The sequence below is a fragment of the Haliotis cracherodii genome, unplaced genomic scaffold, assembly GCF_022045235.1.
Source record: "Haliotis cracherodii isolate W230 unplaced genomic scaffold, xgHalCrac1.p SCAF_2, whole genome shotgun sequence".
Lineage (NCBI taxonomy): Eukaryota > Metazoa > Mollusca > Gastropoda > Lepetellida > Haliotidae > Haliotis > Haliotis cracherodii.
The window spans coordinates 76,181,712-77,335,144 of NW_027266275.1; the positions used below are offsets into that span (position 1 = coordinate 76,181,712).

The 1,153,433-nt window shown below is 39.6% G+C and overlaps 16 protein-coding genes across 44 annotated transcripts; 7 read left to right on the forward strand and 9 right to left on the reverse strand.

Moving 5' to 3' along the window:
* Nucleotides 1–8,736: 8,736 nt before the first annotated feature.
* LOC139467810 (repetin-like) lies at nt 8,737–10,959 on the reverse strand. The gene is made up of 2 exons (XM_071249316.1): nt 10,041–10,959; nt 8,737–9,728 (listed from the first exon to the last, which is right to left on the reverse strand). The coding sequence occupies exons 1-2, from the start codon at nt 10,957–10,959 to the stop codon at nt 8,737–8,739; spliced, it is 1,911 nt and encodes a 636-aa protein (XP_071105417.1).
* A 2,544-nt stretch (nt 10,960–13,503) lies between these two features.
* LOC139468530 (calcium/calmodulin-dependent protein kinase type II subunit delta-like) lies at nt 13,504–149,398 on the forward strand. Of its 23 annotated transcripts, none has more exons than XM_071250542.1 (21): nt 13,504–13,652; nt 13,948–14,042; nt 30,430–30,489; nt 71,207–71,261; nt 78,609–78,674; nt 81,748–81,820; nt 87,273–87,299; nt 87,384–87,486; nt 88,613–88,696; nt 89,191–89,285; nt 102,451–102,573; nt 104,769–104,852; nt 111,747–111,789; nt 123,379–123,429; nt 131,273–131,365; nt 133,346–133,408; nt 135,251–135,286; nt 139,300–139,375; nt 142,109–142,203; nt 142,922–143,045; nt 146,740–149,398. In XM_071250542.1, exons 1-21 carry the CDS (start codon nt 13,504–13,506, stop codon nt 146,858–146,860), a joined length of 1,716 nt encoding a protein of 571 aa, XP_071106643.1. In that variant the 3' UTR covers nt 146,861–149,398. The 23 variants fall into 23 exon arrangements, with proteins under 23 accessions (XP_071106643.1, XP_071106644.1, XP_071106646.1 ...); XM_071250543.1 differs by having other exon boundaries at nt 142,922–143,036; XM_071250545.1 differs by having other exon boundaries at nt 133,391–133,408.
* Nucleotides 149,399–162,846: 13,448 nt separating this feature from the next.
* On the reverse strand, nt 162,847–583,888 carry LOC139468535 (netrin receptor UNC5C-like). The gene is made up of 23 exons (XM_071250571.1): nt 583,764–583,888; nt 539,194–540,169; nt 481,446–481,527; nt 446,695–446,802; nt 278,492–278,829; nt 229,959–230,333; nt 221,082–221,185; nt 210,342–210,519; nt 208,319–208,486; nt 201,515–201,676; nt 196,677–196,733; nt 195,253–195,294; nt 190,855–191,007; nt 190,459–190,512; nt 187,751–188,173; nt 184,325–184,426; nt 183,824–183,990; nt 180,954–181,190; nt 179,783–179,929; nt 175,347–175,517; nt 171,596–171,726; nt 168,486–168,587; nt 162,847–166,179 (listed from the first exon to the last, which is right to left on the reverse strand). The coding sequence occupies exons 5-23, from the start codon at nt 278,598–278,600 to the stop codon at nt 166,008–166,010; spliced, it is 3,054 nt and encodes a 1,017-aa protein (XP_071106672.1). The 5' UTR covers nt 278,601–278,829; nt 446,695–446,802; nt 481,446–481,527; nt 539,194–540,169; nt 583,764–583,888; the 3' UTR covers nt 162,847–166,007.
* Nucleotides 349,039–443,666, reverse strand: LOC139468533 (sperm-tail PG-rich repeat-containing protein 2-like). Its single transcript, XM_071250567.1, has 12 exons — nt 443,579–443,666; nt 443,096–443,220; nt 442,270–442,391; nt 441,596–441,742; nt 439,886–440,050; nt 431,166–431,396; nt 425,760–425,873; nt 425,463–425,622; nt 423,501–423,754; nt 383,621–383,804; nt 367,891–368,006; nt 349,039–350,370 (listed from the first exon to the last, which is right to left on the reverse strand). Exons 2-12 carry the CDS (start codon nt 443,205–443,207, stop codon nt 350,239–350,241), a joined length of 1,737 nt encoding a protein of 578 aa, XP_071106668.1. The 5' UTR covers nt 443,208–443,220; nt 443,579–443,666; the 3' UTR covers nt 349,039–350,238.
* On the forward strand, nt 423,760–758,562 carry LOC139468534 (short-chain dehydrogenase/reductase family 42E member 1-like). 2 transcript variants are annotated; one of them, XM_071250570.1, is made up of 11 exons: nt 423,760–423,798; nt 444,599–444,782; nt 463,128–463,223; nt 603,310–603,367; nt 683,545–683,660; nt 688,010–688,168; nt 739,561–739,698; nt 740,640–740,705; nt 753,088–753,151; nt 753,373–753,446; nt 756,629–758,562. In XM_071250570.1, exons 2-11 carry the CDS (start codon nt 444,609–444,611, stop codon nt 756,860–756,862), a joined length of 1,179 nt encoding a protein of 392 aa, XP_071106671.1. In that variant the 5' UTR covers nt 423,760–423,798; nt 444,599–444,608; the 3' UTR covers nt 756,863–758,562. The 2 variants fall into 2 exon arrangements, with proteins under 2 accessions (XP_071106671.1, XP_071106669.1); XM_071250568.1 differs by lacking the exon at nt 423,760–423,798 and adding an exon at nt 443,883–443,971.
* On the reverse strand, nt 753,569–755,511 carry LOC139469082 (uncharacterized; the record flags this gene model as incomplete). The annotated part of the gene is made up of 4 exons (XM_071251208.1): nt 753,569–753,704; nt 753,795–754,256; nt 754,432–754,615; nt 755,064–755,511. Coding segments are annotated over 4 exons (1,230 nt in total), but the record flags the coding sequence as incomplete, so codon positions are not given.
* Nucleotides 758,563–758,672: 110 nt separating the features above from the next.
* On the reverse strand, nt 758,673–939,824 carry LOC139468537 (cAMP-dependent protein kinase regulatory subunit). 2 transcript variants are annotated; one of them, XM_071250574.1, is made up of 11 exons: nt 939,465–939,824; nt 803,364–803,528; nt 797,611–797,702; nt 783,939–784,000; nt 782,194–782,240; nt 771,782–771,880; nt 767,940–767,999; nt 766,049–766,109; nt 765,547–765,668; nt 763,640–763,721; nt 758,673–762,470 (listed from the first exon to the last, which is right to left on the reverse strand). In XM_071250574.1, exons 1-11 carry the CDS (start codon nt 939,627–939,629, stop codon nt 762,298–762,300), a joined length of 1,128 nt encoding a protein of 375 aa, XP_071106675.1. In that variant the 5' UTR covers nt 939,630–939,824; the 3' UTR covers nt 758,673–762,297. The 2 variants fall into 2 exon arrangements, with proteins under 2 accessions (XP_071106675.1, XP_071106674.1); XM_071250573.1 differs by lacking the exon at nt 939,465–939,824 and adding an exon at nt 892,097–893,040.
* Nucleotides 939,825–957,114: 17,290 nt separating this feature from the next.
* On the forward strand, nt 957,115–971,920 carry LOC139468538 (leukocyte receptor cluster member 8 homolog). 2 transcript variants are annotated; one of them, XM_071250576.1, is made up of 16 exons: nt 957,115–957,221; nt 958,760–959,002; nt 959,270–959,342; nt 959,713–959,929; nt 961,206–961,416; nt 962,010–962,048; nt 962,201–962,344; nt 962,671–962,910; nt 963,150–963,338; nt 963,560–963,698; nt 967,178–967,261; nt 967,816–967,950; nt 968,088–968,156; nt 968,282–968,411; nt 968,653–968,860; nt 969,487–971,920. In XM_071250576.1, the coding sequence occupies exons 1-16, from the start codon at nt 957,181–957,183 to the stop codon at nt 969,644–969,646; spliced, it is 2,322 nt and encodes a 773-aa protein (XP_071106677.1). In that variant the 5' UTR covers nt 957,115–957,180; the 3' UTR covers nt 969,647–971,920. The 2 variants fall into 2 exon arrangements, with proteins under 2 accessions (XP_071106677.1, XP_071106676.1); XM_071250575.1 differs by having other exon boundaries at nt 968,653–969,579.
* Nucleotides 971,921–972,083: 163 nt separating this feature from the next.
* Nucleotides 972,084–985,705, reverse strand: LOC139469669 (uncharacterized). Its single transcript, XM_071251904.1, has 2 exons — nt 985,073–985,705; nt 972,084–973,474 (listed from the first exon to the last, which is right to left on the reverse strand). Exons 1-2 carry the CDS (start codon nt 985,502–985,504, stop codon nt 972,977–972,979), a joined length of 930 nt encoding a protein of 309 aa, XP_071108005.1. The 5' UTR covers nt 985,505–985,705; the 3' UTR covers nt 972,084–972,976.
* A 13,302-nt stretch (nt 985,706–999,007) lies between these two features.
* LOC139469670 (uncharacterized) lies at nt 999,008–1,000,119 on the forward strand. Its single transcript, XM_071251905.1, has one exon. It carries the CDS (start codon nt 999,227–999,229, stop codon nt 999,701–999,703), a length of 477 nt encoding a protein of 158 aa, XP_071108006.1. The 5' UTR covers nt 999,008–999,226; the 3' UTR covers nt 999,704–1,000,119.
* A 7,703-nt stretch (nt 1,000,120–1,007,822) lies between these two features.
* On the reverse strand, nt 1,007,823–1,013,408 carry LOC139469672 (18S rRNA aminocarboxypropyltransferase-like). The gene is made up of 7 exons (XM_071251910.1): nt 1,013,222–1,013,408; nt 1,012,200–1,012,368; nt 1,011,527–1,011,710; nt 1,010,667–1,010,860; nt 1,009,478–1,009,657; nt 1,008,497–1,008,569; nt 1,007,823–1,008,212 (listed from the first exon to the last, which is right to left on the reverse strand). The coding sequence occupies exons 2-7, from the start codon at nt 1,012,351–1,012,353 to the stop codon at nt 1,007,828–1,007,830; spliced, it is 1,170 nt and encodes a 389-aa protein (XP_071108011.1). The 5' UTR covers nt 1,012,354–1,012,368; nt 1,013,222–1,013,408; the 3' UTR covers nt 1,007,823–1,007,827.
* A 286-nt stretch (nt 1,013,409–1,013,694) lies between these two features.
* Nucleotides 1,013,695–1,025,143, forward strand: LOC139469673 (N-acetylglucosamine-1-phosphotransferase subunit gamma-like). Of its 2 annotated transcripts, XM_071251912.1 has the most exons (10): nt 1,013,695–1,013,785; nt 1,014,256–1,014,310; nt 1,014,722–1,014,856; nt 1,015,438–1,015,521; nt 1,016,470–1,016,563; nt 1,017,584–1,017,781; nt 1,018,156–1,018,320; nt 1,020,752–1,020,842; nt 1,021,281–1,021,323; nt 1,024,203–1,024,288. In XM_071251912.1, the coding sequence occupies exons 1-9, from the start codon at nt 1,013,731–1,013,733 to the stop codon at nt 1,021,289–1,021,291; spliced, it is 888 nt and encodes a 295-aa protein (XP_071108013.1). In that variant the 5' UTR covers nt 1,013,695–1,013,730; the 3' UTR covers nt 1,021,292–1,021,323; nt 1,024,203–1,024,288. The 2 variants fall into 2 exon arrangements, with proteins under 2 accessions (XP_071108013.1, XP_071108012.1); XM_071251911.1 differs by lacking the exon at nt 1,021,281–1,021,323 and having other exon boundaries at nt 1,024,203–1,025,143.
* Nucleotides 1,025,144–1,026,564: 1,421 nt separating this feature from the next.
* Nucleotides 1,026,565–1,041,716, reverse strand: LOC139469674 (DNA excision repair protein ERCC-1-like). Its single transcript, XM_071251913.1, has 13 exons — nt 1,041,635–1,041,716; nt 1,035,050–1,035,167; nt 1,034,247–1,034,430; nt 1,033,679–1,033,829; nt 1,032,830–1,032,890; nt 1,032,207–1,032,310; nt 1,031,377–1,031,476; nt 1,030,299–1,030,375; nt 1,029,663–1,029,762; nt 1,029,276–1,029,347; nt 1,028,934–1,029,002; nt 1,028,215–1,028,287; nt 1,026,565–1,027,836 (listed from the first exon to the last, which is right to left on the reverse strand). The coding sequence occupies exons 2-13, from the start codon at nt 1,035,116–1,035,118 to the stop codon at nt 1,027,790–1,027,792; spliced, it is 1,107 nt and encodes a 368-aa protein (XP_071108014.1). The 5' UTR covers nt 1,035,119–1,035,167; nt 1,041,635–1,041,716; the 3' UTR covers nt 1,026,565–1,027,789.
* On the forward strand, nt 1,039,305–1,040,777 carry LOC139469675 (L-rhamnonate dehydratase-like). The gene has a single exon (XM_071251914.1). The coding sequence runs from the start codon at nt 1,039,360–1,039,362 to the stop codon at nt 1,040,647–1,040,649; it is 1,290 nt and encodes a 429-aa protein (XP_071108015.1). The 5' UTR covers nt 1,039,305–1,039,359; the 3' UTR covers nt 1,040,650–1,040,777.
* Nucleotides 1,041,717–1,041,968: 252 nt separating the features above from the next.
* Nucleotides 1,041,969–1,062,677, reverse strand: LOC139468539 (coiled-coil domain-containing protein 40-like). The gene is made up of 20 exons (XM_071250578.1): nt 1,062,655–1,062,677; nt 1,061,064–1,061,124; nt 1,059,630–1,059,735; nt 1,058,386–1,058,889; nt 1,055,407–1,055,457; nt 1,054,618–1,054,904; nt 1,054,183–1,054,266; nt 1,053,757–1,053,976; nt 1,052,929–1,053,086; nt 1,052,636–1,052,776; nt 1,052,444–1,052,547; nt 1,051,841–1,052,084; nt 1,051,258–1,051,440; nt 1,050,385–1,050,630; nt 1,049,658–1,049,871; nt 1,048,866–1,049,127; nt 1,046,572–1,046,760; nt 1,046,176–1,046,296; nt 1,044,424–1,044,582; nt 1,041,969–1,042,760 (listed from the first exon to the last, which is right to left on the reverse strand). Exons 1-20 carry the CDS (start codon nt 1,062,672–1,062,674, stop codon nt 1,042,512–1,042,514), a joined length of 3,603 nt encoding a protein of 1,200 aa, XP_071106679.1. The 5' UTR covers nt 1,062,675–1,062,677; the 3' UTR covers nt 1,041,969–1,042,511.
* Nucleotides 1,062,678–1,062,769: 92 nt separating this feature from the next.
* LOC139468540 (TBC1 domain family member 16-like) lies at nt 1,062,770–1,098,257 on the forward strand. Of its 3 annotated transcripts, none has more exons than XM_071250579.1 (11): nt 1,062,770–1,062,801; nt 1,085,933–1,086,218; nt 1,088,086–1,089,454; nt 1,090,642–1,090,829; nt 1,091,277–1,091,444; nt 1,092,272–1,092,420; nt 1,093,737–1,093,871; nt 1,094,706–1,094,892; nt 1,095,181–1,095,278; nt 1,095,564–1,095,792; nt 1,096,297–1,098,257. In XM_071250579.1, exons 2-11 carry the CDS (start codon nt 1,086,003–1,086,005, stop codon nt 1,096,486–1,096,488), a joined length of 2,931 nt encoding a protein of 976 aa, XP_071106680.1. In that variant the 5' UTR covers nt 1,062,770–1,062,801; nt 1,085,933–1,086,002; the 3' UTR covers nt 1,096,489–1,098,257. The 3 variants fall into 3 exon arrangements, with proteins under 3 accessions (XP_071106680.1, XP_071106682.1, XP_071106681.1); XM_071250581.1 differs by having other exon boundaries at nt 1,090,642–1,090,814; XM_071250580.1 differs by lacking the exon at nt 1,062,770–1,062,801 and adding an exon at nt 1,075,737–1,075,795.
* The last annotated feature ends 55,176 nt before the right edge of the window (nt 1,098,258–1,153,433 follow it).

Genomic DNA, 1,153,433 nt, shown 5'->3' on the forward strand with positions numbered 1-1,153,433 from the left:
ATAGATACACATGGCGTCATAGGCAAGCCTTTTGGTTAAGGTCATCAGAATCCAAACAGGTCATTATCAAAGAGACGGTTTTGAAAAGGAAAGTTTCAGTTGTTTCTATTCTAAGTATAAGAGGGACTGTCGGGTAGCCTAGTGGTTAAAACGTTAGCTCGTCACGCCGAAGACCCGGGTTCGATTTCCTACATGGGTACAATTTGTGAAGCCCATTTCTGGTGTCCCCCGCTGTGATATTGCTGGAATATTGCTAAAAGCGGCGTAAAACCTCACTCACTCACTCTAAGTATAAGAACATGTTTTGCTTGCTAATTTAAGCTTTCATATGTAGAAACTCAACGTGTTCAAATGATTGTGGTATCCTGGTTCGTGGTTTTCGTTCACTGAATGAAGGTGAGCTTCAGAAACTGTGGTACTCTGGTTCATGGTTTTCTATCACTGAATGAAGGTGAGCTTCAGTAACTGTGGTACCCTGGTTCATGGTTTTCTATCACTGAATGAAGGTGAGCTTCAGTAACTGTGGTACCCTGGTTCATGGTTTTCTATCACTGAATGAAGGTGAGCCTCAGTAACTGTGGTACTCTGGTTCATGGTTTTCTATCACTGAATGAAGGTGAGCTTCAGTAACTGTGGTACCCTGGTTCATGGTTTTCTATCACTGAATGAAGGTGAGCTTCAGTAACTGTGGTACCCTGGTTCATGGTTTTCTATCACTGAATGAAGGTGAGCCTCAGTAACTGTGGTACTCTGGTTCATGGTTTTCTATCACTGAATGAAGGTGAGCTTCAGTTACTGTGGTACTCTGGTTCATGGTTTTCTATCCCTAAATGAAGGTGAGCTTCAGTAACTGTGGTACTCTGGTTCATGGTTTTCTATCACTGAATGAAGGTGAGCTTCAGTAACTGTGGTACTCTGGTTCATGGTTTTCTATCCCTAAATGAAGGTGAGCTTCAGTAACTGTGGTACCCTGGTTCATGGTTTTCTATCCCTAAATGAAGGTGAGCTTCAGTAACTGTGGTACTCTGGTTCATGGTTTTCTATCACTGAATGAAGGTGAGCTTCAGTAACTGTGGTACTCTGGTTCATGGTTTGCTTTTGTACATAAGTATGATTACACCTAAAGGGTTTTAATTACCATTTCCTGTGCCATGTTCAGGAAACTGGTGTACATTACAAAACCAATTGAAATACAATTTGTGGTACTTTTCAGTGACAGATAATGGCACTGTGTAATGACAGAGAAGTAACCTCACCACGTTAGGCTAGTAAACATAAGCGACACATGACAAGGAAAACAAACACAATGGCCGCCTCGAGGCGACATCTACAGCGGGTGCTGTTTTACGAGTAATTTATCATTATCGAAATATCGAGCACTGGTTCTCGATAACACATAACGAATTTATACATTCATCGAGGAATAAATAAGCAGCAATATATACTGCCTTACATAGTTGTTTTCCCATGAAAATTGTGTTTAAGCAAAATGGTCATTTCAAGGTTGTCTCTCCGGTTAATGTCTCTGACAATGGTCGAATGGAACAAATGTTATATAGCAATAAAACAAAATCAATTACACGCCGTTTAGGAATGTGGTACTTAATATAAGAACCTCCTGGAGTATTCAGCAGCGTTGGACTGTTGGAATATAACCACATACGATATACTTGCGCGAGGATTCATGGTGGGGTATCTGTTCTTGTTCTACAAGGCGACTATATGAATCAGGTTGTCGATGGCTTGGTTGATGACGAGTCAACTCACCCAAACGGTGTCGGGCGTTACTCGTTATATCAATGGTTTGTCTCTTCCAGACTCCATTATTTACTGACCACCGTCATATAGCTGGCATATTGCTGAACACGACGTTAAACAACAAATAAACAACATGTGTTACCTGTTATATGGTAATATGGTAATGACGTGATCTCATTATCCTACATGTATATGACATCTACATAAATATTATTACCAATGTTTAACATATGGTAACCTGAATTTGTCTTTTTCTGTCTTTTGTCATAGCTTTGCGATACGAATTTAATTGAAAATAATTTATGAAATATTTCACAATTTCCAGATAATAGCACACACACACTCTTTAAATATACATATAGACGCTAATATTCAGGGTTGGTAAATGACAAATTTGAATACATTTTCGGTAAGTAATATCTTCTAAGGTCTACAGATTACGAGGCAAAATTTTATTCATCTTCTGTACCACGTTCACGAACAGGCCATATGAGTAATTTTAACACTATTCCTAACAATCTACCTTCAAGTACAATCATTTCCGGTGTCCTTCGACGTAGTATTGCTGAAATAGTGCTAAATGTGGCATTAAACAATGCATGGCATGTTTCCCTTCCTGAACGTCCCCTATGCTTTTCCCATGAGTATATATGAGCAAAATCTGATTTGATTAATGTAAAAACAACACGCAAGGTTTGGCGTGGGTTACAAATGTGCTACCATTGAATACCGACTGAAACGGATGCACTTTACACACACATTCTCTATCTCTCTCTCTCTCTCTCTCTCTCACACACACACACACACACACACACACACACACACACACATACACTCTTTAAATATACATATAGACGCTAATTATATATTTAATTTAGTCACTAGCTGTCAATCACACCAACAGATGTTATAAATAACTGAATAGGTGCGTGATTATGATAAGTATAGGTTATACCTACACGGCACACGGAAATACTGTACTGTAGGGCCCCCATGCCTATATACATACATAGATTGCACACTGGCCTTTGACAAGCGGCTCTAGTTTCACCCCCCGGGGTTAAAAGTTGTAATAGAAAGTTAATGATTTATATAATTACTGACATGTGAGTTCCATTTCTAACATTTCTCGAGTGCGTTCCATATTCATGTTCCTGTGGTAGCTGACTTGCCGCTTGTCGTGGAAACCCATTATTCGCAGGGGGTCTTACGTGACATATGTTGTCAATAACAGTGTGATTTATTCATGACTTGAATGCATTCTTACCTTCGACAGCGCAAACACAGAAGCTTTGGAGCTCCCACGATGACGCTTGGATAGGATAAGCTGAACACAACATGGTTGTTTGTGTTATCAAGATACTAATACATAAACTGTTGACAGCATTTGCTTATATGGAATACTAAATATGTTACGAAGGTTACTGAAATCGGTTTACAAGAACCTGTTGTTGGATGTTGTCCTTGAACCGGAAAATAGTTTAAAACCCTAATTACATAACTTTGTTTCTTTGTTGTTTAACGCCGCACTCAGCAATATTTTAGTTATCAGACGGCAGCTTATAATTAATCGAGTCTTGATCAGATAAACTGGTGATTGATATTAAGATCAACGATCCAATCCGTCGGGTATGTTGACATTGACCAACCACGTGACCGAGTCTGACCACACGATCCATTTAGTCGCCTTGCACGACAAACAAAACCTGCTGGGCTAAAGAAAGTATTCACCCATGTTTGGTCGTGGCTAAATATGATTATGTATTTGATACGGGAATAACAGTTATGTTTGAACCTTACGTCGACAGTGTTTCGGCGACTGTGTCCAGCCTAGAAACGTTTTGATCACGTTTGTGTAGTTATTGTTATGGTTAAATCTGATTTTTGCGGTTTAGATTGCTGTGGACAAATTGTAATCCGGAATCACCCTATAACTGTTTATCATAACTATATAATTCATATTCTAACTGGGGGCACGGGTGGCCCAGTCGTCTAAGGCGCCGCGATTCGCTGTGCAGAGTTGCGTCCCCTGGACACACCAGAAACCTATGATTGTGGGTTCGAATCCCGGTTCGCCCCAATTATGTTTCTAGGTTTGTCAGCACCATACCCGTGCTCGTGGGTTTCACCGAAGTGGTAACCGTCTGAGACCTGCATCACTTCGGGCTTTCCTCCCACATTAAGCTGACACGCCGTGATATAACTGGAATAATGTTAAAAGCGGCGTTAAACCCAACTCACTCACTCACTCATATTCTAACTAGGTCATTATCGGGGGCTTGTGTGGCCCAGTCGTCAACGGTGCCTCAGTTCGATGTACATGGGCAGAGTTGCGCCCCGTCTGGCAGAAGCCTGAGATCGGGGTTCGAATCTCAGATTCGCCCTGATCGTGTTTCTGATTATGACCTGTATCATTCATTATTTCCTCCCACTTTAAGTACACGGGTCATGATATAACTGAAATATTGTTCAAAGCAACAACAAAAACTCACTAGTGACAAAGGCGCAAGAAGTAACCACGTAAAGTCGTAGCAAACCATATGTTTCATGTGTTCATGTTCTGCCATCGAGTGGGGTAAGGTTGCACAGAGTGGTGGGGTAGCCTAGCGGTTAAAGTATTCGCTCGTCACGCTGTAGATCCGTGTTCGAGTCCCCACAAGGGTACAATGTGTGAAGCCCAGTTCTGGTGTTCCCCGCCGTAATATTGTTGAATTATTGCTGAAAGCGGCATAAAACAAAACTCAGTCATTCTAAATTCCAATCAAAGGCATCATTACACAAATGATGAGATTGACAAAGAAATACAAAAAAAACATAATAAAAAGAACAAAATACTCAAAAATGGGAAAGGTTTAATATGAACGTTGATGACTATATATATATATATATATATCAGCTATGTGGAGTGAGTGAGTGAGTGTTCCGACCATGGCCCTACGCTAATGCTCAGTTCAAATCTGAGACTAACTTCTTCAATCGATGTTCACACAACTACAAATCAACATCGTGGAGGTCAAGATCTTCGGCCGAGTTCAAATCAAACAGTTAAAAGCCCAAATCAGTCTGTGATGAAGTTCTGCTAGTATTCACATCACGATCAAATCGCGAACTTAAACGTATTAACGATCCCTCCATTTCCTCCCCGCGGAGTATCCCCGTGCCACTGTCATACACAAATGGCCAACCCCGTTTCTTCCTCGTGCAATGTTTAAACATTTCACATCGACCATCAATGCAACCATATCAAATTATATACATACAAATACCGTCACATGCATTTAGAAGCGATCCAATTGAGATTGATGAGATACTAAACGTCCAAACACTCTCTCTGAAATCACTACGTACATTAAAAATTTAAAAGACTCTGACACTTTTTTTATCAAGGCCTTTTTCTGACGGCTGTCATCCCTTGAAAACAAAGCTATTTTCCTTGAAACAAGTTAACGCCGTGAAATGAAAACTATAAAACCTGAAACCTGCGGCCAGGAAAAACGAATATTAAGATATTATCTGGTAAAAAGCATCATAATATATTTACGTTTTGTCCTAACGCCAGCGTGTTTCTATTTCCCCGTCACCCTCGATCGACATACATTACGGTATTTTTTAATGTTTTCGGTCGAGTTAATGGTGAAGATGGTCCGATTGTGTTGATTTATCTTTACGCGTTCGCAATGTGGACACATTGATCAATGCTGATCAATACAGTGAATGGCAAGTTCGCTCTGTTTTCATTATGCTGAGTATCACTGCTTAGCTGACATTGTAACAGAACAACGAATCCATTAACGGATGATTAACCCTGTGTAGTGTGGTTGTCTATTGTCAACATGGACTCTACATACAATCTAGACACCTAGTCTGGAGGAAGAGTATATAAACACTGCAGCTGATCGTTAGCAACATACTGCCGGTGAAACCTGCATAATATGTCAAACTATTGATAAATGACTAATTTTCCAGTGTAATATTGGATTGGGGGGGGGGGGGGGGGGGGGGGGGGATTTGTTCGGCTACATCTGCAAAACCAGATTAATTTTTTTATAAAGGTATAACCATTAGCCTAAATATATGTTCTTTTGTTTAAGCAGTCAGAAACACAACTAATTTTTTAAGGTATTTATGAGGCAATTTAATTTTTTCGATAAAATCCCAGAAATTAGAATTGGTCTTCGACCCCTGTGCTTGTCGTAAGGCACTCGCTGTGTTGGTTGTCATCGTATCCCATTTGCGTAGATCAATGGTCATACTGTCAATCACAGGATTGTCCAGACTCGAATATTTACAGATCGCCGTCACATGGTTGGAATATTGCTGAGTACGTCGTCAAACAACAAATAAACAAAAAAAACAATGTATACTGATACATATACAACTTGTTGAGCAGCTAATGTACGTTGCGGGGTAAACTTATAAAAAGCGTACTTATTGATCATACATTCGCTTACGTCTGTTTTCAATCAGACGAGTAAATGGACGACTTGGCTTTGGTATGGATTGGCAATGATAAATAATCCTTCTCTAGCCAAGCTATTGATGATTACAGTTATGTTCCTTCCCCTTTGAACACTAGCATCTGTATGTCTTATATCTAAGCATCGCTACATTAATCCGCTGAAAGCATGCATCAGTACTATCAACTTTTGACTTGACTCTAAAATCTGAAGACTATCCATAATCCTCAAGACAATCAAGGGAGGACTTTCTGTATATTCACAGAAAATATTTGATTTGTTTGTTTGTTTGTTTGCTTGCTTGTTTTTAAACGCCGCTCTCAACAATATTCCGGCTATATGACGGCGTTCTGTAAATAATCGAGTCTGACCACACAATCAAGTGACTGACATCATGAGCATCGATCCACGCAATTGGGATCGATGACATGCATCAACCAAGTCAGCGAACCTGACCGCCCGATCCCGTCAGTAGCCTCTTACGACAAACATTGTCGCCTTTTACGACAAGCATTGATTGCTGAAGATCTATTCTACCCCGGATCTTCACGGGTCAAAAATGTGTGAGACAAGTGGAATTTGTGGATTCTCAAATAACTTGAAAAAGCTTGAATTGTTGCAATCACAGAAAAGGTAAAATTTACATTTATTTTTCCACTTTGTTTCACCCAAATCCCTCACTACAACTTTCTCCATAGATATCGTTACATCGCTAGGGTCAAAGGTTCCGGAGAAATTGGTAAAAATGACAGCAAATTTTGACAGAAATCTCCTGAGAAAACAAAATGTGAAATTTTCGATCTGATTAAAATCAGATCTAAGTTTTGGTTACTGCTAAACAAATATCTGAGGACATCCTATTGCGGATCACGTCAGAAAGGCCTTTCATCCAACCAATCAGAGCGTCCAGTTCAGGATAGTTACAGTCGGAATTTGTTTTCCAAACAACCTCGAAAAAGTGACACACATCAAAACTCGGGCTATTCCGAACAATATTTCCGAGCATTCGTGACCAACTCATGTTATTCCGGGACAAGCCGAAGAGCGACTCGTGCCTTTCCCATGATCATTTTTGCGACCGGGTTCCGTCTTAGCGCAAAAGAGCATACCTAAAATAATTGTGAACTCGTCGCGTAATGGTTCACATATATTTCCCCATATATTATATATATTTCAGATGCAATTTAAAGCACATCTGGACATGCGGAATTATACAGTATTGTTGAACACATTGAACATTGTGCCTTGGGTATATTTTTAGATGCAAGACATATGTAAAATCAAAAATTATTTCTGTGGGATTCTTTGACGAAGAACTTGAAATCATACGCGCATTCTGATTGGTTGGTCGTATTTTCGCACATAACATTCATTGATTGGGGACGAGTCTTCTTGCAGGTTACGGAAAGGGGCGAGTGGGGCGACGAATTATTTACGAGCTGTACGAATGCTTCCATTAAATCATCGTCTATCATCGATACAAATTTGAACGGAAAAGACGTTACTTAGCCTGCGGAAAGTACTAACGTACAATCTCGGTTATCTTTTAGTCATTAATAAGTTCTTTCGTTCAGTTTTCAAATGTTTAATCGAGAATTCTGTCAAAATATTTATCAAAGCGTCGTCTGGAATAGAAGTCACCAGTTTGAAACTAGTGCCGCGTATATCGAGAAAGCTTCTCTCTGATTGGCTAATGTCGACTTCTTGTTAGTAATTTCATTGGTCTGTCAAAGTTCGCGAAAGGTCGCTCTGACATGACCTGTATCGGTATGCCCTCATATCATTGTTTAGTGGTAGCGAGAAATAAGATCAGATGAGATGTTAATGAGATTGTTAAATGCTGCACTTCCTCATTGATAACATATATATGTCCTGTTTGGGGATGAGACATTTAGGCAAAACGTAGGCATCCACATGGGCACCATTTGTGCTCTTGGTCCTTCTGATCGTTTTCAGTCGTTCAATAATGGTCAAATAGCCAGTCCCCTTCCATTAATTTACCCACCTGAACTAGAAATAAAAGACACCAGTGAGACCGCCTGATCTGTTTTATATTTATATCCATGTAGAAAGATTCAAAGTATAAACAAAGATCTACACAAGACTGTATGACACAAGGGATGAGTTCAGCTTCCAAAAGTCATTGCTCCCTTCGTGCCGAGAGCAATGTTCCAGCCTTGGGATGCACATTTCACAACTGTTGAGGTACAATCGAACATGCTCATTATAAGAAGATTTCAAAAAGCATCACACGACTCTTGTTAAAAATTATTTGATCAGGATTACAACATTCCAGACCTGAGTAAAGTTTTGAAAGGTTTTGTGGTAGACATGTAGAGCAAGGACGCATCCAGCATTTTTCAAAGGGAGGGGTCCAAATAATTAAAATCCTCTCTCAGATAATTTTGCTGCCTACAACAAACTGCATTTGGTTTTCAAAAGGGGGCGGGTGACCCCCTCCTGAATACGCCTATACAGAGAAGTATATAAACTTGTGTAACCTAGCTAGAAGGGCTGGCTATCAACGAGTGTCACTTCCTTCTACAGAGTGCATGCTGTGATGAGTGTCACATCCTTCTACAGAGTTCATACAATGGTGAGTGTCACTTCTTTCTACAATGTTCATCCTGTGATGAGTGTCACTTCCTTCTACAGAGTTCATACAATGATGAGTGTCACTTCCTTCTACAGTGTTCATACAATGATGAGTGTCACTTCCTTCTACAGAGTTCATGCTGTGATGAGTGTCACATCCTTCTACAGAGTTCATACAATGATGAGTGTCACTTCCTTCTACAGTGTTCATACAATGATGTGTGTCACTTCCTTCTACAGTGTTCATGCTGTGATGAGTGTCACTTCCTTCTACAGTGTTCATACAATGATGTGTGTCACTTCCTTCTACAGTGTTCATCCTGTGATGAGTGTCACTTCCTTCTACAGAGTTCATACAATGATGAGTGTCACTTCCTTCTACAGAGTTCATACAATGATGAGTGTCACTTTCTTCTACAGAGTTCATGCTGTGATGAGTGTCACTTCCTTCTACAGTGTTCATACAATGATGAGTGTCACTTCCTTCTACAGAGTTCATACAATGATGTGTGTCACTTCCTTCTACAGAGTTCATACAATGATGAGTGTCACTTCCTTCTACAGAGTTCATGCTGTGATGAGTGTCACTTTCTTCTACAGAGTTCATGCTGTGATGAGTGTCACTTCCTTCTACAGTGTTCATACAATGATGAGTGTCACTTCCTTCTACAGTGTTCATACAATGATGAGTGTCACTTCCTGCTACAGTGTTCATACAATGATGAGTGTCACTTCCTTCTACAATGTTCATGCTGTGAAGAGTGTCACTTCCTTCTACAGAGTTCATGCTGTGATGAGTGTCACTTTCTTCTACAGAGTTCATGCTGTGATGAGTGTCACTTCCTTCTACAGAGTTCATGCTGTGATGAGTGTCACTTCCTTCTACAGAGTTCATGCTGTGATGAGTGTCACTTTCTTCTACAGAGTTCATACAATGATGAGTGTCACTTCCTTATACAGAGTTCAGTAAAGGAAATATGTTGTGAGTGAGTGTTGTTTAATGCCACATTTAGCACTATTTCAGCAATGCTACCTCGGAGGATACCGGAAATGATTGTACATGAAGGTAGATTGTTAGGAGTAGAGTTAGAATTACTCATATGGCCTGTGCGTGAACGTCACTTCCTTCTACAGTGTTCATACAATGATGAGTGTCACTTCCTTCTACAGTGTTCATACAATGATGAGTGTCACTTCCTGCTACAGTGTTCATACAATGATGAGTGTCACTTTCTTCTACAGAGTTCATGCTGTGATGAGTGTCACTTCCTTCTACAGTGTTCATCCTGTGATGAGTGTCACTTCTTTCTACAATGTTCATGCTGTGATGAGTGTCACTTCCTTCTACAGAGTTCATGCTGTGATGAGTGTCACTTCCTTCTACAGTGTTCATACAATGATGTGTGTCACTTTCTTCTACAGTGTTCATACAATGGTGAGTGTAACTTCTTTCTACAGAGTTCATACAATGATGAGTGTGACTTCCTTCTACAGAGTTCATGCTGTGATGAGTGTCACTTCCTTCTACAGAGTTCATGCTGTGATGAGTGTCACATCCTTCTACAGAGTTCATACAATGATGAGAGTCACTTCCTTCTACAATGTTCATGCTGTGAAGAGTGTCACTTCCTTCTACAGAGTTCATGCTGTGATGAGTGTCACTTTCTTCTACAGAGTTCATGCTGTGATGAGTGTCACTTCCTTCTACAGAGTTCATGCTGTGATGAGTGTCACTTCCTTCTACAGAGTTCATGCTGTGATGAGTGTCACTTTCTTCTACAGAGTTCATACAATGATGAGTGTCACTTCCTTCTACAGAGTTCACACAATGATGAGTGTCACTTCCTTCTACAGAGTTCATGCTGTGATGAGTGTCACTTCCTTCTACATAGTTCATACAATGATGAGTGTCACTTCCTTCTACAGAGTTCATGCTGTGATGAGTGTCACATCCTTCTACAGAGTTCATACAATGATGAGTGTCACTTCCTTCTACAGAGTTCATGCTGTGATGAGTGTCACTTCCTTCTACAGTGTTCATGCTGTGATGAGTGTCACTTCCTTCTACAATGTTCATCCTGTGATGTGTGTCATTTCCTTCTACAGAGGTCATGCTGTGATGAGTGTCACTTCCTTTTTCAGAGTTCATGCTGTGATGAGTGTCACTTCCTTATACAGAGTTCAGTAAAGGAAATATGTTGTGAGTGAGTGTTGTTTAATGCCACATTTAGCACTATTTCAGCAATGCTACCTCGGAGGACACCGGAAATGATTGTACATGAAGGTAGATTGTTAGGAGTAGAGTTAGAATTACTCATATGGCCTGTGCGTGAACGTGGTACAAAAGATGAATAAAATCTTGTCTTATAATCTGTAGACCTTAGAAGATATTACTTATCGAAAATGTTTTGTCATTATCCAACCCTGAATAAATTTCAAATGATATTATCTGGAATACTCCTTAAATTCGTATCGCAAAGCTATGATAAAAGACTGAAAAATACAAAATCTAGGTGTACCATGTGTTAAACATGTATATTAAACATGGTATTAATAATTATGTTATATTGTGTGTGTGTGTGCGTGCGTGCGTGCGTGCGTGCGTGCGTGCGTGCGTGCGCGCGCGTGCGGGTTTGTGTGCGTTGGGCTGAGTATGTATCTGGGTATTTTGTTTTTGTCCGTGACGATCCGGGGTAGAATAGGTCTTCAGCAACCCATGCTTGTCCTTAAAAGGCGACTATGCTTGTCGAAAGAGGCGACTAACAGGATCGGGTGGTCAGACTCGCTGACTTGGTTGATGCATTTCATCTATCCCAATTGCGGGGGTTGATGCTCATGATATCAATCACTGGATTGTGTGGTCCAGACTCGATTATTTACAGACCGCCGTCATATAGCTGGAATATTGCTGAGTGTGGCGTTAAACAACCAGCCAACCATGTTGAAGGACTGTATTATATCTTGATTTTGATGGCAGCCATTTTGAAAGACTTGAAACTTCATTTTTCTTTATGATTTTACTATTTTGGTGTTTTTAAGCATTGTTGCAGTTATTCCACTAATCCGCTATGAACATAATCTACCACCATGTCTCAATAAGCAATATTTGTCAAACTTGGTTTTTGAGGGGTGGGGTAACATGGTATACAATATCTCAGACCCTATATAATATATTTTCATTTAGATTTCAGTATAGAATAGGACAATGGTTCAGGCAGATTCTGATACACAGTTATAGTGGTTTTAGTGTAACAATTTAATGGAATTAGTGTTTTACCCAACTCACAAGATTTGAAAATGAAGTAAAGAAAGATGATTAGTATCAATGTTTTCACTGAAAATTAGAAGTATATAACAGTTAAATTATACAAAATGTTTGCAAAATTCAGATAACCGAACACATTACCTGTAATCAAAGACATCATTTGGATAATTTAATGACTATAAAAAAATGCTACAGCCATTTTTGTCAAATTATGCATTTTTCCTTCAATTTACGCAATTTTGACCCCCTGAAAGTTCACGCACCACACTTTCAAGTTTATAACCCAATGAAAATTGTGTACAGACACCTCCTTTATGCAAGAGAAAACGTTTAAGGTATACAGGAAAATGTTGGAACGGAAATCTTGTCTCGTCTCTCTCTCTCTCCCCCCCCCCCCCCCCCCCCCCCCCCCCCCCGTTTCGCGCGTTACTGTGTAATATGTATATGATCTGTCCCTTGCCCCCCCCCCCCCCCACTGCTTCACTACAGACACCATCCCCAATCCTCCAAACGAGCTACAAAATTCTATGTTTCGGCCCTCACCCCGACGAACGCCAACACAGGCATCTAACACCATGGAACACTTATCGCCATAGTTGTTTTCATCGTTTATATAAATAAAGCGGCATAACCCTTTCCATATCCAATAAAAATCTGCATAACGCAGAGTCGATTGTACGATTCCGACGTTAACATGAACACGTGTTTATGAATCACTATCAAATAGTAATGATACCAGGTGTTCGCGAAAAGGTGTTCGTATCCTGCTCCACCGGTGGCACCCGTCACAAACACATACAAAGGCAAGTCAATTGTTCACCTGGAAACAATGACGAGTTTTTTCTTCGTGGTCCTCCCAAGTCCCTTACATTGTGTATTCCGTTTCTCTTCTCTTCTCTTTTCCATAAAACAGTGCAGTGGAACAATAACATGGACTTCATACACTCAACTGGAAATATACGTAAATATAACAAAACAAGTTAATGGATTCAGTTGCTGGGAATCGATGTATAACTCGCGTTATTAATGTTTCAATATAGAAGTACATGTCTGACCATCCATTCGGGATTGAACCAAACATAATTAATTCACATATTATTGGAAATTATTACCATTGTGTTATCATATTGTTTTCCACAATTACAGTTATTTTGAATAACACATCATTTCAAGTTTGTATTTTAACAATAGATAAATATATTTAAAATGACAAGCTGTGTCAGTTCATTATGTATTCCGGGGATGTTTTTCGGGTGCATGTTCAGATATTACAGTTGTTTTTAAGGCTTTCTGTATCTGGGAATAAACTGTTCGGTTGAGAAGTGCAGTATAGATTCATTAGAACACCTTGTCCTCGTATAACACTCGAGTAGCGGCACAATTTATCCGATAATAATCAACATACGAGGTCCCTAAATCTCATAACTTATGGCCCAGTGTCTGATCTCGCAACATACCGAGCACCTGCGAGAAAAGCCGAGAACCTGCTTATCGAGTCATTTAGCATTCAACATGGCGTCGCTGACATCCACAGCCAAATTCAGTGATATATACGAATTGAAAGAAGAATTGGGAAAGTAAGTAACGCCGTTTCATGAGTTTCAACTTCAGTAGATTCCAGTTTTGATGAATTTCACGCTTGGATTTAGCGAGATTCCGAGAGAGGAGTGGAAACAAGACGAGTCACGGATTACACCAGTTCGCCCCGATATTGCTTTGACAGGAAAACCGAAGCAACGCATCTCGGCACGAGTATCGCTATGCCACTGGGTACACTGCATTTATTTGTGTAAATCTGCTGCATTTTGTGTGTGTCTCCTGTTTGCATATTCAGTGTGAGGATATATCTACAGTATTTCTATTTCTTCGCAGGGGTGCGTTTTCTATCGTGAGAAGATGCGTGCAGAAAGCCACAGGACTAGAGTTTGCTGCAAAAATAATTAATACCAAGAAATTATCTGCAAGAGGTATGTATTTTCCATGTGAAGAACTGTCAGGAATGTTTCGTCTAGAATGGTATGAACTGTGCACACAGATGCACTGTTAACGGTGTTGGAGAGGGGAAGTAAGACGTGGGAAATAGGGAAGTACATGGGAACGCATTTAGTGTGTACGGTACAGATGAGTGGGTAGACAGACCTACCTCGCATTCTTAAAACCCCACTCCCAGGGAATTCTTATTCAGAAACATGTTTCCATCTTGTTAGGGTTGTTTAAAAAATATGTAGAACCCCAATCCACCCAATTTGATAACATTGTCATTTCAGTATAGTCTTGACAGCCAATAACGACCATCAGCTGTCAAAATCATTAAATATTAAAATATATTTCAAAGCCTGTGTAGTTCATAATATTTTGATTCGTAATGCTTTGAACTTGATAGATTATTGCTGTTATGGTTGGATGTAGTGTGTTTGTTGCAATGAAAGTGATACATTTCTCAAACCCAGACCTGTGTAATTAATGAAGTTTCATAACAGATGCCATACAGGGCATGCAGAAGGTTGATATGTGTTACAGAATTAAATTGATTAAGGATTGAGTTATGACAGAGCTGGCGAACATGGGTATTAAATTAATGTGTACAAGTGTGAACCACAGCCTGGGGATTGAGCCACTATGAATGCTGGTAGAGGCATGGTCACTCCTCGCATCGAAGTAACTTGTCATGGATTCACGTGATATTGATCGTAAATTCGCCATGCTCTTGCTTGCCATGATATATTCGTATGTTAATGTCGCCAATGTATCTAGCCATAATTGTGTTTGTCTAGCTATTCACAATGTTTGCTTCACACTGTATGTCCCTGTTTTCAATTTTCTGTCTCGATGCTTAGGTTTCTCAAAGCAAATGACAATAGTCTGGTGTATTTCCCTCTTTGACCTTAAAATACAATCATTAGAATACTTGTGATGCCAGGGACTGCCAGAGCTTGGTTCTTCGTAGTGTTGAAATTGACTATTTCAGATCAGTTTAGTAGACATATACAAAGTCATTATGATCAGATTGATTTTCAAAGACCAAATTCAGAAAGGTGTTATGTCTTTGTGTGTATATATTAAACATTCAGATACATTTTGCCTGAAATTGGGTTCTGAAACAAGACAATGCTTAAACATGATCTTGTCACATGTGTTCAAATTGATATTGGAAGCAATATTCATTTCACATATCTTTATTGCAATATGTATTGACTGTTTGAAAATATATGTTTGTACATACAGAACCAAACGTGTATTATTAATGTAGGATCTGAAGAATTTATGAAATGCATGAATGTATGAAGTATTGATATATGGAAGTCAACTACTAAACTAGTAATGATTATTATGATAAACTGTCAACTGATGCTTCATGCAAGCATGCATATCATGTCTTGAATATAATGGTCTGTCACCTGTCAGGCTCAAGATAACAGGTGTTTAATGAGTTGTAGAAAGCCCTGTTACATGCTTAGCTAAACCTTTGATGGTGTAGTTGATAAGTGTATTGCTGGCTTGACAAAGACAGCCACAGCCAGAAGTCTGTAAAAATCTTGATAGGCAGGTTGTCTTCTCTCAAAAACTACGTATTTTATTTACGAAATGAGCTGCAGACTAGTTGGATAAGACTTCTGCTGTCTAGCCCTGCTTGATTGTGTGGTTGTTCTTGGAAATGTTCTTTTCCACAAGCACTGACAATCTGATGAAATCTCAGAGATACAAGGTTGTTTATTTGTTTCAATATTTTCGAACAATGTTGTGCAAGATACAATATGTATTATATTGCTTTGCTGAAGGGACAGTCAGTGTAACAAATGTATAAAGTATACATGTTGAACAGTGTTTCTGTTTATAGGCATGTGGCAGGCATATATTGATTATATCACTTGATTGTTGAGTAAACAGTTTTAGTCTGGCATGGTGCTTATGGTAATAGAAATGAATAGAATAAGAGACATTAAAACTAATTATGTTCAAATTAGAATAAAGACTAAACACTACACGACTAAAACATGACAAAGACAGGGACTGAAGATAGTGTTTGAAGTTAGCATATGTTGTTTTTAATGAGACATTGTCATTTGGAAGGGTTGGTCATATTCTGTCATGTAGCCTTAGCATAGGGCCATCATGTCAGTCCAAAATAGATTTTATATTATACCAAAGTTTTTGTATTATTGTGTTGTCCAAATGTCATTAGTTTTCTCATAATCTTCTTGAAGAAAAGTAAGGGTGGCAATTGAACTGGTGTTAGTAGACACTAAGGTAAAAAATATAAAATTCAGAGGATACTGGGAAGAAATAGGTTTACCTCAGGTTTTACAAAAGAAAATATTATTCACATGACATGATCAATGTCCTGGAATAAATGTGTTGTGAATCATCTTTTTAATGTTGGAAATGGTTTATGTCCTGAAGCAGTGACCATGGTGACTAAAAATATATTCTGTCTCGAACAGAAAATCATGCCCAGAATATAACATATTCAGTCCCAATGTCCCCTGTCTACTCCAGTAATTTACCTCTCCTTGCACACAGTGTTGACATTTGCCATAATAGTCTTCCCTGAACTTAAAGTACATTTAATTGCCAAGATCGTGCCTATTATGTCTCTATCATTATATATTACCAAATATTATGGCATTGATCAAATGAATCATGCTGGCTATTCCCCTTGCTTATTGTTAAAACATAGATAAATGTATTGACAGTATGTTAAGTGTGTTTGGTGTTAAATATCTCAATATTACAGACTCAGATACTGGCATGTTATTCACTGAAATTTATTGATGTCATGCGAAGCAAGTTCACAGACTCTTGAACTGGTAACGGTTGTTGTTTCCTAGGTGTTGGTGTTTTAAATGATATTCAAAAAGTCATACTGTCCAGCAGATGTTAATACTAAGGTACACACATGGTAGCAAAAGGTCCTCTAGCAAGGATGTTTCTATTTGTTGTTGAATGATCATGGTGATATACAACACAACATGTGCACAATGACAAATGAACTTGGGAGACTCTTGATATTTACAGAGAATATATAAAACAAAGGCCAGAGAATAACCAGTCTTGATTATTCACCGAAATATTCCTTTGGATGTAACTGGACAAATTGGGGTGAAAATTATATAAATGAATATCTGATAATCTGTGATGACATCAGGTGTCTGCAAAAAGAGTAACATATGACTATTTCTATTTTGAATTATTGTGAGCTGTGACTCCAGTGTCAAATTCACAATTACATGGGTTTTATCAATTATACTTAATTTTGTGTGAATATATTGAAACTGCATGTTTTGGTAGATGAGATCTGTAACATGACAGTGATATGTGTCATGGTGGATATGGACAGTATCAGTGTACAGACAGTGACTTAACTGTTGTGAAAGTATCACATGAATGTCACTTGTAGAATGAAGTAAATCTGGCAGTTTGCCCAAAAGAAACCCCTGAAATTAATTTCATTCCTGTTGAAATATCATCTGCCTGTCTTATAACCGAGTGATATGTGGACATGGTGGAGTCACGGTGTCCACAAAGACTGGGTAATGTGTAGTTGAATACATATCATATCACACACTTCGTATCATGTTACATCTCCAGCTCTCCTCTCAACTTGAAACAGATTTTCTCTTGGATATGGAGGTAGTTTGATTGGATGGATATTTTAACACTGTGTCATTAAAATCCAGCTCAAGAAGAGTCTATTTTAGCAAACATTGTTGTGTTTGTCAGTAGAAAAAAAGATTAAGATTCTGGTTACATTTGATTTTTAAAAAGACACAGTGTTTGCTTCATAACTACCTGGTGATGTACCGGTAATAATTACTTTCTTTGTACCAAGAAACTATTGCACAATCTCAGCGGCCCCAGATGTTTTTCAGAATTATTTTTCTTCATAGACACTAAATGCATCATACCCTGCCATTTAAATGTTTTAAGAAGTTTTTTTAGGGGTAATTGTTTATCAAGGTGGCTCCTTGGAAGCTGTTGTTCTACTTTGGGCTTGGTTACAGACAAATTAAAAAAAGGGTACAGTGGAGCAAGAGTCACCAATTTGACATGATTAATCTTAAATAAATAATTAAATAATAGGCCATTTATGTTGCGCATATTTCCACACCACGGAGGGAGGGCATGCTCAAAGCAATATTATTATCCCGGTCACTGGATCAGTGTGCATTTAACAATCATTCTCAACCCCCTGGGGAGTATACAACCCAAGCTGCCTGTTAGGTGCTAGAAGATAAACCACACTGCCATCACATCCTACAGGGTACCCATTCCCTGCTGGGTGAACAGAGGCACATTTTGAACAAAGTCACAGGCCAAAGGAGACACCACAAGTGTTGCACATGCTTGGAGTGGGGCAGGACCAGAAGCCCTTGAAACTCTCAGGAGCCACACTGCCACTGCATATAAGGACTCTCCGTGACCAACGTTGTAAAACGTTACCTGATTTGTGACCTTGCATTGTGCATAGGACCAATGACACCTTAATCTTTAAGGTGATGAGTGTTCAAAGATGCATTGTGCTGGGACTTAGAACATACTGGTCAACAGTCAATGAACTGCCTTGAATAAATAAATTATTTGTATGTATTTTTTATTAGCATGGATAATTTTAGCTAGTGAAATGGTTCTCTTGTGCTTTCCAAATGTCAAGGGTATAGTATTTCTCTTTAAATTCAAGACTATATAAACGTCAACATGATAAATTATATTTGTTAATAATATATACTGTGCTTACCCATTGGAAAACTGATGTGTTTTTCATGGTGTACTCATATAAGTATCAGTAACACAGTTATAATATTCAGGGCTTGATTTAACGATATGAAACATACACCAGTGCAACCTATCATTGAAAAATGCAACCTAATATTTATGTCCACATGCATGTTACAAAAATTCAAATTTGTGTCTGAATAACCCTTACTTTCCCACACAACAACAGTCAGTGAACACATTCAATAGGGGCCACGGGTGGCCCAGTCGTCTAAGGCGCCACGTTTCGCTGTGCAGTTGTGTCCCTTGGGCACGCCAGAAACCTATGATTGTGGGTTAGAATTCCGGTTCGCCCCGATTATGTTTCTAGGTTTGTCAGCACCATACCCGTGCTCGTGGGTTTCACAGAAGTGGTAAACGTCTGATACCTGCATCACTTCGGGCTGTCCTCCCACATTAAGCTGAAATGCCGCGATATAACTGGAATACTGTTAAAAGCGGCGTTTAACCCAACTCACTCACACATTCAATACCTCTAAGCTTTATCATACTACATCACTAATCCCTGTGTTAAGTGTAATTTGTCATGCATTCTTGATTGAGTTGTGTTCCTATTATGTTTTACAGTGATAAATGTATGTAAAATCATGAAACAGACATCAGAGATCTGAGATGGTATTTTGAAGACTAGTTTGTGCATCCATTGTTTCTATGTATCAACTTTTGATGCATAAATGGGACCAAGTTGCAGTCTGATTTTATCTGGTGCAACTAGGTTTTCATATAAACATGCACCTGGTGCAAGTTAAATCAAATTCCTTCAATCGAGCCCTGATATTTGTTAATATTTTGCTGTGAATTTCAGTTATTTGTATGTAAAATATGACCGACACATATCGTTAGGAATATGTGTGGATACTTTGACAAACTGTTTTTTTTACATTAGTTCTTCCATTGTTTTGATGTAGTGGCTGTGGCTGTCAAATCCACTATTCTTGTTATACATGGAGGCTGTTTCTACTTTTTGAAGGCTTGTTGAGCATCAGTTTGACACATTTCATCGATAATTCCTGCTACTTGTTGGATTAAAAACTACCCAAACAACTTCTTTACCTTCAAGGTATTGATTTTGTTGCTTTTTGTCAATTTCTGTCATGCTTTTTAATGTGATAGGTTTGACAGCCATACTCGTGTGAAGGTATTTGGAAATGCTTCCCCTTTTGATGTAAATATCCATCTACTGTGTTAGCTGGTGGCGTTCCCAGGAACCAAGGTTAGACCTAGAACCTGTGGGTCTGTACTGTTTAAGCTGTAGGTCATTTAACATGTTAAAGGTATTAGTCTGATTTTATTTGTTGTCAGAATAAGTAAAGTTTTGATTTTTATTCTAGTTTTTGACAAATTGGATACACAGATTTGAGCTGTTTTTGTATTGTTTTTTGGTCAGTTATGCCCCGGAGAGTATTCCTAGATGTAAGTTGGGTGTAACACCGTTTTTAACAGTTTGCCCGTTATATCCCAGTGTATCAGCTTAATGTGTGAGGAGAGCCTGAAGTGATGCAGGTCTCAGACATTTGCCTCTGTGATGAGACCATTGAGCACAAGTATGGTGCTGACAAATGTAGAAACACAACCGGGCGATTTGAACCCACAATCATTGGTTTCTGGCATGCCCAGGGGACACAGCAGCTAATTGTGTCACCTTGGACAACAACAGACAACAGACAATCAAGTGATTGATATCATGAGCATCGATCTACGATGACATGCATCAACCAAGTCAGCAAGTCTGACCACCCGATCCCCTCAGTCGCCTCTTACACAAGAGCAGTCGCCTTTTACGACAAGCATGGATTCTATTGTGGATGTTCACGGGGCTGCCCCCACATGGCTCTGAGGAGGGGTGGGGCAGTTGATGGTAAGACATTTGCCTGCAATGCCACACATAGGTTGATTTCCAACATGGGTGTACAGTGTGTGTCCATTTGTCATGTCCCCTGATGCCATGTTGCTGAAATGTAGGTTATTTTATAGCAGCATAAATCCACTCACTCACTCACTCACCATGCTTGTTAATCTAAACTCAAAAGTAATTGCATCATTTCTAAAGTTAGGAGACAGACTGGCATTTTCTGTCTCACCAAGACTCTTTGTGTCTCCATTTTCTTGGAATTTATGAGAAGAATGGATGATAAAAGTAATTTCAATGAACTCAACATTCTGAAAAATGTGTATAATTTTAAACAAGACTTGCTTAAAAACCCTATCAGAAACTGGTCTGCATAAGCTTGTGGTGAGACAGATGTTTACAGTTGTGTAAACCACAACCTTTCCTTCTCTGCTCAAGCTGTATTAAATCATTCAATATGTAATTAACCTTGAATCTACGTTGTAAGTAGGCAGACTTGTCTACAGCAGTGTTTAGTCTTGGAGGAGTCGGTGGGTGGGTTTATGGTTGTCACTGGAGGGAGTTAGATCTGGAGTGTCAAGCATTGATCACTGGTAACATGAGCTTCCTAATGGTAAGAGCTGTGTGGTAGCCTAGCGGTTATGGTGTTCAATCATCACACCTGTCACTTACCCACATTAGGTATTATGTGTTAGGGTTTTTTCTGCTGTCCTCGCGCATGATTATTATGGACAATTGCTCCAAGTTGGATAAAACCAAAAAAATGATATGTACTATTTTTTATTAAAAAAATTTAAGTCATATTTTGTACTTTTTTGACATAAATGTGAAATGGTTAATGGTATGGGAAAGGTTTCTTTTAATTATTTTTGCATGATTTTCAGAATACATGTTTAATTTCTTTCTGTTTTTGTTCTTGAAATATTAGAATAAATTGAGTTGATGGGTTACTTGTGTTATACTTTCAAGAATCTGAACAACTATTTTTTTAATATTTTACTTTCAGATCACTGATTACCTAAAAGCATCTTTTGCAACATAGAATATAAAATATGTAATACTCAAATGAGTGAAATTTCAATAGAAGTCCAGTCAAACATTGTGTTGAAGTTGAAGGGACCTTCGTAAATACTTCCGAGTTATCCAAGATTTAACACAACCAATAAGGTTGAATAAAAAAATGCTTTTACTTCGAGACAGCGATAAGGTTGACACATCAAAGTTCGGATCAACAGTGTAAAGGAGAAGCAGTAAAGGTACATATGTCCTCAGAAGAAATAAGCATCCCTGGTTTAGATTTCACACACTTTTCCAAGAAGTAATCAAGACTGATATGGTTTTAAACTGAGATGGCATTTAAGACAATTATTTTGAGGAGATGACACTGTTGTTAGTATCTTGTAACCATGGCTACAAGGCTTTATCAGGCGTGTAATGTGTTGAGACTAGAATATCAATATAATGTGCTATATTTCATATGAGTCGTGTTAGTGGTCTGAACATTGTTAAAATGAGATATTTTCGTCCTTGCCTTCTTTATAGAAGTATTGCCATGATCCAGTCAATCTGGCACAATCCATTTATTATGTTTCCATATTAAGTGAATATAGGATTTTTTCGAGTGTTTGGTTTGTGTTAGTAACATAACATGCTTCATCTGATCATATCTTAACTTAACGATCCAAAATAGGTGCAAACCCTTTTTTCATCTGAGGTTCGTGAGTGTTAAAACAAAACTAGTTGTGACATGCAACCATGAGGGAGAGCTCTTTTGTGGAGATGTTTCTCCTCCTCAATAAATGGTGCGTTTGATGTATGATCACAGACAGAAGATGCTTCCACGCCTTTCAACCATCAGCTAGAAGGAGGACACATTCTCTGGCAATGTCATGACCAGCGGTGGTCTCTAGCTCTCCAGAAATATGGCACCGGATGTGGAAAGCCAGAAAGCAACATAACCTAATTTGCCGTCATCTGAGGATTACTGGCTTAATTTTGAAAGACAGCCATTTTGAACAGCTCTATCCCCTGGACACTATATCCGTGAGGAACCACAGAATTCAATTTCTGGGCTATATTTGGCCTTGTGCGCTTTTGCTATCAAGCAAATTGTTCAATTCCATAAGCTATTCTGTGGCTTGTGGATGGTCTTTGTTTCTGGCATTTGGCTTTAGGTGCTTGATTTGGTGCCATGGTTTCATGTTTTGGTAACATTGTTTGGGTTTCTTTGCTTTGTTTTGTCTATTTTTACCTTGAGAACATTACGACAAAGAAAATATGTTATGAATTTGAAGCAGTGAACTTTTTAGGAATAAGGAAATGGATGTTTGTAGCAGAACCACAGCGTATAAGCCATTCTGACCAATAACTGTTTTATAAAAGCCATAGGGTGGTGGGGAAATGAGGTGGTTTAAAACCTTTGCTGTATGAAATTTGCACCTTTCAACCTACTGATATATAATTGTTTGAACATATATTCTACTGGTATTTGAATCAAAGTTTGCAGGCTTGTCCTAATTAGGGCACAGGAAATAGGAAGACCATGATGGGCCAAAGAAAATTAGTACAGCAATGTTTTCACTGCCTTGAAGCTTAATTAGGATGTTTACTCAATGAGGATCGTGAGTCAGATCAAGAATACCTTTTAGGCAATCGTCTGCTTTTAATATCTTACAAGCCTTCACCTTGAGTAATCAATCTGCAAGAATGGCGAATCCGTCTCTACAATGAAGAAGTTGTCACATCTTAGTCTAGTGATGGCATCACCAGCATTATTAAGTAAGCAGCAGATGTGTCAAACAATGACAACTTTAAGACTTTGTTCCATCATCCGGCATTGATAGAGACGCCCATCAGCTAATTAATATATGCGCAAAAAATACCTTAAGGACAAGATAACGTTTATTTATTGACCACCATATTTTGTGAATACGTCCATCATGTTGGCATGAGATCATAAGAAGTATGTCAATGATAGTAATGGTTTGTGTCGGCAGCCAAGGTGTGTTGCTGTTTCCAGGAATCAATAGATACTTAATGTTTTATGGTTGAAGGTAGACACTACTGTGGCGCTAGTCAGTTGCTTTGACCTTCACCTTGCTCCTGGGCTATAATGTGCCTGTGCAGTGACGTCTTTCTACAAAGCCATTATTATTCATTTGTTCTTCGTAAACAATTTACTGGCTAAAATCTTTTGATTCAGGACCATGTAAAGTATTGATTATGTGTGTCAGCGATTTGGGTTGGAATGAGACAGCAGTTGAAAAATGTTCAACAAATTGATTTAAATGAAATGCATTTATTAATACTTATGCAGAACTGAACAGGAATAGCTTAAAAAAAAAGATCAGTTGTTAATTTTATGAGAAAAAGGTGCTGCAGCTGTTGACATGTTTTACAAAGCATATTTTCTTTTGCGTGTCCGGGACTGGTAGGGGCGGTCGGGTAGCCTAGTGGTTAAAGCTTTCGCTCGTCATGCCAGGGGGTTAAATATTGTTCATGTTAGAGGTGATGATGATATATTTTATTTAAGGCTTGAACATATTTACTGTCTCTAAATCTGATTAAAACATTTTGTAATTTCACACTTCTTCCTTGTTCAGTAAAGAATTTTTGTTTATCGCAACTTGATATGATTAAAATTACAGTGACAGAATTGATTTCATGCATTGAGGAATTTTAAATATTTCACTCTGTGAGGACTATGGACTGTTTAACATCACAATATTTACCATTGCTAATTGACGTTACACATTCTGTTTGAATTCAGTGGCATTATGCAGTGTGTGCAAGCTGTGAGCACAGCGATGCCAACATAGGCTAGAATGGTAATGAGCAAAGCATGTTGGGAGAATTAGCAGCCTGTGCAGGGTCATTTCCCTTGTGGAGAGTTCCCCATACCTAAACAATAACTTCAATACAAGTGTTCCTGGTTCACATGTGGGCCAGACAAGGTCCAGCTTCACTACTATTACTGAAACACAAGTGTGTTGTTGAACAACACTGAAATATAAAGGACACAATTGTGTCATGCAAGATCTGGGCCTTCAGTGGTCATAATGAATGCAACACTGTGCATTCCTATGGTTGTAGAAGTAGAATGGGAGACTCTAGTGGCATGCAAGATCTAGGCAATCGTCTTTGCTTTTAGCAGAAATTTGATATGAATAGGGAAGTGGTTTTGTTGCATTTATTCAAGATATAAATCAGTATCATGCATTATCTTCAGCTTGGATTCAGGACAAATAGTTTTTTGTTTGCTTTTTGCAACTTGTACATCTAAGGAACCAAAAGAAGGCAGCATGTGGATCGTGGCTCCACTGCCTGTAAACTGTTTACTTCCTACTGCTGTGATTTGATTTGGTACAATTTGTCCACCCTCATTAATGAATCCCAATAATGTTATTGGCCCATAGTTGCTGCAACAGTTCCCAAACCACTCACTAACATTGTCTTCAATGAGACATTCCGTCAGTGGTTGAACTGTAGGAGCATGTGGACATATCAGCACAACTCACACGTTGCCTGGGGCTCGGGTTAGGTGATGCAGTAGCAGGTGCTTCGAGTTGGCTGTGATGTTTACTGAAAAGCCCTGTTGAAGGCATCAGGTGGCTAATAGACACCTGCTCTTGGCACAGGCCATTCAACTCCCTGCCTGTCTTCATGGGGGGGACTGACCTGCAAGATATCTTTAACACATTATTATTATTGTTATGCCATTAATTCTTTTCATCATGCTTGACGATGCAGAGGATTTGAGTTATCAGTGTTGGTGGTGTATGTTTAGTCCACATTAACGAGAGAGGTTCATTATTAATGGGTTGGCAGAATAATTAGTATTCATTACCAGGCAAGGGATGATCTGTAAGCTAAGTGGAAGGCATCTGTCTCATTAGGACCCCACAGTGACCAAAGATTCATCTCGTCAGAACATTTACACAGTTTTGACAGGTCGAAAATGAACCTTGCAGTGCATCAATTGCCCATAGAGTTACTACAATATTTTGACAGTTATACATGAGAAAACTGACACATTCTTTTTTCCCCCTTTTTTTCTTCAAGCTTTTTCATAAAATTGAGATCCGGGATAAAATAGCAAATGCGATAAAAAGGTTGGCCTTATCACATTGCCATTGTTCGCGGCATCTAAGGAGTGTAATAATATGTCATCATATATCGCATTCCGAGAATTTACAATGACTATAAAGGATAAATAAAAAAATAATCATTAAGAAACAACCATGGTTTGAAAAATGTCTTTACTAAAACCATGCAAAACTGTACTACTGAGTATATCTCCTGGGATAACCATTATTGGTTAATTTATTGATAAACTATATGCATGACAGTGTTATGAATGATACTGACTGTCTTACCCAATCGGCTGATCTGGTAATGAGGCATTTTGGTCACCTGAGGATTATAATGTTTATTGCATGGCTTTTTGCTGCCTTAAGCCAGTGATATGTAGATTTTTCTTTTCCCTCTCTGTTTGAACCTTGATAGCATCATAAGCATGATAAGTGACCTAGATGATACCAGAATGTCATGTTTGTAGAAGTAACAGTAAACATACTCATTTTCAGATTTGTCTGTTGATAATTTTATGGTGTGTTTGCACTGCCCCGGTGACTAGGTCTATATTGTGAGACTAAGATAACAGGTACCTTGTGGTGAGAGTGAACTTCAGGTATAACCTGGGTTTTTGCCACAAAGGGAACACTGTAGTACATTGTAGTTTTGTAGTAGGATAGAGATCTTTGAGAAGTGTCCTATAAAAGCAGCTCACCTTTGACTTACAAGGTAGTGTGACGGTAGTTACTTGACAGCTATTTCAACTGTGTAAACAAGGATACAATGTTTATATCATGGGTGGGGGAAATACTTGGTGATACGTGTGGTAGTATATTATCACTGGACCACAGATACGAATGATAGCAACTGACCTATATGAAATTAGAACAGTATGGCCATAAAACATCTTCCTGTCTGATGGGTGGAGTTTGAAGGAATGGAGGATTTGGTAGCCTGATTGCCATTGGTGATTAACCAAATTATCCAAAGAAACATATATTTTGTAGTCAAGTTTGTGATAATTCTTATCTATACTAAGATTAGGACTAGATGTGGACAGAAGGTTGCTGACCTGGCCTGAATGATGTACATCCCTTATACTCTAACCATTTTCCATTTCTTTTTTAAACCAAATGTTCGAACGTTTAATGACAAAACAGACTTGTGACAGCTAATGCCATTTGTTTCTCATCTGATCTAGTCCTTTAGTTCTGAATGCTGGGACCGCCTCTATGGTCTAGTGGTAGAGCGACCACCCGGAGTGCGGAAGGTTCAGGGTTTCAGGTGGTACTTGTTGTTGCCCTGTCTGGTGCTCAGCATTAAGGGTCTAAGAAAAGGACTGGTCAGCTCTGAGTCAGTGTCTAATTTGGGTTTTCATGTTAAACTGCAACATGTTATCTCTGTGGGCTAGCACTATAAAACTGGCATTAGTCTGGACTAGAACAAGCAACCACCAACACGCACAAGTGCATGCACATCACTATATACGTGCAATAATCCTGGACACGACATTAAGTCCCATTTCACCTCACCTCTGAATGTTAGGATCCATCATCATGTGCATGGGATCCCAGTGATTTTCAAAGTCCTGTATTTCTTTTATCGATATTTGTCGATATATTTTTACATATATTGAATGTTGAGCCTCTATGACTTTGTGGACAAATAAATTGGTCAACTTGTATGGTGTTGATGTTAAGCTGTTGTTCAAAGACAGGAGTTTGGAGGATTGAGATCCACATTAGCAGGGATTTACTGTGAGGACGGTACTGCTACAGGTAGTGGTAGTGGTCATGGGGAGTCTTTATTGAATCATAAGTAAGCTGCCTGCCTCTTGGAGGAGAGGAAGGGGAACTGTGGCTGGTTTGGGAGCTCAATGATCTAAGGCGTCAGTATTCACCATTTCTGCCTTTAGGCGACTGCTTGTCGTAAGTTTGATGCTCATGTTGTCAATCACTGTATTGTCTAGTCCAGACTCGATTACTTACAGACCTCCTGTCATAAGCTGGAATATTGCTGAGTGCGGCGTTGAACAACAAACAAACACTCCCTCAATCCTGCCTCTCTGTAGGTTAGCTGGCATGTGCTGAACAACATGTATTGGTGTATTCAGAGCAAGAACACTTACTGGAGAATGCAAATAGTGGGGCATCTAGAGGGGAGGTATGCATGTGGCAACAGCAACATCATACCGGAACACTCCTACCACATGATTTGTTGATGTATCATTGACAACAAGTTATAAACATTAATGCCAGAGAATAACCCATCTTGGTTATCCAAAGAAACAGATTAAACACTGAATGGTAGGTAACTATGCACTTGGCACACTGACAATGTCATGTAGAAAATTAGTAGGGACAATGCATGTGGTTTGATGGATTATTCACTACATTACGGTAGGATTTTTAATATGAAACCAAACTAATTTACCGAGGAATTCTGGTCTGGGCATTGTGAATGGTAATATGAAGCCCTCTGGAGAGTTGTGTATCTTGAATGGTTCCTGTCTTATGCTTAAGGTAACAGATTCGTTTATATGTTTTGCGAATATATATAATCAAAGTCTCAAGGAAGCAATGTCTCAGTGTGACTTGGGTCCTGGGTGGTTAGGTTTTGAAGGCTAGAATTGCATGCTGGACTTCAGTTATCCCATACAGAGATATTCCCATTGCATTCTTTGTAGGATCATATTCACTGAAGATGTCTGCCCAGGGACACTCGTTTGCGTGTCGCCGTCGCCAAAAGTTTCACTTTTATCCTCTCGAGTCAAACTCCAAGCAACACAACTTTCACAAAAAATAGTATTATGGACAACACGCCAAGAATTTGGAGTCAATGTCTAATGAAATGATGATGTCAGTTTATGTAGGTCTCAAAGCTGTGATAATGTTAACTCAATCACCTAAGTGCTGACTGATAAGACAAGTTTAATGTTTAGTGCTGTTTATCTATCACAAGTTCCACAGTTCAGCAACTATTATTGGAAATTGCTCCAGGTGTGAACGCTAGGTATAGTAAAAACATTATTACACAGTGTAAGCCAAACATGTGCTCTCAACCATGTCTTTTATCCTGATTGATATCATATATTATACATAATAATGGTCAGTAGAAATAGGAAATTGGAATATTTAATCATGATTTGTTTATGAATATCCATGGCTCAATGTGGTTCAGACTGTTGCCGTAAATGGACATTTCCGGTCTTTGTTTAAGGAAGATTAATATTGAGGAGAAATCTTGTGCAGTAGTTGTGTAAATTGCCTTTAAGAGTATGATACGGTAATTATATGTCTTTTGCAGTGCTATGTTGTAACATTATGTAACATCAATATGAGTTTGGTATTTAATCTATGGTGGCATGGTTACTAGTGCAGGGCTTGATTTGGCTTTACAAAACATGCACAAGTGCAACCTAGTATTGAAAAATGCAACCTAATATTTATGTCTACATGTGCTAAGTGCATGTAAAACAATTCTTTGTGTCTGACGAACCAACCCTCACTTGTCCACACAATATCTATCTTTGAACAAACTCAGTGCCTCAGTACCTAAAGCTTATTTGCTAAGTCAGCAAGGCCATGTAATTTGTCATGCTTTCACCATGATGTCATCAAACTTTGGGTACCTCAAGATAATGTGCACATGTTCCTATGACCTTTTTTTACAGCAAAGCGTAATTAATTTAAGTGACACTGATCCTTGAGAGACTATACTGATCCATGAGATTCTATACTGATCCATGAGGGACTATACTGATCCTTGAGTGACTATACTGATCCTTGAGTGACTACTGATCCATGAGACACTATACTGATCCATGAGGGACTATACTGATCCTTGACTACTGATCCATGAGACACTATACTGATCCTTGAGTGACTACTGATCCATGAGACACTATACTGATCCATGAGTGACTACTGATCCATGAGACACTATACTGATCCTTGAGTGACTACTGATCCATGAGTGACTACTGATCCATGAGACACTATACTGATCCTTGAGTGACTACTGATCCATGAGACACTATACTGATCCTTGAGTGACTACTGATCCATGAGACACTATACTGATCCTTGAGTGACTATACTGATCCATGAGTGAGACACTATACTGATCCATGAGACACTATACTGATCCTTGAGTGACTACTGATCCATGAGACACTATACTGATCCTTGAGTGTCTATACTGATTCTTGAGTGACTACTGATCCATGAGACACTATTCTGATCCTTGAGTGACTACTGATCCATGAGTGACTACTGATCCATGAGACACTACTGATCCATGAGACACTATACTGTTCCTTGAGTGACTACTGATCCATGAGACACTATACTGATCCTTGAGTGACTATACTGATCCATGAGACACTATACTGATCCTTGAGTGACTATTCTGATCCATGAGACACTATACTGATCCTTGAGAGACTAGACTGGTCTTTAATGGACTATTTTGATCCGCAAGAGACTGATCCGTGGGATACTGTACTGTATATTGATCCAGATTACCCCTTTTTGCCAGGCAAGCTGCCATAGTTGGTTGAATGTTTCTTGACAACTGTGATGCATGTCCTGTATATAATCCAGTTTTAAGCACTCCATTATATAACCTGGGATAACCACCATATTTTGTATTTCCAGATCACCAGAAATTGGAAAGAGAAGCCAGGATTTGTAGGTTGTTAAAGCATCCCAATATAGGTAAGTCTCCCTTATTTACTGTTACCTTACATGATGACATGTTGGTAGCCTGTTCATGTTGTTTTAGGAATGTCATACAGTGATTCCTCAACATAAGGCTCCTCAATGTACTGCTAACCTGGATGCAGCTCACAAAATTTCATGAAGAATTTCACTTATGATACCTTATAATCAGGTTCAAAATGTACCCATTTGGTGCGTTATAACAGTTATAACTATCCCCTGACCAAACAAAATTTTGCAGAAGCATAACAAAATTATATAAAGAGGTCTTGGTCATTTTGTGCACATATTTGAAAGGGTATGAGATGCTTTTGTCTTCTTGGCGCCTCTATTATGTGTTCTATGAAAAAGGTTAAGTGTTAATTGTTTACTATATCACCATACATTTAATACAATGTCATGTGTCATGTGTTTACATTGTCACTATATGTGTGTCGTGCTTACAATGTCACTATATTCATGCGTGAAATATTTATGATATCAAGGTATCATGTTGAGGGGGATTGGGGGACTTTTTGAAGGGGCCATTATTCTCCCCCTTATCCATGCCAGAATCCACGCCAGAATCTGCTGGAAGTGCAAGCTATCCCAGTATCACCTTCTGTGTTGTTGTCCTTGGTCTACACCAAACTTAGGCTTACAAGAGCAGCAAAGGTCAACTGCCTGCCTCTCTTTGGGCTGTCCTTAGTTTGGCTGATGACCCAGTGTGTTAGAATAGGTACCCAACAACCTATCCTGGATCTAAGAGGTGCGACCTGTGAAGATTCGGGGTAGAATATTTCTTCAGCAACCCATGCTTGCCGTTAAAGGCAACTATGCTTGTCGTAAGAAGCAACTAACAGCCTAGAATATTGTTGAGTGCGGCGTTAAACAACAAACGAATCTAAGTGGCGACCAAAAGGATCGGGTGACTTGGTAGATAGCATGTCCTAGTACCCTGACAGGATGGGTCCTTGCTCACAACATCAAGCACCGGATTGTCTGGTCCAGATGTAACAGCCTCCATGTGAAATTCAACTCGGGATGAATGAGGTGATGATGCCAGCCATAGTGAAGATTCATGTAAAATACTTCACAATATTTGAGATTTTAATCGTTTCCTTTACCAACTTAGTTCCAAAACTAGAGCCTGATTACAACAAATATTTTATACCCACATCGCGATACGATTCTTGAACGATAATCTGTCACAAGATGAGTTTCAATCTATGCATAGATGCCTCATAAGGTCCCTAACCATGGAACATGCATTCAGGCGGTGAGTGCATCAATATCCTGTAATTGGCGCTATCAATGCTGCAGTGCACCCTGGGATGTAGGCAGTGATAGGTTCAGGGATCAATTATTGATACATTGAACACACTTAGTGTTTTCATCTCTCACGGAGCCTCAGATTAAGAAAACTTTGATTGACGACATTATCATCCCCAGTGAAAACTTGCCCCAGGTTATGGATGAAATTGGAATAATCACATTGCAAAGTCTTGCCTTGTGAGAAGATGAGAGAGCATGCTTGATCCCTGCCTTGTCATTTCCATGGCTTTGTTGGAGAGACAGTGGAGATGGAGTGTTGTCATACACGACTTGTTGTGTTATTCAGTGCCTTGCTTCCTGTAATATTTGGCACTGACGCTCAATATGCTCCTCAGAGAGTACACCCATGTAGGTGAACAGATGCCAGTGTTAACGGAATCCCATGGCCTACCTCTCCCGTCATGAACATGTTCAATCTCACTGCACATTTAGGGATTGACATTTCGTAGTCTTGGATTTGCCTCTTTTCTTTTCCTAATATCGTCTGACCTGTAAAACACTGAAAGAAACAACAAGTTGGTTATTTTTTTATCAGAAAAATAAATATTATGTTGTTTTTGTAGTGTTTGTTGTGTTGGCACACTCACTGAACACATTGATGTCATTTCCAACAGGTACACTGTGTTCATCTCAGTATACTTCTCTAGTATGTTGGTGGAATATAGCTTAAAGCAATGTGAAAAACTCCTTACACTCCTCATATTGCCGTGTTAAAATTAGGAAAAACATACAGTTGTATATTGCATCTGGTAAGAGGAAAACAGTTCTTCAGTTTAGTTCTTGTAAACCTTAACAGAGTCAGTACATGACAACAATGTAAGATAGATATGTTTTATACTTGACAATATCGCAAAGAACATGAATCATGTCTTTTTAATCTTGGTTTTCCCATTGAAACATCCAGGTGATATAAATGTGCTGGGAAGTTGCAACACCAAGTTTTAATTGATTTTCCAAGTATGATTGCAGTCAATTCAGGTAGATATCTACCTGAAATTAAAGAAATGTAGTGATATGCAAGAAATAATGTAAGATGCCTAATTATGTAAGCTGAGGAGTAATGTAAGAGGAATGTTGCAAGATGATGATATTGTGTAAGATTCATGGCAGGATGAGGAATAATGAAGCGACAGCAGACGCATTGTGATCACTTGGTCTATGACTGTCGGCAATGATTATCTGCCACAGACAGATGTCAGAACAGGGCACATGAGCCAGCACAAGATATCATAGGTCATTTTTCCATGAGGCATGCTGAATTGCAGAGTGCACAGTGGAAAGGGATGGGCATGGTGTCTCCCATCTTTCAGTGACAGAACTGATGTGGAGGCCAGTGGCTGCGAACAGTGGGGACTGCATCTTGTCCTGTTGTTTTCCCCCACCACAAGGTGGAAGGGTGATCAAGGAATGGGTGCTGTCGGTCGATCCGTCAGTCACATATCGTTTCTGGAACAGAACTCCAAAACAATGAGAGATATCCTTACCAAACTTGGCTCATAGATAGGTCTAGTGGTAAACTGGTGCCTTTTGATTGTTTGAGATTTTTTTTAAATATATTTTTTCGAGTTTCCATATCAAACACTTTGACTTAGACTAAAAATGGCAGTTTTGACAAGGGATATGAGTATTTCATGCTTGTGTTTAATTAAATGGGTGCAGGAAGCTGAATACACTATCATGGTTATGAAGTCCTGAAATTTTAACAGAAATTTGATTTTGTTTTCAAACGAATGCTTCTTCAGTGAGCACTTCAAGACATTATTTCCTCTGTACCCACACTCATTTTTGTCACAACTCCCAGTATGGCCAGTGAACAATTAATAGTTTTTCATCATTTCCTGGAACCAATATTTCTTTTCTGAAACAGGTCTGAGATTTGATATTGTAAAGTGATAAGAATTTATATGTTTACTTGTTATTTTGTCTATTGATAAAGATTGACAGCTACATCTTATGGTGAGGACTGAGAATGTGATATTATCCAGGATGTCTGCTGATAAGGGTATATGTCCACCTCAAGGGTCAAGGTCCCAGGTCTACCACTATGATTTGTTGGAAGTCAGTGAGTCATTGGTACATGCAAGCCTTATCACTGATGCCACGTCAGTTACTACTGTTTGATCTGTAGCTTCCACAGTTGTATGCCAGTATTCTATTTCATAGTGTTGCCATGCCATTAATTGTTGCCAGACATGTCAGGAGAGATGATTGACAAATTTGGTGTTTAAATTGATGTTAAGTGATCTACAGGATCGCTCCACGAATGCTGCAAGATTGAAGTACCTCACCGTCAGTACCTTACTTTTGATAGATAGTGCCTGCATAATACAGATTCCCCAGTGTACTCTGTTGAAGCATCGTCATAGCAACCATGGAGGCCTGCTCTACATCTCCCCGATTTCACATCTCATTCATTATTGATATGAAATGAACTCCCCAGTCAAATTCCTCAAAACCTAAAGTAATAGTCTGGATGGAAATAACCACCAAACATTGTATCCTTCAAAGAGATCTTCTTTCAGACATTGTGTGTTCAGTAAGGCTTGTAGGAAGGAGTGGATAGTCTTGTAACATGATGTGATGGATTGTTGTATTTGCTGATGGCAGAAACAGGCTTCTATTGATCATTAGTTGAGAGGTATCAGAAATGTCAGCTGAAAAATATATTTATTGTAATTTTTTTAAATGTACGTGTATTTGATGTCTTTGGGGAAATACTGCAATTGACTATACACACCCGGGTTGCTAGTCATGTTGAGTACACAGTGGGTAGTCTTGATGAGTGAGTGAATGTGGTTTAATGCCGCTTTAAGAAATATTCCAGAAATATCACGGCGGTGGACACCAGAAATGGGCCCCACACATTGTACCCATGTCAGGATTCAAACCAGGGTCTTCGGCGTGGTGAGCAAATGCTTTTTATCACTAGGCTACCTGACCGCCCTGTAGTCTTGGTATGCAGAGGTTATGGTGACATGTTCTACAAATTCTACTTTGTGCTATTAAGAATTCCTGACAGGTAATTTTATTGGATTTAAACAATATATATTACCCATGGGTTGAGAAATAACTGAGCTCATAAAAAGAGTATGTGCAGTGGTGCAAATATCCATCCCTTCATGTGCACCAGTGTATTGTTTCTGTCATCCCGCTTCACTGTTGACGTCATGCTTGATATGTATTTAGTATGTTCATGTATGCTGTTATTACATGAGTTCATGAAGGATACAGCAGAGCTTTAGGTAACTTTTTGAGCAATTGAGTTTATACTCTTGGGTTTCTCTTTTAATTGGGTTATTACATTTTTCATTGTGCAACTAGTATTTTTTCACTCATCCTTTCATCACTCTATTGTTTTGTTTTTCTAAAATGAGTGAACATTTTAAGATCTAAAAAAAAATGAAATTTTTTAGATGCATATAACTGTTCTAAATATATAGGCTTGACTCAGAAAGTAAATTAGCTCATAGTTGTGTTTCAGAAATCTGTTGTACGCATGCTGAAAAAGCTTCATTGGGTATTTACGTGTGCTGTTTTTACAAAATTGAGTTTTTCATTTAATGCATGCGTTTCTGTACGCAAGATAATTGAAAGTAATTGGGTTTTGTATATTTTTGGGGAGTATTTACGCAAATGCAGCTTATCTGTAGCTCTGATGCAGATACAGGAGCTAATGAGGCCACCTCTATGTTAATTAACATATCACAGACAGGTAATATAGTATTATGCTTATGTGATAGACAATAAGAATAGTTGTTTGCCCACTGTTAAATGTAAAAACTGCAACTTGATGGTTTTCTTTCTCTCTAATTTGCCAGTGTCTGTAGAACTGTGAGAGTGTCCGCTCATTTATTGATTTCCTGTAATCTGATTGGCTGAATGTGCCAGCCACACTCCCTTCACCCATGTACCTTAGGATGCCGTGTATCCCTGGCTTTTCCCACACAGTTCAGGTGCCTTAAATATGGCAGCTCAATCGGTAAATTTTTGTAATTACTAGATCTAATAATATGGATTTTGCTGTTGCCATGGGAACTATAATCTGTGCAGTGGAATTTGTTGTTGTTGTCCCTTGTGTGTTAATTTTTGTGCTGGAGGTGCTGGTGTGTAGGATCGTGGCTGTTTTTATATGTGAGATCCAATATGATGCCAAATGTCTTTACAATAATGCCCTCTGAATTGCAGCCTCCGGCCCTGAGGGTGAATGATATTTGCATTGACATGAACGATGAATGACCGACACAAAACTTCCAAAATTATGAAATTGTTACTTTTGTGGTTTAGGTAACCATGGTGACCATGGTTGCTATTTCAACTGAACTGATATATAATTGATATGTAATTCTACAATAAATGTCCTCTTGGAATGTAACTCTACAATGGGAGGCGACTATGAAGGAAAATCTATGCATGTTCACTTAGCAAGTCACAGCAAGTCTTCCAAGGCAAACTCCACTTTCTTGAGACATCAGGTGCTTAGCTTGTTACGTATTTTGTCCCCAAAATACTGGCTTCAAACATGAATATGCTCCCAAAAAACATTGTTGTTATGAAGTAGTTTCATGCCATAACCCCATTTGTGATCCATGTAAGGAGATTTCTGCTGTCTTTCCCCAGATCCCTCCCCATGGTCTGATTTTTCTGAGAATATTAATGACAAGGCAACTCTCATCATTTGCCTGATGAAGATCAATTTGACCTCTCTTTTAAGCCTTCCAAGCAGTTATGTTTAGGTTCCTATATATTCCTCTATCAGCCATAGCATTGTCTAATGTATGAGTTCCAGGTCTCTGGATAGAAGCTCAGACACTGATGAAACAATATCAGAACCTCATCGCTTAACATGTTGGTGCCTCTTTAATGAGCGGAGAGTTGTTGTTTTGTTAGTTAGCATCCTTCTAGGTTGCCACAGGGCGACATTTCAGCACTGGCCCCACAGAGACGCAGTGGCCGTGCCGATACGTCTTTAGGCAACCCACAAGCAGGCTACAGTTAAAACTAATCAATATCTGCAAAGCAGAGGCCAAGCGTTCTCTCAGAATAGAACTGGGATTATGCCACCTAAACTCAGGTCCACAACTGGTGGTGTCCTCTTCTAATCTGTGTATATTTTCCACCTACCATGGCATCCTTTATTGGTCACAACTTAAGGGTGGAAATGTTTTTGCCAGTATTTCACATTGCATGCAGATGTTTAGAAGTAACTGGAAGTTAGACTTTTGGAATTAATGTGTGCCAACTAGAATAATAATTTTGATCCATCATCAAACTCAGTGAATGTCATAACATCAAGGCTAGATTATAAGCAGTTGTAATTTGGAACGTTTGCGCCCTTCCCTTAACCGAGCTTGATAATACCCTTTTCCATTTCTGAATACCCTCATGTATTTTGTGGATCATGCTGTGCATTAAGTGTCTTATATGCTCTTCATTTTCCATGTGTTTGCCATGTGTGTGTCTCCTGCATATGATTGGCACTGTCACAATGTATTTGATATGAGTGTGGTGTAGAGGCAGTAGGAACATACTAACCATGCCATTATGATGATAACCATGGTATACAATTTTGAACCTGAAGCTTGTGGATGAGGAAGGAAGTTACAGTCAGGTTAACAATGGCACCATTGTTCCGTTTGTCCTTGGCAGGCCAGACTATGGAAGTAAGGTGAATAGAGGCAGGTTAATAATCAAGTTTGATTAGCAGATATCCTTCGTCATCATTGCTGAATTGTATTTGGTTGTTTTGGGGGTAATAATTCTTAACTAGTCACTGGTTTCATGCTGGATCTTGAACTGTTTTAGGTGGGAATGTGATACCCACAGCTTGTAACATTCATGAAGTAGCAAACACACGTTGGTCCTGCGCAGTGTCTCAGCTGACCATGTGTCTGTTTAATCACCAAACTATATTTTGTCAGGATAAGCTTTTATGGAGTACTACTGATCTTCAAACAAAATAAGGTATTAGAGATGAACAGAGTTCTGCCTGCAATAGGGAAATGAGAAGTATGTAAACATGGTAAACTATTCCAAACCCTGTGCATTACATAGCCTTAATGCAGCTTTTCATGCATTACATAGGTTTTATTGCCCCTCTGGTCCATGCATGACATAGGTTTTATTGCCCCTCTGGTCTATGCATGACATAGGTTTTATTGCCCCTCTGGTCCATGCATGACATAGGTTTTATTGCCCCTCTGGTCCATGCATGACATAGGTTTTATTGCCCCTCTGGTCCATGCATGACATAGGTTTTATTGCCCCTCTGGTCCATGCATGACATAGGTTTTATTGTCCCTATGGTCCATGCATGACATAGGTTTTATTGCCCCTCAGGTCCATGCATGACATAGGTTTTATTGCCCCTCTGGTCCATGCATGACATAGGTTTTATTGCCGCTCCAGCCCTATTCTTTACATCAATTTTATTGTAGCTGAGTGGATGTAAGACTGAGGGCCTTGCAAATGTGACGGCTGTAATGTAGAGTTGATGATGTTCTTCATCAGCATCCATTCAACATGTTCAATGCACTAGTGTCATTACAACGTAGTCAAGCAGACTTGTGATGCAATCGCAGTTCAAAAAAGCTTGGTGAAGTTTCCATGTTTGTCTTGAGACACAGCATATTCTGAACCCCTGTTGGTGTTAAATGAATCCACCTCTGTGTTTTCTTATTAGCTCTTCATGAACCATTTAAGATTACAGCCGATATCTTTATAACAAGACCGCAGACATTATTATGAGGAGAATTTTCACTCCATGCACCAGGTGCATGGAGGTGTTAGTGTATGAACTAATTAGCCCCGCTCTGTGAAATGCTGATGTACAGTTTAAACTCAGTATGAACATTTAGCACACTTATCATCTAATACCTCCCTAGCAGAACCTGACGTTAAGTAGAAGGAGAACTATCACTTTAGGTATAGGGGCGGTGGGTTAACCTAGTGGTTAAAGCGGTCGCTCGTCACACCGAAGACTCTGGTTTCTATTCCGACATGGGCACAATGTGTGAAGCCCATTTCTGGTGTCCCCCTGCTGTGATAATGCTGGAATATTGCTAAAAGAGGCATAAAACCATACTCACTCACCCACTTAAGGTATATTATGCAATCTTTGTATTAGGATTAATTAGGTTAGGCAGTAAGGCAAACGCTTATTCTGATCATGAACCATTTTGAAATCATATTTAATGTTTTAATTACAAGAACAAAGACATTTTTTGGCTGAATTTTGAACTGCATATTTCATCAGAGACAGTCTTGGCATCAGAACATAATCTCTGAGATTGACTTCTAACACTCAGTAGTACAGAGTTGCTATGTCTGAAAGTTGCCATGAACCATATCAAATTCAACATCTAGAACCTTTTGTAAAAGATCACTCACATTTGTAGAATGGTAAACTGATTTCGATGTATAAAGCAATCCTGAAAAGTGTTACATATATGCAAGGTTGGCTGGCTGCTATAGCTGAATAGCATTACGTAGAGTTCTATTTTCACTTCGATTTAGGTGGGTCAGTTGTCATGAAGCATCCTTCTTGATTAAATCTATATTTGGTTGTTGAATGACTCACTAAATGTCATCCATGAGACCAATGAAAATGAGACTGTTAAGTCTTTGTTTTGTGGAGTTGGTTATTTTCAGATTTTCAGACGATAAATAACAGCAGAATGTGATCAAATATAACTAGTCTTTTACTGTAGTTGTATCACAGTGACTGTTTTGGGGTTCTTCATATACCTGGCAGAATGGAGCCAAATTGGAAAATTTGCCATCACCTGTAGTGGTAGGTCAAGATTGTGGACAGTGACGACTTGCCACATCGTCACACTTGGCTCAAGTACTGTGAATGGCCACAGCTTGTGAAATCTGTTTCAGCACCCCTGTTAGCTTTTGATCTTCTGAATAGTGTTGATTACTTACAGACAGAGCTGAACATATTATTATAGTACACCAGCCGGGACATCATCCTGCAATGCCCACTGCAGAGGTTATAGCTAGGATGCATTGCAGACAGATTTTCCCAACTGCTATCTCTAAACCCTAATTTTAGTCTTGATTTGCTTTGTCTAATTTGAGAGAGCTTGACAGAGTTTGACTTGAGTAGTAATTTGATTGTCTGTCCACAGTCAATACTCTCATCCAAGAATATAAATTTTCCACATTATTGATTCTCTTGAAATCCTCCCATTTGCCCGATGTCCTAAACAGTGGAATTTCTGGTCAGATGTCTTCCATTGGCAGTCTCTAAGTAGTCATGTATTGAGAGAAGGGTGGGAAAGACAATTGTAGAAGAAACTTGTGACATATCATCAGAAGCAATGGTAGTATAGATGAAGAGACTTTAGACCCATTGCCAACTCCTCTGAAGACCACTGGCCCCATTGCCAACTTAGTTGAAGACTTTGGCCTAAATGTCAAATTTGCTGAAGACCTTTATGCACCATTGCCAACTTATTTAAGACTTTGGCATTGTTTGAGTTGAGGACCTTTGCCCAATGCCAAATCAGTTAAAAGACCCTAGACCCATTCCCTGATTGTGTTTTAGACCTCAGCCCCATTGTCAGCTCAGTTGAAGAATTTGGCCAAATTTTCAGTTCAGTTGAAGAACCTTAACACAAATGATTTGAGGACCATGGATCTTTTGTCAGCTGTGACAAAGTCCCTAGACCTATTGCCTACTGAGATGAAGCACTTAGACACATTGACAACTGAGATGAAGAACCTAGACCCATTGACAACTGAGATGAAGAACCTAGACCCATTGCCTACTGAGATGAAGAACCTAGACCCATTGCCTACTGAGATGAAGAACTTAGACCCATTGCCAACTAAGATGAAGAACCTAGACCATTGCAAACTGAGATGAAGAACCTAGACCTATTGCCTACTGAGATGAAGAACCTAGACCCATTGCCTACTGAGATGAAGAACCTAGACCCATTGCCTACTGAAATGAAGAACCTAGACCCATTGCCTACTGAGATGAAGAACTTAGACCCATTGCCAACTAAGAGGAAGAACTTAGACCCATTGCCAACTAAGAGGAAGAACCTAGACCCATTCCAACTGAGATGAAGTCCCTAGACCTATTGCCTACCGAGATGAAGAACCTAGACCATTGCCAACTGAGATGAAGAACCTAGACCCATTGCCAACTGAGATGAAGAACTTAGACCCATTGCCAACTAAGATGAAGAACCTAGACCCATTGCCAACTGAAATGAAGAACCTAGACCTATTGCCAACTGAAATGAAGAACCTAGACCCATTGCCTACTGAGATGAAGAACTTAGACCCATTGCCAACTAAGAGGAAGAACCTAGACCCATTGCCTACTGAAATGAAGAACCTAGACCATTGCCAACTGAGATGAAGAACCTAGACCCATTGCCAACTGAGATGAAGAACCTAGACCCATTGCCAACTGAAATGAAGAACCTAGACCTATTGCCAACTGAAATGAAGAACCTAGACCCATTGCCTACTGAGATGAAGAACTTAGACCCATTGCCAACTAAGAGGAAGAACCTAGACCCATTGCCTACTGAAATGAAGAACCTAGACCTATTGCCTACTGAGATGAAGAACCTAGACCTTTTGCCTACCGAGATGAAGAACCTAGACCCATTGCCTACTGAAATGAAGAACCTAGACCCATTGCCAACTGAGATGAAGAACCTAGACCCATTGCCTACTGAAATGAAGAACCTAGACCCATTGCCAACTGAGATGAAGAACCTAGACCCATTGCCAACTGAGATGAACCTAGACCCAATGCCTACTTGAGTCGAGAACCTTGGCTCTTGCCAGCTAAGTTGACCGAAGACCCATGGCAAAAATGAATTGATGATCAACTGAGCATCAGCATGAACTTTCTCATGTCGCCGCAGCTCAGGATGGGAACATCTGCTTTTGACCTCCGCATTGAACCCCGTATCCAGCTATACACAAGATACAGGTGGATAAGGTAAAACATGCTTGCTTAAAGGGAGGGGTAAGTGGTCTGCTTTAAACTAGAGCTTTTTTGAAAGTCAAACATTTGGCTGTGTTTCTGACCAAAATAATATGTCTGAAATTTGATGTTAATAAGGCTGTATTAGCATGATTAGAATCAAAATGTGTAAACAGAATTGAAAACTCCGTTTATTTGTACAGTGGAACCCCATCCCTGTTAATCTGGAATCCCCACTGCCAGACAATTACAGTTAGGAACGTCAGTGATAGTGTGATATTAAAATATACACTTAATTTCTTAACCCAGATATTTGTTTATCTGTACAATTTCACCTCTATCCGTGCCATATGTCACTTATGTCCTCTTTTATCAGAGGAGTAAGTTAAGCTTGCCATCATTATCGTAATGTTCAAGTCAAAGTGTTTCTGTAATTCTATAGGAATTTGTGTAGAATTTTCCTTGAAATTAAAGAGTGAAAAACCATAGAGCCTCTTGAGCTATAATTGACAGAAATGTCACTTTGCCATTAAAGCCAAAAACTACAAAGGCTCCCATTGATTAAATAACTGCAAGTAACATGTTTATCTCTGAAACCCATTCAAGGCTGCATGTATGTACACCTAACAGCAAAGATATGTATCATACATAGGTTAATTACAGCAAGAGGTCTACAAGTATGATCTGCCTTATATGTGGCAATTCTGTAGTGTGACCTGGGCCTGGAAACAGCTTGCACCATGTGGAGCCTGACATTATATTGATGTGGAAATAAGTAGACAATGAATCCTCTTCAGGGTGATTCTCGCGCTGTCAGCTCGGTAAGGAGAGAGTAAATGGGAGGCCTACAAGTTATCATAAACAACACTGTCTTTAGCTCACCTGACTGATGGAAACATAGGCCTAATACTACCATTAGCTAACCTGGTTGAAGGAGACATGGGCCTAACACTGCCATTAGCTCACCTGGCTGAAGGAGACATGGGCCTAATACTACCGTTAGCTCACCTGAATTAGCTCGCTTGAATAATTAAGACAATTTTTTTATTTTTGTAATCCGCATCTATGGCCTTGTCCATAGAGCATCTGCCCAGAGTGTGGGGGGGTCAGTAGTTTGATCCCCAGCTACTTCATACTAAAATACCTTAAAAGATGGTATTTGTTATTACCCTGTCTGGCGCTTGTCATTACAACAAAAAAGCACACAAAAAAGCACACTTAATAGCACACATGCAGGCACAAGCACAGACACACAAACACATACACACAGACACACAGTCTCTCTCTCTCTCTCTCTCTCTCTCTCTCTCTCTCTCTCTCTCTCTCTCTCTCTCTCTCTCTCTCTCTCTCTCTCTCTCTCTCTCTCTCTCTCTCTCTCTCTCTCTCTCACTCACTCACTCACTCACTCACTCACTCACACTATAAGTTCAGTAACCTGAGTCGGTTAAAACCCCATCAAGTTATTGATTGTTTGACTGTTTGATGAACATTTGGTGAAAATATAGGGTACATGGGTAGATAGTAAGTATAGTCTTGGTCAGTCTCACCTTATTCCTCCCATTGTTTGAATGCCATTCTTGCTGTCCCCTGCTGTTATATAACCGGCATTCACTCAAGGAAAAAGGAAAACATTACATTAATACAAAAACCATGAAAAAGAATGAATTATTACCTCAACCCTTTTTGTCTGAAATACAAACATCCACACCCAGTGTATTGTCATCAAGATCTAACCAAAAACTACTCGGCTGATAGAATTGAAGTTGTTTCTATCAGCATGATCAAACTTGTCAACATTGACAGCTTAATCTTAATTGTATTAAGATAATAAAACGAGTATGGGTTTAACCATGAATGTTGAAGGTTTGCTTTGATGCAGGCATGTGGGGTGCTGTTGGAGAAACACTTCAGTTTAGTTTGTTTGAACAACCTTCATGTTATCATCGAATATGTTGAGCACTGGCAGGTGCTTGTTAGGAATTTCATTGCCTGGATATTCCTTGTTAACTCCTCATCCAAAGAAGAACAGCCATAAAACACTGATCCTTGTTCCTGCTGGTATACATGCACATCTCCCTGGGAGCAGGTCACGCTGACCGGGTGGGGACTTTCGTTTATCACTGTTGTTTGATCAATAATCATCATGTTTCTCAAAACAGAGTCCCTTATGTGACAATATTTGTTTTGAAATGTATTCCTGTACTGTAATGTGTTTTTACGCTGTAATTTGTTAGCTTGGCATCATTATGCGAAGACTAATGTAAGACAGTTCATAGGAAATCAATCCAAGATGGTGAAACTAGTTATGGCTTTGTTTAGGGACACCTGTACCGAAGACATAATACTCTGAGGTTTTTTACATGCATCTTATACATGTCATTTGGGGTCAAAGCCAGAGGAAGTTATTGCTGGCAGTGGAAGTACTTGTTGGCAAAGGTTTAAATGTAGCTTATCATGTGTAAGACTTAGGTTCATTTCAGTGGATACTACTTGTGAATCTGATTCTATGTGTCTGTCAGCTTGACACTGCTGGAATGATGCTAGAAGAGGCATAGAACCTCACTCACTCACTCACCTAAACCCACCCTCACTCACTCACCCACTCACTCACCCACTCACTCACCCACTCACTCACTCACTCACTCACTCACTCAGTGTTAGACCAAGGCTATAATTGAGTTACTGTTTTTATTCCAATTTTTTAGACAGAAGTAGATGAATTAAAAGAAGCCCATAGGGCCCAAAGAATAATAAGCAAAATGTGTATTACTTTGGACTGTTTCTTAACGTGTATGATACCTGATATTTACTTTAAAGGGTCAGTTGGGGAAGGTCCTTGAATTTGTAGACAGATGCAAATATGATCCACCTGAGGAATTGACTTTAGAATCTGATGAGCAAGACCCTGCATAGCATGCGCTGACAGAAATACTAACATATGTCTCCCAAACTGAGAGATACAGAATTGATTTAATGTATGACTTCACTGTAGTACTGTACTGATAAGACCAATTGTGCTGATTTTCCTCAGGGTCATCTGTCAATATGCCATCAATACAGCTAGCAGACACTGGTGTCACTTGAACACTGACGCTACTTCATTGGATGTTGAAGTCGGTATCGATATATACTCCTCCACTTTTGATAGGGACAGTCAGATATGTCTTTCTATTCACATATACACCTAGAGAGGGGTGGTCGGATAGCCTAGTGGTTAAAGCATTCACTCATCACACCGAAGACCCAGGTTTGATTCTAAACATAGGTACAATGTGTGAAGCCCATTTCTGATATCCCCCAACGTGATATTGCTGGAATGTTGCTAAAAGTGGGATAAAACCTCTCTCACTCACTCACTCATTCACTCACTCACTCACTCACTCACTCACTCACTCACATATGAGAATCAGTTTTGTGCAGCATGGAAAGATACAAATATCCCTATCTCAAGTGGAGTAGCATATATACCCATATATATATATATATATGTGGTTCCTCAGCGGTATCCATGTGCAGGACGTTACCATGAGCACTTAAGCAGGTATATTGAAATAATGGATATTCTCATATAGCAGATGCATCTTCAATCTGAACCCGGTTTCAGTACAGATGCCAAAGATGATTGGTTAGATTCAACTGGGTCATATCAGCCCTAGTATCAGCAAGGAAATATGCCTGTGTTTGATCGCCAGATGAACGTTGACCTCAAACATTTGCACCCACCCAGCCATGTGGATTTCAAGTCATGCACAGATATGTAATCTCTGCTTCTTGTTGCATTCATTGCCTGTTCCTCATCCCATGCTACCTGTGTGTACATAGTGGAATGACTTTAACACCTTAACATTTATAGTTTGTTTCTGAATACATCAAGTTATGTTTACTGTTAAAGCATTGGGCTGTTGTTTTCTGTCGTGAGGTGTTGTATGATGTTGAGGCCATTCAGTAGTACGGTGGATAGTGCCATCTCATCATTCTGCAGTCCTAAGTTTGATTCTTTGAATAGGTGCAGTCTGAGATGTCACTTAATAGTGACAATAGTTTCACTTAGCTACAGTATCTTCCCAGATATGAAGAGCCCTACACTGTTTGAGGTATCATTGATCTTCAGCATTTTTCTGCTGTGGGCAAAATATCATTGTTTGTTTGTTGTTTAATGCCATACTCAGCAATATTCCAGCTTTATGACGGCGGTCTGTAAAAAATCTAGTCTGGACCAGACAATCCAGTGATTGACATCATGAGCATCGATCCACACAATTGGGATCGATGACATTCATCAACCAAGTCAGCAAGCATGACCACCCGATCCCGTTAGTCGCCTCTTATGAAAAGCATAAAGTTGTTTTTTATAGCAAGCATGGGTTGCTGAAGACCTATTCTACCACGGATCTTCACAGGTCCAAAATTATTGGGTTAATTGTAATAATTTGCTTTTAGTTTTACGCCTATTTCAATATGTTGTCTACTTTGGTGCTATATTTGCTTAACTAATTCAAGCAAATATGTAAATAGATGTAGGAAGTAATATAGACAGACATGCAAGAAAATGTAGGCCAAATTTTGTACAAAAACTCATTCTTTTCCCAACACTAACCCGATCTGTAGATTCTTGAGACATCAGTCTAAACTTATTGCCATGTTGCAATGCTTATGTTGGAATGTTGATGAAGTTACCACGAGTTTACCTACAAGCCTTCCCTCTGTAGCTGGAGTAGGGTGTCCGTGGGTGTGGAGAACAGTGTGTGAGTTAAGTGTAGTTGTGGATGCAGTCCTGGGAAGGTGGGTGAAAGGGATGGGCTGGGCGGAAGGGAATGTACCACTGCTATATGTTTACATGGTTCTGCTCTAGTGGTTACGTTAGATTAATCTTTTGTGTTGAAATATGCACTGGGAGTATGGCTTTGTTACTGTGAAGGAGATTGAATGTAGATAGTAATATTAAAATGTAAGCAATTGACTGGATAACTAACTGAAAAACCCGCTCTCAGCTCAGTCCCTCTGCCTGTCCTTTTGATTTGATGGCATGGAAGGATGGCATGTACTCTCACTCTCCAACCCGAACATCTCTGATCTAGGTCTGGTGTCTAAATGTTGCTGTTCCTGTACATCTGGTACCTTGCAGGCATCTAGATGTTGCTGTTGCTCCAGGTTTAATACTTGCAGGCATCTAGATGTTGCTGTTGCTCCAGGTTTAATACTTGCAGGCATCTAGATGTTGCTGTTGCTCCAGGTTTAATACTTGCAGGCTTCTAGATGTTGCTATTGTTCCTGGTTTAATACTTGCAGGCATCTAGATTTTGTTGCTGTTGCTCCTGGTTTAATACTTGCAGGCATCTGGATGTTGCTGTTGTTCCAGGTTTAATACTTGCGGGCATCTAGATGTTGCTGTTGCTCCTGGTTTTATACTTGCAGGCATCTAGATGTTGCTGTTGCTCCAGGTTTAATACTTGCAGGCATCTAGATGTTGCTGTTGCTCCAGGTTTAATACTTGCAGGCATCTAGATGTTGCTATTGTTCCTGGTTTAATACTTGCAGGCATCTAGATTTTGTTGCTGTTGCTCCTGGTTTAATACTTGCAGGCATCTGGATGTTGCTGTTGTTCCAGGTTTAATACTTGCGGGCATCTAGATGTTGCTGTTGCTCCTGGTTTTATACTTGCAGGCATCTAGATGTTGCTGTTGCTCCAGGTTTAATACTTGCGGGCATCTAGATGTTGCTGTTGCTCCAGGTTTAATACTTGCGGGCATCTAGATGTTGCTGTTGCTCCTGGTTTAATACTTGCAGGCATCTAGATATTGCTGTTGCTCCAGGTGTAATACTTGCAGGCATCTAGATGTTGCTGTTGCTCCTGGTTTAATACTTGCAGGCATCAAGATGTTGCTGTTGCTTCTGGTTTAATACTTGCAGGCATCTAGATGTTGCTCTTGCTCCAGGTTTAATACTTGCAGGCATCTAGGTGTTGCTGCTGTTGCTCCAGGTTTAATACTTGCAGGCATCTAGATTTTGTTGCTTTTGCTCCCGGTTTAATACTTGCAGGCATCTAGATTTTGTTGCTGTTGCTCCAGGTTTAATACTTGCAGGCATTTGGATGTTGCTGTTGCTCCAGGTTTAATACTTGCAGGCATCTAGATGTTGCTGTTGTTCCTGGTTTAACACTTGCAGGCATCTAGATATTGCTGTTGCTCCTGGTTTAATACTTGCAGGCATCTAGATGTTGCTGTTGCTCCTGGTTTAATACTTGCAGGCATCTAGATGTTGCTGTTACTCCTGGTTTAATACTTGCAGGCATCTAGATTTTGTTGCTGTTGCTCCAGGTTTAATACTTGCAGGCATTTGGATGTTGCTGTTGCTCCAGGTTTAATACTTGCAGGCATCTAGATGTTGCTATTGTTCCTGGTTCAATACTTGCAGGTTTCTAGATGTTGCTGTTGCTCCAGGTTTAATACTTGCAGGCATCTAGATATTGCTTATATAGTGCAGTGTGGCATAAAGCCGTATCCACCCCTTGTTTAGCCTTAGTTTCCTGTGCCATGCTTAGCCTAATGCCTAGCTTGGGGAGTGGAGGTATGAGAACAAGTGTCTAGACTTCCCAGTCTGTCCAATACTAGACTGATTGATCCTGTAATCCTGGTGCAGCCATCAGAACCAGCCACTCCAATAACAAGCTGCTACCACTGATCTATCAAACATACTGGAGATCTGGGAGGTTACTGTTCTGTCATTCCCCTTATCGATCAGACAGGCTCTCCCCTCACATGTCCATGCCAGCACTGCCAGGGAGAGCACAGGTGACTGCTGGCTGCTGTACACACGTTGAGCACTAGAACAGCAGCAGTAGGGCTGAGAACAAGAACTAGATTGGGTGGAGAGCAATAGAGCTATACAGCTAGACAGCTGTAGACCTGTTAGAGGGATGTGGAACTATACAGCTAGACAGCTGTAGACCTGTTAGAGGGATGTGGAACTATACAGCTAGACAACTGTAGACCTGTTAGAGGGATGTGGAACTATACAGCTAGACAACTGTAGACCTGTTAGAGGGATGTGGAACTATACAGCTAGACAACTGTAGATCTGTTAGAGGGATGTGGAACTACAGAGCTAGACAGCTGTAGAACTGTTAGAGGGATGGGGAACTATAGAGCTAGACAGCTGAAGAACTGTTAGAGCTAGCAGCTGTAGAACTGTTAGAGCTAGACAGCTGTAGAACTGTTAAGAGGGATGTGGAACTATAGAACTAGGGAGCAGTAGAACTGTTAGATGATGTGGAACTAGAGAGCTAGGGAGCTGTAGAACTGTTAGAAGGATGTGGAACTATACAGCTAGAGAGCTGTAGACCTGTTAGAGGGATGTGGAACTATACAGCTAGACAGCTGTAGAACTGTCAGAGGGATGTGGAACTATACAGCTAGACAGCTGTAGACCTGTTAGAGGGATGTGGTACTATACAGCTAGACAGCTGTAGAACTGTCAGAGGGATGTGGAACTATAGAGCTAGGGAGCAAGAGCATTGTAAATATGCTGAGCTAGGGAGTGATTGAGTTGGGTTTAATGCTGCTTTTAACAGTATTGCAGTTACATCACAGCATGTCAGCTAGTTGTGGGAAGAAAGCCTGAAGTGATGCAGGTCTCATAATGTGCGAACTGGGCATCAAACCCACAATCATAGGTTTTCTGACATGCCCAAGGCACCGTGAATTGCAACGTCCTAGACGACTGGGCCATCCATGCCTGCAGAGCTAGACATATAAAACTATAGAATTAGAGAGCTGTAGAACTTAATGGAGCTAGAGAGCTGTAGAACTTAATGGAGCTAGAGAGCTGTAGAACTTAATGGAGCTAGAGAGCTGTAGAACTATGGAGCTAGAGAGCTGTAGATCTATGGAGCTAGAGAGCTGTAGAACTATTGAGCTAGAGAGCTGTAGAACTATGGAGCTAGAGAGCTGTGGAGCTAGAGAGCTGTAGAACTGTGGAGCTAGAGAGCTGTAGAACTATGGAGCTAGAGAGCTGTAGAGCTGTGGAGCTAGAGAGCTGTAGAACTATGGAGCTAGAGAGCTGTAGAGCTGTGGAGCTAGAGAGCTGTAGAACTAGGGAGCTGTAGAACTGTGGAGCTAGAGAGCTGTAGAACTATGGAGCTAGAGAGCTGTAGAACTATGGAGCTAGAGAGCTGTAGAACTATGGAGCTAGAGAGCTGTAGAGCTGTGGAGCTAGAGAGCTGTAGAACTAGGGAGCTGTAGAGCTGTGGAGCTAGAGAGCTGTAGAACTATGGAGCTAGAGAGCTGTAGAACTATGGAGCTAGAGAGCTGTGGAGCTGTAACACTATAGGTCTAGTTAGCTATCAAAGAAGAGAGCTGTTGGAGGTAGTAAGAGAGCTGGTGAACTCTGATGTAGCTAGAGAGATGAAGTACTATAAGGCTGGAGAGCTAGAGAGCTAGCGATGTAGCCCCAGAGAGAAGTAAAGAAGTATGGAGTTTCAGAGAGCAATAATAGTGTTGCCATTGTATGTTATGTTCCTGTCAGGTTTGTTTTACAGTAAGGAGGCAATTTGCAGGATTACACAGTGTAATATCAATACAGAGCTGGAGTAAAACTCTACCCCTCAGGGTAAATCAACCTTTTTCTGTCTGTGTTGAGCAATTGATCTGTGATGACAAGGTTTTGTGATGCCCAATAGCTGCATACTTTAATACAGGGGGGTTTAGATGTCCAAAAACACTTCAAAGACAAAGTTGTAGCTCACTCTCAGATGCAATAAGGAAACTTTCAGTTAGGGTTAATAGCCACTACTTTTACAAGCCCTTTTTCAAGAAATCAATACACTCGTGTCTGCATATTTACGGGAAATATATCACAATGTCAAACACTATTTGTAAACATCACTCAACCTGTCCTGTAGTGCAGAGGACATGTGCTGGAACGCAATTTCATATGTAAACACCAGCACACATGAATGTCTGAGATTGCTCAATTCTGATTGGTCAGTAAGAGATATCAAATCACAATAATCGCCTCTGATTGAAACATCCTATTTGACAGATGATATTTATAGAAAAGTACTTCTTTCTTAGTCTTTGTCAGAAGGTATTTTTATTTAATTTAATGTGCAGTAATAGGTTACAAATGCAGAGTTAAAGTTACTATAATAGTCAAAGTATGTGGGACAATAAGTTTCAGGCAGAAAACAGGATAGAATTTGGCTTTTCTGAAGCTACCTGTGATGCGTTTTTTGTATCACAATGCATGGTGTGGCATCATCATAGTGCCCTGCCCTGCCCTGCCCTGCCCTGCCCTGCCCTGCCCTGCCCTGCCCTGCCCTGCCCTGCCCTGCCCTGCCCTGCCCTGTCCTGTCCTGTCCTGTCCTGTCCTGTCCTGTCCTGTCCTGTCCTGTCCTGTCCTGTCCTGTCCTGTCCTGTCCTGTCCTGTCCTGTCCTGTCCTGTCCTGTCGAGCTGAACCATGTGAGACTTGCCTCATTTACCTTTGGGGTGACCATTTCATGTTGGTTTGTGAAGAAACTGTGCTGCACACTTTCAGTGCCTGTCATATATGATGAGAAGAACATGTTTGAGCAAAGACAGCGCCATAATTTGTTTAAAGTCAGATTGAAAACCCTCTCAAAACATTGTACTCAGCCTAAGCTGAAAAACTCAATGTTTTTATTTGGTCATGGAAGAATGGAGGTAAACCTGCTGTGTTTTGAAATTTGAAGCAGTCTCACTGTAGATTAGGTATCTCTTGTTTTAATTTGGAACCGATCACTTTGACATGAGGTTTCAAATGTATTAATCAGAGTGTGACTACCGTATTTTCTTGAGTATAGTGCACACTTTTTAAAAAAAAAAAAAAACTCAGCTAGGTAGGGTGTGTGTGTGTGTGCATTATACACGCCATAATAGGTTTTGATGTTCTCCCCACAGCACAGAAGTGCTATGCTTAGGGTTATTATTATTTTTAAATATATTTAGTTAAAACTGCAACTAAAATAACAAGATATTGGAATATATTATTCCTGATTAAATAAAATAGTTTCTGATACAATTTCTCCTGATCCTTGCATCAAAATCTTTAATGTTATATCATTGGGTAAGTTTTAACCAAACCACCGGTAGATTCCAAGAAAACGTGTGTACAGCTGATTGCTGTCGCCGGCTTAGTTTACGAGAAAACACACAAGGTAATCGTAATCCCTGCATGTAAAACAATGCTTAGCAGAACAAAAAATACAATTTAAACGGTAAATCAACATGTCTGGTGATTTTTTTATCTCAAAATTCAAATTTGTACTGACCAAGTTTCTTATCACCCATTTATTTATAGGAATTCACTGAAGGTGTACAGTGTAATTTTTTTCTGCGCATAATATCCGAAAAGTACTGAATCCACTAGAGGGGTGTGTGCATTATACTTGGATGCGAACTATATTCAAGAAAATATGGTACTTCAAATTTCAGAACACTGTAGGTTCATTCATCTCCTAATTATCCCGACACTGTTTCTGCATCTGCCGAGGACTCCTGAAAGGACCTGGTGAATGCTGTGTCTGTCTGAAGCACGATCCTCTTCTGAAGACATCTGAAACACATTTGCCAGAAAGAGGTTGTGTGATTGATGTAGCATTTTGTGCCATGGACATTTAATCAGATAATATGAGTATGACATTCTTAACTGGCTGTTGCTTCCCCGCTGAAGGAAGGTGAGCCATACTCAATGTTCAGAGACTGTTACACAGAGCCAACTGCATGGTCTAGGAGAATTGCCTAAAGGCCATTGATTGGTGATAGCTGTTTGTGTTTGCTAATATGCTGCAACCACTGTCTAGTAGCAGCTGATTAATTGATGCCCTGTCACTGGGTATTGTCATTAGTATTTACCATGTAAGCGTTGTCTAAACACATGTGTCCTACTGCAGTAAATGCCTGGACAAGAGCAGCGGTAGACAGACCATCTTATTGACAGACCAAATTGGAGGAACTGACTTCTGGACAGACAGACCAACAGACAGACCTACACACTCCTGGACAGACAGACCTACAGACTCCTGGACAGACAGATCTACAGACTCCTGGACAGACAGACCTACAGACTCATGGACAGTCAGACAGACCAGCTGACTCCAAGACAAACAGCCAGACAGACCAGAAAGATGAACTGACGCCTGAACAGACAGTCCTACAGACAGACCTGATTCTTGGACAGACAGACAAGCTGATTCCTGGACAGACAGAGCAGCTGATTCCTAGACAGACAGACAGACCAGCTGATTCCTGGACAGACAGACCAGCGGATTCCTGGACAGACAGACTAGTAGATTCCTGGACAGACCAGCTGATTCCTGGACAGACAGATTTTTGTTGCGGAACTTGAAAACCATTGCTTCTGCGTAGCCTCATATGTCCCTCCAGAATGTGTAGATGCCTCAGTGCAGTTAGATGATGAGTACCTATAACAACAGTGACAGCATTGATCGTGACGGGATGGACCTGCACAGCACTCCGGAGCAGTGTCTGAGTAACAGTACATTACCGGGAGACAGGATTCAAAATTAATCCTAGTCTGCCAAAATAATCTGCGACAGAGTTGCTGTCCACACAATTCTTCCTGATATTTACTAGTCGCAGACCAGCAGACTTAGGTTAATATGGAACCCAGGTGACAGAAACATGATAAGGGTGCTCTTGTAAATCAATACAAGGTGATACCGAAATTGTTGTAGCAGTTCTTTTATGACTGAAATATGTACTGTCACAAGGCTTTTAAAATGTACTGGCTGCGATCCATTCATCAAAATATTATAGTTGTACATGTTATCACACCCAAACCAGACCTAAACATATGAGATTTAAGAACGCAGATGTCATGATACCTGTGTTCTGCAGTCAGGGCCTGGTTGGAGCAGGTCTTTTTTGTTGTTGTCTGGCTTGAACAGCCTTATATATCACTAAAATAGCTTGAAAAGCCTTGAATTAGTACAAAGTGACTTAATTTTAATAATTTTAGTAAAATAATGACTTAATTTATTTTATTTGTTGGTTGTGAAGATAATTGCTTATAATGCTTTTTAGGTCATACGATTAACATTTGGTAAGATGGAATTAAGAAATATTGGCAGACAATGGCTTATCATCCAACTCCAACAGTTGAAAAGGCCTTGAAATTTAGTGTTCCATATCTGAATGAACCTTGTACATTATTAATTGTCGTCCAAGGCCGAGTGTATCGTCCTAGCAGGGGCCCCTAATGAAGGTAGACTTGTTACCATTATTGAGCCATTGATTGCATGCAATGCAATGCCCAAGGGTGATAGAACAGGTGTAATACCTTTGTCCAGTCAGACATGAGATCAGCAGCACCTACACATCAAGACACGCAGTGGGAGCTCCTTCACATCGATTGATTGACCAAGTCATGTAGCCCGTGGACATCAAGCCGATTATATCTGTATTAATTAGAAAGGTCTGTGTCTTCATTGGATAAATCAGTGGTTAACTGTGCAAGTTGGCCATGATCAGTTGGATATGGCTGGTTGAAGTATCTGTGTCATATTTGTCTGTGATTGTGGTTGATTTGCATGTGGTTCATGCCATGGCAAGATACCCGAGTCAATGATAGTTGTGCTGTCTGTCAGGGTTCGATTGAACGAGTCCTTGACTGGAATGAGGTCACGGTCAAATGCTCTTGCCATGATTCTTTGGTAACGGTTTCTGTCCCAGACAAACGAGAAAATGATGATGATTTGTGGAGGATTTCTATCTTGATCAAATCACTAAATGATGGATTCATTTTGCACGATTCAATTCACAAAGATGTTTGATAATTACAAGTGTATAAATCTCGAATTGCTGATCATGTATTGTCGAGATCGGTCAGGGAGGAGCCATGCCTTGATGCCTCTATGATGAAAGTGATCAGGTATCCATGTGGTTAGTGCCATTGCCAGATCTGGTTCTATGGATGCAGTCCATTCTTGGTGTCTCCGGAACTGATAGGGCTGCTTGATTCGAGCAGGATTATTCCTGCAGTCAATGGTGAACCGGTGAAAGAAGCGGGAATGTACATGAATTAATATTTTCTGACAATAAGTGGTACATGTTTCTGATCTGCAGGTTCAGTTGAGACAAAAGGTCAGCTAATCTAGGAATAAGTGATATCTGATCCCGTGCCCCACTGTGAATCTCGGCATCTTGCTGTCGTTGTACCTCTGATCAGTGTGCTCGATGTGCTCGACGTGCCCGACGTGCCCTGGAGTACCTTTGCTTGTCTCAATTGTCTCCCTTGTCTCTGGGCAAAGTTGCACCCCATCATGTGCCAGAAATATTGGATGGTTGGTTTGAATCCCAGATTCTCTCCTGTTGGGTTTCTAGGTTTGTTAGCGCCATATCTGTGATCATGGGCTTTCTCCCAAGTTGTAAACATCTAATATCTGTACCACTTCAGGCCTCCCTCAAGCTGACACACCATGATATAACTGAAATACTGTTCAAAGCCATGTTTCTCTTTCTCACTCTCACACACACGCACTCAATGTGCGTCAGCGTGTCTCTACATATGTCAGTGTATTGATTGTGGCTGGGAATGGGCTGTCATCCGGACAGCGGTCAGCATATTAAGCAGTACATTGTCTGGAGATTAGACTGCCCCCCACTCCCACTGGGCCCCACTCCTCCACCATATAGTCCACACATAAACAAGGCTAACGCTGCATGGGAGGTGATGTGCATGCTTGGTAGTCCACCTAGACACTGTCCATTCATCATGTGTCTGGGTCTTAGATGGAGTGATGAAAGAGCTTGTTAGTGTGATGTACGTCATTCATTTGTCATGTCAAATGTGGGACATTCATCTGTTCATTGCCTCCATTTGGACTTTCTGGTCATTGGTTGGAAAAAAGGTTTCATTTGTCATTGTCATCCTTCTCGTTTTGTAAGTCAACTCCATAATTATTTTTAGTCCCTCCACTTATGTTTAATGTGATGGAGTCCTGCAAGCTCAGCTAGTTAAAGAACTTAATTTTAATCCATTTGCTCGATGTAGCATGATTTGTGAAGATATGTTTAATCCAAAATAGGGACATTGCTACTGCCAGCCATTGGGCCAGGGTCAGGGTCAGGGTCATTTTGTGTTACGAAAGACAAGTATTCCTTCACCTATGTTCTTGCACAATCTGTGTCCCCTTGCACAATACTTCTGAAACATGGACTATGATTTTCATAGGAAATAGGTCACTTGGTGCATAAGTTTTCAAAATATTCCATTATTCTTATAATAGTCATGACATTAATCTTCCATCCATCCATCAGGGGTCCGGAAAATTTAAAATCCCAATCGGACATTTGCATTTAGGCCACGCCCCCTTCAAATAGCATATTTTAGTATGACTTTTCACACACATTACAAGTTGTTACGTTCAGTGTTCCCTAGTTATTGCACGCTTCAATACAGCGCTAATTGGTTATAGCAAGCGGTAAAGCATGGCTCCCAAAATTTACTAACATTTTTAATTAGCTCAAGTTTTCCAATGACACGATGTTTTTCCCCATCTCAGAAAACATTATCAGCTGATCACCGTAACACCGGAAGTACCAGTCAATAAATCTGAACTGAAGTACACAATATAATCCTATTATTATAATATCTGGTAATAAAAAATGTGTTCATTGTTTATCTGGACTAATGTTTGCAATATATTTTATTAATTATATTCAAAATTTCATTCAATAATTGTGATAATGTTTACAATAATTTCGGCCAAATTGTATGCGAATGGATTGGTAGATTGCACAACTCACCGTTATTTACAGCAACCACGGTCAAATTACCACTATTGATGCCTTGAAATGAACTTCAGGTGCAAGAGAATGGATACCCATATCATAAATGCAGCATGGTATTTCAGTGTGCTAGCACTATAAATAGCCCAGACTAGTACGTACAAGCAGCCACACACACACATACACACACACACATGCATGCACATCGCTATATAAGTTCAATAATCTTGGACGCGATGTTAAACACCTCACCTCACCTGATGCAACCTTCTTGGGAGTCCTCAGATCACAGCGAGAGGTATCATATCGGAGTGAAAAATCGGAATTTAATGAGATAGATGTAAAGGGAAGTGGTCATCCCATCTTCCTGTATATAGTTCTACACAACTGTTAACATGGACACACTGACATTAACAACTGGAACAACGGGGAGAGCCAGGTGGTCTGTATGTTCTTGAGTGTGGATGTTTCAGGGTTAGTCGTGTGGTCTGGCACTCTGTGTAGGGCAACAGCTCTTTGAGCATGCCTGTCTGGCGTGGAAATATGGCGCAATATAAATGGCGTTATTAATAGAAGTGAAGGGCAGTTGGGTAGCCTAGTGGTTAAAGTGTTCACGCGTCACAACGAAGACGTGGGTTTGATTCACAACATGGGTACAATGAATCTGACTGGTCAATAGGAGGCACATGGAAGGACATAATTCGTTATAGCCACTGGTGGTGCTACTTACCAAGCCAGGCATTCCAGCCTAGTTGGCAAGGGTAGAAACTGGAATTTTATGTAACTCCCTAGCTTCAGGAAGGTGACAGTAAGATCACTGATAAAACAAACAAATATTTGTTACTGGTATATTCCTTGTGAGAAGATTCTGTGGCTAAAAGATGCAAGTACTATTATGACACATACAAATGTGCATACATGCACTTAAAATATTAGATGAAAGATACAAATTAGATAATCAATCGATTTTGAATATGTAAACCTTGCCAAGGGAGATAACTTTGAATAGCCAACCACCATCTTATTGCTACAGGGTGTATGGTTATGTTCGTAGTGAAGGAAGTAAAATGTCGAGTTGACAATAGAAGTTGTTAACATATAGCAAGACATTGATTAAAATAGTATTATTGTATGGCTAATATCTTTTATTTCTCACCAGAGGAGTGGTAAATTAAAGTTCCAAGTACTATATGGCGCGGAGGTTTTGTATGTAATTGATTGGTGTGGAACATCAATATGTCAGCCATCCTATGTTACACTGTCCTGATCAATGGCTGTGTGGATGCAGTGGACCGACTTATCATGCCAATTGTTGTACCTTTGGTTGTCGACCACGGCTTGGTTCAGGCTGATTAAGTGGATCTTGTGGCCTTGGAGTAGAGTTTGATGCCAGATATTGTACTTAGGAGGGTTAATGTGAATTGTGCTCAGTTGGATTGTGATACTTATTGGTCTAATGAAGTGATAACATTTCTTTATTTTATAAATCTCTGGAAGACTAGATGAGGTTATTCACATTTTAGCACGTCAACTGTTTCATCATAACTTTGGAGTGATTAAAGTGCACCTTGTTCAGTCATTTTTATATCTGCTTTAGACCTGATTCTCTTCTTTCGGCAGCCATTGAGTCTGAATAAACATCCTGGGTTTCTTTTTATCTCAGACATGAGTTCATTTTTCGCCCTCATAATGAATTTGTTACGATTAAAACAAGGCCCCTGTACTAAAGAAAATCCATCTGTTTAATTGCCTGAGGTGCTGAAGTTGGAAATGGTTTTCTCGATGTCTGTAATTGCCTGAGGTGCTGAAGTTGAAAATCGTTTTCTCGATGTCTGTAATTGAAATTTTTTTAGTGTTTGGTGACGTTTTTTTATCAAATGCTTAGTTTGAGTTTTAAAAAAACATTGCTCAATATCTACATGATAAATTCTGGGAAGGGTTATATATTTTTTATTTGAAGAACTGACTTAAATATTTGATGTGTTTATGGAGTTTATAAGTAGAAGCTGATGTGCACACTGTGCAAATTTGTGTAGCGTAGCAGATTTATGCAAAATGTGCACTCTGCAAGTGTTACCAGTGTCGTGTGTAATGGTGGTAGGTCCCGTTAACCCTTCTCATTGCTAATGTTCCCAGTGTTGTGTTTAAGGGTGGCAGGTTCCGTTAACCCTTCTCACCGCTAGTGTTCCCAGTGTCGTGTGTAATGGTGGCAGGTCCCGTTAACCCTTCTCACCGCTAGTGTTCCCAGTGTCGTGTGTAATGGTGGCAGGTCCCGTTAACCCTTCTCTACGCTAGTGTTCCCAGTGTTGTGTTTAATGAGGGCAGGTCCTGTTAACCCTTCTCACCGCTAGTGTTCCCAGTGTTGTGTTTAATGAGGGCAGGTCCTGTTAACCCTTCTCACCGCTGGTGTTCCCAGTGTTGTGTTTAATGAGGGCAGGTCCCGTTAACCCTTCTCACCGCTAGTGTTCCCAGTGTTGTGTGTAATGGTGGCAGGTCCCGTTAACCCTTCTCACCGCTAGTGTTCCCAGTGTTGTGTTTAATGAGGGCAGGTCCTGTTAACCCTTCTCACCGCTAGTGTTCCCAGTGTTGTGTTTAAGGGTGGCAGGTTCCGTTAACCCTTCTCACCGCTAGTGTTCCCAGTGTTGTGTGTAATGGTGGCAGGTCCCGTTAACCCTTCTCACCGCTAGTGTTCCCAGTGTTGTGTTTAATGAGGGCAGGTCCCGTTAACCCTTATCTACGCTGGTGTTCCCAGTGTGGTGTTTAATGAGGGCAGGTCCTGTTAACCCTTCTCACCACTAGTGTTCCCAGTGTTGTGTTTAAGGGTGGCAGGTCCCGTTAACCCTTCTCTACGCTAGTGTTCCCAGTGGTGTGTTTAATGAGGGCAGGTCCCGTTAACCCTTATCTACGCTGGTGTTCCCAGTGTTGTGTTTAATGAGGGCAGGTCCTGTTAACCCTTCTCACCGCTAGTGTTCCCAGTGTTGTGTTTAATGAGGGCAGGTCCTGTTAACCCTTCTCACCGCTGGTGTTCCCAGTGTTGTGTTTAATGAGGGCAGGTCCCGTTAACCCTTCTCACCGCTAGTGTTCCCAGTGTCGTGTGTAATGGTGGCAGGTCCCGTTAACCCTTCTCACCGCTAGTGTTCCCAGTGTCGTGTGTAATGGTGGCAGGTCCCGTTAACCCTTCTCTACGCTAGTGTTCCCAGTGTTGTGTTTAATGAGGGCAGGTCCTGTTAACCCTTCTCACCGCTAGTGTTCCCAGTGTTGTGTTTAATGAGGGCAGGTCCTGTTAACCCTTCTCACCGCTGGTGTTCCCAGTGTTGTGTTTAATGAGGGCAGGTCCCGTTAACCCTTCTCACCGCTAGTGTTCCCAGTGTTGTGTGTAATGGTGGCAGGTCCCGTTAACCCTTCTCACCGCTAGTGTTCCCAGTGTTGTGTTTAATGAGGGCAGGTCCTGTTAACCCTTCTCACCGCTAGTGTTCCCAGTGTTGTGTTTAAGGGTGGCAGGTTCCGTTAACCCTTCTCACCGCTAGTGTTCCCAGTGTTGTGTGTAATGGTGGCAGGTCCCGTTAACCCTTCTCACCGCAAGTGTTCCCAGTGTTGTGTTTAATGAGGGCAGGTCCCGTTAACCCTTATCTACGCTGGTGTTCCCAGTGTGGTGTTTAATGAGGGCAGGTCCTGTTAACCCTTCTCACCACTAGTGTTCCCAGTGTTGTGTTTAAGGGTGGCAGGTCCCGTTAACCCTTCTCTACGCTAGTGTTCCCAGTGGTGTGTTTAATGAGGGCAGGTCCCGTTAACCCTTATCTACGCTGGTGTTCCCAGTGTTGTGTTTAATGAGGGCAGGTCCTGTTAACCCTTCTCACCGCTAGTGTTCCCAGTGTTGTGTTTAATGAGGGCAGGTCCCGTTAACCCTTCTCTACGCTGGTGTTCCCTGTGTTGTGTTTAATGGTGGCAGGTCTTGTTAACCCTCCTCTCCTAGACCCATGCTTCCACATATCACACAGCAGGAATCGGGAATAAAGGTAGAGGAGATTTCCCCAAGTATATATACCACACTAAAAGGCTTGTGCTGTAACCTAGCAACTCATCCAGAAATCACAATTTTTTTTATAGTTTTATTTATCAACAGAATCTTGTGAAACTGTTCGATTAATTTCCGCATTTTTGCTGAGGACGAAACTAGGGGTCTTTAAGAAAAGGTGTGGTACTACAGCAAATGTTGAGTAAGATAGCTTGCACAAGGGATGTTTGCCATAGATTCTTTGTGTGAAACACTCCGAACATGGATGAATAATTAAAGTTGAGTCTACTCCAACCCCGGGGAACGTGCTGGGGACGTACATTGAGACCAGTCACGATGACGAGGATGTGAATGTGACCAGAGAGGGCAGTTAATTTGAGATGTAATGCTTTCATACTATGTAGATTAGCTTATTATCATACCCCGAGGTAGTTCAGCTCCACTTCTGATGCACATGAAATGCTTATTTAGTGAAACGCATTGAACATTAAATCAATTAGATTGCTGCACCAAGAACGCTTTTCATTTCAGTGCTAGTTGTTCCATGTAGATTTTGGTGGAGATTCTTCATCACTGCGTCACTGATAGTCCTACACCATAACTGTGGAATTTGTAATTTATTTTTTTTACTAAAATCCTAGGCAAGTCTAGATCAAACTAACCAAGTCTAGTTTGCTTGATACAAATGACAGCAGAAGAAGAAAGGTTCTTTCTAAAAAATATTTTGATGTGGGGCTTGTTGTCTTTTAACAACGTCGTAAATGTCCAAGACATGCTTCACTTCAGGCTTTTCTCCTACATCCAGCTGACATGCTGTGATATAACTGGAATACTGTGCCAAGTGGTGTTAAACCCCACTCACTCACTCACTCACTCACTCACTCACTCACTCGTATGTTGTTCCTGGCTATAGCCAGAAGACCAATTAAAACAATAAAGGATGTGGCCTAAATAAGTTTAATCCTTTTAAAGAAATGTTTTGATACTAGCTTGACTAACACCAATATTTGTACAATGTAAACTGTATTATTTTGAAAAGTCAGAATTGTTTGTGTAGGTTCAACTACATGATGATAGTTTAGATTATATGAAAATTTGCTGCTGTGTAATTTATATGTAAATTGTTGTGGGCTGTTGGCAAGTAACGAAGCAAGTCATACTTGAGATGTAGTATTTATATTCTCATACTCTGTAAAGACCTATAGTTGTAAACAGCTCTCTGTTACTGATATTAAAATGAGTGCCTCATGTTTTGCATTTCAAAAATGTGTCAATAGTAAACCTGACAATGACTGATTATTCATTGGTCACACAGATAATAAGAGATAAAAGTATTAAAACAACATGTTGCATGTTCAGCTTACAAGAGGGTAGTTCTGTTGCATCTGGAGTGAAACACATTGACTGTTACTTGTCGTGTATTGCACGTGCATGGGCTGAACCATTGGTTGTGTTCACGTGTGTGTTGTGGGTAGCCTTTTCCATCACCTTCAATCTTGCACGAAGTGGAAGGGGAATACAGAAATGGGTGCTGTCCGCCTGTCCTTCTGTCCATCTGTCACATTTTGACCACGGAGCAGAACTTAAAAATCATGAGATATCTTAACCAAACTGGGCTCATAGATAAGTCTCTGTAGAGAACACTGCACTCATTCTTGTTAGATAACAATTTTACAAAACGAGTGGACTGACCGAGCGAAAGCAATATTTCTTCACCAAACTTGGCACATAGATAGGTCTATTGGCAAACTTGTGACTTTTGATCTTTTGAAATTTTAAAAAAATATATTTTTTGATTATCCATAACAACGATTTGACTTAAACTGAAAATGGCGGTAGTGCTCCTTTCCAGAGCAGATCTTGAAAACCGTGGAATATTTCTTGCCTTGCACACAACCGGACATGTCATATTGGTGGGAGATATGAGTATTTCAAGCTTGTTATTACTCGTTATTTTCCAGTTTTATTAAAGCATCCAATCAGTGTGACAGGCACAGACAACATGTCCTTCATCTGTTTATCACAATGTCAACCTACTCCGATGTATTGATGCTTGTTGGCATACGCTCATGTTTGACACCCTACATACCTACGTAACCCTTCAGTAATGACTCTTGAGTATGTATTTGCAACCACTTCAAAGACGCAACATACAATACATTGATAATCAATGAAGTGAGGAAATACTGTGTAGCAATCTCGCTAATGAAGCTTTGTGTACCTGTGTTTACATGTATTTTGCAGGTGTTGTACAGTGTGTCATAGGAATATTACAGAACAGCATGCGTAGGTTGTCAGTGCACCACCACATGGGTCAATAGACATAAATAGTTGACTGGATCCCAGCTGTGGAAATGCTCAGGAAAGCAATCCCAATATTGACTGGCAGCAAGGTGTTGCTGACTCTCCAGTACCTACACCTTCGAAGGTCCTGATCTATCTGGGCCACCACTCCGCCACGCTTTGTGGCGGAGTTTTGTTGACGTCCATTGGTTGATATAGACATTCGACTGGTTTCTCACATTTTCTTATAAATATCCTACAATAATCAGGGGGCATGGGTGGCCCAGTCATCTAAGGTGTAGCTGTTCACTGTTCAAAGTGGCATCCCTGGGTCAGGCCAGAGACCTATGATTGTGGTTCGAATCCTTGTTCGCCCCGATTATGTTTCTAAGTTTGACTCGTTGGTTTCATCGAAGTGGTAAATGTCTGAAACTTGCATTACTTTGGGCTTTCCTCCCACATTAGGCTGACACCAATGGAATTCTGTTCAAAGCAGTCATAAATCCAACTCACTCACTCAAATGTGATTCATGTAATTGTAGTGTGTAATTGACATTGTGTTTATTACCTGGGAATTCGAATTCATCTTTTAACTGGTCCCAGTTTCCCATTTGTGTTATAAGAGAAGCTGCAAATGAAGATAGAGTGGTTTTAATGTGTGACCTGGCTGATAGTGGCATCACATCCCTAACTTGGATGTGGATCCCTGGATCTTTTCTGACAATATTGACCTCAGGTTTGCTTGGCTGTGACTCAAGCAGCCTTTATATAACTTGTGGAAAAGGTGACTGCTCAGAGTTGCTTCCCTTAGTCATGCCAGGATCTGGTTGTCTTGTCCCTGGTTCCCAGATTTACCCTGATTGGGATATATGTTTTTTGAGGACCATACCCTTGCTTGTTTATTACACCGAAGTTGTTTCTATTACATGTGCCATTGACTTCCATCCACTCACAGTAGGCTGGCAATAGCCACAATATAACTGAAATATTGTTCATTTTGGAACTAAACTAATCTCACTCACGTAGAATAGCTGCAATGTTGCTAACTGTTTCTCAGAACAAGATTCACTCACTTTGTTTTATATGTGACATGACTTGTAAAAAACACTTTTTTCACAAAGTTAAAACAATCTACAGATCTACGGCCAAGTTTACTGATTACTTTTCTCATGGTTCATGATCGTTTAACATCACAGCAAGAGCTGATGTGTCTTTCTCTGACACACTGCAAGTTTTATTACAAACAAGGGATGTCGGTCACTGACATGAGGGCGCAGTGCCTGTGTGGCAGTTCGGAAAGTTAATTCACAATTGTATTCATGTTTGCAACAGAGTTTAGTCTATATTGATCTTTTCTATTTCCGAACATAAGCGATAGAATATCAAACTATATGGATAACCTCCTACAGTATTTGCTGCATTCAGCTCGGCTGTCAGTATGGAAGCAATTAGACCCAGATTAATCCCATGCAAAGCCAGATCATACAGATGACTTGTAAGATGTAGCTAAAACATAACTCCATTCCTCATTATCAAGGGTTCGGAGCTTGTAGTCTGCTTCTTTTGGGACGGTTTTGAAGGGGTGTATTGAGATGTCGTTTAAAGTAGCAAGCCTATTTACTGGCACTATAGTGCTTACAAAATCAATAGGAGAGGGAAGTCATCTGAACCCTGATAACTGTTGAATCCAGTTCTATAAATAAATCTTTGCTAGTTCTGGGTTTGTCGATATGAAGAGATGGTATATTGAGGGAAAGGCAGTCAATGGCATTCCTTCATTCTGCTGGTATGGATCCGTTTAGGCCCTCAAAATTGAATACTTGTTTGTCAGATTCTTTTCTTTCTGTAGGAAGTTTTTTGTGTATTGTGATTTCATGATGACCGAATCACTCTCTTACCTTAATATACAACATCAATGCCGGAGAATAATCAGTCCCACTCAGCTGCTGAAACTGATTGCTTTGGGTGTAAAAGGCAAAATAGTGGTGATAATTATATGGATGGATCACTGAAAATCAGTGACACCAGGTGTTCATTTAACGGGTAGAAATCCTATCACAAGCTGTAGTTGTTGGCTTTTCTTAGGAAAAAGCAAAAAAGAAGTTGAAGCCCCTGACATCTATCTCCTCACTGGCAATTCATTGTTAGCTACGGTCTCGGACAATAACAATAAGATGCATACAACCATGAGCAATGCTTCTAATTTATTTATTTGTCAGGAAGAATTTGAAGATAATGTCTGCCTCTCACTTCTGACAAAGAAAACCTAATGAGCAAGTGATTGATTTGCAGTAATAGTTGACAAGAATTGACGGAGCACTGCTCGATCATGCATATAATGGTTAGATTGACAGCTATTAAACAGTTAGTGTGTGTCACTATTTACAAAGGATATGTTCCGTGCTGCATTGCAAGATATCAGCTAAACAAGATATGTTAAGCTAGAAAGGATAAACCAATGTTTAGCTCTGATAGCACTGCTTGGAAGATTTATCAATCAACTTTCAGAGCAATATGATAGCATAATGCTAAACTTGTAAATATAACTCCAGTTGACTGAAATAAACAACTTAGTATCTGATCTAGGTTTGCTTAAATGGGATATTTCCATTTATATGTTAGTGTGCAACAGATCTATCACATTACACAAAATGACAATTACTTTATGAATATTTGCTTTGTAAGATTTAACTAAGTGAAATGAAAAGTTCTGATTACGTTTTAAAATAAAAAGGATGCCTATATTTCTCGTAGATATAGATTTTTATTTCTGTGAACATGACAGAAATGTTATGAGCAGACAGTGCCTTTGTGTTATGTGTGACAAATGTTGTTTACTTTTTCAAATTATGCTTGTCATGATGTATGGTTTATAACAACGCGCTGAATCATTTGTAATTTTCAGTTGGAAATAATCATGCTAAGTTCTTTTGATTGGTATCACATGAATACCTGATGATGTGATTTAGGAGGAAAGTTTTTGATAACATAGTCTCAGAACAATATGTTTTACATTTTGAGCTTCACTTGTTAAAGATGTGAAGACAAACAGTTGTTTCTTGTATCCTTGTGTGAAACAGAATGCACCTTCAAACAGAAGAAAATAATTGTATATTCTAATATCTTGTCTTGCAACACTTGTTGACACAGCATGATGGGTGTGTGCAATACTTGGAATACTTTATTGAATGTAGATTCAGTAATAGGGAAGTGTTCAGAGGTCATAGCTGTCTGTCAAAGATGGATGATGAAGAACTCAAGAAGTTCCTGTGAGTTTGCTTCTTGTTCAAAGGCGGATGTTGAGTGGACCTGGGTGTCATGACCAGAGAGTGGACCTGGCTGTCATGTCCAGAGAGTGGTCCTGGGTGTCATGTCCTGAAAGTGGTCCTGGATGTCAAGTCGAGAGAGTGGACCTGGGTGTCATGTCCAGAGACTTAGTTCCTGGGTGTCATGTCCAGAGAGTGGCCCTGGGTGTCATGTCCAGAGAGTGGACCTGGTTGTCATGACCAGAGAGTGGACCTGGTTGTCATGTCCAGAGAGTGGACCTGGCTGTCATGTCCAGAGAGTGGTCCTGGCTGTCATGACCAGAGAGTGGCCCTGGTTGTCATGTCCAAAGAATGGACCTGGCTGTCATGACCAGAGAGTGGTCCTGGCTGTCATGTCCAGAGAGTGGACCTGGCTGTCATGACCAGAGAGTGGTCCTGGTTGTCATGTCCAGAGAGTGGTCCTGGTTGTCATGTCCAGAGAGTGGACCTGGTTGTCATGTCCAGAGAGTGGACCTGGTTGTCATGTCCAGAGAGTGGACCTGGCTGTCATGACCAGAGAGTGGACCTGGCTGTCATGTCCACTCTCCCTGGCTGTCATGTCCAGAGAGTGGACCTGGTTGTCATGACCAGAGAGTGGCCCTGGATATCCTGTCCTGAGAGTGGTCCTGGATGTCAAGTCGAGAGAGTGGCCCTGGGTGTCATGTCCAGAGAGTGAACCTGGCTGTCATGTCCAGAGAGTTGACCTGGCAAGATGGCAGTCTCTGCCAGGTATAAAGGGGGGCATGTAAATGTTGTTGACTTGCCTTCATCTTGAAGCAGGAGGCCAATGCTGTCGACCTATCTACATGGATGATCTGAACAGTAGTTTTTGTGTGTATGATGCCGTGAAGCCATAGCCAGAACCATGCTGAAATGAAGTGATTCTGAGATGTTGGTAGTTTTATCTTTTCACTCACATTAAACTATATACACAACTCAAAAGAAGTTAAAGAACACCCAATTATTTTATTTTACCAGATTATGTGTCAGATTAACCATAGTAATATGAAATATCAGGTGTTCTTTAACTTCTTTTGAGTTGTGTATATATTTTAATGTGAGTTAATGTTAATGGTAGATGGTTCCATTTGTATTATTAATTTTACACTTAAGTGAGTGGGTGTTATTCCCAATTAATACTGCCATTTGTGCCACATTGGACCCCATTGGACCCCATCGTTTGGTTGATATGATGCACAGGGTCTTACACATGAGATTACTCTCCTGACTCAATGTTAACCTGTTTGTGGCTTGGTGTTGTTGGGCTTCTTGGTATCCATATTTCCTGACAGAATTCCAATCTGATGTTTAGCATGGCTGCTGCCATGTCAGCCATGTTAACAATGCCATTCTTACCCGCAAACACATTCCAGTTCTGCATCCATCATTGTGTAATTTGATACACAGTGAATATAGCTGGTTTTTAGAACATGTTATGCACAAAATTGTATGGTGACTTTTTGTTCTTTTATAAACTGTATGTTTGTCATTTCAAAAAATATATCATCTAAAAGGTCACAAATATGTACAAAAGTATTGAGCTGCAGACTCATGGCTCTAGTCATTTCTTTCACAATGACAATGTGTCTTCAGCTGCTTCCTAAGGATGAAAGTAGGTAAAAAATAAGAGGAATTAGTGGTATGATTGTTCTTTGTGTGTTCTGTTGAAACAAACATGGTTTGGTGGACATAGTTTTAAGATGAAAAAATGGTATCGTCATGTAACAGAACATGTGTTTTAGTTACCGCTTCAGACTAGACAATTTGTTCTGGGAAAGGCAGACTAAACAATTTGTTCTGGGAAAGGCAGACTAGACAATTTGTTCTGGGAAAGGCAGACTAAACAATTTGTTCTGGGAAAGGCAGACTAGACAATTTGTTCTGGGAAAGGCAGACAATACAATTTGTTCTGGGAAAGGCAGACTAGACAATTTGTTCTGGGAAAGGCAGACTATACAATTTGTTCTGGGAAAGGCAGACTAGACAATTTATTCTGGGAAAGGCAGACTTGAAAATTTGTTCTGGGAAAGGCAGACTTGACAATTTGTTCTGGGAAAGGCAGACTAGACAATTTGTTCTGGGAAAGGCAGACTTGACAATTTGTTCTGGGAAAGGCAGACTAGACAATTTGTTCTGGGAAAGGCAGACTATACAACTTGTTCTGGGAAAGGCAGACTATACAACTTGTTCTGGGAAAGGCAGACTAGACAATTTGTTCTGGGAAAGGCAGACTATACAATTTCTTCTGGGAAAGGCAGACTTGACAATTTCTTCTGGGAAAGGCAGACTATACAATTTCTTCTGGGAAAGGCAGACTTGACAATTTCTTCTGGGATACTCAAGGTAATCTTAATTCATGGATGTAAAACAATGCCTAGCAGAACAAAAAATACAATTTTAATGGTAAATCAACATGTCTGGTGATTTTTTTATCACTAATTTCAAAATTGTACTGACCAAGTTTCTCATCACCCGTTCATTTACTGAAATTCGCTGAAGGGGTATGGTGTCATTTTTTTCTGCAAATAATATTCAATTATTTTTTTCCAAAATACTGAATCCGCTAGAGGGGTGTGCACATTATACTCGGGTGCTCACTATACTAAAAAAAATATGGTAATGTATTTCAAGAAAGTTTCAATAAATATACCTTGATGTTTGGTTCAATAGAATTCAGTTAATCATTATGCTCATAGGATATTTTGAGGATCTGTCAGAAATGTTTGAATTAATGTCAATTTTAAAAAACACCCTCCTTTCAAAATATAACAGTTATGTCCATTATAACCATTTTTGTTCTCAGTTTAAAGGGGCGCTTTTGCCTGACTGAAGATTGACCTTTAGGCTAAAGTATTATTGATTCGAGAGACACAGAACCTTAATGTCATGACGGGTTGTGAAAAAGGTTAAAGGTGGCACAGCCAGCCAGATCAGAAGCCCAGTAATAAGCTGCTTGGCAGGCCAATCTGGAGAAGCTTGCTGGCCTTAGTTTGCTAATCAGTCATAATAAACCAAGACTTCATTTTGGTATAAAATAAAACTACAATCGGGAAATTATTACAAGTAATAGATGCTGAAAGCTTTGTTATGGATGAAGAGTGTTGTAATCAGTGTTGTGATTGGAAGTGTGGTTGCAATAATCTTTGAGACTATCATGTCATCATGTGCCTTCTTGTTGTCTCAGCAACAATCCAGTGCAATCAAGTCCCTTCTCTCGGGTATTGATGAAGATCTAGAAACCTTTTGTGCTCCAATTGAACACCATGAAGGAATAATGAAGAAATTAGTTTTGAGATTATGGCTGGTAGACTATTGAATGCTGCAGATGGGGCGTTCTCTCATGGCAGACAGGCAGCTGATACATGATTGGATAAAGTATCCACGAAATAAAACTTTATGACATTTCTACATGAGTTTGGAAACTCCAGTTGTAAAACTATATTCACAAATTAATTTCTTTTGGAAAACAATTAGCCTTATCAAACTTTCAAATCACAGATTCTTTTAGAAATTGGATTCATTTTTGTTGAAGAGAGATGGCATCATGCTGATAATTGGCATTCGGTTTTAGGAGACTTGATGGAGTAGAGTATCAACTTGAACATCAACATTGCTGCTTCTAAAATTGTATCAAATATGACACTATTCTTTACAAGTTTCTATCAAATTAACATCTCTCTGAAATGATTGAAGCAAGTATGTTCCATATGACTTTTGGCTATCTGTTAAACAATGCTATTGATATTGGATAACATTGTTGCACAACAGAGCCCAGAGTGTTGGGGGTTGAACCAAAGTGGTCAACATCATAACCTGCATCACTTTGGGCCTTCCTCCTACATCAAACTGACACGTAGTGAAATAACTGGAATACTGTTCAAAACAGCATCAAACCCAACTCACCACCTCCCTGAAGATGCTGGTTAGAATAGGTCTTCAGCAGCCCATGCTTGCCATAAAAGACGACTGTTCTTGTCGTAAGAGGAGACTAATGGTATCGGGTTGTCAGGCTCGCTGAATTGGTTGATGCATGTCATCGTATCCCAATTGCGTTGATCAATGCTCATAATATCAATCACTGGATTGTCTGATCCAGTTGGATTATTTACAGACTGCCGTCATATAGCTGGAATATTGCTAAGTTATGTTTTTAACAACAAACAAGAAGAAACAACTACCTCACCCACAACAGGGCCCTGAGTTTTAACATTCATAGAAAAGTGATACACATCTGGCCCCCATTCCACAAACTGATTGTAGGGCTATGACAGGCGTAAGTTTAAGTATGGGAGTTATGATCACCTACTGATATGATCACTTTGCATAACGGAACCCGGAGTTTGCAACAGTAAAGTTATAAGTACTCTTGACAGATGGACAGCTCTCAAGTTTGTATTTGATCAAAAGGATGCTTTTCTGATTCATCTCAAGTCTACTACTTTTGTTTGTTTGTCTGTTGTTTAACGCCACACTCAGCAATATTCCAGCTATATGATGCTGGTCTGTAAATAATCGAGTCTGGACCAGACAGTCCAATGACTGACATCATGAACATCTATACACTCAATTGGGAAACGACAACATGCATCAACCAAGTCAGAGAGTCTGACCACCTGATGCCGTTAGTCGCCCCTTACAACAAGCATAGTCACCTTTTATGGGTTGCTGAAGACCTATTCTACCCAGGATCTTTTACTTGTTGAGGAGGCGGTTGGGTAGCCTAGTGATAAAAGTGTTCACTCGTCACGCCGAAGACCCGGGTTTGATTCCCGACATGGGTACAATGTGTGAAGCCCATTTCTGGTGTCCCCCGCCGTGATATTGCTGGAATATTGCTAAAAGTGACGTAAAACCATACTCACTCACTCACTCACTCTACTTGTTGAGGAACTGTGTTATGACTGTTTGTTTCGCTGTGTCCTTTTCTTCATTAGGTTGAATTCACCTTTCTTTTACAGATCCCTGTGAATGTGTTAAACTGTAGATACCACACATCCAGCAGTGTGATATGGAAGCTGAAAATTGTCAATCTGTTGTCAAATGTATAACATTTCTGTCTATCCTTTTCAGTTCGCTTACATGACAGTATACAGGATGAGGGGTTCCACTACCTAGTATTTGATTTGTAAGTATCACATCACATTGCACTATTTTGCATGACCTTACCTGTGTCATACTAAATGTACATGTACAATTTGTTCATGTTCTTAACATTATTATTTTTTTAAATAATATTTAATTAGGCCAAAACAATCATTTATTTATGTGACGTGTAGTCAAAAGAATCTTCAATGGATAAATTCTTTTTTAGCTCACCAGACGTGTCATGGCTTTTTTTCTGGTATTGTAAGCATCTTCTCCTCAGAAACCACTCAACCAGTGAAGCTGAAACTTGACCAACTTCGTCCCACCAATGATGGCACCAATTTGAAAAGCTTTTTGAAATCCGAATATCAATCATAAATTTAAAAATATAATGAAATTTGATATGTGTGTAGTTGGTAGTGGGCCAATACACATCTGTTCTGTTTTTGAGATAAAAAAAATTATATTGACCTTTGCGCTTGGACTATTCTCCATATTTCTCTCAAAATATATTTCTTTACACTGTCAACATCTTCCCCTAAGAAACCCATGCCCCAATGAAGCTGAAATCACACATATCTTGTTCCCAACATTCATGACACCTCAATTTGTACTAGAGGTTTGAATTTGATTTTCAGTTTGGCCACCACAGCAACCATATTGAAAACCTATTCATGGCCATTTCTCTGCCATAGCTTGTCTAGAATGTAATGGAATTTGGTACATGCAATTTGTAATGGGTCATAAGCATATATGTTCCAGGTTATTATTTTGGCGAAGTTTGAGTTTTGACCTTGATTTGACCTAATTTCTCTCGAAATGTATTGGCGTGGTTTAAGCGTTTGCTCATCATCCAAAGGCCCGGGTTTGATTCCCCAGATGGGTAAAATGTGTGACGCTGGAATATTGCTAAATTTTACAAATTTCATAACTTTTGGCCTTGTGTTAACCATGCTCTTTAATTCTCCCTGTGAGGTTGTCTGCGTATAGGGAGGCTCTTTGATGCCCTGACTGTTGTGTGTAGCAAGGCTGGGAGGCTCTCAGACGGTTGTGTGTAGGGAGGCTCTCAGACAGTTGTGTGTAGGGGGGCTCTCAGACGGTTGTGTGTAGGGAGGCTCTCAGACGGTTGTGTGTAGGGGGCCTCTCAGACGGTTGTGTGTAGGGAAGCTCTCAGACTTGTGTGTAGGGAGGCTCTCAGACGGTTGTGTGTAGGGGGGCTCTCGGACAGTTGTGTGTAGGGGGCCTCTCAGATGGGTGTTGTGTGTAGGGAGGCTCTCAGACTTGTGTGTAGGGAGGCTCTCAGACGGTTGAGTGTAGGGAGGCTCTCAGACAGTTGTGTGTAGGGCGGCTCTCAGACGGTTGTGTGTAGGGGGGCTCTCGGACGGTTGTGTGTAGGGGGGCTCTCGGACGGTTGTGTGTAGGGGGGCTCTCAGACGGTTGTGTGTAGTGAGGCTCTCAGACGGTTGTAAGTAGGGGGGCTCTCAGGCAGTTGTGTGTTGGGAGGCCCTTAGACTTGTGTGTAGGGAGGCTATTTGATCCCCTGACTGTTGTGTGTAGGGAGGCTCTGTCTGTTGTGTGTAGGGAGGCTATTTGATGCCCTGATGGTTGTGTATAGCAAGGCTGGGAGGCTCTCAGACTGTTGTGTGTAGCAAGGCTGGGAGGCTCTCAGACTGTTGTGTGTAGCAAGGCTGGGAGGCTCTCAGACGGGTGTGTGTAGCAAGGCTGGGAGGCTCTCAGACTGTTGTGTGTAGCAAGGTTGGGAGGCACTCAGACTGTTTTGTGTAGCAAGGCTGGGAAGCTCTCAGACTGTTGTGTGTAGCAAGATTGGGAGGCACTCAGACTGTTGTGTGTAGCAAGGCTGGGAGGCTCTCAGACTGTTGTGTGTAGGGAGGCTGGGAGGCTCTCAGACTGTTGTGTGTAGCAAGGCTGGGAGGCTCTCAGACTGTTGTGTGTAGCAAGGCTGGGAGGCTCTCAGACTGTTGTGTGTAGCAAGGCTGGGAGGCTCTCAGACTGTTGTGTGTAGGGAGGCCGGGAGGCTCTCACACTGTTGTGTGTAGGGAGGCTGGGAGGCTCTCACACTGTTGTGTGTAGGGAGGCTCTCAGACTGTTGCGTAAGGAGGCTCTCAGACTTGTGTGTAGGGAGGCTCTCAGACTGTTCTGTAGGGAGGCTCTCAGACTGTTGTGTGTAGGGAGGCTCAGACTGTTTTGTGTGGTGAGGCTCTCAGACTTTTGTGTGTAGGGAGGCTCTCAGACTGTTGTGTGTAGGGAGGCTCTCAGACTGTGGGAGGCTGCAAGGCTCTCTGACTTGTGTGTGTAGCGAGGCTGGGAGGCATCGGGAAAGAGGGCATGAGGACAAATTACATTAGCCATTGATTTTGTTGATTTTCAGTCATAAAAATGGCAACAATAGCTATGAGCACTTGATTCTGTAGGTTTGTTGGGCCTAATGGTATTGTAGACGTGGTTAAATCGTTACACTACATCTCTGCAGACACTTGTTACAGTATTGTGAGTCTTCCGATGTGATTGATTGATACTACAGAACCTATTTACGACTGTGTTTAGACTAAATTGTTGCCTTTAGCTAATTATAGAATTTTATGATTAAATACGGTCAACAAGTAGGGCAGTATTGCTTGTGTTGTAAACAACAAACAAATGGGGTGGTGAAACATGGACTAGAGCAATGGATTAGGGCTGGACGTAGCACAGCACAGGTGTTCTAAACTTGGCCTTCTGGAAAACTTAAGCTGTGTTTTCACTTCAGTTGTTTCATCTATCATTGAAATTCCATTCTTATCTCAACACTCTGCAGTTCCCTAATGTATGCAGGGCTCCAGATGATGTTTCAGCATCAGGAGTATGTACCCCTTATTGCAATATAGGAGTAATGGCAAAACGAATAAGTACACTGAGAGTACTGGATGGAATGTAGTGGATTCATCTTGTATTTGGTATTAGATATACACCACAGCATTGCTATTCTTGTGTAAACGGGTCAATAAACAATAAACAGTACATATTTTGTTGGTTAATGCAAATTTGAAATTTGAGACAAAACCTAACAAGACATGACGATTTAACGATTAAATTGTATTTCCAGGTCTACTGGGCATTGTTTTATATGTAGAGATTTAGATTACCGTGTGTATTTCTCATAAACAAAGTGGGAAACAGCAATCAGCTGTACACACATGTTCTCACCGTCTTGATGCAATGATCTTAAGAATTGTACATGTAACTATTATTTTATCAGGAATAATATATTCCAATATTGCGTTACTCGTATCCTAGTTGCAGCATTACTATATATATTTTTAGAATAATATAACCATAAGTGTAGCACTAACTTTGGTACAGGTGAGCGCTATTGCCGGATTATGTTTATGTATGAAACAATATAAACAATAACCTTTGAGTCTCTCTTGCGAAAGCTCTATGTTGACATATAACATTCAAACTACAACAAAAATGACTTTTTATAATTCAAAGTAGGCATTTATGATATATGTATCCATTCTCTATCAACTAAAGTTCATTCCATAACCTCAGTAACGGTTATCTGACCGTGGTTGCTGTAAATCACAGTGAGTTGTGCATCGATTTTGCCAGATTAATTTAAACAATATTGAATTAAACTTGGAATAAAATTATTAAGATAGGTTATAAACAAGTTCAGATATACAATGAAGACTTTTTGTAGCCATACAGTGTACTTACATGATTAATTTGTGTACCATATTTCCTTGAATACAGTGCGCACCCAAGTATAATGCGCATCCCCCTCTAGCAGATCCAGTATTTTGGGGGAAAAATATTTGGATATGATGTGCAGAAAAAAATTACATACCCCTTCAACGAAGTCTGGTAAATGAATGGGTGATGAGAAACTTGGTCAGCTTGTCTCATCAAAGACCAGTGTACGATTCCCCACTTGTGGGGACAGTTGGGTAGCATAGTTGTTAGAGCATTAGCTTGTCTCATCAAGGACCAGTGTACTATTCCCCATTTGTGGGGACAGTTGGGTAGCATAGTTGTTAGAGCATTAGCTTGTCTCATCAAAGACCAGTGTACGATTCCCCACTTGTGGGGACAGTTGGGTAGCATAGTTGTTAGAGCATTAGCTTGTCTCATCAAGGACCAGTGTACTATTCCCCATTTGTGGGGACAGTTGGGTAGCATAGTTGTTAGAGCATTAGCTTGTCTCATCAAAGACCAGTGTACGATTCCCCACTTGTGGAGACAGTTTGGGTAGCATAGTTGTTAGAGCATTAGCTTGTCTCATCAAAGACCAGTGTACGATTCCCCACTTGTGGGGACAGTTGGGTAGCATAGTTGTTAGAGCATTAGCTTGTCTCATCAAAGACCAGTGTACGATTCCCCATTTGTGGGGACAGTTGGGTAGCATAGTTGTTAGAGCATTAGCTTGTCTCATCAAAGACCAGTGTACGATTCCCCACTTGTGGGGACAGTTTGGGTAGCGTAGTCGTTCGAGCATCCTCATTCCTCAGATGAAGGCATGCTTTATCATTCACTCACTCACTCACTCACTCACTCACTCACTCAAAATAGTGAATAACAAAGTTGTTTGTGTCTGCAAGTCAGAACACTTCTACAATTTGCGGTCAACGTCAATGTGTCAAAGAAGCTCTGAATACGAAACAAGGGAGCAGGAGAATGCTAATGTCATGCCTGAGATTAATTGTAGTCCCTATTGGTTTAATTATATCACCAACATGCTGATCAGATTGAAGTGTACATCACCTGGCTTCAATAGAGCCAGATTCTCAGTGTGTGCGTGTGTTTGTGTGTATTTGCAAACAGGAGCTTGCCTAACAAAACAGGAGTTAATTGTAAGTTCTTCAACTTCTGAGGAGGCACATGCCAGGGGCTATGTTGAGTTGTATTCGAGAAGTTTTCTAGAAGATAAGAACACTTCCAAATTCCTCTTCTTATCATAGATATATTTCACACCACAAAATCTTAGAAATTGTCTTGTCTATTGATCCTTTGGCTAGATTATGTAGGTTTACAAAAACATGAGAATGTTGGTTATCTGCAGGTTTGAAGGGGGTAAAAATATGGTGTCTTGGAGTTTGTAAGACGACAACAACAATTGATAAATGACGTGATAAAATGTATGGTGACAAGCTGTTAAGTTTTGTTTTGGAATATTAGAAAAGAAACCAATGTTTATATGAGCTGAATTTGTTCTGATGAAGTATATAGGAATGTGTTTGTAATCCAGTACTGATGCTTGGGATTAAAGATAAGCAGAACATGCATAGGTTGTGTCTAGGTTGTGTCTAGGATATGTCTAGGTTGTATGACATGTCTACAAGGAACCAATGTCTGTATCTGTGAAAAAACTTTAGTTCCCCTTTAGCATCCCACGTTAGGTTTTATAGTACGAGTCAGAAGGGTTTATACGCATAATACCCCATGTACCCCTCGTGATCCTGCTACAATGAATTTATCTTACCAACATTGTACATGTTGTAAAAGAATTAAAACAAATTCAAAATGATAAAAAACGGCTGTTCGATTACAATGAGGTTAACTTGTGCTATGTCATCATGTGACTTTCATTGCCCCGGAAAAAGCATGCGTCTTTTTGCTTTAAAGCGGAGTATAAGGGATTTATTCTGCCTCTCAGAAATCCACGTGCAGCCTGACTTGCTTGTAGTAGGGTATAAGGGATTTATTTTCCGGCTGAGAAATGTATTTCCCTCCAAGGTGAGATACATAGTATTTTATCAAGATCATTTTGACCAGTCAGATCTCATCATTCTAACATGGAGGTATGATAAACCGTAATAAACAGTCTGGTGACTAGAAAACGTTTTGATGCTTAATAAAGAGGTTGTCTACCCACAGCTTTATTTCAAAGTCACTGCTGCCAAGTTTCTGTTTGCATTGTCCAGCCATTGTAGCACAAACTGACTTGGTATAGGATGGCCCAGTCATTCAAGGGCCATTTGCTGTGCACAGTTGTCTCCCTTAAGCATGCCAGAAGATTATGATATTGTTTTCGATCCCAAATTCGCCCTGATTGTTTCTGGGTTTGTCAGCACCATACCTGTGCTTGTGGCTTGCACCAAAGTTGAAGAACTGCATTTAAGCATGGCTGATATGCTATGCTTTGACTCAAATCAAACTCACTCACTCACCCACTGGTATAAGATTGATAGCAAGTTTTATTTTGTTAAGTATTTCGTAAATATACTATTAACACGAGGAATTCTGTTGACTTTTTTTTTATCATGTTTTATCTTTACAAAACACCCTCTATGTGACAAAGTAGATACAATTTATGGATTACAACTTATTATCCCCCTCCACAAAGTGGATGGGGGATATCGGAATGGGTGCCATCTGTCTGTCCATCACATTTCGTTTCCGGAGCAGATCTTGAAAACTGCACCATATTTCTTCACCAAACTTGGCACATAGATAGGTCTTGTGGTGAACTGGTGCCTTTTGATAGTTTGGGATTTAAATTGTTTTACAAATTTTGAGTTTCCACGACTTCGATTTAGACTGAAAATGGTGGTAGTCCTGATCTTAAACCTACTTGACTGTATAAACAGTGCCTCCTATCCTGTATATATTCTTGTCAACCATACTCTGTACTTCACTTGCTTGATAGGGGCGGTCGGGTAGCCTAGTGGTTAAAGTGTTCGCTCGTCAAGCCGATGACCCGAGTTCGATTCCCGACATGGGTACAATGTGTGAAGCCCATTTCTGGTGTCCCCCGCCGTGATATTGCTGGAATATTGCTAAAACCATACTCACTCACTCACTCACTCGCTTGATAACGGTGTTAGAATCTACACCGAAACCATCGCTCCTAATTGTAATAAAGAAGTTGTTCGTCCATATGTCTCATCCTTACTCATTACAAATACAGTTACATAGTCTATTATAAACTGCAAATAGCAAAACAAAACCAGTAATAACCTTTTTTAGTGCTGCAATTAGGCCATTTACAAAAAGGCCCAGTGAACATAGTTCACAGGAGCTAATGCATTGCACACCACCGGACATGTCATATTGACGGGGGATATGAGTATTTCATGCTTGTTTAATACTGTAAAGGCTTGACAATTGTGTAAGGATCTATACCAGAAAGTCGCCTTTACAGTATTAAAGAAGTTGTTATCCATAAATTGAGTCTACTTTGTCATCCGTCAGCCTAAGTAATGCCAATCAAACAATTCGACCTCTGTGTTTATGGCGTACTCAGTGTGAGGTGATATTGTTTTAGGTTGTTCTCCGGCATGCTTTATAAGACATTGTTCCTTCAGAGTGACTACTGCCTGTCCCACACCAGACAGGAATGGCTGCTGAAGTCCACCTTCTCATTCTCTGGTCTTTTGTCTTTCAGGGTCACAGGAGGCGAACTGTTCGAAGATATAGTGGCTAGGGAATTCTACAGTGAGGCTGACGCCAGGTAATTTAAACTCAATTTCCAGACGTGACATTAGGATGGTTTATCACCTCATTGCAGACTTAATATTGGATGGGCATTAACAAGAAGAACATTGTCCCTGCTTAAACACATTACACACTTGCCACCATTTGACATCTACAAATACAACAAATCAGGATTTTTGTATATGTCTTGCATCAAACATTATGTTTATCATGATCAAGAGTTCCCAAGTTGTTCTTCGGTAGTATTGATAATGACACGTTTTGTGAACTATTCTGTAGCATTTTTTGACACACAAGGAGAAAGTCCTGCTTATCTTTGCTTGTTCAATCCATAGCAAATGTGGTTCAGGATATTTTTGAAAGAATTATCACCCTTTTCTTGACAGAGAATTATTTTCCCATGAGTAAATTCTCATTAAGTTTGTAAAGAAGATCCAGACGCTGAATCGGATTACACGTTTAATGGCAGTATTCCCATATTTCAGTACATTAAAGCACTCCAATTCTGAAACATCTAAAAAGTACAACTTTTTCTGAAGTAATCACCAGCTATTTATGTTTAACCTGTACCAAAGAAATAATGATCAGTGCAAATCAAGAATGTGCTGCCTTGTGGTGTATTATTAACTGTTACTAGGAAACCATTTGAAACCAGACAGTATGTATATGCCTTCAGCATTTCTAGTATACAAGTGTTCCCAGTCTAAGTGGGTTATTTTATAACTTCAGGCATCAGTTGGTGACACCATGAAAGCGTTGATCAAACATCGGTTGCCTTAGGCATCATCTATCATGATCAGAATTGTTTTTCCTGACATTAAGCTTCAAATAGTTCTGTTGAAATGAATCTAGTTTTAACCAGAAAGTGATATTGTTGGTATGTGTCCCTTATTGGAAACTATTTGAATTTTCACAGTAGCAGTAAACACTGTGATATGTTTGTGTGAGATGTATTAGGTAGGTGTAGCAAGCATATATTTAACAATCAATAGTTTGGATTGATGTTTCTACAGTAAGTGTTATGCATCTGATTCCAGAACTGGTACTTCAAAGAATTGTCTTAAAAATATTTTTGTCCAAATTTAGACAACACAGTAAACACCATGGGGATTCTGGGTGTAAATAGGTCCTTAGCAACCTATGTTGGTCATATGGACTTCATGGGTTATTTGGTCAGGTGTGGTGATAGCGTGTCATTATGCTCAATATCCATGTATGTCATAATATCAATCACTGGATTGTCTGGTCCAGACTTGCAGGCTGCATATAGCTGGAATATTGCTGAGTGTGACATTCAAGTACAAAGTACAAGGCAGAGGTGTATGTTTGTCAGCATGTCATGAAACGTTTACATGACATTACCATCCAAGGATGCTTCACAGCCTCCATGACATGTCACTGAACACATTATTGGTGAAATGACAAGCCAAGAGATTTGTTTATGTGCGGATTTCCCCTGCGTTATTTCAGTCACTGTATACAGCAGATTCTTGAGGGTGTTAACCATTGTCATCAAAACCATGTAATACACCGTGACTTGAAGGTGGGTGTCCGTGCCGTGGCCAACGCATGGAATCACCAGTGTAGACAAAGTTGACTGTCTAGTATGCTTCGGTCCAGCCACATACTCATCCCTAGATTTCTACTGCATATTCCTCTGCATGACAACTAACACTTTATGCATTGTCAACAGGAATTGGAAGCATCAAGGGTTTTGTAGCTTTTTCAAGTTAATCATTGGTATGTTCCAAAACGGTTTTGTCACTGATAAACTGGCACTTGGTCTTGTTATGAACCTTCTTGAGTGCATAATGATCATTACATCTCATTTTGATTGTAATGTCCATTTCTGGCCAACTCATATTTTATTATATCCAGATTTATATAAAGTGCTTGTCCTCAGAATGCAAAGATTTTCTTTTACCAAAACACCCTTTGAACAAATAATATGAATGCATTTTTTAATGAAATATTGGGTTTGTAAAATCAAAAAGATGGACATTTGTTCTCCTCAACTGCCCTTCTAATATTCTACATTCTGGTACTTAATGTACTGTGAAATCCTCAAAAGACATTTTAAACAATAAATGAATTATGAATTTATATCTCTATCTTCAATTGTGGTATAAAACATTGAAATGTTCTTTTTATATTTTTTACCAAACTATATAATTGCAAGAATTGATTTAAAAGTAGATTTACAATCCCAAGTTATAAATATTAACAGGAAATGAATATGCAGGAGATGTGTAGGAATGAGTTTGTGGCCTAGATTGGAAATCTAAGTATAGATGTACTATGAAGAAAATATGCAACAGCCAGAGTTATTATTCATCAAGCATATGAACCATTGCCGTGATTGACTGTATGACACACTGTCTTCAGGCTGATTCCTCCAACTATCAGGAATGTCAGCTGTGTGTCGACACTGTCCTTTAGCAAGTAAACACAACGTGTCACAATGCTGTCATCATTCATATGTCCCTGGAGCTTGTTCATGTGCATACTGTTGGGATATTCATTGTAGGATGGATATCATTTTCGTGTACTATACACATGTAAAGTGATTTGTATCATGTAAATAATAAATATAGGTTGAGAAGTGAATTGAAGTTCAAATTTCTCCCAAAAAAATGAATATAATTATTTGAAAAATGCCATTTTGGCAAGCTACTCTTGTATGCCTAATTACATACATACAAAGACATTGTTATTTGGTCAAAATAATCAACACAATAGTTCTGTAGAATTAAGAATATATAGTTGCTATTTTCGTCACTTAGACCACTTTATGCTTCAGATGGACAAGAATAAAGAATCTTATAGTTGAGCATGTAACTTCTCATCTGTAAATAATGTAACACCAATATGCAAATATGCATGGCTTATCTAACCAACATTGTTCAAAGAAGTATACTGAAGATGATGATAATGATGATGATGGAGGGGGCTTATCTAACCAGCATTGTTTCAATATACCTATGATGATGATGATGATGGCGCTGGCTGGTGCATGTTGTCTTGTGATATGTAGATACTACTGTAGAGGCAAGCTTATGCTGAAGTGCTGTTCCCATGTTATCTTTCAGTCACTGCATGCAGCAAATATTAGAGAGTGTTAATTATTGTCATCTACATGGTATTGTCCACAGAGACCTTAAGGTAAGTCACATGACACGCAGCTGTTAAAAGCTGCTTGCTCATCATGTAAAAATGCATTGTTCATATCCAATTGTCATGTTGATAACAGCTGTTTCGAACCTGTCAATAATTCATATATGCCATAATAATTAATAATTTAATCAGCTGTAACAGGTAATTATTTGGCCTAATAGGGCTGGATACATTTTATGTTTAGTTTAGTCTAAAGTAATCAGACAACTTCTATAAGTGATTTGAATAATGAATGAGTTGTCAATTCTCTGTCCGAAATTTATTAACATACCTGTTCTCTATTTATGTTTTTAACATGACGAAGTGATATGCAGAATTATTTTTACTTGATGGACAAGCTGAAAGCTTTGTTCATTGTCAATATAGCTACAGATATTGTCAAATATAACTGAATAAACCCATGTGATAACTGCTCGTATCTGTGGATTTTTTAAATGACATTGAAATGAGAAACATTGTATTAGTTGTTCATGTATGTAGCAATTCATTCACATGTATTTTAATTCATTAGGGGAATGATACACTATGTGTTTACCTATTATCGCATGTATTTACCTATTATTGGCATATATTACTCTTAAGAAGCAAGAGAACACATGTCAATAGTCAATCTGTCAGGCCATGACATATTAACTAGTTATTTGAAAAAATTAGCTGTAGCAGTATTTTTATCTGTAAAATGTTCATATTATATTTATTATTCTGTTCAGTTGACATTTCCACACATACTTTCACAAACCAGGTCTAAGATGATTGATGCATTGATTCTGTTGTCACAAATTCTGTCAAAGGATCAGAGAAAATGTAAATTTGTTGGCAATAAATAACCTTATGAGGCACCTAAATTTCAAACAGTCTTTATTGTAAAGCAAATCAGGTTTATAGAGTTAGAACATATTTTTGATTTATTAGCTCAAACACATATTGAATATCAGGTTATTTTTGGAGAACTGTCTGGTATCTGTGTTTAGGTGGGGGGCACGGGTGGCCCAGTCGTCTAAGGCGCCGCGATTCGCTGTGCAGAGTTGCATCCCTTGGACACGCCAGAAACCTATGATTGTGGGTTCGAATCCCGGTTCGCCCCAATTATGTTTCTATGTTTGACAGCACCATACCCGTGCTCGTGGGTTTCACCGAAGGGGTAAACGTCTGAGACCTGCATCACTTCGGGCTTTCCTCCCACATTAAGCTGACATGCCGTGATATAACTGGAATAATGTTAAAAGCGGCGTTAAACCCAACTCACTCACTCACTCCCTCACTGTGTTTAGGTAAGGCACATAACTTTATCCTCAGTGATGGTTCATCAAGAACTCTGTCCACCTCAGCAACATGATCGTATTCATGAATGTCCTGCCGTTAGTAGATATATTATGATGGGTACGTTAAGGTGAAGGTGCTAGGTTATAGATGTTCAGGTTTTTCAAAATCGATTGTCTGGTCTGTCCTGAGTAACCATTCTGCCATCTTTTCATTTTACTGGGGGGGGGGGCTCGTCAAGCTGCATTGATTTGTCGAATTGAACTGTGCGTCATAATTGCTTCAACATGGCAGACTATTTCTGGAGCTTCATAGAAATCAATAGGGATGGTTTGTGTTTTGAGAAATTTAATCTGAAAAGATCCTTGAGAATCTGTAAAACATCATGCAAGAAACGTTTTTCCTACAATGTAAGAGTATCTTGAAGGTCGTTTGCATTGAGAGTGTCCCCTCACCAGTGATGTGACGTCAATTAACAAGCTTATTGCCGGAGAGTTATTCATGAAAACACAAGTTCAGTAGCTTTATGAAATTACTTGTCAAAAAATCGTACATCGCCAAACATGGTTGGAATGCAGGATTAACTTCCTGGAATAAGACTGAAAATTATGGATTCTCTCTAAAAGCCTCTCCAGATCATTGTGACATGGCGATGCTGCAACCTCGGGGAGTGCATGTATTGATTCTATTGTTATACATATTTCTTTTAACTGTTAGACTGTGACATAGGAAAGAAACAGTTTGTTTTCCTCGGGGATAATCAATCTGACACTGTCTCTTATCTGATGAAGTAAATTAAAACTCTTTTGATTTGGAATTTTGCACACAAACACAAACCTTAGTCATGTTAGCAGAGGCATTTAGGGCCATGCAGTACAATGTCCTGCCAATATATGCTTCATTTGGACATGATTGTACTGCCACATAGTTAGGAAGTTGTAATATCAGTGATTCATGGTGTGTTATGTTATGTGATTTGGAAAAAATGCCATTCAAGGTCACTTGTCAATGCAGGAATATCTTTAATAACCAAAAGCTCCACCTAAGTATTGCTGGGCACACTAGATCACCTTTGCTCTCAAAGCTTGTTTTTAATCACTAAACGCTCCCCATAAGTATTCCAGGAAAACAATAAATCCCCTTTAATCTCAAAGCGTGTTTCAGGAACTGACTGTTGAGGTTCAGGTGTTGTATTGTGGTGTTGATGGTTGCTCATGCTGTCGACCACTGGTTTGGCTGACCCTATCTTGGCATACCACTGGAATATTGCAGACAACTTTCAATTCTTGCAAATAATACTGAAGTGTCGTATTTTCTTGAGTATAGGGGGTTCAATATTTTGGAAAAAAAAGAAATTTGAATATTATGCGCAGAAAAAAATTACACCGTACCCTTTCAGCGAAGTCCGGCAAACGAACGGGTGATGAGAAACTTCATCAGTACAAATTCGAAATTTGAGATAAAAAATCACCAGACATGTTTATTTACCGTTTAAATAGTATTTATTGTCCTGCTAGGCATTGATTTATATCCAGGGATTAAGATTACCTTGTGTATTTTCTCGTAAACTAAGCCGGAAACAGCAATCAGCTGCACACACGTTTTCTTGGAATGGACCGGTGATTCGGTCAAGACACACCCAAAGATATAACTTTACAGGATTTTTAATGCAAGGATCAGCAAAAATTGTATCTGAAACTATTTTTTTTTATCAGGAATAATATATTCCATTATTTTCTTAATTATATGCAGCCTTTACTAAACATATTTAAAATAATAATAACCCTAAGCGATGCAGCTGATCGCTATTCCCGGGTATTATTTTTTACATGGAACCAGTCTGACAAGTCACCGTCAAGGCTCACGCGCAAGCGATCGCGTGATAGCGAGAATTTCATGTTGACATAGAATCGTCAAACAAAAACAGATATGACTTTTAACGATTGAAAGTATGGCATTTATGATATATGTATCCATTCTCTGTCAACTAAAGTTGGTTTCAAGGCGTCAATAGCGGTATTCTGACCGTGGTTGCTGTTAATAACGGTGAGTTATGCGATCTTCCGATCGCTTCACACATGATTTCGCCGAAATTGATAAAAACAATATTAAAAGGAATTTTGAATAAAATTAATGAAATAAGTTACAATCATAAGTCCAGATATACAAAGAACACTTTTTATAGCCAGACAGTGTAATTACATGATTATTTTGCGTACTTCAGTATGGATTTGTTGACATGGTTTTTCCAGTGTTTCGTGCTCACGGTAATGTCTTTCCATGGGGGAAAAAACATCCAAACTCATAATTCGTGTATATTGCACACCCCCTTCCACACAGCTGGGGTTTTTTTTAAAAAAAGTGCGCACTATACTCAAGAAAATACGGTACAAGTTTCGTTTTAGGGTGTTCTGCAATTTTTGTTGGACATGTTTATCTTGTCCTAAACATCCTTAAAAAGGAACTGTCAAATGGAATAAGGTGTTCAGGATGAAGTGCCTCTTCATCAGTTACTAACAATCTGTGATCGGAATAGGCGATGTAAAGCTTTTCAGCTGAATATTGATGACCCCTTGCTATGTATCACAGCTTATGGACTAATGCATGTCCCCATGTCTATGTCTGTTGTTGGCTAAGTAGCCTCGTTATCATGTCGGAATGGTTATAAATGTCCATAACACATTTTCTTTGACAAATTTGTGACACTAACATATGATATGGATGATATTGACCAGTAATAATTGATTAAATGTGATAGACCTTGAGAGAACAATTGTCAAGAGAAAGGAAGGTTCTTGGTTGATGCAGAGCTGTAATTCCCATACAACTGGTTGATAAGTTACAGTAGGAATTAATTGCATCACCTAATAAGTGCCTTTTTATTTAACAATTCTTCATGACATTAACACCCTTTGTGTACATGGTTTAGGCATTCTGTAGTTTTTCCATGATTTAAGTAATTTTTTATGTGAACATTTTATGATCAAGTTTATGTCTAAATATGAATTTTAAACCTGAAATATATATTGATACTTTCACACATTTGAAGATACAATTCCATTTTAGTAGTGCGATAAAAGGCAACACATGTGTATCATTAAGCATAGACAGGCAATAATCTGTGTTCATGTGAGGTGCTTACTGCCACTCACATGGAAGAGAAGCAGTTTGGTAGCCCACCACTCATCACAATGAGGCTTCATTTGCCTCACTGGTATATCCAACTCAAAAAAAGTAAAGCACTGCCCCATTCTTTCATAGTACCATAGTTAATCTGCCATGCCATGACAGATTAACTATAGTCCTTTGAAAGAATCAAGTGGTCCTTAACTTTTTTTGAGGAGTATATATTGTGACACAGTGTCCCCTGAAGTGTAATCCTTCTTAAGTTTGGCACAAACAGACCTGTTCAGTCAGTGAAGGGCTTGGTTTCCCACTGGCCTAAGGTAGCACAGTTTGCTAGGCTGTGACGTGTCCTGGGTTCCCAGGAACCACAATGAGTGGTTTCCAATCCCTGATCCCCAGCCATGGTCTGTCAGCTCCACTACTGTCCCTATCACAAGTAGGATCCTATAATGTACTTCCTTGTTCATACCAAGATCATCGATCATATCAATGTTTATGAATACTGAAGTCTTTACTCTCAGCAGTTCGCCGTGATCATGTCTCTAGGTCTGTCTGCACTATAGTATGATCGTGGGTTTTACTGAAGTGGTAATCTTTTACGTCTTCATCACTTTAGGCTTACCTCCCACATCAAGCTGACATGCTGCGATATGACTGGAATATTGTTCAAGCAGCATTAACCCCAATTCACTGAATTACTTTGCTCTCTCCAAGTTTGAAAAGTAATACAGTCCTGAGAATATTAGGATGGATATATCATTTCATTCAGTACCTCATTGTTAACCCCATTATCTTGTGGAATCTAGCCACAAAGTAAAGTAGTAATATCAGACACTATTCTAATTTAATTAGATCAAACATCTTGTGTGTTCACAGAAAACAATGTTGATAATTAAGATTAAGAAAAAACCTGTAGTTTCATTGGTCAAAATCACCAATCACATGTTTTTTCATCAGTTCTATATTTCAAGTATATATGTATTTTATTAAATGAGGTTTTGTTCTTTCAAAAATGCCAAACATTGTAGTTATGATGCTCTCTATTCACTTACAGCCAGAGAACCTGCTTCTGCCCAGTAAAGTATGTATGTATTTTGTTATATGAGCTTTTGTTTTTTCAAAGATACCACACATGCGGGTTATGATGTTCTCTGTTCACTTACAGCCAGAGAACCTGCTTCTGGCCAGTAAAGCAAAAGGAGCTGCTGTCAAACTAGCTGATTTTGGCCTTGCCATAGAAGTACAGGGAGACCAGCAAGCATGGTTTGGTAAGAGTTAGCTCCCTTTTATTATTGGCAGCCATTTTTTTTTTGTGTTGGAGCTGAACAATCAAAGACCTTGCTAGCAGTTAACATAAAAACTGTTTAGTAATTGACTTTCTCCGTTGCCTGATTCAGATAATTCATTTAGCTTACTTACCTTGCATGTAAGGTCGTTCTAGAGTTCATTGCTATCAGTCATTAGATGACACAAACAAACATTTGAACAGCACTTTGATAATTGGAATAAGTCTGCAACTCAGAACAATGAAATAAATACAAGTGACAAGAAACATTTCCATCATCATAATGATAAAAGTGTCAAAACCTTTTCCACATTCATAAGAAATCAAATGTACGATTCCGAATATATCATGAGCATGTGTTTATGAATCACTAAATAGTGATGATACCAGGTGATCACTGAAAGTTGATGATTGAAGAGATAAAGAGTTGAAGTCAGCCCTCTATTCATAGAGTTTTGTGCATACTGTTTTGTCACACTGAATCTTTATGCATAGATCTAAATAGTCATCATGTATCATAAGAGTCCATTGTACAATTCCTACTGCATCACTAGCATGTGTTTATAATCACTATCAAAGAGTGATGATACCAAAATAGGTGTTCCTGAAAAGGTGAACGTATCCTGCCCCATCGGTGGCACATGTCACAAACACATGCAAGGGCAAGTCTAATCATCACCTGGACAAACACTCGAACATTGGTACAAGTCTAAAATCAGGACTTGTTTTCTGGCCTGAGTAGTAGCTGTGTATGTCTCATGTCATTCTATTGGGGGCACGGGTGGCCCAGTCGTCTAAGGTGCTGCGATTCGCTGTGCAGAGATGCTTCCCTTGGGCACACCAGAAACCTATGATTTTGGGTTCGAATCCTGGTTCGCCATGATTATGTTTCTAGGTTGTCAGCACCATACTCGTGTTCGTGGGTTTCACCGAAGTGATAAACGTCTGAGACCTGCATCACTTCGGGCTTTCCTCACACATTAAGCTGACACGCCGTGATATAACTGGAATATTGTTAAAAGCGGCGTAAAACCCAACTCACTCATTCACTAACTATTGTGTCATTATTGATTTGAATGTGTCTGAAACAACTTCTCTTCTGTCTGCAGGTTTCGCTGGCACACCTGGCTACCTGTCTCCAGAAGTTCTCAGGAAAGACCCATACGGAAAACCTGTAGATATCTGGGCTTGTGGTGAGTAGAACATGCACTGAAATAATGTGTGTTGACTGAAGACACAAGGTTTTAGTTGATGGCAATTCCAGATTGACTGATCAAAGGGAAATAACTCCTGTGTACCATTGATGGTTGGAATAATGACTGCATTCAATATTCATTTCCTATTCATCATTAAGTTCCTAATTCATTCTTTTAGGACATTTTGTGTTAAATGTAACATATGTATGCTAGTTAATCTTTTATGATTAGCTGTTGCCATGGTTATCTGTATTAAATGTACTTGATGGTGATGGTATTGAAATCAAAGGGACAGAACTCTTGGCATTGTTGCAGTGGTGAACCAGGTTAGTACCACAGCATCAAGGATTGGATGAGACTGGTATTTCATTCAGTGTGTTAATTACATTTGTGCTGTATTTTATAATCAGGTAAACAAATATAATTATAAGTAATAGAAGACAAGTAGCATGTTGATGAATAATACATTGAAATATATTGTGTATTTTCAGGTGTGATATTATACATCTTGTTGGTGGGTTACCCTCCTTTCTGGGATGAAGACCAACATAGGTTATACGCTCAGATTAAGGCCGGTGCATATGATGTAAGTACAATTTTAGTTTGTTCATGCCAAGGTCTCGATTATTTTGATTCAGTCTTCTTCTTCCAAAATGTTTGTTTTTGTTTGTTGTTAAATGCTGAACTCACCAATATTCCAACTATATGACGGTGGTCTCCAGTAATTTGAGTTGTGACCAGACAATCCAGTGATTGACATCATGAATATCCTGAGACAAGAATGAGTTGCTGAAGACTAATTCTAAGCCAGATCTTCAATGCTGAGGGGTTTGTATTGGATATGGAAATGACAGCCTCAATCTAGGAACATAAACTTTCAATGCAGATATCCAGATATCTATGACTGATTGATTTGGTGAAATATGAAAGCTGAGCTCAGCACTGTTGTTGAAGATGTGTCTAAAAACACTGAGTAATCACAAAATGTTTTTCATGTGTAAAGTATCCATGGAGAAATTTCAATTTTTGTTCAACCGCCTCCGTGGTCAAGTGTTAGAGCTTCTTCATACCAAAAGTTGTTAAAAGATGGTACTTGTTGTTACCCTGCCTGGTGTTTGGCATTAAGGGGCTAAAACAAGGACTGGTTGGCTCAGAGTCAGTATACTGTGTCCAAGTGGGGTATTCATGTTAAACTGCTATCTCAGTGGACTATGAATCAGCATCATTCCGGACTAGTGCACATACATACGCACGCATGCACGCACATACACACGCACACACGCACACACATGCATGCACATCACTACATAAGCGCAATAATCTTTGACGCGACGTTAAAGCCCCATTTCACCTCACCTCAATTTCTGTTCATACTTGTATCAGTGGAGTATTTCGATACTGGGCCATAGTTTCCGTGTAAATTACACAATTTCACTCTTTTCACTCTTGCCACGTCTTTATTTTTTAATAACAGCTTCTCTGCAAAACAACTTTTCAACAGAAAGGAAGAACATTTCTTACCTTCTTGGCATATGAACTGGACAAACTGATATACATTTATTGTTAAATTGTGTAAGTTGCTGTGTCAACATGTCACCCCTTCATTTCTCCTTTAGTACATGTAACAAGTTATTTTCCATATGAATTATAATGAGAAGGTTGTCTCTAACTGCAATACCAAATATATGCTTAGAGGTTAAGTTATCAGTGAATATAACTACATGTGGACACCATGTAATTTACGCAAATCAAGTATGTGTGGTGTACACCATGCCCTTTTTTTATCTGAACATGGTACACACTTTTTGTGCATATTTCACTGTCAGAATAATCCATATCTAAGCTTGGACAGAACAGTTTTAATAGCCTTTCTATGTTTGTGGTCCAGTATTAAAGTTGTGCAGATCTGAAGATCTGATCTGTGATCCAACAAATAAAACAAATAATGGCCTTAGCAGATTAGCAGATAGATTTTATCTTTATGTACAGTACAGTCACTTGCCCTTGAAAAGTGTTCCGCTTATAAAAACTGCAACTTGATTTGGCTATCATGCAGGTTTATTTCGAATATGATATTTGTATTAGTGTTTTGTTTTTGTCTTGCATACAGTATATGAACATGGTACATTGAACCTTCATTATATTTTGACAACCCATTGGGCAGTCGTCTAAGGTGACGCAATTCACTGTGCACAGTTGCATCCCTTGGACACGCCGGAAACCTATGTGATTGGTTTGAATCCCACTTCACCCTGATTATGTATTAGGATTGTCAGCACCATCCATACACATGGGTTTCACCAAAGTGGTAAACGTCTGAGACCTGCATCAATTCTGGCCTTCCTCCCACATCAAGCTGACACGCCATGATATAACTTGAATACTGTTAAAAGTGGCACTCAACCCAACCCACTCACTCAATCACTCTAAAAACTTGTGTAGCCTTCTTCAATATTTCAAAGACAAGTCCCCAATACCCTATGCTCATCAAAGCTTCTCCAAAATGGGGCTGACCTGGCCATAATGGCTGCCATTACTGAGTATAACTTTGTATAGCCACATGGGAAGGCAAACTCACTCATCTGTCGACCCCACTGACTTTTATGCAATACACTTAGGGCAAGGATTTGCCCAGTCGTCTTAGATGCAAGAAGTCACTGTGTGGAGTTATGTCCCTTAGTTATGTCGTAAGCAGACAACAGAAGCTTCGAATCCTGATAGAATCCTGATTCCGCTGTGTCAGCGCCATACCCTTGATGATGGGTTTCACCAAAATAATTCACACTTTGGGCTTTCCTTCCATATTAAGCCGACACTATGAGTGCGTGAGTATGGTTTTACGCCGCTTTTAGCAATATTCCAGCACGGTGGGGACACCAAAAATGGGCTCTACACATTGTACCCATGTCTGGAATTGAACCTGGGTCTTCGGCGTAACAACAAACGCTTTAACCACTAGGCTGCCCGACCGCCCTGACACACTGTGATGTAACTGAAATACTGGTTAAAGTGACATTAAGCACCACTCACTCACTCACTGTTCACTGTGTTTCACCTCAGGGCATTATTACATGATCTCTTGTATGTTCCGACCGCCTCCGTACTCTAGTGGTAGAGCATCTGCCTTGAGAGCGGAAGGTCCGGGGTTAGATCCCCTGCCACATCATACCAAATGACGTTAAGAGATGGTACTTGTTGTTACCCTGTCTGGCGCTTGGCATTCAGGGGCTAAAGCCAGGACTGGTCGGCTCAAAGTCAGTATCCTGTGTGTGAGTGGGGTATTCATGTTCAACTGCAGCATGGTATCTCAGTGGGCTAGCACTACAAATCGGTATCAGACCGGACTAGTATGCACACTCGCACAAGCGTGTTCAATATAAAAGTAGTTTACTTGTTGTATAGTACGGCCCCACACCGGAAGGATTGCGACATGAATTGTCTCCCTTGTTCTATAGTAGGGCCCCATTCTAGAAGGTTTCCAATGTGAATTATCTCCCTTGTTGTATAGTAGGGCAAGCTCCTTCCCAGCGCGTGACACCTTTGTTACGCTCTAGGTAACATCGTTGCCACCAGTGTTGGCGCAGCCATTACAAGAATCTTGAAATTAGCCCTTTAACCCCAAATGTAGTAACATTTATACTTTTCTTTTTGTCTTTGGGAATGTCATCATATTTCATTTTGAAAAGGTTTACGACTGACCATGTTTTCCAGATGAATTGACTTTGTTGTTTTAATAATCAGATTGGTTCGAGATTGCAGACTAACGGAAAAAATCAACCAACTTCTCCCTTACATTCTTACTATATCAATTAAAGATGATAGTTTTGATGAACTAAAAATTCAAATTGACAAACAAAAAGTAATTTAGCAGCGGTAACTGTATGCAGCGTCACGACAGTCGTCACTTGTTAGTAAACATAACGGTCATTCGGTTGCAAGTTCAACTCCAAGCATGGTTGGGGCCACCTATCACAGTGGGCAGTTTTGACTGGTGGCAGCGATAGTATAGACAGCTCCGCGAACGGGCTATCGTTGCAAGGAGCTTGATAGTAGGGCCCTATTCTAGAAGGATTGCAATATGAAATGTCTCCCTTGTTCTATAGTAGGACGCACACTAGTAAGATTGCTACACCCATGAACATCCTGGTTATAATTGGTCTTCAACACATGCTTGTCGTAAGAGGCGACTAACGGGATCGGGTTGTCAGGCTCGCTGAATTGGCTGATGCATGTCATCATATCCCAATCGCGTTGATTGATGCTCATGATGTCAAACACTGGATTGGCTTGTCCAGACTCAATTATTTAACAGACCGCCGTCATATAGTTGGAATATTGCTGAGGGAGGCATTGAACAACAAACAAACAAACATGTCTGGGACAGTCAAGCATTTGTGAATTTAGGTCTCTGATAGCAATATGCATAGAACTACAGTCCTTACCAAGGTGAGACTGCCTCCGTGGTCTAGTGGTAGAGCGTCCACCCGGAGAGCGGAAGGTCCGGGGTTTGATCTCCGGCTGCGTCATACCTAAAGACCTTAAAAGATGGTACTTGTTGTTACCCTGTCTGGTGTTCGGCATTAAGGGGCTAAAACAAGGACTGGTCGGCTCGGAGTCAGTATACTGTGTCTGAGTGGGGTATTCATGTTAAAACTGCGGCATGGTATCTCAGTGAGCTAGCACTATAAATCGGCATCAGTCCGGACTAGTACAAGCAGCCACACAAACACACACGTACATGCACGTCGCTTTATAAGTGCAATAATCTTGGATGCGACGTTAAACCCCATTTCACCTCACCTCACCTCACCTCACCTCACCTCACCTCACCTCACCTCACCTACAAAGGTGATATTGTGCAAGCCATGTTCAATGGAAGGTCACATATCTTTTTGTGCTTCCTAGATATGGAAATGGAAACAATCAGTCAGATATACAAATGAAATATTAGGCCATAACTTCAATGTGTTGATCAAGAGGGGGTTGCAGCCCTTGTTTTCAGACACCTTACATGCTGACTGCACCCTCAGTCAAGCCCCTTCATGACTTGGGCATTATATGCAGTGTTGGTATCATAATCAAAAGGAATGTGCATACAAACTTTGATGTTTTGCATATCTCATTATCTAACTTTTATGTCAACAGCAAAGTTTCAGAAGTTGCTAACCTTTGATCTTTATTTGCAAAAAGGGACATATTATTGCCATCTGATACTGTAAGTCTGAAATCCCATTTGTAGCAATCTGACATGACATTCAATATATAGGGCAGTTATTATCTTGGCATTCATGCTTAAAATCTTCCACCACAATTCCAAGTGGCATAAATGTCAGACAAGAAGATCAATTGTGCTTTGCCATTGTGCACTTTTGCCATGGTTAAAAAATAAATATGACCTTGTTTACTGGGTATTTGGATTTCCAGTTGAATACATCCATTCTTGTTGCTGACAAATGGCAAGCAGTTGAACATGTTTGACTGTGAAATAGAAGAATTTGTTGTGAAATCCAGGTAAAAAAAAATCACGAACAGATGAATAGTGGATGGTTGATCATGATCATGACTGTGATTAGCATTATGAGCAACACAATCATCCAAGTCATCAAACCTGAGTACCCAATCCATCAAGTCACCTCATAGGTTGCTGGGGACCAATTCTAAGCCATAATACCCATGGAATGCTTGTCATAGTTGTGTATTCAAGAAAAAATTCTACTCTGAAATAATTTTATCAGGACATATTTCAATACATGTAAGTGATGTTTGTAACTGGTCTTTAAAACATCCAAAATGCCTTTGTTATTTACACATTTGAAAATTCTTGAATAAAATAGTTCTGCTCCAGACTTTTGAAAAAATTAAAGAACTTGCCTCCCTCAACAATTACATTTTGCAAGATGTTTTTCTTGAAAAAGATTCAGGCTGATAGTTTTTAATAAAAAAATATCTGGTTTTGCAGCTGAAGCTGAAAATATATCAAATCTCCATACAAAATCCCTGGGCCAGAATATCAAATAGTTGGTCCCTTACCTGGGCATTACCTTGTGATTGTTGAATGGTTAGAGGTTATTATCCCCCTCCACGAAGTGGAAGGGGGATATCGGAATGGGTCCCGTCCGTCCGTCCATCACATTTCGTTTCTGGAGCAGATCTTGAAAACCGTACCATATTTCTTTATCAAACTTGGGACATAGATAGGTCTAGTGGTGAACTGGTGCCTTTTGATAGTTTGGGTTTTAAAAAAAAATTATTTATCGAGTTTCAATAGCAACGACTTTGATCTACACTGAAAATGGCGGTAGTTCTCATTTCCGGAGCAGATCTTGAAAACCTTACCATATTTCTTCACAAAACTTGGCACATAATGTCATCTCGCAGTATTGAATACATTTCCATTCTTGTTGGTAAGTTCTGCATTGCTTGTGTGTCTTCCTCCAAAAGTGTCATGGACACGGTTGTTGCATTCATTAACTAACTTTACGCCGAAACACAACTCATTACAAATACAACAGTGTAACTGGTCTTAAACCTACTCAACAGTATAAAAACTGCCTCCTATCCTGTATATATTCTTGTCAACCATACTCTGTACTTCACTTGCTTGATAACGGTGTTAGAACCTACACCGAAATCATCGATCCTAATTGTAATAAAGAAGTTGTTTGTCCATTTGTCTCATCCTTACTCATTCCAAATACAGTTACACATTCTATCATAAACTGCAGATTGGAAACAACACCAGTAATAACTTTTTTTAGTGCTGCAAATTAGGCCATTTACAAAAAGGCCCAGTGAACATAGTTCACAGGAGCTAATGCATTGCACACAACCGGACATGTCATATTGGCGGGGGATTATATATATGCTTGTTATATTAGCATCGTAGGACACACTGTTTGCATCCCAGTTGGGAATAGATCTTTAGGAATCATCACATGTTAAATCGAATGATAGTTTTCCAATAAGAAATATTATCAGGCATTCAATTCTCATTTGCAGGGCATTCCCCTCCAGACTCCTTTGCAATTGAAGCTATAATTATGTTATGAGCCAATGATAATGTTTGGATTCATGCCAGGAGATGGGCAGTGACCACAGTTCAACTGGGAAATTGTCTCAGGGAAAAATAAGCCATTAGCCCAAAGGCAACTTTTATACGCCGTACTGCCATGTACTGTAAACTTGTCAGGACCTAGGTTAGAATAGCCTCCAGCACTCTGTACTTCCATGTTCTGTGAACTTGTCAGGACCTAGGTTAGAATAGCCTCCAGCGCTCTGTACTTCCATGTACTGTAAACTTGTCAGGACCTAGGTTAGAATAGGCCTCCAGCACTCTGTACTTCCATGAAAAGTGTAAACTTGTCAGGGCCTAGGTTAGAATAGGCCTCCAGCACTCTGTACTTCCATGTTCGGTGAACTTGTCAGGACCTAGGTTAGAATAGGCCTCCAGCTCTCTGTACTTCCATGTACTGTAAACTTGTCAGGACCTATGTTAGAATAGGCCTCCAGCACTCTGTACTTCCATGTTCGGTGAACTTGTCAGGACCTAGGTTAGAATAGGCCTCCAGCACTCTGTACTTCCATGTACTGTAAACTTGTCAGGGCCTAGGTTAGAATAGGCCTCCAGCACTCTGTACTTCCATGTTCGGTGAACTTGTCAGGACCTAGGTTAGAATAGGCCTCCAGCACTCTGTACTTCCATGTTCTGTGAACTTGTCAGGACCTAGGTTAGAATAGGCCTCCAGCACTCTGTACTTCCATGTACTGTAAACTTGTCAGGGCCTAGGTTAGAATAGGCCTCCAGCTCTCTGTACTTCCATGTACTGTAAACTTGTCAGGACCTAGGTTAGAATAGGCCTCCAGCACTCTGTACTTCCATGTACTGTAAACTTGTCAGGGCCTAGGTTAGAATAGGCCTCCAGCTCTCTGTACTTCCATGTACTGTAAACTTGTCAGGACCTAGGTTAGAATAGGCCTCCAGCACTCTGTACTTCCATGTTCTGTGAACTTGTCAGGACCTAGGTTAGAATAGGCCTCCAGCTCTCTGTACTTCCATGTACTGTAAACTTGTCAGGACCTAGGTTAGAATAGGCCTCCAGCACTCTGTACTTCCATGTACTGTAAACTTGTCAGGACCTAGGTTAGAATAGGCCTCCAGCACTCTGTACTTCCATGCACTGTAAATTTGTCAGGACCTAGGTTAGAATAGGCCTCCAGCACTCTGTACTTCCATGCACTGTAAATTTGTCAGGACTTAGGTTAGAATAGGCCTCCAGCACTCTGTACCTTGTTGCAAGGGGAGTTGTTTCCCTGCCTGGCACTCAGCATAAAGAGAATAAAGCCAGGATTTGATGCACAGAGTCAGTGTACTGTGTCTGAGTGGGGTATTCATGTAAACTGCAGCAAGGTATGTCAATGGGCTACAGCTATAAAACCAATATTAGTCTGGACTAGTACAAGCAAGCCAAGCCAAGCCACGACACGCCCACCACGCCCACCACGCCATGCCACGCCCAAACCCACGCCCAAGCCCACACCCACCCCACCACGCCCACCCCACCACGCCACGCCACGCCACGCCACGCCACACAATTATGGTTGATGTTAAAAGATGGCCTTAATGACCTGTAGAAGTTTTGAGGAAGTGGAAGTAGTGTATCAGCTGTTGACGCTGTAACAGGTTGATATTATCAGAGAATAGCCTTACTTCAGACATTATAAGACCAGGTGTAGTTAATTGCCTAGGAGACTAGTCATTGGTCCACTTTTACATGGGCGGATAACACAGCTGTGTCACTTATGCAATCATGTGCAAAGTATTTGCCAGAACTATCTGTCAAGGATTTGAAAAATATTAACTGAAAGCTTTAGAATGTGGATAGTTGGTTTTCATCAAATGGTTTTTGATTTTGTTTAATCTTAGCACAGTGATGTATCCAATGCATCTTTTGAACCATTGGATTTCCAGCCCAGTTACTGACAGACTGTCTTACAATTGGAATCTTGCTGACTGTTGACACTACAAGGCCTATGGAGCTGAAAAGTTGTTGAATGGTCCCAGCTACGTTGTCTCTAAAAGAAATCCGATATGATTTTAGACATGGCAGCCTTATTGAAAATTTTGGCCATAACACAGCCATTTCAGCAGGTATCATTAAGAAATTTGATGCAGCCAGTTTTGACATCTCCCCTGACACTTCAAGGTCGATACAGCTGAAATGTTGTATGAGGATCCAGCTATGTCTTATCAACATCTGATGTTGTGTGTGTAGTGACCATCAAAAGATCCAAGTTTGTTTGAGACATCACTATTTGCACACAATGTTTGAGGCATCACTATTTGCACACAACATTTTTGCCCTAAACCATGTTGTACAAGAACTGTTTTACTGTCTCAAAGATTCTTTTTCACCATGTTTTCTTTAACACACTATAGATATTTATACCAAAATAGGGCTGGATGTGTAATATAACTGTCACTTCGTATCACATGAGTTATAGAGCACTATTATAAGAAATTTGCTTGCACTGGCATATTTCTTTTTGAATTTGATATATGACAAAGGCTGACTTAAGCCCTCCAGTGTGCAGCCATTTTGATATACCGTGATGATCACTTTACAAACGTGGGCTTGTGTAGAAATGATCTGTGCATGGAGCTGTTTCACAAACGCATGTCTGGTTTGAATTGGTCTTTGGCAACCTTTGGTTGTTGTAAGAGGCAAATAACAGGATCGGTTGGACAGACTCGCTGACTTGCAAGGTTCATACAGGCTTGACAAGTCCTTGAATTTTAACTCTTTCAACACTGCAGGGGTGGGACACTAGCCACAAGTGAGTCCCCAGACACCACAGCCCGGGACACCAGCCAAGCCGTAACTTGTCATAATAATATATAATTGTATGAACTTACCTGTCATACAATTTATTTATTAAATCTTTCACATTTCACAATGTCTGAAATACATATTTCATTTCAATTTATTATATTTTATCGATAGATTAAAAATGTATTCACTATGTTATCGAAAAAATAGAACGTCAAAGCGAAAAATAAAGACATTTCAAGCAAATATTTAAAATAATTCTGTAAAGTAATAAATAAAGTCAACAAAAATATATGTGACAGTTGTCAAACTTACATCTGAGTTATTATTTCCATCTGTTCATGTGATCACATTTAATATAAGTCAAATGACACCTCAGTTTTCATTGCCTCATTAGTTCCAAAACTTCAAGGGAGGTTAACGTCATATTTGTGATGCCATAAGTTTTCTAATGATACCAGACATTGAAGAAATGATGCACATGTTATTCATACGAACCTTCGAAAACAGAGGTATTTCCCAGTATTTCTTCATGTTAATGAGCAGACAGCAACTGTTATCAGGAAATGGGGGGAGACAGATAATATTTAAAATTCTTTTTTAAATAATTTTCCAATTACTTAAACAATGAAAATTAAAAAAAAGAATTTTGACAAGCAGATAATTTCCTTGATAAATGTAGGCTTCATCTATCATCTCAGAATCTCTAGGAATTCAGTGTCACAGCAGTAAAAGCTACAGGTTGACTTCTGTTCGAAGAGCTAAAGTCCCACTTGATAAGTCTTGATTTTTAGTGTCAGCATTGAGAAAAAAAGCCTTGGAAATCACCAATATAACTTGACAAGCCATAGGTCAGTCCACAGTGAGTGTCATTATTGGTTCAGTCACAGTGTCAGGATTGGTTCAGTCACAGTGTCATTATTGGTTCAGTCACAGTGTCATTATTGGTTCAGTCACAGTGTCAGGATTGGTTCAGTCCACAGTGTCTGGATTGGTTCAGTCACAGTGTCAGGATTGGTTCAGTCCACAGTGTCAGGATTAGTTCAATCACAGTGTCAGATTTGGTTCAGTCCACAGTGTCAGGATTGGTTCAGTCCACAGTGTCAGGATTAGTTCAGTCCACAGTGTCAGGATTGGTTCAGTCCGGTCCACACTGTCAGGATTGGTTCAGTCCACAGTGTCAGGATTAGTTCAGTCCAGTCCAGTCCACACTGTCAGGATTGGTTCAGTCCACAGTGTCAGGATTGGTTCAGTCCAGTCCAGTCCACACTGTCAGGATTGGTTCAGTCCACAGTGTCAGGATTAGTTCAGAGGTGACACGCTGTTATTTTGCTGAAATACTGGTCTGAGCAATGTTAAACCCAACTCACTTACTCAAATACCCACCCACTGTATCTGTTGGATGTTCTGGGTGAATACCAACACCAGGTAAAATGAAGCATTGTTTGATGACAATGTTATTAACAGCATGTTGCAAGAGTTGTGACATTTAACATGTAACTGATTCATGCTTCATGCAAATGGCATTCCAGTAAGATGAAAACACTTTTTCAGATATTGTCCATGTCATTAAAAACCATCTTTGGAAACATTGTTTTGTAACCGGTTAGTTTGTATTTGAAAATGATCCGCCCCACTCCCATTGTGAATCTAGGCAAGCCTTTTGTCCCATATTTCTTCCTTCTCTGACTTCACAATCTACTATCAGTGAAACTTTGTATTAGCTTCGATTTTCTTCTTTGTCAAGATTAAAATGAAATGTCAAAGGGGACTGGCATCAGATCAAGATTAATACAATTTGTTGACTGAAGTGCTCCTGTCTGTCTGCAATATGAGGAGTACACAAGTAGATTTACCAGTCACTAACATCACGTTGTAGGAAGACAGTTCTTTCTATAAGCATGCACATATAAAGTTTACTCTTCCACTGTATAGGCGAGAAGGGACGCTTTTGGGGCCTTGGGGCTTTTTGTTTTTTTATATCGCTCAGCATGATTGAAGTGTTTCAGCAACATTGCAGTGTCATAAAATATGTATCTTATAACTTAAACTACCATATTTTCTTGAGAATAGTTCTCATACAAGCATTATGTGCATCTCCCAATAGAGGATGCAGTATTTGGGAATAAAAAGATTGGTGGGGGGGGGGGGATTAGAGCAGTCAAAACCTACATGGTATTGCTTCTGGTAAACTATAGGAGGTAACAAACTTTATCAATGAAAATGTGAAATTTGCAGCAATACATCACCAGACATGATGGTTTACCATTTCTGTTATATTTCATGTTCTGCTTGACATTGTTTTGTATGCAGATATTACAATGTTTGTGTGTATTTGTCTCATAGAATAAACCCACTTCGCAGCTTTACACTCGTTCTCCCTGATCTGTTGATGATTCAGTTAAAAGATACCCCTAAATAAAACTTAAACACATTTTGATGCAATTATCGGAAGAAATTGCATATGAAACTATTAATTTTACAGGGAATAATATATTCCAATATTGTTATTATGTTGGTTAAAGATTTTGTATATGTATTAAAAACATAATAACTGTAGCACTTTTGTATATGGCTGGATATATTTAACATTTAGAAACTATGGGTTGGGATTTTGTATTGAGCTACAGCAAAACCTGATATTTTATAAATGAAATTTCCTTTCTTCAAAACATATTACAACAATGCAATTTTGGTGGCAGGCAAATTCTTTTTTCCCCATCAATATGAAGCATAATTATTTTTTTCAATAAAAATCCTTCCTGCAATACATTCACAATAGTGAAAATAGCCCCAAAAGTCACAACAGTAATATTTGCATCTTCCAACATGTATTGTTGCAGTTTATATATATACGAGTCTTGCAGTCACATATATGAAAAGTTCAGCTCTGATCAAGAGCATTACTATTTCTGCGTGATTAACAGTTATGGCTTGTGAAATGTCATACCATGCACATTGTCTGAATATGGCTGTTCTAATGACTACAGAGAAGTGTTTTTGTTAAACAATATCTTGAATAGCTACCTAATGGTTTCCAGACCTTGGTGTCAAGTGAATATGTACCACAAACAAGTTCAAGCACACTCGCAATTCGAAGGCTGTATGTTGCAATACCAACCAGCAATTACAGATAACTATAGTCATGTGAAAAACTTGGGTGGTCTTTAACTTCTTTTGATTGTAATAAGTACCAGGGTACAAAACCTTAGTGCTGTGATGATCATAAGTCTATGTAAAGTATGGGAGTTACGATCACCTTAGCGCTAAGATTCCTTTGTACAATGGCACCCTGTATAAGTCAAAGCTGCGTGTGCCTTTTAAAACTCTCCACAAGGCTGAATGACAAGAGGGATGACTTTAACTTTCCAATTGTCAACTTTCCCTTATGTCAAGGGGGCGGTTGGGTAGCCTAGTGGTTAAAGCGTTAGCTCGTCATGCCGAAGACCCGGGTTCGATTCTCGACATGGGTACAATGTGTGAAGCCCATTTCTGGTGTCCCCCACCATGATATTGCTGGAATATTGCTAAAAGCGGCGTAAAACCTCACTCACTCACTCACTCACCCTTATGTCAAGCAAAGTACATAGTGAGTGAGAGAGTGGTCCCACGTGTCCCAAAGAATCATTCCACGAGCAGAGGGAAAGGAATGAGCTTCTTAACAAACAACTTCCCTTTAAACAATAGGTTCATCTTCTCTCCCATCACCAAAGGTAACAAATTTGCAACAATCACATGTTTAAATATCAATCACTGGATTGTCAGGTCCAGACTCGATTAGTTTCAGACTTCCATCATATGGCTGGAATATTGCTAAGTGTGGCGTTAAACAACAAGCAAACAAAAAATGTTTCAAACTATGTTTTTTCGTTCTTCAACTTGATGGGTAGTGTGATATTGATGGTTCTGATTGTTATTTTTCAGTACCCCTCACCTGAGTGGGACACAGTTACTCCTGAGGCCAAGAACCTCATCAACAGTATGCTCACTGTCAACCCAGCCAAGAGGATCACAGCCTCGGAGGCCCTCAAACACCCCTGGATATGCGTGAGTACATTCTTCCTTCTCATCACTGTTCACTGCGGGGGGGAAGTTGTCAGGGCATATATTACTTCTTCAAACTTGTTTCAAAGTAATTTGACCCATTTGGGTGTTTTTTGACTAACATTTCTGGCAGTAAGTTTTGCATCCAAACAGTTTTACAAATTTGGGTCTTTCTTATAAAGAAGATGACCCTTATGAATAGACAATGGTTCCACAGTGGCTGACCGATTCCTTCCTCACACACAAGTGGTGTACTGACCATGCATTGATGAGTGTTGGACCTTGTGTTCCATGCAGATAGTGACACTCAGGTTATTTGTGTGCATTGAAAATGACTGCCTCCATGGTCTTGTGGTTGAGCGTCCATCTGGAGAGCCGAAGGTCCGGGATTTGATCCCTGGCCTCGTCATACCAAAAGACATTAAAAGATGGTACTTGTTGGCACCCTGTCTGGTGCTTGGCATTACGGGACTAAAACAAGAACTGGTAGGCCCGGAGTCAGTATACTGTGTCTGAGTGGGGTATCCATGATAAACTGCGTCATGGTATCTCAGTGTGCTACCACTATAAATCGGCATCAGTCCGGACTAGTATGAGCAGCCACACATACACGTGCATGAACGTCGCCATATAAGTGCAATAATATTGGATGCGATGTTAAACCCCATTTCACCTCACCTATTGGTGAGCAGTGGATACAAATAATGTTGAAACATGTCTTTTGTTAGTCTGAATAGAATGAATTACTGTTGATGATGTTTAAAAAAAAAGAACACTCTGTTTGATGCAAATATGGAAAATATAGGCTTTGTCACTCTGAAATCATTCACCTAGAAAAGATAAAATATGAATTGGTTGGATAGGCATTGATGGCATTTTAGAATTACGTGAAAACATGGAATTATATCTGAACATCTTTGAGTCCTTGTTCTTAATCATATGACCTGCTAGGAGGGTGTTGACGTATGAACAGGGCCTTGTATATGGATCTCATTAGGTAACTAGTATATTATAACAAAACATTTGTAGGCCTTAAATTTGTAGGATTAGAATGAATTGAAACATTCCTGTATAATTCATTACTATTTGAGGATAAACGTAACTTTAATGAGGATATTTTATTAAAGTAAATTTGAGTGTTTGGCTTTCATTAGATGACTGGGAATTACGGACCCCTTTTTGATGGCCAGCCAAAACCTTTTAGTTCAAATATTTATGCATAAATGCTCGTTCCAGTTATATTTGAAATTGGCAAGAATGTATGCGTCATTTCTCATTTCTCATTTTGAAAATGCAAGTAGGCTTTTCACTTGTTAGTAAGTTGTATACTCTCTAAAGCACAAACATTGGTCATATTACAAGCATCATACTCCAAATGCCAAACGGCTATACATCGACATGTATTTAGATATTTCCAAAAGTTATCCCGAATTTCATTTAAGCCAAGGTATATAGATAACAAAGTGACTAATATCCCTGCCACAATTGTAATGGTTAATCAAATAAGTGATATTTTCATTGTCGCCCCCACTTTTCTATTTTAGTTGGATGTATCAGATCACAGAATGCGTGAACAGACTGTATCTACATCAGTCACGACAGTAGAATTACATATTCTTCGTTCACCTGTGGTGATCACTTGATGTATCCCTGGATGTCGTTCTGTTTACTCTCGTTCAGTTACTCTGTGCTCTGATAGGTTGTATGGACATTCTTGAAATTGCAACTTAGTATGAAGACTGTTTGAGGACAGGATGAAGGTGGCACTAGAGAAATCCTCAAAAAATGTGATTTACTTTTGATGCATGTCATTGATGTCATCGAGGTTGTTGGCATTTCTGATGGATTATGTCATGGTCACAGTTATATAAGTGTTATGGTGCCATCAACCTATCTATGATGGACCATTTCATTGTTTAGAAGTTATTTTTTTCATTTTGTTATTATTTTAAATTTTATGCTTGTTAATATAAATTGTTCAATATGAAATATGTATTTTTTGGTAAAGGATTATCTTCCGCATTGCATGTTTGGCCTTTTCATATATTGTTTCGATTTGGTCATTCTATTCCATTTTTTTAATTGAAAATTTGAGTAATGGTAGTTGTATCAGTGTTTCATAAATTTTGGAAAGAGTGAAAACTGAAACACCCAATAAATTAAAACTGTTGGCTTCAATTACTGTTTCTTATTTTCAGCAACGGGAACGTGTGGCATCTGTCGTCCACAGACAGGAGACAGTGGACTGCCTCAAGAAATTCAATGCTCGCAGGAAGTTGAAGGTAGGCAATTTTGAGTAACCTAGTTTTACTACCTTGTATATACCTTGTACATTACATTTGACTGCCTAAAACAAAGTTAAGCATTATGAAATATGACTGTCAATACTGAGCTGTTATTATGGGAAGTATCTACCTAGTGTTTCTTGAAGTCTAACTATTGCACAAATTGTTTATTTTTACTGATCGATACAATCTTGTTAAAATCAGATCTTATACTGTGATACAATACCTGTCTGCATCAAGATCTGAGTACATCTCCAGAGGATGTAACGTCAAGTGAACCCGGAACCAACTTTGGCCATCTGATAATTTCAAGGATGAGTGGGTTCTCGAGCCAATCAGATGACAGCTTTCTATTACAACTCGGCTTAATTTCTTTTAATTGCCCAGATTGGAAATTTCTGTCTCTGCCAAAGAAACTGCCACAGAACACAATTTACTGCTCTTATTGTCCCTTGATGCCATGATGCAGAATGTATGAAAGAACAACACTATTACAGAGTGGCCATATTCATGCACTCTCAGATTTAATATATTCCTTTTCAAGATAGTAAAATCAGATATGTTTGTCTGAATGCTTTGCTCATCTTTACCTAGAATTTAGAAGCCTAGACACTGATTGGCTAATTAGAAAATTCACTTTTCATGACCATGTATGGAGGTTTCCTCAGATCTTCAGATAGGTATCAGTCAAAGATCTGGTGTTTAATGAGAATGTGGATTGACATAAGTTCATATGATGGTGTTTAATTTTTAGCCAATGATTATAACATGATTATATATATATTACCTTGTCTACTTCTTGTCCTACTATTTCCCAGCATAGGGCCAGTATGACTGACTGAGGACCTGTAACAAGGCCAATATGAAAAAACACATATAATAACAGCATATTAACCATGTTAATAAATATTATTGTACAGCTCATCTTAATGCTAGCACATTATCATAACTGAATAATTGTTCTAATGAACATCTTAAATATCCCTATGGCTCTAAAATTGGGCCGCCTCCGTGGTCAAGTGGTAGAGTGTCCGTGTCATACCAAAATATGTCAAGAGATGGTACTTGTTGTTACCTGCCTGACACTTGGCATTTAGGGGCTTAGACAAGAACTGGTCGGCTCAGAGTCAGTATACTGTGTCTGAGTGTAAACTGCGGCATGGTGTCTCAGTGGGCTAGCTCTATATAATCGGCATTAGTCCAGACTAGTACAAGACGCCACACACACACATACACTGATAAACAAGTTTAGCCCTGTTGACCAGCAGAATGTATCATCAATGAATAGACTGATAAACAAGTTTAACCCTGTGGACCAGCAGAATGTATCGTCAGTGAATAGATTGATAAACAAGTTTAACCCTGTGGACCAGCAAAATGTATCGTCAATAAATAGACATAATATATGGCGACCAGTGAAGATCCAGGGTAGAATAGGTCTTCAGCAACTCATGCTTGCCGTAAAAGGCGACTATGCTTGTCGTAAGAGGCGACTAATGTGATCGGATGGTCAGGCTCGCTGACTTGGTTGATGCATGTCATCGATCCAAATTGCACGGATCGATGCTTATGATATTAATCACTGGATTGTCTGATCCAGACTCAATTATTTACAGACCACCATCATACAGCTGGAATATTGCTGTGTGCGGCATTAAACAACCAACCAACCATTACATATGGCAGTGGCTGGAAGCATGAAGATAAGAACACTTCAGATCATTTTTTTGTATTACAATTATACCTACATGTAAAATGTAAGGGTCACCCCAGACATGTAGGACTTCTCCCATAGTATATATAAATTCATGGCTCTATACTTTAAATTAAAATTGCTAAAAATAAAATTAAAATAAATAAAACTTAATCAGATCATGAGAAGCAGTAGGCTGTCCCATTCCCTAATTCCACACTTTTTCATAATGGACAGACATTTGGAGGACGAATGAGATACTGGTGATGGTAGGAATTTGATATACCACTAGAGGAGATAGTCATAAAGGTTACCTGTTCTGTTGAATGTGTAAAGGCTTTTACTTGTGGTATTGATGTCCGTGTTTGTTGTCAAGTACTGATGGAGTTCAAAACACTATCTACCTGAAATTTTATTATGCCTTGAAAACAGATTTCTATTTTACATCAGAGAAGCTGATATAAGTATGACTTTGTATCTTAACACCTACACGTGTGATTGTAACCTGCTGTCTGAAAGCATAGCCATACACTGAAGATAGGAGTGAGTGAGGGTGTCCGCTGCTTTTATAACATTCCAGCAATATCATGGCAGGGGACACCAGAAATGTTGCTAAATAATAAGGTTTGAAAAAGAGAAGTGTCAATAAAACATCCACCATATTGCAGGAGTTAGGTTGTGTTTATAACACAGGGCAAAGGTCAGTTTCCCAGATGATTCCAATGTCGTGGACGCTTTCTGCAGTGTTACTGAAATATTGCTAAAATCATAAAATGTCTAAAAACATAAAATGTGTGAAGAATGCTTAGTCAAGGTACGACTATACAGTATGTTTTAGTGGCATGCTGTTTGGATTTCAATCTTTTAATACTCATGCCTAAATTCAATTTCTTTTCTAATTATTTAACAGTGTTAAATGTTTCATGTCAATTCAACATGAATATATATAATTCAATCTGGTATTTTGAAAGCACTGGAACTTTGATTTTAATCATTAAATATCTCAGACAATTTTGTTTTTATAGAAATGTTTTGTTGGGAATCAATAAAAATATGCAGTCATTTGTGTCCTGAAAATGATCTTAACCTTCACCAGCTGAAGCTTATTTCGATAACAATCCTTTAACTCCATGTGCATTTGTGGATTTGTCTGTCAGCCCCTTGGGGGATGTATGTTCGAGATTCACATATGCTGGAACATTTGCTTCTCATTTGATAAGAATCATGTAACATACAGGCAAACAGTGAAAACAGAAACTAGTAATCTCTGGTTGGTTGCCATTAATGTTGCTATGGTAACACATGAAAACTGATGACCCTAATCAAAGGAAAGGTAATAAAAAGATGATACGTTAGCTTCCCGGGGAGACAGTTTGACTGTGCTCAGATTACAGGGAATACATGTTGTAGCCAGTTTGGTAATGCCAAGTTTTGTGTCGTCTCTGCACAATCACTGCTGCATTTCAACATCGAAATAAAACGAAACACGATCCTCCCCATACGAGATTACAGTTTAAGATAAATGGATAGAAATATCAAGGCCTTACCTTTTGAAAAAGAGGGGTGTTTTTTGTTGTTTTTTTGGTTTTTTTTGGGGGGGGGGGGGGTTAGCAGTTACCTCTCAGAGTTTTGGCTCAAAATTGTCCCTTTTTTTATTCTCTTTTGGGGGTGAACAACAGGGAAAAAAACATTGAAATTGTTGGAGTATTTTGTTAAGTGAAAGCTACAAAGTATGAAAGTCTTGTCAAAATTTGGATCGTGACAAAATAGTCCCACTGAAATTGTTTTTGATTTGTGAACACATGCTGATGATATAGTCAGAATTGTACAATCAGTGCTGCTTTTGGCAGAGATTTCTTATGAATATGGGATGGGTTTTGTAGCTTTTATTTAGAAAAGTGAATAGTTAGAGAATATTTAAGCTACAAGTAATTGGATTGTCTGTCTGTCCCTTTATAAGGGACTTTCTGCATTCATTCTCAAAGGATAGTACCCATGAAGATCCAGGGTAGAATAGGTCTTCAGAAACCATGCTTGCTGTAAAAGGCAACTATGCTTGTCTTAAGTGACGACTAATGTGACTGGGTGGTCAGGCTCGGTGACTTGGTTGATGCATGCAAGGCCGCAGTTAACTTTTTTTGACAGGGGGGGGGCAAATATTTGTTCAAATATCACTTGTCCCCAACTTGATTCAAATAAAGCTGTTTTCTATTAAAAATCTAGTGGGGTAACTGCCCCTCCCCACATAAGTCAGCATGCGAAACTCTTTCTTGATGAGTCACCATATTAATGCTGAAATAATGCTAGAAAGTGTTGTAAAACAAACTCTCTCCCTCACTGAATCGATCAGTTGGTATTTCATGTTATCCTTTCGGCCCATGCTTCTCACAACCACAATGATGAAAGTACCACAATATATTATATAAGACGTCTGCGGTTATTTTCCTATTGATTTTTTATGAATATTTAAAGACAATTCAATTTAATATAAGATGTATAAAACATGAACGTTTTGTAACAGAGAGGGCTTCAGGGCATATGTCTTTTGAAAATGTTTCCCAGATCATGTATGTATGTTTGCAGAGTATTGTGTAATATTGTTTTAAGTAAAGCTTATTTATTTTAATTTTGTTTTAGTTATTTTAAATTACATGAAGGATACTGAGAATTTTAAAAGCATGTATTATCTAAATTGTATGTCATGATAAATGGCTAATTGTTAGTCTGTTTCTCAGACCCTAGTGAATAAATTAAAGGAGTCCCAAATCAAGTCTAGAATGATAGGGCTAGATTGCCTCAGCTCTAGAAATTGAAAATTGCTCTGGGCTCCTTTTGGATTTTATCATTTGTATTTGGTAGATATAAATTTTTAAATTTAAATAAGAGAACTTTATTTCTGGGACCAAATGTCAGTTCCCAGCACTACTGGTGTGTGTGAGGAAGGCAATAATGTTGAAATATAAAACATATAAGTGTGAAATGAAGGCCTACTGCTGTCCGGCCCTTGTGAGGCAGATATGTAGGAAGACTACTTCCTTCTGTGTATTCCGAGATAACCCAAGGTCAATGTGGCAATAGCTGGGTCCTCGGTATAACGCTACCTTGTGTTTAGAAGCAATATGGATATAACTGTTATTTATGATAAGGTTCTTTTTTCAGGCAAGTTATACTTAAACCAAGAAGCAAAGGACCAGTGAACATTTTTATGCTCCTTTATGTTTTATGGCCGTCCGCTCTACGGCTTGTTCTGGACTGTATGAGTGGACCACAGCAAATTAGGCCTTATGCAAATTGGCATTTGTGTCAAAGATGATTGCCTTAACCATTTTAGAATTAGTGAATTAGGTATTGAGTTTATTTCTCATGACAAGTGAGTGAGGGCACCTGTTTGTTCCCTGTTTAGGGTGGGTAACTAGCTACATATGCTTGTCATACAAGGCAACTTAATGTATTAAGAGGCTCATTGATTGGTTTTATAGCGTGTGAACATATCCCAAAGGCATGCCTCATTGCCCATAATATCAATCACTGGATTGTGTGGTCCTGATTTTATTGTTTAAAGACTGCCATCATATGGCTGTAGTATTACGTTAATAAACCAATCAACATGAGGGAGGGACTCGTGCATTGACCAGACAACCAGTGGATGATCATCAGAGGAATTATATGTCCCTTGAGTTGGGTCTTCTGAAACCATGTTGAATTATATCCTGTAGTTACAGTATGTAGGTGTTACATCAAATACAGTGCATAAACTATACAAACGCAACGAAATAATTGTGTGTTGTAAAAGTTCCAGGAATATTCCAGCAATATCACGGCGGGGGACACCAGATATGGGCTTCACTCTTTGTACCCATGTCAGAAATCTTAACGCATGATGAGCAAACAATTTAACCAATGTTAATGTTAGATCACATTTACCTGTTAATTTTACAGAACATTAAGCACAAAGCAAGGATTTAATTTTTCCTTGCCTTATGGCAAGCGATAAATCAGTCTACAATCCATGAGTTTGCTGACTAAGATATAGAGATACTTATGCTGTTGTTATAAAGAAGACTGGAGGGAGATAACCTCCTTGCAGGCAACCCTATGGTGTAAGCTGAGTCTGTGTTCGACATGCTACAATGACTTTAATAGGAAGTGTACACTAATCATGGCAGGTGAAGGTGACCGTTGTAACAACTCCCTTTCATGACCCTCAAGCAAAAACATGTGTCCATTTGGGTGATGTGTGATACCAACAGTCTTATGTGAATTAGCGGACAATATGGAGACAACTAAGAAAGGAGAGACTATGGATCTGTGCACTGTACATGTTATGCAAGTTGGGTTGTCTTATGAAGATAATGATTATGAAGTATTATTTCATGAAGAAGAGGACATAATCGCTAATAGGTCACAGGAAGGCAGAACTGAAGAGGTACTCTGAGAACAAAGAGTTATTTGTGGACATTTTATGCTCACTACAGCCGCTCAATAAGGGTGTTTGATAATATGGCTATTTTCTGTTCAGTTGCTCACTGGTAATGCATTTTCCCATTTCATTACTGTGAGGTCACTCATACCTCATAGTTGTGCATGGTATATTGAGTCATATTACATGGCTTTCTTTAATCATCTCTTGCCACTGACAGTTATGTCATATCATATGATTGAGGAAATGTTTATTTCATGTATCTTAAATGTTTTAAATGCTTAACTTTAATGAAATCATTAACATGTTAAGTACTTTTGTAATATTGAACTAAAACCTTCTTTCACTCAAATGACGTTGATCAATAATGATTAAATTAATGCAACATAGGGTCAGAACGGTTGATTTATATGAGTTCCTTTGTATCCTGTAATAAACTTGTAGCTTTTGTTGATGTTTGATCCAAAGATATTGCGATAATAGGTAGCATAAAGTTTATTGTTGCTGTTGAACACCTTATTGATTAGTATTTGTTATGACAATGTCATGGTGGTTTCTTAGTGAAGCCAGCTCAGCTTGAAATGACGTCCAGCAGAAGGCTATATTGTTGCTATTTAGTCTGTATGGCTTGACAAATGATATCGCTCCTTCCCTGCTGCGGCCAATGTGTAAATAATTTCATATACCAATTAGAAAAGAACACATGACTGAAATGCTTATGTTCAATTTGTCCATGTTTATTTAATGCTGGTTGTAAACTGTATTTTTAATCCTTCAGGGAGCTATCCTCACTACTATGCTGGCCACACGGAACTTCTCAAGTAAGTGCAACTTGTTGGATACATTGTATTTGTTATTTGTTTGAGATGTATAGGAGGATCCCCATGAGATATATGGAGATGAACAGTTGATCTGTGTACATCGGTGACATCTTCCATATTGGTCACTTTTATAATACTGTTGCAGTTATGTCTATCTGTAACTATGGTAACACAAATATTGTCTGCATTGTGTCTGTCTACTGGAGCTTTCACTTGCTTGTCCATTTCACGCTTAACAGTCCTCGTCAACTCGCATTTATGTCCTGAAAACTGGCCGGTAATTGAAGCCAATCAGCTTTCATTTTTGTAACCATGGTAGCTAGGTACACGATCAGGAACAACATATCCTATGAAACAAAATGTTTAGGGACTGTATGTTACTTGCAAATTTATTAGATGATTTTTGTAACATTTAAGATAAAAGTCTGTGTGTATCAGCACGTTCACTTAACATTGCTGGCATTTTTGTTAAGGCACTTTGATGGTAATCTAATAAAATTTGATTGTATTTAATCCTTTTTGAAAACTTTATGTTGAGAAGTTGATTATGATAAATGATTTCTTCTACCCCATAATGATTATTTCACTAAATCATTACAGGTCAAGCATGAGTAACAAATGCAGTCACTTAAAAACTGTATAAGACATGACAATCTCTGATACATGATATAATTCTTGTGCCTATTATTCTTGAAGCAAGTTGACTATGTCATATATTACATCAAGTTGGGAAATATACAAACTATTCTTCAACTATGAAATAGTCCCTTAAAGTAAGATGTTTGGCAAGGTTGCAGTTTGTTATTAATACATAATGTGGAGCCTAACACAATGCTAACATTCTTGTCATTCCGCCTTACACAATGTAACATTCGTGTCATTCAGCCTAACACAATGTAATATTCTTTGTCATTTGGCCTTACACAATGCAACAGTCTTGTCATTCAGCCTAACACAATGTAACATTCTTGTCATTCTACCTAACACAATGTAACATTCTTGTCATTCCACCTAACACATTGTAACATTCTTGTCATTCCACCTAACACAATGTAACATTCTTGTCATTTCACCTAACACAATGTAACATTCTTGTCATTCAACCTAAATTAACACATTGTTATGTGTGTCATTCAATCTTACACATTGTAGTATCATTGCCCTTCATTCTTACACATTGTAACATTGCATCATTCAGTCCACCACTTTGTAACATAATAACATTATCTATTGTAATATTTGTCATTTGCCACATATATGTCAATCAGAGCTCATTGCAACATCTGTCATTCAGATAACTAGGTAATTTGTACTACCCCACTAACAGCCTAGTGTAACCTAGTGTAACCTAGAGTAACCTAGAGTAACCTGTACATGCATTGTTGTTAACCTCCTCATATGGTGTAGTCTAAGGACCTTGGAATAGACCACAATCTAAATATTGGTGTCCTAATAAGGAACAAGGTCTAAAGTCCTTCTCACTACCCTTAGGTGTCCTTGTGTAGCAGCTTTCACACGGATACTTTCTCAAGTAATAAAACAATGGTGTTTTCATTTTGCTTTTTCGTGATTAAAACAAATCAATCTATTTGAATACTTGCAAATAATAACAAAGTCATTGCCTTCGTATGACATACAAATAAAACTAAAGAAATTGGTTGATAGTTGCGTCATCAGGCTTGTCATGCCTGATTAAAACAGCTTTTGTTCTCAAACATTCCGTGTATTTAGTTGCATTCTTTTGATGCAATGTTTTGAACAAAATTTAATTATTTGACCTTCATAATTTTTTCTTTTTTTTATAGTAAAATAGCAGTCATGGGATTATTTTATTTAATAAATGTGATGAAACTATGAAATGATGAACTTGAAGAACTAAAATCTGTAAGTTATGAAAGACGTCAACTAAAGAATTTGTATAGTCTGCGTCTGTACGTGTGCGTGTGGTATGAGATATGAAACAAGGAAGTTGCGAGTAGGATAGTCCATTTTTGGCTTGTGACTTAAACATTGGGATAAGATAAGAGCACATAAGGCCATGTACAATAGCTTTTATTTCTCATGATCATAGTTTTCTAAGTTTTGTAAGCCAAGAATTATACAAATAAAAAGCAACGTGAGTACAAATATGGCAGGTTTTATTGTAAACTGAGCTAAACCTTGTTGTTTATTAGTGGAAGAGGTTTGAGTTGGGTACATTACTGTGTACAGTTTCAGCTTGCCTAAACTGTAGCTTCAACTGGGCTTTAACATGATATAATACATGTAATAATAATAATAAAATGACAAAAGCTTAATAGTATGTGTGCTGTTATAGTAGATGCTGTGACGAATGGCAGTGGCATGTCGCTTCTTAGTTCTCATGTAAAGAAGAAATAAGTTCTGCGATGTAGAAGAAAGTAGGAACCTTGTGTTGCACTGCTAGATTCGTTCAAGCATCGTGGTTTGATAGGGTGGTTAGTCTGATTTCATATCTGTAGCTTGTCACTTAGAATCAGCTATCAACCTAACTCGGAGTTGACAGCTGATACTTGCGGACCTAGTTATCTCCCTTCAACATGCTAAACATTTGAATTTGCCAATACTGCATGCCTGCTGTAATTAACTGTCCGCCACATTGTGAAATCTCCATTGAAACCATGCTTAAACATGTGTAGCTATAAATATTGGTATATGTCACCTCCCTTTCATCAGAGAGGTATGGTCAGATGTTGTGGATACCTTCATCTTTTCTCTTGAGCTGTCACCTGTCAGTTATACCTGGCTCCGGCTCTGGCTCCGACTCTGGCTCCGGCTCTGGCTCTGCTATATATGTGATACATGTGTACTGCACAAGTAATATTGTGTCTGTCATATTTTCATGTTATATTGCAATATAATAAGTTGATCTTGACAAACATTCTCTGAAGTGCAGCACAGATATTCTATGGTGTGCTTCTGTGTGTAATACCATGCCGTACTACACGTAATCTTCACTTTGGCTTCACTGGTATGAATGTATTTAATGATATACGTATCTCACGACTACTCTATAGCTTCTGTTGATTGGTCAGCATGGTCTGGCGCCAGTGTAGATAATGTGTACTCTTGTTGTTTTTTTTGTGCTGTCTTTGTGTGCTGTAGTAAACAAAGGTAAGTCTTCTCACTCTGTGCATGAGCATGGCACCATAGGTAGACTCTAGATGTCAACTGTCACCATAGCTATTCCAGATGAACTTTGACTTCACATGACTCTAGTCGTATTGATCCAGGTCAACCTTAGAAAACCGCCCTGATATTGCTGGAATATTGCTAAAAACGGCGTAAAACCATACTCACTCAACATGAGAAAAAAAATGAATTTCGAAACAAGGATTATTTACTCATGTCAAAGTAGTCAACAGTATCTATGTATGGCAGATCAGTTGCTAGACTTTCAGCATTGCATTTCTTCACTCTTTCTACTAGTCATTTTATTTTCAGGGTGGTGTATTTTTTTCAGAATCTTATTTTTAGTATGCTTGTTTAAATAAGATTTGTCAGATCACTGTTCAATGCAGGTAATATTTTTTTCTTTCATCTGAAAGATATATCGGCATTTGCTGCAGAGATGGTTTAGTGTGTCAGTTCCAGAGAATTATGATGTGAAAGTATGTCAGTTTTCACATCTCTGTATCACGGTTGGTTGACAGATTCAGTTAATGGTTCGGCAAATAGCCATTATTGTTCCCGTGTCTAAGTATTGGATCATGATGACATCATCTGTGACTGATGATAAACAAGTGCCCTTACCACATGTCATCAGTTCGTTGATATATTGGACTTCAGGTAAATGTCAAATAAATAGACCAGTGGCATTCTGTCAGTGACATTTCATTATCTTATTGAACTTGTGATGCTCTTTGCCACATTCAGACAATGTCAGACCTTCTTCTCTCGTAACTAACAGGTAATAGGACTTCATTGTACACAATTTTCATGCAAATGAACCATAGAATGTCTAAAAATGACACTATTCATAATATTCTGAGTTTTTGTAACTCTACTCAGAAATGTAAGGTAATGATATCATATACCAAAGAGAACTTCGAAATAGATTAATGGGTTTTAATTAAGACTAGGTCGTGACAAAAGTAAGAACAGGAAACTCCGTACTAAATCCCCCAACTCACTGAGTTGTGTCCCTTTGTTGTCAGGATCTGGTGATTATTGGTTCACATACTAGATTCATCCTGATTGTTAGGTTTCATCTTTGTGCTAAACATCTGCATCCTGGGTATCTCTGAATTCCCCAGAATGTCTTGATATGTCTTTGGTTTTCTTGACCAACCCAACTTACTCAGTCACGCAATTTTGTGTGCGAGTTCCATTTAAATTCAATCTATTAAATGTTTCAGCTTGAATTTTTTCTGAATTTTATTATTCATACTTGTAGAACTAGTGTACTGCATGTTTTCTTTGCATAACTTACCAGTTACTTTTATGACTTATTAATAGTTGTTTGTCTTACATTTTATCTCATTATGTTGTATATACAACGAGAACAACAGGTGTTCAGTGGACTTGAAAGAAACATGTTTATATTGATCTATATATATATAAAGAATCAACAAAGACAACACTGGAAAGTGTGTCATGTAAAAAAGTATTTTGAGATAACAGTTTCAATAACTTTGACAATAGTATTCTTAAGCGACTAACTTTCACAAAAGTGTTGTATTCTTTCAAAACAATTTCAAATATCGTGTCATGAGCAGTTTATATTATTCATATGTTGTATATTTATTTTCTTCGATGAATATAGCAAGTGTTTTCTAGAAGCAGCTTCAGTATATCGTCCTAGTTTTCATGACAGTGATTCATGCAGTCACATCTCCTTGTGTGCTCAGTCATATTAAATTGATAATTAAATACATTATTTATTCAGAGTCATTAGCCTGAAAAGTATTGAGACACTGGTAGAATTAATGACTTACAGGTCTACACAGTAAACACTCTATAAGTCTGTCACCAATATTTTTAATTAGGAGATGTATTTTGTCATGATCCAACACAGGTGATATATCTCCATGGATGTTTATTGATACTATTTTCCTATTGATCTTTTTCACACTTTCGCCATCTTGGATCGAAAACGAAGCTTGGAGAGCATGGCTCCATGCAGTGTGAGTCGCATCAGCTCATAGGGAACAGACAGCATGTTGTGCATTTCACTGATAGACATTTCAAACAAACAAAAAATGGTATCCTCTGTATCTAATACAGAAGATATTGCACATTTAATCCTGAGGTCTAACTAAAATATGCCTGTAATACACAGGAATTAGCATTTTGCTGTCAGGATCCCGGAAGTGAATCGAAAGGTGCATTTCGAGATACGTATTTCAGAAATAGATTGTTTTATCATAACCTCGTCGGCATATAGGTACAATGTGACAGTACATTCAATGACAGAAGTTTTGTATCGTAAATGAACCGCATATCATGAAACACGTCAGTGTACTTTTGCAAATTTGCTCAGTCAATGCGTGGCTTGGCAAATTCGAGATCGTCGATAATGTTTATTTCACGTTTCATAGCGGTGTTTTGCTGCACAACGCACTATCGTTTTGCCATGAGTCCAGTTGACAAAAGACACCTTTTCTGCTATGATTTTCATCTTAACATATTACGATGTAAATGAAATAAGTTCACAAAATAATTTGTGTGTCAAAATAAATATTCAGAAGGGGCGATAACTCTATTCAGTGTGTACAATGACAGATGATACTTTACTTGTTCTTCAAACATCACTTAACTGATTATTGCCGATTGAGATTGAACCGTGCACGACAAAAGTAATAATGTGTGAACTGTTTAAAAGAAGTTAAAAGGAAACTAAAAATTGATAAATATAAATAATGCATGAAATTGAAAAAATATAATTGATAAAACCATCAACTTCTTGAACACCCTCATCTAATCCTGTATGATGATAGGTAATTGTATATCAAAAGGAAGCTACTAATACATTTATCCTGAATAGTTTGAAAATGTCTTGATCAGATATGAGTTCAGATAAAATAACAAAAGATAAAAAGGAATCAACTTCAATTGGTAATCAAGCCAAGATAAATATATGTATCGGTACAAATTATGTTGATGGAACAATCTGGATTTCTCATATTTAACAAAGAAAAACAAACCGAAATTTTCATGTCTTTATTTCTCACATTATAAGTTTTCGAAACTTAACATGGACCGGGTGTCTTTGTCAATCAAAAGCACCTAATTAAATTCCAGGTGAAAATAATTTTCTTGCTTGTAAACAAATGGTACAATGTGCTTTTTTAGTGTCTGATAAATATTGACTATGTTGGTTTGTGAGTGAATAAGGCTTTTCACTTCCTCGTCCTTTGACAGGATGCACATTGTAACCAGTGTGTTACTGTCAGCAGAAAGCTCCTCCAGACATCCGTCACCGGATACTAGTACTTCATTGTGTTGACTTGCCGGCCTGAAATGAATATTTCAATAATATTGTAATAATATTTCTACTTCAATAAACAATTTTTTATAAACAATGCATATTCGCCTTCTCTCAAAATATTGCTTATTTAGAAAACAACATTCTTCGGAAATAGCGAAATTTCAGGAAAATTAATCACAGTGTGTAACATTACATGCTACATTAGAACAAAATTCTGATTTGTTACGATTGTAAATTCTCAGTAGGTTACAATGTGATACATCATATCAACATATCAATTTAGATAGTTTCTGACATATATCTAGATATGGTCAAACGGTTAATATTTCCGCTTCAAATACAACCCGCAAAGTTTTTTAAACTAACAATAAATAGTTTGGCTTAATGGTGTGTAAATGAATTATCCTTTACAAGATCTCAGTAGCATTTGTATTAAGTCTGTTCAGATACCATAAACTGCACAGGGAGTTACCAGGTGGTCATGGATATTTTAAATTGAAATCACAACAGAACGACCAGACTCAAATTTATATCGGTAAGGAGACCAGATAACAGTAGAATAGTTTGTCAATGATAAGAATAAGAATAATTTTCAATACTTACGATAAATGTACCGCGATGGTTAACTTGTCACAGTTTGTCACGATTGCGTGTCTTGTTGACATCTCCATGTGTTTCATGTGCTATCCAGCCTTCACCTTCTGCTCTCCAAGCCTCGCTTTCAAACCAGAAGTAACGAAGTGTGAAAAAGGTCAATACATTTGTGTTGGTTGGTAAGAGAATTTCATGTAAACTTTGTAACATTTTCCTAAACACTCCTGTCGGAAACATTGGCCTTGAACCTTGCTTGGTAATATTTTCCTATAAGCCTCTGGTAATACCTGACATAAATAATACATTCTTGAATGGATCGTATATACTTGTCAGTGGCTGATGCTTTGCTGCAGTGTGTCCATATACGCTGCATGTTTCACATTTTCTGACAGGTTTACCATAGCTAAAACTGTATTAAACTTCTCTAAAGATGTTAAAGAACACCCAATAGTTTCATATGATTAACGTTTATCATGACAGATTAATTATAATCTTATGAAAACACTGGGTGTTTTTTTTATTTCTTTTGAGCAGGAAATATCAAAACATGATATCTGAGAATGAAATTTTGATGGAGTAAATCTATACTCTAAGAGTGGTTGGATGGTCACAATTTGTCATGTTGAACATTATAGCTGGTTATCATTTATAAGATATCATATGTTTTGTCTTCTCTTCAATATGAAATATATTGTCATAGCAGAATATGTGACTCAGTTTTATTAGTCAGCTGGTAGATAGTGTTTTGTATTACTTTAGTATATGCTTTATTTATTTCATATAATTGATGCTATACATATTGTGTTAAGCCACCAATTTAAATAACTACCATATCTCCGATTACTGCCAAGCTGTGTAGACAATACTTATTCATTATTGTCAGTGTGAAGCATGTTAAAGTCTATTCTGCTGTATAATTACCTCAAGGTAAGCAATTTCCAAAATGGAAAGTTTTCACTTTTGAGTAATTAAATGTAATACTATATAACAAATACTAAATGTAACAGACAAAACTATTATCAGTATTTTTTTTCTATGTATCATTAAAGTCTTGACTTATAACCTTAAATCATTCCATCAGATAAGGTCTCATAAATATGGTGTATTTCCTAGATTGTAACCACTTTGAACACACCACTTTCTTGCCACATGGATTTAGTGGCAGAATTTGTTGAAATTTTGTGCATGTTTACATTTAGACACTTCAACCACTGAGTCATTACATACAAAAGATGAATGTGAAGTTTTGAAGTGTTTACGTGTTATCTTTAAGCATTGTGGACTGTATGACTCAAATGATAACACGACACAATTACAGTTATCTGTGTCAGTCACCATGTTCCGAAACAGCTCTGCACAAACTCCAGGTAATTCAACTACCCATGTTTATCTTTAACACTGCGGCTTTGTTACTCAATGAAACTATTGTTTTGCTGAGTACACCTTCGCCAGAAGCCTGGAAAGAAACTTTTGAGGACAATATGGGGGCATGTTTTTTCTTGGATTTTTATGTGTGAAAGTCAACCTCTAAGGTAATGTATGACAGAAGGATCCCATGTATTCTGTCAGATATGATTGTTATTGGGGGTTGAGGTAATTTGTGATTGTGATAGATTGGAATGTGAATCTGTCTCACTTGTGAATGAATAGTAGGGCCATTCTGCTGATGCCAGTTCAATTTACATTTTCGTCCCTGTCTTATGGTGGCATTTCCAGATGGTTTGTCATGAAGTCAAGGCCGTATTTTGTACCAGTTATTCTAATAACCACATGGAAGTGATGTCCTTACATCTTGCTATAAGATTATTCAGTTCAATAAGTGATATGTAGTGTGTGCTGCTAAAACTTGCTCAAAGTATGTGTAGTATTGCATGTTAAAGTAGCAATGGTTAATGAAGTACAGGTTGGAGTGTCGTGTTTCTGGAATCAGGTCAATACCTGACATTTTTACATTATTACTTCTTTTGAGCTTTTAGGCTTGACGTATGGTTGTGTTGGACATTAATGTCTGCTAAGGTTTGGTGTCTTCATTACATGTGTGCACTTCATAACATGTTAAAGGTGATGGGGCTATCTAGTGGTTAATGAATATGCTTGTCATGCAGAAGTTCTGGGATTGATTACCACATGGGAACATTGCGTGGAACCATTCTTAGTGTCCCCCCCATGTTGGAATATTGTTGAAAGGGGTGTAAAACTATTCTCACTCACTCATTTACACTGATAGAAATATGATGTGGTGAACATTGTTACATGGCGGCCAGGGGTGGGAACCGCACACTGGATTATGTAGACACATAGATGGGAGTACCATATAACTAACAGGGTTGGTCTCCTAAGGCTGGTGACTTTGTTCATATTATGCCTTGGCTCACGCAGCATTGATTGGGTACCCACTAGGATATGAGATGGAAATGTAACTGTTAACTTTCTAGCACCTCACAGGCACCTAGGGCTGTATACTCCCCAGGGACAGGAGAATGAAACTTGTGTGCAATCTGATCAGTTGACCTGTGGTGGTAATATAGCGCTTTGGGCATGGCTTAGTGTGTGGACTTGGTACACCCTAAATATGCACATTGTTATTACATGGGGGACTGAGCTTTTTCAAGAAGGGGGGGGGGGTGTATCTGCCATGTGACTGGCAACTTTTCTCAGCCTACAGAAATAGGGCTGGGCCGATGTTGAAGACAACTACAACATTACTATTCATTGCTGTTCTTTTTTATTTCGGCTTTAATGCAAAATGTGATGCCAGGATAGAATTGGTCCTCATAGCGGGTCATAACGTAATTAGAGGCTATTTAGTGAAGAGAAGGTCAGCTTTGTAGACTTGGTTGATTGGATGTCTTGACCATTGCTCATAATAAGAACCACAGAATTGTCTGGTGCAGACTCAATCATTTACAGGCTGACGTCATATAGCTGGAATATTGCTGAGTGTGGCGTTATACAACAATGTTATGTTTTCAGTTCACAATGTTTTATAAAATATCAAATGTGAAGCTTCATGGGGCTGAACTTTGCAGATATATGGCCCAAATATAGGTTTTATTTCAATTCACAACATGATCATATGGAGTTTCAGTGACTATGCAAATTTACTTTTATTATTAAGTTTTATGATTTCTGTGCCATTATGTTATTATGTCAATGTATCATTTATTTGCTTGGACAGTGATCTGACTTTTGTTTGTCATCGCAAGGACATGTGCGGCAAAAGATCAAATTTTAAGAATGAATATTTTTCTAGTTCAATTTACCAGCCTGATAATTGTGTGAACTATTTAGTGCTATAGGTGTCTTTCCTGCTTTGCCCCCTAACATTCCTCATGTTGCAATAACCGTCCTCTCGGCATGCATGTCTTCTCCTTGCACACCGAGACAATACCTGATTAACTGTAGTTCTCCAGAACACACTAGTTTCATAGTCTTGTATTCAATATACAATACCCAAAGCAGTAAATATATCTATATCTTATTTACTAGACACAATATAAATAGGGCAACATAAATTTTAAAAAGTACTTTCATCTTCATTCTTGCTTTCTTAAATTATTTTAAAAAGTATATGGAACATTTTGTTACACTTTTCAGAAGTTATTCATAAATTCTTTGTGTTCTTATGTTCTAAGTTTGTGTGTTGTCATAATATGTTCATACAGGTGTTTTTCAGTACAAACTTGGTATGGAAAACCATCATTCTGTATGGCTTTTCTTAGTCCAAAAAATGCTTTTGAAGATGATAGAAATATTAATTCTTCGATGATTTCACTTAGTTTGGTTGCTTACCTTGTATTTATGGTGAGACAGGACCAAGCTTTCTACCAAGTTTCACTGAAAAACAAATGTCTCAATGTTTTGATTCTGTGTTGTAAATCACCTTATTGTGTTTGTTATTCATTTGTTTATGCCAAATTTGTCTGAATATATTAACCTTTTACATTTTGTCAACTAACTCACTTTGAAATTTAATCTTTTTCAAATTATGTTTATGTTATTTGGTATTTTACAGTTTTGTTGATGGTTATTTACTTATCATTTTTGAAAAGTTCCATTTTGCATGGTTTGATCATGTTGATTAGACTAATTTGTGGGACCAAATGTCCACACGAGAATACTTACAAAGGATGTCAATAACTCTGGTGCACAGTGATGATTATTTGATGGTGTGTTGTTTTGAGTGTTATAACATTTGTTGTTATGACACCTGTATGGTATACAACTGTATGTAGTGTAAAACGGCGTGTATTGCATGCATTAATTCTGCACGTGTTACACGTGGGAGACTGATGCACAGACTAATTTCATACATGCTGAGAAGCAGAGCAGTCAGTAGACTGAGGCTGTTCCGTAATTGAGGGAATGGTCCTTTTCTTCTGAAAAAACATTTATTTGGTCGTCGGAAATGTCAAAACAGAGTCATTATGAACAAACATTTTATCAGACTATTTTTGGCCAGTTTTGCTCTAAAAGAAACCTTGATTCCTCCCCAACTCCATCGTCAGTGTTGGTGGTCTTACTGATTGGCTGATTCTGTCAACTAGGTAATGTGCTTCAGACAGTGGGGAATGGCTCGCAAGTGTCGGCACCTGCAGGTACGTTCGTCTGTCCGTGCGTGCGTGAGTCCATTTGTCATGGCCAAGTCACGCTGACATGTTGTGTGGCCCACTCGCACCAGACAAACCGCTAGCTGTGTACTCCTGTAGTCGTGTTGTATGTGTGGCACTCCACTGTCAATCAGAGCAACTGAATTACTACCTTCTCTTGACCAGTTTGCCTTTTCCTGGATTGCTTACCCTTGCCCTTAGTAATGACCTTGACCTTTCAGGAATTGTGATGGACCTCGAAGACATTGTCACTGAAGAAAATTTGTTTTTGCATAACAGAACATGCATGTTGTCTTAACATGGGGATATGAATGTGTGTAGTTTGTACTGAGGCATCTTTAACCTTGAGCTTTCACCTTGACCTGATTGTGACCTTGAACTTGACCTTTAGTGTCGGTGAGAAAGATGCTTGACATAGGTCTTGTTAAATTACTGTGATTCACTTGATTTCTGCTGAGGTTGACTTGTTCCCCATTTCTGCTTGCTGCCATATTCCCTAGTTGAAGTGTTCCACTGTTCACAGCCATCATCATTGAGGCAAGGAACTATAGTATCTTACTTTCAGCCCTATCTTATCCTGATGGGGTTACTTTAAGCTTTTATAAATGCAATATTTCCTCAATTGTGCTCTGAAAATATAGGACCTGCTGTTGTATGAGAGCAGGGTTGAACCAGGCATCAGGAACAGGTATGTAAGCTGCATCACAGACCCGGTTGGCCACAACACAGTAGTCCCACCTGCTCTGCAATACTGAAGCTTCAGGTCCAACCATGGTTTCTCTGGATCAGTCTTTTCACAGCCATTTTCAAGCAAATCAGGAACATTTTTTTTAAAATATGACATCTCTCCCTGCTCTGTCTGAAAGCAATGTCATAGCCTACGTCCTCAGTCACTTATGTACCCCTTTCCAGCCATCTTACTAGACTGTGGGATATTGCACAATATGGTTTGTAAGCAATCAGTTTGTCTAACGTTGCTGTAAGGGTGTTAAAGGATATGTATGACATGTTGTAGTTACTATTGATGCAGACTAAGATTGCATGTTTTCTTTGGTTTAACTTAAGCTTTGGTATATCGATCATCTGATATCGTTCAATAATCATCAAATAGCCAATTCCCTTCCACTGATTTACACACCTGAACTAGTATGGCAAGAGGGATGACTTCTACTTCCAGATAGTCAACTTTCCCTTCATATCGAGTAACATTCCTGCCCTTGGTGTCTACGTTTCACAACCTTTGAAGTACAATCGAGCATGCTCTTTGTACAAAGATTTCAAAGATCATCATACACCTCTTGCTCAGAAATTGTTTGATCAAGATTACAACATTCAAGGCCTCAGTAAAGCTTTCAGAAAGTTGTATGGAAGACATTCCAAATTTGATGCATCAGTGACAGGAATGATGTCTGTGGCAAGTCCATATTTTGACTTGAACCAAGTGATCCTGTCTTTATTCGTTGATACAGTTGACTTGCCTTTGCAAGTGTTTTTGACAGGTGTCACTGGTAGGGCGGGACGCCCTCATCTTTTCGCAAACACCTGGCATCATCACTATTTCAAAGCAATTCATAAACACATGCTCATGATATAGTTGGAATCATACAATCGACTTGGTTCATGACTGAGATTTCTTATGAAAATGGAAAGGGTTTTGTCACCTTTATTATTCAAGTAGGATGTTGTAGGCAATGGTAATGTGTGATGTTAAGCAACAATCACATCTTTTTTATGCAAATTGTGTGAAAGTGGCAGGTGCTAGAGCATGAAATGCTTTCCATTTTTGTGAACACCTGAGTGTCATCACTGGTTTTCATGATCTGTTCACAAATATTCTCACCACTATTTGGCCTTTTACGCCCCAATGGAATCATTTAAGGTGGATAATCAAGACTGTTAATTCTCTAGACGACATTTTATATTTCACTTTTGCTTTGTTTTGTTGTTTTCATAAGTAAGGCTTCTCTGTAATGTATTCCAAGTCTTTCTGAAGTGTTCGTACTTTCTTCTACCTATTGTAACTCTTGATCAGACAGTGTTGAACTTGGTTTATGTTTGTTGTTTTATACAGGATAGATATGGTCATTTTTAGATTTTCTCCTTTGTGTCTTCTTCAAAATTTTATAATCTTTATAAGTCAAGTCCTCTTCTATACATAAATATCTGAAGTTGTTTGACAGAATAGGAGAATTAAGCTCTTGAATTCATAACCCTGTCTCAAAATCACTTCTTGCAAATGTCGGATATTTAATGGATACTGTTCTCAAATCATCAAAATTTAACATTTAGCTTACCTGCAAAGCATTATCACAACTTTTGACATTCATTGCAACTGTAAAGCAACCTGAAGGCCAAGGAACAGGAGTAAATAATAAACAGCTCGTGTATGGTCATTTCCCGAGGAATGTTTGTATTTGTGCAAAGCTTAACTGGAATTATGCAGCCCGGTAAGGTGAAGGTCAGAGGTTCAGTCATCATTCTGTGCAGTGTTATTAATTATGAATCGATGAAGCATATCTTCTATACACTTATACATAGAGCCTGGAAGAACTGCTACTAGATACCAAATGGGAAAATTACAGCCAGTTACTGAGACCTAATACTGCAAATTCAAATTACTCAAATGCAAGCAAATACAGCTCTTAAGTGGTTTTCTATGTTTGTGTCATGCCAGTTTTCTAAGATGTTAAAGGTTTCAAACAAAAGGTCCAGCCTTTTCTTGGAAAAGAAATATATCATGAATCAATTGGTTCCATTTTGAACACAAATATTGATAGACAAAGTCCATATTTTGTTTTCAGTGCCCAGTAACATAAACTGAACCTCTGTCCTGCAACTACCTGTGTTCAGTCTCTGTATGTCCTCAATACTTGTTACTGGTTGAAGCTAGACTGATCACCATAGCAACAGTTTATCAGTGTGAAGGATCCATGTTCTGTATTCTATCCTCCTCTTGGACTGATGCACTGGTTGACTTTCAGAAAACACCTTGAAATGGCAAGATCCAAAGAAATTGATATTGATGGAACCAAATTAGTTTTGCTGTGTAAGCTAGTTTAGCTTCTTTGGCATGCATAGTCTGATGATGCTAGACCATATGCAACAGTTTTATGAATTAATTATGATGCAAACGTTCACATCTTTGGTGCATCATTCCTTAATGCAGGTGAACAGGCTCTCAAGTCTTAAGATACAGTTCACACATTCATCAAGGTGTACTTCAGTGAGATCATGTATGTAGTATAGTTTCTCAGTTCATATCAACCTGTACCCTCATGTTTTGACTGACAGTGGTCTTCTAAGTATTAGCGTTCTTATGTAATGGGGGTCACGGGTGGCCGAGTCGTCTAAGGCGCCGCAGTTCGCTGTGCAAAGTTGCGTCCCTTGGGCACGCCAGAAACCTATGATTGTGGGTTTGAATCCCGGTTCGCCCCAATTATGTTTCTAGTTTTGTCAGCACAATACCCGTGCTCGTGGCTTTCACTGAAGTGGTAAACGTCTGAGACCTGCATCACTTCGGGCTTTCCTCAAACATTAAGCTGACACGCCATGATATAACTGGAATAATGTTAAAAGCGGTGTTAAACCTAACTCACTCACTCACTCTTCTGTAAGGATCCTGTGCTTCGCTTGCACGAGGATGGGTTGGCTACAGTGGATGACCTGTTCCATGTCATCATATCCTGAAGTCAGCGGATGCTGCTGATCCTATCAACCACAGGTTATGTGACTGAGGCATAAAACAACATTCACGTCTCTGGGTCCCATTCCATCAAGCTATCATGATTGTAACTTCCCTACTTCTACTTTGTGTAATAGTGCTAAGATCACAGTATTGTGATCTTTTCATTTTTTTAATTTATGTAGATTGTGTTTCAAAAAATGTCATATCACTTGTCACTGTTTGTTTGTTTTTTATTGCTGCACTCAGCAATACTTCCGCCATATGATGGCAGACAATCCAGTGATTGACATCATGAGCATCGATTCCCGCAACCAAATCTGCAAGCCTGCCCAACTGAACCCGTTAGTCGCCTCTTACGGCAAGCATAGTCGCCTTTGGGTTGCTGAAGAGCTATTCTAACCTGGATCTTCACTGGCCACATGTTACTGAATATGATATAAGATGTACTGCTATTTTGTTGATGAGAACTCATGCTTCCCTCTCAGTGTTTTTATTGCTTTTACTGTGGTTCATTGAATACTCATCCCCAGTGTTGCACCTGCCTCTGATCCAGTGGTACAGTCTTCCCTTTCCATCGTGGCTGGAGGGCATCTGAGGTGCTAGAATTTGCAGTGCTTGGTTGCAACCCTTAGGTGGGCCAATAACCTGTTGTTGTGGGCTCGAATTGCGGTTGTGTCCTGATTATGTTTCTACATATGTCAACAACACACCCATGCTCATTGGTAGCCCAAAGTGGTGAACATCAAAGACCTGCATCACTCCCTGATATAACTGAAGTACTATTCAAAGCGGCATTAAACCAATCCCTCCTTCTCACTCATCCTAGCCTGTTTCAGTACTCGAGGACCCTTTCTGTGCCCTGTGATCCTGAGCTATGTTGTGGCTGGCTTGTAGACTGATTGGTGCTACATCACTATTCAATTATCTCTGTTATAAGGGTCAGCTTTCTCAAGAAAGCATGCATATTGACCAGTAAGTGCTACAGCCTTGAGTTCAGTATGAGAGAAACATTAGACTCAACATGAGGGAAGTAATGACAGTGTCTTAATGAAATGTCAGGGTTCTGTGGGTGTTAAAAGGTGCTGATTCAGCTCTTGCCACTGTAACACTTTGGTGTTTAAAGGACTAAGTTATATATTTATTTTATTTTATTCATAAAAAAAAATTAATCAAAACATTTTATGTTGAATGATTGTCATTTTATTCTATGATCTTGTGGTTACTTAGTAGAAACTTGCTGATGCAGTGTTTACATATGTTCACCTTTCCACATGTTATCTGTGGATCCATTGTAGTGTTGAAATTGATAAGGATCCAACTCTTCATGGCAGTTTGGAAGGTAATTAGTCTGTTGAATGCTTTGCCTGTGTCTGAAGAGTAGAAGTCGAGGAATTTATTATTAGGACTGGTTATTCCCCGGTGTTGACTTTGTATATTTTCTATCATGCAGCCTATGTTGTACAGAACATCAAAGGGAAACAGATTCAATCGTATTCAATTGCTGCCAGTTTCTCCAATTTCTTCCTATCCACTTTGAGGGTAAAGGTTGTCTCTCTGATGATATCATATTTGGGATTTCATAATATTTATATGTGTCATGGGCAGGGTACCTTATTTGGAATGATGTATGTGGCATTTGTACGTTTGAGGCATCAGATGATAGGTGTTCTTTAATACATGGTAAATGTCAGCTTGCAATGATCTCCAAAAGTGGCCAGTATTGGATCAAATTCAATATCAGCTTCTTTGCTTGACCTTTAGCAGAAAAGTAATTTGTGTATAAAGCATCTGAAACATTCATAATTTACAGATGGCTTGGTCAAGATTTCCTTGACTCTTGGAGGTTGAAGGTATTTTTTTATTAGCGTGTAAATAGCTACATAATGACTGTCACAGTTTACTTGTTCACCTTACCAGATACCATATTTTCTTCAGTATAGGGCACACCCAAGTATAATGCATACCCCCCTCTAGCGGATTAAGTATTTTGGACAAAAAAATTCTGAATATTATGCGCAGAAAATAATTACACCATACCCCTTTGGCAAAATCTGGTAAACGAACATGTGATAAGAAACTTAGGTATTCGTTAGAACACCTGTTTTGAGGATATTTGTTTGCAGTGGAAATATCCTACATTTTGTGGAGATTGCTGCTTCCAATAATAGCAAGCATGTCTTCTGAACAAGATGCACAAAAGGCATCTGCCCTGTAGCCCTTGGATAGTTTGGGTTATCTTCTGGCTAGCGAAAATATAAATATATTTAAAAAAATAGATCGAATTTTCAGCTTTCTAAAAATATGTATTTGTTTGTGTGTTCAAGAAAAAGGACGTAATGAGATGAAAACTGTCATACTCGTTCAAAGAAAACATAGAGTGGTAGTTATTTTAATGAACAAATGGAAAGAAAGGGGTTTTTTTTAAATTTCAATAGAAGTCATTTAGATAATATTGATGTATTTGAAGATCTTGAAACTTTTGCATAAGAATATTAATCAGATAATATGCAGAGGCTTGTATTGAATGTTGCTTGACCACAGGGAAACTATTTGTGCAGTAGAAAACATAAAGCATATTATGGTTGGGTAGCAACGCAGCAAGCTTTCTGTGCCTTTCGTGGAGCAGCCTATGTTATTATGAAGGGATTATGGAAACCAAACCTCTGTATCCATTACAAGTATTGATACCCTCAAGGGTGTCAGAAAAACCAAGGCACTAAAAGGAGATGATGACGTCATGACACATGAGTTGACAAATTGTCAGGTTGAGATACCAGGCCAGTGTCATATTGGATTCTATTGTTGTGTTCAGCTTTGAAATCAATGTTGGGGACGTTCCTGGCGAGGAAAACTGATTTGTTACCAGCTTCATTGATCTCATTATTGACATAATATGCTTGCAATTACAACACATCACTGACGGTGTCACATCACCTATGGCAATACCAACCTGTTACTGGTAGGATTTTGACTTTCGTTTACCCTGGTCACTTAATGAGATAGGTTGAACCCAAACAAGCTTAATCACCTGTTCTTCGTCCGTCATGATAATTGTCAATAGCCGCCTTCTTGTGGCAGTCGGGAAGATGACAATGGGCTAGCTGGCCGTTGCGATAATGAAAGAGAATACAGAGGTAGGCACTGCATCTTCATCGTGGTTGTTTGGGGATTTGCCTTCCTCGGATCATATTATGTCGTCATCAGATGAGTGACAAACAGATTTTGCTGGTCAGATTGTGCTCCTGGTAATGGAATTTTCCTCGGGCAGAATGAGACAAGCACCACCAGGCTTTCGACATCTCTTCCATAAAAACCTCAAAGGTAATCTTTTGTAGATATGCTGTGCCATATATAGCTCCTTATGGTACAGAGTAGAATGGTAGTTCAAGGTCACAGTGCTGGAAACCATATACTTGCTCTTCTCATCCTTGTTTGTTGGTATGTGTAACCTCAGTCTCCATGCAACTGCATATTTTTACTTTCAGGACTGAAGATTTAAGAATTTTTTACTTAATATTTTTGGGCAGCAAGGAGATTTGGATTCTGGTTATTGTGTATAATTAGAGTTCAAACGTGTTGATAGTGATCATTCTTAATTAGATAGTCTGTTTAACTGCTTTCTTTAAGCTTATTTTGCATGGAGTTGATTCATAAAACTTCATGAAACATTGACCATTTCAGTAAAGTCATCATTCGTATGTGATGATCTGTTTGAATGCCATGCATATATTTATAACAAAGTGTCTTGTGCTTTTATGAGTTGGTGTTACAATGTGTAGTGATCATATTTCAATGTCTTTATTCTCAATGCTAATTGCTTACATAAAATTGAACTGTCATTTTGAAGATCATTCAATGGATTTTGCTGTTTCAGTATCTACCTCAAATATTTAGTAGATCCGTGTTTAACAAGTTTTTTTTATAAATGTTATAGGTGTGGAGTTTTTGAGGTTTCTAAATATCAAAAAAAGTTTTTTTATTAATTGAATTATGGTCTGCTTTGTTGAAATGTGAAATACTTATGTTCTAAAGTCAAGGTCAGTGTAGCAATGCTTGAGCACTGCATAACCAAAGTGGCAACAATTCACGGGACAGCAACATGGCTTTTTGTACCATAGCTTACAGAGTGTCTTTTTCTGTTTGCAGGCCGCAGTTTGAACGTGAAGAAGAACGATGGCATCAAGGAGTCGACAGACAGTAGTACTATCGAGGATGAGGACACTAAGAGTGAGTCCACAAGTAATACACTCTTTGATTTTTCATAGGGGAATCACATTCACATCTCATGGGTTAGACACAGATCAGGGGATAGTAGTCTTTGTTCAATGAGGATATACCGTTTTGATACCGTTTCATTTTTCCAAGGTCAAAGGAATAATACTTTGAATGTTTTGATCAATGAAAGTGTTCAGACTTTTGATTTCAAAGAGACGTCATAAAGTATGTATGCATTGGCATGTAGTGCAACCATTACAGCCAGATCTCTCTGACACAAGTCATTAGTATATTGAGACAATGGCATGGTGTGTACTGCAACCACTACAGCCAGATCTCTGTGAGACAGATTATGGTTGTGTTGAGACATTGGCATGTACCGTTATTTGTTTGCTGTCATGCATGTTCTGACCCTGCAGTGTGGGGTGTCTGTGGATGTCGTCACCTGGAATATGCTCTTAGACCACATCCATACACAATCAGACAGAAACATGGATTATGAGCTGAGCAGCAAGAGCTGTGCCATCTTCACTGCCATCTTCTCATGCTCATTCAATACTTCAGCCATGTTCCTCTAGTTTAAGTTGAAGTTTTATGCCTCCTATAACAGAGCTAAATAAAATATTTTGAATAGAGTTAGATGCTTGAAGGGATTGGTAGTAGACAGACCATGACACAGTGTCCTCTGGTCACCCAGACTGGTCATCCATCAGATGTGTGTGTTGAACCCACTCTTGTAATATTTACTCTGTGTTGTTTTGTTGGTAGAAACTAGAATTTATGTTCAGTATTTCAATAGTTACTAAAAGTTGTTTTTATGGAACATGTAATTTGTTAAATGAGCATTTATGCTAGGAGAAGGGGGAACCTGAAGCAGCCTCTGTGACCAGTATGTCAAGATGGATTTTCAACAAGATGATAAATGTTGTTGATGAACACCAAGATTAAGATAGTAATGTATTCCGAATTTATCCTTTGTCTGATATGAAATGATCGAGACCTTGCAGGAGATGCACAGGTGAGTGTTTGAAATGATTGCGTCATTTACTGTGCCAAATATCCAGTCACAAGACATGTGATGCTATGGATAGGAGTGTTACCTCCTCCACACAGTGATACCTCCAACATGAACACACCTGTATCGTCTGTAGTGGAGGCCTCTTGTTCTATATGGGGTGGTGAATGTTTGCGATGCAGCATGTGTGGTTATTTGTGTTTATTGTCTCAGTTGATTGATGTAAACAAGATTATTTTATACTTATGAAACACAGTGATTAGTCACACATTAATTCCAACACATGGCAGTTTTTTTTGTGAGGTTTGAGTTTTGACAATTGCAAGTATTATTGAGTATTCCAAATCCATCTGTAACATATTCAAATTCTCTGTAAAAAAACATATTGACATCCTTTAATGTGAAATTTTTTTACATTAACATATGTTAACATTCTATGTTAAGACCAAGTTTTACAAAAGTAAAATAATGGTTTGAGAAGATATTTATGATAACATTCTTCGGAACATTTCCTGAATTCTTAGGTTAATGTGTTAACAGTAACTATTGAGTGACCTCCAGTCCACCCAAAGTGTTTTAGTTTCTTTTGCTTTTCCATCTTTGCATTTTGGCCTAGAATACCTGTAAAACAAGATGTCAGATTAATCTATCCCAATCATTTTACAATAAGAATGGAGAATTGGAGAACAGGCAACATAAAAGACATTAGCCTTTTGAAGTGTCAATAAAGTATGGAAAATAAGTTAGTATATTTTGTTTTTATTTTAAATGGATGGATTTGTATACTGCTAATTTCACTCCAGTTTTCTTCAAAACCAATCTTCAGTTGATTCCAGCAGACAGCATGTTGTAATATTACAGAGTCTATTACAGAGTATCTAAGTTTGCATGAAGATGTATGTTAACCATTTTGTTGAACCATGCGTAAGAAAGCAGTGCTTAGTATGATTGGTTTCCTCTCTCTACTTCTTCTGATGGGATGACTACAGCTGTCAGCTCTCATCCTATCTCCTTTCCTCTCCTCTGTCCATCAGGCAAGCCAGATATTGACAGTGAGTATAGAAGGAATGAACAAGAAGTGAAGCCACCATCCCACCCATATCCTGCCCACTCTACTGGGGTCACATGCGTTCTGTTTTAGATCACTTTCAGTTTGCACGGTCTTGATTATAACTCTTAGTCTGCTTTTGGGGTTTGTTAGTTAATTGTTTTGATTTTGTGCATTTTGTTCATGTTTCTTTGACATGCTTTTAGTACTTAGTGCCATTCATAGAGATGTCTTAGAGATTAGAATTTCTACCCAGTCCGATGGTGTGTGGTTCTGTCACAGAGTGCAGCAACCTAATGGTGTTCCTTCTCAGAAACAGCCAAGAAGCCAGATGAAAACAAATTGTAAAAAAGAATGTGAACATATTTTTTTAAAGTCAATCCTATTTTCGTCTTGAAACATGGCTAAGGGCAGAATTCCATGAATGAAGCTTTCAGCTGAACATAATGTAATCACATCAAAGTCGGCACAGAAAAAAACATTTGAACATCATGACAGAAACGTTTATCCTTCCAGTAGGACTATGAGGCAATAATGATACAATGGCATAATTCCAGTCATGTCAAGAGTCAAGTAGGCTCCTTGGCTGTTGTCTGAATTGCGAGTGTTGAACATTCCCCCTCATGACATACATAATGGACCTCCAAGGTTAAAAATTCCAAGAGCTGGGCTGGTTGTCAGTAGGACAAACACACAGAGTAGTGTGCAGGTCACCATACACTTCCACAGTGACTCTATACCAATCATACAGCATTTACATACTGGCCAGAATCAGCAAACTCTGTACTTTACCACTCAACAGTTGTATCAAAATTGCGAAAATTATTTCAAAAATCCCATTTTTAGGAATATTATTTATTTAATTGAGGATATTGATATGTGATAATGTGATATCATGTGATATGAATAATTCTATGATAGATATAGTTAATGATCTAGCCTCTATTCCAAACCTTTGTCTTTGACCCAGTAGGGATCACATGACACTAGATTTGCAGAACCAGCCAATGTACCGATGTCATACGAAAGTGAACATGTTACAGAAGTGATCAGCATGTGACCTTCACTTAGTGTTCTTGTGGATGTTTTGCAAAGAAACCAACATATTAAAAAAGGACAATGCTTAGTATAAAGGTTTTTTTTAAATTCAATGCATGTAAGAAGAAACAAAAGCTTACATTCAACTTGCTCTTTGATAAGTTCAGAAAGTTGCTGAACAAGCATATATATTTTAAAGTGTCTGATTTTAGATTTAGTTGAAATTTGATTGAGTAGGTTTGTGTTGAATAGCACAGCATCTCACCAGATTAGTTTCTGAGATTTACGGACGATAAAGGCAGATCATTAATGTGAAAATGTACAAGATATCCCACTGTGTAATTGTGTCCCAGCAGAAGTTAAGATTGGTATACTGTCTGGTGACAGCTGATTGTGTGGCTTCAGTTTGGGCTTACAGTCATCAATATTGCAGCCAGTGACATTTAGTTTGTATAACAGTGCTCGATACAGACAGTTTTACACTAATAATAATAAAAGGATTTAAATCATCAATCTTGCTTGTAAAGATGTTTCATCTTAAAGATATATTACGAGAAGTTGTTATTTTACAAAAAGTTTACAAAATTTAGACGTTTAACTATATATGTATTTGATCAGCTCTATCTATGCTAATTGCATGCTCCCTTTTGTTTGGATCAGGAAATCACTGTCTCAGGTTTAGTTGTTTGATGCCAAGCAAAGTGGTTCATTCGTAACTTGGTGAACTTTATCAAATATGGAGAAAAAAAGATAGCTTCTAAAATATTTGACAATATATGATTAATGTTTTGTTCCCTATTGTTCCAAGCAAAGAGGCGTGTGATAGCTACCAAGGGTCTGACTGGTAAGATGATCTGACTCGTGGGTCTGGTGAAGGCTCCCTGAACATGTAATATCCACCATACCTCGTATGATGTACATGCAGGATGCCCTCAACATGTATAATCAATTCCCCAGTAAAGGATGACTATATACCACCCACAACCCCTCACCCATACATATCATATCCAGGGTGTTCCATGGAGCCTATAAGGGTGTCATCAGGTGTCCTTTCATATTCATATATGATCCTTTGCTTATCACTGAACAATATCATGTAAGGACCATGACATATAGAGGATGTCATTAGTGTCAAGGCACCACAACATATTCATTGCTTGCTAATTTGTCTTGCTGTACAAATGGAGACTATCATATAGCACCTGTTGCAGTCATGCACATCTTGGTGTCATGCTTTCTGTGATCAAGTCATCAACTTAGTGTCATATGATAGTCACCTGTTTGATCAAATTGTGAAGAAAAGTATTCCTGGCAATAAGCCATTTTGTGGTAGGTCACTAACTTTACCTTATATAATTAGGAAATGTTGAGTTGGTCTGGTTTTAAACATTTCAGCTGAACTGGAATTACTGATGGATATCTGACTTAGTTTTTTACCTTGCCTTTAGGAAACTAGATGTATATCTGCCTTAGAGCCCAATTGCATGTTTTACATGAGATACTTGGATACACAAGTTCAACTCAATATACAGCTCATATCACACAACAGGATGAACCAATCCTGTAGCTCAATATCACACAACAGGATGAACAAATTCTGTAGCTCAATATCACACAACAGTATGAACCAGTATCCGATACATCAGGGTGAACCAATCCTGTAGCTCAATATCGCCCAACAGGATGATCCAATGTCTCACACTTCAGGATGAACCAATGTCTCACACTATAGGATGAATCAGTCCTGCCTGCAGCATGCATGTCCTGTATCCTGAGACACACATCCTAACGTCCACCATGGCATGATATAAAGGACACAATACAAACCATGCATGATCTTTGCCTCTAGGAAACATACAGGCAAGGTAGTCCAGTGGTCAGTGTTTACAGCCCAGGTTTGATTCCCCAATGACCACTTTTGTGAAACCTGTTTCTGGTGTGCCCCAATCTGTTTAATTTGATACTGTTTGATGTGTTTTAAAAGATTTTTAAGAGTTAAAACTTAATAAAAAATTGGTTTGTTGTGATGAAATGTTTTCAGTTCCCTCAGATTTTGACTTTCGACCTACAGAAACAAACAGAAATTGAGGGAAACAATTCAGTGTGGTCCTTCATTCATGGCTTAAAACCAACTCTCCACCAGGGCTGGACTGGATTTGAGTTGGTTCCTACCTAGTCTTAGTGATAAGTGAAGTCATGCCCTACATGGTAATAGACCCGTGAAGATCCGGGTTAGAGTAGGTCTTCAGCAACCCATGCTTGTCTTAAAAGACGACTATGCTTGTTGTAAGAGGCAACTAACGGGATCGAGTGGTCAGGCTTGCCAACTTGGTTGATGCTGTCATTGTATCCCAATTACATAGATAGATGTTAATGATGCATTGTCTGGTCCAGACTCGGATTATTTACAGACATCATATTGCTGGAATATTGCTGAGTGTGGCGTAAAAACAACAACATGCTAATAAAGCACTGACTGCAGAACTGCATCATAGTGTTAACATCAAACACTTTGGGGCATCCTTCCACATTAAGCTGGTATGCTATGTTGAGACTGAAACGCTGTTCAACCTAACATACTCATTTGCCTATCTGTCACACACAAAGTCCAAACAAACGTGAAAGGGACAAATTCAAAACACCTACACCTAGTAGTTCCCCAACAACCAATGCTGGTCATAACAGGCAACTAAAACAATTGGGTTGTCAGGCTCACTGACTTGGAAGAAAGACTGATCTCATTCCCCACAAAGGTGTGGATTGACAATCACTAGATTGTCCGGTCCAGACTAGACTATTCACAGGTTGCCATCATATAGCTGGAATATTGCTGAGACAAATCTGTCGGTATAAAATGTATAGATAAGGGCATTAATGAAAAGTAGTTTTCAGGTAAACCAGGTCTTGAGCAGGTAAAGAGATGCAGTTTCATTATATTAAGGGAACAATTTATGAGGATTTTATGAACCTGTGTAAGATAATTATTTGAAGCTTCTAGTTAATTATCGTAAATGTTGATGGATGTGATTAATGGTACAGATATTATTTGTTTTTCTTTCATCAACAGCAAAATGGCTTATGCTTCATGTCCATATATCACGGCAATATTATCCTTGATAGATAGAGGTGGTGGGACAGCCTTGGCACGGAGCTCTGGTTTATGAAAGATGAATGTGTTTAACAGCAGAAATATATAATCTTACATAGATACTTGAGGAAATCTTTTTCTGATTTACCATTTACTACATCTAAGAGTAGATTATGAAAGCTTTCCATAGAATATGACAACCTGAGAAAAAAGTAATATTCATCCATCTTCTTTCTTTCCGGTATTAACAAACTGTTCAGTTTACCTTATTGAATATGATAATTATTGCATATGTGAAATAAATCGGAGTACATAAGGGGTTAAGACTTGGATGAGAGAAACAATGGCTGGGTCACAGTTAAGCTTTCTGCTCTTTGTTTCTTCCATGTCATTTTCAGCCTACGTTTGTTTGGTTTTCTCTCCAAATTTTAGTATTCCATTTTAGCCACATTATCATAACTCATGCCAATACATACAAGTCGGTATACCAAGCCTACAGATGGTGTTGCAAAGCACTGGTTTTGCTTAGTACCCTAGATGGGAACGAGATACATATACTGCTAAAAAAAAGTTAACTATCACCCGATTCTATTTACTGAACCAAAACTGTCAGGGATCATCCACAAGATATTCATGATTCCTAAACTTTTTTTGTTGAGTATGGTTCATCTGCCATGCCATGAAAAGGTAACCATAGTAATATGAAAGAACTGGGTGGTCCTTAACAATTTTTTAGTAGTATATTTTAGGCCTTATCATTTTTTGTTATGATGGTTTTTAACCCTATTGCTAAGATTCCCCTCTGAAATGTTTCCAATCACCCAATGAAGTATTTTTGTCGAGATATGACTGTTTTGGTGGATGGTACTACCTGCTCCGACCTGCACGGCGTGGTCATCACGTGACTGGGTGTGGGCTGACCTTACTTCTAACACATGCACTTGATTCCAGGATGTGGACTGGTCCATAAATCACCTCCTCTTGAACTTGCAGCTACTCGAGTATTAGAACAAAATGTTTAGTGTTTTTGTGTGTCTCATTTCTTCAGAAACAGTTCATATTCAGTATGTTATTATGTGCGTTAATATCATATTTTAGAAATATGGAAGGGACTTAGAAACCTATATACTGTCATATAACTGTTACTGTTTGTTTATTGTCTAGATTTTCTTCAGTAATAGTCATTGTATTTAAGAATATAGTCTAGAGTTTCTTCAATAATAGGCAATATTATTTAAGAATATATTCTAGATTTTCTACTGTAATGGCCAATAGTATGTTAGAATATACTAAGTATGTATCATTTATTTACCAGTGAATGTATTTGGTAGGGAATATATTACAACACTGTTATTCATGTAAGCTCTCAGTGTTGTTTCCCCCATCAAGAGTTGGGCACACGTGCCAATCATATTCATCGTATTGGAGCCAGGACAGTGTAATCTGATATTATACAAGAAAAGAACATTCATTGATTTTATCGATTGTCAAGGCAAACAGTCTTTAGGAAGAAATGTCGTCTGTCGGGCACACAGATTTGTCGCTTTGCAGGCTTAAAGCTCTTCTCATAGGCTTTCATGCCGAACATGTTCATGTGGAATATACCCCCACAGGTTCAGGAGCTGTTGACATTATTTTTTAAGACATGTAATGAAATTTATTTTTTTTAATTATTCAGGTTTTTCTAAATGTCCTTAAAAACCATGTTTTGGTGTTCTGCAGAAGTAACTTGTGCCGCCACTCTGAGACTCTGTGTTGTTGTGTTTCAGGTCGGAAACAGGAGATCATCAAGCTGACTGAACAGATGCTCCAGGCCATCACCAGCGGGGACTATGAAGCGTACACGTGAGTGGTGTTCATGTGCCATTGCACAACCCATGGCAGGATGCTCCTGCCTTATATGAACCTATATGTGAGGAGGAGAATTTATGGATGTCTTTCTTTATTACGAGGAACACAACGGTTCAGAGTATATACCTGTACTCCAACGGGTGAATAATAACCGTTTACAATATTAAGATGTTGGCTTCCATTTGACATTGTTCACAGCCGATTATCAGTTGGCTTCCCTTGTTAAGTTTCCGCCATTGTTATCTTGTCACTTTTGTTTCTTACAGGTACATATATATATGTTCTCTGCTTCATAGCATTTATTCGCCTGATGAAGGGGTAAGTGTATGCTCCGATATGTTGTGTTCTTTATAACAAAGTTGACCTCCATAAATTCTCTTCCTTCTGCGTATCACTTCTAAATGTTTTTCAAAGACTTCATCCCTATATGTGCGTCATATTTCAGAGGGGTGCGGAGGAAATATATCGGAAGATCAACGCAGTTTAATTTGAGAGACATAATATGAATGGGATATTGTGTCACAGAACATTTCTATTAAAATTTCTCTTGATGAAGTTTTTGCAGATCATTGATTGGCATATATGCAAAAGTTTCAATATTGAAAAACAGTTACAGAGAACAATCAATGAAAGGATGTGTTGAAGTGGTGAAAAGATTGTGTTCTCCAAGTGGATAATCTATTAATAGGCAATTTAAGTAATCTTCAGCTTTACAGACACTAGAGAAACACTTTACCATGCATGCAAAGACATGTTTTAAAATGCTCCAAATAATCGACTCGATCAGATTGAAATAGAGTAACAACGATTTCATTCATTGCGCATTTTTGCGTGCTGAGATTGTAGGTTTGATAGCCAGTTTTGCGTGACACTATCATGAGTGAATGTCAAAGCGTTTTAGCCACAGGTTGTAGATAATGATTTCTGTTTGCACAAGCAGGACTGAACTGTCCACAGTGGTGACAGCTGCTGTGATCACAGAGGACTAGCTTACATATCTACCACTCAACTGCTGATAGGCTTCTTTGATAGCTCACTTGACTGAAAGTCATAACGCATTATGAGCTGTAGCAGGATCACTCGGGGTACATGTGGTGTTATGCGTCACACGTTAGGTATTATACCATGAGCCAGAGGCAAGTGGCATAAAACCCCATGTACCCCGAGTGATCCTGCTACAACAAATTTATCTTACCGACAATATTTAATAGGACATTGTAAAAGAATTAAAACAAATTCAAAGATTGTTAGGAAACAGCTGTTCCATTGAGGGAGGTTAGCTTGTGCTATGTCACGTGACTTTCATTGACTCAGAAAAAGCATGCAGCTTTTTGCTTTGAAGCAGGGTCTAAGCGATTTATTCTGCCTCGCAGAAATCCATGTGCAGCCTGTCCTGCTCGTGGCGGGGTAGAAGCAATTTATTCCCCCGCTGAGAAATTTATTCCCCTCAAAGGCGGAATACATAGTATTTTTATCAAGATCACATGGACCAATCAGATCTCATCATTCTGACATGGAGGTATGATAATGTCTGTTGTCTGGCCATCTGAAATTGAATTCTAATTCGAGTTTTTAGGTCTCATGAATATCACAATATTATCACATACACGTTTATACTAAAGTACTCACGGAAATGGAAAAAAACTGTTTTTTCGATCTCAGATTTTAAATAAATGTAGTTAATATACAAAATATATAAATATTCAAACAACTCAATTAGTACTAATTGGGCCTTGGCACAAATACAGCGTATCAAAGGTTTTTATGTCTTTTTACACGTAAAAGTGTGTATAAATATGAACAAAACAGACTATTGTGAAACTGATGATGTTTCTTGGTAGATCAGTGCTCATGCTCATGCATCACTGCAGGCTTTCTTCCCACGTCAAACCCACCCACCATTATTAACTGAAATATTGGTCCACCAAACCCGCTCAATAGAACTGCATGAACATTCAGGGTAGTGTGGAAATTGGATTGCCAGCATTCCCGATGTAACTGTGATATACTACAAGCAGATCCTGACTACGGATGTTGACAATGTTTCTTTGGAAATACCAAGCAGGGCGAGACAGCGAAGCTGTTTTGATTTGAGATTATGCGAGCCTTGGAAAAGCACAATACCTACTTTTTATTCCTAACATAGGATGTTTTCGAAACAGAAACACACAAGGGTAATAATCTCTTCATCTTATACAGTAACCGTTTATAACGAACATGCTTATAACTAACTGACGGATGTAATAAACTTATTTTTGGGTCCCTGCCATTCGCTGTATATATGCTTATGACAAACTATGGTTATAACAAACTAGAATTAGTGCTCCCTTAGAGTTCATTATAACCGTAGTTTACTGTAATGTCATTCTAAAATAATTTAAGTTGAAGACCTGTTTTCATTTGCTAATGTGTAACCTTTGAAATAGAGTAGGAATACAAAGCCTGAGTGAACCACCCCATTTGTTATATAGGGCCAATAATTACTCGCAGCCATGTTTGTTTCCAACAACTCTCACTTGGGAAACCTAGGTCACCTTTAGAGGAGTATTATGTCAAGATTTTGTAGCAAGTTGGCATTGCATCTGTGTAAAGAGTTTGCATATTTGCATATTCCTCAAATTGTTATACCAAGTTTATCAGATTGGTTTAACACATCGTAACACTATCCATTATATGACAATGGGAAGTAGGTTTCATCACGTACAGGATGCCTTCTTTGTGTTTCAGGAAGCTCATTGACCCTCACCTGACGAGTTTTGAACCCGAGGCTCTTGGCAATCTAATAGTAGGCATGGACTTCCATAAGTTTTACTTTGATCATGGTGAGTACAGACACAAACACGGATACAGAGGTTGGGGAAAGGAGGGATGGTTTACTGATATTAAGTTTAAAACTATTCCTAGATGAATTGAAATGATTCATGAAGCTATTTTCATTAAGTTGTCATGGTTTGTTTTGTTCCCTTTCAAATAGAACTAAATGATTAAGTAATAATGTTGTAATATGTTGCCACTTGGTGTCAGGCGAGACTCCTAATGTTAGTGTACATGTTTAGTATGCTTCAAGGAGGGACCATGCATTCTGCACGTTTACCCTCTGGACTAGTTTGTTGCCCAGACCCTGGAGAATAAGTTAAAAAAATAAGCCATCTTATGTCTAGAAAGCTTTGGCAAGTATGAATTGCCTTAGCTCTAGAAATTAAACATTGACCTAGGCTCCATTTGAACCATTTGGTGCTAAATGTCTACATCCAGACCGACATAGATTTGTAGTATAGGCTAGAAGTTAATGTTTTACTATGATTTGATAACCAGTGTAAAAGTCAGTATAACCTGTATTGTACACAGAGGACATGTACAGGACATCCTTCAAATTGAACATATATACAACCCTTTTCTCAAAAAAAATGAAAATTGAAATAAAACTATTATTAGACTTTGGGAGAAATCTGTCATAGTAGAAAGAAAGTTCTTGCATTTTTGTAAAAATGTTTGTGTGTTTTTTGAAGATATGTACAATTGTATATCCTCTGGTTTCAGTTTTGTCAAAAAATAACAAGCCGGTGAACACCAGCATTTTGAACCCCCACGTTCATCTGTTAGGGGAGGATGCGGCTTGCATTGCGTATATTAGACTTACGCAGTACATAGACAGGTCGGTCACGTGAGTTCATTTTGTGTCCTACTCTCTTATTTAGTTTGCTTTTTACAACCATGATTTTGTAAATCAGTGTTTCTCAGCTTCTACGCCCAAGACCACATCCAGAAAGTAATGGAGTTATGACAGTTGTAGGTACTACGATTACCTTGTGAAACCAAACTTTGAGGTCTTTATTTCAAGAAGAGTTGCCTAAAGATACATCAACGCGGAGAAGTCTCAGTCTTGATTATCTGCCTGAACCGATTCCATCAGTCATAAAAGGCAAAATAGTGATAAATTATATGAATAGGTCACTAAAAATCAGTGATGACACCAGGTGTTCACGAAGTGCAAAAAGGTTCATGACCCTGTTCTATGGATTGATCGAAACACTTACAGTTCATCATTAACCCTAATGTGGACATGGATGCCTAGGAGGAAATGGACCCTGGTTCTAACCCCTTCTTAGTGACATGTGTACACTACACTAACCCCTGGGGAGAAATGGGCCTGCAATTACACGCTCTCTCTGGTGGTGGATGATGGATTGGTGGGGAATAGAGTTTGAGATTTGATTATGTGGTAAATGTCTATTAGGTAGAGGTATTGATGACAAGGTGGTGGTGCCAACCTTTATCAAAATTCATTTTATGAATTATGAAAATATCTTCTTCCTGTCATATGTGGTGGTGAATCACAATGTCAATAGTTTTATTTAGATTTGCATTTTTTACGTGTTTGTACTTAGAAGTAGAAACTTTGTCTGAAACATTTACAACATAACTAAGACTGGGCATTCAGCTGCCATGAGAAACACTGATGTTTGTTGCACCGCTACATACCTGGCACATCCTCATTAGTAGTAGTATCTTTGAGTTTTGTCTTGTAGTGTTTCTTCCATTTTGTGGAACCAATCCCCTTCCTGCCATGTAGAACAATGTTATACCCTCCCTATTCTTGCCATGTAGACCAATATCAATGTTAAACCCTCCCTATTCTTGCCATGTAGACCAATATCAATGTTAAACCCTCCCTATTCTTGCCATGTAGACCAATATCAATGTTATATCCTCCTTATTCTTCCCATGTAGACCAATATCAATGTTATACCCTCCCTATTCTTGCCATGTAGACCAATATCAATGTTATACCCTCCCTATTCTTGCCATGTAGACCAATATCAATGTTATACCCTCCCTATTCTTGCCATGTAGACCAATATCAATGTTATATCCTCCTTATTCTTGCCATGTAGACCAATATCAATGTTATATCCTCCTTATTCTTGCCATATAAAACTATATCTGTCTTATACCCTCCCTATTCTTGCCATGTAGACCAATATCAATGTTATACCCTCCTTATTCTTGCCATATAAAACTATATCTGTCTTATACCCTCCCTATTCCTACTCTTTAGAACAATTTCAACTTACTTATGACCTGCCTTTACCTGTCATTTTGAGTAATTATTCCCTATTAATACCATGTAGAACAATATCAATGTTATACCCTCCATACAGCTGTCATTTAGAGTTACAGAGATCTGATTGTACCCTCCCTATCCCTGCCATGTAGAGTTATATCAATGTTATTATTCCCTCCCTCCATGTTTAGAGCAATATCTTTATATACCTTCCCTATTCCTGTAAAATAGAGCAATATCATTCATGTTTTGCAACTTCTTTTCTCTTTTGGTGGTGGTGTATAAGTTTGTGAAAAGTATTCATGACATGCACAAACTTTCTATTTTAAACATGTAGTCCAAATTTTAGAAACTTTGAATCTGCTTCAAAATAGTGCAGATTACACTCTGTTCTCACTGTACATCAACAATGAAGGAAGTGTTGGCAGTACCTGCTTAAAGATTGGCTTCAGCAAATTAATATTGCAAATGTATATCATCCAATTTCTGTTTTGATTGTGGACACCAAGCCTACAAGTGATGCATGAGGTTTGGGTGTCTAAGTGGTGTCACAATGGTACCATGCAGGAGGATCCAGTGGTAATGACAGTGCACCTGGCCACCAGGATTCACTGATATACAGTGCAGAGTTATGTCCCCTGGCTACCAGGATTCACTGATATACAGTGCAGAGTTATGTCACTTAGCTACCAGGATTCACTGAAATAGAGTGCAGAGTTATGTCCCCTGGCTACCAGGATTCACTGATATAGAGTGCAGAGTTATGTCCCCTGGCTACCAGGATTCACTGATATAGAGTGCAGAGTTATGTCCCCTGGATACTAGGATTCACTGATATAGAGTGCAGAGTTATGTCCCCTGGCTACTAGGATTCACTGATATAGATTGCAGAGTTATGTCCCTTAGCTACCAGGATTCACTTGATTTAGAGTGCAGAGTTATGTCCCCTGGCTACTAGGATTCACTGATTTACAGTGCAGAGTTATGTCCCTTAGCTACCAGGATTCACTTGTTTTACAGTGCAGAGTTGTGTCCTCTAGCTACCAGGATTCACTTGATTTAGAGTGTAGAGTTGTGTCCTCTAGCTACCAGGATTCACTTGATTTAGAGTGTAGAGTTGTGTCCTCTAGCTACCAGGATTCACTTGATTTAGAGTGTAGAGTTGTGTCCTCTAGCTACCAGGATTCACTTGATTTAGAGTGTAGAGTTGTGTCCTCTAGCTACCAGGATTCACTTGATTTAGAGTGTAGAGTTGTGTCCTCTAGCTACCAGGATTCACTTGATTTAGAGTGTAGAGTTGTGTCCTCTAGCTACCAGGATTCACTTGATTTAGAGTGTAGAGTTGTGTCCTCTAGCTACCAGGATTCACTTGATTTAGAGTGTAGAGTTGTGTCCTCTAGCTACCAGGATTCACTTGATTTAGAGTGTAGAGTTGTGTCCTCTAGCTACCAGGATTCACTTGATTTAGAGTGTAGAGTTGTGTCCTCTAGCTACCAGGATTCACTTGATTTAGAGTGCAGAGTTGTGTCCTCTAGCTACCAGGATTCACTTGATTTACAGTGCAGAGTTGTGTCCTCTAGCTACCAGGATTCACTTGATTTAGAGTGTAGAGTTGTGTCCTCTAGCTACCAGGATTCACTTGATTTACAGTGCAGAGTTGTGTCCTCTAGCTACCAGGATTCACTTGATTTAGAGTGTAGAGTTGTGTCCTCTAGCTACCAGGATTCACTTGATTTAGAGTGTAGAGTTGTGTCCTCTAGCTACCAGGATTCACTTGATTTATAGTGCAGAGTTATGTCCCCTGGCTACCAGGATTCACTGATATAGAGTGAGTCATGCCCCTTAGCTACCAGGATTCAAATTGGTGGCATGAATCCTAAACTCTCTGGCACTAGGTACACTCCTGGCATGTACCCTGAATATTTTTCATGTGTGATGGATCTCCATTCATATGTCAGTATTTTTCTTTGGTATTTTTTTCTGTTTGCAACCTGACCAGTTCAGTGATCACTTGACCAAGTTTCCTACAAATGTCATAGCTGCCCTCATATGTAGATCAATTGCAAAATTTATGGGGATGCACAGAAATGTTTGGCATTCCGACGTTAGCTTTGGGTGATCACAACTAGCAGTGTAAGTTGCATGAACTGAAGTCCACTGCAATGAGCATTATTTAATTTCATCCTTTGGCATATCATTGTTTGTTGTTTAACTTCTGGAGTTCGAAGTATTGACATACTAAAAAATGGTTTGAATGTTGTTGATAACAATTGCCTGATCGTTATTGTTTCAGAAACGGCCTGCCAGTGACGATGCAGTCTGAAGAAACGAGAATCTGGCAGAGAAAAGATGGCAAGTGGCAGAACGTACATTTCCACAGGTCCGGAAGCGCGTCAGCCCCACATGCAAAATAGACGTGCAACACAAGTGACGACGACGGTCATGATGTGAAGAAAATCTTCAGTTTTTGGACAATTTTTAGCTTTCTGAGGCATCTTGTTTCCGAACTGTCTTCAAGTCCTCTCTGGTCGGTACACTGTGATTGTCCATGGAAAAATCTTTTATTCCATTTAACATACTTTTGCAATCGATGCATCATGAAATGGCATAGCGGGTTGGCACGACGACGAGAACACATGCGAAAGGCATGCTTTACTGTATGAACGAAAGAGTAATGGTCTCGTTAGTAAACATGCCAGTAAAACCAACTACTTATGCCAGGATGCCATCACCACGGCAACTGTTGCCATGGCATACAGACGTGACATGCATGTGTTGAGTCATGCGATGCACGGTTGGTCTGAGTTACCATGGCTAGGTTCGAGTCTGTGTTCAGAGCCAGGTTGCATGTACATGGGTTTGATACTCGTGATGTAGTATTTGGTCACTGATATTATCGAAAGAGGAAGGCTAATGAACCGTAGCATAAGAGACATGAAATCCCTATTCTCAGTTAAGTGCAATACTGGTATCATCGTTGACTTTTGCTCGTTTTCTCAGTGTGTGTTTTGTTTTTGAAGCATTGCGGCGTTCTGTCTGTTTTAAGCATTTGTGTATGCAGACAGTTTCTCAAATTGTTGGCCTTGGGCTCGTTTGTAGTTTCATTAGTAGTTTGAAAAACAAATGAATTGATACTTGCAAAATTTGTCAATCTTATGAGCAACCTATAACCACATTTATAGGATTTTCTATATTAACAAAATTATATGCTGAATATTTACCCTTTCTTTGCTCCTAAGATGAGTAGATATCTTACCCCAGACAATTTCCCCTCATTTGTTGACGGAATAATGGTGCTCTTGTCTTGCTTGCTTGGGAAATAAAGTCATGGAACTATGAATTGTATGCAGTTCGAATGTACTTTGTAACGTGTAATTTTATGCATAATATATTTTGATTCGTAGGTTTTTAAAACAAGTAAAAATAATTTTTTTAATTTATTGAAACTCATAATCATTTAGAATCTAGATATGAATATTTTAATCTTTCAAAAATAATTAGTAATTATAGAATAGCAATATGTTTTAATTGTAATTTAACAAAGACTTTTATGTTGACTGCTAAAAATGGAAAAGCTAGTTTGACAATTGTTAGCACTGGAAAGGTGTTTTACAGTTGCCCCAAGTATTTGTTTCATGGTAAAGGTCTTGTACCCAAGTGTAATGGATATGTTTTGAAGCTGCCAGTGCCCCACCACTAGGTGTAGTCCGTGGTATATGTTTGTTGTATATAATGGTTTGCATATAGTCCCTCCCTCTTTTTATTTGCCATCTTTCATAGGTTCTGTACATTTTTTTCTCAGGAAACATCATAATGATTTTCCACTTTATAATGGAACTGTAAAAACATTGTGTAATTTTTGTTGAAAATATTATTATTATAACTTATTATTTGCACATCTTATTCGGCTGCTATTTGATTTTTAAAGACAATTTTTACTTTTAATTTTTATCAAATTATTTTTGAATGATTTTACCAGGGTTTGAAGTATTGATTGTTCTGTTGCTTACATCTGCCCACATCTTGACTTGGACATGACTAGACATTTTTCCTAGAGAATGTTAACGGAGAGAAATTACAAGGAGTTCTCTCTCATGTTGTACAGCAATCAGAACTTGTTCCTTATTGATATATGTTTTGGGAAAGTACATCATATTTGCCTTACTGCAAATGTATATAACAGATTTTAGAAATATAGATATTCAATATTTCATGAAATATAGAATAGTTTTAAACTTTAAGAACAGAAAGTGAGGGATTTCTTCAAGAGTTTTAATTAGAGAGTTTCCTGTTGGACTGTTTGTATGTGTACATCCAAAGAATTCCATCCATTCTAAAGATACCTACTTACAATATTCTAATGGTTTTTGGTACAATTTGTGAAATCAGTTTTTTGTAATAAAAACAATTTTGAGAACAAATTCATGCTTTAATTTGTGTCAACGTTATTACTTTTGTTTATCTAAGTTACATGCACAAAGTTCTATTTGTACCAGCAAATATTTGTTCGTGTTCATATCCATGCATAATACACTGTAGTTTGTCGTCGCTGTTTCTGTGTCTGGAAGCTGTTGTCTTTGTAGGAAGACCAGTATTGTCACTTCTGATGATGTATTACATTACATAAACATCAATCTTTCTTCAAATCATGCAACATAAGGCATACATATCTCCCAATCAACTATTAGCCAGCTTCTTCAAAAGATGGGAAAGGATTTAAACAGATAGAAGGTGTCAGTTTGATAGTGGTATGTGATATTTAGGATGCCATTACCTTAACCAAGTTCTGTTCTGAATAAGCCCGTGGGAAAGAGATGATGTGGTACTGTTAGTTTTCCATCACTCAACCTTTTAACTGTGAATTGTTTGATAGGTATTTCTTAGAAGTTGACGGATGACAAAGTAGAGACAATTTATGGATAACAGCTTCTTAATTTTGCTGTAAAGGCAACGTCACCTTTACTGTAAAATAAAGAAGTTGTTGTACATGAATTGTCTCTACTTTGTCTTGTAACTGTGCATGTGATAAAATTAAAATTTCAAATTGAAGAAAGGAAAATTAATATTGTTTTATACTAGTCCAGAATATTTTTGATCAGAATTACTCAGGTATGAAGAACTCCGTTTTAGGCCAGTCATACAATTTCCTGAGCTAGGCAAGCATTCTGATCAAACTTGGTATGCAGACTCTGAAATATGGCTCCATCAGATACTTTCAATATTATGAAAACGCATACCATTTACAGTTGTTGCCACACTAAGGTTGATCCCTCTGAATTATACATATTGATAAACATTTTGTACACCTATGATATCATTAGATGGTTGATGTATTTTAATAACATTGATTGTATTAATTGTAAAAAATGTACTATGTATCATCACAGAATATTGATACGTCATTTTGTTTCTATGCCACTATTTGTAAATTCCCATAGTCTCCTCCTAAACGTAACAAATATGCACATGCATCTGCATGCACATGCATTCCTTGACGGGCATGATCCATAAAAAAAATAATTAAATATCAAGGTTGATAGGTGATAATTATTTACATATAATATTCAGTGTATGAAGTATTTTTCAGAAAATATTTTGATACAATTTTTGAATGCTTAAGTGATTAGAAGTCCCATTGGTATATGCATGCAAATGTATGTGTGTGTTTGAGATTTCTGTATATGTCATTCAGGGGACTTTGCTGATACTCAGCTCATGCTGCTGCAAGTTTTTCCAGTATGTGTTTTGGAATGGAAATACTTAATTTTCCGTTACTTTTTAGCCACTAGGCAATCTTTCACCCCCACTGATGCCGATGAGCCCCTACTTGAAAAGGGGGAAGTCTGTTCATTGTTATCCAGGGTTGGTCTATTTCGTGATAATAGGGGTGTAGGAAGAACAATCATGTTGGTTGTGTTTAACCAATTTTACTACTTTCATTATGTGTTTTATTCTGTTTAAAGTTCTAATGACAATGTTGAAATGTTACAGTGCCAGACTGCATCACGTACTGGTCATTCAAGCTTTGTAAAAACACAGTAGTCTATTTGCAGCACAGTTTCAATATATGCCAATTTTTATGCATTCATCATTGTCACATATTGGTCAAGAATGGCCAATGTCCACTGAGCTCATTTCTCTATGTTCATCTACCTGTTACCATGGTAACAGTATCCATGTGTTGTTCTTTCTCATTCAACTGAATCATCTTTAGGTTTGTCGTATTTGACTCATTCAGTAGGTGCTAATTCGCTCTTTTCCGACACTCAAGGTTTTGTTTGGATTATCACTCTTCTCCATTGTAGATGTAGTGGCCTCAACCGCTCATCAACTGGTATTGGTCACGTTAACCACCCATTGTGTTAATTAACAATTAGCTTCCTCCATTTCTTACTTATACTAGCTTTTCTGCATGCTCCAAAGACATCCGGTCGATTTAACATTTATTTTCAAATTCCATGCAAACTGGCTTCATATGCACACAATGAAATTTACTTCTTTTATATAAATGTCTCACAAGAGTGATATAAAGTATGATGAATTTTAAAAAAAAGTTATTTATCTATATATGAAATTTTGCCATTTTATATATGTGAATCTCGATTGTCAAGTGGTGGTGTAAGGCATGGACACAAGAGCACATGTACACCCTAGATGAGTTGTGTCCCCTTGGTTCAAGGACCCACTGCATCAGTTCCACAGCACCTGTATCTTCAGACATGACCCATGCAGGGGAAGGAAATAAGGGGAGACAATCCTTCTATGTTCACCTCTTCATGTTTTGATCACTTATACAGTGTAGTGCTTTCAATATATTGTCCTTTAAATCTTTGAATAAAAACTCCATTACCACAGATGTGTCCTGGTCATTTACATGTGTGTATTGCATGTACAGAAACAGGAATGTTAGGGATATTCATGCAGCAATTGGCGACATTGACGTTGGAGCAGATACATTATTGTGAGGTAAAATAGGGTTTTATGCCCTAAATCCCGAGTGCCAGGCAGCGAAAGTACCATTTTCAAGGTCTTTTGGTATGACAGCCTGGGATGAACTACCAACCTTCTGCTCTCAGGCACACATCTATCCACTACAATCTATCCACTACACCACAGAGACAGCCGGGTGGAAGGATGGATGGTTTGTTTTTTAACGCTGCACTCAGCAATATTCCAGCTATATGATGGCGGTCTGTAAAATAATCGAGTCTGAACCAGACAATCCAGTGATTGACATCATGAGCATCGATCCACGCAATTGGGATCGATGACATGTATCAACCAAGTCAGCGAGCCTGACCACCCGATCCCGTTAGTCGCCTTTAACGACAAGCATAGTCGCCTTTTACGGCGCGCATGGGTTGCTGAAGACCTATTCTACCCCGGAATCTTCACGGGTCGGAGACAGCCGGAGATCAAACTACTGACCTTTCAGACACCCCATGTATTGGACCGCCTATGGCGTAGGGGATAAAGGAAACAGTAGTTAATTATGTTAGTTAGTGTGATGAATGAGTGGATGTTGTTTTACATGCGGTCGTCTAAATACCAGCCATATCAAGGCTGCATGGACACATAGTTAATAGCAGTAGCAGGATAACACACCATCAGCCGTTTCACACATTGTAACAATGCACCAAGTCTTCATTTAATAGCGGGGGCACGGGTGGCCCAGTCGTCAAAGGCTCCGCGATTTGCTGTGCAGAGTTGCGTCCCGTGGACACGCCAGAAATCTATGATTGTGGGTTCGAATCCCGGTTCGCCCCAATTATGTTTCTAGGTTTGTCAGCACCATACCCGTGCTCGTGTGTTCACCGAAGTGATAAACGTCTGAGACCTGCATCACTTCGGGCTTTCCTCCCACATTAGACCGCCTCCGTGGTCTAGTGGTAGAGCGTCCGCCCGGAGAGCGGAAGGTCTGGGGTTCGATCCCCGGCCGCGTCATACCAAAAGACGTTAAAAGATGGTACTTGTTGTTACCATGTCTGGCGCTCGGCATTATGAGGCTAAAACAAGGACTGGTCGGCTCGGAGTCAGTATGCTGTGTCTGAGTGGGATATTCATGTTAAACTGCGGCATGGTGTCTCAGTGAGCTAGCACTATATATCGGCATCAGTCCGGACTAGTACAAGCAGCCACACAAACACATACACGTGCATGCACGTCGCTATATAAGTGCAATAATCTTGGACGCGACGTTAAACCCCATTTCACCTCACCTCCTCTCACATTAAGCTGACACACCGCGATATAACTGTAATACTGTTAAAAGCGGCGTTTAACACAACTCACTCACTCACTCATTTAATAGAACGCCATTTTAAGTCGCACTGCTTACGTGCGTTGAGTCTCTCATCTCAGTCGCAACACCAAGGTCATCTCGGTCATATGCCCGATGGGTGATGACACAATTTCCATCAGGTCACACTCCTAGGAGACCATGATAAACCATGAACCAGGTCAGACTACCAACATGTGATGACATGCCACTGGGCAGGTCCTTATGTCAAGGTCTTATTACATTATCAACCAGATCCAATCCCAGTGTCGGTGACCCACTGACAGTAAGACAAATTCAAACTGCAGAGGTGCTGTGACACTATAAACAAGGCCACACACCCTAATATGTGATCACATGAAAATCACGTGCACATTGATCCATTGACTGTGGAAACATGGTCCAAGCGCCCTTGCGCAGTTACAAATTGGAAGTGCACTATTCAATTCATGATTTACTTTAATAGAATACACCATGGACCAAATCGCACTGCAGAGGTGAAATAATACTACGAAGAAGATCAACTTAAAATGTAGGGAGAAAACATTTGCCAGATCCCACTGCAGAGGCGAAAAGACGCCATTGACCAGGTCACACTGCAAAGGTGTGACAATACTTTGAACAAGGTCACATTCCTAGATGCGAGGGGCAGTTGGGTAGTGGGTGAGTGAGTTAAAATTTAACGTCACATCGGCAATACAGCCATATCGTGACAAGATGAAGTCAGACATTTGATTACAAAGAAATTGATACTTGTAAAATACCTGTCGGCAAAGGACAGTACAATAACTAGAATATCACAGATTTTAGTTAAAACTAGTTTGAGAGTATATAAAAGAATAAATTACAATTCAACAACACAATATAAAAACGGGTTATAGATCGCCAGCAACCAAAGTTAGGCCACCACACTAGGGACAGAAGTAGACTAACATATAGTCTCTGAAATGAACATATACAGAAAAAAACAGTTGTTCAGTTATCTTAATAAAAATCTAATAAAAAGGGAGCCCAGTGATTCTCTTCATTTTCAGATACTGCAGTAATCTAGACTTGCCAAACATTATAGACTTGCATGGGCTGTAGTTGATATAAATGTATCAGGGTCTGTAAGACAGACTAGGGACAGAAGGGACTTACAATGTTTCTGCTACCTGCACGGTTCCCCAGCAGGATTTACACCATCCCTTCAGTCGCTGGCGATTGTAGTCAATATCAACCACTAGTTAAAACTAACAAATATACTGCGATTAAAAATGTGATAGCTCTAAATTTACTTTGAAAGAAATGGAACTCTTATGTATCCTATCCGGGGTACAATAATTATACTGTACTTTAACACACACACACACACACCCCCCCCCCCCCCCCCCCTTCGAGGAATCAGCCACTAACAATCGAAGTTGTTAATTTAATCTACCAAATTTAAAACATAGTTGTGATACAATATTATTAATCAAAAATTTCCTAACAATTCAATTTCCTTTAAAAAAACTATAATTAAACGAGAATTAATACTAGTAAAAAGAACCTTAATAGATGATGATTTGAAATATTGATCCCTTGTGATGGAATAATCAATAAGTCAAGCAGGATATGCTTGACCGTGATTCTCTCATCACAAGGGATGCAGAATGGAGGATCCTCACATTTCAATAACTATTCGCGGGTATATCTGCTGTGGCCAATACGACATCGTCGCATAATGACCTCTTCAAATCTGGACTGACAACCCAAGTAGGTGTAACCACGGACGTTCTATATACGTCTTTGGTGTAACCGATAATTGGTTTAATTTCGATTCACTACATGGATACAACATTTGAAGCCCATTTCTGGTGTCTCCTGCTGTGATATTGCTGGAATATTGCTAAAAGGGGCGTAAAACCATACTCGCTCACTGCTAGATGTGATAACCCACTATTGACAAGGTCACACTACAGAGGTGTAACAGTACTGTGAACAAGGTCACACTCTCGAGATGTGAAGATTCAAGTGACAAGATGTCAGTGTCACTTCCTACCTGTACTCCTCTTCCTACCGGGTTTCCTCCCATGTTCAGCTGAATACTTTAATGCCGAGCGCCAGACAGGGTAACAACAAGTACCATCTTTTAACGTCTATTGATATTCCACAGCCGGGTATCAACCCCTGGACGCTCTACCACTGGACCATGGAGGCGTAGCTGAATACTGTGATATGACATATTTTGTTAATGGATGAACCTCGTACAATATGAAAGACATGTACTTTTATCACTGCCTAAAGAGTGCACTTCTCCATCGTGTTTGATTTACCCTGCATCTGCCATCTGGCGAGTATGTTTCCTCATCTACGAGGGCTGATTGATAAGTTCTGAGGCATATCCACAAAAAACTTGAGTCAATTGAGTCCATCCTAGAAGGCCTATGACACAAGCAACACAAGAAATGATCAAAGATTCTATGAGAATGTGTAAACTGAGCTTCATATTGCCACATATAGACATGGATATATGTTTAGACATGTATATATACACCTTGTGAAAAGTATCGCATCTCCAAATTAGAAGTGTAATTGCAAGTTCATTTTCCATGTCGAGATTTTCAAATGGTGCAGTGTGGACACATCATCTGCCTGGAGAATGGTAGCCACCTGTACTGCATGACCTTATGGGTGCGTTTATGCGAGCCGCATGCACACCTAAGGGGTCTCTATAGAGAAATTCATGTTTAATGATAGTTCATGCATATTTACCGCTATCAATTTTGAATAAAAGTCATACCAATTTAAAAGACTGTCTTTGGAACAATTGTAACTGATATGCCTCAGCGTACTATCCCAGAAAATCAAAAACCACAAATCATTGGCATGTACCAAGCTGGCATGTCATGTCATGTCTGTCTATTGCCACCGTGTTAGACATTAATTATACTGTAATCAGTCATAACTGGACATGTGAGGTACTTATTATGGCAGAAATCAACAGTCTTGATACTCTCAATTGATGTTTATTGTTCGTTATTCCTTGACAATAATAAGTGAAAAACTCATTCGTTTGGATCTGTTAACATGCTTTTCCTTTGAACGTTAGCGTTGAATGAACAATGTTGAGGTTCAAGAAACTAGAAAATAACAAGAAATTGTGCTAAGTGACAGTGTAAACAGTAAATTGGCTAAGTTGTTACAAGTACAAAATTCTACAAATATTATATCATTTGAAGACAAATGATAGCTTCAACATTACTTTAGATGTACACACATTGTATAAATATGAATAATCAGGTTATAAACTTACATCTGTGTTCTGCAATAGTTCATGACATGTTTCTCCAACATGGAGATCTTTCAAACTGAAGGTGACAGTGGATGAGGTCACATGACCAGAAACTAATCCCTTGATGCAACACAACTGATTATAAAAAAAAACTTTTGCCTGAACCCGGGATCGAACCCTGGACCTTTATGCTGCTAGTCCAGTGATATAACCAACAGACCATTCATAACATTTTTGCATATCAGATTTGCAACATAAATTATACATTCTGCACTAACAGTACTCGTACAGAATAGGACGTCCATGGGGTATCAGCGCCAGAGAGGATGGTCCTTGTACGCCCGGGAAAACGGCTGCCAACTTCAGCTTGCACTTCGTCATCATTTCCATACCCACAACAGATTGTCCCTTGGCATAAGCAGGCGTCGACTGAATGAAGCAGGATTAAGGCGTCCACGCATCTTAGCCCAACACATGCGGGAGCCTGGCGTCAGCCTCGAGCACACTGGAACTTTATTGCCTCACACTAATGGTAGGACTTGGAAGCCAAGGGAAAGATCTTATCACCAGCGCTACATCCAGGAAATAGTGACATGTGGTGGCAGCTCAGTCATGGTATAGGGACGTTGCTCCTTTGATTGTAAACATTATTTGGTCACAGTTCAGGGGACATTAAATGAACAAAAGTACGAAGATACCACAGTGCGCAGCTTTATTGTGCCTTATTGTGATAACCATGCACTTGCCACACCCTCACACGCCACACGCCCTGTCTTCATAGACGCTAATCCCCGACCCTACTGAGCACGAGCTGTGACTGACCATCTCCAGAACAACGCCATTGAGACTGCCTTTGCCTTCTCGAAGCCCAGACCTGAATCCAATCAAGTATCTATGGCATCATTTGGGAGGTAGTGTTGGAGGTAAGGCCCTTCAGTGTAGAATCTCCAAGAATTGACATTGAGTAACACTTTTGATTGCATATGTTTCGCCTTTCAGTTTCTCTTTACCCATCTCTTTTCTGATTATCCCAAAATCTTGGTGGTGCGATACTTTTGACGAGGCGTATATATAGTTTCGATGATCGTAAGCTTGCGACATCGAATTTACTTCCATAAACCATGTTGCATTAAAGAACATCAAAAGTACGTTTTTTTCAAAAACACACCTGCACCTTTCAATATGTCCAAAATAATTTAGGAATATAGGAATGCGCTGCTTCATGTTGTCTAAATGTTGCAGTGATATCATTTACAATATTGTTTACGGTATTATTCAGACTGCCCATTGTGTTAACTATGCTGTCCAGGGGCTCGTGCTTAATAACAAGGACAAATGAAAAACCTTTGGACATTATACACGTATGTTGTTTCAAACCTCCAGTCATGTCATCCAATAGGGTTAAATCACATATATGGGGGTGTTATAATATCCCCGGTATTATGCATAATGTCCCCGGGGTTTTATATAAGTTCAGGTGATATTGTAACATGTGAATGTTCCTCGCTAAGGACATTTGCATCTGAACACAATCTAGGAAATGTACAGAATGATGTAAAATCAAATGACAAATGTTTTCTTCATATTTCAGTGGACTGAACTTGCAACTTTCATATATGTAGCCTTATCGGAGTATCATTAGGCTACAGTTGGTTGGTTGGTTTGTTGTTTAATGCCGCACTCAGCAATATTCCAGCTATATGACTGCGATCTGTAAATAATCGAGTCTGGACCAGACAATCCAGTGATTAATATCATGAGCATAGATCCACGCAATTGGGATCGATGACATGCATCAACCAAGTCAGCGAGCCTGACCACCTGATCCCGTTAGTTGCCTTTTGCGACAAGCATAGTCGCCTTTTACGGCAAGCATGGGTTGCTGAAGACTTATTCAACCCCGGATCTTCACGGGTCTGTTAGGCTACAGAGGTGCTGCTACATCACAATGCTACATCAGAGTCTTCTTCTTCAAGTAAATGTAAGCCAGCAAGAGATATTTTATGCCTGTTTCCTAAGGTTCACGGAAAGTATGTTTGATACATAAAAAGGTGATAAATGTTTCAGATATATTTTCTGCTGGTACATGTGTATAGGTTTGATACAACACTTCCTCTCAGGTTTTAATGAAATTTAAAACCCTCATCCTCATGACAACGGTTGGGCATGTTTTATCTTACACATTAAATCTTTGTAGCAATACTGATTTCATTTAACATAGAATCAGGTATTTTGTGCGTGTCATCTGAGCGTCTAAAAATAAAAACACATCTTGACTAAACGTTCCCGAATCAAAAAGCACTACTATCCATCCTTGAAACTCGCCATAAGGAGTGAGTGAGTGAGTATGGTTTTACGCCGTTTTTAGCAATATTCCTGCAATATCACGGCGGGGGACACCAGAAATGGGCTTCACACATTGTACCCATGTCGGGAATCGAACCCGGGTCTTCGGCGTGACGAGCGAACGTTTTAACCACTAGGCTACCCGACCGCCCCACACCCCCACCCCCCACCCCACCCACCACCACCACCACCCACCACCCACCACCACCACACACACACACTAAGGAAGTAAAAGTAACTTTGTAAACATCCTGTATGTATGTTTCATTGTTACATGATGTTCAGGATTTCCTTGTGATATCCTTTAAGCTTAATCTATATCCTGTAAACTGTCACTACGTAGAATCTCACATCTAGAAAAGGGAGCCTATGTACCAGGACACGAAATGCATGCAGTATATCGGTATGGCCACGTGTCAAAAAAAGATGGATTGTATCAAACACATTGAACAAACATCCTCTTGTTAGATGTGAGAAGGAAATCCTAAATATATAACAAAGAAACTGTGACATGGTTTATGCAACGCTCGTTGACTGCAAAATCGACGGATTGGAAAGGGATATCATGGGAATCAACATACCAAGATTGCAATCCGATCTCATATATCAAGTATATATTACACAAAACTGGGAAATAAACTCGAATTGTTTTATTTTCTCATTCGTAATGAAATATTCACTGATGGACTAAATGTAATGCAACTGCAGGCTGTAATTGACATAATCGACAAAGTGCTCACTCATTATACATTTCATACTCGTGGTCAAAGGGAAAACACTCTCTACACAGACCATCTTGACAAGGAGGTGACGTGAAATTGGATTTAACGTCGCGTCTAAGATTATTGCACTTATATAGCGACGTGCATGGTGTGTGGCTGCTTGTACTAGTCCGGACTGATGCCGATATATAGTGCTAGCCAACTGAGATACCATGCCGCAGTTTTAACATAAATACCCCACTCAGACACAGTATACTGACTCCGAGCCGACCAGTCCTTGTTTAAGTCCCTTAATGCCGAGCGCCAGACAGGGTAACAACAAGTACCATCTTTTAACGTCTTTTGGTATGACGCGGCCGGGGATCGAACCCCGGACCTTCCGCTCTCCGACTGGACCCTCTACCACTAGACCACGGAGGCGGTCTCCTTGACAAGAAAGGGTCATGGGCATTGTGATAGCATGCAAACATGCTGCTAGTGTTTCAACCAATAAAAATGAGAAAAGTATGTTGTTTCACGTAACATATTGTATTGAATGGTTGTAAGCTATCATCTGGTATCGGCTTGCTGTGAAGTATAAGTGAGCATCACTAACTACAATGTTTCAGTGGTGTTTGCCAGGATCTGTTGTTCGAGTTGTGGTCAGAGATGATACAGTAAATCCATACTGTTGAATCATTTTCTTCAAAATGCCGTCTTGTGGCCACCGTTTTACCTGTGGTAAGCTCCCAAGACAAGAATAGACCACCTGGTCGTGCTCAATCCGACTTCCATCTGATTCAGTATTAATAACGGTTTGTTGAGAGGCAAAAAAAAAAAGGCATTACTATATTGGAGCGGTTCACATTTTGCCTGAAACATTGTAGGCCGCTTTATGATAACTCTATCCATTTTAGTTATACTATACACTAGTACCACCTGCTCAGCTGCATGCATCCTTAATGAAACTGATACATGAAGTTGGTTTGCATGTCACATTGAACAGTATTCAGATTGGCCATACAAACCTATCTGTACACAGTAGGTAAATTAGGTATACCAGGTAAAAGATTGGATAAATGAGGTAAAACATTGGGAAAACTAAATGTATCGTGTAAAAGAGTTTTAAAAACTGGTAAAACAGTAAATAAATCAGGAAAAATAGTGGGTACATTAGGCAAACATTGGGAAAACAAGGTATATTGGGTAAGAGACTTTTCACAAACTAAACACTTGCTTTTCAATGAATCGTGTGAACTACTTTTCACAACAAACTAAAAATTTGCTTTTCAATGAATCGTGTGTTCCCTGGCAAATGGGTGCCTTACTCTGAGGGTGTGGGTTCGAATTCCGGATGGGACTCCAGCAAAAAAAGTACTAAAATTTTGTATTTTATTAAGGTTTAATCACAAACAGAACATACAAAACAGAGTTACTTCCCCTTGACCATAAATAGCAGGCAACGCAAAAATTATGCACCATCTTCATTGGCGCAATAGAATCAGATTGTTTTACCTGAGAATAATGCATGATATTAATGTTAAATATCTACTTTTGTAGTTGGATGAAAATTAAATTGACACAACTTCGCACTCAAGTTTGATCGATTTCTGTTTACACCCCTCCCCTTATCTATAGATATGGTATTGCTAGTGAAACAGCTCCTTTACTACCCAGTGTATATTGTCCTGTCAAAACCATACTCCTAATCGTTAAAGGCAGGCTACTTTCACTTATGACTAAATGGAATAGAGCCTCTTTGTTCACAATTACACAAGAGATTTTGCTTAAAACAATTATTCAAAAACTTCTTTGTAAATGCACCACAACAAAATCAATTTATCATCAAATTTGTGCATTTTAGTTTCAATATGACACTGCGTCCATTGACAACATAAGACACAAGCATCTGTGGCCTGCTACCACACTAGGCCAAATGGAACACTGGGTTCGGAAGCGGCTGTAAAATCGTAAGTTCCAGCTAGTAAACTTCACCAAAGCAGGAGGGGCATATGGCACCTTGATTGCGTGAATGGTGAGTTAAAGATGTGTGTTTATCTAATCTAAATACTTTAAATACCAATTAAATATTTTGATAATTTTAGTTTTGCCGTACTATTTATTGCAAATTGTTATTTTACGAACGTTTCAAACATTGTTCACTCACTCAAATAATGATTTATAACTATTATATGGCCAATATGTTCCATCAAATATTATTTCTTAAGAATGGGCCGTTACATAGCAAGTCAGTACCTCCTTCTATTGTCCGCTGCCTTCACGCATCAACTAAAGCTTCCCATGCTGCTCCGTGCAGCTTATAAGCCAAACAGAGTAAGCTCCCTTGACACATCAAGGGAGGTAATATCATTTCGTGGGTGGGGACGCAGACTTATGTTGTCAGCAGAACGGGTTCGATTTCCCACACATGATCATGGGTAAGACACACGTCATAGCTTTGCTTCTTTCAGATATTCGCTATGAAGCAGACATAGATCTATATGTTTGACACTACTTAATATCCACAGGGAAGAAAATATATGTTTGACAACTATCTTCTTTATCGTGAGGAACAAGTTTCGGAATGTATATTTACTCCGGTGAATGACGATAAAGGAGTAAGTATATACTCCTAAACGTTGTGTTCCTCATAATAAAGAATTTGACATCCATAAATTCTCTTCCTTATGTGTATCACTTCTAAAAGCCATTCAAAGACTTCAAGGTATTGTTTATAAATAGTTTTCTACAGAGAATTCAGTGTCTCCTAAACCTCAAATAATCACACACGACGCATGCAGGTGTTTTATTTCAACAAATTTATTTATTGCTGAATAATGAATAAGAAGTGTTTATGCAGAGTTGATTTGTTTGGATATATGTTTTGTGAATCTTCAAACAGGTATGAAATATTTCTGTATACCGTATTATTCGACATAATAAGCGGCCAGGGTGCTCTCAAAATTAGAAATAGGGGGCTCTTATTAGAAAGTTGAAAGATAAATTTCGTGGTTTATGCTGACAGCCTGAAATCTTTATGTACGACAGATATATGTTTCCAGAATTTCATTGCCCATAATTAAGGGTGCATATAACACACGAGTGCGTATTATACGCGAATAAATAAGTCTTGTGTACATTGATCAATCGGAAGGGGTGCTATTTGGGATTGTTCACTTTTCAATATGTTAGCAATTATCGCCGTGGGCGCTTATTACGTCGAATACGGTATCTTTGATTTTTTGTACATTTTACTTTCAATAGCTAGATTTCCAGAACATCTAGTTCCGCATGACTACAATACTTTTAACCATTTCCGAGTGTCTCATGTGATAGTGGCACTACTGGGATGAAACTTACTCCCTCACTCACACACATCTTTCTCTGAAACACATGTTCACATCCATTCAGCATCAAACTGTGGGGATTCCGTGGGGTGGGGAGGATAGAATACATCCCCCACAACCCATGCGGGTCATTTGAGGTGACTCTCTATAGTGGGTGGTCCATCTTGGTGACTTGGTGAACAGTGTGTCTTCGTACCCGATGGCGTGGATTGCTGCTTATATCAATCACTGGAGTGTCTGGTTCAGACTATATTATTTCCAGGCGGACGGAAAATTACTGATTGTTGTGTTAAACAAGAAACATGCCAAAACCTTGTATTGCTCTCACTCACACTCTATATGCCATTGGTTAGCTTGTCACCACCGAGATGAAATGTGTCACTGTCTCCCAACTGATTTAGAGAACAAAACAAATAATTCATTCTTCTAAACATTTATTTCTTAGAATAATATTTACAAATGAATTCTTTGCAAACAAGTCAAGTTTCAAAAACTGTACATTCTGCTGGAGACGAGGTGAGCAGCGAAGGTGTTACAAACGCTGCTACTACCGCTGCCTCCAGCATCTAGCACTAAGTCTGCCGTATATCTGACAGAAATATGTACACTGGGCTTACATTGGTATATTGGCCTGCTACACTCACACATGCAGGCCAACATGCAGCTCATCCTGCCACGTGTTTACCAGTTGTTGAAATAGTCGGAATTCACCGTGCATATGAAGCTCACCAACAAAATGAGGTCAAGCAAATGCTAAATATTTCAAAATGTTCAACTCTACATTTTGTGATATAAATAATAAAAAAAAATAGGAAAAAAGCTGAAACATGTCAGGTTGGAGCATCTATGTATAACAATAATCTTTGGATAATTATTGACAGATTCGTCTCTCTGTACACAAGTATTTCATGTGGTGTCGCCGTCACAAAACCAATATATTTCATGTGCAGAAAGTATCATACAAAATTGTCTGAACAAGTTGAAAATAATTTGTCAAATTGATTTGATAGTCTATAATTCAATTGTGAAAACAATGTTTGCAATTTCAAAATTGTAACATGAGTTATCTCCCTTTGACCAGAAAAATTATTGTCTAAATCAGTTGGACTCCTGCAAAATTGGTTTCTAATCTGGTTTCTGAATGTTATTGTATAAAATTACACTGAAAGAAAGTGATGTTTTCCCGTTTCATCCGATTTCAAATTGATCAGACAGGACACAAAACATGGCATTCTTCCTGTGAACCTTGGAACTGGACAACCAGTAGCACTGTCAGGCTGTCATGTGGGTTATAGACATACAATCATATAGTAAGTAGCACCTTCAACAAATCATTTTGATTTTAACACTATTTTATTATTATACAAATTAAATTAGATGTCATTGTGAACAGACAGCTTGCTACGTTGGACCCTGAAATGTGACTAGATGGGCCTTGCAAGCATCACTTTTCATGCTCCACATGCAGAAAACTTAAGTGTGTCTGAATTAACGCAATTTGTTACCGTATTATTAATGACAGTTTGGTATTCTGACCAGCTATTAACCAAAAACAATATCAAACTTGCTGTAATTTTCTTTCTTTTTTAATTTTAAGTTTCACTGAAATGCAATAGAACAGACAATGGTGTTTTTGCTTGTCTAGACCTTGCACAGACCATAGTGTCTTGTTAGGCCAGACATTTCACAGACCATAGTGTCTTGTTAGGCCAGACCTTGCACAGACCATAGTGTCTTGTTAGGCCAGAACTTGCACAGACCATGGTGTCTTGTTAGGCCAGACCTTGCACAGACCATGGTGTCCATTTAGGCCAGAACTTGCACAGACCATGGACCTTGCACAGACCATGGTGTCCATTTAGGCCAGAATGTGCACTGACTATGTGTTTGAGCCTATGTTTGTTCTGTGTGTATCAGGTTGGATACATTGCTGAGATTCTGGAGACTGACAGTGATTTACTGTCATGACCAATAGGCAAACACTTGATGGGTGTAGAAAAACACAGTAGTGTCATAATTTTGAACGAACTTACATGAAACATATATATATAATATAAGAATATGATTAACCTGTTTTTTCTGTATTCATGTGTATCCTGATCTTAGGCAACCATAGCATTAAGTTTCCTCTTTTAACAGAACAACAAAGAAATACATTAATACTTAACCGACCATGCTACTTTCCTACCACTCCAATCAGTGTTTGCCTCCGAGCATGACAGCATAGATATAGCGTATACATAAAACCAACAGCTTTACTTTGTCCTCTGCGTGCAGTAATCACTGCACATGGCACTATAAATAAAAAGCTCAAACGTTTTGGTTGCCGTGACAACATAAATATACAAAAGCAATATTTCTACAAACTATGGTAAGCCAAGAGCAGTTGTCATGGTTACCAGATCACAAACATCAGACCCCAGTCGAAGCTGGTTTGTCTTTGCAAGAGACACACATACATCCCCACATAAAGCTTTCATTCATACCAATATTGAAGTCTTTGCACAAGTGTAACTTTTTTGTCTTTTTTTTCAGTCTCATTTTTTTTTTCTTGATGGCAGCAAGTAGAAATGCAAATGAAGCACATTGCATATATCTCCCTGCAGCAGGAAATTGTCTGCGGGATGACCTCGAGGTCAATGTTTGACCTTGAACTAGGATGACCTTGAGGTCATTATTTGTCCTGACACATTTGATGTTGTAGAGTAAAGGCTATGTCGCCCTGCAGTTCGGGCATGCAAGTAATATGAATAGCAACACCTTGAGGTATGATATTGGTCACATCCTACATAAGTTTCTATTTTGCATCCTTTCATTCTACTTAGTTCTACCGATGAGGCACACAGAATATATGAGATGAATGTCCATCCAATTAGGTGGCTGTGTTCTTTCATAAATACTGCACTTGTTCTAATGCCATGATTATGTGCTTTGGATCAGAGTAATACTTGAGAGGCTGATCTCTCGTTTCTGCACCTTGAAATCCATGTTATGAGTCCTTTCTCCTCAACATTTCAGAAGTCAAAGTGGCCGACATGACCATCCAGGGAAGTAATTCACAACTTCTACCTTCTTCTGAGCAATCCATGTCATGGTTACCTCCCTTAGTTCAAGGCAATCACTTCAAAATAGCACCTTCATAGCACAATATCAGTTTCAGATGTTGGAGATAGCACAAAACATACAAAACAAGCAGCAATGCTTCAAACACTGTGTCAACAGGAGTCCCAACACACTGTGTCGACAAAGAGCTCTGTTACAAAGTGTCAACAGGAGTCCCAACACACTGTGTCGACAAAGAGCTCTGTTACAAAGTGTCAACAGGAGTCCCAACACATTATGTCGACAAAGAGCTCTGTTACAAAGTGTCAACAGGAGTCCCAACACATTGTGTCGACAAAGAGCTCTGTTACAATCTGTCAAGAGATTTCCAAGACAATGTGTCGACAAATGTGTTCCAACACAATGCCAGGCTATCCAGGGGGAAAAGCATTTTGTACACACGACTAAAGCTGTTCCACCATTTTCCATCCTTCACCGATTTCCACCGATTTCCACATGTTTGTGCTAGATCCAAACTGCAGTTTGTTATCACAATGAGATGATATGACAAGACGTGGGTTCACATGACAATCATAACCACGCTCCCATGTCCTTCTCCAAGACGGCCGCTGCGTCCATTCGGCCCATGACACGAAGAACGTTCATAAGATCTGTAATGGCTGTCTCTTCTCGATGTCTGGCCTCCCACAGATCCAGGATGTGTTCAGTTGGACTTGGCTTTGTGGCAAAGAAGTTGATATACCTGCCAAACAAGATGGACATACATTACTTGTGTGTCATAGAGAAGATGAAGTTCTAGTTCTGTAGCTTAATACAACCTGGACAGAACTCAGTGGTAATGGTATGTATATGTTGTTCTTTTCCCCATTATCTTTACCCCACTCTGGTCCTCCTCCTCTCCATATGCACATCCATCATTTCGTATCTGCTCTGGACTTAAAACCTAACTGCATCACCTGATTACCTATTCCATCCCTCATCACATCATTCCACTACCCTCCACTACCATCCTAGCTATTTCCTCCACTACCATCCTAGCTATTTCCTCCCCTACCATCCTAGCTATTTCCTCCACTACCCTCCACTACCATCCTAGCTATTTCCTCCACTACCCTCCACTACCATCCTAGCTATTCCCTCCACTACCATCCTAGCTATTTCCTCCACTACCCTCCACTACTATCCTAGCTATTTCCTCCACTACCCTCCTACCTAATTCCACCCTTGATAGTCCTTTGTTTGTTCCAGGAAGCAACATCCCAACCACACCCTCCTCCCACAACCAATCTCACCACCCAAGTTCACCCCCACCACACCCTCCTCCCACAACCAATCTCACCACCTAAGTTCATCCCAACCTCTCCAACTGATCCTCACCATCCAAATCAATCTCACCACCTCAACTTCCACCCAATCTCACGCCACAACCCTCAACAGTCTAGAGAATTATTCTCATGAACCAACACCTGTGTAGGACAAAATCCCCCGATCTGAGTGTCCCCATCACGTTCTACCAGGAACTGTTTCGACCCCACATGTAGGACGGTAAATGTATACAAAAGGAACACACAAAAGAATCCCTCCACAACTCACATTACGCTACAATCTAGTTGTTCTACAGTGTTGAACAGGCAGAGCCTCATAAGAAATGCACCTGTTTATTGGTGCAAACTTATCCCAGCATGTCATCACAAACTTAAACGGAATCATGGCATCCCCGTCCATGTCCGTATCCAAGATAGGCAGGAGACAATACAACTCCTCTACCCAGTCTCCAAACTTACATTCTCTCATGCTGAAAAAACATTCTTGGGAGAAACGACACTAGCATATGATACATTCTAACTGTGGTCAGCGTGATAGGTGACAGTGTGTTAGTGTTTAGATGGTTTCAGTGTGAGGGAATACTGTCAGTCAAATCTTGTTGCTCTAGTAGATTCTTATCTAACGAAAACATTAGAAAATACCAGCATCTAAACTCCCCGGCTGATTGATGGGGAAACATCTAGTTGGGCCTCCCCTTGATACATCACAGCTATGGGAGGAATCCAGGGCCTGTTTCACAAAGGAAACCTAGTGCTATGAATATGTAGCAACTTCTATACTTTAACTTGACTTATGACAGTTCTAGCAGTTAAAAGCTTTCATGAAACAATTTTTAAGGCCTTTGCTAACAGGAAAACTCCTACACTTTAACATAGACGCAGTAGTAACAGTAGTCGTAGCGCTAAGATTACTTTGAGAATAGGGGTCCCAGGGTCAGCATCTGAACCTATCAAGTTACTTACAATTATTCACAAATAAAGAAAACAGCTTTCTCAAGAAGCTCAGCTACTTCATAATCCTCATCTCCTGAATACCTATATATCATTTTCTTCAACATAAAAGAAACATTTTTAACCCGAATGCATCTATTTAGCTACAGTATTAGATCAAAAACATAGGCTTCACACGCCAGTTGAATTAAATATATTGATATATTTATACCAGGGCAGCATCTGTTGACACCCTGTTTCACGATTCCTTGAATATTCAAAAAGTGGAAGCGATAAATAAAACTTGAAAGATAAAATGTCATTTATCTCGTGAATGTAAACTGTTCTTTGTCAGAGAAGGAATATGATACATGAGCTAACAGGCAAAATGATTCGACATACTTAACACAATTTCCTGCATGAACGGCCAGCGTATACATGTAAATTATTAACCGTTTCAACAAGCATACAAAAACCAACCTAATAGGCCTACTCTTTTCCAACCTTCTGACCCTTTTCTTTTAAAAGCCTTAAACCAAGGAAAAGTATAAGTGGCCTCAAACAGGAGATACTATTCCATTAAGTGTAACTGTCTGCAGTCACACTTTACACAACACCGCAAGCATCAGGAACAGACACAGCCCTTCACTGCCAGATGTCAGAGCTAGTTGGAGATGACGTCATCTGCTATTTCTACACCTGTCCTCAAAAAACAAGTCATATGTTTCTCCTTCATCAGAAAAAGTTTCAATCCGTCATATGACATGATATATCTGTGGCCATTGATACGTACCTATCTACAGACAGGGTGCGTGCGAGCATCCTCCAGTCGTTGCCCCGCGAGTTGGGGGGATCCAGGAGCATGCAGAGTTGGCCCTTGATGTGTGGCGGCAACCTGAACAAAGAAACAGTGCGGAGAATTAATAAAACAAACAGGCCCATTTATTTACTCTGAACAGCCAGCTACAGTATGATGCAAGGGGTTGAGGAAGCACTGTATGATGTAAGGGGTTGAGGAAGCACTGTATGGTGTAACGGGTTGAGTAAGCACTGTATGATGCAAGGGGTTGAGGAAGCACAGTATGGTGTAAGGGGTTGAGTAAGCACTGTATGATGCAAGGGGTTGAGGAAGCACTGTATGGTGTAAAGGGTTGAGGAAGCACTGTATGGTGTAAGTGGTTGAGGAAGCACTGTACGGTGCATGGGGTCGAGGAAGCACTGTATGATGTAAGGGTGGAGGAAGCACTGTATGGTGTAAGGGGTCGAGGGGGCACTGTATGGTTTAAGGGGTCGAGGGGGCACTGTATGGTGTAAGGGGTTGAGGAAGCACTGTACGGTGCAAGGGGTTGAGGAAGCACTGTATGGTGTAAGGGGTTGAGGAAGCACTGTATGGTGCATGGGGTCGAGGGGGCACTGTATGGTGTAAGGGGTCGAGGGGGCACTGTATGGTGTAAGGGGTTGAGGAAGCACTGTATGATGTAAGGGGTTGAGGAAGCACTGTATGGTGTAAGGGGTTGAGGAAGCACTGTACGGTGCAAGGGGTTGAGGAAGCACTGTACGGTGCAAGGGGTTGAGGAAGCACTGTATGGTGCAAGGGGTTGAGGAAGCACTGTATGTTGTAAGGGGTTGAGGAAGCACTGTATGGTGTAAGGGGTTGAGGAAGCACTGTATGGTGTTAGGAGTTGAGGAAGCACTGTATGGTGCAAGGGGTTGAGGAAGCACTGTATGGTGTAAGGGGTTGAGGAAGCACTGTATGTTGTAAGGGGTTGAGGAAGCACTGTATGGTGTGAGGGGTTGAGGAAGCAAGGTGTCCCGTTGGGGGTCAGGTCAGTTAGTGGCAGGACAACTTTTTATTTTATTTAACCTTTTCTTTTAAATTTAAGTTATTGTCTCCCTATGTTTAAGCGGCATTTGGAGGATCAATGGCGATCGGGTTGATTTATAGATTTCAACTTCTGGTTATTTCAGGGTGATCTTTTGCAACACATGCTAGCATCTTTTGTTTTTGGCTCTCGTTTATAATTGTAAGGTTTTTTATTCAAATACAACATTCTATTTCAAATAGTGTGGACAAGGGTGTCTCTTAACAGGTCAACAATATGATGAAGTGTCAACTGTCGGTAAGCTAATCATCAGTCTCAACCAGGCCCCGTTCCACAAAGCGATCATAGCGCTAAGACGCCTGTCATAAGCCTCAGTTAAAGTATGGGAATTATGACCATCCTAGCTTAGTGCTAAGACAGTTGTAGCACTAAGATGATCGTAACTCCCACACTTTAACTGAGGCTTATGACAGGCGTAGCACTAAGATCATGTTGATGAACGGTGATGAAATGTGATGCCGTATACCATAACCTTGCTTGCAGGGAGGCATAGGACCAACAATATAGGGAGTTTATGATTGCACCATTACCCCCATGAACAACATCTAGCTTTAAATATTTGCTTTATTATTTTACTGACATTTGTAACATGGATTGAAAAACATGTGAGACAACGAAATTGGCAGACTACGAAAACCTTGACAGCAGGTGAGACTTGAGTTATGAAATGAGCAGCTAGACCTACTTTCAGGCCTTTATGATCGAGAGGTTTGCGATAAGTTTAGATCAATTTATATCTTGTTTGACAGATTAATAAAAATATAAAGCATATCGACAGTGTTGATTCAAGTTAGTTCTCTATATTTTCGGTTCAGGGTCTGAGAGACTAACAACTACTCAGTTCAACATGACGTGCTTATACCCATCTAGCACAACTACAAAGGAGATATCATTTGAAGTTTATGTACGTGAATTTTCAAAGTTTGATACAAAGGAAGTAGAAAATTAAGCAATTTGGTCTGTTTACGTCATTTTAATCACAACCAGATATCCACACTAATGTGTGGACGCAACAACAAACTCTCCACCGCAGCGACATCACTCCTTGGCACATCAAAGCAATCAGCAGCAGATATTTACTTGCACATCTAAACTCAAGGCTGTAACAAATGTTAATATTTGTTGACCCTATATCACACAGATGGTGTAGGAAGCTCAGATATGATGGGGCAACCACATTGCGTCAAAAACCAGTCTTTGTTGTCATGGCTTTCGACAAATTAATCACCCTTCCAAAGAAACAGAAACCGCCAAAAAAGACGATACATGTTATACATTTATTTTCTTTGTGAAAATAAAAAGTTGTGCTTTCATGGCGGCAAGATGGCTGAAGTACTTTGCCTTAGATCAGTGTGTATTTTTATTGTTAAATCATGTACTGTTTGCCCTGGGGCCTCTGTAATATGAGTAATGTTTTCCTGCAGGCTATTTATCTGTTATGTAAGAAATATGCAAGCGCCATGTGGGTTCGCTCGTTAAGCATCTCGTTAGAGATTTAATATCACTGTCTTCCTACAGATTTGTTTCATCAAAGAAACATAAGATATAAACAGTACCACAGAATTAAAGATTTAGCAATGTTTAAGCGATAGTTCTAGGGGCATATCCTTAAGATATCTGTATGAGTAAATGTGTATACTTTTTAACTCATCAAATATAATAATAAGAAGAGAGTTTGTCTTTCGAAAAAAGAGTGTTTGTCTTTCTAAAGAAAACCTGAATATTTTAATAAAATTCAAACATCTAAATAAAACCATACAATAACATTCTAACAAAATAAATTAAAGATTTAATATCTTTAAATACGAGTTTATTGAAATTGCTTTCATTTATAATAAAACAGAAAAATCAGCTGTAGCTGAAACTAGTGTTTAGGCTTTGCCTAATTGGACCATATTTCCTCTATTAAGAACACGTATTGAAAAACATTTCAAAACGTTACCCCAAACCTAGACCAATAGATGCCTTAACAGAGGAAACAGTTTCTCACATTGATTAAAACCTGTGACAATTTACCAACCTGAAGACTTGTGCTGACGGATCAAGTGTTACCATGGAGCTAAACCCAGAGCTAGTGCCAGAGGAGTTAGTCGTTACCGTTGACGACCTGCCTTTCAAGGTACCAGACGGAGTTGGACAGGAAGGGATTTTCTGCAGAGTCAAGAATAAACACTATTAATACTCCTAAATACCAACACAACAATTTGAACAAAGTACAATATCGTTCATATTTCAGATAAGAAGAACAAACACCCTGCACATGCAGGCCACCCAAATCTTGCCTCTTCACAGTTGAAAATAAGAAAAAACAAATTCAACCTGATTCAGAGATTTATGTCTGGGTTCTCTCCAAACAACAGTAGCAATTACAAATGTGGAGAGCCTTCTCAACTCCTGACAATGTTTGTCGGAATTCTGTCTATTTTGGATCCCAGTCAAGTAGACCCAAGGAAAAAAGGAGGTAACTACGGTCAAAGTTCTTAATTTCCTTTGCAAATGATAAATATTGATTTAAACATTTTCTAAATCTGCATATGAGGCAAGTAAAAATGCCAAATGCTGTCTAAAACATTTACAGCTGAGGTCACTGATGCAGAAGGGGTTCACAGTTTTTCAAGACCTAGATTAAAAATAAGGGGACATTTTGGTGAAATTAGTGATGGTTATCTTGTCAGTCTAATATTTCAAAACTAAAATACTTTTTTTAAATCTTGATTTCTTCAGGTATTACAAAAAAATATCATTCTGTCCAGATGCTGAATGGGTTATGATACTTCATACCCTAGTGTCTGTTATTATTTTAAAAAACAGAGGTCGTTCTTAAAGGTGTGTTCCACCCTGGGAATTAGTCTGGGATGCCTTTTACCTAATGTCAGCCACTGCAAGAGGACATGCAATGAGAAAAATCACCATTGTATTATTAATTGCTGTAAGAAATAAATAAATATTCAGTGACAAGCATAATCCTTTTGACGTTTTGGAAATATAAAATACTCGATTATGACTGTATATGTCTGTACATGTGTTATAGTATTGAGCAAAATTCATCATTGAATTATGAATTGATAAAAAAATTGAACGTAATAAATAAAAATCACTCCTGTAGTTTTAAAAATAGAATGTTTCCAATAACTTCTAATAAAGTTAGGACAAACTTTTCCGACATGTTCCTTGCAGATAAACTTATATGAATCTACAAACAATTCATGTCAATGCACTTCTATAATAACAGAGGTAATATATTTCATTAAGAGATTTAAAACATACTTGGGAGTTGAAAGGAATACAAAACGGTTTGCTCTTGCCCATCCCCTCCAGATATTAAAATCTGAACATTATTTTCATACACAATAAAGTTAGTTTGAAACTCCCAGCCCCCATTTGAACACTGACATCTACATCCGCTATCACTTTCAAACATCAGACTTTCAATAAACTTCAAAAATATTTTCAAGGAAATATTGCAAATCCCTCCTCTCTCAGACATGTCCCTAATTAAACAAGGAGTATAAAACTGCTATATAAATGATTATGTATCTTTTATGTCAAAAAGAATATATTTCTGGGATAATATTAGCTGAACTGACTGACAGTTTGTAGTAATGGACATGTGTTATACATTTCAGGCCATCACCAGTGTGGCAGCGCCGTTTTGGGAGGTTACATTAAAGTTTATATGGGGGTAGCACGATAATATCCTCCCCTACTGCAAATTTGGGTAAGTTTTGAAGCTACAAGCTTAATTCAATCGTAAAAAAAACTTTGACAGTTTATAGCATTTTAGTGATATCAAAGATCTGATAAAACATCAAAGCCCGATCGTTAAGTGATGAAAACTGAATCCGGACTCCGCTGCCTACTGAATGAAGATAACAGCCTGCTTGAGATATTCTACACATGGTTATTTGAACACTTAACCATTCTGTGTATAAAATCTGACATTAAAATTTAAAATATTGTTCAAAAACACTTTAACCCTGAATAATCTTTGCAATAATACAAGTCTCATACTTTACATAAATCAAATACTTTCCTTTTAACACTCACACTAATTTTTTTTTAAAAAGAAGAGAATTTAAGGATGTCATCTTCTCTATTAGGGGGAACACAATGTTCCTTAGGAGTAAGTAAATACATCGATACATTGTGCTCCTAATTATAAAGAATAAAAAACATCCATAAATTTCTCTTGATGTGTATCACTTCGAAATGCCTTTTTCATACTTATTTTTTGCAAGTATATAAGTCTCATATTCTACATAAATCAATATTTTCCTTTAAATTAACATATACTGATATGATCGAAAATAAATCATAACTACTCTAAATCTCAAGCCATATGTACAAAGGTTCCTGTCTTAACACACACAGCAGCAGGTTTGCTGTAAGACCACTGGATGTGTCCTGTGAATGTCTCTCTATACTGTAGGTTCTTGCTAAGCCTCCTCAAACAAATGTCGATTGGGATCCATGCTATCAGTTACCTGCCCCAGGTACAGAAAGCTCCATGAGGACCTCGGATTCAGTCTGTAAGTAGCCCCGAGACAAGCTACGATCTTCACCTGATGCACAAATCCCTGCGATGTTCTCCCACAACAAGACTGCTTGTTTGTGGGTTTATTATCTTAGGGGGGAGGGAAAGAAGTCTTTGATAGTCTCTGACAGATGATGCTGATCTGCCAGGAGCTTCAGAACAGGTCTTTGGTACATCTCGTACTGGGGAAGATTTCTACTAGGTTTTGAATCATGATTTTTGAAGATTTTGAATGGCAAGGCATGTAATTTATCATTTTATTTTAATTATCATTGTCGCACAGAGAGTGAGTTTGGTTTTACGCCACTTTTAGAAATATTCCAGCAATATCACGGCGGGGGACACCAAAATGGGCTTCACACATTGTACCCATGTCGAGATTCGAACCCGGGTCTTCGGTGTGACAAGCGAACGCTTTAACCACTAGGCTACCTAACCACCCCTTATTGTCCCATAGGATACTCCATCAATTTGATAGTTCCTCCCAATCTTCTGCCATAGCTTGGCAGTACCAGTGGAAACCTGATCACCCAGTGACTCTGGGCCAATAGTTAGTGTGTTACCATATCACCATGTCACTATGTTCAACTCTAGGCCAACAGTTAGTGTGTTACCATATCACCATGTCACTATGTTCAGACTCTGGGCCGATAGTTAGTGTGCTACCATATAACCATGTCACTATGATCAGACTCTGGGCCAATAGTTAGTGTGTTACCATATCACCATGTCACTATGTTCAGACTCTGGGACGTGGGTAATGGCATGTGGTCGTACCCCAATGACGTGGATTGCTCATAATATCAATCACTGAATTGTCTGTCAGATTGATTATTCACAAGCTGCCATTATACTGCTGAAATATTGCTAAATCAGGCAGTAAATAACAACAGAAACACAAGAAGACCTTCATTGTCTCACTGTGTTGGGAGATGATAATGAATAACAACTGTAGACTATATCACTTGTTAGAGGGGTACACAAAGTACGTGATCTAGACTACCAGTTGTCAGACTTTCATTTTTGTGGGAGCCTTGGCAGCTGAATGGGTTAGATCGCTGACTTTGTGTGGTGGCGATTAGGTGCCTCATTTGGCAGTGTGGGACTCAACCCCCAAAAGTCCTAAAATCTGAACCTAAAACTATCCCCAGTATAACATTAAGGTAGTTACAATTGACCACTTTCGTAATGGCACAGTGTTCATAACTTTTGAAATTGTAAGCCGCTAGTGCCTCACCTCCTTGAGGTTGCTGACTATCTGCAGGACTTGTCTGTTACTGAGGATGGCCTTCTGGTACACCTGGATCTTACAGCTGATCTTGTACTGGGACCGGTCAATCAACTCCAGGCTGAAGGAACAGTGCAAGTTATTCTGGTTTCCGCTCCAAATGTGTCGGAATGGAATTTCCTGAAATTCAAACAGACAAGTTAGACCACATACACGTTGTTGATCCTTTTATCAAATGTCACCTCTTCATCATCAGCAATCGTCACACACACAACCACCTCATCTCAATGAAGGCTGAAATGTATCTCAGGTCACCTCACATCTCAACACAACATGTTCTTTATAGCTTACAAACTTTAAAAAATTAGGTTATGTATGAATTTACAACCCAATTTATTTCAATTTTATCATCCAAATAAACCTGATTCTCCCAGCTCCATGCAGTTATTAAGGGGGGCACGGGTGGCCCAGTCGTCTAAGGCGCCGCGATTCGCTGTGCAGAGTTGCGTCCCTTGGGCACGCCAGAAATCTATGATTGTGGGTTCGAATCCCGGTTCGCCCCGATTATGTTTCTAGGTTTGTCAGCACCATACCCGTGCTCGTGGGTTTCACCGAAGTGGTAAACGTCTGAGACCTGCATCACTTCGGGCTTTCCTCCCACATTAAGCTGACACGCCGTGATATAACTGGAATACTGTTAAAAGCGGCGTTAAACCCAACTCACTCACTCACTCACTCACTCAGTTATTAAGAATTGAAGCAATTTTAATGATGCATACAAAATCGTATTTAAGATCCGTCAAACCTATCATTTCATTTTTTAATGCCTTGGGTCATGAGATTTATCAAACACCCTGCTGTTTTCTTAAACCTGTGACCTTAAAATCAGCCATTTCATCTCTCAATCCAAACATTATTCAAAGCAGGGAGAAGGGGTCTCGGGGCTCTACCATGAGGCTATTTGTATTGCAAATGGGGCTTGGCTTTATAAACAGTGTTAAACTTCCCATATCATAAAACAGCTATCTGACTATTTGACCCTTACACAGATGCAGATGTTAAACTTCTTAATGAGCAATTTTAACATTTTTAACTATGAATGTTATCTAACATGTCCAACTGAGAGGCGTTTCAGTCATAATTGATAACATTCGTGATGACTGATAACAAATATGATGGGCACACATTTCAAAATTACCAAAGTGATTGCTGATGTGTTGATTGTTTATCAAAACATCAAAAGAATCGTAATAAACAGAGAAGTATAATGACGTCATTTGAGAGTCAAGATTCAAACATTTCTCGATCCAAAACTCATAAATATTTCTCAAAAAGGAAAAACCTTCAATTCCACAACAACAAAGTTTGGAATCGAGAAATATCAGTGGTTTGTAAGCAAACCAACATCAAAATCACTGAGCAATGAAAAATAACAGAATGTTTATGTAAATAATGCTTCTTGGATACATACATGAACTCATTTCAAAAAGTCACTGCAAGTTTATTACACTCACAGATATCTGTACCCTCAAAGATACAGTTTTCCTGATATCACAATCTTTCTTCTTAACTTTCAAAGTTATGCTCATTTTTGAGTTGCATTCTACATATTTTTGAAATATTATGTAAAAATTAGTTCACAAGAGAATCTTGTTTTATAAGTATAAAGTATAAGTATAAGCCTAGTGATACTGTGAGCATTTAGGGGAACCTATAGTCTGTACAGCCAAGAAGATATAACATGACAGTTTCTCATGAACTTTAACAGCAGTACACATTAAGACAATGTCTAGTTCTGTTTACCTAATACTGTTCACCATGATGACCCCAGATGTACAGAAAGGTTAAACGGAGCTTCCCACCTCTTAATACACTGGTCTTTATTAATTGTCACTGCATAACAAATAATTGCCCTTAATCTAGCACTGGTATGGGGTTGACATATCGGAAACAATATTTCCGAAACGGAAGCCAATATATTAGGATAAGAGAAGCCAATGACGATTTGGACTCCAAGATATACATAGACTGTTGTGTACTTGGAATAGCTCGGATAGATAATATTTACATACATCATTCCATTAACCTGTCTTGGGAGTATGGGAAATTAATTTCAACAGAGAAGAATTCTGGAAGTCTGTTAAAAGGTTAAAGTTTAGTCATGTGTTTGGCACATGGTGACAGGCAGTTGCTCAGTGTTACTTAGGTTAAACGATGAAAAGGAATTCTCCATACAATGTTACACGATTCAGCTGTTCTATGGTTTCATAGAAAAACAAATGTTTTGTCTAATTTAATATAATTTCTATATTTAATATTGGTCATTAAAACAGAAAAAATACAATGGTCTGTTCCCTCTCAATATAAATAACGAAGATATCAAACAAAAATCATATGATCAGATGATTACAAATTGTGCGGACAGCAATTATTAGAACCAGTTATGAGAAGATTATGAATTCCTTGTCTGAGGATGCAGAGAGACCACTCATAAACAGTTGTGCAGAATGCAGTATATATGAATCACCTTGGTGAAATGGATATAATCACAATCTTATTAAAGGTTTTGGTGGTCAGATAACAAGGCCTCCACTGCCAACATGGCAGTATGGGAAAATCTGCCTTGTGGCAGTTAAATGAACTGGTACGGAGAGCCAAAAAATGGCTGAACTTTTCAAGTAATATAGACAAAAACACCACATGATCAATTGCTTTCAAATACAACAAACATGCATCATTGTATCAAATTTGATGAAAATGCCTCTGATATCTGATGTAATCATATTGCAATCCCCTCAGCTACATCAAATACGAAAGTTTTTTCAACCAAAGCTTTTCTCATCAAACAACAAACCCAATATTTCAAAATTTCAGCAGAAATAAGCTGTGTTCACTGGGCAGACTCCAATCTTATACCAAGGAGGTCACGAAGTTGGGTGATAAAAAGCTGAAGGTTTCTAGCTTGTATTTAGAGGAAATTGATGGGTTATCAAATTGGTCTTTAAGCTGTCACATGGTATGAGGCAGGTAATCTGTCTTCCTGCTTCCCAGGGGAGGTAACTCTGGTGTAATACATCAACAGGTTTTTTTTACACAAGGGAGCATCAAAGCCCGAAATTCTAATTGAGACAAAAAGTGTAACTGGCGAGTTGCATACACAATCATTGGAATTCAACTACTTCCCAATTACACAAAGTGACACTTTTTTGGTATGTTAATCCCGAAAGCAAAAAACATGATTGTAAAGAAAAAAATGGGATATTTTGAATTCATAATATAAAATATTCTGTTGTTGTTTCATCAAGTCTTAAACACATATACAACTGCTGGGACTGATGGAATAATTTTTGCAAATTCTGATCATGTACATAACTCAGAAGTTCAATTTTTTTCTGAACAAGATTAAAACATAAACGTGAATATAAAAAAATCATCCGAGATGTTTTACTTTTATTGATTTGCATGAGAATTATAAATATCTATTCCACGAAAGCCAAAATTATACTTCTTTGTCCAAATATTTTTTAAATGATCTCACATGCTCAAAAAGGTAACAAATGATTCCTCGAGCTGCACAAGAAACACGCTGAAATGACTTACTTTCTGCTATAGATACACCCATAACACTATACAACTGAAACCTCAGCGAGACAAATAAATACAAGATATGAACCATTATGAGCCATTAGATGATCCGATGCATAGAAAGGCTGATTGCTTGTACAAATAATCACTGCAACTGCTCTGTACACATGATCTTCCAAAGAGGCAACAGAATCCTTCAGACAACCGATGCTCTAGTGGTTCTGCCTTAGAATTTTTTTCAGTTGATGCCCCTATCTGCCGGATCAACTGTGTTGGCAAGAGGAGGGTTTATTTAGACTAGTTGTTGAGGTAACATATGTTTTGACACACACAAATCAACAATTTATCTACAAATGTACACTTTTTACCTTATATCAGCAAAACAGCTGAACAAATTTTTCTTTTGTGGGAGATAAAGACATGTTTTTGGGAGTAAGTTGTACCTATTTATATCCCCTGTAGACTGTTGTAACAGGGATTGGTCATGATATGGTTAATATGAAACTTGTTACATCACAAATCTCCTCAAGGAAAATGGTTGCTCTTTTCACTAGATCGGATCCAACAATATACTCTCGTAACATCAATAAACAAAATCTTTGAAACATTTCTTTTCGGCAACATTACAACTCATTCACCTAATATATTGTTTTGTTTGTATTTTTGCTCTTAATTTGCTTCTATTGAAGATATTATTTAATTTTGTGGTTGTTTCCGAGCCAGGATCCTGCCACAACAATGTGGAATGAAAGCCTTCTGTAGTAGCCCACATCAACCTGACCAAACACAATGGAATCTTCCTGTGCCTCATCAGCCAATCGCTGGACACCCAGGAGAGGTTGTCCACAATGTTAGCGTACCTGATAGTTTGCAGCAAGTTTACTTCTCCACCCTGGAGAGAGTTCTTCTATGGTGAGACAAAGATTGTTGCCGCCATCTTGGAATGGAATCTGTTTTGGTTTGTCAAGGAGACGACCTCCAAGTCTTCGTTCTACTTGAAGGACACCCTGGAACACATTAGTGCCGAGATATAAAAGCATTCTTAGCTTAAAGAAATGTCAGGTTTTGGTGTGTATATAAGACAATGGTCCTCATCTGAGGTAGAAGTTTAGAGACACTCGACATTGTTATATATGCTCAATAGTCACATGAGACATGAGCAATACATGCTCCACAGTCACATGAGACTTGCTATATATGCTCCACAGTCATATGAGGCTTGCTATATATGCTCCACAGTCATATGAGGCTTGCTATATATGCTCCAGTCACAAGACTTGTAAAATATGCTATACAGTCATGAGGCTTGCTATATATGCTCCACAGTCATATGAGGCTTGCTATATATGCTCCACAGTCATATGAGGCTTGCTATATATGCTCCAGTCACAAGACTTGTAAAATATGCTATACAGTCATGAGGCTTGCTATATATGCTCCACAGTCACATGAGACTTGCTATATATGCTCCACAGTCATATGAGACTTGCTATATATGCTCCACAGTCATATGAGGCTTGCTATATATGCTCCACAGTCATATGAGGCTTGCTATATATGCTCCAGTCACAAGACTTGTAAAATATGCTATACAGTCATGAGACTTGCTATATATGCTCCACAGTCATATGAGACTTGCTATATATGTTCAATAGTCACATGAGACTTGCTATATATGCTCCACAGTCACATGAGACTTGCTATATATGCTCCAGTCACAAGACTTGTAAAATATGCTATACAGTCATGAGGCTTGCTATATATGCTCCACAGTCATATGAGACTTGCTATATATGTTCAATAGTCACATGAGACTTGCTATATATGCTCCACAGTCATATGAGACTTGCTATATATGCTCCAGTCATGAGACTTGTTATATATGCTCCAGAGTCACATGAGACTTGTCTTATTCTATTTCAGTTTCAGGAAACAGTTTGACATGCATTGTAATCATAACGGATAAGTTTCACACCAACTTTGTCATGTTTGTCTCCACTGTTAATCATGAATAGAAAAAGCTGCACATACCTCTAGAGCGTCCTGCGTGTCCTCCACGACATAGACTCTAATACTGTAATCCAGAGAGGGAGTTATTGCAGGAGCAAAGGCTGCCAGGCGGAGAATCTTCACTGCCCGGCCACCACCTACAGATTCACCAATCAGGGCGTAGCGATTCAAAGAATCTGTGACAAGGTGGCAGTGGTCGGCGTCCAGTTGCATGTAGAGAGGTGTGTTGATCGTCTCATGTCCCAAGGTCACCAGGCGCTGCAAGGGGAAGTGAAATGTTAGAGTCTTGGCACACCTGGAGTATAATCTAAGATATGGAGAAACAACAACTAAATCCATGTGCCAGGTACCATGGGACACCATCTTGTTAAAGTTTCTCTCATACAGACTGAACATCCCTCAAACATTCAAAAGCTGGGCTTGTTGTAGGGCCACAGGCTTATCCCTGCAACACAACAGTCACGTAAATAGTGCTTCCAGGTACCACTTACAGGACATGAATAATGATGACAAATTAGATAATATCATTTTCAGAGTAAAAAGTCTAAAAAGTACTTTTTTTCATTAAAAAATTATGACAGCATATAATTTGCTTTAATTAAAATGCTGTTATTATATTTCAACCAGCTTTACCAAAATAAATATATACACTGTCTTCATACATCTCACATAATTATATACACCACCTTTATATATCCTAAATATATATACCGATTTTATATCTTTTCCTCATAAATATATACACCTTCATAAATCCTAAATGTAACTATACACCTCATTCATATATCCTACATAAATACAAACAACTCATTCACATATCCTCAAAAATAATATATACACCACCTTCATACATGTATATCCTAAATAAATATATACACCACCTTCATATATCCTAAATAAATATATACACCACCTTCATATATCCTAAATAAATATATATACACCACCTTCATATATCCTAAATAAATATATACACCGCCTTCATATATCCTAAATAAATATATACACCACCTTCATATATCCTAAATAAATATATATACACCACCTTCATATATCCTAAATAAATAAATACACCACCTTCATATATCCTAAATAAATATATACACCGCCTTCATATATCCTAAATAAATATATACACCGCCTTCATATATCCTAAATAAACCCACATATGATGTTTGAAAACATAACTACTGTATTGCAGACATTCCACGACACATTCATGACTATTTCATCCCTAATCCCACACACAACAGTCCAAAAGATTTATCCAAACATGTCTAAACTGGTTATAACATTGACTTTCTCTCCCTATGATCTGGATTACAGTTAATACACTTTATAGACAGAATCCTAGTAAATCTGTCAACAGTGCGACGTATTTTCACTTTTCGATTCTAACAGGTTTAACCACACCACAACGGCAAACTCAAGAGAAATCATAAAATGAATTAACGCAACATCCACTTCCTAATTAACCCAGAGAGAGGAGATTTATGCTATCACTAGGCACAAGACCAGCAACCCAAATCCTCTAGCTTATTTGGAAATTTTATTATCGAGATTTCCTTGCAATAACGTTACCACCAATATTTTATCTTGGACCATCGAACGTTTTTTATCCAACCCCCTTCTTTGGCTTCAATTGTTGACGTGCAATCATGGATTGCTTTTTATTTGCGCAACAGCATCGTTGCATTACTCCCTCGACTGATGTTTTGTGATTCAAATCGGCCAGGGCCATAAACCACTATGAGTCAGTTGTTTCCTCCATCGAGCAGGTTTATTGCCAGTTACATGATTACCAATTTTCACATTAATGATTTCGTCTTGTGAAAAATACCATTTAGACCTAACGTGACCCATAAAGACAGCAATTTCACCTCTTGAAATTTCTGCAATCATCGAGAAATGCAATCATTAAAAAAATTCTTTAATATTGTTCTAATCTAAATTATCATATAGCATGTCTGATCTTATCATTGCTTTGACACAATTTATTCCATAACACAAATTTTACTGTCCTCTATCTCATAAATATCATCAGCCTTCAGTCTTAAATGAACAAAATGAAGGGACAAGCAAATTCATTTTTCAAATCAATTAAAATATTTCAATCAGGGCTAAGCCCTAGCTTTCTGATCCATTAATAAATAAATTGATGTTTATTTTTAGTACTGAAATAAATTATTGATATCAACAATGCGATTCATCTGTTGCTGAATAGTGCTTTGTGAGCAGTTTTTGCAAATCTAAGTTGCAAGTTTGTACTCCAGTCATGTTAGCCGAAATTTCCTTTGATAAATTTCAGCGTGAAATCTTAATTTCATCTTGCGATTAATTTTATCAAATCTGAACAAATATAAGCCTTGATCTAATTCAATGTCATTGTAATTATATGGTCTGGTTCACAAACTGTCATAATATCACAAAAGGGTTCATAATATTTTTTTCCAAATGACAAAGCAGCTTGAGCAATCGTATCCAATGTATTTATATCAAAGGCATCGCATGTCAGAAACGGTCATGTGTGAAATGATCTTGCTAATATCAATTGTTATTCTTTGAAATTGTCAGGAAAATTATGTCAAATTACATATTTCTTTAAGGTTATCTCAGTATGGTGATTCAAATGAAAGGGTATTAATTCTACTTTGAAACAAATGGCCACACACAGTGTCCTTTCATTATAGAGTTTTATAAAAGAAATTTTTTTTTCACTTTCGAATGTGTCAGTTTTTCCACTTTTTTTCATTTCTCAATACCCATATGAGTAGTAATTCATATGAAAGCATTTTCTCTCCTCTTTCATACAAATGGTGATCAGATATTTAATTTGATATTATAATTTAATTAGATTATATTTGAACATTTAAAACAATTTGCATACTGACCTGCCATTGTGGAGGTTCATCTGCTGGTGTACCACTGTTGTAAACAGAGAGAATCCAGCCGCCTTGCCTCATACTAGCACAGTGTTGGAAAGATAAAATAACTGGCTTTTTCAACACTACACTCTGTGGGCCCACAAGGATCACTGGACTCAGGACTGTTTGACGATCTGAAAAAAGGAAGAAATATATAGCCTATACAGATGTTTGAAATCTTAAATCTTACAAAGAGTGAGATGGAGAGAGACAAGTGTCACGCAATTAACCTCCATTACATTTCTTATGAAATAAATCTGAATTGTATGATTTCTAAAATGTCCTATCATAACAAATCTTACTCCAAACTTAATACCAAATACAACTGAAACTAATTAAATTAATGGAAATACAGAACTAAACCTGGGAGCTAAATGTTACTTCTAAATCCATATGTGTGGACACAGCGTTCAAGGATTGTGTGTAACTCTCCCCATTGCTCCAAACCCCAACAGCAATATCACTTACCATGTAATCGTGGTCTGTCTTTGTCATCTCTGCATATGGCCATGTAAATCTCCTCCACAGTGCCTTTCTTTATCGCCCCCTCTGGCACCATCAAGCTTACACCTGCAATATTACAAAAGATATATTAGATAGACATCACAACAACCCTGTAGGGAGATCACGAGGATGTGAAAACAGGTTATGAAATAACTGGATCTGTGACATTCATTCATGTACATCTTAAACAATATAGACTGGCATACTGAATCTAAAAGAAAATTATAAAAAAACATCTCACAAGCTAATATGGAAATATTTTAATCTATTAATCAAAAGATTTTCCTAAAGAATCCTTAAATTTTAATCTTAATAACACAAACAAAGCTATGAATATACATGATGATGTTAATTTTGCAATTATTTTATGTCAATTTTGATTGTTAATATCAAAACCACTCTTTCTTAAACATCAATATTCATATAAGCTGCCATTAGTAATTTATTCATTACTACCACATCTGCGTTTTGCCTTTCATCTCAAAATTGACTAAAGACTTGTTGGTCCGTCTTTAATCCAGAATTCATTTTCTTAATAATAATATTCAGCCTTGGTCACATTTTATGACTCCCTACAATACTCTGATGCCATGTTTATGAAGCTAATTAGAAGCAGAGGCATTCGATTAAGTGAAACGTATTACTCATTTTTTTCACGATTACAAGAAGGGTCACATGACTAAACATCTCAATTCTTTCATCCCCCTCCATTGCCAACTTCAAACAAGACTCATTTCTTTTAAAACAATTGCCTTCCATCCCAATTGTTCCCAGTGGAAGCCAGCCTCATTTCCTGTTGAATTTTACACCATTACCTGGTCTGGGACTCTGTGGAATGGTAACCTAACCCTGAGCGCTAACTTCCATATGGCCGTTACACACCTTCCAGCTTTTTGTGGGTGTTTTTACACTACATCTGCATATGGCCGAAACCCCCCCCCCGATAATTTGTCCATAAAATATACATCTGACAGTACCAGGATAATGAAGATGACATAACACTATGTCCCCCCACTGAACCATTGCATCTCATCACCAGGGAAATCATTACATTAATAAGACATCTGCAGTCTATCTATAGAATATGAATATGGATAACACCATTTTTCACAACTCATCTCAAAGATACTTGTTTCTGTAAATTATGGTTTTATATAATATTTTCATATTGTCAGACTGAGACAGCTCGAGGTTAGTTCCTTGGTGGGATATCTCCATCTAGTTAATACATGACAAGTCGCTGTAACCTAAGACATAAGTATTGCACAATCATTCCGTTTTTATAAAAATACCTAACAATTATGTGCAGAAAGTTCAGATCATCCTCAAACAACAGCTGGTATAAAGTTTGAATTTTTTAAATTGAATGTTTTTCAAATACTGAATGCAATTTTTTGCGCATTCAGGAATTGAAGAGCAATATGGAAGGTCCTAAATTCTAGAATCTTGACAAGAAGAAGATCATTCACTTGCATTCTGGAATTTGCAGAAAACCTTGAAGCACATGATCTATTTTATACCACACGATACTGCACACATCTAATGGTCCTTACCCTACAGTCTTCTCAAAATAACTTTAAGATCTTCCTAAAATCGTATGTACGAGAAATCCAGACACAAATCATGGTCTTAGAGCCCCTACTTTACCCTCTCATCAAACCCAAAATCAAATATATTCAAATGAAATAAGCCAGTTTTTGGTTCAAATATTTACAGGCAGACATCTCTGTAAATTTCTCAAAATAACATCCTTTCATTGTAAAATTGTATATAAACAATTCTCCAGCTCACAAGCTCGTTCAAATGTAAATAATCAAAAATAGCTTGTTTGTAAACGGTTAGACCAAAACACATCTGGACCTGATCGCAATGGAGTCCACATGATTTATAATGATGTATAGATTTATGGACTGTGTTTGTCAGAAAACTGTGTTTTCCTTCCGTCATGTCTTGTTATCTTTATAGTCATAGTGTTCACACAACATCTGTATATTCATACAATTAGTTGTAAAACTGTCAGCATCTTGCCCATACCATGATAGCCCAGTACACATGTAACCGCAGGCCATGATTGTGCATCAATAAAGTAATCCGACATGGCAGTGATGGCTATTTGATACACCCACAAAAGTAAATTGGCCATGTATCTACTTTATACCATTTATCATGATAGATGAATATGTCCATTTACATTACATGCAGTCCGAATCATTGTGGACACAATTTGTTTATGTGCAACCTTTGACCTTTGACATAATCAACAATAGATAACATGTCAAATCATCTCCCGAAACACATGTTGTTTTTAAATCAACAACATTTTTGTAACATATGCACCCTCAATTTGTAAAAAGGTTTAGGTTATGAAACATGAACGGCAGATAAATTGAAGAACATACCGGTAGATCAAACTGATGACTCATTTAAAAAACACTTATTTTTATCCCCAAATACCTTGACAAACCTGCTTCTCAGTTTAACAATTCATTTATGCAACAAGCATGTCTGTTTAAATGAGATACCTCTCAAGGAAATACAAACATGTCATCATTCTTCACGTTAAAAAAATATACGCATATGTTTACATGCATCCAATTATCAACATTCATAACTTGAAGCACCAAAAGCAAGTTTGACATAGACAATATCTTCCATCAGACTTAAACCCCCCAACGTCATCAACGAAAACCCTCTGCATCATCAAGTCAGTCTGTTGCTAATACATCTAGTCTTCGTAAATGGCCGACATACATTCTTTTACCATTGCCTAAGTACAGTGGAGCCAGTCTCTCCATGCTAGTCTTAACCTCAAATGGCTAATGCCAGATACGAGAGTACACAACCAGTGCATCTGAAGAAAGGTTATGCCAGATTCACATGTGAAAATGATAAATATTTCGAAATGTCACAACAGAGGAAGCCTTGTAATATCTTCTTAACTGGCTTGTCCCATCATGCTCCTTCACCAATTGATGGGAGTTAAAACTCTTGGCAATTTAACCCTAATGAGCAAAAGCGAGGGATTCTAATTATCTAAGATTTAATATTTTCAAGACATATTTGTAAGGGTAAATGTTAAACTGTTGTGACCTCAACTTCATTTTATCAACATCACAAAAATTGATATGTTGCCAAAAAGTATGCCTCAAATATCAACATAAGTCTTGAGGAAGACGGTATCAGCAACATTTTTTACCTTGGATCTCAAGCTGCACACTGGAATTAGTATTCAAACCTTTATGTGTTTTTTATGACAAAAACATGTGCTCCTGAAAAACGCTTTTCATCTTTTTTAACACTTTGAAAAGTTTTCAAGCCCAAAATGTAATTCTGCAACAGGTGTACTAAAACTACTTTCCAAAATGTTGTTTAAAGGGTAATTGCCCTTACCTGATTCAGGAAGCAAGAGTCTGCCACCATTACTGGTAAACGTACTCCAAGTGACTGCCTCAGCATCTATCGTACTTGGCAACTGCATCGAGATCATCGATTGACGACTATCCTGTAGTGATTCACATTGAGACATTGGTCTACCACTGCCCATAGACGGTACTGATAAATTGCTTTTGTCTTTAATTGTCAATTTCTCCATAGAATTATTGACATTGTGGTTAATTGTAGGCTCCACCAAAAGGGTCTTGCTACTCTTGCCCAAAGTTGCGGAGTGTCTATGTTGTAGATTGTTGTCAGGAACACTGTACGCTGGTGGTTTTTCCATTGTGTTAACATGGTTGTTATTGGGTGAATCCCCTGAGTTGGCATGCTGAACTGTCACTACAGTCTGCGTTAGATCAGGCTGGACTGATAACATATCTGCAATTAAAAGAGAATTCAAATACATTTATTGAAAAAGAATTAATTTCCTGTCAAATCCTGCATAATTCTTAACTTCTGATTCTCTCAAAATCACAATTTTATGAAATTGAATCACATTTATTCATATTTGACACTGAAGCAATTTTGATGAATGGGAAAATGTCCGTCAACAAAATTGAACAGAAATTTAATTTTTCTTAAATTTAGAATTATCAATATCTTTAAATCCATTCCAGACATGTTGTCTTTTTTGATGGAGTGTGCAAACCAATTTCTCAAATCTAATCTATTAGCAATTCCAAATAGTCAATGGCATTTTCATCTCATATGACGCTGTTGCTCTTTCGAACAGGGTTAATTTTAAACAGTTTCGTGCAAATTTCATTTAAGTTAACCCAGCCGATTGAGTCAGAGACATTTTTTAAGAGACAGAGTGCTAAAATACTATATTTAACTGTCACAGTTATCTTGCCAATCCCCAGGGGGGTGGGGCAGATGTGACACCCTATCCGTCATTCCATCCCTCACCCCTTCTGTACCATATCGGTGCCATGCCCCTATCACCAGAGTTTAGGGGGGCCTCACCAAGCCCTATCCTGTTACCCTCTAAATGGGCTTTTAATGAGAATAAGAAGCCATCTTAGTTTAGATGATGAATAGAGTATGGTCAGCTCTTTCTTAAGATTCTGTGAAAAGCTTTGTCTTAGGCAACTTCAAAAGATTTGAAGTTATTAGTTCTAGCTCTGTGCTCTCTCCAAGTGTAAACATTTAATACCAAGTTCTCCTGGGATGGATTAAAACATTAAATAAATAACCCCACATCAAACCTTAACACATTTACATAAATGAAACAAAAATAATTAAAGGCTTAACCTAGGGTGAATCTTATCATATTTGTCTCATCTTTGATACATAATTTCATCAATTTTTAAACTGAATTTACACGTTTGAAGAAATGAAGAGATTTCACAAATGTCTTTGTACACTTTAATGAAATTAGATCAAGTTCACTAGAAGTCTCAATTAGCAATTTTCTTTATTGAATGAAAAAATATTTGATCTTTTTCTAATAGAAGAAGTTGCAAAATGTATCAAAATTTAATTCATTCAATAAAATCGGTGTTTGTTTGGGATGTGATCGTAATGCTGAACTGTTAACAATGACAAATAGCTTCATGCATTAGCTGCATCCAAATATTCGCTACTCTTAAATCTGTCGAGCCTCCCAATCCCGAACACGTCCCCCCTTAATGAGCATGCTTCCCCTAGTTCCTCTGGCTTGTTTTAGGGGTCCCTTTGAAAGAGGGCGAGTAAAATGGCCTAGTGACAGTGCAAATTATCGGATTATTTCCATCTTAATCAAGTAATCTGTGTTCCCAGTCTTGTCTCTGTGCTCATCTAAATCAATCGCTCGTTCATGTAAATCAATTGTGTCTGTCACTGACTTCCTACTCTTGCCCACAGAACAAACAAACTGTGTTTATACAAAAGCTTATTAGAGGACCATCGCTGCTAAAAACTAACAAACTCAATGGCTGGATCAGAGCGACATTTCACCTCCTTAACAGAAGAAGAAAGACAATAACATTATGATCAGATCAAGTTCCATGACAAAAAAATTTAAAGAGACGCTAAGAGTCATTAAAGATTTGACCAGAACCAAAGTTGTTTAGGACAAAATTGCCTAAAGCGACATTTGGCGGCCATTTTTTCCCATGATGCAAGACCGTCTGGGGTCATGTGCTGACTCTGAGATGATGCAGACATAAAAAAAAGACATCATGCTTCTTCTGATTGGCTTCTGGTATTGACAGGGGAGTTAATGAGGTAAATACTTGTCCTCTGTCAGACCCTACAGCTGCCCCTGGGGTGGGGCAAGGGGTTCTGGGGGGTACTTATGGAGCCCTAGGGTTAAAACACATGTCCTGTTACGACCTGTGCCAAAGAATGCTACCCTTCTTGTCTTTGATTTCATTAATACACTGTTCAAAATGGTCGTGTGAGGTCCTGACTTTGGGTCTTTTGCTGTCAATGCCATGCTCACTGATTCCATTTAGGACATAAGGGGTTAATTGGATTATGGCGGCCCTTGCTTTGATCTTTAGTGTTTTTCTAATTAGGCTTTGTGACAAAGAAAGGTAATGACAAGTTCTGATGACAACCAAAATGATTGAATCTTTTAAACGTTTTTGATTTGAAAAAAACAACAAATCACGTCATTAAAATCTTTGTTCACTGTTTCCAAAGTTTTAATCATATTCATTTAATCAAACTGAACAAACCTCCATTTTTGCTGATCTTCTTCTCATCATCTCCAAGAGACGAAATATTTGCATCTGAAAAATGTTGTAATCAAAATATGACACTGAATGAAAATACTCATTAAGAATTTTCAAAGAGGCTTGTCAACTTAAACAAACACAGCTTGTGTTATATTTGTGTTCTCATTGAACAAAAAATCTTGAAAGAAAAAAAATATAATAACAGTATAAAACAAAGCAATTTTGATAATTAAAGGACCCAGTCACAATAGCACCTATAATAACTGAGGTTTGAGCATTTGGGTGAATAAAAAAGTTCCTTAGGCGCTCAAGGTAAATTAATAGTGAAATGAAAGGTAAAGTTATCACAAGCCACCTTTCTGTTATTATATAACATATTTTCTCTTGTAATCTCACCAGGTCGATGTCCATCAGAAAATGGACCTCTGTTCTGAGTTCGTTTCCGCCGCATCACAATGACGATGATGACGATTGCAATGATGAGGACAGCCACCGCAACACACACACTGATGTATACCGGGATATTTTCATCATCTTCGGCTCGACTCGCTATAACGCAAAGAAACCAAAACATACAATCAAGATATCTTAACTAAATCTAAAACATATAAATTTGGCAAAAGTAACTAAATTGAATTCCAATAATCATTATTACCTTTAACATTATCAAGATTACAAGAAGAATGCTTGAAGAAAACTGCAATTTAATCATTCGCGTGACTTCATATTTCAAGAAGGCATGGAACCAATGTGATCCAAGATGGATAACTGCTGACTTGGCTAAAGGACAGCTCAGTTAATCTTAGATAGGACAAATGAAAACAGTGACAGGTATAGCTGAAAAAATAACATAATTTGTGTTTATTTGTGTATTTAGTTGAAGCAGATGCAAAGAAAGCAAAACCAAGCATGATGCAAGAAGAGTTTGAGCTACTCCTAGAGAACATTCTTCCTTGATGACAAATATTGCGAGCAGATACCAGTTCATTTTTTTCAACAGTGGAAAAAGCCATGTGTTCTTTTATGAGTGGCATAATATGACCTAAAGTGCATTTGTCTTTGTTATTTATACAAACAGCGTCAAACTCTGTCGAGGCAAACTCAAACAATGTTGAAACTCCATTTTCCTGTTGGGTAAAGAATTGAAATTTGTTTTACTCCAGTTTAGAGGAAATACCACTTGAATAAATATAAAATCCTATGAAGGTCACTTGAATCTGCTTCAGGAGGAAACAAGGTCATCATACACGTTTTAGAACACATTGGCAATAGTTATTGTTTTATATAGACATTTTTTTTCAATATGACCTTAATTCATGCCAAGGTACAAACTCAGGCATCAAATGTCATGTGATATGAATCAAATGTGGATCGGTTGTCTGCATAACAATATTTTATCTTCCATGTCAAGTTTTTTATTATATTTCATTCAACATGATAATTCTATCTTTAAGTGTGTTTAGTTTAGAAGCAGCTGTAGTATCAATGATGAGAGTACTGATGTAAGGATGTCAGCTTCTTATTAGAGACACCTGTAGTGGAACATAATAATTTAATACTTTATTAAATGAAAATGAAAATGCATATATCTTTCAAAAAGAATATTAAGAAACTATAACAATTGTGTCTGATTTGTTGAAAAAATTATTAAAAGTATCCATAGCATTAAAGTCACATAACCAATATTTATTTTTTTAAATAGTTTGAGTAGCTCTTAATTTTTCATACATACTAAAGGTTAAGGATCAACAGATTCTTTCATATTACTACAGCTAATCTGTCATGTCATGACAGGATTACCTGACTGTTTCATATTACTACAGCTAATCTGTCATGTCATGACAGGATCACCTGATTCTTTCATATTACTACAGCTAATCTGTCACGTCATGACAGGATCACCTGATTCTTTCATATTACTACAGCTAATCTGTCACGTCATGACAGGATCACCTGATTCTTTCATATTACTACAGCTAATCTGTCACGTCATGTAATGAGAGATGTACTGCAGTAATATGAAGAATTGGGCGATCCTTAACTTCTTTTAGTAGTATATAAGTGAGTGAGTGAGTATTGGTTTACGCCGCTTTTAGCACTATTCCAGCAATATCACAGCGGGGGACACCAGAAATGGGCTTCACACATTGTACCCATGTCGGGAATCGAACCCGGGTCTTCGACGTGACGAGCGAATGCTTAGTAGTACCGGTATATAAATGAGGAGGAGCTGCATAGTTCTTACTAAGTACAATTAAGATCCTGAACCCGATTATGATTCCACGTCTTTCCTACTCATCCCAAAGCGCTGATACAGTGTTTGACTAGCGTGTCATCTGTGTCTGGCCAATAAATTCAACTTCACACTTCTCTCCGACCTAGAGGAATACTGCTTTATCCCTGGCTATTTATTATGCAAGTAAATGGGCAATCGCAAGACCACTGTCTACTCAACTTGATACTAAGCTATATTTGTTCCATGCATTATAAATATGGCTTTTTAGATTTCTTTGAAGTGGAAATCTTGAACTGAGTACATAGTGCTGAAGTTAAACCACAAACAGAATACCTGATGGGTTTCATTTACAACTTGTAACAATCACTACATCATTTCGGCCATTTTAGTAGCCAGAATAGGTCAAGATGCCTAAGTGACCATGGTGATGAAATAAAGTGTAGTCTGCATGTAATATTCATAAGGTTTCTACCAACCGGGGACATTATTCTACAGTATATGTGCAGGAAAATGATATTTTGAGACATTTTCTCTTCTTGTTCTGGGAGGTGTGATAGAAGAGAGGTCTGACCTCCGTCTGTCAAAACAGACAACTACCTTCCAAACAACTAGTCTTAACTATACTGTATTCTAAATGCCACTTTAAACTGTATTTTACTTGAATTAAGGCAAAGTGGGCAGGCCATAGTATTTCCCACACTGGTTAAAAACTTGAATTTCATATCATGTTAAGCCTAATGATCATAATGGGTCAAATCAGGGATTTGAAACCTCTGATCAGCAGTACTGTAACCTAACAGCTCACAATGAATAAGAACACAGATACATTTTTCATATTTTTTTTATGAATTCAATTATGTTACTTATAACCATACATAACATCTATATTGAATTTCAAGCATCTGATTGAGTGTCAGGGACTTAATGTCCAAATAACAATTATCTGGTAGTTGTTGGGAAAGTAGTATCTGTGACAAATGTCTCCCATGTGTGGAGAAAGATGCCAGCTGTGGTATTCAGATGGTCAGGAGAGACAAAGATTCCTTGTTCAAATTCAGAGGATGTTGGGAGAGTGTCAGTAATTTACTGCCTGTAGATAGTATGCAGGGAAGAGTGGAGTAATAATTTATAACCTCTGACATGAGATGTGACAGTGGCATTTAAAGTTGGGCCTTGACCTTACACTGACCTTCATTATGATGAACTTTGTTATGTACAACATTGCTGAGGGTCAAGGTCAGAACAATAATGGGATAATAATCAAAATCTAATTTTGATCCCAGAATCATATTTCTTTTTTGCTGATTTGAAAAATTGATTATTGAAGCATCATACTAATGCCCATCCGGCTAATGATTATCCCTTCCATAATTATTCCACATGTACATAAATATTTGAATTTTTCAATTTAATTTGGAAATAAACATCAATTTTCTTCCACTAAATGTATTCTTCACAACTACATTTAGCCATGGCAATGTTCTCCACATTAGCAATATACGCTTCATGTGATCTGTTAAATAGCCTAGATATTTGTAAAGACAGCCTACATTTCAGTTTGGGAGACTATACTCAGCTACAGCCAGACACCAATTTCCTTTGCCGTTCCGATTCCTGGTGATGTGCAAATAAGCTTCCAAATAATTGGAAAATCCATAGGAAATCAGAAAATGTGTGCAGTGAATTCTAACATAGAAAGATCCACCAAAGATAGTCAGCTTGTCTTTAAACTTAATCAGCAAATGCACAAAAAATATGTAGGATCAAATTTGGACAGGAACTAATCTTTTCAGGGTGAAAAATGGCAGCTTTGGTTCAAACTGGGAGGGAACCTCTGATAACAATCACATAGGAAGCAGGACGGAGTACAAACATCATTTCACATCATAAAATAGAATTAATCAGATCTACATGAGTGAAGGAGAGACTATCACTCAAAGCCAATGTAATACGCAGATGTTATTCAAGACTAAGTATAGTGTTATCTTCCTCTATCTTCCCCCAATCTCCTTCTCCTAAATTAATCTCAGGAAATGGCTGTTGATAAAATGGAGATAAATATTTCAGGACTTTGAAGATTTGAAGCTTGTCAAAAGTTATGAGAAAAGTGGAATATTTTCAGCCGGGGACACAGGAACTCTCTAAATGTTTGTTATCAAAATCTTCACGTGTGAAACTGGCATGATTTGTGGTCATATCAAATATCTGAATTCTGCCCAAGAGTGCAATGCTGAAGAAATAGGAAAATGTGCTGAAAATCTTGACAGAAACAATTAAACTAAACTCCATGTTTGGTTCTCCGCGTTCCCAAGATCCAGCAGTGTCAATGAGACAAATGTTCCAGTAAGGTAATAATAGCAGTAAAAAACACAAAAACATGCATGTGCCCTTTTTTAACCCTCTCAATCCACATCACTCCATGCAATAATAATTAATTTCCAAATCATCTTGTATACACTAAATTCACTTAATTCTCTATGCAAAGCATGCTAATTTGACAGGTCAAAGGTCAAATTATGCATAGTCCCTTCACCAACATCACAACATAGTGCACTGACCTTCATGGGATTTTTCAACATAGGAGTTGTATAGGTTCGATTCTGAAATAGCAACACAAAATCATAAGTTCACAAATTCAAATATCATCCTCCTCCTTGCTACATTGTGCCCTTGAAACCCTAGTTTACTGTCATCACCTGATTGTATCGATACATACATAGCTTGTGTGGTATATACCACATGTATCATGTACCAGTAACGCGCACAAGATCATGCCTAAAAGGGTTCACCTCTATTACTTGGATATATAAACAATTCTGAGAAAATATGAAATAGGTTGAGATCACGAACTCCTTCCATGGGTACAAATCATCAAAGCCATATGTCACTCTTAAGCATTTCCAGTTTTAACAAACAATTTCTTCTTTTACGACTACACAGCTCAATATCCAATCACAGACAGTTGTTTTTACACTGGGGGATTTATTTTAGTATACAGTGTGCATAAAATGGTCACAAAACTAAAAGGGTTGCTTGAAGATGCTAATTACAAAATGTCTTGAATGCATAAAGCTTGTTCCTTCCCAAGATTCAGCCTGGTATACAGAAGCTACCCTAATGCTTCCTAACAGATGGGGATATTATCTCCAAGACAATAAAACATATGAGAGGCAGCCAGGCACAAAAAAACTCTTTCTAAATGACTTCTCCCAGATATGTCGAGGAACTCAAAGGAACACTCACTCAAGCAGAGATAAGCAAGGCCTGTGGCCAATCACACAAAGCATCAATATATCAGGTTTTTGCAGGTATTCTTGTCTACACTCCATGCAGTATACTATCGTGTCTAGTCAAATCGGAGATCATGACATTACACCAAATTAGAATCATCACATCATTACTTAAAAACGTTTTATCAGTAGTCGTGCTATTCAGGTATCCTTGATGATGTCATCAATCACATTAGAAATAGAAACGCAGCATTCATTTTAGAGTTGGATAACTTGAAAGTTTCTATCATTTTTTATAAAATTTATTTTTGATGAATGTTACAAAAAATGATGGATGATTCTTTTATCAAAGTTGGTGCTACTGGTTGTAACACAGGTGTCTTGCTAAAACATGGCCATCATCACCATATATCAAAATGAGTAAATCGAAGATAGTATAGTCTCACAGTCCCATAGAATCCGATACATAGCAATATTTGCCATGGGATGATATGAGTGTGATGGTGATATGAGTTTCTTCAATGCCAGTCTCCGCATCTATTTGGTGGCTGTGACGGGTATCTACATGAACACATGATGATGCTTGTTGGTTAGTGAGGGAGTGTTTAGTTCTGTAGGGGATGGTTAGTGTGAGTTAGGACAGGGAGGAGCTACAGGGAGAGGTCAGTCGGGCTACACACATATAGGATAGTTGTGGACAATCAGCCTTGACCACAGCGGTCCGTCTGGCCTCCTCTCAATCTATAGCTTACCTATATCTTTCCCTGGTTTCTTTGACACTGGTTTTCTTGGGGCAATTTGTCTTTTTTCTGAAAAGCCAAATCTTACATGAAATATTTCTCTTGGTTAAGCCAAAATTACTCCACATGGTCTAGCTTCTACAAGGGCCCAGGGAGGTGCATGAGAAGTCTAGTTCTATGCAAGGAAAATGAAAAGCAGTGGAGGGGAAAAAGATGAAAAGACAAAGAAGGGATGGTCGATGAAGCACGTAATTCTGTGAATGTAGAGATGTGATAACGCTTGCAGCTCCAAGAATAATCCCATCCTCAAGTCAGACAGCGGATCAAGAAGACGAAGCTGGTTGAAAACAAATTGTCCTAAAATGACACCATCGTGTAGGAAAGCCTGATAGCAATGTCCCCTGAGACTGGGTGACTAACACAGACACCATGCTGCCCCCACAGACATTCAACTGCGACATACTGCCATTTCTTATTAAGAAAATTGAATAGAGATGGTGTCAGTGCATATCCCTGTAGCAGCCCTGTCTTAGACACACAGAGACAGGGGGCGCTTCTCACTGTGCACAGGTTACTGTGTGCTCGTTGTCACTGATTATGTGTCTGCACTGTAGCCGATTACATGCACACACGCATGCCAAATTCAGAGCGGCATATTCAGCTTTTTATGACCACTACTAACTGTGTCATCAAATAAAATTTAAATTCATGCTTGACTGAACTGCCTGTATTCAAGATGAATATCTCTGATCAAAATGACAAACCTTACCTAATGAGATGGCGAAAACTCACTTCTCAACATCAATTAAAACTGGTGTGTGATTCAAGTTAAATATGCTGAAAGCATTGGCTCAGTTCCTGTAGCTGAACAGTTCACAAAAACATCTTTCATACATGAATGGAGATATTTTACCTGGGACTATAAAACTGCATCAAACAGTTTTATGAAGAATGAAATGTTTTTTTCCTTCATTAATTGCAAAAATTTACCCCATTTCGATGGGCCCTTTGATCCCCTAATCTTGCTAATCTCTATGAAAAGGCAATTTGATCGCACCATTATCCTGATGGCACATGGCACAAGATGTAACCACTTTGAAAAACAAAACAGGAAATATGTTTTTTGACTGTAGTGATATCTCTTCTAATATCAAAAGCCCTCCATTCAAATCACCAAAACATGCAGTTTAATTGAGGGTTTGGGTCAAATAGGTTTTAACTACATGAAAATGCATTTGCCGGATTTACTTCAACTCCATTTATTAATGCATACTAATTTTCAGGAAGAATTTCCTCATCGAATGTAAATTACTAAATGTTTGTTCATAAACATGCAAATATCCCATGATGTTTTCAGACCACAACCCACAACTCTTGTAAATATGAGAGCATATCATTTGTGTCGGATCATGCTACAGGGACATTGTTGTGTCCAGGTGCCAGGATTTAATGGCTGGACCTTATCCTGGACAGGGTAGATAGCAGTAATCTTAACAACGTCCCATCATAACAACTGTCACAGGTGCACACCTCTGTAGTCCATATATCACACCATAATGGCCATTGTGATCATAAAACTAGTAACAGATAAACATGGTCAGGTATGGGGTAGGACAATTCACAGAGTGGACAAAGATCAAAGGGCACTAATGATATTGTGATTTCTTCTACCTGGGAGGAAAATAAATATCCATAATTAATGTTGCCATTTTGTGTTGCATGAATGGCCATTACGAAGCATTCACAGATAATATATATATACTGTTATGGTGGTAGTTATTCTGGCAACAAAGTAGCCATTGACATTAAGTGTTGTGTTTCAATTCCTCTCGCTGAACAAAAAATATCAAAAAGCTGGCTAAACACAAAAGAATTCGAAAGAAGTATAAAGACATTTTTTTTATGAAACACAAAACTTTTTAAAAAAAAAAGAGATTAAAAAAACCAAAACCAAATCTACAGCTGCTTTTACATAAAGTTCAAATAATGACTTTCCACACCAAGAGACCCCACACTTTACCCTCTGACTTGTCAAAATGAAATCTGAATCTTAAACAAACTGCATGGGTCAGAGACGTGGTCAACTATGGAATTGCCTGGCTTGTGAGCTGTATGTAACTATGTGAATTCATTACACTCCGAGTATGATTCATATGTATGCACTAAACCCAACACACATGGGGGGGTATGGATTTCATGACAGAAAATTTCATCCTCTTCTCAGTTTCCAGAAGAGCTCAAAGGGGGAGATAATTCACGCTGACAGCTGCCTGCATACTTAGTGACCACTCAAGCAGAGGGATATATATCTTGATAATCAGATAAGCCAGTTGGGGTTCCACAATTCTGCAAATAAATACTGAGGAAATATTTCCAACTGCAACTGATATGTTGGTACATGGCCTAGTGTTCAGCTGGACAGCTGTGGTACTGCTATCCATGTCACTATCAGCAATCTTGACCACTGAAAGGCTTCAGTATGAAATTTTATCTTTCCATGGAAGGAATTTCTTAATTTTCTTTGTGTGTTGACATACTCAGCTTGTTAAAAATAATGGTCAGATAATATTAATTACTGCCCCAAGTTCACAATGCCCAGAGACCATTCCAACCCTGTGGTGTCCAAACACACTGAGACCTCAACATAATACTGAAAATATACCAATTGGTTTGAGGTTTGAAATTCAAGACTAAGACTTCCTAAAGATCAACAAAAAGTTTGGCATCAATGAATTATCCTTACTTAATAAAACTAATATTGACAAGAAACATCTAGAACACCAATTATGCAGATTAAGTCCTGTCAGTAAGTTCTACTTACAACAGTTATTAAAGTATATTGTATTCACAATCTATTTTAACACATTTGTGTATGAATTACATTCGTGTATCATCTAAAATTTAACTTTTGAACACCTTGAGATAAAAGTGGTTTTATTAATCAAGCTGCCCCTAACAACCTCTTCACCTGACAAATCACTGCTTTTGAATATGAACCAGTATGACAGTTTAATTTTAAAAAACAAATACACCTTGTGGTACTTTGCCATATAATGAGGAGTAATTGTGTTGGGTTCAAGGTGGCAGATATTTGAAACTAGCACCATGAAAACAGCAATTTCCAATCTGAAAATCTGTCATCTGGGAGATGGAGTGCCTTCTCGACCCCTCCACTGCTGCTGGGCTGGGACAGCCAGTTCAACATGTAGCATAGGGATGGGTTTTTGTAAATTTCAAATCCATGACATCTAAAACTTAAACTTTAGACAGGATAACTTACATTAAAACAGGAATAAAGATAGCTGAGGGAACTTGGGGAATAATATTAACGTAAATTATTAAATGCCACTCACCCCCATCTCCGCATCTGAACCTTACACTGACACATCAGGAACGCCCTACTGTTAGTACATGATTTTTTGACTGGTACATATATATTTGATGGTTGTAGAGCCATAAAAAATAATTCTAACTGACAAAATGACTCCTGCTTTGATAATTCACCAATCTCCTTCCAAAACTAATCTCTAAGCTGCTTATAATTCTTCAAGTCGATTACAGAACCTTCAAGGGAGATAATCTGTAATCTACTTCCTCTATCATGAAGACTCAGCTGTCAAAGACTGAGAGTTGATGCCAGGTGGGTATCCCCGATAAGATGGCTCTTGTCATACCCATGATGGAACAACAAGCTTGATGAGTCAATTTATCACTGTGAAAAATATTCATGACAGGTTGGTAAGATACTTTGATCAGACGAAAAATGTTCCTTAATCACCAAGCCCTTAATGGATCAGGAAATCCCAGTTTATCAACATGTTCAAGATCAGAAAATATCCCAAGATGGATATGTCTGAAGAGACAGTACTGAAGACAGCTGAGAAACGTTGATAAATGCAAAATTTCACATTGCGGTTCACAAACTCAATACATTGTGATAATGACAAACATTAACTGATAAAAGCATATCCATCAACCAGTGTGGTATCTCTTACAAACAGTCATCTTAAAATCATCTTTACTTGGACAAGATGTCCATGAGCATTGGATTCCCGGCCCATAATGGTTGTTGAACGTATCTGAGTTACATATGCTCTTACAGCTAATGGTGTTTGGATGTTAATGATGTTTGGATGTTATTTCTGCTCAGTGATGACACATGAATCACAGCTTACTGACTCTTTCCTGGTATACAATGTTTATTCATACCATGAGGTGTTACAACACTGATCTTATGCATTGTTAAAAATGTTCACCAGACTACGGAAATTTCCAACACTATTTGTTTTATCATAAATTGTTGTTGCATGTTTGTTTAGTCAGATTTACATAAGTCTGGTTTACTGCATACTTTTTTTGAAACCTGTAAATCAAGGAAAGATGGATGCATAGCATATTTGTTGGCATAGTATTATACGCTCAAATAGAAACTCATTCAAGGCAAGGCTTTCAGGTTATATAGTCACATTATGCAACATAAGACATACACCCTTGGTTTACACTCAGAAGCACAGGAAGCAAATTCAGCAGAATAGGCATAAAGAATTGACAAATCAATATAAGACATCTCACATATCATGGAATATCTATAATACTTACAAGCATTTTATACTTCATAATAAGCATAATTAAATGTGCCCTTTCAGTAATATTCAAACCATCTTAAATGATGAGTCTTTACTTCAAGGGAGCACTGTGATTTTTTAAATAAGGCAAGATGCAAAGAGTGATTTAAAAGCAAAGTATGAAATTCATAACTATAAACAAGGCAAAGCAATAATTATCATATACAGAAAAACAGAAACATGCCAAAGAGAGGAAGAAAGAAAAGACAACAAAATAACGAGTACCTCTGCACATTCCCCCTGTGCAGTTTGTGGTGTCAAGGTCATTTCCATTGCAATAATCTCCGCCATTGGTCGGTTTGGGATTGTCACATGACCTTCGGCGATGATGAATACAATCGGGACTACAAGTAGACCAGGACGACCAAGGCGCCCATAAGCCATCAACTAGAAAATACACGGGAGCCGAAGTTAATACGCTAGGCGACAGAAATTATCGTGTTAATTTCCAAAATATTTGCCAATAGGCGAAATGTTAGTTGAAACTGATAGAGCAGAATTGTCTCTATAAAAAGCACATTTGAAGTTTAATCTTAATCAATTTCGTCTGCAATAAAAGTCCAATAAAATTTTCAATGAGTTTTCTGGAAATGAATTATCCATTTTGTCAGGAATGTTTTTGCAACAGGTATGAATTAGAATCCCCCCCGTATTGACGCTGTGGTTGGGTTGACTCTGACAGTGGCTACAGACGGGAGGGACAGACCAGATCGGAGATGAAGATGTTGAGGTGCCAAACCAAAATCAACAGAAAACTTCACAACAGTGCTTTTAAAGGGCAAAACAATGAAAAATGTTATAAAACTCTGTAAAATATCAAAGGAACAAAACGATGACATCTAAATGAGATATAACAATATACAAATGAGAGTGAAAGAAAAATACATGGTAAAGTCACAGTGCTCCCTCAAAATAAGGCTTTCTGAAACTTAAATTGGCTACAAGCACTGTTTCCATAGTTACCTGAAGTGTGAAGAACCCAGGCTTGTCTTTGTGGTACTCACATCACAAAACATGCAACATTTTGGTGTGGTCACAAGTGTATTCCATGCAACATATTGTATAGTTGTGAACAATATTCCACAATAAATCTACATTAGCCTGAAAGTACCAACAAACTTGCACAACAAAAACCTACCCTTTCTGAAATCGAAATTTATAATCAACAGAGATTAATTTTTTCTGCGTGTACCATCTGGACCAAATAGGTGATCTTGTTTTTTTCAACACATATTAATATGTGTAGGAGAATAGTTTCTAGTGATGAGTATGCATGAAACGATGAAACTTCACACTTCAGGCACTACAGACATTGTACAACACATTATTGCAATCAGATGCCTGATTATGAAGGAGTACTGCGTCTGTATAGTACAACATTGACATACTTCAAATTCATGATCAGATTTTTTATCGAGTATATGTTTTTAACACATTTGAACTGATGTTATTTTGTTTGTTTATGAAATTAATGACTAAAACACAATAACCATAAGCATCATGTTGTGTGACATGTCTCAAATTGTTTGTTTCTTTAACTGAATATCTTTATAATTATCAATTAACATAGGTAAAATTATTACTACTTCTGTTAATAAGGAGGAATTACAATCAAAAACTGAACTTTTAAGATATCCTTTGTTATCTTGGCAGCCCCTTGATTTTTTAAAAATCCCCCACAAGCTGTCAAAGATGTTAAACTATCAACAAATCAATAGTTCACCGATAATGTTAACATTTTATTACAAATGAATATGCCCTCATCACACCTGAAATTTCCCCAAAGACTTGGTTTAATTTGAATTCAGTGTAAAAAAGTCAGATCTTCATTTCATTTGACATTTCAAGTTATCGCATAAGGCCATGACATATGCCTTCCCAGATGCTAGGTTTAGGCTCTACATTCAAATTTAACTCAACTTAACACCCTTGCTAATTTATCAAGTGTAATTTCATTAAATGAAGCTGATTGAACCTTAATCCCCCCGAATCGTTCATCTATTACATGATTCTTGTCTCAATCTCGTCAATTTCACTCCAAGAGAGAAATCGGTAACACTGTTACGTAAAATGATTATGTCACCATTCAAATTGTTCACCTTAACAAATGTTACCCATTAATTACAATTTAAACCAAAAGGTCAATGTGCAAGAACAAAGACCTGAATTGTGTTAGATGTATCACCTTTTGATAAGAATTCATTCCAAATATCAGAATCCACAGTAGATATAAATAGATATATATTTGCTCTGAATGGTGAAAAACAGGTCCATAAAATTAATCTAAATTGAACTCCAATCTCCACTATCTTTCATCCGTGTTTCAAGATGCAAACTGTTTATTTGTCTTGTTTCATCATACAGGGTAAACAAACACATGCATGCTTGTCAGGGGCTATTTATTTAGATGGATTAAAGTTTTAGCAGGTTACAAAGTTCACCACATGTCTTTGATCTGCATACCCAAATTAGAATATCAAATAATTTTACTGTTTACTGAAATGTCTACATGGAATGTTACTGTCAGCTCGATGTCCATTTCACCTTGGTCATGTCAGTTTACATGCGATTTCGCCTGCTGATATTATTCAACTTAAATATCTCGAAGAAACATAAGCTACTCAGCTCACTGAAAAATGTCCCAGGTATTTATAACCATAAATATCAGCAATTAAATCTTATAAAAAAAGATTAATATCATTCAGACCAAATCTGATAGGCTTCTCAAAATTGAAGGGTATGAAGTAAGTATTTTAAGTTCTTATGATAAAATCTAAATTGAATAAATTTCTCAGAGAATCTATTAAAAAGGGGGATCATTTCCAAATAAATCTTCTTTGGCTCCAGTGACTTACTGGTAATCAGCTGTAAAGCTTACTTCAGTGGAGGGTGTGTGTTTGGGGGGTTGGGGGGTTGAAGAAGGGGGTAAAGAAGATGGAATGAGGGGTGAAGGAGTAAATGAGGAACAGGGTGAGGTTGGAGCTGCTGTGGAGGTGATGGGTGGGGAAAGTAGGGAGGGGTGGGTCAGGAGTGACAAACAGGGAGTGGCATCTCCAGATAGGGGGAGACAATGAGAAGGAAGCTGGGAGAGTAAGGGTATTCAGGAAGAGGGGTGGCTATGGACAAGGAGAAAGGAAGAGTCAGAACTGAAACTGGGCAAAAGTGGAGAGGTGAGGTGGAAAGGGTAGGGATTAGGAGGGAGGGAGGGAGGGAAGGAGAGAAGAAAGTGGGGTGGAAGAGAGTCAAGGAGGGAGGGAGAGAAGAAAGTAGGGCGGAAAAGAGTCAAGGAGGGAGCACATGATAACAGAAAATTAGAGACGGACAGCCAAATGTGGAAGGAGGAATGAGGGAGTAAAAAACATGTCCAAAGGAAAAAGGCGAGGAAAGCGTGGAGTGGTGAGGCAGGAAGAATGAGGAGGGGGAGGGGGAGGGAAGGAAGATGGGGAAGAGTGGTGAGATGAGGAATAGCCAGGGTAAAGGCAGGCACACCAGAAGCAGAGGCTCAGGAAATTGAAGGCAAATGTGGAGGTCTACAAGTCTGAAGGAGAACTCTTTCCATCCGTGGATCCTTCTCATTGTGGGAAATTTGGTTTATATGGCTCTGATTTAATCAGCAGCCAATTACCTATATTAGTCGTGTCTCCATCATGAACTCCTGTCTAGACGAGGGGCAAACTTACACCATGTTCAAGACACAACATTCCACTTGGCCCTCGTTTTCTTTAACCAACACCAAAAGCAGGCCAATTGCAAAGTAATCTTTTTATATGAACCTTGAAATTTCAGCCCATGAAAGTTTAGGGAGATTGCCTTTTTCCTCCCAGGAAGATTCAGAACAATAAGAAGGAAGTAGGATGGTTAATGGAAGTCTCGCCAAAAGCCACTCTAAATTCCATGATGCGCATATTTTTTCGTGCCCCATCGGAAGTCAACTTTTATTCAGTTGCACCAGAAAGGTGTAAATATGTCTTATAAATGTCTCCCTATCCATTCCATTGATTGCCAGTCTACATCATGAAAGTACTGAGTGATCAGCCATTGATGATACAGGAAAGAGTGACATAATTTATCTTCAATAAAAGTAGAAAACTCATGTTCACTGTTAAGTTAATTATTTAGCAGATTGTTAATTATTGTTATATATTTAGTGAGCCTTTTACCAATCTCAAATTAAAACTATTATTTACTATCATTCTCCCAAACCAATAATTTGCAAATTTCTAAGCAGACCATTATTTTCCAAAGACTGACAAACTGCATCACATCTCTGCTAAACTAAAACAAAATTAATGTCATGCTTTTACATGTGATTAGTAGAAAGTACATTAGCGTTTCAGAACTCATGAATCAGACACAATCTTTTTTAACTAAATGATGATAAATGTACATTTCGGGGTCTCATGAGGTAAGCTGGAGTCAGTTGCAAGGCAGCTAATACATCTCAGCAATAGTCATACATCATGTGACCTAGTTTTAAAAATAACCAGAAAAATGTTACGTTCTTGAGGACACATTTCATGTGTTTCATAAGAGAGAATAATGATATTCCTAATAAAGATTTAGCACTTATGCACTAACTTCCCTTATTACCCATCTATTGTACAACATTTTCAAATTCTCGACATACATATCACTTACTTTAAGATTTCAAATGATTGCCTACTTTTCCGTAATCTGCAATTATTTAGCCATTTTGATCATCAAAACATGTACGTTATGACTTTATTCCTTTTCAGCAACACATAAATATATCATTTGTGACAGTTACAATACCTTCAATATTACAATTCTCATGCTATATTCATTCAGACCCTCCCTAATCTTGTTTCAAAAGGTTTTTGTGAATTACTTTTAATTGATGGAAAACACAAATGGGTGTACAAGCTCCGAGACAAACACCAGGTAGTGACCTTTCCTCATACTTTTATCCGTTCAAGCAAACAGTAAGATATAATTAGTTGCGTGGAGAGTAGTACAAAGATGTCCAAGCTATTTGATGTCACCAGTGTTCCCTAATTACCTGTTTTCAGTAACTAGTTTTGTTCAAGACCTCGAAGGAAAAGTGGTGAGCTGAATGTAATCTGAATACATATAATGTACAATAAGGAAGCACTGTCAAAGACTAGCCCAGTGCATTCTGGGAGCTGATCAAAATGGCTGGTCAGAAGGCTGGAGCCTCACACTTGATCTGTAGTCAGTTTGTCGGACAACCTGCAAGCATGCCAAATGATTCCATTTTCACCTAAAATTTTCCTAAGTGGCTATCCTGTTCTTGACACTTGTGATGCAATGTTTCAGTCCTGAGGATTGTGATCTGCTACAGAATGGCGCCAGTTAGGTGTCAGACATATTTTTTTTGTCTGCATATTCCCTGGACATGAAGTGATTGTTCGTCGACATGCAACGGATTCTGTCAGTAATTCTCATGATATCAAATCTTTAGTTAAAAATACAGTCACAGTAATTTGATTTTGAAAAATTTGCAAGTAAATTGAAAAATCTTCATTTGAGTTAAAGAATTAAATGGCTCTCCAACTATCTCTTCTCAACTTGCAGCACTCAAAGTTTGAAATTCATCAAGGACAAGGCAGTGAAAATGTTTAAACATCTGTTTCTTTTAAACTTGAAGTCTACAGATTTCTTTAAAACTCACCAAATAATCTTTTCATCCAAATGTTTTATTTTCCATTACATTTGCGAGTATTCACCAGAGAAAAGGCTTCTTGTGTATAATTACATAAAAAGCAAAAATCTAGAATAAACATTTTCACAAAGTGCCATTTTGTTTAAATTTCTGACTCACATTATCTTGAATTCCATTTTTTCAAATAGCAAATAGATTTGCAAGTTATCTTCTCAAGAAAAGAAAATACAAAATAACCATGAATCTTTGAAACTTTTATCTTCCCATAAGTCAAAATATACTTAGTAGCTTAGGAAACAAACAGGTTAGTGTTGGGACGAAGACACCACGGTGCCCTTACAGTGATGCTACTCTCCTCACTGTAACATAGTAGAGGGCAACACTAACACCCTTAATGATTGATGGACACAAGGAGTCCATTTCTGGTGGAGGCACATCATAGGTTAGTAGATGTCATGTTTACTCTGTACATTCATAAACAAATTATTTATGAGTAGGTTTTCTAATATTTTTCTGCTATTAAGTCAGTAATCAAACTGAGTATATCGTTATTATTGATTGTATGAATGCACTGTGGATGACCACCAGTGAGAAATGGTCTGTTTACGAGGATGTATCTTGGACACTGCATAATTCATTACCTACTCTCTAACCTTAGGGCAAAGGTACTACGTAACCTGACTTAGGACATATTGATTGATTGATAACTTACTAGAGGCAAGGTTCAAGCAGAAACAGTCACATGACTAATCCCTGGATTATCTGATTAAGTATTTTGATATGTTCATTTTATATTTATATCACGTTGCCTGGCAACAGTTTTAATTGTTTTGCATTTCTTTTAAAGTGCATGTTTTGTTGCATTTTTTTTATTGCGAAATGAGTTGAAACTAATTGACCTATCATCAATGATTACAGCTATTTACAAATAATGGCCCTGAACTAAGGATTATGATTGGTACACACCCTATTATTGATCCTACAAATGATAATTATGTAAATGATCTATTGAAGGCTCAACAGCATGGAGACAATTACATCATTAGGCAGTGTTTATAAGCTGAACCTTTCTTAATGACACTGAGCTCACTTTGTTTGAAGAATTTTTTTTTTAATGACAACAATAACATTAGAAAATAGTGGCATAATTATTTCTCAATTGTCATGTGTGACTAGTTCACTGGCAGTGAAAATCATGTTAATGAAGACTATAGGGAGATCGTTGTGTTAAGGTTTACATCATATCAAGCCCTTCCTTAATTAATCCCTTTAACTTGAAGCTATCCTCAACAGGGTACAAACTGTGTATGGAAATTATGCTAAAACGGACACGCTTCCTACTACAGAGTTACACAAGGCAGCTATGGAGGACATGGCGTTCTCACCTGGGCAAATAGCAGTGCAGGGACTCTGCTGCACCGCCTCCCCAGAACAGATGTTGCCGCCATTCAGGGGGGCGGGGTTGGTGCAGGTGCGGGTGCGCCGTTGCTTGCCCTTGCCACACTTTGCCGAACAATCCGTCCATGAACTCCATGTTGACCAACCGCCATTCACTGCGAGGAAATAAGTGAATTTATAAATGTAGACAGTTTATAGAATGATCAGTCCTTCAGCTACTCACTGCTGAACTCATTTGAGGAATCAAACCATATCTGTGCCCTAAAAGAAAACACATCTCTAATGGGCTACTCAAACTCTTCCTTATTGATTTATTCTCAATTAGGTTTTTTATATCATTAGGACCACATATTTTGCTACTCATAAACATTAACATAAAAACGAAACGTTGTGACATTACCAAGACTTATCTAAGCGTATCCAAGATCCATAAATCAGTTCTCCAAATCTTTACTTCATTCAATATATATATTCATACACATCACATGTGTCTGAGAGTAAATTACGTCTTTCATATAATTATGAATGGGGTAGCCGAAACTAGCCGCCACGTTGTGGAACAGAACCAAGGCATTGAGTGTGACAGTTCACTGCACTAACCACTCCCCCACGTACTCCATCCATCACAAGAGTGTGGCATAAACATGATGACTGTTGAACCTAGGTTCCTATCTCAGTGTTTTCCTTTCACCAAAGTGGGCACTGCTACCTCTCAACGCTCCTAGAAACTACAGTATCAAACAGCCATGTTTACACATTTCACATCCTAAACCTCAATAAGGAAAACATTTGATAATCTTTACACCCCCTGGGTCTGGAGACTTTCCTCCCATTTCAAAGAATGTTCACATAGAATCCATCTTTCACTGCAGATTATGATAACATATTTCATAGGAAAAACCAAAAAAACTGACAGGCAAGATTAAGCTTTGGTAGGCTTGGTCACCACCCGTAGCCACTGTTGTGTTATCAACATTGAACCATCTCTGGGTAAGTCTCCCTTATAAACAAATTCATGATAAATGGTAGGTTCTATATTGCTATAATACATCACCGGGGTTTTTTGCCTTTTTTATCAGTTTTGGTCCTTGAACATTAACACACTCGGACAAGCTGAGGTGTCACATGACGCAATTTATCTCTTCTGTTTTATAAACAATGAAAGGCAAAACATCCCACTAATTTCACTTTCTGTGGCAGAGTGTGGATTAAACGTATCATTCAGTGGCCCTGACGGTAATGGTGTTGATGTGAGGAAAAGCGGTGTGGATGACGACCATATCTACAACATCCTTGGGGAATTCATTCTAGTTACGATTTCAAGATTTGGTAAACGTTTTCCAATTTTATCGTTTTCATTAACTTCACTCAGACAGTTGACATTATTCACCCTTACTAATAAATCTTCCACAATGCAGTTCACTATCAAGGAATAGAAATAATAAATAATAATAAATATTCCTTAATAGATTTACATAATACGAACAGTGAAAGCTTTTCCTTTATAGCTTTCTTGTTCAAGAAGCGATAAAATTTACAAATGTGTTTTAGATGTGGAAATAATGTCCTTAAGTATAAAATGTTTGCTTGAAATAGTTGAGTGATTCTGATGTGATATACACCTATTGTCACTTACAAAAGTCTAAAGCAGTTTCAAATTTCATAAAAAACATTCTAAAACATTTACAAACAAAGCCTTTTAACTGAAAGTATCTGCTTTTATCTGGATGATGAAGATAACAATGTCTTCTGAGACAGTGATGTTGATGGTACAGGAATAACAGGATCAACAAGAGCCCCATGCTCAAGCAGCCTTGTTAATTAGCACTGCAGTATGTGTTGAAAGTCCTGGTCATCTGTAAATGAAAATGTCGGACAGACAAAAAGACTGACAAAGTCGATTAGCAGTGACAAAACACGACAAGATGTGACAGTTGGGGACATATAATTGTATTCTTGGTGTTAGATAATTCCATAAGAGTCCCAAAGTCAGGTTCCAGAGTGTCTTACCATAGACGGTTAATACGGCGGATTCACTGAGGCGCCGACTAGCAGGATTCGTGGCACCACACGTATAGTTGCCCGTGTCTTTAAGACGAGCCTGGCTGATGAGCAGGCTGCCTTCGCTCGATATGATGAAATTCATTTCCTTAGTGTTGATCTGTATCCCGTCCTTCAGCCAAAAAACCTGCAAGATCAACAGGATTAATTAAATCTACTAAATGTCACACTTATAGTCTCAAGTGACCCCAGACAAATTGAATTATTTCCACAACTTTGTCTACTTACTCCAAGCTCAAGTCTATTGATTGAACCAATAGTCTCAATGGCCAATATATTCGTCCTCGTACAGTCTAGCAGCAGTGTTGGAGGGGACATTTTTAAGAAAAATAAATTGTCTCTGACAGCTTCTCTTGAAGGCAGATTTAGACATATCTTTCCCCAAAGCTGTGTAATAGGAATAAAATAACTGATTTCAATGGAATTTACTACATTTTACCCCCTGCTCTAGATCATATGCACACACGTTATAAGAACTCTACTCTGAGAATCAGGTACATTTTTTTCCTTTTAGATCAATAGTACATCTATTTGGTATTTTAATATCATCCCATTTCAAATGTCATAACGTTAAATGCTTTAAAAATATATCAGTATGTCATTTTGTGTGCCAACTTGTACTTGTACTCTGTCCCAACTGGGTGCTTTGTGCAATCAAATTTCTTTCTTCTTCTCAATAGTAGTTTCAGGGATTGAAATTTTATTGTGAGTTATTTATTTTATATCAAGATATATCCCAAAAAATTATTTTTAGGGTTTATTTAAAATCACATAGTTTAAATCAAGTTACTATAGATTCATTACTTGTATGGACATTTTCAAATCAGAACAGATGATGAAGAGACCAACATAAAAAATGTTTTAACCATGTTTGTTGTCTAGCTTGTCTGACAATTCCCAAGATAATACACTTTTAACTATTTGAATATCATTGTCTCCTACTGACTCCCCCAGGAACAATTCAACATGTCCCCAGTAAATGAGTTTCAGAAATCACAAATCCAATTATCCTTATGTAAATTACTTAATCATTGATTGATAAATTATTCAACAGAACCATCTCCATATGTTTAGGGGCTATGGGTGGCTCAGTGAACTAAAGCATAGCAATTTGCTATTCAGAGTTGCTTCCCTTTGACGTGCCAGGATCCCTGACCGTGAATATTGGTTCATCAAAAAGCTCTTGGTTTTCACCAAAGTGAGTAAGTATGTATGCCACTTTTAGCCATATTCCAATCATATCATGGAGGGGCACCAAACATGAACCCATATGGGCAATCAAACCTGATTCTTCGGCAAGACAAGCAAACGCTTTAACCACAAGGCTACCCATTGCCTCCTTAACAAAAGAGGTAGATGTATAAGACTTATATCACTTAGGTCTCCCACACTGAGCTGAGACACCATGATATATAACTGGCATACTGTTCAAAGCAGTGCAAAACACAACTCTCTCCTGTGTGTCTAATCCTAGCCAGTCATCACTGCTGTCAGTCCCTTCCCACACTCCATTAATATCACACCCCACTGCTTCTACACCACACCACATTCCCAAGCTACACCTGCACATAAACGGGGAGAAAATACCACCCAAACCCTAACTTTCTCCTTAATTCTAAGCCAATAACAATGAGGGACATAATATCAAAAGAATCCCCTTTCAAAATAAGTCCCATGTCTTGAAAATGATTTCAAACTTTGTAGGTACGTTTCATATTTCTTTTATCCTTTTTCAAAAATGAGTGACCCTTGACTGTGACCTTGATGTGCATCAGCCGCGTGCTACTTTGAAATCTCACACTGTGATGACAGTATTACATCATGAAAGTGTTTTAAGTGGAAAAAGACTTTAGCTTCAATTTCACCTTATAAACAACGTCTTTTCTCTGCTTTCTCTCTTCACAGGTCTTATTAGGATAATGACAGATTAATTCCCTTTAACAAAGGCTTATGAAAACTTGTGAGGTCCTATTACAAGTCTGAAATATTATTTGCTTAAAGCAGATACGAGTTGCAATTCAAAGCTCCCTACATCCAATTACTGAACTCCAGAAATTGCAACCATTTTATTTTTCTTACAAGTTCAGCTGTTCCTATGTTAAGTACACAAGCTCATACTAAATTAACCGTCTACATTTGTTTATGTAAATATCATATGCACTCAACTGACTGTGTTCAAAGCAGATGATAAATGCTGTAAGATTGAAAGCTACATTACTTTTATAATGACACTTTGATAAGTAACCTCAGAAGAAAGCCCAATATTTTCTTTCTGTTATATAAAAGTACCAAGAGTCAATAGCAAAAGGCACCACTTCAGCCTCTGGTTAATACATGTACCAAGTTTGGATGAAAAATCTTTCACAGTTTTCAAGATATGCTCCAGAAACAAAATACAGATGGATGGACAGACCAGATGATGACAATATCCCCCCGCATTATATGCTGGGGATAAAAAGCATAGCAGATTAAGAGATTAACAAGAGATTAAACAGACTTCACCAATAACTCAAGAGATTTGTTGTCAAGTGGCTTATTGTCTGCATTTGATATAAATTTACATAATTATTTCTAAATTACAGAATTTCTCCTGATCTTGATCACATAGTCACATGAAATTGCATTATAAAAAAATAAATATTTAGAACTGGTGTAAAATGAAGAAATATGATAAATCCTAATTGTCTATGGGTCTTGTATTTCCATTCCAAGACATCCAGACCAGTATTTTGAAGCACTTATCACATAATCCAGGTGTGACCATACAAAGACTTAACTTGTCCTACCTGCAGCCTAGCTGGCCATATCACTTACTTATTGATATAGGTATAGCAAAGGATACCTACACCTGCCAGGGCAGGGGGATAGCTAGCAGGGGAACTGAGATTAACTCCAATTAATTCCTGGGGTGTAGTCCTGTTGACTCTGACTTTGGACATTATCAGAAAAATCTGAAGTATCAGCAAAACACCACAGGGGTCAAGTACGCCATTAACTTCTTAATAGATGTTGAATTTACTGTGGCATGTGATGAAATGCCTTCACAATATATGTATGTACCCGGTACCTAAACTATTACATACTGTATGTTTTCATGGCATGAATTAACAATTAAAAAATATATTATCACATATGAAAGTTAAATTTCAATTTAATGTATCCTGAACGCTTCATGTATTAAATAATACATGTAAGTACACAAAGTATTGTGCACTGTATCGTCACGCAGCATGGATTATCAGTAAACAATAGTCACACAATATTATCATATTTAAACTTCCTTTCAAAGTTTTCCAAAATGCTTTAAAAAATTTATTTCTTCATAAACCACTTCACAGATTTAGACATCAACCAAGTTTAGAGTTTGGTAACACATCATAAAAAATATATCCTTTAAAGCAATTTTATGAAGTGCAATTAAATATCACCAGTTGTGTATTTGGAGGATAAAATGTGGACCAGTTGCATGATTCTTGCCAAATAAAGTTTGTGTTTTCAAGTTTATTGGTAACGTTCTCCAACTGAAGGCGTGTATCTGTCAGGGGTGACTGCCACACCTGTTCCCTGCGTCCCAGCTGCCAAGCCAACATGGCACACACACATCAGTTTTGTACAGGAAAGATTGGATGGGAAATGAATAAGATTGAGGAAATGTTAGTCTAAGGGACCAAATGTGGTGCTAAAATTATTTTAAAGAGGTTCAATTTTCCCAGTTTTTCAGGCAAATAAATCTAGTTTTTTTACCCAGCCTCCTAATGAAATCCAACAGTTTCTATTTACATGGGTATCAAACTTTACATGACACATTATCTTTTGAACTGAAAACATGCAGCTGCCATAGGAAATGTAAAATGTAACTGAAAACAAAAGAGAACGGTGCCCAATTCAGTAGAAATACACAGAATAATCTTTCAAACAAGGTCCATAAAACAGATGTTTGGCAAAAAATTCACTCTGATGTCCATCATTTTTACCCCCAATCCCCCTCCCACACTTTTATGTATTTCCAAAGCTATCAAGAAGGAATTACTAAATGGCTGCCTTTATCAGCCATTTGAGAGGTTGAAATGATATTCTCCACAGGACTAAACATAAATGCAAAACCCACACCATTAAAAATTCCATAATATCTGCCTATAAATATATGTCACTTAGCATGTAATTTTTAAAACATATTTTCCACCAATATTGTCAATTCAGCTTGTTGAATGGAACCTCCTCATCCACTGTGTTCCATTCAGAAAAGAAAAAGAAAACTTGTTGCTGGATATGCTTATCAGCAGGGAACCCCATTTGAATCTCATACCGACTGTGAAAGACTATTAATTCCTCCACAATGAATAAGGCTTTTTAACTTCCTATGTATGATCAAGGGATTATGATATATATGTGAAGCACAACCAAATCTATAGCACCATAAATAGCATTTCAACAATTTAGAAGCAAAATACCTAAGGAAGTCGAAATTGCAAAATGAAAAAATATGCAGATGTGCAAACCTGTTAATGGATAGAGATAATGGCCATGAAGGCGATATGTTTTTGTTACATAACCTTGCATGAGTACAAGACAGCATTATTTATCCAGAGACAAAATCATTTTCATATATGGACACAACTACTTTCCTCACGCTACTTACATATAACATCTAGGCAGTGAACCTGAGATTACTTCATCTACATTGATTGTAAGAAAATTTTATAGTCACTTTGAACTACATTTCCGAATTATTTATCATCTTTTAATGTTTAAAATTAGAAAGCATGTGTCAAAGAAATAAATATAAGACGATGGCATGCATTTATCTCCATTACTGCCTTAGGCCATGCTGAGACTCGTCCAACAAAATGTGCTTTTCCATCGCCAGCATGTTTTTCATGGAATGTTTATGGCTATATACTGTCATATTTCTGTAAAGATACCAAGTTGTATCTCAAAATTTAAAAAAGAATTTAATTTACGTCCCACGCAGTGTGATAAAATCATGTTGAAACCCCATTTTCATATTATTAATCCATGTGGCATTTACATAAGAGTTTTAACTTGAATTATCACCTTGTCCTACTATACTTATCTGCATTTGACGTTCATAAAAATCACTTTGAAACTTTCCAATTTGGTTTTCACACACTGATGTTGATACATGTTTCATCAATGTCTTATATAAAAGTTTATTTTTACTGTGAACTTTGAAAATAACCTTCAAAGTTGCTAAGGTCCACTTTTTCAGTGTTCAATGACACATTCAGAGCAACTTATCATCTTAGCGAGAACCATAGATCCATATCAGATAATATCTGGGTCTCTTTTCCCATACAATACTAGGATCAAGCTACAAAGACTGTAAAATCCATTATAATACACAGTTTTAACACCTTCTAATCTTGAAATCCTAGCCAAAATTCAGTTTTCCCATAATGAATATTTTCTTTCATGTCTTCTATAACAATGGTTTTCAACGTCAACACTCAATCCTTCCGCCCCGATCAGTGATCAATCGGCATTTCACCTGTCTCTAACCTGACAGTTGTAATAGCCAAGTATTTACCACAGAGGACATGACAATACATACCTGGATTCCAAAATATCATTAGGACCGTCGAATGAAGAAGGTAGCGTTTTACATGGCATTTGATATGACCCCTTGTAATGTAATTACGGCCATACGACACTTATGTTACGGCTGATGGACACTCCGTAAGTTACCTACGAATTCTGTATTGTATACTATGGGAACGAACACATCTACCTGTGCACCTGGTCGTTAATTATCAAGGTAAGCTAGGGGAGGGTGCGAATTGACAGGTGACATTGATGTTTGCGCTTTGAGTAACTTTTAAACATTGACGGCAGTTAATGCCTGTTTTAAGCCCAAGATCACTCAGCACCTGGAAAACTGAGTCCACAACCAAAGCCTCATTTCGGGTTAGATGGGGGTTAGATGAGGGGACCATGTGGATCTATGGTGGGAGAAGGGTAGGAAGTGGGGGATGTGTGTATATCTACGTTCCAAACCTTTACAAGATCAACGTGGGAATCGAAAGCAAAGCTTACCGCCCACATCATTAACACTGGCAAACAGTGGCGATTACTCATTGTGGTCAGTTCAAACTTGTACCTTGTGCAAAGATTTGAACAATTTCGACATGTTTAGTTTATAACTAATTCTAAACTGACTTATGTGTTTTTGGTTCCATGACTAACTCATAATATTGCGGCAGGGAATTTCAAGATTCTGGTTCAGTCTATACACCGAATGTAGACGGAACTAGAATATTTTGTTTAAAAGAAAATAGTGACATAAATCTTACTGTAACATTGACAAAAATGTTGCAAAATTTCATTTCCTAAAATGCAAAGCTTCAATGACCTCATACATAAAATTCTATTCTATTCTATACCTTCATAACTTTAACTGTTTTAACTTGTTCAGCTGCATTAATAACATGAAAACATTATTTTTGACAACATTTTCAAGAAATCTTAACTCGAAACTTACATTGTGACACATTTGTTTCCGCAGAAAATAATCCGGTTAGATTAGTTTCCATTAGTGGTCCAGAATGTACTCCTGTCATGCCAATCTGTCATCTTGTCATCAAGAGCTTCATCAAAGCTTAAAACACGCATCATCCTGGAGTTTTTATACCCCTGGCCGAGTAAAACACAACAGCGAGGGAGCTACCCCATTTTATGAGGGAGCGAATCTTTCCAATATCCTATTGTTTTCCTGCTAATTCCAAACAAGCCCTGGCTGGGGAGGACATTCGGAGCAATAAAACATAGTGATGTGACTCAGAAGCCATAAAAATATTTGCACAAAGAAAAATATGAAAAGACTTGTAAAGGTTTAATTAATCATTATTATTGTTTTCTGACTGATGCGCTTTGCTTAACAAAAGATAACCAAAACAATTATTTATTTTTATGTGGAGATATAGTCCATCATTAGTGCTGCTTAATCAAGATTTTTTTTTATATTTCTCATCTTGCATATTTGCTTCGTTACAAAGAGGAACCCCACGTAGTCAATCTAAACACAACATCAATACAATGTGATTGCTGTGAAAGTCGCAAGACAACATGCTGTATCGTGATGGGGGTGTTTTTAATTCATACCATGGACTATTTCAATGGAACACAGGGAATCACAGATTAACTGTGAGACTTGTCACAATATTTGAACAGCAAAATGTTTTCCATCTCATTCACAGGGATTGGTTAGCCTCAAATTGTTCTCAAACCAAACTGTAATTACACGCTTAATACAACACCACCAAGTGTTCAAACTTCCTTTTACATAATGTTCAAATCTCGACCGATAATCACAACAAAACGTCACACAAAGAAGACGCCAGAAATTTGAATCAATTTCTTAAATATTGATTCATTTGGAAATGAATAAATAATAGATATCTTCATCTAGTAAGCATGTCCCAGATTGGTCCCTAAAAGGCATTTGACATCTTTTTTCTAATTTTTTGGTTTACTGGTCGACTCACTGGAGCCACAAGCCTAAAAAACACTATTTATATTATAAATTACTAAATTATTTCATTTTATTTTTGAGCATTCAGGATCAGTATTGATGTCCTTACAAAACCTTCTGACAAACCTAATGTTCCATAATATAAAAGATATAAATATTAAGATACCATATATCGCTTATAAATACTATTCCTGCCCACAGACAAATGCATGATTAAAAACTTGTCATTTGAATACTGACATATCAACCGCTCAGACTTTGTTTGAAACTACTGTAGTATGTTAATCTTATTGTTACTTTGGTAAAACTTTGCCTTGATTCTTTTTGAGGCGTGGAACTAGATTGGTTTTCTGAGGAGTTGTGGAGAAGATTTGGTGGAGGGATGTGGAGGAGATATGAGGGAGGGTGTGGGGAGAAGATATGAGGGAGGGATGAGGAGATATGAGGGAGGGATGATGAGATATGAGGGAGGGATGATGAGATATGAGGGAGGGATGAGGAGATATGAGGGAGGGATGAGGAGGTATGAGGGAGGGATGAGGAGGTATGAGGGAGGGATGAGGAGATATGGTGGAGGGATGAGGAGGAGGTATGAGGGAGGGATGAGGAGGAGATATGAGGGAGGGATGAGGAGATATGGTGGAGGGATGTGGAGGAGATATGAGGGATGGATGAGGAGATATGAAGGAGGGATGAGGAGATATGAGGGAGGGATGATGAGATATGGTGGAGGGATGAGGAGATATGAGGGAGGGATGAGGAGATATGAGGGAGGGATGAGGAGGTATGAGGGAGGGATGAGGAGATATGGTGGAGGGATGAGGAGGAGATATGGTCGAGGGATGTGGAGGAGATATGAGGGAGGGATGAGGAGATATGAGGGAGGGATGAGGAGATATGAGGGAGGGATGATGAGATATGGTGGAGGGATGAGGAGATATGAGGGAGGGATGAGGAGATATGGTGGAGGGATGAGGAGGTATGAGGGAGGGATGAGGAGATATGGTGGAGGGATGAGGAGGAGATATGAGGGAGGGTGTGTGGAGAAGATATGAGGGAGGGATGAGGAGGAGATATGGTGGAGGGATGTGGGAGAGATATGAGGGAGGGATGAGATATGAAGGAGGGATGAGGAGATATGAGGGAGGGATGAGGAGATATGAGGGAGGGATGAGGAGGAGATATGAGGGAGGGATGAGGAGGAGATATGAGGGAGGGATGAGGCGGAGATATGGTGGAGGGATTCTGAAGGGGGAAAAGGTGGAGGGATGTGGAGGAGATATGAGGGAGGGATGAGGAGGAGATATGAGGGAGGGATGAGGAGGAGATATGAGGGAGGGATGAGGAGGAGATATGGTGGAGGGATGTGGAGGAGATATGAGGGAGGGATGAGGAGATATGAGGGAGGGATGAGGAGGAGATGTGAGGGAGGGATGAGGAGGAGATGTGAAGGAGATATGAGGGAAGGATGAGGAGGAGATATGGTGGAGGGATGTGGAGGAGATATGAGGGAGGGATGAGGAGATATGAGGGAGGGATGAGGAGGAAATATGGTGGAGGGATGAGGAGGATATATGAGGGAGGGATGAGGAGATATGGTGGAGGGATGAGGAGGTATGAGGGAGGGATGTGGAGGAGATATGGTGGAAGGATGAGGATATATGAGGGAGGATTAGGAGGAGATATGGGGAGGGATGAGGAGATATGAGGGAGGGATGAGGAGGATATATGAGGGAGGGATGAGGAGATATGGTGGAGGGATGAGGAGGAGATATGGTGGAAGGATGAGGATATATGAGGGAGGATTAGGAGGAGATATGGGGAGGGATGAGGAGATATGAGGGAGGGTGTGTGGAGGAGATATGGTGGAGGGTGTGTGGAGGAGATATAGGCAGGGTGTGTGGAGGAGATATGGTGGAGGGATGAGGAGGCAATGAGGAAGAGGATAACAAGCTGACCACTAGCTTTGTGGGGCAGCATGGAGTGTTGATCTACAAGTACTTCAAAAAGGGACAGACCTCTCTTTCATAGATCAAGTTAAGCATGATCTCTCCATCACCACAAAACAGGCAAATTTGTAGGCAAACCCTGATATTTTTGTATGCCTGTAGAACTTAAACCAAATTCCGCAGATAATACAGAGAGGTGCAGTCTTTGATCTCCTGTTAATATTCCTATATAGGCCTATACTACCAAGAAAACATACATTTTCATCATAAAGAAATTAATTTTGCTCCCAAACTCATTGACCCATAAGCCACGAAATATTTTTCATAATTGATTCCGGGAGTAATTTCCAGATTCTTGCCGTAAAGGTATGACTAAGGACCAAGGGCTGCAGATGGGCTGCTGTGTAGAAATACATGGAGGAGAACACACAGAGAGGCTGCATCATGAACATCGTTTTACTACACCATCGCTGCGGTAAACTTGCAGACAGCATAAAAGCTAAGGGCTTGATTGAGAGGCAAGATGGTGTGTTTGTGCCGGGCTTTGATAAGATTTATGATTCTGCTCCAAGACAAATATGCAAAATAATTAAAAGAAGAATGTAGGCGAGGGACAGACAAGAATTACAATAGTATAGGGCACCATAAAGAGAAGAGAACCACAATCAGCCCTCACATCTGCACAACATATTCCCTTTCTCTTTCCCACAGTCAAGACTCAGTGTTCTACTCTGCCTGGATCCTGCCTCTGATAACATCTACCCTGCATGTTCAACTCTGAAGACCTCTAGTCAATCTCTCAACTTGGAATAGTTTCACTTTGATCTCAACTAGTTTAGACAGGAAGGAAGGTTTATGTTTTGTAAAAATGTTCCCATCTAGACCCCTGATCTGGAGCAGTTTCCCAGACACTGAATGGCGAAAGCTGAAGTTTTTGTCTTGGACATTTGTCTGCCTTCCAGACATCAACCAATTCCATATCTTCATATCAAAACCAGCTCCATTGTTTTAAAATCTGCTAACAGTCTCTGTAGAAGCACTACATGGTCTGATCATATTAATATTCCCAATAAAATATGTGAATATTCTATAAATTCATTTAATCCTTTATTCAATAATTTCAATTTAAAGACTTTCATGTTATTTGAGTCATGCCTAAAACAGAAGTAATGAGTGTTTTAGAAGAAAAAGAAATGTGATGTTCAATATACATTTTTTGAAATATGTTTTCTCATTCTGATTTTCTCGTACCTGCGGCAATGGCTTCCCATCTGGCGGCAAACACTGCAGCTCCGCAGATGATTCAATCTCCACGTTCATGCTCATCGGCTCCCGTTGAAATCGCTTTTTCAAATCTGAAAATAATTATAACTATCAATATAAGCCTAATTACACTTCACAAACATCATGAACATAAACTTAAAGTAGTTTGTCAAAGACAGAGAATAACCAATCTTGATTATCCGATGAAACAGATTCCACTGGGATCAAAAGGCAAAATAGAAGTGAAATTTTTATATTAAAGGATCACTGAAAATCAGTGATGACACCAGGTGTTCAAATATGGCACACTCGTAAGATAAAAATGTGGTCACATTAGTAGAGCATTACAATTACAATTCACTGTATTAAGCATCCCTGACCAATAATTTTAATAAGCACTCCGTTTGTAAAATTTCTTAATATCCGGTGCACTTATTATTGCGAATACAGTAGGCGAAATCTCATACTTGTAATGTCAAACATAACTTTAGATGTTGATAAGGTGTCGCCTACTTCTGTGGTATGAGGTGTGCTTCCATTTACTGTACAGCTGCAGTAACATTTCGAAAGCTGGCAAAAAATTCAGCATGCATGTTCATTCCTATCAAATGGTGCAGACAGAGCCATCCTATAGAGACGTTCTTTCAGTGTCTCACCTACTTGAGTCTACGTGGAGATGAACAATACATATAAATTCCATGTCTGTCGCGCAACAATTCCCTATCCCGAAAACATATATTTCTTAAATATCAAGCCAATGATGCTAAACCTCATCATTTACATACAGTCTTATTGTAAAAAAAACAAAAAATAAAATACTCAGTAAGAATATGGAATAAGTTGTTCTGAAAATATCATGTATGAATATAATGTAAGTTTCTTGTTCCATAGATAATGATTTGGTAATCAGAAAATATCATTTTTTGGGCACAAAAATACTGGAAGTATTATCTACAGATGTACATATCATGCACTTTTTACATTCTGCTGATGCATTACTGTCTGCAGCCTGATTCCGCTTGTCTGCTAGCCTAAGACTACTAAATTGTGCTGAGGACAAGCAGAAATCCAATGATGGTAGTCCTCATAGACTTGTAGCTTTAGAGGGCTATAATTTTGAACCAGTTCTCAATATTTCAATTTGCTACAAATTGGAATTGAATAAAACTGACTGAAAATGTAAACAGAGTAAACATTCCTGTCTTGTTCAAGCAGCTGATGCCATCACTAAAGTCAAACAATTAAAAACATGTTTATAATTCAACACAGCCTCAGAACTGAAGAATTTATTACCAAAACATTTCTAAAAGGCATGGAAAGATTCTCATTTATAATTCAGAAAGCTGAAATGTTATTACATTATGAACAAAGATAATTCTATTAGTGTCTTAACCTCCAAGCTGATTGACTCTTGTACAAGCTTGTCCCTGTGGATTGTTTCAAAGCCATCACGTTAACCTTTTCCATTTACAGAAAACATTTATGATGTTAAACAAGTATAACATTGCTTTTATTTCAAATACATTTCTCTTGCAAGCTCCACCCTTGGGAGCTTGCAAAATAAACACAATTTCTTGTTTATTTTCTAATCATGAGGCAATTGCATTATTTCTCTGCCTGGCAATGACGAAGATCAAATGCTTTGTAAATACATGAGAAAATAATTGGAATGTTCATCTCGCTGTGATCCTGGTATATGTCAAACAGAACAGATACATGTCAGAAATTAACATCAATTTTTTCCTTTACAGAACCTAGGCTAAATAGAGGTATTATCAAAGTTACAGAATCCGACTTTCTTTGCACATAAAAGTGCAATATTTGTTATGTTCTGTTAGTCATATCTTGACTCAAGCTATCAAATATTTTTAAATTTGTGTTGGAATTTTTGTTTAAAAAATGTGTATAATGAATTTCCAAACACACAACTTGCAAAACATCACAGAATATCTGTCACATCGTATCAAATCAAATTATTCATGGAATAATTCAAAGGGAAAAACTGCCACATCATCGTTTTCAATTCACATAGATATATACCAGTAATGCCCAATCATCAAATTTATACTGAATGAAATTGACGAGCTTTTCCCTTTGTTGTCAGGTAGTCATTTCTGTAATGTGTGTCAGTGCTTGACAAATGAAAGAGGTAGGTATACACCAGCAAGGGAGGCCCAGCAGTAGTGGGATCCCCTGTCATCAGGCCGCACAAAGGGAATAAGCTGAACTGTGTATCACAAACCCTGTCATTCCACTTCAATCACGCTGACTGTATCATTAGAAAATCCCATCTTTCAGCAAGTCAATTACAGCTGTGATTAAAGCACACTTGATAAACATAGATCTACACGACCAGGTGGGTGGAGTTTTTACACATATCCTGAACAAAACACTCATCTGTGCTGCAGGAGAGCATTGCGTGGAATGATTATACTTCTCAAGGGAGTTAAATATACAAATGCGATCACAGGTGCCTTGCTATAAATTATACGTGTCACTGTAATGGATGATATGTACAAAAGACTATCACACTATCAGTATTTTCTGATAATAATGTAAAAAGCATATGTCTGTTAATTCTATTCCAAATCCGCAAGGGATAAAAAAGAAACTGATTTACAACATACAAAAAGACATTTGAAGTCAGTGGCTAAAAAATCTGAGAAATTTTTGTTTTTTTTAAACATCAGGTATTAACAAATGTTGTACTCTCTGGAGAACACATTGACTTGTGCTGACAATGGACATTGGGAAGATATAATGTGGTGGCATGTCCCACCGGGCATATAAATCATAAAGGAATTAATGTGTTTCTGTGATGATCTCTGATGTGTACTTTCTGAAGGATTATCAATAAATTTGGACTTATTTTATGGGAATTCAGATGAGAAACAAGTCATTTCCATATACATCTGACCATAAAGACAACCACCATGGGAAATATCCGCAGGAATGGATGGCTGGAGACAATCAATTATTGTGTGACTTGCTGGAGATTACTGGACCAAGAAGGTGATAACTCCCAGTGATTAGTGGATAGAATGGAGGGCGAGGACGTGCGTCACATGCACGGCATGCTGGGAAGGAGGAGCGAGCAGGTTGATGGTGGAGTGGGGTGGCGTTGCTAGGCAGGTGGAGCAGGGGTGTATGGCTAGAGAAGTGGATGGGCAGATAAACAGGGAAGGGGTAGATGGGTAGGGAAGCGGATAGAAACATGGGCTAGTGGCTAGAAAGGAAGGCAAGTGGATAGGAGGTAGTGTTTGTTTGTTGTTAAATGCCGCACTCAACAATATTCCAGCTATATTACAGCGGACTGTAATCGAGTCTGGACCAGAAAATCCAGTGATTGACATCATGAGCACCGATCCACCCAATTGGGATACAATGACATGCATCAACCAAGTCAGCAAGCTTAGCCACCTGATCCTGTTATTCGCCTCTTAAGACAAACATAGTCCCCTTTTATGGCAAGCATGGGTTGCTGAAGACCTATTCTACCCTGGATCTTCACACGTCAGTGAGGTAGGTAGGGTAGGGTAGAGAGGGATGCAAGCAGGTTTGTGGGTAGCTGACTGTGCATGTCAACTACCCAACTCATAGGTAGGGAGGTGGCAGTTTATAAACATTATAAGCTAAGGATGGGCATCTCTGAAACTGGTTTGAAAAGGACTGTGACACATAGAGGGTGAGGTGTGGTCTTGTATGTTGACAGATGGGCTAACAGTTCAGTTGGGTAGTTGACAATTTAGGTGGAGAGGAAGAATATGCGAGTGACTATGACAAGGGTGTAAGACAACCCCGAGAATGAATCTCAGCTCCAAGAACACTGTCTGCAAAATCATATTGATGAGTCTCTCCCTGAACAATCAAGAAAGCAAATCAAGCATACAACAGAGCAAAGCAATCAATCTCCCACACAAAGAAGCATGAATTTATGACCACATCAGTCCATGTCTGTTTCAGCAAGTTACAAAAGTCCACTAATGCTTTAGCTGAAATCCTGTTTCTGAGTCAGAACCAGAGATACAGAATATCAGCATGCATCATTCTAGGGACCTGTTGCCCTGAGCCCCGATCTAAATAGGTGTAATGACCTGGAATCTACAGCCAGGCCCCAGGACCAAGGTTGAAACAGAAGCAAGGTATATAATCAAACCATGAACTACCGACCCTATAATGTTACCCAGTCCTCCTCCACCAAATCCCTATATTCTCTGAAGTTTCATTCCAATTCCAGCGATGCACTGTAATCAAGGAATCAGATGCACCAACACACGATATAATTTGGTTTGCCTTTTCTTGCTCAAACACTGACATATCGAGTGTACATAGGGCTCTACAAGCCTGGCATGGACACAGCCCTCCACAACCAACGCTACACCTTCATTGCAGTCTCTGCTGCCTTGGGCTTGTGAGCCGATTAAATTAGGCAGAAGACTGTTGAGGAAATTGATCATTGAGAAGACTCCACTTTATCCATAACAATACCCACAGTCTGATCGATTTGCCTATAATCCCTGATCCGCCCCTTGTCCAGAGCTGCCGTTTACCTCTTATACTTACATAAACATCCGATTACTTGGCCTTTGATTCTGCCAATCTTCCTGCCAGGATCGATACAAATTCCATGTGATACTTGAGGAAGTTAAATCGGCAAATAGAGTTAGGAAAACAGACATTCCATCATACGGAGTGTTTCAGAGCTGTGGCAATCAACAGGCGAGGATTGTGCTCATCGACTTGAGGGAAAGATCCGTTAAAGAAGCCAACAGATCTCAACAGATTTGAAACACTTCTTTCGGTGTCGGCTGAATCTCATGACAGACGTTGCAATCGAAGTCCACAGATACGCGGAGGTTCGTGCAGTAGTGGTCGTGATTTCCTCGTTGATCAATTTGTCAATTGAAACAAATACCCAGTAATATGGTTGAGTACTTTGTCTCAGAATCATTGAGTCACTGTAGATTTATTGAAACAGTCAACTGATTGGTCGTGTCTGTGTCAATTCTTGGCAGAACAATCGCAATACACTTGTAGTGTTCACAGAAGCTATTGGAAAAAGGGGCAGAAGTCACTTTCAGGGAATCCACTAGTGTCAAACCACACTCGGATAAATCAATGGGATAAGCAGTCAATTTTCCTTTAATTTTATTTATCCAACATCCAACAGGGTCTTTTAATCAAAATGTCACGGATGCCAGAGGCTGAGGAGAGGTTTATAAGTCAGCGGCATGTCTGGGAACTTTGTTTCTGTCTAACAAGATGGATTTGGCAATCTGCTGAGATACAAGAAGAAAACTCAGGGAGAACAGCCTGATATATTAGGAAGCCAGAATAGCTCCAAGAAGACAAAAACCTTCAATGTATGGATGTTTGAAAGGCATGTCAAATCAAGTTAGAGAGTATGAAAGAGTTCACCAGGTTTTGTCTACAACTTACTTTAAATGTTTCTAAGTACTGACTGAAGTAAATAAACCAGAAACAAAAGAAAGGAATACCACTGACTCACATATCAAACTGAGGGGAGTTTTTCGTCACACCATGACAGGCTGGAACTCAATTTCATATTTACAGATTGATGCACTGATTCCCTCACTGAAGTTTGTACTGAAAGACAGACTGAATAAATGAATGGGCTTAAAACAGAGAGTGGTCTTCAATGGACGGAGGGAGGAGGGATGAATCCACTAGCAAGCTATTCTTCACCAGCCAATTGAAACAAATTAATGAAATATTTGTGAAGTGGTACAAAATGAAGTGAGCAGTTAATAAAGGGAGAGTGAAACTCAGGCAAAATGAGGCTGGTTTTTTTCTGGCTGATTTAACCTAGTCATGAGTAATCTTCCACCACCTTTCACACTTCACTGACAGATAATCAAGACTGAGCCATTGCCAAAACCTGGCACATCTTTTCCCAATCTTCAAAGGTCTTGACTTGGAGACCTCCAAGATTTTCAGCCAGGCAAACACTAAACTATCTTTGTCTCAAGACAGAGAAACATTAGGAGGACCTACAGAAAGTTGTTGAAGAGAAAAACACAACTGGGGTTTCTCTGTTTCATTCATGTTTTAACATGATCAATTTCAAATCCTTTTTATCAGCTTTTCATTCTGGTCCAAACAAGCATGTTATGGTTCAAATTACCCTCCAATGTTAACTATGTAATTTCCCTGGGTATTTTTCAAATGTTGGAAATGTTTACAAAGCTATGTTTTATAGACAAACATAAATATCCAGAGAATGAAAGAAAAAGTTCAAGGTTACTCTCATTTCTATTTGGCAATTTTCTCAACCATGTAAACTTGATTTCACTAATTACATTTCTGAATATCCTCTTTTGGGGTTTGTGTGAGTGGTGGGTGCTAATGGTAGGGCATGCTTACACTTTTGGCAAACACCTGGGCCCACTTGCACAAAGCGATCTTAGCGCTACAGCTATTGTAAGCCTATGTTAAAGTATGGGAGTTACGATCATCTTAGCACTAAGATCGCTTTTTTGCAAGTGGGCCCTGGTGTCATCACTGATTTTCAGTGAACCATTTACATGAATTTTACCAATATTTTGCATTTTGTCCCCAATGGAATCTGTTCTGGCAGATAATCAAGGGTGGATATTCTTTGTCCCCGACGTTTCATATTTATAAATGTTTTACTATTTCCAGGAATGTTCTGGGGTCGCTCAGACAGAAAGCATGAACACATATTTTCTGTATTTGGTACATGAAGATTGTCAATATACATCATATTCTGCACATCAGGGTCGGAGAATTCTCCATGACAGCTGTACTCTGTGCCATGTGCTGCAACAAACCATTCTGACAGCATTTAATGGACCGATTCAAAATAGCCACATCTCTTTATCATGTTCGCTATTCTCCCCTTGACAACGAAGGCAGTAGAACTCCTACAGATTCCTGGAGAAGTGTGACCAATAGGAAATACCTTCAACAATTGTATCCATCATGAACCATTTTGATGTTTCTGCTGGTACTGTGTGTATGCAGGTGAGGAGTTTACTGGGCATGTCAGCACTGTGTATAGGTGGGTGCCGGAATGGCAACAAAGTAACAATGCTTGGAGTAAGAATGTAGGTATTCTATGTGGGTCAAGTGAAAGGTTGCAACATGTATATATATCATACCCCAGTACATGATACATGCACAGCTGATAAATATCGTATAAAATTTCTGATCGTGTTGCTTCAAAAATATTCGTCAGGGTTTTACATTCAGAGACGTAAAACATGAGTGTGTGAAATATGTAAGACAATGTGTCATTTATAACTTTGTGTGATAGATGTGTGATAGATGTGTGATAGATGTGTGAAATGCTGTGATGCATAATGTGTGCATGGAAGACTCACAAGACATGGGACAACTCATTCTGTGTGTGAGTGAGTGTACATGTGTTGTGTTCATGTGAGACAAATGATAGATTCTAATGATTTCACCACAGAGATGGGTGTCGGGCAGTGGTCAAAATAAGCGCTTGCCCGTAGGCCCGTGGGAGGTAGATCGTGTGTCGGGCCCGTAGTTAAAAATTTGAATGAGTCCTTATGGCCTGCAGTAATTTTGCGTCTCGATTTATTTGTCACAATAACCTGCATTTTTTTTAATGAGGACCTGAAAAGTTTAGTCAGGGCTTGGGGCTACTTAAGTCTGTGGGTCCTGATGGCAGCCTGGTATTTTGTATTATTTCAAACACTGGTGTTGGGAAAGAACTAGATTGAGCAATAGTAGACATGAGTGACGCCCAAACTGCATGTTTCACGAACACCTGATATCTCTATTTGATAGTGATTCATAAACACATGCTTCAAAACACCTGGTGTCATCACTGATTTTCAGTGATTCAATTCATTCATACAATTTTCTCCACTATCTCGCATAATACGTCCAATGGAATCTGTTTCACAATTTAATCAAGACTGATCCTTCATGCTTTGACATTTTGTATATGATATAGTTGGAATCGTACAATGGCCTGTGCTTTTGGTAGACATTTCTTATTATGGAAATGGTCTTGTGTTTATTTACAACAGTCCGACCAAAGCTATCATGACTATAACACATGAAGCATACTTTCCTCCCGTTTGACACACATCACCCTAATATTCATTACACACTACTTGCAACCTGAATCAGAACCATCACATTTGCGTATCCAGCTTCAGTGTCAGTCCCACAATTTCCCGGATACTGAATGACATATCACAACATGTGATCTGGATGCACTTCCGCCAGGACCATGACGGTTACCTCTAGCAGTGTCCCCAGGTTCATTATTTCCCCTGAGACAACAAACACGGCATCAGATAGAGAGGCATTCCTACTTCCTAGTCTACCACGACTATCAGCCCAATCTTAATCCACAGAGAGTCTGCACTGGCTTCTGGTTCAGCTTCACATACAATGCCAGCAAAACAGGCACAGAAAGAAACATATAGGAGTAACCAACACATAACCTTTGAATTGTACAAATAACCAAAATGTTCAAAATATTTTATTATTCAAAAACCCATCTCATGTGGGTATTCATTTGAAAGCTTGTACTGTTCTGAGTTTGAATCAAAGAACAATTTATTCAAAATCTGTAAAAAAATTAAAAAATTAAAAAGAATTAAATATCAAACTGGTTGATACTTAAGAAACGTCTCTTATCATGTACGTGTTTGTCATTTTACTTATGAATATAAAATATCAATGCCAGAGAATAATCAGTCACGATTATCTTCGAAATAGATTCCATTGAAAATCAGTGATGACACCAGGTGTTCACAAAAAGGGTAAGCATGTTCCGCTCTTCAAGCAGCACCCGCCACTCATAAATGTATTGTGGTATATTTGCTTAAAATCGGTACTTACATGCCACTTCAACAAGGCCCTTCCTACTCTCCATGGACTTGGGTGCACTGAATCCGGGAACGGTATTCCATGCAAAACACTGACACAGATATCCATCCGAGCCATAGTATTCCTCTACCTCTTCCCTGGAGACTTTGATGCTAGACTGCAATGTCTTAATCGCAGTCACTTGATCAACAAGTTTTAAATTAGTCTGTTGTTTAGCTGATACATCGGCACCAGCACACTTGAATGTTATTTGAATTGCCGGTGTTGCTTTACATGTAATTGTAACAGGTTTATTTTTCATCACATAATAGTTGGGCTCTGGCTCCTGCTTAAACACTGGCGGCCCCTGTGCTAGTGGATCGCTGCTTCCTATGGCAACAAAGTCACCTGAAAATACAAAATATAAGGCGTTTAGTAAATTGATGATAGACAATGTAGGAAATAAAAAATACAACTTAGTCTCTGTAGCTCACCTATCTCACACAGCATTTATATGTTGATGAAGAAAGATGGATTTCTGTATAATTACACACTAATCATACACTTATTAGTGTAGTTCATAAAAAATCATATTACAACTAAGTACTAACTAACAACTAACAACATAAACTTTAGTGCCAAAAAAACATTTTATATTTTTTTTTCAACTGGAGCAAAATCAACAATAGCCACATTTTATTTGCTCTAAATTATTAAAATTTTATGACTTGATTTCAGAAACTGTATCATGAGGAACACCATATATATTTCAGTTCAATCTATTATGCAGTTCGAGAGAAATAGTCAAAGGAAATGGACACATTGTAAGCTCATACATGTTTCAGATTTCTCAATGTAAATCACCATCCTAATCTTGTTAAACAGAATGGAATGATAATATACAATTTCAATGCATCCTGTCTGAGTAAATTTCACAAATCAATAACATCTGTCATTTCTGTTCGATAAATCAACAACAATTAGCATGCACAATGACAATCTCACATAACATGATTTGGAGTATAGTACCTGTATTTACCTGAGGTCAAGGTGTATTAATTAACACCTGAACTGAAAATGACCTGCACAATTTACCTGGACACCAGGTGAAATATACAACCTGTATAATCTGTCACTAATTACATATTTGTCCAACCCTGCGGTCATCCCATTATTGAAATAGCTGGACTCCACACTGGAGTCTACGTAACCACTTTTGCTTAATGAAAAGGCTCTATTTCTCGTAACCTCCAGGAATAGCATTCAGTGTTTTTATCAATAGACTGTATAGATTAATAGCGATTTCATGACACCCACAATACAATCCCCAATGGCAGAGTGACACATTCAATACTAAATCTATTTCAATACTCAGACAAACCTCGACTCACTCATGGAAATCTGCCCCCGAAAAATTGAAAAATAAATTTACATTTCATTCCACTCAATTCTGCATAACATGATAAAACAATTATCTGTACCACAAATATTCTAATATGGTTATCAATTATCTTTTTTAATTAAATGAATATCACAACATGACTACTAATAGTTTTGTAATGTAGCTGCCATACCTCACTAAAAGCTGGATCAACAACAAACATCTATCTGAATATCAATCTTTTGAAACAGATGTTTCATTTCCGCTTGGCCTATCGTGAACTTATTAACCCATTTCTGGTTTCAGTGTTAATTTTAATGACAGTCCTCCCTCATTAATTACAGCCGCCAGCTCGTCATCGTCCAGTGATGAGTAACGGTCATAACTTGGCCAGGAGATATCATTTGTAATTCACATGTGTAATAACAGCCAGTACCACCTTCAGTAGATAATGACACTGTCACAGTGATATTGATCATGTGATGTCTATTTCATTGTAAGTGATATTGACAACCATTTCCACACATTTGCTTTAAAAACCATTCCATTACCTTCCTGATTTGGAAATGAACATTGAGTCTTTCTAAAGAAAAATATTTTTTCTGATGATTTATGGGTAAATGATGATGAGTAATTTTTATAAAACATGCATACAGCTTACAAAATTTCTCGTTTTAAGTACACTATTTATTCTGGACAATAAACACTAGTTTTTATGAAATAATTACCACCCCATATCTCATAGTTCACACACCTGTATGCCACTGAACCACAATACACCATTATGTTGTATTAACAAATAGTTGGCCTGCATCATTTTGAAAACAGTGATCTCCCCAGCTTGATACATTAATGCCTAATACAACAATGGATGGCTGTAATCTACAAGAGCTCAGTGACCGCAATGTACAAGGCAGAGGACAGATCAGACATTATCAGAAGCTATCAGCAAAAATCTCAACAAATCCCCCTTAAGGCAGTGGGTAACCTTTGAAGTACAGCGATAACCTGAAGATACCAGGTCTATATGGGGCCTGCATTGTACAGCAACTTTGCTTCCTACCGTCAGTCATATCTGACATGCACATCTCCACACAGACATGTCTATGGACATCATCATGTCAGCTGAGGTACAGGGTGAAATTGACGTGTGTTGTTGATAACTGAAATCTTTCATCGAGGGGTCCTTTTTTACATGGCATTATTGCTGTTGGGGTTTTCACAGAATTCTCATACTTTTGTTACGTAGGTGGAAACAGGATGTCTCTGTGTAAAATATGAACCATGATGATGGTACAAAATATTAAACAATATGTGAGATTGATGTCGAAAGTGAGTGAGTGAGTATGGTTTTACACCGCTTTTGCAATATTCCAGCAATATCTCAGCAGGGGACACCAGAAATGGGCTTCACACATTGTACCCATGTGGGGAATCGAACCCGACCTTTGGTGTGATGAGTGAACGCTTTTACCACTAGACTACCCAAACGCCCTTGCCAAAGTAAAACTGGAATCTTGCAAAATGGTTTACAATTAACCATGTCTAGTCCATTCTTTGAGAGACTGTGTGTAACTGAAATTCTCACATTTTATCACTTTCTTTACAAAGCATATTGTAAAATCAAGACTGAAATCCCCATATATTTTCTTGATCTTCTAAGAATTCCTCCGTGAAGAATCTTACATGTTGAGGAGTAACACACTCGCCCCAAATTCTTCCCATACCGCCTGATGTTTGTCGTTTTGTTAAACCATCCACACAGAAATTAAAACAATCAAGGGAGTGTGTATATCAGTATATGTCAAATATACCTGACAAAGAAAACACAATAAGTATAAATCGTTACATTCTTGGGGAAAGGAGAGGTCCGGCAACACTCACAAACTACCCAGAGTAAATACACCAACAGGTGATCACAAACAGACCCCTGGTTTCAACACAAGGTGCCCAACTAGCCCTGAGTTGGATGTTTTATCTGACCAACTATGTTGAACCTGGAGGTCTCGGTGATAACTAGCAGGAATTATCAGCTCACCGACAGATCCCCCAAACAGACACGCCCCTAAATAGGTGTATAGTGTAGTAGAACTGTAAACACCATTTGAGTCGGATTGGCTTTCACAGTAACAGATGGACATTCAGCCAAGGTCCTCATCAACAACGCTACTTTAGCTAGTACCTATATCAGAACAGTTTCTCAGAGAGTACTACAAGGCCCTCACCATGTATACATAAAGACAGCATTGCTCACTTGTGTTGCTTGACTGCTGCTTGTAAAACAGGAATTTAAAACTCATTTTGTGGGGTAATGAAAAGTGGCAACGTCAAACTGTACAAGATAGCAAGATATCGCTCGGCTAATTTTGTAAGTTTCCATCCCATTTTTTCGAAGAAACACAGAAAAAAAGAAAGTATCCAAGGCCTATGGAAACAAAAATCATGATGTGTTCAGAGGTGTGTCAAATTCATCACATTGCTACAATAACTTGGTCAAATTCATCATGGGCTACAACTTGGCCAAATTCATCAGGTGCTACAACTTGGTCAAATTCATCATGTGCTACAATAAGTTGGTCCAATTCATCATGTGCTACAACTTGGTCATATTCATCATGTGCTACAATAAGTTGGTCCAATTCATCATGTGCTACAACTTGGTCATATTCATCATGTGCTACAACTTGGTCATATTCATCATGTGCTACAATAAGTTGGTCCAATTCATCATGTGCTACAACTTTGTCAAATTCATCATGTGCTACAACTTGGTCAAATTCATCATGTGCTACAACTTGGTCATATTCATCATGTGCTACAACTTTGTCAAATTCATCATGTGCTACAACTTGGTCATATTCATCATGTGCTACAACTTGGTCCAATTCATCATGTGCTACAACTTGGTCAAATTCCTCATGTGCTACAATAACTTGGTCAAATTCATCATGTGCTACAACTTGGTCAAACCAATCAAAACACTTCATTAACTAAGTTTTATTTATCACATCAATAAGTTCTAAGCAGTAACATTCTGTTAACAATCACAGTGCAGTTATTACACAGACATGAGCCATGTGTTCAGCATATTTCTATAGCATGAGTTAAAGCTCTTAGGATTCCTCTCAAGTAGAATACTGTTATGGGAACATCATATATTTCAGATGACATTCCACTTCCCTGATGTAAGCACACGGTCCCTGATGGCCAGCATGAGTTGCTGTACTCAACCTTCAGGAAGCCCTCCCCCTCCCAACTCTCCTACCCAAGAGGCGCCCTTGAAACCAGTACAACTAATTTATTGGTGTTGGGGTAATTAGATTAGCTGGAGAGGCTCTAGGTAAAGAAAGAGACTTTGATAAAGATTTCAAGACAAATTTGAAGATTTACAACATGGACCAACTTGCCACTAGGTAGTCAAGTCGGACCCTCATGTCTCAAATTCAGATTTTATCAGCAAAACACCCATTATGGTTGGCCTGAACAAGCTTTCGGTCAGCCATAAATCTTCTGGGGGAGAAGGTGGTCCTCCATAAATTGGCTTGTTGAACCCGGTGTTCAACAACCATACTTGCTTCAGCTCTTGATTAATACTCTGTACACCATTCCAGCATTTTTTCCCACAATTTGGACATGGGTTGTGTGAGGCCATTCTCAAGTTCGTGCAAGGTTACTGAATTTCAATTGAGTTTTCTTAAAAAGGTTTATTCAAATATCCCACATTTTTCTCTATTTAAAATTCCAGGATAGAACACAATCTGTTTTGAAAGCTTTTCAGACAAAGATAATAAAAACAGTTTGAAAATTAAAGGAATTTGAGCATGTGGGTTTATTGAGAATGCATGTCGGATATATGACCCTATCATTGTTCTGCCCCGAAGCTGTATAACTTATCCACATGGGGTGGCACAAAGTTGTACATGTCACATGGAGGTTTATGCAGACATCAATATGATGGTATTTATACTGCACATTCTGTATGTCTATAGCCCAAGGGGAGATATAACCTACATGACTGACACGCATGAAACAGTCGACTACTGTAAAAAGACTTTTCGTCTCCGCGGATTAAAATGTCTGACGTTCATTTCCCAAGAAAGCTTGTTATTCTTATCTGATGAAAGATAAAAAATTTAAAGACATTTTTAATGATCAGCCTAAGGTCTATTAATATTCAATTCATCATGCTGTTGTCCCTTGAAACACTGAATCATGGCCTTGTTACACTTGAAATAAATATATTTTTTATAATTTGTATATTTGATAAGTAAATCACGATTTATATATCTATGATCAGTTTTCTTGGCACTGATCCAACATTTGGTGTATTTTAGGAAAGTCACTATTTTTTTCTCACAAAAGTTATCTTTTATGGCTTGCAACCGTCATAAACGAGGGAATTTAAGATTATTAATTCCACCAATGTAAACACATACCTTTGTGCACAATCCATATCAACCCAGACATTTGGAACCACCGTTATAGTTACCATAACGACTAAATAACGACAATTTGTCCTTTCCTGCTTTAGACTTCCAGTGGAAAAGATAATGCTTTTTATCTGTATTTCTGAAAAAGGGCAAAAAATGTATTTGCATCCTGACAAAAGTTGAGGCAAGATCGGAAAAGAAGAATCCATCACCTCAGTGAGTCATAGGCCCATCTCCACACAACGCTCATTCCTGTGTCAATAAAACGGATATCTGAAGGAATTCAAATTCCTATTTCATTAAAACCAACTTTTTTTCAATATCATCTATTTTTTTTTGTTCCCACATCAACTAGAGTCCGATGATTGAGGTGATGAGAAACACTTGTTATCGATGAAAGTGGATTGGTTTTAATAAACTTTTTAAAACCTTCTTTGGGCCTCTGATATTACCACATTTAATTGATTAGATTTTTGCTTGTCTGTCTGAAATCTTTCACAAAGTGTATTTGAGTTGATATTTTACTCCAAGATATTAAAATTTACAATTTATGAAAAATCAGCGTCACCCATGAAAATGTACAATATCAATCTAATTGGAGAGAAACAAAAGCGATATAAATGACAAATGTGTTCAACTTTCTTGTATATTAAGTAACAGATAAAAAGTTTAATTAACAAGTTAACCCTAATTCAATTAATTTCCCTTTTCCATTCAACTCAAATAATACCAAAAATATCAAATGATTAATCACAAACTTCATTCATAATGATCTGCCTCCACTATCAAGTCATTGCAGAGGAGACAAAAGTATCAATTTAGAAAATCTATTAAGAAAAGTGGAAAAAAATAATATCCTTGCTAATAAGGCAGTGACACTGAACCCCTAAACCACGGAAATGATGAGGCCAAGATGGACGTTAGTCATCCCTTCATCCTTGGTCAAGACAAGACATGATCTCAATGACAGGAACATGTTCTGAGAATAATGCCTCCTGACTGGGACGTGAAATGAACACTGCTATATACGCCTATTCATCATCAGCTGTCAACCCATGGCAGTTGGTCATTTCACAAGTTTTATTACCTTCTCTCCGAGTGAGATGAAAAGCTAGGTACACTAGCAAGGACAATATGGTCTGGTGGTCATCTTGCTGTGTCAAAACTATCTGTCTGTCCCCGAGTAACCTGTCATGTGACCCCTGCTCAGAGCGTGAAATTGCTACAAAACATGACTAATCAACTACGCAAACTGAAGCTTGTCATTTTCAGCCTTGACTGTGTCGTCTTTCATTCGGTTTTTCTCATCCATAAACTGCAGATGTATGATGAATAAACGGAGGTGTTCTTTATAATTGCAGTCATGCTATGAACAATATTATCCAAAGAGCGGAAATATCTGGTTTATGGCATCAGTTCATGGTAATCAAAAGACTAGGCATTCTAAATAGTACAAGCGGTACAAATATCAGCTTCACTGTCACCACATATCTCGCGACAATGTTGAGGTTTTCGTAGCAATGCGAGAGCTTTCCGCAAATGATATTGTAGCTGCCATGTTGGCAGAGAGGTGCAAATATTTGCCTGGACAAGGGGGAAAGAGCAGGGTTGGGAAACAGCCTCATGTAAACAAAGTCGGTACATGGCATGACCTTGATGACACCTTGACCTCTGCTTCAAGCTACACTGAACCAGGATTCATGCTATTTCAAAGGGCAAAATATTTGGTGAAAACTATTGGAATACCATGAATTTGATGTATAGGGCCGCACATACCACCAGACAACAATGTATGAAATGAAAAAAGAAATTGCTAGGGCCTATGAAATTCCCTAGCATTTGAAACAAAGAACCCAATGACATTTGGTGGAGGCTTTCTTTGCTCTAAGAAAGAAGCTAAATAAATATTTATTTCATTTCATTATTCGCAATGAAACTTGAAATACATTTCAGAGCTGCAAAAAGAGACATTTATAATCCCAGGCAGGGAATGTTTCTAAAATTGTCAAAATGAAAAGTTCTAAATTCCTTCAGATGTCAAAATAATCTAATGTTCTCTTTACCTGTCCTGAGTCTGAGGAACATTTCATCATTCCAAATAGTCGTGTATGTCTGAATAGTGTGTGTAACTCCCACTGATAACTCCGATGTGACACTTTTATTACAAGCTGGCTCCATCACCATGCATAGGTAATTAATCAAAACATTTAATTAGGAATCTGGCTCCTTATTTGACGTTTAAAGTACTCTAAGTCTGGCACCTAAATGTTTGCAGAAACGTTTTGCAACATCAAAAGAAGTTAGTTGTCTAGATGATAGCATCTGACAATTTTCACCCAGGAAGTCATATAAAATAATTCCTACTTAAAGACGCGTCTTGAATATTGGCAGTCTATTGGCAGTCGGCGGAAATTGCTAATAAATTTGTAGTTAATTTGGCATAACGTCAGAGAGTTTATATTCCAAATTCAGAGCTAACTTCTCGAATGATTACTCTAATATCACCCAAACATCCCTGTCCCACATCTGTTAAGTACTGTATATCCTAAAATCAAATTTGATTTATAGACAATACCCTATCCCCATTCTAACACCCAGTCTATGATTATGAAAGACTATTGCAAACAACTCTTGAACCTTTTTTTCAAATTTAAAATAAATCTTAAGTAACAATATGATCTTGAAAAGGAAGATTACAAGACTGAAGAGGATTTCCCCTGAACCTGGGGCTGTCAAACTGACAAAAGGTAATATATGACTTGAAACTAGTTGAATGACGGTAGAATCCATCATTGCATGGCCCCGTACTCTGTGATAAAGGCTGTCCCCTAGTGTGTGTGGCAAGAGGTCATGTGACATCAAGATTACACAGGGATGCAGTGACAACTTGCCCTCAACTGGTAATTCCCTAAAACACACCTGAATATTTTACCTCCTGTCCATTCAAGCCTTAAATTCTTTGTTGAAGAGGATGGATTATTCACTATGACTCGTCACAGAAGTATTCTCCCCATTAAAACAAATCACCCAAAATAAGTACATAAATAAAACATTCACACACAACATATAACACATCCATGCATGCATGTTGCTAAATAAGAGTAATAATCTTCTACGTGATGTCAGACCCCAGTTCACATCACCTATTCATCACAACATACATCACAGGAAGAGAACAGCACAGTGTTTTCTCTGTCTACTAATTTTAAAGGAAATATCAACAGAGTCCATGAACAAAAATCACAGTTAATTAGTGGTAGGGAAGCATCATCTGTTTACTATTCCAAATATGGAACAAGAGTGTTCTGTTCCAAACAAATCCATGACACACTGACAGAGATGGCTGTGGTAGGCAGCCAATTATCCACTAAATTCAGGCAATTTTGCCATCTGAGAAAATACACAGACAGGCAGTGAATATATGGGTACCATGGTTAGTTAGAAACCAAACAAGATAAATACACAATGCTTTCAACAGTCAAACAGCCCTATGTTGTGGAGACCCACCATTACACCTGACAAATCTGTCATCTTGAAAACATTGGTGAAGAGGAGTGTGATCACCCCACGATATTCGAAACCTGACAACTGTCAAATAATAACGATGATTTATGAACCTCAAAGAGAAAAGCTATCCATCCTCAATGCATCAATCCTATACCATACCCTTGCAGAACATATTTTCTTCAACACTTGTCTTCTCCAGGTAATGTACTCCTAAAAACTGATAATCTTTCAGCAAGTTTTTATGACAGAACTTTCTTAAAAGGTTTTCCTTATAACAGTTTAACCCTAACGCAGTGTTTTCATCCTAAAATTCACATCATTTGTTAGCTTTAATGGATTAATTCTCTTATTGGATGAAAATGTCACCACATCTTTGAACTTCGTAGACAATAATTTGAAAGGTTCTGAATAGTTGTACAGTAAATGTCACAATGTATAAAAGGGAATAAAACATGCTGGTTACATTCACAGAAAGCTATTGGGGCTGGCTCCACCAGAATCTGAGGAAAGGTTAATGTGGGATATGGATGATTATGCACTGAGTGATACAGTATCATACAATTCTGATTGGGCACAAACAGGCCATTCAGGTCATATGGGATATATCCCCATCATTAGCTGTAAACCGATACATGATTGGCCTAAATTACAACCAATTGAAGACCTGGGTGAATCTGTATCAATTTTAGACATGCTGCTTCAATTATTTGCCATTTACCAAAACCTGTTGTTTATTCTCGCATAATTCAAAGGGCGCCGACAATTCTATCATGAAATGCGAAAAGAGACTTTGTTTTCAAAATATGTATCTGTGTTAATCGTAAGTCTTGACGTATGATTAAGGAACACTTTCATTTGTGGCTGTTTAGTATCAATACCAAAAATATCAAAAGTCCTAAAAAATATTTTAATTGTAAAAATATCAAGTGTAACAATCAGAAGTTTCAAAATCATTCTTGTGATTGCTATTTGACTAACATCTCCCCCAACTGTGTCAGTAAAGCAATGAACAGGACAATGAAGAATGTCCATTCAGATGGTCACTTGACCTCATCCCATCTTTGCAAGTAGGCCTCTTAAGCAGGGTCACACTGAAGCACCTTGCTGCTTGTTTCAACATGGACCAGAGACCTGACCATCTGTCTAAGGCTCTAACTTTAATACTCCCAATATCATAAACAGGTTCTTAAATTGCAATATTATTAACCAGAACCACGGTACAGTGGATGTTTAGTATTTGGAGACTAGGCCATAAGGAGGATGCCATATTTAGTTTGTTTACCGTGTCAATTAAGGGAAATACTCCATTTCATCCAGCAAGACCTCCTGCTGGACATTGGTCAGTGATTTATATCAAGGTCCCAGCTGGACCTGTCATAGTCCATTACTGATAGCTTATCATTTAAATATGAAGTGATGAAAGGTTTGTCCGCTCCACTTCCTGGGGTGTTTGTAATTAACTGAGGACCATACAGATGAGTACACTGAAGAAACATAGATGCCATAGATACCTCAATATTAAACGTCTAGATACAGAGGATGCCATAGAAGATACTCAATGGGAACAAACTCAACCATACTAAAACACTGAAAAGGAAAAGTATTTTTAAAATTTTATATTTCATATATGTATGTATGAATCATAAGGATTGTCATTAGAAATATTGCACCTGTTCCATAATGGAATTCTTTTTTGCAATATATATTATCTTATCTAATCTATGTATAGACTACTCAAAACAAGTTTGCCAATTTTCAATGTCCCGCTGTCATGTCTGTATAGAAAAGAATTGACTTTATTGTACAATACACCTTCATGGGTCAGTGTACAAGAATCATACATCTGGCACATTACAACATCACTATCGATCCCCACAAGTTGTCAGTCATGTTTTAGGCAGTGTACTTTTGTGGCTAAATCTTCCCTTCCTAATAATGGATACATATTTTTTTCACATTTCAGTGACAGCTGTTTTTAAAGCTAAGAGAAAAGGTCTTCAATTACTTTTAAGCTGCTTCTCCCAGTGAACTACCTCACAAGATGAATCTGACCCGAGTATCAAGGAACACGACCTAATCTTGCACAGTCACCTGTTTCAGGGGATTTTTTGCTTTCATAAGAATAGATGATACACATATTCCTCCAAATATCTACGATCTCAAAATCCTGTTGAAAGACAGAACCAAGTCAGTGCCACCTTTTTAGCACAGTTGGACCTCCTTAACGCATTCGCTACATCATGTTTGTCAATTAACACTGCAGCAATCAGAAGCAGTTGTCCCATGTACTGTATCATTATCTTCATCTTTACACTATGCTTCATTTTATCTTTTCCTTCTCTTTTCATCCAGCTTTAATAAAGCAGGTTTATAGTGATGAAACATTCCTAGCTTTGCCTATTAACAGATCATTTAAGAAGCATTCAAATATCTGATTATACGGTTATCATAAGAGCACACATGCTCTGATAATTATTTCCACAAACTGATATGGTCCATTTGAAATATGCTGGACCAATCTCTATGGCAGAAGTCTTGATAGTGTACAGCTGGATTCTCAATTAATATCTACATGGGGTAAGCTGAAGCTTCTAATATAGGTATTATCTCATGCTGAAGAGGGTCAACTTCAGGGGCTGTGAAACAGTAGGTGGCAGCCATTTTGAATTTTACCAGTCCACGTTGGAAAGACATCGGATTTGTGACAAAGACAGAGTGTGACTGAAATAGTTTCTAGCAACATTATGCACTGCTGTGTTGATCTAATAAATCAGTTTCAGTAGGGAACTAAAACACTTCCATCCTTGCAAGTACCACCAACATTGCCCTCCTGTGAAACTGCAGGGATCCACCATAACTGGCGGCCATTTTGGATATATGTCACCTAAACTGTCTCCCACAAAGCAATGTACATCCCAGGCAGAACTGTCAAGCCCTTCTGCATAATTGAAAAGACCAAGTCATAAAAATGCTTTGTGAATCACACCGTAGTTTCTTCACACCAGCTGAGGGATTGTCTTTACAAGTTGTTATGACTAACCTACAGACATCCGTCTTGTAAAGGAGTACATAAAATGTACATTTTATTTATAGGAAAAGGTAAGATATTTACAAATCAATAAAATATGCACTATATGAACAATTATGTACAAACTGTTCTGTCAACTGAAAAGCTTTGTAAACATACCTGAATGTCCATAGTAATCACAGATATATTAAACTCAAAAAACAGCTCTCCAGCTCAAGTGATCTTTCTACACATTTCAGCAGTAGAATGACATCCAGACTCTAAAAGCCTTTTTCGGGGATGTTTTAGTACAGAACTATAAACATACATCAAAGAGTGAATGCCTAAACATAAACGGGTCACTTTTCTCGTAACACAAATCCCGGGATTTCTATGTGAATAATATGATGATCTTTTCCCCATTTATGGAGATATTTTATTGTGTGTTTATTAAAGCATATGGACATTATGGGGCTATTACGCTTTTCAAACTCACGGTTTGGTAAATCTCCCAAGAAAACTCATGAATATTTAAGTGGGACTGCAACTTGTCAGTATATGTAGCATCTAACTGAACGCGTACATGTTGCAAGCCATTTAACGTCAGTATTAAGCCATAATTATTATCATTTAGAATAATTCATAGGGCTTTGGCCGAATATTGACCTCTGCTGTTCACAAACAGATTTGTGGTCATCTAAATGTTTCATGGCCCTTTCTGATAATGTGCATCCATTTCCATGCTTAATAAACCAGATAAATGGGGCGATGTAATCGAAACATGCTAATGCCTCTCCAGCCATGATGCAATATTTCTCCTATAATTCTCGTCAAGTGCTAATCACAACTGACACCTACAGCGTGCACTATGTAACTAGCTCCTCGATCTAGATCGGTTCTGTCAATATGAAAGCAATGTCATATTTGCGAATGTTATAGGTGACAATACCATGGTACCCTATATGATTGGATCATCATGGGCATTATAGATGGTAGGTGCACATCCTCAGTGTCAGCTTACTCTCACTGTTTATCCGAGTTCAGATTCAGTCACATATTGGTTCAGTGTTTGATGTTATTCATAATATCTACTGAGCTAATTATGAAGCACATCAAAACCTACATGAGTGAGTGAGTATGGTTTTACCCCCTTTTAGTGGTATCCCTGCAATATTACAATGGGGAACACCAGAAATCGAAATGGGCTTCACACATTGTACCAATTTGGGGAATCTGGGTCTTCTATGTGATGAGCAAATGCTATAACCACAAGGCTACCCCACTGTCCAAAAACCTACATGACAAATGGACAAAGCCCCAAAAATACATGAAATAAACTCATATATCAATAATAGCAACAAAATGAATAATAAAACTAAATCCACATATAAATGATAGCAACAAAACCCTTTCCATAAATATAAGAAATATCTGCTAAAAGCAAAGCCCTTTGTACAATGCTATATAATTAGCATGTGTTTATGAATCACTATCAAACAGTGATGACACCAGGTGTTCACAAAAAGGTGAACATATCCTGCCCACCTGTGGCATCCGTCACAAACACATGCAAATAAACAAAGACAAAACTGACATAACAGAACCTGTTTGCTGATTTAAGAAAGCATCGCTCTTATAAGAGACACAGAAAATCTGCTAACAAGACAAAAGGTAAAAAATGGCAACTACATACTATTTTCCTAACATTAGCTTATTCTAGTTGAGTGATGAAAACTATGCAGGATGTTCTTGTTGTTATGTACTTGACTTCATGACTTTACTGACAGAAAGCTTTGGTGGCTTGGAAGGAAATCAGCTTAGCAAATTTGAAACAATAAGCTGTCAGAGAGCCTAATCTTGCCAACCATCTTTTTTTAACTTGTTCCCATGAATGCGAATCAGTGCTATCACTTTCCCTGACATTGCTGATGAAACAATAAGTCAAGCCTTCCTTCATCACCACCGCCATAATTACAACAAAAATATCTTCGTGAACTGATGATGACAGACAAACAAAAGTCTCAGACACCATCGTAGCATTCATCCCAAACACAAATAAATGGCGGCCCAGGCCAGCAAATATTAATATTTGTATCTAAACCGCTTCCTGTATTGTGAAATCAAATATGGCCGCCCCTGTACAAGCAATCGAGGCGGGACGGCAATGGTGGATTGTTTCTACAGCTCATGAAGATCAGGTGTGTTTTTATCACCTGGAAGTCTCTTCAGCCTGTTCAGCTTGTGGGGAGCTAATCACTGTTTTCTTTTATCTTGAATATGATCTGCAACAATAGCTTTTAATCCATCACGAAGTGAGTCTCACCATCCTGACATGCACCTACGGTTCGGGTTCAGACTGGGTGTACAGTAAACAATATCTCCAGCAAGTGGGTTTCATATTGCCTGGCATTCCAAAGAATACACTGGGATATGATTAATTCTACAACTGATACATTGTTGTACCTGTTTGCTTCAGTGAGTAGAGTGGCACTGTGTGTATATGTTGTGAATGTACCATACTGCTGGCTCAAATGGCTTTAGTGATTCCTCAAACTTCTCCTCGCTTTTCAATGATTACAATTTTTGGGTGTCTTCATATTTCAGCATTTCAGATGATGCTCTACTATTACTTTTGACATGAAATACCTTTTATTATATAACATTCTGCATATTATTTCATTGTCCAACATATTTACTAAAACAAAAAAATATGTTTCTTATTCATATTCTGCATTTCAGTTTAAGGCCTACCATATTTGATTGTGATGTAAAAAATTTGTTTCTTTAAAATAGAAATTATCCATTTAAGTGTTTGGTATGACATTTTGTTTTATAAGGTGATGTCATTTGTATTTTTTTATTACCATTTGTGACACAAAACATTTTTTGTACTTTTTCAAACCACATAATGGTAATTGAATCATAACCTCAACATCAACACACACACACAAACTTGATGTTGTGAAAACTTTATTTGGACCGGACTATTGAGATAACCACGAACACAGAATACATTAACTTCCCCCAGAATGGCAAGGCATCATGTCAAAATATTACATAATTCTGTTTCAAAGAGAATGATTTATCCCACTTTTAATGAATCTTGCCAATTCTCCCTCATTAGCCTCCTCACAATTAAAGTTCACACCATGTTTTCACCAAAGTTCCTCCCACTATTGATTTCCATTAATCCGGCGCCTAATTAACCATGGCTAACTAAGAGAACTTGGCGCCAGAACAGTAATAAGTCATCCTATTACACAAAGTGTCAGAACTTTAATGTGGAAATAATTAAGTCTAATGAGAGGGTAAGTGTGGTACGATTGGCCCAACATGCCGACTCCTGGCTCTGATGGTTACATCAATATTGGCGCCAACGACACTTGACCATTTTGACATTCTACCCCAACCTGGTAATACCATTACCTAAGGCAGCTTCCTGGGAAGGTTGTTGTCCTTTTCTGCCTAAATCCCTGGAATAAGGTCAATTCCCAACTCTGACTATCTTACAGCTTATGTGATGTAGGTGCCAGCAAGATTGAGTAATTAGCTGTCCTACATCTGCAGCAGATTAGCATGGCTCCAGTAAACAGCAGTTGTTTACTTCCAAGATTACTGTTTGATAATTTATGAGGGATTGTTTATCAACACGTTTATCAAGGTTTAATCGCTACAAGTTCTAAATACAATCACCTTGCATATTTAATCTAGAGCTATGTAAATATAGATATTGTGGTGTTGATAAAGAGATTAACATGGACTTTGTTTTCTCCCTGAATCATTTAAAAAGTCAAAATCTGGAAAAATCAAAGTAATAAAGATATTGTTGTACAGCATTATAACAACCAGTTTCTCAAAAGAGAACATTAAATGGCAGTTAAAGATTTTTACATGTACACCTCTGAAAACTACCAAAATACCACAAAATGACCAATATATCTCGGAGGTGCAGACGCTTGCTTCACAGTGGCTGAATGCTAATGAACTTAGCACATAGCACCATTACGGACCCATCGTACAATGCAGATCGCACGTTGCAGAGCAAAGGTCCAATGAATGTTGTCGCCTCCATGCAAGATGAAATAAGATGTCACTTTTGAGCAGAACGTTCAAAAGAACCAATCTTTGAGCCTGCATTCCTGAAAATGATTTATATCACCTCGCTTCCCTTTTCAATTTATATTCTAAGATGTTTAATTACCAAATGCCAAACAACTTACCGCCTTCCCAACAGAAACATCAGAAAAGTTGGTTTTATGTTCACATGGTTAAAGTGTGATTTTTTATCCTATCGTTTGATCTGAACACTCAAGATATGATTAAATTTGAGGACCCCTATGACTTATTTAAGTAAGTTAATTCAGCTGAGCTTTGACAAAGGAAAGCATTCAAGCAATGTTGAATGAGCTGACAACACCCAGTGAGACTTGACTTCATCACTAAGTACACTCCAAGACAAGGTTCAGTTGATTTTGTGAAATGGCATGATACCATACAGCAAGCATAGCGACATGGTATTGTATCGGGGCCAACTTTGTCGTAATTCTCCCCTTTAAATCAAGAAGAAAAGCACTTACAAGTTTATTAATCCAGTAGCGTCTTCAGTTCACAATACAATCTTCCTACAACTTATGCCACAATAACACTTCCTCTGCTTGTGTTGATCTCACCTGCCTATTAACCACAGATTCAAAAAGAGGCTGAAGCACGATGGCCCCACAATACAGAGGGCGTTGTAAGTGTTTGCATGATCGCATCATAATAATGACAGTTCCCATCATTCTTGCCTTATCACAATTGAATTTGTACCAAGAAGATTCTTCTTCAAAAGATTATTTTCTGAGGTAACACGAACGCACTGGCAACTTAACAGAACACATAATGAGCAGATTTACCACCTGAAATGATAAATGACAGATTTGTACAAGGTAGTTTTGTTGATTGGTTGTTCAGTCCTCCATAAAGGTATAAATTCTCGTTAACAGGTGTGCTCGGACCAAGCCAATTCATTGACACTTTGATACAAATCTACAATTTTCTACCCCAGTGGAATATTTGTTAGCAAGTCGAAACCCAATCTGTCACACATGCATTCCACTAAAACCATTATAAAGCCAGGATACTTTACATGCAGACCTACACTACAGTGATCATTGCCCTCCAAAACAATGCCAACAGTCTTTGATGTTATCAGGAAGGATTATCCTCAAAGCAGAATAAATACAATCAGTGTTTTACCTCAACCCAAACTAGTCATCAGTGAGTTTACTACAAAAGGTGTTTGCCAACATGATTTATTAAGCAATACTTTCTACCCAACCTTCAGCTACTGCATCAGAGCGTAAGATTTCTTGTTGCGAATGATTAACGTAGTCCTGCGGATGAAAAGCCGGGATTTTTACCTGTTGTTTCTATTATGTACGTACCTTGGTGACGCGGAGATAACATCTCGGGCTTGTTTGCAGTGACAGCCAAATAAACATGTCTCACATACACTCTGCGATATTATCTCACCTGTGTCTCCTACCTTTCGTTCATCTCTTTCACATGTCAGAAGTAATCACTTCAAACTATCAATTCATATGTCATGCTCTGCTTAACCCTTAATATAAGTAATATCTGTTCACAAAACATGAAAAAAAACATCTCAAAATGTTTCTCTCATTCTCACTGCCATCACAACTAAATCCACCTCCGTGGAATAAGTAAACATCAAATTTAGTGTGGACATGAAACGAATGTTTATCATTAATTAATGTGGAGGAATGCCTTTAGCCGTAGCCTGGTTAAACCTGACAAAGACCAATGTTGGATTTCTGGTTAAAAATATTTTATCAAAGATTAGTGTCATTTTTAGCCAAAACACCATGGTCTAGCTGAGTGAGCGATGTCATTAGTAATGTGGATTTAGCCCAAGATCATAGAATTGTTAATATCAACAGACCTTTAATTCTGCCTTCATCTGAAGAGCAGCGTTAAACCGTGCCCACCGACACTATAATACATGCTTTACCCTGAGGGTAAAACGTGATTAATACATCTTGACTGCAAAGCATAGAAGACAACCAAATTTGGAAGGAACAAAGATAGCTCGACTGTAGGGCTCTTGACTTCCAAAGTTTGGTTCGCCAAAGTTCTTGCGTAATGTAAGTTTGGCACGAACTATTTCAATTTTTTTGTTCACAGTTTAAGAGAACAGGAAAGACTCCTCAGCTCAAGAGGTTTCCTTTAGACACACAGCTATTGATCCTGGTTTAAACCTTTTCACAGCTGACATTAAAAACACTGTCTAGCCGCAAAAGTTTGTAGAAATCAATCAAAACAGTTTTTACTCTTTTAAAAAAAATTAAAATGACGATCAGCTTCAGATTTTTTCATCTGTTACTGGTTAAAAGAAATATGTTGGAGGAATGTCTAAAAAAACAAATCTGTTTGAACAATAGAATCTGTTCATAAAGGTCACACGACATATATGTGCTATGCAATTTTTTGTAATCAATAATGTGTTAAAAAAATCATCAACCTTGACGAACACAGGTGTTGAGTGACCTTGACCCCTGAAATACCATAGCGCATAACGATAGGTCGTATCACTCTATCTACAGGTAGGGCAGACAGGCAATGTCGCACAGCTAAGATAAAATGTTATTAAAATCGCAGATTGTCATTGTTGAAAAAAGCACAGCGAGAAACATATTAAAACTTTCCTCAAATTTCCCTAACACGATTTCCATAACACATTAATTGACACAACCCTACGGGGTATCATTGTAATTCCCAATCCCAGCATGCTTTGTACACCTGTGCCTCCCGATCTTTCACTTGCGATAAAAACATATACTGCAAGGACTGCTAACATGTTCTCAAGGTGTGGGCCCTCAGGGAGCTCGGCCCTAGAATGAGCGGAGACCTGAATAGGGTCTTTCCAGAAAAGCCCTGATAATGTTCCATCAAAGAGATGATGCGAGATTCACACAATGCCAACGTCAAAATGCCTTATTTCCACCAAATCAGGAGCAGTAAATGAAATAGCTAATTTCTGCGGTGGAAACAGACTCTCACGTCTATAATGATGTGGTCCGACTTCTTTAGATACAGAAGCTAATTTGAGAAGGATTCTATTCATGAGGATGCTTTGCTTCATAGAACATACAGTGAGATTGTGTATTAGCTGAGAGCAGTCATGCTCCGAGAAGTTTTCAATCTTGGGTATATTGATTTTCTTGTATTTTTATTTATATTTTTCATATTATTTTTAGGTACTATTATGGTACAACTTTTAAAAAAAACAGTGCATAAAAATACAATTGTTTTTAAAGAATTGATATTTTTGCTGAAAAACATCCAGCTGTGACAGAAAAAAAATATTTCAAGTTGAAGAATTTACAAAAATATCCAGAAAATCAATAGTAATTTTTGTGGAAACAGATGCAGTGTAACTCTATACCCATCCCATTATAAAATGTTTGACATTATACCTGAAAATAGACAGAAAATGCCAGCCCGATTACTGAGTGTGTTACTCTTGCATGAGGTTATCAAAGTGGGTGTTTGCAAAAGCTCAACATAATCTACCACTAAGAAACAAAAGGCTGCCTAATTCTCCCGGTGTGACTAGCCTGATCAAATGATCTTCAGTTAGACTGTGATGGGCTTGTCTTGTCTGAGGAGCAGAATGTTTTGTGAATATCTCTTGACAAACCGTTGGAAAATTAAATTTTATCACAAACTTTGTCATTATTGTTAAGCTTCTTCAAATGCCATTTACATAACAAACTTAAGACAGAAAGCCAACATATGCGTCAATTGTGACAATTGAGTGTATTTCCTCTGATCTTTTACAATCTTGAACTAATTCCTAAGATTATTAATCATGCATTTAGTAAAATTGCAACGCAGTTCTACTATTCCTTGTACAAGACTTTGTAATCAAATTGGCCAATAATCTATGCATCTTCCAACACTGTATATGACATGAACTAATCTGTCTGCATTACAAGAGGGACATCTGTGAATTGTTTCTTCATAATGTATTGGAAATTGGCGTTAATTCCACGATCCAGTAACACCAGATGATTCTTCTACAAACAGATAACCAACAGATAGTCATCTGTCTTCTCTAATATTTCAATTATTCCACATGTGATTTCCATCCTGCCATCCTGTTCCAATACAAATACCATTGCACCATTCATATCTCCCCAACATCAGCCCCATCACTGGTATTTAGTCTCCGTTGCATATGCACAGCATACCGCATGAGTCAACATTGAATAAGATGATATACCCTATCTGAGACTGTCTGCGATGGGGAGTTGTACTACGTCCCTACAAATTAGCATAATTTCTCTGAAGGAGAATTTATTGTTCTAGATGCATAACTTGTCTTGTCTATGTTCAACCTAGTTAATGATAACATCAGAAATATGATAAGCTGATATCTTAATTAATCTTGGTCACTTTTACATTCTTGACATATTATTTTTGGATTGACGACAAGCCCATCTTATAAATATCTCCCCCCTCGTCAGAATGACCTTTAATGATCCAAGAGCCTCTTCATGGACTCCTTCCCAAATATCATCTGATGCCTATTGTCCCATCCAAACTATCCCAGACGTTTGGCAGTCTCAAGAGCAACAAAAAGGGTAAATTCCTTGTGGAAGTAGGGGTGTTTAGACAGAATGTCCAATTAAACAATCAAAAAACGACATTCATGAAATGCATAATCTATAAAGTACTTACATCACATGCTTCTGGAGTAGAGCTTGCAGTAGAGCTTTTCAAGGAGGATAATTACAAAAAGGATCACATCTTATATAAATATATTTTTACATTAAAAATATTACACATTTTTGAAAATTTTGAAGCAGATGCCCTTAAAAAAATCTTCTTGCTTGAATGCATATTATCGCTAAAACAAATTAGTCTTTATATATATATGTCTGCAATGATGAACTCTCTCAAAATAACCACAGTCAGTTCTCAGCATGAGGTACCTGGACTTAATTAGAATTGTTTGCGCGTTCTACAAATGATTTTAGCAGACTTTCTGTGTCTGTTCATTTTTAAAACTGACAATTTGACCTCCATGCCTGGAGAGTCCCCAGGGAGCAGCAATTGATGAGGCATATGACAAGTGAACTGAAGCACAGTTGGGCCAATGATAGCTCCCTAGTTAGATTTATCCCACACTCCCTCATTTAAGGATCACATGTATTAGTTATTGATTACAAAGTTCTTTTGAAGACTTTATCCTCTATGCCTTCACTTTCATTTTCTTCACCTTAAAGTCTAATTTATTTTTTCGTTTCACTGCCCCCTGTAATTTCCAATCAAAACTGACCTCCCATGTATCAGTCATGGAAAACCTTATGTTTCACTGAAAGATGTTACCTTAACTTCTGGAACAGGTAACATAGTCAAATAAACAAAATTTTAATTGAATCACATTCTACGATTAAGAAAATCTATGTAAAATATGATAACACAGATTTTGTATGTCCCCAAAATATCCCTGCTTCGAGTAGTTAGCAATGCTCCTTGGACTAATAACTAGTTAATCCTCCTCTCCCTTCAAACAGTAATGGTTTCTTCTTACACAAAATCCACTTAATGAACATAAGCCAGATATTCTCCTCCTCGAGTGTAAATCGTATTAGTTGAGTAAATCCTTAATCCTTCATCTGCCACCAAAAGTAGCTCACGCTTTCTAGTGATTGCGTTTTGTTTCACGAGTCACTTTGAATCAATGGCCGAGTTGGTCACTTGCAGTTTCACGTTGATTACATTACTGGGTCTTTTCATTAATCTCAAATAATAGACAGGACAAAAAATGCACCAAGCAAGATAAATTCCACTGGCGGTCTATCCCCTGACCCTACGTGGCATCAAAGGTTCAGATGACAGCCAGAGGCCTCATGGGAAGGGAGTACTCTTCAAGCGTGAAGGTAAACTTGATGGGCGATGAGAAGTGACCTACCCTCAAGATTAATTCAATTAAGTGGCAGGTTGAATTCTAACATCTGTTCTTCCGATGGTCTCTTGTATCTTAGCCTGCTTGTCATTCAGCGACTAGATACAGCTCAGAGGGACTCCTTCCTTCCACAAACTGCTGACCTCAAAAACTTGTTAAATGAACCAAACACAGCCTTCATTGACTCAACACAATTTATGCAAATGAATTTAGCGTTATCCAGGCCAAACAGGAAAATGTGGATATTTTCGATGGCGAAGAATCAATCAAAACTGACCAAATTACAATTATACGCCCATATTTTTTTTCTGGCTTTCTTTCACCAAGACTAACAAACTAAATTAGGTGAGAAAATTTGCATTAATGGGATGAAAACTAATCCTACCATATGCCTTGGTTTTTGGTCCCTCAATCTCCCCCGAGCAAGGAAAGATAATCCTGTTCATGTTAGTCCTAATCACGAGATTTTGTTTGACCTAATATAGGCAGGCATGGTCTACAGCTCTGTGTGATGTTCCCCAAGTTGTCTAGGGAATACCATCGGTACAATAATGTTACACAGGTTCTTCTTTGTTTGCGAACAAATGTTTCCATTAACTACCCTGATCTGTGGATCCTTAGAAGAAGCAGTTCCGATGGTAGCCACAAATGATCAAATTATGATTAGATTACGTGGAAAAGGCATTGTACCATCTGTGAACAATACCCGTCTCCATTGCTGAAGAGCCTTCTAGAAGACCCTAACAAAGCATGCCATGGAAGGACTCCACTCATTCGCCCCTGTTCTGCACCATGACGTGATTCTCATTCACTCAAGTGCGCGCTCCCGCGTGGACTTTTCACCACTTATGTTAGATGCACCGATACGCTTTTTTGACAAGAGTCTCAATGTAAAAACTATGACGGAAGACGATGTAGTTTTTTATTTTGCCTGCCCCAGGGCTGTAGGATATGTTTGCTGAATAAACAGCCCAGCAATATATCTAAACAAATTAAGTGTTAGAGGAGAAGGGCTCAATGCACTATACTAATCTCCTTACAAAATGAGCATGATTGGCTGCTGTTGAAAATTTACCACTACAGTTTGGTGGGCTTAACCACCTCAATGGTAAATATTGTTGCAAAATATCATTACTTTATGAACTCTCAATGGTCCTCTCTGCATCAAGATTAACATAATATTTCCCTAATAACATTTTACAGTGTCGACACAATTACCAGTTGTGTCATCAGTATTTTCCTAAGCTGTAGGGGATGATTTATTTGCTACTGGGATTACGCGACTTATTGTCCCCTGAAACACGTTAATCCTTCCTAACTAGATTCTAGCCTGAATTATTATGTCCAAAAGAGCATATTTTAATGGATTTTTTTTCCCACAGAAAACCATAAATTGAAATTTAATTTGACCTTACATCACCCTAAATTATTTTCCAATGTATTGCGAAGGAAAAACAGGTTGTTTGCCCGAGAGATTTTATAAATTCACACAAAAAGATTTCTTTTGCCCATATCGTAGGATCATTATCAATGTTCAACTATTATCTTTCCGCTATTCTTGACGATTTCTGCTGGAATATTATTGCAAATTGGCTAAAATGGTTAAAACCTATTCACTCATCTCACACACCCTGTTTCAATAAATATTCTAGTGACACCTTCCCTTAATTTCCATCTCCATGACTAACAGAGCAATTACAAAAGACACAAATGTGTCATCCCCACACACCAGTGTCCTTGTGCTATGCCGCAGTGAGGAGGCACCAACGTGAATCACAACCGTTTCAACTTCCAGAATGACAAGTGAACAACATATGTTCATCGCGGGTAAGCTTCCTTCCTCGACCTCTCATGTCGATTACTTTACAGCCCATCACTGGGAGCCCCAATCAGGATCGATAAATTCCTCAGGTGGCCTACGTTGCTAACGAACTTGCGATCCGAATCCACGATAACATTTGAATTATTGTATAACCAAGGTAAAAGGGCAGGTAAATCATGTCTCGGTGAAGGAGGCCATTACGCGGGGAAAGGCTCTCTCAACATGGGTATTTTCTTGTCATTAGGAAATTGGGAAGCAAATAGACATACAGGGCTTGCACCTGGGCGAGAGGTGATAAACACAACGCTACTGACACTATCCCTGTCAGATTCACATCAGCATGGGAATACTTACATAATGGCCATGATTAGATGTTTGCTGAGAAACTTACACATAGATGACAAGATTTAAGTCAATAGATTTTCGTGTTGTCCTGGCCATGTAGAGAGTAACATAATCCCTCCCCTCCCTTATCACATAACCTATCGGAATCAGATGATAGAAAATTAGCTGTTAATTCTCACTCCTGTTGTATGTCCAACATAGGATCATCTTCAGGCAGAAAGGCCATGTCAAAAATCCAGTAATCCAATATGGCCATGATGAGGTAATATCAATTAAAATTTCATTATTCATAAATTCTGCTTTCCATTTTTTAATCCTATTCCACTGACATTGTTATGGAAGGAAGACAGGCATCACAAAAATTATTCATAAAAGATTTCACGATCTTATTGCATTTTTAAATAAAGACTCATCAAACTTAATTTTGGGTAACTTTAAAATTTAATCAAAATTTCAGATTCCCTGTCTAACCTTTCACTTATATTCGTGGATTGAAAGTTAATTCAGTGCAGGGTTTGAGGGCTACATTCAAACCCCGATGACTCAGCTTCAGTGCAATCATCTTCAACAAACAAACAGCCATAATAAATCACGGTCAGGTATCGTCTATCATGGCAGAGTTATTTCCCCATTTCTTTCTTGACCTCTCCTCTTCTTAAAGGTATAAATTTTTCAAACCCCTCAAACCAGTCATATAATTCAAATAAACTTTCCTCTGAAGGACTCAAGCATGTTATTTGTTCTTTTGAAATTTATACCCCCTTAACATCTGCTGTTGTGGTTCACACAAAAAATATTTTAATATAGACCTGATGAAAATTAAATTTGGGAGATAAATTACATTTTAAGACAAGAAAATGTAAATTTGATTTTTTCTTAAAATACTCATCCCAGATTTGCATACTTACTTAATTTACAATGCATATTTGGGGAGTATTTTCATCAGTGTTCAGGACAACTGCTCATTTACGTAACGTTTAATTAAAAACACACTCTGAAGGATTAGAAAATGATACCTCGTTCATAATGAAAACTCCCATCCTTACTACCCTGGCTGCTGTATCATCTCAGTGACAAAATCTTTTCATTGTTTGAAGATATAAAAGGCAAGCTCGCTTCCTATTCTTTGTCTGTTTTTTCTGGGTCATGGGAGACAAAATTCGACATTGCGCTAATCAGGCGGGAAAACTGGCGAAGGCATAATGCAGACTTTAGCATCATTAGCTACCCTCACCTCTCCATTGTTATTTTGCAAACAAAGACATCGCAATATGACGTGACTCCGAGTTCTAACCTTGCTTAATGCCGTCAGACTTCCTGTCGCTCTGACGTTTCTCTTCCTCGGGGCTATACTGACGTTGAAATCGGGGAGATCATTGAGATCAGCTTCAGACACCTGAGCTGGTCGGCCTATTTGATTGGGCATGGCACAATGACATCCATCGCTTGAATTTCATGCAATCTCACGCTGGGAGGCGAGAGCTTTCCTCCAAGACAGAGGAGGGAATTGCAACTATGAAGTTGTTTTAGTTTTCTTCTTTGTCAAAATTAAAATTATCAAACAAGAAAAGTGAGTTTTCTTTGTTTAGATGCGATATGAATATTTTCACTCATGAGTCATCTAACATACTCCAACCCCATGGGAGAGAGGCGACAGTGACTTACGGGTCCCCCTCAAATCTCTCCCTCCCTCTACATCGTGTGACTCTCACTGCGTTGCCCACCAGGTAATTTCCCCTCCCCATCATAACCAGGTGGCTCGAAGAATTCCTTCAATTAACATTTAATTCCATGTTTCTCTAAATTTTTCTAAAGATCAGAAGGACGTCTAGTCCCCCGATCGTCCTAATATTACAACAGACAAGAGAATTAATCACTTTTTCACGTGCATTGTCCTCTTTCGTTAATTCAACGACCACCCTGAGATTTCATTGACTGCGATTCTACTACAATCAAACTCGGAGCTAAAACACTTCTATTGACAAATAACAGTATCATATCAATCATATAATAAAAATATTGATCTCGATGAATTTTTTGTCCATTAATCTCTCAGAGGAAAAGAAAAAACAATTAGAGACGCAAATGTCTCTACTATGTGCAGATACTGACGCTTGCCACTGTCGCACAGTAATGCATTGGTGCTGCACAATTTCAACATTTCCAACTAATGAACTATGACCCTCACTGTTGGGGGTATCTGTAAATGGGTCTAGCTGTTGGCTTGATTACTCAAACATGTCCACTTAAAATTGACGAGGAAACATCATAAACAAAATTCTCATTTAGAATCCGTGACATATTTAGATAATCTTATTGTCCAGAAGTTAATTAGTTCAAATTTAGACATTGATTGTTGTAAAATATGAAAAATTTGATAACAATGTTTATTGAACTTTAAAACGATAGGATCAGCCATGTTGAAGGAATTGTCTATTTCATCATGTAATGTGACAGCAATTAATTTCATAGTTATGTCGTTTGAAATAAAGTCTTGGGGTTCATTTGGAATAATTTGTATCAATCTCCTATTTATTGGGGAAATATTGCCCCTCACTATCGGTTGAAGCATGATCACATGGGCAGGCAGTGATCATCTGGTTCATCATTATGTTTAATCCACATAAAATTTTACATCCATTGTTTAAAACGGCAAAATTTGTATCTCTTGAAGTTCTACTTGACATGTAGAATAATAAAGGCACTCCCTTGGGTGCAATATTTCATGGTAATTACACCAGTGCAGGATGCAGGATATAAAATATAACATTGTTTCATGTGCCTACATAATAACAATGAAATGTGCATACACTGACACACCATTATCTACCTGGCTCACCTGTCGTTAAGTTCTACAGGTAGGGCAATAAAGTGCAGGTGTTACACTGAAACCAGTATCACTAAGATCATGTTTTGGATGAGATCACTTGTTTATACATAAACTCAGTCTAGTGTACTCAAATATGAAAATTATGGAAATATTTTGTTTTACAATTTATAACCTACAGTGAGTAATATTGATTTACCAGGAAAATCGGTTTTGATGGATGAAATGTATTCGTAAAGGTTTCAGTTTCAGCCTGCGTGATTAAACGATTTGGAGGAAACGTGATGAAATATTAAATCTAATGGTCCATTACAGCACAATACGATTGCTATTCTTCACTGGTAACCGAGTCTTAATGTCATCGGGTCCAAATACAAACCCATTAAAAAAACACAATGTCATGAAATAATGATAATGGTGTGAACGATACCCGAAGATGGATTTGAAGCCCAAAAGATAAAGTGATAAACCGGGTGCGGAAGGTCACGGAAACCATACAATAATATCAGTTCCTGCCCTCATTAGCTAGGGTAGAACAAGGTGACAAGCCTCCACCAATGGTGGAATGGTCAATAATTTTGACAGCTCTTTCTATTTGGAGGCGAGGACAGAATGAGCAGTGAGATTTATTGCCCTTGCTGCCGATGATCCCCATGTTTCAGCTGGTTGATTCCTCGACACCCAAGAAGGGTAGACCCTCCTCGGCCATGAGGTTACAATGACAGTATGTTCAGGCCTGGGGAATGCTGTGTTCAATTGTCCTCCACTTAATAAACACTAAATAAAGGCCTGCTCCTCCTCAAGGGCCACAATTGCTGACTTTCAGAACAAAACAGGTGTCCAGCATTGTCGGGAGGCCCAAAGGATTCACTGCCCAGGTGAGAGGCGGCTCTATTCAATTGAAACTTGAGAGGCTCAAGGCTAATAAACTCAGTGTTGATTAACTCCAAAGGGGTGACAACTTCTAACATCTGATCCCACTTAAACATGTCTCTCTGTGAGAATCCTTGATAAAACAGACACACATGGCTGCACATCGCTTCCATATTGCACAACTCGGAGCGCAACAAAACACTGTCGGTAATCACGTTTACAGTTGATTGCCTGCCCACTTTCGTAGCTGGTCAAAACACTATACCCCACAGTAAGCCTGAAGGATCATGGTTGTTTCACAGCGACGCAGGTTGACGAACCCGACCCTCAGTTATGTACTCAGTTGGGGGCATCCCCCTCCATTACCAGGTGTTCCACAATATCTCCTATGTAGCGTTTCACGCTGCTGTCAAACTACCTCCCCATTTCTCAGCCCTGTGTCACCCACCACCTGCATCATCCTCTTCCTCCGATACTCCATACACCGCTGACAAAAAACTATTAATAATGGCGTCAACATTGAACACTAAACTTCAGTTGTATGTACATACATAGCGAATGATTTTTTCAAATTTGCAAGTCGCCATTTACCCAAAGTATTGGCATAGCTAGGTTTGTTTGCTTGTTTAATGCAACACTAACCAATATTCCAGCTATATAACAGCTGTCTGTAAATCAAGTTTGAACCAGACAATCCAGTGATTGAGATCATGAGCATCAATGACCAAGGATAAGATGACTAAGTTAGCAAGCTCTAACCCATTATTAATTTGTTTTACTCACCCACACAATTAAATGTTTTTATTTAAATGTTATCTTCATCAGACCCTATTTGCCGAAAATATTGTGGATGCACCATTAAATGTTTTCCCTCACTCACGCTGTCTGTGACTGGGGAACACTGCTCTGCGGCTGTGTTTTGTATCATTTTCATATCCATCAACTCGAGATAAGTGGAACAGGCCAAAGAGACCTCTCCTTGAAATGGTGAAGAGCATACCACCACGTTATCTAACATCATAAAAATACATTTCAAACATAGTGTTCATTTACACATGATTATCACAGCAGCGACAACCTATCTTTGATGATAAAGCAACATCCCTGCTCACCTACACCAGCTGATTGATACACATTTAAATGTTTATCTTATATTTAACAATTATCACATGTGCAAAATGGGAATATTTTTTCAAGACATTTTTTAAATTTTTTCTTATGCTCACATGATATACATAATGAGGGAGTCTAAATTATGTTTGTTTGCTCTTAACGCTGCACTCGATAATATTCTTACTGTAAAACAACGGTCTGTATAATCAGCTGTATAATCAAGACAAGCCAAATTCAGGGACTGACGTCATGAGCATCGATCTACGCAATTGGGATAACTAGCATTTTCAGATGCATTGATTAATATAGCTCACGTCTAACATACAAAGAATATAAATCAATGTTATAAAAAAAAAATTTGTATGTTGTTTAATGCCGCAATATTCCAGAGGTCTGTAAATAATCAAGTCTGGACTAGAAAATCCAGTGATTGAGATCATGAGCAGCGAGCCTGACCACCGAATCCTAGTGACCTCTTCACCAAGTATGGGTGGCTAAAAAGCCAATTGTAACCCGGATGTTCACAGGGTACTAGGTAAATGATGTGTTTTAACCGATTCATGACAGAAAGATCTCTTGTCTTTGCCATTTTCTTTTATGAGGCATGATTACTGAATATCCTAATAGTGTTTTGCACATGGAAATGCTGATCACAAGGACAAAGGCTGCCTGTTTAAGTCACAGAAGGTTTATAGCCTTGACTCAAATAACATCCCCGACATTTTCATCATTTGAAATCAACTTGTTTACCTTTACTTTGCTCTGACTGAGAACACTGGAAAACAGAGAATGGTTCAGCTCAAACACATTTCTGTTTAAATAGGCAGAGATTCCAAATATTGATTCACTACACATGGTCCTTATCGACTGAAATCTTGACAATATGAGGCTCAATTTGTGTCTTATCAATATCATCTCTATCACACCTACCATATTGAATTTCCAGCAAACAAATGTCTTCATACTACACACAACCCAGCCAGCACAGGATGGAGTTACCTCCCTTCAAGCAAATTGTGTTTTGTTGTTACTTTAGTTGTCATAGCAACAATGGGTTTTTCTTACTTACCTGACATACAACATTACTTACGCTGACATCTCACCACAGACCAAAAAGCAACAAATATTTTCTCAGAAAACATCCATCCCTGCCTTTCTGAGGGTGTATAAATGATATATTTTCTGAGTGATATCGTCTAGTCAGAGTATTTACACAACAAATTAGCTCAGTGATGTCGACAAATATTTATCTTTGTAAGATATAACCGCTGATATGATGTAGCCATATATCATGGTGATATCTTGTTTACTTATTACATTCCAAAGATTACAACAAATGAAAACATTTATCTTTATCATAACATCAACCATTTTTTGTAAGATGATGATCATTTAGGAAGCTGTAAAATACATAGCATTGGTAACACAAAATTTGGATTGTAAACCGAAATCAGATTACTAATCATATGGTAAGAATAATCAAGACATCCTGTATTTTAAAATAAAAAATTAACAGAAAATTAAGCTCTTTTTCATAAAACAGATGAGACTAATAACAGGTCTCCCTGTAACAAATGACCTTAGATACTTAAGTCTTGGCCTCGTCCTTGGGTTAGTAGGTATGTATATATATGCTGTTATCACTGAGTAACCAGCCAGGTCACTTACTGTCCTAAAGGGCAGCTCTGTCCATCTACGATTAATTGCAAACCCGGGCTCCAATCTCAGCCTGTCAGCCCTCAGTCTGAATGTAATTTATATATTAATTCATATCAACTTTAGCGATAATCATTGTCAGATCTGTTCAATTTATCTCCCAGGCTCTTACTTGGTTTCCGATTTCTTTGTCAGTAATGTATGTTGGATGACACGCGGGACCTTTGGAATTTCGTCCCTTTTAAGACGAGATGGGTTTTCATTAAACTGCATCATTTAAAGGGGATGGCTAATGAACATGGGGGGATTTCACATTATCTACCAAAGAATCTAAGTCATTATATGGACACATTTTAAAACTCTTAACATAGTGTCATCCAGTCTGGTAATTTTCATTAAACATGCCTTTATAACTGATACATGTTGAATATTAATGCTGTAAAGGTTAAAATTCAAAAGCTTAACATATTTTTTAAAATGATTAAATTCAATCTTATCAACTCTATTGCATGTAATCCACCCATTGAAATTAGCAGACATGATAGCAACATGGAAAAAAAATTAAAATTTATAAAAAGTCTTTTTACATCTAAAAAGATATGATTACAAGGGTCAAGCAGTCCAAAGGACTTTTCAAGACAAGATCACAGTGACATCTCACAAAGACCTCTCTGACAAAACCATAACCTAAAATAACACCATGGTACTCAACAATCAGATGATTTGACCCCAAAATAACACTGAATTTAAGACACCAAATCTCATGGAACTCATGCCTTCCGTATCTGTAACACCTGAAACGGAGAGTGAAAGCCAGGGAGTTTTGTCTGTGTGTTTGCCGACCTACAATATTTCATTCTGGCATGCTCTGCTGACAGGTTAAACTGTACCTGGGAAGTAGAGGGATTAACAGAAAATTTTTCTAGGGAAATTAGGAGCCCATTACGGATTCATAATCTTGGCTTGTGTCAGCTATCCATTTCTAATGGGCCCAGGAAGAAGGGTAGCCTTGTAAGTGCAGAAGCCACAGAGGCCAGAGACACCTTGAGTGGTGGATGTAAGATGGAGTAACCGGTCTGTTTGTTGTCTGCTAGGTGAGGCTGCACTAGTAAAGGAATGTTGGAGCTTGGGACGACTGTTGTCGTGGATCAGCCTCTCAAAAAATGTCCATGTTGGTCGTGTCACTTTGACATCTGGTGACTCTCAAAACAATGTTACACTCCTCCAACAACAGACAGTAAGAACATGCACAACCCAGGAAATGTTCTAGTCAAGCTCTAGCTTTTACTTTAAGTGCCTGTGTCAAGTTTCAGTGGAAATCTGTTTATTTTCTTAAGGAAGATTCCCATCATGTCCAAAAATTATATAGATTTGAAACTTACAAATGAATAAAATCTTATTCTTAATATATTTTACCAATTTACAATGTGGGTAGTAGGTATGATGCCAGTTCAATATGGCTAGTAGATGCCAGTTACAGCATGGCTAGTTGATATGGCAGTTACAGTATGGCTAGTAAGTTTGCCAATTACAGCACGGCTAGGGAATATGCCACTTTCAGTAAGACTTGTAAAACTGCAAGTTACAATAGGGACAGGTTAATATGCCAATGACAGTCCCCACCTCCCACGTGACAGAACCCCCTCCACCACCCTCGGTTAGCCCTTCTTTCAGCTGTGCACAGCACCCCCCTCCCCCCCACCCACCCCAAAGATCTTGACCTCCCTGGCAGGTTGGGGTGAATACAGCTCTTCTTTCAGACTGTTATGGACACTGACATATGCTCTCCAACCACAGGTGAATGAAGGCCTTTGGCAGACTTAACCCAGCACTCTCTTGCTAAGCTCCAGGATCCCGGCAAAGTCGTTTAAACAATCTCAGGTTGCAAACCCTACACACCTGTGCGGCAAGCTTGTCCCAGCGTTCACCTGGCTACGACAACGTGATTAGGAGACACTGTAAGTGGTTGAGTTCTATGAGGGGATCCTAGGGTCTAGAATATTCAGTTTAACAGCCCTGCATGCGAGTTTCCTCAACACTGGGACATCTAATGGTGAAATCATCTACAACCCTGTAAGGAGTCCGATCAACTGTGTTCTGTCGTATTGTCACATTGTAAATATTACACAATACAGTACTCAAATTTTGATTTATCATTCATGATTTATTCTACAACATAATGGATAATAACTGTCTGTGTGCAATGTAATACGGATACAAAAGAAATTCCATAAGGCAAGTCAATATCATGGCGACTAGATCGATCAAAACATCAGCCAGACTGCAAATATGTTCAATAAATTTTGACACCATGCCACAACACTCTGATATCATAAACTAAAGGCTATCCAAACTGCCTTTCATATGCTGCACATCAGTCGGATATGAAAAATTCTTGTTATTATCAGAAAACAACTGGAAGCAAATACCAGACTCACGATGCACAGATACCATGATGGCTAGTTCTTTGAATCTCATACAGCATTGGGTTGGCTTAAACACAACCTGGAAAACCAAGTTTGGAGATAAATGCCTGAAAATGGCCATTGTTTTATCAGTAAGACGTCTTGCAGACTGCCTGAACCAGCAGGAGAGGGAGGACCAGTGCTAAATCCCATAACCCTCCCCGGTGGGGCCCATGGGCTTATCACTGAGCACTTTGATCACAACACTCTTGGCTTTCAAGTACACTTGAACCTGGTACTAGGAATTGTTTTCCGATGTGGACTTTCAATCTTATTTTGTCTTGTGAATTTAAATAAAAGCGACAAAACCCTTTCCATATTCAATAGAAATCTCTGCTAAAAGCAGAGTCGGTTGTACAATTCCGACTATATCATGAGCATGTGTTTATGAATCACTATCAAATAGTGATGATACCAGTTGTTCGCTAAAAGGTTAGCATATCCTGCCTCACCTGTCACAATACTGTTTTAACTCTAAATATGAAATGTATAAGACATGTGACTATGAACAAACTTATTAGATGATCATTATCTTGAAAATATAAATTCTAAATGTAACATTCTGGTTTTTTAAATAAACTGGGAATAAATATTTATCAAAGTTGTCAATAATATCAACAAGCTGTTCATCAACAGTTCAGATACACAAAGCTTAAAATTGACCATAACAACATGAAAGGTATAACTAGACGTGTGGAAAATAGTATCACGGTAATGAACCCAGTTAATGTACAGTGACCTTGCTTACAAAAGATCCCTCAGAAGATCACAGTTCCCTTTCAACATGTAATTCTACCACTTCTCGCACATACAAGGAACCGAATCCTTATCACTCTTCTGCCTGACACCATTCTGCCGGACCTACACCCCATAAAAGCTATTAACAGGGAAGTGAAAATCCGTATGAATTTAATTTCAAGGGTAACTAGCAGCAATCATGACTACTCCAGGACAAGGCTGTTACAATAGCCTATCTATCCAAATGAGTATCAGTGTTGGTCCTATTCTGTGGACCTTCCCTTCATTTGCTAGTGGATAAAGACTGTGGCAAGGTAGCGGTTGACGCTTGAGCTTGTCAAGGGAGGTTTATGAGATTGGCCAAAGCTGGTGAGAATGCTACGATAGCTTTATGGCCATACACTACCTGAGAAGAATTTGCCTAGCTAACTGCATAATATACAGTTATCATACATTTATAAACGGTGGGCATTAATCGAGGCTGACCTTTCACTGTCATACAATAATACTGCTCTCTACCGGGGTGGAACAGGTTATACAAGTGTTTTCTTATCAACCAAGGAAATTTGACAAACTGCATGCAAAACGAGACATTTTGTGTCTTTGCTAAAGAGGGTTTTATTTCACTGTCATGTGTGTGGTCCAAATGTTAATGAAATGAATATTTGTCCTTTGTTTTCATGTAAAGTTACAAGTGAATTTTGAGGAACAAAATACAATATATCAATCAAATTTGGAAATCTGAACTTAACTTTTGTAACACTATCAGTAGATGTTTTTCAAACTTGTTCTCCTTCAACAATGGTGATTTTAACAGTTAAGGTCTAAAAGGATGTTCATCCGAGATAGCCTCTCCAGTCCTGCCAACCAGATTCAACAGCTGGGTGATGAGGCTTGGTCATAAAAGTAACTTGTGAATTTGAAACCAGCAATTATTTGACACAGTGACCCACATAAAATCAACACCCTGAAATTTAAAAATAAAGACGAGCAGAAATGACATTGTTCTGGCTCCCCAACATCACATCAAAGGCTTGGGGCAGATTTTAGGGGCGGGCTGCACCATAAGGAGGGCCCCCGAAGACCCTCGTGACATGTTATATGTCAAGGGATACTCGTACACTACCTCATGGTGACAATTCCCCAGCTTCTTCCCCCAAACCTCTCCCCGTTACACCAACATCACTCCAGAGAACGATCGTATATCCCTGGTTCATCGGTTCAGCTTGCAGCAATAAAAGTTTGGTTACAACATCTAAATGCATCACTTGAAGGAGACTGTCAAAAAGGTTCTTCTCACTGTAAAAAGACACCCCTATATTTTCAGGTGTCTCACTAGCTTTCGGCTCAAGTTACAAAGTTTGTTTACCGATGAACCCCCAGATACAATGCGTGTTCTGGGGAGGTGGGATGAATGGGCCCTATATACAGATTCCACAAGCACGGGGAACAGTACGGGGGTTTCACCATTGTACTGTCATGCCAAAAAGTGACCAGTTTCGCTGAATAATTCCACAATAAACACGAAATAATCTCATTTCTCTCTACCTCCCATCAAAAATGTTTTGACAATGTCGCGGATGTAACTAGACTTTCGACATGGCGGCCATCTTTTGGACAAAGAGATCATCTGAATTTTCATATTTTCTTTTCTTTGAGGACAAATGTTAATAATTAGGTGGCACGTGATGGGAATATTCCCCAACCCACACACCACTGCTGAAAACCACCCAGGATTCAAATGTGCTTTCAATCTGTTTCCCGACCACTTGAAAATCAGATTTCTCATAGGTTGGACGTGGAGTTGGTAAATTTAATCAGAACGTACATTGAACCCCATAGACCACAGAATGACATCCCTAAAGAGATGTTATTTCAACTTGGAAAGACATTATCAATAAAATCATTTGGAAATTCAAATCTGAAATTGACTCTTTGTATATCACACTTCCAAACATGTACAGTATCAGATTGAACAGCTTCCAAGAAAGGCTAGTCATTATATGTGTGGGTCTGTAAGTCATACAAACCCTTTGAACCGATGAAATAAAATCATTTCAAATCAACTGGGATTTTCAAACACATTGTATTATTAAAAGTCAATTTTTCTTTTCCACTTTTATATTTGAAGTTAAAGCATGTACACCACCTATGAAGACATATACATCCTAAGAATAGATGTATAAAGGACTTTAAAGTAGTCATTATGCTTCCAATAAAATCGCAAGAGGGGGTAGGCAAGATTTTTCAACCTTTTTTAAGTTGAAAATAAAGGAATAAAATGTTATGAAAAACATTGCTGGCTTGGAATTAAAACTTTGATAAACAGGGTGGTTGGAGCTCAAAGTTTCAGCCTGAATTGATAACATCTTAAAAATACATGTAACTATTTTTGTCTGTTCTTTCAATGGCTAATTAGCAGTTTAAGAAAGAAAATATTCCAATATTGAGCCAATTTCCTAAACTGAACTGCACATGACTAGTATCAACATTGACCACTTATGATATTGACCAAACCAACAGGCAAGAACCGAAAGCCACTTTTGACTTCCTTCTGTTGGTTTTCAAATATTTGCAATTACACTCTTAATAAAACAAAAGGGACAAAAGGATAATTCTAACACCCTGTGCATATTCCATGGCTATTGTTGTTATTAATAGGAAGCATCTCAACTTGTCACAAGGGGCCAGCCATATAATGAAATCTTTCACATGAGCGGTGGCCACTTTCAAATTAACCCTAACTAAATAAACCCCTTATTGATGGTCAGTGGTCCTGTAGTGGGTTGGCACTGTTAAGAAGGATAGGGGTCAGTGTGAGATGCTAATTATTCATACAAGTAAAACGAGTAATTGTACAATGTAACAAGAACTTCAATGGATCCATTATTATAGGAAAATTTCATTATCAGATGAATTTGATACAATAATGGATTCTATTTGTTCTTAGTCTTGAATTAATCAGATGATACTGACATGACCTGATAGTATACAGGCACCAGTCACATGTAGTTTAAGAAAACACTTTGAAATTTGGGTTTCTTTTCAAAGAATTTTCAAAAAGGAAACATCAGTTTTTTCTTAACTCATACTGACAATATGAAGCCAGAATTACACAAATTTTCCGGAATCAAGTTTTTTTGAAAATCACAGAATCTGCAGTTTCGCCCAAAAGCATTGTTACGTTGTCATGTCGACTGGAGAACCAAGAGCCTGGTGTCTGGTGATCAATTAATCACAAGTGATTAGGAGCCATGGCTAATTGCACCCAAGGCTTGAAGCTGGGGAAAACCAGAAACCATTGCCCCTCAGTTCCACCGCGCCCCATCATTATACACACAAGGATTACGTAAGGTCATTCTAAGAAGCTTTGTTCTCTGGTCAAGGGACCCTCACTGCCTAGGTGAAGATCTTAGACCCTTGGGGAGTGGAAGGCACCCCCGGGGCAGGTAATCCACCCCCAGGCCTGCTAATCTCATCTGGAAACTTCATGCTGTTAATCGGAGCCGTGTGGTCTTCAAAATGCTGAAGTGGAGGTATCATGGTGAAAGACAGAATGCTGGTTAGGCAGCCATCTTGATTGAGTTTATATTGGCAGGAAGGCATCTTTTCTTGTAAATAAATCATCACAGACAAAGATTGTCCGTTGAATCTTGAGATGTTCAAAGTAACCTGGCACAGGTGTAAAAAGCTGTTCCCCTGGCTGATATACTTGAAGAACATATCAGACTTTTGATGATCTTTTTTCAAACTTTACATTTTACACCTTTGTGACTTGTATACTTAATTGCACCTTGTTATCGGTAGGCATCGGCCATCAGGCTGGAGACGTTGGGAATTTATCAAAGAGATGGGCAGCCTCTGAAACAGTCTCATGTTTCCCTGACCAACTGTCAATACATTCTCTCTACATCACAGGATAAAACTAAGCTTTGCCTACAGGGTTTTCACCTGACAAAGTTTGAAGGCTGGACTGAGATCAGTAGTCACTAAGCACCCAAGGGAAAGGCTGAAACATTTCAAATGGAATCCCTTATCCACATGGTTCATGAGGGCCCAAGGCAGCCCCACCAAGCAAGGGAGCAGTCATTTGTCTACCCTAAGGCTGCTGCCTCAATCACAATATTTGTTTGGATTTATTCCCTCTAAGACCATTAGAAATGTGATCCAATTGTGGAAGCACCTCTAGGACTGCTTGACTCAGCCTAGGCCATGTGGTCCCCCATTCCAGAGTTTTAGCACATGGTTCAACCATGCTCTGAACATTACACAAGCCTTATCAGGGAAAGGTCCCTTGCTGCTTTGATTGGGGCACAAAAACAGGCATTGTAGACAACAACAAACCATTATTTTGAGATTCGGCTTGCTTTGAATCTTGCAGTAAATGCCAAGGAAAGGAGCACCAAGGTGTTATCACACACAAGCTCCCTTGATCCAGAACTTAGGTGGAACTGGTAGCCATCTAGATATCTCCTCAAAGAAGCCTGTTTCACAGCCACAGATAACAGATCACCATGTTGCTCCCCGGAGAGACATTTTTCAACATAACATTACATGACTCTACAATTATCCCAACATCACATGTGTGGGATGATATCGCTTTATATCATATTATATCATGATTTTATAACTCAACATTGAAAAGCTCTCACTGGTGATGACTCTGTTGTAATATTTAGTCTTGGCCTAGGCCAGTCATAACATCCTCATCAAGGAGCTTTCATGCTCTCCATTGCATGAAACATGTCTGCTAAAAAAACGTTCTCAATCAAAATGTCAAAACATTTTAAATCTCTATTCTGAAAAATACACACTACATGAGAACTATCTTCAGTAATAGTAACTCCCAAACATGCCACTAAACTTCATTTGATTTAAAGTCAGGAAACAAAGACAAAAATCTGGAATAAAGGCATGTCACAATTTGAAAGAATGATGGCGACTGATATAGCGTCAGTGAACAGTGGTTTTATTGACGACGGGTTCTCAAGATTCCTGTTCAGGTAGAGACGATGGCTGCAGAGACCAAACACAGCCACACAAGCATTCTTCTTGGCAGTTCAAATTTGCTTGGTAAAGTGTTTGACTGGTGGCAAGTTCAGAGGGCCCTGTCTTTTGTATTGACACTCACTAGTAAACGTAGGACAGGTCTTGTAGCCATCAAGCTTCATGGCAATTCAACTTTGCAACATTTATTGATTTTAGATTTGCGAATCCTTAGAAAACATTTCAAATCTAAGAACAATATGTCGCTTTTACTGATATTAATATTGAAATATATTTAAGTCTGAATACATCTTAAAGTCAAATGATACAAATGTTTTTAATCTTTTAATATTCACAAAACTGACTACTCACATCCAAAGATTCCACTGCTTTAGCTGTACACGGACAAGTCCTTGAGTGTACTTACAAATTCAGAAGTCTTACTTCTTAATCAAACAAATAATTCCAGACACTTCAATTGGCAGTAATATCTTCATGTTTCATCTGAAGACGACCTACTGGAACTAGTATTGCTTACAATAGGTGTGAGCATCTGAAGAAGCCAGATACACGTGTTAGTCTAAATACAGCATCATCTGTTTAATATACAATCGCCTGATAAGTCACATCTCATGAAACTACTTAATGATTGCCAGCCTACTGAATTAGTTGGTAAAGATCTAGCTAGGTGCTTCAAGCACTGTAACCAACGGCCATGAAATCGTATTAGTTAAATGACATGTATCGCTGTTTCTTTTTCTGGCTGATCGCAACACGTGAGAAATCGTGTACATTTCAAAGGCTATGTACATCACTGAGTTTGAATGAACGTTGCTACACAATGGGGGAGAGTCCATTTTATATTCATCATCCCCATCACCTGTTTATAAAACGAAATTCACAAGAGTACGAGATATGAGTTTGTTATGTAAAATACGAACACCCATCAATGCATAATCTGGAATATCAAAGAGAGCTGTAATATGTTGCTGTTGCTGTTCATTGAAGAATTGAACTATGGGTAATGATAATTTGCATGAATAGACAACCAAATATAACATAATCATCAATATTACTTCAGATTTGTGTGAGACACCATAAAATTATATCCCATTTTAAAATGACCATGTATGGAGACATGAATAAAGAATAATAATAATAAAAAAGAAATAAACATAATAATTTGACTGAAAAAGTGAGTCAAATTATCTATGTAGGAGACAGGCCCACCTGCATATATCTAGGTATCTCGTTAAAGGTAAACTCCCAACCACACCTGGCCTCTAAGAGACGATCAGAATCAGTTAAGGTGAGTTGTTCAGGTCAGAAAACACATTCTTTACCGTGACACGAGAATCGCAACAGCCATTAAGTGTGGCTCTTGTCCAGTCATCCACCCTAGCTTGCATGCACCCTGTCCCTACAATCGTCGTCTAACGAGACCTTGTCAGGCAAACATTGCCCTATTCTTTGAACACCTGGACCTATTTCTTCTGAATACTACAAAGATAAAAAGCTATTGGGCAAATCTGGACAATATGCCTTTCTGTGATAGTCACACAATCTCGTAAGAGATTGCTTGTCTTGAAGACGAGCTGTGGTTTGAAGTAAAATCTATATGTTGACATAATCAGTGCTGTTTTCTTAAACACAATCCCTACTACTGACTATCTTGCCTCATGTGTGGCAAAGATGAGATGATATTTCAACAACATGTAGATAAACTAGGTATCTTTCAGTTGTGAATGATATCTCACTTGGGTATTTTGTTCTTTTTTCAGATAAATATGCCAAAGTTTTGTTCTGAACAGGAAGCCAATAGAAATCAATTCATGTGAAACATTCTCGCCACCTACAACTGAACTACAAAAAAGCTCCTGAATGAAATTCCAGCTTTATTGAGTTAGGTTGAGGAGATTCAATATCCAAGCTATCACTGTTGGCCAGTCACGGTGGCCTCCATGGAGAATTTTTTATCCAAACTGGCAGAAAATATCTTTGTAACTTCATAAGAAACAACAGTGAACCTAGGACTAATAATGACCCTTGACCTTTCACAAAAAGCCATGTAGATGGCTTTGAATGTATGACAAGTTCTGAAAATCACATCTCATTTGTGTCCTGGCTGTCTTGGTGTAAGTTCCTACCCTGGACATGCAGTGGGTAGCCCATTGGTTAAAGTGCTTGCTAATCATATTGAAGACCTGAGATTGAGTATTGATGCTAGTACCCACTCTCACTCACTCACTCCTACCCCAGGAAGTATTTCCATCCATACATTATTGATACATACGTCAATCATCTTATGAAAGTGGGGATGACAAATGAACTCTTTCCAAAACATGGGGATTCTGGTATAGACATGGTCCCCAGCCACCTATGCCAGTCCTAGGAGGCTACAAAACTGGATCAGGTGGTCAGTAACTTGTTTGACTGCGTATCATTGTACCCCAGCGTTGCTCATACTATCAACCCCTGGTTTGTCTAGCGTTGATAAAACAAAAAGATGCCTGGAATATTGCTGAATATAGCATCCTAAAACAAACAAAAAATACACTTTTTAAAGAAGCTGCATCACACAGAAAAATCTGAAGGGCACGATATAAAAACAGAAAACAGCTGATACCAATATATCACCAAAAGAGTGATGAATTCCTTGATAACAACCTCCCCTACCCATCATTGCTTGGCATACTATCTAGTAAACAACAGACTAGAACAAATCGGTGAGCGACCTATAAACAGTTAGTGATTAAATTCTACTCCACCTAAACATGAGCCAGCCAGTAGCTGTGAAACATTTTGCTGTCATGCAAATAAAGTATCATTCATCTTAAATACTTCGGAAGCTTCAGATTATCTTACAATTAAACAAAACACAATAATGCGGAACCCTAGCATGCAAATAAAACATCCTTCATGCTAAGCAGGCATATGATGATCATATTGCATTCGTTGCATGTTCATTCTGTAATACTTCACATTTCTGCGGATACTGAAATAGCCCAATTTGATACCACTTCATCTTAGCTGACGGACTCATCCCCAAGTTACCAAGACTACAAAACTGGGTGATCATTTGAAGGTAGGGTTTTAATTCAAGTTACCATAATCGAATACCCAACTGAATAATACTTCTATTGTTTGACTTAACATATTTAAACAAAGAAATGAAAATCACATTTCAAATTATTTTGAGGCCATGTTGTCTGTGATTGAAAAGTATGGGGAAAAGGTTTGATTTCTAAATATCAGTTAAAAAAAATAACTTGCAGCTTTTGTGAAAAAAAGCAGACAAAGATAATTTATCTTGACTTGCTCAATCAGCACGGCCGCGAAAATTGGTTATAGTCATTAATGGAAGCGGATTATCTCCCTTTACCCCAGCCTCTTACTGGGCCCTCTCTGAAGCCTGCGCTCATAAGCAGGGCCAGAATAAGCCAGGACCCCTAGTGTGTTTGTGCCCTTGTGGTAATTATTCCTTTATTACATTATCTGAGAAGGGGTTTAAAGGATCCCCTACCGGCGAGATCAGACCCTTGTAGGCCCTTCATCTAGACAATCCTAAATAAACACTATGCATAGTGACCCTGTGAGGCCCTTTCAAGGTTGTTTAAATATTAATGTTATCATACCATATTTTAAACACAACATGAAACCCATCAAGTACATTGTTACAACAAACGTGAAAATTGTGTTCATAAAAATTATAATGGATTATTGTCACTTGTGACAATACTGTCAAAAAATTGCTCCAACCCTAAAATACCCAATGTGGTAGTCTCCTTCGATGGAATCTGTGGGTTTGAATACTTAATGATAATATTGTAAGACTGGCGCAAATTAAACTGTCTATACACCAGCCCCAAAACTACTTAACATGGCTACCTGTGTTCAAGTAAATCTTGATATTCTAATCAGTTTCTGAAGAGATTCTTGTAGTCTGGCCAAGATAATACCAGGCCCTGGATAAACCTCATGTACCTATAGGACAACCACAGCTTTAGCATTCTAACCACAATAGCTAGCATATTATGTGAAGGGGGATTAAACCTAGGTCATGGCATGGCCATACTCTTCTTGCACAACTGTCTTAACACTGGCCACTTCAAGCTATAAACATATACCAACAGAAGAAAACATATGAATAAGTAACTACAAAGAATACTTTCCTAAATACTAACAAAAATAAAATAAATGAATATTCATTTTCAGTCCAAAGTTAAAAAACAAAAAATATGTCTTTTCATGAATTAGCATACCTGTTAACAAGGATATATTTTTAGTATTAAATAGTTTCTTACTAAGAAACATAAAATTGGTTTGTAAACTGATAATGAGTTTTGTGTGACCAGTTTCTTTATCCGCTAATTAGAATACCATGAGACAAGTGGACAGGGACATATGTATAAGAAAAACAATATCACTCAATGTTATTTTCTCAGCTGCGGAGACTAGGCAAGTAGGATATGTTTAGTTTGGGGAGACAAACCAACACTATGCATCCAAGGATACAGTTCCATCGATAACATTACATGAATTTGTGTAAGTCCCATCCCAGATGCTGGCAAGAGGACAAGGGGTGTAGGAGTTAACAGAAACAGCTGTGAAGTGAAATCATTAATATCTCCAGCGAATCACAGTTGAGGTGCCAGTTGTGGCCATAACTTCAGCCATCTCAAAAGAAATATTTCAACATACGACCACGAGAGAGTCAAATGGCTGTATCTAGTCAACGTATCTGATCTAAGCTGGAAGGGAGAAAGGTTTTCTGGAGATATGAGACTCCATCATGGTATTCCTTTCATTTTATTGGCCGAGTTTATTTCACTACCATCTGTACACCTCCCCAGCCCTCTTTAAATGTTATAAATCTGCTTTTGTTCGGAAATTCCAAAAATTTTGTCCCACTTTATAAATATTTGTGTGGCAGCTCAATAGCAACTTTCACACACAAAAATCAATGGTGTACATACAAAACAGCAACTACAACATCTGTCTTCTGAATTGATTACCCCTTCTTATACCTCCATTTGAGCATACTGTACATGAATGATACTTCACAATATGTGTACCAAATTATTGACTTCAAAAAGACAAATTCTCAAACCCTCTTTTTTCAATAGTTACGTTCCCTGCTTTAGAACTTAGATTTCTATAATAGAAGTTATCATTTGATTGCTAATTTATAAAATATTTTTTGATACTTTTTATTCAAACTAATTATAATACTGATATTTTGGACAGATTTTAAGTAAAACATAGTCAGTGTCCATACAGTTGAACAGAGTTCACTTATACTCTGCTAGCCAGTGAAATTCTAGGGGTAGTTCAAGTGAGGCCCTCACCATGTCGGAAATGAAATGAGCTCAAATCCAAGAATGCATTGTTTGCAAGTCTGACCCAGTCCTTAGTCAACAACGTTGTAGCGTCCGCCCTTTGGACAAATTCCCATTTGTCCTACTTGCCGAGGTTAAACTCATGAAACAAAGGTCCTTAGATCCAAAGACAATCTAACATGTTTAAGGAAATACTTGAAAAACTTGCAGCACCTAGATTACTAGTTGCTAGCTTCGCCCTCACCCTAACTACTGTTGATTTTGGTGTGGTTGTGATAACCCATGTACGTAAAAATGATGTATTAAGACACAGTTTTATAAATATATTAAGGAATTGTTATATAAGCAAGTTCAAAGTTTAACACACAAGAATATTCCATATTTTAATTCAAGGGTAAGCTGAAGAATTTATTAAACTTAATCATACAAAGATACATTCTTGGTTCAAAATTCAAAATATATAAACATACAATTACAATATTGAAAATGTTCAATTCTATTTTTGATGTCTGTGTTATCATCTCAGCTGGGAAGTGGGAATTATCAGTGATAATGTAATAATCCGATAATGAGACAGGTACAGGTATGAAGTCAGACAGCCATAAGCAATTGGTTGGATCAAGATGGCGAGCAGGTAACTCTCCGCCCGGTAGCATGCTACAATTCGTGTGTGTATCTCTGGAAACATTGCTCCATTGAGAGTATGAAATTACACATAATGAGGCGACTTCCGAATTTAACACAGATATAAAGGAAAACATACTGAATAATTGAAGGCATACATCCATTTCACCTGCTTTGGGACTGACGCAAAAGCTTCTGACTTTCCTCGAAGGAGTTCTTTCGTGTGTAGGAACTGCTAATCATTATTACAAATTATTCATAAACTCTGCGAAACCATGCAGTATGACCTATGCTGACTTTATTGTCAGATTGTTATCAACGTACGGTGATTCTGAACAAACAGTCCTAGGTTAACCTACACCTAACGGTACTCAAGAAATGTCGGAGAGTTGCAGTCTGATCAGCCTACTTAAAATGTCCATCGAGAAATTCAAACATATTTTGAAAAAAACCCATTCTGACTAGGATCTTGGGTTAACAGAAGGCAATCGACAGTTTACAGACTGGCAAAAAGAAATGTAAACGTTTGTTCGTGCAAAGTAGACTTCAACAAAGTTACCTAATAGGGCGTGCAGAAAATGCGCATGTCTCCTCTCTCTGAGCAAAATCACTTAGCTGTCGTCTGCTAATTTTAAGAGTAAATACTGGCGGCTTCTACGTCTGTCGCGAAATGCTCAAAGGCTATGGTTTTCAAAGTTAACTTTTACTTTTGAAAAACCAAAGATAAAATCTGGGTGCGACCCTACGTAAGACAAGGTAAATGCGCCTGTCGTACATTTCAACTTTGGATCAGGTTTGTTTAAACACAGCGAAAACGAAATATACAAACTTGCAGAAAATATAGGAGGGCTAAGCCAGTCGTATGACATTCACAACCTCAGGGAGCACTGGTAGCAAACATGTTCCTACGGATCTAGGCTAAACCCTACCTAGCCAAAACCCTTTCATGGTGACAATTCGTCCATAATCCTGAGAAATATATCCCTTGTCTCATTGGCATCCTAAGACGTCTTAGGCTGGGAATACATCAAGGAATATTCTACAATTTGTCTCCTACCACACACGCAAAAATATCAAATCCCCTCACAGTCGTCCGTTATGTTTGTTCTAGCGATTTGCTTTCACCCGCCATGCCCAAGTCCACGTTATTAACCCTCTGTGGAATAATATTGATAGATGCATTACAAAAGGTTCTCGAATTGTGGCCGTGGGTATTAAACCATGGCATCAAGTCACCGCGGTACGACGGAAGGTAGAAACGCCTGACTTGATCAGGGAGGCAATGCTAACACCTACCAAGAGCGCCTACTAGACGTCTGTGTACATTGCTAAAAGAGCGGCAGACGGTACCAGGATCTAGCTATATACACACACGTGCAATGAAATCAATATGTCCTATCATTCTTACTTGATTATCTCAGAACAATGGCCACTGGGTTGTCCAACAAGGTCTATTCTTATATAGCGGTTCACCTTTGCTAATGAAGCGATGCGTGTCTATGACTATTTACAATGGCAGATTTTGATAAGAAGAGCTACACGCAGGAATCCCTACGCAACAATAACACTTCATAAAGAGAAAGAAATGTATGGGTGGGTCTCGTAAAAACTGACCCCAAGGCCGAAGAGATCTCGAATGGTATCCCTGGGCAAGTAAGGACGGTTTCGTCACTGCACGTGCAGGTGCGACCACGAGACCGGACTAATCGTCTGCTAATGACTTCTCGTGCGGTTAATAATTCAAACGCTCGGTCCTTTCTGAGTCATGCCTCCCTTTCCTTGTCTTGTAGCACTTCCGAAACAACATCACACTATTTTTATCCTGTCTTTTAAAAAAACACGACCATAATGCCCGTCCCTACGGCCTCGCCCTGTCTCTCTCCGTCTTCGGCTCTTTGCCTGATAATTTTCTGAATGAGTTTCGGGTCTGCCTATCGTCACCCGAACTGAGACGATGGAGACCCCAGTCTCAGCCAAATGAGATATTGCCTAGAAAAGGGAATATTAGAGAACGGCATGTGACGGATACCGATTAGTGAAGGATGGATCCCCATCTGTCCAGAATCGCAAATAATTGCTAGGTGCACTTCTCGGGAGAAAGCAGACGACATCGCACGGTCGCGCCAAACGACACTTCTTTATTGGAGGCAGAAGTGGAATAAACAGCTTGGGTAAAAATAAACTAAATGAACTCGATGATAAACGTTTTCACCCCAATAACAACCAAATAAGATCATTTACTGAAGCAGACGCCAGAAGAACCCTTGTACTCGATCGCGATACTGGCAGTCTCTCCGGAGTCCTGTTTAGTCTGAAGTCCTCGTCGAACTAACGTCCACGCCAGATTCCAAACGAGATGTGTACAGCAGTTGACCCTTATTAGATCTATTTATTTCATCCAATTCACTTCCCAAAAGAACTACAGCTAGTCTTCCAATCCCTTCGATCGATATAGCTCGATGTGCAATTTATGAATCAAATCGCGTCTAGTGCTAAAGCCGTGAGCAGCTCCAACATGATACATCCGCCGATGTGTGTTGTCAAGCGCTACAAGAGCTGTCGTCAGGCTGAGGACAAAGGCAAGGATGGTCTAGCGGACCAACCCTCTCAAGTCATTACAATCCCTACACAACCTGGCTTCAGACTGAACAATTGACTTTGTAATGTTGTCATTGATAGGCAAATGTAAGAACTGCCAGTGTCGATTCCATTGCCGTATTGTTTATGCCATCAATGCGTTTTGACGTGTTCTATCTATCATTCTGGATGTGATGAGACTTCAAGTTTGGTTATGAGATTGTGGCATACAAATTACCTTGTAATAACCTTGTTAAAAGGATACGCATCGATTTTCCATGGCACGGTCATTAAAATAATCTGATTCAATGGCAATACAATAGTATCCATTAAATCGATCCTTCCGTAAAAATATCAGCATTTAATCGATCTGTCCCAAATACAACCTACTTCTAAAGGAAATGGGTTCTGAAGTCAGCAAAGGCTAAGAGCACTATATCTCACGTCCACGTTTTTTTAAGGAACAGCGAAAATACGATCCAGTTGTGGAAATAAATCCCCGACAAGGTGGAGATATGTCCCTGGTCTTTCCAAATAAACTTTGAAATGGGAGTCGGGAGGGGTTGTGAGATCGCTTCCTATGCCTCGAAGGTTGTGGCAGTTTACCTGTATTTACCAAACTCTCTCCAAGTGAAGCAATTTAGGCTCACATACTGTCAAGGGACGCCCACCTACGAAAAACTTCAAAGAGCAGGACGTCCAGGTGTCATGTGCGACATTTGAACTATAGACCATTGTCAACAACTGATCCATGCGAACTTTCCCAAAATATCCCAACTGGGAAAAAAACGGTACAGAAGTATATCCATCCAGTGAATTGATACAGGTATTATACTCCGGTGCATCACCTGCAAACCACAACACACGTGCATGTATGTACACACGGACAGGTCCACTTACCGTTGGCCACGATACGGGTAACACAGCATAACACCATCACAGGTAAAGTCCTACCGAAGGACGACGACATTGTGGCCAATATAGGGTTGACAGGCTCTGCCAGTAACATCCGAAACACCGATTACAACTTCAGTTAATAATCCACAGAGAACACCACATCAGTACCATTCCTCTGTAAACGCACGAGCATTTGTAAAACTTGTCTTCCAACACAACCGAATGAAGCGTCAAGACTGGCTGGCGTTGTAAACTCGCTGTCCTGTATCTGTTGTTGGTGATCTATTTACTCCATACAGATCGAGGTGCAAGGCATGTGATCTCTAATCTCTGTCTTCTGGCTGAAACAGGGCATACATTATAAAAGATCACTTTTCGTCTTGTTGACTTAGTTGAGCAAGTTTTCGTTCCCATTCATTCGCAGTCATGTAATCATGTAGCGCTGGTGTCTGAACCCCTTGAATTAGGTTACTAGCCATGTGGGGCTCCGGGGTTAATCCGCGCCCACGATTGGCTAACACTAAAGCCGACTCCTCCCTCTCAAGCTTACCGCTTAGCGATTGGTCGCTGAGAAGCTTGATTGGCAGGATGATAGACGTTGAAGAAATGACTTACTGGCTCGACTATAAACAACGCCGAGTACAATGCATGGCAAGAGAAGCGCGACGCAAGGGCCGGTAGCGGAGCATATAGCTTTCCCCGGATACCGTCTCCCGACTAGCTGGGGAATCGACTCGCGCCACATGACTACTATCACTGCAGACACTGAAAACATTCGCTGCACCGTGTGTTCTCCAATCTTTCAGGAAAACGTTAATAAAATTTCATTAACAGTTTTTCTTAAACTTTTAACCGTTATATTGTTTACATGAAAATATGGAAACATCATTAAATCAGCACGTGCATAAATTACAAAGAAATAGATCACGTATCAAAAACAGACAACTTACAGAAGGTCAAACTTGATAAATTTATCATTATTTTTTATAAAAAGAACAACAAATATCGTATTAACATAAAGAACGAACTGCAACAACAGACCCTCCTAATTGAATGGAAACGTGGATGTTAAATGAAACATGCTATGTCAATTATTTAATGCGAATATACATTTCATTAATTTTCTTAAAATAATTAAAACGTGATTTTAAAATGTGGAACATGAAAAATCGGATATCACCACAAGACACGCAGGACCAGAGAGATTCACATTTTGTTAAATTACATGTTCTCTGTCTTATGAAATCATTTTACCGTCTTATTAATTCTTGAATATTTTTTTCATTGATGAAAACCATATCTCGAATTATGTGATTTTCTCCCTTTGTGAAGAAACTGTCCCTTGGGCTGTTCGAGTGAATTAGCTGGGTAAGCGAGCCCCCAGTCCAGCGCAAGGTTTGTGACCCGGCTATAAAGAGACGAAGCGCCATATGGCGTGAGTTGCTGTTACGTTTCAACTTTGAAAATGGTGCTGGGTATGAATTACTGTTTCACACTGGTTATTATTCGTGCTATTCATACCATATGTACCATGCGTTTATCATTTTTTTCAATATTACAACCAACAGCTTGTCTTGTTGCCATGGTTTCGCGTGGTATGCAGAATTTGGTATTAGAAGTGAATACGAGGGAATGTGTTGTCGTTTGGTGTTTTTTTCAGTAAAGTGCGTTTTCTGTCTGTAGAATGTGTTTTGATGAATAAATAATATGCGTGTTGCGTTGTATACGCTTTATTTGGCATAATTTGAAATAGCTAATTGAATTTCACTGCCCACTTGGCCTTTTCTTCTTGAATAATGTTGGGGATTTGACAGTGGTTGTTCAACAAAGATGGAAAATACAAAAAGCGTGCTCGGAAGATTAACGGATTAAGAGTCAAGACCGCGTACTTGAACGGGCGACCACAGCACCTTCATAGTGAGGTACCTCACAAAGCCTGTTTATTTATCCATCCCGGCGGTTGTTTTTGTTTATACTGTAATTATTCGTATCATCCCCACAAACAAACGTTTACGAGGTAATTACGAATTCAGAACCGTAAAACTTTCAAAACATCCCAAATACTCTTATTTAGACATGATTGTCGTAGGCACGTGGTGCACCTGATAGCAGCAAAGTTAAAACAGCTGGGGGCAAGGGTAATAAAATGATCGGACACTGGTCTGTCACCCAATACTCCCATATATTACCCAGATGACCGGTGGCCATCGGTCAGTAGCTCAACGAGACACTGATTCATTTCATTACGGAAATAATTTGGATTTATTAGATAAGTTACGGTAGACTGGTCATCGGGTTGAAATTAAAGCCATTTAATGATCTGTGATGAAAACTGTCTCTCAAGCGGATGAATGTATAGCGAAACTGTATACGCGTAGTTTATACGGATTAGGGCCATTTAACACCCTCACTGCGCTTCCAAACATACACTGTCGGCCAAAAGAAAGTATACACCCATGTTTGATGCTGGCTAGAAATGAAACAAACATGAAATAGTTATTCGATGGTGATGCATTTGATACGGGTATGTTTTTGGACCCATTAGCAGTGTTTCGCATGTAACGTTTTGATAACGATCGTATATTTTTTCAAATTCAATTTTCTGGTGTAAACCTTTACCTCTGCAGTTTATCTGTGGTTAGAGTTTAAGATAGAATAAAAAAACAAAACATTTGCAATATGTTTTTAAAAAACCAAGTAGAATGGTATTTAGTCAGTGATATTATTGCCACCAGTATTGTCAACAACATTAACATTATAGCCATATGTTGTTTGCAAAAGAAACATCGCGAAATGTACAACGAATACATGCACGTGCTATATGCACGCACCTGTCAATATTCACCTGTCAGTCATTAACTCCCGCTACATCATCACCTGTCACCAAACGGATGTCTATTTCATTCACAGGAATTGGTACATTCAGATAGATAATCCTAACCACATAAATGCCTTATGCCAACATCTAAACAAACGAGACAATTCAGCGACAGTAGTCGGTGTCCCTTTAGGCACATAGTTGACAAAGAGGCGATCCACTGATGAGCGAGAAGACCACTTGAGGAGGCCATGACGTTGTGATTGATGGTCGTGACATTGACCACTGACATATTTGCAAATTTCAGCCAGTGACGTGGTCGTCACAAATTGAATATTTCACTTCCGCACGTGCAGGGTCCTGATTAGGTTGGTGTATCCCATAGTACCAAATTGTAATAGTCTTTGTTGAAGTTTGGATGGAAAATTAGAAAATGTATGGTACCCGCGACGCCGATTGACAATGCGGGATGCACGGCACTGTCTAATCACTTTTGACTGAATTATAATTTGGGGAATTTCTTTGATTTGAATTAGTTGTAATGGATATGGATGGAAAGTGCCTTGAACACTACCACAAATCACACCCTGTTTAAAGTGGGCGTGGCACAAGTCAAATCAGTGAATATATCTTGGGAATGGGTCGAGGGAGTATTCTTAAGTACTTTGCCATTGTCAGTTTTCAGATACACTGCTACTGTATATATATAAATATGATTTATTTCCTGTCCATTTCCCGTGTATTTACTCTGGGTACAAATGCAAACTTCATTTCAATATATCATTATCATTCACACTCTTAAAACAGTGAAATTCAAAGTAATATTTTGTTTCGTAAGTTGGTCTTGTTCTTTTTTGTTTGTTCGTGTTATCAATTATTCTATCAAACTGCAAAATGATAATAATTTTAACATTCAAGACCACACGACTACACCAGAAGGATTATATATAGCAACGAACACACAGTCATAACACGCAAGTGATATTAATGGTTGATGCTATTAGCACTTTTTGTTATAAAAATCTCACTCATTTCGATATATATGGTAAATGCTAGCTGACCGAATATCGCATCTGTCCATCTACCACCTTGGTCGTGGTTTTAATAGAAAAACTAAACGTTCTTGAATCTAAAGACACACATTTGATATGCGACCATTAACAATACATGTGTACTACTCACGATTGTTTAGGAATACTGAGGTACTCCATACAATTTACTTATTATAAGTCATCAGTTTCGTGTAGCGTGTAAAACAGGTACCTCCCTCCAAAACGTTAAGTATAGTATACATAAAACATGATTTTAGTTCGTATTACCTTCTCTCGATTCGTACAAAACGTTCCACGCCGTGAAGTATATCAAGAACTATTTCATATTTACATGTCTGGATACTAACGATTTCCCACGCGAACTTCTCTAGGTCCGGCTCCGCAAAGCTATCATAGCTACGATCGTCGTAAGTGTATGTTAAAGTATAGGAGTTACGTTATCTTAGCGCTAAGATCGCTTTGTGGAACGGGGCCCAGGCCCGGTTCAAGTATTATCTGCTATAATGACAGGAATTAGAACCACTGTGTACGCCATTCTAATACCTATCAGCATGTTTTACATCCCCGTTATCTCAGACACGTTATCAGACTCAATGGGGAGGATGTCAGGTCTCAGTAGTATCCCACGTGTATTTAGAAATTATCATTAAATTACACTAAAACCCCTAAGTGTGATAAAACGAAATCTGCATGATAAGATATTGTGTGCTTTTAGAAACGCAACAGTGAAGTGCCTACCTGTGTTACTACCCATTAACATGAATCAATGATGACAAGTTTTATCTGGTTTTATCATAAATTTTATGATCGGTGTTTATTGCATATCGATGTCTGTGTATGCACAGAATGTTATAAACAAATAAACGTGTTTATTTTACCGGTAATGGCTTAATTGCTTTTAGGAAGCGATGAAAAGTAATTATCGAAGTGTTTGAAGTTGTGACACGTTTACAACGCTTGTGAAAACACACGATATACACGTGATAATGTCCTTTGACCACTTAAACGCTAATGACGTTTAAACATAACCTCATAATTACTCTGATTATGATAACGCATAAAGCCGGAACGCGTCATAGATAAGCGTTGGTCAATACACAATTGTCACGTGCAAGGACACCGCGACACATGACACTAGGCCGGCCAATCACGGACCCTTAGTGCGCGGTAATTGTCCACAGTTGTTGACCGTCACGTAGATAGCAGATATGACAGGTGCGATGTTGATATTCCGCCTTATATACATGCTAATGACATGTGGGTTATCATTATCAGCAGATCTTAGTCTCCAGACCTATTTACACACCGTTATACCGTATTAAGGGTTGAAGAGAACGGGGATTTTTATATATCCAAAAGTTTTGAGGTTTTATTTTTAAATGTTGTTACATTTTAAAATTGCCTGACCAGACAACAGTCTCAGGTAAAAGACATGGCTCAAGCAAACCATTGTTGATAATGGGATACATTTCTAGACTTGAACTCAACTACGCATTACCATAAATTGTTCCTGCTTGTGGTACTAGTGGTTTTCTTCTTTGGGTAAGTGAGTAGATGGCGTTATGTCATTGTGAACAATACCTCGGCCACATCATGGTTGGTTGGTTGGTTTGTTGTTTAACGCCGCACTCAGCAATATTACAGCTATATGACGGCGGTCTGTAAATAATCGAGTCTGGACAAGACAATCCAGTGACTAATGTCATGAGCATCGATCCACGCAATTGGGATCGATGACATGCATCAACCAAGTCAGCGAGCCTGACCACCCGATCCCGTTAGTCGCCTTTTACGACAAGCATAGTCACCTTTTACGTCAATCATGGGTTGCTGAAGACCTATTTTACCCCGGAACCTTCACGGGTCCGGCCACATCATGACGCGGAACGTCACCGGTCACAAATCAGGTAAGGTTAAGCAACGTCGGTCGCGGTGAGTCCTTGAATGGGTGACGCGTTACGGTTGCTTGGCGCCTGTGAGTTTCTAGGGCTTCGAAATGACTTTGTTCTAAATGTGCCTGTGTTCACATTAGCATAGCTATTCTCAAACTTAACTTTGCTTTTATGATTTGAAACAAACATTACTCACAGCAAATAAAATATGACACTGATGACGGTGCATATAATGTTGCTTGTTGACTAAAGGGAAACAGAATAAGCTCAACGTTGTTTAAAACTGGCGCTATCATATTCCTCGCATGGCGCGTCTCATTACAAAAAAAATGCTCTATCCATTACATGATCCCGAACTTTGATGCAAGTGTTTGTTTACAAAGAGCCTTAGAATATGAAAACAAAAATATATGAAACCTAATACCGGACTGGAAATGAAAGCGTGCAGAGCCGTCAAGCGGCTCTGGTTTATGAATATTGATGAGCACGATAGGTACAATAACTTGGCAGCGAACAAAAGCATTAATTAGCGAGCGGACACGTGTCGCAAGGTAGGGCATCCAACTGCGTGAGATCAAAGGGGACGCAATCAGTGTTAGCTCATCGATAATTGCGGAAACGTAACAAGAATGTACACCCCCTGTCGGGTCTCACAAGCCAGCACAGATTGGTCCATACGGTATTCACACGCTTTCCTTACCATCGGTAATACAGGGACAGGTATGGCGAAACAATTAAAGGGGTGATTTCTTATCCATTGAGAAAGCGTTCCTTGCATTATATTACCCATCTCTCTCTTCCACCATATCCCTCCACACAGCTCCAACCCCACCCTACCCTACCCCACCCCACCCCACCACACTCCACCCCACCCCACCCGCCTTGTGTATATGGTTGTGGGAAGCCTAATTTGAGCCAATGTTGCTGTGTCAAAATTTTCATCCTCATAGACCAACATACGGAATCTTTTAATACACAAGACAATACAATCTCTCCCTTATATCATATGTTGTTTGTGGGCACGGGTGGCACAGGCATCTAAGGCGCTACAATTTGCTGTGAAGAATTGCGTCCCTTGGACACGCCGGAAATCTATGATCGTGGGTTTGAATCCCTGTTCGATACGATTATGTTTCTTGGTTTCTCAGCACCACATCCACGATCGTGGGTTTCACCAAAGTGGTTAACGTCTGAGACCTGCATGGCTTAGGGCTTTCCTCTCACATTAAGCTGACACGCTGTGATATAACTGGAATGCTGTTCAAAGCGGCGTTAAACCCAACTCACTCTCATGCTGATTGTGGAATACAACCAGCTACACTTGCCTATATTCATGGTTTTAATCAAATCAAATGCAGATATTCCACATTCATGGCGCAGGACTAGCAACCTATCTCCAGTTATAGTGATTTTGCTACAGTGCATACAGTCTATGAAATCTTTTATTATCTAATGCATTTCTCTCTGTAAAAAATATATTGCCCTGATGTTGACTTCATAGAATAGAATGTGCAATAGAGCTGACTAGACTTGCTTTTTAATAATCTAGATTGGTTTTGGTGTAATAAAATCCACATGTTCCACGGCCATGGTATAGGAATATGTTATTGCTTCTAGTTCTGAACCAATGTATAGCATTCTCCTCTTTTTGTTGTAGGTTATTACATGTATATGATGATGCCACGGACTCACAGAGATACCAGGAACCTTCACTTACAGAATCACACCCCATAGATATGTTGTTCCCTTGACTTACTGTCACTTTCCTCCCGCAACTCATTCGTCAACACTCGCCCCTTTCCGTAACCTGCAAGAAGACTCGTCCCCCCATCGATGAACGCTATGTGCGAAAATAGCAATTAACTTGCGCGTATGACTTCGGTCAAAGAATCCCTCAGGAATAATTTTTGATTTTACATATGTCTTGCATCTAAAATTATACCCACATTTTATATATAGTTAAAAATATTTTCAATCATACCGTATAATACCGCATGTCCCGATTTGCTTTAAATTCCATCTGAAGTATATATAAGATATGGGGAAATATACGTGAATCATTACGCTACAAGTTGACAATTTCTTTAGCTATGTATGCCCTTTACTCTTAGACGGAACCCGGTCGCAAAAATGGCCACGAGGCACGAGTCGCTATTCCGCTTGTCCCGGAATAACGCGAGTTGGTCACGAATGCCCGCAACCATATCTGGAGGTAACCAAATCTGATGTAGCGAGCAACCGAAGGTCTTCTCCCAAGCACTAATTCTAAACTTGCGAATATATGACCTGACTTTCAGGTCCATTCAGGAGTCTATATAAGACTTCTAACACTCTCTTGTCCTTTGAAGTCCCTGATACAAAACTGTGAACCTGCTTTAGAAGGAGCTCGCTCACGCTGCCAGTGTCGAGACGCGTCTTTTTATCGGAAGGCCAGTCGTGTTTTGGTAACTTCTTTGAGAGGCATTTAGAAGTTGGAGTACTACGTATGGATAAGATATATGGATCAACAACTTTTAACAAGGAAGTTGTTCATCCATATTTCTTATACTTGCTTAGTGTTATATCCTAGTCTCTGTTCGAAACGCAGACTGGGGACGCATGTCCCTGTGTATGGACCTCTTTAGTGTAGAGTAGGGCCTTTTCAAACTCCATGGAATATCTAAACGTCCATGTTGATATAAGTGCAAGTTTTTAATCACCATATAATACCTATACTGTAAAGCATCGCCCATTCCGCCCTCAAAAGGGTTCTTGAAAGCACTATCTTTTTATGACACCAACTATTCTTGGAAGTATAATGCTGAATAAATACATAAATAAAATTTTAGTTTGCTTTACATTTCATATTTAAATAGTTTTTTCAATTAAAAACAAATAAACACTTCATTTTCAGATAGTCATTTTGTCGTCGATTTTTGTTCCTTTAAAACGGATGGTATTAATGTATTTTATAGTATTAATAAGTTAATAAAGTTACATATGACTTCTGCGAAGCAATTTCATCACGTAAAAACCCACATTCATTACATATATACTACTCAAAAAAAGTTAAAGAACACCTGACTTTTCCATATGACTATAGTTAATCTGTCATGTCATGTCATGTTAACCATACAATCATGTGAAAAAATCGGGTGTTCTTTAACTTCTACTGAGTAGTATATATGCAATAAAACTTGTTTTCGTGACGTACGATATACGAACCGAGTAACGCAAGCCCCTCTTTCCCATGAGGTGAAGAAAAAACCAAACACCCGTGTACATGGGGCCGTGGTGGACAGGCCCCACATGGAACACAGGAGACATGGCGTTGTTTCGTATCTCGGCAGGTAAAGGAGGTGTCACTCGTAACGATCTCCGCCGATACAAATAAACACAGGTAAGTTCGCTGGGCGGCGTGATCAAAGAATTCCCCGCACAGGTGTGCAATGGAAAGCGGGTTATAAATGATTTACAATGAAAGCAGAAATGAGGATGTTTACAAGTTTATGTTTTACCATTGCTATGTACTCTGGTGGGCTCCAATACCATGCCAGGACCTACTCCCAAACTATTTGCCTTGCTAGAAGTAAACGTTTCAGCATTCTAAACATCTCCAGTTACAAATATTTACGAGTGATATGCGTAAAAATACTCCGTCAAACCATCACAATATATGTGAAAACAATCTATTATGTTCAACAGAGTTTGTAAAACAATTCTTATTTCAAATGGTTCTACGTTAAAAAAAACATATTAAAAAAAAGTGTTGATAAGTCACCTTGGGAAGTGGGAATGCTTGAAACAAAGGTATGTGTTAACGGGTGTGTATTTAACTAGAGCCCATGTTCCATGTAATATCCCGTGTGTGGGGAATCTGGGTCAGAATAACCCCCCAGTTCCTCATGATTGTTACAGGGGCACACACACGCACGCACGCACGCACGCACGCACGCACGCACGCACGCACGCACGCACGCACGCACGCACACACACACACACATTTATATATAACATGTTCATAATATTGCCGTACATAGGGTGGGACTTAAATAAACTATTTGTCTGCCTGTCTGATTGTTGTAAGAGCCGACACAACTTAATGGGTATCGGGTCAGGCTCTGTGACATGTCTGATGGTGAGTGAGTGAGTTATCATTTATCGTCACATCATCAGGAGTTCAGCCATATAGTGGATAGAACAGTAGTATAGATACACATCTGCCACAAAGGACGGCGGCGTGTAATCGATGTCATGTGATGTTGATCATGCTATCAACCAGTGGTGTACCTCGACTCGATTATTTTCAGGCCGTCGTTATAGTCGTTACAGTCTCAGTGACTGTAGTTAATAGTGAGTGAGTATTGTTTTACGCCGTTTTAGCAATATCCGACGGGGGACATTGGATGATGATGATGATGATGATGATGATGATGAATTTGTATCGCGCCATACCCTCCCACGAATGCATGCTCATAGCTCCACATAAAAAGGCACGGGTAGAAAGAGAATTAAGCACAATAAAGCCTGCACAGGTGAGTTTCCAGAGCACATTTAAATGCTGATGGAGGCTGCTTGCTTACCAAAGGCACTAAATTCCAGGGTTTAAAAAAAAATTTACTGAAAAACCTGAAGCACCACAGAGTACGTTCAATATCATTTGAAGACGTTCATCCCTAAGGAATTCTTATCTATTCACTTTATGCATATTCATAACATATCTCATCAGAATACCTATACATATGCGAATCCCATACATTTGCATACTAATTAGAGCCGTGTGCTTGTTTGTGCTTTCAGCATGAATATTAACATGAATAAATCCCCTTTGATATCCACTCCATGCCGTTAACCCTAAGCTCAAAGGAAGCAAAGTCGTATGCTAAATCAGTAACAATATGATTACGAAGCCAGCCACACGGAATATCGTTTATACATTGTAAAACAATACGACATGTGGTTTGTCAGGGCCATTTTTCTAACACTTACCCTATGTTGAAACCCCTGCCATAATGGCTCACTACTGTAGTGTTAGCAGCGAGCAACGATGTTCCCCAACATAGGCTTATAACGTAATGGTTTATCTATTGCAGCATTTGGTTTGTCTTTGCTGGTACTTACATTATCATGTGTCGATAGGGAATAAAATCTGTTTACATCTGGAAGAGGAACTAGTATATAAACACCACGTAACAGGCACTCGTTGACTAATAGGCCAAACAGCGCGGAAAAGCCATCCCTGTGTTAATAATCGACTTTGCTACCATGTGGTTGGGATTTGGATACGCTGCTGCCAGAGTTATCTCCCTTCTCTGAAACGTGACGTAAGGGGATTCTACAATGTCACTTCTTATCTCCGACAGTCAAAATAGCGGTGTGAGTATCTGCCTTGGAAATGGAATTGGTGTGCATGCGAAGCTTTGGTGCTAAAATAAACTGACATGATTGCCGGCAGGATTTCAGTTGCCATCACGGTAATACGTGTAATAGCTCAATCTAAGTCTTCACTCACTGACTGAGTAATTGTTAATTAATTCCATATCGTGATAAGGTAACTTGACAGGTGCAATAAACAAGGATCCCCGGCGACTGTTTACTGTGGTCATATTACCGATCGAATAAAGTTTTAGACGGGTACAATAAAACTGTCATTTGATGCAATAACGCAAACGATAGGACCGGATAGGACACGGGATGGGGTAAAACCAATATGGCGGTAGATCGCTTCCATATGTGTCCCGTGTCACGGTCATGGATCTGTTTACTTTTGTGTTGATTTGTTTACAGAATGTCAATTTCATTTTATTAGGAATTGTTGACGTTTGTCTCTTCACGCAGGTGGCATGCAAGGCTCAGGTGACAAGGTTCGTCATAGGGACCGGTTTCAGAAGGTCGGTATCGATTTGAATTAACGATAATTTTTATTGTAATGCGCGCCATATGGCCACTGATACCAAATAAATCGTCTGTCTATCAAACATGATAATTAAAAGCAAAATTGATCCTATCATTAAGATTGATGAAGTTTAGTTTTCACAAACATTCATATCGGATACCTCCTTTTACATTTAAGAATCGAATGGGATCAAGCAAAACAGGCGTTTTAGTAGCTTATAATGTACACTACTGTTCAAAAGAAACGTACCTTCGATGGCGACCTACTACACGGGACGATTGTTTGGAACAGTGCTCGCGCCTAGATCGCGTCCGATGGAACGTTTGTTTGGAACAGTGCTCGTGCCTAGATCGCGTCCGATGGAACGATTGTTTGAAACAAAACTCGCGCCTAGATCGCGACCGATGGGACGATTGTTTGGAACAGTGCTCGTGCCTAGATCGCGTCCGATGGAATGATTGATTGGAACAGTGCTGGCGCCTAGATCGCGACCGATGGAATGATTGTTTGGAACAGTGCTCGCGCCTAGATCGCGACCGATGGAACGATTGTTTGGAACAGTGCTCGCGCCTAGATCGCTACCGATGGAACGATTGGTTGGAACAGTGCTGGCGCCTAGATCGCGACCGATGGAACGATTGTTTGGAGCAGCGCTGGCGCCTAGATCGCGACCGATGGAATGATTGTTTGGAACAGTGCTGGCGCCTAGATCACTACCGATGGAACGATTGTTTGGAACAGTGCTGGCGCCTAGATCGCTACCGATGGAATGATTGTTTGGAACAGTGCTGGCGCCTAGATCGCGACCGATGGAACGATTGTTTGGAACAGTGCTGGCGCCTAGATCGCTACCGATGGAATGATTGTTTGGAACAGTGCTGGCGCCTAGATCGCTACCGATGGAACAAATGTTTGGATCAGTGCTGGCACCTAGATCGCGACCGATGGAACGATTGATTGGAACAGTGCTGGCGCCTGGATCGCTACCGATGGAACGAATGTTTGGAACAATGACCGCGCCTGGATCACGACTGATTGAAAGTTTGTTTTTAATAATGTTCGCGACTCGAGTGATGAGACGTCTATTTTGAAGAGTAGTGTAATCCTCTGAATCGTCCTTTCTGGACACGCAACATTGTTGTGGGCACCTGTAGCCCTAAGCACTGTCGTGTCACGGTTACAATGCTGATACACTGAATTAAGATAAGACATAAGCAGCTAATCGCCCATTGTTAACATTATAAGATATAAACGTCACAGAAACAAAGCTGACGTAAATAGGTATGCTTTGTGACGCAACGTTGACGACTCGTGTCGTTCGAGATCGCACATAGACACTTATCCAGCTTCACGCCACAGCAGATAAAACCAGTCAAAATGACTCAATTTCGGCGCTGGTACAAAAACGACATTTTAGTTGAAAAGTCGTTTCTTAAAAGTGTTAAAATATTAAATGTATTAGGGACAGGGTTAATTTGAGGACTGAGGTCACGAGAAGAAAGAAATTTAATTTAACCAGCCTAACATGATTGAATTTTGATGAGGGAATCAAACTTGGTACTGCAAATTTGCCTGAGCCTATGACTCTCTTTAAACCCAACTTACTCACCCAAAGCCCCAAAACATCAATTTGCAAAAATCTCTGAGACTGGGAATATTTTTCTGATGTTATTTAACTAGTCTGCCCGAAGATTTAATCATGTTATACAAAACAAGGATCAAATAACAAAATGTTATGACGCCTCAGTCGTGATTGATTTTATTTTTAGCGATAGTTTATGGTGATTATTGCATTGCCTCTGAGATTGTTAACAAAACACCCATCATTGTATCCTGTTCTCTCCCGTAAACTTAATCACAGACCGTGTCGCCCGCTGAAATGTCCTACCTCATGATATTTATTACCTTCATCAACTTGGAACAAAAATCACTTGGGAAAAGGACACCTCAGCATACATCGTATTTTCCGGAACACGAAAAGTCGCTTTGCTAACAATTGTCTTTCAACCGTCTGGCTTTGTAACTGTGTCAGACGCCATTACGCCATACTATCCCTCCATCCACTTGGTAATTCCACCTTCCCCGCTGGTTAATGATCGGTTTCTCACTTTTCACCTGGGCCAATTTACCTAATTACTCACCTGTGAATTGCAATCAGACAGCCGAAACAAGACGAAGGAGATAATCGCGGGTTGTCCCTTAACAGATTTATGAAACGCTGGGTCCCAATAACATTGCCCGACTGTCCAGGTCTTTTTATTTCATTGATAGACTTGTTACAGCTTGACCTGTGTTCGAGCTAATGACGCTATAACAGACCTGCAATATCGAACTAGAGTTGATAAAGCCCGGCGTTCAGCAGTCATTCATCATGGCGACGCCTTCACGGCTCCTACAGGAAATCGGTACAGGGTCCTGCTGCGATATGATTAAGTTTTATTTCTAAAAACATAATTTTCAAAAATGATAAGCATCGTTGGCAGCTGTCGTTTGTATGAGTGGTGATTACGCAGGGTTGTCGTTAAATGCTCTGTACCAGGTTGTAGCGACCTTATTCCGGATGATATAGGCCTACTCCAAACCGCCATATTTTTTCTCACGGGGATACAATTGTTTATAACCCTTGTAAAGTTTCTTTTAAAACAAACATGTTCTTCCTTCTTAAGAACTGCTTTTGAAATTCAAGACACTGGCTTTCCCATGTTGGAACTGCGACAGGTGATTGCTAATTTTTATAATTTGAGATCATAAACGCGTCAGTAAATCCTGTCAAGAGTACCCCAGCTTTCACCAAGACTACCTGTCGGATCTGAACAACCAAAGCAGCTGATACAGAACCAGAAACCACATGCAAGGGGCACGTCGCACTGCAAAACTGTTGGTGCAGCGTACAGCAACATTCAATCACTCGCCATCAGATACTACGACACCAAGGCAACGCATGAGACCTTCACAGGTTAACATTCCACCCATTCACGGCCGCCATTGTGGCCATTCAATTACCGGTTTATCACGTTTATAACACGCGAGAGGGGACGACGGGGTAGCCTAGTGGTTAAAGCGTTGGCTCGTCACGCCGAATACCCGGGTTCGATTCCCCAAATGGGTATAATGTGTGAAGCCCATTTTATGATGTCCCGTCCGTGATATTGCTGGGATATTGCTAACAGCGGCGTAAAACCATACTCACTCAGTATAACAACCGAGGAGGAAGGACGACCACACCTGCATGAGAATACCTGCGTTCGCAGTGAAATCCCGACTACACATATGCTAGATCCCACACCTACACTGTACAAAGTCACGACCGTTCCCAGACTGGATCATTGAGCATTCCGTCGATCACTGCCCTTTGTTTTATTAATGACCAAAGCTTCTGCAGCCTTGGAGAACACGGCATCTCTATCGATGTTTTACTTTTTCAAGGATTCCTGTTAATTTAATCAGTCAATTAATCAACGGTTCTGAAAGCCGGACCTGTATCCACGTCACTCAGGACTATCTTTTACCCCTTGAAAACTATCTACAGGGACGTTCAGTCTGGACACGCAACGCAGAAACGACAAACGGTCAGAGGAAAACTCTCGTTAATTGTTAATTATTGTCTGTAGACGGTGATTAGAAGTCATGAAACAAACGCCATAGACCTAATCACGAGCAAGGCATATGAAAGGTATCGCCGTAACTTTGAGCAGGCTTCTATTCTTGACCACGTAGCCTTCAATGTCGTTTAGGAGAAACACTCCTTTGAAACCAGACCATGTCGTGATGTGAAGTTATTTCATTGGTGAAAATACGTATAAACAACTTGTTCTGTGTCCCTCTGACGATTCTATCTCTCATTACACGAGTGAAAGTACGCAATTCCGCCCTACGACCCTTAGAGGATTTGACGGGGTTTTTTCATCCCTTACAATAAGTTACAATAAGTACAGTCATATTTGAATTATTTTTATGTCACGTGAGCATGTTCAGTTTGGGGTATCAAACAGTCATTACGCGTGTACATATAGTTCTCACTGCAGAAAGAATTCTCTCCTCACACGAAATGGGAAATGGGCTTCATACATTGTACCCATGTGGGGAATCGAACCTTGGTTTTCGGTGAGACGAGCGAACGCTTTAACCACAAGGCTTCGTCACCGCCCCAAACACCCACTGGTGTCGCGAGAGCCCACTGATAAGGATCGGTTGGTCACAATGTGTGACCTGGCTTATTTTGTATGATCGTACCCCGACGGCGTGGATTGTTTCTCATAATGTCAACAACAGGGCTTCCTTGCCCACAGTCAGCAATATACAGACCGTCGTGATGCAGGTGGAATATGGCTGATTGCGGCGCATAACAATATTCTCTCACCTATCCCACCTGCCCCTAGTTTTAGTACCCGGCATACGAGTTTGTCGTAGAACTCATGATAATTGACTTTGTCACCTCGGTGTACACATCTTCAAGTTTGTTCCGAGAGTCTCTCGTTCTGATCCACGGGACGCTGAGACCTGGATAGAAAATTCAGACCGCAACGTTTTCACCATTGAACTGTTGCTACCGACCTCATCACAATGTCAACGGAGACTTTTTAAGGGCCTGATGTAAACCAAAGATAGGCGTGTCAAGGCTAGCAGTGAAATAAGTAGTCACCCTTAATTCTAAGGCAGTGTTGCTTCGCCAAACGAAAAAACCCCGTCCCGATATAATGGCCAGTTGCACGGTGCGTGCAAACACGGCACGCATGTATGGGTTTATCTATAACCTGAAATGACAGGGCTCCCACAAGCGAGAAATGAGCACTACAGTCGGCAGATTGAACACACGTCGTGGACTGCTAAATTTTCCAGTCGGATTCAGCTCATCGGAACTATTAATATAAAATCTGTGGTAACGATACGGACTTAATTATGGGGTGTTTTCCCCTGTTTTTCGACTGATTGCTTCTGAAGTTGTTGCCATCACGGAAAGGCCTTCTGGTCGGTCATGCGATGACGATGTTATTGTGGATGGCGAAAGCCAGTAACCTGTTGCGATGGGCATGTCAGGTTGTGACTGGAGGCCAGCCTGCATGTCAAGGTGTTCGACGCTGTGAGGAGCTTATCATTCCCATACATGTAATCGTTCTGAAAGACTCATATTTTCCACTAACTGCCTGTAACGCTCCGTGCAGCGTTCATGCTTGTCCAATTCAATCAGTGAAATGCTTACATCATCGGCTTTAGACTTGCCCCGATCAGAAAGTAATCGCCTCTCACAAGCAGAAAACTTATAATCAAGTTCTTGATTACCTATGCGTACAATTAGTTGGTTATATTCTTTAATATGATGGTCACGAACTTCTAAAGAGAAAAAATACTATGTAAAGGATCTGATAATAACCTTAGACTAATGATCGATGTTACATGGGGGGAGGGGCGTGTTGATCGTTAAAGAACAAGATCGTTAAATCTTGAATTACGTTTTTTTCATCGCCTGAAGCAACATGAAGGTTGGTGACACCAAGGGTGGGTTTTTACTTATGTACGCAATCGAATCCGTGCCTCTTTGAATATCACACACATAAATAAATAATGTTCCTGGGGAGTATTTAACATTTAATGTATTTGTACCCATTGCTTGGCTCTGATCCTAAAATTGTAGATGCGCGAATCTATGGGACTAAAGCCATATGGTATCAAAGGTATACCGAGACGTGACATCATGGTCGGTTTTTGAGGGTTCATATCCTTTGTAACAGATGATTTAAAATGACGGTATTTCGTCTACCCCAGGACTTCTTCAGTTGTGAGATCGCCCTGTCAGCCAGGAAGGTCAGGTTTAGGAGGGGCGCTGCGTGGGACCACGCTCTCTCAGTCGGAGCCATCCGCAACCTCGACCTTCAGCACCTGTGCGAAGCGGGAAGCAGCCCCACTGATTGTATCAAAGATGGAGAAATAATCATTATGATTATTTTGCGTATCGGAGACATGAATGGGGAAAAAGAGTCCCCAGCGTGAAGAGGAGCCTCCCAGCATGCATCTGTACACTGAGAGTGTTTACTCAGTCCAGGTGCATGCATGTGCAGCGTTGGTGGGAGCAGACGAGAGGCATGGAGAGCAGACGATACTCTTCCCTGGCATATTGCTGAGGAGAACTGCCCGGGTTGAGCAGACGATAGACTTTCAGAGGAGACGATAGACATCCATAGACATTACCAAACGTAAGACTTGCGGAACAGACGGCATAATTCTACGGTGTTTAGCAAAGGAGAGACGACAGACTTGCATAGACAGGAACAGACGATTAACTTTAAGAGCCTTGAGGAGACTGTAATACCAGACGACACATTTCTACACAGTTTAGCAAACGTACGACGCCCGTTCTTGACGAGACGATAGATCGTAAGATCAGATGTGTTCTCAGAGGACTTAAGTAAGTACAGGCTGGGCAGGGACTGGACCTGTGCCGGTGCATGCCTTGGCTCTGATGTGAAGTGGTCTGAGCATGTTGATGTCTGAGTACCAACTCTCAAAGGAAGTCAAAACAGAACGAACAATTTTGAAAAGGATCCCGTTATTTTGAGGATCTAAACGAATCACCTGAAGTCAGTTATCCAGAGACACGCAGTAGGCCTGCAAGTAACAGGTGTTGTAGTTTACCCTAATAAGCTTAGTTCATTCTTCCGCACAGACCTTAGGCAACTGGAAGATACGCAGAGCATAGGCTACCGTAGGGTAACCAGAGCTTAGTCCACTGCAGAGAAAGAAGAGCAAAGTCAATGCAGAAAGCAGAGTTTACTCAAACGTACAGTAAGCAGCGCTTACTCTAAGGAACAGCAAGCAGTGCTTACTCTAAGGAACTTCAAGCAGAGTTTACTCTAAAGTACAGTAAGCCACGCTTACTCTAAGGAACAGCAAGCAGAGTTTACTCTAAGGAACAGTAAGCAGAGTTTACTCTAAGGAACAGAAAGCAGAGCTTACTCTAACGTACAGTAAGCCACGCTTACTCTAAGGAACAGCCAGCAGAGTTTACTCAAACGTCCAGTAAGCAGCGCTTACTCTAAGGAATAGCAAGCAGAGCAAAGCCTGCAAATAAACAGTGCGTAATCACTGCAGAAAACAACTTACTCCAAGTGCTCAGTGAGCAGTGTAGCCTTCCGGAATCTTAAGAAAAGCTTAGACAGTGCAGTCAGCTGAACTATTTCTACCCTCCATCAAGCAGAGCGGTAGCACAGAAACCAGAGCTTAACCAACCGTAAAGTAAGCAGAACAAAATATTCACAATAAGCAATACTTAACCAATGCAAGCGTAAAGTAACCAGAGTATAGCCTTCAGTACATTAAGCAGAGCTTAGTGCAGCAAGCTTAGCTCACACTACCCTACAGCAAGCAGGGCTATGTTCTGCACAGTAAGCAGTGCTTAGTCTTTCGTACATTAAGCTGAGCTTGCTCCTCTGAACACACTAACCAGAGCTTAGTTAACCGTGCAGTATGTAGAGCGTATTCAACCGTGCATTAATCAGGTATTTGGTGACGTATAGTAGCAGTCCGGGACTTGTTACGCTCCTGGCCGTATGAGAGAAAGGCGCCTATTGAGTAATTTCACCACTCGCCGTTGCACCGATAGATATGATTTAACGGCACCCAACTGAACGTACTGCATCAACGTGCCCAGACAATGCCAACGATGCAGCCGCTGCAAATAAATCACGCCAAACCGCGTTATACCATGGCACATCGATAACCACGGAAATAAGAATCCCTAATAGCCACAACTGGCATAAATCTAACGGTTGGAAAATCTTCAGTGGGGTGACCCAGACGTGTTGTGCGTTTATAGACAACAATGCACAATAAACTACAATTAAAGATCAAACATAAACACTACCAAACACAATACACCCTGGCAAACGAGACACGGCAAATATACCGGGGTGGTTGTGACTATCGCCTGCATTGGACCCACCTCACGGAGACCAGCAACCCGAGTCTGTTGAACACCAGAACAAACTGTAACAGAACCCGACCACTGATCCGGGGGGTTGGGCGAGGGGCTTGATGAAGGGATATTGAGATATCAATCGTGTTTAAAAAAGACCGCTACCCGACTTAAAATAATTATGGATGTGAATCGATGTATCGAGTGCCATGCCCCTGCAACCTACCGCAGAGGGTGTACAACTTCAAATGATGCCATTAGCATATGTAAAGATGTCGATGTGTGGATTCTAACTGATACTGTTTACATCTTCAATGCAACTACTTTGAGCAAAGCCTGTGTTGGAAGTCCACTGGAGGACGTGTTCAACTGATAACAGGTCAGATGTAGTTTATTGTGTTAAGATGTGTTTGGAGAATCAACATTCACACCACCCAAGAATCTTATAACTTGACAACGTTCAAGGTGCATTGCATATATCATTGTTTGTTTGTTTCTTTGTTGTTTAACGCCGACTTCAGCAATATTCCAGCTAGATGACGGATGTCTGTAAATAATAGAGTCTGGACCCGACAATCAAGTGATTGGCGTCATGAGCAGCGATCCACGCAATTGGGATACGATGACATGTATCAACCACGTCAGCGAGCCTGACCACCTGATCCTGTTACACAGTTGTCTCTTATGACAAGCATCGTAGCCTTTTACAACAAGCATGGGTTGCTGAATACCTGGGCCCACTTGCACAAAGGGATATTAGCGCTAAGATGATCGTAACTACCATACGTTAACGTAGGCTTTCAATAATCGTAGCACTACGATCGCTGAGTGGGCCCTGTTCTACCCCTGATCCTTCACGGGTGCATTGCACATATGAACCAATGTTCGTGTTTAAATTAGTCCTATCATTAAAAAAGTGTTCCAGGCAGAGGGAACCCTTGCACTACCAATGGAACACTTTCTCGTGTGAGTGAGCTAGGATTAACGCTCCTTCCAGGTATTTCAGGTATATATCACGGCGTGTTAGGCTCAGGGAGGAAAGCCCTAAGTGAAGCAGGTCTCAGACGGTTACCCCTTTGCTGAAACCCACGAATATGGTACTTACAAACCTAGAAACATAATGTGGGCGAATTTCTAGTGTTAAAGAGGGCCTGTAACTGGACTTATTGGCAGGGCAAGTTCGATTCAAATCATTCAAAACATTCTTTGTTGGTCTGCTTGCTAAATTACAATCAACATTTCAAGATTCATTGTACAAAAAAACACCCACGTTTGGCTGAGTATAAAAATATCGAAATCTTCAGGAAGTATTATTTTGTTTAAGGGTGTAGTTGTGTGGGAAACAGTACTTAATACAATTAACAATCACCGTCGTGTCCCCTCTTTTAATTATTTTCAGATTCAGATTCAGTTTATTTCTCAAAGAAACCACCACCGGTGGTACATGAGCGTTTACAGCTGTATATATATATATATATATATATATATATATATATATATATATATATATATATATATATATATATATGAAAATACAAAAAGATATCAACATGACAAGTGACAGGGTCAACGGTTCTTTCTTATTAACTTACATAGACATACAATATATCTGGACATATTTCTTATATCTTTTAGCCTTTTGGGTGAAACAGTTTTACAGAGTTTAAAAATATTTGGCCACAAGTAGTATTTTTTGGAATACACCGAGTTCTTTGTTGGAGTAGAGCTTGGCGTCTGAAAAGATAGTGAAGCTCATCTCCAACCGAGAGTGAATCACAAAGTTGACAAAGTCTTTCTTCTCTTGGTATATTCTGCCATCGGCCAGTCTCAACGGGAAAGTCGTGATTTGAGGTACGAAATCTTAATATCGGCATATAGTTGCCTTTAGGAAGTAACAGTTAGTTTTCAAAATTTGAGTTTTACTTATAGTGTTTATAATATATACCCTTTGGACTCGACTCCATACTTTGCATATATGGAGCAGGCAGACGGCGGTCTGTGCTCTACCTGGTAATGACGCTAACATGTTTTTGCTAATGTCATGTCTAGGGTCATGCGCAGCCAGTCGTATTAACCGTTATGCCATACTCCTGATGACTGTCAGAGAGAGAGAGAGTAATTGATGGTGATATGTTGTAGCAACTGAACAGAATAGGTAATGCGACTACGTGGCTGTGGAGTCTGCTCATGCTGCGTATAATTGTTGCTGTGACTTTGGCATGGTCTGGTCCTGGGTTTAGACTAAGGGCTAGTATCTGTGGGTCTGAATACACATTATTGTTTTCCGAACTTATTACATTGAGCAGAATATTATTATGTATGTCACCCTATATAACCGATTACCATAACTGGAAAGAATGAATGTCATTGGCTGTAGTAGTAGCAACGCTTAACTCGTAACTCTTGCATACAACCGTTCATAGCAGTACCTTCTTAACAGTCATCTGTTTCTTTCTTGCATATTGTAATTGTAATTTAACATGCATATACACTATCACACGAAAACCTTGGGAAAAGAAACTACCAGTCTGTCAGATTACAATGATATGGCGTAAATATATATTTTAAAAAAGGATTCGCCGAGACTACCTATTTTATGAGAATAAAGTATGTGGGCAGGAGATATAGGGAATGTGCGTGGTACTGTCGATCACTCACATGCCGCTTGTCTTCCGACAATAAACAATCTTTGACAACTGTGACTGCTTACCATCGGTAGAAAGACGCGTAGCCAGAAAACAAATTACCCAAGTAGACCACTGCCATGTCTCATACAATGTAATACATGCATTTGCGAAGGTAGAACACCCATTTGTCTCCCCGACTTCCGGAAAACGTGTCCGCCATTTTGAAAGAAAACGTCTCGCTTACAGTAGTTGCAAATTATGAGTTATGGCTCGGAATATGGTATAGTGTGGTGGGTCAAACACCAGGGTGGTCAGCGTACGATATAGCAGCTGTATGGCCCAAGGGGCGTGATAGCCTGACCAGCAGATGACCACGCGAAGGCATGGAAACAGGTGCGCGGCGGCGTGACGCATTAGCAGTTATGATGTGGGACGTTATCGGGTCCATGCGAGTTACAGGAATGTCATGTGAGTTCATGACTGTCATTTGGGTTGACTTGGTTTCTGACAAACATCTATCATGGCAGCATGGACGTCAGTCACGCTGAAGCTTTAAGATTTAAAGATGTCTGGTTGTAGGTTGTGGATGATGTAATGCCGTCAGAATCATGAACGTGGGTGTATGAGTAAGTGGCCGCCATGGCCTGCACTTGTGTTGAATTAAGGTGAATGCAAATTATAAATGCCATTATTACCTGTATTGTATGAAAAATATTATTGTTAACATTATGATGTTAAGTGGTGTGATGAAAAAACACACAAACCCACTAAAATACATCACACAAATATTTATGAATATTTATATTTGATTTGATTTCAATTAATCAAACTGTTATGTATGTTTGTTCATGGAAAAAGGGCATACCTATTGTAAAATCATTTATCATTTAATAAATCTGATTTGAATCAGACTTAACTTATTGGACAGACAGTTATGGAAAAGTACGAAGTCCTGAGAGAGAACTTTTATCGCGTATGAAATTTCAAGAGAACAAGATCCTTGTACATTCAATGAAATCAAATATAACCTCCTCTGCCAGTGAAAGCGCACACAGTGTAACTGAAATGGCCAGCTTAAGCCCAGTTAACAACTACAATAGACTTATAGAGTATCGCCCACTCCCCATCCAATTCAACTGAAGCCCTATCGTTGAGAAACTCTATTACACTGATTCGCTGCAGGATACTATAACAAGCTTACCCTCCCAGTTGCATTCATACATACACTCACCAATATGGCTCGCGTTCAGGTTCTCCGCCGAGGCTGAGTTTACCGTTATGTGATCGAAGAGCCAATGAGATATTTGTAAATCAGAGCTGCATGCTTAATTGCGATGTATAGACTTGTGTAATTACCAGTGGTTGGTTGGGAATCTTCTGTGTCTCTGTGATGCATCAATGTTTGATAGGTTGATGTGGAAAATTAGCGGGACATGATGGCGGTGGACGCCATTGTGACGCAATAGACTGGGATACGGTCTAGACCTGTAGAAAATATAATTACGGAGTAATTAAAGAATGATTACTTTGATAATTACCGTCGTGGTGAGCGAGCTGTCTAAAATTTATGCCTGTCAAAAATTGACATTTTGACACAAATTGTATTGCGATATTTGAGATTTTAGGTAATTATTTTGGCTATGACTGAAACGGCCAAACAATTATTTCTTTTACTTGTGACATAATATTCAGTCCGTACGTCTATCAAATATGATGTGTGTCACATTTCTTGATGGAAAAAGGTTAAATCGTATATAGCAGGTCCATATGCTTTGAACATTGAATGCACGCTATTATTAGCCATAATGCAATTATTTATCAGTTAATAATACTGTTTGCTGGACCGTATGTTCGTTTGATTTAATTTATTTTGACATCTGAAGACATATATCTTTGCAAAGGAATTCAACCTGTATATTTCATTTCATATCTTTGCAAATTATGATATAAATTTCGTGACATGGCAGTTTACAAGAATGATGTCGCCCTTTCGTGAATCACATACATCACACTATTAAATAAGTCTTCAATTATGAAACAGAATCTTTTCATATCTGTATTTTCGCCTGTCAAAATGGCGCCTGGTTGAAAACCCTATCTAAAACATTTTTTTATCTAAGTTTGTCTAATTTTAATAAAGCACTGTTCCGAAGCAGACTAAAATGATGTTATTGTTAATAAGATATTGATTAAAATGAACAATGCAGGGTAAAGAATAAATATCGCACACGTGTGACCCTCCACCATCACATTTCCCACCATTAATGCAGACCATGGCACGACGGGTGACCAGTACATGTTGCCACCTTCTGGTAATGGCAACAGTTGTGTGATCGAACGCCGTTTGGTTTATTCACCAAGGGATGACCGCTAAAGGGCAGTCCACTTCGAAATTATTCACCAGATGTGGCTATTTGCATCGCATTTTACTTCACTGGTGATTACCGGTCTTCAAATCGTGTTAATGGCAGAGTACACAGGACGATTTGACCCTCAAATCACCGTAACATTGGATCACGGCGCTTCAAGCACAGCCAAAGGAAGACGACGCCTACGATTTACAGCCACGGTGAAAAAGATGGACGTTCGCAGGGATTAGTACGTTGTATCAAACAAGAAGACACATTCATTTGGCCTCTGTGTTAAAGCATTAGTACTATCAGGCTTTCAACGCTTTTGTTAGGCTGGCTTACAGCTGTATTTATCGTGGTGAAATAAATCACTGGCCGCTTGTAAATTACCATTGTGTACTAGGTGACTGTGTTTAGGTCAACTGGCTTAGCCACCTATACGTGTGCTCTGAACAGGTCAAGCGCTGGTCCCTGGAATACACGTGTTTAATATGTCGGTCATAATAATGCATGAAAATATATATGGTCATATTAGGGTCAAAACTATACATGTTGTAGCATTTTCAGATGAATCGATTAATATGGGTCAAGTCTATTATGCGACGAATATAAATTAATGTTATATTTTTTGTTTGTTTGTTGTTTAAAGCCGCAATTTTCCAGCTTTATGGTAGCGGTCTGTAAATTATCGAGTCTAGACCAGACAATCCAGTGATTGATATCATGAGCATCGATCCACGCAATTGGGATACGATGACATGCATCAACCAATCAGGCAGCCTGACCATCCAATCCCGATAGTGGCCTCTTACAACAAGCATGGGTTGCTGAAGAACCATTTTAACCCGGATCTTCACAATTATACAAAAAGTATAAAGGGATTTTTAACAAATATATTATCTTACGATTTGTGTTAAAGGCAGTTAGTGTCTGTAAGTGATGGTTGGGTAGGCTACTGGTAAAGCTGTCGCTTGTCAAACCGACGACCTGGGTTTGATTCTCCATGGTGGTGCAATGTGTACAGCCAAATTACCGTCATATGTCTAAAAGCGGCGTAAAAGTGCATTTACTCCCTTATTATTGAAGTATGATAGAAGAAACATTGCTTAAAAAACCCTCACCAAACAACGTTATCTCTATAAGTTTTAGAAACAGACACCGAACACCTTCACCAGGAACAATCATTCACTAACGCACGTTCCGACTTCTCCTACCTCGGTAGCACTTGCAGCGAATCGCGCAGGTGGCAGAAGCCGAACCACGGATCAGGTTCATCAACATTGCAGATAGAATCTGACCCGGAATTCTAATTGATTTACTCGCACCTATTTAAATCCACATTAGCGACAATGTGCAGGGGCGGGTAGCGTGCCGTATCAGGGGAGGTGCGGCTTACAGGTAAATACACCTGGGACGAGACACAGGAGTCAAATCCACGAACGCTACAGGTTTAATCCGTGACTACGAGTAATGAGATACTCTTCTGTGGACAAATATTGAGAATACCTTCCTTGATATCTGTTTATGTTGGCATGATGATGTCGCCAAACATGCATCCAACACCGACCTAATTTGCCTTCTGTAAATTCGACATCAAAGTGATCGTTAAGAGGGCTTCGGAAGCAGATATCGTTTGCCAAGGCTTCATAACACACGCACTACATGTCAATAAAAATGTACCACTGTGCAATTCAGGTGCATGTAGGCAATGCATTATATGTCTTGTTAATATCGCATATACGTTTATGAAATCTTAAAATGATCTGATCTATGCATAACCGTTATTATAAATACCAACCACATCAAAGTGGTTTCCTAGCCTTACCCTAAAGGAGTTAGAGTAGCCACAGTGGGATTGCTCCCGCAGGGAGAGCTTAACATGGTAAGCGATGTTTATTCCTATTTTAATTAAACCACCGGCTGTTGATACACCAAGTAGACACCATGCAGTACATAATATCAATGCACGTATTTCAAAGATAACACAACATGCACCCATACAATATTTGTGTTCAAGAGGAAATATTTCAAAGGGCAAGGCTACCAACCTCATGAAAGACAATATAAACTATGGAAAATCAAACAGGGACCTGACGTCACAACATGCTAATATTGTCTTTCCCTCATATCAAAGGAAATTCGTATCTGGATAGAAAATTTATATGTAATCACTCTTTGCTTAGAGGAGTCTATAGAAGCTGTATAGAGTTCGAGTGGCCTTAGTTCTTGGGGCACATTCTTGTTGATCAAAGCATTAGGCGGTCCAGCGTTCAGCTCAGGTGATGTAAAGGTACACAAATCACGACGTAGCAGGTCTTGCAGACAGGTAACGACTCCACGCGATCGATATACGACTAGACTTGCTGAGAGATTCGGGTTCCTTGACTGACGAGCTCTCAAGGTAGCGGATTTTAAATCCATAGACTTCCGATTTCAGATCTTTATAATTGACAGTACATTTTACGTGAGCAGTATCAAAGCGTCAACAGTATCTCTTTCCGTGCCAAGCAGCTATAATACATCTAAAAGTGTCTTAAGATCAAACATGGTCTTGCCACTAATGGTACCTAGTGGTGTGATGCGAAAGAAAGCACTGTTTCCAAAGGCAGTGTACAAAGTGATCCCGGCACAGCACGTTTGCGTGCACGTCACCCTGAAGCATGGATGTAGTCAAGGCACTTGACGAGAGTAATTTCAAAGCTTAGGTTTACAAGGAAGCAATTTCATGTTCCTATGGATATCGTCGCATTAGAACAATCTAAATTTGACCAGAAAACGTGCAGAGCGTATGAACGTAGCAGCTGTGCTTTAATAAAAATTGTGTATTACTAAGATGGTCTGACCTTAAATTAGCCATTGCAAGGTTACCATGTGTGAATGATATGCGACACAATAACACATTTTGATTCTGTTGTATTTGACTCAGCTGCACCACAGAGGAACAACGATACCCACATTTAAAGTATAGGAATTCCAGCTCTACGCACATCTCGGATAGGAAACAAGGCCAAATGACGAGACATATGAATGTTAACCAGGTCTATGAATGCGACACAATCCATCTTTTTCGTATTGCCCACCATTACATGTTATCCGGCCGTCTGAGTCCCAGTAGGACACGCAAGTGATGTAAGACAAAGTGGGATCAGTGCAAGAGATGGAATCAGTGTAATACATGCATACCGGATTACCATGGGCACCCACAGGACCCAGGTCCCCTTGCCCTAAATATGCGTGTCCCCCTTGGGTCGTGAGTCACGTTTAGTGAAGTCTAGGCAACAATATTGAATTGGGGGTTATAATGACTACTTGTAAGTCTAGGTAGCCAGGATGGCTATCCCCCACCTGCTGCGCGCCTAGGGGGAGCCACAAGTCACAGAGGGCTGACATTCTCCCACTGTCAACCAGACGACAACCACTATCTCTGCTACAGCCTGGTAAATATTGGCTCGTGCTGGGGATGATTAACGCTAAGCCACCCACCTGGGCTCTAAGAGCATCTCTCCTCAACATTGTCCACAAATTACCTAACAACGTTGAACACTAGAAAGCTAATTCCCAAGGTTCATTGTTGTAAGAAGGATAACTCAGCAAACAAGGCATCTTCGAAAACAAGCTATCGTCCTCTTGAGGTCTAACCGGAAGTGGTGTCATGGCGTAACATGATATCGCCATGCTTATGTCTGTTGGTCAAAGGTCAATTACTTCGCGGCTGATCAATAGTGATTTGTTTATGATTGATAAACCGTGATGATCTGTTTGTCCTTCCCATAGCATCAAAGCCTTCAGGTGCAGCTATGTATACAAGAAGCCATAATAGAAGCTGCAATTGGTATTTAAAAGGTAGCAAACAATACCGGGATGGCCATGAGAGATAATCGTAATTGATGTCAGGTCGGGCGCCCGATAATGCAATTTACTCAGCAATTCAACCACCCTATGATACTATCACAATCCAAATTGTGCAATATTGAATAATACCACATTCCCTAATAAAGCAAACACTGGGTGACAGGCAGAAGCCAAGCAGTAAAAGCAAATGTCTGCCACCTTCCTTTCCGACTAATACACATATTGATGTTTATGAATTTTCACTGCAATTTATTAAACTGTCATGCCCTTCATGCTTCGTAGTAATATGGTATATTTCATCGAGAATTTGTTTCTTTGTAGAGTTGAAGCTTGACAATAATGGAGGCTGTCCGATGACAATTGGTATTTGTAAATGGATCCTGAATTTTCGGATGATTTACAACCAGATGACAAGCCCAGTATTTGTAAATGGAGTCCCGCCAACGAGCCGTAATGTAGTTTTACATAACATGTATGATCGTACGAGTAATGAGTAAATGTCATCCACACTTGTCAGAGCTTAGGGTCAAAGTGTTAATGCCGGGCAAGATATTGATGGACTGATAGTGACCCAACTCCTCCGCTAGTCAAGGGGGGTCTCGTTTTAACACTGCTTATTCAGGAGGCTCTTAGCAACAACCTGTCTACGATAACAGTGGACTGCCAAAGATGTCATCACCTTGCCAAACGACATAGACACCAACTGGCTATCTGATAAGTCAAAATAAATTCTATGTGATGTTAACCAGGCGAAGAGATTATTGACATAGATAATTTTAAGATGACTGGTTTCTTCTTTCATCAAAACACGAACTCGACCGTAGTGTATGTTACATGCCAAAATAAGTAGATTATTAAGTTTGTAGCTGAATCAGGAGAATACTGATGAGTCCCACTAAAGTCCGCGTTAGAATGTTCAGAATATGTTTCTTCATTTCTTAGATGAACGTCTTGAAGTGTCCTGCGCTCTGATAATCCTTTCGAAGAAAGTGAACACTAAGCAAATAATCACACAATCTTATTTTAAGGCTATCTGACCAGTGGAATGTACTCTTTTGCAAAGGTCAAGGTCAAATAACGTAATGTCTCCGATGTGATTCTACACTGGCAGATATTAACACAATACTATCTGACCAGTGGAATGTACTCTTTTGCAAAGGTCAAGGTCAAATTACCTAATGTCTCCGATGTGATTCTACACTGGCAGATATTAACACAATACTATCTGACCAGTGGAATGTACTCTTTTGCAAAGGTCAAGGTCAAATCAATTAAGGTTACGGATGTGATTCTACTCTGGCATGATCATTGTCTTTCACAAACCAAAAATGATCCAAGTCTTCCCGTATACACATGATCATGATATGACTAATATGGCTTTGTTCTAAAGGTTAAATAACACATTATATGCATCGCAGGTGAAGAGTGAGTGAGTGACTGAGTTGGGTTTAACAGTACATGTAAATCCTTATATCACAGCGTATCAGTTTGATATGGGAGGAAATCCCGAAGTGATGCAGGTCTAAGACGTTTACCACAGTGGTGAAAAGCCCACGAGCACGAATATGGCGCTGACAAACCTAGTAAGAAAATCGGAGCGAACCGATATTCGAACCCCCGATCATAGGTTTCTGGCGTGCCCAAGGGACGGAACTCTGCACAGAAGATTGCAGCGCCTTAGACGACTGGGACACTCGTGTCCACTCGTCGCTGAAGAAAACAAGATACTGCTTATATCTAGACATGTTCTTGAAGTCATTGGGCAGTAGAAGTCGACTGTCGTACATCTGACGGTGTCCATCAAACAACTAGTTCTCAAGACCCGGGTTAGAATAGGTCTTCAGCAACCCATGTTTGCCATAACAGGCGACTATGCTTGTCGTAAGAGGCGACTAACGGGATAGGGTGGTCAGGCTCGCTGACTTGGTTGATGTAAGTCATCGTATCCCAACTGCGTAGATCGATGCTGGTCCAGACTCGATTATTTACAGACCGCCGTCATATAGCTGGAATATTGCTGGGTGCGGCGTTAAACAACAAACAAACAAACTTGTTCTCAAAAAAGATTTTCTAGTCTTCGGCAGCTGTAAGTTTCTGTAAATTTGCAGGAGGAATGTAGGTCATGGAGGTTGGCTGGTGGCTGTAAAGAAGTGCAGAACAAAGCGTCTGTCAATAAGTAGATAATTCACTTTGCTGTGAATTGATTTTCACAGCTTTTCTGTGATAACGCAATCTGACTCGGGTTCCGCGGCTAAAACATACCAGAACAATACTAAACCGATTGAAGTTGGGCGAGCTGGGAATTGTAAGACAACGTTACCACGAGGTGTTGTAACTGAATTGACGAGAATCGACACCCTATATCCTACAGACGATTTTACATGAGAAGTCATCAAATTGGCACAACGCCTAAAAGAATTACGGAGTTTTAGAAGGTGACACCAGGGCGGTGTTAAACATGGTTACGCCATCTTGAAATTGTCAGGGGAGCTAACCCAACTCATCATGAAAGGTTTCCTTTGCGCGTCGTTAGGGAAATTGAAGAGTGCGATGAAAACCACACTAGTACGTTGACTGGGCAGTCTGCCGTGGTCAGGGAACGCGTTAGAGGGTTGGGGGATAAATGACAAGGGCGAAAGTAATACATGACGTCGGAACTGGATCGTTGTAAAGTCTGAGGACCGTTTATTATATTTCTAGGGTGATCTAACACCATTTGATCGCCCCAAAGGAGGTTTACCTCAGCGAGACGCGACAAACGCGAGACACCGTATGATAGGAAAAAGGGAATATTAAAGTCATTATCAGATTGCCACCGCAATAGACATGTGATCGCGTATGTATGAAAAGGAATTTGTGTGTTTAAAGGCAATAATAGCCGTACGAATGATTAACTATATATGCGTACTGATTCGTTGGTTGGTTGGTTTGTTGTTTAACGCCGCACTCAGCAATACTCCAGCCGTATGACGGCGGTCTGTAAATAATCGAGTCTGGACCAGACAATCAATCTAGTGATTGACATCATGAGCATCGATCCACCAATTGGGATCGATGACCGTGCTTCAACCAAGTCAGCGAGCCTGACCACCCGATCCCGTTAGTCGCCTTTTACGACAAGCATAGTCGCCTTTTACGGCAAACATGGGTTGCTGAAGACCTATTCTAACCCGGGTCTTGAGAACTAGTTGTTTCATGGACACCGTCTGATTGCTAAAAGCGACATAAAACAACACTCACACAGCAGTTGTTTAAAGGGACATTGACAATGAGCTATAATATAATAGATACACAACATCCAATAATGAATAACTTTTGACATCTGAATTGTACACGTCCAAAATAAAGAATTTATCTTATCTAATCTGCCCGTGTTGACAATGAACGAAGTCAAACAGTTTCGTTGTCTAGCAAGGTAACGTCGTCGAGACCACCGACACCAAGGCATCAGGACGTTCACGAAGGCGCATTTGTCAAATCCAATTTAATATCATACAATATAAATCTCATATCTGTCTGCTTCTATACTCATGGGCGGTCGGATTAAAAGACTCCCAATCTACTGACAATCAACCTAAATGCAAACACATACCTGGACAGACAGTCTTCTCCAACCGGTGTCAGAACAATGATTTGCCGTGTGTAATTAAATACCTGAATAAGTTAACGACAAAGGGACATAATATGAGCTCCATAAAATGGTTTTATTTAGTATAAATATCAGTTAGTGCCTTAATGACTTGCCCTTATACAATAAATCACCGTGTCAAAAAGAACGGGCGGGTCTCTTTTAAGCCATTCTCTGCGGAGAGGGCTCATATCACTGTATTTTCAGAGTGTCACAATATATTTTCTCCTGCAATCTCACATGTCTTTTTCAAGGGTGTTTCGTCGTCGCCCGACCCACGAAGCCCCCTGCTAGTCAGCCAGCTTATGCCCCCCTCAATGTGAGTCGCCGACGAGCTTGCAATACGGAAAAGGCAAATTTACGACGACTCTGAAGAGCTTTTAAGATCTCGATTTGAGTATGCTTGACCCATTACACCGCACTATCCTCAGTCAAAAGTATAATCCGGGTCATACTGGCAAAACCAGGCCCCAAATTACAGATAATGAGAAAAAATAGGAAAAAAGGAGAGTGAAGGGTTTTCTATTTACGCTGTTTTAATGAGATCTGCCCTTATTTCAATAGCTTTCCGCCTGTATAATAGTAGCGGTACGTCTGAATCGTGCTTGGATTAAACACAACCTACTCGACTGCCGACATAAAGAGACGAGGATTTACATACACACTCGGTTCAAATTAAGGGTTTCAAATCCCCACAAGACTGTACAATTGCAATTGGCGGTTCTTGATTCTAGCGCCTACCAGCTGATTAATCGCCACGGACGCTTCGATAAAGTATGGTATATTTGCTGAAATCACGGGCATTCAAGAGGGAGGCTTCGTTTGCATTAAGGCCGGGCATACCCTGGTTGCCTCTGACAGTGAACACTGGAGCTTATGAGGCAACCAAGGCACCAGTGAGAGGTGGGTATGCTTCTCTGCCCACCTTGTGGATTGTTTGAACACGATCTCGATTATTTATCAATTATTTTAAGTATGTTGCTGTGAGTTTATCAAGTCGTTCAGCCAGTGATAGATTGAGTGGCCCCCACATTTCACTGACCCATGTTTCATATCGCTAACGCTGTGCCATTTGAAATGACTTAAAACAGAGTTAAATCCCCTATAATCTTTAAATCTGCGAGACGCTGGGTTGAATTGCAATCTGGTAGCTTGTGGGTAATCCACCACTGTCGGAGCTCTTGTTGAGGAAAGCCAATCACCAGGTGGCGAGGGACCCGCACAGCGAGTGTTTGTACTGGTAGTATTTACTGGATGACTAGTTATCGATCCGTCTTACGGGATACCTGAACCGTCACAGGTATAGGTCGATTAGAAGAAACTGCTTCGATTCATGACACGTTTGCAAATTCAGATGTTTACATGCTTATTCACCCCCACCAATATTCACACATTTCTCTCAGGAAAGCAAGGTCACCGGTACACACCAAAATGTGGATTGTGCGGTCACAGTAAGCTCGAGCTTGGACAGTGTGGTCGGTGTTGTTTCCATACACCACGCGTTTGTCTAGATCATGGCTGTTTATATTACAGCCGTCGTGATAAAGCTGGTATGTCGCCGACTGCACAGCACACATAAAACTACGTTCTAAAACAGCACATATAAAACCATACCATACGATTCGCGTTAAGGTTAAATAAGTCTGATGACAGTCAGCAGGAGTATGGCATAACGGTTAATGCGACTGTCTGCGCATGACCCCAGACGCGACATTAGCAAAAACATGTTAGCGTCATTAGCAGGTAGAGCACAGACGCTGCCACTCGCAGTCGTCTGTCTCCTCCATAACGAAAGGAGGGGACATGTCATTCTCCACGCATCGTGTTAGTTGTGTCATGTACTGTTACCCATACAACTACACCCTAAAACAGAATCCTACTTTTCTGAAGATTTCGATATTTATTAACGCTTTTAAAACCCATCCTGCAGTTGTGACTACTAATCCACGATGTAGAAGATTTAGACTAACATACTTGACAACTATGACAGACTTGCATGTATATATTTGTTTAAGGGTCTGTATGACAGAGCAGAAAAGATTATATGTATCAATATTGTATCAATATTTGCAATCAGCTGTATACATGGTTTTGAGGACTGTGTCATGTTTTAAACAGTGTCAGTGAGGGGGTATGGCTGAACGCCTTTTTGCAATATTCCAGCAATATTACGGCGGGGGACACTAGAAACGGGAATCACTCATCGCGCCCATTAGGGGAATCGAACCCGGGACTTCGGCGTGACGAGCGAACGCTTTATCCACTGGGCCACCCAACCGCCCCTTTAATCTAAGCAAAAGAAGCATCGTGGATTGATGGAGGTGTACAATGAAACCCCGCTAGTGCCAAAATCCCCGCTCTCCAGACTATTAGTCTCCACTATCAGTATCCACACATGTGCAAAGAATATTACTCCGTAATTCTATATTCTGGACGTTGGTTAATCCGGACGATTTAATTTGGGGACGACACCGTCTGGTATAACCGGGTTCCACTGTACGTGTTTTAATCACCCTGAAGGGTAATACAAAAAAGAATTACCGAGTTTGTGAGTTATTACATTAAAACTTCTCAACTCGCACCAGACACTCCTGTCAAATATAAACGATTTTAGGATGGTTGATTTGAAAAAAAAACTACGATTTTGTAAACTTGCATTTACTTTTAATGCATCAACGTGGCCAATCAATCACCAACGCAGACTCAATGCATAGGCAAACAGTGCACTTCTTCATATTAACAGACATGAGAAAACATACACCTCGGTGTATGGCTTCTCGTATTTTGAATTCTGTCGAGACATTTTCCGAGAACGCTGGTGCATCACTTTTTCACAAAACAATATTATATACACCAAACAAGCGGAGATTGAGTCTATATGTCTAAACCTGCGACAACTTCTTAAATTATATACTCGGTGTCTGGGCCATGCGGCGTCAATTGTCTGTTGTAAAGTAGCTTGTCTATGGCTTTGGGGTCTTTCATCTCTTAAATACTGATGTTCATCTCGGAAATCGTCGGACACTCACATTCCGCAGTCGCGAGCAAACCCAGTTGGCTCTAAATGATCCGAATTTGTGTTAAAAAGCTACCATTTTCATTGATTTAAGAATAGCTTTGATAATTATGTTAGAAATATGGTGTAATATGTTATGATATATAGCCTGTTATAGGCGTGTAGCTTTGATGTAGCGATGCACGTTGTCTTAAACACATGTGTTATTAAAGGCCTTTCCTGGTAATATGGTGTCTGAGAAACGAACGTTTGTTGAGTGAGTGACTTTTTGTTTAACGCTTCTTTAAAAACAATATTTCAGTTACTGGTATTTCACAGCGTGTCAGTATAATGTGAGAGGGAAACCTGAAGTGATGCAGCTCTTAAACATTTACCACTTTGATGAAACATACGAGCTGACCTATGGTTGCAAACCTCGAAACGAAATCATTGCGAATCTGGGATTCGAACCCACGGTCATACGTTTTTAAGGGACACAACTCTGCATTGACGACTAAGCAACTCGTGATTTGGTGATTGGGGTTTTGAAATTAGATGTGTGGTGTGAAAATGGTATGGGTTTCCTGTCGTTAGCAACATGTTGATGTTCGTACGTCTAACACTGCCTACACCACTATGAGTATCGCTTCCTCGTTCGTCAGGGAGACATGTTTTCACGACAGCCAAAAAAAAATTGTTCGAATTTTCTAATATGTTTAAAATTCCTTTTCATTTGATATACATTTATGAAAGGTAATAGATATGACATTATATACATATGCTATCTACATTCCATCATTTCTTGAATCTGCGATAAAGTCTTAGATCTTGTTATCATGGCCCGAGGCCACGTCTAGTGGGCGTCTCAACCCATACACCAAACCCCCTCAACGTTAATCCTCTGTGTATGGACAAACATGCAAACCACGACCGATGGAAATTAGGAATACTGTAAGCTTTGGCGTGTCAAAGTTCCCATGACGTAACGTTGTCCAGCATAAGGGCTTTCCTGGGCTGGTTCGTGTAACAGACTATTGACACTTGAGTCTAAGTCCATCCGTATTCGTTTGGACTGACAAGTCAAGTGCTTGATTGCCCACAAGGTACTCGTCAGTTTGTTATAGCGGCAATGCCTGGAGATGTTGTGATAACGGTCTTTGTGTACTGTTATTTGCACCGGGCTCTATATTATAGGTTGTTTTATGAACCCTTCAATTATTGTGATAGAAGCGGTTTTAGTCCCTCTCAGTCACTGATACAATTTAAACCAAAAGACCAAGAGTGCCTTCTTCCTCGCGCTGACATCAGTGTTAACGGTAAACCAATGGTTCTTTATAATCTAATTGTACATCTGTAGTTTTTATGATGCTCCAGAGAATGCCTCTTCGTCTTAAGCAATGGTTCAAGGATCGGGAAAGAAGAGCACATCTTTCACCTTCAGAAACTAGTAAGGCCAAGGACACGTTAAAAGGGACACACTCCATCTTCCTGTTAAATGAGGGGATAGAAAACTTCGTTTAAATGTCGACATGTTTTATTTCAAAGTAACGAAATACTCAAAAGACGAAGATGCATCTGTTGAAAACACGACACACTATAAATCTACTTGTCTTTTGATGAAAGGACATGGGATTTGGTGAAATCGAGATCTTGTTCATTTGCTTATTAATGTATCAGTTTGGGCATTGAACCGAAGAACACAATTTTTTAACATTACACGTTTTAGATCCAGTTTATTGTTCTATAACAAGGAATTACGCTAAAATCAAACATTTGAGTAGTTACGATGATTGCAGATTTCATGAGAGGACACTTTTGCCGAATCGGAGTTGTCCCCCTTGGGATTACGTCATTGTCCGCATTGCCATCACGTGGCGTGATTGAGGACCCGCCATCTTGAAAAGTGATGATTTCATCCGCGTGCTCGCTGTCCATGAAGAATGATGATGTTCAGAATTATAAATTGATACTCTTAAAACGCCATGGAAGGTTTCAGTCTTGACAAACCATGAAAATAAATCCCTGGAATGAATGGATACGGTGTCTTCTATTTGGGAGAATTAATTATAGTTTTGTCAGCTCTTTCGCACATCTTATTTTGCCGCTTTTATGACCATTTTGATCAAAGGGTGTTCAAGACAAGGTCAACCCTCGCTCGTTATTTACTTCAGTTTGATGAATTTGACAAAAAATAATTGTCTGACAAAGTTTCCCAATATCTCATTCAATCTCTTTAAAACGTTTCAATGTTGACCCCCATCTCCTAAACTGCGTGACGTCATCGCTTTTAAACTCGCACCATTTTGTAATCAGCATATGACAAAAATACTCCTGAAAATGGTAAAATGAGTAGTGAACAGAACCCCCCTTTATGAATACTTCAAACAGAATACGGAAGTTCAATATACACACCTACTGTTTAAAAAAATATGATTGTGATCTGAAAAGGTTGTTCAACAACAAGCATTGGTCCTACGTTCAGTGTTGCATGATACAACTGTGTCAGATCCAACAGGCTTGTGATTCAAAATATATGTATTCCAACAAAATCGTTTTTCTTATCACGTAGTTAGCACACATTTACGATCACAGAACGGCCAATTTACTGCAGACACTTCTTTGAGAGATCTTTGATATTCAGAGCAAGTTCATCTTAAAACGATATTTGCCTAGCATATATAGGAACGTTTATACACATCGCGTCACTTCCATGCTGATGAAACGGAAGCATTATTACAGCTTTGGATCTTGTTCAAACATCAAAGCTAAATTGATGATTTATGAAGCAAATATTACACCAGGAGAGGTGAAATTGTCTCCGAGTCTATTTATACCAGCATGACAGAGATGAATTTGGTAAACGAAAATTTCATTAAATTAAACCATTTGATTTGCGAGATCTCAGTGCAAATCTCGGAGTAGGGCGGGAACACAATGGTGTCACCACTCGACTCCCGAGCCATAGATAATATATAGATAAGTTACATAATCGATTTTTCAAGGAGAGTTTATTACTCGATGCTGGTTGTCAGCGCTGAGGATGTGTTATCGATAGGAATTTATGGCTGCAATGTCACAGCGTATCAATCTTGACAAATCAACACGTTCATGTTGATACGCCTAGCTCAATACATTGAATGTAGAATTCCTGATTCCCTATCTGTTGGTTGTAAATATATGATGTGGCGTAGTTTGGAGCAGGCCATTAGTGATTACAGACTGGCTATTCATGAACGATGGGTGAGGTGAGGTGAGGTGGGGTGAGGTGGGGTTAGGTGAGGTGAGGTGAGGTGAGGTGGGTATAACGTCACGTTCACGAGCACCGCATATATACAGCAACGTTTTGTTTGTTTGTTTGTTGTTTAACGCCGCACTCAGCAATATTCCAGCTATATGACGGCGGTCTGGAAATAATCGAGTCTGGACCAGACACTCCTGTGATTTACATTATGAGCATCGATCTACGCAAATGGGATACGATGACATGCAAGTCAGCGAATCTGGCCACCTGATCCCGTTAGTCCCTCTAATGACAAGCAGAGGCACCTTTTACGGCAAGCATGGGTTGCTGAAGACCTATTCTACCCCGGATCTTATGGTTGTGGAAATGTTTTAGGTTTTACTTAAACAACCTGGGGAACAAAAACAACATCAACGAGTAAATAAATTCATCATATCTAAAGATGACACCCATGGTATATAATCATGAACTTATGAATTAAAGAAATGGACCAACATCTGTAAAACCAACATATAAGAACATTCAGTAGATTCATTGGTATGCTATGGTCGGGTAAAACCTCTCATCTACTGCCTGAAAGCACGAAAGAGCAACGACACTAATAACATATCCAGATGTTTAAGCCATCTCAGACAGGTTAAGGATATATTGTCCAAGGTGATAATCCCACCTACACCAAGAAATAACGTTAACAGCCGTGTGTACATCGTTATAGTCATCATTCTCCCACATAGTAATGCAAAACCTCCTACAGGCATAGTTTTATGTCATCAGCTATTGTCACCTTGCTCATATCTGCCCCATATATAATCAGCATTAATCACAGGTTGATTGACAATGCCCAGGATCGATTGGCACCATTTGAACCAGTTGTTCCGACAACAATGGAACCGTAATATGTCCACTGGTGCTCACAACTCTGGGATTGGTCTTCAGGAGCGCGAAGCATGGCGGAAAACACTAAATGGAAAAACGTCTAGAGCAAATATGATTGATACGTATTTTACAATCAAAGGAAAAGAAGGATAGATAGGTTTGTGTTGGGGGCCAGAGTCAACAAAATAGAGTAAAATAATAGGTAATTTTTCATTTCGATAATCTATTATCACAAATCAAATATCAAACTATCTGTACGATGATGGATGGCCCAGCCTATTGATTTCGTCTTTATATAGTGATTCATATCACGCTACTTAAAACCTAGTGATGTCCAAAACACTGCTGTGATCTTATCTACAAAGAACACTTGGAACATATACGTAAACAGCGAATGCCAAGGGCTCGCGATGTACACAGAAACATTTGAAATTCAAGGGTATCTTTTTTTGTATGTGTCTTCATGGACGGGACGTGGTTCAAACGGTTTTAGGCTGATTGAAAAAAAAAACCCGGAATAAATGACCCATTGTTCTTCGTTTTCTTTGTCGCAATACATTTAGGTACAAGGCATTAGCAACAAGCAGCGTCTCAACTCTGGAATTGTTTCCCAACTGTCGGCATAGTGAGCCAGTTCAATATGGCTCTTGGCTGGTCAGCTGAAGAAATTCTAATTGAATACCAAATTACGCAGTAAATCATCCGCACAAAGTGTTCGTTTAATATGTTTATTTATGGTAATATAACCTTACGTGATGCCTTACGCAATGTTTAGAAGCCTGACATCTAAGTTACGATGAAAGGGCGCATTTACAGGTCTTTAAAAGTTATGATGTTGAAGAAGCATTAAGAATGCCTATCCCGTCATGAGATCGCCTAAAGGTACTTATAAGTCCTCGGTGGGAAGCGACTGCGCAGATGTATGTTGATATAGAGGACTGGGAGATGTGATCGAGCTTTCAAAAAGAGAAGTATTTCTTTATAACGCTAACCACAGGGACAAGCAAATAGTTTGAGAGCCACTTGGAGCGGGCACACTTTGAAGATAGACGCCATATCTTGTTCGTCGGCGTCCCTCAGTCATGTGCTCGTCCGCTTTACAAAGAAAACGACGACGGCAAAGACCCAAGTAAAAACTTTAGTGGGTAAATGGCGTCATGTGAGCGAGCGAGGCGAGGTTGTGACAGTTTGAAGGTTTCAGGAGACATATTTGGTTAGAGATGAATTAGTGGATTAATGCGCTTGAGTCTCACGTCTGCCTTTTTGAAAGTAGTCCCGTGTTTTTTGGGTTTGTTCCCTGGAGGGTCTGTTTGGCCAAACATTTATAGTAGAGTAGATTTGAATAAATGTCAAAATTAATCAACTTAGGTCGCCCTCGTCTGTTCTATTCTGTCGGTAGGGGTTCCGGCCAACTAGTTATGTCCGAGATGCAGTACTTATGGGAGTTTATGAAATATTGCTGTGGAACATATTCGTATTAACCCCTGCCGCAGCGGAGCCTGATGTCACGTCGCCAAGCTCATTGTCGGGGCGGGCATATGACAGTCATGCATAAGTACCGTCAATGCAGAGCGCGACTTCAGTTTATATCCATTACGAGGGAGCGCTAGATATGCACACGTTCAACATCGTACCATACATAAATATGTCCTGTCCTCGATAGATCGCTGCTGGCCTCGACGAATCTGTTCTACGCTATAAAACACAGGATAGAGATTGTCTGCATACGAGGCGGGTTTATACGTTTCCTAGCAGATAGCCCAGGCATAGATCTTAGGATGCGATGCGATGTGTGAATTTCATGACACGCTCGATATAAATTAATTTGTCTGGCCAGGGTAAATGATATTTGTGACATACCCCGACATATATTTTAATTCCCGTATAAAGGAAAGAGGGCAACTAGTTGTCGACTAGTCATAAATGATAAATGTTTCCAATGGGTTTTCCACTCAGGGAAATTATTGCCTGAGGCTTGCCAACGTGCCCGTAGACTTTAATGATACTTTGCAAGTCAAACAGTCGCCCCCTGTTGTTTTCATTGATTTAAATCGTAAAACGCATTGCAGGTAGCGGTCTAATAGACGCGGGGCGAGTTGTGTGGCGTCAAGCGTTAACGGTACGCCCAGATTTCACGACAGAAGGCAAACAAATGCACATTTTTTCGATTTTAACAGACAGACAACATAAGTGAGGGAGTAAGTTGTGGTTTCTAGTTATATCACAGCGTGTAAGCTTAAAGTGGGGGGAAGACCGGAAGTGATGCAGGTCTCAGACGTTTGCCACTTCGGTGAAACCCACGTGCACGGGTATGGTGCTGACAAACCTAGACACATAATCAGGTCGTATCGGGATTCGCATCCACGATTATAGGTTTCTGGCGTCTCCAAGGGACGCAACTGCACATCGAACTGCGGCGCCTTAGACGACTGGGCCACCCGAGCCCCCACAGACAACATTACCATACATAGATCATGGTGAAAAAACCCGTCACATTCGGACATCTTCACGTGAAGGTTCTAGGCTTTACATAATAGGTGAGTGAATGGCGTTTCACGCCGTAGACGAATGTGGATGAGTATGTTTAGTGAGTGAGTATGGTTTTACGCCACTTTTACCAATATTCCAGCAATATCACGGCGAGGGAAACCAGAAATGAGCTTCACACATTGCACCCATGTGAGGAATCGAACCCGGGCCTTCAGCATGACGAGCGTACGCTATAACCACTAGGCTACCCCACCGCCCCTGAGTGGGTTTAGTTGCACCAGAGGTAATACCGAGCCTCTAGATAGGGAGTGTAAATTGGAGTCGCTTAATTCTCGGCGTAGAATAACAAAATATATATGTTATATGTACCGTATTTCCTCTACAACTCACCAGGGTGTAATAAACGCCAGGTCAAAACCAGTTTGATAGTATAGAGAAAACATATCCATTAGAGGCCGGGTCTGCAGCAAACATCATAATGTTCGAGAAATACACATCAGGAGTGTTTATTAGCGGCATTAAGGTACATACCATCCAATTTAGATTATTGTTCTGCGGTGCCAATCCAATTTAAAACTTAAAGTTTTCACATATCAAACATCATTTATTTCATGGAGCAAAGAACACTAAAAAGATCAACATTTATTTAACATAATTGTGAAAAAAACATGGTAAACATGTAAATAAAATGTATTTACGTTATTTGTTAGTGTTCGTCTTAACGTGTAAGTGATAAAACAAATGAATATTAAATACCCCCTTCATAAATACCTCATATCGATTTAGATCTTTATCATGTCCTAAGGAAAGTAGCACAAAGTTTTAACCACTATGATTTATCAATCGTCTGAGGATGTATAAGTATACGGTTGTCTGTACCGCTAGTATCAATCAAACTTCATCTTGTCTGCAACCTCTGAACTCTAAACTATATTACCGTGTTTGCTTAGATATTTTATGCGTTTCTTTTAATGCGCCATATTGATTTATACGTGAACGCGAAGTATCGTGGAACAACGTGAAAGTATTTATAACCCATACGCGTCGACATTTTACACTTTAGTTGCAAAAGTTCCCATGAGAGTTGGAAATACGAAAAAATCTGAAAGTAAAATGATCAAGTCTTTGACTGCAGAATGGAAGTGCTTGGTAATATTCTGAGGAAAAACGCACACACATTAGATCGCTTGTCGCTAAGGCGGCATGATTGCGTTCAAACACCCGTCAGTTTGCTGAGGTCCGACTTTGCCCTTTCATAAACGCCGTGGCAACCTACTATATGCTAATACAGCAATATACAATCACAAATAGCCCGTAAATCGGATTACTGCCCATCGAGAGTCGATCATTCAAACACGGATATTGCAAAAAGTCGATGTATTTTATCGATTCGTTTAATACATGTGTGAATACCGGTTGAACGGAATTTATCGATTAGTATGCCTGTACTTGATACAGTCATATTGCAGTATGATATTCTTCAACGTTAAAAGGGCGGTCGGGTAGCCTAGTGGTTAAAGCGTTCACTCGTCACGCCAAAGACCCGGTTTCGATTCCCAGATCCCATGGGTACAATGTGTGAAGCCCATTTCTGGTGTCCCCCGTCGTGATATTGCTGGAATATTGCTAAAAACGTCGAAATACCATACTCATTCATTCAACGTTAAAAGATGTACGGTAACCGTATTGCGTCACATTCCGTTTTCACACTGCATTGTTGCCAGTGTGCACGTGAATATGCATCATTTGACGAAACTCACGCAGCTGTCTTTGATAATGTAATTATTAGCCAATCAGTGTTTATCAAGCTATAACTAAATGATACCAAATTTGCAATTTCTGAAATTGTGTGGCGCCAACAGAACACTAGGAAGCAATTACATAATGATGTTTAGAACGCATCGTGTAAATAAAACGTTTGAGGAAATAAGTGAAATTACTTAGAAACATGGCAGAACGGTTTAACGACCACAGAATGATCGCCTAGAGTTCCTGTACTGGTCGGAGAAGCTATGAACATCCAACTCATTTGGAAACTTCATTTGTACCTGGCCGCACGCCGTGACGTCACGAGCCAATAGCTTGCAACGTGCACGAAAACCCATCATAAATCAACGTAAAATCCTCGGAAAGACCTGAAGATTGTTTAAGTGTCGGGTTTTCAGTTTTCGTGCTTGGGTCTTGTTTTATTTTTTTAGCAACAGCTATTTCCCAACTAATGAGCGACGACAAGCATGCCTCTCATAAACTCGGCGCCGGTGTATCCGCTGGCTCCTTATTCCCTTTCATATTTCATGTTTTTGAATTACCCAATGACGCCATTTTGTTTTATGTTAAACGCAACATACCTTGGAATGCCCAAATGCCAGTTGTTCCTTTCTTTGAGCTCTTTGTTAACCCAGATCTACTTCGATATGTTTTGAAAGATGTCCTGGATATCTCTGTAGTGAAACTCTCCACATTTAATTACCCAAACCTTCAAAGCATCTTACCAAACAGCGTTATTTCTCGTTTCCACCTCTACTCCCACGTTGTCATTTGCCTTAATGTTGAGAGACCCACACTAACAGAATGTGCCGGGTAAACATAGACAGATAAGGGGCTAAAATAAACTAATGACATAATTGCGCCCACATCCTTTGGACTTTTGCCATACCAACAAATGTAAACAATATATTTAGCTGAATAAACAACACTGGGGCACTGGTAAGTGTAATCAAATGAACCGCAGGTAAGAGACTCTTGTAAGAGCCCCACTATCGTTTATTCATGATAAATTGGTGAATCACGTTTGTGAATCGCCACTGCGGTTGTTTACAGGAAGTGTGGAGTAACATGCTGCCCTGGGGAAAAGCCAGCAGAGTTGTACCTTGTTGGATCTGTACCCAGAGACAGAGCCCAGTCGGTAAGCATCAGTGGAATGTATTAGGCCCTTACTCAAGATCATTCCAAAAAGTGGGTACATTTTACGAGTGGAATTAGAAACCCATGCCCTAACAATAAATAAATAACGGGAAACATTGTTATATGCAACTCTCAGTTACTGCATCTTCGTGACACTGGGATCTGTGTACCTATATATGTAGGTTAAGTGTGCACGGGGGACGCGTATCACAGCATCGGAACCAGTTAAGTTTCAACGTTGATAAAGATGCTCTTTTGGGATCAGAATACCATGAATATTCTATTCTGATCAACACATATGCAAGTCGTCTAACCACAGTGATATTATTAAATATGTAGCTTGAGTACACACGCACCTAGGAGTCTAGATAAAGGCATGATAGTGGTTCAGATCTTCCCTGATTGGTTAATTTAGTAGACGGTTCGGGAACACCCGTCTATTTGACATGGCTTCACAGAATAATAGTCAATAGTGTTCTCACCAAGATAAACTGCACCTGCAAACGCTCTTCAACTCCTACACCATTTTGAAGATTGGTATCTACGTTCGGAATAATAAAACCGGACCCAGACCGGCAAACGTCTTGAAGAATGCTTAAAATCTTAATTAAACCAGTCTCAGTAAGAGTTTCAAATGTCCCGTCATGCCATGCGAGCAGAAACAACAGTTCACGTTGTCCGTCACTGTCATCTGCTTCATGACATTGCCCGGATGTTGGTATCCAAAATGGATGACAAGAGATGACTCGCGGAGAGTTTAAGCTGGTGACATTCGTGAGTGAATATCACCCCTTGCAGCCTATTTCAGAAACAGTTGCCATGGAAATGACAAAGTCTGGGGGAATCCCACCTCACAATACCTAGATGTAGCGTTGATGAGGGCGGAATTCTATTGCGGCGGTTTATGACGCGTGCTCTACCTTTGTAACTGACAAGGCTGGTGAGGCTGTCTAGCAGTGGCCGGGACCTGTCAGCCTTACATCGTGCTGGGACACATTTACGGCCATTACTTCCCACTGCGCTTCTTTCTTCTGGACTCTAAATGAGTACATACTCCTCTATCATAGTGCAAAATATGTTTATATGCACGTCTGGGATACCTAGCAAACAACAACAAAATCATAAAAATGACCATTAAGATGCTTGTCAGTGAATGTTTGCCGCCAGATTTCTTTAAAAACATCTCTGTTCCGGCGAAACGAATAAATAAGCTTCCGGTATTTATTATTTATCATGGTGTTATTGTCTTGAGATGATCATACCCTTTTCTATTCGTGATGCACGTGAACAGGAGTCCCACTTCTTTAAAATTCATTCTGAGTGGCCTTATCCAAATCTGTTCAGTCCCTGGCCAGAATGGGTCGCCAGAACACAATAGTCGCAGAAGTATAAAATGGATCGTGTGATTAGGGTGATTCTTGCCTGATTGTATGTCATCGTGTACCGATGGTGTGGGACGTTGCTCATGCTATCAATCACTCGTTTATCTGACAAAGACTCGATTAATTAGACGCCACAGCGAAAAGGCTCGAATATTTATTGCTCACGCATTCATCCAATCCACACAAAGCATGTATATGCAGTAATACTTTCTGCGAGCGAATCTGCCATTTCGTCGTAACCAGAAATATTACAAGTGCGTTCCTTTTAGACGTGACGCGGGCATCTCATCAGAAAGCGTAAATTTCAGCATTACTCCACTATGACAATACATTGCCAGTCTGGTCACCGCTAAGAGCAGGTATTCCTTCTGACCATATTGAGTATCCATATTTACCAGTCATTGTGGCACATCACTTTTAATCACCCCTTCCACCAAAAACAGAGATCTGGGTGACTAATTTGTCACCTACATGCCCACGGTGCTAATTTCACATCTGTGTGACCCACATTTCAGACAATGTTCAACATAATCAATACACTAAGTTCGTTCCGTCCATACCAACCCACTTTAATTAAAGTCGTTTCGAATTAAGTCGTATTTGAAACTTGGAATCAAGAATTGAAAGTGGTTCTCATCACATACGTGACCCCAACTCTCCAAGAGGAAGTGCCAAGGATCTTGTAACACCTCACATCTGAGGGTCTCTCCACCGCTCTGCTATCATTTCAAGTTTTACAGGTCATTGCAGAAATGGAACAGTTAGGTTCCTCGAGCCATTTTTTTGAAGCGTCAATGTTATTTTAGACTGCCTACCAGCAAAATGATTACAATTTCTCGGTCGCTGGAAACAAACGTCCAGACGCCAGAACCACAATGGTGAAGGTCGTAAGGGGTAACACCCTCATGACTTGTGATGCAGTCAAAAGCTAATTATAACTGACAATCCAAGAGCGGTGATACCATCCCGATGTCAACTGTGACGAGACTTCACCCAGGCATATCAAGCACCTGTCACCAAATCAATCACGTGACCAGTTCCGACACGCAGGTTCAAACTCTTCAAGCCAACGCGCACGTGCTTGAGACAGACAGCGCGTGGGACCCCTGTTCCTCCGGCGCTTTCCCCGTGGGTGGTCGTGGCGCAGAACCTCAAGCCACGATAAGGCCTCGTTCTACAAGTCAAGAATATGCCATCACGCATTTGATATTTCAATTGAAGACAGGACATATTTCAGCAAATTGTCCGTTTATTCTGTGTAATCTTGCTTGTGATGGTTGATAATCAAGGACGATAAGAGCCAAGCAAGGGAAGCCATTTGTCTGTTGACATTCTACACACTTGATACGTGAAGGCGAGATTAGGGCCATGTTCTCAAAGAACATTAAAGAAACCAGCTACATACCTACTTCATTGACGATAATCTGATTAATAGATACGATGTGTACTAAAACACGTAAAGGAATTAATTTGAGAATTCAATTAGGAACTCCCAAATTGGTTGGATGATTTTCCAAAACAAACGATTTCTAAGTAATATTTTGTCCACTTATCTTGGAAGATTCAGTGCGTTTTATTTCCGCATCAAAGGCTGGTTCGATAGTTATGAGCCACTGGGATATAATCCTTGATAAATTGGCCAAGTTTTATGCTATAAATATCAGCTGACCATTCATTCCCAAAACATATGTCGGTTTGGTGACCTCAGAGTTGATATCAAGAAGAATATCCAGTATGAGAGCCAAGATCATGGATCGCAATCTTTTTTGATACTGGGTTCGATTCCCCAAGGACCAAGTGGTTTTGCCGGCAAGCAAACATAATCAAGTTTTGTCAGATATTTTATGGAGTTTATATAATCTAATGAGAGAGTATCGCGCGAGTTGGTTTGGCCGACCGTGAATAAACCATCCACTCAATCGCTCACGATACGCCCGATATTGCCGTATTGTGATCGGCCGAGAACCACCCGCTATGATTGCATAGCGTTCGCGCGATCAGCTGGAACAAATTTCACTCATCGCTTATCTGATCATCATTTTCATTTTCCAAGCAAACGCTAAAAACATCCCAGTCATCTTTACGACTTCAGCCAACACTGCCTTGGCATCAGCACTCGTGTTGACCGATGGACAAAGCCGGGTTTGCAGACGTAATTTCAAATAGCAAGGTTTCAATGTCCAAACTTCTGTTTGCTTGTACAGATGATGCAACTAGTTTTGATGATCCCACACTCAATTATTGATTAAAACGAGAAAAGTGAGTATGGTAAAAAATATTGATAGATCTTTCCTGTAATAAGACGTTCTGACTCTAAGCAAAGGCAGCAGAGCGCGCATTACTGATCATAAGTGAAGGCTTCTTAAAAACATCCAATATTGAGGACCTCATTACGACTCATATCATCTCATTGGATACAGCCAAACGCACTATGATTACTTTCAATTTGTTGCATGTGAAATATTGCAAAGTCTATTTAAGGCTTGTGTTGTAATGAACTTATTGGAAACAGCCACATATTATATTTGGTGACTTTCAAACATGACTGCGCTGTGCCATGCTATTTGCTTTGATCCGAGCTCTAGGCTAATATTACAATCTGAGGTCTAATACGATTTATGCTTTCAAAGGGAATGATTCGAATGATTTCGAAATTCTGTCACAGTAAACGGAATAAAGTCCCATTCAAACCGTACAACATTTATAAGAACCGGTTCCGGAAGCCGCATGTTTTTAATACACTCATGGACTACCCAGTGAATCATAGGAATATAAGCTGGTATGTGATCCGAAGTCAGATTGCTTTCAACAAAGCCGGAAAGCTCGACTCCAAGAAGTAGCCGGCTTTGCAATGGCTTTTTTACCGGTGTCTACTGCTCTACTACCATACAGATACCTACTCAACGTTGTTTTAACACAGGGGCATCATTAGACCCATATCACGTTGGTCTGTAACTAATGAGTCTGAAGCAGACAGTGGTTGGTAGCATGAGCACTATATCACGCTGTCGGGGTTCCAGATTACACAATCAACCAGGTCACACATTGTGGCAGCCATTTCATCATTATGTCCCAATCATTATCTCTCGCGGAAGACAACAAGAGGATGCTGGGGACGTACTTTGAATCGGAATCATCCCCCCCTGGGAAACCCTCACATTTAAACCCGTTTTGTGTACACAACGAACACTTTGCTTGAAATATTAAACTGCTTCCATCATGTGTTCAAGAGTATGGAATGAATTTCACACAATCGGAATATGAATATACAAATCTAAATATTTGACCTGATTTCAGATATATAAAAGGCTTCATAAAATTTACATATATATAACATTGGGTGTTATTAAATGCGATGTTGATCTTACTCTACTTTTCCAATCCGTGATTTTGTTTTTCTCGAGTATCAAACTAAAACGTTCAATACGGTCTCACAAGTCGGAATAATCATAGTCAAGGGTGATCTTGACATTGCTATCATCCCCTTATTTCAAGTATGACAGCTATTTGATTTGAGCGCTTTGCCAGCTAAATGAAAACAACTTGAGCTTTGAGATGCAGGGGACCCTGTTAATGGCTGCACCGTAGGTTCAGGACCGATCTTCTCATTTCAGAGGCCGGTTTCATGTTTGTTCTTCGAAGCTGAATGGCGCATTGTGCTCACACTCATTTCGCAAACTGCACATTTATCCCGGGCCGTACCACGCAAATACAGCCATACAGAAGTCACGGCGGGCGGACAATGGTTTAACTGATTGTCCAAAAACACAGTTCAGTCTTATTTCCGAAAATTGGATCACTCTCATTGCCGACAAAACTACTTACAGTCTGTCCGCCAAGCGATGACGCTTACAGAAGGACTGCACCAATGGTGCCGACGGACCTCTCTGGTTTGGTGTGAGTGTCCGAGAAACGGAGCACCCGTCAGGAAGCAGCTATTATGAGGGGACAGGGAGGGTAAGGGGGCAGAGACGCCGGGGGAAAGGCGTGAGAGAAGTGGCAATCCATCAACAGGACAGTCCACATTCATCAGTTGGTTTGGGGGATCCGATGGTTATCGGGGGATCGATATTTAGAGGGAGGCATTACTGATTTGTAGGACCAGGGAGTGGACACGGTGCCAATTTCTAATGACTTGTTTTGACTTAGTGGACAAACGTTATTCAGAGTATTTGTTTTCCACAATGTCTGCCTCGTCCATCTCTGTCAAATTATACCGAAACGTCCATAGAATTTAGGGTCATTGTCAAGGCCAACGAAGTTACCCATGGACTTTAAATATTTACACACAAACACACACGAATTGCCATTTGCAGTTATCTTGATTATATTACGGTCGTCAATATCTCGTTTGCAGCCGAGTCAAAATACAGGATCAATGTAGTCGTTTCAACAACTTCTACGTTCTGTGGTGTGTAGATTAATAAGTAAATGTCAGAATAACTGAACGTACAGAGGTCTGTAACACGAGTTACACATCCGTGGTAACGGAATGTTACACACGAACAAATTACTATGGATTTTCTCGTCGGCAGCAGATGGCACTTTTTGCCAACACATGGCGGGCGCGCTTACCATATCACTTTAAGTCTAATTTATATCGATCTGATCAATACAGGTTGAATTCAAAGCTCAGATGAATCTAATCGTTACGTAAATAGTGACAAATGTTTTCCATTTTCGCTAGGTTATTGCATAAATACGGGCGTTGAGGTGGCATAGGCCTAAGCACCGGGTCAGAAGGAACAAGACGTTAACGATTACGTACACATGAATACTGTTTATTTAGAAATACTGTATTCATCTGATCGAATGTAGGCCAACATCATCAGTTTAATTATGAAGATATACATCTGGGTAGTCAGTTTAAGCAAAGTCAATGTATTCAAGATCCCATATGTCATAATAATGAGAGTGCTGTTTTACTTTTGTTAAACATAATCTAGCCATATGGCGGCGAACAACACCAAATGAGCTTTACCCATTGAACCAATTAAGGGAATCGAACCATGTACCGAAGTGATCAAGCACAGCTCTATCCAAACACTAAGCCAACCTAAACCCCATTTGTCCCAATAATAAAACTCGTCTAAACCCCATTTGTCCCAATAATAAAACTCGTCTAAACCGTCTAAACCCCATTCGTCCCAATAATAAAACTCGTCTAAACCCAAATTGTCCCAATAATAAAACTCGTCTAATTTGGAAAGTGAAAGCTTTTATAATTTTCAGAAAGGTTCAACTTTGAAACCCTTTTCCCGAACCAGATCTTGTCCTGTTGGACAGTTTAAACAGGAAAAGTGAAGTACTAAATCAATCCTGAAAATTTGAACATATTTTTAGCACCATGATTTGTGTATGCTGCATGTTTTAGTGTGTGATACATCATCATCAGCTGCACAGCCAACCCAAGTCCGTCGGTGTCTTTTGCCGCCAGTGTAGAGTTGCTTGTGTGTAGGTGTGTGTCAAATTGAGGTTTCCGCTAGCTTAAGGGATCATGCGATGCGTCAGGTAGTCACGAAAATAACCCTAAACAACTAAATATAACTATTTCCCTATACAACATCAAGTCATTATTAAGCTAATATCCACCTACACGACCAATAATCTCAGAACAAAATCTAACATGGCCTGACATGCTATTCATCATGGCTTTTACAACACGACCGCTCGTGCGATTACCTGTTTTATTGAATAAGCTATTAAGTATTAACAGAAACAAAGCAAAAACATATTCCCAGCTGTAGTACGTTAAGGTACTATCAATACCTCTTGGAAATACCTTTCCAAATCGCTTTGTTGACATATTCCGAATTGTTAAACTGTTTCTGATATGTCTTTTCAGTCATGTTCTTTGAGCTGGACAGCACTCTTTACACGGTCGTGTAGGGATCGCTAGTGCACATACAAGGGCATATGAGTACAACCACGTCGTCAAGAGCTGATAACGCCTGGCATGATTCAGCCCCTCGACAGCCGGAATAACACGAGTTGGTCACGAACGTCGACAGCAGTACCCAGAGATTGTAAATATGTTACAAGTCCATTAAATGTTATCACAGGTAACGTGTATAAAATATGGAGTCAATCAAGGCCAGGTACAAATGTGACGTTCCTCACCTACACAGTAATGGCGGAACAAACAGCCCCGAACTACCGTTGCTTAATTCTCGATAAGATAGTCTTGTCTTCGATGTCAATTAAGCCAGAAGGTTAAATAACAGACAATCTCGAAACGTTTTATTGTGTATACAGTGTAATTATATGACCGCACTGGAGATAAGTGTTATATTTAGGAGAAACGTTGTGTAATTAGGCCAGTCAAAATATGGGGAAACGACCTATCTCATTCACAGAAAACCAAAAAGTGTTTGGGTGTTGAAAAGGTTGGTGCAATTAGCGGATGGGAGGTAACTTTGATAATAAACCTTTTACAGATTAACCCTATCAGAGTTTGGTGTTACATTAACCCTTGCATTGTGACATGTTTATATATACATGAATGCAGGAAGTGCTAACAAGCAGCTTACACGTGGAACTTGTATCTTGATAGGTAAACAAATCATATCGGGCTATAATGTCTTCTGATCTTATAATAAATATATTACAATATTCACATTCCATCAAATTCCATCAGGTGATGAAATATTTTAAAAAGGTAATAAGGAATACTGCCATGAACTGTAGTTCTAATTATTGCGTGAATGACCCCTAATAGTGACGTCACAATAACATGACGTCACGAGCATTACCTCTTAACCTCCCCGAAGGAAAATTTGTGTCTTAATTTTTCTTAATTGTATTCTTCGTCTATCTCGAAGGTCTTGTCGCTTTAACCAACAGATTACAAGATTCAATGACTAGTCCAAACAAACAAACAAACAAAACCATTTAAAGCAAACTCCAGATTTATCAGTTAGTTGATCAAACATCGATATACTAATGAAAAATAAGGGTTATTATCACTGCTTCGATATATAAATCGATAATAACATAATACACAAGTAGTACTGGCATTCCTTTAAATCCAAAACGAACTCAATGAAAAGTTTTTGCAAAAAGGTCAGGACTTTATGAATGAAATGCTGGCGTCCGTCTTTGATAATGTGAATTAAAACGTATTCAAAGCTCATCGAAAGCATGGGCAGAGGTACAATTTGAGAATATACTTGTAAAACATTCGTAAAACATTCGTAAAACATTCGATGTTCCACCTCTTGAACTACATATTTATACTCTGTGTTGTTTATACTCCATGTAGGTATTTTATTGTTGTTGATTAAATATCGTATATCACGTTATTATTCAGAGGAGAGCTATTTAGGAAAAAAATGAAAGAAAATGGACTTTCTTGTTAGTTATATTTTGTTTCTTCCAACAGATTTGAACAGATGTGTTCGTTTCTTATCTAACCCAGTACCTTCAACTATAAAAGAGCTGTTGGTGATAAAATTGCTGAAATTACACGGACGCTGCGAACATTTGTTTGAATTGCATATGTTTGCCGTGTGAATGTTTAGGTACATACTACTTTAGACGTCAAGGAGCGACCACTGAGACGCAAAAAGGAGTAATTTTACACACAAATCGAACCAAATTTACCGTGTCAGAGAAAATCGATGACCGACTCAGAGGGCTGCGATGAGAGCAGCAGAAAGCAGATGTTGTGACTTCCTGGCTATAATACGACGCCAGGGGAATACGCTCCCTGCCTGACCCCTACGGATGTTGAGAGGGGCCAGGCGCCGATGAGAGGGGCCATGTACAGGGGTAGATGGGTGATAGAAAAAGTGCCAATTATCGGTGATTAGCATGAAACCCTACACGTATCACATGCCTCTTACCTTCTCCCCGACACGCGCTCTCACCCAGAAATAGAAACATCCAAGCCTCCAGAGAATATTTCGTTATGGATAGAAACTCGAGGAAATGGAATTTTCCCATAATTCCCGTTCTCAAGTTGTATTAATTGACAGATATTAGAATGAGTTTTTGCTGGGAAGTCAATCAGAGAGCTGTCGACACTTTCTCTTAAGTTGCTATTTAATCTCCACAGAAGCTTGGCGCTGAAACATCACATTCATCGACTGGAAAGATTGGTAAACGCAATTAAGGGACCTTACCACTTAATCCTTCGGTTGTGTTTTTTCATCAGTAGAATGTGCGTACGATAAACATTCCAAATATCAGTGAATAAAATTACTTTTTTTCCTACAGAGGCCGTTCCGCACGTATCAGACAAATTAACACGGTGCAAAGAATCACACTTTGAGGCTTTTACACAAGTAGTACACTCAATAATTTCATAGATCACAAAACTCTCACATATAGATTCTGTCTCTGCAGCCCACGAGGAGTCTGAAGTGTGAAGATACTTTTATCAATTTACTTTAAGCACAAAACTTGTTGAATACATATTTATGTGTCTAGTACAGATGTTTGAAATACAGTGATGTATTATGTTTGTGCTCTTACTGAGTCCCGATACCTAACACTGATGTACTACCGTCGTACTGGGTACTTTTCAGCCTGGTTCCCTGGCTTGGCTGCGTTGCGCTATAGTGAGCGCAAACGCAGCAAACAGACTTTCAAATCCTCAATTCTTATGCTTCGTCATATTGGACCACTAAAATTCTCAAAGAGTTAATGTAAATCTAAACATTAACGCTGTGTATTTTACTGACATCTTTCAACTCAGAGCGTAGACCAATGTCTTTAGTAGGAGTATCGCGAAATCTCGCGAGATAAACACGTGGTCGAGATTTCACCATAGTCGCTATCTACATTGCGTTTACATCATTACAACGCCTCTAGACTGTCAGGCATGGCAGATTTTCACTGACTTCTCTACCCTAGACAGGTCTCAAGTAGAGGAACCACAATTTTATACTGACAATGACAAGTTCATTACGAAAGGTATCTGGTGGCACATGATATGAGCTCGATAACGCAGCAAGCCCCTAACAGCTGCCGTCCAGCGACATTTCCAACCAAAATGGTAGAAAACCATTACCTCGGAACGCACCCTATTCCCACAATTCCTAATAATCTCCCAGGGTGGTCGCATACCATATTCCAGATCTGTGTGATTCTCTCGTCATTTGGTAGTCATATTTCACGATATATGTACAGTGTGGCCAGGTTTCGACAACAGATCTTGCGCTGGGGGCGGACCCTGTCGGCGGTTATGAAGGTTTGTCAATGTTTGAACGTTATTTACGACAGTCAAAGAATTGTTTGAAAGCTCCTGGTCTGCTCGAAGTATTCTGGTTTACAGGATCACAGGGGACAAAGGTAATAAAATCATCTGCCTTGTATTCTCAAATACACAACCATCAAACATGCGCTCCCTGATGATTTACACCAAGGCCTTAGACGGCCGTAAACCACATAGATGTAGGCTTAATCATGATACATTTACCATGCACAACGTTGTGACGGATGTTGTTATCAAGCATACACACGATGCATATTCACCGCATTGGGTGCATCTACATTTCTGGAGGCCTGTGCATTCTTTAAATGAGTTGCATACCAAGCATGTACTGAAAAACAATCACAAAAATAGAAAAGAATGGTATTCAGAAACCAAAAAAGAAAACTCTTCGGCGATTTTACTAACCTCGCCCATCTGATAAAAATACATTACAATCTCCAGATGAACAGAACCAAACCCAACATTAATCTCCGTCACGTCTTTCAACAAGCTTTCAGATAAACGTCAACCGTTTGGTGCCATGAGTGAGTGAGTGGATGTTTCTTAACGCTTCATCAGCAATCCGTCACCTCTCCCCGGCCGATATTCTGTCATAAATATCAGGCTCCCGTTACTACCAATGTCGCCGCGAGATTAATGGCACCTTTTGGCAACTGAGATCGCGGTTATCTTCATCAGTATGTCAGTAATTACCCTGCTTGTCTGCTCGCTACTTCTGTTTTGCTGAGACTAATAGTAAACAACCAGTACAGGAATTCAAACCTACAGGAACGGAAAAAACAGGGAAGGGAGACAACTCCCCGGAATCAACCGGGGAGTCTTCAGGATTTTTTTAAATTGTCACAATCTTTTATTGTATTGTTAATAATCTGTTATGTAACAATAGATATTGTAACTATATTATGTTAAAATACCTATTTTTCCATGTCGGATACTTTTCTGAATACCAATCTTTGAAGCAGAGTGATGTGTAAGGCGCAGATAGGATTTAGTGTGGTCCAAATTCGCCATGGCCCTAAATCCAAATACATCATGTACAACTGCAGCCACTTCCATTCTATATAGGCATAATTCTGTTACTTCTTCCGATAGCCTCCTCCAAGTGTTAAATGGCCTGAAATACCGCTTGACATTGGTAATGATACCATTTCAGATTCAAATTTCAATGCAATTCCAGGTCTTTCTGAGATGCTAAACACTAAAAGCATGTAAATCCAGGGTATTTTTCCCCATCTGCATTCAATGCGATCTGATACAATTAGATGAAAGAAAGAACCCGCGAGGCCAACACCATGGGTCTACGCCAGCTTTCCTCCATCCGTTTCGTGCAGTCATGCAAGCGACGAAAGCAATTCCTTCTCTCATATTAAAACAACTGGCTTTTTCAATCGTAAGAAAATGGTATCGTGCTCAAATCTAGAAAATGTTTTAGCAAAGCAACATAAAATGGATATTTCCTCAATGGTTTATTCCCTTCCGAATGCAGCTTGTCGGACTGGCTCAAAGGGATTAATTTCAGACCCTGCTGTTTTATACAGCAAGTGTAAATGCATTTTTAAACGAGTAAAAATAATCATGTTTTATTTACCGTCCACGACCACCTATACTGATCCGATAAAAGAAAAGGTTCATAAAACATATATCTCCTTTAACAATCTCATCACATGCAATCTATGCAATATGACTGACAAAAAAATAAAGCTAAAGCTAACGAAATAGGATCAAAGTGATTAGTGGTTGACGAAGCAATAAATAAATCAAATTATCTTAAGTCTTCTCGTGTAAAATATTCCCACTATAGAGAGAATTTTAAATACGCATTAATTTGACTGGCAGCTGAACGAACATTGAAGAACAGTGCGTATCATAAGAATCCATTCTTAAGCTGAATTTATATAAAGGGATCTTCGGTTATATTAAGGGATTCTGTTATATTAGGCCTGTACCAAGGTAGAACCATATACATATACGTATATGTCGTAATGCTTTTCTTAGTTATACCTAAATATTATACAATTGAACATTATATTCGTTATATTTCTTCCATTCACATTATTGTCATTAATAGTCACGCCAATACCGATCTTATCCATGCTTACGGCGTGTATTTGTTTTTTTCTGAGCTGTGATGCTTCCCCAACCGTTGGTTCGAATCCCAGACTATTCTTCATTGGTGATAACGGTACTGGTAGGCTTCTGTTTCACCAAAGTGGTACCCGTCTACAACTTAATATAAATCACTGGATTGTCTGGTCCAGACTTGATTATTTACAGGCCGCCGTCATATAGATGGAATATGGCGGAGCGCAACCTACAATAATAACATTAGTTGCATCATTTTGTTAGACAATCCTGACATACACGGTTGTAAGATGATGGTGTTTATGGAGACAGTGTACGTGCCTAGACGTGAATGTACAACGCCAGTCCAACACCCACAGAAAGACTCGTGCACCCAAAACACATGACTGTATATTTAATTCCCAGTTCGCCACAAGACGGAGCCATGCTCAATATCAGTTTCCACAGGAATGAACACCACAGAGAGTATTATAATTTCTAAAATAAATAATTAATAACTCGTCAAGCATTGACGCCACGCGGACGTTGTCGGTAATATTTCATGCCAGCAATAACTGTTATTTCCTAAACCTTTTAAACATCAAAGACTCTCACACAAGACTCTCCAAGAGGGGTGACACTATTCGTTGTGCATCTCGCACCCATCATTACGCCGTCTCGATGGCGACCTGTACCTCCCACAGCACTCCAACACCGTCCGCAGTCACTGTGCATTGGAACATGTTCTGATGCGTATACGTCGACTAGAGTGGAGCTGCCATCCCTTATGTCTACTTAACTACGCAATGGACCTATGTAACAGATTCATGTAGGTCTCGATGACATTGAAGTCAGGGATCAGAGACGTGAAGTATTATTCAGCTCGGGGGACGGAGATAGCGGTCGGTCGAAGAGCACAGTTGCTGGAGGGGTTGATTCAGTTCAAAAATTATCTTGAGAGAAATGACCTTATGATTTTCTTTGTTTTTCGATGAATTTGATTTGTCATGGATCGAGCCCTGAAGGCTTTTCGTGAGTTGTCAGCTCTTGGTCCCTATGAGCCTCTGGAGCTGTTTCACAATGAGTAGTTGTGTCACGAGGCTGTCGCATGCGTTTACTGCCAACCCTCAGTAACAATGGACATTAGAGCATATCGTCAGAGGGGACAGCCCTTCCTTGACAACCACAGTCTCATTACAGCCTCTGAGTACAGGCTCAATACAAACACGCCAATTGAAATCGCTGTGTTGCCATTCACTTTGAATTTTACAGTCATTTATCCTCCAAATATTGTCCCTCTGCTGATTAAAATCCCTCCCACCCCTGTCTCAAAGTAGGAAGCAATCTGCGAGACTATTATCAAGTGATTACCATAGTTGTCCCCTGATTGACGTGGTTTGACAGGTGGGCAGCGTTCTGAAGGACAGGTAGATTAGAGCAAAGGGGAAACAATACCTCTGATTACAGGTATGGCTGTGTCATGATAACATCTTAAGAACAGGCACAAATGACAGTGTACATTGACAATCCTAACCCTATACTTGCCAAAATATTTAAAAGGGCGTTCAACACCTCCGTTCCCGATCACCACTCATCAAAATAATCTGGTCAATGATTGTCAGGTCTCGGTGATATTTAACACCTAAACTGTTTTCAGAAGAAACATGGTGGTCATCACAGGGTGGTGACACAGGTCGATGTAAATGTACACCCACATCACTAAACACAGGATGTAGAGCGATAGGTGATCGCCCAATAGGGAGGCGGACAGGTGACCTTACACACCGAGAGCGGGATTAAACTGGACTTCCGTCCATCTGTTTGTCCAAAGGTGTGGGCAAACAACTGGACCATCGAGTTTAGGGGTCAAGTGCAAGACAGATGATCACTTGCAAACCACTTAAACATACTAGGAGTTGTGCACTACATCGCCCATTGCACAAAGCGTCCTAGACTTACGCTTAGTCTTTGAACATTTATAACTTTGATAGAAACATGTAACTCTTTTAAATTGAAAAGGAGCCCCAGTGAGATGGGAGATTCAGAACCTGAGGAAAATCTAGACTTGCTTCATTTTGGGCTGGGCTGAAGGGGAAAGAAATATGATTCAGGGATTGTGAGACAGACAAAACAGTATCTTTTCACAGTAAGGTGGTCTTAACGCTAAGGCCCCTTTGTGGATTAGGCCCATGCTGCTCCTATTGTGAGAGAACTGGACCCGTGTCTAATTAACAGTAACGACCGAACATTTCTAAATTGATTGAAACATAACCTGGAGAGTTGTGAATGAGTGAGTTTGGTTTTAGCCGCTTTTAGCAATATTCCAGCAATATCATGGCAGGTGGGGATTTGTGAAAATAGGGTTCGTTTCGTTCAGTGTCAACTAGTTGGCTATCATCATCTTCTTTGATCATCACGACGAAATATCGGAAGACCTACGGACATTATTAATGTCTGTTCCTACATAAACCTGTTTACAAAACCTTGACACACACAGACAAGAGTTGGCATAACACAAAAATGCATTAATAACACATAGTAAAACATGTACAAGAGCATTTTCACTTTTGGAAAATAAGTTCAGCTGTTGGTATATTGAACATTTCTCTCTGTTTCAAACAACTACAGGGCGGTCGGGTAGCCTAGTGGTTAAAGCGTTCGCTCGTCACGCCGAAGACCCTGGTTCGATTCCCGATATGGGTACAATGTGTGAAGCCCATTTCTGGTGTCCCCCGCCGTGATATTGCTGGAATATTGCTAAAAGCGGCGTAAAACCATTCTTACTCACTCAAACAACTACATCAGGCTAAAACACCATGCGACCTCGCTGAATAATCTTCACAATGTTTTGAACACCCAGTTTGCCCTTCACCTGATTTGCCAACACAGGACACTGTGCCCATAGCTCACCGCCTCTAATTCCCCTAATTCATAGACCTCTACACACACAAGCTAAGTCCATCAATGGGATTTGTCGTCAATAACCTGTTCACGTTTTGATGTAGTTTAACCATACATTAGCAAGGCACTGAACCGCAGGATTCCATATAAACATTGCGTAAGCTCCGGTCAGCTGTGAAGACCCTTCCAAGCAGCTACATGGCTCATTACCCGGTACAAGTAGTTACCAACAGGTGGTTGGAGCACTGAACTTCAGCTCTATTCACATTGATTTCACATTGTATGTTTGATATAATAATCACAAGAAATTTATAATTGCGAATATGTGTAAAAAGCATGTGATTGCTTCCCATTGATACGAATTACCGAGGCATGGGGTCATAAAAAAGACACGTGAAAATACATGAATACCGGTATTTGTACAAATTTAAAGGACTTCAACATGATTTAATATTATTATCGGAGTTTCATATGCTCCAGCTGTAAATATTAGAGAAAGGGGTGGTTTGTTTTGTTATCCTTTTGTAAAGGCATCCAAATAAAGAAAAGGGTTGAAAACCCGATGACAGTACTTGTCAATCTAAATGTAATTCAAATTACAAGAAGGCTGTGGGCTCTGATTGCATAAATGTAATATAAACAAAAAATAGTTCGTGTACCTTATCAGAAGAGTTGTATATTCCTAATGTAAATATGATATACGTAATGTTGTATTATGTTTATAATGTTAGAATACTGCTGCATCTGTTTAAGAAATAAGGCAAGGCAGGCGGGACCCGTTCTCATTTGAGGAACTCGATGACCCTGCGGAAGGAAGGACTACTTTCTGAAATCCTGTGTAATTATCCTCTGACACCAATGGGGCATATGCAGTCTATCTGGCTAAAGGAACGCTTTCAAGTGCGGATGAAGACATCTAAAATTTCTGCTCTAACTGCCATGTCGCATAACACTTCATAGCATTGCAGAGAGCAGAACCACGCAAATAAACAGCCAGCCATCAGGCCACGTATCATCTCAAAGATGGCCAACATGAGTCTAGAATAAGACAGTAAATGTTCAAATCAAGAGTAATTTTCGCGATGTACATCACGAATGTCATGTACGCAGACGACCATGCCTTACAAACATTGCATAACGATAGACGGAATTCAAATGGCGACGGTTACGGTTTGTTACAAGTTCCTGGCCCTCGAATCAAAGACATTTCCATGCATGCAAGGTCTGGATGACTTGAGAAGCAGACGGCCATGACAAGGGCTCACTATTTGTCCAGGAAGAGACGCTGGTGGACTGATGCGATCAAGAGATGTAACCTCATTTCCTGGAAGAACGGAACCAAGGATACCAGGCTCTCTCTCAGATTTGTTACACAATGGTTGATGAACCAGAAAATCAGACGATCGAATGGCAGTTTTGCAGAAATCTCACGAACAACCGTCTGCTAGTCTTCCAACACAGCTAAAACGTGCGTGATACCATCGAGAATTACCTATTACCGAGACACTACCTTTTAAGCTCCCAAAACTGGATAAGCTTCAAAGACGTTTAATCAGTGACGCCTCTGTTCCTAGAAAAGGAGACCAGCAGGTGTGCGGTTTTGGCCATGATGTTCTATAGTTATTCAAGCAGATGAGGGATGCTTGGGAAGCAGGATGGCATGTTCGTTCACTAATGTATCAGAAGGGTTTGACTCCAGACATTATTGGCGGCCTCATGTCGCGATATTGCTACAGTGTTGCTTCACGCACAAGCCAAAGGTTTATAGCAGCATTGTGTCCTTATCAGTGACTGAAAACTATGCAATAATGTTAAGTCATAAAACTGCTGTTTCGAAAAAGACATTAAATTTGTCAAGTTATATCAGTTGATCAAGACAATTTTAAATATCTACTCAATAAGCCATACGGTTACGTTGGACGCACAACACATTGGGAGTCATCGCGATTTTCATGAATATCATATGAATGTAAAACACTAAAATCATCGGCAGTACCTAATAAAATTTTGACCATTAACATCTACGTGTTGAAATAACCGTTATGTTTAGCCAGTGAACCGTTTTTATTATCAGTACACACGTGGTGTATTAATATTTCAGAAGACACACGTATCATATAATCAGCGTCTTTGAAGCAGGTTGAAGGGTATCACGTTTCGACCTAGAGGCACGCTGACTCCTCTCTACAATGCGAATACAAGACCAATCATTCAGTTTCATTTAAAAAGATCATCAATAGGTGCACGTCCGCCAAATTCCGGCCATTTTTCTTACAAGCAAACTCTCCTGATTTCACGGTCTGGCGAGCAAGGCGTTGTCCAGGAAGGTCAGGTGTAATTGTCTTGGACAGAGAATGTCCCCTCGACTCAGATCTAAGACAGTGTTGAGCTGCTTTGACAGTTTGCATAATCAGTAGGAATTGATGATTGGAAGTTGAAAGTTTTCCATATAGTGGCAGGGGAGGGTGCCTCATTTCCTAAACAATGGAATGTGGAGGGTGATGAGGTCAAAAGTTTCAACTCAAAATGTTCCTTAACAATCCCTGTAAACGGAAAGTACAAAACGGATGCTAGTGGAATTTGACCACAATGGCAAATCTTTACACAAAGTGAATAGGTCATAAATAAAAGGGACAAACACCATTTTCGTATTCATAAGAAATATCTGCTAAAAGCAGAGTCCATTGTACCATTCCGTCTATGTCATGATTATATGTTCATGAATCACTATCACAAAAGGTGTGTATATCCTGCCTCACTGGTTGCAATAAACTATCATATTTAATACAATGAGTGGCATGTATCCCTAATTTTATAATGAATGATTCGTGAATGAGTGTATGAATATTGTTCTACACACCAGACTGCAATACCCAAGTGGTTTCACAGATGCCTGTAAGTATCCAAATAAGGGTCAGGCAAACTAGTGGTTGAAGGTATGAGCATTGATCCAGGTCATCAGGGCACAATGTCACACAATCAGCCAGGTCACATTCTGTATCTACATTGTCCACATGAACCAGGTTGTGGGACTTGGGACCTACACTTCCACAGAATCCCTATGGGGCTCTGAATAATGCATTGACACAGGTACATGGTCAGTGGTGTACCACATCAATTTAAACACTTCAAAAGCAAAGGAACACTTAGAACTTAATCCATCTTGTCTTTATGCACATCTATGCTAATGGTCAACTCTCCTTCACACCAGTAAATCAACTAGTTTCACCATCAAAGGAACAGAGCATACATACCATGCTGTGTAATTTAAATAATCCCTTAAGTGAAACCTGTTGAAAGTGGGACTGGACTTACTCAATTAACATCATAAATTACCCATTCAGAGATTCAATCCAATTCTTTGGGGAGTATCTTCAAATGTCTAGTTTTCAATTCTACCGATTAGATGCAATGTTTGTTACATCACTGTAAACAACAGATGGATATCTCAGAAAATGGATGATCCTCAATTTGCAGATGGGAACTTGAAGATGTGAAAAGGACGAGAGTTTGAATGACTTCAAAAGTCATTAGACCAGATGGACGGAGACGGCTAACATTTGCAAATCCTATAATTACTGGTGTCCTATCTTTGTCCATCTCACTGTAAGGGAGATGAAATGCTGGTTTGAAGGTTGCATCAGAGGTCATGAGGTCACAGGTCACAGACATCTATCTATGTATCTGAAGGTTGTGATTACATATCAAAAAATCATATAAGTATTTCTCAGGGGCATTCATCACTGGAGGAAGTTATTACTGAAAAATGGGTTATGGCATTTGGCAGGACTACCTCTGGCTAGGTCTCAGGTCATAAGGTCGGCTGAGACAGGGGGCCATTTAGAATTCATATCTGCTGAGATTTATCTCCCATTTTGGGTAATTATTCAAGCTGCCACGTGACGCCAGGCCCCTCAACCTGTGGGGTGATGTGAGATGGGATATGTGGGTGTTATACTAATGTGCCAGGCCAAATGCCACCATGGTTAAGTGATGATTTACATAAGTTTCAGGAAGTCCTTAAGTTGTATCTGCATAATCAATTGCACTATTGATATTTCATCAGCTGTCCATTAATTATGGGAGTGTAACACATTGGAGAAAAGTACATGTCTTCTATGAGTAAAACCAGGACTTCAACAAATCACAACAAATGTTTAACAAACTGACAAAATGCTAGAGTGAAAATCATGTATCACATCAGCAATTAAAAAGCCTCAAAAATGAAGACTCAACAGAATCATTTTTAAACAAATATTAACTTCCCAACACAGGATAGTCTCTGTAAAATGTATGATCCCTAAACATTTTTTTATCCTTAAAACAATAAATAGAGTAAATAGATTGTAAAATATAGCATTTCTTGTATTACAAGAAACACCCCCTCCACCTTAATTACAATCTTTGTCATACCACTCCCAAATATAATCCACTCAATAACATTTCAAAACCAAGTAAAAGTGATGAAACAATAATCCGCCACCGAAAAATGTCAGAGCGAGGAACAGCTACCAATGACATTTCTATACTAAACAAGCCTCCCCACTAGTGTTGTACATCACACTCAATCAGGCTATACTAGGAGATAAATCCCAAACACTTCGCTTTCATCTAGGCATTCTCACAGATCGCCAATTCCTGCCACGATACCCTCCACAACGACGACAGAGATCCTAATACCTGAATGCCCAGGAGTGAAATTATTTGTACACTGCAAGCGAGCATTAAAGAGATTTTATTGAAAGGCCCTGATGATCCATGGCATAAAGTGGCTAGTTGAAGATCGGTGTCTCGGAGGGCCCGATGATTCCAGGATACCTGGAGGGGCAGCACTAAACGCTGGAACATCACTGTCAACACAATTACTGCAAGCAAAACCATGGCGGAATCAATTCTTGGCCACTTCTCCACACAGTACATTAGGAGATCATCTTGAGTACTTAAAGCAAGTCTTTAAAAATGAAATTCATACTTGTGTGTGTTCCTGGCGACAAACGCAAGTATAAAAGAGGGAGCGGCGATGTTTATGTGGGGAAAACACGAGCAAGGAGATTGAATTCTCACTTTACTGCTTTTTCACTACTTTCATTGTCATTTCAAAAAGCCGGGAATGTCAGTGTGACCAGAATAAGAATTTAAGGAAAAGTCAAACAACATTATCTAAAAAAAACAGGAAATTGATACAGTCACCATATGGCAAAGATGTTTGTAATTGTTCCATCATCGTTAGATTATAAAGATACAGGACCTAAACTCAAGATGAAGACTTTCTCAGCTGTACCTGAAAAGATGAGATCCTTTCAAGAAAATAAGTATAATTAGTCAAGGAAGGAAAAATGAAATAAAATAATCCTATTTATCTAATTCAATAATTTAACTGGAATAGGCTTTTTTAAACATGACTGTATATAGCCAATCCTTCAGTTAAAAAGTGTAACTGAAGATTAAGGGAAATTAGACAAAACTTTCAAACCAAAGGCACAAGGCAGCAAACAGGATGGAAATGCATAAAGAAACACACAAAAAATCATACGAAAATGAAATAGTTTACACGTTCTTTGAAGTTCCTAATTCAATCTTTGCCGACATTTTCAAATTTGGTGCTGCTGGTGTCCGTGGTGCCTCTCACCGCTCCACCATGCCAGTACTAAATTACCAGCTTCCTGGAATTGCTTCACAGGGACAACATTTTAATTGACGCTGATGGCATGCAAATTAAATGAGACTTTAGAGAGAGGTAAATCTTCCTCTTGGATTTCCTACCGTTCTGTGATACTTTGAACTTCATTACATGCTTAATACTGGGGCATCTGGCACAGTGATGCATACTGCCAACAATGGTGGGATACAGAGCTGGGATAAATATGGCAATATCCCTCATCCTGGATTTATTTCAGTAGTTTGAGGATAAATTTGTCAAATATGGAAATGTCAGTTATAGCCGCTTTGATGATGATATCACATGTCTAAAGCTTCAGGCGAGTTGTAATAGAGCTATTTCAGATCAATTGTGACTATTGTAGGTATTACATTGTCAAGAAATGACTAATTATCCATATCCAGTTCTTCATTTAATTGCTATCATAGGAGTGATGAATGTTGGGTTTCCTGTGAATTATTTCCTCCATATTACAACAGAGGTTATCATAATTAAGCCTCACAATAACTTATCATGATAGGAATCAACCTGGCACTATGTTTGTTTGTTGTTTAACGCCACAATCAATATTCCAGCTGTATGACGGCGGTCTGTAAATTATCAAGTCTGGAACAGGCATTCTAGTGATTGACATCATGAGCATTGTTCTGTGCAATTGGTATACGATGACATGCATCAACCAAGTCAGCGAACCTGACCACCCGATCCCATTAGTCGCCTCGCACACTACTCTCGTGGCTTCATGGTGTGTGTAGTCACTATCATCATCACAGACGAGTAGCATCTCAGCAGCAATCAAGATGCCAGGGACATGTGATGAGATACTTGACATGACGACGAGAGCAGCCAGTGCAACCCATCCCACTACGATCAGAAGCCAACATTCTCGGCAAGTTGCACACGCTGAAGTATAGCAACATTGATTTCTTTACAACCTTAAGTGAAAGAAAACTTTTCTTTCCAATGTCAAAATTACCAAGTGTGTTATGTATTTTATTGAGTTTACTGTTTCATATATATTGAACAATTCTCTTAGTGACAGATGAAGGCAAATTTATTTAGCCTAGTTAAGTGGATCGTTTCATGTATACATTTGTTGTACATTCCGTTCTGAAAGCATCCAAGGGACAGGAAATTTATTACAGAGGGTCAGGGGACAAACTGAAAGAGTTGGAAGAATGATGTTGGATGATAAATAAAATCTCTATTCACCGGGTAATACCCTGATGAACGTTGCCTACAGCTTTAAAAACTTGTAAAAATCATATATGTGGATAGGGTTCTATCAACTGTATTTCCATTTCCATCATGTTTTTATGCATCTATGTCGTGTATATATATCATGTTCTCATCTCTGTACCATATAAATACTCATTTTTGTACCAGGTCCCATGTAGGCGTTTTTGTACAATGAAATATTCTTGATCCTTGAATGTTCATGCCGCCTCTAATACATGACCCCCCCACACCCCAATAAGCATCCATAATAAATTGACCAGTCCCTAAATAATGATAGTTATATTTATATTTGTTTATTCGAAAAACTAGGACTGTAATTTTTATCACCCACTGACACCCCACCCCACCCCCCTCCACTTTGGCCATTCCCCACTCTTTTGCTGTCATTTTTTCATAACACTCCCCTTAAGTGCCCCCCTCTAACTATAATAGATTATGAGTCCCTAATACAAGAACATCTTCCTGTCAGCAACATACAGAGATGCTAGTTCTATACCTAACATCATGCTCCTAAATGCCAAAATTCCTGCAAAATGCCATAATGATACGAATATCAATGTATAGAGTCCCGTATGAAACCAGATACCTCGCTTCATCAAGCCATACCCACCATGTCTGTTCAATAATGGTAATAGAAAATGCCAGTCAAACCTTTCCAATATGGTGAATGCTATTGAACAAACTAGAAACATGGAAACATCAAGAAGACGGAAAGCTTTCATATAATGTAACATATCAATCAAGCAGGCTTATTGTCTAAACTCCATCTGGACTCCATTAGAAGTATACAATGTCAGCGTGTCCCTCAGTGCACACAACCCGAGTCTGACTCTTGGCATTCATTCATTCATAACTCAGCTCCAACCTTGATGAGTAATTGTTAAATGTCTTCCACACATACATACAAAATGTCCAGTACGTCTAGAGGTCGTATCAAAGCATGACATCTTTTTGTGACCATGAGTTCAGAGGTCGGCCTGGGTCGGCTTGGGCTGCATAACAGGAGGCTCATCAGCAAGGACAACCGCCTGGCTTACATCACCCCACACTGATAAGCTCAATACAGAGGCTAAACAGGTTTCTTTGGAAAAGCAGATGAAAAGTTTCCCACAAATTAGTCAAGACAAATTTGTTCAATAAGCTACGTAACCGGATTAGCTTCATGGCATAATTGCCATCTCATTAATGGCAGCTGTAGCCATTGGTGTATCCCTGATGTTCGATATGAAGCAAATATGAATTAAGGGCTGGGAATCCAGCCTGATATGCAACATTGTGACAAACGGAACGTATCGAATATCAAGGAGGGAACATGAACCTTGAATTGTACAGCCAGCTTAAAAGAAAAACAAATATCTGCATAATACAAATTGAGTCATGCAAAATTCACAATGTGAAAAAACCAATACGATATCTGTCTCAATAGTGACAGTAAAAATGCATTAATGTTTTTTTGTAGATAAAAAAATCTTTTATATGAATGATATTAAAGCCACATTTATGAAAACATTGAACTTATGCATAAATCTAGTTGAAAAAAGAATATTTTCAGTCATAACTTACATTTGTCTCCAATGTAAATTTCATTTGCAATCTACATTTCTTTGTTTTTCTAAATGAAAAAACTTAAGGTAGTTTTTAATGGCCATTTATTGCAAATTGCGTGTCATGCATATTGTTTCACATTATTTAGCTCAGTGAGTCACATTATTTAGTCAGGAAAGTCACAATTTGAAGTGTTAGAATGAAGAATTTGAGACCTAAAAGGACAAGGGAATAAAACAATAATCACTGACACGGAACCTGAGTCACTCTGTGTATCTATTATTTAAAACAAACTCAGTGTTTGGGTGTCATTCTATTCATTCCAAATCCATTCCAGCTAAAAAGCCAATTCCAATCCTACTTTTATGGACAACTGAATGTGGAGTTCACAACCCAAATCGGAAATGCTGATGACACCGACAGAAACAAAACGTGGCAATATTTCATTGCATCCCATGGGAAAAACATAATCTCCAAAAACTGAACATCTTCAAAAATAAGCATAATATTACGTTCAAGTTACAACTGCATCAACATCACTACAACATGTGGTTCATTAATCCCTGTATGAAATATTTCCATGCTAACTTCCATTGATTCAGCTTGCGTTGTCTGACAAAATAGATGTCATATTTTATGTTTCAAACATTTTGTTCCAGCCATAATGTTGGTTTGGGTAAAGGCCTCAGTGGTGAGACAGTATTGAAAATTTTTTCAGTCATATCACTGCGTCAGCTCGTTGTGGGAGAAAAACCCAAAGTGACGCAGGTCGTAGGCGTTTATCACTTTGGTGGATATAAAACGTCAACACAAGAGAATAACCAGTCTCAATGATCCACCAAAACAGATTCAAAGGGTGTGTGGCTGCTTGTATTAGTCCGGACTGATGCCGATTTATAGTGCTAGCCCAATGAGATACCATGCTGCAGTTAAACACGAATACCCCACTCGGAAACCGTATACTGACTTCGAGCCGACCAGTCCTTGTTTAAGCCCCTTAATGCCGAGCGCCAGATAGGGTAAGAACAAGTACCATCTTTTAACATCTTTTGGTATGACAAGGCTGGGGATCAAACCCCGGACCTTCCGTTCTCTGGCGAGACGCTCTACCACCAGACCACGGTGTCCTAGGAACGAGTTGAGTTATTGGGGAATGAAAAGGATTAAAGACTTATGGGTATACATATTCATATCAATGAAAATATACAGGACAGAATATTTAATGTGAAATACAATCATACTGTGTAGATAACCATGAGGCAGATACATGTATATACAAGCAAAAACTGAAAATGGCAAAGAAATATTTTGGGGAAAATGAATCTGTCATACAAGAGATAAAATTATATGCCACCATCATTGAATAGACAATGGATATATGATTGTGTAATAATGATTTCGCACACACCATTGTTGATGTAATACAGACATTGATGAGGTGAAATAATGAGATTTCAGAGATGGTGAAGTCACAGTCTGTTATTAATGATGTCACATCACTATTGCTAGATTCTCTCTCTAACTAATGATACCGTTTCATCTCACGATCCATTTATCAAGAACAGGTGAAAAAGCGGCGACATGTATTTGTGTGTCTATCAAATAGATTTTACAAATTGTGAATTTGTGGCACATTTTATAAAATCTGCATGACACTCTTTCAGAAAAGAATCTCTGTTTCATACTGTAACTACACATTCCTGAAATACAATTTTGCATGTCAGTTGCTCATATGTCAGATATAGAACTGATGATTAAGATCAAACATGCAAACCATCCCAAATTAACATAGATAGGTGTTTGGCTGTTTTCCAGTTCACAGACAGAAGGCATTAGCAGAGAAAATACCAAGGGCCATGACTTTCTGCGACAATGTGTCATGCAATGAATTTAACCAAGTTTCCTTTGAACTGAAAATGTGGTGTAATTAACTTGATTAATGTATATATATATATAAGTGACAAATGGGAGACAAAAAGTAATTTAAAAACATAACCAAGACACCGATATGATAAATTAATTTACTGATAACAATGTGTACACTATATAGACATAATGGTATGGTCAAAATAGCCAATAACTTTCCTAACTTTATTATCATAAAGAGGTGTTTTATTATCACAGCACAGGCAATGTGAGTTGCTTTATTGATCAAAACTGCACATTTCTTTATAAACCTCCATACTAATATAGACACGTATGGACACGTATGGACATTTATGGACATTTATGGACATTTATGGACAATACTGACAGGTGAATGCTGATGGTGAAGTACAATTCATAAAATTACTGAATAAAACGATAACATGATAATACTCCAAGTATAGAATGGAAGTGTATAAAACATGTACCACCTAACAGACAGGTTTCTTAACAACTGGTCTTGTTAACAACTGGTTTGGTGCATTAAAATTCTGAACCTTAACACAATAATCCTTGATGATGGTGTTTGGACGGATGACACAATTTATACAGACATTCAGCAGTATAAATGTATGTTGAAAATATCAAATCATTTCAAATGTTCAAATCACACTTAAAACCACTCTTTAAGATCAAAAGACTTATGAAATGATGATATTATGAAAATGTCCGTTTTCCATCATAAACTAGAACTTGCATAACCTTAATTACTAGCATGATAGGAAGAGCATTTCCAAATGTTGGTATAGTACAAACAATGAAATCGAAAAAACGATTCCATAACAACTGCTTCGAAATAAAGTTACTGGACAGCATAACAAAATTTGCAATAATTCTATTGGATGACTCCAAAAGCATACAAAAATTAATTATGCTAAAATGAAAACTGACGCCATTGTTGCTAAACTTTTCAATGTTAGAACAAAACTTATTCTTAAATCAAGTACATTACCTAAACTCACTTAAGCATGTTCAATAACTGTTCGTTGATTACCTACTAGTCAAATACGTACAGCCTGAATGCCCCAGCGTTAGAAATTGGCACTAGTCCTGTAGTCCTTACCAAACTGCCCAATGGTAAAGGTATCCTAAGGACTAGTAGAAATTGGCCAATTTTAAGGGTTTTGCTATATGTCATCATTATAAGGACTAGTGGACAAAAACTGTTAGTTTCTAACCCTGATGCCCTGTATTTACAATTTACCTATTCATAAATAGTATACAGAAAGTTCATTTAAACTTATGATGAGGAACGGTGAGCTTAACGATAGCTTTCTCCTAGATGATCCAATCAACGCTGCACTGAAAAGTTAAACTCCGAGAAGGAAGGCATGTTTGGCGGCACTGCCTTGATGCACCGGCTCCACTTGGGGCACGACTGGGTTGTTGAGAGTGGCATTAAATGTTCCCCTCAGAACTGTGTCTTGAATCAGCGGTGAGTACTGAAACACAAACAAATTACCATCAACTCACCAGACGAGGATCAGAAGCATATAGGGACATGCTTCAGGACGTTGGCTGACAACGGTATGCATATATATTCACTTTTCTCATTTGACACTGAGTTCTAATATGTTACTTGGACTGATAGTGTTTTCCTCATGCAACACTGTACAACTGTAGATAAAAGTGTCAGAACCCATTCCATAATCAGCAGAAATCTCTGCTAAAAGTAGAGTCTGGATTCTGGCTATATCATGGGCGTTTGTTTATGAATCATTAAAAACAGTGATGAAGGAATTCACGTGGGATCTGAATATATATAAGAAATTCATACAATTTGTTAAATAATGTATGTTGTGATTTCAGTTGTTTTTTGTGACACAATAACCATACTCATTGCCTGTCTATTTAATAATGCATGTCTTGAGACATCACTCAAAACACTGGAAGCTAACAGTGTGTATCCCGTACAATCTCAGTCCCTACATTCAATGTCAAAATTATCTGCACAATCCCACACATAAAATGTCAAAGTCACCAAACAGTCTTGATTATCTGCCCAAACAGATTCTATTGGGCATATAAGGCAAAAGAGGGCCCAAAATGATATAAACATCTAATTTCTTTATTTATATCGAATGGCTTCATGGTATTATGTATCAGTATGTGTTACTGCTCATATCAACCACTGGTTTGTCTGGTCCAGATTCAATCATTTACAGGCTGCCATGAAATAGCTAGAACACTGCTAACTGCAGTGTAAACGATAAACTCAAACAAACACACACCTACTGTATAAATTGTTTAGATAGAAATAAAGTTTTATAAAAATCAACCTGACATCCAATATTTCTATCAACAAAACACACAGCAAGACCCAAAATCCATTATCTCTTAACACAGGATCCAATCCATTAATGTCACGTTGTTATCTTCATCATTATCTTATATAGATTTATGCATGTAAACAAACATCTCTGAACACACAAAGACACAATCACCAGTGTTCCAGGTATCTGAAAATTATCCAAATCAGGACCACGGTATCAGTGAAACAAACTATTTAGTAAGTACAAAGTCCAGAGATCACTACAAGTGGAAAACTCAGTCTGAGTGCCTGCATTAAATGACAATGGGACAATAAATCTGTCCAACTGAGGTTCTGGGAGGTAGATAACATCTAGATAGTTGTGTCTGGGATGGCAAACAGTATCAAACAGAAGAAACATGTCTTCTAACAACAACTCCAGACCTCCATGTGTCGGAGGGAGACATGCTTGGGAAGTGAGAAAGAATGAGAAATGCCAGTCTGGTACTATAACATTATAGCGGGAGATTGATAGAGTTTGTTGTCTTTGACATTACCTGGACATTCCTTGGGTCAAAGGAACATGGCCGGGCTAAGTGTCACCTTTCAAGCAGAGTTCATCATGAGCATTTGTTTCATCAGTTTCAATATTCCATCAGGCGTGGTGTCGAGTTGAACATAATGCATTATTCAAGTGATATATATATTTTGCTAGAGAGTGGAGTATTTGTGTTGCAGAGATTGAATCCTGTGACAAATGTAAGTCTCACAGCAAGTAATCATTGCACAGGATGACTAACACCAGGGCTAGTTCAAACATTACTTGAATCATATTTCACCATGATGTTATACTCAAATTACATTGAGGACTGTTTTTGGTGCGATTCAGTCAGATCTCAATGATAACACTGGTCATTCAAAGATCACTATTGAATCAAAGGAGTTTGGAACCTTGTAGATTGACTGCTCACAACTGATCGATTTCAGTATGAAAAACTTGTATCACAAACACAATGAGAATGACCTCACTTTGATGTTAAAGAGGCTACCTCTACCATTACAGCAATTACCATTACAGCAACTACCTCTACCATTACAGCAACTATCTCTACCATTAAAGCACCTACCTCTACCATTACAGCTACTACCTCTGCCAATACAGTAATGACCATTACAGCAACTACCTCTACCATTACAGCAACTATCTCTACCATTAAAACACCTACCTCTACAATTACAGCAACTACCTCTACCATTACAGCAACTACCATTACAGCAACTACCTCTACCATTGCAGCAACTACCTCTACCATTACAGCAATTACCATCACAACAACTACCTCTACCATTACAGCAACTATCTCTACCATTAAAGCACCTACCTCTACCATTACAGCTACTACCTCTACCAATACAGTAATTACCATTACAGCAACTACCTCTACCATTACAGCAACTATCTCTACCATTAAAACACCTACCTCTACAAATACAGCGACTACCTCTACCATTACAGCAATAACCATTACAGCAACTATCTCTACCATTAAAGCAACTACCTCTACCATTACAGCAACTACCTCTACCATTACAGCAACTACCATTACAGCAACTACCTCTACCATTGCAGCAACTACCTCTACCATTACAGCAATTACCATCACAACAACTACCTCTACCATTATAACAACTACCATTACAGCAACTACCTCTACCATTACAGCAATTACCATCACAGCAACTACTTCTACCATTACAACAGCTACCATTACAGCAACTGAAACTACCATTACAGCAACTACCACTACCATTGCAGCAACTACCTCTACCATTACAGCAACTACCACTACCATAACAGCAACTACCTCCACCATTACAGAAACTACCTCTACCATTACAGCAACTACCTCTACCATTACAGCAACTACCTCTACCATTACAGCAACTACCTCCACCATTACAGCAACTACCACTATCATGAGAGAACTGCCTGAGAGTTGCCTATGACTGATGTCGCCAGCACTGATTACAGAAATACCACACAAATATTTAGTAAAAACACACTCCCTTTGGTCCGATTTATCTCATTTGCCCTCAAAATATTGATAGTCATGACTGAGAATAGAGTAGGTTTGATTCTGATATGAAAGGCAAATGAAGACCGTTTGTCTGATGGTGTTAGCAAAGAAACCTCCCTCCTAAGGTTAAATCTTTGATATCAAACATAATTCTACAGTTGGTTTAAAAAACAAGTATGATTAATCTGAGATTCCACAGTAACTATTGTCCAAGCCATTGATACGAATGGCATGCTGGATAATGTAGAGATTAGAAATGATGATTAATTGTAGCTTCAAACTTCATGTTAAGAAAATTTATATTATCATTTTTCTATATAATGAAGGTGAATATTATTTTAATCTGAATTTGATTTGAAGGATTTCAATTTGACCTTTCATTTCTATTTCATGTTTGAAGTGACAGAGATAGGACTATGAAAAGCTCTGTGTATTTTGACCGATAAATGAATAAAACGCAAATTATAAGTCTCAGCTATCATTTGTGATCCATGGATTTTAAATTCTACCCAAGACCTGAAATCCTGGAAACAACGATGCATGCAGTTATTTCTCAAAGAGCAGGAGAGTCATTGAATCTCATTCAATATTTAGAAAATCTACCTGATTAACTCCAACACGAGAATCTCAGCTCAGGGATTCCAACAAAACACTAAATACAACAAAAAACAGGAACTGTTGAAATCTTGGATTCCAAATTTCACTTCCATGATAACCCATAAATCCTTACTGACATAATTCCAAATAGATCACGATTTATTTTATATTTTTTCCACGAAAAATGCATTTCGTGAAACTGAAATGAAACGTAGAGATTGGAAAAGGACAAATCACATGACTAATTATGCGGACAAGTTTTCCAAGTTATGATCAATCTCTCATCAGAACTCAATCTGATGCTGAGAGGGTTAGACTCGACTTTATTACGAGTTCTCCATAAAAGCCAAATTTCCCATATCTCCGTTCTGGAATAAAATGATCACACTGGCATAAGCTTTAATCCCACGATTCTCTTATCGCTGGGACATCACTGGACCATCACACAGAAAGCGATCTCATAAATTTGCCGGATATCGGATAAAATCCCAGAATTCCATCAGTGCCAGTCGAGAAAGTCAGAATCCGGCACATTACAAACTTGTTGGTCAGTGTGAGTGGTTATTTCTTACTCTGTTATTTCATTTTGGGGACATGAATTAAAGATATACATCACAGTCAATGAATAAATTCTCCTTGTTTCTTCTTTGATTTGTAGATTTGAGTAGGAAATCGAATCTTGAAGGATGTTGAGGGTTTGAGATTGAAATGGAAAAATTCTTGTCTGATGGACGATAATAGCAATGAGGTGATTGGAACAGGGATCAAACCAAATAAAATCTTACAAGAAGAAATTGCCAAACAGGACTTTTTTGCCCCAAAATGGCATTAAGCATTTTTCTTCAAAATGTGAAACAACTTTAATATGTCTTAAAGCCACAAAGTTATATAGCCGGCATAAAAAGTACACCCTGTCCTCACAAGCAAACTTTTTTTGTAGATTGAATTTGTTTTTATTTCATGCTTTATACACCATGTTTTGTGAATGAAAACTATTTTTTCCAAATGTTTCAGCACAAATCAAAGAAAAAGATGGATGAAATGAAATTATGAAATAAAAAAAAAGCAATAAGACTCTGCACCATGTTCTCCATGATGGGGAATGGGTGTAATATTATCATGTCAGTGATTGTGGGGATCTCGTACAATGAAAAGATCTTTGAGGAATTCTCGAACTCAAATTGCCATGCAATAACTCCCAAAAGGGCTGGAATGTACTGAGAGCCTTCAGATGATAACAGTTACATAAGTTAGACAAATAACCTCAAATGGATTTGTGGAATGGCTATTTCAGTGGCACATTATCTAACATTGTGAAACTTTCATTAAACCCTTCTATATGCCTTAGGAGAACCACAAACCTGAATTTGTTGAATTTACGACCATTTTGTAGCCAAACCTGGAATTTAGTGTGCTTCATTCTAACCAAATACAAATTATTAGCTGTCAAAATTATTGATTTCCTTCAAGTTATAGTCCAACAAAATTGAACACTAAAATGTAATGGGAGAAAATAGCGAAACTTGGATAGATGGAAAAAGCATAATTTCACTGTAATTTCACACAAAATGCTAATAGCTTTCTTTTTTTTGTACTTTTCAATTTTCTCTGAGACAATCACAGCAAGAAGGATTGTTTCTATTTGCCAATTTACAAGAAACTAGACATCGTCACAGCCATGAATGTTGCTAAGCAAAACTTGTTGTTTAGCTAACAAAAAATGACGAAATTTCAAAACAATTTGAACAATATTTTACTAAAGCTAGTTCCATGCTGTAAACACCCAGATAATATCAAGTCCCTCTTTGATTCCAAAACCTTGAGCATATTTGATCAGCACATTATAATCATAAAAGAAAGGGACACATAGACTACAATGAACAGAGATCAGTCTTCGGGTAATTATCATGTATTCATGCACATGTTATTATATAAAATTTAAATATAAATATATATACCTACATCCACATTTGAAAAATAATATTGACATTGAGTAGGATAAGTAAAAAATAAATACTTATCATATAATATTGAAAAACTAAGGTAATAAAGCATTTCCTTGCCACAGCCCAATACATATCAACGCCAAGACAATTTACATATATTTCCAGAGTGTCTTTGTCCCATTCAAAATAACCCATGAGACATTATCGTTGACATGATGTAAACTATAACTATCATGTGCATCCTGCTATGACTTGTTGGCAGGGCAAACTCAATCATTGTTGAAATGGGATATCCGTTTCTATGATGTTACACTGAAATATGACTTGCCTCCAACCATTTTAATGTCAGTCCTACCTTCCATTTTTATTGGGCACATTAATGGACAGCGTGGGGGTCCCTATAGTGGGAATGTCTCTCATCACTAGGTCAAAACATGTCACTGTCAAAGCTGCATGATAACTTCAGCCATGTTATTCAAGAAACAGACAGAGTCTAGTGTTTTCAAGTGCACAACTTTCTCTGTCGCCATTCCAGGCATTCCATCTTGCAAGAAATATAAATAAGAATTAGCAGTCAGCTTAAAGGTTGATGGTAGGACAGATAACTGTGGTTGACTGGAGAGTTTTTGTCTTGATTGTTTCATCCCAACATCGTCAAACCACTGAACGAGAGGTAATGACAATGGGTCTGGCTTTATTGCTTTTTGAAAGCCGATTTCAAATAGCTGTGATATACAATAAGCATTGATATCAGCCCACGATTGGAGTTATTACAGGCTCCACACATTATTTGCTGCTTTTTGAGAAATTTTCCTGACAAAAATAAAAATAGTGTCACTATAGCTCACCTGGATATGTGGTCAACACTTTACAAATTACTTTAGAATCAGAGTCAAAGACAGGTTGCCATGAAAAAATTTAAATTTTACAAATCCCTAAATAGCAAAAGGCACCAGTTGACAACCTGGCCTTTGTGTGTGCACAGTTTCAAGATAAAGTACCTATTGGATTTAGAGATATGGTCTTGACAAACACACCATACTTTGTTGTCCAACTTTGTTTTCAAGGAAACAGGGAAAACCGAAATTTTGAAAAATGCCTAAGTAGCAGAAGGCACCACTTCAGCCCTTGGTTGATACATGTACCAGGTCTGGATGAACAGTTTTTCACAATTTTCAAGTTTTCAACTGAAATCCACCTCCCCCTTTTGAGACTAAGTCCAAATTGTTTCCATGATGAATCAAGAAAAAATAAAAATGCCCAAAATCAAGCTCATGTAACTTTCAGTCAGGTGAGCTAAAAATAAGAATTAAAGAATGCCATGACATCACAGGTATTGTTAATTAAGATCTAAGTTACATTTTGATTTCAGAGGGAGTGTTCAACTTAAAGCTTGTACATTGAGCAGTGACCTTTTGCATTTTGATACATTGTAATTGCATTTTCAGTATATTATTATGAAGCTTTTCTAAACAGGATATGATATAGACATGATAATAGTGTTAAATGTTAAATGCAAAAATTTCCGGCACTGAGTTAGTACGATGACATATCTCTTGATATCCAACATGCTCCAAATTGCTCAAATTCCAAAACTGTCATAAGTCATCGGAAAAAAAATGCATTTGGATTCTACTGGGTGACATGGAGTTGAGGATGTTACACAGCGTTTGACTGGTCGCCAGTGACATATGATTGCATGACCACAAGGCCAGCGGGGAAATTATACGTTTGAAGAGATTCCAGAAAATCTTTGAATTTATAATTCAAGAAAAGTCATAAATTATTGAAATTGCAACTTCTATGACATCTGAAATTACGCTTTTTGTATGGATGTTATTAATTTTTCATTTTCAAAAGTCAGATTTAGAGTGAAACTAGGATTGTGTTACAAGACTAAATGAGCCCCTGGAAATAACCAGTTTCCTGCATATCATTAAAGCTGTAATTATTTAATGGACACAGGACAAGACGAGATGGAAAGGACGGATAGCCTTGGCGCACAGATAAAATCTTGTAATGGAGTGTTAATCATTAAGATCAGTTTCATTTCACCCAGAGTTACCTCCCTTGCCTCACGCGGAACAATGCTCATTGCATGCGAGAAGCAGTTGTCTGTCAAATCTCACTGAAGGATCACAGATGAAAAAATAATTGTCCTGAATTTTACAAAGTAAAGTCCGTTTGCGCCAAACTGTCCATGTTAATTGTTCTTGTCGCAGCGTGTTGAATTTATCAGAATCTCGTAACTAGTAATAATACTATTATGCTATAGGGTCCTGCATCCTATCAAAGAATTACAGTCGGCTGATGCTTTGTGTTTTACGGCTGACAGCACAGGAGTTAAAACAAAAGCAGTAAATTTGAGGATGACATCACACTTGGTTGAATCAACAGGGACAGGGCGAGCTGTGATCTCTGTCAATCTTTAGGAAATAAGATATATTTCACATTCTATCACAGGAAAACATCGCCTGATAGTGCAAAAGGGAGGGTTTAGCTCTGGCAGAGTTCCACCTCCAATTGTCAAGAAATTGTGTTTTATTGCCTGTTTTTTCCCCTTTATAAATGACTGTTTTTTGTCAGCTGTTATGCTGCTGGATGGAATGTATATCAGGTTTCCCCCAGACTTTTTTATCTTGATGTTGACGCATTTCATGTCCTGTCGATAAAAAGATAAAACTAACATGGAATCCCTGAATTAAAAAAATAAAGAGATTAAAATGATTTAAAAATCCAGAATATGGCCAGTTTAAATGTTTCACATGTTACAGTATAACCTGATATGAGTACATGAATAATTCTATCGTTAATTACTGCAAAAAGAGGGTCTTAACATCTGCACTATTTGACGTTGAACAGTTTCCATTCTACAAACACAATTATTATATATTTCTATATTACCATATTTCTATTTTCCTGAGTCATATATAACAAACGAAGTTAAAAATCAAATTTGCTTCAGAACAAATATTCATCACATCAAACAAATTTTATCAATTAACCTTGTCACAAGTTGTATGGATATCATCATCTGCCAAAAGTTCCATCTTAAAGCAGACACAATGTCTCCTGCAAACTGCTCTTCATAGTTTTCATTACGCTGTCCTTCAGGCGGAGGCATTATTGTTTGTGTGTAACCATATAGCAAGGGTAATGATGACAATACCCTTATGACCAACTGTCCAGTCCTAGATGCAAGTAAACATACCCTAATGTCTCCAAGTGGTGCTCAACCGTCACCAATCTATCAGTCTGTTGTAAGTTGTACGGCAAGTAGTCCCCTAATGACACTTGACAAAATTGGGTTATTTTCCATGGGTCCAAAACAAACAGTGATGAATTCAGGTGAAGTTGCATTGGAAATATCGTGGAAATGAGAGAACAATGTGAATATCTTGTTAGAATATCCCAGATCAGCTGATCTGACCTTGTTTCATTAACATCGTCTAAATCTATGTGATTAATATTTCATTTTTATGTATCTCATTTATCAGTCTGTTTCTGATGACTTGATGGAACCTTACTAATGACGTATGACATGCAAACTTAGTTCATTTAGGAATGTCATTGATTTATAACAAAACCTAAAGATAAGTAGGTCGCTGAACATAACGACGCGCCTGATTGGTGAAAGTTAAGTAATAGTTACAAAAAATAACAATTTTATATGAATATTTCAAAGACTGCTGCTCCAACATAATGACCACAAACAATTACTATACTTTGGGGCAAGTAAGCCTGGCTGTGTTAAGCGCTAAAGATGACTGACTGACTTAAATAAAAGCAACAAAACCCTTTCCATAATCATACCAAACTTCTGCTAAAAGCAGAGTCCAGATTCTGACAATCTCATGAGCAGGTGTTTAAGAATCATGATAAAATAACGATGACGGAATTCACGAATATACAAAAGAATATAATACAAGCTAGTACATGACGTACATTATATGATTCCAATGAAAATCATATAGTGATGATACTGACATTCGTGAAAGATGAGCATATCCTGCCCCACCTGTCAAAATCAAGATCCGAGACAAATTTTTTACATAAATAAATATTTTAATAATAAACCTTCAATATTAAACCCATTCAAATACTGATTTATAATAAATACTGATCAAATTCATCTTCTATAATATGTTGACAAAGAGGCCAGACTAACACAAAAAAAACCCCAACCTTATGAGTGTGGCAGACACAGAGGGGCCATCTGATGTGCCTTGAGATACAATACATACTCAATCCATTAGCATAGGGATTACTTGTCCACAGGATCTATACCTTCACAGCACTCTGTTTATGTCTAACCAAGAAATTCTAATCTGTGATATTTTCCTATATTCAAGCTCAGTTAAATACCTCCTCACAAACAAGGTTTGTTGGAATATAGTTAGAACAAAGCTTAAATGGTGTGGAGTTTGATTACCAAAATTGTAATCCATGCACTAATCTTGTTTTGTCTGATGGACATTTTAGCGGTATTTGTACAGCTAAATGTATATTAGCTCTTCTATTGGTTTCATGTGTAAGCAGACATATATTTATAATTGATGATTATCTGTGATTTTCCCAAGAGAATGAGCTCTATGGTGGGGTTAGGCTAAAGGACAGTGTCTGAAGTCTCCTGTGAGGTCGGGGACAAAACAACAAACATGGAGATACGAGATAGATGATATGTTCTGATGGAAGATACCTTCTGGTGGCATCTTGGCGAGGTAAACTGAGGGCAGTGTGAACCAGGCATACAGGGCTTGTGATTGTCAGGAATCTGGGAATTGGGATATAGATGGACATGCTTTGTGATGATGTTGGGGAAGATACGGAAATAACACAATGGTGATGAGGATGGGAGAGGGTGGGATGAGCGAGTTGGTATTGGTTTGTCTGGGGTGACGTGGCAAGTGGGATGAATACAGGACCTTGTGCAGTAGGGGAATTCGACAATAGGACAGCAGTTATAACAGCAGGAGTTGCTGTAATGTCTGGGTGGATTGTGAGCTAGTTCATGTTGTGTTGTTGTGTTGTTTGGATTGTTAGTTTTGTTATACTTGAGTCGGTGCTTGGTTCATAGGGCATAAGACAAGACAATACATTCTCAGTCTACCCAGCTGTAGACAGTCTACCCAGCTGTTATGAGTCTACCCAGCTGTAGACAGTCTACCCAGCTGTGGTAAGTCTTTCCAGCTGTAGACAGTCTACCCAGCTGTTATGAGTCTACCCAGCTGTTGTAAGTCTACCCAGCTGTAGACAGTCTACCCAGCTGTTGTGAGTCTACCCAGTTGTTGTGAGTCTATCCAGCTGTAGTCATTCTACCCAGCTGTTGTCAGTCTACCCGGCTGTTGTCAGTCTACCCAGCTGTTGTCAGTCTACCCAGTGACTAGACACTGCGCTCTCAGCCTACCCAACTGTAGAAGGATACATTTGTAACATGACCAAGGACTCTAAATGCCAAGGGTGTGAGAAAGATTCTGCTTCATCATCCACCACACACTGCCTGAACTCCTGAGCAGATATATAAGTACTCAGGCCCCTAAGATTACACCAACATATTCACCTGATGATACACCCAATGCATATCCTTCCGATCTGTTGAGATACCATTATTTTGAAGTGTCCCTGTAGTCAGTGTGACAAGAGAACAGTACTCTACAGGAATCCCTAGGGGACCAGATACTACTGCTGCTGGTATTTGTGCACTGGGGATATAAATATCAAGCTGATTCAATGATAGGGGAAACACAGACAAGACCATACCACATCCTAGCACCAGAAGGGGACAGAGTTCAAATCAAACCTACACACAGGTCACTCAGTACACAACCACCAGATTACCTTCAACAAAACATTCACACTTCCTCTCAAGGGACCTAACTTTCATTTCATGGCTCAGATCCTTTTGAAAAAATCTAAATATTTGTTTTATGCCTCAAATGATTAAAAAAGACAAAAGCATTATTAATACATGGAATTATTTTTCAAAAGAGTTAATATTTTAAGAATCTTTTTAAAAAATGTTGCTATCACTTCTGAGCTGATAGGTGACTAATTTTCTTCATCCGAAAGGATGAATCATAGCTGTAAGAGACACATTATAAACTGTGTATAATTACTCCTAACTTGGTCTGGTAGTAAGGAATTAATACCCCTGTTAGCGGCCTGGTCTTGTGACAGTACCAATATAATAAGCCAGGGTCAGCCATCTAATCATTATACTGTCCTTCATTCATTCTTCCTTTCCTCCTCTCTCCATCCCCTGCTTTGCCTCCTCTGTCGGAGGTGAGATTTGACTCACACCTCTATCACGGAGGTAATTGAGTTACAATAGGGTCTTCATAAAATATGAAACAGGGCTCTTTATAATTGTCCATCTTTCACTTGTTCTAACAGGGCAGAAGTCCATTTATCATGGACGAAATTGACCACAGCACCTAAAATGACAGTTGAGTTGACAGTGACATGGGTGTTAATTTCAAGTGAAATGAATACTTCTGCATTAACTGTATGATTGATTATATGACGGATCATTTTAAATTAAATGAAGGCAATCCAATTCAATAACACGTATCTTGAAGAGTCATGTTGAAAAACCTCCTGATCAAATTGAATTTTACGTTTTAATTACATTAACTCATCATTTACTGAGCCTCACCCATTTCCTGCATATAAAACCTACCATTCCTAAACAATCTCAGTCGTATTTATCAAACAGTTTCTTAATAATTAAGAGGAAATAGATGGCAGGTTTGAACATTATTTTGGGGATAAATAATATCAATTTGATGGAAAGTAACTGTGGGTAAAGACAACACAGACTTGGTGACTCCGTGTCAAGTGTAAGAGATACTAATGAGAGATTATAGAGAAACACTACATGATCCAATATTGATAAGTATTGATTGATGAATACTATTTGCCTTAAGACTCCTATGATAAGAGACATAGTGGGGCGGCATAAAAAACATTACATTTCAGTTGGGGAGCTTCATCATTGTCTATATTTTCAACACAGACAAATATTATTTTTTAAGTTGACAGTGTGGAGACAGAGAAAGATTATCTTTCTTTCTAGGTCGTTTTTAATGGCCTTTTTCATGAATAGTTTTTGGGAAGTCGACATTTGTCTGTAATAATGGTGATGTAAAAACATACAAGTGGAGATTTATGTTGAAGGTCAGGTACAATCAGTGCATTATCAGAAAGTCAACGATAAAGCTTATTATTCCGTTTAAGTGCAGCTCTAACATAGTTTACAGGAAGTAGCATTTTAATGTCTAGTTTTGTATACAATGGACTTCTGTTAATCGAGATTGTACAGTTCCCACTGATATTCATCTGGATTAACAAATTCATGAGACAATTCAGGTCAAAATTAATGGTCAAGAATAATTTTCTGAAATAATTGTTGTCAAGACATTTCGGTTCTATTTTTCATCATTGATAATTTTATATGCATCATCTCATCAATCATATTTTATCAAATATATTTACGAATATATGTACAGAGGCAGTTCCATCAGTATAGAGAAATGGTCAAGGAGAGGGTTACTATACCAACAGTGAGGGTCATATTCCCTTGTAGCATCTTGTGCAGGCTATTTTCCGTGTCTACCGGTACACAAGTTGCTCAAATATTTTTAGTACAAATGCACAAATAATGTTCTATTAATGCTAAAAGTGTACCAATAAACAACATGTAACTGTCATACAATAGAAAATGCATCAACTTATTGGTTTCAAATCATACAGCCATTTCTCACCGCTCTTTACCGTCTCCAGTTCCAGAAAATCCTCAATAATAATTAATCCTTCTGTATGACTATTGTGTGTGGATGACAGTCCCGGAAACCTGATATCCCCTGTCCGAGCTATGCCATTTGTCTTGTAGATAATAATATAGCCTTATGATTAATACTTCCCACATCAAAGTAGAAAACACTCTCCCATATAATTACCACCAACTGCCTTCATGGTGGAATAATGGAAATTCTTCTTTGCTTTGTTAAATGATGCAGATTTTGGTTTCTGGTTTTGTTGGTTGAGCATGACAAGGGAATCGGATACGTAAATTGCACGGAATTCATTGGTCCCAACCTACTCTTTTAAGATCTTCAGACAGAAAAAAAAATCACCCCTAATTATACATTAAGGTTGCTGTGGTCGAACAAAATTGAACAATTTCTGAAAATAATTTTCTGTCAGCTGTCACAGAGCAACATAATCAAATTTTCTCTGATTTTTATTGTAAGCTGATACAAGTGTGTTACTTTGTACAAAGGGAATGGATCATCCAAGTCTGTAGTGCGTATTTACACAAAATAACAGATTCTGAGCAACTGTCATGGTAACACGATCACATGAATTCTCAACTATCATTCCTACGAATGTCTTTGGCAAGCAGTGTGAAATTAAACAGGAAATGGGATATTTTCCACGGTGACTTCAGCAGTAAGAAAAAAGATAAACAGATGGCGACAGGCAAAAAGCAAACTGCAATAACATCATTGTTCTTTTAACAAACAAACTTCAAACATTCGTCAAATTTTATTCCCATCTTCACCCATTTACCAAGCATACGAGACCTATGGTTACGTTTGTGTTTCCCATTAGAAGAAACCTGACCTAGCCTTAAGAAGATACTGGCTAATATAAAAATGGATAAATCAGGCGAAATTCAATGGCTAATAGTAAAATGATATCAATTGGGGAACCAGTGCCTTAAAAACGCAAGCCACGGGACTGAAGGGTCAATTGTATTATTCTACATGAATTAGTCTTTGACAGCCTCCGTGTCACCTTGGAGCCACGCTTGGACACTCGGACTGAAATTGAAACTCTGCTTGTTCATTATGAATGCATTAAAACGGGAAAATGTCGTTCCCTCCCTAGTGATTTCTTTAATATTCTGTCAAGTCTGTTCCTCATCTTACGATTTTTTCAACATGTTTAATCGCATTAGTTTTCTTTGTCTTAGGCTTGTTAAACATTTAGACGGAGCTGGGCATCTTTGCTTCGAAATCCTTACCCACCCAGCACAAGTGAATTGCAGGATCAAGGATGATAAATGATTTCTAAAATGACAAAAAGGGAACAAAAAATCTTTTTCAAGATTTAATCAGTGCATGTCAGTTCGATACAAACTTTGTAAACCTTTAAAATTTGCATTTATTTTTGGGCCAGATGTTTTTAATGCTATTTTGTATTATATGCCTTTTGTTCCTTTTTATAATTCATGTAAAAGAGACTTTAGAAAACAGTGTCATCAAGTTACTTTTTTGACCAGATTCAAACCTCAAGTTAAGTTTTTCCTTCATTACCAATATTCAAAATTACAACCATTCCAATCCTGGTTTTCAATTATGCCTGAATCCTTCCACAGACCACAGCCTTTCTTATCCTGACATCCACTGATGGCAACAATAAACACAAACTAAATCATTATTCAAGTTTCACTTCTTAAATATATTTTGAAAAATATGATTGATGAGAGTGCGCATACAAAATTATCAGTGATGAAAAATAGAACGAAAATATCCCAACAAGTTATTTCATACAATAATTTTTGAACCATTAATTTTGAACCGAAATTCGTGCAATAAACTAGACGCATGTCCACTTTTTTATATTAAAAGGCAAGATTTTTATAAAAACGTATACAACAAATGATATCAAGTCCTAATATGAACTGACCAGAGAGGGAGGAAACAAACTGGTTTGTATCTGGTGGGAAGTTGCACGTCCTTGATGCTATCAGGAGGGACAGACACTTTATTAGTCAGACGCGCTATCATGAGCTTCATCTTTTCTGTCTACTTTTCACATCTCAAATTCTAGAGGTTCTGTTTATGAAGCATGCCGTTTGTTTGTTTTGATTGCCTTATTTGGATGATAGAGTTATGGGAGAGGAGTTTTAACGATTCAGCAAATATTTATGAAAACTCCAAAGAAACTTTCACAAGTCAATGAAGAGTGTTGTTGAGTTGTTGAACATTTATTTCCATGACTGGTTTCAACAAAGATGAAAACGTTTTTATTGGAAGTACATTTTTTTTGTTAAAATATTTTATGCATAGACTGGAAGAGTCAGAAATTTATGTCTGCTCCAACTTGGGAAGCCAGTTTTAAGATGGATGTGTCGCTGGAGCAGTCATGATGGGTTCATGAATTGAGTAGGCAAAGGAAAAGAAGCGTTTGTCACTGCTGGATATTGAAAGATTTTCAAAATCGTTTGAAGCAGGAAAAACATGACATGAGATTGTCCTCAAATTACAACTTTGGCGTCCTGAGAAAAAGAAAAGGCTTGCAGTCTTTGGAAAGTGTCTTTCTCTAGGGAGAAAATGTACAAAAGTTCCCTAAAAGACATGTTTAGAAGTTTGTCGTAAAATGATCGTCTTTGAAGCTAGTGACAGAGCCATGCAAGAAGAGCAAGATGCATCTATGCTGACTCATAAAAACTATTTCATCAATCAGACAGGCCTCTACCCTGTCACATTGTCCAATTCCATTCCTACAGTTCTGTTGGGCACACCACCAATCTTACATTCATACCACTGAGTGTTTCCACTTGTTTATGGACAGAATATTGTATTTCTTACTTTGTTATATTGGTGATTGATATTTTGAAAATATTTTCACATGAACTGATGAAAGCTATAAAGTTTATTTTTTTAAACACAATGACTGACAGTTCAAAGTTTAGCCAAGGGAACAAGAAAATGAACATGATCAAACTTTAAAATAGGCAAGATTCAACGTCATTGATTTAATTCCTGATGCATTTTTCTGCTTCTTCAGAAAAACACCATTCAATGAAAGGAAAAAAAATCCATATATTCTAAAATCTGCTACAGAGACTTTATATTTGTTTATACTATTATCATTTCAAATGCTAGTTTGAATATAACAAACCTCCCAAGTAAGATTTGTTTTGTTTGTTTTTTGTTTATTGCTGGACTCACAATATTCTAGCTATATGATGGAGTACTAGAATCTGTACTTTACTAAGAAAGTGTTATCCCAAATATAACATTTGTTATATATGATGGAGGTCTGTAAATAATCACAGTCTGAACCAGACAATCTAGTGATTGACATTAAGTGCATTGATCCAGGCAATTGGGATATGATTACATGCATGCAAGTCAGTGAGCCTGACAACCCAATCCCCTTAGTCGCCTCCTACGACAAGCATAGTCACCTTTTACGGCAAGCATGGATTGCTGAAGACCTATTCTACCCCGGATCTTCATGGGCCTTCCAAGTAAGAACATAAAAAGAAGACATTTTTCCCAATGGGAAAAACAGTGCAATGCACTGTAGCTCACTCAAGTATATAACAGAACATTCACTTCAACAACACCAACTGTCAATAAAACTGACACGTTTTTGTAGCTTCCATTTTTTTGTCATCTATCCCGATATTGGTCAACTTGTTAATAAACCAACATTAACAAATTGTGTATTCGCAATTATTGGGTATATAGCTTGCAACAATGGTGGGTGAGCAAAGTGAGACAGGTATCTTATGGTTCCACAAATACACAACCGATTCAAGACTTTATACCAACAGAAAATGGCTACATGACAAAAATGACAAAACGACAAAATTCAGAAAGATGACAGCAGCACTTTTAAAGAAAATCTCCTAACTGCATTATTTAAAAATATTAGTACATGGTGAGCTTATGGACAGACTTAATTCATCTTGTCCTACCTGTGGCCTCTTGCCATAGGACCAAAAGTTCAATCAAATTTGATGCAGTTTATCCAGACACCTAGCTACAGCACAATGATGCTCTTCTGTTATCTGTCAGGTGGCATGCATACAGATGAACATAAGGATGTTCGTGAGCAATTTGGGATGACCTAGGATTTTGTTTTGTTTGTTGCTTAACGCTGCACTGTAAATCAAGTCTGGACCAGACAATCCAGTGACCGCTATTGTGAGCAGTGATCGATATTGTGAGCAGCGGACTACGCTGTCGGGGTACAAGGGCACATTTGGTTGTCTCTTACGACCAGCATCGGTTGCTGGGGACCTATTCTAACCCGGAACCCCATGTAGGGGTAGTCCCAGGATGTACTCACCTCATAAGCTCCTGGTCCTGGTGCTTCTGACTTTATGTCCTTGAACCTCTTGTCCCTGGTCACTATGAGACCTCCTTTGTGGTTTTTCTGAATCTTCTGATCATATGCTCCTGGACCTGGAACACAAGACTGATTTACAATATCCGAAGACAATTTCATTTACACACTACAATCTCAACTGTCCAATGTTTTTCAACTCACTTCCTACAGCCACCAAGACCTTGCCAAAGTTCTTGAGCCTGATTTCCAATCCACATACAGGATCCCGCTCAACAAAGAGGTCTAAGCACTACGACTATTGTAAGCCTATGTTAAAGTTACGATCATCGATTACGATCACGCCAAAATTCCTTTTGAAATAGGGCCCAGGGCCCCGTTCCACAAAACTATCATAGCGCTACGACAGTCGTAAGTCTATGTTAAAGTATGGGAGTTACGATCGTCTTAATGCTACGATCACTTTATGGAACAGGGCCCAAGTCTTTAGTATCAAAATCTATGTCTGTAATTCTTGGGGTTTATAAAAATAAGTTCCACACAATCTGCACTGTCTACAATGATGGTCAACATATCAACATGTCATGGATATTCTCTCCACTTAGAACAACTCCCGAAAATATTCTTGTATAATTGAGCATATACCACTTTCTGTGTGTAGTTTCCCTCCAATTTCCCTTCTATTGACTTTGAATGTGAAACAGTAGACACTGTCTACATTCAATACAAACATCTCTAAGTTCATTACAGAGCACCATGAAATAATACCACACATCACAGTGCCTTTATAAAGGAAATATTGATAAAACTATTTATCTAGAGGAATATATTTCCAAGCAACCTCTTTCTCTAGTAGCAAATACGAAAAAGCAGGGTTCATACCATTACTCATAAAACACAAATAAAGCTTTCTTCCTGTGTCAATTTATGGGAATCCTAGGTCTTATTGGGACCATTAATAGAATAACAACTGCCTTGCAGGTAATATACACCTCCAGAGTCGGTATCTATCTATCTATTGTACCATCAAGCAGCGAGCTGAAACAGTCTCCGATGCATTCTGACTCAAGTCAACAGACAATGGATCTAAATCAAAATGGAATATACCTGGACTTTGAGTTTATATGCTGAATGTAATTAGCTGGCATGGCTTTTGTGGAGATTTAGTGATCTCCTACAAGACACAGCTGTTTGGCGTTCTATTGGCTCCTACTAAAGCTTACACATATAACTGGTCCTGTACACTTTTATTGCCCTCTGTCAAGCTTCAGTCAAGGTTATGTGGGTCTGACATGGTGGCCTACGTGTAACTGTCACAAAGGTTGAAATAATCCTGCTACCTCTGCCATTGTCATTTTTGTACTCTAACTCATCAAATGCTGAAATTATTGATTATACTGATAAGTGATAAATCAAAAAAGTACTTGATTAAAAGACCCATTGTATTAATTTAAAAAATACATTTGGATGTAATGTGGTTTACATCTCTCAGAGGTACCATTATGAAGTGTTTTTATCATTTGAATTGAATGAATGAATCAGTTTATTGCACTTTAATACAGAAACAGAGGAAGGAGATGAATTGCCCTGTCAAACTGTTTGGAAAAACTTTGTTATTGATGTGCAATAATATAATCTTTTGTAAAAATGTAAAGAAGTTCCTACGGCCTCTATATATATGGGAACAAATATGGAGGAAGTGAGAGCAATTTCAACAACATGTTTCATAGGACTAAACCCAAACCATTGACAGAAATCTAGACACCCACAAGTCTCTTTGGCAATAATTTTTAGTTTAAATAATAATTTCTAGTTCTAGTTCCAGAGTATGTAAATAATAACAACAAGTTGTCCATATAAGAGACTGGAGTCCTTGTCCACATATCTAGACTTGCCTATTAGGAGAATAGAATTACTTCACATCCGTGGACTTAGTACAGTAAATTATTGGGAGTCACGATATGGCTGTAATACTGCTGATGTGACTATAAATCTTAACTCTCTCACACACTCTTTTAGTACAGCCTTTGAGCAAGGTTAACAGAAATCAGACAGCTTCTGAATCACAAATTGCAAATGGAAGCATTTGGTAAAATTTTCTAAAAAGTTTAAAGTCATAAAGTCATATTGTCTCTGTCAAATAATTAAGATGGTCCATACAAAACATTCAAGATATGGATTTTTTAAAGATGGAATATTCTAAGTTTAAAGGTCACCTTTCAAGCAAGCATGTCTTCGTATCAATAACAAAGTCAACAGTGTCATCTAAAATCACTAAAAGCATGTCACATGTGACACGACAAACATAAAGGTCTGACTGATACATATGATAAGTGATATTGTAATGTGTCATTGATATCACTGTGGTCAAACATGTTTTTGGAATTAGATAATGATACCCTTGTCATGAGCTCTCTTCCATATTCCAGTATGGACATTGATAGATGCTGTCTCTTCATTCAATATGACATTACAGATTACACAAACTCTACCCCTGAAAGCCACTGCCCTACTGTAGGAGGTGCTCTCTCAACAGCTGAAAAACTGTCAAATTTAGAGTTTCAAATTGGAGTGAGAGAATGCAGGTTGTTTACTGAAAAGCTTCACCATGTATGCAATTGTGATGAGAGAGGCGCAAGTTTGTTTAAATTTAACATTCATAGTCTTTATGCAGGAATGTCAATGAGAGGGTCACATATCTTTTACATATGAAGCTGCAAATCTGAAATGTAAATACCATGTATGTTGTCATCTCAAGTAAAAGCACAGGATGTCACCGCTACAGATTAACCCTGTGTGTTTGTCAAATACACCACAAAAACATATTTGCTCATTTCACAAAGTCTTATCAGTTCATTACCATAATTTTTGAATTTATCAAAAATTAAATCTTATAATACTCAGCATAATACATGATTATGACTGAGATGGAAGAAAAAACATTACTAAGAAAATTTCAGCATCAAATAAGTAAAAATCTATCTCCTGTGAAAGAGTTAAACAAAGCTTCATGCCAGAGGCCATATATTCCTGGGTCAGGCTGACCTTTCAGCTGAAAGCATGTCAACTGTAGACCTGGGAGATGAACTACCAACCAAACAGATATACATCCAGGTTCACACCATGTTCTTGTGCTCTAATGTTGACAGCAGACTGCCGTGGGGAATGACAAGATGTCAATATTTAATGAGAAGTATGTATGTTAGGAACTTGGAAGAATTGACAATGGGATTAAAGAGACAGAGTGTTCAGCTTTATCAGTGTTGTATATATCATCTGTCATCCAAATTAACTATCTCACACGCCAATAATTCAAACAATTATGCTCATATGTTTTTTGCTTTCAATCCAGATTGACATTTTGGATTACCCCGGAAGCCAGATTGTTACTTTTAGTGATACATGTTCTGTGGACTGGCAGTGATCAGGAAAATGTTTCGATAAAATGTCAATTTGAGATATGCTTCTTTCAAATATTATGGATTATATTGATATATATTATGAAAATGAAGTATTTGTTCTTGCACAAGATCATTCTGTGAAGAGACTGAGGTTAGCAACAAAGGTTGACCAAATTTAATTGGCAGGTGATATTTTAAGCCTTACCCAAAGAACTAACTTTCAGAAAAGATGAGACAAAGGCTAAAGGCTCCACACACTGACGTTGCACCACCATGACTAGAGGCTCTGATGAGGTAGTAACAATTCAATAACAATTTGCTGTTTCAAATATATAAAAGGAGCATAATCCGGCATTCAATCACAATGATAATTTCTTTCAATACTTTTACAAATCTGTCATTTGTTCAGACATGAATTTTGAATACACAAATCATGCAAGAGCTGTGTTTGAAATCCTCGACATCAAAGATAACAAAGATCATCAGTTTGTATTTTATCCAACATCAATAACCTTATTCCTCATATTGATTTAAAAAATCAATGTCAAACAAACATTCCTGTGTTGCAAGTCTTTGATCAACTCAGAACTGCCTTTCTTTGAAATCATTCCACTGTTAAAATCTTACTCGAATCAAATTTAATCCAAGTGAGCATTTACACTTTTCAGAGAGGCAACTTCATGTCAAACTGAAATAAGCGACATAACTAAGTATGATGGCAAGCAAACATCATTACTTTACTCTCTCACTGAGTGAAATCAACATTCATCAATTTCACCAAATGGCATGTCATTCCGGACATCATCTTAACCCCAATGACTTCCTAGCTTCGCTGAACAGTCATGGAAAGTGCAAACTGACCAAGACATAACTCTGACCACTGTTCCAAGACCAACACTATAAAACTTGACCACTCATTCCATGTCCAAACAACCCTTTTACCCATGGCCACAGAACATGTCAAGAGGCTCTTTCAAGAACAACATAATCATGTCAAAACTACCTTCTTTACTGTTAAGCTGAAGAGTGGGCAGTCAGGGGGAGATAATCAGCCTGTTATTTATGGATAACGATTTGATTGGTGCAAACAGGAATGGTATGCATGACCATTGCAGCTGCCATTAGCAGTAGCTAACTGGACAACAGTTAGGATCTGTCTGAATCTGTTGGTGCTAAGCAAGATTTATTCAGTCAATCTGTTGCTGGAACAGTGTATACGAGCTATATGACCCGGCCAGCTGCTGACCACAGCAATAGGTACACACAACTGGTCACTAGTGACCAATACCCAGACAATTAGAAACAGTCTGGACAGGCAATTATCTGGACAGGAGATATTACAATGTCATGGCCAATCTTCGTCCACAGTCCACCTGGATGAGGACTCTGATGGGGGCAGCAGCCATGATCAGTGCCAAGCTGGCCCTATAACAGTATGACTGACAGTGTGGAATGCAGGGAAAGACAGGTGTCTTGATTATACCAGTCCTTGTCAAGTCATCATACTCACACTACAAACCTTGTTAGGGAACTATTTGATGCCTGTAAGGCATGGCAGTGGTATAGTCAGTTCATCCATTTGTCATCAAGACATGTCGCCGACTAACATAATGGTAGATTTATGTAAATTCATAAAGACGGGCAAGGCTATTTTTGAAAATCAGTTAACTGATTCTGTCAACCCTAAATGTTTAAAAGTGTGACAAAATAAATCTGAAAAGCACTTTATTATTATTCCAATGAATGGAAACTTATGCTTTTAGCACCACAAAATTGTGCATACAATACAATATACAATTTATATACAATACTATATACTGCCAGACGGGCTCACATTTTACACATGTTCATCTATTCAGAATACTTTCTTTTATTTAATCACCTTTTACTATAAATTACCTTTGAGTAACCATCAAATAATCTGCTATCATGTATAGAACTTCAAAATAAAGGGTCAGTGGGGTAGCGTTCGCTCATCATGCCAAGGGACCCGGGTCACATTAAATTTTGTATCTACCTTGAATCTATCTTGAATCTATCTTGCATCTATCAACTAACCAAGTGGTTGATCTCAACTTCAATAGTTACTTATTAAGTTAAAATAATATCTTTAAAATATCTTTAAAAAAATACCCCCTCCCCTCTCCAAAAAGTCATTGAAAAAGTTAAGGATTGGTGACTTGGTTGATTGCATATCATTACGCACTAACTTTGTCAGATGATGCTCATAACATCAATCACTGGTTTGTCTGGTCCATCCTTGATTAACAAGGTTGGCATAATATGGCTGGAACACTGCAGTGTGCACAGATAAACAGTCCAAACCAACTTGATATACCTGACGACTATCCCTTTTCCAGGCTGATCAAATATCCCAACAAGTCAGAGGTTTTATAGCAAGTAAAGTCAAGGAAACATCAGATCACTTGAAGATATCGATCAGTGTTGAGAATTTATTAGGAGGGTTGTTTGGCTGATGAGCTGGATGAAGAAAACATTATGCCTCTGCAACAGATGTCTGCTAGAAGCTCTACAGTCCTCACTCAAATATGCGGGGGACAATTGCTTCATTTGTCACAGGAGATCAATCCCCGAAGACAACACACCGAGAATTTTAATGAGGAAATGATCCATGCACGATGCTTTGTGTTGGTGCAAAAAGTCAAAAACTAAAGATTGATTTGAAAGGTGAAAAGCAAACATGAAAGTAAGATAGCAGCATCAAGGTGATTTCTTCTGACTTTATATAGCAATCATTGTGATAATTATTTCACAAATGTTCAAAGTAGTGGATGTTTTGCTGGTGATTGGCTCGTTTCTTCAACATTTACAAAAAATATGATCTTGAAGTTGCACTGAATGTGCTAATATTTTGCATTCATTTTGGAAGAAAAAAAAGCAGACAATGTTAAACCTTCCTGTTCCCTCTTTGAGAAAAAATATTTCTTTTAAAACAATACATCAAAAATCTTTATTGGACCCCACTGCCAAAAAGAAAGGATTGAAAAAAATAAATCCTTTAGTGCAGTTCACAAGCCAGTTGTTCTGTCAATACATCATCGAAGTTTCCACCACCGTAAAATGTACAGTGACTTCCTCTCATCATATATAGCCGATGAATATGTGCTGTGTGCTTAGAATCTAACATGATTTATGCTTTGAAGTGAAAGAAAAATAATTAAAAAATGCTATTTGACTGAAAATATGTGTGTCAACAAAATTTTGTTTGTAGTTTAAATAGATTTTTATTTCACCAGTTCTTTTGAGGAATTAAAACTCAAATCAACAATGACATTTCATTTTTATTAAGTATCCTTCCTGCTTGGCAAAGTGACCATAAAAATTTGTAGAATGAGAAACACAATTGGTCGCCCAAACATAGATGTCATGTAATATCCATATATTATTCCATAAATGTCTTGGTGAACCCTGTCATATGGCGCAAGCGTTTCTAAAAGTGGCAAACATGAAGCCATGAAAGAAGGAGAAACATCGAAAAACACAATGGAATACAAATATTGCTATGATTAAGGTCTAGAGAGGAGATGCACATTTTCTTTGCATGAACATTTTGTAAATGAAATAGGAGATAATTTTTGCAAAAGGCGCTGGTGGATTTAGTAGTATTTTCAGTGATATTGGTTACATAGCTAAGGCGGGTGATGATATTAGTTCCAGTCTCAGATCTTTGTAGAGAGGGCATTGCAACAGGAAGTGTTCCTCATCTTCTATTTCATTAATTTTACAGAAGGTACATATTCTTTCTGCTGATGGAGTGTTGAAGTATCTTCCTCTCTCAATTTGAAGCAAACTGAACATCAACATTTTCTCCTAATAACCTTATACTGTTTACAAACACAGACCTTTTCCATATGCGGCAAATTCATTAAGGCAACTAATAATGTTAGTTGACAAACCATGTACAAAGCCTAGCTCCAGAGCATCAGCAACAGTTCAAAGCACCCAGCAACCTAATTACACCTCTAATCCACATTTACACTTTTCCAAACCTCATCCACGCAGCCATTATGTCTTCAACAACATCAATGGTGGTATATAGCTGACTATTGGACTTGGAGAGGCTGGAGTGTCTCGATTGTGTGTTTAGGTGTTTACAGGGCTTATAAAGACTACAATGGAGTACAGCTGGGCCTATGGTGAGTGCTCTCCCAAACAGCCTATAACTGTACAACACATGGGTTTGAACAAACACACTCTGCTGATGTACTGTCGACATCTGGACATGACTTCCACATTTTGGTGGCAGCGGCCGGATTGGTATACAACAGCTAATGAAATTACTCTCTTGCTTATAATTTCTTAGGAGAATAAACCAAATTTCAGAGGACCACCTTGATGAATGGCCCCCATCTGGAGCAAAGGTTTCAACTTGCGAGCCAATAGTGAAATGACAGTTCCACATTTTTCTTTGGAATAAACCATAAAAAATTGGAAAAATGTTGTTTTTTATGGATGGGAATGAATAAAGGAATTTATTATTGGAAGTTGGCTTTGCAGTTAGTATTCTGTTATTTAGCCTTACAATGAATTCAAAAGCTGAACCTTTATTCTGCCACATGGCACCACCATGTATGAAAGTATAACACTACTGTGGAGATATAGTAGACACAGTGTATAGATGACAACTTCTTTATTTTACTGTGGAGAGGAATTTCAACAATGCTGCCATGGACCAGACCATCTAGAGATACAACCTCCTTGTGCCATTTACAATAAATCCAAGAAGAAACACAGGATATGCAAAGGGGCACCTAATCAGCTTCATAACTTTCCCAAGAAAATGTATCTAGTGCTTCATTGGTATTAATTGCTTGCAATTGGATAAATCTTACTCCATGCTGCAGCATCATGTTTCAATCCCAGAAAAATTTCAACTATTTTCATGTAACTCACTGCACTAAAGTTAATTGTACTGAAACAAAAGTCCAGATAACATAACAGTGACACTGATTGGTTATAAGTAGTGTTTGCAAACACCTCACCGCCAAACATGTCACTAATCTGTTAGCTGGTATCTCACCAATGACAGTAATGAGCGCTACACTACAAACATCTACATCCTGTGAGCAAGCAGACTCCGCAGCAGGCCACTAATGTAGGTAGTCTGCTGCTTCTGGGTACAGTCACAAGCAGACGGACAACAGTTCTGATTCAGTATCCCTTACAAGCCAGCAGCTACATGTCAGTGTCTTCTGTCTAACGCACACAGACAGGCAAACTGACCAGTGCACAATTACACCAGTAATGTTGATGAAGCAAATAAGGGATTACCAAGATCATAGACCTTTTAGATGGTGGTTGCCATATTGGATGGCAGAAAAGAACTGTAATGCTTCGTATTCGTAATTGCAGTCAAATAGACTTTGGCAAGAAAAGCTGACCGTCTTTCATTGAATTTGTTTTTTGAGGCATAAAGATAGCCAGGAAGGAATTCAGAGTGAAGGTCGGGCTCCAAAGCCATAGGAAGATTGTTAGATGAAGGCAGAAGAAAGAAACCTTTCTGCTGTCTCAAGATTACACCTGCCATGACCAATAAAGAGACTGGCCGGCAGCAGACTGTACAGATACACTGATGTGTCATTTTCAGATTCACCGGAATAAGTATAGGCCCAAACAATGAGAGGAAATGTTCTGATAGACTGATAAGACAATGACAGTAACATTTATCCTCATTCAGTTCCTGGTGGACCCTGGGTGGTAGAATTATCTCCCTTGACTTGACAGGTCTGAAGCAGATAGGCCTGACTTCAAGACAATGATGGATTAACATGGATTTGCAGGTATATGTTATGGATTAACTAATTGGTGTGATTAGGCTGACTGAACAACTGTATTTTCCAGGGAAGGCCACTAGATTGTGCTGATCAATAGATCAATACACATAATGATATCTATTGGACTTTGATTTAGTCATAAATCATTGTAGCAATACTTAATGAATTTGATTAAAACCTTTTTTCCATTGAGTCACACCCAGGATACTATAAACCTAGTAAATACACATGTTATTTCACAGTAAAGCCATAAAAGGCTCTATTTTACTGAAATCTGATGTAAATAGGACAATAAATGTGAAATGTAGAAAAAGAGTGCACTTCATTTCAATAAGATAAAAACATTGAAAAATGGCCACATTTTCTCAACAGCTGTGGACAAGAAGTCTGAAATTGGGAGTAATCTAAAAATCATTAACCAAATCCAAAGGAACCTTTGAATCATCCCTGAGCAAACTCGTCCTCAGTTGAGAGAACAGCATAGAGCCCACAGAAAAAGTTTTAAGGCCACAAATTTATCCTCAAACAGATTAGGCCATAAAACACTAGTCCCTAATACATTGGTTTAACTCAAGATGACCCCAAGGCCATTTTAAAAGAAATGAGTGACCAGTTATTCCCAGCCAGTGGAAAGAACAGAATTACATTTTTATGCCTTGAAACGTGCTCAAGTGGGCAATGAAAGTGATTTATGGTTGGATAGCAATAAATACGAGATGAAGTTGGTCAGATGAGGGAGAGAAGGGCCATGGAGCCGGAGTCAGGCCTATATCCACAATCACTGAGGGATTACATCAACAATTGCAGAAATTACCTACTGTTTGGTCAGAGGGATGTGTAAATCATGGTTAAATGCAAACACCATCAGACCATGGGTCAAGACCTGTTTGAAGTACCTCTCATACTTGGAAGCAGTATTACTGAACTGTAGTCTAACCTTTGACTTGGATTAGGATATGCTCATCAAAGCTGGGAATGTTTTTTTATCATTTCAAATTTGATGAGTCTGGCTTGAACTGGCATGGGTCAAGTGATGTCGAATCATGTATTTTAATGGCAGACTTGCAAACTCTTCATGCCCAGTGTCAGTGGCAAAAAAGGCCATTTCAGATCGCAGGCCGTGGGATTAATTGATTAGGGATAAAGACCAGGTTTTGAGCAAGCATGATGTTAAATATTCAGCAACATGGGCAGGAAATGTGCGATCTTGACTAGTCAGGTTTTCAACTCCAAATGTTCTTTTGCAGATTTTATGGACTTGAATGCTGAATCGCACTTATGAAGTGCAGGCCACTATGTAGTAATCGGAATGGTGTCGTAACTCATTTGTTGATGGGCTAGGGGCTGTGAGTCATCCTGCATTCCCTCACTGACTTGTCATCTGTTTGAAAGATTGAAGCAAGCCCTGATCGGTGCAATAGCTGATGTGAGCGAGCAATTTCACCCATCCAGTGTCCAACGCCCTCCTTAATCACGGGCCATCCAATTCTGAAGACAATTGTTTATGATTACACCCAGCTTGGCTGTCTAACGGCAACAATTTATTCTCTTGAGTTGTCACAGAACTTTGATTCCGAGACCAGTTGAATAGCTGGCTAGAAGCAACATAGCAACAGTATATCGCAATTCACAACCTAATGTAGGATCCCAATGTCTCAATAGCCCCACAATCATAAACTTTGTGAATTATTGGAAAATAGAAAAGCTACAATCAATACTGTGAGCAATGGAGCTCGGTAAATTTTCTTGCTTTTATGTGGGTAATAGCAGGAACAGTGAAAGGCAGAGTCAAGGAGTTTTGGCCGTCTAAATAATGTCCGGACCTTATCTGCAGCAGCTATTGATGCTAGGCAACATCAACCACTTGTGGAATCAGCTCTGTCAAGCATTCATCTTCTCATCTCAACAGCAAACCTTTTTTTACAGAAAATCTTACAAGTGTACCAAACTGTGATCCTCAATAGGCTGTCTCCCTTCAGATTGAAAGAACAAATTAAGTACAAGATTAATCTGTCTAAGTGTTAAATGGCTTCTCCTTGTCTCCAGCCAGAATCCCCAACGTGTCACACAAATCAGTTTATTTGTTATATCACTCAATTGCAAGGCATGAGGCAGCAGCGGCCTTAAGTACAGGGCATGGCACTAAGAATAAGATAGCAGTACTGAAAGACAGAAACAAGACAAATGTAATTTGCTTTTATCGGATGGGATGGGACGACCTGCGACCTAGCCTATCTATTGCTGGTGGTAATGACAGAAAGAACACTGCAGAACAAAGAAGGATTCTAAGCTTTTCCCCACATGATTGCCATGCATTCTTTAGGGTTGGACACCACTGAATAATTCAAATATCAAATTAAATGAAGAACAAAAACATGCGAGCAATCTCTTTTCTAAAGAAATTTATAATTTGTATCCGTATCTTAGGTAGGAAATAATTTTGAAAAAAAACTATAAGGATCAAAATGAAAACATTCAAAACCATTTTTTCTATATATAAACTCGAGATTTTTTATATAGGACTGAGTAGAGCAGTTTGTGTGTTGTTTAGCGAAGCACTCCGGTATTTTCCAGTTATATGATGGCAGCCTGTAAATAATCAAGTTTGGACCCACGCTACTTGGGTAGGATAACGCACGAGCAGTCACCAAGCTTGACCATGTTGTATGACCAGCACAGGTTGCTGGGGACCTACCCCCACCCAGAATCCCCTGTGTCATCCAATCAGTACAACAGCATACTTATATCCCGATTAATGCCATTAGTGGTTAACTAGCACAGTTGAATTGATAAACGTTTGGTATCTACCTTCATGAAATCCACCCAACTGAATATTGCTCACAATAACACTATAACAACTACCCATCCCATCCCCTTAAATAGAATGTATATGTACAGTTATCAATCGGGGAGAGGGGGTATAGTTATCAATCGGGGGGGGGGGGGGGGGGAAGTGGGTTGTCAGCACCATACGCATGCTTGTTGGCTTTCCTCCCACATTAAGCTGAAAATCCATGATATAACCCAACTCACTCACTTACTCACTCACAATTATTAGACAATTTCTTGTAAACATTCATCAGTTGATGTGAGAGTCTTGCCCAGTAGAAGTGCCATGGTACAAAAGTCAACATAACCTGTAGGTCTTCTGCGATTAAAGTCCCAAGCAGGCTGACTCAGAACTACTTGACCACAGCGCTGTTGATTCCTGCCCCGCCACAGCTAAATACACAGCGACTTCAAACACAAACCTGTGTAATGGCTTGGTTTATCAACAAATGGTGGCTAATGTGGGATCTGTAATTGGTACTGAGTGTTCCTCAAGTAGATAGCACTGGACAGGGCATCTAATGGCCAGTCAGACCAGGGGGGATAAGCAAGATAATTGACAATGTAAATCAAGACCATATGAATATTTGATAAACCTAAACATACTGGAGACTGCCCTGTGACACTGGGGTAGGATTTGTGTCAAATTGGAGATGTTGTAACTTGTAATTACATTCAATGTTTATGTCAGTTTGTAAATAAATGTTTGGTAATTTGACAAGATTTATGAATATTACAGAATTAGGATAAGAATTATGGAAATTTCTCATAAATGTATTTGATAGTTTAGAAGAATGGTTTGATGTCATTCAAATGATAATGTTGTCTACGATTTAAAATAGGCTCAACGTGTTCCTCATCAGTGTTGTAGTCTATCACGGATGTATCATGATGGTAGACTGCTGGTGTAGGCTGGTGTAGGCTGGTGTAGGCTGGTATTTCCATGCCTGACTCAGCATATGATCTAAATCACTTTTACAGAGCAGAATTACACCATACACCACCAATTCAAAACTCACTTTTTCAGCCTATCATAAAACGATAACCACATCATGTGTTAACTGAATCCAGACTGCACAGGAAATCAGACCTCGACAAAGCACATTGACATCTCAAAATCTAAAACCTGTACCCTATCTCTGTTCAATCTTGATCAAATACATATCAGGGGAATATATTCAAAGGAGTTTATTTAATATCAACCAAGAGAGTTTTTATCAGGCACCATATGGCCATTAATTGTCTTGTTAAAAGCTTGGATGCCTTCCAGTCAAACTGTTATGCAGTTTGCACATGTTTATCAATAAAGAGTATATCTTGAAATAATCAGCACTCAGGCGTTTAATGGAGCATTTCCATAGATGACCTTAATTAAGATTGCCAGTGTACAGCAGTCACCCTAACATCTTCTAAGATAGCAACTTTGATACGTCAAAACTACAAGAATGCAGCTCTGGGATTTGTCAGCTCCAGAAATTGAGGATAATTAATCTTGATGTGGTTTTTAAAAGTTCTTAATAGAAATATACATAATGTCAGGTGACAGTGACATGGCAAAGAACACAGCAGCAGTATAATGTTAATTAAAAAAGTGTTTTCTATCAACATCAAGTCCATTTGTTTTGGGAAAGTATGCTTAGCAGACACAGTGAAAGAAGGAAACTTTTACCTGCTATGCTGAAGATGTCACAGTCTTTGTATGAGTAGACCTTGATTGTTTTTATAGGTAAATATGCTAAGTGCTAAGAATATGATTTTGTTTTCCTAAATGGAAAAACAAATTGTTAATTATTTCCAACTTAGATTATTCAGACTAAGATGTTTCTGGATGAACAAGTTCAGGATTAAAAAGATTAAAGTCGATTGAAGAGATACAGTTAAATGTTGAATTTGATGGTCATGGTTTATTCCCCACCATAATGGTATTATAATAATTATTTTGATAAAAGATTGAATGAAGCAAACACAACTGCCTTCAGTCAACATGGATGAGGGTGATGAGTGAGTTAGTGGGTTGGGTTTCATACTGCTTTGAACAGTTTCCGTTTTATATCATGGCATGTCAGCTTGATGTGGGAGGAAAGCCCCAAGTGATGCAGGTCTTGGACGCTTACCATAAGGGATGCATGAGTATAAGGAGACATCTGCATCATATATATATAGATGTTCAAATTTAACTATTTTCCAGTCCACAAAAGAAATGTTTTTTTGTTTGAATTTGACAGAGCTTCCTTTTTAAAAACAATTTTTTAAACTATCAGAAAACCTAAACATGTATAAATCTGATCTGACATGGGAAGTGGCCAACAAAGAAACCCCAGAAAGATCCATTGAAAAGAACAGTTTATCAATGGTGGCCAAACAATTTTCCATGGCTACAGTGGCAGAACCTCCTGTGTAAATACGGCTAACAATCTTTTATTCCTTTATCTGAGGTGAAATGTTTAACCAGTAAACTGTTCTTTGTTCATATACATCCAAACGCCGAAATCACTTATACGCCAGCCATGCCTTATCAACCAGACATCATTCAGTGGCCATTTTGAATTTGCTTCTTTAGAAAAACTGATGAAAGAATCAAACTTGTTTGATAATCAGTCAGTGAGTGGCCCTTGCCATTCCAAACAAACAGCTTTACTTTTTAGACAAAATGACAATTCAAGCATTTTATTTCGGTTACAAGGCTATCAGAAGGCAAATGTTTGATATGAATCTGTTGAATCTAAGGCAGGGACGTTTATGTAAATGGAAAGTGCTACCAGTGTGAAACAACTCTGTGTAAATATAACCACAACAGAAGTGATATTTTAAAGAAAGAAAGGCCACAATATAATTTTCTGTATGGAAATGACAGATATTTTAAAGCTGTCCTATCTATGAGAAGCATCAAAGGAAGCGTGACTGGGAGAAGAGTCTGTATATCGTTGTTGACTCACACCCAGTCAATGCCACACAAAGGTGCTAGGCGGAACTGTTGTCCAACTTTGACTGCATTACTAAGGTCCACATGGAAGTAACATTGATAACAAGTTTGTTTGTTTGTTGTTTAATGCTGCACTCAGCAATATTCCAGCTATATTGAGGCAGTCTGTAAGAAATCAATTCTGGACCAGACAATCCAGGGATTGACATTATGAGCATCGAGCTACACAAACTTGGATACAATGACATGCATCAACAAAAACAGTGAGCCTGACCACCCAATCCTGTTAGTTGCCTCGTATGACAAGCATGGGTTGCTGAAGACTTGGATCTTCCCAGGGGAATAGTAAGTTTGAATTATATATGGAAAAGGAAATCCCAGAGGATGTCAGAATGTTGTTTGGGTTTGATTCCAAGCCTATACACACTGGAAAACAGATTAATGGGGTCTGCTTGTTTTTGTTTTCACAATTCACTCTTTTATTCAAATATATAATCATATTTATAAAGTGTATGTGTGTGTGTGAATTTTGATTAATTCCAAAGTCAGCAACATTCTAGCCATATAACATCAGCCTGTTAATAATCAAGTTTGGATCAATCAAACCAGTGATTGATGTTGTGAACAGTCTGAGGTATAAATAATCGCTATCTGATGTTAAGGTAGCCAGATCATTAAAAAACCATCCCCTTGAAGCAGAGATTGATGGTAAACAAATGCATGGATAACAGTACTAGCAATAGCAGGACAGTGATTGGCTATTGATAGTGTTTGGAATGCCCTACCTGGAACATCAGGGTCAGTCTTGTTGTACACCACGTCACGTGGGGGGGCAAACCGAGACGCGGCAGACAGGAAGGAGCCATGTTTACGTTTCGCTGCTTCAGACCGAGGCAGAGACTTCTCATGCTTCATCTGTGAGCGTTCGTAAGATTTGACCACATCGTAGGATCCAGGAGGTGGCAAGTCCTGAAATCAAAAGCCAAACTTCAGTCAATTCAGACAAAAAAAGATCAATTGATGTGGTTGCATTCCAAGATTGGAATTAGGAAACATCAAAGTTTCAAAATGACTGATTGATGAAAAACTATAATTTAGTAAGATCAATGTTGCTTTTCTGGGTTAAACATCACTTGGAGATGTAATCATTAGAAAAAAAATAATCCTAAAAATACATACTTCTGAACAGTTCCTTCAATTGTACAAACGTGGTTTAACAAGAAAACTGCATAATCAGTGTGACAAGTGGTATGTTCCTGTGGGAGTAGAAGTTAATGCAACCATGTGATGATAAAGATTGCATCGATTTTACAAACATAGTTGACTAAATATACATCCTTCTACAAATTATTATATTTTCTGGTTATTTGAAACAAATTATCTGCATCTTTCAAATATCTTTGCACTCATGAACTTGGATCAGGATGTAACAAGACTCTGAAAGGCATCTGTTTGAACAGGTATACCTGCTCCTGTTTGTCTGTGCAGTGACTATATTAACACAACATCCTCTTAGCCTCAGCAAGTGGAACACAGATATGGCAAGGTGGAATAAACCGCAAATAATTTCTCATAAAAGTCTGAATAACGTTTCCACAAAGTAAATCTATCAATAACCGAACTAGCTATTTCAATCTGGCCTTCAATCAGTACAGTTTTATGGCTGTAGACAAATAAGCCTTAAATAAACTTCTTCCCACGATCAATAAATCATTTTAACGCTTTCTCTGATATTTAGATCTGTCCTACTGGGAGCATGGCGATTTTATAGATGGTTTATTCCAAGCATTGATCATGTTCTCGAAGGTAAACCTATGGTCACCTTTTCATCTGCCGTGTCTAGCCATCTCTAATTAATTCTGCATTATTTGATACAAGACTTATAACATGATGTGATTGTATTAGTCATTCAGTACTTCTACCTGAACCACATCACTACCTTTGCCATTTACATCCTTCCTGCAGCAGTCTGTAACCTTTGTCATGGTATATAATCCTGATCAAGAATATTCTTAGAAATTACACAAAATTGTTCCAAATGACCTTATGCTATGTATTTACTATGTTTTAGGATAATTAGACCTGAATGAAAAATCTGAATGAATGTCTTCTGATACTTGACCTTCCAGCCTTTATTGATGATAATTTAAGATATTACACTCATAAAAATATAGATAAAGATATAATCGATTTAAATGGCTGACTCAAAATGACAAGCGCACCATTACAATGTGTTAAAAAACAATAGCTGATCTTCAATACAGGACATCGTGAAACAAGGCAGATAATCCTGCAGTAGACTAAGAAGATGACAAGTTTAACTTAACAGCATACTGTAAGAAAGCACTGACAGAAAACAATGTCAAGACTTACTGGCGGTCACCAAAACTCCTGAGTTACATAAAAATATCATATCTCATCAGTCACTCCCTTGTCATCTCTAATTAAGCTAACGGGACGGCTCTACATGGGAGAAAGACAGGGATGAATGTCCCCAATGCTTGCTTGCTCGTGTTGCAGATAGTCAAGGAACATTGGTGACTGCAAGCCTCAAAATTGGGACGAAGTTTAGCTCGGAATTTCTCTTGACATGTGTAGGGCATTTTTACTACTTCTAACTTAATCATCCCTAAGCATAACTTGCATTCAGTGGATGAGAAACCAGGAAGATGGGAGATGCAGAATATTAGAAAATATCCTGCTATCAAAAACAAGCCGGAATATGCAGCAAAGAATGTTCTTCAAGACTTGTGCTGGTTGTAAAGTTTCTTTCATCCATTATTCTGACTACACAGTTAAAACCAACAAAACATATGTGACATTAAAGAATTCAAAATCTGTTTTCCATGATGAAAAATTCGAATTATTTTTACGCCGTCAGTTCCAAATATATTTGCCCTCTCCAAAGTATTTGAGTTCAAACAGTTATCATTCGGTTCATGGTCAGTGAGGATTTTTTAACACGTTATGTGTTTGAAGAGTAAGTGAATGAGAGAACACTGCAGTCAGCAGTTATATGTTAGTCATGGCAGCCTGTAGATAATCGAGTGTGGACACACAAACCAGTGGATGATACAATGAGCAACAACCCAGTTGTCAGGTACAGCACAACAAGTCACCGAGCCTGACACTCAGACCAGTTGACTCAGCAATAAGCAAGAGAGTGCAGGGAGCTTTTTCAAAACTTGGTCCCAATCATGGCTAAAATATGTTTGGAATTGTTTTGAAATAATATTTTCTTGTATTTTGTACAAAATGTAAATTCTTAAACAGAAGCCATAATTCCCAACAGTGAGAGCCATGCAGCTGCCGTGGACACGCAACTGCAAAGTACATCGATGTACCTTGAGCTGATAACAAGGTAAATACAGCACCCAAGGATGAAGAGGGCAGACGAAGCATGCTCCAACAACATTAATTCCTTGTCACGAAATCTACCATTATGAGATGATATACCACCCTCACAGAATCCTGTAGCCATATTTTCCATGTAATTTACTGCATCAGAGGCTCGACATCAGGTCCCCCTGTTTACATGACAGGGACTCTAAGTAGGTATGATTTATTGGAAAGCTGTGTATGCAGCAGCCATGTTGTTTCAACACCCTGACAAGCGCCGTCTATTACCACACATCTAACCACACTGACTGTGGATCAAGTTCAACGGAAATGTAAAGATTTGAATTTGAAAACCATCTGTACATGTACATGGACAATTAACGCTCTAGGCAAACACTGTTTGGTTTCACTGTCAATTATAGTCCTGGTCACAGATTTAGTTGGAGGATTAAATTCTTTTTAAAATCAAATTCTCCTCATATTATTTTACCTAATTTGACAGACCTGAATGGGATATTGTGGGAGAAGTAATGAAATTGTGTCCTGACAAGCTTCACTACAACTAAGAAGTGAAATATGTTTTCAGGAAGGAGACAACATGTTCCTCTGAGGATGTGGATAACCTTGATTGGAGATCCAGTTGTAGTTCTTTGACATGTATTACCACCAAATGAGCATAAATCAAAGAATTATCAAAACATGCATGAATGTTCTAGAAGACGAATGCAAATCCACAGAATGCTGCATGATACTTTGATACAATAACCAAGAAGTTCTGAATTTTGAGGGAACAAGGTCTGACATCTTGTTTGAGATTGACTTGCATTTTACAATCAAGCCAAAGCCTTCCTTCATTTTTCTGATGGGAACATTAATTACCTATGATTAATGCAGAAGTAGATATGTGATACCATTGCAATTTGAAATCAAAAGAATTAATCCCCAAACCATTCTGATGGAACCAATGTCATGAAACACTGAAAACAAAGAAAGAGTCCCATGATGGAATGAGGGATGACGGACGGAGGAGGAGGCTGAGTAGGGGTGGGAGGTGATGCTGCCGAGGATGAAGGAAGGAAGGAAGGATTAACCCCTCCCACCACAGGAAGTCATCAATATGATAATCCTGTTCCTCTGACATCAGAGCTTTTATTTTTACAGATTGTAACAGCTTTCTTTGTTAGGGAGATGAGTATTAAATTTGTAGCCATGAATAATTTAGATTTAGATTTCATCCAGATGTTTGCTAAAACATTTCAAAGAAAGGGTCGGCTTAGTTCTTTCCGACTACTTCTTTCTACACAAAAAAGGTGCTAATTACCATTTGTATCTTGTCAGTTGAAACCCACTGATGCTTGCATGTTGGGGGTGGTGGGTGGTGGGGGTGGTGGGGGTGGTGGGGGTGGTGGGGGAGATGGGGGTGGTGGGAGGGGGGTTCAATTTGAAGGACGAAATTATGATCTCAACAATTTAAGATTCTTAAAGATAATGTCACATGGCTGGTAAAGGAAGGACATTTCTGTGCAAATCTGAAATTATTATTCAGTTTCTTCTCATTAACATGCAATTTGACAATTAACCACAAAATTATAAATCTTATTTTATTATCTGCTATGAACGTTTAAATTCGAAATGAAACATCTAAATCAACATTAACAGCAAAAGTTTTAGTTGTGGTTAAATTCTGTAACATAATTTGGGCATTATCATGACAACCCTTAATTTAACAATTTACATGTGAATTGAAAACAGTACCGTCCAGGAGCTGAAGTTCTACCCAAAACACAGACATTGATTATCACTATGACATCAATTATCTCCGAGCTGAAGTCCATTGTTACAGGAAGTACAATCTTATCATGAAACAGATCAGTTGACCAATTACAATGGATGGGAATTTATGAAACAATGAAACTTAACATAAACATTGATTAATTTAATGCTAATTGCAAATAAATTTATCCTTCATTTGGATAAAACAGATTTAATGACAAGTGCAAAGGATTAAGCTCATCTCCATCGAGGACAGATTCCCTGACCTTTGTAAAAGAGATGGGGACAATTAGACTTGTGACCTCTGCCAATGTGGACAATCTTCTTGACAATTTATTGTACTCCAGTGGCATTTAATGCTTGACAAGAAGAGCTGATGTCAAACAATTTTCTACTCAATCAACTTTCATCCTTCTTTTTCACAAATCTAGATCATGTGTGGGAGCCATGAAATCATAAACTATTTTACCAATTATCAAATTAATTAAGAATGTGTAAGCAGAAACACACTACTAGATAAGTGTCAAAAGTCCACTTGATCACATTAAGTTCACTGTATCATGATACATGTTTTCAGACTTACAAATATTCCAAGTTTAGACAAGTGTTCACAAAAACAATATGTTACCAATATTTTTTTTGCAAGACATTAAATGTTGACAACCGCTGGCTTCGTTGATGCATGTCATCTTATCTCAATTGCGTAGATCGATGCTCATGATGTCAATCACTGGATTATCTGGTCCAGACTTGATTATTTACAGACTGCCTTCCAATAGCTGGAATATTGCTGAGGGAGGCATTAAACAACAAACAAACATAATCCTATACATGAAGAAACACACACAAGAACATTATGTTTGGAAAAAACATGAAATAACACAAATTGTTGAATGTTGATAGAAACAATGCTTTGTCTTTTGTGACAGAAACTGAACTGTTTCAAGATAATAAGATAAAATGACTTGAGTGTTTGAGAAAAAAAATGACTTAAGGTTGAAGGTTGAACACACAGTGTTGAACAAAGGTTTCTCAAATACTAATTAACTTAGACTTGGTTAATACTTCCCACATGACAAATAGACCTGATAATTCCATTATTCATTCCCAACACTACACTATCTCTCATGACAGTCTGCCACCCCGAGCTGTGTCACAAAAAAATTAAACAATCCACAATGGTAAAAAAACCAGAAGAAGCAAGAAAGATACTTTTCTCTGCAACAACTGCTGAAAATAATGACCTGATATCTTGATGCCATCACCTGCCCAATGTCCATCATCATTGCTTTAGTATAAATTGAAAACCATAAATACATCCCAATATAATTCAGATGCAGTACCGGTACACATAACATATATGTGTGTGTGATACCAAAAACACAAGTCAAGCTAGAGTCAAGCATCTCAAATAAAGCAACACAATCAAGCAACAATCAAACAGCTCAAGACAAGTGACTTTAGAATCAAGCAACTTGTGAATCATCCATCTTGTGATTAAATAAACATCAAGAATCAAGCAACTTACAAATTATTCATTTAATTCAGGGTTTTACGCGATGCACCAATGTGCATCCTGTACGCACAAATGTAGAGATTCGACACAGAACACAATCCACTGCATCCCAAGAGATGCACAATAATATTAATTGTACCTACAGTGCACCAAGAGCAGTTATGGGTGTGTGTCATGTCATTCATCCATCATCACCATAGTCCACATCATCATAGACTCATTCCCAGCTCTATGGTAATTATCAAGATGTACAGTACACTACACCACTTCATTACTTTACAGGACACCTGTGAAGATTCCGGGATAGAATAGGTCTTCAGCAACCCATGCTTGCTGTAAAGGGTGACTATGCTTGTCATAAAAGGTAACTAATGGGATCGGGTGGTCAGGCTCACTGACTTGGTTGATGCATGTCATCAATCCCAATTGTGTGGACTGATCCTCATGATATTAATCACTGGATTGTCTTGTCCAGACTCCATTATTTACAGACCGCCGTCATATAGCTGGAATATTGCTGAGTGCGGCGTTAAACAACAAATCAACCAACCAACCAACTTTACAGGACCGACATATTGCTTGCAAGGACCTTTAAAATTAATAACTTTTGTAAGTCAAGGTAACAGCCTGTAATTGTTCATTCATCAATCCATAAATTGGATTTTCCACCAGTCAAAAAGCCATGCATACTACAGCATACCCTCACAGAGGCTACCATTAATATACACTAAGGGGTTGGGAGTCCACTGAACAAGTCATTGCTGTGTGTAAAGCCTCAGGGAGTGGTCATTAGGGTCATAAATCTAGTCAAGACAACATTTTTCTTATTATATACTGTTTATGAGCTTTGGTCTTATCCCATCATTTGTAGCAAGATATATAGCAGATAGACGGGATTATGCTCGCAAAAATGTATGCCTTTGGCAAATATTGGTCTTGGAATGCAGATTTTAGAGAGTATTGACATCTGATATGACAACAGCCTTCAGGAAAATAGTTGCTACTTAAAGGGCAAGTTCACACGGAAATGAACCATTTTTTCTTGTACTTTTTCCACATTAAAAGTGTTAACATAGAAGTGTCATAGACAAAAATATAAAAACATCATATTTAATTAACATATTTATTGCACTAAAACGATTTATATTTTTCACATTTACCAAGTGTTCTATTTCCATAAAAAAAACACCATGGCTTATGCCCCTTGCAATATGACGTCATTGGTGCCAATTGATAAACATTATGACGTCATCATGCTTTGTTAGAGCCGCTTCACGTGGTGTAGGTACAGTTTTGTGTTTCTAGCATCTCAGATGCCAGCCAGAATTGTGTTATGCTGAGTCACCACTGCGCCGGAGTGTGTCGTAGACCATGTTGTTTTACCGCAAACTGGTCCTTGATATCTTTTGCGTTGAGAATAGACAGGGACCCAGTTGAATTGGCACCAATTACGTCATAATCTAAGGGGGATAACTCAGGCCTATTTCGCTCGTAAAACGACGGCCTCATAACGGCATATCACTTTCACACTATTGTGAGCTTCCTACTTTCACTGTGAAAAAAAATGAGTGTATATTTTCAAACACAGATACTAACTAATTCTAAAATTGCGTTTTGTTTAGAAAAAGAAAGAAAGTGATTTTTGCGTGTACACTTCCCCTTTAAGGCGTCACATGATACACATATATTGTTACTGTTTCCAATAGTGACTTTGCTTTGTAACAATATGCAGTGTTAAAGACCACTACTTAGAGTTAATCAGTTTCACCGACGATTGGTTGGTTTCAGTATATAAGAGGGTTCCAATTAAGAAAATGATGTGGGGTCCTATTTTTTTCCCAATTACATTGAATTTGTGGGATCATTAAATGTTTAATAACACTAAAGTCTTATAACAAGGTCTCAAGGCCTGTTCTCTTGCAATGTTTCCAAGTAGATGTGATTGTGTTGAAGAGTATGGTCTAATGTCACTGTCATTGCTTTGCTATTTCATTTGTCTTTATATTTACAAGGAGGATACTGAGAATGAAGATCTAAACGAATGATTTTTCAATTTGTAATCATGATTGATCATAAATCATCATTTTCTTTTCCAAATCAATGATAAATCCTAAAGTTATAACCAATTAGCAACACAAGCATCAGTGCATACACACTTCAAATCTTTAGAGTGAGTGAGTGAGTGAGTGAGTGAGTGAGTGAGTGAGTGAGTGAGTGGGTGAGTGAGTGAGTGAGTGAGTGAGTGAGCCAGTTATATCGCGGCGTGTCAGCTTAATGTGGGAGGAAATCCCCAAGTGATGCAGGTCTCAGATGTTTACCACTTCTGTGAAACCCACGAGCACGTGTATGGTGCTGACAAACCTAGAAACATAATCGGGGCGAACCGGGATTTGAGCCCACAATCACAGGTTTCTGGCATGTCCAAGGGACGCAACTCTGCACAGCGAATCGCGGCACCTTAGACAACTGGACCACCCGTGCCCCCTCAAATCTTTAGAATTGGTTTAACTATTACAAAGTATCTTCCAGCTTGATGGTAGATTATGAGGACTGTAGCTTTCAATAATAGGTTAACAGCACATATATACTGAAAATCTTAACTCCCCACATCTTGATAGCTGAGTTCAGAGCCATTGTCTCTCGGGGTGAGTGTGTGGGTGGCAGACAACATGGGGAACACATGTGTTCAATGAAAGAGAATAAGGTATAACCTGCCTTTTTGAAGCATGTTTTCTTATTGAAAAGGTGGTCAAGGATGTGATAAGGACAAAAACCTCTTTAAACCATCTGACCAACTTCTGTCAGTTGAGCACCTATCTTGATGAAATCTGTAATCCTATAAGGTGATATCAGGTACTCTGTATCCCAGGACATTCTCCTAACCCAAGAGTTTAAACCTTCCATTCTCTTTTATCCTCCCATAACCTTTCAACAATAGGCCATTCTCTTACTGGGCAGTTGTTCAAATTCACAACTTTGCTTCCTTGCTCTGATGGTCAATCTTCAGGACGGAGGCTTATGATATGCCTGATGAGGTTCAGATGAAAGATGAGGTGTGTAGTTCACTCTATTTCAAGCAGCCCATGTTAAGGGGGTGCTTCAGATAAGTGTATATAGCAATCAATAACACAGTCAGGGTTCAAAGACCAGGGATTTGTGAGAGAGGTGATCCCGCTTCTTGACAGCAAGACCACTTCCCTATCTCATCCCCGCCTCTGGAAACAGGAAGCCTTCCACTTCTGTGCCATGTTTAATGGAGATACATGGCCAGAATACGTGAACTGGTCAACAAGATCTTCAGATAGAATTCAAATTGTTTCCTATGGTACCTAGCAGGATTTATTTCTCAAGAGTTGAGTTTCTAGGCTGGAGTGCCAGACACTAACTCCTGATTGTTTATCACCACTTTAAATGAAGACGATCTCCTTGATTTCCTGACTGAGGATTGGTATAATGGCAACCTCAGTAGGACATTACCTAATATTGTATAAAGGTCATTGGATTTGTCAGATGTAAGGAGACTTAGTGTCACATAGAAACATCAGTTTAGGTTTTGAACAGCAATTGAATCTAGTTCCTTTTTAAGCTGATGATTTATCATGGACTGCTTAAAACTGTTTAATAAAAGAAAGTACAGTAAAGTACGTTTATAACGAACACGCTTATAACGAACTGACGGATATAACGAACTGATTTTTTTGTCCCGACTATTTGCTATTGTTACACTGTATATATGCTTATAACGAACTACGGTTATGACAAACTAAAATTAGTGGTCCCTTTGAGTTCGTTATAACCGTAGTTTACTGTAACATCAAAGAAGACAATTGAAATGAAACATTGTTTCCCACTTATCATTGATCACATTTTTTCATAAGCATACATGTATAAATTTCAAGCTTATTTCTAACATACCTTTTTAAACAATATGATCGTTTCTGATACAACTTAATTTACCAGTGGTAGAAACTAACATTTCTAGTCCACTAGTCCTTAAAATGATAACATATAGCAAAACCCTTTAAAATGGAAAATTTCTCCTAGTCCTTATAATACCTAACTATTCACTTAGTGGTACAAGGGTCTCTGAAATCCTCAAAATGGGGAACAGCTAACTGCATTCCAATCCCCCCCAAAACTCCCGCTATCAGTTTGGCAAGGACTTCAGGACTAGTGCCAATTTCTAACGCTGATTTACCCTGTAAAATTTTTCACTCACTGTATTTTAAAGAACATTCACCCAACGCACCCCCAAAATAAAGAAAATTTAAATGAAGAGTTTAAAATAGGAAACAGAATCAGTTTTATGTGTGGATGACAGAAAATGACATGTTTATTACGTTTATGGATACAGTAGATAAAAACATATTTTGTTAGCTTAACCAATTTTCTTCTGTCGAAAAACAATTTTTCTTTAAAGCGTGCAGATGAAGCTGCAGAGATGAAAGATATACACACATGTACCACAAGTGGTGACACGAAAAGTGGGAAGCCAGCAAAAACCCTGTTTTCCTTCACAATGCCAGAAGAGCCCAAATTGCAGACATTGAGTACAAGATGCCCCTCATGGACATGTTAGATAGAAACGACCACACAACGTACCCATAAACTCTCATATCTACCGCCAAAAATTAATAAAAGAAATCATAATTAATAGCTATGGCCTGGCATGAACTTGAACTACAAGAGGAAAAAATCCCCAGGAAGGATAAAGCATCTTGTAGCAGTTATTGCTTCTGCTTATCACACGATTGTTGCAGATTGCTGAGTGATACGAGTGCGAAAGGCAGGAATAATGTCAGAAAAACTTCTCTGTGTTGCAGATGTGGCTATCAGATTTGACACAAATCTGTATTTATGGCCACACTAGATAACATAGAAGTAGAAACCGTATATAAGGAACTCTCTTTGCAAGCCTGATTTGTGTCAATCAAACCAGGATAAAGTGATATTTATAACAAACTGTTGTTATCATAGAGCATTAGATGATATCAGTTGCTTGAAGAACAGACAAAAAAAAAAGAACAAAATAATGGGGAAAAATAATCCATAAAAAGGTTCTTTACATATCTTGAAAAGCTGCTAAATGTGTAAAACACAGATCTTGCTGTGATCTTGCGATCTTGTAATCTACTAAAAGGCTCACTTTTTCCAGCTAAGTCTCAATTGAAAATATATCAGCTGATGGTTTTAATAAATTACCAATTTCTCTGAACACATGTCCCCATCAAGGAAAAAGCTGTTCTGATCAGATGTAAGTGGAATAGTAATATTTTCAAGCGAAGGCATCATAACCTCAAACCTCGACAAACCACTCCATCTTTAGTGTCACTTGTTACTGTCCTTGTCCCTATCAACTTCAGATTTGGTCTAAATTACAAAACAATTTGACAATCTGAGGAAGAACAAAAATGAATGAGGGAATTAACCCTGAGTAAAAAACAACAATAATATGAAGAACTCACACCAAAGAACTAAACTGTGACAATAATAACTCATTACAGCATTACCCTTTGTACCCTCGAATCGCTACAAAACCTAGCTTCCATCTAACCTTTAAAGGCTGCTTCTAAACAATTAAATTAGACAAAGCAAATTTGGTACATCATCAAATGGGAAAGTCCTTGCATCCTGTGCCCAGAGGCCCTGAAGGTCTGACTGGACCCTTTGCCATCTTTGATTGGACCATCAATCTTTGTCAAACGGATGGAGTTACTCCCCCTTGTTGGTGTAATCATGTTCCCTGGGGTTGGAGGGGCCAGGCCAAGGGGGGCTGAAGGGGAACAGCCAAAGGGGCTGGGGAGGACAGATAAAGATGAGCATGGCTGACCTGTCGGGGGACATCTCTTGAGGATTAAAAACGGGAATGACCAAGAGGATTGTGTGAGTTGACCCCTCAGTCTGGACAGATTGCTCTAGTTAATATTGAAGTGATAACGCCTCACTGACTTGCTAGTCTAATGCTGATGAATGAACGCTAGAAGATCTTAAATTGGTGAAGCTGACATGGTGTGGTTGATAGTCAACCTGACACAAGTTCTTGACACTCTATAGCATGGTCAGGCAAGCTGTGTCAATTTCAGAAATGAATGCTGAGCTATTTTTTTCCTCTTAAGCAGATTGAATTTCATCTAATTATTTAACTCTTTCCATACAAATTACTCTTTTTTCAAATTTGGTGAATTTAATGCAAACATGTCAACAGATCCATTTTGTTTTACATGATCATATTTCACTTTGTGACATTACAAACTGGAGAATGTGAATGATATTCAAATTGCTTTGTTACTTTCAAATTGACTTTGTTCACACATTCATTTTTTAGTCATATGCTTTCTGTTTCTGTTTTTTTATCACACAGATACCACCTGCACTTTACTCAATTTTATCCTTGCCTTTCCCAAATCTTGGTGATGATTCATGTTCTGTGAGTTTATTACAAGTATGTCTGTTTTAAATCAAATAATTAACAAATGATCAGATGATATTCTCTGAAATATAAAACAGTTTTGAATTATGTTTAAGAAACACCCTCAAATTTCAATTATTTACTTGTTTCTATGGGAATGACAAAAATTCAAATTTCAAAATTACCCAATCAGCAAAAGGAACCATCTTACTGACAAGTTGATATGTATGCAAAGTATTGTAAAGAATTTGTTAAAAAGAATCTCACCATCAATTTAGTCCAGTTAAAATTAAAGACATAAAAATGCCAAATTTCAAATTTTAGAAATATGTAAATTGTAAAATGCACCATATTGCCTCAAAGTTAATGACTGTGCATACTAAACATGCTCAAGAAGGTTTAGTTTTTTGGTTACTCTTCAGAAATGAACCTTACCATTGGGGCGTTTACACTAAATTGAAAAATACAAATTTGAAAAATAACTCAAAAATGAAATTTAACACTAGCTTTATATGTATTCTGTGATGAAGCATTGAATAGACTTTTTGTTGTGGAAGAATGGATGAGTTGAGAGACAGACAGACCAGAGACACTGAATATGCATAGCTTCAAACCACTACAGATCTATCTTATGCACCAAGTGTGCAGTTAACATATGAAAAATAGCCTTGTCATCTCTTCAAGTCATGGAAAAGGTTACACTGTTGTTTGAGGCTGTGGTCGGCAATGTTCTCCACATGCAAAAACCTATGTTCTAACCTCAGGGACTTCAAGAACAATGCCAATGGAAGCTATTTCTAGGAAGAATCGGCAACAATAGAACATTTAAAAAACATTAATTCCCAATAAAATCATTTGAACTATGAGTGAGTTGTCAATTGTTTTTTTGTGAGTATCAAGTCTACATGAAGGTTTTTCCAATCTGCCAAGAATTACAGTTTCAACTTTAAAGTCTGACATTTCTGAAACACTTTGCAGAACATATAGCTACAACCTTGACCCCACATGTATTCTCATTGTTGGACAAATCTTTTCATTCTTTATACTTTTGCCAGGAGTCATAAACATTTTCCTTGCATAATCCAAGAGGACATTTCATAAGTGTATTTCAAAGACAAGCCGACCATCATGCATTAACCCACAAACATTGAACTAAGTCGAGGACATCTGGTCCGACTATTCCAATAATTGGAAGGCATTCTGTAACAAAAGAAACTCCATGAAACAATCTTAAATTATTGTCTTTGAAAGTCATTCTCATGAAGTCTGAAAGCTTAAGTAAGGAATTTGCTCAACAACAACCCATTTGTGAAGAACAGAACAGCCCAAAGGTACAATCTTGGTTACAATCAAAGACGACTAAAATAAACATTCGGATAATGCAAGATATGTCGTGAGACCTCTAGAGAAAATGGGTTGGTCAATTTTCTTATTTTGTACATATTTATATGTAAGGTGGCTTGTTTTTCCCACAAACAGATGATGTGCTCTGATTGTATTCTAGATATTTATTGGTTCAGAAGTCACACAAGATGGCTAACCTGGTGTGATGAAGACAATTTCCATACCACTATCTCCAGCAATCACAGAGGAGATACATTTATGGCAACACTTTCATACAGATATTTCTATGTAAACGACACCAAATCAAAACACCACGGAACTCGTAATCCGATAATGTCGGAAATGACTTGCATGTATAACAGTATATCAAAACGTATATCTCTTAAATTTTATTTAATGAAATATAGAAATATAAATCACCAGTAATCCAAAAATAATGATTAATTAATAATATCATATCTAATGCATAAATTACAACAACTACCAACACAATTCTTGTTTACGTGATCAGGAACTGGTCTTATCTGTAACAATCCAATACTCAACATTCAGTTCAAGCTCCCAAATTAAGTATCATAAAAACAATTGTTTTGTAGTAAAACTCCCTAGGGAAGGAACCTGTGACCCTAAAGAACCTTAGCCAGGCCTGGCTATCTTGGCCAATCTCTATAGCATTATTAAGGATCAAGCTATGGCCATATTTCACAGCAAACTAGAAGGAAAAGACACACACTACAGCAGGGCGGACCAGATGGCCCTTATTTTAGTGTTCAGGGGACAGGAGAGGGTCCTGACATTAAACAGTCTACTTTAGGTAGATAGCATCTTGTGGAACACCTTTCCTGGGCTGCCAGTTGGTTAATATCCCCTCCCTGGCCAATGCTGTGAATGAGGATCACTCTTGCTTGAATGTTCACATTTTTCTCCAGCTAATTAGTCGGAAATGGACACTATACTGGTCATCAATTTTCATTTGAATCTCGTTCACAAAATTTCACCTTGAAATTTATGTGGGCTTTTATTTGGCTAGTTTGGCCCATGGCTACAGCCATTGTGTTTTAAATATGACTTTTATGATATTTTGATGAATCGTTGAAGCATTAAGAGAGATAATGGGACATAAACACTGTCCTTATTATAGAAATATGCATATTTAAATCTAAGTTTGTGTCCATTATTTAAAATAAATCTGACAAAAATTGCCTGATTTGGGCGCAGGAGATAAAAACGGTAAAATTATTTGACTTTTCCGCCTGTATAGTAGCATAGCACAGTTCCAACTATTATCAAAAGAATTCCATTATAGAATGAAAATTAGTTTTGACAGTGTTTCATTTAATTATCAATGAATTGTCAACATCATCCACGTCAAATACATCTGTTACTCAAATCAGTGCACAGTAATTGACAACATGCACTGCGTCAACTGCCAAAATCCCAACAAAGGGCAAATAACTCTCTCGTTCCACAACCAAGAACCGCTAAAAAACACCCCTAAGACTGTTGGACTATGTTACCAGTTAAACCGAGTCTAATGCCCGGAGAGACCATCAGATAGCTGTCTGATATTTGAAATTAGAGTTTAATTATTTTCTTAATACTCCCTGTGCATTCTGACATTTCTAAGAAAGCAGATAAATGCAATGAGCAGAGGGAGAGCCAAAGGGATGGTTTATTCCCCACAAACCAGGACAAGCGAGCTGGGAATCAGCAACATTACGCTATTGTTTTTTCAAACCAAACCTATGGAATCTTGTTGCATCCAAGAATCTGATAACTGTTCCTGGTATTCTTCCATAATGCCGATGAGGTGTAAACATCTATTTCTAAACCCATTGCCAGACAAAGTCATTCCTGCCATGTGGAAATATTTTCTTGCTTGAGATAATAATTAGTCATCTGGAGAAGGTAATTTGGTGCTGTATATGCTACGATTTCAAACAATGGATGGTCACATTGTTTCCCTGTCTCAACCCTTTTTCAATAACAAAAAAAGTATTTCTAGTTTTACATGAAAAATCCTGAATTTATAGGTAATTCCCTGTTATATGTTAAACTTACGATGATACCAGTCAGTTTGTTATCTCAAATCACTTAATCAATGGCCAAACCCTTTCATGTACCCAACATATTCCATTCTCAGAATCACTGTACTTATCCCACGAATAAATAATTAAAACAGTCTAAATATTTCCCAGGCTGAACCTTCCTTGTGAACTGATGCACCCGGTCTACTGATCATCTTCTTGCCTGGTTTCAGTGGATGAACTCATCAAAATATCCACTCTATTAAATCCATTGATGGAGACATTTGTACATATTTTGTATCATATATCAGCAACTGAGGATGGCTGTTCCAGATATAACCCCCAAATTTCTATCTATACATTACATCACCATCAGTTCAACTGATTCCCGGTGTCCCCAACAACAGTATCAATCTGTGCCATTAACCACAAACCAGAAACCCCAGGCAAACACAATACTTTTAAATCCACCAGAGCCTTTTGCAAACATTATCTCCAATTTCATTCACAAAATGTTCAGGCAAAGAAAATCTGCATCTCCTCTCTAGCAATATAATCATAGCAATATTTGTATTCTATTGTGGAGGTCAATGTTTGATAAGTCATGTTCATGTTTTGTACCCTGCCCCTTGTTGGTGTTTATGTACAATAAATATTCTTCTTCCTCTGTTCTATCTGGCTAGCATAATGTCCTGGGAACTGTCCACATGAAGTACAGCTAAGTTTTTCAGAAGGACCAGTTCAGACTTGAAGAAGGAAATGTGTTTCCCACAGGTTTAAAATAGTCATACATGTGGTCAAGGTATGGTCTACATTTCCCAAGGCAAAGTCAATCCACAGTCATCCCTCCACACCCACATCCACATATGTCTGCATCCACATTCACAACGTTCAACTGTCAGAAATAATCAAAGTGTCCTTCCCTCCCGAATAAGGTCTAGGGCCCCATTCCACAAAGCGATCTTAGAGCTAAGTCTGTCGTAAGTCTATGTTAATGTATGGGAGTTACGATCATCTTAGCACTACAATTGCTTTGTGGAACGGGGCCCAGGGCCCATTCCACAAAGCCATCTTAGCTCTAAAAAGGGCCTAACCGCAATACTTTAACATAGGCTTACGATAGTCGTAGCACTATGATCTGGTTGTGGACCAGGGTCCTGAAGTCTGGTGATTCTTTTAGGTGGCAGTCAGCTTGGTGCTGATAACTATTTCCAAACCATGGTGACAACGGATTAACAGTTGCAATGAAATACTTTCATGTAAGCTAACCATCTCTAAGATGTACAAGACCTATCTAATTTCCCTCCCAAGGTTTTATTATCTTTCCACAATCACCATCATTCCAAAGAAGATAAATCTAGAAAATAACACTTGGAAATTAAACCAATTAGATAACTGCAATCAACAATATTGCCATAATATCACCAGAATAAAACTTGTAATTCTATGACAGTGATTGGCAGTTTATAATCAACAATCATCTGCAAAACACTTTGAACTGGCACTTTAACATCTCAATATTTTGGGCAAAACCTGTTATTGCTCTGACTGCCACCAGTAGTGGAAACCTTGCCTTTAAACCCGAGAATTAGCTTATTTCAATTACAGCTTAACAACCTACGAAAAGAAAATCAATGGCATTGAGAGATGGAACACAGCCATATATCCCAGCACGAAATAAGATTGGTTATAAATGGCGTATTCCATGATATAAACGTAGATAAAGTTGTAATTAAATGATGGTCACAAGAAAATGGCGGGTGCAATAGACATCGTCTATGTCATAGTTGATTGATATTGATTTGAGATCACCATTCCAACAGGGAACAGAATTAGACTATCTCAGAGGATCTGGAAGAGTTTGGCTTCTCCATCGAAACTTTGCTACTACAGAAAGACAACCTTAGGGCTGCCATAAAAACAGTTCTTGATAGAAAACACAAATTGTTCATCTTAAATCTTTAAAAAAACATAAAATAGACACTAACTTGAAGCTTCTGGACAAGTCTATGGGATCATAAACACAGTTTCCTCACTTCTCTGAATGCAGTAAATGCAGATTATTGGCGTAGTCTTCCACAATACAAACGCACTCAACTTGTAATCTCTTGGGCCAGAACAGAAAAATGTGAATTGTCAACAGGTGAATAAAATCTGAACGATTTGTTTCCTTTGAAAAGAATAGGAACATATGGTAGAACTAATCTTTTCGAGAATAGATACCACTTTATTCTCCTCACCACACAAATACGCACAAAGGCCATGACCAAACAAATTGCTTGTTATTGACCAAATCAATCGGGGTAATACAACTTACTGATCCAATCAAAATTCATGACCATGAGACTAGTAAGCCATTGCTTTGGTTCAAGGCTATTACTCTCCAACCAGAAAATGTAATTACACCTTCAATACTATCTCAAGCCAAGTGGATGATCTCGTTGCTATTTGGTGGCAACTGGACCTTTGTAAGGTTGATCCAAGTGCTCTTGACCAAAGTAATTTCATTATAAACAAGGTGTTTAACCTTACTACAGCACTGTTTTATTCATGGAATATACAACTATGTGACCTCCGATTTGTGAAACTGATAGACTAAATGATGAAGATTGCCTCTCTCAAAAATATATACTACTCCAAAGAAGTTAAGGAACAACCGATTCTTTCATATTGCTATAGTTAATCTGTCATGCCATGAAAAAATTGGGTGTTCTTTCACTTCTTTTGAGCAGGATGTTTGAAGTTTACAAATGTAAAATGCTTCTTTTTTCTTTTGGAGACACTTCTTCCATTAATACACCCATTTCTTTCCAGACTATAAACACAATCTATTTGAAAATCTTTCCTCAGAGTCAAAGGCTGCACAAAACTATGACTTTGGAAAGTGTAATGACACAATGAAAAGTTTGGCTATTGGCACAGATCAACATGTACACGAAGATGAAAACAAATTATTTCATATTAGTCCACCCACAATGTTTTAGATGGATAAAAAAGACAAAAATACAACAAAACAGCACAGAGAACATGTTAAAAGTTGTATTATGATGTGTGCCATAATGTAAAGAACCTGGCCCAAGGTGCATTAAGGCCATCAAGTGTATAGATACCCTACTTGTACTTGCACAATAACATACATTTGGCATCAGTAGGTAAATGTTGGGGATCTGGGACTCATTATTTCATTTAAGTGCACAATCCCATTTTTCCAGAACACAAAACGTAATCGCCCTCAAGAGAAAATGATCAAACCATTCCAATTCTGTTAGAACAAGAACGAGACAAAATATACCTCCCAGGTGATGTTGTGAAAGTAGAACCAAAAAACAAATAACCCTTATTTCAACAGATCATTTCAAGACTGCATCATGAGTAATGACCTCAAAGACAACATGAAAGATGTTTAAGATATTTTAAGTTAAGAATATATTCTTAAATCATACCATTACATAAGAGAGCCATTAACCACAAGCAGAATAATGATGAACAACCAAAACCGGAGACCTCCCCTTTCACCACTGTGTACCGTTATACATACCTTACTCATCACTTCAAGTTTCTTGTAAATAATTCATTCTCAAAAAACAAAAATAGCAGACTTATTTTTTGTATTCTTTGAAAGAGTGATATTAAATTAAACATCTTTGTACAGAGAAAGAAGCATGATTGTGGAGCCCGAGATTGATGGAGAACTTGTTATTGAAGTCAACCTGGAATTAGTTGTGCTGCAAGTAGAACTGTCCTTTGATCTTGGACTTACTGAAAATGAGCTGCAAAACTCAGCCTCTTGACACTAAAACAGCTCATTATTTACATTTTGTTCTCAGGAGATAATTTTGGCAAAATACCAAGTTTGACGGAGAGATTGTTAGCTTCAATTATTTGATAAGAAGACTTTTAACTGCAAGGACAGACTGAAATGTATATTATTGAATTAAACTCACTTGATAAAAAGTGTGCAATTGTATTTTGTGGGAACTTTCTTAATCAAATTCAGATCAAAGAGATGTGTTTTTCTCTTGTTTTTGGGGACTGACAGGAAACAACATGTTTTACTGCTATAGCTTTCCAGACAGTCCCTGCTTGTATCTTAAGCCTTTTGACAAGAGACACAAAAGTCATTTTTCTGGATTCTGAATGGACTAAAATATCAAAGATTTGGAAGGAGTATTCTTTGAATTATTTTCAGTTTCAAGTTCATTTAATTCTTATTTTTAAATATCAGAATAGTTTCAAGTTTAAGGCAAATTCATCAAACCAATCTTCAAAGCAGAAGTTTGTCTTTATAGCAACAGATAGATTTTTATGAGGTAAAAATCAACAAACAGACTCTCATCTTCTTGACAATGAAGCCATGCATATGCTGATGTCCCATGTTGCCATGGTAACAATAGGTCGTTGCACCTCTCATTAAATGACTTTGCGTGTGGAAATATCTTGTAAGAAACTGATTTATTTTTTGCTTTGATAAAAAAAGAATGGTGAAAAACATGAGATGAATGCATATCAAAGGATCTTACGTCATATCTTATCTTAAATCACACAAAAGAAAACATGAAAATGTTTCAAGTGAAAATTTAATGTTTGTCCCACCGGATAACTGTCTAATTGTATCTGAATCTCCAGAATATTACATTTACAAAAATGATTTAACAAAAATATCTACGACACAGTTAAATTATTTGTTGACAAAACAAAAATGCAGCACATCACTTATGATGACATAACGGATGTTAACAACCTTTCTTAATAACAACAAATTGCTTGCTTTGCACTCAATCCTCAGGGGGCGCGGGTGGCCCAGTTGTCTAAGGCGCCGCGATTCCCTGTGCAGAGTTGCGTCCCTTGGGCATGCCAGAAACCTATGATTGTGGGTTCGAATCCCGGTTCACCCCAATTATGTTTCTAGGTTTGTCAGCACCATACCCGTGCTCGTGGGTTTCACCGAAGTGGTAAACGTCTGAGACCTGCATCACTTCGGGCTTTCCTCCCACATTAAGCTGACACGCCGTGATATAACTTGAATAATGTTAAAAGCGGCGTTAAACCCAACTCACCCACCCTCACCCACCCACTCAATCCTTATTCCCTGTGTTCTGTACAGGTTAATCTTGAGTACTAGAACAAGACCAGTTTTTCTTATTCAGGTGTAGCCCAACCTCCCATGTTCAAGGACAAGGTATGACATGGAAGATTTACAAGTTTTGAAAACTAGCGCACTTGTAAGGATTGGACATCAAACAACCTTAAAGTCAGTGACATTGTTAGACTGTGTCAAACTATTTGAAAATAGTTTGTTTGGTTGCTGTTCAATGATGCACTCAGCAATATTCCAGCTACATAAAGGCACCATAGTTGGGATACAATGACATGCATCAACCAAGTCAGTGAGCCTGACCACCCAATCCCGTTAGACCCATCTTATGACATGCATGGGTTGCTGAAGACCAATCTTAAGCTGGACTTCACAAGTGTTTGAATACAGAGGTACAATCTTCTGTAACCTCTGCACCAGTGACTCTTAATGCTACATTTCATTGTTGAATCCTACATCATTTCATTTGCAAACTAAATACAAATACATGGAAAATTGTGGTATAAAACAGTGGAAGGAGTGAGTGAGTGCGTGAGTTGGGTTTAACGCCGCTTTTAACAGTATTCCAGTCATATCGCGGCGTGTCAGCTTAATGTGGGAGGAAAGCCCGAAGTGATGCAGGTTTCAGACGTTTACCACTTCTGTGAAACCCACGAGCACGGGTATGGTGCTGACAAACCTAGAAACACAATTGGGGCAAACCGGGATTCGAACCCACGATCATAGGTTTCTGGCGTGCCCAAGGGATGCAACTCTGCACAGAAAATTGCGGCGCCTTAGACGACTGGGGCAACCGTGCCCCCACAGTGGAAGGAAGCCAGAATGACTGATGTTCTATTAGACAGGCGAGGTGATGTTAAACTGCGGTAGAACTAAAAGCCTAACAACATGACATAAAATCACACAATAATTTTTCTGTAAAGAATGTAATGAACTTCTGAATTGCATTAACAACCAATTTCCATCTGAACTATTCAAATAATATCATGCAGCCACCAATCTATCTGTCTTTGAAATTACAATCATAAATTCTACAATGCCTATATTACAAAACGCAAATGGAAGTATTCTCAAATAATCCAAATCGTAAAGTCCTAATTCTAGCATAGCAACAGCTTTCAGTAATCTCTCTGCCCACAGACGCAGGGATCGGCTAAACGAGTAAAAGCATGAATAATCAAGTTACGATGCTTGCGCTGTTATTATAGTGATACCTTTTGTTAATAGCAGGTGTAAAAAGCCTCATAATCGGAACGAGCTTTTGAAACAGAACAGCGAGAATTCAATCCCATTTCCGACTGATAAACATCATAAATGCAATATTTATGATGAAATAAATGGTAATATGCCATGTTGAGTGGGATTAAGTGATGTATGACTTGCATTGTTCCATGCTAAATGGAAGAAAACTTCATAAACCAATGTTTGAAGAAAACTGATGATTTCATAACAGCCGTTCCAAGATGGCAAAGTAAACCTAACACAGTTATTACCAGAAATTGATCATTTATTGCAATTGGATCTAATACTATTAATAACTACACGATAAAAATATTTCATGTTATTTAAAGTGGATTTCACTAAAAAAATATAATGTTTTGTATCCAGGTAACGTACACAATCGATAGCAACTTTGTAGTAACAAAAACCATGCATATCATGACACTATAATGTCTTTCATTCACAATAAGCTTCTCAAAGCTAAACAGTTTAAGGCTGCACAGATGTGGGTAAACATTGACTCATCTCATGAATACAAAAAAACACCCACTTTTGCCTATCCTTATTCGAAACTTAAACACTCTCTATCCTCAATTCATGATACTTTTTTTCAGCTTAGGCAGGTCAAGAGGTCTGGATTTCAGGTAACTGACAAGTCCTATTTTCTCTGTCAGTACTTGATGTTAAAAGAAATGAAAACATCCTTGTCAAACAAGGACCCTACTCTCAAGCTGGTTTCACAAGGGTAGCGTCTTTGTACATACATTCTTCATCTTGCACAAACAGATGACAAAATCAGTTGAAGAGAAGAGAGTGGAGGGAACTTGTGAACTTGTTGTAGTCCACATGTATGACTTCATCTCGAATGTGAAATCCTGGTCAATCATTGACGGATTGATATCTTTATTCACAGCAATAGCAACAAATGAAGACGTTATTTTGAAGAGACGGGTGAAATACGAACACCTGCTTGGTGTTACCTATTTTTATTTTGTTTAAAAACACATCGACAAACAAATTTTTTCAAGAACGACCGTAATTGATTGTCAGGTTTCAACAGACGAGAAAACAACCGTGTTATCCAGGGGTTGTAAATGAAAAGAATTTTGGGTTTAATTTCAAAGAAAAGTAGCAAAAAGTGACACAGTTGCTGTGGTTAGAGAAGATGTAACAAATCTTTGGACTAGAGGCCAATTTCCTGTGAAGTGAAAACTAACAACGGTGGAACTTGCACACACTTGTAGATAAATGTGTGACTTTGAAATCAACAAGAACCGATTTCAGAGGCTGTCACATGAAACCTACGCTGCTGATGAAAGCCGCACTTTGATGTGCAGCTATATGCCTTGGAGCAAACAGCAGAACTGTTACCACGTTGGGCTGCAAGCATCCATCTTGTCGTAGATTGCAAATCCGATTACCTGTCATATGACAACAGTAAGCAAACTACGTCAATCTACACCCAACAGAATTAAGCTACGGCCACACAACTGCAAACTCTGACTCAAAGCTGGCCTTCAAACATCTCCTCTGTCATGTAACATTACTACAAATGTTTGATCAGGATTCCTAAAAAAATCTCGTCCTCAAATCAAAGTGTACAATTAGTTCCTGTTTCAATATGCACCTTGTTTGATTGGCGGTGAGAGGTTATTGTTGAAAGTGACCATCCCATTTGCTGGTGTAAACTGTGTAGATAGCAAACCATTTAGATAATTGGCTATCATCATTATCCTTTTTCAATCATGTATGAGATCACATGAACAAAGACTCCCTCCTAATTGGAAAACCATTATACAAACATTTGGTGAATTTCTCCATTGATCTGCCATTGTGCCCATGGCAATGATAGGAGATAAAACCCCATGTCTCTTCTGTAATGGTAGTCTTACACCAGAACACTTGCAGTTTTATGCATATGCCTCAAAATAAACAGCAGAAGATGGGCAAATACTGGCATCTGTTTCCCACATTACAAACCCCAGATTTGGTGGTCATTGCAGTTTAATGATAATTGTCATACAAATAAAAGAAATGAAGTGTTTGTTTGTGTTCATTCATTCATTCATTCATTCATTCATTCATTCATTCATTCATTCATTCATTCATTCATTCATTCATTCAATCAATCATTCATTCATTCAATCATTCATTCATTCATATCCTGTATACTTCTGATATCATTCACTCATGTTTCTTATTGAATGGTTCATTTGTTCATTCATTCACTCACTTACTCATCCACCCATCCACTTATTCATTCAATTCTAACTTACCTTCTTGTATCATTTGCTTAGTTTTCATATCGAATGGTTCATTCATTTATTCATTCATTTGTTCATTCATTCATTCATTTGTTCATTCATTAACTTCGTACTATCCTGTATACTTCTAAGATCATTAACTCATATTTCTTATTGAATGGTTCATTCATTCATTTGTTCATTCATTCATTCATTTGTTTGTTCATTCATTCATTCATTCATTCATTAACTTCTTACTATCCTGTATACTTCTAAGATCATTCACTCATGTTTCTTATTGAATGGTTCATTTGTTCATTCATTCACTCACACATCCACCCATCCACTTATACATTCACTTCAAACTTACCTTCTTGTATCATTTGCTTAGTTTTCATATTCTTTGATTCATTCATTCATTCACTTCTTACTATCCTGTATACTTTTAAGATCATTCACTCATGTTTCTTATTGAATGGTTCATTTGTTCATTCATTCACTCACACATCCACCCATCCACTTATACATTCACTTCAAACTTACCTTCTTGTATCATTTGCTTAGTTTTCATATCAAATGGTTCATTCATTCATTCGTTCATTCATTCACTCACTCACTTCTTACTATCCTGTATACTTCTAAGATCATTCACCCAGTTTCCTTATCAAAATGTTCATTTGTTCATATATTTAATCCATCTTTTCTTACTATCCCGTATACTGAGATCATTCACTCATTTTTCTTATTGAATGGTTCATTCATCCATCCATCCATTCACTTCTTACTATCCTGTATACTTCTTAGATCATTCACCCATTTTTCTTATCAAATGGTACATTTGTTTATTCAATAGGAAAATCCATGTTATATATTGTTTTCATATTTTTGTAATTTTATTAAAAACTTTAAGTTACCTAAACACACAGAACCTAGACGTTTTCTTCACTAGTCCATCATTTATAACTTACATCACCCCACATCCAACAATTATCACATTTACACGACCATATTACAGCCATGACAAACAACATGTGCAGTCAGTGGAGCATTCATTGATTACAACCATCATCTGTGTAAGTGTTGATGGATGAGCTTGTCTCACATAATGACTGCTCCGAAAGGGCTCACGTTGGCCAGGCGCAGCTTCAACCTTACTCCATACAGCATCACTGCCAAAACTAGGACCATGGATTTCAAACATCGCTCATCGCTATCTGAATGGGACCATGGATTTTAACAGGAATCTTTGCTACATCTATTGTCTCCAAGGGACACACCTGTGTAGTGTTAAAACATACCAGGAGGGATAAAAAACAGGAAAGAAAGACAGATTGCATGGCAATGCCAATATTGGAAGTGATAGGTTTCCAACTTGGGTTTGGGAGAAATTAGTCCTTCTTTCGACATTCTGATCAATAGTTTCCATTGGGGAATTGCCTATCTGCCATGATGATACAACAAAACGACTACCAATGACAAATCAAATAAAATCATGCAGATACTAAATTCATTTAAGTTAGAAGTTTAGATGTTGCAGACACTGAAAAAATATGATCTTGTTTCTGTCATCAAAGTCCAATAAAAAGAATGCCAATACATTTCAATAGAAAAGAGCAGCACTGGATGACCCTGTTTTGCATCACTTCGTATCTGTACATATTCAGATTCATCTCCAAGAACAGAACACTCCTTTGTTATTTAACATGCTTACTTTTAAATCCAAGGCAATATAAAAATGAAAAAAATCCATGCCTTTCAACAGCATTTGTGAGCAAATGTCACTTTTAATTGATTCCTCTTGAAACTCCAGCTTGTTTTTGCAGTTTTCAAGTTTTTCCTTCCCTCCTAGGTTTGATATGTAAGACACAGATCCCTGATCTGTGGTGGATTCTATATCTCTGTTCAATTCTTATTTGTGGTAGAGCTGACTGTAGTAGTTCCCAAACAGACTATATAATGAAAATGTTAAATATTGTATAAATACTACCACTAAAGAAAACAACAATCTAAAACAGTTCCTGGGACAAGTTAACATTGACTTAGGTAGACTTGGATGCAGAAACGAGATACACAAGACCACAAGACAACGGGCAGCAGGACGCGCTGACACTGCATCCAGACATTGTCATGGGTAAGTTTCACATCATGACAACAAGCAGCAAGAGGGTTTACCCATGCTCCTTCCTGCTAAACACAATTTGAAAGTCAGCAGTGACAATATAACGGCAATGCCAGAGAATGCCGATTCCACTGAGTGTAAAAGGCAAAATAACCATGAAAATTATATGAAGGGACCACTGAAAATCAGTGATGACATTAGGTGTTCACAAAAAAGGGTAAGCATGTCCTGCTCAATCACAAGAACCCACAACAAAGAAGCAATTTTTTGTTTGATGCCTGACGCAGCACAGCAATACTCCTGCCATGCAACAGTGATCGGTAAACAAACCAGAAAATCGCGAGTTATCGGGTGAAAACCATCTTGTAAAATCCCTATATTTAAATACAATTACAGAAAACCTCACGTACTACAAACCACTGCTGAAACTAAAAAAAACAAAACAAAATACCCACATGGCCATGATGATCGTTCAAAACAATGACGATTACATCTAGTATCAGAAAGACGTATATTGGATAAAACGTTGATCCATCGACCCCCTATAGCTCGTAATATGATCAAAACATATCTCTGTAACCAGCCTTCTGACACCCATAAACCCTGATGACTGCAGATGTACATTTCAGCATTCCCTTTATGGATTATCTAGTCACCATGACAGGCTGCACTACATCACTGCCAATACTGAAATATACAAGCATACATAGCATTCGATAGCAGCCAGCAGTAATTCCATTGTAGGGCAGCCTCAGAGGACGGGGAAATCATTGTAAATTACAGGGATGTATTGGTATATCATTACCACTTATCCCAACTGTCCAGGTGACACGAACAGCTAGTCTCAGAGGGACCATTCACAGGCTGCGGCTTCTATCGAGGCCCAATTATGTACAATGAATCACCTTTTCATCGATGAAATTAACACTTGAAATGTACGTGGCTAAAAGGCTCATCTATCTATGATGTAGGTAGCTGTCAGATTGACATTGTCAGGCTGTGAGAGGGTCAATGAAGGGTACTTATACAGAATGTATGCACAACGTATTAACCTTTGTGTAGTTTGTAATGGATTAACTGCTCTAATTAAGCTGACACTTCACAGACTCTCTTGTTATCAAAACAGGTATCAAATGGATGAACTTAACGAAGAGTCAACGTGTGTGTGAGAGAGAGAAAACGTGGATGTTGAACCTGCATTTTATGTTGATAGGGATATCAATAAAAAGTACTTCAAAGTGGACTAACTCCAGCATATTGCTTCTAAAGCACAGATTTGTAATCCTTTTTAGAATTATTCTAAAATACAAATATTTATGCAACAAGTTTTAATCATTCCAAAAATCATGTATTTGTTTCAGAAAATGTATTCAGTCAGGAAATCTTATATTGGTCTGGCAATTGAAAAACATGTTTTTAGGGTCGGTATCAAAAACTGTAATTTAAACTATTAAAACATAGTCACAGGATATTGAACACATTACAAAAATTCAAATGAAAATAATACCTGCAACAACATCTATGTCTAATTCAATCTTTATCCATTACACTCATCAGCTTATCTACAGTCCTTCACCAAAGACATTATATCTTCATGATATTTGATACGTCTTATCAGTTTACTGATGGCAAAGCGCTATTCCACATCTTTATGATATACCTGTAGAACATTCAAATCATGCGCAATGATTTCTGATTTCCTTTATGGCAATCAAAATCCGCTATCGGATAACAGATTAGCTTTAGGAAGAGACTGAAGTGGTATCCACGGAAAATGTGTTACTCAATCGATGGCATACAATACAGCCTCCGTCAGCTTCGAGTGTTTAGCTGACAAGGACCGTCTCAACTTCTGAAATGTGCGTTAATTATCCAAACATGACTGGGAGACTACAGGTGGTATATTTCATCGGGAAAACGTCTTCAAACAAAACCTAATCCAATGGGCCAACATCAGAGATGCAAATTTACTTTCCATTCCATACCTGCTTCCCACTTAACATCGAGTCAACACCAGAACCCTGGCCTGGAGATCTCCACGAAATCAGATAGCCAAACAAGACAATGCCAGACAAAACCTACATTATGCAAAACACAAAGGGTGACAGGGAAAGTATACTTGTACTTGAAATCCACACCGTCGTTCATATCAGTGTCAGGGACTGGACATCGGAGAAATCAGTTTCATACATTTACAAACATTTAACCTGTCACTGAATCAACCTCTAAGTGACTAATAAAGTAAATAGGATCTTGCGTTATTTTTTTTTGACATCTAAAGGGTTGACCTTGATCAATGCTGATATCTCTTAACCCAATTTAATGAACCTGTAGAAATCTTTAGATCATATTCTGGTGTTATTCTCGCCACAGATGAATTTAGTTATTGTACATGGACGCAGATAAGTGTTACCTGTACACTTTCAATTGTTCGATTTCCTTCCATATTGACACAGATCTCCTGTGTGTTATACTCCAGGCAGGGAGCCCCGGTGAAGTCTCAGTGACCCCACCTGAGTAAAGACAGACTTGCTATCAACACTGCACATTGTGTTAGAATGCATAAACTTGACAATACAGGGATGGAAACGTGTGGGAATGCCTTAGCTCATTGTCAAAGGTCATGACAAATATATTTTACAAGGGCTCAATTAGGCGCAGACTTAATAAGGGAATCCTCAGCTAAACACCACTCGGTGTTGGAGTCCCTCATATCACACCCAATATATCAGCTGAATGCACCCCACCCCTTATCCCTCACCCCAGCTGAATGCACCCCACCCTCTCCACCCTCACCTCAGCTGAATGCACCCCACCCCTCAACCCTCACCCCAGGTGAATGCACCCCACCCTCTTCACCCTCACCCCAGCTGAATGCATCCCACCCCTTATCCCTCACCCCAGCTGAATGCACCCCACCCTCTGCACCCTCACCTCAGCTGAATGCACCCCACCCCTCTAACCTCAACCCACCCCTCACCCCAGCTGAATACATCCCACCTCTTCACCCTCACCCCAGCTGAATGCATCCTACCTCTTCACCCTCACCCCAGCTGAATGCATCCCACCTCTTCACCCTCACCCCAGCTGAATGCATCCTACCTCTTCACCCTCATCCCAGCTGAATGAACCCCACCCCTCTACCCTCACCCAACCCTGAACCTCACCCATGCTGAATGCACCCCATTCCTCAACACTCACCTCAGCTGAATGCACCCCACCCCTCAACCCTCACCTCATCTGAATGCACCCCACCCTCTTCACCCTCACCCCAGCTGAATGCGCCCAACCCTCTTCACCTTCACCCCAGCTGAATGCACCCCACCCTCTTCACCCTCACCCCAGTTGAATGCACCCCACCCTCTTCACCCTCACCCCACCCTCTTCACCCTCACCCCACCCCAGCTGAATGCACCCCACCCTCTTCACCCTTATCCCACCCTCTTTACCCTCACCCCACCCTCTTCACACTCACCCAGCTGGATGTCCCTACCCTAAACACCACTCGGTTTTGGAGTCCCTCATATCACACCAATATATCAGCTGAATGCATCCCACACCTCAACCTTCACCCCAGCTGAATGCACCTCACCCTCTTCACCCTCACTTCTGCTGAATGCACCCCAATCCTCACCCCAGCTGAATACACCTCACCCTCTTCACCCTCACCCCAGCTGAATGCATCCCACACCTCAACCTTCACCCCAGCTGAATGCACCCCACCCCTCTACCCCCAACCCACACCTCAACCCTCACCCCAGCTGAATGCACCTCACCCTCTTCACCCTCACTTCAGCTGAATGTACCTCACCCCTCACCCCAGCTGAATACATCCCACCTCTTCACCCTCACCCCATCTGGATGTCCCCACCCTCTTCGTCCTCACCCCAGCTGAATGTCCCCACCCTCTTCACCCTCACCCCATCTGGATGTCCCCACCCTCTTCAACCCTCACCCCAGCTGAATGCACCCTCTTTACCCTCGCCCCAGCTGAATGGATCCCACCCATCAACCCTCACCCCAGCTGAATGCCTCACTGATCTCAACAGTTCTCCTCCTTGCATCCATCCCTTCCATCTCCTTCCCACCATCATTGTGCTTCCCTTTCAAACATCTTACCTCATCCCAACCTTCCTATCTCCTTCACACCCCTAATCCCAAACTCCGAAACCTCAAACACTCTTTCCAATCACATCAAACCACATCCAATCACCCCCAGTTACCAACTAACCCCTTCCGCATGCGATGTAATCATCCCCTAAACTGTCAATCAGTCCACTGCTTGTAACCCCACCCATCACAACATATCCTGCACCCCCCAACCCCACCCCAAACCCCCATCCATCCAGGCAATGCTTCACAGTGTCCCCAGACACGAGACAACTTTCCTTGAGACAATCCAAGTCAGTCTTGTATATTTATAGACAGATCCCTGCTGACTTTTCGCCCAGCCTGGAGACTGCAGTATTGAAATAATAGCTTAAACTTCATTGAAATCATATCATTATTCATGACTTAAAGATTCCGCAAAACCTTACGTGGCTGGAGCCAAACGATGGCAGCAGGCCCCTGGTGTGAACTGCGTTTTAAAACTTAATTTCAATGTGACAGAAAGCGATGACGAAAACCATTTGACTTGGGTCGCGCCAACAAAACTTGGCGTTATCGTTCCCTGATGTACAATTGTTATCCATTTTGGACCAGTTTCGATGATTTCACTCTCGTTCAGAATGCATTTCATTCGGCAGAAATGGATGAAAAATTTCTTGACAAAACCTGCAGACAAACTCATGGGGATACCTCCCATCAGAGGATTAACTAAAACATCAAAACAATTGTCCCCTTCATGGAGGCTAAAGTGAGCGATATGTCGTAGGCACGCTTAGAAGCTGGGCTGGCATGGTAACCAGTCATACTGTATTCAAGACAACTATAGTTCCCACACACCGTGGCGCAAACTGTTATCCCGCTAATACATTTTGTCTTTTAACCTATACAAAAATATTTGCATATTGGGACCAACATTTTTATGTTTCCCAAAACGATTACATATGATTCTTAATCAAAACAATATTACAACAAAACATACAACATGACAACTATTATTACTAAAAGTTTGTATATGAAATTCATGGGTACTGATGATAGGCCTCATAAAATAATTCTGCCTTCATAGTCCTCTTACTATGATTACAAACTGATGGTACTGACTTTTCTAATTAAAGAGTAATAGCAGTTTTATAGCAAATATGATCAGTTTTCTTTCCTTCCAAACAATAGCAATGAAATCGGAAAAAAGGGTCAATGAACATAAAAAGTAGAAAATCCTCATTAAAAGATTATCAGTTGCAATCAAGTAGCATATGGAGATCCTTGTCACAGGCCTGCTGTCGACCTGGTACGGCTACCATCCACCACCTATATGACTATGCAACAAAAGAACCGATATGATCTAACTGGGTTCTAATGAGTACCTTCATGCAGTAACAACTTCCCCATCCCTCTTCCTGTCACAATTAAACTAATACCCATAATTTGATGTAAGTTATACTACAATACAGACGACTATTTCCAGGAATGGGATTAGTGTGGAAACCTCAGATGGAATAATTTTAAGCAGATGGTAAGACATGATTTATGGCCATAATCTTTCTGCTTCGCTCGTGAGCTGCCCCAGGGGGTATGGAGTGGAAAAGGGCGGGGCCTGTCAGTGGTTTGTCAGCAGGGGTTTGGGGAGAACAATACCATCAAATTTATGCAGCCACGTGTTTTGAATCTGTATCATTTTCTGTTCTGCAGTGATCATGTTTACCTGATAACATCTCCTTATTAATCAAATGAACTGAGCACCTTCAGTTGATGCATACAGATGGGACATACACTTGCTGCTTGATCGATTCTCAACACGACACCTTGACAAAAGAGTCTTGCGGTAGCACAACCAATGACCACTGTTAATTCATTATCATTTAGAGGAACATGTTGACTAATTCAAAGCCAAATAATTACCTAATTAACTAACACACTCATTGGATACACTTCACTAATTTGCCACAGAAAATGCCTCTTTCAGGTCAACCAGAAAATTAAGTAATACATTAAAAACTTGTGAAAAATAAATTTCAATTTTTCTGGATGGCTGAACCCAGAGAAATCCCCAGCAGAGCACAACAACCTTATTAGATAAAGAAAGCCTGGACAGCAGTATCAGATTACAAAACAGCGCTACTAAAACACAGCATCTCAGCCCCCTCATTGTAGAAAACTGAGTTTAGCAAACACAATCAAAGAGATAGTAGTTTCATATTTTCATGAAAGAGGGATGGGATATAAAAATGAATGTGACGCTTTTTTAATATAGTTAAAATATCGAAAAATACACTGCTCTCTCAGATCAAAACAGCATAAAGAAACTAATATCATTGATACAAAAAGATACAAATTCAACACTGAATCATACACTTTCTGCCATTATGATAAATTAAAGCAACAATAAAACTGACTTTCCGAAATTTTGAATTTGCCTTTTGGAAAAATATTTGGAACTTGCAAAAGTGGTTTGGATGTCTCCTGAAGCAAAGCCAACTTGGATTTGATCAAATCAGTCTCACCCAAAGCCTGTTAGGGGATTCTAAACGCCCCACAATTGCTGACTCATACAATACTATGAACGCGCATTGATTTTTTCATCAATCATTCAATAAACAGCTTTTCGCCTGCTGTATCTTCAGTTTATGCTATTTTCGACTGCCTGCCTTAATACTCTAACGATAACATTAAATACTCCTGTCTTTGAACATGACAGTCCTGTGACTAACTGATTGATATTCAGGTTTGATGTAGTGATTTTGTTGATGTAATTAACCTTCACTGGTTACATCCCCAATTGCAGAAATTCATCCCCCAATTTCGTGACCTGAAAGGTCAATGTGTGACCTCACAGCTCAACTTGTGTCCAGAAATCTGACCACCAGATGGGCTGTCCAGAATGAAACTGACAGCACATTCAGCCAGGGTGCTAGCCATACCGAATAACACCTCTCACAAAAGATCAAATATATTGGGATTTAATCTGGTTACACTTTGAGCTTGAAGTGTCATTAATACCAAAGTATTGTAGCAGCAGCTGGCTTGCACAAGACAACATGAAGTCCTGTTACAGAAGTAACGCCACCTCGCTGTCACAAGTGTAAGTCCGACTGCAAGTCAAGTGTTTGTCAACTGCCTGCCATCTTGACTTGATTAGCTAAACATTAATTAGCCAATTAGCTCGTTATTTCAACCACTAGTCAATTTTCCCACCCTGATTTTGCTGGGGAAAAATCGAGTGACTAAAATATTCATGACGGAAAGAAGGAGAGGTGGACCCTTAATCAAATTTGCTGGAACTGTTTTAAGACAATTACTAAACAGAAAAAACTATTTAAGACCCACTCTTGACATAAACGATATCCTCTTGAATAAATCATAATCTGTTTTCGTGTGACTTCAAACGAGACTTAAGAATCTTAACAATGTTTTTGCTCCTTTTTTTTCAAACAACATTTTTTCAAAATATAATTATTTTGAACTCACTTCAAATCTATTTTCAAAACTGAAAAATCTGAATGTGACAATAAATATTTCAAAAAGTACAAAATAAGAAACAAAAAAGACTTTTACGGTAATTGAAACAGTTAACTCACAAATATTTGTAGAATGTGGTTGAATGGCTTTGGGAAAATAGCGTATTTCTTCAAGTCCATTTTTTCACTAACAAAGAGCTCGTGCAATCACAGCATTATGCTGGGCACATGCCTTCTAATTAGGATTTCTCAGTCGGGAGAGACCAGACAGCACTCCTCAAGTGCATGTCAATTTTCCTCAACGACATGTTTCAGTTATTTTCTTAAATTTGTAAATTCACTTTTTAAACGGAAGACATCCCACACTTGAAAATCCAAACCTTTACGTTTTACAACAACAAATGAACAAACACAACTGGCAAGCTGTCTCATTCATTCCACGTTTCTCCACAACACAGGAATCTGTTTCTCTCTGTATATCCACTTTTAAGTACTGTAACAATTAAAGTCAACTTAGCTTCAACCAGTGCATTACATTAATTCAATATAGCCAACGATCCCATCAAAACCGCATAAAGTACGTATTTCGGGCAGACAAATCGTTGAAAAACTAGGTCTCTCAATGAAAACAGGTAAAGTTTCAAAGCAAACCAAATTATCTGTAAGAAAAACAAGCCTATCGAGGGAACCTCCACATAACAACAGTTTAGTGGTAATCTTGATCTGTGTATCCACCAACCAAACAAGATGAGTATCCTGAAGAGGCTTGTCAGATTGTCGAGTGAGAGTAAAGCTACCCAGAAATTAGCCCCCAACCCTGAAACAAGCCAGCTGGATACCCCTCTTCTTCATCAATAAATTACCTGCTCTCTTGGCTAAAATAAAAGGTGGTCTGTTTGCAGGGAAGCTTCTAATTACACCAGAAACCTCCAGCTGTGAGGAGCTTGACAAGAGATAAGATTTCTAGGCTGGGGACAATCAATGGTTGTAACATCTGACTGGTGGTTGGTAAGCTGCCATATCTGCACTTTGGAGTGTCAAACAAAATTCTTGGTGACATCCAACAGAAAATAGCTTTGTCTTTTTGTTTACAGATTTCAGGCAGTGGCTTGAAACGCTTATTGAAGCTGGCTTGTTCAACTCGCATCATTTTTCCTCCTCTTTTAACTTTGGCCAAAGTTCCATCAAGTCTAAGCAGGAGGCCGGTTTCCCCTGAGATACAGATTGATTCCCAAATTGAAGAGTATGTCTGCTCTGTGAAGACATGATTCCAAGTGACTGGACCGGCATGTTTTAGGGTGGGGTCTCTGTCAGCTTGCTGTGGGCTTGTGGATGTTGACAATCTTCCCTCAGCCCTATATCAATCATTGACAACACTAATCACACACAAACTACGCCTCCCTCCACATGTGAAATGTGGAAAAGCTTAAAAGGCTCAAGACTGAAGTTTGTTCTTGCTCTGGATGAATTAAAGAAAAACCTGCTTTTTATGGCAAAACACATGTGTTTCCATACACACCAATCAGTCATCCACCTATCCCATCTGAACCACAAAGCAGTGTTAACTGCTGAATCATATAACAGTCAACATGAAGACTTCACATACAATACACGTAAGAATCATATGTGCCCTTGGGTCGTATGACGTCACGGGTCATCAGTGTATTGTTTCTGTCATCCAGATGGCATTGTTGACGTCATTGAATCTTATTGTGACGTGATGTAAGAGTGAGTGAGTTGTGTTTAACGCTGCTTTTTAACAGTATACCAGTTATATCGCGGTGTGTCAGCTTAAACCGCCACTTCTTCCTCCAGGAGGGAACGGAAGGCCTGTCAACTTTGAGACACAGCACAAGTCACACATTTGACCTCTTAGGAGCAATTACACTCTTTATGTAAACAAAACACAATCACTTGTCTGATAAGGATACTGTATTGCCATAGTAAGCTATGTGATGCCAAGAGTTTCATTACTGTGTTATGCTTTACAAAATTTTAATTTTCCAAGAAGAAATTAATTGCAGTTTTAGAAAGAATATAAATGATCATATATATATATATATATATATATATATATATATATACAAAGAGAAAAATAACAAAGTCAGTTCGCCACCACTTGTGTCCCATATATGGCTCATTTATCCTATTTGGGTATTTTGTTCGCACAAGTGACAACACACATTCCGGCATTATTTGTCTGTGATGGAAGACAACATGCTCCCCATCACCCAGTCTGATCTTCTTTTGAACATATGCTGGTATTTTCCACCCGTTACAGTTCTCAATTATTTTCAAGAATTTATTGTAGAGGTGCAGTTATTAGGGCTTGGAGGGAGTGCATGTCCCATCCATCTGGCTGTTCCTTTGTGGGTGGCTACACAGGGTTTGATAAAACGGTAGGGGCATGTGCCCTCCTCCATTCGATTGTCACCCTCGGGATCTGGCTGATTTGCAATGTACTGTTCCTCGGGAATAGGGGAGTCCACTTGAATTTGAATACCTTACGTGTTGTAAATACATTTTTTGTTATTGTATATATAGTGAATGTAACTATTCTATAAACGGACATGGTTACAAGGAACATTATTTCGTGATTAATGTATATAAGTCATTGATTAGGATATGCACTTTGACCGGATATATTCTTATTATGCAGTAACTGTTTCATTATTATCAAATTTGTAGCCCACAGACCTGTTGTCCTGCGATGTTCCGTAGCAGCCATATGTAAAATATGCATCAATAACACATATTCACCACTAATGAACTGCGATATGGTACACAAGTTGTATGTAGTCAGCTTCTAAATGTATTTGTATGATTTTGTGATATTTGGCTCTGACTTGACCTGACATGAGATCATGCCACTATAGCCATCATATATATATATATATATATATATATATATATATATATATATATATATATATATATATATATACATATAAAAATGAGGTAAATGTTCACTCGGTGTACATGTAATATATAATAAAATAATATAGTCCACGTTAGTCCATCATCTTCTTTATATCAGTTTCATACATAGTACTTTCACTGTCTCATGACAGCTCTTCAGTGTAACTGACATTGACATATAATGACGTCATACTTATGATTACGTCATAAATTACAACTGTGACGTCATAATGTATTTACACACTCCAGCGACGACACCAAGTAATTTAACAATTGTAGGGAGACATTTGAATTAAATATACAGTATTTGTAAAGTAATACTGTATATTTAATTCAAATGTCTCCCTACAAGGACTATGTATGAAACTGATATAAAGAAGGTGATGGACTAACGTGGACTTTATTATTTTATTATATATATATATATATATATATATTTTTATATATATATATATATATATATATATATATATATATATAAGTGAGATCTGTATTTCAATTGTTTTAATATGTTATGCTGCCTTGGACCTGAGAATTGTCCGCAGTCCCAAGCTGAGAGGCCGAGGGCCATATGACCCCTTATCCATAATTGTATGTGGCAGAGGAATGTAATGTTTAGAACATAAAGTGGGAAGCCGATTTGGGTGCTGAAAGGCTGTAACTGGCGGTTTAACGTGGGAGGAAAGCCCGAAGTGATGCAGGTCTTAGACGTTTGTCACTTCTGTGAAACCCATGAGCACGGGTATGGTGCTGACAAACCTAGAGACATAATCGGGGCGAACCGGGATTCGAACCCATGATCATAGGTTTCTGGCGTGCCCAAGGGACGCAACTCTGCACAGCGAATCGCGGCACCTTAGACGACTGGGCCACCCATGCCCCCGACGTGAGGTAGGAATGGCGTCAGACTAAAAATGATATAATAGCATAAGATTGATGACGTCATTCAACAAAACATGGTTGTGCTGTCCTTATAGGTAAACACTAAAATTTGTCTCTGTATGTAGACATCTTCTTAGGTAATAAATAGAACATTATATTCGTGTTCATGTCATACTATGTTTCATGCTTGAGAAATGCCAGAATTTAGACACTCGTGTTGTAAACATAGTATGACATGAACACTCATATGAAATCCTCTATATCTTATCTGTGTGTATAGAGGCTAATGACAGGGTACAGTGTCTTAAGGTTTTCATTAGCTGTGTTTTCCATTGCATCTGCTCTCTAATGGAATGTATTGCAATAAATATTATCATATAACTCTGACAGAACTTTATCATAGTTTTATAAAATATCATCAATGTGTTTTGGACATAAAGTGTGCAGTGTTTCGGCGAAGTTTTTTTCGCTTTTAAGCATTTTGATTTGTAATTTATTTCATCAAATCCAATTTGCAAGTGTATGCTTTTTTTTGCCTGGTAGTTTGCAAAAGTAAACAAATTCAAGATTCAGAGAAACCCAGTTTCTCACACTGACTGTGAAAGAATAGGTTTAGACAGCTAAATGGTGGTAGAAACGAATTTATGATGAAATAGTCAGGAAATTTTGTAATTGAAAATATTTGTAATTTCTACTTTGGATATTATAACCATTATGGTTAAGGCTATAGGACTAGTGCCAGTTCCTTACATTGAACTGACCATTGAGAAATAATGGGTGAACATGATTCAAAATATTCTTCAAAGTTTTGAATATTAAACACGAAATAAAAACTGCAACTTCCCTAAATTGACAACCTATTTTCGATCATTTCACCAGGAAACTTCAATCCCTAAAGCATCATGAAACGTTTGCATCCTGATTCCAGGACACGACAACCTGCCTGCTATCCCTATGACAATGTCCACAGACTCTGTTTCCTCATATTTCATAATAGCTTCTGAAAAAAAAGCTGGCAATGTGAGCCTAACTTCTCCCAGTTGAGTCACGAAACACCATCCCACGATTACCTCTTCAAAGACCTCATCCACCCCCTCCTCTCCCTCCTATTCCTCCGTCACAATACTGGGGACACATATGTCATACATTTCCACCATTTCCACAATTTCCACAGCAATCAAACATCTTCTGCTCCTGCTTTGTCTCAAAACACATTTCATGGCGTCAACATATTTATTTGAGAAAATGATGTCTGAATTTTTCTACCTATGACCAAATGTTTAGCATTAACCTTTTAAAAGTCAGATTATCAAAGATCTTGACAAACAGAATGCTAACATGCATCCAGGCATGTGAAAGGCCATTCCTTGCACTTTCAGGAGAAAGGTGATACCCCTACTTGTAAAAACTTTCAACTTCCAAACTGAAAAAATACAACTTTGAAGCTTCCTTGCTGTGAAGCTCCAAACCTGAAGTTTATAAAAATAAAACTGTTTACCATAAATACATCTGTACAGTGATGAGGGGAAACCATGGTCTGAAAGTTACACTATATACACTTTGATCCACTGGGATGCCCCTGTTTCAAATATGGGGATTCATATTGTTTAAGTTCAGTGTTTAAAATCTGACTCCATAATTGGTTAACCAGCTTGAGAAAAACCTGCAAGGGCATACCTCATAAACAGACAGTTCATTGAGAAGACGCGGGGCACCAAAAGATGAGGAAAACTGTCTGACTCCGGCACAGGGGAACATCAGAAGCTCTGATGAATCTCAGCTTCTTGTCAGGTCTATTGTCTGATACCCAACAACTCACTGACTGGGACTATTTTCCAGAATTTTGTCAAAAAATGAGTCTCGCGTCAAACCGTTTTCATGGCAGGGTTAAGTTTAGACATATGAGAAAATTCCCGTCGGACAGAAAGAAGAACAGCGGGTCTGGCAATAGTTGAATTTCTGTCAGATCTATTGTCTGGCAGGGAAAAATAAATTTCATCATCTCTGGGACATCGAGTCAGAATGCATGATTTGCACATGCATTCACTTCCCATGCATTGCATGGCCATCTGTACCCAGCAACAAAATACTCAAGTCTTCTGCTTTGAATGCTGCATTTCCTTGAGATTAAGCAGTAGATCAAGTCAGCTGACAACTAATTTTAAGAGAGAAAAAATACCATGAGAAAATAAATAGTAAAAAAATATTCTCACCTTGACTGTTGCTTGAGGTTCAGTTAGCCGTGAGGTAACAGAGGCGAAATTTGATGATAGTTGTTGGTAGCGACTCTGGAATGGTTTTTCTTTGACTTGGTAGTGGGCAGGGCCAGGTTTCTCTACCTCGTCCTTCTTTGCAATGGCTTGGATCCTGGTGGATGTTGTCCCGAACACCCCTCTGCGCGTACTCTCCAAGTAGGCCTTCCTCATGCTCTCTGCGCCCATACCACCGATGTTGTACGCTCCGGGACCTACAGTTACAACTTGATCACTTTAGATTGAAGCTGAGTTTCAGGTAAAAAGTTGCTGTTTTAAAATTACAATGAAAACTGAATCTCAGTCTGGAAACCTCAGATTCTGGGCTCTTTCAGAGTGTCATGTTTTTACACATAAAGGGAGATCACTCTGTACCCATGTTTCGTTAATCCTGATATCTGTTAACCCTGACCGTGGGAATAGAGAGTGAGTTGGGTTTAAAGCCGGTTTAAACAGTTTTCCAGTTATATCACGGCATGTCGGCTTAATGTGGGAGGAAAGCCTGAAGTGATGCAGGTCTCAGACGTTTACCACTTCGGTGAAACCCACGAGCATGGGTATGGTGCTGATAAACCTAGAAACATAATCGGGGTGAATCGGGATTCGAACCACACTAATAGGTTTCTGGCATCATAGGTTTCCCAAGGGATGCAACTCTGCACAGCAAATAGCAGCGCCTTAGACAACTGGGCCACCCTTGCCCCCGACTGTGGGTATAACATATATTAGTCTGAATAATAAATGGTAATAAAATAAAACTGTTTATCAAATAAGATTTGAAGTTATAAGGTAAAAAAACAAAAACAAATTTAGCCAAAATAATATAAACAACTAACATCCTTTTCTATGCCAGCACCTACAAATGTGCAAATATAAAAAAAATAATTCTGAATCAGGGTTGAGGCATTTACTGACTTGCACTAGCAAATCGTGTGCACATTATCCAGTAAATGTTTTCTATCCCCTTGAAATAAAGAATGAGGTGATACATTAAGAATGAATGATTTATACCAAGTGAACAGTTGATGTCAACACAGGGAAGTGCTTGTACTGTGGCAGAATCTAAATGTAGCCCTGCTCCACATTTCGCCTACAATGCCTGATTTATTACCCCAGTTCTTGTATCTTAGCACAGAACAACTGCTCGTGCAGCTCGGATTTCATACATGCATGCATTAACTTCACGTACACATTTGTTAACCAATTTCCCAACAATGATAACTTATGAAACTGTTCTACGTAAATTATCCACTTATTATTCCACATCATGAATGCATTGGTTACATGGTCAAACACGTGATTGCTTGTATTATCATGGTGATACTGATGACTCTTATAACCTTCTTCTTCATCTTGATGAAAAGAATTATAGGATGTATTTACCATCCAACTACTCTACACAACTGTAAAACGAATGGGTGTCGGTGCTGCAGTCTGATTGATTGAAATGTGTTGGTTACATTGGATTTGATTCCTGGAAATTTCCAGGACTATTCACTGCATATTCTTAATCTGTCACATATTGCAAATTTGAAACATGTGCCACTTGGCATGGCAATGAGAATTCTGTACTAACTATATATTGCATTTAATTCATACTTAAATTTATATCAATCAACATAAATTTATTTCAACATCAAAATTATTCACTCAATAAAAGGAATATGATATGATTCAATACAAAATATATATTTATTATATATTTTTACCATGTTTACATTTCTAATGTAATATTGTTTTTCAAATTATTTGTAGTCAACAAATAACAATCATGTTATGATCTCCCACTCAATTCCATTGTAATTCTCCGATACAGAACTGAACACTTTCCTCCTTACACCACTACAGTCCTTGGCAAGACTTACAAACAAAGGGAGACAACTCTTGCCCAACATGGAGATTATCTGAAGAGAGGGATTTTACCTGGTGTCTTCTTGACTGGCCCTTCAATGTTGAAACGGACAGACGTCTGACCAAACGGGCTTCTCTTCAGCCCCGTCACACGCTTTAGGGAATCCAGTGCCGATCTCGGGTCATTGTACACCCCGGGAGCAGGGGTGATTGTCTTCAGTGGTTGAAATCTCTACAATGAACAAATGAATATTTTTCATGACACTTGTGCACCCACATGAAGTCTGGTGGAAGAGTCTTTTTTTTCAAGTTATCACAAAATACCTGCCATGATTGTACCCACACACACTGATTGTAATTTGTACTCACCTTTGATTGGGACATGAATGGTGGGTGCTCGACTTCAATTCCATCTGTATTAATCTTTGGATGTGGCATTTCAAACTGGCCTTTTATCTCATATTTCCCTGGCCCGGGTATTGCCTGGAAGAAAAACAAAGTCTTTGTTTTAAAAAACCCATTTGTATACTTTTAAGATGAAAGCAAAAAAAAGCGACAAATAAAAAAAAAATAGATAAAATAATTAAATAACAGCAGGGATCTAAAGTGTCATCAAAGCATTGAAAGCTCTGTATGGGCATTTATTGCTATCAATAGCAACACCCGCATTCATGAATTAAAATTTATATGCTAACAGTATGAGAAGGAAACGCAGCTTTTAGCACGTCAAATTAGATTGTAAATTGTTCAAAGGGATATTATCATTCTGCATAGCAGGGTGTGCTCTCTGTTTCAAACACAAGCCATTCAAAACAAATATTGTCAAAATGTTCACATGCAGATGTGATTAAATTTGTTCCGTATTCAAAGCAACGTTTCCAATTTGATCACAAACTGTGATTTAAAATAAAAAACAAAACACTTCTCATATATCATTTACCACTTATCTGCCAAGCTACTTGAATAATTAGCATGCAATTTTCTACCGCATGCTATATGCGTGTCATAATTGGAGATTTATTGCTGGAGCTTAAACTATAAAATGATAGCTCTCACAGTGCTTCACCCTAAATCAAAGTAATATCACTTCTGAATGTGCACTATGACGAATTATCTGAGAGGAAAACTGTATGATTTTTGTGACTGCCGCCTCTCCTTCATGTGTTTATTTATGGTCATGGGACTCCGCCATGATAAAGTAGAGCCAGGGGGTATATAAAGTTGATGTGGAGAAACTGTGAGAAAAACCCCTCTACACTCTAGACTGGTCCCTTGCTTATGGGCGATAATTGAAACCATATTTCACCAATAGAAGAAAAAACAACTGGATAACAATAACCCCCTGTTCTTAAATAGCCAGAAAAAATAAATGGTAAAGTCTTACAAACTCAATGACACGACCCTACATCTACACACAATCTACATATTGGCAATGCCCAGATTGCTGTCATGTTTCTGAACAGCTGGATGTTGATTTCATGGACAAGTGTGTTGATTGTGCTTGCACATGTATTACAAATTCTTAATGTTTTTCAAACAGATTTATTATTTAAGTTTATAATAGGTGACATTTTCCCCTGAAGAGGATAATGAGGAGCCCCCATCATTAAATGTAACCATGGTAACATGAGCACACAAGCACACACACAGTGGCCCTGTTTGAAAATATAGATTTAAATGTAAATATGGTGAAATTTGATAAGAAATAGAGCATGTCCCCTGCAAGGAACGTTTGTTGATAACAGAGTGTCAAAATGTATAACATACTGCCAAAATGGCAAAGCGTCATTGCATTTTTATCAGCTGTTTATTTCCCTAAAATCTCACCCCGGCTTCCTTGGCAGGCCATACAACTATGCTTTTAACCTTATGTATATCACAGGGTAATGGATTCTATAATAAACACATCAAACCATTTGTTTGAAATAAGATTTGCTCTGGGCTTTTACAAATTCTGACTTAAATCTACGTTAAAACTATACAATGCTATAATCCTGGCAAGACACTTTCAACATTCGATTAGCAGTATTCATGGTATTATAACATCTGCAAAATCAATTTGGTAAACTATGATAAAAGACATGGTAATGTCAGGTCAGAACTCATCCCAGTCCTGTCATAATTGTCAGTATGCACTGAGCTTGTTAGTCAAGTTTGATTAAGGTCTCGGTCCTATCTAAACTTTCCACTCTAGTGGACTGAATCATTTTCCATGTTTTAACCATTTTTTCCTCGTTTGTATCAGTATGACCAGTTGACAGACTCTAACTAAACGTTATTCATAATTGGAAATATTTCTTGCCATCAAAGTGAACAAATTATCAGGGAATCTTTAAACTAGGAACAGTTGGCACCAAGATTTGACAAGGCTGAGAAATATTCCTCTTGGAACGAGAGTGCACGGCTAGAGCAAGGGATCACACATTTGGATACCAACATGTCAGGGATTTGGTTGCCACAAATTATGTCGGAGTCTTTTGACTGGCTTCACGTCACTTCGTGGTCTTCAAAGAGTGTAAGACGCACAATGAAAGAGAGACTTAATCGTGTAAATTGTGACTCATACATTCCTGACAACTAATCTGAAAATTATGATCTAATTATGGAAGTTACTCCTCCAGACACAAGTGCCAAGGTCTAGTTTCTTATGCCAGAAACGGTAGCTTCCACAGAGTCTTTATAGCAGCAGTTCCACCATTGGCGTGTAGACATAAATTTCATCTTCTCACATCAAACTGCCTCTACCGACACCAAGTGGAATATTTAAGATAAATTTGGAATAAATCGAGTTATCTCAGTCGTAAATCTCATGCTGAAAGTACTTCGCATAAAATGTGTAATTAGACGTACATTTCACCTAGGTTATAAATGCAAGCTTTAAAAAGGAAATTGATTTGTCATTAACTGTCCAATGGAAATGGTGTTTTCACAAGATTACTGGTATGGTCATCAGTCCATTAATAGAACCCATGAAGTTGGACATAGTCGGAATGTTTGCATCAGATCTAAATAAGTCAACATTTACACAGACCCAAACATAACTAATGTCAGCAAGAACAGAATTTGTGAAATTTTGTAAGTTGAAACCTAAACCCAGTCTAGCTTCACAGAGAAAAAGAGAAAAATATACCATTGCGCTTGAAAAGAAGTAAGCTGGAAGGACAAGGAAAGAAGCTGTGGTGTTTTTACCATTAAAATACACATTAACATGATTAATATAAGGCCAGATGAATGTAATTTCTCGTTTTGTGGATTGTCTTGTTTACAATGCCTGATTTGGGACTTAAAAGCCAAAAATATGAAAAAGAACTTTTGTCAGGATCAATTTAAGTAAAACCAAAGGGAATAAAACAAATGAGGGAAAATGAGGTTAATGTCGCTGTCAAGATGATTGCTTTTAGAACTATGTGCATTGTTTGTGTGTTGTTTCTTGTAATCGTCCAGATTGATGCTAGCCCACTGAGATACCTTGCCGCAGTTGAACATGGATACCCCACTCAGACACAGTATACTGACTCCAAGTCGACAAATTCTTGTTTTATCCCTTTATCAGTTTATGCTGAATGCCAGGCAGGGCAACAACAAGTACCATCTTTTAACATCTCTTGGAATGACGTGGCCAGGAAATTGTACCACCGACCTTCCGCTCTAGGGGCAGAAGCTATATCTACTAGACCAGTTAGAATAAAACAAAATATATGCCAAATACGCATATTATGAAAAAGAGCATTTTCAGTTATTATAATACTTTTAAAGAACTTAGGGAGGAAGAAAAAGTCAAAGAACTTAAAAAAAAATTGTTCCATCTTAATTTTATGTTAATCATAAATTCTGTTCATATATATTAACAGTGAAGTTTAACCTTTTGAAGAAATCCAATGCATTAGAATAACCAAGAGCTTCTTGAAATCACTTCAAAACCACTGCATCATGTCAACCTTGTAGTTTCGTACACACATAGCCTCTCTGCCCATAACTTAATTTTGTCTTTAAGTGTTTTCGTTTGAATGAACATAAATATACACAATTACTTCCATGTGTGATGCTGGGGATGTTTATTATCACTGAATGGGCGATGGCCATAAATGGCCTCATCATATATGAGGATTTATTTCAGAAAAAATAAACTCCTTGAAGATACTTATAAGACTCTGCTGATTTCATGTTATCCCTGGATGCATCTTGTGAAGTAGAATTAGACTATTTAGGTTCAGGTCTGTGAGTTTATTATAACAGAAACAGACATCCCTAGGCTAAATTGGAATATATTTAAAAGAAATATACATATTTTTGGTCTGATGTCAGGAAAGATATTGATTCCGATAGTGATATGGACATACATGTAGGTTAATATACACACAAATATCGAAATAAACAACTTAAATTGACTTCACAATTTCTTTCATGTAAGTATTCTTGCAGACATATACACAATAATTCTAAAATATTTACACAAGTGTAGAATCAAAACAAAAGTTCAGGGCGATAGGGTTTACATCTTGAATCTGAAGGTAGATGAATGAGTTTTAAAGATTCCCCTACGAACCCGGGGGACAAGATGATAGAATAAGGAGACACAGCCACAGAGGAACATGTTTAACAGAGGGGATCTGCCCTCCTGCACATAAACAGTTCTCTCAAGGAGTGGGTGGATTAACCTTTTTCAGCTAAGTGCAGATAGCTATTTCAAGTTGCTGCTTGTTTATGAGGGTTCAGGGTTTTGACCCTATAAATTTTACAGCACAGATTAAAATGCCTTTGTACTGAGGAGGTTGGTGATCCAGCCTTTGGTTATTTTCAAAATGCTTCTGAGAAGTGCTTATGTAATAAGTGTAGGTGAAAGTCACATTTTGTGTTTCTCTGTGCCGTTGACCTAAGTAATACATATTCAATTTTCTATGTTTTGGTCAACATCAAAACACCCTGAAATTTATTCTAAATTTTAACTATTTAATGTTTGATTTAGTTTTTGTTTGATGTATTTGTGACTAGTCTGATTACATATGACAATGCTAAATGCAATGTCAGCCAGGAAGTCATCCCAGTATACCAGAGAGGTGATCGGAAACCTTGTAATTCCTCTTAATGCTTGTGGCAGGTGCACCCAAGTTAGATAAATGTATGTAGATAATTGTTACGGCTATTACCCAAAATTATCTTATGACCTGCAAACGGTGTACTGTAAATTAAATTCACAGCTCACATAGTTTCAAAACTGACTGAGAAAGAAACAACTCAACACAAACATGTAAATCTGTAATGTTAATATTGAAAATAAAACAGTCAATGTTAAATCAAGGGAATAACTACGGAATAGAAATGAATATTTTGAACTTTCAAGTTTACCGGTAGTTTGTAAAGTATATATATGTATAATACCTAATTCCAAGTCTTGAGCAAATTTTTACCCCAATTTTTTTTTTTCTGGAAAAAATTAATCAAAATGTGTGTTTGCCAAGTATGTAACCTTATTGCATAAATGATATTGATGTCATGAACAATGGATGACTGATCAAGGGAAGTAACTTAGTTCATTAACAGCGGTGATGCGAGTTTTGTGAAACTGCGGACATATATTCTGGACCTGTACAAATGAATGTCGGTAAGATAAATTTGTTGTCCACCAATCACTTGAGGCACATGGAATGATATACCATGTGTGTGAGTTTATGTAACGATTGGGGTACATCGACTTACACTCAGGGTACATCACAAAATGTACCCCTCAAGATCGGTTGACAACTCATAATGGTAAACAATCACAATGATATTTACCTTTTTCACCTCATCCTTGACCACTGCCTCATGATATCGAGGAAGTCTTGCTTCGTATCGTACGCTTCTCTCCTCGTCTGCGATGTTGGCATTTTCAGCTTTGTTCTGGACCTCCTTATATGGTTCATATTCTCCTGGGCCTGGCCCAACCTTGCCGCCAAATTCCACACGTTTGGATGTCAGCTTACCGAAATGTACTCCTCTGTACTGCGAAGTTGGTTTTGTATCACCCTGAAAAAAATAAAATTGATAAAACTATTTTGTTCATTAGAAGATTAGACAAATAGACTGGACAACTGTATTGATGGGGGCAGTGAGTGAGTGAGTGAGTGAGTGAGTGAGTGAGTGAGTGAGTGAGTGAGTGAGTGAGTGAGTGAGTGAGTGTTTTTTTAAGATAATAGGTTACTGGGGTAGGGGGGTGGGTGGGTGGGGGTTTGCGCCAGACATGGTTTCTTTCAAAAAATATTTTACAATAATGATATTATTACAGTACATGTTAAAACATGTAATATGATTGTACTTTGAGCCCAGATGACCTAAAATGGTTAACATGGATAAAAACTACCAACAGTTCCAAATATTCAAAAGATGCAGTTTCTTTGAAGGACATTTCCTACAGCTGTCTGGTCTGTTGGAAATACAGATCGCTACTGTCCAGCACTGATTGATCACAGAGGTGGCACTACAGATATGAATATTTTATGCTTGCACTTTGAATCACTTCTGGCTCACTGTAACTTCCTGATGAAACAAGCTGCATTGTTCGTCATCACATTTCTAGTTATATTCACACATATGCCATTTCCTACTCATCACAAAATTGACAGAATCCTCATTTCAAAAATGGATCAACCACATGATAGAACAAGCATCTGATAATCCTTTTTCAGACAGGCCATGTTCATCATTCCCCGAAAGGAGTATTATTTATTAATTAAAGGAAAAATTATGGCTTGAGGCAAACAGCCTTAAAATTTGGCATTTTCATGAATTCGGGCAGAAAAAATTTCCTCTCAGGCAGAACATATCAATTTGGGCACAACAAATTATAAAAAATAATTCATCAGATGTACCCTCACCTGTATTACTTGAACTTAAAAGTTACATAAGATAACAATTCAATAACAATTAATATTTCCATAATTTTATCTGTTATATGCAGGCTCCTTCTTAACCATGCAAATATGTCACAATAAATTATAAAGATTATTCAATATTTGTCATGTAAATAATCTTTTACCAAACCTGACTGCTTGTGTCTGTGCTAGTGATAAAATTTAAATACTTTAAGTTTTTAAATCACAGATATCTTAAAATTAAAGCCCCTCATCACGCCAGTGACCTCATCATTGCATGTTTTGAGCTGTGGCAGCCAAAAAACAAAAGGGCCAATCTGTGGGAAAGATAATTATAAAATATGCATTATGAACGACAAGCGTTAGATGTATCCTCAGAGGAAGAGGTTGTCGCTAATGGCTGTCATTTGCTTAGTCTGTCAAGAGGGTTAAATCCTTTGTCCCATCAAAATCCATTCCCACTTTTCGTGACTTTTCTCATTAGTATGCAAATGTATTCATAAAAGCTTGCATCTCTACATTGTCTCTTGCTGACAGAGGTGTGATGGCTAGCTCGTCTTCACGTGATAATTAGACAATTTCCCACTAACAACTGACAGGCGGAATAAAAAATATATGGCAGTGTATCAACTGAACTTCCCAATGTTCTTTATCACTCCTCAGGCCATGCTCTCTGCTTGCTCTCTGCAATCAACTGGCAATTAACATTAACACATTTTTAGTCCATATTGGTGAAATATTCATAAAGCTGAGGTTAATATTTTTGTGAGAGTGTACAATATGCTCTCTGCTTACTCTCTGCAGTAAACTAGCAATTAACATTAACACATATTTAGTCAACACTGGTAAAACATTCATCAAGTTTAAAGTTTATATTTTTGTGAGTGTGTACAATATGCTCTCTGCTTACTCTCTGCAGTCAACTAGCAATTAACATTAACACATATTTAGTCAACATTGGTCAAACATTCATCAAGTTTAAAGTTTATATTTTTGTGAGTGTGTACAATATGCTCTCTGCTTACTCTCTGCAGTCAACTAGCAAAAAAAAATAACAATAACACATATTTGGTCAACATTGGTCACACATTCATCAAGTTTAAAGTTTATATTTTTGTGAGTGTGTACAATATGCTCTCTGCTTACTCTCTGCAGTCAACTAGCAATTAACATTAACACATATTTAGTCAACATCGGTCAAACATTCATAAAGTTTAAAGTTTATATTTTTGTGAGTGTGTACAATGTGTGTTTTCATATTCATTTTGCTAAACATGCTCTGATGAAATGACTGACATCTCTTCATATAACTGTTTTTTATACTTGAACTCAGTGGATGGTGTGTTGACAAGTAATTGACATCGGCGGAAATGTTGCTCAGACTGTAGAAAAGAACATGCAATATTTCCTTGTTGAATATATTCTCCTGCCAAATGTGACAACACTGACATTTGTGATTATGAATAAAACATTATATCTGTAACCTAGCTAAATACCAGGGTATAGATTCTCTTCTCTAATCCTGGCTTCTGCACTGCTACAAGAACAGGTTTCAAATGTTTAAATGGCGAGTGATTATTTCTTTTTAAGTATAGTTTAGGGCTGGGACAGGTAACTCGGGTACCCGGGTCGGGTGGGTACTGAGTAGGACCCGGGTATCCACTACCCGGACCTGTGGTTAGTCATGTGATATATTGTTTAATGACAAAGATTATCTAGAACTCTATGGTTACACTAAAGTCACAAATGTTTGCATTTTTTTCTGACTATGCACCCATTCCTTCTGACTTTTCATATCTTTGAATAAAGATATAACTTGAGTCAACTTCAGTGTATGCATGACCAGATTGTTTAATACATGTATCTAAATATGTTATGCAAGTGCTATGGTAACAAATGTCCAATAAGACATTTTGTACCTATCTCTTGAGACCTACAGTGGGTACCTGGGTAGGGTAGGGTAATAGAGGGGTGGGTACCCGGGAAGTAAATTCGGACTCGTCCCGGCCCTAGTATAGTTATGTTGTTTTGTTAGATTAAGTTTCTAGACCCAAATGAACATTGGACCAGATATATTCACCTGATGTCTACCCATGATTGTGTGCGTGTGTGTTTGTTGTTACCTAGTTCCTTGGAGACACATACAGATACCTAGTTCCTTGGAGACACATACAGATACCTAGTTCATTGGAGACACATACAGATACCTAGTGCCTTGGAGACACATACAGATACCTAGTTCCTTGGAGACACACACAGATACCTAGTTCCTTGGAGACACATACTGATACCTAGTTCATTGGAGACACATACAGATACCTAGTTCCTTGGAGACACATACAGATACCTAGTTCCTTGGAGACACATCAGATACCTAGTTCCTTGGAGACACATACAGACACCTAGTCCTTGGAGACACATACAAATACCTAGTTCCTTGGGGGCACATACAGATACCTAGTTCCTTGGAGACAAATACAAATACCTAGTTCCTTGGAGACACACACAGATACCTAGTTCCTTGGAGACACATACAAATACCTAGTTCCTTGGAGACACATCAGATACCTAGTTCCTTGGAGACACATACAGATACCTAGTTCCTTGGAGACACACACAGATACCTAGTTCCTTGGAGACACACACAGATACCTAGTTCCTTGGAGACACACACAGATACCTAGTTCCTTGGAGACACATCAGATACATAGTTCCTTGGAGACACACACAGATACCTAGTTCCTTGGAGACACATCAGATACGTAGTTCCTTGGAGACACATCAGATACGTAGTTCCTTGGAGACACACACAGATACCTAGTTCCTTGGAGACACATCAGATACCTAGTTCCTTGGAGACACATCAGATACCTAGTTCCTTGGAGACACATACAGATACCTAGTTCCTTGGAGACACACACAGATACCTAGTTCCTTGGAGACACATACAGATACCTAGTTCCTTGGAGACACATACAGATACCTAGTTCCTTGGAGACACATACAAATACCTAGTTCCTTGGAGACACATCAGATACCTAGTTCCTTGAGACACATACAGATACCTAGTTCCTTGGAGACACATACAGATACCTAGTTCCTTGGAGACACATACAGATACCTAGTTCCTTGGAGACACATCAGATACCTAGTTCCTTGGAGACACATACAGATGCCTAGTTCCTTGGAGACACATACAGATACCTAGTTCCTTGGAGACACATCAGATACCTAGTTCCTTGGAGACACATACAGATGCCTAGTTCCTTGGAGACACATACAGATACCTAGTTCCTTGGAGACACATCAGATACCTAGTTCCTTGGAGACACATACAGATACCTAGTTCCTTGGAGACACATCAGATACCTAGATCCTTGGAAACACATACAAATACCTAGTTCCTTGGAGACACATACAGATACCTAGTTCCTTGGAGACACATACAGATACCTAGATCCTTGGAGACACATACAGATACCTAGTTCCTTGGAGACACATACAGATACCTAGTTCCTTGGAGACACACACAGATACCTAGTTCCTTGGAGACACATACTGATACCTAGTTCATTGGAGACACATACAGATACCTAGTTCCTTGGAGACACATACAGATACCTAGTTCCTTGGAGACACATACAGATACCTAGTTCCGTGGAGACACATACAGATACCTAGTTCCTTGGAGACACACACAGATACCTAGTTCCTTGGAGACACATCAGATACCTAGTTCCTTGGAGACACATACAGATACCTAGTTCCTTGGAGACACACACAGATACCTAGTTCCTTGGAGACACATACAGATACCTAGTTCCTTGGAAACACATACAAATACCTAGTTCCTTGGAGACACATACAGATACCTAGTTCCTTGGAGACACATACAGATACCTAGTTCCTTGGAGACACATACAGACACCTAGTCCCTGGAGACACACACAGATACCTAGTCCCTGAAGACACATACAAATACCTAGTTCCTTGGAGACACATACAGACACCTAGTCCCTGGAGACACATACGAATACCTAGTTCCTTGGAGGCACATACAGACACCTAGTCCCTGGAGACACACACAGATACCTAGTCCCTGAAGACACATACAAATACCTAGTTCCTTGGAGACACATACAGACACCTAGTCCCTGGAGACACATACGAATACCTAGTTCCTTGGAGGCACATACAGATACCTAGTTCCTTGGAGACAAATACAAATACCTAGTTCCTTGGAGACACATCAGATACCTAGTTCCTTGGAGACACATACAGACACCTAGTCCCTGGAGACACACACAGATACCTAGTCCCTGAAGACACATACAAATACCTAGTTCCTTGGAGACACATACAGACACCTAGTCCCTGGAGACACATACGAATACCTAGTTCCTTGGAGGCACATACAGACACCTAGTCCCTGGAGACACACACATATACCTAGTCCCTGAAGACACATACAAATACCTAGTTCTTTGGAGACACATACAGACACCTAGTCCCTGGAGACACATACGAATACCTAGTTCCTTGGAGGCACATACAGATACCTAGTTCCTTGGAGACAAATACAAATACCTAGTTCCTTGGAGACACATCAGATACCTAGTTCCTTGGAGACACATCAGACACCTAGTCCCTGGAGACACACACAGATACCTAGTGCCTGGAGACACATACAAATACCTAGTTCCTTGGAGACACATACAGACACCTAGTCCCTGGAGACACATACGAATACCTAGTTCCTTGGAGGCACATACAGATACCTAGTTCATTGAAGACAAACATAAAGAAAAATGTAAACTTAGTTCCGAGACATTTATTGTAAACCATTCCCATAGGACATTAATCATGTTAATAAACATGTTTTTCTTTGGCTTATTTATACAGAAGTCTACTTTCTTTCTGACATATGAAGAAATCCAGCACCTTTGGCACCAAAATAACTAGTTTCTTCAACATACATAAAAAATAGCTCCTTTGGTATAAATACAAAAATCTAGTTCTTTGAGACAAGTTCACATGGTTCTGAGAACTGAAACAGATTTTTGCAATGAATGTTTTACAGACAACACTACATGTTTTTTTTCCATCTCTGCCTGCCCCTATTCACCTTATCCACGAGGACCATGTACTTGTCCATTTTTTCCACTGACTTCTTATTTACTATATCTGTAATACACGTATCTCATAAAACATATCCTCCATAAACAACATCCCATCCAAACAATTGAAGGAGAGCATGAAGCAATACCAACTGAACATGTGGCAGCACACATTAACAGTAGACCTGCTTGTACTAAGAACATTAGAAACATATATTTGTATTGGCAACATGTTTTTAATGCCATTCAGGTCAGCTTCACAAAACGTTTGGTGAACATTTGTTTTGGAACATCAAGCCATCTCAGAATACATGAAAATAAGATAATTTATTACCGCCAAAGGTTCTGAATGCTGAATGAGAAACCCACCCAGCCATATTGAATATAAAGGACATGCGTCATGCAGTTACATGACAAATTGGGACTCCCTTCCGAGAAACTTAATGTTGATGACATTACCAACTAGCACTGAAGATTTATGTTCTTTGGTAAAACCCCAGTCAATTACATTCAAATTGGCTTTTAGGGTACTTTCAATCATTTATGACACCATCCCCTGAATAAACCATGAAGCAAAATATGTACTAATGTGATCCTAATACTACAAGACATTAGACAGCAGCTTTGATAATAGTCCGTTCAACTCTAAAATGCTATCCAAACAGATTAGCCCTCCTCAATAAAACTATTCGATATCTGTTAAAAGGTCACACCATACCCCATAAAGGTCACAGTTACTACACCACCTCGCATGCCCCTGAATACTAATGTCCTACAACTTGTCATTGTGTTAAAGTCACTTGAAATACAATACACCCACTGTCGAAATAAACGTATTGAATTTCAGAAGTGAAATGCCCTTTTGAAATGGCCATCACCATCTTTGTCCATCTCAATCTTTTAACGTCTAAACAGATTTCATCTAATAAGATAACATTAGAAGCTTGAATAATTTTTCCCCATATTTAGCTTCATCAAATCACTACAAAGTTTTCATAACCTTATACATAATTAATTTCCTGCCATCATGTAGAGACGGTACACCCGAGGGGCAGCAAGCTGCAGCCCTGGTCCCCTAGATCCACGCCACCTCCAGCTTTGCTTTATGTATGCTCAGGCAGCCATGAACAATGTGATGGTATTGCTGAAAAGCTATCAATGCTCTAAAAAACTCAGCCCGGCTTGGCCAGAAGTCTAACAGTGTTTAATGATAGGATACCTAAATGGCTATGCGAGGCCGTGCCTCAGGGAGGGGCAGTATTCACAAGGCTAAGATAATGGGCAGGCTTGAGACTATAAGCCTTATGTACCGTACACACGGACAATACTGGATTAAAACCAATCGAAGAGGAGCTAATAATTAGAAATCTCGGGCTCGTTACAATTCTCGGACCAAATGTTTCCATGCTCTCCATCAGTTGCTCAATCTGTACAATATGTCACAGTCTTTGTGAAATCTTACAGATATTTTGATTTATACTGCTACTGTGGGTGCTTAACTTGAAACTGATAACTACAAGGAGCAACCTTTCTTCTTGGCAGATTAGGGCTGTGACACTGCCATGCTACAAATATCTTAATTACCACAAACTAATTATTTTTATTGAAAACTGCCATTGTCTGAAAAGCACATTTCAATTGTAGCAAACAGATGCACAGAATTTAGTCAAGAATTTGCATTTTTAGTTGGTTTGTTAAGGCAGTAAAATGTTCAAGTAACAAATGATTATGTCCGACCTAGGAGGAGTTTGCATCCATCATGAAGCTAGATATATTGCCTGCATGGCAGATTTTAATTGTAACAATGGTCGGGAATAATTTGACATAAAACAAGATTTGAGTAATTAGTAGAAGTGCCTGCCATTAACTATCTGACAATGTGAAGCAAATTTGAACAAATTACTTTAATTCTAAAAATTACAATTCCAAATTGACCCCTTCGAAAATTGTACAGCATCTTTGGTTATGGAGCTTTATAATTGTCTTTGTTTGCAGGACTTCAAATTTATGAATGGCATGAGTCTTAAAATATGGTTACACATATAATTTCTGGAGGAAAGTGAAAACACAAGGTAAAAGGAAAGACCTTCAAAATAAAATTAGAAAAATCCTCTGTAAGCTACTTTCAAGATTTCATAATAATTGACTGAAATCTTGAATATCCTATTTCGTAAATGAAGCTAAAAGATAATGATAGGTATACAATGTTGTGAACATTCCGTTCATGCACAGTAATCTGGTAAAACAAACAGTGCTGTTCATATACACACTTTCTTAAACAATGTCAAATTGCATGATTCATTTTCGAACATCTTAGAGGGAAATTTGAGGGATTGGATCAGAGGCAATGGCTGTTTAAAGGCAATTATCCCAAGACACAGGAATCTAACAGTTTCCCAGTGCTAATAAGGAGTTACTATTGACATTACTCTAAGATTAATTTGAATGGTTCTCAGCTAGTACAAAGCAGGGACATAAGAGGACCCAGCTCATTAAAGAATGAGAGAGTATGACTTGTTCCACCTACTTGAGCTGGATTATAGAATGCAGGTCCAAGGGAGCGGTCTCTACTGGGAGGGTCCTGTTTCTTCAGTGTCCCATCTTCAAACTCCTCATAACCATATGCCTGTCCAGGGTAGGGAATGGATGGTGCCTCAGGTTTACGGTGGAACTTGATTCTGTTTGTCATCAACTGAAAAGAGACACAAATTCTTATGGAGTTGAACTTTGTTAATCTGAGGCTTATTTGACAAAGACTTTGTGCTACGGCTGTTGCATCTTCTATACCTTAACACAGACTTAGTTGTGGCGCTAAGATCACTTTATTAAACAGGCCCAGTTACTGTTTGGTTCATACCAGAGAAGACAAATAATTATTCTCAAACTCACATGCTTGAGTTAGTGAGATGCGTATTACGCCACTCTCAACAGTATTCCAAGTATATCATAGCACCTCAGCTTGATGTGGGAGGAAAGCCCAAATTAATGCAGATCTCAGACGTTTACAACTTTGGTGAAAACCACGAGCATGGGTATGGTGATGATAAAACTAGAAACATAAACGGGGCGATCCAAGATTTGAACCCACAATCACAGGTTTCAGGCATGTCCAAGGGAGACAATTCTGCACAACGCATTCTGGGGCCTAAGACGATTGGGCCACCTATGTCCACAGAACTCAAGTAAATTATTGTAACATGTCTGAAGGATATCTTTTACATGGAGAAGTTGGTTCAGTGGGACAATGCATAACTGCGTGTGCTAGATAGGTTTGGAAATGAGTTGTGAGATAAATGGCATTTAGCAGGCATGAGGGCAGTAATCTGTTTATTATAATCCTAGAATCGCACCATCTTAGCATCGAATCGATGCATATTTTTATTCCCATAGTCACTGTGGAGTATTATTACATAACACAACAGCCATGAGCGATGTAATCTGGCTTCCTGCTTACGACTGATACCTTGTGTGTCCCTCCAAAGAAAGGTTTCTGCTATATCTTTGCATGAGTAACTTATCAATAAACTACAATAAGGAAAGGGGCCTGTCCTTATCTAACCTTAAGTCATCACCATGACTTAGCCAATCAGGGACTTTGAATCTGATATCACATATATGTTTTATACCAGTTATCTCAAATGGCTTTCTCATCCACAGGTGTGATAAGAAAACATATTTCCAAACTGACGAAATGTTGACTATTTGTTGGAAACTGTGACTGTATATGAGACAGAATTTATACCCCAACAGAGATTGTTTCAAAAAATATCCATCATACCTCATTGGCATAGCCCTCAATACACCCGTGAAGATCCGGGTTAGAATAGGTCTTGAGCAACCCATGCTTGCCGTAAAAGGTGACTTTTCTTGTCGTAAAGGGCGACTGATGGGATTAGGTGGTCAGGCTCGCTGACTTGGTTAATGCATGCTATAGTATCCCAATTGCATGGATAGATGCTCATGATGCCAATCATGAGCATGGATTGATGCTCATGATGTCAATCACTGGATTGTCTGGTCCAGACTCGATTATTTACAGACTGCCGTCATATAGCTAAAACATTGCTGGGTGCGGCGTTAAACAACAAACCCTCAAAATCAGTTTCTTAACAGCATCACAGGCGAGAGGAAAGATCATATGATTTGACAAATAACCTGTCCCTGAAATTGGTTGGGCCATTACTAAAGGAATAAAGAAATGCCTTGATGATTTAAGAAATCATGAAACCCAACTCACAGCTCCCTTTGCTTGAGATCGGAGTTCCGGGGCAGACTTGGATTGTCGGAACTCAATTCCCATGTCAACCTGATAGGCTCCAGGACCTGGAGTATCTTTTTCTGCTTGGTTAAACCGCTTGGATCTGTTCGCTAAAGTGCGTCCACCCTGAAAAACACATATATCATAAGTGCTGCCAAACCTTTATTGATATTGCTAACTGCCGTAAAAATCAGGTCTGAAAAAGAAAATCCCTTGAAATAATGTACAATTTCTTTATTTATTTTACACATTTATACAAGACCAGTTTATTCAAGAACAAACAAAAGCAAAGAAGAAAACAAAATCAAAAAGTATGTTTGATTGAAAATGTTACTTTTCATAACATCCTTTCGTTTGCAACTCTGTTCAAACATATTTCAAGATTTGTAAACACTTAACCTTCATTTCATCTCCTGCTTCATGTCATATTGACTGAGAAAATCCACGGAGGAAGAAAATATATTGATCTGGCCTTGTGAGTGTTTTTGAAATGATGATGCTGTCAAACAAGTAAGATAAAAAAAGCTTCAAATGAAGAAATTTAGTAACTATGAATATAATTAAAATACTATGATAAGCATATAGACAGTTACTAAGATGACGTTTGTCATTCTTGCAGACTGATAAAATGTAGCCAAAGGGAGACAACTCACTTTAACAGTATCCTGTGGCTTGGCAGGATCATAATGGCCTGGCCCGGGAGCAGCCACAACCTGGTCAGTGACATTGAGGAATGTCTCTCGACTCGTCATAGACAAAAAAGGAGCATATCCATCTGGAACATTACATACACACTTGTCAGATATATAAAACTCCAAAAAAGATTAAAGTTATGGTAGACAGGTATTCATGCAACTGCTGCTCCTTTCAAAAAATAATTAAGCAGAAGTATAAGGGAAAGTCAAATATTGCATATAAATAGCATTGAAATATTAGAAGATTATTTTGAAATGAGTTTATATTATTAATAATAAAGTTGACAAATGACTGAAGCAAAAAATACATAGGTACAGAGGGGGATGCAGGGGACAGCACTCCACTTTTTTTAAGCATACTCAATACAACATTTAAGCGTATATAAAACATAACTAAATCATTTCAACATAAATATCACAATTACGAAACGCAAATGGGAGGCAAATTACTTGCATTCATCTAGAATGTTAAGTGCACCTGTACTTTTCCAAAAAGCTGAATACAGCATAAATAATAAAGATAGAAAGAACTGACGTTTAAAATGAATAATACCTTTGGCTAAATAATTAAAAAAATATCATGAAAAATAAATACTGGTGAAAATATATATATTAGAGCTCCACTCCAGCTTTTGTAACAACAGATAGAAAAGTGCTATACTTTAAGATGTGGTTCAACTTCAATCTGAGATAAATGCATAAATATATAAGAAACAAAATGAATGAATGAGTAGAAAGTTAATTGTTAAAATAATATTCAAACAGCCTAATAATGCATACATACCTGCTTTTAATCTGGCCTTGTTAGCTGCAGATGCATCATAAGATCCGGGGCCAACATTATGAGGGGTACTCCCAAAGGTCTGAACTAAATCACGAGGTGCTCTGTCATACATGGCCACAGCTTATCTGGAGCATGCATAAATAGTAGTTGAAAATCACAAAGAATTGTCAAGCTCATCTATTATGCAATAGATAAATAACATTTCTTTACATGGGAAAGGTCATAATCGTGAAAGAAAATTCATTTTAAAAGCTGAATACGTCTCACTTACAAAAATATGACAGAAAAAAAACAACTCTTACTCCTTATAGGTACATTATAGCTAGTGACAAAGTAAGACACCTTTAGATGCTTGAGTGGGAACAATATCCACCGTACATATATGAATCATTAACACTATTCATCAAAATCAAAGAATGCATTCAATTATTTTCTTTTTGACTAGCATATTGGGAAGTCCTGTGGGCGGGAAAACATACTCACCAGCTCAGATATCCTCTGGTATTGCGCGATTCAAGGACCAAAACAACAATCTTCACACATCCATGATCATTACAGTTGTATGTTGCCATGGAGCAAGATGGCGGAAGGAGAAACCGATCGATTTGAGGCTGTCGTTCCGTAGTCGTTTTATCGAACCAAAACGTTTTTGCTATGATAATGGTCAAATATTCACTAAATACAAACCGGGTATAGCTGGGCTGTATAGAACTAACAAATCTAATTGTAAGTATAACGTTCGCATTACTTTTGCGACAACCAGAATTCTTCTAAGTTCCTGTTTTGGCGGGAAGGCGTGATCAGCTGTTCGACGGCAATACATCCTCTTAATATTGCGATATACAACGTTCTTGTGGTATTTAGTCCATGACAGTGGTAAACACATGTTTATACATCCGTAAATATGCTTAGACTCGCATTTGCATGAAGTCTCCACCGTTTTTGTCGCTGATATGCGTCTTTCTTCTGTCTTCAAAGATGTAAACATACATTATTGAAAATCAACGACAACACTGATCGGTTTTCAAGATCAGCTTACAGTGGGAATTAGACAAGTACACAGTAGATGCAGGGTGACAAAATTTGGCATATGTTGAATGTGTAGAATCAAATGGTGCCAGTACACGGTGCATTCAAATCCGTAGAATAGACTGGTGCCATTACAAACAACACATAATAAGGCCTTATATAATTAGTGAATTGTGTGATTGTCATTATGTGTTTAGTCATAATAAAAAGCATGTATCAATTGTTTAGAAGCTTTGATATTTGAAACTGACACGACAGGGAAAGTGTTGTCTGCAAGTCCTAATATCAGATTTGAATTAGTTGTTATACTGCATGCTCATATAATCACATATATATATATAGATTTGTGTCACTGTCATATCACATGTTATGACCATACTATTAATATAAGTTACTTCTTGTTCCTTTTATGAGAACATATTTCTTCATTAATTTGGAACTGCAAGAAATAAAATCAAATCAAATCTATTTCAGATTGTCAACAATGAGAACTCGCAGTTCAGCAAGCAAGGCAGATGAGATTCACTTCATTACTGGAGGGGGAGGCTACCCTGGGTTTTGTCTTGGGAAGAATTTGATAGAAGAAGGACATAAAGTTAAATTGTTTGACATTAAGGAACCTGTATGGGATTTATTGCCTGGAATGGAGTTTATTAAGGTAAACAATTATTAATCTGTCAACTTGAATATTTCACAGATGATATTAATTGTATTGGTACATTTCTGTAGTAGTACTATTACTTTACACGACAGCGCCCTCTTCTGCAGAGTTCTGTAGTACTACAATGACATATGTATTTTTGCATTTGCTAAAAAACTAGCACACCTATATTGAGAACTTAGAAGTTTTCTAACTTTTTCCATTTTCTTAAATATCATGATTCGATAAAAAAAATGGTCTACATCTGAAACATGAAAGACAAGTGTCTTATCACTGTTCCATTATCCTCACATATATGCAAAGTATGTATGAGTATTTCATTGTATTATGTATAAATCTGGCTTTCCAGGCTCATGATATTTTCTGCAATCAGTATGTATCATAATTTTTGTGTTGTCATCAATGCAGCGATAGAAACTAACAGGTTTAGCCCACTAGTCCTTATAATGATGATACGTAGCAAAACCCTTAAAAGGGCAATTTCTGCAAGTCCTTATGATACCTTAACTAGTGGACAGTTTTGCATGGACTAAATGACTAGTGCCAATTTCAAACGCTGCAGTGTCAGCAGCTTCAGGGGTATGATATAAGATTATTCAACACAATATACAAATGTACCCTCATGTTTCTGAATTCCATTTATTTACATGTTCATGATTCCATTTAGACAGACTCCAAGCTCTGTTTCCAAACTGATCGTCTCATATTCCGTCATAACTGTGTTACATAAACCATTGCACTTGTGTTTGCGTCTTTAGCGAATGTAGAGTGTTAGGGTACAAAAAGGAGTTTGCAAATAGTTGTTTTTCTGTTGGTGTATTTGTTGATGTAGTTTGGGAGATCATGTAAAACATATGTACACTGTGGTGATATTTTTTTTATGTCAGTAAGTGCCATTATGGAGATGCTGGTTTGGAGGAAGAAAAAGTACTGCGAAAACATGATGCTATGCCTCCCATGCACTGAGGCATGTTGCATCTACAACTGGGATATGCTTAAGTTTGTTCAAATGACTTATCTCTTGACATGTCAAGAACACGTGTTATGCTAGGAACATCTACAGAAATAAACATCTCCAACATTGATGTTTGGGAGCTAGCCTTTACCTTGTGTCAGGTTTAAAGGTCAGATCTTGTCAATATACATAAAGATGATGATAGGTTAGACATATGTGTTTGGAGGCGAAGAAAATTGTGGCATCCATTGTCATGGTAGTTAAGTTATCGTGATGTTTCTGATCTGTATGAAGTTGTTTTCAGCATTTATAGTCTCCACAGATCTCATATGAGAATAAGTGTTCAAAGTGTCAAATGGGATTTCATAAAAAATATATATATTTCAAGTGAATGCATGATATTTGTTTGGCTAATAAAGGATTTTTGTGTGTTCAATAAACTGATAAACCAAAATAAAGCCTCGACCATTAACATACTTCTGTCTCCTGATTGGCTGATAATAGAATGGGCGGGGCTTGTGTTGCATCATTGCATTGAATGATGTCACTGATTTTGTATTGTCATCTACAGTTTGTTTTTGGTTAATGATTAAGTAAGCAGTTTGTTAAGATACTATTGTTGATGTATTTATTCATTAGAATTGACTTCAATATGTTTTGTGTTTTGTGAGTTAAAAACATAAAAAAAGCTGTTTAAACACTTGGTGTAAATCTTTCATAAATGCAATTTTTTGTCAAAGTTAATTCTTAAATGTAGTTGAAATGTATAAATACATTTACATACTGACCGTCTCTGTCATCCTCTTTAGAAGCTTGTAAAAATGGCTGTTTTCCTTCCCCTTGTCAGCACAAGGTCAGTAAAGAAAGCAAATTTGTTAAGATAAAAATTCCTTTTCTTTGTCTAGTGTTGCAGTTCGATCCTTTTCCAGAGAAAAACACACATGCAAACCCTACCTTGACTCTTCACCCCTGTCGTCCATGTTTGTTTGTTGTAGTAACCATGGTTACCTTATGACTACGGTCCAGTAGACAACCATTCTTCATTTGATTCCATCTTTAAATCTGCAGTGAAGAGATTAGATATAAGATATATGTTTGCCATACATCATCATGACTTGTAATTTGTAGTGTGAAGGACTCTCATGATTCTGGTCATCATAGACATGATGAGGTGATACTTTTAAAACGTTTATTAGGTTACATAATGGCAAAAATCCAAAGAAAATAAAAAACATTGAAATTACATATTTTAATATAATTATTATTATATAATATATTGGTCTTGCTGAGGATGCTGTCCCTGAATTCTGAGAATTTTGTACTATTCTCCTAGCAACTGTACTTTGGAGCATCATGACCTTGGAAAATATGAGAATAACCATTCTCTAAATATTGTGAAACATTGCTAAACAACTGCTTTTTTTCAAGAGAGACAGAGATCTGCCAGTTATACAATGCTGAAAACACCTGTAAACTACACGTAACTAGGTCTTGTTCCACATATCTCACATTGTCATACGCCCTCAGCAAAGGTTCTGATTTGAAAGTAAATAAATAAACCAAGAAGATGTGTGTCTTACTTTGTGTAGAAATAGACTGGGGAAAAGTGGTGCCATTTGGATATGTTTACATTTTGTCAGTTACCTCATCAGTCGTGAGTGATAACAAGCTTTAATGTGATAGCCACATAAATATCCTCAAATTGTTTTGAGAAACAAATGTATAAACATGGTGGTTATTTACTAATACTTAAAGCCCCTTGGATTGGAATTAAGATACTCTTATGTCTTTCCTTTGCCTTCGGTGACATTGGGTCAGGAGGGTGTGTTTATCATGGCGCTGCACAAGGGAAGAGTGTGTGCACAGTTGAAGCTGTGGAGGAATACAGGACATATATTCAAATTATCTTCCACATCTCCTGGTCTCCTGGTTTTCATGTATCAACGGGATTGCTTTGAAGTATTTCTTTTGAGTTTAACTTCTTAGGGGTGGGGTATGTTGGGGTTGTTTAATGCAGAAGAAGGGAGGGGATATGTAAAGGGGAGGCTATGTAGGAAGTGGATATGCAAAGGGGTGGCTATGTACGGAGGGGATATGCAAAGGGGTGGCTATGTAGGGAGGGGATATGCAAAGGGTGGCTATGTAGGGAGGGGATATCCAAAGGGGAGGCTATGTAGGAAGTGGATATGCAAAGGGGAGGCTATGTAGGGAGGGGATATGCAAAGGGGAGGCTATGTAGGAAGTGGATATGTAAAGGAGAGGCTATGTAGGGAGGGGATATCCAAAGGGGAGGCTATGTAGGGAGGGGATATGCAAAGGGGTGGCTATGTAGGGAGGAGATATGTAAAGGGGAGGCTATGTAGGGAGGGGATATCCAAAGGGGAGGCTATGTAGGAAGTGGATATGTAAAGGGGAGGCTATGTAGGGAGGGGATATCCAAAGGGGAGGCTATGTAGGAAGTGGATATGTAAAGGGGAGGCTATGTAGGGAGGGGATATCCAAAGGGGAGGCTATGTAGGAAGTGGATATGCAAAGGGGAGGCTATGTAGGGAGGGGATATCCAAAGGGGAGGCTATGTAGGGAGGGGATATGTAAAGGAGAGGCTATGTAGGAAGTGGATATGTAAAGGAGAGGCTATGTAGGGAGGGGATATCCAAAGGGGTGGCTATGTAGGGAGGGGATATGTAAAGGAGAGGCTATGTAGGGAGGGGATATCCAAAGGGGAGGCTATGTAGGGAGGGGATATCCAAAGGGGAGGCTATGTAGGGAGGGGATATCCAAAGGGGAGGCTATGTAGGGAGGGGATATGCAAAGGGGTGGCTATGTAGGGAGGGGATATGTAAAGGGGAGGCTATGTAGGGAGGGGATATCCAAAGGGGAGGCTATGTAGGGAGGGGATATCCAAAGGGGAGGCTATGTAGGGAGGGGATATCCAGAGGGGAGGCTATGTAGGGAGGGGATATGCAAAGGGGATGCTATGTAGGGAGGGGATATCCAGAGGGGAGGCTATGTAGGGAGGGAATATCCAAAGGGGAGGCTATGTAGGGAGGGGATATCCAAAGGGGAGGCTATGTAGGGAGGGGATATCCAAAGGGGTGGCTATGTAGGGTGCTGATATATAAAGGGGTGGCTATGTAGGGAGGGGATATGTAAAGGGGTGGCTATATTGGGAGGGGATATGTAAAGGGGTGGCTATGTCAGGAGTGGAAATGTAAATGGGTGGATATATAAAGAGATGGATAATGTAAAGTGGGATATATACGGATAGTTATAATATTCTGAACAAAACTGTAATGAACAAGGAATTAAACTGAATCGTGTTCAAGTCGATGTCTGTAGTCATTTTCAAACCATCAACCCATGGTGATGATGATTTCACAAAAACATCCACAATAAATTGCAGTAGAGGAAGGTGAAGGGACTTTCCCCACTGTATCACCAACACATAGGACTGCCACCCTGTTGTCCTGGTAGGTACTGTAGCTCCATTATCTGTTTACAACTTAACTGATTTTGTCAATTTCCAATTTCCATCGTGGTCATGAATGTTGAAAGTGTGTCGAAATCAACAGAAATGTTTTACACTCTGTGGAGTGTTGTTCCCGGCCACACCTGTTTACAAATAACACCTGCTCCATCAAAATATTTACCAATGTTTACAGACAGGTTTCCTGTCAACTTAAAACATGTCCTCCGTATCTAAAACAACCTTCCTGCAGCAGGGGGGCAGCTTGATAAGATGGTGCTGAAATGTCAGCCCGTCAGCTGATAGCCATTTGGAGAGCGACTTTTTCTAGAATGAAGACTGTGTTAGGGTATATCTTTTGGACAAATAAATACAGATGCTGATCACCCAAATGGTAGCCATTGATGAAATGCTGCCAATTTGTCAAGCTGAGATAATTTTGTTGAGTTAGTTTTGTGTTGTAGGCCTATAGATGATAACTATTTGAAATTTGATTTCAATATAACAGATTTTAAATACAGTCATATGTGAATGTCATTCTGTAATCAGTAATATTGACAGTAAGTCGTGCTATATAATTCTTTATCATTAGTAGGTAACACTGCCACCATTAGCCTTGCCTTGCTTCCAGGCTGAACTGAAAGAAAAGTCCATGGATGTGTAGTAATTCTATCCTAATAGGCAAGTCTAGATAGGTGTAAGGACTCCAGAACTTGTTCTTATTATTTACATAATCTAGAAATTATTATTTAAACTAATAATTATTTAATATTACCTTAGAGACTTGTGCAAGTCATTGGTCATTGTCAGTAGGAAGACTTTATCAGACACATCATATTTCTTTGTTATGATCAACCTGTCTCTTAATGTGGGTAACTCAGGATAGATTGCCCCCACTCCTTGAAAAAACTGACAAGGTAAGGATGTCATCTGTGGGACGACGCCACATCCTGCTACAACGACAAGTTCAGGATGTGGGATGTCTCCACATCACAGCTACACTGACAAGGTAAGAATTCATTCTGTGGGATGTCTCTACACCCTGCTACACTGACAGGGTGAGGATGTCATCTGTAGGATGACTCCACGCCCTGCTACACTGACAAGGTAAGGATGCCATCTGTGGGATGACTCCACACCCTGCTACACTAACAAGGCAATGATGTCATCTGTAGGATGACTCCACACCCTGCCACACTGACAAGGTAAGGATGTCATCAGTAGGATGACTCCACACCCTGCCACACTGACAAGGTAAGGATGTCATCAGTAGGATGACTCCACACCCTGCCACACTGACAAGGTAAGGATGTCATCAGTAGGATGACTCCACACCCTGCTACACTGACAAGGTAGGGATGTCATCAGTAGGATGACTCCACACACTGCTACACTGACAAGGTAAGGATGTCATCAGTAGGATGACTCCACACCCTGCTACACTGACAAGGTAAGGACGTCATCAGTAGGATGACTCCACACCCTGCTACACTGACAAGGTAAGGACGTCATCTGTAGGATGACTCCACACCCTGCTACACTAACAAGGTAAGGATGTCATCAGTAGGATGACTCCACAGCCTGCTACACTGACAAGGTAAGGACGTCATCTGTAGGATGACTCCACACCCTGCCACACTAACAAGGTAAGGATGTCATCAGTAGGATGACTCCACACCCTGCTACACTGACAAGGCAAGGATGTCATCAGTAGGATGACTCCACACCCTGCCACACTGACAAGGTAAGGATGTCATCAGTAGGATGACTCCACACCCTGCTACACTGACAGGGTAAGGATGTCATCAGTAGGATGACTCCACACCCTGCCACACTGACAAGGTAAGGATGTCATCAGTAGGATGACTCCACACCCTGCTACACTGACAAGGCAAGGATGTCATCAGTAGGATGACTCCACACCCTGCCACACTGACAAGGCATGGATGTTATCTGTAGGATGACTCCACACCCTGCTACACTGACAAGGTAAGGATGTCATCAGTAGGAGGACTCCACACCCTGCCACACTGACAAGGTAAGGATGTCATCAGTAGGATGACTCCACACCCTGCTACACTGACAAGGCAAGGATGTTATCTGTAGGATGACTCCAAGCCCTGCTACACTGACAGGGTGAGGATGTCATCTGTGGGATGAATCCATGCCCTGCTACACTGACAGGGTAAGGATGTCATCAGTAGGATGACTCCACACCCTGCTACACTTACAGGGTAAGGATGTCATCTGTGGGATGACTCCACACCCTGCCACACTGACAAGGCAAGGATGTCATCAGTAGGATGACTCCACACCCTGCCACACTGACAAGGTAAGGATGTCATCAGTAGGATGACTCCACACCCTGCTACACTGACAAGGCAAGGATGTCATCAGTAGGATGACTCCACACCCTGCCACACTGACAAGGTAAGGATGTCATCAGTAGGATGACTCCACACCCTGCTACACTGACAGGGTAAGGATGTCATCAGTAGGATGACTCCACACCCTGCCACACTGACAAGGTAAGGATGTCATCAGTAGGATGACTCCACACCCTGCCACACTGACAAGGTAAGGATGTCATCAGTAGGATGACACCACACCCTGCTACACTGACAGGGTGAGGATGTTATCTGTGGGATGACTCCACACTCTGCTACACTGACAAGGCAAGGATGTCATCTGTAGGATGACTCCACGCCCTGCTACACTGACAGGGTGAGGATGTCATCTGTGGGATGAATCCATGCCCTGCTACACTGACAGGGTAAGGATGTCATCAGTAGGATCACTCCACACCCTGCTACACTAACAAGGCAAGGATGTCATCTGTGGGATGACTTCACACCCTGCTACACTTACAGGGTAAGGATGTCATCTGTGGGATGAATCCATGTCCTGCTACACTGACACAGGGATGTGAAATCTCGGCGGAAACGCGGAAAATCGCGTTTTTTAAAACAGTAGTCCTCGGAAAAAATCATCTTCCGCGTAAAAAAATAATAAAAAAATTAAAAAAACACTCCGAAAAATATGATCGAAAACCGGACACCCATCGCGGACGGTCCTGTTTTCGATCAGAGCTTTCACCAGCATAGGTTTTCGATCACGAATACTTGCACTATAACGTGGGGTGTGGCGTCACACAGAAATTGTAAATACTCAGAGTCAGCTGATGGCTTGTTTTTAAGATAAAGTTGTCTTTTAGCCTGTAAGTGAATGAGATGTTTTACAGTTGTTCCGGGAAAACCTGCTCACATCCCTGCTGACAGGGTAAGGATGTCATCTGTGGGATGACTCCATGCCCTGCTACACTGACAGGGTAAGGTTGTTATCTGTGGGATGAATCCATGCCCTGCTACACTGACAGGTTAAGGATGTCATCTGTGGGATTACTCCATGCCCCTCTACACTGACAAGGTAAGGATGTCATCTGTAGGATAACTCCACGCCCTGCTACACTGACAGGGTGAGGATGTCATCTGTGGGATGACTCCACACCCTGCTACACTGACAGGGTAAGGATGTCAGCTGTGGGAGGACTCCACACCCTGCTACACTGACAGGGTGAGGATGTCATCAGTAGGATGACTCCACACCCTGCCACACTGACAAGGTAAGGATGTCATCTGTGGGATGACTCTACGTCCTGCTACACTGACAGGGTAAGGATGTCAGCTGTGGGAGGACTCCACACCCTGCTACACTTACAAGGCAAGGATGTCATCTGTGGGATGACGCCAGACCCTGCCACACCGAGAGCAGCATGGAGCCCCACCCACTCACCCATCTCCTGATGGTGTATGAGGAATGGATGTGGGTAAGCATGATAAGATGATAGTTAAGTTGTGTTTATATGTCCTGGATGAGGATCCACAAGATCGTGTATACAGTTAAACATGGCAATGCAGCTGATCTGTAAACAAACTGGCTATAAACTTGCTCACATATGCCTGTCATCATATTTAGGATTATTTTCCTGTTTCTTGGAATCGTTTCCTTTAGAACACTAAAATGCCATCCAATTTTTCCCTAAAGATGTAAAATATTGTTAACATGTGTGATGCCGGTTCGTTGCTGCGTTTTGACAGCAATATGCTCCTTGGAGCAACAAATCTAGTCCCTGCCTTTATCAACAAAGCTGAAGAACCTTTAGCATTTGTTGCACATTGTATATATTATGGCATACAAAGACGATCTGTTGGAAGGACACTGTTTGAGTACAGGTCAAGCACTTGGAAGCATTCGTGCCAGAGGAAATGGAAAATGATGGACTTGTGATGAACTTGATGTAGAAAAATATGTGAACCTATTTTTATTTGTGTGACAGGAAGAATATTAAATAGTCATATATCAAAAACCGGCTTCACTTGGAGTTGATAGTGCATGAATATAAACTCACACTACTTCAACATTCAACTTATGTTATACATATGCATGTCATAAGGCTATGACACAACTTTCATGCATAATGATCTTTTTGTAGCCAAGTTCTGACAAAAATTTGATTTGAATAGTTTCCAATTATGTCATTGTGAATAAACCGTTCTTTTTCAGATTAATTTTCTGGTATGGCACCGTGAGTCTCATTTGCAGCTGTTGCAGACAAGAAGCTGAAAGGGTTGAGATATCTATTCCTGAAGCAGTAATGTCTGCAATATTTCTTGTCCAGGAATAAACCACAGGGAATGACCTGCTCATAGACTTGCACAAGTCTCTAAGGCAATAATTATTAGTTTAAATCATAACTTTAAGATTATGTAAATAATAACAAGTTGTCCCTATAAGAGACTGGAGTCCTTATATCTGTCCACATATCTAGACTTGTCTATTAGTATGATAGAATTACTACACATCAATGGACTTTTCCTTCAGTACAGCCTTGGGGCAAGGCTAACCTGCACACTGTCACCATGGTTAGATGCACCCTGTTGATTTAGCCTCCATCTCCTCCTCCTATACTTGGTGGCCCTCGCATCCAAGTTAAAGACGTCATCATATCCCAAGATTTCAGTCCTGATAGTATACACACATTCATCACTCAAGCCCTACATGCCCCATGTTTAGCCTACATTGATAATTATAGATATGTAATTGGCATTTAAGGTTTCATTTGAATTTGGGAAACAAGGAGATAAAAGGTTTTACCTCTATTCCAGATTTTCACAGTCAGAGGTGACTAATCTTGGCCTCTCTGCCAAAGATATATCACGGTGTACTTATACTATGAGTGCGCTCTCTGACACGAAACTGCATTGCACATGTGTTGTGAGAGGATTTATGTACTGGGACGCTGCTCTCGTCATGCTTAACTTTACCTGTATGGTGCTGGGAATCCACAAGGCCTATCAATAAGGGATTACAGGTCTCGTAATCTGCTCAAGTGCTTCAGTGGAAATATTACAAATGATATTTCAGTCTGATGTAGAGATTGCCTACCTGGTGATGCTTGTTTTACGTAGTTGCTAGTTTCCATGATGAAGTTAGCAGAGGGAGACGGTAAAACCAAGTGTGTGTTCAGATGGTGTGAATCAACATTTGTGTATTGGAAGGATTCCTTGTTGGTAGCCGTGCAATGATAATATCTTAAGGAAACGTTACGGAAAAAGTTAAACTGCATGTGAGTGAGAGTGATGGTGGTTTCTGCTGAGGCAATAATGAAAAGAATCGGTGTTGTTTTTGTGGAAGTTAGGTGTGTATTATCTTGTTAACATGCTTATGGAATCATCATGGGTTGTAGGTAATGAAGTGAATAATCCAAGGTGCAAGAAATATGATCATAGGGAACCAGGAAGGTAATTGATGACTATGACTTCTATAGTAATTCATGCACACAACAGATTAGCTTCCGACTAGCATGGATCATTTTAACCCATTATTCAGAACAGAGTGGGTCCTAGAACAAGGGAAGATAACTCTAAAATGTTGAGATATTCCAGTGATGGATTGGTTTCAAAAGGCCATCTTAAAGGATCATTTTTTAGTGTTGATAATCAAGGTAGAGAATTATATTTAAATTGTTTATTTCAAATTGTCAACCATTCTTGAAAGTTTTATACTTCAAAGAAACAAGGTCCTCAGTAAGCTTTACACGGCGGCCATGTTTGATCTGGTTTGTTGTGAGTCAACCACAGGACGTTTCAGTGAAATTCATGCATATTCATGGACCTCATCATCATTTGGTGCAAAAGGGTGGTTTGGTCCTAAATTATACACAAATTTCACAAAAAAGTCCTGTGTGTCACCATACCCCAATGGCATCAAGCTAGCATCCACAAGTTTGGCTCAGAGTAAACAGGGTATCTCAATATACTTGGCTTGGTGCTGACGTCTGTGTAAAACAACATTCACTCACATCCAGCATGACACCCATGCTGTCTCACTAGTCACTGGGAGGACTGCCAGGTTGTTGCAAGATGTCAGTATCGCAGGTGGTCTGATTCCGCAGGAGAGTGTCTTGCTGGTGAATTGACTAAATTCTTGTCAGTCCTAACCATGTCTACTGGGTGGTGTTAAAAGAGGAAATCAGGAAAACCAGTGATTTGATTACATTAAAGACTGCCAACTGTGGGGGTCGGTCATGTGTATATTTTATTAATTTGTGGAATTTTTATTACTGTCATGTTGTAGTGATTACTGGTTATCCATACCATCACTTGAACCCTGGCTGGTTAATATGGAAGTACATAATCGTGGCTCACACACATGTGGCTGAAATACGAGGTATTTTCATGCGGGGTGTGTGTGAACGCTTGTACCACAGTTTATATTATTAGCTTTGGGAAAAGAACTTGGTGTTGGGAAGTTTATGACAGTAATTCATGGGAAGGACATATGCCAGTCAAGTCAGTAAAAATATACGAACTGGTACACCGTTTATTTATGTTTACAATGTTTTCTTGATCTGATATTTGCCATTTATCATGCATACTTGATACATGACACAGGTCTGTTTCTTCATGGGCTGTTTTAGTTAAGATGTGTATAAATTAGGGTTTTAATGAATGTTTATATTTGTAACCACGTGATCAAAACTCAGTGATGATTTTTATCACTATGAAAATGGAAATTTCTTGAAAAGCACACTTTGCAACTTTTGTCATTACTGTAAGTGATATTCCTTATTGGCAGGAATTGCTTGTTTTCACTTTGTTAGTATTAGCACACATGCAGCTATCTTAATTCAGTAAGTAATCACTGCTATGTTTCGTGATGCTATTTCAAGTGGTGGGGACTATAGTCAATGAGCACTACCTTTGGAATTGTTACTGGTCCTCAGCACAATTAAGTAGTCTCTAGCTTGTGGACAAGCATGAATTTCAAAGGCTGTTAATAAATACATACCAGCCTTCATTTCAGTCAGTGATTTATTTTTATGAAATTTGTCAGAAATGAGTTTTAATGTTTAACAATATGAGGGAGAAGGTGATTTGTCCCAGACACAAGAAAAGGCCCAAAATAGTCAAAAGCTTCAGCAGATGTCCCTCTCTGGTTTCCGATTATAAGTTTCATGGATGTGTGATTTACTTGTCTTCCTATGACAATGATATGTCTATTTGAAATAGACTCCTTACATGTGTAAAGGCTAGGAGCTCTGTTTTTAGACATAAATTAGGGGGAAATCCATTGGTAAGAAACCTCAGCATTTCTAATGTCCTGAAAAACAAGAAGGGACAACATGCCGTTAAACCATATCATGTGATTACCACAATTTATAGATTAATTGAGCCGTGTGGGTGGTATAAAAATACGGTGTGGCTTTTTAGAAGTGATAAAGGCTTTCTTGAGAAAATAAACAGCTTCAGAGGTTTTGAGAGCATGAATTCCACGAATTCCTTCTTAAGTGGAGTTAGGCCTGTTTAAACAATAAAAAATTAAAATCTATGTTTATAATGAGTTTCGGTTTTTTCATTATCATGATTCTGGTGGAGTGTTTTATGTCAGTCTCTGGATTCTGTTACCTGGATATTTATCTCGTTAGTAATGTAAACACAGCAGGTATTTTTGTGTTTTTGATTGTTGAAAGACTCAATTAAGGCTACTTTCAAGAGCTTAAAACAATCTTAGATCTTTGGAAAGTATAATTGTTTAATTGAGCTTGTTTCGAATGTAACACCCTTGTGCATGGCATACTTTTTTCCTGTTTGTAAGAATAGTAATCTGGTAAAATGCTTAAGAATGTCTCAGAATGATCGACTATGAAACGTACCGTCTCCATCCACTATGGAATATACTACTTGAAAGAAGTTAGAATACAGACCATTTTTTAAAATTACTATAGTTAGCTGAAATCATATGACAAAATTGAGTGTCCTCTAACTTCTTTTGAGTAGTATATATAACAAGGGATCTGTAGTTTGAGTGGCTTTTTTAGACTGTAAGGATTCTGCAGAGACTATAAACATTGTTTGTTTGTTGTTTAAAGCCACATTCAGTCATTCAGTAATATTCCAACTATAGCAGGCTGTAAATAATCAAATCTGGACGAGACGATCCAGTGACAGATATTATGAGCAACTATCCATGCCATCGAGATACATTGACACGCAATCAACCAAGTCTCCAAGTCTGACCACCCATTCCATTTGGTCGCCTCTTACAATTAGCACAGGTTGCTGTGATCTGTTCTAACCCGGAGTCCTCATGGCGCTCAGAAAGATTGAAGAAGTTACATTATAGCAGAAATATTACCGATGTGACTTGACATTTTAATTTACTCTTGAAACATTAAGGTTGTTTGAGTTAGCCAGGTTTGACTGTGGACAGTTTTAGGATCCATATTTTGCAATGATTGGTGAATGAGGATTTTTTCATCACAATCTCTTTTCTTACACTTTTCACAATTATGCACACTTTTCACATTGTTATGAACAAAATATCAAATGTGAATTCATTGCCTGATAATATTTGTTATTAACTATTATCATGCATTCATGTTCAATTTGTTAGTGTAGAAACATTATAGATGTTGTTCTTTTCCTTTCCACTTTAAGCATTGAGAAACGGTTACTAAGAACAATGAAGGCTGTATAAGACGACAAAACCATCCTTGGGCTAATGATTGAAACCCCCTTAAAATCACTGTCCACTTGGCCACTCCTATCAGCATGATGCCCTACTTTGAAGTTACATCCTCATGTTCCCACAGCATCCTATGTCAGTTCATGGTATTGTAATGACCACTTCATGTTTCTGGTATTCTGTGTTCATGTCAACAAGTCATTGTGACCAGGAGTTGTCCATTTGAATCCTCACCTTACTACAACGATATGATAGTATACAATGGTATATACATTGTTTGTTTTGTTTGTTTGTTTGTTTGTTGTTTGGCCCCGCACTCAGCAATATTACAGCTATATGACAACAGGCTGTAAATAATTGAGTCTGGACCAGACAATCCACTGTTTGACATAATGAGCATCGATCCGTGCAATTGGGACACGATGACATGCATCAACCAAGTCAGAGAGCCTGACCACCCGATCCTGTTAGTCGCCTCTTATGACAAGCAAAGGCGCCTTTTATAGAAAGCATGGGTTGCTGAAGATCTATTCTACCCTGGATCTTCACGGGTCACATGCATATGATAGTATACACATGGAAATATTATTGTATTAAGAAGCTTTGTAAATGGACAATTATAAGTCATTACTTTTGCTGCTGTTGTTATTTAGTGTTAACCAAGGTTAAAGATTAATACTAAAATAAAGCTGTATGGTACGACTGTCAGCAAAATGATGAGTACATTGGTCGGGTTGTAGGGGGGGGTGTCGGGTATTTGAATTAAGATGTGAGAGAGCATTTATCATGTTTATGGATATTTAAAACTATGCATTGCTGCAGAATTAGTCATTTTGTTACGTCACACGACAAGGGCTGTTCCTTCATTGGGAGGCTGTTTTTTAAAAATTGTTTTGGTACAGAAATGAATCATAATGTCATCAGTATCATTTGATGTCCTTCATTCCTTTGATAGTGTACATGCTTACAGTAATATATGAGCCTGACAAAATATTGGCAGTTTACACAGACACTCTGAAATTAGCATACGGGTCTTTGGTGCAGTAAATGGTGATTATTTTGACACGTTTGCTTTATCACCAAATGTATCTTGTCAGTGTGTTGTGCACTCACTCTGTTAGCCAATCAAACAGCAGATGAGGGATGTGTTCGCACCGTGCTGCAAGTTCCTGGTACGGTTTGCAGGCTGAAACTATCAAACATGGAAACTGCACTTGATTAAAATTTATTGTGCTGAAAGATGTGTTGAGTACTACAATGACAATAACAGTGTGCACCAGATAGCCAAGTAATGGTGGCAGCTTTGGTGCATGCACTCTAATATGAAACGTAGGAGCATCTTAATGGTGGAAGGCTCTGGCACAAGGCTCGGTCGGGGCAGTAGGGCTCTTAGTTGTTCAGTAGGTTGAGGTAAAGTATTCATTGCTGTAAACGTTTTTATCATTACCTTGATTAATCACTTCAAATTCAAACAGGCCGATGGCCGAGTTGCACCCAGACACACAGATTAGCCCTGGCGTCTTCATATTGGATGTGATGTCACTTGCTCTTCCTGTTACGGTTCACCCACAGGAACAATTACTTTGTGACAAGATAGATCATTTTGTTACAATTAAGGCACAGTCACTTAAGGTGCTGCAATTCCTATTTCAAAATTGCGTCCCTTAGATGTAGGTTCAAATCCCATATTCACCTGATTATTTTTGTCAGCACCATACATATACTTCTCGTAGCAAATACCTAGGGCCTGCATCACTTTGGCTTTTTCCTCCAACATCAAGATGACACGCCAAGATATAACAGCTCAAAACAGTGCTAAACTGAAGCCACTCATAAATAACTACACACTGCTATTGTTAGGGAACTTTCATGTTGCTGAAATATTTCTAAAAAATTCTTGTTTGTGTGAAGATCTGGGTTAGAATAGGTCTTCAGTTACCCATGCTTGCTGTAAAAGATGACTATGCTTGTCATAAGAGGTGACTAATGGGATCGGGTGGTCAGGCTCGCTGACTTGGTTGATGCATGTCATCATGTCCCAATTGCATGGATCAATGCTCCTTTACAACAATCACTGGATTGTCTGGTCCAAACACAATTATTTACAGCCTGCAGTTATATAGCTGGAATAATGCTGAATAATGTTAAACAACAAACAAACAAACAAAAATTAAAAGTGGCTACAAATCACACTGACACTAAAAACCCAATGATCAAATATTTCCAGACATGACCACGATGAGAGGTAACCCGGATCAGCGATTGAGACCTCCGATCTAACCTGTGTTATTGCCAGTTTAATCCGTAGAGCCAGTGTCAGTAGTGTGAGGTGTGCATCGCAGTGTGGTGTAGACCAGGTGGATGGACTCAGCACGTTCACCGTGGTATACCTACACAAACGCCCCCCATTGCTGTTATCGGAGAGTGTTTGAATAATGTAAGTCCACCTCTGTTGCTGACAACCATTGCCTGGGATGAGCTCTGACGAGGAGCAACTGGAGAGTGGGTGCTGCTCTGGTGCAGGGAAAAAAGGGAGCTGTATTTGGTCCGCTTGAGGGATTGTCATGCCATTGGTGTCATGTTAATTTTGATAGTATGGTCTGTTTGTTTGGTGAGAAAACCTAATATGATCAGTGATAAAATCTACTGCGGGAATGAACTCAATGGAATCTTGGTACAAGGAAAGCTTGAATTGGTTATGTTGAAGGTCTTGGGCCTCAGTCAGCGGTGTAACAGGTGTATATCATTGGTCTGTGAAGATTGGGCCTTGATTGGGACATGTATATCATTGATTTGTGAAGAACGATTGGGCCTCTGAAAAGTGTATATCATTGTTCTGTGAGGTACAATAGGGCCTCTGTCAGGTGTATATCATTGGTCTGTGAGGTACAATAGGGCCTCTGTCAGGTGTATATCATTAGTCTGTGAGGTACAATTGGGCCTCTGAAAAGTGTATATCATTGGTCTGTGAGGTACAATAGGGCCTCTGAAAAGTGTATATCATTGGTCTGTGAGGTACAATAGGGCCTCTGTCAGGTGTATATCATTGGTCTGTGAAGTACATTTGGGCCTCTGAAAAGTGTATATCATTGGTCTGTGAGGTACAATAGGGCCTCTGTCAAGTGTATATCATTGGTCTGTGAGGTACAATAGGGCCTCTGTCAGGTGTATATCATTGGTCTGTGAGGTACAATAGGGCCTCTGTCAAGTGTATATCATTAGTCTGTGAGGTACAATTGGACCTCTGTCAGGTGCATATCATTGGTCTGTGAAGACTGGGCCTTGATTGGGACATGTATATCATTGATTTGTGAAGAACGATTGGGCCTCTGAAAAGTGTATATCATTGTTCTGTGAGGTACAATAGGGCCTCTGTCAGGTGTATATCATTGGTCTGTGAGGTACAATAGGGCCTCTGTCAGGTGTATATCATTAGTCTGTGAGGTACAATTGGGCCTCTGAAAAGTGTATATCATTGGTCTGTGAGGTACAATAGGGCCTCTGAAAAGTGTATATCATTGGTCTGTGAGGTACAATAGGGCCTCTGTCAGGTGTATATCATTGGTCTGTGAAGTACATTTGGGCCTCTGAAAAGTGTATATCATTGGTCTGTGAGGTACAATAGGGCCTCTGTCAAGTGTATATCATTGGTCTGTGAGGTACAATAGGGCCTCTGTCAGGTGTATATCATTGGTCTGTGAGGTACAATAGGGCCTCTGTCAAGTGTATATCATTAGTCTGTGAGGTACAATTGGACCTCTGTCAGGTGCATATCATTGGTCTGTAAAGTACAATTGGGCCTCTGTCAAGTGTATATCATTGGTCTGTGAGGTACAATAGGGCCTCTGTCAGGTGTATATCATTGGTCTGTAAAGTACAATAGGGCCTCTGTAAGGTGTATATCATTGGTCAGTGAGGTACAATAGGGCCTCTGTCAAGTGTATATCATTAGTCTGTGAGGTACAATAGGGCCTCTGTCAAGTGTATATCATTGGTCTGTAAAGTACAATAGGGCCTCTATAAGGTGTATATCACTGGTCTGTGAGGTACAATAGGGCCTCTGTCAAGTGTATATCATTAGTCTGTGAGGTACAATAGGGCCTCTGTCAGGTGTATATCATTGGTCTGTGAGGTACAATAGGGCCTCTGTCAAGTGTATATCATTAGTCTGTGAGGTACAATAGGGCCTCTGTCAGGTGTATATCATTAGTCTGTGAGGTACAATAGGGTCTCTGTCAAGTGTATATCATTAGTCTGTGAGGTACAATTGGGCCTCTGTCAGGTGTATATCATTGGTCTGTGAGGTACAATAGGGCCTCTGTCAGGTGTATATCATTGGTCTGTGAGGTACAATAGGGCCTCTGTCAGGTGTATATCATTGGTCTGTGAGGTACAATAGGACCTCTGTCAAGTGTATATCATTAGTCTGTGAGGTACAATTGGGCCTCTGTCAGGTGTATATCATTGGTCTGTAAAGTACAATTGGGCCTCTGTCCGGTGTATATCATTAGTCTGTGAGGTACAATAGGGCCTCTCTCAGGTGTATATCATTGGTCTGTAAAGTACAATAGGGCCTCTGTCAAGTGTATATCATTAGTCTGTGAGGTACAATAGGGCCTCTGTCAGGAGAATATCATTGGTCTGTGAAGGCCATCAATAGGCCTCAGTAATATTGCAGGAACTGGGCCTATGTATTAAAGGTGTATGTCATCACACTGGTGCACAAGGTCATGTCGCAGTATTGCATCTGTATATCCCAGATCTGTGGATTGTAGTTGGGACTCAGGTGTCAGTTTTTGACCCTGTTTATGTAATATGACCATGACAACTGCACAAGTGCACTAGTTAAACTTGCCTCTCTCACAAACCACTGACACTACTTTTAACATTTCAGGGAGACATCCGTGATGCGGCTGCGGTACATGCAGCTGTAGAGGGTGCGGATGTTGTGTACCACATGGCGTCGTATGGCATGTCAGGCAGGGAACAGGTAGGTTGTTATTTTCAAATTAGCTGTCACAACATTTGTAAAGGTTGCACAGTACTTTTTGTAGGCTTAACACATGGTCATCCTTTTTTGCAGCACATGATAATTTTGCCAATAACATTTGATAATACTGTCTACAAAACATGATAGTCCTGCCTTCATCACATGATAATCCTATACACAGAACATGATAATCCTACACAACACATGATAATCCTACACACATCAAGTGATAATCCTTCACACAGCACATGATAATCCTACACACATCAAGTGATAATCCTACACACAGCACATGATAATCCTACACACAACACATGATAATCCTACACACATCAAGTAATAATCCTACACACAGCACATGATAATCCTACACACAACACATGATAATCCTACACACATCAAGTAATAATCCTACACACATCACATGATAATCCTACACACAGCACATGATAATCCTACACACAACACATGATAATCCTACACACATCAAGTAATAATCCTATACACAGAACATGATAATCCTACACAACACATGATAATCCTACACACATCAAGTGATAATCCTTCACACAGCACATGATAATCCTACACACATCAAGCGATAATCCTACACACAGCACATGATAATCCTACACACAACACATGATAATCCTACACACATCGAGTAATAATCCTACTACACACAGCACATGATAATCCTACACACAGCACATGATAATCCTACACACAGCACATGATAATCCTACACACAACACATGATAATCCTACACACATCAAGTAATAATCCTACACACAGCACATGATTATCCTACACACATCACATGATAATTCTACACACAGCTCATGATAATCCTACACACATCGAGTGATAATCCTACACACTTCACATGATAATCCTACACTCAGCACACATAATCTTACACTCAGCACATGATAATTCTACACACTTCACATGATAATCCTACACACAGCACATGATAATCCTACACACAGCACATGATAATCCTACACACAGCACATGATAATCCTACACACAGCACATGATAATTCTACACACAGCACATGATAATCCTACACACATCGAGGAATAATCCTACACACAGCACATGATAATCGTACACACAGCACATAATCCTACACACATCGAGTGATAATCCTACACACTTCACATGGTAATCCTACACACAGCACATGATAATCCTACACACAGCACATGATAATCCTACACACAGCACATGATAATCCTACACACAGCACATGATAATTCTACACACAGCACATGATAATCCTACACACATCGAGGAATAATCCTACACACAGCACATGATAATCCTACACACAGCACATGATAATTCTACACACAGCACATGATAATCCTACACACATCGAGGAATAATCCTACACACAGCACATGATAATCGTACACACAGCACATAATCCTACACACATCGAGTGATAATCCTACACACTTCACATGGTAATCCTACACACAGCACATGATAATCCTACACACAGCACATGATAATCCTACACACAGCACATGATAATCCTACACACAGCACATGATAATCCTACACACATCGAGTGATAATCCTACACACTTCACATGATAATCTTACACTCAGCACACATAATCTTACACTCAGCACATGATAATTCTACACACTTCACATGATAATCCTACACACAGCACATGATAATCCTACACACAGCACATGATAATCCTACACACAGCACATGATAATCCTACACACATCGAGGAATAATCCTACACACAGCACATGATAATCGTACACACAGCACATAATCCTACACACATCGAGTGATAATCCTACACACTTCACATGGTAATCCTACACACAGCACATGATAATCCTACACACAGCACATGATAATCCTACACTCAGCACATGATAATTCTACACACAACACATGATAATCCTACACTCAGCACATGATAATCCTACACACAGCACATGATAATCCTACACATACATCAAACATGCTAAACCTTTTTTTTACAAAAATATATCAGTAACTAGAAGTAACACCAGCAGAGCGTTATCCACTGGAAGCCATAATGGCTGTCTGCTGACCCTGGGTGTGAGGGAATATTTCCCATGGTATGGGAGAGGTGTTTCCTCCACAGGCCCAGGGCAAATCAGAGCGAGCTGTTCACGATCAGTAACAAATGTTCTCTTCGGCAGTCATTATAAAAAACACCTGACTCCCTCACAAATATGAGTGACACTTGCTGGTGTGTTTGGGAATGGTCACCTTGTGGTTGGGGGTCATGCAAATGAAAGAAATCCCACAGTGATGAACACCAACATTGTATGGTTGGGTGGAGTAGCTCTGTGGTGAGTGTGCTAGCTCATCACGCTTAAGACCAGGTTCAAGATGTTCTGTAGCCCATGAGGGTCCAATGTGAGAAACAGGTTCTTGGCATCACTTGCAATCATATTCCTGAGAAGTACTAATGTCGACTTCTCTCACAATGTAATACATCTCCTCTCAGACTCACGCATCTCTTCACCCCATACAAGTCACCATCCAGGAAGACGACAAGAGAAGGTTGACAAAAAATTCTATCTGAAGACATTAGACGTTTATATATGAGCTCTCTTCTTATATGATGATATTGTTATACATCTTTGAAGGTATCTGTTTATAGAAATCGTCCTATGCATTGGGCTTCTTGTATCCAGGAGGTCGGTACATAGCCATGTGGTTGAAGCATTGGCTCAACTTACCAGAGACCTGGTTTGACTCTAAACGTGGGTATTATGTCTAATGCCTATTTTTGGTGTCCTTTGTCAATGCTGGCCATGTTGCCAGCATATGACTGGCTTGTTGCTATAAGCAGCATAAAACAAGACTGGCTGTATATATATATATGAGATCGCAGGGCTGGGATGAGTCCAAATTTACTACTATTACTATTACTCATGAGATAAATAAAAACTGTCCATTTGGGGAAGTGTGACCGTAGCCCTGGCAAAATGTGCTTAGATATACCTATAAATTGATCTGGTCATGCATACACTGAAGTTGACTGAAAATTTTATCTTTATTCAAACATATACAATTCAGAAGAAATGGGTGCACAGTTAGAAAGACATGCAAACAATATAGTGACTTATAGTCTAACCAAAGAGTTTTAGATATTTTTGGTCATTAAGCAATATAATACGTCATTAACCACGGGTCCGGATATTCCTGTGTGTACCCGGTTCCTACTCAGTACCCAACTGACCCGAGTACCCGAGTTACCCGTCCCAGCCCTCTAAGATCTTATGTTAATTTTTCAAGCTGAAATCTTTGAAATGTACGTTTATAAGACTTTAACTTTAACAGCTAAAGACATATTGTTTCCTTTGAAGAGAGCTTGGTTTCATGGTACTTCCTCATTCCTTGACACTACAAAAGCCTTAAAGAATTGTTTTAAACAAGTCCTTGTACATACAAACTCTTTGAAAGTCATAAACATTTGTTAAAGAATTTGCCGCTGAATTCAAATGAAAATTGTTACCAGTTCTCCAATCTTCCACAGACAGTAAAAACAATTATGGCTGAACACGGCCCTTCATTATCTTTCCGCTGTTAACAGCTGAAACAAAGGTATAATGGCGCCCAGCAAAATTAAATTATAGGAGGTTTTCTGTCTTACAATCACCTGTCATCTGTTTAAGCATCAATAAAAGCTATTCCATACAGGCACGTTAATGACCCAAGGGAGATAATTCTCTGTCCAAATGATTGCCCACGTAGTTAATTCTATTACACTTTCTCTGATGAACAGCCTGTTGGGAACTGCTGGAAAGAGAAGTTTAGAATTGTTTTAAATTAACTGCCTTCGCCATGTTCACAGCCAGTGTGAAATAGTTGCAGCAAAATAGGAAAAAATAATGAATGTTTTGGGCGATGATTGAATTTTGATTACGTGTATGTGGATACAGTGACCGACATTAATTCACTTTGATTTTGTGTTTTAAATAGAGTTTTTAATGACTTATTGATCCATGTTTTATGATATTGAATCATTTTGTGTTAATGAAACGTGACAGACTTGGCAGTTTGAGACGTCTATTAAAATGAGTGAGTAGGCTAGATTGATGCTATTTCATGCGTTTTCAGCAATTTTCCCACTGCACACCTCATGGCAGCTGGACAGGAGATGAAAAGCCTTAAATAATCAAGCTGATTGTTTTCCCTAATTGAAACTTTGAGGATTTAGGCTGTGTTAAGAAAATCATGGCAGAAAGTTTTAATTTAACACTGCACGCTACTGCAGTGTAAATGAAGACAGCACAACCACACAACTCCTGATGTCTTTGAATTCTGTTTTCAATTAAGTCATGGCTGAAAGTGTGAATGTTGGCCTATTTAAAACTTAGTTAATAGATTTTTTTAAAACCCAGGGTGGCTTAAATCATGGAAATAACTTTTTTTAAATAATTGTCAAAATTCATATACTGCTCAAAACAAGTTAGGAACCACTTTGTTTCATATTATTGTTAATCTGTCATGTCATGTCATGGCATGACAGATTAACTGAAGTAATATGAAAGCATCCTTAAATTTTTGGGGGTAGTTTATTATCTCTGCAAAGAGATGTTGGTAGAATGAATTGAAAATAGGAAATGAAAGAAAGCTACCGCTTTGGAACAGTGCTGAATGGTTCTTTGAATGACAAGAGTTACTTCCCTTTCCATATCTATTCAATTTGAATTCATTCTTAAGTACCAGTACTTAAATTTGTTCTCAGAAGGAAAGAACAAACCCCTGCGACATATTAAACATTTATTCAATATCTGTAACATTTTGGATTGTATGAGCATTTTGAAATGATTGATTTGTGAACCAAGTGGTAAAATAATTTAAAGCTGCCGAAGACATTTAAGTTCACGTCGGGGAGTTACAACTAGGAATGAACTTGTACACACAAGTAAATTCCTTAGAGCCCAGTGTCATCATTGTTGATTTCCTTGTCAAATGTTTTCACTTTAAACTGTCTTTTGCCCCTCCATTTAGACTCTACATAAAAAGAGGTACTGAAAAATTGATTGTAATTATATTTGATTTTGAGTTTGCTTGTTAGATGTACTGGTGGTAAGATTGATGAGATGTCATTTTTTGTAATCATTTATAATGTTGTCTTGAACAGTTGACATTTTATGCTCCCTCCCTGATATGGGTTGCTGTGAAAAGTGTTAGATATTCCTCAAGATGAAAGTTAGTTCCTGTGAACGTTCTCATATTTTCCGAATTATTTTTCGCAGTATCAATCACAAGTGACACGTCTTTCAAACAAGCAGATATCACACGAGGCTTCTAAGTCATGAAAATCAACCATCAAAGCAACTCGGAATATAAACCATTTCCATATTCTGAAAAAACAAATTGTAGTCATGAACATCAAAGTGTCCTGTGTTGCATGCTGCCTGCGGTGGTCAACTTTGACCAAGGCGTCTTATAAGCTGTGAAATAATCAGGGAAAGAAATGGTTGTAGTCATCTGACCATTATCAACTCATTATCGCAATTACCAAAACTTCACAGGACTTCTTATGACAGAAATATTCACAAAATCATAAACAGTGATTATGGGCTATTCATTTGATATCCATCTAAATTAAACTCTCGTCTCCCTGTTACCCTATCATCAGGTGTTTCGTCAACATCGCTGTTCAAGGTCATTCCTTATCATAAATCATTGCTAATTTGCTGGCATTCGGTTACGTGGGATATCATCACAGCTGCCTATTTGATAATAACAGCGCTCATGCAAAAGAGGTCAATATGCATACTGTGCCAACTTGCACAATCCTTTGAGCAATCTGAAATTCATTTTTGAGCTGAAGACGACTCTAGGCTGTGTTAGTTGGGGTGAAGTGTTGAACTCCCTCTTGTGACAGATGGAGAAACTAAAATCGTTAATCGTCTGATGAGGACAGATGAATTCCTGTTTTCTCGAAAGAGGGTATTTACCTCCATGTCATAATGTTTGTTCCTTAAAAATCCATAACAATGACGAAATTCTCACATGCTGAGGCTTCAGTTATCAGAGCACTAGGAGACCTCCCAGAGATCGGGATGAAAGAGATGACATTAATATGGTGTAAACATTCCATTAAAATATTATTGGTAAAAATTGACTTTGTCATTAAGTGCTCATAGACGATAAGCATTATTCACCTTGGGCAGGGGGTCGCTTATTTTCAACACCGTCATATCAGCCACCATGGCTTAAAAAACAGATATGTTTTTGCACGTGTGAAGAACTGCTTCTCTGAATTAATTTTCCAGAAAAATTGTCACCCTATGTATCACTGAAGTAGATGGACATCTGAGGTGACAAAAGACACTTTTTGTGATGTTTGGTTTCTGGGGTGGGCTCTGTTAGATTAAGTCTCGTTAAATTCCCTGGTGTCCCAAGTGATGAACGAATTGTCAAACATTTGTCACCGAAATGATAAAAAGTTTATTGTTTTTTAACAGTTTCTTTTCTAAAGAGCAACTGCCATATGTCTCTGTTATCCTTGATCGCTGAAGAAATATTATTTTTGAGAATATAGTCTTTGTATCTTTTTAAAATTTGAAAAAAGAATTTCCATGTTTGGGGATATGGTCTCTGTGTGTTTTATCTAGCTGGCAGAAAATGTGGGGCAGATGGTTTTTCAAATTTCTTAGACCATAATGTGCAAAATGGAGAAAAAATCTGTTTTATCAGAACATGCTGAAAAACATTCAGAGTCCCTGTCAATGGAGTTGAGTTGGTTGTTACTGTCTTAGAGCATTTTAAAGACTGAATTTGTTGAAATGTCATTATGGGGACATTTGCTAAAACCGTTACCTCGAAGGCATAAGCAATATTTCAAACAAATGCTGTTTTTGGACTGTGTTCAATTACACTTTGTTTTTAAGGACATAAATTTGCTCAGTGTGGGTTTTTCGTGGTTTCTTTGTGGTGAACTCCCATTTTTGTACAAAGCAATGTCATTGCCAGAAAGGCATCCCAAAAAGGAACCATTCTTTTTCAACGACCTTTTAAATTTTAATTATATGCCATAACTACCAGGTTAAACATGTTTAACGTTTGAACTTTAAAAAATACTGCTTATTGTTTTTGTGATCAAATCATTTTCCTTGTCTGATTTTTCAAACAGAATGTATCAACAATAGGCTCTAAAACAGCCATTGTGTGCTTCCGTAACACAACATTAAACAACATAAAGTTGTCAAGCATTAAACAACGTGTTGTTTAACCATGTTATTCGGCAATTAAGATACAACTCATAATCGTGTTTATTGGACTAATTTATGTAAATGGATGGAAACATATATTAATGTGAAGGTTCTCATACTAATGATGCTTACTTTCTGGTTTCTGGGTAGAAAAAAACATCTGACATCCAGAGTACGAGGGATAGTCACTGATAGCGGATTATTTCTATTTATGTTGGTCGTTCTTTCAAACATGGGATTATTTTCAAGCTGTCAGAAATGACAGTGATTTTGGCATCCATTACACAATAGGTCTTTTTCTCCTGATGTTTTATAATTATGACAAAATAATTCCAATTTTCTCAAAAACATTCCAGGTGATGGAAGTTGTAAAAGATAAATATTTTGTACATGTTTGTCATTGAACCAAATGGGGCTATCATGGGCTCTGTGTCAAGCCATAATTTAGAACCGATTAGCCACCTGACTTCAGCATGAGATTTTTAGGAATATTACGAGGTACACAAGAGATAGTACTACTTCTTTATCAGTCCTCATTTAGACCAACTATGACCTGTTTGTCAACCAGCCTGCTTCCCAAGATAGTTCCCTTCACCACAGGTGCAGTGTTGAGCTAAGTTTATACAATGGCCGTGTAGTTGAGACAAATCCCAATGTTACATGTAACATTGCTCCCACACACATGGCGTGCATTCTTTCAGTGTCTTCTCCATAGTGCCAAATACCTTCCAAAGCATCTTTTACCATTTCACTTAACCTTTTTGTGGAAGGTATCACCATGAGTCGAATGTGGCAGCATTTGAATGCATCTCTTCAAATGTCTATGACTCAAATGTCAGGAGCAATAACTCTCAACATAAGATTGCATTCTCACCCGGACACAATTTGTGTTTTGAAAGCTTTCAGCATCTAAAGATGTGTGACTTGATGCCAATGTTGCCGTGCATGGAATCGATAGAGAGGCCTGTGTTTATCTTGGTAGGACAATTTGTATGTGTTTGCTGGCATAGCACACGGAACACCAGATGGCTTCATTTCGGATACGGGTGACATTTGTCCTATAGGTTTCTTGAAAAAAAATGAAACTGAAAAAAATATTGGAGGAAAATAAGTAAAATTGTTGCGGGGATGGAGATTGTGATGAATTCCGGTGTCATGCTGCTGCAGTACAGACACATCAACTGGCCATGCTGAGTGCTCAGTTTTCACGGAGATTTATTAACATGGAGTTGAAAAAACAAGAAAGCAAGAGAATCTCATCTTCTGACACGTCGGATACACATCAGCATCGGTGTGGATGAGGGAAGGAGATCGGTGTGTAACATGGGGAAGATGTGTACAGGGGGACTAGGCTTGGCAAATTGGCAGTCCCAGCAAATTTAATTCAAGTAGTTCAAACTACATGACTTTTTAGCAAAATGTATGCATATTCATGGACCAAACCAGGCCTCGAATGGGGGTTTGTAGGGCTAGGGTGAGTCCAAGCTTACCACCCAGGTACCTGACCCCTGTCATTAGACAATATATCACAATAACAAGTCCAGGTAGTCCTGTGGGTACCTGGGTCCTACTCAGTACCCTACCGACCAGAGTACCCGAGTACCTGTCCCAGCTATAGTGGTCAATGAATATGCATGAAGCTGCCTGAAAAGTCCTCTGTTCAAACATAACTGAGGTACATGAATCTGTGGATTGACAACTTTATAACATAGTTTTAGACTACCACCAAACAATGTTCTTTTGTATATGAATCTAATGATTAACAATCACCCAAACATCACAGAGACAACATGTCAGTTTAACATAGGGCACTAGAATTGCAAAGTTGAGACATAGACTGACATTACACTTCATACCGATAGGACCAGAGCCCCCTGTAACCATGTTGGTTTTCTGCTGTGTTAAGACCTTACCATTCCAGATAATATCTGGATCATAACTAGCTGAATGAACTTTATAACATAGTTTTAGACTACCACCAAGAAATGTTCTTTTGTACATGAATCTAATGATTACCAACTTAATAACATATAATGTCTGGATCATCACTAGCTGAATGAACTTTATAACATAGTTTTAGACTTGTCAGAAAATTAAAAAATTAATCTACAATATTTCGTTATCTTGACTTTTAGTTTTTAATCTGCATCAGTTTCAATTTTGTGTGTTTAGAAATAAAAAGACACAAAATGAGAGGTGTAGGTTAATTGTTACTATGGTTACTAAGTTACTTAAGGATCATCAATTAGGGTGGAAGTCCACAACAGAGACTGATTCACTTCCTGATGGAGAAAATATGAATGCTAACCAAATGTCTTCTACGAGAAACTTGATTAAAAAATAAAACACTTATCTGCAGTTTATATTGAGTCTGACATCTCAGATCCTATACTTTTCACCAAGTAATGGTTTTAACTATTTTTGTTCAATGATAAGCAAAATTTGGTGTCACTCATAAATAGAGCAGAAGTTTTGATAAATGTTCGCTTTTGGCCTCCTTACATTGAAGACTATTGTGTTTCTGGAATAGTGGCCATTTTGGTCCAGACAGCTCCCTCCTCGTTCATCTATTGTTAGTCCTCTATGGGAGAGGGAATCTTCTCAGATGTGCATTAGATGTGTAAGATAGCTCTTTTGTGTCTTCTTCAAACCCTACTCTGACTTCATATTGTCGTGTGCCATTATGCCGTCTGCTCAGAACAGTGGAAGCAGACGGATAACGATAAGTGGTGCAATGTGGTTTTTCTGGTCGGAGACAGCAGTTTGGTAGATGCAGACATGCAATGTTTTTATATTTGATTCAAGAATCTGCTTTTGTAAACCGGACACTGCTCAAAGAATACTGATTTTAAGGTAGTATGATAAGGTGACATTCTAAGCATGCTAAGAAGAAACAGTTTTAAAGATTTTTCTATGGAAACTTATGGAAAATATAGTACTTTAATGGATTAGCCAATCAAATGCCACAGAATCAGTTGTAATTTATTGCATGACTTATAACCAGTAGAATAACAACAATGTGTATAATGTGATATTTCAAACCAAATAGTAATGGTATAAACTCAATTTGTAGGATTCTACTGCTTCCATTCTCATGAATGAAGATTTTTGTAGATTATTGTTAGAAATACCTTTATAAAATAGCATTTAGAGTGTTCCATATCCAAATTGTTTCAAGATAATAGTGAATAGTGTTTTACACCTTTTAGAAATACAATGTATTCCATCCATATGACCGTGGTTCAAGAAACTAATAAAGCATTATTATGTTGCTGATAATTGCTCTTGGTGTTTCACTATCATAGATCATTATTATCATTTCTAAGGAATATGGTTGTAAGAAATGAAGCATATGGAAAGAAAAAGATTGAAGTATTTTTCAGAATGCCCATATGTCATGTTTTCCATCTCAACCTTAATGTCAGGCCAATCTCCTGCTCAGCATCCATTACTGACTCCTTACATTTTGACATTGTTCTGTGAATGTGACGTCTGCTCAAGTAGAATGGAAGCAGACGTCTCTGCCACACCATTTCAACCAAAATACCTGTATAGCCTTCAAGCATGCTGGCCGACTAGTAAGAAACAAGGCTGTCTTGGTTGATGTATTGCACACTATGCTGTGTTAACATGATGTGAAGTTGTAAAAAACTTCAAGGTAGATCAGACATACCCTACCTCACTTAACTGACAGAAATGGATGGTATGGGTGTTCCGTTCAGAGGGTGTTTTATGTTTCCTTTTCAAATTGTATTTTCGACAACTGAGTGCAAGGCCGTGTGGCCTAATGGTTGTAGGTACATGCCATTTGGTTCTGGTCTTGTACCCCGACAAAAACGTGGCTAATGATTTCCCACTTTGTCTCATTTTTACTACCCAACATGTTCCCGCAAACAAGGTTCATGGAACATTTTATGTTGAGTAGAGTTTCCCAAGAACAGAGAAGAATCATTTACCTTCTGAACAAACCAAGCAGACATCTGAACTTTGTTTGTTTTTGTGACTAGGACAGGATAATTTTTGTGCTTTTTTATGCTTTTTTATGCTTCTTTTGAAGAAGCAGTTATATTTTGACATTGCAGATTTTCCATAGAAATGCCTTGCAATATGTTTACATAATGGATACTGCATGTATCATGTCATGGTATTCAATATTCAAGCTATATAATTAGGAGATAAAGATACTGTATTTTCAATCTAGAGCTTAGTTATCTGCAGATTTAACCACGCTTAAGTGATGATGGAACCGAAAGCGCAGCATGAGGTTTCAAATGTTAAATGTAGCACAGTTAAGTCTGCAGGTAACCTATCTCTACATTGAAAACGCAGTACATTTATCTACATTCTACCATGACAAAATAAAACAAGAACTCTTTGGTGTTAGCAAATATATTGAGTGAAGCGGCATGGGTTGAGTCCAGTGTTTCGAGTGGGTTGTCTATCAGAATTTACGTATCACCTACAACAGCCTGTAAACAAAATATGGTACTCAAATATGGTATGTTGGTCACCCCTAAAGAAAACTGAGCAAGCCTTGCAAAAGTTTCATTCTGCACTGCACGTCACTATTATGATGTCATACTGCTCTTAATTCTTTAGTGTTTTCTACATGAAATGTATTGCCACACATCATTTGAATATTGTAGTAGGGTAACTTCAACTTTGCATTTTGTAATCTATAATTGTAAATATAATTATTTAAATATGCCAACCGACACTGAATGTAAAAGAAGTGCTATTCTAAAAAAAATATTAGCTTCTGTGGTGATGCAGTCAAATCGGCTGTTTCAATCAGAGGGGGTTTATTGTGATTTGATACCTTTGACTGACCAATCAAAATCGAGTACTTTCCAAATTCATTGTAGAATGGCATGTCAGTGTTTGATTCTGAAGCAGGCAAACCAGTAAATGAAAGCCTGAGCAAGACATCCACCCTCAGCAGGACACAATGACACAATGACACAATGACACACAATCATATACTGGTGACCTATTCTTACCTATGAATTAGTCCATACCAAAACCAATAAAAGAGAAAGGATTTAAGTTGTTGCATTGAATAAATGTGTTTTTACAAAATTAAAGACTTCATTCCCTTATGTATCCTTCCTACCGGCACATAGTCGAAATTCCTAGATAAATCCCTGAATGCAAGCCTCAATCACCAGTGTCATCTCCAGCACAGGGTAACGCCATATTGTGTAGTCTGCACATTCAAGTGTCATTTTGAACACAGGGTAACACCATATTGTGTAGTCTGCGCATTCAAGTGTCATTTTGAACACAGGGTAACGCCATATTGTGTAGTCTGTGCATTCAAGTGTCATTTTGAACACAAGGTAACACCATATTGTGTTGTCTGCTTGTTCAAGTGTCATTTTGAACACAAGGTAACACCATATTGTGTAGTCTGCACATTCAAGCGTCATTTTGAACACAGGGTAACGCCATATTGTGTAGTCTGCACATTCAAGTGTCATTTTGAACACAAGGTAACACCATATTGTGTCGTCTGCTTGTTCAAGTGTCATTTTGAACACAAGGTAACACCATATTGTGTAGTCTGCACATTCAAGTGTCATTTTGAACACAGGGTAACGCCATATTGTGTAGTCTGCACATTCCAGTGTCATTTTGAACACAAGGTAACACCATATTGTGTAGTCTGTGCATTCAAGAGTCATTTTGAACACAGGGTAACGCCATATTGTGTAGTCTGCACATTCCAGTGTCATTTTGAACACAAGGTAACACCATATTGTGTAGTCTGCACATTCCAGTGTCCTTTTGAACACAGGGTAACACCATATTGTGTAGTCTGTGCATTCAAGTGTCATTTTGAACACAGGGTAACACCATATTGTGTAGTCTGCACAGTCCAGTGTCATTTTGAACACAAGGTAACACCATATTGTGTAGTCTGCACATTCAAGTGTCATTTTGAACACAGGGTAACACCATATTGTGTAGTCTGCACAGTCCAGTGTCATTTTGAACACAGGGTAACACCATATTGTGTAGTCTGCACAGTCCAGTGTCATTTTGAACACAAGATAACACCATATGGTGTAGTCTGCATGTGCCATTAGTCTTGTACTTGTCAGAAACATTTAAACCTTCCCTTCTACCCATGTCACCTCTACAGTGCAAACCAATCTGATGTACGTCTGACACTGATGCCGTCTGCTGCTGTCAGCCATCTTGTAATTGTCAGAATCACTGTTCTGTTTGAGTCTGCTGTGTGTTGGAGCCATCACATAATTGCCAGTGCTAACATGCTGCACTGGTGCACAATTACCTGCAGCTTTTTATCACCTGATTTTGAAAGTTGATCGTGTTCTGTCAACATTGTCATTAAAATGTGGCACCGTATAATGGTGCTGTGATTGTTAGCAAATGGTCTCTAGACTTTGGTATTGTTCATTGATTATCTTCAAGTATGGCTGTGAGAAATTGGTACCACAAGCTAATGACATTTCCTCTTCAACTTCTTTCAGAAATTGTAAAAGGCTTGCACCATTATCATCTGTATGTATTTTATACAATCTACTATCAGCAAGTGACGTCATTTCCTTCGGACTCTTTCAAAGAAACATATCGGCAAGAGATGACATCGCTCAATTAGCTTTATCTAAGTCAAAGAAATTGTTATCAGTGAATGAATTTTTCAATTTGTTATCTGAAATGTTGATGTCGATCTTGTGTTTGTGAGTGATGATACTATTTATGTGGCTTTAGTTAACTCAAGTGATTTTTGATTTGGCAAGGAGCCAAAATGTCTTTAAGTTAACCAGAGAGTTCTTCAAAGCCTCCAATTCGACATGTACAATTTGTCTGTACAAATCAACCAATGACACAGAAAATATTTCATGGGTTTTGATATAAAAATGAAACAAATAAAACCAAATAATCAACTGTAAAATTTTACTGTTTTTGACTCATTTTTTGTCAGTAAAGACATACTTAATATTATCACTATCGTCAAACAGCGTGCACATGCAGTACAAACCGAGAAACTGATAATTTAAATGCTGCAACAGTATGGTTAAAGGGACCAAATTCACAAGGATATTTCTGCAGAGGCTGGTCAAGGGAGGTAACCCCCTGTGACTGCCAGTCTGATGGTTTTTCGCAAGGTAACACAGATGTCAAGGAGGTATTTTGGGCTGAATGTTCAAATTAGCTCATTAACAAGAGTGATTGACACTATGCTTGTAGGCATTTCTTCATTGCCTGTATTTATTTGGCTGGTGTGGAATTGGCTTAGTTTTCTTCCGAATATATCACAGGAAGTGAAAGAACACTGCGCCATGGCCGTCAGCTGTTTGTTGAACTGGACAGGATTTCTATAGGGGATTAAACACAGTGAGGTATCTATTTGGCAATATTTTGACCACCTGGTTTGGAGATCCCTAGTTAAAGGGATGATGATAGTTTTTTTTGGTGGTGAGCAGACTCTCTTATTGCTGGTTGGTTATGCTGCTGTTACAACAGGAACTAAACATTGGTTGAAGCATACTTGACTTCCCCGATTGGTCGATCAATTAAAAGCATGAGGAATAGCCATTTGTTAGAATAAAGAGATCAGACCAGCAAATGCAAGATGACCCCTCAGTATTTGCTTCCAACATCATATGGAGTTGATAGTTTGTAAGTTGAAAGTGTAAACTACCTTCTGTTTGTGAAATGGGTTTATCAAAGCGGTTACAAGTCAGGATAAAATATTTCAACTCTAAAATTTCTTATCAAAGACCTAATTGAACATATTATGTTTAAGGAATTAATTGAACAGAGCTGTGGTATTTAATGATTCTTTGCAATGAAAAAAGCATCAAATTAATCATGTTAAAATAATCACGTTATAAATGACTTGAATCAAACTTGCTAGGACTGTCTAAGTTAAGTCCCCCTTCAGCATGTCTTCGTATCACCTGGTTACATCACTGTTTGATAGTGATTTATAAACACGTGCTCGTGATTTGATCTGAATGGTACACTGGATTATGCTTTTAGTAGAGATTTCTTTTGAAAATGGAAAGGGTTTTCTCACTTTAATTTGTAAATACAAAAACAAAGTAAGATATCTCAAATTCTAAGGTAATTCATTTATGTCATGTGTAACTGCATGTCTATCTTTGTAACCTAATTCCACACTGACACTTCCTATGCTCGAAGACATGGTGGAAAGTAACGTCCTTGGCAGTGTTTCCTTTTTTCACCACACGTCACTTCTGGTGATCCAAGTTTCCTGTGTAGGAGGTAAGTTTCGCCAGTATTCTGATCTTGTGATTACACACAGATGTGACATTGCCATAATGGCAGTCACAGGTAGATTAATACAGTATTTTTAGCATCCCCTTTCAAAAATAAACTTCCATAGCATCTTTTATCACTGTTGAGGTGGCATTCTGATTACCAAAGTGACTTTCAATCAAATTATCGTTCACTGGATCTGGATTGAATGTACATGGAGGCATGTTAGTGTAGTGATATATGCAGCGAGGTGTGTGCCGTCTGCTTGGGAAGTGTTTCATGTTGCACAGGTTCTGCATGCTTCTAGTATCAATTATTCATCAGAATGTGCATATTTAGCCTTCTGTCATGGCCTATTTGGGGGGAAGTGTGCTGATGATGTTCATACCAGGCACTATGAAGGAGTGTGATGGCCTAATCTGTCATTTTATGGAACTCATACAGTATATAGGGATTTACTTTGGAGTCAGGAATTTCATTATTTTGGGTGCATACTTTTCTTACAAGATCTTGTGGATGAGGACTATTTGTACCTCGCTGTCTGATGTTCTGATGTCCATTGTTTGTCTATATTCAAGTGGACGCCCTGATGTACATTAAGCGTTTGTTAGTTTTTGTGGGGGATTTTAAGTAGTGATTCAGTCTTCAGACGTTATTTAATATTACCTGTTCAAATGTGTCACAGGAAAGGGTGGCTCGAAGTGTCCCCTTGTCTATGGCGTCCTATAAGCATGTCAGAAACCGATGATCATGGGTTCGAATCCCAATTCCCCCTGATTATGTTTCTATGTTTGTCAGCACCCTACCCGTGCTCGTGGCTTGGTAAACATCTAAGACCTGCATTTCTTTGAGCTTTCCACCCACATCAAACTAGCATACTGTGAAATACAGTTCAAAGCAGCATTATACTGACTCCATTATATGGACTAGCTTTGAGGTAGTCTGTGGGTAAGGTGTTAACTTGTCACATAAAGGTCCAGGTTCAATTTCCCACATTGTTGTAGCATGGAATAAAACCCTTTTGAATGATTCAATATGTGACAATGAAGTTAAGTATTGATTCAACAACATTATTACATTAAATTTGATGGTAATATATCATATCCTGTAAGTTACCATGCAAGGGAAGAGTTCTTAATTTTAAAGACAGAAATAAAAATGATTTCTTGAAGCCAAATTTTCCTGTCAGATCTGTCATGCGCTTATACATGATTGAAGAAAACCATAATGTCCTCCACATGGCCCTAGAACTAGTTACATGAAGATAATCTGGAGCTATGATTCCGATATCTTCACTTTGAAAAGAAGACATTTTCCTGTTTTTCCTTTATAAAACTGAACTCTCTTTTTGGAGAAGGATATTTGTGTAAAGTCTCCACATGTGTGCCTGAATTTGTCTTCTGCATGCATGAGAGCAGTTGGACCAATCAGGCTTAACGCTGTCAATGATCCGATAAATGGGAGTTTCTCACATAACGAGAAAACGCTCAAATTCACCCCCGTTTTTATGAATATAATTCAATTAAATGGTGACATTTGGGGTTTATAAACATAAGACATATGTTTTTCACATGCCTTTGCTTGTTCATAGGTAATAAAAATTTCACATTATTGAGAAATAAATTAAAATACAGTTGGGTAAAAGATTACATAACAATGTCGCATGACAGCCATGATGAGAACATGAAGCTGAGGCACAAATTTGAGACAGGAAGCTAATAGCAACTGGAATTTGGACCACACAGAAAATGTTCTTGTCAGTTATATGGTGCGTACAAGAAAATATGCAGTGTTTGGAGGTTTATTTTGTTATGTCATACGCATGTTGAGGCAGAGTGCATGCTTGCATTGTTGTTGATATATGTGCAAGAGAACGCCATTGTCATAGTACTGTGTCTAATTGAGCAAAAATGCTTGTGTTTGGTGTATTGTTTTGGCTTAGTTTCTCAGTAACAATAGGGAATGTGTTTACCTCGAGTCGGCAAAGATGCGTGATCGTGTTTTATTGGTTTGGGTTGGGTTCACCTGAACCAGCTTCTACCTTTTTCTAAGGAATGTGTGAATGGTGATTGAACTAAACTGCGTACCTTTTATTATTGGTTTGGGTTAATTTCCGTTACCTCTGATGTTACTTTGCTCGTGACAAGCATGTTTGGCGTAATTACACAAAAATGCATTTACGGTTGTAGTTTTATGTGATATATTGGGTGCACAAAGTTTTTGTAGGACATGGTTTGTGTTTTTGTAGGAAATGAATGACAAATGTTTCCAGTTGTAGGAACCATCTCACTGAACATCGTGGACGTAAGTCTTTAAGAGGTCTCTCTTGTTGAAGAATGTAGCCTCATTTCTCAGTTTGACTGGATTTAAGCGCATGTCTCCAGTATATTATGTCAACCTTTTCATTGGATTTACCTAACTTGTGACATTTAAAGTGTTCACTTTACATATGATTGATTGACTCAATTGTTTACAGGCGCTGTGATATGGCAGGCGTATTTGTGGGTGCAGCGTCAGCTAACAAACACTTGCTTTCTTATGAAAAAGGGCGGTGCTTCCGATAGAGCAGGACACGCTCACCCTTACCTCAAACACCTGGTGTCATCACTCATACGTGTATTTTCAGTGATCCATTCATATAAGTTTCACCACTTATTTGCCTATTACTTTAGTGTTTAACTTGGGCCTAATCAGCCCAGGTTGAATTGAAAAGATGTCCTACCTGTCCTCTGTGATGCAATATCCAAATAAGCCTTTCTCAGCTAAATCCGTCGAGTGTAATCCTGTGAAAGTGTGGTCCGACTCTGCAAAAACAAAGACATGCATCATTATCACTGCACTGACAAATGTCAAAATGAATTTGGAGAAAAAATGAAGTGTAGATTATTTTTACTGGTTACACCTTGTTAACGCACTTAGCTGGAAATTAAAAATATCTCTTTCGAAAAACAAATGACGCTTGATTTCTGTTATGAGTCTTAACAATATGTGGGCTCCAAAACAGAAGACTTTTTTGTCAAATGAAATGCCTACATGCATGCATCTTATTCTAAAAGCGTCATTTGTCAGCAATGAAATTGACGTACAGGAAGAGTCGTTGATATCGCGTTTCCTTTCATCCTACCCACAATGTTGTAACGACAGAGCCAAAGAACACCAGCGTTACAGCATGCCTGCATGAAACCATTTTTTCCCTTGCTATATTTTTTTCTCTACCGTGCCCCTGTTTTGATGCAAATTTCAATGTATTGCGTACACCGAGCTGGTTTGTAAGAAACAACTCCCTTTTGGACTGAGCGCTGTGCCGGCTGTCAATGAATTGCCATTTTTTGTCTCTCTTGATAAGCTCGGACTAGTTTTTGTAGTGAAAGATTTTTATGGTGAATGAGAAAAACATGGTGAAAATGGCTTGAAGAGGGCAGCAGATGCTCGAAGGCAAAAACTTCGGTCACAAGAGCCAAGACGGAGTCTTCGCCTTACTCCTATAAAGAGACTGAAAGGCACGGGAACATCTTTATGGTTTAAATAGCTTTCCCGGTCCACACGTTATTGTTTGATTTGACTTTATATTTGCTTTATGGAATTTACATTCTGTTGCGTCAGTTTTAATATACTTTACAGAAATGGGTATTATGAGTATTTTATTATCAGGGTTTGAGTACATTTTTTTGCAGATTTCTTTTTTATTTGAGGAAAAATGCATATGTTTTCCTTCTTGCATAGAGTAACTCCAATTTTATGGCCTTGAATTGCTTTTTTTCCCATAAACTTTTATGTGGATCTCCGAAATGTCTGGGTTATGTATTCCCTAAACAGATAAATAAGCATTAGGAAGACAGTGGGAAAAGATTACGTTTGGTTTATTTCATTTATCAGAGGATATTTTTTTAAATGAAAAAGGTCAGGGATATAGTTTTATTGAAATTGATATATAAAAGATGACAGCTTGTGTGTAAGAAACTTTTAGCTGGTTCAGTGTCTGCTTTTTGTATTTATGATATTTTGGAAATAATTTAACTCAATGGTTCTAAATTGGAATATATCTAGATTATGTTTTGACAGGTTTACATCTGGAAGGACACCATGTCAAAAGTGCATACTCATTGCTTGATTTATATACCACTTACCTCGCAACAGCTTACAGTGCAGCTTTTATTGTTAACTTTCCTGCTGAATAAATTTGTTTGAAGTCTCATTTTTTTGTGAAAACAAATTTAACCAATGACAAATTAATGAATTTCTTAATTTGAAAAAAATATGTTAAAGCCTGGTGTACATGAAGGTAAACAATTTTCCTGTAATGTTTTATAACTTGTTTATGTGTAATCACTATCAGAGGGTTTTTTCAAGCAGAATACCAAATGTCTCCCAGTCACAGTTGTTGTGAATGTGTCCGTCATCCCTGCAATAAATTTTTTGTCTTGGCAGAAATGATAAGTTTAAATGTCTTTTAGAACCAAACTTGAGTTTTTAAGGGGACACATGCAAGACAAATACCCAGATGTGTGACATAGTTTCCTCATTAAAAAAAGGTCCATCTGAAATAGTGATCAGTAGCTGCAAAAGTCATTAGAAACTGTCAAACAAAAGAAAAAAGGTTCATCAACTGTGAAAAGCAAATTTTCATGGTAACAGTGTCCCAGAAACCTACTGGCATGGCCGTGTTTAGTTGTGTTCATCCTTCTGATTTGAGAAACAAGACCTTGGTGATGTTCTTTACAGGGTACAATATGTTCTGTGTCCTTCAGTGCAACGGTGTAATAGTGACACAAGTTGGTAACTTCTGTTCTTGGTAGACTGCATGTGACAGACAACATGTGTCTGGAGTGCGCACTGTGATAATTCATGCACACCTGTGTCTATATGGCCAGCATTTGGTGTTAAACATCACTATCTGAAGCATTCAAAACTCCCATATCTGAAGGACACACTTTGAAATCGTGGTTGAACATCTGTCTGTCTGTCTGTCTGTCTGTCTGTCTCTGTCTCTGTCTCTGTCTCTGTCTGTCTGTCTGTCTGTCTGTCTGGGGATACTTATTGATTGGTTGTGGCATGTAACTCTAGGTTGTGTATGGACTGTGTGTAGTTATTGTCATGGCTGGATAGGTTGAGGATTAGCCCTAGAGTTGTCTCGGCTCAAAGGGAGACTAGGCTTGGGCGATCTAGGGGTCCTGGCAAGTTTCACTGAAGTCATTCAAGGCGCATCTTCTGTGTGTACCCTCAACTTGTATTGTGTATACATACTGCACAAAACATTTGGGGATCATGAATATTTTGGGGATATTTATTATTGTGAAGACTGAGCAGACAAGTTCCTAAAAATATCTCCACAAATATTCATGATCCCTAAAGCAGCTCTCACACTTTGCTTGGTGGTTGCCGAGCACTCCCGAGCCTAACTTGGGAAGAGACTACATATATATGAGTATGATATGAGTATGCTACGAGTGTGTTACGAGCACCATAGGAGTCCAATAGGAGCCCAATAGGAGTCTTTTAAGAGTTGCATATGAGCACAACGATCTCGATACGAGCTGTACGACTTTGGAACGACTTTGGTCGGCGGGAATTTGTCACATGATTTAACATGGAGGCTTGTATAGCTCATATTAGACTCGGTCAACTCGGCAATAAATTTTGCAGACGATCCTCATACGAGTTCTGTACGAGCACCACAAGGTCGCCATGAGGGTACTATGAGTAGGACGAGTGTGTTACGAGTGTGTTACGAGTGTGTTACGAGTTTGTTAGGAGTTGGCTGGCGGCCCGAGTGTTTGAGCAGTTCCAAAACTCTTGTAGATCAGTACGAGGTATCCGGAGTTACCCTGAGTTAAGTACGACCTCGCTACGAGCTTCATACGAGTACCCTTGAGTCAGCTCGGGTCCATACTCGGGACGCAACTCGGCAAAGTGTGAGAGTCCCTTAACTTTTGTTCAATATATGTATATCTAGCAGCTAATGATTGCTCTGAATACACACAGACAACAATTAGATCATCTAGACTGAAAATAGGCATCAGATCATAGAACATTGTGCCCCGGTATTCACACTCAACAGGCTCTACACTATCATATTATCTATGAAATCTTTTATTACACAATAAGAAAGAATGTCTGATGCTGATATTCTGTGGGATGTTGCCCGCTAGACCATGTAGACAGGGATGCAACTTCACACAAGCCCTCGTTTGTCTAATGTTAAATGCATCCCCAGGGCATGCTGAAATTTAGGCTTTTTAGGTGTGTCCGTATATATATTATCACTAAAAGGAACCGTAAAATGTTACCCAAGCTAGACTTGCCTATTTTTGTCATCAAGACTGTTTGTTCATGGAGATATTCCGCAGACGTAGTGCAGGACTAGTTGAACTGGGAACTGGGAATCTATTCTCCCGGTGGTAAATTATTTTGATCTGACTTGACATTCTCGTAAAATATTTGCAAATTACCAGTTTTGTAACCCAGATATTCAGAATATATTGGAAGCCAACTGATCCTTTTTTCGAGATCAATGTAATCAAAAACACATCTGTCTTTTTAAGCCGTATCAGTACCCCATGAATTTCCGATGAATGACTACTTCTACAGTGCTAAATCCCAACCACTTGGCTCCCTCTGACTGGCCTGTGTACTTGCTGTACTCTGCTAGGATTGATGCCCTTATCCAACCATTCATTCATATTCTTGTGGAGGCTATTTATTTGGACATCCTTGGAAGTTCAAAATAAAGATTGCTGAAGAAAAAGTGTCTGTCGTATAAATCCTGTCAGATGGTGTTGTTGGGTGCTTAACTGCTGTAATGCCCTGGGCCTTGTTTCACAAAGCAATTGTAAGTCTATGTTAAAGTATGAGTTACGATAGTCCTGTCAGATGGTGTTGTTGGGTGCTTAACTGCTGTAATGCCCTGGGCCTTGTTTCACAAAGCAATCGTAAGTCTATGTTAAAGTATGAGTTACGATAGTCCTGTCAGATGGTGTTGTTGGGTGCTTAACTGCTGTAATGCCCTGGGCCATGTTTCTCAAAGCAATCGTAAGTCTATGTTAAAGTATGAGTTACGATAGTCCTGTCAGATGGTGTTGTTGGGTGCTTAACTGCTGTAATGTCCTGGGCCTTGTTTCACAAAGCAATCGTAAGTCTATGTTAAAGTATGAGTTACAATAGTCCTGTCAGATGGTGTTGTTGGGTGCTTAACTGCTGTAATGTCCTGGGCCTTGTTTCACAAAGCAATCGTAAGTCTATGTTAAAGTATGAGTTACGATATCCCTGTCAGATGGTGTTGTTGGGTGCTTAACTGCTGTAATGTCCTGGGCCTTGTTTCACAAAGCAATCGTAAGTCTATGTTAAAGTATGAGTTACGATAGTCACTGTGCTAAGATCGCTTTGTGCAACGTGTGATGGTGAAACACGCCACTTGGTGGCGCTGTAACAGTAGGAGTTCCCCTGTATAGGGGGGATGATGCCACCCAATAGCTGCAGAAGATACAACTTAGATCAAGTCGTGATAACAGTCCTGAGATTTTTGATTTGATAGGATCTTCCTTATGCAGACCATGACTTGTGGCAGGAGCATGCTGGGATACGCGGCATTTCCGCCATGATTGTTGGCGATATTTGTTTGTGGAAAGCATCTCTTTACATGCAATGATGTGAAGGAGAATCTTTGGTTTCTTTGAAAACATGGCAGCAACATTGATGCTGAAGCTCCACAAACATGGGCGCCTCTATCACTTTCCTTAATCTTGATCTTTTGCTAGAAGACATTTTCCACGTGTGTCAAGGGATTTCCTGACAGGCTGCTCTCTTGCCCTCTAGTTTAGCTAGTACCTCTGTATGCTAGATAGATAATGTTATCCAAATAGGAACACGGCTTCTTTGTGTGTTGACTAAGGAGCCTACGCCCACATGTTACATTATGTGCTCCACCAGGGCCCCAGTGCACTCTGGGTGCCATATTTGTTACCATGGCGATTGGGTGGCGCAGGTGACCAAAACTGTTGATATCACGAACAAGGGATGCAGTAACTGTTACCATGGCAACTATGTGTAACTTTGTCATAATTTTAGAGTTTGGTTGCGATGTTTTTGTCACATGGTTACATTACATGTTGCAGAGTCTGACCATGCAATCCACTTGATGCTCATCATAAACAAGTAGAGCAGCTTTTGAAACTCCCACAAATGTGCTAGGTCGAGATGATTAAATTGTTCTGAGGACCTGTTAAAATCCAATGATGGTAGTCCTCATTGACTTGTAGTGAGTGTGTATGAATTTACGCAGCTTTTAGCAATATTCCAGCAATATCACAGCGGGGGACACCAGAAATGGGCTTCACACATTGTACCCATGTCGGGAATCGAACATGGGTCTTCAGTGTGACGAGCGAATGCTTTAACCACTAGGCTACCCGACCGCCCCTCTTTGACTTCTTAGCTTTTGAGGCTATAAATTCTGAACCAGTTCTTAATGTTTCAATTTTGCTACAAATTGGAACAGAATAAAACTGACTGAAAATGTTAACATAATAAATCTTTTTTTGTCTAAAATAAAGTTTTCACCAGTCCACAAGAATAGTCTTAAAAAAATGAATTCTAAGTCTGGTAAAGCATAAGATGGGAAAACCAAAATAACTGAAATAAACAGATGAAAACAAGTCCAGATACACAGTGAAGTTCCAACATGGGTCTTTCAACAAGTTTTAATCTGTGAACAAGTGTGAGGAAACACACAGCCTTTAGGTTGAAGCTCACCATTGATGTACACAAAATGGTTACCCTGAATGTGGCTGGGTATTGGCATGGCTACATGGGTAATATATCTAGACTAGTCCCAGAAGTTGATGAGGGAATATGTCTGATATTCGTTAATCAGATAGAGTATTGGTAACGTCTTTACACTGTTCTAGTGGTTAAGTAAGTTGATACAAATGTAAGGCAGTGTATATCCACTTATGGCAACCTTGTGACAAACCAAGTGGGAGATATATTTTCACTGTAGCATATTACCATGAATTTGTTAACTATGGGAATTGATTTGGAAAACCAATATCGCCCATGCCAAGTGTAAAGAGCGTTGATATCTACAAATGACCAGATTTTGGGTTTGGATTTCTCTCTTGAGGATTAACCTTGCAAGGCGATGATTTCTACACCTGTTGGAGTAATCTCCCCTGATAGACTATGAATTTCAAAAATAATGCCAAGATGTAATCCTATGTTGTCTGTCAGTCTGAGTGTTTTTTATTGAAACTTTTTTTCCAATTTCAAACATTTGGCTGATAAAAGTTCAGTGGTTAAGATACTGATACATTTGAAAATCTATGTTCCCTGAACGTGATATATATCTCGTATCCTCTGATAACATATCACTCTCTTTAATGTGCCAACATTAACATGTGTTGATGTGTTGATGCACATGTATGCCTTCAGTGTAAAATAGTGAGGGTTGAGTTGAGTTGAGTTGAGTTGAGTTGAGTGAGTGAGTGAGCATGGGTATGATGTGACAGACAGAATCATTAACAGGATAAATCTATGATTTGAACCCACAATCATAGGATCCAGACATGACAAGGGCACACAACTCTGGACAGTGTCTCCAGGTCATGTGCTTGTTTCATGAGGGTTTGGTTGTTAGGACGTGGTTGTTTTGACCAGTCTTCACTTCAGTATTATGTTTTGTGGAAGTTTGTGAAGTTAGTTTGGTTGTGACTAGTACTCCAATACTTCAGTAAATCAAATGAAGTTGAATACTGGAATTACCCAGGACATTCTTTTTATTTTCGAGATATATTATAGATTTTTTGTTGATGAATTAACCAGCTAAGTTGTAGAATTTGATGAATATTTCCAAAAAAAGTTTTGATTTGTTCGCTTTTGTTATTTCACTCACATTGGTGTTTACTGCTTATGACATAAGATGGAGAAATAACATTGGACAGACAATGGTCAATGCAAGATTTATCCCTGTTTGTCTGCTGATTTTCTTAATGAACCCAAAGTAATTTGCAATAATCTATTTAGTCGAGTAAATTAGTTCAAGTATACAGACATCCTCCACTGAGAATAACCAGACACTTCGATCTCAATTGACTGTGCCAGACTTGGAGCACCAGTTCAGGCCTTAATCAACCAGCTCAGTAAGTGGAACTATCCTGTTCATGTCTAAGTCTGGGCTTTTCTGACGTTTCCTGAGAAATTAAACTTTATTTCAGTGGAATGAATTCCATGCATGAAGAGCTAAGTTGGAGGTCATGTCTGTGTTGCTCTGTGATGGAGGAAGTAGGTCTTGAGGGGGCAGTCAGGTAGCCCAGAGGTTAGTGTATCGGCTTGACTTCAGGGGACATGGTTTTGAATCCCAAATGGGTACTGGATTCTGCAATATAATTTATCAGTAAATGTTGTTGAAGCTGACCTGACATCATGAGTCTTTGCTCATAATATCAGTCACTGGATAGTCTGGCCCAGATTTGATCCGTTTAGACCGTCATCATATAGCTGGAATATGGTTTCAATATTTTTCAAACTGATTGACAGCCGAAGATGTGCGATACATTAGTTGGTGTTTCGGAACCACTTGTTTCTCCTTCACAGCCATCTGCTCAGGCAGGAGATGATGTTGGGGAGAAATCGGAACTTCTCATTTATAGGCGATGGTTGTTCAAGTTTGCTTTTATTTTCATTGCGATGACTGTTTGAGTGGAACCTCAGATTAAACCTCATTGAACTTGGGATGTACCTGGCCTTCAACATATGTTCTGGCATTGGCACATCAGGACAGCAGAACACCAGAACATCTGCGAGTGTTGTGGCAGATGGTGGAAGGGGAGGTAATTACGAACATTTAGTGGGCTGTGATTACATATGAATTTGACAGTTGTTGGGTCGTGAGTCATGATCGGTAGTACATGATAGTACCGTGACGAGAGAACCAGGGGCGTTGCTGGGATGGATGCCCCTGGGTACCTTCTGTCAGTGTCCGTTTGATGATGTTTGATGGTGTTTATGATGTTGATGATGTTTAATGGATCAGGTACATGGCAGACTCAGTAGGAGGCTGTAAAGAGGGTAATCCTCACACGTAAAAAAATAGTCTGTTTATCAGTTTACTCCAGTTGTAGATAAGCTTAATGTTTTAAAAGTGGGTTGTCTTTAATCATTTAGAAAATATGTCCACTGCTTGAACATTAATACTTAACTGTTACTAGGAATATCAGCCAAAACAAAAGTTGAAAGAATTAGGTTTCTATGGTGTTAATCAGGTAATGGAAAAGTATTGTTTTAAGGCTTAGAGAACTATATTCCATGACTGACAGAACTATATGACTTATATATGGCTATATGTGTCAAGACTCTATTACATATCTCACAGGCCAATATCACACATCTCAGACCTGTATCACACAATTGTGGCCTGAATCACATTGCTGACAGACCTTTGTCACACATCCATGGTCTGGAGACATGTTGCAGATCTAGCTTCAACATACCAATTTCAGTTATTCACAAACATAATCAGTGTTTGAAATTAGGCGTGGAATTCATCTTGTGTGACTGTAATGATTCAAATACCACAGAAGACCTCAAGGATGCGACGACCCCCTAATTTCTAACACTGCATAACCCCCCAACACACACACTTGCTCATACTGACTTTTTTTAGAACCCTCTCTATCACCCAGAGATAATACAATGTGGAAATGGTTCTGGTTGACATCAAGCAGAATAGTTGAGAACACATCACAGATCATCTCATGCATTGACACCTATAAGAGAAAGCACCAGTGTGAACTCCCACTCACAAGATGTATACACACAGAGGTACCTGGTGTGTTCACTTGGTCACTACAGCCTAATGACCTACTAAGCTCTGACTGTAACAGCGTAATACTTCCTCAGACGTTCATGCTGCTGCGGCCAAGTGTGATGAGCTCGCAGGTGCTGTATCAGTCGGATGTCAGGCCATGGCTTATGCCTTAATTACCCACTATCTCAAGCTGAGAAAACACCAATTATACCCCCATGGATGTCTTTGCCATTATGCTGTCTTTCTGCAACCAGTCCAACTTCATTTCAAACAAACTTGTAGACATATGGGTATATGAACGATCATTTCAAGGTATCCATCTTTTCCATCCTTCTCGCCCACCCTCAAACATTGTGGCCACATATTTGTTCAGAGAGATTGTGTGTTTACAAATGAAACACCTTGTGATGCGATCCCCGACTTGAACTCCTGCTGGGGGATGTGGAGAAGAGATGTACGCCATAGAAAATATGTACAGGTACCACCTATGGTAAATTAAGTTTTGTTGGTTTCACGGTAATTGGGATAACATTGATATTGGTACGGAAGCTGGGACTAATATAAAATGTGCTGATGGATTTGCCAGCAATCATCGTAAGTTTTGTCAGGTGTTGGAGGAGATCAAAGTTATAATGGACAAGACAGTTGTGCCATTGATGCTTTTGGCAATTTGTTTGTTGTAGGTACGTTGGGAAATGGAAAGGATGAAAAATTGGATTTTTTGTTTGGAAGGTTGCTGTTTGTTTGTTTTTGTTTTGGATGGGGTACTTAGGGTTCTAAACATGTAAACAAATACTTGGTTTTTTGCTTGTAGTGATTTTGCTTTTTACCCAAAATATATTCATCCAGGCTGTTGTTCTGATGTCAGTACTTAGTGTTTAATTTAAAAAACAGAACTAGTTGTTTGCGAAAGTATGAATTCCTATTCTTGTTTTTCAATACCAATTTTTTGTCACTATTCAATAAATAACCATTCTGATAAATCTCAAATTTTTGTCCCTATCTCATCTGTTGCTTTGATATTTTCATCAAATGACTATCTTTTCTACTTTGGTCCAAATCTCATGAGATATTTATTGATTGTACACTGATAAAGGGTTAAGATAAATCAGACGGTGAATGTTTTAATTCTGTGTTCAGATTGGGACCTCTTTGATTTGACATTCGATGGCGCTAAATGAAAGTCCCAGGGTAATTTCCACCAAAAAAAGGTCCACGAGATTAAAGGCGTTTAGTTTCCTTCTAGATCAAGAGAATATAGGAAAAATGAGCAGAACCTTGGGGAGAACAAGAAAAATCTCAACTCAGATCATTTTCCCTTGAAGTCTGTCACTTTTGTTTGTCTATTTTTGTGTTAAGTTCATAGGTAGTATATACTTTGATGAGTGGACACAAAGCTTGTTTATACCATCAGATGCAGACATGCGAGCTTCCGGAACAGAACCTGATTTACCAAACATGTGTTCTGTTCATGTTGAAGTTGAAATCCATTGCTTCGTTCACCTCTTTACAAAATACCTTGGCAAGAGGTCCTGTCAAGATGGGCTAATACAGAACCATTTTACATCACGTTTAGCTCATGAACGAGACAAATCCATGCTTTCAGATATAATTAGCAAAATTGAAAAGCCCTCCCAAACAGCTGCCTAAAGTCAAGAATGAAGTCCACGAGAACATGCATAGTTCTGGGAGTAGGGAGCAGCATTAACAACTGCTTTTCATGGTAAAAAGAAGATGAAAAAATGTATACAAAATCCACAAAAATCCTTGCTGTCTCACAGTCTTTAGTGAGGTGTTACATGTTAGATGTGATGGGTTTTGCACAATCGCTAGTTGGTTGCATCATGTTAACAACTGCACCCCTGCCCGGGCACCATGTTTATACAGGATTGTGGGTCATCTGTGTGGTCGGTCACCCAGGTGTTTTGCTGGCAGTCGTTTCTGCATCAGTGTTGTAGATGGGGGGAGAAGTGTATATGTTGAGCAGCAGTTAGGATCCATAAACTCCATGAACTTCATCACAAAGGTGGATCGTCAAGGAAAGGAAGTACCAGCAGGATGTCAATTTGGCTCCTTTTATAGGCTGAATTGTTCAGTGCTTGTTTGTAAGAGACACATGGATGGTATTGCTAGCTTTACCCTAACGTGTTAAAGGGATTTTACTTCAGATAATTTGAAAAGATTTACTTGAACAGGAACTTTTGGGTAATTCATCAGTTCTAGCATGCCTGTGACATGTCAGTTCAAGTTCACAGTGTTTGTTTTATTATTTGAACATTAACTTGTCTCATGTTAAAGTCACGTGACAGACTCAAAATTGAACTGGGTAGAAGAACAAGACCACCCACACCTTTGGAAGGATGTCTCTGTGATCACTGCTCAGTCCTTGGAGATGAAGAACACTATCCGATGTCTTGTAATAAAATTCAGATGTTAGGCACTCCCTGTTTAATCTCATTCCTTTAAAGTAGTTATTTTGAAATCCTTAACTTCACAGAAATATTTCGTCTACTTTTTATAAATAATGAACCAGGTAACATAGAAATAATCTGCTATCATGTAACTTCAAATAAATCTGAAGTACCTATTATAGATAATCCACAGTCATGACATATTTTTTTGTTTTGGTACTTTGTATTGTTATCCTGACTTATTATGTATCTGTTTATATAATTTATAGAAGATTGTCACTAAATGGAACATTTGCACAATAAAAATCTTGTACTTTGTGTCTTGTATCTTTTCACGTTTTGCGTGTGGGAATATGATTCTCCACATATGTCATGGACCTTTGGTTTCTGAGGCAGGAGAGCTCCACTGCTTCATGATCGTTGCAACAGTCAACCAAAATGGGAATCGGATGGTTAAAATGGCCTTCAAGTATGTGAGCGGGGACAATTCATGTCTGTTTTTGTACCTTTTATATAGTGGGAAGTAGTTTGCTTTAGATTTAGTTCTTCCTCAAGGATATTTCAATATTATAAGCCACCCAGGGATGCCAGGGAGAATTAGATCCCAGTCTCGGAGGGATGTAAAAACTTGGTTCTCAAAACAGTTGAATGAAGGTGCTTCTTGAATGGGCAAATGCGTGCAGTTCCACTAAGTGATGTGACTTTAAGTGCAATGAGTATCATAAATCTGTGTTAAAGTATGGGAGTTACAACAGTCGTACCATGAACATCACATGATGGAATGGGCCACGGAAATGGGCCGTAGGAGATGGGCCCTCTGCCAAGACCTTCTTGCCCTCTAGTCTAGCACAGCATGTATCTTTACACTGACTTACAAAAGTCATAGCAAACATAGTTTTGTTGATTGAGGTCTTTGTCTGATAGAATGTGTGACTTCAAACCCAGGTTTGAACACACACACATACACATGCACACACTCACACGTGTGAGTACAGTCGGCTGTAATATGGCTGAAGTACTGACAACATCTTTCCAAACACACATTTCAGACTTGTTTTGTTTGTTTGTTGTTTAACACCACATTCAGCAATATTCCAGCTATATGACAGCGGTCTGTAAATAATCGAGTCTGGACTAGACAATCCAGAGATTGACATCATGAGCATCGATCTACGCGATTGGGATACGATGACATGCATCAACCAAATTAGCAAGCCTGACCACCTGATCCCGTTAATTGCCTATTACGACAAGCATAGTCACCATGGCAAGCATGGGTTGCTGAAGACAGGATCTTCACAGGTCTCTGATCATGGCTGTATGTAGAGGACAGTACCACCTGGGAAGCAGTAACTGACCATTGTAAAGCTGAGCTTGTCAGCTGCTGCTTGAAAATTTTCCAATGTCAACTAAAACCAATGAGGAGTGTTTTATCTGACTTATGAACTGGCGAAACATTATGTTGTTTGCATTTTATGTATAAAGGTGTTTAATGACAGTCTAGAGAAAAGCTTGTAAGATATATCTGGCTTGGAAATATTTGCTGAACATGGCACCTTCTACTGAATAACTGATCTTTAGCCAGTTCTATGGACTAAAGGTTAGAGTGCCTGACAACTGACCAGAAGGTTGTGGGTTCAATTCCCATCATCTATAGTGAACAAGTTTATTTCTTCTCTTTGATTTTAGAACGCTGGATGTCCAAGCAATATCTGCTTCTTTACTCATAAGAGTGAGTGAGTGAGTGAGGTTTTACGCCACTTTTAGCAATATTCCAGCAATATTACGGCGGGGGACACCAGAAATGGGCTTCACACATTGTACCCATGTCGGGAATCAAACCCAGGTCTTTGGCATGTACTCATGAGATATTACCAGGAATAAGTAAAACTTCTACTTATACATACTCGGTCTTAAAGTAAAAAGTAAAACCTCATGCTCAACCTCAATAGGTTATCATGAAAAAACAAGTAACATCCAAAACAATGGTCAATATCCGTGATAGGTTTGTAGGACAGTTCTGTTTGAATTTCGTCAATGGTGTTGCCCCACTTTACACACAAGCAGCTGAGAGGTATGAAGATGTGTCACAGTTTTTAAGGAGAAGCTGATGACTGGTGTACATACATTTTGTTGTTAATAAATCAGGATTTATCTAAAGTTGTCATGTTTATATGTGACCTTGACCTCTCTAAAATAACACTGTCCGTTAATTGCAAGAACATTTGTCCCTAACAGGAAATGGAAAAACCTTTTTTGGCAATGACTCTCTCTAATGTAAACATAAAAACTATCATAAACTAAATAGTCTTGATTAATGTGCAAAGTGTTGATGGCTGGGATCCAAATGTGATGCTGAAATCTACAAGTAATAAATAAACATGCCTGTGTTCTGTGCTGTCAGCATACATGTCTGTCATGATGGCAATGAACAATTTGAATAGTATTCAGAATCCTTATCAGGTGGTGATATTTTCTCATTCATACTTTTTAAGAAGTTTAGACATTAATTTTCCATATTTCCCATGAGAAATGTGTGTCCACAGAAAAATATATTCCCAGAATGCGTCATACTTTAAAGTTGATATTTTTATTGCTTGTTTTGAAGGAGTGTTTTCGTTATTTGAGAACTGAAATTCAAAGTTTTCTGTTTGAGCTACTATGGAATAGTCCTGGATAGCGCCACTCACTCACTCACTCACTCACTCACTCACTCATTTATTCACCCATTTTCTCTTTTACTCACTCGCTCACTCACTCACTCATTACTAACTTATTTACTCATTCATTTAAACTCTCTCACTCACTCACTTATTTATTCACTCATTACTAACTTATTTACACTCATTTTCTCTTTTACTCACTCACTCACTCACTCACACTGAAGGACAAGGTGATGTCGTCAGCACAAGAGATTCCGCTACGTGGCACACTGATGGCATATATCCTTGATACACTGTGCGATGCCAGGACAGAAATAGAAGCAGACATGATGACTGTCTTGTGACATTTGTTATCCGTGATCAAGTGGGTGATTTGGGGATCATATTCTGTCTGTTCCTATAATTACAACCAGCTATATCAGACCCACTTAAGACTGAATGACAAAGCATGAAGGCCAAATGATACTTTCCTGTTTGTGACCAACACACCATATCTTCCAACTTACTTCCAAAACTTGGGATGTTCTGGAAATAGTAAAATAGGGTTTTAGAAATCTCTTGGAGTCCATTTGCAGCTCTTCTGTATCCCTCTTTTCCCCCTTCTTATCCTGCAATCTACATATCACATCGTGAATACACAATGCCATTTAGAAAGTGGTCAAATGTAACAAATGTTATATTTGGGATAAATTTCTTTGTACAGTACAGATTCTAGTACTTTTTTGAGTTGAGTTTAACCCACTCAGCAACCGAGGCTTCGACAAAAATGAAAGTCCGACAACTGGTAGAGGTGTACTCAAAGTACGTGAACTAGACTACCAGTTGTCGGACTTTCATTTTTGTGGAAGCCTCGGTTGCTGAGTGGGTTAGATCGCTGACTTTTTGTGCTGGCGATTAGATGCCTCACTCTCATGTCTGACAAGTGTGTGTTCGAATCCCGGACTGGACTCAACTAAAAAAAGTACTAGAATCTGTACTTTACTAAGAAAGTGTTATCCCAAATATAACATTTGTTATACATATCACATCCACTACCTAACCCACACCACGTATCAAAACCCATAGAAATTTGTTTTATAATCCAGTCTATTTATAAATTTTCACAGGAAGCATTTCAGAATTGGGCAAAACATTAATTCAAATTTATGTACTGAGCAAGGGAGATAACCATGTTAGGACAGTCGTCATTTCCTTCTGCTCCAGTTGTCAACTGTTAAACAGTATATGTGTCATGGTGACTTCTGACCTATTCTTATGGGTCTAATCATCCTAGCTTCTGTTTTCCCATGTCAGAAAGCTGCACAATGATACGTCTGTGTTGTTGTGCTATCTCAATATATCAAGGCATCTTGTTACACTGAAAAGTGACAACATTTTCACAGGACAGGTGTAGCGAAACTCCGCCAGCAGCTTGCACCCGCTCCCCACATTGCTGTGCTGCTTGCTTTGGTTATGTAAGGGGGCATTTCGGACAGAATTAGCATGTGTGCAGCCTAAACATTTTCAAGATGGAATCAAAAAGGCACAAATTGTCCATCATCGTTTTTTATAAAAATATCAATTTGAAAAATGTTAATGGTTTCTGATTTCAGATAAAAGCTTGATGGCCAAATGTAATTCTTTTGAAAATAGATTTTCGTTTAATGTAAAACTTATGTGCAATGTGTTTTTACTTAATTGTTGATACAAGTCTATTTTAACATTTTTCTCTTGGGATGATATTTTTTTTTATATAAATTTGTAACAATCTGTACATCTAAAACCCCATGCATAATTGTTGCTTAAGCTAAATTTATGTTTCTTGCTTTTAAAAAGTGTAATAACTTTCTCATTGGCGCTGAAATTGTCTAACTCTGATATCATCTATTGTATAATGGGACGGTGGCCCCTTTACTGAAATAAAGCTCTCTCTCTCTTGGGATGATATTAAATTTTCAGAAAACTTAATAACAAAAACATTATTGCTTGTTTAACCATGATGAGGTTTTGTTTCTGTATTGACTGAATAATAAGGAAATTAACACAAACTTTATGGGGAGTGTTTACGTCCTTCAAGTAAGGAGGCTGGCTTTAGAATGTCCATTTAAAAGTCATTTCACACTTTAATGAGAATACAATGACATTTAAATGGTTTCAGGATGAACTGTTTAACTAAAGTATGTACGTTTAGTAGTGTACTTTATTAGCGGTGTGTAAAATGGTCATTAAAAGTTAATAGTGTTTATGTTTTAATATCTCTCTAAGATATTCTGATGAGAGGAACAGATATGTATCTTGTATCACTCAACATCCAAACTGGGTAATTAAGTCTTGAGAATGACACTTAGCTAGATTCTCGGCCCCACTTATAAGAATCACTTCCTGACGGTTATCTACCATGAAATGAGTCTGAATGAGGTGTCAGAGAAGAGAAGTCAAACACAAAGATAGCAATCACATTGTATATGCTGGCTCTCCTAGTGTATCAGACCCATGAAGATTCCGGGGTCAGCAACCCATGCTTGCCGTAAAAGGTGACTATGCTTGTCGTAAAAGGCGACTAACGGGATCGGGTGGTCAGGCTTGCTGACTTGATTGATGCATGTCATCGATCCCAATTGCGTAGATCGATGCTCATGATATTAATCACTGGATTGTCTGGTCCAGACTCGATTATTTACACACCGCCGTCATATAGCTGGAATATTGCTGAGTGTGGCGTTAAACAACAAACCAACCAACCACCTAAACTAACCTAGTGTATCTAGTTAGGGACTCGGCGTGACACGGGTCACTGTGGCCCAGTCATCTAAACGCCAGACTTTGCCGTGCAGAGTTGCACCCCTTGTACACACCAGAAACCTATGATTGTGGGTTCGAATCCCAGTTCGCCCCGAACTATGTTTCTAGGTTTGTCAGCACCATACCCATTCTTGTGGTTTACACCTAAGTGGTAAAACGTGTGAGACCTGCATCACTTCGGGCCTTCTCCCACATCAAGCTGACACGCCGTGATATAACTAGAATACTGTTAAAAGTGGCGTTAAACCCAACTCACTCACTCGGCATGACTTGCTGAGGAAGAAGAAAAAGATTTATTGTACACCCAAAGGGGGCAGGGTACAAAGCATGAATATGACTAGTTCTACGGAAAGTTCTAAACATTGATATACACAATGTAATACAAATGTTGCTATTATTAAGGTCTAAATATCACTTGACCATGTGTGGTTGTTCTGTGGTGGGACACTTCACCAACTGACCACTGACAGTTAGTGTGCCAGCTTACTGTGAGAAAGGCCTGGAAGAAGTGATGGAGGTCTGAGACATTTTCCACTTTAGTGAAACCCATGAGCTGTATTGTGCTGACACACCTAGAAACTTAATCTGAGCATACTGGGATTCGATCCCACAATCATTTTTTTTTTATCCCCAAGGGAGGCAATTATGTTCAGTATCGTGTGGCACCTTAGATAACTGGGCCACCCACACCTCTTGTATGAAGACAACTTGTTTAGACACTAAAATGTGTCAGAATACCCATATCTTGGTTAACTTTGTATCAAAGGCAAAGGCAAATGTAAGCCAGCTTTAATTCATCTTTAATCAAATTTCGATCAACAAATGAGAAATGTTCAATTAATATTCAAGTACAATAATTTCCTTCACCTGCTTCTCAACAGCAGCTTAACCTTGGATGAGATATCCCATCTCCATCAGAATGTTCGAATTTCACTACCTGTATGCTTCTTGGGCTTCAAAGTTAAATTGTCAGTGATAATGCAGGTTTGTTCTGTGAAGCTGCCCTTGTCTTTTCAAGGGTCATTTCCAGGCAGTAATCTGAGCGTGCTAACATGTTCTGTGGTTGTGAGTGTTTGTCATGAGTGATGTTATCAATGGGAATGAAGCAGGGCGGTATGCTGGCTGCCTGGCCTCCTCATCCAGACATACCTGGATGGGCCTCATTACCACTGCATGGTCAGTTAGCATGTTACACGCTGCTGTGTGGAGGCGGGATGGCCAACAGCTGGGCTCAACACTGTAAAACTGGGCACTACACCAACTACCTTGGTGGGACCTTGTAGAACTGGGTGAACTGGATAGAACATTGTAGAACTTGATGGGGCCTTGTAGAACTGAGTGGGACATGGTAGAACTGGATAGGACCTTGTAGAACTGGGTGGATAGTGTAGAACTGGATTGGACATTGTAGAACTGAGTGGGACATTGTAGAACTGGATAGGACATTGTAGAACCGTGTGTAGAACTGGATAGGACATGGTAGAACTGGGTGTAGAACTGGATAGGACATTGTAGAACTGGGTGGGACATTGTAGAGCTGGTTAGGACCTTGTAGAACTGGGTGGATAGTGTAGAACTGGATTGGACATTGTAGAACTGAGTGGGACATTGTAGAACTGGATAGGACATTGTAGAACCGTGTGTAGAACTGGATAGGACCTTGTAGAACTGGGTGTAGAACTGGATAGGACATTGTAGAACTGGGTGGGACATTGTAGAACTGGGTGGGGCCTTGTAGAACTGGTCGGGGCCTTGTAGAACTGGGTTGGACATTGTAGAACTGGATAGGACCTTGTAGAACTGGATAGGGCATTGTAGAACTGGATAGGACCTTGTAGAACTGGATAGGGCATTGTAGAACTAGGTGGGACCTTGCAGAACTGGGTGGGACATTGTAGAACTGGGTGGGACATTGTAGAACTGGGTGGGACCTTGCAGAACTGGGTGGGACATTGTAGAACTGGATGGGACATTGTAGAACTTGATGGGGCCTTGTAGAACTGGGTGGGACCTTGTAGAACTGGGTGGGGCCTTGTAGAACTGGGTGGGACATTGTACAACTTATGGGGCCTTGTAGAACTGGGTGGGGCCTTGTAGAACTGGGTGGGACATTGTACAACTTATGGGGCCTTGTAGAACTGGGTGGGACCTTGTAGAACTGGGTGGGACCTTGTAGAACTGGGTGGGGCCTTGTAGAACTGGGTGGGGCCTTGTAGAACTGGGTGGGGCCTTGTAGAACTGTGTGGGACCTTGTAGAACTGGGTGGGACATGGTAGAACTGGGTGGGGCCTTGTAGAACTGGGTGGGGCCTTGTAGAACTGGGTGGGGCCTTGTAGAACTGGGTGGGGCCTTGTAGAACTGGGTGGGGCCTTGTAGAACTGGGTGGGGCCTTGTAGAACTGGGTGGGACATGGTAGAACTGGGTGGGACATGGTAGAACTGGGTTAGACACTGTAATACCTTATGGACCATTGTTGAACCCATTCTGCCTCCAGACACTTTGAATAAATCTACCCATTTATCTAGTATAACTGAAAGTGTTTTTGTGGAAAAATCTTGACAGTGGAAAGTAAGTTTTTTGGCGGTATTTCAGTTATAGTGAAACCTGGTTAATCCAGACAATACATGAAATCCTCCTGATTGACATATCAATATGTAGATATTCCTCACTACCTAACATCGTTACTACAATATGGGGTGGTTAGTGTGTCAGTTTCATATGTCTCATTCCAACCCTTGACCAGTGGGTCCTGACACAATAATTAATAAAAGCGACAAAATACATTCCATAATCACTACAAGTCTCTGCTAAAACCAGTTGATTGTACAATTCTGACTATATCATAAGCATGTTTTTATCAATCTCTATCAAATAGTGATGACACCTGGTGTTGTGAAAAGGTGATTGTAAACTGCCTGACCAGTGACACCTGCTCAAACTAAGGGATGCAACTCTGCACAGCAAATGGCATCACAGTGTGTCCGACTTGATGGACCAATTTCTAGGTACTTTATGGCACACATATTCCTACAGGCCATCTCATATCAAACATCACCGGGTATAAACTGATCGGTTTTGACAGCTTGCAGAGTAAGTGATTACCAAGGTATTTATATCCTTTTTCTTCACAGTAAAAAATATCATGACCGATTACTTTCACTTTGGATTCTCATGTAGGTATAAAAAGACAAACACATCGCTCCCTAGTGTGCAAATGTCAGATGCTATGATGGAAGATGAGGATCAGGATGAAAAGACGATGTGGTGTACATTAGAGTTTTCCCCAGCAAGCTAGTGGACGAAAACATTTGAAGAGCTGACAGTACTGTTTGATCTTAATGATAATCATGATAAAACATGTTTGTTGGCCGAAAGTCATGTGTATTATCTCTTTTGGAGAAAACTGTTTCTACCATCTGGAGGCACATCCTCCTTCCTCCGTTTGTTGAAATAACTCAAGAGAGTGGCATTTTCAAAATATTTGTCTTTTACATGATACATGTGTAAAAACTTATGATAACTAATTTCACAGTTTTGAAGCATATAGCCCATGATATCATCTTTCCATGTTGCAGTTTTTCTTGTTGTTTTCTATGCATTTTTACTGCTGTGTAAATTTGAAAATATGTGGACAGCTGATGTCAATTATATATGAAATTGATGTGCAGAGACTGCCTCATAATGGTTAGAGCCTGAAACACACGCCTAGGAAACAACTACACCTAGCGATTAATATTCGCACTGCATAATCACATACGTTAAGCTGGGTTACCAAAGGAGAAGTGTAGTAAGGGTTTCTCATGGATTTGTCAAGTCAGAAATAGGTAATGGCTTAGACTGTGTCAGTTGTGGTCTGCATGTTCTGGTACAGTCTTGGGTGTCTGCAAGTGTTGGTCTAGATTGTTTCAGTCATAGTCTAGATTGTTTCAGTCATGGTCTAAATTGTCTCAGTCTTGGTCTATGTTGTCTCAGTCTTGGTCTATATTGTCTCAGTCTTGGTCTATATTGTCTCAGTCTTGGTCTATATTGTCTCAGTCTTGGTCTATATTGTTTCAGGCATGGTCTAGATTGTTTCAGTCATGGTCTATATTGTTTCAGTCATGGTCCATATTGTTTCAGTCATGGTCAAGATTGTCCCAGTCTTGGTCTATATTGTCTCAGTCATGGTGTATATTGTCTCAGTCTTGGTTTAGATTGTCTCAGTCATAGTCTAGATTGTTTCAGTCATGGTTTCAATAATGGTCTAGATTGTCTCAGTCATGGTCTATGTTGTTTCAATATTGGTCTATATTGTCTCAGTCTTGGTCTAGATTGTTTCAGTCACGGTCTATATTGTTTCAATATTGGTCTATATTGTCTCAGTCATGGTCTAGATTGTCTCAGTCATGGTCTATATTGTCTCATTGGTCTAGACTGTCTCAGTCATGGTCTAGATTATCTCAGTCTTGGTCTAGATTGTCTCAGTCTTGGTCTAGATTGTCTCATTATTGGTCTAGATTGTTTCAGTCTTGGTCTAGATTGTCAATCAAGGTCACCAAGAAGTGCTTGGTGACTTTGTGCAGTCTTTGTCAACACTGTTTTATCATTGCGCAGCGTGGACCTCGGAAGGTTGTCATTTAGTCAGGTTGTTGTTACTACCACATTATATCAGGCTTATAATCACAAGAGTGTATATATTGGAAATGTTTCTGAGGAACAGCAGACTCTCTTAGCAAATTAAGCAGGAATGAATTCACCTTTTATTCACAAGTGTAGATGCATTACACCTTTGCTGATAGGAAATTCTTGGTGTTGAAGTGCTAGTGTGAAGAAGGCTAGTAATTACTGTGGAAGAGGAACAGTACATGCATTTCAGCATAGCTCAGCAGGATTGGGACCCAAAATGTCCCAGTATTGGTCAGTGTTTGGCTTGTTGCCATGGTCACCCTGACAGGTGATGGATTGTCATGTTGCTGGACAGAGAAATAAACTGAAGTTAAGTACAGGGAACTTGTTCTTGTCCACATGTGGTGGAGCACAGGTGTTGCCCAGACTGTTTGCCTGCTCCCTGACTTACCAAGTGATGTTATTGATAGGGCAAGAAGTATTCTGAGAATCACTGGGAAGACAGTGCAACTGTCATGAAAGTAGCATGGAGTATTTAAGATATGGCATTGGGTGAAGAAGACACTGTTTTGTAGATACTGTTGCTTTTGCTATTGCCGTATCGGTATCTCAGAGATATTTCATTGTAGTAAATGTCTCATGTATTTCACAGTACCAGGGGCCCAATGGCAAGATGTATCCTTTTAGTTATCCTGTTTACATTGCTTATGCATTATTCACTTAGGTGAAGGTTATTCTTATGGAGACATTAAGGTGAAAGTTATTCTTATGGAGACACTGAGGTGAAGGTTGTTCTTATGGATACACTAAGGTGAAGGTTATTCTTATGGAGTCACAAAGGTGAAGGTTATTCATATGGAGCAGAGACCATATAATAGATATTATATGGTCTCTGTATGGAGACACTAAGGTGAAGGTTATTGTTATTGAATCCCCAAGGTGAAGGCTATTCTTATGGAATCACTGAGGTGAAGGTTGTTCTTATGGATACACTAAGGTGAAGGTTATTCTTATGGAGTCACTAAGGTGAAGGTTAGTTTAATGGAATTGCTCAGAAGTTAATGAGTTATTTGTGTAGGTTCCTGATGAAGTTCATTGTGTTTAGTTTAGCCAGTCACATTCTGGGTTGTTTTGGAAGGAAACTTAAGTTAGTTGATGCAATAGATCTAAATGCTATCACTGAACCAGTAACATGATAAAGTTGTGTCTTGTCTGAATCTTATTGCTTGTAATAGTGTAATTGTCCCTCTCCTCTATTGACTGAAGATAGGTTTAGCTGTTGTCACTTCCAATATCGCTATCGTGTGACAGAATGTGTTTCTAGTGGCCTCTACCTGCATACCCAAAGATTAGCTCAAACAGATTTATTTGATTACCACCGAAACAAAGCAACCAAATCTATTCCCTGCTTGATTGTCAGTCATGCTACTAAATAGGGCTTCCACGTGTCCAAATTTTTGGACTCAAGTACCCGAGGGGTGAAACTTGACTTGTACTCGAGTACCCGAAAATAGGACATTCTTTAAGAATATTGGTTCATTAGATCAAAATTGCCATCTAAAAGTATTAAAACATGTAATAAGTATAATTGAAATGTAAATAGAGAGCGTCCACGGAACTTGTTTATCTGTCAAAGTGTATGGAAGCGTTCAGTGTTAATGTTTGCTTGTAACTGCACTAATCTTAATCACGATCTTCAAAAACATTACGTCACGTCTACAAATGCTACAATACATATTGAACACAAACCAAGTTTTTTTCTGACGATCAGCGTTTCATTCGACACCTGCCAACAAGCACGAACAATAATTCGCAGGAAGAAAATCGATAATGTGCATCACGTGACATACACGTATACACAGCTGCTGGGCTGCAAGACTAAGGCAGCTAAACATGGAAATGTAGTACTATAAGTTCATTCATTCATGAGTTTTGTCATGTTTTCAATCTGTACCAAACTGTCGGCCTGTCGCTTGATTTGTAAGCACTGAAATAGCACATATATATCAGCTAATCAGTTGTTAATCTGTGTAAGCAAATACACTTGGCATTTGAGTCCCGAGCAAAGAGGCAATAATCGCCTTGATACATTCAATTTCTTAAAGTCGTAATGGAAAAACAATAATTACGTCTAATTTATGTGACATTCTCAATTGTTCTAATGTACATTTACTTTCTACAAAGAATACATTATTCAAACAATATTTTTTGAAGCTTTAATCAATATATTGATGAACAATTGAACATTGAAACAGAGTGATCTCCCCTTATCGAGTACTCGAGTCCTTGATAACGGACTCGAGTCCAAGTAAAACCGACCCGGCCCCGAGTACTCGAGTACTCGTTGAAGCCCTACTACTAAACTGCATGGATCCTTGTAAAACAACCAACTATCGGTTTGTTGTGTGACATAAAATTCCTTCACTTTTTTCATATTGATGAATAAGCACTTACCATATGCACTATAATTAGGGCCACAGGCACTGAAAACAATAAGAAAGGGGGGTGTTTCTGAAGCATGTACACAAGTTAAATTTGTTTTCAGATAGCGGTTGTGAACAACTTATTTCAAATGTCAATGAAACTAAAAGTTGCTAGCAATTATATACCCCTTCTCCTGCTGTGTTTTTTAACAAAAATCTGTAATATACACAAGCAAATATGGACTGGAATGTAAGTTTTCAGTCATAGTACAGGTCACTTATAAAGACTATTTACAGATTGAACTAGAAGTTGCACATAATGTGCTTACTGGAGAAGGGTGCTCAATACGGCAAATTTGGTTCATCATTTTTAAATGTCATCAATAAATGGAGCGCAACAAGATTGCTTTTTCCACAAAATGTTTCTGCAAAGTTTATCGCAGACTTTTGTACCCATTTCAGTTACCTATGTGATTGACCTATAAACTGCCATATTAAGAACTGCTGTTACCATGCACCATTTAACACCACTACGTTAAACAAAATCATGACTCAGTTTTAACTCTAATCATTTTCAAATAAACATTTTATTTTGGTAATTATTTTTGCTGGAGATGATGTTTTACCTCAGGGATGAAAAAGTTCTTCTTAAGTAAAAGAGGTAAAAATTCATTACTGATTTCTTTTAAACCACAGTCTAAGCTTGGCGTAAGGGATGTAATGGTAGAGTAACAGCCGTGGTACTATCAATAGATCCGTCCGAAAATGTCAAAGATCTCATGTTCTGGGTTTGATGGACAACAACATCCTCAAATTGCCATCGGCTGCAGGTCAGGGCAGTATGCCACAGCATGGCTGCACAACACTGGGGTGGTGTCGGGCTGGAAAACAGGGGAGTCTCACACTTGATTCAGACTCTGTATATGTACTAGCAGGATGCATTGAAATGTTCAGACATTTTGCAAAAGGAAGAAGTCAACACAAATTGAACATTTCAATTTCATCTGAATTTAACCATAGCTGTAAAACATGGCAGATTATTACCAAATGTTACTTTTAGTCCGAAAAGGGTGGGTGCTGCTGGTGGAGCGGGACAAGAATCAAGAAGAATCAAGAATTTTTATTGTACAAAACCGCCCACTTGGGACCTTGTACAAGAATAGAGCATTTATGTGGTGCAGAGATGAGAACATGGAATATATACATAACGTAATTGCATGAAAACAGGATGGACATGGGAATACAGGTGACAGGACCCTTTTCATGTGTATGAGTTTTACAAGTTTTCAAATAGTTTTTTTTCGCAAACACCTGGTGTCATCACTGATTTTTAGTGATCGATTCATGATTTTTAACACAATTTTGCAATTTTCGACAGATAATTCAGATGATTCTCTGGCTGTGATGTTTTATATTTAAACACCTGGTATCATCACTGTTTGATAGTGGTTCATAAACACATGCTAATGATATAGACAGAATTTTAAATTGGAATTTGCTTTTAGCAGAGGTCTTTTATATTTATGGTTAGGTTTTTGTTGCTTTCATTTGATTAAGAGTTGATTTGGTGGAGGTGGAGGTGTTTAACTGTTGCTTGAAGATAACAGGTATCAATAAGCACTAATTTGGCAGATGGTATGGTGTAATCTCAGTCTACACTTGTAATACATTTCCTCTAGGACATAATGGGTAATTGGATATGTTTGAAAAATGACTTGATGACATTCTCAGAACCTTATGGCCTTTTCTTGACTTCGTCCTCGAAACAGACAAAGAAAATTGCCAGTGGCGCCAAAAACAGTTCCTAAATATGCAGTTATAAAAATATCCAAATCAGTCTTATTGATTAAAGGGGCAGTACACACTTCCTTGTGTTATCCTATTAGAAGCAGCAGTCTAAATATCATGAAACTTGCCTTAATCACAGACACATGGTCCCAAAGAGGGGTCACATGGCAGGTTCAGCTCCCAGTGCATCATGGGATAGATGGGGTCGGCCATTTTGATCTCAGTTGAAAACCACAGTTACTAATGATGTGAATGATATTGTTGTTGGTGTGTGGAATTTCTCATGTCAAGGTGACAATACCTATTGTGTGTGACAATTCATGGTGGGGTGTGTTTGGATAGAAATAGGATCTCTTGATGCAAGTTGACTTTCCTTGCCGACAAAGCATTCACATGTATATTTGATTAACTCTAATAGTACTACAACATGTTTCTCATTAAGATATTCCTTAACAAAATATTTGCAGGTATTCTTTTTTTTGATGTAACAGGAAAACTATATGAGAATATGAAATTGTTCAGAATGAAAAACTTTCATTGTCTTTTCCATTTGTGTGGGCAAACTTGATTTGAAAAATTTCACAATATGACAAGCACTATTGTTCAAGGAGTTTTACATTCCGATGTATGAACAATAATAACATATTACTTCATAATCTACCCATTTCCTGTTTCGAGACTAACTGCATGCATTGTTCAAATGCTGAATATTTCTGTCATGTGTGGAACTGGATGAAGTAAGTTGTCTGTAAATCACTACCAAATGGGCTATTAACAAACTATTAGGTTTTATATTTCCCAAATACACAAACAATGATAACATGATATTATGTATGTTTCCTGCCAATATGATGATATGCATTGTCAAAATGATGCAAAAATTCTGAAACAAATGGAAGCTAACAGATTGAGTTGTAGGCAAATACGGACCAAATGGAATGTGAAAAAATCCATCTTATACCACATCCTCCTGTTCAGTGAAGACAGCGGAGGATGAGGTTAGTTGTGGTGACATTTATGATGATGTAGTGAACAATCAGACAAGATGAGCCTAAGGGCTGCCAGTGTATCGGATACTGATACTCTGCCTGATTGAGCAACACTAGCCTTGCTCCAAGGCCGTACTGAATGGTAATTAAGTCCATGTGTATGGTAATTTTATCCTCATGAAAGGCAAGTCTACAAAGGAATCCAGTTTCTTATAGGGACAACTTGTTCTTATTATTTACATAACCTAGAAATTATGATTTAAAGTAATGATTTTAATAAAGTCTAGAGCAACACGTGTGGTGGTGATGGTGGCGGTGGCGTCGGTGGTGGCTGCAACTTCACCAGCGCCGATGTTGAAACATGGGACGCTGCCTGCCATCATTTAGCTTGCTGCTAACTGGCTGAACAGACATGGGTCTTATCACCTGCTTGAGGTCGTTTTATTGTCATGGCTTTGTACCTAGACCAACCCAATTGGGAAAGTTGTTTAAAAAAAGGTTAGGATTAGGTGTTGAAACCTTACAGGTTTCCTGTCATGATTAGAAATTGTTTGGAAGCACTGAAAATTGGGTTGATATGAAATACAGATATTTCTTTGAAAAAACAAGAAACATTATATATTGTATCTGATGTTCTACTACAGGTATAGTATTTAATGGTACAACTCTAGATGAATTTACCTATACATGATTATAAACTCACTTTACTTTTTTAAAAATGTATGCATAAACTGAACTAAATCTTAAACATGTTTTGGGGATTTTAATTAGTTTGTGTAATGGTATATTTTCTGTGTAAAGAGTGTTCTCAGTTAGCGTTAATTCCAAGATAAATTTGTCTGATTGAAAATGTAACTTTTAAATTACGATTTGATGCAAACAGGAATTGTAAAAAAATTCTAATTTGTCAATGTCAGTTGTTTTCAATGCAACTAAAAAGTCATTTTCACTCAGCAGTAAAAAAAAACATTTTTAGATTGTTTGATCACTTTAATTATTACACAACTGAAATGTATTGGAGAATCTGGCTGTCATGACTCAGGGATCTTGTCAGTTGCATGTGAGTGATTAAGCTGTACCAGCATCGTATTACATCCCATGGCTTCAGCACATGACCAGTATATCTCCTCCTGTGATATATTACAAGACGTGTCATGTATGTTTCACCCAGCTGACTGCATCAACGTTAATTTCTTTTTGTGGGAGATGGATACCGCTGTCAGTGACAGATGAACTGCATCCGCATCACTCTGCTTCATGCTGCATTGGCAGTACATGCATCTTGTGCACGATTGCCAGCATGGAATTGTTGTGTCATATTGCCTGGCATGATGTATGTGTGGCTGACACAAGTGTTATTCTGTGTACGATAAGAAGTCATTTACAAATACAGAGTCGTCATTTATTTTGTAGCCAATTTCGATGTATATTTTAATCTGAGATTATCACAGCTTGAGGATAATATTGCAACCAGTTTGATTAGACACTTGAAACAAATCTAAAATTGTTTATAACCTGCTGGCATGAAATAACAACCCTGTGATATGAGAATTTATACACATGAAATCTTTTGGAACGGATTCTTCTTTGAGTACACAAAAGTCCAGACAGATTAAAGTTCATGTTTTGCATATTTCTTGGTCATTATTCCATGTTCATGTAAAGTCAATAGGCAAAAAGAAAAGTAGCACCATTGTTGCTTTGAAGGTAATTTTGTAACATAATCAAACTTGAAGTAAAACTAATAAAAAGATGCCCAAAACTTAACATATTTTCAACCCAGCTTGTTTTCTTCATTTTTTCTTTAACTTCTAAGTTTGGCTTATTCATGAAGTTGAACATAAGTTGATCTGGACTAAAGTTGTCTACAGGTATATGGACTGAAGTTGACTGTAGGTATATGGACTGAAGTTGACTGTAGGTATATGGACTAAAGTTGACTGTAGGTATATGGACTAAAGTTGTCTACAGGTATATGGACTAAAGTTGACTGTAGGTATATGGACTAAAGTTGACTGTAGGTATATGCACTAAAGTTGACTGCAGGTATATGGACTAAAGTTGACTGTAGGTATATGCACTAAACATAAAGTTGACTGCAGGTATATGGACTTAGGTATATGGTCTAAAGTTGTCTTCATTTACATGGACTAAAGCCAAACCCATTCTGACTGTGTACTTTTGTTTCAGGAGTTGTGTACGATATATTAACTGGGATGAGGTTCAAAGAGTCAAGGATGCTCGGAAAATGTACACACTGGTCTAAATATAAAGCTCTGTATAGATTAAATGTCCGCTGTACATAATACCCCAGCCAAGAAATATTGTAGGCGATGTTGGAAGCCTTGATATGTAGATTTCTGTCATGGAATATTATTGGACAGGCTTCTTCTGGCATGCCCATTACACCTTTGTAATTAGAGGGGCTGTGAGTTGTGGCTCTCTGTCAGCTGCCGTTATTAGACGGAAAAGCTGTCGCAGCCAGAAGTTCTGTGTAGATGCTGATTACATTTTCGGTGTCATAATACGTTATTCTCGGTTCAAGATTGAATACCAGTGTCATCACAAATGCAGATATGGTGTTTCTCAGAAACAGGAAGAGTTTCAGATTTTAGCAGAATTACTCAAGTTGGTCAGGTGTTAATGGTGTTTTTTTACATTGTCTTTTCAAGATGTCAATTATTTCCATCTTTTGAAGATGTCATTGAAGATCAGTACCATTGAAGCTACAATTGAAAGTAGTAGTATGATAGATGTTTCAAATCATTACAATGACAAGCGTTATCGAGAAATCAGTTTCACATGGTTTACTACAACTTTGTCATCTGAGATTCTTTTGTTTTGTTAACCTTAAAGGTCACAGTCCCAGATATGATGGCTGTACTCTTGTTTGGGTATGTTTTTGTTTCAAGTTTGTGTTTGGGTTCTGTGTGTTCATTTGGATAAATAAATAATAAAACTGCTCAAATGTAAGTTTATTTTATTTCTACCCATTGGTAACCGTGATGATGAGAATGTTTTCTCAGCAAAGGTGTCCAGTTTCAGTTCCTGTTTTTTACAGTGGTTTTCTTTGTGGTATTTCTGGACAGAGCACATGCAGGGAGTTGAGAAAGATAAGGCCAAAGGTGGAAGCCTTGCTAAAATAACAAGATGGTCCAGAACACCCTGGTCACATTGAACATCTGGTTCAGATTAGCTCAGGCACACTGTATTTTTCCAATTGCTCCTCCCTGGATGCAGTGGTTAGTGGATGCCTGTGTTCGGTGTTGGGAGTGGATGCCTGTGTGTGGTGTTGGGAGTCGATGCCTGTGTGTGGTGTTGGGAGTGGATGTCTGTGTGTAGTGTTGGGAGTGGATGTCTGTGTGTGGTGTTGGGAGTCGATGCCTGTGTGTGGTGTTGGGAGTTGATGCCTGTGTGTGGTGTTGGGCGTGGATGTCTGTGTGTGGTGTTGGGAGTGGATGTCTGTGTGTGGCGTTGGGAGTGGATGTCTGTGTGCGGTGTTGGGAGTGGATGTCTGTGTGTGGCGTTGGGAGTGGATGTCTGTGTGTGGCGTTTGGAGTGGATGCCTGTGTGTTGTGTTGGGAGTGGATGTCTGTGTGTGGCGTTGGGAGTGGATGTCTGTGTGTGGCGTTGGGAGTGGATGTCTGTGTGTGGTGTTGGGAGTGGATGTCTGTGTGTGGCGTTGGGAGTGGATGTCTGTGTGTGGTGTTGGGAGTTGATGCCTGTGTGTTGTGTTGGGAGTGGATGCCTGTGTGTTGTGTTGGGAGTGGATGCCTGTGTGTGGTGTTGGGGAGGGGATGTCTGTGTGTGGTGTTGGGAGTGGATGCCTGTGTGTGGTGTTGGGAGTGGATGTCTGTGTTTAGTGTTGGGAGTCGATGCCTGTGTGTGGTGTTGGGAGTTGATGCCTGTGTGTTGTGTTGGGAGTGGATGTCTGTGTGTGGTGTTGGGAGTGGATGTCTGTGTGTTGTGTTGGGAGTGGATGTCTGTGTGTGGTGTTGGGAGTCGATGCCTGTGTGTTGTGTTGGGAGCGGATGTCTGTGTGTTGTGTTGGGAGTGGATGTCTGTGTGTAGTGTTGGGCGTGGATGTCTGTGTGTGGTGTTGGGAGTGGATGCCTGTGTGTGGTGTTGGGGAGTGGATGTCTGTGTGTGGTGTTGGGAGTTGATGCCTGTGTGTGGTGTTGGGAGTGGATGTCTGTGTTTAGTGTTGGGAGTCGATGCCTGTGTGTGGTGTTGGGAGTTGATGCCTGTGTGTGGTGTTGGGAGAGGATGTCTGTGTGTGGTGCTGGTAGTGGATCCCCATCAGGTAACTGACATCATGTGGCAAGTCTACCCGGATGTGTCCCCTACTTGTATATGCCTCCCAGAGTTAACTGACATCATGTAGCAAGTCTACCTGGATAAGCACCTTCTGGAAAACATATTGTGATGGTTCGATGTGTCTGAAGCATCTGACAAACTTGAGCATGTGTCGAGGTTGGGTATGACAAGCATGGGTGGTCTGTCCCGACCTGGACATGCTCCTCTCTCTGGCAGCTTTATCCTCAAGTGCACCATATCCTCAAGGTCCTGTAGCGTTCCAAATCTCTGTTTTTACATCTGGCCATTTTATTGTCTTGGCTATTGATACTGTTATGGCCCTGTCTCTGGAAGGCACTTTTTGTGAAAAGAAATTCTCTTGAGAGGTGGCAAATTGCTAAACTTCCTCTGTATTAAGTTCATAATGTTTTTTTTAGTACCTTTGTATCTGGAGATTGCGTGAGTGATAGTCCCAGGGTGAAGGTCATATTACCATGTCATGTGAAATGTTTACACCATTGTGACTGTATGCTTCACTTACCGGATATACAAAACAGCAGAGCTTTCATTTGGTTTATTTGTATTCGTGTGTGAGGGGATATGTTTGAAAATAATACTTGCATATGCGAACATGGAATTTGTTTCATTGCAGTCAAGATGTTGGTCCTGGCAAAACATCATATGAATGTGTTAGTGTATTGAAGGAAATAATCCTTGCTTATATGATTGCAGTGTTTGTTTGATCGGAGCAAAGATGTTACCCCAAGCCAAATATATTATATCTTTATGTTAGTATATTTATAAGCATATGTTTCCTCAAATATTTACTGTACCTGAATCACCCCATCCCCATCCCCTCTCTCTCTCTCTCTCTCTCTCTCTCTCTCAACCTCTCTCTCTCTCTCTCTCTCTCTCTCTCTCTCTCTCTCTCTCTCTCTTGGTTGATTCATGTCATCAGATCCCAATTGTGTGGATTGATGCTCATGATGTCAATCACTGGATATTCTGGTCCAGACTCAAGTGCAACATTAAACAACAAACCAATAAGCAAGCCAAAGGATTTTTTTCATAATTGTGATTGCTGCATTTTAATATTGTTTATCTGAAGTGTTTGGTGTTGTATTCTCAAGTATCATAAGAATGAAGCATTCAATATTTTAACCTCAGGATATTGTCAATATTTTAGAAACTGGTAACATACAATTGTTTTGAAGGATCTGATACATTACTCTTTTTCTTGTAAGTCGTAAATAGGTAAAGAATCTAACTTTAGTTTCACAAGTCAATAAAAGTTTAAAACTTGAGGCTTTGCAAGGATTTTTTAACTTTTATCGATAAGTGTTGATAAATATGATATCAAAATACACGTGGGTGAGATTCTATTTACGATCCAAAATCATTCTTCCCACTGTTTCAGTTCGTAAACAGTAATAATCAGTGTCCTCGATGTTAGCAGTACTGCAGGTTCAGAGGCAGAGGCATTAGTGATGTCATTTGATTGCGATGTCATGGTAACCGATGCCATAACAATGGTCTGCAAAGTATTGGGTTTCATTTTCATTGTAGTGATATCGCAGAGGACATATCGCTTGATCTTACCCAATTGATATCTCTTGTGGAAGGCAGTTTTGGATGATAAATTTGGTTCCCAGTAAACTGAACCAGCACAAAAATATTTTAGAAAGACCCATCAAATCTGTGTCTCTGCATGAGTGAATTACACGCAGATAAAGATACTGAATCCCAGAGGTATTACATGTGTATCTATCACTTTGAAGAGTACTCATGAATTGTGTACGATTGCCCAACCAACATGGGATATGATTAATTTTCCCGGCGGGATCCTGCACCTGTACGAGGATCACGGTGAGATTCCCGGTGTTCCTGGACGCTTTGCACTGGCTGCCAGACTTCAGGGGGATGGATGGTTCGCGGCTAAACCAGCAATTTAAACATCATTTCCAGACGAAACACTAGTTGTTGGTGATGGAGAGAAGGGCTTAATATAGACGAGTGATGATGGAATTTGTCGTCAGCTCACGACTGTTGAAACGTTTCAAGGGTACATGACAAGAAAAATTAAGTATTGTGGTTAGAAGTATTGGAGAATTTGTACCTTACTGTTAAAATGAAGTTCATGAAAAAGTGTATGAGTATTATCAATTCCCAATTTGGTGGCTATTGACTAGACTAACTGTTAAGAGTATTTTCCAATGCAGTGCATAGTTTGTAAAACATTGCATTTTTCTTACATGGAATTAAATAAGAAAAGAAATAAGCAATATTTTTTCTGAAAAAGTGAAACAAGTATTATCTGAGGTACAATTGCCCCCTAGGGCGCTGATACTCTGGTCTAGGTGCCCCATTGGGTTGTACAAGATGAGAACTCAGTTGGGGATTGGACAACCACAATGGCTACTGAGTGTATTCAATTCAGAAACTCCATTTTCTCCAAAGACAACGGGAAGGATGAAGTCGAAGGAAGGGCATGATTGTGCACCTCAGGTTGTAAGGCTTGAAATGAGGGACATGCTAATCTACTGGGCCCTGTTTCCCACAACAATCACCATCGTAGGTGTAAGGTTGAAGGAAACAACTTAGAACATTACAATCACAGTCACCATCGTAAGTGTAAGGTTGAAGGAAACAACTTAGAACATTACAATCACAGTCACCATCGTAAGTGTAAGGTTGAAGGAAACAACTTAGGACACTACAATCACCATTGCCATCGTAAGTGTAAGGTTAAAGTAAGCAACTTAGGACACTATAATCACAATCACCATCGTAAGTGTAAGGTTAAAGTAAGCAGCTGAGGACACTGCAATCACAATCACCATCGTAAGCGTAAGTGTAAGGTTAAAGGAAACAACTTAGGACACTACAATCACCATTGCCATCGTAAGTGTAAGGTTAAAGTAAGCAACTTAGGACACTATAATCACAATCACCATCTTAAGTGTAAGGTTAAAGTAAGTAGCTGAGGACACTGCAATCACAATCACCATCGTAAGCGTAAGTGTAAGGTTAAAGGAAACAACTTAGGACACTACAATCACAATCACAATCGTAAGCATAAGTGTAAGGTTAAAGGAAACAACTTAGGACACTACAATCACCATCACCATCGTAAGTGTAAGGTTAAAATTAACAACTTAGGACATTACAATCACAATCACCATCGTAAGTGTAAGGTTAAAGTAAGCAACTTAGGACACTACAATCACCATCACCATCGTAAGTGTAAGGTTAAAGTAAGCAACTTAGGACACTACAATCACCATCATCATCATAAGTGTAAGGTTAAAGTAAGCAACTTAGGACACTATAATCACCATCACAATCACCATCGTAAGTGTAAGGTTAAAGTAAGCAGCTGAGGACACTACAATCACAATCACCATCGTAAGCGTAAGTGTAAGGTTAAAGTAAGCAACTTAGAACATTACAATCACAATCACCATCGTAAGCGTAAGTGTAAGGTTTAAGTAAGCAACTTAGGACACTACAATCACCATCACCATTGTAAGTGTAAGGTTAAAGTAAGCAACTTAGGACACTATAATCACCATCACCATCGTAGTGTAAGGTTAAAGTAAGCAACTTAGGACACTACAATCACCATCACCATCACCATCGTAAGTGTAAGGTTAAAGTAAGCAACTTAGGACACTATAATCACAATCACCATCGTAAGTGTAAGGTTAAAGTAAGCAGCTGAGGACACTACAATCACAATCACCATCGTAAGCGTAAGTGTAAGGTTAAAGTAAGCAACTTAGGACACTACAATCACAATCACCATCGTAAGTGTAAGGTTAAAGTAAGTAGCTGAGGACACTACAATCACCATCACCATCACCATCGTAGTGTAAGGTTAAAGAAAGCAACTTAGGACACTACAATCACCATCACCATCACCATCACCATCGTAAGTGTAAGGTTAAAGTAAGCAACTTAGGACACTATAATCACAATCACCATCGTAAGTGTAAGGTTAAAGTAAGCAGCTGAGGACACTACAATCACAATCACCATCGTAAGCGTAAGTGTAAGGTTAAAGTAAGCAACTTAGGACACTACAATCACAATCACCATCGTAAGTGTAAGGTTAAAGTAAGTAGCTGAGGACACTACAATCACAATCACCATCGTAAGCATAAGTGTAAGGTAAAAGGAAACAACTTAGGACACTACAATCACCATCACCATCACCATCACTATCGTAAGTGTAAGGTTAAAGTAAGCAACTTAGGACACTATAATCACAATCACCATCGTAAGTGTAAGGTTAAAGTAAGCAGCTGAGGACACTACAATCACAATCACCATCGTAAGTGTAAGTGTAAGGTTAAAGTAAGCAACTTAGGACACTACAATCACAATCACCATCGTAAGTGTAAGGTTAAAGTAAGTAGCTGAGGACACTACAATCACAATCACCATCGTAAGCGTAAGTGTAAGGTTAAAGTAAGCAACTTAGGACACTACAATCACCATCACCATCACCATCACCATCGTAAGTGTAAGGTTAAAGTAAGCAACTTAGGACACTACAATCACAATCACCATCGTAAGCATAAGTGTAAGGTAAAAGGAAACAACTTAGGACACTACAATCACAATCACCATCGTAAGTGTAAGGTTAAAGTAAGTAGCTGAGGACACTACAATCACAATCACCATCCTAAGCATAAGTGTAAGGTAAAAGGAAACAACTTAGGACACTACAATCACAATCACCATCGTAAGTGTAAGGTTAAAGTAAGTAGCTGAGGACACTACAATCACAATCACCATCGTAAGCATAAGTGTAAGGTAAAAGGAAACAACTTAGGACACTACAATCACAATCACCATCGTAAGCGTAAGTGTAAGGTTAAAGTTAGCAACTTAGGACACTACAATCACCATCACCATCGTAGGTGTAAGGTTAAAATAAACAACTTAGGACATTACAATCACAATCACCATCGTAAGTGTAAGGTTAAAGTAAGCAACTTAGGACACTACAATCACCATCACCATCGTAAGTGTAAGGTTAAAGTAAGCAACTTAGGACACTTCAATCGCTTCATGAAACAGTCTACATGATACTGGAGACAAGTGCTAACTTAGTGTTAGCTGTTTTCCTGATAATGGGAGTTCACTGTTTACGACATGTTTATCTTACATGGACTAAATGTTGTTTGATATATGTAAAACATCAGTCCACTCTTTTCATCAGAGAGTATTTTTTACCTTCTGTGTATTCTATGTATATCCTGTTGGATATACGGAACATTAATATCAAAGAAGAGTAGTCGCAAGTCCCTTTGAAGTTTCCTATCAAGTAGAAACATATAAGCTTATAAGTTTTTTACCAGCTTCGTCCCTCCTTTTGAATGGTGCACAATTCACATGCTTTTCGTATTTGATCGGTTCTGCTTTCTCTAACATGACTTATTCTAACCAGGATTTATGAAGTTTTCTTTGAAACTTTAGAATTAACTTTAAACATTCAAAATACTCAATTTCATATTTTTTACTATATATTATGTTTAGGAGTTGAATAACGCCTATGAAGATGTTCCTGGTGCCAGAATCGCTGCAACATGTTTTCTTCTTGTTCTCTCTGAACCTTAACATTAAATATGAGAGCATGAAAAAATGACAGTGAAATTTTGTCTGTGTACTTGTTCCAGAGCTGTATGGGCCTCCTCCCTTGTGCAATGAGTTTGTTTCATTCTGCAATACAGAGCTTTAACTTGATCATGTGTCATATCAACATCTATATGACCTTCACAGTGCTGCTTGCACAATAACACCGCCTGTCGATGTCAACATATACTCTGATTACTTATGATATTCATAACTATTAAAGGGCAGTTATTTTCATTCAAAATCTATGATGAGCAATAAATTATTTTTTATCGGCGTCTGTATCATCGTTTCAGTATGACGCATCCACCCACGATGTTTTTGAAATAACATTCCATGATGAACCCAATTTCAACCAATAAACATCAAGGATGAATTTCACTGTGTAAATGATCCTCTAAGTAAGCCTATAGTATTAAAAAATCAATGTTTGTTTTTCATTTCATCACAGTGCAGTATTATTTCAAAATTGACATGACATGCACTTCATCTGAAACCCGTTCCCCCGCGTTCATTTCATTCTCGTCAATTTTGAAAAAAGTGAAATGTATTCCATATGGGTGGACTAATGCAGATGGGAAATTAGATACACTGATACTTCTCCTGAGGTGCACCTAGAGTCCCCCTATCCTGCCATCTGTCGGGATCCCATATGTTTTTATCCAGTGAATTTGTTGATGGACGGTTGGTAATACCTGTGGCATGCTTTGGCTTCACAGACTACAGACTTTCAAAGCCAGACCTTAGCCTCCTTGTGAAGGCTTAGCTGTGACACATGATGGGGACAAATGTTTTGACATTCCACTTATAACATCATTGATTAGAGAATAAGCTGCACCGGATCGTGACAGGTAGTTGACATCAGCCGTGGCCAAGGTGACCTCAAGGTCACTTCGCGTTGTTTGTCACAGAGCAGAATATTTTGATCATAATAAATCTTTGCCAAAGACTGGAATATTTTGATTTTATAGCCATAAATCTCTCCGTTTAGCTCAGATTGTTTGTTGCTATGAGAATCAGTTGGGGCAGTTAAAGGCATTTTTGTAGATCTGGTTGAACACATTTTCAAGGCCCAGCTAATGATTCTGCCAAAATGGATATGTATCCGAGCCATACATTTAAAAAGACTAATTTTGTAAGAAATTAACGTTTTCCTGTTTGTTTGAAAGAAACACATTGTTAAAGAAAATATTCTAAAGTTTCGGCTGTGTCTTGACTCCATGATTACACAATCAGTCTCAGGTGCGGATGAAGACAGAGTTAAAGTATCCTTAATTGTGAGGTAGCCTGATGGAAATTCCTGGTAATCTTATAAAACACTCTTGATGTACTCTCTCACTCCTTCGACGGGGTGTAAAGTGTGATAGAGCATGATTGAATGGAGAAGAAGTACCTGTTGTTTAAAGATGTACAAAATCCCGAAATGATGGATCAGATTCGTCATCCAGACCACACATGACTGAAAAAAATTATGAATAGCTCCTGCATTGTTTTTAGAATGAAATCCAATTCTGGCAAACACCCTCTAATGCATTTCGAAACACCTACTGTTACTTATGGGGGTGGGGCAAACCTTCGTTGTCACAATGGAAGATTAACAGATGTTATGATGTGATGGAAATAGTTAGAGAAATAACAAAAACCATTAACGTAACAATTTGGGGAGGAACTCCAACCTCTGACAACAACAAACTCGCAAGAATGAGTGCAAATGCTATAATAAGATGGGTGCAACTGCCAACACAAACAACGCTGTATACCAAGTTTCATAGACGAGGCAATCACATTTGTATCAATAGTTTTTACCTTCAAGAACCATTGTCATCCTGAAGTAGTTTTTGTGGGTAGGATTTTCTCTCATAATGTTGAACAAGCTGGTAAAACGATAAGAAGTTAATCTCAGTATCATTTAATGCCCGGCTATGTTTTGATCCACGACAGAGAGATGTGCCGGAATTGATTGTCTAAACATACTGCTGGGCAAGAAATGTTCCAGGTAAGCACGGCTGGTGCGCTGGCAACACATGGGAATTTGCTTTTGTGAACATGTTTTTAGGAAAATACTTCTATTTGATACAGGTAGAATTGCCCGTACAGCAGTGGAAATGACCTTTAATGATGTAAAAAGATTCTCATTGAATACTTGAAGTATATCTGTATATCGGAGACAATAGATTTAGCAGGTCCTCACCTGATTTCCCGCCAGACTCGGGTAATAAATTGTCTATCAATCATCCAGGTAGGTAGCTGGGCTGTAAAACACTTAACTTTGGAAATGTCTGATGATTTGGAAAGTTTCTCTGGCGTGTGGTTGGCCTTATTTCTTTGAGAATTAAAGTTTTTGTTTTGTTGTTTACTGCTTTTGGCAGTGAAATGTGCTTTGGGTTTTTCTTTGATGGTATTAGAGTTGCGGGTAGTCTAATTGTAGGGTTAGTAAGGTGGGAGATGTGTCTGCCAGATGGAAATGATATTATGTAGCATTATGGTTCATGTAGGAATGTAGGGGCATTGGGTTTACAAGTCAGTGAGTGAGTGAGTGAGTGAGTGAGTGAGTGAATGATGTTTTACGCTGCAGTCAGCTACATTCCAGCTCGGTCACAGCTGCTTGTAAATAATCATGTTTGGGCAAAGCAAATAAATCACACCATCTTGGTACAGTGACACATGCTTCGTGAGATCATACATTGGAGTCACACGATCCTAGTTTCAGATTGCAGTTATGAAAAGAGTGGTGCTCGTGACCACCTAGTATGTCTTGAAATCCTCACTTTGAGAGAAGCATGGATTACCTGAGACACATATTCCCTTGAATCCCCATTGAGACATCAAGGGTACTGGGTACATGTTAATCCTTGGAATATCTACAGAGTGACAATCAAGGGTACTGGGGACCTTTTTATTTTCTGGAACCCCCATGGAGAGATGACCTGTGGTACTGGGAGCCTATATGTCCCTCTGTCCCCATGGACATACAACCGTTGAGTATTGCATAAACATATATCTTCAGAAGAATCAGAGCCATCAGGTATAAGATTGCTCATGGTGAGACTGGTATGAGTACTGGGTACCAGAGGGGAGACCATGGGGAGACAAGCTGAGGGTACTGGGGACCTATTATATCCTCGAATCCACATGGTGAGACAACCATGGGGTACTGGGAACCTATTATATCCTGGAATTTTATTGGTAAAGTGTTAATGTATGAACATGTATCAGCAGAGGATTTGAACGACTTTCATCGAGTGTTGAGCCTGGAAGCTGTAGCATTATTTACAAATGCCTTGATTTGTGACAAGGACATTCATGTGTCTGTCATATATGATGTTTACGTTTCAGAACAATATTAAAATCAAATTTTCTAAAGTGTATAAAAATACCAACTATTCCACACACAAAAATTATCTAAAAGCCTTGAGATGTTCTGAAAAAGTCGTGAGAAGTTTTTTTTGAATGTTCAAAGTATTGGACCGATGTCTGCAATGGAGTCTTTTCCAGTCAATGAGCAAGTGATATATAAAGTCTTAATGTCAGCTTGACAGTTTGGAATGTACTCTATGGAGGTATTATAGTCACTGTGTCCTGGAGGCTGTTAAGAATCTCAAAAACTCAAAGAATTTAGGAAATCGGCACTATTACCATACTCTGTCTGTCCCAGTGAACACGGAATTGGTATATGGAGTACAGATCCTTCATTACCAAATGGCCATGGCAGTTGTTGCACCATAAATGTACATGGCAGTGTTGGTTAACATTGTTGTGGCAGCCAGTCACAGAAAAACGTGAAAGAATGAGGCAGTTTGCATGTTTGTGTAACTGCCAAGACATATAATGTTCCTTTTGAACAGCCATGAGCAGGCAACACACACAAATGTTATTCGTGAAGATTTCTTCGTTTTGGTCAGCAATGATCCTTAACATTGAAGAGGCAGGACCAGTATCCCCGGGTGAAGATTCTGTGGAAGATTTTCTTACCTCCAAAGAAGAGGTACAGATATTATAGGCCAGATATGAAGAACAAGCACAGAGAAAGATCTCCACAAATGATAAGTAACTGTTGCCATACTGATTAGAAACACAGAGAATATAAAACCACGTGAACGTTTTCAGATTGGCACTGAGCTTGTACACACACTCTAACGTGAGGTTTTGTCCTATGATAAGCTACCTGAAACTCTCCTGCAAGGTGAGAAAGAAAAACAATAGATTATTGTGGCTGGCGTTAACTCAAGGTAAATTCATGAAGAGGTCCTGAGGTGTCCAAGTCATTAAGGCAAGGTGGTTTCTCCATCAATACTCTAACTAAACACTCCCAGTTTTTAGGAGACATATAACTTGCTCTAGTTGATGTTCCTACTCTGAGACAGAACAAGAAGTGGTCTGAGATTGTGTATGGATTTTTCTCCTTCTTTGTTGATTCAACAAGGGAGCATTTAGACAGAACATGTCGTACTGCAACATTCTTCTCAGGTGACGTGTTGAAGGTCAAATCTATCTTTAAGTATCCTTGAATTTTTTAAAAGCAGTGCTATGAAATGTTGGGTTGGGTTTAGTTCATCTCTGAAGATGTTGGTGACAGTTCTTTGGAATTTGTATATGAATTTGGTGATTAGTTTTATAACTACCTAAAAGTGAACTTAACTGGTGATAATATCTGTTTAAGATATATGTTGGCTCCTAAAAACTCAAGTTTGGCTCCTAAGGTATTAAAAAATACTTAAAGGGCTGTGACATATGTTTGACTTGATAAACAAGCTTTTGACTTGGTAAACAATTTAAGCTTGACTTGGTAAACAAGCTTTGGACTTGGTAAACAAGTTTTGGACTTGGTAAACAAGCTTTGGACTTGTAAACAAGCTTTGGACTTGGTAAACAAGTTTTGGACTTGGTAAACAAGCTTTGGACTTGGTAAACAAGTTTTATATTTGGACTGTTCACATTTTAGGGTTGGATCTTGAGTCATCTGATTTTTTGGTTTGAAGGGCTATATCGGGAAGCAATTACCTCACAGGCATTAAATAACCTAGCTTTGTCATAACATGGTAAGTGGAATTTTAGATCTTCCCTAATGGCATTGTCCTGACTTTGCAGAGATGAGAACCCAACTTCTTGGGCTGAAGGATAATGATGGCCATGTTGGATCCATCTTTCCACACAAACATAAATCTCCCAGCATGCCTCACCATCTCCACCAGTGCTTCTTGCATAGTCAGGTGGTAATGGCAACTTCAAAGGTTACTTCCTGTTTGGGATTTCAGCTGTGACTGTCCTTAGTGGGTGTTTAAGTAAATCAATTTTTAACAGCAGAACAGCATGGCAAAGAGCTAGCTTTGGGCCACATGACTTCAAAACACAAGTTTCATGCCTAATTTAGCAAAAGCATCATTTCTGCTGTAACTGACTGTGACTGATTTGAAAGATCAAATATTTTCATTTAGCATTTTAATTGAAAGCCAGGGAATTGTAATAATATTGTGGAAAGTTGGAGATAATTGTGAGGGATCACTGCACATGATGATGATGATGATGATGATGATGATGATGTGCTTGAAACTAAACTGTTTTGGAGACATTTGTAAGGTATCATTTCACTTGATGATGATGACAATGACAGCGACGACAATTATGACGACGACAACAATGATGATGATGATGATGATGATGATGATGATGATGTACATCTTGTTGAGAAATGATAGAAATATTTTGAAATTTCTGTGTGTGCATCTGCTTGTAGTAGTCCGGACTAAAGATCGTTCAGACATGTTACAGTCATGTACAATCTTTTGTTTGTGATATATATATATCTATACACACACACAATATAAACATATATACATTCAGTCATCAAGGTATTCTCATCATCCAAACACAGTGGTCTTGAAATAATACACCACTGTCCATCTGGTTATCATAGGTCTTCCTGGATAGGAAGAGAAGCCAGATTCCTTATCGCAGAGACAAGGGGTTTGGAAGCCCAGTGTATTTTTTGCATTCCTCAATCAATCACCATGAAGTAAACCCAGCTTGGTTCTAATAAGTGGTACAGCTTCCGAAGCTTAGACATTGTTAGTGTCTCACTGTCTACAGCTTGAATATAAGTACACATTGGGGAGCAATTTTTGGTTTTCCATGTATGGTATGTCTGCAATTTTGCTTTAGCCTCACTCACTCACTCACTCACTCACTCACTCACTCACTCACTCACTCACTCACTCACTCTGTGTGTACAGTTTGAATAGCAATTTTTGGTTTTCCAAGTATGGTATATCTGCAATTTTGCTTCAGCGTCACTCACTCACTGAGTCACTCACAGAGTCACTCACACAGTCACTCACTCACTCACTCACTCAAATATCTTGTTGTCAGTATTACTACATCATGAAAACAGTGTGATATATATTCCATTTACAGTTAGTATTTCACCTCTACATGATGAAAACAGTGTGATATATATTCCATTTACAGTTAGTATTACACCTCTACATGATGAAATGAAAGGGTACGGGAAGGATTTCCAAGGATAAACAGTATTTCTCTAGCCAAGAGATGAAAGCTGTGAAATTGGAGTTTCTCTGATTGGCCCCCCGACATGTGTAGTGATGATGGCTCTTATCACCAGCCCAGATACACACTGCAAAATTAGGCGCAAAAATCTGCATCGCAAGCGTCCGTCTGCTTGAAAGAAAGTAAAGGCGTTTTCACCTGCATTTGTAGTTCCTGTGATAAACAGGTTTCCTGATTTCAAAGCCTCACCAGAGAAGTGATAATTATAATAAAATTTGATAAGATCAGGTGGCAAGTTTGGCCGATAGCTATAAAGACGGAGATAAGACTTCTAACATAGTTCTGTAAATAGCAGATAGGTAATCCCGCAGTGTTCTGGGGCCGGTCTTCATCCTAAGATGTGCAAACATGTTTGTTTTTGTGCCTATTTACATCTGTACCTGCTTCATGAAGTGATGTAGAGTTGACAGGAGAGAACCATGAAGTCGGTAGGGGGAGATAGTTCCTCCGGGCATCATCAAGGAGTTGATTCTCATGTCTCCTGTCCATCTACAGTTAGTGAGAGTTGGAGTTGACAGCAGGTTTTGGTTATGTCACAGCGTGTCAGCTTCATGGCATTGTGTTTACACATCACGATTGATGACTGGGTGAATCTGGTATTCAAACTCAAAACATAGGATTCTGGCATGTCTAAGGGAAGCAACTCTGCAGAGTACCCCATTTCATACATAGTCAAACAACCAACTGCAGTCAAATTTCCAATATCCTACTTTATAAATCATTGCCTAAAAAAGTGGGGACACAATTAAAGTACAGTGAAAGCTTGTGAACTCCATTAACTAAATATTGTTTAAGATTATGTAATTTCCTCTCTTGAACGTAATACAACTTCTGTATATTTTCTGTATTTTTTCGGACCTCAAGTTATTTAAGTATAGCTGTATTTAATCTTTTTATTTTTTGCAAATAACTATTTTAGTCCCTCCAGAAAATATATATATATATTAGACTTCCAATTGAAGTGAAACCCATTCACACAAACTTCACATGTCCATGCTAACTAAGTGACTGTCTTTTCCACTTTGGGGCACAGTTCACTATAACAAGTCTCACATAGGTAGAATTGTTGAAAGATGTGAGCTCAGTCATATACATCTGCCATTGTTCATAGAATATTGAAGTATTCATTGTAAGTCAGTTTTAGGTAAACTTTGGTATACCAGTCAGCTCGATCATAAGTTCACCAGACTGTCAGCTCTCCTGAACAGGCCACAGTGAGCATCCAAGCACAGTAATACACTATCAAGTTGTCCTGCATTTACTGCATGAAGTATTAATGTGAGTAAATGATCTAGTCCATATTTTATAACAAGAATTAATCAAAACTAGTGGATGGGGAAATATTGTCCAAAAACATCCTGTAAGAAGATACGTCCTATTCCCCAAATCTTTGTTTTCCAAAACGACATATCCAACCAAGCCCAACATTTATATCCTGTAATCAGCAGCATAAATGCATAAAATATGATTGTAAAAACTGAACATCCGATAAGAATAGACTGTAGAGCTTGTATTTCCTGTGAAGTTAAGAGCTCATGAGGTGTTGTTATCGCACTGCTGTTACCCAATAGTCCCCTCCTGGATCTAATCTACCGTATTTGACACCAGGGCGGATAGGATGTTTAGCTGCCTTACATGCATGGTACCACTGCTGCTGCTAATGTGTCTTAAAATGTTATATAAACTCTTCACATGTCAGATGCAGCTCTTTCTCTCCGCTACTACTTCCCCTTCGGCTAAATGCCTATCTGTGCAGGCTCTCTGCTTCCCCTTTATTGCCACAAACCATCTGGAAACGATTGTTTTAGAAACCCCTTTCCATGTTCGAGAAGAGATAAGGTTTTGTCAATTTTGAAAAATCACATCTGCTGCTTATACGCTCAGGTGAAAGGAGTGAGTTTGTCTCGACAAATGCCATTCTCAAGCGCTTTTGTTTTCAATGGGTAATTAGACAAATTTTCAATAGCAAGAAGGTAAGTGGCATCGTCTGATGTTTCCGCTGAGTCTTGAAAAGGTGTAAGGAAAAGCTTATCTGATCGCAATCGAAAAATGGACAAGTTAACGAAGAGATATATCAGCCATTTTCGCTTTTTCCTTGGTAGATATCTCGAAATATTGACAAACGAAACAGGTCTTATGTCGTATTTCCGTCGCCTATCAACCAGGTGTGCTTCCCATAGAAACTAATGCACAGACGGACCCGCAAGAAAAAAGAGAGAGGATATTTGCTTGTTAAACATGTGAAATGTGATCTTTGTTTCTTGTTATCCTATCCGGCAATTTCAGAGAGTAATGGAGAGAGTTTTTGCACTGACGTACTACTCTCCTGAAACTATTCATAACTGTTTGTATGTATGTTTGCCTGCAAGACATTGTATCTGGCTGTGTTGTGATGTAATTATGTTAAAAATCCAGTGTTTTACTTCCAATATTATTTGTCTTTACCTTGTGTGCCACAGATGCCAAGAAAAGACATACCTGGCCACTTTCATGAATTGACTGATAGACAAGAATGTGCGTCTGCTCTATTTTGGGCAGTAATGGCAATTGTCTTTTGTTGACGACCAAGGCGTGAATGCTATGTTGTTGTTTTGTTTCCTCGCTCGTAGCCCTTTCTTCATTGCAAACTGTTTGCTGTGTTGATATCTAGGTCATTCTGTTCCTCAGTTTCATGCACAATTAGTAGCAGCTATCAGAATGGTGGCAGTTGAAAGTCTTTTGTTATTTTGATTTGCGTGACTGGGTTGATACAGATGGTTGGAGATGGGATCAAGATGATGGCTGTGGTTATTAAGTTAAAGGATAGTAAAAAACCTTTTGGCAGTGATTTGAGAGATTTGCATATTTAGTTTTTGATCACTGAGAACAGAGAACTCTTTACTTTTATAGCTGTTTATAATGGCTGACAAGACCAAGTTATCCATTCCTACCTTGTAGAGCAGTTGATAAGATCCATGGTGTATCTACCCCTACCATAACTGGTCCATTGATCACTGGATTGTGTGTTTTTACTGCTGTGTAATGTCAGGCAACAAACACTTAATTTTTTATGCAACTTGTGTGTGTGTGGCAGATGCTGCTGGTACGGCGAGCTCCTGGTGTCATCACTGATTTTCAGTCATTCATTCATATAATTGTCACCACTACTTCGACTTTTAAGTCAAGTGGAATCTGTTTCAGTGTATAATTGAGAATTGGTTATTCTCTGCGTTGACATCAATCCATGTCATTTTTCATACAGAAATTATATTATGCAAATCTTCCACGTTGTGTTGTCTTCGAGTTACATTCATGTCATCATAGGGCAGCGTCTTTCAGTGCTTGAAACATTAGCTGTTCCCACCGGTATCTTTGTTGCATATCTCCAACCTCATTCCATTCCTGTCACTGTATCCCACTGAGAATAATTCTGTGGAAACAGCCATGTCAGGACAGATACACAGGTATAATTTTCTAGTGTCAGAGTTCCCTGCACATCCAAACAAACCCACTCCTTTTTGGCGGGGCAAGTATTGCTCCTGGACGGCAGCCATGACGTGTCTGCGATGAGAGCTCCGTCTGCCAGAAGGTACCTTCATGGACAGGTGTCCCACGTATCATCAAGATACAGCCACTCACCCACAACAAAAAGTTTTCTTTCTTATATTATGCATGTATTTTAATCCCCTGGTGAGAGGTTTCTTACAACACAGCACATTTTCACAGGTACAGGTGTCTCAAGCCACAGAAAGGTCCAGCATCCATCCTCACCGTTGCATCAGACACCTCACACATCCTAATCCTGCCCTACATATGCCTGTCTGTCCACATGCTACTGTCTTCCCAAGTACACCCAAGCTGTCAAGATAGATTCATCATCCATCCATGTTCTATGAAGATCACACTCGATCCTGCTGACATGTGTCTTTTGTTCATGGGATATCTACTTTAGAGTATACCAATATACCAATATCTCCTATCGCCATCTTGGCCCACCGTAACCATCCTTCCCAGCCTCTTGCCAATGTCTCCTGTTGCCATCTTGGCCCACAGTAACCATCCACCCCAGCCTCTTGCCAATGTCTCCTGTCACCATCTCGGCCCACAGTAACCATCCACCCCAGCCTCTTGCCAATGTCTTCTGTCGCCATCTCGGCCCACAGTAACCATCCACCCCAGCCTCTTGCCAATGTCTCCTTTCACCATCTCGGCCCACAGTAACCATCCACCCCAGCCTCTTGCCAATGTCTCCGGTCGCCATCTCGGCCCACAGTAACCATCCACCCCAGCCTCTTGCCAATGTCTCCTGTCACCATCTTGGCCAAAAGTAACCATCCACCCCAGCCTCTTGCCAATGTATCCTGTCGCCATCTTGGCCCACAGTAACCATCCACCCCAGCCTCTTGCCAATGTCTCCTGTCACCATCTCGGCCAAAAGTAACCATCCACCCCAGCCTCTTGCCAATGTCTCCTGTCACCATCTCGGCCAAAAGTAACCATCCACCCCAGCCTCTTGCCAATGTCTCCTGTCACCATCTCGGCCAAAAGTAACCATCCACCCCAGCCTCTTGCCAATGTCTCCTGTTGCCATCTTGGCCAAAAGTAACCATCCACCCCAGCCTTTTGCCAATGTCTCCTGTTGCTATCTCGGCCCACAGTAACCATCCACCCCAGCCTCTTGCCAATGTCTCCTGTCGCCATCTCGACTCACAGTAACCATCCACCCCAGCCTCTTGCCAATGTCTCCTGTCGCCATCTCGGCCCACAGTAACCATCCACCCCAGCCTCTTGCCAATGTCTCCTGTCACCATCTTGGCCAAAAGTAACCATCCACCCCAGCCTCTTGCCAATGTCTCCTGTCGCCATCTCGGCCAAAAGTAACTATCCATCCCAGCCTCTTACCAATGTCTCCTGTGTCGCCACACCTTGGGCAAGGCCACTTCACCAGCTACATCCTCCTCCAGAGTAACATCCTCTACCACAACGTTATTACTATGAATAGACAATCCCTTCTAGAAAGTGGTCAATGTAACATGTTATTTTTGGGATTACACTTTTTTAGAACGTACAAATTCTAGTACATTTTTTCTGGAAATTTAAACCCACACTCTCATAGTAAGGCGCCTAATCACCAGCAAAGAAGTCAGCAACCTAGACCTAACCCACTCAGCTACTGTTCATACAGTCATTGTTTAATGACTATTACTGATGAGACTGAACAAACTGAGGGATCAGATTGACTAGTGAGGGTTTAGAAAAGTACAAATTTAATCTTTCATGAAACTTATAGGACTAGATCAGTGATGCTTTATGTGATCCTTAAAACTATGTCTCTTATATCTTAAAAATAATGTTTGGACACTGAAGGCTATTATCATCTGAACTGTTTGGGTCTTCTCAAAGTAAAGGACAGATTCTGGTTCTATCACTGATAATAGTGTGTATAACTTTTTGTAATATTTGGCTCAGTTGATGGTTTGTATGTAGTCTTGAGAAGACTCTCAAAAACAATTGTGGTTGGTTCTTGTGGTTGAATTCCTCCTGTAAGTACCTGAAGCAATCACCACCCATGCCAAACACAACTCGTACAACACTGCTCGTGCTGTACCTGCTCCTTGAACTGGCCAGTAAACTCCTCACACCTCTAGTGCTGTAAGGGGCAGTAAGGAGCTGTAAACCTGCCACAACATCACCTCCTTGTGTAAATGGCCAAGCCCAAACCTCAATGGCAGAGTCAGGCACTCTGTAGACACGATGAAGTTATTGGAGAATAATGGCTGCTCCTTGACCTGGCTGAGGGGTTTATTGGCCAAATGTGCTCACATTCCCATAGGAATATATGTCTGCTATGGACTTATGGTTCTTTGGTTTGTGTTAGCTGAATGAATGGTCAGATGGATCTGATCTCGTGGCCATATGGTCTTCAGAACACATAAGCTAGCAGGGCACGGTAGAGGTTACTGCTGTTAGAAATGTAATGTCCTGTTCCAGACGGGCAGATTACAATATTCATGATGTGTGTCAGTACACAAGATACTGGTGGTTTCAGCTAAAGATTACTATACCAGAACTCAATAACAGAGTGACTCATCCACAGATGACTTGTGACCACAACATCAGTCCATTTCGTACAGAAGTACCTGTACAAACTTCTGCTGCACTCACTGAAGTAATAAAAACTAACCTGGGCTGAGGTGTCAGGAATAGTATTGTAGGTTAATGAACAGAGGTTTCTTTGATAGTGGTTCATAAACAGATGCTTATGAAATGGATGGAATCGTACAAAGGATTCTCCCCTTGGTATAGATTTCATTTGATTATGGAAATGAGTTTTGTGGCCTCTATCTACAGTTAGGTCAGTTTTTAAGAGTGGCGTCTGCTCTTGTCTTAACCTGTCGGACTGACTGGGCATTCTCCTCACAGTTTCTCATATTTCAGAAGAGGCAAGTCAGATGTTGTGTAGTTAACTGCCTCTGAGGTGTAGTGGACAGAGTGTTTGCCTGAAGAGCGGATGGTTGGTGGTTTGATCTCATGGCCGTGTCATACCTAAAGACATTATAAGATGGTAGTGGTCAGCTCGGAGTCAGTATAATAATGGTAAAACCTGTTTTTGGACTTGTACAAGCAGGCTCACACATGTGTGCACATCACTACATGAGTCAAACAATATTGAATGTGGCAGTAAACCCCATTGCTCTTCTCCATGTTGTGTAGCAGCCTCTTTCTCTTGCCCTGAATTAAACTGAATAGAAGAGACATTATTCAGAGCTTGATTGCTCTATAAATTAAATAGTTATTAATTCACAAGTGTGATCATTTCAGTTGTGCACTTCTTCTTAACATAGGCTATGGTATAGGCAGAGATATGTGTCTTGGGTTACTGCCTGTATGTGCAGTACAGATCTGTGGAGTAGGCAGCATAGCAGTGAATATGTCAGATACCGATGCACCTTGGCATACTTGAACCACCCGACCCTGTCAGTACCACACCTGTAGCAGGTGTAGCGTAGGATCTGCATACTCTGTGGTAGTAGGTGGGATGTGGTGAACTATCTGAACACCCTGTGGTAGTAGGTGGGATGTGGTGAAGGATCGTCATACCCTATGGTAGTAGGTGGGATGTGGTGAACGATCTGCACACCCTGTGGTAGTAGGTGGGATGTGGTGAAGGATCTGCACACCCTGTGGTAGTAGGTGGGATGTGGTGAAGGATCGTCATACCCTGTTGAAGTAGGTAAGAAGCTGACCAAAACCAAAATCTCTAATACACACTGTGGGCACTGTTAGTCTTGTAGTCGACAGGACCTGGACAGAACTTCTCTATTACACCACAATGAGTACTGGTAGTCGATGGGACCTGGATAAAACTTCTCTAATATACACTGTGGGCACTGTTAGTCTACTGCAGCAGTGCCAGCACTGAGCTGTGAGGAGCCTGCTGTGCCTACAGACTGGACCATCGCGTCTCTCCGGGCTCTGGGCTGCATGCTGTCTTGTTATAGATTGCTTATTTTAGGGCAAGGGATTAATCACCGGGTAATTCATCCCTGTGATGAAGTAATTAAGATTGTTTACATCTGTGCTTGAGCTTATTTACATATCACAATGTTTGTCTTTGATTTCTCGACTGCTCAGCCACGGTTACCTCAGAAGTAAACACGACTTGCATGATGTTAACAGATTTATTAGAAGCATCTTAAACCTATTTACTCGTTATGAATCTCTGGTCATTTTCAGGATCGGGTTTACACGAGGTGGCTCATTCAGGGTGAATTGTAACTATTTCATGTATATAGGATATAGTCTGTCTTACGTACCCTACAGTTTATACTTCAACAAACAATCACCCCCATTCCATCCTCATCTCCTTGTCAAGCCTAGCAACCTTTTCGCATCCCCTTTTCAAATAAAGGAAACTCCTGAAATTAAGTTTGTTGTTTAATGCCGCACTTAGCAATATTCCAGCTATATGATGGTGATCTGAAAACAATCGAGTCTGGAGCAGACAATCCAGATATTGACATCATGAGCATTGATCTATGTATTTGGGATACAATGACATACATCAACCAAGTCAGCAAATCTGGCCAATCCTGTTTGTCGCCTCTTGCGGCAAGCATGTGTTCCTGAAGAACAATTTTAACAGGATCTTCATGACGGCCTGAAATTTAGAGACTTGAGTTTTCCTTTTTACTTGTTTTTTCATTTATTGAATTACTTTTATTAAATCTTATACTAGGGCTAGGATGGGTACTCAGGTTGGGTGGGTACTGAGTAGGACCCGGGTACCGACACGACGACCCAGACCCATGGTAGTCACATGACATATTTTTTGAATGAATGAATACACAACAGGGCACAAATGTTCGCATTTCTTTCTGACTATTCACACATTCCTTCTGACTAATATATTTTTAAATAAAGATAAAGCTTCAGTCAACTTCAGTGTATGCATGACAAGATTGTTTTATATTGTACCTAAATACATTTTGCCAGGGGTTACGTGAAACTATTCCAAATCGGACATCTTGCACCCATCTCTTGAGACTTACAGAGGATACCCAGGTAGAGTCGGGTAATAGGGGGGTGGATAGTCTATTTGACTTGTCCAAACCCTACATTATACACAACTTTATCTAGGGGGACACTAGTCTTGTACAGGGATGAGAGAGTGATATGTTAGGACTTTATTCCAGTCACTACTGTGGTGACCTGTATTACAAGGGATAGACCAACGATTAGTTTCTGAAAATATATAATTTGGAAAGGAAACAAACAGCAGTTTATATTAAAGAGGAGCCCCTTGAGAAAGGAAATTTAACACCTGTGGAAAATCTAGACTTGCATCGTTTAGGACTTTACCATTAGAGTAGGGGCTCTGTGGAAGGGAAAATAATATGGTCCAGGGACTGTGAGACGGTCTAGACAAGTGAGTACACTGACCTGATACCATTGTTGTGATCAGTCCATGAACAGGTTGACTGGAAGACCCAGCTCTGGTAATCCATGTACAGGCATGGAAGCTCTGATGGTTGAAGTGATAGATTAATTTATGGAAACGTGGCCCCAGTTTGCTAAATGATGGAAGAGCTACAGCTGTCATTTTTTGGTCTACGTTAAAGTATAGAAGTTATGATAGCCGCTGACATCACTTGTGAGTGATGTAGGAAAGCCCAAAGTGATGCAGGTCTTAGATGCTTTACCTCTTTGGTGACACCCATGAGTATGGGTTGGTGCTGATAAACCTACAGACATAAGCGGGGCACATCAGGGATTTGACCCCACAACATAGGTTGCACAGAGAATTGCAGCACCTCAGACGATATGGTGTGAATAGGCCACCATGGCCACATCACTTGTGCAACAAGGCTATGGTATGGACCATCAATTCAGGGTTCCGTTCTAAGATTCAGCAGTGATTCATAGTCTCAATGTTACAGTTACATTTCAAGATTTCAAGTAATGATGGATCATAGTTTGACAGCAATTAAGTCTTACAGTTTCTTTTCACAAGTAGTGGTATTGGCATGGTTCTGAACTGATGCTGAAGGATGGTGAATGGATGATACCTATCAAGAGGGATTGATTCTACAACCTTGGGATCAGTGCTCTTCAATAATGAAATCACAGCTCTGTTTCACGTGATGGTATATAGTGAAATAACTGTTCAAACCTTTGCTGGAAATAGAAAATGATTGTCATGAAATTCTCTTCTTTACGTCTATATTTCTAGCTAAGCTGAATTCATTCCGAAATAATACTTTCATCAATTCTAAAACCAAACTTAAAATATACTGGTAAATGTACCTCCTTTGAACAGATGCTAACACTGTTAAGAAACGGCAAAGCAAAGAGTTCTCAGACGTTATTAATGACTGACCCTTCCTTTTGAAATCCGTTGGAGTCCATTGGAATCCCATCAGGATACCCCTGACCTGGCCCAATGACCCTCATCAATCACACGCTTGTTATATCACAGTCTAAATGCTTGTTATTGATGACGCAGGAAATGGACTCCAACACAGACTTTTGAAAGGAGGAAAGCTGGTTTCAAGTATCAGTTTTGAAATTGATATATTTTCATATTGTTTATTTCAAGTTTCTTGATGAAGGATGGACCTTTTTTCCTCTTAGGCCAATTAGTTAAATTGCGCAATTTATTTATTAGTGTTTCAGTATTTGCTTCTTTTTTCATGTCTGTACAACCTTAATTAAGTGAGTATTCATATATTGATATAGGTCTTATTGTCCTGTCAAATATAGCTCAATAAAAAATCAAAACGCCAATGCCAGAAAATAATCAGTGTCAATTATTTCTCAAAACAGATTCCATTGGGCATAAAAGGCAAAATAGTGATGCCAATTTTATGAATGGATCACTGAAAATCAGTGATGACACCAGGTGCTCATGAAAGCATGTCCTGTGCCTGTAGCACCCACCACTCACACAGTTTTCATAAAAAAGTTCATGTTTGTTACACCCAGGAATTCTCCTAGGAATGTTTCCTAACCTGCATCTTGAACAATCACAAAGTGCCAAGACATTCACATGGCATTCATTCCTATGTCTGACATTGCCTTCAAGCAATTTAAATTTAAAAATTCAAACTTTAAAATGTCCAATGTGTAACATTAAACCATGACAGTTCCTTTCCAGCTGACAGAAATTTCTCCATTTCCTACAGCTTTCCGACATGTGACATCATTCTGCGAAATGAAAAATGAGCTCGACTTTACATCTGTGAAAGCTTGACTTTTCTTCCATTTTTCCATATTTTCTCAACTCCTACACCAGTGTGATGGCTATGCATGAATTGAAAACTGAACGTTTCTTGCCACTGGCCTTCACCAAAGCCATGCCATGTGCCTCATCGTGTTTATATGTTTTCCCTAAGAATCGGAGTAGAAGAATAGAGAACATGATTTTGATCTCCAACACCTGGTTTTGTTACGCCACCAACTGATGTAATTGCAAAGAGGGAAACCATTCATGAAATTGTTGCAGTATGTGAATTGTTCAATCATGAAATGACACAAGCAGGGTTGTATTATTTTCCCCTTGTTCTCAACAGCAAATATTGGGTAGCTCGTTAACCCACATAATTAATAAGAATTATACGCCTAGCTACATTCCAGCAGAGGTTATGATAGACGACGTCAATAGCATTGATGTCATCTCATGCCAACGGCTGATTGTTAATTACACCCGATCATGCGATCTATTCTTGCGCAGCATCACGTGCAGGCTGTTCCCGAGAACTCTAATATACATTACTGTGACTGTGGTAAACCTAAAGCACATTAGGATGAGTATGATATAGGAATAGGGGAATAGTAATAGGGTGCATAGATTAATCAAGACCCGTGAAATGTAAATTGTCATATGTTCCCTGTCTCACATTTCAGTCTGTCAGATGAAAATGATAAGTTTATTGATTCGCAGATGGCTTTGGTTACATCTTACATCTACTCTATTAAATCGCCTGCTCAGCATTTTTAGTCTAATGGTGATTTTGTATCATTTGTTTGTCATGGCGTTCTGATGAAATGTTTTTCACCCCGTATCATTGTGTCCTTTACAGGGGGTTCAGTGTGGCTTGATGCCTGTTAATAACATTCTATACGTAGCGTGTTAATAACATTCTATACGTAGCGTGTTAATAACATTCTATACGTAGCGTGTTAATAACATTCTGTACGTAGCATGTTAATAACATTCTATACGTAGCGTGTTAATAACATTCTATACGTAGCGTGTTAATAACATTCTATACGTAGCGTGTTAATAACATTCTATACGTAGCGTGTTAATAACATTCTATATGTAGCGTGTTAATAACATTCTATATGTAGCGTGTTGATAACATTCTATACGTAGCGTGTTAATAACATTCTATATGTAGCGTGTTAATAACATTCTATATGTAGCGTGTTCAGGTCAGGCCTCATCTTCAGTTACAGGACTGAAAGGCAGCACACAATCAACCAATACAGTTGATAACATTCACAGTCAACTAAAAACAATTAGTTGACTGACTCATTCATAGTTACAGATGTCTATCTTGCTCCATGCCTATTCATGACTTCGTAGAACCTCCACAACCATTATGTAGCCTTGTGGTTAAAGTGTTTGCTCATGCCAAAGGCGTAGGTTCGATTCCATATGGGTACAATGTTTAAAGCCTAGTTTTTGTGTCCCCCTGCCTTGAAATTACTGGAATATTGCTGAAAGTAGTGTAGATGTCATTCAATGACTCACTCACTCAAATTAATTTAAATGTGAAATTTGAAATTCAAGTAATATTTCAATCATGTATGCTTGTTTTCATGTTGACATTCACTTGCCAACACGTGCCTTCGTGAGGTACCTTCTGTAAGTCATCTAGCACCTCCGCTACTTAGTACAGATCTGACACATTGTGTGTGCCACCATGTTGAGCATCAGGACCTCAAGAGCCATTACACTGCATTGCTAGCATTGGGCACTGCATACGCTGCAGTAATATGAACATTCTCAGCATCACGGATGTACACAATAAAAGTCTTTACAACAACATGGGCGCATGGTCAGCACCATCTGTAACAAGCAGGGTATTTTCTTGCCAGTAAAAGAGCATCCGAGCACAACATGTAAACACTATAAAACTTGTTCTTCTCACCAGGAGAGCAATTGGGCCAATGTAGATAGAGTGTGTTGGCTTGTCCAGCAGCACACCTGGCATCGAGCCATCGCAGGCAAAGACGTTTAAAGGCCTTGTTGTGTTCACCATCAGTATTGAACAGTATTCTCTTGTGTTGTTTAAAGGGGGAACTGAAATTAGTCTTTTGTGTTTAATTCCTAATTCCTATTGTTTTCATTATGTTGTATACATTGTGACACCTTTCCTAACCTTGCCATGATATATCGATTATTTATGTGTAACTGACTGCCATGTAAAAAACATTTCTATGAAACACATACTTTTCATTATTCCTGACGTTGTCATAGTATGTATACATGTATTTGATACTGTGTGAAAATATGTGTAGCCTTGTGGCATATATATTGACACTCTGAGGCATATTGATATTGATAACCCAATTGCATGGATCAATGCTCATGATATTAATCACTGGATTGTCTTGTCCTGATTATTTACAGACTGCCGTCATATAGCTGGAATATGTCTGAGTACGGCATTAAACAACAAACAAAAACTTGACATTGTCATATGGAGCAACTGTTGATACTAGGACATGCTCTTCTTGACATTGTCATAAAGTGCAACTATTGATATGATGCTCTTCTTGACATTGTCATAGAGTGCAACTATTGATACTAGGTGATGCTCTTCTTGACATTGTCATAGAGTGCAACTATTGATACAGTGTGATGCTCTTCTTGACATTGTCATAGAGTGCAACTATTGATACAGTGTGATGCTCTTCTTGACATTGTCATAGAGTGCAACTATTGATACAGTGTGATGCTCTTCTTGACATTGTCATAGAGTGCAACTATTGATACAGTGCGATGCTCTTCTTGACATTGTCATATTGTGCAACTATTGATACTAGGTGATGCTCTTCTTGACATTGTCATAGAGTGCAACTATTGATACTAGGTGATGCTCTTCTTGACATTGTCATATTGTGCAACTTTTGATATCATGTGATGCTCTTTTTGATATTGTGCTGCTCTTTAGATGCTCTGCATTTTATATTGTCCTTAACTCTTTGAAAACCTCAAGATTTAAAAAGGTCAAACTCAGCTTGTCCAGTTCAACATTAAAGTCTTTTAAAAAACTGTTATGAAAGTCAACATATAACATAATAAGACAATTGCCATGGGTTAACGTTCCAAGACAAAGGTCTTCCAGGAACACATGGCAGCACTGATGGCATAGTGTGTAACTCTGTGTTGTTATGTATTTACATTGTCACTAAACATACACATACACCTTTTGTAATGGGGCAGTAAACTACCATTAACATAGAGGAGTAATGAAATGTTTCTTAAGCCGAAAGAGACTGTAAGCACTGCTGTAGCCAGCCGGGGAGGCAGTTGGCAGTGCCCCCCTGGATTTTTTTATAGAAAACAGTTTTATTTGAATCAAGTTGTGGACAAGTGATGCGTGTACAAATATTTGCTCCCCCTGTCAAAAAAAGTTAACTATGGCCTTGTAAGTGCCTATCACCCTGGATGAAGTTTGCCCAACTTTAATGGTTAATGGTTCAATGACCTGATTGATAACTTCCTGTAGATATACAGGTAAAGTGTAACCATTCCACAAGTCCCTCTTGCAGTCTTCATAAATTGAAAAATGTCAAAAAATCCACATCAATGCTTTTATGTAATCAAGGGTATCAATCTTTAAAGAAATTGAATCATCTATGTGAAAAAAAATCAAATATTGTATTGAAGAATTGTGTAAAAAAAAGAACAAGCAACTTTTGCTGTTTTTGTGTAACTGTCAGTGCGTTGAAACAGAAAGATTTTCTCCAAGGCATCACAGCTCTTGATGTAAGGAAGAAGAGAATAATCAACTTACCTGTACTTGTCTGCTCCAGGGAAAACTCCAATAGTACTGCACAAAATAGGATCCCACAGTAAATGTACTGACCAATTAGTATTGGCCAACACTTCTCTATTATCAAGTAATTACATTCCTTCTGATGAGCTTTTGTGACTTCTCACCTAGAGAGGCGAGAGAGAGAATTGTAAGCCCACGTGCAGTGCAAGCGAGGGTATAGCAAACGGTAGACACACACACTCGCAAATAGATCCAGATGGTAAACTCCAGCTAGGTTGGGAAGCTACCACACCAGCGCTGACAGCCGGCTGCATGGAAGCCATGCACTACGCCAAGGTGCCAAATGTATTCCACATTTCTGTGGTCGGAAAGCACAGGGAAGTTCTCCTATGTCGAACTAAAACAAATTTCTTGATATTCACTATCACTGTATTTTTTTCACTTTGAGTGCCAGTAATCTCTTGTTACAGAATATCCTCAACCATCAGCTGCTGATGAAGCAGGGGAGTGTTTAATTTACTGATGCCACTTTTTGTAACTATATATCAAAATGACAACTGACAGTTTGTCAAATTTGATTTGCAAAGTTGATATTTTAGAAAGAAGCTGCAAATTGTTTTCTTCACAAGCTGGTATGATTCTTGATCGATGTAATGTTATCGGATTTGCTTGTTGGCCTGAAGTTGCCTCGGATTGACAACACCTCCACAAGTCTATCCCAAGAGTTAGCTCGAACTATGTATGTTGTAGTTTTTTGGTTAGATGTTGTCAGACGTTTTTACTTTCCCTGTGAGTGTAATAGCTCCGTGGACTAGTCAACCTCTTCCGCTATGTCCAGTGAGTCCTGACATGGAAAGGAAACACTTTTACAACATATAGCACATTAAAGGAGTATGTCGTTCAAGTGTTATCGGCTGTTGAAGTTGCTGCGTAAATATTATTTGTTGTTCCCTTGAGATGGGTCCACGTTTTGATTACTGTGTTGAGGAGAGTCCTGGAAGAGAAAGAACCGAGGTTAGTTTCATGTTAACAGGAGTAGGTTTATGTCAGGTTTGCTGTCAACAGAGAAGATGGTCATGGTAATTGTGTCAGACATTAACCAGCTGTAAAGAAGGACGTGTTCTCTAACATAATAATAGATTCATTAAACAGCAAAATATTGCACATCTAAAATTCTTTGGAAAAAAATCCTGTTAAGTTTAATTCTAGTTTTAAGTAATAAACCGAAGCTGTATAAATGCTTAAGGTGCATCCCTATTATTATATGATGTGGAAAGGAAAGTGATACCTCATGAAACAAAAAACAGTTTTTGTTTTTACAGGTTAGGAGTTTCCTTAGATAAATCTCTTTCAAATATGGCATTTGGGACCTAGATTTGCAGTTAGCATTCTCAAATTATCAATTTTCTCAGTTTTCTTTTGCTGCAGCCTTGAAAATGTTTCTGTTGGGAATACCATGTTCCACTGAGTTTTACCAGACATTTGTTAAGTCTACGTTCTACATACATTATTGTCAACATGTTTGTAAATAAATGAAAAACAGCATTACAATTAATTCTACTAAAAAAATGTTCAGGATCACCCGACTCCTTCATTTTACTATAGTGGGTGGTCATGCCATGACATATTAACTATAGTAATATGAAAGAATTGTGTGGTCCTTAACTTCTTTTGAGTAGTATAAGTGAAACAATTATAGTTAGTTTTTGAAAAAGGTTATCATGGAGCAGATTAATTACTCTACTACATACTAATTGTTAGTTCTTCTATCCAACCAACAAATGGATGATAAGTCTACAATAATATCTTTTTTTAAATATTATTGTCACATTCACGTAGGATCTTGTCATTTGATGATGTGATCAGATGGAGGCTTGATAGTCATCTCTCGCATCATGCTTAACTCCCATGGACTCTATAGAAGTCAAATTTATTCTTTTTACCTGAGTAACTCTTATACTCAAGGGGCAATCAACATGTCAAATAGAAATATTTATGAACAGGCTTCTTTTCGGGTAATTTTGGAAACATATTGTTCCTAGCATATCACCTGTGGTGTATATCATGCATATATCTTACATTAGTATATCAGTCGGACAAAAAGTCGGTGCATCGTTTCTCCAACTGTTCTGATAGTGCTTGTGAGCGCAGTGCTGTGAGGGCTGGGAGTAGCTTATCAGCCTCGGTGTCTCCGCGGACTTATAAACCAGAAATGCAGTCTACCTAGACCGGCACAGGAGAGATGATCCCTAGCACATGCATGGTGTTTGGATTACACCAGGGCCAGATTGCCATGGATCACTCTTACCAAATGTAATTCATACCAGCTCTATCAGCTCTCATGTGCAGCTCTTCTCCCTGTCTGAGTGACCATACACACCCTCCGCTACTCTCTCCCTTCTCTGTAGTGTATGTACATATGTAGCCAGTCTTGTCTACCTTGCAGCCTCCATTACCCCTCCCAACCTCTCCTGATCCCCGCTACTCGCAACCATCCCTGTCTTCCTTATACCATTTGTTGTTCCTCACTCACTCACTCACTCACTCACTCACTCACTCACTCACTTTCAAACCACTGTCACATGACTGGAATATTGACGAGGGCGGCGTTAAACAACAAACACTCACTCACTCACTCATCTCCCTTTTCCTTTCTCAAAGATGTGGCCCACTCACTCACTCACCCACTCACTCACTCACTTTCAAACCACTGTCACATGACTGGAATATTGACGAGGGCGGCGTTAAACAACAAACACTCACTCACTCACTCACTCACTCACTCACTCACCTCCATTTTCCTTTCTTAAAGATGTGGCCCACTCACTCACTCACTCACTCACTCACTCACTCACTCACTCACTCACCTCCGTTTCCCTTTTCGAACCCAAACCCTCCGTATCCCTTCATGTACATGTCACTGGAACCTATTCCCTCAGGTCCTACGCCATCCCCCTCCCTCCCATTCACTCCATCCCACCAAAGGTTTGTTCCTTCACAGTCCACACATCAGCCCTGTAGTTAGCTCCACCATGTCACACCTTCCCCCTCCCAAGTGGTCCCGAAATGAATCACTTTACCCCAGACACAACACGCTGTCAGACTGTGTTATTCAACAAAGATGACAACTTCTCTGGCTGTAACAATCTCAGGCTCGGAGCTGGTTTCTTGCATGATGGTATGACTTTGTTGGGCATATTATCAGCGGGAATTCCTACCAGCTGGGGTTATGACATCTTCTGTGTGAATTCTGCCTTCTGACTCTGTTACCCTAATCCCACTGAGTCGACTGTCTCCCTGGGTTTGTGGTCCCTTTAGATACACAGTGCACTCAGTCATGAATATTGTCAGTTTGTTTGTTGTTTAATGCTGCACTCAGCAATATTGCAGCTATATGCAGCAGTCTGCAAGTAATCGAGTGTAGACCAGACAATCCAGTGATTGATATCATGAGCATCGATCTATGCAATTGGAAAGTGATGATATGCATCAACCAAGTCAGCGAGCCTGACCACCCAATCCTAGCTGTCATAATAGTCGCCTCTTACATCAAGCATGGGCTGCTGAAGACAATTCTAACCGGGATCATAACAGGGGCAATAATGTTGCTCACAATACACATTTGGGATTGCAAATCTTTTTAATTTTTTTTTTGTAAGTTGCATGCATAGTTTTACACAAAGTTGTTCTCGAAATCATTGGTCAGTAATCAGAACGAAAATAAAATTAGATTCTTCCCCCCAAAAGAAGAATTCTGTAAAGGCATTAGGATGACATCTTTTAACAGGAATTGTACACACACAAGAATCACGTTTCCAATTTTGAAGGTCAGCTTGTCCATTGATCGGCTACTAGAACTGAGCACAAGAAACAAATCAAAGGTCAAAGGGTGGTTGTGAAATAGTAGGCTTTGAAATCATGCATCCTGTCTGAAGTTTGTGGCAAGCAATATCCGTGGTATTAGATGAACACTCAATGTTGCAGCCCTTAGCTGGGCAAGGAGCAGTGAGTTTGAATCCAGGACTTGGTCTGATCGTTGGCCTGACAGCAGCATGGCTGTGTGTGGAGGTTCTATGCATATATACGACCTGCGTCACATTGGACGTCACATCAAGCTAGCATGACACAACAGGAATTATGTTCAAAGTGTTAAACCCAACTCACTCACCCTGAAGGGTGTGATGATATTTTACATTATTTTACATTGTAACTGAATTTGAAAGAACAAAAGAATGCCATCCAAACTTAAAGTTCTTCTAGATACACATTAAATTTTCTGAAAAAATAAAGGTTTCAATATTTTCTTTCAAACAGCAAAATTTCTCCCAATTTGCACTTTTAATTTCATCAGTTGATAGATTTTATTACAATGAGTTAATGATCATCAGGTACAAAAATTGTCTTCTGTCAAAACAGCACCATTCAAGTCTGACCTGCTGGAAGTTAGTGAGAACTTTTAGACCAAATAACACATTATTCTCAAAAGATTTTTTTTGTTCAAATCCCTTGTCAGTCAGCGCAGCTGTTAATCAAATTGATCTGTCAACCTTTCTGAGTGTGATCATTTTAATGAAAAATCACTTTCAGTAGTTGAGAAGGCCTTTCAGTCAAGAGCTCCCTATTGGATTAGAGTTTTTACAATAATTTAATACCCTGTCTATCTAAGGTTATTTGAAAAGCATAAAAAAGTCTGTGATTTTTTAAATGTTTGAAATTGCAAATGTTTTTTTCCTGTTTTGTATATTTCTGTTTATATGGCTATGTCATTTTGTTTACATCAAGACGGCTTCATTTCCAGGTCTTTTGAGCCATCGCTCTTCGTAATAGACATAATGACAGATCTCACCGCCTCCCCTCTAATGTATAGATATATGATGTCAACAGTCACTATAATTGCCCAGGCCATGTTTTCTTCCTATGTTTTTTCCAGGTTTGTTTGTTTTGCTGTTTGTTTTTTCTGTAGAGATTGCAGATAATGATTATGATTGGCATGAGTCACTGGCAAAGTTGCATGCCTCTGTAAACAAAGGTGGGCTTCTTGGGGAACAGCAGGGCACAGGGAGTCGGTCGGTAACCTTACATAACCAGTACTGTGACGGTGGGGAGTTTATTGATATGTCTACTTGGTTTGTATACTTCTAGGAGACTGAAAGGTGAGGTGAAATGGGGTTTAACGCTCAAGATTATTGCTCTTATATAATGACGTGCATGCACGTGTGTGGCTGTGGTAGAGTCCGGACTAATGCTGGAGTTATAGTTCTAGCCCACTGAGATACCATTCCACAGTTTGACATGGAGACCCCACTCAGACACAGTATACTGAGACCGGTCCTTGTTTTAGCCCCTTGTGCCAAGCACCAGGCAGGGTAACATCAAGTTAACTCTTTTAACATCTTTTGAGACATGAGACAGAATGGTTTGAAACTTCCATTGTGTGATGTCCTTGTCTGAAGGGGAGAAGCCAGGTCACATGAAGTAATTCAGTCCTGACAGCAGGCATCAGGTTTGAATGTACACCAGGTATACCTGAACTTCCACAATGGATATCTTGTAAAGTGATTCAGCTTTTTTCAAATTTGTTTTAAACATCAACCCCATGAAGGTTCCTAGATGGATTAAAGGTTCCCCAAAGTTCCAAATGTGGTGAATATGGTGCTTTGTGACCATCATGGATGTATGGCCGGGGCAGTGATGGGTGACTGACTCAGTAGGAAGCATTACATGCAGTTATTGCCTGACTGTTCCTGTGTGCGCCACATGACAGGGCAGTGATGGTTTGTCTGTGTTAGGCTGATAACTCTACCTGCTACTGCGACATATCTGAGATTTGACATTAAATGGAACAAGACATCATAAACTGGCTGATGATGAGGATAGCCATGACCCAGTGGCCAAGTGGCCCAGTAGCCCAAGATGCTGTGACTCACTGGGAAGAGTTAAGTCCCTTGATTGTCCATCAGTAATATCCCAGATTCTATCCAATAATATCCTTGTTCTGTCAGCACCATGCTGGTGTTCATTGGATTCAACACAGTGATGAATCTATGACCTGGCTCTCCTGCCACATGAAATACTGATTGGCCTGATATGACTGATATGTTATTAAAAATTGTATGAAATCCAAAGGAAGCTCTTGTGCTGAACTTGGACAATGAAACACTTATGAATTTATTGATATTTTTAGCAAACTTCTGGGTAACATTCCCATCCTGTGTCCTATTTTAGTACTTTTGTCTGAACAAAAATCTAAGAAAACAATACTTCGACATTTTGGACAAAACTATGGAATACCCTTTGCCCTTTTAGCCTGAAACCCAGAGTTGAAGGAATTATGTAACACCATAGAACACAAGAGAAGAAGCAATGTTCTGTGTGTCCCGAGACCTGTGCGATGGCTGCCAGACATAGATAAAACCATTCTTAACCTGAATACAACAAATAAATAAACAGTACTGAACCCACCTCCAGATGCCGCCATTGAAGTCACCTGTATGCAGTCAACACATGAGGACTTTCCTCATTGCATGTTCCCAACAAAACATTTCTCGGTCTGTTTCCATTTCCCATTTCACCTGCACCTCCTCAGCGAATTCCATTAAGTTACCAATACCATCTCACAACATCCAATCCACTCTCCCCTTTTCCCATTGGTGCCCCCAAAAATCCATTTCCCAGAATCCCAAAGGTCAGCCCCACTTCCCAAGGGAATCCCCATGGGTATTTGCATACTCCTATAAAGTTTCGTAGGGTCTGTGGTCTACATGCCACTGCATTTGGTTGGCAATACTTCCGATGGCACAGGCAGGATACCCAGTTGGTATTTCTTCTGATTGGAGGGATACAAGGCGGAGCATGATTTGTGTGGTCCTAAGTGTTGGCTTAGCGTAAGGTATCAAAGACCTCCGGGACCTCGGGGTCCCGAGAGTGGCATCGGGACCTCTACAATTGATTCAGAAGGTTTGCCCAACAGCTGGGAGGCTGGATGTGGCGAGAGTTATTGATGATAAAGAACTCCTAGCACTAAACCCTTTGATTTGCCAAATTTGCAATCATCCCTAAGTGGAGTTAAAAGGGTTAGACGTTTAACTTTTTCATTTTGGTTATGAATACCAGCTGAGATAATTTTGAAATTTCTAAATTTGACAATTATGCATGTTTTTAAATTAAATTTGAATACGGGGTGGTTTTGATGGATAATTATTGAAAATAGCATTTTTGATGCTTTAACATTAGTTCAATTTAATTTTAAGTAGTTCAAGATTTTATTTTATTTTCAATAATGGAGCTTCGTTTAAAGATACAATGTTTAAGGGGAGACTATATTTAGGTCAAAAGCATGGAATACGGTGGAGCAGGATGCTCTGAGGCTTGTTTCTGTATCTGTCAGGGGGATGCTTTCAGGTGGCGAATTGTTTGTTTGTTGTTTAGCGCTTCACTCAGCAATATTCCAAAAATATGTCAGATAGTCCAATGATTGACATCATGAGTATCTATCGAAATTGGGATACGTTAACATGCAGCAACCAAATCAACAAGTATGACCACCCAATTCCATTAGCCGGCTCTTATGACAAGCAGAGTTGCACAAGACCAATTCTATTCCTGATCTTCACAGGGGAGGTAGCAAATTGACTTCAGCGACTGTCTTGAAATCTGAAAGTGTCTTGCTATTGAAATAAACAGGTAGATGTGTTGTGACAAAATGAAATGGACAGTGTGATGTATTCCGGCTGTCGCCCGTGTGTCAGTGTTATTGTAAAGACTGTAGATGGATGTGGGATAGTGGTAGAGAAACAAGCATTATCCCCTGGGCCTGGAGCTAGACTTTGCACTACAGCTTGTCTCAACACCAGCTCTGTCACGGACTGATCTTACAATAATAGGAATATAGAGTTGCCATTATTGTTTAGCTAATGTTCCAGGTGTGTGTGGAAGGTATTTGTGTCATGCATATTACAACTGTTGGGATTGAAAGATTGTGATAATGAAATGTAGGAAGATCTGATATGACTGATTCTATATATGAATATAGTTCACCCCGTGGGCTTCCAAACCTGTGACGATCCGGGTTAGAATAGGTGTTCAGCAACCCATGCTTGCCATAAAAGGCAACTATGCTTGTCGTAAGAGGCGACTAACGGGATCCCAATTGTGTGGATTAATACTCATGATGCCAATCACTGGATTATCTGGTCCAGACTCGATTATGTTTTAGACCACCTTCATATTGCTGGAATATTTCTGAGTACAACGTTAAACATCAACAACAACAACAACCAAAAACACAAACATACAAACCGTGGGCTACCGGATTAGAATTGGTCCCAAACAATCTATGCAGGTTTTTATTTAAAGAGGTGACTAAATAGACTTGGTTGATGCATGTTATTGTACCCTGACAGCATGGATCGTTGCTCATAACATTCATCACTCGATTGCTTGGTCTGCAGTTCAAGCCCTGTAGTGAGACATGAGATGCTGTGGTGTGGCTGACACAGAGTTAGAAGTGACATCAACAACCACATCACTCTCTCCTTGCTCAGGCCTCCTCCATTGGCATCCCCAGTTACTGCCTCAATATGTCAGACTGAATAACCCTAGCTACTGTTCAGACCAAACAATCGTAACAACTGGTCTCACCTATATTCCCAGCCATGTTTCAGACTCAAATCTGACAATCCCACACACTGTTCATGCTTGTCAATCTTAGCCACTATTCAAACAATCCCAATTAAGTTTCAGATAATTGAAGGCCCTATTACGACTATCTCATCCACTATTCAGACAATCCCAGTCACTATTCAGACAATCCCAGTCACTATTCAAACAATCCCAGTCACTATTCAGACAATCCCAGTCACTATTCAAACAATCCCAGTCACTATTCAGACAATCCCTGACACTATTACAGACAATACCAGTTGCTATTCAGACAATCCAGGTCACTATTCAGACATCCCTTGCCACAATTCTTACAATCCAAGTCACTATTTAGACAATACCAGTCACTATTCAGACAATCCCAGTCACTGTTCAGATTCACCAATCCCCGCCCGCCACAGTTCAGACAATCCCCTGCTCCACCCCACACAGAGTTTGTCTGTCTGTTGTATATTATCTCAGCTGCAAGACAGGACCCTCTGACCAGGGGTCAGCCTTATCTATCAGCACTGATGGCCACCATTATCCACCTTAGCTCCTCCAATCACCAACTGCCATCAGATCCCTGCAATACATAGATCTCTCCACTGATATACCTCGTCAGCTAATACACACCTCATCTTTAAAGCTCATCACGTAAGCTGCCAGCGTAATGGAAAATTATATTTCGGAAAGTCATACGCCTAGAAGATGCTACTATCAGATTACTTTTTTCTTGAGTTCTTATGGGTCTCAGGCCTGGAATTAATCTATCATTGTCGAAGTATCTGCGATGGTGATCGTTAAAATGTTTCTTTATATACGTTTACACAGCTAAGTAAGTGAAGCCAGGGTTTGTTGTGCAAGTAAATACAATTCACAGACAAGCTCATTAATCTTTAAGGTAAAAAGACTGAAATTCATGATGTAGAGGCAGTGTTGTTGGGCTGGATGTTTATCGAGCATGCTTAACCTCGTATGTGGGCAGTCGGCAGTGGTCAACTTGTTCCAATAAAGATATTTTTTTTGGATCACATTCAATTAGGATGATTACAAAATAGTTTTTAGTATGAACGAGAATCATATTTTTTTGTATATCTATCTCTGGGTGCAGTGGGTGTGATTTTGTCAATTGTTGGGCATGTTGGGTCCCACTAATGATAATTTAGTAATGCAATGGGAACATTCATTGTTGTTGTTCTCATTTTGGATGTCTCTGTTCTATGGAGTACAATAAAAATAAATGAAAATTGATGAATGAAATGGATGTTTGCCTTGGAACATGAGTGTTATTTTGAATATAAAGAAACAAACTTTCTGTTAAACATTTCCAGTAAAATATAGTGTTTTGTTCTTGTAATGAACAATAAATACATGGACCATGTTTTTTCTTTCTTATTTACAATGGTAATTTAAGTATTTACATTTTCAAAGCATAATGAAAAGCTTGTCTTCACTTCTGTGGCGTGAGGTTTAACACTGATCAGGATAATTGCAAGTTCTGCCTAATAGCATTGTCTTTATGTATCCTGTACATACATAAGACTTTGCAGACTTTTGCAAATTACTCTGAGAGTATACAATGACAGCTGTCTGTTACCAGACACATGTCCAGTTCTCCCCTCTGGGTACCCATTCTACAGCAGCTGTACTGGAGCAGGGAATAAATCTGTCAAAGGGCAGCATTCAAGCAGCAGCCAGATTCAACCCTGGATCATTCAGTGTAAAATATAATTAGGAGATAAACCTACTGTGTTTTGAAATTAGAGGTAGTATAACAGATTTATATTAGTGCTAAATTTTATTTAAAACCACATTGGGTGAGCTCATCATCACTAAGTCCATCTTTGAAAACAGATGTGAAATTTCCGACAGCAAAATAGGTGAAATCCATTGTCATATCAGTAGTTTGTTTCGTGTCCATGGCCAAATAAATAGATTATTACCATAATATGTATCACTGCACAACCCAAAGTCAGAGACCTGTATCATGTGATTATATACCTCTGTTTGACTTTAATGAACCAGTCAGAATCAAGTATTTATTAAAGTCGTAGTAGAATCTTAACTATTATGTATGATGCAACTTGAATACTGTTAAAAGTGGCACTTGACAAAAGTCACTCACTTAATCACTTTTTACATTATTTTCTTTTATTAAAATTTGTATTGTTAAATGTACTTGAAAGACCCCCCCCTTCTCAAGCGATCAGATACCTGTCTGTTCGTAGTCGTATATGTTTTCAGAAGTAACTTAAATGGGGACTTCCATCCATCATCAATATATAAGTTCCCTCGATGAATGAGTTCTACAGCCTATAATCCTCCCTTTCAAGCTCTTTCCTGTTATTTTTCCCAAACCACCGGCCCAAAAATATAAAAAGTGAAAAAGAAAATGCAAAGCCCCCCATGTTGTCAATACATCATGTCCGCAGTTGATGACTGTTTATTTATTTCCATCCTCCTCAGACTTCGCAAATGTGATATACCTCCTTCTCCTTGATCCATTCATCAGAATCTAGATACCTGTGCCTTCTGCAGTGTTTATTTACGATAGAGAGTGTATTCTCCGCGCGCGCGATGATCAAAGAAACTTGAGGTTGCCTAATGCTCCCTAATCCATGCAACATTGGCAAGCTGGGCACTGGCTCATGGCTGCTGCGCACCTTAAAGTTGTGGGAGTTTGACATGAAGTCTTATTCAAGATGGTTTCCCCTAACTTTGCATGTTAGCTTGGTAAAATAGACGGGTTTGTGTAGCTTGTTTCTACCTTTCTTGATTGTGGAATATTTTGTCAGGTTGAAAGGCGGCATTGACATTTGTAGGTATATCATAGAACCATGATCTGTGTGTTGATTACTGACGAGGTCAGCATATTTAGATCTTGTTCTAAGAAGACTTCCTCAGAGCTTGATTCTTTGTTTGGTTTGCTGGATCAAAGACCCTGTTATGTATTTCATTGTGTTTATCTGCTTGTTTTTTGGGGTAAAAATATCAGGATTTCCATTACGTATGGACCAGCCCTTTCATCAATAGTGATACAGTACACGGCAGCAATTTGCTGAGCCAGACGTCTGTTTTGTAATGCTGAGAGGTAAAGTACAAACAATCGGACATAATTGCTAAAAAAAATAATCACAGTGTATAGTATATCTATGTAAATAGGGGAATATTTGTGTAAGTGTATCGGTAGGTTAATGGATTCACATTGTTTTTCTGTCTGCATCTATAGTTTCCTGTGGCATTCACAGAATTCAGACATACAAGTATTATCATATTTGTGTTTAAACCTCATACTGCGAGGAAAATAACAGAACTGAAAAAATTAAATCTTATCCCCAGTTATGCCATTTTCTAATGAGGACGTGTTTCAGAGATGCATTGTTTCCAGATACCAGTAATTTCCATTGCAATTTGTTTCAGCTGTAAAAATGTCGTTAATTGTTCATGTTATCATAAAATGTTTTATGAGATGGTGTTATTGCTGAATATCTATTATTTTGATAGATTAATTCAATGCTTTCCGACAGAGGGACTCCGAGGACTTGTCTAGGGGAATTAAATTGCGTCATGGTTGACTTCCAGCCCCTAATTTGTGTGAAAATAGCCCCATGGGGTTACTGTGAGGAGGGGAAATTGAAGGGGACATATTTATTTCACTCAAGAATCCATTAATATCCCATTATCAGTGGTCTCTGAGAAACATGGACATTGTGTGTTTATGTAACATGAAGGACATCGTGTGTTAATATAAAATAGAGGACATTGTGTGTCTATGGTAATATGGAGGGCATCATGTGTTAATGTAACATTAAGGACATCGTGTGTTAATGTAACATGGAGGGCATCATGTGTTAATATGAAATAGAGGACATTGTGTGTTAATATAAAATAGAGGACATTGTGTGTTTATATAAAATAGAGGACATCGTGTGTTAATATAAAATAGAGGACATGGAGGGCATCATGTGTTAATGTTATATGGAGGACATCATGCATCTGTGTAAGTCAATGAGGAAGGTATTTTTTCTTTCTCTTTTCATCAGCATGAGTTTAGTATTGGTATATTGTCTTGTAAGTACTTACTGGTTTCAACTTCAATTTCATGCTGCTTTTGTATTCCTTGCTTCAACTATAAAAGAGTATGTTTTTTAAAGAAACTGGTAAGGCCATCCTTATCAATAAATATCACTCATGCATTTGGTCCCCTTGGCGACTCTGTTAGCATTGGACCCTAACAACCCATGCTTGTCAGCTGAGGCGACTTAATGGATCAAGTGGTCAGGGCCGGTTACTTTGTTGTCATACCCCTACAGTGGGCTGTTGCTCATAATATCATTCACTGGTTTGTCTGGTCCAGACTCAGTTATTTAGATGGCACCAACGTAAAGCCGGAATGTTGTTGAGTGCAGCATTAATCAACCTACTATTGGCAAATGTTTTCATCACATATGCTTTTAAGATTAGGGCAAGAAATCTCAAACTGGACAGTGCAAGAAAAGACAATGGGAACCTATCTGTTTGACTTTTTACATTATTTACAACTATCAGAACACAAAGATTCAGCAAACCCATTTGTCCAGTTCGCCAATTTATCAAAATCTTTCAACCAGCTATTTGTTCTAGAAGGATCTCACTTGAAATCACCTTAGTTTGGGTCCCTGTAGACTGACATATGGTCCCTGAAGTAAGGTTATGTACAAGGTTCATAATAAATGATTCCTTTGAATATAAAGAAACCCAGAGCCAAGAAGGGGGTGAGAAAGTGCTGCTAGAGCTGAGAAGGGGGTGAGAATGTGCTGCTAGAGTTGAGAAGGGGGTGAGAATATGCTGCTAGAGTTGAGAAGGGGGTGAGAATGTGCTGCTAGAGTTGAGAAGGGGGTGAGAATGTGCTGCTAGCGTTGAGAAGGGGGTGAGAAAGTACTGCTAGAGTTGAGAAGGCGTGAGAATGTACTGCTAGAGCTGAGAAGGGGTGAGAATGTGCTACGAGAGTTGAAAAGTGGTGAGAATGTGCTACGAGAGTTGAGAAAGGGTGAGAATGTGCTACGAGAGTTGAGAAGGGGTGAGAATGTGCTGCTAGAGTTGAGAAGGGGTGAGAATGTGCTGCTAGAGCTGAGAAGGGGTGAGAATGTGCTACTAGAGCTGAGAAGGGGTGAGAATGTGCTGCTAGAGCTGAGGAAGGGTGAGAATGTGCTACTAGAGTTGAGAAGGGGGTGAGAATGTGCTGCTAGAGTTGAGGAGGGGTGAGAATGTGCTACTAGAGTTGAGAAGGGGGTGAGAATGTGCTACTAGAGCTGAGAAGGGGTGAGAATGTGCTGCTAGAGCTGAGGAGAGGGTGAGAATGTGCTGCTAGAGCTGAGGATGGGGTGAGAATGTGCTACTAGAGCTGAGAAGGGGTGAGAATGTGCTGCTAGAGCTGAGGAGGGGTGAGAATGTGCTACTAGAGTTGAGAAGGGGGTGAGAATGTGCTGCTAGAGTTGAGAAGGGGTGAGAATGTGCTGCTAGAGCTTATGAGGGTGTGAGAATGTGCTGCTAGAGCTGAGAAGGGGGTGAGAATGTGCTACTAGAGTTGAGAAGGGATGAGAATGTGCTGCTAGAGCTGAGGAGGGGTGAGAATGTGCTACTAGAGTTGAGAAGGGGGTGAGAATGTGCTACAAGAGCTGAGAAGGGGTGAGAATGTGCTACTAGAGCTGAGGATGGGGTGAGAATGTGCTGCTTGAGTAGATGAAGAAAATTATCTAATTATCTTATCTTGAGTAGATGAAGAAAATTATCTAATTATCTTATCTCCATTCATTGTCAGATACCATGAAAGTGGAAGCAGTTTTGCTTCATCAATCGATGGCTGATCAATCACTGCAGTAAATATGTCATACCATGACAGATTCACACCCGATTCTTCCATATTACTATAGTTAATGTGTCACGCCATGACAGATTCACACCCGATTCTTCCATATTACTATAGTTAATGTCTCGAGCCATGACAGATTCACACCCGATCCTTCCATATTACTATAGTGAATGTGTCACGCCATCAAAGATTCACACCCCATTCTTCCATATTACTTAAGTTAATGTGTCACGCCATGACAGATTCACACCCGATCCTGCCATATTACTGTTGTTTATGTGTCACGCCATGACAGATTCACACCCGATTCTTCTATATTACTACAGTTAATGTGTCACGCCATGACAGATTCACACCCGATTCTTCCATATTACTACAGTTAATGTGTCACGCCATGACAGATTCACACCCGATTCTTCCATATTACTACAGTTAATGTGTCACGCCATGACAGATTCACACCCGATTCTTCCATATTACTATAGTTAATGTGTCACGCCATGACAGATTAACACCCGATTCTTCCATATTACTTTAGTTCATGTGTCACGCCATGACAGATTCACACCCGATCCTGCCATATTACTACAGTTAATGTGTCACGCCATGACAGATTCACACCCGATTCTTCGATATTACTACAGTTAATGTGTCACGTCATGACAGATTCACACCCGATTCTTCCATATTACTACAGTTAATGTGTCACGCCATGACAGATTCACACCCGATTCTTCCATATTACTATAGTTAATGTGTCACGCCATGACAGATTCACACCCGATCCTGCCATATTACTACAGTTAATGTGTCATGCCATGACAGATTCGCACCTGATTCTTCCATATTACTTAGTTAATGTGTCACGCCATGACAGATTCACACCCGATTCTTCCATATTACTACAGTTAATGTGTCACGCCATGACAGATTCACACCCGATCCTGCCATATTACTATAGTTAATGTGTCACGCCATGACAGATTCACACCCGATTCTTCCATATTACTACAGTTAATGTGTCATGCCATGACAGATTCACACCCAATTCTTCCATATTACTACAGTTAATGTGTCACGCCATGACAGATTAACTGTAGTAATATGAAAGAATCAAGTGTTCTTTAACCTCTTTTGAGTCTTATATAAGTTTTTGAGTCTTATATAAGTCTGGCTGTCAAAGATGACCCTAAACACACATAGTCTCCGTTTTATTCATAACTGTAAAAATGTCTAAACTATTTAGCAAAGTACTTCTTAACATTCAATTTGAGTGAATGTACCTGCTTCCTTTCTGGATACAGGTTCATCTGTCCATTATGTCATTGTTCGGTTGCGTGGTGCATGGTGACAACTCACACGTAGCTTCAATATGTCCAACATCAGCTACAGTGCCACTTGGCTGGGGAGGGCAGCTCTCCCTTTCTGATGTAGGGGAGATAACTCAAATTAAGTCCACCAGCCAGCAATTATACACAATATAATTTCAGCCAAATCTTTGCTGCTATAATCATTTTTCTGAGTTAACTTTACATTAAGAGAGTAATGCAGGAGTCAATATGAATTTACAATCAAATAAATCTTATTTTCAGATTGTCAATCAAAAAGCTGAAGTTTAGACAAAAAAATTAACAAATTTTAAAAAATAAAAAATTCAGTTAAAGAGATTAATTCCTCATATTGTGCTTCTTACATCATTAGAGTTTGGAAGATGTAATGACTTTCAACTTAAATAGGCTCCGGGGGCTTGTGTTTGAAGTTGTTTGTTACTTCTACATAATGGTGTGTCATGTTGAGTCTCTCAACACATATGTCAGACATGTGCAATCTCGCCGTGCAGGTGCCTTAGTTTAATCTGTTTTGTTTTTTGTACTTCGTTGGTCTTGTGCTTTCATAGTTGAAGAAAATAAGATTATTTACTGCCTGTAATTTGTCGGCATGGAATTTGAAGAAAACATCATTATGTTAGAAATGAGGCCCCATTGGCCATGAATTATTGATATAGATTTTAAACATGATTACGTTCATACAGGAAATATTTCAAGTAAATGTGAAGATGTGGAGAAACATGGTAGGAATTGCTTTGTTTTAGTTGTTGAATGACTTTGTCATGTGGAAACCTGGAGATGTTGTTTTGCAAAGTTCTGTAAGGATCTGTGTGAAGATATGAGATTAAGCCAGCATTAGCCCATGGAGTCAGTAGCAAATGGGAAGGAAAGAGCAAAGAAATGAATGCAGAAAAAGTGGGGAAGTAATGTTAGGGGAAGGAAGGGACGAGGGAAAGATTGAAAGCTGAGGGAAGGACAGAAGGGAAGGAAGAAAGATAGAGGTAAAGACGGATAGAGGTAAAGTTAGGTAAAGGCAGGAAAGGGCCGGGGAAGGCAGGAAAGGGGGAAGGCAGGAAAGATGTTAGAAGACAGGGAAGGAAGGAAAGATGGAGTTAAGACAGGGAGAGGTAAAGGCAGGAAAGGTGGGAGAAGACAAGGAAGGAAGGAAAGATGGAGTTAAGACAGGGAGAGGTAAAGGCAGGAAAGATGTTAGAAGACAGGGAAGGAAGAAGATGGAGTTAAGACAGGGAGAGGTAAAGGCAGGAAAGATGTTAGAAGACAGGGAAGGAAGGAAAGATGGAGTAAAGACAGGGAGAGGTAAAGGAAGGAAAGATGGAGTTAAGACAGGGAGAGGTAAAGGCAGGAAAGATGTTAGAAGACAGGGAAGGAAGGAAAGATGGAGTAAAGACAGGGAGAGGTAACAGAAGGAAAGATGGAGTTAAGACAGGGAGAGGTAAAGGCAGGAAAGATGTTAGAAGACAGGGAAGGAAGGAAAGAAGAGTTAAGACAGGGAGAGATAAAGGCAGGAAAGATGTTAGAAGACAGGGAAGGAAGGAAAGCTGTTAGAAGACAGGGAAGGAAGGAAGGAAAGATGTTAGAAGACAGGGAAGGAAGGAAAGATGGAGTTAAGACAGGGAGAGGTAAAGGCAGGAAAGATGTTAGAAGACAGGGAAGGAAGGAAAGATGGAGTAAAGACAGGGAGAGGTAAAGGAAGGAAAGATGGAGTTAAGACAGGGAGAGGTAAAGGCAGGAAAGATGGAGTTAAGACAGGGAGAGGTAACGGAAGGAAAGATGGAGTAAAGACAGGGAGAGGTAACGGAAGGAAAGATGGAGTTAAGACAGGGAGAGGTAAAGGCAGGAAAGATGTTAGAAGACAGGGAAGGAAGGAAAGATGGAGTTAAGACAGGGAGAGGTAAAGGAAGGAAAGATGTTAGAAGACAGGGAAGGAAGGAAAGATGGAGTAAAAACAGGGAGAGGTAAAGGCAGGAAAGATATTAGAAGACAGGGAAGGAAGGAAAGATGGAGTTAAGACGGGGAGAGGTAAAGGAAGGAAAGATGGAAGAAGACAAGGAAGGAAGGAAAGATGGAGTAAAGACGGAGAGTTAAAGGAAGGAAAGATGGAGTAAAGACAGGGAGAGGTAAAGGCAGGAAAGATGTTAGAAGACAGGGAAGGAAGGAAAGATGAACTAAAGACAAGGAAGGAAGGAAAGATGGAGTAAAGACAGGGAGAGGTAAAGGAAGGAAAGATGGAGTTAAAACAGGGAGAGGTAAAGGCAGGAAAGATGTTAGAAGACAGGGAAGGAAGGAAAGTTGGAGTAAAGACAGGGAGAGGTAACGGAAGGAAAGATGGAGTTAAGACAGGGAGAGGTAAAGGCAGGAAAGATGTTAGAAGACAGGGAAGGAAGGAAAGATGGAGTTAAGACAGGGAGAGATAAAGGCAGGAAAGATGTTAGAAGACAGGGAAGGAAGGAAAGCTGTTAGAAGACAGGGAAGGAAGGCAGGAAAGATGTTAGAAGACAGGGAAGGAAGGAAAGATGGAGTTAAGACAGGGAGAGGTAAAGGCAGGAAAGATGTTAGAAGACAGGGAAGGAAGGAAAGATGGAGTAAAGACAGGGAGAGGTAAAGGAAGGAAAGATGGAGTTAAGACAGGGAGAGGTAAAGGCAGGAAAGATGGAGTTAAGACAGGGAGAGGTAACGGAAGGAAAGATGGAGTAAAGACAGGGAGAGGTAACGGAAGGAAAGATGGAGTTAAGACAGGGAGAGGTAAAGGAAGGAAAGATGTTATAAGACAGGGAAGGAAGGAAAGATGTTAGTAGACAAGAAGGAAGAAAGATGGAGTAAAGTCAGGGAAGGGTAAAGGCAGGAAAGATGGTAGAAGCCAGGGAAGGAAGGAAAGATGGAGTAAAGACAGGGAAGGAAGGAAAGATGGTAGAAGACAAGAAGGAAGAAAGATGGAGTAAAGTCAGGGAAGGGTAAAGGCAGGAAAGATGGTAGAAGCCAGGGAAGGAAGGAAAGATGGAGTAAAGTCAGGGAAGGAAGGAAGATGGTGGTAAAGACAGTTGAGGTTGAAACAGACGGGATGTTACAGTTGAGGTTGAAAAAGACGGGATGTTACAGTTGAGGTTGAAAAAGACGGGATGTTACAGTTGGGGTTGAAAAAGACAGGATGTTACAGTTGAGGTTGAAAAAGACGGGATGTTAGGGAAAATAGTAAAATGAAGGAGGTAGAAGGAAAGAAAATGTGGATAGGAAGAGCTTTTTCAAGGAGGGAAGATTGGGAAGGGTTGAACGAGTTACGAATATTTAGTGTTACATTAAACCCAATTTCAGTCACTTTTTCATGTTTATAAAGTGTATGTAGGGTCATAATATTCATTCCTGATTTAACATGATTTGTTTCAACATTTGGAATATCAAATTATTAATGATAAGACAAGCATGACTGAACTGCACAATCAAAGTAACGACAACAGTGTTCTTATCGTATTGATCTAACGTTTGTGTTAAAACAAATTGAATTTTCTGCAACTCCAAACTCAATTTTGCGTGTATTAGTAGAAAAAAAATAAAATAAGATTGTATAGGGGCGTCCTATCTGCTCAGGGATCAGCGTCACTGAGTAGTCTGCAGGCAGAACATTGGGATTTACGGGTCTCTCCACATTATCCTGGTTAACATGAAATTGTGGATTTTGGTCGAAAATTGGATTGTTGGATTCTTAAATTTGTTTGTAATTCATTTTTTTTATCTTAGTTGGTTGGAGATCATGTCTAAAAACAACTGGTTGTATCTTTTGAAGTCTTGATGCATACAAGTATATATCATCATTTGGTTTTAGTGTTGAAAAGTGTTTCATTATCTATTTTAAAGGAGATAGAGAAATGCTGTCAGGAAATAGTGTTGTAACTTACTTATGTGGTTGTGTAAAAAAAAAAATGTTTTGAGTGAATTATCAAATTAGAAAAGTCCATGTTCTCTTTGGTCGTGTAACTGAAGTGTAGAGGGCTGAAACAGTTACCCAAATACTTCAGTATGAGTCATTTATGGAAACTACTGAAGTACAAAATTAATACTTGCGTGATTAGAGAGTTATCTCCCTTGTTCAGTTAAGTTATCTCCCTTGCTTAGCAGCATGGCTGACAACTACTGTTCAACTGTGTTGCAGTTCTTCGAACTGTCAGAAGATAAAACAAAAATTAAATGCACAATTTGCTCCATTCAACTTTCTTTTGAGGGTGTTACCACCTCTACACTGAAGAACCACCTGAAACAGAACCATTCAAAACTACTGCTCTCTGTATCCTCCTCCACAGTTGTTGGTGGCAAAACTCAATCAACTCTTCTTGGCTTTCCTAATAAAGTTGATTCTACCGGCTTTATAAAGTTGAATATAGTTCAAATTTGGCTTAATAGGTTTTCACCCAGTACCAGATGTGAAGTAACAATGTGTTAGAATAAATTTGAACTTTGAAAACATGTACGAAAGGCATCATTCCTTAAAATGGTTAATGGTACGCTGTCCTTTTTTTTTAAACTTCGTCTACAAATTGCATTTTCTGTTAACTTGAGTCTATTTTTTAAGAATTGTTTAAGCAGCTGGAAGAAGGTTTTATGCAGCCTCTGACACCACTATTATTATCAAGCACGTCTCAGTTATCACCCGAAAATGTGACTTTGCTGAAAAGGTAGTGTCGGTAGAAGAAATATGTTTGACACAATTCACAGTTTACAGACATAGTGATTGGCTATCTGAACAACATCCTTCGCCTTCACTGTGTGATAATAAAGAAACTGTATTCTGGTCAAATATTGTCCTATATTCAACCCAATTACGCTCGTTCTTACTCCCCTGGGGGTCGTCTAAGGCACCATAGTTCACTGTCAGAGTTGTGTCCCTTAGGCTTGCAAGAAACCTATGGTGATTGGTTCCAATTACAGATTCACCTGGTTCTGTTTCTTGGTTTATCAACACCACTGGGCTTTCCTCCTGCATCAAGCAGACACGTTATGATGTAAGTGGAATACTGTTAAAAGCTGCGTTAAACCAAACCTCCATCAAACTCACTTGTTCCTATGCCACTACCAATACTTCATGTGAAGGGACATTCAGAGAGTCAATTATCATGAAGTGAAACTTGGACTGTTTGATTGATGACCAAACACACCTTCCATTGGGCTAACTTACCATGTACCACTTAATGTAGATAGAAAGTATGGAGCACACAGGCTTGAAAGAGCCTCATAGTTTAAAAAGCCCTGAAAATACCGGTAGGCTTAGTTGCTTTAAAAGGCTGGAACAGGTGACTTGTTGATGGAAAATACTCCAATAAGTCACAATCATTTATGCAACACAAGCCACATGAAGAAAGAAATGTATTACGGAGCTAAGTCAGTGAAAAGGCCACCTGATGGCCTTGAAAAACCCACCCAAAAGGCCTTAAAATAGGGTCAATATATTTATGAGTCAGAGCATTTGGTTTTAGCATTATATCAGCAATATCACAACAGGAGATGCCCCGCAATTTCTTGCTCACATTGTAGACCATGTCCAGTGCTTATTACAGAGGATAGTTTATTTTCACTTGACCAAAATTTTCTTGAGATATATTTTTTCTGAGAAGGCCTTACAGTGAGCAGAGTTTGGTGTATTGGATGAAAGAAGCTTTTAAAATGTTGTTAAGGATGTTGTCTGTTTTCAAAGTTGATTCCTATATCCATTAAGTCTCTTCTATCTATTGCAAATGAGTAATTTAGTGTAAGAGCTAATAGGTGTTTGCAAATGAATTATTATAAATATACATTTCATTTCCTAATTGACAGCTTGTCATTCATAAAACAACTTACAAATCAATCATGCTGTTATCAGAATCATGATGAGATAAGATGATGAGAAATTTAGAAGAAACAAATATGGTTCTAATCATGAAATGAAACATCGGAGAATGATCTGTTTCTTAATAACAGAGAGTAATTTCCTATACTGATTGATGACAGGGACAACAGGTGGGTAGTTTGACAGACACTGTCGTCAATTACGGGGTACTCAATTCACAAGCATGCAATCCAATACAGCAAGATGATCGTTGATGATGCGGCGACAGGGAACAAATTACTGTGTATTCTCTTTGAGTAATTGAGCTATTAATTATTTTTAATGGGTCATAATGGTCATTTTCTTCTTCTATGGAGCTGACACACAAATATAAACCTGGCTTTGTCCAGCATTACCCAATTTCCTCGTAAGCCACTTTGCGATCATCGTTCGCCTTTCATTCTGATTATTTTACGCGGCATGATTGATCGAAGGAGGGAAATCAGATTCCTTCCGTTGTCACTTGCTGCAATGTCATTTTACTCTCATATTCATAATGTTCATTGAGTTAGCTAGTTCGTTGCCAGAGAATCTATTTTATTTTGTTTTTTTCCTGTGAGGTTTTCCTTCCATCAAATCATGTCCCAGCATGCAACAGTTGACAATTACCGAGAAGATACTACAGTCATTTTCATCCAATTTGGTTGCTGAAAAACAAATACGTCCACTATCGTCTTCGCTGACTTTGATGGATCACAAAACACATGTCATGATGCCAAACAGGGGATTTTGGGGAGGAAATTCGCTGAATTATACTTTCGCTATTGAAAATTGAGATGTTTTCCACACTTTTGGACATCTGCTTAAACTCAACATCGATAACAATGATTTTCACAACATTTTTCCAAAAACTTTGAAGATTTATACAAAACACCAAATCTTTGAAAGGATGAGAGGCAGGTATCTTTTTAAAATGGCTTGATGACAGTGTCATTTTTTCTTTTGAATATTCAATTCTAACTCCTGTAGTTTACAATGGCTCTGACTGTTGGCATGGAAATCTACAACCGTTATTAATGATAGACAAGAATGCTTTGACAGTTATGTTCTCTGTTTTCATCTTTGATACAAGGCACACATGTCATTTAGATAAACTTCAAATTATATAAGACGTGTGTCAAGTTAGTCTTTATGCAGAAATGATTATGATAATTGGTGTTCAAGAAAGTTTGAATATGTATTATTGCAGTTTTTAGTATTAAATTATATATACTGCTCTTCTTGGAAAAAAGGGGAGATAACTTTGTAGTTTTGAAGGGAGCTGCTCCTCTTTTTTGAGACATGAGAATAAGGTGGTAGAGATGATATCACAAGGGGAAACAGATATTGTACGTATGGCAATACAGGTTGACTGTTTCATACATTTTTGAAACATTCAACACAAGAAGAGAATTTAGTTTCCTTTTCTGTCTCAGAAGTTATCTGTTAAGGGAGTCATGATACACCTAAATCATGAAATGATACACCTACATCATGAAATGATACATACATATCACGCTAGTTAATTTACAGTGTCTTGGCCTAAACTTGCTTTTTGTGACCTTGCTGACCAGACATGATGAATACTATGTGTAAAGCCCATTTCTGGTGTCACCCTCCCTGATATTGCTGGAATATGCTAAAAGCAGAGAAAAACCTCACTCACTTTTTTGCAATTACAAAGCAGACACAATTTATGGATAACAACTTCTTTATTTACTGTAAAGGTGATGTTTTGGTATAGATCCTTATACAGTTGTCAAGCACGGTTGATCATCTGTCGGTAAAGGTTCTATACAAAATAGTCGCCTTTCAGTCGCCTTGACAACGGTACAGAAGTTGTTTTCCATAAATATGTAATCCGTCAACTTCTAAGTAATGCCTATCAAACATTTGAAGTTGCTATTACTTGCAAGGGCGGATCCAGCATTTTCAGAAGGCAGGGATCCAAAACATCAAAATCCTCTCTGAGTCAGTTTTACTGCCTACATCAAACTACATTTGGTTTTCAATAAGAGGGGTCTGGATCTCCTGGACCTCCCTCTGGATCCGCATATGAATTGTAGCATTTTGTTTATGATGGGTTGTAAGTAACGCCAGCACAAGTTGTTAATAGGCCAGTTTAATACAAATTGTTGTACATTTTATGTTTTATTTCTTATTATGATACCAATCCATAGAATGTAAACTGGCCAGGTTGATGCAGAACTTTGTATGTTATACTTTTTAAAAATTGATACAGATATAATACGCATCCATAATGGTCCATGTATCGTAGTGTATCGTTAGGTGTAACTTTGCGATACATCTGTGAATCAGGACACGTGATCAGCTCACTCGTGTCCACTCGCTGGTTTCATTCAGCCACTCTCTCACTCATAATGATCCACGATATCGTAGTGAAGGGCCGTGAGCTGGACACTACAGTAATGGCTGTGCTTTAATCTTCCATCCCTGTGCAGTTTCAACATGCATCCTCCACAGGATAATCTCTATAAACTTCACTGTCATATCAACTCTATTGTCATCAAAGTATCTACGCCCTCTTTGGTGTCTTTCATGTCTATACCATGTCCAACATCAACACAATTCTAGCATCAATTTTATCTACATTTTGTCTTTGTTCTCGTAATTTTACCACATCACGCAAAACAAATTGTGGCCGTGTATGTACACTGTGTCTGTGGGTGTCTGTTGCTCCATACTGCTTCAATGACAGCTTCTCGTTAAGTTGTGTTTAAAGCTGCTGGGTTCTGTAATGGATCAAAATGGACTTGGTTTGGAAATTCAACACACAGTGGACGATGTCCAGTGCTAATTACAGTGACGGAAGTTTATTTTCACTTAACCCAAATTGTCCTGATACATTGTGTTTTAGAGATGGTCCAACAGTGGGCAGAGCTTGGGTCTCGTTTGATCAAAGCTAGATGCTTTTAAAATGTGGTTAAGGATGTCTGTTTTGAGAGTTCATTGCATGCTTCCATTAAAGACCTTTGTCTGTCTGAAGTAAATATTGACTATTTTGGCCAAGGTTGTGATTTTGAGATGGTTGTCCTTTGAATATATTCCTGTAATTTGTTTTCAGATTGTACACTGGGGATATAGTAGTGCTCATTTGAGGTCCAGACTGTATTTACAAAATTGTGACACTTTGGTTCCATTGCTGCTCACACAGTGACTGAGTCACAAGGCTTTCAAGCAACCTAAAACTGAATGGTCTCTGTTGAGGTAATTTTCCTTTAAAGTGTTTTGAGATTGCAACATATGAACAAGTTTGACAAGCCCATTCAATAGCTACTTGACAATCTTGAGCCATTGTCTAAAAGATATGTCTTTCCGCAAACAAAACTCTTGATTTTATATCCAGCCAGGATTAGCATGAAAACTAATAATTCATAGATCAATAATACTCTATGAATTTTAGATGAACCTGTTCCAGAAATGACTACAATTCCATTCCACGTGTTTTTCTCTCTGTATGTTCCAAACCAGAGCCTCATTGGTGTAAAAAGTGGGACTATTTTTTTTTGCACTTGGCACAAACCTGTTTACGCGGCAGACAGATCTGGAATTGTTACCCTTTCTTTGCTGTGATCAAATTTGTATTTGATACGCAGCTAACGGCGACAATTCTTGCACACGTTTTTTTACAAGGATAGGTTTTTGAGTTAATTTCTGCGGAGCCTGCCAAAGGCAAGATGGTTGCTCTGTTTCCAGAATGGCGTTATAAAGAAAGAGGACTTTGCTAAAGAGATTTCTCTTGTACTCATATATTGATCTTTGACTTAAGGACCTTGTGTTTGGTATTTTCACACTTTCTAATTTGGAATCATGGTTCTTGGTTCAGCGGACACCACCACAAGAGTGTTGACTGATCTGCTTAAGTTTATTCTTTAGCATGTCTTGGTGACTGCAATACACTTGGTCCTGGTGAAGGTGACGTGGGAGAAAAGTGGGGAGGTGATAGGCTATATGGTAGTTGCTGTAGAGGGGATGATTGCATTCCTTGTATCTAACATGGCTGGTTCTCAGTGTTAGAAGTGACTTGATGTCACTGATACCTCCTACAAATGCCCGTCTTTGGCCTTGTGTTTGTACAACTAAACTCTCACCTACATAAAATCAGAAAACACTAAACAGGTAAATGCCCTCACTGTAACCTAATAGAAGCACCTGAACACGCACTATTACACTGCACACGCTGCCGACAACACAGAACAACCCTCAAATCCACAATAAACTGTAAGAACCAATATGTCTCTGGCAACCCACTAAACGACCTTCCAACCGTGAAGGCATAAGGCATTTTCCGAATTAAAACAGGCCTACTAGGCCGCTTCTAATAAACTACAAAATCATGCTATCCACATGCTGAAACCCTAAAAGAAAAAAACCCTATAAAACAGACCAAAAGTCCCCCAGGTTGCCCTTCCTTTTCGGACATATCCTCCTCGGCAAAACCACTCAGTGTGTGTGCGTCTCTCTCTCTCTCTCTCTCTCTCAACCTCTCTCAAACTCTCTCTCTCTCAACCTCAACCTCTCTCAACCTTTCTCTCAACCTCTCTCAACCTCTCTCAACCTCTCAACCTCTCTCAACCCTGCCTGATGTCCCAAGTATCGGTATTACAAATTCTAATACCTGAGAGGTGGAGTGCTTGATTGCATTGCTTATATCTACAAAGGCTGAAGGGATTTAGCTCAGATTCCAAACCATGTGCCCCTGGCAAGCAAATTGCAAAACAATTATTTTGTTCAGTAAAGTAAAAGTAAATATGAAAGCCCTGTTATCTGGGCATGACAGATTAACGAAAGTCACTAGAAAATACCAGGCTCCCTTTAACTTCTTATGAGAAGTGTATCATTATCTATCAATAGGATCATTATTACATAGCCATAATTTGCTCATCAGGAAAGTGGCACTCTGGACAGTTTCCTTGTAACAGAATGATCCACATTTACAAGGCTTCACTACGACTATTCTCCATCATTGTGGGTGCTGTGGACTTGTGGCTAGAAAGCGTTCTCTGATCTTCTCAAGACTAGATGTAGGTCCCCATTGTAAAATTAGTTTTATTCATTCTGTGTTCTTGCTGAGATGGTGGTAAGATTGCTTTAGCTTACAATACCTACACTACACTTACTTTTTTATGCAAAGAGTGTGTGGCAGGTGCAATAGGGAAGGACACGTTTACCCTTTCTCTTGAACATTGTGTGCCATAACTGATTTTCAGTGATCCATTCATATAATGTTCACCCCTTTTTTGCCTTTTATGCCCAGTGCAATCTGTTTTGGCAGATATTTAAAAACTGACTGTTCTCTGATATTGACATATAATATTTGCACAAATACTCATAATGTTAGTTTACCGTATTCGACCCATTAAGTGCCCCTCCCCCAATAAGCCCCCCCCCCCCCCCCCCCCCCCCCCCCCTTCACGGTTCCGAAAATTATTTCGTTTTAAATGTAAATCGTCCGGGAACCGAGGTTTCCGGATATTTGAAGTCCGTATAAGCGGGGCATGACTGTATTCTGTTTATTTTAGAGATTTGTGACTTTGAATATTTTGCGCAGAAAATAATTACACCGTACCCCTTCAGCGAAATCCGGCAAACGAATGGGTGATGAGAAACTTCGTCAGTATACAAATTCGAAATTTGAGATAAAAAAATCACCAGACATGTTGATTTACCGTTTAAATTGTATTTTTTGTTCAGCTAGGCATTGTTTTATATCCAGTCATTAAGATTACCTTGTGTGTTTTCTCGTAAACTAAGCCGGACACAGCAATCAGCTGTACACACGTTTTCTTGGAATCTACCAGTGATTCGGTCAAGACACACCCAATGATATAACTTTACAGGATTTTATATGCAAGGATCAGCAAAAGTTGTATCTGAAACTATTTTTTTATCAGGAATAATATATTCCAATATCTTGTTAATTTAGATGCAGCTTTTAAAAATGCATATTTAAAATAATAATAACCCTAAGCGAAGCAGCTGATCGCTATTCCCGGGTATTATTTTTTACATGGAACCAGTCTGACCAGTCACCGTCAAGGCTCCCATGCACGTGATCGCGTGATCGCGAGAATTATGTGTTGACATAGAATCGTCAAACAAAAACAAATATGACTTTTAACGATTCAAAGTATGGCATTTATGATATATGTATCCATTCTCTGTCAACTTAAGTTTGTTTCAAGGCGTCAATAGTGGTAATCTGACCGTGGTTGCTGTTAATAACGATGAGTTGTGCGATCTTCCGATCGCTTCACACACGATTTCGCCGAAATTAATTAAAACAATATTAAAAGGAATTTTGAATAAAATTAATGAAATAAGTTACAAACAAAAGTCCAGATATACAAAGAACACTTTTGGGGGAAAAAACATCAAAACTCATTAATTCGTGTATAATGCGAACCCCCTTCTACACAGCTGTGTTTTTTGGAGAAAAAAAGTGTGCACTATTCTCAAGAAAATACGGTAAGGCTTACTGATGAATTTACGCCAATTTGACCTGAATTGTCCCCAGTAAGCGCCCACCCTTTCTGTCTTTTTTTAAGCGCCCTGGACGCTTAATGGGTCGAATACGGTATATGTGTAAGCAAGCTAGATTTCACCTTACTCTTGGAAGAGTTATTAGTCAAACTCGATCAGTGAGTAAATATCAAAGCTGTGTTTGATGATCATGAAAATTGATTTTGCTTTCATTCCTGGCCACCTCTTTTCGCCGTCATAATTATCCTCTCGGCGGTAATTGTTCACTGGCAGTCACGTGACATCTTCATGTCAGTTTCAGGAAGAAGTAATTGAAGTCTCTAGCATCCAGGTTAAGGTATCAAATTACATGATGCTTTCCAATTGATATCCAGTATATTGTACTACCTGTGTCGTACTATATAGATGATGCTTGTCTGAAGTTAGTCATGAGCTTCAAACTGAGGCTGTCTTTGACTTTGTGGCTTCACATTGGGGCCAAATGATATGAGAAGAACTATTGGGAATATGCTTTATGCTGTGTAATTAGGAACTGACTATAACATTTGTTGTGTTTATGGAGGAACAAATGTAACAACTAGTGGTCATATTGCATAAATCCTCATAGCAGAAACTCAGAAATATATTGAAGTCAATTCTTATAAATATATATGTCAAAATTAATAACTTCACTGACTGCATATTTAATCATTAACACAAACGTTCTGTAAACAGTGACATTATTCAGCGCAATGATGCAACACAACTCCGCTCATTCTATTATCAGCCAATCAGGGAACAGTCTGTGAGTGGGTGCGGCCTATGTTTTTAGGTTTACGGAAACCTAAACAGATTTGCAATCAACTTCACAGAATCACTTGCAATATATTTATTGACAGATGCATACTTTTATCTGTTCCACGAGTGAGTGAGTGAGAGTGGGTGAGTGAGTGTGTGATTGAGTGAGTGAGTGAGTGAGAGTGAGTGAATGTGAGTGAGTGAATGAGAGTGGGTGAGTGAGTGGGTGAGTGAGTGAGTGTGTGATTGAGTGAGTTAGTTTTTATTCTGCAAAGGGACAATGTACCAAGGGAACACTGGGGGCAGACATTATTATCCACCACCATGAAGTGGAAGGGGGATATAGGAATGGGTGTCTGTCTGTCCATCCGCAGAACTCAAAACCATGAGGGATATCTCAACCAAATCTAGCACATAGATAGGTCCAGTGGTAAACTAGTGCCTTTTGATAGTTTTTTGCGGATTTTTTATTTATTTATTTTTTTCGAGTTTCCATCGCAACAACTTTGACTTAGACTGAAAATGGTGATAGTGCTTGTTTCAGGACCAGATCTTGAAAACGATACAATATTTCTTGCCTTGCTCACAACCGGACATGTCATATTAGCAGGGGATATGAGTATTTCATGCTTGTAACCATTGTGAGGATTCCAATCCCTGTCTTCAGACTGATAAGCAACAGGTTAAGTTCTAGGTTCACTAAAACTGATTGCAAAATAATGTTGCTGTCACACAAAGGCTGTAAACAAATGCAGTTGTTGATACAGACTTGTAGACATGTCACCTTGGTGAAGTCTGTGAGTGTTGGACTCGTGGAGAAGATTGATCTGGATGACGTATAGATGAACATGATATGCAAACCACTCTGTGAGATGCAAGTGTACACTGAAACTCCATACTATTCTTTAAGCCTTGGCAGCTTTGTATTCTGCCTGGAACTCATGTAACAAAGATCAGATCGTGATTTTATTGGAAGCTAAGTCACCTGATATACATGTCTTCCCTGCTTCTCCAGAACATGGTCGTCTGCAGGGAATGCTGGGAAATATACACAGAATTTGTAGAAGGATGGAGATGTCTTGGTCATTCTTCATCTTGAGAATCACACCACAGAGGGTTCACTATAAGCCTAATCTAATTAAGGAAGAAAATTACAATTCTCAACAACTGTAATGAGGATAGAATTAGAATTGACTAGAGTTAATGTAATTTTGTGGATGGTCTCTGAGCAGAAATCACCCTGGTCAATGATGTATCTTGTAGTTGCTGGTTTAATGTGATGCTGGATGGGAGTTGTAATTGTTTGTGTATTTTTTGCCATCATCTTTCTGAGATGAGATTAAAAGTAGGTTAAATGTTGCTTAGGGTTAATCTTCTATTGTATCTCTGTCAAAAACAAAATGGAGTGTTGCTGGAATGGGTGAACATGTCTTGTCCTTCTGATTGCACCTGTGTGAGTCAAGGTCAAGGTCATGTACATTTGACCCACATCTTTTTGGACCCACGAGGAAACAGTCCTCTGTCAAGGATTCAGTTTTTGTAGTGTAGCAAGTCGTAAGGTTAACTTGGCAGGTGTATCCTTGAGAAGTTGGTAAAAGAAGGACGTTGATAGTATCAGGGAGTGGTTGGAAAAGGCAGGATGCACTATAGGTCCTCATTGAGGCAACAGTGGAGAAGTATATCAACATTCCTCATACTATGAATACAGTATATGAATGAATAAATTTTGTTTATATGGCACAGACAGCAATATGTCATCAGCTTGTAAACAAACAAGTCTTCTCCAAGCGGGGTGATCGGGTAGCCTAGTGGTTAAAGCTTTCACTCATCGTGCCAAAGGCCTGGGTTCGATTCCTGACATGGGGACAATGTGTGAAGTCCATTTCTGGTGTCCCCCGCCCTGATGCTGCTAGAATATTGCTAAAAGGGGCGTAAAACCTCACTCACTCACTCACGCTCAAGCCGGTAACTGAAAGCATGAGTAACAGTTGACGCCGTCAAGGTAAAGTGTCACAGGCCTGACTATACCGTGTTCAGTCTACTCTATCGTGGAGCTGTTCTGACCTGGAGTACCCACAGGGGTACACAGGTCAGCCCTCTCAATATGTGAATGTAAGCAACAGAATCCTTGCCATAATTATACAAATCTCCATTGTATGATTCTGACTATATACTGAGCACACATTTATGAATCGCTATCAAATAGTGATGACACCAGGTGTTCGTGAAAAAGTGTGCGTATCCTTCCCCACACTTGCAAAGGGAAGTCAGTTGTTTCAAAACATGGGAACATGTGGTTCAAATCAAAATAGGGAATTGTACAATCATATACAGAGGTATGGGATCCTAAATATAAGTGAGTGTGTGAGTGCTCCTAAAAATCCACTTTGTTGGGTTCTATCTATGGAGCCCTGGGCCCTTTTCTAAAAGCACAGAACACACAGGCTTCATAACGCTAAGATCGCGCTTGGCGAAACAGACTCTGAGGTAAAGTATATACTACCTGTGAAATTACATCAGTAAATGAGTTGACTATAGTTGCATTCACAGTTTATCAACCTAAGTGGAAAACATCTAAACTAAATGGAAGAAAATTAAATTGTGTAACATTATCTCTCCGTGAGAAGAGTACCTGTCACTCAGATGGATCTTAATGGTTTGGCTGTGGACCTCATATCAAAACCAAGTAGGATATGGATTAGAATATCGATTTTGCAAAGGTAGCATTTATCTTACATTTGATGGTGTTTGAAACATGTCATTATGCTGTAGACGCGTAACTCACATCATGATGATAATAATTGCCTATTAAGGGAAAAAAGGATAAATCCATTGTAAGAAAATTAATTAGATATATGAGAGGTATCATCTTTTGTCAAAATGAACCCTTGCATTTTCTGCGGAACTAATTTGCAGACAAAAACACACATGAAGGATCAATATGGCGGAATTATCGTGACTAGGCTCTACGTGTATGTTCTCAGCACATTCAGAGGACGTGTCGGCATGGCTGAAGAAAACCATTTGTGTTAAGTGTTGGAATGTGTGGTTGTGTAATTGTATCAAAGTATTTTAGACTATGGTTTACTCTCAAATTTGATGATCTGACTTTTTGACGAATTTCTTTGACACTTTTGTTTCATTTATTCCTAATTGTCAATATCGCTTTTTATGGCTTTTTAAAAATTCTTACCAACATTTTCAATTTTGTTTTTCTTATTCTTTAACAATGTTTGTTGAACAACTGGACTAGAAATGAAGAGGCCAGTGAAACCACCTCCTCTGTTACACATTTAGATCAATGCATAAAGATTCTGAGTGACAGGAAACGCTGGAACAGACTGTATGATAAGAGAGATGACTTCAACCTTCCACTAGTCAACTTTCCCTTTTATTGTCAAGCAATATGACTGCCTCCGTGTTCTTGTGGTAGAGCGTCCGCCCAGAGAAGGGAAGGTCCAGGGTTCGATCCCCGGCCGCGTCATACCAAAAGACGTTAAAAGATGGTACTTGTTGTTACCCTGTCTGGCGCTTGGCATTAAGGGGTTAAAACAAAGACTGGTCGGCTTGGAGTCAGTATACTGTGTCTGAGTGGGGTATTCATGTTAAACTGCGGCATGGTATCACTATGGTAGCTAGCACTATAAATCGGCATCAGTCCGGACTAGCACAAGCAGCCACACACACATGGCATGCACGTCGCTATATGAGTGCAATAATCTTGGACGCGACGTTAAACCCAATTTCACCTCACCGTCAAGCAATATTACAGCTTCAGCCTTTGGTGTCTACATGTCACAAATTTTCACGAACACCTGGTATTATCAGTATTTGATAGTAATTCATAAACACATTCTCATGATATAGTCTGAATCATACAATTGTTTGTGCTTTTAGCAGAGGTTTCTTATAATTATGGAGTGCGTTTTGTCATATTAATTTAATGCAGCTATATTCTAGTTGCATGACTGAGCAGCTGTTTAATAATTGTGTCTGTACCAGACAATCCAGTGGTTGATATTATGAGCACCAATCTACACAATTTGGATACAGTGACATGCATCAACCAAGTCTGCGAGGCTGATTACCCAATTTCTTTAGCTGCCTCTTATGAGAATCCTGGGTTGCTTGGTAATAGTAGATCAGCTATAGATTATCTTAACAGGTGTCAAAGGAAAACAAGACAAAGATGCTACTATAAGTTGTGGCAGGATCACGAGGGGTACATGGGGTTTTATGCGTTCTGTGCGTGGTATAAAACCTAATGAGGGATGCATAAAACCCCATGTACCCCTCATGATCCTGCTTCAACGAATATATCTTACCGTCATGTTTTAATATGAAATTGTAAAAGAATTCAAACAAATTCCAAATTGATAGAAAACAGATGTTCGATTGAGCTGAGGTTAACTTGTGCTATGTCATGTGACTTCCATTGAGCCAGAAAAAGCGTGCAGCTTTTTGCTTTGAAGTCGGGTATAAGGGATTTAACCTGTCACTAGGAAATCCACATGCAGCCTGCTTTACTTGCGGCGGGGTATAAGAGATTTATTCCCCCACTAAGAAATTTATTTCCCTCCAACGATCTCATCATTCTGACATGGAGGTATGATAAGATCCTATATACCATAGCTGTGAACGCACCTATTGTTCAAGACCGCTGACAATTGCGTGGCCTTGATACTGAGAAACATCAGCCCCAGAACTTGAGATGTCATGCTTGGTAATAGTAGATCAAGAGCTGGAAATGCAGACACACAATGATGTATTGCAGCGCTGAAAGCCCTCTAAGTCATTGAGAAGCAAGAAGCATCCTGCCATATTACATACACTGGGCCTTGCTTTGAAGCAGGATTAGCTTCATTATTACATAGGTGAGATGTACAAGAGATGGTAATTTGTTTCGAGGTTGTCACACCAGCCTCCAGAGGCAGTTTATTCCTGCTGCGATACTTTGAGGATGTTTCCATGGCGATAAGGAAGGAGAGAATAGTATTGTATAAGATGTGATCAGGTGAAGACAATCAATGAGGACTTCCTTGTAGACTTACGTAGACTTTTATTGTTCTTGATGAGATTGCCAGGTCATGTGACAGAGTTTATTATGGACACGCTGGGGCATGATGGGAATAAGGTGAAACGGGAAGGGGAAAAAGTTATTTTTACTTGATTAGGATTGCAGGGTTGTCTTGGTGCCCAGACTAATCACAGCTATCTCGTAGGAAATCATGTTTATTTCTACCTCTTTTGATGTTAAGAGATGTTGTTATATCATGAATTCAGTAAATTGTGTCTTTATAGTGTTAAGTGATGTAGTGCAACTTCATATAAATGTATAGGTTTTGTCCTCATTTGTTTCATCTGACATGTGCAGTTTAGCAGTTATTTAATATTTTAGCTAAACATGTGATTTCCATGGTTTATGTTAAAACAGATATTTTTCAGAATGAAATATTCAACATATATACTTATCAATACTTCACAGGAAGCTACTGTGATAGTAACTAGTTGTTGGAAGATACAATTTGTCCTTCGTTGATTAAAGGTACGCCATATTTGTACTTCTCAGTAATACCTAGGAAAGTACAACATAAGCATCAATATCTTGTAAGATACAACATAAACACTTGTCAGTATTTTGTAGGAAGATACAACATAAGTACTTTTCAGTAGTTTATAGGAAGATACAACATAAGCACTTTTCAGTAGTTTATAGGAAGATACAACATAAGCACTTTTCAGTAGTTTATAGGAAGATACAACATAAGCACTTGCCAGTAGTTTATAGGAAGATACAACATAAGCACTTGTCAGTAGTTTATAGGAAGATACAACATAAGCACTTTTCAATAGTTTGTAGGAAGATACAACATAAGTACTTTTCAGTAGTTTATAGGAAGATACAACATAAGCACTTGTCAGTAGTTTATAGGAAGATACAACATAAGCACTTTTCAGAAGTTTATAGGAAGATACAACATAAGCACTTGTCAGTAGTTTATAGGAAGATACAACATAAGCACTTTTCAGTAGTTTACAGGAAGGTACAACATGAGCACTTTTCAGTAGTTTATAGGAAGATACAACATAAGCACTTGTCAGTAGTTTATAGGAAGATACAACATAAGCACTTTTCAGTAGTTTATAGGAAGGTACAACATGAGCACTTTTCAGTAGTTTATAGGAAGATACAACATAAGTACTTTTCAGTAGTTTATAGGAAGATACAACGTAAGCACTTTTCAGTAGTTCATAGGAAGATACAACATATGCACTTGTCAGTAGTTCATAGGAAGATACAACATAAGCACTTGTCAGTAGTTTATAGGAAGATACAACATAAGCACTTTTCAGTAGTTTACAGGAAGGTACAACATGAGCACTTGTCAGTAGTTTATAGGAAGATACAACATAAGCACTTTTCAGTAGTTTATAGGAAGGTACAACATGAGCACTTTTCAGTAGTTTATAGGAAGATACAACATAAGTACTTTTCAGTAGTTTATAGGAAGATACAACGTAAGCACTTTTCAGTAGTTCATAGGAAGATACAACATATGCACTTGTCAGTAGTTCATAGGAAGATACAACGTAAGCACTTGTCAGTAGTTTATAGGAAGATACAACATGAGCACCTTTCAGTAGTTTATAGGAAGATACAACATAAGTACTTATCAGTAGTTTATAGGAAGATACAACATATGCACTTAGTGCAGCATAATGCTTATTAGTCGCTTTTTATGATACAACATATACACTTTTTTGTAGTTTATAGAAAGATGCTATATTTTCACTTAACAGAGTTATTTGGAAGAACTATGCCAAACATACACATGAGAAACCGAGAAACCACTGATTTCCACTTAGCCGTTACTTGAAAATGATCTATCAAAAATTCTGGGATTGGAAAGTGAAAAAACATCAGTGACTTTAAAGCCTCCATAATTTCACCAATGGAATGTAAACCTAATGGGATCCATATTGTTAAGCTCTTACATTTTATTTTTGTCCTTTCCTCAAACCAGCCCTCAAGGAATACGTATATGCTGGCATTTTGAGCCTCAGTTCCATCTTCAATTCACATATGCATTGTGATAGTGCTGCACATTTGTCAACCACTGTGATCAAAGCACCATAAAAACCACTTACACGTTGCCAGCATTGTAAGTGGATCTTGAAATTTGTCTACCAAGCTGGTAGTAGGGTTTTGTGACATTCAGGCCTTGTTACGGAGCCTGGGTTTCCCTTGATGTAGAAAAGATAGCAGCTTGGGCTAGTGTTTGCTACAGGTCAAGGTATCGAATGTTTTCATGTGCTGGAATGGGAAGTCAGGAGGGGAAATAAAGGCATGATTATATTTTCAATACTCCCGTTATCATGATTAATAGGTGGTTGGACATTACCAGAAAGATACATGGTGGCTAAGTGCGATGTTTTAATGAAAATATGTGGTTTTATGAGCTAATAATGTGCAAGTGAACTTTGTTATCGTAGACTTATGATGTTTTTATGATACTGCCATGGAAATAATATAGATGTTATAAAAGCGCATTAGTTACCATCAGCAGAGATCTGACATGTTTCATTACGGTTCATTACCGCGGAAAATAGAACAGATGCTGATTAAGTCATCAGGGAAGTAGGTTGTAAATTAACCATGATCAAGACTCTGGATAGACTAATTTTCCTCTTATGCAAATGATAAAGCATTCGACTTCATACTGTTAATCTGATTCACAAGATTTTGAACACACTTAGGAATTTTGTGTGTTTTTTGTAAATCACATTTTCAAGATGCATTTTCTTGGCAATTTTGAAATGTGATTAGTTTTCTGGCTTTACTTGTTATGTCAACGTCAGTCCCAAAAAGTAGGACATAGTGAAAATATGGCTATGATGAGGTAATAATTCTCTCTGATGGATGGTTATTAACAATAGTATTCAGGGAAATAGCACATGTCTTCATTATCAAAGGGATTTGTTGTCTGTGTTATCCACAGCCTACTGTTATCTTCTTAGAGAATCGCAAGAATCAGCCTACTGAAGTGGAGTTAATTAAATTTTGTTATTAATTAAGAATTACATTCAAATTCTCAAGGCCTTTTCTGAGTGTTGAACAATCTTGATTAATTGCATTTTGTTATTTATGCATGCTCGGCGTTTTTCCGTCTCCCAACAATTTTATTCTAATCAAACACTCTTCACTTTGACAAATAATTCCAAATGGGAACTTCATGATTGACATTTCTAATTGTGTTTGTCCTTAGCGTGACCTTGAAATACACACAAGGGTATGGAGGCAGGTCGGAATCAACATGGCCGCTTGTGTGTCTTTGAGGTATCCCCAATCTCATGTGTGTTGATCTTCTATCATCGCCTACTTGTTTAAACTGACCACAGCCAAACTGAACTGATTGCCAATCTATTGCAGCTGATTAAGTTGACCAAGACTGATTTTATCCGTGTTTGAAGGGGGTAGAAGACTGGACACTGGTCAGTTGAAAGGTGCACACATTAGACAAGGATTGTTTGCCAATTGTGGAGCTCATTGTAGTGGATGTGCCAGAACTTAAAGCTAAATGTTACCATAGTTCTACTTGTATGTTTGTCGTCCAGTCTGGGGGTGTCCTTGTTAAAACATAAGTTAACTGAGGTGGTATTACACAGACTATTTTTGTTTTTCTTGCAGCCTGGATGTTTTGTTTATAGGGAGGTCATGATGTAGACTTTCACAAGTCTCTAAAGCCAAACCTTTTAGTTTAAATCATAATTTCTAGATTATATAAATAATAAGAACAAATTGTCCCTATAAGAGACTGGCATCCACTTATCTAGAGTTGCCTATTATGAGAATAGAATTCTTATACACCCATGGACTTTGAGCTAGTCAAGATCTTTTTTCTTTTTTTTTTTACAACGCCCTACTCATCAATATTCCATATATGACGGCGGTCTGTAAATAATCAAGTCTTACCAGACAATCTGGAGTTTGATATCATGAGCATCGATCCACTCAATTGGGATACGATGACATGCATCAACCAAGTCAGCGAGTCTGACCACCCAATCCAGTTAGTCGCTTCTTACGGCAAGCATGGGTTGCTGAAGACCTATCCTAACCCGGATCTTCACAGGTCTAGTCATGATGTGTTTCACTGACTTGCAGAAATAACTCAAAATCATAATCATAAACAGTTGGTCTAAATTTAATTATAAAGTTTTACAACCTGTGGGGAGTCCGGGAAAGAATTAACATTACGGAGGCTGGGTTTCCCTTGCCTGTAAGAGGCAGCTAAAAATGAATCAGGTGGTAAGACTCGGTGATTTAATGGATTGCATGTCATCATATCACAATTGTCAATGCTCATAATGTCAGTCATTGGATTGTCTGGTCCAGATTCAATTATAGATCACCATCATACAGCTGGAATATTGCTGAGCAGAACGTTCAGCAAGAACAAACATAAAGTATAACGTCACACGACAATGAAATCTGTGTAAAAATAAATTTACTGCTGGTAGAAAAACCACCTAAGGCATTTTTATACTGCATTGTTATTTACTTTTGACATGGTAGTTGTGCAAATTGTTCAGTTAACCACAATTCCTAGAAAGTTTATTTTATTTTGATTACCGTATTCAACGTAATTAGCGCCCAGCTCTAATAAGCGCCCATGGCAATATTTGCCAATATATTGGCTAGTGAACAATACCAATTAGCACCCCTTCCGATTGATCAATGTACGCAACACTTATTTATTCATGTATAATACGCACTCCTGTGTTATATGCACCCTTAATTATGGGCATTTAAATTCTGGACAAATGTATCTCTTGTTTATAAACAATTCAGGCTGTCAGCATAAACCCCGAAAATTATCTTTCAATTCTGTCTTTTTCACCAAAATAATCTTCTAATAAGAGCCCCCCATTTCAAATTTTGAGAGTGCCCTGGGCGCTTATTACATCGAATACGGTAACATTTGTAGACACTGAACACGAATCACTACATTTGTTTGAAGTTATGTTGTGTCACATGACATGCATATATGCATGTTGGTGTGTGTGCATGGTTGCATGTGTGTGTGCAAGGTTGCATGTGTGTGTGCAAGGTTGCATGTGTGCATGCATGTTCAGCCTTGGTCATCCAGGCTCAACTAGCTCACTTTCAAGCCTTCAAATGGAACAATGCTTTCGTCTTGCTTTAGGAGGATATTGGCTTGAAATATGTTGTGCTTCTGTCTGCCGCAGAATGTCAGGATGAATGGTATCCTTTTCGAGAAAGAATAATAACAGACCTGATCAAACGATTGTTATCTGTGTGATGAGCTGGAACTGACAAGCCATTGAAATTACGATGGGATCACTTCCCATAAAATCCTTGGATAGTTTCAAAATTCTTTCACTCATGGCTGTGAACCCCTTGTTGCATCCTTCAATATTACTGCTTGTCTGTACAAATCCCAAGGCTCTTGATCTCAATTCTTGAAAATGTGGAAATTAAAATACAAGCATGTAGAACACACAGTTCAATAGAGGCAGATTCGACAAAATGACCAAAACGATCGAGTAAATTCCAAAATGTGACTGCGTAATCACGAGTCTTTTACGAACATCTTGAGTCTGAGCAGGTATAATAACAAGAGCTTCCAGTGATTCACAAGATAAACACAATCTGTGAAATCAATTTGAGATCGTTGAGAAGACGATTTTATCAGCATTTCCCCCCTAGACATACAGTGTCGGAATGTCAAAGACAACTACAGCGGGACATATGATGCAAAGACACTCTCTTCACACATCGTGATCATCAGCCAGGAAAAAATGTTTGTTTTGTTGTGACTAATATCCCCATGTGTGAGTTTGAACATGGATTACATCCTCCGTAGCAATTGCATCTGTCTCAGTTTGGATGATGGCCGGCTTGACCCTCGTCAATTTCTGTCCGGGTCTATCAATACATATCGCAGAATATCAGGATTAAATCCCCCTGCCAGAAGCACAGATTGTGTATGATAAGTTTGTCCAAGTTTGATTTGGACAAATTGAGTTGGCTTGATATTGGCAGATGTCTTTGAGATTGAACAAAGCCTTGGTTTCTACAATGCCTTAGTCAACAACGGAGCATGATACCTCAAAGACAACCTTTCATCTGTCAGTTTCTGGTCATGAAGGAAGCCGTACGCAGTGCATCATTGGTCACTGAGGCTTGTAGAACATGTCACAGTTCTTTATTGCTCAGCGACATTTTTTTATGAAAAAGATTGTGAAGGGGGTATTTTTTTAGGATTTATGCCCATAGGCGGTTATAATAGTATAAAAAGTAAAACCAAATTGGAAAAATAATGTAATTGTTGCTGTCGCTGTGTAAAGTTCTGATGAAAAATAATCTTATTTCAAATGAATGTTGTTTTCTAAATGACAGCTGATATCTGTTTACGAGATTGTTTTACTTCCTGTTAACTTTATGAGGGAATCATTGAATTTGAGTTGATAATCACATTTCACAACATGTGTAATTAGTTTCAGAATGGAGCTGTGTGTTTACTGGGGTAAGAATTGATTTTGTGTTATTCTAACAGGAGGGGCACAATGGTTTGTGCATCAGCCCACGATACACCAGGTGAGGTTCACTTCTCCACATATTGTACCAGACTAAATGTAGCCCACTTGGTTGTCCTGCTGACCTGCTGTCGACCAAGGAGTTGTGTACAAAGATGTACAGAGGCAGCTGTTTGTTTCAAGATAGCAGACACCAGTAAACTGTTGGAGTGAGTAAGTGAGAGTGAGTATGGTTTTACGCCGCTTTTAGCAATATTCCAGCAATATCACGGCGGGGGAACACCACAAATGGGCTTCGGCGTGATGAGCAAACACTTAAACCACTAGGCTCCCCCACCGTCCCCATAAACTGTTGGAACACAGACTTAGCATTGAGTTCCTGAGAAAGGGCGACCTACATTAGAGTGTGAGTGAGTGAGTTGGGATTAACTCTACTCTAAACAATACTTCATGTCAGATTATACCCACATACACAGGTATGGTGCTGACAAACCCAACATCATAATAAAGACCTATTTAATTTTAAACCCACAATCACAGCATCCTGGCATACTCAAGGGATGCAACTCTTTGTGCAGTGAATTGTAACACCTATGGAAACTCGGCTTCCCGAGCACCCAAAGAACATAAAAATATAAATCAAAGAAATGATACGACGAATGAAAAGTAATTAGTTAAGCCTTAAGCTTAAGCATCTTAAAAAACAAAATTGACCTCTAAAGGACTAATGCGGCCCCTAGCATCATGATGAAGAGATGGATGTGGATGCTGGTACAGACTGTTTGACTGACATCTGATCCACTTGGGCCTATCAGGATCTACTTGCTGGATCATGCTAAAACAATCATGAAGAAATTCTTTTTGGGACCCGAAACCAAAACTACTGAAATGAATATACGAAGAACAGAGTCATATTACTGCCCCTTAGATATGATTGGTAGGGAGAATGTTTCTGCCTGCCTAAGTGAAATATTGTTAATTGCATTCATAGATTAAATTGTTGCCCTGTGGTAATTCCTTGATGAAAGAGTTTATTTGTTGTGAACATCAAAGCTGCAAGTTTATCAGAATTGCAAGCAAGGCTTGTTATGATTTCCTTTGTCATGGTGGATTGTTCATCTGGATTGTCCTCATACAGTTGCAAGCTTCTTTATCTACATTGATAGCTGCCCAATCAATAATTCATTAATCGTGATTGTGTTGGGGAATGTGTTTATGTGTGACAATGGGTTGTGAAGTTGGAGGGGGAAGTTCTTACGTTTTGTGGTTTATTTATTGTACTGATTTGGAAACTTCATTTGCAAGAAAATAAGTTATGTTTTGAAATAATGAGATCTAAGCCGACAAATATACAAACTATTTATTGTCACGCTGCCTCTGTTGTGGGCCTTGTATGGATCACAGGGATACGGTGGAAATATTGTTGCTGCTGATGGAAACCATGTTCTTTTAAAAGTTGTCTTTGATATTTTGTTGCATTTATGGAGGTATAAATGTAAAAATCTAGTGTGAATACTGTGTGTCTGTGTAGCTAAGTGGATTTCAGCAAAGCTTGTACACCGGTTATTACATTATAAACACTAAGACATATTGAAGTCCATTCTTATAAATAGATATGTCAGCAATAATAACTTCATAGACTCCCTTTTTCAATAATTGATATACACACAAAAATGTAGACAAAGCTACATAATCAGCGACATCTTTCAGCGCAATAATGCAACACAGGACCCACCAAGTCTATTTGCAACCAATTAAGAAACAGTAATCCATTAGTGCCGTGGCCTGATCTTTTTTTTGGTTTATGGAAACTTAAATGAAAAAGGTATTGCTTGGTTGGCCAATCAAATGCCAAAGAATCACTTGCGGTTTATTTATTTAAAAGGACACAGCCGCCTTAATTGTCCACGTTTCCAGATATATCCACATTCCGTATACAGCGCAACTTAGGAAATGTGTCTTACATGTGAAACTTGTGAAACATGTGAAACACATGACCACATGACACATGAAACACATGAAACACACAACACATGAAACACACATGTCTTGATATAAAAACTTTAAAAAACAAAAGTGTTACCTAGCGACCATTTTAAGTACCAATCACCAACTTGTGTGGCCTATTAGGATTCTGTGTGAGAATCATGTAGTTCCACTGCCTGGCTGCACTAGTGTACCATCATACTCCAGCTGCAGGGTCAGTGTCACCTGTTGACCTCTGGTGTGCTGCAGGTGACGGCAGTGCCCCATGCTATTGCAGACTTACTATGGAGCCAAAACCCAACTATACCACCATAATAATGCAAGTGTCGACCCCTGGTTTAAAATGCATCATGAATTCATGCGAGTAGCCCTAATAAACTTTAAACTTTAAAAACTTATCAGCAAAAGAAAACACCAATACTATTGACTTAGAATTCAATGATATAGTATTGGGTGATAGCAGTTGGATTGAATAGTATGATCACAACCTTATCTTCAACTGATTGACATGTGATCTATGAAATTAGAAGCAGAAAACTCCGAATAAGGCATATTCAAATGAAAGAAGTTAGGTCTTGGACAAAGATTGTTCAGGTTGCAAGGTTTGTGACATGAGCTAGCGCCATCCTCAGTTACACTGAACATTTTGAGCATTGTTATGTATGTCATAGTTTCTGCCCATGTGCAGTGACCTGACCTGATGATATTCTTCAATATGTCCAGATAAAAATGTGTCATTTTTTCCGCTCATGTGCAAGCAAGGGCCACTCACAATTTTCACATTAATTTCATGATTTACAGTATTTGTTATAAGTCAAACTACAGAACAATACAAAACACATAGCTTCACAAATAATTATGGGCTTGATATGAGAGGAACTCCATACACAGCCTGGCAGCTCCCATGCACTCAGACTCCCATAGACATAAGAGATATAACTGACACAAGGCATTAAATATAATAACATATAAGGTGTAGGTGGGAGAGTGCCGATTTTTACCGCAGCCACCAGCAGCATGTGACAACAGCAAAGTTCTGCCTATGTTCTGATTGGCTAATAATCACAATAAGGTGTCATGTGACCCAGAGGACAATCGCATCAAAAACAGACAGACAACAGACTTATTCAAAGTCTCCTTAACAATAAAGTGGATCCCAGCGACGGTGGTATCGTAAATGATGCATTACAGTAGAGAAACTTTATGGCTTAATAAAATGGTAAAATCAGCAACATTTTAATGCCTTGTCAAACAGCAGCTGTTTGCAGTGCACTAACAGACAATCAGTTGTCAAGAAAATACTAGGTGTTCTCACACATAGTATTTTCTTGACAACTGATTGTATTCCCAATATTCCTTGAACAAACATCACAAGTGTTGATTTGAGTAAAAAGATTCTTGGGTGATGTCGAAGGGATAATTCTGCAAAATAATTAAAGACTAAAACAACAGGCACCCATATTGCCTCCAAGGTTTTGTGAAGATAATCAGGTGTGAATGAATGCATTATTACAAAATGGAAAGAATGATTATACTGAAACCTGACAAAGTGAAAAGAAAATTATCAAAATTTGAGAAAATAGGTTTTAGATTATGGGTCTTTCTGATTATGAACATGATGAAACCATCCTGAAAAGGTAGTGATTCTAATGACTCATGTGTTAAAACTGGTTGATTTTATTGTGTTTACTTTTGAAACTTGACTAGATATTTTGGATTTGGGTTAACTTATGTAAACCAACATCTTGGAATAATGTTTACTAATAATGTTTACTTATTACAAATAATTCATCGGGTTTATTAGAAACAATTTGGGATGAATGAAAATTAACAAAATTAACCATGACATCTAGCTACCTCGATATGCAACCAAACAATGTTTAAACCTAGTTTCAAAATTCACAAGATCAACCACATTGAGATTTTGTAATCTTAAATCTGATGCAGTTTCATATTTGAAATTATGGATTAAAAAAAAGAAAGATTTCAGTCGATGCATCAATATTTTCTCACAGTGACCTCTGTTATTATTTCCTTCATCAAGGCTACTACTAGTGAACATAATCCAAATAATCTCCATTCTTACCTGAACAAGGTGTGACATTCCACGATCACCTGTCTCTTCTAATCAAGAGTTAATCACTCGACACAATCGTCAATAGCTAGTCCAAGCAGGTGATATAGCGAATCAGATGTTACCTCCAAGCCCAGTATCATAGCATAGTGCTTTACAAGCTTTGTGAACCATCCAAGCTCGTACTCGATGAATTGATCAGTAAAGTGACGCCACTGACTGCAGCCTCCGAATCAGCTCCTAGCACGATGGCATTGCCAGTGTCCGACAGTGCTCGCTAGTATATCCTACCTTTTGTAATGCAACAACCGCCGCTGTTGATTAGAAAAAATCTGCGGGTAGGCTGTATATGGGGGAATGGGCTTGCAGCTCACGAGAAAGCAGCTAACAGCTCGGAAATCAATCGCAAATGAAATTCATCTACACTAAATCAGAAAAAGCTGCACTTGTTGGGAATAAAGCTTGCCATGAAGTCCCTACTTGGGTTCTCTGGGTTTTGGTGCGGTAAGAGGACGGGAAAACATTGCATGGTTTATTTTCAAGCTTGATACAAACTGTTAAAAGACTTGGTCAAGCTCTGTGCAGCAGGGAACGCTCAGAAGTCATACACCAGAAACTCATGAAGAACTCTTTGTTGTTCTTTTGAAAAGAGAGTGAGAGTTTGCAGCAACTTGAAAGTGCTTCAGCTTCAAACGGCCTTGTTGAAGAATACTTAAAGGTTTCAGTCCGTCTGATATTTTGGAATTCTGAGAGCACATTGGAAAAGTCATCTTTGTTCAGAAGAGTGTTTGAGAGAAAGATGAAGAGGATATTTGATAGTTCCATATATCCAGAGACCTCATTGTTTTCGTACGAATCCATAGTTTATATTGACATTATTTTTTGTGAAAGCAAAGTCAGGCCCAGATTGTATATATATATGCGATTGTTTTGATAGAAATTATTCTTTGAAGTGACAATACATGACATTTAATTAAAAACAATTAGCAGGTTAAGATTTTGATCTGTGGATTTGTTCCTTTCTCCATCAATGTGTTTTGTAGATCATACTTAAATATAAAATGTCAATGCCAGAGAATAACCGGACTTGAGTATATGATGAAAGAGATTCCCTTGGGCGTAAAAGATAAAATAGCTGTGAAAATGATATGGATGGATCACTGAAAGTCATTGATGACACCATGTGTTCAGGAAATCATTGAGAGGTGATTGTTGGTTGGTTGGTTGGTTTGTTGTTTAACGCCACACTCATCAATATTCCAGCTATATGACGGCGGTCTGTAAATAATCGAGTCTGGACCAGACAATCCAGTGATTGATATCATGAGCATCGATCCACGCAATTGGGATCGATGACAAGCATCAACCAAGTCAGCAAGCCTGACCACCCGATCCCGTTAGTCGCCTTTTACGACAAGCATAGTCGCCTTTTACGACAAGCATAGTCGCCTTTTACGACAAGCATGGGTTCCTGAAGACCTATTCTACCCCGGATCTTCACGGGTCACCAGCATGGGTTGCTGAAGACCTATCTACCCCGGATCTTCACGGGTCAAGAGGTGAAGGGATATGGTACAGTATAATATACATGGAGAACAGATGGACTTAGTAATGCTTTCATTGTAGTAGATTTCATTTGATAAATTTAGATTGACTCGACTTCAGATTCGTCATATTTGACAAGGAGAGTGCCTCCACAGACACAGATGCAAAAGATATTGAGAAAAGAAAGAAGGAAGCACCCACCACCTTTTCCTCACTTGGTTGTAATGTGGGTTTGTAGCCGCAGAACATATGCTCTGTACAGTCACAATGTCACGTTCACACTGGATGGTGAGGTAGCCTGCTGGTTAAGTGTTCACCTTCAAACCCTCACCCGAGTTTGATTCTACCCTGGGTCAAATTTTTTGGGGCAATTTTGGATATCCGACACCATTCTGGCTGGTATATTGTCATAAGCATTGTAAAACCTGACTTCAGCTGCCCACTTTAGACAGACACCAACAACGGCACATGGACATGGGCTTATAATGATTTATAACCAGAAAACATCAACACTGGAGAATAACCAGTCTCCATTATCAGACAATACATTTTCGATTTGGCAGGAAAGGCAAAATAGCGGTAATAATTGCATGAATAGATTGCTGAAAATCAGCGATGACACCTGGTAAAAGGGTAAGCATGTCTTGTCCCACCGGCAGCAACGCCACTCACACCATTTGCATAAGAAAGAATGTATTTGAGATGTATGTGTTCGAGAAAATGAGAATATCTGGAATTATCTTGAATGTTCCCGAGACTGTTAATGGTTGCTACACTGTCTGCACTGACCCAGGCCTCCGACAAATGGGGAACGAGCTTGTGAGTGTTCCAGGCCGATAGAAATGATAACGTTACATTGTAGGATTAAGATTTATGAGAAATATGACCCAAAGGGATGGTGATTGTGTTGAAAAAAATTTATGTGCAGGCAAAATAAAATCTATAAGATCCTTCACATATTAAATGGCCATGATGCAGAGGGGAAAGTAGTAGATCAGACAAGATCAGATCCATTCGCCCACAAATCACGATTGTGATTACGCAATCTGAATCAGCATTAAATTCGTAATCGCGGAATCAACAGATTCAGTATCCGTAACCGTATATCGTCCAATGACATTTGGTACCTAACTCACAATCTATTTAGCCCAGTTGAGGGACTAACGTTCAGAGATACTTTTCACAAATGGAGACAATTTTATTGATTCGGAAAAAAGTAATTCTGAAGCAGAGCTTTCAAACCAATTCATAGTCTATTACCTAATTGATCGGATAGAGATACAGTTTTGCAAAGAATGAAAATTGGGGCAAGTGATATTTCACCAAGTCAGCAGGTCTGCATGTTCCCCTGTTTCGAGACTATACGACTCCTATCTACTTGGCAATGGCATGCTCAACTTCTAGTCAAGATATGTACAAGCATAATGGGTACTAGTTATTATAAGTCTCTTAGGAAGTCAATTTGCTATAATTGTGGAGCCTGTTTTCACATATGGGACCTGCACGCTATATTGTATAGAAGTGCGCTGACTTTGCATGTGGGAGAAAATTAGTGTTTGCATGTATCTGCCATCGAGTTGAGTGAAGGCGGTGGACTCGTAATTTCCAGTTAATGTCGCTCATTGTAATAGGTGGTGATTTCTGATGCACTTTTTGCTGCAAATAATAGATGGATTGTCATGGTGAAGCCATTACTGAGATGTGTTCGGATGGCCATTAGTTGCTTTCTGGTAGGGAAGATGAAGTTCTTGCTTCTTGTCTTCAAAATGTCTTTTTGTTCACCAGAGGAAATAAATCAGAATTTGAAGTTGTTTTTCCTTAGAATAATTTACCTATGAGGTGCAAGTGGCACTGATGAAGAAACTGACTTGATGAATGAATGATTCTTTTCTTGTAAGTTTTTTTCTAAAAGACTAATGGGATAGTGAAATGACATTAAGGATTTAAAAAGTTTTAAACTGTATTTTTACTTATCCTTCACTCCAACATTTGATGGGAGGTGAGAAAAAAATGAAACGAAAAATGGGTACATAAGCATTTAACTAATTAATTGTGACGTTTTGTTTGCTTGAAAGATATAATGCAGTGTTCCTGCAGACAAACATTTCCTATCCCACTACCCCACAGTTAATAAGTCTGTGGAAAACCAAAAACATGTCATTCCTTAATTTTCTACTGTTCTTACATTGGTGCAGCTTGAGAACCCAATATTGTTTCATGAGACTGTACAGGCTAACAGGGTACAGTGCTCTCCTTTTGTCGGAGGTCTAGGTTTGATATCAGCTATATTCCATTAGCGGACCATAATCAGCCTATTGGTGTACAATCACAACTGTGAGATACATGACCAAAGTGAGGCATGTGACATGTGAGATATGTGACCAGACTGAGATATGTGACCAGAGTGAGATATGTGACCAGAGAGATATGTGACCAGAGTGAGGCATGTGACATGTGAGATGTGACCAGAGTGAGGCATGTGACATGTGAGATATGTGACCAGAGTGAGGCATGTGACATGTGAGATATGTGACCAGAGTGAGGCATGTGACATGTGAGGCATGTGACATGTGAGATACATGACCAGATTGAGGCATGTGACATGTGAGATATGTGACATGTGAAGCATGTGACATGTGAGATGTGACCAGAGTGAGGCATGTGACATGTGAGATATGTGACCAGAGTGAGGCATGTGACATGTGAGATATGTGACCAGAGTGAGGCATGTGACATGTGAGGCATGTGACATGTGAGATACATGACCAGATTGAGGCATGTGACATGTGAGATATGTGACATGTGAAGCATGTGACATGTGAGATGTGACCAGAGTGAGGCATGTGACATGTGAGATGTGACCAGAGTGAGGCATGTGACATGAGGCATGTGACATGTGAGATACATGACCAGAGTGAGGCATGTGACATGTGAGATATGTGACATGTGAGATATGTGACCAGAGTGAGGCATGTGACATGTGAGGCATGTGACATGTGAGATATGTGACGAGAGGGAGGCATGTAACATGTGAGATATGTGACCAGAGAGAGGCATGTGACATGTGAGATATGTGACATGTGACATGTGAGATATGTGACCAGATTGAGGCATGTGACATGTGAGATATGTGACCAGATTGAGGCATGTGACATGTGAGGCATGTGACATGTGAGATATGTGACATGTGAGATATGTGACCAGAGTGAGGCATGTGGCATGTGACATGTGAGATATGTGACCAGAGTGAGGCATGTGACATGTGAGATATGTGACATGTGTGTCATGTGACATGTGAGATATGTGACATGTGAGATGTGACCAGAGTGAGGCATGTGACATGTGTGGCATGTGACATGTGAGATATGTGACATGTGAGATGTGACCAGAGTGAGGCATGTGACATGTGAGATATGTAACCAGAGTGAGGCATGTGACATGTGAGATATGTGACATGTCAGGCATGTGACATGTGAGATGTGACCAGAGTGAGGCATGTGACATGTGAGGCATGTGACATGTGAGATATGTGACATGTGACATGTGAGATATGTGACCAGAGTGAGGCATGTGACATGTGAGATATGTGACCAGAGTGAGGCATGTGCCATGTGAGATATGTGACATGTGAGGCATGTGACATGTGAGATGTGACCAGAGTGAGGCATGTGACATGTGAGGCATGTGACATGTGAGATATGTGACATGTGACATGTGAGATATGTGACCAGAGTGAGGCATGTGACATGTGAGATATGTGACCAGAGTGAGGCATGTGACATGTGAGATATGTGACATGTGACATGTGAGATATGTGAGGCATGTGACATGTGAGATATGTGACCAGAGGGAGGCATGTGACATGTGAGATATGTGACATGTGAGATATGTGACCAAGCAGCAGGGATGAAGAGTGTGGCATAGTGTCTTGGATCTGATAACAACCTTTGTTGTTTTGTTTTATTGGAGATCATTGTGTGTTAGTGCACAGAAACATGGTCCCCTCTTGATGCTAGAGGAGTGGACACCGTTCCACAAAGCAATATTGCTGCTAAGATGATCATACCTTGCATACTTTAACATTGACTTGCGACAATCATAGCACTAAGATCGCTCTGTGGAACGGACCCCTGTCATCACCTGGCAGTCAAGGTCTTAGCTTGGCTGATTAACTCAAGTTTGATCAGGATCAGCATGCTCATGTAGGTCACTGGTGTAGGTCACTAGTACAGGTCACCAGTAGGGGTCATGAGTGTAGGTCACCAGTGGGGGTCATAAGTGAAGGTCACCAGTAGGGGTCATGAGTGTAGGTCACTAGTATAGGTCACCAGTATTGGTCACTGGTGTAGGTCACAAGTATAGGTCACTAGTATAGGTCACCAGTAGGGACCATGTGTGTAGGTCACTAGTGTAAGTCACCAGTATAGGTCACTGGTGTGGGTCACAAGTATAGGTCACTAGTATGGGTCACCAGTAGGGGTCATAAGTGTAGGTCACCAGTAGGGGTCATGAGTGTAGGTCACCAGTATAGGCCACTGGTGTAGGTCACCAGTGTGGGTTATCAGTGTAGGTCACTGGTGTAGGTTATTAGTGTAGGTCACTGGTGTAGGTCATCAGTGTTGGTAATCAGTGTAGGTCACCAGTGTGGGTAATCAGTGTAGGTCACTAGAGTGGGTCACCAGTCTGGGTAATCAGTGTAGGTCACTGGTGTAGGTTATTAGTGTAGGTCAGTGTTGTAGGTCATCAGTGTTGGTAATCAGTGTAGGTCACTGGTTGGGGTCTCTGGTGTAGGTCATTAGTGTAGGTCACTGGTGTAGGTCACCAGTGTGGGTAATCAGTGTAGGTGTAAGTGTCCCAGTTTTAAGATTAATTTTCATGTCAAGACTAGTGCATGAAGTGCCATGATAGATCACACTGCTGGTGAAGATTCTGCAATTACCATCATGCAACAAGTCTTTAACAATGCATCCTTTATGTGTGCAAGTGATCACGGAGATCAACATGTTCCTACTTGTGTGTGAAAGGCATAGCACTGACAATCAGAAGGAATCACACATGGCATGATCTCTTAAGTCCACGAACCAGTCAAACAAAGGAAAATGACATATATTCCTTCACAGTCATTTCAATCTGCAGCTCCTCTCAAATGGAATAGAATATTGCTTAAAATATTTTCCAGTTGCTGTTTCTTTAATATTATTATGATCATGACCATCACCGTTGCTACACCATCCTCATCACTATCAACAACACCAACATCAACATGACTGTTTATACATGCACTGACATATAGACATAATGACACACAACTTAGGTAAATTTATGTGTTTCTTAAAGAAGACATGAAAACCTAATGGTTCATCTAAATCTTCATCTTATAGTTGCATGGTGAGCACCATGAGAAATATTATTATCTCTTTTCCAAGAATAGACCTGAGCCCTTGAAGTTTCCATTGTGTAGCTGTAGATGAGTTTGTATCAGCACCTGTCTCGGCTAAAGTAGCCATTCATACATCTCCGAACCTACCACTCCACTCTGACATTTACCTTTGGGATGTCAGACAAGCCTAGCTTTAAATTTCATTTCTAGCATTTGAAAAAACATGTTGGCACATCTAATGAGAAACAAATGTGTTTCTCTGGCTGAAAATACTCATCAGAAATCCGAGTTTTAGCCCCGAGATGAAATCCCTGGGAGACAAGCCTAATGAGACAAGGACAGAGTAACTTGCTTGTATATGGTGCCGGGATGGAGCTGCTAATTACAGAGGCAAGCAACTCTACTGGCATTGTGTTTTCTGGAGACAGGAGAGAGAGGGAGATGAATAGCAAATGTCACAAATGCTGTGTTAGTACAATGGAAGTTGCATGCAAATGACTGCAAATGGTAGTTTGGTGAGCATTTTTGGTAACTTTGTTTTTTATTCATGAGATATTAATTTTCATGAGGCCTAAAATGAGGGATTGACGTTTCAAAGCGATTGATCAAGGCTTTCTATCTGTGAAGATGCAGGTCAGGTCTGGTTGTGAGATGATGGGTATTGGTAGTTGAGGTGGAACCTGGTACCATTGTATGACCCGGATCTTCGGAGCCATTTTTGTGGTCATCATTTCAAATGTGTTTTTTTTCTCAACTTTTAAATAAGTTTGGTTCAACTGACATCACTTTAGTAAAATGACAATACTTACTACTACTACTGCTACTGCTGTTGCTACAACTGCTGCTGCTGCTATTGCTACTACTACCACCACTATTTCTACTGTTGCTACTACTACTACTACAACTTCAACCACCACTACTACTACTACTGCTATTTCTCCAACTACTCCTACTGCCACTATTTCTACTACTACTACTTCCACTACCGCCGCCGCCACCACCACCACCACCAACTGCTACAAATATTGCGTTTCAGAGTGAATTTTAAGTCACAAATGACCAAATCAGTCACAAGGTAGAGCCCTGTGTAAGACCTGCCTCACTCAGGCTATATTCTCACAGTAAGTTGTCACATAATACACCTGACATACTGATCAAAGCAGAGTTAAACCCAACCCACTCACTACTTTGGGGAATAAAACTGAGTTAGTTGTCATTCTGTGGGCTTTAATTCCTCTTAAGTCAGACTAGTGGATTTACTGTTATTGCAAAATAAATGAATTATGTCCATCAAACTCAATATGTACGGATACATTCATTTCACTCTTGCTTCTCAGAAAAGTAAGTTTTGCGTTGCGTACAAATTGAAACATGGTACAAATCTGGGCTCATATGTCCATGTAGATGAAATTCCGGAGATTGGTGTAAAATAGAAATTTCGGACATCATGAGAGGGGAATAATAAGAGTCACCAGGTGGGGTCACGGCAACAGACTCATCAATACAGAAAGCTGCTTGAACGCAAGCACCTGCTGATGAAATCTTCTTCCCGTGACAATCACTACAATCCAAGATTAGACTCTGATGCTACTGCTGCTGGTACTGCTGCCAGAAATCAACACATCCTTGCAATTTACGATAGTGGTATGCAAGAATCTACTCATTTGCTGCCCAAACTTGCACCTGTCGTGAATTTTTTCCCTGTCTTTCTGGGTTTCTAGGTTACCTGTTCTGTTTTTGTGGTTTGTTTATTTGAATGTTTGTAGGAGTTAAATTGATTATTGAAAACACCTGTTCTGGAATCCATCTTCAAGAAAAAAAGAAAAGCTTGTGTATTGATTCTTTGGGGGTAATTTTTTGTCTTATTTGCAAGGTTATGTTTTTTGTATGATCAGATACTTGATGGATTGTGCATTCAAATATTTAGTCTTGTTTCTTTCACCAAAGTTTGCAGTTTAGTTTCGTCTTCACCTGTTTGTATTATAAGAAATCAGTGAAAATGCAGTTGTTTGTAGCTCCCATTATGTGTTTCTTGTCTCAGTATTGATAGTTTTATGAAAGTAGTAGTATCTATGTAGATAAATACATACACACACGCATATGGATTGCTGTATTTCTCCTTATCAAGATGTATGGATTGATGTATATCTCCCTGTCAAGTTGTGTGCACTGCTGTATTTCTCCCTATCAAGTTTTATGCTCTGTTATATATCTCTCTATCAAGTTTTATGCTCTGTTATTTATCACCCTGTCAAGCTGTATGCACTGCTATATATCTCCCTATCAAGTTGTATGCACTGTTATATATCTCCTTGTCAAGTTGTATGCACTGTTATATATCTCCCTATCAAGTTGTATGCCAAGTTATATACCTCCCTATCAAGTTGTATGTTCTGCTGTATATCTCCCCATCAAGTTGTATGCACTGTTATATATCTCCCTGTCAAGTTGTATGCACTGTTATATATCTCCCTGTCAATATGACTTGCTGATTATATATCTCCCTATCAAGTTGTATGCACTGTTATATATCTCCCTGTCAAGTTGTATGCACTGCTGTATATCCCCCTGTCAAGTTGTATGCACTGCTATATATCTCCCTATCAAGTTGTATGCACTGTTATATATCTCCCTGTCAAGTTGTATGCACTGCTATATATCTCCCTATCAAGTTGTATGCACTGCTATGTATCTCCCCACAAAGTTGTATGCACTGTTATATATCCCCCTGTCAAGTTGTATGCACTGTTATATATCTCCCTGTCAAGTTGTATGCACTGTTATATATCTCCCTGTCAAGTTGTATGCACTGCTATGTATCTCCCCACAAAGTTGTATGCACTGTTATGTATCTCCCCATCAAGTTGTATGCACTGCTGTATATCTCCCTATCAAGTTGTATGCACTGCTATATATCTCCCTGTCAAGTTGTATGCACTGCTGTATATCTCCCTGTCAATATGACTTGCTGATTATATATCTCCCTATCAAGTTGTATGCACTGTTATATATCTCCCTGTCAAGTTGTATGCACTGCTGTATATCCCCCTGTCAAGTTGTATGCACTGCTATATATCTCCCTATCAAGTTGTATGCACTGTTATATATCTCCCTGTCAAGTTGTATGCACTGCTATATATCTCCCTGTCAAGTTGTATGCACTGCTATGTATCTCCCCACAAAGTTGTATGCACTGTTATATATCTCCCTGTCAAGTTGTATGCACTGTTATATATCTCCCTGTCAAGTTGTATGCACTGCTGTATATCTCCCTATCAAGTTGTATGCACTGCTATGTATCTCCCCACAAAGTTGTATGCACTGTTATATATCTCCCTGTCAAGTTGTATGCACTGCTGTATATCTCCCTATCAAGTTGTATGCACTGCTGTATATCTCCCTATCAAGTTGTATGCACTGCTATATATCTCCCTATCAAGTTTTATACACTGCCGTATATTTCCCTAAATGCTCAATGGGATTGAATAATAGTGTTAGGACAAGCCTGAACTTACCAGTCATACGAATTACACAGAAATAGTTGTTCATTGCACAACAATGGGCATGGAGAATTTCATGCAAACAAAGAGCAAAATAAGTGTAGTGAATAAGTGAGTTTTAACACCGCTTTTCCAGTTATATCACGGCATGTCAGCTTCATGTGTGAGGAAAGACCTAAGTGATGCAGGTCTCAGATTTTTACGACTTTGTTGAAACCAGTGAGCAGGGGTTTGGTGCTCATAAACCCAGAACTATATTCTGGCCGAATCAGGATTCGAACCCACAGTCATAAATGTCTGGCTTCCCCAAGGGACACAACTCTGTACATCGATTTCCTGTGCCTGACATGAATGGGCCACCTGTGCCTCCAAACTAAGTATTGGGATATGCATCATACTGTGTCTATGTTATCATGATACGTATTGATACAAAAGGTCGGCATGTCATGTGACATGTCTATGTCATGCTGGTAACCGTGAGTGATATTCTGTATGAAATTCTGTCCATGACATCCCGCCTGAGAGAGAAACACATCCATAGTGAGGATGGGATGAGGATTGAGGTCAACAGAGTTTGACCTTGGGATTCAAGGAAAAGAAGATTTTAGAACAAGTTTGATTATTGGATTAAGCATTGAAAATTTGGCTCCCAAGAACATACACAGATGTGGTTCTGGAATGTTGCCATTACACAAGGAATTGAAATTCAGAGGAATATGACTTGCTGATTCTATTTCCATGAATTCATGAGATGTGAATTGTCTTGAATTGCATTAAAGAATATAATTCTGATGAAAAGGGGAGGAAAAAGTCCATATTTTCCAAAGCAGTGGTTCAGAACATAATAGGTTCTGACAAACTACACAAATAACAATACCGAGGGCCGAGAGAAGAGGTTAGTCTGGAAGGCAGCCCATGATGGGCTAACGAGGAAAAAATGGTCATCAACAGAGATGAAAAAGGTAAAAACAGAACAAAACATGTCCGAGTTTCCTCATGCATCCTTGGCTTAAGATAGAGAATTGATCTTTGGTGGCGGAGACTGCCCTTCATTATAACGCTACTGTTGGGAAACATCTGGTGCAGCCAGGTGGGGGGATATTTATGAGCATCTTGTTAACATCTTAGTAGGGTGTGTTGATTGTGGATAAATGAGGTTTTTTGGTGCTGATGCAGTTAAATAAAATGTATTTAATAATAATAATAATAATAATAATAATAATAATAATTGATTTGTAAAGCGCCTTTCAAAGGCATTTAGAAGTGATACACATAAGGAAGAGAATTTGTGGATGTCAACTTCTTTATTATGAGGAACACGTTTCGGAGTAAGCATATACACCTAAACGTTGTGTTCCTTATAATAAAAAAGTTGACATCCATAAATTCTCTTCCTTAAAATGTATTTAGTTCAGAGGGTCATCAGTTTTATTAACTTGCTGTAGATGTTAAAACTAGAATGATTTTATTTCATTAAAGTCATTAACCATTTTGCCATTCATTTAACAAACAAACAAAACAAAGATTTGTATTATTTATATTAAATTATGTTGAAGAAATGTTTGTTGAATGCATGGTATAGTCCTTTTATATTAATTGTCACACCCAGTATTATGTTTTAAATTGGAAAAGTATAAAATTCTTCTATATATATATATTACCCCCATATCATTCTATATTTTGAAATAATATATGTTCATGTTTGAACCATATATAACACTGATTTGTCTAGCATAGACTTGATAATTTTACAAACCTTTTTAATACAGCTGGAATATTGCTTACTGCCATGATAAAACGATGAAACAAATGTTTAACATAAGTTTCATAATGGAAACAAAACAATCACATCTTCCTTCTATCTTATTCCCAAGCTAATACTGAATCTTATTTCTGAACGTTATTCCTCTGTTCTATAATGTAACCTTGGAACATTGTATAACATGATGCCATTGCTTCATCGTCATGCCATATAAGCAAACATGCAGCCATCTCTGTAGAATTTGGCCTTACACGAGGACAGGGGAATCCCTTAGCTTACCTCCTATTCCTGGTATCCGATTGTGAAAACAGACAGAGCTCTGCTCCGTCTTCCACTCAGCCACTTCAGGTGAGAGGGCTATAATCCATCAGTTCCGACTGAATTGCTGTAAATATCCATTCCAACATGCGAGAAACTCGACTTTTTCCTTCCTCAAAAAGTCCTAGTGATTGAGTGACTGCATCAATGTGGTGTGAAAAAAGATGTGATATTAACGAGACAAAATTGACTATTCATTAGTAGGTGTCCTGCACAGATGGGCAGAAATCAGCCACTGTGTTTAACTTGGATTAAGCCAAATTATGTGTGATCCGAGCTCATCCCAGTTTGGAGGGACAGAATGAGCATCTCGTCAATATCACGCAGTGTGAAATTAACGCTTGTTCCTCCCTATTTCCTGCAGTACTTTGTATTGGCTCTGTTGTCTTTGACTTGCTATTGATTGATGTCAGCTTCATATACTACGGTTCGTTACGGGTCCATATTTCATATCAAAGATTTATTACACGTCTCCCTTCTTCTGTGTTATAATGAGGTTAATTTGATTGCAAGGAGAATCACAGTGACAAGTTGAGAGTAATGACAATTAGGAAATGAAGCTATCAATTAAAATTAAAGATGCAAACGGAATTGAAATGATCTCTGCTTTGACATAATCCTGCCAATGCCCAAAACAGCGTATTTAATTTCCGTCTCCACCTGTGCAGCCACTTAGCCTGATGGGTGAAGACTTCCCACTGACGCAGAGTAAACTAGCGGATTTCTGGAATAACGCCCTCTGATCTTCCCCGCATTAATGATAGTAATCAATTAATGCTTGGGTCAGTCTCTCTGCATTTCTAGTTGAGTTTAAACGAACTAACAAATTAACAGCAATTACATTGCCAGCAAAACATGCCGGCTAATTGAATTTTCAATTGGAAGGAAAAAGTTCTTGACAGAAAACTTTTTTTTATGTTGTTTTCGTCCAAAATCTGTCATTGCCGTTTTGATAAGCAGCTGAGGATGCAGGACTCGTAGGGTTATTTCCCCCGAGAGATTTGTCGTTATTTTCAGAGTTTATTACTGTTTGTCGATTTTGCATTCCTGATGAGTATTCTTTGATTTTGGTCTTATCTGAGGGACGACGTTAGATGAATTTCTATGTCCTCTGATGGCTTCTACTTGTAAGTCAGGAGGTATCAACGTTGATGGAGGTTTCAAAGATGGGTTTGAAATTATTACGATTAGTGCAGACCTCTTTGTAATCTACACACATCAATATCAAGCTAAACATAAGCTGTGGAAATTGATTTGTAAGCCAATGAAGTGCATTAGAGAAATATTCCAAAATTGTGTTGCTGAAAAGTGGATGTTGACCTAGATGCTGGTGGCACACTTGATGATACAGTTTTTAGACAAATCAAAGATTGATGTTTAATCATACACTGTTAACACTATAGATGGCATGTAAACACTAGAAGACACGTAAACACTGTAGATGGCATGTAAACACTATAGATGGCATGTAAACACTGTAGATGGCATGTAAGCACTATAGATGGCACGTAAACACTATAAATGGCATGTAAACACAATAGATGGCATGTACACACTACAGATGGCATGTAGATACCATTGATGGCATGTAAACACTAAAGATGGCATGTAAACACTTATGGCATACAAACACTAAAGATGGCATCACTATAGATGGCATGTATACACTACAGATGGCATTTAAACACCATCGATGACATGTAAACACTACAGATGGCATGTTAGCACTATAGATGGTATGTAAGCACTATAGATGGCATTTAAACACTATAGATGGCATGTAAGCACTATAGATGGCATGTAAGCACTATAGATGGCATGTAAATACTATAGATGGCATGTAAACACTATGGATGGCATGTAAGCACTATAGATGGCATGTTAGCACTATTGATGGTATGTAAGCACTATAGATGGCATGTAAACACTATAGATGGCATGTAAACACTGTAAATGGCATGTAAACACTATAGATGGCATGTAAGCACTATAGACGGCATGGAAACACTATAGATGGCATGTAAACACTACAGATGGCATGTAAACACTGTAGATGGCGTGTAAGAACTGTAGATGGCATGTAAGCACTTGTGTGTCAAATCCCAGATTTACCTTGTTTGGGATGCTTGTGTTATTAGCACCATGCCCTTGCTCGTTTTTGTCTCCAGTGTTTTGGATATTTCTACGATTCATGGCACTGGATGCTTTCCTCCGACATTAAGCTGACATTGAGGGAAATCTCTTAACAAAAGCGATAAAACTCTTTCCATAATCATAAGAAATCCTTTTCGCCTATATCATGAGCATGTGTTTATGAATCACTCTCAGTTAGTGATGATACCAGGTGGTCATGAGAAGGAGAGCATATCTGGCCCCATCGGTGGCACCAGTAACAAATGCATGCAAAGGCAAGTCAACTGTCCATCTGAAAAAACACCTAAACATTTGGTAACAATTTAAAATAGGGAATTACAATTGACATTATTTTAGGCATTAATGAGTCAGATTTGGAAATATCCTCCAAATGTCTACCATGAAGCTGTGTCAAAGCTTTACTAAGGCCTTGATTGTAACCCTGATAAAACACTTTTTTGCAAGAGTTGTGCGACATTCTTTGAAATCTTCATGGAAAGAGCATGCTTGATTGGGTCTCAAAAGTTGTGAAATGTAAATGCTAAAGGCTGGAGCTGCTGGAATATTGTTCAACATAAAAGGAAATTGACTATTGGAAAGTTGAAGTCATCCCCCTTGTCATACACTCTTCTGGAGAGTGTTTTGTCATTCTGAATATGCATAGATCTAAATATGGAAAAGATGAGACGGTCTTACTGGTCTCCACTATTTCTAGCTCAAAGCATCAGTAAACCCAACTCACTCACTCACTTGTATATGATGTCCAAGCAATAACATAAGTAGGAGCGAGAGGGTTGAATGTATCTGCTATCTCAGATCTGCTGTTATGACGGCAGCCTAACTCAAGCAAACTTCCAGTGTAATAGACCCATCAACAATAATTGCACACTCCTGTTCTGATGGAAATGTTGAAGAGAATGTGCACCATCTAAACAAAATCTATTGAGACATTTACAAAGCAGACTCTCTTTGACCATTGTTGTTATCCTAATCTATATGTCTGCCCACGTTGTGCAGACATGCAAACTTTTGTCTCAACTTTTTCATTACTTAATAAGGCAAATGTACAATGATGAAAAAAGAGGTAATATTAAGATATATCTTACAGATTATGCCCAGCTGGCGAGATCTCAATTGGAGATTCAGCGTGGCTCCAATATTCCCCTGATCAATACAGAACGTATCATTTTATCCTTTACATAAATCAGCCTTTTTTGGCTGTCGTCACTGATATAATGCAGGTGATAATATTCCACTCTTGTCTATTTATTCCACCCCTTGTCTATTTAATAACGATATTGCATGCAACGGTCAAGACAAAGCTCTTGGGAAATTGGAGGACGTTCACCATGAGTGATCTCCCCTTAATGATTGGCAGCTCTCAACAGGCTCTGGTGTACAAAAGGGATTAATATTAAAGTAGATATTTGTAATTAACGACTTATGGTCATTGAGGCTTCTTAATGACCGTACAGTGGTTGTCAGGGTATAATTTATGTATGGCAACTGTATTAGGGAGAGATTTGTTAAATGACAAGATTATAACATGAGCTCTCATCTCATTTCAATTCATATTGGACAAATATTGATTAATACGTAAGAAGATAAAAGTCTTAAGTGTTCATTGAACATTTAACATTTTCGTTGGGTTAGACAGTTCAACTTCTCCGAGAGAAATGAGATACTTTGGAAAACTGCAGAAAAAATGCCAATATCAGGAAGAAGTTTAAAACTGCATAAATCTTTACTATTAATCTGACCTCTGTTACGAAAACAAACAAAAATAATTGAAAAAAACCCAGGACACCTTAACTGCAGTATAATTGTAGCGTTAACACCAGATAGTTCATTGGCTATGTTGTCAGTGTGGCGACTTTTAGTAGCCAGGCCATGGACCATGTTGTCAGTGTGCCAACTTTCAGTAGCCAGACCATGGACCATGTTGTCAGTGTGCCAACTTTCAGTACCCAGACCATGGACCATGTTGTCAGTGTGCCAACTTAAAGTAGCCAGACCATGGACCATGTTGTCAGTGTGCCAACTTAAAGTAGCCAGACCATGGACCATGTTGTCAGTGTGCCAACATTCAGTAGCCAGACCATGGACCATGTTGTCAGTGTGCTAACATTCAGTAGCCAGACCATGGACCATGTTGTCAGTGTGCCAACTTAAAGTAGCCAGACCATGGACCATGTTGTCAGTGTGCCAACTTTCAGTAGCCAGACCATGGACCATGTTGTCAGTGTGCCAACTTTCAGTAACCAGACCATGGACCATGATGTCAGTGTGCCAACTTTCAGTAACCAGACCATGGACCATATTGTCAGGGTACCAGCTTGAGTAAACTCAGGTCCAACACTGGAGACTTAGTCTAAGCTTTCTGGAAATGGGCCCTGGACTGGAATGTTAGTATAGTCAACTAACTAATCAATGACCATATCATTGCTCACAACTCAGCCACAGTTATCGTTGCTGCTGCTGAAACTTCTGCTGGACAGAGGCATCACAGAACACAGTCATCAATTGAAAAGAAATATTCTTGAACTTGAAAATCATATGTCAATAGATTTTTAGCCCAGTTCCAAGTTAGCCCCCAAAATGATCAGAGTACAAATTAGTTCCAAAGATGTACCAAAAAGCCAAATCTAGTTAGCAATGTCATTCATCAGGGTAAGTAAGACTTTGCTAGAAACAGTTTGAATAATGTCCTGGGCCTCGTTTCACAGTGATCTTAGTGCTACGCTGGTCGTTAGCCTATGTTAAAGTATGAGAGTTACGATCACCTTAGTGCTAAGATGGCTTTGTGGAAGAGGGCCCTGTCCCGTAGTGTCAACTGTTGACTTCTGCTGGCCATAGGGTTGGGGAAGGACTGGGGAACAGATGCTTCTATTTCTGCCCCTACAGGGTGATTTGTTATCTATCCCTGCCCACAATAGTCAGATAACAATGTCTGATAGCCTCTAAATCACACAAAACATTTATTGGAGGGACGGCAACTTAGATACCGGCCATCACTAATGGCATGCAAATGTGGCTGCCAGACTAACTAGAGAACTTCCCCTCACAATTGTCTGCTGTTGAACACTGTTGCCAAAATGTTTTTTATTGAGGATGAGAGGGTATATTTAGGTCAGTGCAAGGGAGAAGTGTTGTTAACTTTTCAAGCTGAACTTAATATAAAAATAACTGGCTTTGAGTTTGTAAATAAGTGTAATATGGTGGTTGTTCTTGTATGCATGAAAATGTATGGAATAAATTTATGGAAAATATATTCTATGACTTCTAAATATATGTAACTTCTAAAGTCACTCAGCCACCTCTGTGGTGTTGTGGTACAGTGTTCGCTCTGAGAGTGGAAAGTCCGGGTTTGATCCCCAGTTGCGACCAAAAAACATTTAAAGATGATACTTGTTGTTACCCTGCCTGGCGCTCGGCATTATGGAGTTAAAACAAGGACTGTTCAAGGAGGGCTCAGAGTCAGTATATTGTGTCAGAATTGTCAGAAATTTATGTTAAACTGCGTCATTTCATATCAGTAGGCTAGCAATATAGAATTGGCATCAGTCTTGACTAGTACAAGCAGCCACAAACACATGTATGCATGCACATTACTATAAAAATGCAATAATCTGGGACACAACATTCATAAAGCCCCATTTCACTCTTATCTTTGCCATTTCCTTGTATGAGAGGTTGTGAGCTGCTAGGATCTGCTGGATTCATGAACAGATAGCCATCATGACAACTGGCCACACATTGATGAACATTGAAACTGATGGTAGTCTGATTGTACAACACAGTGACACACAGCCCTTGTAGTCTGATTGTACAACACAGTGACACAAGGCCCTTGTAGTCTGATTGTACAACACAGTAACACAAGGCCCTTGTAGTCTGATTGTACAACACGGTAACACACAGCCCTTGTAGTCTGATTGTACAACACAGTGACAAAAGGCCCTTGTAGTCTGATTGTACAACACAGTAACACACAGCCCTTGTAGTCTGATTGTACAACACAGTGACACACAGCCCTTGTAGTCTGATTGTACAACACAGTGACACACAGCCCTTGTAGTCTGATTGTACAACACAGTGACACACAGCCCTTGTAGTCTGATTGTACAACACAGTGACACACGGCCCTTGTAGTCTGATTGTACAACACGGTGACACACAGCCCTTGTAGTCTGATTGTACAACACAGTGACACACATCCCTTGTGGTCTGATTGTACAACACAGTGACACACAGCCCTTGTAGTCTGATTGTACAACACAGTGACACACAGCCCTTGTAGTCTGATTGTACAACACAGTGACACACGGCCCTTGTAGTCTGATTGTGCAACACGGTGACACACAGCCCTTGTAGTCTGATTGTACAACACAGTGACACACATCCCTTGTGGTCTGATTGTACAACACAGTGACACACAGCCCTTGTAGTCTGATTGTACAACACAGTGACACACAGCCCTTGTAGTCTGATTGTACAACACAGTGACACACGGCCCTTGTAGTCTGATTGTGCAACACGGTGACACACAGCCCTTGTAGTCTGATTGTACAACACAGTGACACACAGCCCTTGTGGTCTGATTGTACAACACAGTGACACACAGCCCTTGTAGTCTGATTGTGAAGAAAGGCTCCAACCACTCCATCATTGGTTGCAAGAGGTGACTAAATGAGAAGGGGTTATCAGGCTCATGACTTGCTCATGCTTTCAATCACTGGTTTGCCTTTCCAGACTTGACAGGCTGATATGATTTAGCTGGGTCTGCTGCTTACTGCTGTGTTAACAACATTCCTCACTCTACATACTAAGGGATTTGAATGGAAGAAAACGTTCGTGTTCAAAATATTCAATGCATTTATTTATTGTTCAGGGTAAAAGTAATTAATTTTCCTGTTTCAGTTGAACAGGAAGCTCATCCAAGAAGTTAACATCGGAGGAACTGAGAATGTTGTGAAAGGTATGTTATTCTGTGGAGTCCAGGGACAACTTCCTCATGGTGTACTTCATCGGTACTTCATCTTTTCCAGGGGATTAGATGCTCTCTGAGATAAGACATTCTTTTTCGGTTTAACATTCTGTATTTTATTATTTTTTTAATGCTTAAAGGTCATCCTTTCAGACCAAATGGTATTTCATGATAGATACTGGTACTCGTATTCCCACATATTCCTCTACCTTCTATTGCACAAGAAGTGTCTTCATATTAATGTCATATAATCTATGACACTGTTTTAATCGACATTGATTTTCTATGAATTTATTTTAAACTTTTTAAAGATTTAAAAAAAATGTAGATTGCATGTAGATAATTGAAATATGTTGTAAATGGACAAAACGAAATAGGGAAGAGAGGATTCCCAGAATATCGGTGGAGTTGAGTACCAATGAAAGGTCAGCAGAGAGGAAGGAAATTGCATTACCATTCCGTGTGAAAGTAGTACAAGCACTGCATACAGAGTCTCCATGCTCGCAGAGGGTTTTGTCGTGGAATTCCTTCTCTTGTGTCTGTCCGATTGAGCGGGGTCTTTTAGAAGCCCACACTTTGCTGAAGATGTCTGCAAGATGCGTGCCCAATTAACGCGATTTAAGGTCAAGAATCGTAGCAGTTGATTTAATCAAGATCCACTTTAGTCAGCAAAATATAGTTCACTGGATCTGTAGGGTGAATCGGTGATCATGGGCTACATCACTTGGTGTATTTATGTGTTTTCTTGAACTTTTAGAGATATGATTGTGGGTTTTTTTATATTCCACAAAATAAATCTGTATTTTTTTATACAATTCATACATGATAAAGTGTTGTTTTTATTTTGTGTCAAGTTTATGTTGATAGAATATGACATTGGTGGGTCACCATAATTGTCATTCAACTCGTTGTATGTTATCAGACAGACATATCTTCACTTAATGGGTTTCTTAGATAGCAGTCTTGTGAAGCGTGGCAAGATAGAGTCCTGTTTTCATAGTTTCAACTGCAATATCGATAAAGGACTTGACTGATTTCTCACAATGATAGATTGTATGGTTATCTGAGTAGACATAAATACTCACATAAATACGTCAGTGTTTTTTTATGGAAATCCACTAAAGAAATCTCATGTTATTTGATTTAATGGAAACATGGCATAGCTCAGTTTATGATTTGAGCATAAAAAAAACTATTTGTGTATGCTTGAGTCAATAAGGTTTTTTTCCAGTATAAATGATTGTGTGTAGTCTGCAGATAGTTCTCTTATGCTACAAGAGTTAAGATGCAAGGATTGAGACTTCATAAATACTTCAGGAGTCTTAGGGGCATGGAGACGTATGTATAGATTTTCATATAAAAAGAGTGTTTAGTTTGAAATGTGTTTTTAACAATTTTACGTACATCCTTTGGGAATTTCATGAATTTCTAATCAATACCCATATTGGGAATCAAACCAGCCTAACAAGCACCTGCCGTACCAACTGCCCATTGCACCACATCTTTAATGGAAAGATGACAGCACTTCGAAACTCCCTCCACTTCAGTTACAAAAAAATCAAAATCAATCTAAAAATTATTAAAAGTTGCTTCACAAAATGGTCAATAATTGTGACAGGCGTCTAAGATATATTCAAGTGTATGTCAAGCTGAAGAGTGGCGTGGTAAGAGAAGCTCCGTATCCGAGTTCGTTTGGCTCTTGTGCTTGTCCCCGTGAACAGACCTGATCGAGACATCATTAAAAGCAGTGACGGAATCCCCCTGATCTTATGTAATGTTGGTCTCGAGGGTAACGCATTTCATCTTCATTACTGGGCCCACTCTGAGGGGGGACCAAGCCTACCTGACAGTCAGGAGTCTTCAAGAGCTTCCATGTAATCCCGGAGCCTTAAAAAAGATCTGTTGTCGCGGGAGACGTCTGGCAGGGTTGGTTGGCGGCAGGCATGTGAGACGTATTGGGTCGTGTTCGTTTCTATTTTGGATGTGTAAAGTTTCATAGTGGATATTTCAGTTTAGGAAAATGTTTTCTAATTTCATATGACTGATTGGCTATTTTGGTGTGTGTGTTTTCAATTTGAGTCGTGTTGTGTTGGAGTGGGATGTTTTGAGTAGTAGCTTAACTTTGGTGATAGAATGGAAATATAAGGGAGGTTCTTGTCAGGGTGAATAATAAAGCTTATGGCTTCATATTGGCACATCAATGCATATTTGATTATCAACATATGTTGAGGCTGTATCTGTTAGTTGACGAGTGAAATTTTCAGGTCAAGGACATTTTTATTTCGAAAACATCAAGGCTGGAGAATAATCTTTACAATAATCACTCTTGATTCAATAGTGGGGAAATTTATATACTGAACAAAAAAAGTTAGGGATCATGAATATTTTTAAGGATGTGTTTTATGAAATATGTGCACTCAAACTTCATTACTTAAATATGTCCTCAAAGATTTTTGGTTCAGCCAACAACCTATTCCCTCTTGAATATCTTGAGTTCCCATCCAACGCAAAGGCAGATCCAGCATTTTTAAGGGAAGGGGTCCAAAATATCAAAATCCTCTCAGTCAATTTTACTGCCTATATCATTCTACATTTGGTTTCAAAAAGTGGGGGTAGGTCTGGACCCTTTGGATCCCCAGTCTGGATCCGCCTAAGCAACAAAATATTGTTCTGTTGCGATTTTCTACTGATGTCATCTCCACTGCCTGAAATACCTCCATACAATCAGCCATCTTTACATTCTGGTTAGTCCGGCTGATGGATGGACAATTATTTCTACATTTTCAGTGTACCATAAAATTGTTCAGAAAATCTGATCTCACTAAGGCGGATTACAAAGAGTGTGAAATGGCCAACAAGCGAATACAAAAGCTGCTAGCAAGTCATGGGCCATCGTCTCTCATTGCCCACCAGACAAAGACATACTGTTTGTGACAGGACCATCCCTCCACTTGAAAGATGTGCACAAATATGATTAATATGTCTGGATGTATTCATAAATGGGAGGGAATTATGGGAAGCGATCACACACGTTTGTTCATCCGTTTCAGTCTGCGTTCTACGACGCTTTGATGTTGTTTAAGGCTTTGGCATTTTATGTAGCTACAAACGAAGGAGCTATTATGCCAATTTGCGAAAGTTTTAATGGACTAAGAGGCTATGATGTTTTGTTGAGGTAGCATTTTGTGTCCAAATCTTTTGATTAAAGAGGATAATGATGAGATTTCTTTTATGGGGTCTGCGGTATTCCAAGAACATTTTGTCACTGGACTGAAAGAATATCCTGCACTGTTGTTATGTCTATGGTACTATGTCATTAAAAGACAGGAAATGGAATATTCATGGAATCAGCTGAGGTGACTTTAACCCCAGATAGTATATGTGGCAGTGTAACTGAGAATAGAATATTTGTTTGGGATCTAATTATTACAGCTGTGTGTATGTGTGGTACATCTGTGTGGACAGTGGTATCCATTTTTGGTCCATGTATACTAAGTTAGGTGGGTGAGGTGAGGTGAGGTGAGGTGAGGTGAGGTGATATGGGGTGTTACGTCGCGTCCAAGATTATTGCATTTATATAGCGACATGCATGCAATTGTGTGTGTGTGTGGCTGCTTGTACTAGTCGTGACTGATGCTGATATTATAGTGCTAGCCCATGGCAATACCATGCTGAAGTTTATAAATACCCCACTCAGACACAGTATACTAACTCAGAGCTGACCAGTTTACCATGGACACCCTACTCAGACACAGTATACTGACTCCGAGCTGACCAGTTTAACATGGACACCCTACTCAGACACAGTATACTGACTCTGAGCCAACCAGTTTAACATGGACACCCCACTCAGACACAGTATACTGACTCTGAGCCAACCAGTCTTCGTTTTAGTCCCTTAATGCCGAGCACCAGGTGGGGTAACAACAAGTACCATCTTTTAACGTCTTTTGGTGGGACGCAGCCAGGGATTGAACCTCGAACCTTCTGCTCTCTGGGTGGATGCTCTACCACAAGAACACAGAGGCCGTCTATGCTGTTAGGTGCTTATACAAATCTATGAGTTTTATTTGAAAACTATAAAACAAAGAATAGTGGAGAAAGGAACGAGCATGAAATGTTTCTTCATGTTTTTCCTGGCGGCACGGGTGGCCCAGTCATCTAAGGCGCCACGATTCGCTGTGCAGAGTTGCGTCCTTTGGGCATGCCAGAAACCGATGATTGTTGGTTCGAATCCCTGTTCGCCCCGATTATGTTTTTTAGGTTTGTCAGTGAGATACCCACGCTTGTGGGTTTCACCGAAGTGGTAAACGCCTGAGACATGCATCACTTCAGGCTTTCCTCCCACATTAAGCTGACAAGCCGTGATATAACTGGAATAATGTTAAAAGCGGCGTTAAACCCAACTCTCTCACTCACTCACTCACTCACTCATGTTTTTCCTGAGAGATAAGAATGAACATCTTCTCTCTGAAAGTCTGCCTGAGATATCTAGTTTCTGGATGTGATTACTGAGTTTATGTCATGGTGTGATCTGTAGAAAAACTTAATTTATTCAGCATCTGCATTCAAAACTTGCATGGATATATGATGCAAGCAAGTACCCCTATGGGTGATGCTGGTATGGGGTTTATCATTGCAAACATGACAATTTTGTTTTGAAAAAATCATATTTGGCTTTCATTCATTTCCTTTTTGTATCCATTATTGTTAAATATTACCCATGCATTTTTGTGTGTGGAATAGCAAGTTGTCATTTACATCGTCAGATAATCTATGATCTCGTATGCCAAAAAACTGAACTTGAGGACTCTATAGTCATGTTGCATTGGACATACATGTATGTCATGAAGCCAGTGTTTATGCAGTTGATGGTTTATGTAGATGACCCAAACAATAATGTTACTGTACAGATACCCACATCGTCCTTTCAGACGACCACTGTCCCAATCTGCTCGAAGTGTCATTTTTATTCATCTCTAGACTATTTGACGCACAAAATATAAATTTAGATTCTTTACATTTTTTTACCATATCTCAATTTCAAATAATTAAAAATATGATCTTTTTGTGATATACTACTCAAACAGGTTAAGGACCACCTGATTCTTTCATATTACTATCATAACTGTGTCATGGCATGACAGATTAACTATAGTAATATGATTATTTTTGGGTTTTTTTTTGTTTAACGCCATACTCATCAATATTCCAGCTACATGACTGTGGTCTGTTTAATAATTGAGTCTGGACCAGACAATCCAATGATTGACATGAGCATCGATCCACCCAATGGGATACGATGACATACAGTAATATGAAAGATGAAAAAATCAGGTTGTTCTTAACTGTTCTTGAGTAGTATGTATAAAGATACAAATTAACTAAAGAGACTCATATCTGTAGTTGGATATAAGAAAGTTATATGATATTCAACCAATGTTTGCATGTCCATTATTGTTTTCAGACAATGATTCAAATGACTTACTATAAAATGCTTTGTTAGAATGAGTTCACAAAAGGTCTGCCTGTTCTGGTATAGTATTTTCGAGCTCATGTAAATTTTCACTTCATTAATCTGCCAATGAAGCTTGCCGATATATTCAACATTTATCCATGCTTTTGCTGTGTCATTAACTCCTAACCTGGCCCATTTCCTGGTCATAAATTGTCTGCATCACAAATATTGTCTGATTGATCATTTCATCTCGAAGAATCAAGAAATAAAATGCCACCATTCTTGATAATTCATGGTAGTGGTATCGTGTCCTTGACCCTGTAACATGTTCATAAGGAGCTTCAGTCTGTGCCAGATAACACTAGCATGAAAAGGGTTAATTAGCGCCGTCTCGCCTAAAAGCATTGCATCATGGAGCTCAATAACTGGAGGAAAACTTTGTGCTGCCTAATGACCATCAGCCATTTTCATTCCATATATGAATCAGAAAGTCTGGAAATAGATGGGGAATTGCACACTGACTTGATTCATGCTGTGAGAGTCAAAAACATTCTTGACTTTTGATATTTATCATATGTGTCGACATGAGTAGACAGTGCAAGTTTAACATTCCTTCAGAGAACTGGGCTTGGCATTACAATGATTTTAGGAAAAGAATTTTTTATATGATGATGCAATTCATTATGTCTTCAGCAACCCATGCTTGCTGTAAAAGGTGACTACGCTTGTTGTAAGAGGCGATTTACAGGATCGGGTGGTCCGGCTTGCCCAATTGGTTGATGCATGTCATCGATCCCTATTGCGTGAATTGATGCTCATGATGTCAATCACTGTATTGTCTGGTCCAGACTTGATTATTTACAGACCGCTGTCATATAGCTGGAATATTGCTGAGTGCGGCATTAAACAACAAACAAATAAATTATTAGAAAGAATGATAATTGTTGCTATTTGATTACAAAAATAACCCAATAACTCCGACATCGTTGCATTATAGGGAGTCACCATCATTTCATTTTTTCTATTTGGTGACCCTCAGTTTGGCTGTTGTAGATTTGTCATTAAGGGGATCAGATGGCCACTATGGCTGAATCACAATGTGAACGTTGACAACTTTAGATCGAGACTATCCATGTTTCGGAAGGTGAAGGTTACAAAGAAATATTTAGTTTGTTTGTTGTTTAAGGCTACACTCAGCAATAATCCACTCGGCAATAATGTCTGGACTGGTCAGGGGATAGGGTGGTCAGGCTCAGTGACCTGGCTGAGCTCATACCTTCATTCTCATGCTCTCAGTCACCCAATAACTCGGAATGTGACAAGACTCCAACTCATTCACAAGGACAAAACAGGAACAGTGGTCATGTCATAGGAAAGCCTAGAAAGCAGAATTAAGCTAAATCGGATCAAATGAGATGAGAGGATTAAACTGGCCCAAGCAGGTATATAGGTCTAAAACAGCACAAAGCAAGTTTTCAGTTTACTAATTGCCCCTCAAGGGAGGTTACCTAAAAAGGTAACATTTTGTACAAAGCCATCAATCACCAGCTTGACTTTCCTGGTTCAAATCCACAGGGAGTGGGAACTCAACTTCTTAATCTTCTAGTTAAAGTTGTTTTGTAAATGGGAACAAATAGATCTGCAAATCAATAGGCTTAAGAGTTTAGAAGCTGGACGAAGTGCTGGGTTAGGTAAAGACTGCACATTTTGCACCAGCTTATAGTTGCAGGCAAATTGATAACATTTTTACCACAGTCCATTCTTTATGGAACTTTGTCTTTTTGATGAGGATTTGCCATTTGAACCTGACTATGTAATGGAACAAGATGTATAACATAATGGCTATGTGCCATCACCGTGGACAGCCAATATTTTGTGTCAAGAATTGACATATAGCATTGGCTAACTTTCTTTAGAAGCTGTTAGTTTCTCCCAGCGAAGAATACAGGTCACAAGCAGAGATAAGGCCTACGGTGGAAAGGGGTTTAAAAATACGATGTGTTATTCAAACCGAACATTGTAATTGTAAAAGGGTGTTGTTTTTTACTTCTACCTGTGTGTTAAACACATGACTTCGTAGTACAAGAAGGCAAATGTGAAAATATACTGAACAAAATATTTAGAGATCATAATTTTTTTTCGATATTTTTTTGTAGTGAAGACTGAACACACAAGATTTTTCTATGATTGCGGAAAGAGTTTTGTGATTGTTATTTATGTAGAAGATAATCAGTTGTGTGTGTCACTTGCAGGGTGTACAGGGTGTAACGAGCCGTCTTGTATGGATTTTGTCATGGTACCTTTACAATGAGATAGCTACATTCTTTAACAAGTAATGATAAAGCTGTGTAGGTCTCATTATTGTACCATATATTTATTGAGTTACCAATTAAGATCGATGTTCCCAAGGAGACTTCATCATTACTCGTTAATTAATCTCCCTAATTGGTCAGTCACCATCTTGTAAAAACCTTAAGAAATTGACATCATGAAGTTTGATGTGACATCCCTTACTGCTCCTTCAGAAGCATCAGCATTGATCCATCGTCAGTAGCACACAACATCATCTAGGTCAAGATGGAATTTGGTATTCCTGGTCAGGTCATGGTACAAGTACATTATGTATCCATACTAATCATTGTAGCCATCTAATTTTCATTTTAGTCGTATTCTACTATCACTGACCTGGAGCCTGTTCCACAACGTGATCCTAGTTCTACGATGATCGTAAGCCGATGTTACGATATGGGCATTACCATCACCTTAGCACTATGATTGCTTTGTGAAACGGGGTCCTTGGTGCTGTTGTACAAAGCGATCTTAGTGCAAATGTGATCGTAACTCCCATACCTTTCGTAGACTTACGACTGTGGTAGTGCTGAGGTTGTTTTGTACAACGGCACTCTGGACTATGTATCCAGGACATTAGTCGTCAATGAAAGAATCAAAGGAAGGTTGTTAAAATAAGATAGAAACGACACACACTCTTAGTTGATTAATTCTCTTCACTTCACGTTTAGCTGCCACAAGGGGCAGATAACTCCCCGTACCATTTTTTACTTAAAGGAAATCCTGCCATATTCTCAATAGGCATTTTGGAGTGCTTATCCCTCCACTTCAGTCGCACATTAGAGTAGTGAGCTCATGATCAAAGCGTTCCTACAGCCAGATAAATGTCGCAGCAACAATGCCCAGGCTTCATTGAACAAGCACAGGTCCCCACATTAGACAAACCACCAAGACTACCAAAGCTTGCAGAACCACCTGAAGGCAGGAAAATGATTAGATTGGAATGGAATTTGAAGCCATTCATATTTATTATTTGATGCTCATATGTTAGTGTGGGTTGCAGAGGCGCTGTAAAAGTATTCTGCTGCTAGGTGAGGCCTGGCAAACCTGAGGCACAGCAAGTCAGGGAATCTTGTAAGGTTTTGTGTGTTTGAAGGAATCTGGTTGAGCTTGATGCAGGTGGATGTGGATTAGGTTCTGGCCAGGTGGTTTAGAACGTGTGTTTGATGGATTATAGCTGGCGATTACCTGGATTACATGCATGTAGGGTACACTTGAAGGCAAATGTACAAATCTAACATGGCTTTTTCTTATCTGAAGGTTGTTCATGAATGTTGGCTGTTGTTGAATAAAATTGAAGAGCCCTGTATGCTGGCAGGCAATTCACTGATGAAAGTCAACAATATTGCATAAATACCTGTTACTGAAGTTGTGTTTGAGAAGGATTCAGATTGTGTGTCTGTCTGTATCTGTGTCTGTGTGTCTGTCTGTCTGTCTGTCTGTCTGTGTCTGTGGTTTGTTAAATGAATAAGGTCAAGGTGAGAGTGAGGTGACGAGTTTAGGGATAATTCAATACACATAGTTACAATGTAGGTCTGAAACGGTAATGTGTTGCTCCTCAAAACAAATCATACCTTTAAAAAAAGTTGCATTTTTTAACAAGTTTCTTTCAATAACATATTTTTCAACCTTAGTTAAATTTGTCATTAAAGAAAAATATCTATATCTCTACTTACTCATATTTAAATCAGAAGCCATCGTTGACCTTTCGTTAAGTTCTCATGAAATGAATAATGTTATAAGTTGTGGAGAGCCCTGTGGGTGCAATAAGAACATCTATGTTCACAGTCAATGCACATCTGACACACTATCCCGCACTTTGTTACAGTCGCACCTCATCATAGATCATATGATGATCAATACAACATCATTAACTTCTACCATTACCTTATGTGTTGTGGACACGGAGTCTCATTGAAACGGGTCTACACCTTGGTCTCAAAATGGGGAGAACCATATCTGGAATCACGAGGTCATGGTCAAGGTCACTTAGGGACATAATGATCGATCAAATTATTGAACCAATGGAAAAACGTAGGTGACACGTTGAAATATGAATAATAAACGAAAACGTCAAGCTACACTATAAATTGTATTGATGAATTTATAAAGAGTTTTGAAATACTGTTTTGTTTTGATGTAAAATGCACATGTGGATATCCATTCATGACTTTATGTCATACAATAGACTGATGTACCTCCCTCAACTCCTACCTTCCCCCGCTGCCTACTGAGTCTGGGGACCCGTGGGGACCCGTGGGGACCGTTTGGGACCCATGGGAGAATAGGTCTTCAGCAACCCATTCTTGCCATTAAAGGCGACTATGCTTGTTGTAAGAGGTGATTGAGGTCAGGCAGTTGAGGTCAGCTTGGTCAAATAATGTAAGGAAGCCTATCTTTGATGCTTTTCATAAGAGGTGACTAACTGGATTGGGTGGTCAGGCTAGCTGACTTAGTTAATACATGTCATTGTATCCCAATTTCATAGATCGACGCTTATGATCACTGAATTGTCCGATCCAGACCTGATTATTTACTGACCGCCGTCATATGGCTTGGATATTTCTGAGTGCACCGTCAAACAACAAATAAACAAACTGATCAAACTGTTTCAATTCGGCAAAATTTATGGTTATAATGCAATAGCGTTTTAAGTGTTGCAGTATTTGTACCTACATTGCAGCAGTGTTTGAACTATCGCAATACTCGTACAATAGTAAAAATGACCTCAATAGCCACTAAGAATGTCAGTTGTCAGACAGACAGACAGAATGTCAGTTGTCCTAGCGATAGATATTGTTGAAGCAATGGTCATTGGTATTTCTAGTCCCATGTTTTAGCTCACCTGCACGAAGGCCAAAATGAGTTCAACATTGCTTCTGAAATGATATTGTCTGTGATGCCAAGTTTTTCTGTGCTGATTCTATTGACACTAATTAGCTAATCAACTGTCATTGGCACTGTATTGCAAAGATTATATATACCTGTAAGGCACTGACATTTGCCTGGACTCAGCATTTTGATACCCTTTTTATGATGGCAGTCGTGATTCAGATACATTACACAGCCATTCTGGATCAGTTCAAATGTCAGGTTAACGTGCAAGGGCATGTTAACCTTTGGGTGAAATTGATTTAAATCAATTACTTGGAATAAGATACTAAATAAAAGTGACAAAAGCCTTTCCATATCCTTAAGACAAACACATGCAAAGGTAAGTCAATTGTTCGGAAAAAAACCCAGAACATATGGTACATTTCAAAATAGGGTATTACATCGGACGTCATTTTTGTCACTGATGTGTCAAAATTGGAGTGTCCTCCAGATGTCTAGGTGTTCGGATGTCGCTTGGAATAAAACACTAAAATAAAGTATGGACAGATACAGGTGAGCTACAGTGTGGGCTCATGGTGCTATTTAATGGTCTTATTAACTAATTTCCGTGTTTTGAGAACACCTTTTACTCATGGATGTGTGTAAATTGCATCACAACTTGTGTTACATTTGATCAAATTATGACACAAGATTTTGCCTCTCAGCTATTATTATGGCAGTCTGAGCCAATCATTGCAATTTACAGGCGAAGCCTTCTGAATTAACCTGAGAAAATACCGATTTAAATGTGTTAGTGTATTTTTCTTTTAGAAACACATCAGTGAACATACAATGCCCTGCGTTGAGCTGGCGCGAACCATGTGTAAATCAGATGATGTGAAATTGACAAGGTATCTGTGATCTGGATATGGCTTGGTGTAGAAATCTGCATGGTAAGTCAGGCTTGAGGCTGTCCATAATTAATGTCCTGCAATGTGATTCAGAGAACACCATGAAAACTGACATCTCAAACATATATCACCCTGTACCATGATTACCAGGACAATACACTCCTGGACAACAAACACAGCCTCATGCAAGAGACATGAGAACTGGTCACTTACAAGGAGCGTGGACAAGTCAGTTGAGAATTACTAGTACAATGCAAAGCTTTTACCATGCAGGGCAAATTCATTGTAAATTAATTTCTGATATATGAGGACCTTGGTAAAACCTACAATTCTCTATGGGGGATAGAAATACCTCCATGCTCTGGTGGGTGTTCTGCTGATTAAAGTTTCATTCAAATCACCAGCATGAGAAGTTTCAAGGGAGCACTTGTGTTTGTTTAGAACAGGATTAATCAACCATGCATTCTGACAATGAAGCAATCAATTTTTCAACAAACTTGAGACATGGATGAATATAGATATTTGTCTCCCTTGACCCTTTTGTGGCTTTTGTGACTTTACTTGACACTTTAATGGTCCTATAACATAATCGTAACATGTTTAGTTCCTAAATTAGATATAAATAAAATATTAGATGTCACTTCTTCTTTTTTGCACTTTAACTTGTGTACTTCCCAAATTTTGTTTTAATATGTGTTGATTAGAATTTGACAATTTTTTATGCAGATTTATGCAAATTGTGTGAGTGGCGGGTGCTACCTGTAGGGCAGGACATTCTTACCCTTTTCACGAACACCTGGTGTCATCACTGATTTTCAGTGATTTGATTCATACAGTTTGCACCACTATATGTTGTTTATGTTCAATGGAATCTGTTCGCCAGATAATCCGATAATAGAGACTAATTATTCCCTTGTATTGACATATTATATTTAAAATAACGTGTAAATGCAACACATACAACAAAACAGATATTTTCAAATTCACTTCCTCTTTATTGGCCTTTAAAACCTTTAAAAGTATTTATCATCCAAAACTGGCTCCCACCGGAGATATCGCTTGGGTGAGATCAAGCGATATCTACACTGTAGATATCGCTGCAATGAAATTGCATCACAATGCATTGCAGACCATTGTGACGTCATTGGTTTCCATGACGTCACAATCAAATGACATCACTAATGGCTCTGCTGCTGGAGCTGTTAGTAGTACTTTTAACACGTAAGACACTGCTTATTACTGTCTACAAACTGAAAAACTTGGAAGAATGATGTTGGATGATAAATAAAATCTCACCCGAGTGTCTTTTGATATCAAATATATCAACACTCGTTGATAAAAGTGGAAAAAAATCCTCGGCAAGACTCAGAGTTTTCCAACTTTTATCAACTCATGTTGATATATTTGATATCAAAAGACACTCGGGTGAGATTCTCTATATATACACTTGAATGTTTGGAAATAGAAACTATTAGTGATATTGTGCAGATTGTGATGTAAGAAAAGTTTGGCTTGTGGGAAAATAATCAATACAGTTATACTATTTTAGTACACAATATAATCTTGAAAAAATGAATTCACAGGAAATCATACATTATTTACAAAAGTTATGTTATGTTCAATCCATATATTCTCTTTGATCTCAAAATTATCAAAGAACAGTGGAAGAAAAATAAACTTCCATATTAGAATACCTGTATTTATTTAACCCAATATACATTTGGCCATGGTGGAATTAACAAAAGTTGACCTCACCATGAACTAATTTTCTGCAATAATCACCCTGATTGTTTCTCCTTGCATCAGAAAATCTCCAAGATGATTGTGCCAACCCTGTACAAAGGCTTAGGTCTGTTAGGAACAGTGCAATCATATGTATAGCAGGGATTGGGAAATTGGAAATATTGATGTCCCGGATACCAATTGTGGAATCCTTTAGGTGTAACATATGCAGCCATTGCACTAACACTTGTCTCAATTCCAATTCCCTCTGAGAATTGTTGGCTACTCCTGTCGTGGTAATTGAATTAATTGCACTGCGTTCTGATAATAAGTACGTCTTAGCGAGGATTTAGGTTCATACAATATACTTATTGCCTTAGGTCTAAAGCCAGGGCAACATGGGAAGGTGTTATGGAAAATCCTTCATTTTGCTAGATTTTTTTCCTGATTTTATTTGATTGTCGGAGGAGCTTAACAGAATAATTTCATCACAGTAAGCTGTCATTCATCAAAGAACACAATTATTTTCTGTAAGAGTTCCAAATTCCCATCACCTTGTTAAAGATCCCCTGTCACATATTTTTGAATGATCAATATTCTTAGATCTGGTACATTGGTCAAATAACTGGTTTTATAATTCTTGAAAAAGTAGATGTAAAGAATATTGGGACGTTGTGTTTGTGAATAGGATGTCAGATTCTCTAGTCAAAGGGTGTGTGTTTGTGTGGAACTTGTATGTCAGTCAGGCTGTGTTTTATCTTCTCATGCCTGTTTTAGCATCTCTCCAGTGAGGTATCATTACATCAGCTGCAACTCTGAGTCCTCTCGCTGGCCTCTGATTAGGTCTCAAGTGGACTTGAAGTTTCGTTTGGCAAGCTTTTCAACCCATACAGTCTCAAAATGACTCAAAGGAAATTTGAGTTGTGACAAAATGATGAATGATGTTGATGAAATATTTTCTTAATACACAATGCAGCAAGACTTTACTGGCATAGAGAATACAAAGCTATAAGTAATTGAGCATTATCTGGCCTTAGCCTTATCCAATGGGATTTTCGCAATTGATTCACAAGGGACATTTTATACCTAGTTCTGAGTTGCAAGTGGGTTTACCTATCTTTGGTCACAGCCTTTGCATAAGTAAGGGTGTGTTTCCTGATTGCAAATGAGTGAGTGAGTGAGTGAGTTGGGTTTAGCGCCGCTTTTAACATTATTCCAGTTATATCACAGCGTGTCAGCTTAATGTGGGGGGGCGGTCGGGTAGTCTGGTGGTTAAAGCGTTCCCTCGTCACGCTGAAATCCCGGGTTTGATTCCCGACATGGGTACAATGTGTGAAGCCCATTTCTGGTGTCCCCCGCCGTGATATTGCTGGAATATTGCTAAAAGCGGCGTAAAATCAAACTCACTTAATGTGGGAGGAAAGCCTGAAGTGATGTGGGTCTCAGACGTTGACCACTTCGGTGAAACCTACGAGCACGGGTATGGTGCTGACAAACCTAGAAACATAATCGGGGTGAACCGGGATTCGAACCGACAATCATAGGTTTCTGGCGTGCCCATGGGACGCAACTCTGCACAGCAAATCGCGGCGCCTTAGAAGACTGGGCCACCCGTGCCCCCTGATTGCAATTGAAACATTGTGCAGCTCAAAATGAACCTGTTGTTGATACTGTATCCTAAAACATCTTCTGTAACACCAGTAACAATGGAGGATGTCATGTTCTGTTATCTGGGAGTATGCACTGATATGACATCGGTCATCACATTGCTAAACAATTGAAACAAAGTAACAGTAGGTGGGAACTAGCCAATCAGCCGGAAACAAAAGTTATTAACCTTGGTGGCTCAATTCTCTGTACAGACTGATCTGGGGTTCAAACTCTGCAGATTAAGCTTAATGACATTCCATGACACACATGACATCCCATGGCACCCCATGACACACCATGACACCCCATGGCACCCCATGAAACCCCATGACACACCTTGACACCCCATGACACCCCATGACACACCTTGACACCCCATGACACACCTTGACACCCCATGACACCCCATGACACACCATGACACCCCATGACACACCTTGACACCCCATGACACACCATGACACACCATGACACACCTTGACACCCCATGACACCCCATGACACACCTTGACACACCATGACACCCCATGACACACCTTGACACCCCATGACACCCCATGACACACCTTGACACCCCGTGAAACACAATTACACTCTATGACACCCCATGACACCCCATGACACCCCATGACAGACTGAATATTGTTCAAAATGGAATTAAACCAAACTCACTGGCCCACACATTGAATCGGTGTGTTATAGTCATCCTAAGTCTTTGCCTTTATTTATCACAACCCTTTAAACTATCAGTTTAATTCTAATTTTAGTTCTGCAATCAGTTTTGAAAGAAATATATCTTTAAGTTTTCATTTTTTTTGTTTCATCTCTGCAAATGTGTTGCCATGTTTTTCTAACATTCCATGTTTTTGGATGATTTATGATGTATATGTGACGTGTTGTGGAAATTATTTGCACATACATTCATGTCCCTCTGATCTAGGCTAAATGTTGATGTAGGTGGGAGAGATTGTTTGGGCTTAATTCACAAATAAAGAACCACTCCTCTATGACATATTTGGGCACCCTGATTGGTTGTGGAACTTTCAGGTGGCAAGAAACAAATGGCTGCCATATGTAACCAAGAATTCCTCAGTACTTCAGTGCAGCCACCTGGTGGCCAAATGCAGATGCAGATGACCCAGGACATGGTTACTGGGACACAACCAATGATGCCCATCAAAGACTTTGAAATCAATATTGAGTAGGACCATGATGAACTGATAGATTAACATTTCAACTGATGTTTAAATGATCTAAGGCTTTATATATATGTACAGAAAACATACTGCTTTAATAAATATGCTATGCATATGCTTTGATCAAAGTGAAATAACATGACATCTTTTACTTTTTGCAAGTTGATAATATAATATTTTACAATGACGGATGTGTTTGTTTGTTTGTTTGTTTGTTTGTTTGTTTGTTTAACACCAGTCTCAACAATATTCCAGCTCTATGACGGATGCCTGTAAATAGCTGTGTCTGGAACAGACAATCTAGTTATCAATATTGTGGCCAACAATCCACAGGGTACGATGACACGCAGTCAACCAAGTTACAGAGCCTGACAACCCGATATATTTGTCCACCTCTTACGATCAGCAGAGGTTGTTGGGGACCTATTTTAACCTGCAGTCCCCGCAGGGCCTTTTGCTGCTAAATAATGCACATCATAAAATTTGAGTTTGCTGACATAGTTGTGTTGGAATGACTTGAATCAATCAACTGTCAATATGCTCAAGCCCTCTCTTCAAAGATGTATCTTCTCTGATGCTACCAAACTGTTATGATTTTAGAAGAACGAAGGATGCACTGCATGTTCATCAGTTTTGTTTGTTGTTTATATGTTAATATAGTGGTGTTACGTAATTTTCATAAAGAAAATTATGTTTGGAGTTTTTGAGTATCTTACTCTGACATATGGTAAAATTGTTGTTAGCTGTATGTGTTTAGGAGTGAAGAGCACATGTTTAGACGTTCACAATCATAGATTCCACACCTGGTGAACAAGAGCGCCACCTAGTGCTAGAATGTTGCCACCAATGCTTTACATTGCTGTGTTCTGCACAAAACAGATTGTCTTTGTTTATTTGGAAGCCTTTTTTCAAGATGGCTGCCAGGTGTCGTCTGCTACATTCACATTAAGTAAGAAATCAGGTAAACACATGGAGATATTTGAAAGAAACTGAAAGAACTGCTTTTAAGATTTGGAAGGATGTTGTATATAATTGGTTCAATATACCATCACAGTATGTCGACTATGATCACAACTCATTTGATACTTTATAAATAATCAAAGCAGAAGCAAAACTATGGAGAGTGTTTAAAGAGTTTTGTACAGACTCGGTACACATGTTCTGAAGACATGGAAGGAATGTATTGGTTTATTTCTGAAGTGCAGGTGGTTTGTAAATATGTACCCGCTTTATTGTTCAGGCCAAAGCTTAGCATGAGAGGAATTGCAGGTTTTATCCACTGCTGTGAGTAGTGATACAATATGATCAAACCAATTTGAAATAAGTAGTATTTGTAGAATGTTCATTCTTCTGAGTGTGACTCGGGCCATATGGTAGTTAAAGATCTCTTTTGTTTTTTAGGGTAATATATTTGACATAACACATGGGAAAAGAAGGATTTCAAACATTTAGGAAGAGGCTCATTCGTGATCAAACATAGCAGCTCAAACAGTCAAACAGCTTTCTCCATGTGGTGGACTGCCATACATGCTTGATTTTAAGTAGTCTGTACTTTTCTCATTCACAGGAAATTCAGATTTGGTTGTTAGACCACATCAATATAATTTGTTGTTTATGGGTTTTGAACAACAATCAAACAAATCTAACATCTTTTGGTATGAAGCAGCCAGCGACTCTCCACTCTCTGGGCAGACGCTCTATCCTTTAGACCATGTCAGCGGCCCGTGCTTAGCATTAGCTGACCAATGAAGATCTGGTGTGACCTGGCTGGTCCTGCTTCATCTTGCTAATCAGCATGGGTCATGCTCATGCTGTCAACCACTGTTTTATTAACTGGCTTCTATGATATAGCTGGAATATTGCTGTTTGGCATAGCACAACATTCATGCACTCATATAATACGATTGACGTAAGAAATTGAATGTACACTCTCTTCTTTGGCTTTGCAGTTTTTCAGGAAAATTTACTTGCATTTATTTGCATGTGTTTGTGATGGGTGCCTCTTTGGATGCAGGATATGCTCACCTTTTCGCAAACACCTTGTATCATTACTATTTTATATGATTCCTAAACACATGCTCACCATGTAGTCTGAATCATTGAGTGCACTCTGCTTATGATTATGGAAAGTGTTGTGTAGCTTTTTTAACAAATTGGTTAAGTCTAAATTGGTAGGTGTGTCTCCAGGACTCTAGCGCTAGAGAGGATAGCACTGAGAAACGGATTAGAAACCTAAACAATCAAATGCAGCGTAAAGAACTAAAATTCACCAGGACTTCAAATTTTCAAAGATACATTTAAAATGATGAAAAATGTATAATTGAACTGAACTGATTGAATAATGGGAATTTTTTACTTTTTTCTATTTCTAAAAACACAACCTTTATAATGGGGGATTGGAGTCTCCAGGGAATTCCCTCAAAGGAAAGCTATCAGTAGCAATAAAATTTTCAAAAGACAGATATTATGAGCATGGGAATAAAACGTCTGAATTGTCAGGAAATTAGATATTTCACTTTAATAAAGTTTGAAATCCCCTTAGGGATAATCACCATCACAACAAAGGGTACGATTCGGTTGATACTGTGACATTTACATGACTAGTGCACATTAGGGCATGTAGTGATGCATGGCAATGTGTCAAAACGTAATATTATGATTGGATGCCTTTTATTCGTTGCAACATTTCCACTTGATTTCATGCAGGTCAAGCAACGATAAAGGTCTAAGCATCATATCACCATAGTAAAATTCTCATTGCACCCAATCAAGCATTATTATGGTGTGTTGGTGAAGCTGGTGCAGAGGAAGAAGTTGCATGCGTGAATGTTGTTACGTTGCCATGCTGAGTGCTGGCATGGGAATATTGTTATTGTGGGAAATTATTTAGAATTCCTGTATTTGAAACTAGTTTGATAATTAGCAGAATTTGATAAGAAAAGAACTTTGAAATTGTAAACATCTTTTTTTAAATCTTGTATGGCAATTTCAAGGTTGAAAGAGAGCAAGTGGTTTTGTCGTTAGTCAAATGTGGCTGTGATGTAGATTCAGATTAGGTATTCTGGGTGTGGCTGTGATGTAGATATGGATTAGGTATTCTGGGTGTGGCTGTGATGTAGATTCGGATTAGGTATTCTGGGTGTGGCTGTGATGTAGATTCGGATTAGGTATTCTGGGTGTGGCTGTGATGTAGATATGGATTAGGTATTCTGGGTGTGGCTGTGATGTAGATACGGATTAGGTATTCTGGGTGTGTCTGTGATGTAGATTCGGATTAGGTATTCTGGGTGTGGCTGTGATGTAGATATGGATTAGGTATTCTGGGTGTGGCTGTGATGTAGATACGGATTAGGTATTCTGGGTGTGGCTGTGATGTAGATTCGGATTAGGTATTCTGGGTGTGGCTGTGATGTAGATTCGGATTAGGTATTCTGGGTGTGGCTGTGATGTAGATTCGGATTAGGTATTCTGGGTGTGGCTGTGATGTAGATTCGGATTAGGTATTCTGGGTGTGGCTGTGATGTAGATATGGATTAGGTATTCTGGGTGTGGCTGTGATGTAGATTCGGATTAGGTATTCTGGGTGTGGCTGTGATGTAGATATGGATTAGGTATTCTGGGTGTGGCTGTGATGTAGATTCAGATTAGGTATTCTGGGTGTGACTGTGTGAATGAGTAGGAGGCTTGAACTGTGGGAGAAACATTGAGAATCTCACCCAAGCGATATCTTCTGTGGGAGCCAGTTTCGGATGATAAACATTGAATTGGTACTGTTTTATATGTTCAAAATATATTTTCTTAGTATGTTAAGATATCTGTTTAATGATAGGACGCAATGTTCAGACTGATGATCATGTTAGACCAGAGAATAAAATGTTTATTTTTTTATTTTGGCTTTAAAGGATGTATAAATGTAAACTGTCAACATTAGAGAATTACCCTTCTTGATTTTCCAACGAAACAGATAAGAAAGGTGGTTACATTCATAATGAAGTAAGAAAAGTTTTCTGAATTTTGAAATAAATACACTCAATATGCATTCCACTAAGAAGGAGGCAGGTTTCTTCAGATTTGACTTAAAAATACCATCCACTCCAACAGAAACATTTCAGATGTGCTGGGCAATATTTGAGGAACATTTTAAGGGAGCCTTGGTGGCCCAGTGGTCTCAAGTCATGGCTGTTTCCTGTGTTGCAGGCTTTAGACGTGTCAAGCTTCGCTGATAGTGGGTTCTCATGCTTTAGACGTGTCAAGTTCCGCTGATAGTGGGTTCTCATGCTTTAGAGGTGTCAAGCTTCGCTGATAGTGGGTTCTCATGCTTTAGACATGTCAAGCTTCGCTGATAGTGGGTTCTCATGCTTTAGATGTGTCAAGCTTTGCTGATAGTGGGTTCTCATGCTTTAGACGTGTCAGGCTTCTCTGATAGTGGGTTAAATTCTCATGCTTTAGACGTGTCAAGCTTCGCTGATAGTGGGTTCCCATGCTTTAGACGTGTCAAGCTCCGCTGATAGTGGGTTCTCATGCTTTAGACTTGTTAAGCTTCTCTGATAGTGGGTTCTCATGCTTTAGACATGTCAAGCGCTGCTGATAGTGGGTTTCTCATGCTTTAGACGTGTCAAGCTTCGCTGATAGTGGGTTCTCATGCTTTAGACTTGTTAAGCTTCTCTGATAGTGGGTTCTCATGCTTTAGACATGTCAAGCTTCGCTGATAGTGGGTTCTCATGCTTTAGATGTGTCAAGCTTCGCTGACAGTGGATTCTCATGCTTTAGATGTGTCAAGCTTTGCTGATAGTGGGTTCTCATGCTTTAGACGTGTCAAGCTCCGCTGATAGTGGGTTCTCATGCTTTAGACGTGTCAAGCTTCGCTGATAGTGGGTTCTCATGCTTTAGACGTGTCAAGTTTCTCTGATAGTGGGTTCTCATGCTTTAGATGTGTCAAGCTTTGATGATAGTGGGTTCTCATGCTTTAGACGTGTCAAGTTCCGCTGATAGTGGGTTCGAGTCTGGGTCTGACCCATTTACAATACTTGCTCTGACCCATTTACAATACTTGCTCTCTTAGCACATAACCACAGCTCCTAGTTTTCAGGGGGCACGGGTGGCCCGGTAGTCTAAAAGGTTGCAATTCGCCATCCAGAATTTTGTGGTAAACCTGAGACATGCAGCACTTCAGGCTTTCCTCCCACATCTCGCTGTCACGCTGCAAATTGGCATTAATCCTATTTCACTCACTCACTCACACACTCGATCACTCACTCACTCACAGTTTTGACCAAACTGATAAATAAGTAACTGACATGCTGCGTAAAAGAGCACTAAACCAAACCTCACTCACAATTAATAAGCTGGTGAATAATGGGTCACATCCACCTCAACAGGATGGGGATACATGTATCTCGGTAGTACAGATCGGACCGGGATAGGGAGAAGACTGGTGCTAAGTGTTCTGACCATGTACAAATAGAAAGGGCGAAAAAAACATTGGTTAGCTCAAAGTAAACATCACCTGTGGAATATTTCAAGATCCCAGGTCGTCTTTGACTGAAGACAAATGATTGATTGATGAACCTTTTGCCCGAGACCTGGAACGTTCTGCAGATCTAGACACTTGAGCATTTGGAGGTAAATCAGTAACCACACAGAGCAGGAGGCAGGAAATTGAACTGTACTGCCTCTGACAGTCAATAGCTGGGAAAAGATAAGTTTGTGTAGATGCGGAGTATATGGTGCCTGAAGGGCGTTCAGTGGTGTGGCAATTAGGAACAATGTTGGCTTGAGCGCTGTAACTGGGCCTTCTGTAGAGCTAGGGGTGAGATGGGACCTGATGAGTGCGGCCATAAGTTACAGGTAGTTGAGATGGAGGAGGATGTGAGCTGACATCCCTGAGTGTACATTTCCCTGTGGATCTACATAATGGTTTCTGCAGAATTGGACTCCTTGTAAAACATATTGTTGATTCATGGCAGTGTCTAGGTGATTACGTTAGCTGTTTCCAAATGACGGTACTACTTGAACATTTGTAATTGGGACTGATCTTATCATGGAAGCTGCATGATTTTATAGTTCAGTAGTGATTGTCTTCCCCAAATGAGTACAGTGTTTGAGAACACCTGGGCTGGTAATTTGGGCAACTCGGGTCTGGTGCGCCCTGAGTAGGACCTGGCTAACCACACTACCACCTAAACCTGTGGGTAGTCACATGCTATATTGTTTAATGACGATAACAATGGTTACACTACAAGTTCCTGATATTCACATTTCTTTCTGACTATGCACACATTCTTCTGACTTTTATATGTTTGAATAAGGATAAATCTTCAGACAACTTCAGTGTACACATGATAAGATCATTTTTTACATGTACCTGAATATTTTATGCCACAACTTTCTGTAAAATAATTCCCAGTCGGACGTTTTTGTACCCAACTCTTGAGACCTTCACTCCTATGCTCAGTGCCCAGCTGAGATCCTACCTGGACCCTCTAAATGGACCCTAACTAAGAACCCCTTTACTCAGAGTCCAACCTAGACCTCTCGTTATGGAAAATCTGGTCCATTCAGGCCCCCTTTGCCTTCCAGGGACAGAATAGTGCCCAACTTCAGAAGCAACGCTGAAGGAGAACTGTGGAAGTTGCAATGTTTGCTGAGTAGGAAATCGAAAGATATTTGATCATGGAAACTTGTATGGGGCTCATGAAGTTTCACAACTCTTCATGGTATATAGTTACAACAATCGGCAGATTTGGCAGGTCAGTGTCAACTAGAGTATTGGATACTTTTCACCTCAACCACATGAGGGACGAGGATTTTTAATATTTCTGCAATGATAGAGGCTCCCCTAATTGGTATTCCAATAAACAGGTTCCCTAACTGGTATTCCAATAAACAGGCTCCCCTAACTGGTATTCCAATAAACAGGTTTCCCTGATTGGTGTTCCAATAAACAGGTTCCCTGACTGGTATTCCAATAAACAGGTTCCCTAACTCGTATTCCAATAAAAAGGTTTCCCTGATTGGTGTTCCAATAAACAGATTCCCTGACTGGTATTCCAATAAACAGGTTTCCCTAACTGGTGTTCCAATAAACAGGTTTCCCTGACTGGTATTCCAATAAACAGGTTCCCTAACTGGTATTCCAATAAACAGGTTCCCTAACTGGTATTCCAATAAACAGGTTCCCTGACTGGTGTTCCAATAAATAGTTTTCTGGACTGCTGTTCCAATAAACAGGTTTCCTGACTGGTGTTCCAATAAACAGGCTCCCCTAACTGCTGTTCCAATAAACAGGTTTCCCTGACTGCTGTTCCAATAAACAGGTTCCCTGACTGCTGTTCCAATAAACAGGTTTCCCTAACTGGTATTCCAATAAACAGGTTTCCCTGACTGGTGTTCCAATAAACAGGTTCCCTAACTGGTATTCCAATAAACAGGTTCCCTAACTGGTATTCCAATAAACAGGTTCCCTGACTGGTGTTCCAATAAATAGTTTTCTGGACTGCTGTTCCAATAAACAGGTTTCCTGACTGGTGTTCCAATAAACAGACTCCCCTAACTGCTGTTCCAATAAACAGGTTTCCCTGACTGCTGTTCCAATAAACAGGTTCCCTGACTGCTGTTCCAATAAACAGGTTCCCTGACTGGTATTCTAATAAACAGGTTCCCTGACTGCTGTTCCAATAAACAGGTTTCCTGACTGCTGTTCCAATAAACAGGTTTCCTGACTGCTGTTCCAATAAACAGGTTCCCTAACTGGTATTCCAATAAACAGGTTCCCTGACTGCTGTTCCAATAAACAGGTTCCCTAACTGGTATTCCAATAAACAGGTTCCCTGACTGCTGTTCCAATAAACAGGTTCCCTAACTGGTATTCCAATAAACAGGTTCCCTAACAGGTATTCCAATAAACAGGTTCCCTGACTGGTATTCTAATAAACAGGTTCCCTAACTGGCATTCCAATAAACAGGTTCCCTAACTGGTATTCCAATAAACAGGTTCCCTGATTGGTATTCTAATAAACAGGTTCCCTGACTGCTGTTCCAATAAACAAAACTACCTGACTGGTATTCCAATAAACAGGTTCCATTAACTGGTATTTAAATAAACAGGTTCCCCTGGCTTGTATTCAAATATACAGGTTTCCTGTCCGATGTTCAATAGACAGGTTTCCTGACTTTGTGTTCCAATGAACAAGTTCCTGTGAGGACTGCCCCAGCAGACAGGTCCCCCTCCCTGACTTGTCACTTGAAGAGTGAAGTCAAGATAGTCCTGGGAGTAAATCGTCATTCTTGACATGTTTAATCCTCATACAGGATTCCGAAAGGGAGATTACAAAAACTGACTATCAAATGAAGCGATCTTGTTGGAATAGATTGAATTGAAAAGTAAAAATTTTGAATAAGACTTTGAGAAAAATGAGGAATGGCCAGTAAAGGGAAGATCTGATCAATTGTGAAAACACAAGAGAGCGTGGCAAATGAAATTTGCAGTCCACTAAGTATTGAGCTAGGCTTGTGAATACACAATGCTCCCAGATCTCGGGCCTGTGAAGTGAAGGTAGAAGTCGACAGCTAGGGGATCGCAGGAGAGTATCTCCATGTATTAATGGAACCTACTGAAGGAAACTTGTGGAATAGTTATTTTTCTGTGTCCAAGAGACTGAAGTAAAAACCATGACGATATCCAGAGTTGAGATGAATTATGTTTTAAGGATTAGGAAATTTTAGGTTTTTTTTGTAAATATATGCCACTTTGGTTGTCAGGAATAAAAGGGATGGGAATTTCGTCCAGAAACTATAATAGAATGGAAGAGATTTGATTGTTGAAGGGATTTGTTTGTAATACTGATGTAACATTGTAAGTGCAGAGATAATGTCTGGAATGGAGAGATGAGGTATGTAATTGAGAGATAATTGATATATTACCTGTATTGAGAGATAATATATAGAATGAAGAGGGTGAATGTAGTACTGAGATAATATATATAATGGAGAGATAGTTTGTGTTATGGAGAAATAATGTTGATGATACAGAAAGAATGTATGTAATACAGAGATAACATGTAATAAAGAGATAACATATGTAGTACAGAGATAAAATATGTAGTACAGAGATAACGTATGTAGTACAGGGATAACATTATCATACCACCATATCAGAATAATGAGATCTGATTGGTCCGTGTGATCCCACCATGGAGGGTAATAAATTTCTCAACGGAGGAATAAATCCCTTATACCCCACCATGAGCAAGTCAGGCTGCATGTTGATTTCTAAGAGGCAGAATACATCCCTTATATCCAGCTTCCAAGCAAAAGCCACACGCTTTTTCTGATTCGATGGAAGTCACGTGACAAAGCGCAAGCTAACCTCAGCTCAATCAAACAGCTGTTTTCTATTAATTTTGAATTTGTTTGAAATATCTTACAATGTCATATTAAAACATGTCGGTAAGATAAATTTGATGTAGCAGGATCACTCCGGGTCCATGTGGTTTTATGCATCCCTCGTTAGGTTTTATACCACGAGCCGGATAAAACTTAACGTGGGACGCATAAAACCCCATGTACCCCGAGTGATCCTGCTACAAATCATAATACGGAGACAACATATGTAATGCAGAAATAACATATGTAAGACAGAAAGATTGTATGTAATTCAAAGATAACATGTTTTTCAGAGATCACACATGTGATGGAGAGATAATGTATGTGATACAGTGATATTATTTGTAATACAGAAATAATGTATGTAATACATGTAATAAGGAGAAAACATGTAACACAAAATATTGTATGAAATATAGAGTTATTGTACACAAGAAAGAACTATTGTAATACAGAGATAGTGTATGTTTTTTAGAGTTATTTGTAGCAAATACAGTGATATTGGGTGTAATATGAAGATATATAATACACAAATATTGTATGTACTGGTAATAGAAATGCATATTTTAGTGTAGTTTGTAGATAATTTTTCACAGTGACAATCCCTGAATATTGAAAAGTGTCTTTTAACAACCACATGCTTCATTCTATGGCTGACCGGGGACATTATGGAAACAATTCTTCAGTCTTTATTACGTGACATTTTGAGAATATCAAAGCTGTCTTTTATTATTATTAATCTGAACTTGATGACTCTTACTTTCAAACGTGGACTTACTGCACTGACATTACATTCCGGAGATTTACCAAGGTGACCTCAGGAGAAGGAAATAGAATAGATTTTATCTCCAATATTTCTGTATGAGACTTCAAATGATCATATTAGTTGTGCAGTTGTACAATTGGCAAAGTCAAGGTCACACACTCACTGATTTGTCAAGTCACAGAGCATTCATCAATTGTTCAAACTGATAGCTTTAACTGAGGATGAAAACTCGTTCTTCCCCACAACCTGACTAAGGAGGGCTACTGCTCTTAATTCCTGATGATGGCAATAAACCCAAGAGTTGGAGTGAAAGGTTCTTCTACACAAGAGTAAATTCTTGCACCGAAAGGTCAAAAGACAATTGTTTCCGTTGTTCATCTGTTGCAACAATGGGAGATAAACACACGCTAAGATGAAATGTCATTCCTGTGATTCAACAGACAACCGCTGATGTTTGCCTTGCTTGTAATCCAGTGTGAATTAATCACGACTGACTTAACAAGTGTTACAATTTCAGCAGATTTGCTGTGATTATTTTCCTAGGTTCTCGACCAGCTCTCCTGGCAAGGAATTGGTCCTGTGTTTACATCTTACTTTCTCATTCCCAGACCCCCTATCTGCTGTTGTTGTACATTTTTTGCCAGGAATATTTTCCAGAAAACCAAATGTGCTTCGTCCATGATTTCAGTCTCATTCTTGAGATTGTGTGATGATTTACACCATTTGAAGACAGTGGAGTGAAAACAAAGGTTACAAACAAAACTTGGTACATAGATAGGTCTAGTAGAAAACTGGTGCCTTGTGATAGTTTGGGATTTTTGAAAAATAAGATTTCGAGTTTCCATGGCAACGACTTTGACTGTCTCTGAAAATGGTGGTAGTGCTCATTTCCAGAGGGCTTATGCCTTGCACACAACTGGACATGTCATATTGGCGGGGGATATTAGTATTCCAATACAGTTGGACTGTTGCTGAGTGCAAACAAACAGAACACTTACTCCTCATCCTCCATCGTCTAGTGTATAATATTGCCATGCTGTTATGATATCAACCTTGGACCCATTCACCACCAAAGCCTCATTTTGAGCCCAAGTTGAATGGCATAATGCATAATATAACCATCCAATCAAGTTACTCTCATGTTCTGTAAAGATAGTGATAAACAACTTTATCATATAATGGGTAGGTTTCTCGGCAGGATAAAGCCAACGGATAAAAACGATATCCGTTGGGGTCATATGCGGATAGAGATGCAAATATCAAAGGTCAAGTAGGGACTACTTTCACTGTTTATAAACAAACATGGCGTCGCCCTCGTCATTTGGCGATCGAGTCAGAATTAACCATTGGGAATCTAGATAAACTACGGAGATAATTGCTTTCATTATCAAAAGAACAGTCTAATATACTGAAAATCAGTGTCTAACTGTGACGTAGCTAAGGCATTTTATAAGTTTTGGCAACTTTGAAGATATAAATTTCGAAACAATTTTGCGAGGGCACGAGGCCTAACCAAGCGGGGTCAGTAGCCATATCTGTGCTTGTAGTCCTCTGCGGCTTGAACCTTTCTCCACAAATTAAAATAGTTTAGCCGAAATATGTTTAAATTGTTACCTTGTTTCGTTTTGTCGCTGTGTGTACATCTGACTACACTTCTTAACGTTATGACAGGACAGACCGACTGTCAACAACATCTGACCGTGGCTGTGACGTCTCATAGACTAGGATTAGAGTAGCTTCCCTTTGACAAAGGGCAGTTACTCTAGCAGACAGACCGATGGATTGCCGCGAAAGGCAATTAAAAACACCCATTGCGTATATATTGCTTCGCCACTGTATAAGAAAGAGATTTCAGTTGGAACTATATTGGTTACTGTCACTGTCCGACAGACACATCACTTACCCTCAGACGTAATAAATATTAATGCGCGCATTCCAGGAAAACTTGCCATGTTTCGGTATTGTTTGTGAGAGAGGGAAAGCGATTTTGAAGCACAGAATTAAAGAATGACATTATATGATAAAGAGGTTATTCACGCTTGTGTGTTTGGGGATGGTAAATATCCTGCATTAGGAATAAACACTATGTATTTAGCTCGCCAAGGCTCGGTAAATACAATGTTTATTCCTAATGCAGGATATTTACCATCCCCAAACACACTCGCGTGATAACCTCTATGCACCAGTTTGGGTTAGGTTTGGCTTTTTTTTCCCAGTGAACAATTGACTTGCCTTTGCATGTATTTGTGATGGTGCCACCGGGGGCAGGTTATGTTCACCTCTTATCGAACACTTGGTATTTGATAGTGATTCATAAACACCTGCTTATGATATAATAGGAATTGTACAATGGACTCCCTTTTTAAGCAGAGATTTCCTATTACAGAAAGGATTTTGTCGCTTTTATTGTTATGCTCATATTGAAAATGGATGCACACAAGGTTATTGGTTTGATTCAGAAGGTCTGTTGTGGACATTTTGAAGTATTTGTGTTCTATAGTTTGACTTGTCAGCAGGTATCAGTTGAATGTAAAAGAAAGTTTGCAATCTGACAAATGTTGAGGCCACTTTGAGGAGGACAGTTTTTTCATTGGCAGGTTTAGTTGTCCTTAATGGGTGAATCTACCCTTGGGCCATACCTAGTGTTGGAAGGAAATGGTATAATATCTTCTGTATATATCACGCGTCACAATACTGGTGAAAGTTGACACAGCTCCAAGTATTCATACAGAACTACAGCACAGTCATGTGAAACAGCATAGTTCTTATAGTGTTCATAAAACGTTCAAACTTCTCCCAGTCACAGGGGCGGTGGGGTAGCCTAGTGGTTAAAGCGTTTGCTCGTCATGCCGAAGACCCAGGTGGGTACATGGGTACAATGTGTGAAGCCCATTTCTGGTGTCCCTACCGTGATACTGCGGGAATATTGCTAAAAACGAACGTAACACCACACTCAGTCTTCCAGTGACTCAATGAACCTCTAAGAAACCTCATTTCTTTCACTGCCTTCTACCATCTTAAGATCAGACATTATTTTAGAATGTTCCGGCATTTTACAGAAGTGCTATTCAAATGCAGTCAATGCAGTTTCTACCCATACAATGTGCTTATATGCCTCTTTTGTTTGAATATGATATATAAATGTATAAGGCCACCTGGGCTCATCTCAAGGAGCCATCTTCTGTTGCTTGATCGTGGCAGTTTTACAGAAATAATCTGAAAGCCAACACGGAGATTCTTCAGTCATAGTGATTGCTATGGCACATTTCGTTATTGTTTATTAAGGAAGAATTGCAATAATTTCCCTGGTATTAACTTTTTGGTCTGGGTTCCACAATGAACGGTGAATACAAAGTAATATGTACCCAAAGACTAATCACAATAATTCTAGTAATGACAACTTCTACTACAATGTCTGCGACTTCCTTAGACCTTTGTAAAGAATTTAGCAATTATTTTGAACAAGTTCCTAAGTATGTTATAATCCATGATGGATAAAACAGTACAAACACATTTCCAGCAACGCAATCAGTCAGTCAAATAAATTCAATACTAGTTGTCAAACCAGTAGAATTGGTGTCATCCCAGCCTTTCAGTGGTAATGATTTCTATTCAGAGTAAAGAACATTTTTCATGTTTGGTTATTACAAGGATTACATTGGTCAATACAAAATAAGCCAGTTTGTCAATAGGTTAAAGCTGACTTTTATTCCGTCGGGTAAGTAATGTGATTATTGAGTCAATTGCAAGCAAGATAATTCTTCTTGACCACGCAAGGTTAGGTCTGAGATTTTGTTGAGCAAATGTCATGTCTCAAGATCTTTTTGATTGTGGAGTAAATCAAATTATATCTATTTTACAGAAACTTTTATCCCCTTAATTGCAAACATTCAGCAAGTAATTACAAATTAGAATTATGGAAATATTGAAAAATAATTAATTGGTGTAATTTTATATGTTTATGATTTGAAGTGGAATTTTTTTTCAATTTGCGTTAAAAATCAATCGTCTAATAAAAAGAGTAATTACTAGGTATTTTTTTGTATCAAATTTGTTTTATGAAAAATGCTCTTGAGATTCATTGGAAATGGCTGAAAGAGAAATGAACTGGATTTGAGGATTACTGTGGTTGAAAAGATGTTATGTGTAATAAGTGTTCTAGAAATCTTCAAAATGGATGTCAATAATGAAATACGTCATTTTATCTATTTTGGGTTATTGGGATGGAAGAGGTGTTGGCTCTTCATTCCTTAGCATTGGTTTCAACAAGTTTTGGATTATTTGTAGTTTCAATTATGATGGTCAATCATTTCTGTGGTAAGCAACATCTGAAAGTGATGTATACATTACACAATATTCTGTTGATACCAAGAACTAGTTCTTCCCTTGTGTCCAGCAAGTACAAATACTGTCCCTACATTGGAACATCAGCACTATTTAATGAAATTTAAAAAACATATACAAATGTACTCCCGATGTCATTGGGAACTGGACCGCCTCTGTGGTCTAGTGGTAGAGCGTCCGCCCGGAGAGCGGAAGGTCCAAGGTTCGATCCCCGGCCGCGTTATAACAAAAGACGTTAAAAGATGGTACTTGTTGTTACCCTGTCTGGCGCTCGGCATTAAAAGGCTAAAAACAAGGACTAGTCGGTTCGGAGTCAGTATACTGTGTCTGAGTTTGGGTATCCATGTTAAACTGCGGCATGATATCTCAGTGTGCTAGCACTATAAATCGGCATTAGTCCGGACTAGTACAAGCAGCCACCCACACACATACACGTGCATGCACGTTGCTATATAAGCGCAGTAATCTTGGACGCAACGTTAAACCCAATTTCACCTCACCTCACCATTGGGACCTGTGTTGGAATAATTAAGGTGTCCTCAGCACACAATTGCATCTTAAGAGGTGTTGGGTGGTCAGATTTGGTTGATTGTGTGTCATTGGTCAGGAGGTGAGGTGAGGTGAAATGGGATTTAACGTCGCATCCTAGATTATTGCACTTATATAGTGACGCGCATGCATGTGTGTGTGTGGCTGCTTGTACTAGTCCGGACTAAAACCGATTTATAGTACTAGCACACTGAGATACCATGGCACAGTTTAACATGAATACCCCACTCAGACACAGTATACTGACTCCAAGCCGACCAGTCCTTGTTTTAGCCCCTTAATGCCGAGCGCCAGACAGGGCAACAACAAGTTCCATCTTTTAACGTCTTTTGGTATGATGCGGTCTGAGATCGAACCCCGGACCTTCCGCTCTCTGGGCGGACGCTCTACCACTCGACCACGGAGGCGGTCCCAGTGGCAAGGAATGTGCTCATAATATGAATGTTTGACTGGCCCACTTTCAAGCTGGTGTCATAAAGCTGGAACATGGCTGTTGCTTTAGCAACAGTCAAACAATTATCACGTAAATGTAAGTTAGTCATTTTATTTTTTGTCATATAATAACAAAGAATGTGAAAATATTTTGAAAGAGGAAAGAATTTAAAACAATTGTCCTCCTGTATGTGTTTAAGATCCCAGTTTAAAAACAGTCTTGTCTCTTGGACTTGAGGCTGATATAGATATTATTGACTGCAGAATAAAACAACCAACAAAACAATATTCAGGGTCTGACATGGGTGCTCAAATCTGACATGGCTGCCTAAGTCTGACATGGTGTTTCAAATCAATGCATATATTTCTTATCTGTTGTTTGTCCTGGAATGGCAAGTGGACTAAACATGATGAAGAAATGAAGAAGTTAAATGTATTGGTGTCACCAACCCAACTCTAAGTCAAACAAGGGAGGGAAGCGGCTAGGAATTGTATCATTTCTATTGGTGCCTCTTTTGGTTAGATATCTCTTTTGGTTGCTTCTTCAAGACATCAAAAATGTTGAGCTGAACTATTTCTTTTTTCTCAACAGTTTTTTTTAGTTTAGGGACATTCAGTTTGTCTGGTGGACAAGCCTCTTTTTTCTCTCTCCTTTTTTTGTGGTAAAACCTGCTGCAAAAACATTATAACTGCATCAGATTACATTAAAAAAATAAAAAATATGAAGTGGTCTGTCCTTTAAAAAGTGACCCAAGTTCTAAAAAAACTGGGAAACACGAGGAACCAGGGAGGGAGTCACAAGGACATGGTGGTAACACAGCAGTGAAGTCATGTGTAGGAGACATCATCTCGGGACATCAACTGACAATGGAATCATACGTTCCTAACACAGATACAAGTTCTAGGTATACTACACAAAAGAATTAAGTTAAAGAATGCCCAGTTCTTTCATATTACCATGGTTACTCTGTCATGGTGAAGAACACCCAATTCTTTCATATTGCTGTAGTTGATCGATCACGTCATGACTGATCAGCTATAGCAATAAGAAAGAGTGGGTGTTCCATGACTTCTTTTGTGTTGTGTATAATGAACAATATTATAGCTATGAAAATCATCAGGAAAGTGCACCATTTGTTTCTTCAGCAATTCAGCTGTTGCAAGATGGAGATCACTTCATCACTGTGTGGACCTCCCTTCCTTCATATGAAAGTTTGGGACTGGCTGCTTTATTAGATTTTAAATATAAAGCACCACAAATAGTAGGTTTTGAAAATGTGCCACTATCTACCCCCAGTTACCCTTTCCTGTACGGAGCTTGTCATGAGTATCAGGTTTCTCTCATGCCATAATAAATAAACTACAAGTGATTCCATGGCATTTGATTGGCTAACCGAGCAATTATTTTTGCGTTTACGTATCCATAAACCAAAAACAAATTAGCCCGCATCTACTAACTGACTGATGTTGTTACCTGATTGGCAGATAATTGAATGGGTGGGGCTTGTTTTGCATTATTGTGCTGAACGATGTTGCTAATTCTGTATTGTTGACAAGTTATTTTTGTGTTAAAGATTAAATATGCAGTCTGTGAAGTTATAGTTGACGTTTATTTATTAAAATTGACATCAATATGTTTTGGGAGTATAAACGTATAAATGTTTATGCACACTTTGCGTAAATCTGGAATATCTTCATCCAGGTATGTCCACTCAAGGTGATGCTACTCTTGATAAGGAGTTTGTCCAATAAGATGGAGATGGTGGACTATTTCCTAACATAGTCAAGAACTCACACATAGAGATGGTGGACTATTTCCTAACATAGTCAAGAACTTACACATAGAGATGGTGGACTTTTTCCTTACATAGTCAAGAACTCACACATAGCGATGGTGGACTATTTCCTATCTATTTCCAGGATTATGCACTCAAAGATGGTGAATTATTTCCTAACATAGACAAGAACTCACACATAGCGATGGTGGACTATTTCCTAACATAGTCAAGAACTCACACATAGAGATGGTGGACTTTTTCCTAACATAGACAAGAACTCACACATAGAGATGGTGGACTTTTTTCTAACATAGACAAGAACTCACACATAGAGATGGTGGACTTTTTCCTAACATAGACAAGAACTTACACATAGAGATAGTGGACTTTTTCCTAACATAGACAAGAACTCACACATAGAGATGGTGGACTATTTCCTAACATAGTCAAGAACTTACACATGGCGATGGTGGACTTTTTCCTAACATAGACAAGAACTCACACATAGAGATAGTGGACTATTTCCTAACATAGTCAAGAACTTACACATAGAGATAGTGGACTATTTCCTAACATAGTCAAGAACTCACACATAGCGATGGTGGACTATTTCCTATCTATTTCCAGGATTATGCACTCAAAGATGGTGAATTATTTCCCAGATAATCAAGGAATATTCTTCTAACGATGACAATTTCACAGATTATCCTGCAGCATTTTTTTTCAAGATAATGGAACATTTCAGCTTTATTCAGAAACATGCACTCTAAGATATCTCATGATTCTACACTGAAAATATATATTCTAAGATCACAGTTGTGCGATGGCTTGTTCTTGGTTCTGAAATATTGTTGTTATTAATGTGTATGTTCTGTTTGAGTCTGTATTGGCAATGTGATATGTGATATAGGATTCTTAATACGTGTCTCATGTGACCTGCATCCATCTCATTCTTGATGTGTGCCTCGTGGGGATTTCCAGTAGAACATGTCCCCAGTATCACATGATTGTTGTGAGCCTTGACTAATATGGGAATCTGTGTCAGGCTCTGTGACTTGGCTGATGGCATGTCATGGTACGGTGTCACGGATTAGTTTCTGTCGCTAGTTTGCCTGGTGTGTATTTCATTATCTACAGGCTGCTGTGATATAGCTTGAATATTGCCGACTGAGTTGTTAAACAATATTTATTTTCACTCACTCACTCACACTCACTCACTCAACCAACAACCCATTAGCCCAACCAAACAAGACAGGCTGCTGTGATATAGCTTGAATATTGCCGACTGAGTTGTTAAACAATAATTATTTTCACTCACTCACTCACTCACTCACTCACTCACTCACTCACTCACTCACCCAACAACCCATTAGCCCAACCAAACAACACAGGCTGCTGTGATATAGCTTGAATATTGCCGACTGAGTTGGTAAACAATATTTATTTTCACTCACTCACTCACTCACTCACTCACTCACTCACTCACTCACTCACTCACCCACCCAACAGCCCATTAGCCCAACCAAACAAACAACCAACCAACCACTTGATGCAACCATTCTCAACATGTATTACAGTGTGAATTCCATCATTGTTTGTGCACTGTGATGTATCAAGGTATGCTCTGCTATACACCATGTACGTAATGTCTGGCCATATGAAACATTTGTCAATACCCATGCCTGCTTTCCATAAAAACCTCCATTATAGCTTCCTGTTCAGTTTGGACAAAGTCTGGCTCAATATCAATACAAAGCCAACGAAATGTCATGGAAACAATGTTAAATTATTTTTATCTAACACTGAGCCCACAAGCACACAAGGATACTGTACACTTCAACCAGAATATTGGTCCACCTGTTAAAGGTCACTCTCAGCAAATAGGATTTTGATACGATATATTTCATTTTTTGCCTTGCACTTTGTTGTAAAATTGATTAATTCTTTTAAAGATTTACAAAAATCTTGCAATGATTGAATAATTCTTTAAAAGAATTACAAAAATCTGGCAATGGCTCTCAAAGACACTTCTCTCACAAGCCTACCTTTAAGTCTCCCGTTCACAGTGTAAGGGTCTGTAAGCAGCTCCGTAATTAGGATTTCTAACCTTATATTCTGCATGGTTTATAAGTGTCTATTAACTAAATGAACAAATAGTATGTGACTGGGATCATATAAGATATACATGCCTGCTCCAGTCAAAGATTAAAGCCCTCAGAAGCCGTCTCAATTCCATTTCAATGGCAAATTCATTTTCGTGCAATTAATCACAAAATAATATCTCAATTATTGACAAGCTGCCACAACAAATGGAATCTACTCACCCAAGTTTAGCTGATCAGGAATGGTCATTCATTCACATTTGTCCAAGCAATGTCCAGCGATGCGCATTTATTGATGGACACACAATTAGCACAAGTTGTCAATCAGGGTTCTGCTAGACAGGCGGCGCTGATGGAGTTGCAGGAGTTGCTACACGCAGAGTGGCGACGAGGAGCGATGTAGATCTCGGTCCTCTGTACATTACACCAGTTCTGTATAGTGGGGATTCTGTAATGGAGGACGTGGAGTGGAGTTTAGGTTATTGAGTTATTTCACATAGCTTCTTGAAGGACCATAATTATACCTTCAGATGTTCTTGATGGGAACTTCTCATCTTAAGCAACTTAAATTATATGTGTAAGCAAGACTTTAGGGTAGACAGGGCAATTTACCAAAGTGTGATGTATGTGGATTTTGTGAGTTAAGAGCTATGTAGGTTAATATTGTGTGGTTTTTGATCACAAGAGTTTTTAATTAAGATTTTTAAAAAGTATGGTTAAGATGGTTTAGAATTTGCTCTCATGTTTAATTTATCTGACACACATTCCTAGGTTTATTCACATTTTTTAGGACATGGGTGGCCAAGTAGGCTATGGTGCTGCTAGTTGGTTTGAATCCCAAAATTATTACCCAATCATGATCCTTGGTTGGTGAGAGACTGTGTGGAGGGAGTATTAGTGTGTCAGCACACCCTGACAGTGTCAAAGGAGTATTAGTGTGTCAGCACACCCTGACAGTGTCAAGGGAGTATTAGTGTGTCACCACACCCTGACAGTGTTGAGGGAGTGTTAGTGTGTCATCACACCCTGACAGTGTCAAGGGAGTATTAGTGTGTCATCACACCCTGACAGTGTTGAGGGAGCATTAGTGTGTCACCACACCCTGACAGTGTCAAGGGAGTATTAGTGTGTCATCACACCCTGACAGTGTCATGGGAGCATTAGTGTGTCACCACAACCTGACAGTGTCAAGGGAGTATTAGTGTGTCAGCACACCCTGACAGTGTCAAAGGAGCATTAGTGTGTCAGCACACCCTGACAGTGTCAAAGGAGCATTAGTGTGTCACCACAACCTGACAGTGTCAAGGGAGCATTAGTGTGTCAGCACACCCTTACACTATCAAAGGAGCATTAGTGTGTCACCGTACCCTGACAGTGTCAAGGGAGTATTAGTGTGTCACCACACCCTGACAGTGTCAAGGTAGTATTAGTGTGTCATCACACCCTGACAGTGTCGAGGGAGTGTTAGTGTGTCATCACACCCTGACAGTGTTGAGGGAGTATTAGTGTGTCACCACACCCTGACAGTGTCGAGGGATCATTAGTGTGTCACCATATCCTGACAGTGTCAAGGGAGTATTAGTGTGTCACCACACCCTGACAGTGTCAAGGGAGTATGAGTGTGTCATCACACCCTGACAGTGTCAAGGGAGTATTAGTGTGTCATCACACCCTGACAGTGTCAAGGAAGTTTTAGTTTGTCACCACACCCTGACAGTGTCAAGGGAGTATTAGTGTGTCATCACACCCTGACAGTGTCAAGGGAGTATTAGTGTGTCACCACACCCTGACAGTGTCGAGGGAGTATTAGTGTGTCAGCACACCCTGACAGTGTCGAGGGAGTATTAGTGTGTCATCACACCCTGACAGTGTCAAGGGAGCATTAGTGTGTCACCACACCCTGACAGTGTCAAGGGAGTATTAGTGTGTCATCACACCCTGACAGTGTCGAGGGGGTATTAGTGTGTCTTCACACCCTGACAGTGTCAAGGGAGTATTAGTGTGTCACCACACCCTGACAGTGTCGAGGGAGTTTTAGTGTGTCACCATACCCTGACAGTGTCAAGGGAGTATTAGTGTGTCATCACACCCTGACAGTGTCAAGGGAGTATTAGTGTGTCATCACACCCTGACAGTGTCAAGGGAGCATGAGTTTGTCACCACACCCTGACAGTGTCGAGGGAGTATTAGTGTGTCACCACACCCTGACAGTGTCGAGGGAGTATTAGTGTGTCATCACACCCTGACAGTGTCAAGGGAGCATTAGTGTGTCATCACACCCTGACAGTGTCATGGAAGTATTAGTGTGTCATCACACCCAAACAATTTCGAGGGAGGTTGGGTGGCCCAGCTCTCAAAGCCGCGACACAATGTTGGACAGAGTTGCTTCCCGTATGTGAACCAGAAATGTATGACCAATGGTTCAAGTCCCAGATACCCACTGAATATGTTTCTGTGGTCCTTCGGCACCTGTGCTCATGAGGTTCTGCAAAGTACTTTCATCCGACATCACGTGATACACCGGGATATAACCGAAATACTTTTCCAAATGGCAAGAAACCCAACACACTCCTACTCTGGCAGTGTAGACTACAATGTTCACACAGCAGACGGCTATGACCAACTCTTCACTGACTGAAATATTGCTCACTGCAGTGAAACACTGTGTTATCACTCACTTATAGTAATTGAATAGTTGGAACATTTTTCTTTCATCTGCTGATTTTGAGTGAATCTTGAAAGAAGCTAAAAATAAATGTGCATTTTTAAACCATCATCAGGGAAATTTACACCTCCATGTGGGGATTCTAGGTGCGAGTGAGTGAGTGTTAATGTTAACAGGTTCCTTTGGGACTCTCTAGCAGAAATGATAGACCCTAGTAAGTCAGAAACAGAGAGGAGCTAAGTTAGTGGACAGATTTAATTAGTCTTCCCCGGTGGTAATCTGTAACAACTGTTTCCATTTCAGTCACCTTTTGTACGAGTGAGAGAATACTGTCCTTACTCAAATGAAAAGTGTCAAAATCCATTTCCATAATCATAAAAAATCCATTGTACGATTCCTGCTACATCCTGGGCATGTGGTTATGAATCACTATCAAATAGTGATGATACATGGTGTTTGCAAAAAGGTGAGTATATCCTTCCCCACCTGTGGTGCCCATCACAAACACATGCTAAGGCAAGTCAATTGCTCAACGGTCAGCAAAATGTCAGATATGATATGTCATCCTGTAAGTAATCTAGACCAGATACCCTGGTGGTTTATAGCATGTGCAGAGGGCACGGGTGGCCCAGTCGTCTTGGGCGCCGCGATTCGCTATGCAGAGTTGCATCCCTTGCACACCCTAGGAACCTATGCTTGTGGGTTCGAATCCTCACTTCGGGCTTTCCTCCCGCATAAGGCTGACATGCCATGATACAACTGGAATACTGTTGATAGTGGCATTAAAACCAACTCACTCATTCACTTACTCTCTCTAGCATGTGCGAAGATCTATACCATTGTATTATGGCACACATTCAGCAAGATCACTATTTCAGGTTACATAGTGAGCGTGGCCACACCTAACAACCAACCAGTCTCCCTTTTGTTGAATCTTATGTCAACATTGGTGAGCGCAGCCACACATAGCAAGCAGCCAGCCTCCCTTAGTCGAATCTTATGTCAATTTTGGTGAGCATGGCCTCATTTAGCAACCAGCCAGTCCCCCTTTTGTTGAATCTTATGTCAACATTGGTGAGCGTGGCCACATCTAGCAAGCAGCCAGTCTCCCTTTTGTTGAATCTTATGTCAACATTGATGAGCGTGGCCACACCTAGCAACCAGCAGGTCCCCTTTTGTTGAATCTTATGTCAACATTGGTGAGCGTGGCCACACCTAGCAACCAACCAGACTGCTGAAGTCAACCCTTATGTGAGAGTGACTACCTTTAACACCACAGCCTGCAATATTCAACAGATATCACGGAGGCCTGTATTAGGCAAACCAGTGGTTTATAGTATCAGCAACAATTCTAGCCATGGTAAAAATACACACATTCAGCAAGGTCCCAATTTCGGGTCACACACATATTTCCTTCTTATAATCTCTTTTAGCAGCCATTCTGTCATATGAGCCACACAAGACTTTGGGGGAACCTTTGCCATTTGTAGAAACATAACTCTCCAGGTGACTTGGGCGGGATGTCTGATAGTCTTATAACAACGTCCAACAGCCCCTTAAAAGAAAGAGTGATCTCAACAAATGAAGTAGAAAGCCTGTGAATTGTACTTCAGGGGTTAAAAAATAATTTTTTTGAAAGAAGTCAGATGATGTAGCTAACACCTCCTCATCCTTCATTAGACAGTGCATCGCTACAGACAGGTTCCGTGATAAATTGCCAATGGCTGCCCTCTCTAAGAAGGCATGAGATAAGAGGATCACACCTTGTCGAGCGTACAGGCTTGACATACAGTACACCTTCCATCATTGTTTAATAACTTTTTTAGAAGCTCCGTGATTTTTTTCTTCTAATGTGACAAATATGTACAGCATATGTTAGATGTTTAGACAATTGTTAAAAAATGGCATTGGAGGACCTATGTGTTCAGTTCCTGCTAATGTATTACCTTGTTAGGTTGCAGAGGGTGTCAACCAGCCTTATAATGAGGATGTTACACTTTTTATAGAAAGCAATGTCTTTTATTCTTTGTCACTGAGAAAAAAGTGTCATGTATTCATGTTCTTCCAACATCTAAATGCCTATCCAAGACTTCAGGCTTATAATGTTCTGGCAACATTAGGACAGCGTTTGTGTTTGTTGTATTTGCACACTTCAACTGTTACACAGGAGAATCTTCCACTCTGATTGGATAATATGAGGTTTTAAACCTGTGTTAACATACCCCAAATTGAAGATAATAGAAAACACACATGAATGTTCTATTATTCTCTGCAGACAAACTTTTCACTGCTTTAGTAAAAAATAGTTTTGGGGAAAGCTGCTGCCACAACTCACATAGCCATAAAGCTGTGGCAGTTTCTATACTCACCGAGAAAAGAAACGCGAACAGCATTCATGTTGGTTAATATATGAATAATTACACGTCTTCAAGAGATATTAGATTGGTTCAACACACAAATGAACATACTGGTATGTTGTGTGAATCTTATGTCAACATTGGTGAGCATGGCCACACCTAACAACCAACCAGTCTCCCTTTTGTTGAATCTTATGTCAACATTGGTGAGCGTGGCCACACCTAACAACCAACCAGTCTTCCTGTGACGTGTAATTCATCACATGTGACGTCATAGACCAATGACTTGGGATGCACCATTTGTCTCGTGCAGGATTGATGTGTAAAGTTTGGAAGTCACGTGTGACATATTGTGATAATTATAAAGACATTCTGTGGTAACACTTGACTGATTGTTAGTTTGTAATTTTGTTTCTAGTGGTTGCCTAATTTTGTTTCTAGTGGTTGCCTTTCTTTTGGTGGTGAGTATAGTTTTTATGCTGAATGTAAACCATGTGGCAGTCATCTTCCATTCTATATCTGTCTAATTCACTAAAGTTTTGCTGAGTTATATTTGCTGATTGTGAAAGAAAACAAGATGGCAGAGTCTGTATACATGGACTTTCTGCAGCTAAGGGGTTTTCTGAAAAACAATCATTTGTAGGTTGCTGGTTCCAGAATCATTATATAAGGATATAATTTCCACCGTCTGCCATTTCATTGTTTCAGTGTTAATTGTTTACAGGAATCTTTTTTTGTTTTTTCTATTTACTTTTCACTTTGCATGTCTTGAATCACTCGTCTCTATTCCATGCTTCATTTAATGGACAAGGTAGTTGGTCAAGATCCCAAATAATAAATAGTGTTTAAAATTGTCTCTGAACACAAAGGAGCTACAGAGCATATGTACTTTACATGACTGGGTATGGTTGTCTTTCACATTGGTAAGTGCACAAAGTAATATGATTTGCTTACGAATAGCTATACCCATGGACTTCAACAACCCATGCTTGCAGTAAGAGGCAACTAATAGGATTGGGTGGAAGGACTTGGTTGAAGCATGTCATTGTGTCCCTCATGATATCAACCACTGGATTACTTTTAGACTTCAGTCATATAGCTGAAATATTGCTGAGTGCAGCTTTAATCAACAAACAAACAAACAAACAAACAAACAAACAAACAAACAAATATAAGCAAGGAAACGTAACTCTCAGTGTTCTGTTACAGTTGCTACACAACACATTCATAAATCACTTCCAGAAATGGAAATGGCTGTGAGTTTGTTTGTTTGTTCTTTACTGCCACAAAGTTCTGATATAAATGATCTAGACCAGACAATCCAGTGATTAATATTGTGAGCACTGATCCACACTGTCAGGATATGATCACATACAATAAACCAATTCACTGATTCTAACCGCCCAATAAGTCGTCTCTTACAACCGACATAGGTTGCTTAGGACCAATTCCAACCAGGAATCCCCATGAAGCGAAGTAGCACTGAAACTAAAACACAACTGTCAGACAGACAAGTGATGTATTATTCAGGCTGCTGATTGTTCCCATCAGGTTGACTGGCGATGCAAGTGTTTATAGATGGATTGTGTTTCAGGTTCTGTCACCAAACCTGTGACTTGTGTTCCCAGTTACAAAACGTTTGTGATCTTTAACATGTAGATTCTAACTTGGTAGTATTGAGATAAACCTGTCAGGTTTAAGATTTAGCGTGTTATTGTAGATTCTACCATTTGGAAATACTTGATTCTGATTGGTCAATCAAAGGTTTCAAATTACAATAACCACCTCTGATTGAAGCAGCTGATTTGACGATGGTATCACCTCCTGGGTTTTCGGTTCCAAATTATATTTATCCGGTTAGATCTGCACGTAACCTAGCGCTACCTTTGATATTCATATATGATATGCAAGCACTCAAAAAAGTTTATCTTGTAATTTAAAAGCCAGCAACAAAGGATTACAATTTTTAACTCTGGAATTGTTTTATAAGTGATGAAAATCCAGTTTGATTCCTTGGTGATAGTATTCCTTTCATGTCGGATCATATGGCTTGGTGACATTAGGTGGCAAAGGTTTCATTACATTTCTCAGTGTGTATATAACTGAAATGCATGTTGATGTGGGAAGCTTTGACGTCACCTTCAGACCCCAGGAGGAATGAAGACTGTCTATCACTGTTGCTGTGCACATGACATTAGAGAAATATTAGTCACTAGTTCATCAACATTTAACTCGGCATGCTGGGACATACCTACATCATGAGAAAACTGTCTAAGTGATTATTTGTCAGTTTTAGTTTCTATAAGTGTTAAAATGGGTGTTCCCACTGGAAAACAATTAGTTTTTATAAATCACCTGCCATTTGAACATACATGACCAGAATGTTCTGTCCTAGAGGATACATGATGTGGATTCACAATGGTGTAGAGGCAACCCTTGAGGGCAGTACCCATTTTTATATCCAGGGCAGAATAGGTCACCAGTACCGTATTTTCTTGAGTATAGTGCACACCCATGTATAATGCGCAACCCCCTCTAGCGGGTTCAATATTTTGGAAAAAAAGAAATTTCAATATTATGCGCAGATGAAATTTTTTACACCGTACCCTCTCAGTGAAGTCCGGCAAACGAACGGGTGCTGAGAAACTTTGTCAGTACAAATTCGAAATTTGAGATAAAAAAATCACCAGACATGTTTATTTACCGTTTAAATAGTATTTATTGTTCTGCTAGGCATTGTTTTATATCTAGGGATTAAGATTACCTTGTGTATTTTCTCGTAAACTAAGCCGGAAACAGCAATCAGCTGTACACACGTTATCTTGGTGATTTGGTCAAGACACACCCAATGATATAACTTTATAGGATTTTTAATGCAAGGATCGGCAACAATTGTATCTGAAACTATTTTTTTTAATCAGGAATAATATATTCCATTATTTTCTTAATTATATGCAGCCTTTACTAAACATATTTAAAATAATAATAACCCTAAGCGAAGCAGGTGATCGCTATTGCCGGGTATTATTTTTTACATGGAACCAGTCTGACCAGTCACCGTCAAGGCTCACGCGCACGTGATCGCGTGATCGTGAGAATTTCATGTTGACATAGAATCGTCAAACAAAAATAAATATGACTTTTAACGAGTCAAAGTATGTCATTTATGATATATGTATCCATTCTCTGTCAACTGAAGTTCGTTTCAAGGCGTCAACAGCGATAATCTGACCGTGGTTGCTGTTAATAACGGTGAGTTATGCAATCTTCCGATCGCTTCACACACGATTTCGCCGAAATTAATAAAAACAATATTTTAAGGAATTTTGAATAAAATTAATGAAATAAGTTACAAACATAAGTCCAGATATACAAAGAACACTTTTTATAGCCAGACAGTGTAATTACATGATTATTTTGCGTACTTCAGTGTGGATTTGTTGACATGGTATTTCCGGTGTTTCGTGCTCACAGTAATGTCTTTCCATGGGGGAAAAAAACATCCAAACTCATAATTCGTGTATAATGCGTACCCCCTTCTACACAGCTGTGTTTTTTTTTAAAAAGTGCGCACTATACTCAAGAAAATATGGTACCTATCCTTATACCCTTGAGGGGTTCCAGGGCAGAACAGGTCACCAATGCCCATGTTAATACCCTTGAGGGGTTCCAGAGCAGAACAGGTCACCAATGCCCATGGTAATACCCTTGAGGGATTCCAGGGCAGAACAGGTCACCAATGCCCATGTTAATACCCTTGAGGGGTTCCAGGGCAGACTAGGTCACCAAGCCCATATTAATACCCTTGAGGGGTTCCAGAGCAGAACAGGTCACCAATGCCCATGGTAATACCCTTGAGGGGTTTCAGGGCAGAATAGGTCACCAATGCCCATGGTAATACCCTTGAGGGGTTCCAGAGCAGAACAGGTCACCAATGCCCATGTTAATACCCTTGAGGGGTTCCAGAGCAGAACAGGTCACCAATGCCCATGGTAATACCCTTGAGGGGTTCCAGAGCAGAACAGGTCACCAATGCCCATGTTAATACCCTTGAGGGGTTTCAGGGTAGAATAGGTCACCAATGCCCATGTTAATACCCTTGAGGGGTTCCAGAGCAGAACAGGTCACCAGTACCCTGCATATATACCCTTGAGGGATTCAAGTGAGTGAGTGAGTTGGGTTTAACACCGCTTTTAACAGTATTACAGTTATATCACAGCGTGTCAGCTTAATGTGGGAGGAAAGCCCCAAGTGATGCAGGTCTCAGACGTTTAGCACTTTGGTGAAGCCCACGAGCACGGGAATGGTGCTGACAAACCTAGAAACATAATCGGGGCAAACCAGGTTTCGAACCCACAATCATTGGTTTCTGGCGTGCCCAAGGGACTCAACTCTGCACAGCGAATCGCAGTGCCTTAGACGACTGGGCCACCCGTGCCCCCTTGAGTTCCAGGCCAGGATAGGCCATCAACACACTGCGCATACCCTTGAGGGGTTCCAGGGCAGAACAGGTCACCAGTGCCCATGCGTAAACCCTTGAGAAGATTTCAGGGAAGAATAAGTCACCAGTACCCATTCTTATATCCTTGATGGGATTCTATGAGTACCCTGTGCTTGTCCCCCAGTTGGGATTCTGGTGGAGAATAGATCCTCGATAGCCTGTGTTTGTTCAACAGTGTGGAGGACAGGTCCTCAGTTCACATTCCTGTGGGTGGAGGAATTGCCTCTACTGCTGATGCTTTGTAGTCAGTGGCATCTTAGGTGATCAAAAACAATATTGTGCGTGCATGTACAATCATAATTTTTTGTTTTAAATTTGAATATGACATATTACCCATGAATGATTGTTTTCACCATCTGGCATGGCATACAGATATCATTAATTGTTGTCATTGCACAACCAATCACTACAGACCAGGTCCCATATCACAAGCCAAGTATTTCAACTCTGTAGTTTAATGTGGACTTAGGAGTGACATAGTGCTGCAAACATTTTGTGGATCTGAGCCCAGTAGTCCAATATGTCCAGGAATTTTCTGCAAGCCTACATACATTGAATTTCAGGTTTCACCGAAGTAGTAAATGTATCATGATTTTGTCTTAACTACCATGCCGTGATTGAACTTAATAATGTTCCGCATTACTCACTCACTCACTCACTCACTCACTCACTCACTCACTCACTCACTCACTCACTCACTCACACACTCACTCACTCACTCACTCACTCACTCACTCACTCACTCACTCACTCACTCACTGTCCCAGTAATGTAGTTGCATTATTTGAACCAATATGGTCGACTTCACCATTAGGAAATATTATAAAATTTATAAGGTCGTTATTTTTGTTCAGTTTTAGTCTGCTTATGCCAAAACTATGAAGTCATGTTCAAATATTTCTGAGCTGTACAATCCTGACAGATTATTTGATTCTTCCCAATGCAGTATGGAGCCATTTGAAAAGCTTAGAACACAGGAAAACAATTTCTTCAAGCTACAATAGCAAATGGCGATCAGGTGTGTCATGTGACTAACCACATCAATCCCAGCATGCACAAGATACAGGGAACACATCTAGCCTACTCATTGTGTATTTCTATCATTGCTATATCACCATTAAGTGCCAAGACTGTTTCTGTTCCTCTCAGAATGAATCAAGAAATATGATATTTGAAGGTCAAGTTATACCTGCTGTGGCAAATGTAAGATTTCAGAGCACATCCAAAATGGTCTCCATGACAATACATTATTTCCAGAACTGGTTCTGTTCCGTATATGGAATTGACCGGGAGTGACTAATGCCATCAACAGATAAATGACTGGATGTGACAAGGATGAAATCCTGCCAGTTTCACCTGAATTTACCTGTGTATGAATGCCAATCAGCCACGTTACAACACTCCCTTATCCTGTTTGCTTCAGCTGAGGATATTAGAATACATATTTCATAACCTATTCTCATTACCATTTTCAAAAATATCCCTGATCGTTGTGAAATGTTGATGCAGGTGTCCATCCATTCCGCAAGTTAGTGTTATAACAAGAATGTAATGAAATAGATTAGCCAGGAGACGTGGAGAGATTAAGCCAGTTTAAGCTGGGGAAACACTGTGTCGACAACAACCGTTGAGTGGGGAGAGACTGTATCGAGATTTAACTACTTCGTCCGAAAAATCAATACTTGCCTAAGACAACAGGGACGTAGTTTGTAACTTTGGTGCTTAGTTCATTTTTCTTATTCTAGCCGTATTTATCACGTTAAATTTATGTCTTAAATGTATTCTTTCTTTCAACATTGGAAAGGTGAGAATTATTTAAGAGAACAGTAATTTGTCTCATGGCTACATTTTGTAGAAGAGGTTGAACAAGTGTAGATTAAATGCCATGGAGATTTCGACTTAATTGCACCTAACTGATGTGCTTTGCTCTTAAGTAAATGCATAAGAGGAGCACATGTGGCATCAGATTGTACATGGATGTCAGTTCGGAGGAGCTTCCCATCGTCTGCAGCACCAGATGAATAGCTTCTGGAACCACTATTTTGTGCAACTGGAATGAAATTTGAGTGGCCCTATTGGTTCTGATTGTGGATAATACAAGGATGGGTCTCCACTTTTGAAGCTCAACTCTCAGATTTAACTTGGCCGATATCAATGTCACCATGCCCTGGTACAGAGGTATTACCAGTGCTTAAAATTAAAGAGGAATATCATGGGCTCCTTGTCATACCTAATGTTAGAAAGAAAACATTCGGGTATCTACATTAATTAGCATACAACGACACAGTAATTAGCATACAACAACACATTAATTAGCATACGACATTAATTATAACATGTTTGTTTGTTCTTAAACGCTGCACTCAGCTGTATTCAGCTGTATGGCAGCATTCTGAAAATAATCGAGTCTGAACCAGAGAATCCAGTGATTGATATCAAGAGCATCGATCTATGCAATTGGGGTATGATGACATGCATCAACAAAGTCAGCGAGCCTGACCACCTGATCCTGTTAGTCACCTCTTACGACAAGTATGTGTTGCTGAAGACCTATTCTAGGCTGGACCTTCACAGGTCTAAATTTCCCATGAATCAATATGGCTTGATATGCTGGGAGACCAGGTATCATTAGCAGCCTGTCATATGTTGAAAGGTCCAACACTTCCTTCACAGTTTGACAGTTTGTTTGGGGCTTAAATACATAACATAGATGTGTATATAAGGCACAAATGTGTCAAAAAGGAATTAGAGGTTTTCATGAAACATTTTTTTATCATATATGTTTGAATATGAGCAAGTTTGCTTGGTCGTGCCAGAAGTCCAAAACTTGCATGGGTGTGAAAGACAGGTTTTCTGTAACTTTGAAAATGGCCATTTCCAGTTGGACAAAGAGAAATAAGTCATATTCCAGTCTTTGACGTCTCCCACGATTCTAACGGTTGTTGTCAGGTGACACAGGACACACTACCCAGCCAGAGACGTGGCAACCCTGTCAGTAACCAGCTGGTAGTCAGGTGACACAGGACACACTACCCAGCCAGAGACATGGCAACCCTGTCTGTAACCAGCCGGTAGTCAGGTGACACAGGACACACTACCCAGCCAGAGACGTGGCAACCCTGTCAATAACCAGCCAGTAGTCAGGTGACACAGGACACACTACCCAGCCAGATACATGGCAACCCTGTCAGTAACCAGCTGGAAGTCAGGTGACACAGGACACACTACCCAGCCAGAGACATGGCAGCCCTGTCGGTAACCAGCCGGTAGTCAGGTGACACAGGACACAGGACCCAGCCAGAGACATGGCAACCCTGTCAGTAACCAGCCGGTAGTCAGGTGACACAGGACACACTACCCAGCCAGAGACATGGCAACCCTGTCTGTAACCAGCTGGTAGTCAGGTGACACAGGACACACTACCCAGCCAGAGACATGGCAACCCTGTCTGTAACCAGCTGGTAGTCAGGTGACATAGGACACACTACCCAGCCAGAGACGTGGCAACCCTGTCAGTAACTAGGTGGTAGTCAGGTGACACAGGACACACTACCCAGCCAGAGACATGGCAACCCTGTCTGTAACCAGCCGGTAGTCAGGTGACACAGGACACACTACCCAGCCAGAGACATGGCAACCCTGTCTGTAACCAGCTGGTAGTCAGGTGACACAGGACACACTACCCAGCCAGAGACATGGCAACCCTGTCTGTAACCAGCTGGTAGTTAGGTGACACAGGACACACTACCCAGCCAGAGACATGGCAACCCTGTCTGTAACCAGCTGGTAGTCAGGTGACACAGGACACACTACCCAGCCAGAGACATGGCAACCCTGTCTGTAACCAGGTGGTAGTCAGGTGACACAGGACACACTACCCAGCCAGAGACATGGCAACCCTGTCAGTAACCAGCCAGTAGTTAGGTGACACAGGACACACTACCCAGCCAGAGATGTGGCAACCCTGTCAGTAACTAGCCGGTAGTCAGGTGACACAGGACACACTACCCAGCCAGAGACGTGGCAACCCTGTCAGTAACTAGGTGGTAGTCAGGTGACACAGGACACACTACCCAGCCAGAGACATGGCAACCCTGTCTGTAACCAGCCGGTAGTCAGGTGACACAGGACACACTACCCAGCCAGAGACATGGCAGCCCTGTCGGTAACCAGCTGGTAGTCAGGTAACACAGGACACACTACCCAGCCAGAGACATGGCAGCCCTGTCGGTAACCAGCTGGTAGTCAGGTGACACAGGACACACTACCCAGCCAGAGACATGGCAACCCTGTCTGTAACCAGCTGGTAGTCAGGTGACACAGGACACACTACCCAGCCAGAGACATGGCAACCCTGTCTGTAACCAGCTGGTAGTCAGGTGACACAGGACACACTACCCAGCCAGAGACATGGCAACCCTGTCAGTAACTAGCCGGTAGTCACGATCTCACATTCTTATTGAAATGACACCATAATATACCTCCGGTATATAACCATTTGTACATTTGTCTCTAGATCTCCCATGATGCTTGTCGTAAGAGGTGACTAATGGGATCGGGGGGTCAGGCTTGCTGAATTTGTTGATACATGTCATCTTATCTTCATAAGAAGAGATCCATGCTCATTATGTCAATCACTGGATTGTCTGGTCAATAGTCGATTATTTACAGACCCCCATTATATAGCTGTAATATTGTTGAGTGCAGCAATAAACAACAAACAAACAAAAAATATTGGAAAAAAATAATGGCCTAAAAAGATACGAGGGAAAGAGTGACACATGTTTCTTCAGGAGCAGGCACACACGGAGCATAAGGAACCAGGTGAAAGACTGGAGCAAGTCTACTTGAGTTGATTACATCCGAGACCAGTCAGACTTGTTGCTGATGGAATGGTTAATGATCCGATCACTTCAACACTCCACATCATCACAACTCTGCTACACGTTCCGTCACGATTAATAATTTACCTCACCCTCAGGTGTCGCAACACTGTCTTATTTTATAGTCTGTAATAAACGCGACTGCTATATCTATATACCACTTTATTTGTCTATTTATGGCAATTTGATGACATGGACATAATTGCATTTCAGACAAACTGTAATGGGAAATACTGAAAGTAGGTCCCTTCATTGTTTATGACTGGCCTTCGTGATGCTGGTATTTTCCTGTCAATAAATCGTTTAAATGAAAATCAGACTGAATAATGGTCTTCCTGTAAATGGAGTTTGGGGTATGCTTGGTGAAATAGATTTATTGTGTGTTCTACTACTGTGACAATTCACTGATCAGTGCTTGGTTAACCTGGAACTGATTTATTTGGGAAAGTTCAAATAATTCACTTAATGTGACAATAAACAATACTCTAGGTCTGGAAATTAAATATTGATTTTATATCTCTCTATGTCATTAAAACTAATTTTTGTTGACCTATGTCTAGGAATTTTATTATTTTTCTCATAATTGCAACATGGATGTATTTTGGTTTCATCATTTAGTGTTGGCGTTGGTTTCTTAAAGTGTCAATATTTGAAAATGTTTCTTTCTTCTCGTAATTTTGATATTTTCTTTAATACATTTATATTCTGGTTTTGCTTATTTTGCTTCTCGATGCTATAAATTATTATTTGATGTAGGCATTCACACACAAACCTGTAAGGGTTGGATAACAGGGGAGTTGGAGTCCTGATTGGATTAAGGATGATCTTGGCTAGAAACAGGCTTTCTTTGCAGAGTTATTTCCCCTTGACACTGAAATTGATATGAGTTCGGAAAATATTATTTGTTTAATGTCTAGCAGAATTTGCTAATGGTTTCTCAACCATAAATGCAGAAGATGATCAGTTTCATGGAATGTCCAACAAAAATGGTAATTATGGCACCATATACTTTCACACAGCTATCACTTCATTGAAATTGTCACCAGCAAGCATGCTTGTCATTCAAAGCTACTTAGCCTTTGGGTGAGAATTGTTTTTCAGCAAACCATGCTTGTCATAAGAGGTGACTCTAGGATCAGGTGGTCAGACTTTTGTTCTTTGTTGATGCATGTTACTGTATCCCAATTGTATAGATCGATGCTCATGATGTCAGTCACTTGATTGTCAGACTTGATTATTTACAGACCACCATCATATAGCTGGAATATTGTTGAGTGCAGCGTTATTACGGTGGAGTAACCTAGTGGTTCAGGTGTTCACACTGAAGACCAGGGCTCTATTCTAAGACCAGGGTACATGTTCTGGTGTTCCGCTGCTGTCATATGCTGTGGGAATTTTGCTAAGAGCAGCATAAAGCTCACTCAGTGACATAAGGTGTTGACACAAGTGGTCCATCTTCCCGATGCAAAGGGAGTTAACTGACTAAAAAAGTCCAGTTTCCACCCTTGCTGAACTAGGCCGGAATTCCGAGTCTATACGTAGTCCAATTAAAATCATGTAACAAACTAAACATCTGGTTCGTAAACAGCATGGACTTCAACATGCCAATATCGGTCAACTGCAGGATTTGCATAAACATATGTACCGCCAACAGCGCGTCGACAGCTATTTTGCAAATCTTTTCATGTTTTTAATCAAGATGCTCAAGTGATTTGATGCACTTTGCAGGGTAAGTCCCGTTTTATTACAATATAAATCTTCATTATCGATCAGATCTTCTTGATAGGGTGCCGCCATTTTGTTTGAAGCAAATGCAAGTGATATGAGTGATGGAATCTGATTGGTGAGTAGGAGGGACACAGAAGGGACCTAATTCGTAATAGCCACTCGTGGCACTACGATCAAGCCTGGAAATTTTGGCAAGGGTGGGACTGGACTTTTATGGTCAGTTAATGCCCTTGCCTCAGGAAGATTCAAGTGGTCGCGATGCGGATGCCCAATAAAATGTTTTCAATGACAGAGATACATTTGTAATCAGACAGTCAATCAGACAGTCAATCAGACAGACAATGCAGGACAAGTCACAAAAGCTGATTCACATCTGTATATTGGCTGTAGGTGATAAAAGTATATTTTAAGCCACACCTGGGTTGAGAAATTCATGGGAATACTAGGATGACCCATTAAAGGAGATGAATGCAGGCGACCCAATCTACAAGTAAATGGGTTTGAACTTGTAGTTCCCCTCGCGTAAAAACTGTCCTTGTGGAGTGATGTCTGGCAGACATGAATCACCTCAACTTTTCTCTTCCTCCAGTTCCATCAATATACCATAAGCTCAGTGTTAGAAGTATTTAATAAATTTAAAACGTCAAACACTCAAGTACCCACTCGCTCATCCACCAACTTGTCCACACACTCACTCATCCACCAACTTGTCCACACACTCACTCATCTACCCACTTGTCCACACACTCACTCATCTACCAACTTGTCCACACACTCACTCATCCACCAACTTGTCCACACACTCACTCATCTACCCACTTGTCCACACACTCACTCATCCACCCACTTGTCCACACACTCACTCATCCACCAACTTGTCCACACACTCACTCATCTACCCACTTGTCCACACACTCACTCATCCACCCACTTGTCCACACACTCACTCATCCACCAACTTGTCCACACACTCACTCATCCACCAACTTGTCCACACACTCACTCATCTACCCACTTGTCCACACACTCACTCATCCACCCACTTGTCCACACACTCACTCATCCACCAACTTGTCCACACACTCACTCATCCACCAACTTGTCCACACACTCACTCATCCCCACTCACTCAGTCACTCACTCATCTACCAACTTGTCCACACACTCACTCATCTACCAACTTGTCCACACACTCTCTCATCCACCCACTTGTCCACACACTCACTCATCTACCAACTTGTCCACACACTCACACATCCACCCCCTTGTCCACACACTCACTCATCCACCAACTTGTCCACACACTCACACATCCACCCCCTTGTCCACACACTCACTCATCTACCAACTTGTCCACACACTCACTCATCCACCGACTTGTCCACACACTCACTCATCCACCAACTTGTCCACACACTCACTCATATCATTCCTAAGCAGTTCAAGTATACACTCAAGTACCCACTCACTCATCCACCAACTTGTCAACACACTCACACATCCACCAACTTGTCCACACACTCACTCATCTACCCACTTGTCCACACACTCACTCATCCACCAACCTGTCCACACACTCACACATCCACCAACTTGTCCACACACTCACTCATCCACCAACCTGTCCACACACTCACTCATCCACCAACTTGTCCACACACTCACTCATCCACCAACTTGTCCACACACTCACTCATCTACCCACTTGTCCACACACTCACTCATCCACCAACCTGTCCACACACTCACACATCCACCAACTTGTCAACACACTCACACATCCACCAACTTGTCCACACACTCACTCATCTACCCACTTGTCCACACACTCACACATCCACCAACTTGTCCACACACTCACTCATCCACCAACTTGTCCACACACTCACACATCCACCAACTTGTCCACACACTCACTCATCCACCAACTTGTCCACACACTCACACATCCACCAACCTGTCCACACACTCACTCATCCACCAACTTGTCCACACACTCACTCATCCACCAACTTGTCCACACACTCACTCATCCACCAACTTGTCCACACACTCACACATCCACCAACCTGTCCACACACTCACTCATCCACCAACTTGTCCACACACTCACTCATCCACCAACTTGTCCACACACTCACTCATCTACCCACTTGTCCACACACTCACACATCCACCAACTTGTCCACACACTCACTCATCCACCAACTTGTCCACACACTCACACATCCACCAACTTGTCCACACACTCACTCATCCACCAACTTGTCCACACACTCACACATCCACCAACCTGTCCACACACTCACTCATCCACCAACTTGTCCACACACTCACTCATCCACCAACTTGTCCACACACTCACTCATCCACCAACTTGTCCACACACTCACACATCCACCAACCTGTCCACACACTCACTCATCCACCAACTTGTCCACACACTCACTCATCCACCAACCTGTCCACACACTCACTCATCCACCAACTTGTCCACACACTCACTCATCCACCAACTTGTCCACACACTCACTCATCTACCCACTTGTCCACACACTCACTCATCCACCAACCTGTCCACACACTCACACATCCACCAACTTGTCAACACACTCACACATCCACCAACTTGTCCACACACTCACTCATCTACCCACTTGTCCACACACTCACACATCCACCAACTTGTCCACACACTCACTCATCCACCAACTTGTCCACACACTCACACATCCACCAACTTGTCCACACACTCACTCATCCACCAACTTGTCCACACACTCACACATCCACCAACCTGTCCACACACTCACTCATCCACCAACTTGTCCACACACTCACTCATCCACCAACTTGTCCACACACTCACTCATCCACCAACTTGTCCACACACTCACACATCCACCAACCTGTCCACACACTCACTCATCCACCAACTTGTCCACACACTCACTCATCCACCAACTTGTCCACACACTCACTCATCCACCAACTTGTGCACACACTCACACATCCACCCACTTGTCCACACACTCACTCATCCACCAACTTGTCCACACACTCACTCATCCCCACTCACTCATCCACCAACTTGTCCACACACTCACTCATCCACCAACTTGTCCACACACTCACTCATCCACCAACTTGTCCACACACTCACTCATCCACCAACTTGTCCACACACTCACACATCCATCAACCTGTCCACACACTCACTCATCCCCACTCACTCATCCACCAACTTGTCCACACACTCACTCATCCACCAACTTGTCCACACACTCACTCATCCACCAACTTGTCCACACACTCACACATCCACCCACTTGTCCACACACTCACTCATCCACCAACTTGTCCACACACTCACTCATCCACCAACTTGTCCACACACTCACTCATCCACCAACTTGTCCACACACTCACTCATCCACCAACTTGTCCACACACTCACACATCCACCAACCTGTCCACACACTCACTCATCCACCAACTTGTCCACACACTCACTCATCCCCACTCACTCATCCACCTACTTGTCCACACACTCACACATCCACCAACCTGTCCACACACTCACTCATCCACCAACTTGTCCACACACTCACTCATCCACCAACTTGTCCACACACTCACTCATTCCCACTCACTCATCCACCAACTTGTCCACACACTCACACATCCACCAACCTGTCCACACACTCACTCATCCACCAACTTGTCCACACACTCACTCATCCACCAACTTGTCCACACACTCACTCATCCACCAACTTGTCCACACACTCACTCATCCACCAACTTGTCCACACACTCACACATCCACCAACCTGTCCACACACTCACTCATCCACCAACCTGTCCACACACTCACACATCCACCAACTTGTCCACACACTCACTCATCCCCACTCACTCATCCACCTACTTGTCCACACACTCACACATCCACCAACCTGTCCACACACTCACACATCCACCCACTTGTCCACACACTCACTCATCCACCAACTTGTCCACACACTCACTCATCCACCAACTTGTCCACACACTCACTCATCCCCACTCACTCATCCACCAACTTGTCCACACACTCACACATCCACCAACCTGTCCACACACTCACACATCCACCAACTTGTCCACACACTCACTCATCCGCCAACTTGTCCACACACTCACTCATCTACCAACTTGTCCACACACTCACTCATCCACCAACTTGTCCACACACTCACTCATCCACCAACTTGTCCACACACTCACACATCCACCCACTTGTCCACACACTCACACATCCACCAACTTGTCCACACACTCACACATCCACCCACTTGTCCACACACTCACTCATCCACCAACTTGTCCACCCACTCACTCATCCACCAACTTGTCCACACACTCACACATCCACCCACTTGTCCACACACTCACACATCCACCAACTTGTCCACACATTCACACATCCACCCACTTGTCCACACACTCACTCATCCACCAACTTGTCCACACACTCACTCATCTACCAACTTGTCCACACACTCACTCATCCACCAACTTGTCCACACACTCACTCATCCGCCAACTTGTCCACACACTCACTCATCTACCCACCTGTCCACACACTCACTCATCTACCCACCTGTCCACACACTCACACATCCACCCACTTGTCCACACACTCACTCATCCACCAACTTGTCCACACACTCACACATCCACCCACTTGTCCACACACTCTCATCTACCAACTTGTCCACACACTCACTCATCCACCAACTTGTCCACACACTCACTCATCCACCAACTTGTCCACACACTCTCATCTACCAACCTGTCCACACACTCACTCATCCACCAACTTGTCCACACACTCTCATCTACCAACTTGTCCACACACTCACTCATCCACCAACTTGTCCACACACTCACTCATCCACCAACTTGTCCACACACTCACTCATCCACCAACTTGTCCACACACTCTCATCTACCAACCTGTCCACACACTCACACATCCACCCACTTGTCCACACACTCTCATCTACCAACTTGTCCACACACTCACTCATCCACCAACTTGTCCACACACTCACTCATCCACCAACTTGTCCACTCACTCACTCATCCACTCACCAACCTTCTCACAGATCTAACATGGTTTATATAAAATTCATATAAGCATTATTACAGTTGCCTCTTACTATATCCGTGGCATTGGCTTGTCCCTTCACAATATCCAGCCTATCTACTTATACGGAGTGAACTCCCCCAACACCCATCTCACACACCTATGATCCGGTCACCATAAGAATAGTTAATTGACCTATGATATTTGCTGAAATCATTTTTCCTCATTTCTTTGTCATTTTCACGTCTCTTCCTCTTCAACTAACAAATAGGCCCTGTCGTCGAGCTGAGGAGCTGTAAGGAGCTGGAGACAAGGGGATGCAGACGAGTGTATCTTCATACCCGATTCTTGATTTTTTATCTCCTCTCGTTGTGCGTAATGAGATCAATAAATGTAATGTGATCGAGTTCGGTTCATCACTCATGCTGGTTTGCCACAAATTAATAATTCAGACAAATCCAGGCATCATGTTAAGGTGCTGTAGGACGTGTTGAATTTTGAGCAGGTTTAGGCTTGTTGCCTATGTCTGCCTGTTGATGATAATGGATTGTGAATATATACATTTATACACTCACAAGATCAAGAAAGATGAAACTTTCCCCCAGTTTTAGTCTCAGTGCTGAGTTATACTCAGTAATGTTGATTGCCTTCATTCGTGTTGGTATTTCTGCATTAATATTTGTATTTGCTTATTCAATAGAAAAGGAACTATCATTTGCTGCAAGAAGTAGTGCATGATTAATGTTATTATTTCAAGTTGAGTTTGTGTATTGTCTAAGTATGTTTCCTTTCTTTTCTATATTGATATTACTTTTCTTTCCATAAAATTGAAAAAATATATTGCATGAGCATTATGTTATAGTCTTTTGTGAAGGCCTCAAGTGTGACTTAAGGCTATATGAATAATTCATCTATTGGAGATGTTTTAAGGAATGATTGTGAGTGGATTGTCAGTTGTTTTGAAAACTTGGACAAAAAACACTTGCCTATTTTGTTCTTATTTTTCTCTCTTTTCTTTTTTTGGCCAGTAGGGATTTTGAAATTTGAAATATTTCAAATATTTCATTTGCATATATTGAAAGGATGTTAATAAGTTGAATATAAGAAGACTGAAACCTTTGGGGGGAAAAAAGTCAGGAAACGCTCCAATATCTTTCATATTGAACTTCAAACATAAGACCGAATTTTCTTCATCAAGCAGTAATTATTTGTAATTCTACATGAATTTTGTCTCAAGTAACGAGGTTTACCTAAAAACAAATCAGCAATGGTAGAAACACGTTTCTTCTGATTTTAATTGCACTTCTGAAATTTTTTCCCAATCTCTCTTTCAAACAAGAATTGTCATGTGACCATGAAGAAATGGACCACTTTCCGTTTCACAAACTTTGAACATTCTTTAATGTGTGACCTTTTTTATGGGCGTTGTCGATAACATTTATAAAATACATTAGCCTTTATAATGAGTTATTATCCCTTGTGTGTGGCAGAAACTAACAATGAGGAGTTGTCTTTGATCTTTAATTGAAATGTACAGAAATAGATCTAAGAACAACATAGAAATGGACATCCCTGTCAAGAAAGCATGTCATTTGGATGCTAGGTGATTGCAAAATTGAAAACACTATATTGCAGAAGTACGTTTGATGTTGGCATAGTTCTGATATGCTTGGCAATAAATTTTCTTTCGTCTTTTGGTATCCTTGATTAAACAAAATTTTATGGTTTAATCTTCCGACTCCAAATAATACTTCTCGTGATGCCAGAATCATCATTTGTTTAACCCTGATGATGTAGTCCTATGGTGTAAGGAAAATTGTCTTTCGGCATTGTGTTATGAGCTCAACAAGTCATTGATCAGTCGAGTTGGGAGCTGTCATATTCCGTCAATAGATTTCAGTGATTCCAAGTTTGAAGAATTCTTAACTAAACACAGAGAATAATCCGTAGCATGTGAGATCATGAACCGCTACTACTGTGGTTGTGGAGTGTGGAACACATCGCACCACTCTTGCAGGTAAAGGGTTGAGCAGTGATTGTACCCTGGATGCACAACTGATGTGAATGTGATAGCTGCTTGCCCTGTTACCTGTAGATGTGATGTGCCCCCTGACACAAAGCCAGTGGTGACACTGTAGATGTGATGTGCCCCCTGACACTAAGCCAGTGGTGACACGGTAGATGTGATGTGCCCCTGACACAAAGCCAGGGGTGACACTGTAGATAAGATGTGCCCCCTGACACAAAGCCAGTGGTGACACTGTAGATAAGATGTGCCCCCTGACACAAAGCCAGTGGTGACACTGTAGATGTGATGTGCCCCCTGACACAAAGCCAGTGGTGACACTGTAGATAAGATGTGCCCCCTGACACAAAGCTAGTGGTGACACTGTAGATAAGATGTGCCCCCTGACACTAAGCCAGTGGTGACACTGTAGATAAGATGTGCCCCCTGACACTAAGCCAGTGGTGACACTGTAGATGTGATGTGCCCCCTGACACTAAGCCAGTGGTGACACTGTAGATGTGATGTGCCCCCTGACACTAAGCCAGTGGTGACACTGTAGATGTGATGTGCCCCCTGACACTAAGCCAGTGGTGACACTGTAGATGTGATGTGCCCCTTGACACTAAGCCAGTGGTGACACTGTAGATGTGATGTGCCCCTGACACAAAGCCGGTGGTGACACTGTAGATATGATGTGCCCCCTGACACAAAGCCAGTGGTGACACTGTAGATAAGATGTGCCCCCTGACACAAAGCCAGTGGTGACACTGTAGATGTGATGTGCCCCCTGACACAAAGCCAGTGGTGACACTGTAGATGTGATGTGCCCCCTGACACAAAGCTAGTGGTGACACTGTAGATGTGATGTGCCCTTGACACAAAGCCAGTGGTGACACTGTAGATGTGATGTGCCCCCTGACACAAAGCCAGTGGTGACACTGTAGATGTGATGTGCCCTTGACACAAAGCCAGTGGTGACACTGTAGATGTGATGTGCCCCTGACACAAAGCCAGTGGTGACACTGTAGATGTGATGTGCCCCCTGACACAAAGCCAGTGGTGACACTGTAGATGTGATGTGCCCCCTGACACAAAGCCAGTGGTGACATTGTAGATGAGATGTGCCCCCTGACACAAAGCCAGTGGTGACACTGTAGTTGTGATGTGCCCCCTGACACAAAGCCAGTGGTGACACTGTAGATGCAATGTGCCCCTGACGCAAAGCCAGTGGTGACACTGTAGATGTGATGTGCCCCTGACACAAAGCCAGTGGTGACACTGTAGATGTGATGTGCCCCTGACACAAAGCCAGTGGTGACACTGTAGATGTGATGTGCCCCTGACACAAAGCCAGTGGTGACACTGTAGATGTGATGTGCCCCCTGACACAAAGCCAGTGGTGACACTGTAGATGTGATGTGCCCCTGTCCTTCACTGATACAGTAGTGACAATGTGCTTCTGTTCAGTAGCGACAGTTTAGAGAAGATTCTCCAACAATAGTGACCTTGTTGAATGCCACTGGCTATTCTCAATACCTTTCCTTACTCCCTGTACCATAGCCTATACTCTCAATACCCATGGCTACTGTCAGTACCCTAGCCTATACTCTCAAAACCCTAGCCTATACTCTCAAAACCCTAGCTTATACTCTCAAAACCCTAGCCTATACTCTCAAAACCATTGACTACTGTCAGTACCCTAGCCTATACTCTCAAAACCCTAGCCTATACTCTCAATACCCTTGGCTACTGTCAGTACCCTAGCCTATACTCTCAATACCCTAGCCTATACTCTCCAAACCCTAGCTTATACTCTCAAAACCCTAGCCTATACTCTCAAAACCATTGACTACTGTCAGTACCCTAGCCTATACTCTCAAAACCCTAGCCTATACTCTCAATACCCTTGGCTACTGTCAGTACCCTAGCCTATACTCTCAAAACCCTAGCCTATACTCTCAAAACCCTAGCTTATACTCTCAAAACCCTAGCCTATACTTTCAAAACCATTGACTACTGTCAGTACCCTAGCCTATACTCTCAAAACCCTAGCCTATACTCTCAATACCCTTGGCTACTGTCAGTACCTTAGCCTATACTCTCAAAACCCTAGCTTATACTCTCAATACCCTTGGCTACTGTCAGTACCCTAGCCTATACTCTCAAAACCCTAGCCTATACTCGCAAAACCCTAGCTTATACTCTCAAAACCCTAGCCTATACTCTCAAAACCATTGACTACTGTCAGTACCCTAGCCTATACTCTCAAAACCCTAGCCTATACTCTCAATACCCTTGGCTACTGTCAGTGCCCTAGCCTATACTCTCAAAACCCTAGCCTATACTCTCAATACCCTTGGCTACTGTCAGTACCCTAGCCTATACTCTCAAAACCCTAGCCTATACTCGCAAAACCCTAGCTTATACTCTCAAAACCCTAGCCTATACTCTCAAAACCATTGACTACTGTCAGTACCCTAGCCTATACTCTCAAAACCCTAGCCTATACTCTCAAAACCCTAGCTTATACTCTCAAAACCCTAGCCTATACTCTGAAAACCATTGACTACTGTCAGTACCCTAGCCTATACTCTCAAAACCCTAGCCTATACTCTCAAAACCCTAGCTTATACTCTCAAAACCCTAGCCTATACTCTCAAAACCATTGACTACTGTCAGTACCCTAGCCTATACTCTCAAAACCCTAGCCTATACTCTCAAAACCCTAGCTTATACTCTCAAAACCCTAGCCTATACTCTCAAAACCCTTGACTACTCTCAGATAAAGGGCACATAGCCACAATAAACTTCCCTAATTTACTATTCCAGGCTTAATGTAGTTCCACACGTAACAGTTTTCAGTTTTCAGATTTCATCTCCCATCACATTTCCCAGTTTCATCAATTTGTAGTTTCAGCATCACCAGATTGGAATAATAGCTCAGTTGGTTAACAACGTTTCTTCAACAAATCACTTTTTACAAGAATGTTTAAACTGTCAAGCATGGTTACAGCAATACAAAACAAGCAGCTATTCCCACTGCTGCAGATCGAAGCACTCATTGTTTACATGGAGTTGGACTGTCCTGCATATTCAGGTGTAATTACCTCCGCCATCATCAGCTGATAGAACCTAATTACTTAAACCACCATGCTGATTTAATCAATTAGCGTCCCCTTCCGACTTGTCAGCTCAATCTATTCAGACATGAGCATAAGAAACATGATACTAGCATCACCTAAGCTAACTAATAATTCATGATGCAATTTATCGCACATGTCAGCAGGGCTCAGCTGTGATGTATTATTCAGCTGCAGTAAACTCCGAATGAATGGGGAATTGTCGTAGTGCCCTGCATGCAACAACATGTAAAATGGGGGTTTTGAGATTGTGAATTCATTTGTGTATATCCCATTGTGATATGGCAGCTATTAACATCGTGTGGTTGATTTCAGATTTTAAGGTCGACTTACTAATGTTGTCAATTTTATTGCCTGCAGAACATAATAATCTGAGAATGATTGTTTTCTTAAAAGAAATAAAATGGTTGTTGGGGTTGTATTTCAAGGGATGTAATATTCTTAATGATTTTCTGGAGAGTTTGGAAAATGTTTACATTATTAAATGAGAAACTATAAAACCACATATCCTTTCTGTTGAAAATGCTTTCATCTTTTAAATTGAAGTGAATCCATTTGGAAATGACTTTTATGTTTGGGATGCTTGTATGATTTGGATGCACAGCACCGATTTTATCTCAATCAGCAGTGGCACGTTTTCTTTGATGTTAATATGGAATTGAATGAGTTGAAATGTTCTCTAAGTTGAGGCACTGTATTAAAAATATATTCATTTAACGGGAGAGTGTAGTTTGATATTTACAAAATGTAACTAACTAGCTCATTCACTCACTCACTTGTTCTACCTCACTCACTCAATTGTTCTGACTGACTCACTCGCACACATACTTGATCTGCCTCACACATTCACTCACTCACTCAGTTGTTCTGACTCACTCACTCACTCAGTTGTTCTGACTCTCACTCACTCACTCAGTTGTTCTGACTCTCACTCACTCACTCACTCACTCAGTTGTTCTGACTCACTCACTCACTCAGTTGTTCTGACTCTCACTCACTCACTCAGTTGTTCTGACTCTCACTCACTCACTCACTCACTCAGTTGTTCTGACTCACTCACTCACTCAGTTGTTCTGACTCTCACTCACTCACTCAGTTGTTCTGACTCACTCACTCACTCACTCAGTTGTTCTGACTCACTCACTCACTCAGTTGTTCTGACTCTCACTCACTCACTCACTCACTCAGTTGTTCTGACTCTCACACACTCACATACTTGATCTGCCTCACACATTCACTCACTCAGTTGTTCTGACTCTCACTCACTCACTCACTCACTCAGTTGTTCTGACTCTCACTCACTCACTCACTCACACACTCAGTTGTTCTGACTGACTCACTCGCACACATACTTGATCTGCCTCACACATTCACTCACTCAGTTGTTCTGACTCTCACTCACTCACTCACTCAGTTGTTCTGACTCACTCACTCACTCAGTTGTTCTGACTCACTCACTCACTCAGTTGTTCTGACTCTCACTCACTCACTCACTCACTCAATTGTTCTGACTGACTCACTTACTCACAGACTTGTTCTACCTCACTCACTCACTGTTGTTCTGACTCTCACTCACTCACTCACTCACTCAGTTGTTCTGACTCTCACACACTCACATACTTGATCTGCCTCACACATTCACTCACTCAGTTGTTCTGACTCTCACTCACTCACTCACTCACTCAGTTGTTCTGACTCTCACTCACTCACTCACTCACACACTCAGTTGTTCTGACTGACTCACTCGCACACATACTTGATCTGCCTCACACATTCACTCACTCAGTTGTTCTGACTCTCACTCACTCACTCACTCAGTTGTTCTGACTCACTCACTCACTCAGTTGTTCTGACTCTCACTCACTCACTCACTCACTCAGTTGTTCTGACTCTCACTCACTCACTCACACACAGATTTGTTCTACCTCACTCACTCACTGTTGTTCTGACTCTCTCACTCACCACACACTCACTCACTCACTCTGATTCCACCCACTCACTCACTCACTCACTCACTGATTCCACCTCCTCACTCACTCACTCACTCTGATTCTACCTACTCACTCACTGACCAGCTCACCCCCCAAACCCTTGCATTGCCCAAAGAAGTGTTGGTTCTTCAGCCCTATACCCACACGCGGGGGTATTACCAGCACTTGAGCTTTCATCTCATATCAAACCGAACACTGTAAACACAACCCATCTCACTCACTCACTCATTCATCAAAGTACACATTTGACGTTAGAGTTCCTGTTAAAGTATTAATACTGAATCAACCACTTCCTCAACCAACAACATATCTTATTAATGTCCCTATCACACATGAACAAACACTGATCTACATTTTGTAAGTGCCAATATTTAATCTATGTTCTTCCTAATTCATTCATCAAAGTTGCATTTCCCCAGATATATGTTCTGTTAATCCTTCTAATTCATGGCAGCAAATACCAATCCATGCCATCTATGACTGTTTAACTACATTATTTGTCAACCAATACACCAGTGATCTTATTATTTACCATTAATTAATAATTGACAGTTCCTGATAGCATTGGCCAAGTTGCTCTCACGGAGGTGGTATATACACCAGAATGAACAATTATACACTTCCTCCAGTATTGGTGTTAAACGCATTCATGTGTCAAGAGCTAATGAGGTCTGTTTTCAATTAATGTTAAACTGACATTATCAATATTCATCAAGTTGCAGCAATGGCTAATATAATAACACTTTTGGAATAATAAGCAGTTTTACGGTCAACAGAAATACTCTACTCTTGAAGAGGTTACGGACTTTGATGAAACTAGCGGTGTCACTCCAACTCATAAATCTGTCATAATACCTAATGACTGTTGACAGGCATGACAAAAAAGGTGTCTCTTGAAATACTACTTTATCTTGTAACTGGTTTTGATTTATTTCTGTGTTGGATGATCACTTTCAATCCAAACTTTAAATCAAGATTACTGAATTCAGTTGTCAGTGCCACAATTTCTAGTGATAGTCATGTATGATAAACGGTTTACATGGCTTGGAATGCAGAAGGTGCTGTGTATGGAGTGTTTAGTTAGTGCTGGAATGGTTTATGCACAGCGCTTGCAAACACACTCTAGGCCACTCCATAGCTTCAGCGGAGTGGGATGTGTTTGAATACTTCCTGAGCAGTTGTAATTTACAAGGTCAAAAACATTTTACAGCTTTAAGAATATGACAGAGAACAGCATCAGCATTTTAATAGAACAGTTTTCTTGAACTTTGTGTTTAATTCCAAATATATAATGTTTTAAACATCCTTGTTTAGCAAACTTGGTAATAGTGAACATTTCTTGACTTATGTGAGTGGTTTAAAGATATCTGCAGTATTGTTCTCACCGCACAGCGTCATGAGGGTAAACAGAAATGGACTAAGCTTAATGTTCATGTTATTGAGCTGAAGCATGTATTGATCTGTGTAGAAATGAACCAGTTACAAGTTTGCCAAACACTTTGTATGAGTGAGTGAGTTTGGTTTTACGCCACTCTTAGCAATATTCCAGCAATATCACAGCGGGGAACACCAGAAATGGGCTTCACACATTGTACCCATGTCGGGAAATCGAACCCAGGTCTTCCATGTGATGAGCAAATGCTTTAACCATGAGGCTACCCAACTGCTCACACCTTGTATGAAGTATGTCTGGTCATACCAAGATATTTCATGTTCATGAACCTTGATTCTTGCGTAAAGATCAAGAGTGACAAACTTATCCACAACACTGATGACTTCAACTCTCCAATATGGCTCCTCTGTCTCTGACTGTGCATTAACTGGGTTGTTAGTTAAACATCACTTGGCAATGACGGAACTTCTTTTTTCCCCTTTAATTTACCTTGAACAATTCCATGAAAAACATGTGTGGCCAGCGGGACTTGAATCCATGAAGACGAAGGGATCTCGTCCTTGCTATTGCGACATGGAAGAAATCATGTGGAATTAACAACGACATATTTACCTGTACTAACCTCAGGGCTTGTAGGTAATCTGTTCATGTGCTAGGATATTTGTGATTATTCAGTAGATGCTCTTTTCGTGATCACAACTATGTTTGCTGACAACAGGCCCATCAACATGGTCAAATAATATTAATGTGATTTGTAAATGTGCTCGAGTTGGTCCAATCTGAATTGTACACATGCCCCGAGACATGCATTTCATAAGCCCAGTCACCAAACAGCGAGATGCATGTTCTGTAGAAGAAGGAAACACACTTGATGTGTATCATGCAGAGGCAACTCACACTGTGTTCGCACAATTATGTATTGAGTTCTTGAATATCTTTTTAATTTTTTGGTTTGTTGTTTTTTTGTTACATTTTTGTACAGGTTGCACATGGTTACATATATGTTACAGTTGCAAAGATAATATAGATTTTTAACATGACATTACATAATAAATAGGTTCTCACACAATGACCAACATTTACAGAAGTAATCAATAAATATTTTTAATATAGTTATCAAAACAATGTTGTTTAAACATTTTAGGTACAAGGTTCTTTGAATATTGGTCATGGTTTAAATAGGTTAGAGCACTCAGACCCTGATGTTGAATAGTTGAAATGGTTAGTTAGAGTCTGAGGTGCTCTACACACTTGAGACTCTTAAATTTTTCAACGATTGGACACCAGGACCTCGTGCTCTATAGCCTTTATATAGAGTACGCTTTATGAACAGTTTGTTTAAAAAACTACAAATATTTAAAATACAATGCCCCAACTTGAATTTTTAAAACACCTTGATGAAAATCTAACAATTAATTTATTGTCGTCTTAGTGCACAATGTCTTCACATATGAGGGGTGGTCGGGTAGCATAGTGGTTAAAGTGTTCACTCGTCATGCCGAAGACCAGGGTTTGATCCCCACATGGGTATAACGTGTGAAGCCCATTTCTGGTGTCCCCCCTGTGATATTGCTATACTCACTCACTCACTTCATGTAGGAATGTGTTTCAAATATTTATTTTTTTAATCATGATGTATAAGCTGATTGATTGTTTTGATGATCAAGTTGGTTCTGATGCCACCCTGAGCTGCGAAGGCTATTCCAGGAGGAGAACCTGTTACCCTCGTATTTCTAATCACTGGTAATACAAAACTCTTGTGATGGTAGAACTACCAGACAGATGATCCAACACAACAACGCGAGACTTGATTACCATAAAGACTCTGACATGTCCATTACAGTAACCATCTGACTGTCTTTTGTATGCGACATAAATTTCGGCCTTTGTTGACCTCTCGTCTAAAGATGGAAGTCGAGTAGTCTGTTGTAAGTATTAGTCAGCTGAAATTGACACCTCTATTTTATCTGTCGTCAATGTCCACGGTATCTGTAGCACAGACTTATGTGTGTCGTTTGATCTGACGTTGTGATTGAATATATTTCAGGATGAAGTTGGTACCAACGTACCAACGTCTTGGAGTCTGATTGATTTAAAGTTCACTGAATCTATTTCCAAAGTGGTGATTGGCGAGACGTCATTGATATGGGAATCTACAATTAGTGATATGTATTTCAGCTTTTGATGTGGTCCATTTTCACCAGTGGGTTAAAGCTGGGTTGTGGTTGTCAGTTTCATACTTTGATGCAATTGACTTTGTGATGGTGTGAAAATCAATACTGATTACAATAAGACTACAAATGAGTTCAGGAAACTCCGACATAGCCTTTTGTTGGAGATGATGAAATATCACTACTAGATATTCTTCCATAGAAATTGACCGCCTCTGTGGTCTAGTGGTAGAGCGTCCGCCCGGAGAGCGGAAGGTCCGGGGTTCGATCCCCGACCTCGTCATACCAAAAGATGTTAAAAGATGGTACTTGTTGTTACCCTGTCTGGTGCTCGGCATTAAGGGGCTAAAACAAGGACTGGTCGGCCCGGAGTCAGTATACTGTGTCTGAGTGGGGTATTCAGGTTAAACTGTGGCATGGTATCTCAGTGAGCTAGCACGATTAATCGGCATCAGTCCAGACTAGTACAAACACACACACATACATGCACGTCGCTATATAAGTGCAATAATCTTGGGCGCGACATTAAACCCCATTTCACCTCACCTCCATAGAAATTCATCTGAATCATAACTGGTTGTCAAGGGAGATTACTCTATAAAGATGCTGCACCCACTGTTTTAAGGTCACAAAATGTATGAGGCAAGTTTAAGAATTATCTCTGTTAATGTAAAAGAATTTTGATTTAGTTAATCCTTTCATAGTATTAATGAGTTATTTAAAGAAAGATTTATGCTGAAGTCATCAATAATGTCCAGAAGCCACATAGATTGTGTGTGTGTGACACTAAGATTGTGTGGGTGTGTCAATTTTGTCTTCATGCACAGCACCACAGATACTATAGACAGGATATTTCAGGTTATATAGCAGGACATTTCATGTTATATAGACAGGGCATTTCAGGTTGTATAGGCGAACATTTTAGGTTGTATAGGCATGACATTTCAGGTTATATAGCAGGACATTTCAGGTTATATAGCAGGACATTTCAGGTTATATAGCAGGACATTTCATGTTATATAGACAGGGCATTTCAGGTTGTATAGGCGAACATTTCAGGTTGTATAGGCATGACATTTCAGGTTATATAGCAGGACATTTCAGGTTATATAGCAGGACATTTCAGGTTATATAGCAGGATATTTCAGGTTATATAGCAGGACATTTCAGGTTATAAAGCAGGACATTTCAGGTTATATAGCAGGACATTTCAGGTTGTATAGGCGAACATTTCAGGTTATATAGGCAGGACATTTCAGGACATTTCAGGTTATATAGCAGGACATTTCAGGTTGTATAGGCAGGACATTTCAGGTTGTATAGGCAGGACATTTCAGGACATTTCAGGTTATATAGGCAGGACATTTCAGGTTGGATAGGCAGGACATTTCAGGACATTTCAGGGTATATAGGCAGGACATTTCAGGTTGGATAGGCAGGACATTTCAGGTTATATAGGCAGGACATTTCAGGTTATATAGGCAGGACATTTCAGGTTATATAGGCAGGACATTTCAGGTTGGATAGGCAGGACATTTCAGGACATTTCAGGTTATATAGCAGGACATTTCAGCTTGTATAGGCAGGACATGTCAGCTTGTATAGGCAGGACATGTCAGGTTGTATAGGCAGGACATTTCAGTTTATAGAGTAGGACATTTCTCATTTCTTTCAAGATGGTGGAGGCCATTCAATTCGCATGATTACTACTGCCTCACATCCTGAAATAACCAGAATTCATAAATGAATAAAACTACAAAGCAACACTCTTGAAAATTGCAACAAACTACAAACACTGGTGCACACAGATCACATGAGCTATTGTTTATCTGGCCGATACATCAAGGGGATGAAGCTGTCGCTCTCTCTGATTGGCTCCGACTATTCATGGTCCTTTGTAGAACAGTTTCTAGTGTATATAAATCCACACACGTCACATTTCATCACCCTCAATCACCCTGTCGATCAAAGTCAACATGAGAATGTGATACCTGCTCCACAATCAGAGAGCGACCTTCAGAGATCAAATATGGGCCTGTTATCATGATGAAAGTCAAATACGCAACATTTAATCTAGTAATCTGCTAAATGACACAATCTGATGCTCAGTTTGTTCGTTGAAGCGGGTATAGAATCAGGAATATTAGCATTTGAGCACTGTGGTATTTAGTCGGATGAAACTCACAACCTTGTTTGTCATACATTGCTATTCAAGGTCATGCCAGGAAATCAGGGTTTGCATTGCTCGGGGATTTTGGTTGGAACATATTTCCTGTACAACTATACATGCTGTAAAAATATACTTTTTAGTTTTTTAAATATTGTGGTTACACAGGGATGAGGGTTGCCCAGTCTTCTGAGATGCCACAGTTTTGTCACTGTGTGTATTCTACATACATACTTCAGACTGTAGGGAATAAATAAGTATCCATACTACATCTTACAGACTGTAGGGAATAAATATATATACATATTACACACTACAAACTGTAGGGAATATATAAGTATACATACTACAGACTGTAGGGAATAAATATAAATACATACTTCATACTATACACTGTAGGGAATAAATATATATTTTAAGACTATGTACTACAGACTGTAGGTAATAAATATATTCATGACTTGCCAATGAAGAGATCTAACATTTAATAAACATACGGCTGTGTTACACATTGTATAATACCAAGGCACGTGCTTATGAACAAGTTTCATGAATAAATTTTGAAAACTCTCACTATCCCTAGGCTAATTCAACGACATTGCATGTAGAGATGACGGATCAATGAGAGAAGCTTATGCACACTCGATGACCCCAGCAACCCCTCGTTGCTAGGCTGACGTCACACAACATTGTTTCACCGGTGGATCTTGCGAAAAGATTCCACAGGTGATAGTAAACTTTGTGGTGCAGGGCCCCGATCCACAAGACAATCGAAACACAATAACACTTGTACTTCTATGTATATGGATAACCTTAGTTCTATGAAAAATAACTTTGTGGAATGGACCTCTGAATTCAGAAGGTGGGCCATTGTATGGTATTAAATTAATACGGGTCAACTTTTGACAAACGAACGCACACATGCACGTTTCCTACAGAGTTGCCATGAGTGTTTTGCAATACAAAACAAATACTATGCGGTAATCCCACAGACATATTGAGGTAATTCTGCCAGCCTGTGGCGGTAGTACTGTACCATGGTAAAGAGGTAAGTAGCTGTGAGCAGTAGTGTAATCATGTTTTCACTGCCTATTCATCCAAAAAAATATATTTATGCAGTGGACATTCTCATTCATGAAACCAGAAATAGCAGACAGTTTAAGAAGATATAGCTATGAAGGATCAATTTCAGAGATAGTTTTCTTCCATTTCAACTGACACAATCAACAATGGCTGGCTTATGGTATTGTGGGTAAGAACTTTTGTCCTGGTGGAGATCAAGAAGCCTATTAACCATTTCAGTTCCCCATCAACTGATGATGAAGGAAGCCCATCAACAATTGTATGTAGTATGTTGTCTGTGACGCCCAAGATCTGTACCTCCACCATAGTTGGGTCACCAAAGGGAGACAACTCTTGACACTACCAGGATGTGACATGATCATTGCCTAAAAAGGAAAACAAGTGGATAGCATTAACTGCCTTGACTCAGGATATGTAACTCTTACATAGACCCCAAGAAATCCTTAGCTGGTAGAGTGGTGGTCGGGTAGCCTGGTGGTTAAAGCATTTGCTCGTCTCGCCGAAGACCTAGGTTCGATTCCCGACATGGGTACAATGTGTGAAGCCCATTTCTGGTGTCCCCCGCCATGATATTGCTGGAATATTTCTAAAAGCGGGGTAAAACCATATTCACTCACTCACTTAGCTGGTAGAACCTTTTGTTTGTTTGTTTGTTTGTTTAATGTTGCACTCAGCAATATTCCAGCTGTAAGACGGCGGTCTGTAAATAATAGAGTCTTGACCAGACAATCCCGTGATTGCCATCATGAGCATTGATGCACACAATTGGGATAAGAAGACATGCATCAACCAAGTCAGCAAGTCTGACCACCTGATCCCATTAGTTGCCTCTTACAACAAGCATAGTTGCCTTTTCCTGTAAGCATGGGTAGCTGACGACCTATTCTACCCTGGATCTTCACTGGCCTTATAGAACCTACAGCATTTTCACATTTACTGGAGCTTTGCTTGAAGTATTCTGTAGTGGCTGATAGACTTATTGGAATGTTGGTTATTTGTCTTATGTTATGTTTGGAGAAAATAATATTGTATGTTCCTTATTGAAATTGCTCGTGTTGCACAATTAAGCTGAACGATGTCACTGATTTTGTTTTTGTATTGTTGAGTTTATGATTATGTAAGCAGTTGTGAAGGAATTATTGTTGACATATTTGTTTATGGCGTTGGGCGTTCTTTATTACATCAATCACTGGATTGTCTAGTCCAGACTTGATTATTTACATCATATTGCTGAGTGCAATTTTTAACAACACATAAACAATAAACACAAAAATAAGTACGAATCATATTGAAATATTTTGAAAGAAAAGGGAATGTTTAATTTCTGTCCATGTTCTTGTCTATGCGTTAAGGATGCTGGTTTAATCCTGACCCTGAATAACAGACGTTTCTATACAGACAATCACCATCAGTGCCCACAGGTGCAATGAGAGAAACCAAATTATTTCTTTCTCAGTGGGGACACAGTAATAAATAGCCCCTAGTTGTCAGGGTCTTCGTAGCCCCTAGAAAATGATGCAATGTACTAGCTAGGTCAGGCAAGGACTTGGAGAAGTAATCACTGTGGGAAAGTTTTATCAACACATAAATATTCTCTGACCAATTTTCATGTCAAATGAGGTAAATTTAATCATCATCTGGCTGGAGTCATGACAGATAAAGTAACTGTTGAATGAAAGCAAATTATTTTAAATTAAAAGAAATAGTTGATTAACACACACTCACACTCACGAGTCTGCCATGTGGTAAGTTATTCCCACACTTACATCAAGAGCATGCCAATTCCCGACTGACCGGTGAAGACTAACATTTAGCCTCCGAAATGAGCATACCTTACAGAAAAATCAGTTAAAGTATCTTTATAAAAATATAATGAAAAGGAGACCAGAGACTCTCTTCATTTTTAGATACTGCAGTAATCTAGGCTTGCTAACTAATATAGACTTGCATGGGCTTTATTGGATATATTTGTTTCAGGGTCTGTAAGACAGACTATGGTGAAACAAAACTGGGTGCCATTGTACAAAACAACCTTAGCGCTACGACTGTCGTTAGTCTATGTTAAGGTATGAGAGTTACGATCACCTTAGCTCTAAGATTTGTACAACAGCACTGTGGTCTCTGTGGCAATATAAAAAAGAAGTTGGATGACTAAGATAGTGGCAGGGTTGTGACAGACACTGCATCCGTATCAGCGTCCCCATCCCCACCAGTCCCCAGCCCCTGACTCCTCTGTACCAGTGTATGACTATGCACTGTTACATGATCTACCATTAGGTGTCTGTTTCCTCCTTTATAGGGAGTAAGTGCAACAGTCGAGAGATCAGAAGCAGTGAGCCAAGAATCTGTAATCCCTCTTGTGAAATATACAACTGATAATGACACAACATCTACGTCCATGGCAATTAATGATCTGTGTCCATCACAATAACCATTAATATTCATCATTAAACAGACTATTTAAAGGCAATGATACTTCTGAGGTTCTGCTTCAGTGCTTGAGAGCAGATCTGATTGGATTATGCTGTGTTATAGTACCTTTGATATGACTGCCTGATCACCTAAATTCTACACTTTGATTGTAAAACGTTTCTGTTTCAAAGAAATCTTCTCGTTTCACGAGAAATGAAAGTTTAACAAAGTAATTTCCATTCTAATCAAGGGTCAGTGACTAGGTAAACGTGATCCATGACTAAACAGTGGGTGAATTATTGAATAAAGATTGAGTTCAGAGGGAAAATGTTTCAATCTGGGAAGATATATGACTTTCTCTGAGACGGAGATGTACTATTTTCAGGGGAAACTGCTCTCCCAGACAGTTCAATTTTCTGCAAAAATGACTTTTGTCAAAACTCCTCGGGATGATTAGGCTAAATGGACAAGACACAGAAAGAACAGTCTACTCTGTGGAAGGAAGAAAGACACATAGACAGTTTACTGCTTTCGTTATTACCTCCGTATACACATTTAACTTTACGATTATATTCTTCCGCCTCTGCTTTGTTTTCTGGCGTTCACCATTACTTTCTCTTTGATGCTGGGGTAAGGTGGTGTATGGGGGAGGTTGTGTTCCAGGGCTGGAGTATGGATTACAGTTGTGTCTGTCTTTTAAATGCCGGGGCAGTCGGGTAGCCTAGTGGTTAAAGCGTTCGCTCGTCATGCCGAAGGCCCAGGTTCGATTCCCGATGTGGGTACAATGTGTGGAACCTATTTTTGGTGTCCCCTGACGGGATATTGCTGGAATATTGATGAAAGTGGTGTAAAACCATACTCACTTTTAAATGCCTTTTTTATATTAACCATATGAATTTATAGTATAATAGGTATTTTGATTTACTCTGTGCATGTGTGTTAGTGTATTTTGTATGATCAGGGGAATAATTTGATAAGAACAATAAAATATTTTTGTACTATCATAATAATTAATTGATTCTGTGTTTGCCTTTGTTAACTCCACACTTATCTTACTGAGTGTGACTGGCATGTCTGGAAGGTCAGGTTGTGGTTGGTTAGTTAGTCTAACTAGCTGTAGAACTGGTACACGGTAGGACAAATTGGTCATGTGATTGATAACATTTAGCTCATGAGTGGCAGCAGAATATCCTGGAGAATTTGAATTAGTTACAAATTTGATGCTGCTTTGGACAGTAGAATATCAACATCATGGCTAGTGGATCAGCACCATAGACAGTGGATCAGCATCAAGGATAGTGGATCTACATCAAAGATAGTGGATCAGCACCATAGCTAGTGGATCAGCACCATAGCTAGTGGATCAGCATCAAGGATAGTAGATCAGCATCATGGATAATGGATCAGCATCATGGCTAGTGGATCAGTATCATGGCTAGTGGATAAACATCATGGCTAGTGGATCAGCATCATTGATAGTGGATCAGCACCATGGCCAGTAGATCTACATCAAGGATTGTGGATCAGCATCATGGATAGTGGATCAGCATCATGGCTAGTAGATCAACATCATTGATATTGGATCAGCACCATGGATAGTGGATCAGCACCATGGCAAGTGGATCAGCATCATGGTCAGGAGATCTACATCTAGGATAGTGGATCAGCACCATGGCTAGTGGATCAGCAACATGGCTAGTGGATCAGCCTTATGTTGGAAGAAAAACTTTGTGACACTGCTGGCATAAGGGTCAGTACAGGGGCAACTCAGGGGCAACTCAGAGATTCAAACCATGACAAAGCAAAGGAATCCTGGCAGCAGCAAAGGGACATAACTCTGCACAGCATGTTGCACCTACTTAGAGGGGACTGGTGTGATTCAAGCACATCTGCTTGTTCAAATGTCATGATGTCTATGAATCAGTCAACAGATACAGTGTGTCAGTATCACTCCCGGAGGCTACTACAACATGGCTGAAACTGGGCGACCCATGACAAACCTGATGGAGACTTGGATGTGATTCCCGGTTGATGATGCAGGTGTTACCCTGGAGAAGACAACACAGAGACCACCAGGATGTGTGGACAGTGGGAGCTGTGTTATGTCGGTGTAGTCAGTGAGCTCACAGTATTGGTGTTGTCATAAAAACATCTGTTGTGTTGGCAAGGATGATGATCAATACAAACATCTACAGTGCAGTCAGCATGATCTGTACAAGCCTTAAAGGGAGACTCTGCTCAACAGTCAAGGGCCCTTTACCAGAGAAAGTCTAGGAGTTGTGTGCGACCAAGAGGTCTCTGTGTAATTAACATAAAAGTTGACTACTAGATAGGGATACATCTTATTAGTTGAGTGTGTCTCTTCTCTGACCTAAATCAAACTTGTTGGCACTGTCTATTGTAAGGAGTCTAGTCTCACTCTAAAGCTTAACATCACGTTAACAACAACAACAACAACAATAATAATAATAATAATAATAATAATAAAAAATAAAATTAAAATAATGATAATAAATTTTTTAAAAATAATTCCATAATCATAAGAAATCCCTATTAAAAGTCCCTTGTATGGTTCTGACTGTATCATAAGCATGTGTTTATAATTATGAATCACTATTGAACAATGATGATACCAGGTGTTTGTGAAAAGATAGGGTATCCTGCCCCACCGGTGCACCTGTCAGGAAGTTAATATGAAGAATGGGTTGCACTCAATGTAAAGAACTTTGGGATGACAATCTAATGAATGCTCCTCCGATCACCAGGCAACCCCTTTCAGAAATGTACATGAAGGTTAACTATATCAGCATCACCCACCTCAGCAGCATCCACTTCATTGTACAGCATGTACATCAGAGGTATATTAATACCCAAGGCCGATGTGTTTACAATTTCGGACCATACCTGATTGCATGTTGGGACCAATTGACTCGATGAAAACCTGAGAAAATTACCAGGAAATGTGATGTTCAAATAAATCATCATTTGTTCACGAGGACTGGACGAGAAGATGTTGAATTATAAATGGACTAGGAATGGCCTCAGTGGCTTCCAATGGAAGAATGTCTTCCTTAGTCGTATGTTTATAGTTTCTGAGCTATTGTGTCTGTCTACAGGGGACTTGTGGCCGATAGATCGCCATCTGGGGTCCACTGTCCCCCAGGGCAAGATGGACTATAATTGTAGCCCTTCACACTATGCATTGCTTCTGATGGAAATAGTTGTTAGGGAATATAAATCCCACGATGTTGCCGATTTTTATTATGTATTAAGTGATAATGATGACTTAATGAAATCGTAAAATAGTTTTGTGATGTTTGTTGAGATAATGAGTGGCATTAAGACTGGTTTTAATGTGAAATTAATGGTTAAAGTACTCTAATTTCAAAAATGACAAAGTTGTTTATTATACAAAATTAGGTGTAATTTTTGTGTTAAAAGGTATCTCCATTTGGCTGTTTATTCTCTTGTGATAAAATTTTTGTATGATAAAACTTTGTAAACTCAATGACAAAAGAACCCTTTCATCTGTAATGACAGTATTGATTTATTTGTGTTAATATTTTTAAGTACCAGCTATTCAGCAACTACAAATATTCACGATAGAGGCCAAATTTGAGAGGAAACCTCTTTAAATTTCATTACAGTGCAAATGTAGATATACTACTCAAAATAAGTTTAAGAACACCATGGCCATGACAAATGACAGTCTTTGCAGTAGTACCTATCAGATACAGTAAACTATGTTTATAACGAACACGCTTAAAACTAACTGACAGATAAAACAAACAGTGTTTTGATGCCTTCCATTTGCTGTATATAGGCTGTATATAAATCAGTTTTAGTTTGTTTGTTGTTTAACACCGCACTCAGCAATATTCCAGCTGTAAATAATCAAGTCTGGACCAGACAATCCATTGATTGACATCATGAGCACCATTTCATGCATCAAACAGGTCACAGAGCCTGACAACCCGATCCTGTTAGTTGGCCCTTATGACAAGCACAGCTGCCATTTACGGCAAGCATGGGTTGCTGAAGACCTATTCTACCCCAGATCTTCACAAATTAGTGGTCCCTGTGAGTTTGTTATAACCGTAGTTTACTAAACTTAAAAGTGGTTAAAACTGACAAAACTGTAGGAAATTTCATCCAAGCAGCCCCTCAGTTGAAGTGTGCAAATTACTACAACTGTAAAGAGGTTGAAATTGAGAGAAAGTCCCTTTAAATCTCTTTTCATCCCAGCAGCCAAGTTTCTCAGTTCTCATCCCAAGAAAAGCTCAGCCTCCTGTAAAGCTAGCCAATTCTCCAAGCTTGATAATTACGACAAGAAAGGTCATTTCCAGCCAGGGTCTCCCTGTGATCCAACTTGTTGTCTACTTTGATGATCACTGTATTACAGACATTGATTTGAGTTTTTTCCTGCGGAGAAATCTAGTACCTGATTAGCCCATGCTCTTCATACCCTGATGAGGAGAGCCGGTCTTTAGAGACTTGTCCAATTTCCGTTAGCTGTGTTTCACTGACCAAGCATTGTTGTAAAACACTTTCTTGTACATGGTGTTGCAACGTACAAAGAAGGTTTGGCATTAAAGGGACTCAGCCATTATGATGTAGCTGTAGTGTTTCATTACAGTGCATGTAGCTTTAAAAATGTGTTCAAGATAAAGATGGTTTGGCGTTCATTAAAAGCGTTCTGCCACTTTGTGTAAAATAAGTTCTGGGGTAGTGATTGAACTGGATTCATTAAAGGGGCCCCACGTGACATATTATGTAAGATGTGTTCTGGTGTACAGGTGTTATGATCGAGTAGGGTGTGACAACGGAGCCAGTAGAATACCGAGCAGTGATTAGGTTATTATATTTGAAAGGTCGCACACCAAAACAAACTTTCGATGAAATGAAAGCAACTTATGGGGAAGATGCCCCATCATATGACGTTATTAAACACTGGCATCAGCAGTTCAAGTGTGGTCGGACATCTGTGGAAACAGCTGCCATTCCTGGTCGCCCCCTTCAGCCATCAAGTGGAGACCGCCATTTTGGCAGACCGACGTAGAACTGTTGGCCAGTAAGCACAAGATGTCAAGATCAGTGTAGGGTCTGTGGAAAAAATCATCCATGACAATTTGAACATGCATAAGGTGTCTGCACGATGGATTCCCAGGCTGCCCACACCTCTCCAAAAGCAGGAACCAGTCAATTGCTCAAAGGATATTTTGGACATGTGCCCAAAAAAACCAGGCAAACTTTTTTGACAGATTTATCACACAGGATGAAACATGGGTCCATCACTATGATCCTGAGACTAAAGTTCAGTCGATGCAATGGAAGCATGTGGAGTCACCACCCCCAAAGAAGGCACGTGTCCAACCCTTTGCAGGCACAGTCATGCTCACGGTGTTTTGGGACCAGCACGGAATAGTGATGATGGATTTCTTGGCAAAGGGTACCACAATTACAGGAGCTGCTTCACTGCTGCGGAATTTGCAGGACGCTATCAAGCTTAAGAGGCGTGGCATGCTGACCAAGGGTGTCCGTCTTCTGCAAGACAATGCTCCAGTACACAACTCTCATGTTGCCCAGACAGAAGTGAGGTCCTGTTGCTATGAAATCCTTCCACATCCTCCTTACTCTCCTGACCTTGCACCATCTGACTTCCACCTCTTTCCAACCATGTGGTCATTTTTGAAGGGAAAACGTTTCACAGATGATGAAACACTGATTTCTGAAGTCAAGTCCTGGTTTGAGACACAAAATGAGGGCTTTTACAAGCAAGGTCTCCAAAGTTGCATACAACGATGGGAGAAGTGTGTAACTCTTGGTGGTTCCTATTTGGAGAAAGACTAATACCTATGACAAGTTTCATTCCACTAGGTCCATCGGAAGTGGGTCAGGGGAAATCTTTAATGAACACCCCTCATATGTTCTGGGGTAGTGAGTGAAAGGGTTTGTTTAAAGTTCTATTTTGACCCATTTATCTGATAGTCTCGCACTCATCTCTGACACTCCGACCTAATTTACAGCAAATTACTGAGCTCAATCATTAATCAGTCTCGTTAATCTGACACAGTGATCAGTGTACTCTGTGGTCAACTGTCCGCGAGTACACAGACCTGTGTTTTGATGGGAGACAAGTCAACTAGTAGCTGCATATTACAATGGCTGCAGAGATAAACTTTCTTAATAATAAAGAATTAATGCTTTAAGTAGAAACAAAACAGGATTTAATAATATCACATGTTTAGATTACTCCCATCTCATAAAAATCAGATACAAGTTCTCGCAACATTCCATTACAGGTCACGTCAGATCCACCTTTTGCAAACCAATGAAATGACTAACAGGAAGTCAACATAAGCGACTAAGAAAGTAGCTTTCTTGAGCTTCCCTGCACTAGTTTCAAACTGGCAACTTCCATTCCAGACTGTGCTTTCAAAAGTATTTTTAATCAGTCAACAGTTTTGTGTTAACCTTAGAGGTTGCATAATAAAAGATATTCCGCTTACAATGTAACATAACAATATGAATATTTCATTTTCATTTTTATATTTGTATCATTATGTATCATGTAGTCATGAATGTGATACTTCTTAATTTTGTTAATCCAACATAATCATATGCATTTTTCTTTTTACCAACCATGTTGGATTAACGGGACTTCAATGTGTAATGGACTGTGTCACTATTTAATACATCTCTTCCAAGGCAGGGTTTTTAGTTTGTTGAAGGAACACCAGGTGGCAGTGTCTTACACGGAAAGGTTGTCTTATCCCTGACCCACATACTAGTTTTACTAATCCCAACAAGACCGAATCTGAGGTCGGAACTTATTTGCTGACATCTTCTTAGAGTGATACACACGTTAATCAAATTTGTTAGTATTTTTTTATACTGATACCGTTGTTTGAAAATGGACTCATGGCATCAATCGGGTAGTCAAGTGGTTCAGTTATGTACTCCAAACACCAGAGTTTGATTCCATATGTAGGTACAGTTGATTATATTTCAGCAGTAGTATTGAAAGTAGGGCTGAGTCATTTTCACTGATTTTCTCTTAAATGCCAACTGTACTTTCAGCCTGCCGTGACTGCAATGTGACGAGACTGGTGTACACCAGCACCTACAATGTTGTCTTCGGGGGGCAGGAGATCCGCGACGGAGATGAGAGTCTGCCCTATCTCACGGAGGACAAGGTGAGAAGCAATCACTAGATCTGAGGACGTATTCACAATTTGCATCTAAAATTCCATGCAGATGACATTTTTCTTGTAATTAGCAAAGGTAGATATCCCCCAAAACAACCCTCTCTCTTTACTGGCTCCACCATTCATGATGTCACTAATTTGTGATTTAACCGAATTATCTCATACCCTGCAGTATAGTTGTATAGACTGGTGCCGGGCTGTACCGGTATTTGCATTGCATCACATTCATGATGTGTTGAGATGTATTTTTGTCTTGATCTATTCTTCTTGGACAAGGCTGGGTGATAAATGACTTTTTAGGTCTTAAGGAATGTTTTAAGCCGTGATGGGAGAATAGCTGGTTCAGTTGTCTAAGGCACCACAATTCATTGTGCAGAGTTGCGACCCTTAGGCATGCCTGTAACCTATCATCATAATCCCTGATACGCCAGGCTTATGTTTTTTGGTTTGCCAGCACCATATTCATGGTACAGTTTGCACGCCATTTTTTTTTATCACACTTCAATGAACCAGAAAATATACAAAGTCAATGCTTAAATATACTGCAACACAAATTTATGGTTTACGTCCTGTTTACAAGTTGCCAGAATCCAGAAGGGAAGGGCTTACTAGTGTAACGTAATGAGCACCTGCAGTGGTGTCGATTACATCATCAGTAGTTTCTGCAATGTTGCGTCTTCCCAAGGCAAGGGAGTTAACTGACTGTAAAATTCCACTTTCCACCCTTGGTGAACTAGGCTGGAATTTCTGGGCTCCATCGTGCCACCAGTGGCTATTACGAGTTTGGCAAGGGTGGAAACTGGACTTTTATAGTCAGTTAACTCCCTTGCCTCTAGAAGATGGCAATCTTGGTGCAGTGTTTGGTTTAATGATGAGTTCCCTTTCATTCAGAGATGGTCTGACCTGTTTGTATCAGCGACAGAATGAGTGTTATACAAACATGTACAAGAAGTTGGGAGATTCGGTCCAGAAAATGTCTTGATGTGAGGAGCATTCGTTAACAGATCTTGTTCATATCGGGCAACTTAACTGTGCAAGCTCTGCAAGCACCTAGCGCCCTCTTACAGTATAATAATACTCCCCCCACTCATCAATCCATTTGACCACTTGTGAGATGAGCTGGAAGGTGTTGATCATCAGTCCAATTGACTAGCTGTGAGATAAGCTGGAAGGCGTTGATCTTCAATCCAATTGACCTCCTGTGAGATAAGCTGGACAGGCGTTGATCATCAATCCAATTGACCTCCTGTGAGATGAGCTGGAAGGTGTTGATCATCAGTCCAATTGACTAGCTGTGAGATAAGCTGGAAGGCGTTGATCTTTAATCCAATTGACCTCCTGTGAGATAAGCTGAACAGGCGTTGATCGTCAATCCAATTGACCTCCTGTGAGATAAGCTGGACAGGCGTTGATCGTCAATCAGATTGACCTCCTGTGAGATGAGCTGGAAGGTGTTGATCGTCAATCCAATTGACCTCCTGTGAGATGAGCTGGAAGACGTTGATCGTCAATCCAATTGACCACCTGTGGGATAAGCTGGACAGGCGTTGATCGTCATTCCAATTGACCACCTCTGGAATGAGCTGGAAGGCGTTGATCATCAATCCAATTGACCTCCTGTGAGATGAGCTGGAAGACGTTGATCGTCAATCCAATTGACCACCTGTGGGATAAGCTGGACAGGCCTTGATCGTCATTCCAATTGACCACCTCTGGGATGAGCTGGAAGGCGTTGATCGTCAATCCAATTGACCTCCTGTGAGATGAGCTGGAAGGCGTTGATTGTCATTCCAATTGACCTCCTGTTGGATGAGCTGGAAGGCGTTTATGTCAATATTTACCAGGACCACAGAATCTTCAACAATTACACCAAGTTCTTCAGTAGGATTGGCCACCATTCTACAAGGTGTCCTCCGAGGCTTCTTGGTTCCATGGGCAGGAGGTGTTATGCAGTCATTCAGGCCTGTGGTGGACACATGATACAAGGCTTTACGACTGCCATGCTTGAGATAATGACTAAACCGGCCTTGCAAATGTTTGATAAACTCTGCCCAAACACTCATCCAACATATCACTTTTGAGTGAGTGAGTGAGTGAATGAGTTTGGTTTAACACCACATTGAAAAGTATTCCAGTTATATCATGGTGTATAAGCTTAATGTGGAAGAAAATCCCAGAGTGTCAGAAGATTTTATACCACTTTGATAAAACCCACAACCATGGGTATGGTGCTGACAAACCTAGAAACATAATTCAACTGGGATTCAAACCTGCAATCATAGGTTTCTGACATGATTAAGGGATGCAACTCTGCACAGCAAATTGCGGCACCTTAGACGACTCTGCCATCCATCCCCCCAATTGCTTTGCCTTGAAGAAGTCACAGAACGAATCTCTAGACAACCATATATTTCATTTCTTTCATCACTAATTTTTGACACAGGCTGATGAATATAGGTATCTTAAATATAGAATTAGTTTACATATTGACAGACTTAATCCAAAACATTATGTTAAAGAGTCACCAATGAAGAGACCTAATAGCTATGAATAAATGTATTTTTCGCTCCTTTGATGTCTCGTCAACAAGGCCTAATTTGAAAATAGATGCCATCTGCTCCTAATACCTTTGATATCTCACAGATATTTATGAGATATTTTGACATCCTTCATAATGGTCTTCAGTTAGACAAGCATCAAAAGCCAGACTATGTCGCCATCATTTCGTTACCATACCTATATCATAAATATTGTAATTGAAGTGATATTAGGTGCGGAGACAATATTGTCACAACTAATTTCTCTGACTTCAGTCAGCAGGCCGTCTGGGCAGGCTGGCAATAGACATTTTAATTCAAGATGAGATCTTTGTACAGGGAATTTCTAGATAATCGTACCCCCTTGCAAGACATTATACTTGCAGCTCGATTGAATACGGACGATCTCCTGAGATGCCAGATAATGTGATACTAATCCGAATCCATCTGGGAGAGAATCTTCACAACCCAGACTCCATCGGGATTTGGATTCTGTAATGATATCATGTAATTTGTTGTAATTACTGATTTCTGAATGACCTTCACTGTATTGCAAGAATTGTTCGGAGGTCACTGCACTTCCGTCAGAACCAGTGGTCTAATGGTAGAGCATCCGCCCGGAAAGAGGAAGGTCTGGGGTTCGATCCCTGGGTGCGTCATACCAAAAGATGTTAAGAGATGGTAGTTGTTTTTACCCTGCCTGGTGCTTGGCATTAAGGGTCTAAAACAAGGATTGGTCGGCTCGGAGTCAGTATACTGTGTCTGAGTGGGGTATTCACGTTAAAACTGTGGCATGGTATCACAGTGGGCTAGCACTATAAAATTGGAATAAGTCCGGACTAGTACATGCAGACAGACAGACAGATACGTTGCAATAATATTTGAGGCGACATTAAACCCCATTTCACCCCATCTCCCCTTACTTCAGTCACTGGAAGATCAAGGAGACAGAACAAAGAAAGTAGATGCTTAGACACTGGAGTTGTAGGATGTTCTGTTTGTTAGCATGTTTTGCATCAGGTGTTGAAGGAATGGCTATATGAATTATCAATGTCTAGAACTTATAAATGAATTGTGTCGGGTAGCTTGTGGTTAAAGCGTTCGCTCGTCATGCCGAAGACCCGGGTTCGATTCCCAGCATGGGTACAATGTGTGAAGCCCATTTCTGGTGTCCCCCACCGTGATATTGCTGGAATATTGCTAAAAGCGGCGTAAAACCATACTCAGTCAGTCAATATAAATGAATTGCAAATGATTCCATGGAATTTGACTGGCTAACCGAGCCTTTTGCTTTTTGCATTTATGTTTCCTTAAACCAGAAAAAAACATAGGCCACACCCACTAATAATGATAATAAAATGGGCAGGACTTGTGTTGAATTATTGCGCTGAATTCTGTCATCAATTTTGTACTGTTGTCTACAGTTTTTTGTGTGTGTATGGTTTCATAAGTATGATAAACAGTTATTATTGTTCACTTATATATATTTATAAGAATTTATCAGAATTGTTTGATAGGCATTACTTAGAAGTTGACAGATGACAAAGTAGACACAATTTATGGATAACAACTTCTTTGATACTGTAAAGGTGACGTTTCGCTATAGATCCTTATACTGGTATAAGGATCTATACCAAAACCTCGCCTTTACAGTATTAAAGAAGTTGTTATCCATATTGCAGGATAATTCCATAGTATGTGATGCAATAAAACATCACAAAGTGTCTTGGGGATTTAATGTGAAATTGAACATACATATTCAATATGTTATTCACACTTTGCTTCTTTTCTGCATCCTAGTTCACAGAATATTATTCACTGACGAAGATGCATTCCGAGAAGAAGGTTCTTGGCGCCAATGGTTCCCAGACAGTAGATGGCAGTGTGTTGCATACATGTGCTCTTAGACTGGCTGGTGTATACGGACCGGGGGAGCAGAGACATATCCCCAGGATTGTGGTCAGTGGAACACTTTTTTTCTTATTCATCTCTTTAAACTCACCTCGCCCAAAGAGACGTCTATAGACATCAGAATCCATAGAAAGGAGAGACACATTTACAATTTCTTCATCACTGCTTAATGTAGTGATGTGAAACTTGTTGTAGTCCTTTCCGACAGTCAGGACATTTAGTTTTTTTTGCAAAGGATCAAAATTGAAAATTCAATATGGTTGCCAGACCTGAAACAAATGTGAATTGAAAACGTGCATGGCAGTGTGGCCAGTATCAGTGTGTAATTTGGCAGCAAGAGTGTATTATCTTACCGCTGTTCTCTTTTTAAGGATTTTGAACACAGTTTTCACCTTGAACTTTGCTCTTACTCGAAATGGAATCTAGACTGGTTATTCTCTTGCATTGACAATATATATTTTACTGCTCCATTAAATCGAACAATCTCAAAGTCAGAATTATCTGAACTTTTAAAAATCCAGTGAAACATTGATCATGTTTTCATTGTGATATGTTAATTAACTTTCTCTGAGTTGAAAACAAGATAACATGAACAAGGTGAAGGCCATGACAAGTGTGAGCTACAGGAAACTGAGAACCTGTCACCAGCCATGCATGTACTGTAGCTGGATCAGTGTGACGAGTCTTCTAGTGTGTGTCCTGTTAACACAACCAGTATGTGACAGATCAAGAAGTATCAGTTAAGCACAACACCTCAAGGTTATATTATGTTGTTACCATTAGATGATTGAGGTGGGATTTGAGAGATGTGCATACTATAGTGGGACCTTGTTTTGATGTGCTATAAAACTTAATTTCAGAATTAGGTTGTGAAATAACTATCCCCTTCAACTTCATCATATTCTAATGCATCAATTTCCATGAATATCAAATTGATGGATCAGGTTTAGTATGTTAGTGACACTGATATTGTAATGTTTGTATGTTATTGAGGTATGATGGCTGACTGACTGATTACCAAGTTGTTGTTTGTCAACTGGGAACCAAACTGGATGTTTATATGTGTATCAGTCAATCCTGGTACCCTGTGGGTGTCAGTCAATCCTGGTACCCTGTGGGTGTCAGTCAATCCTGGTACCCTGTGAGTGTCAGTCAAACCTGGTACCCTGTGAGTGTCAGTCAAACCTGGTACCCTGTGGGTGTCAGTCAAACCTGGTACCCTGTGAGTGTCAGTCAATCCTGGTACCCTGTGAGTGTCAGTCAATCCTGGTACCCTGTGAGTGTCAGTCAATCCTGGTACCCTGTGGGCGTCAGTCAATCCTGGTACCCTGTGGGTGTCAGTCAATCCTGGTACCCTGTGAGTGTCAGTCAATCCTGGTACCCTGTGGGTGTCAGTCAATCCTGGTACCCTGTGGATGTCAGTCAAACCTGGTACCCTGTGGGCGTCAGTCAATCCTGGTACCCTGTGGGTGTCAGTCAATCCTGGTACCCTGTGGATGTCAGTCAAACCTGGTACCCTGTGGGCATCAGTCAATCCTGGTACCCTGTGGGTGTCAGTCAAACCTGGTACCCTGTGGATGTCAGTCAATCCTGGTACCCTGTGGGCGTCAGTCAATCCTGGTACCCTGTGAGTGTCAGTCAATCCTGGTACCCTGTGGGTGTCAGTCAATCCTGGTACCCTGTGAGTGTCAGTCAATCCTGGTACCCTGTGGGTGTCAGTCAATCCTGGGACCCTGTCGATGTCAGTCAATCCTGGTACCCTGTGGGCGTCAGTCAATCCTGGTACCCTGTGGGTGTCAGTCAATCCTGGTACCCTGTGAGTGTCAGTCAATCCTGGTACCCTGTGAGTGTCAGTCAATCCTGGTACCCTGTGAGTGTCAGTCAATCCTGGTACCCTGTGGGCATCAGTCAATCCTGGTACCCTGTGAGTGTCAGTCAAACCTGGTACCCTGTGAGTGTCAGTCAAACCTGGTACCCTGTGGGCGTCAGTCAATCCTGGTACCCTGTGAGTGTCAGTCAATCCTGGTACCCTGTGGGTGTCAGTCAATCCTGGTACCCTGTGGGTGTCAGTCAAACCTGGTACCCTGTGGGTGTCAGTCAATCCTAGTACCCTGTGAGTGTCAGTCAATCCTGGTACCCTGTGGGCGTCAGTCAAACCTGGTACCCTGTGGATGTCAGTCAAACCCTGGATCTCTGTTTACCAAACACAACAACCCTGGTACATTTTGTTTATCAGTGGATGAAACCTGCAGGGTATCCTTTCAGTGTCAGTACAAATAAACCTGGGACCCCATGTTTATCAAGCTAGACAAACTGGATACCCTGTGTGTCTCCACCAGGACAAGCCTTGCCCCTTCATTGTCTCAGAAGCACATGCATGTCAGCAAGAGTGCAGAGAGGGAAGAATGCTGCACGCACGTAACACTGACCTAACAGATTATTGACCATGAGACATTGAGCCTGATCACATGATCAAGTGGTCTAACAGTGCCTGAGTAATAGCATGTTCCATGATACAATGGAACCTCTGCAAATTGTGTATCAGATGTTGGAAGTACCTGCTTGCTGAATGTTGCTCAACTCAAGCTCACCAAATACACCGCCCTTTGAGATTCTAGACCTGGATTATCTTAATCTGATACTGATGACTCAACAGATTAGGTCTGACATATGATTGATTGGATTATGGGCTCCCTCAGACTGGTACGGCAGACGTATCTCTACATACAAGCATCCCATGGGATTCTGGGTTAGATTTGGTCCCCAGCAACCTAAGCTGGTCGAGGAGGTGACTTAATGGATTGTGTGGTCAGCCTCAGTCTACTTGGTTGATGCATGTCATTGAAAGCTGGCATTCTTCTTAATATCAATCACTGGATCAATTATTTAGAGGCGGACATCATATAGCTGGAATATTTCTTTGTGAGGCTTAAACACACACAAAAAAAACGAAAAACACACACATATGTGATGTTTCATTTCTATGACAATAGATGAAATCTGTAACATACCATGTGCATCCAAGGCAGTTCGAGTTTGTAGTGGTTGGGCATTCATGAGCTGAACTTGATCACATGCAGTAGTCTTTGTGGTGGTTTCAATGTTAGAAACAGCAGCCATATTTGTCAACTGATAGGTTGTTTTTTTTCACACTTTTATCACCAAGTTTAACTGGAACATATAGATTACAAGTCTCTAATGGGTATTACGTGACAGTTACTCCAACAAGATGTCTATTTAAAGTCGAACATATAGAAACATGTATCTGTCTATTGTCTTCGGCTTTCAAACAATCATTTAGCTGTCAGGAATTTGTGCTTTCTGAGACCATTTTTTTTCTGATGTATTCTTGTTTTGTTTTTAATGATTAAACCATGGCTTCTACAAGAGATTGCAGATCATGAACACCAGACAAACTTGATAATGAGCAAACTTGAGACTATTAACACCTACACAAACTTTAACACTAACTTTCTGATACATGTCAGTGGTTCTTCTGCAGATGTAGTTACATAGCGGCTATCACGCGAGTGTGTTTGGGGATGGTAAATATCCTGCTTTCTGAATAAACTTTGTATTTGACGCGCCTTGGCCTTGTTTATTCCCGACACAGGAAATTTACCATCCCCAAACACACTCGCGTAACCTCTTTATCATATGATGTCATTCTTTAATTGGGGGCACGGGTGGCCCAGTCGTCTAAGGCGCCGCGATTCGCTGTGCAGAGTTGCATCCCTTTGGCACGCCAGAAACCTATGATTGTGGGTTCAAATCTCGGTTCGGCCCGTTTATGTTTCTAGGTTTGTCAGCACCATACCCGTGCTCGTGGGTTTCACCAAAGTGGTAAATGTCTAAGACCTGCATGACTTCGGGCTTTCCTCTCACATGAAGCTGACACGTCGTGATATAACTGGAATACTGTTAAAACGGCGTTAAACCCATCTCACTCACTCACTCGCTCATTCTTTAATTCTGTGCTTGAAAATCGCTTTTCCCTCTCTCAAAAACATTACCTAAACGTTGCAAGTTTTCCTGGAATGCGCGCATTAATATTTATTACGTCACAGGGTAAGTGATGTGTCAGTCGGACAGTCACAGTAGCCAATATAGTTCCAACTGAAATCTGTTTCTTATACAGTGGTGAAGCAACATATATGCAAAACAACAATTGTTTTTAATTGCCTTTCGTGGCAATCCATCGGTCTGTCTGCTAGAGTAACTGCCCTTTGTCAAAGGGACGCTACTCTAACCCTAGTCTATGAGAAGTCATGGCCACAGTCAGACGTTGTTGACAGTCGACCTGTCCTGTCATAACGTTAAAAAGTGCAATCAGATGTACACACAGCGACAAAATGAAACAAGGTAACAATTCAACCATATTTCGGCCAAATCCAACCATTTTAATTTATGGGAAAGGTTTCGAGCCGCAGAGGTCTACAAGCACAGATATGTGTACTGATCCCGCTTGGCTAGGCCTAGTGCCCTCGCAAAATTGTTTCTAGAATTTATATCTCCAAAGTTAAACCAAAACTTAGAAAATGCCATAGCTACTTCACAGTTAGACACTGATTTTAAGTATATTAGACTGTTCTTCTGATGATAGCAATTGTCTCTGTAGTTTATCCAGATTCCCGATGGTTAATTCTGACTCAATTGCCGAATGACAAGGGCAACGCCATGTTTGTTTATAAACACTGAAAGTAGTCAATACTTGACCTTTGATATTTGCATCTCTATCCACATATGACCCCAACAGATATCGTTTTTATCCGTTGGCTTTATCCTGCCGAGAAACCCACCCATTATATGATACATGGTGACTTCCATGCTGGAAGGTGTGTTTGAATCATTAGAACTAATCAAGCTTATAGATTGCATCTTACTAATGACTGACATTTCTAATCTGGAAAGAAGTATACCCAGTACTCAAACTCCAGGGGGGCACGGGTGACCAAGTCGTCTAAGGCGCCACAATTTGCTGTGCAGAGTTGTGTCCCTTGGCCACGCCAGAAACCTATGATTGTGGGTTCGAATCCCCCTTCGCCCCGATTATGTTTCTAGGTTCTGAGACCTGCATCACTTCGGGCTTTCCTCCCACATTAAGCTGACACGCCGTGATATAACTGGAATACTGTTAAAAGCGGCGTTAAACCCAACTCACTCACTCACCCACTCACTCATCAAACTCCAGAGTTAGCTTGGGTCCTTTAACTGACCACCATCCTACAATGTTTAATTATTTTCATGGAAAATGGTATCTGAGTGATGTCAGTTTCATGTTTTGTTTTATGAAACGATCGATTTTTCCACTTTCAGCTTGATTGAAACAAATGTTTCAACCTTACAAGAAACTGCATGAGAGAGAATCTAATGCTTTTTAAGTGAAATAATGGTGAAAATGATATGCTTCTGCAACACACAGAATCCAAATGTTATCTGTTCCAAATTCCATATATTTAGACCTAGGAGGTGATAACATGAATATTCTGTGGATGGTGAGGAGTCTGTTGGTTTAGGGCAAAGTAATTAATCCTTTCATTGATTTCACAAGTTTGTTACGTCCGATTTTAACCCAAAGTCTCAGGGGTATAACTTCTGTAGAATTATCACATTACGTCCATGCTGGTGTTCAGACCAAGCATACCACAACTCACCTCAACTCATCTCAACTCATCTCAACTGTTCTCTCTTCTGCTTATCAATAAATATTGGATTTAACTTGTCTAGACAGAAAGATATAGAAGTCCCAAGGTCATCCTGGCCAATCCAATGTCATGCATTCATATTTCACACTTTGTCCAAACTTTTTAATAAACTTTTCCAATGTACTTCATTATGACTATCAGGTTAAGAAATGAGTCTTGTATTCACAAGTCAAAATTAGAATTTTCCCTCGAGGTTTGGAAGGGATGATATACAAAATAGGATCCTTCCCGTGATCTCGGTTGTGGGCGATGTGTGTGTGTGTGGCTGAATAAAGATGATTGCATGGCTTACTGATTGAGCTTCTTTGTCAGTGGGAATCACAATCAATTCTCTAAGTAAGATATGTATAATCTTACTTTCATGCAGAACTGTCTCTTAAATTACACTGTCCTTCTTTCCATCAAAGTCCTCTTCTGTCCATCTCAGCCTCTTAGGATCGTGACATCAAACTCATCGAGAACACTCGCCACATGCAACATTCATTGAAGTCAGTCCAATGTCAGTCTGAAATATATTGTATTCTTGGAGTAGCATGAAAACCAGAGACGTATATCTAACCCACTCACTCCACATCATCTTCTTGTCATCCTCGGAGAAGGTACAGAAGAGATTGCTGCTTCTGATGGTGTGTGTATCTTGTTTAGGATGAGGAATTGTCCAATTTTATAATTATCCCGTCAGTCTGAAGAGTGAAATCCATTAGTTCGCTTGTGCTAAAATGCTATTATCGTCATGGAGTTTTAGGAGTGTCCTTATGCGTTGACAAGGACATATATCAGCTTCTATTTATGAACAGTTCACACCATATTTTCCACATTGACGGGAAGTGGTGTATTTTATATTTAATTATTTCAGAAGCTGTCAGCATAAATGGAGCCATCTTTCAGTAACCAGAGGTTGTTTCCGTTTTGTTCCAGATTAGCCTGTGGTGAAAATATGTTTTTTGTATTTTTGTATTGCTTGAAATAGGGTAGCTGTCAAGTCAGCATGTGGTTGCTCAGATGTAGATAAGGAGGACTGATATTGTTTTCTTGCTAGATAGAACAAGAGGATTTGGTAGCCTGGCTCTATGACTTGGCTGATTGGGTGTCATCCCCCAGTGTCGAGGCTGGTTGCTCATGCCCTCAGTCATTGGTTTGCCGTGACCAGATTTGATTATTAACATATTTGTGGCATATCCATATCCATATATATATATATATATATGAAATCTTTTTTTGTTTTCTTGTTTTTGAACTTTTTAACAAAAAGATTGGCGTATCAAAAAAAGGATAATTTTCATTTATTTTATTTTTTTAACATTTGGACTTTGAAAGAATGGCACATTCGTAAACCAAGAAATAAAAAAAGTGTCACCTTACTGAAATATCAAATCTTGTGATATTTGGAAACATGGAGACACAACTTATCTTTGGTCTTTTGTACTAGATATATCTAGTACAAAAGTCGAATGATGAGCTGTATAATATATTGGTGGAATATTGCTAACTGTGGTGTTAAACAACATTCACTCAGTCCCCTTGTTCAATTCAGTTATGATTAAAGTGGACAATTGACAATTATGAATGGATATTCACATGTTGATTTCTGGTTTGAAATTATCTACAAATAGCTGAAACATGTTGACAACACTCATAACTTAATAGTTCAAATATTTTGGTATTTTCTTGCAAAAAAGATCTGACATGTTCGACATCAACCAGACCTTTGTGTCTCCATGTTTGCAAATATCACAAGATTTGATATTTCAGTAAGAAGACGTGCAAGACACCTGCTACAGTAGTGAACTTGAGCCACCTAGGACCATCCATTGAACCATGTTACAGTTGATGTGACCCAGGCGTTCACTGACCATTCTGAATGTGCATTTTAACAAGTGAAACTGACGCAACTATCAGTCTTTATGCAAAATTATACAGAAATATATATAAACCATACAATGGTATAAGTTTGAGAAATCCCTTAGCGCCCATTGATTCGAGAATCAACAGCTTCTCATGATTTCTCCATCACATTAATCAGTTCTGAAAACTTGTGATTTTCTTATATCTTTTTCCATCACAAAAGATAAATTCTACACAGATTTTAAACATTGCATTAGCTTTTTCAATCCCTGTAGAAATCATGTATTTATAACAACACTCAAACTTTCTGCTTCTTGTTATAACCAAGCCATGTTTTCCCTGGTTTTGACAAGAATAGTGCTGTAATAGTGCTGTAATAGTGCTGAAATACTGCTGAAATAGTGCTGTAATAGTGCTGAAATACTGCTGAAATACTGCTGTAATAGTGCTGAAATACTGCTGTAAGAGTGCTGAAATACTGCTGTAATAGTGCTGAAATACTGCTGTAATAGTGCTGTAATAGTGCTGAAATACTGCTGTAATAGTGCTGAAATACTGCTGTAATAGTGCTGTAATAGTGCTGAAATAGTGCTGTAATAGTGCTGAAATAGTGCTGAAATACTGCTGTAATAGTGCTGTAATAGTGGTTCCTTGCCATGTATTGGCACATAGCCACATGTGTCCTCTTGAACCCTCTACCTCTGCAAGCACGTGGACAGTCACGGGACAGGCTAATGAATCAAGTGGTAAGATGTACAGTCACAGACTGAAGGGGGACCCCTGTGTATGTGTTGTAATGCCCGTGGAACACCTGTGGAACACCTGTGGAACACCTAGCAGCTGTGGCCCCCGAGGTCACTACATCGTCACAGGTGTGCAGGTGTTTCTTGTACATCACCTTGCATGTAGCGATCATTGAGGTGTACATTTACAATACCGTGGCGTTGCATCTGAACATCTAATTGCAATGGCATTTGTTACATCGTGCATGAATAGTACGTGATGCACATGTGTGTGCACCTATACAGGAAACTCACAATCACTAATGCAGCTGAGCTGAGTACACACTTAAAAATGCCTCCAAGACAGTATCTCATTGAATGGACAAAATGGCAAATCGGTTGGTCTAGTAGAGGAGGTGGTGGGGGGACATCAATATCCCAAGTTGCCGGATATTCAGCAAGTTAAAAACTGTAAAAGTTGCCCAGCTGGGGGATAAGAACCGTAAAATGTTTGGTGTTGCAATGAAACCTGGGCGTGGCAGGGCTAAACAGTGATACCTGGGCAAGATTGTCTCATCACATCAATTGCACATCACAAAAGATTAAAATCTTCTCCTGTTATCAATAGAGAATTCCATACAATAACAAGAAGGCGAATTTCCATATCTACCATAACACAATGGCTCTATGCAGCAGGAAGCAAGGTGTCCTGCAAGGTGTCCGGCAGAGGGCTGTGACCCAAACAGTTTGGGATGTTTTGGGGCAGAGAGTGTACCCCGGAGACCCAGCACATGGCCCCAGCTTGGGGTCGGTCTTCAGTGGAATGGTGGGCGATACCAAGGGCAACCATACGCAAGCTAATCAACAGTATGCCATCAAGGTGTCATGCATGTGTCGTCCCAAACTAGGCTGGAATTCCGGAGTTACATTTTGGCTTGACTTACAAGTCTATGCCTTGTCCAATCAAAATCGCGTAATGAACTGGACATCAAGTTCGCAAACACATGGAATTCAATGTGCAGGATGTGCAAAGCATATGTACCGGCAACTGGCCATAGACAGATATTTTGCAAATCTTTTCATGTGATTTGATGCACTTCGCGAGGTGAGACCTGTTTTATTACATTATAGATATTGATTATTGATCAGATCACCTTGCCTGGGTGCCACCATTTTGCTTGAGGCAAATGCAAGTGATCAGAGAGATGGAACCTGATTGGTCAGTAGGAGGGACAAAGCTCATGATAGGCACTGGTGGTGCTATGATTGAGCCTGGAATTTTGAGCCTAGTTCAGCAAGGGTGGAAACTGGAAACTAGCCTTTAGAATATGATAAAACTGTGATCTTGGGTCTGAATCCCTGTTCACCTTTTTATGTTAGTAGGTTTGAAACGGTATTCCAGTTATATCACGGTGTGTCAGCTTGATGTCGGAGGAAAGCCTGTAGTGATGCAGGTCTCAGACGTTTACAAATCAACAAACATAATCGGGGCGAAGTGGGATGCAACTTCTGCTTTTACTCCCTAAAGGGTGAAAACAAGATACACAAGTACACACAATGAACAGCAATGTTAGGAACCTTCACCAAAACAGTTGCACCGCTGGCGCCAGATTAAATTGGGAAGCAAAAAATTTAGGATTTATTCAGAAAAGTCCTCAGTGACACCTGTTGGACATTTAAAGAGATTTGCAGGGAACCATATAACATGCTTGTGGGAGAGCTGTACTGAAATTAATTTGGCCCCTGCAAGGTCAACCAAGAACATGCCAACAAAGACAGATGGAGGGCAATTGAATGTCCCAGAGTTCAATAAGTCCACCGAGGAAAGTTGATGGAACTTGCTTCAAGTGCACAATAATGTATGTCTGACCTTCGTAGGGTTAATTTAGTCTTTTCTGAGATACTCTAGTTGACCCGTTAATGGTTAAGTGCCTGTGCACTGTAACTCACTGTGAAGATGCAGTCGTACCAATTAAGAATACTTAGTGACAAGCACCAGTAAAGCCACGTTTCATGGTTCCAGTATAAATCTATCTGGTATATTGATGCTTTGGTGGGTCTCAGAAGTGACATATCCCACAAAGGTCCTTGATGGATTTCATTTATAGACATTCGGAACAAAAACCTGACCCTTTTCGGGATTGATGGCAAAATCAGTGATCTCAGAACTTGAGGCATCTTGAACAGCAGAGACAAGACGGGATAAATACCTGGCAGTTTAATAAAGGCACAAAAAGCCAACTTGAGAAATGAGTTTAAGAATACAATTTTAACTTGTGATGTACGTTGCCTTGGTTACCAGAGAAAAAGGCCAATAAATGACAGCAGTCTTGTGTAAGCTGAAGAATTATGAGATGATGCCATTTTACCATTTTCTAGCTCAGCTGGAATTGAGTCATAGACTGTATTGTTGTTTTGAACTAATCCCTGGCAAAGCTTATGGGCGCCAAGAGTCAGGTGGTTATACATTTTAGCAGCATGCTTGGCTTTCTGTGCATAAGTACTTATTGGGAGTCAGAGGGACTGAAGAAGGAGAAAGGTTTTAGTTGGGGACAGGCCTTAATGGATTCCATGGAAGAATTTAGGTCCCTAGCAACCTATGCTTGTGGTAAGAGGAGACTAAATGATCGATGGTCAGGCTTGCTGACTTGCATGTCATTGTATCTTAATTGTGTGGATCTATGCTCATGATGTCAATCACTGGCTTGTCTGGTCCATACTTGATTTTTTACAGACTGCAGTAACATAAGCTAGAATAATGATGAGTGCAGTATTAAACAAACAAACAAAATGAAAGATGCCTTAATAGGATTGTAATCACATTTACACATGCATTGTTCTATTGATGTAATACTAAAACATTTTACACATTCTGAAGGTAATCTCAAACTCCAAAGTTTAGCTGTACATTAATGTTTGAATAGAAAATGATAATGATAATTCATTGGCAATTTACACCGTCCTAGAATGTTCTTCCTTTCACGACATGGTGTCTCTTAAAGTGCTCACAGAAGTCGGATTCCTCAGAAGTGTTAAATGTCATTACTTAGTTATTTCTGAATGTAGTGTTTTGACATTTCGTAATGCAGAGTGTGGTAGGTGCGGTAACGTGTGGTATGTATGTCAATTTTTTATGCTGCTTCTACCTTTGAGTATTATTCATTTACTGTCATAAATCTAGCGGTAGTGTTTTGTCGATATGTCCCCTCATTAACTAGGCTTATGATGCTGACCTTTATGTATATTATCCCTGCAATAGCATCCACAGAAGAACCATTTCGACTGCCATGGCAGCCATATTGAAATGTCTTTTGGTCCGTTGTTCATCCATTTGTTCTCATATTAAGTGTTATTCAATATATTCTGCTTCAAGTAGTTCAGATCTTTCATGTGACACCTTGAAATTGTCAAGTTAACTTAATCGAGGGTTTTGTCCATCGTCTGTTTGTCCATCCTTCTGTTAGCACAGGAAGTGGAAACAATTATTATTCTTTGAACGACTTCGTTAATCCATTTTACGCCCAATGGAATCTGTTTCTGCAGGTACTTGAGACTGTTATTCTCTGGTGTTGAGGTCTTATATTCACTGAACTTCTAAATCCTTAGATAAATATTTTGCATCTTTAGATCAGTTATCCATCCTCGATCCTCCAGTTTTCAATTATGATATATGCCCGGATTAATCCAATTCAAATGACACAGCACTAATAATAGTCAGCCAATCAAATAACACTTTGTTTTCCTAATTGCAACAAACATCCCAGCAATTACTTGGCGAAGCTATAACTGCGAGTCCAAGGTGTATTTCATATTAACACAGATTATATGATATGCTAGATGATCAGTATTATTATTCCCTGCCAGGAATGGGAAGGGGGATATTGGAATGGGGGCTGTTCGTCCGTCCTTCATCTGTCTGTCTGTACGGTTTCGTTTTCAGAGCAGAATTAAAAATCCATGAGAGATACAATAACAATGACGTTGACTTAGGCTGACGTGCTAGTTTCTGGAGCAGATCTTAAAAACCGTACAATGTTTCTTCCCCAAATTTGACACATAGATAGGTATAGTGGTAAACTTGAGCCTTTTTCATAGTTTTGATTTTTTTTAAATGTATTTTTTCGATTTTCCATAGCAACGATTTTGACTTAGAAGGTAACAGTAGTGCTCCTTTCCGGAGCAGATCTTGCAATATTTCTTGCCTTGCAAACAACTGGACATGTCATAGTGGTGGGGGATAAGAGTATTTCATGCTTATCATGTGTTCACTTTGTAAGGTAAAGGGATAGCAAAGTTGTAAGAGCACATGGAGCCAAAAGTCCTGAGTTTGAATTCCGACATGTTTGACGCCACAAAATTCATCCTTCTTGAATACATGTAGCTACTGTAAAAATTCCAGAGCTAGCCACTCTCTTTTCTATGTATGATGGTATATGTACCCTGTCGTGTTTAGTCTTCAACAAGTAATGAATATGTCATGTATTGTAGTGTTCCATAATGATCAGGGACATATACAAATCATGCTGTTGTCAGACCTGACTCCACTATCATGTCACACGAAGGAGGGAGGTCCGCAGGACGTAACTCGTGGATGATCCTTCAAAGATCTAGTTCAGCTTCATGTTTTAACCAAATTGGACAACAGCAACTTGTGTGTGAATAAATAAAGAGGTGAATACCGATCCCAGAGGTGAATACATGATGTCGGAAACTACTTATCGGAGCCAGTGATTGTCAACGGATCTTGTCTGTCTGCTAGCAGAATCCACCGTGCAGAAATGTGCCCTAATTCAGTTAGGATTGTATCCTGAATTCTGTAAACGTCCCTGCCAGTTCTAGTCAATATTCCAACGAGTACTCACAAGCCTGCTTTCTCATTGAAGACGGGTAATGAAATTTTGGTGGTATTACATTCTTTCTCGAAAAGATTTTCATATCATCTAATTTGATAATAAAGCAGGAAGTCTTGAGGTAAATTGTTGTAGTTTCTTGAGCGTCTCCTGACTCACGGCTGAGCCAAAATATGGTGGGACAGGGATGACATATATCTATTTCTGGTAGGGTGCCAATTTGTTGGAAATCACATTATTATTTTTTTCGTGGTGTTTATTCTAGTATCACAAAAAATGTAGAACTAATAACGATTTTCATCTGTAGAGATGTTACAATGTTTTTCAAAGCTTTATTGAATTTTCTTTTCACCATATGGTGCAGAATATGGTTTAGTTTCAGACTTTTTAGAAAATTACCAAGTTCCCATCATGTTTACCAAGGTAGGAGTATATCTGAAGAAAAATTCTATTGAATTGTATGAAATCTCTTTCATTTTTGGGTGTCATTTTGTCTTCATTTTGTAAATGATTTTTTGTTCACTTAGTAATTCATTTTCTCTTGTTTGCTACAATTAACACTATATAAATTCATTAATTTCCATTGATTCTTATCATTCCTTATAAGACATTCCCAAGACTTCACTTTTCTGTGATATAATATATGGAATATAGGTAAAAACGGATTGATTCAGATGGTAATTGATGTGGCTGGCAAGATGAAGGACACATTAACTAGCTCTGCGCATGCGTGCATTATAACTTGAATCTTTTATCAAGCCCTAACTCCATTTGAGAAAACAAATCCACATTTTTTGTCAACAGGAATGTTTGACCTTCTTGATTTACCAATCATTTCTGAGATATTTTCTAATTTGATTCACACTGTCTCCCTTTTCATAAACAGTTGTCATGTTTTCTTCAGAAGTATTTTATGACAGCAAGTTGTGTCTATTGAAGTTAAAGCTTATTCAACGACAGTTGATATATATTGTGTAGAGGTCACACAGATATGTTGGATATATTCCTATTTATACAATTGACGCAAATATTATATCGGAGCATACAGAACCACAAACGTGATCAGTCATCCTGTTTTGAATTTCAATTACTTGACTAAGAACCTTGGTAATACTGTTTCAGAGGCAAGTTGATTATTCTCATGCCATACAAACAAGCCTGCAAGCTGTAAAGTCTGAATTTATGGTCAATATCTCTTGCACCATTGCCCGGATTCATTTCAGCTTTCACAAATCCTGTCCACAGAGCATCGTTAATATGACCCCGTTCCGTCGTCTGATTTCACTAGTCTTTGATGTACATAACTCACCAAATTAGAATTTGTTTAGTTCCTTGATTAGAGCGTCGGAGAACGAAATTGTGTGATATCTACAGAACTTGTCATCTGGTGGCTCCTTAAGAAAAGTCAATAGCCCAAGCCTATTAAGAGAACAATGATTTTCAGCCAGTTGGCATTTCGTTCTCGTAGGCTGACAAGCAGCCGTCAAATCGCGAGCTAGGATCACGTTTTCACGTAGATATGTGACCGTAAGTTAGCCATCCAATCAAAGGATCTTTGAGAATGAGACAAAAAGCAGCAAGAACAAGTCAAAAGTAAATTGAACTAATCAGCAAAATCTGCAGCAGATTGTGTTCGGCTACAGCGCCATGATCTGGCTGCCGTTTTCTACATCACGCCAGATGAGGCCTGTTATGGGAATAACGTCAATGCCAAAATCTCTATCTAAGGCAATTTTTGGCACATAAGGAAATAGGAGTCTTGTGGAAACCATATTTGATCATATGTATTCGAGTGGATGTATCCAAAAGGGATGTATCTTGGATTCTGATTGGTCATATTGATTCGCTAATAGAGTGACAGGTATTGATGAGGGAAGTTGTTATTTTACCAAAGATGAAACTGTTCTGACTATGTTGACATTTATTTGGAGGAATTACTGTGAAAATTGTCCTTCCATTGAAGCATTTGACAGCATCTTTTCTCCTAGCTGACATGATACCTTCTTGGATGATCACATGAAACACAGTCAGGTTTAAAGTTAAGTTTCATATGACCCATCTGCTGAAAAGTATTTATCAAGCTGAAATGTAGGCTGTATTTTGTTTTATTTAAAGATTCGTGCTTACTGGTAGTGTTGTGCAACTTCATGAACTATATACAGGGAATAACTTAAAAATAACCCCTTATTAACTTTCATATATCCCAAGCTGTACATTGAGAAATATCTATATTTCCCATTTCAGTAAATGGCTAAGATACAACAGATACCTGTTGAAAAATTACTATAAAGGAGTCGATTGTATGTTTCCCACTATATCATGAACATGTGTTCATGAATCACTATCAAATAGTAATGAAACCAGGTGTTTGCAAAAAGGTGAGCATATAATGCCCCACTTGGGCACCCTGTCACAAACACATGCAAAGGCAAGTCAATTATTCACCTTAAAAACCATATGGTACAAATCAAATTGGGAATTGCATTGGACATCATTTTTGTTATTGATGTGTCAGATTTGGAAATGTCCTCCACATGTCTACCATTTCACTTTTTGAAATCTTTACTGAGGCCTTGAATGTTTTAACCTAAATGAAACAACCTCTACGCAAGAGTCGTGAAAACACTGTTTCTCCAGATGGTCACCAGTATGGAGTCGTACTATATGATGCTACTAAGCAGATGAAGCAGCTGACAGGATAGTCAAATAACTATATTGCCATGGAACAGTAACAACACATGTAATTAAATAATCAATTTAAATATGTCACTTTGTCATGTTTGTAATCTAAATCAAAAGTGTTTTGTCCAAGCATTAATCAGAAGATGGAATTTTTTAGAATCACTAATTAACTGAAAGTAATGATGACACCTGAATTTGCTCATGAGGTTCAAACCTGACTGCTATGATTCTATTTTTAATTTTCTATTTATGGCTATTATTCCGCAATTTTTGTTCAAAATGTTTAAAACATTTGAGATTTTGGTATTTTCAATCCTGAATAATTCTGCAGAAAATATTTGAGTATCAGTTCTAACAGCAACTTTTGTAAAATGGCTGTCTTTCTTGACATCTTAAACTGTTCACCATATATCCAGGTGAGCTACAGTGCCGGGATGTTTTTTTATGAAAATGATATCAAGGTAAGAAGTTTTGTCTATTTGTATTCCAGGTATTTGTGTGAGGAAACTAGTATCTGTGATTTCCTTGTGGCACAGAAGTTATTGTTGAGATAAATAGGTAGCACAGACCCAGTTACAGCGATCCCTTAGTCAGTATCACAGCAGGGATATACTCTGCGGTCACATTGAGCTTCTTTGCCAAGATCTTTAGAGTGCGTTATTCTGGTTAAACACCACTTTGAACAGTGTCAGCTTGATGTGGAAGTATTCCAGTTATACCACGACGTGTCAGCTTGATGTGGAAGTATTCCAGTTATATCACAGCGTGTCAGCTTGATGTGGAAGTATTCCAGTTATATCACGACGTGTCAGCTTGACGTGGAAGTATTCCAGTTATATCACGACGTGTCAGCTTGATGTGGAAGTATTCCAGTTATATCATGGCGTGTCAGCTTGACGTGGAAGTATTCCAGTTATATCACGACGTGTCAGCTTGATGTGGAAGTATTCCAGTTATATCACGACGTGTCAGCTTGATGTGGAAGTATTCCAGTTATATCACGACGTGGAAGTATTCCAGTTATATCACGACGTGTCAGCTTGATGTGGAAGTATTCCAGTTATATCACGACGTGTCAGCTTGATGTGGAAGTATTCCAGTTTTATCATGGCGTGTCAGCTTCATGTTTTGGGAAAGTGATGCAGCTCTCAGACGTTTACCACTCTGGTTAAACCCATGATCTGACAAAACAAAAACCCAATGGGGATGAACCAGGATTCAAATCCAAATTGATAGGATTCTGGTATCCCCAAGGGACACAACTCTGCTTTAGTGAATTTCAGCACCTAAGACGACTGGGCCACCCGAGCACCCACAGATCCTAGGGCAATACAATCAACAAAAAGTAGAGAAGAGAAGCCAGCTATGACTCACATCTCGTAGCTAGTATGCATCCAGTTGCGATGCTGAAATCTGTAATCTACATCAGCATGATGATAACAATAATACATTGATGCAATCTGTGACAGATTCATTATTCAAGTATCATGTAGAACTCTTCGTTAAGAGTGTCAGAATGAGCCTCTATATTTCGCATTAAGTGAATATCAACTTTGATGGGAAGCCGAGTATAATGCCCCACTAAACTGTTGCAGAAAGCTTGATGCGATCGTGGCACAGATTAGAGACATGCTAGCAAGTGAACTTAAGTGAGTCATTGTGCAGTAACATCCTGACTACAATTACATTTCCTCCACGAGAACCACATTACGTGAACAGCATCAGTACCTGTATGTACTCAAATAAATGAAGACTGATAGTAAAACATTAGGGCAGTGATAATATTTTGTTTTAATAAATCTTTTGTTTTAATAAATAATCTTGTATTATTTGTACATTTGTGTGCGTTTTTTGTACATTTGTGTGCATTTTTGTATATTTTTGTACATTTTGGGGTCATAGTGACATCCACGAGTTCTGAATCAACTTAGAGCCTGTTATGTAAATTTGCAAACATTATACTAATTGATTATTGATCCTTTTTATGTTAACAATGAATGAATTATTTTGGTCCCTATTTGCAGTGTTAATTATTGAATTTTGCTGCTACTGGGATGGCATATTTAATCATGATATGGGCGTATTGTCATGGTGTCATCCCGTTATTAGCAATTCATTTCCTACAATGGAGATGACAAGAGTATGTTCTTGTTAACTTACTAGATTGCCTGGTATTCGGAATTGTTGCCTACAGTTTGACTGGTATGTTTGTTCAGGTCTGTGCAGACAATAACATGTCAATATTTAACCAACTAATCAAGGGTTTTTCAGCTTTCTAAAATAAAACTCACTCACTCACTCACCTACTCACTCAACCACTCACTCAACCACTCACTCAACCACTCAACCACTCACTCAACCACTCAACCACTCAACCACTCACTCCACCACCTGACTGCCTAGTCTGCCAGTAGTGCCAGCCTCTATTTCTACAAATGTTTCTCTGATTCTGTGAACATGAAGTTATTTGTGCTATGTTTGTACAATTAAGCAAACAACAAACAACTCTCGTTCACTTATTTGTCTTGACGGGAAAATAACTGACGAAGGAAATGACAAGATGTAACAGTTGGGACTTGAATGGCTGTTCTGACTTGTCATTAGTGATCACTGGTTTAAGTTTCTGGAATGAAATGTGTGAAAAGTGTGTTGGTAATTATAACTAAACAGCCCTTCAACCTGGCCGTTATCCCAACAAGTGCTCCCTTTGTGTCACGCATGGTACAATGCCAAAGGAATTTATTCTTTACCTTTTAGTGTCAGTGTCATGATGAAATTTTCTTGGGGTGCGGTGTGTGGCCATTGATTTATTGTCAAATGATGACAAGTCGGATTCAAGATTAATGAAGTGTTTAGTTTTATGATAATAGGCCATATGTATTGTGCAAATTTCCACACCACATAGGGACATGCTCAAAGCACTATTATTTCCCTGGTCACCGGATCAGTGTGCACTGAACAGTCATTCTCAGCTCCATGGGGAGTATACAACCCATGCTACCTGTTAATTGCTAGGTTAAAAAACATGTTTCGATTTCATCCTACCGGGTACCCATTCACTGCTCAGTGAAAAGAGGCACATTCCGAACAAAGTCGCTTGCCCAGTAACTCACTACATTGTTACACATGCTCCAGTGAGTTCAGTGGCCATTAACTGCCGAAGTGCAGCCACCCATCCAAGGACTCTCCGTGACTGATGTTGCTTAACTTAACCTGATTTGTGACGTTTGCGTTGTGCACAGGAGATAGATAGATATCTTACAGGAGATAACTAGATATCTTAGGATAACTGATGAAACTACAATTGTAAGGAGTAGAATAAACGGGCTTATGACACTGACACAGTTTTGGATCGAACACTTTGTAAACCATATACCGTATTCGACGTAATAAGCGCCCTGCTCTAATAAGCGCCCACAGCGATATTTGCTAATATATTGGCTAATGAACAATCTCAGTTAGCATCCCTTCCAATTGATTAATGTACACAAGACTTATATATTTGTGTAAAATAGGCACTCGTATGTCATATGCACCCTTAATTATGGGCAATTAAATCCTGGAAAAATATATCTGTCGTATATAAACATTTCAGGCTGTCAGCATAAACCACGAAATTTACGATCTTTCAACTCAAAATAATATCCTAATAAGACCTCCCTATGTCTAATTTTGAGAGCGTCGAATACGGTAATAAATCCGTTCATCTGACTCAGAGGCTGGACTAGGCTAAAAATTTGTGTGAATTAATCAATAATACATGTGAATTATAAGCCAAATGCAATTATTACAGCAACAAAAATATATACTTTCTTCAAATGCTTTCTTCCAGCATTGCTTTCTGCCTCCAACTTTGTCCTCTTTGTCTTGCCTTCCCTAACTTCCCCTCCTTTGTCTTCCCCCTCCTTTGTCTTTGTCTTTCCCAACTGTCTTTCCTTGACCTTGTCTCCCCTGACTTTGTCTTCCCCAACTGTCTTTCCTTGACTGTGTCTCCTCTGACTTTGTCTTCCCCGACTGTCTTTCCTTGTCCGTTTCTCCCCTGACTTCGTCTTCCCCGACTGTCTTTCCTTGACCGTGTCTCCCCTGACTTTGTCTTCCCCAACTGTCTTTCCTTGACCTTGTCTCTCCTGACTTTGTCTTCCCCGACTGTCTTTCCTTGACCTTGTCTGTCCTGACTTTGTCTTCCCCGACTTTGTCTTCCCCGACTCTTTCCTTGACCTTGTCTCCCTTGACTTTGTCTTCCCCAACTGTCTTTCCTTGACCTTGACTGTCCTGACTTTGTCTTCCCCGACTGTCTTTCCTTGACCTTGTCTCCCCTGACTCTGTCTTCCCCGACTGTCTTTCCTTGACCTTGTCTCTCCTGACTTTGTCTTCCCCGACTGTCTTTCCTTGACCTTGTCTCCTCTGACTTTGTCTTCCCCGACTGTCTTTCCTTGACCTTGTCTGTCCTGACTTTGTCTTCCCCGACTGTCTTTCCTTGACCTTGTCTCCCCTGACTTTGTCTTCCCCAACTGTCTTTCCTTGACCTTGTCTGTCCTGACTTTGTCTTCCCCGACTGTCTTTCCTTGACCTTGTCTCCCCTGACTTTGTCTTCCCCAACTGTCTTTCCTTGACCTTGTCTCTCCTGACTTTGTCTTCCCCAACTATCTTTCCTTGACTGTGTCTCCTCTGACTTTGTCTTCCCCGACTGTCTTTCCTTGACCGTGTCTCCTCTGACTTTGTCTTCCCCGACTGTCTTTCCTTGACCGTGTCTCCCCTGACTTTGTCTTCCCCAACTGTCTTTCCTTGACCTTGTCTCCCCTGACTTTGTCTTCCCCGACTGTCTTTCCTTGACCTTGTGTGTCCTGACTCTGTCTTCCCCGACTGACTTTCCTTGACCTTGTCTCCCCTGACTTTGTCTTCCCCGACTGTCTTTCCTTGACCTTGTCTCTCCTGACTTTGTCTTCCCCAACTATCTTTCCTTGACTGTGTCTCCTCTGACTTTGTCTTCCCCGACTGTCTTTCCTTGACCGTGTCTCCTCTGACTTTGTCTTCCCCGACTGTCTTTCCTTGACCTTGTCTCCCCTGACTTTGTCTTCCCCGACTGTCTTTCCTTGGCCTTGTGTGTCCTGACTCTGTTTTCCCCGACTGACTTTCCTTGACCTTGTCTCCCCTGACTTTGTCTTCCCCGACTGTCTTTCCTTGACCTTGTCTCTCCTGACTTTGTCTTCCCCAACTATCTTTCCTTGACTGTGTCTCCTCTGACTTTGTCTTCCCCGACTGTCTTTCCTTGACCGTGTCTCCTCTGACTTTGTCTTCCCCGACTGTCTTTCCTTGACCGTGTCTCCCCTGACTTTGTCTTCCCCGACTGTCTTTCCTTGACCGTGTCTCCCCTGACTTTGTCTTCCCCGACTGTCTTTCCTTGACCTTGTGTGTCCTGACTCTGTCTTCCCCGACTGTCTTTCCTTGACCGTGTCTCTCCTGACTTTGTCTTCCCCAACTGTCTTTCCTTGACTGTGTCTCCCTTGACTTTGTCTTCCCCGACTGTCTTTCCTTGACCTTGTCTCCCCTGACTTTGTCTTCCCCGACTGTCTTTCCTTGACCTTGTCTGTCCTGACTTTGTCTTCCCCAACTGTCTTTCCTTGACCTTGTCTCCCCTGACTTTGTCTTCCCCATCTGTCTTTCCTTGACCTTGTCTCCCCTGACTTTGTCTTCCCCAACTGTCTTTCCTTGACCTTGTCTCTCCTGACTTTGTCTTCCCCGACTGTCTTTCCTTGACCTTGTGTGTTCTGACTCTGTCTTCCCCGACTGACTTTCCTTGACCTTGTCTCCCCTGACTCTGTCTTCCCCGACTGACTTTCCTTGACCTTGTCTCCCCTGACTTTGTCTTCCCCGACTGTCTTTCCTTGACCTTGTCTCTCCTGACTTTGTCTTCCCCAACTATCTTTCCTTGACTGTGTCTCCTCTGACTTTGTCTTCCCCGACTGTCTTTCCTTGACCGTGTCTCCTCTGACTTTGTCTTCCCCGACTGTCTTTCCTTGACCGTGTCTCCCCTGACTTTGTCTTCCCCAACTGTCTTTCCTTGACCTTGTCTCCCCTGACTTTGTCTTCCCCGACTGTCTTTCCTTGACCTTGTGTGTCCTGACTCTGTCTTCCCCGACTGACTTTCCTTGACCTTGTCTCCCCTGACTTTGTCTTCCCCGACTGTCTTTCCTTGACCTTGTCTCTCCTGACTTTGTCTTCCCCAACTATCTTTCCTTGACTGTGTCTCCTCTGACTTTGTCTTCCCCGACTGTCTTTCCTTGACCGTGTCTCCTCTGACTTTGTCTTCCCCGACTGTCTTTCCTTGACCTTGTCTCCCCTGACTTTGTCTTCCCCGACTGTCTTTCCTTGGCCTTGTGTGTCCTGACTCTGTTTTCCCCGACTGACTTTCCTTGACCTTGTCTCCCCTGACTTTGTCTTCCCCGACTGTCTTTCCTTGACCTTGTCTCTCCTGACTTTGTCTTCCCCAACTATCTTTCCTTGACTGTGTCTCCTCTGACTTTGTCTTCCCCGACTGTCTTTCCTTGACCGTGTCTCCTCTGACTTTGTCTTCCCCGACTGTCTTTCCTTGACCGTGTCTCCCCTGACTTTGTCTTCCCCGACTGTCTTTCCTTGACCGTGTCTCCCCTGACTTTGTCTTCCCCGACTGTCTTTCCTTGACCTTGTGTGTCCTGACTCTGTCTTCCCCGACTGTCTTTCCTTGACCTTGTCTCCCCTGACTTTGTCTTCCCCAACTGTCTTTCCTTGACCGTGTCTCCCCTGACTTTGTCTTCCCCGACTGTCTTTCCTTGACCGTGTCTCCCCTGACTTTGTCTTCCCCGACTGTCTTTCCTTGACCGTGTCTCCCCTGACTCTGTCTTCCCCGACTGTCTTTCCTTGACCTTGTCTCCCCTGACTTCATCTTCTCATTATGTATTTCCTAACTTCCCATGACTTCTTTCCTGTCTTCCCCAACTTTCCCTGACTTCACTTCCCTTCCCCCTTCCCCCTTCCCCCTTCCCTCTGCCCCAGCCTGTGTGTAAACAAGCACTTGTTGTAGGAGGTGTGTGTAGCTGTCCAGTGTTATCTGAGGTCACTGGGAATCAATGATCAGTTCTAATTGTAGCCTGAACTATAGGAGGGATCTGACATCAAACACCAGGCAGTGCAAGCAGTCTAATCACTGGTTTTAATTACTACATCTTCCTTCGCGTAATGCGTTTGTGTGCAGAGTGGCACATTGATCAATACAGCCCTTTTGGTTCATGTTTGGGTATTTTTTGCTTGGTCAAAATATTTGAATAATGGTTGGTTGATTTTGGTGGTTTTGATGATGCTTTAAGTTGGCATCATTGATGATGATGATGATGATGATGATATGATTTTTGGTTAATGGTTGGTTATTTAGTAGGTTGTTGTGCTGAGACAGTAAGTAGGTGTTATCAATGATGATAATCATGTTTTTTCTCTTCTGTCGCATGAAAGACCTTGTGTTTGATTATGTGGCAAAACTGTCACTAGATTCTGATTATGTTAACAAGTGGCTGCATTTATTCATGCCCCTTTCACTATGATATGTAACTATTTTGTTAAATCTAAATTATAGTGAACAAAAAAAGGTTAAGGATCACTTATATTTTAGGGGATATTTTTATTTAATCGTGTGCTCATCACTGCAAGGAATATTCAAAAAAAATATTCATGATCCCTAATTCTTTTGTTCAGTTCATCCATCCATCCATCCATCCATCCATCCATCCTGTCATCCATCACGCCATCCATCTATCCATCCCGCCATTCATCCATCCATCCATCCTGTCATCCATTCATCCATCCATCCATCCCACCATTCATCCTGTCATCCATCCATCCATCCATCCCACCATTCATCCTGTCATCCATTCATCCATCCATCCATCCATCCCACCATTCATCCTGTCATCCATCCATTCATCCTGTCATCCATTCATCCTGTCATCCATCCATCCCACCATTCATCCTGTCATCCATTCATCCATCCATCCATCCATCCCACCATTCATCCTGTCATCCATTCATCCATCCATCCATCCATCCCACCATTCATCCTGTCATCCATTCATCCATCCATCCATCCATCCCACCATTCATCCTGTCATCCATTCATCCATCCATCCATCCATCCCACCATTCATCCTGTCATCCATTCATCCATCCATCCATCCATCCCACCATTCATCCTGTCATCCATTCATCATCCATCCATCCATCCTGTCATCCATCCATCCATCCATCCCGCCATTCATCCTGTCATCCATTCATCCTGTCATCCATCCATCCCACCATTCATCCTGTCATCCATTCATCCATCCATCCATCCATCCCACCATTCATCCTGTCATCCATCCATTCATCCATCCATCCCGCCATTCATCCATCCATCCATCCTGTCATCCATCCTGCCATCCATCCATCCTACCATCCATCCATCCTGCCATCCATCCATTCATCCATCCATCCATCCTGTCATCCATCCATCCATCCATCTTGCCAACCATCCATCCTGTCATCTATCCATCCTGTCATCCATCTTGCCATCCATCCATCCATCCCACCATTCATCCATCCTCCCATTCATCCTCCCATCCATCCCCCCATCCATCCATCCTATCTGTAGTTGTTAATAATGATGATGATCATGATGATTGCATGAAATAAAACTAATAAAGTGATGTCCTCATGAGATGATAGTTATTGCTGTAGTGATGATAATAATGGCTGAACAGCCTTATACAACTCAGGGATACAAGTCTTTGAGTAGCAGCAAATTGAAAGATATAAATGGATTTCCTGACAGTGACACTTTTGATAGCTAAATGTATCAACACCTAAACAACTCCCCATAATTACTTCCAAACACAATGGAAGAGCTAGGGCCAGTCCTCCTTCACAAAACGTTCTGAGTGAGGAAAATGACATTTTGGATGAGACAGAGTTCCATGAAGTCTATGGGGCCTCACTATGACAACCAGGAGTGCCATTCATCCCCGACTTGGAGAGTTCTATGGGTGTGGATATCAGGGGCAATTAAAGATCTATTTCCTTGACCAGAAGTGACCGAACTTGATCACTGCAATTTGACCCCTCTCACACCGTCCTGAACTAATGGTCAGAAATTGATGAAGCCGTTAAACGCCCGCTGACAGCTTTATAGAAATGGCGTTGAAACCTTTGTGGTGCCAACTACAGCTGATTTGCAGATGTAGACAGTGTATGTACATGTCTGTGTGCGGACAATTGCCTCTAATTTGTGGGGGAGGTTTAGGTGGCGAGACAGCTATAGGGCTTCTGGCTACGCTGAGTGAAAGGGTTCGCTGTGGGAGCTGTTGCTAGAGCGGACCAACACAGTCAGGTTGTGCATCATTGCCTGTCTGCCCTGGTGTTAGTTCACACTCGGTTTGTAGGCCAGAGTTTGGTGTACCTTCTATGAGGGATAATGATAGTATCATAATCTTTCATATTATCTTTATGTATTCATTCCGTTGATAATGCTCATGATACTGCATACCTGTTAACAGATCATTGTGTAATAAAAGTACACTCTACTCCCTGATGAATGTACATTAACTCAAGTCTTCAGACATGAAATGGGTAAGGCAGACATGACTGCATTAAGCACTATATGATAAAGTGGGAGGTTCACTCAAACATTGTTTTCATACACAATTTCTTCATTGAATGAAATTACATCCAATATTATAAGAATGTCATTATATGATAAAGGGATTATTAACCTTGTGTGTTTCCATATCATAAATAATATATATTAGGAACTTGTTCAGAGAAGATGCAGAAACACACATGGCTAATATTCTCTATAACTGGAAGAGGATGTTTTTATGTATAAAAATATCTCAAAAGGAATCTTCTGCAGTTAATAATAATTTAAATAGATTAACAGTGCCATCTCTTGAATGAGACTGACATGGGTGGCCAAAGGCGCCACAGTTGGCTGTACTGAGTTGTATCACTACGGCATGCCCAAAACCTTGCATTGTGGGTTTGAATCCCGGTTCACCCCCATTATGTTTCTAGGTTTGTAGGCACCAGAATTGTGCACATGGGTTTCACCAAGGCTGTAAGCTTGCTGGGGGCACCATGGATGGGATACAAATTGATGCATGTAGTGATTAGACTCTTCCTATTGTAACATGAGCTTCATTCTTTACCACTCTGCCACCTCACTGCCCAAAGACACTTTAAGCACTTCACTAAATTGTGCATTTTCACTTCTTAAATACTGTTTACACACAACATATGCAATATACCAAACAGAAACCTGTTATTATTTTCTTGTCTCCAATTTCTGGACAGTTTCTTGACATGACAGGAATATACGAGACAATAGAATCTGCTTGCTGAATTTCTGCACATAAAATTGTAACATTTAGGAAATACAAACGAGAGAAATTGAAATAGATATCCCGAAGTTCCGGCTGAAGATACTCTATTCATGACACTTCTCCATGTCACAGTCCAGGACTCCAGATGTCATTCTTGGCTGTCATGCTTTTTGTGTACTGTTATTTATATTTTGATGAGCAATGGACTTTTTTTTCCATGAGTATGTATGATGGTTTAATGAACCCTTAAACAAATGTTACCAACATGTTTGATGAAGTGAAGTCCATAAACACAAACTATTTTCATTTTGATTTTGTTCTTGCTCTGGAAATGTGTTACCTTTTATGGGATTAAGTGTGTACCACAGTTGTTATAAACTAGCTGCCTCCAGAAGTTGTGTGTGGATTTGGTTCAAATGTGGTGCCAGTGTTACCTAGGTGTGATTGCAGACCCTTGTTGATAATGGTGACCTTGACCTCATTTTCAAGGTCAAGGGAAGCATTGGGCCAGTTTTCTGTTCATTAGTGAGCTATTAAAAAAATGTTGGTATTTTGGAACTCCACAGACAAGGAATGTAACAGGTGACAATGACCTTATATTTCAAGGTCACTAAAATCTTTTTGCTTTCTTTAGTGAATATCTCAAGATATACTTCATAGACTATATCCACATAAGGTTGTCAATTAGGAGTATCTGTAAACACTGATCTTATTGTCAAGGTCACACAGCATCTTAAAAATTTAGATTTTCTTATCCTTTTTTCATCTGTATGGCATGACAATAATATTTCTCAATATATCTTTCAATGTGTCACTATTCAATTTATACAAATGGGGCTACATATAAATGTGATATTCACACTGAAAATGAATTTATTCTTCAAGTCAAAAGCCTATGGAACTAAATGGAGCTTGTTATGTATACCTAAGGAGGATTATGTTCCTCTTGTGTCGTCTCTCAACAGAAAACCGAAATACTTTACCACTCTATTTGGAATGATTATCAAAATGAGAATAAGGCCAGACATGCCAGTCCCATGTGATTCATTTCAGTGTGGTGACTAGGTAGAGGTTAGTTACTTTTCTTTTCATGAAAATGACTTGTAGAATGTAGAAGTGTATAGATGAAACACTATCCATCTTCACAAATTATTCTGTCCAATTTGTGGCAGGGGTACTTAATCAGCCCTATTAATGGAAAATACTTGTTAGATTTTGTTAGCGTAATTTTCTTTCAGAAAGATATCATGGCCTTAGGAATCAATCAATTCAGGTTCATGACTGTGGTATATTTAATTATTTATATATGGATAAAACAGTCTTGCTGTGTTTACATAAATGTTTTATTAAGATGATATGGACCAATAATGCTTAATGATTCTAATAAACAAATGAAATAATTGAAACATGTTCCTGTTCACATACATATTCTGTTCATGTTGGTATGAACGCTGAATCATCCCCAACAAAACGATGTGCTTTAAAGCAGCACGTGCTACATCAGCGTGACACATACCACTACAGCACACTCACCTGTTGGCCGCCTCCACTTGTATCACAAGTAATCATCAATTTTCAAATTGTCGCAATTGATGGGCGAGAATGCGAAAAGACGATCCTCTTGTCACCCCCGTTAGCATAACTCGCCATTGAACGGATTCTCTAGGTAGCGGCCACTATCAATCCATGCCATTCTCAACAAATCCAATAAATTTAATCACTTAAGATGGGCTCGCAAGGTGTCGGTCATTCCGAGAGCGATTTATAGCGGAAATGGCCGATGAGGTTGAGCAAGGCAAGAAATGGATGACCAGGGGTACCCCCTTGAGTATAAGTCACGATGACGGAGGCTTGGGACGATTGTTATTGATTTCAGAGAACCCGACCACTAACTTGCTGCAAAAACATGGAAAAGTTTATCTTGTGGGTTATTGATTTGAGAGGGTTGGGAGTAGATTTGGGGAGCATGGGGCTAACCTTGTCCCCTCTTTAGATATTAGATCACTTCCCGCTATCGTACATTACATGGCAATATGAAACATGGCGCGGGCATCGCACAATACGGCATCAGGATTTCATGAATTATTAGATTAATCACTCGTGTCATGACAAAGTGTCTGCAAATATGAGGCATCACTTTCTGCCCATGAAGGAATCGGATGTGTGCTCATAGCTACATGACAATTTTATAGACAGTCCATTTTGTTCGTCTCGTTCATTTTGTTCAATATCACTTATTCTCTTGTCTGGTGGAATTTGATAAAGCAGGAACCATTGCTCGTCACTTTACGCTATGTGCAACAGCTGAAAGTGACCACTTTATAATTACTGTGTACATTTTGTAATGGATCTCGCTTCATTTCACAAAACATACCCACGCTCGCCACTCCTCATACAGGAGAACACTCGTTCATATCAGTAATTACTGTGTACATTTCTTAATGGAGTTCTTGTCATTTGTTTAGCGACGACAGCGTCGTTTGCGGAGTCTATTTATGATTAGATTTAATCCTGTTATAAATCAAATATGTCATGAATTCTGATTCTCTAAAACATGTTAGCATTCATGTTTTTGTGTTTGCGATCAAGTTACATTACTGCTCCAAGACGCCTTCCAGGAACTTGGTGCCAATAAGCTACACATCTTCATGATTAATGTGTTTCTTGCACTTAAATCAATTTCAGAAGTTAAGTTTGAAACAGATTTTTATGTCCATTTGTAGATTGATCAATTTTGTTATATGATCCGATACAGATGATCAAATCATCAAATGATCAAATGTAGCTCTTTTTAGGACATGTTAATTTTGTAGTGGTTTGGAATCTTTACATTTTATGGTCTTCTTTGAAATAAATATTCTTTAAAATAGCGCATCGTGTTTGTCATTTAACTTATTAACAGTCATGCTTCAAATAACAGTAAATATTTGTATGTGAAACATTACTATTGTCTTTTCCTCACTGCCAGATAGTTATCTGTATCCTTTGCTGGTCCAAGATCACAAAGAAGTTTTGTTTGTTGTTTAACATCAGACATAGTAATATTCCAGCGATATGATAGCAGTTTGTTTGGGGGAGACAAGAATGGGTTGCTGAAGGCCAATTCTTACCCGGATCTTCACAGAGGAGACAAACATGGGTTACTGAAGACCAGTTGTAACCTGGATCTTATACAGAGAGACAAGCATGGGTTGCTGAAGATCAATTCTAACTCAGATCTTCACAGGGGAGACAAGCATGGGTTGCTGAAGACCAATTCTAACTCAGATCTTCACAGGGGAGACAAGCATGGGTTGCTGAAGATCAATTCTAACTCAGATCTTCACAGGGGAGACAGGCATGGGTTGCTGAAGACCAATTCTATATCAGATCTTCACAGGGGAGACAAGCATGGGTTGCTGAAGACCAATTCTAACTCAGATCTTCACAGGGGAGACAAGCATGGGTTGCTGAAGACCAATTCTAACTCAGATCTTCACAGGGGAGACAAGCATGGGTTGCTGAAGAACAATTCTAACTCAGATCTTCACAGGGGAGACAAGCATGGGTTGCTGAAGATCAATTCCAACTCAGATCTTCACAGGGGAGACAAGCATGGGTTGCTGAAGACCAATTCTAACTCATATCTTCACAGGGGAGACAGGCATGGGTTGCTGAAGACCAATTCTAACCCGGATCTTCACAGGGGAGACAGGCATGGCTTGCTGAAGATCAATTCTAACTCAGATCTTCACAGGGGAGACAAGCATGGGTTGCTGAAGACCTATTCTAACTCAGATCTTCACAGGGGAGACAGGCATGGGTTGCTGAAGACCAATTCTAACTCAGATCTTCACAGGGGAGACAGGCATGGGTTGCTGAAGATCAATTCTAACTCAGATCTTCACAGGGGATACAAGCATGGGTTGCTGAAGATCAATTCCAACTCAGATCTTCACAGGGGAGACAGGCATGGGTTGCTGAAGACCAATTCTAACTCAGATCTTCACAGAGGAGACAGGCATGGGTTGCTGAAGACCAATTCTAACTCAGATCTTCACAGGGGAGACAAGCATGGGTTGCTGAAGACCAATTCTAACACAGATCTTCACGAAGGGGATGACCAGGATGAAGACTGTGTAGTGACAATGGCCACTGAGTATAGATAGAACTTGGATGGAACTACAAAAGTGTCACTTAACACCTGACCTGTGAAGATCCGGGTAGAGAATAGGTCTTCAGCAACACATGCTTGTCGTAAGAGGCGACTATGCTAGTCGCAAGAGGTGACTAACATGATCGGGTGGTCAGACTCTGACTTGGTTGACGCATGTCATCATATCCCAAATGCATAGATGTATGCTCATGATATCAATCACTGGATTGCCTGGTCCAGACTCAGTTAATTACCGATCGTTGTCATATGGCTAAAATATTGCTTGTATGCAGCATTTAACAACAAACAAACACTAAGTCACTCAAGACATTCTTCAGTCAGTATATACCAATACATTATAATTGTTATTATTTTGATCCAAAGTTATTTTGCATCCATATAACCCAAAAGTTCTGAAGAGCCAGCTCTGGGTACATCCTAGTGTATCAGTTTTATTGTTGCTTTGCCAAATAATTGATACCCAAACTCAAATATAACAATTTGAAATGAAAAAAAAAATATTGAAATGTTCCAGATCCTGCATGATACAAAGTATTTTAATACAAAAGGATGATTTTCGTCAAAATTGCCCCATGTTTATAATTAAATTTACAAAATGAATTATTCACGAACATGGAAAAAGTAGCAGTAGTGTTGATTTCCACAGAGAAATGAATCACTCGATTGTTTTTCTTTCCCAGGCCTCTGCCGACCTCTGAGACCAAACAATCAAATATGGATCAGATTAACGGGTCTTTAGCGCCAAGGATAGTCTGTATTCCATTTGATAAGATCACATTTTATTAAGTCTTTCTTGGAGTTAATTATGTCACCTGCTACAAATTGCATTATTCAATACCGGCGGACCAACTTCTCCAAATTTGATGCATTCCTGCCATTTGCTGTTGTAATGGCTCATCGTAAATGGTTTACACTCAAACCATGGCTGCCATTTGAATATAGGGGGCGATCACAGGGGAGTGTAACAAGTTCTGAGGGGAGACGCGCAAGAGCTAATCTTTCTTACTCATCTCTGATGTGATCACTGGTAATATCAGTGAAAGCTGGTGAGAGGCTTTTTATACATGTCGTTTCCAGTACAGTGGTAGAATTCATGTTTTTTTGTAATTGGGAGAATTATGTCACCTCTAAAAGTCTATATTTGTTTTGGTTACTAAGCCGGGTAATGTCCCATTTGGTATTGAAGACACTGTCTCTTGAATACAGTTGGAATCAAAACTGAGGTCATGTCTGATTGTTGAAATGCAGGAGAGTTCAGGTGAACACATTTGATGACTAACTGAAGTGTGTTGGCATGACACATTTGATGATGGACTGAAGTGTGTTCGCATGACACATTTGATGATTGACTGAAGTGTGTTCGCATGACATATTTGATGATGGACTGAAGTGTGTTCGCATGACACATTTGATGATTGACTGAAGTGGGTTCGCATGACACATTTGATGATAGACTGAAGTGTGTTCGCATGACACATTTGATGATGGACTGAAGTGTGTTCGCATGACACATTTGATGATGGACTGAAGTGTGTTCGCATGACACATTTGATGATGGACTGAAGTGTGTTCGCATGACACATTTGATGATGGACTGAAGTGTGTTTGCATGACACATTTGATGATGGACTGAAGTGTGTTCACATGACACATTTGATGATGGACTGAAGTGTGTTCGCATGACACATTTGATGATGGACTGAAGTGTGTTTGCATGACACATTTGATGATGGACTGAAGTGGGTTCGCATGACACATTTGATGATGGACTGAAGTGTGTTTGCATGACACATTTGATGATGGACTGAAGTGTGTTCGCATGACATATTTGATGATGGACTGAAGTGTGTTTGCATGACACATTTGATGATGGACTGAAGTGTGTTCGCATGACACATTTGATGATGGACTGAAGTGTGTTCGCATGACACATTTGATGATGGAATGGTCAATACATGAATTTCAATTCAATTCATCAAGGGTGTAGATACTTTTATGGAAATCCAATAAGTGGATATAGTAAATATTGTTTCATTGTAAATGTCCATGTTTTGGTCACCTGTACAACTGCATACACTGAAACAGTATTGCTTCATATGATAGCACCATTTTTATACACTGAAACAGTATTGCTTCATATAATAGCACCATTTTTATACACTGAAACAGTATTGCTTCATATGATAGCACCATCCATTTTTATACACTGAAACAGTATTGCTTCATATAATAGCACCATTTATATACACTGAAACAGTATTGCTTCGTATGATAGCACCATTTTTATACACTGAAACAGTATTGCTTCATATAATAGCACCATTTTTATACACTGAAACAGTATTGCTTCATATGATAGCACCATCCATTTATATACACTGAAACAGTATTGCTTCATATGATAGCACCATTTATATACACTGAAACAGTATTGCTTCATATGATAGCACCATTTATATACACTGAAACAGTATTGCTTCATATGATAGCACCATTTATATACACTGAAACAGTATTGCTTCATATGATAGCACCATTTATATACACTGAAACAGTATTGCTTCATATAATAGCACCATTTATATACACTGAAACAGTATTGCTTCATATGATAGCACCATTTATATACACTGAAACAGTATTGCTTCATATGATAGCACCATTTATATACACTGAAACAGTATTGCTTCATATGATAGCACCATTTTTATACACTGAAACAGTATTGCTTCATATAATAGCACCATTTATATACACTGAAACAGTATTGCTTCATATAAAAGCACCATTTATATACACTGAAACAGTATTGCTTCATATAATAGCACCATTTATATACACTGAAACAGTATTGCTTCATATAATAGCACCATTTATATACCATGTACCACATGTCAAAGAAATATTGCAGGTTGACATAGTGTAAACATTGTTTTTTGAGAGTCGGCGCTGCATGAATCAACCGTACGAAGTGAGATTCATTTGACATGTGAGGTAATATCACTTAAGGAATATTTTGTTTCATGTGACAACATTGAATGGACTTGTGTACAATGTGTACTCATGTAACGCATCTACCAGTACAAGTTCACAAGTAACGCTCTGATATTGACTCATGTAACGCATCTACCAGTACAAGTTCACAAGTAACGCTCTGATATTGACTCATGTAACGCATCTGTACTAGTTCACAAGTAACACTCTGATATTGACTCATGTAACGCATCTACCAGTACAAGTTCACAAGTAACGCTCTGATATTGACTCATGTAACGCATCTACCAGTACAAGTTCACAAGTAACGCTCTGATATTGACTCATGTAACGTATCTGTACAAGTTCACAAGTAACGCTCTGATATTGACTCATGTAACGCATCTACCAGTACAAGTTCACAAGTAACGCTCTGATATTGACTCATGTAACGCATCTACCAGTACAAGTTCACAAGTAACGCTCTGATATTGACTCATGTAACGCATCTGTACTAGTTCACAAGTAACACTCTGATATTGACTCATGTAACGCATCTACCAGTACAAGTTCACAAGTAACGCTCTGATATTGACTCATGTAACGCATCTACCAGTACAAGTTCACAAGTAACACTCTGATATTGACTCATGTAACGTATCTGTACGAGTTCACAAGTAACACTCTGATATTGACTCATGTAACGCATCTGTACAAGTTCACAAGTAACACTCTGAGATTGACTCATGTAACGCATCTGTACAAGTTCACAAGTAACACTCTGATATTGACTCATTTAACGCATCTGTACAAGTTCACAAGTAACACTCTGATATTGACTCATGTAACGTATCTGTACGAGTTCACAAGTAACGCTCTGATATTGACGCATGTAACGCATCTGTACGAGTTCACAAGTAACACTCTGATATTGACTCATGTAACGCATCTACCAGTACTAGTTCACAAGTAACGCTCTGATATTGACTCATGTAACGCATATACCAGTACCAGTTCACAATTAATGCTGTGATATTGACTCATGTAATGCATCTGTACTAGTTCACAAGTAACACTCTGATATTGACTCATGTAACGCATCTACCAGTACTAGTTCACAAGTAATGCTCTGATATTGACTCATGTAACGTATCTGTACAAGTTCACAAGTAACGCTCTGATATTGACTCATGTAACGCATCTGTACAAGTTCACAAGTAACACTCTGATATTGACTCATGTAACGCATCTACCAGTACTAGTTCACAAGTAACACTCTGATATTGACTCATGTAACGCATCTACCAGTACAAGTTCACAAGTAACACTCTGATATTGACTCATGTAACGCATCTACCAGTACTAGTTCACAAGTAACACTCTGATATTGACTCATGTAACGCATCTACCAGTACTAGTTCACAAGTAACACTCTGATATTGACTCATGTAATGCATCTGTACTAGTTCACAAGTAACACTCTGATATTGACTCATGTAACGCATCTACCAGTACTAGTTCACAAGTAATGCTCTGATATTGACTCATGTAACGCATCTACCAGTACTAGTTCACAAGTAACGCTCTGATATTGACTCATGTAACACATCTACCAGTACAAGTTCACAAGTAATGCTCTGATATTGACTCATGTAACGCATCTACCAGTACTAGTTCACAAGTAACACTCTGATATTGACTCATGTAACGCATCTGTACTAGTTCACAAGTAATGCTCTGATACTGACTTATGTAACGCATCTACCAGTACTAGTTCACAAGTAACACTCTGATATTGACTCATGTAACGCATCTTGTACTAGTTCACAAGTAATGCTCTGATATTGACTCATGTAACACATCTACCAGTACTAGTTCACAATTAATGCTCTGATATTGACTCATGTAACGCATATACCAGTACCAGTTCACAAGTAACGCTCTGATATTGACTCATGTAACGCATCTGTACTAGTTCACAAGTAATGCTCTGATACTGACTCATGTAACGCATCTACCAGTACTAGTTCACAAGTAACGCTCTGATATTGACTCATGTAACGCATATACCAGTACCAGTTCACAATTAATGCTCTGATATTGACTCATGTAACGCATCTGTACTAGTTCACAAGTAACACTCTGATATTGACTCATGTAACGCATCTACCAGTACGAGTTTACAAGTAACGCTCTGATATTGACTCATGTAACGCATCTGTACTAGTTCACAAGTAACGCTCTGATATTGACTCATGTAACGCATCCGTACAAGTTCACAAGTAACACTCTGATATTGACTCATGTAACGCATCTACCAGTACGAGTTCACAAGTAATGCTCTGATATTGACTCATGTAACGCATCTGTACTAGTTCACAAGTAACGCTCTGATATTGACTCATGTAACGCATCTGTACTAGTTCACAAGTAACACTCTGATATTGACTCATGTAATGCATCTACCAGTACTAGTTCACAATTAATGCTCTGATATTGACTCATGTAACGCATCTGTACTAGTTCACAAGTAACACTCTGATATTGACTCATGTAACCCATCTACCAGTACTAGATCACAAGTAACACTCTGATATTGACTCATGTAACGCATCTACCAGTACTAGTTTACAAGTAACGCTCTGATATTGACTCATGTAACGCATCTGTACTAGTTCACAAGTAACACTCTGATATTGACTCATGTAACGCATCTACCAGTACGAGTTCACAAGTAATGCTCTGATATTGACTCATGTAACGCATCTGTACTAGTTCACAAGTAACGCTCTGATATTGACTCATGTAACGCATCTGTACTAGTTCACAAGTAACACTCTGATATTGACGCATGTAACGCATCTACCAGTACTAGATCACAAGTAACACTCTGATATTGACTCATGTAACGCATCTACCAGTACGAGTTCACAATTAATGCTCTGATATTGGCTCATGTAACGCATCTGTACTAGTTCACAAGTAACGCTCTGATATTGACTCATGTAACGCATCTGTACTAGTTCACAAGTGACACTCTGATATTGACGCATGTAATGCATCTACCAGTACTACTTCACAAGTAACACTCTGATATTGACTCATGTAATGCATCTACCAGTACGAGTTCACAAGTAACGCTCTGATATTGACTCATGTAACGCATCTGTACTAGTTCACAAGTAACGCTCTGATATTGACTCATGTAACGCATCTGTACTAGTTCACAAGTAACGCTCTGATATTGACTCATGTAACGCATCTGTACTAGCTCACAAGTAATGCTCTGATATTGACTCATGTAACGCATCTGTACAAGTTCACAAGTAACACTCTGATATTGACTCATGTAACGCATCTGTACAAGTTCACAAGTAACGCTCTGATATTGACTCATGTAACGCATCTACCAGTACAAGTTCACAAGTAACACTCTGATATTGACTCATGTAATGCATCTGTACAAGTTCACAAGTAACACTCTGATATTGACTCATGTAACGTATCTGTACGAGTTCACAAGTAACACTCTGATATTGACTCATGTAACGCATCTACCAGTACAAGTTCACAAGTAACGCTCTGATATTGACTCATGTAATGCATCTGTACTAGTTCACAAGTAACACTCTGATATTGACTCATGTAATGCATCTACCAGTACTAGTTCACAAGTAACGCTCTGATATTGACTCATGTAACACGTCTACCAGTATGAGTTCACAAGTCACAGAGACATATTTTTGGTGAAATATTTGTGTGTTACAGTATTAGATCTATGTTGTGACTACCAGTGAACTCGATGTGTAACTCAAAGTCCAAAATGGTTAATTTCATGATGTCTGCAATGGATGTCGGTATGTTGTCTTTTCACACGATTGCGATGGCCAATCAGAAGGTGAGATAGACTTTATGTGTAGGATAAAGCTTGTACGAGGGTTTTAGGGATATTTAAAACCGAGGGGCATCACCCCCAAGGTTTTATCCTTAGGATAAGGGTTTTAAATGTCATAAAAACCTGAGGGGCATCTTTCATCTAACTCATAAACAAAAAAAAGAAACGTAAAACAACATTTATCAACATGTTTATGTTTCAAACATACTTTCAATGAAGCTTAGGAAACGGGCATAAAATATCTGTTTCTGGCGTTCGGTACTTGAAAAAGACATTCTTAAAAGCATTGTCATTTATCAGCGCCTCTGTAACCTAGTGGTACACTCACTGAGCTACAGATACGAAGGTTGCGTGTTCGATCTGTGGGAATATAAAGAAAGAATTTGTCATTTAATTTTACATTTCATTCAAAGTCAAATGTTCAAATGCAAAATAAACTTCTAGTGAGAAACATTCATCTGTTACAATGTAAACAGTAGTTGTACAGTTAACTACGTTTATTACGAATGACATACCGGTACATCTTGACCTTGCAACAAGAAGATACGAGAGGGATGTTATATGGGAGGAGTATCTTGGAGAAGCATATAAGAACAATACGTGATATAGACAGACAAGTTTAGTGGTCCATTCTTATAATTTGACTACTAGCTTGCATTTAACAGCCAATGGAATCTGTTTCGCAAGATAAACGAGACCCTTTATTCTCTTGCGTTAAGGTTTTATGTTGACTTAGACTGGGTCGATGTTACTGCTGGAGGACTGACGTCCCGAGTTTCATCATAAGCTGAATAGCATGTATCAATTATGCTGAGCCAACTACAAAAGAAATGTTTGGACGGAGTCATTAAACCTGTCCCCCTTCCCCCAATACTGTGTTGCATTAAACGTGTTTGTTAAGTGTTTGTCTTTTTTTAGGAGCAGCAGAATCTCTGCACTCGTACGCAGCAGAGGTAATTCAAAATAAACCTATATTTTTTAGTTTCAACAAAATCAGTCACTGGATTGTTTGGTCAAGACTTGATTGTTTGCAGGATGTCATTTATGGCAGGAGTGCTGCTGTGTGGTGTTAGGCAACACATGCTTACTTTTTATGCTATTTGTGTTAGTGGCGGGTTCTACCGGTAGGGCGGGACATGTTTACCTTGTTAGCAAACACCTGGTGTCATCACTCATAGTCAGTGATCCATTCATATAAGTTCCACCACTATTTTGCCTTTTACACCCAATGGAATCTGTTTGGGCAGATAATTGAGACTGATTATACTCTGGCATTGACGTTATATATTATATACTTGAATCAAACAAGTAGCTGTCTGTCAAGATCACAAGCATAGAAACAGTTTACAAGATCATGCAGACCCTAGTTGTAGGCCTATATTCCAAATTCTAAATTGTATCCATGATCTAAGAGAATCAATTCCTTTGTTATAAAAAAATAAAAGAATTTGAATATTGGAATCATGTCCGTTTCTAGAGATGTGTGAGCTGGGAAAGTTGATCATCAATATTTGATGACTGGCAGTCAAGGCTAGATCTTGCCCATCACGGGAACCGGGGAGATGGGGAGGAGGAAGTAAAACAAATTACTTCATCTCCAACTCCAGATGAATTCCTCAAATTGCACTGTAGGAAACCTATCTCAGTTACTGGTAGTTGAGCAGCCGATATGGAGGGGCGGGGAGTTGAGGCACTGTCCTCATGTGCTGGATGGGTGTCATAGCATGGCATTTATTCATTAGGAGGAGACTTGTGTTGATGTTTATACAGGGGCACGTTGATGCTCTGATCATAAGATTTCTTAGATTGTTGTATGAAGACCTGCTTATGCAGGTGCTTATAGATGCTCATATATGCTTATACAGGTGCTTATTTGTGCTCATATATGCTTATGCAAGTGCTTATTTGTGCTCAAATATGCTTATGCAGGTGCTTATTTGTGCTCATAGATGCTTATACGGGTGGTTATTGGTACTCATAGCAGCTTATGCATATACTTATGGATGCTTATGCAGGTGCTCATAGATGCTTATGCATTTGCCCATGGATGCTTATGCAAGTGCTTATGAATGCTTATGGAGGTGCTCATAGATCCTTGTGCAGGTGCTAATTGGTGCTCCTTGATGCTTATGCAGAAGCTTATAGATGCTTATTTAAGCTGCTGATTAGTGCTTTTTAATGGATACAGATGGTAGGTAATTATCCTGCAGGTACTTATAGATGTTCATTGATGCTTATCATTGCTCATACAATGTTGTGTATCGCCGCTGATTATTGTAAGGCTACTTAAAGATGCTCATTGTTGCTGATGGATGTTCATAGAGGCTAATGAATGGTTGCATATTGTCTTTAGGTTACTTAAGGCTACTTAAAGGTGCTGATGTAACTTCATAGAGGCTAATGAATGGTTGCATATTGTCTTAAGGGTAACTTAAGGCTACTTAAAGATGTTCATTGTTGCTGATGGATGTTCATAGAGGCTAATGAATGGTTGCGTATTGTCTTTAGGTTACTAAAGGCTACTTAAAGATGCTCATTGTTGCTGATGGATGTACGTAGAGGCTAATGAATGGTTGCTTATTGTCTTTAGGTAACTTAAGGCTCCTTAAAGGTGCTCATTGTTGCTGATGGATGTTCATAGAGGCTAATGAATGGTTGCATATTGTCTTTAAGTTACTTAAGGCTACTTAAAGGTGTTCATTGTTGCTGATTGATGTTGATAGAGGCTAATGAATGGTTGCATATTGTCTTAAGGGTAACTTAAGGCTACTTAAAGATGCTCATTGTTGCTGATGGATGTTCATAGAGGCTAATGAATGGTTGCGTATTGTCTTTAGGTTACTTAAGGCTACTTAAAGATGCTCATTGTTGCTGACGTATCTTCATAGAGGCTAATGAATGGTTGCATATTGTCTTAAGGGTAACTTAAGGCTCCTTAAAGATGCTCATTGTTGCTGACGTATCTTCGTAGAGGCTAATGAATGGTTGCATATTGTCTTAAGGGTAACTTAAGGCTACTTAAATATGTTCATTGTTGCTGATGTATCTTCATAGAGGCTAATGAATGGTTGCATATTGTCTTTAGGTAACTTAAGGCTCCTTAAAGATGCTCATTGTTGCTGACGTATCTTCATAGAGGCTAATGAATGGTTGCATATTGTCTTTAGGTTACTTAGGGCTACTTAAATATGCTCATTGTTGCTGATGGATGTTCATAGAGTCTAATGAATGGTTGCATATTGTCTTTAAGTTATTTGAGGCTACTTAAAGGTGCTCATTGTTGCTGATCGATGTTGATAGAGGCTAATGAATGGTTGCATATTGTCTTTAGGGTGACTTAAGGCTACTTAAATATGCTCATTGTTGCTGACGTATCTTCATAGAGGCTAATGAATGGTTGCATATTGTCTTAAGGGTAACTTAAGGCTACTTAAATATGTTCATTGTTGCTGATGTATCTTCATAGAGGCTAATGAATGGTTGCATATTGTCTTTAGGTAACTTAAGGCTCCTTAAAGATGCTCATTGTTGCTGACGTATCTTCATAGAGGCTAATGAATGGTTGCATATTGTCTTTAGGTTACTTAGGGCTACTTAAATATGCTCATTGTTGCTGATGGATGTTCATAGAGTCTAATGAATGGTTGCATATTGTCTTTAAGTTATTTGAGGCTACTTAAAGGTGCTCATTGTTGCTGATGGATGTTCATAGAGGCTAATGAATGGTTGCATATTGTCTTTAGGGTGACTTAAGGCTACTTAAATATGCTCATTGTTGCTGATGGATGTTCATAGAGGTTAATGAATGGTTGCATATTGTCTTTAAGGTACTTAAGGCTACTTAAATATGCTCATTGTTGCTGATGTATCTTCATAGAGGCTAATGAATGGTTGCGTATTGTCTTTAGGTTACTAAAGGCTACTTAAAGATGCTCATTGTTGCTGATGGATGTTCATAGAGGCTAATGAATGGTTGCATATTGTCTTTAGGTTACTTAAGGCTACTTAAAGATGCTCATTGTTGCTGACGTATCTTCATAGAGGCTAATGAATGGTTGCATATTGTCTTTAGGTAACTTAAGGCTCCTTAAAGATGCTCATTGTTGCTGACGTATCTTCATAGAGGCTAATGAATGGTTGCATATTGTCTTAAGGGTAACTTAAGGCTACTTAAATATGTTCATTGTTGCTGATGGATGTTCATAGAGGCTAATGAATGGTTGCGTATTGTCTTTAGGTTCCTAAAGGCTCCTTAAAGGTGTTCATTGTTGCTGATCGATGTTGATAGAGGCTAATGAATGGTTGCGTATTGTCTTTAGGTTACTTAAGGCTACTTAAAGATGCTCATTGTTGCTGACGTATCTTCATAGAGGCTAATGAATGGTTGCATATTGTCTTTAGGTAACTTAAGGCTACTTAAAGATGCTCATTGTTGCTGACGTATCTTCATAGAGGCTAATGAATGGTTGCATATTGTCTTAAGGGTAACTTAAGGCTCCTTAAAGATGCTCATTGTTGCTGATGGATGTTCATAGAGGCTAATGAATGGTTGCATATTGTCTTAAGGGTAACTTAAGGCTACTTAAATATGTTCATTGTTGCTGATGTATCTTCATAGAGGCTAATGAATGGTTGCATATTGTCTTTAGGTAACTTAAGGCTCCTTAAAGATGCTCATTGTTGCTGATGTATCTTCATAGAGGCTAATGAATGGTTGCATATTGTCTTTAGGTTACTTAAGGCTACTTAAATATGCTCATTGTTGCTGATGGATGTTCATAGAGTCTAATGAATGGTTGCATATTGTCTTTAAGTTATTTGAGGCTACTTAAAGGTGCTCATTGTTTCTGATGGATGTTCATAGAGGCTAATGAATGGTTGCATATTGTCTTTAGGTAACTTAAGGCTCCTTAAAGATGCTCATTGTTGCTGACGTATCTTCATAGAGGCTAATGAATGGTTGCATATTGTCTTAAGGGTAACTTAAGGCTCTTTAAAGATGCTCATTGTTGCTGACGTATCTTCATACAGGCTAATGAATGGTTGCATATTGTCTTAAGGGTAACTTAAGGCTACTTAAATATGTTCATTGTTGCTGATGTATCTTCATAGAGGCTAATGAATGGTTGCATATTGTCTTTAGGTAACTTAAGGCTCCTTAAAGATGCTCATTGTTGCTAACGTATCTTCATAGAGGCTAATGAATGGTTGCATATTGTCTTTAGGTTACTTAAGGCTACTTAAATATGCTCATTGTTGCTGATGGATGTTCATAGAGTCTAATGAATGGTTGCATATTGTCTTTAAGTTATTTGAGGCTACTTAAAGGTGCTCATTGTTGCTGATGGATGTTCATAGAGGCTAATGAATGGTTGCATATCGTCTTTAAGTTACTTAAGGCTACTTAAAGATGTTCATTGTTGCTGATGGATGTTCATAGAGGCTAATGAATGGTTGCGTATTGTCTTTAAGGTACTTAAGGCTACTTAAAGATGCTCATTGTTGCTGATGGATGTTCATAGAGGCTAATGAATGGTTGCATATTGTCTTTAGGTTACTTAAGGCTACTTAAACATACTTATTGTCGCTCTAAGTTCATTATGAATGGTAGTAAATTATCTTAAACTACTGAAAGCCATAGACAACTATCCAGGGATTGACATGATGAGTTTAAACCATCTGGTCCTGTGGTTTATCTAACATAAAATATTTGGGAATATAGGAGGTAAGGTAGCCTGGGATGCAGGGAGATTCTGACAGATGTGATAGATGCTTGCAAACGCTTGAGCTCAGATGTACTTTAATGGTGGTTGATAATTATGGATGTTTTAAGATCCTGGTAGATGCTTTTAGATGATTTAGATTATTTTAGATCATTATATATGATATGTTATATGTTAGAATGTCTAAATCCTTCATGAATGACACAAGGTCTGAATTTATAATATTTTGACAGCAAACATTTCAAGAAAAATGTTGTGTTTCCAGTGGAAATTGTTGAATGATCTTTGTGAAAATGTAAAAAGAATTCTGTTAAAATCATTTAACATTCCTTTGAGAAACTGGTGCAAATTGTCAAAGTTAATTCTGACAGGTTGCCACACGGCTGAACCAACTTGTTGAGCTCAAGGAAAAAAGAAATTGATTTTCGGTAACACGTTATATAAACAGTCTTTACATGCCCATGGTGGAAGTCAAACAAATTGGAACAGATTTGGAATTCAGGCAGCGTATTTGTCCCACGAAGAAGTCACAAGAGTACTTCTATGTGTAACATATTGCTCAAATCTCTTTTGAAGATTTCATCTTGAGTTTTTCAGCCAGGATTGACCAAACCAGCCTTACGTTTGTTTTTAATCACAACCGCACCTCTTGGCAAACACAGCGTCATTGACATCTTAGTACTTTCCATGCAGTAGTAATAATGGTGTTTGAAGAAACCTCTGCCCAGCATTGTCCAAAGCCTGTATGGTTTAACTGACTTATGATCAATTTGACGATAATCCGAACTGGGAGGTTATAATTTCTGTATTGGAGACGGGAGGTCCCATCAATTTGTCCAGTAATAATGTTTGTCTTAGCTAGTATTCGCCTCCTTTCTTCTGCTTGGATTTAGTCCCTGTGCCTTCTTGCATGTCCTGGGCTGTTTAGAAAACGTAATTATATTTGTCGGAGAGTGTGTTGTGATTATCAAAGTCGTAGGGCTCTGATTCGAAATCAATGGTTGCTTTGATTTTACCCAGTAATAGACCAAAGTGGTCGTCTTTGCATTGGCCCTACCAACAAGGCAACGGCAGGCCAGGTCAGATTTAGACATGATGAAGTCGATTCTATTCTGCAGGGAGGATCCCACGACGACCAAGAACCGCATTTGTTGCCGTATTCGGTTTGATAAAATAACACAAGCAACATGCCCGGCCTCTATCTCAAAGCCATCACAGTTCAAAGGCAAACTTTTAAAACCAATTTAGGCCATGTCCAGTTGGCCTGCTCGGGTCTCAGAAGAAATCAGGGAATGGAATCATTTCGGAGATACAGTTTTTCTGCAATCGTGGAAGGAATCTGATTGATACGAGCGTTTTTTTTATTTTTTCAAAGAAGAGTTCTGATTTACTTCAAATGTGAAAGGAAGACGGGTAATTGAAAGCGAAGTTTTTAGAGAAGTATCTGGCCAGATGATGTGAAATTGTGATTGTTGTTTGAAAAAAGTGTAGAAAAAACCAAGAAACAGTGCAGCGTTACGTGATAACATTGTTATTGTAACTCAGGATTTAGATTGCAGCGGTGAGAGTCATGGTAACCTTTAGTTAAACAGACATACATATCATATCAGTAAATGTCACAGGTGGATACAGGGAGTGTGGCTTACCGAGGTCTGAGACGGTTTTCTTTTTTAAAATTTAAACACATTTGAGTCTGACCTAGCTATTTCAAAAACTTCTGTTATCAGCTTCATATGGATATTAATCAGTACAAAGAAACTGTTTCAGCAGCATAGTAGAATGCTAATGATTTTGTATAATGACCACAACAATTTCTCATTCCGAGTTCCTAAGTTAGAAAGATTTACAAAGAATGTTTGACAATTGGATCGATGTCATGACCACCGGCAAACCCGTAGTATGGTAACTCTAAATATAAACAGGGGCATTTGTCACATGACAAGCAGGTGATGTTACATGATAAATGTACAACTGGCCAACCGATCTGTAAAGATCCGGGTTAGAATATGTCTTTAGCAACCCATGCTTGCCGTAAAAGGCGACTATGCTTGTCGTAAAAGGCGACTAACAGGATAGGGTGGTCAGGCTTGCTGACTTGGTTGATGCATGTCATTGATCCCAATTGTGTGGATCGATGCTCATGATGTCAATCACTGGATTATGTGGTCTAGACTTGATGATATAAAAAACACTGTCATATAACTGGAATATTGCTGAATGCGGTGTTAAATAACAAACAAACGAACAAGTAACTGGCCAACAAACTTGTATGAGTTTGACAAGACGATGACTCCTGAATCATATATCTAGATACATTAATGAGTAATGGTCTACTGGTGCCTTATTCTACCACTGAGTATAGCCTAGAACTCCTTCCACTCACTCGTACAGTGAATGGTCAATCTGGTGCCAGGGGGAGTACCAGAACATCAGTACCATTGTCATCTTCAGTGAACCTGCCGACAATACGCTCCGCTCATGATCAAGCAAAGGCTGCAATCCATCTCTTTCCTCATGGTTCGAAGAAATGGAAAAGCTTCTCAAATAATCCATCACCAAATATTCCTATTGATTCTGTTTCTGAGGAATTTCACCTTGCTTCATGTGATATACAATCCCTCTTTGTTGCTTAATTCTAAGGATTGTAAAACTTTGTATGCATACTCTGTCTTTACAATTTGCTCATCTTCAAGCTTGATCAGTGTTTATTATGTTAGGAAATATTTTCTGTTAGTCACGTCTATACACAACGTCAGATTCTTGAAGGCACATCTGAATGTTCAAGGACGAGGTGCACCATATCAATATTTTTGTAACATTCTTCTTGTTTAGATTCTGAGTCAGTTTGACAAATTACATGTAGCTTAATCTTGTAAAATTTAACAAAACGGACTTGATTTTTTAAGGAAACTTAATCCAATTTCAACTTCGAACAAGGAGTTATCATTAGTTTAGTGTATGACGATTTCCATCATCAAGTTTGAAACCTGTAGCTCCGATTTCAAATATTGGTCATCAGACAAGCCAACTAAGCGAAGGAGTTGCTTGCTTGTCAGATATTAATGTTTGATCGGAACAGGAGTAATTCTGTTTGCAAGACTATAGACGTGAATTAGCTTCGTAATAGACAGTTGTATGATCCAAGATCACATCATTCACTTTCCTTCCTTCGCCTATCAAAGAGTCAATGTTGTTTTACGGGTAATTAATGCTTTTGCTGCTCCTGGATGGGCAAACTTGCAATCTTATTAATGGAATCCTGTGTAGATAATCGAAGCTACCACCAGATCAAGGCTACATTGGCACGAAACTTGTTTGACGTTTTACGAAATTTCCTGCAGAAGGCCTCGAGTTTGGTTGCCCTGTTGACGGCATTGTGTACTGTTTTCTTTGTCTCTGGTTCCATCAAACACCCTGGTTAATTTGAGAAGAAATGTGGCAGCAGTAGTTTCTTCTCATTTACCTCATTGTGTGTACAAGACGCTAATAAATTAGACAGTTCTGTGATCTGTATTTTAATCAAGACAAGGTTCGGTGAGTGTTTGGGGAAAATGTATATCATCAGTCAGACAAGACAAGGAATGAAGTCTGTGATTAACAGTGCTGTTTTTACAGTTCTGTTCTGGTGGCGAGATACTCTTGTGGAAGCCTCGATGGCTGCGTGGGTTAGACTGATGACTTAATTTGTGTGCTGGTGAATAGGTGCCTCACTCTGGCAGTGTGGGTTCGAATCCTGGAGGGGACTCAACCCCAAAAAGTATGAGAAAGTGTTATTCCAAATATAACATTTGTTATAAGTGTTAGTCTATACACAATGTTCCAGGACTACTTCTTGCTTCTTCATCAGATAATGGATTTTTTTTGCCTGCTCGCTCTATTTATGATGGATTAGAGTGAGTGAGTTTGGTTTAACGACGCTTTTAGCAATATTCCAGCAATATCATGGCAGGGCAAACCAGAAATGGGCTTCACACAATGTACCCATGTCGGGTGATGGATTATTAAAAATGAAGATACAACAAATTGCCAAAGAAGTTTACTGTTCATGTTTGAAAATAATGATTAAATGAATACACAAACACCTGATAAAGACAACACAACCTCCTGTGACAGAAGTCAGGACATAACAAATTAATAATTATATTGCACTGCAGCCACCTCCCAGTAACCCATGCTTGTCGTAAGACACGACTAACAGGGTCAGGCTGGTGGCTTGGTTGATGCATGTCATCATATCCCAATTGTGTAGATCGATGCTCATTATGTCAATCAGTGGATTGTCTGCTGCAGAATTTGTTATTTCCAGATCACCATCATATACATGTCGCTGGCATATTGCTGAGTGCAGCATTAAACAAACAAACAAACAAAAACAAAAAAAAACACTACCAAAGACCCCGGCTCATTGTATTGTTCCCAAGAACCGACAGATGAAGAACATCATGTGTTCCAAAGTAGATCTTCAAGGTCAATGACAATGACATGTAATTCTCATAAACATTATTTGTGTATTGTTTGATAGGCATTACTAAAAAGTTGACGGATGACAAAGTAGACACAATTTATTGATAGCATCCTCTTTAATTACTGTAAAGGCAACGTTTCGATATAGATCCTTAAACCGTTGTCAAGCAAGGTTGACAACGGTATAAGGATCTATACTGAAATGTCTCCAACATTATCCATAAATTGAGTCTACTTTGTCATCCATCAACTTCTAAGTAATGCCTATCAAACAAATCACCATTGTGTTCCCTTGTTTCATTATTTGTGAAATGATTCCAGCATGGTCAGGCATGACATCACCACCTGGTAGTTACTACATTCACAGTGGGTCAGACTGACCAGCAAGCACCTGTTGCTGACTAGTGCCTGCCATTACCAAATGTGTCTGTGTTGAGTCTCAAGAGGGTTGTCATGGTGGGAATCAGTCGACACCCGCGATCATGTGACAATAATGTACAACTGCCTTGGACAGTTTGTTTCAAGAGTAACAATATAAAAATTAATGTCGGTCTGACATTTTATTAAAACTTTGATGAAAATCTAATAATTTATTTATTATGGCCTAATACGTATTACTATCTGGATTTAAAAATCCTTCATTTGTAAACAGAATTAGCATTTACGTTATGTACAGAACCACCTGCCCCACACAAGCAGTATGAGAAACAGTTTCACAGTATGTTGGCCAGGCTGGCTAGCTCGCCTTAAAAGTTGCTGGCCAGTTTCTAATTTCACTCGTTTAAAAATGTACCAGTTTATTTTTCATCCAGGCAATGTTTGACATGGGTAGTCAAAGTTTGTCAAGTAACACTGCTTGTGTGGTTTAACTACAAATTACAGCTGTCACTCAAACAAGAAAAAAGAAGGTAACTTTATTCTCGTTTCATGGGTTCTTTATAGATATTAATTTTTAGTTTTTTTAGGTTTGAAGGTCATATTATATTATAATTTTAATCAACTGAGGTGTGCGTAAAGAAATTTCCTGTTGAAAGTATTTCAGTAGCCAGCCAGGCTTGGGACATTTCAGAACCTTAAGCCCGACCAAAATTTTGCTAGCCACAGGCAGGCAGCTAACTCACATGCTGATTTAAAGCTAACTGAAAAAATAAATATTTATTAATACAAATGTATGTTTATTTCCGCACTGCCCTACTCAAGCTAATAAACTGTAAAATAGGAAGTGTGACCAAATCTCTCATTTTTTCACAAATAGCCAAAACGTGCATGACTAGAAAAGGAGAAACTGATGACCATTCCCCTGGGGATATCATCAAAGCAAACACACAGTGTGCTTGTCTGACTCCATGTCATGAATACATTGTGTCAACATCACACGCAAACATCTGCTGCTGGAGCCGCACGCGACTTCATGTGGCACGGACTTCTCATGTTATATGTACAAACCCCCGTGGGCCTTGTTAGACCAAAGTCATTTTTATACACAATGTTCAACAGGCCTTTCAGGCTCAACTGACTAGTGTGGTGAGCTTAAAGTATGCTTTGTTCATCTGACCATCCTTCGGTCCCTCTGTTCATCCTTCTGTCCCTCTGTTCATCTGTCAATCCTTCTGTCCCTCTGTTCATCCTTCTGTCCCTCTGTTCATCCTTCTGTCCCTCTGTTCATCCTTCTCTCCCTCTGTTCATCTGTCAATCCTTCTGTCCCCCTGTCCCTCTATTCATCCTTCTGTCCCTCTGTTCATCCTTCTGTCCCTCTGTTCATCTCTTCATCCTTCTGTCCATCTGTCAATCCTTCTGTCCCTCTGTTCATTTGACCATCCTTCTATACCTCTGTTCATCCTTCTGTCTCTCTATTCATCCTTCTGTCCCTCTGTTCATTTGACCATCCTTCTGTCCCTCTGTTCATCTGTCCATCCTTCTGTCCCTCTGTTCATTTGACCATCCTTCTGTCCCTCTGTTTATCTGACCATCCTTCTGTTCATCTGTTTATCTGACCATCCTTCTGTTCATCTGACATCTCTTCATCCTTCTGTCCTCTGTTCATCCTGTTCCTCTGTTCACCTGACCATCCTTCTGTTCATCTGACCATCCTTCTGTCCCTCTGTTCGTCTGAGCATCCCTTTGTCCATCTGTTCATCCTTCTGTTCATCTGACCGTCCTTCTGTCCCTCTGTGCGTCTGAGCATCCCTTTGTCCATCTGATATCCTTCTGTACCTCTGTTCATCTGTCCATTCTTCTGTCCCTCTGTTCATCCTTCTGTTCATCCGACCATTCTTCTGTCCATCTCTTCCTTTGTCCTTCTGAATCACAGACAATCCTGTGTTTGTCTAGCAGCTGTGTGCTGATGAAGATATGAATATGGAAGACCTGATCAGTGTTCCATAGCTTGTGCCATATTGTAGCTACACTTTGTGTTTTTGCATTTCTTATCAACAAATATTTACTTTTTTATGCATATTTTGTGAGTGGTGGGTGCTGCCTGTGTAATCTGTTTTGGCAGATAATTGAGACTGATTATTCTTCTGGCATTAACTTCTTGAAATAAGTAAATACTTTCCTAGTATTCTTTATATTGTTGTGTAAATGGTACCAAAAGTAAAAATCAATGTCAGCCTACTTGTACTTGAGCACAGTATCTGAAACAGAGGATGCTGCACATACGTCTTGGCTGGAACTACAGTCAGTGTGTTGGCGTTTGTCCTAAACACGCCCCCCAGACACTTGTATCCTTTAGCACACTTAGTCTGACTCTGAGAATATATTCCGATCTCCTTCTGTTGCTGTCCCACTGGAATTTGGCAAATGAATTTGTCTCTTTCCCTGTTCTGGATGGTTAACATGGGGACCGTCTATGTGGCCTAATCAACTAAAGGGGGCATTGGACTGAGTCAGTGGTTAGCAAAGTCATATCATGGGCACTGGGTGATGATTAGGACACCAGATAGCCCTCAAGTCGTGTGGTGAGGACTCAAGATAGCCCTCTATTTGTGTGGTGAGGACTCAATATCCCAGATAGTCCTCTAGTTGTGTGGTGAGGACTCAATATCCAAGATAACCCTCTAGTCGTGTGATGAAGACTCAATATCCCAGACAATCCTCTAGTTGTGTGGTGAGGACTCAATATCCCAGACAATCCTCTAGTCGTGTGATGAGGACTCAATATCCCAGACAATCCTCTAGTTGTGTGGTGAACACTCAATATCCCAGACAATCCTCTAGTCATGTGGTGAGGACTCAATATCCCAGACAATCCTTTAGTCGTGTGATGAGGACTCAATATCCCAGACAATCCTCTAGTTGTGTGGTGAGGACTCAATATCCCAGACAATCCTCTAGTCATGTGGTGAACACTCAATATCCCAGATAACCCTCTTGTCATGTGATGAGGACTCAATATCCCAGATAACCCTCTTGTCATGTGGTGAGGACTCAATATCCCAGATAACCCTCTTGTCATGTGGTGAGGACTCGATATCCCAGATAACCCTCTTGTCATGTGATGAGGACTCAATATCCCAGACAATCCTCTAGTCGTGTGATAAGGACTCAATATCCCAGATAACCCTCTTGTCATGTGGTGAGGACTCAATATCCCAGATAACCCTCATGTCGTGTGATAAGGACTCAATATCCCAGATAACCCTCTTGTCATGTTATGAGGACTCAATATCCCAGACAATCCTCTTGTCATGTGATGAGGACTCAATATCCCAGATAATCCTCTAGTTGTGTGGTCAGGACTCAATAACCCAGATAACCCTCTTGTCATGTGATGAAGACTCAATATCCCAGACAATCCTCTAGTCGTGTGATGAGGACTCAGTATCCCAGACAATCCTCTAGTTGTGTCAATATCCCTATCTGGTAACAGCCATTTTGGATTTTCCAACACCGACCTTGCATATTTCACATGGAAATTCTGTTCCAGAAAATCATGCTGATGCCTTGCCCAGTATTATTGTGCTAATCTAACATGACGCCGTATACGGCAACTAAAGAGACTATTACTAATAATATATAGGGTTCATCTCGTTTTGTTTCAGTCGTACCTGGAGCAGGGTCTGGTGGCCGTCACGTATGGTGCCAAGGACTCCCTGGTGGACTTCCTGCATGTCGACAACCTGGTCCAGGCCCACACTCTGGCCGGCCGCGGGCTGTCCCGGGACAGGGGCCACATCGCTGTGAGTAGATCCAGCACCGGATGTGCTCAACTGTAGAAGATGCACCAAATCAAACTTAGGAATTAATGTAGACAACGTATATCAAGCATGTGTGCAGACAGTCCAATTGTTCAACAACTATCATAAGAAGTCAGCGAGTGAGTATATTTTTACGCCGCTTTTAGCAATATACCAGGAATAACACGGCGGGGGACACCAGAAATGGGCTTCACACATTGTACCCATGTTGGGAATCGAACTTGGGCCTTCAGCGTGACGATTACCATAAGGAAATCCAGGTTTTGCCATAATGTTGATAAAGATGTCCGGCCATGTTGACCATGTACTTTTTTCATCATATCTAAAGCAGACATTTGCAGTTAGGATTAGCTCTTCAAATGGAAATCATTATGTTGTTGTTCTTGGCAAAATCATTCAACATCTTGTAAGCTGGTCTGACGTATGTTACGAACTATATGCAGACGTCAACCCTCTGCCATTGACGCTGGTTACCTGGACTTTTTACACTCATGTCCCTGGTTAAAGTTATTGCTGTTTAAAGGACAATTTAAGTTGGAACCAGGAAGGATGATTTGGATGATAAATATAATCTCGCCCTTGTATCTTTTTATATCATATATACATCAACATTCGTCACTAAAAGTATTAAACCTCTCGGCAACTTAGATAGCGATACATGGGTTATTTTCTCTATATATATACCAAGATTACCGCAAACTGTTTTTTGATAATATCTCTGCATAAGGGAGCTGTCCAGTCTCAAAGGTTCCAGTGTATTGTAGAATACATCAAAATTATTTTTTCAAATGGAAAATGAGCCCAAAAAGTGTAAATAGTTTTTCGTCCCAGTAGTAATGTGGAGTGCCTCGGTGCTCTATGGAGGACCCTGTCACTGACAGCGCTGTCCGACTGTCAACATTTCCTGTCATTGTCAATTTCAGGCCGGCCAAGCTTATTTCATCTGTGATGACAAACCAATCAACAACTTTGAGTTCTTCAGACCCCTGGTAAGTGAACTAATTATCTGAAATTAACGAGTCAGCTGTCAGTGGTTATTGATTTGAATGAAATTTCACCAAACTCACAAATTAGTATCAATGCAGGTTTTTCTTGCTGAATGTTTGTGTGATGTGATATTATAGCGTATCATGTTGTTGTAATTTGATGCTGTCAACTTCTGCTGCAGGGTCCTTGTCTCCATGGCAACAATGCGTTGATAAGCAATAATACATCGGATTCTTTGTAGAATTAGCTGGGATGACTGCAAATGCTGGGACACCAAAGTTTGTTGGTTTTGTTCTCTGTTCTTTAAAGCCAGACATCAGCAATGTGATGGTCTGTAAATTATCGAGTCTGAACCAGACAATCCAGTGATCATCATGAGCATCGATCTATGCAGTTGGGATACAGTAACATGCATTTACCAAGTCGGTGAGCCTGACCAACCAATACAGTTTTTATTCACCTATTATTCATGACGAGCATAGTATCCTTTTACAGCAAACATGGGTTGCTGAAGACCTATTCTACCCCGGATCTTCATGGGTGGGGACGCCAAAGAAGTACATATGGTTGGCACAGTGGATTGTGCAGTTGGTGAATACAGACTTCCCCATGTTTGAATTTGAACATGACAAGTGATGACAGTCTCTTTTGTCATCCTGTCCATCGTCTTGTCTGGATGTAAACTACAATGAGAGACTGCTGCAACAATGTCAGATTGTCCTGTAGTCGGATGTATGAGGGAGTTTAGTCACAGTGGCCTATGGTGTCACCGCAATTCACCGTGCAGAGTTGCATGCCTTGGTTGTGCCAGGAACCACATTGGGTTTCCTCCAAGGTTTGACTAGGCTGATGTGTGTCATTATACTCCATTCTGTGAATCGGTGCTCATAAATATCAATCACTGGATTGTCTGGTCCACGTGTTGAAGCCAAGAAGGAACAGGGTAGGATACAGGTAACCACACTTGTCGTAAGAGGCGAATATATGGATCTGGAGATCAGACTCACTGACTTGGTTGATGCATGTCATTGTATCTCAATTGATGGATCAATGCTCATGATGTCAATCACTGAATTGTCTGGTCCAGACTTGATTATTGACAGACCGCCGTCATACAGCTAGAATATTGCTGAGTGTGGCGTTACACAACAGACAAGTTCATGCTCATTCGCTCATGGAGGGGTTGGTGTACCCCGGCTCTGTTGTTTGCGTGTCCCTTGGCTCTGTTGACCATGGCGTCGTAACTTCCCGGCCTCACTAGCCGTAGTACCATTAAAGAAGTACAGATTCATAATATGTGCAGCTGAGAAATGAGATATTTAAGTTTAAAACAAGTATTTTAATGTAAAAATAAAACTTTTGTTGTTTGTATCACAGACAAAACCCAAACACATTTTCCATGATAGTTAGAATGCCCATGGCACCGGTGACAGTTTTGTCCTCACATTAAGTGATCCAGTAGGACACTATCAACACGTGACAGTTTTGTCCTCACATTAAGTGTTCCAGTAGGACACTATGAACACGTGACAGTTTTGTCCCCACATTAAGTGTTCCAGTAGGACACTATCAACACGTGACAGTTTTGTCCTCACATTAAGTGTTCCAGTAGGACACTCTCAACACGTGACAGTTTTGTCCTCACATTAAGTGTTCCAGTAGGACACTCTCAACACGTGACAGTTTTGTCCCCACATTAAGTGTTCCAGTAGGACACTCTCAACACGTGACAGTTTTGTCCCCACATTAAGTGTTCCAGTAGGACACTATCAACACGTGACAGTTTTGTCCCCACATTAAGAGTTCCAGTAGGACACTCTCAACACGTGACAGTTTTGTCCCCACATTAAGTGTTCCAGTAGGACACTATCAACACGTGACAGTTTTGTCCCCACATTAAGTGTTCCAGTAGGACACTATCAACACGTGACAGTTTTGTCCCCACATTAAGTGTTCCAGTAGGACACTATCAACACGTGACAGTTTTGTCCTCACATTAAGTGTTCCAGTAGGACACTATCAACACGTGACAGTTTTGTCCCCACATTAAGTGTTCCAGTAGGACACTATCAACACGTGACAGTTTTGTCCCCACGTTAAGTGTTCCAGTAGGACACTATCAACACGTGACAGTTTTGTCCCCACATTAAGTGTTCCAGTAGGACACTATCAACACGTGACAGTTTTGTCCCCACGTTAATAGTTCCAGTAGGACACTATCAACACGTGACAGTTTTGTCCCCACGTTAAGTGTTCCAGTAGGACACTATCAACACGTGACAGTTTTGTCCCCACGTTAAGTGTTCCAGTAGGACACTATCAACACGTGACAGTTTTGTCCCCACATTAAGTGTTCCAGTAGGACACTATCAACACGTGACAGTTTTGTCCCCACATTAAGTGTTCCAGTAGGACACTATCAACACGTGACAGTTTTGTCCCCACATTAAGTGTTCCAGTAGGACACTATCAACACGTGACAGTTTTGTCCCCACGTTAAGTGTTCCAGTAGGACACTATCAACACGTGACAGTTTTGTCCCCACGTTAAGTGTTCCAGTAGGACACTATCAACACGTGACAGTTTTGTCCCCACGTTAAGTGTTCCAGTAGGACACTATCAACACGTGACAGTTTTGTCCTCACGTTAAGTGTTCCAGTAGGACACTATCAACACGTGACAGTTTTGTCCCCACGTTAAGTGTTCCAGTAGGACACTATCAACACGTGACAGTTTTGTCCCCACGTTAAGTGTTCCAGTAGGACACTATCAACACGTGACAGTTTTGTCCCCACGTTAAGTGTTCCAGTAGGACACTATCAACACGTGACAGTTTTGTCCCCACGTTAAGTGTTCCAGTAGGACACTATCAACACGTGACAGTTTTGTCCCCACGTTAAGTGTTCCAGTAGGACACTATCAACACGTGACAGTTTTGTCCCCACGTTAAGTGTTCCAGTAGGACACTATCAACACGTGACAGTTTTGTCCCCACGTTAAGTGTTCCAGTAGGACACTATCAACACGTGACAGTTTTGTCCCCACGTTAAGTGTTCCAGTAGGACACTATCAACACGTGACAGTTTTGTCCCCACATTAAGTGTTCCAGTAGGACACTCTCAACACGTGACAGTTTTGTCCCCACATTAAGTGTTCCAGTAGGACACTATCAACACGTGACAGTTTTGTCCCCACGTTAAGTGTTCCAGTAGGACACTATCAACACTTGACAGTTTTGTCCCCACGTTAAGTGTTCCAGTAGGACACTATCAACACGTGACATCTGGGACTGGAGGCTGGTGAACTGATCGTGATTATGTGCATAGTGGTGCCTACACTGGATAATTGTGACAACACTACTGCTTGAACCTCGGCCCTCCAATCCATCACTCACACTGCTGATGTTGCCACTGAGACATCAACTTTGCTCCATAGTTCATGGCTGTACCAGCTGAACTTGTTTCCTGCATTTTACAAAAGAGAATTATGTGCAGCCCGTTAAATTCAGGCTAGTCCATTAGCCCTTCTAAATTGTTCTGAGGACAAGGAAAAACACAATGATGGTAGTCCTCATTGGCTAGCATTTGAGGCTATTATTCTGAACCAGCTCTCAATACTTCAATTTTGCTACAAATTGGAATTGAATAAAACTGATAGAAAATGTAAACATAGTAAAGGACGAGCTACACCTGCTGAGAACCAGTGAAATATAAGTTGTAGGATTATCATGAGGGGTACTCATCCCACGTTAGGTTATGCCACGGAACCAAGTGGTATAAATCTAAAGGGGGACGCATGAAACGACATGTACCCTGAGTGATACTGCTACAACAAACCTAATCTGTTAATCTGCCATTGCAAAAAAATTCAAAACTGATAGAAACAGCTGTTCTAATGAGCTGAGGTTAGCTTGTGCTATGTCAGGTAATGTTCATTGACTCGGAAATCCATGTGCAGCCTGTCTTCTTCATGGCGGTGTATAAGAGATTTAGTCATCTCAGTCATCTTTGCTGTATTTTCCTAGCTCACTGAGATATGTGTCTGCAGTGTAACATGGATACCCCACACACAACTCCGAGCTGACCAGTCCTTGTTTCATCCCCCTAATGCCGTGTGCCAGGCAGGGTAACAACAAGTACCAGCTTTTAATGTCTTTTGGTATGACATGTCAAGGGGGTCAGACCCCCGACCTTTTGCTCTCGAGACAGAGACTGTATGAATGTATATGTTCAAGGTCAATGTTGTCCGATCAAAACAAATAAGTCTACCTCTTTGTGTTGGTTGTCCAGACCAAGAGGCATGGTTTCGATTCAAAACATTGGTTCAACATGGGAAGTCCATATTTGGTATCTCCAAGGTCAAGGTCAGCTATACAGTGAGTGAGTATGGTTTTATACGGCTTTAGCAATATTCCAGCAATATCACGCAGGGGGACACTAGAAATGGGCTTCTCACATCGACTCATGTAGGGAATGGAACCCGAGCTTTTGCCATGATGAGCGAACACTTACACCACTAAGCTACCCCACTGCAAATAATCCTTGAGGTTACAGCATGGCTCAGTGGACCAGGGTTCGATTCCTAACATGGGTCCACCCTGGGAGATCCTTCCTTGGCTTCCCCATGACATTGTTTGACTATTGCTAAAAGCGGCATAACACCATTCTCACCCGTATTCACTCACACAGGGCACTGTGTCTCAGATGAGATGCATCTTTGTCCTGGCCCAGAAACCTGGCCGCTGATCATATTCTGATTTTGAGCTGCCACCCTCCATTTCAGGATCAGTGTATGTGATGTAATGAAAGCCAGTTGCCAGGCTTGTATTAGTTTAATACTTGTCACATTCAATAACGCAGGAGATGACATAATCATACAACATTGTTATTCGCGGATTTACTATGGTTATATACTCTAAGACTCAATAGCTGCATTCTGAAGGGGAAAAAATCAATTTTATTTTCTGTTCCTGATTTCAAGAATTCCTATAACAGGTATTGACGTATATTTTTTAAATGGGAAAATTAGAGCAAAACAAATGTCCGCCCGTGGGTTGCTGGGATAGGTCACGTCTCGTCATTGGAAACACACACACACTGGGAGGTTCTCACACCATGGCTTACTATAAGATCAATGTTCATAGTTTACTTTGGGTGATTACTCCATCTTGTGGGAAGTAGATTACAGTGACAGGACAACTTGTGTCATGTAACAGTCCTTCGTACCAGCTACAACAAAGATACTCATGTATGCAATTGTTGTTGTTGTTAATCCTCCACCTACTATATATCTTCTGTACTAAGTCCCTCATTCGGTCTTGCTTGACAACAGTATAAGGATGTATACCGAAACATCGCTTTTTACAGTATTAAAGAAGTTGTTATCCATAAAATTGTGTCTACCTTGTCATCCATCAGCTTCTAAGTAATGCCTATCCATCCATTTACGACAAAGATTACTTCCTGGGGTGTACAACAGATGGTGGCCATGCATTGAGGTGTGTGTGGACTGATGCCACTTATATAGTGCTAGGAAATCCCCCACACAGACACAGTATACTGAATCCGAGCCAACCAGGCCTTGTTTTATCCCCTGAGTGTTGAGGTGTGTGTGGACTGATGCCACTTTTATAGTGCTAGTAAATCCCCCACACAGACACACTATACTGAATCCGAGCCAACCAGTCCTTGTTTTATCCCCTGAGTGTCAGCAGGGTAACAAGTACCATCTTCGAATGTCTGTTGGTATAATGCAGTTTTGGATTGAACCCAGACCTTACATTCTCCGGGCAGATGGTCTATCCACTAGACCATGGAATTGGTGTCAGTGTATAGAGTTAGTGTTCAATATAGCTCTTCAAAACTTGGACTACGTAGAGGCTTGTTGGTACTCCTTTTGAGTTAAGTGAAGTTGTTTGAGCTTTACTGGAATGTGCCCTTGCATAGGATGTTGAGACATCTGAGGATATATTAAGAATTAAGGTCAAAATTAAACCTTTCCAAAACCTTGTGTAGGTCACGGATGGGCCTAAGATCCATGATGCCAATGTGCATAGTTGCATCTCTTAGGGCGCTGGAGTCTTATGACCATGGATTCATATCACAGATATCCCCTAATTATGATTCTTGGTTTGTCAGCACCTTAGATGAAGTATGGTTTTCACTAGTTTCGTAAATGTCTTGTTATTGTAGGAAGTATGTCACAGTACAGAGGTTCTCGGGATCTGTGGATGATGTTGAATTCATCATAACACTAAATATCATAGATTGATATGCACAGCTTGAATATAGTTTGAGACGTGTATGGTGTAAGGGAGAGAACTCTTGTTTTCATCATTTTTCTTTCTATGACTGTTTGCTGTTATCAAGGAAACTGGCAGAGAAAGGATGGGATGAAAGTGGCAGGAAGTGGTCGGGTGGTCCATCAGGGAACATGATTCAAACAGGGAGGCTAATCCGTTTGAGAAGATACATATTGGTCTGGCATAGATCTAAGTGTTCTAAATAGCATACATCAACATCATACGTACAGAAGCCACACTGTATGTCCTTGCCGACAGTTGAGTGATTACAGAAAATTATAATAGCACAGTGATGGCAACTCACTGGTCTGGTCACTCGCTGGTTTGGTCACTCACCAGTCTGGTCACGCACTGGTCTCTCATCGGTCTGGTCACTCACTGGTCTCTCACCGGTCTGGTCACTCACTGGTCTCTCACCGGTCTGGTCACTCACTGGTCTCTCACCGGTCTGGTCACTCACTGGTCACTCACCAGTCTGGTCACTCACTGGTCACTCACTGGTCACTCACCAGTCTGGTCACTCACTGGTCACTCACCAGTCTGGTCACTCACCAGTCTGGTCACTCACTGGTCACTCACCGGTCTGGTCACTCACTGGTCTCTCACCGGTCTGGTCACTCACTGGTCACTCACTGGCCACTCACTGGTCACTCACCAGTCTGGTCACTCACTGGTCACTCACTGGTCTCTCACCAGTCTGGTCACTCACTGGTCACTCACTGGTCTCTCACCGGTCTGGTCACTCATTGGTCACTCACCGGTCTGGTCACTCACTGGTCACTCACCAGTCTGGTCACTCACTGGTCACTCACCGGTCTGGTCACTCACTGGTCAGGTCACATCCCCCAGTCTGGTCACTCACTGGTCAGGTCACTCACTGGTCACTCACCGGTCTGGTCACTCACTGGTCACTCACCAGTCTGGTCACTCACTGGTCTCTCACCGGTCTGGTCACTCACTGGTCAGGTCACATCCCCCAGTCTGGTCACTCACTGGTCAGGTCACTCACTGGTCTCTCACCGGTCTGGTCACTCACCAGTCTGGTCACTCACTGGTCTCTCATCGGTCTGGTCACTCACCAGTCTGGTCACTCACTGGTCACTCACTGGTCTCTCACCGGTCTGGTCACTGACTGGTCACTCACCGGTCTGGTCACTGACTGGTCACTCACCAGTCTGGTCACTCACTGGTCACTCACCAGTCTGGTCACTCACTGGTCAGGTCACATCCCCCAGTCTGGTCTCTCACCGGTCTGGTCACTCACCAGTCTGGTCACTCACTGGTCTCTCACCGGTCTGGTCACTCACTGGTCAGGTCAAATCCCCCAGTCTGGTCACTCACTGGTCTGGTCACTCACTGGTCAGGTCACTCACTGGTCTGGTCACTCACTGGTCAGGTCACTCACTGGTCTGGTCACTCACTGGTCAGGTCACTCACTGGTCAGGTCTCTCACCAGTCTGGTCTCTCACCAGTCTGGTCACTCACTGGTCAGGTCACTCACTGGTCAGGTCACCCACTGGTCTGGTCACTCACTGGTCTGGTCACTCACTGGTCAGGTCACATCCCCCAGTCTGGTCACTCACCAGTCTGGTCACTCACTGGTCTGGTCACTCACTGGTCAGGTCACTCACTGGTCTGGTCACTCACTGGTCTGGTCACTCACTGGTCTGGTCACTCACTGGTCTGGTCACTCACTGGTCAGGTCATTCACTGGTCTGGTCACTCACCGGTCTGGTCACTCACTGGTCACTCACTGGTCTGGTCACTCACCAGTCCGGTCACACACCGGTCAGGTCACTCACCAGTCTGGTCACTCACCTGTCTGGTCACTCACTGGTCTGGTCACTCACCGGTCTGGTTGGTCACTCACTGGTCTGGTCACTCACCGGTCTGGTCACTCACTGGTCTGGTCACTCACTGGTCAGGTCACTCACCGGTCTGGTCACTCACTGGTCTGGTCACATCCCCCAGTCTGGTCTCTCACCAGTCTGGTCACTCACTGGTCTGGTCACTCACTGGTCAGGTCACTCACTGGTCAGGTCACTCACTGGTCTGGTCACTCACTGGTCTGGTCACTCACTGGTCAGGTCACATCCCCCAGTCTGGTCACTCACCAGTCTGGTCACTCACTGGTCTGGTCATTCACTGGTCTGGTCACTCACCGGTCTGGTCACTCACTGGTCACTCACTGGTCTGGTCACTCACTGGTCTGGTCACTCACCAGTCTGGTCACTCACCGGTCAGGTCACTCACCAGTCTGGTCACTCACCTGTCTGGTCACTCACTGGTCTGGTCACTCACCGGTCTGGTTGGTCACTCACTGGTCTGGTCACTTACTGGTCTGGTCACTTACAGGTCTGGTCACTCACTGGTCTGGTTGGTCACTCACCAGTCTGTTCACTCACTGGTCAGGTCACTCACCGGTCAGGTCACTCACCGGTCTGGTTGGTCACTGGTCTGGTCACTCACCGGTCTGGTTGGTCACTCACTGGTCTGGTCACTTACTGGTCTGGTCACTTACAGGTCTGGTCACTCACTGGTCTGGTTGGTCACTCACCGGTCTGCTCACTCTCTGGTCACCCGGACCAAGGTGAGCTTATGCCATACCGGGGCATCCTACGTCCAGCCGTCGTCCAGCCATCAACAATTTTTTCAAACGACTTCTTCTGAACCACTCATTGGAAATTAACGGAATTTGACTGGAAGCATCCCTAGGTGGTGGGGATTCAAAATTGTACAAATTTTGGGGCTGACCCCCCAGGGGACTGAGAGCCGGGGCCAAATAGTTGTAATTTGGTACACTAACATCTAGCCTATGAAATGAACATATCGTAGAGAAAAAACAGTTGTTCAGTTATCTTAATAAAAATATAATAAAAGGGAGCCCAGTGACTCTCTTCATTCCTGATACTGCAGTAATCTAGACTTGCCAAACATTATAGACTTGCATGGGCTGTATTTCATATATATTTGTATCAGGGTCTGTAAGACAGACTAGTTATTTGGCTATATTGCTTTTAACGAATTCTTCTCTGCAACTAAGAGATAGATATCAACCATATATGGTTAGAGCAATTCTCCGGTGGTGAGGATTCAAAATTGTACAAATGGAAGGGCTGACCCCCCAAGGGGCTGAGGTGCGGGGCCAAATAGGGGTAATTTGGAGTTATTGCTTTAAACGACTTCTTCTCTGGAACTAAGAGATAGATATCAACCATATATGGTTAGAGGCATTCTCCGGTGGTGAGAATTCAAAATTGTACAAATGGAAGGGCTGATCATTCCCCAAGGGGCTGAGGGGCGGGTCGAAATAGGGGTAATTTGGCATTATTGCTGTAAACGACTTCTTCTCTGGAACTTGGAGATAGATATCAACCATATTTAGTTGGAAGCATTCTCCAATGGTGGGGATTCAAATTGGAGAAATGGAGGGGCTGAAACCCCCACATCTGGAAACTTAGATCCTGGATCATAACATCCTTGCCATCCACCCCTTTAAAATGCTGACAGAGTCAAAACTACGAAATATTTGCAGTATTATATACATGCACAGTGCAAATGTATATTTTGTCATGATTGCGTAAATATCCAGGTGTGTGATACAAGCCCTATGGGCCTCTTGTTATCAGAGTGAAGCATTCGTATAATCTATACATGATGCATGACTGGTGAACTTGACAAGACTGATACTGTTTGACCAGTGATGCTGTGTGACCAGTGATGCTGTTAGTGCACCAGATGCCTGACCGTGGTGTGACATTCAGCTCACAGGCCCAGACCCAGGCTATATGGAAGATGTGCAGACCTGTTATTAACTAGGTTATTTATGACTTTGTTCTGATTGATAATATTTTGAATGTAGTATGTTTGTTGAAATATGGTAGATTTTGTTGTCTTTTGACCTGGCATGACAGTTAATGTCTCTCATATTTCGTGTTTTGCAAAACTTCATCTATCCTTGTGTGGATTCCTTGTGAGACAGGTTGCTGTACTTCGTGCATGTCAAGAGCTGAATAGATGGGAATAGGGTGGTCAGGCTCTGTGACGTGGCAGATTGCATGTCAAGAGCTGAATAGATGGGAATTGGGTGGTCAGGCTCTGTGACGTGGCAGATTGTATGTCATTGTCTCATGCTATCAACCACTGGTTGCTAGATTATTGCAATCATTGTGTCTTTGTTTTAGTGTTCAAATGTCCCCATAACCTGAAGCAACATCTGCACACTTGCCAGCACGTCCTACAAGGCATGATCAGTGATGTGTACATAAAATCTCCCCTAAAATCCCATGACAAGGCAAGGCTAGTTCTGTTTTGGAAAATAGAATTATGTCATCTTTAATGTAGTAGTTTGCATAATCACTGGTCTTGTCTCTCATTGGTCTTGTCTCTCATTGGTCTTGTCTCTCATTGGTCTTGTCTCACCACTCTTTCTACTCTCTTCAAACACGTGTCAAGCTCCATCAATGGAGTGGGTCTGACACACAGACATGTATATCCCAGATACACTCGAGGTTGTGCTGTTTGTGTCACACCTCGACAGTCAGCTGCTGAAACAAGTACTCCCATAGGATGGCCTCATGACCAGGAAACTGCATGTCCAGGGTCATGGCGGCTCCTCCTTTAGGTTTCGAATATTAAATCTCCCAGATCAGACCACATCAACTTGATTCAACAAAACATTTTCAGGAAATATGGTGGTCAGGATTTTTGTTCCGAAAGGACAAATTTCATGTCAGATTTTTCAAAAGGGATATTGTGTTCTTTTATTCTGGTGGCTATGAGGCGTGAAGTCTCTCCAATGTATTTGTGTCTGCAGTTGACATCTCATACACACGTCCTAGGGTTTAGGGTGGACTGAATGGGACCTTTACCGTTCGCGTGTAAGATGTTTCTAAGTATCTTGTTGGAGGTGAATGTCACGCCTATGTTGGTTGTTATGTAAGAAGTCTGCTGATCTGATGAGGTTGGGTGATGGGGCTGTTTTTTCCTGGGTAGACTCGACCTTGTCCTGGGTAGACATGACCTTGTGCTGGGTAGACACGACCTTGTGCTGGGTAGACCTTGCCCCAGGTAGACTTGACGATGTCCTGGGTAGATTCGACCTTGTCCTGGGTAGACTCGACCTTGTCCTGGGTAGATTTGACCATGTCCTGGAAAGACTAGACCATGTCCTTGGTAGACTCCATTTTTTCTTGGGTGTGTGATGTCATACTTTTGGTGTGGAAATCTGTCTAATGCTGCTCTATAATTGTTGCAGACAAATTGTGCTTGAGGTTTTATTACTTGTATTTAGTCAATAGCAGCATGCCCATATTCCATCATACATGTATATGTGGAAATATCTCAATATCATCCGTGGCCAAGATTTGATGGTACCATTTTATTGAAGGACCAACAATCATCATTCTTATTTTGATATACAAACCATCATTGAACAAAGAACAACATAGAGCATTATTTTGTCAAAAAATACAAATGTTTAGTCTTTGAGGAATGTCATACTTCTACTTACATGGCAGCCATTTGTATCTGGTCAGAGCTGGTGTTTCCAAAACCCCAAACTTCCTCACTCTTTCAATTCTGAGGGTCTTGATGGGGTTTACAGACTAAAATAACATGACTCAAAAAGTGCCAAGTGACAGACACCCCCCATTCGGACCCTCCTGTCATCGCCTGAGTACTGACATGTGCAGCGTTTGATGAAGATGTAGCTCACATGGAGTGCTACAGTCATCACCACTTGCCTCCTTACATCGCCTGCTTCATGACCTATTGATCAATGTTATGTGTGAAAACACAACCAACCAATCAGATTTTATTGTGGTCAAAGAATCCTTCCTTTATCAACATTCTGTGTTTTGGGGTTGATACATTGTAGCTAAGACTATGCAAAAGGTACCATTGATTCACCATTAAATAACAAGTGTTTGTAAACGGCTAAAAAGTTGACCATGGTATTTTTGGGGGCAATGCTCAAACCAAGTTGATAAAATGGCCACAGACGGATGACTTGTCCCTGAGTGATACAAGGGGGGACAACTGTGATTGCTGTTCAGACATTCAGACTGATACTTTCCTTGCAGATCGAAGGTCTGGGCTACCGGTACCCAACAGTGAACCTTCCGCTCCTCCCAGTGTTTTACTTCGGTACGTAGGCAGACAACAAGCTCACAATGTTTCCATAGTGATGAAATATATATACTCTTTTTCTTATGTCATGAGAGCACATTATCAGTTTGTTTAGACAATCACATAATGTTTGTTAAAGTGCATGCTGGGTCACGAGTGTAGTGTGTAGTGTGTGCTGTACAGAACTAACTTGGCATGAAGACAGGATTACTTCTAGAGATCCGTTTTCTGTGTTGCAGCTTTCATAACAGAAATTGTCCATTCTATCATCGGCCGCATCTACAACTTCCAGCCCTTGCTGACAAGGACAGAGGTGAGTGGGTAGATGAGTGGTGGAGTGGTAGATGGGTGGTGGAGTGGTAGATGGGTGGTGGAGTGGGTGGTGGAGTGGTAGATGGGTGGTGGAGTGGTAGATGGGTGGTGGAGTGGTAGATGGGTGGTGGAGTGGGTAGATGGGTGGTGGAGTGGGTGGTGGAGTGGTAGATGGGGAGTGGAGTGGTAGATGGGTGGTGGAGTGGTAGATGGGTGGTGGAGTGGTAGATGGGTGGTGGAGTGGTAGATGGGTGGTGGAGTGGTAGATGGGTGGTGGAGTGGGTGGTGGAGTGGTAGATGGGTGGTGGATTGGTAGATGGGTGGTGGAGTGGTAGATGGGTGGTGGAGCGGGTAGATTGGTGGTGGAGTGGTAGATGGATGGTGGATTGGTAGATGGGTGGTAGAGTGGTAGATTGGTGGTGGAGTGGTAGATGGGTGGTGGAGTGGTAGATGGGTGGTTGAGTGGTAGATGGGTGGTGGAGTGGGTAGATGGGTGGTGGAGTGGTAGATGGGTGGTGGAGTGGTAGATGGATGGTGGAGTGGTAGATGGGTGGTGGAGTGGTAGATGGGTGGTGGAGTGGTAGATGGGTGGTGGAGTGGGTAGATGGGTGGTGGAGTGGTAGATGGGTGGTGGAGTGGTAGATGGGGAGTGGAGTGGTAGATGGGTGGTGGAGTGGTAGATGGGTGGTGGAGTGGTAGATGGGGAGTGGAGTGGTAGATGGGTGGTGGAGTGGTAGATGGGGAGTGGAGTGGTAGATGGGTGGTGGAGTGGTAGATGGGTGGTGGAGTGGGTAGATGGATGGTGGAGTGGGTAGATGGGTGGTGGATTGGTAGATTGGTGGTGGATTGGTAGATGGGTGGTAGATGGATGGTGGATTGGTAGATGGGTGGTGGAGTGGTAGATGGGTGGTGGAATGGGTGGTGGAGTGGGTAGATGGGTGGTGGATTGGTAGATGGGTGGTGGAGTGGTAGATGGGTGGTGGAGCGGGTAGATTGGTGGTGGAGTGGTAGATGGATGGTGGATTGGTAGATGGGTGGTAGAGTGGTAGATTGGTGGTGGAGTGGTAGATGGGTGGTGGAGTGGTAGATGGGTGGTGGAGTGGTAGATGGTAGGTGGATTTGTAGATGGGTGGTGGAGTGGTAGATGGGTGGTGGAGTGGGTGGTGGAGTGGGTAGATGGGTGGTGGAGTGGGTGGTAGATGGGTGGTGGAGTGGGTGGTAGATGGGTGGTGGAGTGGGTAGTAGATGGATGGTGGAGTGGGTGGTAGATGGGTGGTGGAGTGGGTGGTAGATGGGTGGTGGAGTGGGTGGTAGATGGGTGGTAGATGGGTGGTGGAGTGGGTAGATGGGTGGTGGAGTGGGTGGTGGAGTGGGTGGTAGATGGGTGGTAGATGGGTGGTGGAGTGGGTGGTGGAGTGGGTGGTAGATGGGTGGTGGAGTGGGTGGTAGATGGGTGGTGGAGTGGGTAGATGGGTGGTGGAGTGGGTGGTAGATGGGTGGTGGAGTGGTAGATGGGTGGTGGAGTGGGTGGTGGAGTGGGTGGTGGAGTGGGTGGTGGAGTGGTAGATGGGTGGTGGATTGGTAGATGGGTGGTGGAGTGGTAGATGGGTGGTGGAGCGGGTAGATTGGTGGTGGAGTGGTAGATGGATGGTGGATTGGTAGATGGGTGGTAGAGTGGTGGAGTGGTAGATGGGTGGTGGAGTGGTAGATGGGTGGTTGAGTGGTAGATGGGTGGTGGAGTGGGTAGATGGGTGGTGGAGTGGTAGATGGGTGGTGGAGTGGTAGATGGATGGTGGAGTGGTAGATGGGTGGTGGAGTGGTAGATGGGTGGTGGAGTGGTAGATGGGTGGTGGAGTGGGTAGATGGGTGGTGGAGTGGTAGATGGGTGGTGGAGTGGTAGATGGGGAGTGGAGTGGTAGATGGGTGGTGGAGTGGTAGATGGGTGGTGGAGTGGTAGATGGGTGGTGGAGTGGTAGATGGGGAGAGGAGTGGTAGATGGGTGGTGGAGTGGTAGATGGGTGGTGGAGTGGTAGATGGGGAGTGGAGTGGTAGATGGGTGGTGGAGTGGTAGATGGGTGGTGGAGTGGGTAGATGGATGGTGGAGTGGGTAGATGGGTGGTGGATTGGTAGATTGGTGGTGGATTGGTAGATGGGTGGTAGATGGATGGTGGATTGGTAGATGGGTGGTGGAGTGGTAGATGGGTGGTGGAATGGGTGGTGGAGTGGGTAGATGGGTGGTGGATTGGTAGATGGGTGGTGGAGTGGTAGATGGGTGGTGGAGCGGGTAGATTGGTGGTGGAGTGGTAGATGGATGGTGGATTGGTAGATGGGTGGTAGAGTGGTAGATTGGTGGTGGAGTGGTAGATGGGTGGTGGAGTGGTAGATGGGTGGTGGAGTGGTAGATGGTAGGTGGATTTGTAGATGGGTGGTGGAGTGGTAGATGGGTGGTGGAGTGGGTGGTGGAGTGGGTAGATGGGTGGTGGAGTGGGTGGTAGATGGGTGGTGGAGTGGGTGGTAGATGGGTGGTGGAGTGGGTAGTAGATGGATGGTGGAGTGGGTGGTAGATGGGTGGTGGAGTGGGTGGTAGATGGGTGGTGGAGTGGGTGGTAGATGGGTGGTGGAGTGGGTAGATGGGTGGTGGAGTGGGTGGTGGAGTGGGTGGTAGATGGGTGGTGGAGTGGTAGATGGGTGGTGGAGTGGGTGGTAGATGGGTGGTGGAGTGGGTGGTAGATGGGTGGTGGAGTGGGTGGTAGATGGGTGGTGGAGTGGGTAGATGGGTGGTGGAGTGGGTGGTAGATGGGTGGTGGAGTGGGTGGTAGATGGGTGGTGGAGTGGGTGGTAGATGGGTGGTGGAGTGGGTGGTAGATGGGTGGTGGAGTGGGTGGTAGATGGGTGGTGGAGTTGTAGATGGGTGGTGGAGTGGGTGGTGGAGTGGTAGATGGGTGGTGGAGTGGATCTTGTGAAAAGATATCTAATTGACAATCTTGTCAAGTTTGATTCAAGTGATTCAAATCCCAGCAATCCAAAAACCATGCTGCTATCAAGGAATTTTCACTTAACGTCAATACTCCTCACATACAGAACATGCACCCTCCACTGGCAGCGTCAGACACGACTCACTCAGTCACTGTGAACATCGCCTAGGCTGTGCCAGTGCATCACTGTACTCTTTCCTCTCCCCAGGTGTACAAGACAGGTGTGACCCACACATTCAGTATCTCCAAGGCCCACAGCCAGCTGGGGTACTCCCCCACCCTGCAGAACGACCTGACGGGGGTGGTTCGCCACTACCAGAAGATGGGGCGTGTCTACCACAAGCCTCGGGCGTCGGGGCTGCGATACAGCATCGAGAATATCTTCATTGGTCTACTCATCGCATGTCTTATTATGTCTTTTTTACCAATTGTTTTTAGTTAGCAAAACATGTCAAAACATGTATACAAAGTCTTAAATGTGTTGTGTATTGGATACGTGTCTCTGTCATACATCTTCCACATCATATGAACAGAGTGGCATAAAACAGTTTCACATGCACAAACACTTCACCAAAAAAAATGTAATATTGTTCTCATTTCCAATTTAAATATACAGTAAACTACGGTTATAACGAACACGCTTATAACGAACTGACGGATATAACGAACTTACTTTTTGGTCTCGACTATTTGCTGTAGTTATACTGTGTATATGCTTATAACGAACTACGGTTATAACGAACTAAAATAAGTAGTCCCTTTGAGTTCGTTATAACCGTACTTTACTGTACATATAATAATGGTTACAAAAGTGGACAAGTCTATTGTAAATGATCTCCAAGAGACTGACTTTTCATCTATGAAATGAATGTTTCTGAGGGGTTTCATTGAAATGTCTTTTAATATACAGTACAAAGGAGCCAGGAGGATATCTAAACATGCCAAGTATTGTTGACTTGCTTGGAAGTTTCCGGATACTTGAATACAGTAGCCTTAAGCTATGATGAATGAGTCAGTGTGGTCTCTGGGTTGGTTTAAAATGTTACCCAAGGTTGTGTTTTGTCAAGATAGAATATTGAAAAGAAAGCTCTGTTGTCTTGTTACCTTATTGGTATCAGAAATGTAGCTCTCTCTAAAGACACTGTAAGTCAAAGTTTTTACTTTGAAAACACACACACACACGCAGACACCAAAGTTACTTCTAATTGCAGACATAATCAAGTCAATATAAGTGGCTATAAGCATGACAATATGTAGTGAGTAAGTGAGTTGGGTTTAACGCCACTTTAAACAGTATTTCAGTTATATCGCGGCGTGTCAGCTTAATGTGGGAGGAAAGCCCGAAGTGATGCAGGTCTCAGACGTTTACCACTTCGGTGAAACCCACGGGCACGGGTATGGTGCTGACAAACCTAGAAACATAATCGGGGCGAACCGGGATTCGAACCCACAATCATCGATTTCTGGCGTGCCCAAGGGACGCAACTCTACAGAGCGAATCGCGGCGCCTTAGATGACTGGGCCACCCATGCCCCCAATATGTAGTGAAATGATTATAATAATTATTGATGACATTGTGTTTGTTTGTTTGTTTATTTGACGCCGCTGTCAGCAATATTCCCGCTGTGTGAAGGCAGCCTGTAAGTCCGACAAGACCAACTAGTGGTTGATGGTATGAGCAATGTTCCATTCCATACGGGCACAATGACAGATAGCCACCGAGTCTGACCACCTGATTACTATTTCAGGCCTGAGAACTGGAGACCCACCCTGACGCACAAACCCATCATACTGAGATATATCAGGGTTAGAATTGGTCTTCAGCAAGCCATGCTTTTCTCCCCCATGAAGATTGGGGTTAGAATTGGTCTTCAGCAACCCATGCTTGTAAGAGACGATGGGTTCGATGATTAGGTTGATGCATGTTATCGTATCCCAATTGCGTAGTTAGATGCTAATGATGCAATCAGAGTATATGGTTGAGACAGACTGGAGTAGCTGGAATATTGTTGAGTGCGGTGTTAAACAACCAACTAACTTATGTGTTGAGTGAACATAAAAATGCCCTTTTTGGTGCATCTTGTACATAAATGCAATGTCCATCATTTGTTGTGAATCCAACAAAGACAATCGATCCTTAATGGCAGCATATCGCAACGTGATCAATGTCTATCATTGTGGAATAATACATTTTACAATAACATTTTTGTTTCTTATTAAATATCGACAAAACAAGAAAACAAACTCCGACAAACAGGGCATAAATTATCATTTATTCTGGTACGTTGTTATAGCTTTGTCTGATCTATGCAGAACAACAGTCGTGACATTTGTAAAATACACCTGTTTAATATGAACCAAAAGTTGTACATATTGGCCAATCTGATTGGTTAAGAACAGATCTAACCAGCCCTGTGATTGGCTACAACTACAACAGGTCTCAACTATCTAAAGTCATCATACAATGGTTAGTTGCCAGCAAAGCACATAAATATATCCACTCTGTTAGATAACAAATACTGTCTGGCCTGTCCCAGTAGAGCCACAGTGTTAACACATACATACATGCACACGGCTGTAGAGACAGTCAGCAGGTGGGGGTGGGGGGAAGAGGGTGGGGCCAAAGAGGGTGGGGCCGAAGAGGGGTGGGGCCGAAGAGGGTGGGACCGAAGGTGGTGGGGTCGAAGGTGGAGATATACTCAAGTATGAATTCCATACAATTTTGTTGCGTATCATAACATTTTAAAATATCCAAATACCTATTGCTCTAGGGACCCATTCTTACTCAAAACAAGTTAAAGGACAACCAATTGGAAGGCTGTGTGTTGCAATACCCACCAGCCATGACAGACTAACTTGAAAAAATAGGGTGTTCCTTAACTTCATTTGAGAAGAATATATACACTGTCATCACAGCTAAAACAAAATATTTGGGTGCTCTCTTGACTAAATTTGACTACTTGATTATCGGTTTCTGTGCATTACATAATCATTTTCATTTTAAAAAAAAAAGATGTAATAAGGTACTTATGAATTCCTAACAAAATTGATCATTGTAAAAATATTGTAGCTATCTCCAAGACAGAAGATACACATGGTTAAACTACCCCCTTCTCAGTAGATTTGGCCCATTTATGTTGAAATAATGTGAGATCTGTTCAAGATAACAATATTGAAGACTAAAGTTCTGACATGAAAGATAATGAGGTCCAGCTAGTCAAGCAAAACATACCATGAATACAAGTATCTGGATTGACCATGAGAACTACCAAGCTCTACTATCTTCAGCTTGAATACACTTGTTATACTTCATGATGAAATCTCACACTAGCGACCTGTGATAGTTCCCTATACAGCAAGCATTATGAAAGCTAGGAATTGGTACATGTACATGTATTGCAATTGTCAAAATAAGTTCTTTGTTTAGAAACAGCAATAACAAAATATGACTTGTAATTAACAGAAAGTCAAGGTTTTTACAAAATTCGATAACAAACACATTTCCCAAATATGGGGATATTTATAGCTGAATAAAAGTGTGTGGCAGTTAGGCAATCTGTACATGGTGGTATAACTATGTACACTTGTCAGCGGATGTATGTTTAAAGCAGCTGGATGCACATCAATCAACATCAATCAAGGTCATGGAGCTGATCTTTTCCCTGACATGTATACAGTAACTGTAATTATTTTAAATTAATAATATTGCAGCTGAGATATGATATTCACAGATGAACTCAAAAAGTAACATGATCAATTTTTATATAACAAGGTTACCATGACAACCAATGACTATCATCATCCACCTAGAACAGCTTTATTCTATACACCAAACTATGACTAGTTTGAAAACAAGTGGTTTAATATCTCGTCTACATGATATAAATAACAAAATAAATAAACAAGGCTGCAAGTTAGACCTGTTACAAGTGCTTCTGATTCGGCCTGATGAATGAATATTACCATTTTTGTGGAGCGACATTTCAATACCATATTTCGTAATAAAATACTGGCTCAAATACTGCATTCGCTACAACACTAGGAATATTTCAGGTAGTAATTTCTGTATAGCCAGTGTACTGTATTAGACATGATTACCATCTCTGGACAGTGCTCTCTTGGGCCTTGAGTGAGAATTTAAGATCTACACAACCATGTGGTGTTCATGTGACCCGACAATCTGGCTGTGTTTTAAGGCCAAGAATCTGGCTGCATTCTAAGGCCGAGAACATGGCTGTGTTCGAAGGCCGACAATCTGGCTGTGTTCTAATGCCGAGAATCTGGCTGTGTTCTAAGGCCGAGAATCTGGCTGCGTCCTAATGCCGAGAATAAGGAACAGTTGCAAGAACCATATCTGACCATTGTTCCATCACTCTGTTTCTATTACACATTAACTATATTAAGGCCAAATCTTTTCCCTTTTTTTTGATAAAAAACAACTCATTGTAGCCTGGTTTGGGTTCTCATAAATATATTAAATCTAAAATCTGACAGCAGCATTTTTGTTGTCAAAGCGATCTTTACCATAAACAGGATTAAAAACACTTGTCGTTTACTGATAACGTTTTTTTCTGAATTTTCTGTTTGTATGGTTGGTGGATCGGTAAACGATGCCAAGAAAATATATGGCCTTATTATAGTTGAAATATGACAACAGGCAGGGCAGCCTCATGTTCCATGTATCCAGTCCCCTACAGTGAGTGCAGGCTAATATCCCGGTACACAGCAGTCATCCAAGAGAGGCACCTAATTCAGCTGCCACGCTTTTAATTTCTATGTTATTTCTCCCTTCATATAACTCTGTACTCACTAAGTATTTCAAAGATTTCATGAACCATTAGAAGCTGTGAAACTGGTAAAACCCTTTTTAATTTCTTATCGTCATGAAAACTGTTTACGACTGTTTGTACACATCACATGTTTGTCTTGAAGGAAGCTGGGAAATATTTCGTATCTACATCTGGTGGACATGTTTGTTCACGCTGGCGTTACACATCACAAACACAAGACGAGCAGTGGTCATAGTGTCTCATTACAAAAATATCAAATGAAATTAACAGTTTATTACAAAAACTAAAATTACAAAGCAACTTTGCTGCCCATATAAATGAGAATTATTACTGATTGTGTTTGCTTGCTCTGCTGCTAATCCACAACTGATGTCATATTTTACACCTGGCCAAGGATAGTTATTTTCCTATAAAAAGAAATCCTCTCAAATTACATTCTTTTCATAAAAAGATGTCATATTTATTGTTTTCTAAATTTGATTAAATGCATGCAAATCTTTACTGAGATTCAAACCCAGACAGTAACCCTGAGGTGGCTGTGCTCCACAAATCATTGTCTGACAGCTTGCAATCCTAAACATTATGTATTGTGACAAATCATTCAAAACCAGCTGCACTGACAGTATACTTACAACTATTTCAAACGTTTACCGTCATACAAACAAGACTTTTCATTGGCCAGGTGTTCCGTAAAATGGAATAGGGAAGAAGACAGGATACAAATATTTGGTTTTGACCATTCAACAAATATTACAGATATATAACAGACGGGGGAAAAATTAAAGAGCAAAGGTTTCCTGAAATACATCAGTAGCTATTGTGGTGTTCTTTGGAATTAATATCATCGGTGTAAAACTCCAGTTTGGAGTCCTCAGATTTAGAACGTAACACTTTGGCCAAAACATAAAAACACTGTTCTTTATGAACATCATCTTATGGAACAATCTGTCTTAAGGAGAGTTTAAGTACACGCGACGAGTCATCAATGTTAGTAAATGGTTCCGCTGTTTTAAGACGGCGGCAAAACGGCCTGATGGGGACGCAGAAGCGACACACAGATCCCAGCATGCATCTGTGACCTCTGACCTCAGACTGACAGAGATACGAAGCTGTTGTACTGAGAGATATTTCTTTTCAGGATGTCGGCACAGGGTCCAAGGACACGCTCAAAGCGTCCACGATCCATTTTGACACATTTGAGAGGTCCTCGAGACACAACAGTTGCTGCTCTGGGTCGGTCCAGTAACAGGGCAATTTCACCTAAAACAGGAACATCAAACAAAAGTGAGCATTGTTAAATACAAAGAATACTACCTCTATAACATCAATGCCATCAATGCCATAAATCGTTTGGCTGTCATCACACTATAAAAAAATTACATTTTCAACAGAAGTCCTCATTGCTGTTAACTATCCATAACTAGCTGAGATACAAATAGTATCTGCCCATCTGAACCAAGCAGCAATGAAGTCAGGATACTTAACTTCTTTCCAACATCAACAGATGCAGAATATGTATACAACATATCAGATACAGAATATATACAACATACTACATGTTGAATATTTCTGACACTAAAATCTTCTGAAAATGTTGCCTGGACACAAGTTTTGGGCCTGTAGCATCAAATGTTTCTGGTAAAGACTGGCTGTATATCAAGGCCGCCTTCAAAGAGTGTAAGGAATCAAAGTTAAGGAAAGATAAGTGATCAGTTGTAACAGTTCGTGAGATCAGTCCATGCACCAAGCATGAGGCAGGACTACCAAACAACATGAGATACTGTGATTTGTTTTCGTTAAATAATTGGAAAATATTTTCTTTAAATAAATTTAAAATATTTATCAAAAACAGCTTCTAGTCGTAAGACTGATATGTATATATTCATATAGTGCAACCAAACATGGCTCCAGAAATGAAAATTAATGTTACACACAGTAACGCACAATTCTCCTTGCAATAGGGATCACTGATCAGTTTCTTGGAGACAACATTTAGGATAATACGACAATTAGCATCCCTGTAATGTCCCTGGAAGGTGAGGGAAAAGATCCATCTTAACATCATTTCAAGCAGGAAACAGGATTTCCAGGGACAACCTATCAATCAGCATATCACCATTTACTCAATCTAGAACCAGAAACATCACAATCACTCCACACATCTAGAACCAGAAACATAACAAATTGGTGAGGATCTCCAATTCCAAACAGATGCGACAGCTATGAGACAATTATTTTCCTTACGCCTTATTAAGGAAGATGATGATGCTTGGTGATCCTGGCCCTATTATTACTATTCTGTGAGTGATCATAACCTTTCCGATTTGTATCTGGATCGTTATCAGGGACTAGGGTCGTTTCTGAGCAAACCTATTAGCAAGGACTAAATAGTGAGGTGGGCTTAATGTGTAAATAGATGCCTGACTTACCAAAGTAGTCGGATGTCCCAAGTCTGCCCACTTCTACTGGCTCTTCGTTGTCCGATCTTCTTTGTAAGACAGCAGCCTGACCCTACAGCAGTCAACGGAGATAACATGGTTTACAAGCAAAACAGACGTCTACATATAATTCTTCTATTAGATGCCCGGGCATCTTTTAATTTCAGGCAAGCCATTGACTCTGCATCTATTAGAGGCTGGTGTGTATTAGAAGCCCAGTGTCTATTCATGCTTGCACAGTGACAACTCACTCGCGACCTTACTGCAAGTCATACAAACGGTATATTTGCAACATTAAGTACCAACATAGACCGCATTACAGACCCTGCATCTTAATAGAGAACCGGCTTCTAGTTTTGGGACAGACGGCATGACCCGGCATCATTTAGAAGGTTCTATTGTCACCCAGGCTACTAAGTGCTGCACTGTCTATCTGGTTGAGCAGATGCTTTGACCGCAATGCCATTCGACTATGATAAAGGGAAATGTAACAGTCTGTAATAGTCCATTTGTTTCGATAGTTCAAAATGAAAACTCTCTCACTTGGAGGACATACACTTTTCTAGAAAACAACTTGATTTTTGGTTGTAACTACGTTTCAAGGCCACTTGCTGCCCTTTCACCAGGTTATTGAACAAGTTGTTACCCATAAAGGTGTTATGTCTCCATGTTCTTCCAACTTCTTAATGCCAATCAAAGATTTCATTGTCACTCAGCTTATTTTTATATTTGACCTGTATTCATGCCCTGCAAAGACTTCCGTGACTATCAGAACGTCAGATAAACATTAGTTGAGTGTGAAGATAATTATGTGAACCTTAAAAAAACAGTTTTAACAGAGTTAAGATGTAGCTAGGTTTGATTTTTGGTTCCCATTGACAAAAACGAAACAAGATTACATTTGGAGATTTAATGTGGAACATAGTTACAAAAAATCCACAGAAACACCTTTTTAGTTCTGAAGGAAATAAAAAAATAAAAAACCGAAAAAAAGGATGTGTACAATGTTTATTTTCCAAGAAAAGTCTATCTAAATCCCAGCATATCCCCAAGAAAGATGTGACAAGTCTGTATATTAACTAAAGGTCAAAACATGCTGCTTAAGTCCATTCCTTGCTGTGACATTTGCATAATCAACGCCGCTCAATATCCAGTCAATCAGACTGATCGATCACACCAGTGCCATGGATAGCGCCAGGAAGTTACGCCATTTATACCCACACCAGAGGCAGCCTCCCTACTCTATTACACTGGCTGAAAAATGCCATCACTACTGTTGAGTGTTTCATGATCACAGTCTCTGTCCTAATGCCGTAGTGTTAAACAAGCAAACCAAATAACTGCAGAGACATTTTACATGTTCACCAAAATCCTACTCGGATGAAATTACACAAGTGCACTTAAAGCCATTTTTTAAAAACTTTGGCAGTGTTCAAGGTTGTTCTGAGTAATTTGATGACAGGTTGTTTGTCATCCTTCTAAAGCATGGGATAATGCTGTATTAAGAAAGACGATGAACCAGCCCAGGTCACAAGGTGCCAGAAGTTAGGCAGCAACCCTCACACTGCCTCATTCACATCACCTCCCCATCAAAACACACATCATTGTTTTGAACAGCCCAAAATAACAGTGCTTTTTTTCTATTTTAATCACTGACCTTTACCACGGTATGGTTTCCCTGACTGGGAAACCCATGTAGTGTTCAAATTGTGTTCTGCACAAATTCAGCTCATGAGGACATAGTTACTAGAGCATTGATAATGTACTGAAGTTCTAGTCAAGCGAGATAGGAAGTTTGGATAAAATATAAGAGATAACGTTTTGTAAAGGGTGCATTGCAGTCCTCATTTAAAGCTCACCTGAACTCCTACGTCAAACAGTCGGACAAAAGCTCTTACCTCCAAAATGATGAAGAAATCTTCTCCTGGTTCACCTTGCCGGACGATTTCTTCTCCGTCCTCGAACATGACTGGCTCCAGGGCATCTGCGACTGTGAGACGTTCCCACTTGTCCAGGTTCTCTGTCAGACACAACAGACAAAGTGTCCGGTAATGTCAAGCAGGCTCCCAACTATCTCCTTCACCCCGAAAATAGTCCCCTGATGCTTTTTCACAGACTGTTACAGACTTCTAAAATTATCATTGGAGCAGATAGTGACTAAAGTGTGCTCAGGTAGCTGGAATATTGCTAAGTGCAACATCACACACACAAAGAGCAGAAGATTTATTTACATGTCATGTCTTTATTCCAATCTTGATTACCAGTCAACCGTCGTACCACATGGTTTATTAGCAGATATTCTTTTAAAGATTTACTTGAATTTATTTGAAAGCAGCAGTCGCTATATGCTGATGTGACATTAATTTTAACTCCCTGAAACAGCAGAAATTTCATTCTTACCAAGAATTGATACTTTCCCAAGAAATTCTTCATACATTTTCCTTTTCCTGATTGTGCTTCCCTGAAAGATATATATTCATAATAAAATATGTTTCATATAAGCAATGGCATACACTATGTGTTGTAGTAGGTTCACAAGGGGTACATGGGGTATTATGCATCCCACGTTAGGTTTTATACCACAAGACGGAGGCGAGCGGTATAAAACTTAACGAGGGACGCATATTACCTCATGTACCCCTCGTGATCCTGCTACAACTAATATATCTTACCGACATGTTTTAATATGACATTGTAAAAGAATTCAAACAAATTCAAAATTGATAGAAAATGGCTGTTTGATTGAGCTGAGGTTAGTTTGATATGTCACGTGACTTCCATTGACTTGGGGAAAAAAACGTTCAACTTTTTGCTTTGAAGCAGGGTATAAGGGATCTATTCTGTGACTCAGAAATCCACATGCAGCCTGACTTGCTCGCGGCGGGGTATAAGAGATTTATTCCCCCGCTGAGAAATTTATTACCCTCTAATGCGGGTTACACCGTATTTTATCAAGATAACGTGGACCAATCAGATCTCATCATTCTGACATGGAGGTATGACAAATGTTTCAGTCTGACAATGTATTCACTGTGTGCATGTTTTGTGTAGAGTACAATCATTGTGGAGCATATATCCACAGTGATGGAGTACAAGGATTGTAACAGTGATGGAGTACAATGATTGAGATAGAGAACAATGATTGTAACAGTGATGGAGTACAATGATTGAGATGGAGTACAATAATTGTAACAGTAATGGAGTAAAATGGTAACAGTGATTGAGTACAATGGTTGAGATGGAACACAATGATTGTAACAGTGACAGAGTACAATGACTGTAACAGTGATGAAGTACAATGGTTGTAACAGAGATGGAGTACAATGATTGAGATGAAGTACAATGATTGTAACAGTGATGGTATACAGTGATTGTAACTGTGATGGAATACAATGATTGTAACAGTGACAGAGTACAATGATTGTAACAGTGACAGAGTACAATGATTGAGATTGTGTACAATGATTGTAACAGTGAGGGAGTACAATGATTGTAACAGTGACAGAGTACAATGATTGAGATGTACAATGATTGTAACAGTGATGGAGTACAATGATTGAGATGGAACACAATGATTGTAACAGTGACAGAGTACAATGACTGTAACAGTGATGAAGTACAATGGTTGTAACAGAGATGGAGTACAATGGTTGTAACAGTGATGGAGTACAATGGTTATAACAGTGACGGAGTACAATGGCTGTAAGAGTGATGGAGTACAATGGTTGTAACAGTGATGGAGTACAATGGTTGTAACAGTGATGGAGTACAATGATTGTAAGAGTGACGAGTACAATGGTTGTAACAGTGACGGAGTACAAAGGTTGTAAGAGTGACGGAGTACAATGGTTGTAAGAGTGATGGAGTACAATGATTGTAACAGTGATTGAGTACAATGGTTGAGATGGTGTACAATGGTTGTAAGAGTGATGGAGTACAATGTTTGTAACAGTGCCGGAGTACAATGATTGTAAGAGTGACGGAGTACAATGGTTGTAACAGTGACGGAGTACAATGGTTGTAAGAGTGACGGAGTACAATGGTTGTAACAGTGACGGAGTACAATGGTTGTAACAGTGATGGAGTACAATGGTTGTAACAGTGATGGAGTACAATGGTTGTAACAGTGATGGAGTACAATGATTGTAAGAGTGACGAGTACAATGGTTGTAACAGTGACGGAGTACAAAGGTTGTAACAGTGATGGAGTACAATGGTTGTAACAGTGATGGAGTACAATGGTTGTAACAGTGATGGAGTACAATGGTTGTAACAGTGATGGAGTACTCACCATGAGAATTCTCCTGTAGCTGTCTCGGTCTATTCCCCATAGTTTCACATCACTCTTGGCCTGGAACAGAAGGAGATGAGAAACGTTTACTTCACTTTCAAAACAAATCTATATGGCACATTTTATGGCACCTAATGTCAATAATTCCAGCATAAATGTTCAGGAAAACATAAATGGTAACTGACACTGACTCTTGGTTTCATTTAACACTTGAAGAAAAATATGTGAAGCTAGGTAAACACAAACAATATGGTGGAAGATTGCAGTTTGTGAAAGACTTATCCAGGCTCAGCTACAACCCAATGGTGCTTTATGACAGTCAGCAATACTAAAGATCTATGTGTTTGGTCAACAGCCAGTCAAGATTCTAACAATCTAGTCATCTAGTCAACAGCCAGTCAATATAAGAAGTGTACCCAAGGGGAAAATAAGGAGAGTAGCTGTAACAATGTAATAGGATGTTTCCTCACAACCGGGGGGGGGGGGGGGGGGGGGGGGCATGAAACAGGCTTGCCATTTATATAATCTTCTTCAATGTTTTGTGATGAATGGATCCAGGCAGAATTAAGCCATAAGATGATCAAACGCACACATTTCATCTACTCTAAATATATTGTATCACTGTTTAGATACACAGCTATATCCACTATCATCATTATTTTAAGTACAGATTGTTTTAAAGACAAATATTTAATGATGTGAAAAACATTTTTCAAAGTAACCAAACAAATTCAAGGACAAATGTATAATCATTTGAAACTATTTTGACAATGCTTTAAAAAAACAACTAACATCATATGACCACAAAACCCCACATTAATTTACCTAAATACCTGCACTGCAATCTTGCCAAGAGCAACAAACTATTCATTTCCCTTCACGCAAGCACATCACCATCCAATATTACCTTTTTCAAAACCAATTACTTTTGACCTTAGGGGCATTTTAACATCTTACAGAACTGACAAAAAAACAGCTTTTGTCTCTTAGTTTACAAGGCAAGGAAAATTAAAGGACAGAAGAATCCAAGGCCTTCTAGCCCATAGCAGCGACCACACTTAAGACGGCAATTGCGAAGTGTTTATGGAAACGCTCTTCGACTACGCGATTAACTACGCAGTACTTCAAGAACCCAAGTAAGTTGACAACATCGTTCTGGCTGGCTCGTGGCAAGTTGACACAACGCACTGTCCCATTACCCCCATCATTAGCACCCTATCTTCAGCCACAGACTTGCACACCATGCCACAATTTATGTGACATTTGCTTAAGGACAAGGTGCTTCTAATCATGCAGCAATCTGGAAGTGCTTGGGCATGTTTGTCCACACTGGCCGTTTGCTCATACGCCCTTATCCTATCTGCCTATGTATCAATGTCCAGATGAAACATAATGAGAGCATATGCATCAATACTTTCGAGAAAATTGGGTATGGAATGTTTGTGTAACAGTATAAAAAACTGATCATGATTAGGTAATTGGTCTCAGACAGTATTAGAACAGAGTATTGGTAATTACTTTTTCTTAATATTTTCTCCTAATTAATGTATGCAGGTTCATTGTATGGCATTCCAATAGATTTATTAGCTAAGCCTTTACGAGCAATGCAAGAGACACATATAAGTCTGACACCTTTTAAGAAAACTGTGGCCCCTTAGTTCTTGGATTTAATTAATTTTACTCAATAGTGCACTGATGACAACTTTCCAGCAATTACTGATTGTGGACATGATTCAATTCCACTGACCAGACAATATCTTACAAAAGGCGAAAAAGGAAATGAGCATGAGCTTGAGAAGGTCAATAAGACCATCCAAGCCTAAAACAGGTAAACACGAACCTGAAGTATTTAGTGAGCCCGGTTGGAATGACAGTTCTGTATTGCCCCCAGCTAATGCTACCCTATGTCTTCAACAAGCCAGCAATTTGTTGTCAGCCTCTTGACTCTGCTCTGATCATAACTGAAGACATTATTGGTATCCTTCTGGAAGGACAATGACGCCAGAAGACCAAGACAAGGCTTCTTACTGTCAGAGAATCTCGGTCTGTACAAAGCCGGGAAACCTAACTACCATGCCTTCAGTGTATTTTGGGCTGAACACAACCGGGTTACTTCACAGATAAGCTATTTTCTGGCTGCATGATGGCATCTTCACAAATTATAATGATAGCCTCTACAAAGGTTTCTCTTCAAAACACAATGAACCTAATTTGTAATTTCTATTATGTTTGTTGGGTTTCAAGTTATTTTCGACAGCATTATATATACCTTCTCAAAAGAAAAGCATTGATTTCACAGTTACAAGGTGTAGCAGATAATTGATTTTGGACTCTTCCATTGTACATGAAGTAATGTTGGTTCTCACTGCTTAACAATAACATATCTGATATTGTTGAATGGCTAATCCTAAGTCTTAAAACTTGTTATTCCATTTCACATGGCTTCAAAAAGTAATTCGTAGAGTTTGTAGTCCTCATTAGTTGCAGCCCAGTTGACTGCCACTGAGCTGAGCACAGTACTTCCTGTGTACTGGACCAAAGATTATGAGAACTGTATGGAAACCTCAACCACATTAAGGGTAGATTAGTATGGGAAACCTGCAACTATGTTAGTGAGTGAGTACGGTTTTACACCGCTTTTAGGAATATTCCAGCAATATCACAGCAGGGGATACCAGAAATGGGCTTCACACATTGTACCCATGTCGGGAATTGAACCCGTGTCTTCGGCATGACAAGCAAACGCTTAAACCACTAGGCTACCCGACCACCCCTGCAACTATGTTAAATAATAGAAAAAAGATCAGTAAGAATATGTTATTTTCTTGCAATCAGATTTTCAGTAATAATTCAAACTGAACCTGATAAAATCCCACAAATACTATCAGCTTGCTTGTTTCAATGAAGATTATATTCCATCAATGTTCAAAGAGAAAGATTTACATCGGCAGTCGACAACAATAAACGTCGGGACTTCACAATAATTTACCTTATATTGATTATTGTCTTCTCCTAGCTCATACAACCACAGAATCGATGTCATTGCATCAGTATCACTACAGTGGGCTTCAGGACATGAGAGAATTCTGAATTAACATCTTGAATTCAAAATCCCCCATTCTACAAAGTATAAGTCTCTCAAAGACCAAACGTATCCACTTACTTAGTCAATTTATAGGACTAGGCAGTTCTTCTGAGATGTGCCAGTCAGTACTGTTGGCATCCTGCGGGCAAGACCCTAACAGTATCAGTACATTTACTGATACCACTGACACCAGTTACCCTACAAATTACAGATACTAGGTTGAGGTTACATCTTACCCAATCATCTGTGGTAAGGGTATGAGGTGACTGGACTGACAATAGATACAAGATGTGTGTCACTAGGACAACACTCTAGAATAACTACTGTCACTTTGTACTAGAAATCCAGTCAAGGTAAATAGAATCTCAGACTGTAAGTTCTCTAGTTGTATTAAGGTCTTTCTGATCACATCCTTAATGAAACTGTGACTCCACCTTGCCATCATACATTCTCATTCCCACAGACCTTCATCATGAATACCCATTACCACAAGCATAGTCGCCTTTTCCAGCAAGCATGGGTTGCTGAAGACCAATTCTGACCCAGATCTTAATGGGTGCATAGAAACCTGAAAATAATTGAGTCGGGACCAGACAAACCAGTGAAGGTATTACAAGCAACGTTCCCTGTTATCAGGGAATTATGAACTGCAATCAACCATCTCACCAAGCATGACCACCCAATCCATTCACCCACCTCTTACGACAAGCATAGGTTGCTGTGGACCTATCCTCCACAGTGTTCTGCAGCGACTCACCTTGACTGTAGCTGCTCTGGGGGTTCCATAGATGAGGGCCAGTTCACCGAAACTCCCACCCTCACCTATTGTTGTTACATGCTCGCTATTCACATAGATCTGAAACAAAAAACACACTGTAAGACAGCAGCAAACAGATTATATTGGATTCCACAAACTGATTCAACTCATCCACTGAACGTATTGAATCCTTCCCAGTCTAATCATTGTCTTCCAGACCACTACTTTAGGATCAGAAATGAAAATTAACGAACAGTGTGTGAGTGTATGGGTTTTTGCTGCTTCTAGCAATATTCCTGAACTATCACGGCAGGGGACACCCACAATGGGCTTCACATATTGTACCCGTGTGAGAAGCGATACTTTAACCACAAAGCTACCTCACCACACCTCGACAAACAGAGATTCCAACCAATACCATTCGTAAGTTTGCAACTAGGTTTCATAAGGGCACCTCTCCTGTACACATGACAGCCACAAGATATCAGTTTGCTGCAACATCATCAAGATTAGGAGGAGACATGTTGCATATATGTGCGAGTTCTGCTCTGGAAATAAATAACAAATAGGAATGCATGCATAATCTTGAATGGTTTCTGTGTGTAATCCGGAGTACTGATACACGGAGGATAAAGTGGACTTGTACTGGGCGCTCTATGAGTGAGTGAGTGAGTGAGTGAGTGAGTATGGTTTTATGCCGCCTTTAGCAATATTCCAGCAATATCACAGCAAGGGTCACCAAAAATGGACTTCACACATTGTACTCATGTCGGGAATCGAACCCGGGTCTTCGGCGTGACGAGCTAACACTTTAACCACTAGGCTACCCGACCACCCCTGGCGCTCAATGAAGATGGCAGGAAATGATAATAAGGTCTGTGAGACACAAAACAGTTGACTGACCAGAAGGACGTGGTTACAGGTTAGGACATGGAACAGCCCTGACAGCAATACCAAGACACTGTCAGGCATCAAGATTTAACTTCTTAAATCAACTTACAGGACAACTTACAGTTATAACTGAAGAACATCTATGGTTTCCCAAAGAAGGTTCCAGTAATTTTATGTCAAGGAGCTCCAATGACAGACTTTACAATTTCCTACCAGACACAATCATTGCCATTGCTATGCAATGAACCCCAAATCTGGACAAAACACAGTCACTTCTTCCCTGCCCCTATGGTACAAGTGCTGGTCAATGACACATATTTCACCCATTCAGAGCATTTATGTAGTTCCCGAGGGTAATCAAAACTAAACCTTGATGAAAATGAAGCAATTAGGGAAAAAAATAGGTATCTCATGCCGGAGCAGATGCTGAGGAGAAGTTGATGAAGAAAGTACAGCTAGACGGGGTCGGACATCTTTATCTATCAGGGTCAAAGGAAGAGTGGTTAGTTCCAGTTAGGTACTTCATGAGAAACGCTCATTGCTCCAAATGACCTTTTGGATGGAGAATAGGTGAATTAGTCTGGCTGATAGACTAAATAGTATTCAAACATTTTTACTTTAGAAGCTGAATGAATGTTCATGTATTTAAGGAAATTGACTGACTAGTCTTTCTAGGGACGAGAGACAGTTGGATTTTAGCTGCTTTTAGCAATATCCCAGCAATATCATGGCAGGGGACAATAGAAATGGGATTCACACGTTGTAACCACCTGCTTTCTAGGAATGAAACGCAACAATCCTCCTGTGATAATCTGGTATTGTCCTCTAGTTGGGTTAAATCTCATACGGGGGATGTTGCAATATCCCAGGGATTTCATACATACAAGTTCCCCTGATACTGTAACATGTGAGTGTGCCTCACTAGAGACTTTATTTCTATTTGACCACAATCTACATAAGGAAATGTGAGGAATGACGTAAACTATAACCAAAAATGTCTTCCTTACATTTCAGTACACTGAACTTGCAACCATTGTATATGTAGCCAAGAAAAACCAAAAGGCTTCTAAGAATTTCTTTTTCAAGTCCATGTACGTATGCAAGAGATACCTGTTTCCTGAAGTTCATGATATATGTTGTTTCAGATTTGTTTTCAGTTCATAATAAGAAAAAACAAACCACTTCCTCTTTGCATTTTATGAGATTTAAAACCCTCGAACATGTTTTATCCTACAGTTTGAAACCCCCTTTGATGTCAATCAAGTGTGAAGGAGTATGTAAGAAACTGATTCTGGGTGTGTCACTTAGTGTTATTGTAGCGACCAGGAAAGAGCGTTTCCAAACTTGTGAAACGCTAATGTCACAAGTTTAGTTCCTAAATGTAATCTTAAAATCTCTTATCTTGCAGCACTGCCAAACCCCCATGATTCTAAAGTCAATGACTTTCAAAAGAAATGCTTCCTAAGATCTGCCCTTCTCTCCAAGCAGCAATTGCTGTTGCCTGAAGACACGGCTCTATGACCATCAGCTGCATGTTAAGCTCTCCATGCCTGATGGCTGTCGAGGCCCAGGGCAGGGTGACTTCCTTCTCCACACTGCCAATTGTCCTGAGTGGTTGGTAAGAGTCTGTATGGCAGTACATAAAGGTTACACTTGATTCACACTCATGGGGCTACTTTGAGTCTGGTCCACATATAGTAGTCAACATTTACTGAGGACCAGAATAGTCGTCTTTAGTCAAAGGTGTGGTCCTTAGCAAATGTTGAGTAGTATCAATGTGCTGACTATCCTGAGTGTGAGCCTTCACGTTTTGGGAATCAGCAGACATTGATGTGGGTCACACAAATTTCTATTTGACTTACTATGACCTTTGACCACTAATTTCTACCCGACTTGCTTAAAAGCCGCATTGAATTTGCGCATAGAATTCTAAAAGCGTAAGAGATTTTAGACTCAGTGGAAAATAGTATGGATCTTGATGGCATGTTATATCTGGAGCACTGAGAAGAATAATGTCAGGTGATACCAAATTTAACACACAAATTAGCAGGATTCTACAGACCAACATCACCAATTCACTTAATGACACCGACAAAAATTATAACAGTTACCAAATACTTCTGAAAGTGCATCTTAATAAGAACACAATTTTCATATTATTCAATTCAGATTGGATCACTTAAAACCTTTTCGACAGGACGATCTGTCAAATTGACTATTTTCTCAAGTGTCCTTCAAATCGAGTCCTTCATTCCTTACAACCACTCACAGCTACTCTCCTCATCTGCTTTTTCTAAAGTGGTCTTCAACAGGTGTGTACACGTTCTGATTACAATCCACACAATGGCACCCTGCAACAACAGCTTCCATCAAGCTGCATGGACTTCTTCCAGTCTGTTACAGCCAATCTGCCAGGCAGCTCACTGACAGAAACAGCCAACCTCAACATCGTGTTTCCCTAACTCAAGCCTCTGCAGATTTGACAGCATCTCAGATGTAGCCTTCTGAAAGGAGGCTAATTCAAGTTTTCAGTGTCACCCTCTTACATCCGCTCCGAAGGAAGGACATCCAAGGAAAGAATCATTAATGGTTTCTGGAAGAACCTCCATACCTTGAGGAAGTGCAATCATCTCAATAGTGTGTCCGCCATGAAATGTGAAGCCATGACTAGCTGTCAGTGGTACTTACCAACAAATGGCATGGCATAATGAAATGTGCAAAGTGGACTCAAGATGGAGGATTCAACTCTTCATGTCCTTTGAAAAAAAATAATTTTGGAGTCGATACATGTTACATTCACGTGTCTATTGTCAGGTTAGAATAAATATAAATGTCAAAAGAAATGTAGTCAGTCTTGAAATGAACTAGTTATTTATCACCATGCTGAAGAGGTGTAAAAAGTTTCAGAAAAGTTTGGAGCAGAGTGACCCCTGGAGGAGTGAGTGAGTGAGTGAGTGAGTGAGTATGGTTTTACGCCACTTTTAGCAATATTCCAGCAATATCACGGCAGGGGACACCAGAAATGGGCTTCACACATTGTACCCTTTAACCACGAGGGTACCCGACCGCCCCCGACCCCTGGAGGAAGCTAGCAGCATTTCAAATGCTGGTGAGTGTACACAGTCGATAACTGCACACGTTGTGTGTCATACGCTGGTGGGTTTCATGCAGAGACTGTACTCGCCAGTAGTCCCTGATCTCATAACAGTTCCATGTGGCATGACAGATTAACTACGCTATATTCTTCCTACCATGTAATGCAATAACAAAACTGTAAAGGAATCAGTCCATATACCGAAAAGTCACCTTGTTCACTAGACCTCATCAATATATAGTCATATTCAAAAAGTGGATATGAAAATTTACATCAACACTGACAAAGCTCATAAATGAAAAATCATAAATCAATCAGTTTTACTTTTTGGAATTAAAACAAAATTCAACCAATGAGATGACCTCATGAGTATCTATGTACAACCACTGGCAGCCCTATCTGTTACCCAATTTGGCATACTTTTTTAACCATCTCTACAATAATCTAATATTTTTAAAAATCAAGAACTATCAAGTGGTTCTGTGACATATTTGAAATGTGAAAAACTGGTTAGTGCTGGAAATCTTCGAAATCCTATGCGGGCCAGCTATTTCTTAAAAATTCTGTGATCAAAGATTAACTGCATGTTCCACACTTTTCTTATTCACCTTTAGTTCTTAAATCAAATGGATTGACACTATGTCCATTTTCTCCTATTACAAGGGACTACCAAAGTGTCAATCACCTGCTGGCATTGAAATCAACAGCAACAGTCAACTCAGCATCTCTTAAAGTCACGGCTTAATGTGGGATGAAAATACCACATGACTGAAGAGAGAGAAAAAATTTCCCACAGAAATAAAACTTTCTGCGATCTGTTACAAAATTCACCAGTTTATTCTGGCCTAAAACAGCCAGGAAGAGGGAACTAACTGAGTCCGATGCAATGATAAGCTCCTCAAATGTTTTTTCCTCAACCAAAATATTACAGATAAAGCCCCTGAAGAAGTGAAGCGCTAAGCTTCCATTTGAAGCATTTGCTGGGAAAAACGGCTGTAAACATCCCTGGAAATTACCCCTTCAAAGTTATCACTATTTCATTACTGTAATCTTCCCTGAAGGCAGTTAAATAAAGCGGCCATGAATTCATTGCCATGATTTCTATCACTGTTCAGCTGCAGCAAATTAGTAATCACATTTAAGAGCCAATCACACGTTTTGTTTCCCTTGCACAGAGGCTTGTTGCAGCAAAGTCTCAGAAGGGTATGACTTGTGGCAGCCCGCGCCACCACGCAGTGTACGAAGACTTCCACGCCTTTGATGGGCATAGACCATTATGTGAAAGATGTCACAATCTTACATCTACTGACACTTCTGGGACTTTATAGCCATGTCAATAATAGGGAAGGCTTTGCCAGCTCCATCATTTCATCAGCCAATTAGCAGGAACCAGCTGAAAGGTTCCACAGCATGACAGATGGTGAAGTGTCCTTTAATCAGAAATTCTACCGAAGAAAATAATGAAAATTGTTCATTTATTTAGTCATATTTCATATAAAACATAAACTGTACAGTCCATGGTCAAGCTCTTCTTATGCCTTTATGGAAGTAGTCGCTGTTATGAATACAGAGATGAGAATGGCACCACCATAAACACACGCACAGGCATGTCAATTTGACGGACATATAAAAATGAGAGAGAGAGAGAAATGTTTTAAAAGATCATTGCATGTCTTTGATAGGCATTTGGGTGTCATGTCATTATATATTCACATATTTCCCTGCAGCCACAAACAATTTCCTAGTAGCAACATACAGTAAGCCATGTGGACTTCATAAAGTCCATCCTTCAACATTTATTCCACAGGGTGATGGATGGCTGCATGTGTCCTATAACTCTGTCAGTAATATCCTGTGGCTGGAAGGAAATAACAGCTTTCCTTTGGATAACTTGCAATGAGTAATACAATCAGCATATATTACATGGCTTGGCAAGCTGTGACTTATGGATATTAATAATACAAAAGTATAATCACTTGTATTCCATCTTTCTCTCAGTCAATACTTCCCACCTCCCCATGGGTTTCTCTTGGTCAAGGATCCATCAGAGCATGGTCAACAGTTTCATATAATTTTCACTGCTATTTTGCCCCTTGCACCAAATGGATTCTGTTTTGGTGGATAATCTAGACTGGTTCTTCTCCTGCACAGACAAGCTATATTTACACTACCACCAGCACACAGCAGGAAGTGAGCTAGGCCAGCCAGCATTGTCTAAACCATCAGTGCCGGTCATTAGTTAACCTTTGGTATAGTTTCATCAAAAAAAAATTCTTTTGGGAAGTCCAAAATTAAGCAAAGTTTTGAAGACATTCATGTTATTCTTCTTTTGTTGCAATATTAACCATGACATCACTCGCATATTACTTCTTTGTTAAATTTGATTAACAATTTATGCAGAGTTAATTTAGATTTGCACTTCACAAGAAGAAGAATACTAACTCACACTTTGGTCAGAATTCAAGCAGGATTCTTCCGTGATATATCTGCCTATTTTCTAAACTTCTCTGATTTATCCTGACCTGACAAATATGCACTTCCCGATTGGAAGGAAGCCATGACTGAACCTCAAACATAGCCCTACTAAAATCTTTCGTTTAAATCAATCTTCTGCAATTTCCTCTTATTCTCAGTTGTCAAACAATGAACACTTCAGATTCAAAACTCATTACAAAGTTAGTTTTAACATAAACAAACAAATTTTTTAAGGGTAAAAAATCCTAACAAACTTTCAGAGATTCTTGTTTTCAATTACAAATTTTGAACTTCACCATCTTAGAAGCAAATGGTATGAAAAGGTCCAAGTAAACAGGTGATTGTTTGAAGGGGAGTCAGGGCCATAACTCACTTACCTCCTGACAAACACATTTACGACTTCATTTTGCAAAGCTCTTGCAGAACAAATTGATGAAACTGATGGTTGCAAAAAAGGTAGGTAATTACAGAGGATGCTATTTGTGCAGCAATCACCTTGACAAGATGGGCTAGTGAAGCGGTAATGGTGTCTTGCATCGCTCTCAGTCCATTTCAGGAGAGAGCGAGAGCAAGAGAGAATCTAATTTATATGAACTGTAATCATACAGTAAGATAACAATTTTTTTTCAATCCATTTCGTGAATGAATAGGAACCTTCCAGGAATGTATTCATCCAGGAGACTCACTCTGGGCAGGGAGACATAATCTTTACTCTGACGTTTTCATGTCTCCAAGTCACCATGTCCTCTGAGAGCAAGTCAAGGGGGCCTTACAAGGAGAGTGTTAGTGTAGAGCTCTTAACCAATAGTGTTGATCGAGTCTCCTTCTAATGCAGTGATGGAAAATTAGGTCAGTTCTGTTCAAGAGGACCTCTCCACAAACTGATCCCAGCGCTGACTGCCCGAGCAAACTGATGCCCACAAGTTGATTACCTTTAAAATTACCCGGTAGGTGGTAAAACTGTTTTGGTAATATCCATATATCCATATGGGCCTGCAAGTGACCCAAACTAACACATGGGTGCCTATAAATATTGGCGGGATACAGTCTGATGTGCACACTCTGCAGCAACTTGTTCGATATTCTTTATTTGAAACACATAATGCTAATAACGGCATGGATTCTTAAAGAACTCCAGCTACATCATTTCCACACAGCCAGATTGGAGACAACCCTCCCCTCCCCCCGAGATGTTTAATCCTACCAGTTTATCAGCCCAGACTCAGGTCTTTGTATGTCAATGTGGATAATCCTATTTCAGTCAGCTTGCCAGCTCACTGCTACATCTTACAATTGTCCTAAGCTCATGGTAAAGTAACTTAAAGGGGCACTGATCTAACGCAATTCCCTGGACTGGTTGTTGCCTTGGTTATGTTTTTTCCCCCCGTGAGTACCCGGATGATACGCAACGCGACTGAGCGTGACCAGAGACTGGGCTACCATCTGCAAGGACAGCTAAATAACTTGGAGGCTGGAGGCAATATTTGTTTTACACATTTTTGCATAAATACTGATTGGTTAACTGTGATCTATAAAGATTTCGACAAAGGGCTCATGTTAATTGATGTCTTCAGCCTAAACAAACAGACAAAAAGAACAGCGGAGCTCATCAGATGTCGTCATTTGGAAATACCCCAGATGGTTTTAGTTTAATACTAAAAAAAAGTATCTATGCAGTGAAAGCATTTTCGGATTTCGGATTTCGGATTGCGTCGATAATACGATTACTACTCCCTTTTTGTCATCCACGTTTTCTCGTATAACCCTACACCTGTGTATTTGTCGTCATTCACTTGATGCTCAGTTAATGAATTTATTACAGGTACAATTAGTGGTAGCACCACTTAGAGTACCTGACAAAGGTTCCCATTTGGCATTTATTGTGTCTGGGGTAATTATTCAATCTAAATCCAGGTTTGAAGTGAGGTGAAATGTGTGTTATGTAATATGCAAGTGGCAGACCAGCAAGAGGGTAATCATCAGTTGATTTACTTTTTTTGGTAAATCAACGGATCGTTCCTAGTCATCAAAGGATTAACAGAAAATATGTTGATTGATTAATCACTGTTATCTTGCACAGTGGAAATGTCAAAAGTGAGTGTTTACTAAAACAAAGGGAATACACTCATATCATGGTGTGAAGTGCCGATGTAAAAACAACATACTTTGTTCAAAGGGTTAACTGATAATACGTTGATTGATTGATCATTGTTATCTATCACTCAATGGATTTTTTAGGAACCGTGAACGTTATGAAAATAGTTGTCACGTGGGCTTTCTCAGCCGACCCTTGAGACTTGACACCTATGTGAAACACCTGAAACAATCCAAGTGATCAGTTGAGAAACGAACCCGGGTTATGATATCCCGAAACGATATAAATCTTTCAAAATATTTGATTGTTACAGAGACACGTGACATCGAATAAGTTTCTTTGTACAGCTGCAGACGAGTGGGATATTGTTCCTTTGTGTGGATATTCACGGATACATTCCTCGAACAAGGAAGCTGCCTAAAATTTATACACATAAATGTGGTAGGTTGCAATTATGGTTTTGCATTTTGTTTTCCTTCATTTGAACCGATTCGTTCTTGTTTCTCTACGTCTTGGTTGGGAAATTCTTCAATTCGCGATAGACGTTGTTTTCACAGGTCTTTTCCTTTGTAAGTGTGTATATATTACCGTCAATTTGTAAAATGTGATTCTCTCAGGCAATTTATATAATGTGTAAATATTTCAGTCATTTTGACTAAAAAATCTGTCCAGATTGATAAAGATGATCAAAAGGGCCTACAAACATCACAACAGATTATTATGTAGGATTAGAAGCCAAACAACATAGAAATGTACTTTTCAACGTAACATGGTGATGACATTTAACATCAAAATGTTTGGAATTTGTTATCATAATAATACAGATGGAAATGTTTTTCAGTCACTTTGTAAAATAACTGAATATTTAGACGTTTAATAAATTTGAAAATGTTACACATTTTGACAGTAAAAAATATACATACTATAAAAAAAGCAATGCCCAGGTGAAATATTTACTTTGTGTTGCAAGTCAAAATAGTGTAAACGAAAATCGCAAAATTACAAAGCAAGTGACTTGCTATCAAAACTTCGTCACCATTACCGATGCTACCCACAAAGATACCTACATTACCTTATTATCTAGAAAACAGTATTTCATTTTGTTGATCAATGTGACCATACGCCCTTCTTACTACCAGTAAAATTGACTGATGCGCTTACGAATTGCGCAGCAGAGGTCGCGAACTAGTCTAGATTTCTGCTATACATCCGGGTACTCACTGGGGAAAAGTACTGGTCATGATCAGAATTGATGAGTACCAGACATAGTTTTTGCCAAACTAATGTAAACATAACTCTGACAAAAGATTTTGAGTGGGTATTATTAGCCAATGACAACGCAGGATTGGAAGGAAATCCATTTGCTGCTGACACAAAATTACCTGTTCCTGTATAAGTGGAAGGTAATGTCCAATACAGTAAACAAAAGTTTCATGATGTTTTGAAGAACACTTTTGAGAAAAAAATAGACAAGATATGGTAACAATTAATCATGAGAGCTTTAACTATTGTTTGCCCACATATTTGATATGGTTGTAATTTTCAATCCGTCTGTATTTGACTAGTTATCATCATGGCATCTATCTGGATCACTGAGCAACTGTGGATAGTGGGGGAAATTATTACTCAATCTTCCTTCTTCCCCCATGAAGCTTTTCCTTCATCTCACAAATCACTGAACAAAAGTTCAAAATTGATTTCAAAATTTCAACCACACACCATTTTATCATACTCTTAGATCTTTTGGCATTTGAAAACTTTTGTGCATTAAGTGACAATCCTTGAGCCAACATTAACACACATCCCTGTAGATCCCTATACTTGGGGATTAACTGTACCACAGACAGACATACTTACATCCACCTCCCCTTGATCAAGCACATAGAAGTTGTCGCCTTCGTCACCTGGTGAGAGAGCAGACACATATGTCATACACTTGGAAAAAGCTCAGTGGGATTATTTAAAGTAGTGTACAGCCCTGAGGATCACAAGAAATCTTGAAAGACAATTGTAAGACAAGTAAAGCTCCTCCCTCATGGAGAGATTATACATCAGATTGTTTCTTCACATTACTCTTGAGATTCAGTACTCTAGCTTAGTTTCCTTTGGCAAAACAAGGCAAAGACTTTTCTCAAATTGTAGAGGATAGGCCTTTTCTTTAATGTTCAAAAGCGTGGTTTTCAATTTGCAACTTTTTTAAAAATAGGATTAGCCTACACTACTTTTCTAGACGTCAAACTATAGGAGTACACATTTTTTTATAAAAGTATGCATATTTCAAACATACGTACATATGTGTTAATCTACAGGCATCTTAAAAACGGTATCATGAATTTCCTTCCTATCAATGAAAGTATTGCACATATTCTTTGTACATGTCCATTAGTCAAGCATGGCCAACAGTTTCTGGGATTCTTCCTGGCTCATACATTATTCTCCTAGTTTCAGCAAATTAGAACGAGTGAGTGAGTGAGTGGGTGATTCGAGTGAGTGAGTGAGTCGAGTGAGTGAGTGAGTCAAGTGAGAGTGAGTGAGCGAGTGAGTCGAGTGAGTGAGTCGAGTGAGTGAGTGAGTGAGTGAGTGAGTCGAGTGAGAGTGAGTGAGTCAAGTGAGTGAGTGAGTCGAGTGAGTGAGTCAAGTGAGAGTGAGTGAGTCGAGTGAGTAAGTCGAGTTCGAGTGAGTGAGTGAGTGAGTGAGTGAGTGGAGTGTGTGAGTGAGTAAGTGGGTGAGTTTGGTTTAATGCTGCTTTAAACAGTTACATCCTGGTGTTATGATGTGGGAGATGAAGTGATGCAGACTGTAGGGATTCCTCACTTAGAGGATATCAGGAGCATGCATGGGTATGGTGCTGACAAACCAAGAAAAACATTCAGACAATTTCCCCTTGATTTGTCATACCAGTAGTTCACTAAAAATCTGTCCATAGTTTCAGCTATTTGTCAGTAGTCTTTTTTACCATCATGTGGGCAGGTCTACCTGACACATTGCAGTGAACCAATGACTGACCCCTCTCTGAGGGAGTACCACACGGCCAGAACTCATGTATCCAGAACTCATGTATCGCTGTGTAGACTTTCAACATGCAGTTTAGCAGCTTAGCCTTAGCTGACAACAACTGACCTAGGTCATAAGCATTTCATTTGTCCATTCCAAGCATCTGCTCGATATTACAACCCCTAATACAACAGGTTAACTACCGTCATGCACACCTGGTTCAAAGAGGACGGTGCCCATGGTAAAACAACCAAATGAATTATCTATACCAATTACATTTTTTATTTAGATAAAAGTTTCGTTTTTATTGGTGCATAGATAGGTATCTACTGTATTTCGTTCCAAATTAGAAGTAATATTCCTTCATCAGCTAAGAACTTGATATGGTATTCTCAAATTCCATAATTTCTTTACTTGGTTTCCTGGTCTGTTATTATTATTTTTTAAATCTGTAGGAACTACGGAGTAATCGTAGGAGTAACAGGTCTGCATAATCAGACCGTGACCAATGACCACAGGTTTCTACAATACCAAAAGGACACACCTCTGCACACATCTCCCAGCTACTAAGACAGTGCCAGTCCTGGTAATGAGAGGACGGTACTCACCTTGCTGGATAATCACCTCTCCTGCATGCCGATGGACTGGAAACATGGCGTCAAAAATATCACTGAAAAGAAAAACATGATTGCTTTTGAATATTATCAACTTGACTGGATAACATCAGACATCATATTGTCAATGACACCTCCAATTCTGATTGCTGTTCCTTCTTTCTTGTCAACATGGCTCTTCCTTGACCGAACATTGTCCTATAGAACTAGTTGTTGATAACACTCACATAGCACATGTTTTAACTTAAACACTTTAATGAATTTATAATATATATAACAAATTTGAGAAAGTATTTTCATTATATATAAATATATTTATGTTTTAAGTTAAATTAAATATACTACTCAAAACAAGTGAAAGAACACCCAATTCTTTCACCCTATAGCTAATATGCCATGGCATGATAGATTGCTCGTAGTAATATGAAAGATCCCTGTTCGTTAACTTCTTTTGAGTAGTATATAAGGCCTGTTAGGCGTGACAGGACATGAGTGAGTGTTGAGTGAGTGAGTGAGTTTGGTTTTATGCCACTTTTAGCAATATTCCAGCAATATCATGGCGGGGGACACATTGAACCCATGTTGGGATTCGAACCCAGGTCTTCGGCCCGACGAGCGAATGCTTTAACCACTAGACTACCCGACCGCCCCGGTTCTGTTAAGCAAATGTAGGGATTGTGTATGCACTGGCGACGTGCTTCATTCCGATTTGCTTTATAGATGGGGTAAATAAATTAGCATTGATTTTGAAGGCTTGTACAGGAGTGTTGCCTTATATGTGGGGTCACAAAATAGAGGGTGGTATACAGTATTTATTTCTATTTTGAGGGCAGTGCCAAACCTACAATGTCTGACCAAGACATCACACTACTGACTTAATGGACACTCACAGTCGAGCTCTTCTTGACCACCATATAAGGACTGAATCTTACTTTCAGTCTTCACAAAAACTATCTTGTAATTCTTGTAAAGTCCTTAGTTGAAAAGGTGAGGTTTAACGTTGCGTTCCATATTATTGCACTTACACAGCGACTTGGTTAACTGTAGTGAAGTTCTAGTTCAAATCAAAAGGTAAAATTTGTGTTTAGCAAAAACTGGATATAAATGTTAACATTGGTTACCATTGCATTATATTTATTTATGTAGAGTTTCTATAAATCTCAAAACTAGTACAAAACAGTATTTGTCATATAAAATGTCCGGAATGCTCTGACATTTTGTGTGTGAAACATGGCTGGTGCCCCAAATGTGCTTCCGATGAACTACCGGGCTAGATGGACAGTGGACGTAATTACATCAGACATGCAGGAAAGCCTGCTATTTTCCCCTGGCCAACAACATGGGCGGTCTAGTGTGCTGGTCAGTGTGCCAGGGAAATCCAGATATAGGACAGACAGTAATAGCTGCCTTCAGACTGTTCCGGTATTAATAAGGATAATTGTAACACAATTTGGGAAAAGAAACATTAATCTTTATAAAAATATAGTTGTTGCTGTGAGTACACATATTTTTTCGAGTCAAGCTTGAAGCTCGGTCAAAAAGAACACTGTGACATCCATAAACCTCTGAGCTGAGATAACAGTTTTAAGGAAACCAAAATTATAAGCCCTTGGTTATCTTCAATGTTAAAAACAGTATTTAGTTTGGATGGTATATGATACTGTCTCTGCATCAGGGCAAAATATAATTAGTCTCTCTCTCCTATGATCTTAACTCAAACATAGCCTGGAGACAAACATCATAGATAAAAGTTCGCCAAAGTTTACGATGACTGCTGAAAAAATTGGGTATCTCTCATGGATTATCTATCCTAACAACCCTGTCTCCAAAATAACCAGCCAAGATTTCATGCAGTTCTCAAACTGGAGCGGCAAACCAATAGAACAAAATAACTGCTATTTTGGTGAGTGTTAATGCAGACCATCTGGATCTAATGATTTCAAAGAGCACATGTTATGAAGATCACCATGCATAGAAAAGACCCATTTGCTGTACAAATCCTGCCATGGCAAATTCTACACCAATAATTGACAAGGAAACACCCAGGGCGGCATTCCATAGTCTGAAAGAATGTTTCGTATAGGTCTCAGATGAATAAAGACAACCATTTTGAGGATGTGTGGTAATGACACTACTCAGGCTGGGTTAGGAGCAAAAAGGTTCCGGATGCCCCTGGCATGAGCAGAATAGAGAACTTTCCAGTCATTATAACTATGGCCTTCATTATTGGGGTCACTTGAGGCTTCACAGCAGCCAGATCCTGCACCATGATCAAGACTAACATCATAAAGGGCAACATGGAGGACATCACAGGGACATCCTGGAGGACAACCATACAGAACATGCATGGAGGACGACGATATAGAACAAGCATGGAGGACAACCATATAGAACAAGCATGGAGGACAACTATATAGAACAAGCATGGAGGACAACCATATAAAACAAGCATGGAGGACGACATATAGCACAAGCATGGAGGACAACCATATAGAACAAGCATGGAGGACAACCATATAAAACAAGCATGGAAGACAACCATATAGAACAAGCATGGAGGACAGCCATATAGAACAAGCATGTAGGACCATATAGAACAAGCATGGAGGACAACCATATAGAACAAGCATGGAGGACAACCATATAGAACAAGCATGGAAGACAACCATATAGAACAAGCATGGAGGACAGCCATTTAGAACAAGCATGTAGGACCACATAGAACAAGCATGGAGGACAACCATATAGGACAAGCATGGAGGACAACCATATAGAACAAGCATGTAGGACCATATAGAACAAGCATGGAGGACAACCATATAGAACAAGCATGGAGGACAACCATATAGAACAAGCATGGAAGACAACCATATAGAACAAGCATGGTGGACAGCCATATAGAACAAGCATGTAGGACCATATAGAACAAGCATGGAGGCGACCATATAGAACAAGCATGGAGGCGACCATATAGAACAAGCATGGAGGCGACCATATAGAACAAGCATGGAGGCGACCATATAGAACAAAGTGGGGGAAAACCATATAGAACAACCATGGAGGACGACTATATAGAACAAGCTTGGAGGACAACCATATAGAACAGGCACGTAGGACCATATAGAACAATCATGGAGGACGACATATAGAACAAGCATGGAGGACAACCATATAGAACAAGCATGGAGGACAACCATATAGAACAAGCATGGAGGACAACCATATAGAACAAGCATGGAGGACGACATATAGAACAAGCATGGAGGACAACCATATAGAACAAGCATGGAAGACAACCATATAGAACAAGCATGGAGGACAACTATATAGAACAAGCATGGAGGACAACCATATAAAACAAGCATGGAGGACGACATATAGAACAAGCATGGAGGACAACCATATAGAACAAGCATGGAAGACAACCATATAGAACAAGCATGGAGGACAGCCATATAGAACAAGCATGTAGGACCATATAGAACAAGCATGGAGGACAACCATATAGAACAAGCATGTAGGACCATATAGAACAAGCATGGAGGCGACCATATAGAACAAGCATGGAGGAAAACCATATAGAACAACCATGGAGGACAACTATATAGAACAAGCATGGAGGACAACCATATAAAACAAGCATGGAGGACGACATATAGAACAAGCATGGAGGACAACCATATAGAACAAGCATGGAGGACAACCATGTAGAACAAGCATGGAAGACAACCATATAGAACAAGCATGGAGGACAGCCATATAGAACAAGCATGTAGGACCATATAGAACAAGCATGGAGGACAACCATGTAGAACAAGCATGGAGGACAGCCATATAGAACAAGCATGGAGGACAGCCATATAAAACAAGCATGGAGGACAACCATATAGAACAAGCATGTAGGACCATATAGAACCAGCATAGAGGCGACCATATAGAACAAGCATGGAGGACGACATATAGAACAAGCATGGAGGCGACCATATAGAACAAGCATGGAGGACAACCATATAGAACAAGCATGGAGGACAGCCATATAGAACAAGCATTGGAGGACAACCTTATAGAACAAGCATTGGAGGACGACATATAGAACAAGCATGGAGGCGACCATATAGAACAAGCATGGAGGACAACCATATAGAACAAGCATGGAGGACAACCATATAGAACAAGCATGGTTGACAACCTTATAGAACAAGCATTGAGGACGACATATAGAACACTATAGAATCATGGAGCACAATCATGACAGACAAACAGTGGAGATTTAAAGAGTTAATGAAGGACATCTCGAAGACAACCAGTGAAGGTAAAGAAACATGAGGACAACAAAGTTACAGAGGAGAAACTTAAAGGACAGCATTTATGACAACCTTGATGAACCTCCTAAGAGATCAACCACTGAAGGGTCAATAATTGCATGATGTGACGAGAAACCATACAGCAAGCAGTTACACAAATCGATGGACCGTTATACAGTAGCTTACTTCTCTTGCATCATTTTCAATGACACAAAGTAACCATGATCGCTAAACGCAGTTTTAAGTATCTGGATACAACCATTATATCCCATTTATGTGTCTGGGGGACAGAAACGTGGTTGTTAGAAAGAAATTAAACTAAACTAAGATTACAAAAATGTTCCTTGTATGTGTCTCCATGTCTGATAGTTCCACATATTAAAGGTCCCTATTTGTCTGAGAAAGAATACATTATGGATAAAAGGTATTGGATAATACAGTATAACAGCCAACAATACACATAGGCATGTAATCAGACTGTATGCTATAATCACATTATACTCCATCTTTGTGTCACAGTGTTGCATCAATGAGAACACTTGCAAACACTGCAGAACCAGAATACAGAGCATGGAACAAAGAAAACCATTCAGAGCTTTGATCACCAATACATCAGATGCTTGCATGCAATCAGTTTGACTTTAACAATCCCCAGAAGTAAACAGTCACTGCTGTGCTGTGTGTAGGAATCGTTTTTGACTAAACTGTTCCTTTGTCACACACATAAACAGGGCCCCATCCCTACAATGTCCCATCACATATTCACAAAAGATTGTTTGATGTAAATGTTTAACTAAATGCTATCACATTTCAAAATACATTTTGTGATTTTATTACATTTTTCTAACAACTTCATATCAGAAGACAAAATCATAAAACCTCCATCAAACTAGCATGGTTCCTTATTGGCTTGTCAGTCTTGTACAGGAGTGGCCTTGTGGCCTCAGATTAATCTCTGGGCTGCACACAAGGTAAAAAAGGGGTCTAGACAATGTCATGTCAACTAAAGGCTCTCATGTGTTACACACTAAAACAAAATTACTTCAGGATTGGCCATGATATTAAAAATTTGCCCGTAGGATGACAAGAAGCAGACTGGAATGTGTAGTCATCATCAAAACCATTATTCAAGCCATCATCAGCCAAGCCAACCAAACAGATCATCTCAATGATATCATTTTGTCCTAAACCCTCCAAGACCCAAGGGAACACACATGTTAACCATCCAAGTTTTAGTCAGATGCTTCAACTCTGAAATGGTCCCATGCCAGTAAACAATCTGTACTCTGTTAGCATCAAAGGGTTAATCTACCTTGAGTCCATAATACATGGATCTGTCCATTCAATCTTGATATTGGTTCTTACAGACCTGTCCCTTCAAGATGGTGACAAACATCAACATCCTGAAGGATGTTGATGAAGATTGGAAATAGTTGATTAATAGCTTCTTGACCAGTGGACTATAAGGCCTGCCCCCCCGGACTCCAATCTCAATAACAATGGAACACTTCATTGCCTTAAGGGGGAATTGAAGGAAATAGATCCATTTGACCTTTAAGACTATTTCTTTCAGTTGAATTAAGTTAATATGAAACATGAAAGATGAAACATCAGTCGGGTAACAATGAACAAGCTTTAAAGATGATGAAACATCAGATTCTAGTATGAGTTTACTCACGTCTTATCAATATTAAGCAGCCACTCTATAACTGAGTTACCAATAAGCAAGTGTTTCTCTTACTCTTTCCCCCCCAAAATGGTACACTTGCAAAACAAAATAATATCAGAAGTAGAAACTAACAGTGTTAATCTACTAAGCCTTATAATGATAACACATAGCAAAACCCTTAAAAATGGCAAATTTCTACTAGTCCTTATTGGGCAGTTTGGCAAAGACTACAGGACTAGTTCCAATTTCTAATGCTGCCATTTCACTGAGCAACAAACTGTTAACAACTTCTACCTCTGATTCACAATGAAGTCATCTCTCTAAGGAAGGTAAAGGTAACTTGTAGACTTATCAACTTAACAAGTATCAACAAGTATCGCTGCTTTATTTGCTAAGACAATTAAGGTGTAAACCCTGACTCTAAATTAAACTTGCATCATTTTTGGAATCTATTTCTTGACATCCTAGCTTCCCTATTCCCTAAGAAATCCAAACGTATTGGTCCCTAATGCATTATAGACCACGGGGTCCACATGACCCCAGAAGCCAAGAAGTAACATGACCGTATGAACACATAGAGAATCTCACCCTCGTGTCTTTGATATCAAATATATCAACTCGTGTTGATATATTTGATAGCAAAGACACGAGGGTGAGATTTTATTTATCATCCAATATCATTCTTCTAACTTTTTCAGTTTGTAGACAGTAATTAGCAGTGTATTAATTAAGTGTAAAAAGTACTGCTAACAGCTTCAGTAGCAGAGCCTGGATTAGTGATGTCATTTGAGTGTTACGTCATGGTAACCAATGATGTCACAATGGTCTGCAAAACATTGTGATTCATTGCAGCGATATCTACAATGTTGATATCGCTTGATCTCACCCAAGCATATCTCCTGTGGGAGCCAGTTTTGGATGATAAATGCACATAAAATAGAAAGAAGCCAAGCCCAGCATTCTAGGTCCACACAGTCCATATATTCATCACACTTGACATATATATTGTTCAAGTTGGCTTGGATATGTTGTCCTACACACAACTACTGTCCCTTCAAAATGGGTTTGAGAGGCTTTTCAGAGCTATATTCAGTGAAGAACTTGAACCAGCTGCAAGGTATGACACATTGTCTGTCACAAGCACATGAATGATGCATAGAGCAACACTTTAGTATTCATTCAAAAGAGACACATAACCTGCAATTCTGAAATGTCAGAATAACCTTCTCTAACGTCATTGTTCTGATGAGGTTACATTATAAAGATGGAAGGCCAAACTGTTCTTTCTCATAGGTATGTAGCGAAAATGCTGTTTTTTCAACTATCTATTTAGCATTGAAAATCTCTTAAATACGAATACGCAAACTATAGGACAGTTACTACACTTAATCTTTTACCCTCATCGAAAATATCCGATGACCTCACTCTTTCTGAAAATGTCAACTTTTAGGGTAAGGATAGAATGTCTTCTGTCAAAACTATCAGAGAGTGAGTGAATCTGAATGTATCGTTCACAAACTGTCATCTATCAAAACATTTAACCACACAAACTGACCTTGAAGACCTTGAAAAACAATTATCCCCATCAAAAAGGTTTTTCTTCTCCCCAATTTGGAAAACCAATTTTATAGAACAAGAAATAACGTGTGTTAATAGGTTTTGATGCCTGTTCCATCCAACCGTTACAACCGCTGGTCTGATAAAGCAAAACAGTTTTGAATGATTAGACATTTTCCCAGGGATTGTTTAGTGATTCAGACAGCAGACTGGAATGCCCATAACACTGCTACAGTTTCCGAACATTTCACAGAAAGTTACCTGAGCATGAATATGCCTTCTTTTTCAATACAATTCCCGTTGCCATAGGAACAAGCATCAATCACAAATCACATGACAGGCTTTTGAGAGATATGTTGAAAAAAATCAAATCAAACTCAAATCATAATGAATCATTGTCCAGGGAATAATTGAATCCAATATTGAATTAATCATAAAATGATGCAAGCTAATGTAGCTATGTAGCTATGTACTGTTTCATTTCTACTAACAGACACTTCCGATATAATACTAAAAATATTTCGCAGAAAATCCTCTTTTCGAAATCAAACTTTGTACAGCAACTCTCCTATTGGTACAGAAACTGTGCTCCCAATTGGTAAAGAATCAATGAAGTAGCTTTCAAGTTATATGTCTCACAAATGTTGAAGTAAAGAACATATTCTATGTTCAAAACATAAAATACATCATATTTTTCAGAAAAAACACTTATCAAAATCAAACTTAGCTATGCACCTCTTCTATTAGTATGGAAATTGTTCTCTAAATTTCAAATGAATCTGTAGTTTTCAAGTTATAGGTCACACATATGGTTAAGTAAAAATATTCTAAGTTAAAACATGAAAAATAGCTGTATTTCTTTAGAAAATTCAAATATTAAAATCAAACTTTGCACTGCACCACTCCTATAGGTATAAAAAGCATGTACCAAGTTTGAAAAGAATCTATCTAGTAATTTATAGGTCACTCAAAAAAGTGTCATCGGAAGGATGGACAGACGGAATTCTTTGGTTTTACTGCATACCCAGTCCTAATAGCAGTAGAGTAAGTCGGGCCTTCAGAAACTCGATCTAATAACATTTGTAAAAAATTCCTCTCCTCTCTCATATCCACCATAACATGTGTCTTCATTTCTGGAGAATCTGTTCCTAAATACTGTTTGCCAACTCTCCTTAACAACCTCCTTTACCAAGTTTCCAGCAATGAAAGTATGATCTAATCTCCAAACAAGGCTACCTCCATCATAAAATATTATCATTTGTGCTTTGGTATCCCGTTATCCAGCAAATCGGCCCTGATTCCACTAAACAAGCCATGTGATTTGCATTTCGTCTCAAGTGCGGCACATCAAGTTTGTAATTCTGATTTTATCATGCCAGGTCGCATTTCTCATTTTCCTCTAACATCAAATGCACTTATTTGGAAAGGTTCACAGCTGACTAATCATCCAACAAATTGTCAATATCATAAAACATGGAGAAACTACCATGTCCAAGTCTTTACAGTTTCTGATGAATGTGATGAAAAAAACGACAGAAGGAGCAATCAGTCAACTTAGCCTAGCAAATAAAGAAAGTTTCAGTATATATCTCTTGTGTTTTTTTGACAAAGCTAAGCAGTCACTAGTTAATGGTATGAGGTGAAACTAAACCAAGGATCATCTCTGGTGCAGCAAACCATGGTTTGAGACAGGGAGACAGTAAGTGACTTGTGAGTGAGTTGGGTTTAACACCGCTTAGGACAGTATTCTGGTTATGTCACGACCAGCTTATGAGGGAACAAATCCCAAAGTGATACAGGTCTCAAGACGTTTACCACTAGTGTAAGTGACTAGAGCGCAAGTGACTAATGCATAAGTGACTAATGCATGTGACTAATGCATAAGTGACTAGAGAATAAGTGACAAGAGAATAAGTGACAAAAGCATAAGTGACAAGAGCATAAGTGACAAGAGAATAAGTGACAAGAGCATAAGTGACAAGAGCATAAGTGACAAGAGCATAAGTGACAAGAGAATAAGTGACAAGAGCATAAGTGACAAGAGAATAAGTGACAAGAGCATAAGTGACAAGAGCATAAGTGACAAGAGCATAAGTGACTAGAGTATGTGCAGCATCATATGTGTTTCCCATAGCATCATGGAATTTTCATGTATTTAGATCAGATTATTTTCAGCAATAATTTGAAAAATCATGGTTCAATCATTAAGGGTTGTATAGTAAAATGGATGACAAATACCAGACCATTACATCAATGCAACTGGTGAAAGAAACGTATTTGCTTTCCACAGTCAGTAAAAGGCCAATTTAGACCATTTGTCTTCCCATGCCTCCTTTCAAAAGAAACATTTCTTGTGACTGAGATCCAATCCAAACTATCAAGCCTTGTTTAGATTTCATATTTCAATATATGAACCTCCAGTGGTATTTCAGTGACACTTTGAAAGAATATTGGAACATAAAACTATATGGTATAGGTTTTCCTGTCTAGACAAGCACTTTATGGTGAAAGTAGGGCTAGCTCTGTTGCTGTGTTGTAGTAAGACCCTGTCAGGGCTCCAACAAAGGCCCGCTGTTGGGTGTTACTTTACATATCATTGGGAAAAGGTCATTCCATGGTTAAACACCATGTGTAGATGGACTCCAATTACTGCCATTGTCATCATGGAGTGACATGGACTGATAATGGAGGACAATTTCATCAAATAAGCCAAGACGGCCTTGAACTGCTGCACTTGCAACATGAGTGAGTGAGTGAGTGAGTGAGTGAGTGAGTGAGTGAGTGAGTGAGTGAGTGAGTTTAATGCTGGTTTGAACAATATTTCAGTTTTACCACAAAGCATCAGCATCGTGTGGGAGAACTTACTACATCTTAGAAGTGGCAAGGATTCTATTTTTATTTTTTTTATTTTATATATTTTCAAAATTAATGATTAGATATACTGTAAAACATGAAACGCCAACTCCTGAGAAGAATCAGTCTTGATTACCTGCTGAAGCTAATTCCACTGGGAGTAAAAAGCAAAAAGTGTTGAAACTTATACTAATGGATCACGGAAAATCAGTGATGACACCAGGTGTTCGCAAAAAGGGTAAGCATGTACTACTCTACCAGTAGCAAAGCAGCAATACTACTAGATGACCTGTAACTGAGACGAGAACAAGCAAACCAATGGTTGATAGTGTGAGCAACAATGCACAGTGTTGTGGTTGCTATGATAACCAATCCATCAGGTCATCCCTGAAGGGCACAAACCAAATGATATTCATATTCAGAAGCCATTGTGGCCACCAGATACCCTGTGTCATCTGGAAGTACAAGCACTAAGTACTGGACAACCAGTCTGCCATGACACCACAAGGAGACAAGCAACAGGGCTAACTCAGTACAAACTCAGAACCAACATAATGAGGCGAATAATTTCAACAGTAAACAAGGATAAATCTATGGATATAGTCTATTACATACACAAGCAATTGCAACAATGACAATATTTGGTACCAACATAAAAATAAAATGTTCAAAACACCATTTTTTTAAAGTCTAGTCACGAATAAAGACGGTTTACATACATTTCTATTATAGATTTCTTGGAATTAGCTTTATGTAAACCAGGCATAAATTTCATTGGTCGAAATTAACCTTTGATGGAAACCGTGAACTCTTCCAAACACTAGAAAGAAGGTATTAACTCTTTCAACACCTTAGGCCGGTACACCGGCTAAGTCATAGTCACGTCAAAATAGAATATGATTTTATTAACCTACCTGTCGTATCATTCATTTATTAAATCTATCACATTTCACAATGTCTGAATACATATTCCATTTCAATTCATCATTTTGTATCGATAGATTTAAATATTATTCACTATTTCCCGCACTGTTATTGAAAATAACATTCTCGGACACACACTTTGACAAAGGGTCCACATTGAACATGTCAAAGAGCAAAATATAGACGTTTCAAGAAAATCTTTAAATATATTATGCAAAGTAATATATAAAATCGACAAAATTATATCTAAAAGTTGTCAAACTTACATCTATGTTATTATTTCCATCTTTTCGTGCGATCTCGTGTAATGTAAGTCAAATGACATCTCGGCTTTCATCGCCTCGATTTCTCAGCTCGGACACAATGTTTAATGCCAAAATATATGCATGAAAAATCTTTGTCACAGCTCATAACATAGCACAATACATCCACGAAGTTCCATTTTTTAATATAGATCATGATTTCCTGCTTAAAATGTTCAGAATAACACGATTTAACAAAAATCTTTCATCAGAATCTGAAATTCATCATACACAAGGATGGTACCATAGCCGTAATTTGATTGGCTGCCTCAGGTCACGTGCTCAAATTTGACCAATCACGAACGTGTAGCAGATTTCGGCAAGAAAGCGCCATAGGAAAGCAATAAAATTGCATGTTACAGCTACAAAAAGACTCTCAAGGAGATCTTACTACCATGAAGATGAAAAAACAAGCTTTCTAGCGATGTGTCATATGGCAGTCTTTGACGAACGTGTTATTCACAGAGGAATTTCTTCATGTGACTGAGCGGACAGCCGCTGTTATCGGGAAATGGACAATGACAAATGCTATTTATAATTCTTTTAAAAATATATTTCCAATTACGAAACAATGAAAATAAAAAAGAAATGAGTGGGTGGATATAACGAAATCTTATAATTGCCAAAAATCATCAAATTTTCACTTCCTTGGTCCTCAATCTGGACATTAATTATGTATGTGTTAGCTTACATATTTAAATTTCCACCAAACTTAATTAAGTTGCAAATGCATTATTTAAATGATGTGATAAACATAACTTTCATATTTATAAACAATAGCATTAGACCTTTCAAATGGTGTATAACATGTAGTAGAAAAGATGTTTTACAAGCAGATATTTTCTTTGATAAATGTTGGCTTCATCTATCTCCCAAGAGTCTCTGGGAACTGGGTGTCACAGCAATAAATGCTTTTGGTTAACTGGTGTTAAAAGAGTTAATGGGTCATGAATTCACACGGTGAATTCAATGGTGAGCACATGTTTGTCATACACTAAGTTTACTGTAATGATAATAGGATAGTGACTGTTACACAGCTGTCACTGATTGATCTTGACAAGATATTTGATTCTCCTATGGTTTTCTTTCAGCTGGCTGTAGCAGTTACTTTGTTGTATAGAATCCGTTAATTGTATAAATGATGTGATAGTAACGCTGCTGAGTCAGGGCCTTTGAATTATTTTGTCATAATCTTTAGTATGTAATATGCATGTTTGGTATAACAATGTTCTAATTTATTTCCATGAATTCTTAAAATACTTGTTTAAATTTGTGCCAAAAGCTCTGCAGTCGATTACCCCAAACCTGTCCTTTAAATCATTACCATTTTCAGCAGATTCTTATCTAAAGATTTATTATGAACTATTATCAGCTTACTGGACTGGAATAACTCTTCATAAGCATGTGCTTTGGGCCACTAGAGATAGTAGTTTACAGTTGTTGACTGTTTTTACTTACATTTAAATAGGCCATTCTTCTAGTATTGTTTGCTCACACAATGCATAGATTTCATGTTTGTTTGTTTGTTGACACTGCACTCAAATTCAAGCTATATAACAGCTGTGTGAAAATATTGACCAGACAATCCAGTGATTAATATCATGAACATTGATCCACACAATAGCAATCTCATGACAAGCATCAATCAAGTCAGCGAGTCTGACCACCTGCCCCAGTTAGTCACCTCTTATGAACAACAAACACGAGTTGCTGAAGACCCATTTTAACACATAACTTCACGGGGGAGATTTCATATGCAAATATTTGTAAAATTTCCATGGAACATTAAATCAAGTTTGCTATTTTATGCTCTAGTTGTTGTTTTTTTGGCCTTGTGGATGATATTTCATCCAAAACAATATCACTGATTAATACGACATCATTCAATGAAAGACCCTTGATGAGAATTCGTTCACATAGTCGATTTTACAGTTTGTAAGAAAACAGGTCAAACATGAAACTCATTGCCTTGAAGTATTACAAGGCAATGGAATATACAGGGATCATAACCATCCCTTAAATTTCAATGTTTAAAACTTAAAAAAAGATTGGCCTACCTTCGTTCATTATCATCAAGATGACAGAACAGGACGTTTTTTGAGATGGCTTTAGACAGAGCCGCCATTGTTTTGTAGTCTTTTGGTACAACCTGAAAATAACAGAATAATTATAAACACTTGAATGAAAACACAAAGCTTTCAGAAGCATTGGTATTGTCTTCTACCGGCACCACTATATACATATATATATATATATATATATATATATATATATATATATATAGCCTCAATATTACCTGATACAACTTTAGACTGACAATAGTTCAACTTGAAACTGGAACGATAGTCGAACATTCAAATGTACACAAATAACATTTCATTTAAAAAATAATTCAGACTTTGAAAATATTTTTCACCAATTTTAACAAACAATAATGTTAAAATCAGAGCAACAGACCTCTCTCGCCATTGCAGTATTGGAACTTGGCACAAATTATGTCTGGGTGACAAGGGAAAATGCCAAAGGATCTGTAGGTGCTATCAGAGAGTTACAGCTTGTTAGTGACCAAGTGGGGTATAAATGCCTTATATACCCCCCAGATCTCATGAATATATAGAGGCAGCGTCTTGGACGAGACGCAGTGTCGTTGGGCAGAGAATGAAAGCGAGGTAGTGATTTTCTCTATGATGGTTGACAGTTGATATTGGACTAACAAAAATCAATGTGGTAAGGAAATGGCTGGTGACAGAGAACACCGGAAAGGAAGGACACAGGAACAAACTGGAACTGGTAAGCTGGGAGAGGTGGTGGTTTGGTCCGTAATGAAGCACTACCTATGATCATCTTGTCAACACCTTTATAAAAATTACATCCAACTTGTTCAATATTCTTCACAACCCATTAGTCATGCACAGATGACCCAATGTCCGGGTTAAAGCCACTGGACTTGGGACAAGTGCTTAAATGATTTCTGTTGTCTACAAAGGAGTGATTGAACAATAATTTTTTAATTTGAAGTTTACACGATATACGGCTTTTCCATTGGACGAGAGGTCGGTCACATGATCGCGAAATTGACGTCCATAAGTGTATCAACGACACAATTTGACGTTCATACGTTTTTCACAAGACCGTGTTCTTGAAATGACATAAACACTGAGGGACTACTTCCACATTCCTGGGGAAACCCCTGGAATTCCCTAGCACGAAAACATACATAAACATTATTTCTGATCATTTAGAACCTTAAATCTTGGTGTCAGAATTTTAGTATACATTGAGAAACATAAGAGAGCTTGACTGCATGATTGTTCACGAATTTCCTCGCCACGGCCCATCCTAATGAACAAACGAATAAAATGCATATCCAAACTATCGTCAGTATCCACTCGATCTGTGTCTAGGCTGACAGTGATTATCTCCAGCAATCTACGAATTTACCTTGGTGTCTGTTTGACGCATCTTTAATCACCTTTCAATAATTGGTCAGTTGATCAATGATGACTAACACATGTAACTGCCACTGGTTCATTAACAACTTCGGAAATCCTCCTGTCACGTTTATCGTGTCGGCCATTTTGACGCCTTGTACTTGATGTAAATGTATTACGATGCGCTTTCATTGTGACTGACTTACTGAGGTAGTTCATTAAAGACCTTTCTCATCTAATGGGGATATTATATGAACACATGTGTTGCGTAAGATGTTTCTGAAGAGCAAGTTCTGCATCCATTCGCTCATGTCACCTCTCTTTCTAGGGAACTATTTTATTCCGCGATATAGCTGCTTGTTGTTTGGCTGTCAGTGTAAACATGCAGTCACATGTACTAAATAATAAAATTGTGTTTAGATCTTGGCCTACATCCTTTGAGGTAAGAAATTGTGATAAAAAAGTATAAGAATTGACCTTCACTTTGTCGACGTCGCAAGCTCCGACGTTCATACAGTTTGGCCCTCACTCTGTGAAGGTTCATACTCCAATGAACTCACACAAAGTGAAGGTCAATTCTTAATTGAACAAATGTGATATCGAACTATTTGTCTCAAAAATACATTATGTTGATCATGGACACTTACAATGAATCATATTATTGGGAAATCTATCAATCATCTATTATAGTCCATCATCAGAAACTCACCTACTACAGCTACAACATCTTATCATCAGGCCTTGGCTATTGCAATATGTCTTCTTACATGAGTTACTTACATGAGTTTGGGTGAGTGAGTGAGTGAGTGAGGGTGGGTTTAGGTGAGTGAGTAAGTGAGTGAGGGTGGGTGGGTGGGTTTGGGCAGGTGGTTTGGTGAGTGAGTGAGTGAGTGATCTAAGCCAGGCAAACCAGTGTTTGATAGCATGAGTAAGTTAGTGAGTATGGTTTAATTTATGTGGGTGGGTTTAGGTGAGTGATTGAGTGAGTGAGTGATTGAGAGATTGAGAGAGTGAGTGAGTGAGTGTTAAGCCAGGCAAACCAGCATTTGATAGCATGAGTGAGTGAGTATGGTTTGACTCTGCTTTAAGCAATATTCTAGCAATATCACAACTGGGGACACCAGAAATGGGTGGGTTTGAGTTAGTGAGTGAGGGTGGGTGGCTTTGAGTAAGTGAGAGAGAGTGGTGGATTTGGGTGGGTGAGTGAATGAGGGTGGGTTTAGGTGAGAAACGAACCCAGGTCTTCAGCATGACGAGCGAACGCTTTAACCACTAGGCTACCCAACCGCCCCTTTTGATAGCATGAGTAACGATCTACACTGTTGGGATATGAGGACACAGTGCAACCATCCAATCATCAGTTAATGCTTGACACAAACCTGAGGTTCCCCTGGCATTTTCATCTCTTGAATTCCCACAAGGTGTGTATTGGATGAGACTGGTTCAAGAGTCTGATTATGAATAGTCCTTCTTGGAATAATCTGGTTTTCTTATTACACATCAAGCCTCAAAGTTACGACTGGAATGGTCGCCAATGCGACCTAAATTTCAATTTGTCTACTGTCTTAAATTCAAAGTTAGCCAAATGACTACCTTGAAAAATATCTTATGGAGACTAACTTCTATTGCTACACATATGTTACTAACTGTACTCGCAAATAATTCCTCCTAAAGTCAACAATGAACCAAAACACATAAATATCAATGCAATTAGTATTGTATTTTAGTTGATAGTTTATTGGATAAGCAAGGATATACCTAGATAATCTAGTAACATAAACTGCATCATTGTTTGAGTCACAAATAACGAAACTCAAGTACAGTTTCCACTAATATACAATTCCAAGACTAGTGCTATGACTTGTACATGTACTAGTTATTTGATAAAAGATAATTTCAAATGCTTTTGGCTACCTACAATATTGTCTTGACTTCTTGATTTTACCACTGGCTACCTTGAAAAAAAATAAATACTTGTAGCCCTATGGCTTTGAGGCCTGAACATTAAAGGTTAATTTGTACAAAAATCCTTCCTCCTCAATCTCAGTTTGAAGTAGGTTCACTACATAGTGCTGTACTGTATGTTTGACTTTAATGTAAATGCACTGAAAATGGTGTACAGAGCCATGATCGGGCTCGTACACTCAAACATTTTGGCACAGACTGGCAGAGCTATTAAGGATTCTTGTACATAAGTTCCAATTTCAAAGACAAAGACAGCATTTAATTTCCAAAAACTATTACTGCATGAAATCTGATGACATTGGCAGTAACTAATTATATGGGCACTCTACCAATGTAACAATCACGGTACTTGTCTTCTTTCATGAATTATCTCCCTTGCTATGGATTTCTTTCTCTATCTGCAAGTCGAAGAAACGCCAGTAAAATGTCTTTGAGTGGCCACAACATGGTTTCAATCCACCTTTGCTCATTGAGTATTTACATCAATGTTTTTAATTTTACAATCCATCAAACTTAATTTCATACAATGTAACTTTGGTTTTGTGGTTGCTATAAACATTAAAAAAGGTTGTTTTTTTCTGAATTTGGCACAAAAAAATACAATAAACAACTAAAAAGTGTTCTCGTGACTAGCAAAACAAAGACTTGACTCTTCACAGGTACAATTTACACTTTGTCATCACTTAGCTGTTTTGTCAGGCTACTGTCATTGGTATCATGAGAATCGTCTCATGTAATCTTGTCACGCAATCCCGTGATAGCAAGTGTAAGGGTAACGTGACAATCTGATGCCATACCTCAGGTATGCTGCCTTGATTACTGGTAAAGCTAGGATGAAAAAGGATTTATGTGAATTCCGCAGTTACAGTGTTGATGCTGTACTGATTGGGGTGAATATTGATCCCCGCTTATCAAGCCTGACACTTAGTGAGGTTCACTAATCTGTAAGAAAAATGTGTATTGTGGGGAGCGAACTGGGTCTAACAGTATTCAGCAACATCACATTTTATTTCAGCAGGTGAGGTTACTGATCCTGCTAACTTATGTGACTCCATTATGAATGTCTCGGCAGTATTCCAGCTGTGTCATGTGCATGTACATGACTGAATCTGGGTGAGGTGAGGTGAAATTGGGTTTAACGTCACGTCCAAGATTATTGCACTTGTATAGCGACGTGCATGCACGTGTGTGTGTGTGGCTGCTTGTACTAGTCTGGACTAATGCCGATTTATAGTGCTAGCTCACTGAGATACCATGCCGCAGTTTAACATGAATATCCCACTCAGTCACAGTATACTGACTCCGAGCCGACCAGTCCTTGTTTTAGCCCCTTAATGCCGAGCGCCAGACAGGGTAACAACAAGTACCATCTTTAAATGTTTTTTGGTATGATGCGGTCGAGGATCGAACCCCGGACCTTCCGCTCTCCGGGGGGAAGCTCTACCACTAGACCACGGAGGCGGTCTGCTTTATTGTGTTAGCCCACTGAGGTACCATGCTGCAGTTTACCATTGGTACCTCAGACACAGTACTACACTGACTGTGACCCGACCAGTCCCGTCCTTGTTCCATCTCCTTACTGCTGATTGCCAGGACAAATTAACTATGGTATTATGAAAAAATTTGGAGGTCCTTAACATCTTTTGAGTCATATATGTTACTCATGTGCGTGCATGTTGATTGTATGTAAACACTCTGTCACTGTAGTCACATAGTAAAGTTGAAAATAGATTAGTTGTATCCTGTCACGAGACGTCATGTGACAGGATGTTATCTTCTTAGCTTGTGGGAATTTTTTTATATATTGTGTTTTTATATGTATAACATATGTCTCTTGTCAGATAGTGTTGATGGTGGGAATGTACAGAGTAAAGATGTAGGCAATACAGCAATATAAATTGGCACTAGTCCGGTAGTTCTTGCCAAAGTGCCCAATAGTGAAGGTATCATAAGGACTAGTAGAAATTTGTCACTTTTGAGGGTTTTGGTGTGGACTAATTACACAAAATTTGTTACTTGTGTCAATTTTATATCATATTAGTTTTAACTGTTTCCTCCTATTGCAGGGACAAAACTTTAATGCTTTAAACAACATTGAACCCCTGAAACAACATCCACAAAGAATCAGCTCAATTCATCAATCAGGAGAAGTTAAGAAGAAGTCGTATTAAGCCCTTTAATTCCAGTTCTGGAACACCTCTGCTACTATTGTATTTGAATCTACGGAACCCCAAATCTTTCATGCTTAACATAAGGGTTATGACAAGGACACTCCATGCTTAATTGTGATCACTGGGCATCACAAGGGTCTGTAGAACTTTGGGCCTGTTAGGGCGTGTCCACGTATGTTATCACCAGTCCTGCCAATAAACGTTTTAGATGCATCCCTGGAAGTTCAACGATCGAAGTCCCACCTTTTTGACATACTGAGCAGCATCTTCTTCTTTGTAGACCTCGGCGCTGACGGCGCCACGTCTCGCCCGCTTCGTCATGGCGGGATGTGGGGGTGTGCTAGACATGTCATCTTCCTTCTCATCACTAGGGGGCGTGGCCGACTTCTGCTTCTCTTTCACCTGTTCCTGAAACACGAGAGGCATTATTCAGACATATGTTTAGAACAGACATTTATATTCGAAATGTTGGAGTTGAACCCATACCCGCAAACAAGGGTACAGTTAATAACTAAAGAGTGAGAGAGTGATTATTGATTTGCAACGCTTTAATCAATAATGCTGCACTATAGAGATGGGCTTCACACACTAAGGAAACCAAGGGTAACAGTTGGGGCCAATCTGGGATTCAAACCCAGAACCATCAGATCCTGGCAGGAAGGAAAGAAAACTCTGCACAGCAAGATACAGGCGTGTAGACCACTGGCCCAACTCCTAAAACGTACGTAACCGAGTGACTGTATTCATTACATATCCAAACATTCAGCAAGATGGACACAAGGTCTCATGCAACAATCCAATATGCCTGCATCAGTCTCGATCTTCTGAGACTGATGACATTCTCAACTAGGACCCAGCTGAGACGAAGGTCAGGATACAAAGTACTATTCTCCAGGTGATTCTCCAGGAACAAAGTAGTAGTGGACACATGACAGGTAGAAGAAGAACAAAATATAAACTTTCCATCATTCAATAACACAAGTTTAAACATCATGTGACGTCAAGGCAGTTAGTGACAAGCAACAAAAGTCAGAGTTGCTAGAAGCACTGAAGCAGGAGCAGGAGCATGGAACTTGCGAAAACACCCAGTAATGTTTTTGTTGCATTGAGATTTCCAGTAACGATAAATGCTAAATAAATGGTCTTGGCCAACTACAGATCCATAACAAATACTGCCCATCCTACTTCACTCAGCCAACAAGCCCTCCATACACAAGAAATCCAACACTGTTTAATACAAATACTTGCGGTCATCACATCCATTTCTCACAGATCCTCCTCCTCACAACAGACACAGAGGACATTCTATCCAGGAGTGACAAACACCTCCACAGCAACAATCACATTCGCTTATATAACTGACCCATCTCGACAACCCCTGAATGGAGAGCATGTTTATCAACACAGTACACCTCCACACTGACCAGACCTGCAGGCGGTGCAGCTTCAGGTACACACTCCCTCAACTGATCTCCACCCATCTTACCATGTAAGTCTCCTCCCTGTGTGTGTACCTGTCAGTTGGGGCAGCGGTCACTGATAACACCTTGATTAATGTGTGGGTGGGTGGATGCCTGACATGCTGGTTGCATTACCTGTGACAGGAGCCCTTAATCAGACCGGTGATCAACAGCTGATATGTCAGCCTCGCTGATAGGAACACCTCCGTTACAGGTCACACCTGATCCAGGGCATTGTATAGCTCCTGGGGATGTGATCTGATGGGAGAAGACATGAAGTAACACTGGCGGCCCTTGCACTAATTGTCCACGTCAGACATCACGGCTCCCATCATTGTGGTCAGTAAAGCCTATTTACTTTATCAAATTCAACGTGATATTATTGATATAATGTAAGTTTTATCGAACTTTCATACAACTCTTCAAAATAAGCTAAGACCCTGCAGTATTGTCTGTGTTGCAAACAAAACTGTATTGTGTGTGGTGACTGCCCCTGGCTATCCCCCTTGAACCAGGACTTGACTAATCTCCATCCTATTGTGAGTTGTTGATCTCCAGCCAGACAGTGCCGCAAATCTTCAATGAATGTTTATTACTCATGTGTAACAATTTTCTGTGTTATTCTTTACTTCGAATCAAAGAACTGTCCTTTGTTGCCCATGACAACTGTGTAATGGCCAGCCATCAGCATAGGGAGTGTAACACTTTTTGTACAAGAAGTGAAATAGCTTCCATGGAGGAGTTTGTCCGAGGTGCTGTCTACTCAGCCTGTCACCAGGGGTGGGGGGTGGGGGGGTGGGTGAGTAGACAGAACCTCAGACAAACTCCTCCATGGAAGCTATTTCGCTTCTTGTGCACACAGTGTTACACACACTCCCCCCACTAATATCCCAAGTTGACACTATGATGGTTACTAGGGCAGAACCTGTATTGGCCTAATCCTGCAAACTTGGACAACAAATTAAAGCCATTTTAAACTTAATTTTCATCATGTCCATTTACATTTTTTCTTCATCATTCGTTACTATTGATGAAAGGGTACCTACTCCGAAATGTTGTGTTCCTCATAATTAAGAAGTTGACATATTTAAATTCTCCTTATTCCTTACTATTGCCTAACAAATCATTTCCTAATGAAATGGAAATAAAATGTGGATATTGATTACCTATAACCTATTGCTAACGTAATGCCATGTGATCAAATACAAATTATTCTCTCACCTATTTTCTCTTGAAAAAACCAAACCACACTCACGCCATACAAGGGGAGTAACTCTTACACCACTACAGCTCTTTTTCACCCCTCAGTAGTCATAGTGTTAACTTTACATTAATCAATCCAACACAAACTGATCAAATATGAAAAATATGATCTTTGAGTGGCACGTAGAACATGGATTTACTGTGAAAGAGTGAATATTTTAAAGTTACAATCTGTACCAACCTTAAACCTCTATCTCTTTCAACATTCATGATATGTTTCTCAGAGAAGCACTGGGGGAGACCTAACCAATGAACATTCAACATTCATGATATGTTTCTCAGAGAAGCACTGGGGGAGACCTAACCAATGAACATTCAACATTCATGATATGTTTCTCAGAGAAGCACTGGGGGAGACCTAACCAATGAACATTCATGATATGTTTCTCAGAGAAGCACTGGGGGAGACCTAACCAATGAACATTCAACATTCATGATATGTTTCTCAGAGAAGCACTGGGGGAGACCTAACCAATGAACATTGAGAACATCAGACTTTTTACATTCATATTACAATATCCTACTACGTTAGCCTACCTCCATCTTGAATAGTCTCAGAATCAAGCAACATCCAATACCAAACTTTTTTCATTCATATCATATCCTACTACGTTAGCCTACCTCCATCTTGAATAGTCTCAGAATCAAGCAACATTCAATACCAGACTTTTTACATTCATATCATATCCTACTATGTTAACCTACCTCCATCTTGAATAGTCTCAGAAACAAGCAACATTCAATACTAGACTTTCAGAAGTCAGGAGACAGGTTTGTCACCTCAATGTTTCCATGTCCTGACAAAACCCAATCATAGCCTTGCTTTTAGGCTCTACTGAATGCTGAGTCCATTGGTGTATAGTAATAATAGGCAAGTCTAGATATGTGGACAGTATAAGGGCAAGTCTAAGGACGCCAGTCTCTTATGGGGACAACTTGTTCTTATAATTTATGCAATCTAGAAATTATGATTTAAACTAATAATTATTGCCTTAGAGAGTTGTGCAAGTCTACCCTATCATATTAGAGAAACCAGGCACCACACACCGCCAACACTCTTGGCTGAAGTTTCAGGAATATATCTAACCCTTCGGTTACGGCTGGTAATCTGAGTATAACACGACAAATATGTGTTTCACATATCTTTATATTTGAATTTAAAATATTAGAACTGTAAGACTGAAGTGACAATATTGACCATGTTATCACTGGTCTTGCTTTGTAAAGGTTCATTTAAGTGCCTCTGGGTTTATGAATCGAGAGTAACATGAAACAGACTGCAAGTCAGACTACAAGTTGATCATGTTCTCAACATGTTGTGTCGTTTTTAGTACAGAGATGATTATCCTGCATCCTGCTGATCTTCAGGAAGTTTGCACTCCTTGATATGTTGATTGTGTTCCTTCTTGTTCTTTCAATATGCATGATCATGCTACACTGAAATATATACCTCTCAAAACAAGAAAAGAACACACGCTTGTTTCATAGTACTGTAATTAATCGTATGGCACACCATGTTCTGTAACTTGTTTGAGCTGCATACATCCTGCTACACATATCCCCACCAACAACACAGTGCGTTCACTACAATATATGCCTGTAGCCGGCTGGACATGTGACTGTGATGAAGGTCATGGCTGTGCCACAACAGCTGGAACCATTACTGATCCATCAACTGCAATATTACCACTTCATATCAAACTTACCCTAATAGATTTCTAAATATGCAAACAATAAACGTTTCACACAATCAAACCATGACATCAGCAAATTCATGACAAAATATTAACAGATAATTTTTGCCAATACATGCCATATGTGCTTGTAGATAGTTGTAAACAGAGAATATCAGAATGTTTCTATTCTATTAGCAGCTTCAGGTGTAGAATTCATCATCAGATTCAAACTACCACATGTCTTAAATCTCATCACAAATAAGATCAAAACTGTTTCATTAAGGATTCATTCTGACGATGAAGAATCCTGTTGAAATAAAATCACTAAACTTAAAACTGGTATCAAAACAGCTCTGTTTGTCTGTTGTTTCACACTCAGCAATATCCCAGCTATATGACGGCGGTCTGTAAATAATCGTGTCTGGACCAGACAATCCAGTGGTTAGTCACCTTTTACAACAAGCATAGTCGCCTTTTACGGCAAGCATGGGTTGCAGAAGACCTATTCTACCCCGGATCTTCACAGGTCCAAAACAGCTCTGACAAGCCAAGGCAACACCATAGACGTCAGGAGCACCCATGAGTGGGTGTCCTATCCCAGTTACATCTAAGTGTACCTTCATTGTGAACTGGAGAGAGTACTCCCTTTACACCCATCGGGACATGGCTGCGGCTGCTGCTGCTTCAATGAAGGCCTTTCTCCCACTCACAAGTTTAAAACATAGACTCGCTCACAGTCTCCACTAAGCAAAAAGCTCATACACAATACTTTTGTTACTATGTATAACACAATCTCCAATGACCCTCCAGCTATTTAATATATGTACCAGTTCTACATTGTCCTAAGCTGTAAATACCATACCGTTTGTTTTCAAATATCACAAAATCAATATTCTTAAAGATACTGAGTTTCTTTAGCAAGTCTATACACCAATATACACACTGCTACTACTCAAGTTGTAGCATCTTTTTAACCTTGTAGCACCCATAGTGATCTACAAAACATGCCAGGCGGTAATAGGTTGTTGTGTTGGTGTTTGTATTTTTACCATAGAGCTTCCATTACCGACCTCCACTTCTCCCTTCCCATGGCTACTCTTGAATTGTTCAAGTAATCCCACAAATAGACTCTCAACTTCATTGTTTCCTTGTGTTGTGCAACATAGTTTTTTTTAAACAATCCAACAAAATATGAGCCAAAACACCCATCACATTTTAAGGTGAAATGTTAAGTTAAGATAACAGTAGACACTCTTGGCAGTGAAATAGTGTATAAGTGACATTAGTATTTTCCCTTTAACCAAATATCCGATTCCAGTCGTTCAATTATCAGTTAGTCCAGATGACTTTACAACACTGTTTTAATGACAGTCTGGTAGTATTAATAAGGGCACAGACAGATTGGGAGAATTAGATGCCATATAATATTACATGTTATTAAATTCCACCACATTTGACATTTTATGTTTTCTGCAATTATAGTTCTTGAAATATGACACCCATAACATTAACAGCAATTACCAAGATAAGCCTACTTAGGTAAAAGAAGACAGCTCATAAGATCAGACAGTGAAAACCTGTTAACAAAAATGTCAGTACACACAAACCATCATTACCGATTCAACACATTATCCTGACACTGTAACACATTTTCCTATCTCCTCCTTAACAGAAATGATTGCATGAGAATGTCGAAAGCATATTGTTAGTAACTGATGTCCTGTGAGGACATCCATGGAACTTGCTGCTGTCTGAGCACAGGAACATACTCCAGCCATCACAGTACAGCACCAGATGTTCTTACAGTACTTGAAATGGTGACCATTTTTTGTATGATATCACAGACTTGCACAGACTTATGATGGTCAGGAGGTATTCAGTGTGTCATTACTGGTAGGGGAGAATGCGTAATATCCTGCTGAATTTGCATGGTTATACTACATATCCTGCTGAATCAGCATAGTTGTATTACATATCCTGCTGAATCAGCATAGTTGTATTACATATCCTGCTCAATCAGCATAGTTGTATTACATATCCTGCTGAATCAGCATAGTTGTGTTACATATCCTGCTCAATCAGCATAGTTGTGTTACATATCCTGCTGAATCAGCATAGTTGTATTACATATCCTGCTCAATCAGCATAGTTGTATTACATATCCTGCTCAATCAGCATAGTTGTATTACATATCCTGCTGAATCAGCATAGTTGTATTACATATCCTGCTCAATCAGCATAGTTGTGTTACATATCCTGCTCAATCAGCATAGTTGTGTTACATATCTTGCTCAATCAGCATAGTTGTATTACATATCCTGCTGAATCAGCATAGTTGTGTGAAATAGCCTGCTCAATCAGCATAGTTGTATTACATATCCTGCTGAATCAGCATAGTTGTTACATATCCTGCTGAATCAGCATAGTTGTATTACATATCCTGCTCAATCAGCATAGTTGTATTACATATCCTGCTGAATCAGCATAGTTGTATTACATATCCTGCTCAATCAGCATAGTTGTATTACATATCCTGCTCAATCAGCATAGTTGTATTACATATCCTGCTCAATCAGCATAGTTGTGTGAAATAGCCTGCTGAATCAGCAAAGTTGTATAACATAAAATATAATCTCCATTGTCAAAGAACCAGATAAAGCATAGAATATGTTTCACCAGTGTCATTATGTCAGAACAAAAACCTTGCAAAATCAGACCATTCCATCACTGGGAACAATGGACAATTTTGTTAATAGCTGAGGTAGGGCTGTGGGAGTATTTTTGCCAGGTGAAAATGTCATATTCATGATTCCACAATCATCAAAACATTCTGATAGATAGCAGATGCTTAACTCATACCAGACAAATCAGGTACAAATCTATCCCCCAAAAAACCCCACAAAATCTATCCCAGATCAGACATTAAAGGACAGTAAGCCACTACAGGAACATACCATGTCCATGGCGAGAACGTCCAGACCACCACCATCCCCGCTTCATGTAGCCCATATAACAGTAGCAAGCATATTCTGTAGTTGGTGAAATGTACATTTACATCTCATAAATCAGGAGTCACAGCACAGTGAACAACTTGATCAGTTTCTTGACATGTCATTGACATTTCCCCCTATCAGCCCTCTGAGGGCTGCAAACACTGACAGACTCTGGTGGAGAGAAGCACCTTGACAGACTCAACAAGGACTCTTCTGGCCTAGATCTGCCAGGGAGCTTCATGTCTCTACACTCATTTCAATGGATGACCAGGATACCACTGTGGATCATTTCACCATTTGTAAAACATCAGGAGCTACATCTGTAATCTGCTGTACGGATGACCATCAATCAGAATCAATTCTGATGCTCACATTGTGCAGATTACATGCTAAGAATTTCCTATCGATGTAACAAACAGCTGAATAAGGTTGGAATGTTCTTTAAGTTCTTTGTCCGCATCTGTTATTCAAGTGAAGACCACAGTACTTCTAGTATTACCCCTAGTTCTGCGCCATGACTGGAAATTAACACACTAACACGCACGCACATAAAGCTTACGCGGTGTGATGCATGACCTCTAGGTCGGTGTGATGCATGCCCCCTAGGTCGGTGTGATGCATGCCCTCTAGGCTGGTGTGATGCATGCCCCCTAGGTCGGTGTGATGCATGACCTCTAGGTCGGTGTGATGCATGACCTCTAGGTCGGTGTGATGCATGCCCTCTAGGTCGGTGTGATGCATGACCTCTAGGTCGGTGTGATGCATGCCCTCTAGGTCGGTGTGATGCATGACCTGGGTCGGTGTGATGCATGACCTCTAGGTCGATGTGATGCATGCCCTCTAGGCTGGTGTGATGCATGCCTTCTAGGTGCATCTCAACACGTATTTATGGAAGAAGTCATTGTCTTCTGTGACAATCATGCATAATTACTTTCAGCTACCATATTGAAAACATTATCAAAACTGTGTACTTACTCCTATGACATAAATGTTATAGAAAATAATATTAAGGAAGTAACATATATATATATATATTTGATGGTGATCTTAACTTCTTTTGAGTATTATATCTGTTATTGAATACCATATTGAAATCAGATTCAAAATATTTCTTTACTCTTCTGAAACATACATTTTAGTTAACTAAAACAAAATATGTCCCATATACAAGCAGAAAATTACATCGGCCCCATCCTCACTAAAAATCACTCAAAACGCAGACACTAAGAAATTAAAGTATATAACAATAAAAGCCAAATAAAACTTCAAAGCAAACACACGCCAGTGCCAAATTGGAAGTGATTATGATGGACATACTAATTACACTATATCCCCTCCACAACATAGGTACAGTAACAGTCAGTATTATGCTCATATTTTATTCTTGAGTAAATGTGATCAAAATTGCACATCAAACTCATTTGTTAACCTTACCAAAGACTCTATTTACGAGAATATTTCCCATTATGCCTAATTAGGCGTGGATAAGAACGACATTAACCTATGAAGTTTTCGCTGGTCGAAGAAAGTTTTCTGTGAGGCGAATTGACAAGAAAGCATCAAACACACTGCACTTGTAACAGGTGCTTGAACTTCAATGACAGGTGAAATTCATTGTAGGGTTCTATTAACACTGACACAGTATAGCCAAGTCATACATGAGACTAGCCATGATCAATTGCTCAGCGCACATCAGCAGGCGTTGTTTCGCTCTCCCATCCAGTGCGGGAATCAATACAAGTGCTGTGAAGAGTGTTGAGCTATGAATAGGCAATGACGCTAGCCATCTACTCCTGGAAAAAGTGCCACCATAGGTGACCACAGAATCATAAAAAAGAATTACTCTCTCATTAGCACAACTGTGTCAATGGCTACAGATTAGACATAAAATCTCTATGTAATAGGTTCAAACAAACACACTTCATTTCCATTAACTTAACCATGTCATAGACTTACTAATTCCATTCAGTGTTCCCTGTCCTGTTGTCCAATATTTCATTGTTATACGAGTCCAAGTGTGGGGGGCAGTCGGGTAGCCTAGTGGTTAAAGCGTTCGCTTGTCATGCCAAAGACCCAGGTTCGATTCCCAACATGAGTACAATGTGTGAAGCCCAGTTCAGGTGACCCTCGACAAGATATTACTGGAATATTGCTCAAAGTGGTGTAAAATCAAACTCACTCACTCACTCACCCAAGGGTGGACTGTTAACCGTTTACCAACAGAGTTTGTTTACTGAATGTCTCATGTTGACATGGAGGCTTAGTTCAAATACAGACATCTGTGGATTATACCTGCCTCCGTATGGTCCACCTGACACCCACTTGTGAATGTTTATACTGGGAAACAGACATCATATGTCACAACATCATTCATCGGTCTAAATACGTCCTAATAGTCTCCAAGGGAGGCAACTCTGCTAGTCTTAACACAACCTCCAAAACGGGTACAAAAGTAGGCTCCACATACAAAATTAGAATCTGATGTGTTGCCAGAGATGGATTGTGAAGTGAAGAAGTTAGCAGCTACGATTGGATATAAGTATAAGATTTTGACGACTTTAAAAATCTAAATTGACCAGTAATGAAACATGGCTATGTTTTGCAATACTTTGCAATACTTTGTAATATTTTTCAAACATCATTACTTGTGCTGAATTTGTCAACAGATATTTTCAACGAAGTGACATTTGGTGCAGAACTGGGGTTCTGGTGTACAGCTTCCTGTACTCGGAATAAGAGCTGGGGAACCTAGCCAAATGTCAGGATTTTATTGCAGCTTTAAGGCCAGGCTGTGCACATATAGCTGGGTTGTTACTATTTTTAAAACTAAAACTTTATCATAGAAGTAAATGGGAAAACATTAGGTGTATTACATAAGTGTAAGCTAGCTAAACTACAACCCTATACATTACAGCCATTGTACTATATCCCGTTATGTAGAAGAACAAGACCATGAGTGAACATATATTCATATTCCATTATGTCTGATTTATCAATATGCAATGTTGTGGGAAAATCAATCTACAAACCAAAGTAAAAAAGATATAACTGCAAAAGTCAGCTTAACTTATCATTGTCATTAAAATAGGTCTACTACAAATCAATTAAGCTAGTTAAAGCATATATATTGATTATTTGTTTGTTGAAGTAGATTCATTGTGCCAGTCTTGTGCAAATTCTCAGCTTGAGCAGATTACAGTGGAATTCCATCTGGGAATAATTCAAGCTGAAAGACGACCCCTGGGGTAGGCTTCATGTCAGTTGTAATTATCACTGGGCTGGACACCAGTAGTAGCTAGCTCACCTGGACACTGTAACATGACAGTAGCTAGCTCACCTGGACACCAGTAGTAGCTAGCTCACCTGGACACCAGTAGTAGCTAGCTCACCTGGACACTGTAACATGACAGTAGCTAGCTCACCTGGACACAATAGCATGACAGTAGCTAGCTCACCTGGACACAATAGTATGGGAAACTCTAACATCACAATTGTCACAACAGTTGACATCGACAGTAGCTAGCTCACCTGGAAACTATAACATGACAGTAGCTAGCTCACCTGGACACTATAACATGACAGTAGCTAGCTCACCTGGACACAATAGCATGACAGTAGCTAGCTCACCTGGACACAATAGTATGGAAACTCTAACATCACAATTGTCACAGCAGCCAACATCGACAGTAGCTAGCTCACCTGTAAAATATAACATGACATTAGCTAGCTCACCTGGACACTATAGCATGACAGTAGCTAGCTCATCTGGACACTATAGCATGACAATTGTCACAGCAGCTAACACCGTCAGTAGCCAGCTGAACTGGACACTCAAACCTCCATAAATGTCACATGACACTGAGATTACAGGTAACTGACACTGAGCGAGAAACGTTGTGATGTGCATGCTGATCACCCGTCGTCTAAGTCACTAAGTCGTCAGAACACAAAGACTCCTACAGGGCTAGGCTATGAGGGGAAGAACTATAGTATAAATGCATGTCTGACCATCATACAGAGCCACATCAGTCCCATATCAGCAACAGCCCTGGTCTTGTCTGAACTAGTTCTTCCAGTTAATAGATCTAACTGGTGCCCTAAGGCATCAGTATCTAAGCACTGATCAGGATGCATTGAGATCATGACTGTTATTTCAAAAACGGGAACAAAGGCACTTTGTATTGTTGATGTTATAGGATGCTAGGTGAAGCTAGGTGATGTTATAGGATGCTAGGTGGTGCTAGGTGATGTTATAGGATGCTAGGTGGTGCTAGGTGATGTTATAGGATGCTAGGTGGTGCTAGGTGATGTTATAGATGTTATAGAATGCTAGGTGATGTAATAGAATGTTATAGGATGCTAGGTGATGTTATAGGATGCTAGGTGGTGCTAGGTGATGTTATAGGATGCTAGGTGATGTCATAGGATGCTAGGTGATGTCATAGGATGCTAGGTGATGTTATAGGATGCTAGGTGGTGCTAGGTGATGTTATAGGATGTTATAGGATGCTAGGTGATGTTATAGGATGCTAGGTGGTGCTAGGTGGTGCTAGGTGATGTTATAGGATGTTACAGGATCCAAGGTGATTCTAGGTTTATGCCAGGTAATGTTATAGGATGACAGGGGATGGCAGGTGATGCCAGGGGATGTTATGGTTTGTTTGCTTGTTTAGTTGTTTAAAGCCGCACTCAAGCTATATATTCAAGCTATATGACGACTGTCTGTAAATAATCGAGTGTGGGATGCTATGAGATGCAAGGTGGTGCTAGGTGATGTTATGTCTTGTTATGTATTGCCATGTCATGCTAAGTGATGTTATGTGATGCTTAGAGGTGCTATATCATGCTATGGCATTCTATATCTTGCTAGGTGATGCTATGTCATACCAGGTGATGCTATACCATTCTATGCCAAGTTATGTCATGCTAGGTGATCCACAAGTTCTGATGCATCATGGGTCGATAATAAGTCCTTGACCTTTACTAAAGATAGGTCATGATTATTTCAGTGATTCTCAACACTTGTTTACTCCCTTACAAAAAATACCAAAACATTTTGTTGAAAGTGATACCTTTGTTCCCGATAGGCATGAAGTCTATGATTTATCAGCAGTTTATTCCATTCAAGTGAGTGAGTGAGTGAGTGAGTGAGTGAGCGTGGAAGAGTGAGTGAGTGAGTGAGTGAGTGAGTAAGCGAGCGAACGAGCGAGTGTGGATGAGTGAGTGAGCGAGCGTGAATAAGAGAGTGAATCAGCGTGGATGAGTGAGTGAGTGAGTGAGGGAGTCAGCAAGGATGAGTGAGTGTGTTTAACATAGCACATGAGTTGAGCATCAAATCCTTACTCATGAAAGGCAAACACATTAACCACAGGGCTGAGCACACCCAAAAGGAAGAGTGAGTGAGTGAGTGAGTATGGTTTTACGCTGCTTTTAGCAATATTCCAGCAATATCACGGCGGGGGACACCATAAATGGGCTTTACACATTGTACCCATGTCGGGAATCGAACCCGGGTCTTCGGCGTGGCGAGCTAATGCTTTAACCACTAGGCTACCCGACCGCCCCTCCCAAAAGGAAGAACACAATTTGGAAAATCTATTCCTCAATGAGTGAAGGAGCTCAAACATAATGACGAGTGAATCATTTGTTTCCCCAGGTAGGGAGATCAGGTGAGCTAACAACTCCACTCCACATTTAATCCTATGTTGCACAGCGACTATCTCAGGCCTATATTACTGGTGCTAGTGGCAACAATACTCTTACTTCCTGTGTGGAGAGACTGTGGGCTGGATGGTTGCTGTGGCCGATATAACTGCATACAACTTCATAAAGCATAAACTATTGATTGCGATATGGTATTATTGTCCGACCAAGTCTTCCATCTACCTGGCTTGTATGTACAGGCATTTAGCATGGGCTGGGGAAATGGAAAGGCCCAGTGTAAAAGGCAAGGTCCAGTATTTTTAGCAGTGTTATTACAACTGCATTCAAAGCCAAGGATGTTGGCCTTCTCGTGTGATGACTGGGCCATGCTTGTTATTCTGCATCATCTTATGGATCTAGGCAAAAGTACTTGTGACATACTGGATGGGAATGGTTGGTCTTAGACTAACATTTAGTCTCTGAAATCTTATATTACACAATATCCTTCTTGACTCTTAAAAAAAAAAAATCCCTAAGCTGATTTCAGAGCTAGCTTGAGCTGGCTAGACTTAATTTGGTATGCATTTCTAGATTATTTTTTTTTTCATAAAATAAATATATTTCACGGTCATGGTGCAGGACTAGGGTTGGTCTCAGTTGTCAGACAATAGGAAATAAAGTCATCTTCAGGGCCATATATTTCTGCCAAAATGGCCATACAGCAATAGTTTTTCCCCATACGGAATAATTTCAGTGATGAAGTATGAGTCACAGGAGAGATTGACCTAATATGTGTTTCTTTGTGTTATCAATTATCTGTGTTAGAATGATATTTCGAAAAAGATATCTGAAATGCCCTCGGCTTAATTATATGTGTGAGTGATGGAGTAATAAGGTGTCGGGAATCTGCCGTTGTACCTGGCCTGCAACAACCAAACCATTAGCTGATGCCGTGACAACTGAACCCTTTCTATTATACACAGTATCACAAGTTCACGTGAAGAGTGAGTGAGTGAGTGAGTCTCACAGGTTCAAGTGGGTGAGTGAGTGAGTCTCACAAGGCCAAGGCCGAGTGAGTGAGCGCGCGTGGGTGCGTGCGTGCGAGCGAGCGAGGGAGCGAGTCCTAACCCAATCATGTCATCCAAGTGTGGGCTCTGTTTACTGCTTGGGTAACTTCCAAGGCATGGACATTGTGCTGCAAACCAAGGATAACATACGGGGCAAATATTGAATTTGAACCCTATACCAGCCGATTCTGTCAAGGCATGTAACACTGCAGCACTTTACACCACTGGGCTGGACATGCTCAATTTAACATAGTACTCCCTTCTAGATTCAGAGAAAAAAACATTTTCAGCTTTTATTTTCAAGTCAACAATTTAGTCATAGAGAGAGTGCAGAGAGTGAGGAGGACAAATCAAATAAATATTCTGCAGACACTGACACTTCCTTTCGTCAACAACGTTAATATCCCTTCAACCTTTCAAACTTCTCCTTCAAATGGTCTGTAAACATATATATCAACAGCACCATATTCAACAAACAAGGTTAAGTATTGATTTTGAAGAAGAAAAAACTGTTACTTAAACATTGACGACATTTACAAAAATATACGTCCCTCTTGACTCCAGTAATGTCTTTCTAATTGTTACGAAACAAAGCCCCGTCACAGAGAGCCATCTAAAAACTCCCAGCATCCCACCGGGATCCCGCCACGTCCATTCCAAAGGTTTAATGCAGAAATCCAAACGTTCAAGTCCGTTCAACACAATCTAATCACGTCCAATTTCATCAGCATCTCCAAACTCTAATGTGTTTTTCTCCTGAAATGTGATCAGGACATAAGTAGGAAACTAGTCCCAAGATCCCCCAGATTCTCCGAGCCCTGCAAGCTTCCGTCACAGTGGGGGGATGACTGAACGCATGCTAGAAAGTAATAGCATTCATCTCGGGGGGCTGCTTATCATGCAAAACAGTCACTGAGTAGTGAAGGCGCAGTATTGATAATGGCCAGTTAATAACCACTTGGTTGACAAGGTAATTCGTATAGAATGTCAAATCTATATATAACACCTTTAGTTCGTTTTTAAAGGTTATTAGTTTCAGTGGAAGAAGTGACGTCACCTTAAAATGGAACCCATTACAGACCTATTTCAACTTCCTGGCCAAAATATCATATGACGTAGAAATGAAAAGCAGTGCATTTAACTGTAAGTAATGTTACATTTGTTCCCAAGACTCATCACATGAATCAATACCCAGAAACGCAAGAATTCCAATCTCCGCGTGTTCCAATCATCCAAAGAAATGTTACATAAGTGTAAGAAAGTTTTTCCCCATTTTTTTGCACGTGGCTTGACCAAAAATAGCAACAAGATGTGTTTTGACTTGACAGGAGTAAGATACAGCTCCATCACTGGACAAATCAGCCCAGCATGCATCGAAACAGGAGTTTCACAAGGTGCAGCCTTCATGCAACATGATTAGAAAAGATTGGAAGACGTTTTCCTTTTCTTCTGCCCTTCTGCCCAGTCTCCTTTACAAATGTAAAACCATCTCATCATCTTCATCTCATTGCATACATCCTCTGCTGAGCACACCACTCAGCCTACCAGAAGTTGGGATAACGACTGCTGAAGCAAGTTCTAACTTTAATCTGACTGTATCAGAGCCATCAGGAAGAACTCAATGAGGCTGAATTCCAGACCTGACCGACCAAGCCTATCCCAGACAAGAGAGAGTGGGAAGTTTGTGGTCCCAAGAAAGCAATGAGTCCGAATGAGTCCAAACAAAACAAACAAGGGGTTGTTTGCATAAGCAGTGAGTGAGTGAGTGAGTGAGTGAGTACACCGCTTTTAGCAATATTCCAGCAAGATCACGTCTGAGGGACACCAGAAATGGCTTCACACATTGTACCCATGTGGGAAATCGAAACCCGGGTCTTGGGCGTGACAAGCTACCACTTTAACCACTAGGCTACCCCACTGCCCCAAGCAGAGAGGAATCCCATCCTTAGTGTGATGACACACAATCCAGCAAGATTCCAGGTTCTTACCACTGAATTACCACTTGTCTCAAGAGGTACCATGGAACTGGGACCTCTCAGACAAGAATTATTTGTCATTATATTCCCATACATCATACTTAAGCAATGGCACACAAACAGAAAAATGAAAGGTCCACTCCGATATATGCTTTCATGAGAGATCAATATGTACTGTAGAAAATACATCAAATTGCATGTTCTGTCACACCTGTCCTTCAATCCCACAACACGGACTGCCAATGAGCTGAAACATGCTTCTCCAGAGCTACTGTCTGAACAATCACTTCGCCCCATGTCAGCTGGGAGCAATCCCTTTGTAAGGTTGCGCCATCGAGGTTAATTGGGCTGTAAGCCACAACCATTAATCACTTCAATCCTTTTGATCCCGACATACATTCTAACTGCTAACGACTTCTGGTCACAGAAAGTTTTTTAACACATGATAAATAATGTTAAAGGTTAATATTCCTGCTGGGCGTAGGGTAACATTTCCAAAGGGCTCGATCAGTTGGTCTGAAAGTGATGCCAGCCAATCAGAGGGCTGTGTACAAGATTACAACCAATCAGTAGTGACAGAACCCAATACATGATGACAATATACCAGTTCCTTTCAAGGTTGAATCTAGTGTGAATAACATCAAAACAAATGCTTGTTAGATGCAAACGGGCCGCAGTAAGTCATTTTGACGACTTCAGAGGCAACTGAAATAGAATTAAGGATGAATTCAACAAAGAAAAAATGACACGTTTGTACTCCTGATTGATGCTGAGCAACACTGCATTTTAATTGGAAATCCTAACACTCCTGTCAACAGAGTTAGGGTTTTATATTGAATATATTTAGATGGGGAACATTTACATTTGGAGTGTTCGCATCAGGTTGATCTAAAAATCAGCTTAAAAAGACAAAACAAAAACATGGCCTCAACAAGGTTGGCTTCAAAACATGGTATGATGAACTCCATGCATACGAACTAAAGACAGAGACTGTTAGCAATACATACAGAGTCCAAAGTCTCAAATGTGAAGTTGAAACAGAATAAATTACTCACTTCATACAGCCACCAGCAAAACATATTTTAATTTAAATACAGACGAGAAGATTCTTTCTTGAAAAATCTTCCTAGTTTCACTTCAAATGAAATTTTCTTAGATGATTCCTTTTTGCCAAGGAACTCATATATCAAAGATATCAATCTGTTCATTTCTTCATCCAAAAACAACATGTGAGTGAGTGAACTAGGTTTCACACTACAGCCATCAATATTTCAGCTTCATCAAGCAGACAGCTGATGTGAAAGATGGTATTCACCATCAATCTCAATAATGCGATACCACAATAGTCAAGTCAGCATACAGCCTAGAGTTTCCGAGCTGATCTAAGTGCCAAATATCAACTGTATTATTACATCAACCATTGTGGCCTTCATATCCTTGGGGTATTTTGAGTTGCTTCTTTGACAAGCACAGAGTACAGTGACCTACTCTCCCTGTACTGCCAACAATCTGTAACAGGGGTGACAAGCACAGAGTACAGTGACCTACTCTCCCTGTACTGCCCACAATCTGTAACATCTATTAACGTCCAAATGTGCTTTGACCACGATTGATCTTGTCAAAGTCTCTCTTGAAGAGACAGGTCTTGAGTGAGTTTTAAAGTTTGTCAGACCTTCTGCTTCTCACATTTCTTGTGGCAGATTGTTCCATAGCAATGGGTGATATGAAAAGTTTTGGAACATGATCAGAGAGAACATGCTGGCTTGTATGGTACTATCAGTTCCTGTAAGTATGCAGGAGCCAAACCATACAATGCCTTGTAAACCAGAGTGAGCTGTTTCAATGTATTCTTTGTTGGACTGGCAGCCAGAACGGTTCACAGAAAAGACCAAAGTAGATTTCAAACAGAGGAATTCCACAGAAGGTGTCTTCCCTCCATAATGAGATAGACACAAACTGCATCCTGGTGCTGGGGATGACCTTACCTGACATGCCATCACTTCCCGACTCACATCCAAACCAACCTGTTGGCACTCCGAGACATGGAATTTGTCCAGGCTTCTCCCATCTACCCCTGACCAACACAGTGAGTGGCACCAGTCATCTCCACCTCTCATTCCACACACCATCATATACATCTCCTCTGCATGCACGTACTAAGTCATGAATGTCACAGGATGTCTTTTATCTTTTATATTTAATCAGAATAATTCACAAACTCCTGGAAATGACGGCCATTCACTAGCTTATTTACAGAGCACAATAAACTGCACAGGATGTCATGACCATCTACATTTTCCTGTCAGGAAGAACTACTCGGGTGTGTTTACAGAAATCCTGGCTCGTTCAGTTTCTATGGATTAAGTGAATCTGTATCATAAACATTGATTTCCAATTTAAACATTGAGTTAATTAGTGAAGAGGTGATCTGGTAACTGAGCTCAGATTGAGACAATACAGAGTACATAGAGTGGGTGGGTGAGAGCAAAAGTGAGTGAGTGAGTGAGTGAGTGAGTGAGTGAGAGTACATAGAGTGGCCGAGTGAGTGAGTGAGTGAGTGAGTGAGTGAGTGGGTGAGTGAGTGTACATAGAGTGGTCGGGTGAGTGAGTGAGTGAGCGAGTGAGTGGGAACGCCACTTGTATTCCAGTTATATCATGGCATGCCAGCTTAAGGCAGGAGGAAATCCCGAATTGATGCAGGTCAGGTATAATCAGGGCAAACCGTGATTTGAACCCACAAATGTATGTTTCTGGCATGCCCAAGGAATGCAGATCTGCACAACGAATTGCAGCACCTTAGACTGCAAGGTCACCCATGTCCCCAGCAAGCGCTTGACCTAAACTCAGGGTCCTCCAGAATCTTGACCCATCAAGTAAACTGGAACACTGAAGCATCCAACCAGGGCTCATACTCTTCTACAACACATATAGCAACCATGGTCTAATTGGCAATCAGTACTCTAAATCAGTTTCTTACCTAATTACCATGACAACTGTCCCTCCCACTTGGACAAGCATGACAATGGCAGGAAGTACTTTACCTCCCCAGAGGAAAGGTCTCGGGGGGGGATTTAGTTCAATCCAATATATCTTTCCCCTATGACTTGAGAGAGTGCATAGATTTTCAGGATTTGGGAGGTAGTTTTGTATGATGGAGTTGGCTTTATAGTATTAGAGAATAAAACATTAACTTGAATCTATCCAAATATTTTGTCTAACAGCAATCTCCATCTTATTGCTATTTGCTATCGTTGAATTCCTGTATGGTTTCATCCTTCGATTAAGCATACATCTGTGTCTGAAAGGTTACACCAGCCTACTGGCACGGGAGTGCTGCTGATGACAGCAGTAGCAGGTGCCCCGACCACACATTGCACAATTAATAGATGGGGGTGGGCGCTACAGTGCCCATATCAACACAAGGCCATTGTCTTCTGGACAAAACTGTCACACTTTTTATTTCTTGATGTTTGATGTGTCCCTGAGTGCTAGAGGCCATAGGACTTTCTGCCATAATGAGGACGTCATATCTGGAAGGCAATGAGCCTGGAGGTGAAGGGACATCAACTCTTAGGTCCTCCCACTCAGCATTACTCGAGGGACCCGGGTAAAGGCTGATGGATTCTAAATGCTCACAGAATCAGATCCTGTGTATTTTGAAAGAGTGAGTCTCATGCCACTAACATTGTTAGTTTAATGTTGTATGAGAGCCAAAATGGGCAAAGAGATTTCATGCTGCTTTCAGCACTACTCCAGCACTAGCATATTGAAGACACCATAAACAGGTTGCACACATTGTACCCATGGAGAATTAAACCTAGGCCTTCAGAATGCAGAAGGATGCTTTAACCACTAGGCTACCCCATCGCCCAGAAAGTCAAGAGTGATAATGCTTTGGAGACACGCCAGAGAGCAAAACTGGGATTTGAACACATGACCAGGGGACCCTGGAACAGTTTTGACACACAAAACCCTGAACAGCACATGCATCAACCTACACCGCTGGGCCAAAAGTCCCTCTCCCTTGGAGAACGGTATAAAGTGGGATGTCAAATTCCTGACTTCATTACTACAAGTACAAGTAGAAGCATCACTGACTCATGTGGACAAAATTATACACAATTAGGGAGAGGGACAATTTATTTTACTTAGTTTACAAAAATTGTACGATAAATAAAACAAAACAATTTGTGTCATTACGAAACAGGAAATGCTGTATGGGATGCCCAAGGTTATGGAAGTGTGGAGTCAACCTACAAAAAGGCCCCTCGTGATCGTTACAGCCCCTACTTCCTGCTGAGGGCTAGTGTCAGTACAGCACTGGGAATAAAAACAAATCCCAAAGAAACTCAACCATTATTTTCAAAGGACAAAGTTGCCCAGTGGCTTGTGTTTTCCATGTTCCGTAATTTGACCGCCATTGTTCATTCTTCCTCCCACTTAGATACAGATGCTGTGATGACAAGAGGTCTCCAAGCCGACTCAGCTACTCATTATGATAATATTATTGACACTGTTATAAAAGCTTGACCAATATGTCAGTGCAAGTTCATGAAGAGCTGAATCGGAAGCAACATAATTACATGATTACTTATAATATGTATGCACTGTTCCATAGGCAACAACATTTTTTATATCAAGTTTCACACAAATTAAATTGTGAAACATACACATCTGTCCCTGATGTCAATACCACAAGGAGACAGTGCAAATCAGGCACATTTTAGAATATTTATAAATGCCACTCCTGAAATGTGCATTATCATTTTAAATGAAACCCTGGAACCTATACAAGCGACATCTCATGGGAATGCGCTTTTCTTTATTTCTTTTTGAGTTGTGGCTTGCTGTCAATGTCGGAAGATCAATCTCCCTTAACCCAAGAGATTCCCAGACATGCTGTACAATCCAAATGAATTAAATATTGAACACTGAATATAACATGACATGGTAAGAATTCTTGGAGCCTTTTGAGGGATGTACAATTTTGAACAATTCTTGCTCTAACGTTGAGAAGAAAAAAACTATATTATACAGTCAATATTATTGTCAATGACTAATCCAGCAGTATGAGCTTGTGAAGGATCATCATTATAAAGTCCTTGCCAGTCATGAACTTGTAAAAACCTACACAAGTCACAACCAACACATCATGATGTCAATGTTTTAGGCATTGAAATTCGTCATCATGTCATGACCCTCTTTGCACTTTGAGAGTAAATTAGTAATCTGAGATTCTGTGGGTGACCACAAGAGGAATCTATTTGTCCAAAAAAGCCATTTCACCAAAAAAAGTCTTTGTTAGCTAAGGAATTTGTCATGATAAACTTGTTCATGTGTCAACAGATGTACATTTGTAAGCATCAAGTGAGTGTACACACGGCACCCCCCTTTCGGCCTCTTCAGCTCATGCATTCCTGCACACCCACTACACCACGTCCAATCCCTGGCTGCCATGACGTAAAACAAAACAAGCTTGGAGAAGGTATTATTGTTAAGCCTTCAAGCAGTAATACTCGACCACATCAAAATTGTCTTTAAAAAATTACCAGCTTTCATCTGATATTACTTTTTACAATCAATTATTGAAAATATTTTTACTGAAACGAACTTATTGGTTTCTAAAGGACTCTGATTGCTTCTTTGAACGCATGTTTCCGCAACAGATGATGAAGTGGGGTGATTCGATCATTACGGCACGTAGGCTTCCTCGTACATCGTCCTCTTTCTCATGGACGGAAATAATGGCTGGGCCTATGACTTGAAACATATTTGCATTGTCTGAATTACGTCTCAAACGCAGATCATTCACAGATCCATGACAGACACTTCAAAGTCTTCCTCACAACCTTTACACACAGAGATGCTATCTGTCTCAAAACAAATTAAAGCTAAATACAGGGACTATTTCTGTCAAAGAACTGAGAGGCCAAGCCAATCACAGGGATATGCAGGAGGGCAAAAACATCATAACCCACTGTATTGATGTAATTGTTGACTCAAGAACAAACTAACTTGCTTTAGAAATTCATAGTTTTATTGATTAGTATTGCCTGGACTCAGCATATGCTGAAATACAGTACTTGCTGGAATATAACCATTCACTGTTTCAAATAAGATTATAGCTAACCAAACGCACTGACTCAAGGCAATCATCTCACAACACATTGAGGCTTCTTACAACCGAAGTGTTCTTTTAAATTAGGACATTCTTACTTTGTTTCATTGTCCGTATGGCTTCATTTGTATATCCAAATACACTATGAAAGTCATCAACTTAAAGCAATGCTATTTTCAAGGAGGTTTCAAGGAATCTTATCAAATTGTAATGGTTTTCCAAGCTTTCAAGGCCTTTTCAAGCACAAAATTCTTAATTCAAGGCCTTGTTAGTCCTGTGTGAACCAAATCTCAAAGCCACATACATTCCTGAATCATATTTCAGAAACAGAGAAGTGATGCCTTCACAAAATTCTAATGTCTTAATATGCTTTAATACCCTTACCAAATAGTTTTCAATTTGGTTTAATGATGTTTTACAGCGAGCACAGATCCTGAAAGAGACCAGCCGAGCACAAACAACACATCCTCATTTACAGCTAAAAATTCCATTATCAGCTGAAAGATTGATTTCTGTTCCAGAATGGGAATTAATAAATCCTGTTCATTAACGAAGAGGAGATTTCAGGGTCATTCAAGTTTACAATTCAATCAACCAAACCGTAAAAAATCTTAAAACTTCATGAGCGAGAAGACCTCAAATCCACACATACACGCCACCGTGAAATATTGATGCGTGTATATGAACGTGCCCTGAAGTGAAATGGAATGGTGCATAGGAAAGCAAGGGAATTAATGTCATGGGCAATCAGGGCATGGAATAAGCGAGGAACAGGAAATTGATATGTAAGCAGCACTCTCAGCAAAATGGAATGAAGAACTTAATGAGAAGCCAGCAAAAAATGCTTGCATAAGCACTTGCCATGTTTTCTCTGACATTCACACTACTGATGTTCAATAGTGCCATGAAAAGTGAAGAACATTTCTGAAATAGATTGATGATGATGATGATGATGATGATGTTGATGATGATGATGATGATGATGATGATAGTGGTGGTGGTGGTGGCGCGGGTGGTGGTGGTCAGAGTAGTAGTAGTAGTAGTAGTAGTAGTAGTACCATCCTATTTGATAGTAATTTATAAGCATGTGCTCATGACATAGCAAATAGTCGACTGTTTTTGACCGAGATTTATAATGAATATGGAAAGAGTTATGTCCCTTTTAGTTTTGAATGTGTCCAGTGTATACACAACCTTTAACAGTGCCATACTTCCATCATGGCGGGTCAGCTTCATGGGGGAGGAAAGCCTGAAGTGAGGCAGGTCTTTGATGTTTACCACTTCGCTGAAACCCACGAGCACGGGCATGGCGCATACAAACCAAAGAACATGGCAAGTAAAGGGTTTCAAATTTACTACCATTGGTCTTAGATGTTTACCACTTAGCTGAAACCCACGAGCACGGGCATGGCGCATACAAACCAAAGAACATGGCATATAAAGGGTTTCAAATTTACTACCATTGGTCTTAGATGTTTACCACTTAGCTGAAACCCACGAGCACGGGCATGGCGCATACAAACCAAAGAACATGGCATATAAAGGGTTTCAAATTTACTACCATTGGTCTTAGATGTTTACCACTTAGCTGAAACCCACGAGCACGGGCATGGCGCATACAAACCAAAGAACATGGCATATAAAGGGTTTCAAATTTACTACCATTGGTCTTAGATGTTTACCACTTAGCTGAAACCCACGAGCACGGGCATGGCGCATACAAACCAAAGAACATGGCATATAAAGGGTTTCAAATTTACTACCATTGGTCTTAGATGTTTACCACTTAGCTGAAACCCACGAGCACGGGCATGGCGCATACAAACCAAAGAACATGGCATATAAAGGGTTTCAAATTTACTACCATTGGTCTTAGATGTTTACCACTTAGCTGAAACCCACGAGCACGGGCATGGCGCATACAAACCAAAGAACATGGCATATAAAGGGTTTCAAATTTACTACCATTGGTCTTAGATGTTTACCACTTAGCTGAAACCCACGAGCACGGGCATGGCGCATACAAACCAAAGAACATGGCATATAAAGGGTTTCAAATTTACTACCATTGGTCTTAGATGTTTACCACTTAGCTGAAACCCACGAGCACGGGCATGGCGCATACAAACCAAAGAACATGGCATATAAAGGGTTTCAAATTTACTACCATTGGTCTTAGATGTTTACCACTTAGCTGAAACCCACGAGCACGGGCATGGCGCATACAAACCAAAGAACATGGCATATAAAGGGTTTCAAATTTACTACCATTGGTCTTAGATGTTTACCACTTAGCTGAAACCCACGAGCACGGGCATGGCGCATACAAACCAAAGAACATGGCATATAAAGGGTTTCAAATTTACTACCATTGGTCTTAGATGTTTACCACTTAGCTGAAACCCACGAGCACGGGCATGGCGCATACAAACCAAAGAACATGGCATATAAAGGGTTTCAAATTCACTACCATTGGTCTTAGATGTTTACCACTTAGCTGAAACCCACGAGCACGGGCATGGCGCATACAAACCAAAGAACTTGGCATATAAAGGGTTCAAATTCACTTATGTCATTTATGCAGCACAGCTATGATAAAGTGTGAACTGTCTTTCAGACTCACTCACTCACTCCATACAAAAGCAGGTTAAGGTCTTAACCAATTCCCTTGTTACTACATGTAGACATGAAGATTTGAATGTTCTTACTTTGGGACCGGCACTGTGACCGGCACTGGTACCAGCATTGTGAATCCTCCAGTAATCTGATTAGAACAATACCATGAAGAAATCAATACTTTCCTGGCAATCCTGATTAAATCTACACCTCCAGCGGTTGCCATTGCCTTCAGCAACTTGAGAGAATCACCTAAATAACACAATTTCTTCCTGTTAGGTAATCGGACAATTCTGGTTTTCCAAAACATGGAGGTTTAATTTTTGTGGACAGAAAGTCAGACGAATCGTCAACATGGACTAACCAAACTAACTGACAGCAACATTTACGCTTTTATACCATCCAGAATTTTAGTCTCATATTTCAAACATTTTCACAAGCATACAATATTGTATTCTAGACATTTCTCTAAAAAATATAAGGTTATATTAAAAAGGATTCACAGATCCATTACAATGTAAACACAACATATGGATAACCACTTCGTTATTTCACTGTCGTGGCAACATTTCGGTACAGATCCTTAAACCATTGTTACTTCAACGACCCAAAACCAGCTAGGTTTTCTCAGAATTTTAACATATGAACTTTTCCTTTTTACATTTTCAGTTCTATTCTTGTATTTTATCGGACATATACAAGGTGATATTCTAAAGCTCTTACAAAAAGATACAAGCATAATATCTATAGCTCTTCCCAACAAATACAAGGTGCTATTCCCTAGCTTTATGCTGCTTTGTAGTGGTACGATGTCCTGTTCACAGTGGACAGGTCACAAATCAGGTGAAGTTGAGCAACATGGGTGTCTGAGAGTAGTTGGGTGGGTGATCGTGTGCAGCAGCTTGACTCCTGAGAGTTACTAAGGCCTCGGTCCTGCCCCACACTGAAGCACATGTACCACATGTGTCTCCTTTGGCAAGTGACTTTGTTTGAAATATGCCTTTGTTCACCCAGCAGTGAATGGGTACCTGGTAGAATGGGATGGTAATGTGGCTGTTAGCCTTCTAGTGCCTTAAGGGCAGCTTGGGTTGTATACTCCCCAGGGAGTTGAGAATGAAAATCGAGTGCACACTGATCCATTGACCGGGTAAAAATACTGTTAGTGTTGGTGATAATGATGGCGATGGTGATGGCACTGAGCCTAGCAGGTGTTCAATCTCCACAACTTAACATACATGTCAATATATACATAAGAATACGAAACACGTAAATGTCACCACAAGAAAAGTGTAACTTCATCTACAGATCCCCTGAAGCAAATTAAGATATAGAGATCTGATCATATACCGCAAAGATCAAAGCAAGAGAAGTAGATAGCTAAAATATTATCCCTGTCTATGCTTGTATTGATCGCCATCATCTGTCACATGACGTTCTGGTGTCTTTGAGGCAGCAGTTTCAACAGCCAAAAGATCCTGATCTGCTTTAAAGGGCCAATGTCAGAAGTGTATTGCAGTTAACCTCATAAAGCCTACTCAAGCATAAGACCTTCTTTCAATGTGGATCGATGACTGGAACGAAGGCTGCCAATGTATGCACCACACAGCCCAGGAGTAATGGCAGAATTACTCATCTAATTTTCATGATACAATATTCTAGCTGGTCTGTTCAAATCCAGTTACTTAAGTATAAAATGTCAAACGCCTCTAATCAGATTCCAATGGGAGCAAAAGGTAAAAAAGGGTGAAAATCATATGAATGGAACACTGACAACACCAGGTGTTCACAAAAGGGTACAAATGTCCTGCCCTATGGTAACACCTACAACTCACACGATTTGTGGATCATTTGGGGGCCAATTCTAACCAGGACTCTCCACAGGAGTGATAACAACAGACATCTGCTCCAAATAACATTAACTGAATCTATATCTATTATAGGACAAACCAATCCATGAAGATCTGGGGTAGAATAGGTCTTCAGCAACCCATGCTTGCCATAAAAGGCAACTATGCTTGTCGTAAGAGGCGACTTACGGGATTGGGGGTCAGGCTTGCTGACTTGGTTGATGCATGTCTTTGTATCCCAATTGCATGGATCGAAGCTCATGATGTCAATTACTGGATTATCCGGTTCAGACTTGATTATTTACATACCACCGTCATACAGCTGACATATTGCTGAGTGCAGCGTTAAACAACAAACAAACAAACCAATTTCATAATAAAATAGGATAAATGCTTTCAAAATCATAAACCATAACTATGTCATTTTAACCTTTAATTAAATCAACATTGTTATAATCCACTTCTAGGTCTTCAAACAATGAACCTTTACTTACTGAATACTATTTTCACTTTCTAAATGAGTTAAGTATGGGGTAAATTACTTAACATTGTATACATTGAAGGCTGCCCTAGCTGGTGTGTACTCTCTGGTGGGGAGTGGAGTGTTTGTGATGGAGGAGTTGCAGGCGGGATGGAGCAGCCGTTGTCCCTGCTCCGTGTGCCCATGGGAACGCAGCCACAACAGCCACCAATTAACCTGTCACATTATTCTGCAGTCCACTTGTAGTTGCATGTCTGACAACACACACCTATACACGACATGTTTTTATGCTCAGGTCTTAACTTTTTTCAATATAATTACGTTTTTTATTGTATATTATTGAATTTCTGCGAGTACCAGCACATGTCTTGCAGTCTGACTTTGCAGTGTTTTTTGCCGTTCACTTCCTGGTTCGGCTTATCGGCGTGTCATATCATTTTCTTTCGTATTTTAATGGTCAAGTTAATACCTCGGCTTATCTACGGGGTCGGCTTATCTGCGGTCATATACAGTAAGAAAAAAAACAAGGATTAAGGCATAACTTTTTTTAAATGCTTTGTATGCTCTGTCATGACCAGCATGACAAATGTGAAGAAACTGTGTGAATCTCAGATAAAATAATCCAAGCTTCAACCAGACTTCTCCATCTGTGAAACATGTTCCAAAAACCTGTTGCTTGAATAATGCAGGCCCCTTAGCTACAGACGGTTAACCAGTGAAAAGCATGGGCCCAGAGGAAAGTGATGAAAACCTCAGTTACAAATGACATCCTTCAAAGGAATTCAATATGAGAAAATGAGAAAACTTAATGATCAATAAAAAATGATTAAGTCTTAAAGGGTTCATCTGTAGTGCTTTTCACAGTTTTCAATGTTGCAACTTTCTACAACAAAATCAATTACCTTATTTTATTCAATAAGCTTCCTGTTGCTACAGTAAGTTACAAATCAAAGAGGACACTTGGAAACCAACAAGGGCAAGAGTTCACTTCAGTACCATGTTTTGTGGTGTTCAAATAGAAAACTCTGGTGAGCTGCAGGATGCATATAGCGTCATTTATAGTCTTTCACAGATACATATAGAATACTAAACGAGCTCCCGTGTAATACCAATTTTATGAAACGAGTGAATAGTTCTGGTATCTGACTCGCTTTCGCTCGTCAGATACCACAACTATTCACGAGTTTCATAAAATTGGTTTTACACGAGAGCGAGTTTAGTATTTTATTTATTACTTGTCATTTATAATGTTTTTAGAATTATACTGTTGAGTGTAAATAGGCTGACACCTACACGATCCATGGCATAATCCAATTGAGTTTAATGGAATAATACTTCAAACACGTCAAAAGTTGAAACGTAAGAATTTAATATCATACAATGGTCCACCTTTAGAATTCAGGCGTTCGTCCCACAAAATTATCGTAGTGCTAAGGCTATCACAACTCACATAATTTAACTTAGACTAACGACTGTCGTTGCGCTAGAGTACGATCGCCTTGTGGAACTGGGCCTTGCACCTCAAAGTTTACAATCTCATCACAATACCCGATAACGTAATTTCTGGAATTTTGTTGCAAGATCCATCGGCGGAACAATGCCATGTGACGTCAGCCTAGCAACAAGGTTGCTGGGGTCATCGAGTGTGCATAAGCTCCTCCCAGTGATCTATCATCTCAGAAAGTGGGGCATGATGTTTCTAACTCCTAGGTTAACCCTACACCCCTACACCCCCACACACAGGTTCACCATACTTACTACACTATCCTACACTATACACAGCTTGTTTATGAACATCATACAGACATCAGGTACTTACAATATCACTTAATATCCCCAGAAACATATCCATGACACACTATGGTTTGAAATACAAACAATACTTCCATCTATATGTACTGCATGCATGATGTGATTATTTCACTGCTGAACTTTCACTTCAATGACTCACAAAGTGAGTTTCATTCAGAGGCACCAGATTTATGATCTGACAGCTGTTGTTCAAATATCAATGCAAATAAAGCCAGCTTATTAACCACTGAAGACTTCATTCACTCTTGCAGTGCTGTGGCCAACGCCAGCTTATTAACCACTGAAGACTTCATTCACCCTTGCAGTGCTGTGGCCAAAGCCAGCTTATTAACCACTGAAGACTTCATTCACCCTTGCAGTGCTGTGGCCAACGCCAGCTTATTAACCACTGAAGACTTCATTTTACCCTTGCAGTGCTGTGGCCTAAGCCAGCTTATTGACCACTGAAAACTTCATTCACTCTTGCAGGGCTGTGGCCAAAGCCAGCTTATTAACCACTGAAGACTTCATTCACTCCTGCAGTGCTGTGGCCAAAGCCAGCTTATTAACCACTGAAGACTTCATTCACTCCTGCAGTGCTGTGGCCAAAGCCAGCTTATTAACCACTGAAGACTTCATTCACCCTGGCATTGCTGTGGCCAAAGCCAGCTTATTAACCACTGAAGACTTCATTCACCCTGGCATTGCTGTGGCCAAAGCCAGCTTATTAACCACTGAAGACTTCATTCACCCTGGCATTGCTGTGGCCAAAGCCAGCTTATTAACCACTGAAGACTTCATTCACCCTGGCATTGCTGTGGCCAAAGCCAGCTTATTAACCACTGAAGACTTCATTCACCCTGGCATTGCTGTGGCCAAAGCCAGCTTATTAACCACTGAAGACTTCATTCACCCTGGCATTGCTGTGGCCAAAGCCAGCTTATTAACCACTGAAGACTTCATTCACCCTGGCATTGCTGTGGCCAAAGCCAGCTTATTAACCACTGAAGACTTCATTCACCCTGGCATTGCTGTGGCCAAAGCCAGCTTATTAACCACTGAAGACTTCATTCACCCTTGCAGTGCTGTGGCCAACGCCAGCTTATTAACAACTGAAGACTTCCTTCACCCTTGCAGTGCTGTGGCCAACGCCAGCTTATTAACAACTGAAGACTTCATTCACCCTTGCAGTGCTGTGGCCAAAGCCAGCTTATTAACCACTGAAGACTTCATTCACCCTTGCAGTGCTGTGGCCAAAGCCAGCTTATTAACCACTGAAGACTTCATTCACTCTTGCAGTGCTGTGGCCAAAGCCAGCTTATTAACCACTGAAGACTTCCTTCACCCTTGCGGTGCTGTGGCCAAAGCCAACTCTGCCGTTATACCTTACCTCTTGTAGAAAAATAGTAGATCACACCTTAAGAACACAGACTTCCCACTTATTCCTTCGAGGAAAAGCTAAAGCAAAGCTCCTCAGGTTAATAATTTAGTTTTCAAGTGATGGTTTCGTGTTTATGTTTGTTTGTTGTTTTACGCGGCACTCAGCAATATTCCAGTTATATAACGGCAGTCTAAAAACGAACGGGTTTGGACCAGTCATCATGAGCATCAATCTACACAATCGGAACACGATGACAGGCATCAGCCAAGTCAGCAAGCCTGACCACCTGTTTCCCGTTACGTCAAGCAACGTCTCCTTTTACAGCAAGAATGGGTTGCTCAAGACCTATTCTAACCCTGGTCAGACGGCTCCATGAAACAGCTAAGGAAAGCTCTACCAAAAATGAACGGACTATATAAACTTGTGGGAAAGGTGTTTCAGCAATAATATAGCGTTGTTCCTGCTTTTAGCAACATTTCAGCAGGACAACACTCCAAGGTTCCTTCAGTCCTGACCTGCTCCCATGACCTGCTTATGATTGTTCGTTTGTTTGTATAACGCCGCACTCAGCAATATTCCAGCTATATGACAATGGTCTGTAAATAATCGAGTCTGGATCAGACAATCCAGTGATTGAAATCATGGGCATCGATCCACGCAATTGGAATACGATGACATGCATTAACCAAGTCAGCAAACCTGACCACTCAATCCCATTAGTTGCCTCTTACAACAAGCATAGTCACCCTTTACAGCAAGCATGGGTTGCATAAGACCTATTCCACCCCGGATCTTCACGGATCACAAGCATGGGTTGCTGAAGACCTATTCCACCCCGGATCTTCACAGGTCACAAGCATGGGTTGCTGAAGACCTATTCCACCCTGGATCTTCACGGGTCACAAGCATGGGTTGCTGAAGACCTACTCTACCCCGGATCTTCACGGGTCACAAGCATGGGTTGCTGAAGGCCTACTCTACCCCGGATCTTCACAGGTCACAAGCATGGGTTGCTGAAGGCCTACTCTACCCCGGATCTTCACAGGTCACTTATGATTAAGTGAGTGATCACCTGCTGCTTGAACTCCACACTGTGCCTCCCACAGGGATGCTGGGAATCTCCAACTAACCAGATAGGAACATGGGGATCAGGTGATAATACTGAATGAAAACCATTAAAATAAAAACCAACAAGTATTATGAGGTAATTTCCTAACTGAAATGCAAAGGATAACCCAAAAATTGACACATACATAAATAAATTGTGAAATCAGTGCATGACCACATAAAAGCCATGAAGATTCAAACACACAGGTTGACAATCAAAAAGGCAATACAGTGGGGGTCCAGGGGATCCCATTATTTAACATTAAGAGTCCTTGCAGGCAATATGAGGGTGCTGTATAGTTAGGAAACGGTGTAGTGCACTGTACGTTTTGATAATTACCTTTGAGCCTGGAATGAATCAATGATTGTGTGGACAGTGGTCATGATTGATGGATGACATGACAGACACTACCTGCACTTGATGCACAGTTGGTACAATGAATATCATTCTGCGACCCTCGGGACCTTCTGCATCCAATCTTAAAATCTCTGCATACTGGACATCATTTGTCCCATTAAACCCTGCCTGTGTCTGAATCAGACAGACTTAAAAGCTGCTGTTTTATCACCCTCTGAAACCTCACTTGAATCACTGACTCACCAGTTCACCGACTCCTATCCCCACAACAACATCCACTACTCACCTTCCTACTTCTATACATCGTGACCTAACCTCAGTTCATTGTGACCTGGAAGGAAGAACTACATGCACCCTGGGTGTCCCAAGTCCAGTCTGGTAGGACAGTCCTGAACAGCCAGACAACCTGGATAGGACTGGCAACTGTGAGGTATCAGAATGACCCACCGTATTGACCAAGACCTTTACCATAGCCACTCCAAATGTCCTAACATTCTTGAAAAGGAAAGAAAGAACACAATACCTCAGCCTGAATGCAATTGAATTAAGGTAATGAAAACTCACCATTAATTATTCAAAATGTGCCAATTCAACCTCGGTTCTCATAATGACGAACGGATCTGATGCAGGTGCCTATTTTTCAGAGCAGGTGAATGGGAATCGGAACCGATTGCACCATTTGCACAGGGTTGGTTTATAATTCTTGTATAGATTGGGCTCAGTGTTGATTATTGCTGTATGGATTGGACTGAAATGCAGAAACTTCTCGTTGGAAATAGAGCCATGAGACAAGTGACAGAAGCGATAAATCAATTAGCTATAATGGGGGAATCCATTAGGTAAATAGTGTAATGTCAGTGATGGAAGTTCACTGGGAGTATTCTACAATGATGGCGCAACATGAATGAAGAGTATGACGCAAAAGGCTAATGATGTGTCTGGCCATAACTTGCTCTGTTAACTGGAAACAACATTAAATTGCTCTTTTATTGGAACTCTTTACACACAGCTCATCAACATACTGGCTGAATATTACTGATAGTTCCAAGCACAAAATGGCAAGCCCTGAAGCATGATAAACTTATTGAACCTCACTGAAACTACTTGTACCGCCTCAGCATTCATCAGTCGATATCTGTTTATGGGAGTGAGTGATGTTTACCATGTGTGACACAAAACCCAGAACTTTGGTGTGACAAGCAAACACTTCACCACTCGGCCACCCTAATTCCCCTGAGTGACACAGAGCTGGAAGGTGTCCATACAAATGTTTACCATTCCCACCTGGCTACCCAACCAAGGTATTTTGCTAGGATAACATTCCTTGATGTTACTAATGTAAATGTCGATTGAAATTATCTTTAACCTTAAAAACATATATGCAATGTATTGTAAATATGCATACTACATCAGGGCCACAAGGAATGGACTTGACATAATGTATCCAGGTGGTGATTCAACCCTATATAGACTTCGCCCAGGTGGTGATTCAACCCTATATGGACTTCACCCAGGTGGTGATTCAACCCTATGGAATTCACCCAGGTGGTGATTCAAACCTATGGACTTCACCCAGGTGGTGATTCAAACCTATGGACTTCACCCATGTGGTTATTCCACCCTATGGACTTCACCCATGTGGTGATTCAAACCTATGGACTTCACCCAGGTGGTGATTCCACCCTATGGACTTCACCCAGGTGGTTATTCCACCCTATGGACTTCACCCAGGTGGTTATTCCACCCTATGGACTTCACCCAGGTGGTGATTCCACCCTATGGACTTCACCCAGGTGGTTATTCCACCCTATGGACTTCACCCAGGTGGTTATTCCACCCTATGGACTTCACCCATGTGGTTATTCCACCCTATGGACTTCACCCAGGTGGTTATTCAAATCTATGGACTTCACCCAGGTGGTAATTCCACCCTATGGACTTCACCCAGGTGGTGATTCAACCCATATGGACTTCACCCAGGTGGTGATTCAATCCTATGGACTTCACACTAGTGATGATTCGAACCCTTTGGACTTCACACATTGTACCCAGGTGGTGATTCGAAGCAAGGTCTTCAGAATTGTAAGCCAACACTTCCTGTACTAAGCTACCCTCAGGCCCCTAGTCCCCCGAGAACCAGCTACAGCCGTTCAATTCCAGGAGAACATTTGACATTCATTGGGTACTGTTGAGTGTGTCAGAGTTTAATCAGATCGATGATATAAAGATTATCCATAAAACTTGTAACAATTTTTCCTGGGGTTTCCAGGGACAATCAGTACAAGATGCAAACAAGAAAGTCGTCTTCGGTTCATTCCGCACAGCATGCAATCCATAAATTGATAAACATTTGCTGATGTCAAACTTTGTTTCCATAACTTTGTAGCTTAATGACTGCAACATCCGTCCAAAAGAAAAATCTATACCACTAAAAAAAAGTTAAGCAGCACCAGAATCTTTCAAATGATGATAGCTAATCTGTCATGCCATGTATGACTATAGTTGTACACCAGTATGGAATGGTCTTTTACTATACTGAGTATGTATGCAATGTCCTTCAGTGAGGGGATTTTTTAACAAGCTCTAGAGGTAGTTGAACATAATGACAAACTTCAAGAATGTCAAATGATTAACAAAATCATTGGGTTTGCTTTTGACTGCTTTTTTAAATTAGAATCACTGTTGTTCAGATGAAGATCCCAGTCGTAGGTATCATGCCAATCTAATCACATAGAATCTTTAGTCAACATGTAAGGTTTGTTATTGATCTTCACATCACATGCATGGATATCTTCAGGGCCCAACGGTTAACTCCCTTAAGCAATATGGATGTTCCAGTCTTTCTCAAATTGTATCTAATATATATCTTGTTGACGTACCAACACAATCAATCTCAAGAGAGATTTGGGCTGGTTGTCCATATCGCACAAACAACCAAGGTACAACCATTGTTAATAGCTATGATATTGATGATTTCTCTTTTTATATACTAACCAAAAGAGTGAGTGAGTATGGTTTAACGCCACTTTTAGCAATATTCCTGCAATATGAGAGAGAGAGAGAGAGAGAGAGAGAGAGAGAGAGAGAGAGAGAGAGAGAGAGAGAGAGACACCAGTATTGGGCTTCACACATTATACCCACGTGGGGTATTAGACGAACCCAGGTCATCGGTGTGACGAGTGAATACTTTGACCATGAGGCAACCCTACCGCCCACTGCTATCACAAGAAAATTAACTGAAGCCATCTGAGAAAATCGGGTGTTCTTCAATTTCTTGGAGCAGTATTTTCTTCCTATATTTCCATTAGAAGGGTACAAGTGTTTATCAAAGATTCTTGTACATGAACCTAGATACACCACAAATCAATGCAAGAAAAGATGACTGTTGCCATCAGTTTTAAGCTATTGCCCAAAAGCAGCAAAGATTGAAAGGTCTGAGAAACTTTCCGATATCCTTAGAAAATTGCTTTATTCATAAGACGCAAGAGCTGTACCACATCGCCTCTCTAAATCTGAGGGAAATTGCTCTTTCTGATTTATTAAGGAATATATGGTTAAAAAGACGGCATATCAGGAAAACCAGACACCGCCTGATCCTCACCAGGCAACCATCCTGAAGTGTCTGTGAAGAGCACAATAAATGTGGCATGCACAAACCAAGCATCTACACACATTGATCGGGGAATCAGACTCTGGGAGCGCTACCTATGCAGCATGATTCCTCTCAGGGAGGACTCAGTCCCCATTGATCTGCAGGTACTTGATTCTAACAAGATGTATTTTGGGTGGTTCTCGCAGCCTGATGCAGCTGAATCATGTTCCAGTCCTGATTTGCATATAGTCACTGAAACAACACCAACACCTCGCAAACTTTATTAGGGAACAAATTGTGTTTCTGGATATGTGAACCGTTTGGTTACAACCATCAGGAACAGTAGAAGTTTCTATGAGTGAGGGAATGTTGTATTGCAGCAGTCAGCAACATTGTAGCCATTACATGGCAGTCTGTAAATCATCAGGTCACCAGACCTCCAATATTTTCTCCTGTTTTATCAACGACGTCAATGACAGCATGGTCTTTCACAGCCATTTTGTAGTCACGGACATAAGGAAGATAACATGAGAGAAATCACTTCTGCATTGCCGCTGTTTGGTCAATCAATTCGGAAGGGAAATATCATTTGTGAATGCATTTCTGTGTAGGTTTTTAGGTAAAACAATACAAATAATAACCAACTGGTTATATATTTCTTAATCAAATACACTGGCAAAGTAAAAATACTGCAATATGTATCGTTTGAAAAGCGTTTTATGGTATTCCGGTAACAGGGGACAATACCGTGACTGATGCACCAGGGGATCGTGTTTTTTTAGTTCTGGATACAATTGCTCACGAGGTAATAAATATCAATTCAAAACTAAATTGGTTGTTTTAATAACTGTAACACCACATACTAACTAGTAGTGAAAAAGTAAATATTTTCATCCTTTGCACCATACGTGACAGTGCAGACTATAAATCATCAAGGTGTTTGGCAATCTGGTCTACCATGCAGTCCTGGATGTTGCAGCACAATAACATAAAATACTGCCCGGGTAGGACACATAGACAGGTTACACATAGACAGGTCACACACACACTTGGAACCCAATCATCGTCTTCATCCAGTAGGACACATAGACAGGTCACACACACTTGGAACCCAATCATCGTCTTCATTGTATTTTGTAGGTATTTTTGTTGTTGCTTTAAGCCAGGCAAGTCTAGATCAAACTAACCAAGTCTAGTTTGCTTGATACATATGAAAACAGCAGAAGGGGAAAGATTCATTCGAAAAAATATTGTTATTAAGACATGTTTTCATTGGCTAAGTGTTAGTCTACCCATGAGGCAGTCTTGTATGTTATCAGATTAAGCTGTCTAGATGCAGCCATAAGCTGTATTAGTTATTCTACTTGTCCTACGGCTGTCCGGCTGTCACATCTGGAACCAGTTAGTAAATCCATAGGCTAATACATGTGAAGACACACCCTGACAGTGACAGATACGATTAAATGTACCATCTTGTGTGAAAGACTTGTGTCACAGTGTATCAGGTTCCTCACCTTCAACAGCCATGGCCTGTGTTACATTTCATTGAAACAGGAACCATGTCTTGTGTCTTCACATTCATATTAATGATGTTAACCGAGAAAACCAACCTGACCTGTCTTGCTATTCAACTGTAGAATTATCACTAATGAAGACTGCTGTCACTGACCACTGCTGTCACTGACCACTGCTGTCACTAACCACTGCTGTCACTGACCACTGCTGTCACTGACCACTGCTGTCACTGACCACTGCTGTCACTGACACTGACCACTGCTGCCACTGACACTGACCACTGCTGTCACTGACACTGACCACTGCTGTCACTGTCACTAACCACTGCTGTCACTGACACTGACCACTGCTGTCACTAACCACTGCTGTCACTAACCACTGCTGTCACTGACCACTGCTGTCACTGACACTGACCACTGCTGCCACTGACACTGACCACTGCTGTCACTGACACTGACCACTGCTGTCACTGTCACTAACCACTGCTGTCACTGACACTGACCACTGCTGTCACTAACCACTGCTGTCACTAACCACTGCTGTCACTGACCACTGCTGTCACTGACACTGACCACTGCTGTCACTAACCACTGCTGTCACTGACACTGACCACTGCTGTCACTAACCACTGCTGTCACTGACCAGTGCTGTCACTAACCACTGCTGTCACAGACCACTGCTGTCACTAACCACTGCTGTCACTAACTGACCACTGCTGTCACAGACCACTGACATGGCATGTTGACCTTACCACTGAGCTTGAGGAATAAAAGCAGTCAAAGCTTGTGAAAAAATAATTGATGGTAAGGTCTGATGTGCGTTTGCATACTAAATTAAATTTCAAGCATATTGTATTTCATACATGAAGACCTCCAGACAGAAGGCCTGACAAATCTATAACACAGAGTTATACTTTCAGCAGCAAATTCTCAAAGCTACAGCTAACCACAAACAATTGACTGTCTCACAGCAAGATTTATGTCTGTCATTAAAGAGGAAATAGCATGCACCTAAGGGGGATAAGTGCTGAAGGCGTGAAATATGGCGTGAAATATGGCGCAGCGCAGCGCTGCACATTGATGTGACATGCAGTGAGGAGGAGAGTGCAGTCATTGTTTCTTACAACCAGGTGTTACAACCTGCTACCTACTGCGCTGCCAGGAACCAGCTTCATGTTCGGGAGATGTGTTACGCTGCAGGAAGGGGCCAGATAAAACACTACACAGAGGAAGCAAAACAGGAACAAGCAGAAACATGTGTTCAAAAGATTTGGTGACCAGAATATACAGAATCTGTTTAAATAGCATCTATTATTATTGTTCACATGTTTAAAGAAGGTTTAACTGAAGATTTATGTAATATATCTGAACCTGTTTTTGCACACTTCAAACTTGAAAGTGGTTAAAAAGTACTGGCTTATATTTCAGCCGGTGGAGTGAATGAGGAGTGATTTCACTCCATCTTTAGCAATACTGCAAGAATATAAAGTGAGGCACTTTGAGGCTAGAGTGAGTGAGTGAGTGAGTGAGTGAGTGAGTGAGTGAGCATGACTGATCCATCAGCAACTACAATTCGTAAAACAAAACAGACACAATGAAAACTCTGTTCCATACAAAATGTGAAGCCCATTTCTGGTGTCCCCGCCGTGATATTGCTGGAATATTGCTAAAAGCGGCATAAAACCAAACTGACTCACTCACTCCATACAAAACATTGCCAATTATACAGCCTCTTCGTGTGTTCCCTTCTCTAACATCCATTCCAAAAATAAGGCAAACCAACATTTATCTACAAAGACCTTAACCTGTTTGTCAATTTATGGATGGTATAAAAAGAGTATCACGGCAACCATCTGCTGAATGGGCAGAGACTTGTCAAAAGGTATGCTCCTTGTAGTTGACTTTCTATCATCTTAGCAGCAGGACCATTCAGAGGCACCATGTTCACTGATCCAATTAGCGATCTGACAAGTATATTCATAACATGTCAATCTTCCTGATATTTCTGAAGAGAGATGTGTGTATCTTATCATTAACTCACATAGCACAGCATGAACCTAATATTTGATAAAGAGCAGCCTTCGGTTTCAGAAGGCGAATGGTAAAGCCCACTGCATATTGAATCATGGTTTGATGTAAAAACCTCAAAGTGCGGATGAGATTCCCAGTGATCAGTTCGCCCCAGGAACTTACGATATGCTCCCACAGGATTGAAACTTGGGTCACAGTTATGAATCATTTCTCCAGCTCAGAGAATAGGTCATCTATTTAATAAATGGTACAATGAGTGAGAGAGTCTGGTTTTACGCCCCTTTTTGCAATATCATGTCAGGAATCGAACCTGTCTCTTCGGCATGACGAGCGAATGCTTTAAACACTAGGCTACCCGACCGCCCCAGAAAACCAATGAAATGTCACAAACGTAATGTCAGAAATGCTAGAAAAATGCTTTCTGGCTCCATTTAATAAATACGAATCATAGGGCTATGAACATAGCAATGTGTCAAAACAAGGCAAATCTACCAAATTTGGTAAAAAGGTACAGTTACAGGTAAAATGATGATAAACTTACAAAATATTCATATATTGTCATGCCTGTATGAAATGGCTGTATTTTCTTGAGACATGCGTTGACAATGATAGCAATAAGATGCGTACTACCCCATATTTGCATGGAAAAGTGATGGAATAGTTAAAAGCTATAGAACGGGATGAGTACTGGAAGCTTGTTTTTTTTTAATCAAAATGTATTTGTTGTTGTACAGATGATTTCTTAAGCTAGCACCTGACTCAGCTGATGACATATCTGAATCTGTACTATCACCCAAAAGTATGTTAACTGGGGCAACAAGGCTGACATCTATGCCGTCATGGTGACGATGCTGACGTTCTACTTCAAAAACATGATCTTCAGCCTTTTACCCCCATACCTCTGGCGTGGTTCTAGCAAAGGCTACATTGATCAACCCTTTGACATGTGGGAGTTGGAATGTTTTGTTGTTTTACCAGAAACCCTTTACAGTCAGTCCAGATAAGCTCCACAGGGTTGAGCTCGCAATGTCTGACTGGCATACATATGACAACGTGACCGTGTTGTGCCGCCAGGACATCTGTCTTGTACTTGACTGGTTTCTTATTCAGGCCTATTTTCTCCACGAGATGAACTTTCGTTTCAGATGGCCTGAAGTCGACATTGCAAGATGTCAGATATTCCTGCAAGGTCGCCTTCAGACTACTCATAGTTGGCACGACAGTATCGGGGTCCCGGGCAATAGGATAACTGAGTTATCCATGACAATGACACTGGGGTTGTTTAGTAGCTGATGTTCCACTCGGCCAATGGACACACCATTTTTTCTTTATGATAATCACGTGTTTTGCCTCGAAAACTAGCTCACATCCGTCGACAAGCCTCAGATGACCAGTTCCGGCAGGCAAAACAATGACTCCTTCACCTGATGGTTGCATGGGTGATTTTGTCCATCCGACAGTAGCCACGTGTGGTCCTCTTCACCAGGTTTCATCGAAATAAATGATCTGGAAGCCCTGACTGCGATTGCCATGAATGGTGCTGAGATAATGTGACCTCATGGACAGGATGGAATATTTTTCTCTGAAAACTGCTTGGTCGTCGCCATGTGCAGTGTATCGAAATCACATTTCATGGAGAACAATAATTAATGTAGTCCAGGAAACATTAAATGTGTCTTTACTTTCTTCCTGAATTTTACAACAAGTCAGGGGTACTCCTGCTCATATAGCTTGTACACTGTACGCCTAATCACCCCTTAGCAAAGCTGTCTAATATCATTTAAGGTCCTGCAGCATGGGAGCATGGGAGCAGTGTTGACAAAACAAATGCAGCAGCATTTTGTTATTTTCGAAAATGCACATCAAGAATTTTCTCCAGTTGACTTGGTTTTTTTTTTTGCAGATTAGATGTTTTATGAAGACTTTATTATCATAACGGAGTTGCATGTACACATTTCTATAGTCCATTTCAGACTTCCTCATTGAATCATACATCTGACTTGCTGTTTTTGTTCGAATGTTTCTCCTGTAAACTTGTCGATAGGAGTCTCCTTGTGGCTGACATACGTCAAACCACAGGTTGGTAGAGTGGTAGTTACTTGACATTTTATGTGCAACAGTCAGTGAAACATTCTTGTTTTAATGGGTATTTCTAGCATTTCCGACAGTATTTTATTACATATAATGCAATAGGAGTTTGTTCTTCTTACTATGCATGGGTTTTTATGCCAGGAGACCTGCTTCCTGTTTCCCACTAAGTAAGACCATCTGTTGAAGCAATCACAGTTCCTTCATGAATCTGCCACCAGGCAATCAAACCAGGGCAAATCCACCAAGCAAGCTGGGATATTAATACACACATTTAGGAGGTCACATCAGATACTTTATTGCCAGAGCCTCCCATATGAAGACCTCAGACTTTGAAGTGGTCCCTTGGGAATGAAGGCTATCAACAGCGGCAGCAGCAGCCGGTCAGTCAGACCAAGCACTGCAGAGCCTAGCCTTGAACCTCTCCATCACTCACTCAGCCACCTGACCACTGCATGATCACAAGGTTCATGCGCCGTTCAAAAGGCGACTGTAGTGCTATGACAGTCGTAAGCCTATGTTAAAGTAAGGGAATTATGACAACATAAGCACCATGATAGATTTGTCAACAAAGCCCTTGTACAAGTGAATGAATGAGTGAGTTGAGTTTAAAGCTGCTTTGAACAGTATACCAGTTATATTACATCGAGTCAGCTTAATGTGGGAGGAAAGCCCAAAATGATGCAGGTCACAGACGTTTGAAACACACAAGCATGGGTATGGTGCTGACAAACCTAGAAATATAATTGGAGCAAACTGGGATTCGAACCCACGATCTTAGGTTTCTGGTCTGCCCAAGGGATGCAACTCTGCACAGCTAAACACAGCGCCTTAGACAGTTAGGCAAGCCTTGCAACAAGACCAGGTACAAACAGTAAAGACAATATTTACAACAGCATGTACAGTGCTATGAAGGAAATGTTGACTATCCAATCTACAGCACTGACAATTAATAACAGCCAGCTATTTTGACCCAGTTCTCCTGCTTCCCTTGTGGCCCTCCAGTTCCAGCGGTGAACGATAATTAGACTTGCACAAGTCTCTAAGCCAATAATTATTAGTTAAAATTATCATTTCTACATAATGTAAATAATAAGACCAAGTTGCCCCTATACGAGACTTGAGTCCTAAGACATATCTAGACTTGCCTAATAGGAGGATAGAATTACTACACTTCCAGGGACTTTTCTTTCAGTACAGCCTTGGAGCAAGGCTACCTGATGATGTGAACTTGTTCTACTGCTGCCACCTGCCACTGATCCCACACTGGCTAGACGCAGACCTTTCAATGAATACTAACAGGCACGTTTCCTGAATGAAGCCAACTTTATTTGTGGTAACCTTCAACATGAGGCAAGCCATGGTAGTTCTGGAATTTAATTCCAGATGACAAGAAAAACTTTCATACATTTATTTCTTATGTATAGCCATGGGCCCATGTACAAATATTTGTGTACATATAATTTTTCATATATGCCTGCATTTTACATGTGAGTAGCAATACGTTTTCACATAAAAAAATATTTAGATCTATGATATCGACCATTTTTAGAATATAACGTTTATCACATACAAATTTATAACATTATTTTTCTACAGTGAATATTGCTTCATGACACGTCAGCATATTTGCAGGTAAAAATGTTATGCAAAATATTTAACCAACCAACCAACAAACCAACCAAAAGCACCCAATGACCCACATACCTGACCAATCAACCTGGCTGTCTGAAGTTGGTCCATTAACAAAATGCCCAAAACTGACAACTGTATCATTACTGTCAATCACACATGGGACCAACCCTGTCATCTCTGCAGTGACAGACAACAAGCACCTGCTTGTCATGCAATAAACTTCATCATGGCCATTATGTCTTGGGATGTACCAGCAATAATTAGAACACCACGTAACAGTAATCCCAACTGGGTAAAAATGAAACAGTTGATGCGGTCGGTGTTTGAAACTGGAATATCACTCTGACATAAGAAAAAGATTACTCTTAATGGTTCTTGATTATTGTTCTGAAAATTAAACCGGAAATTAATCTTTGGTGCAAGATGTCAATCATGAATGTCAGCCAATGAATGTGCTTGTTCAGAGGCACAGAAATATTGCACTACTGGTGTTGATTTGAATCTGGACTGGCATGGTTTCCATGACTACTTCTGAAATAAGTCTCCACTTCACAAAGGCAAAAGAAGAATTGATCAAGATTTAAGTTAAAGTTCCAATTTCAGTCTTGGGTAAACAGTATATTGCTACTAAATGATGAGCTGAAATGAACGCACCTAAGGAACTTTGCCAACAAGTGAGAAGGAGCTGATATTCACCCACATTACAGTTCCACTGTTAGAGTTTCCTTCGCAGATCATCTTCCCAGGGAATCTCGGTCTGTTAGGCCCTTCATCAAGTTTACAGAATCAATTCTTATCCAATCTCCAAGTCTAATGACAAAATCATTATCTCAATTATACATCAGCTAACTTACAATGGTCCGACAGATAATACTTCAATACCTTCCCTACTTCCCTCCATGTTCATGCCTAGGACAGCCTAGGAGTTTGTGTTCAGGAACCTATTTTGTAGGAGTCTCAAAGTTGCTAGAACAAACACAGTTTGTGGAATGTTTCAGATCGTTGTCTGTCCACTAAAGGCGATGTGCATCAACCATCTTGCCCTGTGTGTACTGCAGCACCATGAATCTGAAAGTCTGCAAGAGACCAACCATGCCAGGCCCAGACAGACTGGCTTCATAATGATGCCCCGACCTGCTTGGCAGACAAAACAAAGACTAGTCGGGTCATAGTCAGTATGCTGTGTCTAGTGGGGTATCCATGTTAAACTGATCGGGTCACAGTCAGTATGCTGTGTCTGAGTGGGGTATCCATGTTAAACTGGTCGGGTCACAGTCAGTATGCTGTGTCTGAGTGGGGTATCCATGTTAAACTGGTCGGGTCACAGTCAGTATGCTGTGTCTGAGTGGGGTATCCATGTTAAACTGGTCGGGTCACAGTCAGTATGCTGTGTCTGAGTGGGGTATCTATGTTAAACTGGTCGCCTCAGAGTCAGTATGCTGTGTCTGAGTGGGGTATCCATGTTAAACTGATCTGGTCACAGTCAGTATGCTGTGTCTGAGTGGGGTATCCATGTTAAACTGGTCGGGTCACAGTCAGTATGCTGTGTCTGAGTGGGGTATCCATGTTAAACTGGTCGGGTCACAGTCAGTATGCTGTGTCTGAGTGGGGTATCTATGTTAAACTGGTCGGGTCACAGTCAGTATGCTGTGTCTGAGTGGGGTATCCATGTTAAACTGGTCGGCTCGGAGTCAGTATGCTGTGTCTGAGTGGGGTATCCATGTTAAACTGGTCGGCTCGGAGTCAGTATGCTGTGTCTAAGTGGGGTATCCATGTTAAACTGCAGCATGGTACCTCAGTGGCTAGCACTATAAAATTGGTTGACTACTACATGCACTCATGTCTCAATATAAATGCATTAATTGCAGATAGGATAGTTGCTCATGCTATCAATCACTGATTTGCCTAAGCGTGCAGACTCAGGTAACTCTGATACAACTGATGCTGATGCAAACACATGCTATCAACATGAGGATTAATTACCACTGCCACACTACAAACGTTTAATCACTGAACAAGAAACAATTTTGCACAGGTCAAGGTGGACATCACGCACACACGAACGGACAAACACACATGCACGCTTGACCTTCACATCAAGATGAACTGCAACTGCCCCTCAATGCAATTCACCTCCTGTCTCCTCAATGTCTATGTCACAATCAAAGAACACCATGGCATCATGTTGAGAATGCTTCCGCCTGTACTGGATTCCATGACAATTTCTTGCTGATTAACACAGAACACCAACACTCTTCTTCAACACTAAAGCTTCCACATCCATGGGGGACAAGTCCTTTGAAGTAATTTATAGCTGTGGCTATAATTTGGTGTGGACACTTCCGCTGCCATAGAGGATTGATGGCCTCTGAGCGTGTTCAGTTACAGAGTCCTTGCATCCACATGTTTACATACACAATGCATGTGTAGCAGGCACAACTTTACACACATGAATATGGAGATTAGTAACACTTTTGGGGAACGTTTGAATTTTTAAGGTAAACCTTTTTTTAGGTATACATATACAAACTAGAGGAAAATGCATTACATTCAAAACATTTCGTTCCAAATTAAAACATTTTGTTTAAGTGACGTCTACAAGGCATGAACAAGGTGAGCTATTTCATTTTTTCTTAAAACAAAAAGGGGTTAATGTGAAAGAATAAATCACAATATTCAGCTTCAAAATTTGCTCAAGAAGCCAAAAGCAGTTGCAGACAATGGACAGTAATATTCATTGGTAATTACTCATTTCAGTTTGTGACATCAAGTATAAAATACATTGGCATAAACCAGAAGACAATTTGACTTTCAATTTCTTGAAAGAATGTATTTGTCAAATAAACAACAAAATTCAATATTGACTTTTATTCTAAAACTGAAGGGGAAAAAATAATTTATTCTTGCCAGATATTCTTACATGCCTGCCTTGAACATATGAGCATGAAAGTAACATTGAACAATTCAAGGAAAAAGCGCTCAAATATATCAAACAAGACAGGAGGTCAAAATTCCCCAAATGAAATTTATCTAAAACTGGGCTGCAAATCTAATTGTGGACATAAATGACAATCTCTATTCAGGAAAGCGTTCCAAGCCTACCACTTAGGAATCAGTAATAGAATTGGTGATAGACATAAGAAGATTACTGGTTAAAGCCTCTTTACCCAGTGGGTATATACACCACCTCCTGCTGGGGATGACGCTATAGGCTTCACAAAGCGCTGTCAGAGTAGCAATGTCCTACTCGTCACTTTCAGGAAATGAAACATACACAGAACTTGATGAGACAGTGGGCGGGGTCTGGCACTGCTGATACTTCAGTTATCTATCGCATGTCAGCTTAATGTGAAAGCTAAAGTGATGCAGGTTTGGATGTTTTTGGTGAAACCCATGAGGATGGCGATGGGGACAAACTAAGAATCATAATCAGTGCGATTCTGGGATCTAAACTGACAATCAGGGGATCCTAGAATATGTCTGGCCAGGAGCTCAGCACTGAGAGTCGTGGCGCCCTGCACCACCTGTCACCCATACCACAAGGACATGGTGAAATTGTTGGTATATCAGTGGTATTTCTATATCTCATTTCCATCAATGAAACTACTAGAAAACATAATATGACATGCAATTGTCTGACTGGAAAATCAATTACAATATCACACCAATGATTTTTTATTACAGTGTCATGCTATTGAAATATAATCACAGTCATCTTCGTTGAAATAGAAATCTACTATCAGAAAAGGTTTATCATGTACAAAGCTAGAGCTGGTATTGATCCTGTGAATAGACACTTTTTAATCCAAAGTGGCAATGTCCACTAGAAGCAGAGTTATTTGTACATGTTAAAGAAAATGTGAGTGTATCCTGCCCCACACAGACACAAATCACAAACACATGCAAAGGCAAGTCAACTGTTCACCTGAAAAAAACATATGGTACAAGCCAAAATAGGAATTGATTGGACATAATTTTGGTCACTGATGCAACCTTTTAAATTTAATAATTTGATAAAATATTTTTTAAACAAAAAATGAAATTGACTGACAACACCAGGTAGAAATATGAGCTTGTGTTTCCGTGTTTAAACTGCAGCATCTGTTTTCCAAGTATTCCAATATTTACCATGAATATTCTATCAGACTAACCTTATTCAAAATGACTGATAAATTAAAAATCAATACCAAGAATACTCTCGACACAATGTACATAATGAATTATTAATAAATCTATCGTGTTTATTAAATGTCATGATGATGATGTCAATGACGATGGGCTAACACACAATACAAAAATACAACTAACGAACCCATATATCACTGTACTCTTGTAAAGAAAGACACATTTGTCCGAATGATATGCTAATGTAATTAATAGGAACGGCAAATGAAATAGATACTGACCACTTGGATATCATATTCATCATCCAGTAGGGTTGTATACTGTAGGTTCCACATTACTGATTACATTCCAACTTTTATTAATCATCTGTATCGTATGACATGATGAAGTCCTGCCACCGACAGAGGATACAGAGGATGATTCTAAGATGGCAGCTCATAAAAGCTCAAGCAAATCGGAAGTGGATGGAAGGGATCAATCTCCAGAGTGAGTGAGTGAGTGAGTGAGTGAGTGAGTGAGTGAGTGAGTGAGTGAGTGAGTGAGTGAGTGAGAGTGAGTGAGTGAGAGTGAGTGAGTGAGTGAGTGAGTATGGTTTTACACCACTTTTAGTAATATTCCAGCAATATCACACCGGGGGACACCAGAAATGGGCCCCCACATTGTACCCATGCCAGGAATCGAACCCGTGTTTTCGGCATGACGAGTGAACGCTTTAACCACTAGGCTACCTGACCACACCCTCACTCTCCAGAACTAGCTCCTTAAACAGTATGGCAGACAAGGGCTACATTATCAGTTGTTTGGTATTTAACATCTCACAGCCATATGACAGCAACCAGTAAATAATCAAATCTGGACTAGACAATCCAGTGAGTGATATTATGAACAATGATCCACACTAGGGATAACAATGATAACTTACCCCATCTAAGTTAAACAAGCCTGACAACCAGATGAATTTGGTTATGACCAGCAGAGACTGCTTGGTTCCTATTCCAACCTGCAGTCCCCACAGAGAGTATATTATGGAGTCCCCACAGAGAGTATATTATGGTCCCCACAGAGAGTATATTATGGAGTCCCCACAGAGAGTATATTATGGAGTCCCCACAGAGAGTATATTTTGGAGTCCCCACATAGAGTATATTATGGCGTCCCCACATAGAGTATATTATGGCGTCCCCACAGAGAGTATATTATGGAGTCCCCACAGAGAGTATATTATGGAGTCCCCACAGAGAGTATATTAACAGTAGCATCATCCATGCTGTAGTAACTTACAAGGATGAAACAATTCAGTGCAACATCCACGTATGCTTTTTGTTTGTTTGTTGTTTAACGCCGCACTCAGCAATATTCCAGCTATATGACGGAGGTCTGTAAATAATCGAGTCTGGACTAGACAAACCAGTGATTGACATCATGAGCATCAATCCACGTAATTAGGATACGATGACATGCATCAACCAAATCAGAGGGTCTGACCACCCGATCCCTTTAGTCGCCTCTTATGACAAGCATAGTGGCCTTTTACAGCAAGCATGGGTTGCTGAAGACCTAGCCCGGATCTTTACGGGTCCAACGAATACCTGCACATTAGGAGTACAAACTAGCACTGATCAATGTGGCTGTGTTGGAATAAGGCTATTATCCAGTGGGAATATGTACTGGCGTTGTCTGAAGATGATAGAAAGATGATCAGTTATTGTTTAGCAATTTTTTTTCAACACTATCCCCACAATTTTATTCTGTCATAAGCATCATGTTGATACAAATGTATCATAGACCTGGTCTATATCTTCTGAGCAAGCACTTTGTCTGATACATTGCTGCAAGAACACCCTCCGAGATCTCCCCGATTGCAATACAGTGTGTGACTGCAACATCTGAATCGGAGTTCCTCCGAGAACAAGGAGAAGGCGCAGCTGCACATCAGGCAATATAATCCACATCACTTCTGAAAGATTCCATAAGATCTATCTGGACAAACAAAACATTTAAACCACAAAGATACCACAACTTTGCCCCAGTAATCCACTTCATTGATCAAGGAACTAACTATTACACTGGCAATGCCAAGTCGAGAAGGTCAATCGATGATCAGGCGTGCAAAGTCAATCAAAATTATCCTTGTAAGTCTTAGAAGCTTGTCACACTACAGGTAATGACCACTTCATGCTCATCAAAAATATCAAGAGTCAAAATCAGATTCTCCTCACAGGACTCTGGCCCTGTGCACCTCCACTATAGAATGAATAAGCATTATCAAGAGCCATTAAAAGTATTCAGGTCGAAGATGCCCATGAATAATTCAGACTATGCGACCAGTGATTTTGGCTTAATCAAAAAGGGTTATTTGTTCCGTGGGGATTGCACTGCTGCTACTTCAAACAACAACAAGGACCCGTATATCCCTATCACTATTGAAACATCTTGGTGGTTGAGTTTGTTGTTTAACGCCACACACCACAAGATTCAAGCTATATGACAGCAGTGTGTAAATAATTTAGTCTGGATCGAAAATCCAGTGACTGACAACATGAGTATCCATCTACGCAGCAGGGATGTGATGACATGCATCAACCAAGTCAGCAAGTCACAGATGGCAAATCTGACCATCCGATCCCATCGCTTTTTTCGTTAAGCAAGGGTTCTTATCTCCCCAATTCACAAACTCGGAATCAACAGACCCAGAAGAATCTTATCTCACTGAATAATGAAAAAGGACGTTATTTTGGTCCTCTTGCTCATCAGCGTTGAGAATATCCAGAAATGCTACCAAAGCATTCTCACCTCTGTTTCATCTTTCTTCACAAAGTACCTTCTTCCGAGAGAGTCATTACAAGAAGTCATCCACAGCGGATATCACGGTTCTCACTTCCATAATTATCACAAGATCGCAACCCATTTTCACATCAGAGTTATGGATTATTCATTCTGATGCTGGGAGCAACCATCACCAAACCTTGTCCATAGTCATAAAATGGAGATGTGATGAAGGCCTAGAAAGACAAGAACTGTTGTTGTTTTCCACCTGGCAGGCTCCACTTGCTGGTCCAATCATTACTCAAAACTGTCTAGCTTGCCGTAAATGGTGACTATACTTGTCGCCAGAGGTGACAAATGGTCAGTGGTCAGGCTCGCTGACTTGGTTGATGCATGCCAATGTATCCCAATTGTGTGGATCAATGCTCATGATGTCAATCACTGGATTATGTGGTCCATACTCGATGAATTACAGACCGCCGTCATATAGTTGGAATATTGCTGAGTGTGGCATTTAACAACAAACAAAATCAAAGCTGTCACCATGCCTTCTGTGAAGTATACCATGCTCCATCAATGGACAGTTTAATGCAAGATAATAGTGCCACAGCACAACTTATCTTCACTCTTTGGGACAAAAACAATTTAGATTGCTTAAAAAAACTAAGCTTACAGTTTTGATATCTTAGGAAATTAAAACACTGGCAGTTTCAGGGTAAATGATCATATACAGGGCCGACTGTCCATGACATGACACATCGACATGTTCAATCTAGAGCTTGGCATCTTGGCATTGCCACGTCTCTTTCAACAATGTCATATTAATTAATAAGAGTTATCACCCACATGCAGCAATTGGCTGCATGGTTTCTAATATGAAAGAATCTCATAAAACCCCAACATGCATTGTCTGATGACATAAATATTGCCAACATTCTTCTTCTGTCGGCGTTTATACTGAAGTGTCCAGCTTTGCTTGACAACGGTATGATGAACTATACCGAAAAGTCGCCTACACAGTAATTAAAGAAGTTGTTATCCATAAATTGTGTCTACTTTGTGAAGTGAGCAGTGTGCAATGTTAGGAAGCAGGCTCCATCACAGTGTGTGATACCTTCATTACACTCTCACATCATACACAGGGAATGAAGTGGAGCTGTAAGGAGCTTTGTTGCACACTATCTGCCACATGGAACTTGCTGTTTGACTGGCTCTTGTCATTTATATACAAATTTACAATTCGCAATTACGTTTTTTCAAATTCTATCACAACATAAATCTTAACTATTTCTCAACAAGCAGTCTGACATGTCATGCAGTGTGATAGCAAGGGGCATCCACTCATTAGTGGCTCCACTTTTAAAAATGACCCATTTTCTTGTTTAATCTTTATCAGCTTCAATGAACACTGCTTGGACATTAAAATTCTGTATCAGCACAAGACATGACTCACTTTGACCTTCAAAGTTTTTATCGACTAGCTTAGAACACTGGGTTCCTATCCTGCTATACACTCAATATGAATGAAAAGCAAAATAAAAAATTACATAACCCTGCATAAAATAACCCACAAGACCATTGATAATGGCTATCTGCCATTACAGTAATGGTGAACATCAAACAATCGATATCGGCCACATCGTCCAAGCCGCCACAATAAGTCAAAGTTAATTTTGAATGTAAACATACAACAAGAAGGTGGGATGGTATGCTCCAATTGACCTCAAAATTATCTTTCCACTCAAATCCATCACATCAATGGCCAAACACATCAATTCTAGAAGGAGACTCAAATCAATTTGAGATCATTCCAAGCTATCAGACAACACAGTTCAATGCACCTCTCGTAGTTGGCAATGGACGAGGGATTGATTCCAGGCAATCAACATCTGGTATAGATCCACCTTCAACATCAAGATCGGAGTGGAGGCTGACCGAAACACAAGCAAATGTATTGAAACATGCACACAACTGGGGACGTATAACACAAGTTCAATAACAAAGTAACGAAGCTAAATATATACAAGCCCTACACATGTCACTCAATGACTGATTCTGATGGCAGACAGTGAGAAGTTCTACGTTTCAGTCAGCAATGTTCCGCCTCATGGATAATGGATGTGCTGGTCTGGAGCAGACAACTACAAGAGAACATAGAATCCACTTGGTATTATAACCTGGAAATAGTGACACACAGTGTTGTAGACATGCCAGTATCTAGCACAACAACAGGGCATATTTGTTTAAGTAATACACTGTTTGGACAAAACAAAGTGTCTATTTGTACTTTCTGTGGATGACTATGTTTTTAAGCCGCTTTTAGCAATATTCCAGCAATATCACGGCGGGGGACACCAGCAATGGGCTTCACACATCGAACCCATGTGGGAATCAAACCCGTGTCTTCGGCGCAACGAGTGACCGCTTTAACCAATAGGCTACCCCACAGCTTCACTTTCTGTGATCCATAGTTCCATATACCCCTGGTTACTGTTGTATTCCATAGTTCCATATACCCCTGGTTACTGTTATATTCCATAGTTCCATATACCCCTGGTTACTGTTATATTCCATAGTTCCATATACCCCAGGTTACTGTTATATTCCATAGTTCCATATACCCCTGGTTACTGTTATATTCCATAGTTCCATATACCCCTGATTACTGTTATATTCCATAGTTCCAGATACCCCTGGTAAACTGTTTTATTGGGCCATAATTCCAGATACTCCTGGTAAACTGTTTTATTGGGCCATAATTCCAGATACCCCTGGTAAACTGTTTTATTGGGCCATAATTCCTGATACCCCTGGTAAACTGTTACATGCCACAGTTATACTCCACAGTTCCAGATCTCCAGAGTCAACTGTGAAACCATACATATCATTGCAGACTCAACCCAGTACACTGCAGTCACCTAAAAATCAATATTCCAATACATAAATTGCAAAAGGCCAGTGTACTGAACATACTAGAGAACTTTCCATAACCTACACCATCTTATCCATATATCATAGCAAAGCAAAGGTGCATGAGTCTGTCAATAACGACATGAATGTTATATATGCTTGGAGTGTGACAAGGTTGTGTATAACACCCTTCCTATTAACAGTGAAAGGTGCTCCACCTGTAAACTGATCGATGTCAAGTTCAACACAACCCTATGGCTCAAACAGACACTATGTATATGAGGATCATGCTAGTTCTTGTTGTGAAACCTATCCAATAATACAAACGTAAGTTCCACTAGCCATTACATGACTCTACACCATTTTGAAAGGACTAGATCATTGTGTGCTGTTATTAACATTTATTTAAGCAAGGGACAGAAAGGTTAATATTGTTATCCATGATATTGAATTGTTACATAGCGTGTGTCACAAGGCTAGTTATTGCCTGGTCTATGTATGATTAGAGTTATGTTGTGGTGATTTGATACCTCTAACAGACAAATCAGAATCATAATTGAGTTTGGGTCAAATGCCACGGTGCTTAGTTGGGCCTCTCTGAAATTTCTAATACACTTTGAAGTTCCAAAAAGTATGTGCATGTTTTACCACAGCTTTCAATAATACATGTTAAATTTGTATGTGCATGTTTTACCACAGCTTTCAATAATACATGTTTAATCTGTTATTTCAGGGACAATGAGACAGATTGTGGATGATCTAGACTTGCTTCATTTATAGCTACAGGGAAGAAGGGAAAATAATATGGTTCAGGGACAATGAGACAGATTGTTGAAAATCTAGTCTTGCTTCATTTATAGCTACAGGGTGGAAGGGAAAATAATGTATAGTTCAGGGACTGTGAGACAGAATAACTAATACCATGTTAAGCAACACTGGGTGAATATCTCAGCAGTGACACCAAGAACTATATGAGATTCAAACCCAGGTCTTCTGACAAACACAAGTGAAGTAAACACCTGCCTCTCCGACTCACCCTACAGTGAGTGAGTATGGTTTTACGCAGCTTTTAGCAATACTACAGCAATATCATGTCAGGGGACACAGGAAAATGGGCTTAACACATTGTACCCATGTTGGGAATCGAAACCAGGTCTTTGGCGTGACAAGCCAACGCTTTAACCTCTAGGCTACCCCACTACCCCTCACCCTACAGTAGACATTAGCATCTACAAGCAAGGAACATGTCTGCAATCTGGACAATGTTCCTCACTGCCAAGGACACGTAAACCAGTACAGCATTTTGATTGGGAAACAATAACATCAGTACAATTCTGCCATATTTACCTGAAGTGCCACAAGCTACAAACATATTTCTGGTTTCTTTTTCTTCATGTGTCTGGGAGTAAATTGTGTTAAGCATCCCACCAGCTGCTGGTGAGTACAAATAATTTAGTGTAAGGCTGAAGAAGCAACACCATAATTCCTCTGACAAACAGAGAAATATCATGTTCCCGATGCTGAAGCACCTGAAGGAAGAGGCTACATTAGCCCTGTTACTGGCTGGACTGACTATCTGGTGGAGTCCACAGGGATACAACTCACAGGGAGGAATGGTGTGAAGGAGCTACTGATGATGGGCTCATTAACCATTGATGGCTCCCACTGCTGCCACTAGCATGGACGGACATCACTGTTGCCACCATCAGGGAAGATACCGAGAGGAACATTGCACATGTGAAGGAACTGGCTTACTTTCACCAACATAAGTCTCCCATGAACTGACAAAAAAAGCTGCTACTATAAGAAACTTTGTTCAGTCAAATCGTTCATTGTCCTAATAGTATAAAGATTATAAATAATTGAATTACATCCTTTAAACATAACATATGTTCTTTCATATATCACTATTGGGGCACAACAATTTTTAGCTCAGCGCAAGAAGCAAATTCTATGTATCTTCAACCTCAATACTTATTCATAATGGCTACTCAAATCAAACTACACTTATTTTCAAACTAAAGCATTAGAAGATAGTAAACTCACCATCAAGACAACAAACCAATTTGCATTAAAACCTCCTTAACTAAGCAATCAGTGATCACACGGATATGCCATCTTGCAGGCATAGCAGGATACCTCAATACTACGACACTTTGTCCCCACCATATTAATGTTTAATCAATGTTGTCAATACTTGCGTGTTATTCTGCATATAACATTGATTCTAAATGATGAGCATTTGTTGAAACGGTTAAGATGTTGGCAAGCAACATGCCTAATCCATTACAGGTCCTGTGTCAAGTGCTGGCAGCTACGCTAAGACAAACACTTATTTAACGGCACATGCTTACACCACACTTCAGGTAATTACAAATGCATGTATCTCCAGATGTTCTCTCAACAGCCATTTTGAAACCTTGAACATAGAAATATAAGCCTTCATTTTGTCATGCATAAAGCAAAGAAAAACTGTATTAAATTGCACAGCCACGTTTGGCAGTTGTTTTTCTGGGTTGGTGCCATATTCCTGATCTTTGTTCAATTAGAGCTCAGTTATTGAAATGACATTACGGATTTGGAATCACAAAATTGGAAAAACAACCTCTCATCCATCACTACAAATTGCATAGACTAACATCTAGTCTCTGAAATGAACATATCGTACAGAAAAAAAACCCAGTTATTAAATTATCTTAATAAAAATATAATAAAAATGAGCCCAGAGACTCTCTTCATTCCTGATACTGCAGTACTCTAGACTTGCCAAACATTATAGACTTGCATGGGCTGTATTTGATACATTTCTATCAGGGTCTGTAACACAGACTACATACTGCAGTAACTTAGCCCTTAACAAACTGAAGGCCATGTGACCAATAAAATGATCCCCTTGTCTCATACAACCTGTTGTCTAATAGACCCGTGAAGATCCGGGGTAGAATAAGTCTTCAGCATCCCATGCTTGCCTAGAAGGCAACAATCCTTGTCGCAAGAGGCGACTAATTGGATTGGGTGGTCAGGCTCACTCACTTGGTAGATGCATGACATCGTATTCCAATTGCGTGGATCAATGCTTATGATGTCAATCACTGGATTGTCTGGTCCAGATTCAATTATTTAGACTGCTGTCATATAGCTGGAATATTGCTGAGTGCGGAGTTAAACAACAAACAAACAAACAAACAAACAAACAAACATAAGGTTAATCAGTAAATCAACATGTGTCCAAAGCAGATTCAGTAATGCTGACGGAGTGAATTATTTTAGTTGAAATGCTTTGAACATTATATGAGCAGCATCCCAGTATATGAGCCTTATGTGGGAGGAAGGCTTAGTGACCTAGGTCGTTTGCAACCTCAATGAAATACCAACACCAAGGCACTGACAAAGATTCAGAATCACGCCATATCTGGGATTCAACCCATGCCCAGCAAATCCTGGCATGGCTAAGGGATGTAACCCTGCACTGCACCAGTAGGCACCACTGTGCCCAGTTACCTTGCTCAATAACATATTTGAAAAATATCATAAGATGTAATCCAAACTTCCGTATATTCTTGATGTTTCCTAAGGTTATCACTTGCACTAGACTAACACTATGTCAGTGAAAACTTTAAGATATTTTTTCTTTCTTTGAAAGAACCTTTCCTCTTCAGCTGTTTTCATATGTGGAATCAAGCAAAGTAGACTTGGTTAGTTTGATCTAGACTTGCCTAGGCTTTTAGTAAAATAAAGTACCTTAAATATATATATTCCACAGTCATGGTGCAGGACTACATTTGAACTAGCAGACACCTAACAGTGTTCTCACTCGCACATAAATAGAAGTGAAGTTAAATCCTTCAAACTGATCACCAATCATTTTGGTCTGACAAGGGAATTGTTAATGTAAGATTCAATGAACACCTTGTCTCCTGCTACACTAAGGTGGGCACATATGCCCAGGAGACCAGTGGACCATTAGCTGCACAAGTAACTGGTTTGTCGTGACCTCCATGTTAATAGGGAAGGACAGTGTGCTGGGCTGATCGTCTAAGATGTGCCTATCATTCGGGACATGTGTCTCCAGGGAACTGATTGAAGCTATTTGATTAAGGTATTCAGTAACTAGCAGAGATAGGCTCTGTCAGACACACTGCTGGGAGCAAACAGCCTGGGTAAGACTAAGAGATTCCATATCAGTCTTTCAAGATTTGAATCTACATTCATGTTGCTGTTGTTTTGTGATTATTGTGATTAGATAAAACTGAAACCCTAAAACTGAGGTGGTAAATAACGGAACCAAAAACCATTTCCACTGGGATTAATATAAAACATCAATGCCAGAGAATATCCGAGTAGCAGCTGAAACAGACTTCATTGGGTGCAAAAGGCAGAACAGCAGTGAAAGGTATAAGAACTGATCACCAAAGAACACTACTATAAGCAGATTCCATTGTACCATACCGACTATATCATGAGCATGTGTTCATGAATCACTATCAAATAGTGATGATATCAGGTGTTCATGAAATGATGGGCACATCACATCACAAACACATGCAAAGGCAAGTCATTTGCACCCCAGAAAAAACACAGGAACATATAGTACAAGTCAAAATAGGGAATTGCACCAGCCATGTTTATGAAGAACTATCTACTAGTGACGAGAACAGGTATTAGTGAAAGGTGAGTGTATCCTGGGCCCACTTGCACAAAGCGATCTTAGCGCTACAATTATTGTAAGCCTACGTTAAAGTATGGGAGTTACGATCATCTTAGCGCCACAACTATTGTAAGCCTATGTTAAAGTATGGGAGTTACGATCATCTTAGCGCTACAATTATTGTAAGCCTATGTTAAAGTATGGGAGTTACGATCATCTTAGTGCTAACATCGCTTTGAGCAAGTGGGCCCTGATCAATTTCTCAAAGTTTTCTAAAACATGTCTATTCAATTCTCTTTTCACAAACATCTTCAAACACTTGGAACCCATTTCTCCTTCGTGCTTTCTTTGTGAACACTGCACATCATAAACATGCTGAAGTTCTGTCACCACAAACCAGGAAAAAACAGAAATTTACAACTAGTCAACAATTTGCCTTTAAGGAAAAGTTGATAGAGTGACATCTGCTTTGTTTTTTCCTTCTAAAAACTATTCCAGCAACAATGTTTCCATCAAGTTCTTCCAAAAGGATGAATCACCAACTCCTCTGGGACGAACAAGCTTACAACCTTGTCGGCAAGTCACAGAAGTCTTGCACTATATATCACAGGCTTGACAGACATGCAAGATCATAATGGAATATATATTGATTGTCCACAGATCAGGAACTGAAGTGTCCCTCGTCACCAAATCAATACACATCACATCACATCACATCACATTAAGACAGCGTTCTAACATACATAAATAAGAAATATTTAGACATGATATAATTCCTCCTCAAATTTACAGGTCACTTTTAAAACTGTTTTCATGTGGACTAAACAACTTTCAGACTAATTTAAACATTGACTGATTGAGGGTTCGAATCCCCCTTCGCCCTGATTATGTTTTAAGATATTCAGCACCACATTCGTGCGTGTGGGTTTCACCAAATCGGAAAACATCTGAGACCTGCATCACTTCGGGCTTTCCTCCAACATCAAGCTGATCAGTGTCATAAAACTGGAATAATGTTCAATGCTGTGTTAAATGCAACTCACTCACTCACTCACTTTGACATATGTAAAAAAGGACAATCCGGAGAGGACCTACCCTGACAAGACATTGTAACTTAACATAAAAAAACCATGTGTTTGTAAGTTCCATGGCAATTCTCAAGAACAAATTGAGGAAAGCCGTCAGTACTCTTATTATTAATGAAGCAGTTCTACATAATCAGTACTTTCTGTTGGGGCATTTGCATGTCAAACACAGCTTACCTCATACATCTTTTAGGCTGTGGGTGTAAAACAAGCAAGTCCTTGCACGTTCAATACAAACTTAAAGCACCACCAAGCATGTTTTACTTTTTCAAAGCATTTCCTCGACACTGATTCATTAAGAATTCTACTTGATCCTGTGGGGAAGGGTTTCGCTTGAGGGACATACGATTCAAAACAACCATACTTGTTGCCCACTACATTTTCAAAGGTTCTCCACGGCCAAGTGTACATTTATGAAATGCCAAAGATACATAGTAAGTAGATGGTGGAAAATCAAACAAACAAAATCTTATTTTTATATCTGTTTCAGAAGAAATTACTTTCGTTAATCACTTAATGATGTCCTTCTTGAAAACTAAAACCATCACAAGGACCACATCCAGAGAAACACAAAGTCAACTATCTTTGACAAATGATGCAATATCCTTGCAGAACTGTCATTGCTTTGATGTACTTTGATGTGTGTGGATGATAACAGTATACGTCATGCAGAAAATGGCATAATCAATATTAATCTTGGTTTTCGGACAGAGCATAAATGTTTTCCGAATTTGTCTCCTACCAAATAAGGCTTGCAAGAGGAATTATTCCTACACACTACATGCTGCGTGCTGGACACAATCCAATATCGTGCAATTTGGAGCCACAGTTTGGATGACAGCTGCACATTCTCGTCTCATAATGTTAGAAATAATCCTTAAGTCACACCCATATCTTGTACTGTATTCAAGCAGTCAGCATCACATAAAAATACTGTTATTGCTAATTCTGTGAAGACAAAGTGATTGAGTGTTATATTACTGCAATATATATCCGCCATTACGACATCATAAGAAGCCACAATGAATGCTTTATATGGATTTATGTCATTACTATCATATAATTTGTTTCATACAGAGTTTACCGATGTCACTAAAGAGAAACATTCGGGAAGCAATAGCACATCAATATAATTCTTCGTCTCCATGACAATCAGTGTACGAATATCTAATTATTGACAAGAGTAGGCGCCTGGTAGGGGGCCGAGAAACACAGCAGGCGTGGAAAGTCCACATTGAGCAGACGTCAACTTCAGCTGACTTAATAATTTGTAGATTACTAAACTATAGATAGGGATACTGAAATAGTTAATGCTGTTTAACTCAAAGCATCACGCACTACGGACATCACCTCCATATTAAGTGTTCAAAATCTCCATTCTGTTATGCTAAATACCCAAAACCCATTTGCCATCTAGGATGGAGGTATTATACACTGGGGAATCAAGACTGACGTCTACATGTACAATGAGATAATAATTTCAACATTCTAAATGTCATGAAAAAACAACCAACTTATTGAAAGTAAGAAAGAGTACTTCTGTCAGGAAGCACTAATCCCTCTAAACCTAGGAATGTTCGGAACCACTGAAAAGGCTTCCCTAACAACTAAGTGCACTTATCTGATCACTTTGTAACAAGCTTGTGATTGATTTTCTAGGCATCAAGACTTGCAACTTAAGGCAAGAACCTGGGGTTACTTTTTTTTGTTTTGCAAAAGTTGATTTTCCCTCAGGTTTGTTTGAAATGACAGGCTGTTTTTTCCATGGGTGTTTCAAGGAGATCCTGTTACCACCAGCCTCAAATACATTCTTCCCCAGCAAACCCAGACCACCAGTCTCCCGAATCAATACCACCTCCTCCCACTGTTGTGATACAGGAGAGAAAAATACAACTTCTTGTCTGTGAAACTCCTTCCACTGCTTCGCCTGTTCCGACGCCAATTACATGGGGACAGCTACTCTACTTTCTTTTGATTTCTGACTTGTATTCATGACACACACAATGTTATCGATACGATGACTAGATTATAAACCCTCGTGAAAGTTAAAACTGTTTGATATGTTTGATATTCCTCATAGCCATAACCTTCTTAATCCATTCGAGAACATTAGCTGGGAATGCCTATTTATAAATGACTTTGATCGTCTTCGACTCTGGCAATATAAGACAATGAGTAAACCAGTGGTTGACAGCATGAGCCATAACACATTATGTACAGGTACATTACATACAATCAGCCAAGTTACCCATTGTAACCATGCCATCTTCATTCTGCCATAATTCTGACCCATTCAGGATCTGTTGTTCTCTCTCTGTAATATTTTCAAGTGATTTGCCACTACCACTTGTTCTGCCTCACGAAAAATGGTCTTCACACACTACACCAATGTTGGAAATCAAACCCACGTCCTTAGCATGACAAACAAACGCTATAACCACTAGGCTACCCCACATACGGTACACCATTTTGTTTGGAATCTTCATCTTGTGACACTGAAGAAATTATGAATCTCCAAAGGAAGTTAATCATGTTAAACATTAATTTAATTCATTCATATCAACATGTCCACATTAATACCACTGGTTACCCAAGGACTTTAGGACAAAGCAGTCTTTGATTGCTAACTCAGGAAATATTTCAGCTCATCTCATAAATTTATGCAAAACAATTCATATCATGGAGAAAAATTCTTCAGAAACTGTCAAGGCTCACATAAAAATATATGTGAAAATAATCAAATCTATAATCTGATGAATTATTCCCAACTATCCATTTCAAACAGAGGACAACTGCTTCGCAGCATAGGGAACATAAAACGTACAGAAGACAATTTGGCCCTTTTCTGTCAATTTTTTTACTCTAGTGGCTGAGCCAATCATTTCTTCATTTTACATGTACGAAAAAATCTTTACCGAAGACAGGAAGTATTGATTGCACTCGATCTGCCCCCTCAAAATGGATCTCCAATTTTCTACAAACCATTCCTGTAGCACTGGCATTTATCAAGAAATGCAATTAGACATCCACCAACAGTTTTCGCTCATCTCAAACTTCAGCTCCTTGTATTAATATTAGTGCAGATGAGCCATCATCAATAACAGAGATGACCCTCTAGGGTATGGGGGAAAAAAGCACAGACTAAGTGTTTCCCCTTAAAGACAGTCTGGCCCAAAGGTTTCAAGTTCACAGGGAGAATCTCCCACGGGGGTAATTCTTAACAATGCGTCAAATCTTCAACATTAGGCATCATGAAACGAAAAATATTGTCAAATCACTGTGAAGTGAACATTTGCACATCAATATTATTTCTGATTTTTTTTTACAGATATGAGATCTTACGTTTTTACAGATTACATTTACAGTTATTAACATTATTATCTGGTCTTGAGGTGAATGAGATATTGTCTGAGACTGAGTGGTTGAGTGACTAGCAAGGATATTGCAAACCTATTTTGTTCTCCACACTCCCGACAGGGTTGATGTTGGTGGAAACACTCCTCACCAAACATACCACTGTTCAGTAAAAGCAGGCCTGGCATGTATGTAACATCTGGACAAGTGACACCATTGTTGAACTGAAGATTGAACCTACATACAGCCCCAAGCAGTGATGACTCATCTAGTCTATGTTTGCAGTTTTTTCCACAATGTGACAATTTCTCCATACTGTTCTTCCACAGCACAAGAGCATACACAACAAGCAATCGAAAATATTCCCAAACATGCTTCAGTCTGAATAAATCCTTGCATCTGTGTGGAGAACAAAGGCCTTGAGACAGTCAAGGAGCATGCTTGAGTGGCAGAACCTCATCATTTGTTTCCTATTATAGGAAAAACCCATGCAAACTTGCCTAGCTACAGGCAGTGAGATATTAACTCTTTCAGAGTCAAGTTACGCCATCCCGGAACTACATAACACACAATCTAATGACATCAAAGGAAAGACTCTACCACTACAAGGTCTTGTATGGAACAAATAAAAAAGCCATTTTATGTAATTTTATTACATGTATGCTACGTGTTGTTTTAATCATGCCACATTATTACCGATGGTTAGGAAAGAGTTAATGTTGAGGACTCATGCATACATTCTCAAGAAGTCCATGAACATCGCCTAGAGCTGCATGAACATTCTCAGTGGATTGAGAGCTTTGAATTTTTTTCGTTCCCTAATGAAGTTAGAAGTGGATCTTTAACTATCAGACAGAATCAATACGTTTGGAATTGACCTGTCAGGAGCACCATCGAACTTTGGGCTTATCTGATGAAACAATCTCATCCTTTGAGGTGTGCTAGCAGGGCCAATAATGGCTCCATTGCAGGTTATCCCTACCTCTCTTTGACAACAATTTGTTCAATCTCTTGTCACCGAACATGGAAGGGGCATTTCTATAGAGAACGGATGAGAACTTACGTTTAATATGTGTGGGCACAACCGGCCGCGATACGACACAGATCTATGCCAATGGATCTCAAGCAAAAACATGAATATTAATAGAGCTGGTCCATCAGAACAGAAAGCCCTCAAAGGCACACTGTCATCGAAGGGCTTCTTCAGGTGCTTGAACCTTGATGCACAATCTACTGCACCCATTGAGTCCTTTTTATGTTTCAGCCCCACATAATATGACTGTCTTCAAGCTGGCGCCATTAAATCTGACACCAGAAACTGATGAGAACATTCTCCTCATTTAATTGTAAACTTATTGGTTAAAATGTTCCTAATTAACTTTGTGATTTCCATTCGGACAATGAATGACCTTGGTGAATGGCCTTGGCAATGGGAAAACCATTAGAGCTGAAAATACATTTCTGAAGGACATTAATGCAATGAAATACAGAAAGAAGTGTCAGAAATACCTGTTGACCTTCACTCATGATGCTGTTCAATCTCAGAAAGGCATTGATGGAGCGACTGCTGCTGCTGCTGCAGTGAATCAACTATTGTGCCACGACTCCACTGCCTAAATCTTGCTATATTCCAGGGTTATTTACAGTACCTGTCTAATATCCTTTACATCATATGCCTATACATTGACTGAGGAAACTCTCAACCTCATTATGGTGTATTCAGCCAATTCAATAAGGCCCATCTATCTGTGTCTGCCTCAGAAAGACATTTGGCGGACTTGTCCGTCATCACCCCTCAACATGCCCAGCAAATCGTACAGGTAGGTGTGGAAGCTCAAAGCCCAGGAAACAGCCATGGAGGTGAAATTATCACGCACTGACAAGACTTACAGACCAGTGGACAATGAGGGCTGATCAGATTGACAAGCACACAGATAACAAAATGGAGGATGCCGTCACCAAGTGACACAAACAAGGTTGCTAGGTGTCCAGGGGTTTTTCATACCCTGTCAAGTTCATTCTGACTTAGTAAATATAAGGTTTGCTACCATACTACCATACGACAGCCTCCCATTAAGACATGTTCTCATTCTGTGCGTCTCTTTTTGTTAATGTTGTGTGTCATAGGTGCACAAGCCTATGGTCAAGCACTAGCCAAGCCTCACTAGTTTCCCTACGGTTCCAAATAAACAATTTCATCAATGATTGATTAAAGTCTTTGAAAGGCATTTAGAAGTGATACAGTGCAAGGAAGAGAATTTATGGATGTGAACACAACGTTTCGGGGTACATACTTACTCCTTTCCATAAATTCTCTTTTCTAGTGATTGAATCGTCTCACATTCAAACCATTTTGACCACAAAATCTGTTATCAAATATTTTCAAATCATATTTATCCATTGTAATGAAAATATCGGTGATAATTCAATTTAGTGAGTGAGTGAGTGAATATGGTTTTACACCGCTTTTAGCAATATTCCAACAATATCACGGTGGGGGACACCAGAAATGGGCTTCACACATTGTACCCATGACGGGAATCGAACCCGGGTCTTCAGCGTGGCGAGCGAACGCTTTAACCACCAGGCTACCCGACCGCCCCAATTTAATTTAGAACAATATGAATAGAATATAATAAAATTTGACAAAAGTTAAAGTTTAAAAGCCTGTTGCTGCGTCTGCTACAGTCAGGTGAATTAAAGCCTGTAAGTATCAAATGAGGTACAGGTGTCTGTATTGTACCTTAATATGCCATGGCGGGATTACTGTACTGTGCACTTAAACAAACTATTTCACGTTCTTGCCAGTCACTCATATATATTCATCTCATAATCAACACACAATTCCATTAGAAATAGTGTTACCTTACAACAATCAATATAAACAATTTACTATTTATCTCAGTAAGCCATCTCATATATGTCTTGGCTTTTGTCTGTCACCATAATCATTTATTGTGTGCAATATATATTGATTGGTCTTTCATATATATCACAGAGTCAAAGAGACATAACTTTGTATTGTAGGTCTTGTCAAAAGGTTTGTCTAAATAAAAATACTGCCCTTTCATAAATGTCATAGAGATGTTTTTTTTAAATTTAATGTGTTTATCTCATGATGCCTCAAATACATCAACAGACTGAAATCAGATCTTTTTCAGGAAACTTGATCCACAAAGTGTTATTGGTACAAAACTGAGTTCAGTGACTGCTGTGTAAACTCATCATCAGTCAGAAGAAGAAGACAAAATTCATCAGCTCTTTGCAACACATATTTGGTAACACTGGGAAACCATCATCCACCTGACAACAGCTGTCCGAACTGACCTTGCTTCATCAAGTCACGGCTTAATCAACAACTTCCAGCATAAACTACACACCCTTTAATCAATAATGGAGACCAGCACTCAATGGAGTCAACCAATGAAGATACTGACCAGAGGAATTTCAGGAAGCCATTCAAAGAGGGCTCATCGGCACCCTGAACACTGGACTTCCCTATCTGTGTTGTAATGCTGGGTCTTAACAACTATAGCCCCACTTCAGACAAACAAAATTAGACCTAAGCTCTTTTGGCTCTGTAAAACCTCAATGTAAGGAGATAATTTCCTAGGGATCCCCATTTGTAGACTGATGTCTAAACGATGTGACACCACTTGGAGGGGAATACATAAGAATTACTCTGTCTTGGACCACCACGAAGATGGTAAGTCCATTCCATGAATAACATCTCACACCCAAATCAGCCTGTTCTGGAATAATGATCAATACCAAAATCAATATTTCTGATTGGTCAGTGTCAGGAATCAATACATTTGATTGGTCGGCTGCAAGAACATGCCAATGACAGCACACGTGAGTTCATAACCTGACAAATTATTAGCAGGAACTGGACACTAATTGCAAGGTTGAACTGGCAGCAACATCCTCCTGATTTAATCATGGAATCGCAAGACAGAAAGATGAATTCTGTCATGAGATGGACATAATGGGACAGTGGTGCACATGTCCACAGCGGCAGTCAAATGGTAACTTATGACCGATTAGATGCAATCGTGCCACCACTCTGGAGGTCAAACCCACCATGCTGCTGAGGGGAATTGTACACATTAGTTCTACAAGTAGGATGGATATGAGAAACGAGGAAATATTCAAATGGTAGTATTATTGACTCTCCCATGACCAAACCACACGATTCTTGAGGTTAGAGATACATTTCCACATGTCTGACACCCTCCCCTACATCTATGATGGACGTAAAGATAAGGAAATCAGTTCCATTAAACATACCCAAACAGATTTGAATTCCAACAAACCATGTTTAATCAGGATATAGGGTTTCTACTACTGTACATATATGAACAATTATTCTCCCCAACCAGAAAGTGGGTGGCCTGCACATAACAAAAAGTAATTAATTCAGATCAAAGTTTCCCTACTCGACATCGCACATGTTATTTTGAGTTGGTTCAGATCGTACAGATTGTCATATGAAGCTAATCACAGTCTCAGATGCATGCAAGGTTCCAAGACTAACTGCAGCATCCACAACTTCACTCTCTTCTAGAACCATGCACCAACCTACATTATGTATCTGAACCAGCTCAAAGAATACATTCCACATCTGGACACAGTTAAGAAATTATCTCTGGGTTGATTTCCTTGGAAGCATCTTTGCTGGCTTCTTGATGAGAGATGGCAAAACTAAACAGCGTGTTAGACAAACTAATTTTGATAATGGACCTGGGGTAAATAGGAGTATGTCTACAAATGTACATAGATAAAGTGACGAAACTAAAATAATTTCAACATGGAAGAGAACAAATGAAGACAAATGGTCAACTATACTCCCAAGGATTAAAACAAATCTTTCATTTCCCCGATCTCCATCAGGAACCTTAGTCAAGTAAGAAAGGGCATTAGATAAACACAAAGAAAGGTTTGTGTTCCATCCAGGCAAATTGGATCTAATCAGGACCAAACCGCGGAGAGTAAGTACTACAGGCAGCCTGACAACAGAAGCTGCAGCTCTGCTACAATGTGTAATGAAACTGGTAAGCAAGTTAAATCCCATCTCCGGGGAAGGACAGATAAATTGTCTAGACACATTGCCTTCTAGTTCTCATAGACAAATCCAATCCCTTAACTTCCCAGCATCACCTTCAATAAATGTCCGCTCATACGTGAACCATGCTATGAAACAACAAGGACCTGCTCACAGCAACCTCTCCATTGCTCCATCACAACTTAGTCCTATTCTTCCGCCAGTATGTTCCCAAAGTGCTTTCTACTTCCTTTGATGGTTGCATGCCTATTGCAGCATTGTTCTGACCCAGAAATAACCAATGTAAGGTATAATCAAAGTAATGAGGAACTTACAACTCACAATCAAATCTCATATACTCAAACTTGATATCTTAAAATCCTGATGTGCATCCACAGTTTACACCTTTACACCAATGGCTGGTGTCATCAATGATTTTCAGTGATCCATTCATATAATTTTCACCCTTTTGCCTTTTACTACGAGACTTGCACAAGTCTGTAAGGCAATAATTATTAGTTTAGATCATAATTTCTAGATAATATAGTGAGCGAGTGAGTGAGAATGGTTTTACGCCGCTTTTAGCAATATTCCAGCAATATCACGGCAGGGGACATCAGAAATGGGCTTCACACATTGTACCCATGTCGGGAATCGAACCCGGGTCTTCGGCGTGACGAGCGAACGCTTTAACCACTAGGCTACCCGACTGCCCCCTAGATAATATAGAAAATAAGAACAAGATGTCCCTATAAAGACTCAGGTGTCCAGGTGGCATTCACCACTTGATGATAATTACTGTTGAGAGTACTCACTGCATCAGCTGTCAACATGGTGTTGAATGCCATGATGGTGTTAAGTGATGTAATGGTCTTGAATGCTGTTATATGTTGAGTTTTGTGATTGCCTTAAACTGAAAGTTGTCATTTCAAAACATCTCTCAATATCTCATCTGTTCTAATTCAACCGTGTTATTTCTTTCGGTGAAGTTCCACCTTTTTTAATGTCATCAGGTTCTCCACCAGATATCCTCTAAATGCTCCACCTAACTGTGTTGCAACATGTAAACAATGTTTAATTAGATAAACAAGCACAGATGTCAGTACACGAAAAACAAATACTTGAACCGACACCCTTGTCATGTTACAACTGACTGCCAACAGGAACCACGAGGATGAAAGCTACTATTTTCAGGCTTCAGATCTTAGAATCTAATTTACAATCAAGCATCAAATTTCTAAGGACAGCAATATTCAATATTAATTGAACTCTTCCTTCCTCAAACATATGATACAGTTGACCTGTACTTGGATTTCCCTGCATCCCTCAAAGATTGACTTACAATTCCTCACATATAGGCTTACATTTCCCACAGAAGGCTTACCATTCCCACAAACATTGACCTACCATTACCTTAGATTCTCATAGACACATGCTCACCATTCCTACAAATAAAGGCTTACCATTCCTACAAATATAGGTTTACCATTCACACAAATATAGGCTTACATTCATACAGTCATAGGCTTACATTAGTTTCCAAAGAGATAGGCTTACCACCAGCTTACCCTCACAGTGAGAGAAACAAACAGTTTTTGTCCACTGGTCCTAATAATGATAACATATAGCAAAACTATTAAAAAGTGAAAAATTCTACTAGTCCTTTTGATACCTAAACCATTGTGCAGTTTGGCAAGGACTATAGGACTAATGCGAATTTCTAAGGCTGCATCACTATAGATACAGGCTTACCATCCCTACAAATATACGCTTACCATTCACACAGTCATAGGCTTACATTAGTCTCCTTACCACCAGGTTACCATCACTAGATACAGGCTTACCATTCCTACAAATATAGGCCTGCCATTCACACAGTCATAGGCTTACATTAGTCTCGAAAGACATAGGCTTACCACCAGCTTACAATCACCATAGATACATTCTTACCATTCCTACAAATATAGGCTTACCATTCACAGTCATAGGCTTACATTAGTCTCCTAAGAGATAGGCTTACCACCCCAGCTTACAACACTACAAATATAGGCTTACCATTCACACAGTCATAGGCTTACATTTGGTCTCCAAAGAGATAGGCTTACCACCAGCTTACCATCACTATAGATACAGGCTTACCATTCCTACAAATATAGGCTTACCATTCACAGTCATAGGCTTACATTAGTCTCCAAAGAGATAGGCTTACCACCCCAGCTTACAACACTACAAATATAGGCTTACAATTTACACAGTCATAGGCTTACATTAGTCTCCAAAGAGTTAGGCTTACCACCAGCTTACCATCACTATAGATACAGGCTTACCATTCCTACAAATATAGGCTTACCATACACAGTCAGAGGCTTCCATTAGTCTCCAAAGAGATAGGCTTACCACAGGCTTACCACCAGCTTACCACACTTTAGATACAGGCTTACCATCAGCACAACTGATCCAAAGTGAATTCACATCTGCAGTACACACACACAGCTTTGTGTTCATACATAATGGCCACGCGATGATGTTACCAGATGACATAGCATCCTGTAGTCTCCTGGATCTCGGGCACGATGAAACCCTACTTCTCCAGTCCAATACTTATCCAGTAGGGCTGAATTTGAGTCCTATCTGTGGTCGTCATTAATACTAAACATTAATACTTGAGGAAAACACCCACAAGAGTCAGGAGCAAATGCGATGAAATTTTATTCCCTAGAAGGATATATACTCGTACTCCTGCATACCTTCCAAGGATCATCCATAAAGTTGACAAACTTCTCCGCTGTGATGAATTCTCCGGTTGCCTTCACTAATTCCATTATTCTGCCTTCTCAAAGATTGATCTACGATTTGCATTGAGGTTTTTATCAATTTCGAACACAGCTAAATTACTGCCAGATCATTGTAGGCATGATGTATTGTGCCATTTTGTAATTGCCTTTTGACATTTCATTGCACTACAATACCATAACATCAGCATTCAAGTCTTCATTTTCCACACAATTTTCTGTCATATATCTAAATATAGGGTAACAATTTGTTATTTATTTTAAATCATACCGCTACCTAAAAGACATACATACCTATCTTGTCTTGTCAAACAAAAAGTAGCGAATTACATGTCCATTCAAGCACCTAAACTGAAGAATAACATTTGGGTTTTTTTGCACTTGCCTCCTGCAAACCTGTGTTACCTTCTTGTTTCAAAATCAGCAATAAAACATCTTCATGTTATGAAAACCATGAAGTTGATTTACTTAATGGATCTCTTTTCATTTTCATCATGTAAACAACATCTTGTTATTCTGCGATCATGCGGAGCTCAATCAATACATCCGCCAGTCAAATTCTTCACCATGTAATTGCTTTTCTCTCAGGGTATGAAATATCTTAGTTTCGGAGACCAGTGTTTCTTTAGGGTATGATCAATCACATGAAAGTTACTCAAGGAACATCAAATACCTATATGAAAAATAACAAAAATGTGACTGTATACAAACAATATGGTGATATGAAAATACTTGATAACAGAAATTTATCTATGGAGATAGACTTGAGCACTTAAGCATATCAACATGGAAATTTGTCTACAACCAAGTCACAAAGAAAACATTTATCTACCACTCATACCTCTAACTCTCGTATTGCCTGGAATAAGAAATAACCAAGGCGTCTATTGCTTGCCATCCTTTCACACACCATACCTTTGCGAACACAACTATTTACTGTGACCATTGCGTGACTATGTAATGTTTCAGGATGATCAATGGAGTTTGGCCCTTTAAGGAAGGGGTGGAGTGGGCTAGGCTAAACACAGCACTGGACAGTATTTCAGTTATATCACAGCATGTCTGCACCATGTGGGAGGAAGTCCCCAAGTGAAGCAGGCAATGGACTACTTTGGTGACGTCCATGAGTACGGGTATTCTGCAGAATGACAATCAGGACCCATGAATACGGGTATTCTGCAGAATGACAGTCTGGACCCATGAGTACGGGTATTCTGTAGAATCATAGTCAGGAACCATGAGTAAGGGTATTCTGCAGAATGACAGTCAGGACCCATGAGTACGGGTATTCTGCAGAATGACAGTCAGGACCCATGAGTACGGGTATTCTGTAGAATCATAGTCAGGAACCATGAGTACGGGTATTCTGTAGAATCATAGTCAGGAACCATGAGTAAGGGTATTCTGTAGAATCACAGTCAGGACCCATGAGTACGGGTATTCTGCAGAATCACAGTCAGGGTGAATCTGAGGTACGAACCCATGACATCGGATTCTGGCACAAGAAAGAGATGTGACCCTGCACAGTGAATTGTGGAAGCTTGTAAGACTGGTCCAGCTTTGCCCCCAATTAAGAGTGAGATGGACAGGAGAGAAGACTGCGATGATCAGAAAAAGAATGGGGACGGTAGAGAGCATGGAATAAACAGTGAACGAATCATAGGGGTAGAGAAATGTGCCTTTGTACAGTCGTTCAGATCAATCATTGTCTGGAAGGCAGGTTTCCGAACTCCGGTCTCCAGACTAGGATCCCAAGGTTACACAGGTATTAAACATTTCCTAAGCAGTTTCTTGACAACCATCTCCCCAGTGTTTCAATCCGAGACTCCTCCCACCATGACCCCCTCCTTCTAGAACTTCTTGCACACAATCCTAGCCTACAGGACGCAATCAATGCCAAGCAGTAAATCTAAACACAAGAATTAGCTCTTGAAACCAATGATTTCCAATATGTAACGACTATTAGGACTTGTAAAGTTTCATTACTATGTCGTTATCCTAACATAAATGTCACTTTGTTTGAAATAGCTCTGGAATATTGCATTCAGGCACAATACAGTGTCACATTACGTTGTGTCTCAGTCAAAGCTTAAACGCAAACTCACCATAGCTGCTTTACATGCTCTCAACACATTTCAACATTCAAGTGGTCAGGGCCTTCCACCTTCCCCAGTGGATCTGTCCTTTTTAAGTCATATGAAATGTATCTACAAATAAACACCTGCACTGCTGATATCACAAAGTCCAGTGAATCTGCCTTGTAGCATTTGTTTAGAGACACTTGTTTGTTAGGCCAAATAAACCAGCCTTCTTGTCGATAAATATTTGTATGGGATCCCATCAGGAGTACTTGCAAACCAGGAGAAAATACATTGACAACAAACCCAAACGTTTTGTTACAAATTGAATTATGAGATATATTCCATAATATCCTGCTGATACCACTACAATCTAAACACAGTGACTGGAGAAAGCAAATGGAAGCACACGTAACAGTGTCATGGAATGTCATTTTTAAGCAGCCATCAGAAAAGACAAATTGTCAAAAAAATAAAAAGATAATTTAGAACATTCTCAGAGAAAAAAATAGAAATTGAATGTTTTTTAATACCAAGTTGATATTTTTTGCCCCATCATCTCTCAATTAAATATTCTTTTACCGAAAGAGGACGTAATTGCTGAGCCAGACTGACAAGATGCCCTCATTATTGAAAAGCATAAAAGGCAAGTACCTTGGAGCAAGGCAGGTTTTATGAGGGTTTCTTACTGAACATTTTCGGAGCCATGGTTAATCAACTCAGCTGAGTTCTCTTTTCTTTCCCATCGTTTCTTTTGAGGAACGAAATGATCATGATTAAATGATAATAGGCTTAATATTGATACATTCAAAGACCATTAAAATTGGTACAAAAAATAGATTTGAGTCAAATTACCCATCATAGAGATATTTAACTTTCGAAGCCCTATTGAAACTGTACCTGAAAGAATTTTGAGAATATAGATAATGAATAGTGAAGAGGTGGTTTCACAGAATGGTGACAGTCAGTCTTGTGCAATGCCTCAACCTGGCTGAAACTATCAGAATGTGGCATGCTTAATTTATTGCATGTGTATATACCTCAGCACAAATTGGACAAACTTAATTACAATTCCAGACCTACGATGGCGACACGGTCAACAGGCCGAAAATAATTTGTGTCTGAATCAATAACCAATGTTGGATGAAGAATGTGCACAATGTATTTTGTTTTCACTAGATTGTTGTTTACAATGTCATGTGAGTGAGTGTGAGTGAGTTGGGTTTAACGCCGATTTTAACATTAATCCAGTTATATCACGGCGTGTCAGCTTAATGTGGGAGGAAAGCCCGAAGTGATGCAAGTCTCAGACGTTTACCACTTCGGTGAAACCCACGAGTACGGGTATGCTGCTGACAAACCTAGAAACATAATCGGGGTGAACCGGGATTCGAACCCACAATCATAGGTTTCTGGCATGCCCAAGGGACGCAAATCTGCACAGCGATCTGCAATGGCATGTGAAACACAGTGGAGAGTGGGAAACATGACAAGGACATATTAAGCAGCAATCAAAGACTCTTGAAAACAAAGCAGTGTGTCATTTGGCAAGCAGAAAACAAAAGTGAGTATGCTCTGTACACTATTTCAATTAAAGAAAAACAAAGGAAAACTAAAAATATTCCTCAAGCAACAATTTTACCCTTTAAAAGTAAAGGAAGTCAGGTAGATTGTCATGGGAAGTTGATGGATTTAGTTATCGTGTGATTTGACAGTGATAATTCTGTAGTGAGATCAAGTTCTCACATCCCGTCTCAAATTCAGCGTGAGATACAAGTTGCGGTACAAGATAACAGGAGATACGCTACTTCCTCTAATCTGATGTACAGCCAACCATACACGCGGCTATATTGATTCTCATGCTGGTCGCCATGACTGATGCACTTTAATGAACCTATAATTATGGAAGGATTAGCATACTGTAAAATCTACTATTCCTAAATCAATGAATTTCTGTTGAAAATGAAATTAACATGGCAGAAGAGTACAAAGTGGCTGACATGAATATTTGGGAAGGTGAATTGTTGCCAAAAACTAGTGGTTGAAATTATGTTTGGTCCTATAAAAACACTTTCGGGTTGGGTGAATGAGTGAGTGTTTCTTTATGCAGCAGACAGCAATATTCCAGCTATATCACAGCAGTGGGTAACAAATGGGGTCTGGCCGACCTGATGTCTGGTCTGGTCTGGTGGGTGGGGTGGGGTGGGATGGGGTGGGGTGGGGCGGTGCGGCATACAGCGTGTGTGCACTGTATCCACTAGGCCATGGGGATCTATGCTGTACGTGTTTGCATGCATGTGCTTTATCAACTAGGCTACGACTGCAGTCAGTAGATCATGAGGTACTGGGGATCTATGCTGTACGTGTTTGCATGCCTGTGCTTTATCCACTAGGCTACGACTGCAGTCAGTAGATCATGAGGTACTGGGGATCTATGCTGTACGTGTTTGCATGCCTGTGCTTTATCAACTAGGCTACGACTGCAGTCAGTAGATCATGAGGTACTGGGGAACTATGCTGTACGTGTTTGCATGCCTGTGCTTTATCCACTAGGCTACGACTGCTGTCAGTAGATCATGAGGTACTGGGGATCTATGCCAACCTGGAATCACCACAGGTTAACAACTTCTCAGCCTGAATGGTCACCCGTTTTTAGCATTGCTCTTTTCACAGATATAGATCAAAGTAGTTGGTTTCAGGGCTATCTGCGTTCTAGTTTCTAACATTAACTCCATAACAGCAATTTTGCTGCATTCTTCTGGGACAAAGTTCCTCGAGGAAATGATAGTTTAGCCATATATTCTGGAATCCATTCGAACACCCTGTCATTTATCAGTAATGGTGCTAAAACTAGTCGGCTAGACATAGGCAATCATTGTGCCAGACATATCTTCCTGGGATTGTGCAAACCTCTTGTTTTTTTCATGAGCTCATTTCCTGTAGCCAGTAAGTATATGCTTACAAAGTTTCTTGCAATAACACAGTCCCATTACAGTTGGGGAAAACAAGCGTCCGTGACCTAATAAAGAAATGACCCCAGACCTATCGAAGTCCAGGACCCACTTGCACAAAACGATCTTAGTGCTAAGACTATTGTAGGTCTATGTTAAAGTATAGGAGTTAAGATCATCTTAGCGCTAAGATTGCTTTGTGCAAGTGGGTCCAGATGAGCAAACACTCAGAGGACCATCAAACGCGACATATTCTTCAGGGATTTATCTAGGGAGGTAAACTGAGTGAAATAAAGGTTCAAACTTGCTATTTTTAAATATTCATTTAAAATAATTAACATCGCATGCCATGTTGTGCAATGCATAAAAAATTCTCCTTATCTATTGGGCCTTTTATCAGTGAAATACAAGTCAACCAAGTCAATCACACAGTTTTAAACATGACATGAATCGGGAAGTATGACTGACATTTGCTGTAGATTGGGGGCCAAATATCAGCCTATTAGTAGGGATAGATAAATCCCTGATCTCATCACCAGCCATCTTCCTGAGGCAAGGGAGTAAACTGTCTACACAAATCCAGTTTCCACCCTTGCCTAACTTGGCTGGAATTATGGAGTTATATTTTGGCTGGACTAACGAGTTTGACATCCGGTTCATAAACTGCCATGTAGTTTTCGGTTGATTGCAGGATTTGCCAAACATGTGTACTGTCAACTTAGCGTCAAGAGATATTTTCCAAATCTTTGCATGTTTTGAATCAAGGAGCTCACGTGATTTGATGAACTTCACGAAGTAAGCCCCGTTTTATTACAATATGGAACTTGATTATCCATCATATCGTCTTGACTGGGTGCTGCCATTTTGGTTGAACCAAATGCAAGTGATATGAGTTGGAATCTGATTGGACAAAAAAGGGATATAGAAGGGACGTATCTCGTTTTAACCACTGGCGGCGCTACAATTGAGCCCAGAGATTCCAGTCTAAATCGGACAGGACTTTAACAGACAGTTAACTCCCTTGCCACAGGAAGATGATCACCAGGGGGATTGCAGAGTAATCATGGTGGTCCTGAGGTCCTGGAAGTGAGCTGCCTTCATGCTGGAATACAGTAAACTACAGTTATAACAAACACTTTATAACGAACTGATCGATATAACGAACTTACTTGTTAGCCCCGGCCATGTGTTGCATATATGCTGTATATATGCTTATAACGAACTACGGTTATTACAAACTAAAATGGGTGGTCCCTTTGAGTTCGGTATAACTATAATTTACTGTACAAGAACCCAACTCAATAGTAACTTTCAACGGAAGTTTGGTGACGTGCTTAGTTTTAAACACTTGACGGGGATGTTGCAATGTGAAGTCTACCATACATTCAGCAAGGTCATGCCACAGCTTTCCATCCTTATAAATTCAATGTTTTAATTAATATCTCAACCAATACTCACATACGAGACAGAAGATGACAATGATAACATATGGAGATCCAATAACAGAAAAAGACTGGTTTAATGAAGTTCCCCATGCAGCTTATGCAGGGTTGCCATGGCAATGCTGTTTCTCATGAAAACATCTTGTACTTGAATGGACATGAAGATCTACTACGAACTGTATTGCTGGCATGTTCAGTTTTGAAATATTCACATCAAGAGCAGATTTCACTTCAGAGTCGTGGAAATCAATCCACTCAACCTTATAAGAACCTAAAACAGTTAAGACTCCAGCGGAATTTCTCAAATCCTTATTCTTCTGGAGTATACTAGCACATTGAATTCTTCTGAGAAAGTCATTAAATCAATCAAGACAGGTGTCAGGACGCCAGTGTCATCGCGGCATAAAGTTATGAGACAATCATGACGGCTATGATTTAAGTCCTGTATTCAAGCAGTAACAATAAGCCTGACAATCTCATAATGGAGGTTGGGGTTGCGATAAATCCATAGCTTGTCCCATTTGACAAATCAATAGCCCATTTTAGCCGCTGTGATGCACATGTATATCTATAGATCACTATATACTTTTATTTTGGACTCGTAAGTGTTGAATTTAGAACATGCCGTATTTGCAATGTAACTTTTCAATACTTTCAAACTCAAAATCTTGATTGATCCCCAATGTTTATTGAACATGCTGGCATTAGGTTCAATAGCCATTTTCAGCACACCACTCAAACTTCTTAAAACCAGACTGATGTTGACACATTTGCGAAGTAGTGCTTGATGAAGAAGCTCATGCTTTGTTGACAGTGCACTGTGTACATCCACACCATGACACAACATAGCTTACACAATATCACAGAGGGTAGATTCATGTGACAATACCAGAGTTACACAATATCACAGAGGGTAGATTCATGTGACAATACCAGAGTTACACAATATCACAGAGGGTAGATTCACGTGACAATACCAGAGTTACACAATATCACAGAGGGTAGATTCAAGTGACAATACCAGAGTTACACAATATCACAGAGTTACACAATATCACAGAGGGTAGATTCATGTGACAATACCAGAGTTACACAATATCACAGAGGGTAGATTCATGTGACAATACCAGAGTTACACAATATCACAGAGGGTAGATTCATGTGACAATACCAGAGTTACACAATATCACAGAGGGTAGATTCAAGTGACAATACCAGAGTTACACAATATCACAGAGGGTAGATTCAAGTGACAATCCCAGAGTTACACAATATCACAGAGGGTAGATTCATGTGACAATCCCAGAGTTACACAATATCACAGAGGGTAGATTCATGTGACAATCCCAGAGTTACACAATATCACAGAGGGTAGATTCATGTGACAATCCCAGAGTTACACAATATCACAGAGGGTAGTATCATGTGACAATCCCAGAGTTACACAATATCACAGAGGGTAGATTCATGTGACAATACCAGAGTTACACAATATCACAGAGGGTAGATTCATGTGACAATCCCAGAGTTACACAATATCACAGAGGGTAGATTCATGTGACAATCCCAGAGTTACACAATATCACAGAGGGTAGATTCATGTGACAATACCAGAGTTACACAATATCACAGAGGGTAGATTCATGTGACAATCCCAGAGTTACACAATATCACAGAGGGTAGTATCATGTGACAATCCCAGAGTTACACAATATCACAGAGGGTAGATTCATGTGACAATACCAGAGTTACACAATATCACAGAGGGTAGATTCATGTGACAATCCCAGAGTTACACAATATCACAGAGGGTAGATTCATGTGACAATCCCAGAGTTACACAATATCACAGAGGGTAGATTCATGTGACAATCCCAGAGTTACACAATATCACAGAGGGTAGATTCATGTGACAATAACAGAGTTACACAATATCACAGAGGGTAGATTCAAGTGACAATCCCAGAGAAGAGTCGACAAAATGGATAAGAACAATCTGGCTCTGCACCTGATTGGATGTTGACGTGCCCCAAGTGGTGCGGATCATTGCTCCTAGTTTCACTCGTTGGTTTGCCTGATCCAGACTTCAATAACTACAGGCTACCCTGATATAACTAAAATATTACTGAGAGTGGCATTAAATAACATTCACTCACTCACTTGGTTGCCTCTCAAACAAAACCTCTGACACTGAGTGAATGAGTGAGCGAGTCGGGTTTAACACCGCAATATCCCTCTTAGGTCATGGCCTGTGACACCAGAAATGGGCTTCACACCTATCTGGGAATTCGAACCTGGTTCATCGATGTGATGAGCAAACACTTTAACCACTGGGCTACCCAACTACACTTCTGACCACGGAACTCTACCATGAGCCCCAAACAAGCCAAGTAGGATACTAATGTATCACACTCAGTGGTCCCATTTCTCTTTTAATATAAAAATCAAAATAATTGGATTTTTAGCAAAATTCACTAAATTATCTCAATCAAAATCTATATAGCAATACTTCCAAATACACGGCCATTTTATTGTTTGATGGATATCCTTATTTGATTTCAGTACAAAAGAATGACACTCACAAAGTTTGCAGTGTGTTAATATCGTGTCTTGAGTGGTTTGTCTCCATTACACTGCAAGGTTTCTCAGAGCAACAGAAGGCTCAAGTAACTCCATTTGTCAAGAGAAAAACAAACAACGAAATACACTTGGAAACAAAACAAAGTAGAGTGAACTTTCTCCCTTTCAAAGGATCTGAGCCCACATGAAACATTCCATACTAACTCTTGATATGTGTTATTGAATGGGCAAAAGATTTTGGGTGAAAACATAGACTTGTGGTTTTACTTCACCTTGTGAAAAACATGACACAGCCAGACCATTTTCAGTAGCTATTAGTTTTAATGTAGGGACTTCTACTAGCAGAGCTTACTAGACTGAAAGAAATTTTACAAGATTCGGGCTATGGACTTTTGAGGCTAAAATCACAGACTGGTCTCTAACTCTCTCAGGATGCTTTTACCCATGCAAAGTTAAAACCCTGCATCCGCCTCCAACACTGACACAGTGACCTTTAACTGCAGCAAGAGTTTCTGGTCTGTACAAATGTCTACAGCCATCATTACCTTCATCGCATGGAAGTAAACACTGCATGTGTGTATATGGTTGTCATAGAAACAATGGTTTATCAATATCTACATGACAATTTTAAAGACCCCAACAAAACACATAGAACTGCCTTTCTGAACAAAACCTGGTATGACTGGTAGCCAGGTAGTTGCCAAAGTTTAAAAGACAAAGAGAAATGTGGGATAATTCACTAGATAAAAACGTGGTGATGGTGCACTTCAATCCCATCTACTCCATGCCAATAGGACACTTTAGACAAATTAACTCCAAACATTCATACACTCCACCCACAACTATACATTAAGACAACAAGAATTTTGTACAACTTTCAGGTTAAGCCAATCATACAGACCTTGCAGGACACAGACATCAAGCAGCAGGCTAGAAAATAGTTCCTTGCCTAACACGTCTCAATGCTTTGTCAAATTGTATCAATTTTCTATGAAAATAGGACACAGATATGCCAGTATTTTGCAATGGCCAGATGGGCTTCAGCAACAGATGTTAGCTGTGATGGTTTATACGACAGTTGCCTCACAATGCTAGCAAACCTGGCATGGGTGTTCAGTGACCGGTGCTGCTTTCACCACGTGGAGATCTTCTCCAGAACAAATATACACAGCACTCCACCTGTACTTACTCTCACCTACAGAGGGAGCAATGTAGTGTGATGGAACCAGGGCTCATGGCCCTCTCACAGGCGCTCTGTCAATACACAGACAAATTGTCAGGCAAGGATTTTTTTAATTCATAATCTTGCCTAACCTTCCGTAATGCATGATCTCTGCACGGAAATAGCATTGTTTGAGACTTATGTCAATACGTACATCGGAGCTATGATAAGACATATTTGCTTCAGTCTTCAGGGACCTCTAACCCCAGTGTCCATCTCTACCCTAACCCTGTCGATTTCAAACATATTCATGTTCACATAGAGGATGACACAGGAATAGTCGACAAAGGTCCATGCATTAGAGACTTGAATTGTGACAAGCAAATAAAGATTGTAAACGATGAAACAGGTCTGTACAGATCATTATCTTAAATCACTCCTCAAAATAGAGCTATCTGATTGGCCAGGTGCTGTTGAGGAAATCGTATAAATGTCAGCTGTCAGGCACTGTATGATGTCACAACGGCATGTCACATAATAATTAATTCATAATCATGTTTGTTTGTTGTATAACACTGCACTCAATAATATTCCAGCTATATGGCGGCAGTCTGTAAATAATCAAGTCTGGACCAGACAATCCAATGATTGACATCATGAGCATCGATCCATGCAATTGGGATACGATGACATGATTCAACCAAGTCAGTGAGCCTGACCAGCCGATCCCGTTAGTCGCCTCTTACAAGCACAGTCGCCTTTTACGGCAAGCATGGGTTGCTGAAGACCTATTCTACCACGGATCTTCATGGGTCAACTAGCTTATGAAAAAGCAAGTCCATGAAGTCAGCATCAGGAAAACAATTCTGTGGAAGATAGAAATGGATTGTGTAATAAAAGAGTTCATTGACAATATGTTGTAGTCTCCCCAATGCTGTGCTTTGAAGTATGTATCTCATGTGCATGACAGTGAAAATATCACATGAATACCTAGGAAACTATTTGCCTTTTCAACATCTCTTATTGTACGATGTATACACACACTCATGAGTCATGTTTATACACTCTATATAAGCTACACAGACCACTGGTAGTGGCTGTTTTGTACAGTTGTATTGACATGTTTTTCTCCTGGATTTGCTTTTTTAAGATTTCAAACAATATCACTATTAGCTACCAACTGACAATATGTTTTTCAATCCAGGTACTTGGAACCATCTAATTTGTTGTTTTCTGTCAACATGTTTCCTAACTTCTGACATCGAAAGGGGAAAGTAAATAGTTTTAGTTCCTCGTTTTCATCTTCATTATTGTGGCGTTAAACAACTAACAAACAAACAAACATAAGCTAGATTGGTAGTGCTTTCATAAAATACATATATTCCAAAGTCATGGTGCAGGACTACAGGGACTTCTACAGGATAACATAGTGCATACTTTTGTCAGTTGACCAAAAGAATACCACACTATTTGAATCAAAGAACAAAAATATATAGATTCCCCAAGTCAACTCAGATAATACCATGTGTAACATTTAAACTTCAAAGAGACACACACACAAAATTATTCAGTTTTCATAACGGGATTTTATGCATTAAAAAATCATGAAACAGCAATTAAGCAGGCTGTGTTAAATAATTAACTACTGATGACAGATAATGATGGCCGACCCATAATAATGATCTAACATTCAGATAAATACTCAGCATTATGACAAACAGACCATCAACAGGTCATCAAATGATTAGCAATGAAAAATAGCACTCATTGACAGATAGCTATCTGACATGTGACACCTCCCCAGAAACCATAGTCACCACAGGAATGTAGTGATGACATCAAAAGTTCAATAATTAACGGCTGGCAGATATGGAATGTATTCTAAGACATTGCAATGTAAACTGATATGGAATTCTTTTCTGAGATGTCACTGTGACTTTAAGTCAAACAGATCCAGACACTGATGTTGCATTCAACAATTCTTCAACAATATTCTCAGGAGGGAGTCCTTCACAGCATCAGATTTCATTGTGTTTCTCATCTGTAAATTTAGTCGAAATGTCACCTGGGAAGTGTAACTAGAAAGACACAGGAATGATACCATCTAAAGCTTCCTATCAAAGGCGCCTACTCTCTGTCTCATAGCAGTACATTACCAGGTACATTAATCTCCAGGGATACAAATTAACCCTTTTGTAAAGTAGCAATGTTTTCCTATCAATTTCGCAAACGGGTATTATTATCTTTTCTGAGTTGGAAACGTGCAAAAGCCGGCTTTTTAAAATCAAGCTATTGATAAATTTAACATTTCATGTTATCTAATCATTATAAGAGAACCTCTTGATGCCGACGGAATATTAGGTGCATTTTTGCTACTTGATACCACCAATTTAGGGTGTGATTAACAGTTACTACAATTAGCTGACTATTTGGATGAAGACGAAATAATTGACGCATTTTAATGTCAGCCCTTTTACAATACTAGAAAAAAAATAACAATAGACCCACATAGCTCTGTAGCTCACCAGCCTCATGAACTAAAACACTGAATATACTTCGGTCTCATTTCGCTACAAACATTTATAGAGTTATTGAAATATCTGTGCAAAAGATATTGGAGGAAAGAAAGAGTATTTTTGCAACATTGTTTAGGACAACAATGCTGTGCGCAAATAGTGATGCATACAAACTTGGATCTTAGGATAGTCATTACATTCACATGAAAGTATAAGCCAGGTGCTCAGCAGTTCTTAACAATATAGTGCTTAAGAATATAATTAAAAAAACTTTTGTCATGTTTACCTTTTTGAATATAAAGAAACAAAACATACAGTAAAATCACATTGAAAAGGCTTCTTCGTAATAATGAGGGGCGGTTGGGTAGCCTAGTGGTTAAAGCATTCACTCGTTGCGCCGAAGACCTGGGGTTGATTCCCAACATGGGTACAATTTGTGAAACCCATTTCTGGTGTCCCCCGCTGTGATATTGCTGAAATATTGCTAAAAGCGGCTTAAAACCAAACTCACTAACTCACTCACTCACTCACTCGTAATAAGAACCCCCATGTCAAATTCTAGCTTCATCTCTAACCAGGGCTCACAGGTTCATGTACCTTCTAAGTGGTCCAAAAATCAGAGAAGGTACAAAATTTGAAAAACCTTTCCAAGACCGCCATAATGTGACCTGCCACCATGTTCCATCACATTATCTGCACACATTGAGGTGCAATGGAAAAAAGGCTTTTGAACACAAAATGGTAGGAGCAACAATAATTTTGCACCTACTTCAAATTTATTGCCACTTGCAGCATTTTCACTTTGATGATACCAACTTTTATGCTGTAAAGTTTGAATAAAGGTTAAAATTCATAAAAATGCAGAAAATGGAACGTACAGGGTACTACACCTATGACAAATTTCAATACATTTTGAAAGAAAATGGCCAATTAATAGCCATACTGCAAAGCTCAGATGTAAAGTTTTTCACGAGGCTCTTTTCAGAACAACATATTGTCGTGTCTCAAGTACTGGCCGAGGGCATGACAAGCCTTTCTGGAACACCATGCCCCAATCAACCTGATCTTTTGTTTGCATAATACTTACATACCAAAAATAACAAAAGTGGGGTTCATTCATCAATGTCAGTTCCAAAATAAACCTTCCAAATAATATTATGGTAAAATGGCTATTTAAAGTCCGTTTCAAAATCAAATATCTACAAGACCATTATTTGTTTCTGCAACTAGAGCCCAGCAACATTATCACACAAGAGCCTTTCACATCAAGCCAATTCAGACCCAGATGGAATATTTTTTTTAGTCAATTCTACTTACATCATGATCAACAATTCTTCCTGATACTGAACAAACATAATCATATAATCTCAGATTTACGGAGTTCAAGAAAGGATTATACTAACACACACAAGGAGTTCACCATTAGCTTTAGCAATGTTATACCAGACAATAAACAGATGGCTCCTTTCGTTGCATGGAATCAGGTGCTGATCAATATTCCTTGTTGTCCAGTGTAACAAAAGACCATAGTAATTTATTTTGTTATCTATTGTTCTGAAGTTCCATTGTTGGATTCTCTGGGTTCTCAGCAGAAAGGACTTCCCTGTGTTTGTTCTAAATGTTTGTTGATTGATTCAAGCAGGAAGTGCTGACATTCTTATACTGATGGTAATTGTAACCCAATGTAATTTTAACAGCAAAATTTATCGATTAAACATTACTTTTTGTCAAACAAAATGTCCTATCAAAAGTTGCTGTAACTGTTCTAAATGCATTTGACACTAGAAAAATCAGTGACTGTCAGTAAGTGACTGATTGTTGAATACTATTGTCCTGTAACAAATATAAGGTGGTTGATATCAGGAGCAACACTAACAGGTGAGGTGAGGTGAAATTGGGTTTAACGTCGCGTCTAAGATTATTGCACTTATATAAAGACGTGAATGCATGTGTGTGACGGTGTATGTGGCTGCATGTACTAGTCTGGACTGATGCCGATTTATAGTGCTAGCCCACTGAGATACCATGCCGCAGTTTAACATGAATACCCCACTCAGACACAGTATACTGACTACGACCCGACCAGTCTCTGCTTTAGTCCCTTAATGCGGAGCGCCAGACAGGGTAACATCAAGTACCATCTTTTAACGTCTTTTGGTATGACGTGGCCGGGGATCGAACCCCGGACCTTCCGCTCTCCGGGCAGACGCTCTACCACCACGGAGGTGGTCCAGTAACACTAACATGTTGGTAGCATGCAACAGGCAGACACAAATATGGAATGAGTTTGGTTTTACGCCACAATCAGCGATATTCCAGCAATATCACGACGGAGGACACCAGCAATGGGCTTCATAAATTGTACCCATATGGGGAATCGAACTCGGACCTTTGCATGATGAGAAAACGCTTTAACCACTAGGCTACCCCATCGGCCCCACACAAATAATGATTGAGTGAGTTTAGTTTAAGATCACTTTGAACAGTCATATCTTGGTGTGTCAGTCTAATGTAAGAGTAAAGCCCAAAATGATGCAACTATTAGACATTTACGGCTTTTGTGTAACCCATGACAACAGGTATGGTGATGATACATTAAACCAAGAAACCAAGAAACATAATCAGGGCTACCACGGTTTTCAACCCACGATCGTAGCGTCTGGCACGTCCGAGGAAAACAAGTCTATGGAGTGAACTGTGTCACTGTAGACGACCTGGCCCCATGTACCCACAGCAATAATGATAAAACACTGGCAAACTGATGGAAACAAGAATGTTCTACTAGTCTGAAGGATACCTGGGGCGGTCGGGTAGCCTAGTGGTTAAAGCGTTCGCTGCGTCACGCAGAAGACCCGGGTTCGATTCCCGACATGGGTACAATGTGTGAAGCCCATTTCTGGTGTCCCCCGCCATGATATTGCTGGAATATTGCAAAAAGTGGCGTAAAACTATACTCACTCACTGAAGGATACCTAGATACATCATGCTATCAACCACAGTCTTATCTGTCCAAGATTTGATTATTTACTGTATATACTGCTGTGATAAAGTTGGAATAGCATTGATTCGCAAAACATACTCGATACATACTGAACAAAAGAGTTAGGGACTATGAACATTTTGAGGGATATCAAAAAACATTCATGATCCCGAACTTTTTTTGTTCAGTATACATAATATTACTCTTGAGACATTTCTTGTTTTTTGTGAAATGCTTTAATCAACCTAATTCACTGATGAACATGTCAGCAGATATCCACATCAGCATTCTAGAGTAATTGAGTTCCTATTAGCAAAGGTTAGTCACACTAAATGTTCTTCATAAATTGTCATTATCTGACAAGAAAACCATTGACCTTGCCATTATGGAGAACTAGGCGACAGTCTCCCACACCTTGTTATATTTGTTATTTCATAATCATCCAAAATATGGTCAACTTTCACAAAAAGGATTTGGTTGACTGTTTGATGTCACTATATGATGGCGGTGTGTAATAATTTAGTCCGGACCAGACAAACGAGTGATTGAAATCATTCGCATCAATCCATGTTATTGGGAAACGATGACATGCATCAACCAGGAGGGAGTCTAACTAACACGACAGTTGATTCTGACAACAAGCATGGGTTGCTGACCACCAATTCTAACCCGGATCTTCATGGGACATAAGTATTTGGGCAGGGAGTCAATGACTACAATAATCTTTAAATGAACATGGCTGAAACACAACCACAGAAGATGATAACATTCACAACAAGTGCACTATTACAATCTGTTTTCCTCACAGGAAAATACATTTCCACAACAACCACCATCTTGATCAATACAATGCTTACGATAATTCAATTGCTTGGTTTTGAGTAGAAAAAACATAAAATAATCTCAGGCCATGTTTGATAAAGGAATCATTACAATCAGTGTCCCCAGACTTGTGTACTGACTGTTTACACAGTGAGGCCCTCAAACCCACCTGACACAGATCTGACAATTACACAGCATATGTACAACGCAGACGTTTCATCCACCTTCCAGTCAAAGACAAATATTGTGTGTTTTTGTATCTTTGCCTTTTATATTACTATGGTTTGGTTTCAAGACAGATCTGCCACTACACCTAAGAAATCCAAACTTTTTATACAAGCGCCAAATCAAACATTTACATGTTGTGTTTGTCCATCAGGTGCACAGGCCGTGTTGTCCGTCTGGACATCAATGGTGTTTAGGTTCCGCCATGGAAATGTAATTATACGAAACATAACGTCTACGTTTAGCTAACACACAGAACACTGCAACAGCAGCAAATATACATGTATTCATACGGAGGCAAAGGAAAACAGGGGGATGAATATTGGACACTTCATTTCCAAGATTTTTTCATATTTTGCTCCACAGTATAAATATTCATGGAAAAATAAATTATACAATTTATTTTGTTGTTGAATGAAACTGGTGAATGATGAACATGGAAACAAGATGAAAAACAAACTGGCATTTCAGAAACAATCAGCATGCTCATCTCAGAACCTACTCTTGCTTCTTGAAATACTTCAACAGCTAATTGGACTGAAGACTGGCCTCATTAGCCACATTAGCCTCATTAGCTTTCAAAGAAATTACATTTTTCCAAAAATTAAATTTAACTGATTCAAATTTTCAAATTCACATGCAACATAATACTGTTGGCAGTCTGTACACATCTATTAACACATTTTCAGGTTATTTGCAATTCCCATGAATAATATACAAAAGCTTGAAAGATGAATCAGGTGTGAGACCTCCTTTCCTTCATTTTTCCCAAACATGCCTCAGAGGAACCACAACTATTTAGACAGGTGATTTCTGCATACACAGGTGCCATAGATCTAGTCCACATCATCAAAAGTATTGTTTGGATTTTCAGTTGGGGAATTTGTATGACGATAAGTTTTCTTCTGCTAGTGTACAGTATACACAAAGGCCACTCTTCAGATAATATGATCATAAATTAGTTTGGCCAACAGTCCACCTCTGTATGTTAACTTATTGTTATTGCTAACTAAAATGGTGCTCCATGGACAAAAATATCTAAGTGCAGACCATTCTTCAAACGGTTCATCATGACAGCTCACCTCTCAGGTCTGAATTAGCTCATCATCACATACATAAGTTAATTAATTTTGTCGTACCTACATCCATTACAGCTCCAAAGATAATTTCCCACACCGTGAGTAGGTGCAAAGTTGTTGAAACATTGCTGCATGAGAGTACAGCCCCATTTGCTACATCATTAGTTAACAGGCTAAATCCTCTCACCATTACCGTCAAACACCATACCTGGTGAGTCTACGGCTAAGATAACAAACAGCAATATAGTGATGGGGTTTGGAAGTGTGTGTGGAACACAACAATCATGGGTTCCGTGTCACATCAAAGACTTTCCCGACTCCACTGTTTACTTAGTGTGATGCGTCTATCTAGTGTGATGAACATCAATCTATAATTCATGGAGGCATTGAATAAATTCCAAAAGTGTCGACGACCATGTTGATGTCCTGACTAAAATGTGATAATCTCGGCATTGGACTTAAAAGCATTGTAAACATGTTAATTTTAAGCAGGAGCAATGATAACATCAACACCACGATTGTCTTTATCATGTTAATATGCAATAGATTTTGTCATTTCTTTTCACTTTTTTTTAAATTTCCCAATGGAGATGTATTACAATAAATGCACTCTTTTTAACTCTTAATTAAAATGGATAACAAACACAAAGTGGTTGTCATGAATGGTTCGATTAAACCATCTGAAAAAAAATCACATCCTGCCACAAAGAGTTTTACTTTAATCATTCAACCATGGCAAAAGATAGCCTAGCTATCTCACAGATCACGGATGTTTGACAACCACGATACCTCAGCAAAAGCTACCTAATCCCAACATCTAACAGTTTCACAACTCATCCATAACAACTGTGACAGAACATTGCTAACCTGCCGGTACCCGAAAAGGCTTCACTCACGGGTGACATGAAGCATGACCAAGGTAACTACTTCACCTTGACATGGTGAACCCCTACCAAGGTCAGCCGGTAAAAACATGTCAGTGTGGATGTTATGATGTATCATCTGTGTCGGAGAACAACATTAAACTGAAGCCTGGATTCACCTGCCGCAAGCCCTTAGATCAATTAATAGCATGCATATTGACCCGACCTCGCTACAAAATACATGCCGTGAGCTGCACACAATGCTGGACAAATCTGACACGCTGATATCAAATATCAAAACAGTCACAGGGAAATAGTATTCAACATTATGTAAAGCACGAGCCGCTGTTTACTGCTTGTGGAGGCCGTTGTATTCATGCAGTACCTACCATACGCTTGAAGTCAGTGGGTATGACTCCCTGCTCATGCTAGTAAAACGGTGTCAGAGGCCACATATTCTCCACATCTGTCACTTAGATACTCCTCCAACTGCAGGCATACTTCTCTGTCCTAAATCAAAAGGGAAGCCGCCCCCAAGCTAATACCACAATATTTACTAAGTCTGCAGATGGCATGGTTTTGACAAAAGGGTCTTTGGTAAGCCTGTGGGCCGAGTGAGCGGATTGTTTGGAAGCAAGGAGTGAGAATGTTCACAATTCCCCCTCTCAGGTGAGCAGAGCAGTGCAGATGTGAGCATGAGTCTGCTGCCTGTTGGTTCTCTCCACCCCCCACTCCCCCACCCCACCCCATGAACATCCAGTCGTGACCCTATCAGTTGAAGGCTGATCCTTCCATAAAGTGGTTAAGCCCTTCAAAGCTGGCACTGGCAATCTCAACTGACATACCTCTCAATAATATTGCTCCCCAACCTAATACATTTGTCAGAAAGTAGAAAAGTGTTAAGAGAAAATTGATACCTTTGGATCCTGGGCTGACACTTTAGCCTGCACATGTCCTGGACTCTCGGCAGTTTCATTAACAGTTTGAGTTGGTGCGGGAGTTGGGGCAGGAGTTGTTGTTGATTTCGTAGTTGGTGTTGCAGTTGGTGCGGGAGTTGGTGCGGGAGTTGGTGCGGGAGTTGGTGAAGGTTTTTCTGAGGATGTCTCAACAGGCTCAACAACTGTTGAAGATTTAGTTTCAGAGGTAGCATTTTCAGGAGCTTCACTTTTATTCTCCGCTGTCCCAGTCGTCCCTGAGGCAGCAGGTGAAGCAGCAGAGGTCTCCGAACTCGGCCTGAAGTTGTTGCCGTCTGCTTCCGGCTCATCCCCTCCCACCAACTCATTCTTCAGCTTGCGTAATTTGTTCCCCATTGCACAATTTGGAAGATAGGATAAATAATCCCTCCTAGGAATGCACAAAAACACACAAACACATGCACTAACTAGCTACAGAACAGTACATCCCAAACTATATCTCAGATGAATGTTATCCACATGTCGACATCTGCTATGAAATCCAATTGTCCATAAGGGCTATGACAAGAGAGAGTAATGCCGAACTGGACCTCGCAGGGGACAGTGCCAGATCAGACCAGAGGAATACTGGAGTCCGCGATAAGGTAATGGCCTGAATAATTAATGAAGCGGGCGGTCTCTCCGACTCTCACAAATATGACAGTGGTTATCCAAGTAAGGACCACTACTCTGTGCCGCAGTAACACGCTGGAGTCCACGGAAATCAATAGCTACCCGTCAAGTTGCAGATTTGGATGTTAACAGGAATTACATGCAATTAAATTCGACTGCATCAGCTTGTTGAGGTAGGTGTGCTCACGGAGAGGGCATTGTATCAGTGTCGATCACGCCTCACTTTCCGATCCTCCACTACAACAACCAAGCCACAGCGAGCGCGATGAGAGAGTGAGACAAACTTTCGCAGTATATTGGATCACGAGTTGACAACACTGTCTCATGCATCAGCGACTCCACTACAGAGGTCGCATGGCGTGATGACAGCATCGCTACAAGCTGTTGAACATAACTAGGGGTGGGGAGGGAATATGATTCATCAGATCTTGTACGACTCTGCTAATTATGACAGCCAATCAAATCTGAAATATGCAATTATAAAACGTACGCATTAGCCTGGGGTATTCAAGCTGTTTTGCTAAGAAGCATTATATTGTTATTATAGGGACTGTGAGGAGTACTAGCGGGCAGTAAGAAGCAGGAGATTTAATGCCTCAGCAAACTTGAATTGAAGACCTGTAAGAATGCTGGAGCTATTTAGTCCAGTTTCCTGTGTAATAAATTCCATCTGAACTAACAGCTTTGTAGATTTATTCATTCACTGGATCTCGACTACAAAAGCCTCTGAAATGAATATAGTTCTGGGATTTTGCACAAACAAAAGTCCTTTTAGTTCAATTCAGTTAATCATAATCACAATACTTTTCTCACCTATCAACACATAGTGAATGAATTAACATAAAAAAATAAACTGAGTTTATTTTTAGAAATTGTTTGATAGGCTTTTCTTAGAAGTTGACAGAAGACAAATGGCAACATTTCAGTATAGGCCCTTTCTCGACAACAGCATAAGGATCTGGAACCGAAATGCGCTATAACAGAATAATAAAGAAGGTTTATTATCTACTTCACTATTCCAGCTTTAACCATCTATTTATTAATAGCTACCAGACAACAAAACCAAGCAATTTATATAATTGCATTTACAAAATTAAATAACGTTCTTAAAAGGTCACAAACAACAGTCCCCCATGACAATGGGCACCTCATTGCTGACAATCATACCTAAGTACATGACACACAATCATGAAGCTTTGTGGATTTCTTGTGAGAGAAACAAGTTGATGAGTTTGCTCAGCTTGACGATCGAAGCCTTATAATTACATTTTCCGAAGAGCTACTTGTTTTAAACTTTCATGCTTGAAGCTCCTGCTTGAACAACACTGTTTGGAAGTTTTTTTGTTATATTTTTCATATTTTCTTCTTAAGCAACTTCAGCTCCAACACATTCTACACATTAGAATACATAATCATGACATTATTTATAGAAGATTTATAGTACCTAACAGTGTGGATAGGGGGGACCAGATAGTCCATATGAACAAGCTAAGAGCTCAAATTGCTGAGAGGCGGTTAGGTAGCTCAGTGGTTAAAGCTTTTGCTCGTTACCTCAAAGACCTGGGTTCGTTTCCCGACATGGGTACAATGTGTGAAGCCCATTTCTGGTGTCCCCCGCCTTGATATTGCTGGAATATTGCTAAAAGTGGCGTAAAACCATACTCAATCACTCACTCAAACTGCTGAGCTGTTCAAAGTGACATTGATGGTAAAACCCAGGAGAAATGAGCTATTGATGTCTTGCAAATATCTCGACAATAAAAGTTAAATGCAATAACGGTATAACTGACACATGCTAATGGTCCACTTTGTCACAGAGAAAGCACCACATACTCAGTGCAGCATCCAGTTGTCTATTCCCAGAGGGCGGTATATAACAAATCCAGGTCTAAGGCCCAGGCTCATGTTTCTGCCTTATAGAGATTGATGCACACTACAGTCAACCAACATAATGGCAAATAAAGGCAAAAAAAAAACTCACAGTCCTTTCATTAGTCTAACATTTAGTGTACCCTTCTCCACTCTAAAATTAAACCAAAATTTTCCCAGATGCTGTTTTTACCTGGAGCTGGCTAGACTTGCTTTTGTAAACATATCTAGTTCTGTTTTGTTTTTCATAAAATAAATATGTTCCACAGTCATGTTGCAGGACTATCCTTTCATAAAATGTTGTGGAAGAATCTTTTTTCATGTTCCAAGTCAGATCTATTTTGTTTCATATTTTATGGTTGAGTTGGGCCCTAATTTCATAAAAATACAACAAAAATACTAAAACCTAATGCTGTGATGTACTCATCTTAGACACATCTGGAAAACACTTCTGTTTGTGTTTTGTTATGTTTGGTTTTAAATGTTTGTTTGCATATTCACTTCCAATAAATACCCTGAAAACATCTTATACCTCTGCATCCTAACATATCTACCACGAGACTCATGAAACAATACAAACTGAAAGACCATGATTGACCTCTGGGGTGAATGTGCGCAGGAAGCCAGACATAATAATCTCAATGCCAAATCATATGTCCTATACCTCTCGACACAATTGGAAACCAAATCTGTGTTTTGTTGATACACATAACTGTTACATGATATGCATACTGTTACTGAAGCAAGGATGACCGGAGGTTTGCATAAAGTATTCCAATCGAAGACTAGCAGATGGTTTGGTGTCTATTCCCAGACCACTGTTACAGACCATACGATAATTGTAATTTGAACCAACCCAATCAGACTACGCCTGATACTGATGAAGAAGGTCTATACAAGCTGTTAATATGCAAATTGTCCTTTGTGTTAATTCCCATAGGGCAAATGAAATAAATACATAAATATAAGTAATCTCAAGCTTTGGCCTCCCGGCCTTCAACAAGAACACTTGGTTTAGAATGATGGATAGACAGATGGACGGACAGACGGACGGATGGACAGACAGAAAGACAGATTTATTTGTACAAAGGCCATTTGACCCATTGTACAAAATTCATTTACATCATATTTGATGAGTTCCCTAATTGATACTTTTTTGTGTTGAGAACACGTACATTAGTAATTTTGCAAAATTTATTATTGTATCCTTGCTGGATAATTGACAGAGTTTCTAAACAAAAATAATGATGATTAACTGTCTTTGGGATATACATTTCCCAATGACTTGCATAAAGAGAACAATTGTTCGGTTTATAACATGAAGTTCATCTTCAATTTAGAATGATGTCATTACTAACATTATCATAGCTTAATTCCGTCACAGCAGTGGTTGAACGAACATCATATAATCTAGCAATGTAAGCCACACTAAAGGAGTGTACCGGATGAAGGCTGGGAGGTCGAAAGCTTAAGATTGCATATATTTATGTAAATATGAGGCCAATTTCACCATATTCAGCAGTAAATACCAGGAAACATGTTAATTTCATACAATCTGCCACTTTTTCAGCGGCCAAATTGAGGAAGAAAGTCAAGAGGTCCATGTCATAACCCTAATGTTAAAGTTAGATTTAGTTGTTCCCAAAGTCCAACACAAAGAAGTGAGTGGTTTTATGCCGCTTTTAGCAATGTTCCAACAATATCACAGCGGGGGACACCAGAAATGGGTTTCACACATTGTTCCCATGTGGGGAATCGAACTCAGGTCTTCGGTGTGACGACTGAACACTTCAATCACCAGGCTACCCGACCGCCCCCCAACACTAAGAAAGCAAACCCCATTAAAAAAAAGCGACTATAATCCTATAACTGAAACTGTCGTTAGATTGGAAGGCGAAATCAGTTGCCATAATATAGCTAAGTGAGAAGGAGCCCTTACGGTTTGCTTCTACAGTATTGGAATCTTAGGACCCCTGAAATCTAAGGACCCCCACTTAATTTCAAACACTGCTTCGTTTCTGGCTAGCTCCAGCATGTGGGAGCCTGCAGTTCCCTCATAACACACCCATGAAGGAGTTCGCTTCATAGAAAGGAGTTTTAACCAATGGAAACAAAGCAAACCTATTAACAATAAACTTCCCAAGAATAGTACTATCTCCCTAACACATGCAAACATGCTATTCCCCTTGAGAGGAAAGGGAATATTCACTGGCTCTCAGGTCGCAAATAGCACACGGATTTGAATGCAAAACTGTTCCCCGAAGTTCTACGCCCTATACAGTGTGATAAATAACCGTTATCGCTGGCAACAAGGGTTGACATTTTAGCATAATGAACATATTAAGCGTGCTACTAAACCACATCCTTTATCTAAACAACCTACAGGCATCACTTCTAATAATGACTTATCACAATCACGATTATTTTTGTTCTTAAGCAAAACAATCAAAACTTAACGTTTTGCTCGGATCAACGGATCATGGTTGGTCACTTGTCAATTATCAAATATTTTATGAAAGAAATTCTAAAGACATAATTCTAGCTGTAAAATGTGACGCATTAACTGAATACGATCCTGATCCTATAGAAGCTGTATGTACAGAGAATCAACAAAAGCATAGTATTATACTTTCGGGTGTGTGGGATATACATTGATTCAAATGTTTAGCATATTGATATTTCATGTGTGTTCATGTATACTGACTCACAATGTAAGCTTGTTGATACAACCGGTAAGGCCTTGCCTGTTATTTGCTGAGAGCGCCAACTGGATTTCGAGTTCCTCTGCATCCTATGCTTCACACATTTTCATGATTTCCATCCCCCATGGGCATTCTGGAGTAGAATACATCCCAGTACCCACCAGCGGTAGAATATATCCCCAGTACCCACCAGGGATAGAATACGTCCCTAGTAACCCCCAGGGGTAGAATATATTCCAAGTACCCCCCAGGGGTAGAATACATCCCCAGTAACCACCAGGGGTAGAATACATCCCCTGTACCCACCAGCGGTAGAATATATCCCCAGTACCCACCAGGGATAGAATACGTCCCCAGTAACCCCAGGGGTAGAATATATCCCCAGTATCCCCCAGGGGTAGAATACATCCCCAGTAACCACCAGGGGTAGAATACGTCCCCAGTACCCCCCAAGGGGTAGAATACGTCCCCAGTACCCCCAAGGGGTAGAATACGTCCCAGTACCCCCAAGGGGCAGAATACGTCCCAGTACCCGCAACGGATAGAATGTGTGAGACCTGGCTGATTGTGTGTCATCAAACCCCAGTGATGTGGGCCATGGCAATAAACCACTAGAATGCCAACTCAATTATTTGAAGGTTACCAGTGAGAGAAGTTGGCACTAGTCCTGAAGTCCTTGCCAAACTGCCCAATAGTTAAGGTATCATAAGGACTAGTAGAAATTTGCCATTTTTAAGGGATTTGCTTTATGTGATCATTATATCATTATAAGTTTGCTTGTTTGTTTGTTGTTTAACGCATGTTGGTTTATGCATGTCTTGTATCCCAAATGTGTGGATCGATTCTCATGATATTAATCACTGGATTGTCTGGCCCAGACTTAATTATTTACAGACCATAATATAGCTGGAATACTGAGTGCAGCGTTAAACAACAAACAAACAAATCATAACAAGCCTCCTATATCACAAGCTTAAAAAAATCAGTATTTGTAAGAATGATTGAGTACATTCACAGGTGACTGACCAAGGGCACGTAACTGGTTCTAACGAGTCTGTCATTATCTATTTAGTTACAGATCTGATTTGTTTAAGACACATGCTTCACTACACTAACGTGTACCTAAGTAATTTACTTAACAGGCTAAACGAGATTATGGAGCCTGACACACATGGTGAATAACCCAGGCCTTGCAATGGTATAAAACCAGTATTCCATGGATACCAGACAATGCTTATGAGGTAATGCAAATGTGGTCACTGTCTGCTGACCACAGCGACCATTTACAGCTGGCTTCCGGCATTAAGAAGAAGAAGAAGGAATACACAATGCCATTTAGAAAGCAGTCAAATGTAATAAATGTTAAATGTTATCCCAAATATAACATTTGTTACATTTGACCGCTTTCTAAATGAAATTATGTATACATAGCTTTCGGCCATGGGAGCCGTGCCAATTTACACGTGTCAGAGGGGTACGCACACGAAGAACTTGATCTAGGCTACCAGTTGTCGGACTTTCATTTTTGTGGAAGCCTCGGTGATTTTGTGTGCTGGTGATTAGGTGCATCACTCTGGCAGTGTGGGTTCAAATCCTGGAAGTAACTCAACCCAAAAAGTACCAGAATCTGTACTTTGGTGAAGAAGAAGATTTATTGTACATAGACACCCACAGGGGGCAGGGTACCAAACATGAACATGACTAGTTATAATGAAAAATTATAAACATCGATATACACAATGGAATACAAATATTGCTTTGATTTAGGTCTAGAGAGGAGGTGCAGATTTTCTTTGCATGAACATTCTGTAAATGAAATAGGAGATAATTTTTGCAAAAGGCGCTGGTGGATTTAGTAGTATTTTCAGTGATATTGGTTACATAGCTAAGGCGGGTGATGATATTAGTTCCAGTCTCAGATCTTTGTAGAGAGGGCATTGCAACAGGAAGTGTTCCTCATCTTCTATTTCATTAATATCACAGAGGGTACATATTCTTTCTTCTGATGGAGTGTTGAATTATCTTCCTCTCTCAATTTGAAAGTTGTGAGCACAGAGTCTTAGGCTTGTAACTGCTTTGCAGTGTTCCAATGAGACTGTATCATTACTTACTACTGGAGATAAACGTGCGCTTTGTGACATTATGAGTATTTCGCACACAGGGACTGTATCACATCTGATGGACATTACACATCAACCCGCCACAAGCACTGTCCTTGAAAACAATATATAAGTCCTCAAACTCCCACAATTGGAAGGCTGTGTGTTGCAATACTAACCAGCCATGACAGATTAAATATTATCACCTGAAACAATTGGGGGTTCTTTAACCTTTTTTGAGTTGTACATATGAATAAATAAAAATTGTTCTGGGAAGTTTCACATAAACAAAATTATTTACTATTCAACAATAATTAAGTCCAAGCCAATTGTCAGATAGGTCTTGGTGGGAGTTTTTCCTTACGGTAATTTACGGAAAGAACTGTCTCAGGCATGCTATAAACACTTATGCTGCTGCAGCAGGGTGGCTCAAAATAAGAACAGCTAAACATTCAGAATTTATGGGGGTCCCTGGACTAAAATTACAGAAAATAACAGAAAATCCCCAGCAATCCACATTACTTTGAACACACTTTATGAGCGAGTGAATATTTTCAAATACAAGACAGATATGTGGTTGCTCTTTACATGGTTGCCATGATTACACAAGCTTCATGGGATAGGAATGGTTCACTTCATTCACTGAAGGATTCAGTTATAGCATTTCATTTCTATATTTACGCATTGGATACCATATGTATAAAGGTGCTGTATGCATCAAACGTGGGATGTGCACTCCTGCACACAGTTAAGTCCCATTGTGCCTATAGAAAATAGGGTAGGCAGAATGGGATATGAATTTCTCCCCTCTTAGAATAATGGAACATCCCTGATTGCTGTAAGTATCATCAATTACATGAAGTGGAAGACTTATATCCAAACACATTTATACATTCTAAAACGGTAGAGGGGTTTTATAATGAATAAGAACCTTATCTGAGTAGATACATCAATACAATTATATATGTCTCTACTGAACATGAGTATAATCATGAGGGTGGCCCAGCCGTCTAAGGTGCCGCGATTCACTGTGCAGAGTTGTGCCCCTTGGGCACGCCAGAAACCTATGATTGTGGATTCGAATCCCGGTTTGACCCGATTATGTTTCTAGGTTTGTCAGCACCATACCCGTGCTCATGGGTTTCACCGAAGTGATAAACGTCTAAGACCTGCATCCCTTTGAGCTGTCCTCCCAAATTAAGCTGACATGGCGCGATATAACTGGAATACTGTTAAAAGCAGTGTTAAACCCAACTCACTCACTCACTCACTCCTATAATCATGAGATTCATGATGGCAGTCTGTAAATAATTGAGTCTGGACCAGATAATCTAGTGATTGACATCATGAGCATCGACCCAGGCAATTGAGATACAATGACATGCATCAACCAAGTCAGCGAGTCTGACCACAAAATCCCGTTGGTCGCCATGCATAGTTGCTTTTTACAGCAAGCATAGGTAGTTGAAGACCTATTCTACTCCAGATCTTCACAGGTGGATTGCTGAAGACCTATTCCTCCCCGGATCTTCACAGGTGGATTGCTGAAGACCTATTCTACCCTGAATCTTCACAGGTGGATTGCTGAAGACCTATTCTACCCTGAATCTTCACAGGTGGATTGCTGAAGACCTATTCTACCCTGGATCTTCACGTGGATTGCTGAAGACCTATTCTACCCTGGTTCTTCACAGGTGGATTGCTGAAGACCTATTCTATCCCCGATCTTCACAGGTGGATTGCTGAAGACCTATTCTACCCTGGATTTTCACAGGTGGATTGTCGAAGACCTATTCTATCCCCGATCTTCACAGGTGGATTGCTGAAGACCTATTCTACCCTGGATTTTCACAGGTGGATTGCTGAAGATCTGTTTTACCCTGGATCTTCACATCTACCCCCTGGTCTTCACGGGTCCATAATCATGAGAAGGTGCTGGAGCCTTTACATCTTGTCTTTAAGTTCATTTATTTTGGTAAATAAGCTGCAAAGTTTCATAATACATCTTAACCATCAGAAATGTCCCATTGTTTAAAACTGAAGTCAGGGAAAATACCCTGCACACAGCCCTCTTGATCCACATGTTACTCATATTCATAAAAACAATTCCCTAACAACTGTTACAAGTTAATATTTATTGTGTGATTTGAAATTCCATCTCTTGGTATCAAGAATCAATATATTAGATACGTTTCATTGATAATATCACTCCTGATGAAATATGCAATCTAAATGCCTGACTTCGGAAGGGTTTAATTTAGGTCTCCTCATACGTTGGCTATTCCAATTACTGTTGGTATAGGTTTGATGGGATACGATGACATGATGGAGGGTAATAGAAACTACAGCTTGGAGAAATAAACCTTCATAAACTTCTGCTGATAAATATTATATTACAACAGTGAACAAGACTATAGTTATTTCTGAAACACATAAGTGCTCTGACTCCCAATCCATCCAATCAATCAGCAGAGAATGAAATGGCCTACTACAGGTGACACCGGGAGTAGCCTGGGCAATACAGCTGAACAATGTCATAGGGTCGTGTTTACATCATACGTTTACATCTTACGTAGGCTCCAAAGACGAGCTGACATGCTTGCTTGTGCATATGTAGGTATACCTGGACACAGCTGGATAAGACCCGTGAAGATTCCGGGGTAGAATAGGTCTTCAGCAACCCATGCTTGCCGTAAAAGGTGACTATGCTTGTCGTAAAAGGCGACTAACGGGATCGGGTGGTGAGGCTCGCTGACTTGGTTGATGCATGTCATCGATTCCAATTGCGTGGATCGATGTTCATGATGTAAATCACTGGATTGTCTGGTCCAGACTCGATTATTTACAGACCGCCGTCATATAGCTGGAATATTGCCGAGTGCGGCATAAAACAACAAACCAAACCAAACCACAGCTGGTTAAACATCACTCTGATCTTGATCTAGGAAGCAAGTCCTGGAGTGGGTGTTAATGTCTCACAGCTTACTCAAGATGCTGTGAAGACGCTGATTTACCTGAAACTTAACACACTTCTGCAACTAATTATCACCAGTATAACAGCAGCCTTCATAAAATGTCAACAGAGACTCTTTCTTAGAGTAAGCCAAACAATGATGGGCACCAACAACTTGATTGTAGAGCGCTCTATTGGGATACATATTGGAATACGTACTGGGGCCCAAATGATACATATTTGCAAAACGGGTAGTATGAATAAACAAGACTTTCTAGTTATGCCATCAATATGGAAAGTTAGTGTAAACAGCGTGAAGCTTGTGCTGTTTACATGGCTTAGAGAGGGTTGGTATGTCCATGCCACAAAATAGTAGATAATTTACATAATTATAAATTACCTCTTCTGTGACTGTATTGGAGAATATCAATACTAAAGGGTCCTATTGCAATACATGTACTGCTGACGGCTGTATTGCAATATACCGGTATACCAGTTATATATAGCTAGTCTCATGCATCTCATACTGTACGAACACAGCCCATGGATCATGCCGTTTTCTGTGCCCTCATCTCCTTGACTGAACTGAGCAGCATCTGTAGCTGTGAACCAGAGAGCCAGGTGTGTTTAAAACCAGCCACATTCCACTGTAAGACAAGTTTCATGAGGAGAAACAGTGTGAAGAAAGAGCTTCGTGTCTACAAAGTGTTTGACATTAATTCCAAGACAGGTAACTGCTGGCGACCTCATTACCAATCCAAATGACAGAATGGAGTAGAGCATCTGATATATAGCGGGAGGCTTCCGATTCATCATGTTGAGGGAAGTAAGGTTTAGTTTATGCAGGTGGCTGTAAGTGTGTGCATTACTCACCTGCATCGGGCTCCATGAGGCCGCCCTGTCATTCATGTAGAAGTATGAATGAGAACTGCACTTAAAGTCACTGACAAGGTGAAATTGAGATGCACTACAACAATATCTTTTTTATGTTTCTGGAGAAGATAACATAAATGAGATTTTATTCATTTATTATACATGAAACATGCTAAGTGACAAGAGGGAAGTAGAAAATCATGAAGTGTAGATATGTTAATATATATTCTACATCCTGTGTTAAGCTGACACAGACAAAACACCTAACAATTCCTGTCCTCTCCCAGTTTCCAATATTTATCCTCAACAATAACTGCTCCTGCCAAAATAAGAAGAATCCCTAGTGATGTCTCAAGTCTAGACAAAGTCACACGGCAACTCCCAGGCTTCCCCCTATATCTTTCTATCAAGTATAACTAAGGAAGCCATACATGCTTACTTCTCTGCAATATCTCCACACACACAATGGCAAACTGGCTCTGTAATCCAATCTACAAGTCATTTATGCATCTATCAGAAGTTAGCCCTGCCGTAAATCAAATCATTTCCTATAAATTGGTATCACCAGGCAAGTAATCAAGCCTTTGGGACCTTAAACATTGGTGTCACCAAGCAAGAAATCAAGCTTTTGGGATCTTAAACATTGGTGTCACCAGGCAAGCAATCAAGCTTTTGGGATCTTAAACATTGGTGGCACCAGGCAAGGAATCAAGCCTTTAGGATCTTAAACATTGGTGTCACCAGGCAAGCAATCAAGCTTTTGGGATCTTAAACATTGGCGATTGGTGGCACCAGGCAAGGAATCAAGCCCTTTGGATACATCCAGAAAATCAAATAAGATAACGCCTAATCTCTGTGCTGTGCAGCATGTGTCCATATTTAGAAAGGAATGATGATTTGAACAGGTTAGGAGTAACTTGCTATCAATCAGATTTCAAATTGTGTCCATTATGTCTGAGAACAATGATCGAGTGTCTCTGTAATACCGCCAATTGGGGATTAATTGACATTAAGTGAAATCTTGGCCACTGAAACTGAGTAGAAAGACAACTCATTTCTATAAACAGCTGCATCGTAAATCATACAGCATCTCCATGGAGACAAAGGACAAAAATTAGAAAATCAGAAAATCCATGATATGAACCTTACTCTTATTGGTGTCTAGGTCTATTCCAGTCAGAATATACCACAGTGAAACAAGCGTATATAATTCTATATTTCCCAAAGGGGTCACCAAAACAAATCTGCATTGTCACTTACTCTGTAGGACAATATAAAACAAGCATGAAATACTCTTATCCCCCACCAATATGACATGTCATTTTTCAAAAATCCAAAACTATCAAAAGGCACCAGTTTACCACTAGACCTATCTATGTGCCAAGTTTGGTGAAGAAATATTGTGCGGTTTTCAAGATCAGCTCCGGAAAGGAGCACTACTGCCACTTTCAGTCTAAGTCAACATCATTGCCATGGAAACTCGAAAAATATATTCTCAAAAAACTCAAAGTATCAAAAGGCACCAGTTCACCACTAAAGTACTCACGGAAATGAAAAAAAAAAGGTTTTTCTCAATTGAAAAATCGACACAAAGTGTTACGTAGCTGTAAATACGAAATAACAAAACAACTCGAAAAGTACTAGTCTGGATTTGCTAGTTTGATCTCAGTGAACAATACAAAATGTACTTTACAGGAGGTAATTTGTCAGCACTTTCAACATTCAAAAATAAAACTAAGTCCAAATTGACATAGCAGAAACAGACTATAGGCATTATGCACCTGTTGTCAAGGTGTCATAGGTCACCTTGATCTACTTACACCTGGTTATGCCCTGTTTCACAATAGTCTGTTTTATTCACATTTTTACACACTTTTACGTGTAAAAAGGCATAAAAACATTTGATACGCTGTATTTGTGCCACGGCCCAATAAGTACTAATTTAGTTGTTTGAATATTTACATATTTTGTATATTAACTGCATTTATTTAAGATCTGAGGTCGAAAAAAAACCATTTTTTTTTATTTCCGTAAGTACTTTAGACCTGTCTATGTGCCAAGTTTTGAGTTCTGCTCTGGAAACAAAACGTGATGGACGGACAGCACCCATTCCTATATCCCCCTTCCTCTTCGTGGGAGGGGGGGGGGATAATAAAATATATACAACTTCAAGAACAAATAATGGATTGCAAGTTGAGCAGCATGCCAGTTCTATAACAATAAATATACTATTCCCCTATGTGTAATAATAACACTGCTGTCAGTCAGGCCTCGATAACCAGGATAATCCCCAGCATAGAACCGCATGTGACACGCCTACACTGACAGTAACTATACATTTGGAAACATGTTCATGTTGATTTCCTGAAAATCATTCAACTGACAGGCAATGTTTTCTTACATTTTTAAACAAATTGATCGTCTGAGAGGAAAGACATGTTTCAGGTTTAGATGCACATTATTTTTGTTTCAGTGGAAAATCCTTGAATGAGAAAACGAAAATTATAGCCTCTTGTCTGATGTATTCCACAGAAAACAGGAAAGCCAAATCATACCGGCTGGTCTGGAAGGATAATTTCACGTGGACCGTTCAACTCAGTTATTGATTGGCTCATGTAAAAAGCATTAAATTCAGACACACTGGGATAAGTGTCTGTCTTGAGAGGCGCAATTCAGGCAATAAAACTTGTTTGATTTATTCCCTATTTTTTCAGAAAATGATGATATTCTGAGTATTGGTAAACATTTTATCCGATATTATATCCAACGTATGAACATGGAAAAAAGTGTATGACATCTTTTTGAAAACAAAATCAACACAGCTTCAAATACCGACACATAAGTCTGCATTTTTGGCTTGCTTTAAGATATTCATTAATAATGTCACCCTGATACTCTTATATACCTGTAACCTAGTAACAGAAAAAACAATATGAACTTCCACCTTCAGTAACAATCCCGCCTTGCACATGTTGCAACAGCTGGTTTTCTGTTAAAAAAACACTTTTAAACATATGCTATCAAGAGACTTGAAAAATGTCAATAATTCAAAACATCAGGGAAAACATATTTGTAAAGGCAAAGCCATTCATTTCCATGGCAACAATGTGAGTTTATATGACAATTAAGGGGAAACATTGTTTTTCTGCTGTCATTTAAGAAAATTCCAAAACTAACAGACCAATTGTGACAAAAATGAATTACTTTCTTTAAAACTAGATAATATTTGTACTGTTAAAATCATTGGTTGCTTTTATACAGAGATAGAAACAAGGACCACTTTGAAAAGAAAATATTTGTTTTAACAAATGGAAAACTTAAAATGTCATGCTTTTTTTCTTCAAATATTGACGTCAGAGTTGTTGTTTTTATGCACCTTTTTCAACAAACTCCAACAAAAGATCTTGAAGCACAGCTGTTGCAGATGGTCCATTAACTATCCATGGTCATTGTTGGAGTGAGCGAGTGATTTGGGTTTCTAACACAGCTTTGAACTGTATCCCAGTCACATCATGTCGTGTCAGCTAAATGTGGGAGGAAAACCCGAAGTAGTCCTTATTAGAAGGGCTGTCCCTCACAACTGACACATTTATCACACTCGCAGAACATAACACCCAGAGTAAAACTCTGTGACATACTTTGGGCACATCATTACATGCTGTAGAATGATGGGTGCCTCTACTGGAATTGCAAATCCAATTTCCATGCCCAGTGTTGCAATTTATAGAACCAATTTCAACAATAAAAATATCGTCTTGATGCAGTTTAACAAATTTAATTGCACTTAAATGAACTGTCTTATTACATAGTAGTGCACAATGAGTGAGTGGGTGAGAGAGTATTGTTTTACACCGCTTTTAGCAATATTCCAGCAATATCACGGCTGGGGGCCACCAGAAAAGGGCTTCACACAACCCGGGTCTTCGGCATGACGAGAAAAGCAAATAGAAGGCAATAAGTTATGACATTCATAATGTCTACTGGAGATATAATCAAATGATTTATTTCAACACATCAACACAAACCAAACACAACGTCAGGGCCAGATGAGGTGATTTTACTGCACCAAGAAAGAAGCTTGTATCGCTGGATTAACTGAAGGGAGACAACTCTACACCAGCCAATGACCACATCACAGCTTATAATTCAATTCCCACATTCACAAAACATTTTCCTGACTGCTGAATTCTATGTTGTTTCAGTCTGTTGTGTTTCTTTCTTCAACCAACCATGACATCAACCAAGCATGTTACTCCCTGGTTCACCAGGAACACAGCCAGTGCGTTCTGTTGTTGCGGGATGAAAACCAAACACAAAAGTTTTTAGACAAAAGAATTTCCAATATGGTATTGATAATTACACTCAAAATCAATCCAACACAATATATCTACATATTTTGTTGTAGATATATTGTGTTGGATTGATTTTGAGTGTAATTATCAATAGTAAATGTATTATTTTTTTATCTGTGAAGATCCAGGGTAGAATAGGTCTTCAGCAACCCATGCTTGTCATAAGAGACAACTATGCTTGTCGTAACAGGCGACTAACAGGATCTGGTGGTCAGACTCGCTGACTTGGTTGATGCAGGTCATTGTATCCCAATTGCGTGGATCGTTATTCATGATATTAATCACTGGATTGTTTGGTCCAGACTCAATGATTTACAGGCCGCCATCATATAGCTGGAATATTGCTGAGTATGGTGGTAAACAACAAACAAACAAACAAATAAACCATATTTTTTGCTATTAAAGCAGGAACCAAGTTTTGAAACAGTTGCTATATTTTTGCTTAGCAGTAGCTATAATTAACATTAAACATTAACAAAAGGACAAAATATGCTTCCAGCATCCCGCTCTGCAATGTGCCCCTACTATGTTTTACTGAAGCAGGTGGACAAGCATGAGTTTATCACATGATGGAGAAGGAGTGCTGTAATTCTTCTCTCCAGTTGATTGAAGGGCCATAAAATCCTGCTATCAAGGCTACAAAATATCTAACCTGATGTTCTCAGACATTAGCAGAGCTTCAGTTTTGTTTTAACACAAAACCCCTTCACCTGGTGAGTTTCTCTATTGACGTTGATTTTTATTCATAGATTTATTCTTTGAAAGGATGGTCATGACAAAAATTACAATAATCATACATGATTTTCCTTTTTGCAGTTCAAGACTTCAGAATTATATGAGTGATAGTTTTATATTGTTTGTTTGTTGTTTAACGCCACACTCAGCAAATATTTCAGCTATATGAAGGCAGTCTGTAGATAATCAAGTCTGGTCTAGACAATCTAATGATGGACATTGATCCACTCAATTTAGTTGGTACAGTGCGATAGTGAAATTTGTTTGAAATAGAAACTTAATTTATTCAAATTCACTGAACTTTGACAGGACCCCCCAAGCACTGCAAAATAATGTTTATTACATAAATGTTAAAAAAACTTTACATATTAACTTGATCATGTTGATAGTAAGCATAGACCTTTCAAAAACATCAAATTCAACCAAAAACAATTTCAAAGAAAGCCAACATTTCAAGTATCTCAAAACATGTCAACACAACCATAAAACCTGCATAAACCAAGAATAAACAAATTAAAATTCAACACTTCACAGCCTTGGCAACAACACCTTCCAACAAAAGGTCAAATGTCACTTTTTTAAACATGAATGACTGTTACAGGTCTCCCTGACCTGGTAGTATATCACAGCATCACTGCCACAGCTCCAAGACCACTCCACAACTCCGGGAGGAACAAGGGCTTCAACTATGACATGTTTCCTTACAGATCTGACTCCTCTAGGACACAGGGCCCTAACGAGGGCTTCAACCTCGACCTCTTCCCTGATACCATAGCCTGCCAAGTGGCTTCAACCTCGACCTGTTCCCTGATACCATAGCCTGCCAAGAGCTTCAACCTCGACCTGTTCCCTGATACCATAGCCTGCCAAGAGCTTCAACCTCGACCTGTTCCCTGATACCATAGCCTGCCAAGTGGCTTCAACCTCAACATGTTCCCTGATACCATAGCCTGCCAAGGGCTTCAACCTCGACTTGTTCCCTGATACCATAGCCTGCCAAGGGCTTCAACCTCGACCTGTTCCCTGATACCATAGCCTGCCAAGGGCTTCAACCTTGACCTGTTCCCTGATACCATAGCCTGCCAAGTGGCTTCAACCTCAACATGTTCCCTGATACCATAGCCTGCCAAGGGCTTCAACCTCGACTTGTTCCCTGATACCATAGCCTGCCAAGGGCTTCAACCTCGACCTGTTCCCTGATACCATAGCCTGCCAAGAGCTTCAACCTCGACCTGTTCCCTGATACCATAGCCTGCCAAGTGGCTTCAACCTCAACATGTTCCCTGATACCATAGCCTGCCAAGGGCTTCAACCTCGACTTGTTCCCTGATACCATAGCCTGCCAAGGGCTTCAACCTCGACCTGTTCCCTGATACCATAGCCTGCCAAGGGCTTCAACCTTGACCTGTTCCCTGATACCATAGCCTGTCAAGTGGCTTCAACCTCAATATGTTCCCTGATACCATAGCCTGCCAAGGGCTTCAACCTCGACCTGTTCCCTGATACCATAGCCTGCCAAGGGCTTCAACCTCGACCTGTTCCCTGATACCATAGCCTGCCAAGGGCTTCAACCTCGACCTGTTCCCTGATACCATAGCCTGCCAAGTGGCTTCACCTCGACCTGTTCCCTGATACCATAGCCTGCCAAGTGGCTTCAACCTCGACCTGTTCCCTGATACCATAGCCTGTCAAGAGCTTCAACCTCGACCTGTTCCCAGATACCATAGCTAGCCAAGTGGCTTCAACCTCGACCTGTACCCTGATACCATAGCCTGTCAAGTGGCTTCAACCATAACCTGTTTTCAGGTAAACATTAGCCTTTAAACCTTGCATTTCTTTAAAATATTGCCCCAGAATATTCCTGAAAAACAAAATATGTTTCTGACTGTTGGGAAATAAAATTACAAATTTAGACTAATACCAGCTGCATTAATAAAAACTATAACCTGTAGCTGATAGAATATCCAAACAAAACCCCATGATTCAAGAGGAATATCTAAATGTAAATACAGAACATGATACCACAATAATATTGTCATACCTAGTGACTAATTATATATTAAAGCAGAGCATGACACGTTTCAAGGGATGTTTAGGGATGGAACAATACTTTTAAAACATAATCATTAACTACACTTACTCATATAAACTTCAATACCATGAATACTCAACATCGCTAAAGCTGATAGTTCTTTTTAGGTTAAACACATTTTATTCTCATGAAAATGACAGGGCAAAAGTTAGATCCTTAGATTTACATGCATGCTTATTTACAATTAATATAAGAAAAGACAGAAAGGAAAGAAGACAAATAGAGTTTATGTACATTTACAGTACATTGTCCAGTAAACATGGTAAAACCTTTTTGTATAAATGTATGTACATTCCTCAAAATGTTTTCGTTTACATGATTTGGTAAATACTTGCATAAAGTCAATATGACGTCATGTTCATCAGTAATGTTGTAGTTATAATGTTTATTTTTCTAAACCACCAAATCTCACAGACAAATGAAAAGAAATTCAAATAAGTATTTTGGGGGATTACTCTTGAATCTCAATACATTCAGGAAGTAATAAAAACAGCACTTACATCCTCAGTTACCACGTAATATGAGATATATACTAATTGGCAGCTCAGTATTCTGAGCCACGGATATCTGTGAATCTCCGAACACCTGTCATGGCAGCCCTCAGTGCCAGACATGATGAATCCAGTTAGTTTCAAGTTCAAGTAGATGACGTTATACAACATGGAAATACAGACAAATTCTTCGAAGACATGCATCCTTAATTCAATCCTGTCTGAATTGATCATTATGTAATAAGATAAAATGCATGGACCAGCATGGGTAAGCCAAACACACGTCACTCCTTGACAAATGTCATACGGTTCTGGAGGACTACAGGATGCAAATGGAGACCTGAGATTTGCAGGTGAAAGAGTCTGTCAAACAGTAACAGCTTCATTTGTACAGACTCTTTAGTTCACATCAATCAATTAGCCCCTGACTTGCCACACACTAAACGTGTTAGGGTCTTGTTGACTTCACTAAGAGGGCACTTGTAATACTGGATCCACAATCATAATTCATTATAAGCTATCACTTTGGGAAAGCTATGAGTGTAAACATAATTTAGATTTAAGTTCAACATAAACAGCTCAAAGCAATGCTACAGTTCTGATTATATAAATTTCAAAAAGAAATCTTATTATTTTAAACCGATACATTTTAGATAATTAACTCGCCAAATTGAAAGCAGTGTACGAAACTAAGCTTGAAAGAGGTCTTTGCCACAACCAGACCGCCTCCATGGTCTTTTGGTAGAGCGTCCGCCTGGAGAGCAGAAGGTCCGGGTTCTATCCCCGGCCGCGTCATACCAAAAGATATTAAAAGATGGTACTTGTTGTTACTCTGTCTGGCGCTTGGCATTAAGGGGCTAAAACAAGGACTGGTCCACTTGGAGTCAGTATACTATGTCTGAGTGGGGTATTCATGTTAAACTGCAGCATGGTATCTCAGTGAGCTAGCACTATCAATCGGCATCAGTCCGAACACTCACACACACACACACACGCATGCGTCGCTCTATAAGTGCAATAATCTTGAGCGCAACGTTTAACACCGATTTCACCTCACCTTTGCAACAACCCTTAACAAGAGTCAACCATCTCCCCCACACGCACACACATCTGGTGCTACTCGGAAATGTAGTTAGGCTCCCTATACCCAACTTTTGGTTCATTGACTCTGGATACCTACAGTTCAGACACGGACGGCAGAAGGATGGACATGCAGAATGCTGAATATTAAATGCTGATAAAAATATAAAACACCTTGGGGTCTCAGTATTCAAATACCACAGCAGAAAACCCCACACCCCTTACCTCTCCTTTAATTTGAATACTGGTCAAGTCACATTTATGTCTAATTGAGACAGGCATGAATGTTACATGACTTACAATTACAAACACATCTTATCAAAATATTGTTCAGTCAGTCGACAATGATTTATGATACTTCAGCATAACCTGAATCATCAGCTTCTATATTCGGCAATTCGTCTGCTGTTTTAATGTTCCACGAAGCCTCCATTGATCCACCTTCCATCTGACTGAAATTGTGAATGGCCAGCATTCATACAGTCCAGATGTCCCAATCATCCTCCATGTTGCTACACCAATAATGAACTAATTCAATTTGTAACACAGCAAAACAAATTTGCTCTCACTAAGTCAAGCTCACTACCTGTGTTTTCCATTAGCGGTAAGTTGGAGCAGCAGCATTCAGCTCCACCATGTTGCCGTGTATTAAAGGGACATTCATAGCCCTGGAGGCGAGGTGAAGTAGGGTTTAACGTTGCGTTCAATATTATTGCAATTATATAGCAACATGCAAGCATGTGTGTGTGTCTGCCTGTACTAGCCTGGAATCACGTCCGTGTCTTAATGCTGCACCCCCTACCACAGTTTAACATGGATACCCCACTCAGAAGAAACATCATACTGACTCTAAACCAACCACTCCTTGTTTTTGGCCTTGATGCTGAATGCCAGGCAGGGTAGCAACAAGTACCATCTTTTAATGGGTTTTTTCTATAACACATGGCCAGGGAATTGAACCACCAACCTTTAGTCAGTCTCGTGCACTCTATCCACAGGACCACAAAGAAGGTTCATAACTATGGAACACATTACAACTGGCACAGCCTAGGTGTGTGACATGATAGAGTGGTTCTCTGGGAAATACCGATGGAGTACTGCTAGTCACATGGAAGGAAAGCCTACCACTCTAGTGAAAACCCTCATTGTTCACAAACCAGGGAATCAGGATCAGGGATATCCTGGGATTTGAACACAGAATCACGGTATCCTGGTCACTGAGGGGGTTTGGTCACATGTGACCTGGGAAAGGCAAATGCATGAAATGAGGACTTCAGCAGTATTTCAGCGTTTACATGAGGGACACCCGGAGAGGTCTTCACACTGGAGGAAGGATAAAGAGTACAACCCCCTCCCGAGGGGCTGGTTGAAAATGTCAACATGAGGGAGAGGGACCAACCCGACAGACAAAGTCCCTAGGTTTCATTCCAAGTGTTAAAATCTTAAACCAAACCTTATAAACTGTAAGAAAATCTGAAACAACATTTATTAACAATTATATGTTTCCACCACACTAACCATGAACTTCAGGAAACAGACTTAATATATTTCTTGCTGATAAACGTGTACTGAAATTCATAAAAGCATTGTGGTTATCAGTGCCATTGTAGCCTTGTTGTTCACTCACTAGGCAACACACATAAGGGATGGCAGTTCAACCCCTATGGAAAAAACTTCTGATCACCTGGAGGTATTTCCTAAAGTTAGCATTAGAATGTGATTTGGATTGTGTTCCATGGGATGAGGTCTTTGTTTAGACAATCCCTGGATAGAGGTATATTCTGAACAAACTCCCAACTGAGAGGTTATTTTACATACAAAAAGCACTGTAAAAAAGTGTAATGTCACTGGAGGTTCATAAAGTTTGGACAGGTCAGCAAACACCACCGTACAAGTGCGAGTCCATACAATGGACCTTTAAACTCTCAAATGTGATGGTTAGGGTCTTGGCTGAAAGACTAATGCATTGTTATTGCCAAGCACCAGGAAGATTTCTGATGTGCAAGTCAAATTGTGACCACGGGAACACAACTGAGGAAATCCTGTGTCAGTGACTTGATTTAATAAATGTATTGTGAACATGTCTTATGTTCCTGCAAGGTCCTGTACAAGGATGAGAATCAAAAAGAAGTGATGGCAAGTGTTCAGTTCACAAAGCCATCTTAGTGCTAAGATGACCACAATCCACACAGCCATACGACAGTCATATACTAAGATCATTTTGTAGGAAGTGGTCTCAGGTTTGGCTGTAAAAAAAAACTCATCTTAGTTTTTCTGTGATGTGCTCCCTCACCTCTGATAAGGAACTGTGCCATTTGTAATCAAATACTGTAAATTTTGAAATTAACGCGAGCATGAATTAAACGCGAAAAATGTGAGTGGTCTTTGCTCACATTAATTAACTTCACAATTATGTCTCCAAATGACTAGGAACAATAAGACAGCCTCACTGCACATTTTGGATAGTGGAAATACCAACTTGAATATAAACACAAACATGGTTTACTGAGCAGCAGTTGTAATAAGTATATGCCAATGTCATTCAAAGAATAGGAATTACACAATAGGCATCCGGTGAGTTATCACTGCTGGCATCAAGAGTTCTCCCCACTCGTGTCAAGCTTGTTGACACGTTCTTTTCATACCAATCAGTGAACTGTTGTTGGTTCAATTATTTTATTGCCTTTGAACTCCCTTAATGCCAGTCAACAGAGTTAACATATAAACTATTTGTTGTCTTCAGGAAAGCACTGTTTATTGTTTTTGCGGAAGTGCTCTACTCAGCGCTAATAAGCGGGGTTATTTGCTGTTTGATTGGATTAAGGTAAGGATATACATCATTCCACTGGGGACGGGGTGGGGGGGAGTCGCACTGACATTGAGTTACATTTTTGGTTTGGTGTCAGCAATAGGGCTGTTATGATTCACTCTCGTATTCGGTGAATCAAACCGTATCCATTCATGAATTGAATTCATTTTTCATTGCCACTAGAATCGAATATTTAGCGGTATCGTGATATTTTACTTCACGATACAAGCATTGATCACAGTTGCACACTAAGTAAAAACTATTGATTCATACCTTAAATGTTTACTTTAATGCCTGTTACACCAAACACTAATTAGTAGTGAAAAGTATTAGTGAAAAAGTAAATATTTTCATCCACTGCCCCATACTTGACACTGCCAACTGTAAATCGTCAGTGTGCCCGGTATTCGACTATCCTGTCTATGAAAAAGATGGCTTACACCACTGGTAAGAGCACAAAAAAGTATCGTAATATGAATCGGATCGTGAACAACATGAACAAGGCATCAAGATACGTATCAAATTGCACAGTTGGTGTATCGTCCCTGTCCTCGACTCTACATGCTCCTGATTGTGACACCTATCAAGTGTATTCGACATGTTATTGGTCAACTCCAATTCTAAACCACCATCTTTCAATTACGTATAATAGAATTAAAAAATGCATTAGTGACAGAAGAGAATTCCAGTTGATACAGAGCACTATGTGCTGCTTGGCCTGACTTGTCTGAACTAGGTCACACAAACAAATGGCATAATCATCTCATTCATGAAAAAAGGCCGACCTAGTGCATGAGCTCTGTGGACAAGTAACTGATGAATCAACCTTTTCTCATTGTGGAAGACATCCTGATACATGGTCTTCTCTAAACAAACACATCTCACCATATCTTGTGTCAGAGTGATTTACACATGTGCTTCAGCACTAAGAACCTAACCACAATGTACAATTAGTTCTATGTCAGGCAGTGTCCTGCAGAACTTCACGCTTAGCATGAAAGTCAAGGTGCCCTTCCTAACAATAATGTTGAATATTTGAAAATGAATGTAGTCCCTCCATTCAAATACAACAGAGGTAAACCTAAAGGACCCAAGGACCCCCCCTCCCCCTCCCCCTCCCCACCCCCTTAATTCCTAACGCTGACACTTGATGAAAATGGTTTGAGATACCATGAAACCATCATCTGTGAAATGACCATGTTTTTTTACTGGTGTGGCTGTTAGGATCGTTGTTGGCACAAGTACTACAGAAAAGTATACAAAAAATACCCAAACCAAAATACAAAGTACATACTGTACTACAGACTGACTGAACATGCAGCACACACAACGGAATATCCGCAACAGCTAAATTAATCGAGAAAATAGACTCCTCCTGACACTTTTGCCAAGCTTGGGTGTATTCGTGTACACAGTAAGGGGCCAGGGTGCATTTAGGCATAGAATAAGGTACTGACAATACCCATCAGCCATAGCACTAAAAAAACAAGGGTCATTTGGACCTTTTTCACATTCGATTGGACCCCAACACACACATACCTCTGCTGTGTGAGTCAGTGCTTAACACTGACCAAACTTTGTTAGTGGTCCAAAGGACCAGCGCCAAAGCAAATCTACTGATCTTGTTAGATCTCTATTAGACACAATGGTGCTTAGAGTTTAGACTCAATCTATTGCTGATTTCGCAGCCATACATACTTAAATTACATTGTTGTCTAGACCATATCACCATTTATTTAATTTTACTGGTCCTAAAGAAAATATACTAGACTCAGATCAGCAGACCAGTGTTAGTGTCGAGCACTGTGAGTGAGTGAGTGAGTGAGTGAGTGAGTGAGTGAGTTGAGTTTTTCACCATTTTTAGCATTATTCCAGCCATATCATGGCTGTCATTTTGAAGCACTGAGCAGTGCACATCCCCCACAAGACATCAATATGTGGACAAAACGTCCATGGTTATATTTCCAGTTGGAGCCTGTTAAATTCTCGTATTTAGCACCTTTCATAACTTAAAACAGAATCATGATGGAATGGAAATGATTATTGTGTAACTGTAGTTTCACTTTAAGTGGGTACAGTGTTACGCCACTTTGGGCAATATTCCATCAGTATTGCACCATCAATATCATATCATCAATATCAATGTGCTTCACACATTTTACCAATGTCACTTTTAAGTATTACAATAATGACAATCAATGACAATTGAACCAAAACGGTATCCATATTGATCCACCAGCTTTTCCAAAGCATCAACAAAAAGCTCCGAATGGCTGTCTGCACCCACTGCAATGTATCTGTAGCACTGGCACAAGTATGTCAGCCGAGGTCCCACATACAACTTGTCTCGATGACATAACTACACAACTAAACTATTGATCGGACTCACCATTCTGCCCAGGGAAGGACTGTCATAATCATCAACTGCTGCTGCTGGTGCTGGTGCTGATGTGAGTCACTATATGTCGGCTCTGACACATAGGAAAACCAACCACTGTGTTAATTATAGGTGATAAATATTCACAATACAGTTCAGCTACATAGATCCAAGACACCTCACGGACTGAGAACAGTCAGAAGTGTTTGTCCATCACTGCCACCATGCCAACATTAAATACACGCTATCAGTAAAATCACCAAGAGCACAATGACCACGTGGGCATGTGACTGAAGTTGTTCTTATTTAAACATCAGTCGGGCAGATACCTGATCTTTCCAACTGACATATTTTTCCTACATTAGTCATTTATTTGCCTCTTAATGCAACTGAACCAAATAATTGAAATGTTCCCTATCCTGAATTGTTGACTCACTAGAAAAACATGGAGCTGTAATTTCAGTTTACATTATCATATTCCCACTACTATTGTCAATTTCCCTTGATCAATATGCCATCAATGACTTTGATAACATCATTGAAAAGTTTGAAGTAGAACAGACAAATAGAGTATTCACACACAAATAATCCAAATTGAAATGAAACGTCACACCTATTTGCCATTCTATTTGCACAGATCAGTGTACAACCAAACTGGGATAAAAATATCAACTTTGTACCATCCGTGATGCGATCCAAGATCTGTTAACTTTGAATGGGAGTTTTGAATGCATTTCCACATGTATCTGTGACAAGAAGATGCTAAATGAGAGGGCCTAACAATGCAGACCTAACCTGAGGAACATACCTTGTGGATGTCTAAATGAAGCATTTTGAAAGGGAGGGACTTATCACATTGGAACATGCACTGACCAATCAGATTGACAGCTCTTCAATTCAATAAAACACAGACCAATCAGAAGTGGCCATTCTCTTGTTATTGCATTACCGACTTCTTTTAAATAATAATGCAGTCAACACATGGCATCTTTATCAAATTAAAATAATTGGTGTAATGATTAACATGGTTAACGTGGTTACATTTTCATAATGGAGAAAGGATGAGAAACATGGGAGTTTTTGCCATGTGGACAACCCCACATAATTGTTTTTCACACATCCGGGATATATTGATTATTACCTCCTTAGCTGGTCACTAATAAAAGCACCACAGAGATCAGGGCTTTTAGCATCATTTTCAGTAGATTTTTGTGTTACTATTTAGACTATTATTAGCTGTGCTTACAAGAACAAACAGAATGTTACGAGACTCATGCCCTCGGACTAGTGGCTGAAGTCAAGGACAGGAACAATTATGTAATATTAGTCCACATCAGCATGACCAGTGGGTCTGCCCACCTTTAGTTGTATTTCTCTAAGCATGGGCTTCACATTTTGGTTGTACCCACAGGGGGGAATTAAACTCATTCTTCAGGATGATCATGTAAGCAATGAACACATCAAGCTCTGTTGTGTTTATTTGGCAGCATCCTAAAGTACCATGTGGTCAGACATTACAGGAAAGGCTCTCTTGATTCTCGTGGACTGACTATCCTGATCTCCAATGATGAAGGTTGTAAACTCTTCCTACATCAACACAGTTTTCCCCGACAGTGTGTTAAAGACCATCTGCACAAACACCCAGATCTGGTGATGTTAGTCTATTCTAGGTTATCACAGAATCTAGTTGTAGTGTCATGGTCTAAACAAACATTATTGTGAACTACCAACACATATATTCCATCAATCATCTTCATCATCCATAAATAATAATAATTATCATCCTCCTCTCGTTCCCCCTCCCTTGACATCAGCATGGTCACATCGACACAAGGATCACTGACTGCCAGCATAGGGATACACAATACAATTCAGGTTTACTTTCTCGAAATCTAACTCCAAAGTGGAACGAGAGAGTGAGTGAGTTTTGAATAGTGTCTCTAAACAGAAATACTGTACAAGTTGGCGGGTATCCAAACTAATTCTCTCAATCATTTTCATTATTCTGCTTTCAAGTTAGATTTCGAACATAAAAGGCCTGTAAATGATTTAAAAAGAAATTATGAACCCCACCAGCAGTAAGAAAACAGATGAAGGTCATTAAATAACAAAAGATGCTTAATTCTTCTCTTTCAGATTCAAAAGACTGCTTTGGCTTCATTTTGACCACATGAAATATCCTCAGCTAAAGTCCTCAAATGACATTTAGACACTTGTGGACACAGAGTCTGTAAGGGTAAACATTCATGAAACATGATGCAATACATCTATACACAAGATTATTCTGTATCACCCTGACATTGTCACACCAGTGATTTGACATCATTATACTTTATCCAATGCATCATCACCACGAGACACCAAGTTATGAACATAATGCTGAAGGTACCAGTGAAAGGAGACTCAAACATGAAGTGAAACGACGGCAGTAGCCTCCAATGTAGGACCACTATTCAGATACTCACCAGAGTGATCAGCCAGTAAAACACGCTACAAATTGATCTGGTACGGAACCTTCGCTGACGGTAAAGCAGTTGATAATTGGCTAATTCTCACTGTCGTTACGCCATTCAGCATGTACAGACCAAACTGGATACCACCTAATAGCCACCCTGTCTTGATACAGTGAGAGCCAAAATACAAGAGTTCACCCTCAAACTATGTGTTTGTCCAACACGAACTGGGAAATGTGACCATGCAGAAACGGCTTATTGACCAGGCTGTTTCAATCCATAGAAATACAGCCATGCGATCTGATTTCACAAACTTGGAATTGGCAAGAGTAGTCCTTCATTAGACGAGAGTGATCTCGCCAATTGGCCAGCCCATACATATCCATGCCTTGCGAACTTGTATAATATAAATCAGCTGATTGTAATTGCCACTGTTTTAAGTGAGAGGGAAGCCATTGCACCACTGGTGTTTTTTTCACTGTCAAGATCACTTGGTTCTTCTGAGGTATTGATCCCTGCCTTGAAAGGTTTGATATCATTTCAGGAAACCGGCTCCATCAGAAGATATCTAATTAGGAATGGGATAACCAATGTGAGCCATCTTTCACATCCTTCCACCAAGTTCTTCACAGTTCCGCAGCAGAATTAACATTCCGACAGGTTACATTTGATGTCAGAACCGTATTATCATTAAAGATATTTTCTCTGGCAACTTAGCCTCGGTAGACAAGATCAAGAGGCACAACATATCATGTGCACAAACAATTCCCTGCAGGGAGCTAATTCCAAATGTCTAAAAAAGAAAATTTGGTTAGATTACATGAGAATCGTCTCTGAAACCATCACTTGCTGGGGTTACGTATATTTTGATACCTATCTTTGTGTTTTTCTTAAACTGATCCACATCAGATTCTTTAAACATGTTAAAATAATTATGTCACACTTCAAAGGATAAACTACCACACTGGTTAATAAACTCAAAGTTTCTTTTTGACTTGAAAAAAATAGTTAAACAACTATTAAATACTACCAAGCAGAAGGAACCAATATATTACTTTTTCCACAAACTCTAACTTCTTTGATGTCTTAAATCGTGCTTCCATTCTTGTCTAATTGAAGTTAAGGAACACTCAAATCTTTCATTTTACTATAGTTAATCTGTCATGGTAGATGCGTTAATTTGATATTTGACCCTTCCCAAGAACCTACACTGTTAGGGCTGACTCGGCACATTCAGTGTATGTCAGAACAATTAAGACTGCCTATCTCAGCAATGATTATACAGAGCTGGTAGGGTGTTAACCATTTACTGATTTATTATGGTAAGTGCTTGATTACCCAAGGATTCGCTTAATGAATGGCTCAGCCCTGCTAACCATTACACACTATACTTTCCAGGGTAAAGTTTCCTCTTCTAAATATTATTAGATAAATGTATTTACAGAGGGGTGACATTTTGAACCAAAACCATTCCATATCATCACCTTTATTCCATAGTCTGTAACACTTTCCTACTGTAGCCATTGAACCATATTCAAATACACTAGCAGTGAACACTCATCAGCTCTCATCCCAATAATGACAACAGGAAAACTGCTGAGGAGAAGTTACGATACGAGCCAATGAGAAGGAGGAGTTAGGATACAAGAAAGTGAGGAGGAGTTGGATATGAGCCAATGAGGGGGAGGAGTTGAATGAGGGCAAATGAGGAGGAGGAGTAGAATAAGAGCCAATGAGGAGGAGTAGAATAAGGGCCAATGAGGAGGAGAGAAGGTAGAATAAGGGCCAATGAGGAGGAGAGAAGGTAGAATAAGGTCCAATGAGGAGGAGTAGAATAAGGGCCAATGAGGAGGAGGAGTAGAATAAGGGCCAATGAGGAGGAGGAGTAGAATAAGGGCCAATGAGGAGGAGGAGGTAGAATAAGGGCCAATGAGGAGGAGAGAAGGTAGAATAAGGGCCAATGAGGAGGAGAGAAGGTAGAATAAGGTCCAATGAGGAGGAGTAGAATAAGGGCCAATGAGGAGGAGGAGTAGAATAAGGGCCAATGAGGAGGAGGAGTAGAATAAGGGCCAATGAGGAGGAGTAGAATAAGGGCCAATGAGGAGGAGAGAAGGTAGAATAAGGGCCAATGAGGAGGAGAGAAGGTAGAATAAGGTCCAATGAGGAGGAGTAGAATAAGGGCCAATGAGGAGGAGGAGTAGAATAAGGGCCAATGAGGAGGAGGAGTAGAATAAGGGCCAATGAGGAGGAGGAGTAGAATAAGGGCCAATGAGGAGGAGAGAAGGTAGAATAAGGTCCAATGAGGAGGAGAGAAGGTAGAATAAGGTCCAATGAGGAGGAGTAGAATAAGGGCCAATGAGGAGGAGGAGTAGAATAAGGGCCAATGAGGAGGAGGAGTAGAATAAGGGCCAATGAGGAGGAGGAGGTAGAATAAGGGCCAATGAGGAGGAGGAGTAGAATAAGGGCCAATGAGGAGGAGGAGTAGAATAAGGGCCAATGAGGAGGAGGAGGAGGTAGATCAAGGGCCAATGAGGAGGAGGAGAGGTAGAATAAGGGCCTGTGAGGAGGAGTAAAATAAGGGCCAATGAGGAGGAGTAGAATAAGGGCCAATGAGGAGGAGGAGTAGAATAAGGGCCAATGAGGAGGAGGTAGAATAAGGGCCAATGAGGAGTAGTAGAATAAGGGCCAATGAGGAGTAGAATAAGGGCCAATGAGGAGGAGTAGAATAAGGGCCGATGAGGAGGAGGAGTAGAATAAGGGCCAATGAGGAGGAGGAGGTAGAATAAGGGCCAATGAGGAGGAGGAGGTAGAATAAGGGCCAATGAGGAGGAGGAGTAGAATAAGGGCCAATGAGGAGGAGGAGTAAAGTAAGGGCCAATGAGGAGGAGTAGAATAAGGGCCAATGAGGAGGAGGAGGAGGTAGAATAAGGGCCAATGAGGAGGAGGAGGAGGTAGAATAAGGGCCAATGAGGAGGAGGAGGAGGAGGTAGAATAAGGGCTTATGAGGAGGAGGAGAGGTAGAATAAGGGCCTGTGATGAGTAAAATAAGGGCCAATGAGGAGGAGTAGAATAAGGGCCAATGAGGAGGAGGAGGTAGAATAAGGGCCAATGAGAAGGAAGGGGTAGGATAAGGGCCAATGAGGAGTAGTAGAATAAGGGCCAATGAGAAGTAGTAGAATAAGGGCCAATGAGGAGAAGAATAAGGGCCGATGAGGAGGAGGAGTAGAATAAGGGCCAATGAGGAGGAGGAGGAGGTAGAATAAGGGCCAATGAGGAGGAGGTAGAATAAGGGCCAATGAGGAGGAGGAGTAGAATAAGGGCCAATGAGGAGGAGGAGTAGAATAAGGGCCAATGAGGAGGAGGAGGAGTAGAATAAGGGCCAATGAGGATGAGGAGGAGGAGGTAGAATAAGGGCCAATGAGGAGGAGGAGGAGGTAGAATAAGGGCTTATGAGGAGGAGGAGAGGTAGAATAAGGGCCTGTGAGGAGGAGTAAAATAAGGGCCAATGAGGAGGAGTAGAATAAGGGCCAATGAAGGAGGAGGAGGTAGAATAAGGGCCAATGAGAAGGAAGGGGTAGGATAAGGGTCAATGAGAAGGAGAAGGTAGGGTAAGGGTCAATGAGAAGGAGAAGGTAGGGTAAGGGTCAATGAGAAGGAGAAGGTAGGGTAAGGGTCAATGAGAAGGAGAAGGTAGGGTAAGGGTCAATGAGAAGGAGAAGGTAGGGTAAGGGTCAATGAGAAGGAGAAGGTAGGGTAAGGGTCAATGAGAAGGAGAAGGTAGGGTAAGGGTCAATGAGAAGGGAGTGAGGAGGGAGGCTGAACGCCTTTTTGAGTTAATTTGAAAGGTCAATATTAAAGTTATGAAATAACCAGACATGTTCAAATGGCTAACAACTATTCTTTTTTTCTTACACTTTCAGATGAAGTTCCAACCATGTGTTTATAATGTTCTTCTGTACATCTCCAATGAAGATCACCTTGGTCCCTGACTTGCTTAAATTCAAATATTTGCACAAGCCTTGTGTAACCATCCTAACCATACTGATAGGATCATTCTGCAAATTTAAATGACTATATTGCTTTAAATCTCAGTAAAAACTGAAGCAGCCACAAAACCCTGAACGCATAACCTTTGTTCTCCAGAAGAAACAGAGATCTGTCCCTTGAGGTGCTTTGTGCCCTGCAGACAGAATCTTTAAGTATGAGGCACAGCTTGAAGTAAAGGCAGAAATACAGGTAGATTTGAGCCACCTGAGACTCAGCTGCTGAGCGGTAATGTAAACACACTAAAACAGCCAACACTAATGTACACTGATGAACGAGGCTCACTCTCCATGTAAGATATCACTACATGACCTTGGGCTTCCTATTACAAACACCGGGATCAATATAAAGACCAACACAAGGAGGGAAAGAGGTCTTCATACTGCCTCTCTAAACATACACAACAAATATTCCATCTGCACTTATGTTGTTTATTGTGCCGAACACGTTGAGGATTTTGATATTGCCTGCAAAAGCCATTAAAATAACTGCATTATGTGGTAATATCGACAGCACTCGATACCTTGGTTCACGAGTCAACAACCCTACCGGGCAGCACATCCAAACACAATGTGTAGTTCACGGAAAGTTACACTTTTAAAAGAAACACTATTTTGAGCCAATTCATGAGACAAATATATATCCTCAGAAAGATTCTTAACTTTTCCCTGGTATATTGATTGATTGAATATGGTTTTACACCGCTTTTAGCAATATTCCAGCAACATCACGGCGGGGGACACCAGAAATGGACATCACACATTGTATCCATGTGGGGGATCAAACTCGGGCCTTAGGTGTGACGAGCGAATGCTTTAACTACTAGGCTACCCCAACGCCTGGGGTCTGAGACTTAGCTTACTGAGGGCCTTGGGCGACAGGTTAACTTCTAGTCTATCATGTGTGCAGCAAGTCTTGATGTCAACGGTTGAAAATATTTAGTTTAAGTGGCATTTAGAAGCAGTTGTTTCAACATTGAGAATTTTGACAGAAGGATATTCATGCCTTAGTAAGATCTACAAAGATTGGGAAAATGCCAATCCTACCTCAAACCTGGTTCTTACAAATATAACAATAGTAAACATGATAAATAACTAAACAAAGAAAAACAAAATGTGTTTATAAATATCTACAAACATGAGAGGCAGATATGTAAACTTATTCTCAATTGTAACTAAATTACACAGTTATTATTAATAACATAAAGTTATTTTAAAGAAAACTTCTAATATAAGTGTCGTCGTTTTTTATATTAAGCTGAATATGAAAGAGCTGAACCACACATAAGCATGTTTAACCATATCAGTTCCACCAAACCCATACATGTAAATCTTTCAAGGTATAACACTCCGGCAAAACATATTCCAGACAAACGGTAGAAAAATGTGTTTAAAGTATACATGCATTCTGAACACATAACGAAAGTCTGTGCCAAATATAGCTACTGATGATCGGCACAGGAGAGAAAAATGTGTGGAAGAGGCGCATTGATAACAACTACCAGAAACTGCTGGCGGGGTTGAAACACTATCTACTGTGTTGTAGCAGGCTCACATGGACGTGAACTACACCATGGAAACTCCACACAACTACTTCCCAGCGTTAGTATCAGGTGACAACCTCCACACAACTGCTTCCTAGTGTCAGCTGACAGAAATTAACGCAACATATTTAGCAATCAGTCCTTTTCCCATTTCTGGCGAGCAAATAATGATACATTCTTCTCTTTGTAGCAAAGCGATTAAAACAAATTCACATATTTACACAAAAATCCACAAATAATGCCAAAATACTCTGGGTGTTGTCATTAGGTGGTCAGAATCATTTACTAGCCCTGTGATGAACCTTCCTAATTTCTCTGTTGTTTAATGCTGCACTCATCAATATTCCAGCAATATGATAGCAGTCTGTTAATAATCAAGTCAGAACCAGACAAACTAGTCTGTCTTACAGACCCTGATACAAATATATATCAAATACAGCCCATGCAAGTCTATAATGTTTGGCAAGTCTAGATCACTGCAGTATCAGGGTCTGTACAAATCTGCTGAATTCACAAGCGAGCACAGAGCTTTTAATTATCAGTAAATCTCTACCTGTCATTAGTGTTTAGTATTAGGATGTGCCGAACCTCAACCCCCACTCCCCAAGAAAAAAAAGAGAGTCACTGGGCTCCTTTTTATTATATTTTTATTAAGATAACTGAACAATGTTTTTTTTTATGTAAGATGTGTTCATTTCAGAGACTAGATGTTAGTCTACAGACAAACCAGTGATTGGTTTAATAAGCAGCGGTCCGGACATCAGGGAGACACCGAGCCTGACCACAAGAACCAGTAAATCCCCTTGTGAGACAAGCATGCTAATCTAACCCAGCACCACCAGAGAGGTTGCATCCTTAAATACACATTCCTAGTAAATTGTTTGAGAGGCACAACTTAGAAGTTGACGGATGACAAAGTAGACACAACTTATGGCTAACAACTTCTTTATTTTCTGTAAAGGCGACATTTCGGTATAACGATGGTATAGATCCTTATACCTTTGTCAGTCAAGAAGTTGTTATCCATAAATTGTGTCTACTTTGATATTCAAATAGGTTTTCAGAAGCAGTAAACATGGTAAGCTTACATTGATAAACATACTTGACATACACTTCTCCAAGTTTGATAGGGATATGTTTATACTTCCATGATATCAAAAGTCTCATGAGGTGCACAGGTCACCTTTGTATATTGAAATTAATATATTCAACAACTATACAAGATTTGAAAATAAATTTGGACAGAGCACATCCTAGGTCATGTGCAATGGAAGGCAATGGAAACATCCGCTCTCGTGGCACTCATGGTCATCAAGGACAATAGGAATACCCAGAATTCTTAGTTGATAACAGCATACAATGTTGGCAAGCAAAGCAGGTGCCCCTTGACTAATCAACCCCTAGAGAGTTATTGTTATTACATAGCATGACCAGCATGACAATAACCATCATCCCTCCGGATGAGGAGTGCACATGAGGAACCCCTTCATGAGTTCTGCTTTCATTAGAGAAGATTACTTTCAACACGTCCAAGCAGGAAGGGGCGGACACACAGGAAGCGACATCCCGCTCCTCTGGGATCAAGCAATTTTAGTCACTTGTAAAATTCATGCAGGATTTTGTGTGGAGTAAGTTCTACTAATAATCGATAATCTTTTGAAAATGACACTAACAATTTGGCCAAACTAATCCTGAATTATGAATCACTGGTGCAATATTTCCCAGAGGTCCTATCTACAAACTATTCATTGCGTTACACTGATTTTGCTAGAGACAATTGTCTACAGGACATTTTCATATTTTGGTAGGACATTCTTCTATGCCTTAACTAAAATTTAAATACCTTCGAGTTATTTCAAATAACAATTAGTCAAATTCTAAAAAATGAACCGATCTGAAAGCCTGCTATATAACAGTCATAACATTATGTTACACTATAGAGATATGATAGTTGCAGTGCTACAAATGCTTATTGGATCGGCCCCCGACAACCAAATCAGAAAACCTTTTAATAACACAATGACCAGTCCTGCACCACGATTATTAGGTATTTCAGGAAATTAACAAAACCAAGTCCATCCCGCTCAATTTCACAATGAAATCTGCATCAGAAAATAGATTAGGAGAGAAATTTATTGTGTAATAAAATATTTCATAGATTACAAATAATCTAAACAACATCATCTTCCTGAGGCAAGGGCATTTACTGACTGTAAAAGTCCAGTTTCCACCCTTGCCAAACTAGGCTGGCATTTTGAAGTTATATTCCTTGGGAAGATGCCACAACATATGTATGTTCTCTCTCTCATATTAGTCTGTCTTACAGACCCTGATACATTTATATCAAATACAGCCCATGCAAGTCTATAATGTTTGGCAAGTCTAGATTACTGCAGTATCTGAAAATGAAGAGAATCACTGGGCTCCCTTTTTATTAGATTTTTATTTTCTGTATGATATGTTCATTTCAGAGACTATATGTTAGTCTATCTCTCATATGTTCATGTGCTGTTTGTGACTTCAAGACCAAACAACAGGCATGGTAAAGAAAACTGTGGACATTTTGACATCATTAAAGTTTACACATGGTATATGGAACCACCTGAAGCTCATTAGTTAGCCTGTGTGACAAGCATGAGGCACTGGGGACCTGCTGTCCAAGGATCCCCAAAGGAAGGTGCGCTGCATAGGCCGTATAATTACACATAGGTCAGTTCCACAAGGTCAGATTCTTCCCAAGCAGCACCGGGCCACAAGGTAACAAGAACCAATAGAGGCGGTCATTGTAAGGGTCGGTGAGTACACGTTCAACACCTTATCCTGAATTCCACTGCAATGGTCCCAGGAGATACTTCTAATGTTTGGACTTCCAGATTGCATCCATGTACTGAGGTTAATCAAAATACTTCCCAAGAATTACTTCAAATGGAAAGATGGCATACATATGAATGTTTCTTCATTTCTTAAAAGAATGCAGTTTATGACTAAAACGAATGAAATCAGAAAAAGTAGTCACTGACTTGACTTTTTTAATATGACAATCTTCAGTGCAAATAGTGATGCTGGTGAAATAACATGACATTCAGATAAACTTTTAAGCCCTGTGCCCTGTGGTTCTCAAGAACACATTATAAAACTGGAATTTTAAATGTTCCCCCCAAAATAACACAATCAAATGACAGTCACTTCTTCATTAGTCAAGCCGTATCAGAGGGCAGCACAGCCAGAGCATGGTAAATGTGCAAGGTCTTTCAACTGCAAAGGTCAATGTCAAGGTGACCAGGGGTCAGAGGGTCATGTTCTTTTTATGCAGCCCGACCCTAATTTGAAGTGCTGTTGGACCCTTGCTTCCATGACTGACTGCTGACTGGCTGTTTTGTCTGACCTGCCAGTGGGTAACTGACACACCAATCTGGCCTAACCTCTGGCCTGCTGTCGGTGAGCAGTTTTGGCCTGCTTTATCCTCTTTCTCTATTCTCTCCTGTGTCCAAAGAAGTAGGATGGTGAAACTTAGATGAAACCGACAGCCTCTCCTAATGTTGCCGGAACCATTTCTTTCGAAGTCAAGTTAAATTGAACATACCATATATGTTAGGCCTAAAATAAACTACACACACATGTATATCAAATGTCAATTTCAGATCAACTAAAAATGGGAACTAGCAACTTTGGATCACACATGGGACATTGGAGTAGCAACTCCATTATCCAATTATTTGCTAATCATATTTAATAATATAACATTATCTACCAATTTTATTTTTAGTCATTGTAATCTATGATTACAACCAAGCTGCGAATATTGTCTATATAATAATAATAATAATATTAGTGAGTGAGTGAGTGAGTATGGTTTTACGCCAATTTTAGCAATATTCCAGCAATAGTACGGTGGGGCACACATGAAATGGGCTTCACACATTGTACCCATGCCGGGAATTGAACCCGGGTCTTTGGGATGACCAGCCAATGCTTTAACCACTAGGCTACCCGACCACCCCTATAATAATATGAAACCATTTCACCATTCTGAATGTGAACTGTGTCGTTTGAAGGTAAATTTCACATGGCATCTCCACATTATCTTTGATTTACCTTACACGAGGCAGGAAGTGACACACCGGATTATCCTATGTTTCTCAGAAAGAAGGGAAAGAAGCCATCTCTATGACGTACAGACATCACAACAATCGAGGATGTATTTCATGGATTCCAATACTAATCACTTTTGTTCCTGACACTAGACCTAGACAACATTGGCACTTTGCCATCAGCATCTCAAAGGTCATAAATACCATGGGCAAATGTTTCAACAAAAAGTGTCAATACATTCAACATAAACAATTAAAACCCCGACAACATACAGAGCCAAATGACAATGCAATACCATATATAGTAAGTAATTAACAACCATTCCATCCCCGACCTATCAGCTACCAATGCCGTCCAAATTACAGAACTGTAATTGCCAATGGATATCTAAATATCAAACTCTATCAATATTCAAATTCTCACACCCTCAATGTCCGAGAATGATCGGTAGCTATAATTCGACTTCCACGCCATCAGGCGAAGACACTCTCATACCGAGTGCCCCCCTCAACCAAGAGGAGGAGGAGAGGCAATCATCAGCGAGCACAACTATTGGAAACCAATCAATTCTGACAAAAATAGATGAGAGTCACCTCCTACCCTCTGTTCACTAGTCTCTGAACCCGAGCCTCGCTGTGTCTTTTCATCAGGCATGGGGACAGGCGGGACAGCATCCAAACAACTGCCAGCTTCCAGGCTAATTATGTGCATGTATTTGTTCAAAAATCCTTAATGAAAGTTTGATTGGGCGACATAATGTGACATCAAACACTGCCACCTTTGCAGTAGTCCAGCCCAAAATATACTTGAATATGCCGGACGTGGGTCTCCCGAGACCCGATTTCTTATTGAGCCAGGGCTATCTGTTTTATTGATCAGCATCCTAGACAGATACTGGCCAGGCTCACCAGTGAGAACCACACTTGCCCGAAAGAAGATGAATAAACACTCCAACCATCTCGGACAGTTCCTGGCTTCCACTCCGATGTCGAGCATGCTTTCCTGGTTTACCCTTCAAGCATGGAGAATTATCAATCAGGGTCTGGGTATTAGAATCAGTTCTATTGCCAGACAGAAACTGTCCATGAATCTCTGACATAATTCAACCATTTGTGGATGTCAGCGATCTGATTGCTAATGATACCAGGGCACCTTGACTCCGGGTATGGCTACACTCACTCTCTCCCCCTTAGGTATCTGCTTGAGGCCCATACTTCCAGCAGAAAGAAGGATCAGTGAAACTATTTATTACCATTTAAAAAGGAAAGCCTTTGCCTCTTCAGTTACGGAAAAGTGACAGTCTGCGCTTTACTGCAAGGGCACATGCCATTCAACAAATGACTGGGATTTTTTTAGGGAGAGGGTGGTGACCCCTTGAACCAATGTAAACATCCAGATTGGTGACTAATGCATAGTTTCGGAAAATATACAATTTGGATGGATCCAAACTACTACGCATACATTATGAGGGAGCCCCAATGAACTGTGGAAAATTTAGACTTTGGGGCACAGCATTACAGTAAGGGCTGGTCAAAAGGGTAAATAAAATGGTTCAGGGACTGTGAGACAACTACCAAACTGTTGAGGCAGGGCTGAAGGGGCACCTGTTCCTAATGTTCCCTACGCCTATGATTAAACAATCCACTGCCGATCACAGATGCACTCATTATCTCTTGCATGAAGGTAAAGCCCTTCCCTATTCAAGGGCATACACACAGTTACACTAATGTTACACTAATGTTACTCTCTAAATTAAATTATCTGAATGAGAAAGGCTCGGCAATTTAGCGTTCCCTACCATCGCATTTCCGTTCCCAACTTTCATGGTATGATTATTGCAGATAGGAGCGTCAGATAGTCATGATAGTTGGTTTAAATCCTGCTTTGAACACTATTTCAGTTATTTTATTGCATGTGAGGTTAATGTGGGAAGAAAGCCTGAAGGCAGGTCCTAGGCAGTTATCACTGTGGCATAATGATGATAATCAGGTTGAACTGGGGATTCAAACCCAAGTTTACTCACTCACTCTCTCAGATTCTGGCTACACTAAGGGGCACAACTCACTTTACAAGAAGTATGGTCTAAGACAACACAGACAAAATTTATGAATTTATCCCTCATATTATCAATTTAAATTTGTCTTTATAAGAGAGCTATACTCCTATAGCTAAAAATCTAGCCATAAAGTACCAATTGTTTATCCCAAACTAATAAATGTCAAGTAAGTTACGTGAGTAAGTAGCAACTCCCCACTATGTGAGGAACAAGTGATTTAACTATTGACAGACCAGCGTGGCCCGACAGCAATATATCCACGACAAGTTACAACATCAACTGCTACCACACTAAACACCAAGATGCCATTGTACAAAACAACCTCAGCGTTACGACTGTCGTAAGTCTATGTTAGGGTATGGGAGTTACAATCACCTTAGTACTAAGATCGCTTTGTACAACAACTAGGGGTGAGTATTGGTCTGGAAATCACTATTGTGATAACTATTGATATTGAAAGAAACTATTGCGATAACTATTGATATTGCAAGCAACTATTGCGATAAATATCGATAGTTTTAGATGGATTTTAGAGTTGAACTAAACCTTGAAACTGAAGTTTCCTTTGAATGTGATAACCAAAAGACTTCAAAACACCCGATTTTCCACCCAAGTCTGTCACAAACTCCACTTGACTGTCACCCTCCGCCATTTTACTTGATGAAAGACCAGTTGCTAAGCATCAAGGGCAGTTAACTCTAATCCTCACTTGGCTGCGTTTGTGAGCGTGTTTCGGTGACTCAATCGCATGATATGGTAAATACAATCGAAACCATCGATATTCCTAACTGAAAATACTATTGATCAGAAACTAATTTAACAATCGATTTATTGACTTTAAGTGCTTACCAATAGCATTATATCGATATCTGATTTATCGTGACACCCCTAATAACGACACCCTGATAGTTTCAACAGACTGACAATCAACATACCTAAAATGCATGTTTAGCATGGTGAGATCATTATGTTGGTTGAACCCAGGGATTAACGTCAGCGTAGTATATTTGTGATCCCTCTCTGGGTTATACACTTTAGGCCTTAAAATGGGGTTCAGGTGTAACCAGCATGCCTGCAGCAAGTACTATACAAAGTATGTGTGATACCTTATGCTTATAGAAGGGATATCCTTGTTGGATTCAAAACTTGAAGTGAAGACTGAGTGAAGAAAATTAAACCTGTTGAATATCTTCCCAGAAAAGAAATATATTATTATGAGACAAATCTTCAATATGCTACTCAAAACAAGTTAAAGAACACCTGGTTCTTTCACATTCCCATATTTACTCACTCTACAAGGAGTATGGTCTAATCGGCAGCACAGTGGACAGTATTTATTGGACATCATTTGAAAGTGTATAGGATGCAGTATTTTGCCTGGAGACAATGAGCTACATGTGGGTGTAGGGGCTGTCATCATAGGCTTCGAGTATGAGGCTTCAGGGTGAACACGCATATAAACCTCATAAAATCCTGTTGACCCCACGAGTGACAAATGTATCATAACAATTCACAAGCTACAAAGAATTACATTCTGTGACACATTTGTGTGACATTCAGCTCTTTCATAGGCTCGTAACTTCAAGTGCAAAGAGGGTCAGTGGTGACATGACAAGCATGTGACAGCAGTATCCATACAAAACATGTCAATACCTTCACATCAGACTGAAATCACTGTGTATCATCCAAGTCACCTTCGTCTCCCATACAAACTTACAATATCTCCACAAGTCACTGGAAATGAAGACATTCTCTAAACTCCTCTCTGTTACATATCAAAAGATAATTATCATAAAATATGATATCATGTATGACTAAATGTCTGTCTACCACCTCCAACAAAACCTCACGACCCATTAAGTCTTGCAGACAGGTAGGCCTTGACATCATGCTGAGCCAATAAATCAGTATGTCAGGGAGATAAGGTATCAAATTGTCAATAGTCACCCCTTTTCATTAACATATCAATGAGTGGAAGATGGGATATTGGTCAATGGTGTTCACAGCTTGCATAATGAAAGGCCAAAGATGCCAGGACAACTCTGTTACAGCTTACAACATTTGGTCTTGAGACACAGCTCATGCAAAACCAGGCTTTCCTATGATTAAACTACGACCACAAAGAATATTTACATCAATGTTGAAGATTATTGCACTTATATAGCGATATATATATAAACACTGCAAACATTCCCCAGTCTCAATTGAATATCTATTGAAGCTTTCACCACCTCAACTTAGTCAAGAACCATTTCATAGTCTTGGTTAGCAAAACATGGAATTTCATTTAAAAACAGATCAAACCATATCAAACCATATCAAAGAAGGTTAAAGTTTACAAACACTTACAACAATCCCTCGCAATAACTCCCTTCACAATATCACTGGTTGGCTTAAACCCCAGGGTAATCAGTACCTCCCTAGATGTCATTATTCCCCTTACAAGCACACATCTTCACGTCATTGCAAGCAGCATATCAACAAATCCTTACTGAATTACACAAACTAATCCTGTTGTTACACATCTGGTAATAAAATGAGTGTATTGTATATATTTTATAGATTTAGGTTCGTCATTTATTTGATTAATTTAATTCAAATTTTCATTCATTATCTTTGCATCAATTACAGCAAAATCATGAGTGAACTGATCAGCAGATCACACCAATTCACCGTTACTTACAGACACAATGATCAGAGTACCACTAATTAGACCTTGATGTGAACCTCAGTGATCAAAATCTTTGGTCTTGAGTCTACTTCTTCAGCCCTTGTACAAAGTAAACAATCATCACAAACAATGTGGACAAGCAGTACGGAAACATGGTGGACAAGGAAGGAGATTGATAGTCATCACTTCAATGTCAGAAATAAGTACCAACTCTGCCTTTCACACATTTTCTTAAAAAATGGGATGCCAATTATTGCAGCATAACTATGGCACTTCAGGAAATATCACTGCAAAAGATCAGGTTTTTAGTCTGAAAGCCTACACCTTATCCAACAGCAAATTACAGCTGACAACTTCTTGTCTGCACAAGCATTATATCAGCACAAGACCTAGGGGCAAATTTCTCATAACATAGCACATTTACACAGTAAATTAGCACAATCAACTCCACCAGATAGCTATAGAAAAAATACAACCAATCTATACAACACATGGATAGATGTGCAGTGCTTTTTCACAATCAATTCATACAGACATACATACAATTTGTTAGGTTAGTTGCTAACACTGGAAGATCAATAGGACATATGAACTTGTAACACATTTATGGATATTTGTTCCGATTGTTTACCACCTATCAGTCACATGACAGACTACATAATTAAACTATGTATCATTCATAGTAATGCCTTGCTGGATTGGATGGCAGAGCTAACCTTACACACTCACGACATACACACATCACCAGGTTCTTAGGCTCAGGAAACATATATTCACTTACCAGATGAGCTAACCTTGGGTGAGATTTATTAAATGTAATATATACAATAATATTTTACATGATCTAGCCTTAAAGTTTTACCAGATGCAAAATATTGCTTCTGCAATTCTCCCCCAAAACTGTTTGTTTGTGTCCTTAAGGCCAGTTTGATTTATGTCCATGGTACCGCACACATTATCATGATATAATATTTCACGGACCCTGTTCTACTTTCTTCATTGCACTTCCAGTGTTCCCGCTGGCTTTTGAAACTGCCAGTCCTTGTGGACTGGCAACTCTAAAAATTACCAATCTCCCCTAATTTTTGCCAGTCCCAACTTCCAACAAATAAAAATTATTTGGCCTTACTTCTTTCAAAATCATGTTCAGTGCAAAGTTGTCATCTCTGAAGTAACTTACTTAAATCTATACGTCATTCACACAAACTACAGTCACAATTTTCTCTTTTTTTCTTAATATTTCATGACGAAGTCACTACAAATGGATATTTAACTTAGAAATATACAAGGGGAAACCCTGATGGTAACAGACCAGCTGACTTTGTTCGAAAAATGTACTTATATGTTTTGTTCAACAACAAAGATTTATAAGGTACTTAATTTGCCGGGTCCACAGGGACTGGCAGTCACATGAATTACCGGTCCAATTTTACAGGTAAAAAACTGGTAACCGGGAATGCTGACTTCAAACAAAGTTAGCCCTATCTATTTATGTTAGACTTTACATTTTACGAGAATAGACACTTGGAAATCTTATCTAATTTGTCCACAGCTCTTTTTGGAGTAATAGTTTATGAAAAATAACTGGATTACGGGAGAAAACAACTAGTCCCTCTTCATTTTCACTTGTCTCAGACTAACAGACTAGTGGCAAGGTTTAACTCTTATTCTAGTAGCTTGTGGAGTGGTCAACCTTGAAACCCTATTTTCATGTCTGGCGCCAAAAAAGTCAGAACTGAGAGCTCCCAGAACTCACAAATAGCAAGAACCTGAAAGCGAGAAACTATAGTCTGTTAAGGGAACTACTTTTACCACCAACCAAAGGGTCTGTTAGAATGATCTGAAAGACTTTATATTTAATCAAGGGAGATTATTCTTACCCTAACCCAAATGTCTGATGATAAGTTCTGCATAGTCAAGGGAGATAACTACAATAACACATTTGAAACATTTTTTTCATATAAAAAATACACTTCTGTTTTGAGCATTTGTCCTGAGATAAATAAACAGAGTTACATATTAAACAAATATTGCATATTAACAGGTTGAATACACAACTTGAAACTTGGTATAGGAAAATAGATTCATTACAACATGTACAAATTACAAAACAGGTCAGGAATCAGTCAGGCAATGTAACAACTATAATCCTATCAAAGGGGCTAATGCGGCTTGGCTGACTAATCACAAAGAGATGCTCAATGCACAATAATTCCAGAAAGCTCTTTAGTAAATTAATGGCAGTGAGATTGCTACAACTATAGTCCTAATGACATTTCTGGACATCATTGAAAATCTACCTGTAATGATAATACTAATATTAATAAAGATACATATTCCTGGATGGGTCATATTGATCCACCATAAACAGATGCTAACGGTCATACCGATTTGGATATTTATGTGTTGGGTAACCCCTGACCTGACTTTGAATACATAGGACCAAATTTCCTTTGCTGCTATACATGACGGATCCAGTACAGAAATGAAAGTTCATATATTTGTCAATACACATGGGTGAAGGACCGAGGTCTCCTTGCAATCTGAAGTTATATTGCAGGTTCACTCAAGTTCTTCTTAAACTATGACATAATTACATTATCACTATGCACAAACTAACTGCATACAATGATGCACACAAAATCTCAAAAGTAATACGAGCATCAAGATGGCTTCCAAGGCGACCATGTTACTATTGTTAGAATTATATAAAAACCAGAAAGAAACAGTTAGAAGCACAAACACAAGCTTCTTAAACTCGAGGCAGAATTGAAGATGAAGGGTAGTCCAATCTGTGTCCATATCTGTAGATGAATTAACAGAGTCTATATCAGCATATTGTGTCATTGCACCAGGTACAGAGTATATTTCACTGTTTAAAACAACACACCTAATGCTGATATACAAGGGTAGACTGATAAGTTCTGATCCTCACATGGAAAGTCATCTCCAACTTTGATCTCAAACTATTTGGTAAATTAATGAAATTTCATACAAATTTAGAAATTAGAAATAGGGGGCTCTTATTATGATATAATTTTGGTGAGAAAAAAAAACAGAGTTGAAAGATTTCGTGGTTTATGCTGACAGTCAGAAGTGATACAAAAGAAAAGTCGGTGCATATACACGAGAGATAAATTTTCCAGAATTTAATTTGCCCATAATTAAGGGTGCATATAACACACGAGTGCGTATTATACACAAACAAATAAGTCTTGTGTACATTGATCAATAGGAAGGGGTGATAATTGGGATTGTTCACAAGCCAATACTTTGACAAATATCGCTGTGGGTGCTTATTAGGACATGGTGCTTATTACGTCAAATACGGTTGGTCAAATTATATACATAGTATAGCATTCAGCACTGATATTGAAGGATTCTGCTGATGTGCCATTGATTATGGGTGCTAATTACGGTCAATACAGTACTTGTGACCATACAGCAAGGACACTGGATCTAATTAACATTTGTCACAATTGACCCTGCATGAACCATACCAAAATGTGCAAGGATAACATTTTGCTTTCGTTTTAGGTTAAATATTGTAGCGACTTAGTCTTGAAATGCAAAAAAAAAAAAAAAATAGTGGCCAAACTTTGTGTGAATGATGTGTAGATCTAACTAAGTTACTTCAGAGATGATGTCATGTCGAATGAATTTAAACCAGGTAATTTTTATACATTTTTTTAATTGTTGAAAGTTGGGACTGACAAAAATTAGGAGGGGACTGGTAATTTTTAGTGTTGCCAGTCCACCAGGACTGGCAGTTTCAAAAGCCAGCGGGAACACTGTAAGTGAGAAATCACAAGTTGAGGTAGAGATATAGATATGTACATGATATACTCATAAAGGCACAAAAGTAGAAAACATTTTATTATTTGATGCTAATTAGAAATTTAGTTTTTCAGGGGTTTGAGGTATGGTCCACAAGGAACTCTGCGCAGGCGAGTGTTTGGCTTCATACGACTGAGGCATATTTATAATGTAATTAAGGCTCTTAATCTAATCATGATAGCAAGTAGTGTTTTGTAACTCATCTGTAACAAAAACACACAGTCTTTCTCTTCAATCAGTCTCAAATAAGAAACATGTCTGATGCCAGTTTACTCTGCACAGTGCTTGTGTTGTTGGCAGTGCTTTTGTTGTTGCAGAGTACCTATTGTTTTGGTTTGAGAATTGAATAAGGTAGGTAACATCACATTCGGAAATTATTTCATGCATGATTTAAAAACACAAAACGGTCAAAGTACTGTCCCTTTAATGCCCAGTGCCAGGCAGTGTAACAACAAGTACCATATTTTAACATCTTTTGTTATGACATAGCCAGGGATCTATACACTCTATCCAGGCAGACACTGTATCCACTAAACCAGGCAGTCATCAGGTCATAGTCATAATGTAGCTGCCATAAAATGTTCGAGTCCCATGATGGGATTCAAACCACGGACCTTCTGATGAGAGGTCGGACGCCTTGTCCTCATGACCAAAGAGGTTAACCCCATCAGCAAGTTGACAAGGTAAGGATGTTATCTGTGGGATGACTCCACGTCCTGCTACATTCTCCCCCGTCAACAGAAGGCACGCCCGGGCCGCATAGTAGGGTACTGAGGCTTATTTTGCTCAAATATAACATGAACATGCTCAGTCCCACGTTTGGCGCCAATTTAGCGACCATAAACTTTTCGAGTCCCGTGATGGGATTTGAACCACGGATCTTCTGACAATGAGGTTAACCCTGTCAGCAAGCTGACATAGTAAGGATGACATCTGTGGGATGACTCCACGCCCTGCTACAATAACATAAACAATGACGTAGGACAGAGGATAACAGATAGATGCACCTATTATCGGTAACAGAATGCATCAAGCACGCAAAATATTTAAAATCATTACAAGATGGCACTATTCTCAAATATGTCGTCACTTCTAATACTGAATTTCTGTTACATTGTTACATGATTAGAAATTCAAGGGTATTTCAATTTCCAGCACTGTCAAAAATCTTAATCAAAATATTGTGTTCTGCTATGTTGTTTATCACACGGAACTAAGGTAAAATGTTGACCACAAAACACTGAAAGATTGCACTGTGGGACGGTGTCCTCCCACCATAATCACATACATCTTCAGCATCATTTAGGTCTATATTGTCAGGGCCATTTCACAGGGGGCAGAGATGATACCAGGGACTATTATCTGGTGAATGCTTAACATAATTAAATATATGAATGACATGGTCATGTTTAATCCTCACAGGTATGTCCTCCTTGCACAGGAGCAAAATAATGATGATACAACAGCTAAAACCGCTGAAAGTAAAACATAACTTAGGGTTACTGAGAGCAAACACTAAACTTATCGTGTGCAGAGATTTACACGCCGACTATACTAAATTTGTATCTCACCTTTTCTAGGCGGTCGAAATGTTCCTTTAGAAAGACAATGGGGTTATCTGGTTTGTTGACACATAGCTGTACGATGCAGTCTTTCAGCAGCTGTTGTATGCTGTGTTTCTGCACGTAGTTCTCGCATTCTTTTAAACTCTGCTCCTCGTCCGTGTTCGCCGCCATGTTGATGTTGATATGAAGCAACAAGTACAGTAAAGTAGCTTGAAATGTATTGGCTCTCCCAGTCGACTTCCTTTTTCTCTAAACCAATAGGATCACGCGTTACAGATGGGCAGCTTTTGGCTATATCCGGAGCATTCAACAAGTCTAAGAAGTTGCTTAGATAGGGGAATCTACGACAGACCTTGGTTTCCTTTATTGTGAAAATAGATGCTGATTCTATAGTAAAGTTGCATTAAATTCCCGAGCTCGCCAATATCTTGATGTAACATCACATGTCATTCGATCCACAAGCCCCCATGGCTGTGACGTCAATCCTCAAATCGTAACTTCATTAGCACACCTCTGAGGTTGCATGTAGACGGTATAGTTTATTTCAAATTTTGTACGTTTATGTACCAGTGCCAAATTTGGTTAAATGTCACTGTCAAATTATCTGACGCATATTTACAGGTCGTAATGGTGTGAATGAGAGCTAACATTTTGTCATGAGCCCAGGTACAGCCCAAGCAACGGACATCAAATCTTTGGAACACCGATATGCGGCATGTCTTTTCAATTATACTAAAAACATTTGTTAAAAAATATTTCTTATCAGAGTATGACCATGAAAGTGCAACACACACGCGGCACCTATCATATTATGTTTCATTGTTTCAAATCACAATAACTTCATGAAACGTCCAGACACATGAGAAGAATTGTATACACAGCTGTTTTGAATGAATATATTATAAACAACATAAGAGATGTTAAACATGATATTATGCCACATAAGACATGTTGAACATAATACATATACACCATAAGATATGTTAAACATAATACTTATACAACATAACATATGTGAAACGTACACCATATACAACAAACGGATGGAGGGTCAGCAAGAATTGGCCATACACAAACACTCTTCCCCCGCCTCATCTTTAGTGGTCCCACGGCAAGGGTGTTTTCTGGTCATCCTCCCGAGGCAGGGGCCTTAACTGACTTTTATAGTCAGTAAACGCCCTTGCCTCCGGAAGATGTTTGCTGATCAACATAGCGAGTATCCTTGGCCTATTTGTTTACACTTTGTGAAGCCGGGTCTTGTGCTTCAATACTCTTACACACATATATATATGGAATTTCTGTTAATTGCTTATGTTCAGTATATGATCAAGCAATTGAAAAGACAATAAAATATGTGAATAGATTAATACAATACACATTGTTCTTTTTCTAAGCCAGCTCGAAACGTTGCAAATTCAAGTTCACAAAATGTAATCACTTTTTAGTTCAGTTAATCCGAAATAAATCACGCCAATGTCGCCTGCAACGTGACACGAATGTCACAGCTTTACATTTATAGCTTCCTTTAACCTCTTTGAACATTGTTGTGTCACGAAGCTCATTGTGTGAGGACATTCCATGCAAAGTCGTAGACTTTTTCCCACTTTGGTGAAATGCGCAAACACAGTTGTGGATGTGACAGATCAAGGACTATGATATTGGCTTCGTACCTACAACTAGCCCATCTGGGTAAGGGAGGACTTACATCACTGGACCTTCCGTACTTTAATAAATGGCAACACAATTTGTACGTTTACCTATATAAATCTGGCAATACGTTTACATTTGTGCACGGTATTTCGTAGATATTCAATATGAAGACACTAGTTGTCATGTAGACATTAGGGGCGGTCGGGTAGCCTAGTGGTTAAAGCGTTTGCTCGTCACGCCGAAGACCTGGGTTCGATTCCCGACATGGGTACAATGTGTGAAGCCCATTTCCGGTGACTCCCCGCCGTGATATTGCTGGAATATTGCTACAAGCGGCGTGAAACCATACTCACTCATGTAGACATTATAACACTTCGGGATGCGGTGGGTTAGCTCTGTGGTTAAAGGCACAATTCGTCACACTGAAGACAAAGGTTTAATTCCAAACTTGCACGACCGGGACAGTCCCTGCTTCTTGTCGCTTTGTGGAGGTGGGCTATGTGCACCATTCAACAAAACCATTAGAACTCCTATTCTTACATGCAATAGGCCTAGTTCTCAGGTCGCTTGGTGGAACGAAGCTAAGTACTGTGTCTTCAAACAGTGAGCCGAGTGGTCACATGTGCTGCAATTCGCTGCACAGAGCTGCATCCATTTAATACCAGGATCCTCTCGGCCCCATGGGTTCCAATGCCAGATTTTGTAAGCGTCGTGCCTATGTCAAATGTTAACGACTTGTCAACCCAAGAGTTCCTATCTCCGACACGGCGTCATAAAATTGAACTAACGTGCAAAGTGGCGATAAACCCACCAAAGGAATCATGACAAATGCAAACAAAATGGCGCTTCGTCAGTTTTCCTAAAATATTCACTTTATCTTGTGAATTGAAATTTAGGACGCCTAAGCAAAACCAACGTTCAAATGACGTCATCGGGGGAACATAATTGAGAATTGCGTACACTGGCACGTTCTGAAAATGTGGAAATCGATAACTGAACGTATTTCAAGATATTTTCGTCCTAACGTCCCAGTGAATCGCTGAAACAATCCCACTACATCGCATATGATCAAACTGTCTCCAACAAATCAATAACTTCTTTTCATATTTTTCTGTTTCCCTTTATAAACGTGCTTCTGGGTTGTCATCTTCAAATGCCCATAGAAACGGACCCAATTGAAACATGTGGTTTCATCAGACATCATCAGATACATGCATACACTCGATTTAAAAAAAAGGGGTGAGGTTATTTCTTAAAAGGCAACAAATAACGGTTCAAACATTTCTCTTCTGTCAATCTTATGTGAACCGTCTAATGAGATTTAATGATTGATTGCCTTTCGTTTGACAAATCCAACTGTGAAGACTGTAGATTTATAATTATGCCATTAGAGTTTTACCCTTACCTTTTCTAAAGTTTTGTGTCCTCATATATCAATCAGAAAACCCATGAACATCCGGGTTAGTAATGGTCGTCAGCAACCAATGCTAGTCAAAAGAGGTGACTAAAGATATCGGGTGGTGAGGCTTGCTGACTTATTTGATGCATGTCTCGAAGAGTGTAGATTCGATTATTTACAGAACAATCCCAGGACAACAGTTTAGTGACTGATATCAAACAGATACCAGGACAGCTATCGTGACGTATATCAAACAGATACCAGGACAGATTAGTGACGTATATCAAACAAATAACAGGACAGTTTAGTGACGTATATCAAACAGATACCAGGACAGTTGAGTGACGTATATCAAACAGATACCAGGGCAGTTGAGTGACGTATATCAAACAGATACCAGGACAGCCATAGTGACGTATATCAAACAGATACCAGGACAGTTTAGTGACGTATATCAAACAGATACCAGGACAGTTTAGTGACGTATATCAAACAGATACCAGGACAGCTATAGTGACGTACATCAAACAGATACCAGGATAGCTATAGTTACATATATCAAACAGATACCAGGACAGCCATAGTGACGTATATCAAACAGATACCAGGACAGCCATAGTGACGTATTTCAAACATACCAGGAGGCTATAGTGACAGCCAGAAGCTAAAGCATTATGTGTTCAAGAGGGTGTGTGCATGAGTGAAACTTTCGATAACTAAAATTCCAAGGGACTTTGAATGTATACTACTCAAAAGAAGTTAAGAACCACCCGATTCTTTTGTATTACTACAGTCTGATTATGACACTTTTAGAGAAGGTCGATAATCTTGTTAGCCATTGTTTCTGCCAATCTTACTGATTCTGCGTATCATTTAGTTGTGATTTATTTGATTTCATTCATTGTGTGTGAACTAGCGATGCTGCGTCTGCAACGTGCGGGGCTTTTACTGGCTATCAGCATGCCGAAAACTGGCAGAGGTCAGTTGCCCATACGTTCCATGTTTCACAGACTATGGAACAGGTACCAACATACCCAAAATGTTGGCGATCGACCCCGCCCAGAACGTCCCTGGTCAACGACAAGAGAACATGACCGTCTTACCCTAAACCAGCTTATCGATATCGAGCTCCAACGGCAAATCATATTGCTGCAAAAAATCATCGGGCTGCTGGAGTACGAGTTACGGGTTAGAAATAGTTTACATGCACCTCATCTTCATGCTCGACGTCTAAGTGTTGTGCCACACCTGAGAAATCGTCATATTGCCAACAGACGTCAATGGTGGAAACTGGACAACATACTGACACCCTTTGTTGTCCCTTTGCAAGGCGTGTGGGTTGACGTTTTGTCTTTCAGGACCACAATGCCCAGGTCACCTTCCACGAATCGTCAATGCTCGCCTCCAGCAGCACAACATCCTTAGAATGCCATGGCCAACAACGACGTCATATAAGGAGGCGTGTGCGTCAACGTCATAGGCGCCAACCATATTGGCCGAACTTGGCCAGGCTCCGCAAGAGGAGTGGGACAGACCCCCTCACATCGCCATTGGGAATCTCATACGCAGTATGCTCGTCGAGTGAATGGCTGTTTGAATGGATGTTAGGATTAAGCACTACTGATCCAAAAACTTTGAAAATTCCCATCTTACCCCTATCGTCCTTCAAGATCGTTGGCGGTTATAACATATATTATTATACTACTCTACCGGTTGTTATGTGTTCCTAATGAGTTCAATGTTATCATACAACTATTAGTAGAATACAATTCTTCTTACAATTTTGGAAACATCCCAACTTTTTTTCAGAGTAATGAACGAAAGTTATAGGGATATGGTGTTCATATAATGTTTGTGTTAATCTCATTATAATCCGATATGTTGTCCCCATAGAGTTATCGTATCGGGGTGGAAGATCTGATAGTCATGAGATTGTGAGACGTAGCCGATTAACGTGAGAGTACTAATGCATGGGTTGTTAATACCAGTCAGTGTCTACATGCACTAGATATGATCTGTGTTGTAGATATGACAGCCTGGATAGAACAGACAAAAGACAGGTATAATATATCTCTTAACATGAGACGGTGGTGCTTGAAATGGAACATGCACACTGAGTGAGTGAGTGAGTGAGTGAGTTTTGGGTGAGGGATTAAGTGAGCTCTTTGATGAGTAGACCAGTTATATCATATTACGGACATTTCACTTGTAAATAAAAGAGACAAAATACATTTCCATAATCATGATAAATCTCTATCTCAAGCAAGTGCATTGTAAGATTTCAACTATATCATAAGCATGTGTTTAGGAATCACTATGAAATAGTAATGATACCAGGTGTTCGCGAAAAGGTGAGTGTACTCCCAACAGACAGCACCAGTCACAAACACATACAAAGGCAAGTCAATTGTTCGCCTGAAATAAAGCCGGGAAAATATTGTACAAAGCCAAACAGGGAATAGCATCAGACATAATGTTGCCACTGCGTTCAATTTGGAAATGTCCTCCACATGTCTACCATAAAATGTTTTAAAAGCTTTAGGGAGGCCTTGAGTGTTGTAACCATGATGAAATAACTTTTGAGTAAGTCGTAGGATACTCTTTGAAAATTTCGTTTCAAGAGCATGCTCGATCAGTTTACCTCAAAAGTTGTGAAATGTACACATCAAAGGCTGAAGCTGGATTATTGCTTGACATAAAAGGAAAGTTGACAAGTGACGCAGCTACATGGAATACTCAAAACAAGCCACGAAAACGAATATTGCGCTTGACAGACCAGGGTTAGTAATCGATTCCTGGCAGCTTTAAGGGACCAATCTCCGCACAGACAGTTCGTTATAATTTTGATTTGCTCAGACACTGAAACGTTAAAACAAAATATCCAGTTTATTCATGACTTTATCTGTCTTATCTATCAGTGTCATAGGAAAATATAGATCAAGCTCGGACCATGTTGGCTGGGGCCAGGGACACTTTAGTTGTTATGAGGGAACATCTGTCAACAGCTTTCTTCATTGCGTTTTGTGTCAGTAAATACCCATGGCCGGATTTCTGCAAAAACATTGACCCCTAAAAAGCGAAAAACATGAATCTTTATTGTTATGATGTTGACATCGGTTGTAAACGTACATCTACGTATCTTTTTCCCTAACGAATATAATTTGGAGGTTTAACACAAGAATACAAATTAGCTCTTTTTATGTTCCTGGAGGTTATTGATTTTTTCAAAGCTGTACCTAGTATATGAATTTGCCCTGGTGGCCATGTACAGTTGCTTAGCGCCATGATTACTCAATGAGATAGTGGGGTATCGTCTTCTGCCGGTTCGTGTGAATCTGGAATGGATTTTTGTCTATACCTTGTATGTACGCGTGTCTGTGTATTACCCACAAAATACCCACAGAAATTCAGGGTATTGACACCCTCAAATGAAGGATCATGGCAGACATTAGATCCCACCACCCTGGTTCTTCCCTCAATCGTTTATATTTACCAATTATGATGGGAGGGCATGGATTGATTAATATGGAGGCTCTTCGTAATAGAATTGTTTTGTGCGCTTTTGCACAGATATATTTGTCTGATGATCCTCTTGTGGAGCATGTCAAGACTCATGATGAAAATAAGGCATTCCACAGTTTTCTAAAACGAGGCAAGGATGTGGGACATAATCCCAATGGCAGTGTTGATTATGTTGATGGTTCTGTACTGCTGGAGTGTCAACCAGCGAAGTGCCATATCAAATCGGTGTTGAGAGGATCAACAACCCTGCAGAGTCCTTCGCTAGGATGAGCTCGGTTGGTCTGAAAAGTGAAACAGGAGGCTATGTGTGATTTTGCATCAACATGTAAATATGAAATGTAGATTATGCAATGAATTTAATGAGACTGTCCAACACATTGTCAGTGGATGCCCAGCTTTGGCACAAACACAGTATCTTAAGCGATGTGATGGTGCAGCTCGATCATTTTAAAACCGTCTTCGCTATGCCTGTGGTTTTGACACATAGGTCCATCCAATGATACGACCCGGAATATGTAGAGGGCGTGATGGAAAATGATAAATACAAAATTCTTTGGAATAAGCCCGTATACAGCCTCAGACGTATCCAGGCCAACAAACCTAATCTTGTCCTTTTTGATAAATCCAATTTAATCATTTATATTATTGAATGTTCTATCTATCCCCCTGACACCAATGTGATTAACAAGATTCAGGAAAAACATGGCAAATATGCAGACCTCGCGTTCGAAATGACACGCTTGCATCCCAAGTACCAAGTTGTCCGACTCCCCATTGTTCTCGGTGCCTACGTTTGGTACCTCCGAATCTTTTGACTGACATTCATTGGGAGAGTACCCGTGGTTGCTACCAGGAATACAACCCTTCTGACAATCTGGGTAATGCAGAAGGCTGCAGTGTTGGGGAGTCTTTACATTCTCCGAAAAGTTCTGGGTGGGTTCGACTAGGCAGCGCTTCCTAGGAGAAGTCTCATTCGGTGTCTGGCCTGCGTGTAGAGGGGGCAAGGGCCCTGAGCTGATGATGAGCCTAACTAGCCTGACTGTGCCAGGATCACCCAAACCCTCTTTGTTGCATTTTTTTAATTTTAATCTTTAAAGAAGAAGAAGAAGAAGAAGAAGAAGAAGAAGAAGAAGAAGAAGAAGCAGAAGCAGAAGAAATTCAGGGTATTGACACCCTCAAACGAAGAATCATGGCAGACATTAGAACGCACCACCCTCGCTCTTCCCTCAATCGCTTATAAAAACTGAAGTACAAAAGAAAGTACACACCCCTAAAATATCATATATTACGCATATGGTTGAAAAAGTTGTTACATTTTTGGCGCTATCGTAATGTAATGAACAAAACCATTGAGAGCATATCGCAGAAACGTAACCTTGACATTATGATAGGCAACAAAAGCACACATTGTGAAAATGGCAATTTTCTCCATTTGCACGTGCAATATGCGTAGAAACAGTATAAAAGGCAGTAGATTCTATCGTTCATTACACATTCAACGAAAAAAACACAAGACAAATGCCACGTTTAACAGCAGCGGAGCGAGAGAGAGCCCTGGGAATGTCCCAACTGGGGGCGTCGAACAGTCACATCGCAAGGACCCTTGGCTGCACCCGGCAAACCATTATCAGACTCCTTCGTCGTGTCAACCAGACTGGCCAGACATCCGACCGCCCAAGAAGAGGAAGACCGAGAGTGACGACCCCTGCAGAAGACCGGTGCATACGCACATTACACCTGCGCAACAGGTTCCTCACCATGGCATCAACAGCGTCGACAGCGTTAGGTCACCACATCAGCAGGAACACAGTCATGAGACGACTACGAGCTGCCGTATCCGGGCTTATCGACCATTCCGTGGGATGACCTTGACCGCTCAACACCGTATCAGCCGTCTTCGCTGGGCAAGAAGAGTCAGACGCTGGCAACGTCGTGACTGGTCACGAGTCCTCTTTACCGATGAAAGTCGATTCAACCTCTACCATGCTGACGGTAGAGTGAGAGTCTACCGACGTAGAGGCGAGCGACTGGCTGGAGCATGTGTCTAACAAGTTCATCCTTTTGGCGGAGGCAGCGTTATGGTTTGGTGAGGCATTTGCGGCGAACAGAAGACGGATTTGGTCATTCCCCACCAGACCCTGACAGCCCAGAGGTACAGGGACCAAGTGTTACAGCCGGTGGTGATCCCCTTCATGCAGAGGCAAAGGCAGGGGTTTCTTTTTCAGCAAGATAACGCCTGACCACACACCGCTAGACTCACTATGGACTTCCTGAACCGTCAGAACATTCAGCTTTTGCCTTGGCCGTCACGCTCTCCGGACTTGTCACCCATTGAACACCTGTGGGACCATCTCGGTAGACAGTTGCGACGACGTGCACAGCCACCAACCACCATACCACAACTGGAACGGACTCTGCGAGAAGAGTGGCAGCGGATCCCTAATGACGTCATCCGACGGTTGACCTTTTCCACGAGAAGGCGTGTCCTGGCTTGCATTAACTCAAATGGGGGTCATACGAGGTACTGAGACCACTCGCATGGCCTTCATACCTGGGACTGTCATCATTTCTACAAGTGTGATTTTTGATGAGTGACCGCCTGTGGACGTTATTGTCAACTGAAAAGTTTTATGTGGCCACAAATCTTTAAATCCATTCTAAACATGTTTGAAAATGACTCAACAATGACATTAAACATTACAATCACAATAAAGTTTGCCCTGTCTTCTTTTACTGTCAGAATAGTGGGGTGTGTACTTTCTTTTGTACTTCAGTTTATTTACCAATTATGATGGGAGGGCATGGATTGATTAATATGGAGGCCTTTCATGATAGAATTGTTTTGTGCACTTTTGCACACATTTATATGTGCATTTATAATGCACCAAATTCCATTCACCAAGTGGATGCGCTTACACTATTATTCACCCGGTTAATGTATCAGTGTGCACTCGATTTTCATTCTCAGCTCCCTGGGTAGTATACAACCCAGGCTGCCCGTGAGGCGCTAAAAGGTTAACAGAAACATTACCATATCATCCTACCGGGTACCCATTTACTGCTGGGTGAACAAAAGCACATTTCGAAAAATGTCACTTGCCTAAGGAGACACCACATCTGCGACATGTGCTTCAGTGTGGGGCAGGATCGAAGCCCTAGAAACTCTCACGCTGGTGAAAAAGGTGAGCGACGTTGCTAAACTTCACCTGATGCGTGACCTGTGCGTTATGCACAGGGCCATGCGCCACCACGGATTTTGGGCATGTTTCAGTCATAAAGATGGATTTACAAATATTCCAAGAAGGATAAAACCTATTGCCAAATGAGAGCTTCAGTCAGTATGTATATTCACATATACGTTTGGGACATGACAATATTATTTTGTTTGTTTGGTTTGTTGTTTAACGCCGAACTCAGCAATGTTCCAGCTATATAACAGCGGTATGTAAAATAATCGAGTCTGGACCAGACAATCCAGTGATTGATATCATGAACATCAATCCACGCATTTGGGATCGATGACATGCATCAACCAAGTCCGCGAGCCTGACCACACGATCCCGTTAGTCGACTTTTACGACAAGCATAGTCACCTTTTACGGCAAGCATGGGTTGCTGAAGACCTATTCTACGCTCTAGAATGTGTTGGCTTAAAATGGAAAGTGGGATCTCGCAAACTGACAGTACTATACAATATCATTCAAATCGTTGGAACCAGTCTTTGTATGTGAACTCAAATGTTGTGATGAAGATTGAACTAGCAGTTGTGATGTACTTTAATCATAACAACGGCTAACCGTCTCCGTGGTCTTGTGGATAAAGCGTCTTTCCGCAAAGGGGAGGCCGGTGGTTCGATCCCCTCGTCGCGCCATACCAAATGTTGTTAAAGATGGCACTTGTTGTTACCCTGACTTCGCTCGGCTTCAAGAGGACAAGTCAGTTGGCTCCGAGTCCGCGTAATGTCTCAGAGTGGAGTATGTAGCCATGTTGAGCTGCGGCATGGAATCCCATTGAGCTAGCACTATCAAACTGGCATACGTCCGGACATGTACAAGAAGCCACCCACCAACGTGCATGCACGTCGCTATACGTTTCATAATAACACGACGTTAAACTCCATTTCGCCATACAATTGATAACGTCTAGATCGGGAATGAAAATTGCCATGCTTCGTGGGGATTCCGGGTCAGAACAAAGGTCCCCAGCAAACTATGCTTGGTTGATGGCATGACATCGTATCCCGACCCAGAGCACGGGTGGCCCAGTCGTCTAAGGCGTGCAGAGTTGCGTCTCTTGGGCACGCCAGAAACCTATGATTGTGAGTTCGAATCCCGATTCGCCCCGATTATGTTTCTAGGTTTGTCAGCACCATACCCGGGCTCGTTGGTGGTAAACGTCTGAGACCTGGTATTCCTCCCACATTAAGCTGACACGCCGCGATATAACAGGAATGCTGTTAAACCCAATTCTCTAACTCGTACCCCGACCGTGTGGAACGATGCTCGTAGTATCAATCACTGGTTTGTCTTGGCAAGAACCGGTTATTTACAGGAAGTCGTCACATTGCTGAAATCTTGCTGATTGTGACGTTAAACAACACAAGAAATCAATAATCAACAAAACGAAATTGCACAATGCAAACAACACCCCTTTAATGTGCTTCAAACCAACGGCACCAAGTCCTTGAATGTGTACTTTATGAAAACAAAACCAATCTAGATATATATATATAAAAGCAAATCTAGCGACGTCTTTTCCACAATCAGAATGAGGGAAATTCATTATTTAATTTTAGAGAAGAGAAATGAGTAATATAAGATTTCATAGACTATATGTTCATCTACATGGCATCACTTGTCTCCTTTCATTGAGATAGAGCAATGTTTGTTTAGTTGAGACAGAGTTGTGGCGAATACTTAGAAACTCATAACTGGTAGGCATTACACCACTCTAAGGTATATGCTACAGGTGCGGGGTACCCGTTTATCTTTTATAGTGAGTGGGTGCGTATGGTTCTAGCAATATTCCAGCAATATCACGGCAAGGGACACCAGAAATGGACTTCACACATTGTACACATGTCGGGAATCGAACCCGGGTCTTCGGCGTGGCGAGCAAACGCTTGAAACCACTAGGCTACCTACACCGGCCCGTTTGTCATTTAAAACGTTGTAAGAGTGTCAGAGTGTCGAATTTGTATATCTGACACTTGGGCGTTTTGCTCATCTGGTTTTAACACTACCCAAGTATGAAACAAACTATAACTTCTACAAACATTGTAAATCACATTCACCGCCTTCTGCATAGTCGTCTGCGCCAAAGACAGACGTCAGTAAAGAAGCCCCAAAATGCACCAGTGGAAGCAGATGAGGGGCAGGGTTATAACAGTGAAGCTTTACTGGCGGTGCTAGCTTGTGGAATAATTTGAATGTGTACAGATAGTCTGTAAACATGTTTTGGTAAAGTAAAATTGATCTGAGTGGGTTGCGTTGTGTGTACATTTCTGGTGTTTTGTTGTTAATCAGTTTTAACTGAAACGTCACTAAGCCATACATAGCGTTTTTCAATCATAAATATTGTGTATATAATTTCGTATGTGATTGAAGAAAACTCTTTGAAAATTGGCTTATAATAGAAATGCTCTACTGGGGAGGTTGAATAAACAATGTATTTATGATTACTGTCATAGAAAAGGTCTTTGAACGAAAAACATATTCTTTGGTTTCAGAAAGTTTCGTCAAAGGAGATTGACTTATGAAGTTATTGATTTTTAGGTCTCATGGAATGTTAGCAAGAAAAAATATTGGTTGGAGTGAGTATCGATTGTTGAGTTTGTAGCGCCACTTCTAATGATTGTCGCTTCGTGGTCTGCGTTGACTATTGAGTGAGTGAGTATTATTTATCTGCAAGTTATGTCAACAAAGAAAACAACTTATTTCTATATACACCTGTACTGCACATTCCAGGCACTTGGAGACAATACACATTTTCATGAAATAAAATAAATTTTATGAATTTGTACAACGCTCTTTCCAATTTATAACTGCTCCAGTGCATGCGCTTAGACCATGATGGATCAAGACAAGTAGTTGCTGTGGGGACTTTAGTGTGTTTATAAAGTCCCTGATTCTCTGAGTGACGGCTGCATGTTACTCTACTACACTGGGCAGCATACACAATAGGATACATACGTTAGACATGTATTAGATAGTATTGGCCTTCTATACAGTAACTCAAATCTTCCCGAGGCAAAGGCGTTAACTGAGTTCCCTTGCCTCGGGAAGATGTTTTGTTTGTTGTTGTTTAACGCCGAACTCGGCAATGTTCCAGCTATATAACGGCGGTATGTAAAATAATCGAGTCTGGACCAGACAATGCAGTGACTGACATCATGAGTATTGATCCACGCAAGTGGGATACGATGACATGCATCCACCAAGTCAGCGAGCCTGACCACCCGATCCCATTAGTCACCTCTCACGATAAGCATAGTCGCATTTTACGGCAAGCATGGGTTGCTGAAGACCTATCCTATACCCCGGATCTTCACGGATCGGGAAAAATGTAAAACTCACTGAATCCTCAATGTTGCTCCATCATTTCAGTATGATAGAACACGGGTGTAACGAACATGGATAGAACGAACAAACGGATACAACGAACTGTTACAAAATGATAAAATTATCTCCTCTATAATTCCATATAAAAAGCGCGTATAACGGACTGACAGCGAACTAACGTGTATAGCGAACTGATATCTGATCCCTGACAAGCCCAAATACCACTTATTCGTGACGTGTATAGCGAACTGAGAAATCTCACCCAGTATCAAGTGTCACTGACAATTAGCGGCGAATCAACACAAAGAGCGGGGACGATTTAACCTTGCTGAACTTGCTTTATGTTATGAATACACAAATCCCTTATAGAAAGTGCCAAGTGTAACAAATGTTATATTTGGAATAACACTTTCTTAGTAAAGTACAGATTCTAGAACATTTTTTGGGGTGAGTGATTTATTTTGTGTGCTTGCGATTAGGTGCCTAACTCTGGGAGTGTGGGTTCGAATCCCAGTTGGGACTCAACAAAATGAAGTACTAGAATCTGTACTTGATTAAAAAACTGTTGTCCGAAACATAACATTTGTTGCTTTATGTTAATCTTACCTGTAAAAATACTAATCATGTCTGTAAAACAAACATTAAACATATACATTTCACGACAGTGTGTAAAAGAGAAAAGCTGTCAGTGTAGCTACGAAACTGCGATCATAAGTGCTGTTTATGCTGGCAAAAACAATAACAAAGACATTGCAATGGCATTTGATATTGCCTAATCAGCATTGAGTATACCATCATTATGAAGAGAGAGTCCATTCTCGAATTCTGCGTGTCGACTGACTTTGGTCCCGCTCTCAAAATGTTAAAAAAACACCTGCCAATTACCATGTACATTGAGTTCAAGAATTTAAAAGATGTAGGGAAAGAAGTTCTTTGTAGAACATCTGTGTATTAAAGGGACATTCATAGATTATTGCACTTACATGGTGACATGTCTGAGGGGCTGTGCAGAGTTGCGTCCCTTGGCACGCCAGAAACCTAAAATCGTAGGTTCGAACCTCGGTTCGATCCGATTATGTTTTTAGGTTTGTCAGCACCATACCCATGCTCGTGGGTAAACGTCAAAGTGGTAAACGTCTAAGACCTGCATCACTTCGGGCTTTCTTCCACAGTAAGCTGACACGCTGTTCAAAGCGGTGGTAAACCCAGCTCACTCTCTCACTAAGCACATACAGGTCAGAACTCAACATACATAGCTCAGAACACAACAGACATAGGTCAGAACTCAACAAGTATGGTATTATCATTAGTAGGAAGAGGTATGCCGAGCATGTGTAGTCATCAGTTCAGTAGCTTCAGGGGAGATGTTAGACTAACATCTAGTTTCTGAAAATGAACGTATCGTACAGAAAAAAAACGGTTGTTAAATTATCTTAATAAAAACCTAATAAAAAGGAGCCCAGAAACTCTCTGCATTTTCAGATACTGCAGTAATCTAGACTTGCCAAACATTATAGACCTGCATGGGCTGTATTTTATATATTTGTATCAGGGTCTGTAAGACTTGAGCGGGGCAAACTGCTACAATGAAGGAAGTAACCTAATACTCCCTGGCTCTTCGCTGCACAGCTTTGCCCTGTTTACAGCCAGTATATGTCACAACCCATTAGACAGCATGTCAGGTTTGACCAGAATACAGATTTTGTTTCAAGGGAATACAATGTTTGTGATGCAAAGTCCTACTGGCCAGACACCAGATTTGTCTGTTAACATACATGATACTCCTCTATGTCAAGCTAGGTAATGGGGGGCGAACTCTAAAATGTTTGCTGACCACGCGCTAAGGACCTGCTGACAATTTTATTACAAACAAGAAGCTGCGACCTGCACTGAAGTACAGCACTCAGGGTATGCCCTGACCGACCGTGGGAAATCCGGGGCAGAAGTCCATACACCCATCAGCCGATTTTAATCGTACCCCGATGGTTATACTCATTCGTCACCACTCGCCCCTTTCCGTGGGATTACACGAGTTGGTCACGAATGCGTATCTCACACCCCGATCGTTGAATGTTGCTAATGAAATAACAGTATACCATTAGTAATTCGCTTCCATTTGTTTCGGTCAGCAATGTCGTAGCGATATTGCATGAGTTCACTGCAAACCGCATCACGACCGATAACTCCGCATGTAGTTCTCCCAAAATGACGTGCGATTTTGAGGAACGCTTTAATAATTGTTACCAGAAAAGAGTTTTAATATAGAGTAACATTTATTTTATGGGTCACGACTGCTGTCAGACGGCGTTTATATAATGCAGTCTGACACGTCGTCACGTGAACTAGTGAATTCAGATCCAAGAATGATTCCTCCCGCCTTCCGAAATGTCGTATGAGATGGAGCGGAGGGAATCACTGGCGTGTCATAGCTGATTATCGACAGACCGCTGTGGTGTAGCTATAAAAGTGGTGCTTGCTGACAACACTAATCACTCATTATGTGACGTATATACAGTTTACCCACGGGTTTGGGTTTTAAATACATTTTAAACCATTCAATATGTTATCAAATATGGGATTATGACAACTGTTTTCGAATGAAGCGTGTTTGGGTTTATCACTTATAAAGGTCCGTGGGTTTACAAATCCTTATGATATCTATATAATGTAATGCACGCGTGTATAAATGTCGCAGCATGAGTGTTGAAGATGCCATCTGGTTTGCAATGTTTGTTCCGACTTCTTTGGGACTGACACGAGTTGCTTCCCTTTACTAATTTAAAACCAAAAACGCTCCAATGCATATGAGGAGATGGCAGGGTCGTCGTACATCTTTTTGAAACTTGGCATGTCTGGTCGAAATGTATTTATCTAAAGACGTATAGATATGTTTTGATTTATCTTATCGTAAATTTCCAATTTGGGGAACTAAGGCTTGGTATGTTCACTTCAATAGCAGCCCTAAAACAAATCAAGCGATCATCTTAAAACTTAAAACTGCCCGGCACAAGAAAGCTTACAACCATGGTTGTTGGATGATGGCTAAAACTGCAATCAATAAATTATAGTTATTCGATGATGTATTTGATAGGGGTGTCATAGGCAATGTGACATGCACCATTCAATGAGCATATCACAACAGGCGGCTGTTTTCAGTCTAGTAACGTTTGTCATGTTTTGGTTAAATCCAAGATTCGAGTGTATGCTTTCTTTACAGTTTATGTAGAACTTGGGGTTGGTTATTGTCATAAAGAAGGGCATTTACTTATCCTTTTTTGTGTTTCTTTCATTCTTTGTTTATTTCTTCACCAAATCAAAAGAATGTCAAACTTGGGTTGCGTATGCAACAAGTTGTTTCACACTAAGAATACAACTTTTATTAACAAAATAACCGCGTCACTGTTTAGTGTTTAGGTGCAAGTTTTCTTACGAATAAGGGCGATTCCTTCACTCCAACTATTGACTGAGATTTATCAATGGTTGCTGATGATAAGAATTCGCTGCATGGTACAGTACTGGGATAAAGAAATGTGGAAGAATTAAATACGATACGGTCCGAATGCATGGATCTCACAACACCCTTCTATAACCTTATTTTCCAAATTATGACTAAGTGCGGTCCGCCGGGTTAACAAGAAGTTAAACCCATTAACCCACGTCAGATTGGATTGTTGGAGAAAGTGAATAATTATTTTTATGAAACTGAATTCATTCAAATATAAACAAATGGATTTTTTTAATCTAAAAAACCCAAGTTCGTACATTTAGCATTACCAAAATATTTGCCATCTTTTTACTGACAGAACACATCATAGGACGTTCCTTTGCTAAATAAGAGTCATGATACACAGCCAATGTCCTGTTTAATATACTGGTATTAAGAAACAATTCAGCGGCTGACTATAATCAGTATTCTTCCAATGTGGAAGGGTCATGGGTGGGTTGCCCAGTCGTCCGAGGCGCCGCTATTCGCTGGGCTATTTGAGTTGCCTCTCGTAGGCGTACCAGGATCCAATGGTCGTGGTTTCGAATGCCAGATTTGTTTGACATTATTTTTTTGCTGTAAAAAGACTTGTACTTCGGATATTCCTCCCGCATTAAGCTGACACGCTGTGATGTTCTTGGAATGCAATTACAATCGGCGTTTAAAACCCATCATCACTCCGTTTGTATTATGAAGACCTGGATTTTTTAGTCAAGTTTTATTTGATTTATAACCGGTAACCCTAAATGCACAGATAATACCCTCGTTTACTACAGTGCATCAATATTATAACAACTGTGCCAAGGAATATTGTAGATAACAACCTCCTTACTTTTAACAGAGGCTGAGCGTAATAATCATGAGATGGACCAGCTCACAATTTTCAGACGGACGCTCACGCCACAGAAACCACATGTTACTAGTAATAATAACACACAAACTCGCAGCAGACATCCACAACAAATAACATGAGTTATCTCCCCTTCTATGTTGCTTACTTTTCCACTGGTGGCGCTCACCCATGTGTTGTGACGTCATAGAACGACTACCCAACTAAGGCCCAGATGTAATCGAAGCATATTCCAGGTTGATTTCAGATTACTTGAGATGGCTACGTTCGCAACGCAAGCACAACAAGCTGCAGGATGGTAATTTTGTCTATGGAGAACATCACACACTATTTAAAATTTTGATTACTTAGATTGTGTCGATTTAGTTGTCGATATTACTCATTCGATTTGCTTATACCATGAAAATCAAAATGGCGTCTCTCGTTTACAGTGAAGTTAATATGACGTACGAAACGCATTGTTTACTCTTTCGGAGCAACTACTGTTTCAAGATATGTTGCCAATGAAGTATTAATTTGATGTAGACCCTTGCCGCAGATAACACACCATTTTCCGTTTAAAATGATCGAGGAATCCACATAATAACGCCATTCAGTTGCCATAGTAGACCACGCGGCAAATCAATAATAGGCCTACTCTATAGGATACAGTTGGGATAACCTACCAAATATGACTAACCCTGATTATTGTAAATATCTATTATATGTATATGTTATTTATATACCTGAGGCTAAATATCTTTTGTCAAGTAGAAATTTTACGTATTTAGGCAAACTTGAGAAATTCGTCTAGTAATACACTGCTGTCATAAGCACATGTGGTTTAACTTGTCCCGACAGACATTATCTGCATGTATGAACAGTTTGGGGATAACTGCAAATCACACCCGACACTGTTCAGGGTTAGAAACTTAGCAGTTTTTGTCCACTAGTCCATATGATGATTACATATAGCAAAACCCTTAAAATGGGCCAATTTCTACTAGTCCTTAGGATACCTTTACTATTGGGCAGTTTGGTAAGGACTACAGGACTAGTGCCAACTTCTAACGCTGCTGTTGACTTTGGGATAAATGATCAGTGAATTTTTGTGCTCACTTGGTAGCAAGGTAGTTTACTGGGTGCAGCTTATAGTTATACAGCTGGTTTGTTTATTTGTTAGATTTATGTGACCCATTTGTAAGTTGTGAGGAAAGCCCACAGTTTGATAAAGACTACAAACTCATTCAATGTTTCACACCCTCTGCTCTTGGAATATTAATGGATTAAGATGGATATTTAACATGTTCAAAGCTCATATACCACATACAGATATTTGGCTATAATTAGCCAATCAACTATTACCCGCAATCTTTCTCGTGCCAGATAGTCATATCAGAACTGTTTGCAATATTTCATTTGGGAAACATGAATTTTAGTGATTGGTGTATTTCTGATTCTTTTATCTTGCCTTTCATGATCACAAATATAGTTCTTTTCATAAAAATTTACCTCAAAATTAAAATAAAAACAGCTACTGACGAGGGCAAGCAACATTACCATGATTACCTGATCAATACATTTCCTTGCTGTCAACATGTTGAAAATAAAGAATTCTAATATTGATATTATTATTAGCATGGTTAGCCGATCAGGATGTGATACACCATTGTGGTGTTATGCCTTAGTGTATGATAGAATGCTCTGTGATTTTCTCTGACGTGCAGGCTTGTGAAGGATTAATCATGTTAAGAAGTGTCAAATGCAACTCCAAACCGAACGATTATTATTTATGATTAACATGATTAAAGTTATGATTGAGTTAAATTGAATTTTCTGATGATTCTTTTGTTTTAGGTCCCAACAGTATGGTGGAGCTAGTGCAGAAATGAAACCAGAATGGGAAAAAGCTAGAAAGGCTCTGGAAAATATGGGAGCAACCAGTGTCTCCCCACAGAAGGTCAAGAAGAATTCTCCATCTGTTGCACCACCCCCTCCTCCACCACCACCTACTGAATCTGATGGACCTCCAGGTCCTCCTGGGACATGGTCAATGTATGGTCAACACTACAACATGTATCAACCATATACTTACCAAAAGTGAGTTACTTTTCCAAATGGCAAACTTGAATATACAGTAATCAGGGTGAAAAAACAATAAATTTATTTGAAATTTGATGTTTAAGTACTGGTTTACCTTTTAGGATGTTTTTTTCATACCATTATCTTAACCGTATCCCTTTAATATTTGAACTGCTAGAGCTACAAAGTTTTAAAATGAAATTAAGGTAAAGATGGCAAGGAGTAAATTCAACTTGTGTAATTGTGTGTCGGTGTTGGTAGGATCAAGTTTGTTTTATTTTGCAGTTACTATGGAAATGGGATGCCTCCAGGGCCTATGTATGGTCAAGGTGCTGGACCAGGTCCCTATGATCAAAGGGTATGCTTTTTTCTATGTGATTCTTTTAAATTTTTATGTTAAATATACTTTTGCCTTTTTTAGCCGATTTAACCACTTTTTACCAGTCTAGTGTACACTTATTCATCAACTTATTCACCTATCAAAAGGATGTACAAGTAACTTATGTATGGTGAATGGGATGGCTTCATGATGAGCATTTGTAGTATTTGTCAGTTCTTGGATGTGTACTCACATCAGCCCTTACCAAACTGATGGCATGATCACACATTGAACATGCTGATAGTGTGGATTGTTTCTACCATTATTGACTTCATTCCTCAATCAGCTCATTGCCATTTCATTTTGCTGATACAGTGAGTAATAACTATTGTTTTGCCATGTGTTGTAGCCTCCTTTCAATGGTTATGGTGGGCCGAGGATGTCGGATGCAAGAGTAGAGGATCAACGTCATCAGTCCATGGATGAGGACTTTAGACTAGAAGAAAGACAAGATGAAAGGAGAGAGATGGTACCAAGGCATCCCTCAGATGGCCCTTCAAATCAACAGAGGCCTTCATACCCATACCCTCATCAGAACGGACCGAGATTTCAACCTAGGACTAAGCGTGAGTAAATATGAACATATGGGGACCTGGGTTAGAATAGATCCCTGTTGTCATAAGTCTAAATTGATTTGTTCTTGGTCTTGGACAGTGCTTTTTATCCCCTGCCTGGCCAGAATGGTCGAAGGGGGATTATGTCGTGGCGCAGTCCGTCCGTCTGTCTGTCCCACAGAGGGTAATTAAGCTTGTGCAATCAACTCCTCCTCCAGCTTTTAGAGAATATCCCTGACACTCTACACACAAGATGTCGACATGTTGATGATACGCATATTGCAGTCCTGTTTCATTTCGACACATTTTGACAGAGTTACACTGCCCCTGTTTAACGGATCTTCATGAAATCTACTCCTCCAGTTTCCAGAGAATATCCCTGACACTCTACACACAAGATGTCGACATGTTGATGATACACATATTGCAGTCCCGTTTCATTTCGACAAATTTTGACAGAGTTACTGCCCCTGTTTTACAGAGCTTCATTTGCCTAATTGTGAGAGAGGTTACTAAGTTTGTGAAATCAACTCCTCCTACAGTTAAAAAGTGCACATGTTTAATATATCCATATCACAGTCACTTTTCATAAAATACAAAGAAAAAATAAATAAAATATAAACTCGTTAAAAAAATTCCATTTTGTTTGAAGCAAATGCAAGTGATATGAATGGTGGTATCTGATTGGTCAGTAGGGGGGACATAAGTCGTAAAAGTCACTGGTGGTGCTGCAATCGAGCCCAGAAATTCCAGCCTACCCGGTAGTTTGGCAAGGGTGGAAACTGGACTTTCCTCGGAAAGATGTGATCCCCAGTGTGTCAGCACTTTTCTAGCATCATCTGTCAGCATGTTGTTTCCCCAGGCCATCTGAGTAGTCACACTTTGTAGAAACAATGACATCACAGGGCTTGAAATATTTCTTAAACTCAGTTTGTAGTGCGTGAAAAGTAGATGTTATGTTGTACTTGTCCTGCAATATTTTTCCCTGTTAAATGTTTTCCTGTTCTCAGTTATTATTACCATTTTCTGTAATTAGCCTTTGTGTTGAGGGTATTTATAGCAGTCGCTGCCAACTACACTCATCTCTACCCATTCAGCCATGAAGATTTTGTTTTCATATTTTACAGTCATACTGTTTTTGTTTTAAAATTCCCTTTTTTTGAGCCTGTGTGGTAATCAAGTTATGGTATTTTTTAGCCCTGCATCACACTCTGTTGCATTATCTTCCAGTGCATAATACCATCAACATAATACTAGTACTTAAAATTGTGTACCCTATGTGTTTCAGAGGCACCAGGAGCTGGAGGCATCAGGTTTCAGATTCCAAAGAGAAACATGCGGGGAGGAAGCGGAGGTGGGCCAATGAAACGTTTCATGGATCACCGATCAGTTCGGTCAATGGCATCTAACGGTGAAAAGCCTGAATCACCTCGTCAATCTCAACATAATGATCGTTTATCACCATCTCCTCAAACCAATGGAATTAGCTCTAAGGCTGAGTAAGTAGTAGTCTTATCATTGAGGTTGTTTCAGAGGCGTTTTTTTGTGCTGTGATTTTGTTGGGATGCATTTAAATCTTGTTGTTATACTATGCTTGTTTTATGCATTTTTTTCCCCCCGGAATATAATATGGGGGGGGATATAGCGATCAGCCTGTCTGTCCGTCCGTAATCATTTCCTTTTCCGGGGCAGAATTCCAAAACCATTCAGTCTATTTGATTGAAACTTGGCAAATCTATCAGGCACATACTGAAGTGGTGCCTTTTGATATTTTGGGATTTTTCTAATTTTTATTTTTTAAAATTTTTATGGAATGAAGTTCGACATAGACTCAATTGGGGATGGGGTTCGTTTCCGGGGCAGAATTCGAAAACCATTCAGTGGGTAAACAATGTATGCTTCTTAAAGAACATTCAACTGTTGACTCATTACATAGAGAATTGCACATTTACTAGTGGTTACTTTACAGACAGCTGCCAGGGGGGATATGTCATCTTTCTGATGACTCTAGTTTAATTAGTTTAGTGCATGTTGGTGAACATTGTTGTTTTTCCTGGTTCATATTTCATAGGTGAACATTGTTGTTTTTCAGGAAAGCACAAATGGCAGCTGAATGGCCACCAACCCTGAAGTAAGTAGTCAGTAATTCTCTATTAATACCTTGCTTCCTGATTAACAATAGCCTTTCAATTGTGATGACTCATATTTTTTTAATTTCTCGGAAAAAACGCTTCATTGATATTTTTCTTATCCAGACATTACACTGTTGTTTTTTTTTCATAGGGCATATGTACAGAGGGCGTTTGCAAGTGTGAAAAATGATGTGATGAAAGATCAAGTTGAGTCATGGTTAAAAACTCACCTCACTCAATTATTTGAGACAGGACAGGCAATGACAATGGATTGGGACAATGAACCTTTGCCAACGTACGTTATTTTTTTCCTTTATGTGTTTTACATAATTTTCATAAATAGCTGGATATCGTATGGGCTTAAGTATCTATGCTCTTATTTTATTATGTTTGCAAGAAATTGAAATAACTTGGGTTCTTGGTCTGGGATATAGTTCTGAATACTGATTTATACACATGATACAAGCGTTATGTGATATGGTTTTGTAATGCAAAGAAAAAGTACTATTGTGTTTTGAACATTTTACTGTCTTATATCAACTTAGATTTTAAACAATTTTTGAAGCTACAATGAAAGTGCAACACCCATCATGCCATTAACACCAGTTATACCTAATGCAGTGTGTCCAGTACCTCGCCGAGCCATGGTCCAAAGGCTAAGAGAAGTAGATGGGAGTTAGGCATGGAGCAGGCCAGAGGAAGAAGGGGGCGTGGCATCCGGGGTCCATACACAAACAATAGGGTTCCCACCTACAGAAGGTCTAGGTCAAGATCACGCTCAAGGTCCAAGAGCTTCAGTAGGTCCAGGTCACGATCAAGGTCACCACCAAATCGTAGGAAAGGACGTCATTATCGGAAAAGGTATTCCCAAGTTTTAAGGCACAAAAACACCAAATAGTTTCTCAACAAATTTAATGTTGTCCAAAATGGTTGGCTTATTGTTTGACCGCATGGTTTACAGTAAACTTTCATCTTTCCAGAACATATTAGTTGGTACTTTACTCTTATAGAACTGTTGCAGTGTTCATGCTGGTTGCCGTGAACTGTACATGTTAATTTGATGAATAATGACCTCGCCTCAACGTTGAATATTGTTTCAGTGAAAGCTCCAGTTCCTTGAGTTCAGATGAAGATCGCTTTTCAAATCCTAAAGATAAGAGGAAATTTGGCAAGTTGCCAAATAGGGGTCGGGGTCGAGGTCGGGGAAGCAGAGGTCGAGGTGACAGTAAGGATGACAAAAAGGAAAATACCAAGTCTGTTGGCAAAAAGAATAAAAAGGGCAGACTGAGGTGTGTAGTTGTTTTTGAATGTCTCAAATCAGATACAATCAGATTAGATACACAAAATAGACAAACATAAATGTTATACTTATCCTGCAATTCTCCTTAATGTATATACTGCAAGATAAGTATACAAATATAAAAAAATATTACGATTTTTATTAATTCCACTAAACTATTAATCAATTTCGGAAGTTTCATTTTTGTTTTCACTTTTTTTTCTATTTAAGTGACATCAAGTTAGATTTCCATGATCCAGAAAAAGCAGCAAGAATGCAGAGAAGAGCTGCCCGTTTTGGTGCTCAGTTAGATGATGATACAAGCAGGACGCCTCGCCAGAAGCTGACATTAACAATTAACAACCTTTATGTAAGGGCATTCTTCCCTCTCTCATGTAAACCATTCACAGAGTTTGTTTGCACCTTAATGACAGGATAATATGTATCAGATATACTGTGCATTCATGTGTACTGTGGGCTCCAAATTTATGAGTCTTCCAGAAGGGAACGAATGCAAAATTAAGTGGTGGTGATCTGTCAGTTAGCTGTGTGTATCATTGTTGACACACTTTCATCATCATACAAAGTTTCTTCTAGATTCAAGAAGGTAAGATCCAGATGTGTGTGGATCAGTATTTGCTGCAATGAATGTTGGTTCCTGTTGTACGTTGTCTGGAACATGTATTGGTACGAATATGTCAGCTTTTTTTATGTAGAGCGAAGCTGTTGTACAGAATTCCATGCATTGATACTAGCTAGTGACCCATCCCTTTTACTATGCCATATAATAAGCACCAGTGATTCAGTAATTCAAGCTGTCAGGACATGACACTGTCTTCTAAAATAACATTCATAGCATAAAACAAGAGGTCTTGAAACATTGTTTGTCAGTGTATGTCACATCTTCTTGCATTGCTGGGGTAAGCTTCTCATATTTATACATAGTTAAATCGTGTAAATAATACTTAGCTAGTAAGTCCTTAAGAAAGGGATTCTGGAAAACCCTTTTTATAGACATGAAAAGATAATGATAGATAATGTTTCCCTATTTAATGAATTTGTTGATATTTTATGTCTTTGATTGCTTGTGCATTCATGTGTACTGTGGGCTCCAATCCAATGGGTCTTCCAGAAGGGAACGAATGCAATATAAACCCGATATCGTCATTGTGGTTGTGAAGGAAATCGTCATCATTTCCATATGGTGATCATCGTACATTAACACTTTTGAATGACCATAATAACATCTCCCTACAACAATAAGGAGAAGACATACACCAGAACCACTCCTAAAATTTTTATTTTACCATTTCTAACATTTTTCTCTACCAGTTTGAATAGCATTCAATAATACAGTGGTATCCAATCCAGTGAGTCTCCTAGAAGGGAATGAATGCAATTTAAAACGATATCATCATTGTAGTGGTGAAAGAAACTCTTCATTACCATATGATGATCCTCATATATGAGTGCTTTTATTGGACACCATAATATCGGCCTACAACTAAGAAGTCACAGAGCTCAAGATGAGCTGCATATTTGCATAAGATATAAACAGAAATATACAGACAAATAAAATTCTTACGGATTTGTATGCAACAATAACTATATATATGCTATTTGAATAAAACTAATGCATATGTTACAACTATTAGATAAAACGATTGCATATATTACAACTGTGAGATAAAATAACTATCAGCTGATTACGAAATTCACTTGACAGTTATGTTTAATTAAAGTTTGTGTGACAAACACAAATAACGATTGTTTCCAATGGAAAAGCAAATCATGCCTCGTCCATGTATCTTATACAGTCGCTGATTGGTGAAATAAAATAGGCCTTTCTTACAGTGCTAGGTTTTGCACACAAACATTGCTCCTTGGAGAGGGAGCCTCAAGGCGCAGACAGGTATACTCTTCATTTAATTTTAAATGATTTACAGGGATTGTTATGGAACAGGTTTCGAAATTACGATACCTAAATGTCAACAAACAAGTGGGTAAAGAAAATGGGATACCCAATCAGAATCCAATCAAACCCCTGGGTAACATACCCAAATATCCAAAAGCAAATTAGTCATTCACTGAAATATCTATATTTAGCTGGTTTTACAGTTTCAATTTCTTCACCACTTTGAATGGCATTCTTTTCATGTACATCTCACATGCCTATGTTACCATATTTTTATACCCTGGACCTAAAAGGGCGAGGGTATTAAATTATACCAAGGAATTTTGTCCATCAGTCCTCCGGAGGACATGTTTTGTGTATGACCTGTAGCTTGAAAAGCACAACATATGTAGGTGCAGTGCGAAGTTTGATTTCAATATTTGGATTTTCTGAAAAAAATACAGCTTATTCATTTTTTTACTGAAACATTTGTGTGACCTATAACTTGAAAACTACTGCATGGATTCTTTTCCAAATTTAGGGAACAGTTTCCATACTAATAGAAGAGGTTTAGGGCAAAGTTTGATTTTGATATGTGTACTTTAGTGAGCCATACTCACTTTTTGTCTTCTTTTACAATCGTAAAGAACTGTTGAGAACTTAAGTGCATTTTTTGAATCGTATATTGATGTAGGATAATATGGATCGAACAGACCTTATTAACTGATGATTATTGCTAGTATTTTCGTGTTTTCAATTTGCTTTGCATTCATGTGTACTGTGGGCTCGATTTCTAATGAGTCTTCCAGAAGGGAACGAATGCAATATAAACCGATACTGTCATTGTGGTTGTGATCATCAATGGATCATTTCCATATGGTGATTGTCATACATAAGCACTTCTGAGTGTCATAATGTTGTCTCCCCCTTAGCCTAGGGAAAGTAGGATTCTGGTTTAGAATGGACCCCTTAGCAACCAATGCTTGTTGTAAGAGGCTAGTCAATGGATGGGTGGTCAGACTGTGATTTGGATGATGGTGTGATCATACCCGGAACCTGGATCATTGCTCACAATATCAATCATTGGATTGTCTTGTCCAGACTTGATTATTCACTGGCCACTGTCATATAGATGAAGAATTGCTAAGTGTGGGGTCAAGGAACAAGACAAAATTGTTAATGTTTAACCAAACAATGTATGCCATACAGACATTTTTGTTTTAGAGGCTCTTTTATGTTTTTGTTTCCATTCAAACTGAACCCATGAAATCCAGGTAGAGAATAGATCTTCAGCAACCCATGCTTGTTGAAAGCGATGACTAACAAGATCGGGTGGACAGGCTTGCTGACTTAGTTGATGGATGTCATCGTATCCCAATTGCACAGATCGATGCCCATGATGTCAATCATTGGCTTGTCTGGTCCAGACTCGATTATTTACAGACCGCCTTCATATAGCAGGAATATTGCTGAGAAATAGACTATTCAAACTGGAATAATTCTTATTGTATAGGTTCAAAATACTGATAATCTTAAGATTGTTGAAATTGTTTTTGTTGCTTTTTCTTCTAATTTTATTATGGGTACATCTTTTCAAACATTGATTGCAAAACAAATTATCATTAACCTCCTAACTCAACCTTTCCTTGTATACAACATATTTTAACATCATTGATGTTTGGTCATTATTACATTTTTGGATAAAATTTTGTTTATAACCAGGATCAGATCAGCTTTTTACATTTTACAAAATTTGGCATTCAATAGTACTGTGGGCTCCAATCCAATGAGTCTTCCAGAAGGGAACGAATGCAATATAAACTGATATCATCATTGTGGTTGTGAAGGAAATAGTCGTCATTCCCATATGGTGACATCATACATTAACACTCTTTAATAGCCACCATGTCTCCCATCCCTTACACCAGTGATAACAAGTTTTCATATTTTTCCAGTCAAGTGATGAGTTTGATCTCAGTAGCTGCCGTGTTGTTGGAACATGCACAAACCTGGAGAAACAGTACCTCAGACTCACATCAGTAAGTATTGTACCTGACAAACTGACGAGCATACAGAATACAATAGTTGAAGTATGAAAGAATCAGAATTCAATAGAAAATCTTGTTTATGGAGTGATGTAAATGTTTTCTGTGAAATAAGTAATTTGTGTTCACACAGATGTCAGCATGGGTTAAACACGCTTACAACCTCTCTTCATGTTAGAATGATTCATGTTCAGAAAGGGATATGCCAACTCCTTATGGGATCTCATCAGCTTTCTTGGACGGACCGGACCTCAATTTTGAACCAGTAGACCTTTACCATTTGTGCTACTAAATTGGACTTGTGTTCTACCACCAATGTATCTTAGGTTAAAAGAATAATAGTCATGGTTCTCAGGCACTGCCCACTTCATCATGAAGTCCACCGCCTTTATTTCCATTGAAAAAAAACCCCAAAAACAAGCAAGAAAAAAAACCCCAAACCCCTGCCTGCCCATACCCCGCACTACATTTTGGGAAGTAATGCCTGAGAACCAATTCTTTTATTTGTTAAGCCGTAACATTGTCTAAACCTGCGTGATTGTCTCCAGGCTCCCAGTGCTGGCACCATCCGCCCACCTTCTGTATTGAAGCAGTCCCTGAGGATGGTACAAAAAGACTGGAAGGAAAAGAATGACTATAGATATGCATGTGAACAGCTCAAGTCCATACGCCAGGATTTGACAGTAAGCTGTATTCTAATTAACATTTTTTTCAAAGGCTGTTGCAGTTATAATTCATTGGACTGTTTTTTTTTCTGCTTCTTTATTTTGTTTGTTTTTTGGTGTGTAATTCTTGGAATTATTTGAGCTGTAATTTTCAGGTACAAGGTATCAGAGATCAGTTGACCGTAGATGTGTATGAAACACATGCAAGAATTGCAATGGAGAAGGCAAGTACCCTTATTTTCTGTCAATTTTCTATTATTTGTAATTGTTAAAATGGTTATTGTATGGAGATTGTTCAGTATTAAAGTTTGTGAACACCCATAGCAATTCTAGCATTTTCATTTAACAGGGTGACCATGAGGAGTTCAACCAGTGTCAGACTCAGCTCAAACTGCTGTACCAAGAGGGGATCAAGGGGAACCATCTTGAATTCACTGCTTACAGGATACTCTACTACATCTTTACATCAAACACACTTGGTATCCTTTACTGTAATCAGGCCAGATACTGTTGTGAATGGATGTCTTCAGTGCTATATTATGCTTTATAATATGTAACGACTGATCATCTGAGGAGGAGGCATCTTCTCCCAGGTGTGGCTTCCAATATTCTTTCCTCTAGACAGTCAAACAACATACGTATCATAGGTAAAAAATACCAAAAAGCTCATGTATTGGCTATTTATGTGAGAATCATAATTTTCCTTAACCCCATTTTCAGATTTAACCACAGTGCTTGCGGCTTTGTCACCAGAACACAGGGCAGATGAATGCGTCAAACATTCATTGTCTGTTAGGTCGTCATGGGCACTTAATAATTATCATTCTTTTTTCAAGCTCTACAGTAATGCTCCAAAAATGTCAGGCTACCTCATGGACTGGTTTGTTGACAGAGTTCGGAAGAATGCCCTCAAGACTATTGTTAAGTCGTACGTATTTGTAAAAACATTTTTCTCTTGGTTATATTTATGTTTGAAATTGTTTTGGCAAATTTTTCAACAAATTGTTCTGTTTACATTAAATTTTTTACTGAAGCAGCCTATCACCAATTTTAATAGAATTTTAATGCTCCAAAATCCCATTTTAAGAAATGGTGGGGCAGTGGGATAGCATATTGGTTAAAGCATTTGTCATGCCAAAGGTCTGGGTTCGATTACTCACATGGGTACTATGTGTGAAACCCATTTCTGGTGTCCTCTGCCGTGATATTGCTGGAATATTGCTATTAGCGGCATAAAACTCTCCTTACTCACTTTATGGAGTGGTTCATTTGAGTTATGCCTCATTTCAATGGGTAAGTTAAGGGTGAGTAAAGATGCATTCAGTAGTTTGTGCTCAATAAAGGTAAGTATTCTCGAACAATATACCATGATGGAGGTTGACTTAATTAGGTTGGTAAGTACATATGATTAAGTATCAAAATGCTCTGGTAAGTAAAAGGTAATGCAGATGCTAAATTGTTTTCTAATGCCATGAATTTGTGTTTAACTCTTTGTCCTCTCTTCTCTTTTTCATCGTTGGTGTGTCTACCATCCTGGTGTAACCACATGTGTAGGTATCGTCCCTTGCTGCCTATTAGTTTCATCAAGAGTGAGTTAGCGTTCCCTGACCAGGAAAAGGTCATGGAATTTCTTAAAGAGAAGGGTGCTGTATTAAATGCTGAATCAACCAAGGTGGACTGCAAGCAATCCAGTACAGCTGTCCAGAGCTGTTAGTGGTGGCTCATACACCCATGTGTCCGAGGATAGGGGCACAGTTTAATTGCAGGAAGTGTTTTCTCGTCAACATGGCTAACAGCCTTTGCCATGAACTTTGATTTGCCTGGAAGATACCAAAGCTCCAGGAAAGAGGAAGGGTCATTGGGTGGGTGGTTGTTTAATCGGGTTAAATTGATGTTTCCTGTGCAGCAGTTGAAGATGCATCAGAAGATCCGCAGATGAACTTTGATATTTCTTGCAAGCTTTTGTCCCTGTTTCTTGAGGAGTGTTTGCTATGCTTCCAGAAGATTTGCAATTGGGATCTTTGGTGGAAGCAAAAGACTATTCTTGTTGCATCTTTGCTCAAGAAGTATTTTTTTAGTTTTATTCAGGTGAATTATTTCTTTTTGCCAAGCATAAATCTTCCAAAGTTTAAAGAAGAGGGATAGGTGTACAGTGCCTACGGTATGAACAATATCCTTTTTGAGAAGTCATGTCTGGTGTTTGGAAATCTTTTGATGTATGATTTCGGGTAAGCTAAGGCGATATTGGCCATTAAGGTTCAATCTGCAATCTTTCGCGTTTTTGATGAACTTTATGATAAAAATCGAAGATGGATCAAATATCAAGATGAAGAGGACCAATTTCCTTTGTTTTTCTGAAGACCAATGCTGATAAGTAGTTGGGTAAGCTGTTTATAAAGAAGGTAATCCAGTCAAGTGCCCTTAATCTTCAATGTGTTTTGGAATTAAAGGTTTGAAAATCATTCTCAAGAAGTAGGTTCCAGCCATGCTATGGAAGTCAAGTCTTTCTGTTCCTGATGTTAAAAAGTGACTCTTAATTTTCTAAGGACTGGGCTGTACCATATATTTTTGGAAGCGATGAAGGGAATAAATCAGTCGGTTGAAGAGGATTAATCCCATGCCAGTTGTTTCATGCAAAGAATCAAGTCAGTCCTCTGGTCTTTGATGTCTTCAAGAAGTATTCTTTTATGGCTTCATTCAACAAATTCAGGATCAGGATGGAGCCCACTACAGGGAAACAAGTTTTACGGGAGTGGTTTGGGCATGATTGGGAAGGGTGGAAGGGGGTTGGTGGGAGGGGGAGCAGCAGCAGCAGGTGGTCTTCACCGTTCCAAAGTTTCATATCATTGTTTGTTCTTAATCTTTCTTTCTGCCATGTATGTGCAGGTTTTCAGCATCAGTGAAGAAGAATCAACAGATTTTGAACATTATGAAATATCTGTATGAAGAAGTGCTAAGATTAAGTTTCTGAAATCCATAGTAAGAAAGTGGACTATTTCAGATGATCCAAGATTAGATAGCCATCAGCAGTTATACATAATCATGTGAAATGATCTACCTATCGAATCTAGTTTCTTGATTAGTGAAATGGTTTTGTTAGCTTTCAAACTATGACATTAGTGATTCCTTGTGGAGTTGCCGTGTTGACATCCTGTGATATTTTCTCAACTGGAGACATAGACTCTACTTACAGCCTTCAACATTATGTATATTTATTTTACATGTATAATGTTGTAGGGTTCTTTTTCATGTACACGTATTGATTATATTTATCAATAGGTATTTTTTTTCCAGAGATAGATTAGTGTACATATTTGTACATAAAATAAATCGTGAAGCTAATCAAAGTGTTTTGTTGTTAAGTGTTACGTTATTGAGTTTCATGTTGATTTTCTGTTTCTTGTCAACAAGACCGTCAGAAAAAAGGCTCAGTATTGTCATGCTCATTCGTTATGGTACAGTTACCATGTTCCTGAATTGCCTCATGACTTTTAACACCTGGTTTTGGTATGTACACAGATGTAGTTACAAACTATAAGCAATATTATAGTGCAACAGTTTCATCCCGGCAAATGTTTAAGTGGTACCCACCAGATGTTGAGCTTGTTAAAGCACCTAAGGTATGGGCAGACATTTCCCAGTCTAGATTAATTAACACAGGATTAAATTTATTGTTACCTTACTTTCAGTACCAATCATATCTATATATGAAACACTTGCATCGTTGTAGCCATCCTTTGATATTCATAATTCCCTACCCACATTAGGTATTAATTATCTGATACCAGCAATTACCTGTTTGTGTACAAGTTTTCAGCATTCAATGAATGTCCTGTACCAACATGTTTGTAAACTGCTCTACTACTTTGAGATGTGTGTAATTTCCAAACCCACATTTGTCCTGAAGACAACGGAAACATTGGTTCGAACATAATGAAAATGAATTATTGTCGTACAATGTCCACGATCTGGTGTAAATGCAAATAAATACGTGTAAATAAAGTAATTGAATTATTGCTGTTGTCATTTTTGAAGGTTCTAAGAATGTTGAAAACGGTGTTCAGTATTTACATTTATTGGTTTTTCATTCAAACACGAACAAAGGACTAATTGAAAACGTTTCAAAATACATGATAGAGAACTTAGTACATAAGAAACAGTAACTGTGATAATTCAAAAGTTGTTTTCAAGGAATGTAGATTGTGCCAGTGGTTTGGAAGTTAGGAACCCTATTTCAAACACTTGTATTGGTAAGGAAGACTAAATTCAAACACGTTGCTAACTGCTATGTTTGACAGGCAATGCTTTTAAGGTATTCGGCATTCATGTGTTGGTCAAATTCCTTCAGTGTGCTTACTGTTGAGTTATTTTCGAACACAGGATACAACTCTTACAAGCTTTCTGCAGAACCAAAGCTATTCCTCCCAATACCCAACCTTTATCATATAACATATATCATTCACAGATCAACATACCCTTCAGATCCGATTGATCATACAATGTTTATATCCGACATGTCGACACAAGATTTGCCAGTCTGTCATGAACAATGTCCATGAAATTGGCAAAGCAGTAAGACCACAGTCCTAGATTGTCGCCATCAGTGGGTGTGGTTGTATTACCTGACGAATGTCAATCCGTGCGAAAACGAAACCGGATTGTTCGCACTGAGATTCACATCAGCGTGGAATAGAATGCTTTGCTCTATTGTCATATTTCGTCAAGGGCTCAGATTTCTAAATGTTGAGGGCCAAATTGCTGACACATTGGATGGATCCTTGTCGACATTCAAATTTGATTTCCTCAATTGAGATGTATGTATTTATGGTGGCGCAAACAGGATCCAGGTGATGCCGACTACACTTTTGAAATGTTTAATGTTCCATATGGTGGTAAAAGCACACGACACAAGGCATAATTCTGTGGAGACGATATAAACACACAAGACCATGGGCCGTGTGACCACAGCCTTTCATTCAATTCAGACCAGACGAAACAACCATGATGAAATCCAGGGTCGATGTATCCAATAAGAAGATTATCACTAAGTACCTTGACCACTTTGGGCAACCATTTGATTTGGCTTACTAGCCATAATTCTCGACAAAGCGTTCATGTTTCGTTTCACCTTGAAACGATAGACCCAAGGGGCGTCTTTTCTTGGCAAGATTTTCTTTGGAGGGGGCAAACACGTTAAATCATTGTAATCGGCAGCCCTATCTGACGCAACATTCGGGTACAAAATGGGGGTTTCCATGTAGTCGGGAAGACAGAAATGTTCCTGATTTGAGTTGTTTGGCATTGCGAACCTTTCTGGAAACTTTACTCCTGACTCGGGAAATCTGACCCCAGGCTCTGGAGACTTTATGCTTACTTTAATGCCCTCTTCTGCCTCTCGCTCAAAAGCAGAAGACTTATCTCTCGTTCGTGTACTCGACTTTCTTGTCCTGCTTGATCGATTTGACCTTGACGACAGACGTCCCGACGTTGACTTCTGTCGAGTACTGGATGACCTTGCTGGTTCCAATTGAAGGTCAGGAAGCTGCAAATAAAGATTTGTATTTGATATTGATGTCAAGTTGTAACCTCGAAAAGAATATTTGAAACGACCAAACGACGAATATTGAAAACAAATATAGATTAATTGGAACTTGTATTCTCAAAAGATATAACTGAACAGTTGGCTTCAAAGTTCTTGTTTTAAAGACTCGCTCATTGTCATATATTATAACTGGATGTTTCATTTCCATCTAACTTAGAGTGGTCCTAGTATCAAGTACCAGATTGGATATGTGATTAGCTAATGATCTATTATAATAAATAAAATAATATTAAAATTATAAATAAAAGCGACAAAACCCTTTCCATAATCGTAAGAAGTCCATTCCTGCTCTACCGGTGATACCAATCACAAACTTATTGCTCTTCTATTCACGTGTGTGTGGCTGCTCCACTAATGCAGTTTTTATAGTGCTAGTGCACTGAAATACCACACCTAGACACAGTAGATCTATACTGACACCGAGCCGACCAGTCCTTGTTTTATAGTCCCTTAATGTGAGCGCAAGGCATGGTAACATGTACCACTTTTAACGTCTTTTCGAACCAACGAGCAACCCCTTTCCAGGCAGATCCTCTATCAGCTAGACCACGGATCCAGCACGGGAAAATATAGTACAAGTCACAATAGACAATTGTCCTCCATATTTCTAGCTTAACAGTTTTGAAACGAAAGCTTGTGAATGGCGTGTTAAAGAAACATTCAATGGCTAGCCTGAATAACTTGCCTGTTTTTACCACATAGTCGTCTCAGGAGAGATAACTTAGACAATATGGATGTCAAACTCTGACACCAACAGAAATACCCAATTTTTAACACTTTATACAAATGGGATGTTATGTTGCATTGCATGATGACACACGCGTGCACACACACACACACATTACACATTACACACAAACATTACACACAAATGTGGCGTCGTCATATAGTTGGAATATTGCTGAGTGCGATGTAAAACAACAAAACAACAAACCAACACACAAGTGTTATGCCAGAACGTATCGTAAAATATTAATCATAATATCGCCTGGACCCTAATTTGTTTTGAGTAGTATATCTACCACCGTTCTTGGACAGTCTTATACCAGAAGACGGGACGGAAATTACAACTGACATATACCACAATTCAGTGATAATTTAGTCCACCTGTTTCACTCAATGTAGTGTATAACTCAGAGGACAGTTTTATCTTTTGTATCTGAAAATAATTATGATCTCTGATACAATAAATCCATCCCTGGAGACAGAACAAGTCTCCAATCTCCGAATGTATACATTAAGGGGGCTGGTTGTGAATGACACGGTCTTTCGAAGACTTGACCTAGTGCTGATACTGTTAACCTTGGGTTTGTTTGAGCCAGGCTCGACAAAGTGTAGATATATCAATGTTAACAACGAGTTATTTTAAAACCGACCCACAGTTTAGTTTCATTTACAGATCATATCCCAATGATGACTGGCAATAAATGCGCATGGCTGATTTATGCTGGGCAAAAGAAAGTATACATTTGAAAAATGGATTTGACCAAAACATTACAAACGTTATTATAATGTTACTCGGATGAAAACAGTCGCCGAAACACTGCATACGGAAGGCGCAAAACACCATCAAACATGAGTGGATACTTGTCTTTTGTCCGGCAGTGTATTTATGTTCATTTGCCTACTAAAAGGATGTTCTCACTGGACTAGTTTTAGCAGTATAGTTTAAGATGATGGCAGTGTCTCATCAGCCAGATACAACAAGACATCAGTGCTACGCCAGAAAGTGAGTGTAAAATGTACGGTGGTAAGATGGACTGATGTGTGACACTTTAATAAAACCATTTTCTCTCTCACGATTAATTGGCTTCAACCGGGGCCTAACAAGATTTGTTTACGCACGGTAGTCAAAAGTATACACGATACCTGGGCCACAAAGAGTGGGCTGGCCCGTCACTCATGGCATTATACCTGTAAATCAATTCCGAGTGAACGAAACTGCCCCAGGGACGCCAGTACAGAAGTACGCCTACAGCTGTATGCTGTAACACATTGACTATAGGGCAGCCGTAGCTAGCCGGCTGTAGTACAAGGGGAGTATGTTCACTGAGTGTAATATATACTGAACCAAATAAAAAACTTCACAATCCTAACATTTTAACATTTTGACCAGTTATCATTGTGGGCCCTTATTGTGTATTTAAACAGTAATGGCCACGTATTGTCTTCAGATAACACCCGTTTTTGTGCAGGTGAATCGATCAAAATCATGTGCACAGCACTATAGTGGCAAAAGTGATTTTGTCACGTGCAACTGGTCACGTGGCCATAATACCGCACGTGTACACGCACACAAAAAACAAAAGTCTTTACGGCCATTTGTCATGCCACGCCTTTCAAAAGTGCAACGTGAACGTCCGTAGCTGAAGTCGCAAGGACGATGGGTTGTAGTCGACGGACTGTTTGTGATTTACATACGCGTCTGACGTCACATGCAGAGGATCGTCAGATTGTCTTACGTCACCTCCGTAACCGATTTTGGACGGCTACATCAACCAGAAATGAACTGTTTAGGGGTAGACTGAGTGCGCAAACTGTTCGAAACCGTCTAAGAACTGCTCACCTTCAAGCACGACGGCCATACTACGGGCCGATTCTTACTCAATTACACAGACGTCAACGTCAATTGTGGGCACAGCGACACTTACGATGGACTCAGAGGAAATGGAATGAAGTCGTCTTCAGTGATGAATCCCGATTTAATCTTCGATTTGCTGATAGTAGGGCTAGGGTGTGGAGGCGCCGTCATGAACGTTACGTGTACAGGAAGTGTTGTGTACAGGAAGTTGACAGATTTCGAGGCGGAAGTGTCATGGTGTCATGGTGTGGGGTGCTTTCTGTGGCAATGCACGTTCCAGACTTCTTGTCATCCGTGGCAACCTCAACGCTGCTGCTTACCGCGACCAGGTACTGGCACCAGAACTTCTGCCTTTCATGGCAGCACATGGACCCGGTTTGATCTTCCAACACGACAATGCCAGACCCCACACAGCAATTTTGACAAGGAATTTCCTTCAGAATGCGGGAGTCAACGTCATGGACTGGCCGTCAAGGTCTCCCGACCTCAATCACATCGAACACGTCTGGGATGCTCTTGGTAGAAGTCTGCGCACTCTCCAGAACCAACCAAGATCTTGGCACCATTTTGCAGAAACAATGGTGTCGTCTTCCCAATCATGTGTTCACAAGCATCAAAAGGTCCATGCGGAGGCGTTATGTGGCAGTTGTCAACGCACATGGTGGCCATACACGCTTCTGAACTTGTGTGCCATCAGATTCTCGTGCTTGGGACTTATGATTTAAACTGTTGATGTTATCACCGAATACCGTAGGTGCTTGGAACAAATTATGGTTACCACCGTTAATTAAAATCCTTCTTTGGACATTAATGATTAAAAATTACCTTCTCTGATACATTTGTCCGTTGTATATCATATGTGGGATTACTTTTAAAAATGTGAAGTTTTTAATTTAATATAACAGGAGTTGTTCCAGTGTTACATTCTTTTCCGTGGGACAGACATACGGGTGTGAATACCCGTGTAGGTATTGGTGTTCTGTAAAGTACACAGGAGTACTGTTGAAATCCCCCAGATTATCAAATGGTCGGTCCCCAAACACCAAAGGTAAACATTAGCATAATTCATACCTCGGTGGTAGTGTGTCCGCGTACCCCGACGGCGTGTGTCGTTGCTCAAAGTCAGTCGCTGGCCAGTCGCTGGTCAGTTGTTGGTCAGTCGCTAGCCAGTCGTTGGTAAGTCGCTGGTCAGTTTTTGGTCAGTCGCTGGCCAGTCGTTGGTCAGTCGCGGTCAGTCGTTGGTCAATCGCGGTCAGTCGTTGGTCAGTCGCTGGTCAGTTGTTGGTCAGTCGTTGATCAGTCGCGGTCAGTCGCTGATCAGTCGTTGGTCAGTCGCGGTCAGTCGTTTGTTAGTCACTGGTCAGTCGCGGTCAGTCGTTGGTCAGTCGCTGGTCAGTTGTTGGTCTGTCGTTGGTCAGTCACTGATCAGTCGTTGGTCAGTCACTGGTCAGTCGTTGGTCAGTCGCGGTCACTTGTTTGTTAGTCACTTGTCAGCCGTTGGTCAGTCGCTGGTCAGTCGCGATCAGTCGCGGTCAGTCGTTTGTTAGTCACTGGCCAGTCGTTGGTCAGTCGCGGTCTGTCGTTTGTTAGTCACTGGTCAGTCGTTGGTCAGTCGCTGGTCAGTCGCTGGATTGTCTGGTCCAGACTCGACTGCTGCTGAGCGTGGTGTTCAACAACAACTACAATCAACTTCGGATGTGACGAATTTCCAGGGGCCCTCGTGTAAGCAACGAATTCATTTTGACGTCTCACGTCGAGGAAAACATTTATTAGCAACCATACCTGCAGGTCAAGACAACGGTTCCTAGCAGCCTAAAATGCGTTTCTCCCAGAGTTGACTATTTCTGTCGGAACCAAATATCTTCATGTTGTAAGTCCATCTTGATAGCCATATATTGGTACAAATCGCGGACATTATTGAAATCAATACATATGCAGTCCCGGTAGAATTCGGCCCACGGGTTAAATATCGGTATCCTACGGATATCTCGAATATGTATTCGAATTAACGGGTTTATATACTCTTCCCAGCACTTCGAGTGAACGGGGTTCATTTCTCTTCCAAAGCACTTCGAGTTCCATACTTCCTCTACATATCTCCAGCTGGTGTTGTCACAGCTAGACAACTAAGTCTGTCGGAGGACGCCACGGACAATTGTTCACTTGCGCTGCGCTGTGAAGCCCCTTTCAGCTGATTACAGTAAACCCTTCCACCGTGCCGCCATTAATTGGCTTTACGAAATAAGGGTATTGATGTCAACCGTCATCTATACAATAAAACGTGACGAGTAAGGCAGTCGACCGCGAACATATCTGAAAAGTACGATAGCGAGATCAGGTTTCTTAATGTCGTTACTGTGTACGTACACAGCCCTGAACATATACCTTCTTACATTAGGAGACAGGTACCCTATTTCTGGCGCTGCCAATTTTCCCCCGTGCCTGTGTTGAGTTGTCATTTGACTAATGCTCGAGATCTTCACCCAACACTGTACAAATATCTTGTTTTTTTTCTATACTATCATGTAGGGCTCGATAATGTTTTTGGAAAATGTAACATTGAATCCAAGTGTTAATTATTGTAAAGTAACTTAGCAATCGGAAATCTAAACTACAATATTCATTATAGTCTGCGTGATTATCATAATGAATCATTAGAAATATCAAAAATGAAAGCTGTCTTAGACCAACGCAATTTATCTTTCCTTGCCTTTTAAAAAATATAGCTCGCCATCATTCATCCTCTCTAACCATTGCTAACATAAATCTGTATCTAACAATCATTATTTTCTTAATTCGCCAATCATTAAATGAATAATTATCTCAATTAACGTACAAAACAGAGATAATACAACCAGACAAAATGATTTACATAATTTTAAACAACAGTTATAGCAGGCTGTTTAGCCTGGCTTTGCTCCAAAGGAAGATGGTATCACGCGAGAAATAGTCCTTAAGTTCAGTGTCACTGGTTGTAGTGATTATCAACTGTATCGTTGCTTTGGTCTCGTTAGAATCCCTCCAATACCTCCACGCCGAGCCCTGACAATACTCTACAACCCGGATCAGCTATCTGACAGGGACACACAACAGTTTTTTCTTATAATTAGTGCTTCCTATTGACTAGCTCCAACCTTGTAAATAGAAACTAAGTTACACAATAAATCAGCGGTTTAGTTGCCAACAAATCATGCTGTGGGTCCATGATCAGCTCGCACTAAATCATAGATCAAGAATAAACAGAGCGGAGTTCAATAGCAGTGACGAACTTAAGGCAATGGCACCTGGAGGGAATGCAATGACATTGTAACCCAAAACGGACAACAGTGCGTCTTGAAGGAAACAGTAATCTTTTCATGGAGTTACACGATACGTTGCTTGCATTCTAGTAACACAACTCGGCAATTGATATCCTGCCTATCACTACTGAAACTGCCTTCTGAACGGGACTGACCTTTCATAAATACTGCCGGGCAAAAATAAACATTTGAAAATTGGATTTGACCTTAAAACGCCACCAGGTTGAAATAAATATAACATGTATAAATATGTTTGCTACTGAATTATATCTGGAATATGACATTTAAAATACATATAGAATATCATACATCGTCAAAATATGTCAATGTGTAGTATAGTATTGTGTAGTATAGTATAGTATTGTATAGTATAGTATTGTGTAGTATAGTATAGTATAGTAATGTGTAGTATGGTATAGTATAGTATTGTGTAGTATAGTATAGTACTGTGTAGCGTAGTGTAGTGTAGTGTAGTGTAGTGTAGTGTGGTATGGTATGGTATGGTATAGTATGGTATGGTATAGTATACATGAATAAATACAATCAATATCGCAGGTGGGAATAGTAAAAGGTCCGATGAGGCTTGGGTATTGTCTGAGAATCTCACCATTACTACTAATACTTTATGTATTATGACGATATTAAAACGTGAATTAATACACGTATATTGTCAGAATAATACAACTTCGCCAAAAATATTGCTTCAAAAAGAAATAGCAACACACAAAAGGCGTGCATGTACGTAACTAAATCTGTAACACACAATGGAAAGTCCCACCTGTGACATAAACACATACACAGAAATGACGATGTTTTTTCACTGTGTGTTTGTCTGTGTTATCTTAAGCCAGTAGACTGTCACCGAATCAGGACTAATCCCCGGGAATAGACAAGTCAAGCACAACATAACCACCCACGTATGCCCTGTCTTCTACAGCACACGGCACACGAGGGTGGACACTTTGGTACAAAGTCCGGACATTGACAGTGTCTTAGACTCGGTGCATGCTGATAAAACACTCCCTCTGGGGCCACTTATCTTAATTTGAATTGCCAGCACTCGAGCTTGTGGAGAAAGTAAACGCTTGACCTCATCAAACAGTCAACACAATGAGGAATGTGGATGAACTTGGATGAAGTTATCTTGTTCAACTGGAAGTTCAATAATATCGAACGTCCAGAGAACAGCCAGTCTCGATTATGCACCGAGATAGATTCCATTTGGCGTAAAGACAAAATAACGGTGGATCTTATATGTATGGGAAAATGACAACTAGTGATGAGACCAGCTGCTCGCAGAACAGACAGACAGGATGATTTCAGTACCTTGCCAGACAAGAATTCAAGATATATAGATTTTTGTCCTTTTGATAGCATTCACAGTCATAATGCAGTTCATGACTGTATATTGTCTAAAAACAGATTGTAACGATACGATATCGTATATAAGTTTAATTCTTCGCGTTATTGAATTCGCACACTCACACTTAAAATATTATTGGATTATTGGTGTGTCGCAAACTTACTAAATTTATTTATTCATTACTATTGTACCAATGGTTATCATGGTTTCCAGATGTGTTTATTGGATTCTGATCGGGCTGACCTAATACTTTGTTCCATATACAATAAGGCATTTTGTCGCTGGCCCATGTTATACTAATGAATGAGTGTTTGTGTAAAGATAGTCTGTACTCTACACGCTCTGGTACATGTTATCGGTTGTTTCGATAGGAAAATGTCAACAGCTGGACACTCAGAAATAGGATAGAACTGTTAAAATTGCTTATTGTACTGAAAACATCAATCAATTAATGAGTTGTTAAAAATAATATATAACCAAATATGAATGAAGAATCAGTGAAGATGGAGATGGTGCATCTGAACTGCACACCACACGTAAACAAAAGTAATTAAGTTACCCAAGCTGACACGTCAGTCTTTTTTTTATAAGATGTCTGAAAAACATATGAACATGTAAATGTATTTTTAATACACCTCAAAGCAATCCTTTGATGATGATTGGTAATGCTATGTTTGGCGTACAGACACAAGACATATTTCATGTCATATATTTCAAAATGGAAAATATATTTAATCTCAAATATCGGCACTCCGGTTGTCTCGAAATGGTTATTGAGATGTCGACAAGTATGAATGTCTCTAAGGCCTTGTAATCAAGACTAGTTCCGGGACACGGGTTGCCAACGTCTAAGACACCGCAATTACGTCCCTTAGACGTGCCAGGAACCCGTGATCGTTGGTACGAATCCTATATTAACCCTATTCATGTTTCTTCTTATGTCGCCTAAGTCGCCACAATACGCTCTGCATAGTTACGTCCCTTGGCTACACCAGTAACCTATGGTCGTGGGTTCGAATGCCGCTTTGCCCCGATTATGTTTCAAGGTTTATCAGCACTATTCAAATATGGGTGACTCTCGTTTTCCATGTCCACGAAATGCCATAGATAATTTGCCCCTCCTCACATAAAACAACACCACTGAATAATACAGCCATTCAACACGACTGAGGACAGCTTCAAGGTTTTGACCCCACGTGCTATGTCGGTGAAATGGGCCTCATATTCCTCTATACAGCCACACACACAGTGATTGATATCATTTCTACAGCTTAGAAACCACATTCTTTAATATCCGATGTGTAAATTCACCCTTTCAACGTCTGTCTTTCCCGCTTCATCATCAGCAGTGAGCGCATAGAATCCGAGGACAATATACACCTATAGGGTGTCACTGATTCTTCTCACATGATTGATGTCAGCTATCAGCACAAAGACGCCCTCTACAGGTCAACACCGAGATGTTACAGTCATAATGGTGTTTTAAAACCTGAACATGCTTATTGGACAAATCCCGCCAGAGATCAGCGTCATGGAATCTTATACAGGTTTGACACGATTGATTTAGTACGAACCAGCTAAATTTTGGCGTTGTTTTCACGTTTCCTTTTGAGTGAGTGAGTATGGTTTTACGCCGCTTTCAGCAATATCCCAGCAATATCACGTCGGGGGACAACAGTTGTTGGGAATTGAAACAGTTTTTTGTATTTCAAGGCTGTTTTACCAAGTTTGAATTTACCGGGTTTGGGTTTGTGCCAGACTTTTCACCAAGTTTCAATTTCTCGGTTTTGGTTTCTGCTGTTTAGGATTTTGGCCACTTTTTTGGAAACCACATTTTGTTTGGAAGTTGATAGCTGCGGTTATCGACAAACTTTGACTTTTGTGGGGATTTGAGGCACCAAAATTTTGTGAGTATGAACGGAGAATGCTTTGTTTGTAGCCAAAACATATTATTCTGCAGTTTACACGTTGTAAAAAGGTAAATTTTGTATATGTTATCGGCGAAAGATTTCGATCGTTGTAACTGCTTAAAATCCGGAAAATCCAACAATAATATCTATATTATGGAAACAATGCTGCCTGCATTATGCTGTAACAATATGGTATCTTCATGCTATTTTCACATTCATGTGTTATTTCTTTTGAAGATTAATTTACTTGGTTTGATTTTTTTACTCATTAGGCATTGTTTATTTTATTACAGCTTGTACCAGTCAATGTGCCAGTCTCAGTCATTCAGTCAAAGCCAACTTTGTAAACCAGTGAACGTTATGACAGTCGGTCTGTCGGTCAAGTTTGTACAGTCAAGACAGTCGGTCAACCACAATATGTTGTCAAGGTTGAATTGGTCAGCCAAACTGTTTGAATGACGATTTGATTTGTAGTAATGTGAAAATTGTGACATTTGTCCTTCTGTCTGAGGTCAGTTGGAATTGTGACATGGTTCGAAAAACCATGTTTAACAGCTGCGGTTGTTGGAAAAATGACTGCCTACAGCCTTAAATTTAATTCCATACAACAACAGTAAGGGCTTCACACATTGTAACCATGTCGGGAATCGAACCCCTGTCTGGTGCTCCGCATTAAGGGGCTAAAACAAGGATTGGTCGGCTCGGAGTCGGTATACGCGAACACCTGGTGTCATCACTATTTGATAGTGATTCATAAACACATGCCCATTGCACCTCACCTCTCTTTGTGTAACTCACTCACTCACTTGTGTATCGTGGGAATGTAAGGAATATGACCTGTCTGTGTCATGAAACAAAAATGCATGACGACCTTTGTGTATAGCAGAAGTATATGCAATGTGACCTTTTTAGCTAGTGGAAGTATATGTCATATGACATATGTATAAAGGAAGTATATGGAATATGACATTTGTGTGAAGGTAGTTTATGTTATATGATCTATAAGTATGGATTAAACATATGCAATATGACCTTTGTGTATAGAGAAAATATATGCAGTATGACCTTTGTGTATAGTGCAAGTATTTGCAATATGACCCTAGTGTATAAAGGAAGTATATTCAGTATAACCTTTGTGTATATTTGAAGTATATGCAATATGACATTGAAGTATAGTGGAAGTATATATACATACACATTTGTGTGTAGTTGAAGTACATGTATATGTAATCTCACGTTTGTAAATGGTCGAAGTTTTGCTATACGATAAGTGTACACTGGAAAACTATATCCAACTGTTGATAAACATTGACTGCATGAATTTGTCTCTGAACTGACTGTACTTGTTCTGTACGCCAAACGTACAGACATATGACAGTATCCATATAACAATCATATTCAAAAACGAACTTTACAAAACATTGATTTTAGACTAAATTAAGTCTTGAAGGATTTCCATACTAGGTCAGTTTCCATTGCACTCGGTGACTTGGTGTGTCCCTTTTAACGTGTATATTACACGTGTGAGCTGTTAAACGTCTTTATCGTGTTTTAAGATACCAAGCAAACATGTACACTTCCGTAAAGGGCTTAAAGCGTGCGGTGCGTAATCCCTTGAACTAAACCTTTATTTACTATCCATTTGAAAAAATACGTACTGTTATTTACTTAAACGTGTTGTTTGAAGCTAGTTACTGGCTTCTTATACCGGTATACAAGTTGTTGACATTAATGTAGAACTGCCACGTCTTACACTAACACAATAGTCCACTATAATAGACGTACATCGAAACGGATTTTTTGCTAAGATAGACAGAACTTCTACGAATATTACATTTTATCTCGGAAATTGACTAAATATATATAGAAAAAATTATATCCGCAACACAATCGCAATCAGTTTTTTCTTCAGTTTTCTTTCCTTTTAAAGAGACATTTTGGGTTTTGTGTCTGTCATTTAAAGACACAATATGATTAGGCTTCGCAACATCTTATAGTACTTACTTCTTGAATCAACCGAGAGCAAGCAAAGGACTTGCACTGAAGCTGTTAGTGAGTGAGTATGTCTTGTTTTACGCCACCTTCAGCAATATTATATAATATCACGGCGGGAACACCAGAAATGGACTTCACACATTGAACCCGCTTCTTAATCGTGACGAGCGAACACTTTAACCACTAGGCTACCCCACCGTCCAGTGTAGTCATTAGCATGCACTAACTATCTTCTTCTAACACTTGACTTTGTGTGACAATGAAAGGGCAGGCCGACCTTTTGTACAACAGATAATAATCGAAACAGTACAGCAATTATGCACATGAACCCCAGACTTACATCGTCCGGGGGAACACCGATATGAATGACGAGTGACTATCTATTCTCACCTCAACAGTCCTCGCACGCGGTTGCCCCGGGGGAAGCACTCGCAGTTTGACGGACGGGAGAAAACCAGGCACACCCCTCTTCTTAACACTCAGATTGAAACTATTGCCATCGAACTCCACAACTTTAGGACGAGTCGTGGGTCTGGATTTAAACCGCTGGGCATATTCCTCGGGAGCGTTGGTAGAAACTGGCGCGGTCTTGGATCTAGATTTCCCCTTGGAGGGGTATGTCTCCAGAATGTCCGTGAACGTGTAGCTGAGGGGTCGAGGAGGAACGCTGCGGTAGATCAAAGATTGAGCACTTGTTCTCGACACCATCTTGGTTCCGAACCCTTTGGAGCCAAGTCTGTTTCTAACAGGTGGAAGAACAATCGTCGCCTTGCCCACATTAGCTGCCACCCTCACAGCGGGCTCCGCGCTCTGTTGTGTCATAACGCCGCGGTCTCGAACACAATCCGATTAACCAGTCTATCCTATTGTGATTAAGGGTGTTACAAAATATGTATTCATATTTATGCCGTCACAAAAACTGTGCGACCCTGATATCCACCAGAAAGGCTTAGCGCAACGTGAGTCTGTTACTCACGTCGCTTGTACATTGCATGCCCAACGCTATCCTCACACCGCTGATCAATAATCTATAGTCGATCATCCACGGGACACTACACTACATCTATCAACATATGACTGTCTCAAAGCATTATTCGGGCAATATGCCGGTCCTTGGCGACAGAGCGTATACATGACCTATACCTACTCCATGCGGAGACCAAATTACAAGGGCTTTTGTGCAAACGCATGAAAAGATTTTTAGAATCAGTTGTTCGTGTACATAGTGGCTTAGTGCTCTTCGCTTGGCCCCACAATATTTGACGTAGTGATTAGAACTTCCTTCAACATAGAGGGTCATCCCTGGTTATTGAAGTAGTTGACAAAATGTGTGAACGTCCTTCTGGGAGGAGTTTGGGGAGACGAGTGTTGGACTTGGGTTCAAAGAGAACAGGACTGCCGTCAATGTATTTTTTTTAGATATTGACGATGTCGTGATCTGTGATCGTAAAGACTTTGTGTACTATCTATTGAACTGGCTGCAGTTCAAAGAGACTTCTGTTATATCTGTAGTGGGAAGTACTGGGTTGTTTCACACTGGACATGAACATGTTGTCCCATTGTTTTCTTGTATTGTTTAAGGTGAATACAATCGGAATCGCACAATATACTCTGCTTTTAGTAGATATGTCTTATGATTATGGAAATGTAATACAAAAACGAGCTTCCACAAAACCTCAGAAACATCACTCACATTCAGCCTCCACCATATCTAGAGCCACAACTGTTCTTTTGAAGTTTGGTGTACTGTCAGAGTCCCTCTCTTGTATATCACGCAGATTGTTTGGTCACTGTATCCGAACTAGGATACGATTATCAGCAAAGAAGAATGCAGTTATGTCCCCTGATATGCCACCTTCAAACGTTGTAATTAGGTAGTTAGACAACTCGTTAATAAACAATGAAATAAGAATTGCTCTCAGAGAACATCCTTGTCTGACACATGTACTTTCGAAATGTCGGGTATGTTTTTTTCTGCACTCCGCTGTTGCTTTGATATCGCAATATGTGTTCTTATTCACGTTGAAGAACTTTCCATTCTGTACTAACATTCCTAGTCACCAGATCAAAGGCTTTATGAAAGCAAAGATCAAAGTCTATACAAGTACAAAACAATTTACCAAATCGACTCTCTTGTTTAGAATGTTTGTTTGTTGTTTAACGTCGCACTCAATGATTGGATGAAGGTGAGGTTGAAGAATTTGATTCATTTAGCGATTTGCTGTCACATTTCCCTGAACCATAACCAAGTCAGATCTCCTGGTGTAAGATATGGCCCCCCCACACCACGACACTAACGCCGCCGAAATTGTCGAATCACGTACACATTTTTGGGCAAAACGCTCATTTCGACGACGATAAACACGTTGTCTTCAATCTCACCGGTGAAGCAGAAATCGTGAATCATTGCTAAACCACACTCGTCTCCAGTTTCTCAAATTCCAAGGCTGTAAGGTATGGCACCAACGCAAGCGTCGCTGTCGATGGATCTGTTGCAGAACAGGGACGATAACTGGTCTGCTGGGTCGGATTCCAGCCTCGCGAAGATGGTTCCTGACAGTCTGGTCCGATATCCTCTTCAAAACAGGGATGCGTCCTGCAGTCTCCGTAGCTGTGGCATGGCGATGACGTAGGTGGAGCAGTCGAATGTAGCGATCCTGTGCAGGGGTAATAACTCTTGGTCGGCCGGACCGTTTCTCGGACGGTCTGCGGTGGAATTGAGCTAAGTGTATCGGTCACTAAGGCGGCAAATGGTGCTGTGGTGGACGTAGAAGTGGCGTACAACAAAAGACTGCGATTCCCCTCTTTGGATACGTCCTATGGCTATGTTCCGATCGGCAGCGCTGAGACTCGGCATTTTCGAACTTGAAAAATGTTGACAATTTAATGACAAATTATTGACTTATGCTTGCCTTTTATAGCCACTACCACGAGTTATGAATGCCATAACTTGCACGTGCAATTTGCTTTCCTGTTTTGCTCCATGACATTTTTGAACAAGTGTGAAAACAATGCCGTTTAAGACATTGCAAATCGACAATGGCTGCGTTTTGACGCACCGTTTGTCGAATATCAGGCCACCAACATTTTCCAATATCATATATCCAATTTATATACCGGACTTTTGTGTAATTTATACACCGGATTTTTTGTGTAGTCAGGTTCAATGAACTACACACTACCTGTGCGTTTCTTTTTTTGAAGAGTGTATTTTATAAAATATTATCATAACCAAAACCCTCCGTTACTAAGTTATTTGATGCATGACACTGTTGAACCAAATCTTAAAGACAATTTGAAAATTCTGGAAATATTAATCTACCATTTTCACGCGAGTGTTTGGTAAAATACTCTCACAAGTTCACACAATTCGGTAATTACGGCGTTCACATTGACAGAAACCTAAATTTAAGTGGCAGTGCGAATCTCACAATAGATGAAAATGTTAGTACATTTAAAGCGGTGCATTCGTCCGTAGCCAGAACGAAAATATGTGTATAAATACCATGTTTCTCCCCCCTCCCCCTACTCTTTCCGTGTGTTTGTTGTTTAGCGCCGCAATATCTAGCTATGTGATCTGTACACAATCCAGTGGTTGCTGTCAGTCGCCTCTTATGACAAGCAAAGGTTGCTGAAAGCCTATTTTAACCCAAGTCTTCATGCGAGGGGACAAGCAATGGTTTTCTGAAGGCCTATTCTAACCCGAGGCTTCATGCGAGGGGACAAGCAAAGGTTGCTGAAAGCCTATTTTAACCCAAGTCTTCATGCGAGGGGACAAGCAATGGTTGCTGAAGGTCTATTTTAACCCAAGTCTTCATGCGAGGGGACAAGCAATGGTTGCTGAAGGTCTATTCTAACCCGAGGCTTCATGCGAGGGAACAAGCATGGGTTGCTGAAGGCCTATTGTAACCCGAGTCTTCATGCGAGGGGACAAGCAATGGTTTGCTGAAGGCCTATTTTAACCCGAGACTTCATGCGAGGGAACAAGCATGGGTTGCTGAAGGCCTATTCTAACCCGAGGCTTCATGCGAAGGGACAAGCATGGGTTGCTGAAGGCCTATTCTAACCCGAGGCTTCATGCGAGGGAACAAGCATGGGTTGCTGAAGGCCTATTCTTACCCGGATCTTTGTGAGGGTCCTCTTTCTTTTCCCGAGTGTTCTTCCATTTTGAAAATTGTTGCACGGGGTCTGCTAAGTCGAAAACAGAACACAACTTTGAAACATGTAGCCAATATATACTCAGCAACAAAAGTTCCTGTGACACCAATATGTTAGTGTATTTTTTAAACAAGTAAAGTTTGGTTTTCAATATTGTAGTACATGTATGGAATCAAGTCACAAAAACGCCATTGCTACAGAAAAACATGCATTCCATGCAAAGGTGACTTTTATGCAAGCCCCATGCAATTCACTACCCAAGAATGGGTATAAAAAACATGTGCGTTAACGGGATTCAATATGCATTGTTTAGCATCGTGCTGACAACAACCACTCAGAAAAACAACAAAATTACGCAATTATTCAACATTACGAAATGCCAGGCCTGTCCGAAAATGAGCGTCTGCTTGAACAGGATCGAGTCAACGTGATGTTGCAAGACAATTTAACGTCCATAGAAACACCATTTGGACGAATGCAGTCAGAGACCATCCTCGGAGTGGCAGGCCACGCGTAACCAATAATCGACAAGACAACTGGATTCGAACAACACACCTACGAAATCGATTTCAGCCAGCAACAGTGACTGCAAGAAGCATCCCTGGCCTTCGACGAATATCTTCACAAACCGTACGCCGTCGCCTCAGATGTGCAGGGATTGTCGCCAGAAGACCCGCCAGACGTCCCATTTTGACAGAAAAACCACCGCCAAGCACGTCTACAGTGGTGCAGACAGCGTCTACGCTGTACGGCCATGCAGTGGGGACAAGTTCTATTCACTGACGAGTCTCGTTTTCACCTCAGCCACAGCAAAGGACGGATTCGAGTGTACCGACGTCGAGGTGAACGTTACGATAATCATTGTGTCATGGCAGAAGATCGGTTCGGGGGCGACAGCGTTATGGTATGGGGTGGGATTACAGCAAGACAGAGGACCCGTTGGATAGTGGTAGAGGGAAATCTCAATGGACACCGCTACCGCGACGAGATCATCGGCCCTGTTGTTCTACCGTTTTTGCGCCGTCATGGCCCAGGCATTATCTTTCAACATGACAAACGCCCGGCTTCATATTGCTCGACTTGTTCAGGACAAAACAACGTGAATGTCATCCCCTGGCCGGCTCGCTCCCCTGATCTCTCACCAAGCGAGCACATGTGGGATGAGATGGATCGGCGCCTTCGACGTCAACCACGTGTCCCACAGACACTACAGGAACTTCGAAACATGCTCCAGTAGATATGGACAGATATCCCACAGGACTTTGTGCGACGCCTGGTCCATTCCATGAGACGAAGACGTGTTGCTTGTAATGAAACCAGATTTATAAATTGACATTTTTGCATGTTCAAGTTGTTGTTAATAAAATCACGCATTTTCTGATTAAACCATTTGAACACTTACAGGAGTCTTTTATCTGTTGCAAACCGAAATTGTTTTTGTTGCATTAAATCTTATTCAATGTCACAGGAACTTTGGTTGTTCAGTATATAAAAAGGGATAATACAGATTCATTGAGAAACAATCATAACACAAGTTGATTAAAATCTTTTATTGTGTTCCAAATGAGTTTACGTAAAGAGGGATGCATGTCGGTATTCGACATCTCTTTGGTAATAGCTGTTAGTTTGTCAGACGAAATATATTGATAGTGTAAATCAGTAATACATCGCTGTGTATGACGCGCCTATCCCATGAATCCTGTGATTCGTATCATGAAATCAGTTTACAGCCAGCATCAACACATTTGTGATTTTACGAATGTTTCTCGTGTCTCTGAATTGGCTGAAGTGACTTCAAATGTCCCGGTATTGCCATAACAGACTCAACGTCCGACCGCATAGACTATGACGCCAGACCTGCCATTTCATCTAGCTTAAAACATACAAACAGAACCGATCACAACAACTGCTACTCTCCACCTTCCCGAGTCATTTCTCTTTCAACAACAAAACTGAGACCCGCGAAGATCCGGGTTAGAATTGGTCTTCGGCAACCCATGCTTGTCGAAAAAGGCAACTAACGGGTTCGTGTGGTCAGGCTCGCTGACTTGGTTGATGTATGTCATCGTATCGATGTTTATGATGTCAATCATTGGCTTGTCTGGTCCAGACTCGATTATTTACAGACCGCTGTCATATAGCTGAATTATTGCTGAACAAACAACAAACAAACCTACAAACAATATAATCTATAATGTGTCCCCCTATCAGACTGGACCAAGCTGTCGAATGGAAGATGATAAGTTGTCTGAGAGCTGGAGATCGTAAAGGTGTTACGCAAGGGAAAACTGCGTGAATTAACGTATTCATCTCTCTCTCTCTCTCTCTCTCTCTCTCTCTCTCTCTCTCTCTCTCTCTCTCTCTCTCTCTGTACGCTGCATGTTGGATGTAGTCTGACACATGAAGTAGCTTCGATCCCACAATTTGTTGTTACTCAAACACAACCTGATTATGTACAGATTAGATGTGAGTTAGGTGTGATATCGTATACTGATATTCATATTTAATTTAACCCTGCCACGGCCGCAGAGGAAACATGGTTGACAGATGGGTCGATACAAAATGTCAAGCGTGATTCCAGAGGATAAAATAATGTTGGAGAACCTGAAGAAATAATTAGATTAACGCAAATGACTTGTTCTGAAATACGTGTACTCTACGACGTGCCTGGTTAAAGTCTGTCTACTATGGCACCGACGAGATAATCTCTCTTGAGGAATAAAGTGATTATAGCTGACACGTCCCATTTCTAAAAGCGATGCCCATCTCACCCCGGGAACCCTGGGAACCACCAAGACAGAGATACAAGGAGACAGTTATTCCTGACATCCTGGTACTTGGAGGGGACTCGCCATTTACATATCAGCATGTACTTTCACACACATGCAGTTCGACACATTGCGTCCATCGGTGCATACCATAATTGTCATAGGATAAGATTAAGGTAGTATCTAATAATGATGAGCCAAACGACATCCTCTACAGACAAAGGTTTTGTGTGGAATGTGTAATTGTGAAATAGGGTGTATTCAATCAATAAAAGGACGTAAAAAAAACCAACAGAAAATATTTTCTCGTACCTGATGAAAAGACAATATATTTAATGCTCACAACTGAAGAACGACAAATAAAGTTTAGTGTAAACATTGCATATACTATAAAGAACGATAGATGATTTACAACAATTAACATAGAAAACGACAAATAACGTGTACACATGTGCTGTGACGAACTTATGACATGCACACAACATATACTATAAAGAACGATATCATGCCTGCATACAGTATGTACATTGCTCGAAGCTGCTTACAACGATTGCTTACAACGAAGTTGCTTACAACGAAGCTGCTTACAACGACTGCTTACAACGAAGCTGCTTACAACGACTGCTTACAACGACTGCTTACAACGATTGCTTACAACGACTGCTTACAACGAAGCTGCTTACAACGACTGCTTACAACGACTGCTTACAACGAAGTTGCTTACAACGACTGCTTACAACGACTGCTTACAACGAAGTAGCTTACAACGACTGCTTACAACGAAGCTGCTTACAACGACTGCTTACAACGACTGCTTACAACGACTGCTTACAACGAAGCTGCTTACAACGACTGCTTACAACGGCTGCTTACAACGAAGCTGCTTACAACGACTGCTTACAACGGCTGCTTACAACGAAGCTGCTTATGTGGCAGTTACAGGTTTTGTTTAACTGTCAACTAACTAGTAATATACCAGTAGTATATAGTGTACATAATACATAGTGTAGTTAGTATTAGTATTAATATTAGCATTAATTATTTGTGTCAGCATTAGTATATAGTGTATATACTACATACTGTAGTTAGTATTAACATTAGTATTATTATTAATATTAGTATTTAGTATTAGTATTTAGTATTAGTTTGCAGTATGGGTTTTAGTGAATTTAATGAAAATTTGATACAACACCTTTTAACTTAGTTATGCTTGGGTGGGTCACTACCCTATCAGCTCCTTTGTGTCAGCCAGGGCAAATGTTCTGGTTGAGTGGTTGACCCTATTGTTTTCCTTGTTTGCATGCTTTTTTAACCCTCACTTGCACCTCAGTCACTACACTGACAAGTCACTGACAGACGACAGCAAGTGGGCACATTTTACAGATTTTGTAAAGTCAAGGTAGTTTGATGTCACTGTAGCCCTGGCCATGTAGTCGTGACAGACTAAAGTGTCACCTACACCTAGAGGCCATACTTCTGGTATGTTTACTTATCACCACATGTAAATATATATTATTATTATTATTATTATTATTATTATTATTATTATTATTATTATTATCTATTGATCACGTTTTACACCATCTAAGAAGTATTTCGATTTGATGTATGCATATACTATATGTATGTATGTATAATGTAATTCTAATGATGTATCATGTTAGGACGTATACATATCCTCTATATATGTATAAGGTAATCCTAATGAAGTATCATGTTCCCATTTTAATTGTCATAATTTACAAGATTCTTATTGAGTGTTATTGTGCATTTCAGGGTGTGAAAGAAAGGGTATACCACTCGTCATCTAACAACGACTGCTTACAACGAAGCTGCTTACAACGAAGTTGCTTACAACGAAGCTGCTTACAACGACTGCTTACAACGACTGCTTACAACGAAGCTACTTACAACGAAGCTGCTTACAACGACTGCTTACAACGACTGCTTACAACGACCGCTTACAACGAAGCTGCTTACAGCGACTGCTTACAACGAAGTTGCTTACAACGAAGCTGCTTACAACGACTGCTTACAACGACTGCTTAAAACGAAGCTGCTTACAACGATTGCTTACAACGACTGCTTACAACGAAGCTGCTTACAACGACTGCTTACAACGAAGCTGCTTACAACGACTGCTTACAACGAAGTTGCTTACAACGACTGCTTACAACGAAGCTGCTTACAACGATTGCTTACAACGACTGCTTACAACGATTGCTTACAACGAAGCTGCTTACAACGTCCAAGAAAGGCAGCGTTACATGATAACCTTCTTGCCCTGGGAAGCCAATTAAACTTTGATGGAAGTATGTCCGCTCTCTGATCCGTCGTGTCAGTCTAATCTCTGGTACACCAGTTAATCATTAATCAGCTCAGAAATAACTTGTTTGCAGATGGATGCTCGAGGTTTTGATTTGACGTAACACCTCTTGCACTCACTAATTCATAGCGACTGATCAACTCGGGGTGAGAATCACCTGTGACAGAACATACTCTTCATGGGCCTGTGTACAGAAGCCCGATCAGAACGTTTACAAACATGGGCGTACATGGTTACTGCTGGTTGCTATTAAAATAAAGTGAGTGAGTGAGTGAGTGAGTGAGTGGGTGAGTGAGTGGGTGAGTGAGTGGGTGAGTGAGTGGTTGAGTGAGTGGTTGAGTGAGTGAGTGGGTGGGTGAGTGAGTGAGTGAGTGAGTGAGTGAGTGAGTGAGTGAGTGAGTGAGTGAGTGAGTGAGTGAGTGGGTGGGTGGGTGGGTGGATGGGTGAGTGAGTGAGTGAGTGAGTGAGTGAGTGAGTGAGTGAGTGAGTGAGTGAGTGAGTGAGTGAGTGGAAATTCCAAACATTAAACCAAGCTTATGACATTTGTCGTCGGCGGATCCTTAAATCAAATAATTAGAACAGCCTGATGTCCTCTAACGGTTACGTCATTCAAGTAATTAAATTTGAGATTGTACAGACAAAAGATTGTCACAATACTTTCTTTTAAAACCCTAACTAAATATAGTCTCATATTGTAGCCACTTGAGACAGGGAAATATATCCCAGGAGACCTCGACACTAGCATGTCTGTAAGCTTCGTTAATGACAAATCCCATGGGTAGAGGTCACGAGTAATACGGCCACGTGTACTAACATGTTTGATCTGCATGGACTTACGAAGAAATCAGACGAAATATAAAATCGTGTCAATTTCCAACTGTCAATGGCGTCAAGGGTCCTGTTACACGTCATCTGAGGGATGCCGAAAGATTGGTTTGACTCTGAATAGACTCCGACTTAAGTACGATAATCTTAGCGCTAAATTAGCTCTGTGGAGCACCGTAGTCTGGTGGATTTGCAAGGGTTGGGACCTTTATTAACTTTTAACTTTATTCTGGCATGACAAAGTAGTTAATAGTCCTAAACAATCGGTGAAGTTTGACGCCATAACTAACACTACCACGGCTGAATCGAACGAGAGAGAAGCTCATTTTTATAAGCCTGCAAAACGCATTCCTTGTCTTGGACAGACCAACCAGAGGTCGATAACTTGAACATCCATCCACGCCGTTGGAGAACGATGATACACAATCAACTGTATCGCCACTGGGAGTTGGATTCCCTGTTTTGCCTTATACATGCCATTGTAGCCACCGAATACCAATTTCAGTCGCCTCTCGAGGGGAGTTCAAACTGGTAATTTAACTGCCTTTGGTTACATTTTCAACAAGGGACAGTAATCATACTTTAAAATATGGCGTTTGGGCGATATTTGTTTTAAAGATATAAAACGGGGCTGCCTTGTGATAAAAGGTTTATTTGGTCACACAGAATACCTGGTTCACCCTCCCTGATACAAAGTGTGAAAGCCACTCTTTGGTACTATGACTATGTCATTGCTGACAGAGGTGCAAAACCTACAAAATACTAAAAACAAAGTTAAAGTTCTGTGATCGTATTCTTATTTACCACACACTGGATACTCGTAATTAGGACTGCGGCGATAAACAACAAACAAACAAATATTCCTAATTAGCGGTACAACAGCTTGAAAAGGTTTCAGAAGTGTTTTTACTAATTTATATGATCACAATCCTGAAGGGTTGATCAATGCCATTATTTACAGTTAAGTGTTCTAATGAATCACAAGGACAATAGTTTACTGATTGTTATAATCGGAGCCTTTCAGGATCAATTAATTACCTCCCTTGGAGTCCTCGGGGGTCGGGATTAATTAGGGTCGTTAATTATGTTTCCTTGGGGTATCTTAATGAGCTACCTCGTTTGTTGCCAAGGAAGATTGACAATGTAGTTATTTTAATCTTTACCAGTGTGGCTATCGTCCGTTTGTGAAGTGATAGATCGAATTTTGAAAAAAACCCAAACTTTTGCAGTTAATGTTAATTGATTTGAGTAAAAGTGAAATGTTTTTTTAATTGTTACAGGCGTTGCGGGGTTGTAAATGGCAAAGATATACATCAATATACGTAGTTTATGTTAAATTATTCATCATTGTACTTTTCGACCAATATGAAGTATCGACATTTTGAGTGACGCTTTGAACAGTGTTCCAGATATATAACGGCGTGTCAGCTTGATGTGGGAGGAAAGCTCAAAGTGATGCAAGTCTTAGCCGTTCACTTAGGTGAAACGAGCACGGGTATGGTGCTGACAAACCAAGAAACATAATCGGGGCGAACCGGGATTCGAACCCACGATCTTAGGACACACACACACACACACCTATATAAGTGCAGTAATCTTGAACACGACGTTACACCTCACCTAGTAACACACGACATGAGGCTTTTCATGTGGCCAATGCCGTTTAAGGTCCCACGTTCAACAACATAAATACAGGAGGCTCCTTGTGTGCGTTGATTGGGAAGTTGTTCTGAAATGCCTTTCTTTGTAATTAAATGTGGTTTTATCTCTATAAGTCAGTTTTCAAGGGCCATTTCCACCATGCTGAGCCTAGAAGGTAGGTCTGTTTTACGGGTCTTTCATTTCGGCAATATGTCTTGTGTCAGTTGGTTTGTGGTGTGTGTCAGTTGTAATTTCCGCTCCGTTTATTGTGTATGAATATGTAAAAACGGTAGTATATATACCACGGAAAATAAATTAGGGTTCAGGTGATATTATGATCAATATGTTGAGATAAGTTCTGGCGTAAAATCTTGTATGTAATCATGCAATGCAACCTGGGGGTGAAACGATACCGCAAGGCCACGATACGATACGTATCGCGATACAAAGGTCACGATACGATACGTATCGCGATACATAGGTCACGATGCGACACGTACATAGGTCACGATACGTATCGCGATACATAGGTCACAATACGATATGTATCGCGATACATAGGTCACGATACGATACGTATCGCGATACCCATATTTACGTCTAATCGCGTGGAAACTTCATGACTTTTAATATTTCAAAGCAGGTTCAAAAGGGAAAAAATCTAGCTGTAGACACATGTTCGTAGCGGCTATTTGTATTAGTGAACTTGAAATGCTAATTACAACACATTTTGCAGAATTTGACTGACAAAAACGCTGGGGGTAAGTAGTAAGTAATATGTTTTAACAAGTGTATCGATACAGAGAAAATCGTATTGTGTATCGTATCATCGCATGAAAACTCACTTTGCACCTACGCACCAATGTATCATTTCACCCCTAATTATTGCAAATAGTACAAGAACTGGTTAACAACGCACAAACACTTCTATGGATTAATTTTGAGTATCAACAAACGTTTCTAACCGCTTTGATTGGAACATATCCATTGCATAAAGTTGTAAATGCATGTATAATTGGGCTGTGTAAAATGTCGGGCTAAAGAATGCATACACCCTTGTTTGATGGAGGCTAGGAATGAAACAAACAAGAAGTGGTTATTGGATGATGATGTATTGGATACATGTATCATAGTTTCGGCGACTGTTTTCAGCCTAGTAACGTTTTGATAACGTTTGTAATGTTTGGGTCAAATCCATTTTACAACTGTATAGTTTCTTTAGCCTGGCATTTTGATAGAATGAAGTAGCGACTTTCTATGTCACCACCGCTGTGCCTATGGCGATATCTCGTATGTTGCCTACCATGGTTAGGGTATATACACATCAATAAAAGGAGTATCTACTGGAGCCATATCAAAATACATTTTTATAACTAAGTCATATATATTATACACTATTAACAAACTGCCTTCAGTGTATACTATATATTTCAATATATTTGTACAGAGCAGACTGTGGATAAGTATGGTATATGAATGTAAAACACAATACATTGTATTAATAATACATTGTTTGCTACACGTATCATAAAAAGGTAATCATTATTGATAACGATTAATTTTCCCGAAAGCATGTTTTAAACAAATACTATATGGTCCTACATCGGTGAGTTATTCTTCGGCTTCCAAAACTTGGTCAGTTCCTGGTTGTTTTCTCCCCAGACAACGTCGGGTATAGGACGATACTGGGACTCATGATCTATTGTGCCCGGGAATCAAGACAGTGGTTTACACCTTTGTAGAATTGTTCTCTAAGCCCTGAGATAATCGTAGCTATATAGCATCACTTCATCAATAACATGCAAAATACATAATTTTAATAAGGTTGACTGCTTGTGACGGCGATTACAACGAAACATTTAGTTATCAATTTCCTGTGTTTAACCAAACTGCCGTATGCAGCTGTCCAGAATGTGTGGGTTCTGGAATCACGAGGTTCAAGTGTACACTAACAGTAAGGTTATCATATATAGCCGCGGCTGACATGTTCCCTGTTAATCTAAACTGGCCAACCATCAAACACACAAAAATAGAACGAATGGTAAACTAATACAATAAACACTTCGTAAGTGCATACAATTCCCCTCGACAGTGATTGATGATAATACCTCCCTGGACTTTAACTTATATGTTTCTTATGACTGGGTATATGAACTTGTAACTACCCCACCCCACCCCACCCACCCCTTGGGTGTTGTACTCCGCCTGTGCAAGACTTAATCTTGTATGTTATTGTGTAACCACGGCTGTATTGATTAAGCCTGTATTGTGGTGCGCATGCATGTGCAGGCACCGTCTGTGGTCCCCGCCTGTTGGTGCGCGAGACGGGATTAATACAGTATACATCATAACGGAGCAGCCTTTCACCACCAGCTTAGTAATCCCCGACCACCCGCTAAACGTTAGATTAGAGTTACGTAGGTTTCTAAACTCTATTGTTCTACGTGAATCGGCAGTAAGGACGTAAGCCCGGGTAATACAAGGTGTGTGGGAGCGGGATCTATATAAAGTGGTTGGCGTGATTCCCCTTCAGCATTGCGCGTATACCAGGCAGGTCAGCGCAGACGTTGCCAACATTCCGTAGTGTCGTCTGCTATTACTGAAACGTTCATGGACTTACTGCTGAAGGACAAAACAGAAACAAGTCTGGATTTGACACGAGAAGGCGGCATTGCAAGCCTTGTAAGATTTTAACTCAAGGGCATTCAACCAGTTACCAACCTGGCATCCTGGTGCGAAATCGGCCTCCCTTCCCACAACCCCTTGCAACTTGATTACCCTCGTCCTATTCCCAGTAGCAGACGACAAGTTGCCGGCTTTGTTGAAATGTCGTACACGTCTATGTTTACAATATCTCCCCACGAAGTGGGGAAAATGGTGCGATTGAGACTAAAAAGCGAGGAAGATGAAAAACAGTGTTATATGCTACAAATCGTTCTACAACCAGTGTATAGTGACTCCGACGTCCCAAACTCGTGTTTTAAAAAACTCCCTCGACTTGTGAATGGAATTCCTCTGGGAGCTGGACTGATGTCGAAGGATCAGCTGGGAAGTATACGATGGAGATACATAGAGGGAGGTAGGAAGATTCAGACATTCATATCGGAACCTATACACAAGGACGAAGCCGAGGAGACGAAACGGACGCTCAAGGATCGACTTGCAAAACAGTCGCAAGCCATTTTTGGCGATATGACGGTAAAAGCAACGATTGTGTTATCCCAGTGTTTGGACTATGACGATGATTTCATCATCAACGACATTGCAGTTTCCTTGGAGGAGGGTTTACATTTCCGAGACTGATACTATCACTACACTAGTGTGTGATAGTGTATATTCATGTGTGTATGTGTCACTGTGGTGAAGGTACGTGTGTAAACATAGCCTATATATGAAGTTTCTCGTGCGTGCATCACGTCCATGCACGCGCTGGTTGAGCCAGTGCCAATATAACATCTGTTTCTTCTATTACCGTCGTGGAATGCCACTTCCTAGTGATAGAGATACCCAGACATCCCTGCTTGCTTACACACAGCCGCATCACCGGATCTCACTACATTGTGTCGTGCCACCCAAACCGAGTTCTTCGAATCAAGCTGCTGACGTCATATTGACATATTTTTACCTTTTGTCATGTTTTCGTGTTCACAATGTTCTTTGTATTCTGTGCATTGTATTCTGTTAAAAGAAGAAATATCAGTTCGTTCAATAATTAGGGTTATTTTATCTAAAAAAATATTATAGTTGATTATAGACGGTTCGTTTTCCTTTTTAGGATACCGTTTTACGTATGAATACAAATCTACACGCTTGTGAAGAACATTTCTCTTGAACGTTTTAATTAGATTCACGAGCTTATTTAGGCTTCTCAAAATCCATGTTACAATTGCATATCCAGGTTTGGTTCAACCATTAGCCTGAGCATGTACCGACACAGATGTTTGTAAACCCGATGCATTCGTGACCAACTCGTGTTATTCCGGGACAAGCTTGCAGCTTACGGAAAGAGGCGAGTGGTGACGAATGTACCCGATGATTTGGTAGTCGATGTACATTTCTTTATAATGTGTTTAGCGTGAAGGTCACCACGGCCCGCAGTGAGGTCCCTAGACGCAACGGTCAAAACGCTTTGTCAAACATACATGAACTCTTGCCTCCTGGCTACAGGAATTTCACTGTAAGTTATAATTTAACTGTATGTATATGGAATGGTACTGAGACTTTCAAGCGCTGGCTTAAAGAGTGAAAATGTGTTAAAGTTTAATATAATATGTCAGATTATATATTTTATCAGTATTACATCATATTTGCATTTGAATAAAATGTTTTTGAAGCAAAGGCAGTGTATGGAAATATACAATCAAATATGAATTGTTTCAAGCGGTCACATGACTTCGCAAGCTGACCCTGATAGTACTCACGTGATCAGAACCAAACGATGATGTTTATCGCTAGCAAAAAGAATATTTCTTGAAAAGCGCACTTTGCATTTTTTGACATAACTGTAAGTAATATTCCTTATCGACGAAATGGCTTGTTTTCACTTTGTGAGCATATTTGGAGCTCACCTCGTTAATCAATAATCGCGATATGTCGTGGCGAGGACTATAATCCTATCTGTTATTGAAGTTCTTTGAAATTCTGGGATTCATGTCTGGCCTGTTCCATACACTGACAGATGTGGTAAAACGTAGAATGGAAGAAATCCATCGTTGATATTTAATTGGATTTTATTTATTCATATACTTTGTTCAGGTCCGTGGAGCTCGCTATAACGTATGAATAGATTACTTGTTAAGCGTCACACGAAAGTGCTGAGTAATCAGTTATTCATGTCTTGTCGAAAACTGACGAGATAGAATCATGTCACGTAGATGTATGCCATTTGTGGGGTCCACGTGATGTACATAATGTGATAAATAAAACTTATGTATTTGAAGGGGGCACGGGTGGCCCAGTCGTCAAAGGCGCCGCGATTCGCTGTGCAGAGTTGCGTCCATAGGGCACGGCAGAAACCTATGATTGTGGGTTCGAATCCCAGTTCGCTCTGATTATGTTTCTAGGTTTGTCAGCACAATACCCGTGCTCGTGGGTTTCACCGAAGTAATAAACGTCTAAGACCTGAATCACTTCGGTCTTTCCTCCCACATTAAGCTGACACGCCACGATATAACTGGAATACTGTTAAAAGCGGCGTTAAACCCAACTCACACACTCATGTATTTGAACATGTCTTATACTTTCTACTCCAATAGTTAAACATTTTACGCAACTTTGATTTGACATTTTCAGTGGGTGAAATAGAGCCCTTATCATACCTCGTTCTTTCCATCAAATCTGAAATTATGTAAATGTGTTGGTTTGAAACGATATACATGTATATACATTCGCCTATGCTTACGGTACAATGTGTTTTCCTTACACGCAAAATGGACGCGTAAATTCATCCCATGATATTCTTCGTCCAGCCGGATCATTGTGAAACAAATGACGTATGTTCTGACGCATTCTATGTGATATGAATGTATACTAGTATACAGGACAGAGAGCCCACATCCTTGTAAATGGGAACAATAGGCCCTCAGCAACCCATGCTTGCCGTAAAAGACGGCTATGCTTGTCGTAAGAAGCGACTAACGGGATCAGGTGGTCAGGCTCGCTGACTCGGTTGATGCATGTGGCCTCCATCCTCGTGTATCCAGTGGTATCAAATCGCCATTCTGTTATGATTGATAACGTACTTGAATGGAGATGTAATTCACTAGATAATCGAGAATGCGGCGATATGGCTTTAAATAGGTATCGATCAGGTCAGAACGACATTACGTGGCTACATTTCTTGGCCCCCTGAAGACGTGTTTACGCATATCTAAGGTAAACAAAACGCCACACTCAAAATATATTCCCTTGAAACTCCTAAATTGTTATTAGGAATGTGTGCACTGTTAATCTTCTGGCGCCTTACAGGCAGCTTTGGTACTATACTCCTCAGGGAGTTGAGAATGACCGGGGATATAATCAAGCACTTTGAGCATGATTTAGGGTGTGAATTTGGAGCATTATGAATACACGGATATCATTATTATTATTATTATTATTATTATCAATATTATTATTGGTAATCAGGTTGTGGATTTGAAATTTGATTTATTTCAATTTTCACGTAAACATCAATGAAAAACTAACGGGGTGTGTGTCAGGCAGAGTGTGTGTGTGTGTGTGTGTGTGTGTGTGTGTGTGTGTGTGTGTGGTGCCTCAAGATAATCCCACTATGACAATGAAGCACATAACACAGTTACCCCTTCCACTGTCTATTCACCCAAGTCGGTCAGTGTGTGAGGCAGAGTGTGTCAAGTAATGTTCCATTGTAAATAACCGCTGTATTGATATACATATTGCGTTATTCACCAGCATACAACACCGTGTCATCAGCGAAATACCGAGCACCTGGTTTAACCCCAACTCAACCGTCATCACAGACAGGGTAGACCAGGGCCCTTGCTTCCCTTAGGCGTGCCAGAATCCCATGATCGTGGGCCCAAATCCCAGATACGCCCTGATTACCTCTCTATGTTTATTAGCGCCATGCCGGTGTTCGTGGGTTTCACCTCCAAGACCCCCTCACTTCCGGTTCTCCTCCCACGTTACCCTGATACTCAGTGATATAACTGACATACTGCGTTAAACCAAACTCCCTCACGTACTCAAGTCGGGCTTTAGCCCAGTTGGAGTATTTGTATATGTTGGTGTTAATATTTTTACTGTGTGTTGTGCTTTAAGTTATTGATACCGTGTGATACTGCTTAACATAATTATGCATTATATCCTATGACATGTTTTTAATGATTTTACAGATGTTATTTCTATTTACATATTGAAGAACGAAATATAATCTACGTTTGTTAACTCAGGGTTGATGCGAGTAGCATACATTTATATATACTGGTGTGCGCTCGGATGTCATGCGGTGTACAAGATGACATTGATCTCTGGTCATAAATGTGTGGAATCAAACTCTGGAGTTGGTTTTCAGTTTATTATTCTGCACAGAATGCAAAGCGACCCTGACTCTTCACTATATGTCAGTTCAAGAAGCCATCATCTTATACCAAGGCCGGAGGATCTAACGTAAGTCGTGACCTACATACGTCATAATGGTATTCAATTTTTGCACACGACACGAGCGTTATATATTGTTTATAAACACCTCGCGCAAGGACCTATGGGTAGAAAACACCCATGAATGACGCTCGCTCGTCACGCCGAAGACCCGGGTTCGATTCCCGACATGGGTACAATGTACGAAGCCCATTTCTGGTGTCCCCCGCCGTGATATTGCTGGAATATTGCTAAAAGCGGCGTAAAACCATACTCACCCACTCACCCATGAATGAACCCTCGTTGGCTACCTATAGCGGGAAGAGACCTACCCCTGTGTGTACACGTGGAAGTATGCGTGGGGATCAACCTACCGTATTACCTCCGTCATCACAAAGACCGGGATTTGTTGGAGATCCGGCGTTTGATATTTTCGGTCCTGCAATACCCCTACATTTAAACATATTGCTATAGACTGGTGTTATTCAGCAATAAGATATGCGAATGTAACCCACTTATATGGCTTCTGGGGCGGCTATGCTTGTCGTAAGAGGCGACTAACGGGATCGGGTGGTCAGGCTCGCTGACTTGGTTGGTGAATGTCATCGTATCCCAATTGCGTGGATCGATGCTCATGATGTCAATCTCTGGATTGTCTGGTCCAGACTCGATTTTTTACAGACCGCCGTCTTAGAGCTGGAATATTGCTGAGTGCGGCGTTAAACAGCACACAAAGATAACAAGATGTGTGCTTGGAGAAAGTGGTTAATGTCAGTTTAAATATATACTGTTCCCTGAAACGTGCATACCTTACTGTCCCATCACACAATGTGACATCCTACATACATCTCAATGTACATATTATGTATACTACTCAAAAGAAGTTCAAGAATACCCGATTTGTTTCACATGACAACGGCGTTAAACAACAAACAAAAATACATGGCTTCTTACCTGACGGTACTTCCGATATTTGTAGGTATCAGTCCAAATTAATGATAGTGAACTGTTTAAACGTATCGTATGATATAACGTTGTTGGGATACCACCATGTGTAGCGCTTTGAATATGTAATCGTGGCTGTTGGCCAGGGCACTCCAGCAGTAGTTCTCTCAATGTGTACAGGTCCCTATCTTCAATGATGCAACTGTATGGAGCTCATGTTTTCTCGAAGTGGGACTGATCGATGTGGAAATTTGAGAGAATCGGGGCTTCGATATAGACATACATACATACAGACATACAGACTGACAGACTGATAGCTGCCATCGAGAGACAAGAGGGTAGGATACGGCGATGCCTCCGCGATACCGGCATGAACTGTATTAAGGTGATCGGATAACCGAACGAGTGGGTGATACGCTTTACGCCGCACTTAGCAATACTCCAGCAATACATGGGCTTCACACATTGTACCCATGTGGGGAATCAAACCCGGGTCTTCGGCATGACAACCAAGGTTTAAACCACTAAGCTACCCCACAGCCCCTCCAGAAACGAATGGACACTATATGATAACTATATATTGTGTAGCAGGGGTGGAGTCATCCCACAGATGACATCCTTACCTTGTCTGCTTGCTGACGGGGCTAACCTCTTTGGTCATGTGGACAAGGCGTCCGACCTCTGATCAGAAGGTATGTGGTTCGAATCCCATCAAATTTTATGGCCGCTACAATTGTATTATTATATTACACACTACGATATCTATCAACAATTAAAGAAGTACGTCTCGATTATCAACAACATTTAGATGTGCCGTGGTTTTCTTTTTGGTCGCCATAATCAATTGAAACGGCTGTTTTGTACAGCTACTTCGAACCCATTGGGTCAAACGAGGGCTTCTTTTCGAGCAGAGACTAGATCCCGCTGATAACTAATAACCCAATACTGCTGACGTCACGCACGCAATCCTCACGTAGCATGCATACATATTACCTTACACGACCTCAGCATTTCGGTACACTTAAATTGCAATGGACCGGATCATTACCTGCACGTGTCTCAGTTGACTGAAAGATCCCTTTTCAGCGCCAATAACCGATCTAGTGTTGAGATTCGTATCTTAATTTACAGTTGTCCAAAACGTCTATTGATGAAGATTTAGATATGATTACCTGGCGAGAGCAAGTGGATACGAATACCCAAGTTCCTCCTATTTCCGCCTTGTTGTCCGGGCACACAGTCGTCTCAGCAGACAAATCATACCTGCTGCAAAAATACACTGTTCATGACGGTCTGAGTCCCCAAGGGTATCCTGCGCTACCTTAAAGGCATGTCACAATGCAAATAATAAAATATACAATACAATATGTAATTTATATATCAAATGTATTTATATATCAAATGTACCCCCCAAAAACACCAAAAAAAACAAAATAAATAAATAAACAACTACAAAAAACAAACAAATCAACAACAAAAAAGAAAAAAAAAAAACAAGTGAAAGAAAAAAAAAGCGGCAATCAATCGTATTAATAATAGAACCCCAAAGACCAACGCTAAGAAGATCTTGGCACTGATCCAGACCTTTATCCGGCTAATCCAAGGACTGTGATTGTCTGAATATGAAGGCAACTTAGAGTGTTTATCGGCTGGCCATAACAACTATATTCATAACGAAGTAGAGGGAGTAAAGGTTATAACACATTATAGTTACCCCCTGGCGCCACAAACTGCAGCCTATGTTGTTGTAGATGTTTCTCACACTTGTTATATACTGATAACCAAAAGATGAGCTTAGGGGGATTTTTCTTCGCCACAAATATTCAATTTCAAATTTTACAAAATGTTGTTGCAGCCTCGGTGACGGAGTGGGTAAGATCGCTAACTTTGTGTGATGGCTATTAGATGCCTCACTCTGGCAGTGTGGGTTCGAATCCCGGATGGGACTCAATCCCAAAAGTATTAGAATCTGTACTTCACTGAGAGTGAGTGAGTGAGTGAGTTGGGTTTAACGCCACTTTTAACAGTATTCCAGTTATATCACGGCGTGTCAGCTTAATATGGGAGGAAAGCCCGAAGTGATGCAGGTCTCAGACGTTTACCACTTCGGTGAAACCCACGAGCATGGGTATGGTGCTGACAAACCTAGAAACATAATTGGGGCAAACCAGGATTCGAACCCACAATCATAGGTTTCTGGCGTGTCCAAGGGACGCAACTCTGCACAGCGAATATCAGCGCCTTAGACGACCGGCCACCGGGGCCCCCACTTCACTAAGAAAGTGTTATCCCAAATATAACGTTTGTTACATTTGGCCACCTTATAAATGGCATTTTGTGTTCACAAAGTTAAAGCTCATTATTCATTAATTAAACAATGACCAGTACTGAATGGAACATTGTATCAGATCACCATGTGACAGAAAGAATGTCAGCTTGAAAGAGCATTATTTGGTAGTGTTTTCACATCCAGTGAATCACTCACAACGCTACCTGTAATCTGGCAATTTGGTAGTGATTGAACAGTGTTTCACCAAGTGGTTGGTCACTGTTTGGGCCAAATGAGTGAGTGAGTGAGTTGGAGGTTAAATGGGAATTTCAGTTACATCAGGGCATGTCTGCTTGATGTGGGAGGAATGTAGAAAGTGATGCAGGTCTGATGTTTATCACCTTGGTGAAACCTACCAGCACGGATATGATGCTGACAAACCTAGAAATATAATCAGAGCGAACCAGATTCATAGGTTTCTGGTATTCCCTAGGGATGCAACTCAGTGAATTTCAGTGCCTTAGACAACTGGGCCACCCGTGCCTCCCCCTCCCCCCAGCCTAATTACATACTGGTGCAGGTACAAACCAGACACATCACCATATGCATTACAAGGTAGGAGTCAAGGTGAACAACCTAGGTCTGTAGTACCAGGCAAGGTGACTGGTTGAATGGTGTGGGTTTTGGTTCATAATATCAACCACTGTTTTGTCTGGTTATGTCCATTATTTACAGACCTCCATCATTTCAGCCAAGATATGAGACATGTTGTAAAGGCACCCATGTAATCATCATTAGGGTGTATATCACAAATAATATAATTCTTCATATGTTGGTATTTAGTCAGGAGGGCTAATGTGAGTGAGTGAGTGAGTGAGGGAGGGAGGGAGGGAGGTTTTACACAGCGCTATTCCAGAAATATCACTGCTTGGGACACCACAAAAGGACTATACACATTTTACCCATGTGGGGAATTGAACCTGGCCTTCGGTGTGACAAGTGGCAACCCCAAAGAACAGGCATAAACAGGCATAAACATTATACAACACAGATACAAAACATTTTATAAAATATTTATTCAAAATAAATACAGTAGTTTGTGATATTACATTGCACTACCCCTTATCACTAGTATGCCCTCCATCTTTTATTCCATCGTCTGTAACGACACAATCTTTCTGAACACCGGATACAGCGGTTTTTGTCCCTGTATTCCTATGGGACAGCTCTGGTGAAACACCACCATGACTACTAGTGTCGGCCATTTTATCCACCTTGGCTGAATCTGACAGACTTTCTAATTCACCTTCATCATTGCTTTTAATCTGTAGGTTCTTAACATCTGGAATCTTCTCCTCTGTGTCACTCTCCTTTTCTTCTCCATTCTCATCATCTAATTCTGTCCCCTCCCCTTCACCTTCTCCATCTTCTCCGTCTTCATCTTCTCCGTCTTCATCTTCTTCCTCCTCATCTTCATCGTCAGTTTCTTCTTCATCCGAGCTGGAAAAAGGAACACTTACACAGGTGTCAAACTGTTTCTTTAAATAAGGTGATATACTGTCATACGGTTTCATACATTTTCGCAAAATCACAAAAAAGACAATAAACAGTTGAACAGTAATCTGTCATGTACACAAAATTACATTTTGTATATCCTACAAATGCATTGAGATTGTAATCTTGGGTACCGTATATATAATGGTAGCAAATGAATATTACATGTTCTTCCACTGCAGACATGTCTTTACAACGTATCTGACAACGTGACAGACATCGATGCTCACCTGTACCCTGGTGGGAGGTCAGAGCCTCTGTTTGGATTGCACATATCTACATCCATGTCAATATCCATGAAATCTGAAATATACAAACATCCCACTAAGGCTGCTCATAATCCAGTGATATCCATCCTACACAGATTGAGAACTGACTATTAATAGTTTGTTATCCCTTGAACAAAACTTTCATCCACCTATGCATCCAGCTTTTGACAATATTCTTATAAGTATACAATAAAGTAATAATTCAACATAAAATCAGTTAGCTGGTTCCTTGCATTTTGTGTCAATATTGATGACTTTTATTTCCGTTCCTAGTTTCAAATGATTCATGACTCACAAATGCATCACAAGTTACACTGTACTTATATCTGACCATCCTCTATTATACAGGATGTTATATTTCTCCATTCCACGAGAAATACCCTGGACCCATTCACAACCATAGCTTCGTTTTGAGTTCAGTTCCAGTCACACGACACAAAAAAACGGACGCCCAAACAAACAACACAATATCACCAGTCTTTGTTACGTAGCATAAAACCTTCCTCCCCACTGCCTTACCTCTCACAAAAACATTTGTCAAGCTAAAAATTAATTAATAACAGACTTCTGATTTATCAAGGGCTCGCACAGTCGAGGCCATGATTTTGAATGTAGATCCTAGCCAAGCTATGGTGACGATTGGGTCCAGGGTATAATTATGTCATTATACGATTGGGTCCAGGGTATAATTATGTCATTATACGATTGGGTCCAGGATATAATTATGTCATTATACGATTGGGTCCAGGGTATAATTATGTCATTATACGATTGGGTCCAGGGTATAATTATGTCATTATACCATTGGGTCCAGGGTATAATTATGTCATTATACCATTGGGTCCAGGGTATAATTATGTCATTATATGATTGGGTCCAGGGTATAATTATGTCATAATAGAAGGGAGATGATCGAGGAGGACACCTGACTTCCACACTTACCTGTGTCTTTCCTTGAGAGTTTTTCCTCTGCAATTTCTGCCAGATAATCTTGCTGGACTTGCACAATCTCGGCACTGGTTTTACAGGCGACGTATCTCTCCAACAGAGCTTTGTTCACCTTGTAGAAGTTACTTCCCCACTTGAACTTTGACAAGAGAATTGTTCCTAGTTCCTTGAATCCTGTGGAATTTAACCAGATCCTGCAATTATTCTAATAAATAGTCATGGTAGATACTTTTGAAATAATTACAGTTTTTCTCATTCACAATCGGCAATTTACATGACATAACTTTAAGACTGAAGTTGGTTTCAATATAAATTACAATTAAAACATCCCTAGAGTTTCCTGTGGCCATCATCCCTGGGATGTATGAACATGCGAAGAGTTACTTCCCTTAGAACATACACCAAAGCAATAAAACGTGTTTACATGAACTCAAGTCCACCTTCTTTAGCAATGTAAAATGTAAAGTAAGATGGTATCCCGTAAGTAAATATTGGGATGTAAATAGTGGGATGAAAATAGCGTAAAGTTTTAGAACAAGGATATAGCATACACATTAACTGTGAGGCATCACTGGGGCTGTATACCTGAGAATGCCTGCTGAGTTCAGACAGATAGTCCCCAGTATCCAATGCTTGTCATATTTGTGAGTGAGTTTGGTTTTAACGCCTCTTTGAACAATATTTCAGTCATATCACGGTGAGTCAGCTTGATGTGGGAGGAAAGCCTGAAGTGATGCAGCTCCTAAGATGCTTACCATATTGGTGAAACCCTCGAGCATGGGTATAACATTGACATATAGGAACATAATCATCAGGAGTCTGGCATAGGTACCCACGATCACGGGTCCTTCTGTGCCAATTTACGAAGCCATCTTAGCACAAAGGTGAACATAACTCCCATACCTTAAGAAGACTTACGTCGGTTGTAGCGCCAAGGTTGTCTTTTACAACGGCTTCCTGGTGTTCCACAGGGACACAACTGCTTGTCATAATAATCATTTACCAGTTGGGATACAGCTGTAACAATGTGTCACCTAGTCCACCGGGGGTGGTCAGACCTGAATGGACACTGTTGTTTGTGCTATAAACTAAAGGTTTATCTGATCCAGACATGATATTTATCATACTATACAGGCTGCCAGGAGATACATGACTGCAGCATAAAACACTCACTCACTCCTACCTGTGAGATAGAAAGCAGCTGCATATGCCTCTACACAAGACAGTTTGCATGGACGGCCATAGTTGACCAGGTTGGTAGCTATGAGATAGGGCAGAAGACGAGGGTGACCGGCCTTCATCTTGGAGAAGGGTGTGTCTTCCAATCTAGCCCAGGAACAGTCTACCACAGCCAAGCCGCTCTGAGCAATGATGTCACTGTAACCGAAAACCAAGAGATCATAAATATTTTTGAGAACAACAGTTATATGGATGAATGGTTTGTTTGTTGTTTATTGCCACACTCCGCAATATTCCAGCTATAAGATTGCAACCTGTAAATAATCACATCTGGACAAGGCAATCCAGTGATTGACATTGCTGTAGTACAATGACACACATTCAATCAAGTGACTGAGCCTTCCGGTCCATTAAGTCACCTGACTCCCCTCTGACAACCAGCATAGGTTGCCCTGAACCTGGAATCCCAACTAGGAGTCATATGGGCAGATAGATGATAAGCTCTACTAGTTCACAGTTAATACGGTCCATCTATGTGAAGACAGCATCTTCCACATCGGCAAATATACAGTGAAGTCTCATAATCCGACAATCGGCTTTAATCGACACTAATGATGGGAATCGATTCAATAAGTGCTATTTAGAACGGTTAATCCGGCAGTCTCACACTCTGACACACCTAATTTGCAACGATTTACCAAAATCACTCATTAATCAGTCTTGTTAATCCGACACAATGTATATTTCTTCATGACTATCCATTAGATTATGTACCAGAAAAAAGAACCACCTTACAATGGTCCCATCACAATGTAATATTTCAGTGTTCTTGACTGAAACTTGTAAACGACACACACCACTAACCTATCTTCTGGGGAGACACATCTCGTACCAACTGGTGTAAGCACTATTCCATCAAAGCGCTGCTGAAGTCTCAGTGTGCGGACATAGCCCAGTCGTCCTAGCTTCCTGCCCGAGCATTTCTTGGGGTCACACTGCTCCAAGTCCCACATTGCCAGGGGACACGGGAATTTGGCCTGAGCAGTGTCTGTGAGATGAACATGACATGTTTCATGGACAAATTGCTAAAATAATAGTTAAAAGTTAGCAAAATTCTAAACATCTTTGCATACATTGTATAGTTTGCAATACAGTCCAGCTTGATGCCAAGATAGATGAAGAAATATCCTTATTCAATAAAGAACTTATCATTTTTTAAATATCACGCTTATTCAATTATGAGTTCAGAAAAAAAAGAATGAGCTGAAAATGTGATAATTCTTCACAATCTAATGTCCAGTTAAATGCATAATCTAAGTTTGTTGTCATTATGATAACGATTATGATCAAAGAATCTTAATAAGAGTCTACAACACTCTTAATAAGAGTCTACAACACATGATCATTATCAGAAATCATGGCACCAATATTATTTAGCTGCATATCTGTTTGCAAATTTTGAGTAACATTTTATTCACATAAATTATGTGATTTATCATGTTAATAAATCCTATACTTATAAATCTATAAGTATTACCATCAACAGCTGCTTGAAGATTTTCTGAAAATCTTTCTGGGTCAAATTTTGAAGTTCTGTTTTTCCGATGATCATTTTTTGAATGGTGATGACTACCTCCCTTGCCTTGCTTCCCATGTGGTTTATCCTGCTTGTGACCTTTGCTCTTCCCCATGATGACTTTTATAACCTTCAAAATAAACGCATGAAAAACAAAGATAAACAAAAAAGTGACAAAACAGTATTTCCGGAGAATAAAAGTAATATGTAACGTTACATAAAATCCATGTGATATAAACTCACTGTGCACTTAATAATGGTACAGAGGGCCATGCAGAGTATGTGTGCTTAATTCTCAGCACAGGTAATACAGAGAGTATACCCTGCATACACAAAATAAACACCAAAATCAGAAATGTACCCCAGCATGCTAATTTTGTGGGGGATGAGATAAACAGCACAATTGTGTAATACTGCAACTCAGTTTATGTCACCGTCAAAATGAAACTTGTTGTTATGCAATAATGAATTGTGAAAATATTTGTTTACAGGAGTGAGTGAGTGAGTTGGGCTTAACGCCACTTTTAACAATATTCCAGTTATATCGCGGTGTGTCAGCTTAATGTGGGAGGAAAGCCCGAAGTGATGCAGGTCTAAGACGTTTACCACTTCGGTGAAACCCACGAGCACGGGTATGGTGCTGACAAACCTAGAAACATAATCGGGGTGAACCGGGATTCGAACCCACAATCATAGGTTTCTGGCGTGCCCAAGGGACGCAACTCTGCACAGCGAATCGCGGCGCCTTAGACGACTGGGCCACCCGTGCCCCCTTGTTTACAGGAAGGTACCAGTGATACATTCTGGAGTACGTGTACCAATAACGACCCTAACCGGCTCTGATAATAGCATAGAATAGCAAGAGCGAGCGAGAATAGCATAGGTTCTTTAACCTAAAATCTTTCAGCGGGAATATGAATAAACATTTTGGTTTAGATTGAGGGTCTGTCATGTCATGCATGGTCTGTCTAAATTATGTTTACCCAGTGAAACTAGATTCCTCCTTGTCAATTTCCTGTTATCATCTGCTTATGTTGTTAAATATCGTAGATATGTGACAAACAAACACTAAAGAGGGCCACTGTTGTTGTGCAATGTGATCAGTGGTTGATACAAAATATGATCACATTTCAACACTATGCAACATCGTGTTTGGGCAACATGGGCGCCGCCATCTTTACGTCACGTGACAAAACATTACCTGAAAGATAAAAAAATTACAAACTAGATTGAAATTTAACGTGTCATGCATATGTATATATTCTTCAAATAAAATCAATTGTTAGTATACACTACAACATGATTGTTAGGGTTTACTCATTGATCTCGTAAAATATCGTTTAGTCGTGATGAAAACAAACGACGAATTCTGAATTCTCCGTACAGGGGTGATAGGATTCACATAAACATGGAAATCAGTAGTTATTACCTCTATGATTGAAGTTGAGAGTTTAGAGATTGGCCACATGACTGACTAAACACGGTCGAAGCAATGGGGCTTAGATTTGTTGTGACGTTAATATTTATTTTATCCTTTGTTAAAAAAGGTATTCATAATGTTCATTATTCCAACTTTGCTATCTGGCAAAACTCCGTCTCGGTGCAATTATTGTCACGTGGATTACTGAGTACTTTGATTATGCTTGTTGTTGTGATTGTGTTTGTGATGCTGGCTTACTTTACCATGTGTAAACACACACGCATGCACACAAACACACACTTGAAATTTCACTTCCTCTCAGCTCTGCTGTGAGATAGCAGGATGTACCGCTTACCGAATTTAAACACCATGTACACACTCTGGGAAAGCAGATAATAGTAATTGAATGTCATGCAGACCAGGGTCTTATCAGACAGGGGAGGTGAAAACAAGCAACTTTTATGAAACTGGTCTTACTGTTAAAAGGGTGTTGTGCAAAAGGTTACTCACTTTCTAAGTATCCACTTTAACCTTTCAAAGTTTGGTTGTTTCATGATTTTAATTCCCATGGTTACAATGATATTTCTTCCTTACCAGATGTCTTCGGTAATATGGTCAGCATGAAGATAGTCGATGAACCCTCAAGCTATGGGTGAGTACCAGAACTACAATGTTGTATTTGACTTTTTGACGAAGTATTAGTGTTAATATGCTGTATTAATAATTGCATCATTCTTCAAGTGACATGCAGTGACAACCATCCCCAAGTCCCATGTTGTTAATTGCTATTGGACCCGTGAAGATCCGGGGTAGAATAGGTCTTCAGCAACCCATGCTTGCTGTAAAAAGCGATTATCGTGTCTTAAGAGGGATCAGGTGGTCAGGCTCTATGACTTGATTGATGCATGTCATATCACTGGGTTGTCTGGTCCAGACTCGATTATTCACAGACTGACGTCATATAGCTGGAATATTGCTGAGAGCGCCATTAAACAACAAACAAACAACAGACAAACAATGGCTAGTGACGTGTACTGTATTATCTTCCATTCCCTTTTGACAGTTTAAGCAACAGTTTTGGTGGCCTGTACCAGTCCCAGGAAGACAAGCTGCAGATGAGGGTTCATCCAGCCAACTTCTCGGGCCCTGCTCATCTCAAGAGGCTGGTGGGGAAGTGCTTCAGTCTTGTGGACAACAGGTCAGTTCTCACATCCTGTACCGTAGTCTTGACAGCATTGGCCATGTTTTTGAGCACGACCCCACCACCTCTTCATGTATTTTGGATCTCAATTTTAAATCTGAACACCAGTTTGAAAAAAATCTCTTTGTGATCAATGAGCTGTGAATGTAGCTCACCTGGACCAGCCTAGATGGCAGCCAAGTCGCCCAGTAACAGCTGTTATAAATTAGACAATTAGCGCCTTATTAGTTATTCTTTTTTTATTGTTTGGTATATATCAACGGGAGGTCAGTGGTTATTTAGTCCAATGCCCAGTTACATAGATAGAGACTTCAGCATGATCATGATGATTAATGTTTAATAACTTGGCACCAAATTGTTTTCGTGACAAAGAAATTTATTTCATACACTTCTCAAGTATGTCAGCTGTGATTTAGACCTGTCATTACAGTCCTATGATGTCTGTTGGACTATTGTAATTTTGTGGAAGTTGAGTCACCTCATTGTCAGCCACAGCCACTGTACATGCAGTCATGGCAACAATTGTAGTCGTAAGGCCACAGTTTCTGTTCTGTACATTTCCTTGTGTCTGTTTCCAGCTATAAGTATGAGTTCTGTCCCTTCTACAACGTGACCCAGCATGAGCAGAGCCTGAGATGGAATCCATACAGCGGAGTTCTGGGGTAAGCTGTGATGTGGAGCTTACAGTACACAGTACTGGCATGGGAAATGTTCTACAGTATCATACCATATTAGTCATGCCCGGTTCCAATACACACCCCCTGACTAACTTCTAGACCAATCTGTAAGTAATCTTTTGAGTATCACCTGCAAAGACCAAAAAGATTCATTACAGTCTTTATTTCTTGAGTATATTAGAGGTTATTTTTTATAGAAGACTGTGCAGAAGGGGTATATAATTATATAATTGCCTTGTAACTGTTATCTAAAATGTGTTTGTGTTATCAACATTTGAATCTCTGAAAACAGATTTAGCTTGTTGAGTATGGTTTAATAAGCGCTGTGTTTTTAAGCAACCTGAAATAATGCCGATGCAGCTTTAAATTTTAACTCACTCTAAGCAACCTGGGCACTTATGACAAATATGGTGTTTAGTATTCAAATCATTGACAATATACACCAGGTAAATGTGTGTCTTGTTTGCAGTGTTGACATGATTCATTTAATTTAAATTTACAAGTTTACATGCAGTTGTTTAGGACTTGTAAACAGGATCGAATTACCTGTATGTACATGAATCTCCTGTTCACAGTACTTGTTCTTCAAGTGTACAACAGCTTTGCATCAATGATGATTACAATATAGGGTGGTTAATACAATACATCTAGCAAATTGTTTTGTATGTTATATCATGTGATAGGGGTGAGTTACAAGTTTAAATGTCATTTCCACAACGATGTGCTTTAAATCATATTCAGTAAAGGGTGAAAAAAGATACTTTTTCTGATTTATCAATAAGAAATAAAGTGAGATTTAACTAAGTTTAAGCAGTGAAATAAATAAATATTTAACCCGAAACTAAACCTAAGAAAAAATGCGTCAGGTAAGAAAGGCATTGAAGTTGTGTGAGTCCATGAAGTGTTGATGATATCTGTTTGTTTGACTGACAGAGGGTATCAGGAGTGGGAGATCGAGAACAACACATTCCACGCCATGGTGATGAGGGAGGGCGATGCATGTGGAGAAATATTCCGATCAGTGAAGGTTAGTGTCACATGCCACAGAGGGGACGGAAGGAACTCTGTGATGTATGTCCATGTTATTGTCCGTCCCCAGTTACAGTAGGCTTACATGACACATCACTAGAGTTACTCTGCTCACATCTCTCTCATAGATTCTAGACAAGAAATAACATCCTGACTTGTGGGCAACTTTTAGAACTAAAGAATTCAAGGTCACATGCCCATAGAAGACTGTAATAGTCGATACAGGACACCTATCAATATGTTCAAGTAGAAAGTTCATTCATGAACTGTTACAGTGTTTTTGTGATGGAACATGTTGCATGTTATTCTCATGATTCCGAGAGTGACACCTGGTGAACTACTTTGGCGACTTTTTTTATATTTCTTGGTTTACGGATGCGCCACTCTTTCAAGGTCCAAATGTTGAAAAAACATAAAAATACATATTACTCTTTTTTTGTTACCGCAGATCTTTACTTTGAGAAATGCATATAAAGTTCAAACAAAAAAGATTTTGTTTCCTTGTTGAGTGTAAAGCAAAGGGAAGTCACTCTAATATTTCTAGCTGGGATCCTTCTCTGATACCATCAAAGTGTGTCAAAGCAAAGCACAGTGGTAACCAGTTTAATCGTTGTCCATGCTGCCAAAATGGCGACGTCTTTCATGCATTTCACCATGACATGAATATTCTTATGTTGCCATTTGTGCACAAGCTGTGTGCCAGGGGCATAATGAAATGTACTTGAGTTGTATACTGAGTTGCTTTCTTTCGTTACTCCAGAATATTTTTTTAAAGATGTACCTACCTAACATTTTAGGACAAAAGTCAAGTAAAGAAAATTGAGGAGTTTTTTTTGTTTTTTTTAATTTGCCAGCTCACTATTGAAATGAGTTTGAAATCCGTAAACCAAGAAATTAAAAAGAATGTCGCCATACTGGTGTTTGAAAAGTTGAATTGCAGTAAGCTCACAATTCCTAACATATGTTTTACACATTTATGCAAAGTTAGACTACAATGTCTTCCCCTGCTTGTTGTCAGGTGTTCTTCAGGTGCAGCAACCACAGCCATGTCACTAAAGTGTCCGAGCCTCACACCTGTCAGTATCACATGGACTTCCTGACCCCCCTGGTCTGCCACAACCACTCCATGCTGGTGTACCCCACCCTAGCGCGGGAACTGCAGGGGGAGTGGGACAGGGTTGAGGGGGAGCTTGTCAGGGAGGAAATTACTCAACAGGTAAGACATGTGTTGGTATGCATCATGGTGAAGGAATATTGGGAATTCTTTGTCTAGAGTTCTGTCCCTTAGCCATGCCAGAAACCTGTGATTGTTAGTTTAAATCTCAGATTTGCCCTGAATACAATATAACTGAAATACTTCCACATTAAGCTGACACACTGTGATAAAACTGAAATACTGTTTAAAGCAGCATTACACCAAAACTTGATGACTATAAGAATTTGGATGTTGAACATTTGAGCACAACACAATTTAGATCAATATGTTTGCTCTATCAGTCTATAGCTGTTGTTGTTTTTCTTCATGTCTCTAAAGTATGATGTTTTTATTATGGCATTCATTGTGAATGGTTAATGGTGTGTCTGTTTCAGGGCTACAAGAAAAAATTACGAAAAATATTTGAAGATGCTGGATATTATCTGTCAAAAGAAAAACATAAAATACTTTCCAAAGTACCAGAGATTAAAAAGGAAGAACCAGCTAAGCCTGTGGAGGAGCCAAAGGGAGAGTTCTCATCGATGCAAAAATGTACAGAGGTAAGTATGTATAGCTTACACAACATGCTCTATGTTGACCAACTGACATATTGCTGACCCGTGACATTACAGACAGATTGCTGACCTGTGACATGACTGGTAGATTGCTGAGCTGTGAAGTGACTGACAGATTGCTGACCCGTGACATGACTGGTAGATTGCTGAGCTGTGAAGTGACTGACAGATTGCTGACCTGTGACATGACTGGTAGATTGCTGACCTGTGACATGACTGACAGATTGCTGACCTGTGACATGAGAGACAGATTGCTGACCTGTGACATGACTGACAGATTGCTGACCTGTGACATGACTGACAGATTGCTGACCTGTGACATGAGAGACAGATTGCTGACCTGTGAAATGAGAGACAGATTGCTGACCTGTGACATGACTGGTAGATTGCTGACCTGTGACAGACTGCTCACCTGTCATAACTTACACAACATGCTGTACATTGACCAACTGTGACAGATTGCTGACCTGTGACATGTCTGGTAGATTGCTGACCTGTGACATGACAGACAGATTGCTGACCTGTGACATGAGAGACAGATTGCTGACCTGTGACATGAGAGACAGATTGCTGACCTGTGACGTGACTGACAGATTGCTGACCTGTGACATGAGAGACAGATTGCTGACCTGTGACGTGACTGACAGATTGCTGACCTGTGACATGAGAGACAGATTGCTGACCTGTGACGTGACTGACAGATTGCTGACCTGTGACGTGACTGGTAGATTGCTGACCTGTGACAGTTTGCTGACCTGTGACGTGACTGACAGATTGCTGACCTGTGACGTGACTGGTAGATTGCTGACCTGTGACAGTTTGCTGACCTGTGACGTGACTGACAGATTGCTGACCTGTGACGTGACTGGTAGATTGCTGACCTGTGACATGAGAGACAGATTGCTGACCTGTGACATGAGAGACAGATTGCTCACATGTGACGTGACTGACAGATTGCTGACCTGTGACGTGATTGACAGATTGCTGACCTGTGACGTGACTGATCGATTGCTGACCTGTGACATGAGAGACAGACTGCTGACCTGTGACATGACAGACAGATTGCTGACCTGTGACATGACAGACAGATTGCTGACCTGTGACATGACTGATTGCTGACCTGTGACGTGACTGATAGATTGCTGACCTGTGACGTGACTGACAGATTGCTGACCTGTGACGGGACTGATAAATTGCTGACCTGTGATGTGACATGACAGATTGCTGACCTGTGACGTGACTGACAGATTGCTGACCTGTGATGTGACAGATTGCTGACCTGTGACATGACAGATTGCTGACCTGTGACATGACAGATTGCTGACCTGTGACCTGACTGATAGATTGCTGACCTGTGATGTGACTGACAGATTGCTGACCTGTGACATGACAGATTGCTGACCTGTGACGTGACTGATCGATTGCTGACCTGTGACGTGACTGATTGCTGACCTGTGACTGACAGATTGCTGACCTGTGACATGACAGATTGCTGACCTGTGACGTGACTGAACGATTGCTGACCTGTGACGTGACTGATTGCTGACCTGTGACTGACAGATTGTTTTACCTGTGATGTGACAGACAGATTGCTGACCTGTGATGTGACTGACAGATTGCTGACCTGTGACATGACTTATAGATTGCTGACCTGTGACATGACAGATTGCTGACCTGTGACGTGACCGGTAGATTGCTGACCTGTGACATGACTTGTAGATTGCTGACCTGTGACATGACTTATAGATTGCTGACCTGTGACATGACCAGTAGATTGCTGACTTGTGACGTGACTGATAGATTGCTGACCTGTGACATGACCAGTAGATTGCTGACTTGTGACGTGACTGATAGATTGCTGACCTGTGACGTGACTGATAGATTGCTGACCTGTGACGTGACTGACAGATTGCTGACCTGTGACATGACAGATTGCTGACCTGTGACAGATTGCTGACCTGTGACGTGACAGATTGCTGACCTGTGACATGACTGATAGATTGCTGACCTGTGACGTGACTGATAGATTGCTGACCTGTGACATGACAGATTGCTGACCTGTGACATGACTGATAGATTGCTGACCTGTGACATGACTGGTAGATTGCTGACCTGTGACATGACTGACAGATTGCTGACCTGTGACTTACAGATTGCTGACCTGTGACATGACTGATAGATTGCTGACCTGTGACGTGACTGATAGATTGCTGACCTGTGACGTGACTGACAGATTGCTGACCTGTGACGTGACTGACAGATTGCTGACCTGTGACATGACTGGTAGATTGCTGACCTGTAACGTGACTGATAGATTGCTGACCTGTGACGTGACTGACAGATTGCTGACCTGTGACGTGACTGACAGATTGCTGAAAGACTCTGTGAGACAAAGGTGTGTCATTCTGTTTTACAGGAAGTCACCAAGTTACGAGAGGAGCTTGCCCAGCTGAAAGAAGGGCTGCTAGTACGAGGGATCAAGGAGTTCGAGCTAAGTAATAATAAAGGTGAGGAGGTCAAGGGAGGTGATAACTCCAGCATAATCCGTGTGTAATCTGTAACTCAGATTCTTCAACATCACTAAGCTGTACCATTCCTCCAGCATGTCTATGTAGTAGACTAATTATCACATTGTTAATATCTTGTTTAATTCTGAACTCAAAACGGGGCATTTTTGTTTGTGTTACTGCTCCAAGACATACAGTTTGTTTCTCTGCAAGGAGCAGCCTAGATGTTGTCCAGCTTTTCTAAATGGGTTTTGTTAAAACCCAAGACATAATTACTCCTTTTCTGGAACAAATTTAAAAAAAACCCCAACCCCATTATAACTCTTTTCCTAAAACTAGACCCAACACATGATGTGCAGGTTGTTTGTGTTTGAGTGGGATGTGGAAACTATTTTTTGTTGAAGAAAGTTACAGATCAAATGTTTTGTTTCGATTCAGCTGAAAAATAACATGATGCAGTGTATGTTACCATGGTTACTGTGTAAGTATATCACATGTTGTCAAGGTTGTTGTACAGTGTCCTTATTATCAACCTTCTTATTGATCTACCATTTAAACATTAATGTATCAGAAACATGTTTGCAGCTGTTTGCTATGCAGTGTTCCTTATTAAGCATAACATGAAAGGGGTCCTGGTCTCTGATTTAGGGGTCCCTAGATTCCGGTAGTACAGGTGCAGGCTTCGAGGACCCCAGGACCCAATCTCATTAAAATCAGATCTTAGTTCTCGCTATCACTAAACAAAGATCTTAGGACATCCCATTACAGGTCATGTCAGACCGACCTTGCGCGAACTTTGACCGACCAATGGAATGACCAATCAGAAGGCAGCTTTCTTGTGCTTTACGGCACTAATTTCGAATTGGCGACTACACTTTGAAACATATTTTGACAAATTCTCGATTACAAATTTGAAACCTGAACAAGATAACATTCTGGATTGGCCAATAGATGGTCTAGATTGTATGGATACAGTTGTTAAACCCGTAACTATCGTTCGGAGTTAAAGTTTTCGAGGCTGCATGATTAGAAATCACATTCTGACTATCACTTTCATAATCTGGTAAGAGATGCTCTGATTTGTCGGATGAAAGGTCGTTCTGACGTGACCCCAAATGGGATGTCCTCAGATCTTTGTTTAGCGGTAGTGAGAACTGAGGTCTGATTTTAATGAGATTGCCCAGGACCCTTCTTCATGTGTAACTCTCCATGCAGTCTGTAGTTCATGTGAGCTTTCATATACGTCATGTACATCTCTGTGTTGGACATAGACTACCAAATAGAAGTTAAGAACATACCATGACAGATTAACTATAGTAATATGAAACAATCTGGTGTTCTTTAACATCTTTTGAGTAGTATATAAGAGGCTTTGTATGGATGATTCTTTAGGGATGCTGCCATGGAGGCAGTATTGGATACATCACTTTTCGTACATATTGTGATGGTTAATATGCAGTTGTAAATATATAACAAAAGAAGTATTTTCACTTTGGTCTTTGTTTAGTTTATGACCTTTGATCTTCTTCTACTGAGTTGTGTACCCTAGAATCTATTCTCTGAAATCATAGGTTTGGAAGCTGAAATGTTCAGTATTCAAATTTCAATCCTAGTAACACTGTCTCCAACATATTTTGACTAATCTGGTTTTGAACATTGGCCCAATTTGCAACTTTTGAAAGAATTTCAATCCCGACTTCCAACCATCCAAATGAAACCATTCTGGTGAGGTACAGAACCTGTTTGATGCTGTGTTACCCCTTGTTCTGTTGTGCCTGTGTACTTGTCACGCTGTAACCCTGTGTAATGATGTCGTATGTTAGATACATATATACATACATCATACAATATTTGTATGTTGAGTAAATAATGAATGATTTTGTAGTTCATTTTCAATCACTTTCCTGTACACAGATTCTACACCAGTTTGTACACAGCAATGTTTCAGTAGTTTCAGTTTTGTTGTGACGTGTCTGTGACAACACAGTGTTGATGTATTGCTACAAAATATTGTCATGGTATTTCTAATGGTGAATGTATTTGAGGAGTCATTATGCCATAACAATTTCCTATCTCATGTGAAGTGTGTCTGTGTCAGATGCTGGGCGTGACCTTGACTTACAAAAGTGGGGATCCAGGGGATTCCAGTTATTAATTTTTAAGGTCCTTGCAAGCAGTATGATGGTCCTGTAAAGTAATGAAGTGGTGTAGTGTACTGTACGTTTTGATCATTACTTTAGAGCCTGGAATGAATCAGTGATCACATGGACAGTAGTCATGATTTATGGATGAAATAACAGACACTCCTAACTGCTCTTGATGTGCTGTGGGGACAATGACTATTACTGTGCATCCTTTGGGACGTAGTATGTGTTTTCTCTGTGTCCCATCTCAACATAACTGCATACTGGACTCACATTTGTGTGTCATGTAAAACCCTGCAAAACATAACTGATTGAGTATTGAGTAACAGCGGCAGGGGACTCGTCTTGCAGCAATAATATAGGCACATTCAGATACATTACATTTTGTTTGTTGGTTGACGCCTCACTCGGCGGCCTGCTTATACAACACATTGGATGCTATGTGGATGAGGATGACAGGTGAAACTGGCTATGCAAGTCAATTGTTTAAATGTATGCCATGTTAGGTAACCATAGCAACACTACATCTCAATATTCAGTGGCCGTATGGTAAGCTAGTGGTTAAAGCGTTCGCTTGTCATGCCGAAGACCAGGTTTGATTCCACTTGAGTACATTGTGTGAAGCATTTCTGGTTTCCCCTGCTATGATATTGCTAGAATATTGTTCAAAGCTGTGTAAAACCATGCTCACTCACTCTCTCACTCACATTTCAATATTCACAAATTACTGTTATCATATTATTGACTTTAACACGTCAGTATTTCTGAATGTGTGTGTATGTATATGATACATAATTGTAGAAAAAGAGTAATACTTTTTGTATCTAACATTAAGATGATAGCAGTGAAGGTTTGCTGATACACCCCAGTTCTGTGTGGGGCATTTTTCAGTGGATTGTTGTTGGGATTGCGATGACAGCTTTGATTGTATACTCCCCAGGGGGTTCAGATTAAAAAAAACAACCTGAATGTACACTGACCCATTGACTGAGGTACCGCATTCAACGTAATAAGCGCCCAGGGCGCTCTCAAAATTAGAAATAAGGGGCTCTTATTAGAATATAAATTTGGTGAGAGAAAAAAACAGTTGAAAGATCTTGAATATTGTGATTTATGCTGACAGCCTGGAATGATACAAAAGAAAAGTTTGTGCGTATTATACACATGCCATTTCACCATGTTGGCCGTTGATTTCATTTCCACATTGTTATTTCAGGATCAAGACTTCCGGCTTTGAGGGTCAATTCACCAATACAAGATCACCAAAATGTCACCACAATACGGAATGGAACTGAAGAAAATAAACATGAATCATTGTGATCTCAATTCATCAACATCATAATCATCATTCAATTGAAATCCACAGACATCCACCTGCCGATGTTGTTAATGTGAGTTGTGTGACATCTGGAGAACAGTTCGTGTCGTTCCCATCTCCTACCCAGAGTTCCAAGTAGCCAGCCTGGTACCTCCACCACAGACCAGAGACATGGGATGATCTGTCACATTTTACACAGTCCATTCAAGATACTGCATCTGTTTGTCATCTGTTTCATTTTTCACAAGTCTACACATTTAGATAAAGATATATCATAGAGTGGTTGACATTCATTGAGAAAATATCATATTTGCATATTTTCCTTTGTTTACATTGGTTATTCGTCTCCACGTGCTATCATCGAAGCCCTACTTCGATGTTTAAAGATACATTTCATGCAACTCACTGTTGCAGTTGTAGCAGCATATCTATATAATTATGCATATCTAAAATATCTAAAGCGCACTGAAAGCTTCCATGAGGCCTGTACTGATTTCAGAATAAGCATGTTTGTTTACAAACAAGAAAGTCTGGTCACGTGATATGCAAATTAGCCTGTGGCAATGGTGTAATGCTGTCATCACTGCACCCTTGTCATGCTAAGGAGCCAGTGGATGCAAACAAGTTGGCCCATATTTTGAGAGGAATATGAAATTTGTCACGTTATTACATACGACTAAAAAGTTATGTAATGCGAAAGAATTGGGTGATCCTTAACGTTTTTTTAGTCATATATGTAGAATTGGTTTTGATTTGTTGCTAAGTTATTCTGTATTTTTCCTGTTATACTTACCTGTTGTCGGTCAATAGAGCAACGTGTGAATCTAAGTGTGAGAACACTGTGGGGATTCTGGGTTAGAATAGGTCACCAGCCACCTATACATGATGCATCATACCCCAGTGATGCGAGATGTTGCTCTTATTATCAGTCACTCAATTGTCTGGTCCAGACTTGATATATTTTACAGGCTGCTGTCATACAGCTGAGACACCGCGAACTGCGGCAGTAAACAACCGTGTGTGGGAACTGAGCAGACTGTGTGTTTGTTTGTTTGTTTGTTGTTTAATGCATCACTCAGCAATATTCCAGCTATATGACAGTGGTCGGTAAATAATCGAGTCTGGACCAGACAAATTCAGTGATTTACATCATGGGCATTGAGCTACGCATTTGAGACACAATGACATGCATCAACCAAGTCAGCGAGTCTGACCACCCAATCCTGTTAGTCACCTCTTATGACAAGCATCGTTGCCCTTTATGGCAAACATGGTTGCTGAAGACCTATTCTAACCCGGATCTTCACAGGTTCTGAGCAGACTAAGATTCATGTGCTGAAACAAGGATTTTAAGGTGCAAGATCAGATTTACTCAGAGGGTGTTGTTGTGCTTGTTCATCTACACATTTTTTTTACCAACCACATTTAACATGTTTAATGCTATGAATGTTATAGTTTGAGGCTAGTTTCCAGGTCAGGTATTGTGATTGTACATATTTGCCATGAAAAATCTTAATGATGTGTGGAAACTTGATTCATGACATTGTGATGACTCTACTTATAGTTGATAACCCTGTTGGGATGACCTTTTATCATTATAAATAATAATATAATAGTTATAATAACTGTTCCATTTTTTCACATTAAATAATACTCATTGTATTTCGAAAAACTTCACATCTGACTTTGCTCCTTTAAGTCATGACTTTAATACATACAGACGAATACATTCCAGTTTTTAATTATTAAAATAGAATTTGAGTTTGGGGGGACAGTATTCTGCATTCATCAAGCCTCATACCTGGTAATCCAGATTAATCAGGTTCCACTACATGTACAGAGATGGGATATTCATATTACTGTGGGAATAAATATTTTGTTTACTGGGTTTCATCTAGTTTGGTTCTACTTTGATGTCTCAAGAGCGATGTCTCCAGATCCCTCTGATCATTATTGGGTATATCCTTGGTCACCAGTACACACCACTTGTCATACGAAGGTGATTATCTGGGGGCCTAGGATTTGACACAAAAAATGGGCTTCACACATTGTATCCATGTCGGGAATCGAACCTGGGTCTTTGGCGTGATGAGTGAATACTTTCACCACTAGGCTACCCAACTGCCCCTTTTCACTATGACAATCCACATCATATGCTTGATGATGAGCATATGTTCACACTGAAGCAATCCTTAATCATGGTAATCTATGAATGAAAAGAAACACATTGAATAAGAATTGATTTTATGTTGTGAAAATATATTGTTAGATATGACATGTTTACAGATGATAAATCAAGAATGAATTGTGAGCACTAAGATCTGTTTTTGTGAGACTGGATCTGGGGTAGCACACCCATACAAATACAGTCGTATCCACACCAATTATTCACACGCCACTGCTTGAGAACCACTTGTTTTGCACTAGTCAAACAACCAGCTCAAAGACTACACATCCTATCTGTGAGCTTCTGATCATCAACATACAGAGATATTAGATACGGACATTGTGAAGCCATAACAAAGATATTTTTATAACCAGCTAACCAGATGACTGCTGACCTCAAGTTTACACATTCATATTTGAAACTATGCAAAAAAATGTAAACGGAAAATAAAATACTTAGGCCATTTAAAAATTTGATCCCACTTGATAAATTGTTGAGGTTTTGCATCTATTTGAAAATTTGACAATTAGATGAAACGGATCTAATAAATATGCAAATATATTTGAATTGATTGATAAACCAAAACTGTTCCATTCAGTGTGGTTAATTTATACAGAGATTAAAAATATCAGCCAGTCAGGTGTCACCTCATTTACCATGCCTAACAAACATATCCTGCTCAATCATGCTAGGAATATATGAGTTTTTTGGTATGTGAAAAAGTCTTTCTGGAATGACAAAGACTACTGCTATTTGTTGCTTTGGAATACCTAGTTTCCATCATACGAGGTGAAAATGGAGCAGGTTTATAGACGACATCTATCCTGTATAGGTAGTCATCAGGCACCCATTCCAAGCGCTGCTCAATCCGGGATTAATGAGCTGTAAATTATTGTGCTCATTTTGGTACCTTAGGGTTTTCTACACACATACCCATTGGTAGTAACACCAGTGACCTGTGATGACAGGGAATTCCATTGTTCATTGTAAGGTCACATGTTACTTTAGGTCTTCAAGCCCTTGGGTATTGCTTGATGGCTTCCTTTAGCTGAGCTGCCTCCTGGGAGCCTTTGATGGTTTCCACTTGGATGGACTGTGCAGCGCCATGACTGTCTACTTCGCCGAACAGAGCTGAAGTTCTCAGAAACCATAGCAACTACAAATTGAATGTTGTATTTCAGCCAGAAGTGGTTTCCAGTGTTTAGCACCGTAGACCAACCATGTTCACCGTCAATGGTTGATTTAATCCCATGACCAAACTGAGGTACATCAGGGCAGAATAGAACACTGAACTATACACATATAAACACACCTTGTGTTATCTAGCTGACTTGGATGTGCTTGGTTCAGTATCTTCTGATAGATCTGAAAACGTACATACAGGCATTAATCTCATGTAGACAAGTCTGGTATCTGCCTACACAGCCTATCACTGATAATTGTTTAAACCGCTGTTACAATGAAAGATCATTGTTTGATCATGTAAAGTACATTCACATCCCCCAATAATATTCTGTAGACCACTCATGTCACAGAATTGGAGGCAGCATCTTCATTTCAGGCAACAAATCTAAACAGCATTATTATAGGTTGTAAATTTGTCATTAACATAATAACAATCTGCCCGACATATCTGGCTGTGCTGTAAGTCTGATAGAAACTTGTAAACTTGTTTTGGGCACCAGTATGTCCGTCATTCTCAATCTATTACTTATGTTCCTGTATCAAAATAATCGTTTCTACCTTTTGTGTTGTCAGGTCGTCGTTTCCTACTTTTCAGAAATGGCTGATGGAACACGTCATGGAGGCGCTGGGCCTGAAGTAGATATAAACACTCTCTAGACAAATGATGTAACAAATAATGAAGCCAGCAAATACTGATCTAAGAGACAAACATTGCTGTACTCACAGTATGCCCAGCTCCAGTTACTGCCCCATGACCCACTTTTACATCAAACAATAAGAAATCTTTATAAGCACCCCTACAAATACCAGATATTTACATGACAGTCCATACAGATTTATTTTATGAACAACTGCAGCACAGAAGGGGTATATATTTGCCTAATAACTATTATCAAAAAGGTTTCAGTATCATCGCCATTTGAACTTTGTTTATCACTGCTCGATCTCTGAAAACAAATTTAACTTGTTGCGTATAGTTTTAATAGGAGCTCCCTTTGTCAATTTTTCTATGTGACTGAGGTGCTTATTACGGCAAATACGGTATATGCACGTTTCTAAGAGATAAAAATTATGTCTTTCAGATTTACATGTGTTAGAGTACTGTTCATCAGGGATGGAAGTCAGTAAAAGCCTCACAGCTTCTCACAGTACATACATGACTTAGAGTAGTTGATGCTTGGACCAAAGATGTAAACAGAACAACTCGGGCAGGAGAGCTTCAAAGATTAATAAATGTTAAAAAGCTATCAGCTGACAGACATTTGTTTGCCTCATACCTTCTGAGGTCCAAACCCTGGACACAGCGACAGCTCCTCCCTTCCCGCCTTCATCACCTTCTCTAGGCTCTGTCATATAACAAGTAATGGAAGTTCAAGGTCATCACATAGCAAGTTCAAGGTCATCATATAGCAAGTTCAAGGTCATTAGTCAACAGTATTTAGAAACAACACAGCTATTAACTCTTCAATTGCACATTCAAAAAGTTGTTTGTTTACTCATCAGATCTTACATAATTTATGGGAAAGAATAACCTGATCTGTGTACAAGGAAGGCAGCCTGGATGAACTTGTGAAGCTATCACTGATGAATATATCGCATGACAAGGTTGAGCAACTCACCCCAAACGTGGTCATGAGGGTCATACAGTCTGTTTTGTTGACAGACTTCACAGTCGTCAGGCAATCTGTCATCTGTCAACAACAAAAATAATGGGAGGTGGAAATGATAACACCAATGAAAAACCTGTGCCATGTCTTTCAGTCCTTACATGGGCTTCATGGGTTTTGAACTATTTCCAGACACACACCCTGTGGGGTTTAGAGTAGATCCCTACCATCAATGCTGGTTGTAAGACGTGATATAAGGACTGGGTGGTCAGACTCGTGACTTGGCGAAAACGTGTCAGCCTACCCTGATGGCCTGGGTTGTCATATCCATGATATATCATAACATCAATCACTGGACTGTGGCCCAGAATTGATGATTTACAACAAACACACAGTTACCTTAGCCATGAAGTTGTTCTCTGTTCTCTCCATGATCGCTTCTGGTGGTTTGTTCTCATACACCTTGTACGTCTCCAGATACCTCCCTGCCTCCTCCGGGCTGGCCATCACAAACAGAGATGGAACCTTTTAGCCACTTATGAAAACATGTCTTAAAAACACTTTCAACCACTAGTGGAGATAACACATCTTTAAAAACCTTTCAGCAATTAGTGGAAACGCTCAACACTTTTTGCACACTTTCAGCCACATACCACTGAAAAAGGATCCAAAAAATGTTTAAATCATATCTATAGAAATTCAGCATAGGCCTTTCTGGGTGAACAAACAAGGAAATGCAATGCCAGATCATGCATCTGATCTAGAGACTGATCTAAGACTAGAGGACCCATGGAGATCTGGGCTACAATAGGTCTTCAGCAACCTATGCTTGCCGTAAGAGGCGACTAGCGGGATCGGGTGGTCAGGCTTGCTGACTTGGTTAATGTCATTGTATCCCAATTGGGTGGATAGATGCTCATGATATCAATTACTGGATTGTCTGGTTCAGACTTAATTATTAACAGACCGCCATCAAATGGCTGGATATTGCTGAGTGCAGTGTTAAACAACAAACAAATCTAAGACTACAGTCACCTGAAAGCTAGCATGAGAGTGCAGTCGGCCAGAATACACATCTTGGCCAGGTCCTTCAACAGGTGGTGAGGGTCTTTCTGCAATAAACAGGAAGTGAGGAACTATTTACCGAAGGAAATTCCTGCCATGGATCAGTTCATTGCTGTACGCCTCTCATTATGTCAACACATACACAGGATACAGTATAATAGGTGCTGGGAATTGGTTATAAAATCATGATCATCACCGAAATTATTCGGTTAGCGACATGTTGTTGTTTTTCAATGTAAAGTTCAGTACTACAACATTAGCAGGTCTAACCTGTGAATCGGGTTGAAGACTGCAATACCTACAAGTTTAGGGAGCAGTTCAGAAGTTCTATGTTCTTTAAAAATCTTTAGTCCTTAAAATTGGGGGTGAAGCAATCTCATTAAAATCAGATCTTAGATCTCGCTATCGCTAATTAAAGATCTGAGGACATCCCATTACGGGTCACGTCAGAACGACCTTTCATCCAACCAGTCAGAGCGTCGCTTACCAGATCATGAAAGTGACACACGGAATGTGTTTTCTAATCACGCAACCTCGAAATATTTAACAGAGGGTATTCCGAACGACAGTTACAGGTTTTATGATTATATCCATACAACATAAGCCATTCCAGAATGTTCTTTTTATCAGTTTTAAAAATTTTAATCGAGATCGTCAAAATATGTTTTGAAGCGTAGTTGCCAGTTTGAAACTAGTGTCGTAAAGCTCGAGAAAGCTGCCTTCTGATTGGCTAATATCAGTCATTTCACTGATCGGTCGAAGTTCGCGAAAGGTCGTTCTGATATGAACCCTAATGGGATGTCCTAAGATCTGATTTTAATGAGACTGGGGGTGAAGGGATAAAATTGTTTTCAATTTTCTTTTCAACAAAGCAATCTTTTTCAGGGAATCACTAGTTCAAGTCAAAGTCAGTTTTGTCAAACATAACGATTGAAAGTAGTTCTAGAATGAGGCTCGCCAATACACCAGTCAGCCAGTTTCCATCACATTTCTACATGGATATGTTCAACTCACAGAGATTACAATTGCCTAACTATGATCAACTCACAATATCAACTTGGACAAGCAGCACCCTCAGATCAAAACTCTTGCCCAGAAGCTGAAGCCGTTTGTGGACATATTCTGGGTTTAGCTGATGATATCGAAGACTGAAAGAAAACAAACTGTGTTGATAAACATGTCACAAACACCTGGTAATGTGATTTCATTTCTTTGTTTGTTGTTTGTAAGTAAAATACAACAGTAGACTGCAAATAATGGAGCCTGCACCAGACAATCTAGTGATTCATTAATATGAGCGATGCCCCTTGCCGTCGGGTAATATGACATGCGATAAACTAATAATAAACATAATAGTTTTGGGGTCAAGGATCAGCTTTATCATTTAAAGTGACGTCATCAGGATTACCAATTTCAAGATCAACGAATCATGGGTACTACTAGGATCCCTTTGATTAAGTATTGACACTACAGTTGTAGATGCTAAGTGTCTTGACTGACAAGGCCCAGGCTAACAAGGTGACACTAAACTATCCACCACGTCCTTCATCTACATCTGAAAATCTCAAAGCCCTCCCTGAATTTATTACAGTGATCCCTAGCTACAACGCTACCCTTGGGGTCCAAATAACTGATGAGAGTTATAAGACCGACGTGGAGTCGTAGGGGGTACATGACCAACAAAACAGTATACATGCTCTGCCTACCTAACACCATCTAGGTTTCACGTTGCAGCATTTGAAAAAGATTAGAATAGTAGTTGTTTATGATTCATAGCGTAAACAAAACATTGATCGAGTTTTATGCGCTTTGTACAGCAAATTCTGGTGAACGAACTAGTGTAACTAAATGTCTGAGATATCTGCTGTAAAGACACACCTGAGGAACAGCGCACATGTTGATTGCCCCATAACGTAATCTGGTACAATGTTCCCGTATTCCCAGGGTATGTTTCTCACATGCTTCAATATGGGGTTTCCTCTCTGAAATAATATTGAAACATTCATAGATTTACATTCATATTATTAGAGTGAGTGAGTGGGTTGGTGAGTGAGTGAGTGATTGAGTCTTTACACCAGTCACAAATATTATACCCATATGTCTGTCATCTCATGGCATCCTGTAACCAGCCAGGTCTGAAATTAGCATGAGGAATGATGACACTGAATCAGCCAGGGTACAAACTATAACTACCCGATTATCATTTCAGACCTTGCTTTCAATATCACAATAGAATGGAGAGTTAATACACTGGACAATCGAGGATAGCAATGTTCTAGCTAAGGCATAAGCAATGATCCATGATGATGCTGTGACATCAGCCAGGTAACACTGAACCATCCAACCTCCCTTTCGAGTCGCTTACAACCATGATGAGGCGGCGTCACATAAACAAAGATTCTTACATGAATTTGGAAATGACTCAATTCTGACTGGTAAATCAGAGGTATCAAATCACAATAACTACCTGAACACCGTTGGTTTATCTCCAAAATACTTACCTGTCTCTGGTTAACAATCAGGGAGTTTGTTTTTCCTATTTTAGCAAGTGTTGGTAGAGATCTGTAAACAGAACATAACAATGATAGCAACTGAATGACCAACCACACTGACCGTACCTTGCTGTTTCAGTACAACGTAATGCTGACATCAGCTTCTAAGTGTAGCTATAAGCGATTTGGCCTAAAGCATTATAATCAGCAATCCCATACCGCAACTTGTGTATAACTTACAAAGTCGTTTTTAAATTTGGTCGATTTGTTGTTCGCATTCAAAATAGTTAACTAAATATTTACCAGTATAGTCTACGTAGCTTTGAGTCTACTACACCCAACTTGTATTTTGCAATTATTTTCAGAAGATATTAGTTTTAGTATAGGGATTAGTACAAGCTGATCTTACTTTACTAGACAGGGGGTTCGGACTAGTGGACAAAGTCACAGACTGCCAATGTGCCTGTTGCATTATAGCAGGATAGAAAGAGAGTAATTGCTTTACATGTTGCAAAGAAACAGGATGTTTTTTTTCCATCTCATCTATCATTGTGATCAATATACTTTCGTGATAAGTTAAAAAAATGTAAAACTTAAAACTCCAAATTTGTATTGTTTTCTTTCTTTGTTTGACAACACTATCTTTTTTGTACCCGGTACAAATCTTTAGACATCAAGGAATCATAAAAAAGAACATTAGGAAGTCCATTGTTTGGGGATTAGACGTTAAGTTTTCTGGAAGTATGGTATTTCAAATGATATTGGCTATGGTATTTACTTCTCCAATAGTCATGGATTATCACTGCAGCTGCAACACAAATATTAACATGGTCAGTACCTAATGTGAAAGATACCTACTCTACAGGTTGTTCTTCCGCTAATTTCTCTGCTTCCTTTTGTAAACATGTGGATTTTGCTGCAACATCCAGCTTACTAGCTGTCACTTTTGTCAAATTGTTAGCTGTTTCTGATTTGCTAACACCTTCTTTTGCAGAATTTATATTTTTATCTGAAACAAAATTGTTAAGTAAAGTAAAGCAGTCAATAAATCATTATGGCTGATACATGATGGTATTTAATCAGTTATGGTACTGATCAGTTACCTGTATCAGTTTTGTTTCAAAAAGAGGTCAATTAGCAAGATTAGCTTTAGAGTACACAATTCAATATGAATAAATTATATATGATGATAAACATGATAAAGAAGGAAATGGATTGGGATTTCAGGTATAGCTGGCTTTGAATTTGATATGCATGGGAAGAGATTTTTTCTACATTGTGAATAGAATAACACAGAGGATGATTAACTGCTGTGTTTATTCTCTTAATCTGCAGAAGGATATCATGTAAATACATAACATAAGATGTAGATGGATTGATCTCCTAGTGCAGGAAAACATGTGGACTTTTCAGAGTTTTATTGTACCATTACTGGATGCAGCCTTTGTGTCTGTTGAGACTGAGCTTGATGGGTGTGTGTTGGAGTTGCTACTGTTGGTTGGCAGTCTTTTCTGTGGTAAGCTGGAAGCTACTGATGGTAGCACTTGCTTGGGCAATACACCATCACTCTTAGACTCATTGACAGTCTTAAAGAGAGGCTTGACTCCTTTCTGTAAAGAATACATAGTGACACAGATCATTAGTGCAACTGCGGACTCAACAAACAATGTACACTGAACTTCTACATTGTCTTGTTTACTTCTCAGATTAGCAACTGCACTCATTTGCTTGGGTCATACTATATTGCAATACGACTGTCCTGAGTGCATATTTAACACCCTGGCGCATTATTATGTCATATTTAATGTTTTTGATAGGATTATTCTTGTTTATCTCCAATTACAATTGCTTTCAGTTTAGTGACAGCAGTGCACAGACACCACAAAATAGACAAACGTAAACTACCCTATAGCCATTTAACTAATTTTGCAATACTGTGTAGAAATTAATTTATGTAATGCACTATTATCAACGAACCACAGATTTCAATCAGTTTTGTGTCAACCAGAAAAAGAGGAATTAGTGTGTTACGTAATAGGGGAATGGTAGCGGCTATAAAATTTTCTTGCCCCGTGATGGGATTCGAACCACGGTCGGACGCCTTGTCCACATACTCCGTCAGTAGGCCGACAAGGTGAGGATGTCATCTGTGGGATGACTCCTCGCCCGACCCTGCTACATCAGCAAAATGATACAGATGAACCTGTACTGCTGACTGTTGACACTCACTTTCAAACCTGATTCGGCTTTGTCTTTCTCATCTAGTGTTGGAATTCTAAACCTTCCTTTTCCAGCCATGTTTTGACATTCATGCGCTACAAGTAGATACACCTCAGGTTGTTGATTTCTGTTGAAAATACACGACTATGGTCAATTTTCTTGCAACAAATAGAAGTATCAAAGGGGGATAAGTCGCACAGTTAATAGCCTTTGGGATACCACAAAACAAAATTCAGATCATGTTGTCACTGATTGATCGATTGGTTTTAAAACTAATTAACGGGAACACGGTGAAGAAATTACATCTGGTATAATAAAATTGAAAAATCTTAAATGTTAAAAAAATTAAAGCAAAACAAAAAACAACAACACGGTTCATTTGTCGAATCTTTCACCAAACAATCATAAATGTTACGAATGTTAGATATTTAACGAGCGCTTCCATCGAAGGTGATTTCTCTCTTTGTACCACACTTGTACAAAGTCAAAAATTATATGAAATATTCAACCATTTTGAGCAATTTATCCACATATACAATGAACTCGGATCCACCTAAAGTAGATCAACTCAGAAATAATAGATGTTGGATAATCGTAAGCATATAAAGAAATACGAGGTATTGGTTTTTGAGTTGTTACGAAAGTTGGGTAATACATAACACTTAATCCTTGTTTATACAAAACATTGTAATTTAACGGGACAAAGGTTCTTTTTCTATTTAAAACAAAATAAAACAACAAAAACAACAAAAACAACAACAGTATGGTGACCAAAATGTCCCAAATGTTGAACTAATAATACTTTCCCATAGAGCCTATTTCCCAGCATCCTTCATTGTATAATACTCTGGGTATTCCATGACGTTCTCTCCGAACAACACGTTTCTATTATCTAATTTGTCCTATTTCATCCCAATACCGATACAGTCTTAATATACGCCAACGTGATTTTGCTTATATGATGAAACAGGTAATATGAAAATGTATTAGATGTAAGCACTGTCTACCAGGGTACACGTACAATATTACGTAAAAATCAGTCTCGACAGACAGTCTCGGCGTAAAAGGCAAGACAGCGGTGAAAATTATATGAAGGGATAACTTAAAATCAGTAATAACACCAGGGCCCAATTGCACAAAACGATCTTAGCGCTAAGATGACCCTGACTCCCATACATTAACATAGGCTTGCGATAGTCGTAGCGCCAAGATCGCTTCGTGCAAGTGGGCCCAGGTGTTTGTTTGTTTTTGTTGTTATTGTTTAACGTCGCACATATGGTACAATGTGTGAAGCCTATTTCTTATATCCGCCGCCGTAATATTGTTGGAATATTGCTAAAAGCGAGTAAAAACGCACTCACTCACTCGCTCGATCGATCAATCAATCAATCAATCAATCAATCAATCAATCAATCAATCAATCAATCAATCAATCAATCAATCAATCAATCAATCAATCAATCAATCAATCAATCAATCAATCAATCAATCAATCGGTAACTAAAGGGAGATCACCATACCAGGGACCATGGGGACTTACAGTGCCTTTGCTTCCTGCATGGACCCCGGCAGGATTTATATCATCCCTTCAGTCACTGGTGATTGTATACCAGTTAAGCCTGAAGTTAAAATGACGAAAATACTACTCTTTAAAATTCTGGCATGCATACAAATACTTCGAATGATTAGGGACTTACATACCCTCTTAGGGGGACAATAATTTTACGCTACTTCAACCCCCCTCAAGGGTACAGCCATTAACAATCTCAGTTAGAAATAAGCACTACCAATTTATAAAAGAATATCCTAAATACATCAAAATTTATGAAACAGTTCTATTTCTTTTAAAAAGCATAATATTAAACGATAATTAACGTCATTAAAAAGGTCCTTGACCGTTTTAACACTGAAATATTTATCCCTTGTGATGGAAAAATCAATACAGTCAAGCAGGACATGCTTGACCGTGATTCTTTCATCACAAGGGATCTATCTCAAGTGGAGTAGCATATATACCCTTATATATATATATATATATATATATATATGGTTCCTCAGCGGTATCCATGTACAGGACGTTACCATGAGCACTTAAGCAGGTATACTGAAATAATGGATATTCTCATATAGCAGATGCAGCGTCAGTCTGAACCCGGTTTCAGTACAGATGCCAAAGATGATTGGTTAGATTCAACTGGGTCATATCAGCCCTAGTATCAGAAAGGAAATATGCCTGTGTTTGATCGCCAGATGAACGTTGACCTCAAACATTTGCACCCACCCAGCCATGTGGATTTCAAGTCATGCACAGATATGTAATCTCTGCTTCTTGTTGCATTCATTGCCTGTTCCTCATCCCATGCTACCTGTGTGTACATAGTGGAATGACTTTAACACCTTAACATTTATAGTTTGTTTCTGAATACGTCAAGTTATGTTTACTGTTGAAGCATTGGGCTGTTGTTTTCTGTCGTGAGGTGGTGTATGATGTTGAGGCCATTCAGTAGTACAGTGGATACTGCCATCTCTTATCATTCTGCAGTCCTAAGTTTGCTTCTTTGAATAGGTGCAGTCTGAGATGTCACTTAATAGTGACAATAGTTTCACTTAGCTACAGTATCTTCCCAGATGTGAAGAGCCCTACACTGTTTGAGGTATCATTGATCTTCAGCATTTTTCTGCTGTGGTCAAAATATTATTGTTTGTTTGTTGTTTAACGCCGCACTCAGCAATATTCCAGCTATATGACGGCGGTCTGTAAAAAATCGAGTCTTGACCAGACAATCTAGTGATTGATATCATTTGCATCGATCCACGTTATTGGCGGATACAGAGGGGGTGGGGGTGGGGGGTGGGGGGTGGGGGTATTTCTGTATAAATTACCACCAAAGACAATAAATAGATCTTAATTGTGCACCCCCGCCCCCCCTTTTCAAAAAAGCTGTATCCGCCCATGATTGGTATACGATGACATGCACCATCCAAGTCAGCGCGCCTGACCACCTGATCCCGTTAGTCGCCTCTTACGACAAGCATAGTAGTCTTTTACGGAAAGCATGGGTTGTTGAAGACCTATCATAACTCGGATCATTACGGATCTAAACAAGGTGTTAAAGCATGTAATGGAGTAATTTAGAAGACATTTTTTACAGGATAACTTAAATTATTAATCATTATTTCACATTTCATAAATAGATTTGTTTTCTCCCGCCACGTTATTGCTGGAATATTGCTAAAAGCGGCGTAAACCATACTCACTCACTCATATACAGAAGAGCACGGAGGCGTCTGTAATTCGGATGAAACGTGTATACTTATCATTATGTGTCGAGAGTTAAATGCAGTGGTGAGCCAGGGCCCACTTGCACAAAGCGTTTTGTGCAAGTCGGCCCATGTGTGGTTAAGTTTAGTATACGTGTGGATTCTTATCTTGAGTGCCAAGATGGCAGGAATGAGTACATAGATATCTACACAACAGATCATGCACCATCACGATCTCGCACTGAAATACAATCTGGCAGCATTTATCTTCAAGGTCAAGTAACAGGACAAGTAAAGCAGGTCAAGGTAATGTCGGCACCTTTCGTTTCTAATGTCACAACTTACCGTAAATATTATTCGTTTAGAGGCCACGGATTAAAAAGCATACCTGCCGGATCTATTCCCTGTAAATACAGCTCTGTGCTGTCACTAAATGTGTAGCTATTACACAGTTATTGACCTTCTATCCCCGTTGTTTACCTGGCTGAAACTAATAGATGCCGACAGGCATTAAATCCAGCCAACGGTAGAAGTCAGGGAATTAATGGTAAGGTGAGGTGGAATGGAGTTTAACGTCGCGTTCAAGATTATTGCACTTACACAGTGAAGTACATGCACGTATATGTGTGTGTGTGGCTGCTTGTCTTAGTCCGGATTAATGCCGATTCTTTAGTGCTAGCACCGCTGAGATCCATGAGATACCATGTCTCAATTTAACATGAATACCCCAGACACAGTATTCTGACTCCGAGCCGACCGGTCCTTACTTTAGCCCTAAATGCCAAGCGCCAGACAGGATAGCAACAAGTACCATTTTTTTACGTCTTTTATAGTATGACGCAGCCGGGTATCGGGCCGACCTACCGCTCCCCGGGCAGACGCTCTATCCACTAGACCACAGATGTAGTTCGACTAGTAAAGAATGATGTTATTGGATGATGAACTTATAATCGAGGAAATACGGTACTGATAATCTTATCTCGTCTTGTTCATCTAGATGTGTTGTAGTTCAGAGTGAAGTTCTGTTATTTGTGGGCTAGCTTCCACTTTGAAGAACGATGTCTGGAAAAGCGCGAGAGTTCCCCCGCGTCAAGGCAGTGAGGGCCTATACAATGGCAGCTAGCATGAAGGATCAGGGATCCGACTGCCATGACGTTGTAGACGATCACTGGATTAACGGAGGACTGGCACCAATCGCCAACCCTATGTCAGGCTATCTTCAATACAGAGCTTTCAGGAAATCCTGGGGAATCAACGCACTTGGAACTTTGGTAGTTGAAGTTGAAGCAGACGATGGAACTACGGGCGTTGGCGTCACCATCGGCGGAGAACCCGGATGTTACATCGTCGAGCGGCATCTAAGTAGATTTGTTGAAGGTCAAGATCCTCGTGATGTGGAACTTATGTGGGATCAGATGTTCCGAGCTACACTGAACTATGGGCGGAAGGGGTTGCCTATACAAGCTATAAGTGCCGTGGATTTAGCTCTGTGGGATCTTCTGGGCCGTTTGCGGAATGAGCCAGTGTATGCGTTGCTTGGCGGGAAAACTAAAGATCGCCTGCCAGTCTATTCAACAACGGGTCGCCCTGATCTCGCCAAGGAATTTGGGTTTGTCGGAGCGAAGATTCCATGTCCATACGGTCCTGATGAGGGAGATGAAGGATTGAGGAAAAACGTCGAGTTCTTCAAAGGATGGAGAGAGAAAGTTGGACCCGATTTCCCATTGTCTCTGGACTGTTATATGGCTCTGACAGTCCCTTATGCTATTCGTCTAGCAAAGGAATTAGAGCCACTTGGTCTGAAATGGATTGAAGAATTTCTGCCTCCAGACGATTATGAAGGCTACGGCGAGGTGAGGAAGGCACTGAGAGGTTCGAAAGTTCTTCTAACGACAGGAGAACACGAATATACAAGGTATGGATTCAGACAACTTCTTAGTTCAAGATGTGTCGATGTTATTCAACCAGACATCACATGGCTTGGAGGGATTACAGAAGCCAGGAGGGTGGTTGCCATGGCGTCAGCGCATGACGTCTTGGTCATTCCCCATGGTTCAAGCGTCTACTCGTATCATCTTCAGTATGCCTTCAGGAACTGTCCACTAGCGGAATTCATCAATCTGAGTCCGAAAGCCGACAAGATTACGCCCTATTTTGGAGGGATATTTCCTGACGAACCTCTACCTAAAGATGGCTTCATTGACCTTCCACCAAGAGCTGGATTTGGTGTGACATTGTGTAAGGACAATCTGACCAGACCGTACCAAAGGTCAGAGAAAGAGTCTTCCCAACAGGCAAACCAGAACATAGAGAGAAAAGTACCAGAGAAGGCCTCTTTTCCATTTTAAGATTGACAGTTGGATTGCTCGGTTAATTGCTTGTGTGTCAGCATCTATGCTCAATACTTTGTAAAATAACAGATGTTGAGACTACCATTCGATTATGATGTAAAATGAAAGCATACTGCAGCTTCTAAAATGCCACTTAAAGACATTGAAAAATAAATGTCAAGAAATTGTAGTCTTTGTTTTGTTGCACATCTATTAGTGAAGACAACAGCAATTCCTTCAGGCATAAAGCATCAATACCATAGTTGGGTGTTCAGTAAACAGGAGTTTGAACATATGTGATCGTTGTTTATAAGAACCTGTTGTTTATTTGACCCTGTTACAAACTAGGGTCCTAATTACTGTTCAACAGACCTGTGGTGATAAGGGGCAAGAGTATAGGAGCTTGCAAGAGACGACAAAATGGATCATGTTGTTGGGCTTGGCAACATCATATCATATATAGGACATCTGTTATATGCAGGAGATACAGAGTATCCTGACACGTGGAATATTGTTTGTTTGTTTATTGTTTAACGCTACTATCAGCAATATTCCAGCAATAAGAGGACGATCTGTAAATAATTGAGGCTTGACCGGACAATGAAGTGAGTGATATCATGAGCATCGATCTATACAATTAGGATATGATGACATGCATCAACCAAGTCAAGGAGGCTGACCACACGATCCTGTTAGTCGCCTCTTACGGTAAATATGGGTTGCTGAAGACCTGTTCTACCCCGAATCTTCATGAGTTGACAGATGGCATAAGTACTACAGTTTAACGATTATGAGTGGATGAAACCGACCACTGTCTTCTCATTTGCATGTTCCACAAAGGTTACAGTCTCTAAAAGGGGGACTAGGCAGCTTATTGGCAGTCCCAGGCAATTTGATTCAAATACTTCAGTCTCATTACAATCATATCTTATTACACACTCCCACTACACAAAGATGTGAGAACATCCCATCACAGGTCAAGCCAGATCAAGATTGCAAATACCTGACACACCACTTTGCTCGTCTGCTGGGTCTATTTTTCGGATGTTGATTGATGTAGTTGTTGATGATTACCCTGATGACACACAGACGGCCACAGGTGGATGTAATTACGTCTAGGTCAAGGAAGAAACTGCATCAAACCTTGGACATTATCTCCCACTGAAAGGCAATGCTCATTGGTTGCTCATTTTTTTTGTGAAACCCAACAACTCACTCACTCTTGAGGATTAATGAATGAATAGGAACACTCACACACTACTTGTATAAATCATAGTTTATTCATGTGATTCCAGCATTATATTTAAATATATATATATGTTGTAAAGTGACTGAAATATTTAGGCTTTTTGGAAATTGCCTTTGTGAAAATTCCAGTCATTTTACAACTTGACTGGAACAAATATATACTGGAACAAATGAGCCCAGATTTGAAGACTCAAATTGTAGATTTAGGACAAAGCTTTGCTTGCAAAATAATTCTGCCAAGTTCAGTATTTCCAAAAAGTGTGAAAAAAGGAGCAAATTTGGCATTTTAAAAGGAAATAATCTGTTAAAAAATAAATGGACGGACAAACACATTAACATATCACATTACCTAAATTTAACTTAATAACTTATATACAATAGATACCTTTAATGTACAGAACAAAATATACAGACATTTTCATAGTACAGATTATTTCACACAAGGTCTTGACCTTAGCATTCAAACCAGAATGATATTGATAGAACATAAATCTCAAACAGACCGTCAACTACAAGCAATGCATTAAACAGTAGGTGATGACTTGTTAGAAAAACTGTTCCAGATACTGATTGGCAGGCAAAAAATCAATCCTGTAGGTCCTCGATTACATGCATCGATGCTGGTGAATGCATTAATCCTCATCATGGGGCACCCCCCGGGAGCTGAGAGCGATGGTGACGTTCCTCAATGCTGGTTGTACGTGTGGGAACTCCTGGTTGAGCCTGTCCACGATGGTGCTGAGCGCCTGCATGCGATCTATCTGCTTGTTGTGTTCTGTCTCCAGGGAGGACTCCGACTTGCACAGCATGGTGTACTTGCCATCCTTCACTTGCTGGTAATACTTGTGTTTCTGCTGCTTGGCAATAAGATCCTTCATATTCTGGAACATATTCAATCATATTGGAATTACATTTATTAACCATATTTTCTTGAGTATAGAGTACCCCTTACCCCCTCTAGGGGATGCAGTATTTTGGAAAAAGGATTTTTTTAGCCTTATGCGCAGTCAGATATTTTCGACTCATTTCAGGTGCAGTCATGATATGAAACATCAATTAAGAACTTTGCCATTGTGTCATTGTGTGAATAAAGGCAACTGCAAATTGCAAATTCAAATAAATATATTATGCATTTGAATATTAATAATATTGTAATTACATCCGAATTGACTCCATGATCTATGACATTGTTTGTTTACCTCTCTCCTGTGAACAATGGATGCTATCACTTTATTTCATTATATATTTTATATTTTTGGATGGTAATTGCTAAATCAATTTTCATTCACAACGTATGCAGATTAATCTGTGTCTATCTACCTAGGAATCTCCACATCAAACCAGCGATGATATCCTTACCACACCTTACAGAATATCATTAAGGTACATTCTCAGCCAAATCCATTACTTTTCATTGCAGCAAGCTGTAATTGTTGTATTACGTTATGATTGATTAAAATAACAACACTGTCAAAACATGTGAATAATAAAGTCTCACAGTGGAGTGCTGTCTGTGACTGGACATGTGATCATTTCCTCTATATAAAACCTTTGTGACACAACTTCATTTTTCCCTGCCCTGATACAGGATGCAGTCATAGACAATTTTATTAATTAGATATGAATGTGTCCTCTTTGAAACATACTCCCTGGAGCTGAAAACACGATATATTCATATATTTCTTAGATAATGAGAGTTGACACAATAACAATTTTTATTTTAAGAATATGCTAATCAGTGGGGGGGGGGGGGGGGGGGGGGGGGGGAAGGGGGGGGAATGAAAAAATGATACGAAAGAGGGGTGGCCAAGCAAAATTCACAACTATAGGGGTAATGAAAAAATGAAATTTGAATATTATTTTGAGTCTGGTCATTTGCTATAGGCAGGGAGGGGGGAAAATATGATACAGATCTACAACCAATTCCACCAGCCCACACACTCTCTATAAGATATGACCAGTCCCTTAATTTAATTCAAACACTTTCATGCATAGTTCAAATACAGTACGCTGAACTAGGGCTGGGACGAGCCCAAATTTACTACCCGGGTACCTGATCCCCTATTACCTGGCCCTACCCGGGTACCCACTGCAGGTCTCAAGAGTTGGGAACAAAATGTCTGATTGAGAAGTGTTTTATCGTAGCCCTGGCCAAAACTATTTAGATACATGTATCAAACGATCAGATCAGGCGTACACTGAAGTTGACTGAAGGTTTACCTTTACTCAGACATACACAAGTCAAAAGGATTGTGTCAGAAAGAAATGCGAACATTAGCGACTTGTGGAGTTTTTGTTATCAAACAATATATCATGTGACTAACCACGGGACTGGGTAGTCCTGTGGGTACCCGGGTCCTACTCAGGACCCACCCGACCCTAGTACCCGAGTTACCCGTCCCAGCCCTACGTTGAGCCCTTACATAAAGTGCTATTTCCTTGGGCTGAATGCTTTAAGCCTACATACACACTAATCCACAAGAGGATAAATATCAATGTTCCAGACGCAGCAGCCACTACACCATGATAAGACACAATCCACACCTTTAACTTCACATCAAGGAGCCTCTCGATGTCCCCATCCAGGGTGTCTGCAGAGCCCTGGAGTTGCTGACAGTTGACCTGCTTCTCCTCGAGCTGCCCACTCAGCTCCTGCTGGTGATCGCGCAGCTCATGAATGTCACTGTCACAGCTTGAAGCATCCTGTAGTATAGAGATGGCACACAGAGTGAGTGAGTGACTAGGAGAGAGAGGGAGGGAGCGAGAGTGAGTGAGTGAATGATAGAGGGAGTTTAACGCCACAGTCAGCAATATCCCAGATATATGATGGCAATCTGTACATAATGAACCTGAACCAAACAATCCAGTGATAGATATTGTGAACAATGATTCACGCTGTTGGGTATGATGACACGCTATATACTAAGTCACCAAACCTGACCACACCATATACTTGGTCATCTCTTATGACCTGCATGAGCTGCTGGGACCTGACCACATGATATACTTGGTCATCTCTTATGACCTGCATGAGCTGCTGGGACCTGACCACATGGTATACTTGGTCATCTCTTATGACCTGCATGAGCTGCTGGGACCTGACCACATGATATACTTGGTCATCTCTTATGACCTGCATGAGCTGCTGGGACCTGACCACATGATATACTTGGTCATCTCTTATGACCTGCATGAGCTGCTGGGACCTGACCACATGGTATACTTGGTCATCTCTTATGACCTGCATGAGCTGCTGGGACCTGACCACACGATATACTTGGTCATCTCTTATGACCTGCATGAGCTGCTTGGACCTGACAACACGATATACTTAGTCATCTCTTATGACCTGCATGAGCTGCTGGGACCTGTTCTAACCTGGAATCCCAACAGGGTCCGTAATGGTTAAAGTGGTAGTCAACAAGGAAATGTCATCAGTGCTTCCTGAATCTTAATTCTGATCCCTGGTCAGTGATATATCACTTTCATGTCTGCCTGTATTAGTGTGACCCAAGCAAACCAGCAACTGATGGCATGAGCAGCGATCTATGCAACTGGAGTACCATGACACATGACAGCCAGGCCACACATTCTTGTTACCAACCGATCCTCGCTGGTCAGCTTTTAGTACAATCATGGGGTAATGGCGAGTTCATTGTAATTAGCCCTAGAACAGGCAAACAATCTAACAGGAGCACTGTTCGAGTGAGTGTGAGTGTGAATTGGGCTTAACACTGCTTTTAACAGTATTCCAGTCATACCACAGCGTGTCAGCTCAATGTGGAAGGAAAGCCTGAAGTGATGCAGATCTGACATTTACCACTTTGGTGAAACCCCCAAACCCACAAGCATGATGCTGACAAACCTGGAAACAAAATTCAGCATGTCAGCTCAATGTGGGAGGAAAGCCTGAAGTGATGCAGATCTGACATTTACCGATTTGGTGGAACCCCAGACCCACAAGCATGGTGCTGACAAACCTGGAAACAAAATTGGGCATTTGAACACACAATCATAGGTTTAGGGCTGGCCCAAGGGAGACAACTCTGCACAGTGAATTACCGCGCCTTAGGTGACTAGGCCCTCCATGCCCCAAGCACTGTTCGAAGTAATCATAGTTCAATGACACATTTTCAAAGTGACCCATTCTAGTACCATAATCTCAGCCGCCATTAAGGTAACCTTTACAAGCACTAGGGTTCTAATGTGCACAAGGCTACCAACTTAGTCACATCCGAATGACTTCCCTGATTTGCATTTTCAAACAAAATTGACAGAGGAAGAAACAAAACTTACATTTGTTGTTTGTTTTATCTTTCTACGATGCTCAGCCATCTGTCTCTCAAACGTTCCCTTGGTAACAACTTTCTGCTTCATCTTGGACTGAGAGTCACCTCGGGTAACGATGGTGTCTCTCCTGAATATATAGATGGATGGATTTAACAGGAAATATAAACAACATACTAACTGGAACAAGTCAAGTCTTGTTTTAAAGCCACTTTTACCATTATTACAGGATTAACCAGTGGACTTCCACAAACACCCCTCTGGCCATCCCCCCCCAAACCCCAAACCATCAACATCAAAAACACAACTTCGCAACTTTGTCATATTTACTGTTACAGCAAATGTGTTATGAGATATCTAACAGGTAATGAGAACTCCTACAAATACATTACACAGCTGACATACCTGGAGACGGCCTTCTCCATGTCCTGGATCATCTTCTCCTGTTGCTTCATCAGCTGACTGTACCTGACCTGCATCCGATGGATCTCGGACTTCATGGCTCTGATCTCCCCCTGTCCAATCTCAGAGTCTACAGCTGCCCGGGTCTCCCTGGCAAGCTGGGTCTTCTTCTCCCACAACATGATTTGACGCCTGAAACAAGAAATATTGGATACTTGAAAAAACTATATTTTTCCTTTAGCAGAGGATGTTAAAATATGAATAAAATTGCCAACCATCTGTCTCTACTCACTCTGCCTCCACTCAGACTGTTCAGTAGCCTCACTACCACCTGTCTCTACTCAGACTGTTCAGTAGCCTCCCTACCACTTGTCTCTACTCAGGCTGTTAAGTAGCCTCCATACCACCTGTCTCTACTCAGACTGTTCAGTAGCCTCACTACCACCTGTCTCTACTCAGGCTGTTCAGTAGCCTCCCGTCCACCTGTCTCTACTCAGGCTGTTAAGTAGCCTCCCTTCCACCTGACTCTACTCAGACTGTTCAGTAGCCTCCCTACCACTTGTCTCCACTCAGGCTGTTAAGTAGCCTCCCTTCCACCTGTCTCTACTCAAGCTGTTAAGTAGCCTCCCTTCCACCTGACTCTACTCAGGCTGTTAAGTAGCCTCCCTACCACCTGTCTCTACTCAGGCTGTTAAGTAGCCTCCCTACCACTTGTCTCTACTCAGGCTGTTAAGTAGCCTCCCTTCCACCTGACTCTACTCAGGCTGTTAAGTAGCCTCCCTACCACTTGTCTCTACTCAGGCTGTTAAGTAGCCTCCCTACCACCTGTCTCTACTCAGGCTGTTAAGTAGCCTCCCTACCACTTGTCTCTACTCAGGCTGTTAAGTAGCCTCCCTTCCACCTGACTCTACTCAGGCTGTTAAGTAGCCTCCCTACCACCTGACTCTACTCAGGCTGTTAAGTAGCCTCCCTACCACTTGTCTCTACTCAAGCTGTTAAGTAGCCTCCCTTCCACCTGACTCTACTCAGGCTGTTAAGTAGCCTCACTACCACCTGTCTCTACTCAGGCTGTTAAGTAGCCTCCCTACCACTTGTCTCTACTCAGGCTGTTAAGTAGCCTCCCTTCCACCTGACTCTACTCAGGCTGTTAAGTAGCCTCCCTACCACTTGTCTCTACTCAGGCTGTTAAGTAGCCTCCCTACCACCTGACTCTACTCAGACTGTTCAGTAGCCTCCCTACCACTTGTCTCTACTCAGGCTGTTAAGTAGCCTCCATACCACCTGTCTCTACTCAGACTGTTCAGTAGCCTCACTACCACCTGTCTCTACTCAGGCTGTTCAGTAGCCTCCCGTCCACCTGTCTCTACTCAGGCTGTTAAGTAGCCTCCCTTCCACCTGACTCTACTCAGACTGTTCAGTAGCCTCCCTACCACTTGTCTCCACTCAGGCTGTTAAGTAGCCTCCCTTCCACCTGTCTCTACTCAAGCTGTTAAGTAGCCTCCCTTCCACCTGACTCTACTCAGGCTGTTAAGTAGCCTCCCTACCACCTGTCTCTACTCAGGCTGTTAAGTAGCCTCCCTACCACTTGTCTCTACTCAGGCTGTTAAGTAGCCTCCCTTCCACCTGACTCTACTCAGGCTGTTAAGTAGCCTCCCTACCACTTGTCTCTACTCAGGCTGTTAAGTAGCCTCCCTACCACCTGTCTCTACTCAGGCTGTTAAGTAGCCTCCCTACCACTTGTCTCTACTCAGGCTGTTAAGTAGCCTCCCTTCCACCTGACTCTACTCAGGCTGTTAAGTAGCCTCCCTACCACCTGACTCTACTCAGGCTGTTAAGTAGCCTCCCTACCACTTGTCTCTACTCAAGCTGTTAAGTAGCCTCCCTTCCACCTGACTCTACTCAGGCTGTTAAGTAGCCTCACTACCACCTGTCTCTACTCAGGCTGTTAAGTAGCCTCCCTACCACTTGTCTCTACTCAGGCTGTTAAGTAGCCTCCCTTCCACCTGACTCTACTCAGGCTGTTAAGTAGCCTCCCTACCACTTGTCTCTACTCAGGCTGTTAAGTAGCCTCCCTTCCACCTGACTCTACTCAGGCTGTTAAGTAGCCTCCCTACCACTTGTCTCTACTCAGGCTGTTAAGTAGCCTCCCTACCACTTGTCTCTACTCAGGCTGTTAAGTAGCCTCCCTTCCACCTGTCTCTACTCAGGCTGTTCAGTAGCCTCACTACCACCTGTCTCTACCCACTCTACCTCCACCAGACTGTTCAGTAGCCTCACTACCACCTGTCTCTACTCACTCTGCCTCCACCAGACTGTTCAGTAGCCTCTCCTTCTCCTCCTTCACAGAGTCCAGATTGTCCTGCATCTCTATGGATGATCTCTCTGCTTCCTTCAAGTTGGCGATGAAGTCATTCTCAAGCAACGATGTGCCCTGCTCAAGTTCCACCTCATAGCCCTTCTCTCTGTGTAGCAGTGTGTTCAACTTGATCATGTCATTCTGCATGTTGCGGATGTGGCGGTCAATATCATATGTCTCACGTCTCTGCTGGTCAATGTCATCTGTTGATTGATATCACAAAGTATGTAGCAATGTCAACTGCCATGTTCGGCGCCAAGTTTGGTGCCATGTTTGGGCAACTGTCATGCTTAGTGCCATTTCTGGCAACAGTGGATGCAAGTTTACACAATGTTTTTCACAACAATGTAATTGTTCCAAATTAGAGCAGATAGATGTTGTTCGTTAAAGTATTGTGAATCATTGTCTTCAGAACAATATTATGATATGATGACACAATTACACTAGTGTTCCCACAGGGTCACACAAGCCACTGTGCGCATCTATTTCCCTCATCATTAGTAGGATGTAGTTGACAAGGGTGGACACAGAACATCAACAATGAATGACATGGGTTTCTTGTAGGCACGTACAGCAACACTATATAATGATCAGTTAAAGATTATATCCAACTGTTAAAGATTATATCCAACAGTTAAAGATTATATCCAACAGTTAAAGATTGTATCAAACAGTTAAAGATTATATCAAACACATTCCATCAACAACCCATATAACGTCTATCCCAACATACGCTCAGTCCTGATCTTCTTCTGTAAGAGGATGGTGAGCTGCTTCTTGTGCTTCTCCACGTCCTGCGACTGGTCTTCCTTGTCCTTGGTCAGTCTGACCAGCTCACTCTGCTGCCGCAGCCACATCTGCTGCAGTTCTGTGATCTCCTGCTGCGTCCCGTCTATCGACTTCTGCAGGGAGTTGATGGTGACCTCCAGCGGACCCAGCTCCACACCCTGACAAACAAGGCATGAGGACTTATAGGGAGAGACACAGTTGGGGCTAATGCCAATTTTAACAGTACATCAGTAACATCACAATGTGTCAGCTTAGTGTGAGGTCAAAACATAAAGTCTGAATTGGACAGATTCCACTGTACATCTAAATACACTCCTGGAAAGGAAGCCTATGAACATCTCCAGTAGACAGTATCCCATGTATTGAGAACTTTCCCCAGCAGAGACATGTCCAGTAGACATCACCCCAAGTATTGAGAACTTACCCCAGCAGAGACATGTCCAGTAGACATCACCCCAAGTATTGAGAACTTACCCCAGCAGAGACATGTCCAGTAGACATCACCCCAAGTATTGAGAACTCACCCCAGCAGAGACATGTCCAGTAGACATCACCCCGACTATTGAGAATTTACCCCAGCAGAGACATGTCCAGTAGACATCACCCCAAGTATTGAGAACTTGCCCCAGCAGAGTTGATCATAGACATCACCCCAAGTATTGAGAACTTACCCCAGCAGAGTTGATCATGTGCTCGAGCTTCTTGTTGAACTGATCAATCAGATTCTGTTTGCGTTCAATGATAGCATTTCTCTTGATAATCTCATTCTCACTCTTGGAGATGATGTCATTCTTCTGGCGGATCTCATCGTCTAGACCCTGCAGGATCTTCTTCAGTCTCTCTGTCCTGGCCTTCACATTGGACGTGTCCAGAGCATTCCGGGCAATGGTGTTCTCTACCTCCGCCATTTGGGTCTCCTGAAAACACAAACACATAAGTTGATAAAATAGATGCAAGTTACATACCGAAACAACAGCATCAGCACCTTTCTCAAACGGTTTAGAAAAAAGTGCATGATCAGTTAGTGATTTGTTGCTATTTACAGTGTGAAATAACTAATATTTGTGACCTTTTCAAATACATAGGGTGAGTGTGAGTGTGAATTGGGCTCAGCACTACTACACTGAACTGCAGAAGAATGAGGAGAATTGATGCAGACATTTGACATTTACCACTTCAGAGAAACAATTACAGGTATAGATGGTCCTGACAAACCAAGAATCATACTCAGGGAAAATCCAGTGTTTCTTGCAAGCCTCAAACCCAACACTTGTGGTGCCTTAGTCAACAGGACAACCATTTGTGAATTATTATTGCTTATAAGAGAATAACTGCTAACTATTATCATGATCATAATTCATATGATTGCCAATCGATTGCCTGGATGTAAAAGCCATGAGGCTTGCCAGTTGTCTGATGGGAAGCATGTGGTGTGTGACATCTGTATTTGTATTTTGGTGGTTGCTAGAATACTTGAATGAACATTATAGACAAAAACTTTGTTGGTCTTTGTCTAAACCTAAATACTATCCAGGTGAACTCACCAGACTCTTGGTGAGGTCCCTCATCTTTTTGGTCAGTTTCTTGGTGTACTGGGAAGCCTTGTCCATGGTCAGCTGGTCCCGGATCTTCTCCATGATCTCATCCTCCAGCTTCACCTTCTCCTGGTACTCTCGCTCGATCTGCTTCCTCAGCCCATTCAACTCATTCATGCGCAGGGTCTTGTCCTGCAACAGAACAGATGGTGATAAGGTACGATTCCACAGTTTTATTCTCACATTCCTGATACTGCCAAGCACACAGTCATGAAGAGATTCATGAACTGAATAATTGTTACTTACAAGTACCCTAATAAGAATCGTAGCATATCATAATTAATATCTGTTTCTTTATTTAAGATGACTTTAGACATGTTCAACACTTCATTTATCAAAAGACTCCGCAATGGACGAATATTGGTAAATGAATGATTGCTAAATATTTTTGATCACATCAAAGTTAATCTTTCATAGCATAGTTCAAAACAATATCAACAAAACTGCCAGAATGAAAGAAAATCTTGGATTTGAAATGTTATTTTTATTTTAGTGTTACACACAAATGCCTTGAGCCATCATCTCAACCTACTGTTGTGGCCTTGTTGAGTGTCTGCTCAGTCTCATGCAACATCCGGGTGAAGGTCGTGTACTCGGCCTTGAGAGCGTCGTGTTTAGCCTGGCAGGTGGTCAGCTGCTTCTTGACCATGTCGATGTCCCGGTTCGTCTTGGCCAGGATCTGACACAGCTTCTCATTCTGCTCCTGCTCCTTCTGGATGGATTTCTTGAATCCCTCGATCTCAGTCTCCAGTGACAGGATCTTCTGCTGCTGCTGACTGCAATGGTGGGCAACAGTCAGGTGACCCATAAAATCATATTCATCCCAAACACCTTAGTGACCCATCATTTGCTATTGGGGGGAGCTGGGATTTTGTAGGGAGATATTTTCAGCTACAGCTGTAATACCAGATATTTGTTAATTAAAGTTATGAGCCTGAATATTGATCTAAACTAGCTAGGACTGCAAGTTTACCCAAACCCAGTGCCCCTGTGTAAAATTACCTGCGTGTACACCTTGCACATGATAAGACCCTCCTAGCTCTAATGAGGTTCAGAAGAAGTAAAACCCTAAAATTCTCACCATAGCCCTATCTGGGACTAGAAATCTCCCCAATTCCTGAATTCACATTCTTACTTGAGAGCCTCCTCCATGGCCGAATGCGCCTCGTCTCGGCGCCTCATTCCAATCAGACTGCTATTCCACTGCTGAAACAGCTGCTTCTTTTCAAGGGTGATTGCCTGCAGGGAGACATGTTCCATTCAATTTTCTAAAAGATTACAATCAAATTACAATCCTTGCCATTCTAATACCCTCCTACTGACTCACCTCAATTTCCATGTGTGCTTCCATCAGCGCTTCCTTGGCTGCCTTTGTCTCGTCCGACTGGGCGATGATCTGAGCTTCAAACATGGCCATCTCCTCCTTCAGCTTGTCCACCCTCTCCACCAGGCGGTCCACGTACAAGTCCTTGGAAGAAAATAAAACAATTCTTCAGAAATCATTACCTGAACCGAATTAGTCGATATTAAATCTTGTTAATCCTAGTTCCTTATATCATACATATTATTCGTTATGCTTTCAAGAATTTGATTTTTTTGTGTAAAACTAATATATCTGACCTGTTTCTGCTTCTCCATCTCGACCTTGGCCACTTCTGACTCCGCCTTCTCCGCAGCGCGTCTCATGATGGCGATGTCACCACGCACATCCTCCTTAGCATTGTCCATGTAGAAGAGACGCAGTGCCAGGTTCTCAACCTCAGCCTGGAGTTCAGCACCTACAGGACAGCCCAGGTACAGTGAGTGTGTGGGTGAGTGAGTGAGTGAGTGAGTGAGTGAGTGAGTGAGTGAGTGAGTGAGTGAGTGAGTGAGCGAGTGAGCAAGTTGTTCAGTGAGTGAGTGAGTTGTTCAGCGTGTTGTTCAGTGAGTGAGTTTTTTTAGTGAGTGAGTGAGTGAGTGAGCAAGTTGTTCAGTGAGTGAGTGTGTGAGTTGTTCAGTGAGTGAGCGAGTTGTTCAGTGAGTTCTTGAGTTCTTGAGTGAGTGAGTGAGCCAGTTGTTCAGTGAGTGAGCGAGCGAGTTGTTGAGTGAGTGAGTGAGTGAGTGAGTGAGTGAGTGAGTGAGTGAGTGAGTGAGTGAGTGAGTGAGTGAGTGAGTGAGTGAGTGAGTGTGCATGCGTGGGTGAGTGTCTTGGTGAGTGGATAAGTGATCTGGTGTTCAACATGCATCAGCAAGTTTTCAATTAACAACTGTAAAACAAAATAAAATGGTCTAGATCCCATTCCACAAAGCAATCTTAGCGCTAAGGTGATCATAACTCGAGGAACTTTAACATAGGCTTACGACAGTCTTAGTGCCACGATAGCTTTGTGGATCCTTTGTGGAACCCTGCCCATACAGATGTTGACATTCAGCTTAGTAGCTTCACACATGACAATCTTCCTCCCTTACCCCTCTTCTTCTCCTTGTTGACAGCCAGCTGGTTGTCCTTGTACAGGGAACGGACCTCATCCAGCTGCTGCTCTTCGTGCTGGCGATCCTGGTTGAGTGTGGAGTATTCGTCGTGGTTCTGTTCCAGCATCATCTGGTACCGAGCCAACTCCTGCTGGACTCCATACAGCTCCACACCCAGGTCCTCACGGTTCCTCTTCTTGGAGCGAAGGTTCTCCTCCTGCACACAAAATAATTATCATAGAATCAGAGTGTACCATTTGAAATATTTTGGTTGTTATATTTTAGTTTCAATTTTATAAGATCCAAACCTGAGAGACTAGTCTTGATTTCATGTCAAGTTTGACTAATTCGTCAATTAAAAGTTTTGGAATAATTTTCTGATTGCTCAACATTATCATTCAGATATGCACTGATTATTCTTACCAATTCCCTCAGTTCAAGAGAGACTTTCTCGTTCTGCTTCTCCAGGTGATTCTTCAAAGCATTCTGAAATCTTCTCATCAGGGGCTGAAAAAGAGATTGTTTTAAAGTTAGAGAATGATTGAAAGAACAAAAGAATTTTGTTAATAAATTAATGTTTTAATTTTATTTACTATTTTAAAATATTACTGACATGTTGAAAACCGTAAACATTTTTGCACCAATGCATTCACATTATTCATATTTTACAAACAAATGGCAAACTTATACCAAATATTATTAAAAAGGATTACAGAAGCCATTTATGGTCCAAACCTTACATGAACAGCTGTCAACATGTACGTGTCAAGCTGATAAAACATGACCACCTGGGAGCATATATATACAATCAGCTGTTGAAACGTATGTACATGAACAGCTGTTCCTATCAACACTTACATGATCAGGGTCCAGGACCACCATATCAGTTTCATTATCGCTGGCATCATCAGTGTCCGCGCCAACTTCATCTACAGCTTCCTCTTCATCATCACTCCCTCCATCACTGTCGTCCCCCTCAGGGTCGGAGGGTGGGCGGTCCAGGATGTCGGTGATATTGACATGGGTCTGAGGTGGCTCAGAGGGCATCTGGGGCTCAGAGGGCATCTGGGGCTCAGGGTAGTCACCAGGTTCACCGTCATCATAAACTCCAAAATCATACTTTTGGGGGTCATCCTCATCTTCAGCTGTATCAATGCAACAACATTCCAACATTAAGTGAGTAAGATGAGTTTAAGGAGCCATGTAAGTTATATTTCTTAGGATAGCCCAAATTAAACAGATCCTTGTGCTACCACTTGGCGAAACCAATGAGTCCTGTTATTCAAGTAAAATTGACCCAAGGAACCCCTATATGTCACACTCTCACAGAGGCATAGGTAGCCCAGTGTCTAAGGTGCTGTGATTCACTGTGCAGAGTTGTGTCCCTTGGGCATGCCAGAAACCTATGATTGTGGGGTCGAATCCCAGTTCACCCCGATTATGTTTCTAGGTTTGTCAGAACCATACCCATGCTCGTGGCTTTCACTGAAGTGGTAAACGTCTGAGACCTGCATCACTTCGGGCTCTCCTCCCACATTAAGCTGACACGCTGCGATATAACTGTAATACTGTTAAAAGCGGCATAAAACCCACCTCACTCACTCACACTCTCACTGGTGGTGAGCGGATACAGGCCAGGTGACTTACCTGCCAACTCTAAGGCCATTGTATTGTCTGGTTCTTTCTCTTCACCTACATCTGTAACAAGGGCAATCTTCATCAAATCAAGGGTCAAGCAGTCAAGTAATCAACACCATTACACATTTGCTTCGTTCTCCTTGATTATACATTCTAAGATGCTTCGCTAAAAGATCAAAGGTGCTGACTGTACTTATCCGATAAAGTACACTTTTTGACTTCCATCATAATGGACTCATGTCAGCAAGTGTCCTCATGCTTTAACTACAAATGTTCAGGGCAAACTATACTTCATTACACTACACATGGGGGTAGAGCAAACTTTATTTCTGAGTAATGTATATCCCTATTCTATTCTCTATGTACCTCTGTAACAGTAACTGTTAGCCAGTTGCTGTAACCTGTATAATGGGCCTCTTAACGGAATACATAGTCCTGCACCATCATGACCATGACCGTGGAATATATTTATTTTATGAAAAAATAATAATCTAGAAATGCATAGAGTCAAGAAGGATATAGTGTAATATAAGATTTCAGAGACTAAATGTTAGTCTACGGAATACACTGTGGCATCGTATAAGCAGGCCCACAATACACTTAATCGAATCAGAAGACTGTTAATTAACTTTCAGTTTAAACATGTTTTCTGAGCACATAGACCAGGTAAGGATAGTCCTGTTGCAACAAGAATTGTATTTGTATTTTAAGATTCAAGTCAAATACTGGCAATATCGTCACTTGTTTCAATTACCAAAGAACTGTGTAATTTCTATATATTATTCCTTGATCAAGAAGATTAGATAATGCAAAGAGCTCACTGGTCAGGCCTGGGTCTAAAGTGGTTTTTGTGTGCATTCTGGAGCCCTAGTCTGTTTTCTTAACTAGTTCATTACTTTGGATACATTTAACTACATAGCTCTCTCGTAGTATTAGCACAAACCTTTCTGGTACATCGTGTTAAAGTCTCACTAAGGTTAAGTCTCACCCCTACAAGGTCATGTTTCCCCATGTTTCATGTTTTCTACTCCTGTGATGTGAGAGTGATGCTCTAGGGGTAATTGCCCTGCTAATTAGTGTTGGCTTTTTCCTCATTGTTTAAGTCCCTGGCCTAATAATACTTATCCAATCTCACATTATGAATTTCTTCCTTCTTCTTTTGATCCTATGTGGAAACATGCTTGAACAAAGTTTCCAGTTTCTCAAAAACAATTCACCTGAACACATCCCAACATCACCATGGTTACCACTCAAACAAATCAACAACAAATTACGATCATTCTCTTTTGCAGAGCTTACAGGCTAGAGGAACTGTGATGCAGGGTTGGTTGGGAGGGCATATAGCGTGATATACTTATCCTATCTCACACTATACATTTATACCACAGTTAGATGGTGGGGCGCAGATACAACCATAAGACATACACAACGAAGCTGGTGCTAAACATTGGAATAAAAAATCTATCACACTGCCTAGACAAAAAATTGGTGAGTGGGAAAAATACACTATAACAGGTGATATGATCCCTTTATGTTAGTTGGACATTTAAGAGTTGACTTTCTCTGTGTGTGAGTTCATTGGAGTATGAACCTTCATAGAGTGAGGGCCAAACTGTATGAACATCGGAGCTTGAGAAAGTCAACCCTTATAAATTTTTATATCACTATTTTTACAGCAAATAATGTAGACCTAGATCCATACACAATGATATTTAGTACTGGATACATGTGATTTAATGTTTACACTGACACCAAAACAACAAACCGATGTATTGCGGAATAAAATAGTTCTCAAAACGAGAGTTGACATGAGCGTATGTATGCTTAACATGCTCTACAAGAACAACTTTTGTAGTTTCTTTAGAACAAAATTACTCAAATAATATCGTCATTGGACGAGAAAGATCTGTTCACAATGACAGCACATTGTAATACGTTTACATCAAGGACCACCGTCAAAATGGCCGACACGATAAACGTGACGAGAGAGATTTCGGAAGTTGTTAATGAACTTGTGGCGGTTACTGTACATGTTTTAGTCATCATTGATCATTTGGCCAGTCATTGAAAGATTATTGTAAAGATGTGTCCAATAGATACTCAGGTAAATTCATAGATTACTGTAGACTGTCACTGTAGTCTAGACACAGATCGAGCCAATACTACGATACTTTGGATGTGCGTTAGTTCGTTTTGTTCACTAGCATGGGTCGTAGTCAGGATATTCGTTAATGATCATGCAGTCAAACTCTATGACGTTGATCAATGTAAACTAAAACACTGAGTTCAAGATTAATGGATCTAAATGATCGGTAGGACGCTTCTGTATTTGTTCGTGCTAGGGAATTCCTAGGGGTTGCCCTAGGAATGTGGAAGTAGTCCATCAGTGTTTACGTCATATCAAGATTTCGTGTAAAATGTATGAGCATCAAATAGAGTCATTCATACACTTATGAAGGTCAATTTTGGGGTCATGTGACTGACCTCTCGTCCAATGGAAAAGCTGTATATTGTGTAAACTTCAAAATAAAAAATTATAACAACATGAATTTGGGTAGATCATGCGTTACATCATTACATGAATGGCTGCATAGCTGTAAATAATAATTGATACAGCGTACGACTTATAATCGATGCGGAAAGGGTCTCCAGCCAATCAAGTCTACCAGACAAGAATTGGTGAAGACCCAAGTGGTCATTAACAGAGATGTCAAGGAGGGAGTGGGAAGCGAAGACCATATTGGACTTCCAGAAACAGCCTTCCATAATGGCAGCGAGAGATGAAAGTTTGAAAATACAACAAAACACCATTAAACCTAATACTAATAAGCACATCTGCATATGTCACCTGGGTTTCCTTCCACAAAGCAATCTTAGAGTTATGACTATTGTAAGCCTATGTTAAAGTATGGTTACAATCATATCAGTGCTAAGATCACTATGTGGAATGGGCCCCTGGACAGGATACTAATATAAAGCTTGACTCACCGATCTCTTTCTCAGTAACTGAGTCTGGCCTCTTGATACCTGATCCAGGTCGGCTACCTGCGTTAGATGCAGGTCGACTCCCTTGACCTGACTTGGCTGCAGATGCAGGTCGAGACCCGTCCTGTGGGGAGACCTTGCCTCCTGCTGTGGGTGTGGTCGACCCTACCCTCTCTCCTGTGACCTCAAGGGGGCCAGTGGGGCTGGCTAACTTAGCAGATGCAGGTCGACCTGCAGCTGAGGATGGTCGAGCTGTGGCTGATGATGGTCGAGCTGATGGAGGGCGGTCGCTTGTGGGCGTGGGTGTACGTCCTGTCTTGGCTGCTGATGTTGGACGTGAATCAGCCTTAGGGGTAGCTGATGTTGGACGTGAATCAGCCTTAGGGGTAGCTGACGTCGGACGTGAAGCAGCCTTAGGGGTAGCTGATGTTGGACGTGAGTCAGCCTTAGGGGTAGCTGATGTTGGACGTGAAGCAGCCTTTGGAGCAGCTGATGTTGGACGCGAACCTAGTCATTAAAGGATATTTTAGAACAACTACCAGACTACCAAACTCCTCCAGCTGAAGAGACAGTATAGAAACATTCAGAAAAGAATGTACAACTGCCTTCTACAGGCATATAGTTATGTGCCATTTTTTTTGCATATTTAGCAATATTTACTGCAATATTTGGAGATATCCATATCCAAAATAACAAGATCAGACAGCTGCAAATGTTCATCCATGTTATCAATATTATGAGCCATGATAAAGATTATCATTAAGTGGTTAAGAGGCAAAGGTTACACAAGATACCATTGGTTTGATAACAATTTCTGCAATTTTCCTCAAAATCCTTGACAATGGCTTTGTGAGAGGTAATACATTTTAACTTATCCTAGTTTTAAGGCAACTGAAGGCAGTTTGTATGTGATAACACATTAAAAAAAGTGTAAAAAATATTTCTTAAAAAAACAACAATCTTGGTTAGTAGGTGGGAAAAAATAATGTAATGGCACTGCATGTAGCTCACCTGGATATGTAGTCTACAATTGAAATGTCAACAGAAACAGACACTTAACAAAAGTTACAGTCGGCACTGCTATTCAAATATTGTCGGCATAAATAGCATCAACGAATGTGAAACAAGTAACTAACTACATGTCTTCATGATGTTTGTATATCTTCAAGAATCAATGTTCAATTACAGAACATTGTTGAATAACATCTGCTTGTCTACATAAATAGAATTAAATACAAAATGGTTACCCCCAGCAGATTTTCTCCCTGACTGTGGTCTTGAGGAGGGTTTGGCTGACCCTGGTCGGGACGAGGGTCTGGTTTCTCCATCTTCCTCCATGGCGTCTGTTTCAAACTGTGGATAAAAGTCTCCATTACTGAATGTCACACTTCATGTTCGTCACACTCCCATTAGACGTTACTCTTCAATCAGTATGCCCATCAAGGAGCTCTTCAGCCAAAGGGAGGGTTTAGCATTGTGCTATTACTACTTACTGGACCGCCTCCGTGGGCGGCTAAGGGGCTAAAACAAGGACTGGTCGGTTTGGAGTCAGTATATTGTGTCTAAGTGGGGTATTCATGTTAAACTGCGGCATGGTATCTCAGTGGGCTAGCACTATAAATTGGCATCAGTCCGGACTAGTACAAGCAGCCACACAAACATACACATGTACATGCATGTTGCTATATAAGTGCAATAATCTTGGATGCGACGTTAAACACAATTTTGTAGAATTTTCCTATCCGGAATATTCTATAAGTAATACGTTAACACTGTTATACCGAGGCTGTTGTCTCCCACAACTGCTGCTATAGCGAAATCTACCACAGAGATCTCAATTACCTCATGCAGCACGTGCGTAGCCACCTAGCTGCCATGTGACACCCGTCACTCTTGTCTCCTTCGCTTGCGTTAGCAAGACCTGTATCCTACTGCTGAAGCGTTCCTCGAATATTCGGTGATATTTATTATAGTTTATTCTCTAATAAACTGTGCTTTTATGGTAGCTACGCTTGGATATAATTTTTCCCGCCCTTATTTCTCTATACTTGCGGGGTTCGCGCATGCACGTTGTGTTTTACGTTTCCCCTGTTCTTGTATGTTTTGGGGGTTAACATCACTTATTTCTCTATATGTTATATGTGTATGTTATATGTTCACACTGCTCGTTTATTTTCTTGTGAAAATGCCTGTTTGTGAATCATTGTTGTGCGTGCGTTGTAACCATGTTTTGCTCTTTGTTCTTAGAATAAAAAAATGTCTGACGTGGAAATGTCCCTGGTTTCAACCCCCTCTACCCCTGCTCCTCGGAGTTGCGGGATCTCAGTGAGCTAGCACTATAAATTGGCATCAGTCTGGACTAGTACATGTACAAGCAGCCACACAAACATACAAATGTACATGCATGTTGCTATATATAAGTGCAATAATCTTGGACGCGACGTTAAACACAATTTCACCTCACCTATTACTACTTACTGACTTTTATTAACATGATTAGTAATTAAATAGTTTGGTTTACAGGACAATAATTCAACAACTGTATCATTCATGATTATCATTTGCTCATCATACTGTTGCACAAATCATACATTACAAAATAAGGCATATCAAAGTCAATACAACTATTTAGACCAGTGATGCTGTTCAGATTGCTTGGAAAATATAAAAAAATGTAATACCTCTTTTAGAGCTTCTGTTGTCACCTTGGAGACAACATCCTGAACTTTAGAAGAAGAGGGTCTGGAAAACAGGAAAATATAAAGGATGAGAATGAACATGAAATTGAAAAATATATCAGAAACATAAAAGCAAAGATCATGGGAGTGAATTGGTGTTTAATTAGGGTTTTATCAGTCTTGTGATTTCCACTTGCATGGAGTCAGGGAAATACATTGAAAAAATACATGAAAGATCTGACGTCCAAGTAATGAGAGTAACATTGTGAACACATTAACACCATACCTTGCCAGTTAAATGGTATTGAACACAATGTGCCTGTTTAGAAGACTCAAGCAGTGATAGAAACTAACATTTTAGTCCACTAGTCCTTCTACTCAGTTGACGATGTAACATGTACGTGAGACAGGTTTTGTTACTTGTAAGAGTAACTATCTGACTGCATGTGCATGGACAACGGATTTCTGGACAAAAACGGGTCTACAATAATGATAACATGATGATGATAACATATAAGAAAACCCTTAAATATTGCAAATGTCTACTTGTCCTTATACCTGTTGGGCAGTTTGGCAAGGACTATAGGACTAGTGCCAATTTCTATCACTGATGTGTCATCAAGTTCTAGGTTGGGAAGAATGTTTAAAAGGGTGTCATCAAGTTCTAGGTTGGGAAGAATGTTTAAAAGGGTGTCATCAAGTTCTAGGTTGGGAAGAATGTTTAAAAGGGTGTCATCAAGTTCTAGGTTGGGAAGAATGTTTAAAAGGGTGTCATCAAGTTCTAGGTTGGGAAGAATGTTTAAAAGGGTGTCATCATGTTTTGTACTGAGAAGGATGTTTCAGGGGGTGTCATCAAGTTCAATGTTTGTCATTATCTGTACAATACTGAACATCGGGCAATTCTTCTACCCTTAAGACACAGCACGAGTGTTATGGATTGTAAACAAACAGCAGAGGCAATCACTTCATTATATGCACTACATGTTAAATACACTGTTATTTATGTTTGTTAGCCAAGTAGTAATGGAACATTGTGAAATGAAAAGTATGTCATCCACAGACTTTCACAATGGCAGATGCCATGCTGGGTTGTTTGTTTGGTTTTTGTTTAACCCTGCACTCAACAATATTTCTATATGACGGCGGTCTGTAAATTATCAAGTCTGGACCAGACAATCCAGTGATTGGTATCATACGCATCGATCTAGGCAATTTGGATTCGAGGACCACGCAATCCCGTTAGTCTTTAATATTTTCAAACCTAAGTCCTTGCTTATTAGGTTGGACAGTGTGAAATCCACTTGCCAAAAATTCTTTAACCTTACTTATTTTTTGTGAGAATCAGACGGAAAGAAAGGTAACAGCAGTAAGATGTACCTAGCTCTTACATTATTTACTGTGATAATCAGAAAGTCAGTCTCTTGGAAAATAAATTCATCACTATCTCCGTCGCCCATTTGTCATAAATGTTACCTTTGACACAGATCTGGACACCATTATTATTGAAAAAAGAACATGCATAGTTTCAGATTTAAAGCTATAAACAAATGCAAGATATTTTCGTAAATATATCCGCAATGAGTTCACAACAAACCTTTCCTGCTTGTCCGCCATACTGTAAATTGTTGCTATGCGTCAACAACAACCTGTTGTGGAATTGTGGGTAAAACTGTCGAACCAATAGAAATCGTCGTTACAACATTCACTGGGAATTATTCAAGATGGTGGCGTGTGACAGACGGTAAGTAGTCGAACGCCGATTTTCTAATACAAAGTTTGTTTGCGCCCTCATTGTGTTATCAGCGATTTTTCAAGACATTTAGAAATTATGTTAAATATTTTTCTGTTCAATTCATCATAAGTATGTGTATATATGTGTGAATTTGCCGCTTTGGCGACAATACTGTGTGTTGTTTTTATTCCTTATCCGCCCCCGTCAATGCTGACTTGTTTGACATCAATGGGCAGTTAGATGAGAATGCTACATTTTTTTTATTTAACTCGGAGCTTTCGAATTCTTAACTTCGGGAATCTAAACTGTTTACTATGTCTGTTCAGAGGGAAATAGGCACTGTTGAACGGGCCAATCAGTTCATGTAGCTTGGAAATATTTTCACCCCAAGCACAATTGTTGTGTTATGCTACTGCTAGGTGCAAAGATTATAACTTGTGTTTACATTGCAAGGTATTCAAGCTGGTAAATTAAAGATTGGACCCCAGCCAATATGTAGTTTCAGTAAGTTGAATTAGGTCATTCAAACAACACTTTACACATCTGCTGATGTTATGATGAAGATCAATCTACCAGGCACTGAATAATCCATTTCCCTAGTATTACAGAGAGACAATGTCCCAGTTTCGCACAGGAATCTATTACTATATCTAGACCTGCACGAAAATTGGAAACCAAACTTTGTAGCCAAGTCACCATTTATGTGTCACTTAGTGAATTACTTAGTGGAATAACAGTAGGTTGTGTTGAAACAACATTCATATTGATGATGATGATCACATCAGCTCTGTTACCAATGTAGAGTACTCATCATAGGTTTCAACACTTATTATCTATCTGTTTAGGAGATTCAACACCCGTAACATTTGAATATTAGTCTAGAAACTCTACCTTCAAATATGTTATTGGCCAGTTTCAACAAAAATGAAAACAACAGCATAATACTTATAAATACCTATCAAAAACTCATGTACTATACTGTTAAAATACTCTTTGCTATTTGAGAATGTAACAAATATGTCACAAAATAACCAATGTATTTTTTATTTAATCATAATTATTTGTGTTTAGTCTTCTACCTTGTTTTGGTCAGTCTATTGTATTGGACAGGTATCAGCCTGTTCATTAGAAGTCCACTCAACCATGACCTTATGTGATTATTAGCTGTCTGACAAGTTGGGTGTCTGACAAATGAGGAGACACCTGATATCGCTGTTGTAACAGCTTAATTAACCTTTGACTTTTAAGCCGACAATCAATTACCTTAATTGCAAATGAGACTTTATGATTCACTGCTCACATGTCTTTCTATCAGGTTTAATTTGTCTGTTTACATTCCACTATAATGTACCCTGTAAGCTGCTAAATTGTTACTGGCAATACCCTTTGTCTTATATAATTAGGATAATTGACAAGTATTTTGATTACCCCAAACAATGTGTTGAAATGATTTAATCTGATAAAATATAATTTCCGAAGGGATAAAGAAAATACAAATGTCTGCTAGCTGGAGCAGAATGTTGTTGACAATGCTAATTTTAAAAATGTTAACTAGTTCCCAGCACTTCTGAACATGTCTATATATTTTCTAATCCCCATGAAATACCAAAAGTTTCAGATGAACAGGGTTTCACTGTAAATATTCTAACCCTCACTCTACATGGACACTTGCGAAACCGGTTCCTGTGTATACAATTACTATTTGGTGCTGATGAAGTTCTTGTTGATTGCTGATTTCATTATGTAAATTGGATTATTGAGGTTGCCACTTTACACAAAGGGTAGTTTCCTACCTACCATACACTGCTTACACAATTTGTCAATCTACCCTGTCAGAATATTTATCAATCTACTTACCTGATAAAGAACAAAATGTTTGTGAAATTGAACCTTACTTTTAAATACTAACTATCATGCTTATTTCTTGTCCTGTATTAAATTATCGGACATTTGGAAATATGTTGTTCTTCATCAGGAATCAAAGTTTGTCATATGAACCTCTATGGGTTTGGATCCATCTGCTTTATGAGAGCAAGGAACCAGTTATTTAATTTTATTGCTCTTTCAAATTGACTGAGGAGAGGTGAAAACTGCCAGAGTACTGATCCACCTGACAAGTTGACAGAGTGATAGACAAGTCCTGAATTCTTTTCCATTGTATCAACTGAAAAGGCTGGTAATTGGTGACTAACTTTCAGTATGAATACAATACTTATATTTAGTCTATATGTGATCATGGTGATACAAGGAAAGAATTACCAACTATTGTAATGCTAGATATAGAATGGAAATTGTTTAAACATCTGTGACAAACGTCCTTGTTGTCGCATCAGCGAATAGGGATAAACATATTCTGGGAAGTTTTAAGTGTTCTACTTTTAGTTCATCTTTACAATATAAACCAGTGTCCCCTGACATTAAAATCATATACATTTGTATGCATATTAAAAAACTGAGGAATTGCATGAGGGGAGGTGAAATGGAGTTTAACATTGCATTATACAGTTATAGATTATTTTCACTTCATTTTGTTCGTTGTTTAATGCCACACTTAACAGTATTCCAGTTATATGACAGCTGTCTGTAAATAATCGAGTCTGGACCAGACAATCCAGTGACTGACGTCATGAGCATTGATCTACACATTTGGGATACAATGACATGCGTCAACCAAGTCAGTGAGTCTGACCACCTGATCCTGTTAGTCACCTTTTTTGGTAAGCATGGGTTGCTGAAGATCTATTCTAACCTGGATCTTCACGGGTCTTCACTTATGTAGTGATGTGGATGTATGTTTGTATGGCTGCTTACAATGCCATTTATTGCCAGAGGATGATGGGGAATTGTTGCTTTGTGACAGTAGTATTCATTGGGAGACAATACATGGCACTATTGCAGAAATGGCAAGTAAACAGGCATCATAAGGTAGGGGAACTTATTCAGACAAATTGCTAATGATTTCAACAATCAGTTTGTATGATGAACACGGGAGATGGTACTATGGATATACAACATTTTTATTACAATTGATACAATGTTTCGATGTAGATATTAACACCATGATCAAGCAAGTGATGTGCAGTTAAGTGAAGAAACTGTGTGCATTTCACGTACAGCTGCAGGGTGAAGAAGTTGCACCCACTGAATCTTCATGACAAATTCAGGAGTTTGTTTTATGATGAGGCAGAGACCATATACAGAGGGACAGGCGTCAGCAGTAGATTATCACTTATGGCCACTGCTGTGCCCATGAGTGAAATTGATACATTGGGTCGTCCTGCTGCTTTTCTCCTGCCAGTGGTCAAGACTCATGTGCAGATGCTCTTATTTGAGGACTTCCATAGTCTGGTAAATAATCTTACACAATGCTTGAATGCTGAGAGTTCATTCCCTTCGCTTCCCCTCAAGTGCACATGCTGACATAACAATGATATTTCAAGTATTAGGCTGAGCGCAGTTAAAATCAGATATACTTTCTGATGGATGCCCTTTTCAAAACACCCAAATAAATAAGAAATAAATTATGCAACCACAAAGAAATATAATAAATCTTCCAATTGACACCTGTAAAAGAACTTTGTTTCATATTTAATGGAGTATTTACTTGCAGGCGACATTTTCTTTTTGTGAGATAGAACAGTGGGACGTGGTACAATCTAACCGTTCGTTAATTCGCAAGAATGTTAATGTATACATATAGTTACTTATATGTAATAAACGTCCTTTAACAATTAGGAAAACTAACATAACTCAACTTATGTAAAGTGTTGGACAGCTGATTAGTCTATTCACGAAAAGTCTCTCATGTAAATCTTCAAATCAAGTCTTGTGTGAAAGTGCTGCTGGGTCTCGCACAGCAGTGATCGGTCTCCCAGCTAGTCCTGAGGCCGGTTCTGTGGTATATGGTCTCTGGATGAGGTTATGAGGCCAGTCCTTGTACCCTTTGCACATAGGATTGATTTCAGTTTGAATTCCAACAGGATAATGCCCATCCAAACAAAGCTTGTCTTTCAATGGATATTTCGAGAAATGGGAACACCTGTATGCTGCCTTGGTCAATTATGTCTTGACTTTAACTCTCAACCCCCTTTGATATCACATGCACCAATGTCCTGTAGCGCTTCACAATCATGACCAACCCTTCGCAGCTCTCCAAGAAAAGTGGCCCAGGTTCCCCGTGCTACCATGATGTCATGCAGTTGCCTCATGCTAACACTTATGCCAGTCGATCAATCAATGATCAGTAAGTGGTCAGACAACCAATGAACATTTAGACCAAATAGGTCTCTTAACTGGAGTGACGAAAAAACAATTCTGCTTAACATATCTCCCACTGAAGTCAGGGCCCCGTTCCACAAAGCGATCGTAGCGCTAAGATGATCGTAACTCCCATACTTTATCATCAGCTTATGACAGCTGTAGCGCTATGATCGCTTTGTGGAACGGGGCCCTGGACTGGATAATATATTGTGATACACAGTCACTGTATTGCTGGTATTGATGAAGTTTGTTGAAACTGCTGTGGATTGAATTTTTTTAGAATATACTATGATGCGTTTGCTTCCAAATTTGTCCATAAAAATTGAAAACTGTGACTTAATCATTCAAATGTATCTCTTAAACATCGTGAATGTCAACAGTCTTTTCAACTTCCGGTTACTTGTAAACATTTTCTGACTGCTGCACGTGGCAAACACGCTGCCTTCTGTGTGAAGCAAATGACTTAATTGTTACTAATTAAACAAGAGGGTGAACCTGGAGCAATAGTCATTGTATAATGAACTGTCACTTCTAAGTAATTCAAAAGTCCATATTGATAAGATTTCATTTGATACGGGATACGGTCAGAGACCCAAATAATATATTTTATGCCAACAAACTGTAATACCATTTACAACAGTTGCTATTTCATGTCATGACACTATATATATTGAATTACTGGATGTCTGGAAGAATGTTTTTATGGTTACTGTCAACATTTTCATTCATAAATTTAAATTCTTTTCTATATGAACACAGTGAGAAAGTATGTCAGCAAATTCAACCTGTCAACCATTACGAGTGACGTCTTACACAATAACCTATGACCTTGCATGAAACATCACAAGATTGTGTACACAGCACATGGTCTATGAACTGCTTTGTGGGCATGAGAACAGACTTGTTTACGTTTTTATTTCCGGGAATTGATTTTAATCTGATACACATGATAGGAGTAGACATTATTTACAGTAAAGTTATACAATAAAACTGCTGCCATTCACTTGTGGTAGGAAATGTTACCTGCACTGGGTGCAACCTGACAATAAAGGTTACCTGCACTGGTGCAGCTTGGATATAGCGAAATCAATTCCTGGTATAGCATGGCTCTGTAATTTTACACATAAACCAAGAGTGTATCACATATGTAACACACTATTTGTTAAGCACTTGCAATTAGCTATGGCTTTTTAACTTATTCTTTGATAATTTTAGTTTATTTTGTTGACTCAGTGGTTTATTATCTTCTAAGCAGTTTGAAACAGTTGTTATATTCTATTGTTGTAGCAACACATAATTGGAGAATAATCAATTGCAGTTGTTGCTGGAGATATGTCATGTTACTCATGGATTTTTGTGGATCATTGACGAGCGTAATGAAAATGTTCATTGATCTTCTCAATATTGCAATACTACACCTACTGACAGAAGAAATTCATGTTAGCTTTTGATGTTTTTTTCATGTAGTAATTTGTCATAATTTCACGGCACATCTGTCGTGTTGGATTATTGATAAACAGGTAAAGATAAACATATCTTGAAATTGGATGCTTTGTTTTTTTCATGACAGTGCCAGAAAAAGAATCGTGTGTAACCAATTGACGTCGAGATGATGAGTCTGTTTTTATGAAAACAAGAGTAAAGCTTATCAATTGAACTGATTCTTAGATTCATATTTGGCAATGGAATCGGTCAAGTATTTTCATTTAGATTTCTGTATTGTATTTTTGTATGAACATGATCAGAATATCATCAATAATTCTGATAGAATAAGAAAATAAGAAATCCATGCAAAACTTACTTTTTTTGTTATATATACTATGTACATCTCGTATTATCATGAGTATTGCATATGTTGTATTACGAGATGAATATGACTGAATATGTCAAGTTTTGTATTGTAACATATCTAGTATATATCTAGTGCAACGGAATCTGGAAAATGTACAGTAAACAAAAGTTGAATCATATCGACATGGTTAATGCATAGTACAATGTCATCTCATTCCACATGACTCAAGACAGTTCATGACAAATGACAGGAAATATTAAAAATAGTTCCACGTAAACATGTTAAAAGCAGATAAACATGGTCATATGGTGAACTATTCTCAACAAGACAGGTTTGTCTATGCATTTATACCAGGTGGGAGGCAACATTGGGAAATAGGGAAATATGTATTTCGTTCAAATTTCCGATACTGTATCATGATAATGATGATGCATGCATGCAATGTGTAAAGCTAAGTATCTTGTCTAGTTTATCATTCCAGTTATAAGTGAAATACAAGTCACATTTGCAAAGCTTAAATATTTATTGTTATGATAATTGTGGTAATGATAACGTGAATTGAGAATAATTTTATGCAAATTTGGGGCTTGATACAACATTTTGCCAGCAGAGCACAACATATTGCTGAGTATCATGTACAAGTATGATCTTGTCCCTTTTCTCAAGTGTGACATTTTCCATATTAGTTTGTTTTTAGCCAAGTGTCAGAGTTTTGCCACAACAGCTGTGTGTACTGTGTGGTGTATGTGTATTCATAGCCAATCAGTCAATAGTGGTGCGGCCAGTTGACAAATGCAGCAGCAGAATATGCTGTAACATGCTGGAAAAATATATCTGTAGTATATAAACATTTCAGGCTGTCAGCATAAACCACGAAATTTATCTTTCAACTCAAATAATATTCTAATAAGAGCCCCCTATTTCTAATTTCGAGAGTGCCCTGGGTGCTTATTATGTCGAATATGGTATTATATGTCAGAATAAATGACTGAAAATATTCGACACTTGCCTACTTGCCAGTAGCAATCTGCACTTATGAAAGGTATACATCCATATATGTATAGTACACAGGTCACAAATCAGGTGACGTTAAGCAAGTTTGGTCATGGAGAGTAGTTGGATGGGTGACAGTGTTGGCAGCTTGACTCATAGAGTCATAGAGAGTTTCTAAGGCTTGGTCCTACCCCACACGGAATCACATGTAGCACATGTACTGATGTAGCACATGTAGCATGTGGTGTCTCCTTTGGTGAATGACTTTGTTCTAGATATGTGGCTAATCACGCAGCAGTGAATGGGTACCCGGGAGGATGAAATAGCAATGTGACTGTTAACCTTCTAGTAGACTACATCAAGTTCTTAGTAAGTGCCTCACAGGCAGCTTTGGTTGTATACTCCCCAGAGAGTTGAGAATGCAAATCGAATGCTCACTAATCTACTGACCAGGGTAATAATAATGTTGCCCCATCATCATTAACTTGGGGAATTTGGCACATTATAAAGGGATTTATTATCCTTTGGGCAAGTGTAAACTTGTTATTTATAGTTTGCCTAAATATGTTGTCATTATTGGGATGAGTTCTAAGCAAGTTGAATTGTTAACATGTAAATGTGTTTCATGTTGCAGAGAATTGTTAATGTTTACTTGTTAAAGAATGCAGCTTTCTTAACAATCTGTAGCTGTCTTGTATAGATCCGTAAAAGTTTTTTGGCAGGCCTTAACGGATATCAAAATGTCATATTGTTTAATCTTTAGTCACAACACAAATGTGTTACTTTGTGTTACCATGTTGAGAGTCTGATGGTGATCAGAAGATAGATCTAATCATCACCCCTAAATGTTTCACCCAAAATAAGTCTTGCAGTGATTAATTTGTTACATGTAACACTTGTGGGATGCACAGGATTTTACAGACTAATCACTCTGACATGGGTTTCACACCCCTCGACCTTTCGGCCTCATGGCGTACATGCCCATTCAGCTTGTACAATCCAATACAGCCCGCAAGTGACACATGTATCTCAGCGCAAGTGACACATGTATCTCAGCGTAATCCCTGTAATGTGAGTGTTGAGGATATGTTCTGGATGGCTGCAGCATCCTGACTCCAGCTGTTGCACAGTGTGTTGTAATGCTTTATGTGTCTTCAATTGCTCTATGTATGTAGTATGTGTAATGGGGTTGGATTACCGTTGATTATAATGATGCTGATACACCTTGTGTCATGTGTATGAACTTAAGAAGGCATGTGGCAGGTACCTGGTGGCCCAGTTGGCAAATGTTGCTGTAATAAGCATGCCAGATGTAACATCTTGAGACCTGTATCACTTTGTCGAGTTTGAACTTGCATGCCACATTAACATGATTTAGCTAACATGCCGTGACATTTTTAAGATCCAACTAATTCTCTCAACATGCTCAATGACTAAATTACTGCTACAGTGGAGACACGCTTATCTGGACCCCAGATATCCAGAAACCTCGCCTACCGGACGATATTTACTACATAAAATGCTTTATTTAGCCGGAATCCTGGTTCCCCGGATCCAGAGAGTCTGGATTCATATATCCAGACCGTATTTGAGAATATGCAAGTGTTCTAATAAACAAGGTTTGACTGTATATCCAAAGCATGAATAGCTATATGTGCAATATTTGCTGCTGTCTGCTTGCCTTGGCTGGAAGTGAAAGAGCTGAAGTATGTACATGATGTAGGCCAGAGTAACAGCTGTTGTGGCACATCAGACAGATAATTGTATTACCATTTTAATGTATTCACAACAGTATCATAGGTACCGGTATTCCAGCATTTGTTTCATGCCTGTAGTATTAAGTATAATAATTTAATGGCAAATTCATTAGTTCTGAGTATTCTGTTAGTGGGAGTAAATTTATTGGAATTGTATCACAAATACAGTCCTGGCTAGGCAGTTTAGGTTTCTGGACACAAAAGTCTCTTTTCATCTTTTCTGACTGCGTGCATGTTGGATGTCATTAAATAAACAAAAGAGCCTTTGCAGTGTTAGAAATTAGCACTAGTCCTATAGTCCTTGCCAAACTGCCCAATTGTAAAGGTATCCTAAGGACTAGTAGAAATTTGATGTTTTTAAAGGACTAGTGGACTGAAACTGTTAGTTTCTACCGCTGCTTTGCTGAACAGTCAACTCAGGCTTTGGACATGGACGAGTTGCTAATGTCAGTAACTCAGTTTGATGTTGAATGCAGCACTTCACAATATTCCAGCTACATGACTTCATTGTAAATGACAATGTTTTAACCGGACATACCAGTGATTGATATTATGAACAATGTTCCACATTGATGGGGGTACGATGACATGTTATCAACCAACGTTCAAGCCAATGACCCGGGTTCGATTCCCGACATGGGTACAATGTGTGAAGCCCATTAGTGGTGTCCCCCGCCGTGATATTGCTGGAATATTGCTAAAAGCGGCGTAAAACCTCACTCACTCACTCCTTCCTGTGACTAGCATTAGTTGCTGGGGACCAATATTCTAGCCCAAGATCCCTAGTGGGAAGCATAGTGATCCCTTGCTACCACAATACCTTCAGGGTACAAATAACTGATGAGAGTTCTAGACGATCAGCGGTGTAACCGAGGTGGAGTCGTATGGGGTAGATGACCAACAAAGCAGTATACCTGCTCTGCCTACCTGACACCATCTACATTGCTTGTTTCAGAGTTTAGATTAGAATGCTAGGTGTTTATGATTCATATTGTAAAAAAAAAGATTTATCGAGTGTTATGCGCTTTATAAAAAACACATCATATCCCTTCAGCGAAATTCAGGTGAATGAACATGTATAACAAACTTGGTCAATAAAAATATGAAATTTGATATAAAGTCTGAAAGCTGAAGGTTGTATGGAGAGAACAAAGAGTGAACTTCTCTGCCATGTTTACAGGAAGATGATGTATGGGCAGTGATTTTGCAAGAAACAAATTTTTTAAGACATTTTCATGATTTTAGCAAATTTCTATATCATTATTAAAATTGAAAAATGTCACAGACTTTAGGCTATTTTGGATGACAATTTGTCCTAGAAATTGAACTCATGACATTTGGCATCTATAATTAGGGGTAGGAGGAGAGGGGTATTCACCTATAGATTATGACATCACTTTCAGTAGTATTCTAGTTGTACCTGTATGCCTATGTGGTCAATGGGTTTATTGTTTTTTAAGTTAATAATTAGGTCCTAGATTTAGATACTATTGCAGAAAATCTAATTTCTAATACTGACCTTGTATATTCATGAGAACAAATGAAACATCCAAATGTTACAGTAGCAGCAATTAGTTTCAGTAAATAATGATTGTGAACACCAGTGAACATGGTAAATGACTGATGCTCTACATTTCTGTCAGCAGTGTTAGGCTCGTACCATGGCAGTGTGGAAACAATGAGTCTGACATCACAATTTATTCACAAACAAGAGGTTGATAGCATGTGCATCAACCCCACTGCCAAGTACAATGACAAACAATCAGCCAATTTACATAATAAAACCACTTCATCACCTTTTAATCACAATTTACCTAATGGGTTACTTGAGATCTATTCTGCATTGGAATCCCAACAGACCTTCAAACCTTTTTGAAATGATCACATCATATGAATGTAATAGAGGCTCCTGACACTACATTTTATTGATTAAGTCATGATGAGGCCCGAACATGATGTTGTTCGGTACTGGAACGAGGTCTTTTACAGTCGTTCCCAACACTCACAATATATATTGTATGGGTAGTTTAGCATGTTGAGGTAACTCATCCCTTGTGTCCATGAGGCTCCTTTAGTCTGAGCAGGGATGATGTTTCTCCGTATTCACCATCAGCTAAATATATTTGTACTTAATTCATTGTCTCATATAATGTTTTGAAGGAAAACAGGAACCAGGCTTCCATTATTCCTTTGTTCTTCTGGGAATGTGTCCCTGAGAAGGGAAATCTCATCATATGCCATCTTAGTTATTGATCTCTAAAGTGTATGGGCTATTACAGAGTTATGAGGCTGACGATTTTATCCCGTAGTGAAGGACACTGGTGGGTTTAATCAATCTTATCGGTCATATTGTCCATCACACTGGGTTCAGAGAGACTCCTTGCTTCCTAAAAGTCTGCCATTAGCATTCTTGTGGTTTCCCTACATCCTTGCAGTGTCTTGTCATATTGTTTATATGCTTCATAAATCCATAACGGGGAGCTGCTGGGGAATGAAGTTATCTTCTTGTAACTACCCTGTATGTCACCATTGCCATGTTTATTGATGCACATTCTAGGCTTGTGTTTGTATTTAGTCTGGTCATTGTTTGGAAAGGCTTATTTTAAACATTTACATATTTCAGTAAAGACAAGATATTATTATCCTTGACAACTCTATGTCAGGATCTATACCAAAACTTCACATCATAATAGAATAAAGAAGTTGTCATCCATGAGAATGTCCTGTTTTTACTGTTACTTACCAACTTCTGAAAGTAAAAATGCCAAACAAACATTTCTTCTATTTCCTTGACAACTGACTTTAGTTTCACATCCAGCTGACACATCGGTGTTATGACTGCTGTTAATGGTATGATCATTCATTTTCACATGTTGATTGTTCATTGTCATGTGTTGATTGTTCAGGGTCATGTGTTGATTGTTCTGTTATCACATGTTGACTTAACTGTTAACGTCTTCATTTGATGGATTATCTTAATGTAATGTAGGTTAAAAGTCAGGTAGGTATTACTTTCAGTGTATAACAAATATGTGACTAATATGGCGTTGCTCTTGTTGACTGGTGATTGAGACAAAATTGACAATCAGGGACCAGGACAAACTGTTAGGATATTTATTATCATTATCAAAATAACAGTCTAAGATACTAAAAATCACCAACGCTCGCTAAATACAATGTTTATATTCCTAATACAGGATATTTACCATCCCAAAAGATACTCACGTGATATGTCCACTAGCCTGAGACTAGTAAAATTCAGGACAGGTGACATTTCCTTGTGGACAACCTCTTTACCATAAGGTTAATAGCACCACTGCAGATCATTTAGTGGATTGGTGAAAATAATTATTTATTTCAAACTCTGATGCATGTTGTGTATTGCTATGTTATCAATGACTGGAACTGCATTGTGAGATTGTATATGTTGAAACAGTAAATCACTGATAGAAACTAACATTTTTAGTCCACTAGTCCTTATCATGATAACATATAGCAAACCTCTTAAAAAGGGCAAATTTTTACTAGTCCTTATGATACGTTAACTATTGGGCAGTTTGGCAAGGACTGCAGGACTGGTGCCAATTTCTAATGTTGTATTCATATGTATTCATAATTTCATGGACATAATGAATTTTGCAATAATTATGATTGTGATGACTTATCCTTTAAAATCCTAAGTTACATATTTGACAACTTATGGTGATTTGGAACATACCCACAAGAATTGTTATTATTCATAAATCTGTCCTACAGCTCCTGTTCTGACATTAACATGTTGAATATGTATGTGATTTACAGCAAGGTTTCAAAGGACTTCCACATGTCAGTAGCTTCAGCACTGCATCACTATCTTTCTTCTTCATTGATAAACCAGTGTCTCCGAACACTTATATATAAATGCACAGCTTGCTCCGGCCACTCCCCCGCGGAACTCAACCCTGCTTTGTATAGTACAGAAATACGGAGCGAGCTTTTTCAATTAAGTTGGCCGTTGGAAGAGTATTGATTTTCCTATGGACCGACAGTAATGGTGGCTAGCGATAGGGAAAAGGCCTTTGCTTCATGCATCATGTTAGGTGTGTGTCCATAGTCGTCTTTCCTTTTTCTCTCAACTGCCACATGGTGTATTATGTGTAGATGTTTTCGGATCTATGTGACACTGAGATATGTATACAGGAAGACTGCTTGTCCATTGGAGGTTGGTATGTCTATGTAATGCTTCATCCATCAGTCAAGGCACATGGGCCTGTTTATAGGAGACTTGTATGGGTGATTATTTCTGTCAAGTTGTCTTTTATCTTCAATTACACAGAAGAGGCTCTGTCATGTGTCTGGGGAAATATCAAAGATGATGTATATGTAATGATTTCAGAAGGAGCCATGATGAATGTGTTATCAATATGACTGGGCAGTGATGGGTCAGTTCCTGTAGAGGTGCAATCAATGTGTACCTGGATCTTGCATGTCCAGATGTTCACAAGTCTATCAAGGTTAAGTGATGTTGACAAGTGCACTCATTACCAGCTCCTCTGTCCAAGGTATTGATGGTCCCAGAAGTGCAGCCGTATTCCTGCATGGATACCATGGTATTACATAAGGTGTATAAATAGTCACAGATGTTCTCATGAAGTTATTTATGGTGTTTTGTAGTCACCATTGCTATGGTTTGGTTTGTTGAGCTTGTTTACTATGTTCACTGTTAGTTTTATTCTGTTTATGTCAGTAATGTTAGCACTGACGAGAGACCAACTTTGGTTATCGCTCATTACGTACAGAGTATTAATCAGAAAATGTTCCTTATTTCTGTAAAAACAAACTAGTGGTCCGAGGGATTTACCTGGGTTAATATATTTTCAAGTCCCGCAGACTTTCAGGTATGATCTTGCTGGCGACATGTGGCACGCTTCTTTTGATTTCAAATAATTTTCTTTATGTCACAATATCGTTCATGCTCAGAAGCTTATAATATATGGATTTCAAAGTTTGATTGAAGAAAAGCAATCATTGACACATTGCTTGAATAGAACTGTCAGTTATATGTAACATGCATTCTTATATTTGGATAGGTTTTCATTAAATTATGAAATATTTCCATCCATTGTCAATTTGTATTTGTAAATATGTTGCATCCAGCATAGCCTGTAGTGGAAAAGATTTTAATTGTTAAACATGTCTAAGTATTTCTTGTCATGGAAACAAATTGTAGATTTAACTGGCCATGGTGATTGTGGGATTTGTGTTCAGAATTGAACTAAATATCAATATTTCTTAAAGAAACTTTGTGAACACATAAAACATATTGATGAGGTCATCCTTAATAGACATTCACACATTACTGGTGTGTCATATTTCAAGTATGCCTTCAAGAGCGGAAATGTACTTAAATGGAACATATGAACCTACTTGTACACTGATCCTGCACTGTATAGTATGCAGTTCGTGTATTTAGCATGTGTTTAGCATGTTTAGGTCCAAGGCATTTCATAAAATAAACATTTGAACATTTGAATTTTGCCCTATTTTCTTTTTGAGGAAGTTAGTATTTGCACTTTCAGCATGTTCAGTATCTTATATGCCACCAAGAGGGTCATAAACTCTTTAATTTAAGCTTTCTTTCTGAAGCAGAAACAAAACTTCATACACATATCACCTTTGCAGATTAGGTAAAGTTTGAAGTATTGAATTTTTAGTTATTTCCAGAGACAGGTTGGTGAGCATGAGTTGAACTCGGCGTAGGCTGCTTTTGTTTCTTGAACTTATCTCAACATGCTCAGAATCATTGAAACATCATGCCTCTTGAGAAGGAGCCAGTCTGATACATTGTCTTCTGATGACCAGGATTAAGTGGCGGATAGCAATAGTTTATCTCTCCTACACACAACATGTCTGCTTAGCATGCTGTTCCAGCCTGTGTTTATGTGCTTTACATATTTACAGTCCATCAAATAGGTAACATGAGTAAACAAGATAAAGTTGTTCCCATGGTGACAGAACTTGTCTAGACATCAGTGAGCCAGAAGATGTTCCATTGTCTCCTGTGTCTATATAACCCCATGTAACACAGACAAATGTGATGTAGAAGATGTAGAAAGCATTTGTAAGTTACTAACCAAGGTATGCTATGTTGCATCATGCTTTCTTGAGGAATATTTCATGTCCTGGTATCAGACCTCTGATGATGATGATGATGATGATGATGATGATGATGATGATGATGTACAGATTAAAATAAAAAATGCAGCAAAGAAGGTTTGGGTGATCCTGGCACAGTCAGGTTGGTTAGGCTCATCATCAGCTCAGGGCCTTTGTCCTCTACATGCAGCCCAGACAGCAAATGGGACTTCTCCCAGAAGGCCTAGTCAAACCCACCCAGAACTTTTTGGAGAATGTGAAGACTCCCCAACACTTCAGACTTCTGCAGGTTTGTTGGCCTGGACAGGTCTGAGGCTGTATATGGGCCTATTCCAAAGAATTTATTTATCATTTTCCATGACATGTTGTTGTTGTTGTTGTTATTATTATTATATGCTAAAAAGAAAAAGACAAGAACATTGTGAGAGAAATATGAAAAGCCTTAATTGTTTATTGTCATTAATAGAAGTGTCATATTCATTCTGTTATTTGATAAGATTGAGCTTGGTTGAAATGTTTTTCTTTATTTCAACACATTCAAATACCAAGTGTGGAATAATGCCTTTGAAAAACACATGTTGATTTTACATGTTCTCAGCCTGCAAACAAGTCTAAAGCCTGAGAGTTTTATAAAATCACAGTTCCTTTTCTTTGGTTAAACTTCTTAAGGGACTGCAGTCTGTAGTATGATGTGTGTGTTCAAGCATAATATCCGACTAATGGTAATAACCTGTCAGTTTGATAGGAGCATGTCATGTGTAGTATCTTCAGGACTTTCACACGTAATTACAATTGACAGTTAACATAGTTACTGGAAATCAATTTGGTTTTGACTTGATGCTTGCATACCAATACTAATAATTTCATTGTCTTATGGCTTAATCTCAACATGCTCAACATGAAGCATGAAGAGAAACTGTCAGTTGTCTCCAGGCACTAAACTGTATGCTCTCTTTAGCTTGACTGACTGATGTAACTACAAATATGTGTTTAATCTATTGTCACAAATACCCCAGCAGATAGTTGAATCACCATGTCCATCCAGTTTCCCTAACTAAAAAATTGTTAAATAGTTCTTGTTGAAACTTTCTATATAGATCATGTGGGGGTGGGAATATGTCATCCCGTAATGACTCTTGTTTCCATTTGTGATACAAGGATGGTTTGTCATGTTTGGTTATAGTCAGTGGGTGATAATGTTAGAAGACTGATTGAATGCCACCATGGCCAAATTGAAGGCTGGCTTGAAGGCCATCAGTATATGAGGTGAACTAGTGGAACAATGAAGCATGAATGCAGGAATGATAATTGATACAGACTTGAATGAACCCTGAAACTGAAGCTTAATGTGTTAATTATTGTTAGGTCACTGATGTTATTATTTGTTATGCCAGCTGTAACATGTTAACAGAAACAAGGAAAATGAATGATGATCAAGAAGAAAAACAAATAGAAGCAGCATAAGACAGCTGGATACTTCCTTCAGTAGGCTCAAGGACTAGTGATCACATGTTATAAACTAGTCCATAAGATAATTCACTAGCCTGAAAACTTTCAGATTTAAGGACTTTTAGAGTAAAAGATCTCCTGCATGATGCTTAGAGTTTAAGGAAGCCTTGTTCTGAATTCCAGATGTTCCGTGTCACTGCTACATTTTGTTTCGGATCACAGAAATGTGAAAGTTGAACCAAGATTTTAATGCAAAATGATCATGTGTAATGACAGCATCATGCACCTTGTGGTATATAGGATATATCTTAAAGACTGTTTACATTTATTTTGTTGTGTCACTCAGTCATATAAATAACATGACAAAATACACAATCCAGCCAGGCTACCAATTCCTTTCCTGTTGCTAGTTCTTACATAGATCTGGATACATGGATCTGGAATGGGATAGAGTAGTTGTCAGACCCTGTCAAGCTAAGTTTCCATTGTGATGGCAGGGATGGAAACACTGTTTAGTATGACCTTTTTGATTTAAGTGTGCCAAAAGGAAGAAATAGTTTTGCTCAGCCTTGGTCATGTTGCCACATGCTACATGATGAGCATGATAAGCAGTTTGGAAGATTGCCCCCTTGTTAATAACCTTTTCAATTTCAGAATCTCTAGGTTAATTTTGTGAACTGTGAATATCAAGCAATATCTGTGATTCTCCACATCTTTATCCTGAGTTTAATTGTGTGTACATTTATCGCTGACTCCTTATAATAAACATTATCACAATGTACTTTTTTTGAGAGATTTTATTTCTATAAGTGTACTCTTCCGGCACCAGGAATTATTTTAACTGAGCCATTGGCACACTAAAACAAGGAATTTCAAATCCTGAATCAGTGGATTCAGATAATTTCATGCTATAGACAGTTTCATGCTGGGTTCTAAATCAGGCAGAAATGTGTGCTTCCAGCACGCACAAATGTGTCAATGGATGCACAGGAAAATAAAGTTTGCATCCCAAGGGACACACAGGGGTATTCTTTATACTAATTCTTGACAAGAAATATAAGGGTCCTGTAATTAAAATGATTATTAAATTATACAGTACAGTATGCTACAATATTAAAATACTTTACAGGATCCTCATATGTTCTGTAAGACCCTGAAATTAAATATTAGGGGTCCACTTGGTTATGTTTCTAATGTGTCACAACCAGGACCCTTCCTTATATCTCTCCTTGAGTATATGAGGACTGGCTATTCATGGCTCTGTTCAGTTCTGATATTCTCAGAGAAAAACCCACCACTTGTGGTACATGAGAAAAACATATAAGTTAATTTCATACATGATAATAAAATCAAGATGACGGGTATTGTGCAAATACATATAGAGATTGAAAGTTTCAAGGAAATATGCCAAAATTAAAGTCACAGGAATCTCTTACATGATTTTTAACCTCTTCAACATTTCAAAAATGGTATGGATGAATTTGAGAACTTTAGGCCATGTGGAGAGATCTTCAGATATGTACATAGACCGCGACTGGAGAAGAGCTTCACACCTGAAAAGGTACCTATTAAAACTGGGAAACTACATAAATTACACAAATGTTCCTCTGTGGAGATATCAGACCAGCATCTGGTTTCAATTGGTAAGTTATCGGGTTATCAGGTTGTCAAATATTTCACAGAGTCACTGTTTTTTAATATTTTCTTAACAAATGTTGTCCATGGAAGTTTTTCAGAGATGCCAGTGAAGTTATGTGTGATAAATTTATAAATAATGTTTGTTAATTTTGGAGTTTGGTAATAAATTGCCATTTTATATCAGAATAGATTAACACCTGTGTACATTTTGATATAGAGGGGCTCCCTTCAAAGGTCTCCATAACTCATATATTTTGGTGTTGCATTTCGAGGACCTGCTGCCAGTTTAGGAAGTTTCAAATGATGTCTTTGATTAGTTTAATATTTGCAGTCATGTCGGTTAGTGAACAGATGCACAGAGGTGTGAGCTCACAGTGCACTGCAGCAGTAGAATTAACATTTTTATAATGATAACATATATGATATAGCAAAACCCTTAAAAATGACAAATTTCTTCTAGTCCTTATATCTTAACTATTGGGCAGTTTGGCAAGGACTAGAGCCAACTTCTAGGGGTGCACTGCTCACTCCGGGGTCTGCCAGTGGATGCTTGTGGTGTATCACCTTATTTTTAAACATAATCTATGAAAATGTTGAAGCTCTATTTACCATATTTTTCCTATGACCACATTGTTAATTTTTTATTAAAGCTGTTATGTTGGTAGCAAGATTTATTTAAAATCTTTTGCACAGATAAGAAGATAATTTTCTCTGGAATTTCTTTTTATTTTGTTTCATCAACCAAATTACAGTCGACTTTTGTTATATCGAACATTGTTATTGGTTCCAATCAAAACAGTGCTTGTCATGACTCAACATTATCATGATGATCTTAAATCCCAGCTTCATCATCAATATTCATATTGATGTGTTAGTTACACCCTCTGGAGGATAACACTAACAGGGCACCAATAAAATAGGATATTTCTATGACTCTTGTCGAGTCATCTGAGAGTAACATGTGAAAAAAATTACAGCTTATAAATTTCAGTAACCATGGTAACAGAACAGTTGATAAAATATACATCCATTTTCTAGTCTTCAAGGAGAACTAGTTCAATTATGCATTGTGTTTGTGATGTCATGCATGTGTCATGCAATTAACAGGCAGGAAATGGCCTGAAACCAGAGAAATCAAAGAACCTAAAGAGCTGTTCCGTTTTCAATGATTTAGTTGGTATCTGTCTTTTTTTTGACAGAGGTGACTGCGATATGTTTGCTTTTTGCCTCTGTCACTGTCTCCACATCCTCTGACTTAATACCAATTTGCATTTGAAATATTAGGATTGATCATTTGGAAAACTGATGCTAGTTTTCTTACCAAGCTACTCATCACTAATAAAAAACCACTAGCCACTTAAGCGTGTTATCCAAAGTTGTGATGTGAAAAAGGTTTTTTGTTTTTTATCTCTTAGTCACGTTGCCGGCAATCGATCACTGTCAACTGTTGGTGTCATACTCCCACTGATAATGGTGATGAGGCATTCCTATTAGTTATTGGAATTTATTTTTAAAAAATTGAGATTTTAAAAATGTATAATCAAGTCTGGGAATCTTTTGCGATTGTGTCAAGAATGGCTCTTTGTTGTAGGGCTCTGACTTGGGTTGTTGTTTTAATGGGCAATTAACATATTGCTTTACACCTGGCAAAAGATCCTAGAATATTAAAAGTTAATGCTAGGAATTAGAATGTTTTTACCACTAATGACTTGTTTTCAAGCTTTCTTGACCTTTTCAGATGTACAAAGCAACTGACGAAGCGTAATAGGTGTTGTATGTCTCATAAGAATATATAAAGGCGACTATGCTTGTTGTGTACGGTGACTAATTGTAATGGGTGGTCAGGCTCGCTAACTTGGTTGATGAATGTCATCATATCCCAATTGCATAGATTGCTGTTCATGATGTCAGTCACTTGATTGTCTGGTCTAGACTCGATTATCTACAGACAACCCTCATGTAGCTGGAATGTTGCTGAGTGCAGCGTTAAACAAACAAACAAGCAGCCAAACAAACAAGCAAACAAAAGAATATATGACACATAGCACTTACTGTAACCTTAAATGACTCAGCTATATAATTAACTACTGACTACATCGTTAGAAGGTGAATTGTGATCTGCTAACGAGCAGGAGAGGGCATATTTAGTATTGATGGCTCAATGGGGTTTGTTTCCTTGATTCCCATGATTAGTAGTTAATCCCAGACAGATGTTAACTAAACTCTAGTATGTATGCTTGACTTGGCTGCTTCATCCTAACCATTCAACAAGCCTTGTTGCTCCCTCTTGGAAGAGAACAATCGAGTTATAGCATTGATTCTGGACACCGAGATGTTTGGGAATACACTTAAATGCAGCAGTTGTCAGTTGTGATGTATTTTGTGGCTGTGTTGTAAAGGTCAGTAACTCACACAGGGATTGTTACATTCATGAAGGGCATTTAGAACAGGCCAGGAAATCACTGAACTAAGTCTTTATTTAGTGAGAGATTGTTGTGGGTATTGAGACCTTGGTGTTATAGCCTAGGCTATGTTTTAGCCGACACTGACAGAAATTTGTGAATTATATTTTTTGGTTGGACTTGTGTTGTTTTCCATAAATGGTTTTTGGTTGTTATGGCAACCAATCATTCTTCTTTCAGTGCCTTATGTGTAGAATATAAGGTTTGTGCTTGGGACTCTCTGAGAACCAAATATGCATGAATAATCTTTGTTCATTTAACCAGTACGAAATGTATATTGTTATGCAGATATATAGTGTTATGTATATCAAATACATATGTAGTTACATTTTGTAATGATGATGTTAATACTAAGATGATTTTGACTTTATTGTAGAAATGAGTTGTATGAACCTCCTGTTCACCAACTACAATTACAAATTAGCACATATTTAATGAATACCATTTGATTCGTCATTTTAGTATTAACAAGAAAATGTCAAAACATCAAAGTTCCCTGCCATATGTGATGCCAGAGAAATGCATAATTATGATGTTACTGAGGTAAGAAATTAATATTTAATGTATGGAAAATTAAATGGGAGACAATGTAGCTTGAATGTGCTACACAGAGCTTCTGCATGGTAGAAGGGAAACGCATGAAGCTGCATAATTATATTTTACCACAAATGAAACAAGGCTGGTATGCAAAAAATAATGTATATTACTTGTCTTTCTCAAAATAGTTGCTCCATTTGCTTAAGGTAGGTGTATTTAAAAAAAGGTAAATCGTATGACATGGCTGCCCTTTCTTGTATAAAAATAAATGTGGAAAAGGTAAACTTTGACCTATCTGCTACGATATGTCATACAACCTATGCTTGTTGTACTTAACAGACCCTGTGTCAGACCTGGTTGATTGTGTAACATGATACCCTGACTGTGTGGGACATGAAATATCAATCGCTGGATTATCTGGTTCAGACTAAATTATTTTCAGGATGCCTTAATATTACTAGAGTATTGCTCGCCATGCTTAGTGTGGTGTTGTTTAACAAACAAATTTATTTAAACATGTTATAAGGGTGGAGATATTGATGATTATCTTCTGACTTCGCTCTCCTTGTTATCATAATGATCAAAGGCGAAACAGAAATTAAATTTCAGTTAAAAAAAACCACAATGTCATTCACATCAGACCTTTTACTCCAAAATGAAACCCCCTACGTGAAGATCATAGGAACGTCGATTATTAACATGCTATAATCAGCAGTATAAAACAAGTCTCTCTCATGCCGAAGAAATGTATTACTGCATTAAATGCTAACTACTGTGTTTATAACTCTGTGATTCTTCCTGATGGATCTGTTTATCACATGGTAAAGATGTTTACCTCTTCTGAAACATGTCAGTGTTAAACAGCAGCAGACAGCTAGATGTCATTACAATGTGAAAAGGTTTCCTTTGCATTTCTAGTTATTAGTGCTGAGGAATAAGGTCTAGACAATATTGATCTCTGTAGTGGAAGGAAACGCAGTGTAATGTATCTGAATTAGACAGATCCTTTGTCGTACAGCTGCAAGTGCTTCATGCTTGTCTAAAACTTGGTTACTAGTACATCATGGTACATAAAGATGAATGGTGGTGGTGTGGTAGGCTTGCCGTTGCCAGGTAATCCTGCTAAATGGGGACATTATCACATTTGGAATACACAATTATTTTCAGTAGGACTGATATTGAACAGTGGTTTATGATGTGTATTTCCATTTTGAAGTAGAGGTTTTTACTTGTTGTCACCATGTCAGTTGTGCACGGTATTTAGGAGATAACATATGAACTGTTGTTTATCATTAAAATGGCTTCCACTGGTTCAGTACTCTAGTCTCGGAGGAGCACTGATTGTGAAGATATTGCCAACATGGCCAAGTATACCATGGGCTTATTTGACTAGAAACAGTCTGTGGCTTAATCCACTAGTCTGAAGCTTGAGTCAAGTGGAAATTCTGTTTATTTAATTTTAATATAAAACTAAAACCAACTGAAATGATATTATAAAGAGCAATATTCAAACTAATAGACACAGATTTTTTTTGTAAAGACAGCTTTAAGTGCTAGCCAAAATGTAATCATGATCATGGCAGAGCACTTAACACAAGACAATGAGACTTTTTGCCTTTAACATACCCAATTACATTGTATTTTGGATTATTTTTAGTTTTGATTGTGGTTGGGTATGTTGGTATCTATGTAAACGTTATCTTTGTCAGGCAGTTATAATCAGATGATGTTCATTTGTAATTGTTGCCATCATAAGTCTCATTTGCAAATACTAACATTGGATGAAATGGACACCAGATATATTGTGCAAGTCGAGAAACACAATTTCTGGTGATCCTTGTTTTTGTCTGTCCTGGACCCATGAGATCCACGATAAGGTACTGACCAGGGTCCACTTGCACATTTGAAGCGATCTAAGCGCTACGATTATCGTGAATCTATGTTGATGTGTTGGAATTACGATTGTCGTAGCGCTAGGATCGTGTTGTGGGATCCAGTAGCAAGTGTACAGAATGTGGTTGTGTATTGCTGCAATAGTGTAGTTTGTTAGACTTTTTATCATCATACCAAGCATGGCCTGAAATATCAAAACCTAATATATGTTTTGTCTTTTGCAGGAAGTAGAACAGTTCCTCTTGGATTGGTCCACTTTGATGGGTTTATATTGGAAACCTGAATCCCCTGTTCATGGAGATTGGTACATTCCCAGCCATGGCCTTCAGCAATATATTCAAGAAGGCAACAAGTCTGCTGGGGATTGGGGGTGATGCACTCAAGCCTCCACCCCTAGATGGAGAAATCATCTACTGTAAGAACAATGTGTGTGTTCATCCCCCCGCTCCTCTCTCTTTGGATGCAGAGCATTATCCAGGATACCTCACCCTCCGGGCACATGAAGATAAGGTACTCGGCTTGTCTGATCTATGCTTTGGTTTGAACATGTTAAAACTTCATAAAGTTTCTCAATGTCTTCAACATTATGTTTATGATCATTTCTTTATTCTGTGGCATTTGATACAGAGGTTGTATCGTACAGTCCATGTTATCCCCACAAAAAACTTGAAAAATAGAAAAATTAGCACAAATTCAAATAATAATCTCAACACTATTACTTGTTGTGAGAGGTGGCTATGTTGCATGGGGTGGTCGGACACGGCGACTTGGCTGATTGTCTCATTTACCCAGGCTGCATGGTAGAGCTGAGTATTGCCTGGTATCTTGTGATACGATTCGTATCATGATACAGACTGATGATACTACCGGTGTCGCAATACACCACATCAAAGAGTAAGAAATGGTGAAATCACTGAAATACAGCTCTACAACCTCTTTCGTCATTCATTTATTTTTTGTCATTTCAAAAGAAAACCATAAGAACAAAACAGTTTTAAATGAAGGGATGGTTATTATGTAACAGTTAGACTGCACGTCCTTGTCCTTGTGTGTGTTCTGTCATGCTTACAGGTGGTGGTATGCTACTTCTTCTAATACGGGAGGTAACTATTACTTCCTGGTTTTAGTGTATCGCGATCTCACAAACTGACGATTCAAGCATCGTGTGTACCTTAGTATAGATGATATTGAAGGTATCGTGAATCGTTACAGCCCTACTGCATAGTATGTTGCTAATTCTATTGGTGACTGGTTTGCTAGCCTCAATTTGATCATTTACTAGCTGCTGTGGATAGCTGGAATATTGCTGACTGGTGTAGAACAACAAACAATTCAGACAACATGCTGGAGAGGCTGGAGTGATTGATTTAACAACTGACTGTGATATTTTATAGTGGTGGTTTTTATTCATGATATTTTAACTATTCTACTTGTTTCATGGGGATACTCCTATTCAATCACATGTCCACCTGATTGCTTTTGTTCCATGAAATATGAGCAGTGATGAGTTTGTCAATAGCAGTGAATTATATGTGTATAATATTTCACTATCAATATCAACAGATGAATAGTATATTTACAAAACTGATTAACAAATGATTACATGTTTTGAAAAGAATGAATTAATATCGTTTGCATTGTTACTTTTATATATTTATACAATTAAATGGCAATTAGAGCTAAGTCCCCATCAGGAAGTAGATGCAGCACATATTACTTTTAAGGGTAATAAATGGAGTGTAAAAAACTTTCGGATCATTGCACATATGGTTGTCAGTGCTGATCATGCTGATTGGTCAATGAAATTATATGACATCACATTGCTTCATGACATCACAGATTGATTGCGTTATGTCACTTGAACATCCTCTTTGTGGTGGGAATTTCAGACACTTTTCTTCATCTTGAGTATTATGAAGAATAATCTACTTGAAATTCGGAAGTATAGATTATCTGTCACTTGTGGATGAATGGTGTAGTACCTAACCACACACACCATTGAATCATCACTCATTGTAGCTCATTGGTTAGTCTCTCTATAGCTTACAGATAGCTTCCTCACCTTGGCTATCATGGTTACAGTGGTGAGTTGTATGAATTAAAGCGTTTGTCATTATAGACAATATGATCACGATATGAGTGATACCCAGCACCACTAGCTGCTCAAATTTTCATTTACCTTTGCTCATTTTAAGGAAAAAAAAAACTGCATGTAAACAAGTGTAAGACAAAAAATAATTACTTCTTGCTTTTAATTAGTTTCCATTTTGAGCAAATTGGTGAATCATTTCTGTCTGGGAATTATTAACTGGTATTAATTTCATGGTGTCCTGTCCATAACTTGTTAAATCTACACATTAATCTATGATTATTTCAGGCATGTGGGCCAACTCTGATTCTCACCTGGATACCTAATGCAACACTAAAAAAGAACCCAAGGAGCATTGAAAATAGCCCCAACAAGTCAAAGGGCAATACACCCCGAGCCAGTCCAAGACGAACACCCAAACAAGAGTTTGCCAAACTCGACCACGGTTCTCAGCTCACCCCTTCTCCCAGCGAGTCGCAGTGTGACTCAGGCATTCTGGGAGGATCGGACATTTTCGAGCGACTTGAACGTTCCCTACCTCGTAGAAAGAAACACAGTACAGACAACACGAGTCTGAGCTCTGAGATATCGGTGGGATCCCGAGATGATAGTGTTGAGAGCTGGAACCCAAGTGAAGAGTTCACCCGGGATGGTCATCGTCTCAGCACGAGCAACAAGTCGCAAACAGATTCAGGCATCGGACCAGAAGAGATTATGACGAGTCAAGGTTATGTGCAGAATAACGAGAAGTCCCTGCCAATAGGAACAAAGCCAAACAAGGTTGGGATTAATGTTAATGATCTGCATACTGAGAAAGGGAAGAGTAATATGGAACAAAGGAATCTCATGAATACCACTGTTAAGGAGGAAGAACTCTCTTCTCCTGATAGTGATGGACTTACATCAGAAGAACAACTGGCAGCCATGTTGAAACGAAATAAACTTCATACAAAAGCTAGGGAGAGAACAGACTCCAATAAATCTGTCAGTATTGAAATGGATGGGGATAAGTTGGTTGTTGTTACAGAAGAAGTTGGTGATGATGCATTTGTTGATAAGAATACAGATCTTTCCGAGAGGAATCTAAACAAGAATGAGAGCAAGTTTGATATGAGTAGCTCCCCTTCCACTGACGTAGATTCTGCCAGTCTTAGTTCTGACTCAACCCATCCTTCCCCTTCAGGGGCCCACTATGACACTATGCTGTCTGATTTGAAAAAAGACCTGGAATCACAAAATGGTTTAAGATCTGGTGAATATCCCTCGAAAGAATACCCCTTGAAAGAATACCCCCCTAAAGAAACAGTACAAGTTATGCCAACTGCAAGTAAGACTCCCAATGAACTTGATTTGAGTGGGTTTACTCACCCGCCACCAAATACCCCAATTCTTACTCCTGATATTTCTGTTACGCGGTGTCGGAACACATCTTCCTCTTCCACAACGACTTCTGGTCCGGATTCTCGACCTCCGAGTCCGTACACGTCCGATGACTCGGCCCCCAACTCCCCTGGTAAGGAGTACTCATCTTCCAGTTCCTCCGCCAGTGTGTCCCACAATCTCACCTTCCCGGAAAACTCGGTGGCCTATTCTAGTAATCGGAAAGATAAGAAATCAGCCAAAGAACAGATCTGTGGAGTCTTCTCAGTTGATTTAGGTAAGTATAGATCTGTATTCATATATTGTGGTTTTGATAATAATCAGTGAATGTAACAACTGCAGGGCCTGCTCTACCTCCATAAACATGATGCAGCTGAAATGTATATTAGCTGCATGAGCAGTGATAAGTCAAGCAAGAATTTTTATTACCATTTTATGGCAATTAATGTTGGTTATGTCAAAAGTCAATGAAAGTTGTATGACATCATTCTTTCTGTGGAGTCATCACTCTATGCAAACTTGTGGGATGGCTGTGGAACAGTTTCGTTTTTATTCATTAGCACACCATCATATGAAAAATATTATTTATTTTAAAGATGTGGGTTTGGTGTGTATGTAGTAAATATAATAAAAATGATTACTGTAAATAAAGGTAGTCTCTTCGTCTAGTGCTGATCTACCTAAGTTATTTTTGTTGAGACTGTATGAATAGCATATGCATATTTAAGAAATACTTGTTTAAAAAAAATGTAAATACTTTTGATTTAGACCTGGTGACATATTTTAACATGATGTACTGGAACTAAATGTCACTAAAACCCTCACTCCCTCACTCACTCACCCACTCAGTTACTCATGGGTATGATACAGAAAGTCGCCAAGACCTGCATCCCTTGGGGCTTTCGCCTAGCATTAAGATATGTGTGTTGTATGTGTGGTGTTATGAGCAGTGTTCCCTCTGGCTTTTGAAACTGCCAGTCCTTGTGGACTGGCAACTCTAAAAAATACCAGTCCCCTCTAATTTTTGCCAGTCCCAACTTTCAACAAATAGAAAAATGTATGAAAATTATTTGGTTTTAATTCTTTCAACATAATGTTCAGTGCAAAGATGTCATCTCTGAAGGAACTTACTTATATCTGTACATCATTTACACAAACTTCAGTCACAATTTTCTCTTTTTTTTAATATTACCAGACGAGGTAGCTACAAAAGGATATTTCACCTAGAAATAGACCAGGGGAACCCTGATGAGAACAGACAAGCTGACTTTGTTCTAAAATTATACTTATAGGAATATCACCGATGTTTTGTTCAACAAAGAAGGATTTATAAGGTGCTGTATTTGCCTGTCCAGTCCACAGGGACTGGCAGTCACATGAATTACCGGTCCAAGCCTTATTTTACTGGTAGAAAACTGGTAATTACCAGTAAACAGGAACACTGTATGAGTCTGTTGTGTACAGGTCAGATGCGGTCTCTGCGGCTGTTCTACAGTGACAAGGAGTGTACACGGGGCCAGGTGGTCATCGCCAGCAGGGAGAGCCAGTACAAGATCCTCCACTTCCACAATGGAGGCTTGGATAAGTTGGCCGAGATCTTCGAGGACTGGAGCTTGTTTGCCAAGGCTAAGGACAAGGTATCAAAACGAAAAGTAAATACAAAGACCAGTCCAGCTACTGTATGGTGTGGCTGTGTTTGTAACAGTGGATTCATCAGTGTCATAAAGGAGAGTGTCATGTAATGTGTGAACTTTAAATGTTGCTGCTGTTTGTAACAGTTTTAAAGATGTAAATGGACTTTTCATGCAGTTGTTGTCAGTCTTGTACCTTATTGTCTTTGTTCTTTGTGTGATTTGAGAACATATATCTAATCCTGACACATAATTATTCCATTGACAAATATATGTAATATTTGTAGTCACTTTTTTACTATTTTTCAACATAACATAAGTATGATGTTAGCTGTATGTTTGATATGTCAATTTCATGGAAACTGACATGACAATGAAGGTACAACACTGATTCAACGTCATTCAGTATTGACGTACCAGCCAGTGTTATTGTTCAACAACATTTGATGGTATGTCTGAACCCGACAGGTGAAGGAAGGTGAGACCCCGTACCGCCAGTTCCTCATTGTGAAACCCCAGATCACAGACGACCAATGCCACCCTGAGGAGGGCGTGTACGCCACAGTCACCGAGGAGATCTGGAGGGTGCACATGAACAGGGAGGGCATCATTGAGGATGACTATCAGCTGAGGAAGGTTAGGATACTACATCCTTTATAGACATATTTCGATCAAGCAAATCATGATAAAGGCAGTTATTGCAGAACAGCAGCAAAAGGGAAGTCAGTTATGTTCCTACAGCTTTGAAGTGAGTTTTTTACCGCTGCTTTGAATAGCATTTCAGTTATGTCATGGTGTAAACTTTATTTGAGAGGGAAGCCCAGTTGATCCTGGCTTGAGTAAGGGATATAACTCTGCATTGGGGAATTCTGGCACTCACTCACTCACTCACTCACTCACTCACTCACTCACTTTTTATCAGATGCATTTTGACTTTCTCATTTATTTCATGTTTATTATTTATTTCAAACTTGACTATTATTCAACCCTATCCCATCTATATTTTGCATACTGCATCTTGGCATACTGCTTACAAATATACAAGAATTAATGGAGGTCTGACATTATTTGTGACCAACCAGGAGGAACTGGACCTTATGGGTGCTAGGCTACAAGTGTACTGCGATGTCATAAAGATGTTTTGACATCAACTTACTTCAGTCAAGATTGCCATGTGTGATGCCATGTATCTCTGTTATGAATATGAATTAAAGCTTGTGAATTGTATTGTGTTCAGAAGATGCTGTAGTTTTAAAATATAATGAAAAGTAAAAATGTGATTTTTCACCCATAAGATCCCTTATCTTATGGTTGGTCACATTCGTCTTATATTTTTCTTCTTGGGTTGGCTTCTTACTTTTTGCCGTTATTGCTACTCACAGAATTTTATTTTAGGCTTAGATAATTCAGGCTGTTATCTTTGTCCACTTGTCCTTAACATTTTTGTTTTTGTCATTTTCTAGGCTATATTTTTTGGCGGCCTTGATCCGTTGTTACGTCACGAGTCCTGGCCGTACCTCCTCCACTACTTCCCCTATGACTCCAGTTTCGATGAACGGGAACAGATCCGCAATGACAAGTTCATAGAGTATCAAAATATTAGGAAAATGAGGTAAGTTACTTCTGTATTTGTTGATCTAAATGTTGACTGTTAGACTTCTATTTCCTATTGAACTGATTATGCACGAAAGGGAAGTAATTTGGTTATACAGAATATTACCTACCTTTGGCCATAGTTGAAAACATGTTTGTTGTTTTGTCACAGGGACTCTATTTATATTAAGTCATGTATTTTTTAATAAGTCATGGACATGTGCTCTAATATTACCTAAGGAATCGATCCAGGTTAGAATTGGTCTTCAGCAACACATACTTGTAGAAAGAAGAGACTAATGGGATTGGATGGTCAGGGTCACCGACTAGGTTGATGCATGTCATCATATCCCAGTTGAGTAGATCGATGCCCATGATGTCAATCACCGGATTATCTACTCAAGACTCAGTTTTTTTACAGACTGCCATCACATAGTTAGAATATTAAAATTCAACAACAATCAAACATCCTGAATATTTTTGAAACAATATATAACAAGTACTGTCCATTACAAGAATCTCCCACTGGGAATTTTTGTACACAATGTATCTACAATTGTGATTTGTGGCTGCAAAGTTTAGATTTTTGATGTTTAAAAACAGCTTGGATGTGTCTGAAAGTGGGTCGTCCTTGTACTCCAAACAAGTGGATTAATTGTCACACTATAAACAGCCACATTGCCACGTGGGTTTGTTCACTATCAGGCAACACTTTTTTTATTTCTTGGTTACGGATTTCACACTCATTTCAAAAGTTAGGTAGGCAAATTAAAAAACACAACAGAAAAAAACCCTCTTGGATTTTTTAACTTGACTTTGATCCTAAAAAGTTAGGTAGGCATGAAAAAATAATAATTCTGGAGTAACTAAAGTAAAACAACTACATTTTTCAAGAACATTTTATTATGTCCCTGGCTCACAGCTTGTGCACAAATGGCAACATAAGAATATTCATGTCAAGGTAAAATGCATGAAAGAAGCCACCATTTAGGCAGCATGGGCAAGGATTGAACTGGTCATCACTGTGCTTTGCTTTGACACGCTTTGATGGTATCAGAGAAGGATCCCAGCTAGAAATATTAGAGTGACTTCCCTTTGCTTTACACTTGACAAGTAAACAAAATCTTTTTTGGTTTGAAATTTTTATACATTCTTTTAAAGTACAGATCGGCGGTAAGAAAAAAAGGAGTAATTTAAAAAAAAGAAATTCAACATTTGGCCTTTGAAAGAGCAGCAAATCTCTAAACAAAGAAATAAAAAAAATGTTGCCTAAGGTGATAGTTGTGGTAGTTGAGTACCTAGCTGATGCATATCACTCTGTATGTATGATTACAGAGAGTCCATGACATTCGAGGAACAGCAGCAGTTCTGGAGGATGATCCAGTGCACCGTGGAGAAGGATGTGGTGCGAACTGACCGAAGCCATCCTTACTTCCGCGGGGACGACAACCCCAACATTGAAGTCCTCAAGTCAGTACACAGATCAAAACACTTGTAGTGCAGCACATTGATATGTTTATTAATAATAAAAAGTACTCGTGTGCTTGATGGCATGAATGTCTTTTCGATATCTTCAACATGATAAAGCTTGATGTGGTTTTCAAATATTGTAGCATGTGTTTTCTCTATAACAGTCAGATCCAGGGTCCATTTTAGTGCCAGGTGCAGTCTATGGAGCTGTAAAACATTATCATGTTTTTGGCGATTCAGGTCAAATCATGATACCTCTATTAACATGTTTATCGGTAACAATGGGGATTGACATTAGCAAGCTGTCATATAGCTGGAATATTGCTGAGTGTGGCGTTAAACAAACCAACCAACATTAGCAACTCTGTTCCCCACAATTAGTATAGCAGCTGACTAAAATGGTGATTGGGTGTAACAGTGTTCCACTGAATCCTGAGTATGAACAAAGCTTCGATGACCACTAAGGAAGAAACCATTTGATTATGAAAGGTAGGGTGGGGTTAGGGGTTCGTATTTGTTTCTAAAGAATAATCAAGCCCCTATTTTACTGAAAATATATTACATGCTTCCATTGTAGGAAAAGAAATAGATGTGCCCTTTACTTGCAGGGGTGTGTCCCAGGAACAGTTATTTCTTATTTATTTGAAAACAAATTGAGCACCTGTTGAGAAAAAATAACTGTGCTGCTAAACATAAATAAAACTGGTGTATCATGTATGTGTATCATAGCTCCTGCAAAACAGTCACATCTTCCTTATCTCCTTGCTGGTCTTCCATACAGGACAATGTGATTACATATTGCTATAACACCCCATTCACTCCCCTTGTCTTCAGGAACATCCTACTGAACTATGCTGTGGCCAACCCCTGGATGGGCTACACACAAGGCATGTCAGACCTCCTGGCGCCGGTGCTGGCCGAGGTGCAGAATGAGGTTGATGCTTACTGGTGCTTCGTCGGACTCATGCAGAGGACCATCTTTGTCAGTTCCCCCCGAGACAGTGACATGGACAAGCAGCTGGTAGGATGTTTGACTTATGTTTACTCACTATAAACTGTAGGTAGTTGCTTCTCATATTACAGTGGGTTTCATTTTCTTGTCATTCCAGCTGCCTGCACATCTTATTAGTTGTTTACCATGATTACTTGGTACCCATGAAGAAATATTTTGAATTCTACTGGAAGAAATGTGTACCCATTTTTCCTGTTTTGTCTGGATAGCACCTGCTTGATAACTGCTGTGTAGAATTATGTGTCTGGGATGATTGTCAAATGCATTATGTATGTGATAATATCCATTGCCTTCCAGAACTACTTCCGTGAGTTGCTGCGTTTGATGGAGTTCAAGTTCTTTTCTCATCTGGTGAAGTTGGGGAGTGATGCTATGGAGCTTCTCTTTTGTCATAGGTTGGTAGCAAGTTGTTTTCATATTGTCAGGTTACCAGTAAATTATGTACTGTATTCTAAAAAAAATGATGGACTTAAAAGCAGATAAAAGTTTGATGACAGAGAGTAAGAGGCTAGAAGTTATGGTTAATTCTTCCCAAGTGATTGAAATAGAGTAGATCAACTGAAGAACTAATTTCAGTTTGACTTGTTAAAGATGAATACAAATCGTTTTTTAATCATTACAATATATCAGATGTGTGGATGACTCAAAGTGTTTCATTTAGCAACCTTTTTTATTTGTAGGTGGATCTTGCTGTGTTTCAAGCGTGAGTTCCCTGAATGTGATGCTCTGCGTATCTGGGAGGCGTGCTGGTCCCACTACCAGACTGACTACTTCCACCTGTTCCTGTGTGTGGCCATCGTGTCCATCTATGGGGACGATGTTATAGAACAGAACCTGCCTGCTGATGAGATCCTCCTCCACTTCAGCAGCCTTGCTATGCACATGAATGGAGATCTCGTCCTGAGGAAGGTGAGGCAACTGATGATGAAATCAGGAATCAGAGAAGAGATGTTCCAGCTTGCTCTTGGACTATTGTTGTTCAAACGTGTAACCAGTGTTGACAGTAGGTTGTTCTTGAGGATCAACATACACAACATTGCACAATCAGTGTGGTTAGGCAAAGGAGTTGTGATTGGGCAATCACTGAAGTTAAAATTGTGAAACAAATATAGTTGAAAATGCCTGCTGAGTACTTTCATAAAGAACCATATTTTTTTAGTGTTACCACTTGGAGAATTGCCCCTCTGTGTCTTTACTATCTGTGGTGGCACCATACCAAGACAGAAAGTCAATCAGTTTGGTTGGTCATTGGTGTGTCTATTCCAGAGACCCTTGAAAATTTAGCCATTTAAAGTAATAATAGTGAGGGAACAGTTCCCAACATTATATGTGTATCCTATTCTTCCTGTTCCTTGTGTAATATGGTGGAACGTTGCTCTCTTATCTTCTAATGGCTTGTGTTTCTCCCACTAGGCCCGAGGTCTTCTCCACCAGTATCGGAAGATGAGGAAGATCCCGTGCACGCTGTTTGGTCTGTGTTCTCGCTGTTCCCCTGGAATGTGGGACAGCGGTCACGTGCCCACCGTGGAGTGTGTGGGGCACAGGGAGGGAGATGAATGTCTCTACCAAAGTCAGCCCAGCACACCGGTCACCCCCACACACTGAGGCAGAGGGCATCTGTAGTCTGGGATATACAGAGCGAATACAGTACTAACAACACTCACTCTCAAACATCATAGGACAAAAGTGTTACACACCAGAGTTGCAATGATTCAGCAATGATTGATGATAGCATCTTCTATTCTAAACAGTGTCTCTCCCATACACTTATTAATGCCTTGGTCATTCTCTTACAACACACTGAAGGCATCGCAGTGCATTTATTAATGCCTTGGTCGTTCTCTTACAACACACTGAAGGCATCGCAGTGCATTTATTAATGCCTTGGTCGTTCTCTTACAACACACTGAAGGCATCGCAGTGCATTTATTAATGTCTTAGTCGTTCTCTTACAACACACTATAGGTATCTCATGCAGTCATTAATGCCTTAGTCGTTTGCTACAATACACTGGAGGCATCGTCCATGCATTTATTAATGCCTTGGTTGTCCTCTTACAACATATTGTAGGCATCACTCATGCATCCATTGAAGCCTTGGTCGTTCTCTTACAACACACTAAAGGCATCATTTAATCAGGAACGGCTGTTGCAGATGGGAAACAGGTTGGATAGGTCTTTAGACCTTGGGCTGTCCAGCTTAAACTTTCTCAGCCTCTTCATCCCTTGTCATGCTGTTAATTTCACAGTCCACTATCAAATCTTGGTACTTCACTCGTGCAGTATTTTTAGAAATTGTTATGATGAAACTGATAATGGACACACCAACAGGGTAGCTATAACAGTCATCACATTGACACCCAGTTATATTTGTAAAGGGATGATACGTGCAGAGAAAACATCCAGTATATGTGCTGGCTTGATATACATAGAACAGTATTGTGGTTTTGACAAACTGGATAGAGCATTCACATGTGTACATAAAAGATGAATTCCAAATACTAGATCATTGTTAGAATATTGTTCTTCCAAAATATCCTACACATCATATAGACATCTCTTGATGTCTCCATTAGTGATTGTGTGTCTGGTGTTAGTGTTTTTAGAATACATATAAACAGTACCTGATATGTTTGCATTGCTTTAAATGCAATGCAATGTCTGTTTTTTAGACAGGGAATTTAAGCCGGAGGCTGATCTTACATATGGCAGGGATTGACGAAAACCATTAGTAACCAATGCCAAAGTAGATTTTCAGATATTAAGACATTTACAAATTGTACAACAGACAGTATTTAAATTTCACACTGTGAAGCAGTTTCATTGAATGTAGGATTTCAATCAGATATTAAAGTGTCAAAGTGTGACATCAGTTGTGAGTTATTAGAGATTATTTTCTTGTTAAGACAATGGATGTTTGTTTATGATGTATAAGCAATGATGTTGAAGTTCTTGTCAACTGTTGTGTTTCTATGGTTACTGCCATGTTATGCTGAGAGATGTTGGGATCCACTTCTCTGATAGGGGTAAAGTACACCCAGAATTACTCCCATGTTATATAGAATTATTGCTCACAGATTGTCAACATATCCAGGGTTGATTCAAGTAGCAGATGTACATCATATTCACACTGCTGTTACTTTCTAGACAGTGGAGAACTGCGGTTTAGAAAATAATTTTGATTTTCACTTGTTTGCAAACGCTACTGGTAAAAGTAGTATGCAATCCACAAGAAAATATTACTTGTCCTGAATGATTACTAGTCTCAGACTAGTTGAACTTATAACTTCTGTGAGTGGCATTTAGAAGTTGGAATGGTAACTAAGGCAAAATTGTTATGGATGAGCAACTTCTTCATTACAATTGGGGGACGTTTCGGTGTAGATTCTAACACCGTTATCATCATTTGCTTGATAAAGGTGTTAGAATCTACACCGAAGCGTCGCCCAATTGTAATAAAGAAGTTGCTCATCCATAACAATTTTGTCTTAGTTAGTTGAACTTATGTCAATTTCAAAGCCTGCACCAGTTGCCATGGATAAGAAGACCCTGGTTCAAGTTATAAGGACTGAAAGGACATCTTGCTCATGAAACCAAACCAACATGTATTCTGTCCATTGTATTCTTGACCAAGAGTTTTAATGACAAAAACAGACTGGTCTAGGCTTGAGTAAAACTATATAAAGCTGATGAATTTTATGATTGTTTTACAGTGAGTTAAGATGTGAGATTTTGGATGTAGAGAAGGGAGTTGTCAGTGATTGGTCCAGTCATATGGTGATACATAATTACATGTATTGTTTTGTGTATATAATGTAGATATATATTAAGGGCAGCAAATGTAAACCCGACTTGTTCAACATGTTGATCAGTGTTAGTCAATATTGATAGTTGATGTGAGAGAGTTCTCTTCCTGTTCTGAAAAAAATTACCTCTTATTGATCTTGGAGATGATAGGGGAATGTCACTGTAGAATTATTCTGTAGGAAGTAGTTTGTTTGTTCATGTTGTTTTCTTTTCAGTATACATGGTATAAATCCAAAAACAAAACTTTGTGAATATTCAACAATATACTGCTATTGGCCATGAATTTAGCAAGGTTGAGTCTTAGAGAATGAATCTTAAACATTAATATCATAAGTTTTGTTTTTTGTAATTGAGCAAGTAGAATAATTTTGACCAGTATATATGATTAGCTACAGCTCCATACTGGCTTGAATATAGTACCAGTAGTAAATGAAGATATGCATGATTTTAAAGGTTTTTTTCATTTCGAGTTTAGATTGTGGTCTAAACCTACAGTTTAGTAGATACTGCTGCCCTTGCTAGGTTTTTGGCCAGGAATGTTCAAACGTTTCATTATTGATTGTGTTGTGGTGTTTGAAACAATTTACAACATGTAACAGTATTCATGTATCATGTATTAAGATCAATTTATTGACGTAGACTAGCATGGCATATGACATGGGAAGGTGTGCAATATTATTTTATTTTGGTTCTGTGATATTCGGTTTGTGACCAACTAGATACTTTAGTTCTCCATACTATATTTATGTAGGTGCTTCATTACAAGAAGGGTAAGATGGAATGTGGTGGGAGGCATGACAATAAGCAATATGATTACAAGGAGAAAGATTGTGTTCTATATTTTCAAGGTGATATACATATATATATATATTTACAGCATGCCAAAAGCTTGTTTTGTGTGACTTTTAGACTGCTCATCAACTTGTCATGATACACTGAGATTATTCATTATGGTAATCATTAAATTACAAAATACCACATACCTTGTTGAATGTATTGCTATCGGTTCATATTTAGGCCCTATGTTGAAGAACTTCAGTAACATTATATTTGTACAACACAAATGAGATTATTTTGTTTATTTTTGTTTGGTTGTTTATATCAATATTTGGTTGTTTGTTTTTATGCGTATTAGTTGTCGAAAATGAATATGTCTGTGTCCAAGCTTGGTTTGAATGTAAACATCCTAAAAGGATTGTCTGGTATTCTGCTGCAAATCATGAATGGGATTCTACTTGAGAATAAAATAGATTTTCAGAGTGGATTGAGAACAGAATCTCTAAAATGCCATATGCCCACAAAGTTCTTGCAGCCCATAGACAGCTAAGAACCATTCTGTGTTAGAAGTGCTGCCATTTGTTTTCATCAGTATTTCCCTGTATGAATTGCATCGTTTTAATTAAGTAAAAGCTGGGCAGTTTTATTTGCAAAATAACTGTACAACCCCAGAGAAATGTTGCACATGTTGGCTTTTGAGATCTGGTTAATTTTCACATGAGATATATATATAATTTGAGTTAGACACACCCTGATAAAAAGCAATTAATATGAGTTCAGATCAAATTACCGGTAAGGATTTGTTTTTCTTAAAAATATTTTATGTTTTATTTACATGATTGACAATCATTGTTTGCATACAAGATGTACTGCCATTAAAAACATTCCAGGAAATTGCTATCTTCGTTCGATGAATAAATTTGCACTCCATTTTGCTTTTCATTATAATATACAAGATTAAGAAAAACAGAAAAGAAATAAGAGGTTCCTGAAATCATTGATTAAGATTGAAAGGGAACATCAAAGACCACTGTGCTCAAATGATGGAAGTAAAGAGATAACAATCTATTGTTTTTACCTTTTACCTTCAATTTGGGTTTCATAGTTAACAGTATTTTTGTGATGATTTGTGATAATATGAAATAGTGCATGTCATATATTTAGAACGAAATCCTTTACTCAATAATGCTCATTCTTGTTATTGTTTGCAATTTATTTCATGTCAGGCCGTTTGTCCTGTGTCTGTTCAAGGGGGAGTTTAACTCACCAGCCATGCATTCCACTGTCCTCCTGGGACGAGGATTTCTCCACTAGTCAACTAGTCAGTCATGTCAATAAATAGAGTCACAATGTTCTGTTTAAGTAGTTTCTTTGTTCTGAATTACACAAATGCGGTCTGTGAAGTCAAAATGCAATTCACCGTCCAGAGTATTATGGTCACCTGCTGGATACACTCCAATGTTAGTCTGTTGTGCCTGCCCTTGTATGAAATGCCAATACACACGCACAAAAAACACATATTCCTCACATTTGCTGTGGTAATAATTTATCGAAACACGTGATGAATGATTTCAAAGCACAAGCACAAATATTATGACAAGCTGACACAATGCTCATGACTACACCAACAATACACTTCCAACATGCATCCCAACTTGATATTTAGATAATGAAAAACACGCAAGCCCAATTTACCATCCAGAGAATTATGTTTGCCTTCTGCATGCACTCCCTTGTTAGTCTTCTGGGCGTAGGTTTTGTTTAGTCCTTGGTCCCAGAACGAAAATTTGGCAAATTGGTACCACTTGGGGGGGCAAAGGGACATATGCATTTTTGTACAGCCTAGTATACATTAGTCATATTATGATATGATAGCAAGGTTTTTACGGCAGCTTATTTATAGAAATGACCTTTGACATTTGAGGGTGTCTAAAAATAGTAACAAATATTAAACATTGGAAATGAAAGATTTTCTGTCCCTTTTACCCATTTAAAGCATAAATATGTATGTCTTATTGATACTCATCTGGGTTGTGAAATGATAACATGTAATTATTTTAGACCTTTTTCGTAAGCTGGACATGATTTTGTCCACCACAAGGTATCAAAATCCCAATAATAGAAAATAGAGTCTGTTAGCAATCTTAATTGTCATTAAGGTTTTGTCTACTGATTCTCCATCCACAATTTCATTGAAACACAACTAAGTCACACTTGAATTCATGGTACCTACATGCACTAGTGTGTCCAAGGTCAAGGTCAACATGAGAGAACATGTCTAAATAGTCAGAGATAACATGCAATCCCTCTTTATGCTGAGTGGTTGAGATTCGTGAAGACTATGTCCATCTTGTTAAAGAGTGAAGTGCTGTCCTAAGAACTGTCTTCCAAGGTAAGCTGTTCTTCAACGAATACAGGCTGGATCTCACATAGAAGAGCATGGGGTGAATGACTACTGTCCTTGTAGTAATGTTGAAAATATTGACATCCACAAATCCTTTATCTCTGTCAGTAATCAAGTTGGTTGAGATGTCAAGGTAATCGGTAATAGCTGAATGGCTAGTTCTTTGCAATATAGCACATATATTCTGTTATTGAAGAGCCTTGTCAGTGATAGTGACGTCTGAGTTGGGTGGAATGACAAGCTTCCAAACTCCTGTGCACTTGACTAATCCAAGCTGAAATTGTCTTCTCTCAAACTCCCATTCCTGTAGCACGATGCCTATGCTTGAGGGTTGTTTAACCAGCACTGTAGGCGTCTAAGACCTGCCTTACTTCAGGCTTTTCTCCCAAATAAGAGCTGACATTAAAATACACTTGATGATATCTACATAATTACAAATATTATCAGTTCAAGTCAATCTTTTTCGTCTCCACAACTGTCGCCTGACTCGCTCTCCTCACCAAAGTTGGTGCATGTTGGGAGTTTGCACATGCTAGTACAGGTCAGTCCATTTAAGATGCATGTGCAGCTGGGAAGTTTGCATGACTTGGGACACTTGCAGGCGAACAGCTGCAACACAGCTTCAGGCGCTGGAAGACCACTCATCCAGTCAACTGCCAGGTCGTATCCATCAGCAGTCTGTTCCGTGGTCCATCCAAAGCCATCAGGTGATGGGATGTTGGGCCTGTTGTCGAGAACTTTCTTCCATATTGCTGTTTGATAGTTGGCTCTCTGTGAATGTTTCATCAAACAATCTCTGCATGGTGGAAGTTGGTGGGCTTCCATTTCACCTTTTTTTGAAAGGAAAAGGTTGTGCCGCAATATATTCACATGCTTGAGAGAGAAACCATACAAAGAGCAAGTCAACTCCTCAAGTATGGAAAACACTTCTTCTGGCAACTTATGATGGAGTCCCAGTTCTTTGAAGCAGGCTTGGTACTTCTTGTTACCTTTAAGTAATCTCAAGGCAGACAGTTTACCTTTCCCAGCAAAGGAGCTGATGGTGTCACATCCTGTGAAGGCATGGCATCCAAGAATGGCTTCAGATACATTTTGTCCCAGTGCCTTCCTAACATTGGATATACTGATGAATCTTGTTCTGTTTCTTGTTCCAAGCTTCATGTAGACATCCGACTGCAGGTGGGAAAGCAAAGACAGGCATAGGAGAAATACATCGGTATCCTCAGAACATACAACGATGGTGCAGTTTTCTCCAATTCCCTGGCCAAAGTTGATTTACTTGTCTTTCTGAGTAATCCATCAGGGTATGCAAGTGACAGTGGTAAAGGTCCAAGGGGGTGGCTGAATACAGATTTCATATTGAGTTGTCTGCTCTGTGCTATTATGACCATATGAGCAAACAGATTTCTATCTGCTCTGAGCACTACTTCAGCTTGACTAGTTTGAACCTTTTGCTTCTTCTTGGTCAGATTGCTGAATGTTTTCAAATTGTTTCTTGGCAGCCGATCGTGAAATTTCTGCAATGGAGGGTTGGTAAGAAGATGTCTGGAATGAAAGTCACTGAAAGACTTTTCTCCTATTTCTTCTGCTCTCAGAAGGTCAGAAGTGATGTTTGGAGTGGCTGCAGCAGCAGTGGATAGTGACACCAACTCAGCATTGTTGAAAGGATTGATCCAGTTGTTCTCAAGATGATATTGCCAAATGTTTCTTGGTGTTTCCAAACAATCTCAGCTGCTTTGGCATAAAGGGCTTGATCCAAAGTGACTACAATGTTTTCAAGTTGGAGGGCATTCATTATGGTCAAAGACTGCTGCAAGATTTCATGAACTGTGGACATGTTAATGGCAGGTGCATTGATGGTTGGAAGGTATCCAATTGTGTCCTGTTTTGTCATCCTCATCACCACCCAATATATTGAAGCCAGTCCATGAACTGATCTTCTGTTGTTGGATGTTATGAAGTCTTGCAAGAATCCATGTTAGGTTTTTCTTCATTGATATTCACCCATAGCTGATTCCGAGGGAGAGCATGGTGCTGGTATGGCTGGTGGTCCAACTCTTTCTCCTGCATTGTACAGCTGTAACAATGGAACAACTGAGTCAATGGTGCGTCTTCTTGTCTTTTCTACTGATGGAGCTGGATGTTTATCAAGATGTGGGCCATGGATGGTAGGCTGGATTGCTATACCATTCACTCTGTGGGAAGTGCCTCCTCCTGTCAGAGTTTCCTCAAGGCGGTCAATGTTATCCCATGCAAGTGAAGTAACAACATGAGGGTGAATGTTTTGTGGTAGTGGTACAGCATCTTCTTCAGCCCATGCTAGCTTTTGGAGGCATATTGCAGTCTCAATTTCTTCAAATTTTGGGTGTGAAACAGCATGACCAATACGGTTCAAAATTTGAATAATGGCAACATTGCCAGTGAGAGTCTTGACAGCAAACGGAATCAAAATTTGCTTGGGTGTAATTGTTTTACCACCAGTCACTGCATAAACAAGGTCTTGACCAAAGGAGTCTGAAAGAATTTTTGTTTTCTCCGACATGAATTCTGGTTTCACATCTCCAGTGAGAAGAATTTCCAAAAACTCTTTGACAAACTTGGATGGATTTTTCAAATCTGATGGTTGTGGTGGCCATGGCAGTTCATCTTTCATATTCTTTATACACTTGCGCAGTAGAATTGCAGCTTCCTGTACAACTTTCTCTGTGTCACTCTTTGTCCTCCAAACATTCAACTCTTCTTGCATTTTTTTATTTTCTCTGGCAATGGTTTCAATAGATAGGGTGTTTGGTAAAAGAAGAAGCTTGCCATTGTTGTCAGTAAATATGTGAAGGCTGTCACCAAATTCAGAACTAAGTTTACGATGCAGGTGCTTCATTGTTGATGCCTTGATTTCCTTGCATCCAGTATTTTCAAGCAGACTTCTCAACTTACTAGCAAGGTCTGTAATCTTGAGCACAGATGGGTTTGGAAACATTGTGGTTCTAATGTACTCACAAACTTCTTCAAAGGCAATTGATACATCATGTTCATAAATTTGATCTTCTTCGGTTTGCTCTACAGGAGTTGAATGGTGATACCTCTCTTCATCCCTTGTGTAATCTCTATAGCAACTTCTGTGGTAGTGTACCTCAGCTGCAATAATATCTCTGCTAGTAACTGCAAGGATTTTAGAATCTAACTTCAGTGTTGCTATTCTCCTGAGAGTTTCATCAGTTCTAAGTTGTGACGATATTACTAACTGCTCCCTAGAGTTGGTACCTTTTTTATACTTGGTCTTGCTGCAAAATACACATTTTGCCTCATGCACAGTTGTTGAAGAATGGCCTGACCTGTTCAGTTTCTCTCTCACGAGAAAAGACTCTGTTGTTGCTTCAGGTGACAGGAACTGTTTCAGATCTCTTTCATTTGTAAATCTGCTCCGACAATTTCAGTGGTACAGCAGTGATGGAAATTTATCTTCTTCTGTTATTTCCGCTATTCTTAAAATATTAGCATGTTCTCAAAGTTTTGCTGTTCTGAATAGTGTTTTCCACGAAGAAACAGAAGACAGTGAGGTTAAATTTGAAGAAGACTCTTCACAAATGATGCAGGATTCATTGTAGGTCTTCTGTTTGGACAAGATGGAAACATCTTCATCAGATTTCTCTGCCATGGTCCACTGCCTTCACAGATAGGTGCTGCAACCAAAAGATATTTATAAGTCCAGTGCAAACCTGTTAACATAAAAGTAAATTTATTTCAAAGATACATGTACAACTTAAGACTAACCCAGCAAAACATATATCGTAAAAAATAATCATCTATTGCATATTATATTATCTGACCAGCAAATCTCTGAGAGGACTACACTCACATTTTCCCTACAAAGATTCCTTAGAGATTGTTTACACAATAAACCCATCAGTCATAAAGAAAATTAAAAAATTGGGCATAGCTTTCGCGTGCCGGGCTACCTGCCCGGTCGAGGGAGCATGACCGCTCAATTTCTTCAACCCCCCAACCCATGAGTCACAAGGGCAACTGCCACATGTATGCAATGACTCCCCCATTCCCCAAACAATATGATCACAAATATCAACTTACTTGCAACAAATGTTATCTCTAATTGGTCTTAATAGAACAGCACATACTATTACATTATAGACATACATTCTTTTTTTAAAACAGTAATATTCAACAGAGTACTCATGCCATGATAATATAGTCTTAAGAAAATACTATCTTCTGTTGTTTGTTTACAGTGTCACAACAGATCTAATTACCAAATCTTTGCATAGATAGATTAAAACAACAAGAAGCATTGCACATTGGATAACTAGTAAATGTTTTTTAACTGCTAACTCCCAACTTTGAGGATCATTTGTAAGTTAGATTTCATTTTTGAGCAGATTAAAAGAAAAGTTAATTGGACTATATTTAGACATGACCAATTTCTGAACAAAACTTTACCTTCTCATACAGTGTAACAATATTCAAATAAAAAAATAACGAATGATAATTGCACAGCAACAGTAACTTACCTTGTATAGACCTTGGTTCATTGATGAAGTTTCATATGTAGCTGTGCATGACAAAAAATAGTAGACCTCTGTCAACCAGTGCTGAGACCTGGTCCCATGCTGCTGCCACCTTGACTGTGCTAAAAATAGCATGTGGCTACTACTAGCCTGCAACTTGTTCCACAATATGTAATTAGCTGGCAGCAGCAGGGCACTAACTAAAAGTGGCTATAAATGTTAAAAGCTGTGAAATTAACTTTGCTATCACATAAAATCATGTTAAACACATTAATGTGTAATGATTGGTATATGTGACACTTTGCCCCCCAAGTGGTACCAAAAACATATTGGGACCAAGGACTAGTTCAGATGCAATTTTATATTGGTTTTCAAGAAGGGAATGGAGGACCTGGTTACCTGAGTTCGACCCTTGTCCCTATCGTGTCACTATTTGCCTCTGTTGTACAAACGTGTTCTTCACTACAGCAACAAACCCGCCAGCCCTGTTCAGTGTCGACAGCCTGCTTGTCTCTGACGTCAGCTGATTGTTGACGCAATCGCTCTGTGATGTCAACATGGGTTGTGACGTAGCTCCATTGTCTGCATCAGCGGTTTCTGCTTGGCGACCACATCGTTCCGTTCTCGGCCGTTTGCCAAACCGTGTGTATCTTGGCGTCGCTCACCAGCATTCTGATAACTGGACCGGGTAGGATACCATTTTTATACCCATTCTGCTGGCAATGTGTTGGTAGTGGCGACGGCTATCCGAGTACAGGCACTACATAGCTCCAATCAATCCCTAACAAGCACAATGAAGTCCCGGGAGGAAGACTGCAATCTCCATAACATATGCATCAAACTTCATACCCTGTACACTCACCACTACTATGCATCAATGCCATCATGTTTGATCAACGTCTGTGTCTGCCTGCTGCGTTTTCAAACGTAGGAGCTGTGAACCGTTCAGAAAGTGTCTACTCTTTAGCACGTGGTAGTTACGACACATAGGGATTCATATTGACTACAACTAAGTGATTTTAATTCCTTAACTGCGACGCAAATACTCAGAAAGGGATATTGGCAAACTTCGCTTCCGTTGTATACACTACTTTGTGCAATATGAACCAACTGCCAATACACACACACAGAAATATACATTCCTGACTTTAGCTGTGATATCAATTTATCTTTACACACGGTAAATGATTACAAAACACAAGCGCACATATTTTGACAAGGTAGAACATAATGCTTAAATGTATGCTTCCAACAACATTGTTCAACATCTACTCCAATTAGTTGTGTCATGGGTTAGATAACCCCATTATTCCTCTATTATCTTATCAATCACCACACACGGGTTAATTTGTACAAATAACAGTTAGTGCTCAACAAGTAGGAAGATCTTGAGTCCAACACCCGCTCCAATTTGTTAACACATTTAGATTTGGAAAGAAAGTCGTCAGACAAGCGCAAATGTACATCAAGAGAATTATGGCCACCTCCTGAATACACTCCCAAGTAATGATGTATGTTCTGTGTCACTATGTGTTTTTTTTTCAGAATATATTTAAGTTCTATTCTCATGTTGATCTCATGGCGAGTGGTCTTGTTCAGATGCGACTTTAAATTGGTTTTCAAGAAGGGAATGGAGGACCTGGTTTACCTAAGTTCAACTCTTGTCTCTATCTTGTCACTGTTTGACTCTGTAGTACAAACGTGCACAACAGCAACAGTAACAAGCCCGCCAGCCCTTTCAGTGCCGACAGTCTGCTTGTCTCTGACGTCAGCTGATTGTTGACGCAATCGCTCTGTGATGTCAACATAGGTTATGACGTAGCTCCATTGTCTGCATCAGCGGTTACTGCTTGGCGACACATCGTTCCGTTCTCGGCCGTTTGCCAAACCGTGTGTATCTTGGCGTCGCTCACCAGCATTCTGATAGGATAGGATAGGATACCGTTTTTATACCCATTCTGCTGGCAATGTGTTGGTTGTGGCGACGGCTATCCGAGTACAGGCACTGTACATACATAGCTCCAATCAAACCCTAACAAGCACAACGAAGTCCCGGGAGGAAGACTGCAATCTCTATAATATATGCATCAAGCTGCCTTACCCTGTACACTCACCACTACTTTGCATCAATGCCATCATGTTTGATCAACGTCTGTGTCTGCCTGCTGCGTTTTCAAACGTAGGAGCTGTGAACCGTTCAGAAAGTGTCTACTCTTTAGCACGTGGTAGTTACAACAGATAGGGATCCACAGCTACTATAACCGAATGATTTTAATTCCTTAACTGCGACGCAAATACTCAGAAAGGGATATCGGCAAACTTCACTTCCATTGTAAACACTGCTATATGTAATATGTACAAAGTGCCAATATACTCACAAAAACACATAATGCTCACATTTGCTGTGGTAATATTTTATCATTGCACATGATGAATGATTACAAAAGACAAGTGCAAATATTCTGACAAGCTAACATGGCTCATGGCTCCACCAGCAACACATTTCTAACATGCACCCCAACTTGTTAACACATTGACACAATCATAGGTTTCTGGCGTGCCGAAGGGACCAACTCTTGTCACTATTTACACAGAGCAGAACAGTTTATTCTCCTCAAACCACCGGCGTTGGTTCAAAAGAGTGCAGAAGAATAAACATATACAGATCACGTATTAATATGTGACAAGATGACATCTTTTCTGTTTTTTGTTTTCGTACTGCTTTAATTATTTATTTCATCAATAAATCTAGATAAGTTCTTAAGATCTCTGGTATTTTCACTGGACAATTACCTCTTAAATGTATACAAATTAGACCATTTATTTTGGTAAGCAGCTGGGAAGTATACAAATCAATGACAGAGCCTGTCATCTAAACAGATAGCGGATATGTGGTTAGCCGGAAGATTTTACAATTTGCATTACATATTTACAGAATTTACTAAGGTTTTTTAATACAGATATCTCTTTACAAGTGAAAAGTCTTTGAAATTTAATCATATTAGGTCTTTTAGAATATGTAGGTGGGATATACAAAATTCTTTCTTTAGTAAAATATGGACATTTAAAAATATAGTGAAATTCATTTCCAATATCATCAATAAAACACAGTTTACATTTTCTTTCACAAATAGGTATCCCATTCCATCTTCCTTTTTCAATTGGTAAGTGGTGGCATGAAGTACGAAATAAAAGTAGAGGGATAGCTTTATTTAGGGGTAGGGACTTCAGATAATTTTCTAATTCAAATTGTGGTTTCAAGAGAGAAAAGACTACACTTTTTTTTCAATTTTCCACCTTAGAGCTCCAGGTTTGTTTAGCATTATCAGTTAAAATAGAGTGAGCTGTGGCTTTGAGCCAGGAAGATGAAACAGGAGACTGTAACAACCATACATAACTTAAACCAATATTGTTGAGAACATTTTGAATACATGAAATCCAGTCATTATGAAGCACCTGTATTATGGATGTTATATACAATAGAGTAAATGATTGAAGATATTTTGCTGGATTTATCTGTAAGTAATTTCGACCAAGAGGTTAACATGCGGGTTTTAACATTAACAGATAACGGAACTCTACCTAGTTCACCGTAAAGCATGCATAAAGGGGTACTCTTTTTAACAGGTAATAATTTATCTCATGAAACAAATATGTACATTTTCAATTTGTTTTAGATTAACAAAACCCCATAATTCACAACCATGTAATAAGATTGGTTTTACCATTGTGTCAAAAAGATATAATTGGCATTGAACTGATAAATTAAGGTTTAGGCTTTTACGTAGTACGAAATACATGGATTTTGTAGCCTGTTGACATAGATTAGCAATGGATGCTTTAAAAGAACACTTTTTATCAAATATAACACCAAGATATTTGTATTCAGTTACATATTCTAAAGGAACACCATGGAGATAAATATCTTTACTCATATCTGATACACATAGGTGTTCTGATGTTATACCAGAATTTAATTACACCATTCGGTTGATTCTCTTAATCCAGTAGAAATTGTAAATTTTCGTATCCCCATATTTCTGAACCATTTGTTACAATGACGCTTTATTGAAAAAATACGAAGAGGACTAAGTGATTCCACCCTTAAAGGAAAAGAATGACGGCGGTGCCCATTCCCCCTGGTATCTGCGTAGTGTTGGCCGGATGCAGCAGCTAGCACTAACAAATGCTTGGAGGAAAGGTCACCCAAAACCAGCTTCTTTTCTTTTCCACCCTAAAAGGAAATGATATGGTTTTACAGTTTGCTATGACGAAAAGCCCCAAGTGGATTGAATGTGTGCATAGTATGTAATTTTTCACTGAGCCAGACACTAATCCTTCGCCATCATGCTAAGATAATAGGCCCAATCAACAGCCTTTGTCAGGCGATCATCTTGCATTAGGACAGCACTCAATGTGCAGTGACATGTGCAGCTTATTGCCGTGTCAGCGTCTCCTCTCTGTCATGAGAGTTGGCTATATTATTAGAATGCATTTGTTTGATGGACAGTTGTATCTTTCCATTGCAATACAGACAACACAGGAAGAATGAAGTCCAATCAGAACGCATGCCACTTGATTCCTTGCATGTGCCTGGTGCTTGTTGGATAAACATGACTAGCACTAGCGTATGCTGGGGGTTACTCGGTAACACCCATCCTATTTCCCGTAATGGTAGCAAGAAGAGGTTTGGAAATCTCAGCAAGCAAATGGACCCTGTATGCGTCCTGCATCTGTTATGTGCATGCTTGGATGAAAAGCTAGCACTAGCACATGCTGGGGGTTTACATGGTCACTGATCAAGGCGACCTTTCTGAGTATTCCACATGAAGAAAATGGAAGCCATATCTGTTTGACTTTCCCTTGCGTCTGTTCTGTGCTGGTACAAAATGAGAACTAGCACTAGCATATGCTGGGGGAAGTTGGAAGGCAATTCAACTCTCTCAAGTTCCAGCATGCTTCAATACATTTGGTTGAAAGCAAGGTTAAATCGCTGGTATTTGACACGTACTTGCAAAAGTTGCAGCTAGCACTATCAAATGCAAGGGGTTTTCTAAGACATATTCTGCAAGGTTGTTCTGTATATTATATCATTTCAGATATTGATGGAAGTGGCCATTCCCCCTGGTATCTGCATAGTGTTGGCGTGATGCAGCAGCTAGCACTAGCAAATGCTAGGAGGAAAGATCAGCCGGAACCAGCTTCTTTTCTTTGCAGATGACGTTTATTGCAAAACATAGCAAGAGGACTAAGGGATTCCACCCTTAAAGGAAAAGGATGACGGCGATGCCCATTCCCCCTGGTATCTGCGTAGTGTTGGCCGGATGCAGCAGCTAGCACTAACAAATGCTTGGAGGAAAGATCACCCAAAACCAGCTTCTTTTCTTTTCCACCCTAAAAGGAAATGATATGGTTTTGCAGTTTGCTATGACAAAAAGCTCCAAGTGGATTGAATGTGTGCATAGTATGTACTTTTTCACTGAGCCGGAAACTAATCCTTCGCCATCATGCTAAGATAATAGACCCAATCAACAGCTCTTGTCAGGCGATCATCTTGCATTAGGACAGCACTCAATGTGCAGTGACATGTGCAGCTTATTGCCGTGTCAGCGTCTCCTCTCTGTCATGAGAGTTGGCTATATTATTAGAATGTATTTGTTTGATGGACAGTTGTATCTTTCCATTGCAATACAGACAACATAGGAAGAATGAAGTCCAATCAGAACGCATGCCACTTGATTCCTTGCATGTGCCTTGTGTTTGTTGGATAAACATGACTAGCACTAGCGTATGCTGGGGGTTACTCGGTAACACTCATCCTATTTCCTGTAAGGGTAGCAAGAAGAGGTTAGGAAATCTCAGCAAGCAAATGGACCCTGTATGCGTCCTGCATCTGTTTTGTGCATGCTTGGATGAAAGGCTAGCACTAGCACATGCTGGGGGTTTACATGGTCACTGATCAAGGCGACCTTTCTGAGTATTCCACATGAAGAAAATGGAAGCCATGTCTGTTTGACTTTCCCTTGCGTCTGTTCTGTGCTGGTACAAAATGAGAACTAGCACTAGCATATGCTGGGGGAAGTTGGAAGGCAATTCAACTCTCTCAAGTTCCAGCATGCTTCAATACATTTGGTTGAAAGCAAGGTTAAATCGCTGGTATTTGACACGTGCTTGCAAAAGTTGCAGCTAGCACTATCAAATGCTAGGGGTTTTCCAAGGCATTTTCTGCAAGGTTGTTCTGTATATTATATCATTTCAGATATTGATGGAGGTGGCCATTCCCCCTGGTATCTGCATAGTGTTGGCCGGATGCAGCAGCTAGCACTAGCAAATGCTAGGAGGAAAGATCAGCCGGAACCAGCTTCTTTTCTTTGCAGATGACGTTTATTGCAAAACATAGCAAGAGGACAAAGTGATTCCACCCTAAAAGGAAATAGTAGGGTTTTGCAGTTTGCTATGACGAAAAGCCCCAAGTGGATTGAATGTGTGCACAGTATGTACTTTTTCACTGTGCCGGACACTAATCCTTCGCCATCATGCTAAGATAATAGGCCCAATCAACAGCTTTTGTCAGGCGATCATCTTGCATTAGGACAGCACTCAATGTACAGTGACATGTGCAGCTTATTGCCGTGTCAGCGTCTCCTCTCTGTCATGAGAGTTGGCTATATTATTAGAATGCATTTGTTTGATGGACAGTTGTATCTTTGCCATTGCAATACAGACAACATAGGAAGAATGAAGTCCAATCAGAACGCATGCCACTTGATTCCTTGCATGTGCCTGGTGCTTGTTGGATAAACATGACTAGCACTAGCGTATGCTGGGGGTTACTCGGTAACACTCATCCTATTTCCTGTAAGGGTAGCAAGAAGAGGTTAGGAAATCTCAGCAAGCAAATGGACCCTGTATGCGTCCTGCATCTGTTTTGTGCATGCTTGGATGAAAGGCTAGCACTAGCACATGCTGGGGGTTTACATGGTCACTGATCAAGGCGACCTTTCTGAGTATTCCACATGAAGAAAATGGAAGCCATGTCTGTTTGACTTTCCCTTGCGTCTGTTCTGTGCTGGTACAAAATGAGAACTAGCACTAGCATATGCTGGGGGAAGTTGGAAGGCAATTCAACTCTCTCAAGTTCCAGCATGCTTCAATACATTTGGTTGAAACCGAGGTTAAATCGCTGGTATTTGACACGTGCTTGCAAAAGTTACAGCTAGCACTATCAAATGCTAGGGGTTTTCCAAGGCATTTTCTGCAAGGTTGTTCTGTATATTATATCATTTCAGATATTGATGGAGGTGGCCATTCCCCCTGGTATCTGCATAGTGTTGGCCTGATGCAGCAGCTAGCACTAGCAAATGCTAGGAGGAAAGATCAGCCGGAACCAGCTTCTTTTCTTTGCAGATGACGTTTATTGCAAAACATAGCAAGAGGACAAAGTGATTCCACCCTAAAAGGAAATAGTAGGGTTTTGCAGTAATAGTATGTACTTTTTCACTGTGCCGGACACTAATCCTTCGCCATCATGCTAAGATAATAGGCCCAATCAACAGCTTTTGTCAGGCGATCATCTTGCATTAGGACAGCACTCAATGTACAGTGACATGTGCAGCTTATTGCCGTGTCAGCGTCTCCTCTCTGTCATGAGAGTTGGCTATATTATTAGAATGCATTTGTTTGATGGACAATTGTATCTTTCCATTGCAATACAGACAACATAGGAAGAATGAAGTCCAATCAGAACGCATGCCACTTGATTCCTTGCATGTGCCTGGTGCTTGTTGGATAAACATGACTAGCACTAGCGTATGTTGGGGGTTACTCGGTAACACTCATCCTATTTCCTGTAATGGTAGCAAGAAGAGGTTAGGAAATCTCAGCAAGCAAATGGACCCTGTATGCGTCCTGCATCTGTTTTGTGCATGCTTGGATGAAAGGCTAGCACTAGCACATGCTGGGGGTTTACATGGTCACTGATCAAGGCGACCTTTCTGAGTATTCCACATGAAGAAAATGGAAGCCATGTCTGTTTGACTTTCCCTTGCGTCTGTTCTGTGCTGGTACAAAATGAGAACTAGCACTAGCATATGCTGGGGGAAGTTGGAAGGCAATTCAACTCTCTCAAGTTCCAGCATGCTTCAATACATTTGGTTGAAACCGAGGTTAAATCGCTGGTATTTGACACGTGCTTGCAAAAGTTGCAGCTAGCACTATCAAATGCTAGGGGTTTTCCAAGGCATTTTCTGCAAGGTTGTTCTGTATATTATATCATTTCAGATATTGATGGAGGTGGCCATTCCCCCTGGTATCTGCATAGTGTTGGCCGGATGCAGCAGCTAGCACTAGCAAATGCTAGGAGGAAAGATCAGCCGGAACCAGCTTCTTTTCTTTGCAGATGACGTTTATTGCAAAACATAGCAAGAGGACAAAGTGATTCCACCCTAAAAGGAAATAGTAGGGTTTTGCAGTTTGCTATGACGAAAAGCCCCAAGTGGATTGAATGTGTGCACAGTATGTACTTTTTCACTGTGCCGGACACTAATCCTTCGCCATCATGCTAAGATAATAGGCCCAATCAACAGCTTTTGTCAGGCGATCATCTTGCATTAGGACAGCACTCAATGTACAGTGACATGTGCAGCTTATTGCCGTGTCAGCGTCTCCTCTCTGTCATGAGAGTTGGCTATATTATTAGAATGCATTTGTTTGATGGACAGTTGTATCTTTGCCATTGCAATACAGACAACATAGGAAGAATGAAGTCCAATCAGAACGCATGCCACTTGATTCCTTGCATGTGCCTGGTGCTTGTTGGATAAACATGACTAGCACTAGCGTATGCTGGGGGTTACTCGGTAACACTCATCCTATTTCCTGTAAGGGTAGCAAGAAGAGGTTAGGAAATCTCAGCAAGCAAATGGACCCTGTATGCGTCCTGCATCTGTTTTGTGCATGCTTGGATGAAAGGCTAGCACTAGCACATGCTGGGGGTTTACATGGTCACTGATCAAGGCGACCTTTCTGAGTATTCCACATGAAGAAAATGGAAGCCATGTCTGTTTGACTTTCCCTTGCGTCTGTTCTGTGCTGGTACAAAATGAGAACTAGCACTAGCATATGCTGGGGGAAGTTGGAAGGCAATTCAACTCTCTCAAGTTCCAGCATGCTTCAATACATTTGGTTGAAACCGAGGTTAAATCGCTGGTATTTGACACGTGCTTGCAAAAGTTACAGCTAGCACTATCAAATGCTAGGGGTTTTCCAAGGCATTTTCTGCAAGGTTGTTCTGTATATTATATCATTTCAGATATTGATGGAGGTGGCCATTCCCCCTGGTATCTGCATAGTGTTGGCCTGATGCAGCAGCTAGCACTAGCAAATGCTAGGAGGAAAGATCAGCCGGAACCAGCTTCTTTTCTTTGCAGATGACGTTTATTGCAAAACATAGCAAGAGGACAAAGTGATTCCACCCTAAAAGGAAATAGTAGGGTTTTGCAGTAATAGTATGTACTTTTTCACTGTGCCGGACACTAATCCTTCGCCATCATGCTAAGATAATAGGCCCAATCAACAGCTTTTGTCAGGCGATCATCTTGCATTAGGACAGCACTCAATGTACAGTGACATGTGCAGCTTATTGCCGTGTCAGCGTCTCCTCTCTGTCATGAGAGTTGGCTATATTATTAGAATGCATTTGTTTGATGGACAGTTGTATCTTTGCCATTGCAATACAGACAACATAGGAAGAATGAAGTCCAATCAGAACGCATGCCACTTGATTCCTTGCATGTGCCTGGTGCTTGTTGGATAAACATGACTAGCACTAGCGTATGCTGGGGGTTACTCGGTAACACTCATCCTATTTCCTGTAAGGGTAGCAAGAAGAGGTTAGGAAATCTCAGCAAGCAAATGGACCCTGTATGCGTCCTGCATCTGTTTTGTGCATGCTTGGATGAAAGGCTAGCACTAGCACATGCTGGGGGTTTACATGGTCACTGATCAAGGCGACCTTTCTGAGTATTCCACATGAAGAAAATGGAAGCCATGTCTGTTTGACTTTCCCTTGCGTCTGTTCTGTGCTGGTACAAAATGAGAACTAGCACTAGCATATGCTGGGGGAAGTTGGAAGGCAATTCAACTCTCTCAAGTTCCAGCATGCTTCAATACATTTGGTTGAAACCGAGGTTAAATCGCTGGTATTTGACACGTGCTTGCAAAAGTTGCAGCTAGCACTATCAAATGCTAGGGGTTTTCCAAGGCATTTTCTGCAAGGTTGTTCTGTATATTATATCATTTCAGATATTGATGGAGGTGGCCATTCCCCCTGGTATCTGCATAGTGTTGGCCGGATGCAGCAGCTAGCACTAGCAAATGCTAGGAGGAAAGATCAGCCGGAACCAGCTTCTTTTCTTTGCAGATGACGTTTATTGCAAAACATAGCAAGAGGACAAAGTGATTCCACCCTAAAAGGAAATAGTAGGGTTTTGCAGTTTGCTATGACGAAAAGCCCCAAGTGGATTGAATGTGTGCACAGTATGTACTTTTTCACTGTGCCGGACACTAATCCTTCGCCATCATGCTAAGATAATAGGCCCAATCAACAGCTTTTGTCAGGCGATCATCTTGCATTAGGACAGCACTCAATGTACAGTGACATGTGCAGCTTATTGCCGTGTCAGCGTCTCCTCTCTGTCATGAGAGTTGGCTATATTATTAGAATGCATTTGTTTGATGGACAATTGTATCTTTCCATTGCAATACAGACAACATAGGAAGAATGAAGTCCAATCAGAACGCATGCCACTTGATTCCTTGCATGTGCCTGGTGCTTGTTGGATAAACATGACTAGCACTAGCGTATGTTGGGGGTTACTCGGTAACACTCATCCTATTTCCTGTAATGGTAGCAAGAAGAGGTTAGGAAATCTCAGCAAGCAAATGGACCCTGTATGCGTCCTGCATCTGTTTTGTGCATGCTTGGATGAAAGGCTAGCACTAGCACATGCTGGGGGTTTACATGGTCACTGATCAAGGCGACCTTTCTGAGTATTCCACATGAAGAAAATGGAAGCCATGTCTGTTTGACTTTCCCTTGCGTCTGTTCTGTGCTGGTACAAAATGAGAACTAGCACTAGCATATGCTGGGGGAAGTTGGAAGGCAATTCAACTCTCTCAAGTTCCAGCATGCTTCAATACATTTGGTTGAAACCGAGGTTAAATCGCTGGTATTTGACACGTGCTTGCAAAAGTTGCAGCTAGCACTATCAAATGCTAGGGGTTTTCCAAGGCATTTTCTGCAAGGTTGTTCTGTATATTATATCATTTCAGATATTGATGGAGGTGGCCATTCCCCCTGGTATCTGCATAGTGTTGGCCTGATGCAGCAGCTAGCACTAGCAAATGCTAGGAGGAAAGATCAGCCGGAACCAGCTTCTTTTCTTTGCAGATGACGTTTATTGCAAAACATAGCAAGAGGACAAAGTGATTCCACCCTAAAAGGAAATAGTAGGGTTTTGCAGTTTGCTATGACGAAAAGCCCCAAGTGGATTGAATGTGTGCACAGTATGTACTTTTTCACTGTGCCGGACACTAATCCTTCGCCATCATGCTAAGATAATAGGCCCAATCAACAGCTTTTGTCAGGCGATCATCTTGCATTAGGACAGCACTCAATGTACAGTGACATGTGCAGCTTATTGCCGTGTCAGCGTCTCCTCTCTGTCATGAGAGTTGGCTATATTATTAGAATGCATTTGTTTGATGGACAGTTGTATCTTTGCCATTGCAATACAGACAACATAGGAAGAATGAAGTCCAATCAGAACGCATGCCACTTGATTCCTTGCATGTGCCTGGTGCTTGTTGGATAAACATGACTAGCACTAGCGTATGCTGGGGGTTACTCGGTAACACTCATCCTATTTCCTGTAAGGGTAGCAAGAAGAGGTTAGGAAATCTCAGCAAGCAAATGGACCCTGTATGCGTCCTGCATCTGTTTTGTGCATGCTTGGATGAAAGGCTAGCACTAGCACATGCTGGGGGTTTACATGGTCACTGATCAAGGCGACCTTTCTGAGTATTCCACATGAAGAAAATGGAAGCCATGTCTGTTTGACTTTCCCTTGCGTCTGTTCTGTGCTGGTACAAAATGAGAACTAGCACTAGCATATGCTGGGGGAAGTTGGAAGGCAATTCAACTCTCTCAAGTTCCAGCATGCTTCAATACATTTGGTTGAAACCGAGGTTAAATCGCTGGTATTTGACACGTGCTTGCAAAAGTTACAGCTAGCACTATCAAATGCTAGGGGTTTTCCAAGGCATTTTCTGCAAGGTTGTTCTGTATATTATATCATTTCAGATATTGATGGAGGTGGCCATTCCCCCTGGTATCTGCATAGTGTTGGCCTGATGCAGCAGCTAGCACTAGCAAATGCTAGGAGGAAAGATCAGCCGGAACCAGCTTCTTTTCTTTGCAGATGACGTTTATTGCAAAACATAGCAAGAGGACAAAGTGATTCCACCCTAAAAGGAAATAGTAGGGTTTTGCAGTTTGCTATGACGAAAAGCCCCAAGTGGATTGAATGTGTGCACAGTATGTACTTTTTCACTGTGCCGGACACTAATCCTTCGCCATCATGCTAAGATAATAGGCCCAATCAACAGCTTTTGTCAGGCGATCATCTTGCATTAGGACAGCACTCAATGTACAGTGACATGTGCAGCTTATTGCCGTGTCAGCGTCTCCTCTCTGTCATGAGAGTTGGCTATATTATTAGAATGCATTTGTTTGATGGACAGTTGTATCTTTGCCATTGCAATACAGACAACATAGGAAGAATGAAGTCCAATCAGAACGCATGCCACTTGATTCCTTGCATGTGCCTGGTGCTTGTTGGATAAACATGACTAGCACTAGCGTATGCTGGGGGTTACTCGGTAACACTCATCCTATTTCCTGTAAGGGTAGCAAGAAGAGGTTAGGAAATCTCAGCAAGCAAATGGACCCTGTATGCGTCCTGCATCTGTTTTGTGCATGCTTGGATGAAAGGCTAGCACTAGCACATGCTGGGGGTTTACATGGTCACTGATCAAGGCGACCTTTCTGAGTATTCCACATGAAGAAAATGGAAGCCATGTCTGTTTGACTTTCCCTTGCGTCTGTTCTGTGCTGGTACAAAATGAGAACTAGCACTAGCATATGCTGGGGGAAGTTGGAAGGCAATTCAACTCTCTCAAGTTCCAGCATGCTTCAATACATTTGGTTGAAACCGAGGTTAAATCGCTGGTATTTGACACGTGCTTGCAAAAGTTGCAGCTAGCACTATCAAATGCTAGGGGTTTTCCAAGGCATTTTCTGCAAGGTTGTTCTGTATATTATATCATTTCAGATATTGATGGAAGTGGCCATTCCCCCTGGTATCTGCATAGTGTTGGCCTGATGCAGCAGCTAGCACTAGCAAATGCTAGGAGGAAAGATCAGCCGGAACCAGCTTCTTTTCTTTGCAGATGACGTTTATTGCAAAACATAGCAAGAGGACAAAGTGATTCCACCCTAAAAGGAAATAGTAGGGTTTTGCAGTTTGCTATGACGAAAAGCCCCAAGTGGATTGAATGTGTGCACAGTATGTACTTTTTCACTGTGCCGGACACTAATCCTTCGCCATCATGCTAAGATAATAGGCCCAATCAACAGCTTTTGTCAGGCGATCATCTTGCATTAAGACAGCACTCAATGTACAGTGACATGTGCAGCTTATTGCCGTGTCAGCGTCTCCTCTCTGTCATGAGAGTTGGCTATATTATTAGAATGCATTTGTTTGATGGACAGTTGTATCTTTGCATTGCAATACAGACAACATAGGAAGAATGAAGTCCAATCAGAACGCATGCCGCTTGATTCCTTGCATGTGCCTGGTGCTTGTTGGATAAACATGACTAGCACTAGCGTATGCTGGGGGTTACTCGGTAACACTCATCCTATTTCCTGTAATGGTAGCAAGAAGAGGTTAGGAAATCTCAGCAAGCAAATGGACCCTGTATGCGTCCTGCATCTGTTTTGTGCATGCTTGGATGAAAGGCTAGCACTAGCACATGCTGGGGGTTTACATGGTCACTGATCAAGGCGACCTTTCTGAGTATTCCACATGAAGAAAATGGAAGCCATGTCTGTTTGACTTTCCCTTGCGTCTGTTCTGTGCTGGTACAAAATGAGAACTAGCACTAGCATATGCTGGGGGAAGTTGGAAGGCAATTCAACTCTCTCAAGTTCCAGCATGCTTCAATACATTTGGTTGAAACCGAGGTTAAATCGCTGGTATTTGACACGTGCTTGCAAAAGTTGCAGCTAGCACTATCAAATACTAGGGGTTTTCCAAGGCATTTTCTGCAAGGTTGTTCTGTATATTATATCATTTCAGATATTGATGGAGGTGGCCATTCCCCCTGGTATCTGCATAGTGTTGGCCGGATGCAGCAGCTAGCACTAGCAAATGCTAGGAGGAAAGATCAGCCGGAACCAGCTTCTTTTCTTTGCAGATGACGTTTATTGCAAAACATAGCAAGAGGACAAAGTGATTCCACCCTAAAAGGAAATAGTAGGGTTTTGCAGTTTGCTATGACGAAAAGCCCCAAGTGGATTGAATGTGTGCACAGTATGTACTTTTTCACTGTGCCGGACACTAATCCTTCGCCATCATGCTAAGATAATAGGCCCAATCAACAGCTTTTGTCAGGCGATCATCTTGCATTAGGACAGCACTCAATGTACAGTGACATGTGCAGCTTATTGCCGTGTCAGCGTCTCCTCTCTGTCATGAGAGTTGGCTATATTATTAGAATGCATTTGTTTGATGGACAATTGTATCTTTCCATTGCAATACAGACAACATAGGAAGAATGAAGTCCAATCAGAACGCATGCCACTTGATTCCTTGCATGTGCCTGGTGCTTGTTGGATAAACATGACTAGCACTAGCGTATGCTGGGGGTTACTCGGTAACACTCATCCTATTTCCTGTAAGGGTAGCAAGAAGAGGTTAGGAAATCTCAGCAAGCAAATGGACCCTGTATGCGTCCTGCATCTGTTTTGTGCATGCTTGGATGAAAGGCTAGCACTAGCACATGCTGGGGGTTTACATGGTCACTGATCAAGGCGACCTTTCTGAGTATTCCACATGAAGAAAATGGAAGCCATGTCTGTTTGACTTTCCCTTGCGTCTGTTCTGTGCTGGTACAAAATGAGAACTAGCACTAGCATATGCTGGGGGAAGTTGGAAGGCAATTCAACTCTCTCAAGTTCCAGCATGCTTCAATACATTTGGTTGAAACCGAGGTTAAATCGCTGGTATTTGACACGTGCTTGCAAAAGTTGCAGCTAGCACTATCAAATACTAGGGGTTTTCCAAGGCATTTTCTGCAAGGTTGTTCTGTATATTATATCATTTCAGATATTGATGGAGGTGGCCATTCCCCCTGGTATCTGCATAGTGTTGGCCGGATGCAGCAGCTAGCACTAGCAAATGCTAGGAGGAAAGATCAGCCGGAACCAGCTTCTTTTCTTTGCAGATGACGTTTATTGCAAAACATAGCAAGAGGACAAAGTGATTCCACCCTAAAAGGAAATAGTAGGGTTTTGCAGTTTGCTATGACGAAAAGCCCCAAGTGGATTGAATGTGTGCACAGTATGTACTTTTTCACTGTGCCGGACACTAATCCTTCGCCATCATGCTAAGATAATAGGCCCAATCAACAGCTTTTGTCAGGCGATCATCTTGCATTAGGACAGCACTCAATGTACAGTGACATGTGCAGCTTATTGCCGTGTCAGCGTCTCCTCTCTGTCATGAGAGTTGGCTATATTATTAGAATGCATTTGTTTGATGGACAATTGTATCTTTCCATTGCAATACAGACAACATAGGAAGAATGAAGTCCAATCAGAACGCATGCCACTTGATTCCTTGCATGTGCCTGGTGCTTGTTGGATAAACATGACTAGCACTAGCGTATGCTGGGGGTTACTCGGTAACACTCATCCTATTTCCTGTAAGGGTAGCAAGAAGAGGTTAGGAAATCTCAGCAAGCAAATGGACCCTGTATGCGTCCTGCATCTGTTTTGTGCATGCTTGGATGAAAGGCTAGCACTAGCACATGCTGGGGGTTTACATGGTCACTGATCAAGGCGACCTTTCTGAGTATTCCACATGAAGAAAATGGAAGCCATGTCTGTTTGACTTTCCCTTGCGTCTGTTCTGTTTGGTTGAAACCGAGGTTAAATCGCTGGTATTTGACACGTGCTTGCAAAAGTTACAGCTAGCACTATCAAATGCTAGGGGTTTTCCAAGGCATTTTCTGCAAGGTTGTTCTGTATATTATATCATTTCAGATATTGATGGAAGTGGCCATTCCCCCTGGTATCTGCATAGTGTTGGCCTGATGCAGCAGCTAGCACTAGCAAATGCTAGGAGGAAAGATCAGCCGGAACCAGCTTCTTTTCTTTGCAGATGACGTTTATTGCAAAACATAGCAAGAGGACAAAGTGATTCCACCCTAAAAGGAAATAGTAGGGTTTTGCAGTTTGCTATGACGAAAAGCCCCAAGTGGATTGAATGTGTGCACAGTATGTACTTTTTCACTGTGCCGGACACTAATCCTTCGCCATCATGCTAAGATAATAGGCCCAATCAACAGCTTTTGTCAGGCGATCATCTTGCATTAGGACAGCACTCAATGTACAGTGACATGTGCAGCTTATTGCCGTGTCAGCGTCTCCTCTCTGTCATGAGAGTTGGCTATATTATTAGAATGCATTTGTTTGATGGACAATTGTATCTTTCCATTGCAATACAGACAACATAGGAAGAATGAAGTCCAATCAGAACGCATGCCACTTGATTCCTTGCATGTGCCTGGTGCTTGTTGGATAAACATGACTAGCACTAGCGTATGCTGGGGGTTACTCGGTAACACTCATCCTATTTCCTGTAAGGGTAGCAAGAAGAGGTTAGGAAATCTCAGCAAGCAAATGGACCCTGTATGCGTCCTGCATCTGTTTTGTGCATGCTTGGATGAAAGGCTAGCACTAGCACATGCTGGGGGTTTACATGGTCACTGATCAAGGCGACCTTTCTGAGTATTCCACATGAAGAAAATGGAAGCCATGTCTGTTTGACTTTCCCTTGCGTCTGTTCTGTTTGGTTGAAACCAAGGTTAAATCGCTGGTATTTGACACGTGCTTGCAAAAGTTACAGCTAGCACTATCAAATGCTAGGGGTTTTCCAAGGCATTTTCTGCAAGGTTGTTCTGTGTATTATATCATTTCAGATATTGATGGAAGTGGCCATTCCCCTTGGTATCTGCATAGTGTTGGGCTGATGCAGCAGCTAGCACTAGCAAATGCTAGGAGGAAAGATCAGCCGGAACCAGCTTCTTTTCTTTGCAGATGACGTTTATTGCAAAACATAGCAAGAGGACAAAGTGATTCCACCCTCAAAGGAAATAGTAGGGTTTTGCAGTTTGCTATGACGAAAAGCCCCAAGTGGATTGAACGTGTGCACAGTATGTACTTTTTCACTGTGCCGGACACGAAACCTTCACCATCATGCTAAGATAATAGGCCCAATCAACAGCTTTTGTCAGGCGATCATCTTGCATTAGGACAGCACTCAATGTACAGTGACATGTGCAGCTTATTGCCGTGTCAGCGTCTCCTCTCTGTCATGAGAGTTGGCTATATTATTAGAATGTATTTGTTTGATGGACAGTTGTATCTTTCCATTGCAATACAGACAACATAGGAAGAATGAAGTCCAATCAGAACGCATGCCACTTGATTCCTTGCATGTGCCTGGTGCTTGTTGGATAAACATGACTAGCACTAGCGTATGCTGGGGGTTACTCGGTAACACTCATCCTATTTCCTGTAATGGTAGCAAGAAGAGGTTTGGAAATCTCAGCAAGCAAATGGACCCTGTATGCGTCCTGCATCTGTTTTGTGCATGCTTGGATGAAAGGCTAGCACTAGCACATGCTGGGGGTTTACATGGTCACTGATCAAGGCGACCTTTCTGAGTATTCCACATGAAGAAAATGGAAGCCATGTCTGTTTGACTTTCCCTTGCGTCTGTTCTGTGCTGGTACAAAATGAGAACTAGCACTAGCATATGCTGGGGGAAGTTGGAAGGCAATTCAACTCTCTCAAGTTCCAGCATGCTTCAATACATTTGGTTGAAACCGAGGTTAAATCGCTGGTATTTGACACGTGCTTGCAAAAGTTGCAGCTAGCACTATCAAATACTAGGGGTTTTCCAAGGCATTTTCTGCAAGGTTGTTCTGTATATTATATCATTTCAGATATTGATGGAGGTGGCCATTCCCCCTGGTATCTGCATAGTGTTGGCCGGATGCAGCAGCTAGCACTAGCAAATGCTAGGAGGAAAGATCAGCCGGAACCAGCTTCTTTTCTTTGCAGATGACGTTTATTGCAAAACATAGCAAGAGGACAAAGTGATTCCACCCTAAAAGGAAATAGTAGGGTTTTGCAGTTTGCTATGACGAAAAGCCCCAAGTGGATTGAATGTGTGCACAGTATGTACTTTTTCACTGTGCCGGACACTAATCCTTCGCCATCATGCTAAGATAATAGGCCCAATCAACAGCTTTTGTCAGGCGATCATCTTGCATTAGGACAGCACTCAATGTACAGTGACATGTGCAGCTTATTGCCGTGTCAGCGTCTCCTCTCTGTCATGAGAGTTGGCTATATTATTAGAATGCATTTGTTTGATGGACAATTGTATCTTTCCATTGCAATACAGACAACATAGGAAGAATGAAGTCCAATCAGAACGCATGCCACTTGATTCCTTGCATGTGCCTGGTGCTTGTTGGATAAACATGACTAGCACTAGCGTATGCTGGGGGTTACTCGGTAACACTCATCCTATTTCCTGTAAGGGTAGCAAGAAGAGGTTAGGAAATCTCAGCAAGCAAATGGACCCTGTATGCGTCCTGCATCTGTTTTGTGCATGCTTGGATGAAAGGCTAGCACTAGCACATGCTGGGGGTTTACATGGTCACTGATCAAGGCGACCTTTCTGAGTATTCCACATGAAGAAAATGGAAGCCATGTCTGTTTGACTTTCCCTTGCGTCTGTTCTGTTTGGTTGAAACCGAGGTTAAATCGCTGGTATTTGACACGTGCTTGCAAAAGTTACAGCTAGCACTATCAAATGCTAGGGGTTTTCCAAGGCATTTTCTGCAAGGTTGTTCTGTGTATTATATCATTTCAGATATTGATGGAAGTGGCCATTCCCCCTGGTATCTGCATAGTGTTGGCCTGATGCAGCAGCTAGCACTAGCAAATGCTAGGAGGAAAGATCAGCCGGAACCAGCTTCTTTTCTTTGCAGATGACGTTTATTGCAAAACATAGCAAGAGGACAAAGTGATTCCACCCTAAAAGGAAATAGTAGGGTTTTGCAGTTTGCTATGACGAAAAGCCCCAAGTGGATTGAATGTGTGCACAGTATGTACTTTTTCACTGTGCCGGACACTAATCCTTCGCCATCATGCTAAGATAATAGGCCCAATCAACAGCTTTTGTCAGGCGATCATCTTGCATTAGGACAGCACTCAATGTACAGTGACATGTGCAGCTTATTGCCGTGTCAGCGTCTCCTCTCTGTCATGAGAGTTGGCTATATTATTAGAATGCATTTGTTTGATGGACAATTGTATCTTTCCATTGCAATACAGACAACATAGGAAGAATGAAGTCCAATCAGAACGCATGCCACTTGATTCCTTGCATGTGCCTGGTGCTTGTTGGATAAACATGACTAGCACTAGCGTATGCTGGGGGTTACTCGGTAACACTCATCCTATTTCCTGTAAGGGTAGCAAGAAGAGGTTAGGAAATCTCAGCAAGCAAATGGACCCTGTATGCGTCCTGCATCTGTTTTGTGCATGCTTGGATGAAAGGCTAGCACTAGCACATGCTGGGGGTTTACATGGTCACTGATCAAGGCGACCTTTCTGAGTATTCCACATGAAGAAAATGGAAGCCATGTCTGTTTGACTTTCCCTTGCGTCTGTTCTGTTTGGTTGAAACCAAGGTTAAATCGCTGGTATTTGACACGTGCTTGCAAAAGTTACAGCTAGCACTATCAAATGCTAGGGGTTTTCCAAGGCATTTTCTGCAAGGTTGTTCTGTGTATTATATCATTTCAGATATTGATGGAAGTGGCCATTCCCCTTGGTATCTGCATAGTGTTGGGCTGATGCAGCAGCTAGCACTAGCAAATGCTAGGAGGAAAGATCAGCCGGAACCAGCTTCTTTTCTTTGCAGATGACGTTTATTGCAAAACATAGCAAGAGGACAAAGTGATTCCACCCTCAAAGGAAATAGTAGGGTTTTGCAGTTTGCTATGACGAAAAGCCCCAAGTGGATTGAACGTGTGCACAGTATGTACTTTTTCACTGTGCCGGACACGAAACCTTCACCATCATGCTAAGATAATAGGCCCAATCAACAGCTTTTGTCAGGCGATCATCTTGCATTAGGACAGCACTCAATGTACAGTGACATGTGCAGCTTATTGCCGTGTCAGCGTCTCCTCTCTGTCATGAGAGTTGGCTATATTATTAGAATGTATTTGTTTGATGGACAGTTGTATCTTTCCATTGCAATACAGACAACATAGGAAGAATGAAGTCCAATCAGAACGCATGCCACTTGATTCCTTGCATGTGCCTGGTGCTTGTTGGATAAACATGACTAGCACTAGCGTATGCTGGGGGTTACTCGGTAACACTCATCCTATTTCCTGTAATGGTAGCAAGAAGAGGTTTGGAAATCTCAGCAAGCAAATGGACCCTGTATGCGTCCTGCATCTGTTTTGTGCATGCTTGGATGAAAGGCTAGCACTAGCACATGCTGGGGGTTTACATGGTCACTGATCAAGGCGACCTTTCTGAGTATTCCACATGAAGAAAATGGAAGCCATGTCTGTTTGACTTTCCCTTGCGTCTGTTCTGTGCTGGTACAAAATGAGAACTAGCACTAGCATATGCTGGGGGAAGTTGGAAGGCAATTCAACTCTCTCAAGTTCCAGCATGCTTCAATACATTTGGTTGAAACCGAGGTTAAATCGCTGGTATTTGACACGTGCTTGCAAAAGTTACAGCTAGCACTATCAAATGCTAGGGGTTTTCCAAGGCATTTTCTGCAAGGTTGTTCTGTATATTATATCATTTCAGATATTGATGGAGGTGGCCATTCCCCCTGGTATCTGCATAGTGTTGGCCGGATGCAGCAGCTAGCACTAGCAAATGCTAGGAGGAAAGATCAGCCGGAACCAGCTTCTTTTCTTTGCAGATGACGTTTATTGCAAAACATAGCAAGAGGACAAAGTGATTCCACCCTCAAAGGAAATAGTAGGGTTTTGCAGTTTGCTATGACGAAAAGCCCCAAGTGGATTGAATGTGTGCACAGTATGTACTTTTTCACTGTGCCGGACACTAATCCTTCGCCATCATGCTAAGATAATAGGCCCAATCAACAGCTTTTGTCAGGCGATCATCTTGCATTAGGACAGCACTCAATGTACAGTGACATGTGCAGCTTATTGCCGTGTCAGCGTCTCCTCTCTGTCATGAGAGTTGGCTATATTATTAGAATGCATTTGTTTGATGGACAATTGTATCTTTCCATTGCAATACAGACAACATAGGAAGAATGAAGTCCAATCAGAACGCATGCCACTTGATTCCTTGCATGTGCCTTGTGCTTGTTGGATAAACATGACTAGCACTAGCGTATGCTGGGGGTTACTCGGTAACACTCATCCTATTTCCTGTAAGGGTAGCAAGAAGAGGTTAGGAAATCTCAGCAAGCAAATGGACCCTGTATGCGTCCTGCATCTGTTTTGTGCATGCTTGGATGAAAGGCTAGCACTAGCACATGCTGGGGGTTTACATGGTCACTGATCAAGGCGACCTTTCTGAGTATTCCACATGAAGAAAATGGAAGCCATGTCTGTTTGACTTTCCCTTGCGTCTGTTCTGTGCTGGTACAAAATGAGAACTAGCACTAGCATATGCTGGGGGAAGTTGGAAGGCAATTCAACTCTCTCAAGTTCCAGCATGCTTCAATACATTTGGTTGAAACCGAGGTTAAATCGCTGGTATTTGACACGTGCTTGCAAAAGTTACAGCTAGCACTATCAAATGCTAGGGGTTTTCCAAGGCATTTTCTGCAAGGTTGTTCTGTATATTATATCATTTCAGATATTGATGGAGGTGGCCATTCCCCCTGGTATCTGCATAGTGTTGGCCGGATGCAGCAGCTAGCACTAGCAAATGCTAGGAGGAAAGATCAGCCGGAACCAGCTTCTTTTCTTTGCAGATGACGTTTATTGCAAAACATAGCAAGAGGACAAAGTGATTCCACCCTCAAAGGAAATAGTAGGGTTTTGCAGTTTGCTATGACGAAAAGCCCCAAGTGGATTGAATGTGTGCACAGTATGTACTTTTTCACTGTGCCGGACACTAATCCTTCACCATCATGCTAAGATAATAGGCCCAATCAACAGCTTTTGTCAGGCGATCATCTTGCATTAGGACAGCACTCAATGTACAGTGACATGTGCAGCTTATTGCCGTGTCAGCGTCTCCTCTCTGTCATGAGAGTTGGCTATATTATTAGAATGCATTTGTTTGATGGACAATTGTATCTTTCCATTGCAATACAGACAACATAGGAAGAATGAAGTCCAATCAGAACGCATGCCACTTGATTCCTTGCATGTGCCTGGTGCTTGTTGGATAAACATGACTAGCACTAGCGTATGCTGGGGGTTACTCGGTAACACTCATCCTATTTCCTGTAAGGGTAGCAAGAAGAGGTTAGGAAATCTCAGCAAGCAAATGGACCCTGTATGCGTCCTGCATCTGTTTTGTGCATGCTTGGATGAAAGGCTAGCACTAGCACATGCTGGGGGTTTACATGGTCACTGATCAAGGCGACCTTTCTGAGTATTCCACATGAAGAAAATGGAAGCCATGTCTGTTTGACTTTCCCTTGCGTCTGTTCTGTGCTGGTACAAAATGAGAACTAGCACTAGCATATGCTGGGGGAAGTTGGAAGGCAATTCAACTCTCTCAAGTTCCAGCATGCTTCAATACATTTGGTTGAAACCGAGGTTAAATCGCTGGTATTTGACACGTGCTTGCAAAAGTTGCAACTGGCACTATCAAATGCTAGGGGTTTTCCAAGGCATTTTCTGCAAGGTTGTTCTGTATATTATATCATTTCAGATATTGATGGAGATGGCCATTCCCCCTGGTATCTGCATAGTGTTGGCCTGATGCAGCAGCTAGCACTAGCAAATGCTAGGAGGAAAGATCAGCCGGAACCAGCTTCTTTTCTTTGCAGATGACGTTTATTGCAAAACATAGCAAGAGGACAAAGTGATTCCACCCTAAAAGGAAATAGTAGGGTTTTGCAGTTTGCTATGACGAAAAGCCCCAAGTGGATTGAATGTGTGCACAGTATGTACTTTTTCACTGTGCCGGACACTAATCCTTCGCCATCATGCTAAGATAATAGGCCCAATCAACAGCTTTTGTCAGGCGATCATCTTGCATTAGGACAGCACTCAATGTACAGTGACATGTGCAGCTTATTGCCGTGTCAGCGTCTCCTCTCTGTCATGAGAGTTGGCTATATTATTAGAATGCATTTGTTTGATGGACAGTTGTATCTTTGCCATTGCAATACAGACAACATAGGAAGAATGAAGTCCAATCAGAACGCATGCCACTTGATTCCTTGCATGTGCCTGGTGCTTGTTGGATAAACATGACTAGCACTAGCGTATGCTGGGGGTTACTCGGTAACACTCATCCTATTTCCTGTAAGGGTAGCAAGAAGAGGTTAGGAAATCTCAGCAAGCAAATGGACCCTGTATGCGTCCTGCATCTGTTTTGTGCATGCTTGGATGAAAGGCTAGCACTAGCACATGCTGGGGGTTTACATGGTCACTGATCAAGGCGACCTTTCTGAGTATTCCACATGAAGAAAATGGAAGCCATGTCTGTTTGACTTTCCCTTGCGTCTGTTCTGTGCTGGTACAAAATGAGAACTAGCACTAGCATATGCTGGGGGAAGTTGGAAGGCAATTCAACTCTCTCAAGTTCCAGCATGCTTCAATACATTTGGTTGAAACCGAGGTTAAATCGCTGGTATTTGACACGTGCTTGCAAAAGTTACAGCTAGCACTATCAAATGCTAGGGGTTTTCCAAGGCATTTTCTGCAAGGTTGTTCTGTATATTATATCATTTCAGATATTGATGGAGGTGGCCATTCCCCCTGGTATCTGCATAGTGTTGGCCTGATGCAGCAGCTAGCACTAGCAAATGCTAGGAGGAAAGATCAGCCGGAACCAGCTTCTTTTCTTTGCAGATGACGTTTATTGCAAAACATAGCAAGAGGACAAAGTGATTCCACCCTAAAAGGAAATAGTAGGGTTTTGCAGTTTGCTATGACGAAAAGCCCCAAGTGGATTGAATGTGTGCACAGTATGTACTTTTTCACTGTGCCGGACACTAATCCTTCGCCATCATGCTAAGATAATAGGCCCAATCAACAGCTTTTGTCAGGCGATCATCTTGCATTAGGACAGCACTCAATGTACAGTGACATGTGCAGCTTATTGCCGTGTCAGCGTCTCCTCTCTGTCATGAGAGTTGGCTATATTATTAGAATGCATTTGTTTGATGGACAGTTGTATCTTTGCCATTGCAATACAGACAACATAGGAAGAATGAAGTCCAATCAGAACGCATGCCACTTGATTCCTTGCATGTGCCTGGTGCTTGTTGGATAAACATGACTAGCACTAGCGTATGCTGGGGGTTACTCGGTAACACTCATCCTATTTCCTGTAAGGGTAGCAAGAAGAGGTTAGGAAATCTCAGCAAGCAAATGGACCCTGTATGCGTCCTGCATCTGTTTTGTGCATGCTTGGATGAAAGGCTAGCACTAGCACATGCTGGGGGTTTACATGGTCACTGATCAAGGCGACCTTTCTGAGTATTCCACATGAAGAAAATGGAAGCCATGTCTGTTTGACTTTCCCTTGCGTCTGTTCTGTGCTGGTACAAAATGAGAACTAGCACTAGCATATGCTGGGGGAAGTTGGAAGGCAATTCAACTCTCTCAAGTTCCAGCATGCTTCAATACATTTGGTTGAAACCGAGGTTAAATCGCTGGTATTTGACACGTGCTTGCAAAAGTTGCAGCTAGCACTATCAAATGCTAGGGGTTTTCCAAGGCATTTTCTGCAAGGTTGTTCTGTATATTATATCATTTCAGATATTGATGGAGGTGGCCATTCCCCCTGGTATCTGCATAGTGTTGGCCTGATGCAGCAGCTAGCACTAGCAAATGCTAGGAGGAAAGATCAGCCGGAACCAGCTTCTTTTCTTTGCAGATGACGTTTATTGCAAAACATAGCAAGAGGACAAAGTGATTCCACCCTAAAAGGAAATAGTAGGGTTTTGCAGTTTGCTATGACGAAAAGCCCCAAGTGGATTGAATGTGTGCACAGTATGTACTTTTTCACTGTGCCGGACACTAATCCTTCGCCATCATGCTAAGATAATAGGCCCAATCAACAGCTTTTGTCAGGCGATCATCTTGCATTAGGACAGCACTCAATGTACAGTGACATGTGCAGCTTATTGCCGTGTCAGCGTCTCCTCTCTGTCATGAGAGTTGGCTATATTATTAGAATGCATTTGTTTGATGGACAATTGTATCTTTCCATTGCAATACAGACAACATAGGAAGAATGAAGTCCAATCAGAACGCATGCCACTTGATTCCTTGCATGTGCCTGGTGCTTGTTGGATAAACATGACTAGCACTAGCGTATGTTGGGGGTTACTCGGTAACACTCATCCTATTTCCTGTAATGGTAGCAAGAAGAGGTTAGGAAATCTCAGCAAGCAAATGGACCCTGTATGCGTCCTGCATCTGTTTTGTGCATGCTTGGATGAAAGGCTAGCACTAGCACATGCTGGGGGTTTACATGGTCACTGATCAAGGCGACCTTTCTGAGTATTCCACATGAAGAAAATGGAAGCCATGTCTGTTTGACTTTCCCTTGCGTCTGTTCTGTGCTGGTACAAAATGAGAACTAGCACTAGCATATGCTGGGGGAAGTTGGAAGGCAATTCAACTCTCTCAAGTTCCAGCATGCTTCAATACATTTGGTTGAAACCGAGGTTAAATCGCTGGTATTTGACACGTGCTTGCAAAAGTTGCAGCTAGCACTATCAAATGCTAGGGGTTTTCCAAGGCATTTTCTGCAAGGTTGTTCTGTATATTATATCATTTCAGATATTGATGGAGGTGGCCATTCCCCCTGGTATCTGCATAGTGTTGGCCTGATGCAGCAGCTAGCACTAGCAAATGCTAGGAGGAAAGATCAGCCGGAACCAGCTTCTTTTCTTTGCAGATGACGTTTATTGCAAAACATAGCAAGAGGACAAAGTGATTCCACCCTAAAAGGAAATAGTAGGGTTTTGCAGTTTGCTATGACGAAAAGCCCCAAGTGGATTGAATGTGTGCACAGTATGTACTTTTTCACTGTGCCGGACACTAATCCTTCGCCATCATGCTAAGATAATAGGCCCAATCAACAGCTTTTGTCAGGCGATCATCTTGCATTAGGACAGCACTCAATGTACAGTGACATGTGCAGCTTATTGCCGTGTCAGCGTCTCCTCTCTGTCATGAGAGTTGGCTATATTATTAGAATGCATTTGTTTGATGGACAGTTGTATCTTTGCCATTGCAATACAGACAACATAGGAAGAATGAAGTCCAATCAGAACGCATGCCACTTGATTCCTTGCATGTGCCTGGTGCTTGTTGGATAAACATGACTAGCACTAGCGTATGCTGGGGGTTACTCGGTAACACTCATCCTATTTCCTGTAAGGGTAGCAAGAAGAGGTTAGGAAATCTCAGCAAGCAAATGGACCCTGTATGCGTCCTGCATCTGTTTTGTGCATGCTTGGATGAAAGGCTAGCACTAGCACATGCTGGGGGTTTACATGGTCACTGATCAAGGCGACCTTTCTGAGTATTCCACATGAAGAAAATGGAAGCCATGTCTGTTTGACTTTCCCTTGCGTCTGTTCTGTGCTGGTACAAAATGAGAACTAGCACTAGCATATGCTGGGGGAAGTTGGAAGGCAATTCAACTCTCTCAAGTTCCAGCATGCTTCAATACATTTGGTTGAAACCGAGGTTAAATCGCTGGTATTTGACACGTGCTTGCAAAAGTTACAGCTAGCACTATCAAATGCTAGGGGTTTTCCAAGGCATTTTCTGCAAGGTTGTTCTGTATATTATATCATTTCAGATATTGATGGAGGTGGCCATTCCCCCTGGTATCTGCATAGTGTTGGCCTAATGCAGCAGCTAGCACTAGCAAATGCTAGGAGGAAAGATCAGCCGGAACCAGCTTCTTTTCTTTGCAGATGACGTTTATTGCAAAACATAGCAAGAGGACAAAGTGATTCCACCCTAAAAGGAAATAGTAGGGTTTTGCAGTTTGCTATGACGAAAAGCCCCAAGTGGATTGAATGTGTGCACAGTATGTACTTTTTCACTGTGCCGGACACTAATCCTTCGCCATCATGCTAAGATAATAGGCCCAATCAACAGCTTTTGTCAGGCGATCATCTTGCATTAGGACAGCACTCAATGTACAGTGACATGTGCAGCTTATTGCCGTGTCAGCGTCTCCTCTCTGTCATGAGAGTTGGCTATATTATTAGAATGCATTTGTTTGATGGACAGTTGTATCTTTGCCATTGCAATACAGACAACATAGGAAGAATGAAGTCCAATCAGAACGCATGCCACTTGATTCCTTGCATGTGCCTGGTGCTTGTTGGATAAACATGACTAGCACTAGCGTATGCTGGGGGTTACTCGGTAACACTCATCCTATTTCCTGTAAGGGTAGCAAGAAGAGGTTAGGAAATCTCAGCAAGCAAATGGACCCTGTATGCGTCCTGCATCTGTTTTGTGCATGCTTGGATGAAAGGCTAGCACTAGCACATGCTGGGGGTTTACATGGTCACTGATCAAGGCGACCTTTCTGAGTATTCCACATGAAGAAAATGGAAGCCATGTCTGTTTGACTTTCCCTTGCGTCTGTTCTGTGCTGGTACAAAATGAGAACTAGCACTAGCATATGCTGGGGGAAGTTGGAAGGCAATTCAACTCTCTCAAGTTCCAGCATGCTTCAATACATTTGGTTGAAACCGAGGTTAAATCGCTGGTATTTGACACGTGCTTGCAAAAGTTGCAGCTAGCACTATCAAATGCTAGGGGTTTTCCAAGGCATTTTCTGCAAGGTTGTTCTGTATATTATATCATTTCAGATATTGATGGAAGTGGCCATTCCCCCTGGTATCTGCATAGTGTTGGCCTGATGCAGCAGCTAGCACTAGCAAATGCTAGGAGGAAAGATCAGCCGGAACCAGCTTCTTTTCTTTGCAGATGACGTTTATTGCAAAACATAGCAAGAGGACAAAGTGATTCCACCCTAAAAGGAAATAGTAGGGTTTTGCAGTTTGCTATGACGAAAAGCCCCAAGTGGATTGAATGTGTGCACAGTATGTACTTTTTCACTGTGCCGGACACTAATCCTTCGCCATCATGCTAAGATAATAGGCCCAATCAACAGCTTTTGTCAGGCGATCATCTTGCATTAAGACAGCACTCAATGTACAGTGACATGTGCAGCTTATTGCCGTGTCAGCGTCTCCTGTCTGTCATGAGAGTTGGCTATATTATTAGAATGCATTTGTTTGATGGACAGTTGTATCTTTCCATTGCAATACAGACAACATAGGAAGAATGAAGTCCAATCAGAACGCATGCCACTTGATTCCTTGCATGTGCCTGGTGCTTGTTGGATAAACATGACTAGCACTAGCGTATGCTGGGGGTTACTCGGTAACACTCATCCTATTTCCTGTAAGGGTAGCAAGAAGAGGTTAGGAAATCTCAGCAAGCAAATGGACCCTGTATGCGTCCTGCATCTGTTTTGTGCATGCTTGGATGAAAGGCTAGCACTAGCACATGCTGGGGGTTTACATGGTCACTGATCAAGGCGACCTTTCTGAGTATTCCACATGAAGAAAATGGAAGCCATGTCTGTTTGACTTTCCCTTGCGTCTGTTCTGTTTGGTTGAAACCAAGGTTAAATCGCTGGTATTTGACACGTGCTTGCAAACGTTACAGCTAGCACTATCAAATGCTAGGGGTTTTCCAAGGCATTTTCTGCAAGGTTGTTCTGTGTATTATATCATTTCAGATATTGATGGAAGTGGCCATTCCCCTTGGTATCTGCATAGTGTTGGGCTGATGCAGCAGCTAGCACTAGCAAATGCTAGGAGGAAAGATCAGCCGGAACCAGCTTCTTTTCTTTGCAGATGACGTTTATTGCAAAACATAGCAAGAGGACAAAGTGATTCCACCCTCAAAGGAAATAGTAGGGTTTTGCAGTTTGCTATGACGAAAAGCCCCAAGTGGATTGAACGTGTGCACAGTATGTACTTTTTCACTGTGCCGGACACGAAACCTTCACCATCATGCTAAGATAATAGGCCCAATCAACAGCTTTTGTCAGGCGATCATCTTGCATTAGGACAGCACTCAATGTACAGTGACATGTGCAGCTTATTGCCGTGTCAGCGTCTCCTCTCTGTCATGAGAGTTGGCTATATTATTAGAATGTATTTGTTTGATGGACAGTTGTATCTTTCCATTGCAATACAGACAACATAGGAAGAATGAAGTCCAATCAGAACGCATGCCACTTGATTCCTTGCATGTGCCTGGTGCTTGTTGGATAAACATGACTAGCACTAGCGTATGCTGGGGGTTACTCGGTAACACTCATCCTATTTCCTGTAATGGTAGCAAGAAGAGGTTAGGAAATCTCAGCAAGCAAATGGACCCTGTATGCGTCCTGCATCTGTTTTGTGCATGCTTGGATGAAAGGCTAGCACTAGCACATGCTGGGGGTTTACATGGTCACTGATCAAGGCGACCTTTCTGAGTATTCCACATGAAGAAAATGGAAGCCATGTCTGTTTGACTTTCCCTTGCGTCTGTTCTGTGCTGGTACAAAATGAGAACTAGCACTAGCATATGCTGGGGGAAGTTGGAAGGCAATTCAACTCTCTCAAGTTCCAGCATGCTTCAATACATTTGGTTGAAACCGAGGTTAAATCGCTGGTATTTGACACGTGCTTGCAAAAGTTGCAGCTAGCACTATCAAATACTAGGGGTTTTCCAAGGCATTTTCTGCAAGGTTGTTCTGTATATTATATCATTTCAGATATTGATGGAGGTGGCCATTCCCCCTGGTATCTGCATAGTGTTGGCCGGATGCAGCAGCTAGCACTAGCAAATGCTAGGAGGAAAGATCAGCCGGAACCAGCTTCTTTTCTTTGCAGATGACGTTTATTGCAAAACATAGCAAGAGGACAAAGTGATTCCACCCTAAAAGGAAATAGTAGGGTTTTGCAGTTTGCTATGACGAAAAGCCCCAAGTGGATTGAATGTGTGCACAGTATGTACTTTTTCACTGTGCCGGACACTAATCCTTCGCCATCATGCTAAGATAATAGGCCCAATCAACAGCTTTTGTCAGGCGATCATCTTGCATTAGGACAGCACTCAATGTACAGTGACATGTGCAGCTTATTGCCGTGTCAGCGTCTCCTCTCTGTCATGAGAGTTGGCTATATTATTAGAATGCATTTGTTTGATGGACAATTGTATCTTTCCATTGCAATACAGACAACATAGGAAGAATGAAGTCCAATCAGAACGCATGCCACTTGATTCCTTGCATGTGCCTGGTGCTTGTTGGATAAACATGACTAGCACTAGCGTATGCTGGGGGTTACTCGGTAACACTCATCCTATTTCCTGTAAGGGTAGCAAGAAGAGGTTAGGAAATCTCAGCAAGCAAATGGACCCTGTATGCGTCCTGCATCTGTTTTGTGCATGCTTGGATGAAAGGCTAGCACTAGCACATGCTGGGGGTTTACATGGTCACTGATCAAGGCGACCTTTCTGAGTATTCCACATGAAGAAAATGGAAGCCATGTCTGTTTGACTTTCCCTTGCGTCTGTTCTGTTTGGTTGAAACCGAGGTTAAATCGCTGGTATTTGACACGTGCTTGCAAAAGTTACAGCTAGCACTATCAAATGCTAGGGGTTTTCCAAGGCATTTTCTGCAAGGTTGTTCTGTGTATTATATCATTTCAGATATTGATGGAAGTGGCCATTCCCCCTGGTATCTGCATAGTGTTGGCCTGATGCAGCAGCTAGCACTAGCAAATGCTAGGAGGAAAGATCAGCCGGAACCAGCTTCTTTTCTTTGCAGATGACGTTTATTGCAAAACATAGCAAGAGGACAAAGTGATTCCACCCTAAAAGGAAATAGTAGGGTTTTGCAGTTTGCTATGACGAAAAGCCCCAAGTGGATTGAATGTGTGCACAGTATGTACTTTTTCACTGTGCCGGACACTAATCCTTCGCCATCATGCTAAGATAATAGGCCCAATCAACAGCTTTTGTCAGGCGATCATCTTGCATTAGGACAGCACTCAATGTACAGTGACATGTGCAGCTTATTGCCGTGTCAGCGTCTCCTCTCTGTCATGAGAGTTGGCTATATTATTAGAATGCATTTGTTTGATGGACAATTGTATCTTTCCATTGCAATACAGACAACATAGGAAGAATGAAGTCCAATCAGAACGCATGCCACTTGATTCCTTGCATGTGCCTGGTGCTTGTTGGATAAACATGACTAGCACTAGCGTATGCTGGGGGTTACTCGGTAACACTCATCCTATTTCCTGTAAGGGTAGCAAGAAGAGGTTAGGAAATCTCAGCAAGCAAATGGACCCTGTATGCGTCCTGCATCTGTTTTGTGCATGCTTGGATGAAAGGCTAGCACTAGCACATGCTGGGGGTTTACATGGTCACTGATCAAGGCGACCTTTCTGAGTATTCCACATGAAGAAAATGGAAGCCATGTCTGTTTGACTTTCCCTTGCGTCTGTTCTGTTTGGTTGAAACCAAGGTTAAATCGCTGGTATTTGACACGTGCTTGCAAAAGTTACAGCTAGCACTATCAAATGCTAGGGGTTTTCCAAGGCATTTTCTGCAAGGTTGTTCTGTGTATTATATCATTTCAGATATTGATGGAAGTGGCCATTCCCCTTGGTATCTGCATAGTGTTGGGCTGATGCAGCAGCTAGCACTAGCAAATGCTAGGAGGAAAGATCAGCCGGAACCAGCTTCTTTTCTTTGCAGATGACGTTTATTGCAAAACATAGCAAGAGGACAAAGTGATTCCACCCTCAAAGGAAATAGTAGGGTTTTGCAGTTTGCTATGACGAAAAGCCCCAAGTGGATTGAACGTGTGCACAGTATGTACTTTTTCACTGTGCCGGACACGAAACCTTCACCATCATGCTAAGATAATAGGCCCAATCAACAGCTTTTGTCAGGCGATCATCTTGCATTAGGACAGCACTCAATGTACAGTGACATGTGCAGCTTATTGCCGTGTCAGCGTCTCCTCTCTGTCATGAGAGTTGGCTATATTATTAGAATGTATTTGTTTGATGGACAGTTGTATCTTTCCATTGCAATACAGACAACATAGGAAGAATGAAGTCCAATCAGAACGCATGCCACTTGATTCCTTGCATGTGCCTGGTGCTTGTTGGATAAACATGACTAGCACTAGCGTATGCTGGGGGTTACTCGGTAACACTCATCCTATTTCCTGTAATGGTAGCAAGAAGAGGTTTGGAAATCTCAGCAAGCAAATGGACCCTGTATGCGTCCTGCATCTGTTTTGTGCATGCTTGGATGAAAGGCTAGCACTAGCACATGCTGGGGGTTTACATGGTCACTGATCAAGGCGACCTTTCTGAGTATTCCACATGAAGAAAATGGAAGCCATGTCTGTTTGACTTTCCCTTGCGTCTGTTCTGTGCTGGTACAAAATGAGAACTAGCACTAGCATATGCTGGGGGAAGTTGGAAGGCAATTCAACTCTCTCAAGTTCCAGCATGCTTCAATACATTTGGTTGAAACCGAGGTTAAATCGCTGGTATTTGACACGTGCTTGCAAAAGTTACAGCTAGCACTATCAAATGCTAGGGGTTTTCCAAGGCATTTTCTGCAAGGTTGTTCTGTATATTATATCATTTCAGATATTGATGGAGGTGGCCATTCCCCCTGGTATCTGCATAGTGTTGGCCGGATGCAGCAGCTAGCACTAGCAAATGCTAGGAGGAAAGATCAGCCGGAACCAGCTTCTTTTCTTTGCAGATGACGTTTATTGCAAAACATAGCAAGAGGACAAAGTGATTCCACCCTCAAAGGAAATAGTAGGGTTTTGCAGTTTGCTATGACGAAAAGCCCCAAGTGGATTGAATGTGTGCACAGTATGTACTTTTTCACTGTGCCGGACACTAATCCTTTGCCATCATGCTAAGATAATAGGCCCAATCAACAGCTTTTGTCAGGCGATCATCTTGCATTAGGACAGCACTCAATGTACAGTGACATGTGCAGCTTATTGCCGTGTCAGCGTCTCCTCTCTGTCATGAGAGTTGGCTATATTATTAGAATGCATTTGTTTGATGGACAATTGTATCTTTCCATTGCAATACAGACAACATAGGAAGAATGAAGTCCAATCAGAACGCATGCCACTTGATTCCTTGCATGTGCCTTGTGCTTGTTGGATAAACATGACTAGCACTAGCGTATGCTGGGGGTTACTCGGTAACACTCATCCTATTTCCTGTAAGGGTAGCAAGAAGAGGTTAGGAAATCTCAGCAAGCAAATGGACCCTGTATGCGTCCTGCATCTGTTTTGTGCATGCTTGGATGAAAGGCTAGCACTAGCACATGCTGGGGGTTTACATGGTCACTGATCAAGGCGACCTTTCTGAGTATTCCACATGAAGAAAATGGAAGCCATGTCTGTTTGACTTTCCCTTGCGTCTGTTCTGTGCTGGTACAAAATGAGAACTAGCACTAGCATATGCTGGGGGAAGTTGGAAGGCAATTCAACTCTCTCAAGTTCCAGCATGCTTCAATACATTTGGTTGAAACCGAGGTTAAATCGCTGGTATTTGACACGTGCTTGCAAAAGTTACAGCTAGCACTATCAAATGCTAGGGGTTTTCCAAGGCATTTTCTGCAAGGTTGTTCTGTATATTATATCATTTCAGATATTGATGGAGGTGGCCATTCCCCCTGGTATCTGCATAGTGTTGGCCGGATGCAGCAGCTAGCACTAGCAAATGCTAGGAGGAAAGATCAGCCGGAACCAGCTTCTTTTCTTTGCAGATGACGTTTATTGCAAAACATAGCAAGAGGACAAAGTGATTCCACCCTCAAAGGAAATAGTAGGGTTTTGCAGTTTGCTATGACGAAAAGCCCCAAGTGGATTGAATGTGTGCACAGTATGTACTTTTTCACTGTGCCGGACACTAATCCTTCACCATCATGCTAAGATAATAGGCCCAATCAACAGCTTTTGTCAGGCGATCATCTTGCATTAGGACAGCACTCAATGTACAGTGACATGTGCAGCTTATTGCCGTGTCAGCGTCTCCTCTCTGTCATGAGAGTTGGCTATATTATTAGAATGCATTTGTTTGATGGACAATTGTATCTTTCCATTGCAATACAGACAACATAGGAAGAATGAAGTCCAATCAGAACGCATGCCACTTGATTCCTTGCATGTGCCTGGTGCTTGTTGGATAAACATGACTAGCACTAGCGTATGCTGGGGGTTACTCGGTAACACTCATCCTATTTCCTGTAAGGGTAGCAAGAAGAGGTTAGGAAATCTCAGCAAGCAAATGGACCCTGTATGCGTCCTGCATCTGTTTTGTGCATGCTTGGATGAAAGGCTAGCACTAGCACATGCTGGGGGTTTACATGGTCACTGATCAAGGCGACCTTTCTGAGTATTCCACATGAAGAAAATGGAAGCCATGTCTGTTTGACTTTCCCTTGCGTCTGTTCTGTGCTGGTACAAAATGAGAACTAGCACTAGCATATGCTGGGGGAAGTTGGAAGGCAATTCAACTCTCTCAAGTTCCAGCATGCTTCAATACATTTGGTTGAAACCGAGGTTAAATCGCTGGTATTTGACACGTGCTTGCAAAAGTTGCAACTGGCACTATCAAATGCTAGGGGTTTTCCAAGGCATTTTCTGCAAGGTTGTTCTGTATATTATATCATTTCAGATATTGATGGAGATGGCCATTCCCCCTGGTATCTGCATAGTGTTGGCCTGATGCAGCAGCTAGCACTAGCAAATGCTAGGAGGAAAGATCAGCCGGAACCAGCTTCTTTTCTTTGCAGATGACGTTTATTGCAAAACATAGCAAGAGGACAAAGTGATTCCACCCTAAAAGGAAATAGTAGGGTTTTGCAGTTTGCTATGACGAAAAGCCCCAAGTGGATTGAATGTGTGCACAGTATGTACTTTTTCACTGTGCCGGACACTAATCCTTCGCCATCATGCTAAGATAATAGGCCCAATCAACAGCTTTTGTCAGGCGATCATCTTGCATTAGGACAGCACTCAATGTACAGTGACATGTGCAGCTTATTGCCGTGTCAGCGTCTCCTCTCTGTCATGAGAGTTGGCTATATTATTAGAATGCATTTGTTTGATGGACAGTTGTATCTTTGCCATTGCAATACAGACAACATAGGAAGAATGAAGTCCAATCAGAACGCATGCCACTTGATTCCTTGCATGTGCCTGGTGCTTGTTGGATAAACATGACTAGCACTAGCGTATGCTGGGGGTTACTCGGTAACACTCATCCTATTTCCTGTAAGGGTAGCAAGAAGAGGTTAGGAAATCTCAGCAAGCAAATGGACCCTGTATGCGTCCTGCATCTGTTTTGTGCATGCTTGGATGAAAGGCTAGCACTAGCACATGCTGGGGGTTTACATGGTCACTGATCAAGGCGACCTTTCTGAGTATTCCACATGAAGAAAATGGAAGCCATGTCTGTTTGACTTTCCCTTGCGTCTGTTCTGTGCTGGTACAAAATGAGAACTAGCACTAGCATATGCTGGGGGAAGTTGGAAGGCAATTCAACTCTCTCAAGTTCCAGCATGCTTCAATACATTTGGTTGAAACCGAGGTTAAATCGCTGGTATTTGACACGTGCTTGCAAAAGTTGCAGCTAGCACTATCAAATGCTAGGGGTTTTCCAAGGCATTTTCTGCAAGGTTGTTCTGTATATTATATCATTTCAGATATTGATGGAGGTGGCCATTCCCCCTGGTATCTGCATAGTGTTGGCCTGATGCAGCAGCTAGCACTAGCAAATGCTAGGAGGAAAGATCAGCCGGAACCAGCTTCTTTTCTTTGCAGATGACGTTTATTGCAAAACATAGCAAGAGGACAAAGTGATTCCACCCTAAAAGGAAATAGTAGGGTTTTGCAGTTTGCTATGACGAAAAGCCCCAAGTGGATTGAATGTGTGCACAGTATGTACTTTTTCACTGTGCCGGACACTAATCCTTCGCCATCATGCTAAGATAATAGGCCCAATCAACAGCTTTTGTCAGGCGATCATCTTGCATTAGGACAGCACTCAATGTACAGTGACATGTGCAGCTTATTGCCGTGTCAGCGTCTCCTCTCTGTCATGAGAGTTGGCTATATTATTAGAATGCATTTGTTTGATGGACAATTGTATCTTTCCATTGCAATACAGACAACATAGGAAGAATGAAGTCCAATCAGAACGCATGCCACTTGATTCCTTGCATGTGCCTGGTGCTTGTTGGATAAACATGACTAGCACTAGCGTATGTTGGGGGTTACTCGGTAACACTCATCCTATTTCCTGTAATGGTAGCAAGAAGAGGTTAGGAAATCTCAGCAAGCAAATGGACCCTGTATGCGTCCTGCATCTGTTTTGTGCATGCTTGGATGAAAGGCTAGCACTAGCACATGCTGGGGGTTTACATGGTCACTTATCAAGGCGACCTTTCTGAGTATTCCACATGAAGAAAATGGAAGCCATGTCTGTTTGACTTTCCCTTGCGTCTGTTCTGTGCTGGTACAAAATGAGAACTAGCACTAGCATATGCTGGGGGAAGTTGGAAGGCAATTCAACTCTCTCAAGTTCCAGCATGCTTCAATACATTTGGTTGAAACCGAGGTTAAATCGCTGGTATTTGACACGTGCTTGCAAAAGTTGCAGCTAGCACTATCAAATGCTAGGGGTTTTCCAAGGCATTTTCTGCAAGGTTGTTCTGTATATTATATCATTTCAGATATTGATGGAGGTGGCCATTCCCCCTGGTATCTGCATAGTGTTGGCCTGATGCAGCAGCTAGCACTAGCAAATGCTAGGAGGAAAGATCAGCCGGAACCAGCTTCTTTTCTTTGCAGATGACGTTTATTGCAAAACATAGCAAGAGGACAAAGTGATTCCACCCTAAAAGGAAATAGTAGGGTTTTGCAGTTTGCTATGACGAAAAGCCCCAAGTGGATTGAATGTGTGCACAGTATGTACTTTTTCACTGTGCCGGACACTAATCCTTCGCCATCATGCTAAGATAATAGGCCCAATCAACAGCTTTTGTCAGGCGATCATCTTGCATTAGGACAGCACTCAATGTACAGTGACATGTGCAGCTTATTGCCGTGTCAGCGTCTCCTCTCTGTCATGAGAGTTGGCTATATTATTAGAATGCATTTGTTTGATGGACAGTTGTATCTTTGCCATTGCAATACAGACAACATAGGAAGAATGAAGTCCAATCAGAACGCATGCCACTTGATTCCTTGCATGTGCCTGGTGCTTGTTGGATAAACATGACTAGCACTAGCGTATGCTGGGGGTTACTCGGTAACACTCATCCTATTTCCTGTAAGGGTAGCAAGAAGAGGTTAGGAAATCTCAGCAAGCAAATGGACCCTGTATGCGTCCTGCATCTGTTTTGTGCATGCTTGGATGAAAGGCTAGCACTAGCACATGCTGGGGGTTTACATGGTCACTGATCAAGGCGACCTTTCTGAGTATTCCACATGAAGAAAATGGAAGCCATGTCTGTTTGACTTTCCCTTGCGTCTGTTCTGTGCTGGTACAAAATGAGAACTAGCACTAGCATATGCTGGGGGAAGTTGGAAGGCAATTCAACTCTCTCAAGTTCCAGCATGCTTCAATACATTTGGTTGAAACCGAGGTTAAATCGCTGGTATTTGACACGTGCTTGCAAAAGTTACAGCTAGCACTATCAAATGCTAGGGGTTTTCCAAGGCATTTTCTGCAAGGTTGTTCTGTATATTATATCATTTCAGATATTGATGGAGGTGGCCATTCCCCCTGGTATCTGCATAGTGTTGGCCTAATGCAGCAGCTAGCACTAGCAAATGCTAGGAGGAAAGATCAGCCGGAACCAGCTTCTTTTCTTTGCAGATGACGTTTATTGCAAAACATAGCAAGAGGACAAAGTGATTCCACCCTAAAAGGAAATAGTAGGGTTTTGCAGTTTGCTATGACGAAAAGCCCCAAGTGGATTGAATGTGTGCACAGTATGTACTTTTTCACTGTGCCGGACACTAATCCTTCGCCATCATGCTAAGATAATAGGCCCAATCAACAGCTTTTGTCAGGCGATCATCTTGCATTAGGACAGCACTCAATGTACAGTGACATGTGCAGCTTATTGCCGTGTCAGCGTCTCCTCTCTGTCATGAGAGTTGGCTATATTATTAGAATGCATTTGTTTGATGGACAATTGTATCTTTCCATTGCAATACAGACAACATAGGAAGAATGAAGTCCAATCAGAACGCATGCCACTTGATTCCTTGCATGTGCCTGGTGCTTGTTGGATAAACATGACTAGCACTAGCGTATGTTGGGGGTTACTCGGTAACACTCATCCTATTTCCTGTAATGGTAGCAAGAAGAGGTTAGGAAATCTCAGCAAGCAAATGGACCCTGTATGCGTCCTGCATCTGTTTTGTGCATGCTTGGATGAAAGGCTAGCACTAGCACATGCTGGGGGTTTACATGGTCACTGATCAAGGCGACCTTTCTGAGTATTCCACATGAAGAAAATGGAAGCCATGTCTGTTTGACTTTCCCTTGCGTCTGTTCTGTGCTGGTACAAAATGAGAACTAGCACTAGCATATGCTGGGGGAAGTTGGAAGGCAATTCAACTCTCTCAAGTTCCAGCATGCTTCAATACATTTGGTTGAAACCGAGGTTAAATCGCTGGTATTTGACACGTGCTTGCAAAAGTTGCAGCTAGCACTATCAAATGCTAGGGGTTTTCCAAGGCATTTTCTGCAAGGTTGTTCTGTATATTATATCATTTCAGATATTGATGGAGGTGGCCATTCCCCCTGGTATCTGCATAGTGTTGGCCTGATGCAGCAGCTAGCACTAGCAAATGCTAGGAGGAAAGATCAGCCGGAACCAGCTTCTTTTCTTTGCAGATGACGTTTATTGCAAAACATAGCAAGAGGACAAAGTGATTCCACCCTAAAAGGAAATAGTAGGGTTTTGCAGTTTGCTATGACGAAAAGCCCCAAGTGGATTGAATGTGTGCACAGTATGTACTTTTTCACTGTGCCGGACACTAATCCTTCGCCATCATGCTAAGATAATAGGCCCAATCAACAGCTTTTGTCAGGCGATCATCTTGCATTAGGACAGCACTCAATGTACAGTGACATGTGCAGCTTATTGCCGTGTCAGCGTCTCCTCTCTGTCATGAGAGTTGGCTATATTATTAGAATGCATTTGTTTGATGGACAGTTGTATCTTTGCCATTGCAATACAGACAACATAGGAAGAATGAAGTCCAATCAGAACGCATGCCACTTGATTCCTTGCATGTGCCTGGTGCTTGTTGGATAAACATGACTAGCACTAGCGTATGCTGGGGGTTACTCGGTAACACTCATCCTATTTCCTGTAAGGGTAGCAAGAAGAGGTTAGGAAATCTCAGCAAGCAAATGGACCCTGTATGCGTCCTGCATCTGTTTTGTGCATGCTTGGATGAAAGGCTAGCACTAGCACATGCTGGGGGTTTACATGGTCACTGATCAAGGCGACCTTTCTGAGTATTCCACATGAAGAAAATGGAAGCCATGTCTGTTTGACTTTCCCTTGCGTCTGTTCTGTGCTGGTACAAAATGAGAACTAGCACTAGCATATGCTGGGGGAAGTTGGAAGGCAATTCAACTCTCTCAAGTTCCAGCATGCTTCAATACATTTGGTTGAAACCGAGGTTAAATCGCTGGTATTTGACACGTGCTTGCAAAAGTTACAGCTAGCACTATCAAATGCTAGGGGTTTTCCAAGGCATTTTCTGCAAGGTTGTTCTGTATATTATATCATTTCAGATATTGATGGAGGTGGCCATTCCCCCTGGTATCTGCATAGTGTTGGCCTAATGCAGCAGCTAGCACTAGCAAATGCTAGGAGGAAAGATCAGCCGGAACCAGCTTCTTTTCTTTGCAGATGACGTTTATTGCAAAACATAGCAAGAGGACAAAGTGATTCCACCCTAAAAGGAAATAGTAGGGTTTTGCAGTTTGCTATGACGAAAAGCCCCAAGTGGATTGAATGTGTGCACAGTATGTACTTTTTCACTGTGCCGGACACTAATCCTTCGCCATCATGCTAAGATAATAGGCCCAATCAACAGCTTTTGTCAGGCGATCATCTTGCATTAGGACAGCACTCAATGTACAGTGACATGTGCAGCTTATTGCCGTGTCAGCGTCTCCTCTCTGTCATGAGAGTTGGCTATATTATTAGAATGCATTTGTTTGATGGACAGTTGTATCTTTGCCATTGCAATACAGACAACATAGGAAGAATGAAGTCCAATCAGAACGCATGCCACTTGATTCCTTGCATGTGCCTGGTGCTTGTTGGATAAACATGACTAGCACTAGCGTATGCTGGGGGTTACTCGGTAACACTCATCCTATTTCCTGTAAGGGTAGCAAGAAGAGGTTAGGAAATCTCAGCAAGCAAATGGACCCTGTATGCGTCCTGCATCTGTTTTGTGCATGCTTGGATGAAAGGCTAGCACTAGCACATGCTGGGGGTTTACATGGTCACTGATCAAGGCGACCTTTCTGAGTATTCCACATGAAGAAAATGGAAGCCATGTCTGTTTGACTTTCCCTTGCGTCTGTTCTGTGCTGGTACAAAATGAGAACTAGCACTAGCATATGCTGGGGGAAGTTGGAAGGCAATTCAACTCTCTCAAGTTCCAGCATGCTTCAATACATTTGGTTGAAACCGAGGTTAAATCGCTGGTATTTGACACGTGCTTGCAAAAGTTGCAGCTAGCACTATCAAATGCTAGGGGTTTTCCAAGGCATTTTCTGCAAGGTTGTTCTGTATATTATATCATTTCAGATATTGATGGAAGTGGCCATTCCCCCTGGTATCTGCATAGTGTTGGCCTGATGCAGCAGCTAGCACTAGCAAATGCTAGGAGGAAAGATCAGCCGGAACCAGCTTCTTTTCTTTGCAGATGACGTTTATTGCAAAACATAGCAAGAGGACAAAGTGATTCCACCCTAAAAGGAAATAGTAGGGTTTTGCAGTTTGCTATGACGAAAAGCCCCAAGTGGATTGAATGTGTGCACAGTATGTACTTTTTCACTGTGCCGGACACTAATCCTTCGCCATCATGCTAAGATAATAGGCCCAATCAACAGCTTTTGTCAGGCGATCATCTTGCATTAAGACAGCACTCAATGTACAGTGACATGTGCAGCTTATTGCCGTGTCAGCGTCTCCTCTCTGTCATGAGAGTTGGCTATATTATTAGAATGCATTTGTTTGATGGACAGTTGTATCTTTGCCATTGCAATACAGACAACATAGGAAGAATGAAGTCCAATCAGAACGCATGCCGCTTGATTCCTTGCATGTGCCTGGTGCTTGTTGGATAAACATGACTAGCACTAGCGTATGCTGGGGGTTACTCGGTAACACTCATCCTATTTCCTGTAATGGTAGCAAGAAGAGGTTAGGAAATCTCAGCAAGCAAATGGACCCTGTATGCGTCCTGCATCTGTTTTGTGCATGCTTGGATGAAAGGCTAGCACTAGCACATGCTGGGGGTTTACATGGTCACTGATCAAGGCGACCTTTCTGAGTATTCCACATGAAGAAAATGGAAGCCATGTCTGTTTGACTTTCCCTTGCGTCTGTTCTGTGCTGGTACAAAATGAGAACTAGCACTAGCATATGCTGGGGGAAGTTGGAAGGCAATTCAACTCTCTCAAGTTCCAGCATGCTTCAATACATTTGGTTGAAACCGAGGTTAAATCGCTGGTATTTGACACGTGCTTGCAAAAGTTGCAGCTAGCACTATCAAATACTAGGGGTTTTCCAAGGCATTTTCTGCAAGGTTGTTCTGTATATTATATCATTTCAGATATTGATGGAGGTGGCCATTCCCCCTGGTATCTGCATAGTGTTGGCCGGATGCAGCAGCTAGCACTAGCAAATGCTAGGAGGAAAGATCAGCCGGAACCAGCTTCTTTTCTTTGCAGATGACGTTTATTGCAAAACATAGCAAGAGGACAAAGTGATTCCACCCTAAAAGGAAATAGTAGGGTTTTGCAGTTTGCTATGACGAAAAGCCCCAAGTGGATTGAATGTGTGCACAGTATGTACTTTTTCACTGTGCCGGACACTAATCCTTCGCCATCATGCTAAGATAATAGGCCCAATCAACAGCTTTTGTCAGGCGATCATCTTGCATTAGGACAGCACTCAATGTACAGTGACATGTGCAGCTTATTGCCGTGTCAGCGTCTCCTCTCTGTCATGAGAGTTGGCTATATTATTAGAATGCATTTGTTTGATGGACAATTGTATCTTTCCATTGCAATACAGACAACATAGGAAGAATGAAGTCCAATCAGAACGCATGCCACTTGATTCCTTGCATGTGCCTGGTGCTTGTTGGATAAACATGACTAGCACTAGCGTATGCTGGGGGTTACTCGGTAACACTCATCCTATTTCCTGTAAGGGTAGCAAGAAGAGGTTAGGAAATCTCAGCAAGCAAATGGACCCTGTATGCGTCCTGCATCTGTTTTGTGCATGCTTGGATGAAAGGCTAGCACTAGCACATGCTGGGGGTTTACATGGTCACTGATCAAGGCGACCTTTCTGAGTATTCCACATGAAGAAAATGGAAGCCATGTCTGTTTGACTTTCCCTTGCGTCTGTTCTGTGCTGGTACAAAATGAGAACTAGCACTAGCATATGCTGGGGGAAGTTGGAAGGCAATTCAACTCTCTCAAGTTCCAGCATGCTTCAATACATTTGGTTGAAACCGAGGTTAAATCGCTGGTATTTGACACGTGCTTGCAAAAGTTGCAGCTAGCACTATCAAATACTAGGGGTTTTCCAAGGCATTTTCTGCAAGGTTGTTCTGTATATTATATCATTTCAGATATTGATGGAGGTGGCCATTCCCCCTGGTATCTGCATAGTGTTGGCCGGATGCAGCAGCTAGCACTAGCAAATGCTAGGAGGAAAGATCAGCCGGAACCAGCTTCTTTTCTTTGCAGATGACGTTTATTGCAAAACATAGCAAGAGGACAAAGTGATTCCACCCTAAAAGGAAATAGTAGGGTTTTGCAGTTTGCTATGACGAAAAGCCCCAAGTGGATTGAATGTGTGCACAGTATGTACTTTTTCACTGTGCCGGACACTAATCCTTCGCCATCATGCTAAGATAATAGGCCCAATCAACAGCTTTTGTCAGGCGATCATCTTGCATTAGGACAGCACTCAATGTACAGTGACATGTGCAGCTTATTGCCGTGTCAGCGTCTCCTCTCTGTCATGAGAGTTGGCTATATTATTAGAATGCATTTGTTTGATGGACAATTGTATCTTTCCATTGCAATACAGACAACATAGGAAGAATGAAGTCCAATCAGAACGCATGCCACTTGATTCCTTGCATGTGCCTGGTGCTTGTTGGATAAACATGACTAGCACTAGCGTATGCTGGGGGTTACTCGGTAACACTCATCCTATTTCCTGTAAGGGTAGCAAGAAGAGGTTAGGAAATCTCAGCAAGCAAATGGACCCTGTATGCGTCCTGCATCTGTTTTGTGCATGCTTGGATGAAAGGCTAGCACTAGCACATGCTGGGGGTTTACATGGTCACTGATCAAGGCGACCTTTCTGAGTATTCCACATGAAGAAAATGGAAGCCATGTCTGTTTGACTTTCCCTTGCGTCTGTTCTGTGCTGGTACAAAATGAGAACTAGCACTAGCATATGCTGGGGGAAGTTGGAAGGCAATTCAACTCTCTCAAGTTCCAGCATGCTTCAATACATTTGGTTGAAACCGAGGTTAAATCGCTGGTATTTGACACGTGCTTGCAAAAGTTGCAGCTAGCACTATCAAATACTAGGGGTTTTCCAAGGCATTTTCTGCAAGGTTGTTCTGTATATTATATCATTTCAGATATTGATGGAGGTGGCCATTCCCCCTGGTATCTGCATAGTGTTGGCCGGATGCAGCAGCTAGCACTAGCAAATGCTAGGAGGAAAGATCAGCCGGAACCAGCTTCTTTTCTTTGCAGATGACGTTTATTGCAAAACATAGCAAGAGGACAAAGTGATTCCACCCTCAAAGGAAATAGTAGGGTTTTGCAGTTTGCTATGACGAAAAGCCCCAAGTGGATTGAATGTGTGCACAGTATGTACTTTTTCACTGTGCCGGACACTAATCCTTCGCCATCATGCTAAGATAATAGGCCCAATCAACAGCTTTTGTCAGGCGATCATCTTGCATTAGGACAGCACTCAATGTACAGTGACATGTGCAGCTTATTGCCGTGTCAGCGTCTCCTCTCTGTCATGAGAGTTGGCTATATTATTAGAATGCATTTGTTTGATGGACAATTGTATCTTTCCATTGCAATACAGACAACATAGGAAGAATGAAGTCCAATCAGAACGCATGCCACTTGATTCCTTGCATGTGCCTGGTGCTTGTTGGATAAACATGACTAGCACTAGCGTATGCTGGGGGTTACTCGGTAACACTCATCCTATTTCCTGTAAGGGTAGCAAGAAGAGGTTAGGAAATCTCAGCAAGCAAATGGACCCTGTATGCGTCCTGCATCTGTTTTGTGCATGCTTGGATGAAAGGCTAGCACTAGCACATGCTGGGGGTTTACATGGTCACTGATCAAGGCGACCTTTCTGAGTATTCCACATGAAGAAAATGGAAGCCATGTCTGTTTGACTTTCCCTTGCGTCTGTTCTGTTTGGTTGAAACCGAGGTTAAATCGCTGGTATTTGACACGTGCTTGCAAAAGTTACAGCTAGCACTATCAAATGCTAGGGGTTTTCCAAGGCATTTTCTGCAAGGTTGTTCTGTGTATTATATCATTTCAGATATTGATGGAAGTGGCCATTCCCCCTGGTATCTGCATAGTGTTGGCCTGATGCAGCAGCTAGCACTAGCAAATGCTAGGAGGAAAGATCAGCCGGAACCAGCTTCTTTTCTTTGCAGATGACGTTTATTGCAAAACATAGCAAGAGGACAAAGTGATTCCACCCTAAAAGGAAATAGTAGGGTTTTGCAGTTTGCTATGACGAAAAGCCCCAAGTGGATTGAATGTGTGCACAGTATGTACTTTTTCACTGTGCCGGACACTAATCCTTCGCCATCATGCTAAGATAATAGGCCCAATCAACAGCTTTTGTCAGGCGATCATCTTGCATTAGGACAGCACTCAATGTACAGTGACATGTGCAGCTTATTGCCGTGTCAGCGTCTCCTCTCTGTCATGAGAGTTGGCTATATTATTAGAATGCATTTGTTTGATGGACAATTGTATCTTTCCATTGCAATACAGACAACATAGGAAGAATGAAGTCCAATCAGAACGCATGCCACTTGATTCCTTGCATGTGCCTGGTGCTTGTTGGATAAACATGACTAGCACTAGCGTATGCTGGGGGTTACTCGGTAACACTCATCCTATTTCCTGTAAGGGTAGCAAGAAGAGGTTAGGAAATCTCAGCAAGCAAATGGACCCTGTATGCGTCCTGCATCTGTTTTGTGCATGCTTGGATGAAAGGCTAGCACTAGCACATGCTGGGGGTTTACATGGTCACTGATCAAGGCGACCTTTCTGAGTATTCCACATGAAGAAAATGGAAGCCATGTCTGTTTGACTTTCCCTTGCGTCTGTTCTGTTTGGTTGAAACCAAGGTTAAATCGCTGGTATTTGACACGTGCTTGCAAAAGTTACAGCTAGCACTATCAAATGCTAGGGGTTTTCCAAGGCATTTTCTGCAAGGTTGTTCTGTGTATTATATCATTTCAGATATTGATGGAAGTGGCCATTCCCCTTGGTATCTGCATAGTGTTGGCCTGATGCAGCAGCTAGCACTAGCAAATGCTAGGAGGAAAGATCAGCCGGAACCAGCTTCTTTTCTTTGCAGATGACGTTTATTGCAAAACATAGCAAGAGGACAAAGTGATTCCACCCTCAAAGGAAATAGTAGGGTTTTGCAGTTTGCTATGACGAAAAGCCCCAAGTGGATTGAACGTGTGCACAGTATGTACTTTTTCACTGTGCCGGACACGAAACCTTCACCATCATGCTAAGATAATAGGCCCAATCAACAGCTTTTGTCAGGCGATCATCTTGCATTAGGACAGCACTCAATGTACAGTGACATGTGCAGCTTATTGCCGTGTCAGCGTCTCCTCTCTGTCATGAGAGTTGGCTATATTATTAGAATGTATTTGTTTGATGGACAGTTGTATCTTTCCATTGCAATACAGACAACATAGGAAGAATGAAGTCCAATCAGAACGCATGCCAC

Bases quoted from the DNA above. Each gene is read 5' to 3' on its own strand.
- LOC139469672 (XM_071251910.1), bottom strand. From the start codon at position 1,012,353: ATGGGGAAGAGCAAAGGTCACAAGCAGGATAAACCACATGGGAAGCAA. The intron at 1,010,861-1,011,526 runs GTTAGTGGTGTG...TTTCGGTTACAG, and splicing joins TGTGTCTCCCCAGAAGATAG to TGACATCATTGCTCAGAGCG. The intron at 1,009,658-1,010,666 runs GTAGGAGTGAGT...TAAATTCCACAG, and splicing joins AGCTGCTTTCTATCTCACAG to GATTCAAGGAACTAGGAACA.
- LOC139469670 (XM_071251905.1), top strand. From the start codon at position 999,227: ATGTCGTACACGTCTATGTTTACAATATCTCCCCACGAAGTGGGGAAA.
- LOC139468533 (XM_071250567.1), bottom strand. From the start codon at position 443,207: ATGTATGACAGAGCACCTCGTGATTTAGTTCAGACCTTTGGGAGTACC. The intron at 441,743-442,269 runs GTGAGTTGTCTC...TGTGTTTTTCAG, and splicing joins AGCCACAGGATACTGTTAAA to GGTGGACGCACTTTAGCGAA. The intron at 425,623-425,759 runs GTGAGTACAAAT...TGTTCATTGTAG, and splicing joins CATTCATGTCCCAATCAAAG to AGATTTCAACCACTGAAGAC.
- LOC139467810 (XM_071249316.1), bottom strand. From the start codon at position 10,959: ATGAACTCTGAAAAAGGAAGTGACACTCATCACAGCATGACCTCTGTA. The intron at 9,729-10,040 runs GTGACACTCATC...TGAACTCTGTAG, and splicing joins CATGAACTCTGTAGAAGAAA to AAGAAAGTGACACTCATCAC.
- LOC139468540 (XM_071250579.1), top strand. From the start codon at position 1,086,003: ATGGAGATTGGTACATTCCCAGCCATGGCCTTCAGCAATATATTCAAG. The intron at 1,089,455-1,090,641 runs GTAAGTATAGAT...TGTTGTGTACAG, and splicing joins AGTCTTCTCAGTTGATTTAG to GTCAGATGCGGTCTCTGCGG. The intron at 1,095,279-1,095,563 runs GTTGGTAGCAAG...TTTTATTTGTAG, and splicing joins GAGCTTCTCTTTTGTCATAG to GTGGATCTTGCTGTGTTTCA.
- LOC139469669 (XM_071251904.1), bottom strand. From the start codon at position 985,504: ATGACACAACAGAGCGCGGAGCCCGCTGTGAGGGTGGCAGCTAATGTG. The intron at 973,475-985,072 runs GTGAGAATAGAT...CTTTATTTGCAG, and splicing joins CGCGTGCGAGGACTGTTGAG to CTTCCTGACCTTCAATTGGA.
- LOC139468534 (XM_071250570.1), top strand. From the start codon at position 444,609: ATGAGAACTCGCAGTTCAGCAAGCAAGGCAGATGAGATTCACTTCATT. The intron at 444,783-463,127 runs GTAAACAATTAT...TTAACATTTCAG, and splicing joins CTGGAATGGAGTTTATTAAG to GGAGACATCCGTGATGCGGC. The intron at 740,706-753,087 runs GTAAGTGAACTA...CTTTCCTTGCAG, and splicing joins TTGAGTTCTTCAGACCCCTG to ATCGAAGGTCTGGGCTACCG.
- LOC139469675 (XM_071251914.1), top strand. From the start codon at position 1,039,360: ATGTCTGGAAAAGCGCGAGAGTTCCCCCGCGTCAAGGCAGTGAGGGCC.
- LOC139468530 (XM_071250542.1), top strand. From the start codon at position 13,504: ATGGCCCAGTGTCTGATCTCGCAACATACCGAGCACCTGCGAGAAAAG. The intron at 13,653-13,947 runs GTAAGTAACGCC...ATTTCTTCGCAG, and splicing joins TTGAAAGAAGAATTGGGAAA to GGGTGCGTTTTCTATCGTGA. The intron at 123,430-131,272 runs GTACGTTCGTCT...TTCTGTTTGCAG, and splicing joins GCAAGTGTCGGCACCTGCAG to GCCGCAGTTTGAACGTGAAG.
- LOC139468535 (XM_071250571.1), bottom strand. From the start codon at position 278,600: ATGTTACTGGCAGAGCCTGTCAACCCTATATTGGCCACAATGTCGTCG. The intron at 201,677-208,318 runs GTGAGAACGCCA...TGTATTTTCTAG, and splicing joins CTGCACTGCTATTTGCCCAG to TTGATGGCTTATGGGCGCCT. The intron at 168,588-171,595 runs GTTGGTAAATTG...TTCTTTGTTCAG, and splicing joins CCGTCAGCACAAGTCTTCAG to GTTGCCGCCACACATCAAGG.
- LOC139469673 (XM_071251911.1), top strand. From the start codon at position 1,013,731: ATGGGGCTTAGATTTGTTGTGACGTTAATATTTATTTTATCCTTTGTT. The intron at 1,013,786-1,014,255 runs GTATTCATAATG...CTTCCTTACCAG, and splicing joins TTTATCCTTTGTTAAAAAAG to ATGTCTTCGGTAATATGGTC. The intron at 1,017,782-1,018,155 runs GTAAGACATGTG...TGTCTGTTTCAG, and splicing joins GGGAGGAAATTACTCAACAG to GGCTACAAGAAAAAATTACG.
- LOC139468539 (XM_071250578.1), bottom strand. From the start codon at position 1,062,674: ATGGCGGACAAGCAGGAAAG. The intron at 1,054,905-1,055,406 runs GTAAGTCACCTG...GCATTGATACAG, and splicing joins AATGGCCTTAGAGTTGGCAG to CTGAAGATGAGGATGACCCC. The intron at 1,053,977-1,054,182 runs GTAAGAATAATC...TTTTGTGTGCAG, and splicing joins CTCTTGAACTGAGGGAATTG to GAGGAGAACCTTCGCTCCAA.
- LOC139468538 (XM_071250575.1), top strand. From the start codon at position 957,181: ATGGCTACGTTCGCAACGCAAGCACAACAAGCTGCAGGATG. The intron at 961,417-962,009 runs GTAAGTAGTAGT...GTTGTTTTTCAG, and splicing joins GGAATTAGCTCTAAGGCTGA to GAAAGCACAAATGGCAGCTG. The intron at 967,951-968,087 runs GTAAGCTGTATT...TGTAATTTTCAG, and splicing joins CCATACGCCAGGATTTGACA to GTACAAGGTATCAGAGATCA.
- LOC139468537 (XM_071250573.1), bottom strand. From the start codon at position 892,489: ATGGGGAACAAATTACGCAAGCTGAAGAATGAGTTGGTGGGAGGGGAT. The intron at 803,529-892,096 runs GTATCAATTTTC...CTCGTGTTTCAG, and splicing joins TGTCAGCCCAGGATCCAAAG to GAACAGGTGAAAGAGAAGCA. The intron at 771,881-782,193 runs GTAAGTATGTCT...TTTTTGTTTCAG, and splicing joins TTGATCAAGGGGAGGTGGAT to ATCTATGTGAATAGCGAGCA.
- LOC139469674 (XM_071251913.1), bottom strand. From the start codon at position 1,035,118: ATGGCTGGAAAAGGAAGGTTTAGAATTCCAACACTAGATGAGAAAGAC. The intron at 1,030,376-1,031,376 runs GTGAGTTGATCA...TGTTTATTGCAG, and splicing joins TGCTTGTCCAAGTTGATATT to AAAGACCCTCACCACCTGTT. The intron at 1,029,348-1,029,662 runs GTAACTGTGTGT...TGTTGTTGACAG, and splicing joins AGAACAACTTCATGGCTAAG to ATGACAGATTGCCTGACGAC.